This window comes from Pleurodeles waltl, chromosome 5 (genome assembly GCF_031143425.1).
Source record: "Pleurodeles waltl isolate 20211129_DDA chromosome 5, aPleWal1.hap1.20221129, whole genome shotgun sequence".
NCBI lineage: Eukaryota > Metazoa > Chordata > Amphibia > Caudata > Salamandridae > Pleurodeles > Pleurodeles waltl.
In genome coordinates, this window is record NC_090444.1 from 1,400,165,164 (window position 1) to 1,401,318,596 (window position 1,153,433).

At 45.4% G+C, this 1,153,433-nt stretch overlaps 2 protein-coding genes across 6 annotated transcripts; both read left to right on the plus strand.

Annotated features, from left to right (window-relative positions):
- Positions 1-17,838: 17,838 nt before the first annotated feature.
- Positions 17,839-620,258, plus strand: FILIP1 (filamin A interacting protein 1). 5 transcript variants are annotated; one of them, XM_069235665.1, is made up of 7 exons: positions 17,839-18,280; positions 254,680-254,961; positions 350,686-350,859; positions 361,128-361,306; positions 497,455-500,263; positions 516,162-516,382; positions 619,638-620,258. In XM_069235665.1, exons 2-6 carry the CDS (start codon positions 254,686-254,688, stop codon positions 516,366-516,368), a joined length of 3,645 nt encoding a protein of 1,214 aa, XP_069091766.1. In that variant the 5' UTR covers positions 17,839-18,280; positions 254,680-254,685; the 3' UTR covers positions 516,369-516,382; positions 619,638-620,258. The 5 variants fall into 5 exon arrangements, with proteins under 5 accessions (XP_069091766.1, XP_069091768.1, XP_069091765.1 ...); XM_069235666.1 differs by having other exon boundaries at positions 17,840-18,280; positions 516,162-516,219; XM_069235667.1 differs by lacking the exon at positions 516,162-516,382.
- A 303,513-nt stretch (positions 620,259-923,771) lies between these two features.
- TMEM30A (transmembrane protein 30A) lies at positions 923,772-1,055,555 on the plus strand. The gene is made up of 7 exons (XM_069235669.1): positions 923,772-924,208; positions 964,516-964,626; positions 967,339-967,446; positions 1,004,102-1,004,189; positions 1,023,086-1,023,232; positions 1,037,186-1,037,395; positions 1,053,128-1,055,555. Exons 1-7 carry the CDS (start codon positions 923,972-923,974, stop codon positions 1,053,319-1,053,321), a joined length of 1,095 nt encoding a protein of 364 aa, XP_069091770.1. The 5' UTR covers positions 923,772-923,971; the 3' UTR covers positions 1,053,322-1,055,555.
- Positions 1,055,556-1,153,433: the final 97,878 nt, after the last annotated feature.

A 1,153,433-nucleotide genomic window follows, 5' to 3' on the forward strand; every position in this document is an offset into this window, starting at 1 on the left:
GTAGGCGGTTGATGACCGCCGCGCAACCCTGCATTGGTTATCATTGGGCCCTATGGGTTCCAGGAGCTAATGGTGATGTACACCGGCGTACAGTAGCACCACTGGCAGCAACCCCGGTGGGCAGCCCTCTGAAGCTGCAGGAGAAGGGCTGGAGCCTCCCCCCACCACTGGCAGCACCCCCACCACCACTGGCACTACCACCACTGTGCAGCCGTGGACTATCTTGCATCCTGACCACTGCAAATCTCGTGGCTCTGACACCCAGATGAGGGACTGTGACCTGGCACCCCCTAATTGCTGCATCACTAGACACAAAGCCCCCTCCAGAACCAGTGGAGAAAGACATCCACTCACCCTATCCTTGGCAGGATGAAGCACACTGGGCACAAAGTCCCCTCCAGAACCAGTTGAGAAAGGCATCCACTCACCCTATCCTTGGCAGGATGAAGCACACTGGACACAAGGCCCCCTCCAGAACCAGTGAGAATGGCATCCACTTACCCTATCCTTGGCAGGATGGAGCACACTGGGCACAAGGCCCCCTCCAGAACCAGTGGAAGAAGCCATCCACTTGAAAGACTTGCACTCCCCAGGACCAAGCAGTGGGCAACCCACCCACTTGAGAGACTGTGGCTTTGCACTCACCAGGACCAGGCAGTGGGCAACCCACCCACTTGAGAGACTGTGGCTTTGCACTCCCCAGGACCAGGCAGTGGGCAACCCACCCACTGGAGAGAATTGAGAGACTGTGGCTTTGCACTCCCCAGGACATCGCTGTGGGCATGGAGCCCCCTCCAGGAGCAGTGGTGTTGTACCATCTTCCAGCTGAGGTGCCACCCCTTCCTCGTCCCCCTGAGGTGCCTGTGTGTTTTTGACCTGATGCCCCTGCAGTGTTCTCTCCGTTTTGAGGCAGGAGTCAAGTGTGGGCTTGGCCTATGTGTTATGGCCCAGTGGGCCACCAACTATTTTTGTGTGGACATTGTCCCTCATTTTGTATATATTGTATATATTGTACATACTGTTTATTTATTTATGAATGTATTTCTCTTAAATGCTAATATTACACTAATTTGACTCAATTCCTTTTGTCCTTGCATTATTCCAGAGGGTTGCGGCGTGTATATGTAATGTTGTTGCATGTGTTTGTGTGTATGTTGTTGGGGGTGAGGGTTTGGGTGGGGATGTTGCATGTGTGTGTGTCACTCTCTTTTTCCTCCCCCCTCCCCTGTCTACTAGGTGCTGTTCTCACTGTGGTCGTCGTCGCCGCCATAGGTACTCCTGATATGTGAGAGGATACACCAGCATGGGCAGGACCTGCAGCTCGGCCTCCATGGTGCCCTGGTTCTTCCTTGAGTGTCGAGAGGTGAGTGGTTTCCCTTCCAAGTACTGTTTCCGCCGTGCTTTTGATGGCATTGGTATCACCCCGGAAAAGCTGGCGGATGGGCGTGTTGTAATGGGGTGGGTGGTACATTTTCTTCCGCCTGGCTGCTGGCGGTTACCGCTGCGGTGTTTGTTGCTACCGCTGTGGCGGTCAGAGTGTTAAAGTGGCTGTATGTGTTGGCGGTTTCTGCCGTGGTCGTGATTCCATTTTTTTGACCGCCGGCCTGTTGGCAGTGTTCCCCCCGCTTTAACACTGACCGCCAGGGTTGTAATGAGGGCCTAAGTAAGTTATCTGTGGCGACGGCTGTTCCTGTTGCAGTCTCCATGCCAGTTGTCTACCTGACTTGTCCCCCTCTTTGTGTAGTGTCTGCGGGTATTGTTTTAGCGTATATTTGTCCAGGTGGTCCCATATGTCAGCTATACGACATCTCACTGTGAGTTCCCTATGTTTCATATCTGGTTGTGATTGGTCCCCAGTCTGTAGCACGACTAATGCCTTGTCCACTCTGCTGAGGCCCCTCTGAAGCTTTCTCCACACTCCACACACTGAACGCATGCAATGGCCCCTCAACGCCGCTTTTAGGGCCTCACACTCCATGGCTCTGCTTGGCGCTGTACCCCAGTTGATGGGCATGTAGTCAGTCAGTGCCCCTGCAAGAGTCTCCCCACCAACTACAACTTCCAGTATGTCTACAGACATCCTCCAAGCTAGACTCTTCCGCTCCCTTTCTCCCCACTGCAGGACACAGTTAACAGGGGTGTGGTCTGAGAGGAGTCTTGCCATGTGCGTCACCTCTAAGTCCTCCAGATGCGGATACTCTGCCACCAGTATCCTGTCCAACCTACTATACATTTTGTGTGTGGCTCAGTAACGTGTATATCGGTCTGTCCGGGTGTTTCTTTTGCCAAATGTCCACCAATCCCATGTTTTGCATTACTTCCCAAAGCATGTTGGTCATTAGGGGTTTGGTGCCTGCTCTAGGAGGTGCTTTGTACAGGTCAGAGTCTATATGTAATTAAAATCACCAAGACACATGACTGGACTATTGACTTCGCATCAGCAGGTCCTGCATGGAATGGAAAAAAGTTGAGTCATCATTGTTAGGCACATATGAGTTCAGAAGGGCCATGTCAAGATTGTCCAGTGCACATAGCTGCCACCCACAATGGCCTCCAAATAGGTGAGAGCGAAGGGAACACCCGGCGCCACCCAGATCAATGTTCCCCTAGCATATGTCAAACATGATGAATGATATACCTATCCCAGCCATTTCTTAGCTAATCGTGCCACTCCTGCATCATCTAGGTCTGTTTCCTGCATGCAAGCTATAGAGATTTTATGCCTCTTTAAGTAAGTGAGTACCCTTTATCTCGTAGTGTATGTCCCTAACCTTTGGACGTTCCACATCAAGAGTTTGTATTCAACCCCATTTGGCATATCTCTTATAGTTTTTCCATCAATTCTTTGCCATGCTATGTTACCTACTATCTGCTTCCCACTATGAAAGTGTATCAAACAACACAATACAGACTTCCCTTCCTATTCCCACCCATGGATATAATTAGTACAACTATTCAGCCATCTATGCCCACCCCACGCATGTGCCAGGACGTGCGTGCACTGCATCCCTGCCTGTCCAACAGGGACCGGCTAACTCAAATAACTGTTTCCGCTCCAGGCCCATTGTTCAACTCTAGTATGTCACAATGAGCTACCAAACATTGTGGAATGTGGTCCTCTTCAACTCACGCACCCCCCATTCAGCATCATATCAGGTAAGACCCGATTTCAAGCAGCTTCATCTTCTCAGCATGCAACTTGCCGCCACACAGTAAAAAAAAAAAAAAACTGTAAACTTCATACTTGAATAGCACACTTTTACCCTGTAAGTCAGGCTTTGTGGCGCTGTACGCATACCACTGTTGAACCCTTCCTGGCTTTCCCTGTGAAGTGCCCACTCCTGGGCACCCCCAAGGTGAAGCCAGGCATCCCAGTGCTGTTGTGGAGATTAAGCAAGCTATTGCCCAGACTTACAGAGTGGGACCCATGAATAGACTGGCACTGAGGCGAGAATGATCAGATCCAAGGAAATTGAGCCCAAGACCCGCTGAGGTGGGAATTGAACTCTGGTCCGACTGCCCCATGTAAACTTATGAATACAAGGGGTGCGCAGCGGAAGCGCATCTCCTCGGACCTCCAGCCATTCCCATCCCTCCTCAGGGCTGTCAAAAAAATGTGCCTTTCCTTGAGCCAGCACTTTTAGCCTGGCTAAGAACAAAAGCATGTATTGCAGCTGAAGCGTCTGTAGTTTTTGCTTGACACTCAGAAATGATTTGTGCTGTTCCTGCACTTGTGTAGTGTAGTCTGGGTAAATGGAGTTCTTATTGTTACCGTATTGCAAAGTCTGGCTCTCTCAAGCTGCCCGTAGAATGCAGTCCCTGTCATGGTAATTAAGTATTTTGGCTATGATGGCTCACGGTGATGCCTCTGTGTGCCCTCTTCACCATGAAAAAGTTAGAGAGGGCCAAGGGTTGAGTTGTTCTTGCACCAAGATTTCCAGGAACAGTTCTGTGGAATTCTCTTCCAGTCCCTCAGGGAAACCTAACACTGGTACTACTGCATCAGGAATGACCCTCCACGTCCTCTGTCCTCTGCCCCAGCTCACCGGTGGGCGTAGTCAACTGAGCCATTTGTTTCCTCAGGGTCGCCATTTCCCCTTGCAGGTCTGCTTTTTTGCCTTCCACTGTAGTGGCCTTATCTGCCACTTTGCACAAGTCCACCTGCAGTAAATCAAATCAAATCATCAAATCATTAACATTTATAAAGCGCGCTACTCACCCGTGCGGGTCTCAAGGCGCTAGGGGGGAAAGGGGGGGTTATCGCTGCTCGAACAGCCAAGTCTTTAGGAGTCTCCGGAAAGCGGAGTGGTCCTGGGTGGTCCTGAGGCTGGTGGGGAGGGAGTTCCAGGTCTTGGCCGCCAGGAAGGAGAAAGATCTCCCACCCGCCGTGGAGCGGCGGGTGCGAGGGACGGCAGCAAGTGCGAGGCCAGCGGAGCGGAGGGGGCGGGTGGGGACGTAGAAGCTGAGGCGTCTGTTGAGGTATTCCGGTCCCTTGTTGTGGAGGGCTTTGTGTGCGTGGGTGAGAAGACGGAAGGTGATCCTTTTGCTGACTGGGAGCCAATGCAGGTGTCTCAGGTGTGCGGAGATGTGGCTGTTGCGGGGTACGTCGAGGATGAGGCGGGCCGAGGCGTTTTGGATGCGTTGGCATCTTTTGACACTGTCTCTATTTTGTGCTTCAAGGCAGTTCCACAGCCCTGAATAGCTGCCAATAGGGTCACTTGTGTGGGCTACACCTCATCCTGCGGGACAGTGTCCTCATCTCCTACACCAGTCTGCAGAGTTATTCATTGCATGGGGTGCTGCTGCGTAGTGTATGATAGTATTTGCTGGGTTTGAGCGTGCAGACCTATCCTTGCCCATGGTCAGCCACTGAGGGGAGACACTTCCCAGGCCCCTGATCGTGCCCGCACCTCTCAGTCACCTGGCGAAATGCTGATCAAGTCCCTTCACCCCCCAGTATCAGACGGTTCCACTCCTTCACCTGCACACAAGCGTTGTCTCCCTAGGCACCAGTCCGCCTGAGGCCCTATTCCTTTCAGGGTGGCTCTCAATCCACCATCGATCTGATAGTACTTTCAGGGGGCCACCCCGGCAGACACCGTGGATGATAAATAGTTCCTCAGTCCAACTGAGTGCTCGCTCGTCTCCACCAGTGCTCTTTGGGGTCTATGCGCTCCCGCCAGCACTATCCCACTTCTGCATGCGGCCTACTCAGTAATATAATTCAGTTCCTTTACATTGGATGCAGATTGTCCGTCATAGGAGTGCAGTCTGAATAAGTGTACTCAGTTCATGCATGCCCTGTATTGTCAGCACTGTTTATGTATAGTTCTGTGGCCTGTGTTCCATGATGACCCTGTATCTATATCTTCATATTCTCTGCTGCTCTGCTGTGCCCCCCTCGTTAACTGCAAGCTGATTAGTGGCTTAGCAAGTCTGTATATGTGTGCCAAGACTCACCCCTACACTCTACTTCGCAAGTGCTGCTCGGTGCGTCTCCTCGCTGGTCGAGTGCCATTCTTCATCTTCATGTGTCTGCCCCGGATGCAAGATCAGGGACCCCCACTGCACAGCCACCACGCCACAGAGTTCAGAGCCGGGAAGGGGGCCGCAGTCAGGGTCAACTTTTCAAGCACAGGACTTTCTAGGTGCCGGTGGGAGCACCACCCACCAGCCAGGGGCACTCCCTCACAGCTCCTCCTCACCTCATCCCAGTGCAGATGGCAGTCACACCCACCCCGCTCTCACACTCTGTGTAGCCAGGTACACCCAGGGGTGGCCGCAGTGAAGTTGTCTGTTGGTTTCTATCTGCCATCTGAGTACGCTGCTTTTGGTGCCTGTCACTTGGTCCAGGCCATGCCACTCCTCTCGATCTGCGTCAGCTCCATGCGGTGCCCCCATCCCAAATATCACTGCTCTTCGACCCTACAGGGTATCTGGGGCACTTTAGCCATAGATTAAGCAGCAGCCCTTCAAGGATGTTGTAAGATTATTATATTAATGAATAAACAGGCAGGGAGCTACGGGGCTTACGTCCTGTCGGCCATCTTGCCTGGCCATGCCCCCCCAGAGTGGTTGGATCTTTGGGCCCAGTAGGTGGTGTGGTAGAACTGCTTATACAATTTCAATACAAACCCAATTAATTTAAACACCATGACCAATGTGGCCGCAAAATGAAAATTCCACTTGAATAAAGTTATGGGATTTATTACAAACAGAAGCTATTTGGCAATACCAAATTCTAAAGATACATAATCATCAAGGTTGTCTAAGGCAACAAAACAAGTTTAGGTAAACTAATATTAAGAAAACTAAACCTTCAAGAAGAGCAATACATAATATTAAAAGGAATACTTGAGATACAGAAATTCAACGTTGTTGAGGGTTAGTAATCATCAGTAAATTAAATTTAGCAAAGTCATCAATTTAGGTTGGGCAGTGAAAACCCTACAATTATCCAAATCAGGAAAGTATATGTGTGGGACGAAACAGATGTGGGCAAATACTAAAAACATAAAAAGGGCAAAAATAATTTGGAATTAGATAATCTTGGACTGCAGGTTACTAACTAAGATAGGCAAAAAGATAGATAAAAAGGGAAAGTGTCAGCGTATCAGAACTCGATCAAGAGTCTTCAGAACGGAATTAAAACATTTCTATGTCTCAAAAGCGCATCTCAGGGCAAAGCCGAGGGGGAGATACCTCTCGAAGGGGCTCAGCATTTAGGAACTCTTCATCAGCAATGCATCTGCAAGTTTCAGGGCAGCTTCTAGGATCTCTGAGAACTGACTAAAGTCAAATTGGGCACTGCCATATCAAACGTTATAAAGCATTTTGATTTGCAAAGGTATCAGTGCATGTCACATTGAAGGGGCATCATCCAATAATAATTTATTACACAACTCCAGGTTGAAACATACTCTTCCTCTCCAAAGCTATTCATTAGATTATCTTCCATCCATGTGACTCCATGCAAGTTTGAAACATTTGTATACAATGTCAGTCCATGTTCCACAATGTTCCGCTTCCCAGGTCGATAAAATACCTTCTGTCTATCCTTAATCAATGGGGTCTATTAACAACATCTAGGCCCTCTTTATGACTTTGGTGGTCTTTTTCAAAGACTGATGAAGCCGCTGCAGCCAACAAACCGCCAGTGCTGGCGGTCTGCTGACCGTCATATTTGGAGTTGTGCTAGGACTTCCACTCATTTATGGGCAGAAGTCAGACTCCGAGGGCCTGGCCGATGGAGTTGAAGAGGCGGGTACATCCCCAGCACCGCCACGCCAGCAAGACTCTGCCCGCCGTATTACGAGCCGTAATATGGCTTGGTGGAGTCTTGCTGCTGCTAACGCGTCCTCTTTATGATAATTTATTACACATCAGGACTCGTTTTAGGCCAATGAATCTTTTGACCCAGTTGAGAGACACATTAGGACGAGATAGCTAATCAGTATGTCAATCAATGCGTCAATAATGTCATCAATATTTATCTAACAATACATTTCACTTTAGTCAAAGTCATTAATCAATTTGAAACACTACCATGACCTTACAGTCATGAATAACCACACCAATTTAGTAGAATTTTATGAGTTTTATTCCCTATTAGTTACAAGTCTAAGATTATATGTGTTAATCTCAAAACCAAGAAACATAATAGCATTGTCACTGTTGGACTTTTGCTTATGCAGGGTCATCCCCAGACTTTTTTGCCTCCTGCCTCCTATTTTTTTCTGACATGTTGCTGTTGGCTTTTCAACTCTGAGCACTTTACCACTGCTAATCAGTGCTAAAGTGCATATGCTCTCCTATTTAAATTGTATGTAAGTGGTTTATCCATGATTGGCATATTTGAATTACTAGTAAGTCCCTAGTAAGGTGCACTAGAGGTGCCAGGGCCTGTAAATCAAATGCTACTAGTGGGCCTGCAGCACTGGTTGTGCCACCCACATAAGTAGCTCTGTAATCATGTCTCAGACCTGCCACTGCAGTGTCTGTGTGTGTATTTTTACACTGTAAATTCGACTTGGCAAGTGTACCCACTTACCAGGCCTAAACCTTCCCTTTTCTTACATGTAAGGCACCCCTAAGGTAGGCCCTAGGTAGCCCCAAGGGCAGGGTGCAGTGTATGGATAAGGTAGGACATATAGTAATGTGGTTTATATGTCCTGACAGTGAAATACTGCCAATTTCGTTTTCACTGTTGCAAGGTCTGTCTCTCTCTCATAGGATAATATGGGGGCTACCTTTAAATATGATTAAAGTGTAGATTCCCCTAGAGAGTAGATGGACATGTGGAGTTTGGGATCCCTGAACTCACAATTTAAAAATACATCTTTTAGTAGAGTTGATTTTAAGATTGTGAGTTTGGAAATGCCACTTTTAGAAAGTGAGCATTTTCTTGCTTAAACCATTCTGTGACTCTGCCTTGTTTGTGGATTCCCTGTCTGGGTCAGTTTGACAGTTGGGTTGTTTTTCACCTCACACCAGACAGTGACACAAAGGGAGCTGGGGTGTGATCTGCATTTCCTGATTAGCCATCTCTGCTAGGAGGGAGGGGTGGAGTGGTCACTCTCATCTGAAAGGACTGTGCCTGCCTCTGACAATGCTGTCTCCAGCCCCCTGGTGTGTGTCTGATGCCTTGCCTGGGCAAGGCAGGATTTCACAAGAAGGTGTGAGTCCCCTTTGAAGGAAGGTGACTTCAAAGACTAGAATGGGTATAAGAAGGGCACCCAAACTTACAAACTTGAGAAACACTTCTGGAATCAAGGGGAACCTCTGCCTGGAGAAGAGCTGATCGCTGAGGAACAAGTGCTGCCCTGCCTGTGACTGTGCTTTGTGGAGCTTTCCTGCAGTGCTGCTTCTGCCAGAGTAAGAGGGCAAAGACTGGACTTTGTGTGCCTTCCATCTTGAAGAAGAAATCTCCAAGGGCTTGATGTAGAGCTTGCCTCCTGTTGTTGAAGTCTCAGGGATAGCAAAGACTTCTTCCTGCCAGCACCTGGAGTCTCTGGAGAGACCCCTACTCTGCTCTGTGGTGCCCTTCCAGTTCCTGGGACCCTGAAAGGAGAGGCTGGCAGCCTAAGGACAAAAATACACGCACCGAGCACCGTGCGGAGAAAAGATCGACGCGAATCCGATCGCGGCTGAGAAAACGAAGCGACGCCGGCTCCGCAGCTGAGAAACGACGCCGCTGGAAACGCGACCGGAGAATCGACGCCCGGAGCAGGAGAAACGACGCGCAGCATCGCTGACGAAGGCTGAGAGATCGCAACCAGCGCCGCGGGACTTCGGACCGTCGCGTGGCTGGCTTTTTCGACGCGCCTCGCCGAGCCGAGCTGTTTTCGACGCATATACCCGTGCAGGGTTATTTTCGACGCACACCGCCCGTGCGGGGTTATTTTTGCCGCAAACCAGGTACATTTTCACGCTAGCAGCGCTAGTGTGGTGTTACAACTACCTAAAGACTCTTTTTATTTTAAACCTTTAAAAAATCATAACTTGACTTGTGTATGTTGGATTTTTGTCGTTTTGGTCTTGTTTTGTCTAGATAAATATTTCCTATTTTTCTAAACTGGTGTTGTGTCATTTTGTAGTGTTTTCATTAAGTTACTGTGTGTGTTGGTACAAATACTTTACGCCCAGCACTCTGAGGTTAAGCCTACTGCTCTGCCAAGCTACCAAGGGGGTAAGCAGAGGTTAGCTGAGGGTGATTCTCTTTTATCCTAACTAGAGTGAGGGTCCTTGCTTGAACAGGGGGTAACCTGACTGTCAACCAAAGACCCCATTTCTAACATTGGTGACCAGCGGTCGGGATTTGGACTTGTGTTTGTACTTGACATACAGTAATTAAGTGTACACTACTGTTTTGATCTCAGACCACTACGTGACCACATACTACTTGTCTTGTGATTCTGCTTTTTGTTCTCTGATGTCCTCCTGGAAGTATTGATGATATTTTTGGACTTTGTTTTTTGGTTGTGAAGCCTTTGCAGAAATGGAAGTCAATTTCTGGCACCTATCTATGTATAAAAAGTGGCAGCTTAAAGCATTCTGCATGGAAAGGGGACTGGCTGTGAACAAGGAATCCAGAAGGGAGGATCTTGAGTCAGCCCTGTTTCAGGATGAATTGAAACGTTGTCAGGCAACACCACCAAATGAGTCTGAGGAGGATAACTGCCCTGAGGAGGGAACAGAAAGAGATGATAGGCTCCTAGCTCGAATCCGGAGTCTGGAAGAGCTTAAGAGGGCCGAGGAGAAGAGAGCCTTAGTCCTGGCAGAAAGGAGGAGGGACTTAGAGATTAAAAAAATGATTTATGCTTACGAGCTTAAATTGAAAGAGCTGGAAGTCATGAGGGCTGAGTCCAGCTGGAATGGTGGCAGCAACAATTGTATATCCAGTGATGCTGCAGAAGTACACATGCCCAGAGAGGTGGTGCCCTACTTGAAGGAGGGAGTTAACACACGCCAGGAGGTTCAGGGGTATGAGGTAGCTCCAGTGATGCACAGGGTCCCTGAGGTGGATTGGGGAACTGGCATGGGGAGTCATATTCCTACTGGTGGGAGGGACACTCTACTGACTCTAGGTGAGAGTGACAGGGAGAGGGGTTCCCCCCAAGTAGAAGTCCTGGTTATGGAGTGTGAAGACATCCCAGAAGAGTGTGGGTTGAGTGTCAGGGACAGTCAGGTACTGTCTCACCAGTCTCAGGAGGGTGATGTGGGGTGCTTTGTCAAAGCAGAGTCACTGGATGGTTGGGTGAAGGGTACTTTGGTTAATTCATGTGAGGGGCTGAGTGATGTAATTGCTGGAGAGCATATGTCTAGTCCTTATTTTCCAGAGCTATGCCAACACCAGGTGGAGTGTGAGTTCTCTGACCCCAGGGAGCTTACAATGGAGGCAGACTTCTGGGTGAGTACCAGAGAGTCTGAAGAGGCATTTGGGGGTGCTCCTGAGAGGAGTGGTCTAGGTAGTTCCCAACCAGGTGAGGTAGGGAAGGATTGTAGTGTCCCAGGTAGGTCCCAGTGTAGTGGGATGGGTGAGGGACCCCATGTCCAGTCTCAGAGGAGAGGGAATGGGGATGGGTTGAGGCCCAAGGTGCCCGAGATCCGGTCCCAGGTCCTGGAGGGTTCCCTGCGGGAACACCAGGAGGGGAGCCTAGCCTGTACCATAGGGCCATCTGTTGAGGGAGACCCCACAGTGTCAGGAGAACTTGGGGGGGCGGCTGTAGCCAGCGTCCCACCAGTTCTGGTGTCTGGCAGTACCACTCCTAGTGAGGGGGTGCAGAAGTCCAGACAGAGGGTTGAGAGGGGGTTGCGGACCCCAGTGGAGAACCTGGAGGGTCAGGGGTCAGCTCTGAGAGCAGAGCCCCCCATGAATGACCTTGGTGAGACCATTTCTGGGCTGGGGGGAATCCAGACTCTGTCACATGGGCAGAGGTCAGGAGACCTGCGCCAGCCAGACTCTTGTGTGGCCCTTCGGGACAGTGTGTCCCTTGAGGGGGGTAAGTGTGCCCCCCTGGAAGTCCTGGTGTGCCAGGCAATGGTTCAACCGCAGGGTGGTGACTCTGGGTTGAATGATCAGGTTCAGGGGGTAAACTCTGACCTGATGGGGGGTAAGTGTGCTCCCAAGGAAGTCCTGGTGTGCCAGGCAGTGGTTCAACCGCAGGGTGGTGACCCTGGGTTGGATGACCAGGTTCAGAGGGTAAACTCTGACCTGGTAGGGGGTAGGTATGCCCCCCAGGAAGTCCTGGTTTGCCAGGCAGTGATCCAGTCTGTGGGTACAGACCCTGGATTGGGAGGCCAGGTTAAGGGTGTCCCCCCTGACCTGGAGGAAGGGGCTACTGCTAACAGTGCCCCTACCATGTTGTCTTCTGGGGGGGCCACTCCTAGTTGGGTGGTTCAGGACCCCAGAGGAGAGGGCAGGGGGAGGGAAGCCTCACCCCTGGCCCTGGTCCAACCTGAAGGTACAGACCCCAGGTTGGAGGATCAGTTGCAGGTTAACATCCCTGCACTGATGGAAGAATTGTGCAGGACTGCTTCTACAAGCACCCTGACAGTTTTTGACTCTGGGGGTGCCGCTTCTGTAGGGAGGTTACAGAGCCCCAGAGGGGAGGACCAGGGTCAGGTTGTCATCCCTGACCTGGTGGAAGAGAGAGTGGTCAAAGGGTGCCAGGCACCTGGGGCTACCACCCCCCGCTCTCCACAGTCACAGTGGTTAGAGAGGCCTGAGGTCGGGCTCTCATCCCTGACAGTTGTCTGGGGCCACTGTGGCTTGCTGTCCTGGTGGACAGAGTTGCCCCTGGGGGGGGGAGGACGAGAGTCACACCCCGGGGGTGGAGTGGGCAACACCACTGTGTTGGCCCTGGTGGTACTATCTGCCCATTGCAATACATCTGTGAGCAAAGTAAAGTTAGGTGTTGCACAGATGGTGTCTGTAGATGTGGAGAAGGGTTCCCCATGGGTTAGCTTAGTGGGCCCTGAGAGTATGGACAGAGGGATCCAACTGGAGTCAGGAAGGCGTAGAACTGGAACATGCCCCTGCTGTTGTGGGCCTGGGTCCCTGTTCTATCGCCCCAATCAGGGAAGTACATCAAGGTATTGATTGTTCTCCCCTGGCTTTAGGCTGGTAGGGGGTCGTGTTGGACTTTTGCTTATGCAGGGTCATCCCCAGACTTTTTTGCCTCCTGCCTCCTATTTTTTTCTGACATGTTGCTGTTGGCTTTTCAACTCTGAGCACTTTACCACTGCTAATCAGTGCTAAAGTGCATATGCTCTCCTATTTAAATTGTATGTAAGTGGTTTATCCATGATTGGCATATTTGAATTACTAGTAAGTCCCTAGTAAGGTGCACTAGAGGTGCCAGGGCCTGTAAATCAAATGCTACTAGTGGGCCTGCAGCACTGGTTGTGCCACCCACATAAGTAGCTCTGTAATCATGTCTCAGACCTGCCACTGCAGTGTCTGTGTGTGTATTTTTACACTGTAAATTCGACTTGGCAAGTGTACCCACTTACCAGGCCTAAACCTTCCCTTTTCTTACATGTAAGGCACCCCTAAGGTAGGCCCTAGGTAGCCCCAAGGGCAGGGTGCAGTGTATGGATAAGGTAGGACATATAGTAATGTGGTTTATATGTCCTGACAGTGAAATACTGCCAATTTCGTTTTCACTGTTGCAAGGTCTGTCTCTCTCTCATAGGATAATATGGGGGCTACCTTTAAATATGATTAAAGTGTAGATTCCCCTAGAGAGTAGATGGACATGTGGAGTTTGGGATCCCTGAACTCACAATTTAAAAATACATCTTTTAGTAGAGTTGATTTTAAGATTGTGAGTTTGGAAATGCCACTTTTAGAAAGTGAGCATTTTCTTGCTTAAACCATTCTGTGACTCTGCCTTGTTTGTGGATTCCCTGTCTGGGTCAGTTTGACAGTTGGGTTGTTTTTCACCTCACACCAGACAGTGACACAAAGGGAGCTGGGGTGTGATCTGCATTTCCTGATTAGCCATCTCTGCTAGGAGGGAGGGGTGGAGTGGTCACTCTCATCTGAAAGGACTGTGCCTGCCTCTGACAATGCTGTCTCCAGCCCCCTGGTGTGTGTCTGATGCCTTGCCTGGGCAAGGCAGGATTTCACAAGAAGGTGTGAGTCCCCTTTGAAGGAAGGTGACTTCAAAGACTAGAATGGGTATAAGAAGGGCACCCAAACTTACAAACTTGAGAAACACTTCTGGAATCAAGGGGAACCTCTGCCTGGAGAAGAGCTGATCGCTGAGGAACAAGTGCTGCCCTGCCTGTGACTGTGCTTTGTGGAGCTTTCCTGCAGTGCTGCTTCTGCCAGAGTAAGAGGGCAAAGACTGGACTTTGTGTGCCTTCCATCTTGAAGAAGAAATCTCCAAGGGCTTGATGTAGAGCTTGCCTCCTGTTGTTGAAGTCTCAGGGATAGCAAAGACTTCTTCCTGCCAGCACCTGGAGTCTCTGGAGAGACCCCTACTCTGCTCTGTGGTGCCCTTCCAGTTCCTGGGACCCTGAAAGGAGAGGCTGGCAGCCTAAGGACAAAAATACACGCACCGAGCACCGTGCGGAGAAAAGATCGACGCGAATCCGATCGCGGCTGAGAAAACGAAGCGACGCCGGCTCCGCAGCTGAGAAACGACGCCGCTGGAAACGCGACCGGAGAATCGACGCCCGGAGCAGGAGAAACGACGCGCAGCATCGCTGACGAAGGCTGAGAGATCGCAACCAGCGCCGCGGGACTTCGGACCGTCGCGTGGCTGGCTTTTTCGACGCGCCTCGCCGAGCCGAGCTGTTTTCGACGCATATACCCGTGCAGGGTTATTTTCGACGCACACCGCCCGTGCGGGGTTATTTTTGCCGCAAACCAGGTACATTTTCACGCTAGCAGCGCTAGTGTGGTGTTACAACTACCTAAAGACTCTTTTTATTTTAAACCTTTAAAAAATCATAACTTGACTTGTGTATGTTGGATTTTTGTCGTTTTGGTCTTGTTTTGTCTAGATAAATATTTCCTATTTTTCTAAACTGGTGTTGTGTCATTTTGTAGTGTTTTCATTAAGTTACTGTGTGTGTTGGTACAAATACTTTACGCCCAGCACTCTGAGGTTAAGCCTACTGCTCTGCCAAGCTACCAAGGGGGTAAGCAGAGGTTAGCTGAGGGTGATTCTCTTTTATCCTAACTAGAGTGAGGGTCCTTGCTTGAACAGGGGGTAACCTGACTGTCAACCAAAGACCCCATTTCTAACAGTCACGATATGGCAACTTTGATAAGATTTCATTAAGGCGAGAATCACAAACACCAAAATATAACACGGCGTGAACATAGATCAATTAGCAGAGTGTCAATAACGCGTCAGTTCAACAAAGCATAGATTCAGTCATTTGTCTATTTGCATCAATTTTAGTGAACCCCTATCCTAACCACTGATTAGCATTAGCATGTTGGGCTTCATGCAAAACAATTTAGAAAACCAATTTGGAAAACATCTAGCTACTGTCTCTGTCAAAAGTAAGCAGTTGGTACCTAGAAAGGAAAAGCAAACAGACAAATCACAATTTCATTGTCATAGTTACCCTCCAAGGTTTTAGGTCAGAGCTCAGGTTCAGCCTTCGTCTTCAGGACATCAGTCAAATCGCCATCAGTCAGAATTCAGCTCTGGGGGAAAAAAGGACACTTCCCTCATAAGGAGGTAAAGTGTAAAATGGGCAACTCTAGGAAAAGGATGGTTTTAGTAAAACCATAGTAAGTCACCAAACAAAGTGACAAAGTTTCTGGATAAAATCAATAGCATTCCCTACCTAATTCTAATGGTTCTCTGTGTCATGGGTTTTTATCCCTTTTTCGTTGTACATTCCCCTAAAATTTTATTGGTCCTTGGTTATACCCCACTATCTTTACCCAATTAGAAAATGGATTATGTCATTAATCTTTCGGCCCATATTATTTTACAAGCTTTTCATTGGTCCACATGATTGACGTCTTCAGAGGTAGCACGTCCGGTATGATTTCATCCTTCTGTAATTCTTTGCACATCTTTTGGTCAGTAGCTCCATTGTCTTCACTGGTTCAAACGACCTTGTACATTACATTAATCTACACTGTTGCATTTTGACTAACATTTTCTACAAGCAATATGAATTTCGGGAGAACGGATCTACTATGGTTACATTCAGTTTCTAGTTTGAAGAAAAAAAACAAGGGTCATGTCCTTTTGCGAGTCAGCACACTGAAAGATAGGAAAAATACATTTAATATGAGAGCCAGGCAGCTAAGCTTCGGCTCATGCTAACTTAAGGCCTACAAGGATTTCAACACAAATTCAATAACGCAATCATTAATAATTAGTATAAACTTATTCTTTATATCAATCCATAACGTTAGTCATTTTTATCAGTCCACGTATACATTGGCGGCCACTTCCTGTGGTCACATTTCAAGTGCACGTTTAAGCAAAATTCATTACCACAGTTTCTATGCGGCATTATCACGCATTAATTCATAAACGTTTCATGTTAATATAGATTATATAAGCTACGCTCTCTCACTTACATGGTGGTGCTGGCGGTGCAAAACCGCCAGGTACCATTCCCTCCCAGACGAGCAGCTCGCTGGAAAAGGTAAAATGATCGTCCAAAAAGGGGGTGGTGGAGTGTTGTGTGCATGTGTATGGTGTGCGCATGTATGTGTGCGAATGGGGGTGTCTGAGTGCATGTATGTGTGCGAATTAGGGTGTCTGGGTGCATGTATGTGTGCGAATGGGGGTGTCTGAGTGCGCCTATGTGTGAAAATGGGAGTGTATGAGTACGTGTTTGTGAACGAGTGAGTGGAGGTGTCTGTGTGCAAGTGTGCGGATGAAGGGGATGCATATGTGTGAGTGCGAGTGGGTGTGTGTGAATGGATGTGTATGGTTGGGGGGTGTTTGTGGGGGTGTGCATGCAGTGCAAGGAGGGGGGTGTGGGTGTGTGTATGCGATGCAGGGAGAGAGAGGTGTGAATGTTTGCGGAGGGGGTTATGTATGTGTGAGTTGGGGGGGTGTATGACAGTGTGGACTGTGTGGACTGGTGGGGGTGTTTGTAAGTATGTGGATGGATGGGGGCTGCATGGAGGTGTGGGGACATAGGTGCATGTGTGTGCCAGCAACAGAAATTGGTATTCCTGCTGCCAGGTGCCTTACTGCCAGGGTTTTTGTGGTGGGGTGACTTCCATGGAAAGTCTGGCAGTCTGCAGCCTTATAATACAGCCGGCAGGCTAAGGTCTGCCTCCAGGCTGGAGAAGCAAACCGACGGCCGCGTCAGTGCGACCTCCCCGGCAGGCCAGGTGGCGTTGTGATGGTTTGGCTTCTGCCAAACCCCAAAACTTGTAATGCGGCGGTCTTTACCACTGGGTCCGCGGTGGTAAGATCGCCACAGCGCCACAGTAATGGGAATGTAACCTAAAAGAAAGTTTGTGCTAAAAAAGTGAATCAGTATTCTAACAGGGTCACAAACTGCAAACACTGCAGGCCCCACTTATGCTAAGGCAAGAAAACATAACATTATATTACATTAATATGTTTCATTATAACCCACGTAATATGCACACTTATGAATTTAGCATTAATAACACTTCATTAATATGAATATTACATTTCATTTTAAACAAAAAAGCTTTGTTATTAGATGTGGCAGGGGAGTACATTTCTCTCATTTTTGGCACACTATTGTATTTCATTAAGCATTAAAAATTCGATTTCGTAGTGTTAGTCTAGAGTCTAAATTAAAATATAATATCAGTTTTAACCATTTAACAGATAATTTCATTCAAATACCACCTAAATCGAACTCTGTAATACAAACTAATGCCCATTTAAATTGCATATCAATGGAGCTGCAGAGTTTTACTAATAATACTTTCAATTACATGAGATGTAAACTCCCACGTTTCGATGACCTTTGTGACAGTAGGGTCTACTAAATTTTAGACTAATTCACACCCATTGCTGAGGATAGAGAAGCACTGATAAACTCACTTTACAGCGGTCCACTATGTGTAGAGATTCAGAGCTGTGTTTTGACAACCCAGAATCCTATATGAATTAATATACTGACATTGAGAATCGATGCGCATAGATAGACTACTGCTCTAGAAATACTTTGGATCCCCAAGCTCTTCGTGCTCACACAATTAATAAACCGAAGCTTCCCATGCAGTCTTTCCCACATGCAGAAATACCAGACCAGCATGCACTGATAACTCGACTGCTATTAAACTGAGAAAAGCCCGATCCAAACTTCTCAGCTGTTGACAGGCTTGGCTAGCAGAGGACACTGGTTAAATATAGCACAGGCGAGCTCAGCTGAACAAAGTAATTGCCCGAACAGTGTCTGAAGAACCTGAAGAGGGGAAGAAACATAATCTGAGAATTAAACTGGCGACTTCAAAAAACACCGAGCGACAGCTGATTTAAAAAAAAAACGCTTTTGAAGAAACGTCTGGTAGAGGGGCAGCCATGAAGTGACCTCCTCCCGGGCACCGTGGGCTTCTGTCAGCTGGGACAGCAGCGATTCCTGCCCGGCTCTTTAGAATTTCCTGACTGACTTCAGCTGCCGGTGGCACCAGGACGGAGGTGCGTCTCTCTGTGCGTGCTTCTGGGGGCGAACGTGCTTTGCCCCGGTTGTGCGCTTCCCACAGGATTTGGGCTCGTGCTGTGAACAAAGTTACTGGAACCTTTCCGGAACAGCCTGACAGGAAACTCTTTTCGGGCTCAAAATCGCAGTTAACTCTCAGGTAAGACTGGGATTTAACCTCAGCCATGTGCATGTTTTCCTAGAGGCACTACGTTCATTCTGCTGTCAAAAACACCCGGTCGGTCTCTGACAGATATGGCGTGCGGATGCTTCAAACATAAAAGCACACATAACAAAGATGTATAGTGCTTCAGAACCGCACATTTTTTCTTGCTGATGCAAGAAAGTATCGTGGTACTTTTTCTCCTTTCTTAAACTGATTTTAGAGAATTTAGAGAAAGGTATCGTTTATCAGCTGTAGCTCACTGACCTTCTGTTGAAAAGTTTTTTTTTCAAATGCTGTTTAAACAAAGCCTGCTCACAGTGCCTAAACTACAGGGTCTGAGGTCCGGTCTGTTGTCCGAACAAACTCGGTCACCCATTGTGCATCACGTCTCACAGGGATCTGTTTATTTCTTGACTCTTCTGTCATGTCGTCATTCTCAAATCCTTCCAACGCTTACCTCATCTCAGACGCTTCTGGCTTGCTCCCTGAACCTGCATGCAGTTCCTCTTTGTGAAATGCTCTTTGCTGAACATTGTTGTGTGAGAAAATGCTTAGCTTGTCACTGCATCTGAGCTCATGTCTGTATCATAGTTAACCCCTGTTTTCGGACCTGAAATGGAAAAGTCGAGGGACCACTAGGACATGGCTGCTTACACCCACGCTCGTAGCTCACAGGTTTCATATCTACATTGGTTAAAACCTACTTCCGTTCCCCTTGGTGAAAATACCAGTTGGTCATTCACAATTGCTTTTTTACTGGATCTAGTAGTATGGTATTGGCTGCTGGAAACTAATTGTATTAGTGGTGGCAACTTCAAGGAATGTCTTATTTTGTAATTAAAAACTAAAACTGAAACTAATACACATAATATGGCACACATAACTGAGCCTCAGAGCAACTGGGTTTTTTCCCATAGGTCTTCAGCGGATGCCACAACAACAATGGGTCACGTGTTGTCCATTTTCATTTTCCGCTCCTTCCTTCTCTCAGCGTTCAACATGATGGACCACACGACGGTGCTTGCTACCCTTGTCTTTGAGGCATCATGAACAGAGCACTAAAATTGCTTGTTCTTGGTCTTCCAGTGTCCTGGTGCTCTTTGCTTTCAATCGTCTGTTTCCTTATAATACACCGTTTCCATGGTTGGTACTGTCTCGTTTTTGGTTACTCATATCTTATATATGCAGATGACACTCCGATCTTCTTCTCCTCGCCTTTTCGTTTCCCTCTACTACATACTGAAATCTATGTCTCAGAGTCGTTAAACACTGGGGTTCTCTCCATTCGGAAATGCACATTTCCTTGAAGACAAAATCATTCAATTCCTTGCTTCACCAGTTACCACTAGCCTCCTCCCCTCCAACTCCTTTTCACTGCACAAATTGGCACATTTCCTCTTCTGGGACCTTAGATATGCAATGTTAATTGTAGGAGCCCTTCATAATTCCGACCATCACAGCAGCTGGGTTTCAGCTGTTCAACATCACAAAAACCTGCAAGCATCTTCATTTCCATGCAATAAGTCCCTGACAAAAGTACTAGTTATGGTTTAGCTGGACTATTCTTACAGTTCAGTGATCGGACACCCACAATAGACACACCTTCCTTAGAGAAAATCTTTAATTTAGCCACACAATCACTATATAACTTGCCCAGGCCTTCCTCTGCCATCGCAGGATGGTTGTCTGCTTAACTCCGAGCACAGTATCCAGAGGCTAGCCCTAGGGTTTACCCTAGTGTTCAGTGGAATTCACATTACAGCACCTCTGTCAACTGGACACTACTTACATCTCACCCAACTCCCTGTACTCAGCCATCTTACCCCACATCCCAGCTATATCCACCCACCCATTGCGGTTCAGGTCCTGGAGGAGAACAGCTTCAATCAATCACTGCATTCAGCTTTCTTTGTCAATCTCTTGTCTGAGGTTAGGCATTTAAGAAGGTGATGCCTTTACGGCCTCAAAATGTAACACTTTTTGAATGGTGGTATAGGTTTGTAAAGCTGGTGACTCCATTAACATCTATTGAGATGGTTTTTTTTGCCAAGCAGGTGAATGGAAATAAAAAGTGGGTGACACCTGCCAATTGTGAGCGACAGGTGCACTTTAGAATTTTAGTAAGTTCAACCACCTACCAAAGAAAGTTTAATTTGAGGACAAAAAGCCCACCTCTTAGCGCTTAAAAAACTAAAACTGATAGCTCTGCCCCTACCATTTCTCCGCACTTGGTTAGAAACTACATCCCACACCCAGCCATGCCTACAACTGAAATGTGAATATATAAACCTTTGCCCTAGTATGTGATAAGTATGTGTTATGTACTGCCCTTTTGTGCAACTCACTAGCCAAAGTCCCTGCATCATCAACTCTTTTTTAGATAACTGCTCAATTACCGAGATGTACCACATTTCAGTAAGAGGGGTACATTATCTCTTAACAATATATTCTTAATAAATACATTACACTAGACTCAGGAAGAACTATGTGTACCTGGTGAACTGGCAAAACAACTTCAGATAAGCTGCTGTAATTTAACCATAACAGCAAAACACATGTATTTATTAAAGCTGATTGGCGTGGCCTAAATCACCCCTCCAAGTTTAGAGAAAAATACAAAATGCCAGTTCGCGCTTTAGGATGAGATCTTTTGCAAGTGAATGTGATCAGCTCCATTAGGCAAGTTCATTGTTTTCGTTTAATAATGACGAAGGTATAGAGTCCCAAAGGGTATCCTGCGCACGAAAATAAGACGACCATTCAAAGAGCGTAGCAGCAAAAAGTGAAGGGGCCCTATCAGGTATCCGCAAAATGAGAAGCAGTGAGAAGAAGGCAAACATGCTCTGTAATGTGCTTTCAACATGTATTGTTTACTCTGAACGGCTAGGTATTCATTGCCCCCGCGCTAAAGAATGAGTATGATGATGGAAGTTGAATGTTAGTTGAACCGAGGGCCATCGACTTCACAGCGATGTAGTTTGATAGTTGTTTATTGTATTAGATAAATTAAATGACCACTCCCTTGTTTAACATCCAGCTGACCAGTTACATATGGTTTGTGTTGCGTCCAAGTCTTTCATAAAATGATTTGGGAAGTGGATCATACATGCCCAGCACAAGAAACAAGAGAAATTTAAATGCTACAAGTTAACAAGGATCTGTTGTAATCCGTAGACCCATTAAACAAAAACAACAAGTTCCAAGATGTAATTACAACCAATTTGAATTTTCTTGATAGCAGTGATTAGACCTACCAGAAATCATTAGTAGCTGGTCAGCTGGACCTCTAGAAGGGAAACCATCCTCCAGAGTCATGTCATACATACCGCAGTGACCACCCGCTTTTTTATTACTATATACTTCGAGGAACTGAGGTAAATAGAAATAATGTGATTACATCATGTGTCAAGTGGCACGTCGGCATCTAACATTAGTATCTCATAACTCCTAGCTACATCATTTCCGGTTTCATGTTTATGTAGGAGGTGAGTTTAGGTAGTGTTCACCGTAGCTCTTGGAAGGACCCTGCAGTAATGGCATATGTTGGAGTAACATTATTGCTTACATACACGTGTGTGAAGACATATCAACTAAAACAATGTTTGTTTAGCTAGAACAGAGGCGAGTATCTCCTGCGTCTTGTACTAACGGAAGTGATAGGCGCACGAACATCTAACACAGTAGTTGGGAAGAAGGTTGGAAGGTAGGACAGGGGACAGGGCAGAGCCTGTGTGAAGGGAAAAATCCTGCACGAATAGGGGGTCAGAATAACACCTCACAACAAAGGGTGAGAGCAGGGACTATACCATGTACGGGTAGAGGAGCTCTTGCTCAAAGGAGGGTGGGGAAACCTGCACCACGGGTACTGAGCAAGGGTGAAAGAGGAGACTAGATATCCGAGGCTTGAGGGATGCATAAACAGGGGGAACAGCACGAAATGATGCGGCCACGAGGAACCAATCCAAAAGATGTTCGGCAATAAAGTAAATCAAATCCACCCTCAACTCAGGTTGTTGTTTCACTCAGAGTTGAAAAAAGCAAAGGACTATTTTTGCAAAAATTTCAAAAAAATATTTTTGTCTTCATATTTTTTTTAAAGTGTGCCTTGTTCAAATATTATCAACGGGTTACATAGTCACGCCAAAGCAGTGACTTCTTGATGCAGTCACACTCTTAAATAGCAGGTTCAGTAAGTGTGAAATGGCGCTGGTCTTAGTGTACACAACTCTCTCTAACATGACCTTCACAGTATGTCAATAGCAGTCAGCCATCTCATGAAACAGAACACGTACAGCCTCTCCATTAACTATTTGTAGTTCATTCAACTCAGTTAATATTTCGCCCATTAGAATGTTTTCTCCAGCAGGCCAGAAAGAGTTAAAAATAAACTCCTCTCTGGTATTTGGCCAGTCACATACTCAGTTGTTGCATTCCTTGGGTTCCACTGGGAAATCCCCCTTGGCAATTTCCGGGATGGGCTGGAGAGCTAAAATTAACCTTTTAAAAACAGGTGTCCTCAGATCGCTCCTCACTGTGAAGGACACAAAACAAATATGGCGTTTCTGGTAACAGAAAACAATATTATACCTTCACCGGTAATGGGGTTGAGGATTGAGTTTTTTATTCAGAGAGCTTTCAGAAGTGACGACCAAGGCCCTTTGGAGGGCATGCGAAATACATTGTTCAGAGAGGATTTGGAATTGTGTTCAGGTCATAAATTTACTAACATATTTGAACAATTTGTACCCAGTATGAATACTGACATAGCTCTTGTTTAATTCTAGATTTGCATGTATAGGTGTAAACGTGTAGGTAAAGCATAGGCCACGCCCAAAGATTGTTGTAACAGCGTGGAACAACATATGAAACAAGAGACAACGGGATTGCCATGATTACTTATCAGTAATCCCCATTACTCTTAGGTCTACTCATATTTGTCCCAGTCCTCACAACATGAGATTATCTCCAATCCAGACAGGGAACAAAACAGGCAACACTCCCTACCTCCACACACCCTCCGGGTCAGGCATATAGCCAATAACTAATAGGAGGACGGCCTGTAATACCAAAAAACCACAAAGGCTTGCCCCGGGAGGGTGGGAGGGAATTGGACTGGGTCAAGGATGAGTAGGACTAAGAGTAATTGGAATTACCAGTAAGTAATCAGTGTATTACCTCTACGTCCCTCGTCCTCGACCCAGTCCTTACAACATGATGCATACCAAAACAACCCATCAGAAGGCCTTTGTAGAGGCCCAAAAGGAAAGACACACACCCCACACAACCCATGGAATGTAGAGGCACCTTTATTGAAAAGACAAAACAAGGCGAAGTATCGGTGCACAGCAACATCCGGTAGAACACCAATACCAAAATTAAAAGCAGGCAGATAGCTACAATTCAGATGATAATGTCTGATAAATGAAGATTCTGAGGCCCATGTTCCAGCCCTGCAGCAAACTAGACACCCTGAAAGGCTGCCCAAGAGGTTGAGAGACCCCGAGTGGTCTGCGCCTGGATGGACACAGGACAAGGTAATCCAGGGAAATGATATGCTTAATCCAGCGGCAGAAGGTCAGTTTGAAGGTCGCCTTACCACGACCTGCAACACCAAAAGTAGCAAAGAGATTGTCAGAGGACCTGAAAAGAGAAGTGCAATCAACTTAGATAGAAAGGCACGTTTCACGTCCAAAGTGTGGAGAAGAACCTCCTCCAGAGAAGAAGAAGAAGGACAAAAGGCAGGAAGAATCAGCTCCTAAGCAGAATGAAACTGGGAGGCAACCTTGGGAATCAACGCCAGATCCAGACACAGGACCGCTGCATCAGCCAGGAAGAGCAGAAAAGGAGAACAGTGCAGGGCAGTTAACTCAACCAACCGCCTTGCAGAGGTAATAGCCACAGAAAAGCAACTTTACACAATAAAAACTTCAAATCCACAGAGGCCAATGGTTCAAAAGGAGGAGACTGAAGGATACGAAGCACAACAGAAAGGCCCCAAGGAGGAACCGAGGACCGCACAATTGGTGCACACAGGAAAAAGCTCTGAAACAACAGAGAGACTAAAGTAAAAGAAGAAGAGGACCAAGAAGAAGTGTCCTGAAAAGCCAGAATAATAGACCATTGGCTCTTCAAGGATAAGAGGGCATAACCCTTATGAAACCCATCCACCAAAAACTGGGGGACAGCAGTGACAGGACAGGAGACAGGCGAGAAACCATGAAGGAAACACCAAGAAACAAATTGAGCCCAATGTTTAGAATAGTAAGAGAATAGCTCACCTCCTAGAACCCTGCACCAACGAAACCAAAGCAGCTGGCAACCCATCACTCATCAAGGCCCTCTGTTCAACATCCAGACCACAAGTGTCAGGGATACTGAGACAGGGGGACCCAGAAGCAGCAAAGGAGAGGGGACTCATGAAGGATCCATGGAGGCTGAACTAAGACTTGTGGGGCCAAAAGGGAAGGACAGCCACCACCTGGGCACCCTCCAACCTGACCTTCAGCAGAAAGGATGGAATGAGGGGAAAGGGAGGAAACGCATACAGCAGACCCCGAGGCCAAGGGATCGACAAGGAATCTATTCCCCAGGCCCCCTCCTCCGGGATCCTGGAACAGAACAGGTACAGAAGAGAGTTCCTTCTGAAGGCGAACAGATCCAGATGAGGACAGCCGAACCACCTGCAAATCCCATGAAACACTTGTGGAGAGAGCCTCAGGTCCAAGGAAGAGGGGAACTTCTGACTCAGAGAGTCCACCACCACATTGTCCACTCCCCTGATGTGCTGGGCCCGAAGGGAATGAAGATGACGTTCCGCCCACTGTGCAATTGAGCAAGCCACTAAATTGAGCACACAACTGTGTGTACTGCCCTGATGGTTGATGTAGGCCACAGTCACGGTGTTGTCTGAGCTAACCAGCACATTGCACCCCACCAGGTGAGGCTGAAAATGATTCAGTGCTCTGTCCACAGCAGAAAACTCCCTCCAGTTGGACGAATGATGTGCCTCCGAAGACAGCCACCTCCCTTGCACCACCAGAGTCCCCAGTGCAGCTCCCCAGCCTCTGGGGGCTTGCATCCGTCACCAGCACCACCGGAGAAGGAGGACGCGTTAAGACCACTTGATGAGATTCGATGAGTCCAACCACCACCTCAGACAGGGAACCACAACTACCTCCAAAATCTCCAAGACCCTCTTGTCCGTTGCGGTAAGGTGCCAGGTGGGCCGAAACCAACACAGTTGCCCCCCCCACCACAGAGGGAACTCCAAGAGGGGTGATGGCGACATATTCATGACCACTGAAAGTCAGTGCCAGGATCCGGGCGAGACTTACTCTGGAATGTTCCCTGGAACCCCTGAGCATCAATCAATCAATCAATGATTTGTAGAGCGTGGCTAATCACCCATAGGGTCTCAAGGCACTGTATGTGGGCATGCTGCTCAGTTGAAGAGCCAGGTCTTGAAGTCCTCCCTGAACTGCTTCAGTGATGCGGTTTGTCTGAGCTTGAGAGGTAGTGCATTCCATGTCTGGACTGCTAGGTAAGAGAAGGATCTTCTTCCTGCTGTGCTTTTCCGGATCTTGGGGACGGCTGCAAAGGCGAGGTGAGAGGAATGGCGACGTCTGTTGGGTACGTAGAAGGTGAGGCAGTGGTTGAGGAATGCTGGTCCTATGGTGTGCAGTGCCTTATTGGTGTGAATCAGGAGTTTGAAGTGATGCGCTTGTTGAATGGGAGCCAGTGTAGGTCTCTGAGGTGGGAGGCGATGCGGCTGGGTCGGGGGATGTCTAGGATGAGTCTGGCTGCTGCATTCTGGACTCCTTGGAGTCTTGATTGAAGTTTCTTGATGAGTGCATTGCTGTAATCCAGTTTGCTAGTGATGAGTGTGTGGTTGACTGTCTTCATCGTGTCGGGGGGAATCCATTTTTAAAATCTTCAGCAGGAGTCTGAGGGTGTAGAAGCATGACGAAGAGATGGGGTTGACTTGGCTCGTCATTGATCGAGTGGAGTCCAGGATGATGCCTAGGTTGCTTGCATGGTCAGTGGGTTGGGATGTTACCCAGAGTGGTGGGCCACCAGGAGTTGTTCCATTCAGGCGGCGACTGCTCTAATCACGTTGTGGAAATTCCTCTTGGCCTGAGCAGAGTCCTTGGACAGGGAGAGGATCTTGATTCCAGACCCCCACCCACACACACACACTCCACCGACATGGAAAAGGGAGGGGGAAGAGCATATTACACAAGGGAGAGTAATTGGGAGCAAGGAGAGAACCAAACCGTACTCAACTCCCACAAGAACACAATCACAAAAAGGGAGTACGGGTTAGTTGTAATGTGGGTAGGTCATTAATGTACTAATTATGACGCTAGTCCACTCAAAAAACCTCGACTAGAGGTGTAAATTATGTACGCTGTGTGGTGGTGTGAGGTCTGCGGGGTGTAGGGGAAGGAAAGTTTCCTTTACGGACTAGGTGGTCTCACACACTATGTAGTGTCATGCTTCATCATATGACCACCTAGCCCCACCCAGGTAGGACAGTGCCACCTGGGCGGACTCAACCTCACTGTTAAAAGAACAGGAGGGAGTGCGTAAATTGGACTTAATTCTGGAAAATAGGGATCCAGCTATACTAGGGGAATAAAAACACCTACTCAGGTACCCGGGTAACTTTTAATAGGGGTCCTGTGCGGTGTGGTTAAAAGGAATGGGGGACCAGTGCGAGAACAATGACTCACAAGGTCACCTAACTAAAAGGAGTAGCCGACATGTTTCTGCCCTTATGGTTGAGCTATGGAGAGTCTCTGGGCATTCATCAGGGCATTGGATCCCTGTAGTAATTACTACTTGACCGCTACACAAATACGTGAAAGAGGAAGGGCCTACCTTAACCAAGAGAATATCTGGGGAGGACCCTCACACTTGAGGCTACTAGCCTCTGGTATCCTGGAGAGGGAGCGTCCCCTTATAGTCAGACTTGCATCAAAGGTGGGCGCTCTCTGTGCGCCTATACCGACCTCTCGTTCAGGACCGCTTGAATGAATCCTTGTGAGTCATTGTTCTCGCACTGGTCCCCCATTCCTTTTAACCACACCGCACAGGACCCCTATTAAAAGTTACCCGGGTATCTGAGTAGGTGTTTTTATTCCCCTAGTATAGCTGGATCCCTATTTTCCAGAATTAAGTCCAATTTACGCACTCCCTCCTGTTCTTTTAACAGTGAGGTTGAGTCCGCCCAGGTGGCACTGTCCTACCTGGGTGGGGCTAGGTGGTCATATGATGAAGCATGACACTACATAGTGTGTGAGACCACCTAGTCCGTAAAGGAAACTTTCCTTCCCCTACACCCCGCAGACCTCACAGGGGGAAGAGCATACCATAAAAAAGAGGCGGGGAATAAAGAGGGGGCTGAGCTGCTTAGAAAATGACAAGCGGAAAGACCTGCAATAACTGGGCCGCACTCACGGACATGAACAGAAAAGCGGCCGGAGCACAATCCAAACTCCGGCCGTCAAACAATGCCTCCCCCAGCAGGAAGAATGTGATGCTGCCAAACCGGCGACCAGGCTTACCTGCAGGACAAGGCGGGATACCAGAGCAGTCTCGCTGTACGAGTTGCACGCCCAACAGTCGCAGGATCCCCCAAGAGCCCCGCAAAAGGGGGAAGCCATGCTGCAGACAGGAGGCGAAAGCCAGGCAGTCACCTGAGCGTCACCCGAAGTGAAACCGGACAGGAAACAAAACAGGCTGTCCTTCTATTGGTTTTGGGCTTTATGCCTGACCCGGAGCGTGTGTGGGGCTACAGAATGTTGCCTGTTTTGTTTACTGTCTGGATTGGAGATAAACTCATGTTGTAAGGACTGGGTCAAGGATGAGAGACATAGAGGTAATCACAATTTCCAAAAGCGCAGATTAAGGAGCACTACTGAACTATCTGTTTCAACTCTGACATTGGCACAAGACCTGGGCTCATACAACGCACCTTAAACTATATTCATAGGCTGCTTTGTAAAAGCTGAATAAATACTTCAGTTTCATCAAGGGGTAACCTTGGTATATGTCTGTCCTGCTGGTATCTTTTTAAGGTTTTCTCTGCCCTGCATCCCTACTTCCAGGCTGTGCTCCATGCACTGGAAGGATCTGTGTAGTCACTATTTCACAGTTACTATGTTGCTGTGGTAACAGTACAAGCGGTATAAAATATTTTTCTTTTGAGAACTGCAGTGTCAGCCGCTATATTTACAAGTGCACAATATTTAAAGTGTCGAGTTATTAAATTTCACAAGTCCATGCTTGAGTTAAGTAGTTTAGCATTTTCTGTGCATTCTGGTTCGTACAGTCCTGTCATTTGTTTTTGAGTATAAAAATATCACAATAGAAAGAAAATAGTCTTGACAGGGTAAGCTGCTCACATACTGACCTGGGAACCTTTATATTTCTGAGGTCGAACGTCAAATTTGCTGTCTAAATTCTTTCAATAACTTTCAAGAGCCACTCGGTGAATTCCATGCCGCAAAATTCAATGTATACTGTAAGCTAGCCTAGCCCTTTGCAACTTTGTGTTTATAATGAGTTTGGAAAATGCGAGTAGGTTGTAGAACGTGCAGTTTTGCTTGCCTGGGCTGTGAACATGCTCTATGTGGTCAAGGTAGAAAGGGGGAGGAGGATTTCCATTTCAGCAAAAGGACAGAAATTCATTAAACTCAAAACATACAAATAGCAGTGAAAATTGAGGTATCAAGTGTAAAGCTTAGTGCTGAAAGTAGATGCACACTGCTGCAAAAAGTGTAAAACTAAGTAATTATGGCCCTGACTCCCAAAGAAGTTAACAGCATGCTGGTGTCTGTGGTTTTCAAAATAATTATTTTCTTGGAACTCTCACAAATTTCAAACCCTTCTGCATGGTAATCTACAAAAATCCTATAGTTACATGCATACACTTAACCATACACTAGCTGTTAGACCTGAGAGCCTTAGGGTGGTCATCCCTTACCTTTTTGCCTGCCTCCCGCCACATTGCTGACACTGTTTTTGGTGGTTTTACGACTCTGCACACTTTACCACTGCTAAACAGTGCTAATGTGCATATACTCTCTCACTTAAACATGGTAACATTGTTTTTATCCCCAATTGGCATATTTGATTTACTTATACGTGCCTAGTAAAGTGCATTATGGGGGTCATTCTGACCTTGGCGGTCTTTTCGCAAGACCGCCGAGTTACCGCCGCGGTGAAGACCGCCGACCGCGGCGGTATGCCGCTGTGCGCATTCTGACCGCTGGGAGCGTTCCGCCGGAAAACCGCCAGCAGCCACACTGGCGGTCGGCGGGAAAGTGGAGACTGGTCAACCTCCACCGCCACGCCAGCAGAACACCGCCCACAGAATTACGACCCACATTTCTGTGTGGCGGTCTTCTGTTGGCGGTCTTCTGTTGGCGGTCACCTCCCCATGGCTCCTGTCACCTCCCGGAGGACCAACGCACAAGGTAAGTTGATCGTCCGTGAGGGGAGGGGGTGGGGGGGTGTTGTGTGATGTGTGCGTGCATGGGGGTGTGCGTGTGAGTGTGTAGAGGGGGTGTGTGAGTGCGTGCATGCGGGCGGGGAGTGCTGCTGTGCCTATGGGCAATGTGTGTAGTTCGGCGGGTGCGCATGTCGGCATGTATGTGTGCGGGTATGTGTCCCCGTTGTGTATGTGTGTGTGTAGGGGGTGTGTATATGTGCATGTTGGGTTGTGTGCATGTCGGGGTGCGTGTATGTGCATGTCGGGGTGGGGGTGGGGAGGGGGTTCGTACCACCTCTGGGGGGTGGCAGGGGGGTGGAGGGTGTGGGGGGAGAACTCGGGGGGGCAGTGGGGGGTGGGGGAGACCCCTATCAGTGCCAGGGAAGGAATTCCCTGGCCCCGATAGTGCCTACCCCCATGGTTCGCATGGCGGTTCCCGAACGCCAGAAACCGCGGCGGTAAGCAGGGTCATGATACCGTTGGCGGTCTTGGGTCGACCGCCGGACCGGAGTGCGCAGACTCCAGCCCGTCGGTCATGACCGCCGTGGCTGTCGGAGTGGGGAAGTGGCGGTCGGTCGCGGCGGTGACCGCCGCGGTCAGAATGCCATTTTTAATACCGCCGGTCTGTTCGCGGTCCGACCGCCGCCTCTCCGCCGACCGCCAAGGTCAGAATGAGGGCCTATGTGTGCCCACGGCCTGTAATTTAAATGCTACTAGTGACCCTGCAGCACTGATTGTGCCACTCACATAAGTAGCCCCTTAACCATGTCTCGGGGATGCCATTGCAAGGGCGGTGTGTGACGTTTCACTGCCACTTCGACTTGGCATTTAAAAGTACTTGCCAAGCCGTAAACTCCCCTTTTTCTACATATAAGTCACCTATAAGGAAGGCCCTCGGGAACCCATAGGGCGGGGTGCTGTGTAGGTAAAAGGCAGGACATGTACATATGTGTTTTATATGTCCTGGTAGTGAAAAACTTCTAAATTCATTTTCCACTACTGTGCGGCCTGCTCCATTCATAGACTAGCATTAGGACTGTCCTCATATTTTTGAGTGGTAGATTCTGATCTGAAAGGGTAAACTAGGTCATATTTAGAATGGCCCGAATGGTAATAGAAAATCCTGCTTATTGGTGAGGTTGGATTTTATATTGGTATTTCAGAAATGCCACTTTTAGAAAGTGAGCATTTCTCTGCACTTAAAAAACATCTGTGCCTTACAGCCTGTCTCCAATCAACGTCTGGGCTGGGCTGATTGACAGTTCCTTTGTGCATTTCACCCAGACAACCAGAAACACAGGACACTCAGCCACACCAGCACTCATCTGCATATTGAATGGGTCTTCCTGGGCTGGAAGGATGGAGGGCCTGACACTTACATTTCAAAGGCCAGTGGCCTGCCGTCACTCAATAGACTGGCAAACCCCCTACTGGGACCCTGGCAGACAGGACTGTACTGAAAGGGGACCTCGTGCACTTCAAAACCACTCTTTGAAGTCTCCCCCACTTCAAAGGCATTTTTGGGTATATAAACTGGGTCTCTGACCCCACCAACTCAGACACGTCTGGACCTACACCTGCACCCTGTCAAGAGGAACTGCTGGGCTACCCAAAGGAGTGATCTACACTGCTTTGCTGAGAAGGACTGCTGCCCTGCTGTTGCCCTGCGGCCCTCTGACTTTGCTGACAAAGACTCTGCCTTCCCCAAAAGTGCTCTCCAAAGGCTTGCCTCCTGTTTTTGAAGTCTCAGGGCCAAAAAGACTTCATCTCTTCAGGAAAGTCCTTGTGTGTCAAAAATCGATGCACCGCCTGCTGAAATCAACGTGAAGCCTGCCTTGCGATTGAGAAATCACCACACAACCGACCGGTACGACGCAGCCCGACTTCTCGAGCGGAAATTCGATGTAGCGCCTGCCTTGCAATGGAAAAATTAGGCGCATCGCCTACCGGATCGATGCAGCACCCGTGCCTTCTTTCAGTGTGTCAAGGTTTTCCCCACATCGTCGCTGGGCATCAAAATATCCCCGCACCTAAAAACTACGCAATCTACTTGCAGGGTGGAAAGAAACAACACATTGTCTGTGTCGCACCGGATAATTTGACGCAACAACCTACTTTTCCACACATCCCTCCTTTGTGGTCTCTGTGCATTGTTATTTTTGACGCATACCAGGTACTGTGTGTAACAAAGAGACAAATGTTTATTTCTAAGGATTAAGACTCTTTTAAACCTTTTAAAAGTGATAATGATATTTCTGCTTGTGGTTATTGAATCTTTGTCGTTTTGACCTTATTTTATTCAGATAAATATTATCTATTTTTCTAAACCTGTGTGGTGTATTTTTGTGGTGCTTTTACTGTGTTACTGTATGATTTCTTGCACAAATACTTTACACATTGCCTTCTAAGTTAAGCCTGACTGCTCAGTGCCAAGCTACCAGAGGGTGGGCACAGGATAATGTGGATTGTGTGTGACTTACCCTGACTTGGATTGTGGGCCCTACTTGGACAAGGGTGTATACCCCCGCCAACTAGAGACCTCATTTCTAACACTGGCAAATTATGCAGCACTGCAAATTTACTATCCAGCTTGAGTTTGTTCCTTCCATGGAGCATAGCCTGTATTCTTCCAACAGTGCTCCTTTCTGTAAATAGGTCTTTAAATTTTGTTCTTATCTTGTCACATTTGCTGTGCACTCACAGACAGAGGTTAGATTGCAGCCTTTGTCTTCCGAGGAAGCTTGGTGTTTCCTTTTATTTTTCTGACTTCAAAGTGAAAGGATTTATGTGACTATAATGTTGAATACAAGGGTGTGCTGGAGAAAGGTTGTACAATATGATTTTTTTCCTAGAACACAAAAAATTTAAATGTCTGTAAATTAACTTTGCAGATATTTCTGAACATATCAGAATTAGGAAAGCACAAAGGAAGCAAAGTTTTTGTTAATTTTGGAGTCTGGTGGAAACAAATATTTTAATCCGGTCAAAACAAATCAGTACACTAGTGATGACATTTCTACACATGATCATTTGTATGCTGTATAGTTTTATCAGTAAAACTGTACGTCTGTGCAAATGTAACGGTCATTTCAATAAAAATGTGTTGTCTGTAATGGCAGTGCGCTACCACACCATACATACTCCACTTTACACCACTCCACTCTACTCTGCACCACTCCACCCCACTGCACTGCACTCTGCATAGTTCCACTCTATGCCACTCACTCTGCGTTACTGCACTCTATGCCACTCTGTTCTACTCCACTGCACTCTATGCCTCTCTTCTCTAAACCACTCTACTCTACAACACTGCACTCTGTGTCACTGCACTCTACACCAATGCACTCTATTCTGTACCACTCCTGCCTATGCCAATGCACTCTATGCCATCCACTCTAAGCCACCCTTATCTAGTCTGCACCACTGCACTCTGTCACTGCACTCTATACCACCTTGCTTGACACCACTGTTCTCTATGCCAGTCTATGCCACTCTACTGTACCCTGCACCGCTCTTCACAACTGCACTCTATGCCACTCACCTCTATCCACTGCACTGTACACCAATGCACTCTATGGAAATGCACTCAACACCATTCTACTCAACATCAATGCACTCTAGGCCACTGCACATTACACCAATCTACCCTGCACCACTGCACCCTATGCCATTATAGTCTATTGTGCAACAATCTACTCTACACCACTGCACTCTAAGCCACTCTACTCTACACCATTGCACTCTATGTCACTGCACTCTACCTCACTCTACTCTACTCTGCACTCTACACCAATGAATTCTGTGTTACTCTACTCTAAAACACTCCACTCTATTACATTCTACTCTGCAACAATGCACTCTCCAGCACTGAACTGTATGCCACTCTACTCTGCACCTCTGCACTCTATGCCATTGCACTCTACACCTCTGCACTCTACTCTGCACCACTCTACCGTATGCAATTCTACTGCACTCCAACCAATGCACTGTGCACCACTACACTGTACGCCACTCTACTCTGCATCACTCCACTCCACTCTACACCACTGCACTCTACACCACCGCACTCCAGGTCAATGCTCTCTAAACCACTCTATTCTACTCTGCACCACCGCATCCTATGCCACTGCGCCCTATGCCTCTCTACTGTATGCCACTGCACTCTACACCTCTGTTCTCAACATCACTTCACTCTACACTGCACCATTCTACTGCATCCTGCAAAACCCCACTCTACCCCACTTCACTCTATGTTGAAACAATCTACTCTACGCCACTGCACTCAATGACACTGCACACTATGTCACTCTACTCCACTCTGTGCCACTCCACTCTACACCATTCTACTCTATACCACTGTAATTTCCCCTGCGCTAAATCACTCTATGCCATTCTACTCTGCACCACACTACTCTATGCCAATGCACTCTAAACTACTTCACTATGCGTAAGTGCACTCCACACCACTTCACTCAAAATCAAAGCACTCTACATCACTGCACTCTTTGCCAATCTACTCTGCACCACTGCATTCTACACCACTATACTCTACTCTGTAACACTTTACTCTGCTCCACTGCACTCTATGTCACTGCACTCTACACCACTCTACACCATTCCACTCTGTCAGTGCACTGTATGCCATGCCGTAAAGCACCACTTTACACTACTGCTCTCTAGTCCACTCTACTCTTCACCACTCTACCCTACACCAATGCAGTCTGCCCCACTCCACTCAACACTGCTGCACTCTACAACATTCTACTCTGTAACACTGCACTCTCTGCTACTGAACTCTACTCTGCACCACTGCACTCCATGCCACTGCACTCTACTTTAAACCGCTCTACTCTAAGCCACTCTACTGCACTCTAAGCCAAAACACTCTATGCATTACATTCTACGCCACTCTACATCACTCCACTCTATGCCACTGCACTCTACATCACTTCACTCTACGCCACTCTAATCTACTCTGCACCAACCAATGCACTCTCCCCTGCATTACTCTAACCTATGCCACTTTGCACTACTTTGAAACAATCTACTCTACACCGCTGCACTCTGTCACTCCACTCTGTGCCACTCCAATCTGCACCACTCCACTTTATGCCACTGCAATCTATGTTGGGCCACTCCGCTCCATGCAGCTCTACTCTGCACCACTGCGGGCCACTCCACTCTACACCATTCCACTCCACGCCATTGCACTCTATGACACTTTATTCAAAACCAATGCACTCAACTCCACACCACTCTACTTTACACCACTACTCTCCACTCTGCACTACTCCACTCTACCCTGCACTCCATTCTTCCCTGCACCTACCACCCTATGCCACTTCACATTGCTCTGAAACAATTTACTCTATGCCACTACACTCTACGCCACTCTATTGCACTCTGCACCACTCCCTACAACTCCACACTATGCCACTGCTTTCTATGCCACTGCAGTCTATGTTGCACCACTCACTCTATGCCCTCTGATCTACACTACTCTACACCACTGCAGTCTGTGACACTCTATTCAGTCGCTACACTCTAAACCACTTTACTCCAAACCAGTGCACTCTATGCCACTGAACTCTATGCTAGTCCACTCTGCACCACTGCACTCTACACTACTATACTCTACTCTGCACTGTACGCCACTGCATTTTGTGCCACTTTACTCTAGGCCACTCTATGACACTCCACTCGATGACACTCCACTTCACGATAGTCGATTCTGACACTTCACATTAAACTCTACTCCACTCTGTGACCCTCTACTCCACTCCACCCTATGCATCTCCACTATATGCTCACAAATCCTTTCCCCTGCGCTCCATTCTTTGCTCCCAACTCAAGACACTTTTCTCTAGTCCACTCTGCTCTACGCTAGGCTACTCCACACCACTCCATTTTGACACTTTACTCCATTCTATGAGACTCAATGCCACTATACACCCCTCCACTCTACACAACTCCACTCAACAACACTCTACTCCACTATATGCCCCTCTGCGACACTCTACTCTACTTTACAATGCTATACACAACTCCCTCTATGCCACTTCACTACTCCAGTCTACCCCACTCCACTCTATGTTACCCCACCACTCTACTCCACTCTATGCTTCTCTATTCTATGACACACTATTCCACTCTATGCCATTCTGTTCTACTGCACTGAACCACTCTATGCTACTCCACTCTACAACAATCTACTTTACTCAATGCCACTCGGCTCTATGACACTCTAATCCACTTTACACAAATGCCTCTATGACACTCTATGTTACTATACTTCACACTATGAAACTCCACTCTGCTCTGTGCCACTCCACTCTACGATTCTATGGCACTCTGTGACACTCTACTCCACAATGCGCCACTCAACTCTACGACACTCTTCTCCACTCTATGCCCTTCCATTCTATGACACTCTACTCCCTCCACAACACTCCATGACATTCCAAAACACTCTATGCCACTCGATTATATGCCACTTCCGGACACTCCACGCCAGTCCACTCTACTCTGTACCGCTATGCGCCACTTTATGTCACTCCAAAACACTCTATGCTACTCCACAGCATTCTACTCTACTCCATGCCACTCCCCTTTATGCTACTAACTTTTAGCCATGCTGAACAGTATCCACATTGGTGTATAGCATGGCTAAACGCATTGGCAAAACCAATAGCTCTGGCATATGCAAGACCTATTGGCTTTGCCAATGCTTGTTTTGGATTCTTTCTTCTTGCTGCCCATCAGAGCATTCTCAAAAATCCATGAGGTAATAGCAAACAAATATATATCCAACATCTTATTCTTACCTAGTCAAATGGATTCTGTCTGCCTATCTTGCTTTTAAATGCGTGTAAACAGAAGTTTTAAAAATACACAAGGAGAACTACAGAGAGTGTGCATTGGGTTAGTCATTTGCTTTTAATGATTTCCCATTGTTTCAAGGAGCTGTCCATCATGGCCTTGGCATTTCGGGCATTACAACACTATCCCATTTATGTTCCCATTTGGTTTTGGTTATGGGGCATCAATTTATTATTTGTTAGATTGCAGATGTGATATACATATAATAGAGCCTAGGCTTGCTTCATGATGTACTTACTTTGTTGACACAACACCATTTGAATTGCTTTTTGCTTGTTTGCTTAGGAAGTAGCTGCTCTTTGGATGCCTTTCCTTGTTGTAAAGAGACAGTGTTATTCACAAATGCACATTCTTATGTTTTGCTTACCAATCTTGAAAATATGTTGGATTTACAGTTTGTTCACACAGCAATGACACTCATAAATACAGACTTTCATGATGATGCAACAAAAATACTAGCTCTTTGCCAAATTGATCTACTATCCAATATTTTGTTGTGTACAACTTCTGTCTATGATGAGGCAACACATACAAACCTGCTCAACTATTATCAAACAATTCTTCTAAAACATCCAGACCTGTTGGCTTTCCCAATGTTGTTATATCTTAGCCTTCTCATCCATGCTCAGCATGATGCTAATTCATGTGAGCCCACACGTTATCTCCTAATGCTAGAATGGCAGGGCATGACTTGAAATATAAACGACCACTTTTACAAGTCTTGCTTAGTATGTGAAAAACAATTGCAGTCAGATGTTCTTTGTATTCGGACTTGATATGATTCCTTAGAGTATTTACTAGTAAACTGTCACCAGTGCTTTGCCCCCCCGGTTTCTGAATCATTACACCACCCTTGATAAAATGCCTCTTTTTACAATTTTTAAGGACTGCAGCTGTTGGTTTTTTAAATTTGCATACTGAGGTACCTCTATCCAACCCCCAGTGTATATGCTCGGACCCCTAAAACTTGGTGAAATTGGCTAATCCCCAATTAGCATATTTAGCTTTCCAGCAAGGTCATATTATATAGTCTAAGAAAATAACCAAGGACATAGAAATTTGTCACATATGGACTGCTACCCCCATTGTGCCAATCACTAGGCTGACAAGGAAAACACTGGTCCAGTCCTAAATGTGTAATCTGTTTCTTGCAGCTTTAAAACCTGCAGGTAGGTCTGTCAAAATAGGCCTTTTGACAGGATGGAAACCCTGCTGTTAAATATTAAATAAGTCGCTCCTAAATAGGTGGTGCAATCCACAAGATAGGATGTCTGCTATTTAAAAGTGGGACATGCAAGAAATTAATGTTTGCATCTTCCTACAGTGCCTAGCACCCCCAAACATTATTTTCACTGTTAAGGCTGTATCTGGTTCTATTAAGATCAAGATAAAGTATAGGAATTGTGTTAATCTTGTATCTTGGGTTTTGAATAAGCTACACACGTGGTTCAAACACTAGTTTTATTAAACGTTCAATTCAATGGTGAAGGTGGATTTTTGATACATACAGGAAAAGTAACTTTTTGAAAGTTATACTTGCTCTCTCTGAAGCCCCTGCGGCTAATTAGAATTGGCCTGTCTGTTGCTGGCCTGTCAGTGCTGCTTTGATGAGGCCTGAAAAACTGCTGTCAGAGCAAAGACAATGTCTTCGGTCTGGCAGGATAGCTTGGAGAGGAATGTGACACATCATAACCTTTGCAGGACAGTTTAGAAGTATTCATGAACTATACTAACTTAAAAAGTGCCAGGCTCGACCTGTGCTTTTATAGTTTAATGATAAAGGAAGCTGGGAGAAGCTTGGAGGAGAGGGGTCTTTTGATCTCAAAACCCAATTTAGCTTCCTGGCCTTAGTTTTAGTGGAGGCGGCAGCTTGCCCCAGAAACAAATGAGTTGGGAAGGACTGTTCATTACCTTAAAGATACCACTAGATGTGCCACAAGCTCCCTCCAGGGGTAGAAAGATAGTGGAAAAGGTGTCCGATTTCAGAAGGACTTTGTGGAATATAGCTTCAGTCATGACCAGCTGAAAGATTTTGAGACTAGGGGCCTCATTTAGACGCCCCTTGTGCTGCCGCAGTGTCATTTGTTTGACACAGCGGCTGCACTGGCAGTGTACTGCACTGCTTCACATTTACAGACTGACACATTGGGCCCAATGCATCAGTTTGTAAAGCCCAGTATAATGCATGCAATGTAGGCTTTTCCATGGAAAAAGCCACGTAAAACGGACGCAGTGAAATTTACAAATTTTTATTGCATCTCTCCACGACAACTGTGTCAAAATTGTACTGCCTGCTCAGACCAGCTGTAAAATTGATGCAGGGCTTTTTCCAGTGGGACTCTCCTCGCATTGCTGGAGTTGCATGAGTTTAACAACACTACTCCAGCAATGCGTCACTTTACCACCAACAGATACGTCAGGATTTCTGATGCATCTGTGAAAAAATGCACCATGGAGCTCTGTATTGTGAATACACCGCATCCATGATGTCGTTAGGGGATGTGCAGCAGACACAAGAAATCTGACGTATCGATGACGATGATCAGTTTCTTGTATATGAGGCCCTAGGTCAGAAAGCAAAAATCTTGAGTGGGCAAAGGCATTAAAAGTATTGCACAAAGGTTTTAGTTAACTGTGAACTGAGATTTCTGATTGGCGCTTCATTCATTCTTGGTACTTTTAACCTTAAAACTTTCACAATTAACAACTCTGGCCCCCTCCTTATAGGATTTTACTTGTTTTGGTGTCAGTTTACTTATTAAAATTTACTTAATGTTTAAAAAATGGCTGTGGGATTTTTAGTGTGTTTTGACGTTTTGTCTGTGTTACTGTTGCTAAACATTTTAAACAATTTCCTAAGTTAATGGCATGTTTTCTGTGCCATAGCCACCCGGGGTTGAGCCCAGGTTTTAAATATTGAAACTGTGTGCTGACAGGATTTTGAGACTTATTATTTTTTTAGGACTCTCATGCTTCCACAACTAATAACCCATTTTCTTACATACCCTAAAGAAAATAATATATTTATTGATATATATTTATATTTGCAGACAACCTCTTTGCTTTGCTGCAACACACTCTCACCACCTCTATTAGAGCCCCTTTTCTCAGTGACCTGAATGGAAGTAACAAAATAACAGTAGAAATACTTGGAAGCCAACAGCATCTTCCATGATTGCTGATCAAGCACCCATATTTGTGGACATCTGCAAAGAACTTCCCGCTGCCCTGAATTACCAGTGCACCAGATACCATACGGTGGCTCACCAGATACCACAGAAGTGTGCCTGAGAAGACAGTGAAAAATTGATAAATATGTGTTCACTTCCTGTTCCCTAACTACAGCAAAAATCGTTTAAAATTGTTTTATGTCATGTTTGCAGATGCTGTTTTCTCCATTCCCCAGTAGACAAGGAGCGAAAATAGTCCAAAAAAGATTCTTTAGTTCTCTTACACCGCTGCGTAGTTTCTATATTATGCCACGGATGTCCATGCATGAAATTACTGGTATGTGTAATATCAAGGGTTTGGGCCTCATTTAGATATTGGCAGACGGGACATCTGATACCGTAGCGATGGAGTAACCCATCCGCCAATATCTAAACCAGGCTCTATCTCGTTAACCCTCTGCTCTGGTAGCAAAACCATAGGGAACCAAAGATTACATGCAGAAAAAGCTGTTGTCTACAAAACGTCAATTATCATTTTCGAGATAGATCATTACAAAATGCATGTGTGTAAGTATGTCAAAGCGTCTGTAGTTCTGTCGTTGCTAAATAAAATGTGCATTTAAAAAATGCAAATGATAGAAAGTTGTACAGATGATGCAAACTGCAAAGAAAATGACGTTATATGTATCTCTAATTTATGATTATTTTTATCAGTTGTTTTCCAGCCATGACACAGTTATGTCGAAAAATGTTTTTCAAATGGAACAGACACTAACTATGTCATGTTAACTGCAGCTTCACAATGTTGCACATAGAAGGCTTCCTTGGAATGGCAAAGTTATTTTGCCAGTAATGCACAGTATGGACTTCTAACTCCCGTTTGTCACTCAGCAGCAATCAACAGTTGAGCAGCAGTAACAGTGATCTAGAGCTATGCGCAGTGAGGTCACTGCTGACTGCGGCCTTTGGCTACAGGGAGGGGTATTGACAATATATTTGCTGAATTTGAACCTGATTATTTATAAATATGCATGTTAGGTAGAATTAATATTCTCCGCGACTTTCTCACTGGCCGTTAAACTGAATTTAGCAACATACTATCATGTTGTGTGAAGTTAGCAAAGTGCTTAATTAGTAAAAAATATAAGTTTTGGGGCCCAAGGTGTTCTCAGGAGCCCGCCTCTGCGGCTGCAGTGCTTAATTTGAGCCGGTGGCTTCCGGTGTGGGGCACCATCACTCAGTTTTGAGGGCTGGCACATATGGGAAAGACGAAGGAAGAGATAAACGAAAAAGCATCACAAAGGCCGAAAGCAGAAAGCTGCAAGAGTGAGCTAAAGAGGCAGGGAGTGGCTGGAAAAGGTTTAAAGAGACCTGGCTTCAGGATTACGCTGCCTCAGTATTTCGAGCTCTCTCATTTAATTGCAGCTGCCACGTGTTTCAGAGGAGAGCTTTGAGCACTGGCACCTTTTTATTTACAAGTTAAGCACTGTCAGCTGCTTAATGCTAGGGCTGCAGACTACCCAGGCTACCTACTTTTGATTCCACCTCATGCCTCTTTTTTCCACCACCTTACAGTTCTTGTGTCCTTACCTCATGTGTAGATTCTTTTTAGGACTCACTTACAGCTTGTCAAAGATATATTTGTGTACAATACCAATACTTAGCGTGACCTTTAGTTCAGCCCCTTGCTTATCATTCGTTGGCTTTTTTGTCAGTCTCTTTTGAGTATTTCTTATTCAATAATTTCCCTTTCCCTTGTTGCATTTGTCCTTTACATGATACACGCATAGCTTCTTTAAAATTATTTTGAATGAATGAATTGTATCCTTCCAAGGCTCACATGGGAGACTATTTTATTCTTTGATTACTCCATGGGAGTGAGTGCATGTGTGATCTTGCTCTCTCTCCGTGTGCTGCTTCCCTGGTCTCTGGGTTGCTCCCTACACCTCCCAAATCATCCATAAAAGAACAACTATTGGTACATTTGACTAAAGAGCAACATTTGCTAGGTTTATTTTCCTTTATCTCCTGTGTTCCACATGTTTCATGAAACAAGGCTTTGGTAAACAAAGGCAGAATTTAAGGTGCTGAGAAGTAGTGGGCTGCAGCACTCACTCAGCTGTCATTTTAGGCAGAAAATGTAATTAGCATGACTAAAAAGGAGATGTCACTTCTACTAGAGTCCCAAAATTGGATGCTGAAGACCACCAAATAGCAAGGGCATTTGTTTAATTTAGAGTCATATATAAGTAAGTTAGGCCTTCTGACACTTCTTTATTCGTTATAAATGTTGTTCAGAGTTTTCTGTATGAAAAATAGTTGACAAATAAATTATGGTATTCATAAAGATTGAAAATATTGAATGTAATACATTGTTATCAGACACCTTAAGATATGTGTTTGCCTTTCCTGTGGTATTTTCAAATGTTTTCCTTTCAATTCTTTTACTTGTGTTGCTTTAGACCTAGGCATTGGCAAATTCAATAACTTGGCACTCGCATTATAAAGGCAAGACGTTTTGGCTTTGCCAATACTTGTTCATCAGTACTTTGCTCCTTAGCAACTGTTTTTGTATCTTTCTCTTGCTGCTTGTTTCTCCCTTTCTGTCTTTCTTTCACTTTCTGTAGGTCAAAATATGTCCCGATGCCAAAGGTGAGTGTCGGTGGTCATCACCTGCAGTCACCTGTGCAACTTAAGCACTGTAAGGATTTTGATTTCCAAGGGCAAGTCAAAGTGGGCACATGAGAGGCCCACTAATTCATAGCTCAATTTATGAACTAACATTTTAAGAAGATGCTTGGCGTCTTTGGCCTGTCTTTTTAGTGAGTGACTAATCTCAATTCAAAGGGGTCCTTCTTAGGAAAGATACCCAGTTAACTCACTCTAAACCGGGAAGGATAGTGGCTGAACCATAGGTTGACCGTAAGAGACAATTTCTTGGTATAAATATCTTGCAACACTAGTCTTCATCTGTTTCAGTGGTGAACACTCCTGCATAAAATATCGTAGTCAGGGTCCCATAAAATGAAAGGCTGTTTTCTACAACTGTGTGCCATTTTAAATACTACAAACAAGCTAAACATTGTGACTTGAGAGGGTGTGGCTTGACGTGGGATGGCTTTGTTCGCCTAAGTACAAAGCTCTGCCACCAGCCAATGAGTTGCAGAAATTCTAAATCCCCCACAAGGAGGTTACAACCAGCTGACTTAGGGAGCTGAAGGTGTAGGGACACATCCAGAGGGCACAGATGGCTGGTTGCTCCAATGAGGGCCTGGCGAAGCGGCAGAGACCGCGGCTCTAGGGGCTGGGTTTGGCCCGGCCAGGGGCGTAGGAAGTGTTGGGGGTGCAGGGGATGTACCCCCCCCCCAGATCTTGGAGTATGGAGGACATTGGGGACGGGTTTGGGGGGACAATGGAACAAAAGAATTGCCCCCTCACTTAGTGCTACTTAAAATAGCCCTGTTTGCTGATGGCTGTCATGACATTCTCACCCTTACCCCCACCTGCTGCCTTGAAGAAGAGCCCAGCAGGATAATGAGGAAAACTCCCCTCTGCTAGAAAGGAGTCTACCCTCCCAAGAAGTCGAGCCCCAGTAAAATATGGTGAATTTTACCCGAGTGCTTCATTCCTTCTGGGAAGCACGAAAGAGGGCTTTCTGATTTTAAATTTCTGCTGGCCCAGGACAAAGTTTGAAATGAAGGGCCATCAGGCCTCCTTTTGTTTGATTATTCTAGCTGGAAGCTGTCTGGAGCCTCCCACCTAGCAGTTATTTAGGAAACAAAAGCACACAGTTTGATATTACTTCACAGGTATCTAAGTGAGACATGGTTTTCACTTTGTTCTGTCCCTGCATATAAGAGATAGGTATGCAGTGTAAGAATGTCAGATGTGTTGGTCTGACCCAGTATTTACACAATTAACAATTTAAACATCACTATTTTGTTTTATTTCTTTTATAGCGCTACTCAACCCAATGCAGGGTGACCAAGCGCTTTACATCATACACATTATTATTATTCCCTGAGATATACTGGGCCCACACAGATCTCCTCAGCAGATGCCTTAACCCCCACAAGATATTTTTAAATGGAGACTTTGCACTGATTAAGCAGAACTGATTTATTGCCACTTTTCTTCTTTATGCCAATTACTTTGTGGCACAGCCTCTAAAAAAATAAATTTATAAATTGAGGCCCAGATTTTGTGTCAAGGTTGCCTAACTTATTTGGCACAACCCCAAAGCAAAATCTCATTTGTTAAATATAGTAATGTGCTCAAATGTACTCATGATAAACCTGCATTGTCATGCGCCATGATGTCATGCGTTGTGATGTCACTTGCATACTGCCTAACTTGGTTAGTCTCCCCACTTCTTTTTTCTTAGGATTTGTGCCCTGAGTTTTTGTAGTTGCCTAGGATCACACCATTTAGTGAAACAGGGAAGGAGAGATTTTACCTTTTAACACTATACAATTTAGCTACTAGAAGTGTATCTCCTAACATTTTTACGGAACGGAGATCCGCCCGAGTGCAGACTTAAAGATACTACTTGTAAATGCCCTTTGTGAATTCCCACAAACTGTAAACTGAGTCGTTTTGTCTAAACTTATGCCAAATGTGAATCCGGCCTAATGTTTTTTATCTAAGTAATGAAGGGTTGGATTACACCGTGGCTAACAGGGAGAAGCCACATTTCATTTTAGGCAGTTTGCCTAGCGTCGTTAGTTATGATGTTGTTATTATTACATACTTAAGCATATTGAAGTATATTGTCTTTTCTGCACTTAACATTCTTGTTTGACTTGTATTATAATTTTTCTAAATAATTTTTTTATTTTAATGAGTAGAGAGAGAAAAAATTGGCAGATAAAGAATAACAGTTACATGAGGACATGTTGGTGATAGTCAGGGCCAATAGAATTATGCAGCAGGGGAGAGCCAAGTTATGCGGCAGGGTTGACTAAGTTATGCAAGAAGAGGCAAATTATGCGACAAAATATGACACATTTTGTGATAGTATTTCATTATTTTGTCATTTTTACACTTGTTAACACTCTCTGGGCTTAGGTTTCACCCCATTAGTACTAGTTTAACACCTAAATATAGCAACAAGCAAAAGAGAGGTTAGCAGTCAACTTTTTCAAAGTGGCCTTCCACTGTGCACCAACACGTGGTGCTGCGTTTTTAGTAACTTTTGAAACATTTTTGTTTAAATCTGCAGATTATGCAGCAGATGATGGATTGTGTGGCAAATGTGGCAAATCCATAATTATGCGAAAAACACTGCAGCACACAATCTCATATTTCCAGTGGCTCTGGTGATAACCAACCCAGGCATCAGCAATGCATTTGCACAAATCTGCACACATTTCATAATGTTACAGGACAATACAGTGAGTGCAGTCAGGCCCTAAATAGAAAGATACAGTTTTACTGTCACAGTAGTGATATTGTATTTAGTCTGTCAGATCTCTGAGTAGTGGCAGTATTTATTTTATGGGCATAGAATCTTTACTTTGATGTGTGGGTTAGGCCAGAGGAGGTTGATGGTGCAACATCCTCATCTTCAGTAATGTGGAATAAAAAGGTACATAGCAGACCTCAGATGTCTCTGGGTCTTATTGAAGGAAGAGGTAATCCATCATATATTTTAATCCGGGTTACAGAGGGCAAGATATTTTAGTCAATCTTCTGACATGTATCATAATTGGTTCATCATGAATGTTCTATTTCACACAGCACCCCTCCAAGTGATGTAGGGGGTGGCAGATGGTACACAGGGCTGGGAGAAGGGGGTATGGAGATTCAGTGTGCAGGTTCACAAAGCTTTGTATGAGGTTATAACTTTCAGTACACCGTTCTTAATATAAGGCAATAATTACCCCCTGTCATACTGTATAAGGATATTGCAAGTCACAGAGTAGTTCCATAAAAATATATCGGAACAAGGCTGAAGGCTGAGTTCATTAGGTCGAAGTTGTCTGGTTTGCTAAAGACATTTAGGGGTCATTTAGAAAGCTTCCCTGTGAATGTATTCCACCCACTGCTTACCTTTGGCTTTGTGTTTTGTAACTCACATTTGCTTGGTTTCTATTTACTAGCTGTATTTGATTTCGGCTGTCCATCTTGAGTTCGTCCCTCCCATAGAGCTTATCTTGTTTACTGTATCCTTCCACCAGTGTTCGATGTCTGTAAATAGGCCTTTAAATATTGTTCTCATCTTGTCTCACATGCTGTGCATTCAATGACGAAGGTCAAATGACAGGCTCTGTGTTCCTGTGGAGCTTGGTGTTTATCTTTCTTTCTCTGGTTTCAAAGTGAGAGGACTTAAATGACAATCATGCTGGCTACTGGGGGTGTGGTGGAGGAAGGCTTTAGAATGCATTTTTTTTCCACCACACAACAAACTTTAAATGTCTGTAAATGAAATGTACAGGTACATAATAATATGAGTGTGGGAAGAACAAATATTTCAAGATGATCAAGACAAATCAATACACTAGGTAATGACATTTCCACACATTAACATTTGTGTGCTGTATATTTTTATCAGTAAAACTGTATGTCTTTGCAAATGTAATGGTCATTTCAATTGAAGATGTGTTGCCTGTAATGGCAGTGGGCTACCACACCATGCATACTCCACTTTATGTCAGTCCACTCCATTCTACTCTGCACCACTCCATGCCACCTCAATCTACTCTGCACCTTTGCGTTCTGCACCTCTCTACTCTATACCACTCTACTCTATGCCAATGCACTCTCCCCCAATCCAGTCTAGGCCACTCCTCTCTACCCTGCACCACTGTAGTCTACATCAATGCACTCTACACCACTCTACTATACACCACTGTACGTTACTGCAGCACTCTACTCTATGCCACTGGACTGTATGCCACTCTATTATTCTTTGCACCGCTGCTTTCTACATCACTCTACACCACTGCACTCTATGACTCTCTGCTCTGCAACACTGCACACTATGCTTTCTGTTCTACTCTGCACCACTGTATTCTATGCCACTCTGTGTGACTGCACTCTACGCCAAAGCACTCTATGCCACTCTACTATACACCACTGCCCTTTATGACACTCCACTCTGCAGCACTGCACACTTTTTCACTGAACTCCTCACCACTGCTCTCTACTCACCCCCACTCAACTCTGTGCCAATCTACCGCACTCTGCACCACTGCACTCTGTGCCACTACACTCTACACAACCTTTCGCTGCATCACTGCACTCTTCGCCACTCTGTCTTGCCCCACTCCACTCCTATTACACAGCACTCTGCATCACTGCACTCTGCGCCACTGCAATCTATACTGTGCCACTCCACTCTGCGCCCCTCTACTCTTCACCACCAAAGTAGTGCAGCCTACTCTAAATCAGTGCACTCTACACCAATGCACTCTATACCACTTAACTAAAAATCAATGCACTTTATGCCAATCTTCTTTGCACCATTGTACTCTGCATCACTTCACTCTAGATCACTCTACGATACTTCACTCTACGACATTACACTCCATAATACTCCACTCCAACACTCTAGTCCATTAAGCTTTGCTCCAGTCTGTGCCACTATACAAACACTTTACTCCGCTCTGTGACTCTCTACACAACTGCCTCTACACCACTCTATGCCACTTTTCTCCACTCTATTCTATAACACACTGCTCCACTCTATGCCACTCCATGACATTCTATTCCACTTCAGTCTATGATACTCTCCTCTACGACACTCCATGTCACTGCACTAACTGTCAATGTACTATGCTCAATGACACCCCTTTCAACTCTCTCTAGGGCAGTCCACATTACTTTACTCCACTCTATGCCACTCCACTCTTCTTTATGCCACTCCACTCTGAAACTACTCCACTCTACAACACTCTACTCACTCCTCGACACTCTATGCTACACAAATCGACAACATTCTATGACACGTCATTCTCCTTTATGCCATTAACTTATAGCCATGCTGAACAGGAGCCATGCTTGTTTACAACATGGTTAACACACACTGTCAAAGGCAATAGCTCTGTATAATTGAGACCTATTGGCTTTGTCAATGCTTGTTTATAAGATATGGAACTCCAAGATGACTTGCAGTATCTTCATCATCTACACCGAGGTGTACACTAGCCCATATAATACATGGCCACACCATCAACTTACCCACAAGCCACTTAAAACCTTAGTGCTGGAGTTCCCAACCTGTGGTTTGAGGCCCCCCCCCAGTGGTCCATGACACATTCCCAGGGAATGCGCAGGCCTGGGCTGGCAGATAGGCACTTCTACAGATGGGGTCTCTAGAAACATGCACATCCAGCAGCTTTCAGCAGCGCGGCTCCTCCTCTTAGGCGCAGGAGCGTCACCCCACTGCTTTGATCAGTGCATAAAAGGAAAAAAATCAGTGTTATTATCATTTTATTTTTCAGTGTAAAGCCAGGTTAGGGCGGGATGGACTGGGCTGTGTCACATGGAGGAGGAGTGATATGTGCACTATAAGTGCGCATGATAGGTTTAGCCAGCCGTCTTGGACCAGCCAAACAGACATGTGCACTTAGCATTTCCCCACCCGGCTGTATTGCACAGCCGGGTGGAGAACATACACAGGCTTCCACTCCCTGTCTGATTGCTGAACCAGGCTGCTCAGACCAATCACAATGCTGATGTCATGCTGGTGAAAGCAGAGTTGTGATTGGCTATGGGAAGTCTGGGAGCCTGTGTTCTTCCATGCTGCCAGGAGTCAGGAAGAGAAGAGGACAGAGGAGAGACAGCCGCCATACACAGATGAAGTGTTTTCATCCCCGCCACCCCTGTTCTGTAGCAGCCACCACTGGCTTTTGGGCAAAAATAAAAGCATCAAGATAATGCTGGTGATTAATGCACCTGCTGGAGAGAGGTAGGGGTTTTGTCTAATGGCAGTTTTGACTCATCTAAGGTAGCCCAGATGATTAATATGCCTGCTGCAAAGAATGTGCATCATGCAAAGAACTGTATTTTATGTGCCTAGCACAGTGGGTTAGAGATTCTTTTGTTACTATGCAGGTCATAATTTACAATCGTAATCTAACACAGTGAGCTATGAACTGCCATCAAAGAGCTGCATGCAAACTGCATGGCACAAAGTAGAAAGTTATATATTTTTTTCCCAGTCTTTCATTTTCCTTATGCTGCTATTAAAGGTTTGATTGTACAGAAATATATTCTTATTATTAAAGTCAATGCTAACCACTGTGTTATGTTCTGAATCCCGAGTTTGTGCTTCCCCACACCAAGCACTCTGGAAATTGCCTACCAGTATGGATGACGCGTGGATCCTACAATGTGTAGTCCCATGTAAAGGGCTCCAACACCCTACACAGGTATGAGAGGTGCTATTAAACAAATAAATTACTTGTGACAGAGAGGCTATGGAGAGATGAGAGGCCCTTATGGTTTACTTACTTTCCCCATCACATATGTATGTGAAAAAACCTTCTTACACCTTATGTACCTAAAAAATAAAAACAGAAATTGCATGGGAAATATAGAATTTGACCTCAGGATTCAGCTTTCCTAAACAAGACCAAACATTAAAAAGTTAGTCACCTGAAATGCAGCGCCAACCTTCCTATTAAAATTTTGCAATTCTTGGATATTTTTTCAATATAAAATAATTAGATTTTTAGTAATTTGAGTGCTTGATTGGTGTGAACTTGCTTGTGTACTTTTTGTGAATTACTGTTTTCATGTTTGACATTTAAATCGTGCAAATTGCTTGTGAGTCAGAACTGGACTGTAATAATCTTATAATAGTCGAGTTCTGATGTCTTTTCTTTATAATCGGTGACTTGATGCATCAGGAGTAGCCGATTATATATATATATAAATGACTGCTGTTTATACAAGCTGTGGGGGGACTCTCTGGGGAGAAAAAACATGTTGTGGACTGGGGGCTGATGGCGCTCCCCTGCCTTTTCACCTAGACTGTTGATTCTCTTTGGCGGGAGGTTGCGAGGCAGTGCTACGGACTAGGGTACAGACACAGTGACAGTGGGGATGGAGCCCCTCCTCCACTCCTAGAAGTCGGCATTTGTAAGTACCAGAATCAAATGAATGTACATAGGTACTGTTGTGCAGGAGGAGCACTCATGCCCAGGGTGCTCGTCTGCTCCATGGAGGACAGCTTTGCCTGGCCCACTCTCTCCAGGGTGGGACCCAGCTCCCCCTGATCTGAGGGTAGCAACAGAGGGGCTGAGCACCCAGAACCTGTTGGTGGTGGCTCCCAGACTGCTTCACTATAGTACACACTAAAGTTGTCAGGACAGCAGGAGATGGAACCACATGTCTGGAGACTTGGGGAGGCAACCAACTGATCCCACAGGTGTACCGTGGCCTTAAGGCACAACACTTACTATTCTGGCAGCAATGAAGATGACCAAGGTGGCCTTAGAGGCCAAATTGACCTGGCATTGCATGAGGTGCATTTACTTTGTGCTGATCATAATTAACTGCAGGACAAGGTGGAGAAAGCTGAGATCACTGTTGCTCAGGTACACCTGGCGATGACAGAGAAAAGCACCCATTTGAGGGCCCTGTAGAGGGAGGTGGTCTTCTTAGAGGACATACTGAATGACTTTGAGGGCTGATCCACCTATAATAATATGCTGAATATGTACAGGGGAAAACCTCAAAGTGGTTCACCGTGGAAAGAGCCCATAAGGTGCCCAGCTGCCACCCCCCTCTCTGGCCTCCTCCTGTGCAATGGTGGCCTGGTTGCTGAACTTCTGGGATCGGAATGCCATACTATAAGGGGTGGGAGTGCATGGACCATTGGCGGTGGATGGCTCACAGGTGAACATCTTCCTTGATTACACAACAGTACTCCAGCGTCAGCGGGAACCCTTTTGGGCATTTAAACAACACCTCCGCAAGTTGGATATCTGGAATGGTGTCCTATTCCCAGTGAAGCTTCGGGTCATGGTTTGGGGAGAGACTGAGGGCCTCAAAAATAAGGTCCTAGTGGCACACACTGCGTCATCGGAGCGTCATTTCTTTTACGCTCCGGTGGTGCAGTGTGCCGGCCCATATTTACAAGGCCTTTCAAAGCCATCTTGTGTGGCTGTTCATGGCCTTGTAAATATGGCCCCCTTTCACACATCAGATTTGCACACAACTTCAGGGATGGTGTAAAGTGGCGGAACGGTGAGAAATAACATATGTTCTTCACGTTTTTTCTCTCTCTATGTGTGCTGCACTCTGCAGCACACATAGAGATAGGAAAACAACATTAATGATTGTTTATGTGCAGGAAAGTGTCCCTTCCTGCACATAATCATCCCTGCAATGCTGGGACCCCATGCACCGTGGCGCAAGGGAGCCTGCTTTGGTGCTAGGTAGCAGTGGAAAGTACAGGGATGCATCATATTTCTGTAAATATGCCACTTCCCTGCACTTTGTACACAATGCAGTGTGGGGCAGCAAGCTGGCTTGCAGTGCCACGTTATGTAATTTCTTCGTAAATGAGGCCTTCGATTCTTAACGGTAGCTGTATTTCATATGGGACTGGTTGGAGAGGAGGGATACCAGCCTTCAGCAGAGGAGGAATGATTTCAGGTCTCAAGATGGCAGGAACGAAAGCAGAGATGGAAAGCATGGCAGATGAGGTCACCAATCACCCCATCAGAGGTGCAAGTGCTGACGGACAGACCGGGGTGATGGCAAATCTCCTATGTCAAATCTCCTGGGAGACCACTATTCAGTGGGAGGCTGTAGAGACCAACCAGGTGGATTGATCGTCGTTGGAGACTCTGGTTGGTGATGCAACCAAGGGGCCCCTCTGAGGGTCACCCCTATTACTTCAAAGGAAATCGTGTGATGGTATTGGTTGGAGGGTTTGGGAGTGGAGGAGGGGTGATGGGTCCGTAGGCACAGGAGAGGGCTGGAGAAGAGGACCTGTAAGAATGGGTATCTTGTGGGCTGGAGATGGGCTGACTCTATAACCGCACAGTAGTGTGGGTCTGAGGACTGCATTTAATGTGGCTCCGGATTTTAGTTTGTATTGGGCGACAGACATTTTGTATATTGGGTAGGTGGCCAGTTTTAAGACCACAGCATGGTATGGTAGTGTGGGTGGGGAGTTGAGGTGTTGTGGTTTTTATTTGTATGTATGCAGCCAGGATGGGTGCTGGGGTACAGATTTGGGTGCCCCTTCTCCTGAGAGACTAGTTCCCTTATGTGTGATACATGGATAAACCTTACAGTGCAGATGTACTCCCTCTGTTTGCTTGCATGGAACTTTAATGGGCCGGGCAGCGCAATCAAGAGGAGACTAGTGATCAAGGCACTGACATGATACGTAACAGATGTTTTGTTCCTACAGGAAACCCACTTATATGGGTCCAACTTTGGCCCCATGTGCTAGGTGACGATATGTAGCTGTGGGACACTTGGGCTACATGGCGGGACCTACAGGGGTGGTGATCTTGGTCATGGAATCCATTCCTTTTCAGGTAACTTGGATGGACTCAGATGATCTCGCCGCCATACAGTGGTCACAAGGATATGTCACAGGCATATGAGATGGAGAGTCACTCTCCTTGATTGTTCTGTTGAATCTTTCTACCATCCCATTGTTTTCCAGATGGTGCAAGGCACACCGTTTGTGCTTTATGCCATTGCATTTCAAAAACTAATTTCCTGCTAACATAACTGCACCCCACTATCTGTTAAAAATGTTAGGCATACCCTCTCTCAGAAACATTTCCACTAAACATTTTATGACTGTCCTTGTGTTGATTACGAAGACTAACCTTATTTTGAGCCACTGGGAGTACAGATCAATTAACATTAGAGTGTAAGGTGTCTGTCTCTCACCAGGCAATGGGCTAATAATATCAAGTGCTACTTCCTCCCATAGCCCTTATGTAAGACATGTTTGCAGCATATGCGAGGGGTTGTTTGTTTCAATATCTTATCGCTTGCCAAACAGGATATGCAATCTCTTACTTTTCTTTCTATACATAGGTCCATGTTTGGCCACCAAAAATCTAGGCAAGCCTTTGTTTGGATTTACTAATTCCGAGGTGAACCTCATGTGCTAAGTCAATTAGTTTGTTTCTTATGGAAACTGAAGGGATTACTTTAGTACCCCCTCATCAATAATATATAATTCCTTATGAACCATCCAGTACGATTTGAGCTGTTTGGTCATGTTTTTTTTGCCCCGCCCACCCTTTCTTTAATTACTCGCACATTATAGTCAGTGTGGGATCAGAGTTTAAGTCCTTCCTCTATTGGGTTTCATTAATGGCACCAACATATTAGGATGGCCTGCTCGGAAAGATTTAGGGATATACCTTAATCCTAACACTGTGTCACAGATACTCATGCAAAACATCTCACAATAAGAAGATCTACTACCTGAACTCGAAAAAAAAATCCAGAAGTCTTCACAACTCGATTAGGATGCCTAGAACATTTTGGCCGTAAAATAAAAATAAAAGAAAGTGGTTCTCCAGTATGTTAAAGTTAGGAGTTTACCTCTGAGTATGCATGACGCAGTTTAAGAGGAGTTGGAGAGAATATGCGGTCTCAGAGCAATTTAACTTGTATAGGCCACAGAGTGCCTTGCACCCATAGTATTTGCAAGTAAAATGGATGGATTAGTCTGGTTGTGTGTAGATGTAAGGGGTCAGAATAAGGAGATTATTGTGTATGAGTCTACCCTATCTAATAGCATTAAAATCCTGACCACGGTGGCGGTAGCAACGGTCTTAGTTTTACAGTAAATTTATCAGTAATCTTGCAAGTAAAACATATACCATGCTCAATTTATTAAAAACTGAGTGAATTTTGAGTGGAATGAAGATTGCCAGACCCAATTTGAGCAAGCAAAACATGCCTTATCTGCAGCTCCCAATTTAAGAGCATTTGTAACAGGTAGAAAGCAATAATAGCAACTGATGCCAATTCAAAGGGATTAGGTATTACAACAGGAGAGTGAAAAGGGAGAAGAGACCATTGCTTTTGCATCTAGATTGTTAAGCAGTGCAGAAATTATTTATTTGGTAATTGAAAAAGAGGCGCTAGCTGTACATGTTGCTTCTGAAAATTTAAAACCCAACAGTTGTATTACTATATATTTCATGACCAAACCATGAGGCATAAAGATATTTCAGAGCCTAACCTTGTACAGTTAGAAAAACAATTACTAATAGGCAGTACTACTAATAATTGCCGCTGTTCCACATTGTGCACGATAATTTACCAGCTGTGCACATCAACTATGAGAATTAAAAAAATTTATGTTCAGTACATTGTGCGCATCAACATTTTTATAGAAAGGAACAGGGCACTGTTGACACGCTCTGTTGGCTGTTCATATCAATGAGCTTCTTCTTTAACTGACATGAACAGACGTGCGTGCACCATGACAAAGACCTTTCTCATGGATTGTAGTCTTATTGGACCGGGAGGGGTGGCTGAAGCGCTACCTTCATAGTGGTGGAAGGCTACTGTTTTCACTAGGAGTTAAACAGCGCAAGCGCATTGGTGGCAGCATACCATTTGGTGATCAGTAGTAGTGAATAGGTCCTTTTTACCCTGTGTCACTGGAGTGAGGCCTACAGACTCACCCACCTTTTTAAAGTTCTGCTGCTGTGTGTTTAACTCACCCCTTACTCACCACTTAACATCATGTTGATGTGGAAGTGCGTGAGTGATGAAAACATGCTGAGTGCATGCAAGCTGACAAGAAATACACTACGCCTAGAGCAAAGTCTGGTACAGTGAATGCATGGTAAATGTGTGTATGCTCGTAGGGTGCTGTAAGCTGGATGGGGCAAGCACTGGATGAGGGGGCGTCAGCCTCTAACTGTGCATTTCAAAGGGCTCCTTGATTCAGTGACAGATCAGAAGGAAAAGGGCCTGGACACATCTCAGGAAGAGGGAGATGCGGCTGATAAGGGAATCATAAATGGTAGGGCAGAGGGCCCAGGATTAACCTTTGATGTGCACATCCAGGTCTGAACTCTTGTCACTCCCATGAATCTTGTGGGTTAATCAGCTTCAGAGTCTTGCTTGCTGTGAAAGACATTCTTCAGGAGGAAGACGTAAGGGGAGAGATGTCCAGTTCAAATAAGCAGAACCCCAACATAAAGCTTCAAAGGTCCAGACCCATAATTGCATTTTGTGTCTGGAAAAGTACTATGGGCCAGATGTATCATGCATTTTTGCGATGGCAAAATGCATTTTGGTATGTATGAATCCCAATTTGCGATTCTGTAACTTGTTACCGAATCGCAAATTGGAATTACGACTACACCGATTTGGTATTAGGACGGGGCGTGTCAAGGGCATCCCTTCCTAATACCGAATTGCAGAGGTATTTAGGAATGTTTTGTGACCGAAATGCGGTTGCAAAATATTTGCATTTTACTACCTACTTCAAGTAGGTGGTAACCCATTCGCAAACGGGAAGGGGTCTTCCCATTTCTGAATGTATGCAAAAGCATTTTTTAAGAGCAGGCAGTGGTCCCACGGACCGCACCTTACTCTGTGCGGCATCGGCAGGTCACAGTGCAGGCCAGCGATGTCGTTGGCGGTGGCGCAGTGGTGTCTCCTCTTGAATAGCTCAAAACACACAGTTCCCAGTGCTGCAGGTCGAGGAAACTGAAGTGCTTGGTGTCCCTGAGACTTCCAACAGGAGGCAAGCTCTACTCCAAGCCCTTGGAGAACTTGCTGAAGCAGGATACACAGCAAAGTGTACCCTTTGCACTCTTTTTAGGCAGAAGCAGCAACTGCAAGCCAGTCCAGCAAAGCAACACAGCAAAGTGACGGTACTCCTCCTCCCGCTCTTCAGCTCTTTTCCTTAGCAAAGGGTCCTCTTGATTCCAGAAAGATTCTAAAAGTCTGGGGCTTTGGGTCTTCTTCTTATACCCCTTTCTGCCTTTGAAGTTGGCAAACTTTAAAGCAAAGTCTCAAGTGTTTGTGAGATCCTTCCTTGGCCAGGCCAGGCCCCAGACACACACCGGGGGGTTAGAGACTGCATTGTGTGAGCGAAGGCACAGTCCTTTCAGGTGTAAATGACCACTTCCCTCTAGCTCAGACAGCTCATCAGGAAATACAGGCTACACCCCACCCCCTTTGTCTCACTGTCTAGAGAGGTGCAAAACAGTCCAACTGTCAAAGTGACTCAGAAAGACAATCCACAAACAGGCAGAGTCACAGAATGGTTTAAGCACAAAAATGTCTACTTTCTAAAAGTTGCATTTTCAAACAGACAATTTAAAAACCAACTTCACTAAAAGATGTTTTTTTAAATTGTGAGTTCAGAGACCCTAAACTCCACATTTTTATCTGCTCTCAAATGGAATCTGTGCTTTAAGTATATTTAAAGGCAGCCCCCATGTTAACCTATGAGAGAGATCGGCCTAGCACAGTGAAAACTGACTTTGGCAGTATTTCACTGTTAGAACATATAAAACACATTAGTATATGTCCTACCTTAAACATACACTGCACCCTGCCCCTGGGGCTACCTAGGGCCTTCCTTAGGGGTGCCTGGCATGTAGTGAAAGGGAAGGTTTTAGGCCTGGCAAGTGGGTACACTTTCCAAGTCGAATTGGCAGTTTAAAACTGCACACACAAACACTGCAGTGGCAGGTCTGAGCCATGTTTGCAGGGCGACTAATGTGGTTGGCACAACCAGTGCAGCAGGCCCACTTTTAGCCTTTGATTTACAGGTCCTGGGCACCTCTTGGGCACTTTACTAGGGACTTACCAGTAAATCAAATATGCCAATCATGGATAAACCAATCAACAGTACAATTTACACAGAGAGCATGAGCACTTTAGCACTGTTTTAGCAGTGGTAAAGTGCCCAGGGTCCTAAAGCCAACAAAACCTGGTCAGAAAAATTAAGAGGAAGGAGGCAAAAAGACTGGGGATGATCCTGCAAAAAGGGCCGGGTGCAACAATATTCATTACCATGATAAAAGTACTCACTGTTATATGTGCACACTGCGTGGGATTCTCCAGACTCTCCATGGTCGAGTAATTTGTATGTATATGGAATCCTCATGGCATGATCGACACACGTTATGTAGAAATGTGCACATGTACAAGGTCAGAACACGCCCGGCTCTTACTTTTATAGACACACACACACACACACACCTCTTCTTGAGACAACACCTCATCTTGACAGTAACTGCAAAGCAGTGCACTACAATACAATGAAAACTTCTCAGTTCCCTTGCAACATGGTTGTCACAACTTTCTGTGCACTATTTCCTTCGCACAGTCCACCTTCCTGGCTTGCCCTCAAATATGTTTCATACTGTCCGAGTTAAGTCAGTTTCTCACCAAATCTAATAGCTACTCGATTACATACTGCACAGTTGTACTACAGAACGATGTATTATTATTTATTATAGCCAGATTACACAATTTCGTCAACTTGAATCCGCCGTAAATTTCATCATCCTCATTCACACACTATTTCCTAAGGTAGTGATGCAAAGCAGCCCGTCTCAAAATGGCACATGCCTACTAGTCACCGGTCACTAAAACGGGTGGACTGTTATTTGAGGCATCACTTGTGCTTTCTCCATCCAGCCCAAAGGTGTGTATGAAAGACTGTCCTCGGAGAGAATTGATGGCTATTGCGGATAGCTTTAATGCGACACATATACAGCAAGCTGACTCTTACAGATGACTCTGAAGAAGAAAATGTATCTGACAACGCTGATTTTGTGATTGAAGAAAGAAAGCAGAGCCGTTGTGGGAAAATATGCTGGGACTTGCTCTTGTTCCCTTAAATGGCCAGACATGCTGTTCTGCTGTCAGCAGACCAGGGAAACATGCATGCGACATCTTAATGGATTCCATTATTCATTCAATGCAGCAGGGCTCCGGTTTTTATTTGTGTCAAAATAATATAAAGGCAGATAACGCATGCCTGGTTATCTTCTGCTCGGACCTAAACCCACCACTTCCATCCTAGAGCTGAATATAAAATCTGTTTGTGCTTGCACTGGCGTGCAGTGTGAAAAGGCTGGTGTGTGACCTTTACACAGCAATGCGCAGGCAACTCATGACCACCGTTTCCTTTGAAGGGAAATTACGTCAGTCTTCAGTTGGTGTTTTTGTTAAAATGAGGATGGGGTGTAAAAACGAAGTTCAATGCATGTTTGCTTCACTGTCTTCTCTTAACTATACATTTATGTCGGTGAAAACGCAGAGGTTCTGTAGAGGTTTGTTTCGTAGAGTGCCTTCTCTGTTTGAATCAGGGTTAGCATGATACAACCATTTAAGTAACTGCATCTTCAATGTGATTGCAATACCATGCACCATCTCTCTTCGGTAACCCTGCAACCATGTATCCCCCCCTCCTCACCCCTCCAGTCCTAGCTACCGCATTGAAAGGTGCTGCACACACCTCGGGAGTCATGTCTACCTGAAGCTGCTGTGTCGCACTCGCTCTTGTGCACCACATCCTCTGTGTACCATGGCCTCTTCTGCTTCACCGTGTGCCCACAATGCCCTGCAACTCATCCTCAGCCCTTTCTTCCTGCACTGTGAGTTACTTGTGTTTTCCAAGAGTTCTATTCAATGGTGGGAAAATTTGGAGATATTGAGATATGTAAAAAGCTATCCCCTGTTTACAAATAATTGAAGACCTACAAGGGTAGCGGTGAGTGTGATGTGGCCTGCATAAATGGGAGTCAGAAGAGAGTGAGAGAAAGGACACAGATCAAAACAATTCTGAGGAGATGAGCCGGCGGGCCATTCTTTGAGTATTTGCTGCCATAGGTGAAAACCGTCAAGGATGGCCCAGTCACACCACACCTTCTCTGTATGCATTTGAGAACACATACACACACTCATATACAAGCAAATCAACCCAAGACTGAACATATATTTTACTTCCTTAACTAAGAGCAGTAGCAATAATACATTTGGTCATTTACATGTAGACTTCATATCTCTTTAAAAGTAAGCCTATCTGAGCAAAAGAAACAACCATATCACAAACCAAAACAGCTCTGAGCACAGTATAGGATGATTTGCTGGCGACAGCAGAATAAGGTTCACTCAGCATAATCGTACTAGATTGTGCCACCATCTGTGACGCAGTGCATCCCGGACTTTCCTTCGCAATCTCTGGATAGTGGATCAAGTCTCACACCTGTAACTCAAATGCTCTACATTTCTCCTATCTGACCAGTCCTCATGGGCATCTGCATCAAACCCCGGATAAATCTACTCTGCTCAGCCCTCCATCACTTGCACTTCTATCCTGCTACCAATCTTAACATTGTGTTGCAGACACAGGTCCGTTTTCCGCCTGCCTTCAGGAGTCTCAAGGAAATTGAGTCGAGTGCTGCGGAATAACTGACACTAAGCTGTTCTAAAGCCAAAATCCTTCTCTTAGTCCCACCTATTTTGCAAGACACTACCTGTTAAAGCCAAGTTAAGAAATCTGACAGTCATGTGGGACTCTGACCTCAGCCGCAAGTCTCTGATGGGAGATTTAAAACAGTCGGCCTTTAACTAATAAAGCTCCTCAACTAAACTATCACTCAGCATACTAATTCAAAAGATTACCTAAATTAAAGAACGCTGTTAGATGATTTATCTTTGGCTAAACAAAATGGACACTTGCTTCTCACCTCGGAGTTCCACAATGGCTCGCTCTGCAACTCATGATTGTCTTAAAAAGACTTAGCATCACATTCAGTTGCCTTGACGTTCCACCCCAACATACTCCTACAGCAAAACCCCTTTGCTGTGCCCAGGGCATTATTTCTCTTACTCATACCCAGATTAAGAGCAAAAGCAGAGGAGGTTTTCACAATGATCTGAGGCCTAAACTAAAAACGTAGGTTTTCTGAGCGCTCGACCCCATAAACGCTGCCTCACTTATCAAGGAAATGACTGTTTACTCTCCTGCTAAAAGTCACGTGACCTGCACACTTTACCAATGGAAACTGAGTGCGTCAAACACAATGTGCTAGCTATCATTTGACTGTGAAATATGATATGTCCCTTTATGGTAAAGTGGCAAACAGCTATGCCTAGGAATAGAATATTGTGAAACTATAAATCAAATAGAGATGAAATCAGCTAACTGGTGACCTCTTCGGAATTCTAATACACTGCCGAGAGTTCGTTGTGAACATCGTACCTCTGACATTTTCCCACGAACCTTTGGTTCACGCAACCGGAACTAAAGTACCCTGATTAAAGCTCGTTTTTTCCGTGCCCATGTACCCTCAAATCACGGTTACAGCTGTGTCTGAAATAGGCTGTCTCATTCGCAGATATCTTCCTTTTGGAGGATAAGGGACGACAATGGTGTGGTGGAAATAAAGTGTGCTCATGGTACTATTTCAGTCCAGCCGCACACGGGTTGAGCTCCTCATCACTCATTTCTGCCGCCCCAGAACGGAAGGCCGCTCCTTTTCCAATCTCGCATACGTTTTTTGGCGTTACAGTCAGCTGTCACTGCTCAGCATCTCAGGTCACTACTTCACAACAATTGAAGACTCTTCTCTTCAGGCTGATCCTGTAACTTGCCGCCTGCAGACCTGCCAAGCTTCCAGCGTCAGGATAGGCCTAGAGCTGTGGTCCCCTAGGGGTCCGCGAAGCCTCCTCAGGGGGTCTGCGACTGCTTAGAAAATTAAATGATATTATATTAACAGATTAGGTTCCCAGCTTTTAGTACTGACTCAGTGGGGGGATCCCCGGATTCCAATAATGATTCAGTGGGGGTCCCTGGGTTCCAGTAATGATAAAGTGGGTGTCCAAAGGTTGGGAACCAATGTCCTAGAGAGTTAACAGTGCACTTTATAAGTAGTGCAATCAGTTATCCATCAGGCTTAATTTCCGTTTCTAGAACTATGTACATAGGAATGGAAGTCTGGATGAGACTCGCTTTCCGCTGTGAGGCAATCACGAGGTGCAATTGCATGCTAGGACACTGCAAATAAAAGTGAATATTGACCGAAATTGCTGTTTCATTGTTTTCAGACTACAAGCTTTCATGCGATGAATCCCCTGCATGTTGAACTAGGCTTGAACCAAGTGATTGCAAAACAAGCGGCCTGTTGGCTATCATGAAAAGAGTACTTTGAGTCAGAAAAACTTGTTTATTCATGCTACGCTTCCTTTTTAACATTACACTTGCCCTCAAGAGGGCTGGTTGCCCTCTTCACATTGTACACTTACTTGATCTTCCCATTCATTCTTCTCACTATGGTGAAGTGATCACACCCAGAAATAACCTGCAACTGGTGGGTCTCAAGAGGCAGCCACAGAGCCGTCCCACCCAGCTAAGTACTTCCCAACCAGTAGCCAGAGGCCAGAACAAAGTGGTTGACCTAAGCTTTCCTGCATGATGTGCTTTCAGTGTTCCTATCCTGGCCTCTAACTGAGTGTTTTCCACTCCATGTTGTGGGCTCAAGATAGTTCAACTGTGCGCTGCAGTCCAGTGGTTCCACTTGTTTGCGTGGCAAGAGGGTGCACAGTTATGCAGACTCTGTTACACAAAATAAACTATGGTGGGCAGAGATGCCATGATCAGGTCCTGACTGAGACAGAAAAAAAGCCCTGGTGCCAGTACAAAGTGTCCATGTTAGTGAATTAGATAGCTAAAAAGTGTGCCACGTTTGCTTATTGGAGCAGTTTTGAACCCGTTACGTCACACAATATGTGTCTTGCAAGGTATGGAAGACTGCATGGACTTGAGGTTGTTGCAGATAATGTTAGTTTTAATATCAGGGAAATCAACCCCATCAGGCCATAACACAGACCCACAAACAGCCTAAAAACATGACCTCACACTGACCTGCCAGACCAGCCCTTTGGGCACTGCCTGAGTGCTCTATTCACTAGTCTTTCCTTGGTCATAATGAAGCACTTTATTCTAGTGGAAGTTTGCATCTTTCCCATCTGCCATCACCTGCTAATCAATGTGTTTATAGCTCTGCTGTGACTCAGCTCTCCAGTAATACAGCTTTACTAATGTCCACATCTCTTACCCTTGGTCCATGTCTTCGTTCCCCATTCTACCCCCTTGAGCTCACCTCTGCTCTACCCCACTTCACTTCTCTGCAGTCCTACGTCTCCCCTGGTCACCTCTTCAGTTACTCAACCATTTTTGTTTGTATGACATTTCTCCCATGACACACCTTCCCTCTTCCCTGGTCCACCTGCTTTCTCGCTTCCTCTTCCTTGGATTATCTCTTCCTATGCCAATAAGTGATGCATATGTAAATGGACACCAGTTAAGACACTACCTTTGTATGGGAGGAACGTAGAATTCATAAACGGTCCCAGAACTATTACTGAGAAACTGTGAGTGTTTCGGCTTCCCCAGAGTGCACCCGGAATCCTCTGAAAATGTTGCACATTGACTCCAAAGTAGGAGTGAACCTACAATAGTAAATTCCTATCTTTGAGAGTCAGGCCAGCTGATTGCACATTGTAATACATCATAAAATTGCAATTCATTTAAAAGAAGAAGAGAACTAGGGGCCATATGTACAAACACATTTTCCCATAGACACAGAATGGGCAAAACTGCTTGCTACATCTGGCCCTAATTTCCATCATCCATCTGCACAGGAAGTGGCATCACTGGATTTCCTATCATACATCTGATCATCAGTCTGCACAGGAAGTGATGTCACTGGATTGTCCATTATCCATATGCACCAGAAGTGACAACACTGATTTTGCACCAAAATTCTCTTTATAAGAATAAGCCAAGCAAGAGAACTAATTTCCATCATCCAGCTGCATAGGAAGTGACATCACTTTCTTTTCCATTATCCATCTGCATAGGAAGTGACATCACTAGATTTTCAATCATCCCTCTGCACAGGAAATGACATCACTGGAATTACCATCATCTATCTTCAAAGGAAGAGACATCACTCCGTCCCATGCCTCCCCCTAGATCTACTTAAGTGATGCAGCACAGATTTGCCTTTGGCACGCCAAAGGCAAGTGTGTCTGTGCCTGTCCACGTTTGAGCTGCGCCCAGCACCAGGGACCCTGGTCCTCTCCCCTCCAGCCCCTAGCATGCTACAATGCTCTTCGCCCTTAATCCCGGGTGCTGCTCTACATGCTGCTGCCTCGCAGTATAACACTAGCCCAGCATACCTTAACAATTGCATCTTCTGTCATAAACCTTCCAAACACCTCCACTGATCTGGACTCCTACTTGCCCACATCCCATGCATAGAGAAAACCAGATCCAGCAGTCAAACCATCTCCTACATTTCTCCTAAACAGTGGAATGACCTGTCACCACTCATAAGAGGCTCCTCCTCACTTTTTTTCAGCAAGAAGCTGAAGACCTGACTTTTCCAGTAGTCCCAGGAGGCTTAGGTTTGGCTAGACTCACACCTGCTGAGTGCCAGGATTCCCTCCTGAGTGATAGTGTGCTCTACAGATCTGCATAACATAACAAGTCATCATCACGAGTAGTGCGTTAATCCTGATGGGGCTGGTAATGGGTGTAGTAACTATGCTGTATTAGTAACATGGCACCTAGTATTACTCTGGCTGCTTTACTGGGCAACTTGTAGTGAAAGCCTGAGTCATTTAGTTTGAGTTTGGGAACACACATGCAATATATCAGTGGCTCCAGAGAGTTTCATCAAAATAATTCTGGAAAAGATTACCACAAGACCAGTCTTCATATATTATTTATGTACAAAAATGCCGGTGCTATTCTTTTACCGTGAAACATGCTTATGTGCAATTCATTTCAAAGGTACATCTTAAGGATATTTTAGATCACGGGAGAGGCACTTTTAACACATATCATAAATCACCTGAGAGCTATGGACGTGTAGGCAGCTCTAAGCCTATGACCACACATTTCTTTTATGTAGTGTTGAGTAGACATTATCATGTGTATTCTAAAGTGCATTCAAGGACTCCAATTGACCTGGTTTTATCCGTTCTTGTCATAGGCACTAGGCCCAGCCACACAAGTCATGCAGCATTTTTATCAACACAAGTGAGGCAACTGTGGATGGTAGGAATTTTGTGGATTTCTGTGGATACAGTTAGTTTCCATCACAAAGGTACATGGACAATGCGTGATTTCAGGCAAAGTTTGAGGCTTGCAGGGCATTCTGGGTAAGAAAACCTCATGGGACCCATGCAAGGCACACCCCTCTCTACTCCCTTCATTGTCTAGTTTTTAAAAAAAGTGCAGGTTCGCCTAAGTGCCTGCTGAGCTAGGGCCCAAAGTCCACAGCCACTGCTTTGTAAAACAAGTTTTGAGTGGAAAAGTGTGATGTATCCATGTTGAGGTTTGGGCCATTTCTTATCACTGGTAGCAGGCCTACCCACAAAAGTGAGGTACATTTCTTAATAGGGTACTTGTGGGAATGCAGAATGGAAGGAAGTTTGTGGCTCCCCACAGATTCTAGAAGATACTATCACAGAAATGTGAGGAAATTGTTTTTAAGTCAAGGTTTGAGGTTTGCAAGGGATTCTAGGTAAAAAAACCTTTGTGACAGCCACATGGGTCTCCCCACCTTGGATTTCACCAGGTGTCTAGTTTTAAAAAATGTGCAAGCTTGCTATGTTTCCCTAGGTACTGGCTGAGCTAAATCCACAGCAACCCACATTGGAAAAAAGGATCAGTTTTCAGTGGAAAAATGTGATATATCCATGTTGCATTTTGGGGTATGTCCTAGCAGGGGCACTAGGTCAACCCACACAAGTGAGATACCTTTTTTTATCAGAAGACACGGGGGAGCATAGAATAGTAGAACATTTGTTATTACCTATTGGATTTCACTGCATTTGTGCCTTCCAGGTATACGTCAGTGTGTAAGAAAGAAGACATTTTGAAAAATACCCTCCAAATCATATGCTGGTACTGTCACAACCTACTCGCAGTCCGTGTCTGTGACCCACAGGAAGTGTGGCAGGATTCTTGTTCTTGTAAGTTCTGCCTCGGCCCAAATAGGGGTGACCCTTTCTTGTAGCCACGGTGCTGCTGACGGAGGGAACGCCAAAGGCAGTCTGTGCCCTCCAAAAGGAGTCCCAGAGGGAAAAAAAAACAAAAGGGGAAAAAACCTCAACAAAAGGGAACTCCTGAAACAAAAACAAAAGTAAAAGAGAATCAAAACAAGAGGAAAAAATGACCAGGAAAAAGCTGGAACAAAATCAGAGTATCAATAACTGACGCAGAGGAACAGGAGCGAAGACCACCACCAAACAGGAAGTGTTACAGCGCAAAGAGAAAAAGAAACACACACCATTTATACCCCAGGAACAGGAAGTGACAGACAGGAAGTAAAAGGTGCCATCTTGAATTGGGATCAAGTGCTAGAATGCTATAGAAAAAACACCGTAGTGAATAGGGAACCAGTGCATGCAGGGAAAAAGGAAACCGTGCTGGGAAAAGAGAAAGAAACATGGGTAAAAAAGTAAGTATAAAAGTAGCAGAAACAAGAACGACAGAAAAGGAAGAGAAGAATAAAAGAGGTGAATGGGGGGAGCAGGATCTAATGGAGGAGCGCCGCACCAAAGAAAAAACGAGGCCCCATGCCCAATTTGGGGCCTCGACAAATGTAAGAAAGGCTCGGGCTCGGCACGTCCTGCTGCTGCGCGCCACGTCCCGAGCCGAACATTCGGCTCGTGGGGCTGCACGCTGCGCGACAGGTACGGGTACCCACAAATTCAGGGATGTACACATAACCACTGCTCCTAAACTCCATATCTTGTGCCCATTTCAGAAATACATAGGTTTCCTTGATACCCTTTTTTAATATGCATATTTCGTCATATTAATTCGTCTATACTGGGTACACTGTGAAAAACCATTGCAGGGTACAGCTCAGTTGTTGGCTCTGGGTACCTTGAGTTCTTAGAGAAACTGCAAACCCTGTATATCCCTGCAACCAGAAAGTTCTAGAGTACATAATGGTATATTGCTTTTGTAAATCGGCCGCCATGACAAAAAGTTACAGATGAAAACATTATCACAAATGGGAGTTTTTTTCCTACTCATTTTCAATATTTCTTTATTTCAACAATTAGTTTCTTTATGAAAACCTTGAGGGATCAGAATGCAGGTGGGGGTGTGAGTGGTGCGGCCGCACTGGGTGCTGACCTGGATTGGTGGGCTTTGACCTCAGGGGGGTGCTCTGTTTAGCAATGACTTATGAACCTTGCAATTTGAAAGCACCTGCTGAAAAGTTCCTATATATCTATCAGATGTAGGGAAATTGTACCATGTTTTCAAGGAAGAGCACAAACACTTCACCACTGGTTAGCAGAAGTATGTATACACACAGTCCTAAAAGCCAACAAAAATGGGTTCAGGAAAGGAAGGCAGAAAGAAGCCAAAAATATGGGATGACCCCGCAGAAAGGACCAGGTTAAACAAATGTTATATAGGCAAGAGCTATTACAAACATTTTTATCATTGACACAATTATTGATGCAATATCACATTCAAAGGTAGGTTCTCTCTTGTCTATTCTCAAAGCCTTGCAGCCTTTGTATTGTAATGTATTGCAATCTTTGTATTGTATTGCAGCCACTGCTTTCAACAGAATGAAAAAGGTGGGAGTGGAGATGGGCAGGTTTTTAAAATTGTTGTGGCCAAAGCATTTTGCTATCAATCCTTTACAAGAGCGTGGTCTATGTAGTTATGAATGTGACCTAAATCATGTTACGTAGAATTCCATGCTTGACACAGTGTGCCACTTGACGAGTATTTGGCTGCCTCTACTTGTTTTTTGTGTCAGTGCATCCAACCACATCAGACAATAATGAACACATGCATCTAAAATAAATCAGACCTATTAGTGTCTTCTGGCTTTGTAATCCTTTTGTCACCTATGATCTGGTTTTGGAAGGGTTTGTTGCTACAAATAGAAATAAAGCTAGGGATGGGGGGCCTCTCTGGGAAGGTGGCTAACTGTATACATTCTGGGTGATGCTGCTCATAACTGGTTGACTGCATACTTATTTCTTTCACTAAATGGATGAAACGTTTAAAATATATATAGCTTACTTGAACTTTTGGATGCATAGCATAGCAACAATATTATGCTTCTTTCAGAGATATCAGAGGATCTACATTGCTTTTAATAGTTTTAAATTGCAACATTATTGTCTTGTCGTTGTACATGATGTAAATAAGACGTCTCATTTGTCTGTTGAAATAAAAAAACTTCTGATATCATCATATATTTTTGGAGTCGGGTTAGGCATTATCCTCTGCTAGTGGAGTGAGACAGTTGCTTCATAGTTTACTTCTGACAGCTCCCTACTGCTGACAGACAACATGAAATCACATCCCTATCACAAACCAACTCCCCAGGTATCACGTTACAGTGTCATCATAAACACATATCTCTTCCTGTTTAAATCCGGAACACTAACTTTTCTACATATGAACATGAACACCATCTCATGGAACCAGATTACATCATTTTTTATAAGTGCAGGTCAAATGTAACCCGGCACTTACAGTGAGAAATCAGTACAAAGGCACCATTTGGACCAGCCGGAGCAAAATACATTGCACCGCTCTTTTGATACCTAAAACGAGAACTTTTTTCCTAGTGGGACTCAGATGTAATACATGTAAATATACTACACTGCTGTGCAGCGTTGATTCTTTTTTTTTGTCCTTATAATACCACCATTGAGCCCCATACTTGATTGCCATCAATCTCGTAAGCTCATGGAAATTACGTTTCCTGTAGGTCACGGGATGGAAAGAGTTTATTCCCAGCCTAGCCGGTAACAGGGACTAATCATCGGATCAGAACCTATTAGGTCAATCAGAACTTTAACAAATCCCAATGCCATTTCCCACTCCCATTCCCGCTCCTCTGTATTCCTCTTTTCTCTGCTTCCTTAAAACACAAAACAGCTCTTTTCCAAGTCTGCCAGCTAGGTGTGGAAGATTGTATCCAATTCTTGCAGATTTCTCTCCTTGCAAGCAATATCAAATAGAAAACCAAATTCCTGCAATGTTGATTTGAGGAGGGCCGGCCTGGTATCCAAGATGTTATTCCAAACATAATCAGACCAGGGCTTACTTCGCAAACGGTGCCTACGGAGTCGGATATCTCCTTACTCACCACTGTCCAAAATGCCTCCGGTTTCGGGCAAGAGGCAAACATTTGCACATCATCCGCCTCACTACCACCACACCTTACATTCACAGGTTACACAGGCTCTTATTCTAGCCAATTTCTGGGGTGTCCAGTATACTCTATAGAGGGTAAAGAAATGATTTCTTCTCAGGGCAGCAGACTTTACCACTGATAATAGAGTGACAAAGGATCCTTGCCATGCCTCTTCCAGCTCCTCATCCGACAAGAACCCAATCCAACCCAAATATAATGGCTGCATTGTATCCTCTACTGATTTAAAGAGGTGCTGGTACCATCGTGAGACTTCTTTCTTAATAACCCCAGACAACTGAAGATCCAAGTCCATTTGAGTCAATTCTGGATCTACCCCCGATCCTTGAGCCACCCATTCTCCTGGTAAATCTTAAATCTGGATATTGCCCCCTCCGTCTTGTTACTCCAAAATTCACATGCCAACTTTTGCCCCTCATTAACTAACTGGCCCCATCTGGTGTCTCCAATTTGTTTTATCGGCATGGCTAAGCTATCAAGCAAACACTCTGGGGTCCCTGGTGAATACCATATGGGAGCTAACTTACTATAATATCCGATACCTAGAACTAATCTAACCTCATACCAAGTGGTGGCTGCTGCCCGTAAATATTTAAACCTGACCTTCTTAAAGAGCTTTGGCGCCCCAAATTTATAAGAAAATCCATCCACAGGTAAACCAAGCATCATTGTTCTGTACATACCGCCTAACTCTATGTCATCTGGGGCCCCTAACAGCCCCCTGTTATTCTTTAACTGATAAGCCCAACAATAAAGCTGAAGATCCGGAAGGGCCAGTCCTCCCACGCCAATCCTCCTCCACAATTTTTTCCATGACAGGAGAATACCTCTGGTAGCCCAAATAAACGAGGTTATGTTTCCTTGTAATTCTAAAATAACTTCTTTATCAAAAGTTAAGGAAATATTATCAAATAGGAATGCAATTTTTGGCAGGATAGACTTCTTCACCAAATTAATTCGCCCAAAAATAGACAGTGGTAAATTACTGCATTTTTTTAACAACACACCTACCTCACTGACCATTTTTCCCATATTTACCTCTGCTAATATCCCCAGATCCTGTGTTATTGTTATACCCAAATATCTCATCTCAGAAACCTTTCTGGAATCCTCAATATTTTGATTCCATACCATTATCTCAGTTTTTTCTTCGTTTACCTAATAACCAGCAAGCCTAAAAAAAAAGAGACCTCCCTCCTGAGATTTGGCAGAGCAGAAACAACATCAGAGGTATATACCATTAGATCGTGTGCATATAGAGCAATTTTCCTAGAAAAAACAACTAGCTCAAAAAGCCCCATCTGCTTATTTAATCTCAGACTCTCTGCAAGGGGCTCAATATAGAGATCGAAAAGGACCGGGGAGAGGGGACAACCTTGTCTGGTACCTTTTTCTATTTTCACTTCAGAGGATAGTCTGCCATTTACCAAGATTGTCACTGTTGTGCACTGTAAATCGTCTCCAGCACACTAACTAGAGGTTGACTTATTTCAAAGTGGGCCAATGCCGTCATAAGATATTGCTGTGTTTACATGGTCGAACGCTTTGTCTGCATCCACTGTCACTACTGCCAGTGGCAAGGCTAAAGTCGTAGCTAAGTCAATGGAACCAATTAATATATGATTGAGATCCCTCATATTTCTACCAGGCAAGAAGCCCCTCTGGTCTTGATGAATCAAATGATCCACAACTTTATTCAGACATCCTGCTAAGATACTAGTGAATACTTTATAATCACAATTAAGTAGTGAAATGGGACAATAGGATTGACACTGCAGGGGGTTCTTGTCTGGCGTCAATATTAACAAGATTACCGCGTCATTCCATGACCTCGGAATGGGTTTGCCTTCCGCTCTACTTCTTAATGGAAATAATTTTTTGGAGTGGCTATATCGTGTGATAACTGGATAGGCTAAAACAAAAGACACTTTTAGAGCATGCCTAAGATGCACTAAATAAAGGAGGCACAGGATTCGGAAAGGAATGTAACCTGCATTGTAAATGGGTGTGTATCCCTGCCACGAATGCCTCACTGCATGTGAATCTGGTATCCTGCATTTTATTTTGATCATGGCGTCATGATAATATGGTGTATGTGCAGAGGCCTGGGCTTATCCCTGACAATGAGAGGTTCAGGTCCTGACTGCGACTTGGCAGGGTGATCCATGTATGCCTGCATGGTGGACAGAGGATTACTGTCCTTCTCCTGGTTGTAGCACATAAAATGGTAGTGGCAGTGTGAACGTACTGTGATTTATGGTGTGACAAGACCTTTTTATCTGTGTCTGCAAGAGTGTGGTCTACTGACCCTCTGTGTGAAGATCTGTGGTTTTGTGTAACCGGGAACCTAGCAGTGGCATCCCATGTCTATGTCAAGTGCATGTGCATGGAGAGTATGTATCTAGTAGATTTGTGGTAGTAGGTCTCTAAGTGTGTATGAGTCTGAGTACTGAAGCTGGTGGGATCCAATTTGGATGCTCCAGGTTCAGCCTGTGTGGAAAAAACAGGGCTGATTGCAGAGGCCCCCTAACTTTTTGCCCCACTTTTTGCTGATGTTTTCCTGACTCTGATGGTGCACTTGGTGCTGATCACCAGTGCCAGGGCCTGTGCTCTAAGTAAAATGAGTATGCAAATTAGGCTACTTATAATTGGCTATGTCAACCTACATAGAAGTCCCTATATATGGTAGGGCACATTGGTTTAGGGAATCCAGCATGGGTAGTGCACCAATAGGTGCACTGCTGAGGTGCCCAGTGTCATTTTAAAGGCAGGCCTGCCTTGCTGGTTGCTTTTAAACTAAAGTTATATGCAAATTCGACTTTGGAATTAAAAGTACTTCAAAAGTCATAAACTACATTATTTTTACATATGTCACCCCCTAAGGTGTGCGATGTGTGCCCCTAGGATTGGGTGCCTTGTAACTATAAGCAGGGACCTTATAAAAATTGTTTTATACACCCTGCTGAGGTAAAATAGCCAAATTTGTTTTTCCCTCACTGTAGTGAATGGCCTCCATAGGCTAAAATGGGGGGGACTTTATTTTAATTAACAAAGTCCCCTTAAGTGTCAAATACCTTGAGTTTGGTATCAAATTAATAGTTATAATAAATCCCACAACTTACAATTGTTGGATTTAATATAACTACTTCAGGTAAAGAGTTTTAAAAATCTGCCTGAAAGTTGCCAACTTCAGCTCTGTAGTGCCCTTCTCTGATTGGTCAGCCTCTGGCAGCCTGGCCAGGCTGCCTTGATGAGGTGTGAAGTGGGCTGGGCTGAACACAAAGGATGTGCCTCGGAGAGGGGATCTGCCTCAGCAGATGGGGAAGCAGGAAGAGGTGCCAAACTGGTCTTCAAAGGCAGGGAGGGACATTTGGAGCAGCCCAGCACTTCCCTCACTTCCTGCAACCGCAGACAATTAGGTGCCCTCTTGATTAGATTAGGAGAGGGCAGGAGAGGGGTGTGTTTAGGATTTTTAGCCACACCAGTGGGTGAGCTCAGCCAGATCTAACCTCCAAAAATCACTTTCATCCATGTTAGAGTTTTGAGGAATGTTGTCCCTGGAATTGATTTTTGCCACACTTCCTAGGAAGTGGTCATCAAAGGGGGAAGGAGCCTGCCTGGGATTGGATACACAGGACCCCGTGTTATTTCCCTCAGGAGCAAGGATACATGTTGCAGAGCTTCACCCACACCTCAGATTCCTCCAAAGAAGAGCATCAGAAGAAGGACTGCCCTGCTGGACCCCTGAACTGCACCTGGATAGCGCACTCTGTAGGACTGCACCAGCTGCACACTTGGGGTTCACCACAAGAAGGACTTTGCCTGGCTTCAACAGGTTTAAGGAGGGACTTCATGTTTGCTACAGGTGAAAAATAGCTAACCAGAGTCTCCTTCTTCGAATCAGTGGCCATTTTAGAGTATGAGCCAGGTGCATTCTGGGAGTTGGAGCCCGCACCCTGAAGGAGCAGCTCAGAGCTTCTGGAACATTGGGGTGAGCTGTGGACTCCTAAAGGACCTTCAAGCATCAGAAGAAGGACTGCCCTGCTGGACCCCTGAACTGCACCTGGATAGCGCACTCTGTAGGACTGCACCAGCTGCACACTTGGGGTTCACCACAAGAAGGACTTTGCCTGGCTTCAACAGGTTTAAGGAGGGGCTTCATGTTTGCTACAGGTGAAAAATAGCTAACCAGAGTCTCCTGCTTCGAATCCTGAAGAAACTGACCAGCTGACCACTGTCCAGTGGCCATTTTAGAGTTTTAGCCAGGTGCATTCTGGGAGTTGGAGCCCGCACCCTGGAGGAGCAGCTCGGAGCTTCTGGAACATTGGGGTGAGCTGTGGACTCCTAAAGGACCTTCAAGACCTTCTGGAAGAAGATCCAGAAGTTTGGAGAAGATTGGTGAACTTTTTGGATAGAGGGACCAACCCCCCGCAATGAGTCTAGCCGGCTTGCGCCAACTGCGACCCGGCCTGACTTGAAGGTTCGTCCCGCTGAAGAAAATCTCCAAAAAAGTGACTAAGTCCGAACGTAGAAAGTTGACGGGACCTCCTGTGCCGTGCATCCGAAGAGGGCTCCAGGGACGTCAGATCAAGATTCAGGTTTGGCCCGGTCGAAGGATTTTCATCTCGAAAAATCATCTAAGTCCGAACATAGAAATCTTCACCGAGGTCTCCCGCACCGCGTATCTGAGGAATGGCTCCGGGGAGGTCAGATCGGACTGGCGACTTCGTCCCACCGAAGAAACTCTTCAAAAAAACAACTAAGTCTGAAGGTAAACTTTTGACCGAGGCCTCCTGCTTGCTGTAGCTGAGCAGGACTCCATTGCGGTCAACCTTAAACTTTGACTTTGTCCCGGTCGAGGTGTGACCAGATTACCAGATTGCCCTTTTTGTATCTAGGTGCTAAAAAACAAGAATTCTTTAAAAATTCATATCTCCGGTTCCCCTTATTCAATTTTATTTGTTGTGGTGTCATTTTAAAGATAAAAATATAATCTATTTTTATAAATTGGTGTGGGAGTTTTATTGTGTTTTGTGTTTCACTTATTTACTGTTTTGTGATTTTTAAATGCTTTACACACTTGTCTCCTAATTAAAGCCTTGTGACTCGTTGCAAAGCTACCAAGGGTTGAGCTGGGTTTAATTTATTGAGACCTAACTGGACCTAAGTGGAGGTTAGTGGCCTATTGCTAAGTATAGGTACTTACCTGCCCTTACCAATAATCCACTTTCCAACAGACTGGCACTGGACTGAGGATGAGAACAGTAGACAGTGCAAATATGTTGGCTGCATTCCTATGGTTTAAAGATGGTGATCCAGACACTAAAGTGAGAGGATGGGCACACAACTCCCTTTAGAAATTCTATGAATGCTTTCTTAACAAGGGGCCATTGAATAGTTCTTCTGTAGCACTGCTGTTGTGTAGATTGGAAGGGTGAAACGTGGGGCTCCATTTGCTGTTGTTCAAGATGAGGAAGTCCCTAGGTCACGCCTACGTTTTTGTGCCTGTCATTCGAGCTTTTGAAAGGTTGATGGCAGCCACCTAGAGAAAACTCACACTTTTTCTTGGCGACAGTCCTTCCTCGAAAAGTATGACTTTACACAAATGCTGTGTCTGGAGAGCCATCTGAGAAGGGATAGTGCTTGAACAGAGAAATAACCCAAACCAAATCTGCCATTTGGGACAATGGATCCACCTACCCTGTCAGGAAAATGTGTAAAAGAGATATCCAAACTACCCCACTCCAGTGCCAAATTCTTTTTGACCAAGGAAGGGAGTGCTCTGCAGAGTATTCAAAGAGCTGCATTATAACCAGGGCTGCTGTATTCCTGACAGTCAGTCTCCAAGCGGGGAGGGGCATCACCTGACGTCTGCAGTTTCTGCTGGAGAAGCTGAGGCTCTACCTAGTGCCTAGAAGCCTCTCTGCTGACAGTGGTTAGAAGCGTGCGTGGTCCTGCAGAAAGAGAGACTGTTAAGGAGGAGAAGCCTAACATGTTCATGGTAAATGGAGTACCCAGAGAAAGAGAACAATGTCAGAGAGCAAAGCCAAGAGTGGCCTGTATCGTGAGTGTGTCCCCCAATCTCTTTGTATGGTTGCTACCTGAGAACCACCCCAAAGAATGTATCAAACCAAGTGTGGATCTGTCTGCTTTCTGCCGCTGCAGGCCATGAACTAGTGCTGCCATTGACAAAAACAGAAAACCAATAAGGTGCAATGCAGTTAGCCTGAACTGCCTGTGAGACCGCCCCTGCATGTCACCACTGTGAACCTAATCAGACTGGGAGACTGCAGCTGCACATTATGTATGTCACCCTGAATAGTCTGTAAGGCTGTAACTTGAATATGTAACTGCATGTCTCCACTGTGAACATGATCGGCAGGGAAGGTTGCAACCACGGAAAAAGCCATACTGTGACACATGGCTGTGCCTCATTCACCCTGCCACATCAGTTCTAAGGAGACACTACCACAAAGATGGAATGTGCAGGCTGCTCCCAACATGAGAAAATAGGTAAAATGTCTTATCTGTGCCTCCATGCAAGACACATTTTGTTGTTTGTTGGTGGAAAACATTTTGAACAGGATGCGCTAAGTTAGGCCTGCCTCGAGGAGGTGTAAATTTTTTCATATCTCTCTGGCCTATCTTTTTCAATCTGGAGATGGTTGAATGGTAATGACTGCACCACCCATGGGGTGCCTGCATGAGGCAAAATAACACAAAGTAACACAAAATAACACAAAGCACTACATTGCATTAGTTTAGGGTTACTTTCCAATTCAAAGCAAAACTGGCACTGGAAAGTAAATCCCTGTTTAAGACTTTGGACTAGTGTACATTACTTTTTTGTGATACTGCACCAGAGCAAAGCCCTGATAAACCTGTCCCTATGTATTGTTCAATGTACTGTGATTGCTTTGGTATCAGGCTTTTAAAAATATAAAACTAGCTAGATAAGGGTGCCACAGGATTTGTTGCTTTATTAGCCTTTGACTCTATATCATTGTTAGAATTGACAGCCTTAGGGTGGTCTTCCCACAAACCTTTTGCCTGCTTGCTTCACAGTTTGCTGATTTCTTTTTTTTGCCTGAGGATGCTAAGCACTTTATCACTGCTGGCCAGTGCTAAAGTGCATTTCCTCGCTCCCTAAAGCATGGTTTGACAGGTATACACCTAATCGGCATATTCAGCTTCCATATAAGTCCCTAGTAAAGTGCACTACATGTGCCCAGGGCCTGTACAATAAATGCTACAAGTCAATCTGCAGCACTGCTTGTGCCACCCACTTAAGGAGTGCTTTTAAACATGTCCCAGGCCTGCCATTGCAGCCTGAATACAGTATCACATTTCCATGTGGACATGGCATTTAAAACCCCTTGCCAAGCCTTAAACTCCAGATGAGCTCCCCTTTTATTACATATGTCACCCCTAATCTAGGCCCCAGGTAGCCCACAGGGCAGGGTGCTATGTAATTAACAGGCAGGACATATACTTTTGAGTTTTACATGTCCTGGTAGTGAAAAACTCTCCGATTCGTTTTTCCGTACTGTGAGGCCTACCCCTCCCATAGGATAACATTGGGGACTCCTTATTACTTTTAATAAGCTGTAATTCCTGATTGGGAAGGGGTAGACCTATCATGCTAAGTACCTATAGAGTTGTAGTGATAAATCATCTCTTCTTTGAAGTCTCCCCCACCTTAAAGTCACCATTGGGTATACGAACTGGACGTCTGACCCTACCAACTCAGTACACTTCTAGACCTCTGGATACTCTGCCAGGAAGAAGGACTGCTGTGCTGCTACAAGGATTGCTACTCTGCTAGACTGCTGCTCTGGAAGAACTGCTTTCTTGCTGTGCTGACCTGCTGCCCACCTTGCCTGGGTGAGAAGAACTGCACCCACACCACTTGAACCCAGAACCAGAGTGCCTCCAAGGGCTTGCTGGCTTGCCTCCTGTTCTTCTGAAGTCTAAGGTCCACAAAAGACATCCGACTCATCACCTACTGCACCTGGACTCGGACATCTGAGAGTTTGCCCTGCCAAGTGGTACCAATCCAGTCCTGGGCCCTTGGAAGTGGGTATAAAGTGCTGCTCCCGTCCAAAATCCACAAATCAGTGTTGACGTGCCACTCAGAACTGGCACATCTCCATTAATGCTGACCCTTCGCCGCTGCTGTGAGAATTGAGGACACTGCATTGCCGTCCACACCAGCACATCGCTGCTGCTGCAAGGATCGAGGACAATGCATCACCGGCTGCATGGCACATCGCCTCCATTCCCGATGCATCTTTGACTTTGCACGGCCCAGAACCTACACATCGCCTGCCTCCCATTGATTGATTACCATGCATCACCTCCTTTCCTCCTTGCATCTTGTTCTCGACGTCGACGCAACTGCAAACCAAGGTACTGTTTCAGCGGGCCAAGGCTGGTCCCCATATCCGAACCGCACTTCATGGTGTTCAGCCTAACTTTTCAGTTCTGTCCACTCTAGCGCGACCAGATAGCCCCAGTAGGCTCGTCATACGTTTAGGCATTAAAATTTAGTTTATTCTTTGAAAATTCATATCCCAAATTCTACTAATTGGAGGTTTGTCATTTTGGTCTTGTTTTGTTCATTAAATTAAGCTATATTTTTCTAAACAGATGTGGTATCTTTTTGTGTGGTGTTTTCACTGTTTTACTGTTTGTAGTGGTGCACAAATACTTAACGCATTCTCTCTTATGTTGAGGCTGACTTCTCTGTGCCAATGTACCAGGGGGTGAGCACAGGTTACTTTAGGGTGCATTTGTGACCTACCCTGAGAAGGACTTAGGTTCCTGCTTGGACAGGGTGCATACCTCTGCCAACCAGAAACCCAATTACTAATAATCATGCTGTGAGAGGTTTTGGCCTTTTACTGTGTGGGAGCCTCATAGTTTGTGCCTCTCCCACAGTACACTCATGGTAAAATGGACTGCGCGTCTTTACCACAGGTGCTGCGTTGTTAAGCAAAGGCTGCTGTAACACAGCAAGGTTAGGAAGTGCAGGGCTGGTTACATGTGATCATGTGTGCACATGCCTGTGCACCTATTTGAGGCCTGCACTGGGAGGATTCCTGGTGTGCACAGCCCAAGATTTACACTTAGGTAACCTGGGGCAGAAGGGACAATGCTGAGTGGGTGGTGACCTGGAGTAGGTCTTATGAGATAAGTGTACACATGTAAGGGATAGTCAGTATGCTTTACTGTCTTGACTGTAGTGACACTCCATATGCCAATGGGAAAGGATGGCCTGGGGCGCAACTCCAGATCCCTAGGGTCCACAGACTCCAGAGTCGCACCAATGTCCACTGTAACCTGTATGAAACGAATAATGCACAGGGTTGCAAAAGCATATTTGTACAGCTTATGGGTCATCCAGGAATGTCACCTTTCTCTGACTCAAATCAGGATTAAGACCAGTTACTTCTCTGTCCAGCTGCAGGAGCAGGGCCTTGCATCAATCAGCCTGTTGTCACACCGTGCTAGGAACCAGGCCTGCCCCAGGCCCCTCACCGATGAGGGCTTCTTGGAGGAATTTCTGGGAGAGGCCCTTGCAGGAATGTCACGGAGGAGGAGCTGAGTCTCTGAGAGCACATGTGGCAACGAACTCCTGGGCAACACCATCTTGGAGCTATCTCAGAAGACTGTGCAGGAAGGTTGGGATAGGGGTAGAGAAGTGATGTGCCAACTCTGGATAGGCCAGAGGCACAGCCCTGCTGGGCACTTCTGCCCCCACTTCAAAGGTCTTGCAAAGGGGAGGGCTCTCTCTCTTGGAATGTGATTTTACTGAAGAACCCGGAACTGGAGGCTGATACCATGGACAATTGGAAGGAGGAGCCCCCTGACTGTAACCAAGACCAAGGACTCTGACTTTGATTGACCCCAGGACCAGTGGAGAGACACCGGGCCCTGCTCTAGGAGGTGAGAGGCCCAGAGGGAGAGCAAAGTGGTATCTGGGACAAGGAGCCTGTGAAACTAGCTTCCTGCCACATCTGTCATCCTTCCAGGCCCAGAGGCCTAATGAAAATGCTCCTAGTGGCTAGGGCTCTCCACCAGGAGCAGAATGAGCCAAAGATCGTGGAAATTGGCCCAAGGCGGCCCAAGATATTGCCCTTCAAAGTTTGGTGACTTTTGACCTTTCTTCGGAAGGCGATGAATCGCGTGGGACTCTGCCGCCGACCTTCAACTTGCCCCCAGGGTGGGCCCAGGTCTGGGGGCTGCCCCAAAGAAATATGGAGCCTGGAGTGCTGTTGTGTGTCTCCGGCGAAAATGCTGACATGAGGGAGCGCCACCGTGCTTCCTCTAAAGTGTGCAGATGGGGCCCCCAACCCTACGCCTGGGCCCACAAGGAAGTAAAGACGGGATGCTGTTGCACCCCCATGGAGATTGCCTGAAGGACCTCAGTCCTCATTCCGGGGTCCTGCAAGGAAGCACAGCTGGGAAGCGCCATTGCACTTCCTGGAAGATGATCACTGTATAAGGGCCGTGACGGCAGCCAAAGAAGAAGCCAGGGACCACCTTTGCTCTCCCTGTGAAAATTGCCAAGGGCCCCTGTAGGGTAGTACCATCTTGCCTGGCATGTTACCCCCATATTTCACTGTATATATGTGGTTTTAGTCTATGTGTCACTGGGACCCTGCCAGGCAGGGCCCCAGTGCTCATAAGTATGTTCCCTGTATGTGTTCCCTGTGTGATGACTAACTGTCTCACTGAGGCTCTGCTAACCAGAACCTCAGTGGTTATGCTCTCTCTGCTTTCCAAATTGTCACTAACAGGCTAGTGACCAATTTCACCAAGTCACATTGGCATACTGGAACACCCTTATAATTCCCTAGTATATGGTACTAAGGTACCCAGGGTATTGGGGTTCCAGGAGATCCCTATGGGCTGCAGCATTTCTTTTGCCACCCATAGGGAGATATGACAATTCTTACACAAGCCTGCCAGTGCAGCATGAGTGAAATAATGTCCACGTTATTTCACAGCCATTTACCTCTGCACTTAAGTAACTTATAAGTCACCTATATGTCTAACCTTCACCTGGTGAAGGTTGGGTGCAAAGTTACTTAGTGTGTGGGCACCCTGGCACTAGCCAAGGTGCCCCCACATTGTTCAGGGCAAATTCCCCGGACTTTGTGAGTGCGGGGACACCATTACACGCGTGCACTATACATAGGTCATTACCTATGTATAGCGTCACAATGGTAACTCCGAACATGGCCATGTAACATGTCTAAGATCATGGAAATGTGGAGACAATTCCATGATCCCCAGGGTCTCTAGCACAGAACCCAGGTACTGCCAAACTGCCTTTCCTGGGTCTCCACTGCAGCTGCTGCTGCTGCCAACCCCTCAGACAGGTTTCTGCCCTCCTGGGATCCAGGCAGCCTTGGCCCAGGAAGGCAGAACAAAGAATTTCCTCTGAGAGAGGGTGTGACACCCTCTCCCTTTGGAAATAGGTGTGATGGCTGGGGAGGAGTAGCCTCCCCCAGCCTCTGGAAATGCTTTGATGGGCACAGATGCTACCCATCTCTGCATAAGCCAGTTTACACCGGTTTAGGGATCCTCCAGCCCTGCTCTGGCGCGAAACTGGACAAAGGAAAGGGGAGTGACCACTCCCCTGACCTGCACCTCCCAGGGGAGGTGCCCAGAGCTCCTCCAGCGTGCCCCAGACCTCTGCCATCTTGGATTCAGAGGTGTGCTGGCACACTGGACTGCTCTGAGTGGCCAGTGCCAGCAGGTGACATCAGAGACTCCTTCTGATAGGCTCTTACCTTTCTTACTAGCCTATCCTCCTTCCTAGGTAGCCAAACCTCCTTTTCTGGCTATTGAGGGTCTCTGCTTTGGGGAATTCTTCAGATACCGAATGCAAGAGCTCACCAGAGTTCCTCTGCATCTCCCTCTTCACCTTCTGCCAAAGGATTAACCGCTGACTGCTCAGGACGCCTGCAAAATCACAACAAAGTAGCAAAGACGACTACTGCAACCTTGTATCGCTTCATACTGCCGGCTTTCTTGACTGTTTCCTGGTGGTGCATGCTCTGGGGGTAGCCTGCCTCCTTCTTGCACCAGGAGCTCTGAAGAAATCTCCTGTGGGTCGACGGAATCTTCCCCCTGCAACCGCAGGCAACAAAAGACTGCATCACCGGTCCTCTGGGTCCCCTCTCAGCATGACGAGCGTGGTCCCTGGAACTCAGCAACTCTGTCCAAGTGACTCCCACAGTCCAGTGACTCTTCAGTCCAAGTTTGGTGGAGGTAAGTCCTTGCCTCCCCACGCTAGACTGCATTGCTGGGTACTGCATGATTTGCAGCTGCTCCGGCTGCTGTGCACTCTTCCAGGATTTCCTTCGTGCACAGCCAAGCCTGGGTCCCCGACACTCTAACCTGCAGTGCACAACCTTCTGAGTTGTCCTCCGGCGTCGTGGGTCTCCCTTTTCTGACTTCAGGTGGACTTCGGTTGACTCCTCTTCTAAGTGACTGATCCGGTTCTTCTGCGGGTGCTGCCTGCTTCTGTGAGGGCTCCCTGACTTGCTGGGTGCCCCCTCTGTCTCCTCATCCAAGTGGCGACATCCTGGTCCCTCCTGGGCCACAGCAGCATCCAAAAACCCTAACTGCGACCCTTGCAGCTAGCAAGGCTTGTTTGCGGTCTTTCTGTGTGGGAACACCTCTGCAAGCTTCTTCACGACGTGGGACATCCATCCTCCAAAGGGGAAGTTCCTAGTCCTCTTCGTTCTTGCAAAACACCAAGCTTCTTCCCTCTGGTGGCAGCTTCCTTGCACTGCCAGCTGGCATTTCCTGGGCTCCTGCCCACTCTCGACACTGTCGCGACTCTTGGACTTGGTCCCCTTGTCTTACAGGTACTCAGGTCCAGAAATCCACTGTTGTTGCATTGCTGGTGTTGGTTTTCCTTGCAGAATCCCCCTATCACGACTTCTGTGCTCTCTGGGGGTTGTAGGTGCACTTTACACCTACCTTACAGGGTCTTGGGGTGGGCTATTTTTCTAACCCTCACTGTTTTCTTACAGTCCCAGCGACCCTCTACCAGCTCACATAGGTTTGGGGTCCATTTGTGGTTCGCATTCCACTTTTGGAGTATATGGTTTGTGTTGCCCCTATACCTATGTGCTCCTATTGCAATCTGTTGTAACTTTACACTGCTTGCATTACTTCCTTTTGCTATTACTGCATATTTTTGGTATTGTGTACATATATCTTGTGTATATTTGGCATCCTCATACTGAGGGTACTCACTGAGATACTTTTGGCATATTGTCATAAAAATAAAGTACCTTTATTTTTAGTATATCTGTGTATTGTGTTTTCTTATGATATTGTGCATATGACACCAGTGGTATAGTAGGAGCTTTGCATGTCTCCTAGTTCAGCCTAAGCTGCTTTGCCATAGCTACCTTCTATCAGCCTTAGCTGCTAGAAACACCTCTTCTACACTAATATGGGATAACTGGACGTGGCACAAGGTGTAAGTACATCTGGTACCCACTACAAGCCAGGCCAGCCTCCTACAGCCCCGAACCCCATTTTGGGGCACCACTCAGAAGCAAAAACAGGGGACATCACTGCACCTCCCATGAAGATGGCCAAAGGTACCCCAGACCACATCTCAGGGCCCCACAAGTAAGAGGAAGTAAAGGAGTGCCGTTGCACTCCCTATGAAGATGGATAAGGTGCCCAGGACACCTCCCTGGGCCCCACGGGTGCTGAGAAGGGGGGTAGTGCCACGGGTAGACTCACAGCCTGGTGCCGGCTCCCGCAGCAGCACAGAAAGGTGCTGGCCATGCTGAGAGCTGGTGGGAGTGGCCAGGGTTGGGCTCCCTGCACCGCACCCAGGCAAGCCCTGATCTGTTAAAGGGGGTGTCTGGGTGGGACCGGACACCCTCAAGGTGGTGATCATATCTCTGGCAGCAACGCAGCTCTACCTAGTGCAGCAGGAGATTCTCTAATAGAAGATGCACACTCTAGAGTGAGCGCCCTATAATGCCTTGCAAGGCACAGCGTTTTGGCCATAAAATGTGCCCATTTTCAGCTTATGGTGGCCCTAGGATCATGGGGTCACCACCAATGAAAAGCAAATGGATAGGGGGAGCTGCAAGAGCAGTATAGCCTCCCCCAACAGGAAGTTTTGGGGCCCCACCCTAAGTTACCATTCCACCCAAGGGTTCCAACTGATATCAAAACAAACCTCAGCAGGAACTTTTGTTTCAGGTTGATGAAACTGCACCCTCTAGGGGTGAAGATCATGGCTGCAGTCCTTGTGGCCTGAATGGTGATAACAATAGGATTGTTATAATGGTGAACACCCTATAGGGGTGAAACGCTGTAATTGCAGGTGTTTTTTACTGTAATTAAGTCCTTTAGGGACTATGGTTCAAACTGTAGCATGTTATGCTAAATGTGTATAAAAATGTATGACTGCATTGTTGTGGCCAATGGTATGACTTGTGTAGGGTCATATAAAAAAGCCACCCTCTAGGGGTGGAAGATGGTATTACAGCAGGACTAACAACCAAGTGATGTCCTTTAGGGACTGTCAACTGAGCGTCATTTTTCTGTTAAATAATTCAATGTGGATTATGATGAGCCTTGGCCTACACCTTTTAGGGGTGAGGGTAGACAGGGCAGATCATGCTGAGAGTAATCTGAGCAACGCAAACCACTCCAGCCTGCTTAGATATGTTCCTTGTTGATGTTTATTTGAGAAATGAGTCTGACAGCCACTAGTAATCAAAGTAAATGTACTTTATTGTCAGTATCAGGTGCTCTCACTCCCAAGAATATTGCATTAGACTACAAGTGAATGTTCTGCCATGTAGGTTGTTGGTTTATACCTCCACTTGAGGGAGACAAGAATAATCACACAATGTCATCCAAAATTAATTCCATCACCTTCGGTATATTTGTAAATTGTTGCATAGTATTAGGTAGTGTGTGTAATAAATGTACGTTTACTTTATCAAAAGAAAAGGCACTAACTGGACAATCATTTATTGAGTGTTATTCGTGTTTGCTTGTGCATGGTGAGTACTAGCCCACACCACCTCCCTTGAGTAAGCCTTAGACTGCTCAGCTCTGCAATGCTACCCTACAAGAGTCAAACGCTACAATGGGGTGTTTGATTTCCAGTGATGGTCGAGTGCAGACCTATTACTTGTGCAGGCCATACAATTATTGACCCACCCTCCAACACGTGCCACTTAGTTATCTTTCCTTGCCCAATCACCTAGCCCTAACACATAATTTGATAACTGTAGGAAGTTGGCTCTGTATGTGCTATTTCAAAGTAAGGAATAGCATGCACAGAGTCCAAGGGTTCCCCTTAGAGGTAAAATAGTGGTAAAAATAGATAATACTAATGCTCTATTTTGTGGTAGTGTGGTCGAGCAGTAGGCTTATCCAAGGAGTAGTGTTAAGCATTTGTTGTACATACACATAGACAATAAATGAGGTACACACACTCAGAGACAAATCCAGCCAATAGGTTTTTATATAGAAAAATATCTTTTCTTAGTTTATTTTAAGAACCACAGGTTCAAATTCTACATGTAAAAGCTCATTCGAAAGGTATTGCAGGTAAGTACTTTAGGAACTTCAAATCATCAAAATTGCATGTATACTTTTCAAGTTATTGACAAATAGCTGTTTTAAAAGTGGACACTTAGTGCAATTTTCACAGTTCCTGGGGGAGGTAAGTTTTTGTTAGTTTTACCAGGTAAGTAGGACACTTACAGGGTTCAGTTCTTGGTCCAAGGTAGCCCACCGTTGGGGGTTCAGAGCAACCCTAAAGTCACCACACCAGCAGCTCAGGGCCGGTCAGGTGCAGAGTTCCAAGTGGTGCCCAAAACACATAGGCTAGAATGGAGAGAAGGGGGTGCCCCGGTTCCGGTCTGCTTGCAGGTAAGTACCCGCGTCTTCGGAGGGCAGACCAGGGGGGTTTTGTAGGGCACCGGGGGGGACACAAGTCCACACAGAAATTTCACCCTCAGCAGCGCGGGGGCGGCCGGGTGCAGTGTCGAAACAAGCGTCGGGTTTGTAATGGAAGTCAATGGGAGATCTAGGGATCTCTTCAGCGCTGCAGGCAGGCAAGGGGGGGGTTCCTCGGGGAAACCTCCACTTGGGCAAGGGAGAGGGACTCCTGGGGGTCACTCCTCCAATGAAAGTCCGGTCCTTCAGGTCCTGGGGGCTGCGGGTGCAGGGTCTCTCCCAGGCGTCGGGACTTTGGATTCAAAGAGTCGCGGTCAGGGGAAGCCTCGGGATTCCCTCTGCAGGCGGCGCTGTGGGGGCTCAGGGGGGACAGGTTTTTGTACTCACAGTCTTAGAGTAGTCCTGGGGTCCCTCCTGAGGTGTTGGATCGCCACCAGCCGAGTCGGGGTCGCCGGGTGCAGTGTTGCAAGTCTCACGCCTTTTGCGGGGAGCTTGCAGGGTTCTTTAAGGCCGCTGGAAACAAAGTTGCAGCTTTTCTTGGAGCAGGTCCGCTGTCCTCGGGAGTTTCTTGTCTTTTCGAAGCAGGGGCAGTCCTCAGAGGATGTCGAGGTCGCTGGTCCCTTTGGAAGGCGTCGCTGGAGCAGGATCTTTGGAAGGCAGGAGACAGGCCGGTGAGTTTCTGGAGCCAAGGCAGTTGTCGTCTTCTGGTCTTCCTCTGCAGGGGTTTTTCAGCTAGGCAGTCCTTCTTCTTGTAGTTGCAGGAATCTCATCTTCTAGGGTTCAGGGTAGCCCTTAAATACTAAATTTAAGGGCGTGTTTAGGTCTGGGGGGTTAGTAGCCAATGGCTACTAGCCCTGAGGGTGGGTACACCCTCTTTGTGCCTCCTCCCAAGGGGAGGGGGTCACAATCCTAACCCTATTGGGGGAATCCTCCATCTGCAAGATGGAGGATTTCTAAAAGTTAGAGTCACTTCAGCTCAGGACACCTTAGGGGCTGTCCTGACTGGCCAGTGACTCCTCCTTGTTGCTTTCTTTGTTCCCTCCAGCCTTGCCGCCAAAAGTGGGGGCCGTGGCCGAAGGGGGCGGGCAACTCCACTAAGCTGGAGTGCCCTGCTGGGCTGTGACAAAGGGGGGAGCCTTTGAGGCTCACCGCCAGGTGTCACAGTTCCTGCCTGGGGGAGGTGTTAGCATCTCCACCCAGTGCAGGCTTTGTTACTGGCCTCAGAGTGACAAAGGCACTCTCCCCATGGGGCCAGCAACATGTCTCTGGTGTGGCAGGCTGTTGGAACTAGTCAGCCTACACAGACAGTCGGTTAAGTTTCAGGGGGCACCTCTAAGGTGCCCTCTGTGGTGTATTTTACAATAAAATGCACACTGGCATCAGTGTGCATTTATTGTGCTGAGAAGTTTGATACCAAACTTCCCAGTTTTCAGTGTAGCCATTATGGTGCTGTGGAGTTCGTGTTTGACAGACTCCCAGACCATATACTCTTATGGCTACCCTGCACTTACAATGTCTAAGGTTTTGTTTAGACACTGTAGGGGTACCATGCTCATGCACTGGTACCCTCACCTATGGTATAGTGCACCCTGCCTTAGGGCTGTAAGGCCTGCTAGAGGGGTGGCTTACCTATACTGCATAGGCAGTGAGAGGCTGGCATGGCACCCTGAGGGGAGTGCCATGTCGACTTACTCGTTTTGTCTTCACTAGCACACACAAGCTGGCAAGCAGTGTGTCTGTGCTGAGTGAGAGGTCTCCAGGGTGGCATAAGACATGCTGCAGCCCTTAGAGACCTTCCTTGGCATCAGGGCCCTTGGTACTAGAAGTACCAGTTACAAGGGACTTATCTGGATGCCAGGGTCTGCCAATTGTGGATACAAAAGTACAGGTTAGGGAAAGAACACTGGTGCTGGGGCTTGGTTAGCAGGCCTCAGCACACTTTCAATTGTAAACATAGCATCAGCAAAGGCAAAAAGTCAGGGGGCAACCATGCCAAGGAGGCATTTCCTTACACAACCCCCCCCCAAACGAAAGAGGATGAGACTAACCTTTCCCAAGAGAGTCTTCATTTTCTAAGTGGAAGAACCTGGAAAGGCCATCTGCATTGGCATGGGCAGTCCCAGGTCTGTGTTCCACTATAAAGTCCATTCCCTGTAGGGAGATGGACCACCTCAACAGTTTAGGATTTTCACCTTTCATTTGCATCAGCCATTTGAGAGGTCTGTGGTCAGTTTGAACTAGGAAGTGAGTCCCAAAGAGGTATGGTCTCAGCTTCTTCAGGGACCAAACCACAGCAAAGGCCTCCCTCTCAATGGCACTCCAACGCTGCTCCCTGGGGAGTAACCTCCTGCTAATGAAAGCAACAGGCTGGTCAAGGCCATCATCATTTGTTTGGGACAAAACTGCCCCTATCCCATGTTCAGAGGCATCAGTCTGCACAATGAACTGCTTAGAATAATCTGGAGCTTTGAGAACTGGTGCTGAGCACATTGCCTGTTTCAGGGTGTCAAAGGCCTGTTGGCATTCCACAGTCCAGTTTACTTTCTTGGGCATTTTCTTGGAGGTGAGTTCAGTGAGGGCTGTCACAATGGATCCATATCCCTTCACAAACCTCCTGTAATACCCAGTCAAGCCAAGGAATGCCCTGACTTGAGTCTGGGTTTTTGGAGCTACCCAGTCCAGAATAGTCTGGATCTTGGGTTGGAGTGGCTGAACTTGGCCTCCACCTACAAGGTGTCCCAAGTAAACCACAGTTCCCTGCCCTATCTGGCATTTGGATGCCTTGATAGAGAGGCCTGCAGATTGCAGAGCCTTCAAAACCTTCCTCAGGTGGACCAGGTGATCCTGCCAGGTGGAGCTAAAGACAGCAATATCATCAAGATAAGCTGTGCTAAAGGACTCCAAGCCAGCAAGGACTTGATTCACCAACCTTTGGAAGGTGGCAGGGGCATTCTTTAAACCAAAGGGCATAACAGTAAACTGATAATGCCCATCAGGTGTGGAGAATGCTGTCTTTTCTTTTGCTCCAGGTGCCATTTTTATTTGCCAGTACCCTGCTGTCAAGTCAAAGGTACTTAGAAATTTGGCAGCACCTAATTTATCAATGAGCTCATCAGCTCTTGGAATTGGATGGGCATCTGTCTTGGTGACAGAATTGAGCCCTCTGTAGTCCACGCAAAACCTCATCTCTTTCTTTCCATCTTTGGTGTGAGGTTTGGGGACTAAGACCACTGGGCTAGCCCAGGGGCTGTCAGAGCGCTCAATTACTCCCAATTCCAGCATCTTGTGGACTTCCACCTTGATGCTTTCCTTAACATGGTCAGACTGTCTGAAGATTTTGTTCTTGACAGGCATGCTGTCTCCTGTGTCCACATCATGGGTACACAGGTGGGTCTGACCAGGGGTTAGGGAGAAAAGCTCAGGAAACTGTTGTAGGACTCTCCTACAATCAGCCTGCTGTTGGCCAGAGAGGGTGTCTGAGTAGATCACTCCATCCACTGTGCCATCTTTTGGGTCTGATGACAGAAGATCAGGGAGAGGTTCACTCTCTGCCTCCTGATCCTCATCTGTTACCATTAACAGATTCACATCAGCCCTGTCATGGAAGAGCTTAAGGCGGTTCACATGGATCACCCTCTTGGGGCTCCTGCTTGTGCCCAGGTCCACCAGGTAGGTGACCTGACTCTTCCTCTCTAGTACTGGGTAAGGGCCACTCCATTTGTCCTGGAGTGCCCTGGGAGCCACAGGCTCCAGAACCCAGACTTTCTGCCCTGGTTGGAACTCAACCAGTGCAGCCTTTTGGTCATACCAAAACTTCTGGAGTTGTTGGCTGGCCTCAAGGTTTTTGGTTGCCTTTTCCATGTACTCTGCCATTCTAGAGCGAAGGCCAAGTACATAGTCCACTATGTCCTGTTTAGGCTCATGGAGAGGTCTCTCCCAGCCTTCTTTAACAAGGGCAAGTGGTCCCCTTACAGGATGACCAAACAGAAGTTCAAAGGGTGAGAACCCTACTCCCTTCTGTGGTACCTCCCTGTAAGCGAAAAGCAGACATGGCAGGAGGACATCCCATCTCCTTTTGAGTTTTTCTGGGAGCCCCATGATCATGCCCTTTAATGTCTTGTTGAATCTCTCAACTAAGCCATTAGTTTGTGGATGGTAAGGTGTAGTGAATTTATAAGTCACTCCACACTCATTCCACATGTGCTTTAGGTATGCTGACATGAAGTTGGTACCTCTGTCAGACACCACCTCCTTAGGGAAACCCACTCTGGTAAAGATACCAATGAGGGCCTTGGCTACTGCAGGGGCAGTAGTCGACCTAAGGGGAATAGCTTCAGGATACCTGGTAGCATGATCCACTACTACCAGGATATACATATTTCCTGAGGCTGTGGGAGGTTCCAGTGGACCAACTATGTCCACACCCACTCTTTCAAAGGGCACCCCCACCACTGGAAGTGGAATGAGGGGGGCCTTTGGATGCCCACCTGTCTTACCACTGGCTTGACAGGTGGGGCAGGAGAGGCAAAACTCCTTAACCATGCTGGACATATTGGGCCAGTAGAAGTGGTTGACTAACCTCTCCCACGTCTTGGTTTGTCCCAAATGTCCAGCAAGGGGAATGTCATGGGCCAATGTTAGGATGAACTCTCTGAACAGCTGAGGCACTACCACTCTCCTAGTGGCACCAGGTTTGGGGTCTCTGGCCTCAGTGTACAGGAGCCCATCTTCCCAATAGACCCTATGTGTTCCATTTTTCTTGCCTTTGGACTCTTCAGCAGCTTGCTGCCTAAGGCCTTCAAGAGAGGGACAGGTTTCTTGTCCCTTACACAGCTCTTCCCTTGAGGGTCCCCCTGGGCCTAAGAGCTCAACCTGATAAGGTTCAAGCTCCAAAGGCTCAGTTCCCTCAGAGGGCAGAACTTCTTCCTGAGAAGAGAGGTTCCCTTTCTTTTGCTGTGTTGCAGTTGGTTTCCCAACTGACTTTCCTGTTCTCTTGGTAGGCTGGGCCATTTTTCCAGACTCCAGCTCTACTTTTTCACCCTGTGCCTTGCATTGTGCTCTTGTTTTCACACACACCAGTTCAGGGATACCCAGCATTGCTGCATGGGTTTTTAGCTCTACCTCAGCCCATGCTGAGGACTCCAGGTCATTTCCAAGCAGACAGTCCACTGGGATATTTGAGGAGACCACCACCTGTTTCAGGCCATTGACCCCTCCCCATTCTAAAGTAACCATTGCCATGGGATGTACTTTTCTCTGATTGTCAGCGTTGGTGACTGTGTAAGTTTTTCCAGTCAGGTATTGGCCAGGGGAAACCAGTTTCTCTGTCACCATGGTGACACTGGCACCTGTATCCCTCAGGCCCTCTATTCTAGTCCCATTAATTAAGAGTTGCTGTCTGTATTTTTGCATGTTAGGCGGCCAGACAGCTAGTGTGGCTAAATCCACCCCACCCTCAGAAACTAGAGTAGCTTCAGTGTGGACCCTGATTTGCTCTGGGCACACTGTTGATCCCACTTGGAGACTAGCCATACCAGTGTTACCTGGATGGGAGTTTGGAGTGGAACCTTTCTTGGGACAGGCCTTGTCTCCAGTTTGGTGTCCATGCTGTTTACAGCTATGACACCAGGCCTTTTTGGGATCAAAGTTTTTACCCTTGTACCCATTGTTTTGTGAAGAGGCTCTGGGCCCACCCTCCTGTGCAGGTTTTTGGGGGCCTGTAGAAGACTCTTTACTATTTTTAGTTTTGGTTGTCTCATCACCCTTCTGCTGGGGAGTCTTTGTGACCCCTTTCTTTTGGTCACCCCCTGTTGAAGTCTTGGACACCCTAGTCTTGACCCAATGGTCCGCCTTCTTTCCCAATTCTTGGGGAGAAATTGGTCCTAGGTCTACCAGATGCTGATGCAGTTTATCATTGAAACAATTACTTAACAGGTGTTCTTTCACAAATAAATTGTACAGCCCATCATAATTACTTACACCACTGCCTTGAATCCAACCATCCAGTGTTTTCACTGAGTAGTCAACAAAGTCAACCCAGGTCTGGCTCGAGGATTTTTGAGCCCCCCTGAACCTAATCCTGTACTCCTCAGTGGAGAATCCAAAGCCCTCAATCAGGGTACCCTTCATGAGGTCATAAGATTCTGCATCTTGTCCAGAGAGTGTGAGGAGTCTATCCCTACACTTTCCTGTGAACATTTCCCAAAGGAGAGCACCCCAGTGAGATCTGTTCACTTTTCTGGTTACACAAGCCCTCTCAAAAGCTGTGAACCATTTGGTGATGTCATCACCATCTTCATATTTAGTTACAATCCCTTTAGGGATTTTCAACATGTCAGGAGAATCTCTGACCCTATTTATGTTGCTGCCACCATTGATGGGTCCTAGGCCCATCTCTTGTCTTTCCCTCTCTATGGCTAGGATCTGTCTTTCCAAAGCCAATCTTTTGGCCATCCTGGCTAACTGGATGTCCTCTTCACTGGGGCTATCCTCAGTGATTTCAGAGGTGTTGGTCTCTCCTGTGAGGGAACCAGCATCTCTGACTATTATTTTAGGAGTCAGGGTTTGAGGGACCCTGTTCTCCCTAGATAGGACTGGTAGGGGGGAATTGTCCTCCAAGTCACTATCCTCTTCCTCTGAGTTGCCACCCTCAGAGGGGTTGGCCTTTTCAAACTCTGCCAAAAGCTCCTGGAGCTGTATTTTGGTAGGTTTGGGGCCCATTGTTATTTTCTTTATTTTACAGAGTGACCTTAGCTCCCTCATCTTAAGATGGAGGTAAGGTGTGGTGTCGAGTTCCACCACAGTCACATCTGTGCTAGACATTTTGCTTCTAAAAGTTGGAATACTTTTTAAGAATCTACAACTGGTTCTAGAATCTAATTCAAACTTTTAACAAACTTTTAAACTCTAAAAGACAATGCTAAACAGGGACTTAACACACAAGGCCCTAGCAGGACTTTTAAGAATTTAGAAAACTTTTCAAATTGCAAAAATCAATTTCTAATGACAATTTTGGAATTTGTCGTGTGATCAGGTATTGGCTGAGTAGTCCAGCAAATGCAAAGTCTTGTACCCCACCGCTGATCCACCAATGTAGGAAGTTGGCTCTGTATGTGCTATTTCAAAGTAAGGAATAGCATGCACAGAGTCCAAGGGTTCCCCTTAGAGGTAAAATAGTGGTAAAAATAGATAATACTAATGCTCTATTTTGTGGTAGTGTGGTCGAGCAGTAGGCTTATCCAAGGAGTAGTGTTAAGCATTTGTTGAACATACACATAGACAATAAATGAGGTACACACACTCAGAGACAAATCCAGCCAATAGGTTTTTATATAGAAAAATATCTTTTCTTAGTTTATTTTAAGAACCACAGGTTCAAATTCTACATGTAATAGCTCATTCGAAAGGTATTGCAGGTAAGTACTTTAGGAACTTCAAATCATCAAAATTGCATGTATACTTTTCAAGTTATTGACAAATAGCTGTTTTAAAAGTGGACACTTAGTGCAATTTTCACAGTTCCTGGGGGAGGTAAGTTTTTGTTAGTTTTACCAGGTAAGTAGGACACTTACAGGGTTCAGTTCTTGGTCCAAGGTAGCCCACCGTTGGGGGTTCAGAGCAACCCTAAAGTCACCACACCAGCAGCTCAGGGCCGGTCAGGTGCAGAGTTCCAAGTGGTGCCCAAAACACATAGGCTAGAATGGAGAGAAGGGGGTGCCCCGGTTCCGGTCTGCTTGCAGGTAAGTACCCGCGTCTTCGGAGGGCAGACCAGGGGGGTTTTGTAGGGCACCGGGGGGGACACAAGTCCACACAGAAATTTCACCCTCAGCAGCGCGGGGGCGGCCGGGTGCAGTGTCGAAACAAGCGTCGGGTTTGTAATGGAAGTCAATGGGAGATCTAGGGATCTCTTCAGCGCTGCAGGCAGGCAAGGGGGGGGTTCCTCGGGGAAACCTCCACTTGGGCAAGGGAGAGGGACTCCTGGGGGTCACTCCTCCAATGAAAGTCCGGTCCTTCAGGTCCTGGGGGCTGCGGGTGCAGGGTCTCTCCCAGGCGTCGGGACTTTGGATTCAAAGAGTCGCGGTCAGGGGAAGCCTCGGGATTCCCTCTGCAGGCGGCGCTGTGGGGGCTCAGGGGGGACAGGTTTTTGTACTCACAGTCTTAGAGTAGTCCTGGGGTCCCTCCTGAGGTGTTGGATCGCCACCAGCCGAGTCGGGGTCGCCGGGTGCAGTGTTGCAAGTCTCACGCCTTTTGCGGGGAGCTTGCAGGGTTCTTTAAGGCCGCTGGAAACAAAGTTGCAGCTTTTCTTGGAGCAGGTCCGCTGTCCTCGGGAGTTTCTTGTCTTTTCGAAGCAGGGGCAGTCCTCAGAGGATGTCGAGGTCGCTGGTCCCTTTGGAAGGCGTCGCTGGAGCAGGATCTTTGGAAGGCAGGAGACAGGCCGGTGAGTTTCTGGAGCCAAGGCAGTTGTCGTCTTCTGGTCTTCCTCTGCAGGGGTTTTTCAGCTAGGCAGTCCTTCTTCTTGTAGTTGCAGGAATCTCATCTTCTAGGGTTCAGGGTAGCCCTTAAATACTAAATTTAAGGGCGTGTTTAGGTCTGGGGGGTTAGTAGCCAATGGCTACTAGCCCTGAGGGTGGGTACACCCTCTTTGTGCCTCCTCCCAAGGGGAGGGGGTCACAATCCTAACCCTATTGGGGGAATCCTCCATCTGCAAGATGGAGGATTTCTAAAAGTTAGAGTCACTTCAGCTCAGGACACCTTAGGGGCTGTCCTGACTGGCCAGTGACTCCTCCTTGTTGCTTTCTTTGTTCCCTCCAGCCTTGCCGCCAAAAGTGGGGGCCGTGGCCGAAGGGGGCGGGCAACTCCACTAAGCTGGAGTGCCCTGCTGGGCTGTGACAAAGGGGGGAGCCTTTGAGGCTCACCGCCAGGTGTCACAGTTCCTGCCTGGGGGAGGTGTTAGCATCTCCACCCAGTGCAGGCTTTGTTACTGGCCTCAGAGTGACAAAGGCACTCTCCCCATGGGGCCAGCAACATGTCTCTGGTGTGGCAGGCTGTTGGAACTAGTCAGCCTACACAGACAGTCGGTTAAGTTTCAGGGGGCACCTCTAAGGTGCCCTCTGTGGTGTATTTTACAATAAAATGCACACTGGCATCAGTGTGCATTTATTGTGCTGAGAAGTTTGATACCAAACTTCCCAGTTTTCAGTGTAGCCATTATGGTGCTGTGGAGTTCGTGTTTGACAGACTCCCAGACCATATACTCTTATGGCTACCCTGCACTTACAATGTCTAAGGTTTTGTTTAGACACTGTAGGGGTACCATGCTCATGCACTGGTACCCTCACCTATGGTATAGTGCACCCTGCCTTAGGGCTGTAAGGCCTGCTAGAGGGGTGGCTTACCTATACTGCATAGGCAGTGAGAGGCTGGCATGGCACCCTGAGGGGAGTGCCATGTCGACTTACTCGTTTTGTCTTCACTAGCACACACAAGCTGGCAAGCAGTGTGTCTGTGCTGAGTGAGAGGTCTCCAGGGTGGCATAAGACATGCTGCAGCCCTTAGAGACCTTCCTTGGCATCAGGGCCCTTGGTACTAGAAGTACCAGTTACAAGGGACTTATCTGGATGCCAGGGTCTGCCAATTGTGGATACAAAAGTACAGGTTAGGGAAAGAACACTGGTGCTGGGGCTTGGTTAGCAGGCCTCAGCACACTTTCAATTGTAAACATAGCATCAGCAAAGGCAAAAAGTCAGGGGGCAACCATGCCAAGGAGGCATTTCCTTACAATAACCCTGTGCATAATAAAGCAAACCCCACATATTTATTTCTTGCCTCTCTGCAGACACCAAACCTCTTCTCAATTACCTACATCCACCACTGACACTTTACTCTCATAGTGAAAAGATTTTTTTTAATGAACAATCTATAAACAAAACACCTTTGAACACAACATCAAGCCATATGCTATATCTGAGATTAATAAACAAGCTCTCTACACATGTAGATATGTAGGCGTAACACCAGAGAAACTTAGAGACAGACACACACACACTTGCAAAATCACTAAGACGTGCACCCACACAAACATACCCAAGCTCACAAAAATATACCCACAAACCATACATACCTTGTACAGAAAACACTAATCAAACATCCCTCCCTAAAGATCCACTCCTCAGTCCCCATTCTGCATCTTCCCTAGAGTCACAGCCGCCAACTTCCGTGGAACACTTGGGCTTATAACCCAGCAATATTTCATCTGAGTGTCTCATGAAAGTGAACCAAGGTTTGGGTTCTGCATGGGAACACAGGCACCAGCAGTGACACTTTCCTTTCACCTTTTCTCTTCAGATGCATTTTAGTTGCCACTACTGCTGCTACCCAGCATGTCCTGGGGCGGGGAGGGGGTTTCAGATGGAGTTATGACATTGGGGCCACACCACATTGTGGCTCTCATAGTTGTGGACAAGGTTTTATCAAGCTACATTGTTTTAGATGTGTCAATGCTTGCCTATTAGCACTGGAAGTTTAACACCTGCACATGAAAGTCAATCTCCGCCCTTTCACCACTTTACTCATTAACCTTTAATTGCTTCCTAAAGTAAAGGCTTAACATTACATCACATCACTTACCCAGGTGCTAAATGACCAATTGTCTTGTGGGACAACATGAGACAGTCCTGGCTCTTCAGTTACTATAATGCTGCATTCTTGGACTTCTGTGTGAGAGTGCGGAACGGTGTGTGAGTGTATGTATGTGTGAGAATGTGCATATGAATGTGTGAGAGAGAATGTGTGTGTGTATTATGCTTGACACTGTGCTGCTTACCCTGGCACACTAAAGGTATTTCATGGCTTATAAGAGAGGGCACATATTGCGTATTGGTGGGAGTAGTTGTGTTGCCCATTGCCAAATATATGCCCTGACAAACTGGAGGTAGAGGGGTACATCCATAAGATAATGTTGGTGCTGACATATTGGAGGTAATTATTGGCATCAGAGTGGGCAAGTGTGGCTTGGGGACATTGTTGTCAAAATTTTACTTTTATACCAGGAGTAATCATTTGGCATCCATAGAAAAATTATACAACTAGCACGCTGAAGGTAATTCTTGACAAATGACAGGCACCGATGGCAAAACTGTAGCCCTGCCATACTGGAGGTAATTCCAACCATATGGGTAGAACCAATAATAAATGCCTATAATGTCTGAGGCTGGTCCTCCTTGGCATGGAATGAAATTACTGGAATATTTCAAGAGTGCTCTTTAAGAGTCTGTGCTTTCTTTTTTTTAGAAAACATGTTTGATAAATATGCTTTGAATACACTTCTTGACCCCATTTACACAATAAAATTCCAGGGAGAGGGAGAACTCTGAACCCCACAGATTATGATGCATCACTTTCAAAGATCACCATCTACCACTGTGAGCATAAATGGCAGGGAGCAGAGAGAGCGGTGTATAGGCAGAGAGGCGTAATTGTGGAGATGTGCCCGGAGCAGAGATATGACAGTAAAATTAACACCATTGTCCAGCCTTAAAATGGGTAACATTAATTACATTTCACACATTGAAGTCCACCACACTCTTGTCCTACCAGCAATTGTTTCCACTTTATGTTTCAAAATTCCATCATGTGAATGGGCCATACTAATAATTGTGTGACCCTGATTCCCATGCCTAGAGCCCGTCCCTACATGACAACCTACATCTGTTCTGTAACATACATTCTAGAACGTCCAGAGCACTGTGGCAATGCACATTCTGGAGTGCCCACAGCACGGAGACCACACCACTGGCAAGCGTGAATTATACAGATAACAATAACTCGACACAGCAGAACATGCCATAACGTAAATCCATTAGAAATAAAACAGCATAACACAACCCAATATGGCATAAAATAACAAAGCCACGAGAAGGTAAGCTACATAAACAGGTCGTTGCATCGTGAGAGTTATTTCAAAGCTGTACTGGACTGCAGTTTTCATCAGCTCGAAATATACCGGTCACACTGGTACTGTATGACACACCATAATGATTCTTTTTACTGCTGGGAAGTTCTGCAGAGATAGTAACCCCTGAAACCAGCGTGTTGCTTGTTTTATAAAGCTGAGAAAAATATTGCAAGGCTTTAATTTTTATAGTGGTTGCTATTCTTTGAATGGAAAATAAATGAAAAACAAAACTTTTTAATCGTTTTTGACCTGAAAAAAATGGCGATGAACAATGAGGAATCTGTCATAAATAAATGTTAAACTGTTAGACAGAGGGACGTATGTTTTGTTGTTTTTTAATCAGAGCCAGAAGCCAAAATTCGATTATATTATTTGGGGGGAGTATGGCAGATATGATAAAAATTAGATTTGCAATGCGACAAATCATTTGTACGAGAATTCCACGGATTTGCCTTTTTTTATATCATGGTGGGTACCTATACAGAAGTCGAGCTGATTGATGAACAGGTTTGCAAGAGTGCTTTTAGACCAAGGTCCTTTTCTGTGCTTTTACCTGTGGTAACTACTAAACATCAAGAGGGTGTTATTCTGGCCTAGTTTGCAGACCCCCAGGAAGGACTTTAAGTGGGGCAAATCCTTAAAACAGGCCTACCTAGCCCTATATTCATGTCCCTAACTTTGCAAACAAAAATCTTGATTTCAACAGTGTGAGAAAAAATCCTTAAAGTGATCCAAGATAGTGATGTAGTCCCTGGGACATTTCACGTTTTACTTCATTTTGCATGCTATGTGGATCCATACTTCCTAGGAGTATTTCCGTTCCCATGTTATTCTTCCATATTTTTGTTTTTCAAGCAACCTCTGATCTTCGTCTTTCTCACACACTGCAAATGAGCTGACGCCAGGGCCTTCATTATGAGTGGCGGGATGATTGGCTCGATTGTCAACTCTCCAGCAGTTATTGGTACATTGGATACTGGTAACCCTTAAATGGGGAATATCTGACCATGATAAATTGGACCCTGAAGGCTCATTGAAAAATGAGGGATTACTAGGGAAAGTGTTACTTTTGAGTGTGATAACTCTTGTAATTCCTCATTTTCTCCTGTACTTTCAAAAACCAATTTCACCTGTTTCCAGCAGCCGAAATTTCTGGGTAAAAGTAAAGATATATGTGGCATTACTGAGGGTCTCACAACTCCTGCTGTTACAGGCCCCACTGGAATTAAGAGGCTAATCACAATGAAGGACTCAATGTCTCGGCGAGTTCAGTCTGTGGGTGAGTATTCGTGAGGGCATGAGTGAGAAGTCTGGAGTTGAAGTTGCAGTCAGTGTGAGTTCAGTACCTGTGACTGTGTTGGCTTTACCACATGCTCATTCAGTCCCTGTCTGTAGAGCACACAGCATGATCATTACACAAATGTCAGTTATGAATCTATGACAAAGCGTTCATAGGAAGTACACACCTGCGGAAATAAAGACAGTGCCAAAGGAAAAGAAAAGGCAGAATTTTTATTTTTGTGAGAGAGGATAGTGAAGTGGAAGAGTTGAATGGAAGAACATGTGGAAGGTCAGCATGACAATGCAACATGAAATGAAAGAGATAAAGGCCCTCATTACGACCCTGGCGGTCTTAAGACTGCCAGGGTCGCGGGGGCAGATGGACTGCTGCCAATGTGGCGGCCCAACCGCCACATTATGACCGAGGTGGTAGCGCCACGGTGGGATCACCAGCACCACCACTTTACCACAACAGGATGGACTGGCAGTGCTGGCGGTCCTAATCCACCAGGGCAGAGCTGCAAGTAGCACTGCCCTGGGGGTTATGACTCCCCTCTCTGCCAGCGGTTTCATGGCGGTAGCCAAGTGCATGGGCAGTACAGGGGACCCCCTGCCCAGCCCCTTCGCAAAGTTCACTCTCTGACAGACAGTGAACTTTGGGACGGATGCTGGTGCACCCTATGTACTACAGCATTGCCGCCGGCTCAATTTCGAGCTGGCAACAATGCTGCAGACCGTTTCCCACTGGGCCAGCAGGCAGAACTCTGTGTCCACCCGCTGACCGAGCAGGAAACTCATAATGGGCCTGACAGGAAGGCGGCTGCACTGGCTGCAACCTACCTGTCGGGACTTAGGCAGACAGGCTTTTCCGTCCGCCAAAGTCGTAATCAACCCCAAAGTGTGAGACATGTAGATGGACGGACTTCAGCATGATGTGTGTAGAGAAATGGTTGAGTTACTAGTGCAGACAGGCCCCCCAGCTTATTGCATATTCACGAGTCACAAAATTACCACAAAATTGGCTGAGAAGTTCAATGCCTGCAATTTCAGTCCAGGCACTGCAAAAAACGAAACCAAAAAATTGGCTCTATAAACATTTGCTTTCCCTTTTTATTGTAGGCTTAGACCAACATCTTAAGAGTGCTTCAGCGCACAGTATTTCTCTTACAGCCAGCATGATGCCAATATCAAAGTCTATCCCTGCTTCTCCTCCTCTCTGGATTGGGGAGCGTGAGGAAGACAGGCCTCTGTGTAGTTTCCTGAGCGGTTTCTCAAGAGCATGCACCTGTCCAACTCTCTGCTATTTGTTTTATTTTTTATTCATGTAAACTTGTGGACAGTAAAGCATTGCTGTGGGAGGTGAAGACGCCGGGTTTCTCTCTGTATCCTAAGAGACTTTCCAAAGGCGACCTCTGATGTTTTTCATGTGGTCCATACATCGTATTTAAAGAGCTTAACAGAAGTTGCTCTATCCCAAATAGGACATGATCAGTGACTGAAAGGCTTAAAAAAAACACAGATGAGTACTGTGATTCTGAGTGGAATGGAGGGATGGCAAAGATGTAGCTAAACAGAACATAACATTCTGTGACTCTTTTTTTTAAATTTATATAAATAGATTGACAATAACGCACACCTTAAATGCAAAATAAGTGCAAGTTCATCTAATTAATTGGAAATGCACTATTTTAGTTATGAGATCTCACTTGGTTAATACAATCATTGCTGTTGGCGCAGTGGGAAATAGAGGCTTGTGAATTTATAATGCTACTACATCCAAACTGTGAAAGATTCCACTGTGAATAGGTAAGTCATAGTTTTAAAATGTATTACACACAGTATAACATAGGCAGCCACAAAATGTGCAAAAATATTTAGGGTGTACTTTATGCATGCATAAGGTTGTATAGCATCTTCTCACATCATCGTTATTTATAAACTGTAACCATCCTCCGTCAAATCTGCCTAGTCCACCATCCCTTTAAAAAAAAAATATATATGTATATATGAACACCCCAGTTGGGGCACTTACGCAGTCCACCATTTAACAGAAGATAAAAGATAACATATTTATTGAATATAATCAAAATAAAATGCGATAAAAATCTCAAAAACACAGACGTGTGCTGCAAAATTTCTTTTTTTGTGTCGCAAAATTTCCTAACCGATGCTGCAATATCCTGGGGGGTCTATTCGGAGAGCGAGAATACAGAGGAAGGGGATATACAGTAAAGAATGGGAGTTTTACTCAGGTCATGTTAAATAAAAAACACTGCCAATATACTTTGGTAAAGTCTGTAAGCCTACCTTCTTTCAGGTGTATATGTGTGTTGTGTGATGAATCTATATGAATGAAGGAAAAAACAACGAAAGAAGTCGTACAGGGTTCTAATTCAAAGGTTTTAGACCATGTTCATAATTACATAAACCACACCTTTTGTGAAGGATTCCTAATTATCTTTGGAGACACATATACTAGAAAAGCTCTGTCTATTTCATCTAACTCTAAACACTGCTGATTTGCCTTGCTTGAGCCTGTGGCACAGTCCCATGTCACGGGAAGACTTCGTGCTATGAAGGATGTCTTGGTACATGCTTCTTTTCAGTCGCAGATTATAATGGAGATTCTTTTCCATATTACAACTCCCCATAACAGTTGGTTATTTTGATAAGAATGCACTAAGGGTGAGACATGTCTGAAAAGAAGCTGTGAAGGCAGTTGTTCCACCAGGAGCTCGTGGCGGGGAGTCGTGTGTTGCACTGGGAAGGCCTCTCATCAAAGGCTCAGGGGCAAGAATGCATCAGAGGGGGCAGAGAAATTAAATTCGAATTACAGGGCCCTGCAGGAAACAAGGCATTCCAGACATGATTTGTGGGCTCTGTGTAGTAAAGCCAAGCGCTCATAAAGCATACGGCAGGTGTCTACAGCCTACATTGAGTACAAAGGCTTTGAAACAAAACATTAAAACGGGCCCTCAAACAGCATTTTCTTGGGCTCTGATGAGTCACTTTCATGTTTGCATGAAGGAGTTATTGGCACTAATCTCCCTGTCAGACTACCAGCGCGCACTTATAGTTTTCATAGGAGTTAAGACATTTATGACTATGAATTAAGTTATCATTTCTAGAGGTCTGAAAATGCTTTTTTTTTCAATCCTCAAATGAAAAGCAGAGAGCAATTCCACTGTTTCTTCTGTATTCGCATCTGCCTGTTCCAGATTGAAAAGAGGCTGAACGCAGGGGAAATGCCAACTCCCCATGCTGCGCAGGGAAGAATGCACAGAACGAGGAATTCATATGCCATCCAGCACTGCCAGGTACCGGACAATTAAATTACATAGTTACCTTAATGGAAACTACATTAAGTTAATTACACCTGCTGGACCCTGATAGTGCCCTTCAAAGCATCTTTCGCAGCAAGGGACTCGGGGCCTGATATATAAAGCAGTGACGTGCACAGTCATGTGTTCAAGCAATGTGTTTATATTAACGCAGTTATTAATGTAAATGCATTTCCTGATCCCCACAATGCTTCTAAATATAACAGTTTTTCTTGGCTTTTTTTCCCTGCCTACTGAGCAGTGAGGCACCCCAAATCCTGCTCCAAAGGTGAGAGAAAATGTGCAATTTCCCTAATTCTGTTTACCTGGTGGAAATAGCCCACCTCTAGTTACTTTATACATGACTCAAAGCAGGATCTTGCACTTCCAGCAAGCACATTAAGTCATGTTTATTTAATGTAATTTTAGCGGACGGACCTAGCCTCAGGGAGCTGCTGTGCTTAGTAAATGATTGGTGGGTGATTGGCAAGGGCGGTGATCTATGAATCCTTTGCAAAGGTGTCTAGGAAGGCAAGGAGAGGGCTGGAGGATCTGGGTGTTTGGAGTGAGCTTGATTGTTGGAATCAGGGATCGCATCTTTACTATATTGAAGGTTTTAGGTTCTTACCAAGGCTGATATAGGTATGCCATGGAGAGATGAATCTTGGGTTCTCTCCTACGTGGCAAAAGGGAGAGAGGAAGTCTGCTCGTCAGTGGAATACGATTCCGCAGTCCTAGGGTGTACAGTCTGCCAGGGTTGGCGAATGTCCCTGGGAGTCACTGTTAACATTTGAGATGGATTTGTTACCTGTGTGTAACTGCTCCATGAACAGAAACCCAAACAGCATACTTTCGTCCATGTCTGTTTATCATAGATAGTTTGAAGTGCAGCACTTAAATGTTTATGATTTAATGTGATAAATATGCTTGTCCAAACATTTGAAGAGCACAGTCATATTTGGTCTCTCTTCTCTTCAGCAACAGAAGATTTCCTGCACTTCTTGTATAGCAATGGATGTATGGAAACCCAGGCCCTCTTTATGAGTAAGCCTTTGTTTTCGGCACCGGAACAAACCAGAATTATAAGTTATGAAATGTTAGTATATCTGATAATTACTGGGTGCGATAATAGTCACATGCCCTGTTCTGTTTTCACAGGTGAAACCTGCTGGAATTTAACACGGGGGAAATGCCAAGTAATTACTGATGCATACGTATTTTGGTGCAGTAAGCACCAAGACCCAAATGTTATTCCGCATATTTGCGGAGGAAATTGTAATAGATGCTATTTATCACATGACCCTGTGGTGCACCCTCCTTCCGGCCACTCATAATGAGAGCCTCAGTCAAGTTTTTAAGAGGCATGCATGCTTCTTTTCTAATCATTTAAAATTTTATGTCCCAGATTTTTTTTTAAATTTACAAACAGTATTCATGTTTTGGTAGACAGTTCTTTCATCTTCTTTCTTCTATCACTCCCCTTTTCCACTCCTATTCTTTTAATGTATCTGTTTATTGTCATACAATAGCCGATTGAGATTACAACATATGTGATTTTTACTTCTGCAACCTTTTAACTGTGGCTTCGTTTTCTGGTGAACGTGTTATAGGTATTTCAGTTCCCCTGCATGTCCCGTATATGCTTTCTATCTGTAAAGTCTACCAAATTATAACAGGACCCTAAGATGGGCTTCCAAGCGTGCTCTGACTTACTGATGTACATTCTCGACAATGGAGGACAGGCTGTCTTGTTCCTCTTTGTATTATTCTGGCATCTGGCACCAAAATCAGCCATTGCCCCCCGTAGGAGGTATGTCCAGAGCCCCTGCTCAATAGATTCATTCTGTCTTATACAGTAGATGTTTTCTGGTTAGTTTGTACTTAATTCGTGGCCTTAAAAATGTGTGACCCCTCTGTTCTCTTTGCCCTCACGAGTGAAAATACTCCAAGTGCCACTGGATTGGAATAACATCTGGGCTCTTGGATGATCTCACCTGGAGCCTGTCATGCATCGCCTCCATATGAGCTAATCAGTAATTGCCTGCAGACCCGCAAAACATGGTTATTTAATTATAAAACTGAAATCGTGAATAACACTTCTGAAAAAAGGGCAAGTTTCTGTCACAGTAAGTTTTTCTTACTTATTGTTGATGTTTCAATAGCAACACCACAAAATAAAATGATGGACAGAGTGTTTAGACTTTTCAGACACTCACCCCCAGTCATAGATCTGGGATTAATCCATCATTATTTTGCTCGTCATATCACCCCAGTTTCGGACCCAACCATTTGCAAATCAGTTTTGACCCTGTTCCCAATGGGAACAGTCCAGCCCGAACTGCCAAGCCAGGTCCTCCCTGGACCGGAAACAAGCATCCCAGGACCGGTTTTGGGGTATCACCCCTCATCAGCCACGCTAGATTGAATCTAGTGGCGCAGTGAGCATGGGACCCACATCTGGGCATACCCTAGACACTTAAGGCGCACATAGAAACACCATAAATTAAAATGTTGTACAGAGCCTTGAAACTTTTCTAAACACTCACAATTTAATCCATTGTTATTTTGCTCGCCACGTCACCCCTGTTTGGACCCAGCCACATGCGAATCAGTCTTGACCCTGCCCCCTATGGGAACAGTCCAGCCTGAACTGCCAAGCCAAGTCCTCCCTGGGCCAAGAAACAAGGATCCTGGGACTGGTTTCAGGGTATCACCCCTCATCAGCCAGGCTAGCTTGAACCCAATGGTGCAGCTAGCAAGGGACCCATGTCTGGGCAAAACCTAGCTACTTAGGGTGCACATAGCAACACCATAAAATAAAATGATGGACTGAGTGTTGAAACTTTTCAAACTCTCACCCCCCAGTCACAGATCTGAGTTTGATCCATTGTTATTTTGCTTGTTACATAACCCCAGTGTGGACACAACCATATGCAAATCAGTCTTGACCCTTCTTCCCATGGGAACAGTCCAGCCAGTCCAGTTTTCTATAGCAACAACACCTTGACTTCTGAAAACATGTAAAACCTTGCTGATGCATCCTTTTCGTTTGTCTTGAAATTATGTTTGTTCTCTTCAGCTTCTTTCTTATGATGCAGTTCAAACACTTTGTTTACAGGGATGGCCTTAGTACAGCAGTGGAGTTTTATGTATTCACCAGGCTAGCTTACCATCGGACTAGGAATATCTTCCTGCCTCCAGAACATGAAGCTACAAACATGGCAAGTTGATTCGGCTCCTCCCATCTTCAGCCTTGAAAAGTATGACCACAGGACTGAATATAAATATACCCACACCTGCTGCCACACCAACACAGCACTATGTACAGCCCTGCTGTTGATTTTTAATTGATGTTGACGCTCTGCTCAAAGTTTATTACACCCTTCTAGCAGGCAAACGAGTACACTATGCAAGCACTTTTAAGTTTTACATCTCCATGATCCTAGGTTATGCAGCACCCAACCTTCAGACTTAACCCATTTTCTATTGTCCTTTGAAAGAGTGCTTTGGCAATCTCGCTGTTGTTTGTAACATTCATCCTGCACGATTGCCTAAGTTAAGGTTTTGAAAATCAGGTGCCTCGAGACAATGGTGAATGGCCTATTATATAAAAAACTGAAACACAATGTTCCTAGTCATCTTGTAACATTCTTGCCCACCCCAGTCCCAAAATGCGTAGCCTCGACCCACATCCTAAATCCACCCAGCAATCATCAAAAGTGCTAAATCACCAGGTTTTCACCCTGGGCTCGGTCTCCAGAAACATATCTATGCCATGACAAAGAATGCAAACACTTATATGGGGTATCAAAGTTGTCCATGTGCATCAGGTTCTATAAGAAATCTTCAAGCATTGGTATTTTTGATACTTGATTACAGGAACATTATTTTCTCTGGCACCCTTAACATTCTCCTGGCCCCCCTAAAAGCTACTTTACATGGAGCAGCTCGACTTATTTTGGCCACTTGAAACTTCAGTCACATCACTCGTGTCCTACAAGCTGTCTTCCTATAAAAGATAGAACCACCTATAAAGTGGCCTTTGGGCAGTCACGGCTCATGGTTTTAGAGGGGGTGGGGCTGGGAGCGCATGGGAGGAGGTTTTTATGTAAATATTAATACATTTTAACAAAATAAAAATAAACTTACCTGGACCTCCGCAGCCTGGAGAACTGTGCCGCTACTCGTCTCTTCCTGCAGGCACAGGCTCCCAGCCTGCCCTACGGCCAATCCTGATGCTGCTCAATGCAGCATCATGATTGGCTGGGAGTACCCAGCCAGGGTGCTCCAAGGCACACCGGGAGCCTGTGCAGGCTCTCTCCAGCCCAGCAAGAGAGCCCTGTGTGCATGTGTGTTTGGCCGACCGTCTCGGGCCGACCAAACACACATGAGCTCTGAGGGGATTGCACTGTGCACTCCCCTCGGCTCGTCACAGCCTGTGGCCCGCCCCTTTCACAAGGAAGGGATGATAATAAAGACAGTTTATTATCCCTTCCTCGCAAGGAAGGGATAATAAAGACAGTTTATTATCCCTTCCTTGTGAAAGTATTGATAGCGGTTGCTGCTGGCCAGGGGTGGGGGGGTGACGCTCCTCCGCTCTCATGGGGGAGCCACCCCTGACTTTGGGTGCTTAAGTCTCTTAACTATGAATGGTCCTATTGTCTGGCAAGAAGCTTGGAGATTTCACAGGGATCTCCACTGCGCCACAGTTCAAAACAACTTTCTCTTAGAAACACCTCTCTTTAAAAAAAAAATAACTTACATTGAACTGTCTTTCTCCAGTTGACTCCCAAATTCTGCCTACCTTCTGCACCATACCATTCTCTTCTTGGTCACTACTTTCTGCCGTGATCTCTCTAGTGCTCTGACTGCCTGACTATGTCCACTATATTTCTTATGTTTATATAATATGATATTGTACTTTATTTTGCATGTGGTACAAAATAATCATAGCCGTCAGTTTGCCAGATTTTGAGAGCAGACCATTCATATATTTTTAGTTATTTTAACTTATGCACATATAGTAATGTGAGTCTGGTTTTTGGTAACTCCTACCATTGCATATCAGTTTTCAGTTTTTGGTATACTCTACATTTCATATTGTTCTTGTCATGGACTTTGTCACTTCCTGCACACAGTCTTTTGTAAAGCTCTGTGTTGCTCTTTGGGCTTGTAGGCGCTATATAAAAACGTTACATGAATAAATGAACACATACACCCCTCAAACTAAGTCTTGCATGGGAGAAGCCCTAGGTTCTTTTGCTGAGATGGCTACAGGAATCAGCATGACACTGGAATATAGGAGCATTTGAAAATCAATTGAAAATCACTTGTTGGATGGGACTGCTCTGGTGTGAATTACTCATTCACCTGTCACTTCCTCACAGAGGATCAGCTCAGATGTACATTTCAAGGTCAGTTGTGAAAGTGCCTTCATTTGTGAACAAGATGTTTCAGTACCTGAAAACATGCTGCTCTTTGGTGCTAATATACAAATGATGGAAATGTCTTTGAATGTCCCTCATCGACTTCCTAAATAGATGTTACGTATACATGTGAGTGATAAAAGTGAATAATGTTTTTGCTTTCACACACATCACAGCGATTCATTTTTTAGGTCTCACCTACCGGCAGCCTTTGCTCTCTGTAGGCAGATCGATTTTTTCCAATATACATGGAGTGAGCTTTGGATCAACCCCTTGCTTACAACTGACTGGCTTTGTTGCTTATATGTCTCAGTTGTGTGCCCCTGATTTAATAACTTTCCTCCTTATTATTGTATTTGCTCCACCCAGGAGTATTTGGGTCCCAGCTTTCCGCTTGGACGAGTTGTAACCTTCCTCTGCTTACTTGAGAGGACTCTTTTTGTATTTTACTTTCAGCTCTCCGTCGGCATGTATGTTGCAGTGCTGCTGTATGTCCTATCTCTCCCTCGAGTGCTCTCTTTGATACCCCCTCCCAAGGCGAGGATTACTTGCTTTGCCCGTGCTTGTTTTCCACAGCATCATCTGAACAATTATTTTATACCAATATAGGATAAGAAATATATCATTGTATTATTTTATACTCAGGAAAAAGGTCTAATGGTAATTTCAGTGAGAAGGTAAAGTGAATGTACAGCATATAATTTATACAGCAAATAGCGCAACAATATGAAAATGATAAAAAAAAGTGTCCGCAAGTTTATTTTGCGTGGTGAGTGCGCCTACAAAATGATGCGGTGGCCACGTCATAGGCGTTTTACTTATTTTTCTCTAACAAATCTGTACAGCATCGTTAAAACCAATTGACAAAGCCAATAGGTGCCAATTGCGAGACCTACTGGCTTTGCTAAAGCTTGTTAAGAGGTGTTGGTCCATGAGGACGAAAGCTGTGCCTTTTCCTCAGGACAACCACAGAGTTAATCCTTCCCATCTAGACTAATTGTATGCAAATTAGGCATGGATTTGCCCCACTGAACTAGCGTTGGGCATCTCTGCTTTGAAAGGAATGTTACGAATGCCACGCACCTGTGCCTTTCTGTACAGAGCAGCTAATCCCCTGTAGTCACGTGCATCTTGCAACTGTTGGCGAGGGAGATCATTAGCCCGCAGCTGTATAAATAGCCAAGTATTTGCTCCACATGCTTGCCTTTTTCTTTTATACTTTTAGGACAGCAGCAATACATTCCATTTGACTGAAAAATCATTTCAGTTAAACAGACCAACAGTTTGGTACTGATGGGTCTACAGACGCGAACCAACAGCTTTTACGTTTCCTTTGTAGATAATGGGTGTTTGGATTTTCTTCTTTTTTGTTTCAGAGGTGAAGCTTTCAATCCCTTTGTAGGGTTCATGTTGATCAGTAGTGTGCACCTGAGCAGACTCCTGTGCTGTATAGAAAATGTACTTATATACAGGGCGGACTGGGAACCCGAAGCATCCCTGGCAAATTTTGTCAGACCAGGCCTCATAGGGTAGATAACCAGCGAGCCTGACCACTACAATGGGTCTTGAGGGCGTTCTCCTTCCCTGCAAAATTTTGAAAAAATGTCAAAACAGTGCATTCTACAACACATTTTTTCATTATATGTCAATCAATCAATCAATCTATTTATAAAGCGCTCTACATACCCGTGAGGGTTTCAAGGCGCTGAGGAGGGGTGAGGGGGGTGCTGCTACTGCTCAAAGAGCCAGGTCTTGAGGTGTCTTCTGAAGGTGAGCAAGTCCTGGATCTGTCTTAGGTCAGATGGGAGGGTGTTTCAGGTCTTGGCAGCGAGGTAAGAAAAAGATCTGCCGCTGGAGGATCTGGGTCTATCTCCAATTGAATTTGTTTTTAAACCATAGTAAATGACCTTACAGTGCATTGGGATAGGCAATATTTATAGCGGCTTTTCAATGATACCCTCACCATCACCCTCTAACAGTGCCTCTCATTTCTTCATCGCCCCTCTCTTACATGTACTTCGTTTTATCTTACGTGCCTTTCTTACCAGTGTAATGTGTTGGAGCACTTTACATCACACACACATACAGAAACAATGAACCACACGTGTAAATCAGTGTACAGAAAATGTTACACAGGACAAAGGGGGCTATTCACATGGCAGCCATACTGGTAGGCATTTTTAAAGAAGTTTTGTTTTGGGGAAGCATAAAGTCAGGATTCAGAACGTAACACAGTGGTTCGGGTTGACTGAACTAATAACAATTTATTTCTACCCAAACAAACCCTTTTTAGCAAAATTTAAAGTCAAAGATTGGGGAAAACATAACATTCTAACCTGTACCATGCAAACTGTATGCTGCTCTATGATGGAAGAGCATACCTCACTGTGCTAGATTATGTTTGTAATTTATGAACTGCACAGTAACTTTAGAATCTCTATGACAAAAGCAGTGTACCACGATCTATGCACATGAAATACTGTTCTGTAATATGCATAGTACACGTTCTTTGCAGCAGCCATATTAACCCTCTGCACTACATGAGATGAGTAAAAACTGCCACTAGACAAAACCCCGATCTCTCTCCAGGGGGTATGTTAATCAGCAGAGATATCTTGGCACTTTTATTGTTGCTTGAAAACTGTTGGATATACAAAGAACTCTGAAGTGGTCCTTTGAAAACTGCTGCACTGATATAAACACCAGCCCCCCAGGAACAAAATTGTCCCCCTCCACCCTTCCAGTTTCCCTGGAAAATGCCTGATGCCTGGTATGGCCAGTCTGGCCTTGCTTTTATATATGTAGAATTCTGTTTACCACTGGCCATTTGCCAGGTGCTCAGTGACAAATGAGTAAAACCCAAGCTGCTTTATAACTCAGAACTGGAATGACAAGGTTCTCACTTAGATGTGGGGGGTAAATTCCCACCTCAAGTAATATTCACAATTCTTGTCAGGGTGAGCCACTAAAGTCACAAAATAAACCTGAACTCAACCCTCTGGTAGGTATTGCACAGTACAGTCAGGCTTAACTTAGAGGTAATGTGAAAGTATTTATACAGTACTAAAACAATAACAAAGTTGAAAAGCAAAATAATAAAAATCCCAAAGTGAATTAGGAAAATAGAGTAAAATGTAATAAATAAAATGACACCAAAGTGACAAATGTCCAATAAAGGGAACGAGAGATATGAATTTTTAAAGTTCTAAGTAAAAATAGCACCAAGAAGCCCAAAGTGCCAATTGTCCGTAGAGAACAGGACACAGCTGCAATTTGATGCTGACTGTGATAGAGCATAGCTCAAATACACTGACAAGGTTCACCCTGGTAAAAAATGTTACCTTCTGACTTTAGTCCTTTGAGTCTCAATCCACCACAGCAGTACACTTCTAAAGCCTCCCAGGATCTCAGGGGAGAAACTTAGACACTCACAGGGTGGCAAGCAGAGTCCAGTCTAGGCCCAGTTGTCAATGATCAGCTGAGCAATACAGAAAAGGCCTCTTAGGACTGGTTGTATCCTTGTAGCTTGAACAGGAGGTCAGCCGTATCACCCTTGGACCCCACTTCATTGTCTTGGGTAAAGGAGGGAGAGCCGATTTACTCATTTAGGGCTCTTCTCAGGTCTCAAACAGCAGATTTAGCCGTCTTCTGGTCTTCCACAAGTTCAGGAGTGTTCTGAATGCACCCGCCTAGAGATGGCACATTTATTCCTTGCACAAGCTTAGAGTGGGAATGATCCCTGGGGACACTGTAACCAGTGTGATAAGGTTTCCAGGGCTACCAATAACGACTTTGGAAATTTTCAAGCTATTGGAAGCCTTTACCACACTAAACCTTGGCTCTGCGGTGTGTGTGGGGAGTGTACTGTGATAATCCCAGTCTCCTCCCACATCTTACACTAAAATCCCATTTTAGGCAGTCCCTCTATCCCCAACAAGCTCAGAAACAGATGTCTGGTGGACAAAGGTGAGCTGAAAGCAACCAGACAGTAGATACACTGAAATGTATCAATCTGTTTCCCAGCAAACCTGTCAAGCAGGATGTGACATTCATGGATGATTGACAGTCTAATATCAAAGAGGATGTCCACAGCCCTAACCCAACTGGGACTGGTGCCTGATTCACTAGAAGGATAAAGGGAGATGCAGGCCCAGGTATGAGCTACATCTGGCTGTGACAGCGGTGGCCCTTTGAAATGCACCCGTGGTCTGGGCACAGCCCCCAGGACATCTTATCAAGGGGAAGACAACATTTCCCCTAGACCCAAAACCCATTGTTAGAAATTGGGTCTTTAATTGGCAGAGGTATACACCCTGTCCAAGTAGGGACCACAATCCTAGTCAGGGTAAGTCACAACACAACCTAAATTATCCTGTGCTCACCACCCCCCGGTAGCTTAGCACAGAGCAGGCAGGTTTAACTTAGAAGACAATGTGTAAAGTATTTGTGCAATACCTCATACAGTAACACAGTGAAAACACCACAAAAAGTACTCCACACCAGTTTAGGAAAATAGATCATGAAAACAAATAAGACCAACGCAACAAAAATCCAATGTGCACCAGTCAAGATATCACTTTTCAAAGGTTTAGATGAGTCTTAATCCATAAGAATCAGTTGTTGTATCTTTTTAACACCAAGTACCTGGGATGCGTCACAAATAATGACCCAGAGGGCTGCATAGGAAGTGATGAATTGTAAAATAAAGTGATGCATTGATTTTTCTGGCACGGCAGAGGTGATGCGTTGATTCTTTTCTCACAGGCAAAGTGATGCATCGATTTCTGGGTGAGTAGCTCTGGTTCCTTACTGCAGTGCAGGGATATTTTGATGCTCAGGGATGTTGCGTGGAAAATCCAAAAAGAGCTGGGAGGATGAAACAGGTGCTGCGTTGATCCGGTAGGCGATGCAGTGATTTTTCAGCCACGAGACAGGCACTGCATTGAATTTTGCAGGCGCGTTGATTTTCCGACACAGTGGATTTTCTCTCTCTGGTGAAGTCTTTGATGGCCCTGAGACGTCTTAACAGGAGGCAAGCTCAGTTGAAGCCATTGGGGATCACTTGTGGGGGAAGGCAGGGTCCTTCCAGCAGAGTCAGGGAGGAGCAGGCAGCAGGACAACAAGCAGAAGAGCAGTCCTTTCAGAAAAGCAGTCCTTCTGACTTAGTCCAGTTGTAGGTCCAGAAGAGTCTGATTTTAGTTCACAGACACAGTATATATACCCAAATGTGCCTTTGAAGTGCAGGAGACTTCAAAGAGTGGTTTTGAAGTGCACGAGTTCCCCTTTCAACCTGGTCCTGTCTGCCAGGAGATCTGTAGGGGGTGATCAATGCTTTGTGTGAGGTCAGGCCAAAAGCCTTTGAAATGTAAGTGAGAGCCCCTACACCCTTCCTGCGCAGGAAGACCCATCAGTTTGCAGATGAATGCAGATGCAGCTGTGTATCCTGTGTTTATGGCTGTCTGGGGGAAATACACAAGGGGAGCTGTCAATCAGCCCAGACCAGACATGGATTGGAGGCAGGCTGTAGTGAACAGAGAGCAGTAAATGCAGAGATATACCTACTTACTAAAAGTGGATTTTCTGCAGTAGTAATGTTAAATCCAACTTCACCAATAAGCAGGATTTCTCACTATGATTCCAATTATATCAATTACAGCAATACCACCACTATGAGATAAAAAAAATAACACTTAAACATATATAAAGTAATTTCCAATGCTGGCCTATAGGAGGAGCAGGCTTCACTAAAGTAAAAACAACTTTCATAGTTTTTCACTACCAGGACATGTAAAACTTGCAAGTACATGTCCTGCCTTTTACTTACATAGCACCCTGCCCTATAGTTTACCTAGGGCCTACCTTAGGGGTGGGTAACATATGTGTAATAAAAGGAGTTTAAGCCTCTACAAGTAGGTTTAAATGCCAAGTCGAAGTGGCAGTGAAACTGCACACACAGGCCTTGCAATGGCAGGCCTGTGACGTGGTTATGGAGCTACTTATTTGGGTGGCACAATCAGTGCTGCAGGCCCATTAGAATCACTTAATTTACAGGCCCATGGCACATATAGTGCACTTTACTAGGGACGTATAGGTAAATTAAATATGCCAATTGAGTAGGAGCCAATGTTACCATGTTTAGGGGAGAGAGCGCAAGCACTTTAGCACTGGACAGCAGTGGTAAGTTGCGCAGAGTCATAAAATCAGCAAAAACTAGATCAGAAAAATAGAGGGAGCCAGGCAAAAAGTTGGGGAAAGATCACCCTAAGGCTGTCAGGTCTAACACCCATTGTCCCTGTCATGGGAGTACTTTACCTAATGCAGCGGAGCCATGAAGCTGTCAGGTGACAATTGAATACTTACTGAAATGAAAGGCTTTACACAGGCAAAAGGTAACTTCACTAAAGTACCTTTTCTATAGTGGCTGGACAAGATTCGACTTTATCATTAAACTGGATTTTGTTTAACTATTAAAAAGAGGCCTTGAAATATTTCTCTAGGTGTTACCAATCCGAAGTTGGCATTATATTCAGCATTTACAGATGGAACCAGACAGCCTTGAAACAATGAAAATAGCTTCTATGCTGATTTTGCAGTTTAAACCTGCCCAGCAAGGGTATTAGTGGCAGGCCAGCATCATGTTTGCATTGTCACTGCAGTGGGAGGCATAATGAGTGCTGCATCCCACTGGTGGCATGTAACGTACAGGTCCTAGGTATACTATGGTTACCATATACTAGGGACTTATAGGTAAGGTAAATATTCAATCAGGAGTAGACCAATCCTTTCATATTTGAAGGGGGAGAACAAGTACGTTACCACTTGTAAGCAGGGGTAAAGTGCATAGAATTCTAAAGCCAGCCAAAATTTTGGGGTGACCCTGCAGAAAAGGTAAATTTCCAACACCAGGAAAAGAAGTGGGATCATGAATATTAGTATGGGTATTTAATCGTTCTAGTGGTAGTGGTTATTTAGCTGAAGTATTTTAAAGTTCAGTAGGTATGAGCTCAATGGTAAAGCCATTTGCATGTATAAATTTAAACTACCAGTGAAAATGGTATAATTTATGGCTGCAAATTGCTTTTTGCATTCAAAAGATGCAAATTTATACTCACAAGTCTATTTACTCACAAGTAATATTACCTCAATATGGTGTAAACCTGATACCAGTGGTGGAGATTGGGTGTTCCAAGCAGGGATGCCTCAAAAGTTTGTGCACGCCCACAAACCTGTGAATTTGTTGGTATTTGCTATTTGTTGGCCAATTCAAATCCTGGATACTGTTGGAAATTAACATAAGTAAGTTATTATCTCCGGAGGAATGGGAAAGGAATACTCAAAAATTTATGACACAGAATTTGTGAAATTCTATTGATTTTTCAGTTGTGAAATTTTGCACAAATATTTTCAACAAAAGACTGTTTTGAGCAAAACCTATTGTGTTGTAGACATTTTCTCCTCAAACTAGTTCCCATGCTCATATGTAAGATCGTATGCCTTTCTCGTCACAGAGCGCAAAATGAATTGTGTGAAATTTCACCGAATTTTGCAAAATTTCCACTAAATTTCACAATTTTCATTTATATCTCTCCTGAACACAGACATGGCCCCTGCCTCCTGATATTGCTCTACCTCTCAGCTGTCTTCGATACCATCAATCATCACAAACTCATCCAGTGCATAACGTTCAAAATGGGATTCACTGGCACTATTCTTTATGCATTCTTTTCCTACATATCTAAATGAAAACAGTTAATTCACAAGGGCAGTGACAGGTCCCAGAAAATCCCTCTCACCTGTAGAGACCCACACAGCTCATCCCCTGTCATCTTCAGCCTCTGTGTGAAGTCCTTTTGAACAGTACTCACAATTCACCAGTACACAAATGACACACAACTGTACTTGAAAGTCTTCTCCATTCCAGACATCCAATGCTTCAAACACTGCTTGCACCTCTTTCAGTCCTGGATGTACAGCACTTACCTGATAGCATTACTGCTAATCATCAAGAACAACAACTACTTCAACTCTAGCTCAATGACATGAACATTGACTGATTTGAACCCTCCTTTCACCTAACTGCAAGCCACTCAAAATCACCCTGAACATTGATCTTACTCTCAGGGAACATATTGCAGAGAAAACCAAGATGGCCACCACCCACTACTAAATAGATTGAATCCATTCCTTCCAAAAAGTGACTTCATAAGTGACTTCATAATTGCTGGGCATGCCCTCAACCTCTGGAATCTGGATGGTTGCAACTCACTCCTCCCTGCCTTCCCGGCACCATACTGATCCCCAGAACAGCCACCTACATGTCACAGCAGAATTTATCAACGGCCTGAAGAAATATGACAACAGTATCCTGCTGGAAATCCATTGTCTCTCCTCGTGCACCCTATTCAAAACCAGCTGCATCATCTACATTGCTTCACCACCATCACACTTGCCTATCAGCCCAAAACACATTCCACATTCACTGGCTCCTAAACACCCACAGCTAGTACAGCATTAGACTGGAAACAAGTGCAAAAAGGAAAGAATCAGAGCAACACCTTCTCCGCTATGCACCTTGGATCTCGAAAGACGTTTCAGTGTCCATCAGGCCTACTCCAACCATACTTCAGTTTAGAAATTAACTGAAGACACGCCTCATTAAAGAATACTAAATCACGAAGCAGTAACCATCATTTTTGCTCTCAGAACCTCGCTATCCTTCATTCATCTAATCTTTGCCTTTGACTTTGACCGAGCTCCACTGCCACGTTCATTCCATATAACTACCACATACATTTATATATACATGCATACATAAGTAATATGTGCATATATACCTCTGCAGCTAGAAAGGGAAGTGAAAGAAAGATCATTGAAGGGGAAATTAGTTGTGATACTTATTACAGAGAGAAAAGGGTATGTGGACAACATATTGAGTTGTGAATATTGAGAGGTGGAAATATCATTAAAAAAACACTTGTGATACAAAAATATTGTGATGCAGAAACCTCATTGTCAAGAATATCATTTTTAGGTAAGTAATATAGTTGATAATAATATAATTGTTGTAAACATTGTTTTCAATTTAGTTGTAAAAATTATTGTGTTTAATTATTTTAATATGTTTTAGCTGTGGGTTGCTAGGTATTAGAAGTATAAGGTGGCAAGTTAATTAAGTAATAATGAAAACTATTATAATTATTAATCCATAATTAAATATTGAATTAATAATTACGGAAATTGTGTAATCATTTGATATTTTAGCTATATTTTAGGTATGGGATGCTAGGTTTGTAGGGTCCTAGGGTGGGAAGTTAATGTAATAATTAACAATTAATTATTAACTGATAATTATTTATGTAATTGATTATCAAGTTATCAAGTATATAAATTGCATTATACTCATTTATTTTAGTTATGTTTGAGGTATGGGTTGCTTAGTTTGTAGGGGTTTAGAGTGGCAAGTTCATTAAGTAATAATTAAATAACCATTATGTTTTAACCCCTCGGGTGCCCAGGGCGTAATGGTTACGTCCTTGTTTGCACCTCTCGGGTGCAGAGACTGTAACCGCTACATCCTGATTTTGGGCCCTAGCGCTCCCCCCGATGGCCTCACTCCCCCTCCCATGGGCAGGGATGGAAGGGGAATCGCTTCCCCTTCCACACCCGCCCCTCCGGGCCACCCTGTAGCGTCTGAAGACGTCAGCGTGCGATCGCGCGCTGACCTTATCAGAGGCTGTCCCTGAGCTTCCAGCGCGGATCAGAGGAGAAATGCAAAGGGCGAGAGAGGGATCAAAGGAAAGGAAAGGCCTTTCCTTTCCTTTGATGTCTCTCTCAGCATTTCTGGTGCCCGATTGCGATACGATCCGGCAGCAGAAATGCCCACTAGACACCATTTTAATTTTTTTTTATAAATGCATAAGAGGAGTGGCCTCTTGGGCAAGGGCCGCTCCTCAGGGGGGCAAATTATTTTTAGGCCTTTTCTGCCCGCCTCCCCTGGGGGCATCAGCCTATTCTAATTAGGCAGATCTGCCCACAGGGGGGGCAGAAGCCTCTAGACACCAGGGATAATTTTCTTTTTTTGTTTGTTTTATTTTTTTAGATGTAGGGAGCGCCCCTTTAGGCAAGGGTCGCTCCCTTGGGGCAAAATTAACTTTAGGCCATTTCTGCCCCCTTGGGAGCAGATCATCCTATTTTTATTAGGCTAATCTGCCCCCGGGGGGGGGGGCAGAAACCTCTAGGCATCAGGGTTAATTTTTTTAGACGTGGGGAGCGACCCCTTAGGCAAGGGTCACTCCCCTGGTGGACTATTTTACTTTAGGCCATTTCAACCCCTCCTGGGGGCAGATGGGCCTATTTATATTAGGCCAATCTGCCCCCAAGGGGGGCAGAAACCACTAGACACCCGGGATTTTTATTATTTTGCATCAACTTCACGCAAGGGGAGCGGCCTCTTAGGCAAGGGTCATTCCCCTGGGGGGCAAATTTATTTTAGGCCAATTCTGCCCCCCTTGGGGCAGATCGGCCTATTTTTATTAGGACGATCTACCCCTAAGTGGGGGGCAGAAACCACTAGACAATAGGGATTGGTGAGTGTGTATGTGTGTGTTTTGTCTGGGGGGCAGCCCCTTGAGCAAGGGTCTCTCCCCATGGGGGCACATTACTGCTGACCATATCTGCCCCCCTAGTGGGCAGATCGGTCTATTTTTGGAAGGCCCATCTGCCCCCAAGGATGGAAGAAATCCCACCAGAGACCAGGGAAGATGTTTTTTCCAAAAAAAGAGAGTGGGGGTATGGCCATTTCCCCAACCCAAATAAATGGGGCCAGAGTTGTTCTGCCCACCAGTGGGCAGATGGGGCAATTACCCCCGATACACTCCCCCGGGGCCAGAAGGCCTGCTAGATGCCAGGGAATTAAAAAAATGTTTTTAAAAATAGTGGGGTGGTGGCTACCAACCAGTATTGGCATGGTTATGCCCCCACCCCAGCTGAAGGGGTTAACAGTCTTTCAGCTCTCTCCTGCACACTAAAACATCTTATCGCACGGCAAGCAAGAGGACATTTGATTATTTTGGTTTTTGGTTTTACATTTGGTCCATGAGAGCTTGTCTAACTCTTAAAATCGTCCCACTTAGGATGGTGAGGGCTGCACTTTATGGTCTTTGGGACACGCCATGAAGAAAAATCCACAAAACCTAGACACATCTGAAAACTAAACATCTGGGTGAGTCCAGAGTGGTGTGCTTCACATGCACCCCGCACTATTTTCTTACTACTAATGCCCTGCAAACCTCCAACGTTGCTGGAAATCACTCATTTTTCCACATTTTTTAGATGGAACCTTCCAGAATCTGCAGGAATCCACAAAATTCCTGCCACCCAGCATTGTCGCATCTATCCTGATAAAAATTCGGCCCCACTTGTCAGCCTAAAAATGTTTGTTTTCAAGCTGCCCTTTTAGACCCGCTTTGGTTCGCCCTCAATTTCGACATGTTTTTGGCTCTTCCCTGTCACAGGCACTTGGCCCGCCTACACAAGTGAGGTATCATTTTTACCGGGAGACTGAGGGGAACGTTAGGTGGTAGGAAATTAAAACCAGGTGCCCCCTGCAAAAACAGGTAGTTTTGTATTTGATAATTTTGATGTGTCCATATAGTGATTTGGGATCATTTCCTTTTGAGGCACTAGGCCTACCCACACAAGTGAGGTTCCATTTTTATCAGGAGACTTGGGGAAATGTGGGTGGAAGGAAATGTGTGGCTCCTCTTAGATTCTAGAACTTTCTGTCACAGAAATATGAGGAAAAAGTATTTCTTTGTCAAATTTTGAGTATTGGAAAGGATTCTAGGTAACAGAATCTGGCGAGAGCCCCACAAGTCACCCCATCTTGAATTCCCCTAGGTGTCTAGCTTTCAAAAATGCACAAGGTTTGGTAGGTTTCCCTAGGTGCCGGCTGAGCTAGAGGCCAAAATCCACAGCTAGGCACTTTGCAAAAACAGTTCTGTTTTCTTTGGAAAAATGTGATGTGTCCACATTGTGTTTTGGGGCATTTTCTGTCGGGCACTAGGTCTACCCACACAAGTGAGGTAGCATTTTTATCGGGAAACTTAGGGAACACTGGGTGGAAGGAAATTCTTGGCTCCTCTCAGATTCCAGAACTTTCTGTCACCGAAATGTGAGGAAAAGGTGTTTTTTTGGCCCAATTTTGAGGTTTGCAAAGGATTGTGGGTAACAGAACCTGTTGAGAACCCCACAAGTCACCCCATCCTGGTTTTCCCTAAGTGTCTAGTTTTAAAAAATACACAGGTTTGGTAGGTTTACTTAGGTGCCGGCTGAGCTAGAGGACAAAATCCACAGCTAGGCATTTGTAAAAAACAGCTCTGTTTTGTTTGGGAAAATGTGATGTGTCCACTGTGTCTTTTGGGGCATTTCCTGTCGCGGGCACTAGGCTTACCCACACAAGTGAGGTACCATTTTTATTGAGAGACTTGGGGGAATGCTGGGTGGAAGGAAATTTGTGGCTCCTCTCAGATTCCAGAACTTTCTGTCACCGAAATGTGAGGAAATTGTGTTTTTTGGCCCAATTTTGAGGTTTGCAAAGGATTGTGGGTAACAGAACCTGGTCAGAGCCCCGCAAGTCTCCCCATCCTGGATTCCCGTAGGTGTCTAGTTTAAAAAAAGGCATAGGTTTGGTAGGTTTCCCAAGGTGCCGGCTCAGCTACAGGACAAAATCCACAGGTAGGCACTTTGCAAAAAACATGTCAGATTTCAATGTAAAAATGTGATGTGTACATGTTGCGTTTTCTGTCACAGGCACTAGGTCTACTCACACAAGTGAGGTACCATTTTTATCGGGAGACTTTGGGGAACACAGAATGGAAATGTTATTGCCCCTTGTCTTTCTCTAGATTTTTTCTTCCAAATGTGAGACAGTGTGCAAAAAAGACAGCTATTTGAAAAATGAACTGTAATTCAGATGCTAATATGGGGATCCGGGAATTCAGAGATGTGCAAATAACCACTACTTCTCAACACCTTATTTTGTGCCCATTTTGGAAATACAAAGGTTTTCTTGATACCTATTTTTCACTCTTTATATTTCAGCAAATGAATTGCTGTATACCCGGTATACAATGAAAACCCATTGCAAGGTACAGCTAATTTATTGGCTCTGGGCGCCTAGGGTTCTTGATGAACCTATGAGCCCTATATATCCCCGCAACCAGAAGAGTCCTGCAGATGTTAAGGTATATTGCTTTCAAAACTCTGACATCACAGAAAAAAGTTACAGAGTAAAGCGTGGAGAAAAATGGCTGTTTTTTTCCTCAATTTCAATATTTTTTTATTTCAGCTGGTATTTTCTGTAGCAAAACCTTGTAGGATGTACACAAATGACCTCTTGCTGAATTTAGAATTCCGTCTACTTTTCAGAAATGTTTAGATTTCGGGGATCTAGCATTCATTTCACACCCATTTCTGTCACTAACTGGAAGCAGGCTAAAAGCACAAAATATAGGAAAAATGGGCTATGCCCCAGTAAAATGCCAAATTTGTGTTGAAAAATGTGGTTTTCTGATTCAAGTCTGCCTGTTCCTAAAATCTGGGAAGATGGTGATTTTAGCACTGCAAACCCTTTGTTGATGCCATTTTCAGGGAAAAAAACCACAAGCCTTCTTCTGCAACCCTTTTCCCTTTTTAAAAACAAAAAACGAAATCTTTGCTGCATTTAGGCAACTTTTTTGGTCTCCTCCTGGGGAACCCACAAACTCTGGGTACCTCTAGAATCCCTAGGATGTTGGAAAAAAATGACACAAATTTGGCATGGGTAGCTTATGTGGACAACACGTTACGAGGGCCTAAGCGCGAACTGCCACAAATAGCCAAAAAAAGGCTTTGCACCTGAGGGGGAAAAGACCTGGCAGCGAAGGGGTTAATTGAAAATGAACGATTACATTGCTTATGAATTTTGTAAATTGGTTAATAGTTGCTTTGATATATGATATTAAGTAATAATGTTCATGTTAAGAGTTTGGTATTTTTTCTAAAATTAATAGGGTTGTTTAAATAAGTAATGTGTTTGAAGTGAAGTATTTTATCTAATGTTGCTCAGATTGGGGTGAGAATAGTAAATCTAACTCCTTCGAAATCAAATGCTTTCCCTACTGTTGTGCTGTTCAGAGTGGGAATAATATATTAAGTCCTACACTTCCTCTACTGTTGCATAACCTGGAGTGGGAATAGTATATCTATTTTTCTACATTTCCTAATATTGTTTAAATATATGTATTATAAATATTTGTTTATAATTTAAATTTCATACTATTTGGTTATATTTTTCTTGACGCCTGTCTCTCCAACCAAAACAACTGGGTACAGGCGCCATTTCCTTTTCTCCTCGTTTATTGTAACATATCCTCCATAACACATTTTGGCAAGCATATATATATATATATATATATATATATATATATACTTTTAGTAAATTTAAAGAAACAAAAAAAATATTATAATGTAAAATATGTATTTTTAATAATTGTATTACACTATATACATGTACATATGTATAAAAATACACACACATATATAGGTATGCCTCTTTATAAACTATATATTTATACAGTATTACATATTAGTGAGATTTATTTAATTAACATTATATTAATGGGTTATATCAAAATATTTAAAATGTACTACTAATATATATATTAAGAAACCATATTTCTGTATGTTGTTTAGTGATATTAGTGTGAAACGATATTTTCTTTCAATATTTTTGTACTTACCATTATAAGGATAGGGACACAATATATTTGTAAATTATATTTTTAACATGATATTTGTGGTTTTGTTGGTTTTGATATTCTGTCAGTGATCCCAGAAAAGTCAAATAACTTGAAAGGAAAAGGGTAACTCACCCCCTGAGGTGAATTATAATAAAAAGGGGGAAAGGGCTGCATGGCCCCCTTCCCCAGGCCTTCTCATGCCCCAGGCATCCCATCCCTGATGCCATGCTTGTTTTAAAAATGGGGCCACATTACCCCCCGAGCCTATTTTGGCCCTAAGGAACCCATCCCGTAGGGCCTGCATCATTTAATAGTGGATGTCCTGGTACCCGCCCAGTGCACCCACCAAGCACAAAGTTGGGTGCCTTCGGGGGTGGTCCTAAGTGATCCGTGGCCCCAGCTGACTCCCAGCACAGTGCGGGAGCTGGCACTGCTCCCGCCCAGAGGAAGCAGCTATTTATGTTGTTTCCTCCAGGCGGGAGCAATCTGTTGTTCTGTTTTCCTGCTCACATCATTGTGGGCAGGGAAACAGATCTCAAGACTGCTTCCATCTGGCGGGAGCATTTTTAAAGCTCCTGCTCAATGGGAACAGCCTTTAGGACTGAATTAGATGTGGCAGACATCCTGTCCGCTGTATTACAATCCCAATGTATGTAAGGTGACCGTAAAATGGTGGGCGGGATATCCGTCACATTGGTGACGGAGTATTCCATTCGCCGGGCCTAAATCAGGCCCCTTGTATTTGCTCCTATTTGGCGGGCGATTTGAAAGTGCTCCCACCAGACTGGAGCCAACACCTTTCCCTGCATGTGTCAGTGCAGGCAGGGAAACCACTGTGTCCTGGTGGTGGGCTCTCCGGGGCATAGCAGGTGAGCGGCTCCCAAGAGATGGGCTCAGGGAGGGGAGCCACCTGGTCCCCTTCCTTTTGTTAAAAGGAAGGCCCTGCGGGATAGAGTCCCAAGGCCTTTTTAAGCTGAGGGGAGAGGAGCTGTGCGGTCATCCTTCAATTATTAAATACATTGGTTCCGGGAGATCGGGCCTCAAGGGCTGAATACGCTCCCCTTTCCCTAAACAATTTCATTGGGCCACAGGGAATGGGGTGCCCAGGAACTTAATATGGCTCAGGGAGGGGGCCACATGGCTCCACACCTTAAGTATATATGACCCTGGGGGATGGGTTCCTTTGGGCCCTAACTGACAGGGGAGGGAGCCCTACTGACACCCCCACTCATATAAATTATTAAATGGTGACTACCATTTTATTTTTATTTATTTTTCTGCAATCCCTGTGAGGGGATTCTGGCAAGGACTGGTGGCAAGGAAGACAAAGTAGACAGACTACTTGGTACAGCGCTGCACAAGATGACACTGAGTCTCAGAGGAAAAAGGGGATCCAAAGGGAAAAGCTTTGTACAAGGTACTAATGGCCTGATTTAGATATTGGAGGACAAGTTACTCCTTCAAACGGTGACGGATATCCCATCAGCTAATATCTAAATCCCATTACATCCCATGGGATTTAGATATTGGCGGATGGGATCCATATATTGGATATACATGCAAAGGCAGGTCCTGTGCAGCTGATACCTATGGTGATGTTAAAAAGTAACTCAAAGACAATACTCATAGTGGACAAGAAACACCACCTTGGCAGTCAGCTGAGCCCACAGATCCTGGTGATCAAACAGGAACACAAAAGGCGGTAACATCAAGGGTGTAGAACTAAATACACAGCCACAATAGATAAGGAGCTATCAAAGAGGAGAGCTATACCAGGAAAGAAAGGGAAACTGGGACACACTTGTCAGAAAGCAAGCAACAAGCATACAAATAAACTAGAAGCAGGAAAGCAGGAAATAGGAAGACAGCAAACTAGAAACTGGAACAAAAGAAGGGACTGGGAAAAGGTAAATGCAGAAGGAGATGCTTCAAGGAAGCACTAGAATAGTGCTGGTTCAGGAATAAATGAATAGCTAAGGCACAGGAACAAAGAATAGCTATAGCTCAGGAATTCAGGAAAATATAGGAATAGCAAGCTCTCACAGGAACACAGCTACAATGACCACAGGTGGACTGAACGGAGCTGGAGCTTAAAAGAGCTCACAGTAATCACATGCATTAGCTGTGAGCAGGCTAACCGCTGCCAGCTGTAGATGGGCTGAATTCCTCCACCCATCCTCAGCCTGCCGGGGTAGAGATGAAGCAATGAGAGGGGATTATAGGTATTGGAGTTACAAGTATGAGCAGACTGGCTTGCACAAAACCTGGCATGGTTTGGGAATTGATGGCAATTTCGAAATAGCATCCAAGTGGCTGGAAGTCAAGATAGGCATGCAGGGGAAGTTCCAGAAGCTAATTAGAGCACTAGAAAGCCCCACAATTCAGCCCCATGGTGGTGGGCATGAGAGCTCAGGGAGTGAATCATGACAATCCCACTTGACTCTCGTTGAATCGCGGCAAACTTTCCAATTTGTTTCTTATTTGGTCCTGGGGGTGGGGGTTTCCCCCTTGGTTCCCCCATAGGGTTTGGGGGCAGGGTTTTCCTACCCTGCACCCTTATATTATTTGTTTTAATCTTTAGGACAGGGGACTAAGTCCCTGAGTCCTGTTAGCGCTGCCAGAAACATTTTTCTATGTTCCTGCTCCCCCACGCTCCTGGTTCCCAGTCTGCCTACACTCCTAGTTACCGAACGTTCCCGCCCTTCCGCCTCCCCAGTGCTCCTCCCCCACTCACCGAACCTATGTAATGGAGACTGCAGCGTGGCTCTAGTGAGCAGGTCCTGACCAGCTCTACCCAACCCCATGCTCTATGCCCAGGCCCTCACCTTGTCTCCCTGCCAGGGCCCACTGACCAGATTCTGCCCCTCGGCAGCACCAAGGTCTTCTAACCCTAGTAGCCTTGTCACCTACATTGCCCTATGGGTCCCAGTCCCATGTGTTCCTGGTTCCCGAACTTCCCGCGCTCCTGGTTGCCACACTTTCCTGCCCTCCCACTTCCCCAGTGCCCTACCCTGAACTATTTAATGGCAGAGGCATGAAGCAGGCTCACCACTGGTCCACCAAAGGCAAGCCTGTCTGCACCAGTCCGCGCCTTGACTGCACCCAGCGGCAGGAACCCTGCACCAGGTACTCAGCCACATATCTTTGTACCCTAGACCCCAATTACAACAACAACTGCTTCCTCACATCTCCCCGCTACACAGCAGGACCTTTCACCTGTCACCACTACCACTTCACTTCCCCCCCAGGACCTACCACCATCATAGGCTCAAATATACCACCAGCAGCGCCGACTAAGACCCCACCAGATCAACTCAGATGCATCCTACTCAATGCCAGATAACTCTGCAACCATGCCACTGAAGTCTGGGACACCATCTCCACCCTCACCCCAATGTAACCTACATCAAACAAACCTGGATCACCCCAGCATCAACACTAGACATTGCCACAGCAACACCCACCGGATACAAGATGAAACACAGGGACCACACCAACAAGCACTGGGACAGCATCGCAGTCATTCACAAGGAGTCAATCACCTGCACCATCACTGACGACCGGAACATGCATATTATGGATAATTAATGTCCAGCTCCACACCCACAATAACACCACCATCAGATACACCCTCACATACAGACCTCCAGGACAATGGACTCAAATCAGCAACGCCATCGCTGAATTCATCACCCCACTCGCCATCTAATTTGATCACTATGTTTTCCTGGGGGACCTCAACTTCCACCTAGATGACTCCATCAACACCAATTCCACTGACCTCCTCGAATGACTCAACATCACCCTCAAGTAGCTAGTGACCAACCCCACACACAAAGCTGGAAACATGCTGGACCTCTTTTTCACATCTAGCAACAGAATCAGCTATTGCCACACCTTGTACCTCACCTCGTTGGACCACTCCCTCAAACACTTTACCATCACCGGACCTGCCTGCACTGTCCTCAACCACCACAGTGCATTCTTCCGCAGATGTTCCAAGGTCACTAAGCAACAGCGGACCAATCCCCTGGGCACCACACAACCCAAACACTCCCCCAACCTAGACCTCGCAGTACAGAACTTCAACGACTGGATCACCAGAACAGCTAACCAAATTGCTCAAAATGCAAAGACCCCCCAAACACCCACAACTCAGCACATTGAAACGCAGATGCAAACAACTTGAAAGATAATGATGCAACAGATGGATCAAGAGTAACAGAGCCTCCTTCAAATCAGCCCTCAAAGACTACCATCAACAGAGCATAGCAACAAAGAAGAAGGCCCTGACCTCCTGAATCGGTACCAGAAGCAACTGAACAAAGGAAATCTTCACCATCGTCAGAGAGTTCACCTGCCCCACAGCCACTGAAAACTCAATTCCTGCTTCACAGGAGCTCTGCGATGCCCTCGCCGACCATTTCCACAACAAGATAGCAACCATCTATGAGAACTTCGATCCTCAAATCTCCAACACCCCCAGCCTCCCTACTACTTCTACCTTCCGCCCGCTCACCATGTGGAAATAACTCAGCTCATCTAACACCTTTAAGAACTCTATCCACTGCAGAGCAACCACCGACCCCTGCCCCCACGACCCTTCAACCTTGGAAAAGATTAGATCAGCCATCAACTCACCACCATCAACCACTCACTAACCTCAGTCACCTTTCCTGATGCCTGGAAACAGGCAGAGGCCAAATCCCTCCTCAAGAAACCATTGAAAAACCCCAATGAACTCCAGAACTATCGACCCATCTCGCTGCTTCCATTCCCTGCCAAAGTCCTGGAGAAGGCCATCAACCTCCAACTCATTGAACACATGGAGGGAAAACAACCTACTAGACTCGTCCCAATCTGGATTCAGGACCAACCACAGCACTGAGACTGCCCTTATTGCTGCAACAGATGACATCCGTGCCCTACTCGACACAGGAGAATCCGCTGCCCTGATCCTGCTTGACCTCTCCGGTGCCTTCTACACTGTCTCCCACAACACACTCATCGACCGCCTGCACCAGATTTTAATAACTGACAATGCCCTCCAACAGATGGCTTCCTTCCTCACAAGGCTCATGCAGATAGTCCGCTTCCCCTCATCACATTGCAAGCCAAGCACATCATCTGCAGCGTTCGTCAGGGCTCATCCCTCAGCCCAACACTCTTCTAGATGACACTCCTCGCTGACATTGTCAGATCGCACAACATCAACATCATCTCCTACGCCAAGAACACACAGCTCACCCAATCCCTCTCTGCCTACCCCACCTCAACTGAAACAAACTCCCACATCTGCATGAAGAGCATCTCACAATGGATGAAGGACAACTGCCTAAAACTCAACAAGGATAAGGCAGATGTTTTCATCTTTGGTAAACACACCACCCTCTGGAATGATTTCTGGTGGCTTTTGAAGCAGAAAATCATGCCGCAGCCTCGGCATCATCCTAAATAGCGAGCTCTCCATGACACACTAGGACAACGCCGTCTCCTCAGCCTGCTTCCACACACTCCGCATGCTAAGTATAATCGTCAAGTGACTCCTTACCAACACAAGGAAGACAGTAACGCATGCCCTCATAATCAGCCGACTGGACTACAACAACACACTCTATGCAGACACTACCACTGAACTCATACAAAGGCTCCAATCAATACAGAACGCAGCCACCAGACTGATTCTTAACCTGCCCAAGAGAGTCCACATCACCCAGCACCTGAAAGACTTCCACTGGCTCCCGGTACAAGAAAAGATACCACTTCAAGCTCCTGACCCATGCCTACAAAGCCCTCCACGACCAAGGACCTGCCTACCTAAACCAGTATCTGCACTTCTACTAGCCCCGCAGGAGCCTTCATTCTGTGCACCTGGCCCTTGCTCAGATGCCTCACACACACCTCTGCTGCGATGGAGGACGTACCTTCTCCCATCTCACTGCCAAAGCCTGGAACACCCTCCCCTCCACACTTTCCCCTTGCTGATTGAATCCAGGAAGGGGCTCATGACCTGTCTCTTTGAATGAGGCCCACATCTACTGCCTGGATACCCTCGCAGGTGACAAGCCGCGCTCAAGAAATATCAGATTGATTGATTGAAAGATTACTGAATATATTTACACCACAATCTGCGAATGAAGATCTAGCTTGCTTCCAAATTTGGTGTAATTCCGTTCCTCAGTTTTTTCTGTAGCTCTGCCTAAAGAAGTCTATGGAAAACTCATGGGCATTTTGTGTTTTTGGACCCCCCCTTTTTTTCTTGGCTTCCGTTTGACAGATCACCCCCAAACTTTCCAGGAAGGAGGTGAAGTTAATTTGCTTTATTTTTGTTAATGTTTTGTGACGATTTGTCAAACAGCGCCAAAGTTGTTAGAAAACCAAAAAATTCTCATCCATGGAAAATCAATTCTAACTATGCGGTGACCCTCACTGGTATATATATATATATATATATATATATATATATATATATATATATATATATATATATATATTTGCACTGAAAAAACAAAGGTTACAGGGATGTTATAGTTAGGAAATAGAATTTAAAAAACCCATAGAAATTCACTGAAAAAAAACAAAGTTTACAGGATCATTATAGCTAGGCTCACATTTTAAATGTACAAAACCATAGAAATTTGCCAGTTATAGTTATAGTTATCTAAACTAGCTATAACTTGTGCCCTAAGGTAGCTAGAACTTGTGCCGCTGCCATGCACAGTTTTTTCATCACAAATGTTTCTGGAAATATTACACTGATATTATCAATGATGTTATCAAAGATGTCATGATTGCCATAATTTGTGTGTAATTAGAAGAGCATAGCCAGTAGGAGGACCTTGACCAGGAGGGCCACAAACTTGAGGATAAGAACCAAAACAAATAGGGGAATCAAGGCCTGGACAGCCAGGAGCAGTTGAAAAATGAGGAAGCTGAGGGTGAGGCGAAGAAAAAGGAGGACAGCCACCCGAAGGACTATGACTGCTAAGATGACCAGGACCAACAGAAGGCTCAGGACCAAGATCACGAGCAGGCTGAAGACCAGGGTCACGAGGACCAAGACCTAATAGGCCTGAATTGAGTCTAAGTCACATAAATTATGGCACAACCTTTGTTGCAGAAGCCACACTTTTTACAATGAGTTCTTAGTGATGCTTTTTAATCTATACCCTTTTAGAAATTACCCAACTTTTTAAAACTTAGAGCACTAGTTTAGACCAGTGCCTCCTTCTTAGTTGTTGGAGGAGAGATGGATTGGATACAGTTTATTCATTAGTCCAGAATGACCAGGCACTCAGAGAAATAAAGTCCGGTTATATCAATGGGAAAAAGTTTCCCTAAGTAATGTGGATCCAGAAGCGGAGAAAAAAAAACACTGATTCCAAGTTGATGTTGGTCAAGGTCTTTAATCCTTTAGACCGTGTTGGTCATAGATGAGTTTTTCATTAATGCAGAGAAACAGCCAACACGTGTTTCGTCACACAAGTGACTTTTTCAAGGCTGGGCCTATCCGGCCAGGGAGAGTACGAACGTGGTTGGTATGTCGGTAGGATTGGGAGAAAGAGCTGGATCAGCTAAGTCGAGTGTGGTTTCTCCAGTTGTCGAAGAGGGAAGACGTGGAAGCCCTGATAAGCCTCCAAAGATTCCCTTATAGATGAAGCTCGGTTCGTCTGTTGTGTGAAGTAAAACGTCCCTATGACTGCTAAGATGACCAGGACCAACAGAAGGCTCAGGACCAAGATCACGAGCAGGCTGAAGACCAGGGTCACGAGGACCAAGACCTAATAGGCCTGAATTGAGTCTAAGTCACATAAATTATGGCACAACCTTTGTTGCAGAAGCCACACTTTTTACAATGAGTTCTTAGTGATGCTTTTTAATCTATACCCTTTTAGAAATTACCCAACTTTTTAAAACTTAGAGCACTAGTTTAGACCAGTGCCTCCTTCTTAGTTGTTGGAGGAGAGATGGATTGGATACAGTTTATTCATTCATAATCCAAATGATGATCAAAAGCACAGGTAGACAAGCAGAATAGTACTGTCGCGCCGCACCGCGCGGCGCGAGCCGAGAGCTCGACTTCTGCCGGGCGTTCGGCTCGGGCCGCGCACCGCGTTATTAAGACGCGGCGCGCCCCCAGCCTATCCTGCGCGTTTCGAGGCCCCAGATTTGCTTGGGGCCTCGTTCTTCCTTCTGCCTTTCACTGTCCCAGGGGTCTCTGAACCCTCTTACCTGTTTTTCTTCGTTTCTTTGTCCTTTCTTCTTTTTTGCAGTCTGTTGTGTGCCTTTCTTTATGTTTTTTCCTCCTTCCCAGATTCCTGTGCTTTCCCAGCATTCCTTGTTCCCTATTCTCTATGGTTCCTCTACTATTCTGTTCTATGTATTATTTCCCTATCTAAGATGGTGTCCTTTTACTTCCTGTGGGTCACTTCCTGTTTTTTGGTATATAAGGGCTGTGTTTTTCCTCTTTCTTTGCGCTGCAACACTTTCTGCTCAGTTAGTGTCTTCGCTCCTGATTTCCTTGCCTTTTGGTTTTGGATTCAGCATTCTGTGTTTTCTGATTTTGCTCCTTTTGGATTCCTGTTTGTTTGTTCTTGTTTTTCTCCAGGAGTCTTCCTGTTTGGAGGTTTTTTTCCCCTTTTTAAGGGTTTTTTTCCCTCTGGCGCTACTTTCTGAAGGGCACGGTCTGTTCTTGGTGTCTCCATTGCCTACAGCACCGTGGCTACCAGAAAGAGTCGCCCCTTTTTGGGCCAAAGCCGAACATTGAAGATTCACGCCACCAGATCTGCAAATTCCAGGCGCAAGCAGCACGTGAGTCGTGACAAGTACTGTTAGAAGTAGAGATCATTTTATGAAACTGCAGCAAAGAGTTCCACTGCCATCTGTCTATGTTTTGCATAATACATAGTAGATGCATGTCATAACTTCCGTACAGATGCAGTGAATACATAACTAGAACATTCATTTAAAGAGGTCTCAGGCTGGCACACACGAGCAGGAACAGTGCAAGGTTACAGTTGGAGGCAATGCAGAAGCAGGCTACATAGCTACACATATATACTATTGCAATCTATGTTTCTGAATATTGTGGAAGTTATTTTCTGATTAGAATATTATGTGCCTATTATCACAAGTCATTTGCAATTGAAACAAATTTACTGTGCTATTTAGAACATTGGTCCAGTTTAATGAGAAAGTGGCAGCAAGTCACTTTGCTGTGCTGAATTGCGTCACTTGGAAAAGGCAGGAATTTGCCGTATTTAAGGAATACAGTGCTTATCTGTCCTTTCCTTCTCCGCTGGTGCACAATGGGCTGTTTAGCCCCAATGCAGACACCCTTGCATTATGGTGCACGCGTGTCTGTGTTGTATGCAGGATTGCAGACAGGATTATTTTTGTGCAGCACACATAGAAAGGGGAAAAAACAAGGAGAAATAAAGATATTTGTCCTAGTTGCGTCTCCCCTGGGGAGAAGTAAGGTTTTGACGCATCTTCAGTTTTACAAGTGCAACGCCCTTGGAATGTCTCCTTAACGCAAAGTAAGTCAACAGAGCAATTTGCGCTGTAGTGTCTTACTCCATATCTATGAGGCCATTCAAAGCCACGCAAAGTGGCATTGCATGGCCACATAGATATGGCTGAAAGGTTTGTGCCAATGCCGCGTCACTAAAAGTGACGCAATGACGATGCAAGCCTCTCATAAATATGCCTTATTGTTTTTCTGGCATAGGCTAAAAAGGCCTTAACTATGCCTGAACTCCATTTTCAAATGTAATGGCTGCAGTTTCCTAATATTCATTGAGTGTTTATATTTATCTTTGACACCGCATGCAGCAGAATTTGCGCTATTCATTTTGTAATAAAATTTTATTCTCCAAGAGTCCGGAGATAGTCTTTAGATTCTTTCAAGGCTTTTCCTGTTAGCACACAGTATTGTATTTATCTAAGAGTCTTTTTATTATTTATGTAACTAGTTTGTTCTGACACCTGGGATGACATTAGGTCAGAAGGGATGAATCAAAATTCAAGTAGTGGGATAGTGTAAGGATAGTGGGATTATATTACTTCTCTTTTTGTTATGTTGAAATGTGATTTGCTGTCAGGTTGAATGCTTTGCTCACACCATACTGACATTGCAGTTTCTGTCATTTGCTATAGTGAAATTTATTATATCATCCCTTGAATTTGAGGTGAGCCAGAGGTTTCACTATTAGAGGTGCTCCCTGATTGTTTATTTGCTGCACATTTAGGATTTAGGGGCTCATTCCGAGTTTGGCAGTCGGACGAGTCGACCGCCAAACTCACAGGGATGAGGTGGCTGTCAACCTGGCTGCCTCACCCCCGTTGTATTACCATGTCCCCACAAGGCTGACCGGCGGGAACATCATATTACGATGTTCCCGCTGGTCAGCACTGCGGGAACAGTGCTACAGTATCACTCTCAGCTCTCTTAAGGAGGCAGTGCGCATTCCGAGGGTGCTGGGGTGGGGACCCCTGCACTGCCCACAGCATGGTTGTGGGCAGTGCAGGACCGCCCTCTGGCCCCCAGCAATGTGTTTCTGTCAGCCTTTTCATGGTGGGGTCCCTGCCGTGAAAAGGCTGGTGGAAACTGGACTTGTGATCAGCGCTGTGGCACGGAACTCAGCTCCTCCGTGGCTGACCACGACTCAAACCGCCGCCACCCCGTCATAATCCATGTTCCTGGCTGGGACGGCAGTCCCCTGGTTGTCCGACCACCAGGGTTGTAATGTGGCAGTCGGACCGCCTGGAGTGCGGCAGTCTGACAACCACTGCTGCATTGGCGGTCCTAGGTCTGCCAGTGTCGTAATGAAGCACTTAGTCTATTTTTCAAATTTTGCTTGGTGCTGCATTTATTTTAATACTGAGAGTCTTTATGGCAATTTATTTCTATGACGTTGACTGATTTATAGAGATTGCTATATTTTCACTTTTCTGTATTGCATGGTAATCTTTTAATTAACCTTTATGGTTTTCTAAATCATTGATCTCAAACTCACTTTTTGAGTCAGTCTTTATTTTTTTTTTTGTGCAACACATTTTATTGGTTTTCATGCAGACGTCGTCCCTACTGGAAAACAAGGCAACAATAAAACAACTATGGCACATTTTCCATCAGGTCTCTTCCCATCACTCTGCCCCTAAAAGCACCCCCTCCATCATACTGTCTCTACTATTGACTGTATTTTGAAATGCTGTTTTGAATTTTGTCTTTAGGGCCGTATGGCCTCATCTATTCTTGACCACAACACCATCCCTGACCCAACGTAAGGGAGCTACACTTATCATGTAGATTATTTAAAACAGAGATTCTTTACTTTTGACTTCTGTGAACTGCCACTTAATCACTACTGGAATCAGGGACTTAAGCAATATGGACGATATGAACCTCAAAACAATACACAAAAATAGAGAACAAATTTTCATCAAACACACAAATTATAAAAAATGTTACTGAATTCACAAATATAAAAAAATCTAAATTTTCAATTTAAACAGAAGTTTGAGGCTTTTTTAAATTCAACTGAGGCCCTCCTTGTCCATACTATATTCTGTTATGATGCATTTACACTGCACCCACAAGTCAATCTGATGACGTCAACTTAATTTTCAGCCTCCAATCGCAAATTCCTTCACATTTACTAAAGGTTTTTGAATGTTTTATTTTACATTTTGCTTTTTTATTTAATTTATTAATCTGTTATTATGGTTAAATATTTTAACCATTCACAGACCCCCTGAGAAGAGGTTGTGATCCCCAGGGGTCCCTGGGCCACATATTTAAAACCACTGATCTAAAAGATAGCTCTCACAGATTTTAGCTTAATTATTTTTAGGATTGAGTCTGCGAGTGCATGTGCTAGCACATACATCTAGTTTGCAAGACTGTTGTGTACAGTAAAGGGCTTGGAGTCCCCAGGTTGCTCATGATTTGTTGGCTTGCATGGCACTCTTCTTTACAGCCTCATAATTTGTCCACTTCAGGCCTGGCATCATTTCCATTCCTCTGTGTGGAGCATGGACCAAGCACTGATTAATTCAACTTAATTAATGAGCTCCTATTGAGGGTCTGCCATGTTGCTATCATTTGTATAGCACATGCCTGTCTTTGGTATTTTCTCTTGGTGCTGTGCTCTGCCTGGTTTCTTTTTGTTAGAGAACTTTGCAGAGTGCATCTTTTGTAGTTGGCTTCATCCGGTGTTTCTCCCCGTCCATCTGCTCTCCCTCAGCCCCCCATTTTGTGTGTTTACTTTTTTCTCCCACCCGTTTTCTGTGTTGCTCCTCCCTCTCATTCTCGTGTTAGCCCCACACGCACTATAAAAAAAAGCGCTATGATGCAAACATCACTGGCCACGTCATAGCTCTTTTTTCCTTCTCCCCATCCACCCTCCATCCTTTCATTGTTCGTTTTGCCACCATAGCCGCACCTTCTCTACCTTTATTGTCCGAGTAGAATTACAAAAAAACTCTGTGATGAGGATACTTCATAGCGCTTTTTTAAAACATCATGGCTATTAAACCAAGGCCTACGTGAAAGGAACTGCAGTTTACTTTGCCATTGCGACCCTGCTTTATGCGGGAGCGTTACCCTCAGCACCAGTGCTGATTGCCACAGCAGGTGTGGGACATTGCCACATTGTGACTCCTGGGAGTGACATGGTGGGTCTTACTCAGAGGCAACCAGCCAAGCAAAACATTTGGAGGCCACTCTTGAAATTAAATACAATCAGCGATTATTAAGCAGAAAAAAATCAACCCTGAAAAAAGCAGGCCGCCTTCCACGTGATTTGAATTGAGGTTTTGCATACTGATATTCATTTCTTAACAAACCTGTGCAGTGGGCACCTGAGGTCAAGTGAGCCCTGTTTGTTTTCTATTTACCGTTTAGAGTAACAGTGATAATCACCCTCTAAGAACAGTCCTTTGTATCACAGAACTAGCATCACACGCTGTAAAAATGACTTCTTGGGGTCTCCGTAACAGAGAGGAAACCGTGCAGCAGGTGAGTAATGAAGCGCTTCTCATAGCATCGCTTTCTCTGACAGAGCCCTGAGAAACCTACAGATGTCAAGGACCAATAGGTCAGGTCATGGCACTCACATATCATGCACTGATAAACAATTGGGCTTTTGTAATTTCAACACATAGCTTTCAGTGGAAGATGTGTTAAATTTGCCATCTTATTGTGTTAAGCATATACTGCCCCTGCTGCTAACTCCTTAATGCCGGTCAATAGCATTGTGTGTGTGACTGTATCACTATATTTTAGTGCTGTTGGCTTGCATCGAGGCACTTGTCTTTCTGGCTATGCACTAAAAAGCACTGGAATGTGTATATAAATGTTTCTCGAGGCAAGCATGAGCCATTGTGCAGAATTTGCATAGCGCTTCAAGTTCCTTCCAGGGACTCAAAGCACATTTCTCGAGGTTGGATAATTTAACCAGTTAGTCGTGCATTATTGGTAGAGATTACGTTGTAAATTGAGGCATGTGTAGGACACAATGGAGTGTTGTGCGCAAAGTGTGGATGGGAGTTTCATTTAATCAGTGGTGAACTTGGTCATGCGCTTGGGCATGAATGTGGGTGCAGAGAGCTGCTGGACATATGAGCCCCACTTTCAGTGGTACCTGTATCCTAATGTGATATCTGAACCACAGGTCGCCACTTGACAGTGCAAAACTAGTTCAACAATGATTAAAGAGACTGTTTTATTTCTTCCTCCTGTTTTATCATTTACTCATACTTGTAAGGCCTAAATAATATATGTAGCACTTTCACAGCATGCGCTTCAGGTGTGCTTGCTTATTAGGCAGTCATAAATCATGAAGTTTCTGCTGCATGCTTGAAGCAGCAAGAATCCTCTAACCAGTGGCCTGCCTCTTGAACAAACATGCTCTTAAACCTTTGAGCAGGCTCTCTCCTCACAAATGATGGGATGAGCTGTGTTGGTGTCTCTCTTTTCCTACTTGTGTGGTGTGCTCAACTAATTTCAGGAGTGGCTCTATAAAATAACAGTTGTAGTTACCTGCAGCAATCCCATGTATAAATTGTACACTGTACAGTACTGTTGTGTTTACTATATAGCTACCAGTACATACATACTTCTGTGCAAACTGGCACAGGCTAAGAAAGTAGTATTAGCCCAATCAGCGTAGGCTGTACCCCGCTGAAGCCCCCCATTAACACTAAACATTGCTTCTTCTTACTCTTACATCTGCACCTCAGCTTTCCTCTGGCTCTTCCAGCATCTTGTTCTACTATTGACACATTTGACCTCAGTTGATTTGAGCATCCCAAGATCCACTTATTGTCCCTTATTCCATTCACAGTAGTTAAACGCCTCCTATAGAGAGATGAGTGCAAGCAGCAGTCTCTTGGTCAACCCCAGCAGGACCAATTTAACCTTTCATGCTTATAGCTCGATAAAGCAAAGTTCCATTCATCTGATTAATAATGCGATATAAGTGGCAAAATGTAATTCAGTTTTGGGTTTTAACCAAAATTTATGTAGATCAATATTTTATTACTATGACTTATTTCATGGGGATTTCACAACTTTGTGAGACTCTTATGAGTTAAAGGAGATGTACTTTTCATTCTCAGTGTATGTTTTGTCTCGAGGCCATGTATGGCCTTTGTTGGAATCTCAGTATCTCAGTTTAGAAATTAAGATGAGCTCTCCCCTCCACCTTATGACCCCCTCAATCTCCTCTCTCCCTCAAACGGCAGCACAGGCAAAACCAAGCACAAGGTCATGCCCATCTGTGTGGGGATGACATATTAACTATTTCATCGAAAGCAGATGTTTTAAATTAAATCATGGAAATTAGTTTGACTGATACTACCAGACACTCAGCAGTGAAAAATACCACCAAGCAACTGAGCTGCAGGTTCAATAAAGGTTTCATAGGTAAATATTGCCATATGATTAAATAAAGCGTGAACTCAGGCGGGGAAGAGTCACATGAACGCAGGCGGGGAACAGTCATGTGGAAACCCGTCCACCGTATGGTATGCTCTCTTGCAAGATGTGCAGAAAAGATGAAGGTTCAGGAGTGTTATCTTCTCCAAACGCTCCACCAAACGTTCCAAACCCTGCTCCCGGGCATGCTGAAGAGAATCTAGCTTTTAAGATATTTCAATGGACCCACGCACTGGAGCAGACATATGTGCAATAACTTGTTTTTAATACAGTGCTTCATACCTCACTTCTGCTGTTTCTAAGCACTGTAAATAACAGGTGTTACTGTTGCCAGTATTAATGAAGCACAGTTTACCTATCTACCAGAAGAATGGAAGGCTGAATTGAACATCCTGCAGTTTGAGCTTGTGAACTGCAGATCACTGCACAGTTCAGTGGTGAACGGTAAACTCGCTGAGCCACTCTGCCAGCCTTAATGTGTAGGCTGCAGGCAGGGCCACTACAATTATATGAGGACCAAATTGTATGGCAGGGTTTACTAAATTATGCAGCAAGGAAAAGCACGTTATTCTGCATAATTGTGATCGAATCAGTTCAATATCTGGTCATTTTTACAAATAGTAACACTGGGCAAAGGTTTGACTTTATTAGCACTAGTTTAACACAATTTGCAAATGAAAGATAAGAAGTCAACTTTTGTGAAGTGTCTTCCGCTGCACAGCAACATGCATAGTTGAACTTTTAGTAACTTTTGATCTGTTTGAGCTAGAAAAATTGTTTTTGTTAATATCTACAAATGATGCACCAGATGGTAGATTATGTGGCAAATCCATAATTATGTGAAAAACGTCCTGGCTGCAGAATAGCATAATTCCAGTGGCCCTGGCTATATGTGTGAATCTTTACAGGGCAATTCCGATTTCATCCTTTTGAGGTTGATACAATGATTATAACACATTTTCGGTTCAATATTCTGGTTGGTGTAGTATGCAATTATTTGTGTGTGCACTTCTTCAACTATTTACTTAGCAGAAATCATTGGGATGGGACCATTATTTAGTAGAAAGATCTCTCTTTCTTTCTAGAAAAACTCCCAGACAGCCATGATTTTTTCCATATTTTACTCCTATTAATAATTTGTCAGTCGTTCTTTGGAGGGGCAGCCACCAGACACATAGTAAGGTGTTTTTAGGTCTCAGCTAGTAGACCAGCATATTGTCCACTAGAGTGCATGTGTTTCCCAGATGTCTCCTAAGTGTGCTTCTGTTCTCTTCTCCGAGGTTCCCTCTATCGTCCATGTGGTTCTCTCCGGCCCCCTCAGTGGCGTAACTAAATTTGAAAAAGAAAAAAAAAACAGCTGCATAATTTTGTAGTCACAATTTGTTCCTTATTTAGCCACACTGCCTAGCAATGTGGATGCTGTGCAGCATAAGTAAGAGGTATTGGCAAACCAATAGGTCCCAAAGGCTGAGATCTATTGACTTTGCCAATGCTTGTTTGAACTTGGAACCTGTGAAAAGTGACGAACCTTAGCCCAGTCACATTTCAGAAATCAGCCTATCCACATTATTACACTTGGCGTGCATCTTCCTGTTTTGTCATCTTGGCACTCGCAAGGAAAATGTATTGCTGTATCGGATCCGATGTTGGTCAAGCTATGATGAACGGCTTGCACTGCAGAGGTTAAAAAAAGAGGTGAAAAATTCTGAAGGTTTTTGCTAAATGATGCAGGTGAAGAAACTGACCTGTGTTGCTTGGTCATGGTTAGTAAAAAGTCATGATGGACTGCAGAATTTCTCAGTGACACATTTTCTATAGGGGGTGACTATGATGATGAGTGGTGCGCAATTTTTCTTTTCGCAGCAACAGAAACAATGCAATGGGTCTCGCATTTGCTCGAGTTAGAGCTCTTAGCGTTTTAAACACCTAACTGGACTTTTTTTGCCACACAAACTGAAAATTAAAAGTAATACAGTTTCACACAAGCGAGCCGATGGCCACCATGAGCATGAAGGAGACACACAATAGGAAACAGAAGTTTGCTCCCAGTGAAACGTATCCGAAAATGTGGAATTATCCATGAAATAGGCAAAAGTGCAATTATCCACGTAATAGGGTTGATGTCATGCAAAGCGCTTAACTACTGCCCAGCGATATCACATTGCGTAGGACATAAAATGTAAAAGTAGTCCAGAAGCCATGCGGAAAACATGAGCCTCGTATGCTTTCAGTAGTTTACTGGTGCTCTCAAGGAGGGCTAAACACCAGAAAAGGCATGACGTATGCATGCCTTTCACAAATTAAATCAAGCTAATTTTAAAAGGCAAGCCCTCGAACCAACCAAACTGATGGGCGTGGCATGGGCGTGGTTAAAAGCCCATAGAGAAATTACAACTGGGGCCAGTGCGCTTGAGCGCTGGACCCTAAAAATTATCTTGCAGTTTCTGTAACACAGAGGTGAATGTTATCAGAATTTCTTTGCAGACTGCACTATTTGCAAATGCACGTAGTTTTGTCAACATATTTCTGTACTTTATATTTAGTTGTACACAGTACACAACGTAATGTCTGCAAAAAGATATCTAACAATACAGAGAACAAGGATAAACCCAGAGGGGCATCCCATGCTTCTAAAATGTATTACTTGATCCTAACCCATTCTTTTCTATGAGTGCACGAGGAATAATTCAGTCCACGTCAAAGAAGGAGTCCACCAAGCCCTGCCATGTATTGAAGTAGCATTGTAAAGACTTTGTAGATGTTGAGTACTATTGCCCTACTTGATGTGTTATCTGTATTCTGTCCCAAATCCTGAAATTCTTCTAAGAGTGCAGTAATGTTAACAACCTGCACAGCAGTACACAGACAAAAAATCTGGTGTTTTTTTTTTCTAAAGTGCAAACGGGACCCAAAGATATTGGAATGCTTTACAGGAGCCCCAGTCACCTTAATTTTTTTTAGGCAGTCCTCTTTCAGCAGTGTTGTATAGATAGGAAGTGAATTTCTTGCCACAGAGTTGATCTGGCATTGTTCAGAAGGCCAGGTGTCAGAGGCCAAGGGCCAGATGCGTCAACGTGTATTGCGATCGCAAATGGCCCAAAAGGCCGTGTGCAAGCGCAAAAACTGCATTTTGCTATGTAACAAATCCAATTTGCGATTGGTAACTTGTTACCAAATTGCAAATTGGAATTGCGACTAAATACCGATTCGTTATTAGGAAGGGGCGTGTCAAGGGTGTCCCTTCCTAATACCGAATCGCAGAGGTATGTATGATTGTTTTTTGACCGTGAATGCGGGTGCAAAACAATCACAGTTACCACCAATTTGAAATTGATGATAACCCATTTGCAAAGGGGAAGGGGTCCCTAAGGGACCCCTTCCCCTTTGAGAATGCCTGCGAAAACATTTTTTAAGAGAAGGCACTGCGTACTCTTAAAAAATTAAAAGAAAACTTTTCATTTTTAAACGCATCCCGTTTTCCTTTAAGGAAAACAGGCTGCATTTAAAAAAAAAAGATTGCTTTATTGAGGAGCAATCACAGACATGATGGTCTGCTGAGCCCAGCAGGCCACCATCACTGTGATTGTAGCCATTCTCAATGACTCGCACATTGCAAGCTACCTCATGAATATTAATGAGGTAGGTCCATTTGCGAGCCCGTGCGAATCACAGTATGAAACTCCTGGAGTTTCATACATTCCAATAGCGATTACCTAATTGCGATTCGCAAAAAATCGGAATTAGGTAATCGCTATTGTATAAAATGATACATCTGGCCCCACTATACGACAACTATATCGGTCATCGTGGCCTTCATTGAGATCTGTTTGGAAGCACTGAAGGTGTAGCGAAGGAAGTATAAAGCATGAAGGGCGAGAAACATTGCCTGATGAATGAAGGTTCACTGATACATTGCTCTTAAACAAGACTAAAGAGAGGAATTACTAATTCCTCCTGTTACTCTTAGATAGCCCTGTTTTTTTCCTTGATTCTTCGGGTCTCGGGTTTCCTCCTTCTTGACTGAAACATATTTATTTTTATTCTATTCCAGGTTTTCCTTTGTCCTTCCCTTTTCGCTTTTTTGCGATACTAAGCCAATAGTTTATGTTTTCATCCTGGTTTCTATGCATTACCCAGTTTATATTTTCTAAGATTCGTGACCTGCTGTGGTCACCAATGACATTTACATAATGGGAAGTCAGTCAGCAAACTTCTTAGAGCTCTTTGAGAGCTAATTGCGCTTTGATAACACATTACCTTATCGCAATTTGGAACTTCACATACAAATCGATTTAATATTTGGAAGAAGCATGTTAAAGTGTCCCTTCCAAATAGAGAATCACAGTGGTATCTATGAATGGTTTGCAACTGAATGACGGTTGCAAAACATTAATTTTTACCATCACCTCAAGGGTTGTGGTAACGATTCACAAATCGGAAAGGGTCACCATGGGAACCCTTCCTCTTTGTGAATGTTGAAACAAATACGTTTTTAAGAGCAGGCAGTGGCCCAATGGGCCACTGCCTACTCTTAAAAAACACAACTTAAACGCTTCATTTTATTTTTAGACATGTATCCCGTTTTCCATTAAGGTAAACGGGCTGCATTAAAAAAAAAAAGATTTATGAAAAAGCAATCACAGACATGGTGGTCTGCTGACCCCAGCAGGTCATCATTCCTGAGATGGCTGCTATTCCCAATGGGTCTCATACTGCGACCTACCTCAATAATAATCATGAGGTAGGTCGACTTACAACCCACTAGGAACTGCTAAATGAAACTAAAACGGTTTCATACATTATGGACAGCAATTTCTTAATTATGATTCGCAGAGAATCACAAGTAGGAGATCACTACCCCTAGAATCTTTACATGCGGTCCCATAAGATTTGTTTAGCATTTTATTGTTTGCTCCTGGTTTCATTTGGCACCTTGCTTTCGTGCAAGGCCATGCCACTCTGTTTAGTAAATATGGCTCTGTGTGAAAAAGTATGGGTGTTTGCACCGCCCCCACCCCATATATTTCCTTCGCTTAGATTACAGGTGTAGAGGTTGGTGCTCCTCAATGCAATGCACTCTCCTTATACTTCCTTGTAAGTATAAAATGTATGGTGTGCTTGAAATTTGATTGGTAGTGCTGTTTGCAACACTTTGTGTTACACGGACGCCTGAATTAGTGATAGTAAATCACTAAAGGGAAGTTTTCCACCTCTGAGGTTCCAAGTGACATAAGAGATAACAAGACATGGCTGTCATTGTCCATGATGTTATGCAGTATCCTGTGTTAAGAAACTGTTTCTTCACTGAAACTTATCCTTGTATATTTCTTTATGTTCACATGTTGTCTTGTGTGAGACTGGGTCATGGCTACTGTCTTCTTCTAAGGACATGATAATTTCCTCTCAAAGAGCTGCCTTTAATAAAGACTCACACCCAGCAACATATTTAGGTTCAGTTGCATTAACAAATCTTTCTATGTGCAAAATCTAGCTTTAATATATGCTAACTAAGATCCAGGGCCGGATAAGATAAAACGCGCCCAGTCATGCTATATGTTTATTCTTGTAAAATGGGTCAGGAGAGCTGTTTTGAACCTTCTTTGATAATACATTATGAAAAGGGTCCGTGGGAGTGAGGAGGCTGAAAGGGTCGGCGATGATGGGTTGGGGTTTGAAGTTTTTGTAGATGATGGCGATCTTGTAGTGGAAGAAGTACGCTAGGGGGTTGCAGTGTTCCTGAGAAGGAGTGATGATGTTTTCGATGGCTGAGGGGTTGGAGAACTTTCTGAAGATGTTGAAGAATTCTTTGCTAAGATTAGAACCAGCTTCAGTGTAGTTGGCTATGGTGCTCTTTTTCATCTCATTTGACAGTTGGTTGTATTGGTTGAGGGATGACTTGAATGTGGCTTGGTCTGTGGGATCCTTGCTGGTGCACCATTTCCTTTCTAGTCACTTATAGTTGCAATTTGTGGTTCTCAGTTCTGTGGTGTACCAATTGGCATGTTTGCTGGGTCTGTTGAGTTTGGTGAGCTTGATGGGGGTGACTTTGTCAGCGCACTCGGTGATCCAGGCGTTAAATTTCTTGACAGCCTGTTCTGGGTTCGTTGTGGTGTCAGGGTGGGAGATGTGGAGAGCATCCACTTGCTCTCTCATACTTTGTCCAGCTGCAGTGTGAGGTGCTGGGTGGCTTGGTGGTGGTGCCAGGAGATCCTGTGATGAAGTGGACAATAATGTGGTCTGCCCAGATGAGCTCAGTGACATGGCTGTACTTGATTCTGTCTCTGGCCATGAAGATGGGGTCGGGCATGTGTTCTGCATAGTGTGTGGGCTCCATTACTAGTTTGGTGAGGTCAATGTTCTTCATGCTTTTGAGGAGGTTGGTGGTGTTGGTGTTGTTAAGGTCGTCAAGGTGAAACTTGAGGTTTGTGGTGAAGAGGTAGAGTTTGGAGTCAACGGCAAGCGGGGCAATGAATTTGGGGATGGTGCTGAAGAAACTGTGGCATGGTCCCAGAGGTCTGTAGGCAAGGGTGTTTCTGATGGTGGTTCTGCCTTTGGTTTGGAGTTAGGTGTTCCATGATCGGGGCGGAGTCATCTGCTGTGGTGGTGAAGTGCATAATTTCTTCATGGTTGATGACGATTCCACCTCTGTGTTTGTTGATGGGGTCCCGGTGTGCTATCTGGTAGCCATCAGGAGTAGCTGTGTCGATGTTGGGCACAGATGTGGGGTTGCGATGTGTTGGTGTTGAAGATGATGTCGGGGTGAGGGAGGTGATGGTGTCCTAGATCTTGGGGCATGCTTGCAGAGTGATCGTGCATTGAGCCGGATGCAGTGGAGCTGTTCTGAAGGAATCGTGGTCAGAGAAGTGGAGGTCATCATGCGTGTGGGTGCTTTGGTGTTGCAGGAGAAGAGACAGTGGCGGCAGGTAAAAGGTACTACTGTAGATGGAGATGAGGTGTGTCAGCAGTTGTTCCTAATGAATGGTGCAGTCCAAGCACAGGTGGGCACAGATGGGCTTGCATCTGACACACCCGCTGCATGTGTCTGCTATGCGAACTGGCTGTGGCCTCCATTAAGTAGGTCCTGAAAAGAAGAAGGGGTGCTGAGGCAGTGGGCCAGGGCAGGCAGGAAGAGGGAGGGAAAACAGCGGGAAAAGAACAGCTGGAGAACAGCAAATGGTGCAAACACAACAAGTAGGAATAACAAAATACAAAGCACAGAGGAAAAATCAAAATATGGCTAACAAGGAATAATACAGACAACCAAGAAGCAAAACAACAAAGCAGGGGCTGTTTGTGCAGCAGCAGGGGAAGCTGGTATGGTGACCTTCTCAATGGGGTTGTTCTGTGGCCTCCGTTAAATAGATCCTGGGAGAAGGAGGGGGACGCTGAAGTGGTGGTCGGGCACAATTAGGAGTTGCCCCTTCCCTTCTATCCATGTAGACCTATCTATCTCAGTGTCCCAAATTTCCTGACAATGGGTATCTATGCTGTTACTCAGGCCTCCCCTATGAGACCCATTTCCCTTCATGTCATTGAAGTGGATGGCCCTGCACTAAAACTCCAGTCTGGGGTGCACTTGTTCTTAACGAAGACAGCCCCAGATGCACTAAGGGCCACCCTCGGACCACAGATTGAAGCAGAAGTGGATGTGTTTGTGCACTGATTAGGTAGTTTTGCTACCTCCAAGAATCTCTTCTCTCGAAAATCTCGGGCCAAACAGTATCCTCCACTATAGCACCCTTTCTGGGCATCCTATCTTGCTCAGTTTGGATAGCACTAGGCTCTGTGAGAAGGTACAATACTGCAGGATTGGTGTTGTAGTGGGTCAGATGTACTACTACCCTATGGGGCTCTATTCTATTATGTTGTATTTTTTGTCCTAATCCTACATAGGTATAGATGGAAAAGGCATTTAGCTTTTTCAGTGGCTACCTCTTGGGAAAGTAAACCCCATCTGCGTCTAGTATAGATGGTATCAGCGAACAGAAGTAACATGACCCGGCTCATGTCTTAAAACCCACAGCAGTCATGTGCTGATACCACATGTTGTGTAAAAGGGCTCTGTGAAGTGCGTTTGGAATGCTAGTGTTGGGTGCAGTGTAAATTTAGGTGACATGGGAGGGGTCCCTACGCAAGAGCTGTGGTGATTTCTGAATAGACTCCATTAGACTAGGCCACTCTTTGGAAATGCATGGATGTGGTAGCATCAATAGTAAGCAGGGGGTGTATAAATGTATAAAAACACATAACTTGTAGAAGATTGTAGGTCTTGAGATGATTCTGGCGGAGATGTCTATAGTAATCTGGTGATGGGAGTTTCTTGGTTGTGAACAGTTCGAAAAAAGTCTTTGGAGCAGGGTGTGGTTTGGAATCCCATTGGTGGTATTGTTGTGGAAAGTTCATGGAGCAGTTTTTGGCTCTAAATCCTGTAGGAAGTACTTGTGCGCCCGCTGAGAATGCGATGGTCCGCTATAGAGGTAGTACACTTAGCGGCTCAACTGCAGACCTGTTGGATAAGAGCTAGGTTTAGTTGTTTTAAAAAGAAAAAATTACATTCTTGCATGTAGCCAGTTATTTCTTAGGGTTTCCTGTGCTTATCTCCGGGGTGTGTTTCCTCCCATACTTCAATTATATCTGCAATGGTGATGCACCAGAGGGTATCCGCATTCAGGGTATCTATTTTGGAAAAAAGTGGGTTAATAATTTTAATGGGTTGTTTTTATTTTTGTGGGCTGTTGGGCCTCCCCCCACTTCATGCCTGACTAGGTGTATGGTGGTAAGTGTATTACAAGATGATCTTGTGAGCCTGTTGGTAAAGTATTAACTGGTGCTTTGTGGGAACCACCAGCCCGCCAGTATCATAGTGTTTGCATGGGGGTGTCATCGGTGTGGGCGATGTTTTCGACCAGCATGTGCATGGGAGATGTATAAAGAGGAAGTATGTTGCACTGAATGTTGGTCGAAGATGGCAACATGCCCTGAGGTCACGTGTGGCGTGCAACATGACCCTCCCAAGTTGTTTAAGGTATCTTGACTACACCCTTTTCTAGAGGTCTCCTTTGGGCTAGCTATGGGCTTCTTTTTATTGGTCTTAGGGCCTTGCGTGTTCCCTGATTGCTAGGCTTGATGTGGGGGTGAGCATATCTCTGTGTTTTTATTCTGCTAGGAGCTATGGTGGATCTGTCAGACTTCCTTTTTCCCCGGTCTCCCTTGAACCATATCGTATTTGGACCTACAGTTCCCGGCTGCTACTTGGAAAACGTTGAGGGAAAGGAGGAGGCAAAAATATTGCCGCATGGAGTGTCTGGAGCAAGGCCAAGAATTTGTCAAAGTTTGCCTGGATTATGGGAATGGACTGGGATGGCTGGATGTTCTGGCAAATCCCCTCTACTGACTCAATGCCATGTAGTGCTTCCCAAGCATATGGGAAACCTGGCTCCAGACACTGGAGGACAGCTTTGTTTAGGAACTCAAAGGGGGTCCTCCATTTGGCTGGAGGGCACTAGTTCTGGGGGAACTATTGCTGCTAGAACTACCCACCAAAATGAACTTTCAGCCCCAGCTGGTTGCCCAAGAATTGGGACCTTTTGACCTGCTTATTGGAACTCGTCCCATTTGACTGATGTGTGCAGAAACCTGGGTGCCTGCTTTTAAGCAGTAGTCAGGGAGCTGTCCTGCCCCCCTCATCAGACTGCCCTTCCCCTGGGGTGTGGCAGACTAACCCCACCCAGGAGGATCAGCAGCAGAGTGGGTCCTATGCTGTCGTGGGCACCCTGAATGGCAGACTACAGTGAGGATACCAGGTCAAGAGAACACATGCAGCAGCCCTGAGTTTCCCGACTGCAAGTAAAGGCTTGAATCTCTAATGTTGCTCGCATTGAGGGTATTAATTTCTACTGTGCATTTGGGTTCTGCATCTGTGAAAAGGCATTACTTCCCCAGACAGCTACCCCTCCCTGCTGTGGTTGCGGCCCTGGTTCTTGTTGAGCTGGGTTCCCTGTCTGTGGTTTTTGATGCCATGTGTAGGTCCAACTACCTGACCCCTGTTGCAGTGGTGCAGCAGTGGACTGAATTCCCTGCAGCTGAATATGAGGTGCATTCAGGCTTCCCTGGGCTTGGCTTTGCAGATGGAAATTTTGCAGGGCATAGCCCCGGCTCATTGACTTTTGCCTGTAATATGCCTTGAGGTGGCATCTCTTGGTCATGTGGCCCATTCTATGGCAATAGTAGATTCTGTGGGGTCTGGCTGCTGCCAACCTCCCTGGTTTCTCTGGTTGTAGCTATATTGAAACCCTCTGGGGTTTTGTGGTGGAGCTCCCTTCAGAACTGATGCCATTTGCACACTTGTGGTCAATGTGGCCCCCTCGAGGGAGGTCTTTGTCAGTTTATGTTGTACCAACTTAGCGGTGTCTCTCTGGGCTTGCTCCTATTTTGCCCTGTCTTTTTCCTGTTTCCTTTTGTGATAATGCAATATGTGAGCTTGCATCTCCTGCCAGGGTTTGGTGTCTAGCCCCACTTCGCTGTCAAATCCACTTTGTATTTCAGTGGGCAGCCCCTTCTTGAGGATATTGTAAAAGAATATGGGTTGGGGGCCCAAGGCTATCCTTTCTCCTGTTGCCATTGTTATTTAATTCTGTCTAGAAAATTGGTTATGGTCTCCCCAGGTTTCATGGTTTCTTCCATTTACCCTCCTACATCTGGGCAGTCAGGGAATATTTCCCTCACAGCTGTCTATATTTGATGCCTTTTTTAATTGAATGCAGCACCTACATACTCGGTGTTTGTCAGCGTGATTGCTGTGATGCGAGCTCGGGTGAACACCGTGTTAGTCTGCTCTCCGATAATACTACTCAGGAGACTTTTAACATCGCCTGTTGCTAGGGTTATTCCCTCAGTGTTCTTTTCAAAGCATGAGATCAATTTCCCTACCCTATCCAACAACGGCAGTAGTTTAGCTCTTAGCCCTTCCTTATCCATCTGAGCCCATGGCACATAGATGGTCCTTGATGTGCCCTTCTGTAGTAGCAGGCATATTCTAGTTTTTGGAGCTCCACTGGTTTCTCCTCAACATAGCATTCCCACCTAGTTAGACAGGCTTGTAAGTAAGGTCATTTCCATTTGGGATCTCCTCCTCCGTGCAGGATGCAGTCTTCTACAACACATTTGTCCTCTGGTTCGAAGGATCCCTCCTCCAACCCGAGCCAATCATACCGGTCACTTCCTTCGGTCTAGCAGGCTAGCAGGTGACAAAATGGTTGTGCAAAGATCTTGCCTTCCTCTTGTGCTACTATATCCCTTGGGGTTAGTTTATGTGTCCTGTGCATTTGGGAGGAGCAGTGCACATCTTCAGCGCTGCTCTCCTCATGCGCACGCAAAGGTGCCATGTTGATTCACCTATGCTTAAGCTGAGTTTGCTTCAGGCTACCTAGGTCCCTAATTTCCTGGTCAGCACCTCTCTTTTGTAGATGCTCTGGTAAGGCTCAAACTCCAGTCAAAAACCTCTCCTCTGATTCTACCTCGGATTCTTCCATAACCGGGTCTCTGTACCTACCCCTGCTCTCCTCAGGTGGAGGGTGTGCTGCTTTACTGTCTTGCTGGGCTTCTCTCTCTCTCGCTCCTTAGTTCGCACCTTTCCTCTAAATCCTACCTAGCAATGCCCCCTTCCTTCTGAACTATGCACTGACCTGCCCACAAACTCGCTTTCTGCTGTTTCTTTGGCTACCTGAGCGTACCCTGTGGCTCCTCCCTCATCATCAGATCCCGGAGAACTGGGTCCCCTTTTCTCACCCACGCTAGTTGTCTCATTGTCCAGAACTGCTATGACTCTCCCTGTCACTCTGGTGTGTTCCTCAGAACAAGTCGCAGTGCGTGTTCTTCGTGCCACTGAGGTTCGGTGGGCTGAACGCAATGGACAGGAGGGGTTGGACTTCAGGGAGCTCTAGCGCTGGACTGGGGTGGGGCTGGGAGTGCCTGGGCTTGTTGGCCTGTTAGCCTGTCATGCCTAGATCTAACGGCTTGTTGTTTGGTAGGGGCTCCTTGAGCTCCCTCGACTGGCGGATTGGTGTATCCTAATGTGAGGATGGCAGGCTTCGGGGAGAGCACCTCCATTCCTGCATATGGTGGGGGAGGTGTGAAGGCTTTGCTTGCTGTTTGCAGGTCAGGTTTATCGCCTGAGCCTCCCAAAGATGGCCCATAATCGTGGTAATGCTTCTCTTTTGTCCTTCTTTGTACCATGTGTATTTAGTTCGTATGTGTGTTCTTGTGTGTTCATTTATGTTTGTGTCAAAGTTTCCCTCTTTTGCCCAGGGGAGCGCATGTGCCTTAATGTGTGCATGCCATTCATGGCAAAACTTGTCGAGCTTTTTAGCCTGTGTGGGGAACTTGGTTTGCATATGCTTTAGTGGCGATTCCATGATGAATTGGGGTAGTTTTAGGGGACAGTTACACTTCTAGCTTCTTTGACTTAAGGAGATCTTAAGTTATACATGTCTAACTTTTTTATTTTAAATTTTACTCTCGTAGCGGGGAAATATATACACAAGGACTATCAGTACTATTCTGGTAGTGGGGAAATAAAAACACCGAGAGTACTAGATCTAATGAGCTCAACGTTATTTATAGATGCATCAAAATAAAGATTTAACAAGCACAACTATCAATGCATATAAGGGATCACAACCTAGAAAAAAGTGCAATTGTTAATTCAAACAGCATGACATTTGGCATCAAAATAGTGAGCATTACTTTGGCATTAAAAAGGAATTTGTGAGAGTCAGCAAAGACTTCATAGCACATTAAGGGGGTCATTCTGACCTCGGCGGTAAAAGGCGCTTACCGCCGGTCAGAAGACCGCCATAACACCGCCACGGTCGCGGTAAACCGCGACGGTCATTCTGACCCGCAACTGGCATACCGCCAAAAACCCGACACCAACAAAAGTCTGCCACACCAAAGGTCAGCGGGAAACTGCCGATGACCAAACCTCCACCGTCACGCCAACAGAAATACGCCCATACCATTCCGACCCACAAATCCCTGCAGCGGTCTTTCAACGGCGGTATTCCATTGGCGGTACACACCGCCGCGCTCAAAATACACACTCCTTAACAAAACACTACCACATTGGACAAATCAAAATATACACACCTGAGACACATACACACACCACTCCCACACACCCAATTAAATATAAAACACACACCCACATCACCCACAAACCCTTACGACCACAATTGCGACTGAAGGACAGAGAGAGACAGCACAGCATAGAGTAGACCATCACACAGAGGCAAATCACAACATCACCCACACAATTTCCACGCACAAAACACCATACACCACCACACTCACCACACTCTACAACACATACACCACCCCTCACCTCATCCACACCACCCCATGGCACCCCAAAGTCACCCCCGGTTCTCTGACGCAGAACTCAGGGTTATAGTGGAGGAAATAGTTTGTGTAGAGCACCAGCTCTTCGGGGCACAGGTGCAGCACACCACCATTGCCAGGAAGATGGAGCTATGGCAAAGAATAGTGGACAGGGTCAACGCTGTGGGACAGCATCCACGCAATCGGGAGGACATCAGGAAGCGGTGGAACGACCTACGGGGGAAGGTGCGTTCCATGGTATCAAGGCACAACATCGCGGTACAGCGGACTGGCGGCGGATCTCCACCTACTCCCCCAGAATTCACAGCATGGGAGGAGGAAGTCTTGCACATCCTGCATCCTGAGGGCCTCGCAGGAGTAGGCGGAGGAATGGACTCTGGTAAGGCAAATCTCCACTACTTCATTCACCCCACCCCACCTGCATGCCAAATCATACCCCCACCCTCACCCCCACCCCCATCACACCAACTCCTTGCAAATGGCTCACCATCACATCCCACCCATCCCAATACCTAGCCCTGCATGCGTCCCCAAAGCATGGACACCCTTCCCAAAGCATGCCCACTGCACAAACCCATCACCCCCACAAGCCACCGTCACAAAAGCCCCCACAAGGGAATGCCAGCACTGGGGTACACGGCCACCCACCCATTACACGAAATGCCACACACAGAAGCAAGAACCATACTCTTATACCCCTGCAGGACCCGAACGCCACCACACCGCCACGGAGGGTCCAGAGATGTCCATCCCACCCCCAGAAGAGGCCCCCAGTGATGACAGCAGCTCTGTCTCCCTGGACCCAGATGACCAGCCCGGCCCATCGGGGACCTCGGGACAGTCTGTTCCCCACAGACAGCCACAGGCTACACCTAACCTAACCCCCTCTGGGAACACCAGCACAGCTCCCACCCAGCGGGCCCATGCCTCTGTCTCCAGGACACGTCAATCAGCGGTGTGTCCACCACTACAGGGCACCCAGGTGGACCCACCACCCCAACAACAACAGGGACCTGGGGGCAGTGGTAGTGGGCACACCGTCCAGGGGACAGAGGCCCAGGGAAACAGGGGAACTGGGAGGGCTGCTGTGCGACAGGGGGGGGGACAGGCCCAGGGAACCGACTCTCCAAGAGGCCCTCTCCTCCATCATGGGAGCATACCACCACTCCCAGGAGACGATGGCTACGGTACTGGCCAGGTTCCAGGAGATCCAGGTACTGCAGGAGGAACAGTACATGGGGTTCAGAGAGGAACCGAGGAACATTAGTTCCGCAATGGGGACCATCGTCGTGGCCCTTAACCAGATAGTCACCACATTGCGGGACCATGTGGCACCACAAAGGGCCCCTGTCACTAGCCTGGACCAGGAACAGCCTACCACCTCCGCCGGCACTAGTTGACAGGAGGCCCCCACACAACGACAGGCCACCAGAACCCCACCTCCTGCAGAAGAAGAACCACCCCGCAAGCGGAACCTGAGATCTCACAAGAAGACAGAGTAGGATGCCAAGACCCCCGCCAGCAAACGATACCCCCTGATATCATCCCACTGCTCCATCCTTCCACAGGCATATGGACAATGCACCTGTGAGACTGAGAACTGGACTCTGCCATGGACATTACTCCACCATCACCCATCACCGTTTTACAATCATGTTCCTAAATGTAGCACTTTAATTAAATCACTTATTGCACTTAAAAAATCTGGAGTCTGCTTGTATTTTGAACAAATGTATTAGACATAACGGTGCAAAAATGTTCAGTTACATTGTGATGACAACATACCACTGTCACACAGCTGTAGTCCATGGGCAAACAAAGCAGAGGTCACGCAGTGGGGCCCACAGCTCTGAAAACGGAAGGGAAAGTCACAACTCAGTTAACAGGAACTGGGGGGGAACTCAGACAGTAGAGAGGCAGGAGACTTTAAGTAAATGTAAAATGGTGTGGTTGATTCGTACCTGTGTGCTACTGAAAATACTGTTGTATCACTGTGTCCCTGTTGTCTGTGTCGTCCCCGTCGTCTTCCTCCTCTTCACTCTCCACAGGCTCCACAGCTGCTACAACACCACCATCTGGACCATCATCCTGCAGGAAAGGCACCTGGCGTCGCAAAGCCAGGTTGTGAAGCATACAGCAGGCCACGATGATATGGCACACCTTCTTTGGTGAGTAAATTAGGGATCCACCTGTCATATGCAGGCACCTAAACCTGGCCTTCAGGAGGCCGAAGGTTCTTTCTATAATCCTCCTAGTTCGCCCATGGGCCTCATTGTAGCGTTCCTCTGCCCTTGTCCTGGGATTCCTCACTGGGGTAAGTAGCCACGACAGGTTGGGGTAACCAGAGTCACCTATTAGCCACACGGTGTCTCTGTAGCTGTTCCATCACATAAGGGATGCTATTTCGCATGATGTACGCGTCATGCACTGACCCAGGGAACTTGGCATTTACATGGGAGATGTACAGGTCAGCCAAACAGACCACCGGGACATTCATTGAATGATAACTTTTTCTGTTCCTGTACACCTGCTCACTTCCACTGGGGGGAACCAAAGCCACATGGGTCCCATCAATGGCACCAATGATGTTGGGGATATGTCCAAGGGCATAGAAATCACCCTTCACTGTAGCCAAATCGCCCACCTCAGGGAAAACAATGTAGCTCCGCATGTATTTCATCAGGGCAGACAACACTCTGGACAAAACCTTAGAAAACATAGGCTGAGACATCCCAGATGATATGGCCACTGTTGTTTGGAATGATCCACTTGCCAAAAAATGGAGTACTGACAGAACCTGCACCAGAGGGGGAATCCCTGTGGGTTGGCGAATGGGGGACATCAGGTCTGGCTCCAGCTGGGCACACAGTTCCTGTATAGTGGCTCAGTCAAGTCTGTATGTCAGTATGACATGTCTTTCTTCCATTGTCGACAGGTCCACCAGCGGTCTGTACACGGGAGGATTCCTCCATCTCCTCGCAAGTCCCAGCGGACGGTGCCTAGGAAGGACAACATGGAGCACAGAGTCAAGCAAATCACAGGTACGTAATCACAGCTTGCACAGTACACGATTCGCTATGCATTGAATGGCTTGTATGAGTGGCAATGCAAGGCCTAGGCCTGTGTGACGCAGTAGAAATTAAGCCATGTGGGCCCTTGAAATGGCGGCTGCCTGACCTGTAAAGTGTGACAATGGGATGTGAGGTCAATGCGCTGGCGTGGCACACCGTGGCGGTAGGCGGTCAAAGACCGCGGCACAAAGCAGCATTGGTTAACATTGAACCCTATGGGTCTCAGGAGCCAATGACGATGTGCGCCGGCGGTCGCGGTACGCACCGCCGCGGGCGTGACCGCCATTTTCTAACTGCTTAATCACTCGAGACCTGATCATCCACAGGAGAGGACCTATACTCCAAGTGCTGCTGTGACCTCGGTCTGGAAGATACAATGGCTGCTGCGACTGGGGAAAGGGCCCCTGCCTTCACATCTGAGGAATTGGAGAAACTTGTTGATGGGGTCCTCCCCCAGTATGCGCTACTCTACGGTCCTCCAGACCAACAGGTACGTACACAGGGAGCACGTAGTATGGGCATTTGGCAAGGACGTCCGGGCCCTGGGGGTCCACAACAGACGGGGCACCCACTGCCGCAAGAGGTGGGAGGACATCCACCGCGGGAGCAGAAAGACCGCCGAGGCTCTGCTGGGGATGGCCCCCCAACCTAGGAGGGGTGCCACACGGCAATTGACCCCCCTGATGTCCCGGATCCTGGCGGTGGCTTACCCCGATTTGGATGGGCGCGTGAGGACATCACAGCAGACACAAGGGGGTGAGTATCAGCACATTCTGCTATATTAGCGCACAGTGGAGGTGTCTGGGTGTGGGAGGAGGGCTGTGGCTATCTCTAGGCCAGGGCGGTTTCTGTAGGCTAGGCCCCTCCGTTTGGCATGGCCCTGTGCCCCCGCCCCCCACCTCTGTAGGGTGCTAAGAACAGCTATCCATGGTCCGGGCTCACCTATGTGTGCATTTGTCGTCCATAGACTTGTAGGCCAATAATTGAGTAGTGTACCCCGAGTGCGCGGCGTAGGGCAGGGGGCTTCTGTGTCTGTCCTCTCCGCCAACGGTGCCGCCAATGCATGCACTCAACATGTCTTTCTTTCTTCTCCCCCCCCTTTTTTTTGGTTTTCCTGTTCATGTGTGCATTAGCATCATCAGGTGGAGGAGAAGTGGCATCAGCGCACGAGGGTGCTGCATCTCACATGGCCCCGGAGGGCCATGCAACCGACTCCGAGTACACCAGTGAGACGGAGGGCGAGTGGAGCTCCACAACGGGGACCCGTGGAGACATCAGCGACACCGACACGTCCTCGGAAGGGAGCTCCCTTGTGGTGGCGGCAACATCCGTGCCCACCGCAACAACAGGTACAGCCGCCACCCAGCGCACCAGCTCCGCCCTCCCAGCAGCCCCTCAGCTTTCGCCCCGTGCCCGCTCGGCCAGGAAGCCAGGCATCTCCTTCGCCCCTGGCACCTCAGGTCCTGCCCCAGTTACCCCTGCTGCCCTCAGTGCGGAGATCATTGACCTCCTCCAGACGCTCATTGTTGGGCAGTCTACCCTTTTGAATGCCATCCAGGGGGTAGAAAGGGAGGTGCATCGGAGCAATGCATACCTGGAGGGCATTCATTCGGGTCAGGCTGCCCATCAGCCATCGTTCAACGCTCTGGCCTCAGCACTGACGGCAGCAATTGTCCCTGTGTCTAGCCTCCCCCCTCCAACTTCCTCAACCCAGTCCCACTCCCCTGTTCCTCTGCCTATCCCAGACACACCTACAGACCAGCCTGCACACACCTCAACACCCAAGGGCAGCTCATCCAGACATAAGCACCACAGATCACACAAGCATTCACCCAAGCAACATCCACATGCAGACATGCCAACAGCCACTGCCTCCTCTGTGTCCCCCTCCTCCTCGTCTCCCTCCTCCCTCTCTGTGACGTCTCCACTCACACCTGCATGCACACCACCATCAGCCAGTACGTCCATCACCACCACATCCACCAGAACAGTCCGCACACGTGCAGTCACCACCCCCACTGCCATTTACACGTCCCCTGTGTCCTCTCCCAGTGTGTCTGTCACCCCCTCTTCCAAACCACACAAACGCAGGCAGCCACCCACCCAACAGCCATCCACCTCACGACAGCCTCCAGCACAAGCACCTGCACCCAAAAGACACCAGACTTCACTCTCCTACAACCACATCCTCTTCCTCCACTCCCATACCCACTACAACTACCCGTCCCTGTCTTTCTCAATTGATTTTCCTTTCCAACCTTGACCTCTTTCAAACAACTGACCCACCCCCTCCATCTCATAAGACTCCAATCAGCACCTCAGCCACCACAAGCCCTGCACCTACTAGGACCATCGTTCAGGGCTATTGGAGTCCACCAGCTCCTAGGGCAGGAACATCGGCCAGCAGCAAGGGGACAGTCAGCCCACCCCCTGGGAAAAGAACCAAAAAAGGGAAGGGCCGGCGCGACAGGCCTGAGATGGCTTCCCCCAAGGACACCACCCTTGCACCGTCACCTGGCCCATCCACAAAGGGAGGCAAGGGCCCCAGAGTTTCTGCCAAGGAGGGCAAGGGCAGCAGGGCGGACAAGTCCGGCAGCAGGCGAGCTGCCCAGGAGGGCCCCACCAGCCCCATTTGGGGTGTGACGGAGGACACCCACGGGCCCAGGACTCCAGCACAGGAGGGCCCCGCAAGTGAAAGGTCAGATGGCGACTGAGCGGGAATTATTGGCCAGATCTGGTTCCCTAGGAACACAAGACAAGCACCGCTGAACTGGGTCCCGCCGTGAGAAGCACCGCTGAACAGGGCCCCGCCGTGAGAAGCACCGCTGAACAGGGCCCCGCCGTGAGAAGCACCGCTGAACAGGGCCCCGCCGTGAGAAGCACCGCTCCGCTGGGCCCTTCATCTCAAGCACCGCTCCGCGGTGCCCTTCCTGTCAAGCACCGCTCCGCTGGGCACCGCCGTCTCTGAACTGCTCCGCTGGGCCCTTCATCTCAAGCACCGCTCCGCTGGGCACCGCCGTCTCTGAACTGCTCTGCTGGGCCCTTCATCTCAAGCACCGCTCCGCTGGACACCGCCGTCTCTGAACTGCTCCGCTGGGCCCTTCATCTCAAGCACCGCTTCGCTGGGCCCTTCATCTCAAGCACCGCTCCGCTGGGCACCGCCGTCTCTGAACTGCTCCGCTGGGCCCTTCATCTCAAGCACCGCTCCGCTGGGCACCGCCGTCTCTGAACTGCTCCGCTGGGCCCTTCATCTCAAGCACCGCTCCGCTGGGCCCTTCATCTCAAGCACCGCTCCGCTGGGCCCTTCCTGTCAAGCACCGCTCCGCTGGGCACCGCCGTCTCTGAACTGCTCCGCTGGGCCCTTCCTGTCAAGCACCGCTCCGCTGGGCACCGCCGTCTCTGAACTGCTCCGCTGGGCCCTTCCTGTCAAGCACCGCTCCGCTGGGCACCGCCGTCTCTGAACTGCTCCGCTGGGCCCTTCCTGTCAAGCACCGCTCCGCTGGGCACCGCCGTCTCTGAACTGCTCCGCTGGGCCCTTCCTGTCAAGCACCGCTGGCCCATTGGCAGGGCCGGATCTGTGTCGGGGAGGGCTTCACGAAGCACTCTGGCCAACATGCCTCCTCCATAACCGGTGGAGTCTGTAATCCACCTGATGGACTGTGGCTTTGCACTCCCCCGGATGGTACAGTGGGCAATCCACCCACTGTAGAGACTTGGAAAACTGTGGCTTTGCACTCCCCAGGATGGTACAATGGGCAATCCACCCACTGTAGAGACTTGAGAGACTGTGGCTTTGCACTCCCCAGGATGGTACAGTGGGCATGGAGGCATCTCGTGGATCTGGCGTCGTGGACTCATGTGGCTGAGGTGCCCCCCCTTCCCTTCCCCCTGAGGTGCCTGTGGTTTTATTATCTGATGCCCCAGCAGTGTTCTCTCCAATGGAATCGGGTCTCATGTGTGGGCTTTGCCCATGTGTTTATGCACATTGGCCCACGAACAATGGAATGTGGCCAATATGTGCCGGACTTTTGGACTATGTATATATTGATCATGTTGTAATATATTTATTTGATAAATTTCATATTTCACTTAAGTTCAAATATGCTTTAATATACTTCAATTTTAATGAACATTTTATTTTGTCTTTGCATTATTCCGGGGGATTTGGGGGGTGTCACTCTGACTTGTTGCTCTGCATTGGTGTGTAGGGATTGGGTGGGGGGGGTGGATGTGTCGTGTATGTGTGTGCCCGTAAATTTTTCTCCTCCCCCTCCCCTGTGTCGTAGGTGCAGTACTCACCGTTGTCTTCTGCGCCGGCGTTCGTGCTCCTGGTAGAGGAGCAGGAAGACAATGGCTGGTAGGATGTTTAATTCGGGTTCCATGCTGTCCAGATTCCTCGTGGAGTGTGTATAGGTGAGCGTTTTCCCGTTCGTAGTCTGTTTCCGCCGTGTTTTTATCGGTGGGGCGCCCGCCCCGGAAAAGGTGGCGGATTGGTGGGTCGTGATAGTGTGGGCGGTACATTGTCTGCCGCCTGTCTGTTGGCGGTGACCGCTGCGCTGTTTGTTTGTCCCGCCGTGGCGGTCGGAGTGTTAAAGTGGCGGCCTGTGTTGGCGGTTCCCGCCAGGGTCAGAATTCCATTTTTATTACCGCCTGCCTGTTGGCGGGTTGGCCGCCGCTTTAACACCGACCGCCAGGGTTGGAATGACCCCCTAAGTCATTAACAAAACACAATACTTAAGACAAATACAGGTCCATGAATTTACCAGCATCACAATATCAAAACAACACCATTCCAACTGGGACAAAGAAAAGCTGGCAAAGCACAAAAAATAAAGGGACAACTTTGTCAGAAATACATTAGCCAGCTCCTAGCTCATGCTATTCGGTGACCAGGGGAAGCTCTGCGCAGTACTCGGGACTAAGTGAGTCTTATAATCTTGTCGATATCGGCTCCAAGGCAGAGATAACAACAATTTATGTGGAGAAACAAAGGAATGACTTCAACAACCACAGGTCCTTTTTCACCAAACACAAGCTATGCCTAATCTCATGGATCCCAATCGTTCTTGTTCCCTAACATCTGAACCACTCCCTATGTCACACCCAGGGGTCCTGCATACCATCTTTGTTACGCCCAGTGGTCCAAGCGAACACACCTCTCACTTCTTTTAGATGCTAACAATGTTAAGAAACCAGTATACCTGAGATAACTTGTTTAGCCCAATAAGATTGAGGTGTGGGCCCTATATCACACCCACAACCTATGCATATCATCTGTGTCACACCGAGTGGGCCAAGCGATAGACACCTCTTCAAACCGAGATGCCAGCCCTATATCACACACCGGGCCTATGCATACCATCTGTGTCACGTCCATCGGTCCAAGCGAAAAAAAAACCAAAGAATATTTACCTTTACTAGTGTGCTGACTTTGGAAAAAAGGTGACTCCCGCTTATGCTTTTTTCTAGTTTGCCTTTCGCTAAATGCTAGGGCTAAGGCTCTGATGAGTTCTCTTACCTTTCTGACAGTGGCTTCACGACGGACCTCTGCTCACAGATTCAGCAGAACTTCCAATCAATTGTGGTGTCTGCTCACAATTCTTGTTGCGCAAATGTGAATCCATCTGGGTAGGATTCCCTTCCTTCGATCGCAGTTGGGTCCGAGGAACAAATATGCCCCTGGTTGGCTCACCATAAATTTTGCACGATTGTGAATTTACCTTAAAAAACAGAAGACAAGAGGTGTTTGGAAAAACAGGAATGTTTTTTTAAATTAAACATCATGGTCGGGAGAGCAGTTACAGAACTGGGGTCTGAGAACTGTCTCTCAATAACATCAGTTTGGAGTTTTGTTTTACACATTTCTCTGAGTACCATAAATTAATTAAACACCCCCTTCTTGGTTAAGAATATAAACAGTTGGCATGGAGTCATAGATAAGGTTCTGATAACAAATGGAGGTGGGCCTCGACCTTGCGAGGACACAATGTGGGCCAGAGAATACGTGTCCAGATGTCCGGCCAGAGGGGTGCGTGGTCACTGCATGTGCTATGTTTGCTGTGATCTGATTGGCTAACTGTTCCTAACTACATGTGGCATCTACCTTTATGGTGTTTTTGGGAATGCACACACCCGTCTGGCCATGTGTGTATTATTGGGGCCAATCTCCTGGGACCAAGGTGGTGTTGCTGCACCTATCTGTGGGATCTGATCTAAGTTTCCTGTTTGTGCGTTTGTATGCCGACTACATGTTATCCCACCTGTGACCTGTCAGTCAGTATCCCCGGGCCTAGGTCTCAGAGCCTGCCTGACCATGTACCTTCATGATGGGGGAATCTAATAATGGTGATGCAACTTTGTTCTTCTATATAAATACATTGTTGTGTGCTTTGACATTAATTGCTCCAATATGAACATCTGGCTGGCATGAGTGTGCTGTTGACTTGCTTCCACTCAAATAGGCATTTCTCTTTCCCCAGGATAATGGCTTTTCCTTTGTGTTGCCGGTCATTGTCCCTTCCCAAGAACAGTACTCCTGATACTGGTGTTTCTCCTGTGGTGGTTTTCATTCTGCCAGATCCCGCCCACCTACTTTTGGTGACCTGTCAGGATGTGTAGGTTGTAGCGCCTTGTCTTAGATATTACTTGAATCAGCTTTCCTGTATCATACATAGTGGCATATTTAAGAGCCCCTTGATCCACCTTAGGATAAAACAAATTACGCTAAGGTGGCCTTTTACCCGCGCCATATTTACAAAGTGGCACAATGCATGCATTACATCTCTTTGTAACCTCTGGCGCCACATTATGCCTGTGCCAGGCATAACGTATGCAAGGGGAGCATTCTGGCGCTAGGAAGGCCCACAAAAGTGGCACAGTGAAATTTAAAAGATTTCACGGTGCCATTTTGGCATCATTTTTAATGCCTGCTCTGAGCAGGCATTAAAATGACGCACCCATAGAAACCTATGGGCCTCCTTGCACTTTGCTACACTAGTGGCAAATTTTTTGATGCTAGTTTAGCAAAGTGCCAGACTAGCGCCAAAAATGTTGACGCAATTTAACTAACTACAGCCATGGTGTGTTGTATTATAAATACGGCGCAACCATGGTGTCATTAGGTGCCGGTAGAGGGGTGCAGAAAAAGTGACGCATGAGCTCTGATGCGACACTTTTTCATAAATGTGGGCCATAGTCCTTATGTTGCTGAATGTGATTATGGTCTTGCACTTGGCACTCAGAACCTCTGTCAGTAGTTTTGTTTTATGGCTTTGACTACTGCCAATCATGCCTGTCTCATGCAGAGATTCTGGAAGTGCCTCATCTCCAGAAAAGTTTGTGGTTCTTTATGCTGTTTTCAAGACAAATGCTTTTTATAGGACAAGGTTGTTAGCTCTATGCCCAACCCACAACCTCGTGCTTCCTCTGGTTTCTACCCTTTGACCTGTCCAGCTTGGGTGACCCTGCCAGGAGACTAAGCTCTACCCAACATAGGTTTCCAGGTCGCTGAGAAATGCAAGCCCCCTCACCACTTCAAGGTGGCGCTTCTCCGAGGAGATTCCAGTTCATGTTGTATATTAATTAGAACAAATACTTCACTTTTGAAGGGAAGGAACTATTCTATCTGGTTCTTTTTTAAAACATGTGTGTCTTCTTAAGCCTCTTTGCTTTAGATAAAGAGGCTTGATACTTGTTTTGCTTTTTCATAAGACTTTTTCTTTCATGCTTTTTCAAATGTTATATTTTGTTAATAATGCTTACAGGGCGCCTATACACCAGGGGTAAGATACTGCTGGAAAGTAGCAAACGTCTGTCTGAAATGGCTCTTGCTTAGGCATATTAAACGAGAATATTGTAAATCTGACAAAAAATAAATAATCGGTGCATTCAGTACTGACCTGTTGCTGTATAGCTATTTTATTTTATTGTATTCAATGTGTGCGTGGGGGGGGTGCTTCGGGGATCTGCCTTCTTACCAGACTGCTGGCTGAACTATTGCAGGAAAGTGTACATTTCTTTAAGTACACTGATAATACTCAGATCATTTTTAAACCTGAAAGAAGCACAGTGAATTCTGAAGGTGCGTTTATCAGCTCATGCTTTAGCATGGTCATCTGGAGGATGTCTGCACTTTCTAAAACTAAACCCCAACGAAATATACAAAAAAGTGCAAGACAGACCAGATATGAAGAATAATTATCTATCATATTGCCCAATTGAGCTTGCCGCCAAGTAAAACAAACAGAGAGCAGAACACATGGAACATCTTGCGCACGTGCATCACGGTCAGGTCACTTCTCCGAGGACTATTGATCTCAGAAGCAACTAGCTAATCCCTTTATCAAGTATTGCTTGTTGTCCCTGGAACCACGGCAACCAGATACTATTGTGAATTCACCAAGTTGCCAAAAACCTTTTTTTGTGGATGTGACTTTCATGTAGGAGCGAGGATGATCAGTAAAACTTTACTTGTAAATGATAGCAAAGCGATAAGATATAAAAATCGTTTTGTTCTATTAGAGTTAATTCTTTAGAAGAGATAGAAGGATGGAATTATTGTTAAATTAAATTATGTAGTAATAATCGCTTATAGATTACAGTGGTAACTTTATATAACAACAAAGATCATGGTCTGAGTCACACTCTGAACAGTCCAGGAACATCACTTGGAAAGTAGAATTATCTATGCAGGGCTGGCTCAGTACAGCCATTGCATCAAGGCTCTTTGTTGTCACTGCAGCTTGTGCTTGGTCACCAGGTTGGTAGTTGCGTGCAGCGGGAGTTGGCTGTGGCTGTAGTAATGTTCTGGGGATATCACACATGATGACTATAAGCAAGGAATATGCTCCACTCATCCCCATCCCAGAGTGGATCTTGGAGACAAGGAGATGGCACGTTTGTCATGGTCATGCTTATTAATGCTGGACCCCTCAGGGAAAAAGCCAAACACAGGAAAGCCATGTTCTTTAAGCACAAAAAGGCCTGGACAAAATAAGATTACCTTGGACAGCCCACGACTTTGGCAGCAATCACCCCCTGTGGCTGTTGAGGACATACTCAGGCACCTAGAGGCCAGGTCCATGAATTATTCAAGTCCTCTCTAAGGGAAATGCGACGAGGTCAGTGAGAGATGTAATTTCACTGGTCATGATAATGGAAGAATGCTGGGCTCCTGAAACAAATGTCAGATGCTGGGAAGGTCACTGCAGGCATATGGAATTAATGCAGTGGGTATAACTGCTGGACCTGGAGTTCTAGGCTGAATAAAGCAGGTTCTCAGCATGCCAGAGAGTCTCCCTCCTTCACTTTAGGGCTCAGCAACAACATTTCATTTTCCCCAGTCCTGAAGTATGTTCTCTGTTTTCTCAGTGGAGACACCTAAGAACCTTCCTACCTCTGGTTTATTCCTTTCACCTTTACTGGTGTACAGAACTATTTGCAGTAGAATGGTGAACTTGAATACCTGGCTCACCAGACCAGCTTGTAATCAGAAACAGTGGCAGCTGCAGCCGATCCAGCGGGCCACTCAAAGCCAAACCTATATTCAGTTGTAAATGGTGAACCAAGGGGTACCAACTATTTCTCACAAGCTGCTGTATTTTGTTGCCTTGTCTTTCTCACCATGAAGCCACTGGGTAGTGTATGCTTTCCCGTATAAATAATAGAATCAACAAATCATTGTATGTGTTGTTCAGCTCCATTGAATCCAGCTTTTCATAAATTACAGTCACTGCTGTTTTCCTGGTGATGACAGGCATCTCAGGATGTCCACTATATATTTCTGTCACCCCAAGATGGCTGACAGGCTGTCAGAGTTGTTACTGGGTTCATCTGGCTTGGTGGGGTTGGATACAGGCTGTGGCAGATGGGCAGGTAGAACATCTTTGTGAAGATATTTTGCGGCAGTTCTGCCTTTGGACACTGTCCTTTGTTCATCCACAGAATGATTACCCTGAACTGGCTTAATGCAGGTAAGGTTACACCAAAAATCCCTCGAGCTCCAAGGGGAGGTGGATGTGCTTTAAAACCAGTTACACAACACCTGGTTACAATGGCAGGTGCAATAAGGAGGTAGAGGAGAGAACAGAACAGGACAGATGCATACTTTCTCACTGTCACTATCCCTATTGAGCGTTATACAGTCCTGGGGCCACACTCATTCGGGTGAACTTTAAAACTGGGATATCCAGCCACTCATGTATGCAACCAAAACTCACATACTCAACTCACACTCAGTGGGAGAGAGAAAGAGCTGTCATGGGAAGCTACAGAGATTTTATGAGTCAGAGACAGTAGGCAGACCCTCCATATTGTGATACATGTAAAAGGGCATGTACCACGCTACTGGCTTAGCTGCCACAGACAGATATTTATTCCATAGTTTGGTCAAGGAGGTGGTAGTCATTCATGTTTAAAGGAGTTCCACTTGAACCCTAACTTAATGACGTCTTATACCAAACAATATGCTCAGGTTATTTCCACCCCTCAGGCAATTGGCATATCTGCTGATCTAGAAGCTGTATAAGCAATTGGTAAAGCCTTTCAGCCTCAACAAATGCACACCCAGTTCGATGGATAAGACAGAACCATCAAACAAATCATCATAAGTCACGATTTGCTACAGAAACTTCTAAAGCATTTAGAAAGCTATGCACGGACAGAAGCAAGCACACAAAACTGAACAAATGACATACCATTCACTACGCCATCTCAGAGACAAGAGTGCTCCCTGAGGTTCACTTTGACTACAGAGCATGGAGAAGCACTCTTCCCAGGATTTGGTTGTTAACTGTAGCAGTCACCCTGAGGAGAGCACAGCAGCTGCTGTCCAGATGATGCACCTTGTACTGCAGATCCAAGAGCCAGAAACTGCCTATTGGAGGGTCTGGAAGTACTAAGCTCTGTCCCAAGGATGTAGTTGAACTAAACTTCTGCATCCCCTTCAGTAGAAAACCTGGATACTGATGGTTTTTCCAACCCGGAGTGAAGAACATCAGACACCATTTCCAACCCCAGCCGACTGACTCTAACTCCCCTTTTCAAGTTGTATTTCTGACCTCGATCTCAGTGTTCAGAAGTAACTGAAAGACAACGGGTCGCACTTTACAAAACTTCCACATAAATAAGTAAATATATTTCCTTGGCTGTATTTCTGCTGCCACAATATATCTTTGAATGAGGTATGTCTACATTTTTGAAGTTGGTCACTATTGTTGACTAAAGGGCTTTGGGGTGTACTCTTCCTAGGTTGTGTAGTGATGGGTTGTAAGATGACTTCACTTCAGTGTGCTGTAATTGGCTTGTCTGTCCCATTATTTCGAGTGTAGGAACTCGGACTTTTTTTGCAAGCATGTCTTCATTGTTGAGAAGCTGCAGACGTCTCTGTTCTGCTCGCTTGCTTTCTGCCCTCCTTGCTTTCAGTGGGTAGATATAATTATCTATGCTATTTTACTCATTTAAAGAGCAGTCAAATGTTCCTGCTGCTGAACTCGATTTTCTATCTAAAATTATTGGATTTGGTTTTGGGAAAATGCTGTTTAGTTCAAATTTATTATCTTGTGCAGATGTGAAAGATTGTGCTTTTCAACTAGTATAATTCTGTTGGTACAACATATCCTTGCACGGGGTATGTCTACAACTTCTTATACAAAGATTGCCACTGTTGTTTGGATAAAGACCTTTTGTGGTGAACTTGTGCTAAGAATTACAGAATTCTAAGATGGCCCCCACATTGCTGTGACTGGCTAAACATCCTCATCTGAGTATCTCATATGACGAGGTAGTAAACTTTTTCTTCACATTCTCTAGGACGTTCAACTGCCCAGGAGCCTTGCAGTTAAGGGCAGCTAGGGTAAAGGTTGAAACCCTGTGGTGACTGACCTGTTTGGAAATGGAAGGGCTTTGGGTCAGAGCTCTTGGTTCTTTAAAAGCCCCATTTTTCACCAAAAAGTAATTTAAGACCCAACAATCTATAGGAGTCAATTTGCAAAACCTTCCTAGAAAGTACTTTGTAAGTAAAAATTATTAAACAAGGTTATTACTTGTGGTAGACGTATTTACATTTGTTTCTCTTTTTCTTTCATTGTCTCTGGTCTTTTTTTCACTTTACTATCTTCTTCTCTCTCTTTGTCTTCCCTTTTTTGCCTATGCTTTCCTCTTGATATTTCTCTCTTTTTCTGTCTCCCTTTCTTTTTCTCTATCTTTCCCCGGGCCTTTGTTCCCTGCCCAAACTGCACTATCTTCTTTCAGCCTAGTCTATGATGTTTGCTCCCCCTTCTGGCCCTTCTTGAATGCATCTGTTACTCTCCTTCCTCCACAAGCTTAATCCTGTCCTACCAGGGCTGCAAGTGTGGGTGTCCAAGAATAGGGATGAAGGATAAGTGGAGAATCCTGTGGTGTAGTCGTTTGGGTCTGTTTGGGCCAGGTATGATCTAGGGACAGATTCCTCCTTGAAGCCCTCCCCACTCGATCCTACATGAACACCATACATTATTCCCTGGGTGGTTTAAGAGTACCTCCAATGGGTTGCTCTTTTGTTACTCCTAGGAAGTTTTCATATAATACTCCTTGGAGTATTAACAATGCCTTCAATGAGTCGCTCCTCTGTTCTTACTCTGTTGCTCCTGGGTAGACTCAAAAAAATACTCTGTGGTAGTTTTTCAGTTCTACCAATAGATTTTGCCTCTTTCACTGCTGAGTCCTGTTCTGCTGCTCACATGTAGCTGCTGGGTAGATACCTTATAATACTCCTTGGTGGTCTATCAGTACCTGTAATGGGATATGCCTCTGTTGGTCTCAGAAACACCTCCTTGGTGGTTCTAATGGGTTGTTCCTCTTTCACTCCTGAATACACTCCTTAAAATTCCTCCTGGTGTGTTTAGTGCCTTCAGTGACTTGCCCCTCTGTCACTCCTGGGTAGACAACATATAACTGTCTCAAAATGGGCTGCTCCTTTGTTGCTCCCAGGTTAACTCCATATAATATTCCTTGGTAGTTTAACAGTGCCTCCTGTAGGTTGCTCCTCTGCTGCTATTGGGTTAACTCCATATAGTTGTATGACAGAACCACGCATGGCAGATCCATGCATGGCTTAACAACCACAACTGTGTCTTTACCACGTATGCCTTTACCATGCATGCATTTACAACGAATTTCGTTGTAAAAGCATGCTTAGTAAAGGTATATGTGGTAACTCCAGACACCCCCCCAACCACTTCACCCTGCCCCAAACCCTAAAACCTACCCTGTCTTAAGAACTACCCACCCTGTCCTAAAAACTACCCAGACCCCCACCATGAAACCTACCCTGCCCTGTCCTGAAAACTACCCTGACCCCACTCTAAACCCTAAAACCTACAACACCCTGTCCTACAAAATACCCCACCCTGTCCTAAAAACTACACTGACCCCCATCCTGAACCCTAAAACTTACCCTGTCCTAAAAACTACCCCGCCCTCTCGTAAAAACAACCCCAACCCCCTTCCTGCCCCCACCCTAAACCCTAAAACCTACCCCACCCTGTCCTAAAAACCCTGAGACCCTGCTCCCGCCCTAAACCCAAAAACCTACCCTGTCTTAAAAACTACCCTATGCTGTCCTAAAAACTACCCTGACTCCCCACCCTCTCCCTAAATCCTAAAACCTACCCCACCCTGCCCTAAAAACTACCCGACCCCCTCCCTAAACCCTAAAACCTACACTGTCCTAACAAACTACCTCGACCCCCTTCCTAAACCCTAAAACCTACCCTGCCCTGTCCTAAAAACTACCCTCATCCCTGCTCTAAACCCTAAAACCTATCCCACCCTGTCCTAAAACCTACCGATCACCGTCCTAAACCCTAAAACCTACCCTGCCCTGTCCTAAAACCTACCCTGACCCAGACCCATAACCCTAAAACCTACCTAACCCTGTCCCAAAAACTACCCCGCCCTGTCCTAAAATGACCCCAACCCTCCACACCCACCCTGCACCCTAAAACCTACCCTACCCTGTCCTAAAAACTACCCCGCCGCCCCGCCCTGTACTCTAAATCCTACCCCACCCTGTCCTAAAAACTACACCGACCCCTCCCGACCCTGCCCTGAACTCTAAAACCTACCCCACCTTGTCCTTAAGAATCCCCCCACCAGGCCCAGCCCCACTTACCCAGCCGCCGCGTTCCTCCCCGATTGTTCCTGCTGTGTGCCTGAACCACGCATATGCATGGTGCCTTAACCACTCATTTACATGGTTAAGGCATGTGTGGTTCAGGCAAGCGTGGTAATGTTTGCATAGCTATGATGCATGTTGCTCAAGCCGCGTAGGAAGGGCCATTTCCCGCTCCATATACTCCATATACCATAAATGACTCCACTAATGCACATCAACTGTGCTTTCTTTTTGTATGATACAGCTCCTTCTCAAAAAGGTGGCTGTATCTCTTCTCCCACTCCATATAGCACCCATGTAGTTATGTGCCGCTATACCCAGCATACTTTGCACCCTCCATGTCATCAAACATCACGCACATCACTTTTAGGTACCACAAAGACCAAACCACAAACAACACCCTTTCAACCCTGCACTCTGAAAGGTGCCCAGAAACCTACCTAATGCAGATAGAAGTCTTTTAGATCTTGCCAGGGATAGGAAGCACCATATATAAATAATGCAACTGGACCAGCCAGTAAAGCACTTTAGGCCTTGCAAGGGTTTGGAAAGCACTATATAAACACTAATACAATACAATGCAATACTTACCTTTTTCCCACCAGTACACAAATGTACCCCACAACAGTCTGCTGTATGTCCAAAAGTCTTATGTCAGTATACTGGCAGAAAGGAGTTTGGTTTTAATATCATCATCCCTCCCCTGAACAGCTTACAGTCAAATGTGCAGCTCTAGTTAAAAGTATTGCAATCCCACTGGACGCTGCAGTGATTGTACTGGCCGTGTGTCAAGCAGGCATTTCTTACAAATCAATGTCATATTGCTTTACTGAAATGGAGACGTGAATTGAAGATGTTGCCAGAATGGATCATTTTCAGTTAGAATCAGAGACAATTATGTAAATAGGCTGCAGTTGTTAGCTTGTTTAACATAGTTTCCCTAAAATAGAATACTCGTCTTTTGAAAAGTGCTTATATGTTCTAAACTATAAAAAAGATACAGTATTTGTAGGAAATCTTCCTTTTCAGTGTGGTCTCACCGTAATTTTTGCCTTCACTGGACCCTATATTTTTGCTGGCTTTAGAACTCTATGCACTTTACCCCTGCCAACCAGTAGTAAAGTACCAGTGCTTCTCCTTTTAACATGATTGAATTGGAATATTTCTAATTTGTATATTTAACTTGCCTAATTGTCCCTAGTATGATACAAATTGTGCTCAGGGCCTGGAAGTTAAATTTCACCAGCGGACTGCAGCATCTAGTGTGCCATCTACTACAGTGGCGCTGGAAACATGATTTCAGGCCTAATAGTGGAGCCTGACTGTAGCAGTGTAAAACTGCAATTCGACCTAACAAATAAGCAATTTTGACAGGTCCAAACCTCCCTTTTAAAAAAATAATAAATCACCCTTATGTAGGCTTGTAGCAGGGTGCATGGTACTTTAAAGTAAGACGTGTAGAAATTTAATGTTAACATGTCCTTACAGTGACTAGCACTCAAAAACTTATTTTACTGTGGTAGGTCTAGATGTAAGGGTGCAGGGCACAGATTAAAATCCTAATGGTGTATTTCAGGAATGGGACAAACTAGACAAATAATTAAACAGCTATTTAATAGCTATTACAAATCCAATTCAATAGTGAAGTCAGATTTTAAATAAATATTAAGGAAAAGAAATGTTTGGAAATTCACCTTTATCTTGTCTGACTTTCCTGGAGGCTATCTTTGCATTTGCTTTCCTTCTGCTCCCAGCCAGTAGTTAACATCTGAATAGGTGTGAGAAAGGTGTACAATGCTTCCCAGGAGCAAACAGTAGGCTGATCTGAATAAGCAGAGATGAATTCCCTGAACCTGACAGAATACGCAGGATGGGGCTGTGAATATCCTTTTTGACATTACAGTACTAAATCCTGCTTGAATGGCAAATCCTGCTTTGTAGGTCTGCTAGATTTACTTATACCACATGGGCACACCTAAAAGGAAGGGAAGCAGGATTCCAAAACAATTCTTGTGTATCCACTGTATGGTTGCTGAAAACCCTACTTTTGTTTTACCAGACTTCTGTCTCTGGATTTTACATACAACACTGGGAGTACACTTGAGATGAAGGGAAATAGGATGGCAAAACAGTTCTTGTGTATCTGCTTTCTAGTTGCTGGAGAACCTTACTTTTGTTGTCCCAGACTTCTGTCTCTGGGTTTATGGTGGGTACAGTGACTGCCCCTAACTGGATTTCAGTGCTATATGTCGGCTGACACTAGGATTACCTTAGTGCACTCTGCCCAGAAATCCCCATCCCTCAGAGTCCACGTTTAGTGTGGCCAAAGACATTCACCATCTTGAAAATTACCAAAGTGGGTAGAGTTGGCCACAGGAAGTTTTACCCCCTTGGTTAGTGTGTGCCTAGGAGGCATTCCCATCCACTAAGTCATGTCAGGGATAAATGTGGCACCTCCAGACAGTCACTGGACCTGCGGAAGATCATAAGAGAATGGAACCTGCTGTCTGTGATATGAGAAGAGCCCTAAAGGGCAGGACCTCCTCTTCTACTTGTACCCAGGACAAAGAAGTGGACTACAAGGGTCACAAGGCTGACCTCCTGTTAAAGCTGCAGGCATACAACAAGCTACAAGGGGCCTTTTCCTGCAACTACCCCGCTAACCAGCGGCAACTGCACCTAGACTGTGCCCTGCTTTTTGGCCTCTGTCTAACACCCCTGAGTCTCAAAGGGCCTCCCTGGGGTCCTTCTAGGCTTTATAGGTGTACTGCTGTGATATATGAGGACTTAAGGGACTAAAGTAAAATCATTGACCAGGGTAAAACTGGACAAAGCTGGTTGGTGTATCTGACCCATGCCAAATTACGTCTAGGTCCCGATCTATTATGCCCATTGACTATCATTGGCACTTAATGATTCTTGGAGATATTGATAATCACTCACCCCAAATAATAATCTGGAGGGGGCTTTAGATATGTACTGTGGTGGACTGGGACTTAAAAGACCTAAGTCAGAAGGTAAAGTCTTTGATTAGGAGTAAGCTAGATGAAGCTGATTCGCTGCATCAGACCGATGCCAAATTATGCCTAGGTCTCAATCTACTGCGCGCATTGACTATCATTGACTCTTTATGCTTCTTAGTGATATTGGTAGTCACCACCCCAAATATTAGTACAATTTCAATATTCAAATGTGGTACTCAGTTTGGTGCCTTGATGCTTGTGTGCTGCTATTGATTGGAAGCAGTTCGTTCTTTTTTTACTAAGAAGGCATGTTGCTTTTTCATCAAAGATCAGCTATAGAAATACCACTTTCATAATACACCGGTTATGTCCTAAGCTCCCTGCTGGTAATATTAAGGTTTGAAGCATGCTTACTATTACTCATAGCAGTGACAGACTTACTCTTTTACAGTACTTAGTAATAGAGCAAGAGCAGACAGTACAGTAAAGGGATCATGGTGGCAGACAAGGGAGGTTTTGCATTGACATAGGGATGCTGCAATCCTCAGGACTCAATGCATAGATACAAGTACCCATGGTCGTAGGAGACTCTAATATTTTGAAGAGGTCAGAGACAGCCTTGAGATGTTAGTGGAATTACATTGCAAATTACCCGTGGCCTTCCTACAGAACCATGTAAGTTTCTTTACACATGTACAAAAATTAAAAGTCACACAGTTTTGAAAGAAAATAGTGAAAAAGAAAGGAAAGATGTGCAAAATATTATTAATTTGCAAAATAGAAATATCTTGCAAATAGGTCTTCTGTTACTGAGAATGCACTACATTCATTGTCGTTTTATAAACTTTATTCAGGGGACCACACCCACTGTTCACTTTACTGTTACCATGAAGTGCTACGTTTTCAGCCGCTATATAACCTGAGGGATCTACAGTACATATTGGACATATTCAGTACACTGATCATTGGTCATTTTATTCCTAGGACAGTTGCAGTACACATGGATAGGAATTGATTAAAGATAATTACCATTATTTATAATACTCAGTGATTGGAGTACATCATTTTAGGTGGGTGTTCATGTCAAGTTTTTAGACAGGCAATATTTCCTGTGCTATAACACCACTCAATTACACTTGTTTTTAGTTTATCACTATACCCGTTGCATCTGTGTTCTTGGTCCTCAAGAAGACTGTTTTTTGCATAACTATTTTCCACGGGTCGAAAACGTTGACACATAAATAAAATGATTGTTTGGATACTAGTTCATTGCTATTGGACCTGACATTCTTGGCATGGTTTTCTCTCAACTTTGTGCCTACTATCCTCCTGTTTTTGCTGACTTTGGTTTGCTTGCTTTAGGACAATGCACACTTTACCACTACTAACCAGTGCTCAAATGATTGTGCTCCCTTCTTTAAACATAGTAATATTGGCTTACACCCAATTGGCACATTTATTTACTTGTAAATCCCTAGTAAAGTGGTACAACGTGCACCCAGTACATGTAAATTAAATACTACTAGTGGGCCTGCACTACTTAAGTAGCATTGTAAAAATGTCTGAGGCCTGTCATTTCAGCCTGTATATGAAGTTTAAAATTGCCATTTCAAACTGGTAAAATAGACCTCTTGCAAACCCTAAACCTTCCTTTTTAAATCACATAAGTCACCCCAATGTGTGCTGTAAACGGTCCATAGGACAGGGTGCAGTTTATTTGAAACATTACTTTTGAGTTTTACATGTCCTGGTAGTGAAAAAATCTTAAATTTGCTTGTCATTTCTGTGAAACCTACCTTCCCCAAAGGATAATCTTGGGTTAACATATTACATTTGATAAGTGATAACTTTCAATTAGGAGCAGGTCGTAATATCAAGTTTTATTTCTAAAGAATTGCAATTTAAAAACCTCTTTGATGATAAAGTCAGATTTTAAGTCACAATTCTACAAATGCCACTTTTAGAAAGTTGGCATTTTCTTGTCCTAACCATTTTGTGCCTGCAGCTTGTGTCCTGGGTCACATGACTAGGTGTAGCTGGCGGTTGGTCTTTGTGTATTGCTCCCAGACAGTAAGACAAAGGGGGAATAATTATTGGTAAGATGGGCCATCTCTGACTTGATGAGGGGGGAACTGTTACCTAGTTCACTTGCACATAATAAAACCTCTGCCTGAGAACACTCATAAAGGGTTTGACACTAGTCTTTTGTGCACCCAGGCAAGCTTGGGTAAGAGCAAAGAGGTAGGAAATTCCAGACGCCACTGGGGATGGAAACTTCCAGAAACTTCTCCTGCTTTAAAGTGGACACTAGGTATAGGTGCAGGACCCTCAGATCCAACTCTTGATTATACCTTTGTACCTGTGGAGGACTGCTGTGCTGCTCTGCAAGTAGGACTGCTACTCTGCTGAACTGGGTCCTTGTGCTTAAGTGAGAAGCACAGGACCTGCACCTCGATCCCAGCACCACCATAGTAACTACCAGGGCTAGTTGGCTGACCTCTTGATCAGAGCCTCAAGGATAGAAAAGGCTCCATCCCTTTCCTGCTGTGAGTCTTAGCCCTCCAAGTGGTGCCAACCCAGACATGGACCATTGAAGGTGGGCCTCAAGATGCCCTGCCAGCCCACATCTCCCATCACAGCCCTGCAGCCCCGCAGACCCGCAGCTCCTCAGAACTGCTGCTACGCAAAGCATCCTTGACGCAGGAGTCCACAGCCGTCCCTGCTTGATGCAGCCTCAATGCAGAATCTTGCAATCTTGCAATGCTCTGCATCCAGGATTTAAGGTACTTTGTTCAACAGGCTAACCTGATCCTTGTATCCGGCTCGTGCTCTATCGCAATCAGCCTGAACTTGTGACTTTGTCCTGGCCCGGCACGTCCAGATGACCACAGTTGGTGTTTTATACTTCTAATCACTGTTTTCACTTAAATCTTTAAAATTACATATCTCTGGCTCTACTGAATTAGATCTTTGTTGTCTTGGTCTCAAAAAATGTATTACATGTTATTCTATTTTTCTAAATTGGTGTGGACTTTTTCTTGTCTTTACTTTCTTACTGCTTGAAGAACTGTATAAAATACATTAACAACAAGGTGATGGATGGAATGCTTGAATTAATCTCTAGGTTGCTTCTGTTCCAGTTCAGGAAGGGCCTGGCCTGACATTTTGGGCTGGACTGTTTCCATGAGGAGCAGGGTCAAACTGATTTGCACATAGGTGGGTCCAAACTGAGGTGGCATAGTGGGCAAAAGAATGATGGATTGGGATGCGGCCCGAGCAATTGCTAGTGGCTGAGATTAATTCAAGCTTTCCATCCATTACCTTGTTGTTTTTGCATTTGCTGCCCGCAGTTCTCTGGGTATGACCTGACTTGGGTCCTGGGATCACTGTGCCACTAGACTCAAGCTATACCTCTTTGAAGAGCCCTAACTATTGTGAAAAAGGTCCTATATTGCTTGTATTCAATTTCAGAGAGGACCTGGCCTGGCAGTGTGGCCGGGACGGTTCCCATGAGGAGCAGGACCAAGACTGAATTGCATATGGCTGGGTCCAAACTGAGGTGGCATCGTGTGGGCAAAAGAACAATGGATTAGGATGTGGCCTGAGCAATTGCCAGTAGCTGAGATCAATTCAAGCATTCCATCCATCTCCTTGTTGTTTTTGCATTTGCTGCCCCAGGTGCGCCGGGTATGCCCAGACATGGGTCCAGAACTTACTGTACCATTAGAACCAAGCTATATCTAGCTGAAGAGCCCTAACTAAGGTGAAACTGGTCTTAGGTTGCTCATGTTCAAGGTTCTGGGAGGACCTGGCCTAGCAGTACGGGCTGAGCTGTTCCCATGAGGAACAGGGTTAAGACTGATTTGCGTATGGCTGGTCCAAACTGAGGTGGCATGGTGGGCATAAGAATGATGGACTGAGATGCAGCCCTGAGCAATTACCAGTCGCTGAGATTAATTCAAGCATTTCATCCATCACCTTGTTGTTTTTGCATAAATACACATTGCATCTCCAGAGTGATGCAAGCCCACATCGCAGTCGTTGCAACTCCCCAGAAATGCTGCTGCATGATGTAACCTTCATGCATGCCCGCATAGCAGCCCTTGCAGCTCATCGGAACCACCGCTGTGTGACACATCTTTGATAATGACCTCACTTCGCTTCTTGGGACCGCCACTCTGCAGCATAACACTCCGCCACCAGGATTTAAGGAACATTTCTCAGGGGGGCTAACTTGATCCCTGTATCCGGCCCCTGTTCCTTCAGGTCAGCCTGACTTGTGGCTTGTGACTTTGTTCTTGGTCCGGCACAAATTGATAACCATAGCTGGTGCTTTGTGCTTTTAATCACTATTTTTACCTAACTCTTAATAATTGCAAATCTACTAGTTGGATTTTTGCTGTTTTTATTTCAAATAATTCATTAAAGTTAACTCTTTTTCTAAATTTGTGTGGGATTTTTCTTGTGTTTTGTTTACACTTTTTTACTGTTTGAAGTGCTGCATAAATACTTTACACATTGCCTTTAAGTTAATCCTGACTGCTTTATGCTAATCTACCAAAGGGTTAAGCACAGGTTGAATTGGGGTTTACTTTAATTTCACCCTGCAAGAATTGTGGTTGCTGCCTGAGTAGGGCTTCACCCCCTTCAATTAGGAACCCAATTTCCTACAATTACAATTAGCAAACAATTTATTATTGCTGATTGTATCAGATTGAGAATATTCTATATCTAGTACAAGCTATACATTTGTCTGTGTACATTTTACTGTGTATAAATTATATTTTCTTCACCCATCGCAAGTACTTTGCCACATCACTGTTATTTATCTAATAACCTCTTTATAAGTGTATAATTACCCTGTGTTCTGAGTTGTGTCCAAAAATATATGTTTAAACTTTTTTGAGAAACAAATTTATGTCTGAGTTTGCCTCATTTGTTGTTATTGAGGACCAATTTGGCCACTTTACAAAGGTCTTTGAAAAATTATTTCAAATGTGTAAGACAGAATCAGAGAGAAATACAGGGTCACCACTTTGACTTATTTTTGGGACACTCCTGAGCACTAAGGATCCTTGAAGAAGGAATGGGCGGGAGTTCCACTGTTTACCGTTCAGGAAAAGGAAACCAACATAAACATGGCTGCATCACTGTGGCCTATGTGCCGCCATATCTCCCAACTAAAATTTTGGACAGCATATCTCCTCTGTCCTCCTCTTTCCTTGCCCTCAGTGCCCATGAAAGCACCTCAAATTTTTAAATTTAGAGATTAGATGATCCTCACTCTTACTCCTCGTGTGGATGACATTTTTTACCACACTTCTACCATTTCCAAGAGTTATAAATAACAAATGCTGCTATTACTTTAGTTAGGTCTTGATAACTAGTTACAGGGCTTATGAATGCTGACCTAGACCTAACACTCAGATTTAACATGCCTACTAAGGTTACATAGGATCTTCAGTGATCCCAGTAGAGTGCAGTAGTGAGAAAACCTCTGTTGATGTCTATATCTAAGAATTGCAAGGGTGGAAAAGATGGCTGCCACCACTGTAGACTTCAAAACATTTCTTGCCCATTTAGTCTGAGTTTCTAGACAGGAGTCTGTAATAAATGCTGGGATTTGGGAGGCCTCAAGAGATACATTCTGCCCCTGGCAGGTGTATTTGCCCATTACCTGTAGCCTTTGCAGGTATAGGTTGTATAGGATGCCAAATATTGCTTTATTGGTGATATTGCTTAGCACCATGACAGATTCCTTTCTAAATGGCTGACATGATAACTATCCCATCTTTCTTAAAACATTATTTGTCAATCTTTACCAATTTTGCTTCTTTACAGTATCTGTTGGCCCTTTAAAAAAACATTCTGGATTTTCCCACAGTTTATCAATATATATGATTGCACACAGTTTTCATATATGAAATAATCTTTTAGTAACCTTGCAGATTTCTAGGGATGGATTTACATTAGCGCTTTCAAATTTCATAAAAAAATGAAATAAGGATGAAGAGATGTAAAATACTTTTTGACTACTTTAGGATTGTGGCTCATACTTTTCTTCCCACTGTGTACTTATACATTCGAAATGTTTCACTTGGTAATAATGAAGCAAAAATGAGTGTGAATACTACAACCCTAATCCTAATCCGAAACTCTAATATTTCTAAAGCAGTTGTTTTTAATTTAGAGACTGAATTATCAAACCCCTAAATCTCTTGTAGTAATGTGAACTCATAGCAAGAGCTCTTCCATTAACGTACTTTTTCCTTGGGAAATTGGGCACAGCAAAAGTAGTAGGCCCAATTTTTTATTTTTTTTGCATATTCATGTTCAATTTTTTTTATTGCATTTAAGAAAAAAACAAATCAGTTTACCATTTTACCAGTTTTATGAGTTGCATGTTACATACTGTATTGCCAAACAAAAAATTCATGAAAGAATTGGTAAAACATACTTTATATCAAAAAGATTGTGAAATCTTAAGCATATTGATAATACTTTTAGTCTACAGATAACTCATGTTACTACTCCATATCTAGATAATGTATTGTCACAAGCTCAGGGTAACCCAAAAACCTAACTAACAGGGAACATAAGGTGGAGAAGAAGCGGGGGTATCGAGCAAGATATCTAAACAAACAAATGGTGGTAATATAGTTTATGTACAAATGAGTGGTGTAGAGAGCAATGAAGGAGAGGACGGTGTCCCATTTGTATCAATGCTTTCCATGCGTTTATCTAGGGAGCTCCAAATTGTATGTGATATGTGGGGTGAAGAAAGAATTTTAGAGTGAAGAGATTGGGCTCCTCTGAGGTATGAGACCCATGCCCGCCAGGCATGATAAGAAAGGGACTTAAATGATTTCCATTTAGATAGGATGACCTTATTTGTTGTAAAAAGTAAAAGGTCCAATAATTCCATACCGTTGGAATTAAGATTAAAGGTGTTTCCAGCAGCCCACGGGTCCAAGGTCACTATTGTGAAAGTGAGTTTTATATATGTGTTGAAAATGTCAGAGATTTGGGGCCTGATTACGACCTTGGCAGACGGGACACTCCGTCACAAAAGTGACGGATATCCCGACCGCTGTATCATGAGTTCTATTATATCCTATGGAACTTGTAAAACGGCAAGCGGGATATCTGTCACTTTTGTGACGGAGTGGCCCACCCGCCAAGGTTGTAATCAGGTCCTTTAGTTCATATCGATCTCCAATATGAACCTAGAAGCTTGCACTCAAAGAACATATGTTCATTAGAACCGGTCTTTAAATTACAATTCCATCATACATCACTATCCTGTTGATGTAATTTGTAAAGTCTCAGTGGGGCCCAGTGTAGTAGATGAGTAGTAAAGAATTTGAACTGTATTAAAGCTGGAGATATTTTGTTTAAAAGTGAAAATTTACCAATATTTTGCCAATCATCTTCGGAAATACTGTTAAATGCTTCTGTGTTCAAATGTTTAGAGCATTTGGGAGGTAAAACGGAGGTTTGTGGACTTTGTGACTCTGACAGACATTTGTACATTTTTTAAGCGATATGACTTGAGTAATGCCATACCCGAATCCTAGTTGGCAAGTAAGGGTGCATATGTAAAAGGGACTTTGACAGTTTTACCTTGATTTTAAGAATCTATAACAGTCTAGATTTGATAATCCACGTGTAGTAGCTAAAGTTGAAAAAGAAAGCGGATCCCCAGCTTTATTAAATAGGTATTTAATTAATCGGACTCCTTTGGAGGCCCATTCCATTCTTGTTTATTTGGTACAATTCATCTTGATTTTATTATTAAGCTCATCTAGAATTCTGTATTGTCACCGGGAGCCTTTTATCTAAATGTTTAAGAGCGTTAATAGTGTCAAAAAATATGGGGTCTTTGACATTGTGATAATAGCTGCAAGACTAAAGAGGAAACAAATTTCCTGTTCAATCTCTAACCATCTGGGGGTATTTAATCTTGGTGGTGGTAGCCAAACCCCCCCTTGTGCCGCTAAAAAGGACATTTTGTAAAGTTCCTAATTTTGGAAGTTATAACCACCCTGAGTGAATGTTTTCCTAAGCATTTTATATGAGGTCCTTGCTCTCTTAGGATTCCAGAGAAATTTGGATGTTGTATTGTCAATTTCATGGAAAGAAGATGACAAAAGTTTCAGTGGCAGCATAGAGGATATGAAGTTAATTAATGGCCTAATCATCATTTTAAGAGTTTGTATTCTGTCCCACTAGGATATGTATTTTGGCGACCACTCTAATAACGACTTTAGAGAGTTTATATTTCATTACATTGTAATGTCTCTGTAATATCTTCGCAGAACCAAATACCTAGGTATTTAAGATGTGTGGATTGCCATCTTAATCCTGAGTCCCCCAGATGTGAAGAGAAGCACAGATTATTTAGTGGAAATACCTCAGTTTTCTGGTTTTATGTTTATTCAGTGTGTATCCAGAAACTGTAGAGAACGATTGTATAGTATTGAAAAAACTTGGAATGGCCGGGTCTATGTTTTGTGAGAAGATCAAGATATCATCGGCATAAGTCACAGTTTTGTAGATTTTTGAATCACATTTAGGTCCTTTAATGTCAGGTGAGCTATTTATTAGTTTAAGAAGAGGGTCTATGGCTAATAAAAACAGTAGAGGGGGAGAGGACAATCCTGCCTTGTGTCTTGATATAGATAAAAAAGAGGCGGCACAGCCATTGATCCTGATATTTGGATTGGGATTTGCACATAATGCCAACACCATTTTAATGAAATGATCACAGAGATTCTGCATTTCAAGAACAGCGTGCAGAAAAGGCCATTTTACCTTGTCAAAAGCCTTTTTCAGCATCAAGCGCAATCGCCACAGTCGGGGAAGAGGTGTGATGAGCTTATTCTGTTATATGACAGAATGTACGAATGTTATCTCTGGTGAGGTGGCCTTTAACAAATCCTGCCTGGGAATTGTGAATAAGTTTGGGGATACACTTTTCTAATCTTTTAGCAAGAGCCTTGCTGAAAATATTTGCTTCCATATTTAGAAGTGATATAGGCTGATAATTTTTGGGGTCAGATTATCTTTACCATTTTTGGGGATTACTACAATTGCAGCCTTAGAAGAAGTTCCCACACTTTCCCTTCGTGAGCAAAAAACTCAATTGTGTTTTGGAGATGTTTAATAATAGAAGATGTAAAGGTGTTGTAAACATTAATAGGAAAGCCATCAGGGCCGGGAGCTTTCCCTGATATAATTGAGTTTATAGCAGTGATAATTTCATCTGTTTTTAGTGGTTGATTTAGAGTTGTTTTGTCTATCTTTGATATGGAAGACATTGGGATCGATCTGAGAAATTCAAAACAGATTTCCCACTTACCGATTGTGGGGTATTAAGCCTTTCGTAGGAAGTCTGCTTAGAACATAATTGTCCTTTCCTCGCTGCATTGTTTCATATACCATATAATTTAGCCAACCCAGCAGCATGAGTTAGTCCTCTGTTGATGCATAGTTCCAGTTGCCATGTAACATAGCATAGCATAACATAATATAATATAACACAGCACAACACATCACATACTGAATAATAATAAAATGTAAAGCTAAAATGCAATTATTACAAGGTATGAAAGATTGAGAATTAGCAGTTATTAACTCAGTCCGATTTCTGTATTTTCATTTCTTCAACTTGAATGTTTACGAGGCAAAAGGTGTAAATATTCACATTTTAGAGCAAAGTTTAAATTACTGTCATCGTCTGACTGTTTATTAAATACATTGTTTGCTCTTCATATTGCGCGGAAAGTTCCAAATAAAAATATATTGACCGGCTCACTAAAAAGGGCATGTGTTTCATTAAAAGCAATCGCAACTAAACACCTCCATCACTCACCCTGGGAGAAGTTGTGTTGCAAAGCAACAAAACGTGCATAGATGCTTTCCCTTTGCCACCGCTCACCTACTTATCTAACTACTTTCATAAGAAAGTTCGTTTTCCCAAAGATTTAGCACGTGTTATAGCTGCCTTTCTAGTTTCTCGTTGCTTATGCCTGAAACATCTTCAAAGTTAATCCTTGGTCTTGCTTCCTGCTGCCACTGCACCTTTCTTTCTCTCAACGTGACATCTGGATAGTCTTCCCAATGCGAACATTAAGGAGCAGTCTACTACATCTGGAAAGAATCAAGCACTCCCAACTGACCCTTTTTATTAACATGCCTACTGTATGTTCCTTCTGTAATCTCTAATCCCTCGGGTGCACTTCAGCAAAGCACACCCTGCCTATGTCTCTTAAAATGTGCTTATCATTGTCCACTAAATCCCTCCACTTCAGTTAATTTGTTGTGAGCATTTAAACGGCTGTCAGTTTTACAAATCAGCCGAATTGTCACATTCTCTGTTGTCGCTATTTAATTGTGTACTGATATTCACACGAGATGTAATTGGATTTTAAAGGCTGTAGGTGGCATTATCCTATGTCATTCCCATTAATTAAGAATTTCAAAGGAGTGAGATGTCTAAAAATTTAAATACAATAGTAAAAAAAAAAAATAACAAGGAAGGATGCTGTGTACAGTTGTAACTGTATGCTTGTAGCACTTCATTTCCCACCGACACCACTATTAATCTCGGTTTTTCCAAACCACTTAACTTAAACCTGTCTCCTTGTGGTTTTTCATGTCGTCATGAAAATCCCCCAGTTACAGAGGAAGGGTAATACCCATTTACCTGCCATAGTGTAACATGCACATTCACTATTGGGTTTATTACCTCTGACTAAAAGATGTTTATTGCTGAAGTGCTCAATGGCACTGTTATGAGCTAGGGCAGCAACAGACGTTGTAAACGGCAAGCCTCAGTATAGCTCCCCTTTCGTGAAACTTAATTCTAAGGTCTCCTGCTCCTGTGTCAGGCTGGGGAGAGATCATCTAGGTGTGTGGGCCAAGACTGAGTAACCGATTTCTGTTGTTCTCCCTTCTCTCTTATCTTCTAACACCCCCATGCTCAACATCATCTGAAAAAAACCCAAAATATCTGCCATTTCAAAACGTATTCAGAGCTTTTTCAATCAAACCGATTGAGTTCTATTCAAAAGCATGGTTTCCATATTGAATTTTATGATGTTCTTTAGTGGACTAACTAATAAACGTTTAACTAAATTGTGAGACTTCTCTATTTTCTGTTTACAAAGCTTGGTGCAGATTGGTGGAAGGAAGGTCAATGTTTCTTAGCAATGCAAGAATGGCTTTTACCTATGCAATGGCGTGTCAACCTTAACTACAGATGCTATGATATAGATATAGGTCCTGTCTGCAACTTTAAAACATTAGGCTGTAGCGAGAGACACTGATGCTTAATTTTGCTTTGTAGTGGTGACAACAATTTTGTGGGCTACACAAGCCTTGTCATACATATCTAATATTTCTCATAAATATTCTGATTAAGTAGATAAACATGATCTTACATTTGATAAGATTTCAGACAATGCAGTGTATCGCTTCTTCATATAGTCTCCCCACTATGATTTTCCACATCCATCTCAGCTTAACCATGCTTCCCTCACACAACTAAATATCCATACAAGAGGCCCATTTCTTTATAGACTTTCTAAAACAGCAATGACCTTCATACACCTATTTCTCTTAGTTCCTTATTCCTGGCATCAGATTGAAAATATCAGAATGTAACATTGACAGCCTTTTTTAGCATATTTTACACATTTTTATATGTGAATCTTTTTATTATCATTTCAAAATATAAACCTGACTGGCTGTAAAAAGCCTATGTGAACTATTCAATGATCAGATACCTTGGCAATCAGCAAAGGTTTATAAGAACCAAAAAAAACATTTCCAGAATATTGTCACCATGCTAAATATACTTAAGGGAAGTAAATAAAAGTAAACACAACAGATCGGTGGAACAGGTGGTTGAGAACAAAAAATGCTGTGTTGTAAATGATATTCTGTGAAAATAATGAGAAAAAAGTATTGTGATACAATAATATTGTGTCATAAGTATTGTTAAATGTTGTGGGATAGAATGCAGAAGGTACAAATATCATTTTTAAACAGATATTATTGTTTTTAAAATACTGTTTTAAATAATACTGTTTTCATTAAAATATAGTTGTATAAAATATAGTTGTTGAATAATGTTATATATTTTAGTTATTGTGTTATTATAAGGCATTAGTATTATAATAACTTTTGTAGCGTTTGTATTTTTTATGTGAATTTTTTTTTTTTTTATGTAATTAGTTATTTTTAATTTAGTAGCAGAATGTTGAAGTTGTGGGAGATTAGAGTGGGAAGGTAGGTAAAATATAAATGATTGTTGTTTTAGTTTTAATTGTTCATTACATTATTAATTGATAATTAATTATGAATATGATTTAATTGACTAATTGCTATTTTAATTATTTATTGTTTTTAATTAATTGATCAGTTTACTAAATTATAAAATTATGACAAATCATTTTTTATTTATTTACATTAATTTCAAATGTGTTGTTCAATTACCAATTTAGTATTAGAAAATATTACTTTTTAAAAAATAATTATTTTTGTTGCTTGTGTGTTTTCGAGGTAGGAGAGAGGGAATTGTATTTATTTTATACTTTGCTTTCTTTTTTCATTTATTTTTATTAATGTAATATTACATTTATATTTATAAATTTGATTTAATTGTGTTATATTGTTCTATAACTAATGTATCTTAATTGAAATATGTTTAAAAACGTTATTTACACTTTAAGATTTTTATACAGTTTATGAGTTGGAGTAGTATATTTAATCCTTCCAAAGTGCAACACTATTCCTACTGTTGTTCAGATTGGAGTGGGATTAGTAAATATAACTATTCCATGGTCCAACATTTCACCTGCTTTTGCTTACATTGGCGTGGGAATAGTAAATCAAACACCTGCAAAGTCCAAAATTGTCCGTACGGTTGCTTAGATTGTGGAGGGAATAGTAAACCTAGCCTCTCCAACCTCCAACACATTCCCTGCTTTTGCTTATGTTGGAATGAGAATAGTAGATTTAACCCTTCTAAAATCCAACACTTTCCCTACTGTTACTTAGATTGCAATAGGAATAGTAAATCTAACCACTCTAAAGTCCAATATGTTCCTTACTGTTGTTTATGCTGTAGTGGTAACAGGAAATGTGACTGCTCCAAAGTCCAAAACTTTCCCTACTGTTTCTGATGTTTGAGTTAGAATAGGACATCTGACTCCTTCAAAGCCCAACACTTTTTCTACTGTGGCTTAGTTTGGATTACTAACGTTTACTACATCAGGGCCACAGAAATCATGCACCTTTATGGCCACTGCGTTTTCTGCTTAGTATTGATTCCTCACATTTGCCAGATGATACATCATCTGCTGCATAATGTGAACATTTTAACAAAAAATATGGTTTCTAACTCAAACCAATTAAACATTACTAAGAACATGGTGAGACGTGTGGCAATTCAGTGGAAAACCCTTTGCAGATGTTGATTGGCCAATTATCAATTGCATATTGCTGTGTTTAGATGTTAAAGTTGTATTAATAGGGTGAACTTTTTGCCCAGATGGTGCTACCATATCTAAAAAAGACAAAATAATTAATACTATCATAAATTGTGCTGAGTTACACCACATAAGTTGTCTTTCGCTGCGGCATAATTTAGTCAACCCAGCTGCATAATTTGGTGCCCCTTGCCAGATAATTCCAGTAGTCTTGAGATACATTTATACTTATTTTTTTTACGATGTTCTGGTCCACAATATTTTTTCCATACTATTGTGGTTGAGATACAAAGTATATAACCCCAATATTTTTGTTGACAATATTTTTGACACAATATTACTGTGTCATAGTATTCTTAGAATATTTTTTGTTATACAACCGTTGTAAATACAGTTCAGTATTAAGTTCTGTCCGCTTCTGCAGTGTCATCACCAAATGTTTTGCCTTTCTCCTATTTTTCTGACTTCATTTTTGCTGATCGTAGAACTCTGTGCACTCTACCACTTTTAACCAGTGCTAAAATGCTTGTGCTCTCTCCTTCATACATGGTATTATTGGCTTATCCTCAATTGGTATATTTTATTTACTTATAAGTCTCTAGTGAAGTGCACTACATGTGCCCAAGGCTTGTAAATTAAATGCCACTTGTCGGTCTGCAACAGTGATTGTGCCACCCACTTAAGTAGCCCTTTAACCATGTCTCAGGTCTGCCATTGCATAGCCTATGTGTGTAGTTTTACACTGTCATGTCATCCTGGCAAAATAACCTTTTTGCCAGTCCCAAACCTTCGCTCTTTTTATACATATAAGTCACCCCTAAGGTAGGCTCTGGACAACCCAGACGGCAGGGAGCAATGAGTTTAAAAGGCAGGACATGTACTTTTAAGTTTTACAGGTCCTGGTAGTGAGAAACTCCCAAAGTTGTTTTTCACTAAAGCAAGGCCTATCTCTACCGAAGGATAACATTGGGAGTACCTTTGTTACACCTTAAAAGTGTAATCCGCTATCTGGAAGAGATAAATATTTTGAGCTTGGTGTCCCTGGAATCACGATTAAAAATTACAACTTTTACAAATTGCAATTCTGAAAATGCCACTCTTAAAAAGTTGGCATTTTCTTACTTTAGCCATCTGGTGCCTGCTGTCTGTCTCTGATTCCTTGTCTGGGGCAGGTGACAGCTGGGCTTTATGAATTCCCCCCAGACAGCCATATACAATGGGAGTGTAGGTCTGACTCGATGCACCATGCTGGCAGGATGGGAGGGAGGAGCTGGCCACTGCCTCACTTACACCTGAATAGGCTGTGTCCTGTCCCAAACCCCCTATAGCGAGTCTAGAGACAGGGCAGAAAGGCCAGGACATCTGTGCACTTCAAAGGCCTGTCTCTGGAGTCTCCCCCTCTTTAAAGGCATAACTGGTTATAAGTACCTCAATTTCTGACACCAACAACTCAATAAACATCTGGATCTGTGGATACCCTGCTAGGAAGAAGGACTGCTGTGCTGCTGAAGGACTGCCACTTTGCTAGACTGCTGCTTTGCTGGGCTCCTGCTTTGCTGTGCCACCTGCTGTTCCCCTCCCTGGGTGGGAAGGATTGGACCTGCATCACTTGAACACAAAGTGACTTTAAAGGCTAGCTGGCTAGCCTCCTGATCTGAAGTCTCATGGACATAACAGACTATCAACTACACTGCTCCTGCAGCTGGACTCTGCTGACTGTGAGTCTGCCATGCCAAGGGGTGCCACCCCAGTCCTGGACCCTTGGAAGTTGGACTAAGGTGGTTGCTCCAGTGGAACTGATGCATCCTCTGCTGCAGGAGCAGAATCAACACATCACTGTTGTTGTGTGGAACAAAACCTGCATTAATCGGAACCGATGCATTGCCTTAACTGCAAAACACAACCTCTCCCCAGTCTTTGTATTACAAGCCCCAGAGCTTGATACCTCGATGTCCACACAGCAGGCACTCACACCCTAAGTCTGACACATCTGGGAACTGCTGCGTGCAGAAAATTGACACATCACCTCTAGTGCATGGAGAAAATCGACACATCACATCTACTGCCTTGTTCAGAACCGACACAATGCTCTGTGACTAGAATTTAAGGTACTTTGGTTCAGCTGGTCTAACTGGGTCCCTGTAGCCAGCCGGTGCTCCATCATGGTCAGCCTGAACTTTTTAGTTTGAATTGGTCCGGATATCCCCAGTTAATGGTTCTTGCTTCTGTGCGCTATTTTACAGTTTATTCTTTAAAAATTCCTAACTCAAGTTCTACATTTTGGATTTCTGTCGTTTTTGTCTTGCTTTGTCAAAATCTACTCTATTTTTCTAACTGGTGTGGATTCATTTTGTGTGATGTTTTCACTGCTTTGCTGTTTGAAGTGTTGCACAAATACTTTACACAGTGATTCTAAGTTACGTCTGACTGCTCTGTGCCAAGCTACCAGAGAGTGAGCAAAGGTTAATTTAGGGTTCGCCTGACACTTACCCTGATGATGATTGTGGTTGGTGTTTGACTAACGCTCACACCCTGGCCAGCCAACAACCCAATTTCTAACAGTCATCTTCAGAAAGAAAGGTGGTGTTTATGAAGGACAATATAGGGTAAAGGTGACCATGTTACAGGAACTCTATCTGGGGCCTAGTTATTCATTGTGAAACAAACAGATGGGAAGTACTCACTATAACCTGCTTTGACATACCTCCAATCAGTTTTTAGCTGCCTCTTCTTGAACAAACATTGGTGTATTCTCTTTTTCAACTATGCTGACCAATGCTTAGTGTAATATCCTAGATTGTGCCCATAGATTTATTAGTATTCTACCCAGGACATATAACTCTCTTTTTCTATTGGATGTGGTTAGTCTACATCCAAAAATAACAGAACACCATGGCTTTGGTATAGAACCTCTTTCTTTTGGTTCCTTGCATCAGCATCTCTTTGCCGAAAAACGTCTCATCCTGAAGGATGGGCAGAACCTTGCCAAGTCATCAATTTCAATTATTCTAGTGCTAGTAGGTAGGCACTTTGTCCTGTTAAGTGTGACAGATGGCCTATTTTCAGACAGGTTCAATTCTTTTTGAGGAAGTACATTAGAGTGCCCTTTAGATCAAACAAATCTTCCACTATCGGCCAACTCATCATCATCAGATTTGAGGATGTCTTAGCATTGCACACTCTCTCCATGCCCTCTCTATTACTGAAGTCACTGGGCATTGCTGGAAGTTAAAGGATGTGCTGTTTATTTATTTCTGTTGTGTTGCACAATAAAGTCTTCCTAGACGCTGTTCTAGCCTCTAACTTTTGTGTTACTGCCTCAGTTGTTGTGTCTCTTATTGCCATTGTCTCCAGTCTCAACTTAATCACTGCCAGTTTGGATTCCATCCTGTTGATCTATGTGTGGAATCTATTCCAGGAGGCGTCAAAGTCTTCGACCCTGCGACAAATTCTGCATCAAAACAACAACTGCTAAATCTCCACTAGCTATGGCCCTTTCACCATCTTGGCATCGAGCCTGGGACTATAAATATTTCTCGAGTGGAGCATCATGTTTAGTTTTCATTTCCAGCAGTGTATCTGTGACCTATCCAAAGCTCCCTCCATGACTTGCCCATTATTTGTATTTCTTGACAACCAGAAGTTTCTTATTTTAAGACACCAAGAGTAACTGGGTCAATTTAATTTCTTCAAACTCCTGTTGGATTCTTCCGGGCCTGATCTTTCTCTTCTGTGACCAATGGTCAGCCTGCAATAACAACTCAGAGCACCAAGTGGAAAAGACAACATCTTCCTAATGTACAGGGGAGAAGCTGAGATTGCACTCCCTGAGGCCCCCTCCAAAGATAGGAATTTTTCCCAGAGCTGTTGGTCCAACCATGTAACATTTTCATTCTAGAAGCGCAGACATTTTCTGCAGAACACTTTTGTCAGCGTTAGTGCGGATGTTCCCATTTTGTGAACTCTCCTTGGGGTGACAGGAGTGGCCCAGCACCGCCCTCTCTGGTGTGGCAAGTTCCGACACTTGTTTCACTTTCCACGGCCTGCCGACGTCTGCCCCATTTGTCAAAACATCCAGAAGATAACAAAGTGATGAACAGAGATCAAAAGAGAACTTCCATCCCACAGCTCATGTGACCATGCTCCTTTATACATTTTTACAGGTTCTTATACTTTGATATCTCGTATGAAACTCATTTTTGCAATATAGAGCAGACATTAAAAGTTAGATAAAGAAAAATGGTTTGCTCAAATGATGTTCCCCTAGGTACAGGCATCAGAAACAAAGGTTTCACTTCTCCATTTCAGAATATTAGAAACATTTCAGCAATGTTAGAAGAATTTCGAATACTTATCTTCTTTTTTAATTGGGCTGTTTTGTTTACAGCTTTTAGAAAGAGTCATACATTCTTGAAACAGTCATTGGCGACATTATGAAAATTAGCAGCTTTATCTCAATTTAAACTTGAATTGCCATTTAATTTGCCATTTCCCCGATCAAACGGTTTGAAGAAGCACATTAATTAAACATTTGCAAATCAATAGTAGAGTGCCAGTACTATTTTCACATATTCTTATAGTTTGAACATTTGATTGTTAGAAAACAAAGGCAATGCACCTGGATAACAATCATAATTGAAAATATGGAGTGCGTTTAGAAAGACACTTAGCAAGCTGGCCTTGCTTTGATGAAAGCAAAGTAGCTGTTCTGTATTTTAAAGAGATGACTTGAGTGTACCTCAACAATCATGCCTCCTTTTGAGTAAGACTAGTGCTTACTTTGAGCTGGGGTAACACAGCCCCGCAGGTGATCACATATCCTTCTGGTGCCTCCCAACCCTTCAAGGGGCCCCCATTTAGACCAAGGCCAGTAAATATCTGTGAGACATGAGAGTCGCAGGGTCCCCTTATCCCATTCGGCAGGGGGGTCTGATCATTTTGAGTTATGCCACTGAAGATGGTGATTGCATGTGGGGCCCACTGGCACTCGCTTCTGGGCACTGGCACTTATTTTTTCTCAACAGACTTTCGTCCAGAGCATCAGAAAGAAAAGAAGAAAATGGCAAGAGGAGGAGGAGGAAGAGAAAGACGAAAAACTGTTACAAAGGGAGAAAGCAGGGTTGAAAAAGAACTGCAAGGGTGAGATGAAGAGGCAGGAAGTGTCTGATGGTGGACGAAAGAGGCATGAGGTGGAAACAAGGCTACATAGCTTTTGTATTTCACACATTGACTTTTGAGGGGCGCCTGAGCAAACTGTGGTCCCTGGCATTTATTCTTTTACAAAGGAGGCAACAAATCGGGCCCCTCCATCAGGAGCATCTGTGCACAAAGCAGAGGATCTTAATGTGGATGAGTGAGTATCAACACTAAACAAAATTGATTAGATTTTTTCACTTTAAGACTGAAAATATGATTAGTATCTCTGTTCAGTGATCCAAGCTTTTCCTCCATAGAATTCCAATGTATGGAAAGCCGCCACCCTATCCGAGCTTGGTATAATGGTGATATGGAATACGGTTGCTTGACATTTTGTGTGGAGGAACACATAGATGCTTCTTTTGAGTCAGATATGATGGTTGCAGGTCTCTATATGGTGGTTAAAAGTTATTTTTTTTGTCTAAGACTACTCCCAGGTTCATAGTTGCATTTTCTGGAACTAGAGGAGACCAATACTAATAAGATTAGCTTATAAAAAAATAAAGGTAGCAATGTGGGGGCAGCAACAAAGATTACTGTTTTGAACCCATTGAAGGACAGTCAATTGGTGTGCATCCATGCACAATTGGTGTACATCTGTGCTTTGATTTGTTGCTCGAATGGGAATTTACCTTACAAAACAAAAGACAAGAGGCAAAATCAGGAACGGTTCATTTAATTAAACATTACAGCCTGGAGAGCAGTTACAGAACCGGGGTTTGAAGACTATCTCAGTTGTATGTCGGATTGACTCCAGTTTTCATACATTTCTCATGCATCTACAACACGTGCTATGGTGAAGCTCTTCAGTGTCCCACACAGAGGTAGTACGCACTACATAAATGCTGCAGTACAATACAATGGGGTAAACTGCAATAAATACTGAATACATGAATCGCACATTCACTGAACCTGACTTTTCTGAATACCAGAGTGGTCTGTGCTGGGTGGGAAGGTGAAGGTGGGGGAGGGAAGCAGGCTCACGAGCATCAAGGAGAACAAGTTATCAAAGAACCTTACAACTCCACTTGGTGTATGATAGACATTCCCCACGCGCATTCCTGTGTTGTAATTGCCCATGTACCTTTTATAGCCCTTCCCTGTTCACATTAACCAGCCTGACCTCTAAGTACAGAAAGCTTCTTTTTTCATCTTGACTAAAGGCACTGAATAGGAATTTATCTGACAGCCGTGATTAAAAGTGTCATCTCTGTGTGAAGCTTCCGTGCCCGGTGAACCATGCATTTCGCATTCAAGTCATTATCTCCGTCGGAGACGGTACTGCTGCGTTTGTTGTTAGGGCACATGTTTACCTTGACCTTCAGGAGAGTGTGGGCAGACCCCTGCCTGGCAAGAGGGCTGCGGCTTGCCGGCTGCAGAGCCACATTCTCTGAATTCCCAGGTCATGACGTGCGCTGTTCTCTGCGCTTAGATCACCATGCATGGAAATAGGCCCAGCAACGTTTTAATAAACACCAGACGCGTGTGATTTGTCATTCTTCCTGAGGAGTTATCAAGGCCTGTGAACTAACCCTGCATCGCAGCGTCAAACATTTGTAAGGACACTATTTTAACAAGCACAGGCAAAGCCACTAGGTCTTGCCTACGCAAGAGCTATTGGCTTTGTCATTGTGTTTTAGCCATGTTGTTCACTAGCGTGGATGCTGCTCAGCATGGCTAAAAGTTAGTGGCATCGAGGAAAGTAATGCAGAGTGTCGTAGAGTGGAATGACGAAGTGTGGAGTAGAGTTTTTTTAATGAAGTGGCAGAGAGGGTTCTGTATTGGAATGGCATAGTGTGGAGTTGCATACACGAGTGGCACAGAGTAGAGTGGACTGGTGTAGAGTGCATTGGCGTAGATTGTTGCAGAGTAGCATTGAATTCAGTGGCATACAGTGCAGCATTGTAGAATAAAGTGGCATAGTTTAGAATGGTGTACAGTAGAGTGCACTGGTGCAGAGTGAAGAGGTGCAGAGTGGAGTGGAATGGCGCAGCGTAGAGTGCCATAGAGTAGAATGCGGTAGAATAGAGTGGCATAGAGTGATGCAGAATGGAGTGGCATACAGTTGAATGATGCAGAGGGCAGTAGCACAGTGTAGAGTAGAATGTCATAGATTTTAGTAGCTTAGAGTGTAGAGTAGAGTTGAGTGCCATAAAGTGCAGTGGCGTAGAGTGGTGCAGAGTATAGTGCTGTAGAGTGCAGTGGCATTGAGTGCAGTAGCATTGAATTCAGCGGCATACAATGCAGCATTGTAGAATGAAGTGGCATAGTTTAGAATGGTGTACAGTAGAGTGCACTGGTGCAGAGTGGAGAGGTGCAGAGTGGAGTGGAATGGCGCAGAGTGCCATAGAGTAGAATGGGGTAGAATAGAGTGGCGTAGAGTGGTGCAGAATGGAGTGGCATAGAGTTGAATGATGCAGAGGGCAGTAGTGCAGTGTAGAGTCGAATGTCATAGATTTTAGTAGTGTAGAGTGCAGAGTAGAGTTGAGTGCCATAAAGTGCAGTGGCGTAGAGTGGTGCAGAGTAGAGTAGCACAGAGTGGTGCAGACTGGAATGGCACAGAGTGGCACAGAGTAGAATGAGGTAGAGTAAAGTGGCACAGATCCAGAAGGATCAGAAATGGTGTGAATTCTGGAGGGTGTGACGTAAAGATAAGCGCAGAGTGTCCTTAAGGATTGGTTTATGGATGGATACGAGACCAAAAATCCTTTTTGAAATTGAGGATGGTAATTCCCTGAGAGTAAATAACGGGGAAGTTATATGAGAATTCTTCTTTTTTGTAAGATGTTAATGGTATGAGGTCACTGGATTTCCTAAGTGAAGTATACTAGTTTGATGAACATTAATGATGATAACCTTTATGTTGCCTCATAATATGGTTTATGTTTTGATGAAGACCCGCAGTTGAGGCAGAGAGTGGGCCCTAGATATTTCACTGGGTTGAAATGTCGACGACTTAGATTGAGCCTGGATTTCATTTTTGGGATCAACAAAGGGGCAATAGTGATATGGACACTTTACCCTTATAAAATGTGTGATACATATTATTGTAAAATGGTCAACTGACAGGCTCCTATGTATATAATTTGTATAATAAATAAGAGGTATTTCCTGAATTTTCTTTTCTTTTCTTTCGTTCACAAGCACTTTTTTCATACACCATATATTCTTGGGTGTTTTAGGGGAACAACATTTTTTTATAAATTTAGTATTTATGAATAAATTACATATATTTTCCAATGATTGGTCTAAGGATATTATTTGTAACCTTTACATTGATGTATGCTGCATGGATATATTTATATATTGAAATATCTTTTTTGCAAAGAAAATTTCCATTTGGACCACCGTAGTGTATATTGCATGATTTACTCAGGTCCTCTTGGTTACAAATGTGTTATCCTCTGTGTTTCTAATGGTAACTCGGTGGTGGACGGGAGTGGGCATGCTAAGCAACATGGGCAGTTACCAATGTCACTATCATATCAAGTCTCTTTATTGATGTTATAACTTACACAATTGATTCATTAACCTTCTAGCTTTCTCAAATGTGCTTGAAAATGCACCATTTGCCCACTCTTTTTTCAAAAATGTCCCAGGGGTAGAATTCCCCTTAGCCCCTCTCATGGCAGTCGGGCTCGCTTACTATGTTCATTCCCCTCAGAGCACTCTTCCAACAGCTTTATACCCCCCCACTTTCAAATGTCACCTGCCACCACTCCTGGCAGTTTATCCCTTTAGCAAAGTCAGTACTTTGCCACAAAGGCAACAAGAGCAGCCCGCTAATGAGGTAATAATTTAGAATTGTCTTTTGAAGCAGAACCAATTGTAAACCTCTGTGTCATTGCACATTGTATCACTTTCATTGTCCAGAAAGTACATCTCCTCCAATGCAGGTATTGCATCCACCAACTGTCATCTTAAATTAGCAAGAAACAACCCTAGAACCACATCACACATTTTTCAATATGTTTTACTTTCAACTATTTCTTTTCATTGATTTAAGTTTCACCGTCCCCACTAGAGCAAACTGCTGCAAATATTAGTAGGACACATTACAAATGACACCACTAGAAGAAATTAACAAAGTTGCAGATATACATATGACTCAACACTGCCAGTGCTAGAATTATTGCTTTACTAAAATGAGCATGTGTGCATGTCATATGGCCTGTAGCCGAAGGTCAGAAACCATTTGATGTGTATCTTACTGTTACCTATTTACTAAATGCAAATAAGGCTGCAGCAGTACATATCTTTTCCCCATTCTGATGATCCAGAAAGTGGCTGTTGTCAATATTTCGCAGAACATAGACTTGCCCTAAAAAGTCTAAAGTAAATGTTTTGGCAAATTAATCTTCTTGAGGCTGAAGTGTATGTTTTGAAGCACAGTGTAGTAAAAAGAGGCTGCAAACACACAGAAACTGATGGGAGGACTTCTCCAGCTCTAACCGGCCTTGAGCTGCTTGTGTTCTGGTGCAGGGAGGACAAAGCCTGGCAATTTAGCATGGGATGTTCCTATTGGAGCAGCATCAAGGCTGATTTGCATGTGGCTAGGTCAAAACTGAGGTTGCACTGTGGGCAAAAGAACGATGGTTGGAATTCTAATGTTTGTTTGTAGCATACTAGCTGAGTTTCCATTTGTGGAATATTAGCAAGCCTGGTGCTTGTATTTTCAATGAGACTTTAGTGATATCTCAGGTAAGTAACCAGGTATGCAGTGAGGGTAGCCAAAACAATATTTTCCTCTACATTTATGTGCCAATGTGAAGTTGGATAAAGCATATAAATAGCTAATTCAACAATGTTTCATTAGTTTTAAGTGTTTATTTACATGGGGTTGAAAGTGAAGTTCCAGTTGTCGGTCGCCTTGTTGTTGAATTGATCAAACTTGTATGTCTTGATAAAGTTGATGCCACCATTGAATACATTGCAAACTTATATTTGAAAAGTAAATTGCTGATGCATTTACTTTGTAATAAGATTGGGTGCTTCATATAATCCTTCAGCCTTCACTAGGGTTGCAATGCACAGTTGTATGTGTGTTGAGTACAAATTATGTGTACATTCACAATGTCAATGCATCCTAGTATGACAACGTACCAAAGCCTTGGGAATAAAATAGATCTACATTTAGACATTGATAAAGGCAACTGCCCATGTTAAAACAAAACATATCTAAACATGGTTGCTGAGTCTTCTGCTTCTTAAAAGTACCTGAACTATATATACCCTCTCCATTTGAGGGTCTCTCTGCTTTCAGCTGATCACTGTACCATTACCTGTGGAGAGAATGACCTTCATCTATAAACAGGGCTGGGCTTATTGATGGTGGTACCCGGTACAACATTTTTTTTGGTGTGCCCCACAATTACCTTTTTTCCCCAATAATTCCCTCACCACTGCTCCCCAACAGTGCCCCTCATCTCTCCATAGCCCCTCTAAGACATTCATTTCACTTTTTAATAGCGCTACTCATTGCTCACTCACATTCGGTTCGACCTCTAAGCACCCCTTCACACACATTTACAGTGAATTTTATTTGCATTGGCATACATGACCATTGTTCTGTGTGCGCTGCAGAGCGACCAACCCACTGTCAGGCACTTTGCTTTGCTTTCAGCCTCAGAACTAGCACTCTCAATCAAAGCCCATCCTAAACACCTGCCACCAGTCAAAGTATGCACTATGTAAGAGTAATACAATGCACAGAAACACAGCATGACAAAACAGCTAACTCTTTTGGGGAATGCAACATTTAGTAAAACATGTGCAATAAGAGGAACTAAATGGCTGATACTCATTAGACACATTTTAACATTCATTATTTGCATATCAATCCATGTTCGTGGCATTAATGTTAAGGGCATGAAAATAGGACTCATTTTAACGCCATACAGCAGATAACTGCCTTTACTGTAAGCACATATTTCTCTCCTTGCGCTTGACTCGGATATTTAGATCCATTTCTCAAGGGAGCAAGAACCTTGCCCGTCTTTTAGGACAGTTTGACTGGGAATAAATATAGTAGCTCCACTTCTAAAGGAGCCAGCAATCTGCAGCCAGGGCCTGGGGAATCACATGGGGAAGGTTTGCGTGATATGGGGTCTCAGTACAATAAAAATAACACAAGATTAGCATATAACACTTACCTACCGAAGACAAGGCACTAAATCAAACATGCTTGCATCCACTCCTACTGCATGATAAATGGGGAAAAGGTGAGATCTATGCTTATGAATGATGGACGGCTGCCCTCATGCAGGGACGAAGACTCCAAAGCCTAAAATCATGATGCTAAAAGCGTCACTGGTCTATAGTGGATACTGCCATAGAGAATAATTGAAATGAAGGGCTTTAGAGGAGTCAGCCCTGTGTCCTGCGTCACAGTGTAGAAAGTTGATTTACTGCCTGGCTTCTGTCTTGTACTTCAGAGTAAGGTGAGGCAGGCAGCCTGGAACAGACAGCCCAGACTTCAATGCATCGATTTGTTTAGTGATGCGATCGTATCTATAAACAAATCGATCTATTTAATATTTTTTATATGAATGTGTAGGAATTTCAGAGGGGCGCAGCGTCCCAGCCCTAAAAGACAAACCGCCCCTGCTTAGCCATCCTTCGAAAAGAAGGATCACTCTGCTACTGATTAAGGACAGGGCATCCATAGTTATCCTGTGAGAGAGAATTAGCTGATTCTGTCACTGGACAGATAAACTGTTCTTGCACCACACATCATGTTAGGCGAGTCAGGTAAGCCAAATCCCAACAGCGCAAGAGCAGGTAAAGGGATGGGACAGGCCACTCTTTCATAAAAATAAAACACAATATTGCTGTCACCGAAATGACAAACAGTTATATATAGAGTATACTTTTCTATGCATGCTCAAATCCTACATAATGTTAACCATTACCATTATTTACAGTTTGCAGTCCTCCAGAGTATCTTCTGTGCCTGTGAATGTCGGTTTCTTGGACGTGCATCTTGGTCAGTGAAACTGTAAGATTTAGGGGAGTCTAACTCAGGCACCCTAGACTAGGGGTCCCAGAATAATCTTTCTTCCACAATATCAGTATAATAATAAACAGGAGACTTAACCATAACTGTCAAAACAAGCAGTGAGAAAACCAATCGGTCTTGACTATGCAAGAGCTATTGGTTTTGCCAATGTGTTTTAGCCATGTTCGCTGCTGTTCAGCATGGTTAAAGATTAGTGGTGTAGAAGAGAGTGACGGTGAGTGTCGTGGAGTGGAATAGTGAAGAGTGGAGTAGAGTGTTGTAGAGTGGAGTGGCAGAGTGTGTTGTGTATTGGAGTGGCACAGTGTGGATTTGCGTAGAGTGGCATACACTGGAGTGGCATTGAGTAGAGAGGGCTGGTGTAGAGTGTTGCACAATGTAGTGATGTAGAGTGCAGTGGTATTGGGTGCTGTGACATTGATTTCAGTGGCGTACAATGCAGCATCGTAGAGTGCAGTTCGGTAGAGTAAAAGGGGCATAGTAGAGTGCAGTGGTGCAAAGTAGAGAGGCACAGAGTACAGTGGCACAGAGTACAGTGGCGCAGAGCAGTGTGGTGCAGAATATAGTGGCATAGAGTGATGTAGAATGCAGTGGGGTAGAATATAGTGGTGTAGAGTGGTGCAGAGTGGAGTGGCATAGATTTGAGTAATGCAAGGGCAGTGGCAACAAGTGGCACAGAAGTCAATGATGTAGAGTGCAGAGTAGTGTGAAGTGGCATAGAGTGCAGTGACGTAGAGTGGTGCAGAGCAGAGTAGCATAGAGTGGTACAGAGTAGAGTATAGTGCCGTAGAGTGCAGTGGCATAGAGTGGAGTAGTGTAGAGTGGAGTAGTGCAGAGTAGAGTGGCATAGAGTTCAGTGGCAGAGAGTGCAGTGTTGAAGAGCACAGTGTCAGAGTGCAGTGGTGTAGAGTGGAGTGGAGTGGTGTAGACAGTAGTGGTGTGGAGTACAGTGATGTGAGTAGAATGCAGTGGTATAGACTGCAGTGACACAGAGTGAAGGTGTGTAGAGTGCATTGGTGGAGATGCAGGGGTTAATAGTAGAGTTGCACAGAGTGCAGTGGCAGAGAGTGGAGTGGCACAGAGTGGAGTAGAGTGTCAGAGAGTAGATTGTTTCACAGTGAAGTGGCGTAGAGTAGAGTGGTGCATGGTAGAATGCAGTGACGTAAGGTGGCATAGAGTGTAATGGCATAGAGAAATTGTGCAGTGGCATACAGTGCAGTGGTGCAAAGTAGAGTGACGTACAGTCGATTGGCGTAGAGTGCAGGGGCATATTGTGACACTATTCCTCAGGTAAGTGTAACATACATTGGATTTTTTGGAGGTCCCTTTTTCTTGCTCTCTGTATAGCCATTTGTTGTCTTATCATGGCTATTTGTTTCCTGTAAAACGTGTTCCCTCTCGTGTTTTTTCTTAAATTGATTCATTGGCTTCCAGTCCCTTGTAGTGAGGTTACATATTGCTTCTGAATAAAAAATATGATGAAAATGTATATTAGCCTTAGATTCATCTGCAAAGAGTAAGTATTCTTGTGTGTCAAATGAGTATGAACTAAACAGTATATTCATTTTACCATGCCTAATTCTCCATTATGAAACCATGTTTGAGATTTTTGTTACGTATTCATAGTGTTTCTGTGTGAACAAACTATTAAAACCAAACCGAGAGAGGAAACAGATTCGTGATTGTTAATTCTAGTTGTTGACAATAAAACAAAGAGGAAATGAAAGAAAGGCTACTGTTTCCAGGAAGTTATGAAGTCTGTGGGGAGTTCAGAGAGCAAATCAGATATTTTAATTTAGTGGTGTGTATGTACACAATATAAGTATATTATGCAAAAGAAGAACTTAAGGAAATGGGCAGTTTCCAGTTCAGGAATTTGTGAACAAATCTTTCACTTTTTAGTTTTTCATTCATTTTGCTTAAGACCCTGAAGTCCTTGAGTGTTAATCAAACAAGTAATCAGTGCCATTTCAGAAAGATTACTATTGATCTATTTGCATATATTCTTAGGACCATGTATAGGGATCCTTGCAATTCCAGGTCTCCATGCTGGTGCCCAGTGTCCTATACTTACTCTTGCATGCCTTCCTCCGAAGTAATTACTGTAAAGGTGTGCATTTGCCTATGCCAATTTTCCTTACAAAGGTGCGAACATTTCCAAGCGGAAAAACCCTTCTCCTACAACCCAAAAATTATGCTCACTTGCTCCAGTCTTTTTTTTAACACTAAAGTTACGTCCTCAAATTACGTGTGAAGCGTGTCATTACCCATAAAGTTACACTTTAATGCACATGCACCACCTTTTTAAATAACATTCCTGTCCCTCTTCTTGGAGCAACTATGCCCGTACCCCCTCTAAATTTAGGACATCACAATATGCACCGAATAGGATTATCCGTGTTATTAAGTGGGATTTATTGCAAAAAAATTCCATGAATCCCCATCTGATCCTAAATCCATGTTTTAGTCATAAGCGTAACTTCCACTGGAGAAGGTTTGTGTATCGGGCCATTAGGCCATATGAACAAAATAAAGACACACGTTACTGGGACTGTGCCATTTTGAAATGTGGGTCTGTGCGTAGGAGGCCGACTGGGGATTGCGCATGTCCGAGATACGTCTCAAACTGATGAAATAAATGTGTTTTTAAGGCTCAGTCTCTTGGCCAGCTGCCACTATCTTTCATTGCCTTGTTTTACCCTTGTTAAACAAAGCCACTAGGGACTACTTCTGCTGAGCTCAATTACCACCGTATCAGGAAAACATGATGTCATTAATCAGTCACTAGTTGACGAAGCCGCACAGGGCGCAACTTGAATAGACTTTTTCAGGAATCTTGTATCCTTTTTTGAACACTCTTTACGAAAAGAACCGAGCGGAACAGGTCTGGAAGCAGCGGAGTACGAGAACTGTTTGGCTTCCAATGGCAAGTTGCCTTTCTTCAAAGCGCCTTGTCTTCTTGTCTTCAGTGTGCTGTCTGCTCTCCACCCCGCACCTGCCTTATTTGCTATCCTTTCCTTATTTACAGTTGTTATCTTGTTTCTTTCCTTTTCCTCCATGGATTGACCATTCAACCAAGTTCTTGTTTTATTGCTCACATTTCCGTCTCTTATCTTTATTGCCGATATTTGTTTTTAAGAGTAATTATGCATGTGTTTTACTTTAGCTTATTAAAAAGTTTTCCTCATGACCATTCCAATTGTGTGGTTACTAATGGTTTCTACTGGAATGCAGGCATACTGTTTCACGAGATCTTCTGATATATTGAAACAGTATTGTACGGGTTTAAACAGTTACATTTTATATAGCGAAATGACAATAAATAAGAAGGTTTTTCAGATTGAGGGAAGTTCTTAGGAAATGATTTTTTTACGTGTGCCACGTGCGTTTACGAGGTACAAACATCAGAAAGTATTGAAATTGCACCAGTTAATTAATGGTGAGTGAGACAGAGATGAACATCATTTACATGAAACATATAACACATTTATATTGCTCAGTTTAGTAACTCTTCACTACCATTGTATGATCTCACAACACTTTCGTAATCTGGCCACACTTTACTATTCTGGGGTACTCGTTTATAGGAGTCAAAGCGGTCAACTGAAATTGTATTTGGTTGTGTTTCATGTTATTTAGATATGGGTGGCTGAAGGTTGGTTGTGAACGCAGGGCCTCATTTACAAGGCCCTAGCGGCATACTACACCCCGGGACCGTCATTTTTTTTAATGCTCCGTGGCACAGTGTGCCAGCCCATATTTACAAGTCCACACAAAGCCACATTGCATGACTTTTCATTGCCTTGTAAATATGGACCCCTTTCACACATAACTGCCTGAAAGGGACTTTTCATGGGGGGGAAGATCCGGAACCACGTCTGCGTTGTTCACGCAAGCGGAACAACGCTTGCCTGAACAACGCAGGCCTTTTTCTCTACCTTAACCACGCATGTGCTGAACAACGTACAAGCGTAGTTAAGGCAGAGAAAAAGGAAGCTCCATCAGGAGAGGACACGGTCAGGTAAGTGGGGCTGGGCAGGGATGGGGGTAGTTTTTAGGGGCGGGGTAAAGGGTTGAGGTGGTTAGGTTATTTTTTTTTTTTAAGTGACGGGGTGTGGTGGTCGGTACTATGGTTTTTAGGGCGGGAGTGGGGGATTGGATTATTTTGTTTTTAGGGGCAAGGGTGGGGGATCAGGGTAATTGTGTATATAGGAGGGTCAGATTAGGGCGGGTGGGGGGTGGGTTGTTAAGGGTGGGGTGGGGGTCTGTGTACATTTGTATTTAGGGTGGGGGCAGTTTTTTATGTGTGGGGATTGGGGTAATTTTGTATTTAGGGCGGGTGGAGGGGTCGGATTTTTAGGGGCGGGGTGGGTGGGGATATTGGGGTAGTTTTTAAAGGTGGGGGTTTGGGGTACTTCTGTTTTTAGGGGCAGGGGTGGGGGAGTCTGGTAATTTTATTTTTAGGGGCTGGGTTGTTTATTTTTGGGGGTGGTGAGCGGTTTTAGGGCTCAGGGTGGTTAGGGGGTAGCACAGTAGTTTTTAAGGGTGAGGGGTTGGAGTACTTCTGTTTTTAGGGTGGGGGAGGTGGCATGCGTCAACCACACATGCCGTTTCCACACATGCCCTTACTAGTCAAGCCTTCACAATGAAAAATCGTTGTTAAGACATGCGTGATAAAGGCATGCTTGGAAAAAACGCGGTCGTTGTTCCGACCGCATTGTTCAGGCATGTGTGGTTGCTGCATGCGTGGTTCCATCATACAACCCAAATGGATGTTGTTTGGGGTGTTTCCATGCAACACCCATGGAACCCGTAGGAATCTGACGCATTCTCAGATTTACAAGTCTAGGAATGCGACAGATTCCTACGCCACCTAAGGGGTGGCATAAGAGCGATGCATTGGTGAGAAATATCTTCATTTCTCCTCGTTGTTTCCTCTTTCTATGTGTATTGCATTCTGATGCACACATAGAAAGAGGAAAATACACCTTGTGATTGTTTTTGTGCAGGAAGCTCTCCTTCCTGCACAAAAACAATCATCCCCACAACTCAGGCACCCTTGCATCATGATGAAGAGTGCCTGCATTGGCGCATGGCAGCAATTTGTGTGCCAGCGCAGGGGGAGAGGACAGAAATGCATTGTATCTTGTAGATACGGCACAGTTTTTCCCTTTCCCAGTGGTGCAGGGCTGCACAGAAAGGCAGTTGTTGTGCTGCCCTGTGCCACAGCCCTTGTAAATGAGGCCCTGAGTTTGATGGTGAAGTCTTTCATTTTCTAGGTGAATGGTGGTGGGGATGGTGTGTAGAAACAACAAGCAGATTATGATTTTGGGAGTATAGATGTCAGGAAGAGGTGCGGTAGATGACTGGATAGAGGTAAAGTGGTGAGGTGCCATGGATAGCCCTGTAAAGCATTGTGAGGTAGTTTTAGACTATACCATTTTTACAACTGGTGTAGAGAATACTTTAGCTGTCTCGTCAGCCCCATATAATAAAAAAATAATAAAATAATAACTACATATGCACAAAGATGGATGAGATGGGCTTTGGATCAACCCTCTTCCTCTATCAGTCTGTTCTATTGCCATTAATTTTTCCTATGCCAGCCACAGCTTAAAGTTTGGGGCAATGTGTTAGGTAGGCCACTTCATCCTTTGTCTGTCTTGCACCATGATTGACTGCATTTTAGCTGATCCCATGTGCACTACCACCAGAAAAGGTATTCACTCCAGTGCTAGGGCTGATGTGGCTGTCCTTAGTTTCATACTTTTTATTTGCCATTGTATTTATTTTTTTCGTTTAGAGCCCTTGTCAGCATTAAGGTGCTACCATATTACTTACATTCTGTGCGTATAGTATGCATTGTTGGATTTGCCAATACTTGTTGTTCCAGAGGTGAGAGAGGATTTGTGAGAACTAAACATGGTTCATGTGATAAAGCTGAAGTGCAATGGAGAAAATTACAAGTAATTTCCTGTTATTCCCTAAAATGTAGCTGGCATTTTTAAGCAGTAAAGCTTCCGCTGTTTGTTTTTCTGCTGGGCACGTCAGTCATCTTTCCATATCCAGAAACACGTGTACAACAACTGAATCCTGTAAAAACCGTTATTAGCGGGCCAACATGAATTTTCACTACAGTTCTGGTGGCTTTTAATTTGTGACTGTCCTAAAATTAATTTTAATTATAATATAATCAATAAACATCTACTTTATTAAAGAAACAATGTTAGGATGATGTGTGGGATCAAATTATCTTGCAGGTAAGGTATTGCTTTGAGTGAGCATGGTGGCCCCTTATTTGAAAACATTAACAGACAGAAACAAGGAACAAAACCCTTTGCAGGGGTTGTACTCCTCAAAGGCCAGTCAAAAATATCAGTTCTACCAGCATACTTAATGTGCATGTGCATGTGTGGCCAATGGCAGAGATCCTTTATACTGCCAGCTTTGCTAACTGCAGACAGGGATGTCTGCTCCAGTAAAATGATGTTGTTGTTCTGACATTGTATGCTGCAGCAATTCCTGGTACTCAAGCTCTCAGTATGTAGTGGTAATTCAGTAGGCAAATTGTCCAGGCGCTTAACATGTTTTCATTATTAATAAGAAGGAAGGCCAAAATAAAAGAAAGAACAACTTTAGTTTACTTTGAATGGGAAATACATATTACTGGAAAACATTTGTAACTATTTGGAGAAACGGTCTGCAGGTCCATCCTGTTTGTTTTCTTTCAACCTACTCTAAATTAAGCAGTTTAGCCAGTTTGCTGCTAAGTTCATTAAAAGTTCCATTAATATATATGCTCTAATGCTAGCAACGCATACACATTTTGATATCATTTTGCAGTTCCTTTTCGTTTTTGGTCCCAATCAAGCGAATGCGTGCCACTGTCAGTTGATGGTCAGTTTATTGACCCTAGGGGTCGGGGGGTAGGAAGGTGTGGATTCTAACCAAACAGCACATTTTAACTGCTTGTCAAAACCGCAAGTGATTTTACAGCTGTCTGATTGCAGAGTAAAGTGCATTTGACAGCTTTGTGGCTCAAACCTTAGAAAGATCGCCCACCCTATCTGTTGATATGGGACAAGGAGATCTCCAGCCACTTACTACATAATTTGAACTCTTGCTTTGGAATGCAGTGCTGATATGTAGCTGTAAAATCCTGTAGATCCTGAGACCGATGGTGTATTTGAACTAAACCCGGGTTCCAAAATGAACTCACATTGGCCCTCATTACAACCCTGGCGGTCGGTGTTAAAGTGGCGGTAACACCGCCAACAGGCCGGCGGTAAAAAAAATGGGATCACGACCACGGCGGAAACCGCCAACATAGATAGCCACTTCAGCACTCCAACTGCCAGGGTGGTAGCAACAAACACTGCAATGGACAATGTACCGCCCACTGTATTATGAGAGGCCAATCCACCAGCTTTTCCGGGGCAGTACCAACAACATCAAAAGCACGGCAGAAACAGTACACTGAAGGGGAGCCACTCACCTTTCGACACTCAACAAAGAACCAGGACGCCATGGAGCCTGAACTGCAGGTCCTTCCCATGTTGGTATATCTACTAATACACCAGGAATTTGAAAGAAGGCAGTGGCGGCGACGACGACAGTGAGTACTGCACCTACCAAACAGGGGAGGTAAAAGAGAGTGACACACACACACGCAGCACGCAACATCCTCAACCCCTACCCTCACCCACAAAACCATACACACTAATACATCCAACAACATTACAGATACACCCCGTTACCCCCGGAAGAATGCAAGGACAAAAGGAATTGAGTTCAATCAGTGATATTTTGGAACATACAGATATAGCAAACAAATTTAACAAAATCAGTGTATACAAATATTTACAATATGTAGAGAAGACAGTACACTGTCCCTTGTAAATGTCCGTGGACCAGTGGGCCAAAAAATCATGGGTGAAGCCCACACTTGACTCCTGCCTCAAAACGGAGAGAACACTGCAGGGGATTCAGGTCGAAAAAACGCAGGCACCTCAGGGGGAAGGAGAGGGCGGGCACCTCATCCGGAAGATGGTACTACGCCACTGCTCCTCGAGGGGGCAACATGCCCACAGCGATGTCCTGGGGAGTGCAAAGCCATAGTCTCTCAAGTGGGTGGGTTGTCCACTGCTTGGTCCTGGGGAGTGCAAAGCCACAGTCTCTCAAGTGGGTGGTTTGCCCACTGCTTGGTCCTGGGGAGTGCAAAGCCACAGTCTCTCAAGTGGGGGGGTTGCCCACTGTTTGGTCCTGGGGAGTGCAAAGCCACAGTCTCTCAAGTGGGGGTGTTGCCCACTGCTTGGTCCTGGGGAGTGCAAAGCCACAGTCTCTCAAGTCTCTCAAGTGGGTGGTTTGCCCACTGCTTGGTCCTGGGGAGTGCAAAGCCACAGTCTCTCAAGTGGGTGGGTTGCCCACTGCTTGGTCCTGGGGAATGCAAAGCCACAGTCTCTCTAGTGGATGCATTTCTCCACTGGTTCTGGGGGGGCCTTGTGCCCAATCTGCTTCATCTTGCCAAGGATTGGGTGAGTGGATGCATCTCTCCACTGGTTCTGGAGGGGGCCTTGTGCCCAGTCTGCTTCATCCTGCCAAGGATTGGGTGAATGGATGCATCTCTCCACTGGTTCTGGAGTGGGCCTCGTGCCCAGTCTGCTTCATCCTGCCAAAGATTGGGTGAGTGGATGCATCTCTCCACTGGTTCTGGAGAGGGCCTTGTGTCCAGTGATGCTGGACCTGGGACGTGGCAGTTCCCATACCCTCACCTGGGTGTCTGAGGCACGAGATGTGCAGGGAACAGGTAGCATGATACTCCATGGAGGCAGAGCCACACTCCATCCTGCAGCGACTTAGGCTGCAAACTGCTGGTAGTGCCAGTGCTGGTGGTGGTGCCTCATGTGGTGTGTGCAGGGTCCAGGACGTCTCCTGCAGCTTCGGACAGCTGCCCACTGGGGATGCTGCTGATGTCTGATGTAGTGGCACCGGCTGGGCACGTGACGGTGCATATGGTGGTGCAGGTAGCGGTGGCTGCGGCAGTGTCTGCGGCGGAGATGCTGCCGGTGCTGCCCATGGTGCAGGTGTTTGTAGTAGTGGAAGGAGACACCAGGCCATCTCCAGCAGCCTTGGACGCCTGACCACTGGGGACGATGCTGGTGACTGTCGTTATGGCAGTGGCGGTGCAGGGGGTGGTGCAGGTGGCGGTCGCTGCAGCGGTGCTTACTGTGGTACAGGTTGCTGGCCTGTCAGGGGAAATGGTGGTCACCAGTCCCTCACCAGGAGGCTCCGTGCCCTGAGGTGACTTGCCCTTGCTTTTGTGTCCCTTCCCCACCTTGGTAGTCGCTGCTGGGACCTTGGCACTGTCCTCTTTGGTTTTGGATGAGGCCTTGCAGGGTGGGTGGAGCGTCTTTTCCCTGCTGCATGCCAGCCACTTCTTAACCTTGGTAGGTGGCGGAATCGGGTGGTCTTTAGCATTGGTAGGTGACACACTGCCAGCCCTGACGGGTGCCCTGTTCGATCCTCTCGGACTTGCAGGGAAGACAGCGGACGCCGATTTGGTGGCTGAGATGCTGGCCTGGGATCTAGACATCCTGGCCCTAGGAGAAGGATGGGGGGGAGGTGTAGGGAAGAGGTCAACCTTAGCCAGGAAAAGTTTTTTTGACTCACTGGGACGGGAAGATGGAGGGGGTGTGGGAGTGGAGGAAGAGGTAGTGGTTGTAGGAGGTGTACGTCTGCTGAGTTTGGGTGAAGGTGCATGGGCTGGAGGCTGTTGTGAGGTGGATGGCTATTGAGTGGGTGTGTGCCTGCGTTTGTGTATTTTGGGAGGAGGGCTCACAGACACACTGGGAGAGGACACAGGGGACGTGTGCATGGTTGTGGGGGTGGTGATTGCTTGTGAGGGGTGTGTTGTGATGTCGTGCTGGTGATGGAGGCAGTGGCTGATGATGTTGTGCATGCAGGTGTGAGAGGAGACGCTACTGGGAGAGAGGTGGACGAAGAGGAGGAGGGGGACACAGTGGAGGAAGTGGATGTTGGTATGTGTGCATGGGTATGGTGCTTGTGTGAGCGCCTGTGTGATGATGTGTGGTGCTTATGTTTTCCTGAGCCACTTTTGTGTGTTGATGTGTGTGCATCCTGGTCTGAAGGTGTGCTTGGAATAGGGTTAGGTAGAGGGGATTGGGTCTGGGTATTGGAAATTGGAGGGGGAGGCTGGACACAGGGACAATGGCTGCCATCAGTGCTGAGGCCAGAGCCTGAAATGCTCTCTGTTGGGCCACCACACCAGAATGAATGCCCTCCAGGTATGCATTTGTTTGTTGCAAATGCCTCTCGACACCCTGGATGCCATTCAGTATGGTTGAGTGCCCAACAGTGAGGGATCTCAGGAGGTCAATAGCCTCCTCACTGAGGGCAGCAGGGCTGTCTGAGGCCGGGCCTGAGGTGCCTGGGGAAAAGGAGATGCCCATCCTTCTGGGTGAGCGGGAATTGGAAACACGCTGAGGGGCTGCTGGGAGGGCGGTGCTGGTAGAGGGGGTGGCAGCTGTACCTGTTGTTCGGGTGGGCACAGAGGTGTCCGCCACTGCCAGGGAGCTTCCATCAGAGGAGGAGTCACTGTCACTGGTATCCCCTCCTGTCCCCGTTGTGGAGCTCCCCTTGCCCTCTGTCCCACTGGTGCCTTCACCCTCAGTGGATTCGCCCTCATGGGCCATGTGGGATGCAGCTCCCTCCGTCGCCGGTGCATCTGCTTCTCCGCCAGATGATGCTAAAGCACACAAGAACAGGGTGACAAAAGAAGAAGGTGGGAGATAGACAGAGGATACACTTGGTCAATGCCAGCAACACCACTGCCGTTAGCGTACACAACACACAGTGAGCTGCCCTGTTCACTAGGCCAGGCCCAACCACTCACTAAGGTAGTCACCAGCCCATGGGGTACAATGCCTAACGCCAGCACCTGCACACCTGACACCCACAGGACCCTGCCCAGTAGTAGATGGCCGCTTGTACCATTGGGGTAGAGGTGCTTCAGAGCCTGCAAACAAGGGACCTACCCTGGCATGATTGCCCTGTTCTAGGGACACCCACAGCCCACATCCCCCACCCAGCTAGTTCTTAAAGCGCGCAAAGTCAGCTTTCTGAAACTTTACTCACCCCCTTGTGGTTGCAGTGATGCCCTCAAGCGCCCATCCAACTCCGGATAGGCCACCGCCAGGATGCGGAACATCAGGGGGTCATGGTGCGACGGGCACCCCTTCCACATTGGGAGGCCAGCCCCAGCTGGGCCTCCGCCGACTTCTTGGTCCAGCTGCGCAGGTCCTCCCATCTCTTACGGCAGTGGGTGCTCCGCCTGTGATAGACCCCCAGGGTCCGCACCTCCTAGGCGATGGCACGCCAAATAACCTTTTTCTGGTGGGCGCTGACCTAGAGGGAAAAGACAGCAGAAAATGTATTTAATCACCCGTCCGGACCGTCATACTCATTGCCCACCAGTTCCCACCCATGCCCTGACGCACATACAGTGACCACCTCTCATGCAGCATTCAGGCCAGGACGCCTTAGCAACCCCCAACATGTGGCTTACATCCACACCACTCCAAACAGGCATTGCCCACGCATCATGCTCATAGTGTACTCACCTGTTTGTCTGGAGGACAGTAGAGTAATGTGTACTGGGTGAGGACCCCATCCACCAGTTTCTCCAACTCCTCCGCAGTGAAGGCAGGGGCCTTTCCCCAGACACTCTAGCCATTGTCGCTTCCAGACTCAGGTCACAGCAGTACTTGCAGTGTAGGTCCTCTCCTGTTGATGGTCAGGTAGCTAGCGAGTGAATAGGTAGAAAATGTCATTGACGTCCGCGGCGGTGCATACCGTCACCGCCGGCATACATCGCCATTGGCTCCTGAAATCCATAGGGCCCAATGATACCCAATGTGGAGCTGCGCGGCGATCATCGGCTGCCTACCGCGACGCAGCACAACGCCAGCGCAGTTACCTCATTTCCCCTTGTCCCTCCTCACAGGTCAGGCAGCCGCCATTTCAGGGGGGCACATGGCATGACACCTAACTGCGTCACAGCACATATTGGCACATATACTGACTCTCGATTTCACACACTGCTTCTGTGACATTAATTCAAACACTGTTGTGCTATCTATGTGGTAAATGACCTTCTGCTCACCGTTCTCCTCCATAGGCTACAACTGCTGAGGCAGCAAATGAGATGGCGGCATCCTCCGGTGTACAGACCCCTGGTGGACCTGTCGACAATGGAAGACAGACATATTATAATCACATACAGACTTGATCATGCCACAATCCAAGAACTGTGTGCCCAATTGGAGCCAGACCTGATGTCAGCTATCCGCCAGCCCACAGGAATCCCCCCTCTAGTGCAGGTCCTGTCAGTGCTCCATTTCCTGGCAAGTGGCTCCTTTCAAACAACAGTGGCCATGGCATCAGGGATGTCTCAACCAATGTTCTCCAACGTGTTGACCAGAGTGTTGTCTGCCCTGCTGAAACACATGCACAGCTACATCGTCTTCCCCCAGGTGGATGATTTGGCCACAGTAAAGCTGACTTCTATGCCCTGGGACATTTCCCCAACATCATTGGTGCCATTGATGGTACACATGTGGCATTTGTCCCCCCCCCGCAGAAATGAACAGGTCTACAGGAATAGAAAAAGCTATCATTCAATGAATGTGCAAATGGTGTGTTTGGTGGACCAGTACATCCCCCATGTGAATGACAAATGTCTTGGATCTGTGCATGACGCCTATAGCTTGAGAAATAGCAGCATCCCTTGTGTGATGGGCCAACTCCAGAGGCACCGGGTGTGGCTAATAGGTGAGCCCAAGGTCCCCACACAGTATATGTAGGTGTCTGGGTATGGGGTGGTCCCTAAGGGTTAGTGTGTGTCTCACAATTGTCCCTCGATATTTACAGGTGACTCTGGTTACCCCAATCTGTCATGGCTACTGACCCCAGTGAGGAATCTCAGAACAAGGGCAGAGGAACGTTACTATGAGTCACATGGGCGAACAAGGAGGATTTTTGAGCGACCTTTGGCCTCCTGAAGGCCAGGTTCCGGTGCCTCCATCTGACAGGTGGATACCTGTACTACTCACCCAAGAAGGTGTGACAGATCATTGTGGCATGCTGTATGTTGCACAACCTGGCGTGCCTTTTCTGCTGGAGGAGGAGCCTGGTGATGGTCTTGTGGCAGCGGTGGAGCCTGTGGACAGTGAGGAAGAGGAGGCAGATGAAGAAGATGTGGACAACAAAACAAACATTATTCAGCAGTACTTCCAGTGACACACAGGTAAGAGACTGTTTGTCCTCTTCACATTTCAGTATACTTTAGGAAATTGTACATGGCAGCCTCTTACCCTCTGTGTATGGCCAATGACTGTTCCCTTTGGGTTTACTTTTTTCAGATCTGTGTACCCCATTCTGGCTTCTGCTGTATGTAGTGCTGCCCACCGACTGTCATACATTGGTATAATTAATTGAACATAGACGTTGCAATGCTTTCGGAATTTAGTAAGAATATATCTTTCCAATCATTACACTGACTGGAAAGATGGTTTATATTTCAATGGTGTTTATTTTTTGTGGTAAATAGTATGGTGGTACGTGCAAGGGGCTGGGGTGGTGGAGGAAGGTCCATGGTAGAGTCCAGTCTCTTGGTATCACAGGTGCATTGTCCAATGGGGAATAGGAAGGGGAGTTATGGCAGTTCAAGGTGGACAGGCTGACAGAGTGGGACATAAGGGTGACAATCAGGAGAGTCTTATTTCCTGGCAGGGGTCTTGGCAATGTTCTCTGTCTTCTGCCTGGATCGCAGGGACGGTTTGCGGGGTGGTTCCCCATCTGCAGGGGGTGGGGTGCTGGTGGCCTGTTGGTCCTGTGGGGGGGCCTCCTGTCCACTGGCGCCGGTGGAGATGGAAGGCTGTTCATCAGTTTGGCTAGTGTCAGGGGCCCTTTGTTGTGCCACTGCCTCCCTCATGGTCTTGCCCATGTCAGCCAGCACCGCTGCTATGGTGACCAGGATGATGTAGATTTTTGTAAGGTCCTCCCTGATCCCCAGGTACTGTCCCTCCTGCAGCCGCTGGTTCTCCTGTAACTTGGCCAGTACCGTGCCCATGGTCTCCTGGGAATGGTGGTATGCTCCTGTGATGTTTGAGAGTGCCTTGTGGAGGGTCGGTTCCCCGGGCCTGTCCTTCCCCTGTAGCACAGCAGTCCTCCCAGATTCCCTGTTGTCCTGTGCCTCTGTCCCCTGAACCGTGTGCCCACCGCCACTGACCCCAAGTCCCTGATCGTCCTGCGTTAGTGGGGTTGCCTGGGGTCCCTGTAGTGGTGGACACACTGCTGATTGACGTGTCCTGGGGACAGTGGCATGGGCCCGCTTGGTGGGTGCTGTGGTGGTGTTTCCTGAGGATGGAGGCTCTGTGGTGGGTTGGGACTGTGGCAGGGAAATCGACTGTCCAGGGGTTCCTGATGGGCCAGGCTGGTCATCGTGATCCAGGCATGCAGAGCTGCGGGAGAACTGGATGTTGGTGGCACCTCCTCTCTGGTGACTTTGGGTAGGGGTACTGTTGGGATGCAAATTCATTGTTATTGTATCTGTGTGTGCCATCTTGTGCAATGGGTGTGTTTCCCTTGTATAATTGTGGTTTCCCTGTCACCTTGGCCTTGTGTGATTGCTGATTGTGTGGGCTGGGTGAGTCTCTCTACTGGGCATGCTGTGGTGATGGGTGTCCATGCATTGTTGTTGCATTTAGGGATTGGTATTGGGATGTGTGGGTTGTGATGGTGGGGTATATGTGAGGTGATGGAGTGATGGGAGTGAGAGTACGGGTGGTGGTATGTGATGGGATGCAGGTAGGAGGGGATAAAGTAGTAAAAAGTTGACTTACTAGAGTCCAGTCCTCCTGCTACTCCTGTGAGGCCCTCAGGATGCATGATCGCCAAGACTTGCTCCTCCCATGTTGTTAGTTGTGGGGGAGGAGGTGGGGGTCCACGCCAGTCCTCTGTACAGCAATCTGGTGTCTTGAAACCACGGAACGCACCTTCCCCTGTAGGTCGTTCCACCTCTTCCTGATGTCATCCCTGGTTCTTGGATACTGTCCCACGGTGTTGATTCTGTCGACGATTCTCCGCCATAGCTCCACCTTCCTTGCAATGGACGTCTGCTGCACCTGTGATCCGAATAGCTTGGGCTCTTCCCAGATGATTTCCTCCACCTTGACCCTTAGGTCCTACTCAGAAAACATGGGGTGTCTTTGAGGTGCCATGGATGTGCTGTGAGTGATATGTGTGAGGGGATGTGGGGGTGATTTGTTGGGATGTATACTGTGATGTGCGTGGATGGTGTATGAGTGATGGTGTTCTGTGCCTCTGATTGGTTGTGTGCTCTTTGCTTGTTTGTCATTGCCTGGTCTCTTTTTTGTTGTTGTAAGGGTTTGTGGGTAGTGTGGGTGTGTGTTTTATAGTGGTGTGAGTGTGTGGGTGTGGTGTGTATATGTTTGCCAGGTGTGTGTATTTTGAATTGTCCAATGTGGTGTTGTTTAGTTTGAGTGTGTGTATTTTGAGCACGGCAGTGCGTACCGCCAACGGTTTACTGCGGTTGAAAGACCGCCGCGTTGATTCGTGGGTCGTGATACTGTGGTCGTATTCCTGTTGGCGTGACGGTGAGGGTTTTGCTATCGCCAGTTTATCACCGACCTTTGGTGTGGCGGACTTGTGTGGGTGTCTGTATTGTGGTGGTATTCTCTGTGTGGGTCATAATACCCGTGGCGGATTACCGCCGCAGGCACGGTATCTTGGCGTCCATCGGCACGGCGGTAAGTGGAATTTACTGCCGGGGTTGGAGTGAGGGCCATTGTTTTGAATATTTGAACATGAGTTTCATTCAGTTTAAAATACAAATCACAAAAAAAAAATTACTCATAAAAAGAAAGAAAGAAATCCTTCATATTTCAAAGAGCAATTAAGCATTACAGGCGTTTTATAATTTGTTGACAAATTCATTGCCTGCTTAATAAATTGTAATAAATTGTAATATATTGAGAAGTGTTTTCGATTAATACAAATTATGAGTTTAAATAGTTACATTTTTGCTCCTAATTTCCATCGGCTCATGGAAACATTTTTAATATTCGCCCAAACAGTTTTTAATTGTGCAAAACCACAAAAAAAAATGTTTGTTGTCTCTATTTCCGTATGATGTAAGTGACAAATATACGCAACCGTAGGGATTCCATGCAAGCACCAATTGTTAATAAGGACGCCAACTGCTGCAGCAGCAACAGCAAGAATAATATTTTGGCCTCTCATTGGTCTTAACCCCATCATAGAGCCTTCAGAGAATCTTGTCACTATATGACACATCACTATAGAGAACATATGAGTCTTTGCTGTGCAAATTAGCAGAATCAAAAATGTCTACAACATTGAATCAGGATCGAATTTCTGAGGCCATTTCCTTCAAGAATGTTCCTTCAGCAGAGGCAAAATTTTGCTTCTTCTGGAGCCACTAAACAGTTGCCCAATATATTTTTTGAAGAATACTCACTGAATTATACGACTGAAGATACACAGACCATGTTTTGTTCCTTTAAAAAGCTCAATTTCCATTAGGTCTATCCAAAATATACTGGATATTATCTGTCTGAATATTACCTATATTCCTAGTTGACACTTTCTTTTTTCACATATCACTTTATATTTCCATTATGCATACACACCTTGCAACTTGTACCTTATATAGGATATGTAGTGTAAATTCCTCTTTGGATCAAGGTCCTAGCGAAAGCCTTCTGACCTTGTAGGGAGCTTTTAAAAAGTCTGAAATAATGTTGACCACAACTTGGGGTGGGATTCATTCCCCTGCTGTCTTAATCTACTTTGGGTGCACTCAATAAAATTATTTTTGGGTTCATCATATGGTAGTCATATCTCACCAATTTGTTGTTTCCTTTTGATCCAATTTCTCCTTTTAGGCTCTCATTATGAAGGGCTTCTTAATTCCTATCGGGCTGGTAATAGGAGTTATTGGGGATCAACTTGTAATGGCTTGAATTGTTTCCACCCATAAGTTGCCTAGCCACTCATTATGAAGGCTTTAGTATCAGGGTTTTAGGACATCACAAGTCACCTTAATTAGGAGCTTCACATGGTACAATTATAGTTACACATGGGAATCCCTGCCCAAAAAAACCCTCTCATTCTTGAAGTGGCTTTCCTTGTGCTAAAACTATACTTGGGACGAGTGAGGTGAGGGCTGACTGGCCTTTAAGATAACTTTCACAAAACACCTGTCTCCTTAGTGAAGGCCTTCATCCCTATACTCATATCCTCCGAAAGTATCATTTGTATTTTTGGATTGGTGTTTAGGGAAGATTTACACTAATTCACCGTTTTCGTATTGCTCCTTTTGAGTTATATAGGAAAGAACATATTCTCATGCTACCTGCTAAAAATGTAAAGGGAAGGCTGAATAGAAGCCTGGTCAATGTCAGATTTTTGAGTCTCCCCAACTAACTGCCAATACCTTTGTAATACTGACTCTCAACACAGGATTATGCGGATAGTTGGCCAGTGTCCAAATGATCCAAGAATGGAGCCACCACTGCTGCACACTTAATCACTATTAACCAATCAATAGCTATGGGGGAGTTGCACAGTGGCACTGACTATCTGTTCAAGTCCCTGACAGATATTGGGTGAAGTGTAACGAAGAAGCTTCACTTCGTCCTTGCTTGTCAACGGGGTCAGTAGTCAAGGGAGACATTCCAGGAAGGCTTAGCAGTGTCTAGAGTCATGACCTCAGTGAAAGGCAAAGGCGCCCACATGACCCTGGAGCTGTTTCATCTTGTCTGCAGGAAGTTCCAAAGCTGATCGTTCAATGTATAAGAACCTAACAGGAGTAAGTTTAAAGATAACCATCGGAGTAGGAAGTGTAGGCCCCCTTTGTTGTAGGCCTCACAACTAATTATACCTAGAAGCTCTACTTTTTCTTGTTGTTATTGTTATCATTACCAGCCAGATGAGGGGCACAAGCATAAGCTCTTGTACCTGTGTGTTGTTTAGCAAAACCAGCGTCTTCATGAAGCAAAAACCCTAGAAGGAGTTGCAGCACAATAATAATAGCGGCTGAAGGAGAAGGCGATCGCAGATATGTATTGACTAGGGTGGACTAGACCATTCATTTTCAGTCTCTAATAAGTCAATTAATATTTGGGATTGCCTTCTCCCTAAATTCATAATGCTTTTATACAGCTGTAGTGGCCTACTCAAAATAATTTTGAATTTGTAGACTAGCACTCCAGTGTTACTACTTTACATACACATAAATGTTCTTCACTAATCTATGGTTAGAGCATTCCACCTATGTCTGCCCGATCTTTTATGTGTGAAGTTCTCTGCCGGAAGTGCGAAGAGGAGGTATCTGTTTTTGTAGTGAATGTGAGGGGGTCAAGAGGGAGTGGCTGGAAAATGAAGCATCCCTACTACTTAATCGGTGTAGTTAAAGTAAAAAAAAGGCCAGGCTCAAGGACAAACCTGCAACTCCAGAGGATCAGCAAAGACACTATGCACATTTCAAAGGCAAGCCAATCATGCTAATAGTGACAACTACTGAAATGCGTTGCAAGACATATATGCTAATTTATTGCCATGCCACAGGTGAAATGGCAACAGGTTGCAAGAAACATTGATCCATTGCTCATTTGCCTCAGGTATTAGGCGCCACCTATTGCCCCATGTGATACTACAGTCACCCTGCCACAGGGAACACCATTTTAGTCGCAGACACCACCTCCAGTTGGTCAATGTGCAAACAGTGTGAGCTCCTCCGCTATGGTGGAGGAAAGTCTCCCCTCGCCAGCAGCAGAAGCTGCAGAGCTTTCACAACAAAGGGATAGTAAACTATGTTTACTATCCCTTTGTTGTAAAAAGGGGCGGGCCATGGGGGGACGAGCAGTGAGGGTTGTGCACTGTGTACTCCACTCAGTGTGCATGTATGTTTGGACGGCCATCTTGGGCAGGCCAAACACACATGAGCAGTAGGATTTCTCCAGCCCAGCATTGTGTTGCCAGGCTTGAGAGAACAGACACAGGCTCCCAGTCTGCCTGGGAGTGCCCTGGTTGGGCGCTCCCAGCCAATCCTAACGCTGCTCTGAGCAGCATCAGGATTGGCCGCAGGGCAGGCTAGAAGCCTGTGCCTGCACTGCAAGATGGAAGAGCGGCAATGCGTCGAGAAACGGAGCAGAGGTAAGTTTATCATTATTTTGTTTTAAGTTTATTAAAATTCCTTCTACCTCCCCACGCCCGGTGCCACTTCACCCACCCCCTGCAACCCCAGTGAGCCGCGACTGTGTGCAAACTGCCTGCTTTGCCAGAGGCTGCTTCACTGATGAGTACAGTAAAGAAGGGAGGAGGGCAACCTAATAACCCCTTGTGAGCTTGAGTAACAGTATAAAGTAAGTGGCCAACAAGGGGGTCATTTACTCACAAATCCTGTAAATATTTTTGCATTCAGTGACATATTATGCACAGAAAGAAATTCACAAGAATTAATCAAATAGCTAATGTTAAAAATGATGCAGAGCAAAAAACAATAAATGAAGAAACAGGCATTCCAAGAATGTAATTTTTATCAACTGGCCAATACTGAAACAAGAAACAAGAGGTACCAAAGTAAGTATCATAGGGTTCTTTAAAAGCAAGAAACATATATCTATCCAGCGTATTGATTGTACATTTTTCTGTGCAGTGATTCACTGAAAGAAAAGTGTACACCCCACTCTTAATAAAAGGAACATTCCAGAAAAGCGTATCCCCGTGGTATGGGATATATCCCAATGATGACTGATCTATACGTAAGTAGTGGAGTGTATGTCAATATTTCAGTCTCAAGATGGAGACCATCATCAAGTCTAAATGTAGATGATAGTTAATGTAAAGGATCATTGGGAAGTAACTTAAACATAAAAACTGTACCTCTGAAGAAACATGTCTGAGGGTGACGTTCAACTACGTTTAAGTAGTAGGTGCAGTTCGGGCTTTCTAAGACGAAATACCTGACTCAACATTGTGAGCCAGCTTTCTGGTCATTTCTCTCCAGCGATTCAAGTCTGATGCCAATGTAGGATCAGTGCTAACCAGCGCCATTTTAAGTTCCACTTACAGCGCCCATTCTCAATGTGCCAGTGTTCGAATCTGGGGGTCTCCTGATTGCATCCCATGAATAGAAATGTTTCCTTTTGTGAGAAGGAAAGTCAGCATGATGAAACAAAAGGGCATCTATTTGTTCTCTGGTTTTAATTGTAGTCCTAGATTACTCTGTTTGATATCAAGCCCCACCAGTTTTCCCACTGGCAGTTGAAAGTGTTCAACCACTTGATCCCAAAACATCTGTTCAATCCTGCATGTACAAATCATGTGCAGACACTCTCTTGTCTAATTTTTGGACAGGGCCAGCCATACTCTCTTATATATCCTACTGAAGATATTTGGGGAGAGATATGTTTTTTTGTTGTAAATATTTAAAGTGTGTAAGGTAAAAACCCTTGATTACTTGTCACGTTTTTGATATATTTCTGATATACTTAATCGGCCCTCCCCATTTTCTCTCTGTCATGTGTGCTTTGCAGTCTCCATCCCATGTGTTAAGTCCACTGTAAGGAATTCGTCACACACCACTTTATATGGGGATAGAACAGGCCATCCACCTGGTGTCAGCAATAGCAACTGCACAAGTATAGGGAATTCTGGGAATCTGCCTGGAAATCCCTCCCATTTTTCATGGGCTGGCGTCACCAGTTTTCAGCAACAAGTGTCCTCTATGGACTTCCATAGTTTGTTTCACCTCGACAAAGGCATGAATGGACTCACCCAAGTAAATCTTGACTATTAACATGCCATTACCTGCAATCCAACTTGCAACTATGGCTCCCAGGTACAATGCATGTAACATATTAGGTTTACATAGAGGGGCTTCTTTATCGAAGAGGGTTCTTTTTGCAATGCTTTAGGTCCCTCTTTCCCAGATTTGTAACATCAAGGTAACCAGGTGGATCACCCATCTGTCTGTCTTCACCAGAGACAAGAATATGTTCTCAAGTTTCATATTACCATGACAGCCCTCCAGCAGCCTTCAATCCCTACCATGGGTATCAGTTAACTATTCAGAATGGTGTTGCAGGTGGGTCTCAAAATAATAACACTCCAATAACTAGTACTGTAGTCATCCTCTCTCAAATCACAACTTAAGAACTCTTCTGTAACAGTATAAATTAGTCTTCATTCTCCAACTGCTCTGCCTGTAGGGCTCCTTCTGTCTGACTCACTGTTCAGTGCTCATTGTTGCATCTTCGTTCACTGTCATCCTCGATGATGCTGAGGCGACCTCAGTCCCATGCAGATCAGGTGAAGTTTCTTCTATAGGTACTCTTGCTTGACCATCCTGGCCCTTTTGGGTTCAGCGAGTCCGTTCCCTTCTATCCAGCAAATCGGATTCCGTTTTCATGGAAAGAAAGAAATGCAGTCATCCATCTGTAATTATTTTGAGCTTCACTGCAAATAGTGGCATGTATTTCAGACCACTATTATAGACTTGTGTTTTAACTGCATCAGGTTATTTGTATTGCCATTGTACAAGCTGCCTGTAATCTGAGTATACTTGTATACCGAGTCCCTCATACTGCAAGTTCTGGTTACATCGTAGCTCTTGCAAAATCGCATCTCTATCCCTGAAGTTTAAGGAATGTGCAATGATAGCCCTTGTTGGTGCCCCAGGTTCAGGAGATGGCAATGCTGCCTATGAGTGCTCTTATAAGAGAATAACTTTAACAGCCCTCTAGGTTGCAAAATCACAAGGATCTGGTAACACAGCATTGATATTATGCTCAAGTAGAAGGAAAGAGCCCACTTTGTGCTGTATGTGTTTAGGGTCACCCTGTTGCACTCTCAAGATCCAGAGTTGCATGAGGGTCGCATTCATTGTGTATTTTAGGATGTAGCTGAATTGTGACACACTGGCTACCTTATCCTTAAACACTGTTGAGTCTGACCACTGGCCTCACCCCATCATAATCTTATTATGTTACAACATTGTTATGCAGTATATGTGTTTATTTTAGCCCCAATGTCTTTACCACAGTAGGTGCTCACTGCCACTCTTCCATCGCGGTCAGTGGCTTTGCATAAAGGCACTGTTGTACTTTCCTAAGAAAAGAGTCGCAGAGTGGGTGCGTGGTCTCTCCCATTGGTCTTAGGCTCCAGCACGTCAAGAGGCTGTACAGTGTCAGCATTCAGCCTCACAGGGCTGCATTTGCTCATATTCAGTTTTTCATCTCATACAGAGGAAGGGATTAACAGGATATTCAGTACAACCCTATTCATGTGAACGAGCTGCTGAGCCCTTTTCCAGCTGTGACAGACCCTCCCAGCTCAGCAAAGATAGCAAATAGATGTCTTGGTCGTTGTTATGTGTGAAGAGTAGTTATCATTCAGACAGCATGCACACAAACCATATTGCGCATTCCTAGAAGAAATGATGGAAAACTTAGTGAAGATGTGTTAACAGCTTGTGTCTCAAAATACTATATCTCTGAACACCAGATTTAAAACCGCCTCACAGAGGAGACATGAGCGGGTCAGTTTGTCACTAGAGGAATGAGGAATATGATGTAATATTCCATAGCACATTGATTTTGGATGTGAGGGATTTCTAGGCCAGCAGCCAGTGTGGGAACAATGCCCTGCGATGCAGCAGGGAAACATCATTCTACTCAGCAGTGGGATGAGTTCATGAAATCACTGGAACATTTTTTGTACATCGTAAAAATAGCAGGATAATTTTAGCAAGTTTTCAAAACAGGTTATTTGTTGTCAATGTAACCACTTTTGTGCAGTGTAAACGTGCCAGCCGTTTGAATTCTTTCTCACCTCTAAGTTCGACAGCCACTCCTTTACCTCAGAGTACTCTCTCTCCCCTATTCACACTCCACTGTTGCATAGGAGAAATTAGTCCCTTCCTTGGGTTAGTGTTTTTGATATCTTCTTAGGTATCTGTTCACTAGAAGGAATTACTTACCATGTCCCCTGTTCCTCCAAGTAACCAAGTAGGTGCTCGCTATGAATGGGAGCCTGTGAAAGTCCAATTTAATGGAGGTGGAAGCGTATGAACCAATATCCTTTTATTCTTGAGTATAAAGCTGTATCCCATCCAGATACTTAGGCCCATATTTATACAATTATATTTTGTAAGTTTGAGCCGCTTATGCGTCAAGAAATTACGCAAATGCTGCGCAAAAAAAGTATAAATATGGCCCTTAGTTACATCTTCTCTAAGTGATGTCAGCTCTCCAACTGACTCATTGTACATTCTAGTGATGATGTGTTGATGTTCCATGAACACATCATCACATAGAGACCATTACTCCCTAGATACAGTGTTCTGTAACTGGTTACCACATTACCTAGTTACCACAACACCTCCCTGACTCAGCGTAATAATAGAACTAAATATAAACTCAACAAATGTGCTAAACAGACTTTAAGAGTGAACTATAGTACAGTTTGACTCACTATCATCCAGTTACAACAAACAAATTGTCACCGTGATTTACACATAGTCATGTGGATGCACTGGCCTCTTTACATTTCGCCTTGGTCTGAAGCTGACATTTTGTTCAGAATCCAGCTCTGAAAGACCACCAACATTTGGTGCCATGGTGTTACATTTCACTACTCTATTAAGGTTCCAAATCCTGGTGTCGCTAGTTTTTACAGCATTTTTAAATAACTTTATGACCTTATAAGGCCCCTTTAATTTTGAGGACTATTTCACTTTTCTAGGAGAATTGATTTTTACCCAGTCACCTACCTCTACTGAGGTTTCTTTCACAGCCTTATGTACATCATAATTTAGCTTTTTTTGTCATTCTGTTCATTTTCTCTTTCCCTCCAGCCTTCTATATTATCCACTCAATCATCAATTTCATTTCTTTTCTCTTGTACTAATCTAGGGGCAACCTCACAACTGGGTAATCTGCCTCTGAACAACTTAAATGGTGAAACCCCCGTTGTGGAATGTGGTATCAACTGATATTCATGCAGCTTTTTCTTTATTCAATCTACCCAACTAACGCCTTGCACTTGAGACAATTGTAGGCATTCCTTTGATAAAGCGCTCAACAACACCATTGGATTCAGAATGATATGATGGTGCCTTTTTGTGCTTAATGCCTCAGCTCCACTGACTCTGAGGTTAGCTGGACACCATTATCAATTCCTCTACAAAGCAAATAATATTCTTGGACTCTACAGAATAGACCACTTTGACCTCAGGCCATCTTAAGTACATATCGATACACACAATAACATACTGATGCTGCGGTTGTAATCTAACTGGACCAAGATCTAACTGGACCCAGTAAATGGCTACGTCTACCCATGACCCAAGCTTCTTCTCTTAAGATCATAGGTTGTTTTCTGCATTTTAATGCCTGTCAGATTGAGTGCATCAGTGACAGCTTCTCACCTCTCTCTCTCCCATCACACCCCTGGAAGGCCACCAGTATGTAGCTCTAACCCAATCTTTTGTTTCAGAAATACCCCTGTGGCTAGCATGGGCATGATCAACCAACTTCTCTCTTAAGGTAATCGGCGGAATTAACTTGCTGCTCCTCATCAATACACCATCTACTACTGCTAATCCATTCCTCACTTGCCACTAAGCCAACAACTTGTCATCACACTTCCATTTTGTACACCATCCACTCTGAATCATTCTTATAACCATTTGTATAGTTTCATCAGCCAAAGTTCATTTTTCCACTCTGACTCCTGAATTGCCACAGTTTTTATCAAGCGCACATTCACTTCTTCATCAGTCCTCTCCATCAAAGTAATCTCCATCTTCTATATCCTTTACATTATGTTCATCACATAATCTCGAAGGACAATCAGCCTGTATGTTCAATACACCTGGAGTATAGGACACATCATACTCAAACTCTTGTAGAGCTAGTACCCATTTCAGGATTCTATGCAACACCATGTCAATTCCTTTCTTCACAAAAGCTTCCTTAAGAGGCTTGTGGTCAGTTAATATTTCAAACTTGCCCCTCCACAGAAACTTTCTCAATGTCAATTATACACCTAGGGCATCTTCCTCTACTACTGAATGATTGTACTCAGCTCCTCTCAGACCTCTTGATATAAAGAGTATTATCCTATTCTTCCCATTCAACTATTGCACTAAGACTGCACCTAGGCCCCTAGAACTTGCATCAGTCTTTATTGCAGTCTGGTCTTTGGTATTATAGCTACCTAAATCTGACTCTTTCTCTAGGATTTTCTCGAAGTCCTGAAATTCATTCTCACACTCTTCACACCAATTAAATTATTTTCCCTTGCTTAACAGTCTCCTCATACTTCCACAAATCTAGTCACAAACGTATTGTAGAACTCTGCCATCCCTAGTAATTTTACCAACTACTCTTTATTATGAGAGACTGGAAGGTTACTGATGGTATCCACTAACCCAGCCCTTGGTCAAACTCCATTTTCTGAGATTTTGTGGCCAAGTACCCTATCTTATGCACATTGAACTTGCATTTTTCTAATTTTAATTTTAATTCACTTCTTTGCAATCTCTCCAAAACTTCCTTCAATTTTTCATCATATTCCTGCAAATCAAACCCAAACACAAGGAGGTCATCTTGGTATGCTTTTGCTCCTTTTAATTCTCTCAATACCTTCTTCATTGCTCTCTGAGGTACAGAGGCAGCTGATATCAGGCCAAAAGGCATCCTGAGAAATTTGAATGTGGCAGAATGATGTAACAAAAACTGAAGCTACACTGACATTAAGTCAAGCGTTGAGAAATGTTTGGCACCATGAAGGGAACATAACATTTCATTAAGAGGGTAATGGTCCACAATTACAGATTTGTTAAGCTCCCTTAAGTCAACAGACAGTCTAGCCTCTCCATTGGCTTTTCGTGTCATTACAACTGGTGTTACCTGTTCAGAGGCCTCAACGCCTATAATGATGCCATTCCTAACCAGTTTATCAATCTCTTGCTTCATTTTCTGCTTTACTGTCATTGGGGCTCCTCTCAACTTACAACTTTGGGTTGAACATTTGGCTTAAGCTTGATCTCATGCATGTCATTTTTTAGACAACCTAAGACTTTCCTAAATAACTCATAGAACTTGTTCACCCACTCATTTTCTGACACTCTCTTGACCTTAAGAACTTATTTGAGTCTGACTGGTGGAATCTCATTTGGATCTAGAAAATACATATAAATCACATTGGTGAAACCAACTAATCAATGAGTATCCTTTCATTGAGATACAAATCTTTGCAGGTATCACTCGCTTCTTGAACTCAATGGTCCCCCAGACGTAACCTAGCAATCTAATAGGTTCTCACCCATATCCCTTGGGTCTTACATCTGATTTCCTTAATTTAATCTTCCCTGTCAAGTGTTGGTCGTAAAATGTTTTTGAAATCAAAGATATTTTTGCCCCAGAATCAAACAAGATTTTGACTGCTTCACCATTCACTGGACCATCGGCGGAGCCACAGTTAGTTTGTAAAACTTCCACTTTGCTCACTGACTCATATTACACCCTACTTCTTCACAATCAACTTCCCCTAACTTTTTTGTAACATTTTTTGATCTACAGCACATGTCAATTTTACCTTTTTTTCCACAGTTCTTGCAAACCACCTTCCAACCTGGGCAGTTTTTATTGTTGGCCATGTGCCCAACATTGTCACGCCTAAAACATTTTCCTGTAAATGTTTTGTCGGGTTGCACGCTCACTTTGTTTTTTAGTACTATTACTTACTGCGGTTGAGAGATATAAATTTTGGAAAATAATGCAATGTCAAGGTGACACAGAGCCCTCAACAGTGGATATGCTGAGTTCCCTCTGGAGAAGATGCATGTTATCCAGGTGTGACCTGGTCAAGCAACCTGATTAGGACTGCTGTTCCTTAACCACTTTACTCGTAACAACACCCTAAGGAAGTAATATTTACTGGTCAATAAATATCACATACCCACCACTGAGAGACCCTGTAATTTGACAACGTTGGGCAGGGATCTAGAAAGACGCCAGGGTCATCCTATGAGCAAATTTTCTACTTTTAGGAGTAACTCTGATGTCTTCTTATGTTAAGCCATCTTCCCATGTTGCTCAATAGCTTAGTGCTCCCATAAGTGCAGCCTTGTTTGAGAGCCACAATGCACAATGCCACAAGGCACAGAGAAAGTGTCAGAAATAGGTGACTTCTAACACTAAACCAAAAGAATGGTAATTTCTTCAAACCAACATACACATACATGGTGACACCAAATCCATTGACATTAGTACAAAGCTGTTGGGTGTAGGGATTATTTGTAGACCCTGGTATGCTGACTGCTCAGAGAGCATTAAGGCACCTTAGACTGATGACAATATGAGGCACCCCCATGGAGGCATTTCAAAACCAGGTATCCAGTTTCATCAGAGATTCTCAACCTTTCTCGCAGTCAATGTATATTTGCATGGTAGTGATATCAAAGCCCTGGTTTTCAATCAAAAGACTAAGATTATGGTAGTTCTTTAAGCCGTATAACTAGCTTTGCTCGGCGACCTATGTACAGACAGTAACTTGCAATAACCCAGACATGAGTTCACCATTTCCCTATGAATGTGGGAGAGCACCCCCAGTGTTGTTGAGGTACAAACACTTTAATGTTTTTTTTTTCAGCAAAAGACAAAAACATAAATTACTCCATAACTATACTAACAGTGACATGCACATATCATACACAAGTCCAAATAAGAGACACCACCTATACTATGTCACATATGACCAGCAGCAACTAATCCACAGATAGGTTTCTAACTAAAAAAGGTACATTAAATGTCTTCAAAGACACAGCAAGCCTTCTTTCTGCAAAGAGGTGCCCAACAAAGATCAGGAAAAAGAATAGTTTGCAGCTCAATGTAGCATCAAACTCACACTGCAGATCACTACAACCGTCCAGGAATTCATCTTTCGTGCGATAAAGATAGGAAGTGCTACACTACAAAAAAAGGTCTGACACTAGAGCATGTGCCATGCACACTACCAACGCAGGGAATTATTCCTACAATATTGGTGATCATGTAAGCTTGAGCCCACGTAAAACAAACAACCTTATCCTTGGAGATACAGCGGTTTGCGAGATTCACAAATCTGATCATGTAGGAAATCTGGGATTCAATTGAAGGCCTTGCAACTGATTGCCATTACTGCACAAAATAGTCTCTGTCTATTCGACATGAGGCAATTACTGACAAGACTTGCAAGTAAAGGGAAAACAAAAAATATGCAGTACAATGCCATGGCACTGATTCCCAAATAGCTACAGAAAGAGAAAAACGTCCTCCAACTTGCCACACATCCAGTATCTAATGATGAACATTACCCAGTGCCTGATACGAGAGCCAAAAAGGTCAGCCTCCTTTCTACTTTCATAATACTATGGGTGTCTGCCTTAACACCCAACACGCCAACTGTTCATTCCTTGAGGCATGTTTACGCTGGTCCCCTTCTACACACTTCAGTTGGTCCCTCAAATTCAAACATAGGTCACGCTAGGATATGGAAGGCCTGTACCACATGTTGAGGTGTAAGATTGTCAAACTCACCAGAGTGAGGTGCCATTTGAATCCTGCTGTGTAAGTAAAGTGTGGAGAGAAATCTTATTAACTCTGCTGTTCTCTCAACAAAACATCACTTTCCAGTGCCATCAACATCCAAAAATGCAAGCTGTTCCTTTGACCTCTTTGCACATTGATGCAGGAGATAATGTTACTCAGCCTCTCAGGGATGTAGATAGAGCAAAGATGATTTGGAGTGTCACACACTCACACCAAGAGCAATCCTGCTATACCACATCACTATGCATTTAGATTTATTGCACAGAAACCATCATATTAAGGAGGGAAAGTGTGGTTAAGAAGTGCAGCAAGCTACTCTTGACACCAAGCATCTTGATGGGGGTGGCACTCCTAAACTGACCTACTATTGAAAGTGGAATTAGTAAATCTCCAAGATGAAAGGGTACGGATGTCCTTATCATCAGTATTGTAAGGATGCCCAGTCTGAAGTAAGTTCCACCAGATTTATTCATGTAGTAATACAGCAGCGCTACCCGCAGCAGGAGACAGACACTATCCTTAGTCCGATTCTTCAACAACTGAGTCAGATCATCTGCATCATAGCTCATATAAAAACATTCCAGCGTTGCCATGTAGCATCACGCCTAACTGAGTCTCATAACTCAAGCCACCATAGAGATCAATATTCTCACTTCCTACATTAAAAACTGGACTGCGGACATTGTTGCACCTACAACAAAAACAATGTACAGTGGCCCTCTGGAAGAAGGGTGTGACAAACTGGCATCCTGCTTTTAGCTTTTCTGTGCAACACCCAGCCAGCCCAACAGGCTCCAGCATAACATTAGGCAATGCCAAGCATACGACCATGCACAAAGCAAGTGGTACGCTCTCTAGGCTAATTCAGGTGTAATACTCTTTACTTTGAGGCCGAAGCTGTAAATTCTATATAACCTGAGCAATAGCTCTATAGTCTACAGTCTCCAGCATATTCATGCACACCTGAAGTTGGGATATGCCTAGTCAGTCTCTGCTTTATTCTAATACCTTGCAATGTACTTATCACAATGGCCATTTTTTTTAGGAAGCAGTGGACATCTTATTTTAAAAAAAGGAACAGCTTTTTATCATTGCTGGAAATAGTGGATACTGTAATTTCAGTATCCATACTGACGTCAAAATGTATGACCCCGGGCGAATATGAGCCATCCTCATTTCAAACAAAGTGAGGGAATGGCAACTCTGACAAAATTGAACAGCTTGTTTCCAAAAGAGTTTCCTGTTCACCCTTCCTGTATTATGTTGGGACAACTATTCAGTATTAACTCAGGTGATTTTTAGACATTGGACTAAGGGGGTGAAGGGCAAGATTCCAAAGTTGTATTCATTCATTTTCATGCAAAGGTGATAACCATCTACTAATGAAAGTGTTACTGCTTTGAAGGGATCCAGTATGTGACCACATTCGGCTGGTCTGTTTGCCCTATTTAAAGTGTATAGACATCCATGCGCTCTAGGCCTCTTAACACTCTAAATAGGTTATTTGCGGAAGCAGCATGGACCCTCATGCTCAGACTCCGCCACTGAAAATGAGTATTTACGCTGTGGCGGAAGTATGAGCCCAAGGAAAGTGGTTTTGTTTGGGTCCCAAATAACAAATAAAATAACACAATCTGACAGGATAGGATTCCCCTGAAAAAAAAATTTAACATTTTAAATTATGGAAAAAATATTGTCCCTACCTTGGTTTTTCTGGAGTCTTCCTGCTACTTGGATCTCCTCCCTTTGGTTGGAGAAGACGAAACTGAAACCCAACAGTCTGGAAGGAAATTGAGTCTGGCTCGAAATTACAGTTGTTAACTTTGTAAATGTGAGATACCTCTTGTTACACAAATATTATATCATCAGCTCTTCTCTAAAGTAGGACACTCGATTAGCTTCCTCGCCTTGCTTTTAGAACCAAAACATTCCCCTTACCTTAGGGAAATGTCAGTTGATAGGGGTTTTAGCTCATTTAGTACTGGTTGCACTTGCTCCTGAAACAGTCTTACATTAGTGTTTCATTTACACTTTTTCTCTCACCAGTCTTGTTTCGGAATGTAAAAATCCTCCTACTTTCATCATTTCCTGAACTATGACTGATTTTCTCAGTTTCATGGTGCAGTTATCGCAACATTCTCCCTTGAATGCTTTCCAAATGTTCGGGTCCACTATAGTGTTACCTGTTGGGAAATGATGTCACATTAGCCAATCTCTGGTAAATGCCTTTCTTGAGTTTTCTCAGTCTGCAAATTGTGTGCCAGCCCCATGAAACAATCACCTTCAGCACAAGTATTTTACTCCAATGGTCTTTTAGAGAATTATCGCTAATTCAAATTGTTGATTAACTACTCACACACTGCACATTGCATTCCATTCTCTCATCACATCACATGCACCTAGTCATTTTATCATTCACTCTACATGGAGGGGTTCCCTATTCATTTGTCTTGCACAGGTTTGCTCTTACCTTGGTGGAGGCCTGGTTTTCTTTTCTGCAAGGAGCTACTCCCTCAGCATAGAGCTGCTCCCTTCGGATTCTTAATGTGGAGCATCGGGGGGCCGAAGGCAGTGGTTTTTATAATCTTAGGCCCAAAAAGGTCGCTGAGATTTCGCAAGAGTGGTAAATCTCACAAGACTTGTTTTTTTAATGCAGGGTGGTGCTCGGTCAGCAATTTGTGGTTTCTTCTTCCCAAATTATAAAATATAGTGGATTAGATTGGCTACCAGGGATATCTCTGTTGTGATACAGATCCTAGCAATGTTTGCTTTAGACTATAGAGCTCTTGCTCAGGTTATATAGAATTTACAGCTTCGGACCTCAAAGTAAAGAGCTATCTCTCAAATTACAAATAATTTATAGGGCACACTCTTTAACATGGTGTTGGGCACGCTGCGCGCTTCCTGGTGTGTGGCCCCTTTAAGGTTGGAGTGCATAGCCTGCAACGTAGCAACTGCTCATTGTCTGAGTTCCCTCCCCATCTTGAACTCACCTGTTTGATGGACACCCGTCTTGGGTCGTCCTCCGACTTCAGTGTGCCGCTTCCAGAGAGCTCCGTGTCCTCGCCTGGAATTGCACCAGGTCTCTCCTTGGCATCAGAATCGTTTGTTCTCTTGCTTCTGATCTCCATATCCGCGGAATTGCTACAAAAGACAAACAACATTGTTTAAGTGGCAATCTGCTCAATCTGGTAACATTTAAGAATTGCATAAAAGTCAAAGTATAAAAATACCCGGTTAATGGAGTCTTGTTGAAAGGACTGGTGAAGTCAACCATTGTCAGTTATTTTCTACAAGAGGCAAATAAATACATATATTCATTTTCAGTACAAGTTTGTTAAGCGTATGAACCTTGTATGAACCTTTATTCACTATCACAAGAACTGATGTTATATATTTAACTATATTCGTCAGACGTGACTTCTTTGGTTCACAGGGAAGTAGGGAACTACGTTGTGTCCATTTCCCTGCTGCGAAAAGACATCAGGCCTGACACAAATAAATACCATACGCTACGCAGACATTATCAACTTAGTACTAATCCAGTAGAGATAATGCCCATAATACAAAGATATGACAGTCTGAGATCTTACACAGTAGAGCTAGCCCTCATTTAAAATTGCCTTGATTGCACAATGGATTGAATATGACATAGGTCACACCAAGTAAGTGCTCAGGATCACACCCAGTGACAGTAAGCAATCGCAACTTTGTAAGCTATGCTCTTTCCTTTCACCCTCTACCTTAGCATGGTGCATTATTATGTTAAGCCTTTGTGCAAAATCTTTGATTGATTTTGATTTGTTTCCATCTACGAAATGTTTCTTTCTTTTAGTCACAACAAAATAACGGTATGATGTTGTTTGTCGATTATCTTCTTAGCCTATTTAATATGAGCTCATTCTACTCAAGCTATATTGTATCAGCTCAACATTGTTGACCCAGGCACCATGCTAACCTAGGCCTAGATCCTTTCCTGGAATTTCAAGGTCTAGAACCTGTTCTATTTCCTGAAGGAGTGCACAAAGTCAGCACTTAGTGTGGCCATAAGAATACTGACCAGGCCCTGGGTGAGTCACACAAAGCAAGGATGGCAGCATACCGAGTTGTATGAGTCATTGGTGTGGCCAGACCTTTTTTACTGTGTCAACAAGAGTGTGATCTACTGACTCCTTTCTTGTCTAAGATCCATTGTTATGTGAGCTCCAGACCCTTCACCTAAGGTTACATGTGCGTGCTGAGTGCATATACGTTCAGTGAATGTGTACCACATCTAAAATAGTAGGACTCTTTGTGTAGTGAAATTATGAGTACTTGTTTAGCAGGCACAAGATGGAGAGTGAACGTAGCTTCCCCAGAAAGCGGAAGCGTATTGACTGCACTCATGTGGTTGAGTGGTGTAGATCCACAAACTGAAGCGAGGGATGCTGGAGACAGGGCTACCTTTAGTAATTCAACGAAGGGCTTGTTAGCAAAGGGCTGTTGATTCATTCTTCCTGAGTTCTGACACTTGGTAGATGGTAGGGAGAAGGGACTGACTGCAGTTTCTGTTGTTCAATGTGAACAGCATAGAGAGCAGGGCCAGAGCAAGGTTGATAGGAGCAGGTGGCTTTTTCCTGTGAAGTTTTCCATTAAAATGTGTTTTCTGTGCGAGTGTGCCTGATTAGGGATTTCCTTTTAAGAAAACTGTACTAAAGGGAGAAGAAGACAAAAAAAGCACATTAAGCAAAACCCTAGTTAAAAATGTGTAGAGGCTGCTTGATCTGGTTTGTTTGTGTTAAAGTGTGTTTGTGAATCTGCTTTTCATTCATTATGGGGTGTTGAGAGACGGATTGTGACAGCTTTTCATATTGGTTTAAATTGAGCCTTACTTGCTGTTTTGAACAGGAACTAGAAAGTGTCTATTGGGTCAGTTGGCAACGAAGGAGATTCTGAGTTGAGCACCAGTTTCCTGCCCCCTCATCAAACCAGTTCCAGGGTGATTGGACTGGGACCACAGTCACCTGAACAGCCTTTCTCTTCCCATCCCACTTTGTATAGCCCTTTAAGTTTAAGGAAACCTGATCTATAAATCTAGGGTGTCTATTGGCTTTAGGGGTTAGGGCTTAGGCTGCCATTAGATCCTAGGGCTAGGGTTTCTACTGACTGCAGGTTTTAGATCTTAGGCACATATTGGAAGCAGCAGCTACAGGTTCTATTGGCTGTAGGGTTTTAGGGCTTGGGCTCATATTGCTTCACAAGGCTAAGGTTTCTATAGAATGTATGGTTTAGGGTTTGGGTTCCCAACGCTTTCAGGGCTAGGGTTTCTATTGGTTACGGTTTAGGACTGGGACTCCAATTGGGTCAGAGAACTAGTGCTCCTATTGTTCCAGGTCACCTTATCACTCGGATCATTTAACAGAGGGTCTAGGGCTTCTAACCAGAGCATCCAGGTAAAGGAGGCCAGGTTAGGGGTGCTGCCTGTTTGGATCTGTTAGGGCCTGGATAGGGCCTGTGGCCAGAAACCCTTCAGCTCCACTTTTAAAACATCAGGTAAGCAAGCATTTACAAATTCTTTATCTACTACTTCCCCCAAAGTTTACCTAGCCTAAATAAACAGCACTCATATACATTAACAGGGTGAACATAACTACTACTGACCCACTCACATCACCCATATTGCCTCATTAACGAAAAAACCAACCTCCACACCTATGCCACATGACCTATAAAAAAACACACTATCTGTAAAACCACAACCCAAACAACTGAGAAAAAAGCCTGAACATTTAATACCTAGTTCCCCTGATCGAACCGTCCCAGCAGTACTTTCCACACCCCATTCAAACCATCAGATAACACAACAGCTACAGCACCACTACCTGCCACAAAAAGCCCACACAAATACACACACTTCTCAAACCTTAGAATTGTCTAACACAATAACCTTCTCTCCAGCCCAAGTTGCAATCAGACTGTCCAAAACCCACCCACAGCAATAATCCCTAAACCCTTGTTCCTCTTCCAATACTAGACCACAGATGACCCTCAAAGCATCATGACTTTAAGAGGAAAGAACCACAACTAAAATGCTTACTCTTCAAGGCAAGATCCATGAACAAAAAATTACTTCAACATTTTGATCTACTCTCAGAAACTACACCAGGCCTCATCTTCACTATAGGAACATGGCTCAGCAAAGACTCTACACTCACATTCCACCCAGCCATTTCGCCTGAATTTGGCATCATCAACATAATCGTATTGGCAGAGTTGGAGGAGGCGAGGCCATCATCCATAAAAATAATAATGAAAACACCACACATATTCAAAAACCACACCCTGGACGTCTTCAAATCCTTGATGATAAAATGTCACCCTACTCCAAATATCAATTATTCTTTCCTCTTACTATATAAGTCACCAACCAGCAATTCAAACTTTAAAGATGTCTTACTAGATACAGCCACCAATCCGAACCATCCAAAGCTATACATTATAGGTGACCTCAACATATGGTTTGACAAGAAGAAACTAACCACAACGACATCTATCACAACCAAGCTTGAGACCTTCAACCTCCAACACATTGTTTCTGCTGCAACTCACTCTGTTGGAAACACTCTGGACATCATATTTGCCTCATTGGAAAAGGTCACAGCTACAGACAACCCCTCCATAAACTGGAGCGACCACAGCATCAGCACATTCAAGATAAAAAAAAACTATCAACGAAAACAGATCAAAGGCCAACAACAACAAATGGTCATAGAGACTCCTGTAAACCTCATCTAACGTAACTGCATTGAAAGAATCCCAAATGGATTAATGACAACGTCAATGAATGAAAATGCAACTCAACATACTAAACCACAAGCAGAGAAAATCAAAAGATAGAAAAGATATAATCCCACTACACTACTATAACAGAGCCTAAGGAAGGGCCGTCAAAACCATTAAAAAAACAATACAACTCCACATACATAACTGAAGTGCCACTGCCCTTCTAAGGAACTACATAATATTCTAACAGCATTCTACAAACCTAGTGCCAAAATACAGTATACTACAATCGCAAGACTTCTGTGACAAAACATCCATGGAATTGATCTACAAATTTAGAAACATAGAAAATTACCTTAAGTAGAATACTGACAACCCCACCACAACACAAAATCTAAGCTCCATAGAAAAAGACAAAAACTGTTTTCCAGTTCTACATACTTTCAATACTCTCACAGAAAAAAAATCACAACATTATCATCACAGGCAAACCATCAGGGTGACCTTAAAACCAAACATCTCCAAGTTTTTTTAAAGATATCTGTAATAACCAGTACACTCACATTTTATACAACCTGTAGGGGAGATAGCTGAAAGCTCACAGACGTCTCTTGAGCTAGGTTCCATAAATGGGAAATACAAAGTCAAGCTAATAGATGACATCTTTCCCTTAGAGGATGTGTGACAACAGGGGTATTTTCCCTTTTTTTCTTTGATATATAAGTGAGTATGTATTCATGTTTTGTGTTTTTCTGTTTTACTTGACCACACACAAATTAAAATGTCACTAAACAGTGAAATAGGACATATTACTTGGAGATCTCACAGTCCTGAATAAGACCTCTTGACCCTTAGTGGGTGTGACATTAGGCTGAAACCTGTGGACTGAAATCAATGGATGGAAGGATATTTTTTCTTCTAACCATCCACATGTATATTTTAATCTCAGTAAATATTAAACTGATTCAGTTAATTTGAGGCAATTTCACATTCACCCTTGAATATAATGATCTCTAATCACCACATATAACATCAAAAGATCTCAAATTATTTTAGTTCAGCCCATCCCAACATGATATTTGTCAGGATGAAGATAGGACCAATGAATAGGCATGCCACAATTCTTGATGAGGCCATTTTTATCTTCCCAGAGCTATTCTGAGTCACATCCCATCTAACTAGTAATTCTGCTTATTTTCTTCTTCCTAGGCCTTCTGTGTGAGAATCATAGATAGGGAGAAGTACTAATGAGTTCTCACCTCCTCCTGCCTTTTCTGTTAGTGTCTCAAGGGAAAGGATCACTATATCTACAAGTTAAATTCAAGCAATACAAACAAAACAGGACAATTTGCTCTGGGCTTGCAGCATGAATCGTCATACCACCTTACCGTAGGAAATACATAGGCAGCAATGCTTTTTCAGTGTAAGCCACCGAGCTGTGGAAGATACTACCAGCCAACATTTGAAGCATTCAGGAGCATATAAACATATTAAGAGAGTTGTAAACATCGTTGTTTTAATGATAACTACATCCTCCCACAACCCTGGAATAGAACGTAGACAACTAGTTGCACCTTTAATTACATTCTACAGTTTGCAGCCCACAAATATGGAACAGCGCACCCAGCACACTACTTTCTATATCCAGGTACACTTAAAAGGGTTAACTTATGGGTCACGTTAGAACTATATACTAATGGTAGTTCATATATAACCCTTCTGGTTCATCCTAATAAAAAGACACTCAGCAGTCATCAGCTAAATGACTGTAGCTTAACCCTCTTAGACTAGCAAAATACATATCTGCTACAGGTCATGTCCATCACCAGAACTGTACCAGCTAATGAACAGCAAACACCACCTGAACAGGCATGGAAAAACTGCAGGTCACAGCTAGCTACACATTATGACTGCTTCTTTACATCTCACAATGAATTCAGATATAGGATGATAGGAAATCTCCCCACCACCTCTCTCTCCTTCCATTCCTGCTCAGGATCAACAACTAAATAAATAACTACATTGTTAAACAAAATATCAGGTTTGACAACCCAGTGCAGTAATCGGTTAATAAGACTATGATCACAAGAAGTACCATGAAGGGACCTGCAGAGCTGCTCAACACTGCCAGCTTACTGAAAAACATAAATTGAGTGCCTGTCTCTTACACTCTTCGTCAACTAGACTGCTAAGTGCTGCTCCTATAACATGATAACCACACCTCTGTGGTCATCATGCATGACATGGAAACATTTCCCATAAAGTATCACTATAACATAGATGACACCCTAACATAGATACTGCCCTACCAACCACACACCCTGCATGCTGCAGCTTGCTGTTTACCTAGTGCAGGTACTTTAGTGTGCCACATAGGGGTGGTAAGCACTATGTAAATGCTGCAGTAAAATACAACTTTCTTGTCATGGCTTGCCTGTTTGTATGTCCCTGATTCCTGTTTCAGGAAGGCTGATGACAGCTAGATGCAGAGACTTCACACTTCATTATGCTCTTGATTTGGGTACTGCTACTTGGACCCAGCATCATTGCTACCAGCTGTGAGAGTCATCACCTTCATGACTAATGAAGGAAAACTTTTCACAGAGGACTTGAAGGACTACTGTGTATCCAGGTCTGATGCTTGCATGGTAGTCAGTTCTCTAGAGGTGTGGGACATCACCTGAAGTGTGCATTTTGTGCTGTAGGATGTAAGAGTCAAGAAGCCTGAGTGCTGAAAGAGATAAGGAGTGTGCCTGGCCCTAAAGGAGGAGAGACTGTCCAACAGGAGAAGCCCAGCCTGTTCCCTGCGTAATAATTTACAAATTAATCAGATGACTTAAATTTAGCGCTGCCTGGATATAAGATTGTGTTAAGTGGTCCCCTGTTCTTCCTGAACAATTCTTGAGTGAATTGCACCAAACTATTAATTGTCAAGCATTGTTATGCTATCTACACCCTGCTGCATGCCTGAGAGACTTTTGCCGCAGCTGCTGACATCTTAGTTGGAGATTCCTCCAATTCCGCCGTTGAGGAAGCCTTGATTGAATGTGAGGCAGCAAAGACATACACGCACTGACTCACTGAATAGAACCTTCCCAGCTAAGCACCCCATTTGCACCTGGTTTGGGAGACCACTACTGCTGAAGACAATTTTGTTGATTGATTGTTGAGTTCTGTGTTCTTGCCCTCCAGATTACCTCCCAAGAAGACTGCAGCTGTTGCAACTGAAAGTCAAGGGGAGAATGTGTGTACTTGGCTCTGTCTTCAGAGCCATAGTATGATGGACTCCACAACACCAGCAGCACATGACCTCCACCACCAAGATGGGGCCCAATAGCCTGTCTCTGCCCTGTGGCACCTCAAGCAATTTGTGGCAGTAAGACAACTGTAGCTTGCACTTAGGTTGAGCACATTGGAGACGAAAACACATTCTGGGAGAAATAGTTACTTATAATTTAGTTTGGCTCCTCACTTGCAGATTCATTTATGTGAAAAAATCACCATGGATGCATCATCAAGTGTGCAAGAATAGTATACTATCTGCCCAGAAAAAGTGCTTTAATGCCTTATTAGGGATATGTGTGTGTGTGTGTGTGTGTGTGTATATGTGTGTGTGTGTGTGTAGGTTTGGGTGTGTGTGTGTATTACTACCAGAGCCAGTAGCCAATGGTACATGCATTTCAGATCACAGACCATAATTGAAGCAGCTTTATATATAACCTATTAAGTGCTGTAGGGGCTGCTATCTAATACTCATATTCCTTTCATCCTCGAAAAATAACCCTTGCCTACTTGCCTACATGGCTAACAGCTCAGCTTTTTTTTGACCCTGATGTATTCTGTCCAAATCATTTTTTCTATTTGCTGATCTAATGGACATCGGGACACACAAGCATATTACTTTTTTTTATACATGTGTAAGACTGAGCTATTCCTGTGGTACTGTGTGGCGATACTCTGCATTCGACAATCAACTTCAATAAATCTTCTGACAGATTCTCACCAGGATTCAGTGCCACTCATAAAGGCTTGTTGATGCTCCTATTAAATTAAGACTATTGACTTCTTGGGGGTATAAAATTGAGTTATTTTGATCAATAGACATATACTTTAATGGCCCCTCATCTACTTGTAACTTTTTGTATTTAAGATACTAGTTTTGGGCCATGTTGGATAGGAATCTATCTGTGCCACAAAATACTTAGAAGTTGTCCCAAAACAATCCAGTCTGTGTACAATGTCTAACACTACTCATGCTATGGTAAATTAGGAAGAAATAAAGGTGACAGCTGCTCTAAATAACTTGAGACTGTTGTCAGTTTACTGACAAAGCAAACTATATCAAAACATTAATTATGGCCACAAATACTTTTAGCTCTTCTTCGATCCTTCTAAATGTTTCAAATAAGCTAAATATAGTACACCATTTATCAAATATTTGGGGGTATAATGCTGCAAAAAATATTAAATCAGTACTCAAATGAATTAGTGTATTATTGTATTAACAAATTCCCTTTTAAGTGGCAATTTATCTTTAACATTCCATCATGGCCTTACATTTCTCATAAACTTGTGTGTATTAAGCCACCACCCTTTAACTTTAAAGCAAAATACCTCAAATCCTAATCCTTCATGTGTGCTATAGCCCATTCTTCCTTAGATATAACAGTAGACGACTACTGCCTTTTCACCACGAGTAGCCTAATAATAATAACATTGTGTCAGTGTATTAATTCATCCACATACTGAATAGCATATTATAAAGTATTACTACCTTTCTGGACTTTCCTATTGCGGCAGAGTATGTACAATTGACCATGTATATTGTATTTGAAACTCTATGGTCAGTGCCAGTTTCTCCAAAACATGTTACCCGTCAAAATGGCCACCAGATTTTCTTTTGTCACTGCCAAATGTCATAATTCTGTGTTCTCCAGTGAGGGATACATAGCCACTTCATTGCCTTTCTTTTTTGCCTCAAAGGGTTCCTTAACCTATATCTACTGGCACTAGTAGTTTTTTTTTATGAAATCTCCTTTAAATTGTCAACTGGTTAAGGATCATGGTGTTTATTTTCTTAACCAGTTAACTTCCTCTTAATGTTTCTCTGTCTGCCTGAAAACTCTCCTCTTTTTTTTTTTATGAAAGCTGCATATTCAAGGCATAACCCATATTTCCATTATGGTTTTAACCAGGGCATTTAAAGGTCAAACTCAGTATCCCAAATTCTCATGGCCCAAATAATCAATCTGTTTTACTTTAAAGTTACACTGGTTGAACAGTTAACCATTTTCTCTTGAAAATCTCCAAACTTGGATTTGTCATTCCTAAATTGACATCAAATTCATATTTTACACCCTGGAAAAAAACTATAGGCTCCTCTTTAAGAAGCACACCTGTAACACTTGAAGATACAGTTTCTGCCAAAAAGTGCAAAAGGCATTCTTTTAAATTGAAGCAGTCCATCTGAAAAAAGAATGCATAATGTTCTTTGGAGTTTTCTTGGAATCTAACTTGATGGCATTCAAGGGTTACGTCAATTACGGAAAATTGCTCCACGTCTTTCATAATTATGTTCTTCTTTGCATCTTTTAAACCTACACACAACCTAATCTACCTTGAAGTCTTGCTCACAGTCACAAAACAGGAAACCCACTCGGAGCTTGTGAGCGTTCAATGATCTTTCCCTTATTTAACCAGCCCACTCCCTCGCTGCATTTGTTCTTAAACCCAAGGAAACACAATGCAACTAAAGTGTTTCACGTATGTCGTTTTTTTATGTTTATGTGTTTGAAACATGTTAAGTAACCAGTTCTTTCATGAAATGCCTCAGGAAGCCTTATTTCTCAGGCACAAATCACACAGTTCCGTTTTCTTCAGTTGTTTGTAGCATGACCTCCCCACATATGGGGTACCAAACTAATCTTTATTCTTTCAGAGCTGCCAACTCACACTATGCCCCCGTGCGACACACGATATTGACTTCCATAGCATGGTGAGGAGCCAATATCACACAGTAAATTAGTTTTCAGCTCGTTTTCGGAGGCTTTTAATTGCTGATGCCCATACTGGGTGTGAAAACACCCAAGGACATCGGCAACAACCTCAGCAAGATTTTTTCATTTTTTTCAGAAGAGTGGGTTTAGGATCGTGGTGGGACAAAAGTGCCTCTTAGGTGCTTCTCGGCATGAGGCCACGCCCCCCCTCGATCCCAACCCCCTCCTCACACTGAGAGGTTTTTCTTAAGTTGGCAGGTCTGCCCTTTAATAGGTTGCCAACCCACAACTTATAAGCCTTTTTTAGTGACATAGCACAAAATGTCTCTAGGTTGAGGACTTCTGGGGCATACAGCTCTGCCCTGAGGACCAGCAAAATGGTGTTCAGTGAAGAAGCTGCGGCTTGCATCAGGCACCCCCTCTATCTCCTTTGCAATAGCATGTGTACAACAATGCCTTTCCTCTGCCCTACTGTGGTGGGTGGGACATTTCAATGGTGCAGTTTACACTAACTGAGCAAAGGAGGCCAGACCTTTCTTCTCTTGAAGGTGTTGGCTCAGGGAAGGGTGTCTGGGAATGGTGTTGGGCCTTTTGGGTCTGGGCAAGAAGCCCTGCAGGAAAGAATCATTATATTTTGTCCCCCAGCTGCACTTCGTACCAAAGGGTTTTTCAGGCAGAATATCCATTCCAAGATGGCCATCAATGGTTAAGGGATAATGACTATAATCCAAACCATGATGGTCACTCTGCTTTCTGTGATGTTTCTGTTTGCTATTTCTTGCCACACAGTACATACGATATTCAAGTTACTGTGTTCCAACTTAGTCAAAGTCCCTTTTGTGTTAGGTCCACCACTGCTACTTATGATTGCCCCTCTTTTCCCCTTCTTTGGCCTGAACTCTAGCTCTGTGTTGACCATCGAGTATGTCAGTCTTGCATATTTAGTCTTGTGCTGGTCTGTGTCAATGTAGCCTTGAACCTCCAGTCTCTAGTTTCTAAGGGACCCTCTTGAAACTCTTTGGATTACCTTTTATTTTGCCTTCTGTGGTTGTTTTATGCAAACACTTGCTCTGAACACATCAAGACACTTTGTTTAACGCATAGTTGCTATCGAAAAGCATAATGTTTACCTGAGGAAGCCAGATTCAAGGCTAAGAAGTAACCATTTTGTCCAGCTATTGATGCAGCGATTCCCTCAAGTAGAGTCCTTTCTTGATATCCAGTTTCAATGTCGAGAAAGTCCTAACAATTATAAGTGTTTTTTCAGTACAGCTTCATGGTTTAATATGTGGTACATTTAAAAATATGTCACAAACATTGCATAAGACACCATTATGTGTTCATTTATTAAAAATATTCATAATATACGATTAAAGCAATCTTCCCAATGAGGGTAGAATGTCCTAAATTTGACAGTGAGAAACACAAAGAGAAATACTAGACTGTAGGAGCCGGAGGCCTATACTGGCCATTAAACAGGAAAAAATTAAAAATTACTTCAGATAAGCTAACCCAGCAAGATGAATTAATGCTAGACAGAGACAGTCAACAAAGTAATATTTTTAGTTTATTTTGAAAGAAAAGTAAATGTTTTTGGCTCTGTTGCAGGGAGACAGTCAAGACAGTTTAGGTTGCCATCCCTGCAAGAGACTTTTAGGGGGTTATTCTAACTTTGGAGGAGTGTTAATCCGTCCCAAAAGAGACGGTAAAGTGACAGATATACCACCAGCCGTATTACGAGTTCCATAGGATATAATGGACTCGTAATACGGCTGGTGGTAAATCCGTCACTTTTCCGTCACTTTTGGGACGGATTAACACCTCCTCCAAAGTTAGAATAACCCCCTTAGTTAACATTTTGCTCCTTCTGAATGTGGGTGGCCAGCCTTATTTACTGGTTGTAAAACCGGAATACAGTGCCCCTAAGCAGTAATGTTGTTACTCCTGGGCATTAGCTCCAAATGTAGGGCCTAATTATGGGTGTGGTGGTCCTCAAACTGCCACTCTCCCGGTGGCTGTCGGACTGCCGCGGTTGTGGCGGTCCGACCGCCACATTACGAGGTTGGCCCGCAGCCCTTCTAACTTACCGCCATCTCTGCTTGGATCGGAGATCTTGACGAGCTGGTGGTGGTGCAGGCTGGAATCAGCCAGGGCGGGCTGAGTTCAGCGCCGCCCTGGCTGATTACAACCTGGTTCTCTGCCAGGTGAAACCGCCATGAAAAGGATGGCGGAGAACAGGTTTAAGGGACTGCAGGCATGGGCAGTGCAGGAGTCCCCCTGCCCACCACCCTCACAATGTGCACTATCTGATGCAGACAGTGCACATTACAAGGGTGCTGGTGCTCCCAGCAGGCAGCAGCATTACTGCTGGCTCGATTACGAGCCAGCGACAATGCTGGTGCCACTTTCCTGCTGGGGTGGCAAGGTTTCCGCTGGTCAGCCTAGCGTGAAAATCTTAATTGGGCTGGCAGCGAGGTAGCCAGCACGGTGGCAACTACCCTGCCGGGAGTTTGGCGGACAGGTGTTCCTGTCCTCTAAACACATAATCAGGCCCATAGTATTTATTGTTTTACACATATGTGTGCTTTGTTTTGACCACCTTCATGCTGTTGAAAAGCATTCATAATTTGTTTTTGCTATGATATGCGTTGTGGACGAGACAAGCAGGTTTGAAGAGGTCTCTGATGTCCACAGATCGCAAATACAGTGTGTACAACAGAGGACATGCATGTGCAGTGAGCTGAGCTACATGTAATAGGTCGACTGCCTTACTTTACTTAGCTCGTAGGAACTTGGTGAGAACCACAAGACAGTGTTCCAGGCACATGGATAATATGTGTGTTTTGAAATTAGAGTTTATGATGAAAATCTTTAGATTTAAGAGTGAAATTTGGTTTAAACCTTATTTGGTGAAGTTTCCATGTGGGTAGGGATCTATCTAGTCTTTTTGAAAACGATGGCTTCATATGAAATTTGGTTATTCATGTCATTTTATTGGATTTTAGTGTTCCACCGCACCTCATTGTTTTTGCACGGAGGGAAAGTACAGAGGCCTGCCTTGTGTAGATACAATAAATGTAGCACTAGATCTTAAAAACGTGATCCTAAATGGCTGCATTGTATTTTATGGTCCCGCAACAGCAATCCGGGAGCTAGATCTCATTTTCTAACAATAATATCATAAAATACCGACGCTATACATATTTATAAAGCTTAAATAATCTTATTTGGCCAATATTAATACAATGTATCAAATAGAAGAAATGATTGATGTCCTACTTCTTGGCCAGTTAATTTCTATTCAGAAAAATGTGCACTCATCTTGGTTTTATAAAACTTCCTAGTGCTTGAATTTGGAAAATACAATATTATTTCTTCTCAGAGAAAAAACAACCATCGATAATGAAGTCACATTTGCTCAGTCCTTTTTCCCACGCTGAAAGTGTGTTAGTAAAGATTTTCTCACTTGGGCAAACAAAAACCTTTTTATCAAGAGATTAAGAAACATCTGAATTTCATTTCTGTATCTGCAAACAATTACAAGGTATGAGATCATGTTCAAACAGAGAAGGAAGTCTGCATTTCATTTAGATTCCCTTGTCAGCAGTGTGCTGTACTTGTGATGTCACCTCAAACTTCTGCCGTTCTTGGCTAAATATTTAATTTCATTTTGGTATATCTATATTTGGACCATTACTGCCTTTCTCATTTACAAATCGGACTCGCATTTTCAAATCTGACTCATGCCTGCAAATCTTGCTCATGTTTCTAAAGGTTTGTTCATTTCTTTCAGGTTGGTAATTTTTTTCCAAACATAGGGCCTGATTTAGAGTTTGACAGATGTAAAGGATATCCTGGGGCTGCTTTACAAGTGCATTATATCCTGTGGAACTTGTAATATGAAGGATAGGCTATCCATTGCTTGTGTGACAGAGTATCCCATCTACCAAACTCTAAATCAGGCCCTTAGAATGTAAATTGCTTGTAGGACATGCCAGTGTTGTTTTAGTCTCAAACAAAAAACTTACCTTTTTAACCACCCACCTAACTTGTTGCCTTCTTGACGTCCCACAGCTAGTGCTTAATTTGAGCTGGCTGTTGGGGCTCACCAGCATTCGGTTTTGAGAACCAGCACTTATTTCTCCCCATCAGATATTGACTACAAGCAAGAGAGAGAAAAACACACAAACAGGAAAAAAGGAGGAAGAGAAAGAAGGAAAAATGGCACAAAGGTTTAGCGGAGACCAGCAAGAGTGAGCTAAAAGAGCAGCAGTTTTGAAGAGGTCTGAGGTAAATTCAAAACAACACACCCTTGTATTCGGCATGCTGATTTTTCATAGCGCTGCCGGAACAGCTTTGGGCACTGACACATATTCTTTTACAAATTAAGCAGTGCACACAGCTCCAAACCTATCACTATTTATATGTGCAGTGGGTATTATGAAATATTATTGAAGAAAAAGAGAGAGTGCTAAAGCAGTGCCGATTTGCTCCTGGAAAAGAGTGAATAATTATGAGAAATTACCCAGTTTTTGTCATGGTCCCTCAATTTTTGCATGCCTGCATTTAATGGCTTTAGAAATATGTGCATTTTAACACAGCTTAACAGTAGCAAAGTGTGTGTGCTTCCCCTGTAAAGCACGTGCTGTCCAATAGGTCCCTTGTAAATGGTGCCTTAAGGGCACCTACGGCATAGAAAATTAAATGTCATATGTGGGGTACAGTGTGTATTACACCAGCCACATATAGTATACCATACATTTCTGCCAGGCATTCCACAGTGCACTTGCTAGGCTGTAGAGTACATGCACTGCTGTGGCACACTGCAGGGAAAAATACATTTTTCATGTAGGTAAAGCCTAATTTTATATATGCATACATCAACCCTAAATGATGCCCTGAAGGCCCTGGGGGCTGGGTGCTAATATATAAAAGTAGGGCACACTAAATAATTAAGATAGTGTGAACTCAAGGAGAAATAAAACCAACAAACTGTTTCATTATATAGGCCAGGCTAGACTTTTTAGACCTAGGAGGGAGTCAAATCTTTATTTTCCAACTCTGCTTAGAAACGCGCTAGAAAAATGTTTCAAAGTTATTTCCTTCTTAGTTCTTAAATTATAACTTGAGGGAGGAATCAGATGTTTGATAACCTAAGCAGAAAAGGAACTTTGTAAAAATGTGCCCTGAGGCTGCCTTAGCCAGAAGTGGCTTAAATCCAGTTCTGCTACTCATCACACCTCCTGGGCTGGAATATACACCCTTGTTTGAGCAGATAGCAGAGATTGCCTATCTGGGAGCAGACATGAACAGTTGTCACAAAAAAGGGAAGCTTTAGCACTGCCTCTTGTGACATGGAGATGTTAAGGAGGGCTTCATCTGTTCACCCCCAGGACCCTCTTAAATAGGTAGGCTCCAGTAACAGTAGCAGGAAAAACTAGTTTTGAATCTGTCAGGTAGGGCAGTGGCTAGGAATTTGAATACAGCATGCCTGGTAGAAGCTGAGCATGAAACATGGGCTACTGGGTAATGTTACTGTAAGGCAAAGAGCAAGTACTGCAAAAGGAGGTGGAGGACTGTGAGAAAATAGTTAGGGTTGACACTGGAATTCTTTCAATCATTCATTGGTGCACAGGATAAATCCTCCACCACATTCTCACAACATTCCTAGACCTAAGTATACGCTATCTGAAGGCAAATGCCCTGCTGGAAGAAGAATCCTAACTTCAGACTTCTGACTCCTACAAGAAGAGGACTCAAAGATTCAACGATTCTCAAATCCTTCCTGCACCTAGGAAATTTGAAACTGCTCACCTAGTGTCCAGTGACGGCCTCCGTCAATTGACACTAAAAACAGACTTCTTACTCCAATAGGGCTCAGCTAACGAAAGAGGATTACACTCTGCATAAGACTTGGCTGGAGAAATTCCTGATGCCTCGAAGCGTCCCCTCAAAAACCAGGGACTGCAGAACTAACCAGAGGATACATTCCCAGCAGTTGAAAACTAATTCTGAAGGTCAACGATGTGAGCAGGACAACCTGACCAATACTCCATTAAGGTCAGCCTGAAATTGTTCCTACGTCCTGTTTCTCTGCAAACTGTTGTTTTTCCATAGCCTTTGATTTTTTTAGAGGCACCTTATGACCTAAAATGTTTTAACATCATATTTCCAGTTCCTCTTAATCTATTTTGATGGTTGTGGGCTTTTTTTAACTTTAAACCTGTGTTGCAAAAGCATAGATTCTGCATCAACAGCACTTGGAACCCTGCAAAGAGGACTTTGTGGGACCATGAGATCTGTGAACAGTCGCCCCCACTCACCTGTGGACCGAGAACTTCCGTCGACCACGCAGCATCAGGAGCATCCTTGAACCTCTATAAGCCTGCATCCCTCAGCATCAGGACCACTCCTTTGACATCTATGGTGCTCATCCTGTAAAGTTTGGATCTTGCTCTAAAAATGCTCTGGTGGCCAAGTAACTGCCCAAGGCATCCTTTCTGGTCCACTGCAGCTCTGTAATGCTGGACTTGGTCCCCCAACTTAGGCTGCAGTTAGCAAACTAAGTTTCCAAACTTTTAGTTGGACAATGCTGGCTGGCGGTTGATATAAAAGTTATTTATTATTTGTAAAATCTGTATCTCTGCAAGCCTACAGTGGATTTTGATAATTAGGGTCTTAAAAATGTATAAAAAATGTTCTATTTTTATAAGTTGGTGTCTTGTTTCTTTTGTGTCGTGTGACTTTCTTGTTCTGTTGTTTGGTGCTGTTATTTGCTTTACACCTTGTTCCTTTGCTAAGCCTTACTGCTCGAAGCCACAGCTACCCAGGATTGAGCTGAGGTTAAGCATACCTATCTGACTGGACCCAAGAGGGCATGTGTCACTGTACTGCACAGTAAGGCTTTCAAGCCATACCATATTGTACACCCAAATCCTCACACATGTCGACCTGGCAAAACAACCCTTTTGCCAAGCCCAAACCTTCCCTTTATATACATATGAGTCACCCCTTAAGGTAGGCCCTGAACAACCCAGAGGGAAGGATGCAATATATTTAAAAGGCAGTTCATGTACTTTTAAGTTTTACATGTCTTGGCAGTGAAAAACTCCCAAAGTCGTTTTTCACTACAGCAAGACCCATTTCTCTCATAGGATAACATTGGGACTACTGTATTACATTTTATAAGTTTAATTCACAATCTGGAAGAGATAAGCTTGCAAAGTTTGTTGTCTTTGGACTCCGAATGTAAAATAACAGCTAATGGAGAAGTCGAATTTTAAATTGCAGTTCTGAAAATGCCACTTTTACAAAGTTGGCATTTTCATACTTTAGCCATTTGACGCCTACTGATTGCCTCCAATGTATGTCTGGGTGGGGTGACAGCTGACCTTTGTGCATTCCCTCTAGACAGCCACACACAACGGGGGCTTAAGTGTGACTGATGGGCCATCAGCATCCTGATAGGCCATCGTGGGCAGGTTGGGAGGTAGGAGCTAACACTTACACCTGAATAGGCAGTGTCTTTCCCCACACAAAGGGCTGCATACACCCCTGTAGTGAGTCAGCCAAGGCAATAAGGGAAGACCTCTGTGCACTTCAAAGACCTTTCTTTGAAGTCTACCCCATTTTAAAGGCACAACTTGGTATAAGTACTGGAACTCTGACACCACCAACGTAGTACACGTCTGTACATGTGGATACTCTGGCAGGAAGAAGGACTGCTGTGCTGCTACAAGGACCGACACTCTGTTGAGCTGCTACTCTGCTGTACTCCTGCTTTGCTGTGATGACCTGTTGCCTGCTGCCTTCTTGTCTGGGAGACAGAAGGACTGGACCTACACCTCTACAACCCAGAACCCAGGGAGAATCTAAGTGCTAGCTGACTGGCCTCCTGTTTTCTGAAGTCTCAGGGACACAAAAGATTACAACTTACCCGGCCACAGCACCTGGATTTAGCTTTCTGCAAGTCTTTCCCTGCCAAGTTATGCCAACCCAGTCCTGAGCCCTTGTAAGTGGGTGTAAAGTGCTGCTTCAACCAGAACCCAATCATCCTCATCAGAACCGTCCATCTTCACCTTTGTATGAGTCAGAACAAGTGCAACCTCGTCATTGCGTGGAGCGGACCTGGCGCATTGCTTTGGAACCAGAGAACCACCTTCAAAACTGATGTCTCCTCGCATTGCACTCAGAACTAGAGCGTTGCACTTGGAACTGAAGCATCTACACAGCTGCATAGCGACAATCAACTTATCTCGTCCACTGCGTGGCTCGACACCGATGCATCGCTTCGGTGCACCTCGCATCTTCATCGACAGTGATGCATCCTGGATCAAGATACTTTTGTTCAGGGGGCCCAAGTGGAACCATGTATCCAGCCCGCACTCCATTGTGTTTGGCCTGAACTTTTGACTTTTTAACCAGTCGGGCATGACCAGATGTCCCATTTAATCGTTTTTTGCTATTTTGCATTTATTATTTAAAACTCAAATCTCGACTTCTACTTATTGGAGTTTTTACATTTTGGTCTTGTTTTATTCATTAAATTAGGCTCTATGTTTCTAACCTGGTGTGGATCATTTTTGTATGTTGTTTTCATTGTTTTACTGTTTGGAGAGGTGCACAAATAATGTACACATTGGGCCTGATTACAACTTTGGAGGAGGTGTTAATCCGTCCCAAATGTGACGGATATACCAGCAGCCGTATTACGAGTTCCATAGGATATAATGGCCTCGTAATACGGCTGGTGGTATATCCGTCACATTTGGGACGGATTAACACCTTCCTCCAAAGTTGTAATCAGGCCCATTGTCTCTTAAGTTAAACCTGACTGCTCTGTGCCAAGCTACCAAAGGGTGAGCCCAGGCTAACCTAGGATGTGTTGTGACTTAGCCTGACTAGGAATGTACTTTCTGCTTGGACAGGGTGCATACCTCTGCCAACCAGAAACCCAATTCCTAACAACATCTAAGACATCAGACCTGTAGGATAACAGTCAGGACAATCTGAAAGCTGAAAGCTACATTTCATTATGGGCCGGGGACTGGCTAAACACTCATTCAAGTGCATGTGATATTTTACAAAGGTAGCGTTAACTATTTACAAGGGCTTTGCCATGCTATACTCTTCTCTCAGCTGTGAAACTAAAATCAGTATGCAGGAGGAATAGATCAATGAAGAGAACCTGCCTTCCTTAAAGAAAGTGTTGATCAGCAAGTCAAAAGTTGAAACTCAGTCTAAGCTCACTCAGTCTTCTGTTTTCCCAAACGTTGGTAAATTGTTAAGAGCTGCTGCTATTTGTTATTTGAACCTGTTACACTCAAAAGCAAGATGGGAAAAAGGGTGGGGCTTGGTGGATGACCAAGTGTAAGACCTTCTGCGAGGGTATCTCCTGCCATAGTAGGGTCAGTTGAGAGGTATCCATACTAACCAACTCCTAGCATCTTGGAAATTAGTAGGATGGTGTATCTGAATCTTCCCAGGTTCCAGATATATTCCAATGCTCTGGAAAGCAAACAAAAAATAACAGGCAGAGGTGAGGCAAACTTAAAATAAGATATGTAAATTACTTGAATCTCTATGGATACTCTACTGGGACCATTGTGGATAGACTGGGTTTAAATATGACCATGTAAAAAGTGGAATCCAAATAGTAATGCTCTGACAATATTCTAATTCATTTTGCCTTATAAATAACAGCTAAGTAAACTTCCAGTCACCTATTTTCAAGTCAGGCTTATCATTTTGGAAATATTTTAGAGAGTCAGTAAATGCTTCATCAAGCAGTTGTATCATAAAACACAGCAGCAGTTATCATTTAATAGATTTAAATTTCGTAAAAGGAATCAGATGTAGTATTTTACTGTTATGTGCTACACATTCACAGACATCCAGAGCTAAGGATATAGGAGACAACCTGACAATATATAAAACAAGCATTGACAATTTATTATGCTTGGCGTTAACGTGGCAATGTATGCAAATACGGCCAGGCAGAAATGTATTTCCATGTAGTAACACATTAAAGCCAGACTGATTAGCTCTCCCAGTGCTTGAGACTGGGAGTTGTGTTAGTGGTAGTAGTGTTATACAGATGGTATTTTGGTGGTGTTGGCCCTCTTGGGATTGGCATTAGTGATGGTGATAATAGTGGGGGCAGTGGTGGAAGTATTGGTGGTGGTAGTATGTTGTTGATATGGAGTTTGTTGTAGATGCACTATTGTATTACTGGTGGTGGTGCATTATTGGTGTTGATGGTAATGATGGTATTGGTGATGATGGCATTGGTTATATTGGTATGGGTGGTGGTATTAGTTTTATGTGTAACATCATTTTAGTGTAGGCACAATGAGGCAGGTATCTTGGAATATTATAACTGTATTAAAGAAGCTACATTGTGTAATATATAATATATAGATACAGCATGTACCACAAGAAGAGCATGTTGGAATAATATTTTTTGTGTTAAAATATGGCTGTCACTCTGGCCTACATTGCACCTATGTGCAACAAGACAGCCATCTTGGATTTGTTTTGTATTATTTAATATATTTGTACAGTTCAAAGATAATTCATTTCTTTTTAAAATACATTTTCAGTAGCAATGAGCAGCTGGTTAGGGAAGTAGCACCCGCTGATGGGTGCCATTGGTTATTGTGTTCGAATGGAAGGTCGGGGCATGGAGAACCAAAGAGTTACCTGATGTAAACAGTGGAATAACCAGCCAATCAAAATATGCTGGAACCTAGGTGCTCTTTGAGGTTTAACAAGCCCCAGTATAGAGATACGAGCCACCAAATGGCAAGCAGGAAACTGACACAGGCAAGAAGGTCACACAATCATATGCAAGGGGGCAGATACAAATTTGGTCTACTTTGAGTGTATGCTAAAGCATTGGTTAAAATCTCCGACTGCCGTTGGTCGTGAATACGCAAAACCCGACCCCAATGTTGTAATGATCCAGTCCACTTGTAAGATGTAAAATATAATGATGTCTTTATTCTCTTCCAGCACAGTACTCCCTCATCCAAGTCCACTCCAGTAATGATCCTCAACTCCACTCTACTACAGTCTACATTCCATGCAGAATCCTTCACAATCAAGGTTTTATCACACTAACATTCCTACACGACCCAACCTTGCAGCATATTAACATATAACATATTTCCCTCCTTTAAACAAAGATTTAAAACAATAAAACAAAGAACTGTAAAATATATACAATGTCTCTCAGAATAATTAAAATTATACACTATGTCATCCAGTTTGGTTGGTAAACATCTTGCACGTGCACCAGTTTTTACCCGCAATGCTATGGAATCATTTTCTATTACTATGTCACCACCACTACTTGGTGTACTTGCAATTTCATCCTTGCATAAAAGGTTGTTCTCTAACATGGTCTCATTTTGATTTATATTCCCTCTGAAACTTCCAAATGATGGTAGACCGTCCCATCACATTCAGATCCTATTTTCATCACTGAACTGGTACCTCCCTCATTCGAAGATAGCTCACACCCAGCTTTGCACTTTGCAACCCTCTCACATTCCACACTTTTCCATCTTGTGTAACTACGCTCTTATTATATACTTTGATAACTTTCATTGCTCTACCAAACCTGGATGAACCTTTCCTCACAAAGCTTGACTTGCATATTCCACCCCAATCTCCTACCACAATTGTGGGTTCTTTCCCTTTCCATTTGGTATCATACATTTCCTTAAATTTCTCTTGTTTTCTCCTTAACATCCTCAATACACATTTTTTTCCAATCTCTTCCTTGTTTCTTCTTGAACCACCACGGACATAGTTTGGACACTGCATGTCTTCCCTTCAATAACTTGAAAGGACCAAGATACGGTAATGCCAAAATTTCTCTCTCAGTTTTTCCTTCCACTGACCACCAAATCCACGTGCCCATACAATGCTTTCTTTAAGCACGCGGTTGAATCTCTCAACTTGCCCATTACCTTGCGGTTCATACAGTGGAGTGGTGACATGTTTAATATTGCTATATCTTTAAAAACTCTGCATTTCCTTTGCCATTAAGTGTACACCATTTTCAGATATCAATACCTCAGGATACCCTTCTCTGGCAAACACTTCCTTGAACAATTCAATGATAGTACCAGAAGTAACTTGTGAAACCAACTTCACTTCAGGCCATTTAGGATGGTAATCTATCAGAACCAAAGCATATCAAGCTTCAGCAGGCAGTGATTAATATGGACGTGAAATATCAAACCTTAATTTCTGCCATGGCGATTCTGGCCAAGGCACTGGATTAAGTGGAGCTGGCACTGTCTTCAACATTTTCTCAGCATTAACACACACACTACACTCTCTTACCACTCTGTTTGCCATTTTATCCAGTCCTGTCCACCAGAAACATGTATGTATTAATCTTTTCATGGAAGACATACCAGGATGACCTTCATGTGCCAGTTTTAAGATAGTTTCTTGCATTCCTCTTGGTGGAATGCACTTCCCTTTTTTAAACACAAGTTCATTCTCAACCTCCAATTCATCCTTTACTTTGTGAAATTATGCTATTTCTGCTGAAATCCATTTTTTAGCAGGCAAACCACACCTCATATATTTTCTCACCTCTTATCATTATCATTATCATTAACATTTATAAAGCGCGCTACTCACCCGTGCGGGTCTCAAGGCGCTAGGGGGGAAAGGGGGGGTTATCGCTGCACGAACAGCCAAGTCTTTAGGAGTCTCCAGAAAGCGGAGTGGTCCTGGGTGGTCCTGAGGCTGGTGGGGAGGGAGTTCCAGGTCTTGGCCGCCAGGAAGGAGAAAGATCTCCCACCCGCCGTGGAGCGGCGGGTGCGAGGGACGGCAGCAAGTGCGAGGCCAGCGGAGCGGAGGGGGCGGGTGGGGACGTAGAAGCTGAGGCGTCTGTTGAGGTATTCCGGTCCCTTGTTGTGGAGGGCTTTGTGTGCGTGGGTGAGAAGACGGAAGGTGATCCTTTTGCTGACTGGGAGCCAATGCAGGTGTCTCAGGTGTGCGGAGATGTGGCTGTTGCGGGGTACGTCGAGGATGAGGCGGGCCGAGGCGTTTTGGATGCGTTGCAGGCGGTTTTGGAGTTTGGCGGTGGTCCCGGCGTAGAGGGTGTTGCCGTAGTCCAGGCGACTCGTGACAAGGGCGTGGGTCACGGTTTTTCTGGTGTCGGCGGGGATCCAGCGGAAGATCTTGCGGAGCATGCGGAGAGTGAGGAAGCAGGCGGAGGACACGGCGTTGACTTGCTTGATCATGGTGAGAAGAGGGTCCAAGATGAAGCCGAGGTTGCGGGCGTGGTCTGCGGGGGTCGGTGCGGTGCCGAGGGCCGTGGGCCACCAGGAGTCGTCCCAGGCGGACGGGGTGTTGCCGAGGATGAGGACTTCCGTTTTTTCAGAGTTCAGCTTTAGGCGGCTGAGCCTCATCCAATCTGCGACGTCCTTCATACCCTCTTGTAGGTTGGTCTTGGCGCTGGCGGGGTCCTTGGTGAGGGAGAGTACAAGTTGGGTGTCGTCGGCGTAGGAGGTGATGATGATGTCGTGCTTGCGTACGATGTCGGCGAGGGGGCTCATGTAGACATTGAAGAGTGTCGGGCTGAGCGATGAGCCTTGAGGTACGCCGCAGATGATCTTGGTGGGTTCTGAGCGAAACGGAGGGAGGTAAACTCTTTGGGAGCGGTTAGCGAGGAAGGAGGCGATCCAGTCCAGGGCCTGGCCTTGGATCCCGGTGGAGCGTAGGCGGGTGATTAGGGTGCGGTGACAGACGGTGTCAAAGGCAGCCGAGAGGTCGAGGAGAATGAGGGCGACTGTTTCACCGTTGTCCATCAGGGTTCTGATGTCGTCTGTGACTGAGATGAGGGCGGTTTCCGTGCTGTGGTTGGTTCGGAATCCGGTTTGTGAAGGGTCGAGCAGGTTGTTGTCTTCCAGGAAGGTGGTCAGCTGTTTGTTGACGGTCTTTTCTATTACCTTGGCTGGGAAAGGTAGAAGAGAGATGGGGCGGTTTGCAGAACCAAACCTTCTTCATCACATTTCATCCATTTCATCTCTTCTATACCTTTAAATTCACGAATCGTACACTCGGATACAACAGACACAACATCTATCCCCAAATCATTACACTGTACATCAACCTTTTCTGCTCCATCTTAAGGAAGACGTGACAAACAATCCGCCACTGCATTACTCTTTCCAGGAACATACTCAACCAGAAAACAATATTCCTGCATTCTTGATACTAATCTTGCAATACGAGCAGTGGCATTCCATCCCCCACCAGGAAAAAGGATCCCCACCAATGGCTTATGATCAGTTTGAAGAATAAAACTAGATCCCCAGATGTAATTCCGAAAGTGTTCAACAGCCCAAATACAAGCTAATAGTTATTTTTCTATAACAGCATACTTCCTTTCAGCATCTTGTAAAGTACGTGAAGCAAAAGTAACGTTCCATGTCTCTCATTTAAACTCTCAGTATTTAACGTGTAGTATATACACGTTAACAACTCCAGCAATTCATCACCAACAAATATGTCAATGTAAAAAAAAGTACATTACCAGCTTGGCACCATCGAAAAACAATTACCGCTACTTGTTGGTTTCATTGAATATGGATTCCATGGAGGTGACACTGCTCCAGTGCTGCAGTAGTTAGGGAGTAACAATTGTTCCCGCACCCTCGTTGCCACTTGTAATGATCCAGTCCACCCATAAGATGTAAAATATAATGATATCTTTATTTTCTTCCAGCACAGTACTCCCTCATCCAAGTCCACTCCAGTAATGATCTTCAACCACACTCCACTCCATTCTACATTACATCCAGAATCCTTCACAATCAAGGTTCTATCACACTAACATTCCTACACGACCCAACCTTACAGCATATTAATATATAACAAATGTTTACACATTACAGTAGTCATGCCACCTTTGGCTTGCCGACCAACTGAGCAGTTAGGCTGTCAATTCAGCAAAATGAGAAGCAATTTAAGGGTAAAGCTGAGCTCTCAGTAGATGCTTATATCTGGAAAAACTGAGAAAAACAAAAAAGTGATGAGGGAATGCTTAAATTATTCTCACTGTTAATTACTGTGCACTGCATTCAAGGCCATTGTTTTTTACTCACTGTTCTACTGTGGACAATATATAAAGCAACCTTGCTGCTGCAATAATATGAAAAATTGAGCCCGAACTGCCAGGCTACAGCCCATCTGAATATAAGCAACCCTGAGGTTAGAAAATGCCCTCATTCCACAAACACTTCAAGAAATGGTATTTGGTTTAATCCAAATGTATGTAATGGGTTGAACTATATCAAAGGTGTGAGTATAATGTTGTGAACCATTATTATCAATGTAATTCTAGTTATTAACAGTAGTGAAAGGAATATGTTGTTGATGATACGTATTACTATTGTAACCTAAATCATAAATATAATTTTGTTCACTAATACTAGCCTGGATCCTGGATCTGTACCTCACGTCCGGGTTAGCCAAAGCAAAGAAATATGTGGCAAAAATTCCACTGCAAGTAAGCGCCATATTAAAGGAGGGTAGATATATGTGTCCTAAGCCTGTGTATAGGACAATATGAACTGCGATCTGGTGCTTTATGAAATGAAGACAATGATTTACCTTTAAAAATAAAGCCCTTAAAACAGTATATTTCATGCTGAAAGCAACTGAGTTGACAACTTCCTTGATTTTTCAAAGTCAGACTTATTTTTTTAATAATATTTAAGCCAAACTGCACATTTAACTGTTGAGAAATATAACTGCCAGGTTTCCAATTGTGGACAATAAACTGGGAATAGATTTACAACCTGAGCGCAGTGTTGCCTACAATAAAGTCCCATGTCGGTTACCTTCAGCAGAACTCTATGTAATAAATGATGATGTGTTTCAAAAGGCCATGTCATGAAACAGTCATACAATATGTAAATATATGCCTTGGGACATGGTCCCAGAAGCTAATGGCATTACTCATCCTTAAAAATCAAAACTAACTTTCTGTAATGCAACTGTAGCTTAATTACTGCAAAATGGTGCACGGCCCTAAAATGCACATGTGCATCTTAATTACTGCCCTGGGGAACACAGCCTTAAAAGTCATGAGCAGCTTGCCAAAACTAGATATTCCTGGCATCAGCAGGGCAAACCAAACATTTTCCAAAAAGGCAACCATGTAGATTGGTCCTCGATTAATAAATAACAGTATTTAACCATCCTACCACTGCTGAGGCTCAGAAGTTATGAGAAATGTGTTATTTCAGGCAATATGGGAGAAGGGGGTTTTGCACCAAGAAAAGACGTTAGGCTGGTTAGAGGCAAAAAAAATGCCTCTAACCGGCCTAGTGTCATTTTCTGATGAAAACTCATCCATACCACATGACTCCTGTCTTAGGAAAAACAGGAGCCATGCCCACCACCCCAATGGCCAGCACAGGGGACAAGGATCCCCTGGGCGTGGCCATTGCACCCTGTGCCATGCAGGGGGGCCAAGTTGGGCCCCCAGGTGCGCTTTAATTTAAAAAAAAAGATACTTACCTATGCTCACTCTACTTACCTGGGATTGAGTCCCCCATCCTCCGGTGTCCCTCTGGTGTGGGTGGGGGTGTTCCTGGGGCTTGAGGAGGGCACCTGTGGACCCATTCCATGGTGTTCAACCATGGAATGGGTCGACAGGTCCCCTAACGCGTGGTCTGACCCAGGCGTTAAATGATGGTGCAAAGCCTCTCCCAACCAGGCGTCATTCTAGCACTGGGGGATAAAAAGGGGGCTATGGGGTTAGCACAATTTTTGAGATGGGAACGCCTACCTTGCATCTCATTGATGAAGGTAGTTTAATGCATCTGTAAAATGGTGCAAACTCCAATATTTCTAGCATCAAAATATAAATATGGAGTTAGTTTTGCACCGAATTTGCGTTAAAAAAATGACACAAAATTCAGCACAAATGGAGTATAAATATGCCCCTTCGTTTTAGAGTAATGCTCACCTTTTTCGCTCTATGTCCATTTCCCCTGCCGTTTTATGGGGTCCTGGCCTGCAACTCAATCTAACTGCTTATTTCTGAGCTTCCTGTTTGTTTCTGCATCGTTGCCCGTTTCTCCTGTGCTTCCTTTCCTTCATCCCGATCCTATCACAATCCTAGTTTGCACATGGGGCTGCTTATTTTAGAGCCATCATTAGTGCACACAAACAACATCATACACCAGCACATCCAACATCATACTTTGATGCAACCAATATATTTATTGCTAAACAATCATTATCATAAATCCACACAGCCAACATCATACTCAAAACATCCATCATCATATCCCAACACCGCCACCATCATACATCGAAACAAACATCATACATCAATACACCCACTACAATACGCCAACTCACCTACCGTTGATGGAGCTGCTGGTTAGATGGTCAGCCAACCAGAGTGTTAGTCAGTCACTAGTATTTTAGTGTTTGTCTATTTATGCACTTAAGTAACATATCGATATGTCTTACATGTATTTATCTTTCTGATCGATGATAATGTAATTCAATTGTTCTATGTCGTCACTATTTATTTACCTGGCCAAAAAGTACTCTGAGAGACACTCCTTCGTACAACCACCGCAGATGTCAGCTGTGGTGACTGCGGTGGGTGACTCGCTAAGAGGAAGCCTGGCACATAGATTGATTGTTTGTTTTTCCGCTGTGTACCTCAGGCTGAATAGGATTTTCCCCGAGCGCCAGGGCATTGTTCATTCTCTTAATCAAGACTTTTTTTTAGAAACTGCATCAGGGTACTTGTGATTCATCTGAATCATTGGTGAATGGATTTAACGAGCCCACATTCAGAGAACGGGGAGTGTCTGGCTGCCGGCATCACAGTTTACTAATGCGTTATTTTGGAGAATTGGATTTAATCTGGCCGTGACTGGTTGCTGTTTTAAGAGCTGGAAAGAAAGCCGGTAGTCACCGTGCTTCACTTTCCAGGCCGCCACAACACAGGGGTGATGCGTTGTTGTCATGCTGTGGGGTGACCCTGGAGTCAGAAACGTGGGTGTGGTTCGAGGGTGTGGAATAAAGATGAACAAACCATTTGAACTTCACTGAATGTTAGTGCCTTGACGCTACGGCCATCAGCAGCAGTGGGGCACTGTTTTAAAAGCCATGCGAGCGCACTCTTCTGGAAAACCAACCTCCGTCATTTTCCTTTCTGCAGGTGGGCATGAGATCCCGTAACCAAGGTGGGGACAGCTCCTCCAATGGGCACCAACCCAATCCCAAGTCAGTTAAGAATGTGGCGGAGGAGGAGTGTGCCCAGGACGATGCCAAGAAAAAGAACAAAGCTAATCGGAAGAAGGATGGCGAGGTGGTTGTCTCAGCCACTGTCAAGAGACAGTTGCACTCAGATGGAGTCACGGACTGGAAGAAGAGCAAATCGATGGAGCCCTCCAAGGAGGATCTGATCAAGCTCCTCAGCATCATGGAAGGAGAGCTACAGGTAAAGAGCTTTTGTTTGTGAAACTTTGTACCGCTGGATAGTGGGGCGTAGTCTTCAAGTGGTTCCCCATTTTTGTTACATTATGTTATGCTCCCAGCATTTCTGTAGCATATGTCTGCCACTGTATATTGAACTATCACTTTTCAGAATCTGGGCACCCTTTCTGCTGGTGGCATTCTCCTTGAGTGGAGTAAAATCAGTAACCCTCCACAGCACCCACGAGGTTTAAGATTTAGTTTTCATGTTCTTTGCCTGTCACCCAGTGTGCACACCCATTTCATTTCCTAAAAGAGTCCATCAGGTTTTCACAGAGGCATAAAACATACAATATTGCATAGTATGTTTTTTGTGTCATTGTTCTCTCTTGGGTGGTGGTAGATTTGGGTAGGCTGCAATGCACGCACTAAGCATCCTTGCATGGCTCTCAGGGCCTACTATATGGTTGCTAAATGAAACTTCTGAGAGATGTGATAATATTTATAAATTGTTACACCTTAATTCTACTATATCATCAAGCAGCATATGTTATGTGCAAAAGAAAGTGATATAAAAACACTACCAGTCAGATTCCTCCATGCCAATTCAGAGTCATTGGGGTCACTATATACCTTAGAACTTTTGGTTATCACATGAGGTGCCAAACGAAGGATCAGAGTTTCTCTTTTCTTCATGCTTTCTTAAGTACACAAGACAGGTTTTTTGACATGCATGAGTACCAGCATCACATGCTTCTACAGATGACTCGCCGTGTCATTAAATCTGCAGAATGGCTCCTCATGGGAGAATGTTAATTATAGATGGTGAATAAGCAGGTATGAACACATTTAGGGGCATATTTACAAGAAAGTGCTGCATCGATCCAGATGCGCCACCTTTCTTGCTTACCCCTCCCTCCCCAAAGACACCATGGTTTCGCCATATATACAATATGGCGCACCATTGCGGTTGTTACCACAACAGCGCCAATATTTTAGGAGTGGTTGCAGCAAAGCACAAGGAGGCTCATAGGCCAATACAGGAGCGTCACTTTAACCCCTGCCTTGGGCAGATATTAAAAGGATGGAAAAAATGGCACAGTGAAGTCTTGTAAATTTCACAGCGCCATTTTTTGGGCCTCCGTGGAGGAAATGCCCCCCTTTACATACATTATGCCTGGTGCATGCATAATGTGGCGCAACGGGTTACAAACTGGCACAATGCATACATTGTGGCACTTTGTAAATATGGCACGGGGGAATGGCCTCCTTAACACCACTTCAGCGTAAAACATTTTTTTGACTAGAACGGCTTTTGGCGGTGGTGGGGGCTTGTAAATATGCCACCTAAAGACTAAAACAAGCTGGCCCAGCAGACTTTGAAATGTATTAGCTCAAATATATGATACTGATTGTAGTGTGAGGACAGAAAGGTGCACTCAGCCTTCATAACAAGTACAAAAAAAACTACAGCAATTGACTAATGACCTGAGACCTTAACCGAAAGTAAATAATGAACCCATTAATGATTTGCAGCTCTTTGTCAATTGTTCAACTGATCTGACAGTCGCTAGTGTTGACATTGGGCAAGATTTGTTCATTTTAAGTGATCGAATATGTGTTAATCATTCTACCTAATTCTAATTCTACATTTGAGATTTTTCTGCTGTTTGTTGAATGTTTACTGATTAACGAGAAACTGCTAACAGGTAACTGAGGAAACTGTAAAATGAAACAAGTAGATCTGAGAGACAAGACAAGGCGCACATTGTTATCTCCTGTTGATAAATGCCATTGTATTGGAATGAAATGACAGTCCTGTTGGTTGTATATTGTAAACTATAATGTGTTTATTAACCTTGTTTCTCGTATGCCATTGATGTTTAGTAAAATATGTCTTGTGACTATGGCTGTGAGTCATACGTCCTAAATCTGTTATGCCTGTAAAAGTGTATTATGCCTGCTCTCGGAGACCTAGTTGCAATGCTGGTAGGAGTACCTGCAATTAAATCTCTGCTTCTGGGGACTTAGTTGGCTCTCTAGAGTGACAGCAGAACGTTTCCTGAGGTCACAGGCAGGGACATTGAAATGATCACACAACTGCATCCATACTTACACTTTGTGTGTTGTATCCTTCACCCGGAGGTAGAGCTCTCAGGACCATATTGTTTTTGGCTTTCTAGAAACAAGCTTCTGCTTTCAAGTTTTTTTTCTTGAAAAAGGAAAGCTTTGTAGACCAGGTACAACAAACATGGCGCCCATTCGGCAAAGTTTCAGTACTTTCAGAAGAGCCACTGCAACGGTAGCTCCAGCAAAGTCACAACGATTCCTGCATCCCAGACACAAATCTATAAATAAGTGAAGCTGTCCTCCACAAGGGGAGCAGTATGGCCACTGCTGACTGGTGCTAACACAGGACGCCAGGCCGGATCTAAATGATCCTAAAAATATCCACAGGATTACGATGCGGAAAGTGCAGCCCTTCTAAAGGGGACAGATGGAGACACACAGAACAACACCATTATCACACCCACCCACCAGCAGATACAATAAGACAGAGAACTTCTTGCACACGTTTTCCATTTTGAATCCTCAACTAATTCTGTTGGCTCTGTAGGTGTTCAAACTAGCTCTTGAATCCTTGCTACTCTGTACATCTGTTATCATACACAGCATTTTACATAACCAGAGCACACTAACCCTGAGCATTTATCTTTTAATTTCATTATGGAGTCGAACAGAATTATTTTTATGTTTCAGAAATGTTGCAGGAACATTGACCAAGGAAACGTAACCATAGTGCAACATAATGTATTCTTGGAATGCTGACATCATTGCTGCTTAGAAACAATGGGGCATATTTCCAAGAATCTGATGCATCAGCAGATTTCTTGCGCCTGCCACAAATGCCCTAACAACACCATGGATGCACTGTATTTACAATACAGCGCTCCATGGCTCAAGTTTTCACGGAAGCGTTGGAATTTCTGGCACATCTGTTGGCGCTAAAGTGACCCATTGTTAGAGTTGCGTTGTAAAACTGACGCAACTCCAGCAATGCATCAGAACATAGAGGTGAGTCCCATGTTAAAAGCTCTGCATCATTGCTTATGCCTGGTTTGGGAAGGCGTAAGAATTTTGACGCAGTTAAGTCATAGAGTGATGCGTCAGTTCTAAGTGGCTTTTAATGTGGGAACGCCTACCCTGCATACATCATACCTGGTGCAGGTATATTGTCATGCAGGCCTCTACAAACTGATGCATCCAGCCCAATGCGTCAGTTAGTAAATATGGGGCGGTGTGGAGCACTGATTGCACTGTCACTGCATAAAAATAAGTGACACGGAGGCGGCACAAGCTCCTTATAAATATGGCCCAGTGTGTCCAGTTCACAATTTTTTCTTAATGCGTAGCTGTGTCTTACTCCTGGTATGAATTACTGAAAATGTATGCCTGATTCCCAGAGTATCTTCCAGGAGTCTCATGTGCTTTTCTCCATGCTGAGGCATGTTTTACTCATAATAGTCCAGGAGCAAGATAGGCTAACTCACAAAGAATGTGTTATGGTTCGCGAAACTTTTTTATGAGTAAGCATGCCTTGCTCCTAGATTCAACTAAACTTGGTTTATGACAGAACAACTCACAGAAATGTGTTGGTAAGCAGACTTTGATATTCAGGAAAGTTTACACCTAAGACAGCATTACTTTGTGCATCAGGTTCCAGACACGAATCCATTCACTTCCTTTTCGCCTTTATTTTTCAATAATCCTGGCAAAGTCTATTCACTATAGTTGCCCTTTGTACCTCTACCTGAAGATCTTTGTAAGTCTCATTACTAGGGATTAACTTACATAAGAACTGTTTATTGTACTTTTTTCATATTTTATTTCTCTTTTTACGTTTTCCTAAGAAACACCTAATTCAGTTGAGGTGTAAATGATGTATTACTCTTCTTTTAAACCATCTCTCAAGGAAAGGCATTCTACTGGGATCATGACATACAGACTTTCTGGCTGACTTCCAAGGAGTACTAGGATCAGTATTATTCCGTGCTCGTTCCCTGACATGAGAGTATACAGTCCACTCATGCAGTATGACTAACGTGCTGGCTCATAGGAGTAGATCCCAGACTTGGCTGTTTTAAATGTTTCTGGCTTGTCCAGGTTTAATATACAACTTGTGAACAATTGACTTGCATTAGCCGCAAAAGGTCATTGGTGTCTGCTACCAATCCTTAATTGCTCGAAATACATAGGCATTTCCCATGGCCTGTTTTAGATGTTGACTCTCTGAGCTGTGTCAGATCCTTGGACAGGGCCTTTCTGGCTCTGTGAAATGCTCTTGATTGAAACAGCTTATAACCAGTGCTTAATTTGTAAATAAAAGCGTGCCGGTGCCCAAAGCCCTCCTCTTAAACACACAGCTGTTGCAATTAAATGTGGGAACACAGACTAATGAGGCAGCGTAATCCTAAAGCCATCTCGGTCCTCTTCAATCCATTTACAGCCACTCCCCGCCCCTCCAGCTCACTCTTGCAGCTTTCTTCTTTCTCCCTTTGTGACGCTTTTCCATCTTTCTCTTCCTCCGTCTTTCCCATATGTGTCTTTTGCTCGCAGCAAATGCTTGAGGCAGAAGAATAAGCTCCGGCCCTCAAAAATAAGTGAGCACCGAAAACAACAAGCACAAATTAAGCACTGCCTGTAACACAACTGTTGCTCGGCAACCATTATACTCCTTATCATTGATTGTGAAAAACTATGGGGGTCATTCCGACCCCGGTGGGCGGCGGGCACCGCCCGCCGGGGAGCATTTTGACTTTCCCACTGGGCCGGCGGGCAATCTTCAAAAGATCGCCTGCCGGCCCAGCGGGAAAGCCCCAGCAAAGAATTCGGAGCCGGCGGATTTGCTGGGGTGCGACGGGTGCAGTTGCAACCGTCGCGATTTTCAGTGTCTGCTATGCAGACACTGAAAATCTTGTTGGGGCCCTGTTAGGGGGCCCCTGCAGTGCCAATGCCAGTGGCATGGGCACTGCAGGGGCCCCCAGGGGCCCCACGACACCCGTTCCCGCCAGCCTGGTTCTGGTGGTGAAAACCGCCAGAACCAGGCTGGCGGGAAGGGGGTCGGAATCCCCATGGCGGCGCTGCATGCAGCGCCGCCATGGAGGATTCCCTGGGGCAGGGGAAAACCGGCGGGAAACCGCCGGTTCCCCTTTTCTGACTGCAGCTTTACCGCTGCGGTCAGAATGCCCCGGAAGCACCGCCAGCCTGTTGGCGGTGCTTCCTCTGCCCTCTGCCCTGGCGGTGAGACACCGCCAGGGTCAGAATGAGGGCCTATATGTTTTAATGGCAAAGGAAGGAACTTTTATTTGTTATGGCTTACATTGGCACAAGGTGCTTAATTTGTAAAATAATAAGTGTGTTAGAGCGCTGGGGCCTCAGGAAGATTTTTTTTCCCCGGTTCCAGGATCAATAACCACCAGGGTGCAGGTGAGACATCATCACTATTTTCACCTATTGAGCTTGGCTGAATCTTTGGACTTGAAGAAGAGGGTAGTAGTAACAATCATTCAATCACAAATCAATGACATTATACTATGAAACGTTCTAAACACCATGAACAATTTTAACGCTAAATGAAACTTCAAACTGAATAAAGTTTCAAAGCTTTATTATAATCCCAAAATCAATGTCACGTAAATGTTGCGCAAAACTAAATTGTAAACATACATGAAAACCATAGACTGACCAAAACGTCTGAAGAGATTTAGCCTACTAAACATCACCACTGTTAGACACTCCAAAAGAATGACATAGTTTAGAAACAACACAATATGCGCATTAATGTTAGATTTCAAAGCAGATGATGGTAACATCAGTAAATTATCAAAATACAATTTTAGATTTCAGGTTTCACAGCTAGGCCATTCCTATCATTAACACAAATTTGGACTTTCATGTGTTGGAACGGACTAACACATGCGGGCAAAAGCAAAAATAGAAGACAAAAATAATTTAAGGCAACTCACTATAAAATATGCTGGTGTAAATACCTAACTGGAAAGGAAACAAGAAACCACATTTAGTTATACCTCTCCTCATGGGACACCATACAGTAGTAGTTGATCAGGCAGGATGGTCACCTTCGTCCGATGTCAGTTGACAACAGCATCAGAACAGTGCAGAACACGGGATACACACAGGACAAATCAGCAGTTCAGACTTAGTTGGCCTTATTAGTACTGAACTACACAACTGAATAGGGCAGTTAAGACTAAGATGAGGAAACTCATCTGGGGACTTAAAGAAACAGAGTGTGACTGCAGACTTAAACAGGGTTCTGAACAGCTTCGATGCAGGAGAAAAACTAACTCTAAGTTTTAAAGGCTGTCACTGATTTAAAATATACCTGATAAATTCATTGGTCTTTCAGGTGGGAGCACTTCGAACATCAGATTCGGCATCCAATGGCTGCAGATGACACCACCAATTCTATTACTATTCCAAATCTCAGCAAAAATGCATTGTCAATTCTATAACTTTATATAATTCCATCAAAATATTATATTCTCTAATAACTTGTCACTTAAGATCCTTTCTTATGAAACACAATAAACTAAACTAATATATTTCACTGGAGAACTACAAATGTCCTATCTTGTTCAACAGCTAGCACAAATAAAGCAACATTGTTGATTCTAAAACATGTTCCTTGTCATCAATACAATAGGACATGCAACATTACATTAGCAACCTAGAAAAAGAATTCAGGTCAGAGGGAACAGAATAAACAAGTGATTTTCCATTACTGCTGCAAAATGAATCTTTCAGGCCTAGTCAAGCTAAGAAGGCCTTAATACACATTAATACACTTAATACATAAATAAACCTATTGTGCACCTTATAATTCATATATGCAAAGCAAATTATTCAATTACAAACATTATTTATAACATGTTAGCACTGATTTAAATGTCCATTTATTTTTATGCACGCGTATAAATTGAATGAATAAAATCTATTTATTTCAATATAAGTATGATTAATTCATATTAATTTAATATTTTCAATTACATTCTTAGTATTAATTTTACATTACTACTTTATTTAATATAAATAAATGCAAAACTCATGTTAAAACGTGGTGCATAATACTAATGGTGGAAACATGGTTCACCATAATTCAAAAGTGCACATTTTGCAACTCATGTTATTTTCTCTGTTAGGCCTTTAAATGTAGGCTAACTCATTACAATATGCTAAATTCTATGCCACTCATTTATCAATACATTTTGATCTCTTTCAAGTGTGACAGCCAAATGTTTTGCTCAGAGGCCCGCAGCCGGTGCTACTGAATAATAGGGGTGCAAAATACAAAGGCTGTGCAGTTTAGATTCAACCTCATGACTTTTTCATCCACCACTAGAAATTCCTTGTCATTGTATCTTGCTCTTGAAGGTTTTTCTGCATTCCCGCTTTCTCCCTTTCTCACAGTTTTCCCGTCCTTCTATCCCCCTCCTTTCCTCCTTTTTTGTTTTTCTTACACTTGCTCTTTGCTAAAGTGTGGTGATCAAACAAAAGTCCCAGTCCCTAAAAATTAGTGCTGGTGGGCCCCACACGTAACCAGCTGCTCAAATTAAGCCCTTTTGCCATAGAAACATCATATTCTTGTGATATGCAGCATTAAACCGAAAGACTGTGTGGCAAGATACATTCTGCAAAATGGGGGTTCTTAAAAAGAGTACACTTGATGCTTGGCCATTTAGGCACAATTTCCACTTCTGATGCTCATTTTGAAAGATTGTGGGATATGGCTATCACCTACAATGACCACACAAAACAAATGTTGTGTACGGAGGTTCAATTTTAGTGTCTCTATGTCCCCGATTCTTGACTAAACCCTATTCTTGTAACAACACAGATGCCTATATTGTCAGAAAATACAGGACCATTTGAATAGTCTTAAAAATTTATGGGATGGCTTTACACTACCCCTGGGGTTGTTATGCTTTGTCATTGGGCATCTGGCGGCCCCTTAGTTGTTTTGAGGGTACTTGCAGGGATAAGGAGTAAAGGATCCAAACAAAGAAACAAATCTAGAAATCCCATTTCCCTCCCCAAAGATACTACCGTTTTCAAAAGTTGGGTGGTGAAGAGATGATTAAAACTTAACTTGGGATGCAATAGGTGAATGTTATTGCTCCTGCATTCAGCATTAGCCTTATGTGTGGCCTAGGAGAGTCCAGGGTTTTCATCAGGAATGGGATCCCTGTGTTTCTCTAGAGTAAGTCCCTGACTTCAAGCATACATATCCAGTAATCATACATTCAGTAACCATATAATGTTTCAGCTGGCAAGTGAAGCATTTGCTTCTCAGTGTTCGTGACGTCCTGTACATATTCATATAAAAGTTTAAAAAAAATGTGGTGACAAATTGACACAGACTTATAGTGATAATGAAAACAGACTCAGGGAACATATAATAACCCAGAGGCAGACTGGTCATCTCGAAGTAGCATGCTGTGTCAATGTTGTGTACAGTGCAAGCACAGTGTGCATACATTTTTTACATATCATATCAAGGTGTTCACTGCAAGACAAGATTGTGATCACACATGCAAGTTTATAATGTGCACATAAACCTATTCATCATCTTACCCTTACTTTGGGAACCTCTGACCTCACAGACGAGTAAATGAGGGGAGCCTTTTAGTCACACACTGTGGGGGAGATTGTGCGTTACCATGGTTTCATGGGAGAAAAATCACGAGGAGTCCACTGCCGGTAGTCACTTACTTTGCAAAATGTCTTTCCCTGTGTCTCAAATCTATTTGCTGTTTCTTTCTCCTTCTGATGAGGTAGGGATTTGTTTTTAAATCTGCTTAACAATGCGGCGCGAGCGGTTATGGCCTGTTTCACTAGGCGTTGGCTCCGGGATCATGGGAGTCATAGGTATGGCGCGTGCACATCTTCCACATGTTGTGCGTGGGAATCATGGGACCTGTAAACCTGTTGCGTGGCATGTGCGTTAAGCGCATACTGTGCACAGAAATCCCCTTTATCTAGACTGTGTGGCCAACTTGTTGGGAGATGTAGTCACAAATAGTTTGAGGTATAGTTATAACTAATTGCTTTGTAGGGGACTCATCGGATTATTTTCAATAGTTAGTTTGAGACTGGTTAGTTCTTTACGTTAAGATTAATTTAATTCATATAATCAAATCTGATTATGAATCAGAGGGTGTTACGTGATACTTCCAAGGAATATTTAATTGCATATATGTGTGGGAAATGGAGGTTGTAATTGTCCTTTTACTCATGTTTTCAGTCAATAATGTTTGCTCTAAAACATATGCTAAGGGGCATTGTCTGAGTTCTAGTAATGCCATATGTGTGGTGTCAAGTGGCGTCTTTGGACAAGGGGGCACCCAGTAGTAGAAATTGTAATTTACATTTGATGTGGTCTACATTCAGTCATGTTTCCAATTGATCTTGCAACAGGTAAGTTGACAAAGCAACCTGCAGCCTGGGTATTTTATCGTTCAGGCCTGGTAAATGTGTTTTCACAGCACTGTTCCCCATTGAGAAGTCTCTGAATAATGTTACAATTTTGTTTTGGCATCTATCTGTTCTAAAACTAACCATTCTAGGTCTTTGTCAGAGTGTTTGTGCTTCCAATAGTGGGTAGCCATATGAGTAGTACACCAGATGTTACGCCTATCCTGATGCATATCTTATGTGTGGCCATGCCTACATATCTTAAGGAATAAAGGCAGGTTATTATATAGATACATTTTTCACTAATGTAAATTTGAGCTGTGCCTCACTGCCCATGGGTGATATATGCTGATGTCTATTTCCTTATATGTTTTTGTGAATGCACAGACCAAAATGTCCCGCATGGGAAATGTCCCTGTACCGGAGCAAGTTGCACAACGTATTATGTACTGTTGTCATTAACGCGGGTGGTCTATTGCATGTGTAGACAAGCCTATCCTTCAGGATCGTACTCCTTTTGAATGAAAAAAGGGGGACGGACCAGTTGTTCCCTGCAGAATATTCCAGTTTTTTGTAACAATTCTCTTCACTATAGTAGAAATCGGGGTAAATGTGGTTACACATGTAAGCCTGTCTGTTTGGTCTTTGGGATATATTTCTAGTAAAGAGGCACTGTTGCTTTTTCCTTTGCATGGCTTTTCATGGCCTTATAAATATGGACCCCTCTCATGCATAACACTGCGTGAAAGGGGCAATCCATGGGTGTTGCTTTGGGTGTTCCCACGCAACACCCATGGAACCCGAGGAAATCTGACGCATTCCCAGATTTACAAGTTTGGGAATATGTCAGATTCCTACCCCACCTCAGGGGTGGTGCAAGAGTGATGCAACAGGGAAAAATATCTTTATTTCTCCCCATTTTCCACACACATAGAAAGAGGATAACACCTAGTGTGATTGTTTTTGTGCAGAAAGATGTCCTCCCTGCACAAAAACAATCACCCCCCCAACGCAGGCACCCTTGCACTATCGTGGCACTTGCAGCGACACCCTGCTCCATGGGCCTTGTAAATTAGGCCCTTGGTATTCAGATGGCTTCCTGATTGCCATGGCCTTCTTGTTGTAAGGGTGCTTGCCTACACATCCTAGATAATCCAGTAGCTAATCAGTAAGAAGTTCACAATGCAGGAGTAGACTTGAAGTGACTACACTCAAGGGACCTAAGATGTTCCTGCAGACTTATATTTTGTGTCTGAACAGTAACTCCTGCTTCAACCCCCAACACACTTACCAGGCCACTTGTAAGGAGCGTCAGGTGGTTGGAAAGCTAATGACAATGAATTACATGAAAATGCATGCATCCATCTTTTCTACTTGCATAGTTTACTTGTAACGCTCTCTCTCTCTATCTATCTATCTAGCTATCTATCTATAAATCCCATAGGATATAATGGGATATTTATTTAGGCGGACGAGATACCCGTCACTGTTGTGACAGAGTAAACCATCCACCAAGATCTAAATCAGGACCAAAGTCTTTTGCCATTTCACAGCAAATTCTTTAGGTATAGGATTACCTGGTACCAACCATGCTGAGCTGTATATTTATAACTACAGTACAGATTCAGAGATGGGTTGTAATGAAAAATCAAACTTTCGCAGAGGAAGTGGTAAATCCTCTTTTGGAGGATTCTCTGCCAGCGAAGAATCCTGTGGTAGCGTTACTGCCACAATGTTATTAACAACCGCAGCTACGAATCCACTTGATTCTCCACTGGTGAAGAGTTCTCCAATAAACGGTTTACCACTTCCTCCACAGATTAGAGGACTTTCTGCTACAAGCCAGCTTTCAGTGGCACTCCCAAATGAAATTAAGATTCAATTAAGGGGAATGCGCACTTCGTACTCAGTGAGAGTTCTGACATTTTTTACACATTTAGTAATTCTAAACCTTGTCCAAAAATGCAGCAGCAGGCTAACAGTCAACACACCTAACCCAGGAGTCCCAAAGATATAGAAACACATTTGTATATATTCTTCTTTGTGTGCACTCAAACCAACACCTGCTGCCAAGGTGTGATCCTTTAACCTAAAGGGAAGCCACAATTTAGAACAATGGTAGTGCACCACCACTAATAATATTTCAATGTCCAATTCTTTGATTTGAAATTATGCAAATCTTCTTCTTATTCTTTTTTCTCTTATCCAACAGTACATGAATTCATAACAGCAACAATTCCAAACCTTGCATTTTATTTAGAGAGCACACATTGGCTGAATACTGGTGTGTGTGATATTTTAGGTACATTAACAAACAGGAGAAGCAGGCTCTCAAATTCCATCAGTCTCTAATTGACGAAGCAAACACCTTCTCCCTTTTCATGTGTGACTTCCCCAGTCATGTTGTGTTCCTGCGTCTCCTTGGCTGCAGGAATGCAGCATGCAGCAGCACTTTGAGACTGTCTCAGTATTTAAAAATACATAGTGTTCTCTCATCCACATATGTAGACATAGATCCTAAATTAGTCATGTGTCAACACAGCTACATATTGTAAATATTATTATTTGTGACAGAATCCTGAGTCTGCAAAACATGAAGGCTTTGTAAAAACTTTGCTTCGAGGTGTGATCTATTAAATAGGACCGTTGTATGTGCAATCTAAAACAACTATTCTTTGTCTTGCACAAAGGCATTCAGTTTTCCATGTTTGCAACTTTTGAAAGGGGCATGTTTACTTGTAGAACATGGGAGGTATCGTTTGATAACCAATGTTATAAATTACTTACAAACTTATATGTGGGTAACAGTAAATTACAAGCATGTTGCTTACTAGGAGGTTCAGTGTGACATTAAATAGACAATGAGATCGACACACCAGTTGTATATGATGTCACTCAGAACTCTTAGGTGAAAACATCCCTGTAATTCACTTTTTACCCATGTATAATTTCATGTTATACATAATTCCCAAAATCATTTTACCCTGCTTTAAACCAGTAAGCAGGGAAGGGGAGTAATGGGGGAGCCATGCATAACATGGTCTTTCCTCCCTGTTCCAAATTAAAAAACAAAAACATGAATGGTCTCCTGACACCCCCTCCACTCCTTCCATCTCCCCGATTCTGTGCCTTCCCTTCTCTCTTTCCCAGAAGTTTGGCTTAACGCTTTCCTGTGTAGCTCTGATGGGCTCTCAGAGAACCTAGACAGAGCAACTTGGAATTCCTTTATTACTTAGCTACAGTGGTTTGTAAGTTCTATTACTTACTTTTCCTATGCCATAGCAGTGAATTACTGGATTAAGAATCCAGTCAATCATGCTAATGCCGTTCTATGACTCTTCCATTACAAATATTTCATTTTTAATGTCTCCCTCTCAGCCGGTTCACGATGGCTGGCCCCAAATGGAGTGCTCTCTAATAGGACTTCAGGTCTCCTGACTGTCTCAACCTGTGTCCGTTTGTTTTCTTGAGAGCAGTTTATACATTGGTACCAATATGCTAGGTGAGCACTTTTTACATGAGCAAAAATTAAGAAAAAAAACAGGAGCTGCAGTGCATGCTTAAGACACATGTACATAAGCATGTTAGGAATTTCCTCTTTTTGCACGTTGACCCCCACATTTTTGGACTTATGCTGCTGTTTTTTTTACTCTGAGAGTGCATTTAGGACTGCTAACCAGGCCTCAGTGCCAGTGTTCTGACCCCATGCAACTTATATGTTGAATTGGATACATCCAGCTGGCAAAGTCTGACTTATTTATAAGTCCCTCGTATATTTTGTACCCAAGATACCCAAGGCATGTAAGGCAGTGTCCCTGTTAGCGTGTCAGACCTTAATAAGTAAACTTACAAGGGGACATGAATAGGTCGATGAACCTTTTGACTATGCTTAAGATGTTCCCACTATATATCCATACATGCAGATCAATAATCAATAACAATCAGTAACATAAATAATCAATAAGAGTCAGTAATTGCCACACACCATGACCTTACAGTCAGGAATAACTACACCTTTATGTAAAAGTTAGAATATTGATTTCCCTATATTAACAAAGCTAATGTTACATAGGATAATCTCAAAATCAATTGATAAACATACAGAAACAACACTGGCTGTCCGAAGTGGCGAAAGAAACACAATCTAACCAAGGCTTGAGCTACTACACATTCTAAAGTTACAGTGCAAATTAATAACAAGTACAACTGCGCAAACGATATTACATACATTTAGATTCAGCAAAGAAAAGACATCAGCTGTTATTACATATAGCGAACTTCTTCATTGAGCTCCCTAACTAATATGAGATTAGAATTAGCATGTTGGGCTTCATGCAAAACAATTTAGTCACACCAATTTGGAAAAACATCGATCTATGGCCCAATCAAAATTAGCGCGGTTGGTACCTCCAAACAAAAGCAAATAGACACAGCAAACAATATCATAGTCAATATACCTATCCTCAGTTTGGATCAGCAAGTTGTGGCAGTCTTCATCATCAGGACATCAGCCTAGTCAGCAAGGCATCAGGATTCAGCATCAAAGTTGCAGGAACTACAAAGTCTTTTAAGCAATAAAGTTAAGCCCGTCTCTCCTCAAGACGGTTAAGAAAGTAATGGCGGTATGGCAAACGGAAAATGGGCAAATGGTGTCTTCTTCTCAATGCAGTCTGGCTAAGTTAGATTTCCTAAAACTACTACCCACATCCTAATTGGTTCACGAGTCGCATGTTCACGCTTTGTCCAATAAAACTAAAACTTCAAATCTACAAACTTGAATAGTACATGGTTCACATATCGATGGTTGGCCCCTCATGTCCCTGTCCTGCCTTTCGGCTTGTCAGGTAACAATATTGTTGCAGCTTATACTCCAGTCAGAGTCTCCATTGTATTTTCCTGAGAAAGTCAGTCTTATACCCATTACTTTAGCAATGTTGCATTAGCAAGTACATCATCTCCTAGAAGCAGTTAAAAGACTTTTAGCTACGAGCACATGGACAGTACAGTGGAAAATCACAATTTAATTCTCTAGACAGCCATTTTATTAAACGCCTAATAAATGCAGCTTGACATGAGGCTGTGCAACTAGGCCAAGACCTCGCTAAGGTCAGGCAAATGATTAATAAAGCTAATACATAATGCATAACCCTTAATATGACATATTACCTAATTAATCAAACATAAGTTCACTTCTTGAACAATGATGGCCACTCAGGTAGTCGCACCTTCAAATGCGTGCATTTTTCTCAAAGTTATAACATTTTCTACGCGAATTCAACACCCACAATACATGAATATTCATTATTAATTTAATTAATAAAATCAGTGTTAACAATCCCTCCTCTGATGACTAAAAATGTCATCACACCAAATCTTCAAACATAAATTTTAGCTTCAGCTAAAATTCTGTCATCTCTATCCCTTCAAATTTTCGTTCTCTTTTCTAATTTTCCCTAAACAATTTTTCTCTTTTCTTTTCTTCCCTCCTCTGATTATTCTTAGTCTTCTTTAATTTAATTCTTTTACACAATTTAAATATTCCCCATGCTCCAATTATGCAAAATCACAATAATCTATATCCCCTGTATTATTTTCAGTAATATCCCTTTCCCAATGTTGCTGAGCCAATTTCCCACTGAAGCAAATCCTTTGCCAATCTTCTCCCAAACACCTGGTTGCTTCAGCTGTTTCAAATCAGCACTCTCATTAGTCCGATTAGTAAGTAAGCTTTTAATTTATTTATTATTGTCAGGAATAAATGAACAGCAATGCCTAGAATTAAGCTTTTTCCAAACTCCACCATCCTTTGCTAAAAGAATATCTAACACAAGGCAGTTCTGAAGAGTCATAGCTCTTTCAGCAGCTATTTCAGTATCTATCAGGATCACGGCTCCTGAAAGATTTGTCAGCATATTATCCACAATAGTAGACAACTTCCAAATCTTTAGCAAATTCAGAACAACTCCCCCTGAAGGAATTATTGCTCCAAATATATCTCCCACTATACTAGAAGGAGACTCTCTCTTTTCTTTAATGTGGAGTAACTCAGTCATTTTTAAAATTTCTTTATGTCATCAAGTTGGAAAATCTTTGGGAAAGTAACATTTACCATACTATTCTCTTGGAAGATGGTAATAAGCATTAGGCCCACAGATGTAATATATGCCAGGAATAGCTGGATCCTGCCAATTCAAAATAAATGTTCATTTACTCTGAAACAAAAACACATGTCTACATTCATTCGTTCGTACAAATAAAGTGTCAGTGCTAGATTTAGGCTTATGTACATAACGCTTCTCTACGTGTTGCGCATCTAAAGCTAATTTCCCTTGGGTTTTTATTGCACTAAAAGCATAATCATTTCAACAAGTCCTTTTCTCTAAGACTTTTTCTAATTTCTCCTTCAATGCCTTTCTCCTGCCATCTATGTAGTCTAAGAAGATCTTTTCTAAAGTTTTAAGCAAGCATGTCAGGTTGTGTCTGTGTGCATAAGCTGTGCCAAAAGGTAATGTAGGCTCAAAGAAACTCTAATACTATGTCATTATCTTTAGCTACTCTACTCAGGTACCTAATTATGGAGACAAACACTACATCATGGTTGGACTAAAAGTACTAACTGTACTCCTTGTTATAGAATCTTGTTAGTAACAGACTACAACTTATCCCATAAGTAAGAGACAGACTATGATAAGTAACTCCTTCTTAGACTGATGAAGAAATCTGCGTACAAACATAAAAATTCTTCGCATCCATCGTCTCAACATACTCACTCAGGAAGCGATAGAAGACATTAGAAGAAAGTTCCCCTTGTGCATTACTACCTTCGTGCAAATACTTCTCATCTAACCTAAACTTCTCTATAGCTGTTACTGCAGTAGTTGTTTCTAAAGCTGAAGTATTGTTGGCTTCCCTTTTGTCAAGAACAGTCATACCCACAATCAATATCACGAACAATATCCCACACACAATTGTCAAACCAATACTCCTGTATTTACAGCACCTGTACTTCCTATCCTGTTGGCTAATTTTACTCATGATCTGTAAAGAATCATAATATAGAAGATAAAAATTTAGAAAAATGTAGCAAAAATCTAAAACAACAATCTTCTTTAAGCCGTTATTTACAGCTCTCAGTCTCACTTTCAGGATCCTTTGGCAAAAATCTGTTTAGCAGCTTGTCAAATCAGGATATCTTGCCAAAATCAGGTTATCAAAATCTCTACTTTCAACAGTCTCCTTTTCTTTTGCATTTTTTCTCAATTTGTCTCTACAGTTCAATTCATCAGCTTCCTTCAAGTGCCAAAATATTGACCTGGAATGTCTCAATCAAAACAAAAAGACAAAAATTATTTCTGCCATTCACTTGTTGTTGCATATACCCGTTCAGGACCTGCGTACCTTCGACTTGCTATTCTCTTTCTTTTTTACCTTTGATTACCATTCAATTCTCCCTCACATAGGTCTTCTCTCCTTATTGTCTCAACTTCTTCCTCAATTGTTGTTTCAATAAATGCTTCCTTTCTTTTTGCTTGTGACTCCGGCCACTTATCACCTTTCAGTGGACCTTTGGTCAATGCTCTTTTCATTGTTGAACTTGAAACTTTTCATGCTGTGCAGGATTTTCACTTGATGGACCTGCAACTGGTTCAGGAGATATCAGATCATGTTGGCTTTGATCCGCCTCAACTCCTTTCCTCTTGGGGTTTGGCATTTGCTCTGTTTGTCTCTCAAATTCATCTACTTCTGGGAAAGCCCTTCTCTGACTAGGCTCTCCTGCTGCCTCAATTGAGATTGGCTCACTGTCACCCTCCTGGAGGTCTTCTCCTTCGTCTCTCACAGGAATAACTGAACCGTCCTCAAAGGGCTCAGATCCGGTCTCAGTTTCTCTTTCTGCTCTTGCCGGCTCTCAGGCTTGTTTGGTTATTGTTGGCACTCTCATCAACTCCTCTTCATCGTCCAAAAGACATGCTATTTTCTTCGTGTGGCACGTGTGGACCCAGTTCAGAACTGTTCCACTAGCCCTGATGCTTCAGGGCAATAACTACAATGCAACTTCTGCTCAATGTTCAATGCTGCACACAGTAATTGAATTACTTCATTGTTGAATTGACTTCCTCTATCTGATTCTAAAGAGATCAGAAACCCAAAACGTGGTATCAGTTCCCTAAGCAGTAGTTTTGCTATGTGAGGCTGTCATTTCTTCGTGTAGAGTATGCTTCAATCCAGTGACTAAAGATGCAATCACCAACACATATCTCAAACCTCCACACACAGGAATCTAAATAAAATCCAATTGTATTCTGCTGAATGGGCCTCCTGCTCTTCCAATGTGGCTCAAGTTAACCACTGTCCCGTTTCTGTGTTCATTTGTTGGCAAATGATGCAATGATGGCAAACTGCTTCAGCAACATGTCTAGACCTCGGATTGAACCAATTATGTTTGAACAACCGAATCATGGCATCCTTCCCAACATGTGCTTGACCATGATAATATCTAGCCATTTGGGACAACAGACTGTTTGGCAAAACTAATTGACCCTCTTCGGAAAACCACAATTCATCTTGACGCTGTACACATTTCATTTTGCTCCATGAATGTTTTGCCATCCTGTCAACATTATTCTGCAATGTTTTCAATTATTTCAATGTATCTATGACTTTCAATGCATAACTTGGACATGTTTCATCTTCTTTAGGTAACAATTCCCACTTATCTTTGAATGATATGCAGTTCAATGCGCAAAATCTTGCAACTTGATCCGCATATCCATTCCCCATTGACAAAAAATCTTGCGATTTCAGATGTGCGCTGCATATCACCACGGCAATCTTTTCAGCAATTTGGATGGCATGCAAAAAGTCTTTAATTCTTTCACCATTTCTCACTTTTCATTATCGCTATTCGTTTGAATCTCGATTCCATCATTTGACCAAGTAATCGAGCATCTTGTTTTACACAGCAAGTCTCTTCCCAGTAGGGATACTGGACTTAAGTCACAAACTACGAATGTGTGCAATCCCTGAAAGTTGCCAATTTTAACCTGAACTGGTTCTGTAATCGGGATGGTAAAATACTGATTTGCCACCACCAGAATCTGAACTGTTTTTCTTGTAAGGGGCAAATTTGGGACTTCAACTGATCTTACTGTAGAGCGTGTAGCTCCTGTGTCAAACAAGAATGAAACTCTGTGACCCATGACTTTCCCTTTCACATAGGGACCTCTCAGATCTACTTCTACGGAAGTTGCAAGCACACATGCCTCCTCATATGAACTCTCACTCACCCAATCGTCGTTTATTCCATTCTCACTGTGTAACGGGAATTGGTGTACTGCGTTATTACTTTGGTTAGGCCTCTGACCTGTTGAGAAAGCATAATTTGCTGATGTTCCATTGGGGCTTGAGGTATTTGAATTTGCTGTCTAAGTACCAAAGGAACCTGCTTTTGCATCAGCTACAACTCTGTCATTTGCATACGTGACATTTGCACCTGCTGCATGGGTTGAAAATTCTGCATTTGATTCACATTATTTTGAAAATGTGGATTAGGGCCTCTCATTCTCGGTCCTCTCATGTTCTGGAATGAATTGATGTAATCAGTCTGCTGAACAACACCATCCTGCACCAACATCGGACACTCCCGTTTCCAATGTCCGACGTCTCCACAAGCGTGACAAGGCAATAATTTCTTTATTCCCTGCACATCATTCTGAACTACTACAGTACCCAAGTTTGGACCAAGATTCACATTATCTCCGTGTCCTCTATCTCTCATCTGGGGCTGAAATACCATGTTTCCCTGCTGCTGCTGTGGTAGCTGTTGTGGAAAATTTCCCTGCATGCCTGTCTGTGCAGCTTTAATCTGCATTACCATCACCTTCTCTTTCAGCTTTCTCTGCTTCAACTCAATTTCATTGCTACAGTATTTTGCATACTGCAACACCTCATCAATCAGCTTTACTTGCCAGCAAATCAAATGACTCTTAATCATCTGGCTAATTTCAGGTCTCAATCCTTCCACAAATCTGAACACAAAATGAATGGTGCACCTGTAATTTTCTCTCTCTCTGGTTCTCTTGTTGGCCAATCTATACTCCTCTTACACTCTATCCACACATCAGCTGGGACCACTATCTCTAATAAAGTGTTCAAGTCCTCCCACAGGCAGTTTGCAAGTGTTACAAACCTGTCTGTCTGCTGATACCACTCTACTTTGGATAAGTATTTGTATATGATAGAATGTCACTTCTGCTCCAAGGGACATGAACAGAATTCCCTCCTGGAATCTCTCTCATTGGTACGTTGTTCACTGGATCTTGGTCTTGCTGCACATTTGCAGTCAGCTCCACAGAATCCCTTTTCCTTTTGTTTCTTTTCTTTACCCATCTGCCTTCCCATCTGTCTAATGCTCCCCAAGTCTGAGCACTTTGAAGCAATTCCCTAAGGTGTGCCTTCATTCCGGCAGATCTCATGTGTTCAAAATCTTTAGTCTCAAAATCTAATCTGTAACTCCTTTTCAGATGTTTTGTTTTCTCTATTTCTATGTCGTACTTCTCTGCCAGGTCTGCTAGCTTCTGATGCACATTGCTCACTTCTCTCTTAATCTTCAGGCATAGATATATCAATTTTGCTTCTGTGTAGGATTCTAACCTGTTCATACCCATAGTTCTCTCAATGAGCTCACCCTCTTCCATGCTTAGTCTAGCATAATTCAAGTACTCCCCTCCCTACGGAGCACACTGTGGGGTATTCAACTTGCCTAACCACTCAATCAACTGCTGGGCTGTCAACCCCTGCAACAGAATGTTGCTAGCCTGTACGGGTGGCACCTGTTGCACAACTGCATTTGGGGTCTGCAGTGTCAGTAATTTCAAGCTCTAACTAAGGTTTGACCCTATCATAGTATCCGGAAGTACTCTGAATGGACTAAGGTCCATCAGAGATCTTGATCCGTCAAAATTCTGTCCCAAAGGAGAGACTACTTGAGTGTTCTCGTTATGTCCTCCCCCCATTGCATTTTGTGTCATGACACCCTGTTCACATACACTGGATTTCTTTTGTGCAAATAAGAGTACGACTGGACCAACAGTTATAGGTAGAGATATAGCATGTGGGGTTGGTCTGGTACCTAAGTTCTGTGGGAGAGTAACTCCCATGTTCTGATAGATCATTGGAGACATTTCTGACTGTGTCCCTGTTACTGGAGTGAATCTCGGCATGACTTGTGGCAGCACTTGGGGCAGTAAAAGTGGATTGGGTTCTCTCTGAACCAACATCGGTCTCAGGAAAACCTGTTCTGTAGGCACCATTACGTTTATAGACATTTCCATAAAGGGTACATCAGGGTAAATTCTCTGGACCTGTGGTGGTTTCACCTGATTTTTTTACTACTGAAGTAGTAGGCATGTTAAGACTACTCTGTATCAGACTCTGTTTCAGGCTAGTATTAACCTGCGCCGGACCCGCTGTCCCATTAACCTGTGTCAGAGCTGTAGGCTCAGCACTGGTGCTCAGACCACTCTCATGTGCTGCATATGTTAGTGGACGATTTCTCAATAACTGTGTAAGAAACTCATCATCATCTGACTCTTCCTCCACTGTCGAGGATTGCCTAGCCTCCCTATTCTCAGAAGGGCTTCTGTTAGTCTTTCTAGTAGCTTTCCTTCCTTCTTGCTCAGTCTCTTGTGGAATCGCTGGAAACAGCTTAATTCCATGCAATGTCTTGTTTCTCCAAATTTTCTGAACACTGTCCCACCTAGCCTCTGTTAATGTCTTTTCTTATTCTCCTCTTGAATTTCTGTTGCTGTTGCTGTCTGGCTACTAGTTTCCAGGTCGCTAATGCCTCAAACTGTGCTGGTCTCGGAAGGGGCTTTGATTTATATAGCACAATTCTTAAATGCTCTAAAATCCTCAAATTGAACGATCCATTTGTAGGAAATGCTAAGTTTCCATCTTTCTCTGTCACTTTGCACCATTGCTTTAGCCAAAGACACGGCGTGACACCCTTCTCCTCCATTACTATGTAAGCTGGTGTACCTTCTGGCGGTGTAGCCTCTCCTATACTTATTGTAATGTACGTATCTCCCCTTAAAGCACTCTTTAAAGTTCTGAAAAATTTCATCTTTTCAACCTTTATATTATTCAAAATCAAATCATGAAGTGACTTTTAATCCCAGAATTCTCTTCACCCACCTTCTCAACCAATTGCACCTCACGGATGGCTGCCAATCCTTGCGCAACCCTTCTCACTAACCAACCTATCCCAGCGCTGCTCCAATTATGTCACACTCACACGTATTGTGGCTGCCAAAGTCTTACGGCTTGTCCTCCTGATCCACACAAAACTATTGCAAAATTATCGCAAGCAGTAACCAAAATCAAAAACCAAATTTGCAGGTTTACTACAGGAAAGGTAACACAATCGATTCAGAAACTTTACAGATTTTTCACTGACGATGTTTCGCTCTAACAGCTACTCCTTCTTTCTCAGTCTCCCCGATTCACAAGTAAAATTCTGCCTGCAAATTTTACTCTCTACAGATCGGTGGGTCTGTCCTGGTGCACATAGGACTCGCCAGATCTCTGTCGAAATTGTCTTGCACTCACTTTGACTCACACTCTGACTTGTCGACCACTCCCGATCGACCTACTAAACCAGACAAATTACAATATAAAACCAAGTGTCTCATACACTTTTCAACATACTCCGGAGTCTTAGACCACGCAGGGTGCATACATCAACAACCACATGGGCAATTTTTTAGCACAAAGCGCCACACACATGTGAAGTTCGACGACTTCCCTACTCTCACACTGCGTGGTACGCACACTCCTTCTACAACTTTATTTGGAGTACGCAAACTCCATAGTCCCTCACAAACATCACAATTCAGCTGTGATTTGCATAAGCTGTGCAAGCGCAAAACCCTACTTCATTCACACTGTCATTAGAACGCTGAGAACATCCTCAAACAACCATTGGCAGGCTCCAAGATTCTGGGAAAGTCATTTCAGGACTTCCGGGCACATTTTCTCTTCAATTTGTATCATGGAAAAAATGAATCCAAAACCTGTACCGGGCATCTATGATGGGCTATTAAGGAGAAAAACCATCAATCTGCTACCACGTCTGTTAGCGTGTCAGACCTTAATAAGTAAACTTACAAGGGGACGCAAATAGGTAGATGAACCTTTTGACTCGCATTTACGATGTTCCCACCATAGATCCAGTACATGCAGCTCAATAATCAATAATTAATCAATCACATCCATAATTAATAGGAGTCAGTAATCATCACACACCATGACATTTCCGTTATGAATAACCACAACTTTTAGTAAAAGTTAGAATATTTATTTCCCTATGTTAGCAGGGCTAATGTCGTGTAAAATAATCTCAAAATCAAAAAATAAACATGCTGAAACATCACTGGCTGTCCAAACCGGCGAAAGAAATGTAATTTAATCAAAGTTTGAATAATTACACATTCTAAGGTTACCGTGCAAAGTAATAGCAAGAACAATTGCACAAATGATATTGCATACATTTAGATACTGGAAAGGAAACACATTGACTGTTACTCCGTATAGCAAATTTTTATTAGTGAGGACCCTCATCTAACATCAGATTAGCATTAGCATGCTGGGCTTCATGCAAAACAATTTAGTCAACACAAATTTAGAAAACATCTAACTATGGCTCTATCAAAATAGTGCGGTTCGTACCTAGAGAGAAAAAGCAAAAGGCATAGCAAAACACATGCATGACAATATACCTCTCCTTAATTGGATCAGCAAGCTAAGATAGTATTCGTCATCAGGACACCAGTTCGGTCCACAAGGCATCAGGATTCAGCATCAAGGTTCAGAAAAACTCAAAGTCTTTAAGCATTAAAGTTAAGCACGTCTTTTCTCAAGACGCAAATTGAATAAAAGCGGTGTCTTCTCTCAGTGCAGTCCGGCTAAGTTAGATTTCCTAAAACTACTTCCCAAGTCCCTATTGGTCAAGGGATTGCATGTTCATACTTTGTCCAATAAAACTAAAACATCAGATCTTGTTCACAGTTCACATTTCGCTGATTGGCTTCTCTTGTAATGTCCTCATCATCCGGCTCGTCAGGTAACAATATTGTTGCAGCTCATACTCCAGTCAGTGTGTTTACTGTTCTCCCCTGAGAAAGTCTGTCTTGCACATATTACACTTACAATGTTACATTCAACAAGAGCAGCATCTTCTAGCAAGCAGTTCTCATGAGAAAGACTTTTAGCTACGAGCACATTTGGTCAGCACAGTGGAAAATCACAATTTACTTCTCTAAGCAGACGTTATTATGAGCCGTGCAACTAGACGATGACCTCCGCTAAATTAAGGCCTTCAATTAATAAAGCTAACCCTCAATATGATGTACTACTACATTAATCAAACAGAAGCTCCATTTTTCATATCAATCAGCCGTTAATAAGTATACTTCGGGAATAGTGACGGCCACTCACATGGACACATTTTCAAATGCGTGCATTATTTTTCCTAAGTTATTACATTTTCTACACAAATCCATTACTCAGAATATGTGAATATTCATTAATAATTTTATGAAAACACCTGCTCTTGCACTTTCATAAACACTCTACACTATATTGGAAGTATAGTGTTCAAATACCAGGGTACAACATTTGACACTGTGGTTTCTCTAAGATATCAAACACGGAGGTTTAGGGGGTTAGGAGGTGCACAGCATATACCACTGCTACCAAGGATTTTGAGTAACTTACTTTGCTCTTTTTGACTTTGCTTGGCTTTGTTGTCTGGTTTTGTTTCTCCGACTCCCATGAACTACTCAGATATATCCCGAATCCTTGTGTGAGTTTGGCGTTTACCGGCTTTACTTTCTCCTGGCTTAGGTTCACAGGGACCAGCTTTTCCAAACCCAATGAGTATGCATAGATATTAAATGTTTGTTTGAAATATCATGTATTTCTGACTATCGCTAACATATATGTACCTTTTTCGAGTGGTGAGTTGCATTACTTTCTGAAAGTCTTTATGTCTCTCTCTCTCTCTCTCTCTCTCTCTCTCTCTCTCTCTCTCTCTCTCTCCCTATCTCTCTCTCTGTCTGTCTCTGTCTCTCATCTCTCTCCTCGATTACCCTACCCCTATTGTGTTTGAGCCTGTCTGTTGCAGTCTAGTTAGTATGGACAAGGATTCACTTTAGGGAACTCACAGGATAACAGTGACACAACCTGACTGAGGCTGATTGGTGTGTGCATGCCCTTCCAAGTCATAGGTATGTCTGGTTTGGGCATGTGAGAGCTCTGTACTTCCATGGTAGCTGTGAAGGTGGCTGTGGTGCAGGAACACTGCCTAGTGGAGGCATAATATAGTACTTTCTGTCATGCAATACAAAGATATTGCAAGTTACCAAGGAGGTGTGTGACAATATAGAGCCGGACTGAAGGCTGACTTCCTTTATGAGATCATGAAACTTTATGGTGCCTTGCAAAATCCTTTTTACGTAAAACAGAAGGTATTTTGTTACTCATAATACATGACCACAGCTTTAAAATTAACCCAAAAAACATACAACTTTGGCTTCTTCATTTTCACATGAATGAGCATCAGTGATGGCTGGTGAACTGTGAAACTTGTGGGGCCTACCTAGGAGACCTGAATTGCACAGAACAAGAAATTTGCCCTATATGAGTTTATAGGGCAGGGATAGCGCTCAACCAAGAACATTTGAAAGATAAAGCCAAGTAGTGCATTTAGCTGTACAATTTTAAAATACATTTACCAAAATCACACAGATTTTCCAGGTAGCGCTCATAAAAATATTCCAATAAATTCACACTATGCCAAGCAATCTGAACCTGTACAGAGGTTTGGGAAGGTACGTTCACTCCCCAAAACATTTTCAAAACAATATTAGAAAACAATGTATTTTTTATTACAATTGACCTAAAAATGTCTACAAGTTCGTAGGTCTAAGTGGCATCTGCACTTTTCTAGGTATGCAAGTTGGCCTCTTTAGTTTTCAAGATATATGTAACTTCTTTCTCCACTTCTGCCATCCACTCCTTACAAATTTTACAAACCACCATACAGAGGGACATGCAACCAGGTCCACACACACCTTCTTCTCTGAGCTACATAAACCACTTTCAGACAACACTTAGCTACACATCTGCCATCTCATGGCTCAGCTACAGAAAGCAACCAACTCTCCACCCAAAATGTGTTGTCAGTGTGTTAAGCAACACATAATGTCACCATGTAAAAACAATGTAACTTTAGTTGTCTGCCAAAGCCACACATATTACAATGATTTTGAACAGTCAACGGGCTGTTGTGCCTTGTTTCCATCATGTATTTTGTAAGCGTGCTGTCTTTGGCATGATTTAAAAGTAATCAAGTTGAAGTTGGGAGTTGTCCCAAAACATTGTTAACTGGTAAGAAAATCTACATTAAAAACTATTCTAAAAGCTTTAGGGCCCCCTGGTGATGCTATTAAGAAGTACAACAATCTGGAATGTAACATTAGTCTTCCTATTAGATGTGGACATCCTTTAAAACTGGTGGGTAAACCTAGATTCAAGTGTCTACAATTATGGCCACGATGAGGAATTAAGCAAAGAGACACAATGGGACCATTTTAGAGTGTGATTGACAAGATACATTGTCACAATTGTGACAAAGTACCCTTTTCATCAAACCTGCCTCCTTTAGAGATGGGTGGACCATATGTTTTCTGTTGATGAGCACCCGTTTACTCCATTGATGGAAAACATCTTCCAAAGGCCCAACGCAGTAGTGAATTTCAGAAAAAGGAAAATACACTGCCCTCCCTTTTTATGGTGGAAGTTATAATGTATTTTTTTCTGTTGAAAAAACATGACAGTGAGGGTCATAAAAAAAACAAAATAATGACCTCCACATCATGGGAAGAAGTTTCCAGAGTGTAGGTTCATTAGTTGCTTGCTTTTTCTGAAACAAACTCAAACTTTGGGAATTTGTTTATGAAACAAAATCGCTGTTCTCTGTTCATCAAGCATGAAATCAGACCCAGTGTATTTTGCCCAAGATTATACAATCCAGTGAAGCTTCCGAAGCTTGACCAGAACAAGTCTCCTGGCGCCAACATAAATAACTTTTCCACATCAAACATCACATGTCCACCAAACTGAGGAAGGCTTCCCTAGGAGACAGAATTTGATATCCTCTATTCTAACCTGTTTTTATTGAAATATTTTATTCTTTTAATCTTTACAGTCCTTTTTGCCTTAGATCTCTATATCTGGCTTTTTCTTTTACTGACTCTTTCAATTTCCCCTCATCTCTCTGGAGATGTCCTTTTTATCTTGTCTCCTCTCCCTCCCTCTCTGATGATAAGTGCCATTCTCTCTTCAGTAATTCCTTCACTGTCTCTCTGCCTATTATCTTTAATCTATCTCTTTTTCTCTGCATCCTCCTGTCTTTCCTTTGCTGTTTTATCCGCTGTGTCTCAGTCTCTACCGTGTTTCTCTCATTCCCACTATCCCAGTCTGCTTTTCTCTCTCCCTCTGTCTTACTCCTTTCTGTCACTCTGCTTTGCACTGCCATTTATCCTCTTCCCCATCTCATGCTCCCATTTCCTACTATCTCTCCCTTCTTCCCTCGCTCAATCAGTTTCACTCTGTTTTTACTTTGGCTTCTTTCCTTGATTCTCTCAGATGCTAGGCTTGTAGGGTTCAAGACAGTAGAGGGAGCTGTGCTGCTGTTTGCTTCAATTGTCTTGCAGCAATTTCAAGAAACGGGACAAGATACTGTTTATTTAACCTGGTAAGATCGGTAAAAGCGACCCTCAAACAAAACTAGAAGAGATCATTTATCTGTTAAGGAAAAAGTAATTTCCTGTTAGTATTTTTGAATAACCCCTCCACTTTCAGTGGCGGCTGGTGGATTCTAAAAGTGGTGGGGCCGAAACTTAGACCTTATGTATGAGAGAGCCTGAACTGAAACAGGTGGGTGATGGGTGTTGGTTTGGGAGGTTCTCTCTGCAAGAAATTTTTGAAGAATTCAAATAGAGGATTTTACATACAATCACCACATGTAATGCATGTATTATTAGTGGTTTCCAAATTGCTACCACATTCTAAATACATAGACACAAAGCACATATGTTTAAGTCTATTAAACCAAGAGCCTTTTTGTGTTTTCATATATAAGCAATGATTTATGGTTAAGAAAGAAAAAGGCAATTCTGCAGAAAATAGAAGCAAAACATTTGCAGTCAATTTACTTTCGGCCATCTGCGCCCAGAAGAAATACGCAACTCCGACTCAACCTCTGTAGCCTTTTCTGTTTTTTTTTTTTTAACTAATAAATTGTAGCTGCAGTGCTTAAAACATGTGCCTTACAGGGTTTTGAGTTAATGTTGAAAAGAGCAGCTGGACTCTCTTCTGCCTGCCCTCTTCCCTGAAGCGCAAGTTGTTGCCACCCACTTCTACATTGCCTCCCGAAGACCTGCCCTGCCTCAGACCATTTAAATGACTAGAGTTGAGTTATCTCCGCCCTGGGCCATTACATGGACGCCCAAATGCAACCCTGCGGATGCAGTGAAAATGTAAAGTGCTCTCCACTATGATGGCTTGTGCCTTCAGGGCGAGGAAGACCTCCTCCAGCCCAGCACATGGGCATTAAGCCACCTGCAAACCCCCACCCCCAAGAAAATAAAAACAAACAGATTCGGCCCACTTTAACACCGAACAGCAAGCAGACGTTTCTTCCCAGCTGCTCAGTGTTTTATCCCTTTTTCTTTCCTTTCCCCCAGGCTAGTAGGTCGGCGCCCATTATGCCCATTAATACCAGTCGCCCCTGCCCCTCAGCCCTTTTCCTTCAAAAACATTCCTGTGTCTGACGTCTTCAACAGGAACAAAAAACACATTGCACAGGCAAGGCATACAAGCTACAGATTACATCACACTTAATTATGGATCTGGGTTGCAGCAGCCAACAAACTAATTCAATTAATCCAGCCTGGAACTCTGTGAGCGACAACGAAGGTGCCTCAGATCACTGCTGATCATGCATACAACAGGTAGATGCTGTCCTCTCGCCCTCGGCCCAGCCCTAAACAAGGAGTATTATCCCTCCCAAGACACAGGACCAAAAGGGGAAACGCTTGCTGAGCCCGGCCACCCTCCTGCTAAGGCTATACCATAGTAGCCTTACCTTACTTGCTGTTTTGTTTCCAGTCTTGACCAGGAGCACAGGAGACAGAGAGGTGGCTTCCAGGCTTTCACCTCCGTGCGACAACCATGGGAGCTTCATGTAGTGATCAGGGAGGCAGAATGGCCTCCATTGAGCCTGTTAGAGGTGAGACGCGAACTGCTGGGCGTTGTTGTTTTCGAGAAACAAGCGTGTGCTCATACATGACACGGAGACAGTGCTTATTTGCAGACACGCGTGGAACTGCGTCCTCGCAGTTCCTGCTTTATTTATAACCCCGTGCTCCGTGCCCCTCCCGGACACGCAGAGCACGCTACGCAAACAAGGAGAGCCCACATGGCTCTCAGTACACTCTTTACATCCCCCCCCATGTTTTACTCCACATGGAGAAGGAGTAATATAGAATAAACTTAAACAAAAATAGAAACAATATAAATAGCTAATAACAAAAGCACTTCAAACCCCTTAACCCCTTATCCCCATGATCGCAAACACTGTATACTTTAAACGTTGTAAATCTCTTTACGCTATCGACTTCCTTCTCCGAAAGCTGCTCAACCATTACTAGACAACAACGGAATCCAGGTAACAAACAGTCCATCTGACAGACAAAGTCTTTCAACTGACTGCTCGGTACAGGATTGGGGCGTAAGTCATATCTCGCACTTCTGGTGCGCAAACCTTCATGCTCAGAAACGCAACCAGGCCGGGTTTGTTCAGTCAGCATTGGCCTAGTAACGCTCTCCGTCTCTTGGACGACGGTTGATGGACCATCTATGATATCATCTACTTCTCCCTCTTCACCAGCCGACTCCCTCAGGCCAGCTCTCTTAAAATGTGACACATTTCGTGTCACTCTTTGTCTTCCTCGGGCCGCAGTTATCATTGATCCCTTCACACCAATGACCTCCCACACCTCGGGCTCAAATGGTGTTCTAAACTTTCCTCCTCCTCGCCGACACCTTACTACCACTTGATCTCCCTCTTGAAACCCTCGATACTTTGCTCGTCGTTGGTCACTCGCCCTTTTATTAATAGCTCTTCGTCGTTTTTGGGTGGCTTCAACATCCAACACCGGAGGTTTCCATTTAGGACCTGATGGGATACAGTCACGGGGAGACACTTTGAACATCAAGGAAGAGGGAGCACAACCAGTAGTGCTATGGGGCGTTTGACGATAAGCACTCAGGAACTGGTGCAAACACTGTTCACTGTCTTCCTTCTGCTCCACTCCAATCCTTAGAGCCCTGTTCAGAGTTCGCATGAACCTTTCCACATCCCCATTCGCCTGAGGCCAGTAAGGCATTATTTTGCGATGACGAATGGCCAAACTGTCAAGATACGACCTCAATTCTTGCCCTTGGAACGGGGGACCATTATCGGTTCGAATTTCGTCAGGCAGACCAAACAAAGCAAACGTCTTTTGCAGAACTGGCCGCACATTTTCAAACGCCGTTGACGATACCACCTCAACCACCGGGAACTTAGTATAGGAATCAATCAGAACAGCAGTCAACCTCCCATCTGGAAAGCTCCCAAAGTCCATGCTTACTTTAGCCCAAGGTTTCAGAGTGGGCAGTTCGGTCACCACTGGGCAACTCGGAGGTTCCATCGATGTTATGATACAGGAGTGACACCTCCCTATCATCTCGTCAACCTGACTATCCATGCCTGGGAACCACACCTTGGCACATAATCTCGCTTTAGTTTTAGCAGCTCCTTGATGTCCTTGATGAGCCAGATCAATCACTCTGGACCAGAGACATTGTGGAAGCACAATTCTTCGTCCCCTCAGAATCAAACCATCTTTATCGGTAGACAGCTCATCGCGCACCTTCCATATGCTTTGCATAGCTATCCTCTGATCAGGGCAGGACACATGTGTCTTCTCTAGGAAATACTTCCATCGTTTGTGGCTCAGAGCTTCCTTGACATGACTCAACATCGCATCATCCAGGGTAGCACTTACAATGTCAGTTACGAGAAGAGCATTAGGACACGCCGACTGTACGACCATGCTGATAAAACCCTCAGTACTTTCCTCATCTTGTTCTTGCCGCGCATCAAACACCTGCGGAGAAGGGTGGCGAGACAGATAATCTGCCGGATTGTTTGCACCAGGCCGATACACAACCGTGAACCTATAAGGCTGAAGGAGAACTGTCCATCGCTCAATCCTCGGAGGTGCAAGACGGGGGCTCCCCGCAAACAACGACACCAGAGGTTTGTGGTCAGTCACTACTTGAAACTCGTGCCCGTACAAGTACAAATGGAAATGGCGGCATGCCCATCGAATAGCTAGGGCCTCTCGTTCAATCTGCGCATACCTGGTTTCAACCGCCGACAACGCCCGACTGGCATATGCAACTGGGATCCATTCTTGATACCTCTGTTCCTGCAAGAGAACGGCTCCAAGCCCAACGGGGCTTGCATCTACCACCACTTCAGTCCTCCTGCTGGGGTTGAAGTAGGCCATAGTCACCTTATCTAGCAAGGCATCCTTAATATCCATAAACGCCTGTTGGGCCTCTGGAGTCCAGTCCCAACGGTGTTGCCCTTTCGTGAGTCGTTGGAGAGGTTCAGACATGGTGGCAAGTTGGGGTATGAACCTTCCACAATACGTGGCCATCCCCAGGAAACTGCGAACTTCCGTGACATTTTGCAGAACAGGAGCCTGACGGATAGCTTCAACCTTCCAGGGGTCCACTTGCAGACCATCTTTCGAAAATACATAGCCGAAGAATTCTACTGAGGTTTGATAGAAGGCACATTTCTTCTTATGCAGGGTTAGCCCTGCTTCAGTCAGCCGTTTCAACGTTGCTCTTAGATGACGATGATGCTCCTCTCTCGTCTTGGAGTGTATCAAGATATCATCGCTTAAATTGATTACTCCCGGTAGTCCCGACAACGTCTCTCTAATTGCATTCTGAAATACTTCAGCGGCTGAGGACACTCCAAAGCTTAGCCTCTTGTACCTTCTCAGCCCTATGTGTGTTGAGAATGTAGTGATGTTCCTACTTCCGGGGTCTAGTTCCAGCTGATGGTACCCCGCATTGAGATCCAACTTTGAGAACCACTGCGCCCCGTTCAGATCAGCTATAATGTCGTCCATCGTGGGCGTTATGTGCCTCTCTCTTCGAATGGCCTTGTTGGGCAGGCGCATATCAACACAGAGGCGAATCGCTCCCGGCTGTTTGGGTTTTGGCGTGATCACCAACGGTGACACCCATGGCGTAGGCCAATCCACCTTCTCAATGACCCCTTGGTCTTCCAACAGCTGCAGCTCTTTTTCAACGACAGGTCGCAGATGAAATGGCACTCGACGATGTCTCAGTGCCACTGGAACCACACTGTGGTCTATGTGCAGTTTGATGCGTTTTCCTTTCAGCCGTCCCAGCCCCTCAAAGAGCTGTGGGAACTCGTTAAGAAGGCGTTCCACTTGAGTATCGTATACTTGTCGTGCAAAGAACACCAGTTCTAGCTCTTCTGCCGTGTGACACCCTAGCAGAGTGCCGCGATCCCCTGCCACCACATAGAACTTTGCCTCTGTAGATCCTTCCCCACTGCTTACAGCCACCTCCACTATTCCCTTGAGGGGAAGGGGATCTCGCCCTCCGTAGTTATATATTTTGGTAGCCGTTGGGGTAAGTGGCGGGGTAGGTACGAGTTTTTGGAAAAGAGTTTCATCCATGACATTGACAGATGCCCCTGTGTCAATGAGTACGGAGACAAGCGTGCCGTTGACATGAACATCACTCATGGGCGGCAGTCTTGCTTTCCGTGGCTTCCCTCCCGTGAAGGATATTACGAAAATGTCCTCTTCCTCGTCTTCCTCAAAGACCGGGCCACTCGCCACTGCTTGGTCCCTTACCTCCTCCGTACTTTTGGATACAGCGCTCACACTCGTATCTCGTCCTTTCTGCTCTCCTGGCTTATTCCTCCTAGATCGGCACATTTTAGCAAAGTGATTCGGCTTGCCACAGCGGTTGCAGGACTGTCCTTTTGCCGGGCACCCCATATTTGATCGGTGTTCATAGCCACAGCTTCCGCAAGCCCTATCACTGGGTTTGGCAGGGTTTATCTTGCGCTGTCTGGACAGCATCCACTTGTTCCTCTTTTACCTGGACTACCCTAGATGATGACGCTGCAGCTGACGACTGACCTCTCACGGCCGCCATCGCATCTGCTCGCACAGCAGACAGTTCATGTGACCTTGCAAGAATCAAAATGTCATCAAGGGACATACCCTGTTGTCGAAGAATAAGCTTTCTCAAGGCATTAGATCGGCAGCCTTGGATGATCTGCGCTCGGATCTCCTCTTGCTGGTTGAGCCCGGTGCATGAACTCACTAGTTTTCTCAACCTTGCGTAAAACATGTCCATCGACTCAACTTCAGTCTGTTGTGCCTGTCTCAGTTTGAAACGTTCATAATCCGAGTTGAGTTGAGGATCAAAATGCCTGTTCAAAGCAGTTACTGCTGCGTCAAAATCAGCCTTGTGCCCTGTATCAGGGAGAGAATCAAAGAGCTCCTGCAGTTCATCTCCACCCATCAGCAGCATTACAGACCTCCGCACCGCCCCATCTGTTTCCCGGGTGGCACAGAAGTAATTTTCTAAGCGATTTATCCATAAGCGCCACCTGGGTGCAGCAGTAGCCGGGTCAATCAGTTGGCTAAATGGTGGTAACGAAGTGAGTGAGGAGTGAATACTATTATTCAGCTGTGCTGGGAGTTGAGGGTTCCCTGGTGGCGGTGGAGGATTGGCATTGTCTTGTGGTGGGGCACTCATGTCTGCACCCTCTCACTCCCGATATATGCACGGGTTAATGTTGTCTTTCTCTTCTTTTTTTTTGAATGCCTATTTTATTTATATTTTATATTTTTTTCAGGCTCCTCCCTCCTTTTGTTTCCTTTTCTCTCTCTCTTTCACGTTCCTTTTCTTTTGTTCAGCAACCTGGTCTCCTTGCTTTAAAAGGAGACGCGCCTTCCCGGCAGCTGATTTGGAAACTCCCCGCCCTCGGGGACAACGCGCGTCAATATCTGCTGCTCCCTAGCAGCACCGGGACGCTGAGACGCGGAGCACTCGACGCGCGTCAGTTTCAGCTGCTCTCCGGCAGCGAGGAGACGCCCTGAGGTGGAGCGCTGGAGCTCCGCGTGGCGTTCGCTGTGTGGGGGCGGGGCGCGGCTCACCGTTTCTGGCTCTCACAACCAGGAGGTTGACTCGCACTTCCTCTTCAGGGAAGCCGACCCGCCTTCGTCTTCGCACGCCGCGAGGCGGTCCGGTTCCACCGGTCGCCTTCATCTTTACTCGCTCCGCAGCTGACCCGCGCCACAACTCCCACGGTATGTTGTTCCTCCCAGCAGGGGCCTGCCAGCTTTACGTCGTCACTATATTTGTTATATTTACCACGTGATGCCTCGACATCCCGCTCGTCGCCAATGTTGCTTTCATGAAACAAGCGGGTGCTCATACATGACACGGAGACAGTGCTTATTTGCAGACACGCGTGGAACTGCGTCCTCGCAGTTCCTGCTTTATTTATAACCCCGTGCTCCGTGCCCCTCCCGGACACGCAGAGCACACTACGCAAACAAGGACAGCCCGCATGGCTCTCAGTACACTCTTTACAGGCGTGTACTGTTTCGGGACCTGCGTAGCGTGGCACGGAGGTCCCACAAGCGATGTTGAGGGGCCTGCCGACTAGGCTTCAGCAGACTCAGGCAGTGCTACTTAATAGGGTAGTGTGTGAATCCAGGAGCGTAGGAGACAATACATTTCTGGGGGGGACAGGGACAGCCTTGGGGACTTTCAATCAACCCTATACAAATCGCTCCTTGTTTACGTACTGCAGGCTCCGATAAATATACACAATCATATATATTGGAAGTGAAATAGGGAGAAAGGAAGGCATGTTTACACAGTCTGAAAGTATCTTTTATTGTTATTTATATTCACAAAGTAATTAGCTCAAATGTGAAAATAACATGTTGATTAACCTTGCATCTTCATGCACCAAGCAAATCAAGGTAGGAGGGTAAAAAGGAAGAACATGGCCTTCGCGCCCCACACCTATCATGCCCTTTGCCTCATGCCAATTGGAACCGCACTGGAGAGATCAAAAGCGATTAGGTACAATAGTTGTAAACTGTACTCGGAAACCATAGTTCTAATAACACTTCTACTCCTGTGTGTGATCTTGGGAAGCTCAGCTCCACATCAGTCATAACTAGAAGCATTTCAACTGAAGAAACTCTTGGAGTTACAGTCTATATAAACATGGATTCTCTAATCTCTGTATAAACTGCAGTCACTAATTTCTTTAGAAACTGCTGTTTGTGATGCACCAAGTCACAGCGTGTAAAGAAAAGACATTCACTGATTATAAAGAAAAGACATCAGAAAATGACTATGATAGGGTTATTACAGTCGAGTTCTGACATTACAATGCCTTCTGCCAGAGCTAGCAGCCAAGGTAAAAGGCAGATCAAGTCAAGGAGCATAATTAATAAAGCTGTTTAAAGCAAAAAATTGAATGTTGCTTTTCTTTCTTCTGCTCTACTTTAATAGCTTGGAATGACAGAACCTATGCACTAAGGTTTTCAGTGGTTTGTGGGAAAGTTGGTGGTGTGACCATGTATTATATGGGGTAAAATACCCCCTGTGTACATTAGGATATTGCAAGTCACCTTAAAAGTTCATACCTTATAAACAAGCAGTGGTAAAGCCAATAGGTCTCGCCTATGTAAGTTCTATTGCCTTTGCCAATGTGTTTTAGCCATGCTGTACACTAGTGAGACTACTATTCAGTATGGCTCAAAGTTAATGGCATAAAGGAGAATGATGTGTCATCGACTGGTGTGGCATAGTATCATGGAGTAAGTAGAGTGTCCTAGAATGGAGCAGTAAACTTAACTTTGAAGGAACAGGGGTCCCTGGAAAAAAATGCAACACCACTCCCATAAACAATGATATTAAAGTAGTATGCAAATGGAATGTTTTATGCATTTATTCAATCAAAATATAAAAGATCAAATGTAGTGGGAAAACATCAACAGGGAAAATCGAGAAAGACTGGTATTCGGGCATTACACAAGTTATCTGGATGACCCAATGTCGCCAATTACAAGAATTTTTTTAAAAGTAACCTATATAGTACAGTGGTTTGGAGGAGGCTGGCCTGGTTTGTAGTGGGTACCTATGGTACTTACACCTTATACCACATCCAGTTATCCCTTATTAGTGAAATGTAGGCAGTGCCTAGACGCCAGGCTCTCTAGGGGTGGCTGTAGCCAAGGCTTATCTAGGAGACATGAAAAGCTCATGCAATACCACTGTAGTCACACAGTACTCACACACATGAAAGAAAATACTCAGTGTTACAAAAAAAAAGGTAATTTATTTTAGTGACACAAATGCCAAAAATACCATAGAGACTATACTCCCTTAGGAGGTAAGTAATACACCAATTATATACACTAGTATGCAGCAATAGCATTCAAAACAGAAAACAGTGCTATTAGTGAAAATCACAAAGGTTAGAAATAGGCCTAGGGGAAACACAAACTATGTACTAAGAAAGTGGAATGCGAATGTCGGTTTCCCACCTAGGCAAGTGTGGTGTGTAGAAGGGCGCCGGGAGTATTAGAAAATACCAAAGGTAAGTAATAGAACCCACCTCAGAGCCCAGTAAAGCAGGAGTAAATCACAGTAACTTTCCCAGAACACACAAGAACACGAGAAAGAAGATAATGCAAGAACCAGAAGATACTTCAAGACACAAAGGGTGGATTCCTGGACCTAAAGACCTGTGGAAGAATGGGACTAAGTCCAAGAAGTACAGAAGAGTCCAGGGAGGACAGGAGCCCCCGCTAACCCGAATCAAGGTGGAAAAGAAGAACCACTGGTGAAGAACAACAGTCAGTACTGCACCCAGGAAGATGGATGCGGGTTGGTGCAGATGATATCCCACACCGGATGGATGATTGCAGTCTGGTTTGCATCGCTGGATTCCACCAACAAGCCTTGGCACAGGCAAAGCTCATGGTTAGTGGAAAATGGCACTGCCCAGGACCAGGAGGGACCTGGTGGGCTCTACCCAGGATGAGGAGTCAGAGGGGGCTCTCAGCAACTCACAGAATACCAGCCAGCACACACAGGAGTCCCCCAGCACGGGGACAAAGGAGTTGCAAAAGGAGGCCCACGCAGCACAAAAACAAAGGATCCCACGCCGCCAGAGAACCACTCAGGAAGCTGTGCATCTCAGGAAGGAGTGCTGGGGTCCGGAGCTACATTGTGCACAAATACTTTCATAGAAGGATACCACACGCCTTGGCAACTGAAAAACACGTGGTGCACGGGGTATTGTCTTGCGTGAGAAGGCAAGCTCTTACCTCCACCAAAGTTGGACAGTAGGACGTCAGGACCATCGGGACCACTTCAGTCTACCACCCGTGATGCAGGATCCATGCAACTCGTCAGGAGAGGGGACCCATGCAGATGGTCATCATTGCAAAGAGGTGCCTGCTGAAGCAGGGGAGTGACTCCTTCACTCCAAGGGAGATTCGTTCATTCTTCTAGTGCAGACTGAAGACAGGCTGTCCTCTGAGGATGCACGACCGAGAAATAGCTGCAGTTGCTGGCAGGAGCTGAAGTTACAATGTTGCAGAAGTCGTCTTTGCTTCATTGTTGCAGTTTGTGGAGTTCCTGGAGGGTCCAGATGCAGTTTCTTCGGTGAGAAGGTGAAGTAAAGGATGCAGAGGATTCCTGCTGGAGTCTTGCAATCTGAATTTGAAGATCCTCCCAAAGGAGAGACCCTAAATAGCCCTGAAAGGGGGATTGGTCAGCTAAACAGGTAAGCACCTATCAGGGGACGGCTCTGACACCACCTGCTGGCACTGGCCACTCAGATGCTCCCAGAGTTCGCTGCCAACTTGGAATCCAAGATGGCAAAACCCAGGGACCCTCTGGAGGAGCTCTGAGCACCACACCTGGGGTGGTGATGGACAGGGGAGTGGTCACTCCCCTTTCCTTTGTCCAGTTTCGTGCCAGAGCAGGGACTGGGGGTACCTAAACTGGTGTAGACTGGATTATGTAAGGAGGGCACCAAATGTGCCCTTCAAAGCATTTCCAGTGGCCTGGGGAAGGAAGCTACCCCTTCCAAACCTATTTCCAAAGGGAGAGGGTGTAACACCCTCCCCCGAAGGAAATCCTTTGTTCTACCTTCCTGGGCTTGAGCTTCTCAAGCAACAGGAGGGCAGAAACCTGTCTGAGAGGTGGTAGCAGCTGGGGATGCCTGGAAAACCTCAGAAGGCTGGAATGGCAATACTGGGGGTCCTCTAAGGAGCCCCCAGAGTGCATGAAATCATACAACCAATGCTTGCAAAAGCCTTGGGGTATGATTCCAACATGTTTGATACCAAACATACCTATGTTCGGAGTTACCATTATGTTGCTGGGAATAGGGAGTGACCTATTTCCAGCACACGTGTAAAATGGCATCCCCGCACTCCTGAAGTCTGGGAAAATGGTCCTGGAGGTCGTGGGGGCACCTCTGCTAGTGCAAGGGTGCCCTCACACACAGGTACTCTGCACCCTGCCCTCAGGGCTGGAGGGCCTGCTATAGGGGTGACTTATAAGTGACCTGGTGCAGTGTAACTAGCAGTGAAAGGGTGCATGCACCTTTTCACACAGGCTGCAATGGCAGTCCTGCAGAAGCCTTTGCATGGGCACCCTATGGGTGGCAAAAGAAATGCTGCAGCTCATAGGGATCTCCTGGAACCCCATTGCTCTGGGTACCCAAGTACCATATAATAGGGACTTATAAGGGGGTACCAGTATGCCAATCTTGGGAGAAATACTGAGTTACCAGTATGCAACAACCATAATTTAAGGGAGAGAGCATAACTGTTGGGGTCCTGATTAGCAGGATCCCAGTAGACACACTCAAACACACTGGCAAACAGGCCAAATGTGGGGGTAACCAAGCTAGAAAGCGGCTACTTTCCTACAAGGTAAGCATCCACAATAATAATTTACAAGCTTTTATACACCCACTTTTACATGAATGACTCAAATAGTGAATCAAGAAGTCATTAGCTCATAGTACCTATGCTTATGCCAACTTATGTACAATATCACAAATTCAAGTCAAGGTACTTTGGCCGACGATATTTCGATCACCTATACAAGTATCAGGATCATCCTAAGCCTTTGTTAAGCTTGAGTTAAAAGGGTTACAGAGTGCTTGTAACCAAAACGGCCAAGATAAATCTGACTCATGTCTCATATGAGTGACAAGGCAATCAATGGAGATCTGAATCTCTAATCAAGCGCCAATGCCATAAAGTAGTAGTAGAGTGGAGTAGTGTCACAGTGTAATAGAGTGTCATAGAGTGGCGTGGCAGAGTGTCGTAGAGTGGAAAGGCATAAATATGAGTGAACTGGAGTAGAGTGAAGTAAAGTAACGTGAACTTGCATAGAGAAAGTTGGGTAGAGTGCTGTTGAGCATAGTACATTGTTGTATAGTGGAGTGGCATAGAGGGTTGTGCAGTGGCATAGAGTGGAGTAAAGTGGAATGGAGTGGCGTATAGGGAGTTGTGCAGGGAGTTACAGAGTGGAGAAAGTGCTAGAGTTTAATGGAATAGAGTGTCAGAGTCTATTATCATGGAGTGTAATGTCCTAGTGAAGTGTCATAGAGTGGAGTTGGGTGGTCTAGAGTGAAGTGGCATAGAGTACAGTGGTGCAAAGTAGATTGGTGTAGAGTGTGGTGGTTTAGAGTGCGTTGGTTTTGAGTAAAGTGGTGTAGAGTGCATTGACGAAGACTGCACTGGTTTAGCGTACAGTGCAGTAGCGTAGAGTGGTGAAGAGTAGAGGGGAGCAGAGTGGAGTGGCACAGCATAGATTGCAGTGGTTCAGAGTGATGTGTCATAGAGTGATGCTGTGCATGGTAGAGTGGAGTGGTGCAAGGTAGAGTAGACTGGTGTAGAGTGCAGTGATGCAGAGTATAGTGGCATAGAGTGTAGTGGCATATAGTACATTGGTGTAGAGTGCAGTAGAGTGGCATATAGTTGAGCGGTGCAGAGTAGAGTGCCGTGGTGCAGATTAGAGAGGAGTATATTTCAGTGGCAGAGTGCAGTGTTGCAGAGCAGACTGTCAAAAAGGGCAGTGGTGTAGAGTAGAGTGGCATAGTATGCATTGGTGTAGAGTGCAGTGATGTAGAGTAATGCAGAGAAGAGTGGCTTAGAGTACAGTGGTGCAGAGTAGAATAGAGTTGCATAGAGTGCCGTGGCATAGAGTAGATTGCTGCAGAGTACAGTACAGTGGTGAAGAGTAGATTGTTGCAGAGTGGAGCATAGTGATGTAGAGTGCAGTAGCATAGAGCAGTGCAGAGCAGATTGGAGTGGCGCAAGGTACATTGGAGAGGTGCAGGGTAGATTAGACTGGCATAGCAAAGATTGGAATTGCGTAGATTGCAGTGGCATAGAGGAGATGATTTCAAAGTCGAGTGAAGTGCCTACAGTGGAGTGGTGTAGAGTAGAGTAGATTAGAGTGCCGTGGTGCAGAAAAGAGTGCATTGGGACAGAGTACAGTGGCATTGAATGCAGTGGTGCAGAGTAGAGTGGCGTGGAGTTCAGTGGCAGAGTGTAATGTTGCAGATTAGAGGGTCGCAGAGTACAGTGGTGTATTGTAGAGTGGCATAGAGCGCAGTCGCCTAGAGTGCTGTAGTGCAGAGTACAGTGGCATAGAGTGCATTGGTTTTGAGTAAAGTGGTGAAGAGTGCACTGGCAGAGTGCAGGGGTGTAGTGTACAATGGTTAGAGTAGAATAGGCATAGATTGCAGTGGCGTAGTGTAGAATGCTGCAGAGTAGAGTGATGTAGAGTGGAGTGGTACAGCATAGATTGCAGTGGCGTAGAGTAGCACAGAGTGGAGAAAAGTGGTGTAGGGTGCAGTGGCATAGGGTAGATTGTTTCAGAGTAGAGTGAAGAAAAGATAAAGAAAAGATAATATACTTCAATATGCTTAAGTATGTAACGATAACAACAACATAAATAATAACGCTAGACATAACGGCCCAAAATGAAATATGGCTTCTCCCTGTTAGCCACGCTATAATCAAGCCCTTCATTACCTACATAAAAAAGCATTAAGCATAAATCTTAGAAAAATATACCCTTCTAATACCTAAATTGTTGTGGGAAAGGGTAAAATCTGGGTCCAATTTCAAATTCACTGTTTCACCAACTGGTGTGATCTTAGGCAAATACAAATACTGTGTTTCACAGTCTCCTTTCTAGCCTGCAGGCACCAGGCTGAGTGGGACTCTGTTTCCTCTTTAGATCTTCCTTATTGTTCTGCAGCTCCTCTTAAAGGCCTCCTGCAGTGCTCCTCTTCAAGGTGGCAGCAGGTGATGCAGACAGTAATCATCCAAAACTCTTCTCCTCCTCGTGCCCTTTGTTCTTATGAGCACCCTTAATGCCCACAGCTGTGAACAGGACAAACAAAACGGCAGAGGGCCTCCTGACTCTCCTTCATTCTGTTACCATCAGATTGGTGGAAGGTCCCTACAGGGCTATTAAAAGTAGTGCTTTTGTGCGCTAATGGCCCTCTGAATAACAGATGTAAAAGGGGAAATTTATTTTGTCCCCTTGTCCCCCCCACCTTCGTCCCCTGTGTCCCCCACCCTCCAAAATCTGGGGGGGATACGTCCCCCGCGTCCCCCACACTTCCTACGCCCATGTGTGAATCTACCCTCTTGTAATGGAACCGGTTTCCACTTTTGAAGCGTGCTTCCTGGAACTGAGTTGGCATTCTGTGGGGCCTGCTACTTGTTCATCATCCCGCACACAAGGCATTTCAAGGTCCTCTGCTGTCGGGTCTGAGCACATATAAGATTGCCAGCTGATGCTGGTTTCCACTTTTCTGGGTCTAACGTGTGTGCACTGGCAGGCCCTTTTTCAACAGGAGTTTTGAAAGGACCAGTTCAGGAGCGCATGAGAATTGTATTCTATGTTGCTATGGCTGGGGGAGTATTTAAGGAGCCGAGGCAGTGCTATTAGGGTTGGAACTGACTAGCGGCCCCTAGTGCCACCTTGGTGCCTATATAGTATCATTTTTTTAACGCTAAGGCAGCTCTAAAGTGGCTTTTCTCTCGCACTATATTTACAAAATGCATGCATTGCGCCACTTTGTAAACAATTGCGCCACATTATGCCTGCACCAGGCATAATGTATGCAAGGGGCACTTCCGGCACTAGAAGGTACAGTGAATTTTAACAGATTTCATTGCACCATTTTTTACATAATTGTTAACGCCTGCTTAGAGCAGGCGTTAAAATGATGCTGCCATAGAAACCTATTGGCCGCCTTGCACTTTGCTACACTAGGGTCAATATGTTTGACGCTAGTGCAGAAAAGCGCCACAATAGTGTCAAAAATGTTGATGCTATTGTGCTAACGACCACCATATGGTGCACCATATTATGACTAGAGTGCAACAATGGTGTCGTTAGGAGCCTCTGGGGGGGGTTGTGCAGAAAAAGTAGCGCATCAGCTCTGATGCACCACTTTTTCTTAAATATGGGCCTAGGTGCTCACAAATAGTATCTTGTTGGGGCAGTCATGAGGAAGCATGCACAGAAACAGGGACACTGTTGTCCGGAATCCTCCTTATCTTCAGCTGTCTCTCGGGCTCTTCCACCTGACCCTGTGAAAAAGAATTTTGGAGACCCTTTCCTCCATGAAAAAAATTAAAGTGGATTCACAATCTGTGACAGGACATGACCTGTATTCAGATTTTCTCAGTTCAGATTCATCTGAAGATTCTTCCCATGCCTCACTGGAACATAAGGGAAAATAGATATCATGGGACATGCTGCCAGGTATTCTTAGCCATGTTAGGGAAAACATGGGTTTCTCGAGGAAGATGTCCCCAGCATATCCGGAGATACTGTCTTGCTACAATTTAAGAAACAAGCCTGCACCGCATTGCCCATTCATCAGTTTGTTATGGATGTTTTGATGAGCGACCCTGAACAGATCAATATACCTCGCCTGAGGGCCAAAGTTTATCCCTTGCAGAATATGGAGGAGGTACTTCCTGAGTCTATTCATGTGGACTCTATCATTGCCAATTTATTGGGTTGACCTTCCGTGGCAGAGGAGAATATCCTTAAGGATGCCACAGATAAAGACATTGATACTTCTTTGAAGAAATCTTATGAGGGCTCCCTTCTGGCCCTTAGATCTGGCATATATGGGGCTTCTGTGATGCAATCATTGCTGGCTGACTTTCATGGGCCAGGTTACATCTCCGTCTATTGTTGTGGGATGTGCATAAGTGTATAGTGTTTCAAGTTCAGAATATGAACATAAAGATTCCTAAATCTCCAGAAGTTGTGGCCAGCCTCCAGTGATGGTTGGAGATGTCCAACCTTACCAGGGGCATGCAGAGACATCCTTCCCCTCGACAGTGGTGACGACAAGCACCAGTGGGATGGGTTGGGGTGCCATGATGGGCAGCTTGTAAGTTCAGGCATGATGGGATCAGTTGGAGGCCGGGCACTCCTTCAATTAGAAGGAACTTTCAGTGTGGAGAGGGCCTTGCAACATTTTAGATTTCATCTGGAGCGTTACAATGTTCTGATGCGCTCGGACAACACAGTGACAGTGGCCTATATCAACCACCAGGACAGTACACACAGTTGTTCCCCCAATCAAGTGGCCTGTGCCATTGGCCATTTTGTGGAACTCCATCTACAATCTCTTTCTGCCCACATATCAGGGTCATGGACAATGTGGTTGCAGATGCCCTGAGTCGCAAATTTCCCTCCTCTCAGAACCTGTACCTCCCCTGCAGGACTTTCTGGCTCCTCTGCAGGAGGTTCAGCTGCCCACAGGGTGATTACACTGCTGCCGACTTTTTGTTCCAGGACATGTGAGATGGGAACTTGGGGGGTGGATGCCATTTCCCATCAATGGCCTCCAGGACTGACGTATGCATTCCCCTCCTTTCCTTTTATTCCTTTGTTGCTCCTGAAGATACAGCATTACCATGCTCAGGTGGTGGTAGTGATCCCGTTCTATCCACGAAGGACATGGTTCCTGTTATCCCTCAACCTCTAGTTCCTCTCACACTAGCGGTTAGGAGGTTAAACGGTGGACTTTAGAGAGACAAGGGTTGTGTGTGCATCCTATTTCTGTGGTGCAGGGGTGATGCAGTAATTCTATACTGTCATCATATTCTAAATACTGGGCTAATTTTGGCATATAGTGTACTGGGTAAACACTTTCGCCTACATCTTCCTCAATCTCTGACATCTTTCAGTTCTTTTTGGATGGGTTTGAAAAAGGCTATGGTTTGTCCACACTTAGGGCTCAATGGGCTGCCATCAAGGCATTTCCGGGGCTTGTTGTTTTTTTCTTCAAACTTTCATTGGGTTGTTTCGGAGCTTTTCTCTTTCACCCACATCAGTGGAATCTTCTGTTCCATCTTGGGATCTGTCTCTGGTCTTGCTTGCCTTATAGCCTCCTCCCTGTGAACGTTTGACTTCTGCTGTTCTACGTTTTCTTACTCTTAAGGTGGCCTCTTCAATTGCAATCACATCAGCTAGATTGTTGCGTGAACTTTCTGCCCTTCTTTGCTCACCACCTTTTTTGAGATTCATGGAAGATGTGGTAGTCTTAAAGTTGCCTTCTGGGTTTCGTCCTAAAATTCAGACTAAGTTTCATTCCTCACAGGAATTTTTTTTGCCCTCTTTTTGTCCTTCTCCTTTGTCTCCTGCTGTACACAGGTTGTACACTGTGGATGTGAAGTGTGCCTTAACCATCTATGTTAATAGGTCTGCCTCATTTAGAAAATTTGACAGTCTCTTTGTGACCTTTGGTCTTTCTGGACACAGGAAGGCTGCTTCTAAAGTGACTTTCAGTCATTGGATCAAAGATACCATCTCCTTTGAATATCAGGGATCAGATTTGCCTTACCTTTCTAATGTTTAAGCATGGTCTGTGAGAAGGATCTCCGCCTCCTGGGCAGCTTTTAAAGGAGTCTCTTTGGAAAAGATCTGTTGGGCTGGTACTTTGGCCTCTAAGCACACCTTTATTAAGCACTACCGTTTGAACTGTGCTCTATCTGGTACTTTAAATTTCGGTGATGGGGTGTTACAGGCGGAGGATACTTCAATTCATGTATATGTTTCTAAGTGTTTTATATTTGCATGAAACTGATTGCGTTACTTTCTTTGGTTCTTCCTGACATTTCAAAGGCCTTCTGTTTCTTTGGAGTATGCTTTGGTCTGCCTCATTGTTTAGGACTGGTTCAAGGACAAGGGACGTAGAGGTAATGCCTAATTACTTACCAGTAATGTTCATTACTCTTAGTCCTACTTGTTCTCACTCTAGTCCTCTTTCCCCCACTCTCCTGGTATCAGGCCTTTGTGTGCTTGGTATAACACGAAGTGATAAGGTAAGGCTAGTGTGTTATAGCATTACCAGGAGGGTGGGAGGAGTCAGCAAGCATTTGCTGTTTTGTTTCCTGTGTCTTGGGAGGGATTATACTCATTGTTTAGGACTGGGTCGTGGACGAGTAGGACTAAGAGCAATGAACATTACTGGTAAGTAATTAGGCATTATTCATCTTGTTCTTTCTGGACGCGAAGGACTGAAGCAATGCGAATACTGGAAGTACCTTTCACTACTACCATCTCACATTGTGTCAGTGGCTGGGGTGAGGTCTGGATTTATGGCCACACCCCCATGCCATAACAAAGATGAAAAAAGTTGGAGTTTGATACCTCAAACCTTCTTTTTCAGTCTCTCCAAAGGCTCAGGTGAGACTAGCAGATTATGACCGGGGCCACTGAAATTATGTGATTTTTCTTCTGCAGCTTTTTTTCACATAATTATGGATTTACCACGTAATCCATCATCTACTGCATGATCTGTGGATTTGTGCTTGCGCGCAGTAGAAAGCCCTTCGCAATGGTTGACTGGTTATTCTTCAATTGCTTATTTCTATATTTGGTTGTTAAATGGATCTAATGAGGTGAAATATAGATAGTATTACAAAGTGTAAAAGTTACAAAATAATGAAGTAATACTATCAAAAAATGTGTGCCATTCTTCTGCATAATTAGCCTTTTCTTGCCACATAATTTCACCAACCCTGCTGCGTAATTTGGTGCTTCCCTGTCGCATAATTCCAGTGGCCCTGAATATGACCCCACCCCAGCCACTGACCTAATGAGAAAAGGTAGGATGGAAGGCATGTCTTGAGCTCTCAAAATGATGTGCTTTTGTGCTTATTTACTTATTACCTTACAGTGGGGATCTGTAGGGCTGAACAAGCACCCCTACATTTTAGCACACATGCACAGATGGCCCAGATCGATAGCAGTGGTTATTCCTACAAAACAGTGCAGATACTTTTAAGAACATTTGCTCTCTACATTGTTTAATGATAAAGGAGGGTGGTAGTGGGTGGGCTTAGCACTAAAGTCCTCATTAAGATCTGCCACTGACAAGTATATTTCTAGGTATGTAGAATAAATATAGTGAAAAATTAAATTCACCAATATTCAGCTAGTAATTTGTTGCAAAAACATTATACGAAGTTTGATGTAAGTCGCTTTAAAAACTGCCATAGTTTGCAATGTGTGGTGACAGCTGAGCCCTCCTGGACCATGGGGAAACAGCAGCCGTCATTCTCCTGGACCTGTTCACTGAGTTTGACACAGCTCCCACCACATCCTGATCAACAGACTCCACCATATCAGGATGCAAGGAAACGCCCTCAAATGGATTGCCTCTTACCTTACCGGCAGAACACAAAGGATCAGTCTCTCACCGTTCACCTCAGAGCCCAAGAAGATCATGTGTGGAGTCCCCCAAGGAACATCCCTCAGTCTGACCCTCTTCAACAACTTCATGTCCCCTGCAAGTGTCACAGGCAGATCACACAGACTCAACATCATCTCCAACACCGATGACACACAGCTCATCCTCTCAGTGTCCACGGATCCCTCCACCACAAAAGCTAACCACAGATGCTTGATGAACATAGTGGACTGGATAAGGGACAACTGTCTCAAACTCAACACCGAAAAAACGGAAGCCCAACAACACCTCGCCATGCACTGACACATGGTGGCCTGCAGACATGTGCACAGCCACCCCCCACCTCCCCTCCGCCAAGCAGACCACGCTGGCAATCTCTGCATCATTCTGGATAGCAAACTACTCATGAAGAAACAAGTTGATGCAGTCTCATCGGCCTGCTTCGACACCCTTTGTGTGCACCACAAGATCTTCAAATGGCTCCCAGCAGACACCAGAAGGATTGTCACGTAGGCCCTCATCACCAGCAGACTGGACTATGAAAACACTGTCTACCTAGGAATCACACCATGCCTCCTCAAGAGACTCCAGACAGAACTCAGCGGCAAGACTTGTACTCGACCTCCCCAGAAGGACCCACATCACACCCAATCTCTAAGCTACACTAGCTCCTGATTCAGAAGAGATGCCTTTTCAAGATGCTGACCCACGTCTACAAGACCCCGCACAACGAAGGACCAGCATACATCAACAAATGCCTGACCTTCCACCAAGCAACCAGACATCTCCGATCAGCTTCCCTCTCTCTCGCAGACCCCATAGATCCATTGAGCCATCAGCAGAGGACATTTCTTCTCACAACTGGCAGCCAAGGCTTGGAACAACCTCCCCCTGCACCTCAGGACCGCACCATCATTCCAGCAATTCAGAAGAGAACTAAAGACCTGGATGTTCAAAGGATCATTCTTCTGCGCAGCAGCATACAGCATACAGCTCCAGCGCCTCAAGTCCCTCATGGATGATTTGCCACGCTCCATAAATGTTTGATTGATTGATTAATTGAAATACAGAGTAATTCCTTCTGTCATTAGTAAAGTTAAGATGTACAAAAAACAAATATGCTGCATATAAAAGTTCCTTTCTGCTAATGGCTTAGTGTAAAGAAAAACAGTTCAAAATAGCTGAAAAATTAATTATTACAGTTGAGCAACTACTTTGTGATCACAGATGACCAAAAATGTCACAATTATAAAGCAATTGGAAAATTAGAAACAGGTTTTTAATCAGGGACTGTCAGCTCCCATGTATTACAGGTAGGTAGATTTCCTTTAGCAATGGAGGTGAGCTCCAAAGAGGCCCTTGACAGGCTAGTTTGTGTGATGACTATCTGTGATTTGTCAGGTCAATGGGCTGATTATTCTCCGAGTGCTTTTGTAAGTGAAATGAGAGCTGAGATTCGAAGAGCTGGCTGCACACCTTTTCTGCCTAGTAATTAAAGACTTCTTTTCAGCAGACTTCTCCCAGAGGCATCCCACAATGCCGATGGGAAATCTGCCGGCCACATGTTACCAACTGATGCTGTCTATGCTAAAGCTAGACGGGGTCATTTTTGCAATCTTCTCGGATCTCGTTTTCGATTTCAAGTTCCATTGACTATTGCTAGAAAGCAATTTTGACTTGCAACTGTTTCATTTGCACTAACTGAAGGATAATTGGGCAGCTCATAGTTTGTCCGTAACAAAATGTACGACAGGTCATTAAAGCATCACACGTACACATCAGCACAATTCTGCACTCTAGACCTGTATCTATACATATAGTCTTGCTGTTAACTGCAGTTTAATTGCAGTCAGATCACTGACTGCCGAAAGTCTACTCTGAGTTCTGAACAGGGCTCAAAATGATGTGTGCTGGTGTCCACGAAGAACAAGGGAAACTGGTTCTTACTCATCTCACTTTCCCAACAGTCACTTTACTGGGGTTTTCTCTTGTACTCAAAATCCTACATCAGAAACCTTTTTCCTTCCTGTTGTTTATGGCCGGAATCCTCCGTAAGCGCACGTTCATCGATAGTCAATCATCCACCTATGTTGTTACAGCTCCCTTAAGTACCATTTACCAATCCACTTTTCAAGCTCTTCGCCAAACCTCTTCACACAAACTTCTAAAAAGCTGCTACATGGTTGGTTCCCTGCCTCAGTCCTAACTCATAATCCATCTCTCCAGTTCTAAGTCTGTAGTCCTCCTGCACCAGCCTCTATTTATTATATATTCCTAATACTGCTGCACTCCTCTCTACTTCCTTTTTGCCAGTGCTCTACAATCCTTTGCACCAGGCCCACACCCCTTATGGACTAGTCTTGAGGGGATGTGGCAATAAGGCCAGAGCTGCCAAGTTTTAACTGGGAAACCAGGTTTAAGTCTTGGCGTGTGCTTAACATACTGTGATTCTGAGCAAATCACTTAGGGGGTAATTCCGACCCCGGCGGGTGGCGGGCACCTAACTTTCCCGCTGGGCCAGCGGACGATCTCCAAAAGCAGCGCCGCCATGGAGGATTCCCTGGGCCAGGGGTAAACCGGCGGGAAACCGCCGGTTCCCCTTTTCTGACCGCGGCTTTACCGCCGCGGTCAGAATGGCCCAGGAAGCACCGCCAGCCTGTTGGTGGTGCTTCCCGCCAGGGTCAGAATGACCCCCTTAATCTCTCCGTGTAAAATGTGTCCTAGTGTAATGGAACTGGTGCTCATGTAAAGCACTCCAGTTCCTTCAGGTCAGGTTCGCACTATTTAAAACTGCGAAACAAATAATAATGATAATAATAGGGTGACTATGTGACAAGCCGCTTGACCATAAAATCCCTGAGCCTGATAGGGTTGTGCTTATGGCAACCATTGGGTCCGAAGTTACTTGTCCTTGACCAAGGTGAAGGAGGGTGACAAGGAATGTACGCAGACAGACACCACCTGCCACGGTCATGGAGAGGCTAGATACTGGATAGTACGTCCAGAAGGCAAGCTCAATACCCACCTGCTGTTGGTCATGATATGCATGTCCAAAGCCAGCTACCCTTGGGGCGGGATAAACTGAAAGCATGTAGCAGATTAGAGACCAATGGGCGGAAGTGACATCTTCAGGAATTTGGGCCTAACATAGTTTTGGAGCCCGTGTTCGTAACATCTTTGTATTTATTATCCAATGTCAACTCTTTCATACCCTCTTAGGGCAGTTGACTGGTAGTACACTCACAGGGGCACTGGGCCCAAACAAAAACTGTGGGCGTATTTTAAGACAATTCAGACTTACTAAGTGATACAAATTACACCACTCCAAGATGCAATTCCCCATATGAACTCTTGGGAAAGGAAGAAGAACTAAAATGTACAAGAACATATTGATGTACACAAACTACAACCTGAGTTTGTCAAACATAGGAGGCAGTTCTGAACATCAGCAAACTTAAACGAAGGCTTTTTTTAAAATGGAATTTATTTTAAAAAAAACATTGGCATCTATTGAAGCATTTTCAGGATCATTTTATGCTAACTGTAAGCATTTTAAACATTTGAATGTGTACAAATTTTTAGATATCGTTTTTTTACATCCACACAGACATCGCAGGACCAATTTTAGATAACTGAGGGCCCGATTTTCTAAGAGTTGATAGAACCCAGGGCATAAAGCAAAGTTTATTTGATGTATTGCCTCAGCTGGAGAGAGCAGAACCACACCATATCTATGAAGAAATTATGCAGTTCCGCTCTCTGTAAACTGGCACAAGTGCTTCATTTGTGCTTGTTGTTTCCGGTGCGGAGCACCGGCACTTATTTTTGAAGGACTGCACTCATTTTTCTGCCTCAAGCATTGACTACGAGCAAAAGACACATATGGGAAAGACGGAGGAAGGGAAAAATGAAAAAGCGTCACAATGGGAGAAGGCAGAGAGCTACAAGAGTGAGCTGAAGGGGCAGGGAGTGGCTGTAAATAGATTTAAGAAGCACGAGATGGCTTCAGGATTATGCTGTATTCCCTGTTCGCACATTTAATTGCAGAAGCCCCGTGTTTAAGAGGAGGGCTTTGGGCACCGGCACATTTTTTATTTACAAATTAAGCACTGACTGACACACGTTTTGCAGCCATGCACAAGCCAGGTACCCTTACGTTATAGTGCTAGGGTGTTTGTCTATCATATGCTCAGCATAGTTTTTGTACAGGGAGGAGTCCCAGTGCAGGCCTCCATGAGGAATAGAACAGTCACAGTACAGACAACAGGAGAGCTAACATCCTTTGGATGGTGCAGTTAGCAGTAGTGCAAAACACACTCACAAAAAGAACAGGCAGCAACGGTGCGAGCTTCCTTCGGGCATTAAACAGGCATCTCCAGCGAAAGTTGAAAGCTTATGTCAGGGACAGAATACCTTAATTTGGAGCAACAGACTAATGTGGGCGTCAGCATAGACATGTCTCTTAAACAAGGAGGATGCACCAAGAGTTCAAGCATCCCTCACAGAGAACAGGTAGAACCAGTTACATACCTGACACTCACGTGTACAGTGTGGGCGACAGCACTGCAAACTGTCTTTACATGCACACATACAGCTGGTTCAGCACATTGACAGACACCAAACAAGCTTCCCTCACACAAGTGACAGAGCCTCTGCAATTAGAGAAAAACAGCTGTGCAGTGCGCTCGAAAGTGGAACATGGACCCTGCACAGGACTGCATGTCTTTGTCTTTCCTTGTAGGAGTATATTATTAAAAAAGTGAACGTGCAGAGAAAGATGTTCTCAGAAATGACTCTTGTTTAAGCAGGTCTTGTGAGGGTGGAGCCCATATGCACGCTTTGTTAATGTTAAAATGCGCTGAAACATAAAGTAGGTGAGATGCAGTATGCACAAAAATAAAAAACATAAATGTGCCAAGCGTTAGATGTAAATGCAAGTGCCTCACGTGTTTACATCTAATGTTCAGAATACCTGCACTAGAAGGCAATATGGTGCCATGTGCTTTCACTGTTGTCACGCAGCAGCAGCTCACTAGTGTTATATGTGTGACCATGCCATTTCTCATCTAGGAGGTACTGTGCTCTGTTTCGATCTGTATAAATCAATCAACTAATCTAGCCTGCCACACCCGCACTTGTATGTGCCAGGCAGCTCTTCCCCCGGTCTTTCTGGTAAAAGACATCCCAGAGGAGTGCTCTGAATGTAGAAACCACTCTTTCAGGCTCTTGTTTTTCAATGGACCATATCCCTCGTCCTTACCCTGCGGCCTTCCAGGCGCGATGAACAACTTCCAGGAGGCTCGTAAGAAAACTCGCTTTTCTACAGAGAGAAAATGCCACAAATCCCCTCTGCAGCAACGTCTAGTTTTTATTTATTTCTATAGTTTAAAAACTTGCTAGCATTCAGCCTCTCATCTCTGTGCACATATTGTATTCAACTACTCCTTAACGTGTTGCCAAGTCTTGCAGTGGCGTAAGGTAACTTGAGAGGGCCCCCTGCACAGTACATGGAGGGGCCCCCCTCCGGTACCAGGCATGAGCTCTCAGGCCAGAGTACTGTGCTAAGGGGGCCTCCTGGAACTCCCCTTTCCCCCACCCCACCGCCGCACCGCGGGGGCTGCGTGGGCCTTTGTTACGCCACTGAGTCTGGGACGTTGTTTCGCAGCCCTTGCACACAGCTAAGGACATCCCGGACCGATTTCACAAAGCCCCTGTGCTAAGGCTGATGTGTGCCCCCTTCAGACGAGCGACTGGGGAGCACCACGTGCAAGTTCCTGATTCACAAATCAAACGCCTGTATTGTGGGAGGCATTTTGATGATCTCAAGGGGTGTGCTTTTGTTCCTCTCCCTCATCTCGATGTATAGCTTACTGCAGGATGCATGCTTCGAATGTAGTTACTGATTGACTCCCTTCACTCAAATAGTTGGGATGTTCCTGATCCCTCAACTTATGTTTGTAAGGCGAGGCGATGTCAGAGGACGCTAAAGGGTCTGTTTTCTGCAATACATTGTTTTCTCTACTACCTATTAATGCAATGAGATCAGCACTCAGGGCCCGCTTTAGGGTTGGGACCGGTGCGGCTGCACTGAGCGCTGACCTGAAAGCGGGGGAGAGTGGAGTGGTAGTCACTGACCTTACGGGGGTTTGATCAATAACTTACGATTTAAAAGCACCTGTTGCAGAGTTCCTTGTATGTCTAGTTTTAGGCAGCAATAAAAATGTCAAGATAACTCTTGTGTTTAATGTTCCTGCTAGAGAGAGATATCGGAGCTTTGTTCACTGGCAGTTTGGATTCGCCTTAAAGTAGCGCATATGGGTAATATGTCTGCTGTAAAGAGCAGATCTGCGTTTTATGTGAATAGTCAAGTGGATTGGTAAAGCCAACCTTTACCAGCGCTTTAAAACACATACATGTGTGTGAGAGAGGGGCTATCGAGAGATCAGAGGCACCTTTGCTGGGAGGTAGTGAGGGAATCCGAGGAGGGTGTGATGGAGAGCGGGGCGCCAAAAAAGATTGTTGCATCAGGCGCCACAGGTGCTAAAGCTGGCCCTGTCTGCACTCATATGGATAGTCATCCTAATGCAGATGCACAAAATGTGCAGCTGCATTTGCTTTTGCCTGCTGGATACTGTTGGACCTGGCTTTTTGACGGGGTCATCCCCAAACTTTTTGCCTCCTTCCTCCTATTTTTTCTGACCTGTTGTTGTTGGATTTTGACCTCTGGGTACTTTACCAATGCTAACCAGTGCTAAAGTGCATATGCTCTCTGTGTAAATTGTACTATTGATTGGTTTATCCATGATTGGCTATTTAATGTACTTATAAGTCCCTAGTAGGGTGCACTATATGTGCCTAGGGCCTGTAGATTAAATGCTGCTAGTGGGCCTGCAGCACTGGTTGTGCCACCCACTTCAGTAGCCCCTTAACCTTGTCTCAGGCCTGCCATTGCAGGGCCTGTGTGTGCAGTTTCACTGCCACTTCGTCTTGGCATTTAAAAGTACTTGCCAAGCCTAGAACTCCCCTTTTTCTACATATAAGTCACCCCTAATGTGTGCCCTAGGTAACCCTTAGAGCAGGGTGCTGTGTGGGTAAAAGGCAGGACATGTACCTGTGTAGTTATATGTTCTGGTAGTGTAAAACTCCTAAATTTGTTTTTACACTACTGTGAGGCCTGCTTCCTTCATAGGCTAACATTGGGGCTGCCATCATACACAGCTGCTGATCTGAAAGGAGCAGGAAGGTCATATTTAGTATGGCCAGAATGGTAATATAAAATCCTGCTGCCTGGTGAAGTCGGATTTAATAGTACTATTCTAGAAATGCCACTTTTAGAAAGTGAGCATTTCTTTGCACTCAAATCTTTCTGTGCCCTTCAATCCACGTCTGGCTAGGTTTAGTTGACAGCTCCTTGTGCATTCACTCAGACACCCCCCAAACACAGGGTACTCGGCCTCACTTGCATACATCTGCATTTTTAATGGGTCTTCCTGGGCTGGGAGGGTGGAGGGCCTGCCCTCACACAAAGGACTGCCACACCCCCTACTGGGACTCTGGCAGACAGGATTGAACTGAAGGGGGGCTTGGTGCAATTCTAAGACACTCTTTGAAGTCACCCCCACTTCAAAGGCACAACTTAGTATAAAACAGGGCCTCTGCCCTATCTCATCAGACACTTGCTGGAGAAGAAACCTGAACCAGAAACTACATCCTGCCAAGAAGAACTGCCTGTCTGCTCAAAGGACTCACCTGTCTGCTTTTCTACAAAGGACTGCTGCCTTGCTGTTCGCCTGCTGCCTTGCTGAACTCTTGTCTGGCTGTGAAAGTGCTCTCCAAGGGCTTGGATAGAGCTTGCCTCCTGTTCCCTGACGTCTCAGGACCAAAAAAACTTCTCTTTTTCACTTGGATGCTTCGTGCGCCAAAATTTTCGACGCACAGTTTGTTCCGCGGCGAGAAAAACGCTGCACACAGACGCTGATCGACGCAACGCCTTCGGGACGACCGGAACTTCGACGCAAGGCCTCGCAAGGACAACGCCGCCCGACTTTCAGAGGAGAAATCGACGCAACGCATGCCATGAGAGCGAAACTTCGACGCACAGCCCCGCGGAACGACGCGCAGCCGGAAAACAAGCAGGAGAATCCATGCACAGACCCAGGACATCTGGTAATCCCCGCGACCCATAGAAAGAGACTGTCCACACCCCGGAAAACGACGCATGACTTCCCCGCGTGAAAAGTAATGACGCAAGTGCGTGTGTGCTGGGGAGAAATCGACGCACACACTATTTTTCAACATATCTCTTCTTCTGCGGCCCCTTACGGAGATTTTCCACCAGAAACCAGGTACTTTATGCTTGAAAGAGACTTTGTTTGCTTTTTAAAGACTTAAGACACTATGGGGGTGATTCTTACCTTGGCGGGCGGTGGAGGCCGCCCGCCAAAGTACCCCCGCCAGAACACCGCACCGCGGTCGTCAGACCGCTGCGGTGATTCTGGGTTTTCCACTGGGCTGGCGGGCGACCGCCAAAAGGCCGCCTGCCAGCCCAGTGGAAAACAACCTTCCCACGAGGACGCCAGCTCTGAATGGAGCCGGCGGAGTGGGAAGGTGCGACGCGGGTGTAGTGGCACCCGTCGCGTATTTCAGTGTCTGCAAAGCAGACACTGAAATACAAAGTGGGGCCCTCTTACGGGGGCCCCTGCAGTGCCCATGCCACTGGCATGGGCACTGCAGGGGCCCCCAGGGGCCCCACGACACCCCATACCGCCATCCTGTTCCTGGCGGGCGAACCGCCAGGAACAGGATGGCGGTATGGGGTGTCAGAATCCTCCATGGCGGCGCAGCGAGCTGCGCCGCCATGGAGGATTCCTTTGGGCAGCGGAAAACCGGCGGGAGACCGCCGGTTTTCCACATCTGACCGCGGCCAAACCGCCGCGGTCAGAATGCCCTGCGGGGCACCGCCAGCCTGTTGGCGGTGCTCCCGCCAACCCTGGCCCAGAATGACCCCCTATATATCACTTTTCAGTGATATCTTTACAAATTCATATTGCATCTTTAATCGTTTTGACCTGCAAATACCCAGATAAATATTATCTATTTTTCTAAACACTGTGTGGTGTATTTTTGTGGTGTTATATTATGGTATTGTATGATTTATTGCGCAAATGCTTTACACATTGCCTTCTAAGTTAAGCCTGACTGCTCATGCCAAGCTACCAGAGGGTGGGCACAGGCTGATTTTGGATTGTGTGTGACTTACCCTGACTAGAGTGAGGGTTCTTGCTTGGACAGAGGGCAACCTGACTGCCAACCAAAAAACCCATTTCTAACATTGGTGATCAGCGGTGAGGATAGGACTTGTGTTTGTGCAGTGACATACAGTAGCTAAGTATTTCACTACCTACCCACAGTTGAAGGTCAACTTGATTTTTCATCTTTTTGCTTTTGGTTTTCTGATGTCCTCCTGGATATACTATTGATATTTTGGACTTTGGATTTTGGTTTTTGCTGGTAAGACTTTATCAGAATGAGGTTGCTTACCTACTCATTCTTTGTGCCTACTGACCACCTCACTAAGGCTGACCTAAGGAGGCTTTGCAGAAAATGGGGCCTTCCTGTATCAAGGAGATCTACTAAGATGGAAATGCTACATAACTACATAGCCTGGGGGGAAGAAAGATGGGCAGAGAGAGGCAGCAAGAAACCAAATGACTAAGTACCCCTCAGATGAGGAGGAGGACTGCTCAGATGAGGAGGAAGACTACTCACATGAGGAAAGAGAACCAGTGAAAGATGAATATACCCTAGCTCGAGAGCGGGATCTTTAGGAGCTAGATAACTTTATTGAAAGGGCTGAGGCAGCAAGAGCCTTAGCCCTGGAAAAAGAAAAGATTGCAGCTCAAGAGCTGAGCTGTGAAGAGCTGAAACTGGAGGCCGGAAGGGCTGAGTCCAGTTCAGATGGTGGCAGCAAAAATCTTGCATCCGGTACTGCTGAAGAAGGGCACAAGCCCAGAGATGTGGTGCCCAACTTGAAGAAGGGAGTTGACACACCCCAGGTGGTTCAAGGGTATGAGGTAGTTCCCGTTATGCACAGGGTCCCTGAGAAGGATTGGGGAACTGGCACAGGGAGTCATATTCCTACTGGGGGGAGGGACACTTTTCTGGCTCTAGCAGAGAGCGACAGAGAAAAGGGTTCAACCCTGGTGGACGTCCTGGACATAGAGTGTAGAGACATCCCAGAAGAGTATGGGTTGAGTGTCAGGGACAGTCAGATACTGTCCCACCAGTCTCAGGAGGGTGAGGTAGAGTGCTTTTCCAAGGCTATGTTACTGGATGGTTGGGTGAAGGGTACTGTGGTTAATACATGTGAAGGGCAGAGTGATGTAATTGATGGAGAGCATATGTCTTGTCCTTATTTTCCAGAGCTACGCCAACGCCAGGTGGAGTGTGAGTTCTCTGACCCCAGGGAGCTTACAATGGAGGCAGACTTCTGGGTGAGTACCAGAGAGTCTGAAGAGGCATTTGGGGGTGCTCCTGAAGGGAGTGGTCTAGGTGTTTCCAAACCAAGTGAGGTGGGAGAGGATTGTAGTGTCCCAGGTAGGTCTCAGGTCCTAGAGGGTTTCATGAGGGAACACCAGGAGGGAAGCCTAGCCTGTACCGTAGGGCCACCTGTTGAGGGAAGCCCCACAGTGTCAGAAAAACTTGGGGGGGGGGTGACTGTAGCCAGCATCCCAACAGTTCTGGTGTCTGGCAGTACCACTCCTAGTGAGGGGGTGCAGAAATCTAGACATAGGGTTGAGAGGGGGTTGTGGACCCCAGTGGAGGACCTAGAGAGTCAGGGGTCAGCTCTGAGAGCAGAGCCCCCCAGGAATGACCCAGGTGAAACCGTTTCTGGTTTGGGGGAGACCCAGACTCTGCCGGATGGGCAGAGGTCAGGAGTCCTACGCCAACCAGACTCTAGTGTGGCCCTTGGGGATGGTGTGTCCCTTGTGGGGAGTGAGAGTGCCCCCCAGGAAGTCCTGGCATGCCAGGCAATGGTTCAACCTCAGGGTGGTAACTCTGGGTTGGATAACCGGGTTCAGAGGTTAAACTCTGACCTGGTGGGGGGTAGGTGTGCCTCCCAGAAAGTCCTGGTGTGCCAGGCAATTGTTCAACCTCATGGTGGTGACTCTGGGTTGGATGACCAGGTTCAGAGGTTAAACTCTGACCTGGTGGGGGGTAGGTGTTCCCCCCAGAAAGTCCTGGTGTGCCAGGCAATGTTTCAACCTCAGGGTGGTGACTCTGGGTTGGATAGCCAGGATCAGGGGTTAAACTCCGACCTGGTGGGGGGTAGGTGTGCCCCCCCAGAAAGTCCTGGTGTGCCAGGCAGTTGTCCAACCTCAGGGTGTTGCCTCCGGGTTGGATGGCCAGGTTCAGAGGTTAAACTCTGACCTGGTGGGGGGTATGTGTGCCTCCCAGAAAGTCCTGGTGTGCCAGGCAATTGCCCAACCTCAGGGTGGTGACCCTGGGTTGGATAACCGGGTTCAGAGGTTAAACTCTGACCCGGTGGGGGGTAGGTGTGCCCCCCAGGAAGTCCTGGCATGCCAGGCAATTGTTCAACCCCGGGGTGGTGACTCTGGGTTGGATGGTCAGGTGCAGAGGTTAAACTCTTACCTGGTGGGGGGTAGGTGTGCCCCCCAGAAAGTCCTGGTTTGCCAGGCAGTGATCAAGTCTGAGGGTACAGACCCTGGGCTGGAAGGCCAGGTTCAGGGTGTCCCCACGGACCTGGAGGGAGGGGCTACTGATAACAGTGCCCCTACCATGTTGTCTTCTGAGGAGGCCACTCCTAGTTGGAGGGTGCTGGACCCCAGAAGGGAGGGCAGGGGGAGGGAAGCCTCACCCCGGGCCCTAGTCCAACCTGAAGGTACAGACCCCAGGTTGGAGGGCCAGTTGCAGGTTAACAGCCCTGCACTGGTGGAGGAATGGTACAGGGCGACTTCTATAAGCACCCTGACCATGTTGGACTCTGGGGGTACCGCTCCAGGAGGGAGGTACAGAGCCCCAGAGGGGAGGAACAGGTTCAGGCTGTCATCCCTGACCTGGTGGAAGGGAGAGTGGTTAAAGGGTGCCCAGCACCTGGGGCTACCGCCACCCACTCTCCACAGGCACAGTGGTGGGAGAGCTTTGAGAGGCCTGGGGCCTGGCTCTCATCCCTGGCAGCTGTCAGTAACCACTGTGGCTTGCTGTCCGGGTGGACAGAGTTATCCCTGGGGAGGGGACAAGTGTCACACCCCGGGGGTAGAGTGGGCAACACCACTGTGTTGGTCCTGGTGGTACTATCCTGCTCCTGGGATACATCTGTGAGCAAAGTAAGGTTAGGTGCTGCGCTGATGGGATCCGCAGGTAAGGAGAAAGGTTCCCCATGGGTTGGCTTAGTGGGCCCTGAGAGTATGGACAGAGGGATCCAATTGGAGTCAGGAAGGCGAAGAACTGGAGCATGCCCCTGCTGTTGTGGGCCTGGGTCCTTGTTCTGTAGCCTCAAATAGGGAAGTACATCAGGATAGTGATTGTTCTCCCCTGGCTTTAGGCTGGTAGGGGGTCATGTTGGACCTGGCTTTTTGACGGGGTCATCCCCAAACTTTTTGCCTCCTTCCTCCTATTTTTTCTGACCTGTTGTTGTTGGCTTTTGACCTCTGGGAACTTTGCCACTGCTAACCAGTGCAAAAGTGCATATGCTCTCTGTGTAAATTGTACTATTGATTAGTTTATCCATGATTGGCTATTTAATTTACTTATAAGTCCCTAGTAGAGTGCACTATATGTGCCTAGGGCCTGTAGATTAAATGCTACTAGTGGGCCTGCAGCACTGGCTGTGCCACCCACTTCAGTAGCCCCTTAACCTTGTCTCAGGCCTGCCACTGCAAGGCCTGTGTGTGCAGTTTCACTGCCACTTCGACTTGGCATTTAAAAGTACTTGCCAAGCCTAGAACTCCCCTTTTTCTACATATAAGTCACCCCTAATGTGTGCCCTAGGTAACCCCTAGAGCAGGATGCTGGGTGGGTAAAAGGCAGGACATGTACCTGTGTAGTTATATGTTCTGCTAATGTAAAACTCCTAAATTTGTTTTTACACTACTGTGAGGCCTGCTCCCTTCATAGGCTAACATTGGGGCTGCCCTCATACATTGTTGAAGTGGCAGCTGCTAATCTGAAAGGAGCAGGAAGGTCATATTTAGTATGGCCAGAATGGTAATATAAAATCCTGCTGACTGGTGAAGTCGGATTTAATATTACTATTCTAGAAATGCCACTTTTAGAAAGTGAGCATTTCTTTGCACTTAAATCTTTCTGTGCCGTTCAATCCATGTCTGGCTAGGTTTAGTTGACAGCTCCTTGTGCATTCACTCAGACACACCCCAACCACAGGGTACTCGGCCTCACTTGCATACATCTGCATTTTGAATGGGTCTTCCTGGGCTGGGAGGGTGGAGGGCCTGCCCTCACACAAAGGACTGCCACACCGCCTACTGGGACTCTGGCAGACAGGATTGAACTGAAAGGGGGCTTGGTGCACTTCTTAGACACTCTTTGAAGTCACCCCCACTTCAAAGGCACAACTTAGTATAAAACAGGGCCTCTACCCTACCTCATCAGACACTTGCTGGAGAAGAAACCTGAACCAGAAACTACATCCTGCCAAGAAGAACTGCCTGGCTGCACAAAGGACTCACCTGTCTGCTTTTCTACAAAGGACTGCTGCCTTGCTGTTGGCCTGCTGCCTTGCTGAACTCTTGTCTGGCTGTGAAAGTGCTCTCCAAGGGCTTGGATAGAGCTTGCCTCCTGTTCCCTGACGTCTCAGGACCAAAAAGACTTCTCTTTTTCACTTGGACGTTTCGTGCGTCGAGATTTTCGACGCACAGCTTGTTCCGCGGCGAGAAAAACGCCGCACACAGACGCTGATCGACGCGACGCCTTCGGGACGACCGGAACTTCGACGCACAGGCTCGCAAGGACAACGCCGCCCGACTTTCAGAGGAGAAATTGACGCAACGCCTGCTATGAGAGCGAAACTTCGACGCACAGCCCCACGGAATGACGCGCAGCCGGAAAACAAGCAGGAGAATCCACGCACAGACCCGGGACATCTGGTAATCCCCACGACCCATAGAAAGAGACTGTCCACGTGCCGGAAAACGACGCACGACTTCCCCGCGTGAAAAATAACGACGCAAGTCTGTGTGTGCTGGGGAGAAATCGACGCACACACTATTTTTTCACGTATCTCTTCTTCTACGGCCCTTTGCAAAGATTTTCCACCAGAAACGAGGTACTTTGTGCTTGAAAGAGACTTTGTTTGCTTTTTAAAGACTTAAGACACTATGGGGGTCATTCCGCCGGGCGGAAACCTCCAAAAGACCGCACCGCGGTCAAATGACCGCGGGGGTCATTACAACTTTCCCGCTGGGCCGGCGGGTGATCTCCAAAAGATCGCCCGCCGGCCCAGCGGGAAAGCCCCTGCAAAGAGGAAGCCGGCTCCGAATGGAGCCCGCGGATTTGCAGGGGTGCGACGGGTGCAGTGGCACCCGTCGTGATTTTCAGTGTCTGCAAAGCAGACACTGAAAATCTATGTGGGGCCCTGTTAGGGGGCCCATGCACTGCCCATGCCAGTGGCATGGGCAGTGCAGGGGCCCCCAGGGGCCCCACGACACCCGTTCCCGGAACAGGCTGGCGGGAAGGGGGTCGGAATCCCCATGGCGGCGCTGCAAGCAGCGCCGCCATGGAGGATTCCCTGGGCCAGGGGAAAACCGGGGGGAAACCGCCGGTTCCCCTTTTCTGACCGCGGCTTTACCGCCGCGGTCAGAATGGCCCGGGAAGCACCGCCAGCCTGTTGGCGGTGCTTCCTCTGCCCTCCACCCTGGCGGTTTGAAACCGCCAGGGTCGGAATGAGGGCCTATATATCACTTTTCAGTGATATCTTTACAAATTCATATTGCATCTTTGATCGTTTTGACCTGCAAATACCCAGATAAATATTATATATTTTTCTAAACACTGTGTGGTGTATTTATGTGGTGTTATATTATGGTATTGTATGATTTATTGCACAAATGCTTTACACATTGCCTTCTAAGTTAAGCCTGACTGCTCGTGCCAAGCTACCAGAGGGTGGGCACAGGCTGATTTTGGATTGTGTGTGACTTACCCTGACTAGAGTGAGGGTTCTTGCTTGGACAGAGGGCAACCTGACTGCCAACCAAAAACCCCATTTCTAACAGACACAATCTACAATTGGGACCTTAGGCATGTGGGAGGGCTACAAAGGAAATGGGGGACAGGTGTATTTGCTGCACTTAGAGACATTTTAAGACATGAGCAAAGTGGGCTCTGGCCCAGGCCCCCAGCTTTTAAGCCCCACTTCCCCCACGATAGACCCAGCTCTGTTCTGCAGAATCTTTTGCCCTGATGATCTTGAATAATGCTTAAACAGATTGTTTTAAATACTGTTTTCCTTTGTTTTATTTTTAATGTGGATGATGTGTGTCTATTACAGACATTTTGCAGAGAAATGTTGTTTGTGTTACTTGCAACAGCCATAAAAAAGTGTATTTTAGACCAAAACAGGACCTCACACATGAGAAATGGGAGGGTGCCATAGAGGTTATTCGCAATACTGTTAGCTGCTGCTGTTTTACAATATTGAAAACACTCTCTCTGAACATTAGATGTAAACACATTTAGAATTTGGAAGAGTGTGCATGTGCACTGTCAGTGACTCCGCCAAGAGGGCATGAAAGAGCTGAAATTAGATAATGAATTAAAAAATGTTCCAAACAGGGCCCCCTCAAAATATGCTTGGCCCAGGGCCCCCAAAATCCTTAAGATATCCCTGGCTACACTCGCATATCTCCTCTAGCTCTGCAGCATAACAATATTGTAGGTGCACTGCCGCTGTGTAGTATGTACTAGCTTCCATCAGCCACATGGCCATGGTGGTGGAGGGGGGCCTGCTGATGTCAGATGGGTTAAAAAGGCCCTCAGAGCTTGGGATTGTATGTATCAGTCTATTGAAGACCCAGCGTAACTAGGTCATCTTCCTTTCCCTACATAGAATGCAGACATTTGGGCCACTCAGCCCTGTCAGTGACATACAGCCCTCGTTACCTTGACCCAAATTCAGGAGTCACTTGCTGGATTTAAAAAGGTTGTATTTTCCTATATATGGAATTGAAATTCATCTCCTCCAAGGAGGGTCATCTGGCATTATCATAACAAGGCTTTATGCAGACAAAATAGGAACAAAGCCTCTACGTTAAGCTGTTGTTCAGCAGTTATTGCTGGTTGCCTAGCTTTGCGGAATGATCATTTGAAATATCTAGGCATAGCTTGCCACTCTTACAACTGCCTGTCATCTAGCAATTATCGTGCTTGGGCTACAAGTGCTGTGTCCCAGTGCTGCACCCCCCACACATTCAGGGCCATATTTAACAAGGTTTTGTGTCGCCCTTCATCCACGATAGGGGGTGCAAGGGTGACGCAAAACCGAAGTGAGATTTATTAAGCAACTTTGTGTGGCCCTGCATTGCTTGATAATTCTGGAGAAACGCAAGGTGGCGCAAGTCACTGCCTTGCGTTACTCTGCCCCAGGGAGGCGTCCCAATGGTGAAGCGTGGGTGTTCCCATGCATACACCCATGGATTGTGGCTCATTCCCAGATTTACCATTAGTGGTAGGCCTGGGAATGCCTTAAAATGCTACACCTCCCCTGGTGAGGCGTAACGAGGAGAAATATCTTTATGTCTCCCCAGAAAGAAGAAAATGCCTCTGAAGATTGTTTTTGTGCAGGAAGGTGTCCCCTCCTGCACAAAAACAATCCTGCCTACAATGCAGGAACCCTTGCACCAAGATGCAAGGGTGCCTGCATTGGCGCTAGTCAGCCAAAAGTGTGCCAGCACTAGAAAATGGCAAATATGGTGCATTCCTGCCATTTCCACTTCATGCAGCACAGCAAGGCGGCTTGCTGCATTGGACTGCATGAAAAACTGATAAATTTGGTCCTCAGTCTTTTTGTCTACCCTGATGGCCCTGCGTTTAGCGTCACAAGGCACAAGATTAAAATATCCCCTCCCCCACCCCTTTGGGCATTCATGTGAGAGCAGAATTGTTGCTGAGAACCTGACCAATGTTTTTCACTCACTGTGCGGATTGGTTTGGCACAAGCCACCTAGATCACTCTTTGAGGAGTTGCTGGGACAGTCAGACCTTGCGAATGAATGATTCCAGTTGGGCCCTTGAAGGCGCCTTAAATGCCACCAACTACACACTGCATAGGCTCCTACGAATGCCCCCATTTTATGCCCTTTTACACCTTCTTGGCCTATTAAGCACCTTCGTCCTGTTTGTAGGCTTTTTCATGCCAAGTGCTGTTGGTGGTTGGGCATGCCATTTCTTCAGGTGCTTGTGCAGTTCACTGCTGCAGGTCAGCCACGCTCTTGGGCGGGTTATGGCTCTGGCCCCCTGATGCCTCCCCTGCTGGCCGGGCCTTTGATTGACCAGGTGTTAAGCACAGAGAGCCAAGATGAGCTCTTTCTGGATTGTGAATGCCTCCCAGATGATCTGGCACACAGTAAATATAAAAAGAAGTCACTTCTAGAACAGCTGTGAAACCATTTATGTTTACTAGAGCAAAAAGAGGCATAATTATCATGCTTAAAACAGAACACAAAGGATTTTTTACATAATGATACTCAAGGACCACCTCCTGGCTCATCCCACAATCGTAAAACATGAATAGCCAGCATTTTTTTGTGAGAAAATTGCAGCATAGATTACAGCCTAGGAAAAGCACTTTGTGGATTAGGCAAACGGATTTAGTGGCCATATATACAAAGCTTTTTTGAGGTGGCAAACTGCCCAATTCACAGGATCGGGTTTTTAGCAACCTCAAAGAAGCTTTTCCCAATGTAAAAAAGGCAAATTGTGATTTGGTAACTTGTTACTGTATTGCAATTTTGTGCAAGCTACCAAATGCCAATTCGGTATTTGCAATGTGCATCCCTTCAAAAACACCACTGGAATGGTATGTATTAATGTTTTGCAGCCGAATTCCGCACACAAAACATTAACCTTTTACAGACTGCAAACTTGTAATGGTAGCACATTTGAAAACTGGAAGGGGTCTTCTTGTAAACAATTCCCTTTCGAGGATGTTAAGCTAAATATTTTTTAAGCACAGACAGTGGTCCAAAGGACCACTGCCCATTCTTAAAAAATTAAACTTAAACATTTAATTTTCTTTTATGAAACGCATCCCGTTATCTTTTAAGGAAAACAAGCTACATTTTAAACAAATTGCTTTATTGAAAAGCAATTACAGAAATGGTGGCCTGCTGTCGCTAGCACAACACCATTCCTGTGATGGCTGGGATTCCTAATGGGTCTCAAATCGTGACCAACGTCATTATTATTCATGAGGCAGGGTGATTTGTGACCCAAAATGACTCATTATTTTGAAATAAACAGTTTCATACATTAGGAATAGTGATTTCTTAACCGCAAGTCTGAGATAATCGTAATCAGAAATTTGCTGTGCATAGTGTTAGTACATCTGGCCCATAGTGCTCTTGGGGCCATATGCACACAATTTAGGGACTGAGGGTTCCTAATCGTGATTCTTACTGAATCCCAATTAAGAAATTGCATTTTATAATATAAGAAAACAAAGAAGTCTTAAATAGCAATTGTCAGTGGGTGAAAATTAAGCTATTTTATGAATTCTCATTAGGTAGGTCGCCATTTGGGACCCATTATGAATCTCAGTCATCAAAGGGATGGTGCCCTGCTGGGGTCAGCAGACCACTATGTCTGTGATTGCTTTTAAATAAAGTAATATCCTTTTTCTTTTAAATGCAACCTGTTTTCCTTAATGGAAAATGGATGTGTTTAAAAAACAGGCAATTAAACTTTTCAGTTTAAATTTTTTAAGCCATAAAAAATATTTTGTTGACCATTCTCAAACAGGAACAGGCCCCGTGGGGACGCCGTCTCATTAGTGAATGGGTACCCCCTCCTCTGAGGTGGCAGCAAAAAATGCATGTTTTGCGATCATAAATTGGTCACATAACATTCATACATACATACATACATACCACTGGGATTGGATATGTGGAAGGGACGCCCTAAACATGTCCCTTACAAATAACAATTTGCTAAACCAAATTGTGACTCAGTGGCAAGTTACCAAATCACAATTTGGCATTTGTTGATTAGCAGTTGTTTTTTTGTCGGTCCCAAACAGGCTCTCTTTCTTTCACCCAGTGCACACAAGTGAAATAGCCATGCAGTTAAGCACTTTTTGTGAATCAGCTGTGTCTCAGTGTTTAGACTTGTCATGTCTTCTGCACTGAATGTCTGCAATACAACTCTTGAATTTTAGTGCAACTGTTGGGGGCATGATGTGTGTTGAAATGTGGATGACCACACCACCTTGTGGATGATTTTAGAAGCGCACACTTGGTTTTTACAGAAGCAAGTTGGCTGCACGCACATGGTCTCAGTGAAAAAGAGAACAGTCTCATACGGCCAGCTAGGGCAATAAAAGCAATGTATTAACTCTAGCCTTCATTACTAGGGAGCCTGGCAGCCAGATTCAGAAACGTATTACTGAGTTACGGATCAGATGAATTAATTTTCAGTATAGTATGGGAAGTATTGCTGGTGATACTGCAGTGGAGCAGGCTTGTCCACCTGTGAAATGGATGCTCGTTTATCCATTTCAAGTTTTACTGTATCAATGTTAAATATCTTTATCAAATATCTGCTCCTACTCCTGCACATAAACTATCCCATCTGTGCCTCCTGCCGATGCTGCTCTCTCTGAACACTCTCAACACTCACTCCCCTCTCTGCTCCTTGCCCCTTCTCACGCACTCTCCAGCATGAATCCTGCCCCACTACTCCCTCATCACTCCGAGACCTCATGCTCTCTGCTTTATGTCCCTTCTGTTCACATCATGCCCCTTCAATCTTCTCTGCTATACGATACTACAAATACGATTTTGCGTGTCCAAGTAGAAGTCACGTGATGAAAAAAGAGTTCTATATGACAGTTTATGGAAGAGTGTCTCTTTTCCTTTAGGTCAATTGCTAAGTTTCGCTGAAATAATGAATTCTAAGACACTTGTATATATATATCATATATTTACTGAGATTTTTCTTGTAAGTTATACAGCTCATCTAGAGAGTTCATATTCAGAAATTAATGACCACAACATATCTTACAGGTTATTTTGATTAAACCAAGAAACAGAGTTAATTCACTTTTGTAACATTCCTATTTGTATGGATTCCAGCTGATGTATTGTATTGTGTATTTTAAATAATTCAATAAAAAGGAGTGTTATCCAGAATATACAATACCCAGGCTGAAATTCATACAACAGGAATGTTATCCTGATTACACTGTACATATGCAAATAAAAGATACTTTGGCTGGAATCCATCCAAAAGAAGTATTATTTCAAATACACAGTACATTGGCTGGAATCCATACTAAGAGGAAAGTTATTCTGATTTATACAACTTACCAGCAAATAAATGATGTTTTGGAAATAACAATTGTCACAACAAGCAAAGTGAAGCAACTCTGTTTCTTGGTTTAATCAAAATAACCTGTGCGATATGTTTGGGTTATTAATTTCCGAATAAGAACTCCCTGGATGGGCTGTATAACTTACAAGAAAACTCTCAGGAAACATATGATATTTGCAAGTGAATTCACCAATTTCAGTGAATCTTAACAAATGTCCTAAAAGGACACTCTTCTATAAACTGTCCTATAAGTCATTTGGGGGCAGTGGGCCAAACACCCCGCGGTGCCATAGTTTTCCCCCCATTGTAGGAGGCTTGCCTGGTTTGTAGTGGGTACTTTGGGTACTTACACCTTATACCAGGTCCAGTTATCCCTTATTAGTGAAAGGTAGTAGTGTTCTAGCAGCTTAGGCTGATAGAGGTAGTTATAGCAGAGCAGCTTAGGCTGAACTAGGAGACATGCACAGCTCATGCAATACCACTTATATTTACACAGTACTTATACACAAGTAAAGACAATACTCACTGTTACAAAATAAAGGTATTTATTTGGGTGACACAGTACCAAAAATATCTTAGTGGCAATACTCCTTCTGGAGGTAAGTATTATACACAATATATACACTAGACACCAAAATTAGACAAGTAAATAGTCATAGAACAATGCACACAGTAGGAAATCCTATAGAATGCAATGGGAGAAAATAGATGTAGGGGCAAAACAAACCATATACTAAAAAAATGGAATGTGAATCACAAATTCCCCCCAGACAAGTGTAGTGTGTGCAGAATTGCTGGGAGAGTAAGAATACAGTAAAGGTAAATAAATTATCCCACCCCAGATCCCAGAAAAGCAGGAGTAAAGTACTGCAAGTTTCCTTAGGACACACTACACCTCATTTTTGGGATTTTGCAGCAGCCAACCAAGTCTGCAAAGAACAACTGCTGGATTATTGGACCTGAAGACCTGTAAAGGAAGGGGACCAAGTCCAGAAGTCGAAAGAAGTTCCAGGAAGGACAGGAGCCCCTGCCAACCCAGAAGAGGGTGCAAAAGAAGAGTCCCCGGTTAGTCGAAGACTGCAGAAATGCACCCCAGGAAGATGCCAGCGGGTTCCTGCATGATGCAAAAGATGTCCCATGGTGTGAAGATCGTTGCAGATGAGATTTCATGTTGGAAGGCACCAACAAGCCTTGGCTATGACAAAAGTGCCCCTGTGGGCCTCAACTTTGTGTGAGGAGGAAGAGAGGGCTCTCAGCACTTCAGAGATCCCTCGGGATGCCAGTCAGCACCCTCAGAAGCTGCAGGATCCGGGTTCAAATGAGGTGCAACAACAAAAGAAGGTCCCACGCCACCGGAGAACAACTCAGCGAGTTGAGCGCCGCCGGGTGGAGTGCTGAGGACCTGGGCCAGGCTGTGCACAAAGGAATTTTGCAAAGAGTGCACAGAAGCCTCAGGAGGTAAAGAAGACACAGTACACAGGGGTACCGTCGTTCTCGGGGAAGGCAAGGTCTTACCTCCTCCAAATTGCATCAGCAGGACCTCAGGACAGTTTATGTCGATGATGTCCACCCTCTGTGTCCTTAGGAGCAGGCTCGTCATTGTGAGAGGAGTTGCAGGGTATCGGTCGTCGTCTTGGAAGGTGCCTGCTTGGAGCAGGGGAGTGATTCAGTCACTCCACGGGTGATTTCTTTGGTTCTTCTGGTGCAGGATGAAGACAGGGAGTCCCCAGAGTGTGCACACCATGGAAACTGTTGCAGTTGCTGACTTGGAGCTGAGGTTGCTGAAAACAAATGTATGTTGTAGAAACTTTGTTGCAGTTACAGCGTTTCATGGAGCAGGCTGCAGTTGATCCGAGGTCAGAAGAGTCTGAAGTTGTTGCAGAGGATTCCTGTAGGGAATCTGCAAGCAGACTCTGAAGAGAACCCACAGGAGAGACCCTAAATAGCTCTGAGAGGGGGATTGGCTACCTTATCAGGTATGGACCTATCAGGAGGGGTCTCTGATGTCACCTGCTGGCACTGGTCACTCAGAGCCCTCCAGAGTGCCCCCACACCTTGCAAAGCAAGATGGCTGAAGTCTGGGACACAATGGCGGAGCTCTGGGCACCACCCCTGGGGTGGTGATGGACAGGGGAGTGGCCACTCCCCTTTCCTTTGTCTAGTTTCCCGCCAGAGCAGGGGAGAAGGGTTCCCTGAGCCGGTGTAGACTGGTTTATGCAAGGAGGGCACCATCTGTGCCTTTCAAAGCATTTCCAGAGGCTGAGGGAGGCTACTCCTCCCCAGCCTGTAACACCTATTTCCAAAGGGAAAAGGTGTAACACCCTGCTCTCAGAGGAAATGCTTTGTTCTGCCTTCCTGTGACTGGGCTGCCCAGACCCCAGGAGGGCAGAATCCTGTCTGTGAGGTGGCAGCAGCTGTAGCTGCAGTGCAAGCCTCAGAGAGCTGGTTTGGCAGTACTGAGGGGCCATGGTGGAGCCGCCAGGATGCATGGAATTGGCTCCCCAATACCAAATTTGGAATGGGGGGACAATTCCATGATCTTAGACATGTTACATGGCCATGTGCGGAGTTACCATTGTTAAGCTACATATAGTTATTGACCTGTATGTAGTGCACGCGTGTAATGGCGTCCCCACACTCACAAAGTCCGGGGAAATGGCCCTGAACTATGTGGGGGCACCTTTGCTAGTGCAAGGTTGCCCTCACACTTAGTAACTTTGCACTTCAGCAAGTGAAGGTTAGACATAAAGGTGACTTATAAGTTACTTAAGTGCAGTGGAAATGGCTGTGAAATAACATGTGCGTTATTTCACGCAGGCTGCAATGACAGGCCTGTGCAAGGGTTTGTCTGAGCTCCCTATGGGTGGCAAAAGAAATGCTGCAGCCCATATGCATCTCCTAGAACCCCAATGCCCTGGGTAGCTAGGTACCATATATTAGGGACTTGTAAGGGGGGTCCAGTGTGCCAATTGAAATTGGTAATGAAGTCACTGGCCTACAGTGACAAATTTAAAAGCAGAGAGAGCATAAGCACTGAGGTTTTGGTTCGCAGAGCCTCAGGGACACAGTCAAGCACTACTGACAACACACATTAGGCCACAAACTATGAGCACTGGTGTCCTGGCTAGCAGGATCCCAGTGACACAGTAAAACAACACTGACACCCACTCACAAACAGGCCAAAAGAGGGGGTAACCATGTTAGAAAGAGGCTACTTTCTCACACCCATGAAATAAAAAAGAAGAACAAGCTTCTAAGCAGGCATTATTGGAGAAGGTAGGTGAGGGTTAGGCCTACAGAGTACTACAAATTCTATATGGTTTAATCATGTGAATAGCCCATCTTCTGGAATGCCTGCATGAGTGAATTGTGTAAATTGGGGCAGTGATGGAAATCTATTGTACATTTTAGAGATGACTCATGGGATTTTTTTTCACTGAATGGTGAAATGGTTGAAAGTTGCCCATTTTTCTCAGTTTGCTTATGGACAAAATTGAGCTATAGAAGATGACCAAAATCACTCTGCTGGCAAATTAGAGAAATGGGCAGATTTCAGCAAAACATGGTCCCAGGAGAACCACACAAACTGTATGCACTGCACAAACTGACTATGGACTGTACAGTTTCTTTGCGATTCATTTGCTGCCTCACACTTCATTTTTAGGTTTTGCCTGAGCAGTGCATTTATCTCATGCACTGTCCTTGCAAAACCTCTTGTAAAAAAATAAAAAAAGCTTAAAAGATGCTTAAAGCCTACTCCGTACTTACTGTTACTTACCATTGGTTGTGTTGCATGTTTCTCTCAGGCCCCTCCAGTTACACCCTGGTCACTGTGCACTGCTGCTGCATAGTGCTACATAGGACCTGCAGACCAGTGCCTTCCCAGACTGCTGCCCCTCTTTCTGCTGCCACTTTAGCCTGTTAGCCTGCTATACCCTTCAGCCCTTCAGCATCCTTGCTCTTCTCTTGCACTGCTGCAGAGCACTACATAGTGCCTGCAGTCCAGTGCCTGCCTCAGACTGTCCTGTCTGCATGTCTCCCATCCCTGCTGTCGCCTGCTAGTCCCTTTCTGGCCCCTCCAGCCTCCTTGCTCTTTCCCGCCTATTTTTGTCCCCCTGTGTGCCCCCGTTCAGGCCCCCCATTTTCTGCCATTCTCCAGCCTTGCTCCCCTCCTGCCCCCCAGCATCTTGCACCCCAAGAACCTACTGAATGGTGGTCGCTGTGCGATTGCGCAGCGGGCGCTCCGCTGGTGAGCTGAAGGTGCACCAAAGGCAAGTCCGTCTGTGCCCATCCGCGCCTGGACCACACCCAGTGCCAGGACCTCTGGCTCCAAACCCAGCACTGGTACTCCGACAAAATCAAGAACCTCAGGCCAAAGTCCTGGGACTCCAACTGCAGCACCACCTCGCTGCAATCCACCGAAGGCCCCTTCTCCTGCCACAAGTGCCATTTCTCTTGCAGTGTCTAAACCACCGCAAACTCCACCTAGCAGACGTCAAGCCATAAAACTCAACTCCGCTGCACACTACTCAATGTCTGATCCCTCTACAAGCATGCCATAGAAATCTGGGACACCATCACCACCCTCGCACCGGACATTATGGTCATCACTGAAACCTGACTCACCACCTCCTCTGCACCAGACATCGCCACCCCCCCCCCCCGGATACATGATGATTCACCACAACCACCCCAACAGACTCAGTGGTGACATCACCATCATCCACAAGGACTCCCTCCACTGCTCCATCACAGACAACAACACTACACTGATCATGAAACACTTCAACTTCCAGATCAAACCAGATGCTAAAACCACTATCAAAGGACCTGTCGCCTACAGACCCCCAACCCCTGCCACAGATTCTGCAATTCCATCATAGACAACATTGCACTCCTGACAATTGATTCCAGCCACTTCATGTTCCTGGGGAACCTGAACTTCCACCTAGAAGACCCGAACAATGCCAACTCTGCCTCACTCCTTGACAACAATAGCAACATCGGCCCCTCTCAGCTGGTCATTGCGCCTGTGCGCAGTGCAGGACACACACTAGAAACCATCTTCTCCTCTGGCAACATAGCAAATTCTCCCACACCTCTGAGGTAACTTGGACCAACCACAACATCATCCACTTCACAATCGAGGGACGACTGGAAGCCCAGATGAGACCCCCTACCCTCCCCTGTCCATCAACTGGAGCCATTTCACAGAAACTCCCTGTATCGCCGCTCTCAAAGAAAGCAGACCCATCCCCATGGAAACCCTCCAAGGCCACATGCCAAACTTCTCCAACTGGATATTCTTAGCTGCTGACACCATCACCCCACTACAGAAAACCACCAGGAGTAATCCCACCAAGGAAACCAAATGGTTCAAATCAAAACTTCAGGCCCTCAAACAACACTGCAGAAGCCTAGAAAGACACTGGCGATCCAACAAGACCAACTCCAACCTCAACGCCTTCAATCCTGTTCTCAAAGATTCCATCACTGACTCAGAGAGACCAAAAAAGAAGCACTCATCACCCCTCTGGAGGCAAGCACCAACCATGCCAAAGAACTCTTCAGCATCATCAGAGAATTCTCCTGCCCCACCACCACAGTGAACATGATTGAGCCCCTCACAATCCCTCTGCTACACGCTATCAGACTACTTTCACCACAAGATCGCCGTCATCTACAGCAACTTCAGCACCCAACTCACCCAACTCAACCACCCTGCACCCTGTCCCACCACTCCCCCCTCACTGGATCACTGAATGGAAGCAGCTTACTACCAAGGACACCCTCTCTATCTTTGCCTCCATCCACTCTGGATCCCTTGCAAACCCCTGCCTGCACTATCTACAACCTAGGAGGAGAAACTATCAGAGCCACACTCACAGATCTCCTCAACACCTCCATCTCCACAGCCACTGTCCCAAGCTCCGGGAAGCACACAGAGGTCAAAGCCCTCCTCAAGAAACCCTCAGTCGAACCCAGCGAGCCCAAGAACTAGGGCCCCATGCCGTTTCTCCTGTTCCCTGCCAAGGTTTTGAAAAAGACCATCAACCGGCAGCTCATGGACTACCTTGAACACAACAACCTGGTCAATCCATCCTAATCTAAATTCTGGCCCAATCACAGCACCGAAACTGCATTGATCACAGCTACAGATAACATCAGGTGCTTCCTTAACTAAGGAACCACAGCAGCCCTCATCCTCCTCAACTTATCTGCGCCTTCAACACTGTCTAGTACCACACCCTCCTCTCCAGACTCCACAACATTGGCATTCAAAACAACGCAGTCAGCTGGACTGCCTCCTTCGTCTCCACCCAAACCGACAGGATCCTCCTCCCGCCTTACATCTCCGCACCCAAAGACGTAATCTGCGGCATCCCCCAGGGCTCCACCCTCAGCCCCACTTGCTTCAATATCTACATGACTCCACTGGCAGACATCACACGAAACCAGGGACTCAGCATTGTCTCCTACACCGACGACACCCAACTCATCCTCTCCCTCTCAGACAGTACCGCACAATCCAACTTCCAGAACGCTATGATGGACATTGCCTCTTGGATGAGGACCAACTGTCTTAAGCTAAACTTGGACAAAATGGAGATACTCATATTCGGGATCAAGCCCTGCCCCTGGAAGGCCCACCGCCCTCAGTCCCACACCCATGCCCACCAACCACGCACACAACCTCGGAATCATCCTTGGCACCCAACTGACCATGAAGCAACAGATCAATGCTGTCTCTTCTGGCTGCTTCTCCATCCTCTGCATTCTCTGCAGGATTTTCAAGTGGATCCCCATGTATACCGGGAAGATGGTCACCCAGGCCCTTGTCTCCAGCCGACTCAACTATGGAAACACGCTCTACCCCGGAACCACTAAACAGATCATGAGCCACCTCCAGACCATCCATAACACAGCAGCAAGTCTTGTCCTCAACCTCCCAGAAGAATCAGCATCACCCCACACCTCCGAGCCCTTCACTGGCACCCCGTCCAGCAGTGTCGTAGATTGGACTCTTGCCCTAGGCAAGACTGCTGGTTTGGGGATGAAAGTACTCATGTTTGTAGGTGACTACGCACGTCCTACAACATATCGCCACTGTAGCCCCACCCCTTCCGGCTCACTAGCAGTACCTCACCAACAACCCGAACAGTCAGAGGTGATTTGTGGCAGCCTTTATGCATGGACTCAAAAGTATGGTATCTCAGGGAATGTCGTGGTTAAACGGAGATTACCCTTTTCTCACAGATGTATTATATCTCAATCAAGCACAGGCAATAACAAAGATGCAGTAATGTTTCATTAGTTTTTATTCAACATAACGCATTAAATCACACTGGCTGAAATGATTAGGATAATGAACATTACAAGAGATATAATTGTAAGGATGATGGTCATGATTATGAAGACCCCCACCATCTTGTAATAGCATAGGAAGACATGAAGTGTGTCATATGTCAGTGTACCCTGTCCTAATAGGCCTAACCTTCTACCTGGAGGAGAGCTGGGTATGTTAAACCTAATCTGCTAATGTCATTTCCTGTGAGGCAGCCCCCAACCCTGGTTACCTTGAATGAGGTCTCGAGCTCAGACTTCGGCAGAACACGAAGTCCTGGTCAGCGTCAAGGTGACATACAGCATCCATAGCGGCGATGGTATCTGGTCGGAATCCCTCTGATTATATGTCTAAAGTGTGATGTATTTATACAGATCTACTTGGACCCCTGACGTAGGTTGTTCCAAAACAATAGATAACTCCTCATGCTTGGGACAGTAATTTCTAATGTGAGCCCATAGAGTTTGTTTGTCTTTGTTGTATGAGTTGACGCCTTAGCAAGGTGACACTGATAACATAACTCTAAACAAAAGAGGCCAACTATAAACATGGCAGCCATTTTAAAAGATTTAATTAAATAAATGGTTTAAGACAGAGCAAGCTAAGTAGGTTAAAAGTCACCAGGTGACGGGGGCACGAGTCTGCAAGCGAAAGCTAAGCTAACTCCCGTTATCCCATTAAAACAAACTAGGATTCACTACAGCAGAGATGTATTTTCAAGCTCCTCTTGCACATCTACAAAGTCCTCCACAATGCCTGGACTCACCTACATTCACAACGGCTCGCCCAGGCCCACATTCCCCACATCTGCTGCGAATGCTACGGAGGGCGCACCTTCTCCCACCTCGCCCCCAGATTCTGGAACGACCTCCCCGCCACCTATGCACCTTCCCTTCACTGAAGGACTTCTGAAAGCAGCTTAAAACCTGACTCTTCAACTGCCAGCCGATGAATTAGGCCAGCAGCACCCTTCCAGTGCCTGGAGACCACTTGGGGTAAAAAGGTGAAAAGCTTGCACTCTAAAGAATTCCTTGCTTGCTTGCTTGCTCCTTGCTTCATATTGGTCAGCAGCTTCCTGGGCTTCTTGCTTCCTCCTGGGCTTCAAATTAATGTCACAGCAGTGGAGCATGGACCACCTACAGATTCCTGTCTGCTACTAGTGTCCTTCTACTGGCATTGCGCTTCCAGAGGTACTTCATTTTTAATTTTCCATATGCACTCTCTAATAGTGCATGTGGCTAAAGTCAGTCAACCCTCTATTGCCCACGCTTATCGTGACTCACGTAGGTGAAACCTATTGGCTTTGCCAATGATTGTTCATCAATGTTAGGTGAAAGTGGCTGACCGAAATTTCATGGGTTTTCACCATGATGTACTTCAACTTGACACAGAATAAAAAAATGCACAGGCCTTGCAATCTGTACTTATCCTATGTGTAGTTTAAAAAAAAAAAGAATGTCCTGATGTTGTTCTTTTCTTGCTATTAGTCAGGTTTAGGAAAACATTCTCGCTAAACTGCAGTGAGATGGCATTGTAGATGCATGTTTTCATGCATAGCACATATTAAATGTTGCACATCCGTTGGTGAACAGGATTGATATTTGATTTTACCTGCAAGAAAAGCTGTAGTAGTATTCAAAAGGATTAGACCTCTGTCTAAAATTTAATATCCTAGTGGCAAAGTAATAATATGTGAGACGTGACTTCTTAAGCAAGTCCTGATCTTTTATTCAGTAACACTTTCCATGTTGAGACTTTACACGCAATGTTGGAAATAACTCAGTGTACGTCTCCTGCCTAATTCTAAAAGTGGGGAATTTTTTGCCAACTTTTCTTTACCAGAACAAATGTGGGACCAAGTGCTAGCTCCTATTCAATCCTCCAAGGGTGTGTCTCCGATGAACTTTTACCAGCTCCTGTGACTTTCTTCAGAAGGATCGATGTTGAAGTTGAATCGAACGATGTTGAACACTTCTCCAGCACCACCCTGCAGCCTTGCTCCCCTGAAGGATTCCCACGCTCCAGAGAAGCATTGAAGAACAGCTGACATTGACACTATTTTTGTATACAAAAAATGATGGATGGAATGCTTGACTTAATCTCAGCCACTGGTAAATGTTTGAGGCCACATCTCAATCCATCGTTATATTGCACATCGTTTCACCTCAGTTATATACAAATCAGTCTTGACCCTGCTCCAACTGGAACAGTCCAGCCCGAACTGCCAAGCCAGGTCCTCCCTGAACCACAACACAAGCAACCCAGGACCAGTTGTGCCCTAGTTATGGGCTCATTAGCCAGGTACAGCTTGGTACCAGTGACAGTGTTCATGAGACCCACGTGCTGAAACCCAGACCAGATCTGCCTTTTCTAAAGGTTCAGAAGGAGGAAGCTGCAAACCCCTCACAACAGTAGGAAAGTCCTATGTAGGAAGAACAGACTGAGTGACAGGTCTGCATAATCAAAAACTTCTTAATAATCGAAGGACTAGAGGTGTAACCTCATCCAGTTCAGCTTTTGAGCCCCTAAATGCTTTAATAGCAACCCAATGAGCTGCCAGCGTGACTGGAGATAGATTCTTAAGGGAGCCATTCCTCTGGATTTCAAGAATCTGAAAACGATTCACTACTACTACTGAAAGAACACTATTTGGCAAAGAATCCCCAGCTCTTTTTGTATGAAGAAAGGGTACGTCTCCTTCTGGATATCTTCTGCCAACTGGTAACAACGCCCTATGTTTTTCAAAACAAACCTCTCAAGTTCAATGCTGTTAGGCTCATTTTCAGAAAGTAAACTGAATCCAACAGAGGGAACAAAAGAGAAGGAGAGATATTAGATGTCTGAAATAACTGCCCTTTGACAAAGCCAAAAGAAGAGGGAACCACTGTTACCAAGGCCAGAAGGGGGGTATCAATATTACTTACAACCTCTCCTCCCAAATCTTCTGAAGCAACCTTGGGAGCAGAGAATCGAAAGGAAGGCATACATGAGACCTTGGGACCAAGGAACTGACAAGGCATCCAGTGCCCAAGCTTGTGGACAATCTATCTTCGTGCAGATTTCTGGCAGCATTGCATTTTGCAAAAAAATGTCTAGCCAGGGATTCCTGAACATTTGACAAATCAGAAGAAATTGAGACTGAGACAGATGATACACCACAGAGATTGAAAGGTTGTGACTCAGACTGTCTGCATAAAAACTCAACACCCCTTTAATGTACACTGCCCTCATAGAAACCAGATTTTTCTCTGCCCATCAGAAATCTGATTCTCCAAACTTTTCAGCAGACGGCATCTGGCACCCCTCTGCTGATTCAGATAACACTTTGCCACTTGATTCTCTGTCCGCACCATCAAGTTCTTGTCTTTCAACTGAGGTTGAAAAACTTTGATTGCCTCCCAGATCACTGTCAGTGCCCTACAGTTGGAAGAATGGGCTCTGTCCTCCTGTGACCATTGTCCCTTGTGCTTGAGGTCTCCCAGAATGGCTCCCCAACCCTAAGGGCTGGCATCTGTTGTCAACTGCACTGGTGACGGAACCTGGAAAGGAATTTCCTTCTCCAAATTGGGTGCATCCAACCACAATTGCATCTCTTGGACAATTGTAGCTGACACAGGTACTAGGGCTTCGAAATTGGCAAAAACTGGGCTGAAATGTCTCAACAGGTAAATCACAAATGGCTTGAGGTTGAGCAAAGCCCATGGGACCCCTGTGTTGTTGTTGACAACAAGCCCTAGGTCCTCAACCAAAACCTGGCTGGGGCTTCTCTCAGGGACAGCAGAGATTAGAGGGTTGACTGTAAGGAGAGGATCCTGTCCTGTGGGAGGAAAACAGCCCTTTTCAATGTGTTGAAGATTGCCCCTATAAACTGAATCATCTGGGGAAGTTCTTTGTAAGCATAGATACTTGACTAACAAACGTCAACTGCAAAGTACTGCTTCACCGTTTACTGCTAGACTGGAGCACGGCAGTTGTTCTAAACAGGATAATTAATACATCATTCAACAATCAGCTTATTCTTCACTCCCTGCATTGAGACGTCTTTTCCTCACATCCTTTTCAGCTATACAACTTCCTCATAAAAAACCTGAAAGTAAAAGAAGCAACCTGCAGTGTTCTGGAGACTTTTAGCGGGAAATTTAGACATCAATCTCGAGCCTCCAAGACCAATACCTGGACTTGAACACCAAAATATGCAGCTCAGCCTTTTATCTACGTTCACAACTACCTACCCCCCAAATAGAGCAGATATGACTCTGCGCTGAACAATCAGACCAACGGTCTGCACAACCTATGTAATACATTTTTCACAGATTTCCTGTGCCTTAACCAAGTCCTCAAGAAGAAAAAGGGACGCAGATGCCAGGGCAACAAACAAACCATGCACTATTAAAGTTGAACAATAGAAAGTCAAGTGCCGTAGGCCCACTAATCAGATGTACAGACAATGGTTCTGCCCTTGTATCTGTTACAGAACCTTCTGAGGATCATCTTACTGTCAGCCTTGGAACTCATGGCAGTCCACAAGAAGGAGGTACTGTGGCAAACACATGCCAATCTCACAAAGAAAAACTCTTTACCAAGGTTCAGTTGTACACAAATTTATGCAGTTTATGAACCATATCACCCTCTATTTTGAGGGTAATAAAAGCAAGGAGTTCAAAGAGACTTATGAGTGCCTTTCTAATTAGGGGAGCAAAATTAAGCAACATAATGCACTTCAAGTACTTTTAAAAGTCCAAATTAGAGGTTTAGACAGTATCTACCTTAAGCGGGCCTCGCCTGCTTGATTGCCCTAGACCTGGTCCTGGTGTTTGCAGTTTCATTTTCGGGGGGTTTCTTTTTAAATTTCTGCGCCGTAAGTCATTATGTTTTCTTGTGCCTTGTCAAGCACCACAGACACAGTGGTGTAACAAAGGCACCGGCAGCCCCCGTAGTGCAGGGGGGCCCTCTCAGCACAGCAGCTGGCCTGAGTGAGAGTGGGCGGGGCTCCATGTTTTTTGCAGGGGGGCTCACTCAAGTTTTGTTATGCGACTGCATGGAGATCGGTTCTACTAGAATTTGTTTATGTTTTATGAAGATAAATAAAAAACATATACACTATAAGACAAACACAGAATTAAAAAAAGTAGAATTCAAGAACTAAAAACTGAAAAAAGTTAATTTACACAGTTCTACACACGGTTTCCAACCGATAATACAGAATTACATGCACAAAATTGCATAAGCAACCACACTTCATCACTCCAGAGTAGTTACTAAGAGAGCACTTGGGGCTCCTAATGCTCCAGCTCCACCCACTGAATATCAAACAGAAAACACTTGTTAGGAAGAACAGACCTCCACTGAGCATCGCTTGATTTAAGTTTTTTTTTCTTGTATTTTAATTTGTTCGTATTATTTTATTCTAGTGTTAAGACCTTTAGGAAACTACTGGCGATTGTTTAAGGTTTTTTTTCTTGTTTCTGTAAAGAGAAATGTTTGAGTTTAAGGTTAGCAATATTCTTTTATGTATCTTCTACCAAGTTGTCCTAGAAGGTTACCTATGATTAGATTAATATAATTTTTCTGTTTCTAACAGCTCTAATACATCTCTCTGTCTCTCAATTTACTGTGGACATGTTTATTGAGAGTGTTTTGGGGCATGAGCTATCCATATAAGCGTTTCCGGAACTGGTAACATGCTGGGCCAGAAACGACCCCATTGAAACTGAATATAGTGTAATGATCAAGGACGAAGCCACAGAGACACCCAACCAAAAGGGATACATAAATCAACATACACCAACGAGCAAACTGGTGGTAACACCTCAAAGGAGTATTCGATTAAATATCCTAAACTCCACATTTATTTTACCTACTCCTTCCTCATTCAACCTCCCTTTACTATATTTAGTATAACTTGTTCTGTTGAATTATAAACTGAATAACCCCATACAACATTCAAACACCCTTGCCAACTGTTATCGCCCAACAGCATATTGGTTAACTCCTCCATGTCAACCTCAAATGGTGAACAGGAGCGCTGCACGTTTCTCAGTGTTATACAGCAAGATGCCCAAAAACCTAGAAAGGTAGCCACATCATACCAAACTATGAGACATGAACAGACCCAGGGGATTTCAACCCTGCATCTTTACTGACATTGTAGGACATGCCCATGCAAACTCAGCTTGTACAAGTTGCATAATGATGGGGATGATTACAGCAACCAGCGTTGAATCTGCAGGCAAGGTTCAGAAAGGTGTACTGGGTGGAAGACAGTTACTCCACCCTCATTCACACTGCAATGAAGTATACACACAAACTAAAATAATCATTGCAGGCCTGTGCCCTAGATTTACGTTGACATGGAGATAAGGAACAATACCCTGAATGTTGGGGATTTAGGGGGTCATTACAACCTTGGCGGGTGGCTGAAGCCGCCCGCCAAGGTTGGACCGCCAGGCGGCCGCCAATGCAGCCGCACTCCCGCTGCGGCCATACGGCCCAGCGGGGATCTAGGCCGCAACACAGGAGCTGGCTCCAAATGGAGCCGGCGGTGTTGCGGCTGTGCGACGGGTGCAGTTGCACCTGTCGCGCTTTTCACTGTCTGCCCAGCAGACAGTGAAAAGCTGCACGGGCTGTAGCAGGGGGACCCTGAACTGCCCATGCCAGTGGCATGGGCAGTGCAGGGGCCCCCAGGGGCCCCACGACTCCCCTTTCCACCAGCCTTTTCATGGCGGTTCTTACCGCCATGAAAAGGCTGGCGGGAGGGGGACTCATGATCCCCTGAGGATGACTCCCGCCGGGACAAAAGTGGCGGGAAACCGCCGGTCCTGGCGGTGCAACTGCGGCGCTTCCACCGCGGTCGTAATCCCCCCTGGAAGCACCGCCAGCCTGTTGGTGGTGCTTCCGCCAGGGTTGTAATGACCCCCAATGTGTTTTAAAGTTCCTGCTCAATAGGGCGGTGAAAGCACCCACGTAAATCCAAATGATAGAATGGTGGGAATTAAGATATTTTGCCTCCTTTTTTGCTGGTTGGGCATCATTTCTTGTCTTCTAAATGGCCTTGATTATTGCAGGAAAAGATAGGTGGGAGCGAAAATGCTTTACAAATAATTTATTTGATAACTTGAACCTTAAGATAATCTTCCCAGTATTGACCACAGGAGCCATCCAAAGGACAGGGGTATCAAACATTAATTTGCAATATTGTCCTAATGGGTGTCACAATATATCAGAATTCAACATTTATGCGATTCCAAAAAATGTAGTATGTGGTTCAACAAGTCAACAAGGAAGATATGACCAAATAAGTTAGCAAATGTAACAAGATTTCTCTTCATCATGTGTATTTCAATGCAGCATACATATTCATTGAATCTAGTGCAAGGAGTGCTCAGTGCATTGTGAACACACAGTACTCAAAAATTGTGCAGGTGTTGCAAGCAAAAGGGAAGAATCACAATAAACACTCAAGACAGTGGAAAGAACCCAATAGTGTGTGCAGATTCTGTAATAAAGTCCAAGAGTAAACAAGAGATTCCTGCACATATGGGTTAATTCAGTAAAGGTCTCAGCATAGTTTTGTGCATCTGTCAGACTGAAAGAGGAATGAAACACAGCTTTCATTTGCACTGTACTCAATAGATGCAAGAGTTAGGATGCACAATGTACTTTGAATGTGGATGTGGGATTGATGAACAAGGAGAATGTGTCTTATGGGTAGCTGGAAGTATATTCTGATGCAGGGCTATCTTGAAACCCCTAGTAACTTATAATGCATTCTTGTTCATCATTCCCTTGTACTGGCACCCTCAAGCAGTTGCTGGCAGTCTGATTACTCATGTTGACATACACAGTACACTGAGCAACGAGTAAGGAAAAAAACAAACAACTCAACTGTCCCATTCCATACCCTGATTCATTGGCCAGAAATTCTATTCTGACTATTGATGTAAGTGCCCTTGACTTCCACACATTCTTAGTTTTCCTTTTTGACACTCAGGTTGCCAGGGCTCTTTTGCACCTCCATTCGGGACACAACTGCTGTGTCTATGAATACTCAGGTCATTACAACACAGTGTATTACAGTTCGGAAATTACATTGTGATCACACTTATGTTGCAATGTATTACTACATTCTACTTTACAGTGCGCCTACCTTTCCAACGCATCTTACATAGTAAGTTTTATTTATCTCTCGCTCACACAAACACACACACCCATAAATGTCTGCATAATTACATATATTTATATATGTTTTTAGGGTCGAGCCTGCGTTGCATGCGCTAGCGCATGCGTTTCGCTTGCCACACGCTTTAGGAGTTAGAAAAGAGCTCGGAGCCCCATCCATGTCACGTCAGTGTCTTTCATTGGTTCGTGGGCTTGCCTGTTATAATCTGCTTGCTTTCATTAGTAGAAGGCATGCATATGTCATGCCTTTTCCGGTGGTTAGCCCTCCTCGAGCGCAGCGACCAAGTACTGAAAACATGCAAGGCTCACTGTTTTCCGTCCGGTTTGTGGACTACTTTTTATCTTTTTTCGCAGCGCGATCTCACTTGGCAGAAGTCGAGCGCTTTCCATGACATCGACCCTGTTACATAGTTAATTGTACTTTTGCCAGTTTCTGCATTTTTGCCAATCAGTTTTGCTACGAGTGAACTATAGCAGCGCGATCGCGCTCTTTTTTTTTCCATTTAATGTGGCAAGAAAAGTCCTGTTGTGTTTACAACTGCTAATAGCTCTAACTCGGAGAAATGCGAGACCCGTTGCATTGCAAATGCTTGTTTATACTAGTTACTATGAAAGCTCTTTTATTTTACATACACATATATAAATATATATATATGTACATATACATATCTATCTATCTATATATATATATACGTATATATGTATATATATATATTCGTTGAAAAAAAGGTTAATCGGACGTTATATTTAGGTGAATATGTCAGTTAAAACATACCGTTTTAAACAAACAAAACTGAAATTTACCAGTTATAGTTTCTCAAGTAACTATAACTCCTGCCCTAAAGCAACTATACTGTAGGAAAGTCCCCTCTTTATAGCATGTTACCCTAAATTTCTGCCTTATGTCAGTGTGTTTGACTGTGTCACTGGGATCCTGCTAACCAGGACCCCAGTGCTTATGCTCTCTCTCCTCTAAATGTTGTCACTGCATACTGGCAACCCAGTATTTCACCCAAAATTTGCATATTGGTCACCTCTTATATGTCCCTAGTATATGGTACTTAGGTACCCAGGACATTGGGGTTCCAGGGGATCCCTATGGGCTGCAGCATTTCTTTTGCCATCCATAGGGAGCCCATGAAAAGGCTTCTACAGGACTGCCATTGCAGTCTGTGTGAAATGGTGCATGCACCCTTTCACTGCCATTTACACTGCACCAGGTCACTTATAAGTCACCCATGTGTCAGGCCTTCCAACCCTGAAGGGTGTGTGCAGAGTACCTGTGTGTGAGGGCATCCCTGCACTAGCAGAGGTGCACCCACGTTGTCTAGGACCATTTTTCCGGACTTCGTGAGTGCGGGGACGCCATTTTACGGGTGCAGTGGACATAGGTCACTACTTATGTACAGCTTCACAATGGTAACTTCAAATATGGCCATGTTTGGTATCAAACATGTTGGAATCATACCCCAGGGCTTTTGCAAGCATTGGTTGTATGATTCCATGCACTCCGGGGGCTCCTTAGAGGACCCCAGTACTGCCATTACAGCCTTCTGAGGTTTTCCAGGCAGCCCCAGATGCTACCACCTCACAGACAGGTTTCTGCCCTCCTGTTGCTCAAGCAGCTCGAGCCCGGGAAGGCAGAACAAAGCATATCCTTTGGGAGAGGGATGTTACACCCTCTTCCTTTGGAAATAGGTGTTACAGGCATGGGAGGGGTAGCCTCCCAGAGCCTCTGGAAATGCTTTGAAGGGCACAGATGGTGCCCTCCTTACATAATCCAGTCTACACCGGTTCAGGGACCCCCAGTCCCTGCTCTGGAGCGAAACTAGACAGAGGAAAGGGGAGTGACCACTCTCCTGTCCATCACCACCCCAGTGGTGGTGCTCAGAGCTCCTCCATAGTGTCCCTGGGTTTTGCCATCTTGGATTCCAAGTTGGCAGGGCACTCTGGGAGCATCTGAGTAGCTAGTGCCAGCAGGTGACGTCTGAGCCCTCCCCTGATAGGTGCTTACCTGTGTAGCTGACCAATCCCCCTTTTAGGGCTATTTAGTGTCTCCTTCATGGGTGGTTCTTCAGATTCGGATTGCAAGACTCCAGCAGGAATCCTCTGCATCCTTTACTTCAGCTTCTTACTGACGGAACTGCATTTGGACCCTCAAGGAACTCTACAAACTGCAACAAAGAAGCAAAGATGACTTCTGCAACATTTTAACTTCAGCTCCTGCCAGTAACTGCAACTGTTTCCAGGTCGTGCATCCTCCGAGGACTGCCTGTCTTCAGCCTGTACCAGAAGAACGAAGAACTCTCCCTTGAAGTGAAAGAGTCACTTCTCTGCTTGAGCAGGCACCCCTCTGCAGCAATGACTGTTAGCTTGGGACCCCTCTCCTGAAGAAGTGCATGGATCCAGCAACACAGGCGGTGGACTGACGTGGTCCCGATGGTCCAGACATCCAACTGTCCAACTAGGGTGGAGGTAAGAGCTTGCCTCCTCACGCAAGACAGTACCCCCCTGCACGTTTTGCAGTTGCCAAGGCTTGTTGGCATCGTTCCACAAAGTTCTTCATGCACCCTGCAGCTCTAGCCCCCAGCACTCTATCCTACGACGCACAGCTTCCTGCATGGTTCTCCAGCAGTGTGGGATCCCTTTGCATAGTGCTGCATGGGCCTCCTTCTGCACCTTCTCTGTCCCTGTGCTGTGGGACGCCTTTGCACGCTGCATGGTCTTCTGATGGCTCTCTGAGTTGCTGAGAGCCCCCTCTGTTTCACCTTCCTGGGTAGAGGCCATCAGGTCCCTCCTGGTCCCAGGCAGTGCCATTTTCTGCTAACCGTGAGCTTTGCACGTGCCAAGGCTTGTTGGTGGAATCCAGCTATGCAAACCAGTCTGCAATCATCTGCACCAACCAGGAACCCTCATCTGTCTTCTTGTTCTTCACCTGTGGTTCTTCTTTTGCACCTTCATCCAGGGTAGCAGGGGCTCCTGTTCTCCCTGGACTCTTCAGTGCTTCTTGGACTTGGTCCCCTTCTTCCACAGGTCTTCAGGTCCAGGAATCTATCGTTGGTGTCTTGCAGTCTCTTCTGGTTCTTGCATAATCTTCCTTCTCGTGGTCTTGTGTGTTCTAGGAAAGTTACTGTGATTTACTCCTGTTTTCCACTTTGGAGTGGGTTCTATTACTTACCTTTGGTGTTTTCTAATACTCCCAACGCCCATCTACACACTACACTTGCCTAGGTGGGAAACCGACTTTCGCATTCCACTATTTTAGTATATGGTTTGTGTTCCCCCGACCCATTTTTAACTATTGTGATTTGCACTTTTTTCTAACTGTTTTCACAGTTAATTCTGCATTCTAGTGTATATACTGTGTATATTACTTACCTCCTAAGGGAGTATAGTCTCTAAGGTATTTTTGGCATTTGTATCACCAAAATAAAGTACCTTTGTTTTTGTAACACTGAGTATTTTCTTTCATGTGTGTGAGTACTGTGTGACTACAGTGGTATTGCATGAGCTTTGCATGTCTCCTACTTAGGCCTTGGCTGCTCATCCACACTACCCCTAGAGAGCCTGGCTTCTAGACACTGACTACATTTCACTAATAAGGGATAACTGTACCTGGTATAAGGTGTAAGTACCCACTACAAACCAGCCCAGCCTCCTATATATACTTGTGCCCCCATCATGCCTAGTTTTGTCATCAATGATTTAATTTCACATGGTGCATTGATGTTATCGATGTTGTCATAGAATATGTCATGAGTAATGTAATATGTGAGGTAATTAGCAGTGCATGGGCACATGTTATATTTACTTGAGATTAATATAACTGGTGAATTTCAGTGGTTTAGTTCATTTAAAAGGGTCAGAACAAGAAAATAAAAAAATAGGCTTATTAGCTTTGTCAAGGGGTTGACACATCAACATAGATGAAGCAGACCTATTGTCTTTCTTAAATAGTCACTGATAATGATAGTCAAATGTATATTTTATAAATTCAAGCATCGCAATGTTTAACAATAGTGATGCCACACAATATTTTCAATAAAGCATTACAAAAATTAATATGTTTAAACCTTTTATGAGGCCATACAATGCAGGCATAGAACCAACAACAAGGGGTGCTTACACTCCAGTTGAAGAGCATACAGTACCAGATCAGAGTGCTTTAAAAATGATGGTAATCTGTCCTGGAGCCATTGATTCAATAACCCAGATGATTTACTGCATTGCTTTTAGATGTTGTTAGGAGGCCTGCTGTACTCCCTGCAGCCCCCTACAACATTAAAAAAGCTTAGTGGTGCACCTGCCCATACAAGGTCACCACAAGCCTCAAAAATGTTTACTGTGGGGCATTACGAGGTGCTTTGAAAATGGAGCATTTAATGTGAAATTAACTGCTACCCCAGTCCTTTAACATTCACTGCTATTTATTTTTTATTATTTTATTTGTTTATTATGGGGAGGTGGGTGTGAGGCCCTCTCCCCCAACCATTTGGACACCCTAGGGATCCCATCCCCTGGGGAGGGGATTATTTACTTTTTAATGGGGAAAGGGCATGTGCCTCCCCTCCCTCAGCCTTTTCATGGCTCTGGGGATCACATCCCCCAGGGCCAATAAATTCTAATAAAAGTACATGATGTACGGTCAATGCAAGGGGGAAGTACTCCTAGACTTCCACGGTAAGATAATGAGTAGACAATTACGTATATCCAATCTATGTTACGTTAATTATGCTTTATTACTTTTTTGAGCGATTTAGCAGCATGTATTGTACATTTTTTAAGACAAGAGAAGATTGTACTTGTGATGGTAGGTGCTCCTAATTGTAAAAACACAGTGAAAGTGAATATTGTGAAAGGAAGTGATGGTGTTATATACAATATATACAGAAGGTGGTTTAAGAACAATATAGACTTCTAAAGGCTCCGTCAATCCAGGAATCCCTGAAGTCACATAGAATTTGTTTACAATTTTAATCCACATTCAATATCATGTCGACGTTTCGACCCAATATGTAGACATAAATCAATAGTGGGTCATCATCAGGACTGGGGATATTTTCTGTTCGGTAGCGCCTAAGGGTAATGTAAATATCCATATTAATAAAGGGCCTAATTAATCAGTCCAAATAAATTTGGCGGTGGGGCTAGGGATAAGCACTCACCTAGGGATTTCAGTGAAGGATTATGGTCTTCTGATCAGAGACGTCTTCCTAGTGGGGATATATAATATATATAATTGTGCCCTGTTTTTCAATGTACAGTGTTAGATGTGGCTGTCAATCCAGGATATGCAGTTCTCTGTAGGGTACTGTCAGTAAAATTAAGTTGCAAGTCAGCCGTACAATAATGTTGGCTGGAGGCTCACGGAATCTGTAACAATAGAAGTGGCCTTAGTATAGGTTTCTGAGGGTAAAACAGCTCAATCGGGCTGAGTGTGCGAACACTTACTTGTATTTTGTCTATGGACGTCTACTCGTGTAGCCGGGGATATTAATTTCAAGCCGCGCGTTCAAACGACGTATCGGCTTAAAAAGAAAAGCATCCATGTTAAATGGAGCAAGCGCACCTACCTTTGGTCCGTCTAAGGGCCAATCAGGGGAGTGCAATTCCCCATGTGGTCCGCCGGCAGCATGTATTGCGAGCTGCGCGCGCGGACCAGTGGTAGGGGAATGAAGTCAGTTCCCTCTCTGGTCCAGCACAATGTGCGTGACGAGAAATTGTGCATATGTTCGGTTTAATGTGCAAAGAAGGTAGCCTATGCGGGTAAAAATCTATGTAATTCGGAGATCGTATATCAGGACTACGTGGATGGTCTCAGTCTAAATCATGCTCATTAAGAATATTATGGCTACCTGCATCTCATGGTGGCAGGCTCATCTATTTAGCGTCTGAAAGGGCATGTGTTATGTGCAGGGGTAATCGCCACTCTGGCTCAAAGGTATAATGCAAAAGGTGATGTCTCAAGGCGAAGTATATTTAATAGAGGAAGGCTCATCTCTAGGGGGTCCCGTGTGGGCATGTGTAATGCGAATGGTATATTGTATTGTCGTGGGTTATTAGTAGGGACTCAACAATATATAAATCCAGTGCATAAGGAGATACCTCATAGGTGATCATCTGTATGTGGAATTGTAGAGGACGGAAAAGTGTGTGTAGCTGTATACCATGGACATATCAATTTGAAAGGGAGTGATAAGCGTGTGTGTATCTGAAGACACTGTTGGTGCCAGATCTGTAGGAAGACTACGAAGGATACTGGGATAATGTAAGGTTATAGGGAGGCGTGACGCCAACCTTCTATGGTATTTAATCCTTCATTAATGGTGCCACATTTTTCCATCCAGAATAATTCCCGCTTAGTCAAGATATAGGCCCTCATTATGACCTTGGCGGGCGGCTGAAGCCGCCTGCCAAGATCGGACCGCATGCGGCCGCACCCTCGCCGCGGCCATTTGGAGATCCCCGCTGGGGCGGCGGGTGGAAACCTAGTTTCCGCCTGCCGGCCCAGCGGGGATCTCGGCCGCAACACAGGGGCAACACAGGGGCCGGCTCCAAATGGAGCCGTGGTGTTGCGGCCGTGCGACGGGTGCAGTTGCACCCGTCGCGCTTTTCACTGTCTGCTATGCAGACAGTGAAAAGATGCACGGGGCCCTGCCAGTGGCATGGGCAGTGCAGTGGCCCCCAGAGGCCCCGCAACTCCCCGTACCGCCAGAAAAAGGCTGGCGGTAGGGGGACTCGTAATCCCCTGGGCAGCGCTGCCCTGGCGGATTACTACCGCCAGGGCCATTGTGGCGGGAAACCGCCGGCCCCGGCGGTGCGACCGCGGTGCTTCCGCCGCGGTCGTAATGACCTGTGAAGCACCACCAGCCTGTTGGCGGTGCTTCCGTCATAACTGCCCTGGCGGTCTTGTACCGCCAGGGTTGTAATGACCCCCATAGTCTTTGTCCCCACCCCTCGGTCACAAAGTGATTTGTTCCACAATTTGCCATTTCATATCATCACATTTATGCTGCATTGCTTCATAGTGTTCCACTAATGGTGCTCCTACTGTTTTACATTTGATTCTGCTTTTATGTTGCAGAATCCTGCATATGACCTTCTGTGTTATTTGTCCGATGTATTATACCTAGATACAGATTTGGCGCCAACAGTGTTTCCAGATACACACATGCTTATCAATCCCTTTCAAATTGATAAGTCACATTTGCTCTGTGTTCACAGACTGAGGTCAAAAGTCAGTTTTTCTTACAATTAATTTTCTTTCTGACTGCAGAGTTCCAGTACTTTGTAAGGTGAACTATGGGACCTGCTGCTTAAAATGTAAAACAAAAGGTGATAGGGTGTCAGCTTTTTACTAACACACAACATTTAAATGACTAAGTCAACTGTGCAAACATTTCAAAATATATCTCAATAGTTGTGAAAGCCTTTTTTATATTTCTGTGTGATGAAAAAATATTTTAATAGAATGAAAACAAATCAGAATACTTTACTTGTTGATGAGCAATATGTTTTCTGAAACCCAATTTTCACAGATTGTTAATACACTATATAGTTTTATCAGTAAAGCTGCAAGTTAGTGGAGAGGTTTTTAGACATTATACGGAGAGTTACTGTGTGTAGATGACAATATGTTACCACATCATGGTTTAGTAATATATTTATTAAAATAGAGTGTTTGAACAAACTGAGAAACACTCCTGCTCTGATGGCAATGTTGTTAGTAAATTAGAAGAAGTCCTAGGTTATGTGGGTTAGACCTCATGGGTATGTGGGCTAGATTCTTATGATGCATGCAGCAACTTCAGTTTACTTAATCAAACAAAATAGTTTTTTTGTACGCTGTGCTCACATATTTGAAGGTGCAATCATATGTGAGAATTAAGAAAAAGGTGACTCTGTAAACTATTTGCCCAGGATCACACAATTTGAGACTCGTTTACGGGTCAAGTACATTACAGTTAGGTCGAGAAGATTATTTAAATTACTCGACCTGCAGGTCTAGTAACATTTTTATGATTTTCCAAGCCCTGAGAGTAGAGTGGATTGGCATACAACAGAGAATGGTATGGTAGTGCACTGCCATTACAGGCAACACATTTTCAACCGAAATGGGTGTTACATTTGCACAGACATACAGTTTTAGTAATACAATTGTGCAGTGCACAATCGAAAATGTGTGGGAATTGCATCACCCAGTGAAATGATTTGTTTTGATCATATTAAATTATTTGTTTCCAACACACTTCAGAAATAGCAATAAATGTGCGTCATTTGGATACTAATTCTGATATATTCTGAAATACTTACACAGTTCATTCAAATGCTGTCGTGTGCTAGAAACAAACTCTTTCAGATCCCCAGCATAAAGCAAGATTGTCACATAAATCCTCTCACTTTGAAGTCAGAGAAAGCTAAATAAACAAGCGCCCTAGGAAGACAGCACCTGACAGTTCACCTCAGTCTTTCGATGGACAGCAAATGTGCAAGATAACACCAAGATATAAAGGCCTGTTTACAGAAAGGGAGCTTGTGGAAGAATAAAGTAAACACGGTTTAGGCAATGGGAGGTACTAGCTGAACCTGGACAGCCTAAAGCAAATAAAGCCAGCAAATAGAAAGCCAGAACATGTGAGTTACAAACCACAAAGTCAATAGTAATCAAAAGGTGGAATGCATTCCTAGGTCAACATTCTCGAAGTCCTCAAAATGTCTATAGAAAACCAGACAGCTGTGCTGTCTGTTAGGCTGTGGTCTAAAAATGACATAACAGAATATAGTTATACAACATCCTTTACAAAAAGTTCTTGCATTCAGGGTTAAAATGTGGTCATTATTTTCCTCGAGTGACAACAGTTTTATTAGCAGAAAAAGTGAAATATATTATATGTTTTATCTGATGGTTCTAAGTGCATTTGTACATGCAATATTTTATTTATCTCCTTGATGGCCTTCACACAACACTGTATCTAGAACAAGGGCCAACATAAATACTCCACAAGGACTCTAGGATGTAGTTTATTAGCTTAACAGCAGCGGTATTGTTATCAGGGCCGGCCTTAGCCCTGGTGACCCTGGTGCTATAATCTTTTTTGTCGCATCCTCTGACTTCCTTCTTGGATTTCCTCACTACTACCCGGCAAAAGTTCCCCTCAACTCTCCATAGCTCCTCTCTCAAGTCAAAACTGCCACTAGACAAAACTCCAATCTCCCTCTCTCTAGAAGGAGCATTAATTACAAGAGTTATCTTGACATCTTTATTGCTGTCTGAAAGCTGGATGCACAAGAAACTCTACAGCAGGTTATTTTAAATCTTATGTTACTGCTAAACACAGCACCCCTCCTGAGGTCAGGCCCCCCACCTCCAGGTCAGCGCTCAGTGCGGCCGCAGCAGATGCACTGCCCTAAAGCCGGCCCTGATAGCTATTTTACATGTAAGGCTCTGCAGGTAGATGGGTTATTGTATTATGTAGACCTTTTTACATCATATTTGTAACTGTGTCTTTCTCAAGCAAAACATATTCTGCCTTTAAAAGTCAAAGTGTTAGACGTTCACCCTTTGGTGACACTCGGTGTGGCAATAGTTTTGAAAAACATATTTAGGACATGATATTTATGTCAGACAATATAACATTATTCTAGGCACCTCCCTTGTACGCCTTCAAGATATGCCTTCTTGTATTTGTCACAAGCTTAAGGCAAACAATGCTCCTGTGATGATATCTCGGTAAGTGATTCAGCTTTGGTAGTGAGCCAAAATGCACCCATCTTTAGGGACTTATAGACAGGGAAGGAAAACCATAGCTTTGGCAGGAAGGAAATTCTTGCTCACACCACAAAATGGCATCACCAACAACGACCATAAGAAAGAACCTGACTCCTCCATTTCAGTCCCATGCTCCAGCATCAGTGCTTACCGGGGAGGATTCTGCCCTCCGAACTGTGCGCAGGGTGCTGCTTTCCCAGTGCTTATTGTACTGATATGTGTCTCTATGTCAGGACTCAGATGTGAAGACATCACCACCAGCACTGTACGTTTCTGCTCAGACTGTGTTGCTCAAATGCAAACCCCAGGAAGGTTAAGGCAGACCTAAACAGTCAGCCAACACAAGGCCTCGTTATAGCCCAAACACAGGCTCACTGGTTTTCCCTATTCATTTCTCTCACCATAGAAAAGCCACGTGTTCTGGAGACGTGATGGCGTTACAAACAATTGGAAGTTCAGACGAGAGCACCAAGACAATGTTGCCTTCTTGGAACCTGGCAAGCCCATCCATCAATGACCTTCTTTTAAAGTATAAATATGGTTACGGTCATGCTAAACCATTGATAATAATATGATCGTGGTTAGTTCTAATTGGTGTAGCAGTGAACTAGCTAAGTATTCTGCAGAGTTCTCCAAGAATTAATTCGTTCTAAGCTTTTATCAAACCAATAAAGGAGATTTTACATTTTCACACATGAAATTCCACGTTGCACCGCTGCAGACTTCCAGCCAACAGAATGTACGTTAGTTAATTTACGAATTGTTTAAAAATACTAAACCTGCCTCTAGTAAATCAGTTCGTACCCAGCTGTGGTTTTATGAAACATGACAAGGTTTGGCGTGTAATCACAATGTAAATAAAGGGGGTGCAAGAAGTGTGCAAGCATGGTTGGGTCCAGAAATGACAAAATTAAAAATGGAAGTCAACTGCGATGGAAGCATAGAAGCTACTAGAGCCAAGCTACATAGCAGGGAAAGAAGTGTAAATGATAAACCACAAGAGCAATTGTGGGACCGGGCCATAGCAGTGCATCATAAAATTCTTTACTGTCAGTGTTCCATGGGCAAAATTAGTCCATGGCTGAAATGTGTGATTGAGTGACTTAAGTGTATCACTCACAAATTGTCACTGGCTATATCAAACGTTTTTATATTTATTTTGAAGGTGGTAATTATGACCTATGGTTTGAAGGTATTTAAAATGTATTAATTCCCATCAAACATTTAACCTGCATTTCAGTCATCTCATAGTCTGCTACTACTGCATCTGTACATACTTCTAAATGTGCTGGAACTTTGGAATAAATTCGTGTGAATCACAGCACAGCTTTGTTTTGAGGGCCTGCAACACTATGGGCCTCATTCTGACCCTGGCGGACGGCGGAGGCCGTCCGCCAGGGTACCGCCGCTGAATGACCGCACCGCGGTCAAAAGACCGCGGCGGCCATTCAGACATTTCCTCTGGCCCGGCGGGCGCTCTCCAAAAGAGCGCCCGCCGGCCCAGAGGAAATGCCCCTGCAACGAGGACGCCGGCTCAGAATTGAGCCGGCGTAGTTGCAGGGGTGCGACGGGTGCAGTTGCACCCGTCGCGTATTTCAGTGTCTGCTTAGCAGACACTGAAATACTTTTCGGGGCCCTCTTACGGGGGCCCCTGCCGTGCCCATGCCATTGGCATGGGCACGGCAGGGGCCCCCAGGGGCCCCGCGGCACCCCCTACTGCCATCCTGTTCCTGGCGGGCGAACCGTCAGGAACAGGATGGCGGTAGGGGGTGTCAGAATCCCCCATGGCGGCGCAGCAAGCTGCGCCGCCATGGGGGATTCTAAGGGCAGCGGTAAACCGGCGGGAGACCACCGGTTTGCCTCTTCTGACCGCGGCCGAACCGCCGCGGTCAGAATGCCCTGCGGGGCACCGCCGGCCTGTCGGCGGTGCTCCCGCCGACCCTGGCCCCGGCGGTCTTAGACCGCCGGGGTCAGAATGACCCCCTATATTTGGCAACTGGTAAAAGAGGCTGAACGAGATTTTCTGTAATTCGTTTATGAACTGTGCTGACTTGTACAGTTGTTGATCCAGGGATTTAGTGCATTTCTATTAGGAGGAATGATTTTTTGAATCTCGTGGAAGTTTGAAGATCAGCCATAGTGGAATTTGTATGCATTTCGATTCATTTGAGGAGTTATAATTTAATATCAGCTAGACAACATATTATAGGTAAACTGATAAGGAGCTTAGGGAATAAGAACCATGAGTAGACTGAGGAATACATTATGTGGTCTCCATCTTGGAAGTGCATTTGTCACATGAAGTAGTAAATGAAAGCAGTGGCCTAGATGCACATGGATGGAGCTTGTGAAAATGAGAAAGCAAGTGCTGGGCCACCTTGACAGTAAAAACATGCTTAGACTTAGCAGACACGGTGGTTTGATAATTGACAGTAGGGAAAAGGTGGTTTGGGAAATTAAGTGGTTAGTTAAAGCTCGTTTTCTTTTACTAAACCTATCATTCAAAACTTGGGTCTGTAATAGGAAATGTAATTAGAATAGTTATGCATTGCTGCAAAATAGATGAACGTTCCCTGGAGAAGAGGCAGAGAAGCCTTAAACTGCATAAAGAGCTGAGGTTGTAGCCCTTCATGACTGAACTTACATAAAAGGATTAATTGTGCAAAGGAGAGTTAATCTGTTCTACAGCTATTCAGCATGACCATGCTACAAAATCTATAAAACCTGAAATTTGTGTTGAGGGGTGTGAGAAATTAGATCAGAAGTATGAGTTACATGACTGGTGCTGTGGTCAAAAACAGAGCCTGACCAAGAAGCCGTATTGGACCTCTGTCTGCTTTTCCTGGATTGCCAAATCCTAAAGTTTCAGACTGCACATCTCAACTTGACTGCTGTTATAGATCAACCAGCACATGAGCGATGTTTTTTCTGTCTCTTGCTCTGTACACCTGGCTGTGTGTCGGGACTGTTGAAGAACAGACTCTGCTTGAAGGTGAAGTGGAGTACGTGTGAAGGTGAAGTCGGGTGTTTTAAAACCAACGATGGGTGCCAACTGAAGGTTGAAGATAGGTGAGGGATCCCTTCTTCAGTGGTTGCTCTGCGTCAACCTTTCTTCCTCTGTGGTTTGTCTAAACAATTGCTTTTTTTCTGAAATGCAAACGGTTATATTGTGCTTTAACGGTTGGATCAAGACAATTTTACTGTTTTTATTTTCAAAGTAGTATTCCCATAGTAAAATTACCACATGGAGGAAACATATTTCTGTTTATATTACAAATTGGTTTTATGTCACAGTATTGTCTGACAAGCTGACATTGTTTGGTGCTAGCTGCCTGTCTAATGTCCTTGATTTGAATTCCTATAGGCCAGAGATGATGTGATTCACATGCTGAAGACAGAGAAAACCAAACCTCAAGTGTTAGAAGCTCACTATGGGTTTTCAGCCCCAGAGGATGTCCTGCGAGTCCTGCACAGGGATGCGCTCCTGTCCAAAGACAAATCCTTGGGGGAGGATGTTTATGAAAAACCAATGGTTGAGGTAAGAAAATACCAAACTATATGAGATTAAACATTTCATTGAATATATATATATATATATATATATATATATATATATATATATATATATATATAAGCTTCTTAATTTTTCTAGCTATGTCTTTTTGAGTACCATAAGGCAGGCTTGACAAGTGACATTTAATTATGTGTGAAACTGTTTTCTTTTATCATGCTTGTGGGCCAGTGCTCGATTGCAGCATGGCCTGTAGTCGACAACTTAGCCTGAACATGTGTGATGTTTTTGGTTGATACATTCAAATTTGCCTTCCTGAAATCCCACTGTTAAAACATACAAGGTCAATTTAGTTCATATATAAAATAAACTAATTATTCCAGATAACCGACCTGGATATTATTACCACCACAGAGCTCACTTGTGTTGTTCCACGTGTATTTATAGGTTCTCGTCCTAGCATACCCCTTTATTCTTGCACTCTTTCTAAAATAGTGAATATAGTGTTATTCAGTTGGATAAAGTTAACACCTGTTAATCACAGCGCTGTGAAACCGAAAACCCCTTGGTAGTAATCGCTATGTAAAGATACGTTTTATTAGTATTTGATATTAAACTTCAAGTAAAAAATCTGCCAGAAATCAGAGAAACTGTCTTTCCACATGCTGTCAGGTTACATCACAGAAGCACAGCGACACCTAACTTTACCAAAGAAAACTTTGTTATAAAACACAAAGGAAGGGCTAGCGAGTGCCTTTATGTTTTAATATCTGGGTTATATTATGCTCAGTTCTCCGACTGAAAAACTGACATCTAGATACAGTGAAGTAGAGGTACATGTGTATTTAAATCGGAGCATTTCTAATCATTAATCGCAAAAACCAATAAGCACTTGTGTGCATATTTCACCTAATGGATCTTCGCTTAGTGTGATATAACAACAACGATTATAATAATCAACCGTGTAAACAAGGAATAATCTTTTTGTTATAGGAACCATTGTGCTGTTAGTACTCACACTATAAGCTAAGAAAAGTTAAGGAAAAAATAAAAAATACGAATCATTTATTGAACTGGTAGTAACATTACGCTGGACACCTTATGAAATGTTCATGGCAGGGCTAATAGACACAGCTACATGTTGGCACTGAAGACAGGAGAAATGTGACTTAAGCTACCCCATGTTTTTATATTCAAATTTTGAATCCTTTTGGACTGGCATGAAAAAATAATAACCTATTCCAAGTGCTTGGGTCCTAAGTACGCCATGGTCTTGTCTGTGAGTTGTGACTTTTGGCTAAGGATACTGTCTGGAAGAAAAAGACACTCTCTTGCCCTTCCGATATCTATAACTTCAGAAATAGTGACATGTCACTGGAATAACTATGGACAATGGGCGTTCCATACTTGGTGGGAATGGGTTAACTGCACTAGGACTGTGATGGCTTGGGTTATCTACACTAGGATTGTGATGACTTGGGTCAGCTCACTAAACAGTGTGATGGTGTCCAAGGCCTTTACAGCAGATAATACACCCTATGGAGCAAGTAGATATTTATGTCAAACAAACACAACCACCGTAAGACAATAAACTGCTATTGGATAATGCAAACCAATCTTGATGCACTTGTGTCCGGCTTTGGCATGCGTATCACGACAATAATGTCACAGCGTTTCCTTAATTTCCTATCTTACTTCTAGCTCTATTCTAGTTCGTACTATAGTTTGAACTCAAGTGGTAAGCTCACTCAAAATAGTGGAATTTTACAAAATGGCTACTTTTAATCTTTCGGGTAGTTGAATACTTGGAAGCTGATCTACTCAAGTTCCTGTGATAATTGTTTAGGATAATTGCTGTTTTTGTATACATGCCTTGTCACTAGAGACATACTGAGAAAAAAAGCAATTCTTCTAAAACGTCTATGGCATCAGTATACTCCCTTATAAACCGGCGGGGATCCCTTGCATCAAAGAAAGAAAAAACAAAACATATGTGATGCTCTAGTAGCGTAAAAACGTTTTATACTTTATTGTTTAATCAATCCGTTTGACAAAATATAAGCAGCCTACCTTTAATCTCCCTCTAACAAAATGTTTATGGCAGACCAAAGTGCACCTACCCAATAGAAAAAACAACTTGAGCCATCAGAAAATATCTAACCATAAATTAAAATTGTATAAAATAAATGATGTGAATAGCAGGTAAGGAAACATCACCCTGGCAGTCAGTTGTTTTCTTAAAATGGCATGCTCACTAGTCAAAAAAGTGGATCAGCAGATATGCTCACGGACTCAGCCATCAATTTGAATGCAGATTCTGGTATGATCTTTTACAGACAGTGATTGATTGAGGGATGCTGACCTTCAAACTCTATTGTGGCTCTCAGGTGAGTTCCTGATCCCCCATTTGTGTGTGGCGTTTATGACCAGCACTGTACATTTTTTCACATCATCTTGTTGCAGTCACCCTGTCTAGGTACATCGTATGGTGCTCGATGAATGGGACATACGCAGCTTCCATTTTATCATATCCTGGTTTGCACAAAAAAAGAGAAGTGCCTTTCCAAGAGTAGCATTTTTTTTTAATTGAGGAACTCTGGTACGACTAAACAAGCTGTAGCATTCTAGTAGTCGGTTTTGTTTGTGTTCTCTTTGTGTTCTTTGTCTAATTTAAAAGGCTCTTTTGTGGACGAAAGGTGTGGTTGCATCAATTTTTGAAGCCATTCATTTGGCAAAAGAAACAGTCAATCAAGGTGATTTGATTAGCAGTATGCATGCTGCAGGTAGTTATCAAATTGAAAACTGAACTGGCTTGTGAAGCGAATGTGATTTTAAGTGCGAATAAAACTGTTCCTCCAAAAGGTATTCAACTGGAAATCAACAAGCTGGACATAAAGCTCATTTAGGAGAGAGAGGCCTGAATAAATTCTTTACCTTGCAGTGACAGAAGCATAATTTTCTCGCACTACGATTTAAAAAGTGTATTTAGGTTCGTGTTTTCAAAGAAAATCAAGAGCTCTAAAGTCTTCATTTAAGTGCACGTTTTAGAAGTAAATCATGCGCCCTCAGAATTAAAAGTAACGTTGCACCTGCAAATTATAGTGCAAATGAACGCAATAAATTTAATGCAAATATAGGTCTGATTTGCCGCAAGATTGCCTTTAATTTGGCATGCGAGTGATTAATTTTCGAAGCACACGCTGAAACAACGTTTTAAAGTTTTATTTACAAAAGATTGTGTGTGTGGGTGTCGAATCCAAAGAAGATAAAACCAAAATCCTCCCAAAAACATCTGTAGGGAGAGAGCAACATGGAAATAAAACAGTTGCTGCTGACCAATCAAAAGAAAAGAAATGAGAGTGAGGATGAAGCCAACAAATTGCAAGGAGTGATCAGGCTCCAGGCCCTTTAAAAAAATCTCACAAGTGACAGCACATGCGCCGGCTGAAGCGAGACCTGAACAATGCTATGAAAGGAGCAAGTCAGGAACAGGGATGACCTATAAATAAAAAAAGCCACCGCTGTGCCAGCATAAGCGGGTTCGGGGGGGGGGGGGCTCTGAGACAAACTAAACTGTTTTATGTTCCTTCTTAACTTTCATCTCTGGCTTGAAGGTCAATGCAAGGCAGAAGGAAAGACCTGTAGATTCTGGAAGAATAAATTACTGTGGTACCACTGTGGGATGGGGAAGGGGTGGAGGAGCTAAAAAAATCTTATAATGGTGACAGAAAGGAAAATAAATGTTTTAAATATAAAAGAAAAAATAAGTTAGAGGCAAATACATTGAAACTGCTTGAAGGAAGAAAGAAGAATGCAAATATGAAAGAAGGAAACATGAAAGGAAGTAAGATGGAATGAAGGCACAAAAGAAGAATGGAAACATGGAGAGAAGGATGGGAAGGGAAAAAGAAGAGGAGAGGAACGAAAATAATGAAATTTGGAAAAAGGGATAGCAAATAGAAAAACGAAAGAAACAAATAAAAAAGGGAGGTAAGAACAAATGGAAAGAAGATAATTTAATGAAATAATGGAACAAAGAAATGAGAGACGGGTGGAAAGGAGGTGAATGGAAAGAAAATAAATAATTAGCAAATGGAAGGAATTCAAGAAGAAAGAGGGGTGAGAAAGGGAGCAAAGGAAGGACAGGAGGATGATGCAAAGAGAGGAAGGAACAACAATGTGAGAATGGGACTAAAGAAAGAAACGATGAAAAGCAGGAAGGAACATTTTACATGAATGTAAAGAAGGACAAAAAGCTGAAAAGACACCTGCAAGAAGAACAGACCGTACAAAAGAAAGATGGAAAAACAAAATGAGAGGAGAATGAAAAGGGAGGGAAGAAATAATTAGAAAGTAGGAAAGAGAAAAAATGTAAAGACAAATCAAAGAAATAAGTCAATGCTGGTAAATGTGCAGTTTTGACCACATTCTTTACAAATCATGCTGTAAAATGCACCATTCTAAAGCTTCTCCCTCTGGGGAACAATGCCCACTTACAATGCTCACTTAGCTAGGACGTTTCATTCCATGTCGTTCAAAGGGAGGTGTGGAGGGGGGTATTTTATTTTTCTGGCTACTCCCTTGGTGATAACATAATCAAAATATTTGTATTCTTTAAACAAAGTAAACAAGAAACAAGTAGTATTCCTGTATCAGTGCACTGGCGTAACAAAGCCCCCGCAGTCCCTGTGGTGTGGGGGGTGTGGGGGTGGAGCCCTAGGGGGCCCCCTCACCAAAGTACGCTCTGCATGGGCGGCAGGCCCGCGACTGGGTCCAGGGGGGAGGGGCCCTGTCCAGGTACTTTGCAGGGTGCCCCCTCAAGTTTTGTTACGCCACTGTATCGGTGGAGGTGTACTCCTAATATTGGAAGGCACAATATGAAACTGTAAGTGAGGAGGCTTGGAAGAAATTTTGTCAGGTATATTTTCATGAAAAAGGTAATCAACAGTGAATGGATGTCATGTTTATCAGACACAAAAGGGTTTAAGTATTTTAAAATGTCTTGGACAGACACTTACATGTGACCGAAAACAAGGTATGTGTGCTAAGAGAAGACACAGACAATGTAGCCATACATTCCTGAATGTTTTTGATAATTCTCTGACAGTAGTGATTTCTGAAAATGTATTTATTTACTTATTAGCAGATTGACAAGAACATTTCGGATGCACACACTGTACATAGCAACAAGTCACGGCACACAGAACGAATATGCATGTTGAATTGTTACATAGACCATTTAGTGAAGTAATGGAGAAGGTAGGCGAGACAGCAGGAAAAAAACATAAATACATTTCTGGCCCTGAAGTGAATGAGGGCCATTGAGGATATCAGTAAACATCGGTACTAAGAGCCCTTGATGGTGATGACATGATCTGAGAGGCATCTCCCAAGCAGGTAGGTAGAGAATGCTAATGAAATCCAATACAGTGGTGTTGTAGGGTGTGTGGTCAGGTAGGTGGCCTGAGTAGAAGAGGGTCTAAACGCAGAGGGCCGCTTACGACTTCGGCGGAGGGAAAAGCCAGTTTGTCAAAGTCCCGATGGGTAGGTTGCCCCCAGTGTGGCCGCCTCCCCATTGGCCCAATTATGAGTTTTCTGCTGGGTCAGTGGGCAGAAACAGAGTTTCGGCAGCAATGCTGTAGTGCATAGGGTGCACCAGCACCCATTGCAAAGTTCACTGTCTGCAAAGCAGACAGTGAACTTTGCGACAAGGCTGGCCGGGGGTGCCTGCACTGCCCATGCACTGTGGCCCCCTCGTCTCTGCCAGCTGTTTCATGGTGGTGCTGCTGCCATGATACTGCTGACGAAGAGGGGAGTCGTAATCCCTATAGTAGCGCTACTTGCAGTGCTGCCCTGGCGGATTAGGACCGTTATCACCGCCAGTCTGTCCAGTGATGGAAAAGTGGCGGTGCTGACGGTCATAATGTGGACCAACCGCCACCGCAACCCTGGAAAGGGCCAGAGTACTTTGGAAACTGCAGATGGAGGTTAGAAGTGGGCATTGGTCTCAAAAGAGGGAATTATCAAGATGCAAGGCCACTAAAACATGAAATTCTCTGAAAATCAATGTGAGGGGCATGGAAGGGGCACTGGCAAATAGGCAACCTGTCTGTTGTCAGTAAAAAGAGGTGGATCAGTGTGTGTGAAAGATGAAAAAGTACTCGTATAACTTTGTCAAAGAGAGTGGTTTAATATTTTAAAAGAGGCAAGAGCAGTTGGTTGATAGTAATCAAAAGTAATAATGATAAGTGTTTTTACGATGTCTTGGTGACGTGGAATTGAGGGGAGGGCAAATTAGCTGCACTGTACGTTGAGTAGCTGGTGTTTGGACGCTCTAACCGTGGAAGAGATGGAGAATTCTAGGCGCATCGTGGGGTCAAAAAGTTTAGTATTTTTCATATATGTTTATTTGGCACTAACAAATTGCAGACTAACGTTCTTCAGAAGTCGATTTAAAGTGGTGACAATTCTAGGCATTAAAAACTGATCATTGATATATGCTAATCTCTAAATCATTCATATTTTTAAATCACAAGAAAGTTAATGTTTTTCATGGAGCTGAGCTGTCAACGGAGAGGCTGTAAGCCATCTGCAGCATTTTTTGTGCTCAAATCAAAGAACATTTTGCACATTTTTAATGCTGGAGTGAATTTGGACTTCATTCCCATCAATTTGAAGAGGGGGGATGTTCTCTCTTAAATCATTTCCATTTTTTCAAATTGAACTTGAAACTCACAAATTAATCCCCATGCCCATTAAATATGGTCATCCCTCATGGTTGATAGGCTAGATATTTAACCACTTTTCATAAAGCAGATGTCTCCTTTAAACTCTCACTGGGGTGAGAGCCAATAGGTTTAATCTTTGGCCCACTGGATGGTTTACCTGTTTTAAGCCCACAGGGATGCACACTATAGCAACTAGTACCTGAGCAAGAGCGGCCATACTGTGTCCTTGGGTGGTTATTGGTTGCAGTGTGACTGATCCAACGGATAAATCAGAGATAAAGCAACACGTTTCTACTATGTTGTTTTGTATGGGGAGGACAGAAAAATCTCAATAATATAAAAACAAAGACTAAGGGGGTCATTACGACCTCGGCGGTCTTTTTAAAAGACCGCAGAGGCCGCGGGAGACAGAATACCGCCATTGCCGGCGGTATTTCTGTCTCCCTATTATGACATTTCCGCTGGGCCAGCGGATGGTAACAGTGTTACCGTCCGCTGGCCCAGCGGAAATGTCACATCAACATTGCAGCCGGCTCGTAATAGAGCCGGCGGCAATGCTGATGTGCAGCAGGTGCAGTAGCCCGAAATTCGGACAGTGAAATGCGCGACGGGGCTATGCCTGGGGGCCCCTGCACTGCCCATGCCAAGTGCATGGGCAGTGCAGGGGCCCCCAGGGGCACCCCAAGTCCCCTTACCGCCGGCCTTTCTATGGCGGTGTGTACCGCCATGGACAGGCCGGCGGTCGGGGACTCATAATCCTGGCACCGCTGCCCTGGGGATTATGACCGCCAGGCGGAATCCTGGCGGGAAAGTGGAGGGGCCGGCGGTATGGCTGTGACAATTCCGCCACGGTCATAATTGCTGGCGGAACAACGCCAGCCTGTTGGCGGTCTTACCGCCAACATACTGTGGGCCGCCAGGGTCGTAATGACCCCCTAAGTAAGGCTACAGTTCAGAGTTGGTTAAATAATTAAAATAGTTCAAGGTTCACTCCATTGCTCACCCTCCATACAACAACTGTGCTACATTTGCCCTTCAATAATAATAATGAAATGGTTTCTCGATATATTTTTACCACCTGAAAAATAGCGCCATTATTCAGAATCAGAAGACAGGTCTCAGCCCAAGGAATGGGCACCAAAATACTGTCCAAAGACAGAATAACTCGACACATGGGATAGCTCCTTCTGTACTGGCAAGGCAGTATCTCATGCATTTTCATAACAAAGGAGCAGGGGGGGAAATAACTTCCCAGCAAAGGAAACTTGACCAGCAGAATTCTTAGCTTCTCACTGGCTTCCCAGAAGAGTAGTAAATCACAGGCTTTCCCTGATTCTTAGAAGGAACCATTCTGGGCTTCATGTGCACAAATGTCATCCATAGAACCAACATCTTCTTAGGTTTACATCATGTTTCAATGAGGATTTTATCCAAGCTGCGACTTGTTTACATTTCAGTCTTATTATCTGTTAGCTGTCCTTTCTTCTTAAAAACATGCCGGTCTATAATCTTGTGGACCTCTGCTTCAGGTTTCCATCAAATCATCTATGTTCTTGAGAAGCTTGCTGAATTTTTACAGTACTTCCATGTACAGGAGTTAAGATCCCTGCCAAGGGGCCTTCTGGTTTTTCAACGCCACAATGATTTATCCTTTGGATCCTTCATTCGATTTTCTCGAGCTTCCCAGCAATTGCACAGGAAAGTTTTCTGTGTTTCTCTCTCTCATTCTGTTTTTAGCTCTCACTCTTTCTCTCTCTTTTTATCACTCCCTCTTTTCCTCTCTCTCTCTGCACTCCACCTGGAAGGATCATTACACCTCAGTGTTAGAAAAGCCTTCAAATAAGATGAGGAGTTACAGTCACCTCTAGTCTGGTACAGCCATGTACCTGCATCAGGTGACCAGCCACTAGTAGTGACTCTTACTTTCCTGGGAAGTTACAAACAAATTACTCCTGCCTAAAAATGCCTTCCATTAATGGCGTTGCACCACCTCACGGCATGTCTTTCCATCAAGGTTGGATGCCAAGTCAAGTTAATCTAATTAATGACAATTCCTCGCTGGCCGTAAACTGTCATCATCCTGTTTAAGCCTAGCTCGCTGCAGAATCTCTGAATAATAATGTTAAATAACCCCCCCCGAATAAGAAATCTCTATCTTTTGTACAAGAACCTAATCTACCTTTTGATGAGTAGATTAAAAGTGCATTGGAGCCCATCTAATGTCAGAAAAAGTGGTTAGAAACATTAAACACATTCTGCAGATTTTTTTTGTGCTTCATAGGCATAAGTTACCTTGCAAATAGGTTATGGAAATGCCTTACTTTGATTACATCATTCCTATTTTGATGACAGTGCTCTGGTTTCATTAGCAAGGCTACGTTCTGTAAAACTTTGCTTTTCTCTACAATAAGGAAATATACATTAAAGAAACTACCTGTTTATGAGACATGTTGCAAATTGTTGGTGGCTGGTATCCAGGGGCTGCTCCTTCGCTAAAGCAGAGGAGCGTCACCCCGCTGGATATTTTAAAACAGAAAAATAAAATGATAATAATGTATGCTAATTTATTATCATTTTAGTTTTCCTGGGAGAAGGGGCGCACAAGGCTGGGCTTTAAGGAGGGGACCGGAGGAGGGCTATTCACTACAATGTGCGCTTGTCTGTTTAGCCGGCTGTGTTGCGTCGGACAAACAGACATGCACACTTTGCATGTTCTCTACTCAGCTGTATTGCACAGCCGACTGGAGAACATGTACAGGCTCCCACTCCCAGACTGAGTGGTGAAGCAGGCTGCTCAAACCAGTCACTATGCTGGTGTCCTGCTTGTGACAACAGCGTCGTGATTGGCTGGGAACCTGTGTGCACCCAGGAAAAGGAAGAGGACGAGAACGGAGGGGAGAAGAACATGTCTCCCCTCAAAGGTAAGTTTTTTATTTATTATTATTATTATTATTTCATTAATTTTTTTAACACCCCCCCGTCCTGTCGCATCCTGTCCTACCCCACCACCCCTGTTCAGTGGCAGCTGGCACTCCTGGTATCTCACCCATAGCATTTTTCATTTCAAGCTCCTGTTTCTCACAAAAAAGGGATGCTGATTTCGCCTTTCCCCGATAGTGTGTCTCCCATCCGGAACTCTCCAGCCATTGAATTCCATGTTTAGCCACCATTTCACTTAAACAATCCAAAAGTTCTTCGCCGGTAACTAAAATGTCCTCTTGCTGTATAATGAAATCCTCTTTTGGAGTGTTTTTTCCTATGTGTATTGGGCCTAGAACCAGAGTACCAGAGGAAGTCCAACCTGTTAAAAAATTTCCTTAATATAAATAGTATTTTAAATAAAAGCTAGCCAGAATCAGTGGTAAAAAATATATTGAATATGACAGCATGTTCTACAGCTTACTGTGAATTTTTTTTAATTGTATTTTGAAATGTAAACATAACAGTGCCAATGACTTTAGAGACAGTGTTGGTTCTCAGTAGAAGTGTTTTGTCAGAATACAATCTTTTCAGTACATAGGTGAAGAACCTTTGAAAACTTGATTGTTCTCCATTTCTTGCAACTAGCTGGACAGGCTTGAAGAAAAACAGAAGGAAACCTATAGGCGTATGCTGGAGCAGCTCCTGTTAGCAGAGAAGTGCCATCGACGCACAGTCTACGAACTGGAGAGTGAGAAACAGAAACATACTGACTACATGAACAAGAGTGATGATTTTACCAATCTTCTGGAGCAAGAGCGAGAAAGGTATGCTCTGCATATTTATACAGATATGAAGCATTTTCAATACATTTTTACCAGATACATTTTTCATTCTCTTGGCAGTAGTTTGTATCATAGTCCATCCTCAATTGCCTCATCCTTAAATTGCAAACCAGTCTCTCCTTTTCACATCTTGGCTACAGATTTCTTTAGCTGACCATTGACCAGACCTTTTCTTTCCAGTATACATAGAGTGAGCTTTGGGTCAGCCTCTTGCTCATGATTGGACAACTTAGATGTCATCTTACTTTACTGCTCCTCATGTAATGGCTTTCCTCTCTGGTCTTGCTTTTGTTATACCCAGGAGCATTTTGTTCTCACATTGTTCTGATGAGTTGTGTCCTTCCACTGCAAGCATGAGTGGGATCCTTTTTTTGAGTCTGAAACATCTTAAGGAATTACGTGTTTAATTTCTCTCTCCTCTTTTCTTGCCCACCAATCCCCAAGCATGAACCAGGCATGCCTCCCAACCCGTTCTCCATGCTTATGGGCAGCTTGTTATCTCTCACTTCCCTCACTTAGTGACAAAGCTGCCCATCCTGTGTTTAATTATTTTTTTACTTTATTTATGCTGGTCTGGCATCTGGAAGGCTTTGGCCAGTCTTTTCTTTGATTTTTCATGCTGTGCACAACTTTTTTTTATTTTTATTTTATTTTGATATACTGGTGTAACATGGCCATTTGTAAATTAAAAAAGTGGCTGCCTGAGTTCCAATACACCTGCCAGCATGTTTCATGATTAATGTGTGGGCATCAGCAGTCATCTTGGAATGGGTTGTCTTTCATAGAAAGCCCATTCCAAGATTTCCAACCATGCCTAATAATTGACACTTAGGTAGCCAAGTGCATGCCTTGTCAACTCAACAGTGCAGGAGACCAACTGGTCACCCATCATAACAGAAGACCTCAGCACGGTGCCATGGACACTGGTTAGCACCGACTTCTGAAGTTTTGTCGATGCTGACAAGCTCTTGTCCACCTTGAAGCATATTCTAAATTCCCTGTGGTCGAGTTGGTGAGTTTCATGGCTTTCAGTCACGTCAAGGCAGCACTAGAAAATACATTTGTTGTATTTGGCCTGTCGACAGTCCTTAGATCAGACAATGGGCCTTCGTTTCAGTAGAGTTTCAAGACTATCTCTGTAGCCTCAGAATAACACTGCTTCACATAGTTCAGCAATGGCCACATGCTAACGGAGACGTAGATAGATTGATGCGCACCATTATGACCCTGCATGGGGCCTTCATAACGTTCTGCAAACCTACTTCAGCACCCTTCACTGTGTCACTAAGAGTGATCCAGCAGCCCGCGTGTCCAGGAGAGGACTCCACAGCGTATTCCCAACAGTACCTGAATGGCGTCCCGCAAAGATGAACTACCAAGAAAGCCAGAGACAAACAACCCAAAATAACTGCTGCACCATGCTCGTGAGGAGAAGTGCTGACTCCCTCGTCCAGAAAGGCGACAGAGTGATCTTATAAGACAGGAGATCATGTTCAACATTCCATCCACCCTATGTAAAATGGATACGGACCGTTGTACACCGACAAGAAACAACGATCACTGTGAGAAAAGGGGAGGAAATGGTAACCAGAAACATCTTTGTGGTTCAAGCAGATACAGATGTCAAGACCACCTAAAAGTGAACCAGATGGACCGCAGGAGGTCGAAGGAGACCTGGAAGAAGAGTACGACCCCTCTTGGTCTCCTGGCCCTAATCTTGAAGAACAAGGGAGCTCCTCAGTTTACACCCCGAAGCCACTTCAAAGGCAAGCCCTCAAGCCAACTCCAGAGGCTACCTCACCAATAAGCAGCATAAGCTCCAACCCCTACTGTAACTTCATCCAGCTCTTGGCTCCTAACTTTGAGACTTTGCCAGTTAAGTGACTAGTTCCCTACTGAATATCCAGAACTTTCAACATTGGGAGGAATGTAGTGAGGTAGTGTTCTAGCTGTTCTATGTTATCACACGTACCCTGGGGCCACCGCAGCCTCGAGTAAAATTAGAGGGACTGCCTGCTGCTCAGCGTGAAGTCCAAACTGTAACACCCTTATCTCATGTCCTGGGTCATGGCCCTGTGCACAAGGGGTCACTGAGGCCTCTTGGTGCCACTGCAGCGCCACTACAGCATAGAACTCATTTACAGTGAGAAAGGTTACATTTCTGTAATTTTGAATGATCCTGGATACACTTGCATAAGAGGCTATTAAGTAACCAAAATGCCAAAATGTGAGAAACAATATACAGCAGAAATGTAAAAGTCCTTCTGATTGGTCACATACAACAATAAACTCTGCATATCTGCCTCTATTATACAGTTTTACCCTGGACCAAGGCACTATAGGTATGCATATTTTCACGGAAACACTCACTGTTTAGCTTAAAAATGCACGTAAACTAAATTTCATAGATATATCAAAATCTAAAGGCAGTGCCACTTTAAAAATAACTTTATTGGCTTAAAATAGACTTTTCAAAGATGTTTAACATCCAGACACATCGTGCAAATCGTGTTTAGTCCTAGTGTTGTATGAAACTTGTTTTTGAGAAAGATAACATCTGGTGGATAATATCTCATGGGAATTTCAGTTGACAGACTTATCATTCTTCCTTTAGTTTCATATAATTGAATATGCCGCGGTAGTAACTCACTTGGTAAAGCATTCGGCATGAATGGGTTATAATTCAGGATATTTGTATAATCCATCCTAAAATTATACCGTATTTATCCCAACTGTTCCGTAAAAAAGATATTAGTATTTTTTGGCATCCATGTTTTTATGTTTGTACTTGAATGTTTAATGGAAAACAATATTTTAAGGGTGTCCTGGGTGACCGATGTTCAATGACATGGTGCTTGAGAAAAGGGCTTTCTCTATCACTGTCTGCATTGTGATTCGGGAGGAGATAGCTTCTGAAGGGAGGGCTTGAGAATAATAGCGCTTCAATCTGTTTTCACATCACCACAGGTACATACAACCCTCTGCCCAGCAGTATAGTTTCTTAGGACTCAGAGGCAATGAAAACTGTTGACTGTGTCTTGTGTAAACCAACGTTTCACTGAAGACACATTGTACGTTGAAGTAGTCTGGAGTTACAATGGGGGCAAACTGTACAATGCCATACTACTCTGGCGTTGTACTAATGTTAAACTGCCGGTACACTGTGCAGGGCTGAAGTCATGTGGGGTTGAAGAGCAAACACTCTGCAATGCTAAAATATACATAAAATGTACTAAATTTACAGATTCGTTGTGTAATGCAGGAGTACTCTGAGGTTACATGAACTTTACACTGCAAATATACAACATAGCTAAATGATGTTATTCAGCAATCTGTCAGATTGCACAAAGGTACTGCACTCAATGAATTCATAATATTGCAGGTTTCAATAAACAGCCGTGAATTTAGAGTGATAAAGATAAGCTCCGTCTCTTCATGTATCACATTCGTTGCTCGTCAGTCCTCCCCTACAACGTGCACCATGCTGTCATGCGCTGAGATTCAGTCCAATATTTTGAGACCCAGAGGGTGTTTATGTGAAGAGTAAAATGCACAACTTGAAGTACTGAAATATGTGGCAATATAGAAATATAGAAATCTGATATAGCTACAAACAGAAAGGAGATCAGCGTTAAGAAGAAGGATGCATGCAATTAATAAATAAGATATTTGTTTTGCTCAAAATGTTTTCTGACATTTTTCTTTAAGAAGAACTGCACATTCTTTTCGGCGCCATTGGTACATATCATGCCAATGCCTTGGTCATTTTCGTTGTGGATCAGTTTATAAGTTTATTTATTTATTGCACAATTAATAAAAAAAACCATCAACAAACAAGATAAAAGAAATTAGCCTCCAAAAAGCACCATAAAACATCAAAAAACAGATTTCCACAGTAATTGGTAAAAGCAAGGACAATTAAAAGCCAGTGATGCTGTAATGACAACCCAGTACGAATTTTGTAATATATATTGTTACTGGGCCAGACGGCAGAGAAAGTACCCAACGGCTCCATACCATCCTTACGGTTCTGCATCAAGGTAGGATGTAATGGCTTCCAGGATCCTGTTCTCCAATCTTATTCAACAGCTCCGCATAGTGATTGTTGTTAGCTGTTTTCAGTATTTGTGAATGATGGTCACTTTTGCATCTCACCTCCATACTAAAGTCCTGGATGTGCTTGAAAATGGCCATAGAGGCAAATGTATAGTCTAGGGTTGATGCGTATTTCTTTGATTTATGAGTCGGGTTCATTGGACAGTCTTTAGGGAATCGACTATTAAGGGCCCTCAGCTCTAACGCCTCTAAAACTCTTAGGATATTCACATTTATCCATATCCTTGAAGAGTGATACTTGCAGCAGTATACCTAGACTCTGATCCAAAGCACCTTCTCTAAAACTTATTTTCCCATTGTAAATCATGTTTAGATTAAAATCTCCTGTGATGAGCCAGGAGGCGCCTCATACAAGGCTCTTAAAGTTAGCAATTCATTTTCAGTTATGTTTAGAAGATGTGTTTATGGGCCGCATTAGGATTGATGTAGATATTTATTATTATGATAGTCATTGATGTCCGTTCCAGTAACCAATATTCAATGATAACTGCTAGCATATGGGATGGTTGCAAATATTCAAAGATAACTGCTAGCATATGGGATAGTTGCAAATCAATACTCCTTGAGTTGAAGGTTTTGCTTGTAGTTATGTAAATTGATAAGCCTCCTTTTGGATGCCCTTTAGACTTTGCTTTTACAGCAGGACATCAGAATTATTGGAACTCAGCTAGCAGATTTTCAGCTTCTTTCCAAGTTTCCTGCAAACAGATGATGTCGAAGTCTATCAAAAAGATTCCAGATTTCGATCTTGAACAATTTTACTGGCCCCCGCAATGTTCAAAGATACTAAGGTGGTCATTACAACCCTGGCGGTCGGTGTTAAAGCGGCGGTAAAACCGCCAACAGGCCGGCGGTAAAAAAAATGGAATCATGACCGTGGCGGAAACCGCCAACATAGACCGCCACTTTAACACTCCGACTGCCAAGGCGGTACAAACAAACACCGCGGCGGTAACCGCCAACAGACAGGCGGAAGACAATGTACCGCCCACATTATTACAAGCCACCAATCCGCCACCTTTTCCGGGGCGGATTCACCGCAAACAAAAACACAGCGGAAACAGGACTTAGAAGGGAAAACGCTCACCTCTGCACACCCCACGAGGAATCAGGACACCATGGAACCCGAGCTCCAGATTCTTCCAGCCTTTATCTTCCTGCTCCTCTACCAGGAACAACAAAGACGGCGGCGAAGACCACGGTGAGTACTGCACCTACGACACAGGGGAGGGGGGAGGGAAAAAACAGTGACACACACACCCAACACGCAACACCCCCACCCTCACCCACTACAACGCACACACAAGTACATGTTGATACATTACATTAACCACCCCCAACCCCAACTGGAAGAATGGACCAAAAAATATGAGCCGAACGATTGTAATATTTTCAAATACATTAATCAAACATATATACATATATAAAGATATTCACACTCTAAACAAATATATACACCAAGAATACAAGTCCAAGGTATTCCACCATCATAGTCCGTGGACCACTGGGCCCAAAATGCATGGGCGAGGCCCACACTCAATACCCGACCAAGACGGCGAGAATACTGCTGTGGCATTAGATAGAAATAAAACAGGCACATCAGGGGGAAGGGAAGAGGGGCACCTCAGCCGGATGAGTGCACAATGCCAGATCCACGAGGGGGCTCCATGCCCATTGATGTATCCTGGGGAGTGCAAAGCCACAGTCTCTCAAGTCTCTCCAGTGGGTGGTTTGCCCACTGCTGCATCCTGGGGAGTGCAAAGCCACAGTCTCTCAAGTCTCTCCAGTGGGTGGTTTGCCCAGTGCTTTATCCTGGGGAATGCAAAGCCACAGTCTCTCACGTCTCTCCAGTGGGTGGGTTGCCCACTGCTGCATCCTGGGGAGTGCAAAGCCACAGTCTCTCAAGTCTCTCCAGTGGGTGGTTTGCCCAGTGCTGCATCCTGGGTAGTGCAAAGCCAGTCTCTCAAATCTCTGCAGTGGGTGGTTTGCCCACTGCTGCATCCTGGGGAGTGCAAAGCCACAGTCTTTCAAGTCTCTCCAGTGGGTGGTTTGCCCACTGCTGCATCCTGGGGAGTGCAAAACCACAGTCTCTCAAGTCTCTCCAGTGGGTGGGTTGCCCACTGCTGCATCCTGGGCAGTGCAAAACCACAGTCTCTCAAGTCTCTCCAGTGGGTGGGTGGCCCACTGCTGCATCCTGGGAGTGCAAAGCCACAGTCTCTCAAGTCTCTCCAGTGGGCGGTTTGCCCACTGCTTTATCCTGGGGAGTGCAAAGCCACAGTCTCTCAAGTCTTTCCAGTGGGTGGGTTGCCTACTGCTGCATCCTGGGGAGTGCAACGCCACAGTCTCTCAAGTCTCTCCAGTGGGTGGTTTGCCCACTGCTTTATCCTGGGGAGTGCAAAGCCACAGTCTCTCAAGTGGAAAACAGTCTCCGCTGGTTCTGGAGGGGCTTTGTGCCCAGAGTGCTTCATCCTGCCAAGGACTGAGGTAGTGGATGCCTTTCTCCACTGGTTCTGGAGGGGGCTTTGTGCCCAGAGTGCTTCATCCTGCCAAGGACTGAGGTAGTGGATGTGATACTCCACTGGTTCTGGAGGGGGCTTTGTGCCCAGAGTACTTCATCCTGCCAAGGACTGAGGTAGTGGATGCCTTTCTCCACTGGTTCTGGAGGGGGCTTTGTGCCCAGAGTGCTTCATCCTGCCAAGGACTGAGGAAGTGGATGCCTTTCTCCACTGGTTCTGGAGGGGGTTTTGTGCCCAGAGTGCTTCATCCTGCCAAGGTCTGGGATAGTGGGTGTGATACTCCACTGGTTCTGGAGGCGGCTTTGTGCCCAGAGTGCTTCATCCTGCCAAGGACTGAGGTAGTGGATGCCTTTCTCCACTGGTTCTGGAGGGGCCTTTGTGCCCAGAGTGCTTCATCCTGCCAAGGACTGAGGTAGTGGATACCTTTCTCCACTGGTTCTGGAGGGGGCTTTGTGCCCAGAGTGCTTCATCCTGCCAAGGACTGAGGTAGTGGATGTGATACTCCACTGGTTCTGGAGGGGGCTTTGTGCCCAGAGTGCTTCATCCTGCCAAGGACTGAGGTAGTGGATGCATTTCTCCACTGGTTCTGGAGGGGGCTTTGCAGCCAGAGTGCTTCATTCTGCTCGTAGCGGCCTCAGTAGCGTCAGAATCTTTGGCGCTCACTGGCCTGCAGTGCTTGTTGCGGCGGTGTCCTTGGCAGCGGTGCTTGTGGCGGCAGTGTCCTTGGCAACTGTGCTTGTTGCGGCGGTGTCCTTGGTAGCGGTGCTGGTGGCGGCGGTGTCCTGTTCTGCGGTGCTGGTGGCGGCAGTGTCCTGTGGCAATGTCCTGTTCAGCGGTGCTGGTGGCGGCGGTGTCCTGTTCAGGGGTGCTGGTGGCGGCGGTGTCCTGTTCAGCGGTGCTGGTGGCGGCGGTGTCCTTGGCAGCGGTGCTTGTGGCGGCGGTGTCCTTGGCAGCGGTGCTTGTTGCGGTCTTGTCCGCCGTGCAGGTTTTCCCAGACTTGCCTGTTTTACTGTGCCCCTTCCCAACTTGAGTGGTGGCGCAGCTGGCTCCACACTCCCAACTGTACCTCTGGGAGCAGCTTTGGTGGAAGATTTTCTTCCTCTCTCCCGCCGGGTATTGGCCAACTTTTTGTGCTTTTGAGGTGGGGGACTGTCCGTGCTCTGGCTCCTTGGCACACTGGCTGCCCTGCTGCCTGGCGCACTCCAGAAGCCGGTTACTACTGGCACCACTGTTCACGCTGATGTTGTGGCTGAGGCGCTTGGTTGGGACCTGGAGAGGCGGGCCCTAGGAGACTGAACAGGTGGGGGAGGTTAGGGAAAGAGGTCAAGGTTGGACAGGAAAAGTTTTTTGGACAAACTGGGACGGGTAGATGGATGGCGTTTTGGGAGTGGAGGAAGAGGTAGTGGTTGTAGGAGGTGTACGTTTGCTGACTTTGGGTGAAGGTGCATGGGCTGGAGGCTGTCGTGAGGTGGATGGCTGTTGGGTGGGTGTGTGGCTGCATTTGTGTACCTTGGGAGGTGGGCTCACAGACACACTGGGAGAGGACACAGGGGATGTGTGAATGGTAGTGGGGGTGGTGAGTGCAAGTGAGCAGGGTGTGGTGGTGGGTGTGCTGGTGATGGAGGTAGTGGCTGACGATGTAGTGCATGCAGGTGTGAGTGGAGACAAGACTGGGAGGGAGGAGGGAGACGAGGAGGAGGGGGACACAGTGGAGGCAGTAGCTGTTGATATGTCTGCATGTGTATGATGCTTGCGTGAGTGCCTGTGGGATGTGTGGTGCTTATGTTTGCCTGAGCTTCCTTTGTGTGTTGACATGTGTGCATGCTGTTCTTGGGATAGGCTGAGGTACAGGGGTTTGGGTCTGGGTGGAGGAAGTTGGAGGGGGGAGGCTAGAGACAGGGACAATGGCTGCCATCAGTGCTGAGGCCAGAGTCTGAAAAGATCGCTGATGGGCTGCCTGACCAGAATGAATGCCTTCCAGGTATGCATTGGTCTGTTGCAACTGCCTCTCTACACCCTGGATGGCATTCAAAATGGTAGAGTGCCCAACAGTGAGGGACCTGAGGAGGTCAATGGCCTCCTCACTGAGGGCAGCAGGGGTGACAGGGGCTGGGGCTGAGGTGCCTGAGGTGAAGGAGATGCCCACCCTTCTGGGTGAGCGGCCACGGGGCAAACGCTTAGGGGCTGCTGGGAGGGCGGTGCTGGTAGGGGGGGTGGCGGCTGTACCTGTTGATGCGGGGGGCACAGAGGTGCCCGCCACCGCAAGGGAGCTCCCATCAGAGGAGGAGTCCGTTTCGCTGGTGTCTGCTCCTGTCCCCGCCGTGGAGCTCCCCTCCGTCCCACTGGTGGCTTCTGACTCCGTTGTGTCGCCCTCCAGGGCCATGTGGGATGCAGCTCCCTTCTGCTCCGGTGCCACTGCTCCTCCGCCTGATGATGCTAATGCACACCAGCACAGGGAGACCACAAAAAGGGGGGGGGAGATAGAAGAAAGACATGTTGAGTGCATCCAATACCGCTACCGTTGGCGGACACTACAGACACAGAAGCCCCCTGCACTATGCCGTGCACTTACTAATCAATCACAGGGACATGGGTTACAATGCTATGCCCGATTGCTGCACACATGGAAGTCACAGGAGCCTGACTAGGTGTAGTTGGCTCTGTACACAGGTGGGGTGGGGTGCCACAGGGCCTGCCTTAAGAAGTGACCTTGCCTACTAAACTCGCCCTGGCCTAGGGGAACCCACAGCCCACCTCCCCCACCCAGACACCTACAATGCGCGCTGAATCACCTGAATGAGAGTGTACTCACCCCCTTGTGGCTGCTGTGATGGGGGCCACATGGCATTAATTTTGACTGTGTCACACATGTCTAGGCCTTACTTAAACACTAATACAGCCATATGTCGATTTGAAAACATTTTACGATTAAGTTGTGTTTACGTAGTTGGTTGACTCATAGTTGGTTGACTCTCTGCTCGCTGTTCTCCTCCATAGAGCACGTCCGCTGGGGCAGGTGAAGAGATGGTGGCATCCTCCGGTGTACGGACTGCTGGTGGACCTGTCGACAATGGAGGAGCGAAATTTAATCATCACCTACAGACTTGATCGTACCACAGTCCTGGAACTGTGTGCCCAGTTGGAGCCAGACCTGATGTCACCTATCCGCCATCCCACAGGAATCCCCCCTCAAGTGCAAGTGCTGTCAGTACTCCATTTCCTAGCAAGTGAGTCTTTTCAAATTACAGTGGCCATAGCATCAGGGATGTCCCAGCCTATGTTTTCCAACGTGTTGTCCAGAGTGTTGTCTGCCCTGCTGAAACACATGCGGAGCTACATCGTTTTCCCTCAGGTGGAGGATTTGCCTACAGTGAAAGGTGACTTCTATGCCCTGGGACATATCCCCAACATCATAGGTGCCATTGATGGGACACATGTGGCCTTGGTCCCCCCGCAGCAGTGAACAGGTGTACAGAAAACGGAAGAGTTACCATTCGATGAATGTGCAGATGGTGTGTTTGGCTGACCAGTACATCTCCCATGTGAATGCCAAATTTCCTGGCTCAGTACATGACGCTTAAATTCTGAGCAATAGCAGCATCCCTTAGTGATGGGGCAACTCCAGAGGCACCGTGTGTGCCTATTAAGTGAGGACATGGACCCAATACAGTGACTAGGTGTCTGGGGATGTCCCTAAGAGTTAGTGAGTGTCTAACAGTTGTCCCTCGCCATTTGCAGGTGACTCTGGTTACCCCAACCTGTCATGGCTACTGACCCCAGTGAGGAATCCCAGGACAAGAGCAGAGGAACGCTACAATGAGGCCCCTGGGCGAACTAGGAGGGTTATAGAGAGGACCTTTGGCCTCCTGTAGGCCAGGTTCAGGTGCCTCCATATGCCTGGTGGTTCCCTATTCTACTCACCAAAGAAGGTCTGCTAGATCATCGTGGCCTGCTGTATGCTTCACAACTTGGCTTTGCAACAACAGGTGCCTTTTCTACAGGAGGATGGTCCAGATGGAGGTGTTGTGGCAGCTGTGGAGCCTGTGCGCAGTGAAGACGAAGAAGCAGAAGAAGAGGACATAGACAACAGGAACACAGTGATCCAGCAATACATCCAGTGAGACACAGGTAAGAAGACAACACTGCCTGCTACATCTGATCTAATTGTTCTACCTCTCATCTGTCTGTCACTTTCACCCAGTGTATGGACCCTGAGTTGTCACTTTCCCTTTCAATTTCACAGATGTGGGTCCCACTGTGTGACCTCTGCTATGTTACCTCATGGACTAGAGCTGTGTGACATAGGTATGTTGACAATAGAATTGACAATGCTATTTTCCTCAGTTATTGCAAATACACATTTGTGAAAGCACAGACTGACTCCAGATTGTTTTGTGATTCAAGGGTGTTTATTTGAGTGCTAAATATTGGAGGGGGTGGTAAAATGGTCAGGGGTGATGGTGGAGGAATGTTCATGGCAGAGTCCAGTCCATTAGTCTTACAAGTGCATTGTCCAAAAAGGCATAGGAAGTGGAGCTGGGGCAGTTTAAGTATGGACAGGGTGGCAAAGTGGGACAGAAGGATGACAATCAGGGTGGTCTCATTTCTTGGCAGGGGTCTTGGCATTGTTCTCTGTCTTTGTCCTGGATCTCAGGGACCGTTTCCAGGGTGGTTCTCCATCTGCAGGGGTTGGGGTGCTGGTGTCGTGGTCCTGTGGCGGTGCCTCCTGTCCACTAGCGCCGGTGGAGGTGGTGGGCAGTTCATCGTCCAGGCTAGTGTCAGGGGCCCCTTGTTGTGCCACACAGTGTCCCTCCTGGTGTTGACGAATTCCTTCAGCACCCCTACAATGGTGCCCAGGGTGGAATTGATGGATTTGAGTACCTCCCTGAACCCCAAATACTGTTCCTCCTGCAGCCGCTGGGTCTTCTGAAACTTGGCCAGTACCGTTGCCATCGTCTCCTGGGAATGGTGGTATGCTCCCATGATGTTGGAGAGGGCCTTGTGGAGAGTGGGTTCCCTGGGCCTGTCCTCCCCCTGTCGCACAGCAGCCCTCCCAGTTCCCCTGTTTCCCTGGCCCTCTGTCCCCTGAACCGTGTGCCCACTACCACTGCCCCCAGGTCCCTGGTGTTGTTGGGGTGGTGGGTTAGCCTGGGTTCCCTGTGGTGGTGGACACACTGCTGCTTGACGTGTCCTGGGGACAGAAGAATGGGCTCGCTGGGTGCGTACTGTGCTGGTGTTTCCAGAGGGGGGAAGCTCTGTAGTGGCCTGTGCCAGTTTGAGGGGAACCGACTGTCCTGAGGTCCCAGATGGGCCGGGCTGGTCATCTAGCTCCAGTTGGACAGAGCTGCTGTCATCACTGTGGGCTTCTTCTGTGGGTAGAGTGGACATGTCTGGACCCTCCTGTCCGGTGACGTTGGGTAGAGGTCCTGCAGGGGTGTAAAAGCATGATTATTGCATCTGTGTGTGCCATGGTGTGCAATGGGTGGGTGACCCTGTAGCCCAGTGCTTGCATTCTTGAGTGGGCCCTTGTGTGATAATGGTTTAGGGGGTGTATGGGTATGTGCAGTGGACATGCTTTGGTGATGGGTGTCCATGCTTTGGTGTTACATGCAGGGCTTGGGTTTGCGATGTGTGGTTTGTGATTGGGTTTGGGATGTGTGGTTTGTGATATTGGGACATATGTGAGGAGTTGGAGTGATGGGGGTGAGGGCGAGGGTGGGGGTATGTGGTAGCATGCAGGTAGGGTGGGGGATGTAATAGTTAAGAGTTGACTTACCAGAGTCCATTCCTCCAGCTACTCCTGTGAGGCCCTCAGGATGCAGTATAGCCAAGACCTGCTCCTCCCATGTTGTTAGTTCTGGGGGAGGAGGTGTGGGACCGCCGCCAGTCCTCTGAACTGCAATCTGGTGTCTTGAGACCACGGAACGCACCTTCCCCCTAGGTCGTTCCACCTCTTCCTGATGTCATCCCGTGTTCTTGGGTGCTGTCCCACTGCGTTGACCCTGTCCACGATTCTGCGCGATAGATCAATCAGAAAAATTGAGTTACTTTTACTAAATAATTAGAGTCCAATCAATAGAACTGGAGCTATGCAGGTTTTAAGATTTCAGTGAAAAGGCAACAAAAAGTACAAATCACCAACTGTAAATATCTGATCGCACCGGACTGGGACAAAATTACAAGTTCAGGCCAACCGCAATAGATTGCGGGCCGGCCAAAAGGAAAACCAGCAAGGCATGCTGATCAAGAATATTTTAAGTCCTGGTTTGTAGAGTGTTGCGCGGTCCTGCGCCGAGGATGCAACACATGTCAGTTCCAACGAGCTGTGAGATGCAATGTGAGGTCCCACGTCATCATCGAAGATTATGTCGACAAGGGCTTGCGATATGAAGTCCGGCATTGAGGATGTATTGCACAGTTGAGGCGATGCTTCGGTTCCACATAGTTGTGAGGCCACAATGAGAACCTGCATTGTCATCAAGGCTGCTGCTGATAGGGGATTTACGAAGCAAGGCCCTTCGTTGGGAAAGATTTGTACAGGTGACAGTTCCAGTGAAAAATGAATTTAAGGGTTTTTCAGGATCAGGACATGTAAAACATATATTTACATGCCCCGCTCTTTAAATATATTGGAGCCTGCCCTGTAGGCTGTTCAAAGCCTTCCCTAGGTGTGATTTCTATGTATTAAAAAGGAATGTTTAGGCCTGGCAAAAGGTTTACTTTGCCAGGGTGACAGGGCAGTTCAGAACTGCACACACAGACTGCAATGGCAGGCCGGAGACATGTTTAAAGTGTTACTTAAGTGGGTGGCACAATCAGTGCTGCATGATCCCTAGTAGCATTTAATTTACAGGCCGTGGGTACAGGTAGTGCCATTTTACTAGGGACTCACAGGCAAATAAAATATGCCAATTGTGTATAAGCCAATCCCACCATGTTATAAGGAGCAAGGACAAGCACTTTAGCACTAGTTAGCAGTAGTAAAGTGTGCAGAGTCCAAAAGCCAGCAATAGAAGGCAGCAAAATAGGAGGTCAGAAGGCAAAAAGTCAGTGGGAAAACCATGCCAAGGATGCCAGATCTAACAGAAAGTATTTGTGCTCTACCAAATATGTTATGTGAACACTTTAAAGTAAAAAGACATAGGCCCTCATTACAACCCTGTTGCTGGCGGTGCAATCCTTGGTATTACAACCGCGGGGGAAGCGCTGTGGTTGCACCGCCGGGACTGGCGGTTTACTGCCACGTTGGTCCCAGTGGTTGTAATCCTCCAGGGTAGCGCTGCTTGCAGCGCTGCCCAGGGGATTACGAGTCCCCCTCCGGCCAGCCTTTTCATGGCGGTAGGAACCACCATGAAAAGGCTGGCGGAAAGGGGAGTGCAGGGGCCCCCTGCCACAGCCCCATGAAGCTTTTCACTGTCTGCAATGCAGACAGTGAAAAGTGCGACAGGTGCAACTGCACCCGTCGCACTGCCGCAACACCGCCGGCTCCATGTGGCTCCCGTGTTGCAGCCGACACCCCCGCTGGGCTGGCGGGCGGAAACTCGGTTTCCTCCCGCCGGCCCAGCGGGGTTCTCGTAATGGCCACCACGGGAGTGTGGCCGCATTGGCGGCCGCACAGCAGTTACAACTTGGTGGGCTGCGGTTGCCACCCTCCAATGTTGTAATGAGGGCCATACTGTTTTAATATTATTTTAGTGGAATGCTCCTTTGTGGAAAAGTTACCACATTTGCATGCCCAGAAAGGTCCTACACCTGACAGCAGGTCATCACATTCTTTTACTTCGCCACGTGTTTGGAGCCTATCACAAATGTAACCAGTTCTCATGAAAAAAAAGCTTCTCAAAATCACAAAGAGCTCAGAATGTTAGAGAGGGTGGACTTCATGCTTATATGACCAATCCCTAGTTTGAAACAGCTTGTCCCATTTTCTTCTGAGGTGCTTGATGAAAAACGTTATTTCTGTGTTATCTTGGACTGTGTGCACAGGAGGAACTTGGTACCACTGAGTGACTTCTGATAACAAGTAGATGTAACATTTGGTTTGAACAGACTCACTGGAAGATTTCATTCTAATATACTTCATAAATTAGCAAGTGAACGAGCGACCAAAGGTGTGGGGAAACAGGAGGAATTGAATGCTATAAACAAGACTGTATAAATATGTATGTAAAAAGTAAGCTGTGTTTGGGAGTATGGGACTTGGTTGTTGTGTTAGTATAGAGAGACTGGTTGTACTGTTGGGCAGAAACTGGTTGAATGAAGAGACAGAGAATCATTTTGAACTCTTCAGGAGGAGAACCTAATTGAGGTCTTGGGGAATAAAAACTGCTTGATGTGGGCAAATTATCATGGTTGCAATAGTCACATAACAAAACTTGTTTTGGATAGAGAATATGATTGTAGTAGCATGGTAGAGACACTGGCTGAGATGTTGGCCTGGAGTATTGATAGTCACAAACTTTTTTTCAGGGGCCAAAAAGTGTGGTCTGCAGTATGACTTAGGGGTATGTTTATGCTGCGAGGGGCTAGTGGGTAGAAAAAATGTTTGTTGTAGGCTATGAGTCACTTGTTATATAAAACCTAGAAGACTTGCAACAAGTTGGGCAATTTACTTAGCTGGGCAGACTTCAACCCTCAAACTTTAAGACCAGATGTGGTCTTGGGGGTAGATTTTAGACATGACTAAGAGATTTGGCATCTAATTCTAGCATAGTCAGTGTGTCAAAAATTATAGTAGTAAACACTGCATTCAAAAAAATCTGGGCAGCCTTCCAACAACACAGTGCTTTTCACCTGGGGAATGCAGTTCTTGGATGTTAGCCCTGGCATCCTTGGCATGGTTTCTCCTAACTTTTTGCTCTCTGACCTCAAGGTTTTTTGACTCATTGTTGCTGGATTTTAGGATTCTGGGCACTTCTCTTAAACATGGTAACATTGGCTTCTCCATACTTGGCATATTTAATTTACTTTCAAGTCCCTAGTAAAGTGCCCTAAATGTGCCCAGTCCCTTTAAATGAAATGTTACTAGTAGGCCTGCAGCACTGATTGTGCCACCCACTACAGTAGCCTTTCAAACATGTCTCAGGTCTACCGCTGGAGAGACTATGTGTGCAGTTTTAAGCTGCCATTCCGACCTGGCAAGTGTATCTACTTGTGAGGCCCAAACATTCCTTTTTATTACATGTAACTATTGCAAGGACTATCTTTCCCATGGGATAACACTGGGATTAACTTAAAACATCTTTTAAGTGTAATTTCCAATTGGGAAAATATAGTAATACGGAGTTTGGTGTATCTGGACTCACAATGTAATACCACAACTTATGGTGAAGTTAGATTTTAAATTGTAAGTCTGAAAATGCCACTTTTAGAAAAGGTTGGCAATTTCTTACTTTAACCATTTTGTTACTCTGCAGGTCTCTGAATACACATCTGGGGTTGGTGGCAGCGGGGCTTTGTGCATTCCCTCTTGACAGTCACACACAATGGGAGCTCAAGTGTGATTTAATAGGCCTTAAGAGGTCATTAACTGGCTTGATGGGGGGGGCAGAGCTTAGCACTGCCCCTTGTACACCTGAATAGGGCTGTGCCCCTCCACAAACAAAGGGCTGCATAACCCTCTGTAGAATGTCTAGAGCCAGGGAAAGAAGGGCAGGGAGGGACCCTGTGGTATTGAAAGGCCTCGTTAAAGTCTCCCCCCACTTTAAAGGGACATTTGACATTCTCTACTGGAACCTAGGACACTCTGTAAGCAAGAAGGACTGCTGTGCTGCCCGGAGGAATTGCCACTCTGCAACAGCATTGCTGCCTTGGCATACTGCTTGCTGTGTGCTGTGCTGTAGGAGGGACTGCCACTTTGCTACTTGCTTTGCTGTGTTATGTTGGCCTACTGCATCTGCAACTTGCCTGGAGTGAACATCGATGAACCCAAGATTCTCCAAGGGATTGGTTTGCCCCCTATTCTCCTCAGGCTCAGGAACATCAAAGACTGCCTGCATCTCTCCCGGTGCTGCTGGACTCTGCCATCTGTATGTCCTGCCTTTGCCTGAGGTGCCCTTTCCAGTCCTAAGCCTCAGAAGTGGGTTAGCAGCTGATTTCTGCAAAAACCGACACTTCCTTGAAGGAACCCGCATGAGTTCTGTAACTGGCCTACCCTCCATCACAGTCAGCCTGCACTTTAGATCTGCACTGGTCCATCAGGACCTCGAGTAACCTTTTGACCACTAATGACTTCTAAGCACTGTTTTCCCATTTAATCTTTAAAAATTCATATCGCGACTTCTACATATTGAAATTTTGTCATTTTGGTCTTGGTTTACTCAGATAAATATTCTCTAAATTTCTAAACTGATGTGGAGTCTTTCACTGTGTTACTGTAATTAAGGGTTGCACAAACACTTCACACATTGCCTCTTAAATTAAGCCTGACTGCTCTGTGCCAAGCTACCAGACGGTGAGCACTGGTTAATTCAGGGTGTGTATCTGACTTTCCCGCACTACGATTGTGGTCCTTACCTGGACAGGGTGAATACCTCTGCCAGCTAGAGACCCAATTTCCAACACAGGACTTCACCATTGGAATCACCCTTCTCCAGACATGGTGGAGGGAGCACTCTGGAATCAATAGAAACAGAAGATGCAGGTGGTAATCCAGCAAGATGGCTCTGTGAGATGAACACTTTCTCCTGAAAACCGTTGTCTTCAGAAGGTCAGCCATGCTTCCTTCAGGAGTCAGTCAATTGAATGCCATGAATTAATTAGTAGTACTTTGTGTTTTGTAAAATGTTTGTAATTGCTATTACATGCTTAATAATACATTATTATTATTTTGTTCATATTATATCTATGTTATGATTAGGATAGAACTCTGTGGAATTAATAATCTTTTAACACATTTGTGTTGGAAACTAGGGGGGTTATTCTAACTTTGGAGGAGTGTTAATCCGTCCCAAAAATGACGGTAAAGTGACGGATATACCACCAGCCGTATTACGAGTTCCATAGGATATAATGGAGTCGTAATACGGCTGGTGGTAAATCCGTCACTTTTCCGTCACTTTTGGGACGGATTAACACCTCCTCCAAAGTTAGAATAACCCCCTAGATTTCTTAAGTCAGACAGTTGTATTTTCTGGTTTTGTAATGACAAGTAATACCAATCAAATTCAGGCTTTACCACATCCTCTTGACCAGGGAGTCTCCAGCCCTTTCAGTAATAAGAGCTGCTTATGTTAAATGAAAATCATCCTGAGGTACTAATATTGTTAGTGTTGTAATAGTGAGTGTATAAGCCAAGATTGCATTAGTGGTCACCATATTCAAAATGACTAGCATTGATGAACTCAAAGCATCAAGTAGGGTTGCCAAAAGTAACATAAGAAAGGCTTTATCAATTTGTAATGCCTCTACATGGGTAAAACATAACTCCAATAGCTGCAATGCCTCTGGTACCAAGTTTATAATATTAGTGATGTCTCCCAAGAGCAACCTGATTTATCACTCAAGTATTAACTTTGAGCGTATTTTGGAAATTATGAGGTCTGAAAATGCACACATTTGTGTCTAGAATAGACACTGTTGAATTTTGGTCAACATATATTAATTCAACCAAGCAAAAAAGTCTCATTTAGTAGGCTTGGCTGCACACAGGAGAGCTACTAATGGGTAGCTGAAGAGATACCAGTAGCTCATGAGCTACTTGTTGGAGAAGCCTGTCCTTGACTGACATTTAATTAGGTTACACTAAAGTAAAGGTATAGGATCAACACTTTAGCGTTTCAGGCTGCTTTGCAGTAGTTCACATTCTTCTTAGCATTTCTGAAGGTAAACATGTTCCTAAAGAGGTGCTGGGCAATGCATCATTTTCAATGTGGGAGCACTTTATTTTCATTAGAGTAATATATGGTTGGCTTCTCAAAGGCACCTCTCCTCAACTGCTGTTCAAAGTGAGAGGGTATTTGTTAGACCTGACAGCCTTAGGGTGGTCACCCCTAACTTTTTGCCTACCTCCCTCCACTTTTTGGAGACTGTTTTTGCAGGTTTTAGGGCTCTGCGCACTTTACCACTGCTAACCAGTGCTAAAGTGCATATGCTCTCTCCCTCAAAACATGGTGACATTGGCTCATACCCAAATGGCTTATTTAATTTACTTATAAGTCCCTAGTAAAGGGCACTACATGTGCCCAGGGCCTGTAGATCAAATGTTACTAGTGGGCCTGCAGCACTGATTGTGCCACCCACGTAAGTAGCACCTTAACCATGTCTCAGGCCTGCCATTGCAAGGCCTGTGTGAGCAGTTTGACTGCCAATCCGACTTGGCATTTAAAAGTACTTGCCAAGCCTAAAACTCCCCTTTTTCTACAAATAAGTCACCCCTAAGATAGGCCCTCGGTAACCCATATGCAGGGTGCTGTGTAGACAAAAGGCAGGACATGTACCTGTGTAGTTTATATGTCCTGGTAGTGTAAAACTCCTAAATTTGTTACTGCTGTGAGGCCTTCTCCTTTCATAGGCTAACATTAGGGATACCCTCATATACTGTTTGAGTGGTAGATTCGGATCTGAAAGGAGTAACAAGGTCATATTTAGTATGGCCAGAAGGGTAATACAAACTCCTGCTGACTGGTAAAGCTGGATTTAATATTACTATTTTAAAAATGCCACTTTTGGAAAGTGACCATTTCTCTGCACTTAAATTATTCTATGCCTTACAATCCACGTCTGGCTGGGTTAGTTGATAGTTTCCTTGTGCATTTCACTCAGACACCCCAAACACAGGATGCTCAGTCACACCTGCTCACATCTGCATACTGAGTGGGTCTTCCTGGGCTGGGAGGGTGGAGGGCCTGACACATACATGTCAAAGGACAGTGGCCTGCTCTCACATAATGGACTGCCAAACCCCCTACTGGGACTCTGGCAGACAGGATGGAACTGAAAGGGGACCTTGTTCACTTCTAAGCCACTCTTTGAAGTCTACCCCACTTCAAAGGCACATTTGGGTATTTAAACAGGGCCTCTGACCCTACCAGTTTAGACACTTCTGCACCTGAACCTGCAACCTGTCAAGAGGAACTGCATGGCTGCCCAAATGACTCACCTGACTGCTTTTCTGCAAAGGACTGCTCCCCTGCTGTTAACCTGCTGCCTTGCTGCCCTCTGGCTCGGCTGAGAAGTACTCTCCAAGGGCTTGGGTTGAGCTTGCCTCCTGTTTTCTGAAGTCTTTGGGCCAAAAAGACTTCACCTCTGCAAAGAAATCCTTGTGCTGTGAAATTTTGACACACAGCCTGCCAGAAAAGATGCACAGCCTGCATCGCAGTGAGAAAATCACTGCACGCCGAACTGAAACAACGCAGCTTTGCTCCCCGAGTGGAGATCGATGCAGCACAAGCGTTACGACTGGAACTTCGACACGCAGCCCACTGGATTGATGCATAGCTGAGCCAGAATGATGCAGCCCGACTTCCTGCTAGAAGAATTGACGCAGCACCTGCCGTGCAACAGAAATGTCCTCACATCGCCCACCGGATCGACGCAGCTCCTGTGACTTCATCCTGCACGCCCAGGATTTCTCTACATCGTCCCCGGGGTGTCCAAAGACCCCAACCCAAAGAGGATCCAAGTCCGCACGCCGGAAATCAACTCAAGGTCCTGGCTGCGTGAAAAATATTGACTCATAGTCTGTGTGCGCCTGGAGCAACTGACGCTCCCTCCACCCCTGTTATGAACGGATCTCCTCCTCTGCGGTCCCTTGTGGATAATTTAGACACAAACCAGGTACTTTGTGCTTGCAAGAGACACTTATTGCTTTTAAAATTTTAAGACTCTTTTTTATAATTTTCCAAGTGATATTTTAACGTTTGACCTTATTTTATCCAGATAAATCCTCTATATTTTTCTAAAACTGTGTGGTGTATTTTTGTGGTGTTTATACTGTGTTATTGCATGATTTATTGCACAAATACTTTACAAACTGCCTTCTAAGTTAAGCCTGACTGCTCAGTGCCAAGCTACCAGATGGTGGGCACATGATAATTTGGATTGTGTGTGGCTTACCCTGACTAGAGAGAGGGTCCTTGCTTGGGCAGGGGGTGGTAACCTGACTGCCAACCAAAGACTCCATTTCTAACAGTATTGTAGCAATGATCAGGAGGCTTTATAGCTTTGGCCCACATCGGCTACCACGTCATAAACAGCAGCAGAGTGCCACTCTTTAAGGAAGCAGAGCATTATATCGCCTACTGGGCCTCAAGTGGCCTGCTGACTAACTATAAGATGTCTGTGGATTTGGAAAACTGGTTGAGTGATTGACTTAGGGAAACTTGTTACTGTTTTTGAGTAGGGAAGCTGGGAAAGACGTTGACATAAAGGTTGATATGTTGTGGTAGAAAAATCAACAGAGGTCTTGGGTACAGAACGCGGTTGAGGTATTGAAGTAGAAATGTTGCGGCAGAGAAACTTGCTGAACTGCTGGGGTTTTTTACTGATTGGCTATTTTTGTTTGTTAATATGCCTGTGTTTCAGGCACGACCACTTACATTACTATGGCAAGATGTGGACTGATTTTCTTATCTTTCCCAGTATTGTTACGTGGTGGGTGGTTGTTCAGTTCAGTCTCAGTTCCTGCTAAACTTCCTATTATATTAATTACCATGAATGAAAATGTTGCCTCTTGTTAGGCTCACGTGTACCCATTTTTAGAGGGCTGGGAGCAGCGACTAGGCAATCTAGCATTAAAGTTGGAGAAATCTGTGGCCACTCATAATAGACAGTTAACACTCTCGCTCAAGCACTCACTAGTTAATTGAATGACGCAGACTCACTAGCTCCCATTTCTTGCTGTCTTATTGGCAGTGGCAGCTGCCGCCAATCAAGGGTGGTGGGATGGTAGGGTACTGTCTGTGGAGAGGGGGGGTTAAAAACATATTTTTTTAAACGTACCTGCCTGACGCTCCCATTACCTCCGTCGCTCCTCTCTTCCTGGCAGTCACTGGGGCACAGGTTCCCAATCCAGATGCTGCTCTCATACTATACCAAGCATGAGAGCAGCGCTGTGATTGGCCTGAGCTGACTGGTTTGACACTTGCTCAGGCACAGGAAGCCTGTGCCACTTCTCCAACTAAGCTGTGTAACGTATCTGTTTCGGAGAAATGTAATTGCTCATGTCGTTTGGCCGTCCTAAGACAGCTGGCCAAACCGACATGTGCACTTTACAGTGCCCACCACTCCTCCTCTGTATGGCCTGGTCCCGCTCCACCCTACAAGGGCATTGCTCAGTCAGGCAGTGACAACTAAAATGATAATAAAATTATATTATTATCATTTTATTTGTCCCTGCCTGACTGAGCAGGGGGCGACGTTCCTCCGCTATTACGGAGGAGCCGCCCCTGCTTATTCGCTCACTAACTCTCAGACTCTCTCCAGCCAATCCAGAATCCTCCTGCCTTCAGTGTCTTCAAACACAAAAGGTGCCTCTCATTCCTCTAACAAAACTATAAGTGGAAAACATTCAGCAACAAGTACTAAGTACTAATGCCACACCGAATAGGATATGTAGGAGGTAGTATTACACACTGCAAAGAAAATTCATCTGTTAGCCTGCTTTCCGGAATGACGTCCTCTATCATGTTTTAGATATGTTTAGGTGTGCCCAACGAGAAACCTAATCACTTCTGAATCCCCAGTGGCATGAAGGTGAAAGACCAATGAAGTTGATTTTTATAATATATTTCCTGTTCCTGAAAAACATGGAGGCTTGAGCTGAAGGCTGGCAAAGGGGTGCTTTGGGCTCGAAGCGCACTGTGTGACCTACTCATTGCTCGGGGCTTTGGCTAAGGATGCTGGGAGCACCAGCGGGGCCATGTTGTACATTTTACAAGTACTGAGCGCCAAAGGCAATGACACGCAGCTGAACACGTTTACTGATGCAGACCGAGAGAGCCATGCTGTTGTTTTTAAACTGTGAAGCTGGTCTTGGTTAAGCCTTCTTTTTGAAGTATGGATATTTAATTAGAAGGGGTTCTGGGAGACAGCAGAATCCTGACCTGGAATCACTTTCCCTATAAATAGTTCTTACATGGGTTACGCAGAATTATCGGTCCCCTGACTCTTAACCGCCCCTAAATACCCTCCGCAGCCCCCCACCCCTCACCCAACCTCCCCCCACCACCCCCAGGAACCCAGCAAAAAAAACGCACTTGATAGTTCTCAGTGCTCTGTGATAATACATTCCTGGGGGGCTTAGTCATCCTGGCAACAGGACACCCCTGGCCGCCCCTCTGGTGATGTAATGCATGCTGGAACCACATCACCTGCAAGGGAACTGTGTCTGCAAGCAATAACAGAACGCACAGCCTTCTTCATACAATATGGCAGTTCTGACGCCGGCTGCACTTTATATTTACGTCTCCTGCAGGCGTCACTAAATGCTTTGCAACCCAGATGCTCTTTTCGCAAGAGAGAGTGTCAAAAAAGTTTTTAGTGGCTGAACTGACTAAAGAGTTGAATGCTTCATCAGCGACAGAACAGTGTTGTGCAGTTTGTGAAAGGGCTTGGTAAATGCCCCGTGTTGTACATTTGGCTTGAAGACATGCAGGAAAATGCTGCGGTGTCTTGGGAAATGGTGGTTTGGCCATAATGATGAAGTAGCGGTCACTTACTGCAATCTCTGGTACTAAACTGTACAGGCGAGGTATCAAAATATTTCTGATTTGGGACTAACTCTGTCTGACAGCAGTCAGCAAACACAGGCATAAAAGTTCGAAATCAACAGAAATGTCTTACTATCACATACCACACGAAAAGCACGTTATACATATATTAGAGTTTAAAACATTTGTATTTTTGTTTACATCTTTCTGGAAGATTACAAACTTCACCCTTGACTAACATAACTTGTGGCGATAGACAAGGGATACATACCTCTCCAACTTTTGCAGGAGCTTAGCGGATGAAATTTTAAAATGTGGTCTTGTTCACTCCACCCTCAATTTACGCGGGAGTTTCTCAATTTTTTCAAAACAATATAGATTATTTTCCTGTGCATATTTCAATCCTTCTGTTTATAGCGCAATACATTTATGCTTTTCAAAGTAGAATTTTTTTTCGTACATGCCCCCCGTCGCCTAGTGTCGTCAGTAAGATTTGAAAGGGGGTGTGAGCTTCAGATATTCCAACAATCACTCTGGCATATAAATGTAATTGTGTTTACAAAGTGTTTACTGACCCTGACAAAGCATCAAAGCGCTTTTCGGTGAGTGGCACACTACTCCGGAACCCAAAAAGGATTAGTGGTGGATTAGTATAGGGAACTATGAGTTCATTTGAACAGTGAACAAGCAAGCCTGTTAGTTGGACTAAATAAGATAATGGAGAGATAGAAGAGGAAATAGTCTAGAAGGTGTTATTTTGGACATCATACTAGTAAGGTGAGGTTTGGGATGATTAAAAGGAGAGATGGAGGAGGGAAGAGTTTCTAGAAATGGATTAGGGAGATCATAGCAGTTAAATGAAGTTTGGGATGAGTGAAGGGAGGGATACATGAAGGCAGAATTTAGAAAGGGTTGTTTGGGAGTTCATAGTACTTAAATGAGGCTTGGGGTGATCCAAGGAGGGAAAGAGAAGGGAAGAGTTTAGAAAGGGTTATTTTAGAGATCACAGTAGTAGAATGAGGTTTGGGATGAGTCAGAGAGTGGATGCAGAGGATATATTGAGAGAGGTATGGGGTGAGACATAGAGTATTGCATTAGAGAGCGTCAAAAGGTTTTTATTATTCTTCCACAGTAGTAGTAAAGTAATACATATATAGATACATAAGTACTTAGAGAGGGTATACATGTATAAGGAAGATAATATATTGAGATTTAAGGTTGTATTTATAAACTCAGACTTTTAAGTGTTGTTCTATTTTAAGCACATTTATTTGTCTATTTGTATAACTATTTTCTAATTTTATATTTCCCTCAATATTTCAATAGGAAGCACTTGTAAATAAAATAGTTATGGTAATATTTACACATTATAGATAAATAAAACAGGGACCCATAAGCATCTATTCAAATAACTTATATGAAAGCTATGCAGTAACCTATATACGTTAAGCATATATGTACATAGATACATTTACCAATAAGTAATATATACTTTTGGTAAGCAGACTTACAAATATTTAGATATTTAAAAACTATAATTATTATTTGTATAATTATAATTATATATTTGTACAGAGAAATACACGTACCTAGATACATCATATAATCAAATTATAAAGGTTTTTTGACACAGGGATGTGCTGTACATTAGTGTTTGAGTATGGTGTTTATGTAGAAAAGAGCCAGCTCTTGAGTAGTCTTCTGAAGGTAAGATAGTTATCCTTGGATCTTATGTTGGGAGATAATGAATTCCATAGTTTGTCTGCTTGAACAGAGAAATATGTACCACCTATTTTTTTTTCTTGTATGTCGAGATTTTGAGGCAAGGTGCCAATCTGGGGTGGAAGATCCTTTGTTGAATATATTTTGTGATTTTATTCCTGATGAAAAGCGGTTCTGTTCCATTTATTGATTTGTGGATGATACAAAGCAGCTTGAAGGCGGTTCTTCTGGCAACCAGTAACCAATGTAGGGTCCTCAAGGCAGAGGAGATGTGGGCTTGAGGTTTTACATGTAGGAGTGGTCTGTCAGCAGACTTCTGAGTCCGTTATAGTCTTTTCATAGTTGATAAAGATGATCTGTAGTAGAGGCCATTGGCCTAATCAAGCTTAGACAGTACGAGAGAGATAGTAGCCTGGACCATGTGTGGAAATCCCAGGTGAGGAAAGATGCGTTTCAGAGTGTTCAAAGTAATGAAGCTTGATCTTGCTAATTTGTCCACTTCGGTATTCATTGATTACATGAAGTCCATGGTAATTCCAAGGTTTCTTACTTTCTTAGATACTTTAGTAGGTGGTCCCAGATCATCATGCCACACACACAGTGGATCATCATTTTTCCAATCACCACATGCAAGTATTTCCGTTTCTGAAGTATTCAATTTGAGATGGCTCTGTGTCATCTACTGATCAATGGCTCAGAGTTAATTGAAGTTTTTTGAGTTTCCAATGTCCTTGGGGCTTTCCAGTTAAAGGAGTGTTTGTATGTCAACTACATAGTTATATGATGTGAGCTGAAATTAATTTATCACTGTCAGTAATGACTTTATGTAGATGTAGAAAAGCATGGGTGAGATAATAGATTCTTGAGGGACCCCTGATTTTGTGAAGTACGGTTTGGATGAGAAAGGGGGAGTACAGATTACATTTGTTCTGTTTTGAAGGTAGGATGTGATCCAGGCAAGAATAGTCCCCTCTATGCTGGCCTTGTAGAGTCTTTGTATTATAGTATCATGGTCATCTGAGTCAAAGGCATCTGAGAGGTCCAGTAGAGGTAGTGCAGTGACCCCGTTCTGCTCTACTGTGTTCTTAAGGTCATCCCAGATGGCGATGAGGGCAGATTATGTGCCTCCTTCTGGGTGGAATTGTTGTATTCTTATATGTTGATTGTGATTCTTTTCTGGAACCCTGTTGTCTCCCAGCAACCCAGCTTGACTTGAATGTGTGGATTCCAGAAGGAGGAAGGAGCGGTTGGTGAGGAGGACAGCTGGGCCAGGGGTTGCATCTTCTCATTAATAAACCAGTAAAAAGGAACTACGTTTACTGTCTTAACAGTAACATTGAAGCACCAATAAGGTCTTAACAGGAATCTTGTTTGGTAGTCTGAAATTATGGAGTTATCTTCAATGAACTCTGACGTCTGGGTGAATGCTGCTCTATCAGATCAGTTTGGCCAGGAAAGACCCATTTGTAATTGGTCTGTAGTGGTTGGGGTCATGTGGGTCCAGGTTTGTTTTCTTTAATAATGGACATATCTATGCCTTTTTTAGATCTTTAGGAAGGATTCTGGCAGTTAAAGAATTATTGATGATTCTTCTTACTGGTGTAGCTGCAGAGGAAGATATAAGAATGTTCTTGAAGATTTGTGGTTGACAGGGGTCAGAAGGGCAGCTGACTGACCTGTTTGCTTTGACCATATTCATAAAATTAGTTTGTCTCTATTGCTGTTTGTTTTGAGCCAGGTGCATTGCAGCTTTCTAATTTGTTTTTTTATCTTTTTTAGCTTTGTATTTCTCCAGGGTGCTTACTTTGTATTTTCCTGTATTGTTGTTCTTAGTGGTATTCGGATACTAGTCATTCAGAATTACTTTTTCAGCAAATGCATAGCCATAAAAGACACATAAAAACATATTATACATATAAAAGATACATGAAGGTCAGTATTTACAATAGGAACGCCCCCACCCACAGGAGAACCATAACAATGCTTAAGAAAGAACATATATCCAACAGCCGATATGCAATATAAAACAGGATAGCACTTCCTAGTACCTTTGCATAGATCTTGTTTACTTAACAGCAGCTTTTAAAAAGGCCCTGGCCCCTTGATATACATGATAAGTGTTAAGCAGAAGAAGATGATAAAGTGCATCCTTACTTTCCTAAAATCTAAACACTTTGAACGCGGTTTTACCAAGAGCTTAAAATCCTATTCAAAAAGGTACAAAAAATATAAAGTGCATCAAGAATTGCTCTAAATGTTTATCACAATGGCAGTGTACACCTGAGAACGCCACCTTTGTGCCTAGTCACAAAAAAACTCAGAAGTTGGACATGGTGCTAGTTCTAAAGCTGAAAAGGAGAAACCTTTCCCATCATGACAAAGGTAGAGTGAGGTAAATGGCATTGTTTACAAGTATGAAACAATCTAGATATACTTTAACAGTCTTTTAACTCATTTCTTTTGTTAATCGCTTGCAGTGGCAGAAATCTAGAAACAACAATTTTGCCTTTACCTTCATTGATTTCCCTATTTTACAGGGTTGATAGATTCAACTCGTTACACAGTTTGCGTATGTAAGCTAACCACAGGATTTCAGTCCCCTTGTTCTGATTCAGACAATTCATAGTAATATCTCTGTTAACTGTAGTCTTATGGTTAGATCAGATACAAATCCATAATAAAAGAGGAGCCAATTTAGCCAGGCTTGCTAATGTACAAATATTAAGCTGTAGGTACAGGATGAAATTAGAGCTTGAGGGTGGCAAGTGCATTATTCACCTACAACTATGTTTTTCTTCAGACTGTAGGATTTCAGTATTGCCAAAACTCAAAATTCCAGCCCCACAAAGAGCAGCGGAGACACACTGAGCATTATAAATACTTAAAACTGGGAAAACAGTGCCCCTTCCATTACATTAAATTCAAAACTGAATTTCTGAGCTGTGTATGCCACGTCCCTGTACTACTGAAGGTAGACCCTAGATAGTTAAAATAATTTGCACCACTCAGGGAAATTCCCCTCAGCATTAGCCTAGCTAGGGGTTTCTTCTCTGGTCCTGTACCTTACTGTAATTGGGGACTAAATTCAGACCATTCATTAAAGAGATAAACGCTTCTACAAGTAGACAGACGGCCCCTGGGGTCCGAGCCATTAAAATTGCATTGTCTGTTTATACCAATGCAGGAACTGAAGCGGTCTTAATTTTAGGGATGTCACAAAAAACTATAGCCAGGGAGGTACACAAGTTGTTAATATAAACTAATGACAGGAAGGGGTGCATAGTTGATTGGTTGAGGTGCCGTACCCATGAGTGTCCTGTAGGGGCAGGTATGGTCCTGGCTACTAGAGGGGCACTGCACTGAGTGTGCCACCCACCAGAGTTGCCTAACCAACATGTATTAGGCTTAATGGTGCAAGCCTGTGGAGGAGCAGGTGTGCCTGTACTCAGGGTGGCATCTTCCCCACCTTTGCAAACCCTGAGTAAGCCTTCTGTTACCCCTGCAGCACCTCCCAGAGGGTTGAACAAGTGGTAGTCAGAAAGCAGGGCAGGTACACAAGTGTGTCCCATGCTCTGGTAGGGGAAAATCCCCACGTGGGTTTGCCCACTGAGGAGGTTAGTTGGCTCTTCCCTGAGGATTTGCTGAACCTCTTTGAGTGGCCTTAGGGCCCTGGATGTCTTCCGGCTATAAGAACAGTGTGAAAGTGTGCGTGCCCTTCCTATACATGTTAGGAAATGGCTCCTGCGAGTATGTGCACACTTACACATTGGTGTTCTCATATGTTCTCATGTATACACTGAGCCTGGCATAGCTTACCAGTATGTGCACACTGGCACAATGGTGGGCTCATACATACTGAGCCTGGCCCAGATTGCCAGCATGTGCACATTTGCACAATGTTGTTTTTATTTATATATACTGAGCCTGACACAGCTTACCAGTATGTGCACATGTGCAAATTGGTGTTCTCATATATATTCACTGAAAAAAACAAAGGTTACAGAGACATTATAGTTAGGTTCTGAATTTACTTGTACAAAACCATAGAAATTCTGCAGGTTGAGTTAGAGTTCTTTCAAGTAACTAAAACCTGTGCCCTAAGGTAACTATCACTTGCACCCTCGCCATGCCCAGTTGCCTCATCAATAATTTTATTGCAAATTTTGCAGTGAGAATATGAAAAAAGGTATAGAATATGTCATCAATGACATAACATGTGGAGTAATTAGCTGTGCACGGAAGGCGGGAGTTATAGTTACCTTAAGGAGCGAGTTTTAGTTACTTGAAAGAACTCCAGCTATAACTGCTGAATTTCTATGGTTTTGTACGAGTACATTCAGAGCCTAACTATAACGTCCCTGTGACCTTTGTTTTTTTCAGTGAATTGCTATGTTTTTTTAATGTATAGTAGTTTTCATTGCTATACATGAATCCAACCACTGCTGCGGCCAGACCCTGAGGCCAACCCTCTATAAGCACCCAAGCTTGCACCGTGGACAGCCTCCTCCCATGCACAGTAGAGGTTGCCCACAGTGGCTGCCCTACAGTCAGTCCCTGCTGCCAACCTTCCTAACCACCCAACCTGATGCTGTGCATGACACTTTGCGCATGCACTGCGGAAGCTGTCCGCGGCCTCTCTGGGTGTGAGAATAGGTGGAAAGGCTATATCGGGTGGTAAGAGTGGCTGTCAGAGTGTCTGTCTGGGTGTGAGACTGCATACATCAGTGTTTTATTGAGTGTGTCAGTATGTGCGTGTGTCTGTGTGTGGGTGCATCAGGGTGTCATTGGGTTTGTGAGTCAGTGTGTGATGTTCTGGGTGGGGGTGTGAGCGGGTGCGTAACTATCTGAGTTGGTGCGTGAGGGTCTGCAGTGCTGCAGCCAAGCCACAGGAAAACCGCTATGTCCCGGGGGTGGGCACCCTGGGACATGACAGGAGCCGGCCCTGGGGGTGGGGGTCCCCAGGGCCATCAGAGGCTCCATGAGGGGGCTGTGTGGCCCCCCCTCCAATAAGGGCTTAGCCCTGGGGGGGGAGAGGTGGTGGTTCCCAGGGTGTAGGGGTACCAAAGGGACCCCCTTTCTTTTTTTCAAACTTTGACCCAGGGTGTGGTGGTCCCCAGGGTGCGGTGGGGCCATGGGTCCCCTGCATATACTTAACTGGAAGCCCTGGCGAGGTGGCGGTCCTCAGGGCAGCAGGGGGGCACAAGTCCCCACGCATATTTTAAAAGAAAGCCATGGGGAGATGGCGGTCCCCAAGACAGTGGGGGGGGGGACAGTCCCCCACATATTTTAAAAGAAAGCCCTGGGGAGGAGGCGGTCCCCAGGGCAGTGGGGGGGAGCATCCCCTGCATATTTTAATTGAAAGCCCTGGGGAGGTGACAGTCCCCAGGGCAGTGGAGGAGAGTTAATTGAAAGCCCACCCCACCCGGGGGCCTATAAAAAAACAAACGTGAAGTCTATGCTTCTTTTTCTTTACCACAAATTCACAAATACGGCAAACGTGCAGCAAAAAATAATTAAAAACATTTTTTTTTAATCTTGGGTTGTCCCTCTGGGACCCCCACCCCCACCAGTGCTAAGGGATCAGGGTGTCTCTACCCTGCATGCTTTTAATTTCTTTCATTTTATTTCTACTGTTTTTTCAGGGACTTGGCTGAAGCCGAGTCCCAAGATGGCTGCCAACACTTACTGGTTTGAAGAGTTGGCAGCCAATCAGAGCTGTGCATTTCCCTGCACGAGCTAGTCTTTGTTTGTGAATACTTCACGGCCAGAGATATACAAATTTGAATTTCCCTAAACTACTGAACGGATTCAAACCAAATAAGCGAAACCGACAGCCTGCTTTCTGCCAAATTTGGTGTAATTTCATCCAGTAGTTTGGCCTGTAGTCGTGTCTTCAGAATCCTATGGCAATTATCAACATGGGAAATTCAACCTTTTTTGAGTCCCCTTGTTCTCTGCCCCACTTGAGGGAGCACCATGAAACTTTCTATGTGCAACAAGAATCACCGCAACACTTTTTTGGGAAGATTTTGTGAAGATTTATCAAACGATGCAAGTCAAAAAACAGGTTTCCTATAGAAACATGGTCCTAACTACAGATATATATATAGATATAGATATACATACTGGCAGTCGCCTATAGGTAGTTATAGTTAGGTTATATTCATATTTATACTGAGCCTGGCCCAGGATGGGTACATTGGTGTTTTCACATTTATAATGAGCCTGGCATAACTTACCAGTATGTGCTTACTTGTGCAATGGTGTTTTCATACATACTGAGCCTGGCACAGCTTGCCAGCATGTGCACAGCTGCACAATGGTGTTTTCATATATATACTAAGACTGGCACAGCTTGCCAGGATGTGCACCTTTGCACATTGGTATTTTCATATATATACTGAGCCTGGCACAGCCTGCCAGCATGTGCACATTTGCACAATGGTGTTTTCATATATATACTGTGCCTGTCACAGCAGGCCTGTATGGGCACACTTGCACCTTTGTGGTGTTCTTAAAACTTGTGTCCAGCCTGCCCCTGCAAGCTTGTGTGTGTGCCAGGTACATGTTGCTCAGGGAGTGAAGTATCCCCATGTGTGTTTTCACTACCTTTGAGAGCTGCTTTGCCCATAGGTTAATATAGGGGAAAGTTTACAGTTAATCCTAACTGCAATCGTGGATTGCAGTGGTGCAGCCTCATAATGTTTACTATCATTGGATTCACAATGGCAAACCTTTTCCAATGGTAAAGGTGCCTTTGTCAGTAATGCCTTGGAAATGCCACTTCTAGAAAGTGGGCATTTCTATGTTATAAAACTCCTTTTGTGTGTGTTTTTTAATTCAGCTTCATTCATCTGGAGGCTGGGGGAAAACACATCTGTGCAATCTCCAGTGAACGCTATAAAACTCGGGCAACTGTCTTGACAGATCTCTGCCTTTTGAGGGCCTGGCTAAATAGAGGAGAGGTTTTGAGACTTGGCGTCTTGGAGCCAGATTATGGCCCCACTAAAGATTAAGATCTAAAGTCCACTGCCCGTGGCAGACAGGACTGAAATTCAGGGTAGAAATCTGTGGTTCAAAGGGGAACACTTTGAGCCACCCTCAATTTAAACGGCACACTTCAGTATAACTAGGGGTACCACACTTCAGAAACTCAGAGATACACTTGCAGGAATGCGGGACAGAGAACCTGAACTGTGTGATGCACACTGCCAGAGGAATCTATTTTGCACAGGAGTATTTACTGCCCTGGGAAGGGACTGTGCACCCTTCCTGCATCGTGGCTGGCCTGGTCAAACTGCTTGCTGCAGTGTGGCACTCTGAAGTGTGCTCTTCAAGGACTTTGCAAAGAGAGACCGGATTTGGCTCGTGCAAGGCCTTCCCAGTATTGCCAGCATTCAAGGTGTGTGACTCTTCATTGTTGGACCATGATACGCATAAGCGTGTGGTTGGTAGTGAGCGGATTCACAAGTTGCGGGACCCTGTGTGGCCTGATTTTGTCAAGCATGCCACATTTCTTTCATGCGACACCCAACTGCATGCTCATTGTGTGCGGTGTTCATGTCACTTGTTGTGTCCCTCGGAAGACCAGTGCCACATTCTACCTCATGTGGCACCGATGAACTTGGGCCTTTGGGTGTGTGACCTGATTTGTCTGGTGCGGCTCAAGTCATTGCACACCAGGCATTGTGCCTCATTCCAGGGAGATATTGCATTGATAACCTTTCGTGTATGAGTGGAATCATCTGGTGCAACTCAGGTCATCTTGTACCAGACATTGTGCAGATACCAGGACCTCTTGGAATTCGGTAACGCTGCATGGGTGATTGTAATTGCCTGATGCGACTCAAGTCATCCTGCACCCAACATTGTACTTCCTTTCAGGGAGGTGCAGAGACGCTTGAGACGGCCCAAGTCATCGCGCCCCAGACGTGGTGCCTCCATTCCTGGGGGTACAGAATTGGTAACTATTTGTGGAATGGAGTGTCTGGCTTAGCTGAAAGCCACTGTGAACAGTGAGTGTCCCAAGGCGACCCTCCCCGTGCTCTGCAGACCTTAACTTGCAACAGTAAGTCGTGTGGAGATCCCTGAGTGAACTTCCAGAGTTTTGGCCAAACCTCCATTTGTTGACTGTTGCCTGATTAGCAATTCCCTCTTTCTTTCCCCCTCCTTTGCCCTTGAATCCTGAATAAGTGGCACCACTAGCTGCGAGCGGGCCAGTATCCAGGGAAAGGTTACTACTTCTCCAGCTCTTGGGGGCAGGAATTGGTTGGAGGATGGAGGAAAGTTTAGGTTCAAGAGGGGTCTGCAAACTCATTGACAACTCAGCTGGTTAATGTCAGAGCACGGCATTAGGGTGCTGGAAGCATGTGTGTGTGAGTGCATGTATACTAGCCAGCCTGATGTCCACGGCACCCCGTAGTGGTGCGGAGTGAGTGTGTGGTGGTGATTGCCTGGTATTGACTACACCACACGGAGGGGGTTCCGTGCATGTTGTTTACTATTATGGTTGACATTGAAGTTTACCTGTGCGGCCTAGGCCGCGGAGCTATCTTAAAAGTGCTGAGATTTTCTATATGTACATATTGCTGCTATCGTTGGGAACCAGAGTTCATCCTACAACTATTTGATACTGAATTGGAGGTGATCGCTAGGGTGGGTCTCGTGCTGCCAATGTGGTTGTATCACATGAGGGTACAGGGAGGGAAAGCATTATTTTTCTTCTGACATATATATTGATAATGTCGAATTAAAGCAGTTGGGCTTAGTACTACTTGCTATATTCCTAAATGTGACTGATGCTCAGATTTACATGATGTTCATGTTGTGATAATTAATGTGTGTGTTAAATTCAAACTTTATTTATTAACATGTAGTGTGAAGTCCCTTTTGTGACACTCTGTGTATTTGTGTGGTAGTGCTGTGCCAATGCTTTACACATTGCTTCTGTGATAACCCTGACTGCTCTGTGATAAGCTACCCAGAGGTAAGCATAGGTTATACAGTGAGTGGAATCACCCACCCCTGATGGGAGTGGTAGGTTCTGCCTGGCTAGGGCAGGCAGAACCTACCACTCCCATCAGGGGTGGGTGATTGCACTCACTGTATGACCCTGGCTCAGCCAACCAGAATGTGCCACCTCCAAGACCAGGATTAGTTCCTCTAAGGTAATATGCAAAGATAGCAAGTCGGCCACTCTGACTTTAACCTTCCCCAAGAGGCTCCCATCATCATCAAGATGATAGATACTCTCACACTGAACCACCCATTCAGGTCCGGGGATGTGGCCGCAGAGGAGGGAGTCAAATGGAGCATCCCTGTATTTAATCTTGTTTACTAGCTCCCAGAAGACCTTAAAGTTTTTGGATCGAGAGGCTAACTCTACGTTTTCCAAGTCCTTCTGGGGCAACAAATTTTTCCTATTACAGACAGCATGTTTATATGCCTTAAGGGCCTCACATATCACCAAGCGGTATCTGGGGGATCCTTATCTTGCAACTGGCTATGGAACAACCATTATCAAACCACTGTTACCTTTCCCTCCTTTTCTTGACATGCTATACCAGGGACTGTCTAATGCAACATTAAAATAACCAGCCATTTTCCCCCTTGTTTGTCAGACAGACTTAACAAAAAGGCTTTCAAAAGTGCCTCTAGTGCTCTCCCTGGGTCCTTCAACCACCGCACTAGTCTAAGAACATCCCTTGTATATTCATTTATAGAGATAGAGGCTACTGTTGGAGTCACCTTGTGCACTGCAAGAAGACCTTCCAAGTATAGGGCATTTGGGTCACTCCATCCATGGTTGGAGTCCATCCTTGGGCAATAAAGGTACCAAGTCTTGAGTTGAAAAAATTTAGTCTGTGATAGATGCCCTATCATGTCCCCGAAATGTGGACTTAATCATCTCCCCGTCACCAAACAACTCTGTAACATTGACCAAGGTATTTATAGCGAAATAACCCTCCAGTTCATCCCCTCCATAGCCCTGCATGCTGAGCTGTATGTTCAGGGACCCCAGCTCCTGAACTGTGATTTAAGATCACAACTTTGCATTAAAATCCCCACAAAGGAGATACATGGGTTTAAAAACAATATTTAAATAAACTGCACGTGACATTTGAAAAATCATTATTATAAAAATTCACAAAATAAAAAGAGAAATTGCTGGCCACATCCTTAACTAATGTGACCATAAAACTGGATTTCCAGACTCCAATGCTGATACGCTCACCTTCAAAATTATACTAACCCACACAGAGAGCCCCCCTTAGGTCTACCATGCCTCAAGGGTGTGGCTGTGCAGAAGAAACATGTAAAACATTACAAGGTCATAGCAACCAACAAAGTCCAACCATGCTCGGTCCATGATCCTATTTTAGGACCAACAACATTCTAACTCAATAGTTTGAAGGGCGACTTAGAGGAAACCGTTGAACACTGAACTGTGGTGACCTTCAATAAAGGATTTCCATACAAGGAATTATCATCAATGCGATGAGATGATGTCAGAGAATAGGACCCTCAATATGCTTGAGCCCCAGTTCAATCCACACTTCAGACATGACTGTTAAATGAAAGGGGGCGGGTGAAGCTCCCAGTCACGGCTGTGGTACCAGAAACTGTGCCAGGGCTCTGGCTCCAAAAACTGTGCTGTGTTACCCTCCCAGTGTGCTCTGGTTCTGTCTTGGATGCCCTGATGCTGACTGGGCCTGCCCTGGATTCATGGCTCCAGCTGGGGGCCTGTAGAAGAAACCAAGCGGGACCACACCAACACTGCCCTTTGCTCCCTCCAGGGCACATGGACCAAAGAGAACACTCCTTGACAGGGGCCTGGGAATTAAAATTAATAATAACGCTGTCCCATTCCACAGTAATCAAGCCAGGTTCAATACACCCCACCTTTCGGGTCAGCATGATGTCCTTTGCTCACAAAAATGCAAATTCTCTATTTCAGACCAACCAATCTAGGACTTTACTGCCAAGTTCTACATTGGATTCCTCTTTCCCATGGTGCTCTGGGGGAACTCACACCAAGACAGCCACATATGTAGAAGCAGCCGGAGGTAAGTTGATTGTAGGCAACCAGCTAAAGGGCGACCTCTCCATTCCAAGAGAGCAGCCCAAACTGCCTTCAGTATTGGACAAGGCCGCGTTCCTCACGTCAAGGGGGTTCTCCCCTGCAGCAACAGCTTGCATGAGCAACTCGCACTGAGTTGCAGGATGACCTACAAGCGAGTTCCCAATAGGTCTATTTGTATTTGGCTTGGTAACAGGACCCTGCAGAGAGTGAGCGATAGTGCCCTCTGGGGAGAATGTATTGAAACTGGGACCCTAACAGGTGGGCTAATAGTTCCTTGCACACTGGTAGCTCGAGGCCTGAATAAGGTTTCCAAAATCTGCTCTAGCTTCGTCAACTGCTCCATTACTGGTGAAAGTTCTAAGCAGTTCCTTTTTTTCACAGCAGATGTCCCTCAATGTATCCCTTCTCACACATGCTGGTGAGGGTGCCTCAATCATGTCCTCCACCCCAGCAGAAGCAAGGGGGATCAAATTTCAGGTAATAACTGACTCTGTGGGCAAACTTTGTGGACTGATCAGCCTGGGCAACCTTGGGCGCCTTTAACAAGGGTCCTTTCCCTTTCCAGGGTCCCTGCTTAGAATTGCTAGGAGCCCACAGGGAATGATCTGCTGATAAAACAGGATCAGCAAAAGTTAGGATGTCAAAAGCTACCTGTAGCCAATCAAAGTTTTTGAATGGAATGTATTGTGTCTAGATCTGTGTTGGATGTTAGTTGTGTTAATAAGTATTCAAAATTGAGTTTGTTCCATGGTCGACAGATGGATACATGTAAGGTGGTCTTAGGTGTGTTTCTTTGCGGTGTTTTATGTTAGAAAGTTAACAAATGGTGGTCTGACCATGTGACTTTGAATAGCAACCAGTTTTGGATTTGTAAAAATGGCATTTAGGATGTGTCCAGCGAGGTGTGTGGGTTTGAGGATGATATGATGTAGGTTCAGTGTGTCTAGACCAGTGATGATAGTTTTAGGATACGGCACATTGGGTTTGTCACACCAAATGTTTAGGTCACTAAGAATGCATAGGTTGGAGTGTAGTGATACAAGGTTTGAAACTGTGCCTAGAAATGTGTCTGTGAATGTTGCATTGCTAGATGGTGGTCTGTAAAAGAGAAGTGAGTTATAGGAGGAAGTTGGTGTAGGGTTGAATCTGGTGATGAGGACCTCACAACCTTGTATGGAAATGTTGTCAGCTTTGGTGAGATGTATTGTGTGCTTGAATATAAGAGCTAGTCCATATCCTCTTTTGCGTGATAGTGTGATAGCCTGGAGGAACGGCTTCATGCAATACTGGGACCATGTCATCTCCCAACCATGATTTACTTATGAAGAGTAAGTCAGGTTGCGTGTCAGTGAGTAGGTCATAGATGTGGTGCTTGTTTTCAGAAAGTGTTCAAGCATTTATTAGTAGGCAGTTTAGAGATTGTGTGCTAGTGGTGGCGTGAAGGTGTTTCGTAGAAGAGTGACCAGTATTTGTAGGGGCGAGCGCAAAGCGCTCCGTCCCCTGTTGTAATCTCTCTTTGGACTTCTAACCACGCCCATGTCACGTCAGTCACTTTTCATTGGTTCGTGGGCTTCCCTTTTAAAATTCGGCCGACTATTGAAAACATACGAGGTTCAATGTTTTCTGTATGGTTTTTGGACTGCTTTTTCTCTTTATTTCGCAGACAGCGCGATCTCGCTGGGCAGTAGTCAAGCGCTTTGAATGACATTGATCCTGTTACATAGGTAATTGCACTTTTGGCATTTACATAGACAATTGCACTTTTGCGGTTGCATGGATAATTGCACTTTTGCCGATAGGTTTCACTGCGAGCGAACTTTTATTTTCCTTTGTATGTCTGCTTTGTGCTTATGGTGGCCGTCAGCTCGCTTATGTGAAACATTTAATTTTCAGTTTATGTGGCAAGAAAAGTCCGGTTAGTTGTGTGAAACTGTTTTACTTTAAATTTTCAATTTATGTGGCAAGAAACGTCTGATTAGGAGTTTACAACGCTAATAGCTAGAAACTCAAGCAAACGTGAGACCCATTGCATTGCAAATGCTTGTATTTTTGTGTCCTAGCCTGTTTTTTGACCAAGCTTGACCATTTTAACTGTGAACCTTACTCTGCAAATGCCCACTCAAGGGGAATGCAGAGGAATAGAACCAGCGTCCTCTGGTCAGCTCAGGATTCTTCATAGCGAATCCATCGTTACCCTTTCTCGCGCCGTCCCTGCCCCTGCTGGACACCAGTCCCAGCCTCCACAGTTTTAGCTGGCCCTTCTCTGTTTAATGCTATATTTTCCCCACATCTGCTGTTTACAGCATTAGCAGTTCTGAGTGTGATTTGCATCTTAAATATGGAGCTAATGAAGGTGAACGCGGCAGTGCAAATAATTTGAATATTTTAATTGTGTTCCTCGAAGGCTTTGTCTTTCCATGTGAGGGGCGCGGGTCATTAGCAAAGGGTGCTTCCCTGCAGCACTTCGAAATTTCTAAACTTACTTAGCTGTCACCGCTGGGAAACATCCTGAACAACTAGGTCTAAACCACTACTTGCCTGAACCACTACTGCTACACAACTAAAAAGTCTTTACAACTAAGTACTGAACAACTACTGTCTGAACAACTACTGTGTCTGAATAACAATTGCCTGAACAAATAATTTTAAGGTAAGGTTTTCCTTTTGGTTTTTATGGTTTATTAGTTGTTTAGAATATATATATATATTAGTTGTTCAGGCAATTGTTATTCAGACACAGTAGTTGTTCAGACAGTAGTTGTTCAGTACTTAGTTGTAGAGACTTTTTAGTTATTTAGCAGTAGTGGTTTAGGCTATAGTTGTTTAGGACCTAGTTGTTCTGTCACATATTCGTCACCGCTACATTGTAGGAGGGCGGGGGTAGCATTATGTGAGTGTGATTCCTGTTCCAGTGACTCTCTCATAGAATGTTCTAAAGAAGTGGTCTGGGTGTTTGTTGACTTCTCCAAGCCTTACTGTTACGAAGTGAATAGACAGTACTGCATTTAACACATAACATTTGAAACACATACATATTATCTTCATTGCAACAATAGGGATTGTGTTGTTAACTCCCGCACTTGGCACACTACAGAGCAGACGATAACAACCACTTGACATCCAATACAGCCCATGCAATTCTTAGCATACAAAAATACTTTGGCAACCTTTGTATAGTGGAATCAATTGGCCTCTTTATTAGTGTGGACAAGCGATCGTGTGACTGCCCCAATGTTAACATATTTATTTAAAGATTATGCAGACCGGTCACTGATCAACAAGCGTTTAGTACATATGTCAAATAACTTTTATCTTGTGCATTCTTTAGTTTTTACACTTTACACGTCTAAGTTCTCCATTTCACAATTTGTCATGAGTGACTGGTGGCCTTCGAGTCCTGGCCTACCTTTGCCCTGCATCCTATTGTCCTTTGAATTTGGCAGTCACACTTTCCTTTTAATGGAAAGGCTCTCACCGACAGTGTTTGTTTTACCAGTGTTGTTTATTTGGGGGTAGCCTTCCGTTCTTGGAAATAGGCCCAACTCGCTACCTGGCGTGTTAAATGCCCTGCCATCCGACATGGCGGTTCTGGGCTGCGAGTGCCGTGTTCCGCTTAGCCCCCTTACTTTGCCACCTTACACCCTGCCGTGAGGTATCCCAAGATGTGTGGCTTTTTGTTCGCACACCCCCTTACTAGGTGTGTCCTCCAATGATTTTTGGGTAAAACTTTCTCTGTCTTCCGCCTTCCTTGTCCGACATTGCGACTGTATGCCTCTTCGTTGGGGTGGGAGGGTGGTGCTTCTTTGGCTGGCGCGCGTCGTCCTGTCCCAGCTGGTCCCGATTTTGGGGGGCCTGCAGGACGCTCGCCTTAAATGCCTCATCTGGTCACCCCCCTCACATACCTGGGAAGTGTCCATTGGGGGGTTTGAAAACCGCAAACCCCGCACTATTGGTGGGGTCGTATCTGACCCTCTCCCCACCTGATGGTCGCCCTAGGGGGTGGGTGGGTGCGACGCTCCTTCGCTGGGGCGCACCCTCCCCAAACCGGTTAAACCGGTCCCTTCCGGGCCAAGGCGGCCGTTAAGGCGCCGGCCCTTTATGCCCCCTGCGGGGGCGGCCTTTGCACAAACCTTCATTTCTGACATTCTTGCAAAGTGGTAGTCCCCTTCACCTCTTTAGTGGTACGAACGAGGACTTGTGGGGTACAGCAACATTTCCTGTATCACTGCATGGTCACAGCATCCACGTAATATCTTGGCGCACTACAGGGCATATTTACAATTTAGTTGGGCAGGCACTAAAATTGAAGGGATTGCGCAGTGTAATCTCGTAAATTTCACGGCACCATTTTACTGGGCCTCCTAACGGGGGAAAGCCCCCCTTGCATTAATTATGTCTAGCACAGGCATAATGGGGAACAAAGTGTTACTAAGTGGCACGATGTTTGCATTGCGCCACTTCGCAAATCTGTGCGGGGAAAAGGCTTCCTTGACCCCTCCTTAGCGTAAAAAAATGAGGCTAGGGCGGCACAAGGAGTAGCTAGGAGCCTGTAAATATGCCTCTACGTGTGCACAGGTATTGATTCCAGGTTGCTCCCTGTACACTGAACATCTAGGGCTATATACATACGGCACATTTTCATTGTTTGCGCTTGGCACATCTTTTAGAAGGTGCGTCTGGCACAAAAAAGGAAAATCCACTATATTAGCATGAATACACTGCTCCAGGGCAGCTGCAAACTTGTGCTGCTCTGGGGGCAGCGCAATCATTTGAAAAATGGAGCAGCTGCTTTAAAGCCACTCCTTTTTAGGGGCGAGTGCACAGGTGCTTCTCCCCTGTTGTAAACTTTCTCTGGGCTTTACCACACCCATGTCATGCCTGTCACTTTCATTGGTTTGTGGGCTTGCCTTTAAAAATCCACTTTATTTCCATAGTGAAAGGCATGCATACGTCATGCCTTTTCCTCTGTTTAGCCCTCCTCGCGTGCACTGGCCAACTACTGAAAACATATGAGGCTCCATGTTTTCAGCCTGGTTTCTACACTACTTTATTTTTTTATTTTCGAAGCAGCGCTATCGCGGTGAGTTTTACATAGCGCGATTGTGCTTGTTTTTTTGGTTTTCAATTTCAGCATGATCCCACTGGGTTTTACATAGCTTGATCGCGCTTGTTTTTTTTCTTTCAATTTATGTGACAAGAAAAGTCCGGTTAGGAGTTTACAACACTAATCGCTCTAACTCGAGCAAAAGCGAGACCTGTTGCATTGCAAATGCTTTTTTTTAAATTGTAGCAGGTGTATCATTAGTGCTGGTATTCGCTGTATGAGAATAGCAACAGTGATGTTTTTCTGTATCATATTCGTTGTCCAGCAAGCTTAGTAGCTATTTTGATAGGTCTGCATCAGTAGGTGGTGGAGATGGTGGCTGAGAGTGAGTTGGTGAGTGGTGTTATTTATGTAGGGTAGCCTTGTGTAACAGACATGGAGATGCAAAGTTTTGAAGAGTGGCATTTTGTTTACAACTGTGTAGGGTGGAAGGTGTATGGGTTAGTGGTGGTGGAGGAGCATGTAGGTCATGTTTTAAGGCTTTAAATTGTGCAATTGATGAGAGGAAGGTGAATGAGATTTGTAATGTTGGCATATTTGTGTTTGGTGTTAGTGAAAGTGAGAAAACGTGGAGTAAAGATGGCTTAGGATGTGTATTATTTGTGTGATCAGGAGGGTGGGAGTAGGTGTATGTTTCTAATATGTGATGGAATCTATTATCAATGTTTGTATTTGTGAGATTTTGATATGCTGGTGTGTGTGTTATGTTTTGTTTTCGTGGAGTAGTGAGAGGAGATACTAGTCTAGTGGTTTTCTGAGAAGGATTTGTATGTAAATTACTGTTGGTGAGTGGAAGTTAAATGGTAAAGGGGTGGTGATCTGTTTTAGAAAAGGGTGTAAGTGGTGTTTGAGAGGGAATGGACAAGAGTTATGAGTCTTTGTTTTATATTTGATAGCTGGAAGAGGTAAAATGTGTGTGGATTAGAGTGTAAAAATTGTTTGGTTGTGTGTTTTTGGTGAAAGCTGTGGAGGGAGTTACTGGATGATATGATGGAAGGCTGAGTGAAGGTTTGGTGGTGACAGAAAGGGGTCTGTTAGGAGCAAGCACAGGGTTGAGCTGTTTTATTTTTATAAACAGAGAGAGTGTGTCTGGATGAATTAAAGTTATGTATAATGTGGCATTGTGTTCTGTTGGTAACGTCTGGATTTAGTAGTGGTATAGGACAGAGTGGTGGTGTGAGAGTGAAGGTGCCATTGTGTGGTAGATGGGCTAGAAGGGTGTATAGATATAATTTGTGGGGTTTTGTAGTGGTTGGTGAGACACTGAAATATGGATAAAGTTTGTCTGCAGTAAATGAGTAGAGTGCATTTACTGATGAGTTAAAGTGGTGGGTGGTGAATGGCAAAAAGGGCAGCATTTCTGGCCCTAGTCTCGAACAGGCAACTGCTTTTGTACTCTCCACCCTTAGCTGAGTTGCTGTGTGCCCTAAGATTAAATAGCTCTAGTTCAGGTGACCTTTGGCCAATGGGAACCCTAGCCCTAACCCTATCTAATCAGATCCCCAGCCCTGAGCCCTAGGATCAATGAGAGACCTGGCCCTTTCAACCAATCGCAGCCTGACCCCAGAAACCAATCAAATGCTAAATCATACGTCCAGTAGAAATCCTAGCTCTAGGAACTAATCAGAACTCCAGATCTACCGACCAATCAGAACTCTAACCCTAAGCTTAAATCCCTAATTCCAATCGGAGCACACATGCAACAACCAGTAAGAAATCTATATAAAGGGCAAGTGACCTTAAGCACAGACTAGTGGGCAGGTCCTGTTCAACCCTGCAGGTAAGGCTCAAATCTAAGGCCACAAAAAAAGAGGGCTTTTGCGCACTTAATCAAATCTCCTTTTCTAGCCAAAAACAAGTGCTACATTCACTTTCCAAACAAAACACAGTTTAAACCATAAAGCAGAATAAGCGGTATCTTAAACACATTCTGGTTAGTTTCTGAGGTGTAGTTTGCCTTTTTTACCTTGTAAAAACAGGAGGGGGAATTGCCTTCGACAGGCCTTAGCACACTACAGGGGAAAACTAGGAGTGAAATTTAAACAGTTGCAGATGGAAAAAACACAACAGTTTTAAAAGTACAAATTGTAAAAAAAACAAGAGTTCAATTTAAGCAGTCACCGGTAGAGGAAGAAGCAGTTTTAAAGTTCCAAGAATACACAACACAAGCTTGTCTTCTTACCACCTTCTTTTGCTCACAGGGCTATTTACGGCACAGAAAAGCTGGGGCTACAAAATGGAGCAGGCTGTCTTAGGGTTCCCTCCTAGGCCCGAATAGGTCACTGCGCTTGACAATCTGTGAGAGTTTGGTGGTGAGGCATCATATTACTAAACAGCAGTGCCAATCTTGCTGTTAGTTTGCATGGTTAGTGATATGTGTCAAATATAATGGTAAAATACAAGCAGGGTGGCAGGGACTTCAGGAGCAGTGGAAAGGGAAAGAAATGAGGATTGATAGGGTACAGAGAGGGGGCAAGAGAGTCAGTGTGTTTTTTGTGTTCCCACGACTCATGCAACATCATTAAATGCCAACTATATGGTATTATAAATGAAAGATATGCAAATAAACCTGGATGAGATTGCCAGAATGTTCTCTATGTTTGTGAGATTCTCTGGCCTCTGCTTTAATATTGATAAATCATTCAAGGGCACTTACTCTAGGCCTTCTCTACCTTTTGGCGAGGTAAACATTCAAGTAGCGCCCCAGACTTTTTGATATGTAGGATACAGGTTTATTGTGAGGCACTAGATTTTCTGGAAGGAAATTTCCTGAAGATGATAACATCCCTTAAATCATGGATTAGTTTTTGGGTTACTTTACCACTTTTGGTAGCAGGTCATTTACACCCCTCTAAGATGTTTATGTTACCCCACCTACTTTACCACTCTGTAAAGTTACCTGTACTTATTCCAGCCTCGATTTTTAAATTACTGAACACCTGACTGATTGATTTGGTGTGGGGCAGTGGCCACCGTAGGATTAGCTTGTCTAAACTACAGTTGCCACCAGATAAGGGAGGGATGGACGCCCTAGATTTTAAATCCTACTGCCTGGCAGGTCAGCTGCAATAGCTCTACTATTGGCTGGCTGGCCGAAAAAACATGCTCAACCATGGAAAACTACACAGCTTGATCTGCCCAGGATCCATCTTTCCTTCTTCTGGTCCACTTCTGCTGCATTTCGCTGTTGCATACGGGAGGATGGCCCTGTGCCATACTGCCACCTGGGTGCCTTATGCCCCAAACATTCCCCTGCTTGGCCTCCCTGCATCACCTAGTGTTCTCACAGCAAAAAGGCTGTGCCCTTGTGTGCAGGGAGGGGCCACAAAAGTTGGAACACTTTTTGCAAAAGGCACTGTTCTGAATCATTTAGACTTTGCACACACTATGGGCCTGCCAGACACACTTTTTCTACCACAAGCCATCTTTACATGCTCTGTTCGACAAGACTGGGTGCCAGGCGGTGCCAAACCAGCCATACACAAATTCATACAGGCGATGCACACTTTGGGTCACTGCAGAGACTTGATCCATTGGTTATATTGAGAGCTCCGTACGCACCTGTTGATTTCCTTAGCTTCCTTACGGACCATATGGGAAGTGGACCTCAACCGAAGACTCCGTAATAAGGTATGGGCCTTTGTTTATGAATATCCCCAAAAACTCCTGCAACACCCACTTCAAGTGTATTCAGTTTTCTATGTTACATCAGTCCTATCTCATACGCGCAGACGCAGACTCCACTCGATGTTCCCAGCTATGTCTCCTGCATGTCCTCGCTCTTACGCCCTGGGCACTACTCTCTTTCATATGTTGTGGGCCTCTCCCACGCTGTCCTCTTACTGGGCAAGGATACGTGCTGCTTTATCGGAACTGACCAAGAGGGATCACTGGTAATCGGTCAAACAATGTATCCTAGGGCTATTCCCGAGTCCCAAGGGCTCTAATGTAGTGGACCGGTTCATGGATTTAGCTTAGCGATATTGCTAGCTAAGCAACTCCTGACGCAGCACTGGAAATCCTCAGCAGCGCCCTTGATCTCCCAGTAGAGGGAGAAGGTGGAGCATTGGGGGTTGGCAGAAAGCAACGCCTTGCGCTGGGAAGAATACCGGGGCCTGTGGAAAAATCTCATAGCATTGGAGTAGGACGCAATGTTAGAATCTTTCAAAGTACATGAAGCTGCCGACAACTGATCTATAATCCAAAACACCCTCTCTTAGTGGGATGCCCTTTTCTCCCCCAATCTTTGCCGCTGCTCCATTCTGCAATGCGCCCCCGTATGACAACTCTTGGCACGGGCAAATACTCACGGCACACCTTACTACTCAGGCCGGACACGGCGAACTCCATGTGTCCGTTAGCTGCACTCCAATATCGCTACTACACCCCATATGCATGATACGGCTGAATGAATACACATTGGTGATGATGTCAGGTTCAGGGAAGGGAGGGGAGGTGTTGTTAGTCTTTGTTTATAGCTTACATCACATACTTTTCTATGGCTAAATATATAATGACTTGATTTATGCCACTATATCGCTCATTCCTATTGTAACTATGAACAATGTCTGCTTTTGCCACCGTAACAGCTCTGTAAGACGTTATGATCTGTTATTTCTTACCAGATGGTGGCGTTTGTCTGTATATCTAAATGCAATAACGTTTATGTTAAATAATGTCATTCAGGTTCATATCCCTCTAGAAAATGAACTCTACTTTCCTGTAACTGTTCAGAAACTGATGTTCTGGTGTTCAAAGTGTTCAAGGTGTCCAGGACAAGGACATATCATTTACTTGGCTTGTGATTCTGGAAACAGCCAAAATCAACAATTATTGGCAAAGCCAATCGGTCTCGTTTGGAGTACAGGAAAGCAATCTGCGGGAGGATGTCTGGGTCGTCCCTGCAAGGATAACGTTTGTTCCTCAATAACATATTCAATGCCACCTATTCTAGTAAACACACACATACACATACGCACACACACACAAAGCAAACACATACACAAAATACAAACACATGTATACAAGCACATACAGACGCAGACACATTCAAAACCACGTTTATATGCAAACACATATATATTTACAGAGAATTCCCTTTATATATCTGCAGCATTGATTAAGGAGCAATAGTGCACACAGAAATAAGGGAAACCGACTTACCTGTAGTAGAGGGGAAAGGACAGGAGAGTCTCTCGTGGTGTGACTATAAAAACCGATGGAGTCTGGTCACTGACAAAGATGGGCAGAGAAGCCGAAGCCAAGACACAATTAGCAACAGACTGGTGAGACAGGCCGTGCAAGTGAAAGAAACAGCAACAAAGTTGCTCTCACATGTCTTCTTTTTAAACACTTTAGTTTTGTAATACTTGCACATTAGAAGAGGTCGCATAAAACACTGTAATTATTATAGATCAATATAGAAACAGCATAGATCACACAAAGGCCATCTGATGCACTTTAGCGCTCTCTGCAATCAGGCTTTCAGGTGATGGGAATCTATGGGATTAAGTTCCCCCTACCTCTCTTCAGCATTTGTCACAGAGATATGGTGGACAGCACTGGAAGGCGAGACAGAAAGAAAGCAGGAAGACAGCCCACGGTTACTGGTTGGATGGAGAAAGCAGTGAATAGGAGGAAACAAGACTCGGGCAGGGAGGCCAAAGCAATGAATGGGACCGAGCGAGAGAAAAAAGCAAGAGTCGGGGAGAAAAAGGCTGGATGCACAAAGAGAGGCAGCGGCGGTAAAGACCAAGGGGCAGGGATGCGTGGGTTCTGGGTAGGACCAGAAGAGGAGAGAGGGAGGGAGAAAATCCATGCACTTGTGTAGAGTGCTGAAAGTCAAATGGCATTGAAACATGGAAAAGGAAATATAGTTTCCTGACATCAGCAGTGGAACAAAAGAACTCACCCAATCGAAAGCAGATTAAAAGAGCAATGCTTGAAGAGCAGGGCAAACACAGAATAGAGAGCAAAACAGCTAATTAGAAGCAGCACATTAAGACAGTCAGAAAAACCATCCAAAAAGCCTAAATTAGATGGAAAAGTAGGTGATACAATACTGTCTGCAACAGACAGCCAACGCTGTCATTAGAGAGACACGAAAAAAGGAAAGAATGTGGGTGTGCTCTGTTAATCAGGCCTAATCCCTTTGCATATATACACAGTTGTAAAGGGAGTAAACTTCCAACTGCCTATTCTTCAATGTTTTACCCACTGAAACTTGACAGTTGCAAAGAGTAGCTTCCCAGGTCTCTAAATTTGAACCACGGCAACATAACGAGACCAGGCCTTCCCACAAACACAAATCATAGGGTTATAGAGAGTTCACGAAGATCAGAAGGCCAAAGCTTTGATTTTACTCACAAAGCAAAGAGCTCGCTAACCTCACCATCCAGGCACTCCATTTCCAGAAAAGGATGGAATTCAAAGTCATTTGCTCTGCATATTAGCCATTTGCAGGAGAGGCCTAGGATACTCACAGAAGCTACGTTCGGCCTCCCCTAATAAACACAGACCACAAACCTTAGATTAGTTGTTTTGAGGCTCCTGTCGATACAGCTGCCCAGACATGGATACAATTCCATGATGCAAGGTGCTACTTTATCCAACTGCTGTCTGTCACACCAACCCTTCTGCATTCTCCCATTTTCTCCATTCAACCAAGAATGGAAACAGATTGACCCCTACCCAGGACACAAATTATTTTTTTAATTATTAAAGCGAATCGTAACTTCCCTCCTAGTCTAACTCTATCTCCTGTCTTTTTAGAGTTATTTGCAATGTCTTAGCTTCCTCTTTGACATCTTTCCCTTCACATCCTTTCTATTTGAAAGTGGTTTCAACTTTCTTACCATCTCCCCTGCCCAAAAAAATGACCTGACATTAATCCTTTCTGATAATAATCTGCAGAGGCACACAGGTCAACGTCATATTCCTCACAAATTCCATACAATTCTCCAAACACTTTTCCAATTCCTTCCTCTCAGAGCACTCCTTCCTTCCCAGACCATTCTCCTTACTTGTGCTCATGTTCTCCTGTTCAAAATTCTAATCACACTCTGGTTCACCTGCACTGTCCACAATTTGAGGGCCCATGTGTGATCAGGCCTCCAGAAAAAGAAGAAAGTGCACACTTTATAAGTGCTAACAATCCACAAATTCTTACACTTCATTCCATCTCCTTGGCAATCTTGCACGCAAAATCCCTTTTCTTATGCACTCCTGTATTCTCCAGCCAGGGTCACTCCCACTGATAGTACCAGAATCTCCAGCACCCTCTATTTCCCCTGGTATAGTACTGCCCCATGTCAATGTGTTGAGTGGGGTAACTGTAATGTTTCTGAATCCCTCTTAGGCTTTTCAAACCAGTGTTGAACCTGAATACAGAGTGTAGCAGGCAAATCATGAGGACTTGGATTCCTACAGGGGGGCTAATGAAGCCAAGAGGATGTGATCGAGAAACCTGCTGTAAAGCAGAAATATATGGAATAAGGAAGAGGGGTGGACAACTGGAAGAAATGAGGAAATGTAAACGTGGAGGGTGATGGGCAAGGGTGTGTATGGGAACCTGAAAGGAAGTGAGAACTCTCAGTGAAAATACAGGGAGTAGCCATGTGAAGATTAGCAGAACAAATCTGGGTGTAACAGAGGAGCAGGTGCTGTAAATGTGAGTAAAGAGGTGTCACTCGCATGCAGTGATACCATTTAACGCACAACTAAGCTAACTGTTGATCAGAGTAGATTCTACTGCATGCACCACCGCATGGCAGGCTAATAGTGCAGGCAGCAATTCAGCAGCATCAAAACTGTTTATCTATGATTCGTAATGCCAATGATACCATTCTGCTTCCATGATAGAGAGCGTCATATTCTTTGTGTCAATAAAAATAGCAGCATATATTACCTTCCACCACCCTTGTTATAACCTCCTCTTATTTTGACCTTTGTTTACTCCAAATTAAGATTCTCTGGACCTGATGCACAAAGGTAAACATACAATTTTCTGTAGGTTTACTATTTGTTTGGTATTCACAAACTATTAGTTTGTTTTACTGATGGTAATTTTACTGCAGAGTCTCCGCTGTTGGGGTAGCAAATTCCTATCTTTTTATGTATGGGCTCTTCACCATGAGTGCAGTCTCCACAGTCACAAATTTACCAATAGCAAAATTAAAGTCATACTTTGAGAATACAAAAAAACAGTACAGAGATTGAGGGATTCAGAACTATAAATGGAACATAAAGCAACGCATCGTATCAATGTACAGATTGATGTTCTGTTATGAATCCCAATTAGAAACAGTCTTTCGGTGACGAGAGATGTATATAGTTAGCGAATTCCTTTTGCAGATTTACTCAAGTAAGCGCAGATGAGGCAAGGAGCCATGGTAAGCTAACATAAAACGTGAAAACAGGCGAGGACGTAGCCAAATCTACAGTAGGTCTGATGGAAAATTGCGTAAGCTTTGGAAGATGCCCAGATTTCGATTTCCTTGTTTTCAATGAGAACCATGACCTACATGCAGCACCAATTATAGGTCTTTGTAATGCCTTGTACCATGCAGAGAAACCAATACTAATATCTGCCAGACGCAGTACAGATGGGTGCATGTTGCCAAAGCAACTGAAGCCTGACCTAAAGACATAAGGCATTTCTGAAAAACAGAAAGCATTTTTGGAAGACGCCTCTTATTGTAGTGAAGCTTTTAGTCCTAGTCGGCGTTGCTATCGACTTTATTAGTGAAGCTTTGTACGCATAAAAGGAAAAATGGCACAAAATGAATTATTTTTCAAGTATATCAACATATTATTACTAGATCCTTACCTGTCAGTAAGGCTAATTTGCTGCCTTAGTAATTTTGTAAATAAAGAAAGTGAATTCTAATATTGAAAGAAGCACGTGTTCAAAGAGTTAGTCACTTTAAACAATGGGTATTATTAGTGAACCATAGAAAGAATGTGCATGTGTGTATTAGCATAAAAACAGAGAAAGCTGCTCGTTTTCGGATTTACTACATTACAAATATTTCCAAAGAAAGCCTCACTGTGACTCACAGACAAGGCACCACATAGGACCTGACTAAGAGTATGCCAGGTTCCAGCCAGTATCCCTGCACCAGAATATGAAATGATGTATGTCCCCCCCTCCGAGCAGGAAATATGTAAACAGACCCGGAGGCACTGGATTCCAATGGCTTTTCCCTGATCCCAAGAGCAAAGCCATTGATATTTTTCACCTGGGATGAGGTGTCAGGGCAGGCCAAGGCTGTGTAGGGATGACCTTCGGGGAGCAATGTATGCTTGGGGAGGGGCCACAGGCGGCTCCTACGTAGTGGTGTCACCCCGCTGGCTGAGCCAGCAGATGAAAAATTAAACGATAGCTTCATATTGCTTTATTTTTCATCATTTGTCATCTGCTGGCTCAGCCAGCAGCATGTACAGGGAAGGGTGGGGCTGGACCACAGGAGGTGGAAGGGGGGAGGAGGGGAGAGTGCACTAAGTGTGCATGTGTGTTTGGTCCGCTGTCTCAGGCTGGCAAAACACACATGCGCACCTAGCTGGAGAAACTGCACACACCCCAGGCCTGTGTCTGAGCAGCAGTCCGAGCTGCTCAGACCAATCCGATGCTGCTTTCGTGCTATGTTTATCAACAGCATATCCCTTTAGCCATGAGTCCACATGTCTGCCGACCCTATTCCCCAGGTCTCTTTAATTCTTCCTCCCCAGTGTATCTCTAGTGGAGAAAAGGGGGCCTTTGCACTGTTTGTATCTGCACACACACATGAACAATAGCATAGTCTGAAAACCTGCTCAAGGAATTGCAACAAGTTCCACTTCCTTCACTTGCTCTGGAGTGAGGCCAAATGTCCTTGTGATTTTTATCAATGTACGTAGTTCTGTTGGACAGGAATAGAAGATTCCTCTCTGCTTCATTTCTGTCATTTCTGGAGACACAACTCAACCTGCTGTTAGCATAGTATGATGATCTCTCACATGCACAGTTAAGTTTACTAGACAAAATATTAGTGTCCTATGCCCTATGCCTAATACGCTCGTATAATGACTCATGTCAGTTTTCTGCTAATAGAATATGGTGATCTATCACACGCAAATTTAACATTACCATTTTTAATTTCAGTTTCCTTGGCCTTAAGACTAACACACACTGTTGGGACGGAATTCCTCTGCATACTAATGAATGTACACCCCTGCCCTGAGTGCCCAGCTGTACTGATGCCTGGATCCATAATGCTGGATGTTGTTGGCATAGGCAAACATGGATCATGCATGTGACTACTCCCCTGTCCATCACCACCCCAGGGGTGGTACCCAGAGCTCCTCCAGTGTGTCCCAAACCTCTGCCATCTTGAATCCAGAGGTGTGAGGGCACAATGGAGGTCTCTGAGTGGCCAATGCCAGCAGGGGACGTCATAGACCCCTCCTGATAGGTGCTTACCTGACTAGGTGGCCAATCCTCCTCTGAGGGCTATTTAGAGTCTCTCCTGTGGGCTTTTCCTCAGATAACGAATGCAAGAGTTCACCAGAGTTCCTCTGCATCTCCCTCTTCGACTTCTGCCAAGGATCGACCGCTGACTGCTCCAGGACGCCTGCAAAACTGAAACAAAGTTGCAGGAAGACTACCAGCGGCATTGTAGCTCCTAATCCTGCCGGCTTTCTTGACTGTTTCCTGGTGGTGCATGCTCTGGGGGCTGTCTGCCTTCACCCTGCACTGGAAGCCAAGAAGAAATCTCCAGTGGGTCGACGGAATCTTCCCCCTGCTAATGCAGGCACCAAACTTCTGCTTCACCGATCCTCTGGGTCCCCTCTCATCATGACGAGCATGGTCCATGGAACACAGGAGCTGGATCCAAGTGACCCCGACAGTCCAGTGGTCCATTTGTCCAAATTTGGCGGAGGTAAGTCCTTGCCTCCCCACGCCAGACAGTAATCCTGTGTACTTCGTGAACTGCTAGGGCTTCTGTGCACTTTTGCAAGGAATCCTTCATGCACAGCACAGCCCAGGTCCCCAGCACTCCGTCCTGCATTGCTCAACTTGCTGAGTTGACCACCGGCTTCGTGGGACCCTCCTTTGTAGTGTTGAGACGACTGCTGTGCTCTGTTTTCTTGAACCTGTGTTCAAGTACTTCTGTGGGTGCTGCCTTCTTCTGTGTGGGCTCTATGTGTTGCTGAGGGCCTCCTCTGTCTTCTCTTCCAAGTGGCGTCCTCCTGGTCCTTCCTGGGCCCGGGCAGCACCCATTTTCCTCAGCTGTGACCTTTGCAGCTAGCAAGGCTTGTTTGTGGTCTTTCTCCAAAGAAACAACTCTGCATCCTCCGGCACGCCGTGGGACATCTTCTGTGCAAAGGAGAAGTTCCTGGCATCTTCCGTTGTTGCAGAATCTTCAGCTTCTTCCACCCAGAGGCAGCCATTCTGCACCTTCATCCGGGGTTTTGTGGGCTCCTGCCTCCCCTGGACACTTTTGTGACTCTTGGACTTGGCCCCCTTCCTTTACAGGTCCTCAGGACCAAGAATCCATCTTCAGTGCTTTGCAGTCTGTGGTGGTCTTTGCACAATCTACTATCACGACTTTAGTGTGTTTCTGGGGAAGTAGGGTCACTTTACTCCTACTTTTCAGGGTCTTGGGGTGGGGTATCTTGGACACCCTTAGTGTTTTCTTACACTCCCAGCGACCCTCTACACACTACACTAGGCCAGGGGTCCCTAAGTGGTTCGCATTCCACTTTCTTAGTATATGGTTTGTGTTGTCCCTAGGGCTATTGCATCCTATTGTATTCTACAGTGTTTGCACTACTTTTCTAACTGTTTACTTACCTGATTTTGGTTTGCGTGTATATTTTGTGTATTTAACTTACCTCCTAAGGGAGTCTATCCTCTGAGATATTTTTGGCACATTGTCACTAAAATAAAGTACCTTTATTTTTGGTAACACTGAGTATTGTGATTCTTATTATATAGTGCTATATGATATAAGTGGTATAGTAGGAGCTTTGCATTTCTCCTAGTTCAGCCTAAGCTGCTCTGCTATAGCTACCCCTATCAGCCTAACCTGCTAGAACACTACTAATCTACTAATAAGGGATAGCTGGACCTGGCACAAGGTGTAAGTACCATCAGGTACCAACTATAAGCCAGGCCAGCCTCCTACAGCCGCACTCGTCAGTTCCAGCTGCATGTTGTGGTGCCAAATTGTCAGTTCCGGGGAGGGCTCAGGTCTGGGAGGGGAGGGGGGTGTGTTTGTTTCCTGCTGGACTGTATTGGCGGAGCGCTAGTTCAGTCATATAATCAGGGCCATCTTGACGACAGTGGTGTCAGCATCTTCAGGAGGATCAGGGGGAGCCTTGATGGTGTGAATTACTTCTTGACTAAGCAGGCCAGTACTATACTCCTCAGTCCTTGAGAGTGCATGTGTTTACAGGCTGCCAACCTCCTTTACAATAGCATACTGTGCTTCTGCCCCAGGCAGTCCCGTTCTTCTACCGCCCCATTCACTTGCCTCTACATCCATTCCGTTTTAAGTTGCCAGCCGTTAGTTATAATTTGTTCTTCGTTCTTGCTGTGCCGGTTTATATGTCTTGGGAACTTTTTTTTAAAATTTAGAATGAGCACTTTTTAAATGTGAATGTGTTTTGTATGTCTGTCTCAGCATGTTTCACTTACGCCAAGATATTTTTGTTTATAGATTGATGGAGCGTCATGGGGATAACTTGTGAGGATGCACGTTATGTAGAATATTGCATTTGTTTTTTTTATTCTTAGTGTGGGAGCATTTTGGTCTGACATAAATTCTATCCACCATTTGCTGTACATACTTGTGTCCGTTTGCCAACTTGGGAGTGCATGATTGGGTAGCTAGTTGTAGTTGCCCAGGATCACACTGTTTGCCTGGAGCGGGATTGGTACACATGTGTCTCGTAGGTGAGGGGGCCTCGCCAGCTTCTACACAAAGCTTCTGTTGGGTGTATATGGCTTGTGGAGTTTGACTCTGCCTATTGCTTCCATTGCCTTTCAATTGTCTATGTCAGTGTCCTTGAACAATCTTTGCTTGCTAGTAGTCAGTCCTGCCTCTTTGTCCCTCCTTTTTCTCTTCCGTTCCGTTCACCAGTTCATGCACAAAACTACCTATTCCTTTCTATCTCCCTTTCTATCTATTCTGTGCAGCTTTCACCCCTAACTATTCACCAAGTCACACAATTCCACTACACAAATACACTACACACCACACAATTCCACCCCAAACAATTTGACAACAATTCCAATTCAGCCCACATAATTCCACTCCAAACCACATAAATCCAGTCCAAACCAAAACACATAGATAAAAGACATTTGGCCACATGTACAAAGATCCGGTATTGCGACTCGCAAACTGCGAGTCTTAGCGACTCGCAATTTTCAAGTCAAAAATGTGGATGTACAACAGTGTACTTCACACTGTTTGCGATTCCCAATGGGGTCGCAAATGACATACCTCATGAATATTCATGAGGTAGGTCGCAATTTGCGACCCCATTGGGAATGGCCGCCCTCACAGGGATGGTGGCCTGCTGGAGACAGCAGACCACCATGTCTGTGACTGCTTTTAAATAAAGCAGTTTTTTTTATTTTGAAATGCAGCCCATTTTCCTTAAAGGAAAACGAGATGCATTTCAAAATCAAAAATGAAAAGTTTTCTTTTCATTTTTTCAGAGCAGGCAGTGGTCCATGGTCCACTGCCTGCTCTGAAAAAAATATTTTTGCTGCCATTCAAAAAGGGGAAGGGTCCCATGGGGACCCCTTCCCGTTTGGGAATGGGTTAGCACCAGTTTGAAACTGGTGCTAACTGCGATTGTTTTGTGACTGCATTCACGGTCACTAAACAATCCTACATTGCACTGCGACTCGCAATTAGGAAGGGAACGCCCCTTCCTAATTGCGACTCGCAAACCTATTTTGTGATTCAGTAAATAGATTACCGAATCGCAAAATAGGCTCTGTACATACCAAAATGTTTTTTTCCTGTCGCAAATGGTCCGATTCTGCGAATCGGGCTGTTTGCGATAGAAAAAATGGTACGTACATGTGCCCCATTGTCATTTACAAAGCCAATAGTTCTAACTCTTTCAAATGCATTGTAAAGGCTTGTTTCATATTTCTGCCTCCCTCTCCCAATTGGTGATGCCCTCTCATCAGAGCCCTCATCACTGCTGACCAATTGGTGCAGACCAATTGTGCAGATGAACATTATGCTGACTATAGCTTTTGTTTTTTTTTCCCTAGTGTGGGTGCACTTAGGTCTGATATAAATTCTCCCCACTGTTTCCTGTACATGCTTGTGTCTATTTGCGAACTTGGGAGTGCATGATTGGGTAGTTGTAGTTGCCCAGGATCACACTGTTTGTCTTGAGTGGGATCGGTAACACATGTGTCTCCCAGGTGAGGTGGAGGGGGCAGAGCCAGCTTCTGCAGAAAGCTTCTGTTGGGTGTATATGGTTTGTGGATTTCAAATCCGCCTATTGCTGCCATTGCTTTTCATTTGTCTTTGTCAGTGTCCTTTAAAAATTGTTGCTTGCTAGTGGTCAGTCCTGTCTCGTTGTCCCTCTTTTTTCTCTTCCATTCTGTTCTGTTCCCCACTTTGTGCACAAACTACCTATCCCTCTATATCTTCAATTCTATCTCCCAATTGGTGATGTCCTCTATGCAGAGCCCCCATCACTGTTGTGACCCTCCAGGAAAGTTATTCATTGTGCATGTGTACATGTTTGAGTATTTCCATGTGTGCTTGTGAATGTGTAGCTGTCAATGTGAGCATGTATGAACTTATGAATGGGTGGGTATTATTATGTGCATGTGTGTGTGTGCTTATGGATGGATAATGTTCATGTGTGTATGGCTTGTGAATGGGTAGTGTGTGAGTATGTGTGAGTAATGGCACGTGAGTGCTTGTGAATGGGTGTGTATGAGCGTGTGAGTATATATTTGTGGATTTATGATTGTCTTGTAAGGACCCCTCACAGTCCCACAACTTAAAAAGTTAAACAGCCGTCGCAACCTGAAAGACCACTGTTAAATCTGATGGGCTGAGGAGGGTTATAGGTTCTTAGCCAGAATGTAATGGTCCTCCATTGGCTTCACAAAGTCAAGATTGGTGGGACAATAAACCGGCTGTGCATAATGCATAATGCATAGTGTTTTGAATTTGGTCCCTGAACCATTGAAGAGCCTTCATTGCTGGCCTAATGTGATCCAATTTTAGTATCAAGAAAAATCCGGCTGTCTGTAGTCCAATCAGCAGAGGACCAGGATCTGTGTCACTTCCCTTTCGTGAACAATTTGGAGGAATGGAAGGATTCTCCAGAGGAGCAAGAGTTAGAAGTCAGTTCCTTATCCATGCCAACTGGATTCTGACCTGCTGACATGGGTGGGGGAGGAAACTGAGCTTGAGTGACTAGCTAAAAGACAGCAAATCTGATGCATCCCTCTTGAGTTAGCACCTCTGCCATTCATATGTTCATTCTGAGTAAACATTGCTTTATCTAGAAGTAGCTATTGTCTAGGCTTTCTGCACTGTAACTGTGTTTTTTTAGATTATGTCTATCTGGGTATCATTTGCATACATGAGAAATGTTATCTGACGGTGTTCAAGAGCTGGTGCCAACGGAAGCATGTAAGTATTGAAAACAAGCATGGAGATAAAGGAACCTTGAAAAATGTCCATAGTATTTCAAAATATGGTGAGGTGAAAGTACTTTTATGTATTGGCTGGATCAGGTTAAGGAAGGAATGAGTCAATCCAATACCTGGCCAAATCTGAAACCCCATCCAATGCTTCAGCCTGCTCAGTTGGATAGTGTAATTGACGGTCCTGCATGCAACTTAGAGTTCAAGGAGAACAATGTTGACTTTTATGAAGGCAGATGAGATGTTATTTGATGTTTGCCAGCAGTGACTCAGTACCTATGGAGATCTAAATCTAGATCATTAAGAATGAAGTTCAGGTTCACATAAATTTCGAATTGCCGGGTAACTTTTCTTTAAAACGTTTTGCTTAGGTCCGACAGGTTTTTCATTGGGCAATGAATGTAAAGTGCATGTGAATCTATAGTAGGCTTCTTGAGGAAGGGAAGATAATCACATGTTTCAGAGGGTTAGGAATGGTTCCACTAAGAAACAAAGTATTAATTATGCCTATAATGTATGCTGCATGGGTTAAGAGTTTTTTGAATGAGGGCTTGTTGGCAGGGGTCCATCTGGGGGCTAAATACCTTTGTTTTCATGGCCAGTTGTTTGATTGCCTTTGCCACTATAAATGTAAAGGATAAAAAGGATTTTTTAAGGAGGGAGCGTTATATGGTAGAAAGGAGATTGACCAGTAATGTTGGAAATGGATGTGTGGCTATGGGACACCTTAGTCTTGAAAAAGTCCCTCATATGTTTGCAATGATTCTGAGCTCTGTTAGATGAGTTTCGCAGCACATTCTGGTTTGATATTTGTTGAACATGTGTCAAACATCACCTTTGTTTAGCTCTTCATTGATATGATTAGAGGTTTAGGCTTTTTCACTCACTTTACCGATTTGTGATAACCTTTCCTTTGAATCTTGCATACAAATTTATTAGTCTCAGAAATGTTATTTTATTTAGGCATAGGGGTTTCAGCACTAGGCACATCTTTTTTGATTCAGCCGGTTCACAATTATATCATTTATTGTTAGCCTTGATTGTGGGGTTTTGCTTTTTAAGTCAGGAGGGAGATATCCTCTCAAGACTGTATGAGATATTGTATTGGAGGATGGTGAGCAGGAATCATGGATCTGGGCCAGTAGGGAGCTTTGGCTCTGATGCTCCTTAGAGATAAGTGAAATCTTATTTCCTTACTTACAAACGTATTTGGTTGGGGTAGATGATGGCTCCGCCTTGGTGAGATAATATAGTGTTGAGTATGGTTGAGAAACACCTTTATATTTATACAATAATCTCTGATAGAAGTCTTTATCAAATGGCTGTAAATAAGAGCAATTCTACAGAGAGCATCTTTGTCATTAAAGGTGAAGACTCACTCCAAAGCCAGATAGCACCCGACAGTGCAAGTGCACTGTCTACAAACTGGAATGGGATTCCCACTGAGCCCATAAAGTTTTTGCTTGTGCTGCTGTTTGGGTATTGAGAACCATTCGTAGGTCGATTGCCGATTGGATACAGGCCAAGAACAAGCCTTCTTGTAAAGTTTGCTGCCTCAGAGATGAAAGGGAATATCCAGGCAGTGTTACATACCAAATGTTTTTCTAAACTTTTTGATGAAAAGGATTTCTACAGACCAGGGGACATGCTGCCTGCAGTGACCTAGTGCTGTGAGAATATGCAAGAAAGAATATTGGTCTAGTGCTGGAGCCCTTATAACGTTGAAACACCAACAAGGTCTATTTGTTCTTGTTCAACAATGCCTGCAATCTTGAAAAGGTGCCTGACACCAAAGACATGGAACCTCCACAGCCCCCACTCTTGCTCCCCAGCGTTGTTGCACAGGACTGGGTGCTGATCTGTAAATCTTCCTATACAGTATTTTCTGTCAAGGCACTGGCTTTGCTGTGGCCCTACATTTCCATGGAGCTGGTTAGGATTAAACAGCACACCTATCTAGAATATTGTGCTTAAGATCTGCATCAAATAGTTTTCACTTTGTTCATGACAGAAGCTTTATAAAATCTTTTAGCCACTGGCACTTCATAATTAAGGTCTTTTGGGGTCAACATGCCCCCAAACAGTGGAGGAGGAAACTACAAGTGCTATAAATGTTAGCAAATTTCAGGAGCATAACTATCCATTCTGGTCTGAGATCTAAGAGGAAACCAAGAAAAGAGTATTCCAAATGAATGGTGGCTACATATTAAAACAATATAGCCCTACTCACCTCAAATACAAATGTATAAAACTCATTGCCATGCCATCGGCTTCCTTGTTGTAGTCTTGCACTAATCTAGACCTTGCTACAGATGGTGAAATATAGCACCCCCTGGTAAGGGGCACAATTGGCACAGACATATTTGGTCTATTGAGAACAAAACAAGGAAGTGAGTGACACATATATAAGAACATTAAATAACTGCCTGTTTCTCACTGGAAACAAACTTTGACTGTTCCAAGAGAATGGCACTGTTTAATTTAAAGTTGTTTACAGGACCAAAGCAAATAAATTTATGAACGTGCCTTTACCTAGATATAGTGGTGTTGCCTGCAATAAAATATATGAGAAATTGCAAACATAATTGGGTAAACTTGGTATCTAGATTGATTTTTTACAAAACAAGGGTTTATAGAGTGGGATTGCTAATTCTTGTGCCAAGCTCCCAATATACATTCTTCATCTTGGTTATTGACCAAAGATCCACTTCTTTCTTTATTCAATTTGTTTTCCTCCATTTTCCATCTTGAGGTGAACATTTTCACGCATCAAATAGAGGAGTGAAAGTGCAATAGTTACCTTTATTTTATTAGATCTGTTTGTTTGCCAGACAACCAGAAAGTTGCTTTCAAGCCATCTTGGAGCAAATGACATATATTCGATCAAGTACGTATTTTGAAGGAATAGGTGGGTCATGATATGTTTCTTATAAACTTATGGTAGCTGTAACATTAAATGTTTTGTCCTGTCCCTAATGTTTAGAATTTAACATTATTGCTGAATAGCAAATGCTGAGAATCTGTCTGCTGGTAAAACATGGCATTCACAGCAATTCTACAGAAACATATTTGTAGTAGTAAAAGTTAGGGTAGTGCATTCCAAATTTTTCAGAACCACTGCCCACTTTTTAAAACAACAAACTTTCGAAACCCACCTACATTTAATGGACATTGAGGCATGGCATTTTTTTAATATAACTAAAGCATCATGTGGTAGCGCATTGTCATTTACAGACAGCACATTTTCCATTGAGGCCACTAAGTTTACACAGACACCCCATTTTACTAATAAAATTATGTAGCACAAAAATGAAAATGTGCGAAAATGGGGTTTCGGTTAATATTTATCATTTGTGCGTCACCAAGTAAGTGTATTGATTTGATCCTATTAAAATCTCTATTTCCTGCACACTTGAGAATTACGAAAAAAGTGCTTCATTTTTGCTTTTCCAACTGCTGGATGCATACAGCTCAGTTACAGGTATTTACATGTTGTTATGTATTGCAAAAAACAACGTCCTACACTGTCATATAATCTACTTTAAAAACTCCTTTCACTTTGAAGTGGGAGAAGAGAAAAGTAAACACCAATCCATCCAAGAATAAAACAGCCTGTCATTTGACCTCTTTCTCTGAATCACAGGCAAATGTGACAAGTTAAACATAGAATTTTATGCATCTTTATTTATTGCACTGTCTTTCGGACCCACGAAAAATCAGCTTGTTACTCACCAGTGGGTTCCGACCCATAGTTTGAGAAACACGGAGGGTCTGATTTAAAACTTGGTGGAGGGGTTACTCAATCACAATGATGATGGATATTCGTCCGCAGAAATCTAAATCCAGAACTCAGTGCCTGATTTAGAACTTGTTGGACGGGTTACTCCGTCACAACGGTGACGGATATTCTGTGCGCCGAAATCTAAATCCAAACCAAATCTAAACCGAAACCTAAATCCAAGATTGGGATTTAGATTTTGGCAGACAGGATATCCATCACCGTTGTAATGGTGTAACCCGTCCTTCAAGTTCTAAATCATGCCCTGAGTTAGGGCTTATCTCAAAAGTTAAGCTGTGCCAGACAACCCTCTTACCTCAATGTATAAGGCTTTGCAGCATGCTCCTAACTAAAGATTGCAATATGATATTTAAAACAATAATGAATAACTTATCCCAAGTTTAGAAGTAGTAGGGAGGTGAATGATATTTATCCAAAGTGACCACATTTTAGCTACCCCGGGATCGCCAAAATAGGAGGACAAGAACACGCAGTTAAGCTCGTAGTTGTGGAGAAAATGTTGCTTCCAGTCTGACACGATTTGATGCTTGCCACGTTTGGGGTATATGCCAAGTCTTTCTCAGTCAAACGTTAGATGTGGTCTATGTTTGTGTTTCTTCTAATTTTGTGGGATTTAGAAGTCGTACTCCATTTAATTAAACAAACTATGACTGGGGAAAGCAAACATTAACATTAAAGAGCAATATATTTGGCTGTTGCAGCACAAAACAGAAATGTCAACACATGCCCTGTTGCAAATATTGACTAACTGGTTGCCAACATCAGCAGTTCCAATGATGGTTGATTCTGAAATAACTTCCATCTTGCTAAGAGGACATACAAATCAAACATCAGTCCCAGATGAAGTTTTTATACCATGTGCTGGCTTCTAATTGCTGCATATTCTTTCATCTCAGACCTTTACATCTAACGTTAGGTAAGCTCCATGACACAGACACAGAGGGCAATACGTGCAACACATATTTTGAGTAAGCACAAGGTAGCTGAATGGAGTCTAATGTTTTGAAGCATGAACCACGTCTGGATCTGTCTATTGCACAACATTAATCAGTAAAGAGTCCCATAATTCACAGGGATCAGTGAAATATGGAAAATATTGAATGTGCTGAACTGAAATATGGGTTTCCTTATCATAAAGCACCTTGTAAAGAACATATGCAAAGATTTCCCCTATCTACAGACCAATGTGTTTAAAAGCTAAAATTCTACATTCTTATCTTCACAATTAAGTACATTCCTCTCCTTTTTCAAGTGTAGTCAAGGGCTTCGCTCACTGATTTCTATAAACATTTATCTGTTTACCATTTTAAGCTAGCTGCCCCAAAGTCAACATGTCATATATAAAATATAACAGGTAACACAGGTAACAGTGCTCTACATATTGCCTCCATGGGGTCTGATGACATTTACAAAGCACTTGGCCATCTCCTTAAGGTTTAGGGTTCCAGATACATCAAAGGCTAGCTAGTAACATACATTACTTGCCCAAAAAACGTTTTGTGTTTTATCAGCATTTTAACTTCTTTTAAGAGGAAGGCACCTCTGGTTATTTCCATTATATGTCAAGTTTTTACTGGATTTGCAACCCCGTTTATAGCCTTGGATACATACCACATGAGGCATGCTGTAAGGTTGAAATTTGAAGACTGTTTCCTCCAATTTTGGTGCACAAAGAGTGTTGGCGATCACTCGCCCTACTCATTTAGCAGGTTTATGCACCATGCTACAGTGCCCTATTACAGATATTATAGTTCCACTAAAGCACTCATTCCATTGTGTGGCATGTCATCAGATTCACTCCAGCACATCTCCATCAATAAAAGTGCAATTTCAATATGGCCACCACTGTCATTCAATATGTCCGTATTCTTGGGTGGGGAGGTATTTAAACCATGTCTGCTTAATTTGCTATCACTTGGAGGTTTTGACAGAAGCAATCCACCAGTAATTCCCTTGGGCAATAAGGGCCTTATCACGAGTCCGACTGCCACATTATAACCCTGGAGGTCAGACCGCCAGCTCTGCCAGGATCTTGGGTCCCAGTGGCGGCTGAGATCCTAATCCGGGAGGGGATTACGACCACGTTCTCCACCAGCGGTTTCATGGCAGTAGCACTACCATAAAAAGGCTGGAGGAGAACAGGGGCCCCCTAGCCAGCTTTGCAGACAGTGAACATTGCGAGGGTGCTGGTGCATCCTGCAGGTGACAGCATTGCTGCCAGGTCGATTACGAGCCGGAGACGATGCTGTAGCCTGTTTCCTGCAAGGCCAGTGGGATGAAATTTAGATTTCGGCCAGCCGGTCTAGCAGGAAACTCATAATAGCTCTGGCTGGGACGTCACAGCGAAGGCGACAACCTCACCGTCATGAGTTTGGCAGACTGAGTTTTCCGTCCGCCAAACTCATGATGGGGCCTTAATTGTCTTCAATGAAATTAGCAAACACCACCCACACCTATACTGATGTGGGGCCTAAATATCGATTCAAAAATATTGTTTTACCATTATAACATTGTCAATTATCATGACTGCAAAAAAATGAGACTAAGTGCATTGTTTTTTTGTTTTTTTTTCAATTCTGATGTTTACAGTGTAGTGGTATTTAATGTAGTTATTGTTAATTATGTAATTTTAATATATTTCTTTAAATGAAATAATTACTTTTATGTGTATTATTTTGCGGCACAGGGCTTGGGTTCTAACCTTTTAATTTATTTCATGGTGTGGGTTGTTCTATTAAAATGCATTACTATATTTTAAATTAATAAAATGCCCTTTCATTTTATTTTATAGTTATTTTTAGATGTTTTAAATGGGGTTAAATTGTTCTAAACAATTGGAGTACATTTATTTTGGGATGTATCATTGTTTGTTTTTAAATATCATGGGTTGTGGTGATTATTGGGTAGTGTTTTTCGGGTAGGTTCAAGTGTAATTATGTTATTTTTTTATTTAATATACGTATATCTTTAAGAGTTATATTTTTGGGTCTTGTTTAATTTCTAAATTATTTAATAGATTTTATATCCCACTATTTAAAATATGTTAAAAATATATTTGATATTTTAAAAAAATTATATTTTTTAATTTTGCGGTTCATGTATTTTGGGTTGTATACTTTTGATGTTTAAATTACAGGCAGCTGGATAGCTTTTCACTGTTTTTAAATGTTTTAATATTTTTATGTCATGCCTGTGTGGTTTTGGTACTGAAGTAATTCAAAGAAACTGAGGTTATTTAATTGTGGTGTTTACATTTGAAAACATGTTTTAATGAAATATATTTTATTTCAATGTGCCTCACACTTTTAAAACTTTAAGTAATGATTGTAACACCAGAGTGAGAATAATTCATTAAAACACCCCATCCTCCAAATGTGTGCACTTTCTGTAATATTTGTTGTACTGGATTTACAATAGGAAATGCCCCCATCTCTAATGAATGCACATACATTCCCTAATATTTTAGAGATAGAGTTAGAATACTAAATCTCACCTCCTTTTTATTATTCTCTGTTGTCAATCTTTATGGACTAGAGTGAGAACAGCAACACCCCATTTATTAATGTACGTTCCCCACTATTAGCTGGATTGGGTAACAGCATAGTAAATGTCACCTATTTGATTAATATACTTTCTCTATTGCTGGTAAGACTGGAATTAGAATAGTAAATGTCATCGCCTTTGATCCTTGTATTTTCGCCAATTGTTGTTGGACTGGGATTAGGGTATTACAGTAGTAAAAGTCACCTCTTTTATTTATGCATTTTCTCAACTTTTATTTGGATTAGAATTAGAATATAAAATCTTGCCCTCTTGATTTGTGCCTTTACCCAGTGTTTGTAGAGTTGACATTCCCAAGTTTTACTTGAATAGAGCTTAGGATAGTAAATCTCACCTCCCACCCCCGATTTAAGTCCTTTTCCCAATGTTTGTAGGACTGGAATTGGTATACTTTTTATTCACTGTACTAAATTTTATTTTGATTGGAGATAAAATATTAAATCAAACCCCTTTGAATAATGCACTTTACCCAATTTTTGTGAAACCCATGTTAGAAGAATAAATATCACCTCCTTTAATTAGTGTATTTTCACGAATTATTGTTTTGACTGCAGTTGGAATAGTAGACCTCACCAGTTTCATTCATGCATTAACCCAATTTTAATTGGATTGGTGTTAGAGTAGTAAATCTAAACCCTTCAATGTATGCAGTGTTTGTAGGACTTGAATTAAATTAGAAGAGTTAGACTAGTAAATTTCACAGTGGATATATTATATCTTTTTTAAATATTTGTAGGATTGCAATTAATAAAATGTATTTAGGTATTTTATGTTATGGATGAAAGTATTTTTAACATTTTTTAAATGTAATAATGTATTATTGACATTGCTTACAAAGTTGAATAAATACAATGTGCTTTGCCACTTCGGTTGCACTTGTTTAAGGATTAATTTTATCGAACAGTAGTTTGGGAATCATGGAATGTAAATTATGAATTCAAGACAAGGGCGCACTCCCGCGGACCCCATTACAACATCCCCGCTGGGCCGGCGGGCGCAAACCTAGTTTACGCCCGCCGGCCCAGTGGGGATGCAGCCGCAACATAGGAGCCGGCTCCATTGCGGCTATGCAGACAGTGAAAAGCTGTACGGGGCCCTGTTAGGGGGCCCCTGCACTGCCCATGCCAGTGGCATGGGCAGTGCAGGGGCCCCCATGGGCCCCAGGACTCCCCTTATCGTCAGCCTCTTCCTGGCGATGCAAACCGCCAGAAACAGGCTGGCGGTAGGGGAGTCATAATCCCCAGAGCAGCGCTGCTTGCAGCGCTGCCCTGGCGGATTATCACCGCCGGGGGTAAAACGGCGGGAAACTGCCGGCCCCGGCGGTGCGACCGCGGCGCTACCGCCGCGGTCGTAATACGGGTCTCCATACCGCCAGCCTGTTGGCGGTACTGACGCCACATTACCCCTGGCGGTCTTCGGCCGCTAGGGTCGTAATGACCCCCAAGGTGTTGTTGAATACAAGACAAGATGTTACAAAGACTAATGTCTGTATATGAGGCTAACATGAAAAATGCACTGTGATTTTGTGTTGCTCTTCTGTTTAATGAGACATAGAATACCTGAAGAAAACACCAGCATACCAGTGAGAAAATTGTTGATCAGTGAAAAACTTTGGAGAAGTCTCTGGTATGCCTCTGGTATGTGCAGGGCACTCCTGAGTAAAATGTATGAAAAAAGGTAAGGAAACTGTCATAAAATGTGGGTATGCACCATGATTATGTCCCTCTAACTGACTTCCAGTGCAGGCCTTGGTGACTACTTGTGAAGCTGAGCATCAGTGTCATTTGTTAAGTGCAGTATTTTTTGGGAAGCCTTGAAAAATTAAACGAAGTACAAGTGGCTCGCAGGGCATTTAAAACTGCCATTTTGCAGCATGGCCAAGGAAGACTAGGTTGTGGACACATAACAGTTGAGCTCCTGCCAGTCGCTCCGATAAAGCAGGCTTTCTAGTACCTGTTTTCTCGAAACCCCTTAGTGGTAGCAAAGGGAGGGGCAATGGTAAGGTGGGAGGGAGGGGGGGAGTGAGAACACTGAATTGTCTCTGTGAGATACCTGTGTCTAAATTTTGAGCTACATTTCTTGTTATTTCCACTGGGAAGTACATGCTCTGAACAAATTACATGCCTAGAGTAAAGGCTACGTACCTGGAGCCAATTTGGACACTACGGACCTCACTCACCGCCACAGACTCAATCACCAGTAGCTTTATCCTGTTGTTTAGGCCTGCAATAGACCTGGGAACACCAGCCATCCACTTCAGTAATATTTCAGTTGCCAGATATGAAAAGCTTGGTGACTAAGGCAGCCATTGTACCTCTCCTATCCTCAAAGAGCTTCCTTTAGGGAAAACACGAGCCTAAAGAATAACCCACAAAAGTAGTAGCAAAATGGGCATGTCAACGAAGCCAAACATTGGCAGATACAGCCTCAGGGGGCCAACACTAGGAGAGTTGTGGGAAGAACTAGGGAAGTTTTGGAGCAAATTTAGTTATGACTAAGCCTTCATACTCAGTTCATTTAAACTGGGTAGGAAGACACACACTCAAACACAGGTTCATCAAAAATAAAAATAAAAATATTGAAGAAAGACTGCCCATGGGCATAGGACAAACAAATTAAGGAGCACTTACAGTGTGGCGCTTACAAGTTCAAGCCTATAATTTCAACATAAATCTAATAGTTGAACTGCTTGCAAATAAACTGGAATTTTCCGTAGTGAAGAAAGTTTTGGGTTTGGTTGTCCTGTCTGTTATCCACTGTCTAGACTGGTTTTGATTGAAATCAGTTTAGCAATGTACGTTGTTTATTTATATTTTTAAAAACATTTTATTGGTTTTAGTCAATAAGAAAAAGAAAATGCACACAGAAACGCTCACATGACAAGAGGTAAAGCTGAAATGAACAGAAATGTCTGTCAGGCAACAAAAGTATATTCAAATTTACTATTTCTGTTGTTCATTTTCAAATACCTAGATGTGCTGAAACTCCTTTTAAAATGCAATTTTTTGGGATTAAAGTAAACATATTTTTCTATCACAGAAACTCTGTTTGAATGTAGTCTGCCATCCAGCAGATATTGAAGCTAAAACTAATAATATACACTAGAATTTTATTTCACTTTAACAGTGAAACATACACTGGGAATCACTGCAAGTACAGTGTAGCATATTGCCTTAAATAATGTGATTTTAAAATTTGCGTTAGCCATCTTCTGATGAAAACCAGGATGCTAGCATGCTCTTTTCTAAAGACAACAAGGTTCTAAATACAAATGAACTCAAGGAATCTTAAATTAAAATTAATTAGCAACTCTAAACGGAGCTCAGTCATTGTTACTCAGTACAATATAAAATATTACCAAAAGCTGCTTATTGGACCTCTGATCCTCAAAACACAATTTGTGGCACAGCACTAAGTGCGATAATGGGTTACCAGCTGTGTGTATAGCAATACCTATTTCAAAGTTTTGAGTGGAACTGAGCAGTGAGCTCCATTAGTAATCAATCAATCAATCAAATCAAATCAAATCATTAATATTTATAAAGCGCGCTACTCACCCATGCGGGTCTCAAGGCGCTAGGGGAAAAAAGGGGGGGGGGGGTTAATGCTGCTCGAAGAGCCAGGTTTTTAGGAGTCTCCGGAATGCGGAGTGGTCCTGGGTGGTCCTGAGGCTTTTGGGGAGGGAGTTCCAGGTCTTGGCTGCCAGGAAGGAGAAGGACCTCCCACCCGCCGTGGAGCGGCGGATGCGAGGGACGGCAGCGAGCGCGAGGCCCGAGGAACGGAGGAGACGGGTGGGGGCGTAGAAGCTGAGGCGACGGTTGAGGTAATCCGGTCCCTTGTTGTGGAGGGCTTTGTGTGCGTGGGTGAGAAGTCGGAAGGTGATCCTTTTGCTGACTGGGAGCCAATGCAGGTGTCTCAGGTGTGCGGAGATGTGGCTGTTGCGGGGTACGTCGAGGATGAGGCGGGCTGAGGCGTTTTGAATACGTTGCAGGCGTTTTTGGTGCTTGGCGGTGGTCCCAGCATAGAGGGTGTTGCCGTAGTCCAGGCGGCTAGTGACGAGGGCGTGGGTCACGGTTTTTCTAGTGTCGGCGGGGATCCAGCGGAAGATCTTGCGGAGCATGCGGAGGGTGAGGAAGCAGGCGGAGGACACAGCGTTGACTTGCTTGGTCATGGTGAGAAGAGGGTCCAAGATGAAGCCGAGGTTGCGGGCGTGGTTTGCGGGGGTCGGTGCGCTGCCGAGGGCCGTGGGCCACCAGGAGTCATCCCAAGCGGACGGGGTGTTGCCGAGGATGAGGACTTCCGTTTTGTCAGAGTTCAGCTTTAGGCGGCTGAGCCTCATCCAATCTGCGACGTCCTTCATGCCCTCTTGTAGGTTGGTCTTGGCGCTGGCGGGGTCCTTGGTGAGGGAGAGTATACGTTGGGTGTCGTCGGCGTAGGAGGTGATGATGATGTCATGCTTGCGTACGATGTCGGCGAGGGGGCTCATGTAGACATTGAAGAGTGTCGGGCTGAGTGATGAGCCTTGAGGTATGCCGCAGATGATCTCGGTGGGGTCTGAGCGAAACGGAGGGAGGTAGACTCTTTGGGATCGGTTTGAGAGGAAGGAGGCGATCCAGTCCAGGGCCTGGCCTTGGATCCCGGTGGAGCGGAGGCGGGTGATTAGGGTGCGGTGACAGACGGTGTCGAAGGCAGCCGAGAAGTCGAGGAGGATGAGGGCGACTGTTTCACCGTTGTCCATCAGGGTTCTGATGTCGTCTGTGACTGAGATGAGGGCGGTTTCAGTGCTGTGGTTGGTTCGGAATCCGGTTTGTGAAGGGTCGAGCAGGTTGTTGTCTTCCAGGAAGGTGGTCAGCTGTTTGTTGACGGCCTTCTCTATTACCTTGGCGGGGAAGGGGAGGAGCGAGATGGGGTGGAAGTTTTTCAGGTCGCTCGGGTCAGCCGTAGGTTTCTTTATTAGTGCGTTGACTTCGGCGTGTTTCCAGCATTCGGGGAAGGTAGCAGAAGAAAAAGAGGAGTTGATGACGGCCTGGAGGTGCGGGCGATGATGTCGTCGGCTTTATTGAAGATGAAGTGAGGGCAGGGGTCCGATGGAGCACCGGAGTGGATCAAGTTCATGGTGGTTTTGGTTTCTTCGGTGTTGATGTGGGTCCAGTCGTTGAGGGTGATGGTCGGAGGTGTGGGTTCGGTGATGCTTGGTTGGGTCTGGTGTCCGAATCAATCAGGAATTTGTAAAGCGCTCTACTCACCCGTGAGGGTCTCAAGGCGCTGATGAGGGGTGTGGGAAAGGGGGGTGGGAGGTGCTGCTACTGCTGGAACAGCCAGGTCTTCAGAAGTTTCCTGAAGGTAAGGATGTCTTTGGTCTGGCGCAGGTCGGTGGAAAGAGTGTTCCATGTTTTGGCGGCAAGGTGCGAGAATGATCTACCGCTGGTTCTGCGGACGCATGGGACGGTTGTGAGGACGAGGTCAGCAGAGCAGAGATTCCGGGTTAGGGTGTAGAAGGAGAGCCGTCTGTTGAGGTATTCTGGTCTGGTGTTATGTAGTGCTTTGTGAGCGTGGGTGACAAGTTTGAAGGTGATTCTCTTGTTGACTGGGAGCCAGTACAGGTTTCTCAGGTGGTCTGTGATGTGGCAATGGCGGGGGATGTCCACGATGAGGCGTGCCGAGGCATTCTGGATGCGTTGCAGGTTCTTCTGGAATTTGGCTGTGGTTCCTGCGTAGAGGGCATTGCCATAGTCCAGTTTGCTGCTTACGAGGACTTGGTTGACTGTTCTTCTGGTTTCAGTGGGGATCCATTTATAAATCTTTCGGAGAATGCGGAGGGTGTTGAAGCAGGAGGAGGAGATGGCGTTGACTTGCTGGGCCATGGATAATAAGGAGTCCAAGATGAATCCTAGGTTGCGTGCGTGGTCGGTGGGAGTCAGAGCGGCTCCGAGAGTGGCAGGCCACCAGGAGTCATTCCATGCGGAGGGAGTGGAGCCGAAGATGAGGACTTGTGCCTTGTCGGAATTGAGTTTGAGGCAGCTTCTCTTCATCCATTTGGCAATGGCCTTTATTCTTTCATGGAGGGTGGTCTTGGCGGAGTCCTTGGTGAGAGAGAGGATCAGCTGGGTGTCATTGGAGTATGAGATGATGTTGAGGTTGTGGGATCGGGCAATGTTAGAGAGTGTGCCATGTAGACGCTGAAGAGGGTCTGGCTGAGGGACGAATCCTGGGGTACGCCACAGAGAATATGTGACAGAACAACTAGTTCCTAAACAACTATAGCCTAAACCACTACTGCTAAACAACTCAAAAGTCTCTACAACTAAGTACTGAACAACTACTGTCTAAACAACAATTGTGCCTGAATAACAATTGCCTGAACAACTAATTTTAAGGTAAGAAATTGATGCCACTCAGAGTGCATATCCTGGTGTGTGATCGTACTGACACCCTCCTCCGTACAAAAGTTCCTCATTTTCCTAATGACTTTTGCCCAAGGTCTGTTGACGACTGATGGTTTTCTCAGAACCTGGCGATCTCTTCTTCAAAAATTGACTCTGTCAACAACCAGGATGTACTAGATCGGGCCTCTTCAAATCCTGCAAATCAGTTTTCATATATTTTAACATTGCTAAACCTTTCAACAGTAGAAGACCATTTTAACCAAGATGGAATAATAAAAATATCAGTGCAACCCCTACCTTTAAACAGCTGGGCAAACGAGGGCTGCAACACCTCCCAGTGCATTTCACCTCTGCCCCCATTTAATCTAAACCATCACATTATTAAACCCTTGGTGCTTGCCAAACAAATGTTGCTATGTATGCTGCGTTGTCCATTTAAGTAAAGAGTGATTGTATGCCACTCATTGGACACAACCCGAAAAACAACCAGCAACAACAGAAAATCACTTCAGTAACCAGCCAGGTCAAATAACTCATTTATAACAAGCCGATCTCCATCTCAAAATTCACCTTATGATTTTGGCAGTGCAGCCTTTCCTTTCTACTTCCATTCTAAAATAATGTGTCAAACTCTGCTGCTGGTAACCTTAGTGACCCCAATATCTTGTGTAAAACCACAATCTACTGAAAACTAGTCAACTTCAAACCACCCTAAAGTCACACTCTCCATCCCCCAAATCAGAGTCCGCATACCGCTGCTCCCAGTAAACTGGACATATTGCCAAAAGTAAATAATTCCACAGCTGTATCCACATACCTCTCATTCCCTGTTCCGTTTTTGATGTTTTTAATGCTAACTTGACTTTTGTCCCCTTTTTCCACCACATCAGATCTGTGCAACCCACCACCAGTCTCCATGCCAAGAACGTCGGATACTCTAAAGGCTCAGAAAAAAACACACCATTACCAAGGAAAATAACACTGCCTCTTTTGTGATCCTACAAATGTCACCCTATGCTAGCACTGTTCTAAAACAACAATTTCTGGACTTCAAATATCCTGCCCTCTGCCCCTCTCCTTGGCACAACCCTCTAATATTCTTGTGCCCATTTCCCTAGCTGATAGTTTGTACCCCCACAGCAGCTTACAAAAAAACACATTTCCTGCATGCTTGCCTGCTATGGAGACTTGGGAGAAACCTAGTTTCACCAATGACATAATGAAATTAACTATAACATTTCTTCTAAGTGCATTAACACCGAGTACTTAATAGGGGTCGGCGGAATGTTTCATTCCACCAGCGTAATCGCAGAATTTTGGTCATTCCGCGCTACTCTTTAACGCAGGGTTCTGGCCAAATTATGCCAATCGCTGAATGGCAGAATTTTTCTCCTGCAAAGCTGCAGAAAATGTGAGTGAGAGAGACATTTATTGTCCCCAGCGCGATTTTCTAATGCGAGCAGCTGTGAACGATGAAAGGGCTCCCGTTTGAGTAGATTTGCTGCTGTTTAAGTAGATTTTCTACTTGAGTGGCAGCAAAAGCACCTCAAATGGCTGCATGCTCTTGCACCATGCATAGTGCCATTCACATTGATTTTCAGCGCTGCTTGAGCTACTGGCGATAAATTGCAGCGTGAGCACCATATTCTCTGCCTGTTGGTGGAACTCAGTGAGTTTCGCCCACCCCTAGTGCTAAATACCTTTACCTCGCTCCCTGACACTACATACTTCACACAAGCCTATGTATATGCCTTTCTAGGTTAAACCACAAGATATCCTTCAATTAATTGAATCATTCTCACCCACCTATCTTCAACAGCTCTTCCAGCATCTTTGTCTTATCCCGCTGTACAAGCTCCTACTATATTCTCCACTGCGCATGAAAGAATCCACAATAACACTGTTAATATATGTATGTACCTTGCTCTCACAACAACATTGTACTGAAAACAGCCATGCACCGAAGCTAGCAACAGCTGCAACACTTTCACGTCTTGCAGAAACTGTCTACTGACAACATTAACCACTGTCATGTTGTTTGTGTTAAATATTCATATCTTAGTGAATTATCAGGTTTTTTACTTCTAACCCAGCTTGGTACACTAATTCTGGGAGGGGATTTCAATGTGATCCATGGATACTACATCAACTGCACCCTGCACCCTCCACAAGAACTCTAGCTCTCAGTAGATTATTGACTTCCTTAGTGTTGGTGGACATATGGTGCAAGCGGCACCCCTATGAAACAACATTCACACACTTTCCACCTCGCATAAAACCCACTCCAGACCCAATTATATTTTTATGCAGACTGAATCTGCTCATAGTACAGGGCACCCATATCCTTCCCCACAGCCCCACAGATCATGCACTGCTCAAGATACCGCTGGGGGCAGCAATACAATACAAGTGGCGGTCAACGTGTGGTGGCCTCGGGAGGACATGTTAGTTGACCTCCTCCGAGTGGCCATAGGGAACTACTTTGAGCTAAACCAGCACTCTGTGGACTCCCTGGTGTTCCTCTGGGAGACCCTTAAAACAGTTGCCTGAAGAATAGCATTTGCAGAAAGAAAAAGAGATCACCCAGATGGAAACCCAAATTCTTGCCTTGGAGCAATCTGTTGGGGTGACCTCTTCAACTGTGTGCAGAGTCTAGTGGACGTCCGTGAGATGCTAAGTTGCAAATTCCTTGACCTAGCCAGCATCGCTGGGATGCTAACCCAGTACTGATTATACAAATACGGCAACAAGGCAGGGAAACTGATTTAGTGGTTGTCCCAGGGGCAAGAGGGCTCTTGCATGGACCTGGTGATACGGACAGCCGAAGGTCGACTGACTTACATATCTACAGAGATAGCTGGGGCCACTGCAGATTATTACAGCACCTTTAATAGTTGCAGATCCTCACCTCTGCCAGAAACTTTCCATTCCCTAGCAGAAGACCCATACACTAGAGCTTGGGCCCTGGATGAGCCCTTAGCACTAAAAGAGTTACAAACACCGATCTGTGAAGACCAAAATGGTTTCATGCTTGGCACAGGCACGCATCACTGTCTACATAGATTTCAGTTTGCCCTTTTTCAACTCAACAGCCTGCAGAGCCTTGCAGCCCTACTCCTGGTCCATTATGAAAAAGCATTTGATACCATCCACTGGTCTTTCCTATTTCAAATACTCTGATGGATGAACTTTGGCCTCAAACTCCTTACCTTGGTCGAGGCTCTAAATGGCTCCCCAAGTGTGAGACTGCGTGTTAACAGAATGTGTTCCCCCTTTTCTCCATACAGTGGGGCACATTGCATGGCTGCCTGCCTGTCACCTCTCTTCTTTGCCCTGATAATATAACCACTGGTGAACTGAATCAGGATAGATGCTCATGTGAGGGGCTTTTACTGGTGAGCCCACCATGAGGACAGGGTGGCACTATATAAGCCCATTACATGTTATTACATATACAGTCCCCCCATATGACTCTACCCCTCTTAATTCAGATGTTTGGCATTGAAGGAGATTCCTTGGGAATATGGGTAAACTGGGAAAAGTCCTGATAAATACACCTGACTTGTCTGATCCCTTAGCCCATGCCTGACTCTAGACTACGGGTCCCGCAAAGGCCGTTCTGATACCTGGGTATCACCATCATTCATGACCCTCAGACTGCACCGGAGCGAAACATCGCTCCAGTTCTGAAACGCACGCATGGTGATCTGGATTCCTGGACTTCCCTTACCCTCATTCTCCTTAGTCGAGTGGCTTTTTTAAAGATATTAATCCTCCCTCTGTTTTATACATGCTGCAGAATCACCCATATATACTTCCCCATCGTTCATCTCACTGCTGCAGTCTGTTTCCATGAGATTTTACAGGGCGGGCAAGGCGCAAAGAGTATCCTATGTTTTGACCATCTTAAAGCAGTGTATGACCTTCACAGGTCTCAGTTCTTAAATATCTACATGTGTGCCACACCCTCAAGGCTCACCAGGAGGCACTGGTGAGAGACCCTGATTTTAACCCTTACCATCTACAGCTTTTTCTTAAAAAACTTTATTGCTAATGTTTCATTTATAGTTTTAAGGAAGTTATAGAAGTTTTCATGACTGCTGTAATCTCTGGGGTAATTAGCAGTGCATGGCAAGGGTGCGAGTTATAGTTACCTAAGGCGTGAGTTATAGTTACTTGAAAAAACTCTAACTATAACTGCTGAATTTCTATGGTTTTGTACGAGTAAATTCAGAACTTAACTATAACATTCCTGTAACCTTAGGTTTTTTCATTGAATTTGTAAGTTTCTTTTAAATTTGTTTTCCTAACTATAACATCCCTGTAATCTTTGTTTTTTCAGTGAATTTTGACAGTTTTTTTAATGTAAAGTAATTTTCATTACTATACGTTAATCCAACTACCACGGCGCACGGCTCAACCTCTATAACCACCCAACCCTGCACAGTGCACGGCCAGTCCCTGTGGCAAACCCCTATACCAACCAAACCCTGCGAGGCCCCCTCCCCCAGGCCGATCTTGGCTCCGGGGACCCCATCCCCCAGGACGCGGCCCAAACATTTAATTTTTGTGGGGGTGGGAGGGCTCGAAGTCACCCTCCCCAGACCAGTCTCGCCACGGAGACCCCATCCCCTGGGGCACAGCCTAATTATTTTTGGGGGGGAATGGGGCCCCATGGGTGAGTGTTTGCTGTGACTTGGTGGCAGCTTTCAAAGCTTGCAAGCCACAGCATACAGCTATACAGGAGCCGGCCCTGGGGGGTGGTGGTCCCCAGGGCCATCTGTTGCTCCTTAAGGGGCCCCCTCCCACAAAAATAGCTCTGGGAATGTGGTGGTCCCCAGGGCCGCAGGGGTTCTGAAATAGACGCGCTTTCTATTTTTTTTTTTAGCCCCTGGGAGGTGGTGGTCCTTGGGCTCTGGGGGTGGGCATCCGTCCCCCCACGCATTATATAAGCAATGCCCCCGGTACTTGGCGCACCCAGGGGCTCCAGAATTACGTGCCCTGGCCCCTTTTGTTTTTTTAATACCTTTTTTGTGGGACTCGGCTTAAGTCAACATGGCTGTCAGCACTTCCTTGTTGAAGTTTTGGCAGCCAATCAGATCTCAGCTCGAGATCGGGAGAGGTCGTGAATCCTTCGTGTCCCTATATATACAAATTTGGATTTCCTTTAATTTCTCAAAAACTACTGAACTGATTTACACCAAATCACAAAAAGGGTTTTTTCTAGACCAAGAGCTACCTTTCTGCCAAATTTGGTGTAATTCTGTTTAGTGGTTTTGGTGCTATCGCTGTTCAAAATCCCTATGGAGAAATGAATGGGGAAAATGTGTTTTGCCCCCCTCCTTTATCTCGGCCCCCGCTTGATGGATCACCCCAAAACTTTCCAGAGAACAGCTCAAGTGAGCATCATTTTTGTGAAGATTCATCAAATGGCACCAAAGTTATTAGCAAAACAAAAAATGCTTTTTCTATAGAAACTATGGGCCTGATTATGTGTGTGGCGGTTCTCGGACCGCCACACTCTTAGTGGCAGTCTGGACCACCAATGCTGTGGTGGTCCAACCACCACATTACAACCATGGCGGTCCGTCTCCGCCGGGATCGTTGATCCTGATGGGCTGATGACGGGTGCAGGTTGGAACGCAGCGCCGCCCTGCTGATTAGAACCTGGTTCTCTGCCAGCCTTTTCATGGCGGTTTCACTGCCATAAAAATGCTGGCGGAGAACAGATGCAGGAGGTAACAGGGGGACTCCTGCCAGTGGCATGGGCAGTGCAGGAGTCCCCCTGCCCAGCATCCTCATAACGGGCACTGTCTGTTGTGTAGACAGTGCGCATTACGAGGGTGCTGGTGCCCCCTGTGGGTGGCAGCATTGCTGCCAGCTTGATTACAAGCCAGCCACACTGCTGCCGCCACTTTCCCGCTGGGCTGACGGGCAGAAACCTTGGTTTCCACCCAGCAGCCCAGCAGGAAAGTCACAATGGGGCTTGCAAGGAGGTTTCCAGCATGGTGGCAACCACCCTGTCAGGAGTTCGGAGGATAGGTGTTCTCGTCCGCCAAACTCGTAACGAGTGTCAAGTTCCTAACTATACCTAGTGGTGACCCCCCACTGGCTATATAAGCTCTTTACTTACTTGCAACATACTTACTTTTCCCATGATTTTTGTTGTAAAAGGAATCCGTTCTAAAGGCATAATCATTGTAATTTGTATTCTAAAAGCCTTTTGGTGTAAAGGGAGTTTCGTTATAAAGCCTTCATTCTAAAGGCTTCTCATTCTTTAGCCTTCATGATAAAGGCTGCTGCCCCAAAAACAACCCTAAAGATTTGGGGCAAGTGGATTTTGGGTTCCTTGTAGAACAATGACTAGTATGTCTTTATGCTGTGTCATAATGGTGTTTTCTCCTCTGTCTCTTCTTGGGGGACTGGCGGGGTCGACGATCATTGCAACTGATGTTGATACTGTCAATAGTGCTTTCACATAGCCTCATGTTGTTGTTTTTTATATGAAATCACATTAAAATTAATAAACAATATAACAAAATATAATACTATCTTGCCCTGAAAATAACAGCACCTTAAAACCACTGCCACCATCAGCAGGAAGAACTCAAAAAATGTGATAATACATCCCTCTAGTTTCCAAGACTTGGGCTTTGACTTAGAATACCACTTCTGTTTCCAAAAAGGGCCAACATCGATTCCACCAGATGCATCAGAAAATACCTGATCTAAAAGAAAGGCCTTCCACAATCTCAAATGTGCTTTTTAATCTGGCAGACAGCCTCACTCTGTACTGAGGCAAAGTATGCCCTTCTAATGGCAGACCATGCCCACTGCAGAATGCTCTACATGAGCCTTCTTCCAGACCAACATATCCTCTAACAGCTGCAGCAGCACAGTGGCATTCTTATCCAGTGGAAACCTCGCCTCCATCACTGTCAAATCCATTAAATGTCCAAGAATGCCAACACTCTTGAGGGCCCCACTATCTTCTCTGGGGCTAAAGGAAGTTTCTAATCCACCATGAACCTCTAAAAGTCTTCTAACACAGGGGGTCCAGTGATCCCCCAAAAAGAAACTGTCCAAGTATTGTGTATCAGACGACAAGCTTCTCAGAAATGTAAACAACCACTCCAAAAGCAAACTAAACTTCTACAATAGTGCACAGGAAATAGAACATCTCAGGGGCAAAGCTCTATCTACAAACAACTTGTTCCGCCACTGCATGCCCAGTAACTCTAACTCATCTAGATAAACCGACAACAACCTAAAGGAATACTTCACATCACTTTTTGCCAATTAATGCCCCATGTCTGCTAACTTTACTACCTCAATGGCATTGTCTACAGATGCATACTTAGAGAGCTCAATGGCTTGGGTCATTAAATTATTTACTGATTGGCTATCTGACCAGGACAGATGTTGGAACAACTTGAACTTAACTTTCACTTTTTTGGCAATCACACCTATCGGTGACACAGACATTCTACCATGCTGTCTTCAACAGCTTCCTTCATGAGTCTGTGCCAAAGCACCTCATGGTGCTCATTTGCTTAAAGTACATTTCCACCCATCTCCTGGTTCCAGGTCCTTTTTAACCTAGTTTAAAATAAAAATGAAAACCATTCAACAATAAATCTTCTCATCTCCTTTGTCATAAACCTATAGCTAGTATTACATCCTTTCCACTGTAACTAGCGTACAAGTCTTCCAACAACTTCCTTCTGGACCCTCTGTCCCTTCTCTTGGAAGTGTGTCTATCATGCCTCCCTCGATCTTTATGCCCAGCCCCCACTTGGTTAGAAAAACCTTTGTCGTATGTCCAACATTCTCCAACTGGCCTGCCAGCCTCCAACCTGTGCTACCTGCCACACTCTGGGTGGGCTGTCCCTAAAAGGGCCTATAAACCACTAGCAAACCACTGGTTATACATGTGGTAGGAGCCAGCCTTATGGACACCATCCACTGCAGCTACAAATCCATGTTGAGCTTCTGCCACTTACATTTTACATCGTCAGCCAATCTAGCCCATGATATTAGCAGACCTGTGCTAATCCCTCAAATGTTATCTGTGCCTTATGTATCATTTAGTTATATTTAAGCAATGCACTGTAATTATCCAGATATTTCTAACATTGCAAGCTTGCATATATCAAGAAGGCAGCCGTTCAATTCTCAATAGACACAGGCATGCCCAGCCGCTTAGAGACCTCAGGTTATTCTTCCTTTGATCCCTATTTAGCTCTCATCTCACTATTCAGTGACTTAAACACCTCAATGTATTCACCTATCCATTTTTTGTCACAGACATAAAATGAGCACCCAAAGGCTTTTTTTGGCTATTTATTGTATCTTACCAGTTTTTTCTCCTTATGTTCCAGATGCATACACCAATTATTTTTGCTTTGCCACTCATCCTCACAATACAGATTTTCCACATGCCACCATCTTCCCTTCCTCCTCGGTCCCAGTGCCCTGATCAACCATGTATTTTCACTTTGACAATCAAACTATGGCCACCTCCACACTAACTCCCCTTCAACACCAATTGACCACACACCAGTCAGCTGGGCCTCTTTTCTGTTTTCAGCACTCTTACCTGACCATATAATCGGGGTCTGCACCCAAGCCTGATGACCTGCCTGATCTGAACAACAATACAGACAGCATTGTTATTCCCCAAGCCAGGTGGTTCAGTGCATTCCTGAAACGCACCAAGCTACCTCACCTGTTAGTGCTCCTTAGTCCCCGCCAGACTCTTAGGTCCTCATACCATAGCCATAATACATTCTCCCTCCTGTCATGCCACTCTTGTTCCCCTCCTGCCACCTCCCCTCTTGCACATCATAGTCCAACACAATCTCTTCACTCTCCTCACACACAATCTCCCTGATGGCTCCTACTTGCACTGGAGACTTCACTATCACCCACAGCACCATCACCAAAATAAAGTATTGATAAATAAAATGTCCTCTTCGTCAATGGGGACACACCAGACCTTCCCTACACTTCTCTGGACATGTTCCTCAACTTCACTGAGTAGTTCAAACTGGGCAGTCTCGAGGCTGAGGTCTGGCAGCCACAAAAAACTCTCACAGCTTTTGGCTGCCCCACCCTCCTGTTCTGAACAAATAAGAGGGCCTGCCCTGCAGCAGGATTCTTCTGCATCAACACCTGAGAGGGTGAGAGTTGTTGACAAAGCTCGTTTACCAAATGAACCTCACAATAAAGCCTCACTCAAACAAACATTTCTGCATGTCCACAAACAACACTACGTCACACAGATACTTCTTAGCATACCTGTTAATTCACTTTCATTTGGAAGCAAAATTGCGCTATAGGCTTCATTGTTGTCGCATTCTTGCAAATGTGTGAGATAAGAACAGGTTGCCCCCATTGACTTTAAATGTGTACCTTCTTAAGAGATTGCTTTCACCCTCAATTGAGAGTCATTGTTTTTTAAGTGCAAGTGTTGCATGGTATATTATGTTATGCAGATTTGTATAGCACCCTATTACTCTGGAGGGTATCCTGGTGCTGAGCCTAGCCAAATCTAAGGCCTAGAGGGACTACATGAAAATCCAAGTCTTCAGCTTCTTGCAGAATTCAAGACTTGAGAAGTAGGCTCTTATGTGTATTGGCAGGTCGTTCCAAGCTTTAGGAGTGATGTAGGAGAAAGTGTGACCACCGGATCTAGTTTTCTGTATCCATGGAATGTGTGCGAATATGAGTCCTTATGAGCAGAGGTATCTAGAAAGTTTGTAAAAGTAGATGCGATTTTTGAGGTATGCTGGGTCGTAGTTACATAAGTGCCTTGAAAGTGTGGGGAAGGAGTTTGAATTGTGCTTGTTTGTGTATTGGGAGCCAGTGAAGCTGGCCCATCGAGTTCTGAATGGTCTGCATTCTTGTGGTGAGTGTTATATTGATCCTGGCATAGAAGGTGTTCCAGTAGTTCAGCTTGCTTGAAACAAGAGCATGCATCACAGTTTTCTGGGTGCTCATTGGGAGCCATTGGAACATCTTCCTCAGCATCTTTGCAGTATGGAAGCATAAGGTGGTGATGGTGCTGACTTGGGTAGTCATGTTGAGTTTGGTGTGGGTAGTGGGAGTGGGTGCTGGTGGTTTACTATTAGCTGTGTAGCCACCTACCTTTACCCATTTTTCCACTCATATTAGCGCATTAATACCAGAGCAATTTACTTTGCCACTACCTATTCTGTTTGTCCTGACTAATAATTGGAGGACATAACCATCCAATATGCTGATTTACAGTTCACTGGTAGTTCTAGAGGTTATAGTGGGAAATTGTCAATAAGTTAACACTTGGTATTAACCCCTTGATTTAGAGATTTGCAGGGCAAAAATTAGACTGCAGGTAAAATGCAAAAACAGGAGGCTAACGCTGTTAACATGCATTTTTAGATGTCCCCCATATTCACCACATTTACAGTCACACTTTGCTGGTAAAAATGGCTAAGCATTTTGTGCACATGATGCAGTTTTACAATGTGATTGGAGTGATAAAAAAGTATAGTCAACAATAGTCAACTACCTTAAATTCTAAACTTGAAAACATGTTCACTAACCACATTACCACAAACATTTCCTGTTACTTCAGGTTTCCCGTAGGCTCTAAATGTGCACTTTAGAACGCAGCTGGATCAGGGATGTTCCAACTGGAAGTATTCCAATGATTGTAGCGATTTTCTGATTCTTCATGCAGGCTTATTTTTCCTTACGGCACTTGCCAGAGCAAACATATTTCAGCATCAAATACAAGAGAAAGCTGGAATGACTACATGACATGTCATCACTGTTCGTACTGTTACAAAACATGGCCCCTGTGGTGAGCTTACAATCTAAGTTCAGTTAATTCTATTTTACTTAAGAGCTCCAGTTCAAGCAAGTTTGTTGATTGTCAAAGACTTTGCTATGCTCCCTAAACTTATGTGTGAGGAATTCTCCACAACTGGTGACTCCACACACATAAGTATAGGAAATGCGGAGTCATAAACATCTGCATGTAGTTTGTGAATACCAAAAAGTAGTGAGCTGACTCAAACGTGTACGTTTACCATTACGAATCAAGCCCTAGGTTTTTGTTAGGTCAAGCTTTGACAGCACTTGCGCTGTCTCTCGATCTGTTGTATACAGTTTGTGGGCTAAATGCCCACCTCTTGGCTTTTTATTGGTTATTAATGTTAGTCCATTAAAAAGCCTTGCCTGCAATTGGTTAATGTCCCTTCGTCCCTCCTTTTCGTCTGTGATGATGGAATATGGAACGCAGTGCAACATGTTCCATCATGGAGTTGAATGAGAGAGAGGAATGTGTTGATGTGAATGAGAGGAGCAGCACAAATGGATTGTCTTCCTGCTTTAGTCTTGCTGTATGTACCAGGTTTGAATAAACAGGTCACTTCTACTTCAATGTGTGTGAGCTTCATTTGCGACAGTGGCGATGAGCAAACATTGGACTCGGAAAGGAAGGCAAAAAAACAACCCCGGGAGTACACAACACGGGACTCATGTAGAAGAAATTTAAGTGTAATAGATTGTGTGCTGTACGAATCGGTTGCTGTCATGGTGGATAAAATACATTTGGGACGTGGTAAGTGGTCATGGATATTAATTCGTGCGAGTCTGCAATTTCAGTGTTAGGAAGATGACAGTAGAGCTACTTGAATAATGCACTTACAAGCTACTCGCAGCTGCTGCTGAAGGAGCTTGTGTCTGCTGTTGACTTTCAAATCCATCACACTCGGGCGTGAACGGCTTTGTCATCACGCTGGAGGCATTTGAACAACAAGCCCTATTTCTTTTAGAAACGTAGATGATGCACGTTTTTGTCACGTCGTTACGAGTGCTTTTTCACAGCATTTCGGCAACAAGGTTGTGTTGCATTGGGAAACTTACGTGAGCAGTTTGTAATTATTTATAAAATATACAGAACTAATCACAACGTCGGGACACAGCATTTCTGGGCTGGATTTATTGATTGTCAGCACGGTGACAGGCACGCCTACATTTTAATAGTAAGCGTGTGATTACTATTACACACACCATGTTTAATTTACAAAATGTACAAAAATGTATGCTTTGAATTAATTGAACTTGGCAACATCTAAACCTTTTTTTACCATGTGTGAGATGGCAGGTTTGGAAAGAGTATTTCTGTAATTATATATTGACACATTTGAACATGATGATTTCTCACCAGAAAAGAAAAAAAAATGCTTTAACATTGTTTGAGTCCTGGAGGTGTAAAAACGTATAATCAAATTGGAAAAAGAGTAAGACAAGAAGGAGTTGTTAATGTGTTTACACATGCTTTAGAAGATCTTGATGCTCATTTTTCCTCTGTAGTTTGTGTTGCAGTTCATAGATATAAATATTTTCAGTGTAAACAGTGATAAATCAAAAGTATAGATGGTTATGTCTGTGAGCTGAAACAATTAGCTATAAGTTGTCGGTTTGGAGACCTACAAGAATAACTCATTTGTGATCAAATTATAATGCACACCAGCAATCCAAATATAGAGAATAAAGTATGGGTTAATGGTGAAGTTCCTCTGAAGGCAGTCATGTCTTTAGTAAAGAAAGCAGAATTAACATGCAGGTGTGCAAAAGCTGTTGTAGAGGAATCTCAAAATGAAAACAAAAATGTCAGTGTAGTTAAGACCACCAAGAACAATAAGAGTAATCATCAGAGTGCTATGCCTATGAACAGTAAAATTGGCTTTAAAAGGAAAGAGGACGTCAGCATCAATAAATGTTCTAGATGTGGCAGCAGTGAACATTTAGCTTACTATAAAAAATGCCCAGCCAAAAACCAAAAATGTCCCAGTTATGGGGTAATGGACCATTTTGCTAGAGTCTTTTAAAAGAAAAAAGAAGGAAATGTGAAGTACATTCAAGAGGAGAGTTGTTCATATTCTGATCATCATGAAAAGGAGTCTGATTCCAGTAGTGTGCTTTGCTTTGAGTATGATGTATGCAGTGTTGAGAGTTGTGTTAGAAAATAACCTATGTGTGAAATATCAGTAGATGTTGTACTGGTTAATTTAATGGCGAATTCTGGTTCACCATTTACCATAATTAATAAGGCAATGTGTGTGGGGTTATTTGGGGGCAACTTTGTCTTGGAAAAACCAGATGTGGAAGCAAGAACATATACGGGCCAGAGCATCAACTTAATTGGTGTCAGAACAACAGAATTAACATTTAAGGGAAGAAAAGCAATGTGTAAAGTGTAGATCTCGGAAAAGGGTCCCTCAGTATTAGGTTGGCATGATCAGGGAAAATTAGGAATTATATTGAACTCAAATAGTGCTGAACCAGTGTTATTTATGGAGGAAGACATTAGGGAAAAAATGCGTAACTAATTTTCAAAGATGTTTTCAGGAAATGTTGAACTGTTAAAAGGATTCAAACACAAAATAGAATTGAAAAATGCTGTGACTCCATGCATACACAAAGTAAGACACATATGCCCTCATTGCAACATTGGTGGTATATACCGCCTACCGCCGTGGTGACGGCCACCAAAAGACCGTTGCCGCAGCTACCAGCCGTCCGCCAAATTATGACAGTAGCTAGAATTCTGCCAGAAGGATGACGGAATTCCAGCTGCGGCCATGGTGGCGGATGGCGGGAAGGAGGTGCTGCTGTTAGCAGCAGCGCCACGCCAGTAGAACGCCGCAGACCGTATCATGACACATGATATGGCCTGGCGGTGTTCTGCTGGCGGACACTGCTGCTGGCAGCAGCGCCCCGTCCCATCTCCTGCCGGAGGACCCCTTGCAATTAGGTAAGTCGGATGTTCTGACGGGGAGGGGGGTGTTGTGTGAGTGTGGAGGGGTGTGTGTGTCTGTGCGTGCATGCATACAGGTGTGAGATGCGTGTTGTCCGTGTGTGCGTGTATGGATGTGTGAGTGCGTGTATGTTGTGTTGTGTGCTTGCATGTGTGCATGTATGTATGTCCGTATGTGTGGATGTGTGTGTGAACGGATGTATGCATGCGTGGATGACTGTGGGTATGAGTGTGTATATGCATGTGTTAGGTGGCGCGTGAAGGTGCGTGTATGTCGTGGGGGGTCTGGAGTATGAGGGAGTGGGGGGAAACCAGGGGAGGGGAAGGGGGGTGGGCAAGACCCCTATCAGTGGCAGGGAAGGGATTCTCTGTTACTGATAGTGCCTACCTCCTTGGTTTTTGTGGCAGTAAGGACGCCATGAAAACCATGGCAGTAGGCGGGGTCATAATCCCGCAGGTGGGCTAGTGACGGCAGTCTCCAGCCGACGGTCATTACCGCCATGGAGGATGGTGTGGTACTTTGGCGGTTTGGCTTGAGCCAAACCGCCAATGTCATATTATAGGGAAACGTACCGCCAGCCTGTTGGCAGTACTTTCTCCATTTTCCCGCTGTATACCAGGGTTGTAATAAGGGCTATCCAGTTGCCCATTAAAGATGAAGTTGTAGCAGAATTAAGAAAGTTGGATATGGAGGGCATTATTGAACAGGCTGAATCTTCTGAGTGGGTTTCACCCTTGGTTGTGGTGAGGAGGTCCAACGGCAAAGTGAGGTTGATCTCAGAGACGTTAACAAAAACATTGTGATTGATCATTTCCCATTACCAAGAATTAAGGAAATGTTAGCAAGCACAATGTTTTTACTACACTAGACTTAAAATCGGCTTATCACCAGGTGGGTACACCCTGAATGTAGGAAGTACACAACGTTTATCACACCTGTAGGTTGTTTCCAATTTTTAAGGGTAATGTTTGGTTTGGCGTCTGCCACTGCAATGTTCCAACGCTTGATGAGTGAATTGTTTAAGGATATAGATAGAGTAATGTTTTTTCAGGATAACATTTTTATCATGGGTGAGTCCAAGCTATAATATGATCTTAAATTGAGACAAGTGTTGGAAATTTTAGATAAGAAAGGTCTAACAGTGGAATTTAATAAATGCAATTTTGCTAAGCAAAAGATGATCTATTTAGGTCACAGTATTAGTAATAAAGGCATTAAACCTAAGCAGAAATTAATGGATGCCATTTGTAAGGCACCAGCCCCTTTCAGTAAAGATAATGTTGGAACATTTCTCGGTCTTGTGGAATTTTACTCAAAGTTTGTGTGTAATTTTGCCAGAAAAAAACACATTTTGCCAGGAATTTACTTAAAAATTGAGTCAAATGTGTGTGGTCGGAAGAATGCCAAAGAGAATTCACTAATTTGAAGGGTGGTATGAGCAATGCACTGTACTTGAAGAGTTTTGATCCCAAGCATCGCATTTGTATAACCACGGATGCCAGCAAAAAAGGGTTGGGAGCTGCACTTTCGCAAACTGGTGAAAAGGGCAATGAATGGTTTGTGGCTTTTGCTTCACACTCTCTTTCCTTGGTGTAAGAGAGGTATTCTGTCATTGAAAGAGAAACTTTAGCATGTGTTAGAGGACTCTGTAATTTTAGGCATTACATATGGTGATTTAAGGTGTTGGTGAAAACAGATCACAAACCATTGACAAAGGTGTTGACCACAACAGGTTTACAGAGAGCTTCTCCACATTTAGCACGCATATTGGTTAAGTTACTAGACTTCAATTATAAGATTCAATATATTCCCGGTTTGAACAATAGGATAGCGGATTTTTTAAGCCTTGTGCCTTTACCAGCTGATGATAATAATGAGCATCTTATTGATGGGTGTTTTGCTGGAATTTTGGATGAAGGCATGGAAGGGATTAACCTGGAAGAATGGAAAAGTCACATCATAACGGATGGTACAATGCAAAAAAAGATAATATTTATTAAGGAAAGCTGGCCAGAAAAGAAAAACATTGATAATGAGTGCAGGGCATTTTGGGAATTTGAAAATGAACTTAGTGTGGAGGACGGAATACTACTTAGGAGTGGGAGGTTCATACCGCCATTTGGAATACGCGGAAGAATTTTAGATATATGTCACGAGGGATATTTAGGTATTTCTAAAGCAAAACAAAGAGTCAAGCAGAATTATTGGTGACCCGGCTCTGATAGTGACATTGATAGAATGGTCAGAGAATGCATGAAATGTAATTGTTCTGATAAAGCTTTGAAAACACTTTGTCCACCATTGATTTGAATATCGTATCCCAGCATGTCCTGGGAAAAGATAGGGATTGATGTAATGGGCCCAATAGAGCGTGGTGAAGCACAAAAGAAATGTATTATTGTAGTTGTGGATCGTTTTTCAAAATGGCCAGAAATTGATATAGACAAAAGAGCAGATATGGAACATGTGGTGATGTTTTTTTATAAAATATTTTTTAAAGAAGGTTTGCCCAAACAAATAATTTCTGATAATGGTCCGCAATTTACTTCTGAGTTATTTGGATTTTTTTTAAAAAGGAATGGGTTTTGTCATAAAACCCCATCTGTGTATCATTCTTCAGGAAATGGTTTGGTTAAACGCTTTAACAGAGTGATTAAGGGGTCTTTACAGATTGCGATGAGTCACAATTTGAAATGGGAATCTGAAGTGTTCAAAATGTTATGGCATATCGCATTACTCCTTGTTCGAGTACAGGGAAAGGTAATTTTGTCCTTATGAGGGGACGTAAGCCATTAAATAAGTAAGTTGCATGGATGCAAACAACCAAATTGGCAGTTTGGTCTCCTGAGAGTATTGTTAAAAAAATGTGTGAGTCTAAAAAATCTTATAAAGATTACCATGATAATAAGAAAAATGTCAAACTGGTACCAATTGTAGTGGGAGATTGGGTGAAAGTGAAAAGGGATAAAATAGTTCAAAAAGGGATCAGTACATTTTCTACAGCCCTCTAAGTAAGTAAATTGTTTAGCAATTCAGCTTTACTTGGTGATGGAAAGTGTGGCATTTAAGCAGATTGGTGAAATGTTTGCATGCTGGTCAAGAATGTATTCAGAATTCAGAAGAAGAGAGAAATAACTAAAGGTATGACTGGATGGATGATGTAGTGGAAAAAGATATGGTCCATGGAAATGCTATTAATGAGAATGTGGGAAGTGAAACAGGCATCACTAATAAATGTTCATCACAAAGGAGGTTGGATTTGAGTATTCATAGAGAAAAACTCAAAAGAACCATTCGCAAACCTAGAAAATGTAACAATTGCATTTTTTCTTGATGGTGATTTGGATTGTATATAGGCACAGATGCAAACAATTATACTTAATTTATTTCATAATATATTTGGTGTTTAGATATTTTAATTGCATTTTATTATAGGAAAATATCCAACAAGAGTACTTCAGGTTTTTCAAAATATGTTTGTATTTAGATACTTTATGTTTATTTTTTATAAAGGGGAAAGGTGTGTGATGATGGAATATGGAATGCACTGTGATATGTTTCATCATGGAATGGGGGAATGGAATAAGGGCGAGGAATGTGTTGATATGAATGAGAGGAGCAGCACAAACGGATCGCTCTTCCTGCTTTAGTCTTGCTTTATGTCCTGAGGTTGAATAAAGAGGTAGCTTCTACTTCATCGTGTGCGAGCTTCATTTGCAACAATCATCCTTTGTTTCCTCCCTCGCTATCATTCTGCTTTTGTCTTGATCCATTCATTTTCAGGTACTACTTTTTTTTTTATTCTCATGCACAAGTTGTTGGCTGCTATTCCTTGTTAATGGTTTCCTGCACGTGTCTTCCTTTGGCGACCGCCGCCATGCAGTGCCGTCCCTACACCACCACCCTTCACCCATCGCTGCTTGCAAGCTACCCCCCCCCCCCCAATCCTGTTTTAGTTATTTTGCCAGTAAGCACTTGTGTTTTTAGAACCTTGGTGATTTCTGGACGGCCAGGCTTATCACGTGCAGTTCGCTTTCCGTATTTTTCGCTCATTTGTTCATTACTTTGCTTAATCAGAAAAAGCATGTAGTTGTGCCTTGTGTGTGTTCTTGGGCCACCGGCAGTGTACGCATGAGGAGCGCTTTAAGGCAGACTGTTAAATGCAACATGCGCATAAACACAAAAGTGCTATATCACTGACTATGGAGACTTTTGAATTATTTATTAACCGAGTGCCAAGAATTCACATAAGATGGCACTAGCTTTTGTCATCATACTGTGCTGCCGGTGTCAAATAGGTGCAAGTGAAACTTCTACTGGTACAGCTCCAGAACTCTCAGAAACACGACCAGGCCAACGGGGATGTGTGCGCACATCCAAAACTAAACAGTTTCCAGCATCGCTGCCAAAAACGTATAGGTAAATAATCATTGAATTGCTGCACATTCTTGATTAGTAAGCGGTGCCCGTGTTAATTTTCTCTAAGATTCGTGTCTGTCTGCGCCCTTTGTTTTTATGGGCATGTGAGAGCATTTCACTCATGCGCACAGAACAACATGCATTTCAACCTCCTTGTCTTAATAGTGTATTTCCTTTTCTGACACACTGCGTGTGACATTCTATATCACACACACCAGTCCTTTTCCCGAAACAATGTATCCGGACTCAGCACCTCGCTTTGTCGGTGTAACGCGACCCCCTTCACGCCCCCCCCCCCCCCCGCCCCCCCAGGGTAATTTTCTTTTTTTGTTTCGGAGTGTCCCTTTCGATAGCGAGGCGCATAAGGTTCCGAGTAGAGACCCTCTCCCAGGGCTCTGACGTCTCCTCTGACGCTGGGTTGTTGTGCCTGCGCCTGTACTGAGTGATGGTTCTTAGCACCAGCCTGTTGACATTCAGATTAAACATTGGCCTGCTGGGTTGGGGACGCATTTCAGAGACCTCCTGCGCCAGTACTCTCTCGTTGTCATCTTGCAGGACTCACCTTCACGAGCCGAGTATGCGCTTAAATTACGGAGAATGATGGCGACGCGTGACTGCGTTTTTCATCCTTTAAAGATTGTTATGTGTTTCCACAGCATGCACCAGGCCTCAGGGCATCAGAGCACTGTTCAGAAAATAACATTTATTTATTTGTTTATTACAGAAACAGTTCATTGTTGAAAAGAGCAAGAACATATTAATCCATATATATCTAAACGTACTGTTCCTTTACAGGAAAATGCATATAGCAATCTTGTGGCAAGCATACCCCCCTGCAATGAACTGTGCACATTAGTGCACTGGAGCTGTTTCATTGTTAAAGTCCTGTGCTGTGAAGTGTGCCTGGCAGTTCAGGGTGGAGGTGGGTTTCTTAAAGTGACCCTTAAAGTGACATTGTCATTTACTACACCAATTGCTCTAACTCTCGCAGATGCGAGACTGATTGCATTGCAAATGCTTGTTTCTTTCCTGTATACTCTGTATTCTGGCTGGCAGCATGTTCTATGGTCTAGTTTTTTTTTTTTTTTTTTTTTTTTTGTTGCTTGAATCTCAGTTTTAGCTAGAGTGGGCCTTGTCGCTGGGTTGCACTGTCAATGATCTTAAATCGCCTTTGAGAACGATACCACACATAGTAAATAATAGCATTCAAGACAACAAAAGGCATCATTAAAAGTGCCGCTTCGTGTTACAGGCGCTGGGGAAAAAGGTGGACAGACTGCCTGCGTCGCGGTTTCTTAGCTGCATAAGTAAGACCTGCAAGCAGTGATTCCCGCCAAGCAACAGACCTGCAGATCCAAATCTCCCACGTCCGGCTTGTTCATTACATCTCCTTCTATAAATTAAATACTCGTGCAATATATTGAAGGGTACCGCAGTTACTAAAAGTGATTCTTAAGAGCAAGCATCCCTTCTTTGTGACTAATAAAAGTTTTACAACCGGCCTTGCAATGGAATTACGTCCAGGCTTGATGTGCCTGGCAGGGTTCCAGCGCGCGGGAGTCAAGAAGGCAGGGTGGCGAGAGTCAGTGCACACAGGCTCTCTGCTTTCCTCCTCTCACCGTGGTCTCATATTGTTTGGCTTTTCATCGAAAAGAGCGCGCGCATGCAGCTGAATGACTTTCTCTCAGCGAAGACCGCCGTCTCCCTCTGAGCTCCACATCTCCTCCCCCTGCTCCCTGCCCCAAGTAAATGTGCACAATAAGGGAGGGATGACATCATCGGCCAGTGGTCCCAAGCTGTTTTGCACAACATTCACCTTTCATTGTTCTGATGTGACATAGTTGGAATGTGACGGCAGATTCCCCGTGGAGTCAGAGGGGTCCTGAACACGGCCTGTCTGAGTTTCAGTCAGAATAGCATTTGCTGCATCCCCCTTGCAAACAAACTACATCCTGCGTCCCTGATTGCGACGAGGTAAGTAAAGTAAAGTTTACTAAAACTGTTTTTTCCACGTGGCAAATCTCGGTTTACTCTGCGTGTAGCCCATGCCTGTTTCATTTGTTAATGGGTTTCCTTGGTAGCGAGCTCCGCGAGCTGTGATTAACAGCACACGCAGCAGTGTTCACGTCTGACGTGCTGCAGGGGGTGGAAACTCAATGTTCTTTCTCGAGCTTTTTTAGACAAAAATCCACATTTGTAAAGAAACGTACAGTAATCGTGGGTTTCTAGCCTTCTTTGAGTTTGGGTTGATTTTAATTTGTGCATTAAATAGACACAGCCAGCCAGCTTGTGTGCCTTGTTTTTTAATCCTCCGCAAACTTTAGTCTGTTGTGCAGGCGTCGCTTGTATGTGGCAGTCTGTAGTGGAGTAAGTGGCCTGACTTGCAGTTGCCTTTGTAGATGACGATCGCATGAGCATGCTTCAGTGCTGCGCACAAGGGAGCACGCTCGACGTGGGTTGACAGGCTCGTTCGTTAATTTAAGCTAAAGCTCTAAATGCTAGCTAGCTTCCTCCTATTTAAAACGCCATCATTTGCGATGAAATTTACAGGTAAAATGAAGTTCCACGTATTTTTTTTAAACCTCTGACTTCTCTGTTTCTAAATATTGGCATGTATGATGCAGGGAGGGGATTTGAATCAACGGCTTGATGCTTAAATGCTATACATTGTGCTACTTTCCCTGTCCATGACTTGAAGTTTTAGTTCCAGTGATTTTTCAAATACTGTCTGATTTCGTGTAGCAAATTATTTTGTACTGAATTACCATGTTTCACGTCGGCAAGCATTACTCAAAGAGCCCTACAGGCTTTCAGTGCATAACATTTACAACTCATAGATGAGGGGTTAACGTTATAAGAAGCACAACGACGTTTTGTCCACTATTTAGTACAACATCTGTGTTTTTCGGCAATATAAAAATCCATTTCTTTCCATTGTTTATTGTAATGTGCGTTATCAGGGCAGAGGTGCAGTTAGTGAAAGACTTATGGTAAATGCACCAGCCTATAAATATTTATTCGCTTCCTAAATGCTGAAGAAATGTAATTTATAAGTGCTCATGGCAACAACATCAGAGCCACTTCTTGAATATGTACTTTTTTGATCGGCCTTCCAACATGGCTTTGAAGGGGGTTGCAGTAGCAAAGTATTGACATTGCTATAGCCCAAACAATATATTTTCTTTGTTAAAATGAGAGGAAGAGGATGCCTACCTTTTACCTATGGTTTGAAATCCTGCCAGCACATATGACTTGAATAAAGGACATAGGGATGTATGTAGCATAGACTGAGCGATTAGCTATCATGTACCAAGTGTCCATAAAGTTATTTTGCTAACACAATTTAATAGCATCTGATAAAATAGCACAGATTATTTAGTTGGAATGAATAAACCTTCCTCATTTTTTGTCCAAATTGAATATATTCCCTTCCTTCTCCAAAGTAATTTATAAGTTCATATCGCAAGTACATTGACTGCATATCATTTACTTGGAGAAGATGGTGCTGACCCTGAAGCAGATGACCTATGTATTGTAAATGGTTACCATATTATGTGCAAAAGCCCATAATGGCAGTAACTGGTATTTGAAAAGAAAGAGATGCCAACTGCCTGTGGCTTTCCTTTTCAGATTTCGCCTGTGCTATACTTGAAAACCTCTCAGTGGCAGAGAGAGGGAAAGTTAAGTCCTGTACCTGCACACAGCTGTGTGTGCAGGTACAGATAATCAGCTGTCGGACTTGCCTGTATATGGGTAAGATTCCTTCAGGATGAGTAATGTTTCAATTACCCTGATTTATATTCCTCATCCCAGTCCTGACTGAATGAGGTGACCAGCCTCCAAAAGACCCTTTTCACAATATAGGATGCTTAACCTAGCCTTTTGTATCCTTCTTCTCTTTCTACATTCAGTGGTAGAAGAACCTCCCCCTGGCCTCCTGTATATTACATGGCATACAGATTGGAGGTGCAACAACGGGGCAAAGACTAGGATGAGAAGGACTATGAATTGGGATAATGTTTAATAAACATCTGATGAGAAGACCACTTCACAGGCCTACATACCTCATGAAGCGACTCCATGTCTCAGCCCAAGATGTTGAAATGACTTTTGTGGATCACCTCTGCATGGTAGATGGATGAGCCTCAATAAGTACTCTTTTTCTTGTAGGATTGCTTTGTAAACCCTTCCTTCAATGTAACTTTTTTCATTTGCTGTGACATAGGAAACAAAGACAGAGTTAGTCAACCTGAACTCCTTTGTATGATCAATGCAGATGGATAAGGCCCTTCTTACATCAAAGGTAGAAGGATCTTTGAATCATTGTGTGACTGAAGATTTGGTAGAATTATCTTCTGTGATAAATGCAGCGAGGAGTTAACCTTGGGAATAAATCTGGGATCCAATTTAAGAGTCACCCTGTAAGGAAAGAACCTTAAGTAGTGATAGGAACTAACTAGATCCTCTCCCCTTGCCGAAAGTAATGGCGAGCAAGAATGTTGTTTTGGCAGACAACCAACCCAGGTCTGCTTCCTCTAATGGTTGAAAAGGACACTGTTGTTATCCCTGTAGGACTGCTAAGAGGTCCAATATAAGAAAAGGAAGCATTACTGTATATCTCTTTGACCTAAAAATATTCAAGAAGTGCCCTACAAGCAGGAATATATCTGTGCAGGCCTGCCCTTCCTTGAGACATTTAACAGCTGCCCTTTGAGCAGACAGACTGGAGGGCTCCAAACCTTGGAAAAGGTCATCCATGAGGAATACCAGGATCTGAAAAGCCTCTAATGAGAGAGGATCAAATCATTTGGCAGTACACCACTTCTAGAATGCCCATCTATGCTTCTTGTACAAAGCCAGAGTTGATGGTCTTCTTGAGGCTTGAAGGTCCCGGGCAACTTCCATTGAACACCTCAGATATTGCAAACCAACCCTCATAAGTTCCAAGCCGTTAGCCTGAGATATTAAGCTGGATTTGTGGCAAGGATAGAAACTGAAGATGTGGATTTTGTAGGGATAGATGGAAATATATCCCCCTGGACAGGGTCATGAGAAAAGAAAACCACAGGTGTCTATGTCAAAAAGGCACCACCAAAATTGCGAATGTCCTCTTCTGCTGAATCATCCAAAGCACAGTTGGGAGGAGGAGAACTGGTGGGAAACCATAGAGAATTCTCCTGGACCAAGGGACTTATAGGGTGTCAACCACCAAGGCCTGACGACACCATTCCTCCATGCAAAACACTTGTATGAATGCATTGTGCTTTGATGCAAACATGGCTATCCAGGGCACTCCCAAGTGTTTGCAAATCCAGTTGAACTCCCAGGCCGACAAGTGATACATCACTGATGATGGGAGGTTGTGGCTGAGACTGTCCACCTGGAAATTCACATGACCCTGAATATAAACAGTTGTGAGTGTTAGGAGATGTACCTCCACAAATGAAAATATCTGAGCCACCAAAAGGTTTATTCTTGGCTCTTGGTCTTACCCTGGTGGTCCAGATAGCACCTTGTTACCTCATTGTCTGTCCTGACAACTACAATGACTCCTTCCAACTGAAGAAAATAAGTCTGCATTTCCATAAATGCTGCTGCTAATTCTCTCCAGTAGAAGAAATGTAAACGCCCTTCTTCCTTCCAATGGCCCTTTCTCTCCTGATCTCCTAGAGTTTCTCTTTAGCCCTACATGCTGGCATACTTAGTCAACTGCAGAAAATCAGGAAGATAGAGCAGGACTGCTTTTGAAAGGTCTCTGCCTCGTAACCACAAGCCCAGTGTTTTCTTGGTTTGATGAGCCTCTGGCACTAGGACCTAGAAATTCTGAAACCTCGGGGACCAGTAATAAAGAAGATGGTTCATTTGGGGCTTCATATGATAATGCACCCAGGGACCAACTGTTATTGTTGCTGACATTAGTCGTTGCACTCTCAGCCAACCCTGTGATCTGCAGGATCTCTCTATCCTTATCCAGGACAAGCTCCACATCATGCTGCTTCTCTGAAGCCTTCCTTGCTTCTGTGTTGACACAAAGATTAGGAGATGCGGCATAGCAGAGTTCTCAAATACAGTGCTGCTTTGAATGAATTCCTACTCCACTATAACGAAAGTAATTAAAACACCGCTGCCCACCGTGTGAGAAACACATTAGTGTGGGGCTGAGATGGTGACAAATACCCGACCGCAGATGCTTAGGAAGCTCCCCACCCCAGCCCAGCACATGAACCAGGTGCACATCAGCGGCCAGTAATGAAAGTCAGCTGAACGCTGTTACACGACTGAAACAGTACGTTTCGGATTTATGCAAGTGAAAGTACTGCATTGTGGCGGTCTGCATGTTTATATTAAACAACAAATAATAATTTTCCCAGAATAAGACATGTAAAAACAAAAGCTGAGTATGCTTACCTCTGTTGGAGACAAAGAAGATACAGGAAGTGGTGGGAGGGATGTTTATCCACCACTGAGAGTGTAAAGATAGGCAGGACTCAAAAGGCTGTGATTAACATCCCATAGTGTGTAAAGACTCTGTTTGGAGGCGGGTTGCCTCATTCAATCAGGGCTGGGATGAGGAGGACAAGATGAGGGGGTAATGAAGTATTTGAAGCAGAGAAGTACATTAAAGACACTAAGCACACAATAATAGGCTGCAGTGCCTGGAATTATGATACGCACAACTAAAGATAAATGATTACAGAGGACTGGATGAGTTTAATGGAGAAGAGTTAGGCATTGACGGATGAGGTGAAAGGTAAAATGAGAAATGAGAACTGAGTGTCTTTTTGAAGGTAATGTTATGGAGGAAGATGCCTGTTTCTCATAAGTAGGCATGTGAGTGGATCATTCTAACAGTGGTTGTCTAAGGTCAAACCCCTATCTGTTTGGTCATCTCTTCAGAACACATTCCTTAAAGCACAACCAGAAAACAGGATTGGAGGGAAGGGACCTTGTTCAACTCAGAAGTCAAAATGACTGTCTGGAGAAATGGAAGGACGAGGGAAGGGTTAGCTGGGAAGTTGGACAAGTGGGTTGAAGCCGTCATGGGGGGTAGGTTAGAAAAAACTAAAATGTAACAGAAAACCCAAAATTAGTTAACTGCCTAGAAGTAACATGTTTAAAAGTGAAATAATAGTTTGTCTCATGGTATAAAAGTAAGTAAAATATTTTTAGAAATGTTTATGTATTATAATGTTTCAAGAAATGGAGTATGGCTGCTTATTATTTAGTGGAACGTATACTTTACTTCTGAACACTTGTATAGCCTCCACATTCTTTAATACCATGAAATACCAAAAAGACCATGATATTTGACTTTTCTCTGAGGTCCCACTAATTCTAATCAATAATTAATAAAAAAGAGATGTGTAGTATTGTTGTAGGCCATATTGAGAATCAGTTTCTGTAGCCATACGAGAAATCAACAATGCATTTCATTTAGCCAGGCCACAATTATAGTTATTGTACTGTAAGTGAGACTGTTAGCCTGTTATTTAACAAGGCTGAGAATAAACAAGGAGAACGTCCAAACAAGTGAGTGCAAACCACAAGCCAACATACTATCCAAATTATGAAGAGTGGGAATTTATCTGCTTAATTATTGATTGTTTTATGTGTTGTCCTTTCTATGGTGGTACATTTTTCATCTTGTGGCCACTTCTTAGTGCTTTCCTACATGATGGGAGAAGCAAGTGAAAACAAGCCAGTGAGTCTTTGGATAGAGAATGTAAGCTGGTGGGTGTTAGCACCGGTAGCAAAGGTAGACCTCAATGGTACCTCACACTTAGTGCTGGAATGAGGTAGGTGTTTTAATGGTAGCGCAGGGAAGTGGTCTGCAACAGAAAGGAGGTAATGGTGATCAGTTATTGTGCATTGTAGTAAGGGTGTGTCATAATTGATCTTACCAGTTGGCCCTTTTCAGACCACTTCACACCAGGGGCCATATTACACATTGTGTCCCTGGGGGCGCGAAGGCCATGTGAACCCCCATGGCCCAATGGTATTACAGATGGGGCTGCAGACGCGTCTGCGTCCCTTTCTGTAATACTGATAGCTCTGGTGCACATGTAGCGCCAGCGCTATCATGAGGGGATGTTCCCTCATTTGCATGGGGGAGTGGCTCCATGCAAATGAGGACATTGCATTGCCTAATAATTTGCCATATTTTAGAGGCAGATGCATAAGTAAACTTGCCCTTAGGAGGCACACTGAAAGTGCCTGCTAAAGGTAGCCTTCTGGAGGGGAGGAAGAGGGTCCCATGGATCTTCCAGACATCCCTCTGCAGGCGAGTGCAGTCAATCACTTTACCCACCAGCAAGGGGATCTGTCTCCGTGAAACACAGAGCAGCTTTGAAGCAGCTGGTCCTTATTTCACTTGAATGCGCTGCCCCGAGAGCATTGTGAATCTGCAGCTGCACAATGGGCAGCACTTTCTTGCTAATACGGCACACTCTACCTGTTTGCGTCTGGCACACCTTTTTAAAGGTGCACCATGGTGCAAACAGGAAAGATGTGCCATATCCATAAGAGAATCCTTGTTTAAACAGGTCAGATTTCAGAAACGTCCTGCAGACTGGGTAGTTTGGTTGAGTTTTGGCGGTTAGAATAAGCATTACTTGGCTTAGGCTCACTATATAGAAGGGTCCATGATAATTTATCAAGTGGGCAGCTTCACTAGTAACTCGTGTGGTATTGCTCCATGCTGACTTTCTGTTAAATTTACTGTTTACAATAGGCACATCTAATCCGGCGACTCTTCTTAAAATCGCTGACTTTTAGCAACTCAGTAGACTGGGAAGTGAAACGCGGCAGAATGCCCGGAACCTGGCGGCTGCACCTGCTCCTGCTTGAAAGGTGATCTGAAATTCCATTCACACTCCTGAACAACCACAACCACACTTTGAAGTTAACAGCACCCTTAGCAGGTGCGCAACTAGACCCACACTTTGGGAGTGGGGTGGGTTAGATTTTGAGTTGTAGGGGCAGAAAACTCTTGTGAGCCTATGTCAAAATTACTCATTGGGAACAGAAATCTTACACTGTTAAATGTTGCATTTTAATGCACACTGGGGCAGTAGACCTCGTGGGATGTAGAATTCTGTGTTCTATTTTATAGGACAATCAATGGAAAATAAAATATTCTAAAACACACTGGGCCCTTTTTATATGTTTAACAATTGCTCTTTCACACTGTGTTTACAAGCATACAATATTTTTGAAATATCTGCAAGATAGGATGCTAGTACAAAAGGCAAACAATATTGCTGTCATGGGCAGGATGTCTAATATTCAGCCACCATTAGCACACTGGATGCAGAAACTGTAATTCTTGGCAATTCACAGTAACCCTGAGTTCCAGTTCCTCAGATATTCTTGGTTTTCATATTCACATGTTCTAAAATACAACACACATTTGAAAAGATGTTGGCAGTACAGCAACACGAAACACCAAAAACCAGTCGGTAAGGGTAAGTGTCCATGGTGCTGCCACAAAAAAAGACCAGCTGCCCAAACTGCAGCATAACAATGAACATTAGAAGGAGCACAATATAAAATAATAACACTTTTTTTGAAAATACAACAGTATTTTCTTTTTCAAGGACCGTCCCTGTTAACCTTTCTTTCTGCCTAACCCTGATGGTCTATGTCCTCCCAGCAGCCCATCTCTCCCTCCCTCTTTAGCTGTTTGCCCGACAACATGTCCTTGCTAGGATTCCGGAGAGGTCCTGTTGTTGACGAAGATGGACTGTCTCCAAGCTCTCAGCGGCCCTCACTGCCTGCCCTGGTACACAGTGCACTAAGCTCTAAATCTGCCACCTCACACACACATATCTGCACTCTCATGCTCCACATTAATACTCTTTCTCCCTCCCTACTTCTTAATGATTAGAGGCCTAAGGCAGTGTTTCTATGAACCACTTTTTCTTCTGTCTTTGGGAAGACCACTCCACCTGCAATTCTCCATTCTCATTCCCTTTAGTGTTTCTCCTCATTTCCTCTCTCCTCAGCCCTCTTTTCTTTTTCTCTTGCTCTCTGTAGGCAGTGCTTTGAAGTCCCTTTATGTCAGCACTTTCTGTCATCTTACACCATTCTGTACACCACCACCTGGTCTTCCAAACCTGATATTTCTTCTTCAAAAGGAACCAGGACACCGTAATCCAGCAATTCTGGGTCATTTCCAATGTTTTCTTCGAGGGTGTCTGGGAAAGTGGATCTTTCAAGAAGATTGCAATTCGGTTTTATAGCAGACACACTCCACAATGTCAGAAATGAGGTCAACTTCAATATCCCAAGACATCAATCAGCTTGACAGACTCTGGTCACTCTTCACTGGCTTCCTGTTGACTAGAGAGTAAAGTTTAAGTTTAAGGCACTATGTATAAAACATAGGGCACTTCAAGCAAAAGGCCCACCTATATCACAACCGCTAAACTCACCTTATACCCCAGGTAGAACCCTAAGGTCAACTAAGGCTTGACTGGAGGGAAACCCTCAAGTTTGGAGAACAGGAAGTAGAGAATGCCTCTTTATTTACATTGCAGCTAAACTGTGGAACTCTGCCCCATACTGTGCAGCTTATTGATAACAAGCTTTTATTTAGGAAGCACCTAAAAACTTTGCTGTTTGGCAATTAGCCTATTCTATTGTTGCCCCTGATGTCACGTATTGTTGGTTTGTGTTGCAGATGTTAGCGCTGGAATGCCTTAGGGTAGCCATGCACTTTACAAATGTGCATAGACTAGAACAGAAAACAGGGGTGTAGGTTGGCAGTTGGTCACCATGCCTGCTGCTAGCAGGCAGCTACATGCTGCTCAGATTCCTGGTGTTACAGAGTCAGTGGTGACTCGTCAGCAGTCACTTTAAAACTGCATGGTGTATGATGGAGCTTCCAGGCCAGTGGTGTATCCAAGTGGATTGAATATTTGTACAGCAGTACTATTCCTGCAGCCCTACCTTTTGGTGTGTTTATTTCTATCGTTTAGAGTAACATAGCACCACGGTTGGTAGCTGAACATTTTTGAGTGTTTTTATTTTTTGTTACAAAGATAATACGCTTATTAGTAGAGTGTAAGTTGAACCCCCAGTCTGTTTGTGCTATTGAATGGTAATAGTTTTCAGCTCAATGGTACTCATTTTATGGACCTTGGATGGACGAAAGTCTATATGAACCTATGTAGAATCGAACATGTTACTATAGGAGGCCATCACAGGTCCTTGGAGTGGGCACATTAAAACCTTGAGTCACACATAACTGTAACTATACCACATGCTCCAGTCAGTTTCAATGTTCAGACTCTGAAGAGACACAGAAACAGCAGTGTTTTGCTGCTACTGCTGTTCATCTCGGCAAAACTGCTAATTAAAAAAAATCAAGCGACAGCAGGGGCCGGAGCGGCTGGGTACAAAAGATGGCTACGTTCTGTTGGTGCTGCGGTCTGGCACCCTGTTTTGTTAGTGGAAGATGTCCTCAGAGCAGCCTGTGACCGCCAAGGGTCTCTCTGCAAACTCAATGACTCCCGGCAGACCCTGCAGACCTTGCTGTCCTCTGGAACCCTCCACAGTCTACTGTTCGGTGACATCTGACACACTGCAAACCTAACGTACTCAGTAAAACTACATGCCTTCAACAAACTCTGCAAGCTAGCTAAGCCAAAACACATTCTGCAAATCTTACCAACCTAAAACACAATGTAACTCTCATTGTGCACGCAACATATTGCAAGCATGCACAACAAACAAGGGACAATGCAACAAAAACAGTAACCTTCATTTTTTATGGCAGAAAATAAAGACCTACTTGAAAGCCCTAGTGTACTGATGAGGACAAGAAAGAAAACGTTCTAGCTTACATAGAGTGCTGCGTTTTAAATCGTCAGCGTGTTTTATTTATCTCAGGCTGTGAGGTGCGTGGCCTGAATCTCTGATTTGCACAAGGAGGCTCAGGGGGCAGTCTTTGGGTGCTTTGGGCTTGCTTGAGCATGGGCCTAAGAAGGGCAAATAGATAAACTGCAAGCTTCAGGTGCCCACCTTCGGCTAGTATGTGTGTTCTACGGAGACAGCAGTGTTTAGTTGGAGCCTTCATTCCCTGCATCTGCAGGTTGAGTAGAAGCCAGCCAAGTAACCTTGGATCAGACAGGATTGCTGCCCTCTCCCAGTGAGCCCAGGCCCCGGCTACTGGAGGGGGTGGGGGTGGGGGGGGGGAAGGTGTTTGAAGCCCTCTTAGCTTAATGGTCCTTGCACGCCTGACCCTTGGTGCCATATGTTTCATTCTAAAGAGCAACAATTGCGTACAGTTTTGCAGAGGTGATACATATATTACTAAGGTAATTCTTATTACCTCCTCGTCCTTCCCTCGCTTGTAGCCATTATATGTGAGGCCCCATGCCTCCCCAGGCACCAATCCCACCGAGTCCGAACAAATAAAAAAGCCCTCCCTCCGGCCTCTCCTGTCACCCACAAGCTCCAACCAACTGCCTTTGACAGTTAAACATAGGGAGGGCCGGAGGGACTATGGCTGCAAGCCAGGGATTTGGACTCAGAGTAATGCAGTTACCGATAAGTAATTCTGATGATTCATGAGCTAGAACTGCCCTCGGATAGCTTTGCCGTTAAATGACGCCCCGTTAAATGTGACAAAATAGTGAAAGTTTTTTGTTGCCTGGTTCGCAATATTTTTTTATTAATTCTGGCCCTATGATTGAAATAAAACAGAGAAATGTAACACTTGCTGTCATTCTGCAGACATGATTCGATTTTCTTCAGTGTTTGTGTTAATCATATATTTTAAGTAAGCATGTTTTACCAGTGGTATTCAAATCCAGTGCGAACACAGAACATTTTAAGTCACTTTCAGCATAACAACCATTTGTTTTTGCTCCAACTGAGCCTTTTTGGATTTAATTCCCATTACAAGGATAATATGTACAATTTAAAAACCAACAATATGCTCGGCTTTGTTCAAAGGAGTCAATACAATTTTTCTTCTAACCCAAGGGGCTGGCAGTCTGTTTTGATTAGCCTGTTGCTGTGGGGTAAACAGAGGCCCAGGGATTCAGAGTGATTTGCTAATTACTGACAGAAAATTATTGCGCCTATTAAAGCAGGAAACATTACATTGAAACTGATTAGATCATAATTTCTCAGTGTTGTGTTTGTTTAAAATATTTAAACAGTCACAGAACAACTTCATAACACGTCCATCTAAATTATACTTCAGCACCATGTTGTCTCTGCCTATGTATTCTTGTGCAAGGGCGTCATTTATGTTGTTGACATCTTGTAATGTTGAAAAAGATAATTGTAATAATTCTGTGCTTTCATTCAATACTTTTACTTTTAATTTTGTTTAATTTTTTAGTACTCATTTCACAAGATGGAGCCTTAGCTAGCTGAGAGGAACAGTTGGACTCTTTATAGATGCCACTGAGTCACTAGATTGTCCACATCTCTTACATCTAGCAATCAAAAGTACAAAATGCTGGCGCATCTGCACAGCGTGCATGTGCAATGGGTGTTCTGCTGGCACGCCAAATGAAAGCCTACCTGTGCCTGTCCTTCCCAGATCGTGCCACGTGGCAAAACTCTGGCCAAATGATAACATTCATATTCTTACCATTCCACATCTACATGCACAGACCTGCAGATACGAGCACGGTTAAGTGTGAATTTTAGTAAATTATGTACCAGCTATGAAAATAATTTCCCTATTTGCGGCTTTACCTGCTTGGAACAAAGCCCCTATGATATAAACACTAACAATATGCAAAGACTAACATGAATTGGACCACTCAATTCATGCACGTTTGGCCCTTAAGGGACATCTTCTTAATGCTAGGATTCTCAGCAAACATAAATGCAAAGTCATGAACTTTATTGTTTCATGCACTCCTAATTTTTTCTTCCTTATGGAGACCAGACTCAATGATTCTTCTAGCCAGACATTGCTGTTGCAATTCACACAACTTGTCAGGTCATTAGATGCAACTGGATCGATAAACTGGACGAAGGCATAGTAATCGTTTTAAAGATATTTATTCAGTCTCCATTTTTTACCTTGAAAATTGATCACAGCACTTCTTTTTTCAGAGTGTTAATTTACAGTCTGCAGAGATCTAGAGACAATTTCCCCCAATATTGCTTGGGTATTAGCATCCCGCTTCCTATCACTTTCCATTGCATAGAGTGCAGTATCCCTTCTTGATAATATATTGGCTATAAGAATGAAATAAAGAGTTAGTAACCTAATAAATGAAGCTGGGCACACTTTGGATGCAGTATTCAATAATGTCCATTAGAATAATACTGTACAAGCTCTGAATAGAACAAACATCCATCCGTCTTTGGTACAGTTTTCCTCAAAACCTGAATAAGGTCCATTTTGACAAGGTCTAGACTTTCTCACATTCTCGGTCCAAGATCAATACAACAAATTTCTACTGTCTACTCCTGGGCCATCTCAGCACTAGGTAGCACTTCTTCCCTAAAGATAAGTAAGTCCAGAAGAGCACTTCTTTCAGACCCTGACTCCCTCCGTCAATACAAACAGCATTGCAGACAACTCGAACGGAGACAGAGGAAAGATTATAACCCATATTCTAAGGTTACTTACCGAATGCAATCATACACTACAAGCAGCTGTTAAACAGTGCCAAGGTCAACTACTGTTCTTCACAGCTGGCGTCTTCATGCAATCCCACCAAGGAACTTTTTAGAATTGTTAACATTATTAGTAAATCAGAATCTAGTTCAACCTCCATCATTTGAACTCCAGATCTAGTAGGTTATCTATTTTAAAAAGAAAATCAAAACCCCATATTCATCTTTTCCTACTTCATTAGACTTGGAACAAGGGGGTTCTAGTCACAACAACAACCTGGAGCTAGCCCCCTCCCATTAATCACCATGTTCTTCAGGATCTGGTTACTCTCGCAGAGAATCAGGTTCGAAACCCTCTTCTTGGCGCATAATGGCTCCCTGTATAATTCCTGGTTTCCCAAAATATTGTACCTAGCCAAAGAAAGCATTCCATCTCTTATGACAGGCCTATGTAACTTCTCTCTGACAACAGCGGCATGGGAAAAAGCTGTTTTGAATCTCTGCTGTAAAAAACCCCACAGATGACCCAACAACATTGTCCACGTACAGGCCCATTTTCCTTCTTCTTTTTTCCCTAAAAAATCACAGAGAAAGCTGTAAATCAGCAGATTACTGATATTATTGAATCACATAATCTTCTTAACTACTCTAAATTGGGTTTCACACCCTCCCATATTACTAAATCTGCACTGCTAACCTTGACAAATGAGCTTAAACTCATATTGGACTAGGACAGCCCTGCCACCTTGATTCGACTAGATTAAACCACCTTTACGGCTCCCTTTGACACGGTATCTTCTGCAGTTCTAACTACCAGGCTCTAAAACACATGGTTTCAAGGCAGGATATTGGGTGGATTTGCTGGTTCCTCAGTAAGAGAATTCAAACAGTATCCTTCAAACCTATTAGCTCTACCCTTTTCTCACTCTGTTGCAGACTCCCATGGGGATCTTCACTCTGCATGACCTCTCTGACACTCTGATCCATTGCTTTGGACTAAACATATTTTCACACATTGACAACACCTAAATCTTGTGAACAGTTGAACTGAAGTCAAATGTAAATTCCAAAGCTACATGAGAACCTTGGATGAATGGGACCTGTCTCAGTTTCAATGGAGACAAAACTGAGATTCTTATCTTCAGTAAACTTCAGGACTTAGGACCGATATCCAGCAGATATTGTTTTCCCTCCTATTCCAATATATAATCTTTGGCACGTCAATTTTTCACACACCTACGCATGATGGTGGCAACATGCTTTTTCATTCTACACATGCTTCGTGTGTACTATCATACCTCGGATAAATTTGCGGTCTGCAGGTTGCATGCAATGCTCTGCAGTAGATACATTAAACATGACTATTCTGTGAGCCACACCTCTGACCAGGACTACACAAAGATATCACCATTTAGTGCATTAAACACCTGAGCTACCGTACTAGTATAATAAGCTGCAACTTGTTGGCTGCACATAGATATCTGCAATAGGTTGTTTAACCTACTAAGATATCTTAAAATTGAGTTTGTAACATATTGAGTAGGGCAAAACAGATTAACTGTTACATTTTCCTTGTCAATTTATTTAGGGGCAAAGTATGTACAATTAATGCATATAGCCTGACAGACCATCAACTGCCATTGATTCAACTCCTCATGATGCACTCCCTCATGACTCCACCCCCTGTTTTCTAGCTAACCACTCTCATCCAGTTTGCTTGTTTGTGGAGACAAATGTTTCAATTTCCAGTGGCGACAGGAATCCTTAATAGCTATTCATAAGAGAATGCCGGGCAGGGCGATAATGATGCGAAGTGTAGATTATAACGGACTGAGCTGTGCACATGAGTTTAAGTCAAGAACCCCACCCATGTTCAGCCCTGTATAAGGTCGCTCAAGGTAGACTCAAACAGAGAGGGCAAGTGGAGGCAGAGGTCAGACTCGGGACACAGGGCAGGAGAATAAGCCCTTTAGGCTTTAACGGGGTAAGTCAAATAAGATATAGGCCACTGTTCCCCATCTTGTTGCTTGAACAGTAATGCAACAGCAGGCTAAGCTTGCTGCAGGCCTACTCTTAATACCATGGCAGTGTGATCAGTCTCCCAGAGTACAGAGGTCAGATGGAGTTCATTTGAAGGACCACATGCAAATGATGGAGGCAGGTGGGGCAAGGAACCTGTTTCGGTCAGTAGAAACATGCTAACCTTTTATAGAGCATAATACAAACTGAATTGTTTGACACAAATACCCTTATACTGTATTTAATTACCTGTATTTTTGTGAAGGCATAGTGGAAACTGAAATCACCAATTCAGGATCCTAAACCAAAATATAGGATTATATGTTATTTACCCAGAATAGGAAATAACGCGTAGACCCAGGATTATCAGGTCCTATTGTGTGTGTTTTTCCCCATTCTGTGGAAAATAACATTCCAAATCTGCATCCATTTACCACTAGAGCAGGTGATAGGTGGATGTGGAGGCTTTGTTTTTCAGTGTGGCGTGAGTAGAAGAAGGTATGGGACAGACAGGAAGATCCTGAGTAGAGAAACCTTTTTCTGCTCCCCCTTGCTACAGTAGGACAGCAAAGTGCAGCAGTTGCCCATAGCCTCAATAATCCAACTCTGGGTCCAGTGTCTAAGAGCTCAAGATAACTAATCCCGGTAATTGCAGGCCTGGTAAAATTGCACACTGAGACAATGAAAATCCTATAATTGCCAGAGGAGTAGTCACCCATAGATACTGTTATGGGGAAATTCATATTAAGTGCCCAAATGGTGTTTATTACTATCCATCCAAACCATTTCAATAAAAACCTGCAAGGATACATCCTTCTGCAGAATGTATGATGGAAAAACAAATGCTGGAACCATGCATGCCTGAACAACCTATCGGAACAACGACCGTGCTGTTACCACGAATGCCTTTACCACGCATGCCTTTACAACGATTTCTCGTTGTAAAAGCATGCCTAGTAAAGGCATGTGTGGGAACGGCATGCGTGGTTCTAGCATGCGACCCCTACCTGTCCTAAGGCCCAGAAGCACCCCACCCCTAATACTGAAACTACCCACACCCCCACACCTAAAACAGAACTACCCCGGATACCTTCCACCCACCCTGAGCCCTAAACCCTTCACCGACATCACCCGCCTGCCCTAAAAACAACCGACCCCCCACCCTATCCCTAAAAACCAAACTACCCGATCCCCCCACCCTCACCCCACCCCCAAAAACCAAACTACTCCGATCCCCCACCCCCAAAAACACTAACTACCCCGAACCCCCATCCCTAAAAACTAAACTACCCGATCCCCCACCCCCAAAAACAATCTACCTTGACCCCGAACCCCAAACACACTAACTACCCTGACCACCCATCCCCAAAAACCAAACTACCCCATCCCCACCCCCAAAAAACAATCCACCCCGACCCCCAAAAACACTAACTACCCTGACCCTCCATCCCCAAAAACCAAACTACCCGACCCCCAGCCCACCCCAAAAACCAAACTACCCCACCCCTAAAAAAAAAACTACCCAAATCCCCCACCACAAAAACAAAAGTACCCTATCCCTGAAAACAAAACTACCCCGACCCCACCCATAAAAACAGAACTGCCTGATCCCCTGCCCCTAAAAACCAGAACTACCCCGACCTCCCCCCAACCCAAGCCCTTAATCCACCCCACCCCTAAAAACTACCCCCCAAACCTGCCCCACTTATCTGATGAAGTCCTCTCCCATTGCTGACTCACTTTTTAATCTGCCTTAACCACGCATGTGCGTTGTTCAGCACATGCATGTTTAAGGCAGATAAAAAAGGAGTCGTTAACACAAGCGTGCTTCCGCTTGCGTTAACAACGTAGGTCATTGTTCCGGAGCCGTTGTTCGGATGTTCCCCCCTTCTGCCTTGCTTTTTACATGCAGATGTTGAGCTATTTTACCAGGACTGTAACTTTTTACCTACAAGTTACACAAAGTATTGGACAGTGACAAAAGCAGTAACGAACCAAGAATACAAATGTCTGACCTACCACTATATGCAGCACACTGGTAGCAAGCAGACTAACGCTCCAAGCTATTTCATGAAGCTATGAACCTGCCACTGGACATTACACTCAGTAAGTGCATTAACCAAGTGAGTAAGGGCAAGAATGAAAAACGTTCATTACTTTTAGAACTTCAGAATATCAGTATTGCATGGGGAGCTACTATCTAAATTAACTATTTATAAAGTATTGACTTATAATTACAAAATAGCTTTCTCTCGGTATGGTCAAGTTGATTTATAGAGAGGATTGTACAGAGGCTGCCCTCTGCAGCACCATACATACAGGTAGGATGGGTGAGGGGGCATGCTGTAGAAATGCCTGTAAGCCTGGAACAGAGGTGCCTGGGATTCGCTGATTATATCCCAAGCTGTGGTGTCACCAGTGATCACTGGTACGTAGACCTGATGTGCTTACACAGGCAGCTGTAGGAGAAACCAAAGCTGTTGCAGAGGGCTCAGAGTGAAATCAGATCCTATTTCACTGGTAGCTGCTGTGCAGTGGCATAACGTAAAATCCAGTGGCAGCTGGTGAATTTGAAAAGTGGTGGGGCGAAAGTACATGCCTTAGATCCAGGTTAGTAAGCAAAGTTAACAAGCCCATGTACTTAAAAGAGATTCAGGGGGGGTCTTCCTCCTAGAATCTTTGAAAACAATTTGGACCTGGAAATATTTTTGAATTGGTTAACACTTTTTTGCACTAGCAGAGCAGCCCTAGGTTAACTTTTTGAATTGGCAAACCAAGCTTGCATTAGCAGTGCATCCCTGGGATGATGTTTTGTGTTGTTAAAACTCTCTAGCCCAGCAATGTAGCCGTTGGGTGACTTTTAGAATGACTGAAGCTTACACAATTTGTTTTAGGGTATTTCAATAGTGAAAGGATGTTTTTAAAATGTTGCACATGTTATTACAGATTTTTTATTTTAAGTGGACATTATATTTCATTAGCGTACAAGCTGGGTCTAATAGTTTGGAGGACTATTGCACCAGCATGACAAAACTGCTAATTCCATCTTATCCACTCAGCCTTTCATCTTTCAAAGGTCGATTATCCTTGAAGAAGGTAACAAAAAACATGTTATTATTCAACAGGCTGAGAGGCCTAAGGGGGAGACAGTTATGCTCTACTTAATGTTAGAGCAATTTGTTTTTACCAAGAACTAGCACCTGGGCATCTTCCCTCATTCATATTTGTAGTAAATACATTGTTGCCATTTTTATAGTGCACAATTTGCCAGTGGCATGGCATCACTGCCCTTTCCCGTACGTGATTTGGAACAAGTATTCTACAATTGCGGGTGTAATCTAAAAGTGCGCAACTCTGACGCCATTAGCTCAGCTGGCTATCCAAATCTTAAATTAAGTCTATCTTTAAAAATCTTATCCAAGCCTGAATGTGGCTTTTTTAGTATTATTTGTTAATATTATTTGATTTAGGTGTTTTGGCAGAGTGTACTGTAAACACCAAGGGTTCATGGCACTGACAAATTAATCTATGGATGTACTGCACTGACAAATGAAAAATGCTTTCAGTTTCTTACTAAAAGAGATGTGAGAAGGGATAGTGCGAATGTGTCATTACGTCTAGGAAAACTACGCCACTAAAGTGAAGATAAGTCTGCTTGAAAAGGGAACATATTTTTTGATTTTGTAGGAAAGCGTTAGTAAAACTAATCAGATTTTACAAAGTAGCCCTTCCCTAATGCAAGTTTCAAAGGCCTCATCATACCACTATGTGAGTATTAACATGAATGTTAACGGGTTGGCCCTAATTACTATTGCAAAATATGAGTTGGTAGTATGATAAGGACAGTTTTTCTGTGAATGAAAGAACAGAGACATTCCTCTGGGAGAAAGAGATTTACTTGAAAGTCAAATGCCTAGGCGCCCCACAAATCGTGGAAAGAGACCATTAGTTGCACCACAGGCTGTAGCCCCGCATTCTTCGCTAGGGGAACCAGAAGCAAGCATGGGTCTGATGGCGGGGATATATTTGAGAGGTGCGGGGAAGGGCTAAGAGGGGTCATTGAAGCTGGCGCTCCGATAAGGGTTAGGAGATCCAAGACAGACCCCAGGGGGAGAGGGACTTGGGTGAACCTCAGTTCAGCCCCAAGAGCCCCTTAGTGCCCAGTGACCTTGGCTCAAGAGTTTCTGAGAGTGCACCCGCAGGTGGATGTTCCAAGTTATTTCTACACGCGGATGAGTCCCGCTGACCCGTTTCCAGTTCACACGTATATGCAAGCATGCATTGGCCCTTCTGGGCAAGGAGGCTTCACGGTTCAGTTCACACTCTTTTTGTACTGGAGCCGCTGCCACAGTGGCCTCCCTGGGCTTATCAGAGGATGTCATCAAGAGGGAGGTAGGTGGAAATCAGCTTGTCATGGGCGAAATGTGTGTCCTCATCTGGCCTAGGCAGGGTGGAGGGCAATCATCTTTGCTTTCCTTTCTACCCGACGGGCGTAAGACGGTTCCTATGTGCTGATGCGGTTACTCCTTTATTCACAGATCAGCTCGACACTTCAGCGGCTCCGGACTTGAGAGGGCTAAGATAGAGGTAGGCGTCAATCATCACTGGGTGGCTATTGGGGGCCTTAGGTTGGGAGACCAATTTGATCTCTTCTCGTGGGCCCTCAAGAAAGGTGGGGCACCTACACCGGATATTGTTGTCATCCATTCGGTAGGTAATGTCATGATACTGCTGGGTAGGTGTGGGGTTAGGGAGGCTCTATTTAAATCTCTGTCAAAAAATTTGGATTTGGTGCCATTGGCTGTAAGTTTATGGGCTGAAGTGATTCCGTGGCCCGGGGGTGGGCACCAGCCTGGGTTATCAAACACTCTGTGAAAAAAACGTAATCATTCAGTCTAGAAGGTTATGGTCGGCTCCTCAATGGGCACAGTTCAGCACAAAGTAACCAAGGGGCATTTGTTTCATGATGATGGCATTCATCTATTCCTCAGGAATCAGGATCTGTTTATTCAGACCATATTAGGGGCCATTTCTGATCTCTCTCAGCTCTGTTGGTGGGGAGGGAGTGTTCGTCAGGAAGTTCCTCACCATGTGGCGGGGCCTATGGCAGAAAAAATGCAGTGAACACCAAAAATTCAGACTCTTGACTGAACTGACCCCTGAGCGGGTAGATATTTGTGTGGGCACTGGGCCGGTGGGAGAGGGGCCTGACCTGCTGGTGGTCCTGGACCTTCTCTTCCTACCTGAGATGCTTAGTTTGATCTTTGGGGGAGCTGTGCCTGCGATCAGGTACCCCGGCTATGCGTTTTCCTGGGATTGGTAGTGCCTTCCGAGATGGGAAGGCAAGGTTGGTAACAATGTTTGCTTGTCAAATGCATTCTACTGGTTTGTGCAGCGATGGCCAGGATGGAACCTGGGGAGGGTGCAGGTTGGTGCAAATAGGGGCCTACTGGCACAATGTGCACTGTAGGCTTCACCAGGGGCGGCTCCTCCATGAATGCGGAGGAGCGTTGCCCCCTGCCAGCAGCGACAGCTGCAAAACCTTTACAAGGAAATGTTAACAAACAGCGTTTTTTATCATTTCCTTGTAAAGGGGCCGGGCCACGGGGTGACGAGTTTGAGGGGGAGTGCTCAGCACTCCCCCTCAAGGTGCATGTGTGTTTGGCAGGCCGCCTTGCCACCCCCTGCTTCCCCCCGCGCGCACCACCCCGCCCCGCCTATTTCAACACCTGTGAGCCGCGACTGGGCTTCACATAAATGAGTTCTCAGAATTATGTTTGATTGCAAGTTTATGTGTCTCTGTACCTAATATAACCTTCTGTTTCTGGCTTGTACTATCTTTGTTTTGATTAAGTGAATACCTTCATATGTACTTTTATGTTTTCTTGAGAGACCTTGTACAGATTAAGTGAACAAAGTTTCATGCTTGGATTGTGATTAAAGAACTACGCATTGAAAAACCACAAACTTGTTATGATATTAGGACTTCTTCTGTAATGTTCAACATGAAAGAATACAGTCATTCCTCATGGGAAAGGAGCCAAATAAATGTCTTCACAAAGAAGAATATATTGCACGTATAGCATACATTCAAGTAGAAGAACTTTTTACTGGCAGAACCTGCAAAGTGACCAGTAGATTTATATATCTTTTTTTGTTGACTTCAAGAATTTTTTCTGAAAGTCCTTCAAACAGCATAGGTAGCAAAGTATCTGAACTCATTTAGCACATGTACTCTCAGATCAAAGGCAACGTCAAAGGAAGCAACATAATAACAGACCCTCTGGATAAGAAACAGGCGATTTCTGAATCTTACACAATCATGTACTTTCTGTACATGATTGGCCTGCCGATAACCTATGTGAAACCTTCTACCTCACAATAACTACTACAAGAAATGAAGACAAACTGCTTCCTTTTATAGGATGACATAGAAGTGGCTTCAAGTTTTAAGGCAGTCAGGAGCAAATAGAAGCCACTAGCCATGAGACACTTTGGATCTTGGAAAAAGAAAAGAAAGCACAGTGTGTCAGAAAGATTGGACAGGGCTCTCCAGCCAATTGTTAGAAGAGCTCGGGAGTGTGTCTTACTTTCACAGTTACTGTTCCTACTAGAGAGAGATGAAGTAGCTAAGGACAACAGATTCAAAAAACACTTTAAAGTCAGTGTATGTCCCACAAGGAGTTATTGGTGCATGGTAATAGATGAAAACATGATTTGAGGGAGAGGATGCAGTGAGGGAAACATCGAAAGGCAGCTACAGCAGTTACAGTGAACGTTATGCACTGGAGATCCGATGTTTTTATAAAATACTCAGGCACTGTCAACAAGCGTCTTGTTGTGTTTACGTTTATTGCTTAGCTTGAACTTCACAGATATTGCCTTAAGGCATCTGGCAGGCTGAGCAGTGTGCTTCTATCGAACCCAACTGGAAGTGGGTCTGTTGAACTCCCGATCAGAAGTCAGAATAGGGCTTGGAATGACCTTGCTTCACCCCACTCTAACCTGTCCTCTGATAGGGTGTTTGGATAACTCAGCTGAAATGTGTCACCACCTGAGCAGGCTTCATTCTTCAGACATGCTGTTATACATCCATTACTTACTGTTAATGGCATTACTCCTAGTCCTACTCCCTCTGCTTCATTAAGTAACCAATGAGGCGCCTTGCCTCACCTAGACCTAACATCCCCATTTAAAAAGTACCACCAACCCAGGCCCCTCCTTTACAGAAACAAGCCGAAAGCAACTCAATTGCCCTGCACTGGGAGGCCGGGAGGGAACTGTAAGGAAGGCGAGGGAGTAGGACTAGGAGTAATGCCATTAACGGTAAGTAATTGATGCATTACCTCCCGTCCCTCCCTCGCCTTCCTTAAGTAACCAATGAGACATAGCAAGAAATCAGGAGACCGACAACTGAGTTGCAATGCAGAAAAAAACTTTATTTACAACCAATCAAGACACATAAACACCCCTATTCCATCATAGAGGAAAATACTCCCAAAACCGACTCCAAACACTCCAATTCAGCAATTTTGTAGTGCCGAACAAAAGTGGAGGGAGTGACCCAAGTAGCCGTCTTACAAATCTCCACCACCGATGCGCCCTGCAATTCAGGCAACGTAGCCACCATACCTCAAGTGGAATGACCAGGAATCCCTGGAGGAAGCACTGCCCCTTCTAAAGCATAGGCCAACAACAGCATAGATCAGATCCAGCGACTCAAGGAAGCAGTTGATGGCTTCTCCCCTTTCCAATAGGCCCAAAATTAACAAGGAATTCCTTTTCCGAAAGGCAGCACCACCTTCAAGTACCACAACAAGGCCCGACGCACGTCGAAAGAATGCAACCTGACCTACTCCTCCGAGGAAGGGTTGGAACAAAAGGCAGGGAGGATCATCTCTTGGCGGGCATGAAAAGCAAAATTCACCTTCGGGACAAAAGAGGGAATCGGAACTAGAACAACCCGATCCGGGAAAATCTTGCAAAAAGGGAAAGAGCAGGACAAACATCCAACTCCCCCAAATGCCTGTCAGAAGTAATAGCAACCAAGAAACAAGTTTTTAAAGTCAAATGTTTCAAATCAATGTCTTCCAGAGGTTCAAAGGGTGGTTCTGTCAAGACATCCAACTCCATCTGGACACTCCAGCTAGGAAAAGAATGCACCGGTCTAGGAAATAAGTTCAACAGGCTTTGAAAAAATGTTGGCATCAAATTTCCATCATCTTTCAAATTCTGCAAAGGACCCCGAAAGGCCTGGATTCCTACCCATTTCACCAGTAAAGTAGCCACAGACAACCCCATGTGGTCCCCATCCTCTAAAAACTGCATCACCACAAACAGAGAGGCCACTGTAGGGTCAACCTGCTGTCATAAGAACCAAGAGGTAAAAACCTTCCAATGACGATCATAGGAATTGCAATGTGGACTTACGGCTTGTAGCCTGCAAGATATTAGCCAAAGGACCAGGCGCCCCCAGCCCTGTCAACCCCCACCGTTCAACCTCCAAGCCGTCAAGTTCAGCCTCTGCAAGGACCTCTGGGAGAGGCAAGGAAACATCAGAAGAGTGGGATGGAGAGGAAGAACCCACTCCGGTCGGGAGGCCAACATTGAAACCAATTTACACGTGGCCAACGGGGTAAGAACAGAACGACCTGAGTCCCTACCCTCCAGACCCGTACCAGAAAGGAGCAGACTAACTAAAAAGGAGGGAACGCATAAAAAAGACCCTGCAGCCACTGACAAGTCAGTCCATCCACCGCCCAAGCCTGAGGACACCGAAACTGGGAGCAGAACCACATCACCTTCGCATTCTCTGTGGAGGCAAACAAGTCCACAACTGGACAACCCCACCTCCTCACCAGACAATGGAACAAAGACAACTGTGCGAAAAAATCCTGGGAGGAAGGAATGACCCTGCTTAATAGATCCACTCGAACATTGTCCACGCCCTGAATGTAGGTGGCCCGAAGAGACAGAACATAATCCTGAGCCCAGAAGAAAATGTCCCATGGAATCAGATTCAGAGACCTGGACCTGCCCCCCTGTCTGTTGATGTAAGAATTGGCGACCAAGTTGTCTGACTGGACCAGCACTGCTTCACCCTTCAGAAGCCCCTGAAAATGCACCAGAGCCAGAAGAACAGCTTTCAACTCCCTCCAATTCGAGGACCTCCCTGACTCCCAGGGAGACACCAAAACCCCTGTCCCTGTTCCGAACCCAGGCATGCCCCCACCCGAAGAGGCTGGCACCGGCCATCACCACCACAGGCACCGAAGGAGACAAAGGTACCCCTATCGGGAGATGAGCCGGCACCAGCCACCAACCCAACTCCCTGCGAATGGAACCCGACACAGGAATCCTCGCCTGAAGATTGCAAGGATCCGGAGACTAACAGGAGAGAATCCAGTTAACCAGAAAAAGAAGATGGAATCTGGCCCAAGGGATCAGAAATATCACCGAACCCAAGTGACCCTGGAGCCGCAACCACTGAAGAGCTCTGGGAGGCACTTGTGACAATACAGCACCCACTTGCTCCCGATGAATACCAGGTCCTGGGAAGGTTCCAAATCTGATTTCCCCCAGTTTATCAAAAATCCGTGACCCTGGAGGACCTGCAAGACTTGTGTCACATGGGGCCACAACTGATCTTTGCTGGAAGCCTGTTGCAAAAGATCGTCCAGGTAGGGATGCACGTACACCCCGTCTGCATGGAGAAGAGCCATCAGCGGAGCCAGCACTTTTGTGAAATCCCCGAGAGAGGATTTTAGGCAAAAGGGAAGAACACAGAACTGGAAATGGTCTGGTCCGATTGTAAAGCACAGGAACTTTTGAGAGGACTCCAAGACTGGCACGTGGAGGTATGCATTCTGCAGATCCAGAGACCTCAAATAATCCCCTGGGCCAATCAGAGAAATAATTGCTTGTATGGTCAACATCCTGAAGTGCACAGTCTTGATCCAGGAATTCACCCACTTGAGATTCAAGACAGGACGAAAACCCCCAGACACCTTTGTAACAAGGAACAGTATGGAATCAGCACCTTGTCTGTGTTCCCTCAGAGACACCCTGGAGATGGCCCCCTTCAACAGCATGTCCTGACCCCCCTCCAGCAAGGCTGCCATCCTGCCGCCGTCCACAGGCAAGGGCATCGGACGGACCCCGGTAGCCGGAGGAACAAGATCGAACTCTATGGTGTAGCCATTTTCTTCAATGTTCAGGACCCAGCGATCAGTATTATCTCCTCGCCAAATGGACAGAAAATGCTGCAGCCGTCCCCCAACTGGCCACTCGCCCCCACAACTGTGATTGTCAGGAGCCGTTCTTGGGGGCTCCCTTTGTAGATGGAACAGACCTCTTAGGAGAAAAGCAGGGCTGAAATCTATGCTTCCCGTAAGAAGAGGACAGAGGCTCAAACTTGGGAGAAGACCTAGAATGTTTCTTCCACCCCTTGCCAGATGAGGAATCCCTCTTATAAGGCAAGGCATGTTTTCTGTCCTTAGAGGCCTTAGAAATCATGACCGGTAACTTATCTCCAAACGGAGCCTGATCCTCAAAAGGAAGTCTCAGAAGTGCAACTTTTTCCCCCAGGATCTGCCTTCCACTGCCTCTCCCATAGAGACCTCCTGGCCCCAATCACAGCCCTAGACGTCATAGCCGATGTGTGGATAACGTCAGAAGAAATATCCGCCAACAATCGGGCTTGCTACTCCATAACCGCCAGCAATTCAGAACATTCAGAGCCCTCCTGATCAGCTACATCAAGCTTGTCAAAGTCCCGAATCAAAGACTGTGCAGAGTATGCAGAAAATACACCAGCCAGTAGAGCCAAATTCCCAGCTGAAAAACCCCTTTTCAGACCAGAGTCAACCTACAGTGGCATCAGTAGGAGTACAGTCTCCCCGATTGACTGCGGTTTTACCAATCAATGTAGCCAGCATGGAGTCCAACTGCACTGAAGGAGGCAGAGCATCCTCCCCTTCCAGCAAATACAACTTCTGAAGAAAACGGGGAACCCTGTCCTTGTTAACCTCCTTCCATTCACAGAAAACCATATCCTTAACCGGCCACTGGAAAGGGATAGCAAAACGAGATGGGGTAACATACTGAGGAAACAAGAGAGACCGCTCCAGCAGGTTGAAAAGAAGGGAATCCCAGATTGTTCCGTACATTGGCCAAAATGTCCCACATCTCCTCATGGGACACATATTTTCTTCCAGAAGAAGTAGAAGGAGCATCACTCTCTGAGGAAGAGGAGCAATCAGACACCACTGATACATGAGAGGTAGAGGGATGACCGGACCAGGCAGCACCAGCCTGGAGGGCCCTGGAGACAGCCACCTCAATCATGTCCTGCACCTCCTCCCTAGTCATAAAAGGAGCAGGCCCGTCGACTGTACCTCTTGCCACATGAGCCATCTTCATGGGAACAGGAACCACCTCCTCTTCAGAGGATGAAGAGGAGGACAGAATACGTCTCCGCTTTGCAACCCTCTGCTATGATGTAGCCACAGAATGCCCAAAACCACCACATGAACCCTTAAAAAAGGCAAGAGAACCTCCCCACTACACCAATCAAAATGCGGCAGAAAATGGCCCCCCAATCAGGACCAAAACTGATTCTATAAAAAACGCGAGTCCAAAACCCGTCCTTACCCTGCAGACGGAGAAAATCAAGCAGCTGGGAACACGTTCTGCACCGCGAGGCAGTGACCTGGAAGCACAGCCCCAGCTGCAACAGAGCCGCCCATCTCCATCAGACGACTCTGAAACCGCATCATCAGAGGTGGCCACACACACTTCCCCCAGACGCAGCCCAGCCAGGAAATCGCTGCCAGAAGCATCGCAACTTGCTGCGAAGAAGACCGAAGACCCTCCATGGAGGAGAAAGAAAGGTAAGTCTAGTGAAACACAAAGAAAACAGGAAGGGCCTGGTGCGGGGGACTTTTTAAAAGGGATGGGAGGGGTCTAGGTAAGGCAAGGGGCCTCATTTGTTACTTCAGGAAGGTGAGGGAGGGACGTGGTGTAATGATTTGTGCATGTGCAGCGTATCTACAGCTTGTGAATGTTTGAATGGAACTGAGATGTAAAGCGCCCTTCAAACTTGCGCAATCCCCAGAACTCAGCTTATACCCCTTTCCTTTTACTGCTGACATGCACACACAGCTCTGTCAGCACACAGACAACAGAAATGAAAGCATTTGAAGCGGCAGATGTATCAATTTGTCTGTTTTCATTTCTGCTTCTGTAGCTGCAAAAAGCAACTTCTTCATGTATTTCTGATTAAGTTAGTGGGGCTGTGCTCTAGCACCCTTGCAGGACCAGCTAGCCCTGGTAAAATCTAAAGCCTCTCTGGAAAAGGTTAGTTTGAGTCATTTATTTTTTATATCTCTCAGATACTTATTGGCCTTGAGTGGAATGGTGCCCCTCTGAAGGGTTAGGGAGCCTGTGAAGGGTGGGGGACCCCTCCTGCTGTGCAGAGGAGTGGCATGAAATCTACCACCTGGCACACAGCCCTTGTGCCGCCTTACCCACTTCCCATCAGGTTACACTGGAGGAGGCACTGCCCCTTCTAAAGAATAGGCCAACAACAGCATAGATCAGATCCAGCGACTCAAGGAAGCAGTAGATGGCTTCTCCCCTTTCCAAGCAGGCCCAAAATTAACAAGGAATTCCTTTTCCGAAAGGCAGCAGCCACCTTCAAGTACCACAACAAGGCCCGATGCACGTCGAAAGAATGCAACCTGACCTACTCCTCCGAGGAAGGGTTGGAACAAAAGGCAGGGAGGATCATCTCTTGGCGGGCATGAAAAGCCAAATTCACCTTCGGGACAAAAGAGGGAATCGGAACTAGAACAACCCGATCCTGGAAAATCTTGCAAAAAGGGAAAGAGCAGGACAAACATCCAACTCCCCCAAATGCCTGTCAGAAGTAATAGCAACCAAGAAACAAGTTTTTAAAGTCAAATGTTTCAAATCAATGTCTTCCAGAGGTTCAAAGGATGGTTCTGTCAAGACATCCAACACCATCTGGACACTCCAGCTAGGAAAAGAACGCACCGGTCTAGGAAATAAGTTCAACAGGCTTTGAAAAAATGTTGCCATCAAATTTCCATCATCTTTCAAATTCTGCCAAGGACCCCAAAAGGCCTGGATTCCTACCCATTGCACCAGTAAAGTAGCCACAGACAACCCCATGTGGGCCCCATCCTCTAAAAACTGCATCACCACAAACAGAGAGGCCACTGTAGGGTCAACCTGCTGTCATAAGAACCAAGAGGTAAAAACCTTCCAATGACGATCATAGGAATGCAATGTGGACTTACGCCTTGTAGCCTGCAAGATCTTAGCCAAAGGACCAGGCGCCCCCAGCCCCTGCCGTTCAACCTCCAAGCCGTCAAGTTGAGCCTCTGCAAGGACCTCTGGGAGAGGCAAGGAAACATCAGAGGAGCGGGATGGAGAGGAAGAACCCACTCCGGTCGGGAGGCCAACATTGAAACCAATTTACACGTGGCCAACGGGGTGCGAACAGAACGACCTGAGTCCCTACCCTCCAGACCCGTACCAGAAAGGAGCGGACTAACTAAAAAGGAGGGAACGCATAAAGAAGACCCTGCAGCCACTGACAAGTCAGTCCATCCACCGCCCAAGCCTGAGGACACCGAAACCGGGAGCAGAACCGCCTCACCTTCGCATTCTCTGTGGAGGCAAACAAGTCCACAACTGGACAACCCCACCTCCTCACCAGACAATGGAACAAAGACAACTGTCCGAAAAAATCCTGGGAGGAAGGAATGACCCTGCTTAATAGATCCACTCGAACATTGTCCACGCCCTGAATGTAGGTGGACCGAAGAGACAGAACATAATCCTGAGCCCAGAAGAAAATGTCCCATGGAATCAGATTCAGAGACCTGGACCTGGTTCCCCCCTGTCTGTTGATGTAAGAATTGGCGACCAAGTTGTCTGACTGGACCAGCACCGCTTCCCACTTCAGAAGCCCCTGAAAATGCACCAGAGCCAGAAGAACAGCTTTCAACTCCCTCCAATTCGAGGACCTCCCTGACTCCCGGGGAGACACCAAAACCCCTGTCCCTGTTCCGAACCCAGGCACGCCCCCCACCCGAAGAGGCTGGCACCGGCCATCACCACCACAGGCACTGAAGGAGACAAAGGTACCCCTATCGGGAGATGAGCCGGCACCAGCCACCAACCGAACTCCCTGCGAATGGAACCCGACACAGGAATCCTCGCCTGAAGATTGCAAGGATCCAGAGACTAACAGGAGAGAATCCAGTTAACCAGACAAAGAAGATGGAATCTGGCCCAAGGGATCAGAAATATCACCGAACCCAAGTGAACCCTGAGCCGCAACCACTGAAGAGCTCTGGGAGGCACTTGTGACAATACAGCACCCACTTGCTCCCGATGAATACCAGGTCCTGGGAAGGTTCCAAATCTGATTTCCCCCAGTTTATCAAAAATCCGTGACCCTGGAGGACCTGCAAGACTTGTGTCACATGAGGCCACAACTGATTGTTGCTGGAAGACTGTTCCAAAAGATCGTCCAGGTAGGGATGCACGTACACCCCGTCTGCATGCAGAAGAGCCATCAGCAGAGCCAGCACTTTCGTGAAATCCCGAGAGAGGATTTTAGGCCAAAGGGAAGAACACAGAACTGGAAATGGTCTGGTCCGATTGTAAAGCACAGGAACTTTCGAGAGGACTCCAAGACTGGTACGTGGAGGTATGCATTCTGCAGATCCAGAGACCTCAAATAATCCCCTGGGCCAATCAGAGAAATAATTGTTTGTATGGTCAACATCCTGAAGTGCACAATCTTGATCCAGGAATTCACCCACTTGAGATTCAAGACAGGACGAAAACCCCCAGACACCTTTGTAACAAGGAACAGTATGGAATCAGCACCTTGTCTGTGTTCCCTCAGAGACACCCTGGAGATGGCCCCCTTCAACAGCAAGTCCTGACCCCCCTCCAGCAAGGCTGCCATCCTGCCGCCGTCCACAGGCAAGGGCATCGGACTGACCCCGGTAGCCGGAGGAACAAGATCGAACTCTATGGTGTAGCCATTTTCTACAATGTTCAGGACCCAGCGATCAGTATCATCTCCTCGCCAAATGGACAGAAAATGCTGCAGCCGTCCCCCAACTGGCCACTCGCCCCCACAACTGTGATTGTCAGGAGCCTTCTTGGGGGCTCCCTTTGTAGATGAAACAGACCTCTTAGGAGAAAAGCGGGGCTGAAATCTATGCTTCCCGTAAGAAGAGGACAGAGGCTCAAACTTGGGAGAAGACCTAGAATGTTTCTTCCACCCCTTGCCAGATGAGGAATCCCTCTTATAAGGCAAGGCATGTTTTCTGTCCTTAGAGGCCTTAGAATTCATGACCGGTAACTTATCTCCAAACGGAGCCTGATCCTCAAAAAGAAGTCTCAGAAGTGCAGCTTTTTCCCCCAGGGTCTGCCTTCCACTGCCTCTCCCATAGAGACCTCCTGGCCCCAATCACAGCCCTAGACGTCATAGCCGATGTGTGGATAACATCAGAAGAAATATCCGCCAACAATCGGGCTTGCTACTCCATAACCGCCAGCAATTCAGAACATTCAGAGCCCTCCTGATCAGCTACATCAAGCTTGTCAAAGTCCTGAATCAAAGACTGTGCAGAGTATGCAGAAAATACACCAGCCAGTAGAGCCAAATTCCCAGCTGAAAAAACCCTTTTCAGACCAGAGTCAGCCTACAGTGGCATCAGTAGGAGTACAGTCTCCCGGATTGACTGCGGTTTTACCAATCAATGTAGCCAGCATGGAGTCCAACTGCACTGAAGGAGGCAGAGCATCCTCCCCTTCCAGCAAATACAACTTCTGAAGAAAAAGGGGAACCCTGTCCTTGTCAACCTCCTTCCATTCACAGAAAACCATATCCTTAACCGGCCACTGGAAAGGGATAGCAAAACGAGATGGGGTAACATACTGAGGAAACCAGAGAGACAGCTCCAGCAGGTTGAAAAGAAGGGAATCCCAGATTGTTCAGTACATTGGCCAAAATGTCCCACATCTCCTCACAGGACACATATTTTCTCCCAGAAGAAGTAGAAGGAGCATCACCCTCTGAGGAAGAGGAGCAATCAGACACCACTGATACATGAGAGGTAGAGGGATGACCGGACCGGGCAGCACCAGCCTGGAGGGCCCTGGAGACAGCCACCTCAATCATGTCCTGCACGTCCTCCCTAGTCATAAAAGGAGCAGGCCCGTCGACCGTACCTCTTGCCATATGAGCCATCTTCATGGGAACAGGAACCACCTCCTCTTCAGAGGATGAAGAGGAGGACAGAATACGTCTCCGCTTTGCAACCCTCTGCTCCGCCATGATGTAGCCACAGAATGCCCAAAACCACCACATGAACCCTTAAAAAAGGCAAGAGAACCTCCCCACTACACCAATCAAAATGCGGCAGAAAATGGCCCCCCAATCAGGACCAAAACCGATTCTATAAAAAACGCGAGTCCAAAACCCGTCCTTACCCTGCAGACGGAGAAAATCAAGCAGCTGGGAACACGTTCTGCACCGCGAGGCAGTGACCTGGAAGCACAGCCCCAGCCGCAACAGAGCCGTCCATCTCCGTCAGACGACTCTGAAACCGCATCATCAGAGGTGGCCACCCACACCTCCCCCAGATGCAGCCCAGCCAGGAAATCGCTGTCAGAAGCATCGCAACTTGCTGCGAAGAAGACCGAAGCCCCTCCATGGAGGAGAAAGAAAGCTAAGTCTAGCGAAACACAAAGAAAACAGGAAGGGCCTGGTGCGGGGGACTTTTTTTTTCAAAGGGGATGGGAGGGGTCTAGGTAAGGCAAGGGGCCTCATTTGTTACTTCAGGAAGGCGAGGGAGGGATGTGGTGTAATGATTTGTGTATGTGCTGCGTATCTACAGCTTGTGAATGTTTGAATGGAACTGAGATGTAAAGCGCCCTTCAAACTTGTGCAATAACCAGAACTCAGCTTATACCCCTTTCCTTTTACTGCTGACATGCACACACAGCTCTGTCAGCACACAGACAACAGAAATGAAAGCATTTGAAGCGGCAGATGTGTCAATTTGTCTGTTTTCATTTCTGCTTCTGTAGCTGCAAAAAGCAACTTCTTCATGTATTTCTGATTAAGTTAGTGGGGCTGTGCTGCAGCACCCTTGCAGGACCAGCTAGCCCTGGTAAAATCTAAAGCCTCTCTGGAAAAGGTTAGTTTGAGTCATTTATTTTTTTATATCTCTCAGATACTTATTGGCTTTGAGTGGAATGGTGCCCCTCTGAAGGGTTAGGGAGCCTGTAAAGGGTGGGGGACCCCTCCTGCTGTGCAGAGGAGTGGCATGAAATCTACCACCTGGCACACAGCCCCTGTGCCGCCTTACCCACTTCCCATCAGGTTACACTGAAGACATCCATATAGAGTAAATTACAGCTAGGGGTTTGCAGTTCGGGCATCAGGGTGTGGAATTTTTTTATATATCTACTTGCCCACGAAAAACAATATTTTAAAAATCCACTTGTCCTTTAAAAAAATCCACTTGTCCCTTTTAGTGCCATGCAGTGAGGTGACACATTCGGGTGCATTCTCATTTTATTAGGGCTCTGATAACAGCCTCTCAGGTTTTGCTCATATGTCAGGGTTTGAAATCTAGAAAGGCTCCGATTTTCCCACATTTCTGGAAATCTATATTCTGAAGTAGGTGGGAAACAGTGTTTCTATGGTTGCAATGCTGTGCGAGTCTTTACAAACCCACTAACTTGCATTCACCAACTCGTCTTCCCACACTAGAAGAGGTAGGATGTTTACTCCTTATAAGGAGAGGAGGAGTACTTTTTCCAGCGTGTGGGGAAAAGGGACAGTACAATTGCTCAGCAGACCTTCAAATCATCAGATATAACATAACATGTATACTCAAAGCACATTTTCACCCTAGGTTCTTTTGGCCCTGAAATAAAAATGCTTATTGTTGTGCAGCTCAATAGTACTCATATTATTGACCTCAGAAGGATGAAAGGCTAAGTGGACCTGCCATGCGAAAATGGAATTCACAAACGTTTGCTAGAATTTTGGTAAACATTTGTGAATTCCTGAAAGTCGTACTTCTGCACCAATGCAAGGGCATATTTCACCAGGTGCACGTTTGTGTCCTTCTTCAAGAATTGCCCCCCTAACTTATTTCCATGTTGCCTGTTATGGTTTTACACTGACTTTCCGTCATAGTTAAAAAAGATATGCATCAAAAACATTTTACTAAAAGCAAATGGTATATTGAGTTATCACCAATCTTGCTTTTGGGCTTTTGCGTGTAATATTGGAGAATTCTGTGAGCATTAGAAGTAGCCTCAAATGGTTAAGCTTTGCAAATAAGTGTACATGGTGTACTGGAATCACTGTCTGTAATGCACGTTTAGCCCACTGCTCGCTGCATTTTCCTACACTGCTGGCCCTAATAGTAAAGACTTTGTATTACTGAATCATACATGCAAGTTTGAACCATTTACACGTATAAATAGAAATCGATCTTTTGTGCCAGACAATCCTTTCACACATTAGTATGAAGCCAAAGTGTCTCTGCTTCAGGGGCTGGGTCTACTTGTCCAAAGGGCAAAGAAAACATGAAAACGTGTTGCTCTTGAACCCAAACGATATGGCCTGGGCAGCGGGCAATATCTATTCCCTACGCCTGGGGCATACGATTTTAAATCAAAAGCACACCTGCCCCCAACCACTTTGGGCCCTCAATGCGGTCACACGGGTGTCATCTGACAAACGCTCACAGTCTCAAAACTTGTTATCGGCAGTGAAGTAATGGCAAGTAAAGGACCTGACAGTCAGATCACAAGTCTGAGGGAGGCCACCTTATCCACTCTGAAAATGTTGTGGGGGAAGTGTTCCATCCCATACACCCCCTGAATATACAGCCCTATGGAGGACACACAGACCCAATTATTGTTAGAACAGAACAGCCAAGAATGCCATCTCCCTGTGGACTGTTCTGCCACTTAGATGCATTATGTTCACCTCTGTGAGCAGTTCAGCTTCTGGAACTGCATTTGCAAAGAGGCAAATATATTGCTTTGTTTGCAGTGCTCCAAGATACAGATTTTGAGAGGAGCGTCCAATAATCACCTGAATGCTGATCTTACATATGTCTTCTGGGTACGTTTGAAGACTCTAACAATGGTGTGCCACCTCTTTCATGCCATCACGTCATCCATCATATGAGCCATAAGTAAAATGACACATGAAGTCAACATATTTCTCCACAGTACCTGATACATTAGGAATTTCGTACCAATGAAAACATAGATACAATAGATTGCAAAAATTCTACTTCTTAAAAATCTTTTGATGTGTTAATTAAGATCTTAATTGAGAAAACATGGGCGATGAATATACTTTGTTGAAAAAAGTGGAGTAAACAAATTTTGCAATTGTTCTATGTTCATCATATGGATTGGATCACATTGACTTTATCTCATAGGTGGACCTTTCATTTTCTTCTGCAAAAGATAAATTTGCTTGATGCCTTGTTTCTAAACATATCAAAAATAGTGTACATGTATTTCCTGCACTTTATCACCGTAGTGCAAAATTCACAAATAATATGCTGATCAATTGATTTGCTTTATTTGGGCTTGTGGTACATAACGTTAAGTAATAAAGTGCCACAGAAGTGTTGAAAAATGAAGCTTCAACCTTGTATAAATCACTTACTTTGGCACATGCTAGTCTTGAATCTTTTCCAGGTTACTCCAGATTTTCTCAACTGGAGTTGGTAAATCTCTTAAAATGTTTATGGTGTAAGTCTCAGGTGCTCTATTACCATACGTGTTCTAATTTAAGAAGTCCATTTAGAGGATGGCAGTAATGGGGCGTATGTCAAAAATGTTGAAGTGAATTGCACAGGATCACAGAACTTTGGTTAAGTGTTGAAGCCATGATTAAAAGTACCTTGTTTACGAAGTTGGAAATGTATTTGTTAGAGCACACTGTTTTCACTCCAGTTTTTTAAATCACTAAAAGGATTTGTAAATATGTCTGGGGATAGGGGATGTTGTCATTAGGACCAGCTATCTGCTTTACTAAGATTTCCAGCATAATCGTTTGTTACAAATGGTGGATATTTAATGCCTGCATACTGGACATATTACACAACCTGGATTAAGAGCAAGATTTCATTTAATATGCTTTACTTGGGCACAGAAGAAAGCAATTTGTATGGTGGATTGTTCTAATGGTAAGTTTGGAGTGCAAATTAGAACATAAACAGAATTCTTCTAAAAAAAAGTGAATTTTATATTTCCCCTTGTCTGCTGAAAAATGATTGCTGTCACCAAAGTGAAAACAATTTTACCTTGGGGGACCAGTGAGGCTTAGAAACCATAAAAGGGTGGAAATCTCCATCCAACCACATATGAATACACTTTTTAAAATGTGTACAACTTAGAAAATTATAAATCTAATCATAAAAAATATTGACCGTAAGAAGCACATTTCCAGTGAAAAAACAATAATCTTTGCAAAACTTACTGTTCCACCAAAATCTTGTAATTGTTTAGATCACTTACTCATAGTCGGACGTTTTGAATAGATTTTCACGGTCTAAGCGGCTCTGCAGATCCCTGTGCTGCTCTTATCTTGTTTTGTACGGTGGAGTGCTGTGAGATACTCCGTGTGATTTTGAGGCTGCATATGCTTACTTTCCTTGAGTTAACCCATTCATGGTTAGGGAATTTAGAAAAAGACATTGTCCTAAGCAGTGGCGGCCACTTTATGTGACATCAGCAGGGGGGCGCAAGTAAAGAAAAAAGAAATATATAAATAAATAAAATTCACTTACCTGAGAACGTCCACCTCCTCTCCTCCATCTTCTTCTCTTTCTGGCAGCACGTTCCATCAGCACAAAGGCTCCCAGAGTCCCCTAGGGCAATCACAACGCTGCTGTCACCAGCATGACAGCAGAAGCGTGATTGGTCTGAGAAGCCTGCTTCGGCATTCAGACAGTGAGTGCCTGTGATTTTCTCCATCTCGCTGTGCAATACAGCCGAGTGGAGAAATGTGAGGTGTGCATGTCTGTATGGCCGGTACCACTCCTCCTCCAGCCCCCCTCCAGCCCAGCCCCGCCCCACCCTAATCTGACACGCAATGAAAAATAAAATCATAATAACATGGTGTTATTATCATTTTATTTTTCCTTTTTTCACTGCTGAGTTCATTGGGGCGATGCTCCTCCGCCTTAGCTGTCCTAAGAAACACAAATAACTCGATGAGGAGACTTGACCTCATTGATAGCTCTGCTGTGAAATGCTCCCGCATTTACTTCTGAGATGAACTTCTGGTGATCATTAAGTGACCTGAGAGACAAGAGAAACATTTTCATAGTTATCTCCAACGAGAAGACTTTGCTACAGGTGCTCATTTTGAAGTAAACCATGGCACGGAGCATACCACCTTCAGCACAGAGATATTGTGCTTTAGGCCACTGAGTACAGTTTGAAAATAAAAAATTTGGGGAGACCTGTTCTTTGGACTTAGCGAAAGGTCCTTGATCTAGACTCTATTTGCCACATTCATATAGTGCAATGAGTAATCAACACTATGGAGTGAGAGATGATACAGGATAAACAGAACACCATTCCCGTTATTATAAAGTGAATACACTCGAAAGCACTATTACCTGGCATTTGAAGTGAATAATACAAGTTTTAGAAGGATTTTGCACTCAAGATTTGTTAATTCTGTAGCTAAGTCGCTTTTCCAACAACGAGTAAAACGGAAAGGTAAGTTTATTATACCACACATAAGTAGCAGCAGCCTTCTTCTCTAGTGGCGCCCTACAGCTGACCCATTTTGAAGCAAGCAGTTCCATAATCTAGACTGCAGTCATGGCATGCCAAACAGAGAAATCCCTGACCCACAATGAGTGGCATTCTTCCTCATAGTGGTTTAACCCCGACCTACAGAGAGTGGCATGCTTCATCATAGTGGTTTGCTCCTCACCAGCAACACTTTGCAAGGCGGGCTCTCCACAAAATCTTTTTTTGTAACTAAAGTAGGGATCACCTGATGGGTAAAATAGTGTAATGGTACTCTGTTTACTCTTGTTTGTGTCTCCCAAACACAAGATTAAAAATAAAAAGGTCTAAAGTGGTTGTGCGGTCTATGTGTTTGCACATGCTGCTTGTTCCACATGGCATTTTTGAACAAGGGCTGCAAGACAAAGTCTGCAAATTGCGAGAGAGAGTCTAGTATTGAGCCAATACCAGACGCAATAGGTCTACATGGAGAGGGGATTATAGTGTAGTGTAATGCGTCCAGTACCACAGTTAAGCATGTTCTGTTAAGCCCCATCAAAAGTCAAGACTATAGATTCATGACTCAGTAGAGTTAGCTTGACTGCTAGGAACTTTATAGGTAGCCATAATCCCCTTGTCAGACAGATAGGAAGGGGAATAGTTGCCAGGAGACTAAGGAATGAAAGAAGCATGAAAGGATCACTGCATTTACTGTCTAAAAAAGAGCTTTCCAGGATGCTGTGTGCTAATGCAAGCTATGGGAACAATTTGGAGGCATGAGGTTCTTGGATGTAGACACGCAATAACTAATCGTCACTGCACTATCTCCACTTCAGGATAACATGAATAGTCATCGACCACAATGATCATGTGTGAACCATCAGGCAGATGTCCAAAATCTGCACTCACTCTTTGCCATGGTGCCGAAGGTCCTTGCTCCGTTATAATTGGTGCTGGGGGGTCAGGGTTGCCACTGGCTTGGCAGACGAGGCACCTTTGAACTGTGTCCTCGACTAATTTGTCAAGTCCCGGGAACCAGACTTTGTTCCTGAGGCGGGCTTTGGATTTGACGATTCCCTTGTGTACTCTGTGGGCAAGGGACACTGCTCGGGTTGTGAGGCTGGAGGGCATCTCGAGGCGGAAGCCTCTTAGCAAACAGCCTTCTTCACTTACGGAAAGCTCTTGGCGTACATTGAATAGGGCGTGTAGGCGGGCTTGAGCTTGTTGCGTGCGGAATTCCCCTGTATGGGTGGCTGCTATGGGTAGTTGTAGGCATTCGTCTTGTTCAGTCGCTGTCACCACTTCGCCGAGTGGTATGGGTAGAGGTCGTGCTCGTTCCACTACCAACCTCACGTACTCTTCCGTTTCCTGGGCTTCTTCTACTTCCCGTGATGTAGCTGGGCGTGCATGTCTGGATAGGAAGTCCGCCGGGTTTTTTGTGCCGTGTTTGTAGACGAGCGTGAAGTCGTACTCTTGTAGTTACAGGATCCACTGCTCGATTCTTGGTGGAGGTTTGGAGGGTGACCCTTTGAACAGGGGCAGTAGGGGCTTGTGGTCGGTCACAACAGAAAACGACTTGCCATATAGGTAGAGGTGAAAATGGCGGCACCCCCAGTGGATGGCGATGGCTTCAGGTTCGATTTGGGAATATCTTTGCTCTGTTGGTGTGAGCGTGCGGCTGGCAAAAGTGATGGGGGCCCACTCTCCACAGTCCTGTTTTTATGCTAACACAGTGTTTATGCTAACACTGCCCCGAGGCCAGTGGGGCTGGCGTCGAGTACTAGTTGCGAGTGTCGCTGGGGGTCGAAAAACGCCAATGTGGTGTCGGCGGAGAGTGCCCTTTTGGTGGCTTGAAAAGCCGCTTCTTGCTCTTCGCCCCACATCCATGGTTGGTTCGCCTGTGTGAGTTGCTGCAGGGGTCCTGTGATGTCAGCCAGGTTTTTCATGAACCGCCCGCAGTACGTGACCATGCCCAAAAAGCTTCTGACTCCTGTGACCGTTGTTGGTGCTAGGGCTTCTTGGATGGCTTTGACTTTCTGGGGGTCCGGTCCCACTCCGTGCTTTGAGAAGTGATATCCGAAAAAACATATTTCTTCTTTGAGGAAATCGCATTTGTCCTTGTGAAGTTTCACTCCCTGTTTTTGTAGCCTGGCGAATACGGCTCGCAGTCGTTTTAGATGTGTTTCAATGTTTGGTGCGTGGACTAGGATGTCATCACTTACATTCAGGACTCCTGGGAGCCCCTGCAGGACTTCCTTGATGACGTGTTGGAAGACTTCTGCAGCGCTTGATATGCCAAAGTAAAGTCTTTTGTATCGCCACAACCCATTGTGAGTTGAGAATGTGGTTATGGGTCTGGATTCGGGGTGCAGCATGATCTGGTGGTAGCCCGACCGAAGGTCCATTTTGGAAAACCAGCAGGATCCTGTTAGCTTGCTGAGGATGTCGTTGATCGTTGGGGTGAGGTGCGGTTCTCATTTTATTGCCAGATTGGGCATGCGCATGTCAACACATATCTGGACCGTATCAAGCTGTTTGGGTTTCTTTGCGACCACAATTGGGGACACCCATGGTGTTGGACCCATGATCCTCTCAATGATACCCGCTTGTTCCAGCATCTGGAATTCGCGTTCCACTTTGGGGCGAAGGTGAAATGCAACGCGGCGATGTCTGAGTACTGTCGGGGTGACGGATTCATCGATATGAAGTCGTAGTGGGGGCCCTTCAGGCAGCTGATGCCTTCGAACACAGTCTTGAATTCTTGTGTGAGGTGGTGGAGTGCATGTGCGTGGATGCTGAAAGCAAAATGTACTAACTCAAGATCTTGGGCCGTTTGGCAGCCTAACAGGAATCCAGCGCCGTCCTTGGAGACGTAGACTTTTGTGGCTTTTCCGGTGTCCTCGTGGGAGATCTCTGTGGTGAATGTTCCTGCTATCACTAGAGGGCGGCTGTTTCCGAATGTGAACACCTGTACGTTGTGGGTTTTAGCGGCGGCAGTGGCTTGGGCAGGTTGTTGTATATGTCCATGGCCATCAGATTTATTGATACTCCAGTGTCTACCAGTGCCGATATGGGTGATCCTTGGATCGTGACTTGACATGTGGGTAGGCGTCGGCCCCCAACAGCGTGTATGTTGTGCACCATGTGTGAGTCATTGTCCATGTCGCTATCAGAATCTGGATCTAACGCGGTTTTGACCATTTTGACAGTTTTCCTCAGGCCGGTGGTTGTCTGTTTAGGTGCAGATCTGCAAAATTTTGCGAAATGGTTTACTTTTCCACATGCGCTGAATATTTTGCCCCACGCCAGGCAGGTTGTTGGGTGTGGTGCTGCGCCTCCGCACCATTTGCATGATCTGTTTTTGAGTCTCCATTTATAGGTGTCTCTTTGTCGCGACGTATCAGTTGTTACCGCTTTGGCAGTTTCTGCCTCCGGTTGGGCTGCAGGAGCTTGTTCCATAGGCGCTGCTCGGGCCCGTGACAGTTCCTGTGACCGCCCCAGTGTGAGGATGTCCTTCATTGGCATATTCGGTTGCTGCAGGACGCGTTCTCGAAGTTTTGACGAAGAGCATCCCTGAATGAATTGCGCCCTGATTTCGTCCTCTTCGTCGGGCAGTGTGCAAGTGCTGGCTAGTTCTTTGAGCCTAGCGTAGAAAACATCCACGGACTCGTCGGTGATTTGTCGCGCTTGGCGCAGGAGGAACCTCTCATAGTCCGGATTCGCATACGGTTTGAAGTGTGCTGTCATTGCCCCTTTTAGAGTTTTGTATGTTCATGGCCTCATTTCTGTGACCGACTTGAAAATTTTGTGTATGTCTGCTCCTCCATTATGGAGAAGGAGTCGTCTTCTCCTTTCTGGTTGCACATCAAACGCTTCGAAATATGTTTCAAGGTGCTCTACCCAGACTTTCCACCTTGCTGCTTGGGTGCGGGCGCCCCTGTGACTGTGAAGGGCCATAGTGGTGGTATGCCAGTCATGTCGATGTTGGCTCTGGTGTGGATAATGTCTTTATTATTTATTTATTTGAAAGAGAAAAGGGAGAAAAACTTCGTAGCACGTCTGTATCTTGCCCTTCTTGCGGTATGCCTTTTTTTCCCGACGGATTATGTAGATATCCGTTTGTTTTATTATCCTTATTCCTATTTGTATGCAGATGTGCGCAGCGGGCACCAGGTATGTCCTCTTCTTTTTTTTTTTTTACATCAATGTTCACTTTCTGTGTTTTAATGTCTATTTCGTTGTTTTGATTTTTTCATGCAGATTTGTGCAGCGGAGCTTCTGGTACCTCTTTTTGTCACTCTACAGTGTTCATTCACTGTGGATTTGCCTCTTATGCAGATTTGCGAAGCGGAGCTGATGTGCACGCAACAGCACTGGTGGGGCGTGTCAGGGAAAGCCCTCTCAACTGACACGTGCCATGCCGTTTATTTCTTTGGATCTCTTCGGCGGCCGGCGCGCGGCTGATATAAAGAGCGCCGCCGCCAGGATTCACACGCGTGCTGGTGTAGCAGAGCTCTGCTTACTGCGTTTCCAGCGTCAGGCTGAAGCTGGGCAGAGGTGCAGCAGGGCCCCGTCTCTAGTGTCAGTGTGCCGGGCCTCCGGCAGTCAGGACACAGCGGGAGATGGCGGCCACAGGTGGTTCCCCCTTGATGTTAGGTAGGACCGGGGTCAGCAGTCTTCAGCCTTTGGGTCTGGGGGGTTTGAGTCACCACTTAGTCGCCAAGTTGTTGTGTCACGCAGCGTGCGAGCGCGCTAGCCCAAACAAAGACTCAGAGCCAGCTTGATGTGTATCAGAGTGTTTACTCAATTGCTCGCTTATACTCAAAAACCCTTACCTGCCTTATGCCTCCCTTTTTATACCCTCCCCCTGTCATCACGGTGCAATCCATCTTGCACCTTTGGTCGAGGGGTGAATCCTCATTTCCCCCTTCCGGGTCTCTCTCTGTGGTGTTGACGGTTTCCGGCGTCAACACTACAGTTGCCTTTGTAGGTTGGCCCCACCCGCCCTTCCTCCATCCATTATTATCTGTGTTGCTTGCCCCAACCCACCTTCTGTTGTTTGTTTGCTTGCCACCATTCACCCTATCTCCCTATGCTGTTCTTCATGTTGCTTGCCCCCACCCGCCCTCTCTCCTTCCGTTTTCTGTGTTGCTTGCCCTCACCTGCCCACCCTCCTGCTATAGTTCCCTGTGCTGATTGTCTTCAGCCACCCCCTACCATTGTTCCCCATGTTGCTTACACCTACACGCCCCTTCATTGTTGCCTGTGTTCGGCGCCCCCTCCTTCTGTTATTGCCCATGTTTAGTACCCTCAACTGCCCTCTCCTTCCGTTGTTGCCTGTGTCACTTACCCAGTCTCCTCCCTCCTTCCATTGTTGTCCTTGAGCACCTGCCGTCCTTTCTTCTGTTGGTGCTCGTGCCCACCCGCCAGTACTCCTTCCATTGTTGCCTATGTTGCTTGCCCCTCCCACCTGTTCTCACTCCCTCATTTGTCCACGTTACCCCTTCCCTCCATAACAAAAAAAAACCTATGAGGCAGATACTGCTGGTCACGTCATAGCGTTTATATTCTTCATCCGTTCCCATCCCACTCCCCGCAAAAAATAAAACAAAGCACTATGACATGGCCGTTACTGGCTGCGTCGTTGCTGCTATACAACTTGCCAAAAAAATTTACACAGTCAGTATCTCATGAAGGCGAGATTTATTGGCTTTGTCAATACTTATTACACATATTAACACTACGTAGGCAAATGTTTCTCCTCATTAAGATCAGTTTAACACCTGAACACAGTAATCAGAAACTGAAAGGTGGCCTGCCTCTCAGGGACAAAAAGCCTGCCACTGCAAGGCAACTTGCTTGGTAATATTTTGGTAACATTTGATACTTTGGATTTAGAAACAACTTTTTTTGCGAAAATCTACAAGTTATGCTCCAAAGCACAGCATTCGCTCCCGCTAGCTTCCCTTTCCAATAGCTGTCACATATTTCCTTCCAAGGCTTGTCTGCCAAGGGACTGTCAGGTGCAGCACCTGCCACCCCTGGCTTGCCTCTTGTGACCATGGGCCCTGCCTTTGAGACTGATGGCATTAGAAGTGCCAAAATCAGTGCCAGAAAAACAGAGGCATCTCTGCCCTCCCTGTGTTCTATTGTTTATGACTCTACTAGTGAATATTATTAAAATGGAGCATCAGGATCCAGAATGGGACCTTCACTGTCATCTGAGTTAAGTAAAGAAATGTTTTGTGTGAGTGCTAGTGGGTGAGAGTGTGTTTGTGAGAAATCATGTTTATCTGTAAGTGTGTGTCTGTATGTGAGCGTGTATGTGTGAAAGTGAAAGTGACTCAGTGACAGATAGGGAACTGGAATGATTGAGACTGAGTGTCAGTAGGTGAGTATGGGTGAGCTACAGTGAATGAGGTTACGAACTTAAAAGTTAGAGTGACTGCAAGTGAGTCAGAGTGGGTGAGTGAAAATGAATGATTAACGGTGAGTGTGAGGAAGTGTTACGGTGCGTGAAGATAATGAGAGTGAATGAGTGAAAGTGAGTTAGAATGAGAGAGCCAGATTGACTGAGAGTGAGAGTTACTGGTTGAGAATGAGGGAATGAGTGTATGTAAATGTGCCTGAGTGAGAGTGTGCTTTCAAGTCTGCCTGTAGCCCTGGAATACTGAAGTTAGTTCTTAGCTTATAGAAGCACTCAGGGCTAAATACTGTTGCTGGCATGCAGAAGGCAATTCTTAACACTATGTGCAGCTGTGAAAACATACTGACACTGGCATTTTAGAGTTAATACTTGGCATAGGGGACTCCTTTTTAAAAGGCAGTCACTGTAATTCTTGGCATATAGGGCACCAGTGGAAAAATGCTGGCACTGACTTACTTGAGAAATTTGTGTCATGGTGGCACCCATAAAACACACAAAATATAGTAATTCATGGCATCATGGATACCCTTGGTAAAATACTTATAGTGGCATACTAGCGGTAATTCTGGCATATGGGCACCAAAGGCTGAATGCTGGTGCTGGCACACTGGAGGGTAATCTTGGCATAAAGGAGGACAGCTGTGGCATATCAGAGGGGAACAACTATGACAAAATGCCGGCCCTGACATATTAGAGGTAATTTATTACATGAGCCACACATTATATATGGATAACATTAAAAGCAAACTTCTGGGACTGGCATATTGCATGTGATTGTTGGCATGAGGAGCACCCATGGTATATGAGGGGCAGCCAAAACAAAATGCTGGCACTGGCACAAGGGAGATCATTTTTTACATTGACAGGCATTCTTAGCACATCTTGAAAAAAAGTGGAATCAGGTCGTGGGGAGCACCAGGGTTTTTTGGCTTGGCACACTATAAAAAGACTTGTATGTTTAATGAAACTGTAGCTTTAACACATTTTTTTAAACCATTTTGTTTTAAAATGCCCTAACTGGCCCCATTTTGTTTTCAAAATGTACTCAGAGGAGTACCCTCCACCACCCACCTAAAAGAGGACTGGCTTACTCACTTCGCTTGCTGCAATATAGGACAAGTATTGTACTCAACCCCAATTCATTTAAAGATTATGGGGGTCATTCTGACCCTGGCGGTCATTGACCGCCAGGGTCAACGACCGCGGGAGCACCGCCAACAGGCTGGCGGTGCTCCCAAGGGCATTCTGACCGCAGCGGTATGGCCGCGGTCAGAAACGGAAAACCGGCGGTCTCCCGCCGGTTTTCCGCTGCCCTGAGGAATCCTCCATGGCGGCGCAGCTTGCTGCGCCGCCATGGGGATTCCGACCCCCTCACCGCCATCCTGTTCCTGGCGGTTGTGACCGCCAGGAACAGGATGGCGGTGAGGGGTGTCGTGGGGCCCCTGCAGTGCCCATGCCAATGGCATGGGCACTGCAGGGGCCCCCGTAAGAGGGCCCCTAAAAGATTTTCAGTGTCTGCCATGCAGACACTGAAAATCGCGACGGGTGCTACTGCACCCGTCGCACCCTTCCCACTCCGCCGGCTCCATTCGGAGCCGGCTTCCTCGTGGGAAGGGGTTTCCCGCTGGGCTGGCGGGCGGCCTTCTGGCGGTCGCCTGCCAGCCCAGCGGGAAACACAGAATAACCGCGGCGGTCTTCTGACCGCGTAGCGGTATTCTGTTGGGGGAACTTTGGCGGGCGGCCTCTGCCGCCCGCCAAAGTTAGAATCACCCCCTATATCTGCAGCCTAATGTAGGAGTATTTAAAATAGACATTTGTGTTATGTTGTTATATTAATCACAGTGCTATTATGGAACTTCAGCAATATCAATTTCTGTGAAGTCATCTGGGGTATGGTCAACTGACATCACTTCCTGGGAAGACTTAGGGTCAGAGGGCATATGAGGTCACCACCTTTGATGTCATCAAGGTCAAATGGTGTGTGAATTCATTCACTACCACTGGCATTTTGGTGAATTATTATCCAAGGATAAAACAGTAATTAAATGGTATTTTGTGATTTGTAGATTCATTCATTTTAAGTCTTCAAGCTAACAATTCAATTTAACTTTGTCCTGCTTTCTGCAAATTACTTTGGTTAAAAGTGAAATGTAAAAGGGGATTACGAAATCAAATATACTCCTATGCATTGTATAATAAGCTACATTATATAAAGTGATTTAGCCAAAGATAGCATGCAAAGACCTGAATAGTATTTATAATATGACCCACCACTGTTGAATCTGTTGTCATACTTAGTCTGTTCAGAATTGATATGTTGCACAGCAAACAAGGCAAAACTAGAGGATTGTTGATCAGCATATGAGCATGTCCATGTTTTAATAAACCTTATTTGCATATGTTTCAGGCTCAAAAAGCTTCTTGAACAAGAAAAGGCCTATCAGGCACGCAAAGATAAGGAATACACTAAGAGGCTAAATAAAGTAAGAGACGAATTGGTCAAACTGAAGTCTTTTGCCCTCATGCTGGTGGATGAGCGACAAATGCACATCGAACAACTTGGACAGCAGAGCCAAAAAGTACAAGACCTTACACAAAAACTCCAAGAAGAGGAGGAAAAGCTTAAAGTTATTTGTTTAAAAGCAAACGAGGATGGGCAAAAACTTCTCAAGTTGGAAGTAGAGCTTGAGCACAAGAACTCAAAATATTCACAAGAGCATGAGGAAATGACTGCAAAATTAGTTAACCATGAGTCTCATAATCGGCAGCTGAGACTTAAGGTAGTTGGCTTGAGCCACAGAATTGAGGAGCTAGAAGAAGCCAACAAAAACCTCCTGAAGGCTGAAGAGGAGCTTAAAGAATTAAGGGAAAAAATTGCCAAAGGAGAATGTGGAAACTCCAGCTTGATGGCAGAGATGGAAAACCTCCGTAAACGTGTGCTTGAAATGGAGGGTAAAGATGAAGAGATTACGAAAACAGAGTCACAGTGCAAAGAACTCCGGAAAAAACTACAAGAGGAAGAATACCATAGCAAGGAGTTGAAACTTGAAGTGGAGAAGTTGCAAAAGAGAATGTCAGAACTGGAAAAATTGGAAGAGTCTTTTAATAAAAGCAAATCTGAATGTTCTTTGCTGCACACCAATCTGGAGAAAGAAAGAAGCGTAACCAAAGACCTGATAAATGAGCTTGAAGTTGTTAAGGCTCGGGTCAAGGAGCTGGAGTCTTCAGAAGGAAGGTTGGAAAAAGCTGAGCTTGGTTTGAAAGATGACCTTACAAAGCTGAAGTCTTTTACGGTCATGCTGGTTGATGAAAGAAAAAACATGCTGGAGAAAATAAAGCAGGAAGAGAAGAAAGTGGATGAGCTAAACAGAAATTTGAAGACTGAGGAGGGTAAAGTCATGGAAGTTACTGAGAAACTGATAGATGAAAGTAAAAAACTTTTGAAACTTAAATCTGAGATGGAGCAGAAAGTGTGCAGTCTGACAAAAGAAAGAGATAACTCTTTAAGTAGACTAAGAAGTGAAGAGGAAAAATCTAATGACTTGTCCTGCAGGATGGATTTACTGAAGAGGAGAATGGAAGGCATGGAGGCAGCAGAGAGAGAAGCAGAACACAACAGAGCAAAGAAGGACCTAGAGGCTGCCATTCAAGAAGACAGTAAGATGAAAGAATTGATTCTTGAAATTGAAAGGCTGAGAAACCGTCTGAAGCAGCTGGAAGTGGTTGAGGGAGACTTGATGAAGACTGAAGATGAATATGATCAGCTAGAGCGAAAATTTAGAACAGAGCAAGACAGGGCAAACCACTTAATGCAACAGCTGGAGGAAATGAAGATCCAAATTGCCAAAAATAAATCCATAGAAAAGGGTGAGGTAGTAACACAAGAGGCTGAACTGCGACACAGAATTCGTTTGGAGGAGTCAAAAAGCAGAGATTTGCAGGCTGAAGTTCAAGCCCTGAAGGAGAAAATCCATGAGCTGATGAACAAAGAAGACCAGCTTTCTCAATTACAAGTCGACTATTCTGTTCTTCAAAAAAGATTCATAGAGGAAGAGAATAAAAACAAAAATATGGGCCAGGACCTTTCAAACCTCTCAAAAGAGCTTGAAGTTTCTAAGCGCTACAGTCGTGCCATTAGGCCCAGCATGAATGGTAGGAGGATGGTGGATGTGCCGGTCACATCCACTGGTGTACAAACAGATGGACTTAACAATGATGGGGCAGAGGAAGAATCACCAGCAGTGTTTATTCGAAAATCATTTCAAGAGGAGAACCACATTATGAGCAATCTTCGCCAGGTTGGGTTGAAAAAGCCAATGGAGCGATCACCTGTCATTGAAAGATACCCTGCAGCAACAAGTGAACTAAACATCCGAAAATCCTGGATTCCTTGGATGAAAAAACGAGAAAATGGTCCTCAGCTAACACCAGAGAGGGGACCTCGGGCAAATGGCAGCCCAGGACAGCCTGGAGAGGTTTTCCTTTCACCAAAGCAGGGACAGCCTCTTCATATACGGGTTACACCAGATCATGAACACAGCACTGCCACACTGGAGATTACAAGCCCCTCTCCTGAAGAATTTTTTTCAAGCACAACTGTGATTCCCACACTAGGCCAGCAGAAGCCACGGATCACTATAATTCCATCTCAAAACAGTATTTCCCAAAAAGGAAAAGGTGGCGACAGTTCATTGTCTCCTGAACGTGCAATGTCCCCTGTTACCATAACAACATTTTCCAGGGAAAAACCTACAGACAATGTGAGATCCCCTTTTGCAGACAGACCGATGTCACCAATTCAAATACTGACTGTATCGACATCTGCTGCACCAGCTGACAGCTCTGTGTCTCCTGAACCACATGAAATGACTATGGGACGGGCTGTTTTCAAAGTGACCCCAGAAAAGCAAACTGTCCCAACACCGATCAGGAAATACAACTCCAATGCCAACATTATAACAACGGAAGACAATAAAATTCACATTCATCTTGGCTCTCAATTTAAAAGACCCACTGGTCCTACCACAGAGGGGGCAAGTCCTGTGATCACTGTCAGACCTATGCAGATAGCAACAGAAAGCAAGGAGGTTGCAACTGGAACTGTCCTTCGCTCTCCTCGGAACAGTGTGCTCACAAGGCCAACTGCAAACAAAGTAACCAGCACCATCACTATTACTCCTGTCACAACGTCTTCTACAAGAGTAACCCAATCAGTGGTAAGTTAGTCTGTTCAAAGCTCCTGAATGTCATGGTGCTTACTAGATTCATGTCATAGAGATGAAGGTTTGAGTTGGACAGATGGAGGAGAGCATTAACTCAATGTACATTATTGAACAGTTGAGCTGTACCATTTGCACAAAAGCAACATATTTCAATAATATATCATGTCAATGTTATGTGCATGATCTTATGTTACTGAGTCCATTGCAGAGGACAAAATGTACCATGGACCCAAAGCCAATCTATCAAGGTATCACTCTGATTGTGCCTGATTTAATAAAGAGATAAAAGTTATCTAACTCACCTTATGCTGAGGCCTGAGAACTTACCACCAGCCATGTGTCATAGCCAGCCTTCCGTGTGCCCTACACGTATATAGTTCTGTACTATTTGTGTTACGTCTTGTGTTAATTTCTGCTTAGGAGCATTTATTGGTGTGATCGTACTAAACCATACAGAAGTTTGTCTTTCATAACTGTGCTGTTATGTAACAGAGATAGAGTAGGAAGTCTTCTCTGAATAATACATTTTTTCTTGTGGCCTGATTACAAGTGGGTCATTAACAAGGTGCTGTTTATCACATAACGATACCACAGGGTAAATTATTTATCGCGTTCAATAAATAGCGTCTATTGCGAATTTTCAGAGAAAAACATGCAGATGCACTAAAATAGGCATGATATGGTAAATACCATTACATTTCCCCTGTTACATTTTGGAAGGTAAAACCTGCCAAAGTTTAATGAAGGTTGAGTTATTTAATGCATAAATGCAATAAATAACCCCCAACTCGTAATTCTGACCTGAACGCAAACAGGTTCACACGGGATTTGCAATACAGTGACCCACTCACAAACAGGCTCTTGGTTGCTTCACTGCATGTATTTTATTTTTAATTCTTATTACATTGTGTTTTTACAGGGAGTGCAGAATTATTAGGCAAGTTGTATTTTTGAGGATTAATTTTATTATTGAACAACAACCATGTTCTCAATGAACCCAAAAAACTCATTAATATCAAAACTTAATATTTGTGGAAGTATTTTTTAGTTTGTTTTTAGTTTTAGCTATGTTAGGGGGATATATGTGTGTGCAGGTGACTATCACTGTGCATAATTATTAGGCAACTTAACAAAAAAAAATATATACCCATTTCAATTATTTTTCATTACCAGTGAAACCAATATAACATCTCAACATTCACAAATATACATTTCTGACATTCAAAAACAAAACAAAAACAAATCAGTGACCAATATAGCCACCTTTCTTTGCAAGGACACTCAAAAGCCTGCCATCCATGGATTCTGTCAGTGTTTTGATCTGTTCACCATCAACATTGCGTGCAGCAGCAACCACAGCCTCCCAGACACTGTTCAGAGAGGTGTACTGTTTTCCCTCCTTGTAAATCTCACATTTGATGATGGACCACAGGTTCTCAATGGGGTTCAGATCAGGTGAACAAGGAGGCCATGTCATTAGATTTCCTTCTTTTATACCCTTTCTTGCCAGCCACGCTGTGGAGTACTTGGACGCGTGTGATGGAGCATTGTCCTGCATGAGAATCATGTTTTTCTTGAAGGATGCAGACTTCTTCCTGTACCACTGCTTGAAGAAGGTGTCTTCCAGGAACTGGCAGTAGGACTGGGAGTTGAGCTTGACTCCATCCTCAACCCGAAAAGGCCCCACAAGCTCATCTTTGATGATACCAGCCCAAACCAGTACTCCACCTCCACCTTGCTGGCGTCTGAGTCGGACTGGAGCTCTCTGCCCTTTACCAATCCAGCCACGGGCCCATCCATCTGGCCCATCAAGACTCACTCTCATTTCATCAGTCCATAAAACCTTAGAAAAATCAGTCTTGAGATATTTCTTGGCCCAGTCTTGACGTTTCAGCTTGTGTGTCTTGTTCAGTGGTGGTCGTCTTTCAGCCTTTCTTACCTTGGCCATGTCTCTGAGTATTGCACACCTTGTGCTTTTGGGCACTCCAGTGATGTTGCAGCTCTGAAATATGGCCAAACTGGTGGCAAGTGGCATCGTGGCAGCTGCACGCTTGACTTTTCTCAGTTCATGGGCAGTTATTTTGCGCCTTGGTTTTTCCACACGCTTCTTGCGACCCTGTTGACTATTTTGAATGAAACGCTTGATTGTTCGATGATCACGCTTCAGAAGCTTTGCAATTTTAAAAGTGCTGCATCCCTCTGCAAGATATCTCACTATTTTTGACTTTTCTGAGCCTGTCAAGTCCTTCTTTTGACCCATTTTGCCAAAGGAAAGGAAGTTGCCTAATAATTATGCACACCTGATATAGGGTGTTGATGTCATTAGACCACACCCCTTCTCATTACAGAGATGCACATCACCTAATATGCTTAATTGGTAGTAGGCTTTCGAGCCTATACAGCTTGGAGTAAGACAACATGCATAAAGAGGATGATGTGGTCAAAATACTCATTTGCCTAATAATTCTGCACTCCCTGTATTGCAAGGACTAGACCCACAGGAGAAAGCACTTGAGCACTTTCCTTTTGTACAAGGATAGAATAAATACATGCAGACCAATAAATGAAAAGGCATACAAAGACTTTCCCTAAAGAATTATATTACAACAAACAAAAAGACAAACAATATACTGTACATGCAGGCCAAGATGAATATCTCTGTAATGTAAGGACACTAAGACAGAAAGAATAAAGGTTAGAAAAATTAGATCCATGACAGGGGAAGGGTGTGCTATTGTCATGGCTAAGAGAGGACGAGAGGAGGGAGACCATGGTCAATAGTATAATGTTATTACCCAACAAGGAAGGAAGTTAGGGCCAGATTTACAAAACTATTTCGCGGTTACAAACGGCAAAGTTCGTCATTTGCGACTGCTCAATGGCCTTGTGCCATGTACCAACCCTATTTTGAGAGTCAACAACTCATGACCAACTCGCAAAAAAGGGTTTGCGAGTCGCTATTAGGAATGGGCGATTCCCACTATTCGCAGTTACCAACAAATTCAAGTTGGTGGTAAGCCATTTGCAAACTGGAAGGGGTCCCCAAGGAACCCCTCTTCCTTTGCGAATGGCGTTGCTAACATTTTTAAAGAGCAGGCAGTTGTCCCATGGACCACTACCTACTCTTAAAAAATTAAGAGAAAACTTTTCATTTTTCTTTTTGTAATGCAGCCCGTTTTCCTTGGGAAACATCACTTGCAACGCAGCAAATGCAACGGGATGCATTTACTGCGATGCCGTCACCGCGTTTCCCAAAACAATTACTCCCTTTTTCTCTGCCTTAACCACGCATGTGCTGAACAACACATATGTGTGGGTAAGGCAGAGAAAAAGGGTATCAGCATCGGCAGAGGACGTGGCCAGGTAAGTGGGACTGGGGGGGGCATGTTTTTAGAGGGTGTGGGGGGCTGTGGTAATTTTGTTTTTAGGGGCAGGTGGGGGTCGGGGTAATTTTGTATTTAGAGCGGGTGGAGGGTGGGTTTTTAGGGGCGGTGGTGGGGGGTTGGGATAGTTTTGTATTTAGGGTGGGTGGGGGGTCAGGTTTTAAGGGGTGGGATGGGGTTGGGGTAGTTTTGTTTTTGGGGCGGGGTGGGGGTTAGGGTAATTTTGTATTTAGGGTAGGTTTTTATGGGTGGGGGTCGAAGTCATTTTATGTTTAGGGGTGGGGTGAGGGGTCGGGTAATTTTGTATTTAGGGCAGGTTTTTAGGGGTTGGGGTCATTTTGAATTTAGGGGCGGTGGGGGGTCGGGTTTTAAGGGGCGAGGTGGGCGGTCGGGGTAATTTTGTTTTTAGGGGTGGGGGGTCGGGGTAAGACGCGGTCAGGTAAGTGGGGCTGGGAGAGGATTGGGGTCGTTTTTAGGGGTGGGGTGGTTGGGTTATTATTTTTTAAGGGGTGGGGTCATTTTATATTTAGGGCAAGTGGGGGGGTTGGGGCTTTAGGGGCGGGGTTGGGGGGTCAGGGTAATTTTGTTTTTAGGGGTGGGGTCGTTTTTAGTCTGGTGGAGGGTTGGGGTAGGTTTTAGGGCTCAGGGTGAATGAGGGGTATCGGGTAGTTTTTTAGGGGCAGGTGGGGGGTTGGGGTAGTTTTATTTTTGGGGCGGGTGTGGAGGTCGGGGTTGTTTTATTTTCTGGGTGGGGGTCAGGGTAGTTGTGTTTTAGGGTGGTTGGGGGGTCAGGGTAGTTGTGTTTATAGGGCAGGCGGGGGTGGTATCTGAAAACCACACATGCTGTTCCACACATGCCTTTACTAGGCATGCCTTTACAATTAAAAATCATTGTAAAGGCATGCGTGGTAACGGAACGCGTGGAAACAATGCTGTTGTTGTTCCGACCTCGTTGTTCAGGCATACGTGGTTGACGCATGCGTTGTTCCATCATACATCCATTTTCCGGTAAGGAAGCGGGCTGCGTTACACAAAATTTTTTTTTTTTTGAAAAAGCAGTGACAGACATGGTGATCTGCTGACTCCAGCAGGCCACCATCCCTGTGACTGTAACCATTCACAATGGGTCACAAATTGCGATCTGCCTCATGAATATTGATGAGGCAGATCCCTAGCAACCCATTTGAGAACTCCAAATAGTGTTAAAGACACTCTTGTATGTTTGGGATTGCATGCAACTTGCAATTTGTGAATCGCCAAAATTCACAAATTGCGACTCGCAATCACTTGTGGTCATACATCTGGCTGTTAGTCCCTCAAAAGACTAATTATAGAGCTTGAAGCTAAAAAGGATTTTGAGAAAATCTTTTGCAAACTACGCTAAAAGCCTTTGAAATAACATTTTCATAGAGGGAAAAAGTTTAAGACACGTATGCTCAAACTGTGTTAAAGTGTCTAGAGAATTCTCGGCACCAGGCACTCCTGAGAACCCACTTTGGACTCCCTTCCTCCACGGACTATCAGCTAATCTCCCATAAACCCCTCCATTCATGCAAATGAACTCTGAATGGCTTCCATGCAGCTACAATTATTTTATATTGCAACCCCGCTTTGTAGTGTGTGTAACCATGGGATACTTTTTGAAGCTTGTCTTTCACTTTATACACATTCTGCTTTCTAAACAACCTACTCCCAAATAAAATAACATAGCAAAAGAAGATTTTTTTTGCCTGTTTTGGAGGGAGCCATAGATTTGTTTTTATGGATTTAAAGGAAGCATCAAGATAGAACTCCTGTGCTCTAAAACGAAGATGAACTGCTGAATCTTCCTTATTCTTCATTAGCAAAATAACGTTTTGTTATCAACTCAAACATGCTCTATGTGTCATTTCTTGCCACTAACGCTGTCGTCCAAACTCAGTTGGAGTCAGCAGGAGCCTTTGCTGCTTTCCTACTTTTGGTCTTGCTTGTTACTCCCTCTACCTGTTGATGTCTTATAGAGCTGCACTGTCTGTACTCATTCCAAACCTCCCAGCTATGGACACCCCCATCACCTACTATGACAACCTGCATTGCTTGGAGTTTTTCTTGGGTTGTGTCCACAAGTGTGATTTTGGTTTCGTTCCTCGTTACTTCGCTGACTGATCCCTGTACACCCCTTTGCCTGCACATGCTTCACTCTATGAAGACACTATATTAATCAAGTCAGTCAAATTCCTGTCTTGATCACATTTGCCTCTTTTGCTGTTCTTGCCCCCAATATACTGATCCCTTTAGCTCCGATTCTATAAGTACTTATGTTTGTCTTACTGGCTTTATATTTTGCCTGATTTTCATATCTTCCACCCGCTCAAGTGCACTACTTCTATTTTATACGGTGCCTTTTCACGACGTTTTTACTTACACTGTATAGCTTTCAAGAATGAACTGTATGTGCAGTGGTTTGGAACGGTATCAAATGGCACAGCAGATCACACGTTTCCGTGTGCAGATGATGTTGTTATTTTCTGCAAGCACTCGCTTATTAAGTGCTCTGTCACCCTCGTTTGTGTGTCTAGGACGTGCTAAACAAAAGCAAGTATATCAATAATTTAATTTCCTCAGCTTCCTTAAATGACCCTTGGAGGAGGAAGAAGTCCCTAGGCCTGTGCCAAGATTCTCTTATTTCTTTAGATGGTGAAAGAACCCTGTCTTCCTCTCTTCAGGCAGATGCACCTGTGGCGAACATGTGCAGATAATGAGAGAGACAGACGTACCCCTGCTGACATCCCCTTCACGTTTGCTTATCCGGGTGACGCATTCTATCCACTGCTTCTAGTAGATTGTCGTGGGGGCTTGGGGGCAACGAGAGCAATTCAGGTGAAGTGTAATAGTGCATCCAAAACGGGAATACGCTCAGACACAAATCATTCTCTGTTGCAGGATTCAGCAGTTATGCAAGTTGTAGCTCTAAAAAGAAGCCTTAGTCCAGTAGTGAAAATAATCTGAAATTAGAGAATTTTGTGGTTCTTTTGCACAGTCCGGTTAAGGTAGATTCAAGGGGAGGCAGAATAGGGCGGAGTATTTACTGCACCATCAAATACTGATACCCCAGGGTGGGGTATTTACGATGCAGTGCATGAACCCAACCTTGTAATGAGGTATGCAATGTGTATTTGTCATTTATCACATCAAAATCCACGTTTTGCTTTTATACTAGACATTTTTACCTGATAAATGTCAACATGTTTTACCTGGCGAAATCTGTTGGTACGAAATCATGGGGTTGTGGTCATTTGTTCATGGATCGCAACTCACCCATAAACTCAGAATCGGGGCCTAAGCCACAATCAATTTCCAGCTCTCATCAAATTCACTAAAACTTACATGTCTCCACCCCTTCAAACGGGTTGAGCCTGCTAGAACAGGATTTAAGTGTAAAGATACAACTAATAACTTTTCACACACAGGCGGTGTGGTCTCTGCCACTGGGGTGGAGATCTCCCTGCGGTAAAGAGAAAATAAGATATTTTAATAATTATTTTAAAAAGTATTAAAATATGTTAATGGAAAATAAAAATATAAATTAACCTAAAATCATTTCTATTGACTGAGAAATAAAAACTAAAAGTTGCAGGACAATAACTCGTCAAACCTAACGTGTAATAAATAATTAAATTAATGCAACATATTAATTACATTTGTTGGTATTATTATTTAAAATATTTTTTTGAAAAATTCGACACTATCATTTTTATAAGTAATTAAGGGGAGATGTGTGTGTGAAATATTGTGTTGGTGTGACTGAGTACTGCTGAGCAATAGAGCCAAAGCTTTGGGCAGTTCTGTAAGAGATATGTACGGGTGCTGCGCGAGTTCCAGCCCCTCCATCTCTCCAGGTACTTATTCGGTTACCAAGTAAGCGATCCTGGCAGGCGTGTAGTACCAGTAATTTGTGACCTTGATCATGGCTTCTCTTCCCACAGTGCTGGTTGCGGCCGCGAGTGTGCAGTGAAATTTATACCCCCATTCTTTCTCTGTTAGTGTGTGTTCTAACTGTTTCTTCCATGTCTTTTGGGCAGCCGTACGATGCGACTGCGAACTCTCCTTGAGACGCCAGGTCAACTCTGTTGCTTCAGCCTGCTTCCACACACTTCGCATGCTCAGAAAATGTTTCAAGTGGCTCCCCATCAACACAAGAAAGACAGTTACTTATGCTCTCATTACCAGCCGGCACCACTACAGCAATGCACTCTAGGCAGACACTACCACCAAACTCATGCAAAGGCTCCAAACAATACAAAACACTACTGCCAGACTGGTTCTTGACCTGCCCAAGAGAGCCCTCTTCTCCCAGCACCTGAAAGACCTCCACTGGATTCTAGTCCAGAAGAGATGCCACTTCAACACTTCAAGCTCCTCGCCCACGCTTGCAAAGCCCTCCATCACCAAGGACCTGCAAACCTAAACCAGCACCTGCAGTTCTACCACCTGCCCTGGAACCTCTTCTCCACCCACCTGGCTCTCGCACAGATCCTTTGCACATGCTGCTGCCGTGCCGGAGGACACTCCTTCTCCCATCTTGCTGCCAAGGCCTGGAACCCCCTCCTCTTCTGTACTGCCCCTTCGCTGACTGAATTCAGGAAAGGGCTCAAAACCAGGGTTTTCAACTTTGACCTATTTCAATATGGATACCCTTACAGTTGGCAAGCCACGCTCTACAAATACCTGACTGATTGATTGAAATATGATTTGCACTTCATGCTATTGAAGTACCACAGCATATCAAAATCAAGAGAAATTGATGAGAGATGAAACTTAGGGTTATCACGTACCAAGAAATACAGGTTCAGCATTCTTTGTGTCATAGAGCTTGGACATGAGGTAACCTTCCTATTGCAGCCTCAGAGTTATCTCATGCACTAATATCCTATCAAACAAAATAGCAGTATAAAATTCTAGTAAACGTGGTATGACCTGAAAATTACTTAGAAATGTTCTGAAACTGCACCACTGACACCAGTTTTCCAAAACATCTGGTGGGAGTGGAACGTTATTACAGATGTCTTATAAAAGGTGTATTAATCGCTATTTAGCTGGATCCAGTGTGCTTTAGAAGACACTATATGATAAGTTCTCCCAGAAGCAGGATCAACAAATAACACAACCTGCCGGACATATTACTCAAGGAGTAATAGGAGTAACAGTGCAGTATTTAACAGTGGAGGTAGACCCCTCTAGTAATTGTGACTCTGAATATGAAGATGGCTCCTCGTCTAACATTCAGAGTCTTAGCCCCTCAAAGTTCGAGTCTAGTTGCCTTCCTGTGTCTTTGGAGTGCTGCATGCAAAGAACCATCTGTCAACAAAATCCCCAGCTTTTCAGAATTTTGAGACTTTAGTAGGCAGGGAAAAGCGCTTTGGAGGCCCATATATTTTTGGTATTTAAAAATCTTTTCCTTGTTTTTCCAATAGTACATTTTAGCAGATTTAATAGCATATGGATAACTATGCTTTGTAATATGCCCTCTCTAAACATTGATTGGTCTCTAATGTGACATGAAGGTTTTAGTTGCCAGAGAGAAATCCCTAAAGAACATATTGTTAGCAATTATTGTAAATAGTGGAAACATACAAAGCAGGTGGGTTTCCAAGTGTATAGTGTTGAAATAAAGACCACTACTGTGTAAATGGAATGGACCTGAATCACGAGAAAAACTTGCACATTTGAGTAATTTACACTTTTGACTGAATATACTTCTTTTTGGCTATTCACAAAATCCAAGTGTAAATTTACTTCAAAAGCGTAACTTACATGCCTCCACCACATTGAAGGGAATGGTAGCTATTCGCAAACTGCAGAGGCTATTTCCTAAGCTCATTTAAATATGTAATTTACTCTTACACTTTTAAGTAAGTTTACTACTTTTGGCTATTCAAAAAAATCAGACTGTAAATTTTGTCATGGTGAAGGAGAACAGATTTAGAGATCACCATCAGCCCAACTTTCATCCCTGTGCATTGAAAGGAACCGGAATCAATTTGGTTCCTTTCAATGTACTAAACGTTTGGGGGAGGGCTGCCACTAGTTTTGACGGCTGTTCGCCAGACTTTTAACATTTTCTTGTTTTTCAAAAACAAATTTCCAAAACTAAAGACCCCCAGGGAGTGTGGGTCATTATACTTTTGCTTGTCCTTCACCACCAGGTTTGTCAAGCGTAAGGTAAAAGAAAAAAAAAGTACTGCACCATCCACCCTCATTAGGGCATGTGGTGTGATGACTTTCCTCAATTGACCCTTACTCCATCAGTTCATCGGAAGAAGTATGCTGTTGATGGAGGTAACGGGGGTTCAGTCAATCAATTACTGAAGGTCTGTCCATCTCTAAATAATGCAAGCGGACTGCGATTTTGGTTGGCCAAAATCTAAATCGAGGCCTTAGTCTCCAATTGCTGATAAAGCTTCTCCTGCTCAGTCCTTCAGTCCATACCTCCTCAGGGCAGCTTCTTATCACGAATTCTCTCTCAAACCAGGCCTCCTGCAGGGCCTGGGCATCTTTTTGAGTCAGGAGTCTTTCTGCTTTTTGTGTCCCTAAGGTGGGTAAACTGTAGGCTAGCAATTTAACCTTTGAACAGCAGCTCCAGAAACATCTGGAAAACAAAGATTTAAATCCCACTTCAGTCTATTTAGAGACAAGTCTAGTAAGTCTTATAGAATGAAATAGCTTTTAGTTTTTATTTAACTGTGAGGGCACACTAAACCAAATATGTAATATACCCTATTTTTATATATTAGTACCCTGCCCTGTACGATTAGAGGCACACTCTAGTGGTGACTTATGATTATATAAACATTTCCTACATGGCAAATTAATGTTTCCCTGCTTGCTATGTGTCACTGTAGTGCATTTAAACCAAAGCTTATCCAGAGCACAGTGGTGCTCCTGGCAGAAATATATTTTATGCCACCTATGCAGGTGGTGTAAACATAAAATGCAGCCCCATTATCACATTTAACTTTCCATGCCATTGGTGCACTTTAGGCATTAATCACAATGGACTTATAATAAAGTTAAATAGGCCAAATAGGGAGTTTCAGTGAGCAGCACGTTTCAGAGACGAAGAACATACACTTTACTACCATAGCAGTGATAAAGGGCACAGAGTCCTAAAGCAAGCATAAAATGAAGAAGGCAACAAATCTGGGGTGACCATGTAGAAAAGGCAAATGTGCTGCAATATAAATCCCCATGAATGAATAATCTATGTAGTGGAAGGCTATGAAACTTTTTCTTTTCAAGCGCTTTCGAAACATTAAAGCCCAAAACAGACATTTTCTGTTTATGGGATTTCAAGTTATTCTAAGAAGAATTCTTTAGGAGACCACTCAGTCATTCTTGTATTTTAGACAAATTCCATAGAGTAATGAAATTAATCTTTATGACAGCGACTTGTTTAGGAAAGGCATATTTCATAAAGGGTTAAAAGGGTTTAAACAGAAGCATTGCTTTGTTTAATACCTTAAATGTACACATGGATTAACACTGCGGAAAAAAACATTCTATGTGTGGAGCACCATCATACAGGAAATAAAATACCAAAACCAGTTACAAACAATTTGTGAAATAAAGTTTAGCATTTCTTTCAGTTAGAGGATGATACATAATTCAGTCAGAAAATATGTCATACTGAAATAAAAAATGTTCAAACGTTGGTTGTTAATATGCTGGTTACTAGAGACATTGAACTAAGAATAAACATCACCAGACACCCTTAATAGAAATTGTTATTGATGATTCCCCCCTTCTGCGTTTGCCATGGCTATTTTAAATCACATTTTATCACCAGGAATGATTCAAAACATAACAATCTAGAAAGTAGATGGCTTTCATTAACTTCTTTCTTGGCAAGCAGTGAATAGCTTTTCCTCTTATCACATTACTTGCATTATAAAGCCCCACACTGTAGGAAAGTACCCTCTTTCATGGCAAGGTTGCACCCACTTTCTGCCTGTTGTCAGTGTGTTTGACTGTGTTCACTAGGATCCTGCTAACCAGGACCCCAGTCCTAGAAGTCATTCCCAATAACTACACCAATTATGAAAAAAGGGTAAATTTATAATCAACTCAAACAGCCTCACTCCACGAGAACTAACATAGAAACTAAGGGCCAGATATGGTTCTATAGCCCATAATTCAAACAACCCCTAAAGGACGGAACAGATGTTGAGGCAGCCATGTTATAAATGTTCAAAAGATATATGAATAAAGACAAGAAACCAATAACGATAAAGGTAGAGGGAACTCAGGTCCAGAAAATATATTAAATATTTATTGACTATTTCAAATCAAGATAGTCAATTAGGAATGGAAAAGAATAACCACCATACATAAGTCACTGTCCTCACAAAGTCGATTACATGGACACGAGTCAGTTATTACAGCTAGCTAGAACGCATTCTCCAATGGATTTCTATCATTCAAACCTCTCTCCACTGTGTTCAAAAAGAAAATCCAGAAGACCTCACGTTTCTTTCTTTAGTTATCTGAGTCAGTATATTTGAGCGGGTCAATATCAATAATGTCCAACCAACTCTTACAAAGAACCTGGAGAGAATGCATGTTAGGCTCATAAAAGAAAAAACCCTAGCTTGTAGGCATTGTGATTTATTGTTGCAAGTTAAAGGCACACTTTCACCCAAGTACACAGACACATGACATCCATACTGTTTTTCAAGGCTTTATTAAAGGTGATTTTAATGCAGAATAATTATAAAAGTATTATCACAGATATCAGGAAAAAGGTTTTGAACATGAATGTACAGAATATAAGAATTATAAGGGATGGCACCATAGCACATGGTACTTTTCGAGAATCACCACATGTCTAACCCTAACTAAAAAACACATTAGCATCAAAAGTCTGCCGTTTTATTGGGGGTCAGTACTTAGATGTTTTTCATGGCATACCTAAACTTAATTTTTATTCTAATCCTTGATGTCTCTCCTAGACAAGGGTGAATTGTGTATTTGTAGCCATGTTCCTTACGAAGAATGGCCTTTTTAATTTTTGTTTTTCTGCGTTGTTTGGGCATTTTTTTAATTAAATAATAATAAACATAAATACCATGTAAAAAGCTGAGCTCAAAAAAATGACAGGTCCAAAATTAAAAGAAAGTCAGGGGTGAACAATATGTTCATAATGTTCTCTGATCATGTCTCATGGCTCTCTTGGACCAAGCCCATTCTTGGTCCATGCCCATTCTGGAATATTGCCTTTCCATTGACATTTATGATGGAATCCACATGCCACCTGATTCGGAATTTTTGGGGCAGTGCTCTATTAATGCTGTGTTTGGGGACTTTGCAAGCTTTCCTTGCTCTGCAGCTATAGTATTGCTGGGGTGGTTTAAGAATACTTGCAGTGAACCTCAACCTCTCCGGAACTAGCCCGTATAGGACACCTGCCAAGCAGGAGCCCAGAACTGCCCACTGGAGGTACTGGGTTTAGTTCTCTCCTTCCATTGAGAAGAGAGATCATCAGAGGTTTACCTCCAAAGACACCTAGGACAAGTTCAGGTGTGGTCTATCTGAATTTGCTTCCGTCAATCCTTGCCATAACACATACAGATCACAAAATACATACTTCCATGATAAAGCATTTTTTAAAGTTCACAAACTTACCATTGCAAACTCCTTTAATTGGAAAGATACTGTCAGGATCTGAGTACCCAGTCTTATTTTATTTGCTAGGGAGAGTACCAATACTTCTCAGCAAGGATCCATTATTATCAATGGAAGAGCGCTGGTATGGAAGAGCGCTGGTACTTATCAATTTGAGGCCGTAACGCTGGGTTAGAGATTACCTGCACTTCTAACTGTCTATTTTAAGAACAGATGCAGGTAAACATTCACAGAAATAAAATCAGACTCTAGAATGCCAGTAAATGCCAGATGGTTTCTGGTATTTACTATGTTAATAAAGAACATTGAAATAGTCATCATGTCTCCTTGATGAAGAACAAAGACATCTGTGATTTCAAAGCTGCTTAGTTGAAGCTATTTTGATACGCATTAGTAATACTTTTGTAACAACATTCAGAGCTTGTACTCATTGTTGTGAGCTCTTGATTAACATACATCATTTTGAACAATCCTTTTTGTGATACTTGCTCAGGATGTGCTACAGTGCAAGCACTATGTGCCGATTCACAACGGCATGAAGGAGTACATAAAAGAGTACTATAATGGTACTCTTTTACGTACTAGTACATGCCTTTGTAAACTGGTCTCAAAACATTAACAATGCTAATAAGATGGGAACATGTGAGTCATAGTCATATATAATTAGTACAAATAGAAAGGGATGTGCTGTCTTTGCACTTTTACGAATAGGGAGTTGGACGTTTCAGGTCTGATTCACAACACATGTAAGAATACATAAAGCAGTACTTTATTACTACTTCTGTTACACATAAATCCTTTTGTGAATCAACCCCAGAGCCTGGAGGAGTCCTCTTCTTGAAAAGAGTTAGATGAATGATTCAAAATACGAATTTACTCAGCAGATAACACAATTGTACAGCTTAATTAAATAGATGTTGGCCACAGTTCATCAAATGAAAATATTTATTGATACCCATATCTACTTAATTAAACCTCAGTAGCACAAACTGTAGTGAAAGCAATTTCATCTGCATTATATGGAGCAGAATATAATGGGCACTTCAAATGTAGTAGTGTTTGCCACGAAGAAATTTGTATTTTGAGTCAGTCATTAATGCCACTGTTCCCCTGGGAATGGAACTGTGCATTTGAGAAATTGTAAGCTTTCTGCTCTTTACCCGTTCTTGTCCGCTTACATTGGTATAAAGTTCAACTGTGCAATGTATTTGTTCCAGATTGTGTTCGGTGACTACAATGGTTATATTAAATAATTCACTAGCAACTACGTTAACACCAATACACCAACAGAACATCCTAAACGGAACAATGCACATTGCCCTAACCCTGAGCGTAACTTCCAAATGTAACCCTTAGCCCAGCACTAGCTCATATACTAACCCTCACTCTAATTCTATGCATCATCCTAAGCCTAACACTAAACCTAAGCCTATCAAGGAATGGATGCTGCCAACATTCAGATTGCCTGGGGAGAGGGTGACTCCTCCCAGTAAACACAGTGCCACTCTACACTCATTATAAATGTAAAAACATGGCATGTGTCTCCCTAGGAAGATCCAAGTCAGGAGGAAAACACCACAAACAGCAGAAAATGCCTCCTTGGCAATATTGGCAGTTCTTGATTGAACACACTGAATGATTCAGAATCTGTTAAGTAAGGCACTGAAACTACTTTGAGACAGGGTAGAGAAAGGGGTCAGCATGAAGGTCTCACCACCAATGGGATACTCCTCCAGCTGGTGTGACCATGGAATGCTGGCACTTGCTGGGCAGAGCCAGAGCAAAGTCATCACCAGGCACAGAGCACGAGGGCCAAAGCTGCACTACCTTCTCCTCTGTAAATGCAACGCGAGGCAATCATACAGTTACCTCTCATGTGTCTCATTTCTAAATGTACGAAATCTAGGTTTATTGCCTAAGTCTAATACTACTAGTCTAATACTACATCTAATTGTAAAACTAGTCCTAAATTATAATCTATCCAGACCTCTAAGCTTAACCTTATCTTCACACAGAGGCTATCCCAGCCCTACCCTTAACCTATTCCTTACACTAACAGTACGCTTAACCTTAAACCTTAGCCTAACCCTAGCACTATTGTCAAACCTAACACTACCCCTCACCATAAACTTTACCCTACCATTAACACTCATCTATGTAGTTTTATCTATGTAGTGTTATTCAGACTAGTGGCATTGCATGATGTAATGGCTTCTGGGTAATTATGTCCTATATTTGAGAGAGTGGATGAGGTTATTAGAAACATCTGGCCTGTGAAATTAACATTTGCTGAGACTAATCAACTTCACAGACAGAATACTTTTGTCCACGATAGTGAGAACCTCAATGCATATTCAGTAGAGCACTAAACTCGAATCTGTACTAGCCATGAAGCCTATGTAAATGTCTAATACACGAGCCGTTACTGATGTTACTCCATAAGATGTACATTTATCTTTCATTGAAATAGCAGCGTTCTTTATTGTAAAGTATAAAATCACGAGTAGTATCAATACTACAAACAGTTCATTTTTAACTGATCCTTAAACATATTGGGCCCTATTTACAAGCCTTCTTCTGTGCGTAGGTTTGTCTGAATCAGATATTCTCCTGAACATCTTACTGACTGACATGTATTTGTGGTTTAGGGCCTTTGTCAGCAATGTTTTACTTCAGGTGTGGCATTGGACACATGCAAAGAGGTTTCATCAAATTGCTTCTTAACCTCCTTCCTGTAGACCAGGGTGTCTATACTGTAGATTACAATATGGTTTACATTGATTGACATTAATGTGGATCCCTCGCTCCATCTTTGCCCATCTGACAGGTATTTCATCTTTCCTTTACAGACTGCACAAGATGGGTCCTCCCAGCGCACCACACCTTCTCGCATTCCCATGGCAAAAGGTATGAAAGCAGGAAAGCCAATAATGGCAGCCTCTGGAGCTGGAAACCTGACAAAATATGAGACTCGCGCCGAGAGTCAGTCTATGAAAATAGAACTGAAGAAATCCTCAGCCAGCAGCTCCACCTCTCTCAGTGGTGGGAAGGGCTGAGGTTATCCTCAGGGGTATGTGCAGGTGCTGCTGCTACCACGGACATTGGCCCCTGACTGTTACTGGGCAGTGTTCCAATGATCCACTAATTCCAATCACTCCAGCTGTCATTTCAAGAATAACAAACTAATCCCCATCTGCCTCAACCATTAATTTGTTGAAAGATTTCCAATCCATACTGGAAATAAATGGTTTCCTTATTATGTTCTATTTAAGTGAAAACACTGCCAGGGAGCAGTCTTACATGCTGCTGTTGTCTATGTAAATATCCTCTAATAACCGAAACAAATTTGGTTCAGCAACAGAAAAATAAATATTTAATTAAGAATTTGGTCTGAGTCATAATTCATTTTTGAAGTGGTTGTTTAAAGAGTATGCGCCTGAGGGTAAGGGGATGTAACCCCTTTAAAGAATCGTGTTCTCCTGTGTCTTATAAAAGTATTTGTTAAAACAATAGGATGACCAGGTTACCATTTCTTTCTGGTATGGAGATCTAAGATTTTTTGGTTTTACGTTGTGGACAGATTTGTTCGTAGCTTTTTTCCAGGCATTTAGTTTTTTTTTAGCATGTTAGTGTGTGGGCAGAAAATTGGGCAGGATTAATATTTGTAAGCAATGCTAACCCAAATAAGATAATTTATGAATACACTGAACAATTTAAAGACGCCTTTTTTTCAGAATGGAAATGAAATTCCTGAAAAAAGGCTTGCTACTTATCAGTGTTTAAAGAGTTTGTAATGGCTTTCACTTGGGGCTGCATCTTATTCATAGCACAGGAAATAAATATTCAACACGCTAACGGCAGAAAGCACAATATAAATATATTACTGTATAATTCGTCTACAACTCATCACAAATAAGCAGCCATCTATTAAATGGGTACAGAGTTTCACACTTTGAGGAGTGAATTTAGGTTTTGATGAGGCCTTTTGTGTATATTCAGAGTTCGTTTGTGCCCACTAGGCCCAAATAACAACTGAGGGTAAAATAGAGATTAACGGATCACAGGACAGCCAACAAACTTAACGCAGACGGAGGTGAAAGAGATCGGCAGCTCAGATAAACAGAAGCGTTTTGATCATTCCTTGTGGCTGGCACCTTAGCTACTCACTGTTAAAATGCAATTGCTGAGTTCATTGGAAAAAAAACGTAATGAAAAGTTCATTATCTCAGGATTGTTCGTAACGCTCAGAGCCACGAGGTATAATGGTAACCGTAACGGTATTGGGTGCACTGTTCTGGACTATCGGTTCCCCCAATTACGAGAGAAACGAGCCCTCTTTCGAGTGCGGACGTGAACTAGTGCCTCTGCTGGAAAAAGCTCAGCAGTGAAACCTGTAGCAGTGAAGTGCCACTCGTCTTTCACTGCAGGCCTCACTCTTGAGAGAGGCCATGTTTCGCTTATTGCCTTGGTGAAATTGCCCATCACGCAGAACACGTTACTGTACGTTCAGACTTTGAATTCGCTACGAGGTCACCAGGGCAGGACGAGTCTGTATTTAGGCACAGGGTTTTACAGCTTGTAAGTCTTAGCTAGCTTCATCAGATTGATATATTTACGTGCCCAACAGGAAATAATTATACCTACCATTAGAAAATTGGAATGTTGACCGACATTGATCCATTAAAGGCAATGCAACAGCAACTATCTATAAACACTTGTAGAGGCCAGCTGCTGTCAACTTTCCAATGTCCCAATCCACAACCTCTAACTCCTCCTTCCCCTTCAATCCACGGGCTATGTGGCACATGATGATGTGAGAGCCTCCTCCTGTTGCCCTCCTCCTGTTGCACTCAGTGTCACTGGAGACTCTAAAGGCGGGGAGGAAGCATACTGCTCAGCTCCAGTCTCCCTCGCTCAGGGAGAATGGAGCCGATTCCTGCCCACCATTCTAGCTCTTGCTGTGTGTGCTCCTAAGCAACTGTTAGGCACAACCAGCAAGAGCTGTGAAAGGCAGTCAAGGCTTGAAGGTTGGAGGGGTTGTAAATCATGTGCGTCTGTATCCCTGGACTCTTTATTTCAATTGGGAGGCTCTTCATGGGCTGGAATAATCCTATAGCCTTATAGTGGGCTTTATTGGCCATTAAATGCCCATTCCCTTGTTATAACTCTGGAGCAGGCCTTTAAAGGCCGGTATAGCCTGCTATGGGATATAAAGCTGACTATTTCAAGAAGTAAAAAAGAAGCAATCAGCAGCACTGATGAATTCCACCAGTGCCATCTGCATCCAGAGGATGAAGCTAAAGTTAAGAATGTTATACTTTTATTTTTTCCTACAGAGTCATATCTCATAGTTGTCTTTAGAAACAGCAGAACCATTTTCATATGAATCAGTATGTTTTTTTATTGGGGGTAGTTATTTTCATAGTCCTGTCGCTACACTCCCAGCACCTGAATAATCGGTGTGTTATTTTTTATCATATTTAATAGTACTTTTTTAACTGCATCAGAAGGATGTGAAGCTAGATTGAATATACCCTGAAAACATTCTTTGGGCAGAATAGCTAGGAAAAAGTCCTTGTGAACTGTATATCATAGCTGGGGATCCTTTTTGGCAATAGGCGCTGTTCAGCACTCAGGTCCTCTCTTGTGATGGAGTGCAACAGATTGTGGAAAGAGAAAGACTGCTAAAAAATTGAGAGTCCTGTGGCTACTGTGAGATGATGACAATCTCTTGGAGCATCCTGAATACCAGAATGGCAAGAGCCTGGCAGAGGTAGGAAGTCCTGATATGAGTGAAGAATGAAGCTTTGTGCTAAGTAGCCCCCCCGAATAATACCATCTTCCTTGCTTATAGGCGGGTGTTTAGAATGCCAGCTGTGAACATTGTGCTGAAGACAAGGCTCTTCACTCTGTGTTCCAAGATTTCTCAGTGGAAATGTCTAGGGGTTGACAAAAACAATCTCCTTTGGCTAACCACAGCCCTTTAAAAAGCTCCAGCCCTGCAGACCATCTCCATTTCTGACTGTTTTTCTCATCAGCTGAGAGAGGTAAAAAAACAGTTTAAACTTTGTGAACATCTTGGCATCTGTCAAATGCCTCTGCACCAGCCAATTGAAAAATCTACAAAAAAACGAGCGATGATCATGCAAGCTGGTTTCTACCAGCTTTGCATCTCTCATGTACCCAATCAGCCGAAGTAGATTTTATGCATCTTCAGCTCTCTTAGGGCATTGCAGTTGATTCTTCTTCTATTTTTAAGAACTCTTCTCCAGTCTATCGTCCTAATTTCAAGATAAAACCCTGGGCATCGTTGACACCTTCCTCTCCACTGTTGTTCAGGTGCCTGGCAGTTGATGTATCCAATCTATTCTCTGCTGTTAGCTGTGTATCGGAATTTCTGTGAAGATTTGAGACAAGTTTGGAAGAGACTGCCTTTTTGAATATCTCAGGAATCGCTCTCTGAAGGTTTCATACCTTCCTCTTGAAAGAAAGCTGTTCTTACTTGTCTATTTGAAATCCAAAGCTGGCACTTTCATGCCCAGCTAATGCCCTCATGAGATTGGAGATTTTACGGTTTGGTAATTACACTGCCTCTTGGTCAGATGATTGATGGCTGTTTGATCTTGGCCTCCTTCCTGTATCTGTGATTAATGCATGTAAACTGCCGGGGTGTGGGCGGTCACATTTAACATCCACCTCAGCTCCTAGACACATGTCAATAGACTTAGGCCCAGATTTAAGAAGCTCTAGCCCCACATTAGCGTCATTTTCTTTGATGCTAATGTGACGTTAGGCTTCAAAAATGGCTGCACCATATTTACAAAGTGGCACAATGCATGCATTGCGCCCATTTGCAACTCTTTGCACCACATTATGCATGTGCCATGCATAATGTATGCAAACAGGGTGTTTCCCTACAGAAATCTAACAGATTTCACTGTGCCATTTTTTGCAGCTACTTTTAACACCTGCTTAGAGCTGGTCTTAAGAGGGGGCACACCATCAGTTACAATGGCCCCCTATGTACTGTTCAGGGTTAGCCCCAAAATATTGGTGCTAACCCTGAACAGGACATCAATAGCGTCAAAAATGTTGACGCTATTGCCCACTACCCTGCGCCATGGTGGCGGTAGGGGGGAGCTAAGGGGCGTAAGAAAAGTAGTGCTGCACTGGGTGTAGTGCCACTTTACGTAAATCTGACCCTTACTCCCTCCTGTTAAAAGTAATGCAAAATATCCCTTATCTTCCTTCCATGTTTAGAAAATAACCTATTAGTTATTAGGTCTAAACTGGACTGTTGCAACACTGTGTTAATGAAGGTGCCTCTTTATGTAACCCGTTGATGCCAGATAATTTGAAATTTCGATTCTTGATTTATTTTGGCCTGAGGAGCTTCTCTCCTATGTACTCACGTCCATATGCTCTTCAATGGCTCCCTACCGAAAAGGTAAAGTTTTCAAAAACTTCTCTGTTCAACATCGTGTTTTTTATAACAAAAGTCCAGTTTTCATCAGCAGGCGAATTTAGCAACAGAAACCTTTTAAGACTCTGATTCTCCATTGCAATTTCAATTGTCATGCCTCAATTTAGAAAATCCATGCTCAGTGGCTACGACTTCTGCCTCTGTGCTACTCTCAAAAGTTGGAAAAATCTCCCACTTGATCTTAGAGACCTGAAAATAATTTCTAGTTTCACTGGATGCTTAAACCATTTCAGATTCCCCTGCTGTTTGCTAAACTGATCTCTTAGATATTCTGCTAAGAATCGTTTTTCCCTTTTGAACCTTCCCTCATTTGTTAATTTATAGTGCCAGGGCACTGTATGTATGAGGTATGCGTTAATAGAGTTGTGCCCTAGGAGCAGAAAGAAAATAAGAGACAAGCCTTAATACAAGAGACCAGTACTGTATCTAATTTAAAACATAAAGTTCCGCTCCAGCTATTTGGCTCTGGAGCAGGCAGTAAATACAGGATGAAATCACTGGATGGAATTGCCAACAACGTGAGCTATTTTCAGAGTCATGGCTAAGTATTTCTGTTATTTACCAGGAGACTTTGGTCACAAGATTAACAGGACTCCCTGAAAGTTTTTTTCTTCGTGAAAAATAGTCAAAACATAAACAATGTGTTTTTCGATTTTTTTTTTATTTTGCTTAGAAGTGTGGGAACCCTGTGTTCAAGAGCACAACATTGTTCCAGTGGTTCTCCTCTTCTGTAGAAAAGTTGTTGCTATGATAAAGCTAATAAGGAACGTTTCAGCACCTCCTATTTATTCCTGCCCTGTGATATTGCTAAAGGCATGTGTATACATAAAGTCTCTTGAAAAGGAACCCCTCACTTCTCTACAATATTATAGTGTAATTAGTGAAGGTGGCTGATGTAGCACTGCTTCTAAGAACTCTAACTTTGGACTCATAAAGGCCCAGCAACTTCCAGACAACCACAAATGGACCTTGGGACTCAGAAGTGTAATAGGGCTTGGAGGTCTTTTTTTTGTTACATATAAAAAATACAACCTTGCTGACACTATTGATGTACGATGCACAATCTGTTTTTACAGCATCTGTATTCTGAGAAATACCTTACAAAATAAGTAAACAATACGTGTTTCAAAGGACAGGAAGATGGGAACAACAAGGCAACTTCATCCCATAAAGGAGAGCTTAATGGTCTTGGACTCCTGTTCTAAATTAACCAAAGATCTAAATATTGATTACATTGATTTAATAAACTATATAGACATAGCAGCTACCCAAACCAAAAGAAACAATGAAAAAATAACATGTTGCAGCGATGTATCATAAGATCATAAAAACACTTAGGATCCACCTGGTATGTAAATCGTTTAAATCTAGAATTGTTTTAGGTTGTTTATATGTGCCATGTGTTCATTACTTAGAGACACACACTTTTCGGTGATGCGTGCACTCCTGTGCATAGTAAATGTTATAAATATTATAATTTGATTCTGGGATGTGTTGCAGGACTTCTGCAACTGGTGCTTGGAAGAGGAAGTGCCTGCTGTGTTTGGGTCACAATAAATGATCTTAGACTTTGTGTTGTGTGAGGTTTTTAGGGTACATCACAAATTTTGACTTTGTAGATCCAAACCAGTTGTGATAAGCCCTCATCTGTATTTATCTTGATGACTTATTCCTGCATCAGCATGTCTTTTGGGGTTTCCTGCCTATTTGGAGTGGCTGGAGAGCCGTTTTCTTCTACGTCCTCTATGTGGATGACTGCCGTTTCTGTCATTCTTTGGAGGTGCATCAGGAGACTGTTTTGTCTGCAAATTGTGGGATTGTGTGCAATGGTGCACCAACAGTGACGTGTTCCACCAACATGGATTTCTTCTCAGATTACGCAACACCAGAGGCACTTCATCAGGTGCCCTGCAGGTCACTCTACATAACCCCACATTAGCACCATCTTTAGAGGGATGATTTTCTACCGTTTGGTGAAGCACATGCTAGTCATGTTAGGTGTCCTTCCGTCAGTGCTGTCTGTACGGTATTGATTCCCCACTGCATTTAATTGTGTAAGAATATTTTCAAGTGGATTTCAGTCTATTCTCATTGAATCTCCAGAACATTGTTTTACAGTAAAGCCGAACTGGGTGCAGTGTCAGTCTATCATTCAAAGGTTTATGCATGTTGTATACTCCTGTCAGCTCTATTGGGAAAATTATTTTTTCCTTCTCCTTCTTGGGTTAGCATTTGTGATGATTTTGTGTATTTCATGATATCAATTCAGTCCTATGTTTAAGTTTTACTAGCCTCATTTTCTGCAGTTGCAGTATTGACACCAATAATTTTTGTTCTGTTTGCTTCATTTGCAGCATTCTTTGCTGCACTTTGTTTTAGTGTGCAGTGCTTAAGTTGTGAACAGTGACCTAGTCTAGTACTTTCCTTTGGTGAAGAAGATATAAAAAAAACACTTTTGTCAAGGCTTCGGACAACTTTCCAATTTTGCCATCTCAGCCATTTTGAAATTTTGAGCAGCTGGCAATGAACCAGGTATGAGATTGGCTAGAATTATTTGACACCTGTGACAACAGTGGAACACAAGAAAAGGATTTAACTTCATTCAGTGTGACCTGCTGGTTTAAAAGCATATAATACAATGATTAGGTGGTGAAAGGGACAGCAGTGCATTTGCTAGGGTTATTACGGATTTAAAAAATGGTTTTTCGCCTTATGTATGTCCTGGAATAACTAGGTGTATGTTTTTCCAAAGATAACAAGAAAAGAGAGAGATCATTGATGAATACACTGGGGCAATAGATACATTGTCACTAGATTGCTGTTTTGATAATCTGCAGGAGGAAGTAAATAGAAATCAGATTGTCATGCACTCATATGATTACAGTATACAGGAAGGAAAATGGATCAATGGTGATTCAACTCTCAAGGACATTTTAGCTAGTGTAAGTAAAGTGGAATTTGGAATTATCTGGTAGATCTGCAAAGTCAGTATTGGAAGAAGCAAAGAATTGTGTTTCATATTCCATGGTTGTGGCAAAAGTAAGAGGTAGAGAGGATAACAAGGAAGACACCAAACCTGATTTAAGTTTAAGTTGTTAAAGATGCGATAGGAAAACTCATTTGGCACAGTTAGAGTGTAGCTCTTGTAATTTCATGTAGTGTAATCAAGCATAATTACCCAAAAATTCTAGGAACTTACACAGATTTATGCGAGAAGAGTAATTCGGCATTAAGTGCTACTTTCTTAGTGCACAAATGCCCCCCTCGTGTCCAAAATCGATGCATTGATGCATAAAAAACAGCCCTAAATGCAGCAGAACATGAATAGCGAGTGCTCACTAAATATGCACTTGGAGTAGGATATTCACCCAACTTATTCCTAGAATTTACCTAGTATCTTAGTGTAAAATGCATCCTCATGTCCAAAGTGGACCCGAGGAAGCATTTTGCACAAAGGAAATAGCACTAAATGCAACAGAACATAAACAGCAGCAGGAGCAGCCACTCACACTCACTAAATGTGCCCTTCCTGCAGGATTTGTGTCCACCCAAATTACTCTTAATTACATGAGCAAATAACACAGAATTACCAAAAGTACTCCAATTACTCTGACTTATTTGAAATCTGCCTAGAGTTGTCCTGCCCTCGAACAGAAGTGTGCTGGTTGTGGGATCAAAGGACATTTTGTGAAGGTTTGCAATAAAAAAGTAAAGGTTAAACTTGTTGAACATTCCAGTAGTAAGCCTGAGTTAAAGAATTGTACTGTTTGTCTTTGAAGAAGTAAAACTTGAGGTCAAGTGTATTTCCAAAGTGAGTGGTCTGTTTAATGGCTCCAGTAGTGGAAGTATACACAGGAACCCTATGTGCAATGAGTATTGGTGAGAATCAGTTTAATGTGTATGCTGATTCTGGATCTTCATATACCATAATTAATGAATCAGCATGGAAGGACAAGTCTGTGGGTGAAATTGGTACTGTTTTGCAAGAACCTGATGTTTCTCCTGAAGGCAATGGCAGAGGAAAAAAATGACTTTCTAGATTTCAGACCTTTTTTTACAGACTCAAGAACAGGAAATGTGTGGGAAAACTACATGTAGCCAGGAAAGAACCTTCAGTTTTAGGTTGGCATGAGAGCTGCATATCATTCAGGATCTCCACAGTAAACAAGAGTTTGATTTTGGATGGAGGGGGAGAATTCAGAAAAGGAGTACTGGAGAATTTCCCTAAGTTATTGAGTGGTGCTGTGTGAAGATTAGTTGAATTTGAGTGCAAAATATTACAGAAAACTATGGTTTCCTTTAAATTCATAAGATGCATAATGTTCCTATTTCAGACAGAGGAGAGGTCTCTAAGGAGTTAATGAGGTTGGTAAATAATAATATAGTTGAACTGGGGGAGTCCTCTGAGTGGGTTTCTCCTGTAGTCGTGGCATGCAAGACACATGGCAAAGTCTGTTTATCCATTGATAAGTACCATTCAAATAATAATATATGTGTTGACCAATTTTCTTTGCCTAAGATTACAGAAATGTAAGTTTGATTAGAGGAGCTAAGTGATTTTTTAACATTGATTTGTCTTCTTATGTACCATCAAATCCTCTTGTAACAAGAGAGTAGGAAGCTTACAGCGTTTATCATCTAAAACAGGTGGTGTCAGTTCAAGCGCATGCAGTTGGTGTTTGCATCTACAGCAACTTTCTTTGAGCGTTGATGAGCAAGTTATTTGGACAAGTTGAAGGCCCACTGTGTTGCAGGTTGACTTTTTGGTAAAGAGGTGAAGGAGCACAATTTACTGTTAGAAAAAGCTCTCAAACTTCTTCATAATCCTTTTCTTACAGTAGGACACTCTAAGCATTTTTTTAGCTGAAAATCCAACTACCTATCAAGGACATGTTTTATGTGAGGAAGGCTTTAAACCGAAACCATCTTTAGTAGAGACTGTTAAGGAGACTCTTGCACTATCCAGCAAGGAAGATGTGAGGTCTCTTTTGGGCCTTGCTGAATTTTACTCTAGGTGTAAGTGCAATGTTGCTGAAAATACATTCAACATGAAAAAACTTCTAAAAAACAAGGTCAAATTTATTGGGATGTGCAATGTCCTGGAGATTTTGAGTTTATTAAGAGTTCTATTTCTTGTGCCTCTGCTCCTTCTGGTTTAGATATTACAGTACACAGTTTTGTAACTAAAGATGCAAGTGGAAAAGGGTTTGGGTGCTGTGTTAATGCAGAAAGAACGAGATGGGAAAGAAATAACCATTGTCTTCACCTCACTATCTCTCTCTCCTTTGGAACAGAAATACTCTTTCATCCAGACAGGGATGTTAGTGGTTTGAAGCATTATAGTTTATTTTGTATGGGTAGAGCCATTTGTGGCATGAAGTAACCACAAGCCTTGGTTAGGTTGTTATCTACTAAGGGTGTGATCGAAGCTTCTGTACATACCACTAGATTTTCCAGGAGATTACAGGATTTCACATTTAGCATGTACTTGGAAAGGATAATGTGGTGGCATATCGTTTATCAAAAATGCCTTTGTATTTGAGGTAATGCAAGGATGAGTTATGGGAGGAATATGAAACTGCATTAATTAGGAGTAGTATGTTTGATAGGTCTGGAACTGTCTGCCTGTTATATAATACCTATTCATTGGGGCAGGTGAATTCCAGATTGAGGTTTGGACCTTTACGCCTCAAAGTAAATAGATCGTAGAGATAAAACTATGGATCCACCTAAAATAGTATTCAAATTGCCATTTTGTTGATTTTTATGGCACAATTATATTAATTCTTGCGACTTTTAATCCCAATATTTCATGGTTGCTTCCAGTGACATATAGCCGACACGTGATTTGCCTTTTACATGGTTGAAAACCTGGGGCTTTTTCAAGGCTTTGTTATGGTATCATAGGAACAATTGTCACTTCCAAGATTCCAGTGATACATTAGATGAGGGCAAACATTTGTGGCAAATATTTAATCCAAATGAGATTGGGGTCCAGAGTTAAATCCTGTTTTGCTACGATGCGTAAATGCGTCAAAAGTGGATACTTATGTAAGAGCACGAGGGGTATACACTGCCCTGCGGTAGTTTAAATAGGGCTGGAAGAGGGAACAGTCCCTCTGTGTTTAGGGATTCCTGTTTCATTCCTGTTAAAAACCAAGTACAGTGTGAATTAATTCTGCCAACAGAGTGGCGGAATTTATTAGCAATTTCAAGTTACATAAGTAGCTCATAATTATTCATTTCCTCCAATTCTGAAGGTGGAATTAAAAATTCCAGCAATTCCTAATTTTGGTTCAGTTGAGGAAATGTGACCAGGGTCTGGATGTCCAGAGACATAGATTCTAGTTGATGGCTTGAAACCTTTTCTGGAGGTCAGAAAAAAATTGTCTGTGTTGGATGGTATTGTGAAGAGAGGTAAAAGAGTGGTTCCATCTGACAAACTGAAGTTTGTTATTATTAGTCAAACTCAGGAGCATTGTGCTACCAAACTGGTATTGTGCGCACCAAAAGGAGTGTTTTGATGGCCTAGTATAGACATTGGCTCAGAAAGAGTGGTTAGAGATTTTTTCCAGTATGTGAAGTCGGATATAATTATGAAAACTTGTAGTCCTTTTATGGGAGACTTGGTGTTACTGAGCAACCCTAGGAAAACCATTGCAAGGGCCACAACATATACAGGGAGTGCAGAATTATTAGGCAAATTAGTATTTTGACCACATCATCCTCTTTATGCATGTTGTCTTACTCCAAGCTGTATAGGCTCGAAAGCCTACTACCAATTAAGCATATTAGGTGATGTGCATCTCTGTAATGAGAAGGGGTGTGGTCTAATGGCATCAACACCCTATATCAGGTGTGCATAATTATTAGGCAACTTCCTTTCCTTTGGCAAAATGGGTCAAAAGAAGGACTTGACAGGCTCAGAAAAGTCCAAAATAGTGAGATATCTTGCAGAGGGATGCAGCACTCTTAAAATTGCAAAGCTTCTGAAGCGTGATCATCGAACAATCAAGCGTTTCATTCAAAATAGTCAACAGGGTCGCAAGAAGCGTGTGGAAAAACCAAGGCGCAAAATAACTGCCCATGAACTGAGAAAAGTCAAGCGTGCAGCTGCCACGATGCCACTTGCCACCAGTTTGGCCATATTTCAGAGCTGCAACATCACTGGAGTGCCCAAAAGCACAAGGTGTGCAATACTCAGAGACATGGCCAAGGTAAGAAAGGCTGAAAGACGACCACCACTGAACAAGACACACAAGCTGAAACGTCAAGACTGGGCCAAGAAATATCTCAAGACTGATTTTTCTAAGGTTTTATGGACTGATGAAATGAGAGTGAGTCTTGATGGGCCAGATGGATGGGCCTGTGGCTGGATTGGTAAAGGGCAGAGAGCTCCAGTCCGACTCAGACGCAAGCAAGGTGGAGGTGGAGTACTGGTTTGGGCTGGTATCATCAAAGATGAGCTTGTGGGGCCTTTTCGGGTTGAGGATGGAGTCAAGCTCAACTCCCAGTCCTACTGCCAGTTCCTGGAAGACACCTTCTTCAAGCAGTGGTACAGGAAGAAGTCTGCATCCTTCAAGAAAAACATGATTCTCATGCAGGACAATGCTCCATCACACGCGTCCAAGTACTCCACAGCGTGGCTGGCAAGAAAGGGTATAAAAGAAGGAAATCTAATGACATGGCCTCCTTGTTCACCTGATCTGAACCCCATTGAGAACCTGTGGTCCATCATCAAATGTGAGATTTACAAGGAGGGAAAACAGTAAACCTCTCTGAACAGTGTCTGGGAGGCTGTGGTTGCTGCTGCACGCAATGTTGATGGTGAACAGATCAAAACACTGACAGAATCCATGGATGGCAGGCTTTTGAGTGTCCTTGCAAAGAAAGGTGGCTATATTGGTCACTGATTTGTTTTTGTTTTGTTTTTGAATGTCAGAAATGTATATTTGTGAATGTTGAGATGTTATATTGGTTTCACTGGTAATAATAAATAATTGAAATGGGTATATATTTGTTTTTTGTTAAGTTGCCTAATAATTATGCACAGTAATAGTCACCTGCACACACAGATATCCCCCTAACATAGCTAAAACTAAAAACAAACTAAAAACTACTTCCAAAAATATTCAGCTTTGATATTAATGAGTTTTTTGGGTTCATTGAGAACATGGTTGTTGTTCAATAATAAAATTAATCCTCAAAAATACAACTTGCATAATAATTCTGCACTCCCTGTACAACATAAATACACTGTGTCTTTGGTGGACATCTTTTCACATTGGCCTGCCTTTAACATTTGGAAGTAGTTGAAACAGAGGCAGTTTTTAAATGAATTGATTAAGTGTTTTCTGCTGAAGGATTACCAGTTCCAGTGATTAGTGATAACGGCTTACAATTTGTGCCTAACAAGGCTAAAAAGTATTTTAAAATGACTGGAGTCAAACACAGGACCACATCCCTTTATAATCCCAGTGAAAATGGAAAAATTGAGAAAGTCAATCATGTGCACAAGGGCTCAATTAAATTAGCTGTGTTTTCAAATGGTGATTGGGAAACTCAGGTGTTTATAATGGTTTGAATGTACAATACCACAAGGAATGATGCCACACGATTTTCAAGTGCAGCCTGGAATGGTAAGTTGAGTCAAGTGGTGTGGATATAAATTTCGATAAGGTGAAGGCTAATATTAAAAAACTCATGAGGGTATCAAAAAGTATTATAACAGCAAGCATGGAACCAAGGAGGCTAGGATTTGTGTAGGTCAGTGGGTCAACATTAAAGCACTGTGGGAGGTTTCCAAGAGAGAGAATCAGTTCATAGATCTGTGTAAAGTAAAATAATTGTTGAATAATGCTGTTCGCTTGAGTGGTGGTCAGGTCTGGAATCTGAAATGGGGTTACTGTGTATTTGAGCAGGTGGTATGGTGACAATGGTGAGGTGATGAATAAGAAGTAACAGAGTTTAGCTGATGAAGAGGAGCAAGGGGGTGATATTAAGGACAAAAGATCTAAATGTGGTACTGTGAGTGTAAGAGTTGCAGCATCAGGTTAAGTTTGAAGCTGAGGTTGATTCTAGTGTTTGATGGTGGTCTGCAGGAAATTGATAAAGAAGTGTTTCACAGAATGGTGGTGAAAGTCAGAGTGGTGTGGATGAATGTCAGCATGGTACTGATGACAATTGATTGAGTGGAGGTGGAAAAATGACAGTGTTCAAAGGGAAAGTGACAAAGTGAGGAAACCACCCAAATGCTTATAAGATTATGTTTGTGAAAATGATGAGATGAATAAAAGGGTTATTATTCATGTGAGCAGGATGAGTTGCAGTAACAGGATAAGTTGAAATAAATGTTTTTCTTTTGTTTTTTGTGTTTATATTGGGGGTGGATGTGTTGTGTGTGCTGGTACTTGTATCTTATTGTTTTGTGAAATGTTAAACATTTTGTTCTTATAGAGTATTATGTAGATTATTGTTTAAATGATCCATGTGTTCATTACCTAGTGACTTGCAGTTCTATGTGCCTTGTGCACCCCTGTGTGTCACAAAATGATATAGATCTCACAACTTGTTTCTAGAATGAATGTGTTGCAGGAGTTCTGTAACTTGTAGTTGAAGGTCAACGGGCCTGTTGTGTTTAGGCCACAATAAATAATCTTACACTTTGCATTGTGTGAGGTTATGGGAGTACACCACACACTTCTTCAGCTACAAGATTAGGCTGCTGATGAATGATGTAATGAGAAAGAATTCAAGGGTCCTGTCAAATGTATTTAAAAGGGTAAAATGGCAGCATCTAATGTCAAAAGCTGTGAATTATAGAAGTTCGCCCCCAAGTTCTTTATACCATGTTTTTAGAAGTCATAAAACAATCTCTATAAAGGAAAGGATGTATTTTTTCATTAAGTCTTCACACCACACAGCCTACTGATTAAGACCTTTTTGAGAGAATGTTTCATACTTTAGGATTCCAGCAACTGCACATATCTATTTTTCAGCACAATTGTACTAAAAGTTCAAAAAGAAAGTGCATCAGCCTTTGTATAATACTTATTATTTACAATATGTTAATTAACAATGCAGATAAACATAGGTGCAGTGGGAGATATGGTGAGGGCAAATTAACAACTGTACACACAGTAGGGAAAGATGAAGACTTAATAAAAATAATGCAGGATACCCCTTATGACATACACAATACTAGGATTTTTTGTCATGTGCAAACATAACTTTCTTAATGTGTAGACAGCAAAGACATTTCTGAAAAACAATCATCATTGCAGAGGTTAACAAAACATTCCATGTTTTCAAGATTATTTTATTGGTCATTATGAAGGCTGTTCAAATTGTCTTGAAATACTTGTAGTAAAGCAATTGAAGGGGAAGGTGTAAGAGATCTTTCCGGTATCAGCTATCTTCTATAAAATTTTTCTGTACAAAACAGGGATGCAATGATACTGTCAAGAAGACAGGGCAGGGCTTTCTCATTTCCTTCTTGCGTGCCAGTAACATTGCCACCCTGCACTTTAATACACACAGGTAAAGTATCAATTGTCTCGATAGTTGGCCACAAGTAATGGAAAAAAACACAAAGGCAAACACCTCCTTGGCAGTCTTCATGGTTCTTGATGATAGCGAGAGACAAAACTAAGGTTGTTAAGCAAGGCACCAAAATAATTTTGAATCGGGGTTGAGGAAATGGCCAGCATGAGCCTTCCTGAAACCAAATCTATGAGAAATCCTACTAAAAAAAGCAACAAAGGGGGCAAAAATGAATATCAGGGGCCAAATCAATTGTGCCAACTCCTTCTCAAGCCCAAACCTACTTATATAAAATATATCAAGAAAGAAAGGTAAAGGCTATCTTGTTTTTTGCATTTTCAGACAGCAAAAACTGGAGAAGCAAACCTGGATAGGTGTACTTGTAATAGTAGATCTGCCTGTTCTTTCAGGAAAATGGTCCTTCCAAAGTATGGCTTGTGAAGAAAGAAGAAGCCCACATTTAACATCCCTTTTGCCTTCCCTTATGCCTTCATTGCTTACTGTTAGAAATAGGGTTATTGGTTGTGAGCCCTGGTCAAGCAGCAACCACAATCCTCATCAGGGCAAGGCACAAGCAAACCCCAAATTAACCTGTGCCCAACCCCCTGGTAGCTTGGCACAGAACACTCACGCTTAACCTGGAGGCATTGTGTAATGTATTTGTGCAACACTTCAAACAGTAAAACAGTGAAATCTCCACACAAAAAGGACCCTACACAGAGTTAGAAAACTAAAACTTGATTTAATAAATACAAGACCAAAATGACAAAAATCCAATTAGTAGAACTTGAATTATGAAGTTTTAAAGAATAAACTATAAAACAGTGCTTAGAAGCAAGAAGTGCCAACTAGGGATATCTTGTTGCACTGGGCCGGGACAAAGTCAAAAGTTCAGGTCAACCGCAATGGAGTGCGGGACGGCTACAGGGACCCAGTTAGGCCAGCTGAACCAAAGTACATTAAGTCCTGGTTGGGGAGCGTTCCATGAGTCCGAAACACATATGCATTATGTAGCTGGGAGATGCATTGGTCCCAAGATGCGGTGAGACTCTGGGTTGAGATCCTGGTGCATCAGCATCATGGATCCTGTCCACAGGGTTTGTGATGCCAAGCCCTGTATGGCACAGCCGAGACAATGCATTGGTTCCGATCCACATAGTGCCGGCAATGTGTAGGTTCACATCGTTGTGGAGGCCACTGTCGATGAGGTATGCAAGGACCCTGCGTCGGGCAAAACATCATGCAGTTGTTGTTCTGAGGGTGATAAGCTGGTCTCAGGTTGCTGCATTGTGTGTCTGTTGTATTGGTTTCGACCTATGGAGTAGAGGATGCACCAGTTCTGATTTATGCAACAGTGGTGATGCTTCTGTTCTGCCACCACAGCAGAGGATGTATTGGATCGGCTGCAGCAAATACCTCAGGTCCACTTCCTAGGTCCAGGACTGAGGTGGCACCACTTGGTAGGACAGACTCACAGATGGCCGAGTCCAGATCCAGAAGCAGAATGGTTGGAAGTATTTTGGCCCGTATTTATACTTTTTTTAGCGCCGCATTTGCGCCGCTTTTTGACGCAAAACGGCGCAAACCTACAAAATACAATGGCATTTTGCAAGTTTGCACCGTTTTTGCTTAAAAAAACGACGCAAATGCAGCGCAAAAAAAGTATAAATACGGGCCTTTATGTCTCTGAGGCTTCAGACCAGAATGCCAGTCAACTAGCCCTTGGAGTCACTCTAGGATCTGAGGTGGAGAGATACAGGTCCAGTCCTTCTCACTCTCAGGCAAGAGGGCAGCAGGCACAGGTCAGCAAAGCAGGGATCCAGAAAAACATCAGTCCAGCAGAGTGGCAGGCCTTCAGCATCAGAGCAGTCCTTCTTCCTTGCAGAGTATCCACAAGCCCAGAAGTGTACTGAAGTGGTAGTGTCTTAGGCCCAGTATTTATACATTGTTGCCCTGGTTTTGAAAGGTGTGAGAACCTTCTATACAGTGGCTTTGAAGTGCAAGGAATCTCCTTCCTGCCCTGCCCTGGCTTCAAGCTGGTTGGAGTGACAATACAGGGTTGTTAAGCCCTTTGTGTGTGGACACAACACAGCCTATTCAGGAATAAGTGAGGCTGTGTCCTGCTCCTCGCTCCCATCCTGCCCAGGAAACCACTTAAGTCACACCTAAGCTCCCACTGTGTGTCTGTCTAGGAGGAATATAAGCCCAACTGCCAGCTACACCCAGGCATGTGACCAGAGGCAGACTGCAGGCACCAAATGGCAACGGCATAAAAATGACAACTTTCCAAAGTAAAAAGAACAAATGATGGACGGAATGCTGAACAATTCAAATATTTGCCCCCAGTCACATAGATCTGAGTTTAATCCATCGTTTTTTGTCCACCATGGTCCAGCCTGAACTGCCAAAAACAATGGATTAAACCCAGATCTTTGTGACTGGGGGTGAGTGTTTGCATTGTTCAGCACTCCATCCATCATTTGTTCTTTTATTGTTGCCCTAAGTATGCCCAGACGTGGGTCCCATGCTCACTGCCCCACTAGATTCAAGCTAGCCTGGTTGGTGAGGGGTGGTAACCTAAAACCAGTCCCAGGATGCTTGTTTCCAGTCCAGGGAGGACCTGGCTGGAAGTTCGGGCTCGACTATTCCCATAGGGAGAAGGGTCAAAACTGATTTGCATATGGCTGGGTCCAAACTGGGGTGGCATGGTGGGCAAAAAAACGATGGATTAAACCCAGATATTTGTGACTGGGTGTGAATGTTTGCATTGTAGAGCATTCCATCCATCATCTGTTCTTTTTGCTTTTGTCACTCTAAGTGGGACGGTATTCCCAGATGTGGGTCCTGTACTCACTGTGCCGCTGGATTCAATCTAGCCTGCCTGATGAGAGGTGATACCCTAACACCGGTCCCAGGATGCATGTTTCCGGTCCAGAGAGGACTTGGCTTGGCAGTTCAGGGTGGACTGTTCCCATGGGGAGCAGGGTCAAAAATGATTTGCATATGACTGGGTCCAAACTGGATTGGCTGGTGGGCAAACAAAACAATTGATTAAACAAAGATCTGGGTGACTGGTTGGGAATGTTTGCATTGTTCAGCATTCCGTCCAGCATCTGTTCTTTTAACTTTCTAAAAGTGGCATTTTCAGAATTGCAATTTAAAAGTCAAGTTCAACATAAGCTAGGATTTTAAATTTTGATTCCAGAGACACCAAACATGAAGGGGCCAGCTCTTCCTATTTGGAAGCAAGCTACACTCATAAGTTGCAATAAGGCAAATCCAGTGTTATCCAATGGGAAAGACAGGCCATGCAATAGTGAAAAACACATGTAAGAGATCTACCAGGACATGTAAAACTAAAACGTACATGTCAAGGTCTTTGAATACATTGCACTCTGTCCTCTGGGCTATCTAGGGCATACTCTAAGGTTAACATGTATTAAAGAGGAATGCTTGGGCTTGGCAAAAGTTTTATTTTGCAAGGTCAAAATGGCAGTTTAAACTGCACACAGTCTCTGCAATGGCTAGCCTGAGATATGTTTAAAGGGCTAGTTAAGTGGGTAGCACAATCAGTGTTGCAGGCTTACTAATAGCATATAATTTACATGCCCGGGCACATATATTGCATATATTGGGACTTATAAGCAAATTAAATATGACAATTGGGGAACAAGTCAATATTACAATGGTTTAAGGAGGGAACACATGCACTTTAGCACTGGTTAGCCAAAGGAACACATTGCTGCTTGTAACTCTTACTCTGAATCCTACTTTGAGATGTACCAGGCACATTCTCAAAACATATGTCCAAATATCCCTTCAGAAGACCTGCAGGCCAAGCATTGTTCTGAAGCCAATAATGTATGTTTCTTAATTTCTAAGGAGTTACAACAGGTCTTAAGAATTAATTTTGTTTTGAATGGAAAGTCAAATCCAAATATAATTTAATTTTAAACACATGTATGACCATGGCTATTCTGAAATATTTTTGATCCTGAATCCTTTTTTTTACTAAATACAGTATTCATCTTTAAAAATATCTAAGCATGTTTCTTTGGAACCTTTTAACCATTTTGATTTGATTAATGCATATAAATTACAAAGAAAAGCCATATTACTTGATAACTTTTTTATCGTCATTTCTAAGAACAATACACAATAGTGTTTGTATTCTTCAGGATCCAACTTAAGTTTTAAATCCGAAGGACTATATGGAATTTTTTAGACTATACATATGTCATTTAAATAATTCCTGCTGAAATCCAGATTTCTACTGCAGATGTTTTATTCATTTACTGAATGATTTTATACCAAATGGAATCATTTGAATGTAGATATTGATCATGCATATCAATTAAGAGCTGTCTTATTAGTAAATATGTTAATGTAACAGTTGGTGGAATTGGTCTATTTTGGTGTTTATCTAAAGCAAAAGAGTTGGATATATTGAAACTTCTTCCAGTTGTCTTGTGCTTTTGAATATTCATATCGAATTATGCAAAGAGAGTCTCTAAACAAGGCTTTATGATATTTTACAAGACAAGGAAAACGAATTCTACCATTGTAAGTACGTCCATAAAACACCTGTTTATAACAGCAATATAAATCTGCTCGCCAATCAGACATACCCATATCTCATCAAAATTACTGATAAATATACTCGAAAGTATAAGCAAGAAGAGTATTTTGACTGTAATCTGCCAAAAGTAACATATTTATCAGTGAAATGAAATTTAACATTTTAGTAATGTGACAAGTGCCAAGGCCTCTGCATTTCACAATTGGTTTTCAATTATATGAGTTTATGCTGAAAATGAACTTGGTAGCAATGATTGGACCCACTAGGTCTACAGTTGTTCAATTTTCCTCTCAGTCTGCATTTCTTAAGTTGGTTTAATTACTCCATGCCTAACATTCAACTGATTTCACTCTTAATTGGCAAGCTGAAAAATGTCTGGCTCTGGTGGGTCACATGAGGCCAGCCATCAACTTTTAGTGTATATTCAGCTATTGGGTCAGGATGTCAGTCACTAAACTATGATCTGATAAGCGTTATATTTTGTGTTACAAAGGCGATCTTACAGGTGCTTTCACTGCAGGTGGTGTACAGGATAAAGCAAACAAGTGGTTCTTATAATAAAATACATTTTTGGGGTATATCTTTTGTTCATGGTAACCCTAACCTCTCATCTTCTCATTATAGTTGGGCCTTCATTTAGAGGTTTGTGCTAAATTTGTAGTAAATCTGTAGTAATTTATTGCATTTTAATAATGCGGAACTACTGAATTACTCTAAAAAAAGGAAGGTGTGAAATACCTCACATTTAAGCATTTTCCGGGCCTCTTAATGAGAAGATTAGTGTAGCGCCCGCATGAAGGAAATTAGCTTTCAGAAAAAGATATGTACCTTAAACATAAAAATAAAATGCGGAAATGGAGAAAACAATTGGACATGTTGTAATGTGTGGCCAGGACATATGAACTGTTAAATGCAGGTGGAGGGAAAGTTTTAAAATTGAGAGCAATGAACGGAGTGAGGGGTCACACGGAATGTGTTTGAAAGGTTTTCATTAAAGCCCCGCTTCTTGGAAGTTGTGGTGCAACTCAGGTGCGGAAAAAGAAATTGGAACGTTCGTGTCATATTCCGACGTCAAACATTTAACCTTGCAAATAGGATTTGCATTTCTACATAAGCAAATTCCAGGTTAGGGGAAAACTTGTTGACTTTTCTAGGCGGAAGCGCCTGCAAAAAAAGTCTAATTAGTACCTACAAGTTGGCGAGTTTTTACCAACAATTTGCAGCCAGGTTCGAAGGGGGGGGGGGAGAAACACTTCTAAATTAATGGGAAGGGTTTTATTGTTATACATTTCTACACTTGTATATGAATAATACGGAAATGTATAATCACGCTTCAGTTTCTCATTCAGAATTGTAAACAAAGCTGCAGTTCCATTTATGGTAACAGACGCAATTGAGTAATCTTGGAAAAATGTGGATTTGGCAGTTGGAAAAATGTGGATTTGGCAGAAAATTAAAAAGTACTCCGAGAATCGATTGGGAAATTTTCGTTGGGAACTTTTGTAAATCGAGGCCACAGTCTTGTGTTCACAGGGAAAATATGTTTACCACGTATGGAAGAAGGCTTTGGTATGCCAGATTTAAGTTTATCCAGTTAGGAAAGGCTACTTCTGATGCTGTAGGAAGCCTGATGTGATTAACGTATAGTTCCAAAATTAAATTAAAATAGTGTATTACTATCTTCATTTATTTTATAAATGCTCACAGTGTTTTTCAGGATCCATCAAATCTGTAAGCAATGGCCTTTGCAAAAGCATTGTGAAGGTAGTTTGACTGCGAATAGCTAAAAGTGCTTTGAGGACTGAAGGTCACCTCGGACTAAAACTAAAGCTTGAAAAAGTTTCATTCAGCCTACGATGACAAACTTTTTGCTCCGAGCCCCCCTAAGCCAAATATTATGAAACCAGGCCCCCCTCCAGCGGCTTCGACCCCCGCCAGCAGCAGTAGATGCAAAACTTTAAAAATATACCAATAATAAACTATTTTTATTATCATTTTATTTTAAAGGGGTGGGGCTATGGTGCTGACGAGCACGGAGGGAAAGTGCAAAGTACTCCCCTCGGCGTGCCTGTGTGCCGGGCTGTAGAGAGCAGCCACAGGCTCCCACTCTGCCTGAGAGCTTCAAGCCAGGGCACTCCGGCCAATCAGAAAGCTGCCTTCATGCTGCCAGTAGCATGAAAGCAGCGTTCGGATTGGCAGCAGGGCAGGCTGGGAGCCTGCAGTAGAGCAAGAAGACTGGTGTGCGGCGATGCGGCACGATTCAGGTACGTTTTATTTTTTATATAAATTTCCTCTCCCCACCCACCACGTGCCGCCCACCCCTTTTCCATGCCGCAAGTGGCGACTGTCCCCTCTAAAACTTTATGGCAAGGATTGTGGGAGGGACAGGGCTGAGCATAGGGGGACGAGGGGGTTCTTATGAGATCATTTCAAGGATACCTTTTCTGAAGTTCATAACCCACACTGAATGTGAGACTTATGAAACTGCAAATGCATCAAACAAAACCAGTAACTGACCCACAAAAACTACTCCCGATAATTAGGGGTTTGTGAACCCCTCATACACATGTGCTCCAATACCACTGCACCTGCAGCACTAATGATAACTTAGGCCCTGTGTGGCAGGCTACCACCTCTGACTCTTTAACCCCTTGCCTACCATGCCTGACCATCATTCCAGTCTTGAAACAGGCTCTGTCTCTGTCCCTTTCGAGGAAACAAATGAGCTCCCACATGTTGTCCCACTTTTTTCTGCACTGTGCCCTCAACCCTAATATTAGAAAGAAAAATAAGACCCGATGCTCCTTTTTGAAAGTGTGAGAGTCAGAATTGTGATGTAGTGGTCCCCTCAGTACCCTGGGCCCTAGTTCTGCTGCACCAACTTCAGTAAAGGTAGCTACTGTCTTGCAGAATGGTCTACCTCCTCTGCCCCTTGCTAAAAATAGGGCTATTATTTTGCCACATACCCTCTTGCGCCATCTCTCTGAGGCCAAACTAAAGGGCATATTCACAAGCCCATAGCGCCTCCTTGTCCCATCCTAACCTCATTTTTGTTTAAAGGTAAGGTGGCATCAAGGAGGCCTTTTCCCCGCACTCGATTTACAGAGTGGCATGATGCAAGCTTTGCGCCACTTTTTAACCCTTTGTGTCACATTATGCCTGCGCCAGGCCCCTGCAGGCAGGCCCCAAAAAATGGCACAGTGAAATTTACAAGATTTCACTGCACAATTTTTCCTCTTATTTTCAATGCCTGCCCAAGGCAGGCGTTAAAGTGGCACCCCTCTTGTTCCAAATGGGCCTCACCATGCATTGCTGGACTAGTGCCAAAGTTTTTGACACTAGTTGACCAATGGGCCAAAATAGCATTAACAATTTTGATGCTATTGTGCTAATGTGTGCCATGGTACGCTGTTTTGTAGATATGGCCCTACCATGGTGACATTAAGGGGTGTGCAGGATGGCACAGGAAAAGTGGCACATCATAGCTGATGCATCACTTTCTTGTAAGTATGCCCCTCATTGTCACAACTGCTTCAGTTTTACCCTCCCTTGGGCCTTTGCTCCAAGTCTTAAAGTAACACTTGTTGCTTGTGTTACGGCTCAGGGAGAACATGGACTGACAGTTCAGGCTGGGCTGTTCCCATTGGGGCGGAGTCAGGACTGATACTCATATGGCTGAGTCCAAACTAAGGAGGCATGGTGTACAAAATAATAATGGACTGGGATGCAGGTCAAAGTTAATATCAGTGGCTGAGATTATTTCAAGCATTCCATCCATCACTTTTTTGTATAGTTCAGTGTGACAGGTATGTCCAGACAGGGGTCCTGTAAACACTGTGCCACGGGAACCAAGCTATACCTGACTGATGAGCCCTAATGAGGGTGAAAGGGGTCCTGGGTTGCTTGTATTCCAGTTCAAGGATGGCCTGGCTGTCAGTTCAGGAAGGACTGTTCCCATTGGAGCAGGTTCCAAACTGATTTGCATATGGCTGGGTTCAAACTGAGGTGGCATGGGGTTGGGGTGCAAAATAACAATGGACTGGGGTGCGTGTTTGAGATGAATTCAAGGATTCCATCTATCACCTTTATGTAGAGTTCAGTGTGACTCCTTAGGTGAGACGGGTATTCCCAGAAGTAGGTCCTGTGCACACTGTGCCACTGGAACAAAGCTATAATTGGCAGGTGAGCCCTTATAAGAATGAAATCAGTCCTGTGTTGCTTGTGTCATGATTCAGGAAGAACAAGGCCTGTCAGGTCAGGCGGGACTGTTCCCTTTGGAGCAGGGTTAGGACTGAAATTTATATGACGAGGTCCAAACTGAGGAGGCATGGTGTACAAAATCACAATGGACTGGGATGCAAGTCCAGGTTGTTATCAGTGGTTGAGATTATGTCAATCCATCACTTTTTTGTATAGTTCAGTGTGAAGCCCTAAGTGAGACGGGTATGTCCAGACATGGGTCCTGTGCACACTAGAACCAAGCTATACCTGGTTGATGAGCCCTAATAAGGGTGCATACAGTCACGGGTTGCTTGTGTTCTGGTTCAGAGAGAACCTGGCTTGGCACTTCAGAATGGACTGTTCCTCTGGAACCAAGGTATACTTGGCTGATGAGCCCTAATAAGGCTGAAACTGGATCTGAGTTGCTTGTGTTCTGGTTTAGGAAGGATCTAGTCTGGCAGTTTGGGTTGGGCTTTTCCCAATGGAGCAAGGTCAGGACTGATTTGTATATGGCTGGGTCCAAATTGAGGTGGCATGGTGTGCAAAAGATTAATGGACTAGGATGTAACCTTGCGTTATTACCAGTGGCTGATTTCATTCAAGCACCCCACCCATCACTTTTTTGTATAATTCAGTGGGACATCCCAAAATGGCCTGATAGGTATAGACATAGGTCCCTTAAACACTGGGCCACTGAAACTAAGCTGTACCTGGGTGGTGATCCCTAATAAGGGCGAAACCAGTCCTGGGTTGCTTGTGTTCCAGTTCAGGGAGGACCTGGCCAGCACATCGGACTTGATTGTTCCTGTTAGAACATTGTCAAGACTTATTTGCATATAGCTGGGTCCAAACTGAGGTGGCATTGTGTGCAAATAACAATGGTCTGGGATGTGGCCTGAATTATTACCAGTGGATGAGATTAATTCAAGCATTCCATCCATCACCTCTTTGTATAATTCAGTGTAACTCCCTTAATGGGATGGGTATGCCCAGACATGGGTTCCGTATACACTGTGTCACTGAAACCAAGCTATGCCTGGCTCATCAGCTCTAATAAAGTTGAAACTGGCCCTGGGTTGCCTGTGTTCTGGTTCAGGAAGGACCTGGCCTGACAGTATGGGGTAGACGGCTCCCATTGGAGCAGGATTGGGACTGATTTGGGTATGGCTGGGTCCAAACTGAGGAGGCATGGTGTGCAAAATAATGACAGTCTGGTGTGCAGGCCCGAGTTCTTATTAATGACTGAGATTATTTCAATCATTGCATCCATCACTTTTTCGTATAGTTCCGTGTGAAGCCCTCAGTGGGATGGGTATTCTCAGACATGGGTCCCATGCACACTATGCCATTGGTGAAAAGCTATATTTGGCCAATTGGCCTACATAAGGATGAAAACAGTCCTGGACTGCTTGTGTTTTGGTTCAGGGAGGACCTGGCCTTTCATTTCGGACTGGACTGTTCCTACTGATGCAGGATCAATATTAATTTGCATATGGCTCAGTTCAAACTGAGGTGGCATGAGGTGCAAAATAACAATGGGCTGGTATGTATTCCATCTAATACTTTTATATATAATTTCACTTTTTTTCTACATTGTAGATTTCAGTTTAAATATTTAGGAGCACAGAATTTTGGTAGTCAACTTTCTGGTCCTTATGAGTAAAGTGGGGAGGAAATATGAGAGTTTTTCCATCCATCACTAAGGTGCTTTTACAAGACACCAGTAACCTTCCCTGTTGGATTTTTTTAAAAGACAGTGGAGTCTTAATATCAAGAAAAGTATGCATAACAGTTAAGTATCGAGAAGATATTTTATTATCTGTCTTGAGTTTTCACATAGACTATAGTCAACAGTTTTTTATTGAACTCCGTTTTGGTGCAAATATAATATAGACAAATTGCGAACGTTTTTCATTTAAAACAATATATATGCATGTAAGCTAATTTAAGGGAACAATAGCATGATTTCACAGAAAATAGTCAATCAGGAAAAATACAGCCAACATGTTTTTCATAGCAAGAAGCTGCTTTATCAAGCCTGAAGCAGTACAAATACCAAAAGGAAAACAGTGAAATACAGAGTAATAATCAAGGCTCAAACTACATACATACATGAGTGTAATGTATCAGTATCATAAAAGTTTCACATGTGTTATTCTATAAAAGGTTCAATAGAAGAAGGGCATAGCAAATGAGCAAAATCCCAATAAACACTCTATACAGAAAGAACTATCACAGCTTTTATTGTTAGTATTGTTGTTGTTAAGCTTTTAGAGATCTACCATACCAAAAGTACATATTGGTGACTTGTAGGATTATCATACAGGTTTTGATGAAAGTCAGGACACAATTTAAAGGTGTAAAGTAAGAGGACCAAAAAGTGACAGAAATGTGGCAATGCGGAGAAAATACCCAGAAGAAAGGTACTTAGTAGGATATAGGTCCAAGTCTGTGCATTCAAACATAAACCATATTTAGAAATAAGCTAATAAATAACAGTGGCTGAAGATTGGCAAGAACTTTCAAAAGGGGGCACAAACCCACTATAAATACTGGCAGACATATGTTTGCATCTCATATTTCAATGTGGCAGGCATTTTGCACAAGGTATTTATTTTACTCATCGTCAGTGGCCATTCTCTGTAATGGAACAGAGATTATAAAACCGAGTTGGTAATATCTAGCAAAAGGTTTAAATTCCTATTAGAACATTAGAATGTTGAGAGCTCTGTTGAAGACAATGCAGCGACTCAGGGTCTATAATGACCCAAAGGGGAATGTGTGTCATTTTCAGTTATTTTACATGTCATCCTCTGCATTATTGACAAACTCTGAGTGAATGCATGCTTGTATAATATTGGATATATGGGTTTGAAATTTCACTCAGAACATGGGGGGCCAAAAGTGGTCATCTGGAGAATGAAGACCCTCAAAATAGTACTTCAAATGCAATAGATTCATATAGTACGTCTACAAAAAATGTTAGTAAATCCAGTAGTACAAGATGCTCCAAAGCGTTCATAAGTTGAAGGTTATCTGAGATATATGGAGAATTACGGACAACATATAGTTTTACTTGAGAAAATGTGTTTTTATAGAAAAAGATAGATGTTGGTGCTCACAAGAATCAAACCCTACTTTGGCAATGAACAAGTAAGCCATGCAAGAGCTTGTGGGCTAAAGGAGAAGCATATTAGTTCATTATATGACACAGATCAGGAAAGCTCTCCTGAAAAACACGTGGAGTGGGGGAAATTAGACAGTGTGTCTTTCAAGAACTCTGCCTTTCTTTGTCACAGATTTTTTGTCTTTTTCTATAGCTATTTTTCCTACTGTATTCTTTTGCCCTGAAGACTATGGGCCTCATTCCGACCCTGGCGGTCTATGACCGCCAGGGTGGAGGCCGGCTGAAGCACCGCCAACAGGCTGGCGGTGCCTCATTCAGTATTCCGACCGCGGCTTTGAAGCCGCGGTCGCCCAGCCGGGTCCGGCGGTTTTCCGCCGGATTTCCCCCGGCTGGGGGAATCCTCCATGGCGGCGCTGCTTGCAGCGCCGCCATGGGGATTCCGACCCCCTTCCCGCCAGCCTGTTTCTGGCGGTTTTCACCGCCAGAAACAGGATGGCGGGAACGGGTGTCGTGGGGCCCCTGGGGGCCCCTGCACTGCCCATGCCACTGGCATGGGCAGTGCAGGGGCCCCCTAACAGGGCCCCACAAGGATTTTCACTGTCTGCATTGCAGACAGTGAAAATCACGACGGGTGCAACTGCACCCGTCGCACCCCTGCAACTCCGCCGGCTCCATTCGGAGCCGGCTTCATTGTTGCAGGGCCTTTCCCGCTGGGCGATCTTTTGGCGGTCGCCCGCCGGGCCAGCGGGAAAGCTAGAATGGCCTTCGCGGTCTTTTGACCGCGGAGCGGCCAAGTGGCAGTTCCCATTTGGCTGGCGGCGCCCGCCGCCAGCCAAACTTGGAATGAGGCCCTATATGCTTCCGCTTTGCCTACTGTGTCTCAGAAAACTTTTAGGTCCATATTTATACTTTTTGATGCAAAACTGCTTTTGCTCAGCTTTGCGTCAAAAGGTATAGCGCCGGCTTGCGCCATTCCAGGATGCCAGCCGGACGCCATATTAATGGAATGGCGCAATCTGGCGCATAGAGTGGGCAAGCATAAAAAAAATGACATTCGGCATGTCGGGGTGGCGGTATGGGAGAAGGGGGTTTGCACCAAAAAATGAAGTTAGGCTGGTTAGAGGAAAAACAAATGACTCCAACCAGCCTAGCATCATTTCTTGACGCAAAACCATCCATACCACATGACTCCTGTCTTATAAAAGACAGGAGTCAGGCCCACCACACCAATAGCCAGCACAGGGGAGAAGGGTCCCCTCGGCATGGCCATTGTACCCGGTGCCATGTAGGGGGGCCCATTTCATGGCCCCCAATGGCACTTTGGAAAAAAAAAATACTTACCTCTACTTACCCTACCTACCTGGTATGGGGGTCCCACATCCTGTGGTGTCCCTATGGTGTGGGTGGGGGTGTTCCTGGGGCTCGGGAGGGCATCTTTAGGCTCTTTCCATGGTGTTTGACCATGGAAACGGTTCCAAAGGTCCCTTAACGCCTGCCCTGACCCAGGCGTTAAATAATGGTGCTAATGAGGCTTAGTGCCATTATTTATGCCCGCCTCCCTCCTGTGCACCATTTTTTGCATGGGAGGATAAATAAGACGCTAGGGCCTTGGAGTCATTTTTTGGATGGGAATGCCCACCCTGCATCTCATTGACGCAAGGTGGGTTCACGTATCCAAAAAATGACCTTAACTCCAATATTTTGCATTAGACTAGCCTAGCGTCAAAATTTAAATATGGAGTTAAATTTGAGCTGAATTAGCATTAAAAAATTATGCAAATTCAGCACAAACAGAGTATAAATCTGGGCATTAGTGTCTAGCATTCCCCCTCATGTAAAACTCATCATCTTAAACCAAGAACTACCACATTCCTTTACCCAAATGCTGAAAGATAAGAACCATGTACAAAAAACAAAAAAAATGAAATATAATTGAAACAGAAAACATAAATCAATAATCACCACACCATGCTGATCCCTGTACATTACCTAAAGCATTTATTGATCTGCTCACAGGAATTAAACCACAGTCAATAAATAGGCGGAATAGATCCAACACAATCCCTTTCCTATTTAATGCACATACATATAGTGTAATATAAAAGCAGCACTCATTACATCATTTTGAGGAAATGGGAAAACACGTTTAGTGCACCTTTTTTAGCACAAGGTCAAAAGATAACAGATAGGAAAGTATAAACTGAGATGTAATGACATATTAACAAATGTAATGTTAAGAAGGAAAACTATACATAGTCACATTATAAAGGTGTAGGGCTTGTCTGTATAATTCCAAAAACACAGAGAATTTAGGAAAGCAAATATACTGAGCATACAAAAACCTTTTCAAATTAGGCTAGTATGAACTTTGTGGACTGTATCCAGTTCTAGTTTGTAGGGTGTTGAACCATTTTTGTGTCTGCTGTCCTTAGTTTCAGTCCTCTGTTGCCACTCTTTGTAAGAATGTGTTGAATGCCAACTAATATCATCTTGAACAAATTACAGGCATGATGAGAATTCTAGAGTGTAGTGACACATGATACTTCCAATCCTTGTTAGTCAAGGCTCTGATGTGTTCCTTCCAGCGGTCTTTCAGAGCACTCTTTGTATAGACCACATATATTTTCTGGTGATCACAATGTATAATATACATGGAATAAGTTAGATTAAAGTTCATGAAATCACTGATTTCATATTCCTAAATTGTGTACAAGACTTTGATCTGCATTTGTAGTAAACATACAGTATTTTTAAGCAACCCACGGCCCTAAGCCGCAGAATAATGGAAAGCATCACTTGGGCTCAAGAGTTGCTTTATTGCCTCTGCCTTATGAAAGTGATCCATTAATTTTATAAGACTTTTAGATGGATATCTTCTTTCCTTGAACTGTGCTAAGGTATTATTTAGCTCACTTTCATAGACCTCATCATGACTACATATTTGCTTTGTTTTAATAAGCTTTTCAAAATATGATTTATTTGGTGTCTGGGGTGGCCAGATTTAGAGTTGTTGATAGACTCCAATGGTTTTCTATATAGTCTACATTCCATTTTATCATTGTTGCTGAATAGTTCTGTATCAAATAAGACAATTTACTCTCTGTTCACGCTCAGAGAAATGCTCACATTATATGTATTATTACAATGGAGGCTGTTATATATTCAGAGTCTTCCTCTGATCCATTGTAGATCATGAGCACGTCATCCATATAGCGTCCCCAGCAAATTATTTTGTCCCTATATTGAAAAGGATTTTGTTCCAGGCATGCGCCATCTCAAAACAATAGCAATAAATCTCTTCAGAAGATAAAGATGTGATTGATACAGAAAACAGTTGATAATGATGACAAATTTAGGTAGATCTAATAGCATTTGGGTGTGCCCACAATGGCAGATCAGGTGTAGAGATTGATGTGGAGTGCAGTAAAACCATATTCATGATGAATCATGGCAAATAAACAATCCACTAGTTTCCGTGGTTGTTAATAGATATTGAATCTACCCATGGTATATCAATCTGTTTTGCTAGATGTTTAGTGTTATTGATGAATGACTGCAAGCTCTGTATGAACAGACCAATGAGTATGTCTATCTATTGTAAAATTTCTTCAATGATCAGCTCTATACCTAATGTGGTGGGGCCAGAGCATGGGAAAGTACCTCCTAATGGTCTTAAGGGAGGTAGTAGATGAAGTAAAGGCGTTGCTGGACAATACATTTTGAGATATTCACATTTATCTTAATTTAGCAGTTGTTATGAAAATACATGCATGTTTTACCTTCTAAAATTGTGTGTATTCTACCTATGATTTTTTTTGTCCACATTTCGCATGGTTTATTTTAACATTAACTTTTTTGGTAGCTTCTATATCATATTCATAAAAATGAATAGCAATGGCATTGCCCTAGTTTTCTGCTTGCCTGATGATGAGTACAATCAGAATTCAAACACTCTTATGCTTGCAATTTTCCTTTACTTAGATGTTGATGACATTTATAAAATGTAATTGTGTCTATGTCATTTAAAATAGCATGAAAACGATGTCAGTTACACTGCCTGATTTCAGGGTGGAAATGAAGTTGGAATTTTCCTCAGTCCAATTTCTAAGGTGACTAAATCTGTGATATTAAAATATTTTGTAATAGTTTCGGTTTTCATGAACTTGTTGTGCAACCCCTTTTTAGTTGCATATATATTACATCTTGAGAGAAAATGGATCTTTGTCCCTGTTTATGTGAAGCTTGGAAAACCTATTTCACCAGATTTACTTTTCTAATAAATTTCACAAGGTCCACTTTGGTTTCAAAAATGTTAATGTGAGTTGTTCTTTGAATTGTTCTATGAGGTATGGATAACAAGTGTTAGCTGCATGCGGTACTGGAGAATCTTTTTTTATATTGTAGTGTTATATGTAAACACCATGGCACCCAGTTTTGAGTAAGAGCAAGGCAATATGAAAATCTTTCAGTAACTAAATACATATGTGATTAGTCTTGGGTAGAGAAGAGTTGGGCCCATACTGCTAAAGGCCCTAATACCACGGTCCAAAGGTTAGAGGGCACAAGAGAGCAGACAATATGGTTTGCAATTAGAAGGTGCTGGCATGATTCAAGTGCCTGAGAGTTGTTAACAGCAGGTGGATTGAGTGCTGTGCATCTCACCTATGTATGACTCTTCCTGTTATTATAATACAAATTCAAAGAGGGAAGTTTTGAAATTATATAGTGTAACTGACATAGGCATTTTTATTACAAAATGTTCATTCTCAAAAGTAAAAGCCCCAGTGATTTTATACTAATTTCAGGATTAGTGATCATACCTCAGTGGTGGTTAATTTAGGTCTGCCCGTGCCATTTTACAGGCTAGCTGAAAATGTTTCTAGCAAATAAACCATAATGGATGGGTGTTTTAGGCTAAGAAAGTGTAAAGTTGACGCAGGTTTGTTGACATAACATTGTGTAGGAGCTTACATATCATCTATACACATATGGCTGGATTCATGACCTGACAATTGGCAGATTATGAACACCTATAACATGATCACTAGAACAGTTGACACAGATACAGAGCAGGAGTGTCGCTTTGATGAATGTGTGACTACAAGCACACACCCTCCCGGCGGATCTATGACATGTGAGTCCAATACTACAGAGTACTATGGACAGACATTGCAATTAATAGGTATCATCTTTAGTCATCACCTCAGTCAGGTGCTTTATATCAAACTATATAGCATGTAATATTAATGCTCTAAATAGTCGTAGTCATACTAGGAGTGACATTAGGGAGTCAACTTATGTCCTGAAGAGGAGCCTAAGGGTAAGGCTCCGAAACATGTAGACCAGGCAGCAGGGTACATAACACACCCTCTTCCGATGCCCTCTTTTTAATTATACCCTCTCCATGAGATCTATTAAACCATCTAAATCACTTGGAGGTAGGTATTTTTAACTCTCCCAAGACCCAGCCACTCGTATCCCTCTTATGATCCACACTGATGAGACTACAACAGTGCTCCCACATAGTTCATCCGTCGTAGCACGCCATGCTCCGCAGCGGAACGGGAAGAAATCCAATTGTGAAGCATGCCACCAAGGAATATCCCTGGTGGGTGAGGTTTTTCTAATAAAGAAAATGTTCCTTCTTTCCCTGTCCATCCTGTGGCTTTTCTTTGGACTGGTCTCTAGTTTGTAAAATAGGTAACCAACATCACAAAACTTGGAAAAAATGCAAGATTGTTTGGTCTGTAGCCCAGCCAGAAGGCTCGCAGACTAGCCAGCCATAATTTGCATAAAGTGTTAAAATTATTTCTTCTAGGGAAAAGAATAACACTTAGAAAGAACTATTTACATTCCATCAGAGAGAGGAAAAGAATATGAAGATATAGGCATGGGGCAATTTGTTAAGTTCATGTGCATGGAATGATACAACAAGCTTCTAGAAAATTGTAAATGGCCACCTTCTGAAACAAAAGTCAATTCCATGGTATATTACAAGCAACTTTTCAATTAGTTGAACTTTAACAGCAATTTATAAGGCTGAGAGAGACATAGCCCCTCCGGTAAAACTAGTGCTATGGACATCTTCAAAGCAGAACCTAATATGTAGGCATTAGCAATTACAAATGTGTTGAACCCAATCTCTCTTGCAATATACCCTGCTCATGGTCCAGGTTCATAACAGTACCAATCTTTAAAAAAGAAAATAAGGATGACCACCAAGTGCCACCAACCTATTTCACTGCTAGGCTTTACAGTAAGGGTAGAATCGTCATGCACAAGATACAGACATGGGTTAAAAAAGTAGGTGTGCTTATGGATGTGCGTATGGCGTTTGTGCAGGACTAGAGATGGTTGAAAGGTGGCTGGATTTACATCTGTTGATTGAGAAATAGAGAACAGTTTCAACTACCTTATATTACATTTATGGATCTCAGTATGGCTTTTGATCAAGGTAAAAGATGAAAACTGTGGTCAATCTTCAAGAGAATGGGACTGGCTTTTCCAGGGCTTGATTCCATAACGTGTTTACATTCTAATTTGCATGTGACTGTGAAATACGACTAGGGGGTGAGTGTAAAAGTATGTAAACATATGTTGCTCTGGTGTTTGTCAGGGTTGCGCCTTGGCTCCTTTGCTTTTTACACTCTATACAAGTGGAGTTGAAAACACCAAAAAGCAAAGCGCCTAGACACCCAAAGAATTGTTAGGAATTGTATCCTCTTACTTATGCAGATGATGCAGACCTTTTGGCCTGTACTTCGAGCGTTCTGTGAGTATTGATAGATATATGTCTACTTTAATGATGATTTAGACCTCATTGCAAATCATTCCAAAGTGTTAAGTCTTGAAAGGGGGCAAATTCATTGAGCGATATTGCATACGGAATAAAATATACAAACCTGGAAAAAGCATTAGCATTGGTGCACTTGGGTCTTATGTTAAAAAATATCAATAAGTGGGTCAGGCAAATAAAGCAAGGTCAGTGCAAATGTATTTAAATTATTGGGAAGGTATTCCACGTTTGGTCTAGTATATGCAGGAGACCCACAAAACATATGGTAAATATAAATCAAAGATAGTGTTTTCCAACTTTGATGCACAGAGCAGGGGGGTTGTCGCGTAGGTTTTCATTATCCTAATGAGACTACTGGATTTAGACCTCAGAATCACCTGAATTGTGGGATACTGAGTACAATCCCACACCATGTGATGCCTGTCGGCCCAATCCAGGTTTTCGGACCAACTAGCAGTGCCTCATCTCCACCTGAGAGCAGGGATGATTGTGGCAAACAGGAGTATGACAGAGAGGACTCCTCAGGGGAATCGTGGTCGATCAGATCTCATCCCTTTCTCTCGGTTACATTAGTCTTACACAGGCAAAGACAAACAGAAGCAGAGTTCAATAAGGTTTATTGAAGTAGCTGCATCTTAGATAAAACAGCATGTATTACAATAACTAGGATGATAAAACACACTGGAAGCATAATTATGACAAGAAGAGTGAAACACAAAAACAGTCCCACCATACTGTCACTAGGAATTATACATATATACATATGTATATTTCCTACCTATGCTATGTTAGAACACAGAGTGATAAGCCCTAATCTGCCATTCGGGTTTCCCCCCTGGGAAGACATCATCCCCATACCTGAGCAAGGAAGCCTGTTGTCTAAAAAGACACAGTTCCCATATGGGCCAGGGATTCGGCAGTCTAAGCAAGTCTAAGCAAGCAGCTGTAGCAAAGACGCTCAGCAGTCAGAATGCAGTCCTGGTAATCTGGCTGGAGTCTCCCTTTTAACGTGTATGGGACAGGGAAGTGTTTTTATAATAAAATAGCTGATGTTCTGAGAAAAGGTGCCCATGTAAGGATATGTACATTTCTGTGAAAGGAAAGCACAAAATGAAATGAATGCTGTGCTAAGAACGTAATGCTTTTCTAGGTGAAAGAACAACCAGATAGAGAAAATAAGACAACACCACAAATGTGGCTAATGGTAGAAAAACAAAGCGATGCTGAATAAAATGTAACTGGGCTAAAGTGCATAACAGCAGGTCTAATTTGCTAAAATAACGTGTCTAAAACATGGCTAAAATAGCTATACAACAGGGTTACCTGAACATATATCCTTTACAGATTGAAGAGACTAGGGGCCAAATGTGCCAAAAAAGCGCTTAGCGCTTTCCTAATAGCACATCTTACCGATTCTCTATTAGGAATTTGCAAACTTAAATGGATGACAGTATATTTGACGCTGTTAACAATTTGCAGTGGACCGCAAATGGACCTGCCTCCTCAATATTCATGAGGCTGGTCGCAATTTGTGACCCATTGTAAATGGCTACAATCACAGGGGTGGTTGCCTGCTGGGAACAGCAGAACAGCATGTCTGTGACTGCTTTTAAACAAAGCAATCTGCTTTTGTAATGTAAACCGTTTTCCTTAAAGGAAAAAAGGATCCATTACAAAAAGAAAACTGAAAAGCTTTTTTTCCATTTCTTAAGAGTAGGTGGTGGTCCTTGGGACCACTGCATGCTCTTAAAAAATGTTTACACCCTATTTGCAAGTGGGGAAGGGTCCCTTAGGGACCCCTTCCCATTTGCAAATGGGTTACCACCACCTTGAAGTTTGTGGTAACTGGGACTGTTTTGTGACGGTATTCATAGTCACACAAAAAATCATTCATTTCACTGCGACTCACTATTAGGAAGGGACGCCCTTGCAACGCCCCTTCTTAATAGTGACTCACAAACCTATTTTGCGATTCGGTAACAGATTACAGATTCGCAAAATAGCATTTGTAACATTCCAAAATGCTATTTTCTGTGTGCAAGCGACCAAATTCTGCTAATCTGACCATTTGCACACAGAAAGAAAGCTTAGTACATCTGCCCCTAGATTCTGTAGGCACATGCTGAGCCTCCCACAGAGATTGCTGCATTTTTCTTGTCATAAAGAGCTAGTAGCTATATAAAGATGACATTTCCTGGTGCAATGCAGAGCCCAGTGCCTGTTTTGTGCAACTGCAGGTATAAAGTGAATTAATTTAACCCAATTAGTACTTTATTTCCAAAACCTACAGTTGGAAACAATAAGCAGAGATTGCCTCTTTCAGTTTCTGAACTGTGCAGTCTGAAAATAAAGTGCTAATGCAGAGAAATATTGGATTTCTGATTCAGCAAAGTCCATTAGGATAGAGTTCCTGCTCTGCAATATTTAGAAGATCTGGTCAAACTGTCCCCACTGCAACTATAGATTCTACTTTGGACGAACGTGCAAATCAGTCTGAACTGAGAGATCATCAAGGGCATCCTAAGAATGGAGGGCATGATAAAATACCTTGACTAAAACATGTGAGAAGTCTTTGTACCGAGTTGAGCCTCCTAGAACTTTTTGATTAACCACAGTTAATATTGCAAAAAAGACAAGCGTTGGGCAAAGAAAGCATTTTGTGATAGGAGGGTTTTATTGGAAGAAAAAAAAGAAGCAGCAAAGTCAACTGTAAAAAGTTATTTTGCAATTAAAACCCAGGATGACCAGTGTTTAGGATGGGTAACCTCCAAGTACTACTGAAACCTTTTGAAATAATTTAGAATGGGGATAATCCATCACTTGCTAACATTTCCAAAGGGTTGGAGCTATACAGAGTTTCCCGTCTTATGTCTGTGTGGTAATATATCTGCTCAAATATTCATGCACGTTTCTGTTTTCTGTAACTTTTGTGAAAAGCCCCAATATAGAGTTCTTTGGTTTGTTTTAAAAAGTAAAGAAATTGAGAACTGCAGGACAGCTCTTTGTAGGTTGAGCCTAGGGAGCGCGCCTGCACTGTCCTGGAGACATGCTGTATTTGATTTAGGACTTTGATCCCGCCTGCTACTTACCAAAGGTTGACTTAAATGCCGCTCTTCTTTGCTGCCTCCTAATTGGGTCATGCACCCGGTACTTCACTTCTGAGCTGAGGAGTACCGGCCTAGTACAGATTAATTTCACTTGATTAGTGGCCAGCCGCTGTGATGCAGGTACTATTTCTTCTACCCACCTCCCATACTCCCTGCCCTCTTTGCACCATTCTAGTTCTGACGCTGTGCTTCAGAAACCAATTCTTCTCCTCCAGCTTGCTCCATACCTCTCCCACAAGGTCACATTAATTTTATATTTATAGGCACTGCCACAGAGAGATTAAGTGATTCGCCCAGAATAACAAGATGTTGAACAGACGCCGAGACGAACCTTGTTCCCCAGTACCAAAGTTGGCAGCTCTGATTGTAAAGCAACAGTGCTTACATTTAGGTCCCATGCTAATACCTTCATTCTAGGGTTAGATCCTATTAAAAACGCCCAATTGCTGGCTGCGAGATGTTACATTATCTCAGGAATGTCAGCCATCCTCAAGAAATGCCACCTAGGGAATGAATCATCAACTTTGATTTCTGATGAAACTCGGAAAAGAAACAGCCCTTTACCAGTTCTAAAGGATGCCGTTATTCCTAGAAATTACATTATGTTCCTGACTCTCTTCCTTGATGTAATCCTCATCTCTCCATTCACCTCTGAAAATAACTACAACCGAAACGTCCACATGATGATTGTGGAAGGGGCAATTTGAAACGCTGGGTCTTTAAACTACACAACCAGTGCATGCTTTTCCTCCAAGCTTGTTTTATGCTGGTAAGGTAGTTTAGCACACTTTTTGAACTTTACAAGAAAGGATGGTTTTCCATAAAACACTCCACCTCGGAACTACATTGACTGAGCACATATGAAGACAGCCTTTAATGATAAAGACTAATATAGTTTGATGGCAGAGTATAAGTGCCTTGCATGAGTATTCTGTCCATTTACAGCCTGGTCTTTGCTCATGATGCTCACACACACCGCTCTGTAGTGAGTTTGCTCTTTGTAAGCACCAACATATATGTTAACCATACATCGACATATATATTTCAACTGCTTGCTAAATACTCCAAATTCTGTGGTTTAGTTTTTGAAATAATAGAACTTACGTAGCCTGACCACCTCCTTAGGATATTAGAAGCAAGTAAAAACGTAAATCCTGAATCTAAGCACTTCCGATCTACCAGAGCTCTGAGGAGCAGATGCAGGGCTCTGGAACTCTTCCCACCAAAGTTGGATGTGCGGAAACCATACCGAGAGTTACAATGTTAGCTGTGCTCTGTCCTCCGCTCTTCTAAGATTCTCCAGTCTCCTGACAGCCTGCCGCTTCTGTAGCTCCATCTCACACCCGCTTAATAGTGCTCTGAAGCTCTATTCAGTTTTCTACTAGCAGAGTATAATTAATTTCTTCACTGTAGATGCAATGCATGGTGTTGTTTCACTTGTCATCACACTGATACATCTTGGTCTAAGTATTATAAAAGAATGCTCAAATACATAAAAGAAATATTGCAAGCAGACTCGGGTAGGAGAAGAAACCAAAGTAGGCACCTTAAGATACAGTGGATTTCAGGATGACGATCCTGCAACTTGCAAGCAATAGGTGGGCATTACCGTCATATCAAAGTAGTGTGGCATAGGTAGGGCTTACGTGGAACAGAAACCAGTGACATCTCAACCCAGACATAACTCTGACCGCACTTGACTCCAAGGAAGGCGTCCTGGGAGTATTATTTGTTTCTTCAGAGGCCCTGGTGAAACAGCCTAAACAGAATGAACCAGCTAACACCAGCGTGTGAGGTCAAAGGCAATCCCTACACCTCTGCTGATGGCCCACTGCATCGAGCTTTCCCCTTCCCCGAACATTGCATCCAGATGGAGTTAGTCCAGTGCCAAAGCGAAGAGACTTCCTCCAACAATCCTTTGTGATGCTTGTTTTTTTAAAGAATGCATCTTAGTACAATGATTTTGACTTTAAGCACGAGCAGGACACTTTAATTTCAAGCATTGCAACACCCTTTCAAAATCTAAAATTGGACCACGAATGCTAGAGAACTGCTTGAAGTTAACATTTTCCCTCTCGCAACCGGAAATTATGTTGGTTGTGAGCTGTGTAGTTGATCTATTTTAATTTAACAAACTAGCAGAGGTATTGATAGCAACGTTTGTTTCATTATCAACTACAAAGTGAAAAGTTCACTACTATTGCTAGTGAATGCCTTAGAGTTCAGTTGAAATTAGCAAGCTTGTTGTACAGCAAGAAAAACAAATAAGTGCTCCGTTGCAATTTCGAAATAGCTAATTCGTGAAACAATGGAAAGAGCTAACTGAACTACAAACAGAAGGTAGTTGTGGTCAGTCCTAAACAAAACTTGGATTATACTGGGGGCTTTGGAGGTCCCACATATTAACAAATACACAATAAAAAATGAGCAAGCAATTTGTATTTATCCAAAGTAAAATTTCTGGTAATTCGACATGCCGTAAGCTTTTTACAAATAATAAGTGTGCCAAGTAAATGCAACAGTGTGAGGTGGAAGGAAGCATTTGTCACCATGAAATGGGTTATAGTCGAAGACTGATGGATATGTTAGTTACACTGCATTCCGTTAGAACTCATGCATAAAATGGAAACCAGAGATGTGCATAGCCCCTGCACAGTACTTCAGGGTGGTATACGACTATAACAAAACTGCATTGAATGTCAAGCTTCTCTCAGAAGCAAAAAAGAGGTAATTCTGTTTTTTTAAACTTATTTTAACATTAATTTATTTGTGAAAATGTCTGAACGCACAGAAATGTTAAGTATTCTGCGTAACGTTCTAAAATTGTAATGCGCTAACAGAGTTTGGAGAGATTGCTATTTTAGATTAATTGGGACAATAATATAAAGTCACTCATCATTAATGAGGCAGTACTACACAGATGCCACCAGAACCAAAACACAGTAGTTTTGCATACTTACAAATGGAGGCACAAGGAGGCAACGTGCTTTTGCCCATTATCATGCAATCTTATGTTTTTTGCAAAACTTGGCATCCTGGTTCAACACATTGACATTAGAATAGATCTCTTAACTTCTTTTACCAAAACCATTTTTTCAGATCACTTTGCGGGTACAAGGCCCTTGAGTGAAACCAAACCAAAACACATAGGTAAAAGACATTGTCATTTACAACACCAATAAATGCGAGACCTATTGCATTGCAGATGCTTGTTTATCTCATACATTTAGTCTCCTGCTCCTTCTGCATCTTGCTGTAAGGAAAGTAACGTTAGCTGCCTGAATACTCTATGAATTTTCTTATTCTTATACTGCTCTGTCGTGATCCATCATATTCGATTCTATGAGAATTGTGATTTTCGATTGTTATTTTAATGATTAATTATTTTAATCAAAATAAGCATATGCTGCTTGATTGACTGTGCTATTGTGTGTCGGGGTGCACAGTGAACACGTCTGATCCCAATAACCTCTGAAGGCTTAGCACTCCTCCTCCCATTACCAAGATCAGACTGGCCTTCAGGGCAATCAGACAGTGCACGAGGGGCTGATTTAATATGTCAGTGGGAGGACCATTTGTTGGCTGTTTGTGGGCCTGTGTATGGCCTTTTGAGCTGTTTTTAGGTTGAGCCTAGGGAGCGTGCATATGCTGTCTTTGAGATATGCTCTATTCACTCTCTGGTCTCTAGATCCTACCCACAGCTTTTGATTGGCTTATGCTAGTGTCCTTCAAAAAACTTTGATTCTAAGTGGTTAATGTTTCATGTTTGTCCCATCTATTTCACAATTGTTAACTCCCATGGAGTATCGCCACAGGACTTGTCCTCTTCCACTTGTGCCATTGTATTTCGTGTCTTTGAAAGTTTTTTTATTTTACAGTAAGACCGAGTTCTTTCCCCCTATGGCGGCACCCGATTCACAGCTGCAGTGCTTCAGTGTAATCAAGCACTTCCCTCAAGTGTTTGTTGTGTTTTGTTTAAGCTTTATCAGTGGGCGACCCGCTTCACATATGATGCACTTCGCGCAATGTTCTTTTAATTTATGCTTTCAGCTTGACTAGAAAATCAGCCTTGTTACCTCAGAAACCACAGCTGCTGCTTCCTGTGATATGATGTAATACCATTCCGGTGTGTCCCCTTCTTTACCGCAGTATAGCTACAAGCAACCCAGAAGTCGACAGGTCTGACCGTCTCGTGGGCACAGCACTTCCTGTCCCGCTTCAGGAGCAGTAGCAGCATCAGCGCTCTCCATCATTCAGTAACAGCCTCCCCCGTTTCCTCTGCTCTCTGCCGTGATTAGTCAGGGTCAGGAGGAGTGCCACCATGGCTGCTGGAATTACTCAAGGTTTGATTAGCACTTCTAACTAGTGTCTGGTGCATCTACTCTTCATTGGGGCCGCAACAGCACATAGGCAATAAAGGCAAGTTCCTTGTAATTAAGAACATATTGGAATGCCCCCACCCCATCAGAGAGATCTGTGGGGAAGCACTCTCCTTCCTTGGAGTATGGCTGCTGGGTTACGATTGGGCTATTTTTTGGCTGGTTTTGGGCTAGAGCAGTGTTCTAAAAAAATCTGGCACACTGCTCTCCTGGTCTCGTGCAGATCCTAGTGGTATCCTCCATTTATTGTTTGCGGGGCTTGCAGCATTTGTCTAAGGCCTAACCATGAGGTGAACGAGTAATATGGAGGAATAGAATCATTGACTGGGGTTAGGCTGATGATTATAAGAAGGAGCTTGGGTAATTACAAATAAATAGCCAGAGCAGCCGACGTTGGTACTGGGAGCCAGAATCGAGACACAGCCTTGGCGTAATAGCCTGTGAATCAGGATAAGTCTCTTAATTCTCCCAGAAAATTGCAAAACAAAGAGGGTTGTTGAGGAAGCTGTGGTTTAGAGGGGAAATTTGTTGCTGACTAGAGGGGAAGGTCAGTTAGGCAAGTGGGCCTCACTTTTTGTTGTTTTTAAGTTCATTATTTTTAAAACCTTTCTTCACCTATGTTTTTTGAGAAAGTAAGACACCACAGTTTCCTAAATTATACTTAGCACATACCTAGGAGACTGCATTATCTTTTTTCATAGGTGAAAGAGGACAAGGTTGTTAAAACAGGGCCTCCTTTAATTACTGTCCATGATGGTTAACTTGTGAAATGATTGTAACATCCCACCCAGTGCATTCATTTTCCGCTGAAAAGTGTGCATAATATATTTTTCTTTAATCCTGCGTTATAATATCCCACTGTTTTCTCATATTCATTCGCCTACTACTTCACTGGTGCAGCATTTACTTGACTGTTCTATCTTGTGGTCTCCATAGTCTCACTGCTCCCTAACTCCATGCACACCTCTGGGGCTCTGCATCAAATACAGTGCTCAGTCAGTCTTTTCAGGCCTCTTAACTTGCTGCCACCCTACTGATAAAGAAGAGAAGCATGACAACGTGTAAAGCGCTTTACATATGCCTGGCTGAGGAGGAGCAGTTTGGGAAACATTTACACCTTTTTATATTTAAAAAAAAAAAGTCTGCCCCCATACACGGGGGCAAAAAGAACTGAAGAGGATTACAGTCCACTAGTGCCACTACTGGATGCCCCTTCCTATTGGCTGCACTACTCCCAATGAACCTTCACCTCTGTTCTCTCCACAGTCGTCCCGCATGTGCCATTGCTGACCTGTCACGTGTATAACCGTAACTTTTGCATCCTGACTTTTGCCTCATCAGCTGTCACCACTTCTTCCACACCACACACTTGTAACTCTGCTACATTTACACCCACTGTTGTCATCCATTACAGATTCTCTCCTGTCATTTGTGTACTGTCACCCATTGTCTCTGTGCCCTCACCCATGTCGCGTGTCTGTCCTTACCCATGTGACCTTTTTACCTTCACCATTGGCAACTTTTCTGTGGCGTCCTCACTGTCACCCACCTCTCCTGTCAGTGGAATCCTGCTCAGCACCCTACAGTATACTTCACACATCGCCATTTTAACCTAACTCACCACATGTTTATCAATCTCAAACCCTGCCAAGCTACTTCCAGACCTAGTACCTTCCTCTTCCTCCTTGTCTTTCTCCATGTTAACCAATGGCAAGTGTCATCTTTTCTGTGTAGTAGCTATACTCTGCAAAATACCTAACACTGTAATCATAACCACACACCCCTTTAAAGCCTCCCTTGCTATCCCCCACCACAGTGAACCCAGCTGAGGCTCTTTTACCTGTTTGCGCATTTTGGCCCATATTTATACTTTTTTAGCGCCGCTTTTTGACGCAAAAGCGGTGCAAACTTACAAAATACAATGGGGCATATTTATACTCTGTCTGTGCTGAATTTGCGTCAAAAATTTTGACGCAAATTCGGCGCAACCCTAACACCATATTTATATTATGACACCCGACCCCGCAAACGTCAAAATTCCACTGTGTGTGTCATTTTCTGGATGTGGGAAACCGCCTTGCGTTAATGACATGCAAGATGGCGCTCCTGTCCAAAAAATGACTTTTAGGCCTGTGCGCCTTATTTATACTCCCGCGTCATTTTGAGGCACAGCAGGGGGCGGGCCTTAAAAAATGGCGCACAGCCTGATGTGCTCTGTTTTTTAACGTCTGGGTAAGGGCTGGCGTTAAGGGGCCTGTGGACTCACTTACATGGTCTCTGACCATGGAAGCAGTCCAGAGGTGACCTTCTCTGCCCCCATGGACACCCCCTGCCACCCGCGTCCACCCCTGGAGGACACCCATGGATGGGGGGACCCATCCCAGGTACGTAGAGGTAAGTATAATATATATTTTTTTTAAGTGGCATAGGGGGGCCTAACCTGGGTCCCCCTACATGCCACTGTGCCCAATGTCCCCTGGGCATGGCATTTGGGCAAGGGGGCATGATTCATTCAATGGGGGTTGTGCGTCAAAAAATGGCGCAAGTCCAGTTCGAGCCAATGATTCTCGACTCTAACCTGACTTGCACCATTTTTTGACGCACAACACCCATTTTTCCCTACGCTGCCTGGTTAGAGTCATTTTTTTCACTCTGACCAGCCCGCAGCGCCGGCTAACGTCAATCCATAAATAAGGTGCCCGCCTGGTGCGTAGGAATGGCGTCAGCCGACGGTAAAAAAAATTACGCAAACCAGTGGTTTGCGTCAAAAAGTATAAATATGTGCCAATGTATTTTTTAAGTTTGCGCCGCTTTTGCGTCAAAAAGTGGCACAAATGCGGCGCTAAAAAAAAGTATAAAGATGGGCTTTTGTCTTTTCTTCCTCACCTGTGAGACCAACCCTGGCCTTTCTGCATCCTTCTGTGACTGTAGTTTTTGCTTTCTGTGTCTCCTTTGACACACCGTTGCTCTTATCCAGGGCACCCCTGCCACTGAGTTTCCTTCTACTGGTGATCTTGCCATTTTCCCTTCCTGTACCCCATTCGTTAGACACCTCCAAAACCTGCCCCGTTGTTCTAAACTATGGCCTGTGTTTAGTGTACCACCTTCACAGCTAAACCACAGGAAGGATCACTGCAGGTTGTTGTCCTCCCCTACCGTCAACATACTCCCTACCCCCGCCATTCAATTCTTCGATGCGTGTGTCAGTCATCGCATTGTATTGTCTGCATGACCCAGTGTGTAGTAATTTAATAGCTCTTCAGTCTCTGGCAGCACAGCCCCCATGATAATGTGCTGCAAATGCTTGTTACTGTTGATTTTCCTGATAGTAAAACAAGCTTTGGATTTAAGCTCGCTACAAGCATAGTCTCCCATACCTTAGAAAATATTTATGAAGTGTGTCTTTAAAATTTTTTATTTGACATAGCAAGTAGACTAAAGTAAGTGACTGTTATTTTGTATTCCTCCCCCTAATTGGGTCTAAATTAATTTATTGTTTGGAGAAGTCGTTTCTTTGGTCCTGATGAAGCGTCAATGGATCCGGCTGTACCACCAGACGCCAAACATGTAGACCTTATACCTAGAGTCACCATAATTGGTTCAATCCTCTTGTATTTTTGTTGAGAGTATGTGAGCATTATTACTCACTTTTTACTCCTATTCTGTTTTTAACCTTGGTCTCCATCGCATTAATACTGATTAATTTATGATTTATACTTTTCGATGGATAACCAATTTTATTATTTCTTTCTCTCCATTTATGCTCAGGTGCTTGAATTCAGGTACCTTATCTATATGATCTGATTCCATCCACTATTATCAGAGCAATACAGTTAAGAGCCCCCCTCGGGGAGCCCGTTAGGCATTGCAGCGCCGGCCTAACGAGGAGCCTTCCCAATGATGAAGCCAGTCAGCCAATGTGATGCATGAGGGTTCTCGCTCCTGTAGAATTAGGTCCTCCTTCTCTTCTTGTTTGGAACAGTGTACCCTCTTTTTTTCAATATCTAGTTAGTATGCTCCACCACAAGGAAGTCATGCAATCTAGACATCCTTAAATACCATTCAGAATTCCCAATAACACTCTTAAACATTAAAAAAAAGAAAAATAACAGGATTTGATTGAGAAATCAAGAGTAAGCAATTCGACTTGGCTAAATATTACCTGAAGAGTAAGATGAAGAAGAAAGAAGTGCACGTGTCATCAACTATTAAGAAACAGGCATCACTAAAGCTCTGAAACAACACATTTGCAGCTGCAACCTGACATGGAATTGTAACCTGGCTTGAACATATAAAAGCAGTCGATCGTTCCCTTGTCTGGATACAGAGGATCCATTCCCCCCAATACGCCACCACTGGAGACCTAAATGAACTGAAAACGTCTTCTGCTACACAGTCGTTGGTCTCCGTCCAAGGCACAGAGAATCCCTCCGTGAACTTATCTCACAAGCCCTTTGATGCACCACTTAGGTTATTTTAAAGGTGCTTTGCCAAATGCTAGATCACGTGGCACAAAACTGACTTAAACACCATTTTCTTACTTTTGGAATTTGAACACGTTTTTATTGTGAGCTCACAGATCAAAGGTGAATCTTAAAGATGTTCTACAACTAGCATGCTACGAGGGCCTGCTATCTCCATGGTACACTGAAGGCCATAACATGCACGTTTACACGGTGTGCAAATGATCAATCTTTAACTAAAGCAGTTGATACAAAAACAATGCAGGGATGTATGTTCTCAGTCACAGTGGTGACCAGTGGCAGCTGGCAACCATGGACAGTGGTGTAGCGGTCATATGGGTGCATACAGCTGCGCTAAATCTAAGGTGCCTACGTTAGAAATAAATAAAATAAAAATTAACTTGCCTTGCTTGCTTCACAAAACGTTCTCCTCGCTCCAGTGTTCTTCTCTTCTCTCAAGCGCGGGTCCCAGCCAACTCCCTTACTTGCCCTGGTGCTGCTGTTGTGTTCATCAGCATGAGAGAAGTGCCGGGATTGGATGAAGCAACCACTCTTGGTGCTCCCGAGTGCACTGGAGGCCTGTGCTTGCTCTCCACCCAGCTGTCTCAGACAGCTGGGTTAGAGAGGTTTAAAGTGCGCATGTCTGGCAGACCGTCTCAAGATAGCCGGCCAAAGTGAAATGCGCTGTTAAAGGTTAAGCGCACAGGCAGCCCACCACTCCTCCCTGCTGCTGCCGCTCAGCAGCCCCACTCTGCCCTGATACTTGGAAAATGGTAGTGAATTAAATTTATTAAGCTTTTTATTTTTCATCCCTGGGTCTTTTCTGGGGGCATTTTAATAGTGGGGTGATGCTCCTCCTCTCTAATGGAGGAGCCGCTCCTAGCGGTAACACAGCAGTTTATGTTTAATAGTCTCCAAACCTTTCAAATGCCACATGTATCTGATTAGACAATTCATCAGACGTATTTCAGTACTTAGATTGTGTTCACAACAAAACTTGTCGTAAATGAAAGCAAAAACATAATAAAACACTGTAACTGAATTGTGTGTGCATGATCTAGAAATTTCTTTAAACATGTAAAAACACTCCTAATAAATACATAATTCTGTTTACATTTACAATTAGGTGGGGCCTCCATCTGAACTACATATAACTTGCTTCTTCGATCACTTTCCAATGCACAATGATCTTCTTACACCTCCTTTTAACCTTTGATCTTGGAGGCAGCCTTAAACTAGGAAAACACATTATAAATAATATAACAAGCATATATTTTTCTATGGTTATTAACATCAACAGGATCACAATACGTGAAGAATTGACTAGCCCCTCACAAAAACAACTTAATATAAATGTCTCAATAGTGTGCAGCAGATTTCAAAGATAAGGGGCTAGAGGTACGAAAGTGATAAATAGTGATTTCCTAATTGTGATTTCCCGGGAATTACAATTAGGAAATCGCCATTTCTAATGTAAGAAACTCTTTTGAGTTTCATTTACGATTCATAGTGGGTCGCAAATAGACCTACCTCATATATATTAATGAGGTTGGTCACAATTTGTGACCCATTAGGAATCACAGTCCTCACAGGAATAGTGGCCTATTGGGATCAGTAGACCACCATCTCTGTGATTGCTTTTAAATAAGGCGATCTTGTTTTTTTTAAAGTAGCCCATTTCCCTTAAAGGAAAACATAATGGGGGTTATTACAACTTTGGATGAGGTGTTATTCCGTCCCAAAAGTGACGGTAAAGTGACGGATATACCACCAGCCGTATTACGAGTCCATTATATCCTATGGAACTCGTAATACGGCTGGTGGTATATCCGTCACATTTGGGACGGATTAACACGTCCTCCAAAGTTGTAATAACCCCCAATGTGTTTAAAAAGAAAAACATTAAACTTTGAAATTTCATTTTTTTAAGAGCAGGCAGTATTCTTGGAGACCCCTTCCCATTTGCAGATGGGTTACTACCAATTTTGAGTGGGTGGTAAAGTGCAAATGTTTTGTGACCACATTTCATTTGCAAAATATTTGTACATAGCATTCCCATTTGGTATTAGGAAGGGACGCCCTCAACACGCCCCTTCCACATACTGAATCGCAAAACCCAAATTGCGATTCAGTAACAAGCTACTTAATTGCAATTTGGGCTTTGTACATCTCAAAACATTTTTGAGGTTGTAAATGTTTGCAACCTCAAAAATGCTCCGTACATCTAGCCCAAGGTTCTTCTACTCAAAGTGCTATAAGATCTTCCACGTGCCATAAGAGAGGACAAGTGCTTAATTTGGGCCTGTAGTTGCAGGTAGGCCCACCAGCCTTTATTTTTAGGTGCCACCACATATTTGTCTTCAATAAACTTTGCTCCAAAGCAAGAGTGAGAAACATAGAAAGGGAAGGAAGGAACAAGAGAAAAACGGAGAAAAGCAGTGACGAAAGAAGAAAGCAGGAAAAAAAAAGAATACACAAATGTGAGATGAACAGACAGGGAGTGTCTGGTGGTGGATTAAATAGGTGTGTGGTGGAAACAGGACTTCACAGTTTTGGTATTCCACAACCCGACCATCAATAGCGCCAGCCGCAGGCTTCTGAGCAAAACATTTGGCCTCAGCAATTATTCTTTTACAACCTAAGCATTCCACTGCTACACATTCTTTGATACAGTACACATACTAATGCCTTGACTCAGGAGCTATAGCCTCTGATCCGATATGAAAACAAGCTATTAAAGCACATTTTTCAGATAAATTCAGTAGGTACCATATGACCTTTACATGCATTTAGTACACTTCTAATAAATATAGTGACTTTTGTGCCAAGTAAAATGTGGTCGCATCTTCAGGATACAAGGCTGTAGGGGGAAAAATGTATGTGGAAAAAGGTTCCAACAAAAAAGTGCGTGTGGGTCTCTGGTATTGAAGGAAGGTGTTTGTGGATGCCTAACGTCTTTGTGACTCACCCAGCCAGCTTCAATACATAAAGTGTGAGTCAGTAGGCTGTATCACCAGGATCAAGAAATAGAGGTTTTAAACTTGTAAAACTGTGCAAGTAAAAGATTGCTGAAATTCAGTAGTCTACACCTCACTTTCATAGATGAGATGATTTATGAAACATGGTTAAATGCAGACAGCATGGAGCATGAAGTCAGAATAAGTAGAGTTTTGTACATAAGCTAGTGAAACTTCACATGCATACTACTGAAACTTCATATGTATCACTGATGCCACTTCTTGGAGTGGAGAGACATAGGGCCGCATTACAAGGCTGGCGGTCTTGAGACTGCTAACCTAGCGGTGGCGGTCAGACCGCTGCACTCTAGGCAGTCCGACTGCCACATTATGGGTGCGGTGCAGACAGTGAACATTCCAAGAGGGCCAGAGGCTCCCTCTGTGCAACGTCATTGGCCTTGGCTCCATGTGCCACACTGTTTCTACTGGCTGACTGGTGGAATCCTCTAAATATGGAGGTTTCTGCCGGTCAGCCCAGCAGAAATGTTATAATGGGTCTGGGAGGAGACAGCCATCCCCATGGCGGTCTCCTCCCTGTGAGATGGCGGTCAGAAACTCATAATGAGGCCGTAGTATTTTCCCCACCATGTATCAGCAGTTTCATGTTTGTAAATCTGAAATGGTGGGATGATGCATGAACCTCTAGTACAAGTGCCACTATTCATTTGGTTTCTCAGATCAGTTGGTGATCTGCCCACCCAAGTAAAAAATAGGAGTTTTATGTCACATAGAAAACTATCCTTGAAGCATATTTGTATCCTTGCACCACTACCATATAAAGGAAACTGTGGTGCCAAGAAATGTGATGCTTTCTACCATTGCCGTGATATATTTTCAGGGAATCTAAGTAAAATGTCCAAACTTGGAGTGTTGGGCTCACCCTATTCTGTTGGTGAATTGTGACCAGCTTACAATTTTTTTAAACCCTGGTTCTACCCAGATTCTCCATTAAAGTGAATATCTCCACCACAGGAAGAGGCAGTTTAGTGATTAATTTTAAATTGAAATCTGTCATTGCTAGTGGCAGATGCTTTTTGCCAAATATCTATGTCTGTTGTCCAAAGTCACACCTTTCAATTCCCCAATGCCCTGCATTTTGAACAGCTTGTCAGGGCCTCTATATTCACATTTTGGCTAAACTCTGCCAGAATCACCAAGACATTCCGTCCCAGTTTGATCAGCCAGACTCTGAATTAGGCCGTTGCTTGTTCACCATTACTGGTGGAGTGACCGATAATGCTCTTACCGACCCTAAAATCAAGACAGAAGGTATCAATGATAAGACAGCTCCTAATATGGTTGTTTGAATATTATGGGTATAAATTGATAATCTGTTGCATATTGGCAGCGCCTCTGTCACCACCTTCCTCTAAATCATGCTTTGTGTGGCTAAGTTCTTCCACAAATCCAAGCTCTCCCCAACTTTAGTGAGTCCTTTCATCAACATATGTTTACTTGTACAGATGTAGTTCTCTGGGTTTCATCAACATATGCTTAGTCGTAAAGATGTGTTTCTCTAGTTCTGCCATAGTACTACCTTGTTTCTTCATTTCAACCGTTCAGTTAATTATTTTATTCTTACAATTGTTTCAATAGCTTTTGTCTTTGCACTGTATTTTTCTGGAAGAACACTCCCAAATATATCATTGTATATGGTTGGTTAAGTATTGGTCCTGTTATATCAAAAACCGAAGCAGAACTCTGGAACATGAATTTAGTCTTTTTACAATATCTGTGGCATATGTGCCACTCAAATATTGTCATCTTGGTCGCTTTGGTACATGGGGCTGAGGTGGATTTGCACTGCTACAATCATACTCTAGTAGTTTGTAATGTCAATGAAGTGTTAAAACATACACACTGTCAAAACGTTTCAGAAAGAGTTGTGAATATTGTTTGTTGTGTTTAAATAAATCTTGCCCCCACCATAAATCTTGCCCCCACCAATGAAATGTCAACCAAATTACTGGAGACGGGTAAAAAAAAAAGAAATGGCCCCAAGCTTTGTTTTCAACATCAAAAGTAATTATCAAGAATCCTTTGAACACTGATGAATTCAGCTCACTGAAACTTTCGAAAGCAGTAGCCAAAGAACAGAACTCTCACTATGAACTACCAAAGTATTTCTTTGAAATGGTTCATTGTTCAATAATGATGGATGGGCATATGATCTGCACAGTTATAGAGCGGTATAATTCAGAACCTCCAATTGTCTTCCCATCCAGGTTATAATTCTGGAGTATCACGTTTTGTTCACATTGGCATTGAAACCAAGCTCTATAAATCTTTCCTTGTGCTTTCAAATGTGCCTTTTCCATTATATCTAAACTGTTGCTTGATTTGAGCAGTATAGACCATGTGGCTGCTCTTGGTCGGATGAACCTTTGGGTCTAGATTTGTAATAACGACAAAGTACTACCCTAAAACATGCTTTGCAGGACCTATTAATAATGGTTCATCCTCATAGAGGTTGGCAAGGGTGTAGTAGGAGATTACCAAATCTGCAAAAATCTGGTTTATGCATTTTGGGGAAGTAACAAAGTTAGATGAAACCATTGTTGGTTTCATCAGTTAATTCAAGCAATGAAGGTAGACAGAAATGAACAAAAGTATTACCAGTGGCTGCATAAAACAACAGCTGATTTCATCAATATGGAAAATATTATCTCGATGGTGCCCAAATGACAGCACTTCGGTCATGTCGATAGTATCAGGTCCCTGAAGACATTTCAGAAGTCGGATTAGGGCATTATCACGATGGAGTTATCTTCGGTTTTCTTTTTACAAATCATTGCAGTGTGGTATTTCATTCTGAATTATTTTAATAGAAGGACATTTAAACTACAAATTCTAGTCCTACTGGGGCTAAAATAGAAGATTTACTTGTAGGCTATCACAGTTCAGTTTAAAGAATCTAGGCCCAACAAATGAAGATTTTTTTGCCAAAGATGTGAGGAATCAGGTGGCTATTTGGCTTGAGAAACTCAACATGGATGCTGAAATCAGTAAGTGTTATTGCAAACATCTTTTACAAGCTGGAACAATTGAGACGGAATCTTCCCACCAGGGGATCTGTTGACTAAACTAACTAACAGGGAGAGCTAACTCTCTGCAGTGACATGGTAATTCTGGAGGACGGGTTAGTAACAAAAGGGAGTAGCTGAAATTGTTGTAGAGAGACAGTATTTAAGTTGAGAACTTGAACATGTTGAAACAGACTGGGATTCAGACTTTGGACCTGAGCTGGCTAATGCTTGAAAACACAAAACCAGACAGACAAGGCAAGTACTATACAAGAAACAATAGGAAGACGGCAGAACATACAAAGCTGAGGACCAATAGAAATACTATCATACGTGATAGTTTGCACGCTCCAATGGAACGTGATCTCCCTCTTTGAGGAAAAAAGTGTTCTAAAATGGTAAGGAGCAGTTATTATCCCATAGTCTTGGAAGGCACTCAGCAGCTCTTATGGAAGAAGAGCACTGGGCTAGTCTCTGTGCAAAAGATACTAAAAACCCAGAATCTCACTAACACCCTCTGTAACTATAATCAAATCTCAACATAAAGACAAGTGAGAACAAAAGACAATAGATCACTAAACACCTAATACTGGAACTGGACACAGGGAAAACAGAACTGGATACTAACAACATGAATAGTACTGGACTAAATTTTGCAGAGCAAGTAACACTGAAGGACAGGGCAAAGATTCTGCACACACAAGGCAGGACCGAAGCTAAGCACTGTAATCCAAAACTAAGAATCTGCACACAAACAAGGGAAGGACAGGGAGTGTGCAGATAGAAATAGAAACACATACATACAGAAATGGACACAAAGGGTGTAACAACAAAGAACTGAAACTATGTAGCAAAACAGGAAATAGGGAACAAATAATGAGGAAAATCAATGAACACTGAATCAATAAACATCCTGCAAAGCAGAGGTGATGCAAGTGGGGGCCTCAGCAGTAACGACTGTTATGATCCCTTGCACACTGAGCTCACAGGGTAGAAATAGCTGAAAGCACAAGAAAGAAGTGCAGGTGCTGAGAGAGTCATGAAGTGTGATTTATCAACCAAGTGCTTGGAATCGGGGAACCATCAATGAAGGGAAGGGTACACAGGAACTTGGAAAAAGGAAGACAAGGAAGCTGGCAGGCACAAGTAGAAGAAAAGGAAAATCAGAGTGCATATCAGAGCTGAGATTGAGATTGAGAAAGTAGAGAAATAAAGTATGAAGGCATTGAAATAACAAGGCACATCAATAACAGAGCTTCATCTGCTGGAAAAAATATAGGCAAGGTTTGGCAGGAGAAGTAACTACATTTTCCACAATGCACCAGGATGGTAAAGTGGCAACCAGGACAGAAATGTGGAGCAAGATGTGCAGGTTGCAGGGGATTGTTCTTGCATGGTCAGGTCTAAAAGCAGGACCTTAGTGCATACATGAACGCTAGCTAATGGCCAGATAGCAGAATCTTGACACATTACTTCACCAGGCAAAAGCACTGTGTTGAAAATTGAGGATCCCTAGGGCCACAGGAAATACCCTACTGCTGAAAGGGCACATAAAGAACTGGTTGGTAGTCTTCATTTTGTTTGGTTAGTTCATGCAAAAGTGAATATGCGAATAGTGTATATATTTTTATTCTTGGCCTGCCAAACCATCTGGCTACGAACTATATAAACTTTAGGGCTCCCAGTGTCAAACAGAGGGTTTTTTAAGACAGTCTGAGTGTAACTTCCAAGCACATTCATGGGGTTGACACCAATACTTGGAAGAAGTACTTCTTTCTAGATTGAGCACAGAAATCAAGTGGTCAGGAGTGTTTAATGCTCCCTGAATCCAAATTAAAATCTGAAAATAAGAAAATAGGTTTACAGGGTATGGACCACAGCTATTGAACATTGCCAGCCTTTTTACATATACATGTGAAAATGACTGGATTACAGACATGCATTGAAAAATTGAAGATATTTCTCTTTCATTATTACAAGAATGTCCCTGTAATAATCCCTTCACTGAGTAATGTTCTTTCAGTGTATCACCCTTAAACTGAATTTCACTTAATTTGTGTTGTTTGTTTGGTGGTGCCTAGAGATGAATGGCTTTGCTGTGCCTGCCATATAGATAATAATATCAAACTAATCAAAATCACACCGGCGCGCTTAAGACTGACAATGTAAAGCCAAGGCAATAGGCATTGTGTGCATGGTAACATGGAGTAATCTGATGAATTTAGTAAAGGGGTTAGCATAGTGATAAATGGAGTAAACTGGGTCTTATTTAAGCAGAAGCTAAAAAAAATATACGTTTACACTGAACCTGACTAGCATTGAGGAAATGCGATAGGGACATTTCACTTATTTAATGGAAAAATGAGGGCACGTTCTAGGATTTTCTCACACTATGTGAACTTATCTTTTACCACTCCCCCTCCGATATGCAGAAGTGGAGATGTGTGTGCTTTGGCGTAATCTAGAACCACGTTCTGTTTCTTCTCTCAGCATCCACCTTGTACTGCCAGAGAATCAACTTGTGAAAAATTACTGTTCAAGTCGCAAGACGTTGGAATTTAAAAAGTAACCTTAGACCTAGAAGTCATGATCTGAAACTGGGACACAGAAAAATATCTTGGTACAGGAATTGTAGCGATTGCATTAAATAATATTCTAGTAGTACATTTGCTCCCTATGATGGGTGCTGGAATCAGACTGGTGTCATGGTTCTTTAAATCATTGTTCTACATGAATAAGTAGGCTATACAACAGATTAGGCAAAAATGTAAAACAAATAAATAAAAGGCTAGCCGACAAAGAGTGTTTGTACAAACACAAAATTAAAGTATACTCAATTTAACTTTCTAAACGATACTTATTTAACACCCAAACAACTAAACAGGATGCAGAGAATAGGCACACAAAAATGTCCGAGCAGATTTCTTCTGCATGTTGTGGAGCTGTGCAGCAATAACCCCCTTCTGGAAGACAGTAGTAAATACACCGGTAAGGACACTGAACAGAGATAGCTTGTGTGCTCTTAGGACTTTTTCCCAGGTTAAAAGCAAAAACGGCCAGTAATACATCTACCATAAATTGTAAGAGGAGAGAGGCTCGATTGTTAGCTTGTTGAAAAAGGGATGGTAATAGGTGGGTAAAAGCATGGTGCTATAAAGGGAGGATCTTTAGGGCCACAGGAAATACCCAACTGCAGAAAGTGCGCATACAGAAGGTGTTGATAGTCTCTATTTTGTATGGATCTTTCAGTATAGTGGGAGGCAAAGGAGGTAGCATTAAATTTACAAGTTTCAATTGGGAAGCCAATTTGGCCACACAAGAAAGACCAAGAATCACTTGTGAAGTTTAGTACACTTATTACACACTAGTAATCACTCCATTATATGAGTATATCAGAATCAGAATGTAAAGCTTTAAAATAAAAACCGGCAAGCTGGAACGCCAAAACAGATTCAATCTCAATAGCATCATTAATGCAAAAATTATAGGTGCAGCAACAGGGATTAAGAAATAGGAATTGACATTCCTCGAAAAGATTTGGATTGCTCCTCCTCAGCAAAAATAGAATTAAAGACATCTAGTTAAGTTCTAAACTAATTAAAATAAGGTCTCAACGGTTCGGGATTAGAGCAAAGTAGGTGTCCTTATCGCTAAGACTGCCATAAAACTTTTCAGAAATAAAGAATCCAGCATTAGCATAAAGCTATGCACTGTAAAGGGCAAAGGGAGTATGAGAGGTCTGTACCTCTCCATGTATAAAAGAATCCGCAGTACCTATACCAATGCGAACACTAACTAAAAATGGAAAGTTCCAGGAACATCCATATCGCTGAACACGTCACCAGAAGCCCAAATATAACTCTTTCTCACTGACTATACTTGCAACATTGAATGATTCTCCCATCCCACAGAGCTCCAACAACCAGGTTAATATTGAGTCTCTTCACTTCAGATAGGCAATGAATAGGAGGCTTCTTCTGCTCATTAAATTGTCCAGTCTGTACCAGAATTTCCCTTCTCAGGCCTCTCTGGCTCTAATACGCAATGCTCCTTTCTCTAAGAATCATGAATGCGCACCTGCAAAAGCAAAACATGCAGAACACAGAAAAATACATCTTATTTTAAACAAAGGTCTACTCATATTAATTTAATAAATCATTGTCAATATGCACTTCAAATGCACCATTATCAGTAAAAGCATCATATCAGGTTAATTGCAAAATGTGAATAAATGAACTCATAATTACATGTGGAATGTGCTTTTCAGTAAATCAAACATTTCAAACCACAAGTGTAAAAGTAAATAAGAACTACAAATCTTCAGGTTAACGTTAAACATTAGAACACACATATATAAGTATGAAAACTCTAGTTTTTACAGTGAGTGCACCTTCAATAATATGGGCTGATGCTTCACTTTATATCAATAATGTTAAAATGCACAGAGTATATGTTGTTGGTTACACTTTTGTGTCACTTCTATAATGTTTAGGGGTGCAACCAAAATTACACTTCTCCACTGCACACACCTGGGATGAAATGTTGATGGCTTTAGAGCACCTAGAAGAAATTAAGGATGCTATTAATCTTGAATGCAGGTAGTAAGGAGGGAAGTTATCAATGAGTGGTCCCACAGATAAAACATGGGGGAGTAAGGTAAATAAAGGGGAATCACATGCATTGATGCTCTAGCCAGAGCCGAAGAAAAGTTTATTGTTAATTGTTTGAATTGCGTTATAAAGAAAGCAGAATCTGTAATGGCCAACTGACCAGCCCCACAAGGGACTGGCAACATATATACGGAGGATGGGGACAGTTTATATAAACTATATAGCATTCTATAATTTTGTACTCCTATGCTTCGAGATGATGTCAAGATGTGCTATTTGAACATTTGCAAGAAGTTAAAAGCAGTTAAACTCTATAATGATGTAATCCAGCAACTGTTAAATATCATAAAATCAGTAAAAGCTTTGGAAAAAAAACAACATTTAAATAGACTTTGAGACAGAAATGAATAATTAAAAATAAGATGGCCAGAAAAGGGGAAATACTACTGATAAATGATAAATCTGTAACCAAATCTGTATCGCGCAAATGGGCACACCAGGACAGCATAAAATTCTATAGCATTCTGTAGCTGCACATAGACTGCATGTTTGACATATTCTAACTCTTCACTCTTATACTGGCTTTCTTTGGGACTATCGTGATTTTGAGTTGCTTTGTGTGCAGTGGGTGTAATTATGAGCCACTTGTTTGCCTGTGAGCCTCTATTATGGTCTTAATACACTAATGACATGTTGCTAGCACAAACGTTACATGGCAACCATTAAGACCAGGGAGCAATTTGATGTTCTTTAAACCCACTGCTGACATTACCCACTTAGTTACTTCTGTTCTATGCCAATGAATTCTGCACCCTTCCTAAATTAGCCCTAACTGAACTCCTTACAAGTGAGCCTCAGCACAGTTCTTTTTCCAGGGTCTGATATCCCTTTCTAATTATGTGATATTTTCATTGGCTGGTATTTAAGACTCACTTCTTTTCAACCAACACAAGATAAGATACCTTAAGTATGTACCATTCCCTTGTGGGCCTGGTTTGCTCACTGTAGTTGAAGTTCGAGAGTGCACGATGAGGTAATGTGGTTATATACATTTTCAAAAATGAAAAACAGTTGGAATAGGCTGCTGTAATACTAGAGTCGTGGTGTTTATATGATTTGCAAACCACAACGCTGACGTCATGCCAAACATCGTAAAGCCCAGCACCATGTTTATTCTTAAAGTGATTATAGCTGCTAGTCGCCGTGGAAAACATGAATAAACATAAATAAATCCTTCGCTTCTTTAAAACGAGAGTGTGATATTTATTCTTCTCCGAACCGATGCCAGGCAATCTTTTCCAACAACTATATGATATACCTAAGTATATTACCTCATAGATTCTAGACTGATAGGTGTATATAGAAATGTAAGCACGCCAAGGTACTTTCCAAAATATACTAAAACAGCACAATATCATTATTATTTTGTAAGGTGTTTTGTATAGCGCCCCTGCCACAAAAAGCCATTGTAAGATTCTTCATCCTGAGCCAAGGAACACCCAGTGCTGCGGCGATTGAGCTCAAACCCCATTTATTTACCACCCAAAAGTGAACTGTGTCCTAATCAAGGAAAAATTGGGTACTGGTTTTGGGAAATGGGGGCATCTCAAGCAATGGTGTCACTAGAAGTAAATCTTAGAGGGTACACATTGGGGCACAGAAAAGACTAGTCCGGCAACCTACAAAGGATAATCATAAGGAATTCGTGTGCGGTGTTAAATGCACATGCTTGTTAAATTATGCACAAATACAAAGTCAGATTTGAACCTTTTTTAAGCAAACCAGCACTGTTTTGCCGTGAAAGGTAGTTGCACAAACTTATGTTTATGGTAAGGTGAAGCTTTGTGTTGCCTCCTGGGACATTCAACAGCTGTGGTGGTGGTGGGACCAAAGGGGTGAGGGGGAGCCTGCTTATGTAGAACCGGGGCACATCCCCCATCCGTCCCTCCTCTAGAGACATCAGTGGTCTGAAGCTCTGAGTTGTGCAGTCTTTTTTTAATAAGATTTTTATTGGCATCATGGCAACAATTCATAATACAATCAATAACTTGCAGTCTTTACCAATGATTTTTCAGATACAATTCACAACATTTGTCCATACATGTCATTAGAGTTGCCTTTTCCTTGTTTTCCTCTTAGAGAATAGAGTGGATAACAGGGAAGTGAGAGATAAAAAGAGTAGTAAATGAAGGAAAAGAAGGAAACTAAGGCCCAGTTTTAAGAGGGCCTAGCGCCACTTTACCATCCCCTTAGTGTCATTTTTTTGACGCTAAGGTGGCCTTTTCCTCGCACCAAATTTACAAGTGGTGCAATGCATGCATTGCGCCACTTTGTAACACTTTGCGCTACATTATCCATTAGGGGGACTGAAAAAAATGGCACAAAGAAATCTAAGAGATTCCTTTCTGTCATTTTTTTAGGCACTTTTAACATCTGTTCAGAGCAGGTGTCAAAAGGGGGCACACCGTTGGTTACCATGGGCCCCTTTGTACTATTCAGGGTTAGTGCTAAAATGTTGGTGCTAACCCTAAACAGTACATCAATAGGTTCAGAAATTCTTATGATATTGTCCAGTACCCTGTGCCATGGTGCACCGTATTTTAAATACAGTGCACACATGGTGGCGGTAGGGGGGTGCAAGGGGCAGCGAGAAAAGTGGTGCTGCGTGTATTGTAGCGCCACATTTCTTAAATCTGGCCTTAAATAGCACCCCGGAAAACCTGCAAACAGAAACAAAGGACAACTGACAACTAGAGGCCGAGTTTCCAGCTAATGTAAAGTAATCTGGAGGTGTCAGGAAAGGTGTGTCATTAAATCATTCATATTAATTCTTTGCAAAATCTTTTTGTCTGTTACTAGAAGCGTCCTTAATGTCAAGGGAGTTTTGGGTGGTTTATTGTCATCTTAGCAACTGCAGATACATTTTCAGTTAATTCATTCTAGTGGGAACTTTTTCAAACCCTGTCGTTCCTGTCTGTGCAGTGCTTTACTGTCTGCATCAGCTCTAAGTGTAAGAGCTTTACACTGTTTAGTGACAGATGGGGAGGCAGCAGTTTTTCATGCTATGGTAATGTTTTTCTTGGCAAAAAGGAACATCAAATCCAGGAACTTGGTCACTGCTTTGACAGTTTAGGGCGGTGTAAATGCTCCTAAAAGGCAAACCTCAATTTTTAATAACCCTTTCATGTGTGTAATTTTCTAGACGGTTTCTGTGATTTCGCTCCAATATTGTGTAAAAGCTGGGCATCTCCACAAATTGTGGGAAATCGCGACACTTTGTTCTCTGAAATATACAAAAAAGGATGGATAGAATGCTTGAATAAATCTTCGCCACTGGTAATTACTTGGTCTGCATCCCAGTCCATAGTTATTTTGCAAACAATGCACACCATGCTACCGTTCTGGTTTCTGTGCATTAGGTTTGGTAATTCAGGGAGCGACCTTTTAACCAGTATTTCTTTAGGGTTTTATAATCTGAGTTTAGTACAGGTGACGGTCTACAGGCAGTTATATCCACTAGGCCCCGGTCTGGTTTAGTTATCGAGGTAATGTTAACCTCCGAAGTAGTGGGTCACTGATATCCTCCTTCAAACACTGTTGAATACAGTGCATCTGGTCTGAGCATCAATCGGGAAGAGAATATAGGTTGTTGTTCGTCTGTCGTTGTTGACGATGACCAAGGACATCACATTGAGGAGGTTGACTGGGTACGGTGTGTAAGGCTGTGGCTGATTAGTCCGATGCAGGCTCGGAAAGGTCTGCCACACGTCAAGCACAAATGATCTGCTGGGTTGGTTGGCAAAGAGTTGGCTATGGATTTGTGCAGCTCACACTTCTTCTGCGCCTCTGCAGTCCTGCTCTGCTTGTAGGAGGTAGCGCCTTTGCTGATGCAGCTTCGCCAGGCGGGCGGTCTTGCGCTAGGGTTTCCCAGGAGTCCAGGGCAATGCCAAAGCTCTTCAGAGAGACTTTCAGCGTGTCATTGAAGTGCTTTTTCTGCCCACCTTATGTGTGTTTGCCTTCCACCAGCTCACCATTGCACAGTCTCTTGGGGAGGCGTATGTCTGGCATACATACAATGTGGCCTGCCCACCTTACTTGGGCTCTCCTCAGCAGGGTGTAGAAACTTGGCAGACCAGCTTGATAGAGGACATCTGTTTTCTGGAATTTTGTCTTGCCAGGTAATTTTCAGCAGCCTTGTTAAGCAGTTCATGTGGAAGCGATTCAGCTTTTTGAAATGGCGCTCGTACACAGTCCTTGTCCCACAGGCATACAGTAATATGGGCAGTATGACTGCCTTATACATCTTCAGCTTTCTGGACAGTTTGGCTCCTCTCCTCTTCCACACTGACTCCCACAGGCGTCCAAATGCAGAGCTTGCCTTGGCGACGCACGTATCTACCTCATCGTCAGTGTTCACAGATCTGGAGAGTCTGCCGCCGAGGTATGTAAACTTGTCAACAGCCTTCAGAGTTTCTCCTTCAATGGTGATAGTTGGTTCTGCTTACCTTTTCTGCGGTACGGGCTGATGCAAGGCCTCAGTCTTCTTGGTACTGATTGTGAGGCCGAAATTTCTGCAGGCAGTGGAAAGGCGGTTCATGCTCTGCTGCATCTGGGCCTCTGTGGCAGCGTTGAGTGCGCAGTCATCTGCGAACAGGAAATCACGCACAGAGTCCTCTTCAACTTTGGTCTTGACCTGTAGCCTCCACAGGTTGAAGAGCCTGTCATCAGTCCTATATCTGATCTTGATTCTGGTTTCTTCGTTGTCGCAGAAGACATCTGACAGCATGGCCGAGAACATCATGCCGAACAGCGTGGGTGCCAGTACACAGCCTTGCTTGACTCCGATGGTGACTGGAAAGGCATCGGAGTAGTCTCCACCGTCCAGTCTTTGAGCAAGCATGCCGTTGTGGAACTGGCCCACCATACTGAAGAATTTGCCTGGGCAGCCAAACATCTCCATGATACACCATAGCCCCTCAGGACTGAAGGTGTCAAAGGCTTTGGTCAGGTCCATGAACGTTGTGTAACGGTCTCTGTTTGGTTCCTTGCACTTCTCCTGTAGTTGATGTGCTGCAAATATCATGTCCACTGTCCCTTAGCCCTCTCTGAAGCCGCACTGACTCTCTGGCAGGTGTCCATCTTCCATGTGTTGAGTGAGGTGGTTGAGGACTCAGGCAAGGATTTTGCCGACAATGGCCAGGAGAGAGATTACTCTGTGGTGGTCACAAGACTGCCTGTTTCCCTTTCTCTTGAAGAGATGGATGATTGAGGCACCCTTGAGCTCCTGAGAGATAACTTCCTGTTGCCACATGGTCGGAAAGAGCTCGGTGAGCTTTTGTAACAAGACTGGTCCCCCTGCTTTGTAAATTTCAGCTGACCTGGAGTCAGAGCCCAGTGTTTTACAATTTGAGAGAAGCTTAATTGTTTCTTTAGCCTCTGATTCCTTTGGAGGTTCTGCCAAGGAGGTGTTGATGGTGACTTACAGCATGTGGTCAATGGCTTCGGCATTGATAGAGGAAGGCCTGTTCAGGACATTGTTGAAGTGCTCAGTCCATCTTTTCAGGATGGCATTCTTGTCAGGGGTGGACCCGTCGGCACTGAGCAGTGGTGATGTTCCAGAGGACTGTGGCCCGCAGATGGTCTTCTGGGCATTGTAGAAACGCTTGGAGTTGTTGCTGTCATCATACTACTGGATCTTATCTGCCTTTCTGCTGAGCCAGGAGTCTTGCATCTCTCTGAGCTTTGCTTGCACCTTGCATGTGATGGAGTTGTAGGCTGCTTTCTTGGAGGCAGATGTAGTGTCTTGCTGGGGGATCTGAAGGCTTCACGCTTCTCATCTAGCAGCTACTGAATGTCTTCATCAGTGTCGTCGAACCAGTCCTGGTGTTTGCGTGTGTTCTGGTCCAAGTGAGCAAGAGCGGTGTGTAGGCCACATCTCTAAAAGTTGCTTAGTCCTTTTCTGCACAGTTTGTGCCAAAGCTGAGTTGGTCAAGCTTACTGTTGAGGTCCTCACTGAGCTTCTGGCAAACAGAGTGTTGTTCTAACTTGCTGACATTCAGTCGCCTATTAGTCCTTTTCCTCTGCGGGCGCCGCCTGTGCTGGATGTGCATGTTGAGTTTTGAGAGGATGAGTCTACGGTCTGTCCAGCAGTCTGCGCCGCACATGGCCTTAGTCACTAACATCCTGCCAGCCCCTTCTCCTTATTATGACATAATCAAAGAGATGCCAGTGCTTGCTGCTTGGGTGCATTCAGGATGTCTTGTTATAGCTGAATAGGCAGAAGACTGCGTTTGTGATCATCAGGTCATGAGCTGCGCAAGTCTTCAAAAAGTAGATGACCATTGCTGTTGCTTTTGCTGACTCCGTTCCTCCCAGTGACTACCTCCCATGTCTGGTAGTCTGCATCAACTCTGGCATTGAAGTCGCCTAAGATGATAAACTTGTCCTCCTTGGACACAGATGCTATGAGGGACTCCCGGTCTTCATAAAACGTATCTTTGATCTCCTCTGGGTTTGTCATGGTGAAAGTATATGCACTGATGAAGGTGGTGTGGGGCTTTCCTTTGAGGGGAAGCCGTAGAAACAGGAGTTGGTTGTTGAATCCTTTTGGGAGGCTGGCTAATTTGCTGATCAGATTAGATCAGATGGCGAAACCCACTCCTGCTTCACTACATTCATTGCTGCTGTGGCCACTCCAGAAAAAGTTATAACTGGCTTTGACTTCTGTCAACTGGCCTTTGTCTGAGAACCTGGTCTCGCCGAGTGCTGTGATCTAGATGTTGTACCTGCTGAGTTCGATTGTGATAAGTGCCGTCCGTCTCCCAGGTCTGTCCGTTTTAGAGCTATTCATGCGCGTGCTCACATTCCATGTGCCAATGGTGAGAGGAGTCATAGATATTTAATTCTTTGTGATGTGACCACATGGTTGGGATCCCCACCTGCTGCGGCAAGCAGGCCAGTGGTAGGGTGAAGCAAGCTATGTTTAGGGCACCTTTTCTAGCCCCTTCCTCGGGCCATGGAGGTGAGCAGAGCAATCCTAAATAGGGCTGCTCAGCCACCCAGGGGGCTGCTGAACTCCACTGATGATTTGGTCCAGTAGAAAGCGACCCATTACTCTGGGGTGCCTGTGTGTGGGGTTTTGGCTACAGCTTCCAGTGTATCCGCACCTGCTGCTTCGTCACTCGCCCATCACCACAGGACTTGACGGAGAAGATGGGGGTGGGAGGTGATGTCTTGACTTGCGTGTGAAGTGTATTCTAATGAGGAAGAGCTGCGCAGATCGCCAGACTCACTCTGTCGTCCCCGCCTATCTTGATCCAATGGCAGGACTTAGTTGAGATGCCTGGAGATAGGTCGGGATGCAGTGGATGGCCAGCAGTGTCCTACTGTGTTTCACTGTGCCTTATTTACGCTCCACAGCACTTTGTTTAGTCCGCCTTCCTGCCCGTTGAGCCAGTCTGGTGATTTCCTCCATGAAGTTTGCCGGATCCAGCCTTCGCATGCGTAGGTAGACAAACCCTAACTCACTGATGGTTTCAGGCCTGTCGGCTACACAGTAGGACCTGGTTTTGCCAGCCAGTTGAAGCCATTGCTTAGGGTGTGGCTGCTGTTGCATGCTACGAGGAGCCACAGGTGAGAGCTGAGTGTCAGGTGAGGACCAAGATGGATGAACTACTCTGAAGAGCACAACGTGTTCCTGCCATCAGAGGTACTACCTGTCCCTACCACCCCATATACGCTATACAAATGCAGTTGAATACAGTGCAGCTGGCCTTAGCATAAGTCGGGAAGAGAATACATAATGGAATGCCATAGGGATTCAAGCTAATCCCTGGAGTCTTACCAGTGGCCAAATCATGCAGAACACCCCATATCTCCTGCTCAGTGATGGGGGGATTGCATCACTTCAAGTTGTTCTGGTGACATCCTTGGAAGCACTACACGCTCCCCAAAAAATCCTCATCAGAAGCATCTTCAGTATAAGTATATGATGCTTTGTAGTACTGGAAAAATGCACCATTAATCTCTCCTTGCAACCTTTCAGTTTTGATGTTTAATTATTGTGATTGTGGTATGAGATCAATATGGCTTAGTTATCTGTGCTAGCAATTTGTTCGCTTTATCTTTGTCAGTATGAGTTCTGGCTAAACAAATTGAGTAGTCTTAAGAATCCTAATTTTTCCATATAGTCGATGTGCTGCTCTTTGAGATGTTTAATATCTCCCTGCTACGTTGTTTGGTGTAATGTTTGTTATTCTAGTGCACAAAAGGTGTCTTCTATACTATGGAGTTCAGTCACTACTGACCGTTGCATATCCATAGTTGCTGGTATGTTAACCATGTGAGGATTAGGGAAACTATACTTTTGCCTTAAACTCAGTATATTGAAACAATGTTTGTAAAGTAGCTGCACACACTATGCAATCTAGCTAAGTATGTATATTATATGTTACTGAATAATATAAATAATGCTTTACACTGGTGCGCCTGCCTGTCCAGATTTCCATTAGAGACTAAGATTGCACCCATCACTTTAACTCTTCAGCATTACATGTGGGTTGTGTTTGTAGGAGTGGCAGAATGGGCCTATCTAATGCCACATCAATAACACAATTTAAATTCTTACATAAGATCCACAGGGTATCCACACATGCCGATAGTTCCTTGGTCAACCTAGAGCAGGGTTCTGCAAAGTCGGTCCTGGAGAGTCGGGTCTATGCCAGATTTTTAGTATATTCACATTTAGAAACATGTAGATTTCTCAGACATCTTTTTTCCAAATGTGGATATGCTAAAAACCTGGCATGGACCCGGCTCTCCAGGACTGACTTTGCAGAACCCTGACCTAGAGCAACAGCTTTTTTTTAAAAGCTCTTTTTATTATTTAAAACTGCGCTCATCATATAGGCCATATAAAGATGTTTGTTACCTCATATAATACTTACAGCTGTCATATCCACCATAAAAGATAGCTTTAAACCAGTGGCGGCCCGTCCTTTAGGGCGGAGGGGCCACCCCCCCCCACCTTTTGCCCCTCATGAAGAGTGTCTGTCAGGCTGAACAAAGGTCAGCCTGACAGACACTCTTCATTTTCAGCTCAGACATCCAGGAGTGAGCCATGTGTGATTTGCGCAGACTCCTGGCTGCCTGAGCTGAACTTTGCTGGGCTGAGGAGGTCACAGCTCCTATGGGCGTGACCTCCTCGGCTCAGCAAAGGTGCCACAAGGCCCTTCCCTCGTCACCCATTGACACTCGCCCTGGGCACTTCAGGTTTAAGCCCCGAAGCGCCTAGGGTGAGTGTCAATCAGTGGCACTTCGTCACAGAGTGGGATGGGGTCAGCAGTCTCACTGACCCCATCCCACTCTGTGACGAGGCTGGGACTGCTGCCTTCCCTCATTGGCTGACCTAAGGTTTGGTGCGTGCGTGCATGTTTGAATGGTATGAGTGTTGTTAATGGATGTGCGTGCGTGTGTGTGTGTGTGGGAAAGAATGAGTGTGTGTGTGTGCTTCCCGCCCGCCCCCCTCCCTCCTAAAGCTGCTGGCCGCCACTGCTTTAAACGCTTAGCATAGTTGGCTAGGGCACTTTTACGGCTGACATATATATTTCTGTTAACATTCAATCTACATTAGTGTGATGCCTCTACCTGTCTCAGGGTACATAACCCCCCCCCATCAAACCCCTCTAAATGTCTCCCATGCTCCCCATACCCTCTCCCACTTCCTCTGGCAACCGTGGCTTTGACAGACAACCTTTTCCGCACATTGGCACCAATCTAGGTCTGATTTCCAGTCTGTAAGTCTGGGCAGGTCAGTCCTTCCCCACACCCTTGCAATGTTCCTCTTGGCTACTCCTGCTGCCAACCGCAGCCATGTCTTTTGGTGTGCAGTCCAGTTCTCCTCACCTGACACAGCTAGATGGAGCCATTTAACATCTACTGTCAGCTCAATTGACAAAACCTGAGACATAGTTTCCACCACCTTCTTCCAATAATTCTGTATTGTCGGGCATTTCCATAGGATATGATAGAAGGTGCCTTCCTGTCCACACCCCCTGAGCCATGTCGATGTGGGCACCAATAACTAGGTTGGTCCAAGTTTGCGGCATATATACTGCCCAGCACTATTGGGGAGTCATCTACTTTACCTCTGCCTTCTGAGTCCAGCAGAGGTTCCTCCTCGTGGTATAGGATTCAGCTCAAATACAATGCTCTACACACATAAGCTCAGTAGCTAGTGCTGTACATTTGCCCTCTTCATCCGTTTGAAGCTTAAGTCCCTCTGCTCAGACAAGGTACATCTCTTGTAGAAACACAATTTGTTTTTGTTTTTCACCTCACGAGGGAAGAATGTATGCAATAAAGTTTAGTCACAGCATTCAATTCCATGACATTCCATGTTGCAATTCTAAATTTGGAATTGAATCACAAGGTACATTGGAAATATTCAGAGTGATGATAGTCATCACCCCCCATTGTTCCTTTGAATATGACATTTAAGGTATTTCCAAGAGATTATGAGATAGATTGTTCACCATGTGTTACCATTCACTATGTGCTCTAACCTAGATCCACACCGAAGACTCTGGGACAGACCAAAACAAGTGACTATCCATTGAACTGTTTAACTAAATGATTCTGCATGTACCCCTTTCAGTTATCCTCAGGAAAGAACAATTAGGGAGGAGCCTGCTATTTCTGTGTAATTGAAGTATGCCTGCCCACCTCATATATACTCTACTAAGCAATGTGTCTCAAACTGGAAAATCTACACTGTCGCCTTATCAACATCACCACTATGACATAGGGATAGCAAGTCTTTGTAAGAAGGCTATTATGTTCTTCCTTCCAAAACCCAACACTCTACTTATGGTTTTTGGGAGTAGCTTAACACTTGACGAGAAATCAGCCTACAAACACAGTTAAACCTTTATATAGAAGCTTGATGTGTCACCTAAGGCTGCAGCTAGTTATGGTTTAGATTGTCTTTACCACTGGTATCATATGTCATGGGGATTCTGAAGAGTAACCATTGGTGGGGATGGAGAGTTCAGTGTCATCGTCTGTTGAGGAATCGTTTTTGATATCATTGAGCACGTTGCTGTGGATCTCGGGCTTTAGTATATATCTTTCAGGTTTGCCACTAGGGCTATGGTCTACTTATTACGTTTTTGCATTTGCAAGGGTATACGAGTTTTCCACCTAATCAGATGTTTGGATCAGCTTTAATTCTTGATTTTGGCTCAGTGAAAAAAGGGAACACTGGTTGGGTATTATTCTTAGCTTTGCTAGAAACAACAATGCATATTTTACACCAAGCAGCCTCAGTTTCTTCTTCACTTGAATAAAATAAGATTTTTTATCTGAAACTGCCAGGGTATTATCAGGGAATATCACCTTTGTGTTATCAATGAGTGTGACTACAATGAGCCTCAGAGCAGTGCTGGGCAGTGACCACTTGGTCGGTACTTCTGTGCCCATTCTACAGTGAAATTATGTTCTAATCCCTGAGAAGAAACCCATTTTTTTAGAGCCACGTTTCAGTGTATTATGTGGAATTTTAGCCTTATATAACTTCTGACTTCTAACAATGTGCAGATTATTGCATTTTTCTCTGTCCTCCATATCCTCAACTCTGCCATCATGAAACATGACATGTATTGTTAATTGCTGAATTTGTTTCATGTGGCCAGCCGTCTGCAGTTGCAGCTCCTACAGTGGTGCCTCATTATTGTGCACTTTGTGAGTTTTCTTTGATTAACTCTTAAAATTCCAGCTCTACAGCAACCACCTCAACTATATTTTTAAGTGCAGTGCTCATGTCGGATATTGCTTTTAGGATAGGTATCCATTCGTCATGGTTGATGGAACCAACTGGCAGTGTTGCACTTGGGCTGTCTTGTTCCAACATGTTATTAGAATTATGAATTATGCTACTGTATGAGTGTTCTCTCCATGTTCATTTCTTGAAATTACATATCCAGCTCATTTGGATATCAACAAAATCCAGTTCTGCAGGATGGCCGAAAGTGCAGCAATATGGCTGCTAATCTGCAGGGAGGACAAAAGGACACAATCCTTTACTACTTATGTCATCAAATATGTCTCAATTATTTACTCACGAATCTCAGATGAAGACCTGATCTATTTTTGGTCCAGGCCCCCCTCACCAAACTACTTAGAAGCAGTTGGACAACACTGCCGACGTCTGGTGGGGGCATGTGCAGCCAAAGCCATGTTGGCCTGCAAGTCATGCACCCCTTACCCTTGCTTTGAATGTACGTGCTTGCAGTCAGCCTTATTATTATCGGTTGTGAGAGCCATTACCAGAAGTAATCTGCACGTGTGCTTAATTAACACCTATACACACATCATCCTCAGAGGCAGCAGGCATGAGAGATATCTTAGAACTGGGTGAGGCTACGGACAGCAGATGCAGTGCATCACTAAAATAAGAACACAAAATATTTTGTTTTGCAGGGTGATTAAAATACTTTCTTTTACAAAAAGGTAAACAATTGACAGGATAATAGATTATTGAGGCTGTTGGTTGACTGCTGAGTTCTGAGCTGTTGTCCCCAACTACCTCCCTGAGTATTTGACTGCTCGTCATGGCTACCCTGAGAGTCAGATGCAAAAGGAGTTGCACTTGGCCCAGTTTGCAGAACTATAGTATGATGAATCCCAGTGGTAAATGATTTCAAGCACTACTGATGGGACCCCAGTTTCCCTGACCTGCCCAATGGCCCCCAAATGACCTTACTCACTTGACTCGAGATTTAGGGCCTAATTACGAATTCGAAGGACGGTTTTGCCCATCCGTCGAAGTTCTGAAAGGGAGATTGCCGCCATAGTGGCTACCTCCTCGCCTGGCCCATTACGAGTTTCTCGCTAGGTCAGCGGGCGGAAACCTGAGTTTCCACCCGCCAGCCTAGCGGGAAACACCCTACAGCTTTGTCTCCAGCTTGTAATCGAGCCAGTGCCCCACTGGTCAGCACCGTCACGATGGTTTCCGGCTTGTAATCGAGCCGGTGGCAGTGAAGTAGGATGCAGGGTGCACCAGCACCCTTGCAATGTTCACTGCCTGCAAAGCAGACAGTGAATATTGCGACTGTGCTGGCCAGGGTGCTGGTGCACCCTGCATCCTACTTCACTGCCACCGGCTCGATTACAAGCGGGAAACCATTGCGACGGTGCTGGCCAGTGGGGCCCCTACACTGTTCAAGCCAAGTGCATGGGCAGTGCAGGGCCCCCCCGTCCTCCCTGCACCCGTTCTCCACCAGTCTTTTCATGAAATCGCTAGTAAAGAACAAAGTCACAATCCCCAGCAGCTCTGCCCTGGCGGATTAGGACCACCACAACTGCCAGACTGCCGGGACAACTAATCCTGGTGGTGCTGGCAGTCCGACTGAGGCATGACCGCCGTGATCATAATGTGGTGCTCGGACCGCCACCACGAGTCTGGCGGTCAAGTGACCGCCAGACTCATAATGAGGGTCTTAGTATCAAATGGATATTGAGTGCTCTAATGGAACATGATAATAGAAACACAGATGCAAATGAGAAACACAGCACCAAAGAGAGATGCCATTAACCCAATTAGGCCAGGACAGCCTGATATCAGACAGACGCATGCATGTAGGTTTGAAGGGCATTTCTATGTTTAACACATTTGAGCTGCAAAGAGCGCCCTCCACCAAATGCAGAAGGTATTCTATATACTCTATGGTAAGCAGTCTCTGTATGAACTTGTGGTAAAGCACCAGCATGAACTGTAACTTCTTGATGCTTTCAGGCACTCGAGTGTGGCAAGGCGGACACTTTCCTGTTTGTTCACTAATGCAAAGGTGCTCCTATTGCACCTCATTGGCCCAGAGAAGGCAAGCCAGGCAGGGCAGAGATGGCTTCTGTAACACTTTAGGCGCCTGCTGTGCCACATCTTAAAATCGTTTTTTGCCCTGTAAGATGGCAGTTTGTGAGGGAACGTAAGCTTGCATGCGGAGCATGCACCAATGAATGGTACTGTTAAAATAGCACACACGCATTTACTGGTGCATCCGGGACAGATATTTTATTGGGACAACCAGAAGTACAAGTCTAGTCCAGAGCCTGCACCATTTACAGTCATATATCATCATGCACCAGTTTGGTGGTCCCTGAGAGCTGTTTTTTAGGGGTACATCTCTTTCTTGTGTCTGTCTTAAGCACTCTGGACCGAAGAGTCCTAATCTGACCTCAAACGTTATTTGGCTTTGCCGTGCCAAAATGCCAGTTTGGTGCACATCCTTGGATCAGAAAGGCCTATCTCGGATGTACTATCCTGTAGTGGGTCTAACTAACAGCAAGAGGGGGCCACTCATGGGCCTCAATTCACCAAAATGCCAGGGGTAGCGGAAGTGACATCACATGCCCTTGGACCTCCACTTTCATTCACACACATGCTTACACATACACACAAATTCACACTTACATACTCTCTGACTCCCATAAACACACACTCACCCGCAAGCACGCACACAGCATATATTTAACAGCATTTTTTGTCACCTCAGCTGCAATGGAAGGACATATCAAGCTAACTTCACTCCAATTGTATTACACTAACAGTGAAAAATAAACTATTATTCACTATTAGTGTGATAAAAATAGAAAGAAAACAAAGAGAGTGAAGTACCATCTGACCTCCATAAGGAGGAGCTGCCACTGTGTTCCTGGCACTGAATTTGCCACTTGTGAGGCCAGGGGTCGCAAAGACAATGCCAGGAGTCGCAAATGGCAAGCCAGGGGTCGCAGTTTCGACCCCAGGCGACCCTTAAATGACGTTCATGGGGCCACCCCCTGGAAAAACTGGACTCTACGGGAGAAAGAGGCTGGAGCCCCGGAGGCACTGCTAAGTCATCAATAAAATATTATATGGAATCTAACCAGTATTATGTGATTTCCAGCACTGAACAGGGCAACCCAGGTGTGGCTAAAGAAACACTGATTTATAGAAGGTACGTCCTTCCATCAGAGGCCGTGGAGACAGAAGCACGAAACACATTACACAGTACACAGTGCAGAAATCGACGCACCTTACTAGTATTAAGTGGCACCCAGGGGGTTGTGGTGCAGGACAATTGGCAGACTGATGTGCATAGTTTACTTCGGCTTCCATTGCTATCAGGGAGAATACTCAAGTGCGGGAAATTACCTTTGCACGTCATTCGTAAGCCACATCGTATAAAGTAATCTCGAGTTCATTTTGTAGATGTTTCTATTTTATATATAGGTGAAAGTAAATCCTCTGTCGAGGGGTGTAATTAAATAAATAATAATGTAACATGCAAAATAAGGTAGTTCTACTGTTGATGTTTCAAAATAAACTTATCCAGTGCTGGATTGTGAAAGATTAAATTGTAGTTGTTCAGGCACTCATAGGTGATATTGTTGATGAGGGTGCCATCTGGTGGCAGAACGTTACTTCTTATGTAGGGTTATTATGAAAAACAGAAATAACGCTGCTTGAATTCTAATGTAAATGGAACGCGAATGTAACACTTGCAAAGTAACAACAAGCATTAGCAAAGCCACTAGGTCTCGCTTTTGGGTCCAATTTGCTTTGTCAGTATTTTTAGACAGTTTAGTATGGCTAAATAGGAAAAAAAGGATATAGGCCCTCATTCCGACCCTGGCGGTCATAGACCGCCAGGGTCGCGAATGACGGAAGCAACCGCCAACAGGCTGGCGGTGCTTCATTCGTCATTTTGACCGCAGCGGTACAGCCGCGGTCGCCCAGCCGGGTCCGGCGGTTTCCCGCCCGATTTCCCCCGGCTGGGAGAATCCTCCAGGGCAGCGCTGCAAGCAGCGCTGCCTTGGGGATTCTGACCCCCTTCCCGCCAGCCTGTTTCTGGCGGTTTTCACCGCAGGAAGAGGCTGGCGGGAACGGGTGTCCTGGGGCCCCTGGGGGCCCCTGCACTGCCCATGCCACTGGCATGGGCAGTGCAGGGGCCCCCTAACAGGGCCCCAGCCTGCTTTTCACTGTCTGCGTAGCAGACAGTGAAAAGCGCGACGGGTGCAACTGCACCCGTCGCACACCTGCAACACCGCCGGCTCCATTCGGAGCTGGCTTCAGTGTTGCAGGCCCCCTTCCCGCTGGGCCGGCGAGCGCTAACAATGTTAGCACCCGCCGGCCCAGCGGGAAGGTTGTAATGGCACCAGTGGTCTTTTGACCGCGGTGCGGCCAAATGGTGGTTCCCGCCAGGCGGGTGGCAACCGTCGCCCGCCGGGGTCAGAATGACCCCCATAGTGTCATTTTGTAGGCATCATGTTTACATGGGCCTACATAATGAGGCAGACATTTTGGGCCTAGTTTAGAGTTTGGCACATGGGTTACTCCGTCTCAAACGTAACGGATATCTTGTCTGCCGTATTGCGATCTCCATAGGCTATAATGGGAATGTAATGCGACAGCCAGTATATCTGTTACGTTTGTGACAGAGTAACCCCATCCGCCAAACTCTAAATCAGGCCCTTTGTTTTTTTATTTGGCAAACCAACTTGGATCGGCAACAAAAAGAAAGTGCAGAAGCATCAAGGGAAGGGGTTGAAGCAACATGCAACATGAAGGGCACAAGAAGGGGACGTGGGTTGCTAACAGGCGAGGAGGGGGGGCAGTGTGGAGCTAGGAGGGAGTAGAGGCACATAGGTGAGAAACCAACGTGGATGGGAGAGCACACAAGGGCAAGAGCATCACCAGGGGTGGGGAGAAGCACACTGTGACAGAGCATGGAGAGGGAAAGAGTACCTTAGGAAGACAGCTGGAAATATTCAGATTCCAGGCCCTCTGTAAGTTGACTACATGTCTCACAACAGACACCTAGAAAGGGGGGAAGCACAGGAAGGTGAAGCAGGACACCGTCCATAGCATCACCAGGCTGCCTTCTTGTGCTCCGTGGAGGAGCAGCGGCAGAAGGGAGGGAAGAGGCAGGCTGACTGAGGGTGGAGAAAACTGCTAGGATGATGTTCACAAGGTGGGCATAGAAACGGCATGGAGCAGATATTGTAATACACCATTCCGTTTAGTAGTCAGCAGCTGCAAGCTGGAAATGGACCATATCATCTAGATAAAGCAACCACAAGATGGTAATGCACTATTCCATACGGTAGCCACAGCACCCACGGGCTCATAATCTACTCTTCCACTAGGTAACTAAATACTTCCCCTCACAATGCCAAACATGCAGTGAGAAGTACTTTTGAAGTCAGCTTGCAAAATGGACAGCTTTACTGACGGTGGTGTGGCTGCCACGTGTGAAAGCACAACAAATACAAGAGGAACTCCACACAGAGACCTTGGGGGTCATTCTGACCCCGGCGGTCATGGACCTTGGGGGCCAGGGTTGGCGGGAGCACCGCCAACAGGCTGGCGGTGCCCCGCAGGGCATTCTGACCGCGGCGCTTTGGCCGCGGTCAGAAGAGGAAAACCGGCAGTCTCCCGCCGGTTTTCCGCTGCCCATAAGAATCCTCCATGGCGGCGCAGCTCGCTGCGCCGCCATGGGGATTCTGACACCCCATACCGCCATCCTGTTCCTGGCGGCAGGATGGCGGTATGGGGTGTCGTGGGGCCCCTGGGGGCCCCTGCAGTGCCCATGCCAATGGCATGGGCACTGCAGGGGCCCCCGTAAGAGGCCCCCACTTTGTATTTCAGTGTCTGCTTTGCAGACACTGAAATACGCGACGGGTGCAACAGCACCCGTCGCACCTTCCCTCTCCGCCGGCTCAATTCTGAGCCGGCGTCCTCGTGGGAAGGTGTTTTTCACTGGGCTGGCAGGCGGCCTTTTGGCGGTCGCCCGCCAGCCCAGTGCAAAACCCAAAATACCCTCAGCGGTCTTTCGACCGCGGAGCGGTATTTTGGAGGGGGGAACTCTGGCGGGCGGCCTCCGCCACCCGCCAGGGTGAGAATCACCCCCCTTGTTTTGATCCCTTGACAAAATCATAATGCTCCATATGGAAGTGCCCTCCAATCTTGGGGTCTGTTTAGGAGAGAGACAGCTGGGTGAAAAGTAGAAGGCAGGAAAGTGACAGGCACTTGAAAGAAAAAAGGCTGAAGGTCAGGAGCTACCTGAGGATGACTGGGGTGGGGAAAGGGATAACAGCAAGCACTCAGTGGGTGCTCGCCACTGCCTGACTGGGCGTCACCATGTGTTAAATGTTATCAGCTCTCGGTCACCCGGTCTCACACCACACATGCATTCATTAATTCAGGGGATGCTGTCAAATATACACTGCACTACTGTTTATTCATGTAGTTAGCTGTAAAATAATAGCAAAGCACTAATTCATGTTCTTAAGTGAATTCTCTCTGAATTGCAGGTATTGCTCAGTGATGTCTGTGCAATACTAATGGTGCTGTGAGCAGCAATAGAACACACAAAGGTCTACTGAAATCCTTATTTTCAAGAATCCTTTCCTCGTAACATTTATTTCCAATTGTATTGTGCTCAGTTGTTCTTAAAATTGTATGCACTGCTGATTGAAATTATAGAGAAAGCTTTTAACTATGTATAAACAATGCACTATGCCACAAAGTACTTGCTAAATAAGAAGCTTGCAGCAGTACCAGGTGAAAAACATGCGTGGTTGGGTGCGGGAGGTAAATATAAAATGAAAAGCAAATAAGGCTGAGGCGAAACACAGAGGCACGGGAGTCTGCAGGCAGCAAGACGCAGAGAAGTGAGGCTGGAAAAGAGGGTTGGATGGGAGACAGCAATATCCAGTAAAATGTAAGCAGGAGGGGAAGAAAGCGAGAAGGCAGTTGGGGGCAATAAAACATTGATTGGGCCCAGCAGGGAATGCGTTGACCGGGAAATCTGAAGTGAGCAAAGGCCTACCGAGGCACGAGGCTATAAAAGATAGCTGGGCAGGGAAAGAGCATTTTGATTGGGAAGAAAGGCAGTGACAGGCTCACAGGAGAAAGAAGAGGGAGGGGTGCACAAGAGGTCGAGCACAACACAAAAGGGGGCGAGGACGAAGAGAAAGCAACAAGAAACCAAGGAGGGGAAGGAAAATTAAGCACAAAAGGGACACCGCTGGGAAAAGCATGCACTCTTGTGGAGTGTTTAGTCAAAAAAGAAAAAAGTAGCTCCCAAAAATGTAGCAATGGAAGGAAACACGTAATGCATCGATGCTCCAGGGGCGCACAAACACAAGAAGAAGACGGAAGTTTACAGCAGTTGACCAATGAGAAGCAAGCAAATCAGTTTGACAATGAAGCCAACTAATGGTAAATAATGGGAAAGCTCTAAGCCCACTGTAAGTTAATATGTCTTGAAGAGACAGTGCATGTGCTGTCTAAGCGAGACCTAAAAATCACACTATGGCACAAATGCAGGAGCTAGAAATTACCATTAATTGCAATTTTTAATATTCAAAATTAAACAATAGAGAACTTTGAAAAGGAAGACGTCCTTCAGTAAGCTACAGAAAAGCAACATAATTGGTTGGTTGCAGGGGTTCAAGCTAAGCAAGTTTAGAGGCACTTGTTTGAAGCTAACCGAGGATGAGTGTGCACTTTTATGGGCGAAACATAACCACTGTTAGAAATCAATTATGCAACAGCAGGCAATAGAATCTCTATACTTCAGTTTACTGTAAGGTATCCCTGCTTCAGGGAGGTGGAGGGTGGTACCTGTTATCATTAACTCATTAACTAAAATGGATTAGTGCCCATGAGCAAATAACTCCATCATTAAGAAACACTTCCCCAGGACTGTGCAACACTTCTCCACATCAGCACTTTATTCGTTAATCACATAAAAATGGCGTTCAAAATCAATCTTTTCTTCCTTTTAGGTCTCACCTTCATTTTTAGCTGTCTGTTTTTGAAGCCCTGTTTCCACCAAAAATTAAAATATATACATATAGAGGACCTTTGATCATTCACTTACACTTAATTGTTTGGCTTTCTTGTCTATCTTATTACCCTGTTTCTTATTAGATATTTTCCCCCATAATCTGTTTGCCCTGCCTCTGGAGTAATTCTTCTTTACAATGTACTAACTGGAAATCTTGTATCCTTCACTACTTTCATGCCGGTAACTACTCGTTTTTTCTTTTTCCTTCAACGCTCTCTGGGGCTGCGTGTGTTTTTTGCTCTCTCCTTAATGTGCTGCTTCCCCCCTCAAATGCCTTTCTCTCAACAAGCTCCATGTTGTCCCTCCTTCCTCTCATCAGCTCTTCCACTACTTTCCCTACCCCTCCCTGTTAAACTTCTTTTTAGTCTCATTTTTATTTTTTTCCTCCCTCCCTATTTCAAGCAACTCCATTGATCCCCCACACCTCCCTCACTCCCCATTGCTGCCTTCTTCGCTTTGACTTCTCCCCAACCCACTCCTCTGCTGTTCTCATCCCCTCCTGGTGCAGACACTGCATCTTTTTTGTAAAAAAAAAAAAAAACATTTTTGCAGTTTTTGAGGAGGGAAAACTGCTCCTTTCTTAAATACACAATTTTGGACATTTTTTTTATATTTACTCTACCGAGATAGTGATGACTCCTGGGTGCTTATACGTCTTCACAATAGGCGCCCAAAGCATCATGACACATATGCAGGCACCTTTTTTGTGCTTTTGCACAGCTTCAGCAAAAAGCATTTGTTTCTCTTTTGGACAATGCTGTATGACATAGGAAAAAAGTCTTCATTGCAGCAAAAGGGAGGCCTATTGACTTTGCCAATGCTTGTTTATACATGCAATTTTGCATTATTCCAAGAATATTTAGAAATCGATGAAACTACTGCAAATCAATTAATAGACAAGACTAATACTCCTTCTCTGTATATGACTAGACATAATTTACCCCTCTCCAGGATTCTTCCAAAAATCTGCATCTCATTAGGTGCATTGTATAAATGGATGGAGTGTGAGGTAAACCTTCATTGCTATTTGTTTTTGGAAATAACAAATGTATTTAGTTTCTTCCTGTGAGCAGAAAGAGTACTACTGGTCTTGGTTTGCATTTAGAGGTTTACCTTGTGTGCACCTGGATCTCCCGCTGACATAGTTAGAAAGTGCTCTGTAAGCAAATCAGAGAGCGCTGCACTGGTCATACTGCGAGAAATTGAGAAGTATAAAGAGGGGAGGGTCTTTGACTCCACCTACATGTCGATCCCCTTAATTGCAGCAATTGATTAGGCCTAAAATATGTGCTTCTGCTGTAAAAGTGCTTTATATGCCTTTTTGGAACACAAACTCAGTACAGTAGGACTGAATTTGTTATGGTGACAAGACAATGACGCCACGATATATGCCACAGGTATGATCATTTCATCCCAAAAAGGTGAGAAAAATGCATTGGACTTGACTTATTCACTGAGAAAAATTGATCTTAAAGCCAATAGGCCTTCAGAAGTGGATGATAATTATGCTGCGGTAAAGCTTGTAGATATGTATTTTGATGCATACAGTCTCACGGATTACCATAAGACACAAAGATATTTTGATGTCGGTTACCTCTTCTGACAAAGTGTAGAGGTAGAATATTTTCACTGTGACCCCCCCTTGTTAGGCTCTCCTGGAAGGATTGTATATTGTTTTGTCAACTGTAATTTTGTATATGTCTGTGATTTGTATATCTGCATGCCTTATGGTTGTCTTGTGAGAAAGCGTATGCTGAGTAATAGGTCTGAAATTGTTATAGCAACAAGCAAATGATAAAGGGTATAGGCCTGATCAGTTCATTGTGAATAATTAGGTCTGATGCAGTGGCATAACAATAGCCGCTACAGCACTGTTGACGGGTGGTGGGCCCTTGGCCTGAGAGCTCCTGACTGGGTCCGGAGCATGGGTGGGACCCCTCTCTGTATTTTGCACTGGGGTCCCCTCCAGTTTCATTACGCCACTCGTCTGATGCAGTATGTTTGATTTGTTTATTAATAACATTTATGACAAAGATAAGAGGCCTGCACATTATTGTCAAAGGCTTATGTTAAAGCCAACATATTTTTAAGGGTGGATAGTTACTGTAGTAGGCATGCATTTAGGTGATAATTCCAGCTGGATATAGAAGCAGTTGCACTATGGTAGCCCTTACAAGGCCGTATCTGGAAGAGTTTTACCTTGTTTTGTCAACTGTCATTTTGTACATATTTGTAATTTTCTGACTGTATGCCTGATAGTAGCCTTTTGGGAATAACTACTACGTTTTTATGGTGAAAAGCCAATGATATTGTCTATAGTCCAGACTGGTTCATTTGAAAGTGTTTGTCAGATACCATAGATCTGTTTACTGTGAAAAATTCTGACAAAGGCAATAGGGTTCACTTATTGAAAAACACATATGTTAAAGCAACTAGTTTTAAGTATGTATCATTATTATACTGTGTAAAAGCCTGAAGAGAGATATTTTGTTATGAAAAATCTCACAGCTTAACTTTATAAGTAAATAGTTTGTTGTTGGTTACTTCCTCTGACAAACCCTGAGAGGTAGAAGATTCACACTGTGATATTTCTTGTTAGGAAGGGTGAACATTGCTTTGTCAATACATATTTGTAATTTTATGAGGCATACCGGATGGCTTCCTTGAAGGATAGCTTTTGTTTAATACAGTACAGGCCAATGATAAAGTCTATCGGCTGATTGATTCACTTGTAAAACATTACGTCAGGTGGTATAGGTATGATTTTGTTTATCATGCAAAGGTGTGGAAAAACAGTCGACTTTACTTATTATTTGTAAAAATAGCCGACATTGCATTAGAAAATACTTATGCTCCACCCCAAGCAGGGTTGGGTGGCAGAGATGATGCTCCTTGGCACCAGTACACAGGCAGCAGTGAAGGCTAATTTTGGCTTTCATTTTCTGTAGCTTCTCTAACTCCAAAAAGGCATTCCGCATGGTGTAGGCATTGCCTACTTATGTGGGTCACTGCCACCTACAGAGACTTTTCCTATGCACTTGCACTAATTTTCTGTTTCATTCGTTTGGTACGCCTGTCCCTGCGGTGGCACCCCAGATTGACTTCACATTTGCGGTTATCAGATTTTGTCTTTTCTCTTGTGCCTCCTTCAAGCCCCCTTACTGCCCTGCTCTGCTCAAGGTCAGTGTCTCCACTACTACTGAGGTTTGTATGTCACAATCTCAAGGTCAATAATATTGACTTACCTTCCAACATTTTATCAGGAAAGAATACTACTGCAATATAGATTTACTATTGTTGACCCCACATTTACTTACATTGACTATATGTTGGTAGTCAATATTAAAACATCAACTACTGTCATTGAAGTGTTTGCTTCCACAGTAAGAGACTAGAATAGGAGAAGTGAATCAGCTTCTTCTAAGAGCATGAAGTGGCTCCTATTTCAAAATGCAAGATGTTGTTTTGCATAAAACATGAATATGCAGTGTTTCGAAAACAAATCCATGTTTTTAACTGCTAAATATAGGCAATATTATTTTGTGTAAACAGTGCGTGGTAGTGCTTGTTTTCAGGGTCTGTGTTATCATTCAGTTCTTTGCACGGTAGAAGCACAGAAAGAGTCTGTGGGTTTCTTTTTTCCATCTACTGCACATCTTTTTTCCATCTACTGCACATACGTTAACTCTGATCCAGCGTCTGGCACTCTTACTACTTTTCTGGATCCAATTAACCTTTTGGAATGTTCCGAGGGGTGAGGAAAAACACATTAATCAATTCAAATCAATTTAGAGTGAAACCCATTTGGTAGCACATTGAATCTCGGAAGTTCAAATCTAAAGTTATGTAAATTAAATTCAAAAACATACGATACAAATACAGAATTACCAAAGGTGAGTTAGACCATCGAATCAGGTTGAAGTGCACTAACAGACATACCAATACTACAATAGCAGCAATACAAAAGATAAGAAACAATATTTGGTGCTCAGAATCCAAGTTTTGATTCTCCTGTCTAACCATTGAATCTATAGGAGTCTAACAAATCTAATGAGTTATAGGAAAACCAGGAATTCTCTAATTTAATGGTAATGGGGAGGGAATCAAAAGTGTCAGCTCTACAGAAACCTCAGTAGAAGTTTCTGTAAGAGAGATGTGTGTAGCATAAAGCCACATCAGCCAAAGCAAAGAGAAACAGAGGTCTGTACCTCTCTCAGTCTCTAAGAGTCTGCTCTAGTCAAAAGGCGAAGGAAATCTGAATCTCTAACTGGCTAAAACACTCTTATCCCTCCGGAACTCATATAGTTGACGTCACTGCCAGTGACATTACATGGTCTGTACACGGTTGTGAATGCTATCTTCTCATTAGACTTTCATCTGTCGGTCCAAGCATCAGGACAACATTGGATCAGCCTCAATATCCATGAATCCAAAGGGGAGTTATTCTTCACAAATCCTCGTTAATACTTCCCGTCCTTGGCAACCTGTCTTCCCATACCCCTTTCTCTACAAATAACAATAAGCTTTTCATGAACTGAAGACTTCTGCAGATGCACCTGCAACTACAGAAATATTCAGAAAGAGCAAAATGTCCACGTTGAAGGTTAAACACACAAAAAAAATTCAGGCCGAACTCCAGCCAGCTTAACATAGATCTCAATGCACATTCAAATACATGATTATACGTGCATTTTACATAAATACTATAAATAGGGAGTAACTAAGGAAATGTCAATTAACTCGATTATCATAATATTCATACATTGAATAATACTACATACATGTGATTTGCTTATGCTCATTCAAGATTTCTACTTATGGATATACTTCAGTTCACGACTTTCAGCTCTCTTCATTTGCATGAATATATGTCATTGAGTACATTTAATTTCCTCTTCTGGAATGCATAATGGCACTTCCAATTTATGTTGTCTAACCCCCCTCAATTACATATTAAGTCATCACAAACTTACTTACTTCTCGAATGATGCTCTCTAGAACCTTGCCATTTTCATCAGTTTTCATCTAGACTCCCCCAGATGTTTCATATCATTATAATATTTACTGACTAGCCTCCAGTTCAAGATCTACCCTCTTCCTATTCCTCAACTTCCCAATCTTCATTATCTGGAAAATATGGAATCCCACTAGCAGGACTATTGCACATATGGCAATAACCAACAAAGGCTTTAGAACAAAACCCACAGCTCCACGTCCTAGCTTTTCAAAACACCTGCCTATAGCATTAAATCTATCTGCAATCGCTTCCTAAGCACCAGTCACTTCCAAGTTCTTCAAATATTTCATCAACCCAGAAATATTCTAAAAATAGCACTCCAAAACCTTTTTCTTGTCTGGGATATATGTATAGCATTGCTGAACTTTAAAAATCCAGCAGACCACGCCCTCTTTTGTGAGTAAGATGTATAATGCAAGTGAATTGTGCAACAACATAGGTCTTATAGTTAAACCATTTCAGAGTCTACAACCAATAAGGCTCCAGCTGTACTAGTAGCCAGTTTATCCACTATGGTAGACAGCCTCCTAATGTTTAAATCATTTAGAATCACTCTCACAGATGGAAACAGGTACTGAATATATCACCTACTAGTTCTCCAGCACAAACACCTTCCTTAGGTCTAGTATCTTTCATCCAAACAGGGTCATCAAGATGTTCTACATGAAAAATCTTGGGTACACTACACTTACATAACATGTATCATAGTATCGCTTGGGCAACTTGAAATAAGCATGTCTCCACAAGTTGAGTTAACTCCTGGAATAACAGAATCCTCCCTATCCAAGTACAACTTGCAATTCCCTTGCACTTCAAAAGAGATGACACATTCACTCTTTCCTACAATTATATTGTCCACTTCAGATCTCTCCATCCAAAGACACAATCTTCCCCTTACGCTTCCAGTCTAGTGTCAAGGCAGCCAAATTTCCAGCTTTCTGATGTCCAGTCTCCTCTTTTGTCTACTTATTTTGGCTCCTAAACATTTGTCTATTTTTGAACAAGCTTCCTGTTCTCTTTTTCTGTCTTCAATTAAATTTAGAAATTTCTTCTCAACCTCCGTCAAAATACATGTCAGATTGTGCCGATGTACATAATCTTTGTCTAATATTGTAACAGGTTTAAAGAATCTTGAAATTATTTTCAACTCTAGAGAGGCAGGACAGGGATTCAGGTGTTTAATTATAGGAATCTCTCAAATAATTAAATCAACATTTGAGAAATAATATTGATAATGTATTGACCCATAAAACAAACTCAACAAAAGACTACAGGTAATCCCATAAATCACAGGAATGTGACGGTATGTAATCCCCTCTGCAGCCAATCCAGGCAATTGAGTGCATACATAGCAATCCCTTGCATCCATTGTATCAACATATTCATAGAGTTACCTAAAATATACATTTGTAGAATAATCTTCCCTTGAATCATCTACATGTAAAGCCTTTTCATCTAACTTGTAGGTGTTGCTAATTCTAGGTCTTACTGTATGCTAGGGGACACTGAAGTATAATGTCTCCTCTACTGCGGGGGTAGATGAAAATATTCCTATTAATAACACTACTGAGACTTTAAAGGAAACAAGTAATGCTAAGCCTATTATGTATTTGTGTCTACTTTTCTGATTTGCTTCTATGACTTCTCTACAATTAGATCTATGTAGGGTGAAAGTTAGCAGCAACAGAGATCTTTCTATCCATAAATTTCAACTGTGCTAAACAGCAAATTTCAAGCAATGAATAACAGGTATGTACAGGCTTCATGAGACTTCATTAGCTATACTCCATGTTATTTTCAAAGGTAACCCTCTTTTCTTCTTCTCCTCAAGCCTAGGTATTCTGCTTGAATCCCTATCAAAGTCAAAGTGAATGCCTCTAATAACTATACAGTTCAAATATATTGAAAGAAACAAGAATTCAAAATATAATTCAAATAAGATGCTCAGTTCATGGTGGTTCAATCAAATTTGTGCTGTTACTCCAATACTCCAAAAACTCTGTATCACCGTCATTCGAAGCAAAGTATGTCCATTCAGGTGAAGAGTACATCTGACTGGGCATTTTCTTTCTTTTAGACCTCAGCTGCACCCTCATCCTCACTTTTGCTTAAATCAAAGTTTGCAGTATCTTCAGGAATCGTCTGTAGCACACGCTCTTTAGGCAAGCTCACTTTCTCTCTTTCATGCCTTCTGGGTCATGCGTCTTCAGCTTCCACTCACTGTTTTCCAGCACTATGACCTTTGTCAGGGTCTGACTTTGAACTCAACTCATTTACTACCACAGATCAAGGTTCAGTTGCTCCTGCTTCAGCATCATTAGTAGCTTGCTCAAGACTCCACTCAGACTGACTGAGTGCTGTTTCTGGCTCACGTTGGTCCCTTACAGCTTGATTGACCTACACCTGTCACCTCTCTCTCACCACTGGCTCTTCGGAAACAGGTGTTGTTGTTTCGAGGGGACATTCAACTCTGTGAGTATTGGAAGCATCAATCCAGTTGGGAGACCTCTACAATCCACAGCAGTCGTTGTGACCAGAATGACTTGATACAGCCTACGCCACCAGGGTTCCAGGCATGTCTTCATAATATGTTTCTTCACTAAGACCCAGTCACCATGACTGAGACCATGGCACTGATCCTGATGCGGAGAGGCTGTAACTGCTCCAAACTGATGAGATACAGAATGCTCCACAACAGCTAATCCCTTGCAATAATCGAGGATGATCAATTTCTGTAATGTTCATAGGTGCATTCACAGCAGTTATTGGCAATCTCAACACACTCCTCATTTTTTAAAATATTTATTTATTGCATTTATATTGGTAAGATGACATAAAATAGCATAAAGGCACGTCTGATCCACGATTTGCATGCAACTTCAAGTCAGAACATAAAATATATAGGAAGGGAAGGGTGTAGGCACAACATATCCATGTACCTACAAAGCATAATTATCATAGTTACTATACAATCATAGAAGTTCGACAAGTTGACTCCACACATGCAGCCTATGTGGTGTACATCCGGCACATCTGTCGCCAAATTGCAGGGGGCGTCCACCAGTACCGCCCATGTATTCAAATGTCTGGTGTATTGGATTATGTGCACGCCGTTGCGATCATGCATCGCTTACAGGGGAGGGGTCGGAGTTTATCTGTGCAGGTCCCAAGGGAGTAGTGAGGTCCATTAACATTAGCTCAACACATTCCTCATGATGATTTTGTGTGGTAGACAATCCAGTCTTTCGATCAGGTACATTCTGAAGACTCATCAACACAAGAGGCAAAGCATCAGGCCATTTCAGAGATGTTGAAGCACACACTTTTGTCAGTCTGGATTTCAGTGTTCGATTCACCTGCTCGACAAAATCCGAATTCTCAGGTCTACAGCTGCAGTGTAATCTCTGTTCCACTGCCAGTGCTGCACACAACAGTTTCAGGACCTCATTATTGAAATGAGTCCCGCAATCTGATTCCAGATAAGTCAGAAAGCCAAACCTTGGAATGAGTTCCCTCAACAGCAGTTTTGCTACAGTGAGACTATCATTCCTTCTGGTTGGTTGCTCTTTGACCCAACGTGAGAAGATACACACAATGACCAAGACATACCTCAACCCATTGCACACAGGCATCTCAATGAAATCCAACTACATACTATTAAAAGGCCTTATTTATCTCCATGTGTGGTTTAATGTAACTGCAGCCCTCTTTCCAACATTGTTTTGTTGACACACAATGCATTGCTGGCATAAGAGATTATATTGAGTCCATGGGTGTGTGCGATGTCTGCCAGTGTTGTATCAGCTGCAGTCAACTAAAGATTGTAGTTAGTCTCATCCATTCCTTCATTAGTATATTCCCCATTAAAGGTACAGACATTGTGGGTACAGTACTTGGCAACTTCATCTGATTAATTGTTGCCTAAGGTCACATGGTCATTTCCAGACCGAGGTGCAGGACATTTGACCACTGCAACTTGTTCAGGCATCTGCAATGCATCAAGAAGGTTTCTCACTTGTTCGCCATTCCAGATCGGAGATCCACAGGACGTCATAAACCCCCTTTGGGACCATAACTGTCCGAAGTCATAAACAACACCAAATCCACATTGACTATTGGTAAAGATTGTCACTTTCAATTGATCAGAGACACAGCATGCCATAGTAAGAGCAATCAGTTCAGCCACTTGTGCAGAGAATACTCCTTGAAGCCAGGAGGCTTCAATAACTCCTGAAAGGGTACATACAGCATAAGCCACTCTCTGGCGTCCTTCAGTGTCTCATAAACATAAACCATCAACAAAAAGGACAAAGTCAGTTTCAGGCAATGGTTCATCTCGTATTTCTGGTCTCAGCTTGGTGCATAGTTCAGTAACATCGAGACAGTCATGGTCCACTTTATATTTATTATCAGTCTCATGACCAGGTACACGTAATAGGGTAGAAGGATTCAGAACACCACAGATTTGACAGGCACATTTTCAGCACCCAATATGACATGTTCATATTTGGTCAGACAGCTGCTTGTCAAGTTCTGGGTTCTGGTCTCTGTCATCTACAACTCAACAGAGTGAGGAACTTGCACAGTTAATGGGTGACCCATAACTATATTTTCACATCTCTCAATATTTGTGCTGACAGCTGTATTGCTTTAAGGCAGCCAGGCAGTGCAGAAGCTATAGGATGTAACAAAACTGAATAATCGGCCACAGGTCTCTTGGCATTTCCATGGTTTGTGTAAGCCCTGAAAAAGCGCAGCCCTCCCTGTCACTGCAGAAAAGTATAAATGACTTGTTCAGGCATTCCCAGTGCAGGGTCACAACAGAGACTTTCTCTCAGCTCTAGAAAGGCAATGTTTAAATTCATCTCATTACCTCTCAGCTGCCTATGCCATCGGGCTAAACTCCTGCAGCAGTGCACTAAAGGATTTCCATATGAGAACGTCTGTGGCAGGCAAGGGATAATAAGATGAATTTGAACATTCCTGTAGATGTGAGGAGTTATGAGCTGCCCTGTGCATACAGTGAAAAGCTGCTCTTAAATTGACATTTGACAAGCAGGAGGCCTGAACAGTAACCATGTACATGTGAGAAATATCAGTATTGGGGTGTTTGGACTCTTTGAATCAACAACATTACTGTGCGATGTGGGGAACATCAGTCCATTTATTTAAAATTATTCAAAACACCAGTGCTGTGATATTCAGTAAATTACGTGTTCACATGGTAGCCGTGGATTGCGTACTCAACTTTAGAAGGCCAGTCCTTCTTCTGCGCCAATGGATTATTCGCCAATAGGGGCGCATTTGGATTATTTAAATGAAAATTGACACAGGAGTGTTTTTAATGTCAAGTGAACATTGAGAAAGGCATCTGCCAAAATGCATCTACTTACTAAGGAATAAAATCTTTCAATAACCCCACAAATGCATATTTTGTTTGTTGGTATATATTACATGAGTCCACCTTAGGTTTATGCCACCTGCCTTCAAGCTGTTCGGCGGCATTGGTGGATGTGAAGAAACAAATATTTTATATATATGAGGTTTAAGTATGTTCTTACCTGTTCAGCTTTAGTATTTATATATATACACACACATATTTAGACCAAAAATGACATAAATCATAAGTACAGTGTATAGCATGCAGTTACTGAAATAGTACTTGTTATCCTGGTTACACAAGCGGCAAAACGGTATACAACATGCTATAAAACACATACATCCCTAAGTGTCACCATAAATACATGAAGCATGATAATTGTGCACATTATGCAAGTATTGAAACATTACTCATTATCCAGACAAGGTAGGAATACTAGGCCGCAGAAACACCTGCACACCTTCTATATGTAAAACAGTGATTTCTTATTAAAAACCCCTACTGCGCCTTCCTGAATAAAGCAAGAGTTTTAGAGGTGATCGGGACCTCAACCAAGGTTTTTCCCCGCCACACAAGTGAGACAAATGGCACCCAGGTTATATCAAGTTATATCAAAATGGAGGGGGGAATGCACACGGAAGGTTGTAGCCGGGAGACCCCTCTCAGGCCCCTGTGTGCAAAAATGGCTCAAGGCAGCTGCCCACGAGCACATGGTGCATCCACAACAATACCGGGCCGTCCACAGTACCTGGAGTCTTGCGAATGGGAGGTAATCTGCCGCGCTCAGGTCAATCCAGGCATAGATAGTTTATCAGTGGGCCACAGGAATATGGTGCAATCGGGTAAGCCCTCCGGAGGCGATGGGCATTGTCAGCACTGGGCGGCTCCGGCGGACAGCAGGGCGCTGGTAATCCTTGTTCTTTGGGACACGCCGCCCCATCACTAAGGCACTAGGGCGATGCCTTTCTGAGCCATCCCGTAGACGCTACAGCCATGAAAGATCACAGCTGAGATCAGCAGGAACTTAGCCAGTTTGAAAGAGGGAAGTGCTGGTCACTGTACCAAAAGGAGGGTTCTGCGTGCAGCACTCTTCTCACCACGTTGCGGCCGGACAGGGAAATTGCACGCCACTTTTGCCCAGGGAACAGGGAGTAGCATCTATGGGCTCCCCTCAGTCGAACACAGTGCTTTTCAAGCACTGGGTGAAAACACACACTCTAATCCCTGGGACAAAGTGCTGGGGCACACCTTGAACCTGGGAGCAGCCAAGCAACATTAGCCCTTTGCTGGCCCCCAGGAGAACACTTTGATGGAACACAAAGCAGGCAGCAGAAGGCAGGCAGACCAGCGTTACCAAACCAGTATTTCTAATGGCGATCTCTCCTGGCAGCACCACAGTCCCTTGGCAGAACAGAGTCAGGGAGCAACTGGCAGCAGGGCAACAACAGAGAAGAAATCCAGTGAGTCCTTTAGGCCACCCGGCACGTAGCAGGCAGCAGGGCAACAGCAGACGAGCAGTCCAGATGAATCCTTTAAACAGGGCAGCAGTCCTTCTGACAGAGGTTCAGTTCCTGATCCAAAATGTGCTTTGAAGACATGGTGTAAGAGCACCTGTACTTATACTCAAAAAAGTCTTTAATGTAGGGGGTGACTTAAAAGGAACCCTTTCAAGTGTACAATAAACCCTTTTCAACCCAGCCCTGGCTCCAGATATCAGTAAGTTGTGACCTGCCCTTTGTGTGAGGGCAGGTCACAACCTATTGACATGTAAGGTATGAACAACCTCTCCCTCTCCCAGCCCATAAAGACTATCAGTATGCAGACGAATGCAGATGTTTCCCCTGTCACACCCAGCCCTTCCTGAGTTGTGGCTGTCTGGAAAGTATGCACAAAATGTAACTGTCATTCAGACCTAGATGTGGATTGGAGTCAGGCTGCAAATCACATAGAATTATAAGCACCAACAAATGCCTGCTCTCCAAACGTGGCATTTCTAAAATAGCAATGCAAAATCCAACTACACCAGTAAGCAGTAACACTTCAAACATGGCAACGCTACTCCTCTCAGATCAGGTATTACTCCTTAAAAGTATATAAGGGAATTCCCAATGCTAACCTATGACAGGAGCTGCCCTTGCAGTAGTGACAAATAAAATAGGCTGTTTGTCGCAACTAGGACATGCAACATTCAAAATATCTCCACGAGTCATCACCCAAACTTACAACCACCGCAAGCTAACATGAACTGCTGCAATTTACGACCCTATTGATACTCCTCCGTCACCAATATGTCTTTCTTCTGAAAGGTCTGGACATGGGCTCAAGGGACTGGACTCTGGGGACTATATAATCTAGAATAGGATTCTACTTCTCCTCACTTCCAATGAGCAATCATCATCGTCGCTACATCTGATCCAGCATCTGACACTCTTACTACTTTTCTGGATCCGATGAATCTTTTTGAAAGTTCTGAGGGGTGAGGAGAAACACAATCAATTCAAATCAACTTACAGTGCAACCCATTTCGTCACACATTGCATCTTGGAGGCTAAATCAAACTTCAAAAGGTTTATTACAAGTTCAAAGCTAAGCATATGTAAATGAGTCTCAAAAACATACTATACAAATACAGAATTGCCAAAGGTGAGTTAAAGAGTTAAATCAGGTTAAAGCTCATTAACATGAGACATACCAATACCTCAGTAGCAGCAATACAGAACATAAGAACCAATATTTGGTGCTCAGAATCCAAGCTTTGATTCTCCTGCCTAACCACTGAATCTTTAGGATGTAGGAAACCAAGAATTCTCTAATTTAAGGTGATAGGGAATGATTCAAAAGTGTCAGCATCACAGAAGCGTCAGTAGATGTTAGCTACATTAGCCAAAGCAATGGAAATAAGTGGTCTGTACCTCTCTGAGAGCCTACACTAAAGTTTGGCAGATGGGGTTACTCCGTCACCAACGTGACGGATATCCCATCTGCCTTATTGTGATGTCTATAGGATATTATGGAATCGTAATACAATGACCAGGATATCCATCACGTTTGTGACTGAGTAACCCCATCCGCCAAACTGTAAATCAGACCTTCAGTCTTTAAAAGTCTGCTCTAGTTAAAGGGAAAAGGGAATCTGAATCGCTAACTAGCTAAAACACTCTTATCCCACTGAAATTCTGAGAGTTTACATCACTGCCAGTAACTTTCCATGGTCTGTACACAGTTGTGAATGGTATCTTCTCATTAGACTTTCTTCTTTCGGTCCAAGCATTAGGACGACCTTCGATCAGTCTCAGTAGCCAGGAATCTGGAGGGGAGTTGTTCCTCACAACCCCTCTTTAACACTCCCCTTTCTTGGCAACCTGTATTCCCATACCCCTTAATCTACAAATAACAATAAGCTTTTTATTAACTGAAGACTTCTGCAGACACACCTGAAAATAGAGAAATATGCAGAAAGAGCAACATTTCCACACTGAAGGTTAAACACAGAAAAAGATTTCAGGCCTCAACTCCAACTAACTTAATACAGATCTCAATTCACATTCAAATACATGGTTATGCGTACATTTCACATAAGTACTATGAATTGGGAATAACTATAGAAATGTCATTTAAGTGGATTATCATAATATTTATACACCGAATAATACTACATACATGTGATTTGCATAGGGTCACTCTACATTTCTACTTAAGGATATACTTCCTTTCATGACCTTCAGCTCTCTTCGTTTGCATGAATACATTTAAGCACACATTATTTATTTTATTGAGTACATTTCATTTCTTCTTCTGGATTGCAAAATGGCACAGCCAAGTTGTGCTCTCTCAACTCTATAAATCTCCTGCAAACACTGATCTCTGAAGCACAAAGAGGCAGTTACTACCTTATTTTTCCAAGCTCTCCTGTTTTCATCCCATGCACAGACTCTGACATTTTTATAAAGTACAACATAGTGCAGAGTCTATAAAAGTGTAAGAATATGTTTCGCGGATGCATTCTAAGAAAACAGCTTGCTAAATTAAAACACTCAGCAAAGATGGGATAGCTGGGAAACCTTGGAAGAGAACTTTACCTTTTTGCAGACGTTTACAAGAGTTTTCAGAAGATTTATCAGTCATGTCCCATAAGGAGTAAGATATATATATATATATATATATATATATATATATATATATATATATATATATATATATATATATATATATATATATATATGCATATATGCATATATATATATATATACATATATATATATATATATATATACATATATATATATATATATATATATATATATATATATATATATATATATATATATACATATATATATATATAACAAAAAACAAACAGCTCAGGACCATGTGTTACACCATAATACAATAATATGTAGTTGGACAGATTCTTACTTGCTAAGAAGATTTTGGAGGTTTAAAGAAAAAAAGAAAACAGGTTTTGATAACTATGAATATATTTTCTAATAATTATATATCATAAGCTCAAATTTCCAATGGAAGAGAGGTGTTTGAAGGTTTACAGAAAACTGCACTTTTGAGGTTTAAGTATGTTCTTACCTGTTCAGCTTTAGTATTTATTTCAAAATAATTTTGCTTTCAAACTTTTAGTGCTTAGAATAAGTATGAAAATGCAAAACATCTGTAAGATACGTTTAACTTGGAAAAGTACTGTCTTTTCCTAACTGATGGATATAGCACATGGGGTAAAGTACCCCGTGTTGTACATTAAAAGGTTATTGCAAGTCACTGAGGAGCTCCATGACCATACAGGGGAACATGGCCAAAGACCGAGTTCCTTTAAAAGGTTATGGAACTCTGAGATGACTTGCAATATACTGATCATGAATGGCAGAGGGGTACTTTATTCCTCATAATATATGGTCACACCATCACCTTTCCCACAATCCACTTACATCCTGGGTGTGCAGCTCATTCATATGAAAGAGGGATCATGTTTGCAAACATGAAGAATAAATAAAGAAACATGAAGAAAGATTCTAACTTTTCTACAATTACCTAAGTGATGCAAAAAAGAAACATGTTCCCATAAGTATCTCCTTACTGCTTGTCACTGTACAGCTAAAAACACAGAGCAGAAGAAAGAAAAGCATTTTTTTTGTTATTTAAACAGCTGCTTTAATTAAGCTCTGTGACCTGACCTGTCTTTTTCCTTGACTGCTGACTCTAGAAGCAGCATTGTGACATTACAAATCAAGTTATTATAGTTGAATGGCTACGTCATTTCTTTATAACAGGCGATGGGTGTGTCACAAGTTGCCTATTTTAAAGAAGTTAGAGACTTTTTTATACTGGGATTACAGAATCTTATGTATTATAATGAAATAAAGGAAGAAGGATGAAGAGGGAGTAGATCTCAATTTGATGGTCTATATTAACTTTTCTGTATAGGTCAGAGGGTAGCTTGACATATCGGCGACATGGACTGAAGTGTCAGGCAACCTGCTCTGCCTTGGATTGTAGTTCCCTACCTTGTTCCTCTCTTGTTTTATCTTTCCATCTATTTAATTGACAAGATTGGATAGTTATATTCATTGTTCTCCTACACACATCATTGGGGAAAGGCAGTGATCGATTTTGAATGATTATTGGAGTCAATGTGATCTCCCCTTTAGATAATGTAATCCTTTTCAATTGCATTGTTTTGGGTTCGAGCTACCTTGGGTAATTCTGTGATTAAGAAAATATCATGTGAGATCCCTTCTATCTGTTAGCTTTTACAGGATCTTGTTGTTCACACTTCCTTTCACTCCCTTGAGTTTATTGACATTTCCATTCACCAAGTGTCTTTTACCATGGATTACGATCAAGTTAGGCACTTATCCCAATGTTTCTACTGTTTCTTTGTTCTTTAGTGATAGATAACTTTATACTTTAATTTGGCAGGGATTCTGAAATCCACTAGGCCAATATGCCTAGATTTGTTTATTTCTATGAGAACTATGGGCCAGATGTAGTAAAGAAGCATTTTGCGAGTTGCAAATAGCGAGTCTTAGCGACTCGCTATTTGCAACTCGCAAAATGTCATGCAGAACGGTGTCTCAGACACCGTCTGCGAGTCGGTATGGGGTCGCAATGACCCACCTCATTAATATTAATGAGGTGGGTCGCAAATTGCGGCCCCATACCGACTATGGGCACTCGCAAACATGGAGGCCTGCTGTAGTCAGCAGACCTCCGTGTTCGTGACTGCTTTAAATAAAGCAGTTTTTTTTTTTTAAGTGTAGCCCGTTTTCCTTAAAGGAAAACGAGCTGCACTTAAAAAAAAAAACGAAACCTTTAGTTTCGGTATTTTTTCAGGGCAGGGAGTGGTCCCTTGGACCACTCCCTGCCCTGAAAAAATGTTTTTGGGTCCAGTCACAAACTGGAAGGGGTCCCATGGGGACCCCTTCCAATTTGCGAGTGGGTTACCATCCACTTGAAGTGGATGGTAACTGCAACACCATTTGCGACCGCATATGCGGTCGCAAATGGTATTGCATACCACTAGGAATCGCAAATAGGAAGGGAACACCCCTTCCTATTTGCGATTCTGAAATGCATTTTGCGAGTCGGTCCGACTCGCAGAATGCATTTCTGCATAGGAAAATGCGATTTGCAACTCGCAAACGGCAGTTTTTGCCGTTTGCGAGTTGCAAATCCTTTCCTACATCTGGCCCTATATGTGCTAAAGTCACCTCTGTTTCGGCACCGTGGCTATGCACATATTGCCCAGTTTAATTCAGGCACCTTCATAATTTCTGCTTGATTTGTTTTATATCCCGTTATTTATGTCCCCTTGCCATTTTTTTATATATTGGGCTGGAATGGTTGAAACAGTCATAGGCACTGTTTCTCATTATTAACAATGAGAGCCTATGATGTTAAATGCAGGAAAAGTGACGCATCGGGACGGATACAGCACTTTCTTGGAAATATGCCCATAGGTAGCATATTTACAAGAAAATCCTGATGCGCCACTTTTCTTGCGTCACCCCTGTCCCACCTAACAACACCATGGTTGCGCCATATTTACAATACGGCACACCATGGCGGTCATTAGGACAATAGTGGCAACATTTTTGATGCTCTTGGAGCACTTTGCTGCTACACTAGTGTCACAAATTTATGCTAGTGCAGCAAAGCACAGGGAGGCCCATTGATTAAAATGAGTGTGTCTTTAACACCTGCTCTGAGCAGGCAGTAAAAATGACTGACAAAATGGTCCAGTGAAATGTTGTAAATTTCACTGTGCCATTTTTTAGGGCCTCCCTGCGTCAGAATGCCCCGTGCATACATTATACCTGATGCAGGCATATTATGGCGCAAAGGGTCGCAAAGTGGTGCAGTGCTTGTTAATATGGCGTGGGGGTAAAGCCACCTTAGCGCTGCCTTAGCGTTAAATAAAATGACACTATGGTGGTACAAGATGGCGCTAGGGGATTGTAAATATGCCCCATAGCCTTTTTTATAATCTTGCTGTGTTTTCAAATTGTAATTAGACTATCTGAGGAGTGACTCGTACTGTAAACTGAATCTCGACTGTTACAGTCGGAAAGTTTTATGGCTTTGCTAATGCTTTCACTTCCATACAATGTTTGATCGCCAAACCTATGTCTCATCTACATTTGATTTTCCACTTGTTTTTTCAGAACCAATTATTGCACCTCTGATGTGGGGATTTCAATTTACTAATTGATCCTTAATCATAGCGTTGATTTGGTGGTTAAGTGAAACTTCTATATTACTGCCTTCTCTCTCTTTAAATGTAAACATGTTCGGAGACTTACAATGTCTTTTCTGGTTCGGTGCATTCATATGTTCTTGCAGTTACATCTAGTTGTATCACTGCAGATAAGTGGGAGGAACTTTTCTTTATTCTTTAGGTCTCTTTGAGATTCCTTTGTTTACCAATTATTTTGAAAGGGGGGCAAGAGGATGAAGTTAAGCAGGATGTATGGGCATCCTCTTAGCAACTTATGTCAGCAGTGTTTACTATCCAGTGATGATTTCAAATCAATTCAGTAAACTTTATTCATTTTTTCATAAAATCATGAAAGCGTACATTTCATAAAACAACAATGTGCCGCATTAACCATGCATCAGTTAAAAATACATCAAATAAAAACAAAAAATCAGTGTTAGGATTAGACTAAAATTGCCATCATTGTCCTACTGGGTTAGATCCTGAAATGCCAATACTTAATGGCTTACAGATAGGACACTGGAAAGAAAACGGGAAAAAACACAATTTAAGTATTGTTAGCAGCTGTAAGATGAGATATGCAGGTCTAATTTGTCTGAAATGCTCAGGAATTCAAAGAGGCCTGATATACTTGTGTCGGAGATTTGAAAACTTTGGACAAACAAATAATATATGCAGGGTGTCACAAATCGAGAAGTTATCACAGTTACAAACAGGCAAGTTAGAAAGTGTATACCATGCCCCCTTTGGAAAACATCCAACCTAAGACATGTCAGGCAACGGCGTTGCCTACTAGGCATGTTCAAAGGACTGAGAGCATTCCCCATTGGGTCTGTATCTAACCACCCCTGTTTGGCCACTGTGTAGGTCTCTCATAAAGAAAACAAGAACCTGGCCCACCCCAAGGACCCAAGGTTAGACCAAGGCTTATCTCTGTTAACACAGTCAAAGGCAGAGCTGAATCCCATAAAGGCAAAGTGGAGAAAAACCCCTTTTGCACTTGTGTATTTATATATCAGGAGGTGAAAATTTGAACTCTGCTCAACTGTGCCTCTACCGGGTATAAACCCATATCATTCAGTGATGAGTTTTTCATTCTGATGTACCCAAAGGGTAGTGAGAGTTGCTTGTAAGTGGGAGAAGAGATAAGTTATAAAATGTTTGTAGGGACCTCTTTAATGTATAAAACTGGGGTAATGGCAAAACAAGCCAGAGCAAAGGGTTATGGTTATGGTTAGAGCGTTTTTAAATGGTGGCGTTCACCAACGTTTGGTGTTGTAGGACTGTGAAAATGTTTGTCCAATAGATTCCATTGGTTAAAGAACTAGAATGTGCAAAAGTTCCTGTAGGTAAAAAAATATAGGTTTTCATTAATTTCCTATATTCAGTTTAGGAGCTTGACAGCATAGTTTAAGAGAAGGGGTATTCCAGGTTTTTACCTCCAGGATGACTAGTTTGAAGTGCTAAATATTTGATTGAAACAGTTTCTGACTTTATAATAGGATTTCTTTTTTTCAAGAAATTCTGGTTTGTTTGTATAGGGTGATTCGCAGGCAACATTTTTTTGCCTTTAATAAGGTTTTATTCTGTACCAGGGTAAATATAATTTCCTGAGGGGTGGCAAAATTGAATAATATTTCTTTAACCTGCTTAGAAGATGAGCGACTGCATTTTTTATAAATTGGAAGTGGGAAATCAATTTCTTCGGAGTCTCTAAAAATTTGGTACTCCATAGTCTATACTTGGCTGAATCAGTGTATTGACCACACAAGTTCTAAAATCTTTTTCAAGAAAAGACTTATTGCTCATCGAGTTTTCAGGTCAAAAAAGCATGTTTGCTAATTTCTGAGACGTGGGTCTCGACCCATTTTAGAGTAAATGTGACTTTCAAGATTGCGCATAATGGTAGCTGCAGCAGGATAATGGGTAAGAGAAACTGGCAAATGCCAGTTATTTATATGTACTTTTGGCTTTTGGAAATACCACTGCTTTAGCTAGATTCCGGTTAAATAATTAGCAGATATCCATCTGTGGGTGACGAATTGACTATCAGACTGTCTAAACTTTGTTCTTCAGTGAGGTGACACACTGGTACGCTGTGCATCATCAGTGTCCTTGAAGAATCCAGTCTCCATCTGGTGAGGTATGTTAGCCAACAGTCACAGGTAGATATTAAAGAGCATAATAATTAATTAAAGACCTAGGCACTCAATGTATAATAATGTAGTATTATACAAGAAATCTAACAAAGCACAATAGAATAATTTAATGATTAGTAGACCAATCACTGAGAGAAATTGAATTGATTCAGTCCAGCAAAGGTTGAGTTGATTGATGAGTCCATCCTTTATTGAAACAGTGAAACAAACACCAACACCAGCCAACACGTGTTTCGTCGTGGGAGTGGGTACTCCCCGTGACTTTATCAAGGCTGTAAAGAACCCAACATATGAAATATATGTAAATTAAGAATAAAACATATCCAAACATATCAACATATATTGTATATCAGAAAATGGTTAACATTGCAAAAACTACAGCAGACCACAGAGCATAGGTTGTCAACTGTACATTACTGTACATACAAAATCCAAGTCCATGAATTAATTATATAATAAATGTTATAACAAGTGTTTCCATAGTGAAATTCACAAACATCTCAGCCCAGTGTGACGAGAGGGAAAGAAAAACCAAGGCAACACCCACAGTCAACCAAATACCAGTGAGAAGTAAATCTACTCTATATATGACTCATCTCAGTGTCACCAAAATTAAAATATATCAAAAGCCTAACAACAGTCTCTCCAACACGTGTAAACCCCAGTGAAAATTGTCATACCTCTATTCAAATAAGAGAAACGTATTATAATGTTAACTCCCGATAATCATGTGCCGCATCCTCTGAAATTAAAATAAAATACGAGGTGTAACAAATAGTAAACTAAAAATAAAAATAAAAGTCCGGTGCCTGTTAGTGTCAGCAACAAAACACCTACCCACTTACGGCCATCCGACCATGTCGATGTGCAGTTATAAATGAGTATATGCAGCGTCTCTGATAATAGAAGTAATATCGAATAAACCATCAGCTCCACAGAGCAAATTACAAACAATTTACACAACATCTACGATTCCGTATAGCACCCATATTATTATTCTATATACCTGATCCTTGTGTTCATTTTCTATATGGACCGGAGCTGCGATTAGCAGTTCCGATCATAACGGCCATTCTGTGAAACCCGACTGAATAAAATTACGTCAATAAATAGCTTGCTATTAAGCTGACGCGCGTTATACTAACACGCAAGCGCGACTCGTCAGTGTACGTTCCAATCTATTGGCCGATTACGGGCGCCATCTTGGAAAGATGAAATTCATCCAAGTTACTACCACAAGTATATTAGATCAGATCAAATTAATGCCTGTACTTTAAAACAAAACATGAGTCAAAAAAGTCCAATACTTTGTACACACAATCAATGTAACCCTAAGATATCCTATGATAGTATATCGTTTTCAACAATAATTTAAGAAAGTTTTCCAAAAATCACAAAACAAATGTGCCCTGGTTCCAATCTCTCCCGTCAAACCTGGCTAAGATGGATAGATATAAACAGGTAACAATTTTATCCTCTAAAAATTATCATGACAACTATGTGATAATTCAATACAGGCAAATGGAGAAGGCTATGTAGTATACAATTATTCTGTGTACACTTATACCCTGCCACATATAATCAAAGTTCATTGCATACTAATTGTCTAATACAAAGTTATCCTAAGCAGAATTATTACTTAATTCCTCATTATCTTTAATTAAGTGATCATATCTCCGTGAAAAAGTAAAAACTCTACCTCTAGTGTAATCTAATTCGTCCCTTTTAAGTTTGCGGGATTTTCTGCGTGTTACCTCTAATTGATGTTGACTCACAATCTGATTTAATATATTGTAGTTTTTAGAAGTTGCCTCCTCCATGTGCATATCTTTAATATCAGTTTCCAAGATTAAGATTTCCTGTTGTAATTTATTAACTTTCCTCTCCGAATTTTCTATTAGGATATTCATAAGTTTCATGGAACTCGAAATTAATTCCTGTTCCCAAGCATCTAATAGATCCGGGTCCAAGTCATCAAATGTAGGAAATATGTGTGATCTCAAACCTCTTGGAATTCTATTGAGTTTGACATAGTGTTTCAAAGTGGCCCCATCCCACCACTTAGAAATCTCTTGCTTTTTCAGCCTCTCTAGTCTTATAAATTTGTCCCTCAAACCAATTCTGGTACCTATATTGATGTTAGATGAGTGTGCTGTCTGCTTGGAACCCAAATCACCAAACAGATCAGCCGCAAGTTTTTCACGATCCATTGTAAGAGTCTCAAAATAAACACCTAAATAAAGGTATATGGAGCCGCTAACCCCTATTATTATATATCAAATAGTATCAACGGGGAGAATTAAATGGGGAAAGAAAAGCGCTCACAACAGTACCAATCTAAAGTTAACAAAAAACAGAATACTGTATCGTTGGTGCTCCCGGCCTCAGAGGAATCTCCCCTACCCCCGTAAGCTGTGAAAAACACAGCTATAATTACTAAATAATTAAAGACCTAGGGACTCAATGTATAATAATGTAGTATTATACAAGAAATCTAACAAAGCACAATAGAATAATTTAATGATTAGTAGACCAATCACTGAGAGAAATTGAATTGATTCAGTCCAGCAAAGGTCGAGTTGATTGACGAGTCCATCCTTTATTGAAACAGTGAAACAAACACCAACACCAGCCAACACGTGTTTCGTCGTGGGAGTGGGTACTCCCCGTGACTTTATCAAGGCTGTAAAGAACCCAACATATGAAATATATGTAAAATAAGAATAAAACATATCCAAACATATCAACATGTATTGTATATCAGAAAATGGTTAACATTGCAAAAACTACAGCAGACCACAGAGCATAGGTTGTCAACTGTACATTACTGTACATACAAAATCCAAGTCCATGAATTAATTATATAATAAATGTTATAACAAGTGTTTCCATAGTGAAATTCACAAACATCTCAGCCCAGTGTGACGAGAGGGAAAGGAAAACCAAGGCAACACCCACAGTCAACCAAATACCAGTGAGAAGTAAATCTACTCTATATATGACTCATCTCAGTGTCACCAAAATTAAAATATATCAAAAGCCTAACAACAGTCTCTCCAACACGTGTAAACCCCAGTGAAAATTGTCATACCTCTATTCAAATAAGAGAAACGTATTATAATGTTAACTCCCGATAATCATGTGCCGCATCCTCTGAAATTAAAATAAAATACGAGGTGTAACAAATAGTAAACTAAAAATAAAAATAAAAGTCCGGTGCCTGTTAGTGTCAGCAACAAAACACCTACCCACTTACGGCCATCCGACCATGTCGATGTGCAGTTATAAATGAGTATATGCAGCGTCTCTGATAATAGAAGTAATATTGAATAAACCATCAGCTCCACAGAGCAAATTACGAACAATTTACACAACATCTACGATTCCGTATAGCACCCATATTATTATTCTATATACCTGATCCTTGTGTTCATTTCCTATATGGACCGGAGCTGCGATTAGCAGTTCCGATCATAACGGCCATTCTGTGAAACCCGACTGAATAAAATTACGTCAATAAATAGCTTGCTATTAAGCTGACGCGCGTTATACTAACACGCAAGCGCGACTCGTCAGTGTACATTCCAATCTATTGGCCGATTACGGGCGCCATCTTGGAAAGATGAAATTCATCCAAGTTACTACCACAAGTATATTAGATCAGATCAAATTAATGCCTGTACTTTAAAACAAAACATGAGTCAAAAAAGTCCAATACTTTGTACACACAATCAATGTAACCCTAAGATATCCTATGATAGTATATCGCTTTCAACAATAATTTAAGAAAGTTTTCCAAAAATCACAAAACAAATGTGCCCTGGTTCCAATCTCTCCCGTCAAACCTGGCTAAGATGGATAGATATAAACAGGTAACAATTTTATCCTCTAAAAATTATCATGACAACTATGTGATAATTCAATACAGGCAAATGGAGAAGGCTATGTAGTATACAATTATTCTGTGTACACTTATACCCTGCCACATATAATCAAAGTTCATTGCATACTAATTGTCTAATACAAAGTTATCCTAAGCAGAATTATTACTTAATTCCTCATTATCTTTAATTAAGTGATCATATCTCCGTGAAAAAGTAAAAACTCTACCTCTAGTGTAATCTAATTCGTCCCTTTTAAGTTTGCGGGATTTTCTGCGTGTTACCTCTAATTGATGTTGACTCACAATCTGATTTAATATATTGTAGTTTTTAGAAGTTGCCTCCTCCATGTGCATATCTTTAATATCAGTTTCCAAGATTAAGATTTCCTGTTGTAATTTATTAACTTTCCTCTCCGAATTTTCTATTAGGATATTCATAAGTTTCATGGAACTCAAAATTAATTCCTGTTCCCAAGCATCTAATAGATCCGGGTCCAAGTCATCAAATGTAGGAAATATGTGTGATCTCAAACCTCTTGGAATTCTATTGAGTTTGACATAGTGTTTCAAAGTGGCCCCATCCCACCACTTAGAAATCTCTTGCTTTTTCAGCCTCTCTAGTCTTATAAATTTGTCCCTCAAACCAATTCTGGTACCTATATTGATGTTAGATGAGTGTGCTGTCTGCTTGGAACCCAAATCACCAAACAGATCAGCCGCAAGTTTTTCACGATCCATTGTAAGAGTCTCAAAATAAACACCTAAATAAAGGTATATGGAGCCGCTAACCCCTATTAGCGCAACAGTGTAAGAATTGAACCCTGATGCACCCCACATTCAATTCCTCCAAACTGAGAAGAGAATGGATTTACCATTAACGTTTGCTGACGATAAGATGAAGTATTTTACCTATCCTTGAACTGTACTACTAATGACAATTCTTCTGAATCTTGTGATTAGGATTCTGTGGTCTATCTTATCAAATACTGCAGAAGGTCAAGTAGCACAAGTGCTCTTAGACCTTTTGCATACATGCGTCTTCGTAGATCATCCAAACCTAAGACTACTAAAATCTCAGTGTTGCTACATGCTGGAAACCCCACCAGACAGGGCTCAGGAATGTTGTTGGATTCCACAAAGACCTATAGTTGAAGGAAAATGAATTTATCAGACAATTTGATAAACAAGGGAGCAATGATATGGGCCAAAAATTATTAGAGATCAATTGATCCGAAGAAGATGTTCTAAGCAGAGGCTCTTGGAACTCATTTACAATTTTAAATAGTTTCTTGAACATGTTATGAGCATTCAGTAGCTGATAAGAGAAATATGATTGTTTAACTACTTTGATTTTTTGGTGGGACTCTTTAGCCTTTCCAAAATATTTCCTTTTCAATTCCTTGTAATAACAGCTACACCACTGGCATTCTATGTGACATAGTTCTATTTTGCATTTAGCAAGCTCAGATGAAAATCATGGCCTATCCATCCTTCTGGTGGACTTAGGGGGAAAGTAGACAGGATGTTATTTTCTTTTTCATGCATTTTGTTTCTTCTTTCCATTAATCGCCCATTCCACCCATCTGCAGTGGCCTGTGCCTGTTGAGTGAGCCTCTGCTACCACCATGCTTCCATTTTACCAAATCTGTCTGTACAACCACTGAGCTATTCCAGAGTGCTGTGTGCCAGACTAGATATTGTCAGCTTAGGAGGTGTTGATAACTTACTGACTGCCACTGTCGTAACCTAGTTTCAGGCTTTAATCGTTGTGTGTGTTGTGTCCTAACCACGATGCATGCGCGAACTGTATGACTCTAGAGAATTACGTACTTTCTACATGCTCTGACCTAACCGGATGACACGCCTTTTGTGTGCTCCACTTAAAACTAAGAGTCATACAATGCATACCATTTCCCTACCTGGTCTTTTTATAAATAAGAATTATACAGTATGATGTGGAGAGGGGCACAGTGCAACTCCTTTTGGTTCATGGCGAGGAACACATTTTGATCACAATTTAATACTTGTGGTGTGATTTAAAACGGGGCGGGAGGTTCTGTAGATTTAAGAAGTTCCCCCAAATTAGATAAAGTACTTCGAGAATATTGCTGGAGCGCTCCAGTAATGAGTAGGCATTAAATCCAGGGCTTAAAATTGAAACTGTGTTTGAGGTGGAACATCTACATTCCACTACTTACTTAAAAAAGTATTTAACACAACACCTGCTCCGTGACCTAACCTCCCTCTCCTTGTCCAGATCCTCCTCTGGCTCCTGCACCCCCCCCCCCCCCCCTCTCTGGAGCACCGCCCAAGTGATACAATCATACACGGTCCTCCCAGACGTCCTTTGCAGTTCACAACCCACCTCAGTCTCCCCTTCCCCCCCTTTTTGCAACCCATACCTTTCAGCGTGGGTCCTTGTGAGACGAAATTGCAATACCAAAGGAAGACTCCTGCCTCCATACTGCCTGCGAGTGCACTGCGGACCCTTTAAATACACTGACCCTCAACGACGGGGGAAGCCACGCTCAGGGGTCTTATAACCATAAGAGGCGAGCATGCCCCGGAACGCGGCCTACATTTAGTGTACGATGTCATCTTTAATAGCATAATGCCCCACGACCTGCGCCCCATACCCACCCCTTCCCCCCGCTGTACTTGTCCCTCCATCACTATTGTTAGTTACCCTTCCAGCCGCCACCATCTAATCACTGTTTGTAAATGCTGTTGAAAATATCTAGTCTACCCAGTTTCATACGAGACGAAGTTTGTACGGCTTCCGAACTACAATGTACGGGAATTATCACCCTTTGTCTATTAACGCTGTATCAAACTGTGTTCTTGCTATTTATAAACAATAAAAAAAAATTAAAGTATTTAACATGTTCTTGCTTTTGCCTTTGTTATGTTATTATTTCCAGAGAGCATCGTCGTCCACCAGCTACGGCTGAACTCCAGATGAAGAGAGCAATGTTTGCTGAATCTTTAGGACAAGCAGCATGAACACCGCTTCAGTGGCTCACTGGTGCCTGTCTTCGAGGCTGCATCCGGACACCAGCGGAAGAATTCTCACTAGCATGACACCCCCTCAAGTTCAGAACAGTGACATTGTCATACAATACACGGTAACAAAATGACACAATCTGTCTCAAGGGGGAAGGCAGCACCGCCCTGCACATGGGCAATGTGGAACAGTCTTGATTCTAGTCGTTTTCTTTCCATTATACGTTAATTTATTTTACAGTAGACATTGTCGATCCCAGGTGATGTCATCAGTTCTCTTGGCACCAGCCGTGAAAGCGGTGGCCATGAAAGCCTCCAGGACGGATCGGCTGCTGATGCTTTGTAAACAAGAACGCCACGTTCGTTCTGCTGCAACTCAGTCCACCCGTGGTTGCCACAGGATACGTCTGTATGACGTAAGAAAACAGAATAGTGCTCTTAAGTACTTGGATCAGAATTAAACAATGAACGGATAATGTGTATGCTAAATTACCTTTCCATTGTTTCACACTGCCTATTAAATTAGGAAATCCAAAGAAGTATGTAACTTAATTTTGGTGTTTTGTACCACGAAATCGTGCTTGGGCTATCTAATGTGTTGAAAGAAACATTTCTTTTGCTTTTGTTTTTCGGTGGCAGTCTTTGACGTGGCTTGTTTATAGACTAATCTTTTCAAATCTGCCGCACAAAGTAGAGATCAAACCTATATTTTAGTAAAGGGTTTCTCAGAGTCATTGATAAAGAGAGCCTGGGTTTGCGCACACATTAGCTCGAGTGTTTCACACGCACTACAGACACAGTCTGTATGTGACGGATTTGCATTTCGCAGGCAAACGCTGTTTCGCTCTTGTTTGTCACACACGTTTTGGCTGCTGGTTCAGGTATATTATTTACTCTTCTCAGGAGACGTAATTTGATTTTTCATTTGCATTACATGTAAGTAAAGCATTACAGCTAAAGAAGCAGATCTTGTATTAGGTGGGGCTTTGAACGACATTGCCGCAGTCACACCTCCATTTTGTCCAGTCAGTGGCTTAGAGGGGAAACCAAGGGCCTCATTTACGGGGCCCTAGCGCCACCAGAGAAGCGCTTTTTGTGACGCTCCAGTGGTGCTGTGCAGTGCACCATATCTACAAAGCGGCATTAAGACACTTTTCCTGTCTTACGCAGTTTTCTGCAGGTCAGGGGCGTGCAATGGGTGCTGCTGTGGACGTACCCACGCAACACTCATTGCTTTTTGATGCTGCCTCAGATTTACGAGAAATCGTAAACCTGAGGCAGCACCAAAAACTAACGCCTCCCCCGGGGAGTCTTTAGAGTGGCGCAACGAGGAGAAATACTTTTATTACTACTCGTTTTTTGCTCTTTCTAGGTGTGCTGCATTCTGCAGCACACATAAAAGGAGCAACTCACCATTAAGGATTGTTTTTGTGCAGGAAGGTGTCACTTCCTGCACAAAAACAATCTCCCCAGCAACGCAGCCATCCTTGAACCATTTCGCAAGAGTGGCTGCATTGGCGCTAGACAGCTAATTTAGCACCACACATGGGAAAACACAGGTATGCACTGTATTCTTTAAAAGACGGCGCATGTAGCTTGGCGCAGCAAGATTGCTTGTGGCACTGCGCTGCACCATTTCCTTGTAGATGAGGCCCCAAATGCTCCCACATGTCATGACCAGCACAGCTCTTCTCACAGGATGGACAGTACCCTTACACATTATGACATATAGAACTGTGGATGATGGAAGATGGAGAAAGGCAGGTCACGGTAATTCATAGTTGCAGTAAATAAAGTATTTTGAAATAGACGTGAGGAAAATGTAATCCCGGTAATGGAAGATATTGAAAAAGGCTGTGCAAAAGGCAGTAAGTCTGAATGACAGCAATGTGCACGTTTGTGTAACCCTTCCTGCACTGTCCAGGGCTATTTCAATGTGTAGTAAATGATGCACAAGGAGTGCGACTTGCACCTCACACTGTGTGCGAAGGGGCTCCGGAGGAATTCAGAGCATCCCTCCTGCCAGGAAGAATGCACATTTTGTGCATAGACAATGTAGTACTTTGTGGTTTTCGTACAATCAACACTGATTTGTTAAAAATAACTGATTTTTTAAAAGAAGTGTGTCTCGTATTTGTCTGGCCTCTCTAACCAGTCTTTCAAAATGCACGGCCCTACCTGACATTTCTGGGGCAATTTAAGACTGATGCTAAGACAGAACCTTTTCTTAACTCTAACACGGTACTGCTCTAAGACAAGGCCTTCTTATCAACACCGTTTGCGCACCTCAAATGATTTAAAAAAACAAATGCTAAACCGTCTGGTATCATTGATAGACAGCACGTTCTGCAATGCAAAGGCGAGCCTCTGACAGGAACCAGTCAAGTGGCGCCTTTGATGGCACTGGACTGTTCCAGCACATAGTTACATTCTTCCTGGGAGTGACATTAAGAATGACCCACTTCTGGGAATGCTTGTTATGGCTAATATGTAACAAACGGTGCTATGCAGGCAAGTGGCGACCCTTATTCGTGAGTCAAAATAATGTATAACCAAATCTATGAACAAGAAGTCACATGCATGTGGAACCTTCAAGCAGCTTAGAGCGCTCTAATATATAGCTGATTAGTTAAGGAACAAGGAGGAAAGATTTCCAGGGGCGACTATTCTCAATGGCGAAGGAGCGTCCCCCCCTGTCTGAACCAGCAGCAGATAAATACAAGCATTTCCAATCCAATGGGTCTCGCGTTTGCTCGAGTTAGAGCTATTAACTTTGTAAATTCCTTACTGGACTTTTCTTGCCACATAATTTGAAAATGAAAAGTAAAACAGTTGACAAAATCGAGCCGATTCAAAGTGCCACGGCCGCCATAAGCGTGAGCGTGAAGGAGAGACACAAAAGCAAAAAGAAGTTTCCTCGCAGTCAAACGTATTGGAAAAAGTGCAATTATGAATATAACAGGGTTGATGACCTAGGCGGTAACAAAACCACCCCAAGAAGGGACAAACATAAAGCATTTAACAATGATAACAAAGGATTTTTGAAAGGCAAGCCATGAACGAGTGATAGTGATGGGCGTGCAGTGGGTGTAATTAAAAGGCCACAGACAGATTACAACAGGCCAGAGCGCTTCCGTGCTTGACCTAAAAACGATAGTTGACTATTGTTTTATTTTTATGCAGCTAGCTCAGCCAGCAGTGTCGGGAGATGCGGAGCTGGGCCACAGGAGGTGGGAGGGGGGAGAGGAGAGAGAGCGCCTAAGTGCACATGTGTGTTTGGCCGGCTGTCTCCGGCCTGCCAAACACACATGCGCACTTAGGTTTCTCCAGCCCGGCTGTGTTTAACCTGGCCTGGAGAAACTGCACAGACCCTAGTAGGGTGTGTCAGAGCAGCAGTCCAAGCCACTCAGACCAATTCTGGCGCTGCTTTCATGCTAAGTTTAGTTTGAAAGCAGTGCCAGGATTGCTGGGGAGCCTGTGCTGGTGTCCCATTGAGCACTGGGACACCACATCGGCGGAAGAGGTGCGACGGCCGAGGCTACGACATCTGTGAAGGTAAGTTTCATTTTTTAAATTTTTTTATTTTCTCCTCTCCCAGTCCACCCCGTTCCCCCCTTTGTGATTTGCGGCAGCCTCTGCTGAAGATTTCCTCATTGTTATGCAATAGTATAAAGGTGCTGAGGCGAGTATACATTTCCCAAAGCTCTAAAGGTAGGGTCTTGAAAGTTGATAAGTCAATAAGGGTTGAACTCATAGGCCCTCGATCCAAGTGAGGTGGTGAAAAAATGGAAAAATCTGTGCAGTTTGCACTTGAAAATCCTCCATGAAGACGTCTGACAAGATTATGAGTCAGCTTGCGATTTTAGCACATGCAGTATTAGTGCCTGCAACTGCCCAAAGTAATTTTAAGTACTGATACTGCAATACAGTTTTCAAACTGAAGAGCCTATGGCCATCATCACAAGTTAAGGGCTAAACTCTGAATCCTGTGCCAACTTTTGTTTGCATTACAATTGCAATTTTTTGTTAATTATCACACTCTGTTTTTCTCTAATAGATTTCCAGCCGATCAAATGTTTCGAAATTCATCAAGCGAACAAGCTAAATAAAAAGGCAAACTATTAGGAATTTGGTGTGTTCAAAATGATTCTGCATATTATACCTCATTTCCTGTAAAAACTGAGCATAGAAAGTATTTAACAGATGTGGTAAATACCTCATACTGGGGTAATGGTACTTACCACATTTGGAAAATACCCCGCCCTATTCCATCCAACTTGTAAGGAGGGCCGTAATTATAAATTTTGCATGCTGTTCTACCTCGCAGTATCACTAAGTGCCTTTGCAGATGGTTCTAGCAGTCTTATTGGAGGACACAGCATGAGCTGCATTCTGTGCTCCCCTCTGAAGACATTTTTGAGATAACCATGGTGGATGTGCAGATATGCAAGGTATATTGGCTTACATGTGGCACTTCTGATCGAATACGTAATTATTATGTATAGGGAAAGGACTAGGGTTTGTAATTTAAGGTATGCTTTCATTTTCACTCAGAATCCAAAGATAGGCTTATCATTTGCCACAAACAGGAGTGTTTTCCGTCAGATTACCGCCATTTACTTCTCCGCCAAGCAGGCATACACACACCGAAGAATTGGACTCATACCAAATACGTTGCTTTTTAACATTAATGTGATCCAGTTCTCAATGGAAATAATAAGACCGCCAGGGTTTCCCCCGTCTAACATGCAATGCTCACACTGGGCACTACAGTTTTGCTGCTCATGTAACCCGTCATGTCCTTGTGTGTACTAATGCCTGTGCAGTTGCCCCTCCTCCGTTGATGTAAATCCGATAAAACAATGAACATGTTTCAAGAGAGTGTGAGATGGAAAGACATACCTTCCTCTACCAGTTCATCATCATAGTCCATACTTGAGGTATGAACTGTTCACCCACAGCCTGGATGCAGAGACCCGTCTCGCCTTCATCAATTTTTTTTTATGTAAGGTTCTCCTCTCCATAATGCTAAACAAATAAAGCAACCCCCTACACTATTGTTCTTTCTTTTATTTCTCCTTAGGGAGACAGACACTACCTATTTTGGGAATTCCTATTTTTCCATGCAGACTCTCAGCCAGGCACAGGTTTACGTTTATTCAGTCCTGTTGGCTCCAGACCTGAATAGGGGCGCCTGTATCAGTAGAAATGACATGGTTGACTACTACAGAGTTTATTGGCCATGGCTAAGTCGACTGTAGGGACCTTTGCAAATAGAATTATATCTTTGGGACAATATGTATTTATTCTCTCCTTCACTATTTCACCACTATGGTGCCTCTGCCTGGAAAAAAGCAATTTTGACTGCCCTGTGTGAGGATGTAGATATGTGTAGTTTGCTTTCTTGGCACTTAACATCATGGTTCTATAGAATTATGACAGAATTTTGATGTGAAACTCCATAAATGGAACAAAAGATAGGTTACTTCATTCTTGTAATGTAATTAATCCTAGTTGCTGGCAAAAACAATCCTTGGTCATTGGTGCTTAAGGGCTGGATCAGTGTGGATGAGGTTATCTAGCTCCTACAGCACTTGTGTCCAGGGTTGATGAGGGAATACAACTATTTAATTTGGAATGCTACAAGGTAGATCTATGTTAGCTTTTAAGGACTCTTTTCATCTTCAGAGAGGTGTTTCTCTGATCCATGGTGCAGAATATATAAACAGCTTTCCAGAGCAGATGGCGCTGTGTGTGTTACTGGGGTAGGGGTGAGAGCAGATGGCGCTGTGTGCAGATGGCGCTGTGTGTGTTACTGGGGTAGGGGTGAGAGCAGATGGCGCTGTGTGTGTTACTGGGGTAGGGGTGAGAGCAGATGGCGCTGTGTGCAGATGGCGCTGTGTGTGTTACTGGGGTAGGGGTGGGAGCAGATGGCGCTGTGTGCAGATGGCGCAGTGTGTGTTACTGGGGTAGGGGTGAGAGCAGATGGCGCTGTGTGTGTTACTGGGGTAGGGGTGAGAGCAGATGGCGCTGCGTGCAGATGGCGCTGTGTGTGTTACTGGGGTAGGGGTGAGAGCAGATGGCGCTGTGTGCAGATGGCGCAGTGTGTGTTACTGGGGTAGGGGTGAGAGCAGATGGCGCTGTATGCAGATGGCATAGTGTGTGTTACTGGGGTAGGGGTGAGAGCAGATGGCGCTGTGTGTGTTACTGGGGTAGGGGTGAGAGCAGATGGCGCTGTGTGTGTTACTGGGGTAGGGGTGAGAGCAGATGGCGCTGTGTGCAGATGGCGCAGTGTGTGTTACTGGGGTAGGGGTGAGAGCAGATGGCGCTGTGTGTGTTACTGGGGTAGGGGTGGGAGCAGATGGCGCTGTGTGCAGATGGCGCAGTGTGTGTTACTGGGGTAGGGGTGAGAGCAGATGGCGCTGTGTGTGTTACTGGGGTAGGGGTGAGAGCAGATGGCGCTGTGTGTGTGCGCGCTGTGTGTGTTACTGGGGTAGGGGTGAGAGCAGATGGCGCTGTATGTGTGCGCGCTGTGTGTGTTACTGGGGTAGGGGTGAGAGCAGATGGCGCTGTATGTGTGCGCGCTGTGTGGGTTACTGGGGTAGGGGTGAGAGCAGATGGCGCTGTATGTGTGCGCGCTGTGTGTGTTACTGGGGTAGGGGCATTGTTTTGAAAAAGGGGGTGGGGTGATTGTTCCCCCTCTAAGCCCTGCCCCCTCTAAGCCCCGCCCCCCGCTGTCACTTCAGTGCGGCCCTCGGCCGCAAACCATACTGCAATTTTGGCCCCAGAGAAAAAGTTTGTGAGTACCCATGATGTAGACCAAAGGCAGGATTTTATGGTGACCTTTGTGTGATATGCAATCATAGTTGTAGAATGTTTAGGCCTGTGCTCTTTTTATAGGATGACATTCTACCTTTTGATTTATTGTTGCTTTCAGAGATAATATAATGGTTGTTTTTCCGTACAGTTTGTTCCACTGTTGCAAGACCACTATTCATGCTGACATTAGTTGTGTGCCACTAGAAACACACAGGGCCATATTTATACTTTTTGACGCAAAACTGCGCTAACGCAGTTTTGCGTCAAAAAAATTAGCGCTGGCTAACGCCATTCTGAAGCGCCATGCGGGCGCCGTATTTAATCAATGACGTTAGCCGGCGTTAGCCGCCGGCGCTGCCTGGTGTGCGTGAAAAAAAACGACGTACACCAGGCAGCGCCATCGTAGGGGGATATGGAGCTTGGGCGCCAAAAAATGGGGCAAGTCAGGCTGAGGCAAATTTTTCGCCTCAACCCGATTTGCGCAATTTTTTTCGACTCCCAACCCCCATAGAAATGACTCCTGTCTTAGCAAAGACAGGAGTCATGCCCCCTTGCCCAATGGCCATGCCCAGGGGACTTCTGTCCCCTGGACATGGTCATTGGGCATAGTGGCATGTAGGGGGGCACAAATCAGGCCCCCCTATGCTACAAAAAAAAAAAAAAATTACTTACCGGAACTTACCTTAATGTCCCTGGGATGGGTCCCTCCAGCCTTGGGTGTCCTCCTTGGGTGGGCAAGGGTGACAGGGGGTGTCCCTGGGGGCATGGGAGGGCACCTCTGGGCTCCTTCCGAGCCCACAGGTCCCTTAACGCCTGCCTTGTCCAGGCGCTAAAAAACGGCGCAAAAGCGTCCGTACGTCATTTTTTTTGACCCGCCCACTCCCAGGCGTGAATTTTGCCCGGGAGTGTAAATACGGCGCACATGCCTCGGAGTCAATTTTTTAGACGGGAACGCCTACCTTGCATCTCATTAACGCAAAGTAGGTGTCCACACAAAAAAATGACGCAAACTCCATGGACTTTGGCGCTAGACGCGTGTAACGCCAAAGTATAAATATGGAGTTAGTTTTGCGTCGGAATTGCGTCAAAAAAAACGACGCAATTCCGGCGCAAACAGAGTATAAATATGCCCCACAGTGTGTCAATTGTGGTGGTTTAGGCTTAAAGTATTGAGAAAAACGTTGCGCCAATCGGCAAAAAGTAGCAATATATTTATATATTTCAATATGAATTTTAAGAAATGCAAGCCTTTTTGGGGGATAGAAAGTGCTATCATAATGTTTTGAAGTGCTGAGTCCCTCATTCTAATATCAGGGCTGATAAAATACATTTCTTGCAATGAAAACATGTAAAGAAAATCACGCAGTAATACCGGCAGAAAAAAGGCAAATGCCAAAAATATTCATTTTTGTCAGCCAGTTGAAGAAGATCAAAAATATATAATCTTTACATAGTTATGTTCAGTACATGACTGGATAATAGTTTTTGAATTTACAACAGATTTGTAAATTGATTGTCTAGCCATGTACTGTTTTGGTATTTTGTTCTCATTCCATCCACTGACAAAAATAAATGTGTTTAGCATCTGCCTTTCTGTCTCTTCTCTTTCTCTGATGCCAGTATTCTGCATTTTTAAGTTTTCATCGCCACTGGAAGATTATTTTAGTAGCCTAAATAACTTTATATAAAACATCAATAGCTGAATAAAGTGTGCTGTACATTCTGCACTCGCAAACAGTTTGTCTGTTGACTGGTTAGCTGCCAAAACAGCTTTTCTAATTGTTTTTAGCGTAGGGTGTCATTATGTTCACATTTTTGCCAGAGTGCCACGATTCTACAGGGTAGCGTTCTAGTTTTAGGTCTGTTGCTGATATTCCATGTTTGCTTGCTGGAGAGATTGCATTTCTCCTCTCTGCAGAGTGGGATCATGGATCTCACTGTTCCTCCTTCCACCATTTCCACAATTTGTTGATAGGGTAATGGCATATGACCATACATTCGTTCTAGAAGTGGACTTGTGCTGTTTTCTTTCATAGTTAATTATACATTACTTTTATTCAATTCACAGATTTTTGCTAAGTCATTGGTAAATCGTCATTATGTTATTCACTTTGTTGTAAATACTTGTAACTAAGGACCTGGCTGTAAATAGCTCGGATGCATCAGTCTGTTGTTGGATAGGTAAAGCAGTTGTTCCATTTCCATCCAATGCTCGACCACTGGCGGGTGAACTAGACCTCATTTTTTCACTTACTTTGCGCAGTTGAAGATTTATACATGATGTTCTGGGGAGGTGACATTGTTATTCTTCAATCTACAAGTAAACAGTGTAGTCAAGATTATGTTTAGCCCCTTGTACAAAGACAATGTCATCATCACCTTTATATTTGGTGCATCACCAGACTTTTGTAATCCTCAAAGTAGTCCTGTCTCACACTGACCATTACAATGTAGTTGTTAAGGGACTCTGTGTCAGAAAGATGAGAAAGATGAGAAATCCTTAACACGGCTACCCGCCCAGGCAACTCAGGCAATGCCTATTGAAGAGGAACTAACACCTGTACAGATTCCAGTGTTATATATGTATGTATATATGTGCAGAGTGCAAATCTAGCTAAAGAGCATTGTAGATTGGGAGTCCTGACTTGTGATTGAGGATTGTTTACTGTGAAGCAGGATGTCTATGGATAATGAAACCTATCCAGTGGATATGTAGCATTCTCTGGGGAGTGGGTCTTGAGCTTGTTGTTACACTGCAGAAGGGCTGGGGTAGTTCTGATGTTAACTTCAACACCCTGAGAGCATAGACAATAAATGCTTTTTAAAGTTTTTTTTTTTTAATGGGTTTCATGTTTTGTACCTCGTGATGTCCTGGCTTCTGTTGTGGCGCTGTCCAACAGACAAAGTTAATTTCTCTTCAATGTATGGAGAGGGTGCCTGTGCTGGTGGCCTTGTACTTGATGCAGCTTATTTTTAGGATGATGCTGGATTAAAAGAGGAGCATGTGATGTTCCATCAGAGTTGGAGTACTACACAAAAAATTATTTAAGCCTTTAATAAGACATGTTTCCACATTTAGGGTGCCTTTCAAGGGAACTATTATAAGGCCAGGGAGGCCATAGAACAGGGTGTTGACTCCATCCAGGTGCAAGAGGACTAAGTGCCTGATTTAGGTCTCAGCAGACGGGTTACTTTGTCTCAAGGGTAATGGATATCTCATCTGCCAAAACATAAATCCCATAGGAAATTATGGGATTTATATTTTGGCAGATGCGATATCCATCACTGTTGTGATGGAGTAACCCATCCGCCGAAACCTAAATCAGGCCCTAAGTTTGGACAGTTGTTCTGAAGTCATTTTCCAGTAAGAAGGGCCTCACATTCTTCAGGGGGAGAGTTAGTACCATGGTGTCTTAGTTTTCTTGGCATTTTTTTCTTTGAAACAGAGGTCGATTTCATGGAAGAAACTAAGTGAGTTTGTGTTCAGTGAAGGTTAGAGGCTTGATATTAACTCCCTGGTGCAACTGACCACTTGACCACTTAACCTGTTTTCGCTTTCACAGAAGCTGTCTAGGTTCAGTTTACTAGTGCTATTTGTCCTGACTTTCAGTAATGCTTCCATTAAAATTTTATACATAGGAGACATTTGGAGATTTTGTTATGTAAAAAAAGAAACTCCCACCCAGTCTCTATGATTGCTCCATGTTGATAATCCCAAAGTTGCACAAGATATGATCTAAAACCCAAATTTAGATCAATTCAATCAATCTATTAATCAATTAATTAATAGTCCAGTGGAGGTATGTTTCTTCAGCATGGGTTACTGAGATTTGGTAGGAAGGGACTTAAGAGTAGCGCAATAATGTTCTTTTTCTCAGACAAGTTGTGAAAATTTGGTCTTCATTTGCAGTCACTGTGATGGGTGCAAATTCTATAACAGAGTTAAAAAAAGGCTTCAGCAGCTGCAGGAGAGCAATTGTAGTATGAGAGCAGAGATACAGCTCCAGGCTAGAGTTTATGGCTCTTCCCCTAGCAGGAATTTGCCTAGCTAATTAAGCCTTATAAATCTATCTTGCGTTACCATGCAATTCATGGACATACAAGATTATGTGAAAGATAAACAAAAGGGGTGACTTTTTTGCTTCAGAGAATTCTTCAATTATAAGATCTTTTCTTTTGCAACCCACGCAGTGATTGCTATATTATAAATATTTCATACTAAATGAGCAGTGGAGAAACAATGAGAACATTGGAAACATTGACAAGAGCTGGAGGGGTCTGTGGGGGTTGGGTGAGATAGTAGTAGTCAGTGAGACCTGACATAACCACCACTAGGAATTTCATATATGAAGGACAGTGATCATAGAACTCAGGTGGGGTAGTGGTGAACTCGGAACCAAAAGCAGCCCTGGCAAAAATGTACCAACCAGCCACATTCCCTTAGTCTCCTTGTGCAATGTCTTCCTTTCCATCCTTCCATTGTCTCTGTCTTCCTGTCCTTTCTCTCTTTGTTTGCTTTCACTCTGCCTTGACCCTCCCTTCTTCTCTTTCTCTCTCTCTCTCTCTCGAAGCCTCCCAGTGCCTGCTGCAATTAACCTCAGGGAGCTGGGGAAAGTGACAGAGCTACCAGAAGCGGCCTTGGGCTTTCAAAAGCGGCTTCCAAGGGCTCCACCCGACCAGGGAAGTGACCAGTGTTATAGAAAGCTTGTCCAGCTCTCTATATACTGTAGGTGATCTAAAGTACAACTAAAAATGTTAAAGGTGACCAATGAATTCAGCATTGTAGGGATGCGTTGACCTCTGAGGTCAAAAAGATCATCTCACACAGAGGACCTTCTCTTTGTGGGTAGCTCAGACGTCAGTCTCAAACCCATGTAGTATGCCTTGCGAATTTGTGTAGGCACTGAATTGAGTGAAGGTGCACATTTCAGTTGCCTCTATAGAAATGTCAGGATGACACGGGCGTATTTTGGTTAGCACTAAGGGATCAAGAGAAGTCTTCTCACGAGGGGCCGCATATGAAGGCTTGTACCCAGGTAAGACAGAGATATGTCTCTATATATTACATTTTTAGCATTTGTGATTAATGGAGAGAACCCCTAGATCGAAAGAATGAGTCAGGAAGAAGAGGTTGTGGCTGAATTCAAGATCTCCCTGAAGCCTGCCAATGACCAGTTCCCATCTATATTACCTGTAAATAAATGTCCCAAGAGGAGGCAGCGGCCAGGGAGATGACTCAAAGACCTAGCATTACCACATTTGAAGGATAATGTGATACTTTGAAATATCAGTCAGTCAGTCTTCCAGCTTAGGTTGTTCAGTCGAATAGAAGCACAAACTTCAGTGTACCCCTTGGCATCAGCTAGTGCCATATGAAGGAGATCCGTTTTGCAAGTGGAGAAAGAGCATTTCAGTAAGTGAATATGACTGTGGGAGGAGGACCGTGGCTGTCTTGTGTTTTTGGATCAGGGAAGGGGATTTTCGGACCTTGCGGTCAGCCCTCTGCTTACCGTTTCAAGGGGTCCTATGTTGGATAGGATTATTCAGTGTGTGCCTGTTAGAGGTGAGTTTTCTTCCAAGGAGTGCGTTGTCTTGAAATTCAAGGACTTGACGTTAAAAGTGTCATAACTGCAACACTATTTGCACATAAACGATGCCACTCTCGGCAGCTGCATTTCACAAACTGCTAGCAGCCACAACAGTTTTACAGTTTGGGCAAGGCGGCTGTCTGAACTTGATTGATCATGACTCAGAAGAGGAGTATGGAGCCCTTGGCTGCATTCGTTTATAAGCACCCAGTATTGGGATTTCATAAAACACACGGCTTTCAGGTGGAAAGAAATCAACGCATGCTTGCATTGCTTGATTGCAATTTCGCTTGCCTGATTGTTAGTGCTAGGTCTTTCCACAAATATTGAAAAACCTGAACCAGTTTCTCCAACTTCAGTAGCCGTGTCTCATGCCACTTTTTTCTTAACAGGGGGAAATCTATATTCTCCACTTCACTAGGTTTTACATTTAATTGCACAGTACTGGGGCGGTTTTAACGTAAGTAACATGAGTTGCATATGGTTTTACCATGCAGTAAAATCACCCAACTCGTTATTCGGGCCAAAGTGCCTGTACGTGTATTTATTTATTTATTTGCAGTTTTAAATAGGGCAGTATAGTACTTTACATGAGTTTCAGACAGGGGCATAGCTTCAAAGGGGGTGAGTTGGGTGTTACAACCCCTAATATATGGATTATGTTGTAAATAGTTGGGTACAGGTGGTCTCAGCCAGATATAGTGAGGCATTGATTTGTAAATACGCACACAGACAAAAAAACACTTTTACTCTCTCTTTCCTCCGCCACATTTGTTTGAAGGTCTTCAAGAACGTTTGTGGTTTCACAAAATATTACGTTTCCTGCCACTAAGTACCCCTAACAATCCACACTTCTCTCCTTCTTCACTGCCCCTTAGTTTCCCCACGTGTACTTCTTGTTGTATTAATACATTTTAACTGGATATGTTAGTGTGATTGTCGGAAATCTGAAGGTTACACCCCAATGTTTGTGACTAAGATACACGCCTGTCACCAGAATGCAGTATACAAGGTCAGATAAAAAAAAAAAAATCCGTACGCAAGGAGAGACTAAGAGCCTGATTAGGACCTTGGCGGATGAGATACTCCGTCACAGAAGTGACAGATATCCCGCCTTCCGCTTTACAAGTCCCACATGATATAATGGAACTTGTAATACAGCGAACGGGATATCCGTCCCACCAAGGTAGTAATCAGGCCCTAAGTGATTTATTCAGAACCACAGGATGTTGAGCTGCCTAAAGGACTCAACCATGGTTTCCCATTTCCAAAGTCAGCAGTCCTAGCTGTCCTTCATCTACGGTGATTACGTTCTGTGATAAAAAGCTTTGCTAGAAAACACAATTCCAGTCACAATATAAACTATTATGACATGACCCTGCATTGTGCCATATCAGTGGCCTTGAAAAGCTCAAACCCACTTCCACTCCCACTGACCCCACTGCCCAGAATGCAGTGCCAATACATAATGATGGGCACCATGATCCGTCAGATTGTGGCTGACACGTGGCTCCAAAACCAGTGAAACTGCACAAAAGCCCAAAAAGTGTGGAAGGCCAAGCCTTACATAGAAGGTGCTAAGGTCTGCGGTCCATCAAATGCCAGGGGTGCTTGAGGTGTTATACCCACTTAAGATGCATTTTCTGGTGAACATTTGGGTATAGGTGCTTTCAGGCAGGAATGGTGAGTTGTCTGTTGGATTCACCAGCAATTTGTGCATACATCCAGACAAAAATGCAGACGCACTCTTGCCCTTTCTGTGTTTCAAAAACGTATTTTTTTTGAAAATATTGTGTTTTCTCTCACTTAGTACTCCTACCAGTCCACATTCCTCTCCCTTCAGACTGCTTGCTTGTCACATAATGTATTTTCACGTCATTTGCTAGGGTAAGTGTTGAAAACTGAAGCTCACACCCTCCCAGTCTTGCTGACCAAGCTAAGCCCCTGGTGAATCCAGGTATAAGTCAGCAATTTCCTGGCTCTCCATATTTGCATCATACTGATTACCACCACAGAGACAACAGAGTGATATAAAATGTAACAATCTTTTCTCTGCAAATTTCACACTGCATGGTGGCCCCAAGCAAATGAGGGAATGACTTTGCCACTGCATCCACACAGTATTATCTGCATCCACGCAGCCAGTGGTCTTCAAACTTTTTTATGCCACGCCCCCCCAGTTGAAAAAAAAAAAAGCATTGGGCCCCCCTCAGAATTTTTCACAATTATTTTAGAAAGATGGCAATGTTTAAATAGGTCTATACCTATTTAAACATTGCAGTTAAGTACTGTTACCTTTTAAAAACTGCAATAACATGCTTCTGCTTAAAACAAAGGCATGTTATCTGTTTAATATTTCTTTTGGCCAGAGTTTGGCGCCCCCCCTGTGATCACTTGAGGCCCCCCAAGGGGGGCCCGCCCCCCAGTTTGAAGACCTCTGCACGCAGCATTATGGATGGAGGCAAAGAGGCAATCAGAAGGCTCACTACTTGTGAGCTAAAATACATGGCTTGTAGTCTAAGCACTCCCTGGCAGTGCCCCCCTGGAGGGGGAAAAGGGGAACCCTTGTACCACCCCCATACCCCAGACATCCCCCAGCAGACAGTCGCTGGCTCTATCACTCTTGAAAGTGCAATCTATGTACACTTGCACTGTGTTGCTCCACCTTTCACTAATCCACTATCTCCAGGGCACTCACAAGTTTGTGCCTGTCCTGAGGGGTAGCACATTATCAGTCACCAAATGCACTGTCCCTGTTTGTGCTAGGGGCACCTAGTTAAATGTGTGATATAGCACCCTTTCTGTAATATGGGCCTTGTACTTCTCACTGTTTCACAAACAGAACCTCGCTCTCTGTTCTTGTGTAACTACAGAGATGAATAGTGTCGTCCTAGTGGTGTCACACTTGGCAAAAATCGCAACAGGGTAGTCTTCAGTACTGTATTCGGTTTCTTGGTACTAAGTCTCAGTTTGCCATTTGTTTTATATCTTAATGGAGTAAAGTAAATACATTAAAGGTTCATAATGCAGTCAGTGCATATTTTAGCATTATAGCCCACTCCATAGAGCTTCTACGGCTGGTAAAGGCCCCAATAGGGAGTTACAGACCTGAGTTGAAAGTGATGACCTGTAATCCGAGTGGCGTTTTTAAACAACTGGTATAGACTGAGGCAAAATGTCTACAATGCTATAGGAACATTTCACTCACTGAGGGTAGAAAGTCCTAAATTAAAAATGGAGAACCAGAAAGACAAACATTTGGATCCTGGAGCAGAAGGTCTGTGCCAGCCACTTCATTGTCTTTGCAATGGAGCTTCCAACTTTCCAGGATTCTATCAGAGAGCTACAACCGTGGTTTTCACCACTCTTCTAGGTGTGACGACTGAAAACAGGTCAATAATAATGGATGTTTATTGACCGGAGTCCACCAAAGTGCCGTCACCCTCACACTATGATTCATTATTTTTTGTTCTCAGCTGTGTTCATTTGTTATCATTTTGTTAAAAAATATAAGTGTAATTTTACCTAATTTTTTTTAAATGCAAACTTTGCAGTGTTGTCAATTCCAGTTTATTTAAATATTGTAAACAAAGATGTTTGAAGTGTCTGTTTCCTAATTCCTGATATATAGAAGGCCTGAAAGTGCACATTGGCGGAAGGGTTTAAGAACCAAGGGCCAGATGTAGCAAAGGTTTTTACCCATTCTGTGTCTATGGGAAAAAGTGTTCGTACATATGGCCCGGAGTGTATTTCACCATTAAAAAAAAAAAAAAATTAAAATAAAAAGTGTATGTGAATCACCGACGTGAAGAATGTGTCCCTTTTATCCAGGCTTATTTTGCGTGTTGTGTGCGTTAAACAATTATCATTATGTTCAATGCATCATTAAAGGTGTGTCTGCACCTGAAAGGAGAGATTGCAAGTTAACGCACGGCTTAATACTGTATGTGCACCAGAACACAGTTACTATGGTGGAGGCAGAATCTGCCCTTAATTCAGAGTTTACGGGGTGATTTACTTATAGTAAGTAGATGTTTTAAGAATGGAAAACGGAGTAGCAGATTGTCAGAACATCATATTGCTAAACATCTTTGCTAAACACCTTCCTGTTTTTTCTGAGGAGATCTATAATTTGGATGAGGCCCAAGCAGGCTTTCAGCCCAACAGCAGTACTGAGGCAGTCATAGTTTCCACCTTAGTTGAACCATGGATAATGACAAAGGGCATCAGTGTCTACCCTGATCTCCATGTACCATGGGCATTTTACACAGCCGACCGCAGCCTCCTGATGGAAAGGCTGAATGAGGCTGGACTAAGAGACCAGGCCTTTGGCTGGCTCAGGCCATTTCATTCAATTGTACGCAAATGGGGACCATCCCTCCCTCCAAAAGAGATATTACTCTCATGTAGTGTGCACCTTCGTTCTGTGGTCTCATCCTTCTTATTTAAAATGTATGTAGCCCCACTAGTTGCCCTTATCTGCTTCAATGGCCTCTAGCTATACAATTATAAAGGGGAAGTTGGAGCTGCCGTGGCATTAGCATTTTAAAGATGTGTACTGGAGATCTGAGAAAGGGTGGAGAGCAACTAGTTTAAGTTACATTTGGATAAGGTTAAGGATCTGGTGGTTGGCGGGAGGGCTGATGCCTGGCTTTCAGGCCTTCATCCAGCACCTATGACTCCCTGGCCAATCCCCACGAAAACAGAGAAATACCTAGGTGTGAAGATCGATGCCAGGCTGCAGCTAGACTGTCCAGTTATGACAGTATTATCTACTTGTATCTTCCAGTTACAGAAAACGAGAAACATACTGCCTTTCCACCTCTAGAAGAGCACAGCATGGTATTTTCACACCTCATTCGGTCAAAGCCAAATGACTGTAATGCAGAATATTTAGGAATGTCTGTGGTCCTGGTGAAAAAGCTGTAGATGGTACAAAACAAGGCTGCTGGGCTGGCAATTTTTGCCCATCAATGCTACTAGGTTTAACCATGTTGCACATATTCTTGGCACCCAGTACAAGCAATGGTACTAAGGATGATACTTTCTAATGTCACAGGCACTCTATGATCTTCCTGCTTTTCATGCACGTCTTTGCCTGTCAGTCCAGCATATTCCTCAGTTCGGCAGCGGTGAAAAAAAGGGTGGTTCCAAGATTCAAGAAGATCATTCTATAGGAACATTTCTTCTGAAAGCTAACAACCTACTGGGAACGCCCTTTGGCTGAACTAAGGTCTATCTCTCAGGTGACCCTCTATCGTAACAGACTGAAGATTCTAATGTTTAAACAATTACTGGGTTAATGTGTGAGATGGCTGTCAATGGGTCCCGTCTTGCTAGCACTGAGAGACTTATGGGCGATTTGAGAAGAATAGAAAAACACAGTGAAAAAACATAACACACATTCTATGCTAAATTACAAGAATGCCTCATTAAAGACAATTACCGAATCAGACCAAAGCATCCTTCAAAAAACAAACAACAAAAGTATGAAGCAAACAACACAGTAAAATCCTTTCACTTCATTACATGGACTTTCCATCAAAACACCATATATCTTCTTTGTAAAGATAAAGCTTCTTCCACCCGGAATGAGACAATTTCAAAGTACACCATTAAAAGATCTACCACGATGATGGCACTCAGAATTTGCTCTGCAATCAGCCCATACTTAATAATGTAAACGATAGTAGGTTGTCTCAAGCAAGCTATCATAAAACCTCGAATAAAATGAACTTCTGCAAAAGCCATTAACCTAGTTCCAACTGCACTTCTCATATTCTCCTAGTTACCCTAACCTATTGAAAACACTGGCATTTAAATCCAAGAACTGATGAAAGCTCAAAATCTCCCACAAAAACACCTAATCACCATTTACACTTGGAAGAGGTACCAAAGCATCCGTGGCCAGAGTTAAAGAGAATTTATTTGCTTCCTAGCTGAGGTAATGGAGGATCAGCAGTCAATACTTTTTGCATCTGCATTTGGTAACACTAATCACAATATGTGGAAAAAACAATTAAAGAATTCATCACCAGGGATTCACCTTACTTTGAATTATAGTCCAGTTTTTTTACAGCTGGAAATAACAGAACAAACACAATTCTTTTAACTCACCTCTTTAGGGAGTCCTGCGTGTCTGCGTTATTTCAGCTCATTATACACTCAACAGTAATGAAAATATTGTCCAATGGCCTGTTGATGTAGTTACGACCTTGGTCTAACTGGATTAATCAAAAGATCATGGCTAGATGGTCCAGTAGGTTAAATCTCAGATGGCTGCTCACGTGACATGGTATACCATTGAGGCAATTGATTCTTCGGTTTGAGGTGACACTCTGGCCCTCTTTAGAGCAGTCTGATGATTCCAGTGAGAATGGTAATGCAAATTACTGCCGCAATTCGAACTGTACATTTCGAGGGAATACCAGAGCTTTGTGTTATTTCACCTCAAGATTTCTGGGTGAAATACCAGAGGAATCGGAACAGTGAGTGAAATACTCCAAACTTTTTTGATTGCTATTATTCCCTGCATATTTGAATTAACAGGACCACCAACAATGATAATTCAGGAAAGAAGAATATTAGGGATTATTCTGGAAGTCCCCTAATGAGGGTCTTAGTGTTCTGATTTATAAAACAGATCGGACTCAGCCCAGAATCCCTGAGCTGTTTGTGGGGTTTATACACATACTGGGACCAATAGTTTGCTATCGCAGTCAATTTGTTTGGCGAGAGGAACAGCTGTCCCTTCGCCCGGTTTTGTTTGCTTTGAGGCAAATAGTTAACAATACGTTCAAACCATGTAAAATTTTACGTGGCCAAGAGAAGGCGAAGACAGAATATGCCAATGATCTCTTGGTTTTTATCTGGAAGACCTACTGTTTCTCAGTGCCTAGATTTATTCAAGAAAACAGGACATATTCACCAGTTTGTAACAATTAGCAGAAACCAGTAGTCTTCCAAGTGAAGGGTGAGGCGTCGATGCCCCCAAAAGGTGGAAAATATTGTTAGATTGTGCAAGAACCTAGATGATAAGAAAGATTGATTCAATACATGTAGAAATTAGCAACAGCATCTTAATAGAAGACCTTCAAAACTCTCCTGCTCTCCCAATATTGTTGGAGAGAAGACTCGCGACAAGATGATTAATTACATTATTTAACTTGACGGACAACCACTGAAATGTTCTATTGGATGGTGTCCGAGGGATGATTGTGTTACCTGATATTTATAAGTACTAATGTGAGGGACAGCTGAAGGCAATGAAAGACTGAGCCTATAAACAACTATGAACAAATATTGGCAAAGCAAATAGGTCTGAGCTGTGAGAGATATTCACGTTGGCAATGATTTTTAGCCATGTTGTACAGCAGTGCTGGTGCTGTGTAGCATGGCTAAAAATAATTTTTAAAAAGCACTATGACATGGCCAGTGCTAATGCACATTCTTTAATTAAAAAAAGGGCAAACAAATGGGGAAGTGGTTTGGGGGATGAGACAACAATGAGGGATTGAGGGAGGGCAGGAGAGAAGGACAGAAGTTGAAGAAGAGGACACACAATAAATAATGGTGAAAGAGACGAACAAGGGAGAGTGAGCAGAAGGGGCTTATTCCCCAAATGGACAACACAGGGAGGGCATGAGGGGCTGGGGAAGCAAGCAACAGAGGGTGGGCGGGAGGGGATGGGCAGCAAGCTTACAATGGAAGGTGGAAGGGAGGGGTTGTGGCAGGAGGATGACAATAGAGGGTGTGCAGGGGGCTGGGGAAGGAAGCTGACAATGGAGAGTGGGTGAGGGGGCAGTGGGAGCAAGCTGACAGTGGAGGGTGGGCGAAAGTGGATGGGGCGCTGAGAGGGTCTGGTGCACTAAGCTGACAACGGAGGGTGGGTGTTAAGGGATGGGGACCCAAGCTGACAAGCAAGAGTGGCAGGAGGAGCTGGGGAAGCAGGATGACAGTGGAGGGTGGGTGGGAGTGGTTGGGAAAGCAAGGTGACAACGGAGGGTGAGTAGGAGGTACTGGGGAAGCATGCTGATAAAGGAGGTTGTGCAGAAGGGGATGGTAAAGCAAGCAGAAAACGGCGGGTGGGCAGGATATTTATGGGGAAGCAAGCTGACAATGAGGGGAGGGTGGACAGGGTGGAGTAGCAAAGTGACAATGGAGGGTGGGCAGAAAGGGATAGCGTAGCAAGCTGCAAATGGAAGATAGGTGGGAGGGGCTGGGGCATTACATTCATAACAGAGTGTGGGTAGTAGGGGATGAGGACCTAAGCTGACAGCAGATGTTAGGCAGGCGGGGCAGCAACCTGACAAAAGAGAGTGGGTGGGTGGGGAATGGAGGACAGCACAGACAGTGGAGTGTGGGCAGCTGGAGTGGGGAAAGCTAGTTGACTTTGAGGGTGGACAGGAGGAGATGGGGAAGCAACCTGGTAAAAAATGGTGGTTGGATGGAAGGCAGAAGCAATCTGATAACGGAGAGTAAGTGGGCAGGGGCAGCACATGGACAACCCATTTCCTCCTGCATGTGGGCGGGAGAGAATGGGGAAGCACACAGACAATTGAGGTGGAGAAGTACACGAGAGAGGCAGCTGGAAAAACACACACATGCACAGAGTACTTAAACAAAAAGAAAAAAGTACAGCTTGAAAAATGAGCAGTGGAAGCACACGACTAATGCTTCTGTTCTCCAGGGGAGGGCAAACTCAAGAAGAGGAAGGAATGTCTATCAAAGCTGCCCAATAAGAAGCAAGCAAATGAGGGTGACAATGACGCCAAATAATGGTACGCAATGGGTGGACTCTATGTCCTCTATAAGCTAATAATATATCTTGCAACATACAGGTGAGACCTACACATTTCCCTTGAAAACAGACTGGAATATGACCGATTGTGTAAGGGTAAGGGAAATACAAGGTCTAACTAAACCTTCATGGTGATCAAAATTTGGAAGATGTATGTGAGGAAAACTTGATGTAAGGACAAATGACAATTGATACCCTATTATGTATATGTTATGCACTATTGGAGCTTAAAGGGTCATGACCTGGGAAAAGTAAAGAATAACTAGACAAAGGAATATAATGCAACCAAAGCCATCAGAAGAGAGCACTGCTTGGTCTTTTTTCCACATGCCTTATGTTTTAATCAGCCCTGCCAGCAGTGGATGCAATTCCACCCCAAGAACATTAGAGGTTACCCCTGATCAGCTGTCAAATTGAAGGATCAATTTTTTCTGATCCTGGTGCACTGCAGTTAGCCCTCCTAACATTAAATTAGTTTTCTTTCAGGCTTTGTGTTTGGAGAGAAAACAAAATACACCTTTTGGCAGATTATAGTGTACAGTATAATGTCAGTAGTGTGGGGAGTCGGACCTCAGGGCAACAGAGCTGCTCTCTGGATAATGTAGAGGCTGGTTTATGGTAAATATCCATGACTCTGTGGTTCCCATTCCCATAATACAAGCACACATGCATTCATGAGACTGTGAGAGAATGATTTATATTTTTGAACTTGGCATCTGTGATGTAACCCATTTATTGTCTTGTGCAGGCTGCTACAAAGAGCAGTAACAGCCCTCTGACTGGTGGCTGCTCTTCACATCACTATTCACTATTGTAATAAATAATGCTGTGAAATTACACAAAACCTGCCTGAGTTGGACCAAAGTAAGGCAAGATTTGAGAGGACTTGGAAAAACAAGCACCCCTTTAGCTTCTTCCAGTAAAGGCAATTAATGTTAATTAACTATATTTGGCAAACATGCCCACAAGGAAACAAATAAAACAAGGTCTTCTAGAATTTGCTTTATCCTCTGTGTCTGATAAGGTCTGGATGCTTACCCATAATCTGACCCCGGGACGTCCGCTATCTGATGTATGGACAACTGTTTCCGGACGTCATGGTGTGACTGTTTCCAGACGTCATGATGCAGCTACACACTGGAAAATGTGGTAGACAGTTTCTTGAGAAGCTGCCACCATCTCAGGATGAAAAATCCAACACGTAAAAAAACTCCTTGCTAGGTGATGACATTAAAGGATTGAAGAAAAACAGGAATCTGGAATCCGATAGTGGAATCCCTCAAGAGCAAGGATTCAGTATCAGAAAGTGTAGGGAGTGAGGAAACAAGCAAAGGAACAGCTCTGTTGAGACACTGCCTCCAACTAGACTGAAACATTTAAAAAGTAAAAAAGAAAATCAGGAAAGGGAAATGACAACAAACAGCACATGGCAGGAAGCAGAACTGATTGGAAAAACCAGAAAGGAATTAAGTAAAAAACTGCCATGATCCAAAAGTGGAAGAAACAGAACTGAAAATCTTAACTGAAGTAGCAGAAGAGCAGCTTTAAAAGGCAGCTGTAAACCCCTCGGGCAAGTGATTGCCATTGTGGAGCTAGAGGTGCAAGGAGCAGCAGCTAAGAGCACAAGTGAATGATAAAAGGCAGCACAGGTGAGTGAAACCCACAGCCACAGCTATTGGCTTCATCTGTCCTTTCCTGAGATCCTTACACTGTTGGTACTGAGGTTCTCGGGCTCCAGGTATAGTAATGATGGCATGATCAAAATCCATATGACGACAGAGAGCCACAGAAATACACTTCTGAAAGACATCAAGAGACTTTTGGTAAGCCATAGGAATAGGCAAGGTCTAGGATAGAGTGGAATCTTACTGGTCTTCAGACATTTCTTGTACCCCTGGTGAAAACAGCTCCTGTCTGCATAACAATCGTCACTGCAAAACTGGGAGAAAAGAGAGATGACCTTTGGTCTCCCAATTAATGTAGAGACTGTTTTGTTCCAGCCAGGATATCCTAAGTACTGTGGCATAGTTTGAAATGGTGAGCACATCAAAGGCAATCATCTCTTTATATGATTGCCTAAAGACACTAAGGGGGTCATTCTGACCCTGGCGGTAAAAACCGCCAGGGCCGGGGTCCGCGGGAGCACCGCCAACAGGCTGGCGGTGCTCCTTTGGGCATTCTGACCGCGGCGGTACAGCCGCGGCCAGAAACGGAAAGTCGGCGGTGTACCGCCGACTTTCCGCTGCCCATGGGAATCCTCCATGGCGGCGCAGCTTGCTGCGCCGCCATGGGGATTCTGACCCCCATACCGCCAACCTGTTCCTGGCGGTTTCGGCCGCCAGGAACAGGATGGCGGTATGGGGTGTCGTGGGGCCCCTGGGGGCCCCTGCAGTGCCCATGCCAATGGCAGGGGCCCCCGTAAGAGGGCCCCACTTTGAATTTCAGTGTCTGCTTAGCAGACACTGAAATTCGCGACGGGTGCTACTGCACCCGTCGCACCCCTTCCACTCAGCCGGCTCCATTCGGAGCCGGCTTCATCGTGGAAGGGTGTTTCCCACTGGGCTGGCGGGCGGCCTTTTGGCCCCCTAAGAGAGTAACCATGCGGATCACTTGACCCAATGCCAATAGAGATCCATCAGTACTTTGTACATGATTCAGAGAAGACTTCTTCCTTAACGGAATATGGAGTCTCTGGGCACAACTCAAGTACATATATATTCAGGCAGCACAGGAATTTAACAAACCTGGAACAGAGATGGACTTGAAAAATTAAATCCAATATAAACAAGCATGTATTGGACCCACCTGAGGAGTTGAAAAGTCTTCCTTTCATTTCTCCCTTGCAAAGGTTTAGATATGGCTTTTCCCTGTGGCCTGTAAAGTTAAACAGTACAGTCCTATATTCAGTGATTTCAGTTTACACAATATAGACGCAATGAGAGCATCCCTTATGTCTTCAGTCCCTTCTGGAATTAGACAATGGGCCTTTAGTGGACCTAAAATGCATTGGTTCATCAGGTACATCGGGCAAAGGATTAGTAGGGTCCACCTAAAAACTCAAGGAAGAATAGTAGAAGTGAATCTCTGTTTTTTATTTTTTTCTATACTCCTTTCTTTAAGTCTGTGTTCAATCTGGAGAACTTGAGGCAGGAATTCAGGAAATGATGAAGCTCTGTAAACTCTTGCTAACTACTGGGATACTGTAGTGAAATGATTAACACCAGCTTCAGTATCTCTCCTATAATTACTGGGCATCACAGAATGAGGACCACAAAGTATTTTTATGTCAATTATGTATCTGTTTTAAGCACAATGATTAAAGCGTTTTAAAATGTGTTTACTCTGCAGGGACACATAGGATAGCCTACCAGTTAAAACACAAGCTGCCACATTTCAAACATTGGGCCAGAGTGAACTATATTAGGCCACTTGACGTGTGACAGACAATGCCAGATTTGTATGGTGTGGCTAGATGCATGGTATTGTAAATAAACCAACTCAATTGCCCACGTGCATAATTTAAAATGTATCACTCGTAATATGTCCATGCTATACTGTATTTTAAATGGCAGAGCCAGTAATGAGCTGGACAATGCAGCCACTGACTAGCCACCACCAGGTCCTGACATGAGCTTGAAGAACATCTGGTGATCACCTTAAGTCACTGCCTCCGATTCTGTGGTCCACTGTGTGGGAGCTCCCAGACCAAAAAATAATAATATTCATCAATAAAACTGAGACATTTTATATAATTGTATGTGAAGTAATCTTGGAAACATTTGACAAAATATGCTTTAAAACATAATTTACTAAAAATTTTCCCAAACTTCCTTGAAGGGGAGCAGAAACTACACACTGTTGGAAAATGGCCCTCTCTGAAGGGTCACCCCAAATGTTTTGCCTTACTCCTCTTTTTCTGACCTATTTTTTGCTGGTTTTAGGACTCTGCACACTTTACCACTGCTGACCAGTGCTTAAAGTGCTTGTGCCCTCTCCCCTAAACATGGTAACATTGGCTCATACCCAATCAGCATGTTTAATTAAACTATAAATCCCTAGTAAAGTGCACTAGAGGTGCCCAGGGCCTGCAAATTAAATGCTACTAGTGAGCCTGCAGCACTGATTGTGCCACCCACATAAGAAGCCCCCTAACCATGTCTCAGGGCTGCCATTTCTAGGCCTGTATGTGCAGTTACACTGCCACTTCGACTTGGAATTTAAAAGTACTTACCAAGCCTTAAATTCCCCTTTTCTTACACATAGGTCACCCCTAAGGTAGGCCCCAGGTAACCCATAAGGCAGGATATGTAAGTAAAAGGCAGGACATGTACTTATACATTTTACATGTCCTGGAAGTGAAAAACTCCCAAAGTCATTTTTCACTTCTGTGAAGCCTGCTCCTCTAATAGGTCATCATTGGAGATTCCCTTCTATGCTTTTAAGTGGTAATTTCTGGTCTGAGAGGAATAGACGTGTCATATTTAGTATGGTTGGAATGGCAGTTAGAAATCCTACTTACTGGTGAAGTTGGATTTTACACTACTATTTCAGAAATGCCACTTTTAGAAAGGAGGCATTTCTCTGCACTTACTGCCATCTGTGCCTTAAAGCCTGTCTCCAATCCACGTCTGGTCTGTGCTGGTTGACAGGTCCCCTTGTGCATTCCACCCAGACAGCCATAAAGACAGGACACTCATCTGCATCTGCATTCATCTTCATACAGATGGGTTTCTCTGTGTATGAAGGGTGGAGGGGCTCTCTCTTACACTTCAAAAGCCAGTGGCCTGCCCTCATGCAAAGGACTGATAACCTCCCACAGGGCTCCTGTCAGACAGGGCTGGGTTGAAAGGGAACTTGTGCATTTCAAAACCACTTTTTGAAGTTTCATCTACTTCAATGGCACTTTTTCGTATATATGTACTGAGTCTGTGACCCCACCAAATCAGACACTACTGGATCTACAACTGGACTCTGTCATAGGGACTGCCTGGCTGCTAAAAGGACTCATCTGGACTGCTCTTCTGGAAGGACTGCTGCCCTGCTTGTTGCCCTGCTGTCTGCTGGCCCCTGACTCTTCTGGAAGGACTCTGCCTTCCCCACAGGTGCTCTCCAATGGTTTGCCTTCTGTTCTGAAATTTCAGGGCCACAAAGACTTCACCAAAGAGAAAAAAATTCTTGTGTGTTTGAAAATCAATGCAACGCCTGCAGAAATCGACACAGCGCATGCCTCATGGCTGAAAAATCACCTACAGGATCAATGCAGCACCTGCTCCTTCTTACCAGCGTGTCGAGAATTTTCAAAGCATTGTCCCTGGGCGTCAAAATATCCCTGCATCACAAAGAGGAAACAAGGCTGCACTCCTGGAAATCAAAGCATCACTTTGCAGCGTGCGAAGACACAACGTCATGTCTGTTCCGCACCAGAAAATCAAACGCAGTGCTTTATTTTTCAATGCATCTCCTCCTCTGCAGCCCACGTGTCGTTATTTGTGACCATCCCAGGTACTGTGTGTTACAAGGATACATCCACTGATTCCTAAGGATTAAGACTCATTTAAACCTTTCAAAATTAATAACTTGACTTGTGCATATTGGATTTTTGTCGTTTTGGTCTTATTTGATTCAGATAAGTATTATCTATTTTCCTAAATGGGTTTGGAGTACTTTATGTGGTGTCTTTATTGCATTACTGTATGAGTTATTGCAAAAATACTTTACACATTGCCTTCTAGGTTAAGCCTGCCTGCTCTGTGCCAAGCTACCAGATTGTGAGCACAGGATAATTTAGGTTGTCTAGTGACTTACTCTGACTAGGAATGTGGTCCTTACTTGGACAAGAATGTATACCTCTGCTGACTAGAAACCCAATTTGTCACACACAACCTCCTGCAAAATGGCTTTTAGAGCTATTTGAGGTTTGACCAATATAACTGCTCTGATATATTTTAAGATGAATAATTGTCTTATGTCATGACAGTAGTAATAATCTTTAAATCCAATTCGGTTTCACAGATTGTATTTGTTGATTTACATTAAACTTAGCCATTCTTTTCTAACCCTCATAGGTCCATTTTAAGGATATTTCACTTTCTGATTTGCAAGAATTCACTGCAACTTCTGATCTGTGCACAAATGTATTATACTAATTTAATACTTGACCAACCCCAGCTCCCATCTCAATAGTCCTATAAAATGTGAATGTGCAAATAGACTGCGGACACTTTTACTCTTTTCAGACACTAAATTATTGGAAAACTGAAAGTGGAAATTAAATCATTTTTGGAAAGCAACTTCATACAGTTAGAGATATATGCATGGTGTGGAAGGCCACAATTTGAGGAAGCATAATCCAAAATATATGGAAATTCGAAGCAGAAGAGTACAATTTGAAGATCTTTACTTATTTGCACGATTAATTAAAATCATTGGAAATCATCATAATAGAATCAATGGGTATAACAAGCAGAAGATATAAAAACAGAAACTGCCAGGCAAATGTGTGCCTGTGCCATGCCCTGTGGAAGAGCAATAACATTATGCACGAACCAGCTAGGGGGATAAGCGTCCTTGCATACAAAGGATCCTCACTCCAAAGTAGGCATCAATTTACTCTCAATTACTTTGCAAATAACAGACAGACAGAAAGGCAGCTATGAAGGCTCTGGAAAGCAAAAGTGAGAGGATTGTCCAGTGATGTCATAGATTCAATCTGTGAGGCTTGCTGGGCATGGCTGTACAGCCAGACCCCCAAATATTTTATTGAATCAACTCTTTTGATTTTGTGCTCATTTATATACCAGGTGCCATACCTGATTTTAATGTGGCAAAAACCAGAATCTTAGTTTTGGACTTGTTAATAGGCAGCTTGTTGGCTTTACAATAGTCCGATAACACGTTCAAAGATCATTGTAATCCTATTGCAGTCTAGTCCATAAAAAGCAGAAGAGTATATTTAGTTGAAAAGATTACAAGATTATAAAGCAAACTTGAAGGAAGATCAAGACAACTTTTTTTCCTGCAAGGTAGCAGCAATCATATTTTTGAAAAGAGTATGCTCTATTTAGAGCGTGCCAGAGATTTCGGAAAGGTGATACAAAAGGTAAAATACTGGCTACGTGAAATTTAAGGTTGAAGGATGACAAATTAGACGACAGTGCAAGAAACCTTAATAAAGGGCGTACCTAAATCTAGAAACAGTTCCGGGTGTGTTATAGGTTTTCTTTACAAACATTTACAAGAGAATGGCATGTGTCACCTGTGATGAGTTACTCTCCTCTTTTCATATGCCAACATTGTTAAAGGAGAGATCTCGAAGCCTAGACCTATCATTTTCAGTTCAGAGGTGTGTGAAGTAGTTCACTTATCTTTTTTGAAAGATGTTCAAAGATGTTTCCTTAATTTTTGGTTCAATGTTAAACAGCAATGTTGATTACAAATGCTTCCTTCAAAAATAAAAAATACCTTGATTGTGGTTATTCCAAAGGAGAGAAGGGCTATGACGAGTAGTGTAAATTGTAGCCCTATCTCATTAGATAAAGTCGGCTTATTATACAATGTTGATTACAATATGGGCAATCACATTAAGCAGAGTGATTCATCGGGTGCTCGCAAAAAACAGAAATGGTTTATAAAAAGTAAACACGGTCAGAACAATATAAAGCTGGTCTTGGACTTGTTACATACAGTTACAAACAAAGGGGTTGATTTACAATTTGTGGATCTGCCGCCATTCTGACAGTCCATCCACCTAATTTAGAGATGGGTGGACAATCATATTTCTGTCAACAGAGCCTCGGTTGGCGCCTTCAACTGAAAGTTACCTCTGACTGCCATTGGAATAAAACAATGAAACCACCCACTTTGTTTAGACTGGACGTTCAGGTGTTCTTCCCCCATCTGTCGCCACCAGACAAAATTAATTTGGTGATGATGGACAGAAAAATATCACCCCCACACTCTTGGAGAAAACTTCAAAGGTGTTGGGGTGAGTAGTTTTTTTGTATTCCCACTGTGGAAGTTTGTTTTTGAAAAACAAAAAGGTATTTTAGGTTTAGTGTACAAACATCAAAACTGACAACAGCCGGCCACTAAATGTTTTGTGCCTTGTCGGGAACTGCCATGATAGAGTATAGAGATTGACCCTGGGCAAGCAGTCATCTGTAAATTTGCTCAGGGAGGTCTAATATCCACCATCGCTATGATGGCCAGAGTACTAGCCATCAAAGTTTAAATTTGGGCCAAACTTACACATCATATTTTTATTAAACATTGATGCGGAAAAGGGTTTTAATAGTATTAACAGTATTACAGTAGGATCTCTTTGGAAAGTTGTGGACCCTAAGACTTTTGAAATCCAATTTATAGAAACAGTATGAGCATTATGGAAAAAAATTCAGTGGCTACATTCATGACACCAGGGAAAATATTGGCTGACTGAACAGTAAAAAGGACAAGCAGGGGTGCCCGTTTTCCTATGGCTATTTGATTTGTCTGTGGAACCGCTGCCTAGAGCAATATGGAAGAATTTAAAGATTAAGTTGATTCAGCAGGATGGACAGAATACAAGATTTGTTTGTATGCAGATTACATACTTTACTTTGCAGCTAAAACATATAGGATAATTACTTGTCTTTTAGGAATGCTCAATTAATGTAGAACTGTGTCAGAATTAAGAGTTAGCAGGACAAAATCATGTCTGGACAAGTGGTTGACAATGTGAATTTCTGTGAGAGGGAGGTGTTGCATGAATTTTGGGAATATTTAGTCCTAATATTATTTCAATATTTAGCAAATGTAATTGTGATCATATAATTAATAGTCAACAAAGATTTAGAAATATAAAATTTGAGGTAATGGGGAAATACTAAGGGGCATATTTATACTCCCTCTGCGCCGATTGTGCGTCAAACATTTTGACGCACAATCAGTGCAAACGTTGCCCCGTATTTAAACTTTGACGCCCGAGCCCACGGACGACAAAATTCCGCTGTGTGCGTCATTTTTTGGATGCGGCAACCCACCTTGCGTTAATTATATGCAAGGTAGGCGTTCCCGTCCAAAAAATGGCTTAAAGGGCCGTGCGTTGTATTTATGCTTTCGGGCAAAAATGACGCACAGCATGATTAGCGTAAAAAAATAACGCCTGGGTCAGGTCAGGTGTTAAAATAGGGCAAACACACCTGTATTTAATCAGAACACACAGAACAAACAGCAGAGCAGCAACAGGGAGCTATTGATGTGATTCTAATCCAGCGTGCACGCAGACGCAGAGCCCAGCAGCAACAACAGCAGCTACAACAACACCAGCAGGGACCCCAAAGGCAGCGCAGAAGGCAGGAGAGGATATTCCGCCCAAGAACAACCCTTCAGGGCCTCAGGGAACATGACATCATACAGAGGTACCGGTTGAACTGGCAGGCCATTCAGCAGCTGCTGTGAAACATTGAACAGCAATTGGCCCCCACTTTGGTGACACCCCGCACCATCCCAACAGAAACAAAGCTGCTTGCCGTACTTCATATGCTGGCAAGTGGCTCTTTTCAAACAACAGGTGCCCTGGTTGGTGGAATATCACAAACATCATTCTCTGCCTTTCTGCCCAAAGTACTGGACGCCATCATTCGACTGACACCCGCCACATCTGCTTCCCTAACACACTGCAGAAGCAGCAGGAAACTAAACAGGGGTTCTACACAATCAGTGGTTTCCCACATGTCCTTGGTGCAATCGACTGCACACATGTACGCCTTGTGCCACCTGCTGCAACTGAACACCTCTACCGCAACAGGAAGCACACACATTCCATCAACTACCGCAACAGGAAGCACACACATTCCATCAACGTGCAGGCCATAGTCGATCACCAAGGATTGATCACCAACATCGTGGCTAAATATCCTGGGAGTGTACATGACTCATACATCTTCCGTCACTGCACCATCAATGAACACTTCCAGGATGGACGGAGTTGGCAGGTCTTACAATTGGGGTGGTGGGTGGATCCTCTGCGATGGCTGCTTGTTCTGTGCTCCTCCTTGTGACTGAAGGTGGGGTCTGGAGGGTTTCAAGGACCTTTTGGATAGTCTCCTGGGGAATGTTTATCGGCTCGTCATCCATGTCATCAGGGAAATCTGGGACAGGCATATCGGCAGGAGATCCATCTTCCTCTGCAATGAAACAGGGTACAATTAGTGTGTCTGTGTTGTGACAATTTTGACGTGGCGTGCCTGCCTTTTGATGAATTCACTTTGTGATCTTGTTTTGTATTAATATCTGCAGTCCTTCAGATGGGCATTGTTTCAGGCCTATGGCCCACCTGTGTGTCACATGTATGTTATTGAGTTATCAGACTTGTCATCCTCATCGCCTCTAGGTGTTGCTTTATGCCAAATAGAGAATTGCCACCTTCTTGTCCTACTCGACCCTCCGTGTATATCCATTCTCATGGTAAGACCTTTCACTGGCTGTGGGTGTTCTGATGGCCCTGGCAGCACACTTAACTATCAGGACCCAATCCCTGATCGTTCACATCGACTTAAATGTAATTGACATGTTGCATATCCTATGCATGGCAATGTTATGATCTGATATGGATGTTGACATTGTTAATGGGTCCTGCTGATGTTAAGTAATGTGTGTTACATTGGATTGCCCTGATAGTCGTATCAGTGTCCTATTTCGTCCTCTGACTGCGCAGGTGTATTTCAGTGACCAGTTACATGTGTCCCCTCCTCAATGCTGTTGTCTGAGCAGTATGACATTGTTGATGTTGCCTTGTTACCCAGGCACAGGATGGACCCTGACATATGCAGCATGGGTGTGTCCTTAGTGCTGTGTCGCTCCTATTGTTGTTTACTTTGGCTGATGTTTGTGACAACTATGGGCATTGACATTTGAGTGTACTGGGGCCTTTGTCTTGTTTCAGGAGATTGTTGCAGATGTCATCCTCACCCCCTAATTTAGGTGTGTATGTTCCATGGGGAGGTTACTGCCATTGGCTACTTGAGCTGCACACAGATCAGAGGTGGTAGTGGCAACTGTTGTCGCAGTTACAGTGCAGTTGTCGGTTTGGCTAGAGGATTGCTAATAGGGCCCTAGTTAATGTAGGAGGTATGTTGGCTGACGAGTGCCAGGATGTCAGTTTGACGTAGTGGCCTTCCCTCCTGTTGTGGCTTTCCCTTTGCTCCATCGTTGGCATGACAGCATGCCCCCATTCTCAGAACGGGCCATACTCCCATGCCGTGCGACTTTACCCATGCCACTCCATGTATTAGATGACTTTCATGCATTTAGTGGTCGGTATCCCCCCCATGCTCACAGTTGACATTATTGCATTATAATTCCCCATGCGACTTACCCTGCATGTGCGTTGTGTCCTGGTAGTCTGCGCTGTCCTGTCCTTGAATCCCTGTGACGATCTCCTCAGGGATGACGGCTGCGACCATCTCCTCCATGTGGTCCAGGGCCTCCTGGTGAGCTGGACTCCCCCCTCCAGTCTGCAGTGCTGCCTTCCTGTTCCTGGCAATCTTTTCCTTGGTCCTGCGTTTGCAGTCATGCCAGCGTTTCTTGCACTCGATGACTGTTCTGCGTACTTCTGCCACACTGTTTATCTTGTCAACAATTTGTTGCCATATAGCCTCTCTCCTACTGATTGGCAACTTTGATGTGACAAACAGTTGGTGCTGGTGTTCCGTCACCTCTTTAACCAGAATTTCCTGCTCCTCTGCACTGAAGCGACACTTTCTTTTCTTCTTAAAAGTGTCCTGGTTCTTGTGTGGGTCCTCCTGGCTGGTTCCTGGTCTGCTGTCATCTTCCTGGGGTCTGTAGTGGCATCTGGGATCCATTTTGGCTCTCCTCTGGTGACATGGCTGTGTTCGATGTGTTTTTTGACGCTATTGCGTAAAAAAAACGGCGCATATCCGGTTTGCGGTGTCGTAATTCGACCCACAGTCATTTCCGCCGCGTTACGGTCGTTTTCCTTTACGACTTGACGCCGCGGTGTGCATCAAAAATAATGACTCCCACCTGTTGTTTGCGACGCCGTGCGTCAAAGTATAAATATGACGCCCGCACGGCGCACCAAAATGGTGTTAGCCGGCGGTAATATTTTTGACGCAAAACTGCGCCGGCGCAGTTTTGCGTCAAAAAGTATAAATATGGGCCTAACTCTTTCAAAATGTCTGTAGGAAGTTGGCTCTGTATGTACTATTTCAAAGTAAGAAATAGCATGCACAGAGTCCAAGGGTTCCCCTTTGAGGTAAGATAGTGGCAAAAAGAGATAATTCTAATGCTCTATTTTGTGGTAGTGTGGTCGAGCAGTAGGCTTATCAGAGGGTAGTGTTAAGCATTTGTTGTACACACACAGTCAATAAATGGGGAACACACACTCAAAGACAATTCCAGGCCAATAGGTTTTTATATAGAACAATATCTTTTCTTAGTTTATTTTAAGAACCACAGGTTCAAGATTTACAAACAATACTTTAAATGAAAGGTATTTCACTTAGGAACTTTAGGAACTTTGAATTAGCAAAATAGCATATACAGTTTTCACACAAATGGCAATAAGCTATTTTAAAACTGGACACAGTGCAATTTTCAACAGTTCCTGGGGGAGGTAAGTGTTTGTTAGTTTTGCAGGTAAGTAAACCACCTACAGGGTTCAAAGTTGGGTCCAAGGTAGCCCACCGTTGAGGGTTCAGAGCAACCCCAAAGTTACCACACCAGCAGATCAGGGCCGGTCAGGTGCAGAGGTCAAAGTGGTGCCCAAAACACATAGGCTTCAATGGAGAAGGGGGTGCCCCGGTTCCAGTCTGCCAGCAGGTAAGTACCCGCGTCTTCGGATGGCAGACCAGGGGGGTTTTGCAGGGCACCAGGGGGGACACAAGTCAGCACAAAAAGTACACCCTCAGCGGCACGGGGCGGCCGGGTGCAGTGTGCACACAGGCGTCGGGTTTGCAATGTAGTTCAATGGGAGACCTAGGGGTCTCTTCAGCGATGCAGGCAGGCAAGGGGGGGGGGCTCCTCGAGGTAGCCACCACCTGGGCAATGGAGAGGGCCACCTGGGGGTCACTCCTGCACTGGAGGTCGGATCCTTCAGATCCTGGGGGCTGCGGGTGCAGTGTCCTTACCAGGTGTCGAGTTCTTAGAAGCAGGCAGTCGCGGTCAGGGGGAGCCTCTGGATTCCCTCTGCAGGTGTCGCTGTGGGGGATCAGGGGGGTCAACTCTGGCTACTCACGGGCTCTCAGTCGCCGGGGAGTCCTCCCTGTAGTGTTGGTTCTCCACAAGTCGAGAGGGGGGCGTCGGGTGCAGAATGCAAAGTCTCACGCTTCCGGCGGGAAACGTGTGTTCTTTCAAAGTTGCTTCTTTGTGGCAAAGATGTTTCTTCTTTGGAGCAGAGCCGCTGTCCTCGGGAGTTCTTGGTCCTTTTAGATGCAGGGTAGTCCTCTGAGGCTTCAGAGGTCGCTGGACCCTGGGGAACGCGTCGCTGTTGCAGTTTTTCTTGAAGTGGGGAGACAGGCCGGTAGAGCTGGGGCCAAAGCAGTTGGTGTCTCCGTCTTCTCTGCAGGGCTTTCAGGTCAGTAGTCCTTCTTCATCTTAGGTTGCAGGAATCTAGTTACCTAGGTTCTGGGAGCCCCTAAATACTCGATTTAGGGGTGTGTTTAGGTCTGGGGGGTTAGTAGACAATGGCTACTAGCCCTGAGGGTGGCTACACCCTCTTTGTGCCTCCTCCCTGAGGGGAGGGGGGGCACATCCCTAATCCTATTGGGGGAATCCTCCATCTACAAGATGGAGGATTTCTAAAAGTCAGAGTCACCTCAGCTCAGGACACCTTAGGGGCTGTCCTGACTGGCCAGTGACTCCTCCTTGTTTTTCTCATTATCTCCTCCGGCCTTGCTGCCAAAAGTGGGCCGTGGCCGAAGGGGGCCGGCAACTCCACTAGCTGGAGTGCCCTGGGGTGCTGTAACAAAGGGGGTGAGCTTTTGAGGCTCACCGCCAGGTGTTACAATTCCTGCAGGGGGAGGTGAGAAGCACCTCCACCCAGTACAGGCTTTGTTACTAGCCACAGAGTGACAAAGACACTCTCCCCATGTGGCCAGCAACATGTCTGGTGTGTGGCAGGCTGCTAAAACTAGTCAGCCCACACTGGTAGTCGGGTATGGTTTCAGGGGGCATCTCTAAGATGCCCTCTGGGGTGTATTTTACAATAAAATGTACACTGGCATCAGTGTGCATTTATTGTGCTGAGAAGTTTGATTCCAAACTTCCCAGTTTTCAGTGTAGCCATTATGGTGCTGTGGAGTTCGTGCATGACAGACTCCCAGACCATATACTCTTATGGCTACCCTGCACTTACAATGTCTAAGGTTTTGCTTAGACACTGTAGGGGCATAGTGCTCATGCACTTATGCCCTCACCTATGGTATTGTGCACCCTGCCTTAGGGCTGTAAGGCCTGCTAGAGGGGTGACTTATCTATACCTATAGGCAGTGTGAAGTTGGCATGGCACCCTGAGGGGAGTGCCATGTCGACTTAGTCATTTTATCCCCACCAGCACACACAAGCTGGCAAGCAGTGTGTCTGTGCTGAGTGAGGGGTCTCCAGGGTGGCATAAGACATGATGCAGCCCTTATAGACCTCCCCTGGCATCAGGGCCCTTGGTACCAGGGGTACCAGTTACAAGGGACTTACCTTGATGCCAGGGTGTGCCAATTGTGGAAACAAAGGTACAGGTTAGGGAAAGAACACTGGTGTTGGGGCCTGGTTAGCAGGCCTCAGCACACTTTCAAATCATAACTTGGCATCAGCAAAGGCAAAAAGTCAGGGGGTAACCATGCCAAGGAGGCATTTCCTTACAATGTCTGCTTCGCCTAAACTGTCCATTTATTTTTTAACTTACAAATACAACCTTGAAAGCTTGACCCTCACCCAACATGCAAAGCAACCTACCTCCGTCGTTGGACACCTCCTGGACTGTATTTTCACCACCTTCTATAACATTTGAGTCCAGGAGCCCACAGCAGTCTCCTGGACAGATCACACCCTTGCCACATGCACCACCACCAGACCAGGTTACTTGGGAGACCGTACACTGGACCAGTAATCTCCCTGTCCCTCTTTTGTATTTAATACCACCACCAGACCAGCCTGCAGAAAGTGGAACATCATCACTGACAAGGATTGGAATACTACTCTGAACACCCACCGAACCAAACACAGCAATAGCCTCACTAAAGCTATCAAGAATTTTGAACAAATGGATTGCCTCCTGCACCACCTACCTTACCCTCCTTAAGCACAGAAACACAAAAAGATCTAGATCCCAGGCCATTTAGTACACAGTGGAACTCAGACTGATGAAACACCACTGCAAGCAACTGGAGCATTTATGAAGAATGAGCTAGGAAAATTCAGAGAGGAACATGTTCAAATCTGTTGTGAAATGCTACCACCGAATGATCTGAACCACCAAACGTGCTGCTCTGGCGGACCACATTGATACCATCACCAACAAAACCACACATATTTTCAGTGTTGTAAAGGATCTCACCAGCAGCCCCCTCCACCTCCATCATCTCCTTGCAGGACCTCTACAGAATTCTCTCTCAATTCTTCAACAAAATTACCAACATTTACAGCAACTACAACCTGCAATCAGACCCAGAAGACCTCACTAAGCACCTTCCGATCTTAGAAAAAGTACTAATGTTAGCCACATAACTCATCACCACCCCCAGAAGAAACTGCCACCACCATGAAGTCAATCCTCTCAGGTCCCCCCTCAGACTGCTGCTCCCACCATGCCTACTCCAGAGGACTGCAACCCAAGAGTTCCATATTCACACCCATTCTAAAAGCCTCCACCTCCTCCGCAACCTTCTGAGATGCTTAGAAACATGCAACTGTCCTACCTTTGCTGATGACACCCTCAGTGGGCCCTGCAACATTTACTAACTACAGACTGATCTTCCTGATATCATTCCTGGTCCTTGAGACCGTTTATCAACATATGCTTTATGAATACCTCAATGACCACCAACTTCTCCACACCACTCCGTCTGGTTTCATACCCAACCACAGTAAGGAAAATGTCCTCGTCACCACTATGAATGACATCTGCATGACTATACATGGACGAGACACGTCTTCCACCCCATCTTCATCTAATGCCTACTCAAAATCAGAAACCAAGGAAACAAACTCAAATGGATCTGCTCCCTCCAAACTGAAAGGACTCAGTCAGTCACCCTTACACCTCAGAGGCTCACAACCTCATCTGCAGAGTTCTGCAAGGGTCCTCCCTGAGCCCGACCCTCTTCAATGGATACATGATCCCTCTAGCCAGCATCATCCACTGTCACAACATCAATGTCCTCTCCTACCCTGAAGACATGCAACGCATTCCCTCCCTCATGGAAAAGATGCTTGGTACTGGATCAAGTTCACTGCCTGCATTAATGAAATAGCCCAGTTAATGAAGACAACTGTCTGAAGCTGAACACCAACACACGGAAATTGTAATCTTTGGGAACAGCAAGTCACCATGCTACTCTACCTAATGACCAACAGAACTAGGAAAGACACCTGTCCCCTCCAACTATGGCAAGAACCTCAGGATTGTCATTGGCAGCAAAATTTAAATGACCGCCCAAGTCAACACCGTCACCATCTAATGCTTCTATACCCTGAAGATGCTGTGGTGGATTTTCAAATGGCTCCCTATTAGCAACCAGAAAACTGTCATGTATGCCCTTGTCAAAAGCAAGCTGAACTACGGGAATACCCTCTATGAGTAAATCAACAAAAAAACTCTACAGAAAACTGCAGACCATTCAGAACTCGGCAACCAAAATCACACTCAACCTCCCATGCCACACTCACATCACACCACACCTGAAGGTGCTCAATTGGCTCCCCATACACAAATAAGTACAATTCAAACTCCTCACCCACACTTTCAAGGCACAATATAACACTGGCTTAGCATACCTCAACAATTGTATCTGTTTTCACAAACCTTCCAGACACCCTGCTTGTGGAACGACTTGCCACTACCATTAAGAGCCTCCTCCTCATTTCCTGAATTCCACAAGAAGCTGAAGCCGTGGCTTTTTTGGCCCTAGGTTTGGCTAGACTCACTCATGCTGAGCGTCAGGTTACCCTCCAGGGTGATAGTGTGCTCTAACAATTTGCATAACACAACACCACAACATGACACCACCATAACACCACCATACCATAACACCACAACACCATAACAACGCACAACAGCATAATACAACACAACATAACACAACACAAAACAATAGCATAACACAACATAGCATAACGTGACACAACACAACATCATAAGATAACCTAACACAACAACATAGCACCATAACACAACAACACAACTTAACAACATAGCATAACGTATTTTGTGGGGAATATCTAAAAAAAACAAAATTTCTGTTGCAATACATCAAGCTTCCAAATGGTTGGAGATTGTGACTTTCTGGATTTTAGACAGTATCATTGTCTTGTGTATTCTTAATCAAATGAAAGAACTGATAATAGGTAATGTGGCAATGGCAGAATGAGGTATGGCTACACAGCATCAAATTAGTATGTAATCACAACTCTGATTGGATGTGGAAGTGGGACTAGAGCCAAACTATTAAAAGCACTGTAACAACCAGGAAGATACTCTTGGAGGCAACAATGAAGAAAGGACTCACTTTGGACTTAGTAGGGAACGCACAATTATTGCCCACAATTTTCATGAATTTGTGTGAGTGTTTAGAAGCTGAAACAGAGATCTTGCATCAACTATGGCTTGAGGGGAAGGGCAAACATTTAAAGAAATAAAAAGGCAGCATCAATTAAAATATAGAGATATTTGGAATTCACTTTTTTACATATATTTTTATTAGGAGTTTGCATTATTCAAAACAGGTGGCCCAACATTATAATAGTCATCCCAGTGACATCTTACTATTCTCAGGGACATCTTACTATTATAATGAGACTATAGACAATAGACAATACAGAATGTATAATATAATCACAACATAGGTGTCAAACTCCATTCGATGGTCACAGGGCAGACAGCTGTTACTGGCCCCCAATCGTTGTGGTTGAGGTTGTGCCACCAGTGTTCTGCGGTCTGTCCTGCTATGACTCTGAAACTGGGACAGGTACAACCCTTTCCACACTTCATTCTCAAGGTAGAGAGGACGAGCAGTCACAGTCTTTTCAGGTAGCTAGTACAGGGGCAAGACACATTACCATATTTTCTACTCCAGTGCTAGTCTTTTTAGGAAAAGAAAGTACTTTGATCACACAGCTTTACTCAAAACAACACAAAGCAATAAGGGAAATAGAATACACAGTTAAAATTGTGTTTCAGTATTTGGACTAAACCCTTGAGAGTAAACCTCCTGTTAATCAAGTTCCTACTGTCTGAGATACTTAGGGGGTCATTCTGACCCTGGCGGTAAAATCCGCCAGGGCCAACGACCGCGGGAGCACCGCCAACAGGCTGGCGGTGCTCCCTTGGGCATTCTGACCGCGGCGGTACAGCCGCGGTCAGAAACGGAAAACCGGCGGTGTACCGCCGGTTTTCCGCTGCCCTGGGGAATCCTCCATGACGGCGCAGCTTGCTGCGCCGCCATGGGGATTCCGACCCCCATACTGCCATCCTGTTCCTGGCGGTTTTGGCCGCCAGGAACAGGATGGCGGTATGGGGTGTCGTGGGGCCCCTGGGGGCCCCTGTAGTGCCCATGCCAATGGCATGGGCACTGCAGGGGCCCCCGTAACAGGGCCCCACCATGATTTTCAGTGTCTGCCATGCAGAGACTGAAAATCGCGACGGGTGCAACTGCACCCGTCGCACCCCTTCCACTCCGCTGGCTCCATTCGGAGCCGGCATCCTCATGGAAGGGTGTTTCCCGCTGGGCTGGCGGGCGGCCTTCTGGCGGTCGCCCGCCAGCCCAGCGGGAAACCCAGGATACCCGCGGCGGTCTTTTGACCGCGCAGCGGTATTCTGGCGGTCCCAGCCAGGCCGGCGGCTTCCGCCGCCGGTCGGGGTCAGAATGACCCCCTAAGTGTCTTGGTGGGGACCTGGCTCTGGATAGGCACAGGTGGATCATTCAGTGCCCCAAAGCCATATATACACCAACAATTAGATTTGCTTTTACTTCAGGGCAAAATTAGCATAGAAACGTTTCAGTTCATGCAGCAGGTTTCCATCCACTTTTCGATCTCTCATACAAAAATGATCTGCTGCCTTGAGGTAACCTGCTTTCAGTATTTGGAGTCCTGGTGGCTGTGGACAGATACTTGCATTGGTCACTCATTGGCGGCAAATCTGGTTCTGTTGTGGTTACAGTGCAGGCATCACTGAGAATGTAAAGACTTTGCTGATTGCTGTGCTGCAGCTTCTTCTGACAGGTTTTCTTTTTTGACAATGGGGGCCTCAATAGGATCAGTACTGCATAGATACTGGTTTGGCTGATTTTGACTTTGAAGAAGGTTTTGGCAACTGCAGTCTCTAGGTGCATGAGGGTGTATACTACAGTGATGAAGAAGCACCTGAGCTCCAGCAGCACCAGGTTTTCATTAATGGTGTACTTCCAGTTTCACTCACCGGTTGCTTTTTGTAGACCAGTATGTATGGTTCATGATGAGAACTGTTTAGGGAGACTTGAGGAACTCATTCACACACATATTGCTTGGTCCCCCACTGGGCACCTGCCTTGCTTCTCCCCTTGGGCAGTTTTTCCTCTTAGACAGCCTTCCTTCTCTTAGAAGGCAGACAGGCCACTAGGTAGACCCTTAACTCTTTCACCAGAAATTGCAGACTTCAGACCATGTCCCATTTCTTCAGGGAGAATGGCTGTCAAGGAGACACCAACCCTTCAAGTACTCTGTGGTATGCTTACTTCTTTAGTTATGAAGAACTTGGAACTGGAACAAACTGGGGTGATCTGGATTCAATTTTAATAATTTTCTAGAGGGGATGTAGATCCACTATTTGTGGTTTCAAAACTGGTGTGTGTTGGTTCTCTTTCAAATGTTGTTTCTAGCCAGTTTTCCAGAGATGGCCTTTATTTAGAGTGATGGCTCACAAACCGGGAAGCAATGAGGCTGGCTCCAAAGAGTGTCCCAAAACATGGTCACAATGAAGTGTGAGATTTCTGCACCTAGCTATCAACAGCCTTCTTGAAGCAGTAATCAAAGCCAGGCAAAAGGCCTATAAACTTTCTCACCCTGAACAATAGAAACTACAGACACAGCCCTCACCCCTACCTTCTGTCAAACGGCAGTGCTTATGGAGAACTAATCAGCAGTCCTTTATCTACAAGGCCCCCACAGAACTTCTAAAAGGAGCTCTGTCTCCATCTTCTTTACTTTAGTGTATTGGTCTCCATCCTCTGCAACAACAATGCAGGAAATACACTTCTGTTGTTTGGGAGACGTTGTCCTAATTCTCTTTCTTGGCCATGCTTAACCAGAGGCATCCAAAATGGATCCCTCTAGTCTCATTACTCAGACTTACTCAACACACTAAGGGGGTCATTCTGACCCCCGCGGGCGGCGGAAGCCGCCCGCCTGGCGGGAACCGCCAGAAGACCGTACTGCGGTCAAATGACCGCGGTGGTCATTCTGACTTTCCCGCTGGGCCGGCGGGCGACCGCCAGAAGGCCGCCCGCCGGCCCAGCGGGAAAGCCCCTTCAACAAGGAAGCCGGCTCCGAATGGAGCCGGCGGAGTCGAAGGGGTGCGACGGGTGCAGTGGCACCCGTCGATATTTTCAGTGTCTGCAAAGCAGACACTGAAAATCATTATGGGGCCCTGTTAGGGGGCCCCTGCACTGCCCATGCCTGTGGCATGGGCAGTGCAGGGGCCCCCAGGGGCCCCACGACACCCGTTCCCGCCATCCTGTTCCTGGCGGTTTTTACCGCCAGGACCAGGATGGCGGGAAGGAGGTCGGAATCCCCATGGCGGTGCTGCGAGCAGCGCCGCCATGGAGGATTCTTTGGGGCAGGGGAAAACCGGCGGGAAACCGCCAGTTTCCCTTTTCTGACCGCGGCTTTACCGCCACGGTCAGAATGGCCCCAGAAGCACCGCCAGCCTGTTGTCGGTGCTTCCGCGGTCGTTGGCCCTGGCGGTCTATGACCGCCAGGGTCAGAATGACCCCCTAAGTCCTATTACCATACAAGTACTACACATACACATAACACACACACACACAAACACAAACATGCACACACACAAGCACTCAACATGTGCATGGGATGTCAGCGCATGGTTGTGGGTTTCACATCATTGTGGAATTTTACATAAATAGTGTGAGTAGACTGCATTCACACTGCTGCAAGAAAAAGGACTGGTCACATTATACATTGAAAAACTTGGTTCGCTCCTGCCACTGTTTAATGTGATACACTCAGGGTGTGTACAGTAGTCCACTGACTACTATAGGAACACAGGTCCTGGACCTTGCACTGCTAAAGACATGAATAGGCCTCTCAGCACATGCTGGGTTAAAGTGAAGCTAGGGCCAAAACAAAAGTTGAGCTACCAGTTTTACATGCAGTCCAGCAGTAAGGGAACAAATACAGCTCATTCACCATTCAAGGGATATTCCAGCTCCAACAGTAGGCTTAGGTGATGCTGAGAAATGAACAGATGGCATCCCTATTATTAAATGGTCTTCAAATATATCAAGACAAATCTAAATGAAAAGCAATAATGTTGTGCTTTCCCAGTTATTATCCATGGCCTAAGTATGTGATCCATAGATCCAAACACCTCCCAAACGTCTGAGGCCTCCCCTCTATTTTCATAGACTGCCCTCTCACTTGCCATATATTAATTTGGGTTAGTTAAACCACATTTCCATATCTGAGTTTGGGCTACTCTACCTCAATGCAACACCTAAAAAGGCCACAACCAACCCCAATCTAACAAATGATCTGTGGTGTTTGGGTAAGTTATCTTTGCCCCATTAGTATATGGCCCTCTATATCTGAGAACATCTCCCCAACACTGTCAAAGATAATTTACAACTTAGAACAGGTCCAAATGATGTGGAGATAGGTGCCATCTTCCCGAAATCACCACAGACATATGATTGAGCTACTCTGGCCAACAGCCACAGCCTCAATCTTGTGTAATACGCTAGCATGGTTTTATTTGAATTTTCGACAAACTAACCTTAATTACAACATCTTTTGGGTAAATCGTCACTTTCTCTCATTCTGGATATTTTGTTGTTCCTTGGTCAACCTTTCACTTGATCCCGAGATGACCCAGACAGTCCAGGCTATGGATCATCAAAATACTACATCATGGAGATAGGTCCCCAGTGACGTGTTCCAACAGCACCATAGCTTCTCTGCGCAATAACTCAGATAGTCTTATAAACAAGACTTTACATTCTTGGATTGCATGTTATCTAAATCAGTGAGATCCATTCATGTTATATTTGTCTGTAGTTGCTTGAATGATTTCATACCATCAAGTCCCACTGAATTTAGAATGGACCAAAGTGTTCCATTTTTAAAATCATTCTAATTTTGAGATATTTTAAAGTTTCCCCCTGCCTTCTGTGGATTCATAGCTGTCCACTTTCATTTCCACCCTCAATTAGGTGGCCACTTTGCAAGTCTGCACGCCCACTATCATTGTTGTCAGCTGGTCCAAGGGAGCTCTCTAACTTGTAGCCGATATAGGTAACATTTCTCATTCAACCCTAATAATAAATTGTGAAGTCCAATAATAATATCTGACTTTAGGGAATGCAAATCCTTTAATATACATGTTCCTACATTGTGATGCAAGAAGATCCAAGGGGTCTCTTTGTCCCACAACAAAGGTCCTAACAGATGAGCTCACTCTGTCATAGTAGTCTTTGGTACCAAGAATGGTGTACTCTCTAAAACAGACTGAAGCCTGGGAGATTACAATCTAGAATGCAAATGCCCGATCCAGGAGTAAGAGGAAGAGTCTACGCCAGTGCTGCACACCTCCTCTGAACTTAAGCAGCATCACGTTGAGGATTTGGTCCCAAAATATTCCTCTTATATTAGTAAGCATCGTGCCCACATACTCAAATTCATCAATTGTAGCCAGAATGGGAGGTCATTAATGGGTCTGCCTCCCAATCATGATTGGGAACGGTAGCTGTGCAGCAGATTACTGTTAGCAAAAATATTGTCTGACAGAATTATTGTGTACAAAATATCATTTACAACAATCTATCCCATTGGGGGTAGATGTTCTCATATTAAACCCAATTGAGTGATTTGTTTGTAAACAATATTTAGGATACAGTATTTTTGTCAGGCAATATTTTGGTTACCATATTCTGGTACTGTACTGGCAACAGTAATCTGACTTTTTTCGAGTTAATGCAAGCACAGGAATTTCTGCCATATTTCCTATATATAACAGTCTGGATGAGGTGTACCCTGGGTCTGTAAGGTGAAGGAGCATGTCACCAAGGTACTGCAAGAATCTACTCTCCGAGCCTCTACAGCAGCAAAACTCTGGCTTTTTGCTAGTGTCTAGATACATACATATTATACGTAGATTTAGTGTACTGGCTGTACTGGCCATGAATCTGCTATGATCCATGTGCACTAAGCCACTGAAAAACCTCAATGCTCCATTTACTAACACTTTGTCAAGCATCTTAACTTCCATGTGTCAAAGGAAGATGGATTGATGGTTCAAGGTACTGTCTCTTCTTGGTTTATCTCATTTATATAAAAGCATCACAGTTGTCGCATTCAGTTAATCTGGAAAGTAAGCCTCTTTTCACTGCTACAAAAATAATGTGCACGTGCGTTCTAACAGAGTTTAATATTTTCGGTAAAAGGTCTATAAAAATACGTGTTTTGCACTTTTCTGTCCTGCGTTTGCATCCATAACATAATTGACAGTAATATCTGCTTCCAAGGGATCCCTGTCTTGATGACCCAGTGCCGTGTCACAGCTGACGCTGCTCAATTGAGAGCGAGCCGGTGCAGCCATGATCTAAGAGGGAGTGTTCCGGCACACAGCACGATGTGGCCACATCCTATGCGTTGGAGCCACATCCTCGGAAGCCAGTGCACCTCAAGGCTATTGCAGTGGCTTAATGAAACTCGAGGGGGTCCCCTGCAAAGTACATTGGGGGCGCTCGTGACCCTGTCAGGAGCTCTCAGGCCAGGGGTCCGCCACCTCTGCACAGTGGCAGAGTGCAATAATGTTACGCCACTGGGCCGTGGTTCTTGGGCGTGACTGATTACAAAAGCCTCACCCGAGAGCCACACGGTGCCTGCTATTGGTTTTCTACAGACCTGATTTTACTTGCCTGATTTCTCTTGCTCCCGTTTTCATCTTTCCTGGCACGTCCTGAATCTTGGTGCCTGCACATTTTACCCACTGGCTGCTGCTCAGCATCTGCACTTTTGGTGCTCAGGAGGACACCATGGTACCCTGTAAGACATAAAGTAAAAAACATTTGTAACAGTGGACTATTCATAAAATGTGATATTGTGTACACTAAATAATGCTGTATAATGTAGTAAATTCTGGATACTCTTAGTCTCTGCGGCTGTAATTGGGATTCTGAAGAACCTGAAAACTGAAGACAATGTGTAATTTGTTTTGGGTGGTCTGGAAGTAACCATCAGCCACCACAGACCTCCCTTTTTAACATATTTTATTAAGATGAAGCACAATAGACAAAGGTGTATACATAGCTGATATCATGGGACACCACTTTGACAGTATTAGAGCAAAGGAATATATAGTAGAATTCATCACAATTAAGCCCAATCTTCAAACAACAGATACATATCCCCAACACACAGTGTTACTCAAGTAAGCTTGTTCTAGCATACAGATCAGTTCCAGTTTTATACATAAATGACTCAGAGACAGGTGTGGACCTGTGTACATGTGCCGTTCAAGTTAATTGAAAGAAACAGGAACCAATGATCAATTTAACACTAGAGTGGGGTCGGAAGTAGTATCAGAGTTCAGTGCCTCTGGTGGAGGGCGAGGCAGTGCACCCGGAACCCTCACTAACGTGCCAGCATGCAGCACAGGGGGCCCCAAGCACTAAAGGACAAGGCAGGGGGAATGGTGGGGGACAGAAAAGAGCAGGCCTAGTCCTCCCCAGAGGATTCGCTCTCTGATAGTGGGAGCAAGTGCCCCTCATCATTTATTCTGGATCAAACTTGAAGAATCTGATCCCAAGCCTGGGCATGTTCTGTACTGCTCAACCCATTTTGCCCTTCAGTCCTCAGTAGTACGCCCTAGCATGAGAGTTCTCTGCTTCTCCCATGGAGTGTGGGGCCTTTGGGTGATTTCCAGTAGAGTGGTATCTGGCACTGTGCTAAGACCAGGGCCAGGTCCCCAAACCTTGAGGAGATCCTATTAATTTTAGACTTTGAGAAGAGGCCCAGCAAGCAGGCCATCGGGGACAGCTCCATACTACGTCGTGTAGCAATATATTAATGTACTGGACCACTGGATCTGAGTAGGGTGACAGAATGGCACAAGCTCAAACCATAAGATAGAAGTCTATTCCAACTTCTGAACCTCTGGATCAGGTTTCCCTTTATCTCTGGGGTCGTGAGATTAACACGTTTTGGGCTTAAGTACTTAAGTATGCCCTATTGAGAAAGTATACTTGAATCAAGCAAACCTGGGCACTGAGTGACGTGCAAGGGGTGTGCTCTAAAATGTGCTGCCAGTCCACCTTTGAGATATTATGCGCTGTGTGAGCTGCCCATCTGTCTCGTCGAGTGGGTAATGTGTCAGTAAAGCACTGTAAATAGAAGTGATGGCATGGAACTGCCCAGAGGTGGTACACATCAGTGCAAGAGCTTTGTGTGTGGCCGGTTCCCGTTTGTCCTCCCCCATATTCCATGCTGGCATGCGCCAAAGCCACATGCAGTAAGAAGCTAAAGAGGGATAGGCCTTATTTGTCAACCAGGTCAGCAAGCCTGGGAGTCTCCCAACTGTGTACCAATCTCTCATTGTCTGCATGCTCCCCCCCACCACTCCTGGATCACGGTCCAATTACCTCTGTGCGGTCTGCAATAACAGAGATGATTTCAGGTCTTTTGCATAGGGGATCTTTGTTTGTGTCTGCTGCAGCACACTCTGCAAGACATACTGCAACGTATCCATGAGCAATCTGCTGTCATCAGAGGATCTGTGAGCATAGTTGTGTAGTAATATGGACAGTAATTTGGTGTGGATAGAGAGGAAGCTTGATTCTGGAGCAATATTCATCCACCTGCAGTGGCACCAGTATTTAGCCGATTTCAGTTGTGCCACCAGGTGATACTGTTCTAAGTCAGGGATTGCTAGACCTCCACTATTAGTGGAAAGCCGAATTTTGGACAAAGCCAGTCTGCGGCAGCTAGTACCTCATATTAGATCAGTCAGTAATCCATCCATCAAGTGGATGATGGACTTTGGCAATCTAATTGAGAGCGCTGCAAAATAATAGAGCAATCAAGGTAAAAGGACCATCTTCAGTAAAGCAATCTGTCCCAGAGCCAATAAAGGGAGTGTCAGCCAAAAGTTTGTGGAGGCACGCAGAGAGGACATCGCTGACCAGATATTACCCTCTATGATGTAATTCACCGAGTGCTATATTTTCACTCTCAGCAGAAGGAGCCTGCCACTTCTTCAGGGACTATGATTGTCGCTTGGGCGTGGAGAGGGAATGCTTTACATTTATCTCAGTTTGCTCAGAGAAGTGGCCAAAATGCTCCAGAGCGTAGATCGCACCTTGGACATCTGGTCTTTCCCTTCACAGATACAGCAATAGGGCATCTGCTCAAAGGGAAACATGCAAGGGAGAATAGTAAATCAGTATGCCATGATAGTGACGGCCAGTCTGGAGTGTAAGTGCTAGTGGTTCCACAACTAGCACAAAGAACACTAGGGATAGTGGGCAACCTTGGCAGGTGCCACACACAATCCTGCAGGGTGCTGATATGACACCCCAAGATCAACACGAGCTGTTGGGGCTGTATAAAGTAGAAACATCCATGTTAGGAACCTGCTGTCAAACCACATATTGACCATTGTGGCATAGAGAATATCCCATTCACGGAATCAAAAGCTTACTACATATAAATAGCGAGCACAAGCACCTTAGATTGGTCTGGCAGGAGAGTGTGAATGACTCAGAGCAAGGATCAATATTAGGGATTGTGCTGCGTTTGGGTTTGAAACCCGTTTGGTCATTGTGGACAAGTGTGCTCAAGTGAGGCCTCAGGTGGAGCAGGATGACTGTGACCAAGATTTTTTTTTAAATGTTATAGTCCACATAATTTGTTATAGTCCACATTTACCTATAGGAGGTAACTAGTGTGCTATCTTTGCCCTTTCTGACGAGGGGTACTAAGAGCACTTCCCCCATTGTCCGGGGGAGTTAGCCTTTGGCTTGAGCAGTGCTATATAGTATGGATATGGTTGTGAGGGCGGGTGAAAGTGTGCCCTGGTACAACCCATACAATTCTAAAGGCAGGCCAGCATCTTGCCCCTTCAGAGGGACTTACTTGCCTCCTCACCTTCTGAATCGTGATTTCACCACCCAATGTCTCAGCTATTGCTGGCGGTAGCTTCTTCAGAAGTGCTGCCAATATGTAATTGTACAGGGGTTGGGGAAACACAACAATTGTACAGACTGGAATTGCAAGACAATAAAATCATATTAATTTCCACCTGACTATATACCAATTCAAAGTCCCTTGTTTATCTGAGTTGTTTAACCATACCAACAACCTACCTGGCCTATCCCACTCTGTGTGCACACTCGTAAGATAAGCTCAATAATCACGCTTCTTAAGACGGACCTCTAGTTCAAAGAGTTGCTCAAATTCGATTTACAGTGTCTTCTTAGTTCTGTCCATCTTGAAATTCCACGAAGTAGAAGATTGTTCTTGTAATTACTTTGGCTGTTCATGGCTGCACTGGCCACACTTGAGCGAGTGGAGTACTGGCAGGGTCTCGTTCTGCAGGACCAAAGACTTCCCTTAGATCGTCAGGTTCTGGAAGCTGCAGAGTCCAAGCTTCTATCTCATTTTGCCAGTCTCTCCTCCCATGTCTTCTCCTCTGCACCTTGTCTACCAAACCAGACTCCAAAGATCTTCATGAAAACCAGATTGATGAGGAATGGCATTGAACCTCGAGTGGGGGCCTTCTGGCCGAAGAGTAGGGTCTCTGACGTGGCGCTGTTCAACTTCGGTCCTGATGCCTTTCTAAACTCAATGGAAGTCCTCTCCAGTTCCTTCACTGAATGCCTGTCTACACAGTAGATCAAGACATAGTCCGTGTAGAGGGAGCACTTCACTTTGCCCTTCCCATTGCTTGGCGTTACTGTCACTCCTCTGATGTTCTGGTTCTGTGTGATGCATTTGGTACGGTGCTCTATAACACAAATGATCAGAAGAGGTGAGAGTGGACAGCCGTGCCTAACACCCAAAAGGACAAAAAAGAGGTCGGTTTCCCATCTGTTAACCAACACCATGCTAGAGATATCTCTATACATTGTGGTCACCACGTCACAAATGAAGTCGCTCAGTCCCAGTGCTTTGAGTGTCCGGCCCATGAACTCGTGGGAGACATCATTAAATGTCTTTTTCTAGTCTAGACTGGCCAAAGCCATCTGAACGTTTCAGGTCTTGATGTACTCAATTGTGTTCTGAACTGGGAGCAAACTGTCTGCGATTTGCCAACCTGGTATTCTGCAGGATGGGTCAGGGTTTGCTAGGATTTTGTAGTCCAAATTGAGGAGTGAGATGGGCCTACAGTTAGTTCTTCAGGTCCTCTCTCTTTCTCCTTTCTGCTTGTACAAAAGCATTATGCCTTCACGCTGGGATAGCGAGATACTGCCCTTACTAACCTTTTCCTCATAGAGGTCTAGCAAGTCCAGGCCGATCAGGTCCAACAGTTTGACGTAAAGTTCCCCTGGGAGACCGTCACTCTCTCAGCTCTCAAGGTCACAGTGCGTTCAGAACCTCTCTCTTTTCCTGACGCAGTGTGTCTTTGTGATGCCCTCCAGTAATCTGTCCATCTGGGATCTTCCTGACGCCTTCGGTGTTCGCCATAAAAGTTTGTCACAACTCTCATGACCTTCTTTTTCTCACTTTAGAGGTTACCCTTTGGGTCCTGAAGCTCTACCAGCCGGGTGCGGGCAGGGTTACATTTCTCATCCTTCTCAAGATTGTTTGTTCTGGTCTGGAAGATGGTTTTCCTAGATTCCTCCCTGAAGTGCTCTGTGACCCCTTTCTGGGTTTCCTCTAGGTCATCTACATCCCATCCTCTGCGCTCGAATTCCTACAGTTGTTGCAGTCTGCTTTGCAGCTTCCTGAACTCACTCTTCTTCTCTCGTGCAGCAGCTCTGCTTGCACCCACACCCACTGTTACAGGAGAGGGTGCAAGGCGGCCCTCTTGAGACTTGGTAGTACACCCCATAGGTGCAACAGCAGTCTCACTTTAGTCCCGCAGTCAATTACAAGGGGAGGAGAGACTCATGGATTTGACAAATATGAGGGCCATATGGTAGAGTGCCTTCTACACTGAGCTCCCAGCAGAGCCCATGTAGAGGAAGGGAGGTGGTACAGTTCTCAGGGCTAGAGGTAGGTGGTCACAATGTGCGCAATCAAAAGGTCAGTTCCTCCCTCACTTCAGTCATCCACAGCTCCTACGTCCAGGCACAGTTATATACCACCAGAGCCCACTCCCAGGGCCTCCAAGTCCAATTCAGAAGTACATCCATCGAAGAGGGGATGCGAAGTCCCAATGCCCCCCACCATTACATCATAGCCCTGGTACAGGCCCACCACAGATGAACCACGGATTCCAGGCACACCAGTGGGGGTCCTGCAGGGTCACAGCCCCTCAGACGGCAACCCAATCCTACAGTTATCAGTAAATGATGCAAATGTTGCAGTGGGCTGCACAGTCTATTGTGTGCCCCTACCACTACTTCGTCGGTGGTCTGCCTCTTGGTAACCTCACAGGCACGGCTGAGAAGGGCACATCTGGGGGCACCGGTCTGAGTCCTTTCAGTGGGGCCCCATAGCTCCTGTAGCCCCAAGAGCCCAACAAGGTACTTAGTCACTCGGGGCACTCATTGGACCCAAGGTTGCTTTGGTGTTCACAGGGAGGTGCGTCTTAGCCTCCCACACCTGATGGAGAACCCCATTCTGAGGAGCCATAATCCATGCTCGCAGCAAAATCCTCTAGGTCCCAGCGGCGGCAGGGGAACAGCAAGGCTGCAAGCCTCCTCTGCACCATTCTTGGAACAATCAGGCCCCAGGCTGGGGCACCACCACATCCTGACTCTTCCGGGCGGGCCATGCCACTCCCATCAGCTCAAGCAGTGCACCACAACAGCACCATGGTTAAGCAGCGGAGCCGGCACAGGGCGTGATTACTGTGCGATCTTTCTAGGGAGCATCCAGGAGACCAAGGTGTCTATCGCCTTTTGGCCCCAGGGCGCAATAGAGTGAGTGTTGTCCCGTAAATGGCCCAAGATATGGCAGGATTAATAAAAAGGGCCCGGGTCAGGCAAGGAGAGCTCAACAATGATGTTCACAGCATAATAGTTAGCCCCACCCCCAAGGACATTATGAAAATTGATGGAACATGCATTTTCCAACCACTAAGTGATTACTATTTTAACTTTTGGCTTTCATTTTGAAGACTTTGATTTAATATTCCCATGAACCAGTCTGCATCTACTGTTGGCCTTAAAAGTCGGAAGGATTCCTGGGAAAAAATATATAAATCCCAATTTAGATTTTTGTAAATACATTCCCTGGGTGATAAATCTGGAAATTAAGGTGGTTCCAAAAGGTGATTACTTAAAAACAGACATTATCCCTGAAAGGTCTCTCATGGGTACATTATTTGTGTTTACCTCTAGAAGTTACTGAAGCCCCATGTTATTTCCTTGTAACCTTAAGTGGGAAAGTGGGACGTTTTTGGAAAGCTAGATATTAGGGATGGTGTTTGTTAAAGGGGACCTTGTGTTAGAAATATTCTATAGTTTACATAATCTCTGTTGTTTTTATAGATGCATGTATACACATTTCCACTAGCATCCTGCGAAGGAATCAAGGTGAAGGATCTACGTTGACAGGGACCAGGTTATACAACATCATTTTTATTTTCTCAATCCACTTTTGTTTTTTCCCTGAGGACTGGTGCAGCATGAATCTTTACACAGGATTTGGTTCAGGTAGTGACAGTGTTTGGGTGCCAGTGGGAACTCTCTTCTGGGATAGCATCTCACTCCTACATGATCCCATAGCCTTAAGAAAGAAACTGGTTAGTGTTCACATGTTACAGGCCAGTAGGAGAATTGCCCAAATAAATTGATCCTTTATGCTGCCTTATCTATCTGGTCTTGTACTTTATAGACATTGTAATAAACCCCAAAGACCTGTGTTACTGCCTCATTCCCTAGTCTTTCCCTACCAGTGTCATCCTTAGTGAATCTGTACAAGATAAAGAGATTCCAAAAGCAAATGTAATATGATAATAGAAAACTTAAAAATAACAGGGCTGATTGCAGAGGCTACCTAGCTTTTTGCCACCAGTTTTCAATTTTTGCTGGTGTTTTCCTGACTCTGATGGTGCCCCGGGTACTGCTAAACAGTCCCAGGGCCTGTGCTCTATATAAAATAAGTATGCAAATTATGCTAATTATAATTGGCTATGTCAACCTACCTATAAGTCCTTAGCATATGGTAGGGCATGTAGGTTTAGGGACCCCAGCATAGGTAGTGCACCCATAGGTGCACTGCTGAGGTGCAAGGTGCCCAGGGTCATTTTAAAGGCAGGCGTGCCTTGCTGGCTCCTTTCAAATTAAAGTTAAATGCAAATTTGACTTTGGAATTAAAAGTACTTCCAAAGTCCTAAACTACCTTATGTTTACATACAAGTCACCCCTAAGGTGTGGCCTAAGATCCCTAAGGTGGGGTGCCATGTAACTATAAGCAGGGACCTTATAAAATAGTTTTATAAGCCCTGGTGAGGCAAAAAAGCCAAATTTGTTTTTCCCTCACTGTAGTGAATGGCCTCCATCGGCTAAAATGGGGAGACTTTATTTTAATTATCAAAGTCCCCTTAAGCGTCATATACCTCAAGTTTGGTATCAAATTACTTATTATGCTAAATCCCACAATTTACAATTATTGGATTTAATATAACTAGTTCAGGTAAAGAGTTTTTAAACTCTACCTAAAAAGTTGCCAACTTCAGCTCTGTAGTGCCCTTCTCTGATTGGCCAGTCTCTGGCGGATGTGGCCTGCTACCTTGATGAGGTGTGAAGTGGCCTGGGCTGAACACAAAGGATGTGCCTGGGGAGGAGAACTACCTCAGTAGATGGAGAAGCAGGATGGGGGAGGGCTGCCAAACTGGTCTCCAAAGGCAGGGAAGGACACTTGGAGCAACCCAGCACCTTCCTCACATTCTGCAACCCCAGACAATTAGGTGCCTTCTTTATTAGATTAGGAGAGAACAGGAGAGCGGTGTGTTTAGGATTTTTAGCTACACCAGTGGGTGGGCTCAGCCAGATGCAACCTCCAAAAATCAGTTTCAGCCATAATAGATTTTTGAAGAATGTTACTTCGTGGAATTGATTTTTGCCACACTTTCCCGGAAGTGGTTATCACAGGGGATAGGGCACTCCATCTGATTGGAGAACCAGGACCCCCCTGTTTTTCACCCAGGAGCAAGGATAAATATGCAGAGCTGAACCCACACCTCCGATCCCTACAAGGAAGAACATCAGAAGAAGAAGGACTGCCCTGCTGGACCCCTGACCTGCACCTGGACCTTGCACCATGAAGGACTTCACCAGCTGCACATTTGGGCTTCACCACAAGAAGGACTTTGCCTGGCTTCAACTGGTTCAAGGAGGGACTCCCTTTTTGCTACAGGTGAAAAATTGCTAACCGGAGTCCCCTGCCTCTGATCATGAAGAAACCGGCCAGCTGACCACTTTACAGTGGCCTTTTTGGAGTGAAAGCCAGGTGCATTCTGGAAGTTGTAGTCCACACCCTCAAGGAGCGACCCAGAGCTTCTGTAACCTTGGGGTGAGCTGTGGACTCCCAAAAAACCTTAAAAGACCTTCTGGAAGAAGATCCAGAAGTTTGGAGAAGATTGGAGACGTTTTTGGAAAAGCCCTATAGAGGGACCGACCCGCCACTGCAACTTTAGCCAGCTTGCCTCAACTGCGACCCGGCCTGAAAGGCTGGGAAAATCTCCGAAAATGTGACTAAGTCAGAACTTAGAAAGTTGACCGGGACCTCCCGAGCAGTGTATCTGAAGAGGGGTGTAGGGACTTCGGATCAAGATTCAGGTTCGTCTAAATCCGAACATAGAAATCTTCACTGATGGCTCCCTCAACGCGTATCTGGGGAAGGGCTCTAGGGAGGTCGGATCGCACTGGTGACTTCATCCTGTTGAAGAAAATCTTTAAGAAAACGACTAAGTCCGAAGGTAAACTTTTGACTGAGGCCTTCCGTTTGCGTTAGCCGAGTAGGGCTCATCGCGGTCGGCCTTAAACTTTGACTTTGCCCCGGTCGCGGTGCGACCAGATGACCAGATTGGCGCTATTCATTTCTATGCACTACAAAACACTAAGGGGGTCATTCCAACCCTGGTGGTCGGTGTTAAAGCGGCGGCCAACCCGCCAACAGGCAGGCGGTAAAAAAAATGGAATTCTGACCCTGGCGGGAACCGCCAACAGAGACCGCTACTTCAACACACCGACCGCCACGGCGGGACAAACAAACAGCGCGGCAGTCACCGCCAACAGACAGGCGGGAGACAATGTACCGCCCACCCTATCACAACCCACCAATCCGCCACCTTTTCCGGGGCGGTAGCCCAGCCGATAAAAACAAGGCGGAAACAGCCATTACGAAGGGAAAACCCTCACCTCTTCACACTCCACGAGGAATCTGGACAGCATGGAACCCGAACTACACATCCTACCAGCTATTGTCTTCCTGCTCCTCTACCAGGAGCACGAACGCCGGCGCAGAAGACAACTGTGAGTACTGCACCTACGACACAGGGGAGGGGGGAGGGGAAAAATTACGGGGACACACATACGCGACACACCCACCCTCACCCACTACAACACACACATCAATGCAGAGCAACAACTCAGAGTGACACCCCCAAGCCCCCCCGGAAGAATGCAAAGACAAAATAAAATGATCATGAAATTTGAAGTATATTGTACGGCTAAGTAAAAAAATATATCAAAGATCTCTAACTATATATACATATGTAAATTGTCCTGTCCAAATTGGGTATCAGCCATTGTTCGTGGGCCAATGGGCCTAAACACATGGGCAAAGCCCACACAGGATACCCGACTCCAATGGAGAGAACACTGCAGGGGCATCAGATAGCAAAACTACAGGCACCTCAGGGGGAAGGGAAGGGGGGCACCTCAGCCAGATGAGTCCACGACGCCAGATCCACGAGGGGCCTCCATAGCCACTGTTCAATCCTGGGGAGTGCAAAGCCACAGTCTCACAAGTCTCTACAGTGGGTGGATTGCCCACTGTGCCATCCTGGGGAGTGCAAAGCCACAGTCTCTCAAGTCTCTACAGTGGGTGGATTGCCCACTGTGCCATCCTGGGGAGTGCGAAGCCACAGTCTCTCAAGTCTCTACAGTGGGTGGATTGCCCACTGTGCCATCCTGGGGAGTGCGAAGCCACAGTCTCACAAGTCTCTACAGTGGGTGGATTGCCCACTGTGCCATCCTGGGGAGTGCAAAGCCACAGTCTCTCAAGTCTCTACAGTGGGTGGATTGCCCACTGTGCCATCCTGGGGAGTGCAAAGCCACAGTCTCACAAGTCTCTACAGTGGGTGGATTGCCCACTGTGCCATCCTGGGGAGTGCAAAGCCACAGTCTCACAAGTCTCTACAGTGGGTGGATTGCCCACTGTGGTGGTGCCCAGCGGAGCGGTGCTTGAGTTGAAGGGCCCAGCGGAGGGGTGCTTGAGATGAAGGGCCCAGCGGAGCGGTGCTTGAGATGAAGGGCCCAGCGGAGCGGTGCAGAGACGGCGGTGCCCAGCGGAGCGGTGCTTGAGTTGAAGGGCCCAGCGGTGCGGTGCTTGAGATGAAGGGCCCAGCGGAGCGGTGCAGAGACGACGGTGCCCAGCGGAGCGGTGCTTGACTTGAAGGGCCCTGTTCAGTGGTTCTTGACATGTGTGTCCAGGTCACCAGATCCGGCCATGACATGGATTTCACTCGCCACCTGACATGTGGCTGCCGGGCCCTTCGTGCACATCTGTCTTCTCGCTTGCGGGGCCCTCCTGTGCTGCCGTCCCGGGCCCGTGGGTGTCCTCCTGCACACCTGGAATGGGGCTGGTGGGGCCCTCCTGGGCAGCTGGCCTGGTGCCGGACTTGTCGGGCGTGCTGCCCTTGCCACCCTTCCCTGCTCGTCTGTGGCCCTTTCCTCCCTTTGGCGGTGTGCCAGGTGGCACCCCACTTCCTGACGGTGCCAGGGTACTGCTTTTGGAGCCTCCTGTCTGTGGCCTCTTGCGCCGGGCACTGGCTTTCTTGGCTTTTTTCTCAGGGGGTGGGTTGGCCATCTCTTTACTGCTAGCCGAAGTAGCTGGCCTTGAAGGTGGTGGACTCCAAAATCCTTGGAGTATTGTCCTTGTAGGTCCAGGTTTTCTGGTGGCTGAGGTGCTGATTGGAGTCTTATGAGATGGAGGGGGTGGGTCAGTTGTAGGAAAGAGGTCAAGGTTGGAAAGGAAAAGTTTTTTAGACACACTGGGATGGGAAGATGGAGAGGGTATGGGAGTGGAGGAAGAGGATGTGGTTGTAGGAGAGTCAAGTCTGGTGTCTTTGGGTGAAGGTGCAGGTGCTGGAGGCTGTCGTGAGGTGGATGGCTGTTGGGTGGGTGGTTGCCTGCGTTTGTGTGGTTTGGAAGAGGGGATGACAGACACACTGGGAGAGGACACAGGGGACGTGTAAATGGTAGTGGGGGTGGTGACTGCACGTGTGCGGAGTGTTCTGGTGGGTGTGCTGGTGATGGACGTAGTGGCTGAAGATGTTGTGCATGCAAGTGTGAGTGGAGATGTCACAGGGAGGGAGGAGGGGGACACAGAGGAGGCAGTGGCTGTTGGCATGTCTGCATGTGGATGTTGCTTGGGTGAATGCTTGTGTGATGTGTGGTGCTTATGTCTGGATGAGCTTCCCTTGGGTGTTGAGGTGTATGCAGGCTGGTCTGTAGGTGTGTCTGGGATAGGCAGAGGTACAGGGGAGTGAGACTGGGTTGAGGAAGTTAGAGGAGGGAGGCAGGAGACAGGGACAATGGCTGCCGTCAGTGCTGAGGCCAGAGCGTTGAACGATCGATGATGGGCAGCCTGACCCGAATGAATGCCCTCCAGGTATGCATTACTCTGGTGCACCTCCCTTTCTACACCCTGGATGGCATTCAAAAGGGTAGACTGCCCAACAATGAGCGTCCTGAGGAGGTCAATGACCTCCTCACTGAGGGCAGCAGGGGTAACTGGGGCAGGGCCTGAGGTGCCTGGGGTGAAGGAGATGCCCACCTTCCTGGGTGAGCGGGCACGGGGCGAACGCTGAGGGGCTGCTGGGAGGGCGGAGCTGGTGCGCTGGGTGGCGGCTCTACCTGTTGTTGCGGTGTGCACGGATGTTGCCGCCACCACAAGGGAGCTCCCTTCCAAGGACGTGTCTGTGTCGCTGGTGTCACCACGTGTCCCCACTGTGGAGCTCCCCTCGCCCTCCGTCTCACTGGTGAAATCCGAGTCAGTTGCATGGCCCTCCATGGCCATGTGAGATGCAGCTCCCTCGTGCTCCGATGCCACTTCTCCTCCGCCTGATGATGCTAATGCACAAATGAACAGGAAGACCACAAAAAAAGGGGGGGTGGAGAAACAAAGACATGTTGAGTGCATGCATTGGCGACACCGTTGGCGGAGAGGACAGACACAGAAGCCCCCTGCACTACGCTGCGCACTTGGGGTACACTACTCAATCCGTGGGACATGGCCTACAAGCCTATGGACGACAACTCCACACATAGGTGACACAGGGCCATGAATAGCTGTACTAGGCAACCTACAGAGGTGGGGGGTGGGGGCACAGGGCCATGCCTAACGAAGGGGCCTAGCCTACAGAAATCGCCCTGGCCTAGGGATACCCCCAGCCCTCCTCCCCCACCCAGACACCTCCAATGTGCGCAAAATACGCAGAATGTGCTTGTACTCACCCCCTTGTGTCTGCTGTGATGTCCTCACGCGCCCATCCAAATCGGGGTAGGCCACCGTCAGGATCCGGGACATCAGGGGGGTCAATTGACGACTGGCACCCCTCCTACGTTGGGAGGCCATCCCCAGCAAAGCCTCCGCGGTCTTCCTGCTCCCGCGGCGGATGTCCTCCCACCTCTTTCGGCAGTGGGTGCCCCGTCTGTTGTGGACCCCCAGGGTCCGGACGTCCTTTGCGATGGCACGCCAAATGTCGATTTTCTGATGGGCGCTGACCTATGTGACATGTACAGGGGGAGAAAATAAAAAATCATCACCTTCTGCATGCTCGATGTGAGTGGCCCCCCATCCCCACCCTTGCCATGTGGCACATGCTCTAATCTGTCGTTTGATGCATGCCTCATTCGCTCCCCTCCCCACCATCTTTCATTCACCCCACTCAACCCAGGCATTGGCCACAAAGCATGGTCCCAGTGTACTTACCTGTTGGTCTGGAGGACCGTAGAGTAGCGCATACTGGGGGAGGACCCCATCCACGAGTTTCTCCAATTCTTCAGAAGTGAAGGCAGGGGCCCTTTCCCCAGTCGCAGCAGCCATTGTCTCTTCCAGACCGAGGTCACAGCAGCACTTGCAGTATAGGTCCTCTCCTGTGGATGATCAGGTATCGAGTGATTAAGCAGATAGAAAATGGCGGTCACGCCCGCAGCGGTGCGTACCGCGGTGGTGCGTACCACGACCGCCGGGGCACATCGTCATTGGCTCCTGAAACCCATAGGGTTCAATGTTAACCAATGCGGCTTTGCGCCGCGGTCTTCGACCGCCTACCGCCACAGTGTGCCACGCCAGCGCATTGACCTCACATCCCACTGTCGCACTTTACAGGTCAGGCAGCCACCATTTCAAGGGCCCCCATATCTTAATTTCTACTGCGTCACACATACCTAGGCCTTGCATCAACACTCATACAAGCCATTCAATGCATTGAGAATCGTGTACTGTGCAAGCTGTGGGAACGTACCTGTGGGTTGCTTGACTCTGTGCTCCATGTTGTCCTTCCTAGGCACCGTCCGCTGAGACTTGCGAGGAGATGGAGGAATCTTCCCGTGTACAGACCGCTGGTGGACCTGTCGACAATGGAAGAAAGAAATGTCATACTGACATACAGGCTTGACAGAGCCACTATACAGGAACTGTGTGCCCAGCTGGAGCCAGACCTGATGTCACCCATCCACCAACCCACAGGGATCCCCCCTCTAGTGCAGGTTCTGTCAGTACTCAATTTTTTGGCAAGTGGGCCATTTCAAACAACAGTGGCCATTTCATCAGGGATGTCTCAGCCTATGTTTTCCAAGGTGTTGTCCAGAGTGTTGTCTGCCCTGCTGAAATACATGCGGAGCTACATTGTTTTCCCTGAGGTGGGCGATTTGGCTACAGTGAAGGGTGATTTCTATGCGCTTGGACATATTCCCAACATCATTGGTGCAATTGATGGGACACATGTTGCTTTGGTCCCCCCCAGCACGAGTGAACAGGTGTACAGGAACAGAAAAAGTCATCATTCCATGAATGTCCAGATGGTCTGTTTGGCTGACCAGTACATCTCCCATGTAAATGCCAAGTTCCCTGGGTCAGTGCATGACGCGTACATCATGCGAAATAGCAGCATCCCTTACTTGATGGAACTACTTCAGAGACACCGTGTGTGGCTAATTGGTGACTCTGGTTACCCCAACCTATCATGGCTACTGACCCCAGTGAGAAATCCCAGGACAAGGGCAGAGGAACGGTACAATGAGGCCCATGGGCGTACTAGGAGGGTGATCGAGCGGACCTTCGGCCTCCTGAAGGCCAGGTTTAGGTGCCTCCATATGACAGGTGGATCCCTAATGTACTCACCAAAGAAGGTGTGCCAGATCATCGTGGCCTGCTGTATGCTTCACAACCTGGCTTTGCGACGCCAGGTGCCTTTCCTGCAGGAGGATGGTCCAGATGGTGGTGTTGTGGCAGCTGTGGAGCCTGCGGAGAGTGAAGAGGAGGAAGACGAAAAGGACGACACAGACAACAGGCACACAGTAATACAGCAGTATTTTCAATGACATACTGGTAAGAATCAACACCCGCATTTTACATTTACTTAAAGTCCCCTGCCTCTCTACTGTCTGAGTTTCCCCCCAGTGTATGTTAACTGAGTTGTGACTTTCCCTTCCAATTTCAGAGATGTGGGCCCCACTCCGTGACCTCTGCTTTGTTTCCCCATGGACTACAGCTGTGTGACAGTGGTATGTTGTCATCACAATGTAACTAGACATTTTGGCACGGTTCTGTGTAATACATTTGTTCAAAAATACAGGCAGACTCCAGATTATTTTTGTGCAATAAGTGTGTTTATTAAAGTGCTCAATTTTGGGTAATGGTTGCAATTCGGTGATGGGTGATGGTGGAGGAATGTCCATGGCAGAGTCCAGATTTTCAGTCTCACAGGTGCATTGTCCATATGCCTGTGGAAGGTGGAGCAGAGGCAGTTTAAGGTTGGACAGGATGACAATGTGGGACAGTGGGATGACAATCAGGGGGTATCCTTTCCTGGCGGGGGTCTTGGCATCTTACTCTGTCTTCTTCCTAGATCTCAGGCCCCGCTTGCGGGGTGGTTCTCCTTCTGCAGGGGGTGGGGTTCTGGTGGCCTGTTGTTCTTGTGTCGGGGCCTCCTGTCCACTAGCGCCGGCGGAGGTGGTAGCCTGTTCTTGGTCCATGCTAGTGACAGGGGCCCTTTGTGGTGCCACATGGTCCCGCAATGTGCTGACAATCTGATTGAGAGCCACAACGATGGTGCCCATTGCGGAACTGATATTTCTGAGTTCTTCCCTGAACCCCATAAACTGTTCCTCCTGCAGTACCTGGATCTCCTGGAACCTTGCCAGGACCGTGGCCATCGTCTCCTGGGAGTGGTGGTATGCTCCCATGATGGAGGATAGGGCCTCGAGTGGGTTCCCTGGGCCTGTCCCCCCCTGTCGCACAGTAGCCCTCCCAGTTCCCCTGTGTCCCTGGGCCTCTGTCCCCTGGACCGTGTGCCCACTACCACTGCCCCCAGGTCCCTGTTGTTGTTGGGGTGGTGGGTTAACCTGGGTGCCCTGTAGTGGTGGACACACCGCTGCTTGACGTGTCCTGGGGACAGAGGCATGGGCCCGCTGGGTGGGTGCTGTGCTGGTGTTCCCAGAGGGGGGTAGGTCTGCTGTGGCCTGTGGCTGTCTGGGGGGAACCGACTGTCCCGAGCTCCCCGATGGGCCGGGCTGGTCATCTGGGTCCAGGGAGACAGAGCTGCTGTCATCACTGTGGGCCTCTTCTGGGGGTGGAATGGACATTTCTGGACCCTCCTGGGCGGTGTCGTGGCATTCGGGTCCTGCAGGGGTATATGAGTATGGTTATTGCTTCTGTGTGTGCCATTGCGTGCAATGGGTGGGTGCCCGTGTACCCCAGTGCTGGCATTCCCTTGTGGGGGCTGTTGTGATGGTGGTTTGGGGGGGGGATGGGTATGTGCAGTGGGCATGCTTAGGTGATGGGTGTCCATGGTTTGTGGTCGCATGCAGGGCTTGGTGTTGGGATGGGTGGGTTGTGATGGTGAGACATTAGCAAGGAGGATGTGTGATGGGGGTGGGGGTGAGGGTGGGGGTATGATTTGGCATGCTGGTGGGTGGGGGGGATGAAGTAGTTGAGATTAGACTTACCAGAGTCCATTCCTCCGCCTACTCCTGCAAGGCCCTCAGGATGCAGGATCGCCAAGACCTGTTCCTCCCATGTTGTAAATTCTGGGGGTTGAGGTGGGGGTCCGCCGCCAGTCTTCTGCACCGCAATGTTGTGTCTGGATACCATGGAATGCACCTTCCCCCGTAGGTCGTTCCACTGCTTCCTGATGTCGTCCCGATTTCGTGGATGCTGACCCACAGCGTTGACCCTGTCCACTATTCTTTGCCATAGCTCCATCTTCCTGGCAAAGGTGGTGTTCTGCACCTGTGTCCCGAAGAGCTGGGGCTCTACCCGAACTATTTCCTCCACCATGACCCTGAGTTCAGCGTCTGAAAACCTGGGGTGTCTTTGGGGTGCCATGGGGTGGTGTGGATGAGGTGTGGGGTGGTGTTTGTGGTGATGAGTGTGGTGAGTGTGGTGGTGTGTGGTGTTTTGTGCTTAGAAGTTGTGTGAGTGATGGTGTTATGTGCCTGTGAATGCTCTGTACTAGCTAGTGGTGTCTCTCTCTGGCCTTAGTCAATAAATGGTGGTCGTAGGGGTTTGTGGGTGATGTGGGTGTGTGTTTTATATTGTGTTGGGTGTGTGGGAGTGGTGTTTGTATGTGTATCAGGTGTGTGTATTTCAAAATGTCCAATGTGGCTGTATTTTGTAAGAGTGTGTGTATTTTGACAGCAGCGGTGTGTACCGCCAATGGAATACCGCGGTTGAAAGACCGCCGCGTGGATTCGTGGGTCGGAATGGAATGGGCGTATTTCTGTTGGCGTGACGGTGGAGGTTTGGTCATCGCCAGATTTTCGCTGGCCGTTGGTGTGGCGGACTTTTGTGGATGTCGGGTTTTTGGCGGTTTGCCTGTTGCGGGTCAGAGTGACCGTGGCGGTTTCCCGCACCTGCGGCAGTGTTATGGCGGTCTTCTGACCGGCGGTAAGCGCCTTTTACTGCCGAGGTCAGAATGACCCCCTAATTCTTAAAAAAAATCAGATCTCTCGTTCCCCTTATCCGATTTTATTTGTTTAGGTGTTATTTTAAAGATAATAATATAATCTATTTTTATAAATTGGTGTTGGATTTTTATTTTGTTTTGTGTTTTACTTATTTATTGTTTAGTTTTAAATGCTTTACACACTTGTCACTCGTTGCCAAGCTAACAATGGTTGAGCGGCTTTAATTTATTGGGACCTAACTGGACCTCAGTGGAGGTTAGTGGCCTATTACTAAGTGTAGGTACTTACCCACCCTTACCAATCATCTACTTTTCAACACCTCTGTATAACCAACTCTCGATGCTTTGACAAGGTAAAGGCAATTATTAAAACCTAAAAATAAAAAGACATAAATATTTTGCTAAACAAATACTCATGCACATATTTCTTCATGTTCGAATAACTACCTCACGCTGCATTGATATACATGCTCTTGTGAAAGATGTACAGAGTTTCTACTTGACTGCTGTAATCGGAAATCTTCATTAACATCATTTGGCTGACCACACTATTTATATTCTTTAAATCTAATATGTAGCCATTGTATCCATTAATTTTTCTATACATATGAAATGCGCTTTTAGTTTTAGTCCTGTTCTGTCACAGAACATATAACCCAAGTCGTTAGAGTTCAAACAAGCATGCAAAACAGTTCAAAGCTTGTTTGCAAATCATGCACAACTTCAGTTACACTATAAAATGCAAGATCTCCCTATATGCACAATTATCTATGGACCACTAGGAAATGTAGTTCAGTGCATGGTGAATTTTTGATGTGTGTGTGCAGCCTGAATACAGTCAGTGACCACAAGCTGTAATGATAGTGGCCCTTTCCTTTGATTGAAGATCATTAGCATGGATAATTTAAGGGTACTACTTCCTCGCACACAAATTCAACAACATTGGTTGCAACACTTTCAGTCCTACTTCCTGAGAAAAACAAGTCCTGACTTTATTTGTGAAAAGGGTATGGTACTCATGGTTCTTTTCCGCCATTGATCTTTAACTGCAATTTGAGGTTCTGTCACACTTATGCTTTCCCAGTCTGCTAATTCCTTCTTTAACATTGTTTGGACTAAGTACCTATCTTAATGTTTAGCCACATTCTTGGAGATGGACCGTCCTGAAAGGACCAGTTGTATGTCTCCTATAAAATCATGAATCTTGAGTGAACTAAGTTCATGTTCACCACAAAGTACAGTCATTAGTCACAACCAAGAAATCCAGTGTCACTGAGACTTGTAGCTCCCAAGCATTCAGTAACCACCTATCTTGGTCCCTGTTTTGTCTAATCTAGAAGCCATTACCAACTTGAAGGGGGAGTTACTTTCTCTCTATGAATTAATTAACAGAGGGGTTGGCAACAAATATTGTGCAGCCTTGAAAACAAATCATCTATGCATTTCTACAGAGAGTTGTGATGCCCTGGGTGCCAGCATTACCCAGATCTTTGTTTGGGGATCTACCCAGCTCTTTGTTCATCATTTCATTGTAGTCAATTCCCAGGACTGCCAGAGAGGTGTTCACTATAGAGGATCCCAACTTATCAAATGCTACCCATTGTAGACAACGGTTGATGTAGAGAGATATAGGGCCTCATTCTGACCCTGGCGGTCTATGACTGCCAGGGTGGAGACCGGCTGAAGCACCGCCAACAGGCTGGCGGTGCTTCAGTGGGGATTCTTACAGCCGCGGTCGCCCAGCCGGGTCTGGCGGTTTCCCGCCGGATTTCCCCCGGCTGGGAGAATCCTCCATGGCGGCGCTGCATGCAGCGCCGCGATGGGGATTCCGACCCCCTTCCCGCCAGCCTGTTTCTGGCGGTTTTCACTGCCAGAACCAGGATGGCGGGAACGGGTGTCGTGGGGCCCCTGGCCCATGCCAGTGGCATGGGCAGTGCAGGGGCCCTCTAACAGGGCCCCATAAAGATTTTCACTGTCTGCATTGCAGACAGTGAAAATCGCGACGGGTGCAACTGCACCCGTCGCACCCCTGCAACTCCGCCGGCTCCATTCGGAGCCGGCTTCCTTGTTGCAGGGCCTTTCCCGCTGGGCCGGTGGGCGCTCTTTTGGCGGTCGGCCGCCGGCCCAGCGGGAAAGCCAGAATGGCCTCCGCGGTCTTCTGTCCGCGGAGCGGCCATTGGGCGGCTCCAGCCGCCCGCCAGGGTCAGAATGACCCTCATAATTGTTACCTTGTCTTCATTCCCAAAGCGGCCCTCTCTACCCAATAACTACCCCTTATCTAGCATAAAGGGAAATGATTTCAAGAGCATGGTAACAACCACCGTATACCCAGTTGAGTAGCCAGAGCAAACTAGCTTTTAAATTTTCCCCTACCAATGAAGCTACATTCATTCCCAACCAGATGGGTCTACTGCAGCAGGCCAAAACCTGGCATGTGCATTTCCAGCATCTGTACAGTTACTTCACATTTTACAAAGTCTTTAAGGTTATTAACGTCCCATTAGAGGATGTGTATGCAGCCAGTCACCGCTCCTGTCCCAAACTTTCTAACCTCAGGTACCATAAAGAGCACATCGCTACCCCTAAAATTATTTAACTTAAAACCCCATTACAAATACATAACATAGCATCACTCTCTTATATGTACGGCAGTCTGAAAACTGCCTGCATCCCTAATGCACAAAGGGGAAAATTAATAAAAAGTGGGGCTGCACCTAGTGCTGTGCCACTTTTCTTGCACCGCTTAGCGCCCCCTAATGCCACCATGTGTGTGCCATATTTAAAATACAGCACACCATGGCGGTGGTCAAGGGGACAAGCGTCATAATTTTTTACGCTAGTCCGGTGCTTTGCAGGTTTAACAATAAAAATATTGACGCTAATCCTGCAAAGCACCCAGAGGCCCATTGAAAACATAATGCCTGCTCTTACAATTGCCAATAAAAATGATGCAAAGAATTCTCTTAGATTTCCAGACCCCCGGTCCCCCGACCACAATTCTGAGACACCATCGCCGACATTTCCAGCGCCCAGGCCCTCGCCTCAGCAGACTACATCCTCCTCAGCGATCTGAACTTCCATCTAGAAAACAACGACGTCAACACCAGCCACCTGCTGGTCAAACTCGCAAACCTCGGCCTCAAACATCTCGTCACATCGCCCACTCACACCGCAGGCCACACACTCGACCCCATCTTCTCTGCCAGCAGCCACGTCTCATTCAGACACACCACCGAACTCGGCTGGACAGACCACCGCTGCATCCACCTCTGCGACACAATCAACAGCTCCTTCGAGTCAGCCACCTTCCTAGAAATCTGGAAACACGCAGAAGTCAACGCCCTACTGAAGAAACCCAAGGTGGACCCAGATGACCCGAAAAACTACTGGCCGATCTCCTTCCTTCCCTTCCCAGCCAGGGTCATCGAAAAAATCGTCAACTCCCAACTTTCCCGTTTCCTGGAAGACTGCAAGGTGCTCGACACCACCCAATCCGGATTCCGAAAAATTCACAGCACCGAGACAGCACTCATCGCTGCCACGGATGACATCAGGACCATGCTCGACGAAGGCGAAACCCCAGCACTCATCCTCCTGGACCTATCTGCAACACAGTATGTCATCACACCCTCCGTACACGACTCCACAACACCGGAATCCGCGACAAGGCTCTCAACTGGATCTCGTCATTTCTCACCGGCAGAACCCAGAGAATCCGCCTTCCGCCATTCCTGTCAGAAGCCTCCGAGATCATCTGTGGCGTCCCCCAGGGATCATCCCTCAGCCCAACACTCTTCAATGTTTACATGGCCCCACTCGCCAACATCGCACTGACCCATCACATCAACATAGTTTCCTATGCAGACGACACCCAGCTAATCCTCTCCCTCACCAAAGACCCTACAACTGCAAAAATCAACTTCCACATGGACTTCACGCCATCTCCAGCTGGATGGAATCAAGCCGCCTCAAGCTAAATACTGATAAAACAGAGATCCTTATCTTCGTCTCCGACCCCTAAGCATGGAACGACTCCTGGTGGCCCAGCTCCCTAGGTACCGCACCTTCGCCCACCACCCATGCATGCAACCTGGGTTTCATCTTGTACTCCACCCCCAGCATGACACATCAGGTCAACGCAATCTCCTCTTCCTGCTACAACACTCTCCGAATGCTCCGCAAGATCTTCAAGTGGATTCCCGTAGAGACCAGGAAAACTGTCACCCACGCCCTGGTCAGCAGCAGATTGGACTACGGTAATGCTCTATATGCAGGGACAACGGCCAAACTGCAAACGAAGCTGCATCGGATCCAGAACGCATCCACCCGCCTCATCCTCAATGTCCCACGCCCCCACCTCAGAGACCTGCACTGGTTACCCGTATCGAAGAGGATCACCTTCAAGCTCCTGACCCACGCACACAAAGCTCTCCACAACACAGGTCCAGCCTACCTCAACGACAGACTCACCTTCCACGCTCCCACCCGCCGTCTTCGCTCCGCCAGACTCGCCCTCACCACTGTCCCCCGCATCCGCTGCACCACTGCAGGAGGAAGATCCTTTTCACACCTCACCACCAAGACCTGGAACTCCCCACCGCTCCACCTACGCCAGACCCAGGACCTCCTGACGTTCAGGAAACACCTCAAGACGTGGCTCTTCGACCAGTAGCGGCCCCCTCCCCAGCACCTTGAGACCCTAACGGGTGAGTAGTGCGCTTTATAAATGGATTGATTGATTGATTTGCTCTATTGTTTTCGCCCCTCCTAGTACCAGATGCCCCCCGCATACATTATGCCTGGCTCAGGCATAATGTGGCGCAAGGGATTACAACTTCGAAAGTATGGTGTGGCGTTTTTGGCCTTCCAAAGCTACATTAACAAAAAAACAATTATACTAATCTGGTGTTGGAATGGCACTAGGCCCTCATAAATCTGGGCCCAAGTATCTGCCACCTCAACTCATTTTGAAGTAAATAACTACATCCCTCTGGATACAATAAGAGAAACAGTATACCATTCAATGGTGATTCGTCATTTCACTCCATTTGCACCTACGTCAAACAACATTTGTGGTGAGAACTGGCAATAAATCTCACATCATACACAGGAGCAGTTTCTTCCCCTTGTACAACCCTCCCTCGTGACCTGCTCCAGCAAGCACAATCAAACATGACCACAATATCTGGCTAGCTTGGTTCACATCAACAACGTGGAACAGTGGCATATAGGCTCAAAGAGCTGGAATGTCACAGTACTGCCCCCCCATACCATTGCCCCTTCCCTGACTTATCATCCACTGGTCACTATCATCCAGTGCTTCCACAACTATTACATCTTCTATTGAGTCTGCCACCCTTGGACTCTTTCATTCCTCAAGATCAGTGCCAATAGAATTGATGCTACTTTCAGGTTGGCATACAGTTAGGCCAGTCAAACCAGTCATCTCCAAAGGGATAAGCATTAGCCACCCTGATTTCTGTCTTGGTCCTAGTTGTTTACCAGGAGAACTCTGATCAGGCATCCCCAAATCATTCAGCCATGACTTGGAGCCTTGCCGAGAACAACATCATGAACTATAGCTCCTATTCTATTAGTCTCTTGTTGTCAGCATTGAACATTTTCTTTGTTTTTGAGATTACTGCATGTTTCCATCTAGAGGGGACCCCTGGCCTGGCGAATGCAGCGGAACTATTCCTACAGAGGAAGGACTAAGGGCCAGATGTAGAAAGCTTTTTGCATGGTGCAGTTTGCGCCATGCAAAAAGCCTTTTGCTATGCACATTCACAATTTGCAAGTCGGTACCGACTCGCAAAATGTGAATGCAACTCGCAAATAGGAAGGGGTATTCCCTTCCTATTTGCGACTCGCATCGCTATGCTAAATTGCTTTGTGACCGCGAATGCAGTCGCAAAGCAATTTGCAGTTACCACCAGTGTCACACTGGTGGTAACCCATTCGCAAAAGGGAAGGGGTCCCCATGGGACCCCTCCCCCTTTGTGAATGTTGCCCAAAATGTTTTTTCAGAACAGGCAGTGGTCCATTGGACCACTGCCTACTCTGAGAAAACGAAACCAAATGGTTTCGGTATTTTTTTTATTTTGCAACACATTTTCCTTTAAGGAAAACGGGCTGCAAAATAAAAAAAACTGCTTTATTTAAAAAGCAGTCACAGACATGGAGTGCAAGGACTCGCTATGGGGTCGCAAAATGTGACCCACCTCATTATTATTAATGAGGTGGGTCTTTGCGACCCCATAGCGAATCGCAGACGGTGTCTGAGACACCGTTCTGCATCCGAATTTGCGATTCGGAAATTGCGAGTCGCACCGACTTGCAATTTCCGAATCGCAAATTCGGAACTTGCTACATGTGGCCCTAAGTCTTTTTTTCCGTATGAGTGGTTACAGTCTTGAGTGACATAGTGTGAAAAAAGGATAAACTGGAGAGCATCCTAAATTGTTACCAGTGATATGTTATTCAGGCATGCCACCCACAACGTATTTGTTTTTCTGAACGAGAAGTCCTAAGTGTGACAGGTATACCCAGACCTGAGTTCCATACTGAATATTCAACCATACTAAGACTGCAAAGCACGGATGGGACCCAAAAAAAAAATACATTCTGGGGTTGCTTGCAGTCTCATCTAGATGGAACAGGTCCAGGTGGCTTAGGCTGAACTATTCATTTTGTAGTAGTGTGAAGTGTAATTTTCCAAAGAACGACCCTTATCTTGAATAGCGTGGTGGACAAACAATTATGGATGGAGGAAGTGCAATGGGTATGCCCAGATCTGAGTCATGTGCTTGCTGTGCCACGGGACTTAGGTTGCACCTTGTTTATGAGAGCCAATAAGGCTAAACAGAGACTGGGGTTGTTTGTGAGGTGTTGTCCTGGATATTCAGGCTAGATTGCTCCTATTGGGTCTTTTTGGGTGAAGAATGAATCTTCAATTGCTGTTTTGTTTTTTGGTTCCTGTTTTGAGTGGCACAGTAGGCAAAAAATGGTGGGCTGGAATGTGGCCCTGGGTAAGTAGCAGTGTCTGAGATTAATTCAAGCATTTCATTCTTCACATTTTCGTGTATTATGGTTTTCGAAGTACAGCAGATGTGGGCCACACGCTTAGGTGGTCATTACAACCCTGGCGGACGGTGTTAAAGCGGTGGTAAGATCGCCAACAGGCCGGCGGTAAAAATTTGGGAATTACGACCGTGGCGGAAACCGCCAACAAAGACAGCCACTTTAACACTCCGACCGCCACGGCGGTAGAAACAAACAGCGCGGCGGTCACCGCCAAGAGACAGGCGGAGGACAATGTACCGCCCACACTATTATGACACGCCAATCTGCCACCTTTTCCGGGGCGTATTCAACGCGGATAAAAACACGGCGGAAACAGGCATTTCAAAGGAAAAACGCTCACCTCTACACACTCCACGAGGAAGAAGGACACCATGGAGCCGGAACTTCATATTCTCCCTGCGCTAGTCTACCTGCTCCTCTACCAAGAGCACCAACACCGGCAGCGAAGACCACAGTGAGTACTGCACCTACGACATAGGGGAGGGTGGAGGGAAAAAACAGGGACACTCCCACGCAACACCCCAACCCCCACCCTCACCCACTACAACACACACACCAATGCATATCTATACATTACAGTAACACCCCCGGAAGAATGCAAAGACAAAAGGAAATGATTGTAACCATTGTAATATATCAAAAATCAGTAAGCAAAAATATTTATATATATACACTAGTAATAAAATATACATCACAATTAGTAGTCCAGATATTGCACCATTCATAGTCCATGGACCACTGAGCCCAAAATACATGGGCGAGGCCCACACAAGATACCCGAACATGACAGAGAGAACACTGCTGGGGCATCAGATAGAAATACAACAGGCACCTCAGGGGGGAGGGAAGCGGGGTCACCTCAGCCGGATGAGTGCACGATGCCAAATCCGCGAGGTGGCTCAATGCCCATTGATGTATCCTGGGGAGTGCAAAGCCACAGTCTCTCAAGTCCCTACAGTGGGTGGTTTGCCCACTGCTGCATCCTGGGGAGTGCAAAGCCACAGTCTCTCAAGTCTCAACAGTGGGTGGGTTGCCCACTGTACCATCCTGGGGAGTGTAAAGCCACAGTCTCACAAGTCTATACAGTGGGTGGTTTGCCCACTGTACCATCCTGGGGAGTGCAAAGCCACAGTCTCTCAAGTCTCAACAGTGGGTGGTTTGCCCACTGCTGCATCCTGGGGTGTGCAAAGCCACAGTCTCTCAAGTCTCAACAGTGGGTAGGTTGCCCACAGCTGCATCCTGGGGAGTGCAAAGCCACAGTCTCTCAAGTCTCAACAGTGGGTGGGTTGCCCACTGTACCATCCTGGGGAGTGCAAAGCCACAGTCTCACAAGTCTATACAGTGGGTGGTTTGCCCACTGTACCATCCTGGGGAGTGCAAAGCCACAGTCTCTCAAGTCCCTACAGTGGGTGGTTTGCCCACTGCTGCATCCTGGGGAGTGCAAAGCCACAGTCTCTCAAGTCTCAACAGTGGGTGGTTTGCCCACTGCTGCATCCTGGGGAGTGCAAAGCCACTGTCTCTCAGGTCCCTACAGTGGGTGGTTTGCCCACTGCTGCATCCTGGGGAGTGAAAAGCCACAGTCTCTCATGTCTCTACAGTGGGTGGTTTGCCCACTGCTGCATCCTGGGGAGTGAAAAGCCACAGTCTCTCATCTCTCTACAGTGGGTGGATTGCCCACTGTCCCATCCTGGGGAGTGCAAAGCCACAGTCTCTCAAGTGAATGCATGTCTCCACTGGTTCTGGAGGCGGCTTGGTGCCCAGAGTGCTTCATCCTGTGCAGGACAGAGGTAGTGGATGCATGTCTCCACTGGTTCTGGAGGGGGACTGGTGCCCAGAGTGCTTCATCCTGTGCAGGACAGAGGTAGTGGATGCATGTCTCCACTGGTTCTGGAGGGGAACTGGTGCCCAGAGTGCGTCATCCTGTGCAGGACAGACGGAGTGGATGCATGTCTCCACTGGTTCTGGAGGGGGACTGGTGCCCAGAGTGCTTCATCCTGTGCAGGACAGACGGATGGATGCTGTTCTCCACTGGTTCTGGAGGGCGAATGGTGCCCAGAGTGCTTCATCCTGTGCAGGACAGACGGAGTGGAGGCTGTTCTCCACTGGTTCTGGAGGGGGAATGGTGCCCAGAGTGCTTCATCCTGTGCAGGACAGACGGAGTGGATGCTGTTCTCCACTGGTTCTGGAGGGGGACTGGTGCCCAGAGTGCTTCATCCTGTGCAGGACAGACGGAGTGGATGCATGTCTCCACCGGTTCTGGAGGGGGGCTGGTGCCCAGAGTGCATCACTCACCCTGTGAATGTCCCAGTTGCGTCACTGCCCCTGCCGCTCATGGGCTACAGGTGCTTGAGTTGGCGGTCCTTTCCCTGTTCAGCGGTGCTTGCCTTGGCGGTCTTTGCCCTGTTCAGCGGTGCTTGCCCTGTTCAGCGGTGCTTGAGTTGGCGGTCCTTGCCCTGTTCAGCGGTGCGTGCCCTGTTCAGCGGTGCTTGAGTTGGCGGTCCTTGCCCTGTTCAGCGGTGCTTGCCCTGTTCAGCGGTGCTTGAGTTGGCGGTCTTTGCCCTGTTCAGCGGTGCTTGCCCTGTTCAGCGGTGCTTGCCTTGGCGGTCTTTGCCCTGTTCAGCGGTGCTTTCCCTGTTCAGCGGTGCTTGAGTTGGCGGTCTTTGCCCTGTTCAGCGGTGCTTGCCCTGTTCAGCGGTGCTTGAGTTGGCGGTCCTTGCCCTGTTCAGCGGTGCTTGCCCTGTTCAGCGGTGCTTGAGTTGGCGGTCTTTGCCCTGTTCAGCAGTGCTTGCCCTTTTAAGCGGTGCTTGCCTTGGCGGTCTTTGCCCAGTTCAGCGGTGCTTGCCCTGTTCAGCGGTGCTTGCCTTGGCGGTCTTTGCCCTGTTCAGCGGTGCTTGAGTTGGGGGTCTTTGCCCTGTTCAGCGGTCCTTGCCCTGTTCAGCGGTGCTTGACTTGCCGGTCCTTCATTGCCCAGCTGGGCTGTGGCTGGCGGTCCTTCATTGGTCAGCTGGGCTGTGGCTGGCGGGGCCCTCCTGGGCAGCTGGGCTGTGGCTGGCAGGGCCCTCCTGGGCAGCTGGGCTGTGGCTGGCGGGGCCCTCCTGGGCAGCTGTGCTGTGGCTGGCGGGGCACTCCTGGGCAGCTGGGCTGTGGCTGGCGGGGTCCTCCTGGACAGCGACGATGGGGCTGGAGGTGGCCTCCTGGGCAGCGGGGATGGGACTGGCGGTGGCCTCCTGGGCAGCGACGATGGGGCTGACGGTGGCCTCCTGGCCAGCGGGGATGATGGCGGTCTTCTCCGCCGTGCTGCTCCTCCCAGACTTTGCAGGTTTCTTCTGCCCCTTCCCCACCTTGGGAGGAGTCACAGCTGAGTCCACACTCCCCCCGGGACCCCTGTGAGCGGCTTGGCTGGCTGGAGTCTTCCCCCTCTCCCGCCGGGCACTGGCCAACTTCTGGTTCTTCACAGGGGGGGGGGGACTGGCTGTGCTGTGGCTCTGTGATACACTGGCTGGCCTGGTGGCCGGTGCACTCCACATACCTGTGACAACAGGCACCACTGGTCCCGGAGATTTTGTGGCTGAGGTGCTAGTACGGGACCTATGAGTTGGACGGGGGATGGTGGGAAATAGGTTAAGGGTGGACAGGAAAAGTTGTTTGGAGACACTGGGACGGGTAGCTGGAGGGGGTTTGGGAGTGGAGGAAGAGGTGGTGGTTGTAGGAGGTGTAAGTTTTGGGCTTTGGGTGCAGGTGCATGCGCTGGAGGCTGTTGTGAGGTGGATGCATGTTGGGTGGGTGTGTGCCTGCATTTGTGTATCTTCGGAGGGGGCGTGACAGACACACTGGGAGAGGACACAGGGGATGTGTGAATGGTAGTGGGGGTGGTGAGTGCACGTGAGCGGGGTGTGGTGGTGGGTGTGCTGGTGCGGGATGTAGTGGCTGTAGTGGTAGTGCATGCATGTGAGTGTAGACGAGACTGGGAGGGAGGAGGGAGACGAGGAGGAGGGGGACACAGTGGAGGCAGTGGATGTTGTTGTGTCTGTATGTGTGTGATGCTTGTGTGAGTGCCTGTGGGATGTGTGGTGCTTATGTTTGCCTGAGCTTCCCTTGTGTGGTGAGGTCTGTGCAGGCTGGTCTGTAGGTGTGCTTGTGATAGGCAGGGGTACAGGGGATTGGGTCTGGGTGGAGGAAGTTGGAGGGCGGAGGCTAGACACAGGGACAATGGCTGCCATCAGTGCTGAGGCCAGTTTGAAAGGTTCGATGAAGGGCAGCCTGACCAGAATGAATGCCCTCCAGGAATGCATTGGTTTGTTGCAACTCCCTTTCTACACCCTGGATGGCATTCAAAATGGGAGACTGCCCTACAGTGAGTGACCCGAGGAGGTCAATGGCCTCCTCACTGAGGGCAGCAGAGGTGACAGGGGCAGGGGCTGAGGTGCATGGGGCGAAGGTGATGCCCACCCTCCTGGGTGAGCGGGCACGGGGCGAAGGCTGAGGGGCTGCTGGGAGGGCGGTGCTGGTAGGGGGGGTGGCGGCTGTACCTGTAGAAGTGGGGGGCACAGATGTTGCCGCCACCACAAGGGAGCTCCCATCGGAGGACAAGCCTGTGTCGCTGGTTTCAGCTCCTCTCACCGCCGTGGTGCTCCCCTTGCCCTCCGTCCCACTGGTATATTCAGAGTTGTTTGACTCTGTGCTCACTGTTGTCCTTCATAGGCACCGTCCACTGGGACATGTGAGGAGATGGCGGAATCCTCCGGTGTACCGACCGCTGGTGGACCTGTTGACAATGGAGGAAAGAAATTTGATTATCACCTACAGGTTTGACCGTGCCACAATCCAGGAACTGTGTACCCAGTTGGAGCCAGACCTGATGTCAGCAATCTGCCATCCCACAGGAATCCCCCCTCAAGTGCAGGTGCTATCAGTGCTCCATTTCCTTGCAGGTGGGTCTTTTCAAACAACTATGGCAATGGCATCAGGGATGTCCCAGCCTATGTTTTCCAACGTATTGTCCAGAGTGTTGTCTGCCCTTCTGAAACACATGCGGAGCTACATCGTTTTCCCTCAGGTGGAGCACTTGCCTACAGTGAAAGGTGACTTCTTTGCCCTTGGACATATCCCCAACATCATAGGTGCCATTGATGGGACCCAAGTGGCTTTGGTTCCCCCCCCCCCACAGGAGTGAACAGGTGTACAGGAACCGGAAGAGTTATCATTCCATGAATGTACAGATGGCATGTTTGACCGACCAGTACATCTCCCATGTGAATGCCATGTTCCCTGGCTCAGTGCATGACGCCTACATCATGCGGAATAGCAGCATCCCTTATGTGATGGGTCAACTCTAGAGGCACTGTGTGTGGCTATTAGGTGACTCTGGTTACCCCAACCTGTCATGGCTACTGACCCCAGTGAGGAATCCCAGGACCAGGGCAGAGGAACGCTACAATGAGGCCCATGGGCGGACTAGGAGGGTGATCGAACGCACCTTCGGCCTCCTGAAGGCCAGGTTTAGGTGCCTCCATATGACAGGTGGATCCCTATTCTACTCACCAAAGAAGGTGTGCCAGATCATCGTGGCCTGCTGTATGCTTCATAACTTGGCTTTGCGACGTCAGGTGCCTTTTCTGCAGGATGATGGTCCAGATGGCAGTGTTGTGGCAGCTGTGGAGCCTGTGGACAGTGATGAGGAGGAAGCAGAGGAAGAAGACATTGACAACAGGGACTCAGTCATCCAGCATTATTTCCAGTGAAACACAGGTGAGAATACATTCCTGCCTACTACAAGTACTTTTACACTTCTACCTCTATCCTGTCTGTCGATTTCACCCAGTGTATGGTCACTGAGTTGTCACTTTCCCTTACGGTTTCACAGGTGTGGGTCTGACTGTGTGTCATCTGCTTAGATTCCTCATGGACTAGAGTTGTGTGACATAGGTATGTTGACATTTCTATTTCCTGAAAATTGTGTCACTGTAATTGCAAATACACTATTTCGAAATCACAGACCTTTTGGTGCTTTCGGTGTGTTTATTTACATACAAAATATTGGAGGGGGAAGTCAAATGGTGAGGGGTGATGGCGGAGGAGTGTCCATGGCTGAGTCCAGTCTATTAGTCTCACAGGTGCATTGCCCATATGGGCATAGGAAGTGGAGCTGGGGCAGTTTCAATATGGACAGGGTGACAAAGTGGGACAGTGGCTTAACGATCAGGGTGGTCTCATTTCTTGGCGGGGGTCTTGGCATCGTGCTCTGTCTTGTTCCTGGATCCCAGGGACCGTTTGCGGGGTGGTTCTCCGTCTGCAGGGGGTGGGGTGCTGGTGTGGTGGTCCTGTGGCGGTGCCTCCTGTCCACTAGCGCCGGCGGAGGTGGTGGGCAGTTCATCGTCCATGTTAGTGTCAGGGGCCCCTTGTAGTGCCACAGTGTCCCTCCTGGTGTTGAGTATTTCCTTCAGCACCCCTACAATGGTGCCCAGGGCAGAGCTGATGGTTCTGAGTTCCTCCCTGAACCCCAAATACTGTTTCTCCTGCATGCGCTGGGTCTCCTGAAACTTGGCCAGGACCGTTGCCATCGTCTCCTGGGAGTGGTGTTATGCTCCCATTATGGAGGAGAGGGCCTTGTGGAGAGTGGGTTCCCTTGGCCTGTCCGCCCCCTGTCGCACAGCAGTCCTCCCAGTTCCCCTGTGTTCCTGGGCCTCCGTCCCCTGGACCGTGTGCCCACTACCACTGCCCCCAGGTCCCTGTTGTTGTTGGGGTGGTGGGTTATCCTGGGTTCCCTGTAGTGGTGGACACACAGCTGATTGACGTGTCCCGGAGACGGAGGTATGGGCCCACTGGGTGGATGCTGTGCTGGTGTTACCAGAGGGGGGAAGGTCTGTGGTGGCCTGTCCCTGTGTGAGGGAAACCGACTGTCCCGAGGCCCACGATGGTCCGGGCTGGCCATCTAGATCCAGGTGGACAGAGGTGCTGTCATCACTGTGGGCCTCTTCTGTGGGTGGAGTGGAGATGTCTGGATCCTCCTGTCTGGTGACGTTGGGTAGTGGTCCTGCAGGGGTGGAAAAGCATGATTATTGCATATGTGTGTGTCATGGTGTGGAATGGGTGGGTGACCGTGTACCCCAGTGCTGGCATTCCTGTGTGGGGGCTTCTGTGATGATGGTTTAGGGGGTGTATGGGTATGTGCAGTGGGCATGCTTTAGTGAGGGGTGTCCATGCGTTGTTGTTGCATGCAGGGCTTGGTGTTGGGATGTGTGGTTTGTGATATTGGTACATTTGTGAGGAGTTGGAGTGATAGGGGTGGGGGCGAGGGTGGGAGTATGTGATAGCATGCAGTTAGTTAGAGTGGGGGATGTAATAGTTAAGATTTGACTTACCAGAGTGCATTCCTCCACCGACTCCTGCGAGGCCCTCAGGATGCAGAATCGACAAGACCTGCTCCTCCCATGTTGTTAGTTGTGGGTGAGGAGGTGGGGGTCCGCCGCCAGTCCGCTGAACTGCCTGGTGGTGTCTTGAGACCACAACGCACCTTCCCCAGTAGGTCATTTCACCTCTTCCTGATGTCGTCCCGATTTCTTGGGTGTTGTCCCACTGCGTTGACCCTGTCGACTATTCTTCGCCATAGCTCCATCTTCCTTGCAATTGAGGTGTGCTGCACCTGGGATCCAAATAGCTGTGGCTCTACCCGGACGATTTCCTCCACCATGACCCTGAGCTCCTCCTCCGAAAACCAGGGGTGTCTTTGCCGTGCCATGGGGTGGTGTAGGTGATGTGTGGGGTGGTGTGTGTGGTGATAAGTGTGGTGATATGTAGTGGTGTGTGGTGTTTTGTGCGTGGAAGTTGTGTGGGTGATGGTGTTGTGTGCCTATAGCTGCTAGCTTGTGGATGGTGGTGTCTCTCTCTTGCCTTCTCTCTGTAATTGTGGTCGTAAGGGTTTGTGGGTGATGTGGGTGTGTGTTTTATATTGCCATGGGTGTGTGGGAGTGGTGTGTGTATGTGTATCAAGTGTGTGTATTTAGAATTGTCCAATGTGGCTGTGTTTTGTATGTGTGTGTGTATTTTGAGCATAGCAGTGTGTACCGCCAATGGAATACTGCGGTTGAAAGACCACCGCGTGGATTCGTGTGTTGTGATAGTGTGGGCGTATTTCTGTTGGCGTGACGATGGAGGTTTTGTTTTCGCCAGTTTATCACTGACCTTTGGTGTGGCGGACTTGTGTGGGTGTCTGAATTTTGTCGGATTCCGAGATGTGGGTGATAATAGCTGTGGCGGAATTCCACGGCCGCGGCGGTGTGTTGGCGGTCTTCTGCACGGCAGTAAGCGGCTTTTACCGCCAATGTCGTAATGACCCCCTTAGTGTTTAAGCCTGCTTAAGGATCATAACATGGCATTGCAGGCAGTCACTACAATACGCTACAAGCACAAAAATAAGTCCTGCGCATCAAAAGGTGACTGTAGCTGTCCCCTCACTCTGAATGTGAAATAGGTGGGAAGGCAGGGGAGCAGCAGGAGGACCACAGACAAACCAGCAACCCACGTGGTTCACTCTCAGCAACAGATTCAACAAGGTCAGAACGGTCAAAAGCCTTCAACCTGACCATCTCCATGGATCTGCTGACCCAGTAACGGGACAGAGGTCAGTCAGGGTCCTAGAGCCTTCCACTGACCGCACAACAGCCTATCAAACTCAAACATGAGCTCACAGCCTACCTGCAGCTCGTTGTTACTAGAGGCCCGAGGCAAACATTGATTCCCTTCCTTGTCATCTACAGCACGATTTTCCATCCATTTTACAAGACCCAGCTCCGGGAACCCATTTAGTGCTGATCACAGTGTAGTGATGGCAGGTACGCCTATCACCCCTCCCAGTCCATATATTCTGGAAGGCCACGATATTCTGTTCCCACACAGCATCTAGTGACCCTCTATGGAAGGGAAGGTAGACACCAGAATAGGATAAGAGTTGCTCATTCCGCCTTCAGCTCAACAAGCACTCCGGGGGGACATACTCTCACGGCAAAGCAGGGAAAAACATTGTATGCTGGTCTATAAAAACATGTTATAACATAAAAGCAAAGCAACTGTTCACTAAAACCTTAATTTGGGTGTATTTTTTTAGAATTGAGTTCAAGGTTTAATTATATTAGTAAAAATTATTGTAGATGTTTTTCTGAAGTTAATGATTATTTAAAAAAATAAAATACACCTCTGTACAATAATCCTGTTCAATTCCTTTTGTGGTGAACTCCCAATCCCCTCTGTAAAATGGTACATTGGTTCATAAATACCATCATTTTTTGACTAACATTATAGGGCTAATCTGTTTTAAAATATGCTACTCAGTGCCCCAAAAGGTTTCAGGTAGATGACTGCTGCTATAAGCTTTTTTGACGTGGCGTCAGCAAAAATGTTCATGTGCCTGGTGGTACATCTCCACTTATAATAAACGGAAATTAAAACTGCAATGCGTATATATTAAACAGATGGCCCTTTTTGGATGATGCAAGCTACATGAGATGCAAGCTTTGTTTACAGTACTCTGTTCTCCCCACACCATTCAGGAAAATTCCGTGTTGGCAAAAAATCAAAAACCAATCACTGTTCATTGCTGGAAAATATACCTTTTCCGTTACAAACGCAGAGAGAAAATTTAGACAGAATATGCACAACTTCGGGATGTTCTGCTATACAACAACTTCTATTTCACACCATAATTACATTAAAATACACCACCTCTGGCAGCTGGCGACATTTGATAATGGTGGGCCGTAAAGGTTGTGAATGAGTGTCATGTTGCAAGTAAGTGAAGCGAGCAAGCCCAACAGACAAAAAGGTTTTTTTTTTTTTTTGGGGGGGGGGGGGGGGCGGGGCGTTACCCCACAAGAAAAGTTTTTTAAAAAGAGCAGCAAATGGACCATTTCAAAGCACGTTGGAGAAGGCTAGATGGTGTATAAAGCAGATGTGAACATGCAGTCTAAAAATATTTAAACACATTAAAAACTGCCTGATATCTTACGTCATTAAATGTGGTCAACAGCTACTGTAGTCTGCAAATTGTACAGTGTGACAAGTAAGATTTTTAATGTTCTTACCTGCACACACAGCTTTCTCTCTGCACTATATCTGACTGGTCAAACTGAAAGATTTGATCTTCATGCCTTATTGATGATCTCATAACAAAAGTGCTCATTGCAAAATGATTCAAGAGCAAGCAGATGCATATTTGTAATAAGTGACACAAGAGAGGCGAGAGGCGCAAGGTGCACCAATCCCCAGGACAAGTGAGAAAGCGTCTTCAGCCAGATTACAGGATATTTATGAGCAGTGGAAGCTGCCACAAATCTCAAGGGGAGGGGTGGGAGGGGCGGGAGGGGCAAGTGGGGGCAGGGTAGCCAGGGAAATAAAAAAATAATAATAATAAAAACTTAGCATCCCAATGCCAGCACCTGCTGCGTTGCTCGTCTGCTTCCCTGTCTTGTGGACCTTCTTCCTTTTAATCAGAGTCTTTCACTTCACGGCGGACTCATTGGTCCATATAGGCCCCCTTATGTCTACACGGAGACCCCCTCAAGCCTGGAACTCTTAATACTGATTTCGCCTTCCTTTCAGGCTTTCTCCGCTCTCCATCTGAGGCTGCCACAGGTAATGGAGAATTGCACTGTTTTTGCAGAGTGTTATCTGCTACCTGATGTTTACATTGATATATATCAAACAACGGTGGCAAAAACGATGTGAAAATACACATTATTGCAAATGAAGGTACTAGCGCAGGTGTATTAATAAAAATTATTAATGAGTGTTCATGTATTCTGAGTAATGGATTTGTGTCAAAAATATAATAACGTGGAAAAATAATGCACGGATTTGAAAATGTGATTACGAAGAGTGGTCGCCAATGTTCACAAAGTGTACTTACTGGTAGTTTAAAACTGTGAAATGTTGAATATATATTTGATTAATGTAGTAATATGTCATATTAAGGGTTATACATTATGTATTAGTTTCATTAATTGTAGGCCTTAACTTGGCGAATGTCTTGGCCTACTTGCCAGTCCTCATGTCAAAGTTGTATTTCTTAATGTTTAATAAATGGCTCTCCTAGAGAATTAAACTGTGATTTTCCATTTTGCATTGTTTAAATGTGCTCACAACTGAAGGTTCTCATGAGAACTGACTGCTAGAAGATGCTGTTCTTGCTAATGTAACATTTTGTGTGTATTGCTTGTGAGACTGACTTTCTCAGGAGAAGAACAATGGAGCTACTGACTGGAGTGGAAGTTGCAACAATTGGGGATTTGGGAATTCGTTTTACTAGTTTTGATTTAACGACACTGCACTGAGAAGAAAGCATCATTTAGCCCAGCATTCTGCCTTTTGCATTTTGCCTAAAGCATTCTACATTTGCCATAGCTCATTCTTGCCCATTTAGTGTCCTGACAAGAGATGTGCTTACTTTAATGCTTAAAGACTTTGAGTTTTTGGAACTTTGATGCTGAATCCTGATGCCTCGCTGATTGACTGATGTCCCGAGGACAAAGACTGACTCTGCTTGCTGATCCACAGTGAGGATAGGTATTTTGAATTAGACTGTTGATTATTATGCATATTTGTTTTTCTTTTCTAGGTACCAACTGCACTGTTTTGATAGAGCCATAGTTAGATGTTTTCCAAATTGATGTTGCTAAAATGTTTTGTATGAAGCCCAACATGCTGATGCTAATCTGGTGTTAGTAAAGGATCATTACTAATGAAATTATGCTGAAAGGGAATAATGCTTGATGAATTTCTCTGCTGAATTTGAAAGTATGTAATTACTCTGATGCAGTTGACTTTGTTATTAATTTGCACCGTAACCTTAAAATGTGTTGTAGTTCAAGCTTTGATTAGATTACATTTCTTCTGCCGTTTGGACAGCCAGTATTGTTTCTGTATGTGTTTAATTTGATTTTGAGATTAATCTACATGACCTTAGCACTGTTAATATAGGGAAATAAATATTCCAACTTTGACTGAAAGTTCATGGTGTGTGACAATTATTGACTCCATTGATTACTACTGTTATTGATTGTTGCTGATTATTGATATTGTGTATTGGTTATTGATTATTGATTTGCATGTACTAAAGCTATGGTAAGAACATCTTAATTGCGAGTCAAAAGATTCATCAACCTATTTGCATCCAATTGTAAGTTAACTTATTAAGGTCAGTCGCGCTAACAGAGATGGTAGCAGTCTGATGGTTAGTCTCCTTAAGACCTTATCATAGACATCCGGTACAGAGTAACAGGTGCTAACAGTGTTGGTAAAGAGAGGTGAAGGTTTGTCTCATTAGGAGCCCATGGTAGATGTCCAGATATAGTAACGGAGGAGAAGGTTCATTAGTATTGACATTTGGATTTTATTTTTCAATTATGCTAATTGGAGAGAAAATTCTGTTCCTTAAGCCCAGAAATTACTTTCCCAGAATCCTGGAGCCTTCTAATGACTGTTTGAGGATGTTCTCGGCATTCTAGTGATAGAGTGAATGAAGTAGGTTGCGCTTGCACAGCTTATGCAAATCGTAGGTGAATTGTGGCGTTTGTGAGGGTTCAGGGAGTTTGCGTCCTCCAAATGAAGTTGTAGACATAGTGTGCATAATCCGCAGTGTGAGAGCAGGAAAGTCGTCGAACTTCAAATGTGTGTGGCGCTTTGTGCTCAAATACTGTCCACATGGTTGTTGATGTACGGGCTCTGCATGGTCTAAGACTCTGGAGTATATTGAAAAGTGTTTGAGACACTTGGTTTTATGTTGTAATCTGTCTGGTTTAGTAGGTTGATCGGGCGTGGTCAACAAGTCAGAGTGTGAGTCAAAGTGAGTGAAAGAAAATTTAAACTGAGATTTGGCATGTCCTATGTGCACCAGGACAGACCCATTGATCATTTGAAAGTAAAATTTGTGGGATGAATTTTGCCGGTGAATCAGGGAGACCGAGAAAGAAGGAGTAGCTGTAAGTGTGGGAAGAGCCGTCAGTGAAAAATCCGTAAGGTTTCTGAAGCAATTGTGTTACCTTTCCTGTAGTAAACCAGCAGATTGGTTTTTGGTTTAGTTTGTGTGAATCGGAGTTTGGGAGGACAAGACTTTGTCAGCCGTAGTACGTGTGAGTGTGATGTCATTGGAGCTGCACTGGGATAGGTCAGTTAGTGAGAAGGGTCGCGCATAGATTGGCAGCCCTCTATGAGAGGCAATTGGTTGAGAAAGTAGGTGAAAGGAATCTTTGGTTTAAAAGTCACTTCCTGATTTGATTTTGAATAACAAAAAGGTCTGAAAGATTACATTTTTCAAAGCTTTAAAGAGTGCTTTAAGTGGAGATACTTATATTATAACGGGTGTAGGCAAGGCTACACTGCCAGAAGGCATACCAGTTTACATTGTAATGGAAGAAAAAGGTGTCGAACCATGTCTTTGGTCAAAGCAATGGTGCAAATTGACAGAGAAGGATGGGAACTTAGCGTTTCCTACAAATGGAACATTCAACTTGAGGGTTTTGGAGCATTTAAGGATGGAGCTATATGAATCGAAGCCCCTTCTGAGACCAGCACAGTTTGAGGCATAAGCGATTTGGGAGCTAGTAGTCAAACAGCAACAGCAAGAGAAATTTGAGAGGAGAATGAGAAAGGCAGAAAAGACTTTAACAGAGGCTAGATGGGACTGTGATCAGAGAGTTTGGAGGATGGAGACTTTTTGTGCGGAATTAAGTTGTTTCCGGCAATTACGCAGGACAATGAGAAGGAAGTAAGGAACGCTACTAGGAAAAGTAACAGAAACCCATCTGAGAGTAGGGAGGCTAGAAAGTCTTCAACGGTGGAGGAGGAATCAGATGATGAGTTTATTACACAGTTATTGAGAAATCGCCCACCACCATATACAGCACATGAGTGGTCCAAGTACCAGTGCTGACCCGACAGCTCTGACACAGGTTAATGGGACAAGGAGTACGATACAGGTTAATGCTAGCCTGACACAGAATGCGATGCAGAGTGGTGTTAATGTGCCTACTACTCCTGTAGTGCAAAATCAGGTGCAACTGCCACAGATTCAGAGAATCTATCCTGATGTGCCCATTATGGAAACGACTTCGAACTTAATGGTGCCTACGGAACAGGTTTTTTCGAGACCAATGTTGGTTCAGACTGAACCAACTCCATTCTTACTGCCCCAAGTGCAGCCGCAGGTAATGCCAAGGTTTACTCCAGTAACAGGGACACAGTCAGATATGACTCTGATAATGAATCAGAACATGGGAGTTACTCTCCCACAGAGCGTAAGTGCCAGAACGGCCCCAAATGCTATATCGCTACTTATTACTGTTGGTCCAGCCGTACCCTAATTTGCACAGAAGAAAATGGCTGTAGGTGAACAGGGAGCAATGTCTCAGAGTATAATGAGTGGAGGTCATAATGAAGATGCTCGAATAGTCTCTGCAGTGGGACAGACTTTTGGCGGATCAAGATCATTGTTAGACCTTAGTCCATTTGTAGCACTTTCAGATACTATGGCAGGGTCAAACGTTAGCCAGAGTTTGAAATTGTTGACACTGCAGACCCCGAATATAGTTGCACAGCAGATGAGACCAGTCAAAGCAAGTAACATTTCGCCCCAAGGACTGACAGCTCAGCAGTTGACTGAATGGTTAGACAAGCTGAACACCCCACAGAGTGCTCCTAAAGGAGAGGAGTGTTTGAATTATGCTAGGCTAAGCACAGAAGCGGGTAAACTCATTGAGGCAACTATGGGTAATGACAGGTTACAATCCTACAAAGAGGCAGAATTGAGATACTTGTGCCCGAACATTACAAGGGAAGTGAGCAATGTGCATCAGAAATTAGCAGACCTGGCAGAGAGGTACGGCATAGAAATAAAGAAAACAAAGCATTTGAAAAGGAGTTACAGAATATATTTTGAGGCTAAAGATTTTGAACATTTGAGATCTGCCGGAATAAAGGCACACCTTAAGGAATTGCTTCAAAGTGCCCAGACTTGGGAAGCATTAGACAAATGGGAAGGCAGATGGGGGAAGAAAAGAAGCAAGAGAAAAAGGGATTCTGTTGAACTGACTACAAATGTGCAGCAGGGTAAAGATCCAGTGAACATTTTACCAATGAGAGAGATTCCAGGAGGGAATTTTGTACATGTCCCGTGGAGTAGAAGTGACATCCTATAATTTACAAATGATTATCCAAAATTGAGAGAGAAGCCAGTTCGTGAAACTCACAAAGTGCCTATGGGAAGACTTGAACACATTACTAGAGATAGTGGTTCCAGCTGATCTGTGGATTGAGTGTAAGAGGAGTGTAGATTGGCCAACAAGCGAGCCAGAGAGAGACAAAAATACAGGTACACCATCCCCTGAGTAATGAAATATTACTATAAGGTAATTGAATTTTTGAAAACGAGAATTTCGCCGAAGAATATTGACTGGCAGAGAATTGGCAGGAGAGCTCAGGAAGAAAAAGAGTCTATACATGTGTATTATGAGAGATTGGTGCAGGCATTCAAGCTTTACAGTGGTACAGAGACAATTGAGGCAAGAGACATGAATTATTTTGTGTTCAGATTTGTGGAAGGGTTGACACCTGAAATTGGGCAGATGATTAAGAGTAATTTGATTTGCTGGCAAGCAAAGCCGATTGATGAGATGTTACAGTATGCGAAATACTGTAGTGATGAGATTGAGTTGAAGCAGAAAAAGTTGAAAGAGAAGGCGATGGTGATGCAGATTAAAGCAACTCAAACAGGGGTGCAAGGGAATTTTCCGCAGCAGTTGCCACAGCAGCAGCAGAGAAACATGATGTTTCAGCTTCAAATGAGAGGTCGTGGAGGAAATATGACTTGTGGTCTAGACTTAGGTACTGTAGGGGTTCAGAATAATGTGCAGGGAATGAATAAGTTATTGCCATGTCACGTTTGTGGAGCCATTGGACTTTGGAAACGAGAGTGTCCAATGATGGTGCAGGAAGGTGTCGTTCAGCAGAGTAATTACATCACTTAATTCCAGAATGTGAGAGGACCGCGAGTGAGAGGTCCTAATCCAAATTTTCAAAATAATGTGAATCAAATGCAGAATTTTCAACCCATGCAGCAGGTGCAAATGCTACATACACAGATGACACAGTTGCAGCCAATGCAACAGCAGGTTCCCATGGTACCTAGACAGCAAATTCAAATACCTCAAGCCCCAATGGAACAGCAACAGATGATGCTTTCTCACCAGGTCACAGGTCAGAGGCTTATCCGAAATAATAATGCAGTGCGCCAATTCCCGTTACACAGTGACAGTGGAATAAATGATGATTGGATGAGCGAGAGTTCATATGAGGAGCCGTGTGTGCTTGCAACTTCCCTAGAAGTAGATCAAAGAGGACCCTATGTGAAGGGAAAGGTTATGGGTCACAGAGTTTCATTCTTGGTTGACACGGAAGCTACAGTAAGAAGCCCAGAAGTTCCAAATTTGCCCCTTTCAGGTAGAACAGTTCAGATTGTAGGAGTGGCGAATCAGTATTTGACCAACCCGATTACAGAACCGGTTCATGTTAAAATTGTCAACTTTCAGAGATTACATAAATTCGTATGCGATTCAAGTCCGGTATCTCTACTGGGAAGAGACTTGGGGCCATATGTATGAAAACTGGGGCCTGCGAATCGCAAAATGCAATTATTAAGAAATCGCTATTTCCGAGTTGCAATTGGCTATGTAACAAAATTGTGATTCGGAATTAGCGATTTCTTCAAAATCGCTATTTGTGCTTTGCGAGGCCCATTTACCGAATCGCCATTTGCATTCTCGCAATTTGCGATTTTTTTGCTATTCAGAAAAACATCGCAAAATCCAAGAAAGTTCGAGAATGCACACCTGGAGGAGCCTGATGACATCACCAGCAGGAAATGACTCATCCCAGGCAGTTTCAGGTGCCACACCCAAACCAGCATCCTGAGTGAGAGCAGCCCAGCCACAGAGAGCAGCACTCTGAAGGAGCAGCAACACCTGAGCCAGAATGGAGCCCCAAGGTACATCACAGGAGAAGCAGGAGAGGAAGCGCAAACTAAAGTTCAGTGAACAGGAGCTGGAGGTACTGACAGAAGAGGTTGTGAGGAGCCATGACCCGCCTGTTTGGTAAATCATCACTCCAGGTTCCTGAGAGCGAGAAAAGAAGGCTATGGCTTGACATCCAGGGTAAAATCTGCGCCATTGGAGTGGCACAGCGCTCCATTGAGGAGATTAAGAAAAGGTGGTACGACCTGCGCTCCCGGGCAAAGGAGAGGGTGGCAAGGAGACTTGCAGAGGCCAGGGGCACCGGTGGCGGACCACCAACCGAACCACCTGCCACACCACTGGAGGACCTGGTGGAATCCACACTCCTCCCTGAAGCAGTGACAGGGGTCACAGATATCGACACCTCCGCTCAACCGAGTACCAGCCAAGGTAAGTGCAATGTTGTTGTGTGAACCCAATATGTGCATGCATAAAAGCCCCTTAGGAATTAGCATGTAATGTGAAGTAGTGTGTGAAGTAGTCCAGTCCACATCTGAGAAGCAGCACAACAATGCATTATGGGAGTTGCGGTCCACAAATTAGTACAGACAGTACCATGACAATGTAAGGAAGCATAGTGACACCCAAGGTAACACAACACACACAACACCATGTAGAGCAGTACCTGTACCTTTATTGCCATTTTCGGACAGATAATGTAACATACAAAAACTGACATGCTGCATATTGTTGTTGCAGGTGGGCCAGGCCCAGCAGCCACACACAGTCCTTGTGTAGGGGAGACGGACACCCAGCAGCCGTCTGACACCAACACCAGTGGGTCGCTCAACATTTCCACTGTGCGCCGCAGGCCCAGGCCACTACCACTGCCAGACCTCAGTGGCGACTCGGATGTGCAGCAGGAGGGGCCAAGCACACCGTCTGCACCAGACAGGCGCAGCCAGATACCGGAGGACAGGGGTCATGCAGCACAATGCAGGAGTGCCACAGTGTCCCAGCAGCAACCGCATGAGGCAGGTGAGGGTCCATCCTTGTTCGGGGGACTTGAGGCTGCTATGTTGCAGCAACAGCGCCTGCAAAACAGGAGAATATTGAGTTTGGACCGGAACCTGAGAGTCCACAATAGACATATGATGGGCCTGCATCGGCAACTTGACACACTAAACAGCAACATCACCCAGCTGCGTGAGGGACAGGTGCAGGCCTCTGAGGACACTAGGGAGCTTACTAGTGCAGTGCGTGAACTCTGTGAGGAGCTGCGCCACGAAAGGGTGAGCTGACGCAGACATGAACACCCCTTCAGGACAATGTTTGCAAACTACTGCAGGTCCTCAAACAGGATGGCAAACTCCACAGCACTCATCGCCCGTCGCGCTGTGGCGGCCCAAGTGGAGGCTGCACACACCAGCAGGGATGTGGTCCAGGGCCTTGTACAAATCACTAATGCGATTAAACTAGTCATGGGACAGAGATCTGCCACTCCCAGTGAGGTAGCCTTAGGGGACACTGAGGACAGTTCGAGCCTTAGTAGTGTGGCAGTACCTGCATCAGACACCAGACGGCGCAGTGCCAGGCGCAGCACTGCCACTGACGGTGACATTCAGGGTGCCAGTGAGTCAACTGGGCACCCGAGTGGTGTGCGTGGGAGGAGGAAGTGACTCTTGCCGCATTGACACTGGTGTTCCCACTATGATGTAATAGTGGGGGACTCAGTTCTTTTGTTTATTCTAGTTTTTGCCATCACCTATTTACTTCATTTTTCACCATTCATTACCTGACGTAAGGTAAAAAAATTCTATCAATACAGGTACAGTTGTCAGTGGAGTTTTGTCATTCATACTCACGTCTGAAATGGTTGTGTGTGATGTCAGCACGCCTTTGCCTTCCCTCTGCTGCACTGGTCCTGTCTGCTGGCTGTAGAGGTGGTATGGGATCGTCATCCTCAACTGATTCAGTGTCACTGATTTCTATAGGTATGCCCCTGTTTGTAGCTATATTGTGCAAGATTGCACAAGTAGCCACTATTCTACATGTGGTTTCTGGACTGTACTGTAGTGCCCCTCCACTCTTGTGGAGGCAACGGAAGCGACTCTTCAGGAGGCCAAATGTGCGCTCCACCACGTTGCGGGTTGCCCTGTGTGCTGCATTGTATCTCCGTTCTGCTGGTGTTGTGGGATTGAGGTAGGGCGTCATCATGTAGGTGCGCACTGCGTAGGCACTGTCTCCTGGAAGGGACAGAAGGTGTGATGAGTAACTCAGCCATCTGACATGGGTTTGTTATCTATGCGCCAGTGTAAAGAGTGACAGTACCTAGTAGATATCCTTCACCAAACTCCCCAGCTAGCAGTCTTGTGTGAATGCCGCTGTGACGTAAGATGTATGAATCATGTGTGCTCCCTGAGTACCTGGCCACGAGATCAGTTATGATATAGGAGGCATTGCATATCACCTGTATATTCATGGAATGTTGGTGTTTACGGTTGCGGTACACATACTCTGTGACTGATGGTGGACATATTGCCACATGTGTGCAATCTATGGCACCTAGGACGTGGGGGAACTGTGCTATCTGATAAAACTCAATTTTTGTCTGCTGTATTTCCTGTGGGGTGTGGGGGAATCTGATGTACTGTTGGAGTTTGCTTAGCATGGCCTTGATAAATGCATTGAAAAATCTGGAGAGGGTGCTCTGTGACACCCCCCCAGCCGCTGCTATGACCCCTTGATAGCTCCCTGAGGCGAGTAGGTGTAAGGAACATAATACCTGAACATGGGGGGGTATACTATGTGTCCTTAGTGTTCTGTGCTGCAGTAGAGGTTGTAGCTCAGCTATCAGATCAAGTATCATGGCTGAGTTCAACCTATACTTCTCAAATATTTCCTCCTCTGTCAGGTCAAATAGTGTAATGCGCACTCTGAAAATGCGCTTCTGTCTCCTCCTCCCTCTCCTCAAACCTGCCAAGATCCTCATCCTCCTCGCCATGACGTAGAGTGCAGCCATTGTGGAACAGAGTCTGAGGCATTCTGGGCCTCTTTATATAGGTTGCACCTGGTTACCACCTGGTTTCACTTAGTGGTATTTTGCATGTGCAAAAATGCCATTCTGCGAAAAATCGCTATTTGCGATTTCTTTGATGCATCTATTTGCGATTTGGATTTTGCGATTCGCATTTTGCACCTCGCAATTTCCTGCTGGAAATACAGAATTGCAAAATGCGACTCGCAAAACCAGGTCGCACCGCAAAAATTCACAAATTTTGCGATTTCTTATTTTTGGTCTGCGAATGCCTTTCATGCATCGCAGACCACGTTTTTGCACTCGCAAACTGCCGAATTTACCGATTCGCACCGTTTGCGAGTGCAAAAATATTTCATACATCTGGCCCTTGCTGTGTAAAACTAAATGTTTGATTACTTGTTCAAATTATTGAATTGAGGTTCAGACGAATAGTGATGATGAAGATGACCAAGCCCCAGAGAGGGAGGGACAGAGAGGGAGAAACTACAAATGAGGAGTACCCTCTGATTTAATTTTTCCCGATGTTCACTGTGAAAGAGCTTCATCCTGATTTGCAGGAAACGGTTAAGGAGAAAGTGTGGGATTTGACAGGAAAAGAAGTAGGTCTGATAAATGGAGTTGAGCCAGTTAAAGTTACTGTAAAGCCAAATGCAGTTTTTCCTCAACTTCCCAGTACCACAAGCCGCAAAATGTCCTTATCAAGGTTGCCCAGATAATTGCAAACTTTGTAAAACATGGGGGTTTGAAGGAAGTTTTGAGCAGTCCCTGTAATTCACCGATAATTGGTTTGCAATAGTCATGTGGGAACGTTCGAATTGTCCCGGATTTGAGAAAGATAAATGAGATTGTGGTCAAATGTTGCCCTGTGGTGCCAAATCCAGCTGTGATAATGTTTCAGATTCCATGTGATGCTGAGTGGTTCACTGTCACTGCTTTGTCACAAGCTTTGTTTTCTGTGCCTCTTCATGAGGATAGTCAATTTCTCTTTTGTTTCAAAATTTTGTATCGAGTTTATTGCTGGTGCAGAATTCCTCAAGGGCTTTCAGAGTCATCTTACATATTTAATCAGATCTTGAAAAAGAATTTGGAGTCGTTGGAATTGCCTTTCCAATTGACTTTGTTGCAGTACATTGATGACTTGCTGATTGCATCCAAAACAAGGGACAAGTGCAAGTATGATACAATTGCCCTATTGAACCATTTGGGAAAGAATGATCACAAAGTGTCTCCACTTAAATTGCAATACTGTCAGAAAATAGTGAAATACTTGGGTCACCAGTTTGAGAAGGGATCAAGAAAGATATCCAGAGAAAGGATTACAGCCATATTGCAGATAAATCCCCCTACCACACAGAGAGCTGTCAGGATGTTTTTAGGGATGGTATGCCACTGTCGCCAATGGATTCTACATTTTTCAGTCATTTCAAAACCATTGCAGAAGCTGACTCATAAGGAAGTCATGGATCCTATAATGTTAGACTAGGCAGAAATGAAAGCGTTTACCGATAGAGCGAGAGTCTGTGCAAGGCTTCAGCTTTGGGTATGCCTGACTACACGAAACCTTTCACATTGTTTTGTCATGAGCATGATGCATGTTCTTTGTCCGTCGTGACACATGTCCATGGAGGTGTAAACAGCCCAGTAGTATACTTTCTAACTACTTTGGACCCAGTTGCAGCAGCCTTACCAGATTATTTGTGTGCAGTTGCAGCAGTTGGTCAAAGCCTTACACAGCGTGAAGGCATTGTGATGGGTCCCTCACTCTACTGAGATTCTATTTATCAGGACGAAAACCCAATATTTGACTGGTGCAAGGTTGACCAGATATGAAACGAGTATTTTAGGGTTACCAAATGTGTCATTGAAAAGATGTACAGTGTTGAACCAGGCAACCTTACTTCCAAATGAAAATGTTAAAATTGAGAAGATGGAAGATGTTGAGCATGATTGTCTTGAAGTAACTGACTTGTGCACAAAACCAAGACCTGACATTAGAGATACCCGATTGGAAGAAAATGACCAAATTATCTTTGTTGATGGTTCTTGTCTGAGAGACAATGCAGGGACACTGAGAGCAGGATATGCTGTGTGCACAATTACAAGTATTTTGAAAGTTTCTCGGCTTCGAGGAGTGTATTCTCCTCAAGTTGCGGAACTGGTAGCCCTTACTAGAGCACGCCATGCTTCTGCTCAGCTGAAAGTTATAATCCATACGGATAGCCAGTATGGATTTGGAATAGTCCATGATTTTGGCCAGTTGTGGTCACAGAGAAGTTTCATGACCTCTTCTGGTTCACCTGTGAGAAATGGTGAGAGAATTAAAGAATTGTTATATGCTTTTCTAGTGCCTGAAAAGATTGCCGTGGTGAAATGTAGTGCACAGCTGGAGTCGCGGGATTTTGTATCATTGGGAAATGGATATGCGCATCAAGTCGCAAGGTTTTGCGCATTGAACTGTATATCATTCAAAGATAAGTGGGAAATGTTATCTGAAGAAGATGAAACCTGTACAAGCTATGCATTGAGAGTAATTGACACCTTGGAGGAATTGAAAATGTTGCAAAATAATGCTGATTGCAAAATAATGCTGATAGGAAAGAAAAACGTTCATGGAGCAAAATGAAATGTGTGCAAAGGAAAGATGAATTGTGGGTTTCAGAAGAGGGTCAATTGGTTTTGCCAAATAGTCTGTTGTCTCAAATAGCGAGGTACTATCATGGTCAAGCACATATTGGGAGGTATGCAATTATTTGATTGTTCAAACATGATTGGTTTTACCCAAAGTTTAGACAGGTTGCTGAAGCAGTTTGCCATCGTTATGTCATTTGCCAACAATTGAATGCGGGGAAAGGGACAGTGGTTCATTTGAGCCACACTGGAAGAGCGGGAGGTTCATTCAGCAGAATGCAGATGGATTTTATTGAGATGCCTGTGTGTGGAGGTTTGAGATATGTGTTGGTGATTGTTTGCATTTTTAGTCACTGGATTGGAGCTTAGCCTACATGAAGAAATGATAGTCTCACAGTAGCAAAGCTACTGCTTAGGGAATTGATATCACGTTTCGGGTTTCCGTTCTCTGTAGAATCAGATAGGGGAAGTCACTTCAACAATAAAGTAATTAAATTACTGTGTACAGCATTGAACATTGAGCAGAAGTTGCATGGTAGTTACCGCCCTGAAGCATCAGGACTAGTGGAACAGATGAATGGTACCTTGAAGGCAAGAGTTGCAAAGATGTGTGCGTCCACAAATTTGAAATGGCCTGACACATTGCCGTTAGTGTTGATGTCAATGAGAAACACACCCAGCAGGAAGACAGTATTGTTGTTGCATGAAATCCTTATAGGCCGAGCCATGAGCTTGCCAGCAGTGCCTTCAAATGCACTTGTCAACATTACAGATGTTATGGTGTTGGACTACTGCAAAGGTCTGGCTGATGTGGTTCGCTCTTTCTCTCATCAGGTAGAAGCCACCACACTGCCACCGATTCATGACCCAGGACACAATCTGAGAGCTGGAGACTGGGTTGTGGTCCGGAAACACGTGAGAAAAACGTGTTTGGAGCCTCGTTAGAAGGGACCGTATCAGGTAGTTCTGACAACTACCACAGCTGTGAACTGTGCTGGAATTCCGAACTGGATTCATGCGAGTCACACGAAGAAAGTGGCATGTCCACTGGATCATGAGACAGAAGAGTTTTTGAGAGTATCAACAACAGCGAAACAAGTCTCAGGGCCAGAAAGAGAACAAAGGGGAACTGAGACCGGATCTGAGCCTGTTGAGGGAGGTTCAGTCACTCCTGTGAGAGGCAAAGGAGAAGACCTCCAGGAGGGTGACGGAGAGCCTATCTCAATTGAGGCAGCAGAAAAGCCTAGTCAGAGGAGGGCTTTCCCAGAAGCAGATGATCTTGAGAGACAAACAGAGCAATTGCCAGACCCAGAGGGGAAAGGAGTTGAGGTAGAGTTGAGGTGGATCAAAGCCATTGTGATCTAACTCCTCCTGAACCAATTGCAGGTCCGTCAAGAAAAAACACTGCAGAACAAGGAGAAGGTTCAAGTTCGACTCTGAAGAGAACACTGACAAAGGTCCACCGAAAAAAAGGAGATAAGTGGCCAGAGTCGCAAGTAGAAAGAGAAAAGGAAGTGGTTGTTGAGACAACAATCGAGGAAAAATTCGATACAACCAGGAGAGAAGATCTAAGTGAAGGAGAATTGAATGGTGATCGAAAGTTGAAAAGAAAGAGAATAGCAAGTCGTAGATACGCAAGTCCTGAATGGGCGTATGCAACTACAATGAGTGGCAGCAAGAATTTTGTCTTTTTGTTTTGACAGAGACATTCCGGGTCAGTATTTTGGTACTTGAAGGAAGCTGATGAACTGAACTATTGAAACAATCTGTGAGAACATTTTTGAGAAAAAGAGACTGTTGAGATTAACCAGAAGAGACGCTGATAACCTGATATGACTTTTGAAACCCGATTTTGACAAGCTGCTCACCGATCTTGACGAGGGATCCTGGAAGTGAGACTGAAAGCTGTAAATAACTGCTGAAAGAAGAGTTGTCTATTTTCTATATTTGCTGCAGTTTTAAAAAATGTTCTTCTGCTTTCTGATTCTTTACAGATCATGAGTAACATTAGCCAGCAGGGTAGGAATACGAGGCGCTGTAAATATATGAGTATTGGTTTGGAGATTATTTATGGGATATTGTTTATGGTGTTGATTGTGGGTATGTCTGATCTTGATAAGAGTGAAGCCAACCATACTTCTGCTTTTGAGACGACTACTGCACTTACGGCAACAGAAAGATTTAGATTGGATGAGAAGTATTTGCATGGGGATACTAATGCTCAAGGAGAACTTTCTTCTAATGTCTTCGACCTTTTTTTGAGACAATGGATGCGAGGAATTGTTATGTGTGTACGCAGATTCCTTCATCAGTTGAGGAAGGAGTACATATCACAGCTTGCTATTACCTTTTGGAATAAGTTGTAGTCTGATACTAACAATATTTTATAACGAGGATTACATTCAATACTTTTATTCAAACTGTGATATGGTGTTTTCGTTTGTCCCTATAATTAGGTATTGGAGTAGAATAGCTAGGGATAATGACATAGTAATAGTTAGAGGTTTCTTTGAACCTACATTGATGTTTGGCACAGTTTATGTGCACAGGAATAATCTGACATGCTTGCTTACACCTTTAGAGAAAAGCTTCTTAGATCACAAAGATGACAGAAGAAAAGCATTGAAGGAGAAGTTAGAAAAAGGCTTAGAGAAAGGACTTACATGAATGATTATGCCTGTAGTGAAATTAAAATGCAAGGGAAATTAGCTTTAAATGCGCAACATGTAGGGAAACTTTGTATATACAGGCCTAAATCAGGCACTGACACTTTATTTGTGGGAACGAGTGAATGTAAGCATGCATTTTTGTTTCAGAGTAAATGGACGTTTATGTTGAATGGACAGGACCCAGCGATTTCTGGGATTTATTACATCTGTGGTCCGAATGCTTATTTCCGTCTTCCAAGAGGATGGTATGGGACATGTTATTTGGGGATAGTTTTCCCAAAGATTTATCAAATGGATGATTTGAAGAAGTTTCCGAAAGTGACTGAATTACATCATATGAGACAGAGGAGGGAGTCCTCTTGTGGTATAGTGGGAGATATATTTGGAGCAGTGATTCTTTTAGTGGGAGTCATTCTGAATTCGATAAAGATTTGAAAGTTGTCTACTATTGTGGATATAATCACACTACCAGAGAGTTGTGAGGGAGATTAGAAACATGTACTAGGTGGGAAACAACCCATACTAGCTCCCTCTTAAAAAACCTAGTTACCACAAAAAGGTATGGGGTTCACCAAAGATGTGGAGCTAAGTTCAAGAGAGGGAAGGGGGATTTCCTTTTACGGATCCTATTATCTCCAGATAAAATATATTTACGCACTCCCTCCAGTTCTTTTAACTGTGAGGTTGAGTCCGCTCAGGTGGTACTATCCTACCTGGGGTGGTCAAATGATGAAGCATGACACTATATAGTGTGTGAGACCACCTAGTCTGTAAAAGGAAATCCCCCTTCCCTCCCTCACCCCACACAGCACCCACACCACGCATTTTCTAAACCCAGCGAGGTCTAGGAGCCCACGGATAATCTCTTGTGAACTTAGCTCCACATCTTTGGTGAACCCCATACCTTTTTGTGGTAACTACTATTGTGGATAACATGCTGAGAAATTCTTCATGGGCCATACTCCTGATGGATACTGAGTTAGTTGCTGATAGAGCTACGACTCTTCAAAATCGCCTTGCTTTAGACATTCTTTTAGCAAAGGATGGTGGAGTCTGTAGAATGATTAATTCCAGGCATTGCTGTTCATATATTCCTGATAATAGTGAGGAAACTAGAGGCTTAATTACTAATCTGACTAATGAAAGTGCTGATTTGAAAGAACTGAAAGAACCAGGTGTTTGGGAAAAGGTTGGAAAAGGGTTTGCTTCAGTGGGATATTGGCTCAGCAACATTTGGAATGGGATACTATTGAAAATCGTACAGGGGATATTAAGTATTGTGGTTTGTCTAATTGGAGTATGGGGATTGTGTAAATTATACAAAAAGATTACATTGAAAAGGTCAAAGAATAATCTGAGGAGGGAAGAAAAGCAAAGGAGAAAAATTGTAGAGAAAAAATTTAAAAAGGGAACAAAAGTATGAGGGGATTGAATTAACAGAATTTTAGCTGATGCAAAAAATGTTGTGGGTAGTTTGTAGTGTGATTACACATTTAGGCCCTCATTCTGACCTTGGCGGGCGGCGGAGGCCGCCCGCCAAAGTCCCGCCGTCAGGTTACCGTTCCGCGGTCGAAAGACCGCGGCGGTAATTCTGACTTTCCCGCTGGGCTGGCGGGCGGTCTCGTTCAGACCGCCAGCCAGCCCAGCGGGAAAGACGCTTCCACGATGAAGCCGGCTCGGAATCGAGCCGGCGGAGTGGAAGCTGTGCGACGGGTGCAGTTGCACCCGTCGCGTATTTCACTGTCTGCGCAGCAGACAGTGAAATACATGTAGGGGCCCTCTTACGGGGGCCCCTGCAATGCCCATGCCAGTGGCATGGGCACTGCAGGGGCCCCCAGGGGCCCCGCGACCCCCCCTACCGCCATCCGGATCTCGGCGGTCCGACCGCCGGGATCTGGATGGCGGTAGGGGGGGTCAGAATCCCCGCGGCGGTGCAGCAAGCTGCGCCGCCGCGGAGGATTCAATGGGGCCGCGGTACACTGGCGGGACCCCGCCAGTGGTGCCGGTCCGACCGCGGCTTTACCGCCGCGGTCGGAATCCCCATTGAAGCACCGCCGGCTTGTCGGCGGTGCTCCCGCGGTCCTCCGCCCTGGCGGTCAAAGACCGCCAGGGTCAGAATGAGGGCCATAGTCATCAGAGGAGGGATTATTAGAGCAGGTGTGTAAATAAAAATTATTAATAAAGGGGGGCGTGGTCTGGCTGCCGATGCGAATGGCCACCTGAGCAGAGAGCTCCGTGCGCCGGGCCAGATCGGGGGACATGGAGGGGTTACCGTCTGCCAACCAGAGCCCACCTGCTACTCTGGGAGCACATGCACGAGAGGTAGCTCAGGGAAATCCGTGACCATAAGACTTGGAGCAGCCATACCGGCTGCCGTTATGCCGCAGCCTGATACTGCCTAACACAGTGTGCTAAGCAGCGGCCTCTATTTCCCTCGCGGGCGGAGGGCCCCAGGGGTTAGCCGGGCGGCCGGGAGAGTTTCTTCCCCCTCATGCGAGACGACCTGGGATCCAATCCTAAAGCTGGAATTTTGGCATTTTTAGGTGAGAGGGGCGAGATGAGATCGCCTCCCCCCCTTTTTTGAAAGGCAGGAGGGTCGACGTCACAAACCACTGCGGCGCACCGTGGCACGGTTGGAGGCTCCACCGGTGCCCTAAGGAGAGGCGGATGATGGAGAGAGACTGCGACCAACCGCAGGTGCTGTCCTGGGACCTACCCAAGCTTTAAGAACCTTGGCCACCTGGCTGTGGAGCTCCCCCCTGATCCTTGGAAGGTCTGAGAGTTTGGGAAGTGAGCTGAAAGAAACTGCACTCTATTGCTCAGTGCACCCCAAGCCAGAGCAGACGCTGGACCCACAGGACCCGGCAGGAGGGAGCCTACAACTGAGAAGCAACAGGTATCCCCGGCGAGGTATCGTGGAGGGTGGGGGCCCAACTGCCTGGCTGTATTGGAGCAGTGACCGGGGTTCCAAGAAGACATATCCCTCGGGACTCACGCAGTCAGCTCCTCTCATCATCGACGACGCCACCCTCCCGACCTTTACCTTCCCACCCCAAACCAGGCATGGAACCCTGACCTGGGCCCAGAGATAGCACAAGCTGACCCCAGAAGATCTCTGAGAGGGGTCTGCCACCACCCCGGTTGATTAATGCCAGTGAGGAGAGCTCAGTCTCTTGTTTTGGACTACCCTAGCAGCCGCAAGACCCCTACACCCCAAGTGGCATCTCTCTTGGGGTTTAGTTTACCTTACTGAACCCTCACGGAGGCTAGAGTTCTAGGGGCCCTGATGGCTGCAATGCAGACACCATTGCCCTCACGGCGGGAACGAGCTCTCGTAGCCACGAATACACTCAGCAGCCCTTTTCCAGGAACTCCTACCCCCCCGGGCAATGCTAAACAGGAAGTCTTCAGGCAAACACTCCCGTCAACTACTATTCTCCAAGGCCAACGCGCAACTGAAAACCATGGTGGTGCAGGCAGCCCCTTTTTGTCTCACAACCTCGCCAGCTGACCCCCGCACAATAGAGGCAACGGACAGCATACTACAGGAAATCACCACGGTGGGGCGTTGCATGGAGGCAATGGACTTAAAGATATCGGATCTGTCCGTTGCCTCTACCTCCATATGGGAAGATTAAGCCAGTTTCCGAGAAACAGTCACTGACCTGGACCAACGCCTCACGACTGTGGAGGATCATATGCGGCATTGCCTGACCAGGACGCAGAGCTGCGGCTTCTACTAGCAAAAGTCATAGACTTGGAGGACAGGAGCCGCAGAGACAATGTTCGCTTTTTTAGCATTACAGACCTCAAAGATGGCTCCGACATCAAAACTTTTCTCAAAAACCTCCTACCGAAACTCACTGGCCTGGATTTTTCACCGCCATTGGAGTTCCAAAGAGTGCACAGGATTGGCCCTATACATAAAGCGACCTCTGGAAGACCCCGTCCCATTATCACATGCTTTCTGTGTCATGATGAGGCTCGCTAGGTTATCTCCACAGCCCGACCTCAAGGTCTGTACTCCCTGGAGGGTCACGAGATCAGGGTGGTAGCGTAGTTTTCCAAGATAACAAATGAGAAGTGGAAGGCGTTCTTAGCCCTCCGACCGCAACTCAGGAGCCTAGACGTTAAATTTGGTCTTTTTTGAGCCTACTCGTATGTGTATAACATGCAATGGAAACTCCAGGGACTTCACTGAACCCACGGACCTCGGCTCCTTCCTGGACGGCCTCGCTCAACATCTTATGGAATATGCCACAGCACACCCAGGTCTGACACCCTCACACCTGGAGATCCTCCCTCCGCTTCTCCCTTCTTGTCACAGCATCATTGTTCTGCCTCGCAGAAGAGGGGAAGAGTCTATGACCGCTCGCTTAAATCGCAGGAGGGCAGGGATCATGCTCGCCAAGTGGTGATTGCCCACACTCAGGACCAAGGGAGGGACAAATCCCGATCTCCTTTGAAGCCAGCACTCGAGGAACAACGGTAATGCCGGACTCGATAACACTCAGAAGACTTTTTACCATACAACCGACAACAGACAACACCGCATTGGACAGCTAAGTGTCATCCTAGCCTATTTTTATTATTGCACTTTCCCTCGGATGGGGAGGGGAAGGGTGGATCCAGCGCTGTACCCTTGTTTTTGTGTTGTTGCTGGTGTTATTCATCCCCATTCGAGGCCTGTTTCATTGCCAGCTTCACTGGGAGCACTTTATCATCCTGGGGGTCTCCCCATGGCCGGGAACGCCGAAAAGGCAGCATGATTAATAGATTTATCTGAGTCTTTTCACCTCTGTTTCAAGTTGCAATTTACCCAGGTTTGTTTGCTCATCATTAGCACTGTATGTACTGTACAAATCATCCTACACACACCTCGCGACCTGCCTCTAGATGCGGGACACGATCTGGCCTCCAGGCGCCCTCAGTACCTTCTTCAGTACCCTCTCCCCTTGCGCTTCTTTTTCCATTTACCCTGTAGGTCCGCATCCACAGTGGACCACCACGGGACTTAGCCCCAGGGAAAACCGACACCCTGTAAACATCGGACACCTGTGAGGTTTGCCTCCCTCCCCCTCGCCCGCCCACCTTCGCTTGCCGTTGTGGAGAGATGCTCAGATGGCGCGCGCAGTGGGGTCTCTGCATCTAATCCGATCTCCCCCCGGCCCACCCTATTCATCTAAGGCGCTCCCTCTGCCGTGCTGTCTTCACACTCTTCCACCGTGGCTATGGGTCCCCCGACCCGCTTCCTTAGTACTCTCGTCAGGGCCTACCGCTGACATCCCCGTAATGACCCCCGAGATATCATGCTGGCGACATCAGCCTGAATATGGTATATTGTGGTACCCACCCTCTCTCTCTGCTCCGGTAGGTACTGCAATACGGTCACCTGTCTTGGTATCGGCCGAGTTGTAATCCCCTTCCCCACTCTCCTTAGGTAATATTCCACGCTGCATCCTATCTTGCCACATGCTTTATATTTTTCATTTCCATATGTACCATCCAGCGTTATTTGTCTGCGGGTGCTTCTGGGTGGTTCGGCTGGGCTGCATACACACTTACTCTTCCCCCTCATACCTCCCCCGGGGCCCAGACGGCACGTGGGTCATACAGGTTCCGACCTGCAGTCTAACAGGGCCTCCAGTGGCGAGGTATTGCCTTGCTTACTGTAGTTATAGCTTCTTACCCCCCCTCCCCTTCCATCTTATTCGCTCACCTCTTTCTCTCTCCCTTTCTGATCATATACGATTGCACGTCTCTCCCCACCTCTCACATGAATGTTATATCTTTCTCTATCTTTCTTTTTCTATCCCTCCCTTTCTTTCTTCCTTCTTCTCTGCTTATTTGACCCTCTCCTATTCCTTGACCGAGGGTTCCCCCTACAGTTCCCCCCTACCCGCCTGTTCTCTTCCAGTACGCAAGAGCTTTGCTACCCCTACTCTACCCCTCCATTAGCTGTATCAACGCACAAGAGCTCCCCCGTTTCTCCCCGACACAGACTCAACTGAGCCCAATGATGGGATCGGTGATCCCCCTAACGGTCCTCTCTTGGAACGTACGTGGCATGACGCATTACATCAAGTGACCAAAAGTCCTATCTTTTCTCCGATCTAAAAGAACTGACATTGCTCTACTGCAGGAAACACACCTCTCCGCATCAGAATCTGAGAAACTCCGCAGAGACTGAGAAGGCAAAGTGCTCCTTAGCGGAGCGCCGTCCGTGCATAGTGAAGCGCAGGGCTCGGGGCGGAAATGAGTGGTGGCGATACTCATTCGTCGGTCACTGCAGTTCAGGCTCCTTAAGATGTGGTGTGACCCGGAGGGGCGTTACGTCCTCGATAAGCTTGTCCTGGGCTCTTCCACAGTTTGTGTTGGTACACTCTATGCTCCCACGGGTTCCAAACGCTCGTTTTTCCTCTCTCTTAATCAACTACTAACAGAGATTGGCACCTCCCAATACATGCTGGGTGGGGACTGGAACCTGGTACAGGATGCCGTCCTGGACAGATCAGGTAGTCTTGACGCGGGCAATAATGCTGATCGGGCCCTCCTAGGTGACGTCCACTGGCGTCTTACCCATCCATCTAACCGAGAATACAACTTTGTTTCCACAGTCCATGGACTCAATCCAGACTAGACTACTTCCTTGTCACTCATCAGTTATTGCAGACGATTAGAACATCTGAATTTCTACCGGCCGCACTGTCTGATCATTTCCCAGTATTGGCCCTGGAACTGGGGCTGGCCTCACCCATTCGTAAACCTTGGCATCTCCAAACCTCCAGATACCAACCCAGAGGGGAAAGGAACAGCTCAGATCTCACATTGCCACCTACCTCCAGGACAATAAAGGTTTGGTCTCTTCGCCTCAGTTACTGTGGGCGGCGGCGAAGGCAATGATTAGAGGCCAGCTCATGAGAGATGTGGCCATCTCCAATGCCCAAAGACGCGACCAACAAAAAGAACTGGAAGACTGCATAGCCCAGAATACTTGTGAATACGCTCTAGCCCCCTCTCTATCCACTCGCCGCCACCTGGAACAAGCCAAAATAGAGCTCAACTCCCTTTATTCTCGTGCGGAATACACCTTACAATGGCTGAGAGGTCCCCACTATGAACACGAAGAGAAGACGGGCCACCTGTTGGCCGCCCTACTCAGACAAAGGGAGGCAGCATTAGCCATACCGGCTTTACACAGTGCCAACGGCACCCTTATTACACATCCTCAGGCAATTCCAGATGCGTTTGGTTGTTTTTATCAAACCCTCTACACCCTGGAAATAGCTGAGGACACAGACCGGTTGCCCGCCTGTCTTGAGAAGGCGAACATACCATGTCTCGGAAGAGGGCAGAGCTCTTCTGGAGGGTGACATCAGCAAGGAAGAGATACAGCAGGTGATAGCTAATCTCCCATACCATAAGGCGCCCTGTGAGGATGGGTATCCAACGGAATTCTATAAATGGACAGGGGCAGATACCGTAGATGCCTTGTATGAGGCTCTCCATGGGGCTGTTCAGAAAGGTTCTTTACACCCCCTCTCCAACAAAGCCTCCATCATAGTTCTACCCAAGCCGGGTAAGGATCCTCTTGTTTGTGGTAGCTACCGTCCCATATCCCTCTTCAATGGAGATGTCAAGATCTTGGCTGGTATCTTGGCATCCCGCCTCAAGAAGGTCATCCCGTCCCTGGTTCATCACAAACAAGTTGGTTTCATACCCGGTCGTTCTTCGAGGAACCACTTAGGTACACTACTACACGCCATCTGGACGGCCGGGACTCACGTGAGGAAGCCCTTGACCTCTTATTAGATGCCGAAAAGGTGCTTGATCAAATAGAGTGGTGGTACCTCTTTGAAACACTGAAATGCTTTGGTCTAGGGACTAGCTTTATTAATAATGTGTGCTTGCTGTATGACTCCCCGACGGCACAGGTCAACTGTGGCGGGTTTCTATCAGGCACCTTCCATATCAAGAGGGGGACCCATCAGGGCTGCCCCGTACCCCTGTTATTACTTCTGCTAGCCGACGAACCCTTAGCGGCAAGAATTCGCAGTTCCAGTCTCATCTCCGGAATATCGGTCCCTGGTGGCTGCTCCACCATTTATTTATATGCTGATGATATCTTACTTACCCGACCGGCTCTCAGAGCTATCTTATCAGAATTTGAACTTCTTTCGGGCTACCGGATCAATTGGGATAAGAGTGAGGCATCACCATTATCCCCAGTAACAGTAAGCGCATCAGTTCAGGGATTCTCAGTCAAATGGAAACAGTCACGTCTTCATTACCTAGGCATTGACATTAACAGGGGTTTGGAAAAAATGGTGGACCAACTGCTAGTCAGTATGAAACGAGACTTTGAAAAATGGGCACACCTACGCCTCTCTAGGTGGGGCAGGGTGCAGGCGGTACGTATGGTGACTCTACCGCGATTTCTATACGTCCTGGGCATGCTACCTTTGCGAATACCCCTATGTAGGAAATTGGCTCTGTATATACTATCTCAAAGTGAGAGATAGTGTGCACAGAGTCCAAGGGTTCCCCTTAGAGGTAAGGTAGTGGCAAAATTAGATAATTCTAATGCTCTATTTTGTGGTAGTGTGGTCGAGCAGTAGGCTTATCAGAGGGTAGTGTTAAGCATTTGTTTTACACACACAGGCAATAAATGAGGAACACACACTCAAATACTTAACTCCAGGCCAATAGTTTTTATGTAGAAAAATATATTTTCTTAATTTATTTTTAGAACCATAAGTTCAAGATTCGAAGTAAATGCATAAAATGCAAAGTACTCCACACAGGTAAGTTAGGAACTTTGAATTAGAGCAATAACATTTAGAGTTTTTGTTAAAATGGCAATAAGCTATTTTAAAAGTAGACAGTGCAAAAATTAACAGTTCCTGGGGGAGGTAAGTACGGTTAGTTTGTCAGATAAGTAAGACACTTACAAGTCTCAGTTCCTGGGCATAGGCAGCCCAACGTTGGGTGTTCAAGGCAACCCCAAAGTTACCACACCAGCAGCTCAGGGCCGGTCAGGTGCAGTGGTCAAAGAGGTGCCCAAAACACATATGCGCCTATGGAGAACAGCGGTTCTCCGGTTCCAGTTTGCCAGCAAGTAAGTACCTGCGTCTTCGGAGGGCAGACTAGGGGGGTTTTGTACAGCCCTGGGGGGGGGACACAAGTAGGCATACAAAACACACCCTCAGCAGCACAGGGGCAGGCGGGTACAGTGTGCAAAGCAGGCATCGGGTTTTGTATTGGATTCAGTGGAGGGACCCGGGGGTCACTCTAGCGGTGCAGGCAGGGCACAGGGGGGCTTCTCGGGCCAGGCACCGGCTGGACTAGGCAGAGGGTCGCCTGGGGGCCACTCCTACACTGAGGTTCGGTTCCTTCTGGTCCGGGGGCTGCAGGTGCAGTGCTTGGTCCAGACGTCGGGTTCCTTGTTACAGGCAGTCGCGGTCAGGGGGAGCCTCTGGATTCTCTCTGCATGCATCGCTGTGGGAGTCCAGGGGAGGTCATCTCAGGCTACTCAGTGGGTCGCATTCGCCTGGGAGTCCTTCCTGTGATGTTGGTTCTCTGAATCTCGAGCCGGGGGCATCGGGTGCAGATGGTGAAGTCTCACGCTTCCAGTGGGAAGAGTGAAGTCCTTAGAAGTTGCAGAAAAGTTGCAATATTGTTGCTGTTGTTGAGCAGAGCCGCTGCTCACGGGAGTTTCTTGGTCCTTAGGTTCATGGCAGTCCTCTGAGGCTTAAGAGGTCGTTGGTCCCTGTCAGATACGTCGCTGTTGCAGTTTTTTGAGTCAGGAGACAGGCCGGTAGGGCTGGGGCCAAAGCAGTTGTCGTCTCCGTCATCTCTGCAGGGCTTTCAGGTCAGCAGTCCTTCTTCTTGGTTCAGGTTGCAGGAATCTGACTTCCTGGTTTCTGGGGTGCCCCTAAATACTACATTTAGGGGTGTGTTTAGGTCTGGGGAGCAGTAGCCAATGGCTACTGTCCTGGAGGGAGGCTATACCCTCTTTGTTCCTCCTCCCTGAGGGGAGGGGTGCACATCCCTAATCCTAATGGGGGAATCCTCCAAAACTAAGATAGAGGATTTCTAAAGACAGGGGTCATCTCACCTCAGGGCACCTTAGGGGCTGTCCTGACTGGTGGGTCACTCCTCCTTGTTTTTCTACTTATCTCCTCCAGTCTTTCTGCCAAAAGTGGGGGCAGTGGCCGAAGGGGGGGCATCTCCACTAGCTGGGATGCCCTGTGGTGCTGTAACAAGAGGGGTGAGCCTTTGAGGCTCACTGCCAGGTGTTACAGTTCCTGCAGAGGGAGGTGAGAAGTACCTCCACCCAGTACAGGCTTCGTTCCTGGCTACCGAGTGACAAAGGCACTCTCCCCGTGTGGCCAGAAACTCGTCTGGTTGTGGCAGGCTGGCAGAAACTGGTCAGCTTAGCACTAGGAGTTGGACTGGTATTCAGGGGGCATCTCTAAGATGCCCTCTGGGTGCATTTTACAATAAATCCCACACTGGCATCAGTGTGCATTTATTGTGCTGAGAAGTTTGATACCAAACTTCCCCGATTTGATTGTAGCCATTATGGAACTGTGGAGTTCGTGTTTGACAAACTCCCAGACCATATACTCTTTATGGCTACCCTGCACTTACAATGTCTAAGGTTTTGCTTAGACACTGTAGGGGCATAGTGCTCTTGCACATATGCCCTCACCTGTAGTATAGTGCACTCTTCCTTAGGGCTGTAATGTCTGCTAGAGGGGTGACTTACCTATGACACAGGCAGTGTGAGGTTGGCATGGCACTCTGAGGGGAGTGCCAAGTCGACTTAGTCATTTTCTCCCCACCAGCACACACAAGCTGTGAGGCAGTGTGCATGTGCTGAGTGAGGGGTCCCTAGGGTGGCATAAGACATGCTGCAGCCCTTAGAGACCTTCCCTGGCATCAGGGCCATTGATACCAGGGGTACCATTTACAAGGGACTTATCTGAGTGCCAGGGCTGTGCCAATTGTGGAAGCAAAGGTACAGTTTAGGGAAAGAACACTGGTGCTGGGGTCTGGTTAGCAGGGTCCCAGCATACTTTCAATCATAACTTGACATCAGCAAAAGGCAAAAAGTCAGGGGGTAACCATGCCAAGGAGGCATTTTCTTACACCTTGTCTCTTCTTCGAGAGATAGATTGTCGCATTCGGGCCTTCGTCTGGGGGTCCATGCGTCCGCGGCTACCTAGTTCATAGGGGAAAAGACTATTCTATGGGAGGAGTGGCGTTCGAAAGGTCTCCTGAGGTTGGACCATCTTCTGATAGGGGGCAGATTGAAGTCATTTGAGGAACTTAGGGAGGAATTCGATCTTCCGGCACATCATTTGTGGCACTTTATACAGCTCAGGCACTGTTTGGAGAGACTCATGGGGAACCTCCCTTTGCGACTCCCCCAAACCCAGATACTCCACTATCTGGAGACCTGGGGTCACCAACGGGGAGCTATATCAGGTTTACAGGCACTGATGAACCGGCAACTTTTTTCTCTCCCCCTCCTAATTTCCCTCAAAAATAAGTGGCAGGCACGCCTGCAGATTGAATATGAACTGGAGGACTGGGCAGAATTAATTGAGGCCAGAGACCACGGAGCTCGGGAGGCCAGTTTGAAATTTAGGCCCTCAATACAACCCTGGCGGTAAATGCCGCCTACTGCCGTGCTGATGGCTGCCAACATACCGTGACCTCGGCGGTATTCCACTACGGGTATCATGACTGTAGGAAGTTGGCTCTGTATGTGCTATTTCAAAGTAAGGAATAGCATGCACAGAGTCCAAGGGTTCCCCTTAGAGGTAAAATAGTGGTAAAAAGAGATAATACTAATGCTCTATTTTGTGGTAGTGTGGTCGAGCAGTAGGCTTATCCAAGGAGTAGTGTTAAGCATTTGTTGTACATACACATAGACAATAAATGAGGTACACACACTCAGAGACAAATCCAGCCAATAGGTTTTGTATAGAAAAATATATTTTCTTAGTTTATTTTAAGAACCACCGGTTCAAATTTAACATGTAATATCTTGTTTGAAAGGTATTGCAGGTAAGTACATTAGGAACTTTGAATCATTTCAATTGCATGTATACTTTTCAAGTTATTCACAAATAGCTATTTTAAAAGTGGACACTGCAATTTTCACAGTTCCTGGGGGAGGTAAGTTTTTGTTAGTTTTACCAGGTAAGTACGACACTTACAGGGTTCAGTTCTTGGTCCAAGGTAGCCCACCGTTGGGGGTTCAGAGCAACCCCAAAGTTACCACACCAGCAGCTCAGGGCCGGTCAGGTGCAGAGTTCAAAGTGGTGCCCAAAACGCATAGGCTTCAATGGAGAGAAAGGGGTACCCCGGTTCCAGTCTGCCAGCAGGTAAGTACCCGCGTCTTCGGAGGGCAGACCAGGGGGGTTTTGTAGGGCACCGGGGGGGACACAAGCCCACACAGAAATTTCACCCTCAGCGGCGCGGGGGCGGCCGGGTGCAGTGTTAGAACAAGCGTCGGGTTCGCAATGGAAGTCAATGAGAGATCAAGGGATCTCTTCAGCGCTGCAGGCAGGCAAGGGGGGGCTTCCTCGGGGAAACCTCCACTTGGGCAAGGGAGAGGGACTCCTGGGGGTCACTTCTGCAGTGAAAGTCCGGTCCTTCAGGTCCTGGGGGCTGCGGGTGCAGGGTCTTTTCCAGGCGTCGGGACTTAGGTTTCAGAGAGTCGCGGTCAGGGGAAACCTCGGGATTCCCTCTGCAGGCGGCGCTGTGGGGGCTCAGGAGGGACAGGTTTTGGTACTCACAGTCGTAGAGTAGTACGGGGGTCCTCCCTGAGGTGTTGGTTCTCCACCAGCCAAGTCGGGGTCGCCGGGTGCAGTGTTGCAAGTCTCACGCTTCTTGCGGGGAGATTGCAGGGTTCTTTAAAGCTGCTCCTTTGGATAAAGTTGCAGTCTTTTTGGAGCAGGTCCGCTGTCCTCGGGAGTTTCTTGTCGTCGTCGAAGCAGGGCAGTCCTCAGAGGATTCAGAGGTCGCTGATCCCTTTGGAAGGCGTCGCTGGAGCAGAGTTCTTTGGAAGGCAGGAGACAGGCCGGTGAGTTTCTGGAGCCAAGGCAGTTGTTGTCTTCTGGTCTTCCTCTGCAGGGGTTTTCAGCTAGGTAGTCCTTCTTCTTGTTGTTGCAGGAATCTAATTTCTAGGTTCAGGGAGAGCCCTTAAATACTAAATTTAAGGGCGTGTTTAGGTCTGGGGGCTTAGTAGCCAATGGCTACTAGCCCTGAGGGTGGGTACACCCTCTTTGTGCCTCCTCCCAAGGGGAGGGGGGTCACATTCCTATCCCTATTGGGGGAATCCTCCTTCTACAAGATGGAGGATTTCTAAAAGTCAGAGTCACCTCAGCTCAGGACACCTTAGGGGCTGTCCTGACTGGCCAGTGACTCCTCCTTGTTTTTCTCATTATCTCTCCTGGACTTGCCGCCAAAAGTGGGGGCTGGGTCCAGGGGGCGGGCATCTTCACTAGCTGGAGTGCCCTGGCGCATTGTAACACGAAGCTTGAGCCTTTGAAGCTCACTGCTAGGTGTTACAGTTCCTGCAGGGGGGAGGTGTGAAGCACCTCCACCCAGAGCAGGCTTTTGTTTCTGTCCCCAGAGAGCACAAAGGGCCTCACCACATGGGGTCAGAAACTCGTCTCTCAGCGGCAGGCTGGCAGAGACCAGTCAGTCCTGCACTGAACAATTGGGTAAAATACAGGGGGAATCTCTAAGATGCCCTCTGTGTGCATTTTTTAATAAATCCAACACTGGCATCAGTGTGGGTTTATTATTCTGAGAAGTTTGATACCAAACTTCCCAGTTTTCAGTGTAGCCATTATGGAGCTGTGGAGTTCGTTTTTGACAGACTCTCAGCCCATATGCTCTTATGGCTACCCTGCACTTACAATGTCTAAGGTTTTGCTTAGACACTGTAGGGGCATAGTGCTCATGCACATATGCCCTCACCTGTGGTATAGTGCACCCTGCCTTAGGGCTGTAAGGCCTACTAGAGGGGTGACTTACCTATGCCACAGGCAGTGTGAGGTTGGCATGGCACCCTGAGGGGAGTGCCATGTCGACTTAGTCATTTTCTCCCCACCAGCACACACAAGCTGGCAAGCAGTGTGTCTGTGCTGAGTGAGGGGTCCATAGGGTGGCATAAGACATGCTGCAGCCCTTAGAGACCTTCCCTAGCATCAGGGCCCTTGGTACCAGGGGTACCAGTTACAAGGGACTTATCTGTGTGCCAGGGTTGTGGCAATTGTGGAGACAATGGTACATTTTAGGTGAAAGAACACTGGTGCTGGGGCCTGGTTAGCAGGGTCCCAGCACACTTCTCAGTCAAGTCAGCATCAGTATCAGGCAAAAAGTGGGGGGTAACTGCAACAGGGAGCCATTTCTTTACAATGACCCACAGTGAGAAATCTGCCACTATACAGACACCTGCACAAGTCCGCCACACCAAAGGTCAGTGATAAACTAGCAGTACCAAAACCCACACCGTTACGCCAACAGGAATACACCCACAGTATCACGACCCACAAATCACTGCAGCGGTGTTTCAACCGCAGTAAACCATTGGCGGTACACACTGTTGCGCTCAAAATACACACACAACTACAAAACCACACCACATTGGACAATTCAAACTACACACACCTGACACACATGCACACACTACACACCCACACCAATATAAAACACACACCCATATTACCCACAAACCCTTACAGCAAAAAAAAAAGACCAAGCACAGAGAGACAAGCAAAAGCACCCACTCAATCAGAGGCATAGAACACCCTCACCCATACACCATCCACGCACATCACAGCATCTACCACAACACATCACCCCACACATCACCCCACACATCCTCACACATCCTCACACATATCACTCACACCACATCCATGGCACCCCAAAGACACCCCAGGTTTTCAGAGGAGGAGCTAAGGGTCATGGTGGAGGAAATCATCCGGGTAGAGCCACAGCTATTCGGATCTCAGACGTCCATTGCAAGGAAGATGGAGCTATGGCGGAGAATCATGGACAGGGTCAACACCATGGGGCAGCACCCCAGAACTAGGGATGACATCAGGAAGAGGTGGAACAACATACAGGGGCAGGTGCGTTCCGTTGTTGCAAGACACCAGATTGCTGTACAGAGGACTGGCGGTGGACCCCCACCTCCCCTCCCACAACTAACAACATGGGAGGAGCAAGTCTTGGCAGTAATGCACCCTGAGGGCCTCGAAGGAGTAGCAGGAGGACTGGACTCTGGTAAGTAAAATTTTTAATACTACACCCCCCTCCCTATCTGCATGCCATTACATACCCCTGCCCTTACCCTCACTCTCATCACTCCATCACCTCACATATATCCCACCATCACAACCCACCCATTCCAATACCAAGCCCTGCATGCAACAACAATGCATGGACACCACCCATAGAGCTGCATGGACACCCATCACCAAAGCATGCCCAGTAGAGAGACTCAGCCAGCCCACAAATTCACCACCCAAACAAGGGCAAGCTAACAGGGAAAGCACAATCATACAGGGAAACACACCCATGTACAAGATGGCACACGCAGATACATGAACAATGCATTTGCATCCCAACAGGGCCCCTACTCAACGTCCCCGGAGAGTAGGTGCCAGCTACATCCAGTCCCCCCCGAAGAGGCCCACAGTGACGACAGAAGCTTTGCACGCCTGGATCATGATGACCAACCTGGCCCATCAGGGACCTCTGGACAGTCGGTTCCTCTGCCACAGTCCCAAACCACCACAGAGTCACCCCCCTCAGTAAACACCAGCACAGCACCCACCCAGCGGGCCCATGCCACTGTCCCCAGGACAAGTCAATCAGCAGTGTGTCCACCATTACAGGGACCCCAGGCAACCCCACAAACCCAGGATGATCAGGGACCTGGGGTCAGTGGCAATGGGCACACGGTTCAGGGGACAGAGGCACAGGACAACAGGGAAGTAGGAGGACTGCTGTGCAACACGGGGAGGACAGGCCCAGGGAACCCACTCTCCACGAGGCACTCTCCAACATCCTGGGAGCATACCACCATTCCCAGGAGACCATGGGCCAGGTACTGGCCAAGTTGCAGGAGACCCAGCGGCTGCAGGAGGGACAGTACCTGGGGATCAGGGAGGACTAAACAAAAATCTACACCATCCTGGTCACCATTGCAGGGGTGCTGGCTGACATGGGCAAGACCATGATGGAGGCAGTGGCACAACAAAGGGCCCCTGACACTAGCCAAACTGCGGAACAGCCTTCCATCTCCGCCAGCGTTAGTGGACAAAAGAGAACCCCCACAGTAACAACAGGTCACCAGCACCCCCTGCAAAAGGAGAACCACCATGCAAACGGTCCCTGTGGTCCAGGCAGAAGACAGAGAACATTGCCAGAAACCCTGCCAGGAAATAGGACTCTCCTGATAGCCACCCTTCTGTCTCATTCTGTTACGCTGTCCACCTTGAAATGACATTGCTCCACTTCCTATGCCCCCTTGGACAATACACCTGTGATACCAAGAGACTGGACTCTACCCTGGACATCCCTCCACCACCACCCCAGCCCCTTACACATACCCCTATACTTATTGGCACATAAATAAACACCCTTGAATCAAATACCATACTGGAGTCAGTATAATGAATCTTAAATGTATTTGTACAGCATTTCCAAAGCATTGCAACATATATGTACAGTGAAATATACTACAGGATTACCTTTGGTGGGACCTGGACATATAGCAGGAGCTAGAATGGAGCACACAGATCTGAAAATAGAGAATCCAAAGGGAACAGTCAGTGGCCATAGACATAGGGTAAGAGGCTGCCATGTACAATGTCCAACAGATCACTGAAATGTTAAGTGAAGTTACAGTGTTTTACTTATGTGTCACTGGAAGTACTGCTGTATTATATTTGTTCTGTTGTCCTCTGCCTCCACTTTGTCACTGTCCACAGGGACCACCGCTGCCACAAGACCATCTCGAGGCACATCCTCCTGCAGAAAAGGCACCTGGCGTCTCAAGGCCAGGTTGTGCAACATGCAACAATGATCTGGCACACCTTCTTGGATGAGTAGTACAGGGAGCCACCTGTCAGATGGAGGCACCGGAACCTGGCCTTCTGGAGGCCAAAGGTTCTCTCAATTATCCTCCTTGTACGCCCATGTGCCTCATTGTAACGTTCCTCTGCCCTTGTCCTGGCATTCCTCACTGGAGTCAGCAGCCATGAGAGTTTGGGGTAACTAGAGTCACCTGCAAATATAGGCTGACAACTGTTAGATACACCCTAACCCTTAGGGACAACCCCATACCCAGACACCAACTGATTCTCAGTGGGGACCTTGGGCTCACCTATTAGCCACACCCGGTGCCTCTGGAGTTGGCCCATCACATATGGGATGCTGCTATTCCTCAAGATAAATGCGTCATGCACAGAGCCAGGATATTTGTCATTCACATGGGAGATGTACTGGTCTGCCAAAAACACCATCTGCACATTTGTCGAGTGATAGCTTTTTCTATTCCTGTAAATCTGTTCATTTCTCCGGGGGGGGGGGACACAAATGCCACATGTGTACCATCAATGGCGCCAATGATGTTGGGTATACGTCCCAGGGCATAAAAGTCAGCCTTCACTGAGTCCAAATCCTCCACCTGCGGGAACACGATGTAGCTACACATGTGATTCAGCAGGGCAGACCACACTCTGGTAAGCACGTTGGAGAACATTGGCTGAGACAGAAAGGAACCACTTGCCAGGAAATGGAGCACTGACAGGACCTGCACTAGAGGGGGGATACCTGTGGGCTGGCGGATAGCTGACATCAGATCTGGCTCCAATTGGGCACACAGTTCTTGGATTGTGGCACGATCAAGTCTGTATATGATGATAATGTGTCTGTCCTCCATTGTCGACATGTCCACCAGGGGTCTGTACACTGGAGGATGCCGCCATCTCATATGCTGCCTCAGCGGTTCAAGCCTATGGAAGAGAATGGTGAGCAGCGAGTCATATTTCCACAGATATTGCATTAATGTTGATTTGATTACTTTACAGAAACAAAATGTGAATCCGACAATCAGTTGCCGTGCCAATGTCTGCTGTGACGCATGCCCTGTGCCCCCCTGAAATGGTGGATGCCTGACCTGTGAAGAGGGACAAGGGGAAATGAGGTAATTGCTCTGGCGTTGACAGCCGTTGCGGTAGGCGGTCGATAACCGCTGCACAACTTCGCATTGGTTATCATTGGGCCCTATGGGTTCCAGGAGCCAATGGCGATGTACTCCGGCGGTGATGGTACACACGCACGAGGACGTCCCCCCCATTTTCTATCTATTCACTCACTTGTTACCTGACCTTCAACAGGCGAGGACCTACACTGCAAGTGCTGCTGTGACCTGTGTCTGGAAGCGACAATGGCTCATATGTCTGGGGAAAGGGCCCCTGCTTTCACTGCGGAGGAGTTGGAGAAACTGGTGGATGGGGTCCTACCCCAGAACACATCCTCCAGACAGACAGGTGGGTACACTGTGAGCATGATGAGTGGGCAATGCATGTTTGGAGTTGTGTGGATGTAAGCTACATGTTGGGTGGTGCTGAGGCATCCTGGCATGAGTGCTGCATGAGAGGTGGCCAGTGTATGTGCGTCAGGGCATGGGTGGGAACTGGTGGGCAATGGGTATGCCGGTCCGGACGGGTGAGTAATCTCCTTTTACACAGTCTTTTCCCTCCAGGTCAGCGCCCACCAGAAAAAGGGTATTGGCATGCCATCGCCAAGGAGGTGTGGACCCTGGGGGTCTATCACAGGCAGAGCACCCACTGCCGCAAGAGATGGGAGGACCTGTGCCGCTGGACCAAGAAAATGGCAGAGGCCCAGCTGGGGCTGGCCTCCCAACGTGGAAGGGGTGCCCGTCGCACCATGACCCCCGTGATGTTCCGCATCCTGGCGGTGACCTATCCGGAGTTGGATGGGCGCTTGAGGGGATCACAGCAGCCACAAGGGTATGAGTACAGATTCTGAAAGCTGACTTTGCGTGCTTTAGGAGGTTGCTGGGTGGGGGATGTGGGCTGTGGGTGCCCCTAGGCCAGGGCGATCATGGCAGGGTAGGACCCTTGTTGGGCAGGCTCTGGCGCACTCCTACCACAATGGTGTAAGTGGCCACCTACTACTGTGCAGGGTCCTGTGGGTTTCAGGTGAGCAGATGCTGGCGTTAGTCATTGTACCCCATGGGCTGGTGACTGTCTCAGTAAATGGATAGGCATGGCCTAGGGCATAGGGCGGCTCCCTGTGTGTTGTGAACGCCAACGGTAGTGGTGTTGCTGGCACTGACCAATTTTATCCTCTGTCTCTCCCCCCCTCTTTTTGTTTTGTCACCCTGTCCTTGTGTATTAGCATCATCTGGTGGAGGAGCAGAGGCACCGGCGACAGAGGGAGCTGCACCCCACATGGGCCTGGAGGCCGAATCCACAGAGGGTGAAGGCACCAGTGGGATGGAGGGTGAGGGGAGCTCCACGACGGGGACGGGAGGTGAGACTGCTGCCAGCGACTCCTCCTCTGATGGAAGCTCCCTGGCAATGGCGGACACCTCTGTTCCCACCCCAACAACAGGTACAGCAACCACCCCCCCTACCAGCACCGCCCTCCCAGCAGCCCCTCAGCGTGTTTCCCGTGCCTGCTCACCCAGGAGGGTGGGCATCTCCTTCCCCCCAGGCACATCAGGCCCTGCCCCATCCAGTTACGCTATCCCACAGCGTTTGTGTTTTGCTTTGCTTTTGCCGCCCTAAGTGCGCCGGGTATGCCCAGATGTAGGTCCCGGGCTCACTGTGCCACTGGATTCAAGCTAGCCTGGCTGATGAGGGGTGAAACCCCGAAACCGGCCCCAGGATGCTTGTTTCCGGTCCAGGGAGAACCTGGCCTGGCAGTTCGGGCTGGACTGTTCCCAGGAGGAACAGGGTCAACACTGATTTGCATATGGCTGGGTTCAAACTGGGGTGGCATGGTGAGCAAAATAATGGATGGATTAAACCCAGATCTGTGACTGGGGGTGAATGTTTCATTGGTTCCGCATTCCGTCCATCCAGTTACGCTATCCCACAGCGTTTGTGTTTTGCTTTGCTTTTGCTGCCCTAAGTGCGCCGGGTATGCCCAGACGTGGGTCCCGGGCTCACTGTGCCACTGGATTCAAGCTAGCCTGGCTGATGAGGGGTGAAACCCCGAAACCGGTCCCAGGATGCTTGTTTCCGGTCCAGGGAGAACCTGGCCTGGCAGTTCGGGCTGGACTGTTCCCATGAGGAACAGGGTCAAGGCTGATTTGCATATGGCTGGGTTCAAACTGGGGTGGCATGGTGAGCAAAATAATGGATGGATTAAACCCAGATCTGTGACTGGGGGTGAATGTTTGATTGGTTCCGCATTCCGTCCATCCAGTTACGCTATCCCACAGCGTTTGTGTTTTGCTTTGCTCCTGCCCCAGTCAGCCCTGCTGCCCTCAGTGAGGAGGCAATTGACCTCCTGAGATCCCTCTATGTTGGGCAGTCAACCATACAGAATGCTATCCAGGGTGTAGCAGGGCATTTGCAAAAAACAAATGCATACCTGGAGGGCATTCACTCTGGCGTGGCGGCCCAACAGAGAGCTTTTCAGGCTCTGGCCTCAGCACTGATGGCAGCCATTGTCCCTGTGTCTAGCCTCCCCCTTCCAACTTCTACTATCCAGACCCAATCCTCTCTACCTTAGCCTATCCCAAGCACACCTTCAGACCAGCATGCACCCAAATCACCACACAAAAGTGTCTCAGGCAAACATAAGCACCACACTTCATCTCACAGGCACTCACACAAGCACCATGCCCATGCAAACACAGCAACATCAACTGCCTCCACCGTGTCCCCCTCCTCCTCCTTGTCCACCTCCCTCCCAGTAGCGTCTACACTCACACCTGCATGCACTACATCTTCATCCACTACCTCCATCACCAGCACGTCCATCACAACACAGCCCTCACGAGCAGTCACCACCCCCACAACCATGCACACATCCCCTGTGCCGTCTCCCAGTGTGTCTGTGACCCCTCCTCCCATAGTACACAAACGCAAGCACCCACCCACCCAACAGCCATCCACCTCACAACAGCATCCAGCCCATGCACATTCACCCAAGCTCAGCAGACGTACATCTCCTACAACCACTCCCTCTTCCTCCACTCCCAAACCCTCTCCATCTTCCCATCCCAGTGTGTCTAAAAAACTTTTCCTGGCAAACATTGACCTGTTCTCTCCCCCTCCCCCTATGTCCTTCCCTTCAGGCCAGGGTGTCCATTTTCCAGGCCAGCACCTCAGCCACCAAGTCGGCAGACACTGTGGTACCTGCAAGTCCCAAAGGATCAAAGGGGGCATCCGTCAGGGCAGCCAGTGTGCCACCGACACCTGCAAAGGACCAACCCATTCCACCACCTGCCAAGGTGAAGAAGGGGAAAGCATGCAGCACGGCCAAGAAGTACAACCCACCCAGCAAGGCCTCCTCCAAAACTCAGACTGCCAGTGCCAAGGTCCCAGCAGCATCTGCCAAGGTGGGGAAGGGGAAGAAAACCCAAGGCAAGGCTCTTCAGGCCTCAGAGGATCCAGGTGAGGGACTGGTGCCCACCATCAGCACCGACAGCCCTGCAACCTGTACCGCGGCAAGCACCGCCGCAAGCACCACCACCTGCACCGCCACCTGTACCGCCGCGGCCACAACAACTGTCAGCAGCAGCATCCCCAGTGGGCAGCCGTCCGAGGCTGCAGGAGACGGCCTGGTGTATCCCTCCACCACTACTAGCACCTGCACCACGGCCAGCACCGGCAGCATCCCCGCCGCAGACACTGCCGCAAGCACCACCACATGCACCCCCATCTGCACCACTACCTGTACTGCCACTGCCACAACAACTGTCAGCAGCAGCATCCCCAGTGGGCAGCCGTCCAAGGCTGCAGGAGACGGCCTGGAGCCTGCCACCACCTCTTGAAGCACCCCCACCAGCACCAACACTACCACTTGTTTGCAGCCTTAGTCACCGAAGGATGGAGTCGGGCCCTGCCTCCATGGAGTATCATGCTACCTGTTCCCTGCAAATCTCATGCCTCAGACACCCAGGTGAGGGAATGTGAACTGCACACCCCAAGTGCAGCATCACTCGGCACAATGCCCCCTCCAGAACCAGTGGAGAAATGCATCCACTATCACTATCCTTGGCAGCATGAAGCAGACTGGACACAACGCCCCCTCCAGGACCAGTGGAGAAAGGCATCCATTATCACTATCCTTTGTAGGATGAAGCAGACTGGGCACAATGACTCCTCCAGAACCAGTGGAGAAATGCATCCACTCACCCTATCCTTGGCAGGATGAAGCAGACTGGGCACAAGGCCCCCTCCAGAACCAGTGGAGAAATGCATCCACTATCACTATCCTTGGCAGGATGAAGCAGACTGGGCACAAGGCCCCCTCCAGAACCAGTGGAGAAATGCATCCACTATCCCTATCCTTGGCAGAATGAAGCAGACTGGGCACATGGCCCCCTCCAGAACCAGTGAAGAAGCTATCTACTTGAGATACTTGAGAGACAGTGGCCTTGCACTCCCCAGGACCATGCAGTGGGCAAAGCACCCACTTGAGAGACTTGAGAGACTGTGGCCTTGCTCTCCCCAGGACAAAGCAGTGGGACAAAGCACCCACTTGAGAGACTTGAGAGACTGTGGCTTTGTACTCCCCAGGACCAAGCAGTGGGCAAACCACCCACTGGAGAGACTTGAGAGACTGTGGCTTTGAGAACCTGTAGGAGGCTGGCCTGGCTTATAGTGGGTACTGATGGTACGTACACGTTGTGCCAGGTCCAGTTATCCCTTATTAGTAGATTAGTAGTGTTCTAGCAGCTTAGGCCGATAGAGGTAGCTATAGCAGAGCAGCTTAGGCTGAACTAGGAGACATGCAAAGCCCCTACTATACCACTTATATCACATAGCACTATGGCCCTCATTACAACCCTGGCGGGCGGTATTAAAGCGGCGGTAATACCGCCAACAGGCCAGCGGTTAGAAAAATGGAATCACGACCATGGCGGAAACCGCCAGCATAGACAGCCACATTAACACTCCGACAGCCACGGCGGTAGAAAGAAAGACCGCGACGGTAACCGCCAGCAAACAGGTGGAACACAATGTACCGCCCACTGTATTACAACAGACCTATCCGCCACCTTTTCCGGGGTGGTACCAACTCCATCAAAAGCACAGCAGAAACCGTCTGTGGAACGGAAACCACTCACCTCTCAACACCCAGCGAGGAACCAGGACGCCATGGAGCCCAAGTTACAGGTCCTGTCCATGTTGGTGACCACGGTGAGTACTGCACCTAGCACACAGGGGAGGGGGGAGGAAAGAGAGAGTGACACACACACGCAACACGCAACACCCCCACCCGCACCCTCACCCACAACATAAACACAAATACATGCAGCAACATTACATTTACACAAGCCACAGTCTCTCAAGACTCTCAAGTGGGTGGGCTGCCCACTGATTGGTCCTGGGGAGTGCAAAGCCACAGTCTCTCAAGTTTTAGACATGTTCCACTGGTTCTGGAGGGGACTTGGTGCCCAGAGTGCTTCATCCTGCCAAGGACTGGGGTAGTGGATGCTTTTCTCCACTGGTTCTGGAGGGGGCTTGGTGCCCAGAGTGCTTTATCCTGCCAAGGACTGGGGTTGTGGATGCTTTTCTCCACTGGTTCTGGAGGGGCTTGGTGCCCAGAGTGCTTCACATGCAGTGTGGCAGGTCCCATTCCCTCACGTGGGTGTGTGTGCCACGAGATTGCCTGGGAACAGGTAGCATGATACTCCATGGAGGCAGAGACACACTCCACCCTGATGCGACTTTGCCTGCCACCTGCTGGTACAAACAGTGCTGGGTGTCGTGCCTCATGTAGTCTGTGCAGGGTCCAAGACGTCTCCTCCAGCCTCGAAAGGCTGTCCACTGGGAATGTTTGCCATGTCGGCTGTGGTGGCACTGTCTGAGAACGTCGCGGGGCTGGTGGCAGTGGTTGGGCGGTGTCTGTGGCAGAGATGCTGCCGGAGGTGAATGTGTCAGCACCTGTGGAGGGAGACAGCAGGACGTCTCCTGCAGACTTGGACAGCTGCCCACTGGGGATGATGCTGGGGACCGTTGCTGAGGCAATAGACGTGCAGGTGGCCATGCAGGTGGTGGTGCAGGTGGCGGTGTCCACCGCCGTACAGGTTGCTGTTCTGGTTGCCAGAAGGGGTGACTCCAGTCCCTCAGCCGGAGGCTCCGTGCCCTGTCCTGACTTCCCCTTAGCCTTGTGTCCCTTCCCCACCTTGGATGTCGCTGCTGGTCCCTTGGCACTGTGACCTTTTGGCTTGGAGGAGACCTTGCTGGGTGGTTGGTGCAGCTTTTCCCTACGGCATGTGGGCACCTTCTTCACCTTGGCAGGTGGCGGAATGGGCTGATCCTTGGCCTCGTTAGGTGGCACACTGGCAGCTCTGATGGATGCCGCCCGGGATGTGACCGTACTTGCTGAGGCCACAGTGTTGGAGGATTTGGTGGCTGAGGTGCTGGGCTGGGATCTGGACATCCTGGCCCTAGGGGAAGGACAGGGGGAGGTGTAGGGAAGAGGTCAATGTTAGCCAGGAAAATATTTTTAGACACACTGGGACGGGAAGATGGAGGGGGTTTGGGAGTGGAGGAAGAGGTAGTGGTTGTAGGAGGTGTACGTCTGCTGAATTTGGGTGAAGGTGCATGGGCCTGAGACTGTTGTGAGGTGGATGGATGTTGGGTGGGTGTGTGCCTGCATTTGTGTCCAGTCCAGTTATCCCTTATTAGTAGATTAGTAGTGTTCCAGCAGCTTAGGCTGATAGAGGTAGCTATAGCAGAGCAGCTTAGGCTGAACTAGGAGACATGCAAAGCCCCTACTCGACCACTTATATCATATAGCACTATATCATATGAATCACAAAACTTAGAGTTACTAAAAATAAAGGTACTTTATTTTAGTGACAATGTGCCAAAAATATCTCAGAGGATATACTCCCTTAGAAGGTAAGTAAAATACACAAAGATACATACAAACCAAAATCAGGCAAGTAAACAGTTAGAAAAGTAGTGCAAACACTGTAGAATATAATAGGATACAATAGGCCTAGGGACAACACAAACCATATACTAAGAAAGTGGAATGTGAACCACTTAGGGACCCCAGGCCTAGTGTAGTATTTATAGGGTTGCTGGGAGTGTAAGAAAACACTAAGGGTGTCCAAGATACCCCACCCCAAGACCCTGAAAAGTAGGAGTAAAGTTACCCTGTTTCCACAGAAACACACTAAAGTCATGATAGGAGATTCTGCAAAGACTACAACTGGCTGCAAAGCACTGAAGATGGATTCCTGGACCTGAGGACCTGCAAAGGAAGGGGACCAAGTCCAAGAGTCACGAAAGTGTCTAGGGGGGGCAGGAGCCCACTAAACCCTGGATGAAGGTGCAAAATGGCTGCCTATGGGTAGAATAAACGGAAGATTCTGAAACAACAGAAGAAGCCAGGAACTTCTCCTTTGCACAGAAGATGTCCCACAGTGTGCTGGAGGATGCAGAGTTGTTTCTACGCAAAAAGACCACAAACAAGCCTTCCTAGCTTCAAAGGTCATGGTTAAGGAAAATGGGTGCTGCCCAGGCCCAGGAAGGGCCAGGAGGTCGCTCCTGGAGGAGGAGACAAAGGGGGCGCTTAGCAACACAGAGAGCCCACGCAGAAGCAGGCAGCACCCGTAGAAGTACTTGAACACAGGTTCAAGAAAACTGAGCCCTGCGGTCGTCTCAACACTACAAAGGAGGGTCCCACGAAGCCGGTGGTCAACTCAGCGAGTTCAGAAATGCAGGACGGAGTGCTGGGGAACTGGGCTGTGCTGTGCACAAATGATTCCTTGCAAACATGCACAGAAGCCCTAGCAGTTGCAATTCACACAGTACACAGGATTACTGTCTGGCGTGGGAAGGCAAGGACTTACCTCCACCAAATTTGGACAGATGGACCACTGGACTATCGGGGTCTCTTGCATCCAGCTCCTGTGTTCCATGGACCACGCTCATCAAAATGAGAGGGGACCCAGAGGACCTGTGAAGCAGAAGTTTGGTGCCTTCGTTAGCAGGAGGAAGATTTTGTCGACCCACAGGAGATTTCTTCTTGGCTTCCAGTGCAGGATGAAGGCAGACAGCACCCAGAGCATGCACCACCAGGAAACAGTTGAGAAAGCCGTCAGGATTAGGCGCTACAATGTCACTGGTAGTCTTCGTGCTACTTTGTTGCAGTTTGCAGGCGTCCTGGAGCAGTCAGCGGTCGATCCTTGGCAGAAGTCAAAGAGGGAGATGCAGAGGAACTCTGGTGAGCTCTTGCATTCGTTATCTGCAGAGAAGCCCACAGGAGAGCCCCTAAATAGCCCTCAGAGGAGGTTTGGCCACCTAATCAGGTAAGCACCTATGAGGAGGGTTCTCTGACGTTACCTGCTGGCACTGGCCACTCAGAGGCCTCCATTGTGCCCTCACACCTCTGCATTCAAGATGGCAGAGGTCTGGGACACACTGGAGGAGCTTTGGGCACCACCCCTGGGGTGGTGATGGACAGAGGAGTGGTCACTCCCCTTACCTTTGTCAAGTTTCGCGCCAGAGCAGGGGCTGGGGGATCCCTGAACCAGTGTAGACTGGTTTATGCAAGGAGGGCACCATCTGTGCCCTTCAAAGCATTTCCAGAGGCAGGGGGAGGCTACTCTTCCCCGGCCCTTAACACTTATTTCCAAACGGAGAGGGTGTAACACCCTCTCTCAGAGGACATTCTTTGTTCTGCCTTCCTAGGACTGGGCTGCCCAGACCCCAGGAGGGCAGAAGCCTGTCTGTGGGTTGGCAGCAGCGGTAGCCGCAGTGAAAACCCCAGAGAGCTAGTTTGGCAGTACCCGGGGTCCATGCTGGAGCCCGGGGATGCATGGGATTGGCACCCCAATACCAGATTTGGCATGGGGGGACTATTCCATGATCTTAGACATGTTGCATGGTCATATTCGGAGTTACCATTGTGAAGCTACATATAGGTATTGACCTAAATGTAGTGCACACGTGTAATGGTATCCCCGCACTCACAAAGTCTGGGGAAATTGCCCTGAACTATGTGGGGGCACCTTGGCTAGTGCCAGGGTGCCCTCACACTTAGTAACTTTGCACCTAACCTTCACTAAGTGAGGGTTAGACATATAGTTGACTTATAAGTTACTTAAGTGCAGTGTAAAATGGCTGTGAAATAACGTGGACGTTATTTCACTCAGGCTGCAGTTGCAGTCCTGTGTAAGAATTGTCTAAGCTCCCTATGGCTGGCAAAAGAAATGCTGCAGCCCATAGGGATCTCCTGGAACCCTAATACCCTGGGTACCTAGGTACCATATACTAGGGAATTATAAGGGTGTTCCAGTGTGCCAATCAGAATTGGTAAAAATGGTCACTAGCCTGCAGTGACAATTTTAAAGACAGAGAGAGCGTAAGCACTGAGGTTCTGATTAGCAGAGGCTCAGTGACACAGTTAGGCACCACACAGGGAACATATTCAGGCCACAGACTATGAGTACTGGGGTCCTGGCTAGCAGGATCCCAGTGAGACAGACAAAAACAAACTGGCACACAAGTAAAAATGGGGGTAACATGCCAGGCAAGATGGTACTTTCCTACAGTACCATCTTCCGGCGGAGGTGTCCCTCCTTCCCCTTCCCCCTGAGGTGCCTGTGTGTTTACGACCTGATGCCCCCAGAGTGTTCTCTCCGTTTTGAGGCAGAAGTCAAGTGTGGGCTTCGCCCATGATTTTTGGGCCTAGTGGGCCATGGACATTTGCAAGGGACAGCATACGGCCTTCAGTACATTTTTGGGCCCAGTGGGCCATGGACATTTGCAAGGGACGGCGTACGACCTTCAGTACATATAATAAATATTTGTGTATACTATTTTCCAAATCGTTAACTTCATCTGCATATTTCAAAATATCACTGTTTGAACTCAATTCCTTTTGTCCTTGCGTTCTTCCAGGGGGTAACGGGGTGTAGATGTAATGTTGCTACATGTCTTTGTGTGTATGGTGTTCGGGGTGAGGGTGGGGGTGTTGCGTGTTGCATGTGTGTGTCACTCTCTTTTTCCTCTGCCCCACCCCTGTGTGCTAGGTGCAGTACTCACCGTGGTCGTTGCCGCTGCCTCCTGTGGTATTCCTCGTGTATGAGGAGGTAGACCATCATGGGCAGGACATGCAGCTCGGGCTCCATGGTGTCCTGGTTCTTCATTGAGTGTCGAGAGGTGAGCGGCTTCCCTTCTGTGTCCTGTTTCATCTCCTCCATTATTCCCCCCACTCACATTACTCCCGTTTACCCTCTCTAAATGTGTCCTCTACCCTTCCCCTTCCATTCTTCCTAATCAATTCCCCCCTCGATCACTACCACTACCACCTCCATCTACACTACCACCACCTATATCCCCACTTTCTCTCTCACTCTTCCATTTCCCTTTCCTCTCACTTCCACTATTGACCCTCTCTATCACCCCTGTTTTCACTATTACTTATACCCTTAGCTATATTCCCCTTTACCTGTATCTCTTGTCCTGTTTACACTTCTCTCTCTCTTCAGATACTCTCCTTGCTACAGCGCAACAACCTAATCCATGCTATTACCCATAGGCATCATATCCTCCCCCGCTATAATATATGCTATCCCCCCTTTGTCCCTTTCCCTTTATGTCCTGTACCCATTCCTCCCCCTCCTTTAGGTACGAGTATCCTCCATCCCTATAGGCTGTCCGGATTATCCTTTCCTGCCACCAGCTCATGTCTACTGTCTGGAGGGCTTACAGTGTTGCTCCCTATTCATAACTAAGCATTCCCATGAGACACCCTCATGCTCTCCGCCCTCCCATATTCAACTTAGAAGATGGATAGTGGAGCTTCGATAAACTTAGAGGAAAGGCAGCTAGTGATGGCATGTCCAGTCTTCTAGGACCTTCTATGTCTATGCTCTGAAATGGGGTCTGGGTAAGGACAGAGGAGGAGTCTTGTACTATGGTCATTCCATCTATTTTATTTCAGTTGCGGTTTAGTGCTTCGGACATGCACCTGTTGTAACCTGGTACTTTTGGACATTGCTTTATGTCAAAGTGTCTTTCTCTTCTTTTAAGCTTGAAATTTCCTGCACTGTTCTGCTGGACTTCATGATGTGCGAAGTACTTGTGTCTCGTATGATAGTTCTATGTACAATATTGTTGATTCCGACTAACAATAAAAAAAATTACAACACCAAAAAAATTATTAATGAGTGTTCATGTATTCTGAGTAATGGATTTGCGTAGAAAGTATAATAATGTAGAAAAATAATGCACCAATTTGAAAATGTGATTACAAAGAGTGGTCGACAATGTTCACAAAGTGTACTTACTGGTAGTTTAAAACTGTGAAATGTTGAATATATATTTGACTAATGTAGTAATATGTCATATTAAGGGTTATGCATTATGAAATAGTTTCGTTAATTGCAGGCCTTAATTTGGCGAATGTCGTGGCCTACATGCCAGTCCTCTTGTCAAAACTGTATTTCTTAACGTTTAAGTAGAATTAAACTGTGATTTCCCGTTTCGCATTGTTTAAATGTGCTCACAACTGAAGGTTCTCATGAGAACCGACTGCTAGAAGATGCTGTTCTTCCTAATGTAACATTTTGCATGTAATGCGTGTGAGACTGACTTTCTCAGGAGAAGAACAATGGAGATACTGACTGGAGTGGAAGCTGCAACAATATTGTTACCTGACAAGCCAGATGACATTGAGGACATAGCAGGACAAACCAATCAACAATATGTGAACGGATTAGTGATAGAAGTCATAGATTTGGAGTTTTAGTTTTATTGGACAAAGTGTGAACATGCGATTGACTGGCCAATGGGGATTTTGGAAATAGTTTTACTAGTTTTGATTTAACGACACTGCACTGAAATGAAAGCATCATTTAGCTCAGCATTCTGCATTTTACCTTAAGCATTCTACATTTGCCATAGCTCATTCTTGCCCATTTTGCGTCCAGACAAGAGACGTGCTTACTTTAATGCTTAAAGACTTTGCATTTTCTGAACTTTGATGCTGAATCCTGATGCCTTGCTGATCGACTGATGTCCTGAGGACAAAGACTGACTCGGCTTGCTTTTCCACATTGAGGATAGGTATTATGAATTGGACTGTTGATTATTAGGCATATTTGTTTTTCCTTTCTGGGTACCAACTGCACTGTTTTGATAGAGCCATAGCTGGATGTTTTTCCAAATTGATGTTGCTAAACTGTTTTGCATGAAGCCAAACATGCTGATGCTAATCTGGTGTTAGTTAGGGATTCTTACTAATTAAATTATACTAATAGGGAATAATGCTTGACGAATTTCTCTGCTGAATTCGAATGTGTGTAATTACTCTGACGCAGTTGACTTTCTTATTAATTTGCACCGCAACCTTAGAATGTGCTGTAGTTCAAGCTTTGATTAGATTACGTTTCTTCTGCTGCTTTGGACAGCCAGTATTGTTTCTGTATGTGTTTCATTTGATTTTGAGTTTAATCTACATGACCTTAGCACTGTTAATATAGGGAAATAAATATTCTAACTTTGACTAAAAAGTGTGGTTATTCATGACTGAAAGCTCATGGTGCGTGGCAATTACTGACTCCATTGATTACTACTGTAATTGATTGTTGCTGATTATTGATATTATGTATTGGTTATTGATTATTTATCTGCATGTACTAGCGCTATGGTAAGAACACCTTAATTGTGAGTCAAAAGACTCATCGACCTATTCGCTTCCCGTTGTAAGTTTACTTATTCAGGTCAGATGCGCTAACAAAGGGAACTTTTGGAAACTTACTAGTGCTCACCCTTATCGTTGATGGCTCATTTGTGGTCTGAGGAATCAGAGACGAATCTCAGCTTTTCCACTTTGGCAAAACTGTATGATTCTGTATGATCCTGAACACCTCTCACATCTCATTGAGCATCAGTGCCCATAAATTGCAGGCTTAAGAATAGTTTAAACTGACGCTGAACAGAATGTTTATAAAGATGCAGAGCTAGAGAGTATGGTGCTGATAAAAGGAGGCATGAAGTGGAATCAAGACCAGATAGCTTGGTATTCAGGCATACAGAAGCAGGGGGCTTCTAAAACAATTGTGAACCCCGGCACTTATACTTTAACAAATTAAAAACTTCTTGAAAGCTAGGGCAAAATCGGTGAGGCAATGGAGCGTGGACATATTTATAAATGTTTGTCATGTTTGTAGAAAATAGGAAAATGGGAGAAGGGTGTAAAATTGCAGTAACAATGAAAACAAGGACAATTTGAAATAAATTATTTTATAGAGGACATCAGTTTTTGTGCAGGGCTGTGTGTTGTTTTTAATCAATAAAGTCTACATAATTTATATTACATGAATTCCAAATGTCAGAGGCACAAACTTTTGCTCCTGCCTCACAGGAGACTGGTTTGAAAAAAAATGTTTATTCGGAGACACTCATAAGCCACTATTGTATTTAGTGTGACTTTTGAAGATGGGTGGCCAATGTCATAGGCAGAACACAGCACAAAAAGTGGCTTCTTTTATGGAACGTTAGGTGTAATTGATTGATGAGAGGGCTGATGATAACTCTGTAGTCATGGTTGAGTCAGGATTCTACTTTCCCTCAGCTTCTCAGTTATGCCTCGCCCTCATCCTTTAAACCCTTGCGCACCTCAAGCAATGCGCTGGGCATGAAGAGGAATACATTAAAGACTATAGCAAGGCTCAGAAAATGGCCCATCACTGCATGGCTTCAAATAAAGCCATACAGTGATTGGCCACGTTCTGTGAATCCAAACCTCCAGCGCGCGCTTTCAAGAGACTACTAAAATTAGGACTACTTGCATCCCTGAACCAATCCAAAGGCTGCCTCCTTGGTGTTTAGATTAACAAACAGCATGAAAGCAGCACCTGATTGGCTGGAGCAGGCAAAACTAGTGCTCCTTAAGAGTCCGAGGGAGCTGCAAATGTTATCCCCAACTCACTAAGTTGTGCAAATAGGAGAGACCTCCAGTGTGCATGTCAGTTTGGTCACGAACAAACACCCGTCCAACCTGACATGCGCTCTTCAGTTAGAGGCACAGTAGACCCAGCCTGCTGTGCTGTCAGTAATTAAGCCCCACCCCTTCCGGCACACTCATTATGATTCTGCACCCATGGCCTGTCTGCAGTGTGCACTGTGACTTGACCCACCCCAGCCGGCCCGCGGCTGAAACAAAAGTACCAAAGCAGGGCCACTAAAAAAAATCTTTTCAATTATTAACACCATTCAATATTTTTATATTTTAAATTATATTTTGATCTAAGAGCCACGGGACAGCAAATAAAGGTTGCAAACACCCCAGCACCTCATTAAAGAATCACCCCAGTACACCACCTTCTACTAACAGTGACATCAATGAATGGGTAGAAGCATTTCCCAATCAGAGGTTATTGCAGTGAAATTGTGCTGCCTCCTGCCCTCTGATTGGTCTACAGCTCCAATAAAGCTTATTGTGGCTAATGTGATTGTGCAGCACATTCACTGCTGTATTTTCAATTAGAACAATAATTCGGATCTGGCAAGATATTGTGGGCTTGATGTACAAAGGGGTAGTGAGTTGCAAATCCATCACAAACTGATCTCCAATATTAAAAACTGTGTTTATTGATTTATGAAATCCCACAAAAACACAAATTAATAAAAATAGCACAGCATTGTTAATTAACAATTAATCCACATTTGAATGAAATTAGCGATTCCCAAAACGTGAATACTAAACACCGAGCCCTCATTCTGACCCTGGCGGTCCTAAACCGCCAGGGCCACGGGCAACGGAAGCACCGCCAACAGGCTGGCGGTGCTTCAGTGCCCATTCTGACCGCGGTCAGAAAAGGGGATCCGGCGGTTTCCCGCCGGATTTCCCCTGGGCTAGAGAATCCTGGGGATTCCGACCCCCTTCCCGCCATCCTGTTCCTGGCGGTAAAACCCGCCAGGAACAGGATGGCGGGAACGGGTGTCGTGGGGCCCCTGGGGGCCCCTGCACTGCCCATGCCAGTGGCATGGGCAGTGCAGGGGCCCCCTAACAGGGCCCCACAAAGATTTTCACTGTCTGCTATGCAGACAGTGAAAATCGCGACCGGTGCTACTGCACCCGTCGCACCCCTGCAACTCCGCCGGCTCCATTCGGAGCCGGCTTCTTCGTTGCAGGGGCTTTCCCGCTGGGCCGGCGGGCGATCTTCTGGCGATTGACCGCGGTGCGGTCTTTTGGCGGTTTCCGCCCGGCGGGCGGCGCCCGCCGCCCGCCAGGCTCAGAATGAGCCCCCGAGTCACAATCCAGATGTACTATTTGAAAACTGTGAAACGCTGGAAAACAGGAAGTTGACCTTGCAATTATTCCAGCAAGTGGGAGCAGGACAGTATAAATGGAGGCCTAAATGAGAGTCAACCTTTCACAATCAAAGCACTCTATGTGATTGTGAGGAGTATGTGCTTATAAGGGGCTCAGTAGAGAGACTATTCAAACAAAGAGTGACACCCTTTGAACAAATTGAAGAGGAGTTTCTGCTACGTACGGTTTTGACTTGATTATTGATCCCAGACATGACAGGTACACGCAAGCAGGCACATCCAACTTAGCCAGACCATCTTACATATGTGCCGTTTTTTTTGTCCACTAAATTTAGGATGTTACCAGGAGACAATGGCAGTGGCAGGCTGAATTTCAACGAGGGGAACATCTGTTTAGGGTATTAAGTAAATGCCTTGGATGCTGTACTGCCACATAATAACCCCCATAACATATACTTTATTACCTGTGGTATTTGAAGGCTATAAAAGTCCAAATGTATGCTTCAGCACAATTTCCATGTCATAAGATATGTGGATGAAACCTATATATAGATATATCCAATGTGTAGTTATAGTTAGGGTTACCGGAGATGGGGATTTCCAGATTTCTGTCCCTTTATCACTTTGCACCTGTCACGTGTGTGAAACTTTGAAGACCTGCTGCCCCCATTTCGTTTTGGGAGTATAGAAATGTTGGTGGTGTTTAGTCACGGGGTAGAAAGAGGAAGGGTGAGGTCCCAAAACAGGTTTCAAATCCAATGCATATTGCATGGACATTTGTATTTCTCATAGCGCAAAAAACAGCAACTGGATTTTAACGAAATTTGGCAGTACTGCATATTATCTGGTGCAGATGATTCTTTTGGGTACTGGAAGAAAATAGATTAAGTAAATGTTAAGTTATAAGGTATTTTTGGAGGCGTGATCAAGATGCCGACCGGTGCAGATGCTAGGTGAATAGCTCCACTTCCGGTCCCAAAGTAATCCTGCTGGTACACCCCACACAGATCCCCTCCAGATGCCGGATTTGCGATCGCAACAGTCCCAGGTGTGTGGAGTTGAGATGAGGGGTCCTGTTTCACCAGCTGGTGATGGTTGGTGCACCTAAGGGCTGTGAAACCTGCGCGGCCGACTGGAAAAAGAAGGCGGGACCCTGATGCGACCTGTTCTGGTGCTGGGTGGACCGAGGAGGTGTGACATGCTGTGGCCCTGTATGCCGGAGTGAGTCTGGTGAACGGGGGAAAACAAGACTGCTGAGGTCAGCGGTGTGGGATGAGGCAGTGAAGTGGACGCGTAGTATGCTGGAGGAGCTGTGCCACCCAGGAAGCCCTAGTGACAGGAGAAGCGCTAAGGAGAGCATGTGCTTGCACTGCAGGTCTGGCTGAGCCCGCTAGGGTCTGGACATGAAGTGAGTATGCAGTTACAGTCGAGGGCCTACCCTAGAGAGTCGGAAGAGAGTCCACACTTCAACATTTTTAGACATCCCTGGCAAGGGCCTGAAGGGCCTATAATCAAGCAGCACAGTCCTTTGGGAAGGTAGCCATGCATTGATTGGATATAGTGAACATTACAGTGGCGTGCAGGAGGTGGCAGTGGAGGGCTTCTGGCCCCTTTGGCTGAGCTGGACCTTGAAGCCACGTACTACCAGGTACAGTAATGCAGAACTGCCCATCTGCAGGATCGGTTCAGAGAGCCCCATTGTTAAACTGTGAAGGCCCAACAAGCCCAACACGCTATTGAGGGGTTGGAAAATTGCGGCCGGCTCTAGGGTTCTCCGGAAGGTTACTCCTAAACAAACTATAGTTGCGACACTGGAGACTCCGAAGACATTGTAAATTGCGATGGTCAGTCCTGGCTTCAAAAGGCTCTCTGGATCCCATCAAGAAATTCCTCCATTCCTTACATGCTACTTTGAGGGCAAGTAATTCTCGTTCCAGTACTGAATAATTGCGTTCTGCTTCTGATAAGATATGAGAAAGATAAAAGATAGGATTTTCTAATCCATCGTTGTCTTGTTTCTGCAGCAGAACTGCCCCAATGGCTCTGTCCGAGGCATCAGTCACAACGATAAATATTTTGGTAATGTCAGGGTGTTGCAAAATGGGTGTTTGGGTAAAGGCCTTCTTTAATTCTTGAAAAGCGCATTCAGCATTCTCGGTCCAGACGAAGCCCTTCTTCAGATTCTCTTTCTTAATTGTTTGTGTAATGAAACTTTGTAGGTGGGCAAAGTTGGGGATAAACTGACGCTAGAAGTTTGATAGACCAAGGAAACATTGCGTTTCCTTTATTGACACTGGAGAAGGCCAATCTAAGATGGCGCTGACCTTGTCAGGGTCCATGGATATTCTGTGTTGATTGATACTGAACCCCAAATACTTCACTTCGGTCTTATGGAATTCACACTTCTCTGGTTTACAAAATAACTGGTTCTTCTTAAGTCTTTCCAAGACCTGCAGTACATGTTCCGTATGTTGCTCAGGATCACGGGAATATATCAAGATATCATCCAGATAGATTACTACATATTGGTTTAATAAATCAGAGAACACTAAGTCCATGAATCGTTGGAAGACAGAAGGTGCATTGGTAAATCCGAAAGGCATGACACGGTATGGATAGCTGTCTTCCATTCATCTCCTTCTTTGATCCGTAGAAGGTGATAGGCACCCCTTAAATCTAATGTGGTGAACATCTTGGCTGCTTGAATGGCAATCAATATATCCCTAATTAAGGGTAATGGGTAATGATCCTTAATTGTTATTCTGTTGAGTTTGCGAAAGTTGACACATGGACGCAGATCTTTCGTCTTCTTGGGGACGAAGAAAAGAGGAGCCCCAGCAGGAGACGTAGAAGGAGCAATTAACCCGTTGTGTAAGTTATCATCTACGTATTCCTTGAGCACCTTCTTTTCTTGGTCTGTCATAGAATACATTCGGCCAAAGGGTATGACTTCCTCAGGAACTAATGGAATAGCACAGTCATAGATTCGATGAGGAGGCAGAGTGGGATTACTAGGTTTCTGAAAAATCCCAATATATTCCTGATAACAATCTGGAACTCCCTGAATCATGTTTATAGAGTTAGTATTATCCTTAGTTGACTGACAGGACCTTTTAGGAGACCAATAGGAGTTAGTGGAATAACAGTTCTGTTGACAAAACAAAGACGTTAGAGATATTGTTCTCGTTTCCCAATTGATATAGGGGTTGTGTCGAGTTAACTAGGGCATTCCTAAAATCATGGTGTGATTTGGTGAGGCTATAAGACCAAAGGCAACATGTTCTTGATGCCCCCCAAATGTCAGACAAAGTGTAGGAGTTGAGGCCACCACAGGACCTGAGGTTAAAGGAGAGCCATCAACCGTGTGTACCTGCTCAGGAGTTTCTTTAGGAATACGGGGAACTCCTTTATTCATAGCCCAGGTCTCATCCAAATAGATTCCACTGGCTCCACAATCTATGAGCGCCAGGAGATGTTCTTCTTGATCCTGTGAACTTTGTAACTTGACCAAGAGGATAAACAGGGTGGACATACTTTCTCTGGAGGAACATATCGATGGTACTTCAGCTCCTCCCATCTCCTTCCTCCTTACAGGGACGGGAGTTGGCGTTTCCCGCAGGTCTTGAGGAACGTACCGGGCAACTACGAATCAGATGGCCAGCTTTACCACAATACAGACAAAGTCCCTTTCATCTTCTATCCTCCCTTTCTGATTCAGTTAATGGACCACGGACAAGATCAATCTGCATGGGTTCTTCAGGGGGGGATGGAGAGGCTTCGGATGGAACTTGGTCCATTCGCCGACTACTGGTACGAAAATCACCAGACTGGTATGGGACTCGCGTTCTACGTCTCTCCATCTTGCGCTCTTGTAGTCTATATTCAATGTTCATGACTTGATACATCAATTCCTTCAAGGAACAAGCTGGAGGAGAATGTACAAGTTCATCCTTAATTTCTTAACGCAGGCCTAGGCGGAATAAGGTTATAAAGGTGTGTTCCACCCAAGAGGTTTCAGCTGCCAGCTGTTTGAAATGAGTTATGTACTGTAGAACATCCTGATTGCCCTGCTGAATATCACATAAGGCCTCCTCAGCTGCTGCTTCTACCACAGGCCTCTCAAACATCTGTTTGAAAAGAGTCAGGAAAGCAGGATAATTAGCCAGGACTGGATCTTCTGCAGAGACCAGAGGAGTCTCCCAAGCAAGCGCAGGACCAGACAAGGCACTGATCAGAATGCCCACCTTAGCCTTATCAGAGGAAAATTGAAGTGGAAGAAAGGCAAAGTAAACTGTTAGGGCATCCAAAAACTCCTTTATCTTCAGAGGATCTCCTGAATATCGAGGGGTAGCGGCAGATACGGGTGGTATATCCATTGACCGGGAAGACAGGACCTGTCGTAGTGCAATGTTTTCAGCCCGTAATTGTTGTAACTCTTGGGTATGTTGTTGGACTGTCTGCAGCATGGCTTGAGCATTTTCTGCCGCCTCTCCCTGTGGATCTTCCATGGCTGCCTCGCAACGTGGAATCTTTTGCCATTGCAATCTGTCAAGAACTGCACTTGACTTCTCACCTCTGGATGCAGGATTGGAGAACACACCGGGTCTTCTACAGGTTCTGGATAATCCCAGATAGGGGCGACCCTTTCTAGTAGCCACGGTGCCGCTTGACAGGGAATGCCAAAGCAGACCGTACTCCCCAGAAGGAGTCCCAGAGGCAAAAAAAAAACTAAACTGGGGAAAAACCTCAAACAGGAACTCCTAAAAAAAAGAAGAAGAAAAACAGGACTTGAAAACAGGAGAAAACAAGGCACAAATACTCCAAGGCAAAAAGCAGGAACGATGAACAGGAGAGAAGAGCAGAACCAAAGGGAAGCGTTTGCAACCCGAGATAGAGCAAGACTGAATGGCTTATATACTGAGAAAGGGGAAATTACATCACAGGAAATGAAAAGAACACCATCTTGAATTGGGAAAAAGCCCATAGACAAGAATAGGAAAAAGAAGGCAGTATATATGAAAGAGAGCATGCTGGGAAATACAAACAGGAAGAAGACAAGATGGACACAACATGAACATGGAAAGGGCAGAATACTGAGACAAGAAAAAAGAAAAAGAAAAAGACCAGGAGAAGTCCACCACCGACAAGGGAGAAGAAAAATGCCTCACAGTAGGTAAGGGCAATGCGACCGGGAGCGCAATACACGCTTCCCAGTATGCATTCCCAAAGTGACCAAAAAACACGGGGAGCGGCGCTCCGAGGATCGGCAGCGTGTTCCTACCGCAGAGGCAAAAAGAGACGCTGTGTCGTGAGGCGGCGTTACAGGTGGGTATAGGGAAAGCAAAGCATATACATCTAGTGGCTGTACTGCACAATGTGAAACCAGAAAACCTAGGATTAATCCCAGCTCCCCCACTTTATCAAACTGTGTGATACTAAGCAATTGTTTTATTTCACTTTGCCTCCTTTTTCTTCATTATCACATATAAGAGGAGCTTGAAATACATGACTTCAGGATTTGCAGAGTGCAAAACTTTCTCCAGTGTTTCGGTTAATAAACTATACTGTTGTTCATGTATAATAGTAACCCAGGCTACCGTAAGAGTGCACATGCACCTAACAACTGCCTTGCCCCTTAGTTTACTATTGGTATTGTTGCCACTGTGGGGAGGCGGGGGAATAAATGTTTCTAATTCATATTTGAAGACTATCACTTAAAAGAATACTTCTCAATGCACTCATATGATCTGATGTACTAAGATGAAACTATGCTGCATATTAATGAAATACGCATTTTTGAGACCTTATCATATTTTTGCACTTTTGCTGCAAGATGGCTTTTAAAATGTAAGTGTTCCTAAAGTTAAATGGTGAAGGACAATATAGTTACTTCCCTTCTTTAACTTCAATTAACCTTTAATTAAAGGCTTGTCTGTTTATTTACCATTGTTTTAACATTAGTGCTGAGCCGAGTGAACAGCAGCCCAATGCTGCTGTTATTCATGGGGTTGCATGTAAAGGTTAGGAGGGCTGCATGCGGCAGCCGGGCTGTACTTTGAGTGTCACTAAAGTTTAGGTTATTGCTGTTGTCTGAATATAGAGGAAGAAATTAGGTAGCTTAGCAAACTCTGGAGAGGTAGGGGAAAGTAGTTTAATTGATTTATATAGTTTTAAAAAAGTGTATGGAATACTGCAGTACTCTTGTAAATGCATCTCAAAAGTACCATAGAGACTCTGTTGATGCCGTCAACAACCATAGAGACTCTGCTGACTGTTGGAAAGCAATAGAGCTCTATTTCAATTGACCACAATGCCTAAAAATAATATCTTCAGAACCAAAAAAGGAAATTATACTACAAAGAGGAAAGAAAGAAAATAATTCAAAAAAAAGAAGGAGGACTTCCAAAGACAAACACTAGTACTGGTAAGACTATCAAAAATGTTTCCAATGTTTCTACACAAAATAAAGTTTGTAGTAAAAGGATTAATAACAAACAATTGAGAAAAATAGCATCTTTAAAATGTAACCATTCCAACAAAGAAAATGCTGTTTGGAGTATAACTGCAAACCATTATAAAACATGCGTCCTGTAAAGTCTGGTTCAAACACTTCCTTTCATAATGAAAAAAAAACAAAGGAACTCATACAGAAACAATATATTCAACATGTTGTAGAAAAAATATTTCATGTCAAAAGACAACTCTTCATTTTCATAATGAATCAATACCTCATTGCAAATCTATTCCATTTAACATGTTAATATCAACATCTGTGCAAAACAACGTATGTCCAAACTGTGAATCAGATCTTGTCTCCACACTTAATTTAACAAAGCTAACCAAAAATGTCAATTATACCAATAAAATCAATACTTCTATTTTTCACTTTACTGCCTCACAAATTTTATCTTCAGGATGCACTTGTATTACTAATGCCATAATTTTTATCACGGAGAGACTGCAGCATTGGACACCACACCATCTACTTAAAGAATAACACAGGCTTGACAGATTGTAATAATACTACTCTTATTTTTCAGACTGCATACAAATTTACAAGACACTTACCTTCTTATGTTACATCCAAAGACCTAAGTTATGATGTTACTATTGTTATAAAGCAGAAAATGGTACTAATGAGTTGTATGTATGTAATTGAGGAGATTTGTCATTATGGGGTGTGGTATGGGAGATGGCGTTTGCAAAAATCTCCTCTTACTGTTGTTGTCTTCTATGTTTTCACATGTATGAAGTTAATTAGTTAGATATTAGTTGGACATGCATAGCATCTTTGGTTTTTTTCACAGTCCAATTAATTTGTTTTCCCCCAGTGCTTCATAGTAATTATTACCATATAGTTATCTTGAACTGTACATGGTCTGAATGATGACATAGTAATGTAACCAAAAAAGTAATTTTGACTAAAACATATAAAAAGAAAAACAATGATGGATTGACTTTGTGTAGTGTTAGAATTTTTTTTTAATTAAAAACATATAAATGCAATGACAAATTCTAAGGTTAAAGCTTAGTTACAGTTACGAAAACTTAATTTATTATTTCTATACAGAACCAATTTAAACTACACAAACCTTAGAAATTCGAAAGGTATACTTATAACTTTATAGATGTAATTTAAAGTGATATTTTAAAATTCACAACAAAATTACTAAAACTTGCACATCTCTGTACAGAATCTTGTCAACTCACTAGGAACATCCTACATTAACTATAACTCAGCCCTCTACCATCAACACTCTTCTCATAAATCATGGCATTTCAGATGGCACGAGTGTTTAGATGAATGTTATGATTAAACATGCTAAAAATGATGAAATATGATAGAGTATAAACAGAGCATGGAGAAAGGTGTCTTTTGTTTACCACAACAGCTAAAAGATTCTTAAAAAGCCTACTGCTGTGTCAGGGGGGCTAACTGTAGCTCTGTCCTTATTACGAATGTCCCAATGTCCTCCAGCCCTCTATCAAACACACAGAGATAATGATAATAATAGGGCCAAAAGCAAAAGGGAATGGGAAAGAGAAGTTATCCATTGTGAACAGAATATCTTGCAGTGAAAGGAATAACATATGTTCTTTCCACTCAAAATCAACAATGAAATGTGTTAGACCAGTCAGACTTCAGGTGGTCTTCCCTTAAACTTTTTGCCTTCACCCCTCCTACATTTGCTAAGTTATTTTTTGTTGGCCTTAGGACTCTGTGCCCTTTACCATTGCTAACTAATGCTAAAGTGTTTTTTATTTTCTTATTTATAGTCGGAGCAAAAGGCATCATTTCAAATACAAAAGAAACATTAAATTCAAAGAGAGGAATTACTACCAACATCTATTTGAAGTGCAAAAGTAAATAATACAAGACAGACTGCCATGAAACACATATTCATAAGTACAAACAAACACAACAAGCATATGATAGTCAGTACTCAAATGACTTGCTTCCGTTTATAGAGTGCAACAATGCATTCTAACGTGGCATTCTGACTATAGAGAATGTCTCGATCCTTCTTAACACAGCAATAGCAAAAATCAATGGTAAAGCTGATGCACAAAGAATCTTTAACAGGGACTAAAGTGCATATTTATGCGAATAATCATAGTACTAATCAATGTCATTAGCTGTGCCTAAGGATAATAGCCATAAAGTGCTTCTGTTATTAATTTAGCCGTACAGACAGCTGTACTAGAGTGAAGGGTGATAGTCTCCATCCTCAACACTACCCACTCCTTGACACACTACGTGTATGTGCTAATGAAAAAAATATATCAAAAGGCATCCAGATAGCGACATGCCCCTGTGGTATCTCCATCCATCGAGTATAAGCTTTCTCAGGAGCCAAAGTGCGCTTCAGTTAGTCCATTCAGACCTTGGCTGTAGGAAAAGTAATGGATCTCTAACTTTGAAGTATCAAGGACGGAGCAACAGAAACAGCTGCCGATATAAAATAGTGTACAGGCACACCCAATTCTCCAATGGTTTGGAATACCCCAAATAAAACTAGTGTGGGTTCTGGGACAAGTTTAATTTGTAGAGACTGACAAAAAAATTGAAAGAGTTTTTGTCAGAAGGGGGCCAACTTAGGACAGAGGAAAAAAAATATGAAGCCAGTCCCCTTTGTCATACTGAGCACACCTAAAGCATTGATTTGGAATGCCCAGAAACATTTTACGGTTTACGTCAAGAGTATAATAAGCCCACCATCTTCATAAGAACCCCATCCTCTTAAAGTTTGCAGCTTTAAGAAATTTATACCCTACCGTTGAACTATGCTTCTACTCACTCGAGGTCACCCGACAACCAGTACGCTCTTCTACCTTATTTAGATAGTTGCTTATCAAAGGGGAATTAGAAAACTGTCCAAGGGTCCTATACCAGTTGCCCACCCTCATCAACTGTGTATAAAATCTAACCTTAACCAAGGCTTAGGCTATATCGCTTGCTACAGGGGAATTGCTTGACAAAATATGGAAATCTGCAGAAACTCATACCAAAAATGAACGCAACTTGGCCCTATGCAAACCCAACAGTTTTGTTTTACTTGCCATTCCATTCCAGTTTGGACCCAGCCATATGCAAATCAGTCTTGACCCTGTTCCCCATGGGAACAGTCCAGCTCGAACTGCTTGGTCAGGTCCCTCCCGAACCAGAAACAAGCATCCTGGGACCGGTTTCAGTGTATCAACCTTCATCAGCCAGGCCTGGCCATAGAGAATGCTGCAGCTCTTCCTAGGTTATTGGCCAATTGCCAATAAAAAAATCACCTAATACATGATATCCCCGGGAATACCAAAAACTAAGCGCAGCTCTAGAGTTTTGCAAGCCTAAAGCATTACCTGTCACATAACCGGATAAACCTATAGCAGGTCGGCACTTGACATGCTGTAAACAAAATCTTTAACATGGCCTCATAGTTTGTAAGCACCTTGTACCTTGTCCTTTTCGGAAGCCTGGGCTTCTTCAAAACAAATGGGAACTCCATGCCAACATCCTGGACCATTCTAGCTAGCAAGAAATTGTCCAACCCGTCCAAGGTCCTTCCCCTGCAAACTGTAATATCAAGCCACACAGCCTGATAATATACGAAAAATTTAGGTAAGACTGGCTTCCTTCATTTTTTGCCCAACTGATGAATCAAATAATTCACCCTGGAGGTTTTACCATCCCAAAGAAATGGAATAATGAGAGAGTCCAATTCTTGAAAGAAAGCCTTATTGACTTTTAAGCATAAACTAGGAAAAAGAGAAATAGTGGCAAGATTGACATTTTTATAAGAGACACTCGCCTCACTAACATCAATGGGAGAAGTGCCCATCTAGCAAGTAAAGTTCTAACATTATCTAGCATGGATCTATAGTTCAGATTAAACAAGTCCAACTACTTATTTGTTACTGAAATCCCTAGAGAACTGGGAACCGTGAGTTAAACTGATCCTGCAAGTCCAGAGGTAGTGTTGTAGTTGGACTCTTGCTCTAGGCAAGACTGCTGGTTTAAGGATGACAGTACTTATGCCTGTAGGTGACTATGCCAATCCTACAACAAAACGCAACTGTTGTCCCAACCCTTCCTGCTCACAAGCAGCACCTCACCTAAATCCAGAACAGTTAAAAGGTGATTTGTGATCTCAGGGAGTGTCGTGGTTAAACAGAGATTACCCCTTTCTCACATTAACAACGTGTCTCAGTCACACACACAGGATATGAAGAAGATGCAGTAGAGTTTTCAATAGGTTTCATTTTAGCAAAACTGCAATCTGCGATAAGGTGAATGGGCTGCAAGGATTAGGATAATGAACAGTGCAAGAAATAGAACGGTAAAGACAAGATTCATTAATAGAAAGACCCCCAGCATCTTGCAATATCATGAAATAACATGAAGTGTGCGATATGTCCTAATACCCTAGCATTGTGAACCTAACTTCTAACCTAAAAGAGAGCTAAGTATGTTAAACCTCAATCTGCCAATGCCATGTCCATGAGAAGAGCCCCCAACCCTCGTTACTTTGGAATGAGGTCTTGAGCTCAGACTCCGTAGGGACACGAACACTGGGTCAGTATCAAGGCGACGTGCAGCATCAATAGCAGTGATGGCATCTGGCCGGAATCCCTCTGCCTATCTGTTAAAGTGAGGAGTATTTATACAGATCTACTAGGACCCCTGATGAAGTTTGTTCCCAAACAATAGATAACAAGGCATGCTTGGGACAATAATTAATATAAACAATTCCCTTGAAAGCATGAAGAGGGAAACTACCTAAAGTGAACACCTACAGTTTGTTAGTCTTTGTCACCTGATCTTGTCGCCTTTAGGCGATGACACTGATAATGCAAACTAAAACATGGGCCTAAGTAAAAACAAGGCAGCCATCTTAAAATAATTAATTAAATAAATGTGCTAAATCAGAGCAGGCTAATTAAGATAAAAGTCACTGGGTGACAGGGGCACAAGTCTGCAAGCCACAGGCTAAGCTAACTTCTTTATCCCATTAAAATAAACTAGGATTCACTACACCCTCCCCATTGCCGTAACAGTTATGACACCATATCTGGACGCCACCGAAGCAAAATGAATCCAAATGCTAAAAAATGTTCTGGGCTAAAAGTTAAAAGCATAAAAACTAGCTAAAACATCTTCTAAAAATATGTTTAAATAAATAGTTAAAATCATATCAAGAGATTATCATGACAAGCACAGCAGGCCAAAGTGAGGACAGTAAACATATACTTTGAATTTGGTATCAGAAGCCAATCATCAAGTTATGTTCGATAGCCATGATCTTGAAGAGCATCTCCAGAGTCACTGAATGGAAAGGACCCCAAGAAAGAGGCCACATCGTCAGGTGTCATATCGATCACAGGATGGGCAGATGGCTCCACGGAGCACTAGTGCGATGTAGTCTCTTGTGCAGGTCCACCTGCAGCAGTGCCATCCACCATAGTGTAACGAGCCAACTCAGTGAACAGGGAATGCTCATAAGAGGCCTCACAAATCAGCCTTAGTCTCAAGGGGCACGACCGTGAATGAACCCTCACCGGGGACATCAGCAGTTCTTGGTCCACAGGAGGCACTGGCGGAACAGCAAGACACACTATAGGTAAATATTTGAAGAGGCACCATACGCAGTGAAAGACTGGTTGCACACACCATAGGAGTGGTCGGAATGCCGATGAGCAATCACGCTCCAATTCCACCAGCAAAGAAGCATCGAAGATCTGAAACATGAGATCACTGCACAGTTGAGCTGGTGGCAGTGGCTCCATTGCTTTGTGTAGCTGAAAAGACACAACCACTGCGAATCAGAAGAAACAGGAGCAGTATCCCGCCAATCAATGTCAAAATTATTGGAAAGCCACCAAACACACTTGAAAAGAGTGAATGGATGGCCGAGGGGATGACCCCGAAGATGGTCTGGAAGATGGTCATGAATCCAAAACAAACAGCCTTAAAGAAATGCACAATCCCGGGAGTGCTTGAAGCGTTGAAAATTCTGGACACCAAGGCCCTCATTCTGACCTTGGCGGGCGGCGGAGGCCGCCCGCCAAAGTCCCGCCGTCAGGTTACCGTTCTGCGGTCGAAAGACCGCGGCGGTAATTCTGACATTCCCGCTGGGCTGGCGGGCGGCCGCCTTCAGGCCGCCCGCCAGCCCAGCGGGAAAGAGGCTTCCACGATGAAGCCGGCTCGGAATCGAGCCGGCGGAGTGGAAGCTGTGCGACGGGTGCAGTTGCACCCGTCGCGTATTTCACTGTCTGCACAGCAGACAGTGAAATACATTTAGGGGCCCTCTTACGGGGGCCCCTGCAGTGCCCATGCCAGTGGCATGGGCACTGCAGGGGCCCCCAGGGGCCCCGCGACCCCCCCTACCGCCATCCGGTTCCCGGCGGGCGGACCGCCGGGAACTGGATGGCGGTAGGGGGGGTCGGAATCCCCTCGGCGGCGCAGCTAGCTGCGCCGCCTTGGAGGATTCCAATGGGCGGCGGTACACTGGCGGGAGCCCGCCAGTGTTGCCGGTCCGACCGCGGCTTTACCGCCGCGGTCGGAATGCCCATTGGAGCACCGCCGGCCTGTCGGCGGTGCTCCCGCGGTCCTCCAACCCGGCGGTCATGGACCGCCAGGGTTGGAATGACCACCCAATTCTCCAAAGTGCTTGGTGAAGTTGGTATTTAATAGGGATTGTATCTCAGCTGATGATCTCGCAATCTGCAAAGCATAAGTCTCTCTACCTGATGTCAATGCAACCTGTTTTTGAAAGTCCTGTTGAAGGACTTAGCCACTGTGAAAGGCAACTTTTCTAACTTCTCTATATGAAGCATGGGGAAACTTGCTTCCCTTTTAGCCACTGTCTGCTGTTATTTGGATAAACTAAAAGCAGTGAACAATTTACTACCGTTAATGTATCTCCATGGAATTCAGCCATTTTTTAGTGTCTGTAACGTCCAACCTAACTGCATGATGGAACGCAGCTGAATTTGTCCATGATATAAACGGGACATGCCCATCTGAAAAATATCTATCGCAGATGACAATATGGCGCTCATTACAACCCTCGCGGTCTTTGATAAAGCGGTGGTAATACCGCCAACAGGCCAGCGGTAACCAAAATGGAATTATGACCATGGCAGAAACCGCTTAGACAGACAGCCACTTTAACACACCGATCGCCACGGCGGAATCAACAAGCACCACAGCGGTAACCGCCAACAGCCAGGCGGAAGACAATGTACCGCCCACACTATTACGACTGGCCTATCCACCACCTTTTCTGGGGCGGTATCAATGACATCAAAAGCATGGAGGAAACACTGCACAGAGGTCAAAGGACTCACCTGTGGAGACTCAGGGAACAACCACAACGCCATGGAGCCCGAGCTGCACATATTTCCGATGCTTGTCTACCTTCTGCTGCATTATGAACATCAACGCCAGCGAAGACGACCACAGTGAGTACTGCCGCCTAGCACACAAGGGAGGAGGGAGGAAAAAAAGAGTGACACACACATGCAACACACGCACCTCCACCCCCAACACCATACACACAACCAGATACACAAACATTACATATTCGCCCCTTACCCCTCAGGAATAATGCAAGGACAAAATGAATTGAAGAAAGTGAGTTTAATACAATGAAATAACATGAATAAGTGCATCAAAATGCAAACGTATATACATATTTACAAATGTAGGGACACTGCCCATTCCTCAATGTCTGTGGGCTACAGGGCCTCAACACATAGGCCAGGGCCCCACCTCACTCCTGCAACAACATGGAGAGAACACTGCAGGGGCATCAGGTCGAAAATACACAGGCACCTCAGGGGGACAGGCGGATGGGGGGCATCTCAGCCAGAAGATGGTACAACACCACTGGTCCTGGAGGGGGCAACATGCCCTGTGCGCTGCCCTGGGGAGTGCAAGGCCACAGTATCTCAAGTGGGTGGTTTGCCCACTGCTTGGTCCTGGGGAGTGCAAGGCCACAGTCTCTCAAGTGGGTGGTTTGCCCACTGCTTGGTCCTGGGGAGTGCAAGGCCACAGTCTCTCAAGTGGGTGGTTTGCCCACTGCTTGGTCCTGGGGAGGTCAAGGCCACAGTCTCTCTAGTGGATGGCTTCTCCACTGGTTCTGGAGAGGGCATTGTGCTCAGTGTGCTTCATCCTGGGAAGGATGAGGTGAGTGGATGGCTTCTCCACTGGTTCGGGAGGGGGCATTGTGCCCAGTGTGCTCCATCCTGGGAAGGATGGGGTGAGTGGACGGCTTCTCCACTGGTTCTGGAGGGGGCATTGTGCCCTGTGATGCAGATCTTGGGGAGTGCAAGGTCACAGTTTCTCACCTGGGTGTCAGGACACACAACAGCCCATGGAGGTAGGACTACACACTGTCCGCAGGTGGTCACGGCTGCTCAGTGGTGGCAGTGGTGGTGCTGGTGGCGGCGCTGGCAGTGGTGAGGGGAGGCTCCAGCCCTTCCCTTGCAGCCTCGGATGGCTGAACCACCATGGTTGGTGTTGGGGGCTCCGAATGAGTCCCAGCACCAGGCCTCCTGTTCTTCCTGCCTGCTGGAGCAGGCCCCTTGCCCTTCCTGTCAGCAGCCGGGGACTGCTCCTTGCCCTTCTCTGTCGCAGCTGGTGGTGCCTCCTTCCCATTCCTAGACCCTGCTGCTGGTGCCTTCTTGCCCTTCCCTGTCGCAGCTGGTGGTGCCTCCTTGCCCTTCCCTGTCAATGCTGGTGGTGCCTCCTTGCCCTTTCTTGGAGCACCTGGTGCAGGCACCCTTTCAGTGTTGCGGCCTGGTGCCCAGGATCCTCTCCCACCTACAGTAGCTGTTGACACTACTGTGGCCATGGACTGGCTTGCCTGGGTTCTGACCACTCTGGCCCGACATGAAGGATGAGGAGGAGTGGTAGGGAAGAGGTCAATGGTGGAAAGGAAAAGCTTCTTAGGCACACTGGGGCGGGAAGAGGGTGAAGGTTTGGGAGTGGAGGAAGAGGAAGTGGCTGTAGGAGGTGTCTGTCTACTGTGTTTGGGGGCAGGTGCATGGGCTAGATGCTTTTGTGAGGTGGATTGCTGTCGGGTGTCTGAGTGCTTGCGTTTGTGTACTTTGGGAGGAGGGGGCACAGACGCAGTGGGAAAGGACACAGGACGTGGGCTTGGATGTGGGGGTGGAGATTTCCAGTGAGGGGTGTGTAGTGATAGGCGTGATAGTGATGGTGGTAGTGGATGAGGATGTAGTGCATGCAGGTGTGAGTGTAGACGCAACTGGGAGGGAGGTGGAGGAGGAGGAGGAGGGGGACACAGTGGAGGCAGTGGATATTGGTATGTCTGCATCTGGATGGTGTTTGTGTGAGTGCCTGTGTGATGATGTGTGGTTCTTGTGTTTGCCTGAACCACTCCTGTGTGTTGTCTTTTGTGCATGCTGGTCTGCTTTTGTGCTTGGGATAGTTTTGGGTTGAGGGGAATGGGATTGGGTAGAGGAAGTTGGAGGGGGGAGGCTAGAAACAGGGACAATGGCTACCATCAGGGAGGAGGCCAGAGCCTGGACTGATCTCTGTTGGGCCGCCATGCCAGAGTGAATGCCCTCCAGGAAAGCATTGTTTGTTGCACATGGGCTGCCAGCCCCTGGATGGCATTCACAATGTTTGACTTCCCAACAGAGGTGGATCGCAGGAGGTCAATAGCCTCCTCACTCAGGGCAGCAGGGCTAACTGGAGCAGGGCCTGAGGTGCCTGCGGTGAAGGAGATGCCCACCCTCCTGGGTGAGCGGGCACGGGAAACACGCTGAGGGGCTGCTGGGAGGGTGGTGCTGGCACGGATGTGGCGGCTGTACCTGTAGTTGGGGTGGGCACAGAGGTGTCCGCCACCACCAAGGAGCTTCCATCGGAGGAGGTATCACTGTCAGAACTGTCCCCTCCAGTCTCTGCCGTGGTGCTCCTCTCGCCCTGCGTCCCACTGGTGCCCTCACCGTTAGTGGATTCAGCCTCCTGGGACCAGTGGGATGCAGCTCTCCCCGTCGTCGGTGCCTCTGCTCCTCCGCCAGATGATGCTAATGCACATAAGGACAAGGTGACAAAACAAAAAGGGGGGAAGAGACAAAGGATACCCTTGGTCAATGGCGGCAACAACACCACTGTTGGCGTACATAACACACACACACACACAGGGAACAGCCCTACGCACTAGGAAATGCACTAACAGTCACAATGCTAGTCACCAGCCCATGGACAGGGATACCTAAAGCCAATTGCTGCATACCTGAGACCCACAGACACCCCTGCCCAGTACTGGATGCCTACTACCTTGGTTGGAGGAGGTTTACATCAGACCCTGCCTAACATCGGACCTACCCTGCAATGTCCGGCCTGGCCTAGGGGCACCAACAGGCCCACATCCCCCACCCGGGTGCCACCCCACCATGTGCAAGTAGTATATTGGTGCACTGTACTCATCCCCTGGTGGCTGCTGTGATGTCCCCAAGTGCCCATCCAGCTTCGGATAGGCCACTGCCAGTATGCGGGCCATCAGGGGGGTCATGGTTCGACAGGCACCCCTTCGTCGTTGGCAGGCCATCCCCAGCTGGGCCTCCGCCGTCTTCTGTGCCCCGCGTCTCAGGTCCTCCCACCGTTTCCGACAGTGGGTGCCACGTCTGCCGTAGACCCCCAGGGTCCGCACGTCCTTGACGGTGGCATGCCCTTTTTTGATGGGCGCTGACCTGCAGAGAAATACACATAGGAAAAGGTATCAGTCGAGCCGTCCTGCCTATTACACTCATGGCCCACCATAGCCCTCACATCCCCTTACGCGCAGACATTGCCCACCATACATACAGCACGTTGCCCAAGGCCGTTCCACACACCTCCCCCCTACACAAAGCCCTCACACACAACACTTGATGCATTCATGCCCTATACATCATGCTCACAGTGTACTCATCTGTTGGTCTGTAGGCCCATACAGCATTCGGTACTGGAGTAGGACCCCATCCACCAGTCTCTCCAGCACTGCAAAGGTGAAGGCAGGGGCCCTTTTCCCAGTGACACGAGCCATGGTCAGTTCCAAACGCAGGTCACAGCAGCACTTGCAGTGTAGGTCCTCTCTTGCTGAAGGTCAGGTAGCAAGTGAGTGAACAGATAGAAAATGGCAGTCACGTCCGCGGCAGTCGGTACCGTCACTGCCGGCATACAACACCATTGGCCACTCTAACCCATAGGGCCCAATGGTATCCAATGAGGAGTTGCACGGCGGTTCTCTACCGCCTCCCGCAACGGCGCACATCGTCAGAAGGAATTACCTCATTTCCACATGTCCCTCCATACAGGACAGGCGGACACCATTTCGGGGGGGGCAGGCCATGCCACCTAACTGCGTCACAGTACACATAGGCACCATTTGGGCCTATCCAACAATATACTGTTACAGTCACAACATGCAATGCAGTGTAGTGTTTGTAAATATGGAATACTGACCAGCTGCTCACTGTTTTGCCCCCTAGATTGCAACCGCTGCAGATGAAAATGAGATGGAGACATCCCCCCATGTACAGGCCCCTGATGGACTTCGCAACAATGGAGGACAGGCCCATTATCCACACCTATTGAATGGACAGGGCCACAATCACAGAGCTGTGTGCCCAATTGGAGCCTGACCTGATATCTGCTATCCGTCAGCCCACCGGGATCCCCACTCTTCGGCAAATCCGATATGTGCTCCATTTCCTGGCAACTGGCTCCTTCCAAGTGACAGTGGGCTTGGTAGCAGGAATGTCTCAGCCAATGTTCTCAATAGTGCTGACCAGAGTTTTGTATGTCCTGATTAAACACATGCGTAGCTACATCGTTTTCCCCCAGGTGGAGGATTTGGCCACAGTGAAAGCTGATTTCTATGCAATGGGACATATCTCCAACATTATTGGGGCTATTTATGTTACACATATTGCATTTGTTCCCTCCCTGGAGAAATGAACCGGTGTTCAGAAATCAAAAGAGCTTTCACTCCATGAATGTGCAGATAGTGTACCTGGCGGGCCAGTACATCTCCCATGTCAATGCAAAGTATCCTGGGTCTGTGCATGATGCCTTTATCCTGAGGAATAGCAGCATACCATATGTGATGGCTCAACTCCAGAGGCACCAGGTGTGGATAATAGATGAGCCCTGGTTCCCACCCAGTAGGTGTTGGTGTATGGGTATGGTGTGGGTCCTAATGGTTAGTGTGTGTCTAACAGTTGTCACTCGATATTTGTAGGTAACTCTGGTTAACCCAACCTCTCATGGCTACTGACCCCTGTGAGGAATGCCAGGACAAGGGCAGAGGAACGTTACAATGAGGCACATGGGCAAACAAGAAGAATCATAGAGAGGACATTCGGCCTCCTGAAAGCCAGGTTTCGTTGCGTCCATCCAACAGGTGGATCCCTGTACTACTCACCCAAGAAGGTCTGCCAGATCATCGTGACATGCTGTATGTTGCACAACCTTGCCTTACGTCGCCAGGTGCCTTTTCTGCAGGAGGATGAGGCTGGAGATGGCCGTGTGGCAGCAGTGGATCCTGTGGACAGTGAAGATAAGGAGGCAGAGGATGAGGATGAGGACAATAGAAGTGCAATAATATGACAATACTTCCAATGACACACAGGTAAGACACTGTAACTTCACTTTTCATTGACAGTTTTGTGCTTGACATTGTCACTGGCAGGCTGATTTTCCCACTTCTATGGCCAGTTACTGTATCCTTTGGCATATCTATTTTCAGATATTTGTGCTCCACTAGCGCCCCTGGTGTGTTGACTGCAGACAACTACAGGTCATTCCTATGTATACATTACTGTACAGTTGTATTGCAGTGTTTAAAGCTTGTTAAACAAATACATAGTTCAATCATTTGACAGACTCCATACTTGTATTTATTCAAATGGTGTTTATTTAAGTGCCAATAAGTAGAGGGGGATGTGCAATGGGCTGGGGTGATGGTAGAGGAATGTCCAGGATAGAGTCCAGTCCATGTGGATCACAAGTGCATTGTCCAAGGGGGCATAGGAAGTGGAGGAATGGCAGTTCAAGGTGGACAGGGTGACAGGGTGGGACACAAGGGTGACAATCAGGAGAGTCTTATTTCCTGGCGGGGGTCTTGGCAATAGTCTCTGGCTTCTGCCTGGATCGCAGGGACCGTTTGCAGGGTGGTTCACCTTCTGCAGGAGGAGGGGTGCTGGTGGCCTGTTGGTCCTGTGGCGGGGCCTCCTGTCCACTAGCGGCAGCGGAGGTGGAAGGCTGTTCATCGGTTTGGCTAATGTCAGGGGCCATCACTGCTGCAATGGTGACCAAGGTGGTGTTGATGTCCTTCAAGTCCTCCCTGATCCCCAGGTACTGTCCCTCCTGCAGCCGCTGGGTCTCCTGCAACTTGTCCAGTTTCTGGCCCATCGTCTCCTGGGAATGGTGGTATGCTCCCAGGATGTTGGTGAGTGCCTTCTGGAGAGTCAGTACCCTGGGCCTGTCCGCCCCCTGGCGCACAGCAGTCCTCCCAGCTTCCCTGTTGTCATGTGCCTCTCTCCCCTGAACCATGTGCCCACTGCCACTGACCCTAGGTCCCTGATCATCCTGTGTTTGTGGGGTGGCCTCGGGTCCCTGTAGTGGTGGACACACTGCTGATTGACGTGTCCTGGAGACAGAGGTATGGGCCCGCTGGGTGGATACTGTGCTGGTGTTTCCTGAGGGAGGAGGCTCTGTGGTGGTATGGGACTGTGCCTGGGTAACTGACTGTCCGGAGGTCCATGATGGGCCAGGTTGGTCATCCAGATCCAGGCGTCCAGAGCTGCTATCATTACTGTGGGCCTCTTCTGGGGGGGGGACTGGATGTTGCTGGCACCTCCTCTCTGATGACATTGGGTGGGGGACATGTGGGGATGTATATGCAGTGTTATTGTTTCTGCGTGTGACATCTTGTGCATGGGTGTGTTGCTCTCTATGGTTGTTGTTGCCCTGGCAGCTTTGCCTTGTGTGAGTAGTTATTTGGTGGGCTAGGTGATTCGCTATAGTGTGCATGCTTTAGTGATGGGTGTCCATGCAGGTCTGTGATGGGGGTCCGTGCATTGGTGTTACATGCAGGACTTGGTATTGGGAGGGGTGGGTTGTGATGGTGGGGTGTGTGTGAGGTGGTGGAGTGAAGGGAGTGAGGGTAAGGGTGGGGGTTTGTGATGGCATGCAGGTGGGGTAGGGGTGATAATAATATATATTTGACTTACCAGAGTCCAGTCTTCCTCCTACTCATGCCAGGCATGATTGCCAAGACTTGTTCCTCCCATGTTGTTGGTTGTGGGGGAGGAGGTGGGGGTCCACCGCCAGTCCTCTCTACAGCTAGTTGGTGTCTTGCTGCTGTGGGACGCACCTTCCCCCGTAGGTCGTTCCATCTCTTCCTGATGTCATCCCTTGTTCTTGGGTGCTGTCCTACGGCATTGACCCTGTCCACGATTCTCTGCCATAGCTCCATCTTCCTTGCAATGGATGTCTGCTGCACCTGTGATCCGAATAGCTATGGCTCTACCCGGATGACTTCCTCCACCATGACCCTTAGCTCCTCCTCTGAGACCCTGGGGTGTCACTGTGGTGCCATGGGTGTAGTGTGAGTGGTGTGGGTGAGGGTGTGTGGGGTGATGTGTTGGGGTGTGTGATGTAAGGTGCTTGGATGGTGTATAGGTGATGGTGGTGTGTGGCTGTGGTCTTGTCTGTGGTCTTGCTATCTCTTTTGTGGAAATTGTTTTTAGTCGTAAAGGGTTGTGGGTAGTGTGGGTGTGTGTTTTATTATAGTGTGGGTGTGGTGTGTGTATGGGTGTCAGGTGTGTGTTATTCAAATTGTCCATTGTAGTGTTGTTTTTTATGTGTATGTGTATTTTGAGCACGGCGGTATGTACCGCTAATGGTTCAGCGGCACTGAATGTCCGCCGCGGTGATTCATGGGTCATAATGCTGTAGGCGTAGTTCTGTTGGCGTTACGGTGTGGGTTTTGCTACTGCCAGTTTATCACTGACCTTTGGGCTGGTGGACTTGTGTGTGTAGCTGTATAGTGACGGATTGCCATGTGTGTGTCATAATATGGGTAGCGGTAATCCGCTGTGGCGCCGGTATGTTGGTGGCAGTCAGCATGGTGGTAAGTGGTACTTACCGCCAATGTCAGAATGAGGGCCTATGTTTGTCACTATATAAATTCTGTTGGAGAAGGTGTTCATGCTGTTATTAACAACAGCTAAAGCCTTTTCTACTTTTTCTCTATTTGCCTTAAGCACGCAGCAGTTTCGATTTGAGAAAGCTTCCACATCTCATTATACATAGCATATACAAATCTTTTAGAGCGTTGTTTTCTAGGACCTAGGAAAAAGTCCTGGAAGTCTACATCTTCAGAAAGAGTGTTAAGATATTCTTTAACTGCGGCTAACGTGTTAGACTGTACCCATTGTTGGCACAGTTTACCCACACTATGGCCCTTATTATGACATTGGTGGTAAATACCGCTTACCGTCAATACTGACGGCTGCCAACTTACTGCGGCGGTGGCGGATATCCGTTCACCATATTATGACACACACACACACCAATCTAACAGAATTCAGCCACATACAGAAATCCACCAGTCCAAAGGTCAGTGATAAACTGGCGGTATCAAAACCCACATTGTTACACCAACAGAACAACGCCCATCACATTATGACCCACGAATCACCACAGCGGACATTCAATGGCGGTAAACTATTGGCGGTACATGCCGTTGCGTTCACAATGGACACCCACATACAAAACAACACCACATTGGACAATTCAAACAACACACACCTGACACCCATACACACACCACACCCACACACCAACACCACTATAAAACACACACCACATTACCCACAACCCTTTACAATTACAAATCATTGCCAACAGAGAGACACCAAGACCACTGCACAACTTGAGCCACACACTACTCACACCTATACACCACTCACGCACTCCACATCACACACCTCAATACATTACCCAACACACCCTCACCAACACACTTCAATTAACACCCATGGTACCACAAAGACACCCCCGTTTAACAGCGGAGGGGATAAGGGTCATGGTGGAGGAAATTGTCAGGGTAGAGCCGCCACTATTTGGAGCACAGGTGCAGCAGATATCAATAGCCAGGAAAATGGAGCTATAGCGGAGAATCATGGACAGGGTCAACGCCGTGGGACAGCACCCCAGAACTAGAGATGACATCAGGAACAGGTGGAACGACCTACGGGGGAAGGTATGTTCCATAGCAGCAAGACACCAGCTTGCTATTCAGAGGACTGGCGGTGGACCCCCACCTCCTCTCCCACAACTCACAGCATGGGAGGAGCAAGTCTTGGTAATATTGCATCCTGAGGGCCTGGCTGGAGTCAGAGGAGGACTGGACTCTGGTAAGTCAACTCTCTACTATTATCACCCCCATATCTGCTTACCATCATATACCCTCACCCTCAGTCCCATCACTCCACTACATCCCACACACTCCACCATCACATCTCACTTATCCCAATGCCAAGCCCTGTATGCTGTACCAATGCATGGACACCCCTCACAGCCCTGCATGGACACTCATCACTAAAGCATGCACAGCATAAAGAACTAACAATACCTCTATACACTAACATACAAAAGTGAAAGCTGGCAGGGCAAATCCACTATAGAGGGCAGGCCAGCGATGTACAATATGTCATACACATAAACCTAAACAGATCATTTACATCCCCACAGGTACCCCAACCAATGTCACCGGAGAGGAAGTCCCAGCACTATCCAGTTCCCCAACAGAAGAGGCCCACAGTGATGACAGTAACTCTGGTATGCAGGATCTGGAGGATCTACCTGGCCCATCAGGGACCACTGGACAGCTGGTTACCCAAGCTCAGTCACAGACCACCACAGAGCCTCCCCCATCAGGAAACACCACCACAGCACCCACCCAGCGTCCCCACACCTCTGTCCCCAGGACACGTCAATCAGCAGTGTGTCCACCTCTACAGGGTCTCCAGGCCACACCTCACACACAAGACAATCAGTGCCTTGGGGTCAGTGGCATTGGGCACAGGGTTCAGGGGACAGAGGCACAGGCTAACAGGGAAACTGGGAGGAGTGCTGTGCACCAGGGGGAGGACAGGCCCAGGGAACCGACTCTCCAGGAGGCACTCTCTGAGATCCTGGGAGCCTACCAACATTCCCAGGACACAACGGGCCAGATCCTGGACAACATACAGGAAAAAAGGCCGCTGCAGGAGGGACAGTACCAGGGGATCAGGGAGGACTTGCAGGCTATCAAAAACACTCTGATCTCCATAGCATAGGTGCTGGCAGACATGGCCAACATTATAAGGAAGGCAGTCTCATACCAGTGGGCCCCTACCACCATCCAAACACCTGAACAGTCTTCCACCTCCCGCTGCCACTAGTGGCCAGGAGGCCCCACCACAGGACTCACAGGCCACCAGCATCCCTCCCCCTTCAGAAGGTGAACCACCCCGCAAATGTTCCCTGTGATCCAGACAGAAGACAGAGACACATGCCAAGGCCCTGCCAGGAAATGAGACTCTCCTGATTGTCCCCCTTGTGTCCCACTCAGTCACCCACCTTGAACTGCCATTGCTCCCCTTTCTATGTCCACTTGGACAATGCACCTGTGCTACAAACAGACTGGAACAATACCCTGGACTTTCCTCCATCATCACCCCATTCAATGGCACTTTCCCCCTATACGTTACCCCTTTAATAAACACCCTTTGACAAAAATCTATTTGGAGTATATCATGTATTTCAAATACGTATTTTTTGAAACAGGTACAAACATTGCAAATAAACTGTACATAGAATGAGCATAGATTAATGACCTGTAGCTGGCTGTAGTGATCACACCAGGAGTATTTGTCAAATCACTAACATCTGCAAAATGATTTGCCAGAGGGAACAGTAAGTGGGCATAGAAGTGGGAAATATCAGCATGCCATTGCCACACAGATTACGACCAAAGTCATTGAAATGTAAAGTAACTCTGTCTTACCTGTGTTTCATTGGAAGTAATGACGGATCACAGATGTTCTGTTGTCCTCATCCTCATCCTCTGCCTCCTCATCCTCATTCTCCACATGGTCTACTGCTGCCTCAGGGGCATCTCCAGTCTCCTCCTTCTACAGAAAAGGGACTTGCCGTCTGAGGGCCAGGTAGTGCAACATGCAGCATGTCACTACTATCTGGTTCTTGGGTGAGTAGCAGAGAGATCCACCTGTTAGATGGAGGCACTGGAACCTGGCCTTCCAGAGGCCAAAGGTTCTCTCAATAATCCTTCTGGTTCACTCATGTGCCTTATTATAAATGTCTTCTGCCTTTGTCCTTGCATTCCTCAAAAGGGTCAGGAGCCATGATAGGTTTGGGTAACCAGAGTCACCTGCAAATATTGAGGGACAACATTTAGCCACACACTATCCTATATGGCCCACACCATACCCATACACCAACATATACTGGGTGGCAACCAGGGCTCACCTATTAGCCACACCCTGTGCCTCTGTAGTTGGCCCATCACATTTGGGATGCTGCTATTCCTCAGGACAAAAGCATCATGCACAGACCCAGGGTAATTAGCAGCGACGTGGGAGATGTACTGGTCCGCCAAGCACACCATCTGAACATTCATGGAGTGGATTTCTGAACACCTGTTCATTCTGGCGGGGGGACAAATGCAATATTTGTACCATCAATCACCCCAATTATGTTGGGGATATGTCTCATTGCATAAAACTCACTGTGGCCAAATCCTCAACCTGGGGAAAACAATGTAGCTGCACATGTGTTTTATCAGGGCAGACACCACTCTTGTCAGCACGTTTGAGAAAATTGGCTGTGACATTCCTGCTGCCAAGCCCACTGTCACTTGGAAATTTCCAGTTGCCAGAAAATGGAGTATAGATAGCACTTGCACAAGAGGGGGGATCCCAGTGGGATAACGGATAGCTGAGATCAGGTCAGGTTCCAACTGGGCACACAGCTCTGTGATTGTGGCCCTGTCCAGTCTATAGGTGAGTATAATGTGCCTGTCCCCCAGGGTAGCCAAGTCCACCAGGTGCTGTACACAGGGGTATGTCTCCATCTCCTATTCATCCGCAGCGGTAGGTATCTAAGGAACACAAGAGTGAGGAGGCTGTCACAAACTGAACATTGGAGTCACAACAGTAGTTAGCATTTTGTAAACATGTAATGGGTCAGTGTGATTTGTCCAGTATGTATCTATTTCTCATGTGACTCAGCATGATTCTATAGGGCTGCCCCCCATGAAATGGTGTCCACCTATCCTGTGTGGAGGGACAGGTGGAAGTGAGATAATTCCGCTGAGATTATGCGCCGTGGTGGGAGGTCGTCGTGAACCGCCGTGTAAATCCTCATTGGCTAATATTGGGCCCTATGGGTTACAGTGGCCATTGGTGATCTATGCCGGTGGTGATGGTATGCACCGCCACAGACGTGACTGCCATTTTCTATATGATTCCTCACTTGCTACCTGACCTTCCATAGGAGAGGACCTACACTGCATGTGCTGCTTTGACCTGTGTCTGGAACCTACCATGGCCTGTGTGACCAGGGAAAGGGCCCCAGCCTTCACTTCAGGAGGAGTTGGAGAGAATGGTGGATGGGGTCCTACCCCAGTACGTACTGCTGTATGGGCCGCCAGACCAACAGGTGAGTATACTATGGGCACGATGTATGTGGCATGCATGTATGGAGGTGTGTGTGACGGCTCCTTCTAAGGGGGGAGGGTTGTCCTCCTGGCTTGGTACACGTTGGGTCCTGGGCTATGTGTGTTCCAATAGTGCTATAAATGGGTATGGTGGGCCATAGGTGTAACTGGCTGGACTGTTTGTCTCATGGTATTTTCCTTTCTGTATTGCCTCTGCAGCTCAGTGTCCATCAAAAAAAGGGTATATGGCGTGCCATCACCAAGGACGTGCGGACCCTGGGGGTCTATTACAGACGGAGCACCCACTGTCGCAAACGGTGGGAGAACCTGGGACGCTGGGCATGGAAGATGGCAGAGGCCCAGCTGGGGATGGCCTCACAACGAGGAAGGAGTGCCAGTCGGACTCTGTCCCCCGTGATGGCCCGCATACTGGTGGTGGCCTATCAAGAGCTGGATGGGCGCTTGAGGGCATCACAGCAGCCACAAGGGGGTGAGTACAGTGGCTAACATCACCACTTATGGCTGGTGGGGTGTTATCACGGTGGTGGATATGTGTTAGTGGGTTCCCCTAGGCCAGGCCTGACATAGCAGCGTAGGTCCTCTTGTGGCTAGGGTTCTGAAGGGATAATCCTGCCTACCTAGCTTTTTAGCATCCACTACTGGTCAGGGCTGTGTAGGTCCCAGGTGTGCTGCAGTTGGCGGTGTGTGCCCCCCCTCATGCCTTGGCGGCTAGCAATATCAGTGGTGGTGCAATGCATAGTGCATAGGCCTGTTCCCTCTGTGTGAGGGCGCTGTGTACGCCAACGGTGGTGTTGGTGCAGCCATTGACCTAGTGTATCCTTTGTCTCTCCCCCCCTTTCTTGTTTTGTCATCCTGTCTTTATGTGCATTAGCATCATCTGGCGGAGGAGCAGAGGCACCGGCGACGGAGAGAGCTGTATCCCACAGGACCCAGGAGGCAGATTCCACTGACGATGAGGGCACCAGTGGGACAGAGGGCAAGGGGAGCACCACAGCAGAGACTGGAGGAGACAATTCAGACTCAGATACCTCCTCTGATGGAAGCTCCCTGGTGGTGCCAGACACTTCTGTAACCACCTCAGCTACAGGTACAGCCACCACTCTGTACCAGAACCGCCCTCCAAGCAGCCCCTCAGCAAGTTGCCTGTGCCTGCTCACCCAGGAGAGTGAGCATCTCCTTCACCCCAGGCCATGCCCCAGTGAGCCCTGCTGCCCTGAGTGAGGAGGCTATTGACCTCCTGAGATCCATCTCTGTAGGGCAGTCAACCATTGTGAATGTCATCCAGGGGCTGGCAGCCCAGATGCAACAATCTAATGCATTTCTGGAGGGAATTCACACTGGATTGGTGGCCCAACAGAGATCGATCCAGGCTCTGGCCTCCTCTCTGATGGCAGCCATTGTCCCTGTTTCTACCGTCCCCCCTCCAACTACCACTTACCAGTCCCATTCCCCTCAACCCCAATCCTTCCCAAGGACATAGCCAGACAAGCATGCACACAGGACAACACACAAGATTGTCACAGGCAAACACAAGCACCACACTTCATCCCACAGGCACTCACACAAACACCATCCAGTTGCAGACAGAACAAACTCCACTATCTCCCACTCTTCCTCCTCCTCCACCACCCACCCAGTTATGTCTACACTCACACCTGCATGCACTACATTGTCATCCACTACCTACATCATCACGACACCAAGCAGAACACACAGCTCACTGGCAGACACCTCCCCAACAGCCATGCAGACGTCACCTGTGTCCTTTCCCACTGTGTCTGTCCCCCCTCCTAAAGTACACAAAAGCAAGCACTTAGACACCCAAGAGCCATCCATCTCACAACAGCATACAGCCCATGCACCTGCCCCCAAGTCCACCAGACAGACACCTCCAACAACAATCCCTCATCCTCCACTCCCATTACTTCTCCCTCTTCCCACCCAATGTGCCTAGAAAGCTTTTCCTTACGTATGGCCAGGGTAGGAAGAACCCAGCCAAGCACCTCAGCCACACAGTCCACGTGCCCAGTTCCATCTGCACCTACTTGTTGTGGAAAGGATTCCAGGCCACATATACTGAACCAGCCAGCCGAAAGGGGAAGGAGCCTGCACCTGCCAACCAAAAGGGGAAGGAGCCTGCACCAGCAGGCAAAAAGGGCATGGAGCCTGCACCAGCAGGCAAGAAGGGCAAGGAGCCTGCAACAGCAGGCAAGAAGGGGAAGAAGCCTGCACCAACAGGCTAGAAGGGCAAGGAGCCTGCACCAGCAGCTGTCACAGGGCCCCCACCACCAAACGTGGTTGTGCAGACATCGCAGGGTGCAGGGGCTGTGCAGGATCCTCCCACCACCAGCGCCACCACAGTGCAGCCATTCAAGGGTTCAGGGGCTGTGCAGGATCCTCTATTCACCACCACCAGTGCCACCACAGTGCAGCCATCTAAGAGTGCAGGGGTTCTGCAGGAGCCTCCCACCACCAGTGCCATCACAGTGCAGCCATCCGAGGGGCAGGGACTGTGCAGGAGCCTCCCACCTCCACCACCAGTTCCACCACAGTGCAGCCATCCGAGGGTGCAGGGGCTGTGCAGGAGCCTCCCACCGCCATCACCAGCACCTCCACAGTGCAGCCGTCACCGCCAGTGGACGCTATGTGATCCAGCCTCCATGGGCTGCTGTGCGGCCTGTTCCCTCCAGAACCAGTGGGGAAGACACTCACCTGAGAGACTGTGGCCTATCACTCCCCAGGGCCAAGCACAGGGCAAGTTGCCCCCTCCAGAACCAGTGGGCAAGTCACCCACTCGAGAGACTGTGGCCTATCACTCCCCAGGACCAAGCACAGGGCATGTTTGTCCCCTCCACAACCAGTGGGCAAGTCACCCATTTGAGAGACTGTGGCCTTGCACTTCCCAGGACCAAGCACAGGGCATGTTGCCCCCTCCAGAACCAGTGGGCAAGACAACCACTCGAGAGACTGTGGCCTTGCACTCCCCAGGACCAAGCACAGGGCATGTTGCCCCCTCCAGAACCAGTGGGCAAGACACCCACTAAAGACTGTAGCCTATCACTCCCCAGGACCAAGCACAGGGCATGTTGCCCCCTCCAGAACCAGTGGGGAAGACATCCACCTGAGAGACTGTGGCCTTGCACTCCCCAGGACCAAGCACAGGGCATGTCGTCACCTCCAGAACCAGTGGAGAAGGCACCCACCTGGGAGACTGTGGCCTATCACTCCCCATGACAAAGCACAGGGCATATGCCCCCTCCAGAACCAGTGGGGAAGACACCCACCTGAGAGACTGTGGCCTTGCACTCCCCAGGATCAAGCACAGGGACTGTTGCCCCCTCCAGAACCAGTGGGGAAGACACCCACCTGAGAGACTGTGGCCTTTCACTCCCCAGGACCAAGCACAGGGCATGTTGCCCTCTCCAGAACTAGTGGGGAAGACACTCACCTGAGAGACTGTGGCCTTGCACTTCCCAGGACCAAGCACAGGGCATGTTGCCCTCTCCAAAACAAGTGGTCTTGTTTCCGTTTCCAGCTGATGTGGCCCCCCTCCCCCTGAGGTGCCTGCCTATTTGCCAACTGATGCCCCTGCAGTGTTCTCTCCGTATTGATGCAGGTAACAAGTGGGGCCTTGGACTTTGCCCTGTGGCCATGTGGCCCACGCGAACTGAGGACTGGTGTGTGTGTGTGAGTGTGGGGGGTGTGTGTATGGTGCATGTGTATGCCATTCTCATTTCCCCCCCCACTCCCTTGTGTGCTAGGCGGCTGTACTCACCGTCGTCGTCTTTGCCGGCATTGGTGTTTGTGATTGAGCAGAACGTAGAGTATCATCAGAAATACTTGCAGTTCTGGTTCCATGGTGGCGTGGTTCTTCCTTGTATCTCCAATGGTGAGTCCTTTCTCTTCTGTGCAGTGTTTCCACCAGCCTTTTGATGACGTTGGTACCACCCGGAAAAGGAGCTGGATTGTCTGGTCATAATATGGTGGGCGAAACTTTGACTTCCGCCTGGCTGTAGGCTAATAGCGCCATGGTGCCTGTTGTTTCCGCCCTGGCGGTCGGTGTGGTACATTGGCTGTCTTTCTGAGATCTTTCTGCCATGGTCATAATTTGGCGGTAGTTACCCGAGATAATGCAAGGGCTGATCTTGAAACCCCCTGAGGAATTAAAAAAACGTGCCTGATATCCATTGGTGTCTATTGGCCAAATTAACCACCCGCTAGGACTGGAAACTGAAGAATTATAAGTACCATCCTGAACCTTTGCATCTAGTTCTTCCTTGGTGACATCCAGGAAGATATGCCAATCGTTAAACTTCGCTGGTGTGGGTATACTGTGCGTGTTCATTTCTTCCATCTTTGCTAACCCCAGAGAGGATGTCTGTTGAATCCTGTCATTTAAAAATATAATTTGCGCAGGAATCAGGCATGCTCTAAATAAAACTTCCCTACCCTGTATTTGCCAATCTCGTGTTTCCCATACACTCTTTATATCAACAGTGTTCCACCAGTATTCGTAACCTTCAACTGTGAGACGGGAGACAAAGGACTCTGAATAAATCAACTTTGTATCTGTTAGCAAAATTTTCCTAATTTTTGAAGGAGGTAACCTGAAATAATATGATGCTGAATTTTTTGTGTCATGCCCAGCAAAATAAGTAAACTTATCTGAATAACGTTTCGGGCTCCCCACCGGTGGTGTAGAACAGTGTTCCCACTGTGTATAGTTAAGTACTGGTCTGTGTCTAGTAGCACAGTACAGGTAGTAATGTCCCCAGTTATTATAACAGAACATTTCCTCATAATTCATGGTATGTCTATTCACATCATCACTTTCAAACACTGAATTATCCTTCATTTCAGTTAACATAGAATCAACTGTCTGGACATCCCAATCATCAGATACAACACCAGGTGTAATGACATCTTTCATCGAAATCTTGAAAACATTTGGACTCTGAATGACCTTAGTAGGCCCGTATGTATCAAATGGAACGTTGTCCTACACAATACCATCAGGAATAGGTACAGCTGAAACATTCACAAGGGAGAAGTCTCTTCGGACCCTATGTGAGGAATGATATGGGGTTAAGACTTCATCCACAAGCTCAACTGAGGAGCGTTCAGGAAGGTAATGACCATTTTTTATAAGTTTGTAAGTTTTATAAGCAAAAAGAAAACAGCCATGAACCCAATCCACAGAAACAATGCACAAAAATGTCAAACAGAACTATAAATAGTTCCATGGATGGATTAAATATTTAATTTTAAGCCATAAGTACAACTGTGTCTTTGATACATTTTCAATCTCTGGAGTGGAAGAGTCTGAAGAAAAGTCATCAATGTTGATGAAATACTCAGAGGCAGTCTCTGCAAATACGGGAGCATGTGCATTACTGGTAGATTTATCCACTTCACGTGGAGGCTCATAGTAGATGGTGTCACCAAAAACAGCCAAATCTTGGGCAGGGGCTGTCGTTGATTTGTTAACTGGAATTTTCTGCCCTCCCCATGGTCGAGGAGGTATTTGAAACTTCGTTGGACATTGTTATATAGTCTGAAGTAGTGTTGTTAATTCTACTTTGAAGAGGTATATCCTGTTAGGAATTGAGAGGGGTTTGGGAACTACCCAAGGGACATCTGGGTCTACTGTGCAGGATCGGCCACATGGTGAACTTTGACGTCATAAATGGAAATTAATCTTTTTGATCTGGAACCAGGCAGTGGTGGTAAGATGACAGTTTGGGTACCCTGTACTCCCAGGACTGGGACTGGTGCTCTTTAGGATGGGCAGAATTCCTTCTTCACAGCGATCTTCTCATAAACCACATCCCCAACTTTAGGAATCCAGCCAGTGGAAGTTGTTGGTAGATCCCTTATTCCTAAGTTGGCAGCACTGGCAGATGATTTATCATCACAAAATTGCTGAAGCTCCTGTAAGACAGTGAGACGTTCATTTATGTCAAACGGTGTGTCTGCTGCCACCAAACCAGGGCCAACAAGATCTGGGACATACATAGGTATCCCAAAGAGAACCTCATAAAGAGTGCGTCCCCCCAAGGACTGTCTTGGCAGATTGTTCAGTGCTCTCTGGAGCCCTTATAGGTGATGAAGCCAACTGCGGCCAGAACCTAATACTCTAGCTGTTAAGGACTGCTTTAGATCACGGTTCCACCTCTCCATGACCTAATTTCCCTCGGGATGGGATGGTGAGGAGTAATGGAGTTCAACACCCATCGTCCACACGGTGTCCCTGAATGTCTTAGAGGCAAATGCAGGGCCCTGGTCCAAATGGAATGCTGCAACCACATATGTACCGATAAAGATCAGCAAGTCTTTTATAACAGTTCGAGAGTCAGCTGACTGCTGAGGCCATACCCACAGGAATCTAGAACAAGAATCTACAGCAACTAAAATGTATTTGTATGCACCATCAGGCTGGAGTGGACCGCAATAGTCCAGGCACACACATTGTAGTGGTGTGCTGGACACTAAGAGTTTGCAGTGGATGTTTGATACTAGAGCCCTTTATTTGCTGGCAGATATCCCAACAAAGGACGTTTTGTTTTGTCTGTTTGTATAGATCTGGACACCAGAATCGTTTCTGTAAGAGTGTTACTGTGGCCGAGATAGCAGCATGTGCAGAAGCGACACCCTCATGCGCTGCTTTTATTAGATCCAGTCTCCGGTCTTCATTGGGGATTACATGATCTCCAACCACAGATTGCGTATGCAATATTCTGTGCACTGATATAGTAAGAATATTTTGTAGGATATGCTTTAGAAAGAGACTTGTCTTCAGCCGAAGTCTTCATGGCAGTCAGTATTTCATTTTCCAATCTCGTCTGAGAACGAGTCACTGCAGCCACAGAAGCTATAGCTACTGCAGATTTGGCTGCTTCATCAGCCAAAGTGTTGCCGATAACGTGTACTCCTACATGTTGGTGGCCCATTGTATGTACTACATGGACACACTGTAGCTTATCCTTAAGATCAGCCACCCTCCCCCACAAAGTTTTGTGTTTTATGGCGTTCCCCTTGGAATCTCAAAACCCGTTTATTTTCCAATGATTTAGGTAATCATTGTAAGACTGGACGCAGTAGTATCAATCACAGACTATCAAAGTCAGCAATCCTGGCTCTGTGTGTTCTAGCCCTAGTAGAAGGGCTTTAAGTTCAGCCAGCTGAGCTGTGCAGTCCCCTAGGGTCTGCATGTAGGTATTAGGAGAGTGGAAAACTCCATCCTTCATCACTCCACTCATGACTGCGCAAGCGGCTGAATATTGATGTTTGGTGCCTACAGCTGGTTGTGCCTGTCAGGAATCCCCTAAGTGCCTCCTGCGTTATCTATCAGCATCCCCATGGATTAGGGTTAAATCATATCTCTGTTCTTGGTTAAACCTTCATGTTTCTAAGTAAACATAATGTGCTGTGTTACACAATTGGTTTTATCAATGCTTGTTTGCTAATGTGAGCAGGTGTAGACATGTGCTTCTAATTGGGTGTGGTGTAGACATGTGCTTCTAATTGGGTGTGGTGACTCATCCACATGTGGAAACTCAACTGCTTTCCTGATTGGCTATAAATAGCAGAGTGAAGCATGCCTCCCTGCTTGGCTTTGTTTTGCTTCCTGATCTCAGCATCTGATTTGGCAGTCCAGCCCCTGCTGTCATCCTCGTATACAGGACTTTTTAGGCAATTCTTTTCTTCGTTCCTGTAACAGCTGACACCAAGCATTCCTCCAGCACTCCGGAAAAGACTGCAGCTAAGTGACTAGTATTCTCCAGGGAGTTTGTTCTTTGAGCCCCGTGCTTTCCTAGAACAGCTAGTGTATTTCAGACCTCGTATTTTGGCAGAGTGCTTATCTTGAAGAGACAAATGCATTTCTGAACATTCTACATTAATATTGTAGTTACTTGCCTAAATGTGCCTCACGAAATCTGCTTGAGCTCAAGTACTACAAAAAGTGAAAGTGCAATTTTAAAAGAGCATTTACGTGACTTTTCTTTCTCTAATAGCATAACTCTTGGATTTAAATTGTGTCATTCATGCCTGTGTTTCAGGTTTGAGGAATTTGCTTTTGAAGGGTTTTTCACACACACAGTGAAGCCAAACCAAACTGTGCCACCCTAACTGTTTAAGCCCAGAGTGGACATTTGTATTTCTTGGATTGTTTTTGTTCCTTCTAGTTTAACCCTATGCATACAGGAAAGTTATATGTGATATAATTAATGCCCTTGTTTGTCTTTCTTGTGCATGATAAGTGCAACCACAGTTCTAATTGTAGTGTGCAACAGTGAATCTCTGTGAAGCCAGCCCTAGTGTCTCAGTACTTATTGTTATGGTACTCAGTTTCGGTTTTTTGTAATGCAGTGTTAGTAATTGTGCCAACAGTTATTATTATCCAAGAAAAGTGCTGGAGAATCCCGGTGTTCTTCTACCGCTCCAGTGCCCATATCAAAAAGAGAGATTCAGTTTCAAGGAAGTTGAGTGCACTAACTCTACTATCACTCTGTCAACAACAACCTGCCCTCCGAAGATACAGGGTGCCTGGCTGGACCGGCAAGACATGGCAGTGTTTTGTCTCTTTCTGTTCAACTCCCCCTTTCCTTTTGGGACACCTGCCAGGGTTTCTATGTCCACCAGGAAGTGCCGAAAGGTGTTCCAGGAGATCGGGGGCATACCATCGCCCCTGCAGACATCCTGCTTTTCAGGTGAGTCGCCCATCTCGACAGTGCTGAACCATCAGTATAAATGACAGTATGGCATCTGTCAAGTGGCAAAATATCTAGAGGAGCAGGGTACTCCTGCTTGTATTGGAGTAATTCTTGTATCTGAAGTTTTGGGTCAAAAATGTAGTCAACATCAGTGGCAGTAAGAGAGATAGCCCACTGAATCCAACGTGGATGTATTGCTTCAGCTTTACGAACGCTTGCTTTGGTGACAGCCTCTAAGGCTGGCACCGGTGTAATGACAATTATGCGTTTCCCTTGGGCAAGTGGCCTCTTCTTAATGACAGCCATTTGAACTGTAGTCAGAATTTTTTCTGTTGGTGCGAGAAGTTGTTCTGCATTAGAGTATAAATTAGATTTATATGCTATAGGCACTGTGTCACCCTCGTTAAAGGTGACATAATTAAACCCAATGGCACCATCAATTATTCTGATGACCACATTTTCTTTGTTGTCACGTGTGTGTAAGTGTTTGGCTTCTAGCATGTCTTGTTACAATTCCCTAAGGATGTGTGTGTTCAACTGTCCAGTGTTTGCTAAAAAAATGGGTGTATCAAGTCATATAGTGGCTTGATCCGTTGTGCATAGCCAGGAATGTATGTTCTGCCAAAATTAAAGTAGCCAAGTAATGACTGTAGTTTCTTTAGTGTGTTAGGTGGGGGAAGGTGTGCACATTTCTCTTGGAAGTGCGGTCCAGGCTCTTCCCCTCGTTCAATAAGTTCATATCCCAGGAACAATACACTGAGAAAGGCTATCTTACTTTTCTTAAAGTTACATTTCTAACCGAGGACTGAAAATCCCCAAATGATCTGATCGACCCTGACAAGATGAATGGTGAGGTCTTCGTCTGTGAGACAGATGTTATCCACATAGGATAATGCCTTGGGATCAAGATCATGTAATATTGACATTACACGGGCTAAGAACAGTCCTGGCATGCTCTTATGGCCTTGGGACAAACAGCAGAAGTGTTTCTGTGAGCCAAATGAGAATGCACTCAGGTCCCGACTTTCATGTGCTAAGTTTTGGCAGAAAAACTTGTTGGATATATCCAACGTTGTTTTGTACTTTTTGCACACTATATTGTTAATGAGTGCTATGCTATGTGAATTTTTCATAGCGTATGCGCATGTATGGCTGTTTAAGTGTCTGTAATCTAAGATTATTCTGAAGAAATGGTCTGGTTTTGCAGCTGGGAATAACGGGTTGTTCATTGCAGAGACACACGGCTCAATTACCCCCTGCTACTCAAGCTTACTGAGGATCTCCCTCACTGGGTTCTTTTGCTTCATGCTTAGCAGGATACTGTGGCTGAGGTTGAGGTGTAGATCTGATAGGTATTACATGACAAGGAGAGTCCTTGTCCCAACCTACATGATTGCGGTATAGTGCAGATGCCTGCATTAAAGCCCAATCAATAGCGTAGGCTTGTTTTACCGCCTCCAGAACAAGATTAGAGAAAGTAGCCAAAAGGACATTTTCCCCATGTGGGAGCTTATGGACATGCTCAGGTGGCCACTCTCTTTCGGCCAATACGATATCACAATTAAGTTGATCCCAGAATATGATTTTAATGGTGCGCTCTATGTCTCCCTCTATTTGGATCTTCAAATCATAAACCCTATCAGGTGGGAGAACGCGCCAGTCCGCAATCTCACCTGCAATGAAATCACTAGTTGCTGTCGTATACAGATGATATTTCAGACTCTGGCGACATATTGTGACCTCCGCCGCGCTGTCTAACAGTGTCATTGCCCATGTCATGTTCTTCAGCAATGTTCTCAAGTGTACTGGCATTTTTAATTGACAGTGCTGCCACCTTTTTCTTTTTTAAACTGTGGTTTCTGTAGTGGAGACTTATCTTCTTTTTAGTCTGAAGACTGCGGTGAGTCTTTCTTCTGTTTCACGTATTCATGAAGTCAGTCAGGACGGCCCCCTGTCTTGCTACGTCTATCCTGTGCATCCTGAAAGGAACATGAGGGACGTGAATCAGAATATCTATCGGGAGCTTTTATACCTTCCCTATTTCTGAGAGTATATCTCCTACCAGAGTTGTCCGGATGTGGAGAATCTGCTCTCTTACTTTGTCTTTTCTTTAAATTGTTTCTGATTATCCCAGCGCTTCTTAGGACTATCCTGTGCTTGTTTAGTACCTTCCTTAGGGGTGGTACTTTGTGTTTTCAGATTTTTCAGCTTGGCTCCCAGACTATCCAATCCTATACTAGTATAGGTATCGGAAATAACTCTTAGTAGTTCTCTCTCCTGATCCAAATGTGGAATCGCTCGGAGACGCTGGCATATAGCCGGTGCTACTGCTTCCCCTTTAATGTTAGTGAGTATAAATGTGGAGACTGCGTCGAAGTTACGCATTCAATTAATCCCCAAATCTAGGGCTGGTGCAGCCCTGTGCTCATTATGTATTTGTTTTAACACTTCGGGTAAATTGGCAAGTGTCGGGGTACCATGTGTGGTAGTATATATTGCAACGAAGGTTGTACCCCATGTGGCGCAGTCCTCCACCGAGGGAACCATCCCAAAGGGCAAGCATATAGTGAGAATCCTATGTTTCTCCTGTGGTCCCGTATGGGGAAACACAGTTTCCAGATGATTTGTTTTCTGGGCTATACAGAACGTATCTTTTCTCGTTCTGTGGGTACTTTACCCATGATGGTATGTACTGTTTGGGGATTAATCCCAGTAGCCAATTGGTATCCAGCAGATGCTGGTGCTGCTGGACGCGCTGGTGTTGTGTTCAATGTTCGCATTACGAACTGAACCAATCGTCTATAAAGTGTTATTAATTCAAGACATAAGTCTCGCAGGTCTGCTGCCTGCATGTTTCGTATACTTGGGTGAGGTGTATATGTGGCAAACATAGGCTACGCTGGTCTATCATTACCTAAAGGACCTAGGCCCATATTTATCATTTTTTAGAGCCGTTTTTGCGCCGCATTTTGACACAAAAATGGCGCACACTTACAAAATACAATTGTATTTTGTAAGTTTGCGTCACTTTTGCTGCAAAAAGTGGCACAAACGTGGCGCTAAAAAGGTAAAAATATGGGCCTTAGTCTCACGCGTTGTATTACATGTGGTAGGGTGCCTTCAAACCAGTTCTGATGCTCTTGATATCTGAGCGGTATTTCAAGATACTGGTATGCTTGGTACCGTTGAGGTACATTCGCAATGTTATATGTGTGGAATGTGTCTGATCTGTCATTTTTTGCAGGAAATGTGACTGTAGTGGGGTGAGCGGTGGTACAGAGGACTCTGGGCCGTATGTAGAGAGGAAAGATTTATTTTTAGGGAGTTGAAAACAATAGGTAATGGAAATCAATGCGATAACAAAAACTTGATAGCGAAACTCCAGCGGACCTTTTCTTTTATATAACATCTCTCTTCTTTGTCTTTTCTAGGTCTCTGATGGACGGTGCCGGATTGGAACCGGAAAAACAAACACAGGATCAAAAACAAAGGTAAGTGGTTTGTGGTGACTCTGGGGTATTTTAGCATTTAGCCATGCAGGGAGAGGGGAAAAGCCTTTGAGATAGAGGTAGAGAGGGTATGTAGATAGATCCGGCAGTGAGGAAGGGAGGGGGTGAGAGGATTGATGCACTTGTGGTAAGTCTCTCCCTCCGTGCTCTGCCCAAGTTTCACTCGCTTAGATACACTCTCTCCGGTGACCCCCCCCCTCACACATAGCCTCCTCAGTCCCCTCCCCTCTTCTCTCTGCCTCCTCTCCCCTGTGCCCCGGTAGGAAAAATGGGTTTTCGGTGTCCTTGCAACAAGGACCGTACCTTGTAAAGCCACGACCCTCCAGGATCGTGGCGGAAAGTGCTCTTCTCCAGGACTCTGGTTGTTCCTGGATGTTCCCCGCTGATTCCTGGAATCTCGTCCGGTTCGATCTCCTCGTCCTCCGTACGCGGCGCACTGTTGTCTTCTTTCTTCGGTGTCGTTCTCGGAGAGAACTCCTCCTCCCTCCCGTCCCTGGAGTCCGTCGTCCCTTTTGATGTCGGAACCCGGACATCCTGGTTCCAAGCATCCGTAGGCGTTCCCATGTCGCCATGGGAACGCGCGATTCCTCCGGCTGAGGCGCGCGAAAGGCGCCAGTCAGAGGAGCTGAAAGGCGCAGTCGAAAAGACCCGTCTACAGTGACCCAAGAATAAAATATTTCTGTTTGGTAAGCTTCACTAGCTTCTACTATGAATGTAACATCCCCCCTCTCCTGCTAAGCCATGCGCTACTAAATGTAAAGTTAAAGCTTGTCTAGCATCCTCAGGAATGTCAATGGCGTTAGCCATATTGTAAAAATGAGTAAAGAGATGGAACACTATTGGGGAGTAAATTCCTTTTTATGAGTTCGAGCTCGAACAACCTACAGCCTTATTAGGTAGTCACTGTTCAGCTGAGGAGGATCGTCCCCAAGAACAGGGATGTCTCCGTATAATGGTACTTAGGGTACCTGTAGTATGTGAGACAGTGATAATCAGGGTATCTGTAAATTAGTGCCTAATCACCATCGCTGGTGGTGCCATGTCATAGTTGGACTCTTGCTCTAGGCAGGACTACTGATTTAAGGATGACAGTACTTATGTCTGTAGACTACTATGCCAATCCTACAACAAAACACAACTGTCGTCCCAACACTTCCAGCTCACAAACAGCACCTCACCTAAACCCAGAACAGTTAAAAGGTGATTTGTGGCAGCCTTTCCTCATAGACTCAACAGTGTGACATCTCAGGGAGTGTCGTGGTTACACAGAGATTACCCTTTCTCACATTAACAACATGTCTCAGTCACACACACAGGCAATGAAGAAGATGCAGTAGAGTTCTCAATAGGTTTTATTTTAGCAAAACTGCAATCTGCAATACGTTGCATGGGTTGCAATGATTATGATAATGAACAGTGCAAGAAATAGAGTTGTAAAGGCAAGAGCCATTAATACAAAGACCCCCGCCATCTTGCAAAAGCATGAAATAACATGAAGTGTGTAATATATCCTAATACCCTAGCATTGTGAACCTAACCTCTAACCTAAAAGAGAACTAAGTATGTTAAACCTCAATGCCATGTCCATGAGAAGAGTCAACAACCCTTGTTACCTTGGAATGAGGTCTCAAGCTCAGACTCCGTAGGGACACAAAGACTAGGTCAGTGTCAAGGCGCCGTACAGCATCGATAGCAGTGATAACATCTGGATGGAATCCCTCTGTCTATCTGTTAAAGTGAGGAGCATTTATACAGATCTTCTTGGACCTCAGACGCAGGTTTGTTCCCAAACTATAGATAACAAGGCATGCTTGGGACAGTAATTAATATAAACAATTCCCTCAAAAGCATGAAGAGGCTAGGTACCTAAAGTGAACACCTACAGTTTGTTTGTCTGATCTTGACGCCTTAGCTCGGTGACACTGATAATGCAAACTAAAACATGGGCCTAAGTCAAAACAAGGCAGCCATCTTAAAATAATAGTTGGACTTTTTTTCTTATGCAGGGCCATCCCCAATCTTTTTGCCTTCTCCCTCCTATTTTTTCTGACCTGTCGCTGTTGGCTCTAGGACTCTGAGCACTTTATCACTGCTGATCAGTGCTAAAGTGCAGGTGCTCTCCCATCTACAGGTGGTATGATTGGCTTATACCTAATTGCCATATTTAATTTACCTGTAAGTCCCTTGTATAGTGGTAGCTCTATACCCAGGGCCTGCAAATTAAATACTACTAGTGGGCCTGCAGCGCTGCTCGTGCCACCCACTGAAGTAGACTTTCAACCCTGTATTAAGCCTGCTAGTGCAGGGCCTGTGTGCACAGTTTTCTGCCACAGGAACCTGGCATCTACATTTACTTGCCAGGCCCAGAACTCCCCTTTTACTACATGTAAGTCACCCCTAAGGTGTGCCCTAGCTAGCCCTATGAGCAGGGTGCCAGTGCCATGTATGTAGAAGGCAGGACATGTGTCATGTTGTGTGGCCTGTCCTGGTAGTGTCTTATGACAAGTGCTTTGGTGTAATAACGTGTTTCTTGACTACTGCTTATGTTGCCGAATACTGAGTAGCCTGTGTGTTATATGTGACTACTGCTAGTTTGCAGAGTAACTAATGTGTAACGTTCTGACAACTGCGAAGGTAGCAGGATACTACTGATATGTGATGTTTGGTCTAATAATTGCGTTGTGTACAATACAGCATATTTTCATATAACTTGGTGTAGTGTTTCCTTTGTGGTGGGGATATTGCGCCACGTGTGTTGTGTGTGTTGTGCAAGCGCTTTACACATTGCCTCTGGGATAGGCCTGACTGCTCGTGCCAAGCTACCAAGGGAGTGAGCAGGGGTTATCTTGGACGTGTAACTCCCTTGGCCTGACTAGAGTGGGTAGGTTCTGCCTGGCTGAGGTGCATACTCTAGCCAACCAGAAACCCCATTTCTAACAATAATTAATTACATAGATGTGCTAAAACAGAGCAAGCTAAGTAGGGTGCAACTCTGCAAGCCACAGGCTAAGCTAACTCCTGTATCCCATTAAGACAAACTAGGATTCACTACAGTAGAACAGTTAATGACACATTAAATTGGAGAAAGTCTTAAAGGAGTTGATCTCATACCCCCTACCTCTATATACTTCTGGATTAAGCCAATAGCGCCTTTAATACTATCTCTATCTCCTTGCAAATAAAGGACCACATTGTTGACAAACAATTCAAGTTTGGGCATACCCTCATGTGGGGCCTGAATACAATCAGTGCTCTGAATTCTTACTGCCAAGAGGCTGAATAAATAAAGCAAAGAGGTAAGGAGACATCGGGCACCCTTAGCGGGTACCTTGACTAATCTTCATTAAACCAATTTCTCTTGTGTTAACTATAACGCGAGCCTCAGCACCTTGATACAAATTGTAGAGCATCTTAACTATTGGACCTCAGAACCCAAACTTTAGTAGTGTAAAAAATAAAGTGTCCCAGCGCAACAGATCAAACACTTTTTCAATGACAAGCATTATAATTGGGGATGCCTATTTTCTGGTGCCTCTACTCCTTTTTACCAAAATTTACACCACTACCCCACCCAACCAAGCCTTCACCAAAAGTGGAACCTCCAATCTCAGGAACCTGACCACCCTGTGGCACAAACCACCCTCTTGTGCCTCCCCACTCACTCTCAAAACCCTCTAACCCAATGGGAGGAGGGGAATTGCCAACAATACCCGACCCCAAAAAAAGGGGCACCATGACGCTGTACCCAACTACACACGAGATAACCATGCAGCACCCACCCACCGGATGCATCAAATTTACTCAACATTAACATTAACATCATGCATTAGACCTTCACACACACTTCACACATGACAAAATAGTACACCATTTTGATACTCTTCAAAATCGAAGTTTCTACGCAGCCTTCATGATTTTTTAAAGAAACTCCTGAGCATCACTGAGTTTTGTAAACAAATGGAATTGCCCTTTCCCTAGTACCTTCAACTTAGATTGTTGCGCTATTGAGGGCTGTGCCCTAAAAAAATCCAACATCTTGCCAAATTCCCTTCGTTGACATGCAGAAGTTGCTGACATATTCCAAAAAATGCACCAATGAGATATCCCAAGAGTTGAAAATGTTTTCTTCTCCATTGCTGTAGCTAAAATACGTTCCTTAATATGATAGTCAGAAAAATTGACAAGGATATTTTAAATTAGTGGAGCGTTGATCCGAAACTCTATGAGCCCTTGATATAGTTAAGTCCCCTGAAAAATCAGGCAGTACATTGGTTTTAATAAAAAAATCTACCCTTTGAAGTACCTGTTGCTACTTCCTACCTTCTGGAAACCCTGTAATAAGGAGATTAGTGTGCTTTGAATGATTTTGAAGTTCCTCAATCTTATATTCCAGAAGGCCCTTTCGTTTCTCCAGTTGGGTAACAGTTTTGTGAATCAGGACAACTTTGTATTCCAAGTCAAGTAACCTTGTTTCTGCCTCCTGGAGTATTCCTGGGAGCTGTGCCATGGTTTCTTCTATCTTGGACAGTCCTTCTGTAATATAGCAATTTCAAGTGCCTGCAAGATTTTAGAGTCCTTAATCTGTGATGGAATCATATCAAGCATTGCCTTGACTTGAGTATCCTCACTGCCTCGATACTGGTCCTGTACCTCCACCTGCTGGACCAGTTGGGCTTTCTGCTACTGTTGCTGGTCATAAGCCTGCTCAAGCAGGACGGGGTCAGATGGCCCAGGAAGCACCTCAGGGAGAGCATTGCTTTGGATTGTGATGGACAGAGTCTCTGAAATAGATTGCTGCGAAGGCAGCCTATTGTAGATCACGGAATTACTGCTGGTGTGGGTGCTGCTACCTCCACTAAAGCTTCCGCCCCTATCAGTTGAAAGCTTGTAGTGCCAATTGCCACTGATTTACCTTTAGTAAATAAGGGGTAGTCTTTAGCTTTAGTGTGGTTCATGCACATCGCGGCCACAGTCTCTGTAGATGATACATTACTTAAAGCCTTAGGTTCCATCTCGATAGAAAGAACAGGAGCCTCATCTGCCATCGGGAAGAGGGATTGAATCTCAACTTGAGGCTGCAAATAGCCCCAGCGGCAGCAGACTTGGACTGAATAGCATGCCCTTCCCTCTCTGGGCTGACGTGGGGGTATTCAAAATGCTGGCCGTGGCAGTGGCACTCAAGTGTTGCTTCCTCATCATCAGTTAAACTGTGTCTGGAGTGCCTTGCGAACAGACCATTCTCTTATCTTATCTCATGCTATTGGCTGGCTTTTAACTTTTCAGCTTGCACAAGGTCCCCAGTCAGCAAAAAGGACTCTTCCAAAGAGTGCCTCAGGGAATATCTGCATACCAGGAGGTAACACCAGTATAAGTAGAACTTACTGCTACTGGAGTTCTTCGATTCTTCACTTCCAAAGAAAAGAGGGGAGATTGAGAGTAATGTCCACTGTCCTCTAATTAATAACCAATACCTACTGCACTGTCACAATAGCCATTAGAGATGATAGAGACCCCCACAAAATTTCGCCTAAGTCTTGAACTCTTCAATCTCTTCAGATCACCTTGAATTTCACCAGCACAGGCAGCTGATGCCACAGAATGATCTTAAGACTTAATCCAATCTTAAAGTGCTTGTGCTCACTTCCCTAAACAGGGCACTATCGGCCTGATTGGTATATTTACTTTACTTATAAGTTCCTATCAAAGAGGTACACCATACAGCCAAGTCTGAAAAATCAAATGCTACATGTAGGCCTGCAGCACTTATTGTGCCACCAACTTCAGTGGCCTCTTAAAAAAAGTCTCAGGCCTGCCAATTTGGATTGGCAAAATAACAACCTTTCCAAGCTTTAACCTACTTTGCCCTGCTTTTTAAATACAACACACCCTGCCCTATGAGCCTTTAGGGCCTACTTTAAGGGTGGTTTATAAGTATTAAAAAGGAAGGTTTAAGCCTGGCAAAAAGATATTTTGAAAGGTCAAAATGGCAGGTCAAACTGACTACAGTTTACAAACCCTGGGTACATGTAGTACCATTAACTAGAATTTACAAGTAAATTAAATCTGCCAACTAGGCATAGGCCAGTTTTAGCATATTTTAAGGAGAAAGCACAAACCCTTTAGCACTGGTAAAGTGCTTATGCCAACAAAAACAAATTCATCAACACAAGAGGAGTGACGGTAATATGCTTGGGAGAATATCACGCCATGGATGTCAGGTCTAACAAGTATAATAACAGTAGGTGATGTTTTGAACATAGTTGGAGCAATCCAAACAATTAATTGGGACACGTTATTACTGAAGGCTGATTTCAACTATTTCAGAATTGATACTGTAAGGTAAACTGTTTCTGCAATATTACCAGCCACTAATTGTTTTGTGCTGTGACTTATTGATGTATTACTATCTACAAGATATTAACTAAGATTTGGATAATACATTCAATTACATATAGGTTTGTGTTGAGAGTATATCTTGTCAGCCCCCAAAGAGTTTCTTCCATTCGTTCTGCACACTAAGGGGGTGATTCTGACCTCGGCGGTAAAATGCCCTTACCGCCGGTCATAAGACCGCCATAACACCGCCGCGGCCGCGGTCAACCGCCACGGTCATTCTGACCCACAACGGCCAAACCTCCAAAAATCCGTCCTCCACTGCAGGCCGCCACATCGGCGGGCAGCGATAAACTGGAGATGACCAAACCTCCACCGTCACGCCAACAGAAATACGCCCATGCCATTACGACCCACGAATCCACACGGCGGTCATTCAAACGCGGTATTTCACTGGCGGTACACACCGCCGCGGTCAGAATACACACACATCACCAAAACACAGCCACATTGGACAATTTGAAATACACACACCTGATACACATACACACACCACTCCCACACAATCAACCAACTATAAAACACACACCCACATCACCCACAAACCCCTGCGACCCTAATTACTGAGAGAAGGAGAGAGAGACACAGCAGACAATCCATAGCAAGACACACTGAGGCACACTACACCATCACACACACCACATAGTAGCACAAAGCACCACTCACCAACACACTCCTCATCACATACACCACCCCACACCTCACCCACACCACCCCATGGCACCCCAAAGGCACCCACGCTTTTCGGACCAAGAACTCCGGGTCATGGTGGAGGAAATCCTAAGAGTGGAACCCCAGCTCTTCGGCTCGCAGGTGCAGCACACCAGTATAGCCAGGAAGGCGGAGCTATGGCAGCGGATCGTGGACAGGGTCAACGCGGTGGGACAGCATCCCAGGAATAGGGAGGACATCCGCAAAAGATGGAACGACCTACGGGGGAAGGTCCGATCGATGGTCTCCAGGCACAACATCGCAGTCCAGAAGACTGGCGGCGGACCCCCACCCACCCCTCCCGAATTTACATCGTGGGAGCAAGAGGTCTTGACCATCCTGCATCCTCAGGGCCTCGCAGGAGTAGCAGGAGGAATGGACTCTGGTAAGTCCAATCTCAACTACTATATCCCCCCCACCCCACCAGCATGCCAACCCACACCCCCACCCTCACCCCCAACCCCCCAGCACACATCCTCCCTGACAATGTCTCACCAGCACAACCCACCCATCCCAACACCAACTCCTGCATGCCAGCACAAATCATGGGCACCCATCACCTAAGCATGACCACTGCACTAACCCCTCCCCCCCACTAAATACCCTCACAACACCTCCCTCCAGGGAATGCCTGCACTGGGGGACAAGGGCACCCACAACACGCATGCTATTGCACACACAGAAATAATAACCAAACTCTCTTACCCCATGCAGGACCCGAACGACAACACACCAGCCAGGAGGGTCCAGAAGTGTCCATCCCACCACCGGAACAGGCCCACACTGAGGATAGCAGCTCTGTCGACAGTGAACCTGATGACCAGCCCGAACCATCGGGGACCTCTGGGCAGTCGGTTCCCCTCAGGCAGCCACAGGCCACACCAGACCCGACCCCCTCTGCCGACACCAGCACAGCTCCCACCCAGCGGGCCCATGCCTCTGTCTCTAGGACAGCTCAATCAGCGGTGTGTCTGCCACTACAGGGCACCCAGGCTAACCCAACACCCCAACAACAACAGGGACCTGGGGGCAGTGGTGGCGGGCACACCGTCCAGGGGACAGAGGCCGGGGGAAACCGGGCAGCTCGGAGGGCTGCTGTGCGACAGGGGGGTGAGGAGAGGCCCAGGGAACCCACTCTCCAAGAGGCCCTCACCACCATCATGGGGGCATACCACCACTCCCAAGAAACGATGGCGACGGTACTGGCCAGGTTCACTGAGATCCAGGCACAGCAGGAGGAACGCTACATGGGTTTCAGGGAGGAGCTGAGAATCATCGGGACCGCAATGGGGACCATCGGCCTGGCCCTCCACAGGATAGAGGACGCGTTGCGGGACCATGGTGCACCACACAGGGCCCCTGTCACTAGCCCGGACCAGGAACAGCCTACCACCTCCGCCGGCGCTAGTGGACAGGAGGTCCCAACACCTCGACAGCCCCCCAGAACCCCACCTCCTGCTGAAGAACAAACACCCCGTAAGAGGAGCCTGAGACCAAAGAAAAAGACAGAGTAGGATGTCAAGACCCCCGCCTGCAGGACATACCCCCTCAAGTCTTCCCACTGTCCCACATTGCCACCCTGTCCAACCATGAACTGCCTATGCTCCATCCTTCCACAGGCAAAAGGACAATGCACCTGTGAGACTGAGAACTGGACTCTGCCATGGATATTCCTCCACCCCCACCCATCACCCTAAGAATCACATGTACCGATATCTAGCACTGTAAATAAATCACATTTTGCACACAAATCTGTTTTGAGTCATGCTGTATTATTGACAAATGTATTACATATTACTGTTCGATTTCTGTTCTGTCAATTAGTCATGACAACATACCAATGTCAATACGCTGTATTTCATGGGCGAACCAAGCAGAAGTCAGGTACTGAGTCAGACAGCACTGAGAAGGGAAGGGAAAGGCAAAAATCAATGACAAACATCTGTGGGGAACTACAGAAAGTACAGATGCAGGAGGCTATAAGCAATTGTGAAATGGCGTGGGTGATTCTTACCTGGGTGTTACTGGAAATACTGTTGTATCACTCTGTCCCTATTGTCTGTGTCGTCCTCTGAGTCTTCCTCCTCTTCACTCTCCACAGGCTCCACGGCTTCTACAACACCACCATCTGGACCATCCTCCTGCAGGAAAGGCACCTGGCGTCGCAAAGCCAGGTTGTGAAGCATACAGCACGCCACGATGATATGGCACACCTTCTTTGGTGAGTACATTAGGGATCCACCTGTCATATGCAGGCACCTAAACCTGGCCTTCAGGAGGCCAAAGGTTTGCTCAATCACCCTCCTAGTACGCCCATGGGCCTCATTGTAGCGTTCCTCTGCCCTTGTCCGGGGATTCCTTACTGGGGTCAGTAGCCACGGCAGGTTGGGGTAACCAGAGTCACCTATTAGCCACACACGTTGTCTCTGTAGCTGCTCCATCACATAGGGGATGCTGCTATTTCGCATCACATACGCGTCATGCACTGACCCTGGGAACTTGGCATTTACATGGGAGATGTACTGGTCAGCCAAACAGACCACCTGGACATTCATCGAATGATAATTTTTTCTGTTTCGGTACACCTGCTCATCGTCTTTTGGGGGTACCAAAGCCACATGGGTCCCATCAATGGCACCAATGATGTTGGGGATATGTCCAAGGGCATAGAAATCACCCTTCACTGTAGGCAAGTCACCCTCCTCTGGGAAAATGATGTAGCTCCGCATGAGTTTCATCAGGGCAGACAACACTCTGCTCAAAATCTTAGAAAACATAGGCTGAGACATTCCAGATGACATGGCCACTGTGGTCTGGAATGACCCACTGGCCAAAAAATGGAGGACTGACAAAACCTGCACCAGAGGGGGAATCCCTGTGGGTTGGCGGATGGGGGACATCAGGGCTGGCTCCAGCTGGGCACACAGTTCATGGATAGTGGCACGGTCAAGTCTGTATCGAAGTATTATATGGCGTTCTTCCATTGTCGACAGGTCCACCAGCGGTCGGTACACGCGAGGATTCCTCCTTCTCATCGCAAGTCCCAGCGGACGGTGCCTAGGAAGGACAACATGGAGCACAGAGTCAGGCAAACCACAGGTACGTACAGACAGCTTGCACAGTTAAAGAATGGCAATGGGTTGAAAGGCGTGTATGTGTGGCAATGCAAGGCCTAGGCCTGTGTGTCGCAGTCAAAATTAAGCCATGTGGGCCCTTGAAATGGCGGCTGCCTGACCTGTGAAGTGGGACAATGGGATGTGAGGTCAATGCGCTGGCGGGGCACACCGTGGCGGTAGGCGGTCGAAGACCGCGGCGCAAAGCCGCATTGGTTAACATTGAAGCCTATGGGTTTCAGGAGCCAATGACGAAGTGCGCCGGCGGTCGCGTTACGCACCGCCGCGGTACGCACCGCCGCGGGCGTGACCGCCATTTTCTATCTGCTTAATCACTCGAGACCTGATCATCCACAGGAGAGGACCTATACTGCAAGTGCTGCTGTGACCTCGGTCTGGAAGATACAATGGCTGCTGCGCCTGGGGAAAGGGCCCCTGCCTTCACGTCTGAAGAGTTGGAGAAGCTCGTGGATGGGGTCCTCCCCCAGTATGCGCTACTCTACGGTCCCCCAGACCAACAAGTGAGTACACCGGGTGCTAATGGAATGGGCTATGCCTGTGTGGATTGGGGTGGATGTAAGTTGGTGGGGTGGGGGGCGAATGAGGAGTGCAACGCCCGACAGATGAGAGCATGTGCCATATGGCAAAGTGGGTGGGTGGGGGCCAATTACATCTAACATGCAGGTCATTGATGATTTCCTCCTTTCCACCCTGTACATGTCTAATAGGTCAGCGCCCATCAGAAGATCGAGATTTGGCGTGCCATCGCCTAGGAAGTCCGGACCTTGGGGGTCCACAACAGACGGGGCACCCACTGCCGCAAGAGGTGGGAGGACATCCGCCGCGGAACAAGGAAGACCGCAGAAACACTGCTGGGGATGGCCTCCCAACCTAGGAGGGGTGCCAGTCGCACCATGACCCCCCTGATGTCCCGGATCCTGGCGGTGGCCTACCCTGAATTGGATGGGCGCTTTAAGACATCACAGCAGACACAAGGGGGTGAGTATCAGCACATTCTCCTATCTTTCTGCGCAGTGGAGGCGTCTGGGTGGGGGAGGAGGGCTGTGGGTGACATTAGGCCAGGGCGCTTTCTGTAGTGTAGTCCTCTCCCTTAGGCATGGCCCTGTGCCCCCGGCCCCCACCTCTGTAGGGTGACAAGTACAGCCATTGAAGGTCCAGCATCTCCCATGTGCGCGTTTGACGTCTCTTGGCCTGTTGTCTTAGTCAGTAGTACTGAGTAGTGTACCCCGAATGCGCGGCTTAGTGCATTAGGCACCTGTGTCTGTCCTCTCCGCCAACGGTGTTGACATTGCATGCACTCAACCTGGTCTTCTTTTTTCTCCCCCCACCCTTTCTCTTCATCTTCTTGTGCATGTGTGCATTAGCATCATCAGGCGGAGGAGATATGGCATTGGAGCACGAGGGAGCTGCAGGACACAAGGCCCCGGTGGGCCCAGGAACAGACACCGAGGGCACCAGTGATCCGGAGGGCGAGGGGAGCACCACGACGGGGACCGCTGGTGAGAGCAGCGAAAGCGACACGTCCTCGGATGGGAGCTCCCTAGGGGTGGCGGCAACATCCGTGCCCCCCGCCTCTACAGGTACAGCCGCCACCCAGCGCACCAGCCCCGCCCTCCCAGCAGCCCCTCAGTCTTCGCTCCGTGCCGGTTCGCCCAGGAAGGCGCGCGTCTCCTTCGCCCCAGGCACCTCAGCCCCTGCCCCTGTTGCCCCTGCTGCCCTCAGTGCGGAGCTCATTGACCTGGTAAGGACGCTCATTGTTGGGCAGACGACCCTTTTGAATGCCATCCAGGGTGTGCAAAGGGAGGTGCAACAGAGCAATGCGTACCTGGAGGGCATTCATTCGGGTCAGGCTGCCCATCAACGAGCGTTCACTGCTCTGGCCTCAGCACTGACGGCAGCCATTGTCCCTGTTTCCAGCCTCCCTCTTCTGACTGCCTCCAGCCTGTCTCTGTCTCCTGTTCCTCAGCCTATCCCATCCACACCATCAGACCAGCCTGCACACACCTCAACACCCAAGAGCAGCTCATCCAAACACAAGCACCACAGATCCCGCAAACACTCACCCGAGCAACACCCAGATGCAGACATGCCAACAGCCACTGCCACCCCTGTGTCCCCCTCCTCGTCTCCCTCCTCCCTCCCTGTGACGTCTACACTCACACCTGCATGCACCCCATCATCAGCCAGTGCTTCCATCACCACCTCACCCTCCAGTACAGTCCACACTCGTGCAGTCACCACCCCCACTGTCATGTACACGTCCCCTGTGTCCTCTCCCACTGTGTCTGTCACCCCCTCTTCCAAGACACACAAACGCAGGCAGCCACCCACCCAACAGCCATCCACCTCACGACAGCCTACAGCACCAGCACCTTCACCCAATGACAGCACACCTGACTCTCCTACAACCACCTCCTCTACCTCCACTTCCATCTCCACTTCTCCTACCCTTTACCTTGGCCCTAAAAAACTTTTCCTGGCTAACCTTAACCTCTTTCCCCCCGATGACCTCCCCCATCCATCTTCAAAGAGTCCCAAGAGCACCGCAGCCACCACCAGCCCAGCTTCGGGTGTCACTGTTGTGCCTGGGTTCTGGAGCCCACCCTTTGCCAGCAGTGACACATCGATCAGTAGCAAGGACACGTCCAGCCCCCCCCCCCGGCAAGAGGACCCGACAGGGCTGCCCCCAAGGAGCAATGTGCGGCCACTTCACCCCCGACACCATCTAGGGGAGGAAAGGGCCCGAGAGCCCCATCAAAGGAGCGGAAGGCCAGCAGGAGCGCGGAGAAGGTGGACCCCACATGCCTCATCCCAGCTGGGAAGGAGGACACTAAGGAGGCCAGGAGTCCGTCCCCGAAGGGTCCAGAAACGTCACGGTCCGAGGGCGACTGAGCAGGGAGTCGAGGCCAGGTCTGGCTCCCTTGACCTGCTGGATGAGCACCGCTGAACAGGGCCCCGCCGTGGAGAAGAGCACCGCTGAACAGGGCCCGCGGTGCAGAAGAGCACCGCTGAACAGGGCCCCGCCGTGGAGATAGGCACCGCTGAACAGGGCCCGTGGTGCAGAAGAGCACCGCTGAACAGGGCCCCGCCGTGGAGAAGAGCACCGCTGAACAGGGCCCGCGGTGCAGAAGAGCACCGCTGAACAGGGCCCCGCCGTGGAGATAGGCACCGCTGAACAGGGCCCGCGGTGCAGAAGAGCACCGCTGAACAGGGCCCCGCCGTGGAGAAGAGCACCGCTGAACAGGGCCCGCGGTGCAGAAGAGCACCGCTGAACAGGGCCCCGCCGTGGAGAAGAGCACCGCTGAACAGGGCCCGCGGTGCAGAAGAGCACTGCTGAACAGGGCCCCGCCGTGGAGATAGGCACCGCTGAACCGGGACCCGCCGTGGAGAAGAGCACCGCTGAACAGGGCCCCGCCGTCTCAAGCACCGCTCCGCTGGGCCCCGCCGTCTCAAGCACCGCTCCGCTGGGCCCTTCCTCTCAAGCACCGCTCCGCTGGGCCCTTCCTCTCAAGCACCGCTCCGCTGGGCCCCGCCGTCTCAAGCACCGCTTCGCTGGGCCCCGCCGTCTCAAGCACCGCTCCGCTGGGCCCTTCCTCTCAAGCACCGCTCCGCTGGGCCCTTCCTCTCAAGCACCGCTCCGCTGGGCCCTTCCTCTCAAGCACCGCTCCGCTGGGCCCCGCCGTCTCAAGCACCGCTTCGCTGGGCCCCGCCGTCTCAAGCACCGCTCCGCTGGGCCCTTCCTCTCAAGCACCGCTCCGCTGGGCCCTTCCTCTCAAGCACCGCTCCGCTGGGCCCTTCCTCTCAAGCACCGCTCCGCTGGGCCCCGCCGTCTCAAGCACCGCTCCGCTGGGCCCTTCCTCTCAAGCACCGCTCCGCTGGGCCCTTCCTCTCAAGCACTGCTCCGCTGGGCCCTTCCTCTCAAGCACCGCTCCGCTGGGCCCTTCCTCTCAAGCACCGCTCCGCTGGGCCCTTCCTCTCAAGCACCACTCCGCTGGGCCCCGCCGTCTCAAGCACCGCTTCGCTGGGCCCCGCCGTCTCAAGCACCGCTCCGCTGGGCCCTTCCTCTCAAGCACCGCTCCGCCTGGCCCTTCCTCTCAAGCACCGCTCCGCTGGGCCCTTCCTCTCAAGCACCGCTCCGCTGGGCCCCGCCGTCTCAAGCACCGCTTCGCTGGGCCCCGCCGTCTCAAGCACCGCTCCGCTGGGCCCTTCCTCTCAAGCACCGCTCCGCTGGGCCCTTCCTCTCAAGCACCGCTCCGCTGGGCCCCGCCGTCTCAAGCACCGCTCCGCTGGGCCCCGCCGTCTCAAGCACCGCTCCGCTGGGCCCTTCCTCTCAAGCACCGCTCCGCTGGGCCCTTCCTCTCAAGCACCGCTCCGCTGGGCCCTTCCTCTCAAGCACCGCTCCGCTGGGCCCCGCCGTCTCAAGCACCGCTCCGCTGGGCCCTTCCTCTCAAGCACCGCTCCGCTGGGCACCGCCGTCTCAAGCACCGCTCCGCTGGGCACCGCCGTCTCAAGCACCGTTTATGGTTCACTGTGCCCACCATGCCTCCTCCTTGACCAGTGGAGACTGTCATCCACCTGATGGACTGTGGCTTTGCACTCCCTAGGATGGTCCAGTGGGCAGCCCACCCACTGTAGAGACATTGAGAGACTGTGGCTTTGCACTCCCCAGGATGGTCCAGTGGGCAGCCCACCCACTGTAGAGACATTGAGAGACTGTGGCTTTGCACTCCACAGGATGGTCCAGTGGGCAGCCCACCCACTGTAGAGACATTGAGAGACTGTGGCTTTGCACTCCCCAGGATGGTCCAGTGGGCAGCCCACCCACTGTAGAGACATTGAGAGACTGTGGCTTTGCACTCCCCAGGATGGTCCAGTGGGCAGCCCACCCACTGTAGAGACTTGAGAGACTGTGGCTTTGCACTCCCCAGGATGGTCCAGTGGGCATGGTGGCTCCTCGTGGATCTGGCGTCGTGGACTCATGTGGCTGTGGTGCCCCCCCCTTCCCTTCCCCCTGAGGTACCTGTAGTTTTTACATCTGATGCCCCTGCAGTGTTCTCTCCAAAGGACTCAGGTCTCCTGTGTGGGCTTTGCCCTTGTTTCTCAAGACTTTGGCCCACGGACATGCTGAATTCGTAGGATGTGCAGGACTTGTTACTTCAGTTATACACTGATGTGTATGTCATTAGTTTTGTTGTGGATATCTTTCATGGTTGTACTCTAATTTTCTGGAGCTTTTTGGTACATAAATATTTATTCCAAATATGATTACGTCCTGGCATTTTTCAGGGGTGTTTGGGTGGTGTCACTGTGACTTGGTGCTCTGCATTGGTGAGTACATAGTTGGGGGGGGGGGGGTCGCATATGTGTGTGCCCGTGACCTTTCGTCCTCCCCCTCCCGTGTGTCGTAGGTGCAGTACTCACCGTTGTCGTCTGCGCCGGACTTCGTACTCGTGGTAGATGAGAAGGTAGACGAGAGCAGGTAGGATGTTTAATTCGGGTTCCATGCTGTCCTCCTTCCTCCTGGAGTGCGTAGTGGTGGGCGTTTTCCCGTCCGTAGTCTGTTTCCGCCGTGTTTTTATCGGCGGTGCTCCCGCCCCGGAAAAGGTGGCGTATTGGTGAGTTGGAATAGTGTGGGCGGTACATTGTCTCCCGCCTGTCTGTTGGCGGTGACCGCCGTGCTGTTTGTTTGTACCGCCGTGGCGGTCGGAGTGTTAAGGTGGCTGTCTGTGTTGGCGGTTCCCGCCAGGCTCAGAATCCCATTTTTTTTACCGCCAGCCTGTTGGCGGGTTGGCCGCCGCTTTAACACCGACCGCCAGGGTTAGAATCACCCCCTAAGTACTCTAGAGGGTAACTGGAATTTATTTAGGGGGCATAGAGCTAGGAATTGACCTGAAATACCCATAGTACACATACTGTGGGAAACGATGGAACAAATGCTTAGCCACCCATCTTAACAACAACCAATTCTTCAGTACTACTCAATGTGGAATCAGGAACAACAACACTACAGCCACAGACTACATACAAATGACATAGGTGACACTGGATCTTTTTGCAGCTGTTGACACCGTCGCCCACTCCATCTTTATCCAAAAACTGCACGAAGCCATTATCCACGGAACCACACTGGGATATTTTTTTCTTCCTGACATGTCACACCCAGCATGGCCCCTTCACCTAGGATGGCAACAATATCATCTGTATAGTCTCGTACCAGGCACCAAAAGCCTGGACCAATTTCTCCACCTGCATGACCAAAGCCACCATATGGATGAAACCCAATTGCCTCAAGCTCAACAGAGAAAAGATGGAAATAGTAATCTTTAGTAAAGACACCTCACCATGGGACTTCATCTTGTGGCTTGCCAAACTCTGACCCACGCCCCTCTCAGCAATCCACGCAAAGAACCTCAGAATTGTAATCGCGAACCAACTCAAATTGACCAACCAAGTGACTGGGGTCTTCATTTCCTGATTTCACAGGCTCAAGAAGCTTTTCACATGGCTCCACATAAACACCCTCAGAACTGTCACAAAAACAACCCTCACCAGCAAGAAAGACTACGCCAACGCATTCCATACTGAAATCAAAGCTTAGCTGAACAGAAGACTCCAGACTATACAGAAATCAGCAGCCAGACTCATTCTCAACTGCCAACCCCACACTCACATTACCCCACATTTAAAAAAAGGTCTGCACTGGCTCCCAATTCAATAATGAGCACTCATTAAACTCATGCAAAGCCTTACACAACATTAGCCCTGCATACCTCAACAACCACATAACCTGCACAAATTTACCAGACATTTCCGCTCAGCCAGACTGCTACTCGCACCCCCCACACACATACGCAGAACCAGATACAGCATTCTTGTCTTCTGATAGCTCGCTTCTAAAGCTTGAAACAACTTGCTCCTGCATATCAGAACATTTCCTCGGTTCTTAAACTCCATAAGAGACAGAAGACCTAGCTCTTCACCTAACTACGACCCTGGCTTGCCCCACGCAGCTCCTGCTTCAATGCCAGGATTCCCTCCTCGGTGGGTCATATGCTATACAAATACACATGCATAAAATAAAATACAATCTGTGTGGTGCAGGTGATATTTTATGATTATTAACCAGCTACGAAAACTATGGCCCTCACTACAACCCTGGTGGTTGGTGTTAAAGTGGCGGTAATACCGCCAACAGGCCAGCGGTAATTACTGCCAAATTATGACCATGGCGAAAAGATCTCCGATAGACAGTGAATGTACCACACTGACCGCCAGGGCAGAAACAACAGCCACCACGGCGGTAGTTCCCTACAGCCAGGCGGAAGTCAGTGTTCCGCCCACCATATTAAGACACAGGAAACCGCCACCTTTTCCGGGGTGGTACCAACGTCATCAAAAGCCTGGCGGTAACAGAGCTCAGAAAGGAAAGGACTCACCATTGGAGATACAGGGAACAATCACGCCGCCATGGAGCCCAAGCTGCATGTCTTCCCATGGTCTTCTACGTGTTGCTCCACCGCAAACATCAACGGCGGTGATGACGACGATGGTAAGTACAGCCACGTGGCACACAAGAGAGGGCGGGAGAAAAAAGAGAGTGACACACACACACCACCCCTCCCCCCAACACCATAAACACAATCAGCTGCATCACAAAAACATTTTAACCCCGTAACTCGGATGAATAATGCAAGGACAAAACGATTTTGAAAAAGTGAATGTAATAAAGATAAAGATAAATAACTTATGCAAGATAATAGATATATACATATGTACACAAAAGGGGCACAGCACAGTCCACAATGTTCGTAGGCCAAATGGCGACAGGCCAAAGTCCAAGGACACACATGTCACCTGCATCAACACGGAGAGAACACTGCAGGGGCATCAGTTGGTAAATGGGCAGGCACCTCAGGGGGATGGGAGGCACCTCAGCCGGGAGATGGAACAACATAACTGGTTCTGGAGGGGGGTTCCATGCCCTGTGCCCGGTCCTGAGATGTGCAAGGCCACAGTCTCTCAAGTGGGTGACTTGCCCACTTGCTCTGGGGGGGGCAACATGCCCTGTCCGTGATCCTGGGGAGTGCAAGGCCACAGTCTGTTGAGTGGATGACTTGCCCACTTGCTCTGGAGGGGGCAACATGCCCTGTCCGTTATCCTGGGGAGTGCAAGGCCACAGTCTCTCAAGTGGGTGACTTGCCCACTTGCTCTGGAGAGGGCAACATGCCCTGTGCTTGGTCCTGGGAGTGCAAGGCCACAGTCTCTCAGGTGGGTGTCTTGCCCACTTGCAATGGAGGGGGCAACATGCCCTCTGCTTGGACCTGGGAAGTGCAAGGCCACAGTCTCTCAAGTGGGCGTCTTACACACTGGTTCTGGAGGGGGCCTCGTGCCCTGTGTTCTTGATCCTGGGTAGTCTTGGCGATGTGGGTGTCATACCCACTGGTTATGAGGGGGCCTCGTGCCTTGTGTTCTTTATCCTGGGGAGTTTTGGCAATGTGGGTGTCATAACCACTGGTTCTGGAGGGGGCCTAGTGCCCTGTGTTCTTGAATCTGAGGAGTGCAAGGTCACAGTCTCTCGGGTGGATGTAATACCCACTAGATTTGCAGGGGACAAGCCACACAGAAGGCAATGGTGGCAGGTTTACATATTGTCTGCCAGCGGTGACGGCTGCTCAGTGGTGGTGGTGATGCTGGTGGGGGGAGGCTCCTGCCCATTCCCTGCAACCTCGGACAGCTGCCCACTGCAGGTGGTGGTGCTGCTGGTGGGGGGAGGCTCCTGCCCATCCTTGCTCTTCCTGCCTGCTGGTGCAGGCTCCTTGCTCTTCCTGGCAGCTGGGGAAGGCTCCTTTACCTTCTTAGCAGCTGCAGGGGCAGGCTCCTTGCTCCTTCTGACAGCTGGGGCAGGCTACTTTACCTTCTTAGCAGCTGCTGGGGCAGGCTCCTTGTTCTTTCTGGCAGCTGGGACAGGCTCCTTTGCATTGAGGCTGCCTGGTGCAGGCTCCATCACCTTCAGGACATGTGGCCTAGATCCTTTTCCACCAAAAGTGGGTGTGGTGATGACTGCGCCTGTGGGCTGGGTGGCTGAGGTTCTTGGCTGGGTTCTCCTTACCCTAGCCATACGCGCAGGACAGGGGGAGGGGTAGAGAAGAGGTAATTGGTGGATAAGAACAGTTTCTTAGGGACATTGGGGCGGGAAGAGGGAGAAGGAATGGGAGTGGAGGAAGAGGGACTGGTTGTTGGAGGTGTCTGTCTGCTGATTTTGGGTGCAGGTGCATGGGCTGGATGCTGTTGTGAGGTGGATGGCTGTTGGGTGTCTGTAGCTTGCATTTGTGTACCTTGGGGGGAGGACAGACACAGTGGGAGAGGACACAGGGGACGTGTGCATGACTGTTGTGGAGGTGTCTGCTAGTGAGGTGTGTGTTCTGCTTGGTGTGGTGATTCTGGTAGTGGATGTTTCTGTAGTGCATGCAGGTGCTAGTGTAGACAGGACTGGGAGAGAGGTGGAGAAGGAGGTGGAGTCTTTGGAAATAGTGGATGTTGGAGTGTCTGCATCTGGATGGTGTTTGTGTGAGTGCCTGTGGGATGAAGTGTGGTGCTTGTGTTTGTCTGAACCACTTTTGTATGTTGTCTTGTGTGCATGCTCGTCTGCCTGTGTGCTTGGGATGGGTTGGGATTGAGGAGAATGGGACTGGAAAAAGGAAGTTGGAGGGGGGAGGGAAGAAACAGGGACAATGGCTGCCATCAGAGAGGAGGCCAGAGCCTGGATCAATCTCTGTTGGGCCGCCAAGCCAGTGTGAATGCCCTCCAGGAATGCATTAGTCTGTTGCAGCTGGGCTGCCAGCCCCTGGAGGGCATTCGCAATGGTTGACTGCCCTACAGAGATGGATCTTAGGAGGTCAATAGCCTCCTCACTCAGGGCAGCAGGGCTCACTGGGGCAGGGCCTGAGATGCCTGGGGCTAAAGAGATGCCTACCCCCGTGGGTGAGTGGGCACGGGCAACTTGATGAGGGGCTGCTGGGAGGGCAGTGCTGGTATGGGGGTGGTGGTGGTACCTGTAGCTGGGCTGGTCACAGAGGTGTCTGGCACCACCAGGGAGCTTTCATCAGAGGAGGAATCTGTGTCTGAACTGTCCCCTCCAGTCTCCGCCGTGGTGCTCCCCTCCCCTCCGTCCCACTGGTGCCCTCAGCGTTGGTGGACTCTGCCTCCTGGGTCCTGTGGGATGCAGCTACCTCCCTCGCCGGTGCCTCTGCTCCACCGCCAGATGATGCTAATGCACATAAGGACAGGATGACAAAACAAGAAAGGGGGGAGGGAGACAAAGGATACACTGGGTCAATAGCTGCATCAACACCACCGTTGGTGTACACGGCACCCTCACACACAGGGAACAGCCCTACGCAATATGCCATAGCACTGGCAGAGAAACAGTTAGTAGCCAAGCCATGGGGAGGGGCACACATCGCCAAATGCAGCACACCTGGGACCCACTCAGCCCTGACCAGTTGTGGAGGCCTACGAGCTAGGTAGCAAGATTCTCCCTTCTGAACCCTAGCCACCAGGGGTCCTGTGCTGCAATGTCAGACCTGGCCTAGGGGCACCTACTGACACACATCCCCCACCTGGATACCACCCTACCATGAGTATGTTGTAATGATGGGCACTGTACTCACCCACTTGTGGCTGCTGTGATGCCCTCAAACACCCATCCAGCTCAGGATAGGTTACCGCCAGTATGCGGGCGATAAGGAGGGTCAGGGTTCGACAGGCGCTCCTTTCTCGTTGGTAGGCCATCCCCAGCTGGGCCTCCCCCATCTTCCGTGCCCAGCATCTCAGGTCCTCCCACCATTTTTGACAGTGGGTGCTCTGCCTGCCATAGACCCCCAGGGTCCGCACGTCCTTGGCAATGGAACGCCATATACCCTTGTTTTGATTGGCACTGACCTGCAGAGGCAATTCACACAGGAAAATGGAATTAGTCAAACAGTCCTGCATGCTACACTTCTGACCCGCCAAACCCCATCACATCACCATTTACACACACATGACCCAGCACACAACCAATATGCCGCCCAGAGGACATCCACCCACCCAACCCACCTTATAAGAGGCTTTCACACACACCACTCCATGCATTCATGCCACATGCATCGTGCCCACAGTGTGCTCACCTGTTGGTCTGGAGGCCCAAACAACAATCCGTAATAGGGTGGGACCCCATCCACCAGTCTCTCCAACTCCACCGAAGTGAAGGCTGGGGCCCTTTCCCCAGTCACACGGGCCATGGTAGGTGCCAGACATAGGTCACAGAAGCACATGCAGTGTAGGTCCTCTCCTGTTGAAGATCGGATAGCAAGTGAGGGATCAGATAGAAAATGGCGGTCATGTCCACCACGGTGCACACCGTCACCACCGGTGTAGATCACCATTGACCACTGTACCCCATAGGGCCCAATGTTAACCAATGAGGAGTTGCACATCGCATCGCCTCCCGCAACAGCACACAACGTCAGAGGAATTACCTCACTTCCACCTGTCCCTCCACACAGGACAGGTGGATGCCATTTCAGGGTGGGGGGCAGGCCCTGGACAATTGCTGCATCACTGGTGAAATTAGGACATACTGTACAAGTGACACTGACCCATTACAAGTTAACAGCATGCAAAGTTCTGTTGCAGCCCCACTTTTCAGTTTTTGACCGGCTCCTCACTCTTTTGCCCCATAGATTGCTACTGCTGCTGATGAATAGGAGATGGAGATATACCCCCATGTACAGACCCCAGGTAGAATTGGCAACAATGGAGGACAGGTACATTATCCTCACCTATAGACTGGACAGGGCCGCAATCACAGAGCTGTGTGCCCAATTGGAGCCTGACCTGATTCCTGCTATCCATCACCCCACTGGGACCCCCCCCCCTTCTTGTGCAAGTTCGATCAGTGCTCCATTTCCTGGCAACTGGTTCTTTCCAAGTGACAGTGGGCTTGGCAGCAGGAATGTCACAGCCAATGTTCTCAATAGTGCTAACAAGAGTGTTGTCTGGCCTGATAAAAACACATGTGCAGCTACATTGTATTTCCCGAGGTTGAAGATTTGGTCACAATGAAGGCCGAGTTCTATCCAATGGGACATATCCCCAACATAATTGGGGCAATTGATGGAACACATATTGCATTTGTCCCCCCGTCAGAATGAACAGGTGTTCAGAAATCGGAAAAGTTTCCACTCTATAAATGTACAGATGGTGTGCTTGGCGGACCAGTACATCTCCCACTTCAAAGCTAAGTATCCTAAGTCGATGCATGATGCCTTTGTCCTGAGGAACAGCAGCATCCCAAATGTGATGGGCCAACTACAGAGGCACAGGGTGTGGCTAATAGGTAAGCCCTGGTTCCCACCCAGTACATGTTGGGGTATGGGTATGGTGTGTGCCATATAGGATAGTGTGTGGCTAAATGTTGTCCCTCAAAATTTGCAGGTGACTCTGGTTACCCCAACCTATCATGGCTGCTGACCCCTGTGAGAAATGCCAGGACAAGGGCAGAAGAACGTTATAATAAGGCACATGGGCGAACCAGAAGGATAATTGAAAGAACCTTCGTCCTCCTGAAGGCCAGGTTCAGATGCCTGCATCTGACAGGTGGATCCCTGTGCTACTCACCCAAGAAGGTCTGCCAGATAGTAGTGGCATGCTGCATGTTGCACAACCTTGCCCTGAGACGCCATCTGCCTTTTCTGCAGGAGGAGGAGGTCAGAGATGCCAATGAGGCAGCAGTGGACCCTGTGGACAGTGAGGATGATGTGTTGCTTCACTCTTCAGAATAACAGAACTATGCACTTCAGGATAGTTTAGGGCACAAAGTGAAACAATCACTCTTACACACCTTAGTAAGTAGAATAATCAGGTTTATTTATGGGGCAAGTTCTCATATAGCAAAACTGACCACACTAATATATCATGAAAAATAACATGAGAATAACTGTGAGAATATAAACACTCTGTGATATCATGAAAAATAACACGAAAATAACTGCAAGAATAAGTGCATATTACACACGCACACACAATATGCTTCAATGCTTATAAATTGAAAGGCTTCACCAAAAAGAGATTCTGCATCCCTCCGCCGCACACAAAGCCGGGGAACCCAAATCGACTGGCACAGGGAGTCTCCTTCGGGACAATCAGTCCTCTTGGCATTGCGTCCAACCCAGAAGAGAGTTCCTAAACCAGTCCATCAAGGATCCTGACCTTTATAGTATTTACCAACGCCCAGGAGTCTTTTCTCGAAAAAGACCCCCTCCTTTACAAATTGTGCAATCGGCGGTACCTTGTTCACCCTTCGAGACGTCTCCTCGGAATGGGCCAGGTTCCCAGAAGAGGGCTCCAAGGTGAAGCTTGCATTCTTCCTTGAGTACAGGCGCATCCCCCTGTTGTCCTAACTGATAACTCGTGGAATGTAAATAGCGCTCTTCGTATCAGGCAGATAGAGTGAAGTTGAGCAGAAAAACGCCCCACCCTGCAGTTTGCCGAAGCTTGTGGAAAAACACAGAACAGTGCTTTACGTACAGAACCAGACTTGACAAAATGGAGTCGTAAACCAATGTAAAATGGAAGCAGAGGCCAATGGTCCAAAGTATATTTCATTGTTCTTACCCTGCACCACTGTTCACCTTGCACGTAGTGCATGTAGCAATACAGATGAGGAGGCAGAGGATGAGGATGAGGACAGCAGAACATCAGTGATCAAACAATACTTCCAATGACACACAGGTAAGACAGTGTTACTTCACTTTTCTACGACATTTGTTTGAATATCTGTGGCACTGGCATGTGGTGTTTTTCACACTTCTATTCCCATTTACTGCACCCTTGGCAAATTCATTTTGCAGATGTTGGTGACCTCACATATGCTTCTGGTGTGATCACTGCAGCCAGCTACAGGTCATTAATCTATGCTCATTTTCTGTACAGTTGAATTGCAATGTTTGTACTTGTTTCAATGAATACATGCTTGAAAAAATGTACATACTTCTTTTTTTTCCAAGGATGTTTATTGAAGTGCTAAAATATAGAGGGGCAAGTGCAATGGGCTTGGTAGATGATGGAGGAAAGTCCAGGGTATTGCTCCAGTCTGTTTGTATCACAGCTACATTGTCCAAGGGGACATAGGAAGTGGAGCAATGGCAGTTCAAGGTGGACAGGGTGACAGAGTGGGACACAAGGGTGACAATCCGGAGAGTCTCATTTCCTGGCGGGGTCTTGGCAAGTGTCTCTGGCTTCTGTCTGGATCGCAGGAAACGTTTGCGGGGTGGTTCTCCTTGTGCAGGGGGAGGGGTGCTGGTGGCCTGTGCGTCCTGTGGCAGGGCCTCGTGGCCACTAGCGGCAGCGGAGGTGGAAGGTTGTTCAGATGTCTGGCTAGTGGCAGCGGCCCGCTGTTGTGTGACTGCCTCCCTCATAATATTGGCCATGTCTACCAGCACCTCTGCTATGGAGATCAGGGTGTTGTTTATGGCCTGCAAGTCCTTCCCGATCCCCTGGTACTGTACCTCCTGCAGCCGCCTGTTCTCCTGCACATTGTCCAGGATCTGGCCCATCGTGTCCTGGGAATGTTGAAATGCTCCCAGAATCTCTGCAAGTGGCTCCTGGAGAGTCGATTCCCTGGGCCTGTCCACCCCCTGGCGTAAAGCACTCCTCCCAGTTTCCCTGTTGGCCTGTGCCTCGGTCCCCTGAACCGTGTGCCCACTGCCACTGACCCCAGGTCCCTGATTGTCTTTGGGGAGAGGTGTGCCCTGGGGTCCCGGTAGAGGTGGACACACTGCTGATTGACATGTCCTGGGGACAGAGATATGGGTACACTGGGTGGGTGCTGTGGTGGTGTTTCCTGATGGGGGAAGCTCTGTGGTGGTGTGTGACTGGGCCTGGGTAACCGGCTGTCTAGAGGTCCCTGATGGGCCAGGTTGGTCATCCAGATCCAGAATACCAGAGTTGCTGTCATCACCGTGGCCCTCTTCTGTTGGGGGACTGGATATTGCTGGCACCTCCTCTCTGCTGACATTGGCTGGGGAACCTGTGGGGATTTAAATGATGTGTTATGGTTTCTGTGTCTGACATATTGTGCATCTGTGATTTACCCTCTTTGGTTGTATTTGCCCTGGCATATTTCATTTGTGTACCTTGGTGTATGGTGGAATGATTAGTTCTCTATAGTGTGCATGCTTTAGTGCTGAATGTCCACGCAGGGCGGTGAATGGTGTCCAGGGCTTGGCATTGGGATAAGGGAGATGTGATGGTGGGGTGTGTGGGAAGTGGTGGAGTGATGGGAGTGAGGGTGAGGATCAGGGTGGGGGTATGTGATAGCATGTAGGTGGGAGGGGGTGATAATAGTGGAGAGTTGACTTACCATAGTCCAGACCTCCTCCTACTCTGGCCAGGCCCTCAGGATGCAGGATTACCAAGACTTGCTCCTCCCATGTTGTTAGTTGTGGGGGAGGAGGTGGTGGTCCACCGCCAGTCCTCTGTACAGTGAGCTGGTGTCTTGTTTACAATAGAATGTGCCTTCCCCCATAGGTCATTCCACCTCTTCCTGATATCATCCCTAGTTGTTGGGTGCTGTCCCACGGGGTTGACCCTGTCCACGATTCTCCACCATAGCTCCATATTCTTAGCTATCGATATCTGCTGCACTTGTGCTCCAAATAGCTGTGGCTCTACCCTGATGATTTCCTCCACCATGACCCTTAGCTCCTCCTCTGTGAAGTGTGGGTGTCATTGTGGTGCCATGGTTGTTGTGTGAGGTGTGTAGGTGAGTGTGTGTTGGGTAAAGTGTTGGGGTGTGTGATGTGGGGTGTGTGAGTAGTGTATAGGTGTGAGTAGTGTGTGGCTCCGGTTGTGTCAGTGGTCTTGCTGTCTCTCTGGTGGAAATTGTTTGTAATGGTAAAGGGCTGTGGGTAATGTGGGTGTGTGTTTTATAGTGGTGTGGGTGTGGTGTGTATATGGGTGTCAGGTGTGTGTTGTTTGAATTGTCCAATGTGGTGGTGTTTTGTATGTGTGGGTATCAGGTGTGTGTTGTTTGAATTGTTCAATGTGGTTGTGTTTTGTATGTGTGTGTCAATTTTGAGCGCAGCGCTATGTACCGCGAATGCTTTACCGCCATTGAATGTCCACCATGGTGATTCGTGGGTCATAATGTGATAGACCTAGTTCTGATGGTGTAACGGTGTGGGTTTTGATACCGCCAGTTTATCATTGACCTTTGGTGTGGAGGATTTGTGTCTGTGACTGAATAGTGACGGATTGGTGTATGTGTGTCATAATATGATGAACGGATATCCGCGGCGACAGCGATAAGTTGGCGGAAGTCAGCTTGGCGGTAAGTGGGATTTACCGCCAATGTCATAATGAAGGCCTATGTAATTAGCAGTAAATCACACCCAAAAGAATCTATTGACAGACATCCAGTGCTTGGTGCAGTCCTAGTACTCTGTTCTAGCATAACAAAACCATATAGTTTCTGAATCTGCACACCACAAGTCTATAACTAAGTTTTAGATTCCCATTTCCTACACATTTTCTAATTTAGCACACCAAAAAGAATCTATTGAAGAGTAGTTCCCTTCATAGTGTTTCTAAGATGGTACATTTAAGCATTTATGGTCAATGCTACTAAATGTCCTCAGACAGCAAATAAACTGGTGTTAAGCGTAAAAGTCTTCTATGGTAGTGATCACTTACCAATAGATGTAATGGGACTATTGTATTAATGTGGGTTCTTCATCTGAGTGGAACATTGTGCATGTGATGTATGATGTACAGTGGTTCTGGACTATGAGGTGAGTGGATTCTGTGGCGGTTGGGACTGAGGTTTTTCTCTTGCCATTAAACTACAAGAAAGAAGACTACAAGTGTTGTGTTGAGATTACAACACTTTTTCTGGTGACGAGGATGGGATGTGTAAGGCCCATATTTATACTTTTTTACCGCTGCATTTGCGCTGCTTTTTGATGCAAAAACAGCACAAACTTACAAAATACAATTGTATTTTGCAAGTTTGCGCCACCTTTGTGTCAAAAAATGATGCAAATGCGGCGTTAAAAAAGAATAAATACGGGCCTAAGAGTGTAGAGAACAACTTAGGTGTCACGCAGTGAGTGTGCCACGCTGGGCAGTGAAGATTTGTGAGAAGCTGCACTTGAAGGGTATAGTAAGTGCAATGCTGTGACCAGTGAACATTACCAGGTGGACGCGAGTTTGTTTTTAACTAAAACATAAAGGCCCATATTTAAACTGTTTTAGCGCCGCATTTGCGTCAATTGTATTTTGTAAGTTTGCGCTGCTTTTGCGCCAAAAATGACGCAAATGCGGCGCTTAAAAAAGTATAAATATGGGCCAAAGTGAGTCATGCAGAACCCTCGCAATAACAACGGGCTGGCATGAGCCTCAAACAAGCCGTTGTTTATATTGCAGGCCAGCGTGAGTCTCAAGTAGGCCACACAATCACTCACGATTTGCGCTCGAAGCAGCTGTGTAAGCTGCGTGTACATTAAAGAAGCCGAGCGCTGTAGTACGTCATCACCTGCTGAACTGAAGCCAAATGCTGAACTGAAGCCACGTGCTGAACATAGCGGAGAGCACATCAAAGGGAGAAGTTGCATGCACATCAAAGGAATAGAACACCCTCATGGAAGAGCAGCACGTGTGCCACATTGACAGCGCATGACTGAACGAAAGCTTATAATGGGACAAATGTAAAGACATTGTTTAAAAAAATCAATGGCGTAAGCAGCAGGGTATGAACCGTTTCCTATTATCTATTTACTCAACAAAAGAGTGCATAGCGTTAACTATCTTACCACTCGATAATGCCTATGCCTCTGCCAGTGTCATATGTTGTGTTAAGGAGAAGTAACTCATAACAGTAATCACTGCAATAGTGCCATCCACTGAACTCCTCCAAACGGTATTGTAAAACTATAACAGTGTCATCCAGTGGATTATTATTATTAAGCCGTGAACATAAGTCAGTCAACAAAGGTGGCACCTGCAATCCTCATGTAAAAAGGAGACCGGCCATTGAGTGGAAAGATTGGGTAGAAATTTTGAAAATTATATTTTGGCACTGGGAGGCACACATTTTTCACCAATCAGGAAAAAGGCAATATTAATGGGGTGTTTAGGCACTGAGGGCCAGCATGTATTTAAATATCTGCCAAAAGTACATGAGTACATAGGGAAGAGATCGAAGACACATGTAAAGAAGCCAAATTAAGGTTACAGAATCGATTTGCCAAGACAATAAGCATTGTTAGCGTCTGGATACCTGCACAGGTAACAAACCACACTATACAAATACCAGATAGATAGATAAATAAATGCCATAAATTGTACATGCAACCATAGAAACCATGCGAGTCAGCTGATGATTTCATAGCCAGGTTGTGAGAATTGGCAGCTAAATGCAAATTCGGTCTGGTAATGGAGGAACTAATCAGTGACCAGCTGATAGTTCAATGCAATAGTAAACAAAATGCAGAAAAGACTCTGGGCTGTGAGCAATCCCACAATCAAGGATGCTATCCAGATTGTGAATGTGGTGGAAAAGTCAGAAAAAATGCATGAAGGAGATGCAGAGAATGGAGAATAAATCTGAACAAGACATAGCAGACGTAGATGGAGAATCTGACCTGGTTAATGCTGTAAAGACAAAAATGTGGCTAACAGGTTCTGATCAAAGGAAAGGAGTCGAGAGAGGAGTTAATGAAACAAAATAGACAGTTGAACACACAACATTCACAAAACAATCGCTCTTGTTACAGATGTGGCAGCTATTCCCATACGGGAGACTCAAAAAATTGATTTGCCATAGGGAAAGAATGATGGATTTGTCAGAAGAAGGGGCACTTTTCTCGTGTCTGCAGAGCTGTGACACAGATAATTTCAGTTTTAGAAGATGTAGATGATCTTGCGGACCACATAGTATTGGCAGTAGGTGATGAAGTGCAAAGTGCCATAAATCGACATGAAAATGAAAAAGAAAATGGATGCCCAAAGCAGAATGCCGTAATAATAACAAACAGGTTGTTTTAATGATAAATTCATGTTCCCTGTACACTATGATACTGATGCAACTTTACAACACTGTGTGGCCAGAAGAAACATTGAAAAAGTCCGATGTGATCTTGAAAGTGTATCAGAGAGCTGACATTGGGTAATGGGCTACTCCTTAGCGGATATCGAGTTCAAGGGACAGACTACAAGGGGAAAGGTGTATGTAGCAGCCAACGGTTCACAAATATTTGGTTGGTCTCATCAGTATGATCTCTACATAGTGGTGAATCCATGAGCCACTGACCAGGTGACGCTGGTTGATGTGGGAGATTCAGAAATGCTACTTGGAGATTTCAGAATGTTTTTTGGAGACAGAATAGGAGAAGTGAAAGATCACCAGCACAAAATTGTGTTACGAGAAAATTCATTACATGTGAGACATTCATCTAGAAAAGTACCACTGGCTGATGAGGTAAAAACAATACTCAATCAGATGATCAAAGATAACGTTATTGATCCAGTAGAAGCCACACAATGGCCCTCATTATGACCCTGGCGGTAAATCCTGCTTACTGCCACGCTGACGCCTGTCAACTTACTGCAGCGGCAACGGATATCCGTTCAGCATATTACGACACACACAAATACAGCCAAATACACAAATTCCACACCATTACACCAATAGAGTCTGTTCTGTTCTGTAGAGTTCTGTTGTCCTCATCCTCATCCTCTGCCTCTTCATCGTCACTGTCCACAGGGTCCACTGCTGCCACAGGGGCATCTCCAGTCTCCTCTTCCTACAGAAAAGGGACATGGCGTCTGAGGGCCAGGTTGTGCAACATGCTGCATGACACCACAATCTGGCAGACCTTCTTGGTTGAGTAACACATGGATCCACCTGTTAGATGGAGGCACAGCAAACTGGCCTCTCTCAATTATCCTTTTGGTTTGCCCATGTGCCTCATTGTGACGTTCTTCTGCCCTTGTCCTGGCATTCCTCACAGGGGTCAGAAGCCATGATAGGTTTGGGTAACCAGAGTCACCTGCAAATAATGAGGGACAACATTTAGCCACATACTATCCTGTATGGCCATCACCATAGCCATACACCAAAATATACTGGGTGGGACCCAGGTCTCACCTATTAGCCACACCCTGTGCCTCTGTGGTTGGGCCACCACCTTTGGGATGCTGCTATTCTTAAGGACAAAGGCATCATGCACCGACCCAGGATACTTAGTATTAACGTAGGAGATGTACTGGTCCGCCAAGCACACCATCTGCACATTCATAGAATTGAAAATCTTACGATTCCTCAACACCTGTTCATTATGGCAGGGGGGGACAAATGCAATATGTGTTCCGTCAATCGCACCAATTATATTGGGGATATGTCCCATTGCATAAAACTCGGCCTTTGTAGTGGCCAAATCGTCCACCTGGAGGAAAACAATGTAGCTGCACATGTGTTTTTTCAGGGCAGACAACACTCAGTACTATTGAGAACATTGGGTGTGACATTCCTGCTGCCAAGCCCACTGTCACTTGGAAACAACCAGTTGCCAGGAAATGGAGAACTGATAGCACTTGCACAAGAGGGGGGATCCCAGTGGGATAACGGATAGCTGATATCAGGTCAGGCTCCAATTGGGCACACAGCTCTGTGATTGTGGCCCTGTCCAGTCTATAGTTGAGTATTATGTGCCTGTCCTCCAGGGTAGCCAAGTCCACCAGGGCTCTGTACAAGGGGTATGTCTCCATCTCCTATTCATCTGCAGCAGTAGGAATCTAAGGGACACAAGAGTGAGGAGGCTGTCACAAACTGAACAATGGAGCCACAACAGTAGTCTGCAATCTGGAAGCATGTAATGGGTCAGTGTGATTTGTCCAGTATGTGCCTATTTTTCCTGTGACGCAGTATTAATCCATAGGCCTGCCCACCCCTGAAATGGCGTCCGCCTGCCCTGTGTAGAGGGCAGGTGGAAGTGAGGTAATGCCGCTGACATTGTACGCCGTGGAGGGAGGCGGTCGGGAACCACTGTGCAACTCCTCATTGGTTATAATTGGACCCTATGGGGTACAATGCCAATTGTGATCTACGCCGGCGGTGACGACATGCACCGCCGCGGACGTGACTGCCATTTTCTGTCTGATTTCTCACTTGTTTCCTGACCTTCCATAGGAGAGGACCTACACTGCATGTGCTGCTATAACCTGTGTCTGGAACCTACCATGGCCCGTGTGACCGGGGAAAGAGCCCCAGCCTTCACTTCAGAGGAACTGGAGAGACTGGTGGATGAGGTCCTACCCCAGTACAGACTGCTGTATGGGCCTCCAGACCAACAGGTGAGTACACTGTGGACACGATGCATGTGGCATGAATGTATGGCGGTATGTGTGAAGGCATTGTGTAAGTGGGCTGGGTACACATTGAGTGCTGGGCTATGTGTGTGCCAATAGTCCTGGAAACGGGTATGGTGGGCTATTTGAATTACCTGCTGGACTGTTTGTCTAATGGTGTTCTCCTGTCTGTATTGCCTCTGCTGGTCAGCACCCATCAAAAGAAGGTTATATGGCATGCCATCGCTAAGGAGGTGTGGACCCTAGGGGTCTATGGCAGGCAGAGCACCCACTATCGAAAACGGTGGGAGGACCTGAGACGCTGGGCATGGAAGACTGCGGAGGCCCAGCTGGGGATGGCCTCCCAACGAGGAAGGAGTGCCCGTCGAACCCTGACCGCATACTGGCGGTGGCCTATCCAGAGCTGGATGGGCACTTGAGGGCATCACAACAGCCACAAGGAGGTGAGTATAGTGGCCATCATTGAAGGAAACGGCTGGAGGGGTGGTATCTGGGTGGGAGGTATGTGTCAGTGGGTGCCCCTAGGCGAGGCCAGACATAGCAGCGTAGGTCCTCTGGTGGCTAAGGGTCTGAAGGAGAAAAACTGCCTACCTAGAGTGTTAGCATCCACTACTGGTAAGGGCTGCATGGATCCCAGGGGTTCTGCAGTTGGCGGTGTTTGCTCCTCCTCATGCCTTGGTGGCTAGCAATATCACTGGTAGTGCAATGTGCAGTGCGTAGGCCTGTTCCCTGTGTGTGAGGGTGCTGTGTACACCAAGAGTGGTGTTGGTACAGTCATTGACCCAGTGTATCCTTTGTCTCTCTCTCCCCCTTTCTTGTTTTGTAATCCTGTCATTATGTGCATTAGCATCCTCTGGTGGAGGAGCAGAGGCACCGGCGACAGAGGGAGCTGCATCCCACAGGATCCAGGAGGCAGAGTCCACCGATGCTAAGGGCACCAGTGGGACGGAGGGCGAGGGGAGCACCAGGGTGGAGATTGGTGGGGACAATACAGACTCCTCTGTGACCACCCCAGCCACAGGTACAGCCACCACCCCCATACCAGCACCGCCCTCCCATCAGCCTCTCAGCGAGTTGCCTGTGCCCACTCACCCAGGAGGGTGGGCATTTCCTTCCCCCAGGCACCTCAGGCCCTGCCCCAGTGAGTCCTGCTGCCCTGAGGACGCTATTGACCTCCTGAGATCCATCTCTGTAGGGAAATCAATCATTGTGAATGCCATCCAGGGGCTGGCAGCTCAAATGAGATCCATCTCTGTAGGGCAATCAATCATTGTGAATGCCATCCAGGGGCTGGCAGCTCAAATGCAACAATCTAATGCATTCCTGGAGGGCATTCACACTGGATTGGTGGCCCAAAAGAGATTGATCCAGGCTCTGGCATTCTCTCTGATGGCAGCCATTGTCCCTGTTTCTACCGTCCCCCCTCCAACTTCCACTTCTCAGTCCCATTCTCCTCCACCCTAACCCATCCCAAGCACACAGCCAGGCGAGCATGCACACAAAACAACACCCAAGAGTGTCACAGGCAAACACAAGCACCACACTTCATCCCACAGGCACTCACACAAACACCATCCAGTTGCAGACACAACAACATCCACTGTCTCCACTGTCTCCCCCTCTTCCTCCTCCTCCACCTCCCTCCCAGTTACATCCACACTCACACCTGCATGCACATCATCATCCACTACCAGCATCATCACCACACCAAGCAGAACACACACCTCACTGGCAGACACCTCCACAGCATCCATGCACACGTCCCCTGTGTCCTCTCCCACCGTGTCTGTTTCCTCCTCCTAAAGTACACAAATGCAAGCACTCAGACACCCAACAGGCATCCACCAACAGCATACAACCCATGCACCTGCACCCAAATCCAGCAGACAAACACCTCCAACACCCACTCCCTCATCCTCCACTCCCATTTCTTCTCCCTCTTCCCGCCCCAATGTCCCTAAAAAGCGTTTCCTTTCTACCATTGACCTCTTCCCTAACGCCCTCCCCATCCTGCACGTATGGCCAGGGTACCAAGAACCCAGTCAAGCACTTCAGCCAAACAGTCCATGGTCCCAGTTCCATCGGCACCTACTCATGGTGAAATGGATTCCAGGCCACCAATACTGAAGGAGAAGGAGCCTGCAGCAGCCATCACAAAGGGGAAGGAGACTGCACCAGCCATAAGAAAGGGGAAGGAGCCTGCAGCAACCATCACAAAGGGGAACAAGCCTGCACCAGCCATCACAAAGGGGAAGGAGCCGGCACCAGCCAGCAGGAAAGGGAAGGAACCTGCACCAGCCATCACAAAGGGGAAGGAGCATGCACCAGCCAGCAGAAAGGGGAAGGAACCTGCAGCAGCCAGAAGAAAGGGGAAGGAGTCTGCAGCAGCCAGAAGAAAGGAGAAGAGGCCTGCACCAGCATCTGTCACCGAGCCCCCATCGCCAGCCGTGGTTGTGCAGCCAACAGTGAGTGCAGGGGCTGAGCAGGAGCCTCCCACTACCACCATCACAACAGTGCCACCAACAGTGAGTGCAGGGGCTGAGCAGGAGCCTCCCACAGCCACCATCACCACAGTGCAGCCAACAGTGAGTGCAGGGGCTGAGCAGGAGCCACCCACTACCACCATCACTACAGTGTACCCAACAGTGAGTGCAGGGGCTGAGCAGGAGCCTCCCACTTCCACCACCACAACAGTGCAGCCGTCACCGCCAACGGACGCTATGTAATCCACCCTCCAGGGGCTACTGTTGTTTGGTTGACCCCTCCAGAACCAGTGGGGATGACACTCACTCAAGAGACTGCGGCCTTGCACTCCCCAGGACCAAGCCCAGGGCATGTTGCCACCTCCAGAACCAGTGGTCTTGTTTCAGCATCTGGCTGAGGTGCCCCCTCTCCCCCTGAGGTGCCTGCCTATTTGCCAACTAATGCCCCTGCAGTGTTCTCTCCGTATTGGTGAGGGAACGAGTGGGACCTTGGACTGCCCTGTGGCCATGTGGCCCCTGTGAACTGAGGACTAGACAGTGTCCTTATTTGTACATTTGTACACATCTGTTGCACTGACAAACCTATTTTTTACTTATGATGTTGATCTTATTACATTCACTTTAATCTTTCCCTGTTGTCCTTACATTATTCTGGCGATTTACGGGGATAAATTGTTTTTGTAATGCATCTGGTTGTGTGTATGGCATATGTGTGTGGGGTGTGTGGGGTGAGTGTGTGTGTCACTGTTGTTTTCCTCCCCCCTTGTGACGGCGGTACTCACCGTCGTTGTCTTCGCCGGGGCTGGTGTTCGTGGTGGAGCATAACGTAGAAGATCATTGGGAATACCTGCAGTTCAGATTCCATGGCGGCATGGTTTTTCCCTGTGTCTCTAATGGTGAGTCCTTTGACTTCTGTGTTCTGTTTCCGCCAGGCTGGTGTTGGTACCACCCCGGAAAAGGAGGCAGATTGTAGCATCATAATATGGTGGGCAGAATTAGTCTTCTGGTTGTAGGCGGCTACCGCCGTGGTGGCTGTTGTTTCCGCCCTGGCGGTCGGTGTGGTACATTGGCTGTCTATCAGAGATATCATGCCATGGTCATAATTTGGCGGTAGTTACCGCCAGCCCGTTGGCGGTATTATCACCACTTTATCACCCACCGCCAGGGTCGTAATGAGGGCCAAACAAATTGGATGACTCTCTACATTTCTGTGTAGACTTACGCAGCCTTAATCAGGCTGCTATTACGGATTGCTTTCCATCACCTACCAATATTGGTTTAATTTTTCAAGTTTCCTTTATGGAATAGGTGGTCTCACACACTATATAGGGGGTCATTACAACATTGGCGGTAAATGCCGCTTACCGCTGTGCAGAAGACCGCCAACACACCGCTGCAGCTGTGGAATTCCGCCACAGTTACTACGACCCACAGCTCGGAATCCGCCAAAATCCAGACACCCACACAAGTCCGCCACACCAAAGGTCAGTGATAAACCGGGGATATCAAAAAACCTCCACCGTCACATCAACAGAAATACGCCCACACTATCACGACCCACGAATCCATGCGGCGGTCTTTCAACCATGGTATTCCATTGGCGGTACACACCGCTGCGCTCAAAATACACACACATCTACAAAACACTACCCAATTGGACAATTCCAAATACACACACCTGATACACATACACACACCACTCCCACACATCCAATACAATATAAAACACACACCCACATCCCCCACAAACCCTTATGACCAGAATTGCGATAGAAGGCCAGAGAGACAGTACAGCATGGACAACCCCACCATATAGAGGCACACAACACCATCACACATACACATCCGTGCACAAAACACCACACACCCCTAAACATCACCCTACACATCACAACACACACCACCTTACACATCACCCACACCACCCAATGGCACCGCAAAGACACCCCAGGTTTTCTGAGGAGGAGCTCAGGGTCATGGTGGAGGAAATCATCCGGGTAGAGCCACAGCTATTCGGATCACAGGTGCAGTACACCTCCATAGCTAGGAAGATGGCGCTATGGTGCAGAATCGTGGACAGGGTTAATGCAGTGGGGCAATACCCAAGAACACGGGATGACATCAGGGAGAGGTGGAACGACCTACGGGGGAAGGTACTTTCTGTGGTCTCAAGACACCACTTCGCAGTTCAGAGGACTGGTGGCGGACCCCCACCTCCTCCCCCACAACTAACAACATGGGAGGAGCAGGTCTTGGCTATACTGCATCCTGAGGGGCTCGCAGGAGTAGCTGGAGGAATGGACTCTGGTAAGTCAAATCTTTCACTACTTCATCACCCACCCTACCTGCATGCTGTCACATACCCCCACCCTCGCCCTCACCCCCATCACTCCAACTCCTCACAGATGTCCCACTATCACAGCCCACCCATCCCAACACCAAGCCCTGAATGCAACAACAAAGCATGGACACCCATCACCAATGCATGGCCACTGAACATACCCACACTCCCCCAAACAATTATCACACAATGTCCTACACAAGAATGCAAGCACTGGGGTACAGGGTCACCCACCCATTGCTCACCATGGCACACACAGATGCAATAATTATGCCTTTACACCCTTGCAGGACCCCTACCCAATGTCACTGGACAGGAGGTTCCAGACATGTTCACCTCACCCACAGAAGAGGCAGACAGTGATGACAGCAGCTCTGTCCAACTGGATCTAGATGCCCAGCCCGGCCCATCTGGGACCTCGGGACAGTTGGTTCCCCTCACACTGGCACAAGCCACTACAGAGCCTCCCTCCTATGGAAACACCAGCACAGCACCCACCCAGCGGGCCCATACCTCTGTCCCCAGGACACGTCAAGCAGCAGTGTGTCCACCACTACAGGGAACCCAGGCTAACCCACCACCCCAACAACAGCAGGGACCTGGGGGCAGTGGCAGTGGGCACACGGTTCAGGGGACAGAGGCACAGGAACACAAGGGAACTGGGAGGGCTGCTGTGCGACAGGGGGAGGACAGGCCCAGGAAACCCACTCTCGACGAGGCACTCTCCAACATCATGGGAGCCTGCCACCATTCCCAGGAGATGATGGCAACGGTACTGGCCAAGTTTCAGGAGACCCAGCGGCTGCAGGAGGAACAGTATTTGAGGTTCAGGGAGGAACTCAAATCCATCAATACCACCGTGGGCACCATTGTAGGGGTGCTGAAGGAACTCGTCAACACCAGGAGGGACACTGTGGCACAACAAGGGGCCCCTGACACTAGCCTGGACGATGAACTGCCCACCACCTCCGCCGGCGCTAGTAGACAGGAGGCACCGCCACAGGACCACGACACCAGCACCCCACCCCCTGCAGATGGAGAACCACCCCGCAAGCGGTCCCTGAGATCCAGGACAAAGACAGAGAACAGTGCCAAGACCCCCGCCAAGAAATGAGACCACCCTGATTGTCATCCTTTTGTCCCACTTTGTCACCCTGTCCATCCATCAACTGCCCCAGCTCCATTTCCTATGCCCCTTTGGACAATGCATCTGTGAGACTAATAGACTGGACTCTGCCATGGACATTCCTACACCATCACCCCTGACCATTTTACAACCCCCTCCACTATTTAGCACTTAAATAAACACCCTTAAATCACAAAACTATCTGGAGTCAGTCTGTGATTTCAAAAATGTGTATTTGCAATAGCTGATGAAAAATGCAATATCCATTGTATTGTCACCATACCTATGTCACACAGCTCTAGTCCGTGAGGAAACAAAGCAGATGTCACACAGTGGGACCCACATCTGTGAAATAGAAAGGGAAAGTGACAACTCAGGGTCCATACACTGGGTGAAAGTGACAGACAGATGAGCGGTAGAACAAGTGCATTAGATGTAGCAGGCAGTGATGTCTTCTTACCTGTGTCTCACTGGAAGTATTGATGGATCACCGTGTTTCTGTTGTCGATATCCTCTTCTTCTGCTTCCTCGCCTTCACTGTCCATAGGCTCCACAGTTGCCACAAGACCTCCATTTGGACCACCCTCCTGCAGAAAAGGCACCTGTCGCTGCAAAGCCAAGTTGTGAAGCATACAGCAGGCCATGATGATCTGGCACACCTCTTTGGTGAGTAGAATAGGGAACCACCTGTCATCTGGAGGCACCTGAACCTGGCCTTCAGGAGGCCGAAGGTCCTCTCTATAACCCTCCTAGTTCACCCATGGGCCTCATTGTAGCGTTCCTCTGCCTTTGTCCTGGGATTTCTCACTGGGGTCAGTAGCCATGACAGGCTGGGGTAACCAGAGTCACCTGCAAATGTCGAGGGACAATTGTTAAACACACACTAACCCATAGGGACAACCCCAGACCCAGACACCTAGTCACACTGTATAGGGTCCATGTTCTCACCTAATAGCCACACACAGTGCCTCTGGAGTTGCCCCATCACATAAGGGATGCTGCTATTCCTCAGAATGTAAGCGTCATGCACTGAGCCAGGAAACTTGGCGTTCACATGGGAGATGTACTGGTCGGCCAAACACACCATCTGCACATTCATTGAATGGTAACACTTCTGGTTTCAGTACAGCTGTTCACTCCTGCGGGGGGGGACCAAGGCCACATGTGTCCCATCAATGGCACCAATGATGTTGGGGATATGTCCCAGGGCATAGAAGTCACCATTCACTGTAGGCAAATCCTCCACCTGAGGGAAAACGATGTAGCTGCGCATGTGTTTCAGCAGGGCAGACAACACTCTGGACAACACGTTGGAGAACATAGGCTAGGACATCCCTGATGCTATGGCCACTGTCATCTGAAAAGACCCACTTGCCATGAAATGGAGTACTGACAGCACCTGCACTAGAGGGGGGATACCTGTGGGATGGCGGATAGCTGACATAAGGTCCGGCTCCAACTGGCACACAGTTCCTGGATTGTGGCACGGTCCAGTCTGTAGCTGACAATTACATGTCGCTCTTCCATTGTCGACAGGTCCACCAGCGGTCTGTACACCAGAGGATGCCACCATCTCCTCACCTGCCCCAGTGGACGTGCTCTATGGAGGAGAACAGCGAGAAGAGGGTCAGCCAACACTGAGGTACGAAAACACAACTTCATTGCACACATTTTTCAATCCGCTATGTCCCTGTCTTAATGTGTATGCAAGGCCTAGATATGTGTGACGCATTTAAAAATAATGCCATGTGGCCCCCTGAAATGGCGGCTGCCTGACCTGTAAGTTGGGACAAGGGGATATGAGGTAACTTGCTGGCGTTGGACACCGTTGCTGTAGGCGGTCGAAGACCGCGGCACAAACCTGCATTGGTTAACATTGGCCCCTATGGGTCCCAGGAGCCAATGATGATTTATGCCGGAGGTGACGGTACGCACCGCCGCAGACGTGACCACCATTTTCTCTCTGTTCACTCACTTGATACCTGATCTTCGACAAGAGGGGACCTACACTGCAAGTGCTGCTGTGACCTCAGTCTGAAAGAGACAATGGCTCATGTGTCTGGGGAAAGGACCCCTGCCTTCACCACGGAGAAGTTGGAGAAACTAGTGGATGGGGTCCTCCCCCAGTACACGCTACTCTACAGTCCTCCAGACAAACAGGTAAGTACACTGTGAGCATGCTGTATGGGCAATACCTGTGTGAAGTGGTGTGGATGGAAGATAGGGGGGAGAATGAGGCGTGCATGAAACGACGGTGAGTGCATGTGCGTCATGGCAAGCGTAGGAACGCGGGCCGATGAGTGTGATGGTACGGATGGTTGTATATTCTCCTTTTCCCCTGTACTATTCCTGTAGGTCAGCGCCCACCAGAAGAAGGATATTTGGCGTGCCATCGCCAAGGAAGTCCGGACCCTGGGGGTCCACCATAGACGGAGCACCCACTGCCGGAAAAGATGGGAGGACATTCCCTGCTTGAGCAAGAAGACTATGGAGGCCCAGCTGGGGATGGCATCCCAACGTGGGAGGGGTGCCCGTCGCACCATGACCCCCCTGATATTCCGGATCCTGGCGGTATCCGGAGATGGATGGGCGCTTGAGGGCATCACATCAGCAACAAGGGGGTGAGTACACTCTCATTCAGCTGCGCATTACGAGGTGTCTGGGTGTGGGAGGTGGGTTTCCCCTTGGCCAGGGCAAGTTTAGTAGGCAAGGTCCCTTCGTGAGGCAGGCCATGTGGCACCCCACCCCACCAGTGTTCAAAGCCAACTACACCTAGTCAGGCTTGTGTGACTTCCATGTGTGCAGCAATCAGGCATGGGCCTTGTACCCCATGTCCCTGTGATTAATTAGGGAACTCTAAGTGCATGGCGTAGTGCAGAGGTCTTCTGTGTCTGTAGTGTCCGCCAACGGTAGCGGTATTGCATGCACGCAACATGTCTTTCTTCTGTCTCCCCCCCCCATTTTTTGGGTCTCCCTGTTCTTGTGTGCAATAGCATCATCAGGCGGAAGAGCAGTGGCACCGGAGCAGGAGGGAGCTGCATCCCACATAGCCCTGGAGGGTGAGACAACGGAGTCTGAAGGCACCAGTGGGACGGAGGGCGAGGGGAGCTCCACGGTGGGGACAGGAGCTGAGACCAGCAACACAGACTCCTCCTCTGATGGGAGCTCCCTTGCGGTGGCGGGCCCCTCTGTGCCCCCCGCATCTACAGGTACAGCCGCCACCCCCCCTACCAGCACTGCCCTGCCAGCATCCACTCAGCGTGTGTCCCGTGCCCGCTCACCTAGGAGGGTGGGCATCTCCTTCGCCCCAGGCACCTCAGCCCCTGCCCCAGTCAGCCCTGCTGCCCTCAGTGAGGAGGCCATTGACCTCTTCAGGTTCCTCACTGTTGGGCAGTCTACCATTCTGAATGCCATCCAGGGTGTAGAGAGGCAGTTGCAACAGACTAATGCATACCTGGAGGGCATTGATTCTGGTCAGGCAGCCCAACAGCAAGCTTTTCAGACTCTGGCCTCAAAACTGATGGCAGCCATTGTCCCTGTGTCCAGCCTCCCCCCTCCAACTTCCTCCACCCAGACCCAAACCCCTGTACATCAGCCTATCCCAAGCACACCATCAGATCAGCAGGCACACACCTCAACACACAAGGGAAGCTCAGGCAAACATAAGCACCACACATCCCACAAGCAATCACACAAGCATCATACACATGCAGACATACCAACAGCCGCTGCCTCCACTGTGTCCCCCTCCTCCTCGTCCCCCTCCTCCCTCCCCGTCACGTCTCCACTCACACCTGCATGCACTACATCTTCAGCCACTACGTCCATCACCAGCACACCCACCACCACACCCCGCTCACGTGCAGTCACCACCCCCACTACCATTCACACATCCCCTGAGTCCTCTCCCAGTATGTCTGTGAGCCCACCTCCCAAGGTACACAAACACAGCCACACACCCACCCAACAGTCATCCACCTCACGACAGCCTCCAGCCCATGCACCTTCAAAGTCAGCAAACGGACACCTCCTACAACCACTACCTCTTCCTCCACTCCCAAACCCCCTCCATTTACCAGTCGCAGTGTGTCTAAAAAACTTTTCCTGTCCAACCCTGACCTCTTCCCCTGACCTCCCCCACCCCTTCAGTCCCCTAGGGCACGCCTTTCCAGGTCCCAACCCAGCACCTCAGCCACCACATCAGCTGGAACAGTGGTACCAGTGGTACCAGCAGTAACCGGCTTCTGGAGTGTGCCAAGCAGCAGGGCAGCCAGTGTGCCAAGGAGCCAGACCACGGACAGTCCCCCACCTCAGAAGCATAAGAAGTTGGCCACTGCCCGGAGGGAGGAGGGCAAAACACCTGCCACCATGGGCTCTCCCAGGACTAGGGAAGTCGCCGCCAACCTGCACGGCGGACAAGACCGCCGCCAGCACCGCTGCCAAGGACACCGCCGCCAGCAGCACTGCTGGCCATGACACCGCTGCCACCAGCACCGCTGCCAAGGACACCGCCGCCACCAGCACCGCTGCCCAGGACACCACCACCACCAGCACCGCTGCCAAGGACACCGCCCCCACCAGCATCGCTGCCAAGGACCCCGCCGCCACCAGCACGCTCACTGAGCCACCCACCAGCACCGCAGGCCAATGAGTGCCGCAAGCACCGCCGCTACTGAGGCCGCCACGAGCAGGATGAAGCACTCTGTGCACCAAGCCCCCTCCAGAACCACTTGAGAGACTGTGGCTTTGTACTCCCCAGGATAAAGCAGTTGGCAACCCACCCATTGGAGAGACTTGAGAGACTGTGGCTTTGCACTCCCCAGGATAAAGCAGTAGGCAAACCACCCACTGGAGAGTCTTGAGAGACTGTGGCTTTGCACTCCCCAGGGTAAAGCAGTGGGCAAACCACCCACTGGAGACACTTGAGAGTCTGTGGCTTTGCACTCCCCAGGATACATCAATGGGCATGGAGCCCCCTCGTGGATCTGGTGTCGTGCACTCATCCGGCTGAGGGCCCCCCTATTTCCTTCCCCCTGAGGTGCCTGTTGTATTTCTATCTGATGCCCCTGCAGTGTTCTCTTCGTTTGATCAGGTATCTTGTGTGGGCTTCACCCATGCATTTTGGGCCCAGTGGTCCACGGACTATAGATGGTGCAGTACCTGGACTTGTATTCTTGGTGTATATATTTGTTAATAGTGTATACTGGATTTTAATTGATTACAATGGTTACAATCATTTCCTTTTGTCTTTGCATTCTTCCGGGGGGGTTAGGGGTGTAAATGTAATGTATCAACATGTATTTGTGTGTGTATTGTAGTTGGTGAGGGTGGGGGTGTTGCGTGTTGTGTGTGTGCGTCACTCTCTTTTCCCTCCCCCTCCCCTGTGTCGTAGGTGCAGTACTCACCGTGGTCTTCGCTGCCGGCGTTCGTGCTCCTGGTAGAGGAGCAGGAAGATAAAGGCAGGTAGAATATGGGGTTCTGGCTAAATGGCGTCCTGGTTCCTCATGGGGTGTGTAGAGGGGAGCGTTTTCCCTTCCAAGTCCTGTTTCCGCCGTGTTTTTGTTCACGGTGAATCCGCCCCAGAAAAGGTGGTGGATTGGCCTGTTGTAATACTGTGGGTGGTACTTTGTCTTCCGCCTGTCTGTTGGCGGTTACCGCTGCGGTGTTTGTTTGTACCGCCGTGGCGGTCGGAGTGTTAAAGTGGCTGTCTATGTTGGCGGTTTCCGCAGCGGTCATAATTCCATTTTTTTTACCGCCGGCCTGTTGGTGGTCTTACTGCCACTTTTACACCGACCGCCAGGGTTGTAATGAGGGCCATAGTGTCTTGCTTCATCATATGACCACCTAGCCCCACCCAGGTAGGACAATGCGACCTGGGCGGACTCAACCTCACTGTTAAAAGAATAGGAGGGAGTGCGGAAATGTAAATTATCTGGAACTATATGGGATCCAGCTAAGCTAGGGAAAATATAAAAACACCTAGTCAGTCACCTGTGTAATAGTACACCTTTATTCATGGTGACTGCTGCTGAGGTTAAGAACAGAGGATGGGACACCTATATGAGTAAAGACTCGCGGGGTCACCTATCTAATAGTTACTGGCCAACATGTTTCTGCCCACTGCTAAGAGCCAAAGGAGGTCTGGGGGCATTCTTCAGGGCCTGGGATCCCTCAGTATCATGCACTACAAAAGCAAAAAAAAAGAGACTACTCCACTAGGAGGAGTTCAGATATTATAAAGATAAAGGGCCTACCTGTGAGGAGATACTATGGTGGCCTAAAGGAAACAAAAATGATAGTACTTTATACATATCCGTGACACACAGCAATGCACAGCACACAAGGAAGTGACACAGCAAGAACAAAGTCATGCAATGTAAATGTGAATAATACGTGTAAAAGGATAAAGAAGGTCTCTTACCCTAATCCTGAAGGGCTACTGGCCCCAGGTCTAAAGGAGGGGGAGTATCCCCTTATAGTCACACACTAAAAACAGGAAAATGAGGCAAAAGAAAACAGGGAACAACCTATGAGCTGTATGGAGGGCGGAAGAGGTCAACGTTTTGGTAGCCAAGGGTACTCTACGCTGTATAAGCAGCATTGCTGGAGCCCAATAAGACAAGTAGGAGAATATAGAAGTTGTCATTTGATTAGAGACATAAGCAAACACATCAATGAATTCATGTGAACATAAAGAGGTCACAGATCATGAACACTATCAGGCCTCTAGGGCCAGCGACGTTCAACCAAACACCCCAAAAGGACAAACACACATCCAACTCCAAAGGAGGCGCTCGCTCAGTATCTACTTCCTTCCCCTCCTAGACCGCTTGTGGTAACTGGTCTAGGGAGTGAACGGTGAATAAAGTGCACTGTTGTGTGTCCATCCACCGGCCCAAACTGGATCAAGGGGCGTGGCGTGCGGGATGCGCGTAGCACGTAGCCGCGCTCAACGAGGGGCAGGGGAGTATGGGAATTGTAGTCTCCTGCAAAAGGCCCGTGTATAGGGTAGCGCGGACCCGGGTGGAGGGAGGTAAAAACCGGGAAGAAAACTTGGGAGGTGTCGGGGCAGAGGGAAAAAGAGGGGGGAAGGTAAACACCAGAAGGGGAGGGAAAGAAAGGGGAAAGAAGATAAGAGAGAGGGTGGGGGGGCGAGTGGGGAGAAAAAAAAAAAAAGAAGAAGAACGAGAGAAGAGAAGAATGAAAAACACGGGGAGAAGAGGAGACAAAAGAAAAAGTTAAGTTAGAGAAAGAATGAGCTTAAATAAAAAGCTATACGATTAACAGAATGAAGATCAGAAGGGGAAAGGAAGTACAGTGAGGAGGGTGGGGGAAGGGGAGTATTGTGAGGGTGTTGAAGGAGGGAAGGGGGAAAACGAAAAAGAAAAGAAGAACAGGGGATGGGGGAGGTGGGGAAGGATGGTGGGGTTCGAAGGAAAACACCACAGAAAAGAGGAAGAGAAGTAATCACTGATTATTTCGAAGAGTGCTAGATGAGTACTAATCGCACGTCCTATCACCTGGTTAGTAATGACCAGGGTATTTTGTCATTCAATCCAGTGGTATCTGTGTGCAATCTCCAGACCCATAATTGTTCATAGTAGAAAGGTTTCTGGTTCAAGTCGTTTGTTGTTGGTGGCAGTTTGTCTAAAACTACCCATTCCAACTCGTCTGAGGAATGGTTACTCTTTATGAAGTGGCTGGTGAGTTTGGTGGCGTCCCGTTTGCATCAGATGATACTCCTATGTTCACAGATGCGGGTGCCCACCTTCCTGGTTGTCATCCTAAATACTTTAGTTGACAGGGACACTTGATCATGTAAATCACATTCTTGCTGTTGCAGTTCATGAGAGATTTCAATACCCATAGTGTTTTTAGACCTAAGTCTACCGTAGCGGATCTCAGCGTGAACCAGCAAACGCTGCAATTTCCACAGGGACAGTGGCCCGTTGGAGGCAGTAATTGCCACAATGTTGTCTGATTATTGGAAGGTGTCTTCATGATGGGTTGTGTGTGGACCATGTCTCATATATTCGTGGCCCTCTTGTAAGCATGTAAAGGTTGTGGGAACGGGAGGCCACCAGAGGTCAGAATTTTCCAATCCTCCCTGATTATTTTATGAATTTTGTTAGATAGAGGGTTAAATGTTGTCACACACACTATCTGTTCGGTCTTTAGTTTGGTTTGTCGAGGTTCTAACAACTGGTCTCTATTGTTATTATGTGCCCTTTTGTTTGCTCTCCTGACGAGGTATGCAGGATAGTCTTTCTCCAGCAGTTTTGGGGATAATCTTTGAGTGTGTTTCTTGTAGTCGGATAAATCCGAGCAGTTTTGTCTAAACTGCAAGAATTGGTCCACCGGTAAATTCTCACACAGGGACCTCGAGTGGAAGCTCTGAAATTAAAGCAGATTATTGGAGTCTGTAGATTTATAATAGACCTCTGTGACTAATGTTCAATTTTTCTCATAAATGAGTAGATAAAGAAAAGGCAATTGGTTATTGCCTATTGTCATCGTAAACTTCAGAAAAGGGTTTGCTGTGTTGAGCCAATTAGAGAAGGCCTGGGCTTCGCTCTTGGTACCTGTCCAGATTAGTAGGATGTCATCGATGTAGCGTTTCCACAACTTGATCTGCACCAGGAACAGGTTGTCATCGTGGAGTACCACTTGTTTTTCAAAACTATCTACATAAAGACAGGCCAGACTGGGAGCAAACGTACTACCCACAGAGGTTCCCTGTATCTGTAGATAAAAGTTTTTTTCAAACTCAAAGTAATTTCTTGTCAAGTGGGCTAGATCTAGTATAAATTCTAGAGGTGTCCGTGAGCTACCTCTAGTTTTCTCTAGTTGGTCACAGGTGACTCCCAGAGTAGCTTCCTGGGGAAGGTTAGTATAGAGAGATTCCACGTCCAGCGTAATCAGAAGTTCTGTGGTTTTATCAAAGGACATGGACTCTAACAGAACTAGGACATCAGTAGTGTCTTTCAAGTAGGTTGGAATCTGTTTAACCAGAGGTTGTAGGAAGAAATCACAAAAGTGTGAGAGGGGTTCCAAGATGGAGCCAATTCCAGAGACAATGGGTCTCCCCGGGTGAGGGTCTTCCCTTTATGTACCTTTGAGAGATTGTAAAAGTAAGGCACTTTTGGGTTGGTTTGTTCCTGTTTAGTTAACCAGTCGCTCTCGGATTCTCTCGACACTAGAAAGGCAATTTCTTCCTGGATTTCTGGTGTTGGATCCCTGGATAGGCGTTTATAATGTTGTGTATTCCCCAACAGGTGTTGGCATTCATCTTTATACATTTGCTGTGGTAAAATTACAGTTGCCCCACCCTTGTCTGCCGGTTTAATCACAATGGTGGGATCCGATGTCAGACGTTTCAAGGCTGTTAGTTCATCTGAACTCATATTGTGAAATTAGTTATTGGGTAGCTCTATTATGCCACCAATTTTGCAGGATACTGATTTCTCTAAGGCTAAAATCTCTGGTGGCATCTGCCCTGTCGCGGGACAGAATGTTGACTTAGGTCGTAGTCCTGTATTTTTATCTAGTTCATAGGTGGTTTACTCCCCGAAGAAAGTTTTAGGTCAAATCTTGCGAAAAAAGTCTGCATGTTCAGTTCTGGTTTTAAACAAGTCTACCTTAGGGGTTGGGACAAAGCTTAGACCCTTGTTAAGGGCTCTTGACTCAAAGGTGTCGATGGTTCTATTGCTTAGATTCATAATGATGTCGTTTCTACTTGTCATATCTGTAGTTGTAACGTCTTGCTCGTGCCTAAGGCATTCTCTCGCAGTGTCTCGTTCTCTGGAGGTTCCTCTCTTGGTCCCCAATTTACCCCCTTCTTTTTTCCTTTTCCCCTCCTTTGACCTCTGTCTGAAAAAGAAGGCGGAGGGTCGGGGAAAGACCATTGTGCTGGATGTTGTTGGTATATAGGGGCTTGATAGTGAGCTGGGGGTCCATAGTGAGTAGGCCAACCCCACTGGTTGTTGAACAGGGGAAGGGGAACATCATAGGTGGATAGTTCCACCGTCCCCGATACTGGCCACGAGGTCCACAGTGTTGCTGTGCAATCCCAGAGGAATCACTATCTGAGTCTGTGCTGGTCTTCTTTCCTGATGATGTGTCGGACATATTGCTAGACTTAGCCACATAGTCCGTTTTAGTGTAAGGGTACACCTTCTCATGTGAGAATTTGGTTAGATCTTTTTGGAATTTAGAGATTTTTTGTTGAGTCAAATATTCTTTGTACTCATTCATATTTTTATTTGTTTCCTCTAGTTTCTTTTTGAAGGAGAGGATACTTAGGCCTGTCTTCAGATTGCTTTCGCTCGTTTTAATCTGTATTAGCAGTGCTTTTGACAGTCTGGTCGCTATTTTGATTATAAGAATGAGCCAATCTCTTGTGCATTTCCATGCAATTAGTGCCCAGTCCTTTCTGAACTCTAAGTCTTCAAGACAAATATGTGGTTCATTGGTAACAATGAGACCGTTGGGTGCCGTGTTACTACATAGATATTCCATCAGGACTGCTCCATGGAAGATAGTCTTTACGTGTGTACGTTTAAGTTCCACTAATGTGTCCCAGTCCCCTAGCTGGGATAGAGTTTTTGAAAGAGATGTATCTCCGAGTAATAAGGGTGCAGATAAAATTGCTGTCACCTCTTCATCATCGAATGCAAGACCTTTCGCCATATTTATAGTTGAGTATATTAGTCTGCTAGTGCCTTATCCTGAAAGTGATTCGTGTGGATTCAATTACCTGGAATGTTCCAGTTAAAATAAGATGACTCTCACAGCTGGATGCTGTACAACCTATCTTAACACTAAAAGAGAGTCAGGGAGAGAAGGAAGACCACCCCATACTGTCTCCCTCAAACCTGAACCATAAACACAAAAAGTATGGGGGTTCACTTATAAGATGGAACCGCTGGAAAAAGACTTACCTAGGGCTCCTCAGTCTCACACTATGAGTACTGTATTGAGTGCTGATTAAAGTTAAGTGGTAAGGGAAATTTCCTTTACGGACTAGGTGGTTTCACACGCTATATAGAGTCTTGTTTCATCATATGACCACCTAGCCCCACCCAGGTAGGACAATGCCACCTGGGGGGACTCAAGCTCACCGTTAAAAGAACAGGAGGGAGTGTGGAAATTATATGTATATGGGATCCAGCTATGCTAGGGAAAATATAAAAACACATAGTCAGTCACTTGTGTAATAGTACACCTTTATTCGTGGTGACCGCTGGTGAGGTTAAGAACAGAGGATGGGACACCTATATGAGAGTAAAGACTCCTCACCTATCTAATAGTTACTGGCCAACATGCTTCTTCCAACTGCTAAGAGCCAAAGGAGGTCTGGGGGCATTCTTTAGGGCCTGGGATCCCTCAGTATCATGCACTACAAAAGCAAGAAAAAAAAGACTACTCCACTAGGAGGAGTTCAGATATTATCGAGATAAAGGGCCTACCTGTGAGGAGATACTCTATGGTGGCCTAAAGGAAACAAAAATGATATTACTTTATACATATCTGTGACACACAGCAATGCACAGCACACAAGGAAGTGACACAGCAAGCACAGTCATATTTTTCCTATCATAGCTGGATCCCATATACTTCCAGATAATTTCAATTCCCGCACTCCCTCCTGTTCTTTTAACGGTGAGGTTTAGTCCGCCCAGGTGGCATTGTCCTACCTGGTAGGGCTAGGTGGTCATATGATGAAGCAAGACACTATATAGTGTGTGAGACCACATAGTCCATAAAGGAAACTTCCCTTACCACATAACTTTAAACAGCACTCAATACGGTACTCATAGTGTGAGACTAAGGAGCCCTAGGTAAATCTTTTTCCAGCTGTTCCATCTTATAAGTGAACCCCATACTTTTTATGTTTATGGAAGTTTCTAAAGGATCTATAGATTGTTGTATAATCCACAAAGTAATGGTCAGGTTGAGAGGTTGAATCATTTGGTGAAAGCTGGATCCAGCTAGTAAAGCTGGTTTGGATGCACAAGCTGCAGTCAAAGACATGTTGAGGGCACATAATACAACTGTGAGCTCTGCCACAGGAAAAACACCATTTGATGATGAGGGGCAGGCAACCTGGAACTACGTTAGTCCCTTAATGGTTGTGAGAATGTGACATGACAGTCTCTGCAGGTGCAACAGAAAAGGAGAAAAGTGAGCAAATGATTGCTGTAGGTGATTGGTTAAAGCTAAAGCTAGCTGATGTGTGCAGTGGTGTGTCTACATTTCTGGGTCCTTACAAAGTAAGAATGATGGGCAGATATTGGGTCAAGATGGAAAATGGACAGGCCTGGAGCCTAAGGAGAGTTGTACTGTTCCACATGCATGGAGGAGGTTTGGTTGTTTCTGCAAGAAACACTGAGAGGTGTTCAGGTTGGTGCTTGGCAGATGATGAGATCTTTCTATGATCTCCTGTGCATGACAGAGGGGATACCGGTGTGTTGGTCGATAAAAGTGAGGGCTCTGGTGTATGAGCAGCCCCGGTAAGCAGACCCCCTGCATCGTTGGCTGACTGTATATGGGGATGAGAGATTTTAGAACATGAGAAAATTTTGGACAATTCTTTTTTGGGGTGTTTTTGTATTTTATTCTTACTTTGGGTGGGGTTGGTTATTTTTGGGTATAGTTAATAATTGGTTGATGTAATGTTTCATTTGTTGTTGTTTGGAAGGGTGAGATGTGTAATAATGAGGGTTTGTCATCTGACTGAAACATTGCGTATATAATGTATAATGCACCGGGGTTCTAGACTATGAGGTGAGCAGATTATGTGGCTGAGAGGGAATTGGTGGCTGACACTACAGGCACAGGTTGTTCTCTTGCCATTAAACTACAAGAAAGGAGGCTACAAGTGTTGTGCCGTAATTACAACACCTATGCATAATAATAATAATAAATCATATATTCTCATGGTATTGAGTTTGTGTTGGTGGCATTGTTTAACAAGAGGATTTTAAGATGATAGTAGAGATGGAACAATGTTGAGGTGCAAATGCAATACCACAACAACATAACACTACATTCATTCTTAAAGCACAAAACTTGTATAACACATAAGCAACACAACAGCACAAATCACAACATAATGCATAACACATCATACATACCATAGCATAGCGAAACACAAAGTTCAACAAAACACAAAGAAGCATAACTCACTACAATAAACAATAAATAACACTAGAAAACAACATCACAGTAGTCCAAACAAACCACCATGACACAAAATACTACTAAACCACATCTCAATAGATACATAGGGTATAGGAATGCAAGGTATAACGGCGTATATTGTCATTTACTGGTGTAACAGCAGACTGAAGGACCTCTCCTGAGCACCACCTAGTGGCAGAATTGCAGAATCGTGACATTTAAAAGTAGATTATATTGTTATTGCAATTTTGATAAATTGGCCTTCTGCAAAACAAATGTTGTGTATGATAATGAGTGTGAAGATGAATTATTAAAGATGACAGCAATGATTGTTAGTGTAAAGATTATTTACTGAAGATGTCCATCTGAATAATAAAAATAATTTTGCGACCATGACAATAACCTTGAAATTATGCTAGTGTACGATGCATTCCATAAGATTTATTTAATGTCATATAATTACACTTCCGAGAGACAGGTGGTGTTTGGGAGTGCACTGCCAATTGGTGTTTGGTATTTTCATATCCTTATATAATAGATAATTTGAGACCTGCTTCTAATACCTACATTCAGAGCTTTATTATCAGTAACTAATGGCGTTTATAGAATCAAAGCAGGAGTGTCAGAGGAGCAACCCATAAGCATGCACCGGATACAGTCAGCTATGATGAATGCCCTCTAGTGTACATCAAAGACCACCATAGGAGCAACCAACAGGTGTGAACTGAATATAGGCAACCTGGATATTGTTTAACATCTTTCATATTGGAATTCTGGTTCTGTAGTGAGAATTGTCTGAAATCATATGAGTTTTGTATTTCTTAAAGGTAAAAGGGTTTTTTCTTAGGTGGTATTGGTGATTCTGTTTGATTGTTAATAAAGTCATTAGAATTTACGTTGTGAACATTTTAGCTGCTCCTGGGTGGGTTTTTTTCTTTGTCAGTAGGGGAGGGTTTATAATTCTGCAGTATTTACAGAGAAGAAGCGGGTTTTGTTTTTCTGAATCAGTAGTTAAAGAGCAAGATCTTACCTTCTTTCCTGAGTTTCAAAAAGTCATGGTTGTTTATTTTCACTCCTTGGAGTTACTTGCATAATTTTGTTGGTTGTACCGAGAAAAATATGCCACCAATGTGCTTCACTTCGTAGGGTGCTAGCCTTGAATGGAGTGTCTGTTTTTGTACATCTTTGGAACTTAGCTTAGATGAACCATGTGTCATTCAAATGGGTGGCACTAATGACAATGAAGAAAGTCTTGAAAGGCAGATTGTGGGGTAATAGGGAAACAGTAAATTGCTTGGAGCACTTGTGTGATGCATTCACATGGGTGAAGGTGTAGCAGTGGTCTTGCTGCTGCATTTTGGGTTCTTTGCATTTTTTAGGTAGGAAGATGGGGTCTTTAAGACAACAGTTGCATAGTGTAATCATGACGTAAAGTTGATAAGAGGCTGTTATTTCTTCATCTAGCCCCTGTGTAGAAAGATGCCTCAGTTTTGCTCTGTGTGAAAGGACGTCACATATTGCATCTTGAAAATGCTGGAGTATACAATTCTGCTAAGATTTTCTACTTAATTTGATACTAAGCATGGGGTCTGTAGTTCCTGTGAACAGACTGATGTAGGTTGGTAGCTTCTCTATGTTGTAAGTCAGTAGTCGCTGTGTGTATTCTGTCTGTTTGGGTACATAAGTATAGTTAATCTGTGCATATATAAACATCATGCATCTGCAAATGCACATCCTTTCTCACATACAAAAAATATCATAGCAGTCCTAGCAGTGCGGAATTGTTTGTCTGTGGCAAAAGGTGCCTGATAACTACTGTACTTTGATAAACAGTTTAAGTGGACTGCAAATATATAACTGCAAATCTATAATAGTAAACAAGGATGGTGTAAGAAATTGGGTTATTAGTTGAGAGAGGGTATCCACCTAAAGTAATAATCACAATCCTTGTCAAGGTGAACCCTTAAACTCACTGAATTAACCTGAGCTCAGCCGCCTGGTAGCTATGGCACAGAGCAGACAGGCTTTACTTACAGGCAGTGTGTAAAGTATTGATGCAGCACTAAAACAGTAATAAAATTGAAATCCAAATCCAAAACAATAAAAATCCCAAAACTAAGTACAGTAAAATGTAATAAACAAAATTATAAAAATCCAAATAGGGAAACCATAGGTATGAATTTCTAAGGTTTTACATAGGAATCCCGCCAATTAGCACAAAGCACCTACAATAGTCAATGTCAACGATCATGGTAGACCAGGACCTATCTGCAATTTGACACTGGCTACAACTGAGCATGGGTCTGATACACTAAATAGGTTCATCCTGATCAATAATGTTCGAATTTTGGTTTTTAAGTCTCAATTCACCACAGGAGTGCACTTCTAAAGCCCCCAGGACCTCAAGGGAGGAACCAAAAGTCTTACAAAGTGGCAAGCAAGGGCCCAAGGAAGGGCTAAGTCCAGGTCCAGTTGCCACTGGTCAGCTGGGCAGTTGCACAAAAAGGCCTCTTGTAGCTTGTTGCGTCACTCTAGGTTTAACTGGAGGTCAGCCTTACGCCACTGGAGTCCACTTCTCTGACCTGGGTACAAGATGGAGAGGAGATCCAGTCCTCTCAGGTCTCACACAGCAGGTTCTGTCTCCTAATCTCCCACAGTTCCTGCAGTATTCTGAAATGGGGGTCTGGAGATGCCATATTAATACCTGGAACAAGGGTAGTTGATGGGAATGGCCCCTGGGGTCACCCTAACCAATGGGGTAAAGGTTCCCAGGGCCAATCCTACTCATTTGGGGCATTTTCAAGAAGGCAGAAGTCTTCCGCCACACTAAATCCAGGCTCTAAGAGATGTAGGGTGGGGGACTTACAGGCTTTGACACTGTAATGTCAAAAAGAGACCACTGTGATTGGGACATGTCTGGCTGGGAGAACAAAAGAATGGACCGGTCCAGGCATCAGCAAAACTTTGCTTGTGACAAGGAAGCCCTCTTTGAAATGAACCAAGTCCTTTTACCCAGCCCACACTCCATTCTTTCAAGGTTACAAAAATGCATCCCCACAACTTTTGTCCCTGTCCTAGGAGCAAGATTAGCCTCATTCATGCCTAGTGAAATGCTAATTACTGGCTGGCATAGGTAAGACAGCAAAAAGCAGATTTAGCTTCCAGGGACTTCAGGCAGGGTAAATGTAACTCTTCTAATAGCCCTCTTTCCAAGACATATGTTACAAATCAAACTTCACCAGTAACTGTGGCTTGTAATAGATATTACAAAAAGTCCAGGGCAGAGGTAACATTTATTAAACTTAATACAGTATTTCAATACTTTCATATGGAACAACCAGCTCCGATACAGTGAAAATAGCTTTTAGGGCTTGTGCACTGTAAGGGCATTCTTTGACATAAACTTTTACATGCCACAGGAAGCACACTGATCAACGCCAACCTCACCACCAACATCAGCTCCTCCAGCCTCAGCAGAAAGTCTTCATCCAGTCAGGGTTCTGCAGCAACCACAGCACATAAACTGCCCTCCTGGCATCAACGGATGACATCCGATCCATCATGGACAGAGGAGAAGCAGACGCACTCATCCTGCTTGACCTCTCGGCTCTGTTCATTACCCCCACCCACTGCACCCTCAACGTCAGACTCCAGGTCTCAGGTATGCAAGGACTTACATTGAGCTGGATTGCCTCCTTCCTCTCCAACAGGACACAATGAGTCTGACTCCCCACCTTCACCTCTGAACACAAGAAGGTAGTCTGCGGGGTCCCCCAGGGCACCTCCCTCAGCCCAACCCTGTTCAACATATATATGGCACCCCTCACCCACATCATAAAAACCCACAGCGTCAACATTGTCTCACACGGTGATGACACTCAGCTCATCCTCTCCCTTACCGATATGAACAACACCACAAGGACCAACTTCACCACCTACAAGTACAACGTCACCAACTGGATGCAAGAGAACTGTCTCAAACTCAGCACAGACAAAAAGGAGATCCTGATCTTTGGAAATAAGAACTCCTCCTGGATCTCCTCCTGGTGGTCACCCAAACTGGTTCCCATGCCTACCCCACAGACCACCTCAGAAACCTCAGCATCATCCTGGATGACAAATCCACAATGAACAAAGAGGTCAACACCGTGATCACATCCTGCTACCATATCCTTAGAATGCTCTGCAAGATCTTCAAATGGCCACCCATGCACACAAAACACACAGTCACCCAAGCCCTCATCACCAGCAAACTTGACTACGACAACACACTCTCCATCACCATTTCCAACCATCTCCAGCAAAGACTCACAACCATCCAAAACACTGCTGCTAGACTCATCTTAGACATTCCTAGAAATGCCCACATCACTACGTACCTCACTGAACTCCACTGGCTACCAATCCATACATGCTGCAAGTACACACCTACATGGCCCTCAACAACACAAGACCAGCTCACCTCAATGACCGACTCCAACTCTACCATCCCACCAGACAACTACAGTCCTCCCCTCTCACAAGAATCTTGTGCATCCACAGAAGCGAGGCAGGAGGGCACGCGTTGTCCTTCATTGCCGCCAAAAACTGGATCCGACATCCTTTACATATAAAACCTGCTACTCCACTCCTCAACATTTGTAAGAAGTTGAAGATCTGGATGTTCAACTATGAGCAACACTGCTCATAGTTGAACTATGCTCCTGGTCCACCACCTGGATACCTTCACAGGTCATAAGTTGTGCCATACAAATCCACCTAACCTAACATAACCTAACCTAACATAATCTGTGAAAATGGGCTATTTTGACAGCTCAAACTTGGAGTTTTAAAACTGCACAGCCAGGCTACAATGATAAGCCTCAATACATGTTTTACAGTGCCACTACAGTGGATGGCACAATGAGTGCTGCAGTCCAGTGGTAGCATTTGATTTACAGGCCCTAGGTACTCTTGTTACCCAACACTACGGACTTGTGGGTAAATTAAGTTTGGTTATCAGGAATATACCAATGTTACCACGTGGAAAAGAGGAACACAAGAACGTTATTACTGGTTAGCAGGGGAAAAGTGCACAGAGTTCTGTAGTCAGCAAAAACAGGGTTCTGCAACAAAAGCAATAAACATCCGGGGCCACCCTGCAGAAAGGGTAAACATCCAATAGGTGGTATGTTTAGGTTTCTCTTACAGAGTCTTATCTATGGCTGATTGGAGGGCTTCAGGAAACACAAATACCAGTGTAAGGTCTTTATGTATGCTGAGCTTGACTGCGCATGAATACACCTGTGCTGGGGTACGGCCTTAGTATGTGCACGTGTAAGAAAGAGTAAGTGAGAGTCTTTGTGTTTGAATGCCTAGGAATGTGCTTGAGGGATATATAATATACATTTCAACGGTGACTGAGCGACTGGGCAATTCTGCACCAGAAAATACACTTGTCAGTGCAAACCAACATCTGCACTTGTCAAGCAGTTCAAGAACAAAACTTGTAGTGACTGACAGTTACATTTTGCACTGCCAGTTGGTTTGGTGCAGATGTTGGTGGTCAGTTGTTCAACCATTGGTGACAAATTGCTCAACTACCTTTCCAGTACATGCAAAACAGTCTCTGATGTCTGACTATAATTACTTGTAATCTGAAGTACCTCTGGGATGTCTCAATGTAAGGAGGAAAGCAGCTTTTCAATATTCCTGGGGAGGGACAAATCAAGGAACAGAGGCCCTTTGCTTTAACACACAGCCAATCAATTGTAGGTCCAGCTTCACATTCAAACCTAAAATAGCATGAGCTATTGTTACCAAGGTCCAGATGTATGCCCCTCAGTGTTTGCGCCTCCCAACTTGCATTTTTTTTGCGAGTCGAAAACACTGATCTACAAAAATGTGGAGACACTGTTTGCGATTCCCAAATTAATATATCAGAATTAGGAGTACAAATGAAGCACATTTTTGTTAATTCTGAACTGTGCTGGAAACAAATACCTTTATTTGATTAAACAAATGATTGCATTAAGTGATGCAATTTCCACACATTATCGTCTGTGCACTGTATAGTTTTATTTCAAAAACTGTATTTCTTTGCAATGTAATGGTCATTTCAATCAAAAATGTGTTGTCTCTAATGGCAGTGTGTTACCACACCATGCATACTCCACTGTGCTCTGCACCACTCCACACCACTACATCCCAATGTTCCCTCTAAGATGCGCGCCTGGGCGGCCGCGCATACAGCAATCAATCTCCGCGCAGGAGAGACCTTTAAGGCCTAAGTGGAGAAATCTGTCAGAGGAGCAGTAAAACAAGCAAGGCTAATTAAACCTGAAAGGCAATTCATTTGCATCTGTGGATGGGGTGATCTCCATCCTATTTGGCAGCGTTTAACGTTTATTGCAGTTCAGAACACAAAGACAAATGCTGCCAAATAGCACGTAGATCATCCCATTCACCCATGCAAAGGATTGCTTTAAAATATTTTCAGGGCTCTTGCAGGGGCGCTTCCCATTTAATTTGTTTGCTATGTTTTTAGTAACATTGTCATTCAACTTTTTAAAAAGGAGCAAAATTAAGGAAATGAGCAGCATGTTTCTGTAGAGATGAAACACTTTACTATCACTTTAAGCCAGCCACGTTACTCCTTTGTCCTAGAAAGTAGTATGTTTTCACAATTATTGTAAAGCACATCCTTCCTCTCCGTACACTTTCCTTGTCCGGTTTACTTACTTGTTTCACTCTGAATTTTGACTCTGAGTAGACTTTAATATCTGATAGTTTCACCTACTCCGCATTATTTTAATGTCAGAGAGAATCTGGTTGTTAGACACTGTCTTCATTCTTTGTAAATTGCCCATTGCAGGAAAAAGAAAATCAAAAAAAGGCTTTCATGACCTTTGCATTTTAAGTTTGTCTGACAGTTTTACTGCTTGAGAATGTTCTTTCAGACAGATATCACACGTCACAGAAAGCAACAAGGAAGGAATTCACTCCAGAGGAAGAGAAAAATATAAAAGGAAATCTTTTTCATTATAGTGTCAAGTATGTTACTAACAGAACCCAGAGTCACTTCTACTTAACCTTAACCTTTCTTTATTGATGTTAAGAGGTTCAACATTGTACTGCAGAAAAAGATGGTGGTCACCAAGCCTCCTTTTAGATCCACGGGTGAATGTTTTTGCAAGCATTCTCAATTTTCCCTCTGCCCTCATCAATCTTAGCACTACCTGCACTATAAATAGAGGTCCATCTAGAGATAACTACTGCTTCTACAGGCAAAACTACATCTAAGCTATTGGGATTGGAATGTTCCCTGCATGGGGACGTGCGTGTACTGATTTCCTGAGTGCTTGACTGCATATGAAGCTGACTTCTTGATGTATATCTTAACCTTGGTATCATACTGGTCTACTGTGTATGCAGTGGCTTTGGCCTGCCCCTGGTAATGCAAGCCCAGAACCTGTTCGCTGACTCAAAAGGGGTGCACTAATAAAGTGGTGGTAGCAGTGTCCCCTATTCTTTAAATCTGTAGCTTGACCAGACCTTTTCTCTGAGATAAGGAGAGGCGAGCCTTGTGTGAAGTTCTGCTGGTAAGGGAAATTCAGATCCTTGCTCTGGGATTCTGTGTGCATGTCAAGAGAGTGTATGTGCAGTGAGTTTGTAGCATTTGTATAGTGGTAGGACTCTGTTGTCTGAAACCAATAGGATCCATTTTGCCTGCCCCTGGTTTTAGCATGGCACAAAATGGAGCATGGGTGCTGCTTACCCCAGACAGTGGAAGTGCATTGCCTTAGTTCCTGTAGCTGGAGATCCAGATACTAAAGGAAGGGCTACCTTTAGAAATTCAATGAGGACTTTTGTTAGCAACAGGCTGCGTATTAGCTCTTCCTCAGCACTGCCATTTGGTAGATGGTAGAGGATGAGGCGTTGGATAGCAGTTTCTGTTGAACAAATTGAGAGATGTTTCTAGGCAGGACCTATCCTCTTGTCTGTCTGTGATTAATGCTTCATGAGGGCTGATAAAAGCCAGGGGCAGAGATCTCACAGTTAATGTTGCCCTCATTTTGAATTCACCTGATTAGAGACAGCCCTTTGCTTTCTGCTGTGTAAGCCATCACTTTGCACAAAAGCCTGTGTCTGTAGAGAAGCACGTTAATGACATTTGAAAGAGAATCTTCCTAAACCTGTATTAAAACCTTAGGCAGTGGGTCCACATCTCTTTTCTGGAAAAATGTTTTAAAAAATGAACCAGACCTCCCCACTTTGTACTTGACTAAGGAAGGGAGAGCTGGCCAGACGACTGCTTGGTAGTCTGGGTTGGTGTCTGTCTGACATTTAGTCTAACTCTGCATTTTCTGCTGGAGTAGCTGATGATCTGCCTGCAGTGCCTAGTAGTCGGTTGTCTAAGATGTGTGCCTGGTCCTTCAGGAGTTGAGCCTATCCAGAAGAAAAAGCCGCGCATGTTCTTGGCACATGAAAACACTCCTAAAGAAAGCAGACTTGCCCAGAGAGTAAAACTAGGAGTGACTCACATTGTGGAGGGGTACCCTGGGTCACTCTATGCAGTTCCATGTCGGCTGCATAAGACTGTACCAGAACTAGTATCCACGCCATCCAGCAGTTTGTCTTTGGACGTAAGTCTGGTTCTGATGTTGCTGTGAATAAAAGCCAATTGGTGGGAGGGAGGAGCAGCTGGGAGGCGGGAGCAGTGGGCAAATGGGGGTGCGAGGGGGCGGGGCCACAGGGGATGCAGCAGCGGGACTAAGGAAGGGGAAGAGGGCAACAGAGTGTGAAGGCTAAGAAAAGGAGAAAGCGGCTTAAGAAAAGGAGAAAATGGCTTCAGAAAAGGAGAAAAAGGCTTAAGAAAAGGAGAAAAAGGCTGAAAAATGGAGACAAAAAAGCAGTGAAAGGCAAAAATAAAAAGACAGTCACAAGACAGACACACAATACTTACGGCACCAATAGACACCAGGGATGAGGCGCAGGTGGGAGCCTGCGGATGGAGGAAAGCCTCAAACTTGGAGCAGCAGAGAGGGTGGGGTAAAGGACACGGACGCAGTCAGGTGGAGCTGCGCGGCGTGGGGAACTTCTCCTGACCAAAACCTGGTCAAGGGTCGCTAATTTCACTGTGCAGCAGCCGCCATTAAGAAGGGGAGGTGGGAGGGAGGAGCAGCTGGGAGGCGGGAGCGGTGGGCGAATGGGGGCGCTAGGGGGGCAGGCTGAGCGAATCATGAGTGTGTGAGTGATTGTGTGTCGTGTGTTGTGAATGCATGTGTGTGCAAAGGTATGTTGGTGTGTGTTGTGGTGTGTTGGTATGTATGTCTGCATGAGTGGGTGGAGGTGGGTATGCGTGTGTGCATGTGTGTATATGGGTGCGCTTGTGGGTGTGTATATGTGTGGGGGCAGGAGAGGGAGGGGGAGGGTGTGGGAGGACTGTGGGGAGGGGAAGCGGCGGGGGAGACCCCTATCAGTGCCAGGGAAGGGATTCCCTTGCACTGATAGTGCCTACCGCCATGGTTTTCGTGGCGGTAAGATTGGCATGAAAACCATGGCGGTAGGCCGGGTCGTAATCCCGAAGGTGGAAATGTGATGGCTGCCAGGCTGGAGACCGAAGTCTCCAGCCCAGCGGCTGTTACCACCCTGGCGGTTGGTGTGTTAAAGCGGCGGTTTTGGATGGCGGTAACTGCCATGGTCCAAATCCTGTTTTTTTTACCACCGGCCTGTTGGCAGTATTACCGCCGCTTTAACACTGACCGCCAGGGTTGTAATGAGGGCCTAAGTGATTTGCCCAGAATCAGAAAAGGTTAAGTTTACTCTGAGACTTGAATCTGATTCCCCTGCTCCAAAGTCAACAACTTTGGTTATAACATAACATCCAGGGTACAGGGAGGGGAGGCAGGCAGAAGCCACATGAAAGCTTGCTTCGTTATAGGCACGAGGCTCCAAAAGACCCTTGAGCTAAGCCAGAACCTGGCTTCAGGCTCGAGCTTTCAGTGGCTCACCCATCTATAATGTTTTGTAAAAAATGTATTACACTAGATGCTACTATTTTAGGTTTAACCACCCAATAAACACAACCTGTATTCAGATTTAAATATTGCTATTTACCTGGATGTTAACTCCTTTTTCTCAGTATTGTATATTTCTATTTGCTTTTTGCCAGTCTCTTTGTAAAGCACTCTGATGCCTGTTGGGCTTTGTGTATGCTACACAAAGCTGCAAAGATAAAAACATGCACTTTTTTTTTAGACCAAACAAAAAAATCATTCACATTTTTTATACTATTGGAGCATTGAATTCTACATTACTACATCACCAGAAAGCTTTACTTAGCTGGTCTGATAGAAAGGTTCAGAATTTATCATTGAGTTTTCAGTGCTCTAATATCATATTTCTACATATTTACCAGAACCCCATCCTTTTCATTGTCATGTTTTTTTTAAAAAATAGAGAGGGAAAGAATGTATAATTATTTGTATGACATTGCAGCACAGTTTGGGATTTCATAGTATGGCACTCCGAACATTTCCACTGCGGATCAGAGTGTGATTCAGTTTTGGAGAGTTATGCGGTCAGTAGCATGCAGGTGTAAGTTCTTATTCACTGTGACTTTTGGTGACTGGGTGAGACTGGAGTGCTAAATCTCATAATCTATATATATATATATATACATATTTATTTTTTTACACAAAAAGCTTCGCGTCTAAGGTTGAGTTGGCACCCTGAATGTGTTGCCCACAGTACTTGGTTGGTAAACAGTGTAGAGGGTTATTCTGGAAGAGCGTGAGAAGTTAAGTATGTGTTCTTGGGGTGTTGCTGAAAGAAGCCTGGGTAGGGGACAAGCTGCAATGAATTAGGAAAGGACCATGTTAAATTTAACAAAACTCCTCTCTGGATCTTCTGTTGGAGTACAAAGATTGGATTATTGCATGAGCTGCATGACGCCCTCTCTGAAATGTCATTACTACCTATTTTTCTTTATACAATACAGTTTGAATAATAACATTTAAAATATAAGTTACCATCTGGTTCATTTGTGTAAAAAATTAAACTGTTCTTTCACCTGATCACCCAAGAGATAGCAGGCTCGCCTGCATAATGTCTAATGGTAAGTTTCATTTGCACACACATCTCTGAATAATGTGCACAAAGCTACTGCACTACCGCTCACCACACAAAATAATTAGAGGGAACATTGCTACATCCTACTCTGCATCACTCCACTTTACACCACTGCACTCTTCTCCACTCTAAATCACTTCACTCTATGCCACTGCACTCTATGCTACTTCACACTACATCTCTCTATTCAAATCCGTACCACTCTACTCTATGCCAATGTACTGTACGCCTCTCTAAACCACTGCTCTCTGCATGCTATACCACTCCAGTCTAGGCAACACCAATCTAGTCCGCACAACTGTATGACACACTGCAGCACTGCACTGTATGCCACTGCACTCTAAGCTAATACACCCTATGGTAGTGCACTTTACTCTGTAACACTCAACTCTATGCCCCTGCACTTTACATCAATACACTGTTTGTCACTCTAATCTACTCTGCACCACTGCACTCTATGCCACGGCTCTCTACACCACTTTACTAAATGCCATCACACTCTATCCCACTCTATGCAACTCCACTCTACCCTGCACCTCTCCACTCTATGCCACTTCACTCTACTGTGAAACAATCTACTTTACATCACTGCTGTCTGCGCCACTGCATGCTATACCACTGCACTCTACCTGCACCTCTCCACTCTATGCCACTGCACTCTACTCTGAAACAATCTATTCTACGACATACACTCTACGTCACTCTGCCCCACTGCAATCTAAACCACTGCACTTTACTTCAATGCACTCTACGCCAATGCACTCTAAACAACTGCACTATATGCCACTGCACTCTGACACACTACTCTGCAACACTGCACACGCTGCCACTATACTCATTCTGCACCAATACACTCTATTCCACTGCACTCTATACCACTATGCTCTGAATAACTCCACTCTATGCCACTGCACTTTACAGCACTATACTCTGCTATGCACCATTCTACACTATTCCACTCTTCACCACTCTATGCCACTTGAGTTTACTCTGCACTCTATGCCACTGCACCACTCTACACTACTGCACTCTCTGCCACTCTACTCCACTGCACTCTATGCCACTCTGCCCCATGCCACTGCACTCTACGCCAATATTCTAAACAACTGCACTGTACACAACTGCCCTTTACTCTGCAACACTGTACTCTACGTCACTGCTCTCTGTACTGCTCTACCCCACTCTACACCACTGCACTGACACTCTACTGTGCAACATTGCACTCTTGGCCACTGTACTCTACACCACTCTGCTTTATACCACTGCACTAAATGCCAGTGTACTCTAAGCCACTGCACTCTACAGCACTATACTCTGCTCTGGACTGCATCACTCTACACTACTCCACTCTGCATCATTCTTTGCCACTGCACTCTATGCCACACAAGTCTACTCTGCACTCTATGCCACTGCACCACTCTGCACAACTGTACTCTCTGCCACTCTACTCCACTGCACTCTATGCCACTCTACTCTGCCCCATGCCACTCTATGCCACTGCACTCTACGCCAATGCACTCCAAACTGCACTGTACACAACTGCCTTCTACTCTCACCACTGTACTCTATGCCTCTGCTCTCTGTGCCACTCTACACCACTGCACTGACACTCTACTCTGCAACATTGCACTCTTCGCCTCTGTAATCTACACCATTCTACTCTGTACTACTACACTCTATGCCACTGCACTCTACAGCACTATACTCTATTCTGCACTGCACCGCTACTACTCTACTTTGCACCACTCTATGCCACTGCACTCTATTCCACGCAAGTCTACTCTGCGCTCTATGCCACTGCACCACTCTGCACCACTGCACTCTCTGCCACTCTACTCCACTGTACTCTATGCTACTCTACTGTGCCCCACGTCACTGCACTCTAAACCACTGCACTCTACGCCAATGAACTCTAAACAACTGCACTGCACCCCACTGCACTCTACTCTGCACAACTGTGCTCTATGCAACTGCTCTTATGCCACTCTACTACACCCTGCACAACTATGCCACTAACCTCTAGCCATGCTGAACAGCAGCCACTCTGGTGTATAACATGGCTAAAACGCATTGGTAAAGCCAATAACTCTTGCGTAGATGAGACCTTTTGGCTTTACCAATGTTTGTTAGTACTATGAGGTATTGAGGTCCCTGAAAAAACTGTGGATGTAAGTCCTTATTTTAAACATGCATTACAAACATTATAATATAGACTGCTACACAATGTGGCAATACATTTTGGTTAAATAAAAAAAGTGCTTCTAAAATGCAGATTTGAATACTATATAGTTTATACCTAGTACTAACATTTTTATAACAGTCGAATAAAACCACTCACTCCACAGCTCACCGTGGAACACCCTTACAGTACCTCTATAAAAGAAAAATCTTCAGATGTCACCAGAAAGCTTCAAGTGACTCCTTTGATTAAAGTCAGTCCATTTCCAAGCTCCTTTGCATTTTAGATTTACCAGTTACACACATCTGCATTTCTTTAGGGAAGGAGATGCACTGACAAGAAGACCTTTTCTTATATGTCTGCCCCTCCTTCCCTCCAGCAGAGCACATGAGACTCTCTGCAAACTGATCTGTCCTACTTTCATTTTGTCCTTTAGGTGAAAGGCTAAAATTACACACAAATGCTGTTCCTTAAGCCTTTCAGCACAGACAACAGACGGCAGGGTGAAATTATGGTCAATCTGTGAAAATTAAGGACGGGTGGTCATCCTAGATATCCTTTACGCGCCCCTTCTTAACAGCGACTCACATATCATATTTTGCGAGTCAGTAATAGCTACCAACTCACAAAATGGGGTTTGTACATAGGGAAATGCAGTTTACCTGTAGCAAACGGCCGGTAAAATGTGTTGTACATCTGGCCCCAATTCTTCAAACTATACGTTGAGTATGCTACACCTTAAGGAATATTCCTCTCTCAACTCGTGCTACTAGCTATATGGTGTCTAATTCTACCTCCTACTGAGTGTTTGCATTACAGTGCAGAAGGGAGTATTTTACATCTATCTCAAAAGCACTTTAAATAATCCCACGTTAATGTCTTTGTCATACATACATTGTACAAAGAAAGCAATTCTTTCTGTTTTCTTTTTTCACTAAAGCACACAAGTATAGCACGTGCAGCAGTTGTAAACACAGGCACACACACACATAATAAGATTGGCTTCAATAGGCGAACACATGTAAATAACAGTAACACATACCATATTAATTAAAGCCAGGCCTATTGGCTTCACCACCGCTTGTGCTATACGGTAGATACGGAAACGTGAAAATTATTGCCAAGAGATGAATCTGCCAGAGGGTTCTTGGATGATTTGAAGATGTATGGATCCAAGCCCCTGAGTAAATTAAGGCACAGTCAGTTTTCCTTGGAACTGGGGCCATGGCTCATATGCCTCTCAATATGAGGTGTTCAGGAAGTCGATTGTCAATGAATGGGAATCTTTGGGCTTAACAATATCTAGGGATGTTCTCTTCGCGCAGATTCAATCTTACACAAATTCACTGTATTTAATTGCCCAGTTAGATGCATTCTAACGTGATATGTGATGAAGTCAAACAACATTATAACGTTGAGACCACCCTTGGTGAAGGTCTAGTTAAATATTTTATGAGCACTCCGTATTTTAACAACTTCTTGGGTCTGCTAGAAGGATGATCGAAACCTTTCAGACATCCTTGACAAACCGGAAACTATCTATTGTCACTGTACTTTTTTTTAGAGTAAATCTATAAATAGACTATGAATGGCCACAGTCAGACGTGCTCATTGGTTTGAACATATAAATAAATTGTATAGTTTGCCCTTGGTTCCAATGAGTAGGTCCTGATGTTTATTTTTATGGCCTGTCAAAGCTATTGGAGTACCATTTTGCCTTTCCATAAAGATTCGAGAACACTAGAAACACTGGAACGTTGTCCGCAGTCTATTGGTATTCTGCACCATACAGGCCAAGGTTACAGCTGGGTTTTTAATGTGTGTTAACAAATAAAGGGTGGGTAGACTATGTGAGCAAACATTTACAGAACACAGAATGGGTAAAATCCTTTGGTACATCTGGCCCTTAGTCCTTAAATAGCTGTTTTGGGGACGTTTCCTATATAACACAATCACAAAACACCTATATACAAAGGTTGTTGAGGCTAGAACATTTCACAAATTTGAAACAACTGAGACCGGTTTAAACAATACCAACTAGGGTGGTAAACTGTCCATTACCACTTTGTGTGTGTAGAGAAACTACACATACATCGATATCATAAACAGGGCAGGACAGGCCTTACTTTCTGCCAATAACTTTGGCATTAATTGAAGGTATTCTGCTGTTGTGGTTTCTCATTTGGAATGGCTGCCCGATCACAACAAAGAGGAATTATGGCGCTTCCACCAGCCCAAGTGTGTCATGAATGCATGATGCAAAGCTTTGGAGCACCACTCCTGGAAGAACTGGAGTCGTACTGGTCACTTTCATTCAGACTGGTTCTCAATTGCATGCAGCCTGTCTTTTGATGTTTGTGGTGCCCATTCGAACATGTACCGGAAGTGTGTCTTGCTATGCAGTGTCTACTTTCTTTGGATGCAGGTCTGATTGTGTTCTCGCTGAGGGTTCATTGCCAGATGTGCCCATTGAGAATCCAATTCCTAAGGGATACTTCCTATGAGGTGCCCTTTGTGGATCTAGTAGATCCTGGTGCTGTAACACGTGGCACTGCATGAAATGCTGCTGCTTCCTTGGCCGGACCTATAGATGAGGTACCAGAACATTAATTGCTCCCTCGCTTTTCTTACTAACGAGCTGGTTAACATCACCTGCTGGATTGTGATCTTTCCTGGATTTCATCACTATTGATGATATTGGTGATTTGTCTGCGAAGCACGTTTCTTGCTGAACTTTGATATTTGGCCTTAATTTGCATTTCGTTTTGTTCAGATTCTAAGGGCCATATGTACTAAAGCATTTTCCCATAGACACAGAATGGGTAAACCCTTTGATACATCTGGCCCTTAATTACCTGTTTTAATTCGGCCCAACTTCATTCTGTACTGCTTGTAGACGTGGACATTTTATCTCTTTTATGTAGGTTTTAGCTTGCTTTTAAGATAGTAGTAGCGTAATAATTGTGATTGTACAATAGAGTTTTTTTAATAGACCTCTGCACTCTTGCACTAAGAATGGGAGGGTGTTGTGGGGTTATTTAAGTAATTTGCATGGGCACATTTATTTTAGATCTGGAACTGCGGCATGAGCCCATTTACCCAGTTTATTTCATTTATTCTTTTTTATTATTCTAGCATGGCTTCATTTGAGTGGAGATGTCTTATTATTTTTATCAGCTGCCCTTACACACAGAATTTGTTATTAGTTCTTTTAAACATATTATCTTGTGCTCAGCCTAAGGCTGTACATGACAATTTACAGAGTATTGCCTGTCCAAGAGTACGATGTCTACATTACACAGAAAAGACACATTATCACACCAGGGCAGTTCTCAGAACAGCATGTTTTGTTATAAAACAACACGCTGCCACAAACTAAGTTAGAGGGGAGATTCCAGCAATCCATCTCATGCTGTACCATGTCATCACAGCACTGCTGAACTTGTCCTCGTTGTTCCATCCATGTGGGAGGACTGCCAGCATATCACAGGTAAACCCCTGCTTATGATTCAGGTATGGAAATGGGGCTTCCTTCCAGAAACTAGTGTGGGCAGATTAGGGCTAATACTGCTACCACCCTCATGTAGACTTTTTAGTAGTGCAGGTAGGGATTCTAGATTCATTAGTGTGACAGAATGTTGGGCCTTTTTATTTGTTTCACTTTCGTGGTCACAATGATAATAGTGTTGTGTTTCATCTTCCTAATAATTACAATTCATAACTTTTGACATAGAACACAGTTTCATCAATAAATGTATTGAACCAAATCCTGCTTCTAGTTATCTTTTCATGTATGAGACTAATGTAACTGAGAGAAAGGGGTAGGATCTGTTGTACCACGGCTTCCCTGAGGAGTCTGAGTGTCACACATCAGACTGCCAAAAATCACCTTCACGTTTGGGTTATGGTGAGGTGCTGCTAGCTAGCAGAAAGGGTTAGACCAAATGGTGCGCAACAGACTCAGTCCCCCACAGGCGGTGCTGCTGCCCCCTGAAACCAGCAGTCTTGTCCCCATGACAATTCCACTGGGCATTTCCCTGGTGGGCTGGAGGCTCTGGAGGCTGAATTTATAGAGCTGGTGGGGGGGATGCTCCTGGTGCCTCTGTCATTTTTCCCAGCACCTTTATTTGCATCAGGCATGTAGAGACTTCAGGAGAGAAAGAGAGAGGGACGGAGGGAGAAGACAGAGAGAAAGAGATCGGTAAGGGAGAATTTAGAAAAAAGAAGAGAGAAGGAGAGAAAATGGATTAATGGAAAGAGATTTTGCAAGGAGACGAAGGGGGTAGTCTGTTTAAGAATTTTCACCAGGGATAATCTGGATCAGTTTGGCCATGATCAGAAGACATTTGTTAGGAAGCATGGGTACTGTAAGTAGCAGAGCATATTTTGGGGGTTTCATTCCAAAACACCCATCTCTAATTCAGGCCACCTTAACCACTCAGGTGCCTCGGACGTAATGTTTACGTCCTGGGCAGCACCGCTCAAGTGCCCAGGAAGTAACCATTACGTTCAAGTAGGGGCCCTCGAGGGAAGCGCTAGCGCTCCCCCCGGGGGCCTTGCACCCCCCTCCCCTGGGCAGGGATGGAAAGGGAATCAATTCCCCTTCCCCCGCGCCACTCCTGACCCGCTGTGGTGCCTGATGACGTCAGTGCGCAATTGCTCCCTGACCTCATCAGATGCCTACCCCTCCACGTGGGAGCTCAGCTTCCAGTGCAGATCAGAGGGGAAATGCAAAAGCATTTCTCTGCCGATTACATGGAGGGAATGAGAGAGGCATGAAAGGAGAGGAAATAAATGCCTTTCCTCTCCTTTCATGTCTCTCTCAGCATTTCAGCTGCCTGATGCGTTCGGGCAGCAGAAATGCCACTAGATACTAGGGAATGTTTTTTTTTTTATATTTACACATAAGGGGAGCCGCCCCTTGGGCAAGGGCCGCTCCCCAGAGGGGCAAAGTATTTTTAGACCTTTTCGGCCTATTATAATGAGGCCGATAAACCCCTAGACACCAGGGGTCTTTTTTTTCTTTATTTTATTTTTGTATATGTGGGGAGCGACGCCTTAGGCAAGGGTCGCTCTCCTGGGGCCAAAATTAATTTTAGGCCATTTCTGCCCTCCTTGGGGGCAGATCGGCCTATTTTTATTAGGCCAATCTGACCCCAAGGGGGGCAGAAACCACTAGACACACAGGGATTTCTTTTTGTTAGTTTCATGTGATGGGAGCGACCCCTAAGGCAAGGGTCGCTCCTCTGGAAGGGCAAATTTGTTTTAGGCCATTTCTGCCCCCCTTGGGGGCAGATCTGCCTATTGTAATTTGGCTGATCTGCCCCCAGGGGGGTAGAAACCTCTAGGCACCTGGGATTTTTTTTGTTTTACTTTTTTAAATGTGGGAGTGACCCCTTAGCCAAGGGTCGCTCCTCTGGGGGCAAAATTATCTTTAGACCATTTCTGCGCCCACTGGGGCCAGATCGGTCTATTTTTATTAGGCCAATCTGCCCCAAAGGGGGCCAGAAACCACTAGACACCAGGGATTTTAATTTTTTTGTGACAATTTCATGCAAGGGGAGTGACCCCTTAGGCAAGGGTCGTTACCCTGGGGGGGGGGGCAAATTTGTTTCAGGCCATTCTGCCCCCCCTTGGGGCAGATCAGCCTATTTTTATTAGGCCGAAACCACTAGGCACCAGGGATTTTTGTTTGCGTCAATTTCACGCAAGGGGAGCGACCCCTTAGGCAAGCGTCGCTCCCCTGGGGGACAAATTTATTTTAGGCTATTTCTGCTCCCCTTGGGGGCAAATCAGCCTATTTCTATTAGGCCGATCTGCCCCCAGGGAGGCAGAAACCACTTAGGCACCAGGGATTGGTGTGTGTGTATGTGTGTGTTTTGTTTGGGGGGCAGCATCTTGGGCAATGGTCGCTCCCCATGGGGGCACATTACTGTTGGCCATATCTGCCCCCCTTGGGGGCAGATCAGCCTATTTTTAGAAGGCCCCACTGCCCCCCACCCCCAGGGACCGGCGAAGATTTTCTTTTCAAAATAAGAGGGTGGGGGTATGGCCATACCCCTCACCCCAAATAAATGGGGCCAAAGTTGTTCTGCCCACCAGTGGGCAAATGGGTCAATTACCCCCAATCCACACCGCAGAAAGTCTACTAGATGCCAGGGAATTAAAAACAAAAATAGTGTGGTGGTGGCGACCAACCAGTATGGGCCTGGTTATGCCCCCACCCCAACTGAAGGGGGTAACAGTCTTTCAGCTCTCCCCCCACACACTTAAACATCTTTTACCACGGTAGGCCATTTGATTATTTTGGGTTTTGGTTTTACATTTGGGCCATAAGAACTTGGCTAACTCTCAAAATCGTCCCACTTGGAATGGTGAGGGCTGCACTTTTTGGACTTTGGGACGCTGCCATGTAGAAAAATCCACAAGACCTAGACACATCTGAAAACTAAACATCTGGGTGAGTCCAGGGTGCTGTGCTTCACATGCACTCTGCAACATTTTCTCATCCACAATGCCCTGCATACATCCAACTTTGCTAGAAATCACACATTTTTCCCACATTTCTGTGACGGAACCTTCCGGAATCTGCAGGAATCTACAAAATTCCTACCACCCAGCATTGTCGCATCTATACCGATAAAAATTCTGCCCCACTTGTCAGCCTAAAAATAATTTTTTTCAAATTGCCCTTTTAGGACCAGCCTTGGTTCTCACTCAATCTTGACATGTTTTTGGCTCTTCCCTGTCACAGGCACTTGGCCCACCTACACAAGTGAGGTATCATTTTTACCCGGAGACTGAGGGGAACGTTGGGTGGTAGGCAATTAGCACTGGTGCGGTGATCCCACATAGAACTGGGTGAAAAATTTGATTTTTAGCTAAATTTGAGGTTTGCTGAGGTTTCTGGGTAAGAAAACATTAGGGGATCTACAAAAGTCACACCTCCCTGGATTCCCTTGTGTCTAGTTTTCAGAAATGTTTGGGTTTGGTAGTTTTCCCTATATGGCTGCTGAGCCCAGGACCAAAAACACGGGCCCCCTGCAAAAGCAGGTAGTTTAGTATTTGATAATTTTGATGTGCCCACATAGTGTTTTGGGGCATTTCTTTATGCGGGCACTAGTCCTACCCACACAAGTGAGGTACCATTTTTATCAGGAGACTTGGGGTAACGCTGGATGGAAATTTGTGGGTTCTCTCAGATTCCAGAACTTTCTGTCACTGAAATATGAGGAAAAAGTGTTTTTTTGGCCAGATTCTGAGGTTTCCAGAGGATTCGGGGAAACAGAACCTGGTGAGAGCCCCACTAGTCACCACATCCTGGAATCCCCTAGGTGTCTAGTTTTCCAAAATGCACAGGTTTGGAAGGTTTCCCTAGTTGCTGGCTAGGCTAGAGGCCAAAATCCACAGCTTGGCACCTTGCAAAAAACAGCTCTGTTTTCTATGGGAAAATGAGATGTGTCTATATTGTGTTTTGGGGCATTTCCTGTCATGAGCACTAAGCCTACTCACACATGTTCGATACCATTTTTATCGGAAGACTTGGGGGCATGTTGGGTTGAAGAAAATGTGTGGCTCCTCTCAGATTCCAGAACTTTCTGTCACCGAAATGTTTTTTTGGGCCAAATTTTGAGGTTTGCAAAGGATTCTGAGTAACAGTCACCCCATCCTGGATTCCCCTAGGTGTCAAGTTTAAAAAATGCACAGGTAGGGTTTCCTAGGTGCCGGCTGAGCTAGAGGCCAGAATCCACAGCTAGGCACTTTCCAAACAACACATCAGTTTTCTTTGGGAAAATGTGATGTGTCCATGTTGCGTTTCCTTTCGTGGGCATTAGGCCTTTGCACGCAAGTGAGGCGCCATTTTTATCAGGAGACTTGGGGGAACACAGAATAGTGGAACAAGTGTTATTGCCCCTTGTGTTTCTCTACATTTCTTTCTTCCAAATGTAAGACAGTGTGTAAAAAAGACGTCTATTTGAGAAATACCCTGTAATTCACATGCTTGTATGGGGCCCCCAGAATTCAGAGATGTGCTAATAACCACTGCTTTTCAACACCTTATCTTGTGCCCATTTGGGAAATACAAAGGTTTTCTTGATACCTATTTTTCACTCTTTATATTTCACCAAATGAATTGCTGTATACCGGGTATAGAATGAAAACCCATTGCAAGGTGCAGCTCCTTTATTGGCTCTGGGTACCTAAGGTTCTTGATGAACGTACAAGCCCTATATATCCCCACAACCAGAAGAGTCCAGCAGACGTAACGGTATATTGCTTTCAAACATCTGACATTGAAGTAAAAAGTTACAGAGCAAAACACGAAGAAAAATTGCTGTTTTTTTACCTCAATTTCAATTTTGTTTTATTTCAGCTGTTATTGTCTGTAGGAAACCCTTGTAGGATCTACACAAATGACCCCTTGCTGAACCCAGAATTTTGTCTGCTTCTCAGAAATGATTAGCTTTCCGGGATCCAGCATTGTTTTCACACACACTTCTGTCACTAACTGGAAGGAGGCTAAAAGCACAAAAAAATAGTAAAAATGGGGTATGTCCCAGTAAAATGCCAAAATTGTGTTGAAAAACGTAATTTTCTGATTCAAGTCAGCCTGTTCCTGAAAGCTGGGAAGATGGTGATTTTAGTACTGCAAACCCTTTGCTGATGCCCTTTCCAGGGGAAAAACCACAAGCCTTCTTCTGCAGCCCTTTTTTCCCATTGTTTTGAAAAAAATGAATTTTTTGCTGTATTGTGGCTAATTTCTTGGTCTCCTTCAGGGGAATCTACAAACTCTGGCTACCTCCAGAATCCCTGGAATATTGGAAAAAAAGGATGCAAGTTTGGCGTGGGTAGCTTATGTGGACAAAACGTTATGAGGGCCTAAGCATGAACTGCTCCAAATAGCCAAAAAAAGGCCTTGCACCTGAGGGGGAAAAAGGCCTGGCAGCGAATGGGTTAAATGATATAATTCAGCTGGATATTAAGTGTATCAAGTGTGATTACTGTGTCATGTAGTATTTGAGTTATCACCTCCTGGATCAAATCTTGACTCTTCACTAGTGCCACTTTGAGAGAAGAATTTCCAAGATGAATAACTGTTATTTAAATGGAAAGAAATAGGCTGAACCCTCAAATACCAATGGTCAATATCTATGTCCCCCACAAATATTGCCTAGGAATAACTTACTACCAAACAACCCTAACAAAAGGACTCACGATGTAGGTATGCCTTTTCCTATCAGATGAACATACTAGGGGAGTTTAGAAACAGACTCAGTACAGGCAGAAAACAAAAAGGTGGGCAAATCAGTGTGGTGGGCAGTCAACATATTTAAATGTGGTCTAGTGAGTATGTTTTAGCCATAGACACTTTTTATATAATCTTAGCTTTACACTTTCCCTAAATATATTGGAAATAATCACTATTATAAGTGAGAGCAGGGCACATAACACAGTGACTTTTCCATGACAAGAGTAGTCCCTTGGCCTTCCCCTTCAGAATCACTGCCATCCCAGCTGTTATCTAATTGCCTTGTTGGAAAGTTTGGAACCCAAAGACATAGGGCCTTATTTAGATGTTGGCAGTAACTGCCCTGCCAACGGTTTTCTGACTGAAAACCCATGCATCATATTGGTGATCCGCCTGCCTGATTTAGATGTTGGCGGTACCATAGGCAATTGGCTAACCAAGTCCTGCCGACTTACCCAAGAATTCCCATCCACCACCACTGCACCAGAGGAAAGAGTGGCTAGTGGAGGGACTCCAGACACACTTACCGCTGTGAAGATATGGATGTGCCTTACTACTAACCAAAAAGTGGCTGTCCGACCTCTAAATCTGACTTGGAAGATTGGGGGAAGGAGGAAAGAGGTGAAAACTCAATTTTTTTTCTTGATTCCACTACTATTTCTGACTGGACACAAGTGGACAACACCCTCCGTTGCGGCTGCTACTGGACTACGGAGAAAACACAACCCCCCATCGCTGGACACAAAGGTAAGGAACCGGCATTGGCTGTGTACGTTGGGGGTCACTAGACATCAGCTTGGGACCACTGCAGACACATACATGTCACAGTAATTTATTAAGCTTACTGTGGCATGCATGTGACGAAGACACACTGGTACACAACACATATCGCACACATACACAACTGTATTAATTGGCAAATGAAGGCTGGCACCACAATGACGGTACATTCATACTTGTCAACTGTTTCCATGTGTGCACACTGCAAGGGGACCTGTACCTGTCATGTTGTACTTCGAGTTGTTTGTGTGAGTCAGTGCAACTATGTATGTGTGCAATAGGATTGGCTGGTTGCAGTGGAGGGAGGAGTAGTGGGTGCTGTGGTTGGGTATCAATATATGTGCCCGTTGCATATGTCATTGCTGTTTTTGTGTATGTTGTGTTGCTGCGTGCAACATACAGGTGTGTTGTGTGGTGTTGTTGTTTTGATGTATGTAGTTGTGATGTGGAAGTGTGTTTGTGTAGATGAGTGTTGGTTGCTGTGGTTGTGTCATGTGCGGGTGCAGCATCACTAGTGTGTATATGTTTTGGTATGGATGTATGGCAATGTGTGTTTGCAGCATGTACATGTTGTATTGGAATGGCAATCGCTAATGGTGTGTGTGGTGTGTTGTTTCTTGTGTGATGCAGGGGGACATATATGGGAAAGGTACAGTGTGTGTGTGATTTACCTCTATTTCGTAGCCACTGCCATTGTCTGCTGTCCATTGTGTCCCACGATGTCCTCCCTCTATCAACTAACTGCTGCCAGTACACCACCTGCAGGACTTTAACATCTAAATACGGTGGGTGGAACACCGTCGACTTGGTGGTCTTCTCAGGTCCACAGCTGCAGCAGTTTGGCAGTAACACCGCCAAAATCTAGATCAGGCCCAAACTTTTCATCCAGCCTCCCCGTAGGCTACATTTTGTGCTTTTGAGGAACTCGTATTTTGTGTGTATTCCTTTCTCCCTTTTTGGCAAGATTGGTAATATTTAGAATCAGTCTAAAATCTTCTAGTATGTGTGTGGATAAAAATGAACCCACATATTATCAGGTAAAGGGGTACAAGGCCCTGTCTCGTCATTTTATTTAACAAAATGCAATAGTAGTAAATGCAGAACTTTTGGGGTAAGTATTAGTATGTTGTTGTCTCAAGTATTCTACTCTTCAGTCTTGGGTAAACCAAATTCTCCCTGACCCACTAGTCTGCCAAAATGAGAGATCTCTGAAACAGGGTTAATGTTAAAAATAACCACTGCAAGCATATTCCCAATATAGCACCCCAGTATAGTTATCATTCACACATTTAGAGCGATTTAACCAAAGATAGCTCAAAACAAGGCCACACTTGCTCATTTTGGCCAAACTTGATCATTGCCATTACATTACGAGGCCACTAAGTTAAGCTTTCTCGTATAATAGGAAAGACACTGGAAACTATGGCCACATTTCAAACAAAAGCATCAAGGAAGGCCTGCCAAAATCAGATTAATTTCTACAAAAACCAAACAACGGAAACATCTCTGGGATACATTAGACTTTCAGCGTGTTTAAAAATATGCATGCACTAACGTTTGCTTCCTCTAGCTTTTATGGCTTACAAAAGTTGGCACTGCATGCTCAAACATTACATATAGACGTTAGACTTTTTAAATAGTCTAAATATAATTTTAGAAATGTTTGGTAAGAAATGATGTTTGTTTAAAACAGGGTGAATTACAAAAATGTTGCCCATAGATCAAGGAGTTACACTGTTCAGAACTGCACAACTTAAAAAATGCAGACTTCCGATAACGCATAATTTTACTTTGAGGAAAACAAGCATTATCAAAACCATCAGGTCAAGCTATTTTACAGAGAGGAGTGATTCTGCACAGATTGTGAAGCTTGTCGTGAATGTTAGAAGGAGTGAATGGTTGGGTGGATAAGCAGAGAATGGAAGTATGTATACATGGGTAGTGGATGCATGGATAAATAGGTTACTAAGTGCATTTTTGGATGAACAAAAGTGAATGAGAGCATGCCTTGCTGGGGGGCGGATAACACTAATCTTTCCTGTCAGTATTGGTAATAATGTTATGCCATTGTAAAATAACTTATTGATGCATGCGCAGGCATAGTTCCGGGGCATAGAACCACTGCACTAAGAATACTTACAATGTTAAAGGGAATTTAACCATTATGGGAGTGCAAACAACACAGTGGAAGAAGGCATGCATCATGATGCCTCTACTATCTCAAGAAATAGACTCATTTTGATAGCGTACACAATAGACAGGCTAGCGTAACATCTTGGAAACAATGATCAACGTAGGTTAATAATTACCATCGTGATAATGAGTAGTGCATGTTCATGATTTCATCATATCTCCTTAGTTTGAAGTTCATAAGTGCATGTTAAGATTCGTTCCATAATTTGGTAACGTTTACGACATGTTTTGGCTGCAACGGTGCATCCAAGAACTAATACGTTAATTGCTAGGTCTTATATTTTAATACAACCATTTGTTTTATATGCTTTATATAGTTGTTATGGAGGACAACAAATTATGTAGCCTTTTCCAAAAACAAAAAGATTGATTTTATTCGAAAATAACTGTGACGCTATTATATTTAATTTACAGACTATGTACATCAGAATTGTACTTTCTGGTTGTTAAACCCTTGTTTTTTTTCAACGGCTATTTCCAATTTCAAGATGTCTGAACTTTTTGATGTGTGGAGTAATCTTGAAGGAAGACTATGCTCGTATAGACAAGCGATGAGTCTGGGAAACTAAACTGAAAAGGATGCTCTCACCACTATAAGCAATACAGGTGCATCTAAAAATAAAAACACATTAACTATCATCGTGGTAAGTATGATTGTCATTTCCAATATTTAAATACAAGCATTCGTTATTTATGCGATGTAGCATTTTTTTCACACAAAATATTTGTGTTAAAAAATATCTAACAAATATTATATATAGTACGATTATATATTTACATACCCTATATATCAAATAAGCCTTTGTTTATCATCAAAATGAAATCTGAATCCATGAAATAGTCCTTGCCAGGTGCAGCTGCTCCTAAAAGTAATGTACTGTAAGCACTGCAATGCAAGCCAATAAAATGATGAGACACGAATACTTCTTGGAAGCCATCTATAGGTATAATAATTAGAAAGTAACGAAAGATCTGGCAAACAGCTAACCTACAAACTGGTGTTTGCAATGGCAGATCGTGTGTTATAATTACTGCTAATCATCAATAACACTAATAATGTTGGTTCAGGACAGCCGGATCCACGCAAAAGTTCCAAGATACCTAGATAAAATGCACACAAGTACATGGAGTGGAAACCATTTAAATTTTTTTAAATAAATATTTTTATTAACATTTTTTCAACATTCCATGACGGTTAATAAACTGCATTTTTATATATCTGACTTTATATTTGTCTTGCCAGTTCTCAGTCTTATAAATGTGAAGTACTTACATGCATCACAGTGATGGTCGCAGAAGTTTGGTAATGATAACAAGAAAAGAAACAAGAAAACAAAAGGAAATAATTCACATTTAGTGGCTGTAGGATGCCGGGAATATAAATACTCGACTTAGTTGAGGTCTTAAGAACTGTTTTTATTATTATTGGGAGTATTAGAGATACAATTAGTTAGTTCACTAATATTCTCTCTTTGTTTCTCTTTTCTCTATGTAGTTTCTTCACTCCTCAGAGGTTCCTGGAGATGGAACCGGCAGCCCAGATGAAGTTCTTGACTGATGTGCCTCCGAGAGAAGAGATGGAAACGGGTGTCAGATAACTGGGTCTTTTATTAAGGGACAGGGTGGGGTCACCGAGGAAGGTGTGAGTGGTGGACGTGAGGAAGGGGCCATTCAAGGTGAGTCACACATGCTTTCATGCATTAGTGCCTTAGGGGGTGGTCTTCTTCACCACCTATTCCACAGTGTATTTAGGGATTTACCCCCTCGCTTTCTTTCTCCTTTTAAGTTAGTTCCCCTCTCTGGGTTCTCCTTCCCTTCCCTCGTTTCCACTAAATTCAATAAGAGCTACTTGCTCGAGTAGGCCCGTACCTTGTGGAACCACGTCCCTCTAGGAACGTAACGTGGTGCTCTCACCGTGTGCCTCTCCCTGTGTTGTTCCTTGTCCTTCTCCGGTTCGGATTCCGCGTCTTCCTCGGTCCTCGCCCCCTCTCGTGGCTCCTGCGCTGCTTCTTTGGGTCCCGCGTCTTCTTCTGTCCTCGTTCCCTCTCGTGGCTCTGGCGCTGCTTCTTCAGGTCCAGCATCTTCTTTGGTCCTCGTCACTTCTCGCGGCTCTGGGGCTGCCTCTTCATGTCCCGCGTCTTCTCTGGTCCTCGTCTACTCTTGTGACTCTGCTGCTGCCTCTTCGGGTCCTACGACTTCTTCTTGGTACCTTTGTTTCTCTTCTGTCATCTCTCTCCTCCTTATCTTCGCTCCAACCCTTTTCTTTTGAGGCCTCACCCCGGAAGTACTCTGCTTCCGTCCGATGTTCTTCTGTTGAAGTGCCCCAGGGAAACTTCTCTGCAAAACCGGCTGAGTGTAAGCCAGCAACTGTTGCTACCTGGATTGACCTGGTAACGGGGTTCCCGTTACATAACTCCTTCTCCCAGGATGGCCCATCGGCCATAGTGATCTGGGAGTCCTGGACAGGTAGCAGTGACTAGCAGCCTTCCTGGAAGATGGGTAGCCTGGAAGAAAAAAGATGGTAGAGCTAAGAACCATCAACTGATCCTGGGATTAGTGTCTTTGTGTCAGGATAGCCAGGTTAGGGGAGCGTAATCAGTAAGAACGGTAAAAGGACGTCCCATTAGATAATATTAAAGGGCTTCCACTGCCCATTTTATGGCTAAGCATTCCTTCTCTATTGTTGGATAGTTCTGTTCATGAGGCAATAGTTTACGACTAATGTAAACCACAGGGTGGAGTTCATTGCAATCACCAGGTTGTAGTAATACTGCACCTAACCCGCGATCAGAAGCGTCTGCCTGGAGCAGGAAAGGTTTGGAAAAATCTGGACAACATAATACAGGGTGGGTGCACAGAATCAGTTGCAGTGTTTCAAAACTAGCCGTTTGCCGGTCCGTCAGGACGGGAATGTGGTTGGGGTTCTTTCCTTGTAACAGGTCGGTTAATGGGGCAGACTCCTCCACAAAATGGGGAATAAACCTTCTGTAATAGCCCACCAATCCTAAAAATGAAAGTATTTGTTTTTGTGTAGTGGGGTAGGGGACATCTTGTATTGCTTGTATTTTGGCTACCTGAGGGCAGATGGTACCATGTCCAATATCATACCCTAGGTATCGAATGGAATTCTGTGCTAGCTTATATTTGCTGGGATTTGCTGTTAGATTTGCTTCTCTAAGTGATTCCAGTACCATGTCCAAGTGCAACAGATGGGTATCCCAAGGAAGACTGAGTATGACAATGTCATCCAAATATGCGGCGGTGTGGTCTTTATGTTTTAGTAGGAGTTTATCCATCAGTCTCTGGAAAGTGGCAGGGGCTCCGTGTAATCCAAATGACATTATCTTGAATTGATACAGACCTGATGGCGTAGAGAAGGCTGTTTTGCATTGATCCTGTGGGGCTAGGGGTATTTGCCAATATCCTTTTGTTAGATCTAGGGTGGACATATACTGTGCTGCCCCCAGTTTTATAATTTTGTCTACCCTAGGCATGGGGTAAGTATCAAATGTAGAAATAGAGTCTATGCAGAATCTGAGGCTCTTCTCCAGTGTTGGTACCAAAACAATGGGAGAACACCAAGGACTGGAGGAAGGCTCGATAATATAGTTCTCTATTTTAATAGTGCCTTCCTCCACTGCTTTTCTTCAGGCTTCTGGAATACAATAGGGTTTCAGACGGACATATCTGCCCTGTTCCGTATGAATGTGGTGTTGGGCTAGGGCGGTTCGCCCAGGTCTTGTGGAGAAAACGTCATGATATCGATTGATCATGGATATCACCTGTTCCTTATGGCTTTGAGTAAGATCTTTATTTAGGGTGTGAAGGAGTTCTTCCTTTCCGGTGTTTATTGGGGAAAACTGAATATTCAGAGCCTGAGTGTTAGTAATGAAGGACACTGATGCCAGTGTTTCTTGGGGCTTCTCTGGGTCTTTCCATTTTTTAAAGATATTAATGTGATATATTTGTTCATGTTTTTAGGGTCGAGCCTGCGTAGCATGTGCTTGCGCATGCGTATCGCTTGCGAGACGCTGTAGTAGTTGGAAAAGGCCCCACCCACGTCACCTCAGTGTCTTTCATTGGTTCGGGGGCTTGCCTTCATTAGTGGAAGGCATTCCTACATCATGCCTTTTCCGGTGGTTGGCCCTCCTCTAGCGCAGCGACCAAGTACTGAAAACATACAAGGCTCGCTGGTTTCCGTCCGTTTGTGGACTACTTTTTTCTTTTTTCACAGTGCAATCTCGCTTGTTTAGCAGCGCGATCGCACTCGGATTGTTTCCATTTAATGAGGCAAGAAAAGTCCGGTTGGGAGTTTACAACTGCTAATAGCTCTAACTCAGAGAAATGCGAGACCCGTTGCATTGCAAATGCTTGTTTTACATGGGTACAGCCACTCTATATGTGACAGAGGTAATATTGCCTGTTATCAAAAATGGTCCTTGCCATTTTGCTAAGAGATTACTCTTTCTCAGAGGAGGGGAGCAAAATGAGTACTTTGCTCTCGATCTGAAGATTCCTCAGTTTACTATTTTGATCAGAATATTTCTTCTGTTTCTTTTGGGTGTTCTCCATCTGTTCATGTACCTCTGCCCATGGAGAATGTAAAGTGTCTTCAAGGTTTTATGCATACTCTAAGAGGTCCCTCTCTTCATCATCTTCCTCCTCCCATTCTTCCGCAGCCATATCCGGTAGACTTCTCGGAAGTCTACCGAAGACTAGCTCAAAACAGCAGTATTCGGTGGAGGATTGTACATGCGTCCGAATAGCATAGATTACCAATAGTAACTTCTTATCTCAGTCCCTACCTGCTTCCGAAAGGGTCTTCTTTAGTGGTGTCTTTATGGTGCGGTTATATCTTTTTACTAGGCCATCTGTTTGAGGATGATATACTAATGTCCTTAATTGTTTGATACCTAATAACTCACAAATATGTTTCATTAGTTTGGACATGAAGGGGGGTTCTCTGATCTGTTAATAGTTCTTTGGGAAAACCTACTCTTCAAAGAACTCAATCATCGCTTGGGCAATCATTCTGGTGGTCGTGTTTCTTAAGGGAACGGCCTCAGGATATCTGGTGACGTAGTCCACTAATGCCAAAATGTACCAATAACCTTTGGCGGAAGTTACTAGGGGTCTTACCAAGTCCATCCCAACCCTGGTAAACAGGACATCGATAATGGGTAAGGTGTATAGAGGTGCTTTGAGCTGTTGTGGGGGATTAGTGATTGGCATCTGGGACAAGAGGCACAAATCTTTCGGATGTCTGGGAAGACACCTGGACAATAGAAGCGATTTAACAGATATGCTTCTGTTTTTTCTCTACCATAGTGACCTCTGCTGTTTTGACTATGTGCAAAGTTTCATACCTGGGATCTAAAGGGACTGGGTACCAGTAGTTGGGCTTTTGTCCGTTCTTGAGTTTTCACATTTCCATAAAGTAGGTCCTTTTTAAGAGAAAAGAACACTCCTACCTTATCCAGGCTTTCTGGAATCACCTGTTCCCAGGCATTTTTAAGGGTGAATTCTTCTTTCTGACAGCTACGGAAGCTCCCTGCATTGCTACTCTCAACTGATACTGTGGGAGAGAAGAAATACCATTTGTTGTTCTCTCTTTTTTTTCCCTGTGGGTTAGCTTCCCCTTTTCCTTACCTTGCTCTATAACCTCCTCATGGAAAGGTCCCTCCAGTAACAATTGAGAAGTTTTTTCTTGGATGATTGCCTTATCCAACAATAATAAGAAATCCGAATAATCTGTACCTATCATGAGGTCCTCTATTAAACCTGGTATCCCTCCCAAGTTAAGTGTTTCTAGGTAACTTCTCTATTCAAGAGTCACTAGCGCAAGGGGATACGCTCTAGTTTCTCAATGTATGCATGTTATGGCCATTTTCTGGTCATGTCTCCATTGCTTAGGTAATATTCTTTCTGCTTTGATGACTGATTGGCGACACCATGAATTTATTAATACTTGGGTAGGTTGTCCATTGACTCTCATATTAATGACATATTTAGCAGTCATACCCTCTGCTTACAGAACCCTCCCTTTGGTGAACTTGATTTCCATGGGTTCAGGACTCTGAACCTGCCAGGGACAATTCCGGGCTATGTGGCCCCACTCGGCACAGGTACAGCATTGGGGTTGTGCTCCCATTTCTCTTCCCATTAATCTGGTGGTTCTATTATGGTCCAAGAGTCCCTTTGGAGATGCTTTTTCCATACATGGTTTCCACGCTGGAAGGAGGGCCCGGTTACCAAAAAGAGGATAACTTTTAAAGTCCATTGTTCTATGATAGGCACTGGCTAACTTAATAGCCTCGGTGGTAGATATATTAGGGTGTTGCCTTATCCAGGGTCTAGTAGTACTTAGTAGACCCTTCAGATATTGTTCTAATAATATCTTCTGTATTATTTCCTCTTTAGTGGACTCCTCTGGTTTTAACCATCGTAATCCCATGTCTTGGACTCAGAAGAATAAGGACCCGGCGTTATCTTGGTAACCCCATTTCTCCGGTCGAAATCTCACTGTGTAGTGTTTACTATTGAATCCCAACCTTTCGAGTATAGCCTTTTTAATCTCGTCATAGGGAGAAATCCCACCCGGGTTGGCTGCATGTTAGGCGGTTTGCAGTTCGCCTGTAAACAAAGGGGCGACATACTGACCCCAATGTTTCTTGGGCCAAGTAGCAAAGAGGGCAACCCTCTTGAACTTCATAAAGAAAGAGTCAGGGTCTTCTCCCGGCACATAGACCTTCATTATGACATTGGCAGTAAATCCCACTTACCGCCAAAGTGACTGCCGCCAACATACAACCGCCGCAGCGGATATCTGTTCACCATATTATGACAGACACACACACACCAATCAGACAGAATACAGCCACATACACAATTCCGCCACACGAAAGGTCAGTGATAAACTGGCGGTATCCAAACCCACACTGTTATGCCAACAGAACTATGCCCATCATATTATGACCAACGAATCACCACAGCGGACATTCAGCGGCAGTAAACCAGTAGCGATACATACCGGCGCGTACAAAATACACACACTCAAACAAAACAACACCACATTGGACAATTTAAACAAAACACACCTGACATACATACACACACCACACCCACACCACTATAAAACACACACCCATAGTACCCAGAACCCTTTACGAATACAAACCATTGGCATGAGACAGACACCACGACCAGACAAGAGCCACACACCACCATCATCTTCACACAGCCCAAGCACCTTACAAGCACAGCCCAAGCACCTTACATCACACACCCCAACACATCACCCTACACACTCTCACCCACACTACTCACACAACACCCATTGCACCACAAAGACACCCCGAAGAAATCAACCAGGTAGAGCCACAACTATTTGGAGCACAGGTGCAGATGTCCATTGCTAGAAAGATGGAGCTATGGCGGAGGATCGTGGACAGGGTCAACGCCGTGGGGGCAGCACCCCAGAATAGGATGATATCAGGAAGAGGTGGAACGACCTATGGCGGAAGGTACGTTCCATTGCAGCAAGACACCACCTGGCTGTACAGAGGACTGGCTGTGGACCCCCACCTCCTCCCCCACAACTAACAACATGGGAGGAGCAAGTCTTGACAATCATGCATCCTGAGGACCTGGCAGGAGTAGCAGGAGGACTGGAATCTGGTAAGTCAACTCTATACTATTCTCACCCCCCTACCTGCATGCCATCACATACACCCACCCCACCCTCACTCCCATCACTCCACCACCTCCCCCAGCCCCCCGCCATCACATATCACCCATCCCGATGCCAAGCCCTGCATGCCCCACCAATGCATGGACATCACTCACAGCCCTGCATGGACACCTATCACTAACGCACGTACACTAGAGAGAATCAGCTAGCCCACCACATACCAACTCACACAACTGAAAGCTGCCAGGACAAATACAACCAAAGAGGGTAAAGCACTGATGCACAATATATAACACACAGAAACAATAACACTGCATTTACATCCCCACAGGTATCCCAGCCAATGTCAGCGGCGAAGAGGTGCCAGCAATATCCAGTCCCTCCACAGAAGAGGCCCACAGTGATGACAGCGACTTTGGTCGCCTGGATCTGGAAGACCAACCAGGCCCATCAGGGACCTCCGGACAGTCAGTTACCCAGTCACAGCCAAACACCACCACAGAGCATCCACAGTAAACATCACCACAGCACCCACCCTGCATACCCATACCTCTGAACCCAGGACTCGTCAATCAGCAGTGTGTCCACCACTACGGGGACCCCAGGGCACACCTCGCCCCCAAGACAATCAGGGACCTGGGGTCCATGGCAGTGGGCACACAGTTCAGGGAACAGAGGCACAGGACAACAGGGACACTGGGAGGACTGCTGAGTGCCAGGGGGAGGAAAGGACCAGGGAACCGACTCTTCAGGAGGCACTCACCGAGATCCTGAGAGCATACCAACATTCCCAGGATACGGTGGGCCAGATTGTGGCCAACATGCAGGAGAACAGGCAGATGCAGGAGGGACAGTACCAGGGGATCAGGGAGGACTTGCAGGCCATTAACACCACCCTGGTCTCCATTGCAGGGGTGCTGGCAGACATGGCCAATATCATGAGGGAGGCAGTCTCACAACAGGGGGCCTCTGCCACTAGCCAGACATCTGAACTGCCTTCTACCTCCGTTGCCGCTAGTGGACAGGAGGCAACAGGCCACCAGCACCCCTCCCCCTGCAGAAGGTGAACCACCCCGCAAATGTCTCCTGCGATCCAGGCAGAAGCCAGAGTCTATTGCCAAGACCCCCACCAGGAAATGAGACTCTCCTGAATGTAACCCTTGTGTCCCACTCTGTCACCCTGTCCACCTTGAACTGCCATTGCTCCCCTTCCTATGTCCCCTTGGACAATGCACCTATGCTACAAATAGACTGGAACTCTACCCTGGACTTTCCTTTATCATCACCCCATCCCAATGCACTTGCCCCACTCCTCCTTATCACTTCAATAAATACTCTTTGAACAAATACAAGGATGGAGTGTGTCAAATGATTCAAGTATGTATTTATTTAACCAGGTTCACAAATTGCATTCTGAGTGTACAGTAACATAGGATAGACCTTTAGTTGGCTGCAGTGATCACACCACGAGCGATAGTGGGGCACCAACATCTGCAAAAATAGTTGCCAAAAGGTACAGTGAGTGGGCATAAAAGTGTGAAATAACAGCCTGCCAGTGACAAAGTGAAACAAAAAAATGTCAATGAAATATGAAGTAACACTGTCTTACCTGTGTGTCAATGGAAGTATTGATAAATCACTGTAGTTCTGCTGTTCTCATCCTCATGCTCTGGCTCCTCATCCTCACTGTCCACAGGGTCCCCTGCTGCCACACGGCCACCTCCAGCCTTCTCCTCCTGCAGAAAAGGCACATGGCATCTCAAGGCAACGTTGTGCAACATGCAGCATGCCACGATTATCTGGCAGACATTCTTGGGTGAGTAGCACAGGGAACCACCTGTTAGATGGAGGCACCGAAAACTGGCCTTTAGAAGGCCAAAGGTACGTACAATAATACTTCTTGTTCGCCCATGTGCCTCATTGTAACATTCCTCTGCCCTTGTCCTGGGATTCCTCACAGGGGTCAGTAGCCATGATAGGTTGGGGTAACCAGAGTCACCTGCAAATATCGAGGGACAGCATTTAGCCACACACTACCCAATATGGCCCACAACATACCCATACACCAACATCCACTGGGTGGGAACCAGGGCTCGCCTATTAGCCACACCCGGTGAATCACATTTGGGATGCTGCTATTCCTCAGGACAAAGGCTCATGCACGACTCAGGATACTTAGCATTGACGTGGGAGATGTACTGGTCCGTCACGCACACCATCTGTACATTCATGGAGTGGAAACTCTTTCGATTTCTGAATACCTGTTCATTTTGCCAGGTTGGGGGGGCAAATACAATATGTGTTCCATCAATTGCCCCAGTGATGTTAGGGATATGTCCCATTGCATAGAACTCGGTCTTCACTGTGGCCAAATCTTCAACCTGGGGAAATACAATGTAGCTGCACATGTGTTTAATCAGGGCAGATAACACTCTTGTTAGCACTGTTGAGAACATTGGCTGTGACATTCCTGCTGCCAAGCCCTCTGTCACTTGGAAATAACCAGTTGCCAGGAAATGGAGCACTGATAGCACTTGCACAAGAGAGGGGATCCCAGTGGAGTGATAGATAGCAGATATCAAGTCAGGCTCCACTTGGGCACACAGCTCTGTGATTGCGGCTGTTAGACCTGACATGTCTTAGGGTGGTCACCCCTAACTTTTTGCCTGCCTCCATCCACTTTTTGGACTCTGTTTTTGCTGGCTTTTAGACTCTGCACACTTTTCCACTGCTAGCCAGTGCTAAAGTGCATATGCTCTCTCCCTTTAAACATGGTAACTTTGGATCAGACCCAATTGAATTATTTAATATACTTATAAGTCCCTAGTAATGTGCACTGTATGCGCCTAGGGCCTGTAGATTAAATGCTACTAGTGGGCCTGCAGCACTGGTTGTGCCACCCACTCAAGTAGCCCCTTTACCTTGTCCCAGGCCTGCCATTGCAAGGCCTATATGTGCAGTTTCACTGCCACTTCGACTTGGCATTTAAAAGTACTTGCCACGCCTAAAGCGCCCCTTTTTCTACACATAAGTCACCTCTAATGTGTGCCCTAGGTAACCCCTAGAGCAGGGTGCTGTGTGGGTAAAAGGCAGGACATGTACCTGTGTAGTTTACATGTCCTGGTAGTGTAAAACTCCTAAATTCGTTTTTACACTACTGTGAGGCCTGCTCCCTTCATAGGCTAACATTGGGGCTGCCCTCATACATTGTTGAAGTGGCAGCTGCTGATCTGAAGGGAGTAGGAAGGTCATATTTAGTATGGCCAGAATGGTAATACAAAATCCTGCTGACTGGTGAAGTTGGATTTACTATTACTATTTTAGAAATGCCACTTTTAGAAAGAGGGCATTTCTCTGCACTTAAATCTTTCTGTGCCTTACAATCCACGTTTGGCTAGGTTTAGTTGACAGCTCCTTGTGCATTCACTCAGACACACCCCAAACACAGGGTACTCAGCCTCACTTGCATACATCTGCATTTTGAATGGGTCTTCCTGGGCTGGGAGGGTGGAGGGCCTGCTCTGACACAAAGGACTGCCACACCCCCTACTGGGACCCTGGCAGAGAGGATTGAACTGAAAGGGGACCTGGTGCACTTCTAAGCCACTCTTTGAAGTCTCCCCCACTTCAAAGGCACATTTGGGTGTAAAACAGGGCCTCTGCCCTACCACCTCAGACACTTGCTGGAGAAGAAACCTGAACCAGAACCTACATCCTGCCAAGAAAAACTGCCTGGCTGCTCAAAGGACTCACCTGTCTGCTTTCTACAAAGGACTGCTGTCTTGCTGTTGGCCTGCTGCCTTGCTAAACTCTTGTCTGGCTGTAAAAGTGCTCTCCAAGGGCTTGGATAGAGCTTGCCTCCTGTTTCCTGAAGTCTCAGGACCAAAAAGACTTCTTTCTTTCAACTGGACGCCGTGTGCGCCGAAAAATTAGACGCACAGCTTGTTCCGCAGTGAGAAATTCACCGCACGCCGATCCGGAAAGACGCCGCTCGACACGACGCCTACGGTGGGACTGGAACTTCGATGCACGGCCTCGCCTGGACAACGCTGCCCGACTTCCAGAGAGGAAATCGACGTGACGCCTACCGTGAGGAAGAAAATTCCATGCACAGCTCCCCGGAACGACGCGCAGCCGGTTAAAAAGTCTAGGATTCCACGCACAGACCCTGGGACATCTGGTAATCCCGCGACCCACAGAAGGAGTTGGCCCGCGTGCCGGAAAACGACGCACATCTTCCCCGAGTGAAAAATAACTACGTAAGTCCGTGTGTGAAGGGGCGAAACCGACGCACACACCATTTTTCTTCCCGCAGAACGACGCACGTCTCCCCGCGTGAAAAATAACGACGCAAGTCTGTGTGTGAAGCGGCGAAACCGACGCTCACACCCTTTTTCCACGCATCTCCTTCTCTGCGGCCCTCTGTGGAGATTTTCCACTCCAAACCAGGTACTTTGTGCTTGAAAGAGACTTTGGGGGTCATTCCTACATTGGCGGGCGGCGGGTGCCGCCCGCCAAGCGGGAACCGCCACTTGGCCGCTCCGCGGTCAATAGACCGCGGAGGCCATTCAGACTTTCCTGCGGGGCCGGCGGGCGCCCGCCAAGGGAGCGCCCACCGGCCCAGCGGGAAAGGCCCTGCAACATTGAAGCCGGCTCCGAATGGAGCCGGCGGTGTTGCAGGGGTGCGGCGGGTGCAGTTGCACCCGTCGCGATTTTCACTGTCTGCTGTGCAGACAGTGAAAATCATGCTGGGGTCCTGTTAGGGGGCCCCTGCACTGCCCATGCCAGTGGCATGGCCAGTGCAGGGGCCCCCAGGGGCCCCACGACACCCGTTCCCGCCATCCTGTTTCTGGCGGTGAAAACCGCCAGAAAAAGGCTGGCGGGAAGGGGGTCGGAATCCCCATGGCGGACCCAGGCTGGGCGACCGCGGCTTTACAGCCGCAGTCGAAATGCCAGATGAAGCACCGCCAGACTGTTGGCGGTGCTTCCGGTGATATGACCGCCAGGGTTGGAATGAGGGCCTTTGTTTGCTTTTCAAAGACTTCAGACACTTTATATCACCTTTCAGTGATATTTATACAACTTCTTATTGCATCTTTGATTGTGTTGATCTACAAATATCCAGATAAATATTCTATATTTTTCTAAACACTGTGTAGTGTATTTTTGTGGTGCTATATTGTGTTATTGTATGATTTATTGCACAAATACTTTACACATTGCCTTCTAAGTTAAGCCTGACTGCTCGTGCCAAGCTACCAGAGGGTGGGCACAGGATAATTTGGATTGTGTGTGACTTACCCTGACTAGAGTGAGGGTTCTTGTTTGGACAGAGGGTAACCTGACTTCCAACCAAAAACCCAATTTCTAACAGCGGCCCTGTCCAGTCCATAGGTGAGGATAATGTGCCTGTTCTCCATTGTTGCAAAGTCCACCAGGGGTCTGTACACAGGGGTATGTCTCCATCTCCTATTCATCCGCAGCGGTAGCAATCTATGGGGCAAAAGAGTGAGGAGCCGGTCACAAACTGTACTTTGTAGCCTCAACAGTACAATGCATGATGTCCATTTTTAATGTATATGTGGCATTTGTCCTCTATGTCCAATTGTGTACTGTGACGCAGTTATAATCCAGGGCGGCCCCTGCCCCCTGAAATGGCATCCGCCTTTCCTGTGTGGAGGGACAGGTGGAAGTGAGGTAATTCCACTGACGTTCTGCGCCATTGTGGGAGGCGGTTGGGAACCGCCATGCAACTCCTCATTGGATAATATTTGCCCCTATAGGGTACAGTGGCCAATTGTGATGCACGCCCGCAGTGTCGGTATGCACCGCCGCGGACGTGACCGTCATTTTCTATCTGATCACACACTTGCTATCTGACCTTCAACAAGAGAGGACCTACACTGCATGTGCTGCTGTGACCTGTGTCTGGAACCTACCATGGCTCGTGAGACTGGGGAAAGGGCCCCTGCCTTCAGCTCAGTGGAGTTGGAGAGACTGGTGGATGGGGTCCTACCGCAGTACCGACTGCTGTATGGGCCTCCAGACCAATAGGTGAGTACACTATCAGCACGATGCACGGACCATGAATGCATGGAGTGGTGTGTGTGAAGGTCTCGTGTAGGGTGGGTGGCGGACAGGTTGTGTGCTGGGCCCTGTGTGAGCAAATGGCAATGGGAAGGGGTATGGTGGGCCATGAGTGTAACAGGCAGGATGGTCTGACTAATACCTTTCCCTGTGTGTATTTCTCTGCAGGTCAGCGCCCATCAAAAGAAGGGTCTATGGCGTGCCATCACCAAGGACGTGTGGAACCTGGGGGTCTATGGCAGGCAGAGCACCCACTGTTGGAAACGGTGGGAGGACCTGAGACGCTGGGCACGGAAGACAGCGGAGGCCCAGCTGGGGATTGCCTCCCAACGAGGAAGGGGTGCCCGTTGAACTCTGACCCCCCCTGATGGCCTGCATACTGGCGGTGGCCTATCTGGAGCTGAGTACAGCTCCCATCGTTACAACTTTCGCATGGTAGGAGGGTACCCGGGTAGGGGATGTGTGTCGGTGGGTGCCCTTAGGCCAGGCCTGACATTGCAGAGTAGGTCCCATTTTGGGCAGGGTTAAGAAGTGATAATCCTGCTATCTAGCTTGTAGGCATTCACTACTGGGTAGGGCTGTGTGGGTCTCAGGTGTGCTGCAGTTGGCGGTATGTGTCCATGCCCTGGTGGCTAGCATTATTACTGGCAGTGCATTGCATAGTGGTAGGCCTGTACCCTGTGTGTGAGTGTGCTGTGTATGCCAACGGTGGTGTTGGTGCAGCCACTGACAAAGTGTACCCTTTGTCTCTAGCCCCCCTTTTTTGTTTTGTCACCCTGTCCTTATGTGCTTTAGCATCATCTAGCATAGGAGCAGAGGCACCGGCGACAGAAGGAGCTGCATCCCACAGGAAGCTGAGGGCACCAGTGGGACGGAGGGCAAGGGGAGCACCACGGCGGAGACTGGAGGGGACAGTTCAGACACAGATACCTCCACCGATGGGAGCTCCCTGGTGGTGGCGGACACTTCTGTGACCACCCCTGCTATAGGTACAGCCGCCACCCCCGTACCAGCACTGCCCTCCTAGCAGCCCCTCATCGAGTTGCCCATGCCCGCTCACGCAGGAGAGTGGGCATCTCCTTCGCCCCAGACACCTCAGGCCCTTCCCCAGTGAGTCCTGCTGCCCTGAGTGAGGAGGCAATTGACCTCCTGCGATCCATCTCTGTAGGGCAGTCAACCATTGTGAATGCCATCCAGGGGCTGGCAGCCCAAATGCAACAGACAAATCCATTTCTGGAGGGCATTCACACTGGCTTGGCAGCCCAACAGAGATCAATCCAGGCTCTGGCCTCCTCTCTGGTGGCAGCCATTTGTCCCTGTTTCCACCCTCCCCCTCCAACTTCCTCTTCCCAGTCCCATTCTCCTCAACCTCTCCCGAGCACACAGGCAGACATCCATGCACACAGGACAACACACAAGAGTGGCAGAGGCAAACACAAGCACCACTGTGTCCCCCTCCTCCTCTACCTCCCTCCCAGTTCCTTCTACACTCACACCTGCATGGACTGCACCATCATCCGCTACCAGCATCACCACCACACCTAGCAGAACACACACCTCACTTGCAGACACCACTAGAACAGCCATGCACACGTCCCCTGTGTCCTCTCCCACTGTGTCTGTCACCCCCCTCACAAGGTACACAAATGCAAGCACTCGGACACCCAACAGCAATCCACCTCACAAAAGCATCTAGCCCATGCACCTGCACCCAAACGCAGCAGACACCTCCTACAACCGCTCCCTCTTCCTCCACTCCCAAACCTTCTCCCTCTTCCCGCCCCAGTGTCCCTAAGAAGCTTTTCCTCTCCACCATTGACCTCTTCCCAACCCATAACCCCGTCCTTCACATCTGGCCAGGGTGGCAATAACCCAGGCAAGTACCTCAGCCACACAGTCCATGGGCCCAGTAGTCTCCACACTCATTTGTGGTGGGAAAGGATCAGGGCACCACCCAGCCTCAAATAAAGTGTGTCTGCCCCAGCTGCTGCCAGGAAGGGCAAGGAGCCTTCCCCAAGTACTGGCCAGAAAGGCAAGTAGCCTGCCCCAAGTGCTGCAAGGAAGGGCAAGGAGGCTGCCACAAGTGCTGCCAGGAAGGACAAGGAATCTGCCCCAAGTGCTGCCAGAAAGGGCAAGGATCCTGCCCCAAGTGCTTCCCGGAAGGGCAAGGAGCCTGCACCAGCAGGCAGGAAGGACAAGGGGCCTGGTGCAGGGACTCAGTCAGAGCCCATGCCAGCAACCATGGTTGTGCAGTCGTCCGAAGCTGCAGGGGATGGCCTGGAGGCTCCCCCCAACACTGCCAGCAGCAGCACCACCACCAGCAGTGGGCAGCCGTCCGAGGCTGCAGGGGATGGGCTGGAGCCTCCCCCCACCAGTGGCTGCAGCATCAGCAGCACCACCACTGAGCAGATGTCACCGCCGGCAGATGGTCTGTGGTCCTGCCTCCATGGGCTGTTGTGAGGCCTGCCCTCTGCAAATTCTGTTGGAATGATACCCAGCTGCGAGACTGTGACCTTGCACTCACCAGGTATACAGCACAGGGCACAATGCCCCCTCCAGAACCAGTTGGTATGGCACCCACTCACCCCATCCTCCCCAGGATCTACAGCACAGGGCACGATGCCCCCTCCAGAACCCTACAGCACAGGGCACGCTGTCCCCTCCAGAACCAGTGGGTATGGCACCCACTCACCCCCATCCTCCCCAGGATCAAAAGCACAGGGCACAATGCACCTTCCAGAACCAGTGGGTATGGCACCCACTCACCCCATCTTCCCTAGGATCTACAGCACAGGACACAATGCCCCCTCCAGAACCAGTGGGTATGGCACGAACTCACCCCATCCTCCCCAGGATCTATAGCAAAGGGCACGATGCCCCCTCAAGAACCAGTGGGCAAGTCACCCACTCAAAAGACTGTGGCCTTGCACTCCCCAGGACCAAGCACAGGGCATGTTGCCCCCTCCAGAACCAGTGGGCGATACACCCACACGAGGGACTGTGGCCTTGCACTCCCCAGGACCAAGCACAGGGCCTGTTGCCCCCTCCAGGACCAGTGGTTTTGTTTCATCTGCCAGCTGAGGTGCCCACCTGTTCCCTGTCCCCCAGAGGTGCCTGCCTATTTTCCAACTGATGTCCCTGCAGTGTTCTCTCCGTGTTGCTGCAGGAGACAAGTGGGGCCTTGGCTTTGTCATGTGGCCCTGTAGCCCACGCGTATTGAGGACTGGGCTGTGTCCCTTGAACTGTACATATGTATAAACCATTAGATTGTATTTTCGTATTTCTACTATACTTATATTATTACACTCACTTTCATCTATTCATGTAGTCCTTGCATTATTCATCAGGGGTACGAGGTAAATATGTATTCTTACTGCATCTGATTGTGTGTATGGTGTTGGGTGTGGGGGTGCTGCGTGTGTGTCACTCTCCCCCCCCTGTGAGCTATGCTGTACTCACCCATGGTCGTCTTCGCCGTTGTTGCTGTTCGTGGTGGAGAAGGACGTAGAAGATCATTGGAAAGATCTGCAGCTCAGGCTCCATGGTGGCGTGGTTGTTCCTTGTGTCTCCAATGGTGAGTCCTTTCACGTCTGTGCAGTGTTTCCGCCAGGCTTTTGATGTTGTTGGTACCTCCCTGGAAAAGGTGGCGGATTGATTTGTCTTAATACAGTGGGCGGAACATTGGCTTCCGTCTGGCTGTAGGCGGCTACCGCTATGGTGGCTTTTGTTTCTGCCGTGGCGGTCAGTGTGGTAAAGTGGCCATCTGAGTTCTCACCCCCATGGTCATAATGTGGCGGTGATTACCGTCAGCCTATTGGCGGTATTACCACCACTTTATCATTGACCGCCAGGGTTGTAATGAGGGCCATAGTTCTGTATGACCGAGCTAGGAACCTTCGGGTGTACCTTGGAGCTTGCAATAGCCTCAATTATGTTTTGTATAGCAGTTTCATAAACTAACTGGTTATTCACTGTTATTGTTGCCTGACTCTTCAAGGCCGTCTGTAATTGATCCCGATCCCTTTCAGTGTTTTTTTACTTTTTCTTCTAATATTAACTGTAAGTGTCTCTGTCCTTCTGCTAGCTAGCGCATGATATCCGCTATACTGGCATTGGCGTCCATTTCTGTAGTGGGTAAGGGCCTAATATGGAAAAAGGCCAATATAATCCCACTTCTGGCACCACTGTAGGATAAATATTTGACTTAGTTGAGGTCTTAAGAATTGTTCTTATTATTATTGGGAGTATTGGAGATACAATTAGTTAGTTCACTGATATTCTCTCTTTGTTTCTCTTTTCTCTAGGTAGTTTCTTCAGTCCTCAGAGGTTCCTGGGGATGGTCTTCTTCACCACCTATGCCACAGTGTATTTAGGGATTTACCCCCTCACTTTCTTTCTCCTTTTTAGTTAGTTTCCCCTCTCTGGGTTCTCCTTCCATTCCCTCGTTTCCACTAAATTCAATAAGAGCTACTTGCTCAGGTAGGCCTGTACATTGTGGAGCCACGTCCCTCCAGGAACATGGCATGCTGCTCTCGCGGTGTGCCTCTCCCGGTGTTCCTTGTCCTTCTTTGGTTTGGGTCCTGAGTCTTCCTCGGTCCTTGCCCCTTCTCGTGGCTCTGGGACTGCTTCTTAGGATCCTGTGTCTCCTTCTGTCCTTGCCCCCTCTCACGGCTCTGACGCTGCTTCCTCATGTCCTGTGTCTTCTTTGGTTCTTGTCCCCTCTCGTGGCTCCGGGGCTGCCTCTTCAGGACCAACATCTTCTCCGGTCCTCTCCCCCTCTCACGAGTCCGCTGCTGCCTCTTCAGGTCCCGCATCTTCTTCTTGGTACCTTTGTTTCTCTTCTGTGTCTTCTTCCTCTCCGTTGTCGCTCTCCTCCTCGTCTTCACTCCGTACCTTTTCATTTGAGGTCTCACTTCCGTCCGATATTCTTCTGTTGAAGTGCCCCCGGGGCACTTCTCCCCGCAACTGTAAGCCAGCAACCGTCGCTGCTGGAACAATCTGGTTCCCGTTACAGTGGGTAAAATGAAAATCTGACACTGAACCCGTCTTCATGCTTTGGTATGACATCAGAGGTGTAATATATGCTCATTCAGAGCATGAGATTTCTGGTCCCTCTGGGGCCCCTCTAAAGGTTACCAGACAGTGGCAGAAGGGCAGAACCACATCATTAATACTGTTTTCTCAACCTGCTGGCAGTACCTCAGAGCCTCACTATCATTTGTGCATAAAGGACTATGGGCAAGATGTAGGACCCAGAGTTTTGCGACTTTTATGTGAGTCGCAAATTGATAGCCTCAAAACCATATGTACAACAGTGTACTTTACACTTTACAGTGTGCTTTGATGACTGATTGGCGACACCATGAATTTATTAATACTTGGGTAGGTTGTCCATTGACTCTCATATTAATGACATATTTAGCAGTCATACCCTCTGCTTACAGAACCCTCCCTTTGGTGAACTTGATTTCCATGGGTTCAGGACTCTGAACCTGCCAGGGACAATTCCGGGCTATGTGGCCCCACTCGGCACAGGTACAGCATTGGGGTTGTGCTCCCATTTCTCTTCCCATTAATCTGGTGGTTCTATTATGGTCCAAGAGTCCCTTTGGAGATGCTTTTTCCATACATGGTTTCCACGCTGGAAGGAGGGCCCGGTTACCAAAAAGAGGATAACTTTTAAAGTCCATTGTTCTATGATAGGCACTGGCTAACTTAATAGCCTCGGTGGTAGATATATTAGGGTGTTGCCTTATCCAGGGTCTAGTAGTACTTAGTAGACCCTTCAGATATTGTTCTAATAATATCTTCTGTATTATTTCCTGTTTAGTGGACTCCTCTGGTTTTAACCATCTTAATCCCATGTCTTGGACTCAGAAGAATAAGGACCCGGCGTTATCTTGGTAACCCCATTTCTCCGGTCGAAATCTCACTGTGTAGTGTTTACTATTGAATCCCAACCTTTCGAGTATAGCCTTTTTAATCTCGTCATAGGGAGAAATCCCACCCGGGTTGGCTGCATGTTAGGCGGTTTGCAGTTCGCCTGTAAACAAAGGGGCGACATACTGACCCCAATGTTTCTTGGGCCAAGTAGCAAAGAGGGCAACCCTCTTGAACTTCATAAAGAAAGAGTCAGGGTCTTCTCCCGGCACATAGACCCTCATTATGACATTGGCAGTAAATCCCACTTACCGCCAAAGTGACTGCCGCCAACATACAACCGCCGCAGCGGATATCTGTTCACCATATTATGACAGACACACACACACCAATCAGACAGAATACAGCCACATACACAATTCCGCCACACGAAAGGTCAGTGATAAACTGGCGGTATCCAAACCCACACTGTTATGCCAACAGAACTATGCCCATCATATTATGACCAACGAATCACCACAGCGGACATTCAGCGGCAGTAAACCAGTAGCGATACATACCGGCGCGTACAAAATACACACACTCAAACAAAACAACACCACATTGGACAATTTAAACAAAACACACCTGACATACATACACACACCACACCCACACAACCACACCACTATAAAACACACACCCATAGTACCCAAAACCCTTTACGAATACAAACCATTGGCATGAGACAGACACCACGACCAGACAAGAGCCACACACCACCATCATCTTCACACAGCCCAAGCACCTTACAAGCACAGCCCAAGCACCTTACATCACACACCCCAACACATCACCCTACACACTCTCACCCACACTACTCACACAACACCCATTGCACCACAAAGACACCCCGAAGAAATCAACCAGGTAGAGCCACAACTATTTGGAGCACAGGTGCAGATGTCCATTGCTAGAAAGATGGAGCTATGGCGGAGGATCGTGGACAGGGTCAACGCCGTGGGGGCAGCACCCCAGAATAGGATGATATCAGGAAGAGGTGGAACGACCTATGGCGGAAGGTACGTTCCATTGCAGCAAGACACCACCTGGCTGTACAGAGGACTGGCTGTGGACCCCCACCTCCTCCCCCACAACTAACAACATGGGAGGAGCAAGTCTTGACAATCATGCATCCTGAGGACCTGGCAGGAGTAGCAGGAGGACTGGAATCTGGTAAGTCAACTCTATACTATTCTCACCCCCCTACCTGCATGCCATCACATACACCCACCCCACCCTCACTCCCATCACTCCACCACCTCCCCCAGCCCCCCACCATCACATATCACCCATCCCGATGCCAAGCCCTGCATGCCCCACCAATGCATGGACATCACTCACAGCCCTGCATGGACACCTATCACTAACGCACGTACACTAGAGAGAATCAGCTAGCCCACCACATACCAACTCACACAACTGAAAGCTGCCAGGACAAATACAACCAAAGAGGGTAAAGCACTGATGCACAATATATAACACACAGAAACAATAACACTGCATTTACATCCCCACAGGTATCCCAGCCAATGTCAGCGGCGAAGAGGTGCCAGCAATATCCAGTCCCTCCACAGAAGAGGCCCACAGTGATGACAGCGACTTTGGTCGCCTGGATCTGGAAGACCAACCAGGCCCATCAGGGACCTCCGGACAGTCAGTTACCCAGTCACAGCCAAACACCACCACAGAGCATCCACAGTAAACATCACCACAGCACCCACCCTGCATACCCATACCTCTGAACCCAGGACTCGTCAATCAGCAGTGTGTCCACCACTACGGGGACCCCAGGGCACACCTCGCCCCCAAGACAATCAGGGACCTGGGGTCCATGGCAGTGGGCACACAGTTCAGGGAACAGAGGCACAGGACAACAGGGACACTGGGAGGACTGCTGAGTGCCAGGGGGAGGAAAGGACCAGGGAACCGACTCTTCAGGAGGCACTCACCGAGATCCTGAGAGCATACCAACATTCCCAGGATACGGTGGGCCAGATTGTGGCCAACATGCAGGAGAACAGGCAGATGCAGGAGGGACAGTACCAGGGGATCAGGGAGGACTTGCAGGCCATTAACACCACCCTGGTCTCCATTGCAGGGGTGCTGGCAGACATGGCCAATATCATGAGGGAGGCAGTCTCACAACAGGGGGCCTCTGCCACTAGCCAGACATCTGAACTGCCTTCTACCTCCGCTGCCGCTAGTGGACAGGAGGCAACCGGCCACCAGCACCCCTCCCCCTGCAGAAGGTGAACCACCCCGCAAATGTCTCCTGCGATCCAGGCAGAAGCCAGAGTCTATTGCCAAGACCCCCACCAGGAAATGAGACTCTCCTGAATGTAACCCTTGTGTCCCACTCTGTCACCCTGTCCACCTTGAACTGCCATTGCTCCCCTTCCTATGTCCCCTTGGACAATGCACCTATGCTACAAATAGACTGGAACTCTACCCTGGACTTTCCTTTATCATCACCCCATCCCAATGCACTTGCCCCACTCCTCCTTATCACTTCAATAAATACTCTTTGAACAAATACAAGGATGGAGTGTGTCAAATGATTCAAGTATGTATTTATTTAACCAGGTTCACAAATTGCATTCTGAGTGTACAGTAACATAGGATAGACCTTTAGTTGGCTGCAGTGATCACACCACGAGCGATAGTGGGGCACCAACATCTGCAAAAATAGTTGCCAAAAGGTACAGTGAGTGGGCATAAAAGTGTGAAATAACAGCCTGCCAGTGACAAAGTGAAACAAAAAAATGTCAATGAAATATGAAGTAACACTGTCTTACCTGTGTGTCAATGGAAGTATTGTTAAATCACTGTAGTTCTGCTGTTCTCATCCTCATGCTCTGGCTCCTCATCCTCACTGTCCACAGGGTCCCCTGCTGCCACACGGCCACCTCCAGCCTTCTCCTCCTGCAGAAAAGGCACATGGCATCTCAAGGCAACGTTGTGCAACATGCAGCATGCCACGATTATCTGGCAGACATTCTTGGGTGAGTAGCACAGGGAACCACCTGTTAGATGGAGGCACCGAAAACTGGCCTTTAGAAGGCCAAAGGTACGTACAATAATACTTCTTGTTCGCCCATGTGCCTCATTGTAACATTCCTCTGCCCTTGTCCTGGGATTCCTCACAGGGGTCAGTAGCCATGATAGGTTGGGGTAACCAGAGTCACCTGCAAATATCGAGGGACAGCATTTAGCCACACACTACCCAATATGGCCCACAACATACCCATACACCAACATCCACTGGGTGGGAACCAGGGCTCGCCTATTAGCCACACCCGGTGAATCACATTTGGGATGCTGCTATTCCTCAGGACAAAGGCTCATGCACGACTCAGGATACTTAGCATTGACGTGGGAGATGTACTGGTCCGTCACGCACACCATCTGTACATTCATGGAGTGGAAACTCTTTCGATTTCTGAATACCTGTTCATTTTGCCAGGTTGGGGGGGCAAATACAATATGTGTTCCATCAATTGCCCCAGTGATGTTAGGGATATGTCCCATTGCATAGAACTCGGTCTTCACTGTGGCCAAATCTTCAACCTGGGGAAATACAATGTAGCTGCACATGTGTTTAATCAGGGCAGATAACACTCTTGTTAGCACTGTTGAGAACATTGGCTGTGACATTCCTGCTGCCAAGCCCTCTGTCACTTGGAAATAACCAGTTGCCAGGAAATGGAGCACTGATAGCACTTGCACAAGAGAGGGGATCCCAGTGGAGTGATAGATAGCAGATATCAAGTCAGGCTCCACTTGGGCACACAGCTCTGTGATTGCGGCTGTTAGACCTGACATGTCTTAGGGTGGTCACCCCTAACTTTTTGCCTGCCTCCATCCACTTTTTGGACTCTGTTTTTGCTGGCTTTTAGACTCTGCACACTTTTCCACTGCTAGCCAGTGCTAAAGTGCATATGCTCTCTCCCTTTAAACATGGTACTTTGGATCAGACCCAATTGAACTATTTAATATACTTATAAGTCCCTAGTAATGTGCACTGTATGCGCCTAGGGCCTGTAGATTAAATGCTACTAGTGGGCCTGCAGCACTGGTTGTGCCACCCACTCAAGTAGCCCCTTTACCTTGTCCCAGGCCTGCCATTGCAAGGCCTGTATGTGCAGTTTCACTGCCACTTCGACTTGGCATTTAAAAGTACTTGCCACGCCTAAAGCGCCCCTTTTTCTACACATAAGTCACCTCTAATGTATGCCCTAGGTAACCCCTAGAGCAGGGTGCTGTGTGGGTAAAAGGCAGGACATGTACCTGTGTAGTTTACATGTCCTGGTAGTGTAAAACTCCTAAATTCGTTTTTACACTACTGTGAGGCCTGCTCCCTTCATAGGCTAACATTGGGGCTGCCCTCATACATTGTTGAAGTGGCAGCTGCTGATCTGAAGGGAGTAGGAAGGTCATATTTAGTATGGCCAGAATGGTAATACAAAATCCTGCTGACTGGTGAAGTTGGATTTACTATTACTATTTTAGAAATGCCACTTTTAGAAAGAGGGCATTTCTCTGCACTTAAATCTTTCTGTGCCTTACAATCCACGTTTCGCTAGGTTTAGTTGACAGCTCCTTGTGCATTCACTCAGACACACCCCAAACACAGGGTACTCAGCCTCACTTGCATACATCTGCATTTTGAATGGGTCTTCCTGGGCTGGGAGGGTGGAGGGCCTGCTCTGACACAAAGGACTGCCACACCCCCTACTGGGACCCTGGCAGAGAGGATTGAACTGAAAGGGGACCTGGTGCACTTCTAAGCCACTCTTTGAAGTCTCCCGACCTTCAAAGGCACATTTGGGTGTAAAACAGGGCCTCTGCCCTACCACCTCAGACACTTGCTGAAGAAGAAACCTGAACCAGAACCTACATCCTGCCAAGAAAAACTGCCTGGCTGCTCAAAGGACTCACCTGTCTGCTTTCTACAAAGGACTGCTGTCTTGCTGATGGCCTGCTGCCTTGCTAAACTCTTGTCTGGCTGTAAAAGTGCTCTCCAAGGGCTTGGATAGAGCTTGCCTCCTGTTTCCTGAAGTCTCAGGACCAAAAAGACTTCTTTCTTTCAACTGGACGCCGTGTGCGCCGAAAAATTAGACGCACAGCTTGTTCCGCAGTGAGAAATTCACCGCACGCCGATCCGGAAAGACGCCGCTCGACACGACGCCTACGGTGGGACTGGAACTTCGATGCACGGCCTCGCCTGGACAACGCTGCCCGACTTCCAGAGAGGAAATCGACGTGACGCCTACCGTGAGGAAGAAAATTCCATGCACAGCTCCCCGGAACGACGTGCAGCCGGTTAAAAAGTCTAGGATTCCACGCACAGACCCTGGGACATCTGGTAATCCCGCGACCCACAGAAGGAGTTGGCCCGCGTGCCGGAAAACGACGCACATCTTCCCGAGTGAAAAATAACTACGTAAGTCCGTGTGTGAAGGGGCGAAACCGACGCACACACCATTTTTCTTCCCGCAGAACGACGCACGTCTCCCCGCGTGAAAAATAACGACGCAAGTCTGTGTGTGAAGCGGCGAAACCGACGCACACACCATTTTTCCACGCATCTCCTTCTCTGCGGCCCTCTGTGGAGATTTTCCACTCCAAACCAGGTACTTTGTGCTTGAAAGAGACTTTGGGGGTCATTCCTACATTGGCGGGCGGCGGGCGCCGCCCGCCAAGCGGGAACCGCCACTTGGCCGCTCCGCGGTCAATAGACCGCGGAGGCCATTCAGACTTTCCTGCGGGGCCGGCGGGCGCCCGCCAAGGGAGCGCCCGCCGGCCCAGCGGGAAAGGCCCTGCAACATTGAAGCCGGCTCCGAATGGAGCCGGCGGTGTTGCAGGGGTGCGGCGGGTGCAGTTGCACCCGTCGCGATTTTCACTGTCTGCTGTGCAGACAGTGAAAATCATGCTGGGGCCCTGTTAGGGGGCCCATGCCAGTGGCATGGGCAGTGCAGGGGCCCCACGACACCCGTTCCCGCCATCCTGTTTCTGGCGGTGAAAACCGCCAGAAAAAGGCTGGCGGGAAGGGGGTCGGAATCCCCATGGCGGACCCAGGCTGGGCGACCGCGGCTTTACAGCCGCAGTCGAAATGCCAGATGAAGCACCGCCAGACTGTTGGCGGTGCTTCCGGCGATATGACCGCCAGGGTTGGAATGAGGGCCTTTGTTTGCTTTTCAAAGACTTCAGACACTTTATATCACCTTTCAGTGATATTTATACAACTTCTTATTGCATCTTTGATTGTGTTGATCTACAAATATCCAGATAAATATTCTATATTTTTCTAAACACTGTGTAGTGTATTTTTGTGGTGCTATATTGTGTTATTGTATGATTTATTGCACAAATACTTTACACATTGCCTTCTAAGTTAAGCCTGACTGCTCGTGCCAAGCTACCAGAGGGTGGGCACAGGATAATTTGGATTGTGTGTGACTTACCCTGACTAGAGTGAGGGTTCTTGTTTGGACAGAGGGTAACCTGACTTCCAACCAAAAACCCAATTTCTAACAGCGGCCCTGTCCAGTCCATAGGTGAGGATAATGTGCCTGTCCTCCATTGTTGCAAAGTCCACCAGGGGTCTGTACACAGGGGTATGTCTCCATCTCCTATTCATCCGCAGCGGTAGCAATCTATGGGGCAAAAGAGTGAGGAGCCGGTCACAAACTGTACTTTGTAGCCTCAACAGTACAATGCATGATGTCCATTTTTAATGTATATGTGGCATTTGTCCTCTATGTCCAATTGTGTACTGTGACGCAGTTATAATCCAGGGCGGCCCCTGCCGCCTGAAATGGCATCCGCCTTTCCTGTGTGGAGGGACAGGTGGAAGTGAGGTAATTCCACTGACGTTCTGCGCCATTGTGGGAGGCGGTTGGGAACCGCCATGCAACTCCTCATTGGATAATATTTGCCCCTATAGGGTACAGTGGCCAATTGTGATGCACGCCCGCAGTGTCGGTATGCACCGCCGCGGACGTGACCGTCATTTTCTATCTGATCACACACTTGCTATCTGACCTCCAACAAGAGAGGACCTACACTGCATGTGCTGCTGTGACCTGTGTCTGGAACCTACCATGGCTCGTGAGACTGGGGAAAGGGCCCCTGCCTTCAGCTCAGCGGAGTTGGAGAGACTGGTGGATGGGGTCCTACCGCAGTACCGACTGCTGTATGGGCCTCCAGACCAATAGGTGAGTACACTATCAGCACGATGCACGGACCATGAATGCATGGAGTGGTGTGTGTGAAGGTCTCGTGTAGGGTGGGTGGCGGACAGGTTGTGTGCTGGGCCCTGTGTGAGCAAATGGCAATGGGAAGGGGTATGGTGGGCCATGAGTGTAACAGGCAGGATGGTCTGACTAATACCTTTCCCTGTGTGTATTTCTCTGCAGGTCAGCGCCCATCAAAAGAAGGGTCTATGGCGTGCCATCACCAAGGACGTGTGGAACCTGGGGGTCTATGGCAGGCAGAGCACCCACTGTTGGAAACGGTGGGAGGACCTGAGACGCTGGGCACGGAAGACAGCGGAGGCCCAGCTGGGGATTGCCTCCCAACGAGGAAGGGGTGCCCGTTGAACTCTGACCCCCCTGATGGCCTGCATACTGGCGGTGGCCTATCTGGAGCTGAGTACAGCTCCCATCGTTACAACTTTCGCATGGTAGGAGGGTACCCGGGTAGGGGATGTGTGTCGGTGGGTGCCCTTAGGCCAGGCCTGACATTGCAGAGTAGGTCCCATTTTGGGCAGGGTTAAGAAGTGATAATCCTGCTATCTAGCTTGTAGGCATTCACTACTGGGTAGGGCTGTGTGGGTCTCAGGTGTGCTGCAGTTGGCGGTATGTGTCCATGCCCTGGTGGCTAGCATTATTACTGGCAGTGCATTGCATAGTGGTAGGCCTGTACCCTGTGTGTGAGTGTGCTGTGTATGCCAACGGTGGTGTTGGTGCAGCCACTGACAAAGTGTACCCTTTGTCTCTAGCCCCCCTTTTTTGTTTTGTCACCCTGTCCTTATGTGCTTTAGCATCATCTAGCATAGGAGCAGAGGCACCGGCGACAGAAGGAGCTGCATCCCACAGGAAGCTGAGGGCACCAGTGGGACGGAGGGCAAGGGGAGCACCACGGCGGAGACTGGAGGGGACAGTTCAGACACAGATACCTCCACCGATGGGAGCTCCCTGGTGGTGGCGGACACTTCTGTGACCACCCCTGCTATAGGTACAGCCGCCACCCCCGTACCAGCACTGCCCTCCTAGCAGCCCCTCATCGAGTTGCCCATGCCCGCTCACGCAGGAGAGTGGGCATCTCCTTCGCCCCAGACACCTCAGGCCCTTCCCCAGTGAGTCCTGCTGCCCTGAGTGAGGAGGCAATTGACCTCCTGCGATCCATCTCTGTAGGGCAGTCAACCATTGTGAATGCCATCCAGGGGCTGGCAGCCCAAATGCAACAGACAAATCCATTTCTGGAGGGCATTCACACTGGCTTGGCAGCCCAACAGAGATCAATCCAGGCTCTGGCCTCCTCTCTGGTGGCAGCCATTTGTCCCTGTTTCCACCCTCCCCCTCCAACTTCCTCTTCCCAGTCCCATTCTCCTCAACCTCTCCCGAGCACACAGGCAGACATCCATGCACACAGGACAACACACAAGAGTGGCAGAGGCAAACACAAGCACCACTGTGTCCCCCTCCTCCTCTACCTCCCTCCCAGTTCCTTCTACACTCACACCTGCATGGACTGCACCATCATCCGCTACCAGCATCACCACCACACCTAGCAGAACACACACCTCACTTGCAGACACCACTAGAACAGCCATGCACACGTCCCCTGTGTCCTCTCCCACTGTGTCTGTCACCCCCCTCACAAGGTACACAAATGCAAGCACTCGGACACCCAACAGCAATCCACCTCACAAAAGCATCTAGCCCATGCACCTGCACCCAAACGCAGCAGACACCTCCTACAACCGCTCCCTCTTCCTCCACTCCCAAACCTTCTCCCTCTTCCCGCCCCAGTGTCCCTAAGAAGCTTTTCCTCTCCACCATTGACCTCTTCCCAACCCATAACCCCGTCCTTCACATCTGGCCAGGGTGGCAATAACCCAGGCAAGTACCTCAGCCACACAGTCCATGGGCCCAGTAGTCTCCACACTCATTTGTGGTGGGAAAGGATCAGGGCACCACCCAGCCTCAAAGAAAGTGTGTCTGCCCCAGCTGCTGCCAGGAAGGGCAAGGAGCCTTCCCCAAGTACTGGCCAGAAAGGCAAGTAGCCTGCCCCAAGTGCTGCCAGGAAGGGCAAGGAGGCTGCCACAAGTGCTGCCAGGAAGGACAAGGAATCTGCCCCAAGTGCTGCCAGAAAGGGCAAGGATCCTGCCCCAAGTGCTTCCCGGAAGGGCAAGGAGCCTGCACCAGCAGGCAGGAAGGACAAGGGGCCTGGTGCAGGGACTCAGTCAGAGCCCATGCCAGCAACCATGGTTGTGCAGTCGTCCGAAGCTGCAGGGGATGGCCTGGAGGCTCCCCCCAACACTGCCAGCAGCAGCACCACCACCAGCAGTGGGCAGCCGTCCGAGGCTGCAGGGGATGGGCTGGAGCCTCCCCCCACCAGTGGCTGCAGCATCAGCAGCACCACCACTGAGCAGATGTCACCGCCGGCAGATGGTCTGTGGTCCTGCCTCCATGGGCTGTTGTGAGGCCTGCCCTCTGCAAATTCTGTTGGAATGATACCCAGCTGCGAGACTGTGACCTTGCACTCACCAGGTATACAGCACAGGGCACAATGCCCCCTCCAGAACCAGTTGGTATGGCACCCACTCACCCCATCCTCCCCAGGATCTACAGCACAGGGCACGATGCCCCCTCCAGAACCCTACAGCACAGGGCACGCTGTCCCCTCCAGAACCAGTGGGTATGGCACCCACTCACCCCCATCCTCCCCAGGATCAAAAGCACAGGGCACAATGCACCTTCCAGAACCAGTGGGTATGGCACCCACTCACCCCATCTTCCCTAGGATCTACAGCACAGGACACAATGCCCCCTCCAGAACCAGTGGGTATGGCACGAACTCACCCCATCCTCCCCAGGATCTATAGCAAAGGGCACGATGCCCCCTCAAGAACCAGTGGGCAAGTCACCCACTCAAAAGACTGTGGCCTTGCACTCCCCAGGACCAAGCACAGGGCATGTTGCCCCCTCCAGAACCAGTGGGCGATACACCCACACGAGGGACTGTGGCCTTGCACTCCCCAGGACCAAGCACAGGGCCTGTTGCCCCCTCCAGGACCGGTGGTTTTGTTTCATCTGCCAGCTGAGGTGCCCACCTGTTCCCTGTCCCCCAGAGGTGCCTGCCTATTTTCCAACTGATGTCCCTGCAGTGTTCTCTCCGTGTTGCTGCAGGAGACAAGTGGGGCCTTGGCTTTGTCATGTGGCCCTGTGGCCCACGCGTATTGAGGACTGGGCTGTGTCCCTTGAACTGTACATATGTATAAACCATTAGATTGTATTTTCGTATTTCTACTATACTTATATTATTACACTCACTTTCATCTATTCATGTAGTCCTTGCATTATTCATCAGGGGTACGAGGTAAATATGTATTCTTACTGCATCTGATTGTGTGTATGGTGTTGGGTGTGGGGGTGCTGCGTGTGTGTGTCACTCTCCCCCCCCTGTGAGCTATGCTGTACTCACCCATGGTCGTCTTCGCCGTTGTTGCTGTTCGTGGTGGAGAAGGACGTAGAAGATCATTGGAAAGATCTGCAGCTCAGGCTCCATGGTGGCGTGGTTGTTCCTTGTGTCTCCAATGGTGAGTCCTTTCACGTCTGTGCAGTGTTTCCGCCAGGCTTTTGATGTTGTTGGTACCTCCCTGGAAAAGGTGGCGGATTGATTTGTCTTAATACAGTGGGCGGAACATTGGCTTCCGTCTGGCTGTAGGCGGCTACCGCTATGGTGGCTTTTGTTTCTGCCGTGGCGGTCAGTGTGGTAAAGTGGCCATCTGAGTTCTCACCCCCATGGTCATAATGTGGCGGTGATTACCGTCAGCCTATTGGCGGTATTACCACCACTTTATCATTGACCGCCAGGGTTGTAATGAGGGCCATAGTTCTGTATGACCGAGCTAGGAACCTTCGGGTGTACCTTGGAGCTTGCAATAGCCTCAATTATGTTTTGTATAGCAGTTTCATAAACTAACTGGTTATTCGCTGTTATTGTTGCCTGACTCTTCAAGGCCGTCTGTAATTGATCCCGATCCCTTTCAGTGTTTTTTTACTTTTTCTTCTAATATTAACTGTAAGTGTCTCTGTCCTTCTGCTAGCTAGCGCATGATATCCGCTATACTGGCATTGGCGTCCATTTCTGTAGTGGGAAAGGGCCTAATATGGAAAAAGGCCAATATAATCCCACTTCTGGCACCACTGTAGGATAAATATTTGACTTAGTTGAGGTCTTAAGAATTGTTCTTATTATTATTGGGAGTATTGGAGATACAATTAGTTAGTTCACTGATATTCTCTCTTTGTTTCTCTTTTCTCTAGGTAGTTTCTTCAGTCCTCAGAGGTTCCTGGGGATGGTCTTCTTCACCACCTATGCCACAGTGTATTTAGGGATTTACCCCCTCACTTTCTTTCTCCTTTTTAGTTAGTTTCCCCTCTCTGGGTTCTCCTTCCATTCCCTCGTTTCCACTAAATTCAATAAGAGCTACTTGCTCAGGTAGGCCTGTACATTGTGGAGCCACGTCCCTCCAGGAACATGGCATGCTGCTCTCGCGGTGTGCCTCTCCCGGTGTTCCTTGTCCTTCTTTGGTTTGGGTCCTGAGTCTTCCTCGGTCCTTGCCCCTTCTCGTGGCTCTGGGACTGCTTCTTAGGATCCTGTGTCTCCTTCTGTCCTTGCCCCCTCTCACGGCTCTGGCGCTGCTTCCTCATGTCCTGTGTCTTCTTTGGTTCTTGTCCCCTCTCGTGGCTCCGGGGCTGCCTCTTCAGGACCAACATCTTCTCCGGTCCTCTCCCCCTCTCACGAGTCCGCTGCTGCCTCATCAGGTCCTGCATCTTCTTCTTGGTACCTTTGTTTCTCTTCTGTGTCTTCTTCCTCTCCGTTGTCGCTCTCCTCCTCGTCTTCACTCCGTACCTTTTCATTTGAGGTCTCACTTCCGTCCGATATTCTTCTGTTGAAGTGCCCCCGGGGCACTTCTCCCCGCAACTGTAAGCCAGCAACCGTCGCTGCTGGAACAATCTGGTTCCCGTTACAGTGGGTAAAATGAAAATCTGACACTGAACCCGTCTTCATGCTTTGGTATGACATCAGAGGTGTAATATATGCTCATTCAGAGCATGAGATTTCTGGTCCCTCTGGGGCCCCTCTAAAGGTTACCAGACAGTGGCAGAAGGGCAGAACCACATCATTAATACTGTTTTCTCAACCTGCTGGCAGTACCTCAGAGCCTCACTATCATTTGTGCATAAAGGACTATGGGCAAGATGTAGGACCCAGAGTTTTGCGACTTTTTTGTGAGTCGCAAATTGATAGCCTCAAAACCATATGTACAACAGTGTACTTTACACTTTACAGTGTGCTTTGATGACTGATTGGCGACACCATGAATTTATTAATACTTGGGTAGGTTGTCCATTGACTCTCATATTAATGACATATTTAGCAGTCATACCCTCTGCTTACAAAACCCTCCCTTTGGTGAACTTGATTTCCATGGGTTCAGGACTCTGAACCTGCCAGGGACAATTCCGGGCTATGTGGCCCCACTCGGCACAGGTACAGCATTGGGGTTGTGCTCCCATTTCTCTTCCCATTAATCTGGTGGTTCTATTATGGTCCAAGAGTCCCTTTGGAGATGCTTTTTCCATACATGGTTTCCACGCTGGAAGGAGGGCCCGGTTACCAAAAAGAGGATAACTTTTAAAGTCCATTGTTCTATGATAGGCACTGGCTAACTTAATAGCCTCGGTGGTAGATATATTAGGGTGTTGCCTTATCCAGGGTCTAGTAGTACTTAGTAGACCCTTCAGATATTGTTCTAATAATATCTTCTGTATTATTTCCTCTTTAGTGGACTCCTCTGGTTTTAACCATCTTAATCCCATGTCTTGGACTCAGAAGAATAAGGACCCGGCGTTATCTTGGTAACCCCATTTCTCCGGTCGAAATCTCACTGTGTAGTGTTTACTATTGAATCCCAACCTTTCGAGTATAGCCTTTTTAATCTCGTCATAGGGAGAAATCCCACCCGGGTTGGCTGCATGTTAGGCGGTTTGCAGTTCGCCTGTAAACAAAGGGGCGACATACTGACCCCAATGTTTCTTGGGCCAAGTAGCAAAGAGGGCAACCCTCTTGAACTTCATAAAGAAAGAGTCAGGGTCTTCTCCCGGCACATAGACCCTCATTATGACATTGGCAGTAAATCCCACTTACCGCCAAAGTGACTGCCGCCAACATACAACCGCCGCAGCGGATATCTGTTCACCATATTATGACAGACACACACACACCAATCAGACAGAATACAGCCACATACACAATTCCGCCACACGAAAGGTCAGTGATAAACTGGCGGTATCCAAACCCACACTGTTATGCCAACAGAACTATGCCCATCATATTATGACCAACGAATCACCACAGCGGACATTCAGCGGCAGTAAACCAGTAGCGATACATACCGGCGCGTACAAAATACACACACTCAAACAAAACAACACCACATTGGACAATTTAAACAAAACACACCTGACATACATACACACACCACACCCACACCACTATAAAACACACACCCATAGTACCCAGAACCCTTTACGAATACAAACCATTGGCATGAGACAGACACCACGACCAGACAAGAGCCACACACCACCATCATCTTCACACAGCCCAAGCACCTTACAAGCACAGCCCAAGCACCTTACATCACACACCCCAACACATCACCCTACACACTCTCACCCACACTACTCACACAACACCCATTGCACCACAAAGACACCCCGAAGAAATCAACCAGGTAGAGCCACAACTATTTGGAGCACAGGTGCAGATGTCCATTGCTAGAAAGATGGAGCTATGGCGGAGGATCGTGGACAGGGTCAACGCCGTGGGGGCAGCACCCCAGAATAGGATGATATCAGGAAGAGGTGGAACGACCTATGGCGGAAGGTACGTTCCATTGCAGCAAGACACCACCTGGCTGTACAGAGGACTGGCTGTGGACCCCCACCTCCTCCCCCACAACTAACAACATGGGAGGAGCAAGTCTTGACAATCATGCATCCTGAGGACCTGGCAGGAGTAGCAGGAGGACTGGAATCTGGTAAGTCAACTCTATACTATTCTCACCCCCCTACCTGCATGCCATCACATACACCCACCCCAACCTCACTCCCATCACTCCACCACCTCCCCCAGCCCCCCGCCATCACATATCACCCATCCCGATGCCAAGCCCTGCATGCCCCACCAATGCATGGACATCACTCACAGCCCTGCATGGACACCTATCACTAACGCACGTACACTAGAGAGAATCAGCTAGCCCACCACATACCAACTCACACAACTGAAAGCTGCCAGGACAAATACAACCAAAGAGGGTAAAGCACTGATGCACAATATATAACACACAGAAACAATAACACTGCATTTACATCCCCACAGGTATCCCAGCCAATGTCAGCGGCGAAGAGGTGCCAGCAATATCCAGTCCCTCCACAGAAGAGGCCCACAGTGATGACAGCGACTTTGGTCGCCTGGATCTGGAAGACCAACCAGGCCCATCAGGGACCTCCGGACAGTCAGTTACCCAGTCACAGCCAAACACCACCACAGAGCATCCACAGTAAACATCACCACAGCACCCACCCTGCATACCCATACCTCTGAACCCAGGACTCGTCAATCAGCAGTGTGTCCACCACTACGGGGACCCCAGGGCACACCTCGCCCCCAAGACAATCAGGGACCTGGGGTCCATGGCAGTGGGCACACAGTTCAGGGAACAGAGGCACAGGACAACAGGGACACTGGGAGGACTGCTGAGTGCCAGGGGGAGGAAAGGACCAGGGAACCGACTCTTCAGGAGGCACTCACCGAGATCCTGAGAGCATACCAACATTCCCAGGATACGGTGGGCCAGATTGTGGCCAACATGCAGGAGAACAGGCAGATGCAGGAGGGACAGTACCAGGGGATCAGGGAGGACTTGCAGGCCATTAACACCACCCTGGTCTCCATTGCAGGGGTGCTGGCAGACATGGCCAATATCATGAGGGAGGCAGTCTCACAACAGGGGGCCTCTGCCACTAGCCAGACATCTGAACTGCCTTCTACCTCTGCTGCCGCTAGTGGACAGGAGGCAACAGGCCACCAGCACCCCTCCCCCTGCAGAAGGTGAACCACCCCGCAAATGTCTCCTGCGATCCAGGCAGAAGCCAGAGTCTATTGCCAAGACCCCCACCAGGAAATGAGACTCTCCTGAATGTAACCCTTGTGTCCCACTCTGTCACCCTGTCCACCTTGAACTGCCATTGCTCCCCTTCCTATGTCCCCTTGGACAATGCACCTATGCTACAAATAGACTGGAACTCTACCCTGGACTTTCCTTTATCATCACCCCATCCCAATGCACTTGCCCCACTCCTCCTTATCACTTCAATAAATACTCTTTGAACAAATACAAGGATGGAGTGTGTCAAATGATTCAAGTATGTATTTATTTAACCAGGTTCACAAATTGCATTCTGAGTGTACAGTAACATAGGATAGACCTTTAGTTGGCTGCAGTGATCACACCACGAGCGATAGTGGGGCACCAACATCTGCAAAAATAGTTGCCAAATGGTACAGTGAGTGGGCATAAAAGTGTGAAATAACAGCCTGCCAGTGACAAAGTGAAACAAAAAAATGTCAATGAAATATGAAGTAACACTGTCTTACCTGTGTGTCAATGGAAGTATTGATAAATCACTGTAGTTCTGCTGTTCTCATCCTCATGCTCTGGCTCCTCATCCTCACTGTCCACAGGGTCCCCTGCTGCCACACGGCCACCTCCAGCCTTCTCCTCCTGCAGAAAAGGCACATGGCATCTCAAGGCAACGTTGTGCAACATGCAGCATGCCACGATTATCTGGCAGACATTCTTGGGTGAGTAGCACAGGGAACCACCTGTTAGATGGAGGCACCGAAAACTGGCCTTTAGAAGGCCAAAGGTACGTACAATAATACTTCTTGTTCGCCCATGTGCCTCATTGTAACATTCCTCTGCCCTTGTCCTGGGATTCCTCACAGGGGTCAGTAGCCATGATAGGTTGGGGTAACCAGAGTCACCTGCAAATATCGAGGGACAGCATTTAGCCACACACTACCCAATATGGCCCACAACATACCCATACACCAACATCCACTGGGTGGGAACCAGGGCTCGCCTATTAGCCACACCCGGTGAATCACATTTGGGATGCTGCTATTCCTCAGGACAAAGGCTCATGCACGACTCAGGATACTTAGCATTGACGTGGGAGATGTACTGGTCCGTCACGCACACCATCTGTACATTCATGGAGTGGAAACTCTTTCGATTTCTGAATACCTGTTCATTTTGCCAGGTTGGGGGGGCAAATACAATATGTGTTCCATCAATTGCCCCAGTGATGTTAGGGATATGTCCCATTGCATAGAACTCGGTCTTCACTGTGGCCAAATCTTCAACCTGGGGAAATACAATGTAGCTGCACATGTGTTTAATCAGGGCAGATAACACTCTTGTTAGCACTGTTGAGAACATTGGCTGTGACATTCCTGCTGCCAAGCCCTCTGTCACTTGGAAATAACCAGTTGCCAGGAAATGGAGCACTGATAGCACTTGCACAAGAGAGGGGATCCCAGTGGAGTGATAGATAGCAGATATCAAGTCAGGCTCCACTTGGGCACACAGCTCTGTGATTGCGGCTGTTAGACCTGACATGTCTTAGGGTGGTCACCCCTAACTTTTTGCCTGCCTCCATCCACTTTTTGGACTCTGTTTTTGCTGGCTTTTAGACTCTGCACACTTTTCCACTGCTAGCCAGTGCTAAAGTGCATATGCTCTCTCCCTTTAAACATGGTAACTTTGGATCAGACCCAATTGAACTATTTAATATACTTATAAGTCCCTAGTAATGTGCACTGTATGCGCCTAGGGCCTGTAGATTAAATGCTACTAGTGGGCCTGCAGCACTGGTTGTGCCACCCACTCAAGTAGCCCCTTTACCTTGTCCCAGGCCTGCCATTGCAAGGCCTATATGTGCAGTTTCACTGCCACTTCGACTTGGCATTTAAAAGTACTTGCCACGCCTAAAGCGCCCCTTTTTCTACACATAAGTCACCTCTAATGTGTGCCCTAGGTAACCCCTAGAGCAGGGTGCTGTGTGGGTAAAAGGCAGGACATGTACCTGTGTAGTTTACATGTCCTGGTAGTGTAAAACTCCTAAATTCGTTTTTACACTACTGTGAGGCCTGCTCCCTTCATAGGCTAACATTGGGGCTGCCCTCATACATTGTTGAAGTGGCAGCTGCTGATCTGAAGGGAGTAGGAAGGTCATATTTAGTATGGCCAGAATGGTAATACAAAATCCTGCTGACTGGTGAAGTTGGATTTACTATTACTATTTTAGAAATGCCACTTTTAGAAAGAGGGCATTTCTCTGCACTTAAATCTTTCTGTGCCTTACAATCCACGTTTGGCTAGGTTTAGTTGACAGCTCCTTGTGCATTCACTCAGACACACCCCAAACACAGGGTACTCAGCCTCACTTGCATACATCTGCATTTTGAATGGGTCTCCCTGGGCTGGGAGGGTGGAGGGCCTGCTCTGACACAAAGGACTGCCACACCCCTACTGGGACCCTGGCAGAGAGGATTGAACTGAAAGGGGACCTGGTGCACTTCTAAGCCACTCTTTGAAGTCTCCCCCACTTCAAAGGCACATTTGGGTGTAAAACAGGGCCTCTGCCCTACCACCTCAGACACTTGCTGGAGAAGAAACCTGAACCAGAACCTACATCCTGCCAAGAAAAACTGCCTGGCTGCTCAAAGGACTCACCTGTCTGCTTTCTACAAAGGACTGCTGTCTTGCTGTTGGCCTGCTGCCTTGCTAAACTCTTGTCTGGCTGTAAAAGTGCTCTCCAAGGGCTTGGATAGAGCTTGCCTCCTGTTTCCTGAAGTCTCAGGACCAAAAAGACTTATTTCTTTCAACTGGACGCCGTGTGCGCCGAAAAATTAGACGCACAGCTTGTTCCGCAGTGAGAAATTCACCGCACGCCGATCCGGAAAGACGCCGCTCGACACGACGCCTACGGTGGGACTGGAACTTCGATGCACGGCCTCGCCTGGACAACGCTGCCCGACTTCCAGAGAGGAAATCGACGTGACGCCTACCGTGAGGAAGAAAATTCCATGCACAGCTCCCCGGAACGACGCGCAGCCGGTTAAAAAGTCTAGGATTCCACGCACAGACCCTGGGACATCTGGTAATCCCGCGACCCACAGAAGGAGTTGGCCCGCGTGCCGGAAAACGACGCACATCTTCCCCGAGTGAAAAATAACTACGTAAGTCCGTGTGTGAAGGGGCGAAACCGACGCACACACCATTTTTCTTCCCGCAGAACGACGCACGTCTCCCCGCGTGAAAAATAACGACGCAAGTCTGTGTGTGAAGCGGCGAAACCGACGCACACACCATTTTTCCACGCATCTCCTTCTCTGCGGCCCTCTGTGGAGATTTTCCACTCCAAACCAGGTACTTTGTGCTTGAAAGAGACTTTGGGGGTCATTCCTACATTGGCGGGCGGCGGGCGCCGCCCGCCAGGCGGGAACCGCCACAGACTTTCCTGCGGGGCCGGCGGGCGCCCGCCAAGGGAGCGCCCGCCGGCCCAGCGGGAAAGGCCCTGCAACATTGAAGCCGGCTCCGAATGGAGCCGGCGGTGTTGCAGGGGTGCGGCGGGTGCAGTTACACCCGTCGCGATTTTCACTGTCTGCTGTGCAGACAGTGAAAATCATGCTGGGGCCCTGTTAGGGGGCCCCTGCACTGCCCATGCCAGTGGCATGGCCAGTGCAGGGGCCCCCAGGGGCCCCACGACACCCGTTCCCGCCATCCTGTTTCTGGCGGTGAAAACCGCCAGAAAAAGGCTGGCGGGAAGGGGGTCGGAATCCCCATGGCGGACCCAGGCTGGGCGACCGCGGCTTTACAGCCGCAGTCGAAATGCCAGATGACGCACCGCCAGACTGTTGGCGGTGCTTCCGGTGATATGACCGCCAGGGTTGGAATGAGGGCCTTTGTTTGCTTTTCAAAGACTTCAGACACTTTATATCACCTTTCAGTGATATTTATACAACTTCTTATTGCATCTTTGATTGTGTTGATCTACAAATATCCAGATAAATATTCTATATTTTTCTAAACACTGTGTAGTGTATTTTTGTGGTGCTATATTGTGTTATTGTATGATTTATTGCACAAATACTTTACACATTGCCTTCTAAGTTAAGCCTGACTGCTCGTGCCAAGCTACCAGAGGGTGGGCACAGGATAATTTGGATTGTGTGTGACTTACCCTGACTAGAGTGAGGGTTCTTGTTTGGACAGAGGGTAACCTGACTTCCAACCAAAAACCCAATTTCTAACAGCGGCCCTGTCCAGTCCATAGGTGAGGATAATGTGCCTGTTCTCCATTGTTGCAAAGTCCACCAGGGGTCTGTACACAGGGGTATGTCTCCATCTCCTATTCATCCGCAGCGGTAGCAATCTATGGGGCAAAAGAGTGAGGAGCCGGTCACAAACTGTACTTTGTAGCCTCAACAGTACAATGCATGATGTCCATTTTTAATGTATATGTGGCATTTGTCCTCTATGTCCAATTGTGTACTGTGACGCAGTTATAATCCAGGGCGGCCCCTGCCCCCTGAAATGGCATCCGCCTTTCCTGTGTGGAGGGACAGGTGGAAGTGAGGTAATTCCACTGACGTTCTGCGCCATTGTGGGAGGCGGTTGGGAACCGCCATGCAACTCCTCATTGGATAATATTTGCCCCTATAGGGTACAGTGGCCAATTGTGATGCACGCCCGCAGTGTCGGTATGCACCGCCGCGGACGTGACCGTCATTTTCTATCTGATCACACACTTGCTATCTGACCTTCAACAAGAGAGGACCTACACTGCATGTGCTGCTGTGACCTGTGTCTGGAACCTACCATGGCTCGTGAGACTGGGGAAAGGGCCCCTGCCTTCAGCTCAGTGGAGTTGGAGAGACTGGTGGATGGGGTCCTACCGCAGTACCGACTGCTGTATGGGCCTCCAGACCAATAGGTGAGTACACTATCAGCACGATGCACGGACCATGAATGCATGGAGTGGTGTGTGTGAAGGTCTCGTGTAGGGTGGGTGGCGGACAGGTTGTGTGCTGGGCCCTGTGTGAGCAAATGGCAATGGGAAGGGGTATGGTGGGCCATGAGTGTAACAGGCAGGATGGTCTGACTAATACCTTTCCCTGTGTGTATTTCTCTGCAGGTCAGCGCCCATCAAAAGAAGGGTCTATGGCGTGCCATCACCAAGGACGTGTGGAACCTGGGGGTCTATGGCAGGCAGAGCACCCACTGTTGGAAACGGTGGGAGGACCTGAGACGCTGGGCACGGAAGACAGCGGAGGCCCAGCTGGGGATTGCCTCCCAACGAGGAAGGGGTGCCTGTTGAACTCTGACCCCCCCTGATGGCCTGCATACTGGCGGTGGCCTATCTGGAGCTGAGTACAGCTCCCATCGTTACAACTTTCGCATGGTAGGAGGGTACCCGGGTAGGGGATGTGTGTCGGTGGGTGCCCTTAGGCCAGGCCTGACATTGCAGAGTAGGTCCCATTTTGGGCAGGGTTAAGAAGTGATAATCCTGCTATCTAGCTTGTAGGCATTCACTACTGGGTAGGGCTGTGTGGGTCTCAGGTGTGCTGCAGTTGGCGGTATGTGTCCATGCCCTGGTGGCTAGCATTATTACTGGCAGTGCATTGCATAGTGGTAGGCCTGTACCCTGTGTGTGAGTGTGCTGTGTATGCCAACGGTGGTGTTGGTGCAGCCACTGACAAAGTGTACCCTTTGTCTCTAGCCCCCCTTTTTTGTTTTGTCACCCTGTCCTTATGTGCTTTAGCATCATCTAGCATAGGAGCAGAGGCACCGGCGACAGAAGGAGCTGCATCCCACAGGAAGCTGAGGGCACCAGTGGGACGGAGGGCAAGGGGAGCACCACGGCGGAGACTGGAGGGGACAGTTCAGACACAGATACCTCCACCGATGGGAGCTCCCTGGTGGTGGCGGACACTTCTGTGACCACCCCTGCTATAGGTACAGCCGCCACCCCCGTACCAGCACTGCCCTCCTAGCAGCCCCTCATCGAGTTGCCCATGCCCGCTCACGCAGGAGAGTGGGCATCTCCTTCGCCCCAGACACCTCAGGCCCTTCCCCAGTGAGTCCTGCTGCCCTGAGTGAGGAGGCAATTGACCTCCTGCGATCCATCTCTGTAGGGCAGTCAACCATTGTGAATGCCATCCAGGGGCTGGCAGCCCAAATGCAACAGACAAATCCATTTCTGGAGGGCATTCACACTGGCTTGGCAGCCCAACAGAGATCAATCCAGGCTCTGGCCTCCTCTCTGGTGGCAGCCATTTGTCCCTGTTTCCACCCTCCCCCTCCAACTTCCTCTTCCCAGTCCCATTCTCCTCAACCTCTCCCGAGCACACAGGCAGACATCCATGCACACAGGACAACACACAAGAGTGGCAGAGGCAAACACAAGCACCACTGTGTCCCCCTCCTCTACCTCCCTCCCAGTTCCTTCTACACTCACACCTGCATGGACTGCACCATCATCCGCTACCAGCATCACCACCACACCTAGCAGAACACACACCTCACTTGCAGACACCACTAGAACAGCCATGCACACGTCCCCTGTGTCCTCTCCCACTGTGTCTGTCACCCCCCTCACAAGGTACACAAATGCAAGCACTCGGACACCCAACAGCAATCCACCTCACAAAAGCATCTAGCCCATGCACCTGCACCCAAACGCAGCAGACACCTCCTACAACCGCTCCCTCTTCCTCCACTCCCAAACCTTCTCCCTCTTCCCGCCCCAGTGTCCCTAAGAAGCTTTTCCTCTCCACCATTGACCTCTTCCCAACCCATAACCCCGTCCTTCACATCTGGCCAGGGTGGCAATAACCCAGGCAAGTACCTCAGCCACACAGTCCATGGGCCCAGTAGTCTCCACACTCATTTGTGGTGGGAAAGGATCAGGGCACCACCCAGCCTCAAAGAAAGTGTGTCTGCCCCAGCTGCTGCCAGGAAGGGCAAGGAGCCTTCCCCAAGTACTGGCCAGAAAGGCAAGTAGCCTGCCCCAAGTGCTGCCAGGAAGGGCAAGGAGGCTGCCACAAGTGCTGCCAGGAAGGACAAGGAATCTGCCCCAAGTGCTGCCAGAAAGGGCAAGGATCCTGCCCCAAGTGCTTCCCGGAAGGGCAAGGAGCCTGCACCAGCAGGCAGGAAGGACAAGGGGCCTGGTGCAGGGACTCAGTCAGAGCCCATGCCAGCAACCATGGTTGTGCAGTCGTCCGAAGCTGCAGGGGATGGCCTGGAGGCTCCCCCCAACACTGCCAGCAGCAGCACCACCACCAGCAGTGGGCAGCCGTCCGAGGCTGCAGGGGATGGGCTGGAGCCTCCCCCCACCAGTGGCTGCAGCATCAGCAGCACCACCACTGAGCAGATGTCACCGCCGGCAGATGGTCTGTGGTCCTGCCTCCATGGGCTGTTGTGAGGCCTGCCCTCTGCAAATTCTGTTGGAATGATACCCAACTGCGAGACTGTGACCTTGCACTCACCAGGTATACAGCACAGGGCACAATGCCCCCTCCAGAACCAGTTGGTATGGCACCCACTCACCCCATCCTCCCCAGGATCTACAGCACAGGGCACGATGCCCCCTCCAGAACCCTACAGCACAGGGCACGCTGTCCCCTCCAGAACCAGTGGGTATGGCACCCACTCACCCCCATCCTCCCCAGGATCAAAAGCACAGGGCACAATGCACCTTCCAGAACCAGTGGGTATGGCACCCACTCACCCCATCTTCCCTAGGATCTACAGCACAGGACACAATGCCCCCTCCAGAACCAGTGGGTATGGCACGAACTCACCCCATCCTCCCCAGGATCTATAGCAAAGGGCACGATGCCCCCCCAAGAACCAGTGGGCAAGTCACCCACTCAAAAGACTGTGGCCTTGCACTCCCCAGGACCAAGCACAGGGCATGTTGCCCCCTCCAGAACCAGTGGGCGATACACCCACACGAGGGACTGTGGCCTTGCACTCCCCAGGACCAAGCACAGGGCCTGTTGCCCCCTCCAGGACCGGTGGTTTTGTTTCATCTGCCAGCTGAGGTGCCCACCTGTTCCCTGTCCCCCAGAGGTGCCTGCCTATTTTCCAACTGATGTCCCTGCAGTGTTCTCTCCGTGTTGCTGCAGGAGACAAGTGGGGCCTTGGCTTTGTCATGTGGCCCTGTAGCCCACGCGTATTGAGGACTGGGCTGTGTCCCTTGAACTGTACATATGTATAAACCATTAGATTGTATTTTCGTATTTCTACTATATTTATATTATTACACTCACTTTCATCTATTCATGTAGTCCTTGCATTATTCATCAGGGGTACGAGGTAAATATGTATTCTTACTGCATCTGATTGTGTGTATGGTGTTGGGTGTGGGGGTGCTGCGTGTGTGTGTCACTCTCCCCCCCCCTGTGAGCTATGCTGTACTCACCCATGGTCGTCTTCGCCGTTGTTGCTGTTCGTGGTGGAGAAGGACGTAGAAGATCATTGGAAAGATCTGCAGCTCAGGCTCCATGGTGGCGTGGTTGTTCCTTGTGTCTCCAATGGTGAGTCCTTTCACGTCTGTGCAGTGTTTCCGCCAGGCTTTTGATGTTGTTGGTACCTCCCTGGAAAAGGTGGCGGATTGATTTGTCTTAATACAGTGGGCGGAACATTGGCTTCCGTCTGGCTGTAGGCGGCTACCGCTATGGTGGCTTTTGTTTCTGCCGTGGCGGTCAGTGTGGTAAAGTGGCCATCTGAGTTCTCACCCCCATGGTCATAATGTGGCGGTGATTACCGTCAGCCTATTGGCGGTATTACCACCACTTTATCATTGACCGCCAGGGTTGTAATGAGGGCCATAGTTCTGTATGACCGAGCTAGGAACCTTCGGGTGTACCTTGGAGCTTGCAATAGCCTCAATTATGTTTTGTATAGCAGTTTCATAAACTAACTGGTTATTCGCTGTTATTGTTGCCTGACTCTTCAAGGCCGTCTGTAATTGATCCCGATCCCTTTCAGTGTTTTTTTACTTTTTCTTCTAATATTAAGTGTAAGTGTCTCTGTCCTTCTGCTAGCTAGCGCATGATATCCGCTATACTGGCATTGGCGTCCATTTCTGTAGTGGGTAAGGGCCTAATATGGAAAAAGGCCAATATAATCCCACTTCTGGCACCACTGTAGGATAAATATTTGACTTAGTTGAGGTCTTAAGAATTGTTCTTATTATTATTGGGAGTATTGGAGAAACAATTAGTTAGTTCACTGATATTCTCTCTTTGTTTCTCTTTTCTCTAGGTAGTTTCTTCAGTCCTCAGAGGTTCCTGGGGATGGTCTTCTTCACCACCTATGCCACAGTGTATTTAGGGATTTACCCCCTCACTTTCTTTCTCCTTTTTAGTTAGTTTCCCCTCTCTGGGTTCTCCTTCCATTCCCTCGTTTCCACTAAATTCAATAAGAGCTACTTGCTCAGGTAGGCCTGTACATTGTGGAGCCACGTCCCTCCAGGAACATGGCATGCTGCTCTCGCGGTGTGCCTCTCCCGGTGTTCCTTGTCCTTCTTTGGTTTGGGTCCTGAGTCTTCCTCGGTCCTTGCCCCTTCTCGTGGCTCTGGGACTGCTTCTTAGGATCCTGTGTCTCCTTCTGTCCTTGCCCCCTCTCACGGCTCTGGCGCTGCTTCCTCATGTCCTGTGTCTTCTTTGGTTCTTGTCCCCTCTCGTGGCTCCGGGGCTGCCTCTTCAGGACCAACATCTTCTCCGGTCCTCTCCCCCTCTCACGAGTCCGCTGCTGCCTCTTCAGGTCCCGCATCTTCTTCTTGGTACCTTTGTTTCTCTTCTGTGTCTTCTTCCTCTCCGTTGTCGCTCTCCTCCTCGTCTTCACTCCGTACCTTTTCATTTGAGGTCTCACTTCCGTCCGATATTCTTCTGTTGAAGTGCCCCCGGGGCACTTCTCCCCGCAACTGTAAGCCAGCAACCGTCGCTGCTGGAACAATCTGGTTCCCGTTACAGTGGGTAAAATGAAAATCTGTCACTGAACCCGTCTTCATGCTTTGGTATGACATCAGAGGTGTAATATATGCTCATTCAGAGCATGAGATTTCTGGTCCCTCTGGGGCCCCTCTAAAGGTTACCAGACAGTGGCAGAAGGGCAGAACCACATCATTAATACTGTTTTCTCAACCTGCTGGCAGTACCTCAGAGCCTCACTATCATTTGTGCATAAAGGACTATGGGCAAGATGTAGGACCCAGAGTTTTGCGACTTTTTTGTGAGTCGCAAATTGATAGCCTCAAAACCATATGTACAACAGTGTACTTTACACTGTTTGCGATTCCCAATGGGGTCGCAAATGACCTACTATTAATATTCATGAGGTAGGCTGCAATCTGCGACCCCACTGGGAATGGCTGCACTCACAGGGATGGTGGCCTGCCTGCTCTGAAAAAGTATTTTCGCTACCATTCACAAAGGAGAAGGGGTCCCATGGGGACACCTTCCAGTTTGCGAATAGGTTAGCACCAATTTGAAATTGGTGCTAATTGCGATTCTTTTGTGACCGCATTCACGGTCTCAAAACAATCCTAATTCACACTGCGACTCGCAATTAGGAAGGGAACACCCCTTCCTAATTGCAACTCGCAAACCATTTTTGTGATTCGGTAAATAGATTACTGAATCGCAAAAACTGGTCTGTACATCGTAAGATGCTTTTTCCTCATTGCATACGGCCCGTTTCTGCGAATCGGGCCATTTGTGACGAGAAAAAAGCTTTGTACATGTGGCCCTAACTTACATGCACGAAAAGCTTTAAAAATAGTGCAGTACATGTCTAACAAATACAACACATAAAAGAAAACGACAGAAAGCACATTGAATATCCATTACATGTACCACACAGCAAATCCTAAACACAACAGAAAAAAACTACATAACAAAATCCACCGCTAAACTTAAAACACGCCAACGATTTGCAGAGGCCAAGCATACAACGGATCACACCCTCATTGCACAACACATTCAACACATGCTGGACTTTGGTGGCAAGAAACTGAGCAAAAGTTCCCTATTTCGAAAGGAGTGGCTTTCATTTAAAAAGTGCCTATGGATGTTTTTTTAATCTATTGAGAATTGAAAGGGCAATGTGAAAATAGCTGAAAATGTGAGAAATAAAGACTATTATCTAGATATTGGTCAACAGCAAAAGTTTGCAAAAATGCTATAGACAGTTGGATAAACTTTTCTAGCTCCTTAAACATTCAGACGTTCACAGTATTTTAAGAAGTACCAGTCACACAGCCCTTGTCTGCTGGATAAACTGCCTTTGCCCCACTCACCAAACTGCAACACTCTTGGAGTGCACCTGTATCCTGCTCTTTGATTCATCCCATTGAATCTGACTGCGGAGGAAATAATTTCTAAAGAACTCTTGTTGGAGCCTCGTTCTCTACAAATTGTGGGAGTATACAGTTTAGTAGACTTCCTTTCCATCCCCCCATTTATTGAACAGATCCCAGAACATGCCTGACAGGCGAGGCTTGTAGGCATTTAGAAAATGATGATATAGTGTTGTCAGACAAACCAACTCAGACCACTGCTAGCTTGAGGAGTAAGTACTGCTACAGATCTTCCATAATACATGATACACATGCTGCAATAAGGGAGGGACTAGCACATGGCCTTATTTTAAGTATACACACTAGCCTCCGATATCTATTCCGTGAAGCCATACAGGAAGCATGAAATGAAAATCAGAATGTGGCTAAGAATGCAAACACTAACAGAGCAGAAGAGGAGAGTTCCATTATTGAATTCCAGGATTGAGGTTGCAGCTTGACACAGGCCCTCATTATGACATTGGTGGTATTTTCCGTATACCGCCATAGTGATAGCCGCCAGCATACCGCCGTGGGGGAGAACGTCGGCCTGCCAGATTATCACACACACACACACAAAACCGACAGGAACCAGCCACAAATCCACCAGACCCAACAAAAACTGTCGGAACTAGCACCCATTTCGTTATGCCAGCAAAACAATGCCCTCCAAATAATGACCCAAGAGTCTCCACAACGGACATTCAATGGCAGTAAACCACTGCACACCGATGCAGCGGAAATGACCATCCAAAACTTAAACAAGCCAACACAGGCTAGTTCAAAAAACCCACACCTGACACAAATACATACACCTCACACACCCACCAACAGCACTATAAAATAACCCCCAGAATCTTTTGCAGACACAAGAAGACCGCTACACCTTGCCAGGCCAATCCCAGAGATAACTGCACACACACCACAACTAGCCATTCATCCGTCACGGACCACACACCACACCACGTCACTCAACACCCTCTGCACAACACAACACCCATGTCCACACAAAGGCACCCTCGTTTCACTGATGAGGACTTGTGGGCGATGGTGGAGGTAATAGTCAGGGTATAGTCACAGCTGCTTGGAGCACAGGTACAGCTGATCTCCATTGACAGGAAGATGGAGCTATGGCGGAGGAGCGTGGACAGGGTAAATGCCATGGGACAATACCCACGCACAAGGGGCGACATTCGGAAGAGATGGAATGACCTATGGGGGAAGGGGCATTCCACTGCAGCAAGGCACCAGCTTGCAATCAGGAGGACTGGCAGTGGATCCCCACCCCCTTCCCCACAGTTGACAGCATGAGTGGAGCAAGTATTGGCAGGGCCTCAACGGAGTAGCTGGAGGACTGGACATTGATGAGTCACCATTCCCAACCTACCACCACCCATACCTGCATGCCATATCACCCCTCACCCTGACTCCCTTCACCCCACTCCATCTCACACAGTGCACCACCCCAATTACCACACCTAAATGTCTACCCTTGCATGCCATACCCACTGCAAGCACATCCCTCCCAGCTCTGCATGCACACCCACCAGCAATGCATGGACAGCATGTAGAACTACCAATCCCACAATCCATCACTACCAAAGCTGGGAGGACAACACTAATGTCAATGGGAAAGGTAGAAATATGGAATATGTGACAGACAATTGCCCTAACAAATCACTTACATCCCCACAGGTGCCCCAGCCAATGTCAGCGGCAAGTAGGTGCCACGGCATCCCAGTCCCCCACCAGAAGATGCCCTCAGTGATGACAGCAACTCTGGAGGTCTTGATCTGGATGAACTCCCTGGCCCATCTGAGACCACCGGTCATTCGGCTACCACATCCCACAGCCAGTCCACCACAGGGCCCCCCCTCAGACTCAAACGCCACAGCAGCCAGCAAATGCCCCCGAACCACTGTCCCCAGGACATGTCAATCAGTAGTGTGCCCACCTGTACAGGGACATGAGACGACACCACACAGGCAAGACAATGAAGGTCCTGGTGTAAGTAGGAGTGGGTCCAATGTTCAAGGGACACAGGCACCAGGGGCCAGGGACAGTCAGAGGACAGCTGTGTGCAAGGGGTAGGCCAGGCCCAGGGAACCGACTGCCCAGGAGGCAATCACAAATGTCCTGGGGGCATACCAACAATCCCAGGACAGGATGGGTCAGGTGATCAACATCATGCAGGAGAACCAGCGGCAGGCCTTGAATACCACCATGGCCTCCACTGCAGGGATGCTGAGTGACATGGCAAACATCATGCACAAGTACACAACACACCAGCGGGCCCCTTCCACTAGCCAGTGTACTGACCAGCACTCCACATCTGCTGCAGCTAGAGGACAGGAGGCCCTGCCACAGGACTCACAGGCCACCAGCACCCCTCCCCCTTCAAAAGGTGAACCGCCCGCACACGTTTCCTGCAACCCACACTGACACCAGAGACAGTTGCCAAGACCACCGCCAGGAAATGAGCTCCTCCAAAATGTCCCCTTTGTGTTCCACTGATTCACCTTGTTCACTTTGGACTGCCACTGCTCCTCTTTCTATGTACCCATGGACACTGGACCTGTGCTACAAACATACTGGGCCACTACACTGGACTTTTCCCAACCATCATCCCACTCTATTGCACTTTCCATTGTTTTTTGTTATTCAAATAAACACCCTTGAACAGAACATGAGTAATAGTGCTTTATCAGAAAGAAACGTGCAATATATTGAACTTATTGAACTGCATTATTCTGCAGGGCAAATGTCCTGTAATGTGTGAATCCATCCAACAAATGTGTCTCAGCAGTCTGTAGTCATCCCATCAGTACACTGTTGTAACCACACCAACATCTGCAGTAAGGGAAGGCACAGGTGACAGTCAAATGTGATGCAAATGTAGTGACTGGCACTACACATCAGCCACACAGCACTTTACTAAAATGGAGACATGTATAGATGAACAGTCTAACATGAGAGTCATTGGAAGTACTGCTGAATGATGTGACCTGTTGTCCATATCCTCCTCCTCTTCCTACTCCTCACTGTCCTCAATGTCCACTGCTGCCACAGGCGCATTGTCACCCCCTCCTCCTGCATATAGGGCACGTGGCGTCTGAGGGCCAAATTGTGCAGCATGCAGCAGTCCACCACAGTCTGGCAGACCTTCTCAGGGTTGTAACATAGGGATCCACCTGTTAAATGGAGGCACCTGAACCTGGTTTTCAGGAGACCGAAACTGCGTTCCACAATCCTCCTGGTATGCCCATGTACATCATTGTACAGATTTTCAGCCTCTGTTCTCAGATTCCAAACAGGGGTCAACAGTCAGGACAGGTTTGGGTAGCCGGAATCACCTGGAAAAAGTGAGGGGCACACATTAGCCATGCACAATGGCATGGGGTATGACTCCAGTAGGCATACACTGACATACATTGGGTGGGTAATAAAGCTCACCTCTGTGTCTCTGTAGTTGTGCCATCACCTGTGGGACGCTCCTATTCCTCAAGACATAGGCATCCTGCACAGATCCAGGATACTTGGCAGTGATGTGGGAGATGTACTGGTCAGCAAGGTACACCATCTGGACACTGAGAGAGTGGAAACTCTTTCTATTCCTGTACACCTGTTCATTTTCCCTGGGAGGGACTAAGGCAATATGGGTCCTGGCAATGGCCTCAATCACATGTGGTATGTGTCCCATTGTGTAGAATCCAGCCTTCACAGTGAGCAAATCATCCACCTGGGGGAATGAGATGTAGCTGCTCATGTGTTTAAGCAAACCAGCCAAAACCCTTCTAAGCACAATCGAGAACACAGGCCTTTTATATGATGTGTTTCCGCCAGGCTTTTGGTGGAGATGCTAACGCCCCGGAAATCCTGGCGATCTGCTGTTATAATATGGCGGGTGAATCCTTGTCTACCATCAGCCTGTAGGTGCCCACCGCTGAGGTCAGTGGCTTTACCCCACTGGCGGTTGGGGTGGTACATTGGCTGTCTATGGGAGGGATCATCGTCATGGTCATAATTTGGCGGTCATTACCGCCAGCCTGGCAACTGTACTACTGTCATCCCCGGTGTGGCGGTCACCTGACCGCCAATGTCATAATGAGGGCCACAGTGTCCTCAACAGCAAAAAGTAAGGCAGTTTAGTGGTTCTTGCCAAGATAACACACCGCATTCGGTGTTGTGGCTAATCCAGGAGAGCAACATGTGTTTAGTGGCAATGGTCAATTTGGAAGAGGACTATCTTAATAGTAGAAAGGCTAAGGTGGTCATCTTAGAACAGTGTTTCAGAATGGCAACAAACCAAAGGCTATATATGCTATATTTTTTAATAAATTGTTTATTACTAGTAGCTTGAATTCACAAATGGTACTGTAATTATAACATTATATGTGTGTAAGAAGCCAGTCAACATTCCAGGGATAAAAACAATAAAAATATGTAATGGTTTGTTTAATAATAATGATATTCTGTGATTTGATATTAATGAATTAGGCTCATATGGGTTAAAATAATTATTATGATATGATGAAAAGCTGAGCGGTAAAACTGCAGAAGAGAAAATTAGCAACACCATTTACATAAATATAAAAATAATATATGTTTGAACACAGTGAAATATTTTGAGTTTATTTATATGTAGAGACTTTCCTGCAGTTGATATATTTGACAGGCTGCATTCTCGTGCTGTAGGTGAATGAAAACGGAGTCTTTCCCGCAAGAATGTAGAGACTTTCCTGCAAGAATACTGTTTATTCACTTTTCACCTAGAGTTCTGTATTATCAAAATAATGTTGAGTTAATATATTTGACAGGATGCATTCTTGTGCTGTAGGTGAACGAAACTGGGTCAAGGCACTGGTTGACTTTTGAAAGTCTTGAGGAAAAACTACAATTGTTGCTCTTTATGTAAATGAATTGGCTCACCTCTGGACCTCACTCTTTGAGAAAAAAACAATCTGTGCACTGCTCAGTGTATATCTATTAATAAAGCACACATTGTTCCCCCCCTTGAAGCATCTTGGCGTTAATCAACAGATGTTTACTGTTACCCAACTCAATCGCTCTCAGGTTTCCTGGGAATTGAACGTGTGACTATGAGGTTAAACAGGGATTTGGGGGTTGAGTGAATGAATCCCCTGAACCATCAGACTAAGGTGTGTTATTTTTCCACATAATGTTCAAACAGAATGACTTCCATTCTTGATTTTTGACTTTGGAAAAGAGAGCCACGACTGTCGTAAGCATTGTCTATTGTATATTAGTACATTGCAGTGTTGCATTCTACAGAAGAAATTACGGGGTTGGGTATCTTAGGCTGGTGGTCCCCCAGTAAATTAATCACCATAAAAAGCTGGATTGACGTGGTAGACAATATAGGCCTTGGTATAGCTGTCTTCCCTTTCCACTGACATTTTTCTATATGCTCACTGCTCTTTCTCTTTGCTTAGGCTGTGGTTGCCAAATGTTTGTGTTTCTTGTTTTAATCAACACTCTTCAAAGGAACAACAAAAGGTTATTTGTGTTTGTGTTTTCTTCACTGATTCAGTCCTGTTTGGAAGGGTCAGATTGTTTGCCTACAAAAACAAAACCTTAACAAATACAGCAGTCATGGACAATGCTTTTACCTGAACTGAGGGGTGTGTTGACTGCTCATCTGAGCCTATTGTGGTCAGTTCCAGTGAGCTGCACCCCATCAACAGCCCTGACTGACTGAAGGGTTATTTGAGAAAAATAAACATTACCTGGTGGTATTATGGGTGGTCTGCCATAACTATGAAATCATTGTGGAATCAGGGAAACCGGAAGCAGTGAGAGATGTTCACTAACTCAAAACACCACGGGCCAGATGTAGCAAACATTTTGCATGGTGCAAACTGCGATGTGGATGTTAAAAAATCTGACATGCAGTAAAAAGTTAAAAACACATAACATAGATACCCAAGAGAGGGGTAATGCCCATCAACATGACTTTCTATTATGGTCACAATATTACAATTAACACTGTGATCCAATACATTGTAGGTCACCAAGGGTCTAGCACCCAGCTGTAAAATACCTAACTATTTTTTCAAGGTATTATGTAGTGCACCATCTGTTTTGTATATAAATTTTTTGTTTCAAAACCCTTGGTCCCACTTATCCGATGTCGACGCGTTTCGGCCTCACAATTCTTGGCCTCTTCAGGACTGTCAGGGGGCACCTCTTTATCTGAAATCCATACTTTAACTAAAGAATTGTTTCCAATTAATTCTATTTACCACAGAAGCTCTGTCATAAACTCCATTTTGCTATCCGTTCGATGTTAACCTTGGGCTTTTACTCTCCGGTCCGTGTAACTCAGGGCATACTTGTTGCCATCAAGACGACTCGAGGCTGCTCTTCTGATTCAACACAGCCTCAAGACACTGTGTTTTTATGAGTGCTGTAATTAATATGTGAGATGTAAATTTGATGTATATATAATTTATTTTTTGTGCCCCAGTAATTTAATAAGCAATATGTGTTGGTATGACGATTTGTATATTGCAGTTTATAAATAAATTTAGTAATTCTTGGGGTAGTAATTCACCCCTAAAACCAATAGTGAATATTTGGTTGTTTCAAATAACAAGTAGATTTGTCCCTGCCTGATAGTTTTTCGTGATTGCTGTCAGATTTTTTAAAGCAATATACTGTTACGTCTGCTGGACTCTTCTGGTTGTGGGGATATATAGGGCTTGTAGGTTCATCAAGATCCCTAGGTACCCAGAGCCAATAAATGAGCTGCACCTTGTAATGGGTTTTTATTCTATCCCGAATATACAGCAGTTCATTTGCTGAAATATAAAGAGTGAAAAAAAGGTATAAAGAAAACTTTTGTATTTTCTAAATGGGCACAAGATAAGGTGTTGAGAAGCAGGGGTTATTTGCACATCTCTGAATTCCAGGATGCCCATATTAGCATGTGAATTACAGGGCATTTCTCAAATAGACGTCTTTATTACACACTGGCTTACATTTGGAAGGAAAAATGTAGAGAAAGACAAGGGGCAATAACACTTGTTCTGTTATTCTGTGTTCCCTCAAGTCCCCCGATAAAATGGTACCTGGCTTCCATGGGTAGGCCTAATGCCCGCAACAGGAAATGCAACATGGACACATCACATTTTTACACTGAAAACTGACGTGTCTTTTGGAAAGTGCCTAGCTATGGATTTAGGCCTTTAGCTCAGCCGGCACCGAGGGAAATGTACCAGACCTGTGCACTTTTTTAAACTAGACACCTAGAGGAATCCAAGATGGGGTGATTTGTGGATCTCTTGCTAGGTTCTGTTACCCAGAATCCTTTGCAAACCTCAATATTTGGCAAAAAAACACTTTTTCCTCACATTTCGGTAAAAGAAAGTTCTGTAATCTGAGAGGTGCCACGAATTTCCTTCCACCCAGCGTTCCCCCAAGTCTCCCGATAAAAATGGTACCTCACTTGTGTGGGCAGGCCTAGTGCCCGCGACAGGAAATGCCCCAAAACACAACATGGACACATCAAATTATCCCAAAGAAAAAAGAGCTGTTTTTTTGCAAAGTGCCTAGCTGTAGATTTTGGCCTCTAGCTCATGCGGCACTTAAGGAAACCTATAAAACCTGTGCATTTTTTAAAACTAGACACCTAGAGGAATCCAAGAGGGGGGGGGGTGACTTGTGGGGCTCTCACCAGGTTCTGTTACCCAGAATCCTTTGCAAACCTCAAAATGTGGCCAAAAAAACACTTTTGCCTCACATTTCAGTGACAGAAAGTTCTGTAATTTGAGATGATCCGCAAATTTCCTTCCAACCACTGTTCCCCCAAGCCTCCCTTTCAAAATTATACCTCACTTGTGTGGGTAGGCCAAATGCCCGCAACAGGGAATGCCCCAAAACACAATGTGGACTCATCCCATTTTCCCAAAGAAAACAGCTATATTTTGCAAAGTGCCTAGATGTGTTTTTCGTCCTCTAGCTCAGCCGGCACCTAAGGAAACCAACCAAACCTATACATTTTTTTTAAACTAGACACCCAGGGGAATCCAAGATGGGGTGACTTATGGGGCTCACACCAGGTTCTGAGACCCAGAATCCTTTGCAAACCTCAATATTTGGCAAAAAAACAGTTTTTCCTCACATTTCGGTGATAGAGCGTTCTGGAATCTGAGAGGAGCAACAAGTTTCCTTCCACCCAGCATTCCCCCAAGTCTCCCGATAAAAATGGTACCTCACTTGTGTGGGTAGGCCTAGTGCCCACGAAAGGAATAGATCACACAACTGTCAATGTTGGTCCTTACATGAGGGCAATTGTTGACCCTGGGGTAATCCATTCCTGACGCAGGCACTAGGTACAAGCACTCAAGTGGGGTAGTGTTTTTATCAGGACAGGTGGGGAAACACTTGGTGGTAGGAATTTTGTGGATCCCAGTATATTCCTGTAGTTTGTGTGACAGAAATGAAAGAAAAAATTGAGTTTTTATTCAACATTTCAGCTTTGCAGGGTATTCTGGGTAAGAAAACATTGGGGAATCCACACAAGTCACACCTCTGTGGACTCCCCTGGATGTCTAGTTTCCAGAAAGAAAGGTTTAGTATGTTTCCCCATATGGCGCCGAGCCCAGGACCAAGAACATAGGTGCCTGCCTTACAAAAAACAGTTTGTTTTGTGATAGATCATTTTTATGTCTCCACAATACGACTGGGCTGTGGAATTTTGGGCCGAACTAAATTGGGGAGCTCCCAAGAGAGCACTCTCTCTGTGCTTGCCGCCGCATGCACCTGCTCTCTGGGTTGAGCTAACCCGCAATTATCCTATTGCACAGACTGTGCTTGTGAAGGAACAGCAGGACTGTCTTCATCACCTCCCTCATAATCACTGGAAAAGGAGTTATCGAATGGGACTCCTCCGACTAAAAAATCACTCCTAGAGTCTGCGCAATTGCCCCATCCCTCAGGTGCTGTCTCAGTATCTGCTGTCTCAGTCTCTGACCCTACATCAGAGCTGTCCTCTATAACCCGAGTGAGGGCTTGAGCAGCAGTCATCCAACGAGATGCCATCTCTGCTATTGGCTAAACTGTTGCTATAAAACACTAGCCTATGTAGACAGTCACAAAATTGCTGGTGGGTGTGTGTGTGTGTGTGATACGTGCAACAGTAGAGGTCACCTTACCTTCGCTTCCTCCCTCAATCAGCACGTTCTTTCAAGACACTCAAAAAAAGACACACTATTACTTCACCTTGTCACATACCAATCATCACAGTCTTTAGCACCTCTAGCGCCCAGTCCAGCTACCATTATTGGTGCTCCCACTCCCATGACCTCCTCCCCGGATCCGATTCCCTCACTACCACGCAGCAAAAGTGCCCTTCATCTCTCCATAGCCCCCGCACATACATTTCATTTGTATTATTGTATTATAGCGCAGGTAATGGCTGACTTTACTAATGTACTAAGCTATTTACATAAAATAAAGATTTGATCTTTGCAGTAGGCATTTAAACCTTCTGTTCTACTTTATTGCATCAAAACTGCCGCTAGACAAAAGTCTGATCCTTTTTTAGCAGAAACATAATCACAAGACTTACATGACTTTTTTATTGCTGACTAAAAACTACAGTTGAAACGCGTCAGTTGAAGTATGTGCATTGCTTTGAAGACGCAAGCTGCAAGACAACTGGTGGTGAATATATATATATATATATCATCACTTTTATATGTGGGTCCGGTTTTCCTGGGGGCCAATCACAGCCCCCAGGGAAACCACACACGCAATGACAAAAGTGATGTATAATACACATATATAAATACATGCATATAGATCTATATTTTTTTTAGTAGCTGTATGGTTTCCTTAGGGTCCATAGTGGCCCCCAGGGAAACCATACAACTACTAAAAAAAATTATTGCCCCCCACAGGGGGTTGCCCTGTCCATGGGCGACCCAATGTCAATTTTTTTTTTTTTTTTTAATTTAGCCTCCGGGGGATTCCAACCTTTTAAAAAAAAAATATATGCCTGAAGAGGAGGGAGAGGGGCGTGGCCGGTTTGTCGATGGGGCCGAACCCCAAAGTGAAATCCCTTGGGGTCTAGCTGCGATAAAGGGCCAGGAAAGCTGTTCAGGAAGGCCTCGTTTGAAAGGGGAGAGTGTGGCTGCTTCCTGCTCCGGTGGGGAAAACAAAACAGTGACATCAGCGTGCAAAGGGACGAGTGGGGGTGCGGGGGGAGACAAGGAATATTTCCGTGTCTCCCGGGGTATTTTCAAATAAAAAAAATAGCTCACAAGACTATTGTTGGAAATGACCCTTTTTGCATGGTCATCTCCAGTTTTTTTGCCTCCTTCCTCCTATTTTTTCTGACCTGTTTTTGTTGGCTTTAGGACTCTGGGCACTTTACCACTGCTATCCAGTGTTAAAGTGCATATGCTCTGTGTGTAAAGTGTACTGTTGATTGGTATCTCAGAAGCAATGTGTAAGGCATTTGCACATAGCACACAGTAATAAGTGAAAACACTACAAACAGACACCACACCAGTTTTAGAAAAATAGCCAATATTTATTTATATAAAACAAGACCAAATACAATAAAAATCCAACATACGGTAATAAAAAAATGAATTCTGCAAGATTTACTCAAAAATACAGTTCCTTGAAGTCGATAGCTCCACCTGGTGCAATCATGGCATTGTGATCAACAAATCCAACAGGTCAGGCTGGCTGCAGGGTTGTGGACCAGCTACGGTGTTGGTAAAACCCACAAACAGTACCTTGGATTTGCAGGGCATTGTGATCCTCGTGGTGAGCTCCGGAGAGCGGTGTCGCTGACGTCGCGGTGTCGGTTCCAGAGTCGGTTCCAGAGTCGGTGCAGGAGTCGTCGGGCCCTTCAGGTCACACACGTTGCGGAGCGAACTCCAGGCTGATGAAGTCAGGTGCACCGGCATGGATGGCGTCGGGCTGCGGTGTGAAGCGAGACGATGCGAAACGGGGGGGCCACAGGCCACGGTGCAGACAGCAGCTCGGTGACGGAGTCCAGCGGTGTCGGTGAGACCAGAGCTGCGGTGTGAAGCGGGGGCGGTGCAACGTGCAGTGTCCACAGGTCACGTGCAGGCAGTGTCGTCGTCGTTGCTGAAGCGCTGTCGTCGGTAGGCCCAAGCTAGCGGTGCGGGACGGGATGGTGCTTCCTGACCCTCTTGAGCGGTGTCCTCAGGCCACAGTGCAGGCAGGATGCCTGGTGACGACACAGGATTCTAAGGTGCTGGCGTCGGTGGACCGGGGCTGCGGTACGGGCGGTGCTTCATGTTCCTCACTAGCGTTGTCCACAGGCCACGGTGCAGGCAGCGGCACTGGTGTCAGCAGGAGCGGCGTCATCAGGGATGCCAAGGCTGCGGTGTGAGCAGGTGATGCAGGAGTGTGGGGCCCACAGGTCACGGTGCGAGCAGCAGCTTGGTGAAGTTGTCCGATGACGGCGTCGGGGAGACCAGTGCGAAGCAGTGCGAAGCGGAGCAATGTGGCTCCATGTTTTGCATCAGCAGGTCACGGTGCAGCCCAGCGGCATCATTGGCGGTGTCGCAGTGGTTTTTCCTCTTGAACAGCACAAAACACACAGTTCCCAGTGCTGCAGGTCGAGGAAACTGAAGTCTTTGGTGTCCCTTAGACTTCCAAAAGGAGGCAATCTCTACTCCAAGCCCTTGGAGAATTTTATCAAGCAGGACACACAGCAAAGTTCACCCTTTGCACTCTTTTCAGGCAGAAGCAGAACTGCAGGCCAGTCCAGCAAAGCAACACAGCAAAGGGACAGTACTCCTCCTTCAGCTCTTCTCCTGGGCAGAGGTTCCTCATGATTCCAGAAAGATTCTAAAAGTCTGGGGTTTTGGGGCTTCTTCTTATACCCAATTCTGCCTTTGAAGTTGCCAAACTTCAAAGCAAAGTCTCAAGTGTTTGCAAGATCCTTCCTTGTCCAGGCCAGGCCCAGACGCACACCAGGAGGTTGGAGACTGCATTGTGTGAGGGTAGGCACAGTCCTTTCAGGTGTGAACGACCACTCCTCCCTCCTCTCTAGCTCAGATGGCTCATCAGGATATGCAGGCTACACCCCTGCCCACTTTTGTGTCACTGTCTAGAGAGGTGCAAAACAGCCTGACTGTCAAACTGACCCAGACAGACAATCCATAAACAGACAGAGTCACAGAATGAAATAAGCAGGAAAACTCCTACTTTCTAAAAGTGGCATTTTCAAACAGACAATTTAAAAATCAACTTCACTAAAAGATGTATATTTAAATTGTGAGTTCAGAGACCCTAAACTCCACATTTTTATCTGCTCTCAAAGCGAATTTGCGCTTTAAGGATATTTAAAGGCAGCCCCCATGTTAACCTATGAGAGAGATAGGCCTTACACAGTGAAAACCAAATTTGGCAGTATTTCACTGTTAGGACATATAAAACACACTAGTATATGTCCTACCTTAAACATACACTGCATCCTGCCCATGGGGCCACCTAGGGCCTACCTTAGGGGTGCCTTACATGTAGTAAAAGGGAAGGTTTAGGCCTGGCAAGTGGGTACACTTGTCAAGTTGAATTGTCAGTTCAAAACTGCACACATAGACACTGCAGTGGCAGGTCTGAGCCATGTTTGCAGGGCTACTAATGTGGGTGGCACAACCAGTGCTGCAGGTAACTAGTAGCATTTGATTTACAGGCCCTGGGCACCTCTAGTGCACTTTACTAGGGACTTACCAGTAACTCAGATATGCCAATGATGGATACAAAGATACACTTGGGAGTGTTGAAGGGATAGTAATGTCAAATAATTGCATTAAGTACACTGTGGATATTATTAAAATCTATATTTTAGAAGCACCATTTTATCTTTAACATTTTGCGCATGTTATCTTATGCTTTGTGTAATGAAAGTTTTAAATAATTAATTGCATATTCACAGTTCTTTCTGTCACAGGCTCTGACCTCGTAGCACTACAAATACACAAGACTCTTTTCTCCAGGTGCCAACCGGGACTTAATTATGTGGCTCTCTGGTTACACACAGACCTCTGCATTGCATGAACTAATAGAGACTTCATAATACACTATAGTGCATTTCCCAATGAGTAACAACTTTATTTTTCATTTAACTTGCGGTCAAAGACCCAAAAAGCCTAGCAGAATATGTTATTTTTTAGTCACATCTTTAACCCCCCTCCCCCCGCATGCAGCATTACAGTCCCCATACTTTTTAATGCACTTAGACCTCTAGTTTGGAAAATATGGCATGAATTCCAAAATCAAACAACCTAGCGCATACATCACCTGGAAACTCCCTTAATACATGCTATTTTCCAGCTGCCCTTAAACTTCACTTTCTGATGAATGTGTGGGTAGAGATGAGACACTCTGATAGAAGATAACACCCAGACCTCCAGTTTCCTTGAAGAAATATGATAACTTTACAGCATTACGAACACGTTTAAATTTTCCTACGCTTTGGTTTGTTTGTATCAGAGTTCATTTGTAAAGCTTAATTGACGTAAAACTGCCACGAAGATATGAGAGCTTGGTAGGTATGCGCGATCCTTGTTCCACTTAAAAATAAACCACTTGTTCTCACTGCGAACCTCTGCTCCACAGCCCTGGACAGTGGGAACCGACAAGACAACCAGAAAACTATTACGAGCAACGTAACCATTTAACAACGAACGGGGTTGCTCGACGTGCCAGGGCGGGACTCTGCTGCTCTGCAGTGTTTGTTGCTGTGTCGTCACTTCCGGAGAGCTTTACGTCGACTGTGGTTACCAGGAGGAACCCAGTAGAGAACAAGAAACCCGGAAGTGTTGGAGAGTCGCTGTTTCAGTCCGACAGCAGACTCAAATCAGCCGCTCCGCAATGAATTACAATGCCAAGGAGGAAGACGGCGGCGGGCACCATTCGGGCGCCGGGCCTGGGGTGGCTTCCAAAAGTAAGAAGCCAGACAATACCGCCTTCAAGCAGCAGCGGCTGCCCGCCTGGCAGCCCATCCTGACCGCTGGTACCGTGCTACCTGCTTTTTTCATCATCGGCCTCATCTTCATCCCCATTGGTATCGGCATCTTCGTCACCTCCAATAACATTCGGGAGTATGAGGTAACGACAACACTGTCCTTTCTAATTATACTCACTAACACCTCATGCCTCTATTAACCTGGGTACCAGCCCTCCACCCCAACAATGTCCGTCTTGCTGTCCTTTATGTATCAGTTGACGCCACCCAGCGATACAGAACCTGTGCCCTATTAATACTCAATCTACGAACAAGAGTGGTCTAACGGGGTCCTGGGTAGGGGGTGAGCGCAGGAGGGATGGTAAGTGATTATTACATGCCTCGGTATCCATTCAGCAACCTTAAAGCAACCCTGGGAATTAAATTGTCTTGAAGAAACTTCGTCAGTGGTTCCCAACCTGTGGTCCGGGGACCCCTGGGGGTCCGCGAAGCCTCCTCAGGGGGTCTGTGACTGCTTGGAAAATTGAATAATTTTAATAGATTAGGTCCCCAGCTTCCAGTAATTACTCAGAGGGGAGGCCCCCAGTTTCCAATAATGATTCAGGTGGGGGGGTCCCCGAGCTCCGGTACTGATAAAGTGGGGGTCCACAGAAGTCAAAAGGTTGGGAACCACTGAACTACGTGATGGAAACTGGGTGGCCTGTGCATGACCAGAACTGATGTCTTACATAAGGAACCCTTTAAAATCCGGCGAAAAATGACCCAGTGTATATAACTTTTCCATACAAGCAGAGGGTCACGCAGTTCATCACCGTTTTATCTTTAAAATTAGATTTTAAATATTTTAAAGCACCGTGCATGTGAGTAGTATTCGGATTTCATAGCCCATTCGAACGCCTTGCTAATTTACATTTGTACTACTTGGGTTTTTCGTGTGCTGTTTTATTTATGCACATTTTTAACCAGTTAAGGTATTTACAGTGACGTTGGTGTTCCCTTATAGTTTCCACTTGACTACACGGTTGTGCAAAAATGATGTATTCTAATCCATTATATTTTATTGATTCTTTATACTTTCGCGTTTAGCAGTGCGTCCTTGATACTTTTGCATTTGACGGCGAGAGATAGAATTGTAGTTTGGTATTATTTGCATTTTACATATATATATATAGTGTGTGTTTTTGCTTCCATCTATTGAAGTACTTGATTTAGAATTGTAAGCAAGCTTCGTGGAGTCGGCGTAGAATGTTTTCTTTGCACCGCGGTCTTAACCCAATCTGTTATTTCCAAACATGTCTCAATGAAAACGCTAGTATTTTCCATTATTATTATTATATAAACAAATAGTTTTTTTTAAGATGAAAAGCTAGATTGAAGTCTGACCGTTTTTGGTGTCATGGCTTCCTGTTTCTTTTACGAGAAAGCGAGGTTTATATCTTTTTTTTTTTTTTAACACAGGCAATCTCTTTACGTGGGAACGACAGTCTGGTATATTGACATATTGTGGACATATTGTGCTGTCCTTACTCTGCCAACCCCCACGTTCCAGCATTTTAACATTCTTTTCCTATAGCTTGTGTAATTTTGTTATGAAAAAAAGGATTGCTTTAGGAGTAGGTGTTTTTGTCCCACACTGTTGGGAGGGGCCGACCTTGTTGGTTACACACTTATGTTGACATATCCCAAAGGGCGTTTTACGAACATATAACAGGGTGACCAGACGTTCCGGTTTTCAGAGGACTGTCCCGGTGTCCCGCCGTTTTTGTTAATTTTAAATACATGTCCTGGTTTTTGGCTCAAAGGTCAGGTCACCCTGCGAGGCAGAAGTGAAAGGTGTGCTCTCATTTCACATGCATCCCTAGTCTTAAATAATTGACGAAGTAAATTATTGGTTTCTCCGTGTGTGTGTGTGTGTGTGTATATGTGTGTATATTTATATATTTATATATATATATACACACACACACACACATTTACAGGACAGGTGGGATATAAAAGTGAGACCAAGGGCTTTAGTCCTACTTTTATGTCTGACGTGTCCCGGTTTTTTTCTTTTCAAAATCTGGTCACCATATAATGCAGTACACATTGAACGGCAGCAGGAGGTCTCATCTTGCACTCTCATTGTCTGAATGTTTTAATACTCTTCATGATGAACATAATTATTGGTGCTAATGCTAAATCTCTTGTAGTTTTACTGTGGCCCAGTTTAGATCAGCCTAGAACATGAGCTTTTTTGCTTGTTTGGCTATTTGTGAATAATTGTAATTGAGACACTATTGGCTGTAATCACAGCAATGCATATTCTATTATGTGAGTTCACTTGGCTCGCTCTTGAAATCCTTTCATGGATTTCCTCCTACCCATATCCTGATTCTGTGACTGTGTACCAACAACGTATTAGAATATGGTTAACAATCTGGAGCTTTCTCTTGAGTTCAGTGGTGGTTCCTGCGTACAGTGCGTTGCTGTAGTTCAGACAGCTGGTGATTAGGGCTTACATTACTATTTTCCTAATGCTTGTGGGGAGCCATTTGAAGATTCTTCAGAGCATGTGAAGTGTGCGGAGGCAGGCTGAGGAGACTGTTTATGTGTTGCTTTATGGTGAGTTTGCTGTCCATGATGACGCCAAGGTTGTGGGTGAGGTCTTTTGGTGTGGGATTGGGTCAGAGTTCTGCAGGCCAACAGGTGTGATTCCAAAGGGAGGTATGGTTGTCGAAGATCAATACTTTGGTCTTGTCCGTGCTGAGCTTCAAACAAGTTGTGTTTCATCCATGTCACAACATTCTTCATGCTGTTGTGGAAGTTGGGTTAAGTTGTTGTGGGGTCCGGTGAGAGCTAGAGGATTAGCTGGATGTTGGTGTAGGATATGATGTTGATATCGTGGGTTCTGACAATGTCTGCTATTGGTGTAATGTATATACTGAAGATGGTGGGGCTGAGGAATGAGCCACAGGAGTCACAGCAGATGGTGTACTTGGGGTCTGAGGTGAAGGGGGTTGGGAGATGGATTTTCTGCATCGGTCCCCGTGTGGAATAATGCAGTCCGTCTGAGCGTGTCTTTTCCCATTCTGGTACGGGGCCGTCTCTTGACAAGCGTGCTGTGGGAAACTGTGTTGAAGGCTGCGGAGAGGTCAAGGAGGATGAGGGCCTTATAGGGCTATCCAGGCTCTCCACCTCATCATCTGTCAGCAGTTGAAAAATAAGTTTCACTTTATGAAATCCAGTACACATCGATTATATTGTTTTTATTATTTATTCAGGGCCATATGTATGAACACATTTTCCCATAGACATAGAATGGGTAAAAACCTTTGATACATCTGGCCCTTAGTTATTTATTTTTTAAGGCAGTTAAAACTAAACCGTGTTCAGTGTTTGGCTCACAGTGGCAATCACCCACAACATCACTTGGACTGTTATTTTGTATTTAGCTTTGCCAGTAGTGTATGGAGATGAGGACTGATTTGGATAGCACCATTTGAAGATCTGCGACAATGCTAGGAAATTTTAATGTTTCCCGACCTTTGATTAATAAATCTGTGTTCTCCAGTATGTACTACATAATCTTGCAGGGCACCTGCTTCAAGGTAAGAGTCCCTCAATTCTCCTGCTTTGACGGTGTGATATAGAATTTAATAAGGTATGTTACAAGGACACCAACATGTATTATCTAGTTTTAGGTGTAATGATAAAATTAACAGTAGTTGTTTATTATTATACCATATGATTGCAGAAAACATTGATCTGCTTCTTGTCATGCTCGGTTTTCTAGTTAAAGTTCTTCTGTTAATCCACAGAGACCACGAGTGAGATCTGAAACTAATAATGAAACTACTCTATATTTCTAATTGTTTTCTTACTTTCTTTCATATTTGGACATTTACCATATGATTATGTGAATCTTCAGCTCCACTAGACAATTGTCAGAACCCATTTCAGAAGGGCCATGAGCATGCAGTGGTTACTAGGCCCAATCGTTGTGGTTGAGGCCTTTTACTCCTAAAGTCCCGGAGTTCAATCTATTATAGAACCTGCTTAACTGGGCCAAGCATCCCTTGTGCATTTGACTGTCAGTGGTAGCAGTCAAGGCTCCGTCGGGGGTGGGGGAGCTAGATACAGGTCAGTGAACACAACTCATAACTCAAAGTGCAAACAGTAACAATAACTCAGTGTCAAGGCCAAATACTTGCTTTTATAAGAAAAAGTCGTATTTTATTTCTAACTCTACGCATGCAGAGAAATGAAACATTCAAATGCAGCATCACAATCCCCATTGATGTTGGTACTCTAGTAGTTTTCAGGTAAATCACTGTTCCACCTTTCTTCTTGTAACATGTTCAGGGTTATTCTCCATTCACTGGTGGCGGCATCAGGGAATGCACTCCACTAGGCCATACTCAAGAGTTCCCTTTTGACTCTTTGAGATTTAAGTCAAAAGTGTTTATGGTGCCACAGTACCTTCATTAGGAAATCCCTCAGTGGCCAACAGGCCCAATTCAAGTCTTACCCACTCCTTTAGCATGGAAGTGTTGGCATTACAGCAAGGGACCTTAGCACAGGCACTCACAAGATCAAGTCCTGCTTAGAGAAGTCAGGCTGCTCGCAGTACCCACAGAAGTGTCAGTCGGGCGCGGGCTCACTCTCCGGAGTGGCACAGCCAGCTCTCCCCAGCAATTAGAGCTGCTTCCAGCTCACAGCGACACTGTAAGTTAAGCTCTTCCCAGCAGGGGAATTCGATCCTTCAGCTCCCGACTGGAGATGGTACTTGTGGATCAATCAGGGCAGATCTCTCGATGTGGCTAGACCTGATGGTCGCAGCCTCACTCCTGTCCTGGCAAACGCCATGAAGCCTTTGGTGGTTTGGTCCCTCCTGGCACAAAGAGTTGTACCTTCCGGACACAATGTTGGCTCATCAAGTGCAATCACCCACACCTTTGACCCCCTCCAGGTAAATGGCGTCACTGCTCAGACTTTCAGAAGTCCTGGCATGCTGGTCACACAACTACTTCAAAGATGGCTGCCACTGGCATACGGGGGTCACTGCAACAAGGCTATGTGGGCTCTGCACCAGCCTCACAGCGCTGAATACTTGGCTCTTTCTACAGCGACCCTCTCCTGTCAGACAAGGGACACCATAAACAGTCCTGCACACAGGCTACAACCCAATCAGTGCACAGCTAAATCTTCACAGCTCATACAGGGAATCCTCACGGTAGGGCTGCCCACTGGACCTTGCTCCCTCCAATGCTCCCCTCTCCCTCACTGGGCGCACAGGTCTCGACAAGCAGGCTGGTGTTAGTGGTATGGTTTTCCTTAGTTTCCATGGGTGATGTCCCCTCACCCAGCAGGGAGGCTAGTAGGCATTGGCCCCCAGTTCTGGCCACAAGCAAAAGTCTTGCAGAGCTTCCCTTCTCACACAGTCTGTTTGACTGCTTGGTAAATGACAGACTTATGAGAAATCAACCTCCTGTTCCTAAAGTTTTTTTTTCTTCCAGACACTAAATGTGATTTAAGGTTTGAGTCTTTTGAAGTTTTATGTTGGGGTTCTTATTTTGAGGTGGACACTCTTTCTTCTTTCCTCATAAAATATGTCTTTCACTGGAGGCTAGACTCCAAATCTGATAGTCCCACACCACCACTCATGGGAGTGACCAGAGTTTACACCTGGATATCAATTTTGTGCATCAAAAAGGTTAGTCCCAGGCCCCAGTCCTACTCTTTGATTACTTTATCAGCCTCATCTCTGTTCCTGAGATGTGTCAAGGTCCCTTCCTTGTGATCTATCACTAAATCAAAAATCAGTCTTTTGAAGCATAAGGGCACCCGATTTCTTTTCTCTGCAGTGTCCTACCGAGCTCAATGGAATGCACAGATCTCTCTAGGGGAATTCCTTTCCTCCTCATGTCTACACCAAGCAGGCCAGGCTTTCCCAAAATGGAACCCAGGGTGCTCATAATAATGTACCACTACAGGCACACTCTCTAACTGTAAATTTGCAGCGCACCTACAGCCCAACACTAGTACTGCCAGGCTCTGTGCCATTACTTAAACGGATGCAGTCAGTACACCCACATAGTCTGTGCATACTGTTCAGCACCAAAGCTTTTTCTGTCTTTACACGGGGTGTGTTACTTAGAAACACACAGAATGCCAGCACTCACACTCGCCAGGTGCGTGCTTTACAACACTTCACAGTACACATACACCCATTGCATGCTCTCATTGCTCATGCTCTGCACAACACTACGTCTTTCATGTCATGTTTTCCTCATAGGCATGTATACACTCAGCATGCACCAATCCCTCATGTGCTAGACAATACTGCACTATCCCTGTACTGTACCCTTCCCAGGCCCACATACAGCCAAAGCTGAGTCACTACTTCTGTGCTGCGCAGCACTCCACATCTACCTGATGTAGGCTAAGGTTGAGTTAAGCATATAGCTGAAGAACTTTTGAAAATGTAAGTGAGCCTGTAGGACTCACTCCAGTGACACACGGAAAAAAGTTCCTGTTCAGTACTAATGATCACTACACTGTATCCTGCCAGCAATGTGCTTGTGCTGAGGAAGCCTTCCACCACTATGACAGTAGCTCTTTGGGCTCCCCTCCACATCTAACAAGACCACAATCTGTGTGGCAAGCCTATGTCATGACGCAGGTACATTATCTGTGTTAGTCTGTGACCAAAAACCGGCATTAGGAGTCTAGGTAACAGTACAGGTGGGCGCTCAGGGCACCGGCACACATCCTTACTACTTAGGACTTTTTAAAAACCACAAGCCTTTCACCATAGTAGAGATACTCGGATATCCTCAAGTTAGTGTAACAGCAGACCTATGTCCTGATGAAAGTATTAACCCACAAAGGGCAGCAGTGTCTGAAACATGTTGACATAGTCACTTTTAGGAGAACCATCTACTTTAAGCTTCTTTTGATCTAACACCATCATGAGTACCCTAATAAAATAATGTTGTCTGTGTATGAGGGGATTTTGGTTTTATCAGTTATAGTGATCCTTTTGCTCCCATATAAAAATGGGCACATAAGGATGGTGTACAAAAGTATTCACTAAAGCTAGAGACCTGTACAGTAGGCATGATTTGACAGCTTCAAGTTTCATAAAAAGTGCTCCCATTAAGGAGCACACCTTGGTTTGATTACACTAATACATATTCCTACTGTTCTTCTTTGATATTCATCTGCCTTAGTCATATGTTTCCTGTATTTAGATGTGAGGAGACGTATCGGGTTGCACAACAGTATAACCTCTTACTCCTTTCTTTTTGCTCTTATGCATTGATATAGAAAGCTTGTCACGCAGTATGCAGTTCTGCTGTTTCAGAGCAGTGACCAATTTCTGTATTATTCACCTTTTGGTTTATTTATCTGTTGCTGTGGCGGACTACTTTTGTTATTTCTTTGTTGCCCCCTTTTCACTGTGGATGTTTTATGCTGGTAGCTGCCTGCATTTTATTGCAGCATTCCGCTCCTCCTACGTCGCTGATATATGCTTTGGCTTTATTCCGGTGCTCTCCTTGTTTACCTCTGGCTCCTGGAAAATTTGCTCCACCATTAAATCTTTAATAAAAGGTAACCTTCATTTCTTTAATGTTATTTTACCACTGCCCAGTGACTGGTGCCTAAACATTTAGCTCACTGCTCACAAGTCACAATATGCCTTTTCTCGTAGAATGTAGCTAAACATAGACGCAATGATGTGAAACTTGCAGAGCTTCGCATCTGGAGTCTCCCTCCAGGGCCCCTCCCTGCCAGCCCTCAAAACATCCCCACAGAGGGCGTTGCTTATCTCCATAAATCTTCTCAGGAATCTGCTATTGTTAACTTCATTGGAACTTTGTTGAAATGTGAGGCGAGAATACTTGAAAGACCTTTTATTCTGTTAACATAAAAAGAAAATACTTTTCCAGCCTTATTTTCCAATTTCTGTTCAGATGTTTATACAACTCGAGGTAGTGTAGTCATCTTGTCTCTTCTCAAGGCCGTGTGTGTGTGTATGTCAAAAACATGTTTATTTAGACCGTAGCCTTTTTAAATGTAAAAAAAAAAACTACTCACGTAAAAATCCACTATACATGACTAAATACTAGATAATAAATACAATAAAACGTATCCTAACTATCTATGTATAACATATATAAAACCCTACTATATATAATAATTGTTCTTCCTCAATCTAATAAATAAACCACATTATTATCTCTCAACGTTGTATCCATGGTGATTAAAAAAAACTACCCAACACACGTCACATCTAAAAATCTCATGTCCAGTAAGAGGTCAATCACTTGTCCTCTTTCTCTGATACCATGTTTTAAAAAAAAAACCTTTTTGAAACCTTTTTCCACCTGGGTAAGAACCACAAATGATCAATCAGAATATGGACTGTATACATTTACCCATTAAGACCACATTGACAAACTTTTTGTTCGTTTTGCAGAACTTCCTGGTTGCCTGACACAAAGAGTAAATTTATTCCACAACGAAACCTTAGTATACTGTGACACATCTTAATGTTTGGAATCTTTCCCAAACAGAGTAAGAGTTCATCATTCTCCCAGGAATTTAGCAAATGAGTAACAGATCTTTTATTACTCAAATAAGAGATCGTCAGCCCCGATGGCGTGTTTTAATCGACTTTCAAACTCTGCTTTACTCACACCAATCTCATCGATTTTCTCCCTTGTTACCTGTACATTTAGTAACTTGGCGCAGGCTGAAATTCTTCTTCTAACCCCGTGCCCAGGATAATTCACTTTGCAGTATCTCCTTTTTACATAACTGGGAGAATTTCAATATTCCTACATTATTAATTCTTATCCAGAATTTTAATGTCTCTGCACAAGCGGGTTTTGTCCACCCTAATAAACCTGTCTCTATCCTAATTGCCTGGGCCACGGATGAGGTGAGGATGCCAAGTAGCCTTTTTAGACATTTTCCTTCTTCCAAATCCCATCTCTTCTTACCCTCATACCCATCACCTTTTCTCCGTACATAAATAGCAGTCTTACCACAGCTTGATAGGATCGTAATACTGGTTGGGGAGAGTTGCCTCCATATCGTTTATCGAATCACCTTAGGCCTGCTATTGCCACCAGTGCTTTATCTTGTAAGGAGGCAAGATGGTCCTTCCAGCCTAAGCTCTGCGAAAACCGTACCCCTAGATGTTTATATTTTCTCACTATCTCTATTTTTGTATTGTTAGTTGTCCAGCTCATACTCTTCCCCTGTTTCCCTATTTTGAGCACTTTCGTTTTTACCATATTTTTTTTTTTTTTTTCCTTATGCAATAATCCCCAAATGTATTCAATTTCAGTTGCAATCCAATTCCTGTCTGATCAAAAATCACTGAATCATACAAAAGGCAACTAATATTTCTGCCATTCATTTTGGGACTGAAAACATTTGGCAAACTTAGGACTTCAGGTAAATCAGCAAGAAACCGAGAAAACAAGGTAGGGGCCAGTACACATCCTTGCCTGAGGCAATTTCTTAAACTGATTTTCCTCGAGAGTAAGCCCGCCCTATCCAGCTCCACTTGGGCCCTGTTGTCCATATGCAGTTCCTTGAGAATTAAAAGCACATTTTTTGGTATGCCATATCCCTTTAATACCTCCCATAACAGTACCCGATCAACCGAATCAAATGCAGAGCTAAAATCAACAAAACGGCAATAAAGTGTCCCCCATGCTTAATAGATTTCTTTGCAATCGCCCACAAACTAAAACAGTGATCAGTGGTCGAGTGACTCTCCTTAAAACCACCTTGCTCCCAAGGTATGATAGAATTAACATCTGCCCACTCCTTAATCATCTTCAATAATATCTTGGAAAAAATCTTAACGCCTATACCCAGCAAGTTAATTTGCCTATAGTTTCCCGGAAGAGTATAAACACCTTTTTTGTGAAATGGTTTTATCACAGCCCCTTTCCAACTCTCCAAAAATCTTCCTGTTACCAGGATTTCCTGGAAGACCGAGTGAAACAGCCTGGCCCACCATGCAGTATTAGTTTTTATTACAACTGCTGGAACATTGTCAGGGTCAGCTGTCCTTGGGAGTTTTATCCTCTCAATAGTTTCCTTAATTACTAACTAAATCCCATCTTTGCTTCATTGTCAATACTAAAGATGGTGTTGCTCTGCTTTATCGAAACACCATGATTATATGTCTCTTCTAAAAAGTTTACCCACACATCCTCTACCTGTCCCAGGGTCCGCTTTTGAGAAATACCTGTCCCACCCTGTACTAATTTCCAGAATTTCCTAACATCGTTAGATTCTATAGTTTTTAACACCACATCCCAACATTTTGCCTTTTGATTCCCTTTTCTTTCGTGCTACCAAAGTTCTGAGTTCCCTTTTTAAATTAGAAAGCTGATGTCCCCCAACTATGTATGTCCTCAAGGGCTTGTGATGTCTGATGTCAATAGCTGCCAGTGTCCACCAAACCATGTCAGTAAAAGACAAAATGATGAGGCAGGGTTCACCGATTTTATGTGGTAAGAAAAGTCCAGTTCTAAATTTACAGAGCCAATTGCTCTAACTCAAGAAAATACGAGACCTGTTGCATTGCAAATGCTTGTCTGGCCAACTTTTTCCCCTTCCTCTTCTCCTTCTCCTCCTTCTTCTAAAATCCACTCTCACCATCACTGGATGTCCTACTGAGGCCTTAATGCCCCTTTCCGCCTGGTCACTCCTTAGTTCCTAAAGGGCTCTGATCCATGATAATATCTTAAGGTTAAGGTCGAGGGGAGAGTAAGAAGCCTATCGGGACCCATAATCACTCTGACTTTTGTTTGGCACTTCTTCTATTTTACCCTCTATTGCCATTTCAGAGAGCCTAGCTGATAAAATGTATAGGAGTCTTCCTTTGCTTGTTGTAAACTCTGCTTTTCCATCAACCCCTAGAGGTGAAACATGCTCTTAGATGAAGGCTGCAGTCTGAGGATTTTGAAAAAGCTGAATGACATGCACAACCTCAGTTTGAAAAGCCCTGTTTTCTGTGGGGGCAAGAAAGTAGATTTGAGTTTCTCTTTAATGTTTTAAATGTGTATGTTCATTTAACAGACCATCTTTTTTTAATATTTTTTATAAGTGCCTGTTTGTGTCTTCTGAAAAAAAAATAATGCAGAAGATCATATTTTCTGCAATTATTTATACTTGGGAACCTTCAAGGCATAAGGATTAATTAAACTAGTTGAATAATTATGCAATTTTATTTACAAGTGAATATAAACCTCTCTTGTTCTGCAAATCCTGCACAATTTTAATTTCACATGCTCGCTGTGAGCTTTTAGTTCAGGTGCTCCAAAGAGATTATTGCCAAATAGGAATTACAGATATGGTGCTTCAGCATTACTGTTTGCATTACTCAGCAGACAAGTGGAGTGACTCTCTCCTAAGAGTGGGGTACTGCACCTTTCTTAAGAGTCTTTGTTCAGGCATTCTTGTATATGAACAACTGCACAAAGTTTCAACATCTCACCAAGTAACTGGAGAAGTAGTATAATGTTCGTGCCAGCTTACTCTCCATATTTAACAAAGCCAAACATCACGTCTGCCTTTTTTTAAATTGCATTACTGCTAAAGCACAGCCAGTACAAACTTGAAACAATCTGAAGTATCTGTAAGGTTATGCCTTGAAAGTGTTTTTTTTTTTTTTTTTTTAAACTGTTAAAATGACTTTAGGAATGCACTTTGGGTCCATAAAACTTCCTTTCATGTTTTCTCAGCAATTATGAGGCTGAAAGATAAGCGAGATAAAGGTCTCAGCCTTTTTAGGTCGCAGGCTACTAGATGGTGCAAATGTGTGGTATGCAAAAGACGTCTTGGGGAGTTTCGGAAAGTTGACCTGGGAATGTGTTCTGCCTGTTACTTACCATTGGATTTTGGTTTCTAATTCACATTTTCTGGCTTTCCGTTTGCTGGCTTTATTTGCTTTAGGCTCCCCAGCTTAAGTTTGTACTTCCCCATGCCAAAGTTGTTTATAATAGTCTTCCACTAACACGTTTTCTGTAATAAACATGCTTGTAAATCTTGTTCTTATCTTGTCACATTTTCTGGGCATTAAAAGACTGAGGTCAAATGTCAAGCTGTGCCTTCTGAGGGAACCTGGTGTTTATTTTGCTTTCAGCTGACTTCAAAGTGAGAGCATTAACAGGAAAGAGGAATGCAGCGTACTTTCTCCTTGGAGCCTGCTGTACCCTTTTTTTAGGTTGAGCATAAGTGTACAGCCTCGTGTACACTTACTTCTGTGGGCTTAAAGCCATTTATTTGCAGTGTCATTTAAAAATCTTTGCTTGATTGCTGTCAGTCATGCCTCTTTGTCCCTCTTTTTTCTCTTTGGGAGCAGGAAGTAACTACTGTATAATTACACTTCGTCATGTCTGTCTGTTCTTTGGGGGTCTTCTTTTCTTTTCCTTTCTTGGTTTCCTTCTCCTATGAGTCAATATGCTCACAATGCTGTCTTGGGGAACTGTACATGCACCCCCCTCCTGCTTCAGCTATAGAGCTTAAATTCTACTCCCCCATGCCTTATGCTTGCTTGTCCCGCCCCCCAGTTGCCCTCCTCCCGCTGCCGCCTGTTAACTCTTGTGCTGCGGTGGCCGCTTACCCTGTACCCCCTTGTTTTCTTTTGCTTCACCGCTTCGCGCTCATGGTGCTATGTTGTTTCTTCCTATTCCTTGTTTTCAAGCATCTTGCTGTCTCTTTGTGATGTCTATGGGACTTTTTTTTCAATAAAATGCTTTCCTTTCCATGGCATAATGAATCTGTGCGGTGAACGTGGCGACCCAGAAGACGTATTTACCTGTTCTACACCTCCTTCCCTGCCCATAGGCACTGCGGAAGAGTAGGGTCTTTCCCGTGCCCACAGACCGGCTCCTAAATGCACCTGCTAGCTCTGTCACTCCAACTGCTGGAGTCAACAAGGGGTAGGATAGTCTTCAGTGTGTTGTGGCATAGAATTGTCAGGAACATCGCCCGTCCATTAAAGAACTGCAGGGCCTAGCACAACTGAGCACACGGCCACCCAAATTACGGAAGTCTGCATATAACCAGAGAAGTAACTATTCCCTGGCTGTGATGTAATATACTCACCTACTCTGGGAGTCTGCCCATGCAGCTTCAAGAGTTGACCCTTTTACTTTGTGTGAGCCGCCACTTGCATCAACTTTGGCCCCAGGGCGCAATACTGTGAACACTTGCCTATTTATGGTTGGCAAGACACATCTTCCGGCAGGTGGTTTTCATGGGAACTAGTGTATATTTCCTCCAGCAGAAAGAAGTGGCTGTGGGGCCAATACTGTGACCAGCGTTCAACTTTCATCTTGCAGTTTGTCATACTTGCAAATAAGTGTTTACTTTCTGCTGCGTATACTTTTGAGAGATGCACTGCTAGTGTTTTTGCACACTTTCTGACGACCGTGATTTTGCAGAAATTATGCACATAATGTTTGTAAGCAACAAAAAATTCGCAATGATCAACATTAAGGTGTCCCAAACTGTTAAAAGACTCTGGAATTACTTTACCGAACTCTAGCAAACACTTCCTCTGGGTTCAGCTATTCCTACAACAAAGAATGTAATGCGTTGCCACTAACCAGCGCTGGGATAGCGCGAGTTAAGGACGACTGCCTCTTAAAGAATAAAGGGTGGGGGGATCAATGGAGACTCTTCCCTTCCTCCTCCACACTCCAAAACACACCAAAATGGTGTCAATAAGGAGCATCAATTCACATATTGAGGGATCATTCTGGATTAGGGCCCATCAAACTTCCCAAAAATCAAAAAGGAGAACTTTCAGGAAGAAGGAAAGCTGCAGAAATAGGAGCTACGGAAATTGTGAGAAATCTTTCGCATTTAGGCCCTCATTACGAGCCTGGCGGTCTGTGACCGCCAGGCTCGCGGTTGGCGGGAGCACCGCCGACAGCCTGGCGGTGCCCCTTAGGGCATTATGACCGCGGCACTTTGGCCGCGGTCAGTGCAGGAAAACCGGCGGTCTCCCGCCGGTTTTCCGCTGCCCGTCAGAATCCTCCAAGGCGGCGCAGCATGCTGCGCCGCCTTGGGGATTCTGACACCCCCTACCGCCATCCTGTTCCTGGCGGTTCACCCGCCAGGAACAGGATGGCGGTAGGGGGTGTCGCGGGGCCCCTGGGGGCCCCTGCAGTGCCCATGCCAATAGCATGGGCACTGCAGGGGCCCCCGTAAGAGGGCCCCGCTTGTATTTCACTGTCTGCATAGCAGACAGTGAAATACGCGACGGGTGCAGTAGCACCCGTCGCACCTTCCCACTCCGCCGGCTCGATTACGAGCCGGCTTCATGGTGGGAAGGTCGTTTTCCCCTGGGCTGGCGGGCGGCCTTTTGAAGGCCGCCCGCCAGCCCAGGGGAAAACTCAAAATACCCGCCGCGGTCTTGCGACCGCGGTACGGTATTTTGCCGGCTCCCGCCAGGCGCGCGGTCACCGCGTCCGGCGGGAGTCGTAATGACCCCCTTAGTGTCCTCAACCATATTTCTGACTTTTGAACTGTTCCAAATGTAGAAATGTTTTATCCCGGAAGACCTCTATTAATAAAAATGTGAGCATTAGACACTGCTGGAGGCTCTTCCAGGTAGCAGTTACCGTATTTATCGGCGTATAGCACGCACTTTTTCTCCCTGAAAATAGGGGGGAAATGATGTGTGCGTGTTATACGCCGATATAATGTTAAGGTTTTTTTTTCTGAAATGTCCTCTTAAAATGAGGTGCGTGTTATACGCCGGTGCGTGTTATACGCCGATAAATACGGTATTTTATGTTTTGATAACATTATCTTTCTTGTTTTACTTTCAAACGTTTTATTGATGGTGCGATAAACTCTGCACTTACCAGTCCAAAATAGGGATTAGCCTTGAATCAATTAAGAACCATCACATACCTCTCTATAGATGGAGAATCTTACTGCCTCGCACCCGAAAGACGGGAGCAATAAGTAGAAAATACATAGAAGGGATGAAAGGGGCGATGAAATGTTCGGGGAGAGAAGAAATGTTATTTCGCCGTAACTTTTGTCCACATGTATCACCTAAAATGAAAGAAGAGGAGGACGAGACAAATATATGAATGGTAAAGTTGATGGGAACTGAGGATGAGGAGAGGTTAGTTTGGATGGAGAGGTTGCTAGGAGGCCCACAGAAAAGGTAACCGTGACCTCGAAGAAAAGTAGAAATTGCGGTGCTTCGAGTGCGAAAAGGCATGGAGAAGGGGTGAGAGTCAGCCGGCGTTAAAAGAGAAATTAAAATAACAAAAGAGGAGGGTGGGTAAGTGGCGTATGACAGCCCCATGAAAAAAAAAAAATGCAATCTGAAGAAACTTTTTTGTTTGTTTTTTTTCCACTGAAAAGGGCATTCGCGAGGCTGGGTTCGTTGCCTGATAAAAGCCATTCTAAGTGAAAACATTCGTCCAAACCGGTTAGAGGAAAATGCTTGCTCAGACCCGCTTTGTTCAGATTGTATTTTCGATGAATACAAGCGTCCCTCATGATGCAATTGCTGCTTTATGCAGCTCCTCCCATTTCAGAGCCCTCATGATCTCAGATGTTTGGATCGCAGGTCAGAAGCATTTCGAGCCGCCACAGCAGGTGTTTGGGGAATAGAGCCTCTCGCTTCACCCCTCCTCTGGTCTCATTCTCTGCAGTTAGAGATCACTTGTTGGCTATAACTGTACCGCAGGACTTTGCTTACCAAGAAGACCTGCACAGGGCCCGGTTATCTTAACCCCCGCCTTTTGTTTTTGACATCATTTTTTTTCAACTGCTTTGCTAGGCCACTGACGACCAATAACCACAACCAGGTCCCTCTTCCTCATCTGCTAACAATACGTCTATGGACAAAACAGAGTCACACGCATCTGTAAGTGTTGAACTCCTTTGAGAGATGCCAGTATTCGGTTGATGGTCGTGTTTGTTATGCAGGTTACAGATTGTTTTGAAGTGAAAATTCACATTGTCGAGTATCTCCAGTAATCACTATTACCCTATACTAAAGTACAGCTCTAAGGAAGCTTTGATGCCCTGTTCAAATTTGGATTGTTCAGTTGCACACTTAAACTTGTGCATATTGACATAACAAAGGATCTCGTTCTTTGATTAAAAAATACTTTTGATTGATGTTTAACACATGTCCTACACGGCTTTAGCTGATGTGGGGAAGTATATTTATACATTCTTCTTCTTGGTGAATCACAAGCGGAAATAATCATTTAAGATTGTCTCTCTACAGAGCGTTCCAGTCACTGGCTATTAAATTAATGAAGCTCAAAGTGGTGACACCTAGCAACAGTCCTACCACTAAAAATGCAGAAATGTTTAGTGCTGTGAACAGCTCACGTGGACCTTGTTATTGTATGTACTTTTGCAACGTGGTTTCTAAACTTGTTTAGATGAGAACTTAATGTGCAGTGACTCTGAAACTCCCATCTATGACTGTGGCAAGCCTTGCAGCACACAGGACAGTTAAAACTAAATCCGGGTTGCCAGAGCTTTTTTTGTGTTTAGTGGGGGAAGGGCACAACCCTATTAATTTAGTGTTACACTAAAACACCTGTTGCATAATTTATACAAGTGCACATTTGTGTTGCATCAAAGTTCGTTTTACTTGTGTTTTTCTTAATAAACCATATGAGTACGTGTCTTTGTGGCACTTTGTTGGGGTGGGAGGTGGCAGTTGTAAATATGTCTGAAATGTGTGCTTACATCCTTGCTGAAACTGACTGTATGAAAAAGATGCTACCAGCATTTGTATTGCACAATTTTGCCTCTTAGCTCATTGTGACATGTCTCCACGTGCTTCTAGAATTCTCACAGACTGGAATCTGGCCCGTACAATTAGGGTTTGGTTCAGGGATTATGTTCTCGTCCATCACAAACATTATGCCCGTTGTGCGATGTGAAGGCTGAACTCTAATTTAAATTGCAAGAAGACGAAGCGTTCATCTCTGGTAGTTAAGTTGCAGTGCCTTTTTCAGTGAGTTAGAATGCATAATTTTAGAGTCCGGCTAGGTTCCCCTTAAACTGGAGCGCAAGCACAAAATGATGGTCTGGATGCGGCCCCAAGTAATTAAAAGTGGCGGAGATTAAATTAAACCACTGCAACACCCTACTGATGGTATGCCCAGACATGAGTTCCATGCGCACTGTATCATTGGACCCAATCTACAGCCCGCTGAAGAAGCCCAGATAGCTAGTGCTGCTCTAGGGTTGCTTGTGTTCCGGTTCAGAATGGACCTGGCCTAGCAGTTCAGGATGGTCTTTTACTATGGGAGCAGGTGCAGGGTTCATTTGCATATGGTTGGTTCCTCTCTGAAGTGGTATTTTAGGCAAGAAAACAATGTACTGGGATGCAGTTCCATGTAACTATCAGTGGATGAACTTGAAGCATTCCACCCATCACTTTTTTGTATTCCTCAGTGTTTTGTTGTCTTCTATCTCATGATGGATAGTGTAGAGTGTGATTAAATTGATATAAGATGAAGAAGTATCTGTGCTGTTGCACACATGTTAGAAGTCATGTTTAATATGAGTGGTTGCTTTAAATGCGTGAACACTTATGTCAAGTTTCTATGTGTAGTGGCTTGGTTGGCTCAACTTCATTGAGAGCCATATGGCATGTATCTTCTTCGTTGGATGTACATTAGATGTTAGGTATTACGTGTTCGCTTGGTTTTTAATCTGTTGTGTTGAAAATGTATACTTTACATTTCTTTAATTTAATAGATGTCATTTGAGTACAACAAATAGTGCACAAGATAAGTTAATAGGTAGCTGGACATTTCAGAAAGATAGAGGAGCAAGATGTTGGGCTCTGGTGTCCAATAAAATTCCACTGCTGGAATTGCCCAGTGTTGGGATTATGTCTCACCAAGGCTCACGTCCACTAGCTCTCAAAGCTGTCAGTGCAGTCACGGATTGGAATGGGTGTTATACCAAACTTGCTCCAGCGAGAGCAATTTTTATAGGTGAAGATGGAAACGGCCAAGACTAGGAGCAAGAAGAATGTTGCGGTATATGGCAAATGATGTGAATAGCCAGCCACCGCCCCCTCCCTGGAATTGGGAATCATGACGTATGAGTTAGTGAAAGCAGTGCAGGATCATTCAGTAAGTCCCGAAGACCCCTGCTGACATTCAAATTTGAAGTAGAACACCGATTAAAGGAGAGTGTCTGTCTATTAATGTATTTTACCCTAATATACTGTGGAAGTAGATGAGCATGTTGCTGTGAAAGCCAGTAGTTTGCACCAACACTTGTTCAGATGTTCACTTCAAAAGAGAGCCGTAGATACATACATATCCGCAATATGTGAACGACGCAGATGCAGTATTTCTGTGTACCTGCCTTTAGGTTGTGCCGGCCCAACGGTCAGCTCAATTTACAGGTAACTAAAATTCTGACTCTTCACTTGGCAACTGGTTTCTGTTTTTTCATGGGCCGTACAGCATTTACATTTTTAAGACTTTTTGGTGGGACCGTCATAGAACGTTTGGATTATTTTCTGAACAGAAGGAAACACTTCGGTGTTGCTTTATTTTTTAGTGGGATAGCAGGAGTGATTTATGTCTGATTTGCTCATTCCGAATGAGTTACTTGCAGGAAAGTAGAAAACAAAACTCCTGCCAAAAGAAAAAGGGGGCAGAATCAAAAGGGATGGTGAGAAGAGGAAACACCTCGATCCTTTTGACGCTTTGTGAAAAGAGTGCACACATGTACAAGAAATGGCATGGGAGTATCATAGTTCAGTACACCCTCTGTGCCCCCCTTGCGGAGAACAGTGGGGTTACTGAACGCCCTCTCCAGAAAAGACATCTTGGGATAAGTGTTGGCAAGGGATAGGTCTTTGATTGCCACAATAAAAAAAGGAAGTCAAGGGCACAAACGAGATGAGAAGCAACAACTGCCCAGAAAAGTCAATGGTGACTGCTATGAGGGGAAAGATTGGTGACAAATAGGAAATGGGTAACGGGACACTGAGGGCTGTACCAGGGGTGGGAAGGTTGAAGTGTTCCTCAGGGGTTTGTGAACGGGCCATTTCATGGAACTCTCACTTGCTCCTCTTTGGTTAGAGGAGTGCCAGTGGTGTCTCAGATTTCCTAATCCTGTGGACGCGATTCCTGGCGCCTCCCTCCAAGACCCGAGACTACACTAAAAGTGGAGCGAAGTGTGGAGTGAACATTCAAGGCAGGGACAAGAGGGTCCATCGAAGCCATTAGTGTTACCGGCCAGGCAAGGCCAGGCGTGATGCATGTAGCAGGGGTGTACAACCTTGTCGGTATTTAAAAAAAAAAAAATAGCTACTTTGTGTCAATGGAAATCATCCTGAGCCACTAATACTATAAGTGTTATCACAGTGACAAGTCTCGCCAGTGCCACATGATTTATCTCTCAATTATTAGCTTTCAGTATATTTTGGAAGTTCTCCCATTTTTCTCCAAACATCAGCTTATATTTTCTATAAGCATACATATTTTTGTTGTGAATATACGTTTTTCAGTGTTGTCATTCGTAGATTGATTCAACAAGGGCTACACACAGGAGAGCTACTGATAGGTAGCTGGTGAGCTACCAGTAGCCCTTGTGCTATTTTTTGTAGAAGTTTGACACAGAGTAGCATGAACTGCATTACTGGTGACGGCCAAGAGCCGTCCAGTTGTTTAGGTGGGAGACGTCACTATAACGTCATTCAGATGCTGTTTTCTGAAGACTGAGTCTGCATGCTCAGTCTACTGATGTGCAAGGAACGGATGTTTTTCGGTGCCCTGGGTCCTAGGACTAAGAAGGAGCTGCCCCACTTTTATAGTGTATGCTGTGTCCTACTGAGGCATGGTCAGGACAAGGTATTCTTTAGATGCGTTTTGGGCAGGGGAAGCAACTTGCTGATTGAAGCGCCTCCCCGCCAGACATCTTGCTGTACTTAGTAGAATAGCAATAAAATATATTGATATTATAGAAAACAAGGCGGGACTGTTATTGGACTTTCTCCATGATCTGCCTCTTTAATTTCACATAACTGTGGTTGCCACTGGTCACACCTGTTCAAGGTGCCCCACTGTGTAAAAAGCATTGGAAAAGCCAACAGGTTTCGCCTACGTGAAACCTATTGGCATTGTCAATTTTTTAAATGTTGCACAGCAGAACAGGTTGCTGTGCTACATGGCTTAAAGTAAATTAAAACAAAATGCTATGCTGTGGCCTATGTTTACTGTGTCAGTTTTGTTTGGTTTACTTTAAGCCATGTTGCACAGCAATCCGATTTGCTGGGCAATAGAAAGAAAGAAGACGAGCTGAGATAATTTACATATTGCAGGATTCCCCATTGGAAACGCCCTTTAATTAAACCCAACATTGCGGTTTTTTTCTTGCACAACTCGCACTTACTATAATTAATTTCAAGGCCTTTTTCTGAGCACGCAAGTCCCTGCGTTTTGTGCCACACTGCACAAGCAACCAAAAAAAAAGCAGATGACTAAAACTGTTACAGTGCCAACTGTTCACAAGGCTTTTCTCCTGTTTTAAACGAGCAACATATATACATCGCTTACCAGCTCAAAATGAGCAACCTTATCTAACGAGCAGTGAACCCCTGGTGAGTTGCTAAATGAAGCTGAGCGTTGATTGGGCTGGACAGACAGGCGCCACCACTGGCTTCTTTCTTGCTGAACACTCCAAATGGGATGTTCCCCAGCGTGCCCACCTATCCAGTCCAAGCACACTTATGACAAAGCGATGGCCACTGCGTTTGCACAATTAGAATGAGAGGTACATGCTTGGTTACTGTCTCATCGCTCTTTAATTAAAAAAAAAAAAAAAAGATTAAAACGTTTTTCAAAGCAAATACGTGACTAATTTGTCTTTGGAATCTATGTTACCACTTAACACATTTTATTTTATTTGTACAATGCTTCCTTTGGGCTTATTTGTGGCTGCACCTAAATTAATACATTTGGCAAATAGATAAATGGGGATGTGTAACTAGAATATAAAAAATATTGAAACAAAATCGTTCTGATGTTATAATGCTTGCCACATCTATGCACTGGGCTTCTATAATGTTTGCCCTTAGACCATTACATTTCCAATTCACAATGTTTAATCTCAGGTAAAGGGTACATGCTTTCATTAAGGGCCAATAGATTGTTGCATTTGCCGTTGTACGCTGCTTTCTGAAGAACGTCGATTTTTGTCTGACTTCCAAAGCAGATAAATACACTTCGATTAGGTCATGTGGGTTAAAGAGAATGAGGTGGGGGTAAAAGGTTATGTTTGATGGTGGGTTAAAAAGATTGGAGGGTGGGAGGTGGGTTTCGCATAGGCGAGTGGGGACAGGGTGAGCGAAAGGAGGGCGGGGCAGAGGTTGTCAGTTGGAGATGTCATGCAGTTCTTATTCTGATAATAAGACTCAGTGTTTAGGGAGGCAGCACCAGTGAGTTTGGGAGACTGTCAACCCCACACCTCTTGGAAGCTTTCAACCTATCTCCTGGCTATTCCGTTGTGCCTCACCTTCCCAATCAGGAGAGTGGTGATTTGTGGCAACTTAAAACTGACACTGTGACTCCTCAGCAATTTGTAGAAACCTAACATTCCCCTTTTTCTCAGTTACTCTGTGACTCACACAGGCCAAGGCCGGACACAGATGCAAACTGGATTTCAATGTTTTTATTGAAGCAATTGCATCCTAGTGTAAAAAGCATGAACTGCAATAATGAAGCTGATGGACTACAATACAGTAATCATGACTACAACCAAGAAAAAGAAGATAAACAACCTCACCATTTAGGATGATTCTAGAAAGTCTAGAGGTTCCTGTCGAAACCATATGTCTAGATCTGAGAGCATAGTGAGTAGTTATAACCCTTCTGCCTGTCCCAATCTAAGAGAGTAACTTTGTGAGGGACTACAGAGGTATGAACGTGTGCATGCCAAAAAGTAAAAAAAATGAAAAAAGAGTACTTGTAGCAGCCTGTGACCAGTGGAAGAACACTGGTCACAGGAAGCAAGTAAGCAATGGATGGGCTCTAAGCACTTTTTGAGAGCATGCGTGCAGACGATACCTAAAAAGGGACGGCTGGCGTTTTTTGTGTACAGTGCCCTATTTGGATTATGATTTAATGTCTCAGTTTCAGTTATGGTCCTCCTCTTTGCTTCATCACTTCACCAAAAAAACACTATATGGCATATCACTTTCTCAGTGTGGCTTCATTTGTAAATAATTGTGTAATGTAAAATACATTTATTGTTTAAATATATTTGATGTGAAAATAACTGGGCGTTCGCAATTACTTGCTCCTACCTGCACAAATCGCATTCTGGTTGGAACTGGCTCTTACTAATTAAATTACCTTTCCTATACAGCATGCAAGAAGTGTTTTCGGGAGAATAACTCCATTGTTTCTTGAGCCTCGCTATGCCGCTACTTCAATTGCTTAAAATAAAACTAAAATAAAATGAGGCCAAATAAAGGATGCTGCAGTTGAGAAACGGAATCACAGAACTGATAGGCGCATCCAGTCCTTGCTGATTTGTTTTTGTGAGAATTTAAAATTAATTAGAACATTTAGGGGCATATTTATACTCCGTTTGCGCCGAATTTGCGTCGTTTTTTTCGACGCAAATTCGACGCAAAACTAACTCCATATTTATACTTTGGCGTTAGACGCGTCTAGCGCCAAAGTTCATGGAGTTAGCGTCATTTTTTTGCGTGAACACCTTCCTTGCGTTAATTATATGCAAGGTAGGCGTTCCCATCTTAAAAAATGACTGCGATGCATATGCGTCGTATTTATACTCCCGGGCAAAAATGACGCCCGGGAGTGGGCGGGACTAAAAAACCCGCATTTGCGCCGGATTTTAGCGCCTGGGTCAGGGCAGACGTTAAGGGACCTGTGGGCTCAGAATGAGCCCAGAGGTGCCCTGCCCCCAGGGACACCCCCTGCCACCCTTGCCCGCCCCAGGAGGACACCCAAGGATGGAGGGACCCACCCCAGGGACATTAAGGTAAGTCCAGGTAAGTTTTTTTTTTTTTTTGTGGCATAGGGGGGCCTGATTTGTGCCCCCCTACATGCCACTATGCCCAATGACCATGCCCAGGGGACAGAAGTCCCCTGGGCATGGCCATTGGGCAAGGGGGCATGACTCCTGTCTTTGCTAAGACAGGAGTCATTTCAATGGGGGATGGGCGTCGTAAAAAAATGGCGCAAATCGGGTTGTGGCGATTTTTTTGCCTCAGCCTGACTTGCACCATTTCTGGACGCCCATACGCCATTTTCCCCCTACGCCGGCGCTGCCTGGTGTATGTCGTTTTTTTTAACGCACACCAGACAGCGCCGGCGGCTAACGCCGGCTAACGTCATTCAATAAATACGGCGCCCGCATGGCGCTTCAGAATGGCGTTAGCCGGCTCTAATTTTTTTGACGCAAAACTGCGTTGGCGCAGTTTTTCGTCAAAAAGTATGAATATGGGCCTCAGTCCTTGTGTGCCAGGCGGTAACATAAATTGAGTTTGTGGTGATGTTAGAAATAAACTTTGTTCATTGAACAATTGCCACCTGTTCTTACATTACATTGGAGATCATTTTACCGCCACTGCAATTGCTGCTTTCTTCCCTGAACATTGATGTTTAAAAATAAAAAAAATACTCTTTTGTGCTATTATTGTGGAAGTATAAACTGGCAATTTTAGATGCTTTGAATAGATCTCCTCTAACCCTCTTTGTAAGTTTAACCTGAATGACATGAAATCCAATTAATGGCAAACTTGTGTAGCTGTTTTCCTGGAATTCACGTCCCTGGAGACGTTATTGCTTTTAGACGCTTTAACAGCTGCAGTTTTAGAACACCGGAGATTTGGAAGACTGGGATTTTTTTTTAATGTTTTGAGGTTAGGTGCCTTCTGCAGAGAAGTAAGAACCTTGTGGTTATTACCATAGGAGCCTGGCTTATTCTTTCTTGCATGCGGCTCCAGAGTTGCACGCTTTTTTCTGGAAGATAAAAAACAAAATAGGCCTAGGTAATAATAGTATTTTTTCTTTACTTCTTATAACGGTTTATACCGCATTTGGTGTCCAGTTCACTTTTTCTCTTGTCCCATAGGGCATCGTGTGCTTGAAGATACTTGTCACATTGGAGTTTCCACAGACTAAAGCGCCCTCTTTGCCCATTAACTGGGATTGCTCCATTGCTACCTTTGCTATTTAAAAAAATAGTTTACACGGCCAGGCCCGGAATATTACTTATCCCTCGTTACTGTGGACAAAGAACAAAGCAGACTTCTCACAAAAAAGCAGCAATGAAATAGTAAGTATTTTACAACACCAGGTACTGAATATTTATCAGGAGGAACATCTTCTCTTAGATCAGGTGCTATTCTTTGTCCGACTTAAAAAAACAAAAAACAGATTTCAGTAGTAGCAAAGCAGACAAACTATGTAAGCACATTAAATCCCTAACACGCCGAGTTTAACATATCATATGGTTTACTTCGATAGTGATTATGCTGAGTAAAAGTTATTTTCAAAGTACTCAAAGCCAATTTGAGAAATGGCTCTTCACAGCTGAGACCGGCCTTAAAAAAATACTCTAAGGGCTCATACATTTCATTATAATTGACGTGCAATCCACTATAAAAAACAAGCATTAGTAATGCCTATATCTGTGGCTTTAAAGGAATGTTGTATGGTACTGTGAAGTATTCCGAGTAAATGGTATGGCAATAGATATGCGTTTAAGTAGAAGCAAAGAACTGTAGAATAATATTGGTGTAGGTTAAAAGGTCAGGTGACCGTTGCACTGTCAAGCCAGACCTAAATATTCATGTATGTTAATGACGACCCTCCTCATCTGTGCTGCTCACAGGGAAAGCACAACTTAAATTGTCTACTTGTAGACAGTTTAATAGCATTCCAATGTCCTATGTGTGACCCTAAAGTTTAGATTTAGGCAACTGGATTAAATCAAGCATTTGCAATGCAACGGGTCTCGCGTTTGCTCGTGTTAGAGCTGATAGCGTTGTAAACTCCTAACTCGACTTTTCACCTATCGGCAAAAGTGCATTTATGTACGTAACCCGAAAAAGTGCAATTAACTGTGTAAAGTGCTCGACTTCTGCCAAGCGAGATCGCGCTGGGAAAATAGAGAAAAAGTAGTCCACGAGCTGGACAGAAAACAGCGAGCCTCGCATGTTTTCTATACTTGGTCGATGCGCTCGAGGAGGGCTAGCCACCGGAAAAGGCATGACATGTGCATGCCTTCCACTAATGAAATCAAGCAGATTCTAACAGGTAAGCCCACAAGCCAATGACAGACACTGACGTGACGTGGACAGGGCTCCGAGCCCTTTTTAATTACTAAAGCGTCTCGCTTAGCGAAACGCATGCGCAAGCGCAAGCGCATGCGACGCAGGCTCGAACCTAAAAAACTATCAAAGCTGTGTGGAGGCCAAGCACTTTTTTTTTTGGTGGAAGCACACAACTTATGTCCTCTCAAAGCATGTAGTCCTGCTCCAAGCATGCGAGTTGAGCCAAAACCCCTCTCTAGTGACGCCCACATAATTGTCTGACAGCTGTGCTGTCCAGCCAGACCATAAAACACAAATTAATTCACTACTGGAGCCATGGAGAGACAGAGCACCTGTATCGTGGGGGCTCCTGGGAAGTCTGGTGAGGGGCCCCATTCTGCCGAACAGAAGATCTGCACCATTCACAGCCACTTAGTCCATCACTGTCTGGTTCCTGGTGCAGGAGGCTGGGCAGGTAGGAGTAATGGGGTGGTAGAAATCATGTTTATTGGGCAGCCTTCCAGATGCAGAGACTTTTTTCCCGGTTTGAGGAGTGCCTAGGGTTGGTAGTATTTTCTTGGTTCTGGCTGACACTGAACCCAAACTCTGCAGCCATCCGACAAAAACCTTGGGATACTCCAAAGGCCCATTAAACACTAGAGATTTTAAAAGGTATGGGATGGCGAGCAAGGTATCCTATGACAAATCGAGCAAGCACCACAGATTTCCTTCTGAGCTGGCAGAAGGGCGTGGAGGTCACATAATTTTGTTCCGGTTGCATAGCCTAGGCCGCAATCGAATTTGTTTTCTGATGCTTAAAGATAAGGTTTTATATTCGCCAGATAAATGCTGCTCATTTGATTGATCGCAGAAGGATGACCAGCCAAGAGTCAGCCCAAGAGTATTTATACCTTTGGCCTGCAGATTACACTCCGATATTTGAAGCAGGCATATTAACACAGGGTTATGTTTTATATGTAAGGGCATGTGGTGCTTTAGGCAGTGATCAGCAGGGCTCTTTACTGTTTCATTGACCAACGTCGCAGCATGGAGGAGTCTTTTGTCTGGCATGTTAGATAATGGGTCTTTTTAATTATTTTGATGTGATGTTGATAGTTTGTTTTGATTTGAAGGAGGACCCCTCTGTGACCTGCTATGTTGGAGGTTCCACTGAGACTTGAGCCACGTTAAAATATTGCTTTTTAGCACACTGCCATGTAATGTATGGTGCAGATCAAACTGAATTGTTTTTTTATGAACTTTTATGAGAAAACGCCATGATACTCCATTTGTGAATCTCAGAATTGGGGTAGCGTAGGTTTCGCGTTTCCTAAATTGAAATCTGACGATTGATCCAGGTATATGCAGTAGTGGCTGATTCCACAGGGCTTTCGCAGTTAAATAAAAATCTTTCATGCCTGTTTGTAGAACACTTTCTAACTCCCCCAGGAATGTCCCCTCTGGAAACAACGTATGCTATGGTGTGTGCGACACACATGCTAGGGTGGGCCGATGAAATGTAAACACATGCTTGGATCATGGCACTTTGTTCTAGCATTGTCTTTTGGCAGCAGTCGTTCTTAGCTGCCAAGTTCACATATTGCTTATATGTGACATGTCCGTGGTTTCAGGGTACTTATGAGTGATATTCTACTGCCAAATGTGTGACATTGAGTGACACTTTCTCACGAGTAAATCAAAGTAATGAAGCTAGTGTGCAGAAATAAATATCAGAAAAAGTACTGCCTTAGAGCAATAAGAAGCTCTAAAAAACCTTAAATGTGCAGAGAAACCCCATGAAATGTCGCTAACTGCATGATAGAAAATGTGTCCACCCTACTTCCCCCACACTAACGAGCTTGTGTTTGTCCTAAGATGACAAGTTTCACACCTATTTTTATTAGGCCAAACTACTAGACATCAGTGATTTTTTGTTTTGTTTATATCATAAGGGGAGCGGCCCCTTGGGCAAGGGTCGCTCCCCAGGTGGGGAAATTTATTTTTAGGCCATTTCTACCCCACCTGGGGGCAGATCGGCCTATTTTTGTTAGGCCAATCTGCCCCCAAGGGGGCCAGAAACCACTAGACACCAGAGATTTTTTGTTTTGTTAATTTCATGCAAGGGGCGTTCCCCTGGGGGCAAATTAATTTTAGGCCATTTCTGCCCAGCTTAGGGGCAGATCGGCCTATTTGTTATTAGGCCGATCTGCCCCCCAAGGGGGCAGAAAACACTTTGGCACCATGGATTGGTGTGTGTGTGTTTTGTTTAGGGGTGGGGCAGCCCCTTGGGCAAGGGTCACCCCCAGGGGGGGCACATTAATGTTGGCCATATCCAGATTGGCCTATTTTTGGAAGGCCCATCTGCCCCCAAAGGGGGCAGAAAGCCCACCAGAGACCAGGTAAGATTTTTTTTTTCTAAATAAGAGGGTGGGGGAATGGCCATACCCGACCCCAAATAAATGGGGCCAAATTTGTTCTGCCCAACGGTGGGCAGATGGGACAATTACCCTGGATTCACTCCCCAGGGTGGGGGGTAGGGAGGTGGGGTAGAAAGCATACTAGAGGTTTGGGAATAAAAGAAATAAAAATAGTGGGGTGGTGGCTACCAACCAGTATGGGCCTGGTTATGTTCCCACCCCAACTGAAGGGGGGGTAACAGTCTTTCAGCTCTCTCCCCGCACATTAAAACATCTTATCCCACAGCAAGCAAGAGGACACTTGATTATTTTGGGTTTTGGTTTTACATTTGGGGCATGAGAGCTTGGCTAACTCTCAAAATCGTCCCACTTGGAATGGTGAGGAGTGCACTTTTTGGACTTTGGGACGCTGCCATGTAGAAAAATCCACAAGACCTAGACACATCTGAAAAGTAAACATCTGGGTGATTCCAGGCTGGTGTGCTTCACATGCACCCCGCACCATTTTCTTACCCACAATGTCCTGCAAACCTCCAACTATGCTGGAAATCACACATTTTTCCCACATTTTTGTTATGGAAGCTTCCGGGATCTGCAGGAATCCACAAAATTCCTACCACCCAGTATGGTCTCATCTATACCGATAAAAATTCTGCTGCCCTTGTCAGCCTAAAAATGTTGTTTTTTTAAACTGCCCTTTTGGACCCTCTTTGGTTCCCCCTCAATTTCAACATATTTTTGGCTCTTCCCTATTACAGGCACTTGGCCCACCTACACAAGTGAGGTATTATTTTTACCGGGAGACTGCGAGGAACGTTCGGTGGTAGGAAATTTGTCCCAGTGCAGTAATCCCACACAGAAATGTTGGAAAGATTAGATTTTTTTTTTTTTAGCTAAATTTGAGGTTTGCTGAAGATTCTGGGTCAGAAAACATATGGGGAAATCCACGCAAGTCACACCTCACGGGACTCCCTCGGGTGTCTATTTTTCAGAAGTGTATGGGTTTGGTAGGTTTCCCTAGATGGCTGCTGAGCCCAGGACCAAAAACGCAGGTGCCCTCCCACCCCCGCAAAAAACAGGTTGTTTTGTATTTAATGATTTTGATGTGTCCAGATAGTGTTTTGGGGCATTTCCTTTCGCGGGCACTAGACCTACCCACACAAGTGAAGTACCATTTTTATCAGGAGACTTAAGGGAATGCTGGGTAGAAGGAAATTTGTGGCTCCTCTCATATTCCAGAACTTTCTGTCACCGAAATGTGAGGAAAAAGTGTTTTTTTTTGGCCAAATTTTGAGGTTTGCAAAGGACTCTGGGTAACAGAATCTGGTGAGAGCCCCACAAATCACCCCAGTAGGTGGCTAGTTTTCAAATATACACAGGTTTGGTAGGTTTCCCCAGGTGCTGGTTGAGCTAGAGGCCAAAATCTACTGCTAGGCACTTTGCAAAAAGCTCGTCAGATTTCAATGTGAAAATGTGATGTGTCCATGTTGTGTTTCCTGTCATGAGCATAAGGCCAGCCCGCGCAAGTGAGGTACCATTTTTATCAGGAAACTTGGAGGATCACAGAATAGCAAAACAAGTGTTATTGCCCCTTGTCTTTCTATACATGTTTTCCTTCCAAATGTAAGACAGTGTGTAAAAAAGAAGTCTATTTGAGAAATGCCCTGTAATTCACATGTAGTATGAGCACCCCGGAATTCAGAGATGTGGAAATAACCACTGCTTCTCAACACCTTATCTTGAGCCCGTTTTGGAAATACAAAGGTTTCCTTGATACCTATTTTTCACTCTTTATATTTCAGCAAATGAATTGCTGTATACCCAGTATAGAATGAAAACCCATTGCAAGGCGTAGCTCATTTATTGGCTCTGGGTACCTAAGGTTCTTGATGAACCTACAAGCCCTATATATCCCTGCAACCAGAATAGTCCAGCTGACGTAACCGTATATTGCTTTCAAAAATCTGACATCGCAGGAAAAAGTTGCAGAGTAAAAAGTGGAGAAAAATGGCAGTTTTTTTCACCTCTATTTCAATATTTTTTTTATTTCAGCCATTATTTTCTGTAGGAAAACCTTGTAGGTTTTACACAAAGTACCCCTTGCTGAATTCAGAATTTTGTCTACTTTTCAGAAATGTTTAGCTTTCTGGGATCCAGCATTGGTATCACACCCTTTCTGTTACTAACTGGAAAGAGGCTGAAAGCACAAAAAAATAGTAAAAATGGGGTATATCCCAGTAAAATGCCAACATTGTGTTGAAAATTGGGTTTTCTGATTCAAGCATGCCTGTTCCTGAAAGCTGGGAAGCTGGTGATTTTAACACTGCAAAATCTTTGTTGATGCCATTTTCAGGAAAAAAACACAAGCCTTCTTCGGCAGCCCTTTTCCCCATTTTTTGGGGGAAAAAACAAAATTTTCAGAGTTATTTTGGCTAATTTCTTGGTCTCCTTCAGGGGAACCCACGGAGTCTTGGTACCGCTAGAATCCTTAGGATGTTGGGGTAAAAAAGGGCGCAAATTTGGCATTGGTAGCTTATGTGGACAAAAAGTTATGAGGGCCTACGCGCAAACTGCCCCAAATAGCTAAATAAGGCCTTGCACCTGACGGGTGAAAAGGCCTGCCAGCAAAGGGGCTAAAACTTTCACTGGAGAAAACTTCGAGCTCTCTCTGGGCCGAACATTAATCACCAGATTGATCCTGACGTTTTAATTGTCGCCTGAATATGGCTGGAGGCAAGAAACCCTGCGGCAGGGGCTTTTAATACTAAGATATGCTTGCAAACCTGGCGCCCCCTCCCAAAGTCAGCACCCGATGCGGTGGCACCAGTTGCACCACGCTAGAGCCGGCCCTGACTTCACCAACTGTAGCAGGCAGAACTGCAGAGTGCAGTCAGTGCATTGCATTCTGCCAGAGCAGCATAAGGTCTGTGCTGCTTGTTTCAGTGCTTCCAAGGGTGACACTTCCGTCTCACTTGTCTGCCTCAGCACCGGAGGTGTCAGGAGGCGCTATAAATGCATGACTTATGCATTTAAGTGCGGTGATGCTAACTGCCTCACTAAAATACATTACTCTAACCCCTGATGCGTGGTACTTGGCAGGGCTGGGTCATTTAGTTGCTATCTGGATTTAGCGTTCTCTTGTTTTCCTGATAGTCAGTCAAAAACTATGAAAATGAAAGGGGGATTCCAGTAAATGCTTGCAGTCTTTTCCAGCTATGACAAGGCAATTCCGGGCGTAAAAGAAATCGAGAAAGTTTAGATTTCTGTAGAGCACCTATCTGCAATTTTATGTGCACATAATGTACTCTACTTGCTCAATGTGTATTAAATAAGAAAGATGGAGCAAAAACTGTCAAAGCAATAACTGTACTCTCTGGTTTGCTGAGTTGCAAGGCCCTTTTACTTGCGGTTTTGACCTATATTTTTAAGCTCACTAGCTTAGCTATTTGGAAAACTTGATGCTGCTGTTACTCAAAGCCATTCATGGTAGACCTTCAGCGACTTGACAGCTATTCAACACTTCTGGCACCAGCACTCCTCTCAGTATCCCCTGCCTGAGGACTCCATCCGGGTTGTTGGGATGGAAAGTCTTCTACATGGCTTTGGAGACTTTGCTTCCCTGCCCTATGTTGATCTCCTGGCAGGTCACTTGAAAGTACTGTAGGTTTTCTTATTCTCTACCTCAGTGCACATGACAATCACACATGTCCATTGAGGGTCTTCCTCTTTACATGGATTAAGACTGGAGCTTGTCTTTGAGGTTGAGAGGGCATGTATAATGTGCCCCTCTTTTTACAGGGTGGCTGCTTACCTCTCTACACAGACTGTGGTAGACTGCCAGTAGTAGCAGCATTATTCTATGCTCGGGGCTACCTGTACTCTTTAGGAGAGGCTGCTTACCAGCTCCCTCCTGGCAAAGTCTGTGCAGTCTTCCTTACTGGTTTTCCTTTTACCTCCATGGTATATGAGATGTGTGTATTGAGAGCCAGTGGGCTCACCGGGTGAGAATAGTGAACCATAGTGTTTAACGTGAACCCAACTGATATCTGTTCTGCTGGACATTCAAGCTCCCCCATGCCCTTCCCTGTTTTCAGTAGAAGCTTGGTGGGTTGGGGTAGGCACAAACTCTTATCTGTATTTACCCAAGACTCCCTCTGCTGGGACTGCCCCCCTTTCCTTTCTGCTGAGTGATGGTCAGGGCCTCCAGGTCTGGGGTTAGGACAGACAGGAATTCCTTTCTGGGGAGTAGGGCATACAGGGATAGTCCTCCACACACAGAATGATCACGCAACAAACATGCAGGAAACATGCCCTAGGAGATAAGATTAGGTTACATAGCTCAGTTCAATAAATTTATTCAGGGGTAAGCACATCAGATGAGTGTGCACCGTGTGGGATGACTATCAACACATAATTATGGGTTACAAAAAAAAGCTTACACGCTCAACCTTCTAAAAAGATATGTTGTGGGTTGTGCTATTATCAAGCCTTGTCGCCTTCATCATTTGTCTTCCTGCTTCCTGGTAATAATCAAGCTCCCTTCATTTTGTGATGAATAATCTGGTCACAGAAGGATTAAGGTGACCTGTATATAGGCGCCTTGGTATTTTGTTGAAAATGTGTTTTCCTGAGGTGATGCTACAGTTATCAGATCCATAATGTAACATTTTCTTCTACAGAAATGCTCAATGTATTCTTTATTTGAAAAGGGAGCATAGAGCTTCTGTTTGAACCAGTGCGGAAAATAGAAATTGTACATTTGCATGGCTGAGCTTTTTATTCAGTCACATCATGGAGTGTCCTATGAATTTTCCAAATTCATCATGCAGCCAAAAGCTTTACTCATGAAATATGACAATTTTTATTGTGAGTTCTATGAGAGGGTGCAAAAGTTAGAAATGAAAATGCTTCCTTGTTAACCTTAACCAGTTCAGAACTAGGAGTGAGGAAAGTCCATGGTAGTGGTTGGGGCTGAAAACTAAGATTTATGGCAGTCACATGAAAAATACATACGTTTGTGCCTAGTGTGAACAGTGGAGAGGTTTGAGGCTTTGGAGCTGTCCTTATTTATGACCCCTGTGTTAGTTTAACCAAGAGACCTCTTCTAAAGTGGCATCTCCACTTATGCAAGTTACATCAGATAAGGGAAGACTAGAAGAATGTGTTCATCGTCAACACCATAAATCTAATGAGAAGATGCAGTCCTAGCTCTATGATGTTATTACTCCAGCACATCAGTAGTTGTTTTGGCTTTCTGCACAAGAACTTTCCCCAAAAGTGGCAAGCATTTCTGTTTTTCTCCATCAAAGCTGTACTAAGCTATAAATGACTGGATATATGATGTCCTGTACACACTGTTGTCTCCTTGCGGTGCTTATAACTTGGCATATTAATCTGTGTTTTTTGTTGTTTTTTTGTTTACAAAATCTGAGTAAAGATTTCCGAACTTAAGGTATTAGTGTTCAGGCTCTTCAGCCAATATTTTCTTTAGCGCGCCTTATAACCACTCGACATCCCCATCCTACGACCATGTCTCTCACATCAGAGTCCCAACCCTCGCGCAACGATACCTCATAGTTCAATGCATTCTGTTATTGGCCTCAGCTCAAACACACGTAGATGTATTCAGATGAATAATTGGTATGTTTGCAAAAGTACAATGGCATCCATTTCACGTTTCTAACAATGGAAAAATGACATGGGTGGAAGATGTCAACCAGTAGGATTTATTGACCTGGAAAAGTATGAAAAAATGAGGGTCTGTGATCTTTGGAAATGAGTAGAGTGTAAGAAATATTCCCCAGAAGAAGGTATATAGAAATATCAATAAGAAAAGTTCTAGCTGTCATGTCAAGATTTTTAGATTCTATGAAAGACGCAGAAGCAAGGATTATGCTTCTGTTTTCTTTACTGAATAAACACAGTAGCCAATCACATTAAGGATAACTTTGAGCTACACTTCCCATGAGCTCCAGCCCACAGCATCATCCAATCATATGGCCTCCCTGCTTTATAAGTGTTTTTCCCTGCTGTATAAATGTTGTTACACAATAGCCCTTCCTCTTTCTTTGCAAACTTCAACAATAATGTATCAATAACTTGGGGGGGGGGGGAAGAGGGGAAGGTGCGAGGAGCCTCTTGAGCAGGAGGGGAGTATAACTGCAGGTGGAAACCATTGCCTGTCTGCAGCACCCAAGAACATTACCGAAGACATGCGCAAGGAACCTTTACTAATGGCTCCAATGACAGCCACACAAGGCCCAAGAAGACATGACTTTCATGCGCCTTTAGTGCACTCACTGTGCTATATCCATTTCTTTCCAGTTTGTAGATGCAAGCTGGGTGTGTCCGAAGATGCCCTGCGAGGTCTATTCATCGAACTGAGTGAGCATATCTACTTCTGAAACTAAGGCAGACATGCTGGGGAATTTTCACAAAGTTCCCTAAAGAGAATGTCGTAAACTATAAAGAAGGGTATTGTTTGGCACACGGGGTAGTCTGTGAGAACATAGCGTATGTCCCAGCCACCGTTGTGTGCAGTACTGTGCCTGTAATGCACTTATACAGAAAATTGAACATCTACTAAGTTCTGATAGAGGATGAACATGGCAAGTAGGTCAAACACTGATACCCGTCATTGTCATTCAGTGCGAGCGCAGCACCAATGGGTTTGAATCCATAGGTGTAGATGATGTGCATTTGTACTAGCTTTACTATCTGCCCTCTACATATCCAATATCCCTGGGAAAGAACACCTACCGTAAGCTTTTCTTACCCGTTCATATCTCTGTCCTCAGCAGAGTCCTAGTATGCCCTGCGAGGCCTGTTCCTCAAACTGAGTGAGCAGATCTACAGTTGAAACTAAGGCAGACATGATGGTGAATATTACCTAAAGTCTCAAAAGTAAAAGACCCCAAAAATATCCTGTGGGACTCATTCTCCAACACTTCTACTTTTGGGTTGAAAGTGAAGCTACAAATTGAGTTTTCACACTTTCAGTCAAGTAGAAATGTTGGTGACTATGTTCCACAGGACATTTGTTTGGTGTATTACACTTAGCCAATGAGATCCAATCAGGGTGGCCCTTGTGTAGTATACATAAGCTCCCTAAAAACACTTCAAAATTCAGTCACACCTTTACCATTTTGCAACACATGGTACTCCGTGACAACGTGGCATGTGCTCTGTCCACTAGTATGTGCAGTGTGGGGACTATAATAGACTATATCGAACAGAACACCAACCATGTTCTGGCAGCAGTTAAAGGTGTTGAGCAGGCCATAAGGAAGTCCATGATTTCCTTAAGTAGATGAGCTAAAATTCTTTGGCTGCTTGCCTAACAAAGCAGTGGCCCATAGACGTTCGGTATCCATGCACAGCCATTGAAAGGTTTAACCAACGGCAGCTCCATCTCAGTCGATTTCCCAGATGTTTGCTTCTGTATTCTACAACATAAAGCAAGCAAGGAAACAGAGGCCTGGCTGAGTTGGGCACTGGGACACTAATAACGACTCTCCTGCCGCTTTCCATGCTCCGAGCACACTCTACAGCGACAACTTGGATGATCCTTTTTGGGTGTTTTAGGAATGCGATCAGCACTGTCGCTCCTGCAGCCTTGCCACATCCTCCAGAACATATGAAGTGAAGGCTGCTGCTTCTGTAGCAGCAGTGAGGCTTTCAGTCACCGATAACTGGAAGTCAAGGAAAGACATGAGTCTTCCTGTGGTTGTCTGACGATAAACAACATACACATTGTATGTTGCCATCTGGATCAGGTGGGTAAAAAGTTTCTTGTACCAAGTGCAAGTTTTAAGACTCACATTGTATGGTTGAAGAACCTGGTCGTTCTTGTCCACTTCGCCCATGTACTCATTGTAATCAAGTATACAGGTGGACTTGTGGACTTCGGCCATCAGACCCAAAACCATGATGGGGGAAGTTCTCTCATCATGAATTGTAGTGAGCACGTACATCAACCCTATCCGAGAAATTGACTGCGAGCAGTTGGTTGGAACGCAACACAGTACTCTGGGATTTCTGGAGCTTCTTGCAAACAAGCTCTTCTGGGAATCCTTTGCGGTGACCACAAACTGTGTTGCAGGACACCCTGCCATGTTTGTAGAGCTCACTGAACAGCTCAACTCCTGTATAGAAACTGTCCACATAAAGGTTCCAACCTTTGTGAAGGAGAGGCTGGACAAGCTCCCATGCATTCTTCCCTGTGACCCCTAACATAGGAGGGCAACCTACAGGGTTTAGCGTTAAGCCCTTCTCTGTATACACTCTCAGGCTGTACACATAGCCAGTAGAGCTCTCAAACAGCATGCGCATCTTGATGCCATAGCGAGATCTTTTGCACGCAGTGTACTACCTGAGCAGCAGCCGCCCTTTATACAGGATCATACCCATTGTTGCAGACTTTAGTGCTGGTGGCTCCCAGTAAGACAATAATTTTTGGTGCTTCTGCCCCATAACCTCCTCCTTGTGTGCCCTAACCACCAAGCAAAAGGGCTCTCCATCGCCCCTCTCTTACATAGCTTTGATTTGTTTTAAAGCACTGGTAATGGCTGCCTTTACTAATAGACTCAGCAATCCACATAAAATAAAGATCTGTTTTTGTAGCAGGTATGTTAACCCTCTGTGCAAAACGCTGATCTAACTCCCTAGCAGGAAAGTAATCACAAGAGCTATCTTCACGATTCGATTTTCGATTGGTGAACAAAAGGTATGTGTGTGTGTGTGTGTGTGTGTACATACACGTATACAGTGCTATCTCTTTCAAACTCTCTCTCTATATATATATATATATATATATAACTTTTTTATTTTATTTATATGTGCGGTTTCCCTGGGGGCCACAATAGGCCTCCAGGGAAACTGCCCATGTATAAAACAAAAAAGGGATAAATATATATCTGGAGAGGTAGAGATAAAGTCTCTCTGTCTCAGTGTGTATATACTGGGGCCGATCGTGGCCCCCAGGGAAAGCAAACATCTTTCTTAAAAAAAATGTGCCCAATCAGGAGGTCAGTTTGTGTATTGGCGGGCCCCCCTGACACTTTCACATTCTAAATATATCTTTTGATTTAAATTTCATTATCCCCTGGGGGGTGCGATCGATGGGGAAAAACAAATATATAGGAAGGCCCATTACCATGTGGACTCCCCTAGCTTATGCTAGCGGCCATTTTTTAAAGAAAAATTATTCTCCCCCAGGAGGGTGCGATCCCTGGTGTCAGTAAATAGTTGTGGCCTGCACTAGGTAGGGTGTGCGTGTGTCGGCCATTACTGTGCATACCTCTCGGCACCCTCACATACGCTGCAGTAATCATACTGCAATATGTAAGGGCGCCCAGAGATATGCATAGCAGTGCAGCCAGTAGTTTTTTCTTTCGAGATCTGTTTGTTTGTGTTTACAAGTGTACAGAATAATAGAGAACGCATGGCGCCGTATATGCAAAAAACTGGTACAGTAATACAGTAATAGGATGATATTGCCAGAGAAAGATGGGAAGATACCGCTCAACTGTAATTAATGAAGGAAAAGTAAGTGGCACACCATTGCATTCCATGAGTCTGACAACATTACACAAATGTGCATTGTCACTTTAGGTAAGGAAGGTAGGGCCGGGGGGAAGGGATTAGGAAATGGAGGCAAACAAACAATACACTATAGCAAGGAAGAATAATTTACAGCATTCAGGTTTTAGCAAAAGATGTTCGGCGTTGGCAGGGCTGCAGTTGCAGACGGACCTCCGTCCCACGAGCCAGGCCCATAAGTGGGAGTGTGAAAGTTCTGACCGTTTTTCCCTTCCCCAAACACCCTGATCTCCAATAACCCAGACTTCAGATTTGTCTTGTGGGGAGCTCTTCTCCTCTGCCATGGCAGTTTTGGTCCAAAGAGATGGCAGCGAAACATCACTGGTTGACATTTTGCAAGGCATCCCGCAGGAAGAGAGGGAGGCAGAAAACCGCCTCAAGAGTCCGCACCCAGGAGTGCAGCCGGTTCCCAGCCGTCAAGGTGCTGCTCATGCCACAGTCAGTAGCGGGCACGTATGTCGCGCCGCAGTCGTGGTCACTTTGTGATCAGCTGGCAGGGTACATATGGGTACATATGGGCTTTTTGTCATCTAAGTTCGTTCCTGCAAAGCTTCTCGACAGGGCCCTGGACTCCCAACCTTTTGTAGCCGGTAGAGCAACCAACGAGTGGATCTTGCTGCAGGGGGGCCATTGCTGGTGCACAATCTCTGATGAAGGAGGTCAGAAATAGCACACCAGGCATCCAGTCATGAAAGGGCATTGCAGATATGCAGGAGGGGTAGGGCCCAGAACGGTGCGTTGCTGCAACAAGCAAGTCCATGCCCTCCTCCTACCCTATCCCATGTCACCCAGGTAGGTATATTCGATGCTCTTCAGCTAGCGGGGATATCCACATCGTCCTGCTCTGTCAGCCAAGCGGGCACCACATCAGGGCAGGTGGGCAGGAGCATGGCATTTGTCATAGCTCCATGTAGTTGGTGGTGGGTGTGCGTTCCAGTGTCTGTTCTCTGGTGCCCTCGGTTTCTCAGCCAGCACGGAGCCTGCAAGTAGTAAAAAGAAGGGTGCACGCTGAAGACCAGTAAGTGTTCCAAAGAGGGTGGTACAGGTTGAGCCAGAAGTGGTGGGGTCTGTTGGGTGAGCCCAGGCCCCCTGAAATGCACCTCCTCCTCGATGTGTTTGCTCCTGGTACCCTTTAAAGATTGTGTAGGGCAGGGCACTTGCGTGGTCTCCCATCCGTCTCCGCAATCAAAAAATGCTGGTGCTATATTTGTATGCGCTTCAGGGATGGTTGTAAGGGAAGGCAGGAGCCCCAGACTTCTCCACAGGCACAGGTGCAGGCGGCAGCAGCGTTGTATTTCTCACCTCAGGGTATTGAAGGCTTCACCATTGTGGCAACTCCCCAAGCCTGCCCCCGCAGTGATGCGAGATATCAAGACTCATGGCCCTCGTCCAGGCAGGCAATGCTCGAGTGTTCACCAGTGGCCGACCCTGCCGCCTCCCACAGGGCTGGGCTCAATCGAGTTATGTGGCTTTACCTTGCTTATCAACCTCTCCCTCCGCCCCAGTGGGCCGCCCCACAGGCTGATGAGTACAGCTGTCCTAGGGCGCCAGCTCACTGCTGTGTTGGAAGGCATGTCCACAGTTGTGCCAGGAGGCCAGTCAGGAAGGCTAGTCCTGGAGTCCCCGGCCACTGCCCTCCTCTGTGCTCCGGCGTTCCCAGTCGGTTGCAGCGATGTGGGCGATGCACCCAATATTGCAGAGCTGCCAGGTCAGGCCACTCACGGAATTTTGTCAGCCGCTTGTCATGGCCTGGCAGTCTCCACTATAATTGCCCATCTGAGGGGAGGGTGAAGGTAGCCTGCTCCACTGTTATTTTGGTCACGAACCGGCCCTGATGCTTAAGATGGCAGTGGAAACAGAGAGTGGGGCCTGATGAGACTGAGAAGTACAACTTACTCCATTTCGCATCAGGCCACACCCCTAGGCAGTGGCTTTTAGACAGGGCCAGAAGAGGGAGCTGTCCCGTTTATGTAAAAAAATCACTGCAAACGAAATTTACTCTGCAGTGGTTTTTAAACGTAGAGGAACTACTCCCTCTTCTACCCCTGTTTAAAAACCAAGAGTGCTGATTAATTCTGCCGCCAGAACAGCAGAATTTATTAGTAATTCTGTGTTACAAGACTAACAAGGAAATTCCTTCCCACACCTTTTTCAGACCTGTAGTTTATGCAAATCTGTAGCTTCTCCAATCTGCATAACCAGTGTGGCATGTCTATGAACTGCACAGCTATAGAGCCCCATGTCGCTTGGGAAAACTAAAATCTACATCATGAATGCTTCAAGACCTCCGACCATGTTCATGACCAGCCCACCAGCATTAAACATGAAATGGCAATTGTTGACAGATTAGTTTTGTAAAGCTAAAACAGGATATCTTTGATCAACTCTATGCATACTAGTTAATTATTAGATATTGTTTCTGGTAAACACAACTAATTAAAACCCTGTTTTAAAGGCACCTTTACTAATAGTTCAAAGAATTAGCTGGAGTAATCTTACAAGGGTTGGGATAGAGGGCTCAATTTTAGGTTACCAGTTGACTGAGTAGTAGGCTTTAGTTCATTAAACAGAGAGATTGTAAGGTTCTAGCGGCTCAGTGGACTAATGCACCCACTGCATGATCGGTGTTTGACCATATGGTCACGTTTGAATTTCAGTGGGGTCCACTTAACCTTTCATCCTTCAGAAGCATATAATGAGTACCATGGAGTTGTGCATCAATTAACATGTTTTTTAGTGCCAAAATGCACGAGGGCTTTTAGGTGAACATGCAATGTACTTAGACGTAGATGGTCTTCTAAGTTTTATTTAAATATATTTATACGTTACTACTCATACTCTGCGCTTGTTGTCAAGAACTGCCTTATTTTTGTAATTTATTGAGTTGTCGAAGTGAAATTAAGCAAGGAGACCGAGATTGTGGGGGTGGTGGGGGGCAGATTGAAGTGAGGAGGGCACTTATGGAGAGCAGAAAAAGAGTACATTTTTAGCTCTATAAATATAATATATTCATTGATTCAGTAAGCCACAGACTTAACACTCCTCTAAGTGCATATACGTGTGTGTCCTGTGAAGGTTGACCACTGCCATTATCTCTACGTTCCAGATTGATTATACAGGAATAGACTCTTCAAATCCCTGCCACAAATGTCGAGATGTCTCCTGGAACGTCACTTGCAATTGCACCATCGACTTCACCCTGGATCAGCCTTTTGAGGTGAGTGCGCCAAATGGCAGTTTCAAAGTGTACATCACAGCCAGCATCCCGCAAATGAAATGTTTTTATTAGCCACAAAAGTGTGCTCAGTATTGTTCCTTATTTGCATCTAGCCTGCTACCCGTCATGGTTTTTGCATTTTCCTTTTTCTTACGAAATGCCATCATGGGCTAATAAGGCATTGGTGATCATTGTGCATTTTTGGATTGTTAAATGAAACGCATGCTATTTAAAAAAAAAAATTCCTAGGGTTTCATCATATTGCTAATTCTTCATTCTCCCCATTAATCTTCTTGTATTGAAGAATTTAATCTGCAGCAGATGTTCAAGAAAGAAAGATAAAAATCAAAATGTCATAATTTATTTGAATCTAGAATGATAGAATTTGAAACTGTACAAATTATATAAAGGCAAGCCTTCTACTTAAATCTCAAAATCAGAGCAGTGGTACTGAAAAGTATCGAACACGAGCTCAATTAAAAAATACATTAATAAAATGTTTTAATATAAACAAAATACGTAATGAGCTATTTAAAACCACCTTAGTGCGCACCTGCAGGAACACCCGCGTTGGTTCACGATTTCCCATTAGCAATCACTGTAGTGGAAGTATTGCTAGTTTGAATTTTTGTATATGTAAGGAGAGTTGTTGAAGAATGCACGTCTGTAATTTGAAACACACATGGTAGATTAGTGGCAGGATTAGCTGTAAAAATACTTGCTGTGCATACTCCTGCCATCTAGTGGTTGGTCTCAGACGTGTGGAAAAAGCCTTGAAAAAGCCCTTTGAGTCACGAGGTAGCGACTTATCCTATTACTGGTAATGTGCGTGGGCATGAACTCCATTGTTAAATTTGTTTTTTCTGCTCTCTGGTTTGAAGGTGAATAGATAGGTTGATGCCTCACAGTGTTTATCGTTGAATGTTTCACAGCTTTCTGTTCCCGTTGGTAAAAACTATCATTGTTTTCAATCCGTTTGGTGTTGCTGCATCCTTCATGGGGCTCAGTCACCGGCTGCTATTCGATGCCTCTCTTGGGTTCGTAGTCCTAAGCAGGGGAACCTCTGGATGCCTAACCATGGAAAACGTCGACCAGGAGTGCATCATTCCCTCAATCCACCACTTGCCTCATCAAACTCAGACAAAGCACCGCCCTCAAAGGGGCGGGTGTCGAGGCCAGAAGTCCACTGCCAGGCTTTCAGTCCGCCACTGATGCTGCCCATGGTTGGCAGGGACAACAGGCCCCGATCCAACTCTGAGTCAGCCTTCAGCACCAAAACAGCTGCACAGGACCTGGCCTCCGGCACCGACTACCCCTTCAACACCGACCGCTCCCATCCGCGCCAGTACTGAAAGCGCCCTTGAAGCTCACCTCAGAGCCAAATCTTACCTCTGCACCAGCGGCCCACAAAACACCTTGGTGCGAAGCGCCCAAAGCCCTCTCCTCTGCTGTTCCAAGGACCAGGAGCAACACATCCTGCAGTGCTTATAGGAGGATAAGCGGATCTTCATTCACCCACAGAGTGTCGGGATCAACACTCAAACCCTTCCAACAGTTCAGAGCTCTGTTCCTCACAAGAGGAAGCTGACATTCGATGAGGCTCTTGTCTGGGACCCTGCTCCACCACCCAAGATCAAGAAGCACCAGGCAAGATCATCTAGAACATCACTATTTGATGTGCCCTGGATGCTGCTAATGCTACAGCATGGGGCATCAACGCCAGGGCCCTTATTCAACGTCATGTCTGGATGCTTGTCTGTGGCTTTGGGCAAGAGGTGCAACAACATCTGATTCATCTGCTCTTCGGGGAGCACAGCTTCGGACAGCAGGTGAATCAGATGTGCACAAGATTTAAAAAAAATAGTCACAAATACAGCCAAGGCTATGGGGGCTCTCCAAACACCTTCTACCAAGGGTTTCTTTCAGAGGTCCAAACATAGAGGGGGGGGTCCAAGGTCACCTCCCCATAGGCATCTATCTCTTACCACAGGCAACAACAGACTCCTACACAGGATTATTCCAGAGGAGGCTACAGTTCCTGTGGTGGAGGAAAGAGTGGTATGGCTAAAGGAGCTTCTCTGCCCAGAAGTGACTCACTCACCCTTCCCCTTGATCACACTACACCTGTTGGAGAAAGACTGCAAGGTTTTCTTTCACGGTTCTTCACGGGTTCTTCAACAATTGAAGAATGAGGTCATGTATACGACTCTAATCCTTATGTTTCAAAATGTACTAAATACTATCAAACAAAGTATATAAATCCTGCCTGCTCATATTTCTCCCTTCAATCTACAAACATTTTAACACTCTAGTTATGAATTAATTCATACATGTTTCCTTTTGCAACATTTTTTTTTTCTTGTATGCTTACATTGAAAATAAAATTATATTTTGAAGATTAAGAACAGAATTTTAATTTTAAATTCATTTACAGACAACAAGCCCCAACACAAAACAATTGAATGTGTGCTTTGTGGTTTGACTGTCAATTGTAATGGGCAGCATCTTCTTTCAGTAGCATGTGTTCAGGTTTATGTTCCCACTCCTAGACCAATATTTAAGAAAATGGCAATGCTTTCCAGTAGTGTCACCTCTTCTAATTTTTCTTGTATGTTAATGTGACAATCATTTAAGCAAAAGACATAACTTTGTCAGGCGATGTATTTATTGTTAAATGTTTATGACTAAAAGGTGTTTCTCTGTTCCATCTAGAGCAATGTGTTTATGTATTATGGGCTGTCCAACTTTTACCAAAATCATCGCCGTTATGTTAAATCTCGAGATGACAGCCAACTAAATGGAGACAAGACATCATTATTGGTAAGTACATGATGAATTAATGTGCATGGGTCCCCAGTCTTTGAAACATTTCGATTTGCAGCAATTTCTGTCTTTACTTACGTTGGTGATGACAGTCTATGTAAAGTCAAAATCCTGTCTGTTTATACCGTAACCAGTATTCAACTCCAGTTGGTATTCATATGCATGTTTAATAGCAATGTAAACATATGCCTGTTCCCTTGTCTTCCAGGACTAAAACCCATCTTTTCCGTCACCTTTATAATGTGGAACCGTATTCGTGACGGCCTTCACCATACATTCCTCTTTATTGTGTCTGGTGAACTTTTGCTCCAGTTATCCAGTAACCCTATCACTATGTGTACATTTTATCCACCCTTGCCTCACTTACTACTCTTTTCCCATCTGAACATATATAATCCTTACTCACCGCTCAGATTTACAGTTCATATGTCTATATTTGTAATTTCCTATTTCGTTCATCCTCATGATAACACTTCCAAATTATAATTATTTTTAGTGCGCTCTCCCTGTAACCAGGTTGAACCTGTATTCACATCTTGTTTCCATCAGATAGCCTCCTTTAACGTCCAGATTTTTTTTCCCGTTCTGATGTACACCTCAATATTTTTTTTTCATTTAGCAGTAGCTGCAGTTAGCAAGTGTTATTTTGCTCACAACCAAAGTGATATTATTTTTTTCCTTCTGAACTTTAGGAGTAGATTTTGATATCTGATTGCAGCTTGTCAGTTGGGTGCAGCTTTGTTCCAGGGGCACAGGGAGCAAGGGGCCCACTTCTGGACATACCCTTGGCTACATGGGCTGTTAAATTCAACACACAAAAAGTGGTGGGTCCTGTGGTCACTGTGTCACTGCAGTCTGCTGCCCTCCCCAGTTCCTCTGGCTGGTGCTGCCTCTGCCTTTGCCTTTTGCCTTGGATGAAATGAGTCTCCTGACTACGTTCGAGGCCCTCCTCCACTCGCAGGCTCGTCCCTGTGCCTCATCCCTGGTGGTCTAGTTGCCATCACAAGTAAGTATTTTTCTCTCTGTTGCTCTTTCACTCTTGCTCGTCTGCCTTTTTCTGACTAGTTTTTCCTTTTCTTTTCAATCTTTCCTCCTTTCCTCTGCCCTCTTTCACTCTTGCTTTTCTGCGTTTTTTAACTTTTTTCCTTTTCTTTTCCATCTCCCCTCCTTTCTTCTGCCCCCCTCCCGTGCCGCTCTGGTACCTGCGGCCCACCCCCCTACCTACTGCGAAGCACCCCTCCAGCCTCCCAGCTGACTGCTCTCCTGCCCCACTCACCTTCTTAATGGCAGCTGTGCGCAGCGGGTGCACTGCTGGTGTGCCAAAGGCAAGCCAATCTGGACCATGACCGCACACAGCACCAGGAACACTGGATTTCCATTAAACCATCCCCTGGCCTGCCTCTGTTACGATGCCAAGACCCTCCTCCGCCTCAACACCGCACGCCGCAACAACTGCTTCATAATGTCCCCCAAGGCCAACCATAAACCTTTCACCTCCAGGAACTACAACTTTAGCACCAGCCTCAACAAGCTGAAGGTACGCTCCACACACAGAAATACCAACAACCTGAACAACCCCATCAACAGCTTTTTCCTGAATATCCGCTCCCTTCACAAAGACGCCACAGAACTCTGGGATTTGATCGACACCGCCCGACCAGACATCGCCTTCCTTACCGAGACCTGTACGAACACCACCTCTGGACTAGACCTCACCATTCCTGACCGATACAGCATCCTAAGGAGGAACCAGCCCTCCCACCCGGGCGGAGGACTCGTCATCGTACAAAAGTCCTCAATGCGTGACACGGCCGCCCCAGAAGAACAGTGCACCACCATGGAACACCTTCACTTCCTGGTCCACTCCAACCACAACTTCTCCATCCACGGCACCGTGGTGCACAGGCCGGCCGGCCCTGACCAGTTTTTATAGACGACGTTTTAGACATCGCTTCCCCACAGGCTCTGGTGTCAGACAACTACCTCCTCCTTGGCGACCTGAATTTCCACCTCGAGGACAGCGCCGATCCAATCACTACTGCTCTACTCGACAACCTCGCCACCCTCGGCCTCAGACAGTTGGTCTGTGCACCCACACACATTGCAGGACATTCACTGGACCCCATCTTAACCTCTAGCAACCGGATCACCATCGAGACCTTCTCCACCCCAGACTGGACAGACCACAGCTGCATACACTTCACAATCACCGCACCCAGTAGCCGCACCTCCCGGAACTCCCCACGGAAATGGAACAAAATCACCAACGAGCAACTCCACTCACCTCTCGACAAATCCCTCCTCCCTCCCTCTGATGATGCCAACACAGCAGCTCGCAATATTAATGCATGGATCACTGAATGCGCCGACACTCTAGGCCCCCTCCGGCTGACTTCCGCCAAACGCGTACCTAAGAAAGCTAGCTGGTTCACCACTGAACTCCAAGAATCAAAGCGTACCTGTAGAAGTTTAGAGAAAAAATGGAGGAACAGCCAAACCACTGAAGACCTCGCCTCCTTCACAGCCGCCCACTGCCGAAAAATCAAGAATACAAGGAAGGGCGCACTCCGGGAGCTCATCAACTCCTCCACACACAACTGTTAGGAACTCTTCTCAGTCATCAACTTGTTCAGAGATCTCCCCTCCCAAGCCACCAGCATCTCCCCATCCCAGGACTTCTGCGGCGAACTCGCCACCTTTCTCCTGCGCAAGATCCAGGACAAATACAACTGCTTCCTCCCCGAAAATCCTGGCACCGGAACCTGTGACCGACCCAGAACCCACCCAGACCATCCACAGCTGGTCCACGCTCACCACAAAGGAAACAGTCAGCATCGTAAACAGCACCCACTCTGGAGCCCCCACTGACCCCTGCCCATCCCACATATACATCAGAGCCAGCGCATCCATCACCCGAGCTCCGGAACACAATGAAGTGCTCCATCAACACTGGCACCTTCCCAGAGGACTGGAAACACACTGAAATACGCCCTCTCCTGGAGAAGCCTTCGACCGACCCATCAGAACTAAAGAATTTCCGGCCCATCTCGCTGCCACCCTACCTCGCCAAAGTACGAGAGAAAGCAATCTGCGCACAAGTATGGAATTTCATCTAGCCCAGCAACTCCTTGAACAGCTCCCAGTCCGACTTCCTCAGCAACCACAGCATGGAGACATCCCTCCTGGCAGCCACCTATAACATACGATTTCTCCTTAACTGCGACCACACTGCAGCTCTCATACTCCACAACCTCTCAGTAGCCTTTGACATGGAGTCTGGTGCGTAGAGTGCTATGGGAGACCATGACATAGGAATCTGCAGAAGAGCCCTGGAATGTATCCACTCCTTCCTCTCCGGGAGGACGCAGAGGGTCAGACTCCCGCCCTACACATCCTGACCTACCGGAGTCAACTGGGGAGTCCCCCAAGGATCCTCACTGAGTCCCATACGGTTCAACGTATACATTGTCCCTCTCGCAGCCAGACTCCGAAGCCACAGTATGAATATCGTGTCAAATGCCGATGACGCACAACTCATAAATTCCCTCACCGAAGACGGCCAAAAGGAACTCCCACCCAGGAATGGAAGCCGTCACCACCTGGATGAGAGAAAGCTGCCTCAATCTCAACTCCAACAAGACTGAGCTCATCATCTTTGGAAATGCCACCTCAGCTTGGGACGACTCCCAGTGGCCCACATATCTCAGCACCCCCGCACCAAGTGAGCATGCCTGCAACCCAGGGATCATCCTAGAGACCTCCCTATCCATGACCCGTCGGGTTAACTCAGTCGCCTCCTCCTTTTGGCACACACTCCGCAAACTTTGGAAGATCTTCAGATGGATCCCAGCAGTCACCCACACCTTAGTCACAAGCAAGCTTGAGTACGGCAACGCCCTCTACGCTGGCACCTCAACTAGAAACATAAAAAAACTACAACTCAATCAGAACGCCGCTGCCAGACTCATCCTTGACCTCCCACGCCGAGAGCACATCTCCCAACACCTGAGGACCTTCCACTGGCTCCCGAGCGAGAAACTAATCACCTTCAGGCTACTCACCCACACGTACAAGGCCATACACAACGCAGGACCAGCCTACGTGAACCACAGTGTCCTCTTCCACAACCCCGCCAGATCCCATCGATCCACCCAGATGGGCCTGGCCACCGCCCTTCGCAACTGCAAAACCACTGCCGGAGGATGATCCTTCACCTACATCGCAGCAAAGAGCTGGACCAACCTTCTCCTGCACCTCAGTCAAAGCCCGTCGCTCAGCATCTTCAGGAAGAACCTCAAGACGCGGCTCTTTGGATGAGCCCCCCACAGTGCCTTGAGACCCTTACGGCTGAGTAGCTGCACTTTACAAAAACTTATTGATTGATTTGACAAAGCCACACCAGACTGAAGACCCCCAGTCAGGTGAAAGCAGTCTTACGTGCGTGTGTTCCGGTTTAGGGATGCCTGGCCAAGCAGATCGGGCTGGACCGTTGATATTGAAGAGTGGTCAAGGATGATTTCTATATAGCTTGGTCCAAATGGAGGTAGCTAGGTGGGCAAAAAACAATGGATTGGAATGCTACTGCAAGCAATTGCCAGTGATAGGCAAATTGCAATCATTCCTCCCATTATGTTTTTTGTGTTTGAAATATAGGTGATTTCATATAGACAAGAAGAGTAAAGCTTGAGATGTAGATGACGTTTCTTTGATTCCAGAGGTGAAAAACATCCCTGTCCTCCCCAGCTCCCTCCACCTTTAATTCTATATTCTGTTTGACTACCCAAGTCAGCCGTCCATTCTTTAATCATGTATGCAGGGGCAGAGGTGTAATGGGATAACCATAATAACATGACCTCTGCTCCTAAACTTAGAACAAATAGCCTGTGCCACCTACCCACCCTGCCATGCTCTGCCTAACTCCACCTCTATCCCTGACAAAATCCAAAATTGAAAAGAATCCTGGCTGTCTGCCACACTCCTTCCTTCCTTCCCTCTCTGTTAAAGCTGAGCTGTTCACTCACAAGTGCATAGGGCTGGTGCTGTGGTGACAGTGGCTCATGAGCCGCTGGTCAGCACAGCTTGTATTCCCTAGTCTACATGAGTCTGCAGAGGCCAGTGCTGACAAGGAATGGGAAGGTTGTTACAGGTACAGCACAACCTATGTTCTTTCTCCTCTTTATACTTTGTGACAGCAAGGGACAGGTGGTAGATGGTAGATGATGCAAGTTTGCTTCTTTACTCTGATAACTGGAAACTCAGGTGAGGCCGAGGAACATTGTGGAATCAAGTGCTTCCCCTGCAGTTTTACAACAGGGGATAAACACTTTTGATCCTACTGTTGTAAGAGCTGTGAATGAACATATCTGATCGAGACTCCTTGTAGCGTTACGGGCGTTGTTGGTGCCGCATGTGACATTGCGGCCACCTATGTTGGTGCCACCAAAGTGTGCGGGCATCAGTTCTTTTCTTTTTGCCCCAGTTAGCGCAGATCCGAAGAGAGCTACCCGCTGTCGGTTTTTGACATGACGTTTTTCGACTTTTGTGTTTTTTTTTGTTTTTTTTGCATCACCGATGTCTGTGAAGAAGGCTGGGTTCAATCTGTGTGGAGCCTGTCACTATGCCATGTCGGTCACTGACCCCTATTTCGTCTTTGTATGGTGCCTTGAGCGCAACCACGACTCCAAGTCGTGCTCGGACTGCCAGGCCATGGAGCCGAAGACTTTGAGGGAGCGGACTGATTTCAAAGCTTCCCATTCGAGGTCCTTGGTACTCTCAGAATAGAGGCACAAAAAGAAGAGCTTAAAGAGGACTTCGACTTAGCCTCATCTGTCGGCTGACAAGACCAGAGGGGTGTAGGAAGCTGGCATGATGTGTGGTGAGCACCTGTGGTGTTATCACCTTATACCAGGTCCCAGTATCCCCTATTAGTGAGGTGTAGTCAGTGTCTAGGAAGCCAGGCTCTCTAGAGGTAGCTGTGGATGATCAGCCAAGACTTATCTAGGAGACATGCAAAGCTTATGCAATACCACTGTGGTCACACAGTACTCACACACATGAAAGAACCACACAGTGTTACTATAATAAAGTACCTTTAGTTTTGTAACACAAATATCAAAATACTATATAGGCAATACCCCAACTGCCAGTAAGTAAACACACTATTATATGTACATTAGAAGCCAGGACTTAGAATAGAATGTATTAGAAAACAGTGAAAGCAATAGACAATACTGAAGGCCTAGGGGAGGGACCAAACCATATACTAATAAAATGGAGTGTGAAAGTCGGGGCCCCACCTAAGGAAGTGAAATCAGTAGAGGGGAACTGGAGGAACTAGAAAACCCACAAGGTAATTACCAGAGTGCCCCACAGCAACCAAGAGAAAAGATGTAAGTGACTGGTTCTTCCCAAACCCACCAAAAGGACTTCAGAGAAGGATATTGTCAGACAAGACTGCAAGAAACCAAAGATGGATCCTGTAAGAAGAAGACCTGGAAAGGATGGGGACCAAGTCCAGTTCACGTTGGAGTGTCCGATGGTGGCAGGAGCCACTACGCACCCATCTGTGGATGCAGGACCAGGTCGACGGTGGAATGAAGACAGTCAGCAGTGCAGCACTGGAGCAGCTGAAGTGTTCCTAGAGTGATGCAGTCTGGGCACCACTTCTGGGGTGGTGATGGACAGGGGAGTGGTTACTCCCCTTTCCATTGTCCAGTTTTGAGCCAGAGCAGGGACTGGAGGTCCCTGAACTGGTACAGACTGGTTTATGCAAGGAGGGTGCCAAATGTGCCCTTCAAAGCATACCAGTGGCTTGGGGAGGCAACCAGTCCCAAGCCATGTAACATCAATTTTCAAAGGGAGAGGGTGTTGCCTCCCTGTCCCAAAGGAAATCCTTTGTTCTACCGTCCTGGCTTGAGCTGGTAAAGCTGCAGAAGGGCAGAAACCCGCCTGAGAGGTGCAAGCAGCATGGGCTGCCCAAAAACAAACAAACAGAAAGCTGGTATGATAAATGCTGAGGGTCCTCTAAAGAGATTGGAATCATACAACCAATACTGGCAACAGTATTGTGGTATGATTCCGACATGTTTGATACCAAACAGGCCCAGGTTCGGAGTTGCCATTATGTAGCTAGACACAGTACACGCGTAAGATACTGTCCCCGCACAACAAAGTCCAGGAAAATAAAGCTGGAGTCCATAGGGGCACCTCTGCTCATGCAGGGGTGCCATCACACACAGCTACCTGCACTCTGCCCTCTGGGCTAGGCGGGCCCACCATAGGGGTGACTTACAGTGACCTGGTGCTTTGACCTGAAGTCAAAGAGCACATGCATCCTTTTTCTGCAGGCTGCAGTGGCAGGTCTGAAGATACATTTTACATGGGCTCCCATGGGTGGCATAATAGATGCTGCGCCCCATGGGGAACCCCAAGTGCCCCAATGCCCTGGGTACCATATACTAGGGACTTATATGCGGGCACCAGTATGCCAAATGTAGGGTGTGTGAAGTCCCATCAACCACATTTAGAGGGAGAGAGCAGTCACTGGGGGTCCTGGTTAGCAAGATCCCAGTGAGCACAGTCAAAACATACTGACATCAGGCAAAAAGTGGGGGTAACATGCCAAAAAGGGGGTACTTTCCTACAAGGTGGAACATCAGCATTCCCGGCATGGTTCTACAGAGCCACTGGCTAGTTCGACTCTAGGTCTCCCACCTTTTCCAGGTACCGGGTTGACACTCGCTCAAATTAGGGAGTTTTACAAGGCCATGTGCCACATATTTGAGTTGGCTGACCCCTATTGTGTGACTTTGGGCCCACGGGGTCAGAAGAGACTCCTACTCGATCCATGCCGGCAGCTTCAGCCTCAGCGCCCTTGGAGTCTCATGGACTGAATCTATATCTGGACTGGTGTTGGTTTTACCCATGCGACCTTCCCCGACGCCGCTCCTGGCGCTGCCGGCTCCCACTGGCGGAGCTAGCTCTATACTTATCCCCGATGAGCTGGAATGGCGTTGTATGACTCCGTTTCTGGCACAGACTGCACCCACAGGTGCAAGATAATCGCTTGATCTTTATTATATATATTCCTGCATGGAAGAAGAGTGGGAGGTATCGCTGGACCCTCTAGAACACCAGCTGGTATGATGTGCTAGGAGAGGCCAGTGGTCTGGACACCTCTCCAGACACTGGATTACTCTTTCCTCCTACTGTGGCTACAGAGGAGGGAGCATTCTATACGATGGTGGTGCATGGGGCAGCGGAGGTCCTCGACCTCAAACTTCCCTCAGCGGCGGTTAAGACAAACATCTTGACGGAAGTGCTTAAGCCTGGGGCTTCCGCATCTGAACTACTTTTGCCTTTTAATGTTGCACTCAGACTTCCTGCTGGGAATATGTGGTCCAAGCCCAGCACAGTGGGCCTGTTAATGGGATGGTTGCCGCGACCATCGACCCGCTCCGGGTGACATTAGCTATCTCACCCAAAACCTCACCCCGAGAGCTTTGTTGTCCAAGCCTCTATGTCCAATGGCGCATTCCCTTCCGCTCCTCCAGATAGGGAGTCCAAGAGGCTGGACAACCTTGGGAAGATGGTTTTCTTCCACCAGCCTATCAGTAAGGTTGGTGAATACCTCGTGCTTTTTGGGCGGTTTCTCCCATACCATTTGGGACACAGTTGCGCAGCTGTTGCCTCAAGTCCTGGAGGAGGCAAGCAGTGAAAGATGGGAGAGATGCAGCTAAGTGTGCCATACTGTGTGGACTGCACATGTCTGACTCGCTAGGCAGAGTGGTTGAGTCGAAGGTGGTCTTGAGGCACCATGCGTGGCTGAAGACATTTCGGGCTATGTCCAAACAAATCTGATGGACATGCCCTTTGATGGCACTCACTTAATTGGTGATAAGGCAAACTGAACGCTAGAGCAATTTAAGGCTTGTCTGGCTATTGCCAAGTCCTTAAGCCTCTCAGCAACCCCTCGTCTACAGTCTGCTTATCACCCCTTTTGTGACTACGTAAGGGGCCTGGCACGGCGCCAGTCCTATGCCAGCCACTGTCCAACGCAACCAACCCAGTGTATGCGAGGACGTGGGTGTGAGGGTCTTAAGATTTAGAGGGTCTGCAGCCCAAAAGTCGTCTACCAACACAGCCCCTGGCAGCTGCATCCTCTAAGCCCTCTTAGTTTGCATTTACAGGACCATGCTTGCCCAGTGGGAGGGAGAATATAGCATCCACTGGAAGTCAATAACATCAGACGCATGGGTACTGCAGATCATCAGGCAGGGCTATGACCTGCTTTTTCTATCCTTGCCTCCTCCTATTCCTTTAACGTTAAAGCCACTGAGAGAGGATCCTTTAATTCTACTTCAAGAGGAAGCTTTGGCTCTCTTGGCCAAGAGAGCCATAGAAAGGGTCCTGATACCAGAAGTAGGTACTGGTTGTCATTCCCTCCACTTCCTGATACCCAAAAAGAACAAGGTTCTTTGCCCTTTACAAGATTTACGGACCGTGAATCTGTTCCTCGGGAAGGAAAAATTCAAGATGCTCATGTTGGCTCAAGTCTTTTCAGCTCTAGATCCAGAAGGCTGGTTAGTAGTACTGGACTTGCAGGATGCGTACTTCCATATTCCAATCTTGCCGGCCCACAGGTGCTATCTTGGGTTCAAGGTAGGCCACGAACATTTCCAGTTCACCATGTTGTCATTTGGCCTTACCGGTGGCCCTCTGATGTTCACCAAGGTGATCGCAGTTGTTGCAGGTCATCTGCGTAGGTTAGAGGTTTCAGTCTTTCCCTACCTCGACGACTGGCTGTTGAAGGCAAGTTTGCCCCAGGCTGTCGTCTCACACCTCTAGATTATGGCAAATCTACTGCATTCACTCGGGTTCACTATAAACATGCCAAAGTCACACCTGAATCCTTCTCGGGCACTCTCTTTCATCGAAGCTGTTCTGGACACAGTGCAGTTTCGGGCTTATACACCCGGACAGCAAATCCAGGATATTCAGGCTATGATACCGATGTTTCAGCCTCTATCCTGGATTTGGGTGAGAATGACTGACTCTGAGGTTGCTGGGCCTCATGGCTTCCTGCATCCTGTTGGTAAAATATGTCAGATGGCATTTGTGGGCTTTGCAGTGGGACATGAAGTTCCAGTGGGCCCGGCATTAGAAAAATCTCTCCGACATGGTCCAGATCTCGTCAGCTCATAGGCAGACTCCTCTCCCTTCCCCAACCAGATCTTATGATAGTCACTTCTGTCATGAGGCGTCCATCTGGGAGAGGTGGAGATCAAATGGTTGTGGTCTCTGGTGGAATCCAGGCTCCACATCTTCATGCTGGTGCTCAGGACAATCCAATTAGCATTGAAGGCATATCTTCCCTCTCTCAAGGGGATGTTGGTGCAGGTGTTCACGGAAAACACCTCGGCCATGTGGTGCTGCAACAAACAGGGTGCGTTGATGTCGTGGACCCTTTGACAAGAGGACCTGCGTCTCTGAACATGGCTAGATCAGCAGACATAACCCTGGTGGTTCAACATCTGCCAGGTTCCCTGAAGGCGGACGAACTTGGGCGTCGATGCCTATCGGATCACGAGTAGTGTCTCTATTCAGAGGTAGCTCAAGGACTCTTTCAGCAGGTAGAGCCTTGGTTAGATTTAATCACCTCCAAAGAGAACGTGTTATGTCAGTAGTATTGCGTGTTGGAGTTTCCAAGGCGACACTCGCTAGGCGATGCCTTTAGTTGGAGCTTAGGCCTTCTTTGTGTCTTCCCCCCTCATACCACTCCTGCCCAGAGTTTTCAAGAAGATCAAGAATGACCGGGCTCAAGTAATCCTTGTGGCTCCGGGATGGCCACGGAGTGTCTGGTATCCTGACCTTTAGAAAATGAGCTTTGATCCTCCGATCAGGCTGCCCTTTCGGGAGGATCTTCCGTCCCAGCCTGCTGTCTCCACCCGAACCTGTTAACTCTGCACCTTCATGCATGGAGATTGAGCGGCAGTAGTTGACAGCTTTTGACCTTCCTCCCAAAGTCTGTAACATTATCTCAGCAGCCTGGCATTTCTCCACAAAGAATGTATACGCCTGTGGTTGGCAAAAAATTGTAAAATATTGTGCAGAGAATATATAGATCCTTTCTCCGCTTCTTTGTCTGGTATTCTACTCTTCATTCTTTCTCTTGCCCAACAGGGTTCCTCTCTGGGGACACTGAAGGGCTATCTTTCTGCTCTCTCAGCTTTTATGCCGGTGCCTGATCAACCCTCTCTTTTCAGATTCTCTATTGTAAATAGGTTTCTTAAAGGGCTTGTAAGTATGTTACCTCATTTGCGCTCCTTCGAGCCGTTACACAATTGTCCCCTCTGGCTGCTCACCATAAAGGCAGCCTTTATAGTGGCAATAATATCTTCCCGAGGGTGGTGGGGTTAATGATGTACATGCCTTATCATCTAAGCCACAATATCTCACTGTATTTCTGGAATAAGTGGTGTTAAACTCACGTGCCTCTTTCCTTCCCAAGGTGGTGACCCCTTTCCATCTGTGTCAAACTATCAACTTGTCCACCTTCTTTGCTCCCCCACATCTCTCTTAGGAAGAGGAATGACTCCACCGTCTGGATTCAAAAAGAGTATTGTTGTTCTGTCTTGATCACACAAAAGAGTTCCGGGTGGGCAACCAACTCATTGTGGAGGATATGGGAGCAAAGAAGGAACGAGGAAGTACAGAAGCGAACCATTGCACGCTGGATCATTCTCTGTATCAAGATCTGCTATTCCTTGGCTAAGAAGCAGCCTCCCAAGGGCCTAAGGGCCCATTCCACCAGGGGAAAGGCTGCGACCATGGCGCTAGCGTGTGGAGTCCCAGTCCTGGACATCTGCCAGGCAACAACGTGGGCATCGCTGCATGCGTTTGCAAAGCACTACTGACTGGACATTTTGCCCGTTCGGTCCTGTAGAACTTATTGGTCTGAAAACATTGTCCCAGTCCACCGCCAAGAGGATATCTAATTAAAGGTCAGGAGTCTGCAGCTAGGAGTCCTTTATCAGAGGAACAAGTTACTTACCTTTGGCAATGCATTATCTGGTAGAGACTCCAGCTGCAGATTCCTTACACCCACCCATGCCTCCCCACTCTGCAGACTTTTTACTAGTAATCGGGTGATCCCTGTAGGAAGTTGGCTCTGTATGTGCTATTTCAAAGTAAGGAATAGCATGCACAGAGTCCAAGGGTTCCCCTTAGAGGTAAAATAGTGGTAAAAATAGATAATACTAATGCTCTATTTTGTGGTAGTGTGGTCGAGCAGTAGGCTTATCCAAGGAGTAGTGTTAAGCATTTGTTGTACATACACATAGACAATAAATGAGGTACACACACTCAGAGACAAATCCAGCCAATAGGTTTTTGTATAGAAAAATATCTTTTCTTAGTTTATTTTAAGAACCACAGGTTCAAATTCTACATGTAATATCTCATTCGAAAGGTATTGCAGGTAAGTACTTTAGGAACTTTAAATCATAAAAATTGCATGTATACTTTTCAAGTTATTGACAAATAGCTGTTTTAAAAGTGGACACTTAGTGCAATTTTCACAGTTCCTAGGGGAGGTAAGTTTTTGTTAGTTTTACCAGGTAAGTAAGACACTTACAGGGTTCAGTTCTTGGTCCAAGGTAGCCCACCGTTGGGGGTTCAGAGCAACCCCAAAGTCACCGCACCAGCAGCTCAGGGCCGGTCAGGTGCAGAGTTCAAAGTGGTGCCCAAAACACATAGGCTAGAATGGAGAGAAGGGGGTGCCCCGGTTCCGGTCTGCTTGCAGGTAAGTACCCACGTCTTCGGAGGGCAGACCAGGGGGGTTTTGTAGGGCACCGGGGGGGACACAAGCCCACACAGAAATTGCACCCTCAGCAGCACGGGGGCGGCCGGGTGCAGTGTAGAAACAAGCGTCGGGTTCGCAATGTTAGTCTATGAGAGATCTCGGGATCTCTTCAGCGCTGCAGGCAGGCAAGGGGGGGGTTCCTCGGGGAAACCTCCACTTGGGCGAGGGAGAGGGACTCCTGGGGGTCACTTCTCCAGTGAAAGTCCGGTCCTTCAGGTCCTGGGGGCTGCGGGTGCAGGGTCTCTCCCAGGCGTCGGGACTTAGGATTCAAAGAGTCGCGGTCAGGGGAAGCCTTGGGATTCCCTCTGCAGGCGGCGCTGTGGGGGCTCAGGGGGGACAGGTTTTGGTACTCACAGTATCAGAGTAGTCCTGGGGTCCCTCCTGAGGTGTTGGATCTCCACCAGCCGAGTCGGGGTCGCCGGGTGCAGTGTTGCAAGTCTCACGCTTCTTGCGGGGAGCTTGCAGGGTTCTTTCAAGGCTGCTGGAAACAAAGTTGCAGCCTTTCTTGGAGCAGGTCCGCTGTCCTCGGGAGTTTCTTGTCTTTTCGAAGCAGGGGCAGTCCTCAGAGGATGTCGAGGTCGCTGGTCCCTTTGGAAGGCGTCGCTGGAGCAGGATCTTTGGAAGGCAGGAGACAGGCCGGTGAGTTTCTGTAGCCAAGGCAGTTGTCGTCTTGTGGTCTTCCTCTGCAGGGGTTTTTCAGCTAGGCAGTCCTTCTTCTTGTAGTTACAGGAATCTAACTCTTTAGGTTCAGGGAAGCCCTTAAATACTAAATTTAAGGGTGTGTTTAGGTCTGGGGGGTTAGTAGCCAATGGCTACTAGCCCTGAGGGTGGGTACACCCTCTTTGTGCCTCCTCCCAAGGGGAGGGGGTCACAATCCTAACCCTATTGGGGGAATCCTCCATCTGCAAGATGGAGGATTTCTAAAAGTCAGAGTCACCTCAGCTCAGGACACCTTAGGGGCTGTCCTGACTGGCCAGTGACTCCTCCTTGTTGCTTTCTTTGTTCCCTCCAGCCTTGCCGCCAAAAGTGGGGGCCGTGGCCGGAGGGGGCGGGCAACTCCACTAAGCTGGAGTGCCCTGCTGGGCTGTGACAAAGGGGTGAGCCTTTGAGGCTCACCGCCAGGTGTCAAAGCTCCTGCCTGGGGGAGGTGTTAGCATCTCCACCCAGTGCAGGCTTTGTTACTGGCCTCAGAGTGACAAAGGCACTCTCCCCATGGGGCCAGCAACATGTCTCTGGTGTGGCAGGCTGCTGGAACTAGTCCGCCTACACAGACAGTCGGTTAAGTTTCAGGGGGCACCTCTAAGGTGCCCTCTGGGGTGTATTTTGCAATAAAATGTACACTGGCATCAGTGTGCATTTATTGTGCTGAGAAGTTTGATACCAAACTTCCCAGTTTTCAGTGTAGCCATTATGGTGCTGTGGAGTTCGTGTTTGACAGACTCCCAGACCATATACTCTTATGGCTACCCTGCACTTACAATGTCTAAGGTTTTGTTTAGACACTGTAGGGGTACCATGCTCATGCACTGGTACCCTCACCTATGGTATAGTGCACCCTGCCTTAGGGCTGTAAGGCCTGCTAGAGGGGTGTCTTACCTATACTGCATAGGCAGTGAGAGGCTGGCATGGCACCCTGAGGGGAGTGCCCTGTCGACTTACTCGTTTTGTCCTCACTAGCACAAACAAGCTGGCAAGCAGTGTGTCTGTGCTGAGTGAGAGGTCTCCAGGGTGGCATAAGACATGCTGCAGCCCTTAGAGACCTTCCTTGGCATCAGGGCCCTTGGTACTAGAAGTACCAGTTACAAGGGACTTATCTGGATGCCAGGGTCTGCCAATTGTGGATACAAAAGTACAGGTTTAGGGAAAGAACACTGGTGCTGGGGCCTGGTTAGCAGGCCTCAGCACACTTTCAATTGTAAACATAGCATCAGCAAAGGCAAAAAGTCAGGGGGCAACCATGCCAAGGAGGCATTTCCTTACACAACCCCCCCCCAAACGAAAGAGGATGAGACTAACCTTTCCCAAGAGAGTCTTCATTTTCTAAGTGGAAGAACCTGGAAAGGCCATCTGCATTGGCATGGGCAGTCCCAGGTCTGTGTTCCACTATAAAGTCCATTCCCTGTAGGGAGATGGACCACCTCAACAGTTTAGGATTTTCACCTTTCATTTGCATCAGCCATTTGAGAGGTCTGTGGTCAGTTTGAACTAGGAAGTGAGTCCCAAAGAGGTATGGTCTCAGCTTCTTCAGGGACCAAACCACAGCAAAGGCCTCCCTCTCAATGGCACTCCAACGCTGCTCCCTGGGGAGTAACCTCCTGCTAATGAAAGCAACAGGCTGGTCAAGGCCATCATCATTTGTTTGGGACAAAACTGCCCCTATCCCATGTTCAGAGGCATCAGTCTGCACAATGAACTGCTTAGAATAATCTGGAGCTTTTAGAACTGGTGCTGAGCACATTGCTTGTTTCAGGGTGTCAAAGGCCTGTTGGCATTCCACAGTCCAGTTCACTTTCTTGGGCATTTTCTTGGAGGTGAGTTCAGTGAGGGCTGTCACAATGGATCCATATCCCTTCACAAACCTCCTGTAATACCCAGTCAAGCCAAGGAATGCCCTGACTTGAGTCTGGGTTTTTGGAGCTACCCAGTCCAGAATAGTCTGGATCTTGGGTTGGAGTGGCTGAACTTGGCCTCCACCTACAAGGTGGCCCAAGTAAACCACAGTTCCCTGCCCTATCTGGCATTTGGATGCCTTGATAGAGAGGCCTGCAGATTGCAGAGCCTTCAAAACCTTCTTCAGGTGGACCAGGTGATCCTGCCAGGTGGAGCTAAAGACAGCAATATCATCAAGATAAGCTGTGCTAAAGGACTCCAAGCCAGCAAGGACTTGATTCACCAACCTTTGGAAGGTGGCCGGGGCATTCTTTAAACCAAAGGGCATAACAGTAAACTGATAATGCCCATCAGGTGTGGAGAATGCTGTTTTCTCTTTTGCTCCAGGTGCCATTTTTATTTGCCAGTACCCTGCTGTCAAGTCAAAGGTACTTAAGAATTTGGCAGCACCTAATTTATCTATGAGCTCATCAGCTCTTGGAATTGGATGAGCATCTGTCTTGGTGACAGAATTGAGCCCTCTGTAGTCCACACAAAACCTCATCTCTTTCTTTCCATCTTTGGTGTGAGGTTTGGGGACTAAGACCACTGGGCTAGCCCAGGGGCTGTCAGAGCGCTCAATTACTCCCAATTCCAGCATCTTGTGGACTTCCACCTTGATGCTTTCCTTAACATGGTCAGACTGTCTAAAGATTTTGTTTTTGACAGGCATGCTGTCTCCTGTGTCCACATCATGGGTACACAGGTGTGTCTGACCAGGGGTTAAGGAGAAGAGTTCAGGAAACTGTTGTAGGACTCTCCTACAATCAGCTTGCTGTTGGCCAGAGAGGGTGTCTGAGTAGATCACTCCATCTACTGTGCCATCTTTTGGGTCTGATGACAGAAGATCAGGGAGAGGTTCACTCTCTGCCTCCTGATCCTCATCTGTTACCATCAACAGATTCACATCAGCCCTGTCATGGAAGAGCTTAAGGCGGTTCACATGGATCACCCTCTTGGGGCTCCTGCTTGTGCCCAGGTCCACCAGGTAGGTGACCTGACTCTTCCTTTCTAGCACTGGGTAAGGGCCACTCCATTTGTCCTGGAGTGCCCTGGGAGCCACAGGCTCCAGAACCCAGACTTTCTGCCCTGGTTGGAACTCAACCAGTGCAGCCTTTTGGTCATACCAAAACTTCTGGAGCTGTTGGCTGGCCTCAAGGTTTTTGGTTGCCTTTTCCATGTACTCTGCCATTCTAGAGCGAAGGCCAAGTACATAGTCCACTATGTCTTGTTTAGGCTCATGAAGAGGTCTCTCCCAGCCTTCTTTAACAAGAGCAAGTGGTCCCCTTACAGGATGACCAAACAGAAGTTCAAAGGGTGAGAATCCTACTCCCTTCTGTGGCACCTCTCTGTAAGCGAAAAGCAGACATGGCAAGAGGACATCCCATCTCCTTTTGAGCTTTTCTGGGAGCCCCATGATCATGCCCTTTAATGTCTTGTTGAATCTCTCAACTAAGCCATTAGTTTGTGGATGGTAAGGTGTAGTGAATTTATAAGTCACTCCACACTCATTCCACATATGTTTCAGGTATGCTGACATGAAGTTGGCACCTCTGTCAGACACCACCTCCTTAGGGAAACCCACTCTGGTAAAGATACCAATGAGGGCCTTGGCTACTGCAGGGGCAGTAGTCGACCTAAGGGGAATAGCTTCAGGATACCTGGTAGCATGATCCACTACTACCAGGATATACATATTTCCTGAGGCTGTGGGAGGTTCCAGTGGACCAACTATGTCCACACCCACTCTTTCAAAGGGGACCCCCACCACTGGAAGTGGAATGAGGGGGGCCTTTGGGTGCCCACCTGTCTTACCACTGGCTTGACAGGTGGGGCAGGAGAGGCAAAACTCCTTAACCATGTTGGACATATTGGGCCAGTAGAAGTGGTTGACTAGCCTCTCCCACGTCTTGGTTTGTCCCAAATGTCCAGCAAGGGGAATGTCATGGGCTAATGTTAGGATGAACTCTCTGAACAGCTGAGGCACTACCACTCTCCTAGTGGCACCAGGTTTGGGGTCTCTGGCCTCAGTGTACAGGAGTCCATCTTCCCAATAGACCCTATGTGTTCCATTTTTCTTGCCCTTGGACTCTTCAGCAGCTTGCTGCCTAAGGCCTTCAAGAGAGGGACAGGTTTCTTGTCCCTTACACAGCTCCTCCCTTGAGGGTCCCCCTGGGCCTAAGAGCTCAACCTGATAAGGTTCAAGCTCCAAAGGCTCAGTTCCCTCAGAGGGCAGAACTTCTTCCTGAGAAGAGAGGTTCCCTTTCTTTTGCTGTGTTGCAGTTGGTTTCCCAACTGACTTTCCTGTTCTCTTGGTAGGCTGGGCCATTTTTCCAGACTCCAGCTCTACTTGTTCACCCTGTGCCTTGCACTGTGCTCTTGTTTTCACACACACCAGTTCAGGGATACCCAGCATTGCTGCATGGGTTTTTAGTTCTACCTCAGCCCATGCTGAGGACTCCAGGTCATTTCCAAGCAGACAGTCCACTGGGATATTTGAGGAGACCACCACCTGTTTCAGGCCATTGACCCCTCCCCATTCTAAAGTAACCATTGCCATGGGATGTACTTTTCTCTGATTGTCAGCGTTGGTGACTGTGTAAGTTTTTCCAGTCAGGTATTGGCCAGGGGAAACCAGTTTCTCTGTCACCATGGTGACACTGGCACCTGTATCCCTCAGGCCCTCTATTCTAGTCCCGTTAATTAAGAGTTGCTGTCTGTATTTTTGCATGTTAGGCGGCCAGACAGCTAGTGTGGCTAAATCCACCCCACCCTCAGAAACTAGAGTAGCTTCAGTGTGGACCCTGATTTGCTCTGGGCACACTGTTGATCCCACTTGGAGACTAGCCATACCAGTGTTACCTGGATGGGAGTTTGGAGTGGAACCTTTCTTGGGACAGGCCTTGTCTCCAGTTTGGTGTCCATGCTGTTTACAGCTATGACACCAGGCCTTTTTGGGATCAAAGTTTTTACCCTTGTACCCATTGTTTTGTGAAGAGGCTCTGGGCCCACCCTCCTGTGCAGGTTTTTGGGGGCCTGTAGAAGACTCTTTACTATTTTTAGTTTTGGTTGTCTCATCACCCTTCCCCTGGGGAGTCTTTGTGACCCCTTTCTTTTGGTCACCCCCTGTTGAAGTCTTGGACACCCTTGTCTTGACCCAATGGTCCGCCTTCTTTCCCAATTCTTGGGGAGAAATTGGTCCTAGGTCTACCAGATGCTGATGCAGTTTATCATTGAAACAATTACTTAACAGGTGTTCTTTCACAAATAAATTGTACAGCCCATCATAATTACTTACACCACTGCCTTGAATCCAACCATCTAGTGTTTTCACTGAGTAGTCTACAAAGTCAACCCAGGTCTGGCTCGAGGATTTTTGAGCCCCCCTGAATCTAATCCTATACTCCTCAGTGGAGAATCCAAAGCCCTCAATCAGGGTGCCCTTCATGAGGTCATAAGATTCTGCATCTTGTCCAGAGAGTGTGAGGAGTCTATCCCTACACTTTCCTGTGAACATTTCCCAAAGGAGAGCACCCCAGTGAGATCTGTTCACTTTTCTGGTTACACAAGCCCTCTCAAAAGCTGTGAACCATTTGGTGATGTCATCACCATCTTCATATTTAGTTACAATCCCTTTGGGGATTTTCAACATGTCAGGAGAATCTCTGACCCTATTTATGTTGCTGCCACCATTGATGGGTCCTAGGCCCATCTCTTGTCTTTCCCTCTCTATGGCTAGGATCTGTCTTTCCAAAGCCAATCTTTTGGCCATCCTGGCTAACTGGATGTCCTCTTCACTGGGGCTATCCTCAGTGATTTCAGAGGTGTTGGTCTCTCCTGTGAGGGAACCAGCATCTCTGACTATTATTTTTGGAGTCAGGGTTTGAGGGACCCTGTTCTCCCTAGATAGGATTGGTAGGGGGGAATTGTCCTCCAAGTCACTATCCTCTTCCTCTGAGTTGCCACCCTCAGAGGGGTTGGCCTTTTCAAACTCTGCCAAAAGCTCCTGGAGCTGTATTTTGGTAGGTTTGGGGCCCATTGTTATTTTCTTTATTTTACAGAGTGACCTTAGCTCCCTCATCTTAAGATGGAGGTAAGGTGTGGTGTCGAGTTCCACCACAGTCACATCTGTGCTAGACATTTTGCTTCTAAAAGTTGGAATACTTTTTAAGAATCTACAACTGGTTCTAGAATCTAATTCAAACTTTTCCAAACTTTTAAACTCTAAAAGAAATGCTAAACAGGATCTAACACAAGGCCCTAGCAGGTCTTTTAAGAATTTAGAAAACTTTTCAAATTGCAAAAATCAATTTCTAATGACAATTTTGGAATTTGTCGTGTGATCAGGTATTGGCTGAGTAGTCCAGCAAATGCAAAGTCTTGTACCCCACCGCTGATCCACCAATGTAGGAAGTTGGCTCTGTATGTGCTATTTCAAAGTAAGGAATAGCATGCACAGAGTCCAAGGGTTCCCCTTAGAGGTAAAATAGTGGTAAAAATAGATAATACTAATGCTCTATTTTGTGGTAGTGTGGTCGAGCAGTAGGCTTATCCAAGGAGTAGTGTTAAGCATTTGTTGTACATACACATAGACAATAAATGAGGTACACACACTCAGAGACAAATCCAGCCAATAGGTTTTTGTATAGAAAAATATATTTTCTTAGTTTATTTTAAGAACCAAAGGTTCAAATTCTACATGTAATATCTCATTCGAAAGGTATTGCAGGTAAGTACTTTAGGAACTTTAAATCATAAAAATTGCATGTATACTTTTCAAGTTATTGACAAATAGCTGTTTTAAAAGTGGACACTTAGTGCAATTTTCACAGTTCCTAGGGGAGGTAAGTTTTTGTTAGTTTTACCAGGTAAGTAAGACACTTACAGGGTTCAGTTCTTGGTCCAAGGTAGCCCACCGTTGGGGGTTCAGAGCAACCCCAAAGTCACCGCACCAGCAGCTCAGGGCCGGTCAGGTGCAGAGTTCAAAGTGGTGCCCAAAACACATAGGCTAGAATGGAGAGAAGGGGGTGCCCCGGTTCCGGTCTGCTTGCAGGTAAGTACCCACGTCTTCGGAGGGCAGACCAGGGGGGTTTTGTAGGGCACCGGGGGGGACACAAGCCCACACAGAAATTGCACCCTCAGCAGCACGGGGGCGGCCGGGTGCAGTGTAGAAACAAGCGTCGGGTTCGCAATGTTAGTCTATGAGAGATCTCGGGATCTCTTCAGCGCTGCAGGCAGGCAAGGGGGGGGTTCCTCGGGGAAACCTCCAATTGGGCGAGGGAGAGGGACTCCTGGGGGTCACTTCTCCAGTGAAAGTCCGGTCCTTCAGGTCCTGGGGGCTGCGGGTGCAGGGTCTCTCCCAGGCGTCGGGACTTAGGATTCAAAGAGTCGCGGTCAGGGGAAGCCTCGGGATTCCCTCTGCAGGCGGCGCTGTGGGGGCTCAGGGGGGACAGGTTTTGGTACTCACAGTATCAGAGTAGTCCTGGGGTCCCTCCTGAGGTGTTGGATCTCCACCAGCCGAGTCGGGGTCGCCGGGTGCAGTGTTGCAAGTCTCACGCTTCTTGCGGGGAGCTTGCAGGGTTCTTTCAAGGCTGCTGGAAACAAAGTTGCAGCCTTTCTTGGAGCAGGTCCGCTGTCCTCGGGAGTTTCTTGTCTTTTCGAAGCAGGGGCAGTCCTCAGAGGATGTCGAGGTCGCTGGTCCCTTTGGAAGGCGTCGCTGGAGCAGGATCTTTGGAAGGCAGGAGACAGGCCGGTGAGTTTCTGGAGCCAAGGCAGTTGTCGTCTTCTGGTCTTCCTCTGCAGGGGTTTTTCAGCTAGGCAGTCCTTCTTCTTGTAGTTACAGGAATCTAACTCTTTAGGTTCAGGGAAGCCCTTAAATACTAAATTGAAGGGTGTGTTTAGGTCTGGGGGGTTAGTAGCCAATGGCTACTAGCCCTGAGGGTGGGTACACCCTCTTTGTGCCTCCTCCCAAGGGGAGGGGGACACAATCCTAACCCTATTGGGGGAATCCTCCATCTGCAAGATGGAGGATTTCTAAAAGTCAGAGTCACCTCAGCTCAGGACACCTTAGGGGCTGTCCTGACTGGCCAGTGACTCCTCCTTGTTGCTTTCTTTGTTCCCTCCAGCCTTGCCGCCAAAAGTGGGGGCCGTGGCCGGAGGGGGCGGGCAACTCCACTAAGCTGGAGTGCCCTGCTGGGCTGTGACAAAGGGGTGAGCCTTTGAGGCTCACCGCCAGGTGTCACAGCTCCTGCCTGGGGGAGGTGTTAGCATCTCCACCCAGTGCAGGCTTTGTTACTGGCCTCAGAGTGACAAAGGCACTCTCCCCATGGGGCCAGCAACATGTCTCTGGTGTGGCAGGCTGCTGGAACTAGTCAGCCTACACAGACAGTCGGTTAAGTTTCAGGGGGCACCTCTAAGGTGCCCTCTGGGGTGTATTTTGCAATAAAATGTACACTGGCATCAGTGTGCATTTATTGTGCTGAGAAGTTTGATACCAAACTTCCCAGTTTTCAGTGTAGCCATTATGGTGCTGTGGAGTTCGTGTTTGACAGACTCCCAGACCATATACTCTTATGGCTACCCTGCACTTACAATGTCTAAGGTTTTGTTTAGACACTGTAGGGGTACCATGCTCATGCACTGGTACCCTCACCTATGGTATAGTGCACCCTGCCTTAGGGCTGTAAGGCCTGCTAGAGGGGTGTCTTACCTATACTGCATAGGCAGTGAGAGGCTGGCATGGCACCCTGAGGGGAGTGCCCTGTCGACTTACTCGTTTTGTCCTCACTAGCACAAACAAGCTGGCAAGCAGTGTGTCTGTGCTGAGTGAGAGGTCTCCAGGGTGGCATAAGACATGCTGCAGCCCTTAGAGACCTTCCTTGGCATCAGGGCCCTTGGTACTAGAAGTACCAGTTACAAGGGACTTATCTGGATGCCAGGGTCTGCCAATTGTGGATACAAAAGTACAGGTTTAGGGAAAGAACACTGGTGCTGGGGCCTGGTTAGCAGGCCTCAGCACACTTTCAATTGTAAACATAGCATCAGCAAAGGCAAAAAGTCAGGGGGCAACCATGCCAAGGAGGCATTTCCTTACAATCCCTTTTTCAGGGCCCTAGTTTTGACACACTTTGAGGCAGTTCTTATCATGGGTCTTTGCTTCTGGTGTGGGAAGTTGAGGTAAAGGTAAATGAAGCCAGCGCACCTGGGTGGCACCTATATAGGTGGCCACATCATCACACCCACCGCCAACAACGCCCTCGATGCCACGTGGAGCCAAATGTATCCACCCAAAGGCATATGCAAGCAGTACTGCTCACAAAAGTTTAAAAACTGACACCTGGGAAGATCAAAGGTAAGGAATCTGTAGCCATATAACATCTCTACAGGATAATGCGTTACTGAAGGTAAGTAACGTATGCTTTTGGTTCCTGTTATTCCTGCTGCTGGCTTCTAGAGGAAGCACTACATAACAATCCTGTTTTTGATATGCAGTCAAACATATTTCTGCATGTGCATTAGAAGTATCTCCGCATTTGAATTCCATCATAGTGTCCTCTGTCTGATTTCAGGCATTTTGTGTCCTTCTTTATGGATGGGGGGGGCAGGAATTTCTGACTGGTAAAAGTTTGTTTGTACTCTACTTTTGCTGAAAGGTAAACTTTTCTCAAATCATGTGATTTTAGCATAATGCACCTCTCAGAATTAGGTTTCCCCTTTATGGCTTTGTCTCAATTTAGCTGTCGTGTTTTAAGAAATGATTTAGCCAGAAACCCTAGGACACATTGATTTACTGACTGTAGTATGGTAAATACACTGCATATATTATTAGCAAGTGCATAGTTGAGACCAGCTGGGCGATTTTGAGATGCAACTTAAAAGAGCAGCCACCAAGCCTTGGGTTTAGCCCTAAAGATAATTACTCTATTTTAGTATCCATCACAAAATGCTTTCCTGGGGAACAGTGGACTCTGGAATTAATCATTCTGCAGTTGGTACTATAACTTCTGGCTGCTCTAGGTTTAGAGCAGAACTCTCCTTATTAATAATTGCTTCTTTTGCAACAATAGGCGTGTCTTGACAGTAGCCGTACTTCTTTTTTTAAAAATGTGCATTATTAAATGTTTTATGGGCTATTAATCTTACTCATTATGTAAGACATTCTGTCTATGTTGCACATTGCAGTAGTAGAGGAATCAACTGTGATATTTTAGCATGGACACTTCCTCTTAGCTTTTTCAACCTCTGACAAATAGTTGGACCACACCAAATCTTCCTCTCAGAGGGCATTGAATGTATTGTGAGGATGTTCTTACACACACCACTAGAATTACTGAGTTTTCCAATGGGAAACCTTTCATTGTAACTCATCAGGGAGAACAGCAAGTGTTTTGCAGATAAAGACTGTAAGGAAATGGCTCCTTGGCATGGTTACCCCCTAACTTTTTGCTTTTGCTGATGCTAAGTTATGATATGAAAGTGTGCTGGGACCCTGCTAAACAGGCCCCAGCACCAGTGTTCTTTCCCTAAACTGTACCTTTGTCTCCACAATTGGCACAACCCTGGCACTCAGGTAAGTCCCTTGAAACTGGTATCCCTGATGCCAGGGAAGGTCTCTAAGGGCTGCAGCATGTCTTATGCCACCCTGGGGACGCCTCACTCAGCACATGCACACTGCCTCACACCTTGCGTGTGCTCTTGGGGAGAAAATGACTAAGTCAACATGGCACTCCCCTCAGAGTGCCATGTCAACCTCCCACTGCCTGTGGCATAGGTAAGTCCCCCCTCTAGTAGGCCTTACAGCCCTAAGGCAGGGTGCACTATACCACAGGTGAGGGCATATGTGCATGAGCACTATGCCCCTACAGTGTCTAAGCAAAACCTTAGATATTGTCAGTGCAGGGTAGCCATAAGAGTATATGGTCTGGGAGTTTGTCAAACACGAACTCCACAGTTCCATAATGGCTACACTGAAAACTGGGAAGTTTGGTATCAAACTTCTCAGCACAATAAATGCGCACTGATGCCAGTGTGCAATTTATTGCAACATACACCCAGAGGGCATCTTAGAGATGAATACCTACCCAACTTCTAGTGTAGGCTGACCAGTTTCTGCCAGCCTGTCACACACCAGACATGTTGCTGGCCACATGGGTAGAGTGCCTTTGTCACTCTGTGGCCAGGAACAAAGCCTGTACTGGGTGGAGGTGCTTCTCACCTCCCCCTGCAGGAACTGTAACACCTGGCGGTGAGCCTTAAAGGCTCACCCCTTTTGTTCCAGCGCCCCAGGGCATCCCAGCTAGTGGAGATGCCCACCCCTCCGGCCACTGCCCCCACTTTTGGTAGCAAGGCTGGAGGAGATAATGAGAAAACCAAGGAGGAGTCACCCACCAGTCAGGACAGCCCCTAAGGTGTCCTGAGCTGAGGTGACCCCTGCCTTGTGAAATCCTCCATCTTGAGTTTGGAGGATTCCCCCAATAGGATTAGGGATTAAGGATGTGCCTCCCCACAGGGAGGAGGCACAAAGATGGTGTAGCCACCCTCAAGTACAGCAGCCATTGGCTACTGCCCTCCCAGACCTAAACACACCCCTAAATTCAGTATTTAGGGGCTCCCCAGATCCCAGGAAATCAGATTCCTGCAACCTGAAGAAAGAAGGACTGCTGATCCCCAAGCCTGCAGAGAAGGAGGAGGACAACAACTGCTTTGGCCCCAGCCCTACCAGCCTGTCTCCAACTTCGAAAACCTGCTCCAGCGACTCATCCGACAGGGACCAGCGACCTCTGAAGCCTCAGAGGACTGCCCTGGACTACAGGACCAAGAAACTCCTGTGAACAGCGACCCTGTTCAAAACCAGCTACTTCTTTGCAACAAAGAAACAACTTTCAAAGACTTCACGTTTCCTGCCGGAAGCGTGAGACTCTACACTCTGCACCCGACTCCCCCGGCTCAACCTGCGGAAAACCAACACCTCAGGGAGGACTCCCCAGCGACTGTGAGCCCGTGAGTAACCAGAGACGACCCCCCTGAGCCCTCACAGTGACGCCTGCAGAGAGAATCCAGAGGCTACCCCTGACCGCGACTGCCTGTAACAAGGGACCAGACACCTGGAACCAACACTGCACCCGCAGCCCCCAGGACCTGAAGGAACCAAACTTCGACGCAGGAGTGACCCCCAGGCGACCCTCTGCCCTGCTCAGGTGGTGGCTGTCCCGAGAAGCCCCCCCTGTGCCTGCCTGCACCGCTAGAGTGACCCCCTGGTCTCTCCATTGAAATCTATACAAAACCCGACGCCTGCTTTGCACACTGCACCCGGCCGCCCCTTGCCGCTGAGGGTGTGTTTTGTGTGCCTTCTTGTGTCCCCACCAGTTCTCTACAAACCCCCCCTGGTCTTCCCCCGAGGACGCAGGTACTTACCTGCTGGCAGACTGGAACCGGAGAACCCCTGTTCTCCATAGGCGCTTATGTGTTTTGGGCACCCCTTTGACCTCTGCACCTGACCGGCCCTGAGATGCTGGTGTGGTAACTTTGGGGTTGCCTTGAACCCCCAACGGTGGGCTGCCTATGCCCCAGGACTGAGACTTGTAAGTGTTTTACTTATCTCCTAATCTAACCTTTGAACTGTTGATTTTTGCACTGTGTCCACTTTGAAAATAGCTTAATGCCAGACTGTACATGATATTGTTTTCATTCAAAGTTCCTAAAGTATCTAAGTGAAGTACCTTGCATTTAAAGTGTTTACTGCAAATCTTGAACCTGTGGTTCTTGAAATAAACTAAGAAAAGATATTTTTCAATATAAAATCCTATTGGCCTGGAGTAATCCTTTGAGTGTGTGTTCCTCATTTATTGCCTGTGTGTGTACAACAAATGCTTAACACTGCCCTCTGATAAGTCTACTGCTCGACCACACTACCACAAAATAGAGCATTAGAATTATCTACTTTTGCCACTATCTTACCTCTAAGGGGAACCCTTAGACTCTGTGCACACCATTTCTTACTTTGAAATAGTATATACAGAGCCAACTTCCTACAAAGACATTTCATTTTCTTGGGATTTCTTAGGATGCAAGAAATGTGGGCACTGTTGTCATCTCCCACCCCATGAAGACACTTCTTTAAATAACACTTCAGCATGACAAATTAAATAGATAAATAACACTTCAGCATGACAAAATTAATAGATAAATAGACAGATATCTCCTAGTGGAGGTTGTCAGTAGGGAGTTATAGTTTTGCAGCATGAATCCTCTTCTGGAGTCACATGCTGTGCATCATTCAGCCATCTAGTGGTTGGGTGGGGAATTGTCTTTGGTTAGTCTTTTTTTTTTTCTTTTCCTTCTTCTTCTGGACGGCGTCAACCACCATTTGGTGTTACGTCTGGCCCTGTATGATGTCATACGGTGCCCCGGAAGTTCCTGTACGTTGTAGACCTCTTCAGATTTCTTTTTCCGCGGTTGGGTCTGGAAGTAAAAGAAGAAGCTCAGAAGTTGTAGATGGAGGATGTCAAAAAAACTTTGATCGCCCAGCACAGAGGCAAGGAGACAGACAAACGCATGACCAGCGGGCAACGCTGGTGGAAATCAACCGGACAGAAGGAAGCAAGTTAGTGGTCATGGAAAATACCCCTTTTAAGTTCTGTCCGAACTGCCACCACAAGTTCGCCCAGCAGGACCCACACGGGGTCTGCAATTTCTGTCTCCAGAGGGATCCCGGGAATGAGGACTTCGAAGCTTGCGCAGCATTTGTCCAAAGACACTCAAATCACGTAGCAAACAGAGGGAGGAACACCACGCCATGATGCAGAGCCAAAGACAACAGGAGTCACTGAAGGAATTTGGACTTTCCAGTGACGAGGAAGATCAAGCTAGTGGTGCAGAGTCCACTCACGGAGGGTCGGACGTTGAATTCCTTGAAAGAACCACAGAGGGAAAGACTCCCAAAAAAGGAGACAGTAAGCGACGTTGAAAAGAAACAAGAAAAAAAAAAACAAAGACCTCATGGGGGAGAAAAGGCACCAGAAAGGTAATACCTCAAGGCAGCCCTGACGTCAAAGAAAAGGACGATCGATGGTCAGCCAGTAACAAAAGATCCCCACATATCTCACACCAGGGATACTGAAGAGGACCGACAGCAGAAACTGTTGAGGCCACAGTTGGCAAAGGGCACCCCAAAACCATTAGGGAAAGAGGTGCCAAAGTCATCTGGGAAAGAGACCCCGAGGGTATCGGGGAAACACACTAAGAAAAGAAACTTTGGCAGAACAATATGCTGAAAAGGCGTTGAAGGTGGAGAGGAAAATAATTTTCAAAATCTGGGGCACACCAACAATCGACCTGTTCGCATCAGTAGAGAACAGAAAATGCCAACGCTTCGCCTTCAGGTTTCCACCCCACCAATCAGAAGGGAATGCCCTGTCACTAAACTGGTCTGGGACATTTGGCTACGCCTTTCCACCGATTTCCCCTAATTCCAAAGGTACTGGAGAAGGTCAGGAGGCCGGGAACAAATCTCATCCTCACAGCCCCACAATGAGCCAGGCAGGCATGGTACTCAGACCTACTCCAACTGTCTAGGGAACAGTTTATAAAAATCAAACCAGAATGACACCTACTCACAATATAGAGGGGAAAAGTATTTCACCCAGAACCAACTACTCTCGATCTAACAGCATGGCGCCTGAATACATAGAATTCGGACACTTAAACCTACCACACAGAGCCATGAAGATATTAAAAGAAGCAAGAAAACCAACAACAAGAAAATGCCGTGCATCAAAATGGAAAAACTTTCTCCTATGGTGCACAGGAAACAATATACAACAAACAGAAGCTAGACAGGAGACGGTAATAACCTGTCTCGCACACTTATTGGACAACAGAAGCAACTACTCTTCACTCAAGGTACACCTGGCAGGAGTCGTGGCCCCCACCAGATGGGCATTATGCAAAAGTTTATTCACAGGACCGGTAATAAAAAGGTTCCGAAAAGGATGTAAAAGAATTGCCCCACCAACAGAGGCACCAGCCCCAATGTGGAGTTTGAATAGAGTACTAACACAGATCATGACAACCATTCCAATCCATGCACAAGGCTAATTTAACATTTCTCATACTAAAACATCCTTCCTAATTGTGATCACATTGCTACTAAGAGTATTTGTGATCCAAGCCTTAACAATAGCAGAACCATGCATTCAAATCCACAAGGGCAAGGTAGTTCTCAGAACAAACCCACATTTCCTACCAAAGGAGGCCACAAGATGCCACATGAATCAAACCATACAGTTACCAGTTTTCTTCAAAAACCCACAAAGCAAAATGGAGAAAAACTGCATATACTGCGTGTAAGAAGGGCTCTAGTATACTACTTAGAAGAGACCAAGCGACTCTGCAAAGCTAATCAGTTATTGGTTGCGTATGCTGAAGTCAACAAAGGGAACCCCGTAACAAAGGGGATCATTGCACAATGGATCATGGAGACTATTCAAACATGATACGCAGCAACAAGCCAACAACTGCCACACCACCCACAGGCACATTCAACAAGGAAAAAAGGTGCAACCCTAGCATTCATAGCTAACGTGCTCATAGACACCATTTGTGGAGTAGCAACATGGGCATCTCCTCACACATTCACAAAACATTTTTGTGTGGACATCCAAATGCATAAAGAAGCATAGGTGGGACAAAAAGTACTGCAACACCTGTTTCAAAGTTAATCATTTCAACCCTACCAACCCAAATAAATGGAAGACACCTCTGTGCAGTCCGATGCACAGCATGTAAATCCAGAAAAGGATTAATGCTGCAAAACGAAATGGTTACTTACCGGTAGAAGTAGTTTTCAATCCACCAACCTCCCCAGAAAACGGAACAGGACAAACAGGTGGGGTAAGAGGTCAAAAATGTAAAAACATAAATAGAAATAAAACAAAAGCAAACCGAAAAAGAATCTGAAGAAAGGTACCACACACAGGACTTCTGGGGGACCGTCTGACGTCATACAGGAATGGAGCGAACGCCATATGGTGGTCAATGACGCCCAGGAGAAGAAAAAAAAAAAAAAAAGAACCAAAGACAATGCCCGACCCAACCACTAGAAGGCGGAATGATGCACAGCATGTGAATCATCAGGCTGCAAAACTACTCCTACAGTTAAGTAACCGTTTCGTGAGCACCATGTTCCCATAGAAAAAGCATTTTTTGACTTGCCTTTATCTTTGGCACAATTTTATGAATCTTGCCCAAACTAAAAAAAAAAAAAAGTGTCCTGTTGATTCTTGTTGTGTATGGGAAGTTTCGGGGTGATCAGTCGAGTGGGGCAGATAAAAAGGGAGAGGGGGTCAAAAAACGTTGTTTCTCATGTTAATTCTCATAGGATCTTTAGACACGACTACAGCCCGAACCACTGGATGAAATTACAGCAGATTTGGCAGAAAGTTAGCTTTTGGAATGCAGATCGTGCTTTCCTTATTTGGTGGAAATCAAAGGAAAAATACATTTGTATATCTAGGGCTGCGGATCTTTTGTAAATATATTGCGAAAATTTGCGAATTTCCGCGAATGCATACGCACATAGAATCTCTACTATTGGCAGGCCACAACATGACTAGAAAGTTGCGGAGAGGATCCTCTGAGCTGAACATAGAAATAAGGGGCATATGGGGCCATCAGGTTAGAAGTACCCTGACCCCAGGGGTGTGATATATGGGTGTTTTAGGGTCAAATTATGGGTATAAAATTACTGTTCTTCACCAGGCGCGATATTTGCAAATATCCTCGAATATTCAAGGATATTTGAGGATATTTTAGGCTATGCAAAAAAAAAGTTCAAAAAAACATTCAGACTCATTAATACACTAATTCATTTACTCATACATGCACTCAGAGACTAATGCACTCAGACCCACACACCCACTTTCAGACCTGCTCAGGCACACTCACAGATCCACTGACAGAGACAGGTCCTGTGGCCAACCTCCGCTGCGTACTCCCAAAGTCCAAGCGTGGCATGTTTGGGTGGTTATAAGGACTTGCCTGCAGGCCAGGCCCTGCGACCAACACCCGCTGGCCATGCGCGGCAGGGACTGGAATATTGTATATAAATTCACTGAGAAAAACAACGTTTACAGGGACGTTATATTTAGGTTCTGAATTTACTCGTACAAAACAATAGAAATTTAGCAGTTATAGTTAATTATTTCAAGTAACTATATCTTGCACCCTAAGATAATTATAACTCGTTCTTTCACCATGCATAGCTAATTACTCCACATATTTTATAATTGATTCATTGATGACATCTTCTATGGCATCTTTGATATTATCACTGCAACACTTGCAGTAAAATTATTTATAAGAAAACTGTGCATGGAGAGGGCGTGGGTTATAGTTACCTTAGGGCACAAGTTATATTTGCTTGAAAGAACTCTAACTGCTGAATTGCTATGGCTTTGTACGGGTAAATTCAGAACCTAACTAGAAGATCCTGTAGCCTTTGGAGATATATAATATTTGTTTGATGGCATGTATAGCTGCAGATACACATGCTGTGCATATTCCGCCAACTAGTGTTGGGCTCAGAGTGTTCCAAATTGTTTTTTCTTCGAAGAAGCTTTTTTTTAGTCACAAGATCGAGTGGCTCCTCCTCTCGGTGATAGTGCGCATGTGCATTGAGTCCTTTCTTAGATTATTTTCTTTCCTTGGTTGGGGTTGGACGTGTTCCCTCTTGCTCCGGTAGATCTCGGTTTGGTACTATCTGAAGTTCTCTATCTTTTCCTTCAATGTCGGTATCGTTTTCAGGACGCGTTTCTGACTACACTCGATCTGAGTGTAGCATCGGGATTGATTAAACGCCCTTTTGGGCACGCGCGCCCTTCTCGAGCCTGCTGCATCACAGGCTTATGGATTGGTCTCAGTTTCTATTCTGCAGTCAGTGCCACGCCAAGTTCCCCTACACCGACCAGCACTCAGTGTGTAACCTCTTCCTCTCTCTGGACCACAAAGCGTGGGGTGCCTATCCTTCCGATCCAAAAAGACCTTATGGGATCGAAGAGCAAGACGGCTAGAGATGGCATCAAAGTCGACGGAACAAACGCCCAACATCTAAGGTGAGGAGCAGGTACAGACTGCAGTCTCTATCCCAGACTCCAACTCCAAACGCAACTCAAATGGGGACAGTCACATTATTCTTGCTGCGCAGTATGTGAGTACACCATCCCCTTCCCATCAAAAACAGATTAATAAGTCACAAAAGGCCTTGGATCCACCACTGCCTGCCGGCCATGGTCTGACCCGAAAACTACATATCGTCGACTGACCCTCAGGTTCAGCGCCGAAAAAGGCCATGACTCCCTCCACCGAACAAACTACCATGCCTGTTTCGGCATTGAGTCGAAAGATGGAGGCTTCCACTTCGGAACCGAGACGGCTCAATACCACATCAGAGCCGAAACATCCAAGGTCCTCTACGGAGCTGAAAAAACATTCTACGGCAGAAAGCACATTTTCGGCTCATTTAAAGCTTTGTTTCATCTAGCTTTCGGAGCATTCATTGGTGGGAAGCAAACAGGTTCCATCTCCAATTTTTTGAGGTCATGGACCATAAGCAAAGAAGAATACATATCCAAAAGGATAAAGGGAAGATTAGTACCTCTCCTCCTTCTATAACAAAGAGGAAACTAACATTCCAACAAAGTTCGGAAACTGGCCCTTCACCGGCAAAGATATTTAAGCACAAGGAGAAGCCAAAGCCAGTGCATCAGTCTTCTCCACCTCATTGGCCTTTTCTTCCATCATCTCCACCACCTCACACTCCACCACCACCTCACACTCCACCACCACTACATCACCCACACAGTTTTCCACACAATCTCCTGTCTCATCACATGGGGTTTATAGGGGTGACATTACTTATAGCATGGCCCCCTGGGATATGTATGATTCTGACCCAATTCCATGGAATGATCCTGATCTTTATCCCACAAGGCCGTTTCCACCTGAAGACACCACGGCCTATGACCAGGTCATTTCCAAGGCAGCCACATACCACAACGTACAGATGCATTCTGAGCCCATAAAGGAGGATTTCTTATTCAGCCCTCTTTCCTCTACACATAAGCAGTACCAATGTGGTCAGTGCAGCTAGGAAAAGGACAGTCAGTCAGTCCACAGGGGATAAACACCCCCCCCCCCCCCCCCCCCCCCGGTAAGGAAAGCTGCAAATTCAATGCAGCAGGCAAAAGAGTGGTAACTCAAGCTGCAAATCAATGGAGAATTGCCAACTCCCAAGCTCTTTTAGCCAGGTATGATAGGGCCCATTGGGACGAGGTGCAGGAGTTCCTTCAATACCTCCCTATGGAACACCAAAAAAGAGCACAGCAGGTAGTGGCAGAAGGACAACCTATTGCCAGATTAGATCTGCACTAGAGGCAGCTAACACTACAGCTAGGGGAATAAACACTAGTGTCATGATCAGAAGGCATGCTTGGTTGCTGTCCTCAGATTTTAAACCTGAAATACAACAAGCGGTCCTCAATATGCCATTCAGTAAACAGCAACTATTTGGACCTGAGGCAGATACCACCACTGAGAAATAAAAAAAGGACTCCAATACAGCAAAGGCCATGAGTACCCTTTACACAACACCTTTTCGGGGCACTTTTTGTAAGCCTCAGTTCAGAGGAGGTTTTTAAACTCCAAACATCAGAGACCTCTACGTCCCAACAAAAACAGGGACAACAATAATATTCCAGAGGAACTTTCAAGGGCTCCTATCGAGGACACAATTTCAGAACTAGGAGCAAATCCACTGCCACAAGAGGTGCTTCAACCTCATCAAAGCAGCGACTTCCTCTGCATCCCCACACAGCACACATCTCTTGTGGGAGGAAGACTGCAATATTTCCACCGTCATTGGCAACAGATTATATCAGATCAGTGGGTACTGTCAATTATCCACAATGGTTATTGCCTAGAACTCATCTCCACTCCACCCGTGCCCCCTCTTTCACACAGGCTTTCTCCCAAACACATTGTTCTGTTAAAATGAGAGGTAGAATCTCTTCTGCTCAAAGGGGCAATAGAGTTAGTTCCCATCCACCAACAAGGGACAGGAGTATATTCTCTATACTTCCTTATACCAAAAAAGGATGGCACACTCAGACCAATCCTCGATCTCAGATCTCTCAATCAGTACATTCTCTCAGAGCATTTCCACATGGTCAATCTACAGGATGTCATTCTCTTGTTACAAAAACAAGACTACATTAGATCTAAAAGATACTTACTTCCACATGCCTATCCATCCAGCACACCACAAGTACTATTAATTCAAAGTGCTACCCTTTGGAGTAACAACAGCACCAGGGGTATTCACAAAATGTCTAGCAGTGGTTGCAGTGTACCTCCGAAGACAGGACATTCCGTATTTGGACGACTGGCTCATAAAAGTCAGCACCATTCAAACCTGTCAATAACCCCCACAATACGCAATATACCCTACACAGGCTAGCGTTCACAATCATTTACCAGAAATCTCACATTCAGCCAGCACAAATTCAACCCCATATAGGAGCAATTCTGAACACTCAGTCAGCATTAGCCTCCCCAAATCCACAACGTATCCCAATTAAAATTCAATCAAACTTAAACAGTAAAGTTTATCATGAAGCTATTGGGAATGATGGAATCATGCATAGCAATAGTGCCCAATGCACATCTAAACGTAAGACCCCTCCAACTGTCTCTCTCAACAATGGTCTCCGTCACAGGGTCAACTTCACGATCTAGTGTTGTTGGACCGCCAGACTTGCAACTCACTGTAATGGTGGAATCACACCAACTTATCAAAGGGGCGGCCATTTCAGGACCCGGTGGCTCAGACCATAATCACCACAGATGCATGAATGACAGTTTGGAGAGCCCATCTCAACAATCTTACAATTCAGGGAGAATGAGACTCGATCCAGCAGACATGCCACATAAATCACTTGGAATTGCTGGCAGTGTTCTTAGCAATCAAAGCATTCCAACCACAAATCCCACACAAAACAATGTTAATAAGGACAGACAACATGACAACAATGTATTATCTGCAAATACAGGGGGGCATGCATTCATCTCAATTGTCCCTTCTAGCACAAACAATTTGGAAATGGGCAGTTCACAATCGCGTTCAGCTTTTTAGCAGAGTATATCCCAGGGATACAGAACTAACTAGCGGATCTCTTAATCAGGATCCAGCAACAAATACACGAATGGTAGATTCACCCACAAGTTATTCAACAGTACTTTTCACATGCAGGGAACACCAAACATAGATCTCTTCTCAACAAGCGAAAAAGCGAAATGCCCAGCCTTCTCGTCCAGGTACCCACACCCTCAGTCCAGTGGCAATGCTCTATGGATCAATTGGTCAGGGATATTTGCTTATACTTTTTCCCCTCTCCCACTAATTCCATTTCTGGTCAACAAGATACGTCGGACCTCCCTCACTATGATACGAATAGCTCCCACGTTGGCATGTCAACACTGGTACACAACACTGTTGGATCTCTCTCTAGTACCACATTGCAAGCTTCAAAACAGACCAGACATATTGACTCAGAGCAAAGGTCAAATTAGGCATCCCAATCCCAGTGTGCTTGGCCTGGCGATTTGGCTCCTGAAGTCATAGAATTTGGATATTTACAGCTTCCATTAGAATCTATGTCTTGTGTTGACTCAACTTGATTGCTTTGGGGGAGGTACAGGAGAGCTAGCCTGTGTTTCACCCCTTCATTGTTCATCCATGCTGTTTACCGTCCTGCGAGCTCCCCATCCTGTCTTCTCCCTGGTCTTGCTACATTAATTTTACTCCTCCATTATTTTCCCTCTTTATGTCCCCTCTTTTTTGGCTGCGTTGTGTTGCTTCTCCATTGTTCTCCCCTGTTCTTTTCCATCTGGGCTGTTTCTCCACCAGTGCTCTTCCTGTTTACTTGTTGTACTCTACTTCTCCTTTACTACCGGTTGCCCAGACTTGTTGTTTATCATCTTGCCCTGCTCACCCACCATGTAAAATACCCGTTTTTCCCTGACATGGTTTGTCCTGTGTTGTCCCTCAAATGCCTACTCCTTTCGCTGTAGTTTCCCTTCCCTTTTATTACACATACTTCTCCATTTCTTCCTAATGCCAGTTCCTGAGCGACCTGGTCCTTGTTCTAGGCCCCTCTGCTCAATGTTTCTCTCCAGGTAGTTTCTCTTTTTATGGCACCTGAATAAAGCTTTGTCTCTGTGTTACAAAGACATGATACACTGTGCCCAGCAGGTAGGGGCTCAGGACTTGGAATTTGATTGGCTGCAGAGGTTATGTAGGTAATCCTTTTAGGACTCTTATATGTCCTTGACTCTGTTGCCAAAAGTGTATTCTTTATTCTAGTACCTCCAATTGTGTTATTCTGAATTGTTTTCCACCCTGGTTCACCTCGCTTACCAGGCTGCCTTCACCTCTCCCACTTTCTACAGCTTTGAAATCCCACTAGACATTACCTTTCTCCTCAGACTGATTTGCATATCGCTAGGTCCAAACTTATATGGCATGGAGAGCCAAAGAATGATTGGCTCAAATGCTACCCTGAGTGATTGCCAGTGGTCTGATTTATTCCAAGCGTTCCTCTCATCAGAGTTTGTTGGTCTGATTTGACTAGATCATGGCCAAATATTGTGAGTTTGTCTCCTTTGTTTTCTTTCTCAACTATGGTCACTAGGCGGTTTTTAACCATTTAGCTTTTTTATTTGTGTAGTTAGTAAAAACTTGAGTATTATTTAAAACGCCTACCTTTTGAGATGTTCCACTTTTAGGATTGGTAGTTTTTTTCCAACCTGTTCTTTACTCCAGTTACTTAATCCTTAATGTTTTTTGCAGAAATGTAAAGTATTCATTGTCATAGTATGATGTTTCACTACAGGCCTTGAGTCCATCTTTCGATTGAATTGTATCACTTTGTAGCGTGAACCATTGATAACTGTTGTAGTCTTTTATTCTTTCTAACTCTCCTCCACTTTGTAGCGTGAACCATTGATAACTGTTGTAGTCTTTTATTCTTTCTAACTCTCCTCCACTTACTGGCTTTGCTGTATGTTTTTGTTTTTTCTTAAAAATAGAATCCAAGTAAGGAGTGTGAGCCGTACAGAACCAATAATAACTTGCCTATTGCACCATGTGGAGCAATTGCCAACAGTATGTTTAATGGTAAGGTTTTTTTTTTTTTTTTAATAAAGCACAGTTACTTGCCATCTGGTAAGGTTTTCACAATCTGAGTGCACATTGAGAATTTAATTTTTAAATGACAAATTGACAGTTACCAAACATTGCCCTCTTTCATATAAATTGATGCATTTTGACTTTGGGTAGATGGTGAAATGTTAGATTCACCCGTGCATGTAATTTAATATCACTTTTTATTGCTCTGGATATACCATGACTATTGTGTTTATGTTAATAAAAATTGCAAAATGTTTTAGCCAATTTTGGGCATGTTTGTTTTGTTACATTTGTGTTAAATTTCTATGTTCATCTCATCTAGAAATGCATAACAGAGCATGCATTTCATCTAACTGCTCATTGGAACATAGTAGTCTTGAATGTAACTGAAAACTCTTTGGGAGAACAGGTGAGGAAGAAGATATACGAGATGAGAACCCAAGTTTCCGTTATGAGGTTTTCTCTGCTATTCGTAATCAATAAAATATTTTCACCCTTGTGTGGGATCTCAAGCACCTTTGTAGTAGATAATATTTTCTTTTAAAAAAAAATAAAAAAAAACCTGGCCCGAGGTACAGTAATACATTGGTATTGTACACTATATATTTGGCAGAAAAAAAAACTTTCATTGCTCCCACAAAAAAGGCAAACTGTGGTGCTAATTGGCTTTGCGCTCTTCACGAGGAAAGTCCAACGTTTGGTACAGATTACTGTCCCAATATGCACATCACTGTCAAGTCAATAACTTTTTTACTCAATAGTCGTATTTATCTTTAGAAGAATATTCCAGAGAAGATTTCAAGTCACTCGACATACGGTCATCAGTCAAATATGTCACCTTTAACCATGACCAGAGAGGTTGTTTGCCCTTCTTTAATGTGAGTCTCTTCTGAGTCCTGTTTTCAGTAATGCGATTAGCTGCTCTAAGAAAGCCTTTCTAGACGTGGATGCCTGAAATAAATAGAACAAGCAAGAGAAATTTAAGGATGTTCCTGCACCAAATTTCTCCTAGTCTAGCGGGGAGATTGCATATGTTGGAAAGACTGTCAGGGTTCTTATTTTCAAGATTACATTTGTTCCATTGACTTTCAGAATGCTTAATCCCACGCTCTTTTCATAAAAAATGTATGAAATGCACCTGCTTTAAAATTGACAATCTTACAAGTTCTTCACCTCAGTTTGAAAGCATCATATGCACTATCTTCAAATGCATGGTGGTGGTGGCAGCTTTTTTTCTACAAGTTTGAAATATCAGAGTCCACACATGTCAGACAATAATGCAAAATATACAAACATCCGAATTCCTCTGTCATCTGGGCCATCTAAACTGCAAGAAGCCCAAACCTAGCACAGTTCAACTCATTCACCGTCAGACAAAAAATATTGCAAAAGAATATCTCTCATTGTACAAACCTTTATCCAATAAATGTGGTAAGACTTATCAGGCCTCTTATCAGATGTCCAGAGAGATTTCCTCACTGCTCTGGGTAGTAGAAAACTGAGAGCTTTCAAGGAGAGAGAATTTAAGAGATTGACGAGAAGGAATTGCTGAGGAAGGGGTGTAAAACAGAATACCAAAGTGCCTTTGCAGTCAGAGGTTGAAGACAGGAAGAGATGCTGTGGTGTTACTGCCAGAGCAGGGGACTATGGAGCTGGGAAACCGGGTTTGAGTCTCGGCATTGGCACAACATCCTATCATCTTGGGCAAATCGATTAATTCCCCCTGTTCCTATGTATAGTAACTAGCGCTCACGTAAAGCACTCTAATAATAGTTGGTGTTTGTGCTGTATAAAACAGTATTAAGAAAAAGATGGAGAACGAGTGAACTGAAAACATGAGCACTGTATGAAGTGCTTTGAGACAAAGGAAAAAAGTAGTTCCCAAAATACGATCTGTGGATGTTTACATGTACTGGGGAGGGAGGGTCCATGCTCTGGGGAGGGTCAAACACAAGAGCTGCATGACATTTCATGGGCGAATGGGGAGAAAGGGCTTGAGAGCGATGATGGAGCCAGCAAATTTAAAGTCTCTGGGTGGGCTGATGCCCACAGACTGAACACTACATGTTTCTTCAAGACAGTGCATGCACTGTCTATCTGGGGCCTAGATAGTCTGTTTTGCAATGTGGTTCTTAACGTGTAATCGCATGCTTCCACCTGGTGGCTATGAATAGAGCAGTCATTGACAAGTTAAAAACAACTGGCGTCATTTATTGACTGTTTGTATTTTCATTGTGGCTTGAGGATTTTGGATTTTGTTTTGTTTTTGTTGTTGCTAGAAGTGTTTCCATTTCACTGTTATACAGTTGGTTTATTTTTTCAAGTTGGTATTCAGTGGAAGCCAGTTATTAACTTTGCTAATGACTGTATTTTGCATCTTGACTCGAGGTTTTCTGGTTAGGCGCAATGTATTTTCTTAGCATCTCCAGCTCAATGTGATGCCTAAATGTAGACAAAAAATGTTTTGACACTACAACCAAGATAGCTATACAGGCAAAACGAAAACATTCAAGTCAAAGGAGATGACCATGCTGCCTGAGAAAATGACGGGTGAAATGGGTGGACAGGCCTAATTTCTTTGAGTAGTTGTTATCCTGTATACACTCCTTAACACTATCCTTAATTCCCACAGTGTTTCATTCCCTGAGAACAAGTAGCTTACTATGATTGGATCTTCTGGATCCAGTCCTAAGCGGCCTAAGAGACTACTAAGTTCAAGTTGACCTTGTCTGTGTCTGTGTCGGATCTGTTTTGAGTTTTAGACTGTCAATCCATCCAATGGATCCAAGTGATGTTTCACAGAGGCATGTCTACAGACCAGTCACTGCATTTGATTCTGGTTGTGCTCATAAAACAGTATCACTTACTTCTCAGCCAGACAGAACATCTTTGCTGCCTTTTGTGACAATATACAGACAAAATAGTCTTAGTGACAGATTCCATGTTTAGTTTTAGTTGTGAACTATTGCATACTGCAATGGCATACTATATTCTCCTACAAAACCTTAGTTGGACACAAACATTTTTAATTAATTATTAGAGATATGAATTACCCTCAGATGAACCCGGAGCCCATGTGGGACCACAGAGCAAAACTTTACATTCCCAAGCACTGAAGAACTCTGCACTGTGACCGGTTGGCATTGAAAGAAAGAAAGGTTTAGTTCCGTTTATGAAGTAGTTCCCTCAATTGTTCTTTGTTGTGGTGAAAGTCATTGGGTAAGACTAAAAAAAAAAACAAGATTTCCAAGGAGGACTCTGCCCCTTTCTGTCATTCTTGAAATCCAGAGAAGGTGCAAGGGCATAAACGTTGGTTTCCATTCTCACTCCCTATCTCCATTGGTGGCATAGTCACAATGTACTCTGAACTTTTGAGTCTGCCCGCGACTTCACAGCAGGTTGAGGTTTTTTGTTAAGTCGTGCTGCACAACTTCATGCACTTTAGTGGCCACTGTGGTGGATCTGTGGAAGAAACACAAAATCCGATTTTAAATGCAGTATATTCATGACCACGGATACAAGTGTCCTTGAACTCATGACCAATTTGGAGAAGTTCCATCAGGTCTTTTGTGCATAAAAATCACAAAGGTGAGGAAGTACAGTATCCAATCAGCATGACAGAAAAGCAATTTCTTCATCAATACATGACGTGATGTTGATCAGGAGATGCGCTTTTTACACAAACAATATTTGCCCAACCAATCAACAACCAAGAATAGGCCGTGTGTCCTGTATGCTAACAGCATCGTACAATATGGCGCAAGACATGCTGTCCTCGTGTCATAATGACTAGTACTTTCCAGAATTCACAGAGATGGATTTTCTTCACCCTTGACCAATGAGTGCGAGCCTAAAAGTAAAGCTATATATAGTTTTAGATCTAAGTGGCTGTTGCTGGGGTAAGTGAGGCACCTGCATATCATGTGATGTGTTTTTTTAGCAAGGCTTGCACTACAGGCATTTTTTCTGAGTACATTTGTTTAATAAAGGTCACCCAACCTCTTGCATATGTTTTGCAGGCCTGTTCATCTTTGAGTAGCACAGATTGGGGGCAAGCCAGCAGAATGGGCTTTTTAGCCCATTTCCACATCCCCTCCTCTGTTAACCAAAGATGGCCATGTTATGATCCTTTGCATCCATAATCTCCTTCCTTTCCTACTCTGTCTCCCTAGCTATTTCCTCAATTACCAATGCCCTGCTCCTGTGGGGTGGGGTCTCTAGTATATTGCCCTCATCTCTACACACTTGTGCGTAGGTGGTGATGGGGGAAATCTAGGAGAAACAATTTGTGTTCTGGCGCAGGTACTACCCACCTGCCTGTCCTCCTTTGCCACAAAGCATTATCAGCATTACCATATCAATCAGTAATACCTTAAGTAACCAGGATCCCCAAGACCCGAACCAAGGTGTGATAGAAGCCCATATGTCTTACCCTTTCATGTAATGTGCCTGTTGTTCCACCTTCCTTATTTTCAATTGCTTGTTTGACGTTAATATTATTATCAGGGATGTAAGAACAACATTTCTGGTGGATGATCTGGCAGACCCCTCCTTCCTTTGCTAGGATGATGTCTAAGGCAGTCGTATTTTGGATAATCTTCACCCACAAAGCTCTAAACTCCTTTGCGATGTTCCCTAGGGCTGATGCGGACGAGTCCACCATTTTCTCAATCAACCTTGCTAAAGCATTTATATGGTGACTTATGTGTGTGACCCCAGTGGAGGCATCAGTACACCCATTCCTGTTACCATGGTGTCTGCCCACTTCGCTGATCTCATCTCCTGCATCTTTCTGCCTCGGTCAGTGTGGGTAGGTGCGACAGATGTGTTGTGTGGGACACACACAAAAAACAAGCCCTTATATCCCACCACTCCCCCCCTGTAGCTCTTCGTAAATTAACATAGAGATTGCAATCTTCTAAATATATATTTTATATTTTCCTTCAGTGGTGCTGCCTGTAGTCTCACAGTAATCCTGCAAAGCAGCTCCTCAGAGCTCCCTTTCATCAGTTCTTTCATAGAACATGAAGCGGGTAAATCATCCTGGATGTTTTTAATGCAGAAAGGAGGGACTATCTGTTGTGCTATCCTTAGCCTCGCTATCCCTAAGTTATCTGCATTCTTGTCTCCTGGGAAATGCCATGCCTCAGGATCGTAGTGCTTCCCTGTTCCCCGTCTTGGTGTCCTATTATAATGCTGCAATAGGGATAAGTCTGACTTAGTATGTTGCATGAAAGCACAGCCCTCTGGATCATCTTGGTACCAGTCTCCCAAATGAAGCGTGCCTGCCTGGAAGTGGACATCCAATCCTCACTGTTATGTTGTGTTGAGTTGCCATCATTTCCTTTATCATGGTACATCCCACATACTTTTGCACAGGTAGAGTATCATAAATCATCCTATCCTCGGCATCTGTTGGGAGGTGGGTGCGGATATATCTTGATTTGTTTATCATAGTTACATACATTGTCAACATTTCAACATACTTGTTCCTTTCATATTCTTTCCACATCACCTTCCCATTAGCACTTTCATCTGCGTTAGTTAACTTGGTCATAATATTCAATTGGTACAAAGTCTCTGTAGCATTTAGTATTGACGTTTGCTCCTCTATGAAGGGAATGGAGATGTATTCTGCAAAAGTTATCAGCAAGGGTGTTATGATCATTGCAGGAATAGGTGTGCAAACAACAGAAAAGACCCATGACCATTTCTTTTTACTGTTGGTCAGTGTGATGTCAGACATTATGGGCCTAATCAATCTTCCAAAGTATTTCCTGTACCTTTAATGGCTCACAGAGGTTACCAGCCCTTTGAGTCGGCAGGTATGTTCTAGCAGAGATTATAACAAGATCTTTCAACAAGAGGAGTGGGCAGAGTAGCTGGTGGTTCTTCCAATCCTTGTTGGTCCGCCAAAGGAGGTGGTGCTTTCTTGGTGTGAGAGCTGTGCGTCCAGGAGGTCAGCTCCTCATACTTGACAGCAGTGGAGGTCGTCAGCAGGACCTGGAATGGTCCCTTCCACTGGGGCTGCAGGCAGTGGCATATGATGTGGACCTTGACCCTCTCTGAGTCTCCTGGGTGAGGGGCATGTGCAGCTGGTGTGGTTGAGTCAGGGCTGGCCCGCAGCACCTGATGATGAAGACAATCTAATGTATCTGCTAGTTTCTTGCAGTACTGTAAGAGCAGATCATCTCATACCAGCCGGGGGGTGGGGCGGGTGGGCAATAGACATATGGCCCAGAATGTGCATATGGCAACCAAAGATTATCTCATGGGGGCTGAGTTTGGTCACTCCGTCAGGGGTACTCCTCATTTCTAGCAGGGCAAGTGGCAGTGCATCAATCCAAGACAGTTCAGTGGATGCACAAATCTTTCCAATCTTAATCTTTAGCACCCCGTTCTTTCGCTACACTGCACCCACTGCTGGTGAGTGGTAGGTGCAGTGTAGCTTCTGCGTGACCCCCAGCCCTTTTCAGATGCCTTTTATTATGTGGGAAACAAACGCTGGGCCATTGTCAAAACTTAAAAAGGGGATGTATTCCAAAACGCGAGATCAGTTCTTTGAGAAGACATTCGGTGGGATATGCCTCTGTCCATTTGGAGAACATACACACAACTAGTACATGTTTTTTTTTTAATGCTGGGGGCATGTCAATGAAGCTGGCGACTTTCAAATGGTCCAGTGGGAGGGGGGGAAATTGCCAGGTGCAGTTGGAGTGCCCTTCCCAACATTATACTGTGCTCAAACTATACATTGTTTTCATAAATGTTTAGCTGTTTGCCAAACTTTGATATTATACCAATATTGAGAAAACAGTCCGATCATGGCATCTCTGCTAATTTGTGAAGGACTGGAATAAATGAGCCATAGGTGAGAGCATAGACATAGGCAGGCAAATTTTTCCATTCGATCCTACCCACAATCCCTCCTCTGTTTGCACACATCCAACATCTTTCCACATTTGTACCTGTATTTCATCCACCATTACCTGTATTCTTAATGGATGAACACATATTTTTTCTTTCAATTTCATATTACCTGGTGTACCTGTAGGTGGCATCTATGCTATGGCCTACTTGCATCCTGTAATTGTTATCCTCTTTGCTTCCCCATCCACAAATGCAATCCGCGGGAGACATAATCCTTGGATGCAGTGTGTGCGCAGTACATTTAAAGTTGCTACTCTAGCTGTTAACGACCAGGCCTGCAAAAGGTCTGCTGTTAGTTGTGCATATTGAATCTGGTGACCCGCTGTTGTGAGAAACTCCTGCATCGCCCAGAGATGACAAAGCTGTGTGTCACTCCAAAGGTGTATTGGCTGCCAGTGAATGTATGGACCTTTTAAGCTTTGGCCATAGAGCAAGCTCTGGTCAGTGCTCTCATTTTCGCTGCTTGTGCACTATTCACCACTGGCAAGCATGCTTCTTCCAGCAGGTTGCGTTCGGTGGTGACGGCATAGGAAGCGTGCAGAACCCCCTTGTCGTCCCTCAAGCAGGAACCATCTACAAACAGATCAGCATCAGGAAGTGGAGTGTCTCGCAATTCTGGTGTTTATCAGTCACAAGCACGCAATCATGAAGAGCATCATCTGCAGTTAGTTCATCTGGATCACGATCACTTGGTAAAAGGCATGCAGAGTTTAGGGTGGTGCACCTTCTTATTGTGATGTGTGGGTCTAACAGAGTCAATCTACACCATTTCAGGCGTGCGTTTGTAAGGTGTTGTGTCTTTGTGGTGATCAGCAGTGTGTCCGCTGCATGGGGAACATGTCTTATCAAAGTGTGTGAAAGTACAATGTTCTCAGATAGGGACAAGGCGGCCATGGCTACTGCGCATAGGCACGGCAGGAGGGCAGTGGCCACTGGATCTAAGGTAGCAGAGTAGTATATTATGGGGCAGTAAAAGTCGCCATTCTCCTCAGTGAGCACATCCAAAGAGCAGCCACCTTTGCAAAACAGAAAAGGTGGAATTCCTTGAAGTAGTTTGGCAGGCCTGAGGCAGGGGCAACACACAGGTCGTGCATCAGGGTGAGAAACGATATTTGGCATGCAGATGTCCAGGGCACCGGGCCAGATAACCCCTTGTTGGTGAGGACTTGGAGGAGACAGGCAATCATTGAGAAATTTGCCAGTGGCTGCAATACTCTGCCATTCCCAAAAACGCTCTCACCTCTCTCTGGGTGCGTGTTCTAGGAAAGTGTGTAATGGCCTGTACCCTATCAGGAAGTGGTTTCTGTGTTCCCTGTGATAACTCATGACCAAGGTATTTGGCAGTAATTGAACAGAATTGTTGTTTCTTGGGGTATACCTTATATCTCTTTGCTGCAAGATGGCAGAGAAGTGCTAGTGTGTCAGCTGTGCATACTGCCTGTGACGGTGAGGCTATTAGTAGGTCATCTATGTATTGGATGAGAGTGGGACCTGCCGGTAATGTGAGGGTGTTCAAATCCTTCTTTAGGGCCTGGGAAAAAATGGAAGGCAACTTAGTATACCCGTGGGGTAACCGACACCAGGAATACCTCCTCTGTTGGAAAGTAAAGAAGGAAAGGTACTGAGAATCCGAATGGAGAGGGTATGGAGGAGAAAGCAGAGGTGAGGTTCAGCCCCATGAAGTACCTAGCTGTGGGACGAATGCTGTTCAGTATGGTGGTGGGGTTGGATACCAACAGGAAAGGACGGTATTACGATCTTGTTCAAGGTGCGGAGATCCTGGGTGAATCTGTACACAGGGGCAACATTCAGGCCCCTAGCAGCCTTCTTCACAGGTAGTATGGGGGTATTGCATGAGCTGTGTCTTATCTCCTGTATTACTCCCTGTTGTAGTAGGTCAGCTATCACTGGAGCAGTGCTTTTCTCACTTTCCTTGGATATTTTTTACTGTGGAATGTGTGGTAATGAGGCTCCCTGTTGCACCCTTATGTGCACAGGTGGGAAGTCCAGCACTTGACCTGTGTGGTTCTGGTGATGTGCCTAAACGTGGTGTGGAACAGTATCCCTCAATTCAGGTTGAAATACATGTTCTGCTCATGTCATAAAACTTGGAGCAGCTGGCCAAAATCCTTGCTCTCCTGAAAGAAACTATTGGGTGCAGTGGGATGGTGCCTTGCATCTTGCAAAGCAAGGCCCTATTTAACAAATTTACAGGACAGCCATGACTGAAGATGAACTGATGATGTACAGTTATTGAGCCTATAGTCATTTTAATCTGTTTTGTCAAATACTCATGTATTACTTTTCCATTTAAATCGACTGCCGCTATCTGTATTCCCGAAAGAGGGGGCATCAGGCATATTTGTTGCCTTCAGCGTTGATCTAGTAGCTCAGGTGTCTGGAGGAAAGGTACAGTCCCATGGCATAGGAACTTGCTTGGTCAAATTCTAGTGCTGGAGCTATTAGGCAGTCATCCTCTTATGGGCAGCCCTGTTTAATGTGGAGGAAGGTAAGAAGGCTAGTAACCATCTGTCATGTCCATATCTGAGGTTCACTGAGTCCCCATTTTTCATAGGTGTGGCAGTGGATGGACGAGGCTCAGTCAAGTGTTGTTGTGGGGCAGTCGTAGGTATGTTGGAAGGAGGGGGGGTGGGTGAGGAGGAGGAGATGGGATGTCAAAAACATTAAGAGGGTAGGATGATGTCTGCGGTGTCCCATTCAGTCGGGCTTGGGTCCCCCACTCCTGATCCTGTAACGCTTAGTTAGGGGGCTGTTGACCTGCCAGTGGCCAGGCTTGTTACAGTGGAAGCAAGTGGTCCCTGGCAGTGGCTGTAATGCTGCCCTATCTGCTGCTGACCTACCTTGACCTCCATCACAGTCTCTGCCTCTACCCTGCTGATCATTGTTCTGATAGTATTGTTCTTACTCAACCATCAGTTGCATTTTCTTTCTTTGCTTTTGACTCTTCCATCTCATATAAGTGCACCTGATAGTCTGCGCAGTACCTAGCAGCAGCCAATACTTTCTATAGCAGCTCCTGTTGCCAGCAAACAAAGGATGTCTGTAAGTGTGACCTTATTGGTGGGTGGAGTCCCTGCACAAAAGTTGTGGCAGATGCTGGGAGACCTTCTCCTAAAGGGTTGCGCATGACACTATTCTGCTGGTATATCTGCAACAGGCAGTCATAATATGCACTCACTGTTTCATCCTTTTCCTGTGTTGTGTTCTACCCTATCTTCTGGTATTTTTGTCTTTAGGTGTCTTAGCACTTCTCATAATTTTGTTTAAATAATAATGTTAGGTTCCCCCCTGTTTTCTCTCTGGTTCAGCTGGCGGCCAGGTAACAGCTTGTTTGCAGTCTCCCCGTAAGTCTTTGGCTACAATAATATTGAACACTATGTCTAAGTGTTTTCAAAGAAGGCCCCCTGGCTATCATACCTCGACCAGGGAACGTGCATGTAAGTCGGTAACTGTGGCTTGTACTGAGATGTTTGTGGTGAGGGCACTTTGCGAAGCGGCATCACAATGTTGGAGCAAGTTGGAGGGGAAGTGGCAACCAATTACTGTGCAGTAGTTAGCATTTTTAGGATAGGTGATAACTCCCTCCACTGCCTCAGCTTATCAACAGCGTACTGCAAAGCATCCAGTATGTGGGTCTTGTTCCAAGACCGCAGATCTGTGTCCTCGAAGCTAAATTCAGACATATCCTACCCATACTCGGAAGGAAAGGAGAGGGACTGAGTATCGTCCTTCTTCTGCATCTTTTGTATGTATATTGAGTGATTTCGGGAGTAATCTTCAAGTAGCCTCGCCTTAGCCATCTGCAGTATTGTTTCAAAGTATCCCTTATCATATTCTAGATCTTATTGTTGCAGCTGCAGTCGGCCCTCTGTCGGATCTGCCAACAGCGGATTTTAGAAAGGGCTTACGGGCAAAGTTTCTAGACGATGAAGGGGTTGAGGGCACCGGAGTGCAATTGAGACTATTCCTACGGGGTCCCAGCTGGTAGGTCATGCGTACAGTAGGAGTTGGTGCTGTGCGGACCTCTTCCTCCCTTCTGTCCTGCTCCTGAACATATCCTTCTCTAACTTCCTTTAACATCTTAACATTGTTCAGACAACTCTTTGCATGACTACATATGTCCCATATTACATTTTGAAATCTCGCCACGTCTAAAGTTTGATCTGCAGAGTCATCTATGAGCCTTTGTTGCCAGGTCGGATTGCTCATGACAGACAGTGATTGTAGGAAGTTGGCTCTGTATGTGCTATTTCAAAGTAAGGAATAGCATGCACAGAGTCCAAGGGTTCCCCTTAGAGGTAAGATAGTGGCAAAAAGAGATAATACTAATGCTCTATTTTGTGGTAGTTTGGTCGAGCAGTAGGCTTATCAAAGGAGTAGTGTTAAGCATTTGTTGTACATACACACAGGCAATAAATGAGGAACACACTCAGAGACAAATCCAGCCAATAGGTTTTGTTATAGAAAAATATCTTTTCTTAGTTTATTTTAAGAACCACAGGTTCAAATTCTACATGTAATATCTCATTTGAAAGGTATTGCAGGTAAGTACTTTTAGAACTTTGAATAATTACAATAGCATATATACTTTTCACATAAAACACGAATAGCTGTTTTAAAAGTGGACACAGTGCAATTTTCACAGTTCCTGGGGGAGGTAAGTTATTGTTAGTTTTAACAGGTAAGTAAATCACTTACAAGTCTCAGGTTTGGGTCCAAGGTAGCCCACCGTTGGGGGTTCAGAGCAACCCCAAAGTTACCACACCAGCAGCTCAGGGCCGGTCAGGTGCAGAGGTTAAAGAGGTGCCCAAAACACATAGGCTTCAATGGAGAGAAGGGGGTGCCCCGGTTCCAGTCTGCCAGCAGGTAAGTCCCTGCGTCTTCGGAGGGCAGACCAGGGGGGTTTTGTAGGGCACCGGGGGGGGACACAAGTCAGCACAAAAAGTACACCCTCAGCAGCGCGGGGGCGGCCGGGTGCAGTGTGCAAACACGTGTCGGGTTTTCAATGGTTTTCAATGAGAGACCAAGGTGTCTCTTCAGCGGTGCAGGCAGGCAAGGGGGGGGGCTCCTCTGGGTAGCCACCACCTGGACAAGGGAGAGGGCCTCCTGGGGGTCACTCCTGCACAGGAGTTCCGTTCCTTCAGGTGCTGGGGTCTGCGGGTGCAGGGTCTTTTCCAGCCGTCGGGACTTTAGGTTCAGGCAGTCGCGGTCAGGGGGAGCCTCGGGATTCCCTCTGCAGGCGTCGCTGTGGGGGCTCAGGGGGGACAACTTTGGTTACTCACGGTCTCGGAGTCGCCGGAGGGTCCTCCCTGAGGTGTTGGTTCTCCACCAGTCGAGTAGGGGTCGCCGGGTGCAGTGTTGCAAGTCTCACGCTTCTTGCGGGGATTTGCAGGGGTCTTTAAATCTGCTCCTCTGTAACAAAGTTGCAGTTCTTTTGGAGCAGTGCCGCTGTCCTCTGGAGTTTCTGGTCTTTCTTGAAGCAGGGCAGTCCTCTGAGGATTCAGAGGTCGCTGGTCCTTGGGAAAGCGTCGCTGGAGCAGGTTTCTTTGGAAGGCAGGAGACAGGCCGGTAGGTCTGGGGCCAAAGCAGTTGGTGTCTTCTTCTCTTCCTCTGCAGGGGTCTTTCAGCTCAGCAGTCCTCTTCTTCTTGTAAGTTGCAGGAATCTAAATTCTTAGGTTCAGGGAAGCCCTTAAATACTAAATTTAAGGGCGTGTTTAGGTCTGGGGGGTTAGTAGCCAATGGCTACTAGCCCTGAGGGTGGGTACACCCTCTTTGTGCCTCCTCCCAAGGGGAGGGGGTCACATCCCTAATCCTATTGGGGAATCCTCCATGGGGCCAGCAACATGTCTCGGTTGTGGCAGGCTGCTGGAACCAGTCAGCCTACACAGATAGTCGGTTAAGGTTTCAGGGGGCACCTCTAAGGTGCCCTCTGGGGTGTATTTCACAATAAAATGTACACTGGCATCAGTGTGCATTTATTGTGCTGAGAAGTTTGATACCAAACTTCCCAGTTTTCAGTGTAGCCATTATGGTGCTGTGGAGTCCGTGTTTGACAGACTCCCAGACCATATACTCTTATGGCTACCCTGCACTTACAATGTCTAAGGTTTGGCTTAGACACTGTAGGGGCACAGTGCTCATGCACTGGTGCCCTCACCTATGGTATAGTGCACCCTGCCTTAGGGCTGTAAGGCCTACTAGAGGGGTGACTTATCTATACTGCATAGGCAGTGTGAGGTTGGCATGGCACCCTGAGGGGAGTGCCATGTCGACTTACTCGTTTTGTTCTCACCAGCACACGCAAGCAGTGTGTCTGTGCTGAGTGAGGGGTCCCCAGGGTGGCAAAAGATATGCTGCAGCCTTTAGAGACCTTCCCTGGCATCAGGGCCCTTGGTACCAGGGGTACCAGTTACAAGGGACTTACCTGGATGCTAGGGTGTGCCAATTGTGGAATCAAAAGTACAGGTTAGGGAAAGAACACTGGTGCTGGGGCCTGGTTAGCAGGCCTCAGCACACTTTCAATTCAAAACATAGCATCAGCAAAGGCAAAAAGTCAGGGGGTAACCATGCCAAGGAGGCATTTCCTTACAGTGATGTTTTTATTTGTGCAGTTTTTTAATCAACTGTGCACACTCGTGCTCCAAGTCGCTCGCAGCCTGTATTACCTCCTGTCTCATGCAGGAGAGGAAGTGAATATCTGAAATGCTGCCAAGTTCTGCTCTGTTCATTTTCTCTCTTACCAGTTTACATGCTTGGCTGTGACACCAGGTCATTCCTGCATTAATCAGGAAGCTGAGTGGGTATCTCACCTACTGTCTAGTAATTTTCTGCAGCAGTTTTGACAACTGGTGCACGGGAGGGTGAGGGGGGCCTTCTCTGCACGCCATACTATCCTCAGTCAGAGGGTCTGTGGGGTCTCCGTCTTCCCCTCCCGGCGCGCTTGGCAGAGGAAGACTGGGACGCACCCTGAACGTCAAGCTGGCATCTCCTCCAAAGCTTGCTATTAAATTGATCTCAGGCCACATTTACTGGGTCTCTTCACAGTGCCAACAACTTCTTATGTACTTTTGCCTTTCCATCACTCGTTTTCAGATCACATGCACTCAAATCCCACATCCAAAATGCGTCCCACTCAGTCAAGCTCATCTTTTACCCTTTCAGCAAAAACTGCCTCAGGTAACCTAACCCTTGCGGATCATATGTTGCATTTAAAGAAAATTGCAACTCCTTGCACCTCGCAGTCAACTTGTGCCACTTTTCCAAGAACAAACCGGCATCAAAACCATTGTGTATGGCTACCTGATAGGCAGGAGATGCCTTGGGCTGGGCAAGTTTGGAACTGTCCAAATCCCCTTTACTCATACCCTGCCCCATTGTCCCTGAGGGTGTTGGTTGTCCCTGTCGACAGACTCGTGCCCTTAAACTAGACGGGAGTGCACAGGGGTGTCTCAGGGACTAGTTCCCAGAGCTCATACCCATAGAAAACTGAGGGGTGTCACATTCACTTGCGCCACGTACACATTCAGCCGCGCGCAGTAGTATTAGCGGAAGCAAGATGATCGCTCAGGCACCCCAAATTCAGTGGACAAGTTCTTGCAATGCTGGTTTACTAAAAGGGTTCACACCTGATGCACAGATGAGAGCATCTCTAGGGAGACAAAGGGTGCTATAGGTGCTAGTTTCCTCACGTCCTTGCCACCGAACACCCTTGCTATCTGCCCTGAACAGGGGCAACTGTATCTCCGTGGAAATCTCTGGAATCCACCAGACATCCAAGCACACAAATGCTCTTGCAGACAGCACTGAACCCTCACTTAATACATTCTCACACACAGAAGCGGAGGTTTACCCTGTTGACCTAGGTGCTTCCGACCCAATGCACTGGGACATGAGATCAGACTCAAAATCTATGGGAAGGAATGTTAATACTATCAACATAATGGGGAGCCACCTCCATGCTACGACTACAGTGCAAACAAAAGATATGACTTAATGCAATGACAATAAACATTCTAACAATGTGGACAGAACTGACATTTTCACTATATCACTACAGGAAAACACACTAGGATAAGGAAGTAATGGACACACTGTAAAATCAGCCCTCTGTAGGTGGCAGTGCTGAAAATGCAAAAACGTGGACCATAATATCTAGCAGGAGGCAAAAACATAAGAACGAAACGAAAGTATTGTCACCCCAGTCAGGGAATCCCTCCCTTCTAACATCACCCTCCTCCTGGACCAGGGAGAGCCGCTGGTGACAACCGGAGACCCACAGGTGTCCTCAAGCCATTGAAGGGGCGGAAGGGGAAACTTACAATGGAGCACCAGCTGCCCAGCACCGTAAACCAAGAAACTTTAAAGCAGCAGACAGTAAAGCAAACGGGGATATCCAAAAATACACTGCAAATGAAGCAGGCAATGTTGAAAAGAAAGCAGTACAGCAAACGAGGAGCAAGACTATAACTAGGGCAGAACAGTGAGAACACTCACCATGTGTTAGTAGGTGGAGAGGCGGAGGGAGGGGGGCCTCGCAGCAGAGAAGTCAAAAGAAAGATGGCTGGGCAGTAGGGAACTGGGAGGAGTCCACCATCTGCAGCACCAAAGCAAAAGCCGGGGTGTCCAGCTGTCTGCCTAGGACAGGTCTAGCAAAATGTTTTTTTTTTTTTTTTTTTTTTTTTGCCATTTTCCGCACACCTTTAGGTCTGAAGGATCTATGAGGGCCTCCAGTTGGACTTCCATCGGCAGGTCTGCTCTTGGAGAAAGCTGTACCTTCTAAATCTTATTTGTTTTCTTCTCGGATCTCGATACCAAGGCTCCACTTCCTATGCCTGTTCTTTATGCATCTACGCCAGAGCAGATGCTGGAGGAGGAGACAGCCCATTGTGCTCTCAGACTCCAAGCCAAACTCGCCCTAAACGAGGCTGCACCCTGATCCTCCCGGGGCACAGTCATCCAGCAATGCATCTAATTTACATGCCTTGCTTTTGCCTCATGGCAGAGCCAAAGAATTACACAATATCTTTAGCACAGACTGAGCCAATGACCATTTTGATGAAGTGGATGCCTTTACCCCCAATATAATGAGAACAGTTGGTATGAGAAATTACAGGATACCAGTGTCCTAGATACCTCCCCAGCGCACTGGCTTGGTTTCACCTCCTGACCATGTCATGGAAGTAAGTGCCTCTTTTGCTGTAGTGATGCAGACAGTGGCAGAAGAATTAAAAATACCCACCATGAAATTAATGACTAATGTCATAGAGATCCTTCAAGTGCGCCAGGCACCTACGGAGCCTCTCTTAGCCTTCATCAAAGCTGTTATGGATACCCTTTTGGACATTTGGGTGACTGTCGTACTCTAAAACTTCAGTGAACAGACCAAAATCGTTGTTTGTCATACCCCAGCACCATACAAACCCTGACTTTCATACACAGTGCCCTACTCCTGCGAGCGTGGTGGTGCAGCCCTTCTCAAGTAAGGTGAATCCTACTGCCTTTCCCACCACCCAACCTGATCACGAGTCAAAATGCACTGACACTTTTAGAAACATATGTTCTAATCTACGAGCCTTACTTGTAGATCTGTCAACACCAGCTACCGCCTATTATTTAAATAGCCATTGGGGCATTGTGACCCACGTTTTGCCAGCTGTTTAAGCTTCTATTAAACCAAAAGTTGTAACACAGTTTCAAGTCAGATATGCTATCACGTCCCTGGGTTTTTGCTCCCCTTCATACCTCAAAAGAGACTCCGTTGTTTAGACCCCAAGAAAGTGCTTTGTTTTTACATTGATAACACCAAAGAACACAGAGTAGACAGTCAGCTGGGTTTGCGGGTACAAAGAGGGCTAAGGCAGTACAGAAGTGAACCATCTCTCAATGGATTGTGCTCTGCATCAAGATCTGCTGCACATTGGCCAACAAGCAGCTTCTGGGAAGGCCTGTGGGGTTATTCCGCCAAAGCCAAAGCTGCTGCCACTGCAATTGAATGTTAAGTGCCTGTTTTAGATATTTTGTCTGGCGACTACATGGGCATCAGTACACATGTTCATCAAGCACTACTACCTTGACAGTCAAGTCTGCCAAGATAAACATTTTGACTGCTAGGTCCTACAGGACTTTTTAATCTGAACCAGAATCATAGAACACAGCATCCCACCCACTCACTCCACCTCCCCCTAACCCCACCCCACCTTGCTGGGGATGGGGATAGGTTGTGGCACTGATATGGTGTCTAGTCACAAGATGAGGAACCTACAGTTAGGGGAATCCATCAGAAGATACAGTTACTCATCTTCAGTAACTCAGTTTCTGGTGGATATACTATCTAATCGTAGATGCCTCATCAACCCTCCCACCTCCCCTCTCTGTAATCTGGACTCTTCCTCTTCTAAAAAGGACCCAAGATACTCACACTGGTCCTGCCAATTTGCCGAACGGCTCTGTCCGATGGCATGGACAGACTATGAAAGCAGCTCCATTGGCGCGCATGGGTGGCGATTATAATGGGTTCTGCTTGTCAATTCCAGAGCAGAACTACATCAGTATGAAGCTGTACAGTGTTTTTTGCTGACACTCAGGAGTACTGCTTTGAAGTTTCAGGATCCAGTTAGACTCCTGGATAATATTCACAAGATGAGGAATGTACAATTAGAGTATCCACCAGAAAGAGAGTTACCGAAGGTAAGTAACTTGTTCATCTAGATACTCTGTGTGAACAACAAAAGGTGAACTGCAGGCTCTTTCAGTACAGCCACCTTACACCACCAGACAAATTGGTGCTGAGGACCTAGGAAGGTTTCCTACCAAAGGTTGTGACTCCCTTCCATGGTGGCCAGTCAATTAGTTGGTGACGTTTTGTAACCCCTTCCCCCCCCACCCACAACTCTCAAAATACAAGGCAAGACTTAACCATTTTGACCCTAAGAGAGAGTGCTGAGCTTTTACATCTATCGCACAGATATATTGTGTGGATTACAAGCTTTCTAAGCACTTTTCAGGGGGCAAAGAAGGGTATAGCTGTGTGATTGAGGACTCTCTCTAGGTGAATAGACCTCTGCATCAAACTCTACAAAGCACTGGCCAAGAAGCAGCACCCTGAATGTCCACAGGCTCATTCCACCATTAACAAAGTCGCTGCAACAGTTTTAGCACAATGAGTGACTGTTCGAGGCATCTGCCCAGCTTGTGTTGGCATTGGTGTATATGTTCAAGAAACACTACTACCTTGACAGTCTGCACTGGCAGGAACGTCTGTTCACCTATTCTGTAAGACTTTTTTGTCTGAGTCCACCCCCATTCTAAGGTTGAGGAATTTGCAGTTAGAATTATCTTCACCTTAACTTCAGTTACTCTGTTTCTACTGGCTGCCCTGTCTGCTTGCAGATTCCTCATTGTTCTCCCACCTAACCATTTGGTGGAGAGTCCTCTTTACCATTTAAAAAGGTTACAAGTTAAGAATTCGGCACACTTTCAGAGAATCTGTGTTCCGTATCTGAGAGCACAGGAGAAAGATAGTGTGCAGGGGAGGGGCTTACAAGTCACCGAACATACCTATTGTCTACATAACGGTGCATGGAGCATTGTTACAAGAATTTTCTGGATCCTGTTGGGTACCTGGGGGTATTCTAGAGGAATACCTGCCACAAAGAGCATTCACAAAGGTAAGTATCTTATTTTATTATTCACGCATTTTTCTCCTGTTGGTTTTTTCTCCATGGAATTGATGAGGCTGTATTCTGAAATGGATTTGTTTGATAAATTAAAGGCCAGTATTTTCATGTTTTTTTTTTTTTTTTTTTTCTTTTTTTTTTTTCCTTAACTTGTAAATAAACTATGTGTTAAATTGTAAATAAAACCTGCTCCAACATACTTGTTAGTAACTTATTCTTCGTTTACCTCTTTGCCTGTGCTATCATTTTGTCCTTTAGATTCCTTCAAATTGTATTACGTTTTGAATAATGGCACAAAAACAGAACTAACCTTAAATAAGAGAGGCATTGCTTGGTGGACGGATAAAAATGTGAAGTTTAAAAATCCTACTGGCAATACATCCAACTTAGCTGAACTGTTTAAAGGTAAAGAATACGTTTTTTGTACTTTGATGTTGCTGTGTTACTTAGAGGAGAAGTAGTTCTAAGAGTGTATTTGTTGACTTGAGAGTGTATTTAATTTTGATGACTCTTATGGATCTGGAAGAATGCATGCTTTTCCAACAAGGAATTAGGTTTTGTGTTAATGTGCATGACATAAAAATAAGTGCCTTACGCCTGACAAAAAGCTGAAGTTTCTCTGTGCCCTCTGACTCATTATCCTTTCCAAAATCTTTGCCCATTGTCGTCATTCCTGCCACGCGACAGCTAAATTACTACTTTACACGGAAACCATACATTAAAAGATGCTGGAAATACACAATCCTTACAGAGCAATTTCGAAAACTATATCGTGATTTGAGCCTTTGATGAACCTTACAGCTACACGTGTTTGAGAGAGTAAAACATATGACGTTTCATTTTTGTTTCCAGGAATAATTGTAATCAATTAACTATTCTAAAAGCAGTTTGCACGTGTACCTTTCCGATACGCTGTTGCTACAGCAGTTTCTCAGCTAAGCACTGGCCTTTAAGAACAAACATTTATAAGTAAAAAGCTAGACAAAGTAGTTTAGCCTAAAGCATTCAGAAATTTTTCATACCACCCTCTTGTGACACAATGCAGAAGATTCGCTTGTTTAACTACACAATCCAGATTCATGAACGAGTCACCACTTTTAAATGTCTCCAGTCAACATTGATGAAAAATAAACCTGTGAAGTGCTGAAATAAAACATAGATCAGTCATCAGATGGATTGAATCAATGCCGTCTTACTTGCTTATAAAACAAGCATTTGCAATGCAACGGGTCTCTCATTTCTCCCAGTTAGAGTTATTAGCAGTTGTAAACTCCCAACCGGACTTTTCTTGCCTCATTAAATGGAGAAAGAAAACGAGCGCGATTGCGCTGCTAAACACGCGAGATCGCGCTGCGAAAAAGTAGTCCACAAACCGGATGGAAAACAGCGAGCCTCGTATATTTTCAGTACTTAGTCGCTGTGCTCGAGGAGGGCTAACCACCGGAAAAGGCATATCGTATGCATGCCTTCCACTAATGAAAGCAATCAGATTTTAAAAGGCAAGCCCACGAACCAATGAAAGACACTGACGTAACATGGGCGGGGCTCTGAGCCATGTTCTAAGTACTACAGCGTCTCGCAAGGGCATGCTACGCAGGCTCGACCCTAAAAATGCTTAATATGATGTGAGTTTGTGGAGGTGTAGTAAATCAGTAGACACAGTTCAACTTGTTGATTCAGTCTACAGGCTTCTTAACAAGCGTATTGCAGGAGGTGCTATTTTCCCTATAACTTTGTGTCCTCTTTTGTTTTCGTGCACTGGAATACTAAATTTCCATGCAATTCATAGTTCGTGAAATTGCGCCTATCCCCAGACCTTAAAATGGCAGCTCATTGATAACCATTTTATTCAAAAACACATTGAAACAGAATCAATGATGCAAAGAGAAATAATCTACAATACATCACCAAGACTTCCTTGGAAGGCCTGTCCTTTCATTTGGGCTTAAAACCAGTAACTTACACGTGTGATGTATCCGGAAATGGCCTCATGTCCTGCTAACCGACCTTTCCAATATTCGTATCTTAATCTGGAAAAGCGTGTTAGGGTTTCTTTCAAATAAAGCATTCATATTTTCAAATATTAGGAAAATATAGAGAAAACTGATATTTTGTGGAAATTGTTCACATAAGTGAACAATGTGAGTGGTTAAATTGTTTATAACCATTTAAAAATTGCACAGTACCCTGAATTTAAAAAAACGAACCACTTATCTCTAATGTGTGAAAAAGCACTTTTTAAATCAGCATTAATTTAAAATTACATTTAAATCCAATTGTTCCTTATTTCCTGCAGTCTCCTCCCCGAGAAGATGCTATATATCACAGTGCTCCTCTCTCGCAACTCTTCGTTCAGTCATGCCTCACTTTATTTTGCACACAACAGAGAATGTTGCAGTAGAACACTGCCATCAACTGGAAAGTTGCTGCTGTGGCTGGCAAATTTGTCACTCAGAATATTACATTCGAGTTGGGCCTGTCAAATAAGGTCGAGCTTTACGACCCAGGTCCCATTGGTGCATTGATGTAATCATGGAACTACTTAATTTTACAGAGCTGACATACCGTTCCACCTCAGAAATCCTGCCCAGATGGTATCTGCCCTGCCTGGGGTACTCTCTGGGTCTAACCTACCATTCCCAGGCAAAGCCAATTACCATGCCTCGGGAGGAAGGAGTTGGGTTTAAAATGTTTTTACAGATCTTTCTTCTTGCGAGAAGTAATGGATAAAATAACAGACATCACTGAGATCTGTCCAGGACGTTGCATGATACAGTATCCACACCAAACATGACAAACAACGAGCTTACCTTGATTGTGGCACCCATAATTTCAGTGATATTATTACTCCCAACCTCACAATAGCTGAGAATCGAAGGGCAAGTAAATAGCATGGGCTCATCATTCACTTCCATGAAGCCACATCTTCTGCTACCTGGAGCCTGTATTTTTTTTTTTTTTTTTTACAAATCTTGCTATTCCTTGCAGAGTCCTGTTAAGGGTGACAAAATGGTTCCTTTTTAGATTTCCAGGCTTAACCGTATAATACAGTAATTTTAAAGATATTTGCCACAGATGGGATAACTCTGTCCTAGGCATCATATCTTCCCAGCTCAGGTAAGGGGCCCTTATATTTTAATCATCTCCATCGAAAAGCTTCCAGTACCATATGGAGACCTCGTTTTTCATAGGCCACAAATCCTGCAGTGTAGACCTTACATCCTAGACTCCTCCGATCTCCTGCTTGCATGCAAGGAGCCAAGTTGCAGATATTTAACTCTGGATAGTGAATTCCTAGTCCTAATCTTAAATACCTCCAAGGGTACTAACCTCTGTGCTGTTAGTAGTGCCCGCCAGGTTGTTATCCCGGCATTCCTCAAGGGATAATTCAGGCTGTCTAAAAGACACTGGCGTGCCAGGGGACTCCCACATGGGTGAGAAATTGTAGCAGTAATTGATACCTAAGGTCTTACTGACTCAATACCAGAGGCTAAGGGCGACCAGCAAGACTTTTAATCAGACTTGTGAAAAATATTTTGGGACCCCGAACTTATACATAAAAATCCAGTATATCCCAGCCCCTTAGTAATTTCTGTTAATATCTTCCCCCAAATTGAGCTATTTGGGGTTCCTGGGAGCATCCTGCAATTGTTCAATTGGAAGGTATTGTGATAGACTCAAATGAGGCAATGCAAAGCCCCCTTTTACCAATCTTCGCCTTACTTTTTTTCGAGGACACCCTAACTGCCCCAGAAATGCAGATTAAAGATGTTATCTTCCCCTGTGTTTTAGCAATGACAGTTTAGGAAACGGACGTGGAATACAGTTAGAGATATGTCAGTTTAGGTAGTCTTGGCATTTTTATTAAGTTTCCTGGCCATAAGTCGTCAGTGGGAGATTTCTCACTTGACAAACAGATCAATTTCCTTAGCCTCCTTTGCTAGGTTATGTATTGCTATTGCCCCCAATGAGATACTTAATCTCTGTCTTTACTTCCGTATCCCAGTCTGTTACACTCCAGCACATGATCTCTGCCTTTGCTCTGTTAATGGAGTAGCCTGATAGAGATTCAAACTCCTCGGCTAACTCTTCTACCCTAGGAATAGTCTTAGCAGGATCTAATGTTTAAATTATGAGATTGTCAGCATACATCACTATCTTATTACAAAAATCTGTGAGGTAAAGGGAATTACCAGTTGATCCTGTCTGAGTAGCTGCGCGAATGGTTCAATATAAATGTCAAACAGGAGAGAGAGCGGGCAGCCCTCCCTCATACTTCTAGAAATGAAAAATATTTTAGTTAAAGATCTGTTATACTCAATTAGAACAGATGAGTTTCCATATAGCCTCTAGAGCAGAGGTCTCCAAACTTTTTCATGCCGCGCCCCCCAGTTGAAAAATAAAAATCACTGGGCCCCCCTCAGAATTTTTCACAACTATTTTATGAACATGGCAATGTTTAAATATGTCTAGACCTATTTAAACATTGCAGTTAAGTACTGTTACCTTTTTAAAACTGAAATAACATGCTTCTGCTTAAAACAAAGGCCTGTTATCTGTATAATATTTCTTTTGGCCAGAGTCTGGGGCCCCCCCTGGGATCACTTCAGGCCCCCCTAGGGGGGCCCGCCCCCCAGTTTGAAGACCTCTGCTCTAGAGGGTTAAAATAAAAATTGGGCTAAAATCTAATATTAGTAAAACCTCCCACAGATATTCCCAATAGACTGTTAAAAGCCCTGGCCTCATCTGTTGGTGCCTCTGCTAAGGTAGGCGAGTGAGTAGAGGCGAGACTGAATAAGCCGACTAGTTGTTGCTGTAAACTCATGGATCTGCCGTTTGAGGACAAAACCCTTCTGATCGGGGTAAATTAATTGAGGAGTTACGTTGGCCAATCTATTGGCAAGGATGCTAGAAAATATCTTATAGTTGGGATTTAATAGCAAAATTGGCAGATATGAATCTGCCTTTTTAGGATCCTTGTAAGGTTTTAGGACTAGCACCAGGGCAGCTTTGCTCCAAATTGACAGCGTTAAACAGTTTCCCCCATACTGGTATTATCATCCCTTTCAATAACTTATAATGTTTGTATTGGATAGCATCTGGGCCTGTTGCCTTTCTATTTATAGCTAATTTCCAATGCTCCCATATTTAGGCCTCGGTAATCCGGGCCACAAAAGAATCCTTTCCCAGATCCGTAATCGTAGGGGCGGTACCTATCCCTCAGCCATGCTTTAAGCTTATTTGAGCCTGTATGGACCTTCTCCGCATAGAAAGCTGAGAATAGTCTTGAAGTCTCACTACTGGACCTAACTGAAGACCCAAATGTTGCAGCTGTCAAATAAACTGGATGGATATCGAATCTAATTTATAAGCTGTTCCTGGTAAAAAAACAAAATGTAAAAAAATCAAGGAATGTTTGATCTAATCCTACTGCACCATGGTTCTCCCCTGAATTAAGGGAAATGAAACAGAAATGCTGAAGGCAAGAAAGAGTCCGGAGATCTAAGTAGTGTGAAAAAGAAATATTAAAAAAAAACAAGAAACTTACAACTGAGGAAATGCGACATGGTCCTCCTCCAACTAATCTACGCTGTAACAATTTGGGTACATTTTTAAAGATAAGGTGGAAGCTGTGTACAGTAAATTCAATACTACAAGATCTTTACAGGATAGGGATGAGGAGTCTGACACTCTGCACTGTAGCAGTGTTGAGCACCGTAATTTCCCTTTTCTAACAAGTGAGCAGGTGGTTGATCACACAAAACAAATCAGGAGCGCCTTCTGATCCTTGTCCACCGAAAGTCATACATGATGTAGCTCATAAAATAGCCCCAGCTTTGACAACCTTAAATAACTTTATTATTAAGGAGGGGCTCTTTCCTGGGGAATGGAGAAAAAGCCTCTGTTCTTCCGCTTTTAAAATAGCCCTTGTTATTTCCCATCAGAAAACAATGACTGGCCTATCTTGTGATTACCATTTCCTGCAAAGGTTTTTGAAAAACATCCTAATAAAACATTGACAGCTTAACTTGAAGATAACAATATGCTGCATAAAGCACATTTTGTTTTTCGACCAAATCATAGTACAGAAACTGCATTGGTAGCAGTCTCAGAAAAAATGAGGTCTATCATGGATGAGGAGTGGGAAGGCCACAGTGATCCTTTTGAATCTCTCCGTGGTCTTTGATACAGTGAGCCTTGAGGTTTTGCTAAAAAGGTTGGCGGGCATCAGGATTACTGGGTCAGCTTTGAATCTCCTTGTATCATTCTTGGAAGGTCGTTCACAGAAGGTGGCCCTTGGGGATTTCAACTCAAAATAATATACCCTGCAGTGCTGGGCTCTTCAGAGGTCATCTCTCAGACCAGCGTTTTTTAAATATTTATGTGGCCCTTCCAGCCAAGCTCATCCACTCCTTCTGTTTCGTCACTGTTGCGTATGCTGATACGAAAATTGTGGTATTGATTTCCAATAACACGATGGAGGTGTCAGAATGATTTAATAGATGTAGGCAATCAATAGACAAGTGGATGAGCAAAAACTGTCCAAAGTTGAATGCCCTGAAAACCAAAGTTCTTATTTTCGGGAACGAGGTCAATGTCTGGGGTCACGCATGGTGACCGGAGTCTTTTGGCATCATCCCAATGCCAGCAACTAAAGCAAGATGCAGAGTTATCATTCAAGGCGCATATTAACAAGTTATCTTCATCTTTATTTTTTATTTAAAAAATGTTGACGAAAGTGTACCTTTTATCCCTTCTGATTTAAAACAAATTGTGGGTATTTCCATAGTCTTGTCCAGGATTGACTACTGTAATGCCTTGTATATGGGCATTAAACAGAGATCTCTAAATAAGTTACAGATTCTTCAAAATGCGGCCTGGCGTTTGCTGAAAAATATTCTTACATTTAGATCTGAGCAAGCACCCTGAAGGAGCTTCACTGGCTCCCATTGACGAAGAGGATTGCTTCCAAGGCTTTGTGTCTGGCACACAAAGCGTTACATGGGTCAGGTCCAGAATATCTTAGAAGTGAGTTTAAATGGTACTTTCTTATCAGGCCCCCTACAGTCCGCCTTTTCCAGATCTGTAACAGTTTCTACAATCAAGAAAGTTATGTGGAGTGGGCGTAGTTTTGTTCAATTTACAGGTGTTCTCTGGAACAGGTTGCCCTAGCATATAAAAAAGGCAAACTAATTTACTTTGTTTTCAGAAGCATCTAAAAACTTGGTTGTTTGCCTTCCTCTTATAATATGGGCTGGTTTGTATGGCGGGCATTAGTGCTCTGTGACTGGATCTATAACTATGCTAGTGCCAAGATGCCCTTCGAGCATTTATGCGCTTTAGAAGTTTGTAAATCAAATCATGAATAAGGTGGCCAAATGTCTCTGCATTTCTCCCATCTTGTTGGATATATTCCCCCGGGGGTTAAATACCAGCTCTTTAATGTTATTCCTAGACCTCTCTGATCTTGTCTTCCATGCCAGTAAGATCTCAGACTTCTCTCCATACTCAAACAGGTTTGAGCACTTTGCCTGCCACGTCTCTCTGCACTTCTTATCTAGATTGATTTTATAATTCAGCTGTGCCTCTTCCAACCTCTTTATTACTTGATCCATATCGGAAGGAGGATTCTGTGCCTGTAAGGTGGCCTCCAATCAATGCCTCTATTTCATGTTATAAGAAGGAAGGCTCTTCTCTGGTTGGTTTAGTCTTAAAAGATGCTTGACTCCGTAATACCCCTTGTATAAATGCCTTGAAGGTTTCCCAGACTATAACAAAAGAGACAGATCCTATATTATCTAAGAAAAAATCTCTACTAGCCTCCTCCAGGGTCTGTCCTATTACTGCATCTAAGAGAAAGGCACATTTGACTGTCCATCTTAAAATTCCCCTCTTGACGAGGACACTCGACACGCATAGTTACGGTGGAGTGATCCCAGCAGATGCTTGATCTCTTTGTCTCTCTCTGCAGCAGTATTGTCTACAAAAAAGGAATCAAGCCTTGAGAAGTGGCCATATTTTTTGATATGTAATGTATACACCCCTCTTCTGACCCAGTTGATGCCGCCACACATCCACAAGCCCCAGGTCATGTAACATGTTTTTCAGAGCCTGCCTAGTCCTGAGTGTATGGGTACTTTCCCTTCTAGTCCAACTATCAAGATGGATATCCATCAGGGAATTAAAATCCATCCCCTCTCACCACCGGCAGTGGGTACTGCCACATGTTCACTCCAGGGTTAAAAGGTAGGGTCATTGCCATTGGGGTAATAAAAGCCTGTGCATACAAGTCATAATTGGAGCATCTCATCAATGCCAAGACTCACCTACCTAAACTATTGGTTCTACAGTTCAGTAACTCCCCCCTTGCTCCTTTCCTTAAGAAGATAGCTGCCCCTTTAGAATATTCTACTTGGTCGGTGGCCGTTAGTTCTATATCCACCTTTGTTTTAGATACAGGACTTTGCTCTCAGTGGCTGTTAAGTTGGTCTCTTGCAAAATCATAAATATGGGCCATACTATCTTCAAGTCCTGGAAGACTTCGACCTGAGGCCGTTTGCATTCCAGGTAAACAATTGTAACTCTCTGCCTGTCTCCATTTGCTTCCACTATTCACACAGCCAACCCCTCTTCCTATGATACAGTGGATATCCTTTGCACTAAGTGGTTTTGAAATAGTTTGGTGATCTTGTGAATTAAAGCATGTTTTTTTATTTATTTTTATTCCCCCCCCCCCCAACCCCCGATGCTCCCCACCTGGTGCTCAGCTCCAAACCCCTCCCTGGGAAACATTTTCACTTCTGACTCGCATTTTGAATGCCGTATGACCATCCAGCAGGAGAGAAAAGTGATAGAAGACTATGAAAACTGAAAACTAAAAGTGGTCTCACTCGTCCTGCCCCGCCCCCCAAGACAAGACTGCACATAACCCACCATAGCGGGACATCATGGAGCTATCTCAGGAGTTTTTGCCTCTTTTAATAGACTCAGAGCATCAACGTCTTCCAAAGTGCTGCAGTTCTACATTTAGTTGTTCCACGTTGTGCAAAGCATTGCAGAGAGTTTTTATTGCACCTTGGCACCCAGTTTATGAAGTTTCTCTATTGTCCTGCCCAACTCCCTCTGGCGCTGAACTGTAGCTTTACAAATATTGGACATTATACTAAAGGTGTAACCCCTTGCAAGTAAAGCAGCCATTTTTCAAAGCAATGCCTCAACTAAGCTCTTTCACCATATGTTTACCAGAATCATTCTGAGTTTTTGATGCTTCAAGTTTCTTCAAAACTGGTCCCTATGTGCTCTCCGAATCTCCTGTTTGAGATTAACATCAAGCCAATCTTTAAGGACCAAATCTCTGAGGAGCGATATAATGAAGTTTTTCCTGTTTCTGCTCTCTTCTGCCTCTGGGATGTTCAGGATTTGAAGATTATTTCTCTTGAAGTGATTCTCAGTTCTTTCCAGATCCTCCCTCAGAGTTTGATTTTGCTTAGCCAGCATATTAATGCCTGCTGTGTTATTTGTTTATTTCCTGCTTAGCCTGAATGACCTCTTCTTCCAACACCCTTGTCCGTTCGACCTACTAATATAAATTTTGGCTATGGGCCTAACAGGAGGCTTGGATCACCGTATGGTTGGCCTCGAATCTCAAAACTGTTCTTAGTCTCATTCTTGAGACCCAACAACATTGTTTAGTGACCCGTCTGGCTGCACACCTCCCAACCAAGCCCTATCTGGTCCTCTGCTAGCCAGTGAGGGCAACCTTTACCTGTTGTTCACCCTAACAAATGTCTCCCTCCTCCTCACTCCTCTTGAGGGGTGCAAGGGCCTCAAATCTGTAACTGATGATTACCTGTAGGCTGTACTGGGTGAGCCAGCTCATGACCAGGTCAATTGATGTCTTCGATGTGATCTTGTTGTTAGCTGGTAAGGAGCTTTCTGTGGACTCGACATCCTGACTCTGCACTTCCCCAGTCCCAGCAGGAGGGCCCCCCTTGACACACTGTAGAGTTGCAGGTGTTGCCATGACCTTAAAGAAGGAGTTCAGCGATGGAGTCACTTTAATCTGGGTAGAGGGTTTTTTCCTACCCCTATTCAGAGCTCGGAAGGGAGGCCGGGGGAAACATGGCAGCCACACAGTAGGCGGTTCCGAGCATTTGATGGAAGAGGAAGCCTTCTTACTGTGATTGGCACATCAGCCTCTCGCTTCACTGTGCCTATGCCTGCAAGCTTGTAACCACAGCACCTTAAGTCTGCACAGCTCGTAGAAGACCAGTTTCCTCCTCGAGGGGATAAGGGAAGTCTCATTTTTACTTGGGAACACTCAATGCCTGGAGCGCTCACCCTGGCACCAGTTGCTGTTTCTGTGATTGTCTGCTGGGAGGAAGCCGAGTAGGGGCTTCAGTGCAGCACGACGGCCCCAGCCTGGTTCCCACATGGCAGCATCAGCACATCCTGGAAGAGCAGGCCTGGACTGATAGTTGAGTAGCAACACGATTCTGCGAGAAAATGTTTGGGGTTGAGAGCCCCCAGACCACAATGATTGAGCAGTGATGGCAGAGGAGGGCCAAAACCTTATACAAGAGAAGCTTGGGAGCAGTTTCTTCAGATGAGAGAGGTCACAACTTGGGTCAGCCCTCAAGGTGTTTCCTCTGTACTTTGCTACTCAGACTCCTCTCTACAGCAATCCCAGGGAGGTTGGCTTGGTGTAATTCTTTCCCAAGGGCCCCCTGAAGTTATCATAAAGCCCAAAGGTAATTGTGTTGGAGGGGCACTGGGGCTTTGAACCATAACTCTAAAAGGCCTCCCAGACAGCCCTTTAAAGTATTAAATAATTGCAGTTGTGTTAAAATGCCATCATCGTTTTTATGTCCAGTTTGGCATCTCACTTGTTTGCATAGCCTGTTATTTACTACAAACATAGAGTATTAGTACCCTTGAAACATTATCTTTGAGACTGAGGCATTGGTATCTTGTTTCAGTCCAAACAGTTTCTCTTACTGTCATGTTTTTGTAAACTTGCCCATCATTCGAGGAAGTGCTTTCATTGCAAACATGGACTGCACTGATATAGGTTTTGGGAGGAAAGGGATGGGTCCAAGGCCGACTCATTAAATTATATAGGTTATTACAATTCTTGTAAAAATAGAAAATGTTTTTTTTTTAAATGGCAAAATAAACTGTAACTGTGCCCTATAGTGCTACAAGTGACTTACATTTTTCCCTACAGTGATATGTGTTAATATTTTGTGAAAACTCAGCAGTTAGAGTTATACTTACATTAAGAAACTAAAACTCGTGGCCTCTAGTTTTAGTTAAAGCATGAGCAATAGTTTCTTGAGATAAGTATAACTAAAAATTGTTGCATTTCTATAGTTTTGCGTGTAAAATCTGAACTTAACTATAACGTCCCTCTAACCTTTGGTTTCTTAATAAATTTGAAAGTTTAAAAAATAAAATCTATTTCCCAACTATGTCACTGTAACCTTTGTTATTTTAAGTGATTTTTGTTTTTCCTTTGGTCTTGTGCAGCAGGGGTGGGCCGCAGGCCCTGGCCTGCGGGCATCCCCACCCCCCACAGGCATCCAACGGTGCGCCACACACGGCCTTGGCTGTGTGCAGTGGGAGTTGGCTTTAGGGCCCGGCATGCAGCCAGGCCCTGCAGACAACCCTCCTTAGGCATCCAATCTTACGCCACGCACAGCCTTGCCCGGGGCAGGTTGTGATCCCCAGGGCTGGATATGCCCCTCCCCCTCCCCTTTGAAGAATTCCCTTTGCCCTGAGGAGGTGGTGGTCCTCGGGGTAATTTATGACTACAAAGGGTGGGTTCAAGCGGCTCCACTTTTATTTTGAGACAAAGCCCTGAGAAGGTGGGGGTTCCCAGGGCCTCAAAAGGTCTATGGAGGAGGGGCCACTCGGCCCCTCATCTTTTAATTGCATATTGGCCTGGCCTCAGAGAGGTGGTGGTCCTTGGGGCCCATATCGGTCATGGGGAGGGGTGGGCTGCATGCTCCTCCGTCCCCAAAATCTATATGTAAATACACCCCGTGACCTTGTCCACACACAGGTTCCATTGAGCGGTTCAGGCCTTAGTTGTGTCTACAATCCCTATGGAAGTTGCATGGGGAAAAAGCATTTTGGGATTCCCCCACTTAAGGTCACAAAATGCAGCCATAAAACCAACCATAAGGGCTCTCCACACTCCACCTGAAGAGCATACAGCACAAGCTCAGTGGTTTTTGTTTTTTTTTGTTAATAAATTATAACCTCTCCTGGGTTTATGCATTCAGTGACTCTGTAAACATACTGTCTTGTGGTGCAATGCACATGTGTTTAAAAAATAAAAAAAAAAAAAAAAAAGGTTATTTTTTAAATATTATTATTATTTTAACGTTGGTGCCCTGGTCCCGCCAGGGACACCAATGACATATATAAACATTGGGGTTTGCCAGAGTAGGCCCATGGGCCCTGCCCCTCCCACCCCTGCACACACCCTAGTGTGGCGGATGTCAGCTCCAGTGGTTTGCTCCAGCCATGCATGACCAACTTTGGTTTTTGCTCTGACCATTCAGGAGCAATCCTGAGCCATGCCCTTAAGAATGCAATCAGGTAGTTGAAGTTCTCCCTGCCTTCTCTCTCGCAGCGAGCAGCCGGGGATGGCGTCCCTGGGCCATATTATGGCTTGGAACAGGGCCCTGTGATCGCCCTCCCCAAATAAAAAATGCTTCAGCACTGGAGGATGTGGTCTCCGAGCCTTTTAATGGCTCTGGGATGTGGGGCACACAACACATCCCTCTCCATTAAAATCAAATCATCCCCAGGGGATGTGTTCCTTTGGATCTTATTATGACTCTGCAAGGGACCCATTGTTTTGAAAAAGGAGGGAACCTGCCTTTTTCTTTTTTTAAACTGCCGATCTGCTTTATAGTTGAAAGCGAAATAACCTATGGGCCTCAGGGATCCACCAAACCAGGCATGGGTGGTCAGGGTGTCTCTACCCTTCTCCCATATGTTTTTTCCTTCTTACATTTTTTCAGAACAGGTCTCCTGCTACATCTTGTTATGGCAGCCAATCAGATCTAATCTTTCGATCTGTTGGGTTCACGGGTTCTCTGCTGCGTGAAAAGTATATACACTTTGAACCTTAATAAAACACTCTTTTTGTATCAAGATCTAATTTCTGCCAAATTTGGTGCAATTCAGTTCAGCCATTTTAGCTGTAGCTGTCTGATTTGCCTTTTGGAAAACTGCATGGGAAAACACGTTTTGGAAGCCCTCTTTTCTCTGCCCACGGTTGACGGATTACTCTGAAACTTTCAAGGAAGAAGCTGGGGTTGACAAGACGTTTCGCCTGGGAAGTTTTGTGAAGATTCGTGAAACAGCTCCAAAGTTCTTAGTAAACCCAAAAAATCTTTTGGCTGTGGAAAAGGGAGCGAAAAGAAGAAAAAAAAATATGAATTTATAGTATTAAATTAAATAAAATGAAAGGCAATCTGCAGTACCAGGGAATCACTCATTTATGTGTACATTATTTGTTTGGGACTGGGAGGTTTCTATTCTTATCGCACTTGTGAACTACGTGGATGTGGTCATCTCCTAAATGACTGCACTAAGAATTTATATAATTGGATTATCAGTCAGTTGAATTATTTGAGTGTGCCCAAATTATTTACATGGCTGATTTATTTATGCACTATTGTCCAGGGTGACGTTTTTGAACAGGTTGAAGTATGACCTTTTGGTACGCCTCGCCTCTCTGAATCGACTCCAGTCATTACCTCCCTGAGAATGAGTCCCACTTTGGAAATATTGTATACATTTAAAAATCGTGGCTAGAATGGTGTTCCACTAAGTGTGTGAGGAAGTATTCAGTTGGTCAGACGGTTAAAATGCCCTTACCCTTATAATTTAGTAGGTAGATGTAACTTGATCCTTTCCTTATCCTGTTACTCACTCTTCTACCTTCTTGTATTGACGTCTGAATATTACTGTTGTTTACTGAGCAGCTTCCCTGTTTTTCCTACAAATGCTTATTCAGCAGAGCTTCTTCTACTAAACTTTGATGTTTTCCTTGAGCAATCTTTAGTCCCAGATGCTTTTCTACTGGTATGTTTTTAGACAAATAAGAGAGGGCTGAGTCTATATTTCTCCCTTAGAATAATTAAAGAAGAAACCAAATCAGAAGCTTGCATTTTTAGTTCATTAAGTATTAGCATGCATACAAAAGCACAAGTTGAAGGCTGTGACCTATGGAGAAACCCTCATGTTAATTTCTTTATTTTAAGCTATGACATAACAATACAATTTAGCATTCTTTTGCTGCCACAGTGAACTATTATTAATTTGAATTATTTATTTTAGGTACCACTCAGCCTCTGAACTGGCAGTATCCAGTCTACATGTTGGATAGTGCGGATCCTGAGAACAATGGGTTCATCAATGAAGACTTCATTGTTTGGATGCGTACAGCAGCTTTGCCTACGTTTCGGAAGCTTTATCGCTTGATAGAGCGAAGCAATACTATGCAGCCTACTTTACCAGCAGGCAACTACTCTCTTTTAATTTCATATAGTATCCTTTCACTTGGGCTATACATTGCCTATTGTATCTACATTTTCATTTTCTGCTGCACCCCAACAAAATCTAAAAGCCAAATTAATCATGACTTTGCTTCAGTGCAAATGCTGCTCATAAAGTGTCCAGTTTGCACTGTAACAAAAACAATCAGTGCCTGTTTTCATTGGCCTATCTGGCACACTCTTTTGGTGTGCCACTGCAGTGCCATAAGCATTGTGCCAGCTAGCCCACCCTTGCAAATCTGTTGTATTATTTCCTGCTTAAGAGTTCTGTTGGGCCACTGCTTTTGATGTCTACTGCCTTTATGTATGCCATTATGTGGCTTCTAAGAGTGGTAGAGAACCACAACTTTACTCCTGTCTTTTTTACAAATGAGTCCCAAGACTTTCAACTTATTTTCTCCTTACCCGAAGGCCTGATGGCATGCAATGCCACTTATTCGCTAGGATTTTCCACCCAGTGTACTCTACCCTTGCATTATGAAAATGAATTAACCAATGGATCAGGACTACATTGAGTATTTGAGGCATGCAGGATTTGCAACCACAAAAGGGCTTTTTACAAGTTGCAAAAGCCTTTTTACAAGTTGAAAAAGTCTTTCAAACTCTTGAAATGGCTCGTTCTACCATGTCCGAGTCGCAAATAGGAGGAACGTGAAAAGGGCATCAAATTAACAAATAAGAATGTTTTGTATTTATAGTTTGTGACATGATTGTTATCGTAACCCATTTATATCTTCTGTTGGTGTGTGCACACCATCAGAAGAAAACAAGACCCCTATCACAAAAACAGCTCTCCACTGGACCAGTTAAAAAGGAGAGGCAGCCCAAAGAGCACCTGGAGACCAACCCTGGAAACCGAAATGAAGATCCTGAACCACACCTGGGGCCCCATACAGGAACTTGCACAAGACAGACAGAAGTGGAGGTCTTTTGTTGTTACCCTACATGCCAGTCAGCATAAAGGCAGTAAGTATGTAACCCATGATCATTTATCCACCTTTGAGTTGGGAAAGTATCTGATTCAGAAATGGGGAATTGTCCCTGTTGGCATCCTCGGAGGAAGCAGGCCTTCCTTCTCGCACAGGAAGCTTTGTCACTAAGAAGCGATAGAGCAGACTATTCTAAAGAGGTACAAGCCAAAAGATGTTTGTATGCAGCCTCAAACAGAAGCTGAAGGCCCTTGACCTATCATACATGCTCCTATTTCCTGCATGGCTAAAGGAGATCTACGAGGGGAAAACAATAATTTTTTATATGCCAGAGACGACATAGAAGTATGTAATTGAGGAGGAGCTCTGTCCCCTGCACCAATCTCCCCACCCCACAGGGAAACAACCTCTGATAGGAAATGTCTGCTTATGCCAAGGTGGGAGGGAGGATTCAGACTAGCTCCCACAAGTGGCGCAGTTGGTCAGGGACTGTGTCACCCTCCCCAGACTCCAAAGAATCCGGGTTGTAGCTGAAGAACCAGAAACAGTCATCTCAGACCAAAACTGCCTGCTTTGGGCTTATACCAGACACAGTGCCCCCAGAGAGCTCCATCGTTCTTCACCCTGCCGACTAGGAATGAGAGACTGTCCTCAAGTCCAGTGATCTGACCTGGAACACCAATGGCTTAACCTGAAGGGAACCAGAACCGCTAGCCGATGTACTTTTCTTTTCCGAAGGACTGGCTAAATGAGATCCTGCAAACAGGAGGTGTCCACCACTTCACTTTCAATATATAATGTTATTGGGTTTTGTTCTAGTCCTGTGGGCAACAGATGCCTTCGGGTTGAAGTGTGGGGCAGGGGGTTGTTGGGGTGGACTGGGATTTCTATTCATTTGTTGTACGTTTACTTGTCTAGTTGCAAGTACTCTTTGTAATTTTTTTTATTCTACCACACCACCATACAAAACTCTTCTAATTCACCAAAACACTTGCAGAGGGCACGTCACCGTTTGATTACATATTACCCACAGGGCATAGCACGCTCCTTCTACCTCCCAGCCCTCTTCCCCCACTGCCACCACCCCCCCCAACTTTTGCATGCCCATCTTCATGGAATTTCTGGCACACTGTGGAATGCTAACGAGCTGCTAGACAGAATCATAAACGCAGCAGTCCTTTGTAATGCTCGTCGCTTTCTTCTGGCCATTCTGATGCTCCAGAAGGCACACCTGATGGGGACTCTTTGCTCCTTCCTGCTACCATGATGGTTATAGGTGGAGCTTCTGACAAGTGGTGTTTCTTCTCCATCAATACTTCTCTATCATGGTCAAATGTGTGATATCTGATCCTCGGGCTGCTACCTTGTCCTTGAGGGTGAAATGGAGGGTCATGGATTTAATCTTTTCTGTCAACTGAGTCCCTCTTTCAGACCCTCATGAATCTAATATTGGCACTCCCTGATGGTGTCACATTGATAGGCAGTGATTTCAATGCAGTGCCTGATCCTGCTGCTGAAGACGGGTGTCCCATCTAACCATAGGTGCACGAGGGCACGTCAGCTCTCCAGCCTGGTAAATGCTCTTTGCTTGTTCGATGCATGTTGCCTGTGGAACACTAGACAGCAACAATACGCTCATACCTCGTCTCCCTATCACTCCCTTAGAAGTTTAAACCTTCTCCTCCTGCTGGCCACTGATTGCCTCTGGGTATCCGAGGTACAGATTCTCCCTCAGGGAATTTCTGGTCATGCACCAGTGCTCCTATACCTGGGTTCCAGGGCGGCTCAGCATCCAGTGTGGCGCTTAAACTCATTCTATCTTCTGGGCGATGCATACTCCTGATCTCTCTGATGAGCTCCAAATGTACTTTGAGACTTAAAAAGGAATGGTGAGGTCTGCTGGCACACTATTGGCAGCCTGTAAAGCTACTATCAGGGGGCATGCTAAAAGTATTCTTCGTGGGAGGGAGAGAGAGAAACTCCAGCAGGTATCACAACTGGAAGCCCAAGCTCTCCGGCTGGAGGCACAGCTTTCCAAAGACCCCCAAAGGGAGCCCACCCTGTAGCTTGAGCTGACCCAAGCTGAGATTGGCCATTTATCGCTGGAAGCGGCACAACAAGTGTGGCGTGCCTCTACTGCAAGAGTAAATGAGGTGGAGGGGGGATAAGAACGGCAAACTGCTGTACTGGTTAGATACCTGATCCATGACTGCATGGGTAATTCCGGAGGTAGAGGACATTGTTGGTTCCCCCAGTGCACTGCTCAGGGCATAGTACAAGTATTTGCGGAATACTGTCCACACCTATACACAGCGGTCCTGTGGGCTCAGGTGGAACTGGACTCCCCCTCCTTATTGAACAACATCTCTTTGCCTTAAGTATCGTGAAGTAATAGACAGCCCCTGCATCAGCCCCTCACAGATGAAGAGATCTCCAATGCGGTATCAGCAGGGCTGCTAGATAGGCACCTTGCCCTCACGGATTCCCTACTGAATTCTATAGCAAATACAAAGGTATTCTATCTCCACATTTGTTTGCCCTTTATAACGAGGTTGCCAAAGTTGGTCATTTCCCACAAGAGCTCAACATGGCCACCATTGTGGTCATTTCAGAATCGAACCCTCCATCTACTGATTGTGCGACATATCGACCCATCTAACTTATTAACGGAGAAATATAAAATTTTGCCACAATTCTAGCCACACATCTTAAAACGGTTCTTACCACACTCATGCATCCAGACCAGTGTGGCTTCATGCCGGCCAGGGGTACGAGGCAGTTCACTAGCCCTGTTGTTAGAATTCGAGAAAGTGTTTGATACAATAGACTGGACTTACCTGGCTCAAGTTTTTCAGAAGTCAGGACTGGGGCCTTGCTTCTGTAACTGTCAAACTACTTTATTCCAATCTAACTGCACAAGTACAGAATAATGGTATAGTCTCTGATCCATTCCCCATTTGCTGTGGTACCAGTCAGGAATGCCCCTTATCCCCACTTCTTTTTTCCCTTGTCATTAAGCACATAGCTCAACTTATATGCAAAGATGTACAAATACGAGGCTGGGAGTGTGGGATACAGGACATGGCAATCGCATTGCATTACACTGTATGCAGACTGTCCTTTTATTCCTTTCCAAACCTGAGGTGACTGGTCCACACTATCTTAGTCTCCTTCAACTCCATGCGGAGGCCCGTGGTCTGAAAATGAATCACACAAAGTCGGTGCTGGTTCCTCTTCACACCACTCAGGACTGCATTGCATGGCAAGAGACTATACCAGTGTGGCGATTGAGCTTTCAGTATTTGGGCATTCAAGTCACACTGAACCCTGAATTGGCTTGGAACTTTTTTACTCCCCTCATTTGAAAGGTGAGGGTGGACTTGAAAAAAATGGTGACCCCTCCAACTTAAAGTATTGTGGCTTGTTGCTCTCCATAAGGTGATACTCCTGCCAAAGTTCCTATATTTTTTTCTAAACTTTCTGCAATTAATACCTTGGCAGTGGTTCAAGGAGATGGACTCCCTAGCAACGTCCTTTTCTCTGGCATGACTGCAGATTGCGGTTAGCTTTTGCAAAGAGTCAGCAAATGCTGTACAAGGGCAAGCTGGGTATGACCAACCTGTACCTCTACTACCTGGCACCTTTACTATCTGTCATCTCAGACCCTGGTTATTAAATATTGGCTCAATGGAGGTTGGACCTGGTATATATGGTGGAACTATCCTCCCTGCTGTTCGAGGGGGTGTTGGGGATGACGTATAGCACCCAGCTACCTCAGACTGTTCCAGAGGTTTACTCATTGGTCTTTCTAAGTTGGTGTGCAGTGCTCTGGCATACTGGCTGGGATTCTAAGCTCACCCAGCAAACCCAATTGTGGAAGAGAAGGTGGCTATGTGAAACAGCTGGCCTACAGGGATTTCTACAGTGGGATAAGATAGGAATGTCCTTGTTGGGGGATGTCTGATCTAGTTCCCAAATGCGTTCCTTTCAATAACTTTAATCTACATATACGCTGTCATATACACAATTGCATAAATCCTGCATATATTGAAGACACAAATTCCTCCAGACACAACACTCCCAGAATTCAGCTCCTTAAAAGCAAAAATCCTGATGGGTGCATTGTCGAAGGGTGGGATCTCCCAAAACTATCTAACATTGGTACACAACGCCCCTCACGGCCTCTCAAGCTCAACAGATCGAAGAATGAATGACACTCTGGCCTAATCCAGAACTACTGAGACGATCTGAGCCTGTCTTTACTGATCTTCTTCAGAACTGCAGGCAGCACTGCAGGCAGCAGAGGCCCAAGTGAGAAGGCATACATGAGGACTGAGTTCCATTGGCGATAGAACATGTGCAGTAATCATGACACTGCATTCTCACAGGTGTGGAAAATATCCAACCAAGGCACACCCCACTGGATGAAGATGTCTTGAGCCACCTCTGGATGAAGATACTTTCATGGTCTGCAAGCTAACATTTGCAGAGCTAGTCTGCCCTTGGGCTCAGTGAGCCTGCCAATAATTGGCTGTTAGGAAAATCCCTTGAAAGTCCCATCATTCTCAGAAATGTAGTGCTTTCTGAAACAGGATTTATGTCCCCCAACACCATTCTGCTTTTTGCAGTACAACATGGTGGTTGTGTTGTCAGTCAAGACCTGAACCAGCCTCCCCTCGATGGATAGGAGGAACACTTTCATAGCCAACCGAATGGAGTGAAGCTCTAACAACCTGATGTGTGGCCTCTGATCCGCATCACCCATATGTCTGCCCCCAACCCAGCGACAATACATCTGTGAGCTGTAGGTGTAGTAGGTGCATTATATAATGAGAAAAGAAAGCTTGTAAGAAAGTCACACCTCTTTAAAGTCTCTAAAATACCTTTTCTTTTACAGTCACAAAGCATACCTTTTGTGGCTGTTCCTAAATTGAGTGGTGCCTATCCATGGTTGTCTCTGATAACTGGGTGCAGTTAAAAAGATTAGTTATATGTAGGTGCTAATAATAAAAAAAAAACTGCTGTTTTAAAACTAAAAGCACTCTGCCAATCTGAACACTTAGTTTAATTTACGGTCCAGCAGGTCTCCCAAGTGTATCCCGCTGGACCATCTGTTAATATATCTATACATTTTTAACCTTCATTTCTCAAGCTACTGTACAAATTTACACCAAATCACAAAAAGCTTGCTTTCTGTGTAATGATTTAGTTTCCTGACAAATTTGTTGTCATTTTGTTTAGTCGTTTTCTCTGTATCGTTGTTTAATTTTTCCTATGGAATTTGTATTGGCAGGGGAGTGTTTTTGAGAAACAATTCCTTTTGTTTGGAAAGTTTTCTTGAACATTCATCTAACAGGACCAAAGTATTAGCAAAACAAGAAACACTCGTCCTTTGGAAACTTTGACTCTCTTATAAGTACATAATGGTGACTTCCATTGTGTTATCTATAGGAATGTTAACTCCATGTGCACATTGCCCACCTTTCTGTAAAACACTTGTTTTAATTTGTTTAAATGTATTCACTTAAGTGAATACAAAAAAAATGACAGCTCAAGACCTTTATTGGTGGATAACTGATGTGCCTCAAACCATTCTGCTTGCCACATTCAGAGCTCTCAGTAGTGAAGTCGCCTTTTCTCTGGACTAGTGAAGTCACTTGGGCAGTGTGGCATACAGAGGCCTTTAGTTTCTAGTGGAGCAGCGTTACCCTTTCAACATTCTAGAGTTATATGCCACATGCCTGACCCTCAAGACTTGTCTGCCTTCCATCAAGGAAAGCTCAACCCAGGTCCTTTCTGGTAACACAATTACCATGTTGTATTGCACCAAGCAGGGCAGAGTGGTGTCCTGTGCTTTCCATCTATAGACTTGGAAGCTGGTTAGTAACGTGGCAGGTTCTTTGAATATCAAGCCAGACTTACCCAGCAGGTGTCATCTTACCAATTATGAATGTCATCTACTCCTGGTGGAAGTCAGGGTGTTCTTATGCAGTGGGGCATACCATCAGTAGATCTGTTCATTACTGCAGATAACACTCACTGTCCAGCCTTTTGCACTATGGAGGCCATCTAGGAGACATGTCCCACCTTTAGTAGGATCTCCGGCATCCTTCATGCTTTCCTGCCTCTACTGCTAAACCCAGGGGTCTTTAAGAAGGCCAGAAGGAACCAGACCCTGCTCATCTTGATATTCTCAGATTGGGTTTGGCGAAATTGGGTCCTCAATGTACTGATTCAAAGGATCTGACCTCCAATTTGGCTGCCTTTTTTTCTGGAGGAGCTTCTGTCCCAATAGGAGGGTATTTCTACAGCTTAATCTCCTCAAGTGACACCTCCTCCAGGCTGGAAGACGGAGGGGAAGTGAAGTGAGTGGCCTCACTTTCCCCCTGGAGGTGGTGGATACATTTTCGCTGTCCATATCTTCCCAGAGGTCTAAATTTATTATCTGCCTACTGGTTTAAATGTATCTAGTGAAATAGTAGGCAGTTTGGTCCTCTTCAAGGTAACTCCTGCTGACTTTATTGTTTTTGTTTTTGAGTTGAACCGGCAAATCTTCGTTTTGGGCACATTTAATGGTTACTTACCAGTTTTGCCCCTTTGGCCTTTCTTAGTTTGCCTCATTAGCTCTGTTTATTCAAGTCACCTGTTGTGATGAGTTTATTAAAAGACTTTTGTATACGTTTTGCCCATCTCCTTTTGTTATTCCTTAGTGTACCTTAATTTGGTCTTTCTCCTGGCCTTCCCGATGTTATCTGTGAAGCTACCATATGCCACCTTTTTCCCTAATGCTAAGGTGCTTCAGACTATGGCATCTTTTCTTCAGATATGCTGTTGCCTTTTCATGTGGAGCAGTTTCTCAAGCTCCGGCATACTCCTTGCTTTGCTCTTTCTGAAACAACCCTCTGTGGAGGTTAGGTTATACCAGTTGGATTGTAAGCAGATCTTTAGTTTCCCTGTTAATAGGAATAAGGTACACCGATGGATTATCAACTCTTTATTAGACTTGTCAATGTAAGGTAAGGAAGAGCAGTTCTGAAAGGTATCTTATCAAGGATTGCATTGAGCAGTACTGTGCTCTGGACTAAAAGAAGACTCCTGAGGATCTTTGGGTTCATTCCACTAGGACAAAGGCTGATACTTGTGCCAGATTAGAGGCGTTATGTTATTGGACATCTATCAAGCTGCTGCATGGTATCTGTCCATAACCTCAACAGGTGTTACTGTATCCTCTCTCAGGCCCCAGCCAGTGGTGTTTATGCCTGAATTAGTCCTGCGAGATACCCTAGTGTAAAGTACTCTTCTTGAACCCCCAACATTTGGGGAGGGTTCTGCTTTGTATTGATTCAAAAGGTGAGGAATCTGCATTTAGAAGTATCCATCAGAAGAATGAGTTAGTTGCCTTTGGGAATGATCCTTCTGGTGGATACTCTTAACTGCAAATTCTTCACCACTCACCTCCCAGTGTTGTATTTTATATGGTGACAGATATTTTATGTTATTAGCCTGCTAGGTGTTGTGGATATTCAGTGACGTTTTAAACAGTTTATTTTAATATGAATGTGAATGCAAATTTGAAGTTTCCTATCAATCATAGCAATTAAGTGGCACCTAAGAACACAAGTGGAGGGCTGTCTTACTGGAAAATTGCATACTCATTTGTTCTGTGCATCTTTTTAGATTACCCATAACTCTAAGCAGGGATGGGTGATGGAGCAGACTATGGCCTAAAGATAACCACTAAAAGTCTATATCGCCATTAATAACACTAAGTTGTAATTTCACTCCAGTTTCTAATAATGACTACATCCTGATGGGTAGAAATATGTATCTGAGGAACGAGTTATTTGCCTTTGGGAATTATTTTTCTGATTGATACGGTTTGCTGCAAAATCTTCCTCCTCCTCCCTTCACCCCCACCTCCCTGTTGTGTTCAGTGGGCTTCTAGTAGGTTATAAAGTACCAGGTTAGTGATGGTCTACTGTTGACAGACATGTTGGTCAGTGGCTCTACATCTGAGGTTACAGAGATAATCACTTAATAAACTGTCATCAGTGTGCAGAGGGGCCATTTATATGCTGCTCTTATCACTTCAGAAGGAGGAACTCAGCCACCATAGAGTCCAATGGCACCACTTGTCTTAGCATGGGATTTATTGCATCAACATTTTCCACATCCAATTTAGCACCTGAAAGAATTCAAAAGGGGTGGAATCTTTGATTAGAGTATCCTTCAAAAAGAGCAATAACCAAGTTCAGAAATTCATTCTCCATAGCTTTGAATGAGACCGTCAGTAGCAATAGCTGCAGAATTGTGAAAGAAAGTTCCAAAGAAGGCTTGCGTCACCAACCCAAAAATAAGATTTGCTTTGTGTATATCTCCTAGTAAGATAATCAGGTTCCAACCTCGTATTTTCATGAGAAAATACAACTCTGTATTGCTTTGTATTTTTCATGTTGTATTTCCCACTATTTACAACGTTAATTTTTGCAACTGCTGATGCCATGGAGGTGGTCGAGGTGGATTTTGTTTCCAAATTACATTTGGCGAAGTAAAGCAGACTATAATTAAGGAAAAATGTGGAAATCTATTGTTGTGTTTGGTCACGTGCAGATTACCTTCGCCAAACTTGAAACAAGGCTAGTGAACAAAAGAATGAATGACATTTAATAAGATGTGGTATGTATATATATATATATATTCGACGGCACGTGTAGCTGCAGATACAGATGCTATGCATAGATTCCACCATCTAGTGTTGGGCTTGGAGAGTCTTATATCAAGTCACGGGATCGAATGACTCCTCCCTTGGGTGATAGTGCACATGGACATTGACTCCTTTGTTAGATTGTTTTCTTTCCACTGTCTGGTTCGGATGCGTTTCCTCTCGCTCCGAGAAATTTGATTTGGAAACGTTATCATAACTCGGTTTCACCGTCGGTATTGTTTTTATCACGTTTCCATCTATAATCAAGCAGATAGTACTGCCTAAACCCAGAAAACGCCCTTTTGAGCGTGCACGCCCAACTCGAGCTTGTTCAGGCCTACCAAACCAAAGCCTGATGGACCAGACTCCATTTCGATTCTGTCCTCGATGCCTCTCTCTCTCTCCTCTCCACCCCCAACATCGAGAAGAAGACTGTGAAGCTTGTTGGTCGTTCCGGTTGAAAAAGACACTGCATGACTGGAGAGCGAGAAGACTTGAGATGGTGTCGACAAAATGCAGAGTACATCGACACCATAGAAGAAGAATAGGCCCAAATGGCAGTTTCCATCCAGGACGCAGACTCTGATGAAGATAGCCAACCGATCACTGCGGCTCAGCATGTGAGTACAGCTGCCCCTGCACCCACTTCCAAAAGACCAATTAAGGCCTTGGGTGCACCACTGCCAGAGAGCCATTGTTACACCCGAAAGAAAATCGTCGGCGACCGACCTTCGGGTTCGGCACCGAAAAAGGCCACACCCATTTCGATCCCGGAGTCGAGCAAATCCATTAAAAGCTCAAGAGCCGAGACAGCATCCACACTCTACCGAGACGAAAGTTCGACGTCCAGCTTCGGAGCCGAAACCACAGGCTGTATCTTCGGGACCGAAAAAAGATTCTCTCACAGGGGAACAAGGACTTTCGAGCCAATTAAAGCACAGCCCAAAGACGTTCGATAAACAGTCCTCTAAATCGCCTCAAACATCAGAATATATTTCTGAAGAATCAGATATTCAGCCTATACTTGAAACCATAGACGCCAAACAAACAAGGAAACATATCCAAAAAGAGACTGGGAGGATCATTGCTTCACCTCCTCCACAAACCAAAAGAAAGTTGGCGTTTAAAGAAAATCTTTATACTGCTCCACCACCAACAAAATCTCTTAAAGGAAGGAGAAACCTTTACCTTTACAAAATTCTCTACCGCATTCGCCACAACTTTCTTGCTCACCACCACCTGCTAGCCCACCACCATTGCCTTCACCAACACACTCCCATACTTATTCGCATGGTGATACAGTTGACCCCTGGGATTTGTATGATCCTAATACCATACCACTAAATGACCTAGACCTCTATCCTTCCAAACCTTCGCCACCAGAGGATAGCACAGCATATACACAGGTCATTTCAAGAGCAGCTGCGTACCATGGGATACTGATGCATAGTGAGCCTTTACAAGAGGATTTCCTTTTTAATACATTATCCTCCACACATTCACAATACCAGTGCTTGCCAGTGTTGCCTGGGATGCTCAGACATGCAGACGAAATATTTAAAGAACCTGTTAAGGCTAGAATTTTAACACGACAAGTAGGCAAGCATGCACCAACAGACCCAGCTTACATCACACAACAGGTACCACCAGACTCTGTTGTCAGCGCTGCTAGAAAAAGGGCCAATAGCCAATCTTCAGGGGATACCCCTCCCCTTGACAGAAAGCAGGAAGTTTGATGCTGCTGGCGCACTACCAGTTCACAAGCCCTACTAGCAAGATATGACAGGGCACACTGGGACGAAATGTAGGATTTCTTGCAACACCTGCCAGAAGAACATCAAAAAAGGGTTCAACAAATTGTTGAAGAAGGTCAGGCAATATGCAACAACCAAATAGCATCTGCTCTTGATGCTGCAGATACAGCAGCTAGAAGCGTAAATACTGCCATAACCATACGTATGCGTGCATGGTTAAGATCTTCTGGTTTCAAACCAGAAATCCAACAAGCAGTGCTCAGTATGGCATTTGACAAAAAACACCTATTTGGTCCTGAAGTTGACACAACAATTGAAAAGCGCTGGAAAGATTCAGACACTGCAAAGGCTATGGGAGCTCTATACACTACACCTTATAGAGGCTCCTTTCGTAAATAACAATTTAGTGGAGGTTTTAAGCCCCAATCTACAGACGCTTCCACCTCACAACCTAAACAAGGTGACAGCAATACCAAAGAGGAGCATTTAGAGGCTCTTATAGAGGCCAACACTTCAGAGCAAGAGGAAAATTTCAAGCCTCAAAGAATGTCACTTCTCCATCAAAACACTGACTTCCTCAGCATACCACAACCCCACAAATCTTCTGTGGGGGGCAGACTGCAGCAATTCCACTCCTAATGGCAAAATATCACCACAGACCAATGGATACTTTCAATTATCTTCAATGGTTAGTGCCTAGAACTGATTTCACTCCTCCAAACATTCCTCCTCGCTATCACAGGTTGTCCCCAGAACACAACATTCTGTTACAACAAGAAATACAATCACTACTACTAAAAGAAGCAATAGAATTGGTTCCAAAATCTCAACATGGAACAGGGTATATTCACTATACTTCCTCATTCCTAAAAAGGATGGCACTCTCAGACCCATTCTAGATCTCAGACCACTAATTCTATATCAGAACACTTTCACATGGTAACTCTGCAGGACGTCATTCCACTACAAAAACAAGATTACATGACTGCATTAAAATCTCAAAGGTGCATATTTTCATATCCCCATACATCCAGCTCATCGAAAATACCTAAGATTTGTGATAGCGGGAAGCCACTACCAATTCAAAGTTATTCCATTCGGCATAACAACAGCTCCAAGGGTTTTCACAAAATGTCTAGCGGTAGTAGCAGCTTACCCAAGAAGACAACACAAACATGTCTTTCCTTATCTAGACGATTGACTAATAAAATCAAGCCAAATTATACAATGTCAACAACACACTCAATACTCAATAGAAACCCTACACACATTAGGGTTCACAATCAATTACTAAAAATCTAATCTTCTACCAGCACATGTTCAACCTTACCTAGGTGCTAGTCTCAATACCCAAAAAGCCTTTGCCTATCCAAATACACAAAAGGATACAAGCTTTTCAAAACCTCATACCACAAATACAGCCAAATCATCATTACACTGTAAGGTTTATCATGAGAATATTATAAATGATGGCATCCTGCATAGCAATAGTACTGCATGCAAGATTATACATGAGAACACTACAACAGTGCCTCTCACAGCAGTGGTTTCAAGCACAGATTCAATTGTAAGATCTAGTGTTGTTAGACTGCCAAACGCACCCGTCCCTTCAATGGTGGAATCCCAACATTTTAATGAAGGGGCGGTCATTTCAGAACCCTGTCCCTCAGACCACAATAACAAAAGATGGGCCAATGATGGGTTGGGGAGCTCATCTCAACAACCTTACCATACAAGGGGAATGGAATTTAAAACAGTTAACTTATCACATAAACCGTTTAGAATTGTTAGCTGTATTTCTTGTCCTAAAAGCTTTTCAACCCCTTCTCAAACACAAAACTGTCTTGATAAAAACAGACAATATGGCAACAATGTATTATCTGAAGAAACAAGGGGGGACACATTCATCTCAACTGTCCCTTCTATCCCAAACAATTTGGAAATGAGGAATTCACAATCACGTTTACTTACTAGCAGAATACATCCCAGGGATACACAATCAGCTAGCGTACCTGCTAAGCTGGACACACCAACAGATACACGAATGTGAGATTCACTCTCAGGTACTTCAGCAGTACTTTCAAATGTGGAGAACACCAGAAATAGACCTATTCGCAACAAATGAAAACGCAAAATGCCCAAACTTCACATCCACAAACCCACAACCTCTGTCCAAGGGGAAACGCTCCATGGATCAACTGGTCCGGGATATTTGCTTAAGCTTTTCCTCCTCTCACTAATTCCATTTCTGGTCAACAAACTGTGTCAAACCTCTCTCACCATGATACTCATAGCCCCCACGGCAACATTGGCACACAACACTCCTAGATCTGTCAGTAGTGCCTCATTGCAAACGTCCAAACAGACCGGATTTGTTAACACAAAACAAAAGTCAAATCCGACATCCCAATCCCAGTGTTTTCAATTTAGTGATTTGGCTCCTGAAATCATAGAATTTGGATACTTGAAACTTCCATTAGAATGTATGGGTGTTCTGAAACAAGCACACAAACCTACAGCTAGACAATGCTATGCTAACACGTGGAAATATTTTGTTTATTACTGTCAGCCTAAAAATATAGGCCCACCTACAGTATCAATACAAGACTTTGTGTGCTACCTACTTCATTTCCATAAAGCAAATTTAGCCTTCTCTTCTATGACAATTAATTTTACTGCCACATCAGCATACTTACAAACTATACAACATACCTCTCTCTTTAGAGTTCCTGTTATTAAAGCCTTCATGGTAGGACTAAAGCGGTTCCTGCTTGGAATCTAAATATTGTATTCACAAGACTAATGGGACCACCATTTGAGCCCATTCGTGTGAGATTCAATTTCCAAATTGGAAATTTTCTTTCTTAGTAGTAATTACTTCATTAAGAAGAGTTAGTGAAATATAAGCATTCACTCTGGAGGAATCTTTTTTCCAAGTGCACAAACATAAAGTAGTACTTCGGACTAATCCAAAATTGTTGCCAAAGTTAGTTTCTCCTTTTCACATTACCCAAACAGTGGAATTGCCAGTCCTCTTCCCACAGCCAGACTCAACTGCTGAAAGAGCTGTTCATACTCTTGACCTTAAAAGATCTGTAATGTATTATGTTGATTGACCAAAAGACTTTAAGAAAACTAAACAGCTTTTTGTTGCTTTTCAACAACCACATAAAGGAAATCCTCTCTCTAAACAAGGATTAGCTAGATGGATTGTTAAATGCATCCAAACATGTTACATTAAAGCTAAAAGACAACTTTTAATAACACCTAAAGCACATTCCACCATGAAAAAATGTGCTTCTGTGGCTTTTTAACATACCAATGGCAGACATGTAAAGCTGCCACATGGTCCACTCCACATACATTTACTAAACATTACTGTGTGGATGTATTTTCTAAACAACAGGCCAATGTTGGTCAAGCTGTACTTAAAACTTTATTCCCATCTACTTCAACTCCTACAAGCTAGCCACCACTGTTTAAGAGAAGGACTGCTTTTTAGTCTATGCATAACATGTGTATCTGCAGCTACACATGCCATTGAACGGAAAATGTCACTTATCCAGTGTACATCTGTTCGTGGCATGTAGTGCTGCAGATTCACATGCACCCTCCCTCCTCCCCGGAAGCCTGTATTTGTTGCAGTACTTATTTGTACATATGTAAATATTCGTTTTTTATACATTTGCATGGACATCCTATCTACTTACTACATTTACTTGTACATTTATATTCTTTCACTCTATCACTCCTTCCTACACCCTTCTGCTGGAAAACAATCTAACAAAGGAGTCGATGCCCATGCGTACTATCACCCAAAGGAGAAGTCATTCAATCCTGTGACTCAAAAAAGACTTCTTTGATTTCTTCGAAGAAAAACAACTTGAAACATTCCGAGCCCAACAGTAGATGATGGATCCTATGTATAGCATGTGAATCTGCAGCACTACATGCCACGAACAGATGCACACAGGGTAAGTGGCATTTTTGTCTCTCTCTCTCTCTCTTTCTCTCTCTCTCTTTCTCTCTCTCTCTTTCTCTCTCTGTCTCTGTCTCTGTGTCTCTGTCTCGTCCAGAGATAAATGAAAATGCTAAAAGAATTCACTGTGAGTTGCTGGCTTCGCTATTTTCACGATTACATAACCTGTTGGGAGTATGCTTTCACAGAGGACAACCTTGTTTTTCTATATGTGTATGCAAGTTTCTCACATTTGTGTAAAGCAATAATGATGTGCATAAATAGGGTTATATGGTTTTGTTTGAAGGCTTAGACATCACTGTACTTTATAAATGTACACGCTGTAGTGTGATGGATTGTTTTCCTATGCACTGTTCAGATTACCCCGTAAAATCATTTGATGGACGGAAGAGAATGATCCTGAGCACCATTTCCTGGATGGGAGGGAAGAACCCTTTCCTGGGAATTGCTTACATCACTGTTGGCTCCATCTGCTTCTTTTTAGGAGTTGTACTACTAATTATTCACCATAAATACGGAAACCGAAATAATAGTGCTGATATTCCAAATTAGCTTCTGCTTGAATGCATGTGCACCAGTGCAAGCCCAGAATGGGCCCGGCTTTCATCTGCTAGGTCTACTTAATATATGTCATTGTCTCCAAAAAAGGCTGCTTAGTTTTTGTTTGATTATTGCTTGACCTGAAAAACCAAAAAAGTGAGGTATATGTTGTAGAATTAGTGATATGAACTGTGCAGTCATCGTCATTGCTGCAATAGTTTATTCGTTTAGCTTCCTTCAAGCTTCAGAGGTCTGTTTAAGAATTTGTTGATTTCTTTAAAGGCCATCCATCAGAAGAGTTTCCTTGCCCCACTCGCTAATGCACGCATTTCCCTGATTTGTTACCAGACAGGTTCGTTTTTTACTACAAATCTATGCATATGCATGGTGTATAAGATAAAAGGTTTGATAAACTGCTCTGATTGCTATTGTCTGCATTTATCTAAAGAAGCATTCATGTGTTTTATGACCAGGCTAATTCTTTTTTCTGTTATTCATTTTTTCGTGTCTGACTTGGCCTTTCATGTTAGTGCAGTGAAAAACACAGAAGCAACTAAGACCTCAGTTTTTCTATTCAAATGAATGCATATGAAATTCACTGTCTCTGTAGAGCGCCTTTTAACTGGTTTTAAATGTGTGCAGCAAATACTATACCATGGGAGGATTATCCTTTTTATATTTAAACCTAAAATTCTGGATTGTGATAACATTAGGAACTAGACATCTGTGTTGCTTCCATTTTATTGTCCACATCCCGCACCTGTGGGCAAGATACAATACAGTTAGGAATTATGTTTCATTTTTGGTTGAGAAGAAACACTGCCTTTTTAATAGAGTTGTTGAGACAGGGCTGTCATGGAGACGTGTTCTATTTCCTACATTTGCAACAAGCATAAACCGAAGAAGGTAGGGTTGAGCTCTTCTGATGTAGCAAATCAAACCACTCAAGACTTACTAAACTCCGCCAGTATTATGTTTGTCTTAAAATTGGCATCACCCTTTGTAAATCTTTAAGTTTTGTTATTTAAAAGGATCTAGGAATTGGAGACCTTTGCTGACTTCAGTTTAACGCTCATGTCTGGAATTTTCTGTTTAACTCTGTAGATAATATATGTTGTATTGTATATGGTGGTGGATGTTTTATGTAGTTAGCCTGCTAGGCGTTGTGGATATTCAGTGTTATTTTATCAACTTTCTTTCAGTAAGTGTGTTTTATTCTTGACGTGAATGTAAATTTTAAGTTTTCTTTCAATCAAAATAATTAGCAGACACCTAGAAAGAGAAGTGGAAGGCTTGCTTTCTTTCAAATATTGAGTTGAATCCGGATTCTGTTATGGAAACATTCGTTATCTTTTAACCAAATACATGAAAAACATCTCCTTAGATGCTCACTTGATGAAACATAACAGAAGTTGTTATTACTCACAGAGTTGGCAGTGAAAAACTCGAGTATCAGATGTGCAATTTGCAGTCAAGCCTGTTCATATAATAGTACTTTGCCATCAAATGTCTTGTTACATTTTCCAGTATGCGTTCTTATTTTGTCAGATTATTTAAATCGGAATTTAAGTTAAATGCTTTAAATTAAAGGAGTACGTTGTTATAAATAAAACACATGCATACGAGTTACTCATATTTTTGAGCAAAGATGTTTAAAAGTCCCTCTTTCACAGCGCTGCCACATGCTTCTTGTGCAAGCTTCCATGGCTCACGTTGCTAATCGAATAGATTTTGTGCCTCAGAGCTGTTAAGATTGAAATTGCCGCCTTAATATCGAGAATTTCTCTTGGGTGTTGGGGGGCAATGGGTACTTTGGCACACTCTTGTAGCATCCAGTGTACATTTCCTTGTTGAGGATTTCAGGTCTGTTTTTTACTGGAGCTGGTGATCTTTAGTTTATAAAATGGAGGGCAGAGTTTAATTTGAGTAGTTCCAAAGACAATTTACTGAGTACCAAGTCCTTCATAGTATGAATACTGGAATATTGTCACGTATGCACACACAGACACCACCATTTTGAATAGTGCAACTCGGATTTAGGTCCGAAAGAGGCAATATATCGATAAATAGCATTTTCCATTTTAGAGGAATGTGGACTTATAGTTTTTTTTTCTTAAAAATCATTCAAACTTCGATTTAATAGCTTTGCTGTCATTTATTTCTACTCGAATTAACATTTTGTTTAAGATCAAGCTACTCTGATTTCAGATGTAGAATGCAAATATTAATTAAACTGATGAATAGTGTTGTATTTTCTTTTAATTTCACTATTGTTCTGTTGCAGATTTGTACTTGCTTTCCCAATAAGAAGATGCTATAAAGTAATTTTAAGTGCCTGCTGTGCTGTTTTTACATACCTCTTTATTGATGTCTCTCAAAGTCGGGATCTACATTGGGTGCTTCTCCCACACTTTTTATCGCACACTCTGTCTCTCGTGTCTCCCCTTTTCTGTTTTCAGCTCTATCGCTCACCTGCATTTTGTTCAGGGTGTATGTACCTTGTTGGCCAAATGTAATAGAAATGACAGTTACCCTTAGATAATAATGAATTGATATGTAGTCGATCTAACGAATTGATCTACACGCGTTCACCAGCAAAGATAGTTTTATCAGACTGTGTGTGAAAACAAGGCTTTGAAAACAACTCTGCACAATGCATGCTGCAACAAATCTTATCTTTATAGGAAAGTATTCCAACAAGCCAGGCCTGGTTTAAATGTAGTAAAGCTTTCCCCTTAAACCTTGACCGTCATGCAAGGACATTCTGAATAGGAATACATAGTTGACTATATATCTATATCTATATGTTCGATGGCATGTGTAGCTGCAGATACACATGCTGTGCACATCCCGCCATCTGGTGTTGGACTCGGAGTGTTACAAGTTGTTTTTCTTCGAAGAAGTCTTTTCGAGTCACGAGACCGAGGGACTCCTCCCATTTCGGCTCCATTGCGCATGGGCGTCGACTCCATCTTAGATTGTTTTTTTTTCCGCCATCAGGTTTGGACGTGTTCCTTTTCGCTCCGTGTTTTGGGTCGGAAAGTTAGTTAGAATCTCAGAAAAATCGTTGGTATTGTTTGCGTTCGGTATCGGGTTAGTTACAACAGATCGACACCGACTTTTGAAGAGCTCCAGTGGCCCTTTGGGGTTTTTTCGATTCCCCGTCGGGGCCTGGTCGGCCCGGCCACGTGTCTCTTCAAGGCTGATGGAACGGACCCCATTCCGCTTCTGCCCAAAATGCCATAACAAGTATCCATATACAGATCAGCATCTGTTCTGTAACTTGTGTTTGTCGCCGGAACACAAGGAAGATACTTGTGAAGCCTGTCGAGCGTTTCGGTCCAGGAAGACACTAAGAGACCGAAGAGCAAGGAGACTGCAAATGGCGTCGGCGCCGACAGGACAAGAGCGTTCCGAGGAGGAGGAAGAAACCTTCTCCATCCAGGAATCGGACTCGGATGAGATCGATCCCGAAGAAACGCCGAAAACCGCGAGTAAGACTTCGAAACACAAAACTCACGAAAAAACCACTAAAGCCCAGGGGACGCCACCGCCAACAGGCCATGGTTTAACCCGAAAAATAGGTGACCGATCATCATGACCCTGGTGGCGAAGTCATCCGACTCCGGTCGAGATACCGCCACACAGCAATCTCTGGCTCGAGATAGTGGCTCCGAGCAGGTTCGGCACCGAGATAGCGGCACGGAAATGGGTCGGCACTGAGAGACCACGACGCCGAAAGTAAAGAAGATTTTGTCGAACCGAAAAAAGCAGCCGAAAAGGTTTCGATACCGAAACATCCGGCCTCGGGAACCGAAAACAAGTTCCTACACTGAGGAACAAGGACTGTCCACACAAATGAAGACACATAGATTTGGACAGGAATTGGAAACAATAGAGCCAGACTATACACAAAGAAAGCTCCATATCCAAAAAGAAACAGGGAAGATCAGTACTCTCCCTCCGATTAAAATGAAACGCAAACTTGCCTTTCAGGAAAAAGACAAGCAGCCACAGGCAAAGGTGGCTAAACAAGTAACTCCGCCACCATCTCCACAATGCTCTCCGCAACCATCACCGGTAGCCACTCCACCAATGATGCAATCCCCAACTCATACAGGAATGAGTCAAGATGACCCTGACGCATGGGACCTTTATGACGCGCCAGTGTCAGATAATAGTCCTGAATGTTATCCAGCTAGACCGTCGCCACCAGAGGATAGTACAGCCTACGCACAGGTGGTGTCGAGAGCAGCGGCATTGCATAATGTCAGCCTGCATGCTGAGCCCATTGAAGACGACTTTCTTTTTAACACAGTGTCGTCCACACACAGCCAGTATCAAAGTCTTCCTATGCTACCCGGAATGCTAAAACACTCCAAACAAGTGTTTGAAGAGCCTGTAAAAGGAAGGGCCATTACTCCAAGAGTGGAGAAAAAATATAAACCGCCACTAACAGACCCTGTGTACATCACACAACAGCTAGCACCGGACTCAGTTGTAGTAGGGGCAGCGCGCAAAAGAGCGAACTCACATACTTCAGGAGATGCACCACCTCCAGATAAAGAAAGTAGAAAATTCGACGCAGCAGGCAAAAGGGTGGCGGCACAGGCAGCAAACCAGTGGTGTATTGCCAATTCACAGGCTTTGTTGGCCAGATACGATAGGGCCCATTGGGACGAAATGCAACACTTTATAGAACATTTGCCCAAGGAGTTCCAAAAGAGAGTGCAGCAAGTAGTAGAAGAAGGACAGAGTATCTCCAACAATCAGATACGGTCAGCAATGGATGCTGCAGACACAGCTGCTAGAACTGTCAACACAGCAGTAACAATAAGGAGACATGCATGGCTGCGTACATCAGGATTTAAACCAGAAATACAGCAAGCTGTGCTGAATATGCCATTCAACGGACAGCAGTTGTTTGGGCCGGAGGTGGACACTGCAATCGAAAAACTTAAAAAAGACACTGACACGGCCAAAGCCATGGGCGCACTCTACTCCCCACAGGGCAGAGGCGCATTTCGAAAAACACAGTTTAGAGGGGGGTTTCGAGGACAAAGCACAGAACCCACAACCTCACAAACAAGACCCACTTACGAGAGCCAGTATCAGCGGGGAAGTTTTCGGGGACAATATAGAGGGGGACAATTTCAAAAGAATAGAGGAAAGTTCCAAAGTCCCAAAACTCCTCAAAACAAACAGTGACTTCCAAGTCACACATCCCCAACACATAACATCTGTGGGGGGATACTAACCAAATTTTACAAACATTGGGAGGAAATAACAACAGACACTTGGGTCCTAGCAATTATCCAGCATGGTTATTGCATAGAATTTCTCAAATTCCCTCCAAACGTCCCACCGAAAACACACAATAAGTCAAAACAACATATAGATCTTCTAGGACTAGAGGTTCAGGCATTGCTACTAAAAGAGGCAATAGAATTAGTACCAAAACACCAGAAAGGAACAGGAGTTTACTCTCTGTACTTTCTCATACCCAAAAAAGACAAGAGTCTGAGACCTATATTAGATCTCCGAACATTAAATACCTACATCAAATCAGATCACTTTCACATGGTGACATTACAAGACGTAATCCCACTACTCAAACAACAAGACTACATGACAACACTAGACCTAAAGGATGCATATTTCCATATACCGATACATCCTTCACACCGAAAGTACTTAAGGTTTGTATTCCAAGGGATACATTACCAATTCAAGGTGTTGCCATTCGGAATAACAACTGCGCCAAGAGTTTTTACAAAGTGCCTGGCAGTCGTAGCTGCACATATCAGAAGGCAGCAAATACATGTGTTCCCGTACCTAGACGATTGGTTAATCAAAACCAACACGCTAGAAAAGTGTTCACAACACACAAAGTATGTCATAGAAACCCTCCACAAACTAGGTTTCTCAATCAACTACAAAAAGTCACACCTTATACCGTGTCAAACACAGCAATACTTAGGGGCGACAATCAACACAGCAAAAGGGATTGCCACTCCAAGTCCACAAAGGGTTCAGGCATTTCACAATGTAATACAGGCCATGTATCCAAAACAAAAAATACAAGTCAAAATGGTGATGAAACTCCTAGGCATGATGTCCTCATGCATAGCCATTGTCCCAAACGCAAGGTTGCACATGCGGCCCTTACAACAGTGCCTAGCATCACAGTGGTCACAGGCACAGGGTCAACTTCTAGATCTGGTGTTGGTAGACCGCCAAACATACACCTCGCTTCAATGGTGGAACAGTATCAATTTAAACCAAGGGCGGCCTTTCCAAGACCCAGTGCCACAATATGTAATAACAACAGATGCCTCCATAATAGGGTGGGGAGCACACCTCAATCAATACAGCATCCAAGGACAATGGGACACTCACCAAAAACAGTTTCACATAAATCACTTAGAACTATTGGCAGTATTTCTAGCGCTGAAAGCATTTCAACCCATAATAAGCCACAAACACATTCTTGTCAAAACAGACAACATGACAACGATGTATTACCTAAACAAACAGGGAGGGACACACTCAACACAGTTGTGTCTCCTGGCACAAAGAATATGGCATTGGGCGATTCACAACCACATTCGCCTAATAGCACAATTTATTCCAGGAATTCAGAATCAGTTAGCAGACAATCTCTCTCGGGATCACCAACAGATCCACGAATGGGAGATTCACCCCCAAATATTGAATACTTACTTCCAGAGTTGGGGAACACCACTAATAGATTTATTTGGAACAAAGGAAAACGAAAAATGCCAAAACTTCGCATCCAGGTGCCCACAAGATCAGTCTCAGGGCAATGCGTTATGGATGAGTTTGTCAGGGATATTTGATTACGCTTTTCCCCCTCTCCCACTCCTTCCATATCTAGTAAACAAGTTGAGTCAAAACAAACTCAAACTCATACTAATAGCACCAACATGGGCAAGACAACCTTGGTACACAACACTACTAGACCTTTCAGTAGTGCCTCATGTCAAACTACCAAACATACCAGATCTGTTAACGCAACACAAACAACAGATCAGACACCCAAATCCAGCATCGCTGAATCTAGCAATCTGGCTCCTGAAGTCCTAGAGTTCGGACACTTAGACCTTACACATGAATGTATGGAGGTCATAAAACAAGCTAGGAAACCTACCACTAGACATTGCTATGCAAATAAGTGGAAAAGATTTGTTTATTACTGCCATAATAATCAAATTCAACCCTTACACGCATCTGCCAAAGACATCGTAGGATACTTACTACATTTGCAAAAGTCAAAGCTAGCTTTTTCTTCCATTAAGATACATCTTACAGCAATTTCAGCTTACCTGCAAATTACGCACTCAACTTCTCTATTTAGGATACCAGTCATAAAAGCATTTATGGAAGGCCTAAAGAGAATTATACCACCAAGAACACCACCAGTTCCTTCATGAAACCTCAACATTGTCTTAACACGACTCATGGGTCCACCTTTTGAGCCCATGCACTCTTGTGAAATGCAATACTTAACATGGAAAGTTGCATTTTTAATTGCCATCACATCTTTAAGAAGAGTAAGTGAGATTCAAGCATTTACCATACAAGAACCATTTATTCAAATACACAAGCATAAAGTAGTTCTACAGACAAATCCTAAATTTTTACCAAAAGTCATATCACCGTTCCACTTAAATCAAACAGTAGAATTACCAGTGTTCTTCCCACAGCCAGACTCTGTAGCTGAAAGAGCACTACATACATTAGACATCAAAAGAGCGTTAATGTACTACATTGACAGAACAAAACTAATTCGAAAAACAAAACAATTATTTATTGCTTTCCAAAAACCTCATACAGGAAATCCAATTTCTAAACAAGGCATTGCTAGATGGATAGTTAAGTGCATTCAAACCTGTTATCTTAAAGCAAAAAGAGATCTGCCTATTACACCAAAGGCACACTCAACTAGAAAGAAAGGTGCTACCATGGCCTTTCTAGGAAATATTCCAATGACCAAAATATGTAAGGCAGCTACATGGTCTACGCCTCATACATTTACCAAACACTACTTTGTAGATGTGCTAACGGCACAACAAGCCACAGTAGGCCAAGCAGTACTACGAACATTGTTTCAAACAACTTCAACTCCTACAGGCTGAACCACCGCTTTTGGGGAGATAACTGCTTACTAGTCTATGCACAGCATGTGTATCTGCAGCTACACATGCCATCGAACGGAAAATGTCACTTACCCAGTGTACATCTGTTCGTGGCATTAGTCGCTGCAGATTCACATGCGCCCACCCGCCTCCCCGGGAGCCTGTAGCCGTTTAGAAGTTGATCTTGAACATCTGTATATTTGTAAATATATTACTTTAAACTACATTATGTACATTACTCCATTGCATGGGCACTATTACTAGCATACACAACTCCTACCTCACCCTCTGCGGGGGAAAACAATCTAAGATGGAGTCGACGCCCATGCGCAATGGAGCCGAAATGGGAGGAGTCCCTCGGTCTTGTGACTCGAAAAGACTTCTTCGAAGAAAAACAACTTGTAACACTCCGAGCCCAACACCAGATGGCGGGATGTGCACAGCATGTGAATCTGCAGCGACTAATGCCACGAACAGATGTACACTGGGTAAGTGACATTTTCCATATATATATATATCTATATCTATATATATATAAACACACACACACACACTTCTTTAGCTTTATCTCATTTTGCATGTGCAGTGCTAAGAACATCTTGATATCCAATTCTCCCATAGAATATTGTCATTGTACACTCTAGAAAATGTGTGTAAACACAATGGATAAAGAGGTACAAGTTAGGGCACACTTGAGTCCCCTTGAAAGGAAACCCAAGCAGGGTCTGCTACATGCTCCTTGTCGGTGATTCTTGTCACATAGCAGGCATAGATGTAGAAGGCATGAAATCTAGTTGTAGTCGCATGTCAAATTCACTTTCGAAATGTATAAGGCAGAGTCATTTGTTATCTTGTTAGTCTGCTAAGCGGTCAAAAAATTACAAACCACTTCCCATGGGAGACATTACAGGTAACCATGCATATAAAGTCGTTAAATCCCACTGTAAAAATGTTTTGGGACGGAGCGCATTTCCCACTTTTTTTTTTATACATGTTATTCAAGTTCAGAGACTTTATTTTGGTTATTAGATATTTCACCTTTGCAAATGACACTGCAGATCAGCCTGGGATGTTTCCACAGTTTATGAACCTATTTGTGATACAGTTGGTTACTTAGTAAAGAGACTTGCAATATATTGGTGGCACATTCCTGATTTTGATTGGTAGGGAGTAGAGCCTCACATGAATCCACAAGAGATTTTATGTTTTTTTTTTCCACCCAACTATCAACTCAAATTCGTCTAGTCTTGAGAAAGAGTTGATTTTCTGGACACCATTATCAGTTTAAATGACGTTCAGCTACAAACTACAAGCCTTAAGTTGAAGAGTGAAACTTGATGGCCAGTGCACACAGCGCATGCCCCAAAAGTCAGCCAAGCTGAACGATACAACAGTGTGGAATGAAAAGATAAACAGCTTGGTATCATTTCTGTAAACCATGGCTACAACCAAACAATTGAAAACCAGATTCACTGTCCAGCCACACACAATCACTTCAAATTCTGTGTAAAAGAGATCAAAGATTAGGTTCCGCTGGTTATCACACATGATTCATGTTTGGAAGTCCAGATGAGACTGCATACAAGTTGCAACCTATTCTTTGGCAAATTGAACAGCTTAAATTCCTCCTAACTAGTCTGTTTCTTGACTTTACACAGCCACTCTATCTCAAAGAAAGTTTTGCCTATGCTGCAAAGAATGGAACCAATTCATGTAAAATCTGTATCTATGCTGCCATCACATCCATACTTAGTATTCAATCACAGGTGTAAAAGATATAGGAGAGATTCTTATGAGCCTAACTGTTGTTTACTTAATCTAGTGAAGTACCCTATAAGTGGCAATTTTGTAGGAAAAACTAGCCTAACATTACATGTTTGAATGACTCCACTGCCACAGCCTCAAGAAACCAAAGGACAACCTTTTGCCTAAACATGTTTCAGGTCTTAACTACTGCTCCTAAGACCTAAATGCTATGGTACACAAAGGTAAGTTCAAGACATATGGTACAATATGACTGGTGACTATAGGTGCATGCAGCGGTTCAGTGCTGAAATGTGACTGGAACAGGAATTGCAGCTTTGTGAGTAGCTATCTTGACTGTTAAACTTCCCTTAACATCTAGCCTGTTACTTCCCGCTATCCTCCCTGAGGCATGTATCAAACCTTTCTTCGGTCTGGTACCACCACTAAATTGTGTCAGGGTCTCTGAAACAAAGTTGTTTGCCCCACCAACCACCATTGGCACAACTTGACCTCTAACTCACTTACACAGCAGTTCTAGTCTACAAGAACCAGAGGTCCAACATATGACCAACTGAGCCAGAATCTTCCACCGTGTCATTTCTTCCTGACTTGGAAACTGATTGTAGACCGATTCTTCGATGAGTCCCATTGGTGTTAGAGAATCGGAGGGTTGACATGTAATAGATTTTGTCTGAAAACTTAATAGTCCTATAAATACCAATGAAGCACGTGACAAGGCATTGACAACCGCAGGAATAATGTTTCATGAGCCTTAGTCCACTTGGGCACAGTAGACTTTTCTGATTGCATCATGTGACGACATTTCCTGCTGAAACTGCAAGTAATTTCTTTTTACAAATGTAAGCCTTGACCTAGACTACTTAGGCATTTCTCTGCCCTTAAAGCTGGTATTATTTCTACATCTGTTGCTGTTACACAAAATGATGCCAGGTGTATGCAGCAAGGAACCAACATGGGTGGGTGGTGGGTTGGGGGGGGGGGAGAGTGTGTCATAAAAATGGTTGACAGTGGCCAGAATGTTTTTAATTGTTTGCTACATGGTGCTAAAATATAAATCTTTGTAGCACATGTTGCTGCAGCTACACATTCTCTGTGTACTGCTGCCTTTTAATGCTTGGCTTGGACATTTGAAAGTTGTTTTTCTTCTAAGAAGTCTTGAGTCACAAGATATATGGAACTCCTCCTTTTGTTGGCAATGTGCATGAGCACCGACTCCATGTTCGATTATTTTTTACTGCCATCGGGTTCAAACTTGTACAGGCTGGGGTCCGAGCTCAGCAAATTATCTTGCTTTCCGTTGGGCGCCAACCAGCTGTTTCGATCTCAGTAAGAGAAAGGTGACGCTTTTTTAACACAATCCTAACATCAAATCTAACCGCCAGGGCCTCTCGGCCTGGATCCCTGCTTGGGGCTGCATGGCCTTCCGGTTGGACTTTTTCATGGCAAATGTAAACAGATGAAGGGAAAGGATGTCCTTCCACGAAGAGTTCCAGTGGAACCACCACCACAAGATTTGATACCTCACCTGACCATGACAGTACTGTCTACAAGGCCTTCCTTAACTTCCATTCGAAGAAAACTCATCTGTCATAACAGACAGAAGGTAGGCACACCAGAAGGGGAAGGCTGCCTATAACGCACCTGATATTTTCTGGGAGCATCCCTCGGTGAAGAAGCTTGAGCATTCCGTCCTTCCAACCGTTTCCCAGCCTGGAGATGTCTTTCTCTTTTGCCTCAAACCTCAAAGAAGAGAAACAAGAGGCACCCATCATCTCCATGCCTTCCTAATGCCTTCCTAACCATTGACTTAAAAACTTGACCAGAAACGTGGGTATGGTCTGCACCAAAATGCTCACCAGGCCTCACAATGGGCCTGGATTTAAGGCATGGTGGGGGCAGATCTACCCACCATGTTGTGAACAGCAGCTTTATAGAGCTCTCCCATTCCACCTGGGCCTTTCTACGATTCTTTTTGCCTGGGTCCTACCTGAACACCTGCGGTCTCCCGACCTGGCTTTGAGAGCGTGCTGGAAACAGCAAAGGATCATGATGCTGCATGCTGCTGTGCCTGAAAGGTCCCAGCTGCTGCAGTCTTTTATTTTACTTGATGGTGGCCACAACACACAGCTGGGGAGGGTGACACGCCAGAGTGTGGCAGAGGCTTGGACCTGGCACCGCATTGGAGAGAGCCACATGCACAAACCACCCCACCCCCGCTTTGTGAGCAGTGCTGCTGATTAATTTACTGCAGTGTGTTGGGCCCTGAAGGAGAGCCAAAGCTGGAGTGCAGCCTTACCGCTCATCTCCAACATAGGGTGAGGACGGTGTCTCTTTCATTCTGTGCCTTTTCTGGTGCACTTGGCACTTGGGACACCCCTCAGCTATTTGTCTATTACTTGGAACTGCCTACCCCTCCATGTGTGTTCTCCATTCATGTGTCATCTGCAAGGGGAGCCCACAAAGCTTTTGGTGGACTACTTAATTATACCAGGGAGACTATACATCAACCCCTTCCCCCCCCCCCCCCCCCCCCACCCTGGCTGAGGTGCTGCCCACTGCACTGGCTGCTGCCCCGGCTGTGCCCCTGTACCTAGCGGGAGGCTTCAACATCTCACCCATCACCTGAGTATCACACTGGCCCCATGATTGGACTATTTAGAAACTATCCACCTGGATCTGCAAAATCTTCAATCCTCCTGCCACCTTTATTGTGCTAAAATCTGGCTTATTGGAGGAGCCCCTTTGCTCCTTTTCTCATTTTACTTCTCATCTTTCCACCACCACCTTCCCCCGCCCAAGCCCCCCCCCCCCCCCACTCCCTCCTGCGCCATGGGATGCACACACAAGCCCAGGAAGGTACATCCTGTGTTCCCTCCTCCCTCACAGCAGCCCCTCCTGACTCCCTGTGACTACTGGCCAGGACCATGATCCCAGAGACAAGCTGGATGCTATCCTGTCAGCCATAGGCTCCTTGAGGGACGTGCTGGAAAAATACAGTTGGTGCACTAGTGGAGGATGTAAGTCTTTTTAGGGATGAACATCGGAAAATGGCTGACCCAATGATTACAATGTAAACTGCATGATCTAATTTGACCCATGTTATGAAAGCGCACACAACTACCTTCACTGTCCCCTTGACCACATTAGTATCTTTGAAAATAGGATTGAGGGCCAAGAGGGGAGAGCCAGATGCAGTAGCAGTCAACTTATGACTGCTGGACAACATTGAGAGGGAATGTATGATCTCTTTCTTTGAGGATTTGGTTACAGGAGGTGGTCGGCCCTGAGGGCCTATCCAAATTATGTGCCCATGAGAGAGTGCACAGTGTGTCATTTCGTCCCCCTGTGCCTGAGGCCGGTTGTTGCTTTTCTTCTTAACTTCAGAGATCATGATTACTCACTGAGATAGGTGTGCAGTATAGCCCCCTTCCTTGTGTGCACTACAGGCCCTTTCCTTTTGGAATACTTGCAGGTATCAATTTTCCATGATTACACAACAGCTGTGCAAAAGCTCAGAGCATCTTTCAACGTGATTTAAAAAAAAAAACTTTCTGTTCTGTCTCTTCCATATGTGTTCTTTTTCCCGGCCAGACTGCAGGTACCGTTTGACAGTAAATCAGTTTGTTTTTGATACATCAACTGGGGACTGGGACTGGTTTGACACCTACCATACTCAAACCTGGCCGGAGTGGTTGCTGGAACTAGCCCAGTGTCCCGTAGTTGCAAACGCACCCATTTGAGGAGGCACAAAAATCTTCAACTTTCACAACATCAAGCTTGGGCTGGCAGGAGAAAAGCTCAGGCTGGGGCTGCACTGGTAAGCAACACTACAGAGCAGAGGGGGAGTGACACCTCCTTTGTTGATGACTTTGGCTCTGTAACCGAGTGTGTCCCCCTGGCTCTGACTCAAGGGTTTTGTTCCCCAATGTTACATGCAGAACTGGACATGACGATGGTTCCTCCTCTCTCCTTACGTTCCCTGAGGGGCCTGGGCAACTTTTTGGGTCTCCTAATGCTTGCTTGGCCCAGATTATCAATATTTCTTTGAAGTATTTATGTGAGAGGCGCTTGGGGATGAGGGCCAGTTTTCTCCTTAAGTGTTTACTTCCCTCCTCTTGTTTTCTAACCCTGAATGATGGGTCCAGTGAGACCTTACCTGGTGTGGTGAAAAGGTTACGGTTCTATACAGTTTTGCTGGAGCTCAGCACACGACTGGCCTGAAGGGGGTTAGTTGGGGTGTATTCGTTTGTTTACCTACTACAATGGGATTTTACTCTTGTTCTCTTCTAGGGTATGTTTTCTTTTTATTTTCCAGTTGTCCGATTGCGGGGTTGGGCAGGGTCATCTACATCCTCTATTCTATTGCCAACACCCCTTTTTGTTTGAAGGTCATCAATTGGAATGTGTGCAGCCTGAATTCTCTGAGTAAAAGGCATAGAGGGAGAGCATTTATTAAAGGACGCAGAGTCCAGATCGATTTTCTCAATGAAACCCACCTTACCAGGGCGGATTGGCTGGCACTGCTGAAGCAATGGCGGGGGAATCTTTGCTATAGCCTGTTCTGCATTTTCAAGGGAAGTACTAAATCTAGCTAATGACCGGGATACCATTTTTACTGCTACTGAGATCTCTGACCCGGATGGGGTGCCACATAGTGGTGGAGGGCAAGCTAGATGGCAGGGATATAGCCCTCCCTAATCTACTGACTTCTAATAGCTATAGTGTCCCCCGTCCCCTCCACAAATATAGACGTGGTGCTAGAATTCCTATACTAATAGAGGGGAGTTTCAAGTGTCGCTGATGTGCACTTAGATATATCACACACCCCTTTGCCTTCCTCCACAATCACTAAGCCCGTCCCTTTCTTCCACTATTGGACCACTGGGTGGTGCCTCACGGAGTCCTGGAGAGCCCATAACCGGCTACCTTCCGATATTTGGGAGCTAACATTTTTCACATTGAAACTGACTTACGTGAGGGAAACGTTTGAGCTGCGTTTGCTGGCCTGCACCCGTTTATAAATTTCTGGTTGATATTACCTCTGTCTGTCATGGGCCAGAAAGTGCTGTCCAAGATGTCCCCCCCATCCCCACCCGCCCCCTCGCCTTCTGTATTACTTTTGCGGCCCTCTTGATTCACCTTTCTAAATGCCTATTTTGCGAGATGGATAGCCTACTGACTAATCTTATCTGGGGGTTGACCATTTTTAGAATTACCCTGACAAAACTAGGTCTCCTGTCTGGCGAAGGCCGGATGTCAGTCCCAGATCTGGAACTTTACTATCCAGCTGCACAGCTGAAATGGGCGGTTTCCTGGAGGGGCGGTCTCTGAAATGAGTTGTCTACTAACACACGATTTGCCTCTACCCATGTGGCTCTGCTGTCCTTGCTGGTTAAATTTCGGTCAAGATGGCAAGAGCATCCGGGTGGGCATTTACTCACCACTCTTCAGAATGGCTGGGCCCATGCCATCCAAAAAAGCTTCCCTAACCGAGGGACTTTCTCCTCATGGCTTGGCTGCACCTCGCCCATGAGTGTGACTGGTTCGGCTGCACACCTTGGTCCACAGGGGCATGACCATTTTAGGTGACTAGTATACAGATAGGCAACTTCAGAACTTCCATGACCTGCTGTACGTATTTAAAATCCCCCTCCAACACTTCCTCCTGTACTGCATGGTAGCTTCTTCTATGATGCAAGCTTGTGAAGTTGGCGACCATGAGCCTATGTATGTTTACCACACGTTGTGCACTGGTCGACTCTTACACCATACTGGATATTGATTCCTTCAAAAATGTCTCCACAGCTCACAACCTTGACAAAACCCCAGCAGTCTGCCTATTGGGGTGTTTCCCTAAACCTACAGATAAACTAGTAACCATAAGACTCTCAGACCTGGCTCTCATTCTGGCCCGACAACAGTAGTGTATGCTTTGAAAATCTCCTGTGGATCCTATCCTCCAGGGGTGAAGACAGGAAATAACTAAACGGGCTGAATATGAAGGGGCTCAGATGCACAAAGGGGTCTGCTCAGTCCCTTCCATGTGCAGGTGTGGGAGACAATTCTCTGGGACTGCCCGCTCATGGGTATTGAGTCAGGGCTGTGTTATCCTCTGATAAGGAATACTTTGGGAGTAATGGCTTGATGTATCCTAACTTTGGTGTCCATAACTTACCAGGGGATCTGATTCTGACATTAAGGTGAGGGTTGGACGAATGATAGCCCATTGCCCTTTCTCCGCACCTTTCTCCATCATTTTTGTTTAGAATAATCTTATTTTGGAACCACCCCAGTGGTATTTAGTTGGAGCGTTCCCCTTCACGTCACATAATTGATCCTTTCTTCATAAGATGCTTAAGGTTTAATTATTTGCTTTATAGTCTCATCTGTTGACTCCTAAATGCAAGATGTCATTTTGTTTATGTGGACATATGCTGTACCTAAAAACCTTCATAAAAATGTTTTTTTTTTTAAATGTGGTGGCACAGCGATGCTCCGAGGGATTGGGATAAGCCCTTTTGCAAAGATTCAGCCTTACAGATTTCCATGGCCTTTGGGCTCTGGTAGGTACTGACCTAAGGCTTTGGAGCAATTAATGCTCCCACACACGGGCGCTGATCTCAAAGATACTGCATAAGCCAAGGGCTTTATCAATACTGGCACTGAAATTGCATTGACATCGGCAAAGACATCATCGGATATGAAGATCATATAAATCACTCTCTCTGCTGAACATGCCTTACACAGTGGCCTCCAGTGATAAGGAGCAACCTATTCTCCAGCTGCTCTGCAAATAAACTGGATGACAGATGCATCTGTTTATTCATCTTCAGACCGGGGAGTTAACTTTTGAGGGAGAGCAGGCCCTACGGCCACTCCCAACTTCTGGACAAAAAGGACACAAGGTCAGAGGCACCAGCGCTCAGGCCAAAGAAGATAAACCCCTGCTTAACGTGGCGAGCAAGAAGCTAGACACCGCTGGGTAAAAGGTAGTGGTGGGTGCTTCCATCCACTGAGGAAGTGTCACCTCAGTCGGCATGCTATCCAGGTACAATAAAACTCATTGGGATGAGATTCCAGAGCACATGAAGCACTTTCCAGATGCGTATAAGAAAAGGAGGAGGATTTGGTGCTGATACCGCACCCTGAGGGTCAATACTAGCATCTTGATTAGATGCCATGCCTGGTTCCACATCTTGGGTTTTAGACCTGAGGTCCTATAGCATCTGTTCAACCTGCCCTTCGATGGCAAACACTTCTTTGTGCTGCAGGTTGACCAAATGCTGGAAAAGGTAAAGAAGTACATATACTCTGTCAGAGCCATGTTTGTCTTTCAGACCTCAACCCTTAGAGGCTCCTTTCAGAGGTATCACTATAGGGCAGGGTCCAATGCCACCTTCCCAGACCCTGCACCCTCCTACCAGAGGCAGCAGTTCACCTACAAATGGTGTGACAGCAGTCACCATTTGGGTACACCAGGGGTGCCAACAGAGCCAACTACAACAGGATCAGAGGCAAAAGAGGATCCAGTAAATGGGCATCCAGCTCCAAACAGTGACTCCCTCACTCTCCCCCAATTACATACCACCTGTCAGAGGCAGGCTCCAAAAGTTCCTCTGTGGTTGGCAGGAAATCACATCAGACAATTGGTTCTGCCTAGAACTTCTCACACCCCTGTCCAACATCCCACCTTGCTGGCACATTCTCAGCAGGAAACATCTTGGTTTCCTGAAGGAAAAGGTCCAAGTGTACTTTTAAAAAGGTTCAATAGAGCCAATGAGCCCCAACCAGCAGGGAAATTTAGCTTACTCCCTTTATTTCTTTATCCCCAAGATGGATGGCTTCCTCGGGCCCATTATAAGCTTCAGGCCTCTCAGCGTTACTGAATGTTTCCGTATGGTAATGGTGCGGGACACTATCCCTCTGCTTCAAAAAGGTGACTTTGAGAACGCCATCTTCCAGATCACCATTCATTCCACCAGCTTACTCTACCTGTGCTTCCCAGCAGAGGGTTTCCACATTTCAACAACTGGTATCTCTTTTTCATTCCGAACTGTAATGTGCCTTCTGGGCATGATGGCCTTATGTACTACTACTTTACACCTACCTGGCTTCCCTTTCACCCGCTGCACGTGCGAAGAGTTAGATGGAGGATTCAGTGTTGGTGAAGGCCAGCTTGCACCACTTTCTGCAGTGGTGGAACAGAAGCAACCTGTTGCAGGAAAGGCCTTTTCTAGATGCTATTCTGCATGTCACTATTACCACAGATGCCTCTCCAGCCAGGTGGGGCACCCATCTCAATCAGCCCACAGTACTGGTATTATGGTCCTCCCACCAGCAGGGTCACAGCATCAACTACCCAGAACTCCTGGCCATTCACCTTGCTATCAAGGCCTTTCTTCCACACATCACTGGTAAGATAACCCTTGTCAGGATGGACAAGATGATCGTCCGGGTTTATTTACCTACAGAAACTTGGTGACCCTCCATCTCTCTCCTGGCACACACCATCTGCCATTGGGTGTTATGTCACCATATTCACCTCCTGGGGATAGACAACGAGCGAGCAGACCTGGCCAGCAGGATGTATCAGTCCACGAGTAGGAATTACACATGTGCTCCCTGCTCATCTAGTTCCAATGCTGGGCGATTCCAGACATAGACCTCTTTTCCACCCCTAAGAACATAAAACGCTCAAGCTTTGCCTCCAGGTACCAACACTCCCAGTCTAAGGAAAACACACTATGGATGAATTGGTCAGACAGCTTTGCATAAGCTTTTCCGCCTCTCCTTCTCTTTGTGGCACCCGAAATGCAGGAAACCTGAAAACCTCATCCTCGTAGCCTACACCTGGGCCAGACAGCCCTACTACTAAGCACTCCTTGAGATGTCAATCATTCCCCACAAGAAGCTCCCTTAGAGCCTGACTTTCTCACCAGGAACAAAGGCCAGATCAGGCACCCAGACCCCAAATGGCTGAATCTAGTGATTTTGCGCCCGAGGTCCTACTGTTTGGTTACCTATGTCTCCCGCTGGAGTACATGGACATCCAATGAGTATCACGCAAACCAGCCACAATTGCCTGATATGCTACAAAGTGGAAAAGATGTGTCCACTTTTGCATTCCCAGTCACCTGGATCCCCTAAAGTCTGCAGTTCAGGATATCATCTCGTACTTGTTTCACCTTTCAAAATCAGTCTATACCTCAATAGCACTCCTAGTAGCTTACATGCAAAACAGGGAACATTCCTTTCTCTTTTTGATATCCTGTAATTAAAATCTTTATGCAAGCTCTGAAAAGGGTTATTCTCACAGTGTGGAGCTGTAACATAGTCATCAAAAGAGTCCTCTTTTTAAATCATTGCCCTCCTGTCCTCTCCTGTACCGTTCCTGGAAAATGGCTTTCCTCTTCACAGTAACTTCTCTTAGATGTATTCGTAGCTGCAGGCCCTTACACTTCTGGAACCCTTCATTCAGTTTGAGGTACACAAGGACAGGGTAATACTCAAAATTAAACCTAGGTGCGTTCCATAGGTGGTTTCCTCTTTTCACCGTAACCAAATGATAAAGCCCCCAAATCCTATTTCCTCAGCCAGACTCGGCAGAGAGATGTTCAGACTCAAGATGTTAAGCATGCTCTGATATATTACATCTACAGCATCAAGTCTTTCTACAAAACAGACCACCTATTTGTAGCCTTTTCCAGAATAGACCAAAAAGGCAATTTGCAGCTTATATCTAAAGCAGGCATTGCTAGCTGGATAGCCAAGTGCATTCTACCTTGTCATCATGAAGAGAGGAGAGCATCCTCCCCCCCCAAGGCGCACTCTACACAGAAAAAAGTTGCACCTACAGCCTACTTGGGAAATATCCACTTAGGTGACATATGTGAAAGGGCCACCTGGCCATTCCTACACTCGTTCACTAAACATTGTATGGATATCCTAGCCAGGCAGAAGGCTGTGGTTGGCCAGACAGGCCCAAGGAGGTTTTTTTCATGCATTTCCATCGTCCACATGCTAGCCACTGTTAATGGAAGGGTACTACTTTACAGTCTATGCAGAGCATGTATATTTACATGAACACATGCTACGAACAGAAAAAATTATGCTGTAAGCATCTGTTTGTAGCATGTTGTACTGTAGATTTACGTGCCATTCCTCCTCCCCATATGTATATAGCTCTAATCACAGATGCTTACAGATTGAGTAACACAATATTCTTGTGACTTTTTCTGAGTCTGAGTGCTACTTTAAATTGAACTGATAGGCTGTGCTTATATAGGAGCCAGACTACACCCTAGCCTTTCTAGCTTTCTCAAGATACATGCCCAGGTATTGCTTCAGTAGTGCAGCAATAACATTACAGACTGCCATTGCGGTCCAGTCTGACTTGATTTGTATGCTGTCGTTAAGATGAAAGGATGTGCCTCCTTTGCTAGGTGAGTGTGTGAGCCGTAGCAAGCTGTGGATTTGACGTGTGAGGTTAATGGAATGCTTCAGACATTGAAGCTTTTGTGTGTTTAGCGTTGTCATATTTTAGCTAAACTTTGCTTCAATGTGTCCTTGCCCATGGGTGTGAATTCTAAACGGATACACTAGCTGGACGACATTAAACAAACTGGGAAGACATAGAGAGCAAACAGTCAGGAGGTTTGGACCCAACAGCCTTTATATGTGGAAATAAGTATGTAGTATTTGACAAAAATGTCTTTGTCTAAAAGGGTTCCAAAAACTGAGGTAATTTAAAAAAAAAAAATGAATAATTTATTTTTTACAACAAATGTAAATGTTGTCCATTAACATGTGTTACAAGAAATTGTGGTATTTATAAAGTGAGTATCCTCAAAACATATCCTTGAAATCTTCTTACCAACCAAGACTTGTTTTACTCAGGTAGCTACAGGAGTAGCCTATGGGATTTATCAATTCTTAACCAGCTTTATAGTCAGTAAGGAGGAAACGTGTAAGAACAATGCTCTCTACTTTCGATTTGAGTCCTGGCAGCAGCACTTGAATGAAAGTTGAGTGATTCTGGGTAAACTTCTTAATCTCCCTCCGGCTAAGAATGGTGTTATGCAAATGTAGTCATAAGTTCAAAGGTTTAAATCATCATGTTGCTCCGGACTTACTTGTGTGCCATTTAAACAGATACATACCAAAACATCTTTTTTTTTTTTGGGTGAAACATTTTTCTGCCATTACTTCTACGCATCAGTTTTTGTCATATTTTGGCGTGGACTGTCACCAATTCATTGTGACTACTTTGGACCTATGGCCTTTTTTTAATAATGTGCTTCCTTTTCTGTTGGTTAGAACGCTTTCTGTAAGCAATGCTTCAATACATTGCAACTCTGCCTGCAATGGCCTTGGAGTTGTTGGATTTTTCAGCTTTGAGTCTTTCTACTGCCTCAAGTTTTGGTATTCCAAAGGTCTAGTTATGTAGCCTCAATGTCTTCAGACTGAATTGTACTGCATGTCAAAACTTTTGAACTCCAAGTCAGTAATTTAAGTTCTTGTATAATAGCGCTCTGGTTCCGGTACTGGTCTTGTAATCTTGACAAAGCAGTAGAGAGCCTTTTATTTCTTCTCTTTTTCAGTGTACTGCTTTTGGAATCTCCTGTATGTTACATTGCTAATATGACAGACAATATGACAACTGAAAGGAATCACTCTTTGGAGCAAGATAAAAATAAGGAGAGCGTGGCAACAATACGGACTTTCCGATGCTCAATGCAGATGAGTGCCAAACAGCGATATGATAGAGAGTGCGTCCTGTGATCCTGTGGTTTTACATATTAGCACATATGTAACTGTAGGAGGCTGGCCTGGTTTGTAGTGGGTACCAAAGGTACTTACACTTTGTACCAGGTCCAGTCACCCCTTATTAGTGAAATGTAGTCATTATCTAGAAGCCAGGCTCTCTAGGGGTAGTGTGGGCGAGCAGCCAAGGCCTAACTACGAGTCATGCAAAGCTCATGCAGTGCCACTCTAGTCACACAGTAATTACACACATGAAAGAAAATACTCTGTGTTACAGGATTGAAGGTACTTTATTTTGGTGACACAAATGCCAAAAATACCTTAGAGACTAAACTCCCTTAGGAGGTAAATAATATACACAGTATATACAGTAGAATGCAGTAATAGCTGTGAAAACAGTTAGAAAACAGTGAAAATTGCAATAGCTAGAAATGGGCCTGGGGGAAACACAAGCCATATACTAAAGTAGTGGAATGTGAAAGTCTGTTTCCCACCTGGGCAAGTGTAGTGTGTAGAGGGGTGCTGGGAGTGTAAGAAAACACCAAAGGTAAGTAATAGAGCCCACCCCAGAGCCCAGAAAAGCAGGAGTAAATCACAGTAAGTTTCTAGAACACACAAGAACATGTGATCAAAGATTTTGCAAGAACCAGAAGAGACTGCAAGATACCAACGATGGATGGATTCCTGGACCTGAAGACCCGTGGGAGAAGGGAACTAAGTCCAAGAAGCACTGAAGAGTCCAAGGAGAACAGGAGCCCCTGCTAACTCGGATGAAGGTGCAAAAGAAGAACCACTGGTGAAGAACAGTCAGTACTGCACTCAAGAAGACCAATCCGCGTTATTGGTTGGTGCAGATGATGTCCCCCTCCGGATGGATGATTGCAGTCTGGTTTGCATCACTGGATTCCACCAACAAACCTTGGCACACAAAAAGATAGCGGAAGATGTCGCTGCCGGGTCCAGGAGGGACCTGGTGGACTCTACCCAGAGGGGGGAGACAGAGAGGGCTCTCAGCAACTCAGAAAGCCCTCAGAAGACCAGGAAGTGTGCACAGGAGTCCCACAGCATGGGAACAAAGAAGGTGCAAAAGGAGGCCTCGCAGCACTACACAAGGGATCCCAGGCCACCAAAGAATCACGCAGGAGGCTCTGTTTCGCAGGAAGGAGTGCTGGGGGCCGGAGCTGAAGGGGGCGCGAAGAACTTCGTGGAAGGATGCCTACAAGCCTTGGCAACTGCAAAACACGTGACGCACAGGAGGTATTGTCTTGCATGGGGAGGCAAGCTCTTACCTCCACCAAAGTTGGACTGCTGGACCTCCGGACCGTCAGGGCCACTTCAGTCCACCGCCTGTGTTGCTGGATCCACCCCCTTCTTCATGAGAGGGGACCCAAGCCACTGGTGTTGCTGCAGAGGGGTGCCTGCTGTAGCAGGGAAATTACTCCTTCACTTCAAGGGAGATTCCTTTGTTCTTCTGGTGGAGGCTGAAGCCAGGCAGTCCTCGGAGGATGCACGATCTGGAAACAGTTGCAGTTGGTGGCAGGAGCTGAAGATACAATGTTGCAGAAGTCGTCTTTGCTTCTTTGTTGCAGAGTCCAGATGCAGTTCCGTTGGTAGAAGGTGAAGTAAAGGATGCAGAGGATTTCTGCTGAAGTCTTGCAATCCGAATCTGAGAGACCCTAAATAGCCCTGAAATTAGGATTGGTCAGTTACACAGTAAGCACCTATCGGGGGAGGGCTCTGACATCACCTGCTGGCACTGGCCAATCAGATGCTCCCAGAATGCCCTGCCTACATGGAATCCAATATGGTAAAACCCAGCGGCACATCCAGTCTGGGAAAATGGTCTTGGATGACGTGGGGACACCTCTGCTAGTGCAGGGGTGCCCTCACACACAGGTACTCTGCACCCAGCCTTCAGGTTTGGAAGGCCTGGTATATGGGTGACATATAAGTGACCTGGTGCAGTGTAATTGGCTGTGAAATGGTGCACGCACAATATCACACAGGCTGCAATGGCAGTCCTGTAGAAGCTTTGCATGGGCTATATGTGGGTGGCAAAAGTAATGCTGCAGCCCATAGGGATCCCCTGGAACCTGTGTGCCCTTGGTACTATATACTTATAAGGGGGCACCAGTATGCCAATTATGAGTGGAATACTCTGTTAACAGTATCCAACAACCAAATTGAAAGGGGGAGAGCATAAGCACTGGGGTCCTGGTTATCAGAATCGCAGTGACACAGTCAGACATACTGACAAACCAGCCAAAAATGGGGGTAACCATGCTAGAAAGAGGCTACTTACTCCCAGTAACTGATATAGTAGTCACAAAGTCCTATTAGTAGATAAATCTAAATTTGTGACAATTACACACACATTTCAAGTTGCCATAACTAAAACAACTGATATTCAGAATCCTAGAATGAAAAAGCAAGTGCGCCCTTACTGCTTCTATTTCAAGTAAGAAAGTAACAGGACTTTGTTGCTTCTAAACATGTGCGCTGCTTCTTTGATCCTCAGGAAGTGCTACCATTAGTATACTGACTTCAAAATGTTAGTTTGGTCTGGGTCATTCTGATTTGTAGTTATATACAATAAATCTGTGGTGTTCTTAAAGGAAACATTGCTGTTGCTCATCAGTCTGTGGATGGTTATAAACAAGCATACAAACCATACTCAATCCATTATTTCCCAGACGGAATGATCAGGACTGTTGCCAGTTTACCAGGATGTAAGAGTACCGTCTTTGCCAATGCAGTTGTCAGACTCCGCTGTTGGCGCGGTTTCAATCCCATGTTATCGGAGGATAAACTGTGTACTTGTTCCATTCTGTCTAAACACAAAGGGTTCTCCTCCCGCCCCCTTTGTGGCAAGGTTCATTGGCCAGGGGGAAGCATTAGGTGGTGGCTGACTTGCATTCACCCTTCACACATTGTATCTGGGACTACATATCCCAGCAACCCTCAAGGTTAGCCATTTTTAGGGTGTGGCTCTGCTATATAAACCAGCCACACCCAATCTCCAGTGCACACTATTCTGGAGCCTTCATCAAGCTGACTCAGTTTCCGGACTCTGCTAACGAGTGTTCCAACTCATTCACGGTGAGCCCGTTCCAATTAGGGTTTTCCCTAATGGTGTTTGTGTCAGTTACCAGTTACCTGTTGCCTTGAATACAAAGTATCTAAATAGCTGCCACTTTGTTAAAAAAATAACATTTGTTCTTGTTTATTGATTTTTCCAAAGAGGTGCCGTTTTGTTAAAGAATTTGTTCTTGTTTATTGATTTTTGGATTGCTTGTGCTATTTATTTAACACGTTAAATAGAAAAAGAGAATTGACCTTGTAATAGTTTTTCCTTTGCAGCATCTCGTTTGTTCTTGTAATCACTAAAAAGAAAAAGAGTGGACTTCTATTTAGAACGATTTTCTTGTGATATTAACCCTTGATTTCCTGGTTTCTATTTTGGGACTTACTATTTCTCTTGAGTTTCTGAGTTTTCTAACATATGCTCTCTGGTATCTTATGGTGTTGGTTTGGAGTGCCAATTATTAGATTGTCAAGTGAGAATAGGGAGTTTAGTTTATTTAAAATGTTTGATGGAAAACATATTTACAATTTGATATTGTTTGATTTATAAATACTGTGATTGTTGTTCTATGGTAAGTCTAACAGTTTTTCCTTTTAGGTCTCCCTCCTGGCTGTTCCCATCCTAATTCCCTTCCCCCCGCCTGGCTGCTCCAATCATCAGTGCTATTACAGCATTCTGAGTTGGTGCTGCCTGGAGGTGGGCCTCTAAATCATCAACGCACAGACTCTGAGGAATTGGGCCTTGACAGCAGTAGACAGAGTTCACAATTCTGCCATTCAGAAAAGACTGAAGCATGGCTTCCGTGCCATAGCTATTAGAAACATTTTTCCCTCCAATAAAGCATTGCTGCACAGATTAGTTTTTCGAAACAGCATCTAAAAGAACCACAAGGATTCTAGATCAATAGCCTTTGATTAGATAAGACCAGTGTGGAGTTGCTTGTACAACAGCGTGTTTGGCAAAAACTACAGACTCTCTTAACTAACTGCCAAGCATGATGGTAGAGGTATGGTGACTTGGGCCTACAACTGCAGGACTTGGATGCCTCACAGTCATTGAGTCGTTAATGAATTCCTTTCCATCCCATCAAATTTTGTAGGAAAATCTGAGACACTGTCCTGCAATTAAAGCTTATCTGATCCATAAGGCACCTGTAAATCTACAACTAGGTTGCTGAAAAAGTCAAAGTCCAGGCCTGCAAATCCACTGAGGTGCAGTGGTGGGACCTAGACAGTGCTTTCTATCAACAAATGCCATTGCTATGCGTAAGCAATTTTGTAATGAGTGGATCAGGATCCTCCCCATGCAATGTGAACGACTGAAACTCTTAAAGGAAATATTTAGTTCGGTGGCATGTGTAGCTGCAGATACACATGCTGTGCATAGTCCGCCATCTGGTGTTGGGTCGGAGTGTTACAAGTTGTTTTTCTTCGAAGAAGTCTTTTCGAGTCACGAGACCGAGGGACTCCTCCCACTTCGGTTCCATTGCGCATGGGCGTCGACTCCATCTTAGATTGTTTTTTTTCCGCCATCGGGTTTGGACGTGTTCCTTTTCGCTCCGTGTTTCGGGTCGGAAAGTTAGTCAGAATCAACGGAAAATTTGTCGGTATTGTTTCGTTCGGTATCGGGATAGTTAGGGCAAATCGACACCGAGCCTTAAAGAGCTCCGGTAACCCTTCGGGGTATTTTCGATCCCCCGTCGGGGCCTGGTCGGCCTGACCGCGTGCAACAGCGAGACTGATGGAACGGACCCCGTTCCGGTTCTGTCCTAAATGCCACAGTAAATATCCTTATACAGACCAACATTTGGTCTGTAACTTGTGCCTGTCCCCCGAGCACAAGGAAGAGTCGTGTGAGGCCTGTCGCGCGTTTCGGTCGAGAAAAACGCTCAGGGACCGAAGAGCCAGGAGGTTGCAGATGGCTTCCACGCCGACAGGACAACAAGGGTTCGAGGAGGAAGAAGAAGAAACTTTCTCCATCCGCGAATCGGATTCCGAAGAATTCGACGTCGACGAGCAACCAACCGTGAGTAAGACGTTGAAAGAAAGATCACACGAGAAAACAGACAAAGCCCAGGGGACGCCACTGCCAACAGGCCATGGCATAACCCATAAAGTAGGTGACTGTCCATCGGCACCGAAAAAGGGCGAGCTGGTGCCGAAGTCGTCCGACTCAGGTCGAGACACAGGCACGCAACACTCTCGGGACCGAGAGAGTGGTGCAGAAAAGGCTCAACACCGAGATAGCGGCACCGAAGCTACTCGACACAGAGACAGCGGCACCGAAGCTGCTCGGCACAGAGATAGCGGCACCGAAGATGGTCGGCACCGAGAGGCCAAGACACCGAAAAAGAGAAAGATCTCATCGGAGCCGAAAACAACTAAAGACACGGTTTCGGTGCCAAAACACCCGGCAACCGAACCAAAAACCAGTTTCTACTCAGAGGAACAATCACTGTCCTCCCAACTAAAAAGACACAGATTTGAGGAGGAATTACAAACTACAGAGGTAGATCACACGCAACAGCGGATCTTTATCCAAAGGGGTACAGGGAAAATCAGCACTCTTCCCCCAATCAGAAGGAAAAGGAAGCTTGACTTCCAGCAACAAGACAAGCCACCACAAGCAAAGGTGGTAAAGAGGGCAACTCCACCACCCTCTCCACCACAGTCAACTCATGTATCACCGGCACAGACTCCACCACAATCACCAGCTCATACCACCATGAGCCAGGATGATCAGGCAGCATGGGACCTCTATGATGCTCCAGTATCGGACAATAGTCCAGAGTCGTACCCAACTAAACCCTCACCACCTGAGGACAGTACAGCATATGCACAGGTGGTAGCTAGGGCAGCCGAATTTCATAATGTATCTCTACATTCGGAGCCTATTGAGGATGACTTCCTCTTTAACACCCTGTCCTCCACCCACAGCCATTATCAAAGCCTTCCCATGCTCCCGGGAATGCTAAGGCACGCTAAACAGATTTTCAAGGAGCCTGTTAAAAGCAGAGCAATAACTCCAAGGGTGGAGAAAAAATACAAGGCACCGCCCACAGACCCTGCTTTTATTACATCACAACTGACACCAGATTCAGTAGTCGTAGGAGCAGCTCGTAAAAGAGCCAACTCGCAGACATCAGGCGACGCACCACCTCCGGACAAGGAGAGCCGCAAGTTTGATGCAGCTGGGAAAAGGGTTGCGGCACAAGCTGCAAATCAGTGGCGCATCGCCAACTCGCAAGCACTCCTAGCGCGATACGACAGGGCCCATTGGGACGAGATGCAACATCTCATCGAGCACCTCCCCAAAGAATTCCAGAAACGAGCGAAACAAGTGGTTGAAGACGGGCAAAATATCTCCAACAACCAAATACGTTCTTCTATGGATGCAGCAGATACAGCTGCAAGAACAATAAATACTGCTGTGACAATAAGGAGGCACGCATGGCTGCGCACATCTGGCTTCAAACCTGAGATACAACAGGCAGTGCTCAATATGCCGTTCAATGAACAGCAATTTTTTGGCCCAGAAGTGGACACTGCAATTGAAAAATTAAAGAAGGACACTGACACAGCCAAAGCCATGGGCGCACTCTATTCCGGCACATTTGGCACATTTTGCAAAACAACTTTCAGAGGAGGGTTTCGAGGTCAAGCCACAGAAGCCAGCACCTCACAAACAAGACCACTTACCTACCAGGGACAATATCAAAGGGGTGGCTTTCGAGGCCAATACAGAGGGGGCCAATTCCCAAGAAACCGGGGAAAGTTTCAAGGTCCAAAAAACCCTCAAAATAAACAGTGACTCACAAGTCACACAACCCCTTCACACAACACCAGTGGGGGGAAGACTAAGCCAGTTCCACAAATCATGGGAGGAAATAACAACAGACACTTGGGTCTTAGCAATTATTCAACATGGTTATTGCATAGAATTTCTCCAACTCCCTCCAAACGTCCCACCGAAAACACACAATATGTCAAAACAGCATATAGACCTTCTAGGACTAGAAGTTCAAGCATTACTGCAAAAAGACGCAATAGAATTAGTACCAAAAACACAAAAGAACACAGGAGTTTACTCACTGTACTTTCTAATACCGAAAAAGGACAAAAGTCTGAGACCAATATTAGATCTCAGAACACTAAACACCTACATCAAATCAGACCACTTTCACATGGTCACGTTACAAGACGTAATAGCACTACTGAAACAGCAAGACTACATGACAACGTTAGATCTAAAAGACGCGTATTTCCATATACCGATACATCCCTCGCACAGGAAATACCTAAGGTTCGTATTCAAAGGAATACATTACCAATTCAAAGTGTTGCCATTCGGAATAACAACAGCACCAAGAGTCTTTACAAAATGTCTAGCAGTAGTAGCTGCACATATCAGGAGGCAGCAAATACACGTGTTCCCGTACCTAGACGATTGGTTAATCAAAACCAACTCGCTAACAAAGTGTTCACACCACACAGATTATGTTATACAAAACCTTTACAAACTGGGTTTCTCCATCAACTATGCAAAGTCACACCTTTTGCCGTGTCAAACACAGCAATACTTAGGAGCGACAATCAACACAACAAAAGGGATAGCCACTCCAAGTCCACAAAGGGTTCAAAATTTTCACAAGGTGATACAAGCTATGTATCCAACACAAAAGATACACGCAAAGATGGTATTAAAACTCCTAGGCATGATGTCCTCATGCATAGCCATTGTCCCAAACGCAAGATTGCACATGCGGCCCTTACAACAGTGCCTAGCATCACAATGGTCACATGCACAGGGTCAACTTCTAGATCTGGTGTTGATAGACCGCCAAACATGCATCTTGCTTCTATGGTGGAACAGTACAAATTTAAACAAAGGGCGGCCTTTCCAAGACCCAGTGCCACAATACGTGATAACAACAGATGCTTCCATGACAGGGTGGGGAGCACACCTCAATCAACACAGCATCCAAGGACAATGGGACGTACATCAAAGAAAGTTTCATATAAATCACCTAGAATTGTTAGCAGTATTTCTAGCGTTGAAAGCATTCCAACCAATGATAACCCACAAATACATTCTTGTCAAAACAGACAACATGACGACAATGTATTATTTAAACAAACGGGGGAACACACTCGACACAGTTGTGTCTCCTAACACAAAAAATATGGCATTGGGCAATTCACAACCACATTCGCCTAATAGCACAGTTTATTCCAGGGATCCAGAACCAGCTAGCAGACAATCTCTCTCGGGATCACCAACAGGTCCACGAATGGGAAATTCACCCCCAAATCCTGAACACTTACTTTCAAATTTGGGGAACACCTCAAATAGATCTATTTGCAACAAAAGAAAGTGCAAAATGCCAAAACTTCGCATCCAGGTACCCACACCGGCAATCTCAAGGCAATGCTCTATGGATGAATTGGTCAGGGATATTTGCGTACGCTTTTCCCCCCTCTCCCTCTCCTTCCATATCTAGTAAACAGATTGAGTCAAAACAAACTCACTCATACTAATAGCACCTACATGGGCAAGACAACCTTGGTATACCACACTACTAGACCTGTCAGTAGTACCTCATGTCAAACTACCCAACAGGCCAGATCTGTTAACACAACACAAACAACAGATCAGGCATCCAAACCAAGCATCGCTGAATCCAGCAATTTGGCTCCTGAAATCCTAGAATTTGGACACTTGAACCTCACACAAGAGTGTATGGAGGTCATAAAACAAGCTAGAAGACCATCCACTAGACACTGCTATGCAAGTAAATGGAAAAGATTTGTTTGTTACTGCCATAATAATCAAGTCCAACCATTGCATGCATCTCCAAAAGATGTAGTAGGATATTTACTACATTTACAAAAATCAAATCTAGCTTTCTCTTCCATAAAAATACATCTCGCAGCAATATCTGCTTACCTGCAGATTACTCATTCAACTTCCCTATTTAGAATACCTGTCATTAAAGCGTTTATGGAGGGCCTAAAGAGAATTATACCACCAAGGACACCACCTGCTCCTTCATGGAACCTCAACATTGTCTTGACAAGGCTCATGGGTCCACCTTTCGAACCCATGCATTCTTGTGACATGCAATACTTAACGTGGAAAGTTGCATTTCTCATTGCCATCACATCTCTAAGAAGAGTAAGTGAAATACAGGCGTTTACCATACAAGAACCATTTATTCAAATACACAAAAATAAGGTAGTTCTAAGAACAAATCCAAAATTCTTACCAAAGGTTATCTCACCGTTCCACTTAAACCAAACAGTGGAATTACCAGTGTTCTTCCCACAGCCAGATTCAATAGCTGAAAGAGCACTACATACATTAGACAACAAGAGAGCGCTAATGTACTACATTGACAGGACAAAAGAAATTAGGAAGACAAAACAACTATTTATTGCCTTCCAAAAACCTCATACAGGAAATCCAATTTCAAAACAAGGTATCGCCAGATGGATAGTAAAGTGCATCCAAACCTGCTATCTTAAAGCAAAGAGAGAACTGCCTATTACACCAAAGGCACACTCAACCAGAAAGAAAGGTGCTACTATGGCCTTTCTAGGAAATATTCCAATGACCGAAATATGTAAGGCAGCAACATGGTCTACGCCTCATACATTTACTAAACACTACTGTGTAGATGTGTTATCTGCACAACAGGCCACAGTAGGTCAAGCCGTACTAAGAACTTTATTTCAAACTACTTCCACTCCTACAGGCTGAACCACCGCTTTTGGGGAGATAACTGCTTACTAGTCTATGCACAGCATGTGTATCTGCAGCTACACATGCCACCGAACTGAAAATGTAACTTACCCAGTGTACATCTGTTCGTGGCATTAGTCGCTGCAGATTCACATGCGCCCACCCTCCTCCCCGGGAGCCTGTAGCCGTTTAGAAGTAGATCTTGAACATTTGTAAATATATTACATTAAACCTTCATTTTGTACATACGTATTTATTCCATTGCATGGGCACTATTATTAGCATACACAACTCCTACCTCACCCTCTGCGGGGAAAACAATCTAAGATGGAGTCGACGCCCATGCGCAATGGAACCGAAGTGGGAGGAGTCCCTTGGTCTCGTGACTCGAAAAGACTTCTTCGAAGAAAAACAACTTGTAACACTCCGACCCAACACCAGACGGCGGACTATGCACAGCATGTGAATCTGCAGTGACTAATGCCACGAACAGATGTACACTGGGTAAGTGACATTTTCATTTCAGGTTACTGCTTCTTAGGGGATGTGCCACATTACTCAGACATGCTGCACACATTTATTTTATACAAGGCTGCTGAATGTCGGCTGATATTTTTTTTTCTTTCAATACATCACTAAGGGCCATATGTACAAAATGACCTAATAGCAATTGTCAAAAAGCGAATCCTAGCAAATCGCTATTTGGTAACTGCTATTCCATATGTACGTAATGAATGGAAAACAGTTATGACTCATTATTTGACTGTTCAATATTTAGGAATTCACATTTAGCATTGCATTTGGCATACAGTGATGACATCATCTCCCCTTGAGTATACATTTTGGATCCCAAGGTGTTTGCCATCCAACTTTTTTTTCACAGCAATATGTCTCTACGTGACCGTGGTAAGGATGCTGGGAGCAGGAACACAGAGCTAAAGGTCTTTGAAAAGGAACTTGATATCTTCACTGAGGAATGCGTTGGGCACCATGACCAAGTGTTTGGCAAGTCATCTCTGACAGTGCCAGAGGCCCCGAAGAAACAAATCTAGAATGGGATGCAGGAGAAGATCAATGTGGTTGGAGTGACAGGGAGATCAACTAAGGGGATTAGGAAGAGCTGTTACAATCTCAAATCTCATATCAAGGAAAAGGTGGCAAGCTGCCTCCATGAGACAGGAGGAGTGCCACCAACCCCCCACCTTCCTTCCAACACTCCCACTCCCCCCGCCCCCCCCTCCCCACCCACCGTTCCACCACCAACTGCCATAGAGGAACTTGTGAAAAACAACTTGAAGCCTGACGCCATCAGTGGTTTTGGTGCAATTGACACCTGAGACCAGCCTGGAACCCCACAAGGTAAGTCAAATATAGAATTGTATTAACCCATAGTAATGTATTGAATTCAAAAACTTAAAGTCAAAATCTCAGATATTCAATAGGAGTTGTCCCTTTACTTTCAAAGTACATTATGGGAGATACACTGTAAGAAGAAATTACCAACAAATAGAAGGACAAAAAATGCAATAAAGAATGTTATAAATTTTAGATAAAGTACAGGTAAGTACAAATCACTAAAATATTCTCAATCCATTTTACACAGAAAAACCACTTCAAGACTGATAATTTAGAAGGGGAATATCCTGAAGATATACACATGCATGCAGCTGACCACAATGATGGTGGCAGCCAGGTGAGTCCAACATATGCTGCAAATCTAAGTCCTACAGGTACGGAGCATAGAGACACACCCGAAGAAGGGAGTGAGGAAATCACACCAGCTGTTGCACTGGAACCTGTAGTGAGGCCACAGTAACTGCAGAGAAGATATCGATTTGGCAGTTGTCGTCCTTCACACACGCATTCACAGTCTTCTGTTGCAAATATAAGTCCTGAAAACCAACAACTCTGGAGGTTCAGAAACCTCTATGCTCAAGGTTCAGCACCTGCAACAGAAGCAGCTCAAAAGGGTTAATCATAAACTGGTAACCCTAGATAAAAGCATTACATCTGCGTTTGAAAGTGCCTTAAGTAACCTACTTGCAAATCGGATACAATGAATGACAATTTTGCCAAGGTTATTGATGCTATCAAGACCTTATGTCAAGAACTGCATCTTGAAAGCATTCAGCAAACATGTAGTGTGCGCCATATAACATCCTGCATTGATGGGTTAACTCATGCTATCAATCAAATATCCAATCCACAACCACCTTATTTCACTGCACTGTTGGTATACAGATGGAAATGGGGCATTACACTGCAAATGTCGCAAGAGGACTTTAGAGGTGACCAATGCTGAAGAGAGAATGCAGACAACTAGCATTGCAAGAGGACCACAGGTTGTAGTCAGAGAAAGTGAGACCCAATTAAATGTCAGCAGCATCTCAGCTACAGACAGTTTCCATCTGCGGAAATGCAAGAGTCACAGTGGCGCTGCCGAAATTGTTGCTGCAAAACCATCAACTCACAACAAACTCAAGCCTTGGAAAGGAAGAACTGTTATAGCATAACATTGCATAAAAATTGCATAGCATTTTGTTTCTCAAAACAACCATCTGGAATGAGAAGCATCTTCTCAGGTATTAGGTCACCTGAAAATAAAGATATATTTAGTAATTCAAAGTACAATGGCTCTATATCTTTTTCTTGTAACCTAGAATGCATTTACATATTTACTGTGAAAAATAAAGATTGGTTTTGTTAGCACGTCTCCAACTCTCTTCTGAAGTTTGAGATTCTTTTTGTGGGAGCTGATGGCATTGGTTCTTCTTTCCTGTTCCAAGTCATACTCTCATATTGTAACTGTAACACTTATTCCTTTCTTTGTTGCGATTTTGTGCAGGATAGCACTTGTTCCTTCAATTTTGCATCTTATTCCTGGAGAGTATTGCAGGGCAACACCACTCTTTTTTTTTTTCTTCTTTTTTACTCCATATTTTTTTTTATTTTTCTGATCATTAGAAAGCATTTCCAATTGCAAATCTATACAATACAACAATCTTTTAACTGACATAGCAAATCTGTGCATAGATATTATCATGCAATGTGATATGTTTGACAACTGTTGTAGTATAGCTATACATATCAATTGGACATATGTGCTCTTGCTGAATTTGTCACCAGTTTTACAGTTTTAATACCACTTGATGTACGTATCTGATGCAACGAACAGAAAATAGAGTAACAATATAACTGATATGAACTAGTTGTGCAGTCCGGGTATGTTGGTATAAGCATGTATCAGGAGTTCCGTTCTACAATTGGGGCAAGGCACAGCACAGTAGATGAGCGATTTGGGTAACACCCGTGCAAGGGAGCTACATATGCCTATCATAATCCTACATACTCTGCCGTGCGAGGATTCTCTCGATTCCCTCAATAAGGTTTGCCCAATCTGGGGGTCTGGCCGGTGGGCCAGCAAGTGTATGTGACAACAGTAATATCTGTTGTTCTGCAAGTACTCCTATACGTAGGTCTATTAGCCATCCCATAATTGATGGGGTTGTAGCTGATTTCCAGCACATTGCTAAGCGACTTTTTGCTAGTATTAGCGCTAAGTCTGAGATTTGTTCTTAGGGGTTCTGTGTGTTACTCCGAGCATATAATGTGCCATGTGACGTCATGTTCCCCACCCTGTGATCCTATTCAGCGTCTCGGTTATGGTTTCCCAGAACTTGACCACCTGGGTACATGCCCATACCATGTGTATGAAGTTGGCATTCCCGGTGTGGCATCTCAGGCATCTATGTTCTGTGGACGGGTACATTTTCGCCAACCTCGCGGGAGTGAGGTAAGTGTGGTGCAGATAATTAAATTGTATGTATTTGTAACAAGCATTCATTGAGATAATCTTCGGGACTAAAAGAGCATGTTCCCACTGTGTGTCTGTGAGTGCCCTTTGGAGCGCTTCATCCCTATATGCCCGCAGTGACGCAAGGGGCGTTAATCGTCTATGTGTAGCGCTTTGTATATGTTTGTGATCGCTTTTCTCTCTCCCCTTGTGTTAGTAATGTCTGCAGCAATTGCATGACCTCTTTGAACCACCTTGAAGGTATCCTATTCAGTCCCCAAATCCGTTGCCATGCCCTCATTCATCTCAAAGTAAGTATTAATATGCCCTCTAAGGCCATCCCTATATGTTGCGTCTCGTAGCGCCGTTACAAGTGGGTATACTCTGAGGGGAGCGGTTCCACCGTATCCATATCTGCAGAGTCGAATGGTCCGATAGTACCCGTCCAAGATACTCCGCATTGTTAACTTTTTAGCAATGCTTCAGAGTTGCAGTAAACAAGGTTGATCCTAGTGTGCAGCACATGCAGTCCCGAGTAATATGAGTACAGGCGCCCAGTAGGGTGCAGATTACGCAACGTGTCGTGTAGTTGGTTGTGTGTAGCCCAGAGGCTTCATTGGTGTGCAATGGCAATTGATTGAGCTACTCGAACCAGTGGGCAAGATCTATCCAGCTCTATGCACGGAGTCCTATTAAAATCTCTGCCCCAGTAACCGGGTGCTATAGGGTTATGGAGTAGGGATATAGTAAGTGTTTGTAAAAATGTATTCTGATTTGCATTAGGGGCATATAGTGAGATTAGAGAAATCGGTGCTCCAACTAGGTTCCCTTCCAATATGGCGTATCATCTTTCTGGATCTGTCCTAGTGTGTACTGCCACTAATGGTACCCCCGGGGCCACCCATATCAGTGCCCCCTGGAGTATGTGGTCCCTATTATAGTCCCTCGCCATCTTTTTCGCATTTGTCCCAGATCTGGAGCCGTGAGATGTGTCACTTGAAGCAAGGCCATGTGTACTTTGTAGCGGTGCAGAAACTGGTAGACCTTGTATCGTTTATAAAAGCCCGCTAGACCCCTTACATTCCACGTTATAAAAGAGTATTGTGCCATTTAACTAAAAGTGTATAGTGTTAATTGTGTCTTGGGTGGCCTGTAACTTGGCAACTTGGGAATCCAGTATTGTATGTACTGCTCTCCGCCCCCCACAACGGCGCCCACCTCCCATTGATAAACCACTGAGCAAACCTGCTAGCAAAATATAAATATAACAGTAAACTTCCCATCCCAGGCTGAGACGCCAACTGGTGGTCAGCCATTAGCACTGTAATGCTGATACAAAACTTAAACATTATTGTTCAACTATGAATACACCAAGGTGTAGTGGGGGAATGGTGGCAGGGTTGTCAGGTGCTAATAACATGGTGTCTTCAAAGAAAAAGAAAACACTTTAGTCTTGCACAGCCCGTAGTGTGGGTTTTGTTGACGAGCCTACCATATATGCTGTAATGCTTCTGAACAGTGAGCTCCTTGTAGTTCGGTTGTGGCATGCCTTATATCACTTCCTCTGCGGTTTGTGGTGTCACCTGTGGGCCGTCGCCCAAAATTACGTGGATCTGTTCCTCATTCAGGATTGGAGGGTCCTTTTCTTGCTGCTCCACTCCCCCCTCAGATGGCGTGGGGGAACCCGCTCATAGTTCCATCTCTGCTACTACCTGCGCTCTCTTTGGCCGCTTGTTCTCTAGAAGGGGCTGCACATGTGTGCAGGTCACTGTCAGAAACGTTCCCTTTTGTCTTGCGTCTCGTGGATCAAGGAGGTAATTTCGGTTTCTCTTGAGTTATTCCTCTGCTTTCTAACAGTGCCCAGGCCTCCTCCGGTGTGGCGCAAAAGCTGGTGTTGGTATCCGTTATAATCCGGAGGGTCGCCAGAAATTGTAATGTGTATTTAACATTGTGCTCTCTAAGTGTGAGCTTCACCGTTAGGAAAGATCTTCTCTTCCGTTGCACCTCCAGAGTGTAATCAGGATAGATGTGTACCTGCGCATTTGATATTCTCCAGGGGCCTCTGGCATGCGCCACTTGTAGGACGTGATCTCGATCTCTGTAATTAAAGAGTCAAACCACCACCGGACGTGGAGGAGCCCCCGATAGAGGGGACCTGCCAGGGACCCTGTAGGCTCTTTCCACTGAGAAGCAGGACGAATGTTTACCTTGTAGAACTGTTTGGGATAGCCAATCTTCCATGTAGAGATCCATGCTGGAGCCCTCTTCTTGTTCCGGCAGTCCCACCACGTGTATATTATTAGGCCGGGACCTCCCTTCCAGATCTTCAAGTCGTTGACGTAGGTGCAGCACCTCTTTTTGCAAGTCTTTGATGTGAGTGGTAGCGTCTGCCATCGTCGGGCGCAACTCGGATGCTGTGCTTTCTGTGGCTGCTACACGGTCCTTCAGTTTCTTATGATCCTCGCACAGTTGGCCTATATCTATATGCAAGGCACCTATCTTGGGTCCCAATGTGGACTTAATATGCTGCACTGCGTTGAGAATATCATTAAACTTTTGTGTATGGTCGCCACCGAGGCATCCGGGAAGTCCTCTTGCTCCTTCAGCACAGTCTTTTCCTGCATACCTGGACCCGACATCCTGTGCCTGTCCGATTTGGTGCGTCCCATCTTGTATTTTTGCAAGTTCGCAGAAACAATCTGTGCAATCAGGTTATGGCTTTGCGACCGGCTCTTAGGATGTCCGCTGAGTGATGGGCCCGGTACACAAATTCCGTGTGCACACCCCCACGGTCCAACCCCACAGTTCTGTTTAAGTGTGAGTCCCCGCTAGAAATGCGGCCTGCAGGGGGAACCACATTCGTCACGTTTTTCCATCATTCCTCCCGTCAGGGACCAGTTCGCCGGCACACCCAGCATCAACGACGATCTCAACGCAGGCGGGGGGAAGGAATGCAGCGTCCCCCTCCTCTTCGCCCCTGCCAGGGCAGCGCATCTCCTACAAGGCAGCCTCCGGACCTGGGTCCTGCGTCTGGTTTTCGGCCGCTCCTTCATCGGACTCCACTGCGCAGCAGCGCGTCTCGATTGGAGGTTCTTCCCCAGCGCTCCGCGTTGCAGCTAGAGTTTGCTGCGATTCCGCTCCCGGTGGTAGAACTCCGCACTCAGGCTCCACAGCAGACCGATCTTAGGTCCGACGGGGCGCGACGCATGGCTCCATGCTGGCAGGCAGACCCAGGTCCATCCCCACGGATGTATTGGCCTCCGCGGGGGCCACACACCGCACCGATTGCTACATGGTGGCCACAAGCCTCCGGTCTCTTGTGCAGTTCAAATATTTAATCAGGCTGTCACGTTTATTTCAGGATTTTTATCGGGCCTGGAACGGAGACTGATTTAGACGTCTACTCAGATCACCATCTTGGCCCCGACCCGGGCAACACCACTCTTATGCAGACATCTAGAACACCCTTTTAGTTGTTGAAAAGTATGTTCTTTGATGCCTCTGATGCTATGTTGTGCGCATTATAACAGCCTTAATTGGAAGTAGTGGGGACAGGTATAGTGTCGTTATCAATGTAGCCTTTTGTAAATTCCATTATATCGGAATATGAGTCTTCGGTGCTCAGTGGAAATCGGGCAACAATATCGGTTATGTCGTTTTTGGTGTCACTTGAACTTTTAGGGAATGGGTATTTTGTGATTCCTTAATAGATAATGTCAGGTGGTTGGCATAAGTGCATGTGTCCCATCTGTACCTGTAATAACATGAGAAAGGGTGGGCATCCTGTAAGATTCTATTTTGGCGATGTGTGCAATTCCTGTGCATTTCTGGGCAAGTCTATATAGGTCTGAAACTGCATTGACATAGCATCCAGAAATCCACTTTGACACACACCACCAGCTGCTGCATTCCTGCATATCCTGTGTTCTCCTCCTTCTCTGCAAACCAGCCAGAATACACATTCTCCCTGCCATCACATATAGAGCAGCCATTTTGGAAAACTGCTGATGCAGTTTGGGCCAGAATTTATAATTTACACAGTTACCACCTTATTTGAGTTGTCGATAAATTGGATGTGCAAAATTGTGGTTTTGCAACTAGTTGCTATTTGTAAATGTGATGAAATGGGAATAGCTAGCTCTATTAATAATTTCTTAATAGCGAATTGCTGTTTGGAGTTGGTAAACTACCGAATTGTTACTCTTTCGGCTGTGAGTCACAAAACTTTTGTACATGTGGCCCAACGTGAAATGTGTGTTTTCTTTGTATGAGGCTTGTTTTTCCTATGGTTAGGACTGGACTTCGTAATGGCTAGGTAATATTTAGATTTATATTAATATAGTGTATATTAATAAGTAAAAACAGAATCTTAAGAGGTTCTATTTTTATTATACAACACACTGCCCTTAATATCTGAAGGGCTGGGGGAATGAGAGAGATTTTTGTGTGAGTGTAAGCGTTCGTGCTCTCCCTTTCAATAACCATGCACCACAAAACAAACGAGCCCTTAGTAATTGCTCTCCTACTTGGGGGCAGATCGCTTCTAATGCTGAGAGACTCCTCTACTATGGATGACCTATCTGTCCCAAAACACAACAGCTAGAGTATTTTTATTCACAACACTCTGATAAAAACATTCAAGCAATCCATCTTCAGAAATGTAAAGCCCTTCAATAAATGGATTGATCAAGCAGGGTGAGCACAGGTAAGCTTCTTCTGTGATTTCAAAGCGAAAGTGAACAACTGAGCTGTGAGTGCTAGTGAATTATCACACTTGGATCGGGACTCTGACCTTTGGAAGGGACGGTAAACCAGAAGATAATTTGCTGTGACCTGCCGACCTTATTATAATATCTGAAGGATCCAGCAACCAAACCACCTACAAGTTAATATGCTTTCTTTCCTAAGGTGTGAACTAAACGTTAGGAGTGTAGAACATCAATAAAAGAAACACAGACAACTGTCAAATTTCATAGGCAAACGTTTATACATGAATTCATAGGGACAACTGCATGCCCAATTTGCAGAACTTCTATTCTATCTTTCATACATGAAAATCACAAAAGGCATAACAATGCACATCCAGTCATGACACAGAAATAATGATGACTTCATCATTGTAAATAGATACATGGTGTGATGCTGATCTGAAGTTACATAAATTAAGCAGTCGTCAAAATATCCCGCCAATCAAAATGAAATTATAACTTGTGACAGAAGCGTGATACAAGATGCGTGCGGTTGTGACCTTTGCATGCTAAATGACTGGGACTTTCGAATTCACAAATACACTTATTATGCACAATTCCTATCCTATTAAAATGTAGGTCTTTAGGCCTTTGGCTATAGATGGTTATAGATGTGTCTCACTATTGCTGTTTCTGGGCAGGCAAGGCAATGCATACCATGTGAGATGTCCTTTTGTGCAAGCTTTGCGTCGCAAGCTGCTCAGCAGAGTACATTAGTTTACCTGAGGTCATGTGACTTTTGGGCACGTCCTTCAGGCCTTGTCGTCATTGAATATCACCAATGTGAACGGGGCATGATAGATTCCACAGGAGCATTCATAGGCAATATGCCATTTGTTCATGGAAAAACACAAAATCAAACCCAAAGAATAGGCCTACAGGTTTTAAGACAGCATTTGCTTGCATCATAACATGGGACTAAATCATTGAACAAGCTCCATTTATTTGTTTGCTATTTTTCTACTTTGGCCCTTTAAACTTCCATGTAATCACAACACTGTTCTCTTAGGCTACATCTTTGCAAGCCTTAATAGCTTACAAGATAAACATAGATGCAAAATACTGAATAGTTCAGGCATTAAGGAAGTGTGGAAGGTACTCACACCCCCTTCAGCACTGAACACTAAGTAACCCCCATACTACCCCCAAAATGCATATAGATCAAGAAATAATATAAAACATGAGCTGACATGCCGATTAAATCGGATTTAGAAATCTGATACACATCAGCTGTACAGACAGTGTACAAGGTTATATTTTCTCAAAATTAGTTATAGAGCACTTTTTATAAACATTTTGAATAGTAAGATTACAGCATGTTGATTTAGTGCTTATCTCATTGCCATCAGAAAGACCAGAGACCCAAAACTGTTTGACTCTGCAATGTGCACTTATGAGCAGCCTCTGCTCAGCTCGGCCACATATGCATCCCAATCTCAAAGTGTGATCAACAGCGCTTGTGTGATCACTGTTAGAAAAGGGTCTGATAATCTCAGTGAGGGAATATTGGTTAGACTTTGATTTACAAGACTGCTACATAGGCTGAAAGTGGCATTCCATGAATCCTGCTGTGTATCACCATGTCAAAAAACTGGCGAGTATGGTATCTGGGTTTGTAAAATGCACTATCACCCCTGATGGTATCCTGGCGCTGAGAGAATGCGTGTTCCTAGCCCTGCCTATGGTAAGTTGGAAATTTAAAATCCAGGTCTTTAGTATCTTGCAGATTTCAAGAAGCGAGGAGGAGGCAACGATGTGGAGTGTGAGGTTGTTCCATGCTTAAGGAGCGAGGTAAGAGAATGCATATCCTCCTGATCTGCTTCAGTGTGTGTGTGGGATGCGTAGGAGTACTGCCAAGTGGAGGTATATGGGTTGAAGAATATGTGACTGTTAGGTAGGCAGGGTCTTGAATGTGTGTGTGAGGAGTTTGTGCATCGGGAGTCAATGGAGCACCCTGGGGTGTGGTTTGGTGTGATGTGAGTTCTGTGTGGGAGGTTGAGGATGAGTCTGGTTGACGAGTTCTCTTCTGGATGGTTTATAGTCTTCTAATGAGTTGCTTGATGATCCTGGTTTAGTGTGTTCCCATAGTCCTACTTGCTGGTGACAAGGGGTGAGTGACAGTTTTTCTAATGTTGCTTGGGAGTCATTTGAAGATCTTCCTCAGCATCTTCAGGGTCTGGAAGCAGGATGCAGTGACGAAGTTGACTTATGAGGTCATGTCTACTTTACTGTTTGATTTTTCCAAGGTTCCTGGTGTGAGTGATGGGTGTGGGTTAGAGTTCAGCCAGCCAAGAGTTAGTTTTGTCTTGTCAGTGTTGAGCTTGAGAAAGTTGGTTTTCATCCAGTATGGATTGAAGAGGGTGGGGCTGAGCAATGACCCTTGAGGACCGCTACAGGTGGGTTTGCAGGCTTCCGACAAGTAAGCTGCCCGGCTGACACCTCGTATTCTATCTGTTAAAGAGGAGCTCTTTATGGCTACCCAGCACTTACAATGTCTAAGGTTTTGCTTAGACACTGTAGGGGCATAGTGCTCATGCACTTATGCCCTCACCTGTGGTATAGTGCACCCTGCCTTAGGGCTGTAAGGCCTGCTAAAGGGGTGACTTTCCTATGCCACAGGCAGTGTGAGGTGGGCATGGCACTCTGAGGGGAGTGCCATGTCGACTTAGTCATTTTCTCCCCACCAGCACACACAAGCTGTGAGGCAGTGTGCATGTGCTGAGTGAAGGGTCCCCAGGGTGGCATAAGACATGCTGCAACCTTTAGAGACCTTCCCTGGCAACAGGGCCCTTGGTACCAGGGGTACCATTTACAAGGGACTTATCTGTGTGCCAGGGCTGTGCCAATTGTGGGACCAAAGGTACAGTTTAGGGAAAGAACACTGGTGCTGGGGCCTGGTTAGCAGGGTCCCAGCACACTTTCAATCATAACTGGCATCAACAAAAGGCAAAAAGTCAGGGGGTAACCATGCCAATGAAAGCATTTCCTTACATAACCCTCTCCCCCCCCCCCCCCAACGAAAAAGAGTGAGACTAACCTTTCCCAAGGGAGTCTTCATTTTCTAAGCGGAAGAACCTGGAAAGGCCATCAGCATTGGCATGGTCAGTCACAGGTCTGTGTTCCACTACAAAGTCCATCCCCTGTAGGGATATGGACCACCTCAACAGTTTTTTGGGTTTTCTCCTTTCATTTGCATTAGCCATCTTAGAGGTCTGTTGTCAGTCTTAACTATAAAGTGAGTACCAAAGAGGTATGGTCTCAACTTCTTCAGGGACCAGACCACAGCAAAGGCCTCCCTCTCAATGGCACTCCAACGCTGATCCCTGGGTAATAAAATCAACAGGCTGGTCAAGGCCATCATCATTTGTCTGGGACAGGACTGCTTCTATCCCATGTTCAGAGGCATCTGTCTGCACTATGAACTGCTTAGAATAACCTGGAACTTTCAAAACTGGTGCTGTACACATAGCTTGCTTCAGGGTGTCAAAGGCCTTTTGACAGTCCACGGTCCAGTTCACTTTCTTGGGCATTTTCTTGGAGGTCAGTTCTGTGAGGGGTGTCACTATTGATCCATAGCCCTTCACAAACCTCCTATAGTACCCAGACAAGCCAAGGAATGCCCTGACTTGAGTCTGGGTTTTTGGAGCTACCCAGTCCAGAATAGTCTGGATCTTGGTTTGGCGTGGCTGAACTTGGCCTCCACCTACAAGGTGTCCCAAGTAAACCACAGTACCCTGCCCTATCTGACATTCAGATGCCTTGATAGAGAGGCCTGCTGCTTGCAGGGCCTGCAAAACCTTCTTCACATGGACCAGGTGATCCTGCCAGTTGGAGCTAAAGACCGCAATATCATCAAGATAAGCTGCACTAAAGGACTTCAAGCCAGCAAGGACTTGATTTACCAACCTTTGGAAGGTGGCAGGGGCATTCTTTAAGCCAAAGGGCATCGCAGTAAACTGGTAGTGCCCATCAGGTGTAGAGAATGCCGTTTTCTCTTTTGCTCCAGGTTCCATTTTTATTTGCCTGTACTCTGCTGTCAAGTCAAAGGTACTTAAGTATTTGGCTGCACCTAATTTGTCTATTAGCTCATCTGCCCTTGGAATGGGGTGAGCATCTGTCTTGGTGAGTTGAGCCCTCTGTAGTCCACACAAAACATCATCTCTTTCTTGCCATCTTTAGTGTGAGGTTTGGGGATCAAGTCCATTGGGCTAGCCCAGGGACTGTAAGAGTGCTCAATCACTCCCAACTCCAGCATCTTGTGGAGTTCCACTTTGATGCTTTCCTTGACTTGGTCAGACTGTCTGAATATTTTATTTTTGACAGGCATACTGTCTCCTGTGTCCACTCATGTGTACACAGGTGTGTCTGACCAGGGGTCAAAGAAAAGAGCTCAGCAAACTGCTGGCGGACGTGCCTGTAGTCAGCTTGCTGTTGGCCAGAGAGGGTGTCTGAATAGATCACTCCATCTTCTGAGATATCTTTAGGGTCAGTGGAGAGGCGATCAGGGAGAGGTTCACTCTCTGCTTCCTGGCCCTCATCTGTAACCATTAACATGTTTACATCTGCCCTGTCGTGAAAGAGTTTGAGTCAGTTAACCTGGATCAACCTCTTGGGAGTCCTGCTAGTGCCTAGGTCTACTAAGTAGGTGACCTGACTCTCTTTCTCAAGTACTGGGTAAGGGCCACTCCATCTATCCTGAAGTGCCCTTGGAGCCACAGGCTCCAGAACCTAGACTTTCTGCCCTGGCTGAAACTCAACCATAGCCGCCGTTTGGTCTTACCACAACTTCTGGAGTTGTTGGCTGGCCTCAAGGTTTTTGCTTGCCTTTTCCATGTACTCTGCCATCCTTGAACGTAGGCCTAGTAGATAGTCCACCACATCTTGTTTAGGCTCATGGAGAGGTCTCTCCCAGCCTTCTTTTACAAGTGCTAGTGGTCCCCTAACAGGATGGCCAAACAGAAGCTCAAAGGGGGGGCACCCCTACTCCCTTTTGTGGCACCCCTCTGTAGGCAAAAAGCAGACATGGCAAGAGGACATCCCATCTCCTTTTGGGTTTTTCAGGGAGCCCCATGATCATGCCCTTCAATGTCTTGTTAAATCTCTCCACAGGCCCATTGGTTTCTGGATGGTATGGTGTGGTGAATTTATAAGTCACCCCACATTCATTCCACATGTGATTTAGGGAAGCTGACATGAAGTTTGGTACCTCTGTCAGAAACCACCTCCTTAGGAAATCCCACTCTGGTAAAGATACCAATGAGTGCTTTTGCTACTGCAGGGGCAGTAGTGGGCCTAGCGGGAATTACTTCAGGATACATCGTAGCATGATCCACTACTACCAGGATATACTGGTTCCCTGATGCTGTGGGAGGTTCAAGTGGGCCCACTATGTCCACTCCCACTCTTTCAAAAGGGACCCCCACCACTGGAAGTGGAATGAGGGGGGCCTTTGGATGGCCACCTGTCTTACCACTGGCTTGACAGGAGGCACAAAACTCCTTGACTTTCTGGGACATGTTGGGCCAATAGAAATGGTTGACTAACCTCTCCCATGTCTTAGTTTGTCCCAAATGCCCAGCAAGTGGAATGTCATGGGCTAAGGTCAGAATGAACTCCCTAAACTCCTGAGGCACTACCACTCTCCTAGTGGCACCAGGTTTTGGATCTCTTGCCTTGTCGCGTGGGCTCTCATTATCCTAAATGAGACTACTGGATTTCTAGGTAGCAGGGTTGTTCCTTGTGTAGGGGACTAAGTCTTACCCACTTGGAAGGACCACTGTCACCTCAAATCCGGTTTTGCTCCGGCTAAATAGCAGTGCCTCATCTCTCCCAAGGGGAAGAGATGATTAGGCAGCCGAGCGCATGACATCTTTGTAACTTCTCAGGGAAGTCGTGGTCAGTCAGGTCCAAACCAGCTCTCTCATTTACAGTATGATCTCATATGCAAATGACAAAGGCAGTTTAAGTTTTATAGATTGTTTTTAATAAAACGACTGCATTTTAGATAGTAAGGCATGAGCCGCAATAACCAGAACATACAACACAGTAGGATTGAAATAGTCACTATGAGAGTGAAACATAAAAACAACGCTATCATGGTGTTAATAGATTCTATTCTCTCCAGTAGGTTATATTTCGGGCACAGCATGTTAAGCTATTAGCTTGCCTTTCAGATTACCCTGGAAGCCATCAACCCTCATACCTGAGCAAAGGCCTGTGATCTGGTTCAGCATATGCAACGAGTCAGTCAGCGTCTAGTTGTGGTTCCCTGGTCGGAATCTCCCTCTTGCGTGTATTAGGACAAGGAAGTGTTTTTATAACTAACATGTCAGTGTGATCACAAAATGTCCCTACGCAAGAATGCCAAAGACTAAACTCCTACCACGTCTATCGGCAATGTACCAGACTGTATCCTTGACTGAAGCACAGAGTGAACAAGAATGTGTTATTGAAAACTCCAGTGCTGAAGTAGGCTAAACAGTGTGATATAAAAAATAAAACAAGATCATAGAACTGCCTATTTGAAAAATAACAGTACGAAGCTGAATAAAAAGCATTTAGAGCAAAGTGCACAGAGGCTCTATGCTGCGAGCAAAGGAATAAAAGACATCCAGGGCAAAGTGCACAAAGGCCTAACACCTGAAGCTAACACGCAAAGGATACATAAAACTGACCACACTATACACCTCAGTGTAATGGAGCCCATCTTACCAATAGACCCTGTGGGTTCCACTGATAGTTCACTTTTCTTGCTCAGCTGCTTGCTGTCTTACGCCTTCAAGAGAGGAACACGTTTCTTGCCCCTTACACAGCTGTTCCCTTGAGGGTCCCCGTGGGCCCAAGAGCTCAACCTGGTAAGGCTCCAGCTCCATGGACTCAGTTACCTCAGGGGATAGAACATCTTCCTGGGAAGAGAGGTTCTGTTTCTTTTGCTGTATTGAAGCTGGTTCCCCAGTCTTCTTTCCTTTTCTCTTGGAAGGTTAGGCCATTATTCCAGACTCCAACACTTCTTTTTCATCCTGAGCCCCGCTTTGTGCCCTTGTCTTGACACACACCAGTTCAGTGATACCCAGCATGGCTGCATGGGTCCTGAGCTCTACCTCAGCCCATGCTGAGGACTCCAGATCATTCCCTAGCAGACAATCTACTGGAATTGCAGAGGAGACTACCATCTGTTTCAGGCCAGTGACCCCTCCCCAATCTAAAGTTACCCTTGTCATGGGATGGACTTTAGTGTGATTGTCAGCATTAGTGACTGGATATTTCTGTCCAGCCAGGTACTGTCCTGGGGAAACCAGTTTGTCTGTCACCATGGTAACACTGGAACCTGTATTCCTCAGGGCTTCTACTCTAGTCCCATTGATTAAGAGCTGCTGCCTGTATTTTTGCATGTTAGGCGGCCAGGCAGCAAGTGTGGCTAAATCCACCCCACCCTCAGAGACTAATGTAGCTTCAGTGTGAACCCTGATTTCCTCTGGGCACACTGTTGATCCCACCTGGAGACTGGCTATTCCAGTGCTAATTGGTGTAGTATTGGTTGTGGGACTTTTCTTGGGACAGGCCTGGTCTCCAGTTTGGTGTCCATGCTGACTACAGATTCGACACGAGGCCTTCTTGGGATCAAAGTTTTTACCCTTATTCCCATTTGAGGATTGTGAAGAGGCTCGGGGCCCACCCTCCTGAGCAGGTTTTTGGGGCATTGTTGAAGACTCTTTACTTTTTCCCTTGGATGTCTCAACACTCTTCCCCTGGGGAGGCTTTGTGACCCCTTTCTTTTGTTCACCCCTTGTGGAATTCTTGGTCCCCTAGTCTTGACCCAATGGTCGGCCTTCTTTGCCAATTCTTGGGGAGAAATAGGACCTAGGTCTACCAGATGTTGATGCAGTTTGTCATTGAAACAATTACTTAATAAATGTTCTTTCATAAACAAGTTATACAGCCCTTCATAATCGTTTACACCACTGCCAGTTATCCAACCATCTAGTGTTTTGACTGAGAAGTCAACAAAATCAACCCTGGTCTGGCTTGAGGATTTTTGAGCCCCCCCCCCCAACCTGACCCTAATCCTGTACTCCTCAGTTGAGAATCCATAGCCCCCAATCAGGGTAGCCTTCATGAGGTCATATCTACATCTTTACCAGAGAGTGTGAAGAGTCTATCCCTACACTTTCCAGTGAACATTTCCCAAAGGAGAGCACCCCAGTGAGATCTGTTTACCTTTCTGGTTGCACAAGCCCTCTTAAAAGCTGTGACCCATCTGGTGATGTCATCACTATCTTCATATTTTGTTACAATCCCTTTGGGGATTTTTAGGATGTCAGTAGTCTCTCTGACCCTAGTTATGCTGCTGTCACCATTGATGGGAGCTAAACCCTTCTCTTGTCTTTCCCTTTTCTATGGCTAGGATCTGCTTCTCCAAAGCAAATCTTTTGGCCATCCTGGCTAACAGGAGGTCATCTTCATTGAGGCTGCCCTCAGTGCTTCCAAAGTTACTGGCCTCCCCTGTGGAAGAACCAGTCTCTGACTATGATTTGTGGAGTCTGGGTTTGAGGAGCCCTGTTCTCCCTGGTTAGGACAGGAAGGGGGAGTTATTCCTCCTGTTCACTAACTTACCCATCTGAAGGAGTATCCTCAGAGGGGTGGTCCCTTGTGAACTCTGCCAAAAGCTCCTGGAGCTTTACTTTGGTAGAGTTGGACCCATCTTTATCTTTTTTTTAGCTTACAGAGAGTCCTTAACTCTGACATCCCTAGATGCAGGTAAGGGGTGAGGCTGAGTTCCACCACCATCTCCTCTGTGCTAGACATTATCACTCTAAAAGTTGGGATTACTTTTTAAAAATCTAAAAACTACTTCTAGAACTCAAATCCAAACTTTTAATATCTAAAAGAAATGCTAACAGGGTCTTACACAAGGCCCTAGCAGGAAAAATTGTTCAAATTGCAAAAATCAATTTCTAATGACAATTTTTTGAATTTAGTCATGTGATCAGGTATTGGCTGAGTAGTCCAGCAAATGCAAAGTCTTAGACCCCACCGCTGGTCCACCAGTGTAGGAGGTTGGCTCTGTCTATACTATCTCAAAGTGAGAGATAGTGTGCACGGAGGCCAAGGGTTCCCCTTTGAGGTTGATAGTTTCACAATTAGATAATTCTAATGCTCTATTTTGTGGTAGTGTGGTCGAGCAGTAGGCTTATCAGAGGTTAGTGTTAAGCACTTGCTGTACACACACAGGCAATATATGAGGAACACACACACTCAAAGACTTAACTCCAGGCCAGTAGTTTTTATATAGAAAAATATCTTTTCAAAAATCTTTTTAGAACCACAAGATTTGAGGTAAGTACAGAAAATGCAAGGTACTCCACACACGTACGTAGGGAACTTTGATTTAAAACAGTAGTACACACAGTTTAGGTTAAAATGGCAATACGCTATTTTAAAAGTGGACACTGCAAATATCAACAGTTCCTAGGGAGGTAAGTTTTGTTAAGTTTCCCAGGTAAGTAAAGCACTTACACAGTCAGTCTCCTGGGCATAGGCAGGCCACCGTTGGGGGTTAAAGTGAACCCCAAGGTCACTGCTCGAGCAACACAGGGCCAATCAGGTGCAGAGGTCAAAGGAGGGCCCAAAACACATAGGCGCCTATGGAGAACAGGGGTGCTCTGGTTCTGGTCTGCTGGCAGGTATGTACCTACGTCCTCAGAGAGCAGAGCAGGGGGGGGTTTGTAGAGCACTTGGGGGGGGGGGGGGGACACAAGTAGGCACACAAAACACACCCTCAGCGGCACAGGGGCGGCAGGATGCAGCATACAAAGTAGGCGTCGGGTTTGCTATGGGAAGCAATAGAGGGACCTGGGGGTCACTTAGGTGATGCAGGTAGGACACAGGGGCTAGGGCCAGCCACTGACTGGGCTAGGAAGAGGGCTGCCTGCTGGTCACTCCTGCACTGGAGGTTGGTTCCTTTCAGTCCTGGGGGCTGCAGGTGCAGTACTTGGTCCAGGCATCAGGTTCCTTGTAACCAGGCAGTCGTGGTCAGAGGGAGCCTCTGGATCCTCTCTGCAGGTGTCGCTGTGGGGGCGCAGGGGGGGTTGACTCAGGTTACTCACGTCGTCGCAGTTGCCTGGGAGTCCTCTCTGTGGTGTGTGTTCTCTGGAGCTCGAGCCGGGGGCGTCTGGTGCAGAGTGAGAAGTCTCACGCTTCCGGCGGGAAGAGAGAGTTCTTTGGAAGTTGTTTCAAAGTTGCAAAATTGTTGCTGTTTTTGAACAGTGCCGCTGTTCTCAGGAGTTTCTTGGTCCTTCGGGTTCAGGGCAGTGCTCTGAGTCCTTAAAGGTTGCTGTTCCCTGTCGGATGCGTCGCTGTGCAGGCTCTTTAAGTCTGGAGACAGGCCTGTAGGGCTGGGACCAAGTCAGTTGTCGTCTCCGTTGTCTCGGTAGGGCTTTCAGGTCAGCAGTCCTTCTTTCCTCAGGTTGCAGGAATCTCCTTTCCTGGGTTCAGGGTCGCCCCAAATACTAAATTTAGGGGTGTGTTTAGGTCTGAGAGGCAGTAGCCAATGGCTACTGTCCTGGAGGGTGGCTAACACCATCTTTGTGCCTCCTCCCTGAGGGGAGGGGGGCACATCCCTAATCCTATTGGGGGAATCCTCCAATCTCAAGATGGAGCATTTCTAAAGGCACGAGTCACCTCAGCCCAGGGCACCTTAGGGGCTGTCCTGACTGGTGTCCTTGTTTTCTTCATTAACTCCTCCAGCCTTGCTGCCAAAGTGGGGGCAGCGGCTGGAGGGGAGGGCATCTCCACTATCTGGGATGCCCTGGGGTGCTGTAACAAAAGGCATGACCCTTTGAGGTTCACTGCCAAGAGTTACAGTTCCTGCAGGGGGAGGTGAGAAGCACCTCCACCCAGTAAAGGCTTTGTTCCTGGCCACAGAGTGACAAAGGCACTCACCCCATGTGGCCAGAAACTCATCTGGTTGTGGCAGGCTGGCAGAAACTGGTCAGGCTAGCACTAGGAATCAGACTGGTATTCAGGGGGCATCTCTAAGATGCCCTCTGGGTGTTTTATTTACAATAAATCCCACACTGGCATCATTGTGCATTTATTGTGCTGAGAAGTTTGATACCAAACTTCTCAGTTTTCACTGTAGCCATTATGGAACAAACTGACAAAATCCCAGACCATATACTCTTTATGGCTACCCTGCACTTACAATGTCTAAGGTTTTGCTTAGACACTGTAGGGGCATAGTGCCCATTCACTTATGCCCTTACCTGTGGTATAGTGCACCCTGCCTTAGGGCTGTAAGGCCTGCTAGAGGGGTGACTTACCTATGCCACAGGCAGTGAGAGGTGGGCATGGTACTCTGAGGGGATTGCCATGTCGACTTAGTCATTTTCTCCCCACCAGCACACACAAGCTGTGAGACAGTGTGCATGTGCTGAGTGAGGGGTCCCCAGGGTGGCATAAGACATGCTGCAGCCTTTAGAGACTTTCCCTAACAACGGGGCCCTTGGTACCAGGGGTACCATTTACAAGGGACTTATCTGTGTGACAGGGCTGTGCCATTTGTGGGAACAAAGGTACAGTTTAGGGAAAGAATACTGGTGCTGGGGCCTAGTTAGCAGGGTCAAAGCACACTTTCAATCATAACTGGCATCAACAAAAAGCAAAAAGTCAGGGGTGGGGGTAACCATGCCAAGGAAGGCACTTCCTTACACCATGTCAATGGCTGCACAGGAGTCCAGGAGAATGAGGACTTTTGTGGTGTGTGGATCATGGCGATGTTGTGTGTGTCGGCTATGAGTGCTGTTTCTGTACTATGGTTTGGCCTACATCTGGTGTTATGTCCAGGAGCTAGTGGTTGGTGAAGCACTGATTGATTAGTTTCTCTAAGCCCTTTGCTCGGTATGGTAAGAGGGAGGTGTGTCTTTAGTTGGAAAGCGTGGATAATTAGCAGATGGTATCTTGAGCAGGGGGCGTGACTGTGGCATATTTCCCGGTGTCCGGTAATGTGGCTGAGTCAATGGAGGCATTGAGAATGGGTGTTAGTTAATCCTACACTGACCTGTAGGAGACTTTTGGGGAAGGTGTGAAGAGTAATCTGAACTGGTCATGTAGGCCATGACTTTGATGACCTTGAAATAAACGTGGTCCATAAGTCCTTGGCATTGTAAGCCTTGAATTGATCTGCTACGTAGCCAGCTCGCTAATAACACTACTTCATTATTCTAGAATGAACCTACTAATCTACTCATCAAATCCATGGCTCAAACACTTTGAAAATAACCTTCCATATCTCCTGATCAGTACACTTATGTCTCTTAAATTCCCAAAAATGTTCGACCTTTTTTGGCTTTAAAATTCAGAAATTAATCTAGCAGATCATAGTGGCGGCAAAACCCTGGCTTAAAAAAAACCTGAAGAAAATACATCATATTGCCAACTCAAGGCTTTTGCTTTAAATTTATCTAGCTGTAGTCTAGCTCTGGCTCTTAAATCTTTAAAAACAATATTACCTGCTTAGAAGGGCTTAGCCATTTTAAAATGCATCTGCCAAATAATATGCTGATCAAGGTCATAGTGCTTTGAAAAACTCTCTGGAGGCAGACTAGGAATGCACAATCATTCTCACCCACCACCTCCAAACCTAGAAAAGCCCCAAAAAGCACTGGCACAAAGAACAGCTGTCTCCCATTTTAGCTTTGCCAGTGGTTATTGCGGATGCTGAACAATATTGGCAGAAGAGGCCCTAATACTAATGTGCATTCGCATGTGTCATTTTGCATGCACATGAATGCAACATGACACTGTGGCTGCCTCTATGTGATGATCATGCATTTAATGAACCACCATCAGTTCGGACGCATATGCCCTGACAGTGTGTTGTTGTTCTTAATTTAGTGCTTTAAGATGGTGGACATCAATCTTGGGCCTGTAAATTAAATAAATGTGCAAGAAGCACATAAAAACAGAGGAGAAACCCTACAGCAAATTGCAGCTTCTGAAAACATTTTTTTAAATAGAATGCAGTGGATAGGGGAGAGTAACATGGGCAGCAGTGGGAGGGAGATTTGAGGTGAGAAAAAGCACGCAAGAGTTCAAGAAAGAAAAAGCATGCTCTCACCAGTGGAGTGCTACAAGAAAAAGAAAATAGTGAAAGATTTGTTGACTCCCATTGCTTCAGTTTTTCTACATCAGTAAACAGTAAAGGAGAAAAACCCCAGAGGCTGGAAAAAACGGAATAGGGAAGAAAACCATTGAATTAGAGGCAGGTAAAATGTGGCAGCCAAGAACATCTTCAAATCAAGCGCAAGGAGCTAACCCAAAGTCAAGTTAATGGGCATATTTTAATGTTTTAGAGACAACAGATCATTAGGCAACATCTAAAGACAAAAGAAGAAAAAACTGCAGTCCTTCTCAGTGATCCAAATTATTTGTTAATGTGTCCTTTCATGGTAAGAGTGGGTGAGTTATGTTTGGGCACCAAACTCACCCTGAAGGTATGCTGATCCCACTACTATAAGCAGTAACCAGCCTAGTAATGATTGATTGATCTCTGCCCCTGTCTTTCTGATGACTACTTCTAACTGCAAATTTCTCACCAGACATAATATAAAAAAAAAAAAATCTATAGCTCTAACACCCACATGCTGGTGGGTGTTGCCACTGGACTGCACTGCAGTGTTGCTCCACCCCTCAAAGTGATTGCGAAGCCGTATTGTGGTGCCACCCAGTGTGATGAAAAACAATTTTCTCACAAGAACAACCAGGGGTGGTTCCGTAAGTCACAGGGAGTTGGATCACTATGTACTGTAAAGGAAAAATCAAACTAAATGTGAACGGTTTGAAGGACTATTTCAAAGAAAGGAACAAAAACAAATAATTGATCCTTGAATTATTTTATTCAAACCATCTTATAGAAATAGTTAATATGGGTATGCGTGGATTCAATACACCATAACCTACCCAGAAAGGGAGGACACATAATACAGAATACTTTTTTGCAAGACATACATTTACAAAAGACATGAAGTGATACAAAAATGTGTATATATTAAATAAATGTGCCAACACCTTTTTTTGTGAGAACGATAATTGTTTTTAAAATATCACTGATAATAAACCTACATCCCAGGTCATAATATTTTAAAAAGCAAGTACATGTAAATTATGTGAAAGAATTGCCTGTCTGCAAGAATCAGGAGTAATTTGCTGTGTGATTCAGAAGAGCATACTGGTGTCCTATAGGCTTTCTCAAAATGGCTTCCCTTTGTTTTTATCTTCATTTATTGCCCCTGGTAGATGTATTGACTCTTTTGACATGGACTGATTAGAGCGTCTACTTCGGACAATGAGTAAGATTGGGCTATAGCAAAAGAAAGTGAATTAGGGACAATATCTGAAATAATTAAAAAAGGAAAGAAGAATGCTCCACTCTAGTGTGCAATCAAAACAAATTCTTGTTCATACCTTTCATGTGGCCAGAAGTGTCTAAATATGATAGATTAATGAGAAATTATTTGACACGAATCAATCACAATGCCGTAATTGGAGTATATTTTACAGATATTTGGAGAAATCTGAATGCACAGAACCCAACCTCAATGACTCAAAGTACACCCAAGGCAGAAATATCAGGTTCCTAAGAACTGAAAAAATGATTGGTCAGGAATTGATCGCAACACATGTACAATGTTGTTAGTGGAAAAAGCTAATTTGGAATGGATTGAAAGCATACCACCAAGGAGTCGGATGCCGGAGGGATTACATTCTGTGGAAAAGGAATGATGTGCAACAGAGGTTTGCTATAACAATTAAAGCTAGAAGCCTTGCTTAGACCGGCCACTTTCTGCCACTCACATTCTCCTAAGAAGGCACTAGGGCTTCACCATGCCTCCTGATTTTGTCTCCGAAGACAGTCGACATCAGAGCCTATCCCCAACATTTTCACACAACAAAGATGTTGAAGAGACTGCTCCCGCCTCAGAAAGCTAATAATTACCTATACTCAAATGTGCAGAATAACCATGACTCTAATACTTTCCCTGAAATTGAGCTGGTCTCCCTTTCAGGGTCCACCACTGAGCAGAGTGCATTTTTTGGCCTAGTGGTCGGCACAGCAGCTTACATTTTCTGCCTACAGTTACCTAACATAAAAACTAAGACAAACTTACTAACAGATATCATGCAGTCTGAACCTGTTATTTAAGAGCTCGAACTCTCTTTTAATGAGACACTGGTGGAAACCTTGATGCTTGATCTAAGCAATTCTTAAAACCCCAGCAAGTCTCCCAGTGGTTAGACATCACAAGCCCACTCCTAGAGATCCGGCCTTTTTAATTCAGTACCTGACTACTGAGAGCTGGTGGTTTAGGCTTCCAACAGCAAGTTCAACATCAGTATTCTTTCCCTGCTACATCTCTGGACAGTTTTGGCCCCAGTGGTGCACTTGGCAAAATATTATTTCCCTCTGCTAGTATGGTGTTATGATCCCTGAATGCCATCTGTCTCCTGGGGTGATAAATGAATGCCTTGTGGGATAGGGCCAGTGAGAACTTACCAGCTACACCTGACAAATTTAGGAATGCCTTTGCTCAGACAACCCAATTTAAAAAGGTTAGAAACAAAGTACTGTGGCCTGCACTATGGGTATTGTCATGACCAGATGTCATGCTTAGATAAGGGATAATAGATTATCTGAGGATGATTGGGGAAGTTAGTGCAGTTCAAAGACTGTGGCCGGGTTGTTGGGCTGGTTTGGGCTCTTATGTAGCCCATATAGCAACCTGCCATGTTGGTCTACAGCCACCATTTTGTCAGTAGGTGACATGGTGGCTGAAATTAGGCAGGCAGTTAAGTTTTGGTTTTGGTAGTCCGGTTTGTAGGCATGAAGCCGACAAGGAGGCATAAGCCTTCAGGCTATTGTAGGAGGCGGCCGGTTAGATCTGCTGGCCGAAGGAGTTTTCATGCATGGCGGTCGCTGGTGCGCCGGGTGTTGGAAAGGGCTGCGGCCGTGGTGCTGGCTTGTTCACCACTGTGTGGCATCCCAGCTGTAAAGGAAAAGAAGGTGTGCGAAAGGGGCCACTTGAGAGGGAAGAGAGCGATGCCTTAATTGAAATACGTGGGCCAGTGTGCAGAGCAGGAGCCCGCATAGCTGACTCCAAAGGAGCGGGAAGAGGAAATGAGCAAGTGTGAGGCCCCACAACATGAGGCGGCTGCTGGAGTAGGAGGGAATTTGCTGGTGGGGAGAAGTGAGTAAAGGCATGAGCAATGCAAGTCTAGTGAGGTGCAATGCACCTCAGAGGAGTGCAAGCGAAGTTGGAGGGCTCGATGGACCTGGCAACATGCGAAGCGAGAAGGAAGGACAGAAAGAAGCAGCAGGCCTAGTAAAAGAAGGAGGCTGGGGGCATTACTAACCACAGTGGGGGATAACCCTCATGGGAGGTGTGCATATGGCCAGAAAGGGGCAGGACAACTTTGGGGGGAAGGGTGCGCTAGATGCCCATTCAATTAGATAATGGAGGATGGCTGGAGAGGGTCCCTGAAGGGGTAAGAGCCCTGTGGGATAAAAGGTCTTCAGAAAAGGGGGGGGGGAGATCAGGTGGTCTTGAGGCAGTAGGGTTGAAGGGGGGGAAACCGGGCAGGGGATGAGAAGGCCCTGAAGCAGGCAGCCCCCAGGATCCCGGCCCAAGAAGTGGCAGCATCACTCAAATGGAGTGAGGGTGAAGGCAGCGAGGTTGAGGCCAAAGTGGCACTGGTGGGTTGTGGTGAGGCATGGCAGTAGGAGCGGAGGTGTGGAAGTCTGTGAAGGCATATTCCAGGGAAGTGCTGATAGCCAAGGGCGCAAACACCAGGGAAGTGTGGCCACTTAACAAAAAAGAGGTACAGGGGTCAGAGAAAAGGTCCCAAGAGGTGCAGGGTAAGGAGTGTGGCAGATGGTGTTGGCTGCCAGAGGTAGGAGCTACAGAGGCTTCATGTGTTATAGGGACCAGCACACCAGGTCTATGTTTTTCTGTTTTGCAGGTGACACCAGGTGGCAGGAGAGCACAGTACGGTTCCAGTACTTCAAGGTGAAGGGGGAAGGCAGGGCACAGTGTGGCCAGTCAAACTGTCGTTGGACCACATGACCATTGACCAAAGAAGGTCCAGGGTGGCCTTATCAGTGCTATCAGCAGGGGTTCAGTGCAACCCCTGGTGAGGCGATGCATGAGTTAAGGCATCCCGCATCAGCAGAATGGCTAGAAAGGTAGTGGTATGGAGGACCCATTGTGCCGGAGAGAAGGGGACAGCTGGCCAGGTGGCAGGCACTAGAGTGGTCAGCAACCTTAGTGTCAAATAAGGATGTGGGGAACAAGGCGAAAGCCTTCAAGCTAGTTTCAACTGATGTGGATGCGAGACACAGGAAAGCAGGAAAACCAGGCAGAGGAGGGACCTCTGTGAATGATACCGGGGTGGGCACAGAAGAACACTGCAGGGTGGCTAAAAGGGTGTCAGGTGCCGGGTCAGGGGTTTGTAGAGAAGGGATGAGTATGCCTGAAAGGGGTGCTAAAGGGGCTACTGGAGGGTAGCAGGCAACAAGCACGGACACAGGAAAGAGCCCGGGTGGAGCGCAGAGGAGGTGATGGGCATGAGAGCAAAGAGTTACAGATCAAAGGACTCCCTTATATGGGTGCGTCCAAAACCGCTAGCCGTACAATTAATGCTGGCCACCAAAGAAAAGATCTTGAAAGGAGAATACATAGAGATGCTTAAACTCTTGCACAGGGAGTTGAGGGTGTGAAAGGAAGAACAGTACGAGCTATCTAAGAGGTCTAAAGTACCACTGACCATAGAAAGCTGGACGGAGGCCTTCCTAATATATGCCAACATATATTGAGAAAAGCACCCAGAGAGTGCTTTTTAAAGTACATGGATGTAATAAGGAAGGCACAGATCAATTAGGTTAGGTATGCGTGGGTCCAATATGACGACAAGCTCTGGGCGCACATGGCATTGGATCCTGAGGCACAGTGGGGTGAGAGAGAGACTGATTTATGGCAGCATATGATGGGGCCATCCAAGTTTGGTAATACTATCTTTACCGCAAGTGGGTATACCAGCCCTTGCAGAGGCACCCCACTTAGGAGGGGGTGGGGGCACAACTAAGGGACAAGGCATTCAGCAGGGAGCCTGTTGGGACTTTAATAAAGGCTTGTGTATGAAGTAATACTGCAAATGTTCCAAGTACACAGGAAGGCACGCTCTTATCCATTGTTATGGGGCAGGGGGAAATGCAGGCACATATGCAGGCTAGTGGCAGCAGCAACAGGGGCCTACAGGGGATCAGCAGCACGGGCAGGCAGCAAGTTTCTGGGATGAAAGAGGGACACAAGGATCTGTGGGGGGGTAAGGGCTTGAACACCAATTACATTTGAAAGACTGGAATTCTGGCTATAGCAATATGAACAAAAGACACCAAGTTACTGACGGAGAGGGTTTTCTGCAGGGGATTCTGGCTGGAGTACAAGGGCCCGAGGGTGTAGAGATGGTCAAACAATCTAAAATCGGTAAGTGTATAAAGGCTGGTAGTGAGGCACAACGAAATACAAGAGGTTAGGATGGCTGGCCCATTGGGTGAGTGGTGTATGCCTAATTTGATTGTGTCCCCAATTTGTGTAGTTCTCAACAAAGAAAAAGGGCAGTTCAGTCTCGCACAGCATATATCGTGGCTGGTGGGATCCTCAGTGAATGTTTTTATTCCAGAAGAACAAGTCTCGGTGACATACTCTTCGGCTGATGTGGTACTATCACTGGTAGAAAAGGTGGGACAAGGGACACACACGGCCAAATGTGATATCAAGTCAGCCTTTCGATTGCTGCCTGTACACCCAGCAGATTTGCAGCTGTTGGGAATTCAGTTTAAAGGCCAATGGTATGTGGCTCTTCACATGGAATACAGAACACAAATACATCACTCACTACCTGGATAATTTATTTTTTTGTGAGTAACCCCACTGTCTTTTTGTGAGTAAGGACTGCCAGCAGCTGCTGGTAAGTTTTCAGGACCTCATGGGGGATCGGGGTGCTGTTGGCACCGGAGAAGAAAGGGGGAATCTGTACTGTACCCTTTTTCTAAGGACTTGATCGATTCAGTAGCTATGGTAGCACGACTTTCAGTAGATAAGAAACTCACACTTCCTTTTGGATTCCATGCTGGCTAGAGCACAGGTAATAGTCAAAGAGGTGCAGGTGTTACTAGGGCATTTGAACTTCACCTGTAGAGTAGCAAGGGCAGGGAGGACTTTCTATAGGTGTCTGGGGCTGTCCAAGTCTGGTTTGCTGTTGTCACATCACCATGTGGGGCTGACAGCAGGGTTGCAGGAGGACTTACGCATGTGTCATTTTTTCCTGGAAACACTAAATGGCATGCCAATCATGGCACTTAATGAGGTTGAAGCTGCTGAGGGTCCTTGTATTAAGGTGCCTGGAGTACAATATTGTGTTTTAGGTGAAACGTGCCCGGGGTGGACAATGACATTGTGGATGCCGTGACACATTCACAGTGGGATAAAGTCCATGGGCTGGCCAAGGAGATGGACAGGGACAGGACTTGAATGTTGAAGAGCTTTGGACAGTAGGTGACAAAGGATGCTCCAACTGGTGGTAGGGTCATGGGCAGTGTCTACAAGGAAGTCATGTGCACAGGCCTGGCAGAAATGTTTGGACGGGGTTGAAAAGGAGGCAGGAGAGCTAAGCCAGAACACAGGACGTAGTGCAGGTAATTTTGGCACTAATTGAAAAAGTGCTGCTTAGGGTCACGAAATTAGGGAAACTGGCGGGCATAGCATTCCTAGGGACGTTCTCTTGGGGTTACGCTCCATTGGCAGTAGAACTAGGTAGAAGGATGCACGGAGGTTGGGCCAGGGAAGCAGGACTCTAGGAGTTCAAGAGGAGGCCACTGGCTTGGTCCATGTTTTGCTATGTAGTTCTCAGTCTTCCAGATAACTGTAGTGAGAAGACAAAACTGTGTTGCAGTGGAATAGAATAGTGACAAAAGTGAATTGGCATAGAGTAGTACCGGGTAGAGTAGAAAGGCGTTGAGTGAAGTGGCAGAGTGCAGTGACGTGAAGTGGTGTAAAGTGGAATGGTGCAAAGTAGAGTGCAGTGGTGTGGAGTGGTGTAGAGCGGAGTATGCATGGTATAGTAGTGCACTGCCATTACAGTTATTTTCAACTGAAATTACCATTATATTTGCACAGATATACAGTTTTACTAATAAAACTATGCAGTTCACAAACAAAAATGTGTGGCAATTGCATCACCTACTGTAATGATTTGTTTTGATCATATTACAACACGCTTCAGAAATAATACAAAATGTGCTTTGTTTGTGTTCCTAATTCTGATATATTCTGAAATTCTTACACAGTTTATTTAAATCTTGTTATGTGCTTAAAAAAACCTCTTTCCTACCCCCAGTATCCAACAAGATTGTCACATAAATCCCAGGGTTGGCTCCTTTGCAGTGGCGGAGGGGCGTCTCCCCCCTGGCTGGGCCAGCAGATGAAAAATAAAACGATAGCTAGCTATTGTTTTATTTTTCATCTGCTGGCTCAGCTAGCATAGTGTACAAGGAAGGGCGAGGCTGGGCCACGGGAGGTTGGAGGAGGGGAGAATGCACTAACTGTGCATGTGTGTTAGGCCGGTCTTCTGAGGCAGGCCAAACAGACATGCACACTTAGGTTTCTCCAACACCGCTCTATACACAGCCGGGCTGGAGAAACAGCACAGACCCCAGGCTTGTGTCTGAGCGGCAGTTACTGCCACTCAGACCAATTCTGACGTTGCTTACGTGCTATGTTTAGCATGCAAGCAGCACCAGGATTGCGGGGGGAGACTGTGCTGGTGTCCCAGTGAATGTTGGGACACTACAAGAGGAGCGAGGCAGCAGGAGATGGCGGCGGGTGATGCAATCTAAGTGTTTTCTTTTTTTTTAATGTTGTTTCCCTTGTCACCTCCCCAACCTCTCCCCTTCACAATTGTTGCAACCACCGCTGATAAATCCTCTCACTTTGAAGTCAGAGAAAGAAAACTAAACAAGTGCCCTTGGAAGACAGCGCCTGACATTTTACCTCGGTCTTTGAATGCAGAGCAAATGTGACAAGATAAGAACAAGATTTAAAGATCTTTTAACCGAGAGTTAATGCAAGAATACAGTAAACATGGTTTAGGTAATGCGAGGGACTAACTGAACCTGGAGGGCATATAGCAAACTAAGCCACCAAATAGAAAGCAAGAAATTGTGAGTTACAAGCCTCAGTCAATGGTTATCAACTGGTGGAATGCATTCCTAGGTCAACTTTCTGAAAGTCCCCAAGATGTCTTTAGCAAAGACTGCAACCAAAAAAATGGACCATACAGAGAGGTGAAGAAACATAACCTTAGACGTGGCCTTTGGTAGATTCTTAAGACTTGATATGGAATGTCACAGTGCAGTGGCATATTGAAGGATACAATGGTAGACTCCCTGAATCAATCATTGAGATTAGGGAGAGAATATACATGTTTACTGTGTGCTTGATTTTTTCAGTGTCCGGGACAGTACTTAACAATTTTTTTTTTTTTTAAACATGTAAAATACTGAGCGGCGGTATCTCCAATTCCTCACTTATCTGAGTGACTCTGGAAATGTGACAGGATGAACTAACCATTGAGCAGTAGGGGTTGAATTCAAATCTTTGGAAAAAAACACTGGAGATGACAAATTGAAGTCTGCAGCGACAGCATACATACGCATATATTCAGCGCAATCACCCCATATTGTGTGGATTGCATTTAAGAGCAGGGATAATGAACACTCTAGCAATGTAGACGCCCTAGCAAGAAAAACAGAATGAACTGGAAAGATGATCAAATGTAGATTATTATAATATATGGAGAAATTTAGCAAGGCATGGCTACAGGAACTGGCATGGGGGAAACGTGAACCGAATAATTTAAACAGCATGCCCTGTAGGATGGAAATCAGATACAGTATAAGGAAAAACAAAAAAGGCAAAAGAGTACAGGCTGCAAAGCCGAAGAAGAGAGAAGCATTGCTAGATGACCTTGATTGAAGGCCTGCCAGGAGATTCACTAATTTGCTCACTTAGGGACAGATCTACCAACATTTTGCATTGGGTTTGCGACATGAAAGTGACGTAAACCAGTAAAAAATGTTTTTTCTATTTACAGCAGAAAAATTGTTTTGTGCTGGAAAAGTAACACAAAGTAGTGTGAAGTGCTGCTTTGCATTTCTTTGCATCAAGGGGGCATTACATGGGCGTTCCCATGCAGCCACCCACCCTTTTTGACGCAAAACCCGATCTACCAAAAATGTGAGACAAGTTTGCATAAAAAATGACAGCCTGTTAAAACGAGGTGTTAAATGGAGAAATTTTGTAATTTCTCCTTTCTTTCCCTACTTTGCATGCGTGCTGCACAGTGCGGGAAAAGTTTTAAAAGATGTCTAGGCTTAGTGTTATGGACTGGAAGGGTACCCTTCGAGTACAAAACCTATGCTAGACCCGCGCACACATCCTTGCACTAAGGCACAAAGGTGTGTGCGTGGCGCATGGCAGAAGAAACCAGCGCTAGGGAATGAGTAGGAGAGAGCCATATCTCTGCCAATATGGTGCTGTCCTGCTCCCTCCTCGCGTAATGCAGCACATTTTTTTGGGATGCTGTGCTGCATTGCCGGGAAGGATGGTAAATCTGCCCCTACATATAATCAAAGATTATTTCATTAACCACTTGCATGCCACAGAGGTAACGGTTACATCTGGTGGCACAGCACTGCTGTGACATGGACATAACTGTTACGTCCTGGCTGTGACCTGCTGGGCCACCAACCCATCCCCTGGGCAGGGATGGCAGTGGAAGCTTTTCCGCTGCCACCCCTTATCTCCTGTGACATCTGATGACCTGTGCTTATGTCATCAGAGGTCGCCCGATCGTGCTTGACGCTATGCCTTCCACCGCGTCCCAAGGAGAAACTGATTAGATTCTCCTGGGGAAGGGGGAGCTCAGAGAGGCAACATAGGAAAGGAAAGGCTTTTCCTTTCATGTCTCTCTAAGTATTCCTGCATCACGAGTGCACCAGGGTTTTTTTTTTTTTTTTTTGTATTATTTTACATAACGGGAGCAGCCCCTTAGGCAAGGGTTGCTCCCCATGGGGGCATATTATTTTAGGCCATTTCTGCCCCCCCTTTGGGGTCAGATAGGCCTATTTTTATTAGACTCATCTGCCCACAAGGGGTCAGAAAGCCCACTAGACACCAGGAAATATATTTTTTTTCTAAAAAAGGGTGGGGTGTATGGCCATACCGCCACCTCGAATAAATGGGGACAAGTTGGTCTGCCCACTGAGAGGCAGATGGGGTAATTACCCACAATCCACCCCCCTGGGGGGGGGGGGGCAGAAAGCCCACTAGATGCCAGGGGATTAAAAACAACTGAAGGAGGTAACAGTCTTTCAGCCCACCTGCAAACTAAAGCATCTCATCCCAATGTCAAGCAAGAGGACATTTGACTCTTTTGGGTTTTCATTTTACGCATGGGCCAAGAGAACTTGTCTAACTCTCAAAATCGTCCCAATAGGAATGGTGAGTGGCTGCACTTTTTGGACTTTGCTATGCTGCCACCTAGAAAAACCTACCAGACCTCGACACATCTGAAAATGAAACATCTGGGTGAGTCCAGTGTAGTATGCTTCATATGCACCCCACACCATTTTCTTACCCACAATGTCGTGCAGACCTCCAACTTTGCTTGAAATCACACATTTCCCCTACATTTTGTCATGGAACCTTCTGGAATCCACAAGTATCCACAAAATTCCTACCACCCTGCATTGTCTCATCTATACTGCTAAAACTTCCTATACAGCCTAAAAACGTTTTGGGGAAAAAACTACACTTTTGGACCTGCTTTGGCTCCCCCTCAATTTCTACATGTTTTTGGCCCTTCCCTGTCGCAGGCACTTGGCCCATCTACACAAGTGAGGTATAATTTTTATCAGGAGACCAAGGGGAACGCTGGTTGGTAGGAAATGTGTGCCAGTGTAGTGATCCCACACAGAATTGTGAGGAAAATGTGTTTTTCTTTTTTTTTTTAGCTAAATTTGAGGGTTGCAGCGGATTCAGGATAAGAAAACGCTGGGGGATCCACACAAGTCAATCCTCCCTGGACTCCCTCAGGTGTCTAGTTTTCAGAAATTGGTGGGTTTGGTAGGTTTCCCTAGATGGCTGCCAAGCCCAGTACTAAAAGCCTGATGCCCCCATTGCAGAAACAGATAATTTTGTAATAGATCATTTTGATGTGTCAGTGTTGGGTTTTGGGCCTGTTAGACTTTTCATCCTTGGTGTGGTCTCCCCTAACTTTTTGCCTCTGTTTCCCAGGTTGCTGATGTGTGCTGGACTCTGTTTTGTCTGATTTTGTTACTCTGGGCATTTTACCACTGCTATCCAGTGCTAAAGTGCAAGTGCTCCTGTATAAAATGTATATGTAATTGGCTTTCCATGATTGGCATATTTGATTTACTTGTAAGTCCCTAGTACACTGCACTAGAGGTGCCCAGGGCATGTAAATCAAGTGCTACTAGTGGGCCTGCAGCACTGGTTGTGCCACCCACATTAGTAGCTCTGTAAACATGGCTCAGACCTGCCACTGCAGTGTCTGTGTGTGCAGTTTTAAACTGCCAATTCGACTAGGCAAGTGTACCCACTTTGCCAGGCCCAAACCTTTCCTTTTCTTACATGTAAGACACCCCTAAAATAGGCCCTAGGTAGCCCCATGGGCAGGGTGCAGTGTATGTTTAAGGTAGGACATATACTAATGTGTTTTATATCTCCTGAAATACTGCCAAATTCGGGTTTCACTGTTGCAAGGCCTATCTCTCTCATAGGTTAACATGGGGGCTACCTTTAAAAATGATTAAAGCGTAGATTCTCTTTGGGAGCAGATAGACATGTGGAATTTGGGATCTCTGAGCTCACAACTTAAAAATACATCTTTTAGTAAAGTTGGTTTTGAGATTGTGTGTTTGAAAATGCCACTTTTAGAAAGTGGGCATTTTCTTGCTTAAACCATTCTGAGACTCTGCCTGTTTGTGGATTCCCTGTCTCGGTCAGTTTGACAGTTGGGCTGTTTGCACCTCTCTCTAGACAGTGACACAAAGGGAGCTGGGGTGTAGCCTGCATATCCTCATGAGCCACCTGTGCTAGGAGGGAGGGGAGGAGTGGTCACTTACACCTGAAAGGACTGTGCCTGCCCTCACAAAATGCAGTCTCCAACCCCCTGGTGTGTTTCTGGGGCCTGGCCAAGGCAGGACTTCACAAACAAGAGAGACTTTTCTTTGAAGTAAGCCTACTTCAAAGACCAAAATGGGTATAAGAAGGGCACTCAAAACCACAGACTTTAGATCACTTCTGTTCATCAAGAGGAACCTCTGCCTGGAGAGGAGCTGAGGAGAAGTGCTTGCCTGCCTGTGACTGTGCTTTGTAGAGCTATCCTGCAGTTGCTGCTTCTGCCTGTGCAAGGGGACAAAGACTGGACTTTGTGTGCCTTCCTGCTTGTGAAGAAATCTCCAAGGGCTTGTCCTGAGCTTGCCTCCTGTTGAAGTCTCAGGGCCATCAAAGACTTCTCCTGCCAGCACCTGGAGACTCTGCTGAGACTCCTACCCTGCCAAATGGTACACTATCCAGACCCTGGAGACTTGGAAGGTGAAGCTGGCAGACCAAGACTGAAAATCCTGTTAACGTTGCAACCCACATTGCACGGTTTTGTTGATACCGTGCGGCAGGATTCTCGGCACAAACCTTGCTGGGCTCGGAAAAGCGATGAAACACCTGCCTGGACCCGAGTGCTGCCCGGATTGACGCATTGCTCCCCTGCACGGAGGAAAAACGACTCACGCCGACCAGCCTGGAGAAGGAGAAACAATGCACAGTCTCGCTTGTGGGTGAGAAATCGACACACTGCTTACCTTTTTCGATGCACATTTGCCCATATGTGTTATTTTGACACTACCCATGTACGTTTCAAAGCTCAGGGGGTCATTGTGACCTCGGCGGTCTTTTTCCAAGACGGCCGAGGGACCGCAGTGCGGAAGACCGCCAGTGGTGGCGGTTTGCCGCTCGGCCTAATATGACCGTTGGCAGCTCTCTGTCCTTTTACGGATGGAGAGCCACCAACAGCCATACTGGCGGGTGGCGGGGAAGTGGAGGTTGCTCCACCTCCACCGCTACGCCAACAGAACCCCGCCCAGCGAATCACATCCTGTGATTCAGCGTGGCGGTGTTCTGTTGGCGGTGTGGTGTCGGCGGAGCAGCCCCCATGGCTCCCGTCCCCTCCCGGAGGATCGTCGGACCAGTAAAGTCAATCGTCCATGAGGGGAGGGGAGGGGAGGGGGGTGGGGGGTGTTGTGTGTTGTGCGTGTGTGGGTATGTAGAGGGGATATGTGAGTGCGTGTATGCTTGCGGGGGTGTTGTGTGTATGGGAATGAGTGCGTGTATGTCTGTAGGTAGGTATGTCTGTGTGTGTGTATGTTTGAATGTAGATGTGCGTGTCTGTGTGTGTGCGTGTATGTGTGTTGGTGGTGCCTGCGTGCGTGTCTTGTGTGTATGAGTGTTATGTTGGGGGTTGCAGTGGGGAGGGGGGTCCTGCCACCTTTGGCGGGGTGGCAGGGGTGGTGGTGGGGGGGGTAGGGGAGGGTGTCAGGGTGGGGGTGGGGGATGGGGGAGACCCCTATCAGTGCCAGGGAAGGAATTCCCTGGCACTGATAGTGCTTATCGCCATGGATTTCATGGCGATTTCAAACCGCATGAAATCCATGGCGGTAAGCCGGGTCAAAATACCGGCGGCGGTATAATGCCTGCTGCCGGGCTGGAGACCCTGGTCTCCAGCCCGGCGGTCGTCTCCGCCCTGGCGGGTGGAACGGAGAACCGGCGGATGACCATGGCGGTAACCGCCATGGTCATAATACAAAAAAAAAGACCGCCAGCCTGTTGGCGGTCTTACCGCCGCTTCTCCACCTTCCGCCAGGGTCATAATGACCCCCTAAGTGTTTTACCTGTTTTCTCAAGGATTTAAGACTCTTTTTAATTAATAACTTGTGTATGTTGGATTTTTGTCGTTTTGGTCTTGTTTTGTTTAGATAAATATTTTCTATTTTTCTAAACCGGTGTGGTGTCATTTTGTAGTGTTTCCATTAAGTTACTGTGTGGGTTGGTACAAATGCTTTACACCTAGCACTCTGAAGTGAAGCCTGCCTGCTTGTGCCAAGCTACCAAGCGGGTGAGCGGGGGTTAGCTGTGAGTGATTCTCTTTTACCCTGACTAGAGTGAGAGTCCTTGCTTGGACAGTGGGTAACCTGACTGCCAACCAAAGACCCCATTTCTAACAAGGCCCTTCCCTGTCAAGGGCACTAGGCCTACCCGCACAAGTGAGGTACCATTTTTAGCGGGAGACTTGAGGGAATGCTGGGTCAAAGGAGGTTTATGGCTCCCCTCACATTCCAGTACTTTGAATCACTGAAATTTGATGAAAATTTGTTTTTTAGACAAAGTTTGAGGTTTGCACAGAATTCTTGGTAACAGAACATGGTGAGAGCCCCACAAGTCACTTCATCCTGGATTCCCCTAGGTATCTAGTTTTAAAAAATGTACAGGTTTGGTAGGTTTCCCTAAGTGCCGGCTGAGCTACAGCCCAATATCCACAGCTAGGTAAAATAAACTGAAAACGTCAGTTTTCAATGGAAAAATGTGATGAGTCCATGTTGAATTTTGGGGCTTTCCCTGTCGTGGGCACGAAGCCTACCCATACAAGTGAGGTACCATTTATATCGGAACACTTGGGGGAACACCGAATAAAAGAACTTGTGTTATTGCCAATTGTCTTTCTCTACATTTTTGTCTTCCAAATGTAAGACAGTGTGTAAAAAAGAAGTCATTTTGAGAAATGCCACTGCTTCTTAACTCCTTATCTTGTGCCCATTTCAGAAATATATAGGTTTCTTTGATACCTATTTTTCACTCTTTATATTTTACCAAATGAATTGCTGTATACCCAGTAAAGGATGAAAACCCATTGCAAGGTGCAGCTCATTTATTGTCTCTGGTTATCTTGGTTTCTTGATGAACCTACTAGCCCCATAAATCCCCACAACTAGAAGGGTCCAGCCGACGTAATGGTATATTGCTTTAAAAAATCTGGAAAAACTTACAGAAGAAAACGTAGATAGAAATGGTTGGTTTTTTAAAACTCAATTTCAATTTCTTTTTTTATTTCACCTGTTACTTTCTATAGGAAAAACATTGAGGGATCTACACCACTGTTTCCCAAAGTGTGCGTTGTGTCATCCCTGGTGCATCGTCAGAACTCACCAGCGTGCCGCACACTTCTTTGGGAACATTGGAAATGCTTTCATGATAGTATGGAAGCAAAAGACTCACAGTGGAAACAAATCAAACATGATGGGTTTTACAATTTATGTTGTAAGATTGCAAAAACCTAACATATGATTTATTTGCACCGCGATTCTTTCTCTTTCATACTACAGCATGGCTCCATTCTAAAGAAGCATCACGTTTAGAATGGAGCTGTGCTGTAGCATGAAAAATAAGGCATCACTGTGCAAATAAATCAAACTTGTTACGTTGTAACTTGTCAAACCCAGTTTGATGTGTTTCCACTGCGAGTCTTTCTCTTTCATACTACTGTACAGCTAACAAAGCTACACAGTCAAAAAAAAAATCAGGAGAATGTATTTCTCCCACTGAGGCCAGAATTAGGTCTATTGTCATGTGTGGAACTTGCGAGTGTTGGTGCAGGATCTGATATCAAAAGTGTTAATATGCATTTTTTTTTTTTTTTTTTTTTTAAACCTTCCAGTTGCAAGGAGAAAGCACTATGGAAGGCAGAAAGAGTGTGACAAAAATGTTGTGCATGGGCCTGCAGCAGCAGGTTACTGCCAGTGCGTACTCCAAGTCACTCAAGACAAGTCCGTGTTGCAGAATCCCTTTATCAGCTTCATCCTAATTTTTTCAGGGAGAAAAATGGAAGTGCTCCTGAGCCCTACCTTACAACCTCTCACCCATAAAAAAAAAGAAAATGACATAATGGGGAGCAGCGGCCAATGACCAATAGGTCAAGGGAGCCGCAGGTCGAAAAAGTTTGGGAACCCCTGATCTACACGAATGGCCCTTTGCTGAATTCAGAATTTTGCCTACTTTTCAGAAATGTTTAGCTGTCCGGGATCAACCATTGGTTTCACACCCATTTCTGTCACTATCTGGAAGGAGGCTGAAAGCACAGAAAATAGTAAAAACGAGGTATACCCAGTAAAATGCCAAAACTGTGTTGAAAAATGTGGTTTTCTGATTCAAGTTTGCCTGTTCCTGAAAGCTGGGAAGATGGTGATTTTAGCACTGCAAACCTTTTGTTGATGCGATTTGCATGGGAAAAGCCACATGCTTTCTTCTGCACCACATTTCCCCCCCAAAAAAATCCACATTTTAGCTGGCGCAAAATTGGTGTGGAAAGCTTATGTGGACAAAAAGTTATAAGGGCCTAAGCACATGCTATCCCAAATAGCCAAAAAAAGGCTTGGCATAGGAGGGGGGAAAGGCCTGGCAGCGAAGGGGTTAAGGATGTGTCTGAAGGACAGGGAGAAAGATTCCACAGGAAAGGGCATTTGTGTAGGAAAACACGTCCTCCCCTAGAAATCGTTTTTTAACAGGGTATGGTGTGGAGAATTTGACCCTTGCTTCTAAGGCCTGGACCAGAGACATAACAAGATTTTATTAGTAAGGTAGGAGGAGGAAGGCAGCTGACACTGTGAATACAAGATCAAGTAAGGTAAATTTGAACTGGATTCTGTTCATGACAAGAACATAGTGGAGGAACCCTTGTAGCAGAGGTGACACGATCCCTCAGTCCCCAAATTATTTGCATTGCTGCATGCTTTTACTTTGGGGCTGGGTGGGGGAGGGGTAGTCTGGCAGAGGCAATATAACAGTTATCAAGATGTGAGTTAGCAGCAAACATCACCTCTAGTGTGTTCAAATATGGCAATAAGAGTCTCTTAGATTGTCTTAAACTGCTACTATAGGAGATCACAAAAGAGAGATGAGAATCCGAAAGGACTCTCAGATGGATTAATTTAGGAAAGCACATGATGTGCTGGTGAAGCAACTCCCTTGCAGTATGTGATAGGATCTCTTTATGTAGCTAAAGGGTGAAGATAATTTTCAGCTGTCCAAGTGTGGATCTTGGAAATGATAGATTGTAGAGTAGACTCAGTAGTGAGGAATTTATTATACACATGGGTGTCATCTGCAGAGCACTGACATGCCAGTGCATGGTCATGAAGATGTCAAGCCAGAGACGTTTTAAGGCATGGGCAAAGTGTGGGCTGGCAAAAGGCCCCTGGTAGAGCCAGCTCTGTTCTGCAGACAGTCCTGTCCTATTGACCTTCAATGATTCTTAAACTGTCTGTTTTAAAACCTGTTTTCCTTTAATTTATTTTCAGTATGGATGATCTGTGGGACTATATTACAAATATTCTGCAGAGAAACTGAATGATTATGTTTTTCAACACCATGCATGCACCATGCACAAGAATGGGCATTCTGGCTGATCAGTCACTGGTGGAACAGGGAACATATGCGACAGCCCTCTTTGCAGCACACTTAATAATGTTTCTGTACTGACGTGACAAACACAGGAATGTAGCTTGGCAGGTTTCTCTTAAGAAACAAAATAGGGTTACAAATGGATGGATGTGACTTTTACTTAAGTCCCAAATTTGGGGCAATAACTAATGGTCTAACGATATTGGGTACATCGCAGGTCGAGCTGCTATAATGATGCGGCCAATGATTGATCTCACTCTTTTGACACATGCACAAGGAGAGACGAGCGGTGCACAATGCAAGCATTATGAATGGTTCAGCTGATGTAAAATAACCCTGGAGAGGAATATTGGTGGTTTGATAATAAAAAACAATATTTCTTGACAAATGTTGAGGAGAAGTAATAGATGTGGTGGCCCCTATGAGGGAGAGGAGTGCTTGTCATGCCTGAAGCAGCAATAATATGGCATTGTACATTATACAAGGTTATTAGTGGTTACAGGTACAACTCGAAGTGGCATGTATTTCACTGCTTATGCATGGTTGAAGTGTTTTTGCATGCCACACTTTAATACGTAAAACACGTCACGGGGAAGCGTGAGGAGCTATATGACCCACCCTAGGGAAAGGTCAGGACCTACAAAGGCCAATAGTGTAGGGCTGAAACATGTTTGTGTAATTGGAGATTTCAGGGTCATAGGACCATCATATCCTAAAACCCGTTCATTGTGTATTTTTAACCCACCCTACTAATAAAGGGTTACCTGGGGTTTGGATGAGGATCTTAAGGTTACATCCCCTGTCCTGTTATCTGAAAAGAGCTCTTTGGAAGATGGTTGAGCGCATAGGGAGGACATATCCCTTTACCCTTTTCCTAAGGGGTCTCCTCACTCTTGAGTTCAGGAAGGTTTTCCAACCCTTCTGAATGCTGTGAGAGTAACAAAGAAGCCTGACATGGATATTATACCCGTACCAAAAGGCCTTCTATAGCACATGTGGGCGATAGAAGCAAAATTCTTACCCATTGCGTAGGCAGTTTCTTGATAATTTGCAAGCGTGCTTTTGGGAGATGTAGCACCTGTAAATGACTGCACTGCATATCTTTGAGAGGAATGTAGAAACACCTGTAGTGCAAACTTCTACCGAGTATGAGTCTGCGGTGGAAGCAGTTAGTGATGTATTCTACAACAGCGTACAGTCCAGGAGGCTTAAGTGCTGAAACTGGCATCGGCTCAACATCCTGAGATTGTGAGTAAATCACCTAATTGCATGCGGCCTAAACAATAACAAGTGTCTCCATGCCTAAATCAATACATAATAATGCAATGCGTAAACAACAAATAAAGCAGATCGAAAATCAATCCAGTAAAATGGCACAGCCGGCCAGGTTTGAGTCTCGGCATCGGTTCAACATCCTGCGATTGTGAGTAAATCGCATGCGGCGCAAACAGAACAAAAAATACAATTGCATGTAATAAATGTGTCTCCGTGCCTATGGCGAATGCCGTTATGATTAAAAAAACATGCTGATCGGAATTAAAAGACAATGCAAATACATACACTATGCAGTAGCTTCTGAAGCTGAAAATACAATGCGTAAACAGAAAAAAAGCTGATCGGAAACCAATGCTGTAAAATTGCACGGCAGGCCAGGGTGGAGTCTCGGCATCAGCTCCACATTCTGCGATTGTGAGTCTATTACCTAATCACTTTTGGCTTAAAGCAAAAAATACAATTGAATGTAACAAATGTGTCTCTGTGCCTATGGCAGATGCCGATACAATTTTAAAAACATGGCGATCAGAATTAAAAGAACAATGCAGACACGAGCACTATGCAGTTGTTGCTAAATCCAACATTCCAAACACACAGCTAGTCTAAGCAAGCGTAAAGAAAAAAAGAGTTGGCCGAACAAGACATAAATAAACAATAGAATAGGAAGACATGTAACAGGGGTAGTAGCCATGAAGTGAAAAACACACCCAAAGACGGGACAAATAAAGCCAATGCCCCACCAAAAAGCAAGGATTTCCAAATGGCAGAAAAAAGAACCAATGAAAATGGTGGGCGTGTTTGAAACCCATATAGGAGATGCAGCATGTCTCAGAGACAGCGCACGCGTTGACTAGACAAGACCTAACAAAAAAAAAAAAGCTTCTTTTCAAAGGAACATTGGGACGAGATGGTGGAATTCATTGGTGTATCCCCACAGAATGTCCACAAAGCTAAATAAAAATAGCACAGATATGAATTTTGTTAAAATGTTGTTGAACATTACTGAGCACTTTCCACAGAGCAGCTATGGATTGCCTCCTACTAGTCTTCAAAATGGTGCTCCTTAGTTTTCTTTCATGGAGAAGCGTGGTTTGTTATTGGGGAAGCAGGGGTTCTGACTCTAACAGCACTAAATAGGGGAGTTGCCACAGGGAATCACATCTGCCAGTCCTGAACTTTCTTTCCTCAATGAGTCACATAGGACTATTTTATGAATGACATAAAAACAGTTGAGTCTCATTAACTTTCATTCTAATGACATGTCAATTACAGAGCCCACTCTTACGCCTACCTGCCTGCTGATGACACTGACCACCTGGGACATGACCTCATCTGCTGAGTGAGCTGTGCAGCTCAATGGAGAAACAAAGTGATGGGACCCCTCTGCAGAATGTGATGAGGGGCCTGGGTCTCCCACATCTCACAGGTATTCATTGCCCCTGGGGTGAATGGAGGCTCCCTGAAGGAGTAAGAGGCCCCTGAAGCCCTGCCTCACCCCCATGCCGTAGGGGCAGCAGGGGTTTGCGTTATGCCCCTGGTGCAGCTCCTTGCAGCAAATAAGAACTGTGAAGTTAAGAAGCTGTTCTTTTTTCATCCAGTGTGCCCATATCATCCTGATGCAGAAGACCCATTTCAAGCAACAGGCATTTCTACCTCTTTTACCAAGAGTGAAATTTACTTCCTGAGCTGTCCAGACACTTAAATTCCTCCTGGTACTGTGCCCCATGGTGCTCACACGTGAGATCCTAAAAGCCCAACTGCAATATTTAGATCCTTTTGGGTGTCCCATTTCTCAAAGGCTGATGGCACAACTTCTTTAGAGTCTTCACCCTAGTCCTAGTATGCAGTTTACACTGAATTATCAAGCGCTGGCTGTCCTAGGCAGGGGTATGAAACCCTATATGAATAACCTAACTACCTATGAAACCATTTGATGTCTCTCAGTAGGAATACAAAGGAATACATATGGCACCCAAAGATGGCCAGTGAAGGCCTTCCATATCGCTGAAAAACTCTTCCAATTTCAAGTCCTCTCTTGAGTAGTTTCTTGTGTGCTTTGCTATGCATCAATGTGAAAGTTCAAAAATGTCAGCTGCTGGCAAGGGGGAAATGGTGAGACCTAACTTCTTAAATACTTCATCTAGAAAAAGACACTGTCTTAGCTGTTTTCAGTTCTCTCTTGTCTCCAAAAGTAGCTCAAAAGAAAGACTTAAAGTGCCATCAGCTATGGTTACTATGCTCACCTACTGTTCTAGACCAATTGACCTGTTAATACTCCCTATCTAAGTTGTAGGCTGACCCAAACCCCTTCAGTATTCAGTCTCGTGTTTAGGTTGGAAGGTGCTTTTCACAAATGTGCTTTCTGTAGGGAGCTTTTCTTTACTGGTACTGTGGTTTAAAATGCACCCTCAATTATGGATTGAGTGTGCTCTCTGGAACTCAATAGGGAAATAAAGTATAAGATGTTATGGAAAGAACTGTTTTGAGTGACATACACAGATCGGCCAGTGGTGAGGATATACAGCTAGGGAAATATGTGGCTCCTGAAACAGCATTCTCATGTTTTCTGAAACCTTAGAATATGTAGTATCCTATATGAGCATTACGCACAGATTAGTAGGATACTGTTCCACCTAGTCACATCTGGACTTTGTGGGTGTAGGAACACAAGGCCTGATTTTACCGGCCAAACAATCCAGCCAGAAGTATCACAATGGATCAGGTTACAAATGCAGCCCAGTCTGGCCTTGGACAACCCCAACCCCCAGCCTAGAGGACTACAGAATGCTCCCCTTGCCAGCCCATTGCCTGCCCTGGCCACACACGTCTTCTCTGCCTCCCGCCCTAGCCTCCTGCACAACATCACCATCTTTGGTCCCATTTACCACCTGCATCTTGCCATATAAAATAGGTAACACCATGTGGAGTTTGACCCTGGAAAATTGGGTCAGTATGGTCGTTCTCCAGTACTGATGTTTGCATGTGTGGATTTTGCACCTCCCACTGGTAACATGCAACTTTTAACTGGGGCTTTAAAGTTCTAAAAAGGAATACAATAGAAACTGAGGACTGGTTACTAGGCCCCCTAGGTTATTGCAAACTCTTCTGCCGAACAATCTCTCAAGCTGAAAGTCATCTAGGACACTGAGTTTTGTTTTGACTCCCATATTGAAATAGTGCTTCAAGTCCTGTTCTTTTGGATACAGCATCTGAAATATGCTCCCTTTTACAAACCTAGCTTGCAACCCAACTACCTATAAATCAAGAAATTCAAGATAGTGTCACGCCATTCAACCCAAAGATGAGTAGTTTTGAATACATTTTTCAGGGAATCCATCATTTGCTCCTTTTTCAAAACAGTGAGTCTTAAAATACTCTGCGGTGGATTTAGAGTTTGGTCTCGTCCATTCTATTTAGATTGCATAGACTTCAATGCCCTCCAGATACGGAAGATGGGACCTCCCTATTCACCAAATCTCAACCAGACTCTTTCTTATTTTTAAATGCCTGTGTGATGTAGTGTCACTGTACATATTGGAAATATGTAATTCCTATACTCCAGTATACGCCTGTGGTCCAAAAATTTGATTTTCCTTGAAGTTCACATTTATGTGCAAGAGAGAAAGATAATTTTCAGTGTTCCCCTCTAGATTATTGTATACACTACCCCTGAACTTTACATCTTTCAAAGATATTTTCCCTTCCCAGAAGTGGTAAACACATTCCTTTTCACAGATTACGGTTATTAGTGACGACGCCTAAGTATTGTTTGATTTAAAGTATCTGCCATACAAATAAACAAGTAAATATTTTTAAAAAACGTATCTTCTCTCTTTTTTTTTTTTTTTTTTTTTAAAGAAGCTAGCCTCCCTTCCAGTGAGTCTTCACCACACTATAAGCATCTTTTCCAGCTATCAAAACAATTTTCAGATTATTTTACGTTGCATATAAATCAAACTGACTTTAAAATAATTCTAACTTGGGGAATAACATGTTCATACTCAAAAGAAAGATTTCTACCTCGGAATACAACTTCTAAAGGGTTTACTTACCCAACAGTTAAGGCGTCATGAGTTTAACACAATGGTCCTTGTGCGAGGGTAGCAGGGCGAAACACACTGCAGTCTGTCTAGAAGAATAAGAGGTGTAGGCATTTTATGTCTCACGCGGTCTTTGTCATACATAAAACTGATTTTACTATTGCCTTCAGCTTATCCTCTGCTACATTATATTGTTTGCCTAGATTCATTTCTTAGGTAACATGCAGTCATCGAGATGAAATTGTAAATATTTATAGATCTAAACTAGCACTGTCAATTGATTTTAACAACCTCTATCTGTAAAAACAACTAGAACAAAAGAAGAAAGCAGTCAGAAAATTAAAATCTGTATTGCCGCAGAGTGAGCGAAGAAAGCGAGCAGACTGAAACAGATCCTTTCATCCTTCTATCCATCCAACAATGGATCAATTATCTCACCTTTTAATCTATCCATTCACCTACTGACTTCTCACTTTTACATGCCTCCATCCTTCCACCATCCTATCCATTTTTTCACCATTCCATTCATTGACCATCCAGTCATAAATGTATTCACCTATTCATCTATTATTGGATCTGTCCTTTGACTTTTCTATCCATCCATCCTTTCACTCTGATCCCTTCAGTCTTTTCCATCAGTCCATTCTTTTGACACCCTTTGTTTCACCTTTCCATGCCTTCATGTTTTCTTTCATTCTGTTTCCTTTCAGCATTCCCTCAGACCTTCTGTCCTTCTCCCTTTTTCCTTTCACATTCCTATCTACAGTTCAAGCTTTTCTTCCGCCTTATTTTTCTTTACCTTTCTTTACCTTTCTCCTATGCCCTCTTTTCCCTTTCTGTATTTCTCCTGTCCAATTTTCATTTCTCTCACCTGTGTAGTTTGTTCATTTAGTACCTGTTAGAAATGTGATTTAAGGTTGGTAGAGGTATGCACCCTGTCCAAGCAGGAACCACAACCCTAGCCAGGGTAAGTCACAATCATATCCTAGGTTAACATGTGCTTACCCTCTGGTTGCCTGGCACAGAGCAATCAGGCTTAATTTAATGAGCAATGTGTAAAATATTTGGGCAACACTTCAAACAGTAAAACAGTAAAAACACCACACAAAAATAATCCAACCCAGGTTAGAAACCTAGGGCTAAATTTACTAAAAAAGACAAGACCAAAACAACAGAAATCCAATGATTGGAAGTCAAGACATGAATTTTTAAAGAATAAAAATATAATAGCACTTAGAAGCAATAAGCAGTTAAATGGGATATCTGGCCGCGCTGGACTGGGTCAAAGCCAAAAGTTCAGGCCGACTGCAGTGGAGCGTGGGCTGGATACAGAGACCCACTTGGGCCTGCTGAACCAATGTACCTTGATCTGGGATGCATCACAACTGAAGAAGATGAGAGGTTAAGCCAAAGCGATGCATTGGTGTAGAGCCACGCAGTGGAAAGATGCATTGATTTTCTCCATGCAACTGTGGTGATGCTTCAGTTCTGAGGGCAATGTGCTGGTTCTGAATGTAATGCGAAGCTGCTGCTGCCGCAGTGGGCAATGTGCTGATTCCAAAGGCAATGCGCTGATTCCAAAGGCAATACGCGGGTCCTCTTCACTCAATAACCAGGGTGCACTGGTTCCGACTCACGCAAAAGCAAAGAGGCACTGATTCTGCTGAGAATGCTGGCTAGAGATGACAACCTCAGAATTTGGGAAGTAGCTTTAAATCCCACAAGGCTGCAGTTTTGATTATCATTCAACATTTTATATCAAATACATTGCATTTATTGAACCTTAAATAATTCAGCTGGCTCTAAGTTATAGGACTTTGCATTGCCATTCTATGACTATGCTGTCTTTCAATCACAACACATAGCACTAATACGCTGATTAGGATTTAGGGACTCATTGTGAGTTCGGCAGACAGGAAGACCCATTCACTGAACTTCTGAAGGGGATGTTGCCACCATGCTGGCTACCTCCCCGCCTGTCCCATTACAACTTTCCCCCGGGCTGACGGGCAGAAACCTTGGTTCCCAGTGGGAAAGTGGCGGCAACATTGTCGCTAGCTCGTAATCAAGCCGGCGACAATGCTGCCACAGCATGGGACACCAGCACCCTTGCAATGCTCACTTTCTGCACAGCAGACGGTGAGCATTGCAAGAGTGCAATGGTGCTGGGCAGGGGGACCCCTGCACTGGCCAAGCCGGTGATACCGCCATGAAAAGGCTGGCAGAGAACCAGGTTGTAATCAGCAGGGTGGCGCTGCATCACTGATCCCAGCGGTACCCTGGTGGTCTGACTGCCAGGGTCGTAATGTGGCAGTCAGACCGCCACAGCAGTGGTGGTCCTGACTGCCACCGTGAGGCTGGCAGACTCAAGACCGCCAGACTTGTAATCAGGCCCTTAGTCTAGGACAAGCAGCTTTCTTTCTGTTTCCTGGGACAACTTTGCCAGCATCAAAATTCTTTTTCATATTACCAAATGAAAATGCTTTTACAATGCCTGTATGTAAATTGTCTGAGCTGATCATATTTTGTCACAACAGGTGGCACCATGTGGGTCACCCTGACTTCAATGCATTCCTAAGAAGCTGTGTCTAAAAAAGTAATCATGCTTTTCTTAGAAGAAAGTCACATTGGTTCACAAATATTTATGCTATGTTTCAAACACACAACACCCCCCTACAAAGTCCATTAATTTATTCTGAGCCAAGCATTGTTTCCACCTGGGGCCCTCTGAGCCAATCAATTCCTTTAGAGTTAAAGATGAATAAGTAGTCATCCTTTCTGTCATAAAGATCAACTTGCCTTACCAATCTTCATATTGGTCCTAATCAAAGGAGCATCCCTCCATAATACCTGAATGTAAATTGCCTGAGCTGAGCAAAACTTTCCACAACAGGTGTCACCAAACATGTTGCCACCACCTCAATGTATTCCTGTGTAGTTATAAGAATATCACACTGGCTCACAATTATTCCTGTTGTTTCTCAAACACAACACATCCACCTACAAGGTCAATGAGGATTCAGCCTGAGACAAACAATATTTTGACATGTGCCCACTGTACCACTGTAAGAAGCTGGCTTTTTATGTAGTGTACCGAAATGAGGTACACTAGAAAGTGCAGACGACCCTTATTAGTTTACATAGTTTATGTTATTAATCCCAAAGCTCTCTTTATGGTAGTGCGTGCAAGCAGTTTAGGCTTAACAGAGGGCAGTGTTAAGCATTTGTTGTAAATAATGAAACACACACTCAAGAAGAATTCTTCAGAATCAGGTAAGTACTTTTCAAGTTAGTGATATTTAAAAATACAGAAAATACAGCTGTCAGATTTGAGGCTCGTACGTGGCAATGTTATCCTATGGGAGAAACATACACTGCATAGGTACACTTGAAACTGAGTTACAGAGTTGATCTTCTGGACTTAAGGTAAGTAGGGGCCAAGGTCCTTAGAACAGCAGCAGTTTCATTTGACCTGCCGTGGTGTATCTGGGTGTAGAGGTGCTGGTCACAAGGGTAGCCTCAAATACTACTTCTGAAGTCAACATAGAAACCTGTAACATGAAAAAGGCTGCAAGTGGGGACTAGGGGACCAGTCCGGCAAAACCCAAAACTGGGCTCAGCTCTTGAGGGTCTCTGGCACAAGGATCTCTAGCACAAGGGTAAACTGCTGATAGTGGGGCTCTGGTGCAGAGGTGATTTGTCCGGTGGGGTGCTAGCGTTGGAGGCTCTCACTTTTTAGGTTGACCTTGAGATGGGGACAAAACAAGACATCAGGGCCACCCTTGACGATTGCCTCGGTGATCCTCACCTCCCATGTCTGTCCTGGCGATGTGTTCGGGCTGGACAGTTAACAAGCCTTGCCTGCTGCAAGGGCTCTAGTACCCTGGGTATTGGTGCTGGAGGGCTCCTGGAGGGTCTAGCATCTTGAAACTTGCTAGTGATATAGGGCTGCTCCCTGGGAGCTTAAGGAACCTTCTCCTTAGCTGCTGCTTCGTTGGGGACCTGGTGGTCAGCAGATCAGTGAACCGGACTTTACGATCAGTTCCTGCAGGCTGCAGGGAAATGGCTCATCCACTTCATGGGAGATGCTGCCTGGTTGGTGAGGTGCTGGCAGGCCTTCAAGGCATTGAGAGGGTGCACAGCTGCAGGATGAGTTGGGTCTGTGCAATTGTTGGGACAGGAGCAGGCAGGGTTTGGCACCAAAGTCCACATTAAGTCCACAGTTTTCATGCTGGTTGTCTCTTCTTTGTCCTTCTTCCTCTTTTAGGCAGACAAATCTGAGTTCCTGGTGTCGGGGCTGCCTAAATACTGAATGGAGTGAAGATTAGTTGCCAATGGGCTACTTACCCTTGGGGCTGGTCACTACACCCCCTGTACAACCACTTTATTTATAGCATTTATAACGAGCACTGTGATCATACAGGTGTCCTAACGCTGAAAGAAGGCACACACGAAGACATCAGTTATCAGTAAACTGCTATATATAGGATGCTACACTATAGGCTTATATTTCTTTGGGAAGGGCCAAGTTTTCAGGGCTTTTGAAAATAGCAGAAGATATAAGCAGGGAGTTTATTTCAGATTTCAGGTAGTCTTTCTGACTTTTGGAATGCACAAAAAATTGGCACTGTCAGAACGAAGGCACCTCCCAGGGTTTTATCTTTCCAATCTGTTTTGTAGTGGCACTGGTTCTTTGCCATGGAGGGCTTTAAAAACAATACTGCGTGATTTGAAAACAATGTGCTGATGCCACGGAATCCACTGCAGATTTTTCAAAGCCAAGGAAGCAGATGACCTCCTGCATCTGTTTATAGCCAACTTGGCAACAGCAACCTGCGCTTTGTGCAATCTATTTAGAAGATATTCTGGTGCCTCTTCCTGTGGAGAGTGGGTATAACTCTTTCCCAGAGTTCCTAATCTCACCAAAAACAAGATGGTGGAACACTTCTTTTGTGGCACACATCAGGCAGCCCACCTTATGGGTGTGGCTAGCCTCAGGGTGCAACACACCTACTGCATAGCTAACTTCCTGCATGTCCTGGTGCAAAATGGGCTCGGGCAGGGGGTGGCATTCTTCAGGACAAAGCCGGAGCACATCAACGGTGGCAGAATCTTTGAAGCCTCTGGCTTTGGTATGTAGATTTACTAGCCATCCTGCTGGAGGAGGTGTGATCACTTTCCTCCGGAGCAGGCATTGTTTCTAGCCTCTAGGAGCGCAGGCTCTCACAGCAGGTGGTCAGAAACTCATCTGTGAGGGCAGGCTAGTTGAGACCTGTCAGCCAACACACTAAGGGACCAAAAGATTTTCAGGGGGCACCTATAAGGTGCCCTCTGGGTGCATGTCATAATAAATCCGATACTGGTATCAGTATGGATGTATTAAGACAAGGTGTTTGATACCAAACAACATTATTTTCAGTGCAGCCATTATGTAGCTTTGCAACTTGTAATGACCAGTGCCCAGTACATACCTTAATAGTCTGCCTCATCACTTGCAATGTCCTAGCAGTGTAACTAGGTATCACAGTGACATATCTGCTTGTACAGATATGCCCTCATATATATTATAATACACGCTGCCTTAGGGCTCTTAAATGCCTGCTGTAGGAGTGGCTTCTATAAAAGACACACAGCAAGTGGGCAATGTCCTGTTTTTAGAAGGGTTTGCGCCCTTTCACGCATCCTGCAATGGCAGACTGCATGCAGTTTGAGTGTGGGTCCCTTAGTGCGGCATTCTACATGCTGCTGCCCTTAGAGACCCTCTTTAGTACCCATGCCCATGGTATCAATAGTACCATTTACTAGTACATTATAGGGGTGCTGTAAGCTTGCAAGTTGGGTTCAATTAGACATTTGACACTTTTAGGGGAAAGAACAATGGCACTGGGACCCAGTTAGCGGGAACCCAGTGCACTTTCAAAGTTGAAATCCAGCATCTAGTAGTTCAAATGGTGACACAATGTGGGGGGGAAACCTGCAAAAAGCCTGGTTTCCTACAGCCACCATGAAACCAATGTATTCCCATGGAGTTATATATGAATAAGTAACTATCCTTTCTCTCATGAAGATTATTTTGGATCCCCAATTTTCATATTGGTCCTAATAATCAGAGCATCTCTATACACTACCATTATGTAAATTGAGCCTAGCAAAATTTGTCACAATAGGTGACACTAAATGGGTCACCTTCACCTCAGTGTATTCCTATAATGTTAAGTCCTAAAACATAATAATATTTCTCTGAAGGGAAATTACATTGGCTCACAAATAAGTATGTTGTTTTCAAACAGACCACATCCCCTTACAAGGTCCTTAAGGATTTATCCTGAACCAAGCAATATTTCCATCCACTCCTATGCTACTTTGAAGCCAATGCATTCCTATGGGGTTACAGACTGATATGTAGCCATCCATTTTGTCCATATTGTCCATAATAAATGGGGTACCCTTTATACTACATATACGTAAGCTATATGAGCAAAATTCCTCACAACATATGGCACCAAACTGGTTGCCCTCACCTCAATGCATCCCCCTACAATTCTATTTGGATAAGTAATCATAGTTTCCTTTTTAGGAAAATCACATTAGCTCAAAAATATGCATTCTATTTTTCAAACACATCACATACCCCTTGAAGCTCCATAAAGATTTAACCTGAGCCAAGCAATGCTTCCAACAAAACAAGGGCCACCTTGCCACCCACCAGCCAAATCATTCATATGGAGTTATACATGAATAACTAACTGGCCTGGCAGTTCTAGCTGTAGTTTTGTTACATTGTTTACATATTATCCATGCCTATGCTGTCTTTCATGTTTTAATTTGAATGGTGCACTCTGATACTTTAATGATGAGTTCTGGAATTTAGAGCTTTGAGGTGCATTTCCTATCTTGGTCAGTTTGTACTGGAATGTATACTGTGCTGTATCAAAAAACTCTCTCTGGTTATACTGGATATCTCATTGCTTCCATCACTGGACTTTAACAAGTGGCGAAGAGTTGGAGAGACACTTGTTACCTCCCACAGCACAGGAGCTGTGCTCTCCATTGGAGCCCACAACAACTTGCAGTAATACAGATCTGGATTAAGGAGAAATCACCACTAGCAGCAAAGGGTCATCTGTGTCAGTTTCTTTAAATACCATGGTATGCACTGTTGAGAGATCAACTGAGTCATATTACAGTTCTCTATGGTAAGACTTTTAGGACTCTTTTGAATGCCACTGCACATTGCAAGGTTGTGTTGATGTTACAAAAGTACTGCTTCTAGGCGGAGTAAGTGGCACGTAGAATGTTATGGCTGCAGCTACCTGACAAAGAACCCATGAATAAAGTTGGAAGTGTTGAGGCTGAGGTCGTAGTCAAATGTGTCTGAGATTGTTGCAGACATGTTTATGGTATTGAAGAGGGGAAATGGCGACCATGTGAGGAAAATGATAATTTGTTGAAGACTGTAAAAAAAGATGTGATCAAAGGATGGCTTTTGAAAAGAGCTGTGCCAGCCGAAATCATGTCACTTTGGATAATGGCTGAGGAGTTGGAAATGGAAAGAAATTTACTTTTTAAAGGTCGGAAATGTGTTCCACCTAAGGACATGCAGGATGTAATTCTGTTGTTGGCACATGAGAGACACTGTGGCATGTCCTTGTAGCGATGATCACAGTGAGACACAAGACAGTAAAAAGGTAAAAGACTGTTTGTGTCTTTTATTTCTCAGAGTAGATGAACCCACGACATGAAGCACCAGCTGACAGTAAGTCTCCCATCCCTTCCAGCACTTGACGACCAACTGCCTGTCATAAGATTCCATTGAATCTTATGACACATTTGGAACATGGTGACAACAAACTATTTAAAGGCACAGCATAAAGAAACACATACTAAAACAGATGCTACATCACCTTCCCCCTTTAAAAGCTAACCAAAAAATAAAATGATAAAATACAAAATAAAACACAATTCAAATCTTAAAACATAGTAATACAAAATCTTTAGAATTCGCTAATACAATTCAAAGTCTTTAAATTTGCTTGGCACCTTTACTTGACGGACACCCACGGATCTCGTACTTGAACACAGAGGGGGTCATTCCAACCCTGGCGGTAAAAGCCGCTTACCGCTGTCAGAAGACCGCCAACATACCGCCGCGGCCACGGTAAACCGCCACGGTCATTCTGACCCACAACAGGCAATCCGCCAAAATACAGACATCCACAAAAGTCCGCCACACCAAAGGCCAGCGAGAAACTGGCGATGACCAAACCTCCACCGTCACGCCAACAGAAATACGCCCACACTATCACGACACACGAATCCACGCGGCGGTCTTTCAACCGCTGTATTCTATTGGCGGTACACACCGCTGCGCTCAAAATACACGCACACTTACAAAACACAGCCACATTGGACAATTCGAAACACACACACACCTGATACACATACACACACCACTCCCACACACCCAATTAAATATAAAACACACACCCACATCACCCACATCACCCACAAACCTCCACTCCTAGAGAATCGGGACCACTCACAGAGAAATAGAGAACCGAGCACCCAGACACGCATATTACATTCACCCAGCAATATTACCACGCACTTCACACAACACACCAATACACATCACCACACTTAGCACCACACAATCCACCCCACACATCACCCACACCACCCCATGGCACCGCAAAGACACCCCAGGTTTTCTGAGGATGAACTCAGAGTCATGGTGGAGGAAATTGTACGGGTAGAGCCACAGCTCTTCGGGACACAGGTGCAGCACACCACCATTACCAGGAAGATGGAGCTATGGAGCAGAATAGTCGACAGGGTCAACCCTGTGGGACAGCACCCAAGAAATAGGGACATCAGGAAGTGGTGGAACGACCTACGGGGGAAGGTGCGTTCAATGGTATCCAGGCACAACATCGCGGTGCAGTGGACTGGCGGCGGACCCCCACCTCCTCCCCCAGAATTTACAACATGGGAGGAGCAGGTCTTTGCGATCCTGCATCCTGAGGGCCTCGCAGGAGTATCTGGAGGAATGGACTCTGGTAAGTCTCATCTTCACTACTTCATCCCCCCCACCCCACCAGCATGCCAACTCATACCCCTACCCTCACCCCCATCACACTTACTCCTCACCATCACAACCCACCCATCCCAACCCCAAGCCCTGCATGCGACCACAAAGCATGGACACCCATCACCAAAGCATGCCCACTGCACATCCCCATCCCCCCCCCAAACCACCTTCACAAAAGCCCCCACACAGGAATGCCAGCACTGGGGTACACGGGCACCCACCCATTGCACGCTATGGCACACACAGATGCAATAACCATCCATTTATACCCCTGCAGGACCCGAACGCCACGTCACCGCGCAGGAGGGTCCACAAATGTCCACTCCACCCCCAGAAGAGGCCCACAGTGATGACAGCACCTCTGTCGACCTGGATCTAGATGACCAGCCTGGCCCATCGGGGACCTCGGGACAGTCGGTTCCCCTCAGACAGCCACAGGCCACAGCAGACCTTCCCCCCTCTGGGTACACCAGCACAGCACCCACCCAGTGGGGCCATCCCTCTGTCCCCAGGACACATCAATCAGCGGTGTGTCCACCACTACATGGCACCCAGGTTAACCCACCACCCCAACAACAACAGGGACCTGGGGGCAGTGGTAGTGGGCACACGGTCCAGGGGACAGAGGCCCAGGGTAACAGGGGAACTGGGAGGGCTGCTGTGCGACAGGGGGGGACAGGCCCAGGGAACCCACTCTCCACGAGGCCCTCTCCTCCATCATGGGAGCCTACCATCATTCCCAGGAGACGATGGCGACGGTCCTGGCCAGGTTTCAGGAGATCCAGCTCCTGCAGGAGGAACAGTATTTGGGGTTCAGGGAGGAACTACAAACTATCAGTTCCGCCCTGGGCACCATTGTAGGGGCTCTGAATCTGGTAGTCACCACATTGCGGGACACTGTGGCACCACAAAGGGCCCCTGACACTAGCATGGACCAAGAACTGCCTACCACCTCTGCCGGCGCTAGTGGACAGGAGGCCCCACCACAGGACCAACAGGCCACCAGCACCCCACCCCCTGCAGAAGGAGAACCACCCCGCAAGCGGGCCCTGAGATCCAGGAAGAAGACAGAGTAAGATGCCAAGACCCCCACCAGGAAAGAATACCTCCCTGATTGTCATCCCACTGTCCCACATTGTCACCCTGTCCATCCTTAAACTGCCCCTGCTCCACTTCCCACAGCCATTTGGACAATGCACCTGTGATACAAATAGTCTGGACTCTGCCATGGACAATCCTCCACCATCACCCCTCACTGATTTGCAACCACCCACCAATATAGAGCACTGTAATAAACACAGTTATTGCACAAAACAATCATGAGTCTGGCTGTGTATTAGACATTACCGTGCCAAAATTCCTATTTACATTGTGATGCCAACATACCACTGTCACACAGCTGTAGTCCATGGGGAAACAAAGCAGATGTCACGCAGTGGGGCCCACATCTCTGAAATCGGAAGGGAAAGTCACAACTCAGTTACCATACACTGGGGGAAAAGGACAGACAGTAGAGAGGTAGTAGTGTTTAAGTATATGTAATATGCCGGTGTGGATTCTTACCTGTGTGTTATTGAAAATACTGCTGTATTACTGTGTTCCTGTTGTGTATGTCGTCTTCTTCGGCTTCCTCGTCTTCACTCTCCACAGGCTCCACAGCTGCTACAGCACCACCATCTGGACCATCCTCCTGCAGAAAAGGCACCTGTCGTCGCAAAGCCAGGTTGTGAAGCATACAGCAGGCCACGATGATCTGGCACACCTTCTTTGGTGAGTAGAATAGGGATCCACCTGTCATATGGAGGCAGCGGAACCTGGCCTTCAGGAGGCCGAAGGTCCGCTCGATCACCCTCCTAGTTCGCCCATGGGCCTCATTGTAGCGTTCCTCTGCCCTTGTCCTGGGATTCCTCACTGGGGTCAGTAGCCATGACAGGTTGGGGTAATCAGAGTCACCAATTAGCCACACATGTTGCCTCTGGATTTGACCCATCACGTAAGGGATGCTGCTATTCCGCATGATGTACGCGTCATGCACTGAGCCAGGGAACTTGGCATTAACATGGGAGATGTACTGGTCTGCCAAACACTCCATCTGTACATTCATCGAATGATAACTCTTCCTGTTTCTGTACACCTGTTCACTCCTCTGTGGGGGAACCAAAGCCACATGGGTACCATCAATGGCACCTATGATGTTGGGGATATGTCCAAGGGCATAGAAATCACCCTTCACTGTAGGCAAATCCCCCACCTCAGGGAAAACGATGTAGCTGCGCATGTGTTTCAGCAGGGCAGACAACACTCTGGACAACACCTTGGAAAACATAGGCTGGGACATCTCTGATGATATGGCCACTGTTGTTTGAAATGACCCACTTGCAAAGAAATGGAGCACTGACAGCACCTGCGCTTGAGGGGGGGGATCCCTGTGGGTTGGCGGATTGGTGACATCAGGTCTGGCTCCAGCTGGGCACACAGTTCATGAATAGTGGCTCGGTCAAGCCTGTATGTCAGTATGACATGTCTTTCCTCCATTGTCGACAGGTCCACCAGCGGTCTGTACACCGGAGGATGCCTCCATCTCCTCCCATGTCCCAGCGGACGGTGCCTATGAAGGACAACAGCGAGCACAGAGTCAATCAACCCACAGGTACGTAACCACAGCTTGCACATAACACGATTCTCAATCCATTGAATGGTTTGTATGAGTGTTGATGCAAGGCCTAGGTATGTGTGACGCAGAAGAAAGTAAGCCATGTGGGCCCCTGAAATGGCGGCTGCCTGACCTGTGAAGTGCGACAATGGGATGTGAGGTAACTGCGCTGGCGCGGCACACCGTGGCGGTAGGCGGTCGAAGACCGCGGCGCTAAGCAGCATTGGTAAACATTGAACTCTAAGGGTCTCAGGAGCCAATGACGATGTGCGCCGGCGGTCGCGGTACGCACCGCCGTGGGCGTGGCCGCCATTTTATATCTGCTTAATCACTCGATACCTGATCTTCGACAGGAGAGGACCTACACTGCAAGTGCTGCTGTGACCTCGGTCTGGAAGAGACAATGGCTGCTGCGTCTGGGGAAAGGGCCTCTGCCTTCACTGCTCAGGAATTGGAGAAACTTGTGGATGGGGTCCTCCCCCAGTACGCGCTACTCTACGGTCCTCCAGACCAACAGGTAAGTACACTGGGACCATGCTTTGTGGGCAATGCCTGTGTTGAGTGGGGTGGATGAAAGATGGTGGGGAGGGGAGCGATTGAGGCATGCATCAAACGACGGTGAGAGCATGTGCTTCATGGCAAGGGTAGGGATGGGGGGCCACTCACATTGTGCGTGCAGAAGGTGATGACTATTTTTCTCCCCCTGTACATTTCACTTAGGTCAGCGCCCACCAGAAGATCGATATTTGGCGTGCCATCGCCAAGGATGTCCGGACCCTGGGGGTCCACCACAGATGGGGCACCCATTGCCGGAAGAGATGGGAGGACATCCGCCGCTGGAGCAGGAAGACGCCGGAGGCTCAGCTGGGGATGGCCTCCCAACGTGGGAGAGGTGCCAGTCGGACTTTGACCCCCCTGATGTCACGGATCCTGGCGGTGGCCTACCCCGATTTGGATGGGCGCGTGAGGACATCACAGCAGACACAAGGGGGTGAGTACACTCTCATCCTGGTGACTTTGCGCGCAGTGGAGGTGTCTGGGTGGGGGAGGAGGGCTGTGGGTATCCCTAGGACAGGGCGATTTCTGTAGGCTAGGACCCTCCGTAAAGCATGGCCCTGTGCCCCCGCACCCCACCTCTGTAGGGTGCCAAGTACAGCTATTCATGGCCCAGTGTCATCTATGTGTGCAGATGTCGTCCATAGGCTTGTAGGCCATGTCCCACGGATTGAGTAGTCGACCCCAAGTGCACGGCGTAGTGCAGGGGGCTTCTGTGTCTGTCCTGTCCGCCAACGGTGTCGCCAATGCATGCACTCAACATGTCTTTATTTTCTCCCCCCCCCCTTTTTGTGGTCTTCCTGTTCATGTGTGCATTAGCATCATCAGGCGGAGGAGCAGTGGCATCGGAGCACGAGGGAGCTGCATCCCACATGGCCATGGAGGGCCATGCAACGGACTCCGAATTCACCAGTGGGACAGAGGGCGAGGGGAGCTCCACAGCGGGGACTCGGGCAGACATCAGTGACACCGACTCGTCCTCTGAAGGAAGCTCCCTTGTGGTGGCGGCAACATCTGTGCCCCCCGCAACAACAGGTACAGCCGCCACCCACCGCACCAGCACCGCCCTCCCAGCAGCCCCTCAGCGTTTGCCCCGTGCCCGCTCACCCAGGAAGGTGGGCATCTCCTTCGCCCCAGGCACCTCAGGCCCTGCCCCAGTCACCCCTGCTGCCCTCAGTGAGGAGATCATTGACCTCCTGAGGACGCTCACTGTTGGGCAGTCTACCATTTTGAATGTCATCCAGGGTGTCGAAAGAGAGGTGCACCAGAGTAATGCATACCTGGAGGGCATTCATTCTGGTCAAGCTGCCCTTCAGCGATCGTTCCAGACTCTGGCCTCAGCACTGATGGCAGCCATTGTCCCTGTCTCTAGCCTCCCCCCTCCAACTTCCACCACCCATACCCTATCACCTGTACCTCTGCCTATCCCAGACACACCATCAGACCAGCCTGCACACACCTCAACACCCAAGGGAAGCTCAGACAGACATAAGCACCACACATCACACAGGCATTCACACAAGCAACATCCACATACAGACATACCAACACCCACTGCCTCCACTGTGTCCCCCTCCTCCTCGTCTCCCTCCTCCATCCCTGTCACGTCTCCACTCACACCTGCATGCACAACATCTTCAGCCACTACGTCCATCACCAGCACACACACCAGCACCCCCGCACACGTGCACTCACCACCCCCACTACCATTTACACGTCCCCTGTGTCCTCTTCCAGTGTGTCTGTGACCCCCTCTTCCAAGATACACAAACGCAGGCAGCCACCCACCCAACAGCCGTCCACCTCACGACAGCCTCCAGCCCAAGCACCTGCACCCAAAGACACCAGACTTAAAACTCCTACAACCACAACCTCTTCCTCCACTCCCATACCCACTACACCTACCCGTCCCACTGCTCCTAAAAAGCTTTTCCTTTCCAAACTCAACCTCTTTCCTCCAAGTCCCCCACCCCGTCCATGTCATAGGACTACAGTCAGCACCTCAGCCACGACAAAACCGGCCCCTGTCATCACAGTCTGCCATGGACTGTGGAGTGCCCCACCCTCCAGGGCAGCCAGTTCGGTACGAAGCCTAGGCACGGGCAGCCCGCCCCCGGAGAAACATCCCAAGATAGGCAGTGGCCGGCGCGAGAGGGTGAAAACACCAGGGACTAAAACCCCTACCATGGCTGCGGCAGGAAGTGTGGAGACAGCTGGCACACCGCTCAAGGTGGGGAAGGGCCACAGGCGATCAGGGAAGGCTGGGAAGGGCAGCACGCCCGACAACACCGCCATCAGCCCAGCTGGCCAGGAGGGCCCCGCCAGCCCCATCCCAGGTGGGCAGGAGGACACCAACAGGCCCGGTACTGCAGCCCAGGAGGGCCCCGCCAGCCACAGGACAGGTGGCAAATGACCTCCCCGCCATGGCCGGATCCGCTGAACTGGGCTCTTCATCTCAAGTACCGCTGCGCTGGGCACTGCCGTCTCAAGCACCGCTGAACTGGGCCCTTCATCTCAAGCACCGCTGAACTGGGCCCTTCATCTCAAGCACCGCTGAACTGGGCCCTTCATCTCAAGTACCGCTGAACTGGGCCCTTCATCTCAAGTACCGCTGCGCTGGGCACCGGCGTCTCAAGCACCGCTGAACTGGGCCCTTCATCTCAAGTACCGCTGCGCTGGGCACCGCCGTCTCAAGCACCGCTGAACTGGGCCCTTCATCTCAAGTACCGCTGAACTGGGCCCTTCATCTCAAGTACTGCTGAACTGGGCCCTTCATCTCAAGTACCGCTGCGCTGGGCACCGCCGTCTCAAGCACCGCTGAACTGGGCCCTTCATCTCAAGTACCGCTGAACTGGGCCCTTCATCTCAAGTACCGCTGAATTGGGTCCTTCATCTCAAGTACCGCTGAACTGGGCCCTTCATCTCAAGTACCGCTGCGCTGGGCACCGCCGTCTCAAGCACCGCTGAACTGGGCCCTTCATCTCAAGTACCGCTGAACTGGGCCCTTCATCTCAAGTACCGCTGAACTGGGCCCTTCATCTCAAGTACCGCTGAACTGGGCCCTTCATCTCAAGTACCGCTGCGCTGGGCACCGCCGTCTCAAGCACCTCTGAACTGGGCCCTTCATCTCAAGTACCGCTGAACTGGGCCCTTCATCTCAAGTACCGCTGAACTGGGCCCTTCATCTCAAGTACCGCTGCGCTGGGCACCGCCGTCTCAAGTACCGCTGAACTGGGCCCTCCATCTCAAGTACCGCTGAACTGGGCCCTCCATCTCAAGTACCGCTGAACTGGGCCCTTCATCTCAAGTACCGCTGAACTGGGCCCTTCATCTCAAGTACCACTGAACTGGGCCCTTCATCTCAAGTACCGCTGCGCTGGGCACCGCCGTCTCAAGCACCGCTGAACTGGGCCCTTCATCTCAAGTACCGCTGCGCTGGGCACCGCTGTCTCAAACACCGCTGAACTGGGCCCTTCATCTCAAGCACCGCTGAACTGGGCCCTTCATCTCAAGTACCGCTGCGCTGGGCACCGCCGTCTCAAGCACCGCTGAACTGGGCCCTTCATCTCAAGTACCGCTGAACTGGGCCCTTCATCTCAAGTTCCGCTGAACTGGGTCCTTCATCTCAAGTACCGCTGAACTGGACCCTTCATCTCAAGTACCGCTGCGCTGGGCACCGCCGTCTCAAGCACCGCTGAACTGGGCCCTTCATCTCAAGTACCGCTGAACTGGGCCCTTCATCTCAAGTACCGCTGAACAGGGCCCTTCATCTCAAGTACCGCTGAACTGGGCCCTTCATCTCAAGTACTGCTGCGCTGGGCACCGCCGTCTCAAGCACCGCTGAACTGGGCCCTTCATCTCAAGTACCGCTGAACTGGGCCCTTCATCTCAAGTACCGCTGCGCTGGGCACCGCCGTCTCAAGCACCGCTGAACTGGGCCCTTCATCTCAAGTACCGCTGAACTGGGCCCTTCATCTCAAGTACCGCTGAACAGGGCCCTTCATCTCAAGTACCGCTGCGCTGGGCACGGCCGTCTCAAGCACCGCTGAACTGGGCCCTTCATCTCAAGTACCGCTGCGCTGGGCACCGCTGTCTCAAACACCGCTGAACTGGGCCCTTCATCTCAAGCACCGCTGAACTGGGCCCTTCATCTCAAGTACCGCTGCGCTGGGCACCGCCGTCTCAAGCACCGCTGAACTGGGCCCTTCATCTCAAGCACCGCTGAACTGGGTCCTTCATCTCAAGTACCGCTGCGCTGGCCACCGCCGTCTCAAGCACCGCTGTACTGGGCCCTTCATCTCAAGTACCGCTGGCCCATGAGCGGCAGGGGCTGGCCCGCATCTGTGTCGGACAGGGCTGCACGAAGCACTCTGGGCACCAGTCCCCCTCCAAAACCAGTGGAGACTGTTATCCACTTGAGAGACTGTGGCTTTGCACTCCCCAGGATGGAACAGTGGGCAGCCCACCCACTGTCTGGACTTGTGAGACTGTGGCTTTGCACTCCCCAGGATGTAACAGTGGGAAGCCCACCCACTGTCTGGACTTGTGAGACTGTGGCTTTGCACTCCCCAGGATGGAACAGTGGGCAGCCCACCCACTGTAGAGACTTGTGAGACTGTGGCTTTGCACTCCCCAGGATGGAACAGTGGGCAGCCCGCCCACTGTCTGGACTTGTGAGACTGTGGCTTTGCACTCCCCAGGATGGAACAGTGGGCAACCCACCCACTGTAGAGACTTGAGAGACTGTGGCTTTGCACTCCCCAGGATGGAACAGTGGGCAGCCCACCCACTGTAGAGACTTGTGAGACTGTGGCTTTGCACTCCCCAGGATGGAACAGTGGGCAGCCCACCCACTGTCTGGACTTGTGAGACTGTGGCTTTGCACTCCCCAGGATTGAACAGTGGCTATGGAGGCCCCTCGTGGATCTGGCGTCGTGCACTCATCTGACTGAGGTGCCCCCCCTTCCCTTCCCCCTGAGGTGCCTGTAGTTTTGCTATCTGATGCCCCTGCAGTGTTCTCTCTGTTGGAGTCAGGTATCCTGTGTGGGCTTTGCCCATGTGATTTGAGCCCAGCGGTCCACGAACAATGCCTGCTACAATGCTCGGACTTGTACATTTCTGTATAAAAGAGTTTTTGATGTGTATATTTATTTTTTTGGCAGTATTACAATATATTCCAATGTTTAGAATCATTTCCTTTTGTATTTGCATTCTTCTGGGGGGTTTGGGGGTGTCACTCTGATGTGTTGCTATGCATTGATGTGTGTGTTGTAGTGGGTGAGGGTGAGGGTGGGTGTGTCGCGTATCTGTGTACCGGTAATAATTTCCCCTCCCCTGTGTCGTAGGTGCAGTACTCACCGTTGTCTTCTGCGCCGGCGTTCGTGCTCCTGGTAGAGGAGTAGGAACACTATCGCTGGGAGTATGTGGAGTTCGGGTTCCATGCTGTCCTGATTCCTCGTGGGCTATATGGAGGTGAGTGTTTTCCCTTCGAAATGGCTGTTTCCGCTGTGTTTTTATCGGCGGGGCTACTGCCCCGGAAAAGGTGGCGGATTGGTAGGTTGTGATAGGGTGGGCGGTACATTGTCTCCCGCCTGTCTGTTGGCGGTGACCGCCGTGCTGTTTGTTTGTGCCGCCGTGGCGGGCGGTGTGTTGTTGTGGCGGTCGCTGTTGGCGGTTTCCGCCAGGGTCGGAATTCCATTTTTTTTCCCGCCAGCCTGTTTGCGGTTTGGCCGCAGCTTTAACACCGACCGCCAGGGTTGGAATGACCCCCAGAGTGTCATGTAACTTTCCTGCCATTTGATTACATGCAATACCTCTACTGGCGAGATGCTGATTATTTTGTTGTGAGAGAACAGAATTATCATCAACACATTTAAAATCCTGACAAACATCAGTGGAAAGCGTAGAATCTTCTGGATGTTTTGCTTTACAAACATTTTGATAAATGTGAGCCTGCAAATCAGAAATAGGAACCACACTATCTCTGTTCCACCACCCTTTCCCTTGTAACAAAAGTGACGTTTTTGTAAATTTTTGTACTTTCACAGGGGACATGAACTTTGTTTCCCCGTTTAAACATTTGTTTTTTTTTCATTAAAACCCAATTATCTACTTCTATTTTAACTTCGCGAACATTATTCTTTTTATCATAATAGTCCTTCTGTTTGATCTGTTTAACTAGTGCATTCTTCTGAAAAGTCTCACAATCTATAGCAATGTCATTACTATTAGGGACTAATCTCAACCACTGAGGAATAAGTTTAGATTTAGGATCTCTGCCTCGAAGCACTCTGAAAGGAGAAACATTTGTCGTGGAATGAGGAGTTGTTACATACACCCAAATTTTTTCTTTTAGAAAAGTTTCCACGTCAATGTTCAATGAAACGGCAGTCTGAATACCTTCTTTCAGTATACGATTAGCCCGCTCTACTAAGCCATTAGAAGATGGACTATATAGAGCCACTTTTATGTGTGAAATATCTAGACCTGTCAAAAACTCATTCATTTCTTTTGAAACAAAATGCATACCATTGTCTGTGACAATATAGCGTGGAGAACCCTCAATTTGAAAAGTCTTCTTTAAAAAATCAATAGCTGTTTTCGTACTAGGTGATTCAACAAAATCGTAATAGATCCATTTCGAAAAATAATCTACTAGCACAATAAGGTAACGTTGTTGTCTCAGAAGAATACTCCTGGTACCAAAAATGTAGCGATGATCACAGTGAGACACAAGACAGTAAAAAGGTAAAAGACTGTTTGTGTCTTTTATTTCTCAGAGTAGATGAACCCACGACATGAAGCACCAGCTGACAGTAAGTCTCCCATCCCTTCCAGCAGTTGACGACCAACTGCCTGTCATAAGATTCCATGGAATCTTATGACACATTTGGAACATGGTAACAACAAACTATTTAAAGGCACAGCATAAAGAAACACATATTAAACAGATACTACATACTACAGTCCTCTAAGAAGAGACTGATTTGGACATGATTTTGGTGACTAAGCCTTGAAAGGATGGCAGACAGGGTTGTGAGAGAGTGTGAGTTATGTAACAACAGTGAGAAGATGTTGAGACCTTTCCCTACTTCTCTTAAACCAGTGCCATGGGCAGATTCACCATGGCAAAAAGTAAGGTTTGATATTTCAGGACCGTAATATGCTCCACCGTGTGATGCCTGCTTTGCCTTAGTTCTAGTGGATTACCATTCGAAGTGGCCTGAGGTAAAATTAGTAGCCCATACCACTACTACAGCCATTGCTGAATTCTTCAAGGAAGTCTTTGAGAGGTAAGGACACCCAGAAGTATTGATCTCGGACAATGTTGTGCAATTGAAATCTAGTGAAATTCAGAACTTTCTTAAGTACAGAAATATTTGTTGTGTTACAACGACCTTGTGTGAACCCCAAGGGAATGGTCAGGTTGAGAGATTCAACTGTGTGTTAAAGGAGAGTTGTTAGAAATTGATTCTCTAGTTGGCAGAGGTATGCACCCTGTCCAAACAAGGACCACAATCCTAGTCAGGGTAAGTCAGATACAAACCCTTTATTAAACTGTGCTCACCCTCTGGTAGCTTGGCATAGGTAAGTAAGGCTTAACTTAAGAGGCAATGTGTAAAGTATTTGTGCAATACATAAAATAGTAACACAGTTAAAACAATACTGTTAGAAATGGGGTCATGTTACCCCCTGTCCAAGCAAGGACCCTCACTCTAGTCAGGGTAATTTACAGACAATCAAAATTATCCTGTGCTCACCCTCTTGTAGCTTGGCACAGAGCAGTCAGGCTTATCTGAAGAGGCAATGTGTAAAATATTTTTGTACTACTTGAACAATCACACAGTAAAAACACCACAAAAAGACTCCACATCAAATTAGAAAAATACAAGACCAAAACAACATAGATCAATCCAGTAGAAGTCAAGATGTGAATTTTTAGAGATTGAATGCAAGTATAGTACTTAGAAGCAAATAGAGCTCTAAAAGTTAATGGGTTGCTTTCGACCAAGAGAAAGTCAAGAGTTCAGGCTGCCCGCAATGGACTGCAGGCCAGATACAGGACCCATGCAGGCACCGTGAAAAAGTACCTTGATACTGGTCAGAACAGCGAGGTGCATCGTTGGCTCCCATGTAGGTGAAGTGCCAAATTTCTCCACGCCACTGTGGCAATGCGTCGGTTAAACAGTGCTGAAATTCTGAATGTGATGCACTGGGTTTCTCCACGCTGTAGAGGCAATGCATCGATCTTCTCCACGCATTGGCATCAATGCATTGGTCCTGGAGCTGTTGTTCCGAGTGCGATGCAGCGGTTCAGAGTGTAATGCACTAATCCAGTTCCAGCAACAGCGGTGATGGGTCAGTTCTACTCTGGCAGCAGAGGATGTGTCGGTTCCACTGGAGCACACCCCTAAGTCCACTTCCTAGGGTCTAGAATTGGGTTGGTACTACTTAGCCAGACAGACTCACAAGCAGATGAGCACAAGGGCTGGAACATGAGGGTTCGAAGTCTTTTGTATCCCTGAGACTTCGAAAACAGGAGGCAAGTCCCTGGAGTCACTCTGTGATGCAGGTCCAGTCCTTCTCACACAGACAGGGGAACAGCAGGCAGCAGGGCACTTCAGCAAGGCAAGAGTCCAGCAAGGCAGGGATCCAGCAGAGTAGCAGTCCTTTAAGCAGCACACCAGCCCTTCTTCCTGGCAGTCTTCACAAGTCCAGAAGTGTATAGAGTGTTTATCAGAGGTCCACTACTTATACCCAGTTGTGCCTTTGAAGTGGGAAAAAGGGTCTTTGAAGTGCAATGAGGGACTCCCTTCCTACCCTGGCTCAAGACTAACTACAGAGGGGTATGCAGCCCTTTGTGTGGGGTCAGAACACTGCCCTTCCAAGTGTGTCAACTCCTCCCTCTCATCCTGCTCAGGATGACCCATCAACACACAGATGGCTACTCAGTCACAACAACCCTTCCTTTGTGTTTGGCTGCCTAGAGGGAATGCACAAGCTCAGCTGTCACCCCACCCCGGATGTGTTTTGGAGGCAGGCAGCAGGCACCAAATGGTTAAAGTAAGAAAATGTCAACTTTCTAAACGTGGCATTTTCAGAACTACAATTTAAACTTTGACTTCACCATAAGTTTTGATTTTAAATTGCGAGTGCAGAGACACCAATCTTGGGGCTCATATCCCCTCCCAATTGGAAATTACACTTATAAGATGCAATAAATACAATAGTAATGTGGAGTGGCCAAATTCTGTGGGAAGAATAAATTACTTTACCCACCCCTGCTTTACCACATCAGCTCACCTGCCACCTTGCCACCCCTCCATCTGCTGCCTTGTATTATATATTTCCATTTACTATCGTACGCCATCTCTTGTATTTCACATTCCCCTTTCTGATGTTGTATATCATCCATTCAACCTCTGCTGCCTTAAGACATCCATCAACAGGTTGCATTATATCATCTCTTGTTAAGACTATGCTACCTTTAATTACCCTTTCCCCTCCTGCTGTTCTATGTAATCCCTTCAACTTCTACTCCTTATACCACCCCTTCACCTGCTGCCTTATGTTATCCAGGCACCTTATAAAATACTTTCTATAACTTATATTGTTCCGTCACCTGTCGCCTTATATAATTCCTTCACCTACTGCCACACAAAATACTTCTGCTGCCTTATATCATAGCCTCCCTTCATCTGATACCTTATAAAATACTTCTACTACCTTATATCATCCCTTCACTTGTCACCTTGCATCTTTCCTTGCATTCTTCTTTTGCCTTAACCTACACTCTTTCCTGCCTTATAAAATCTTTTACAGGACTGTGCCCATGCTATAACCCTCTGCTTCTGTGTATCCTCAATTCTGAACATTCTGCTGCACTCCATCACCCCTTCATCTCGGCTACCTCAGGTGCTCACTTTCGTTGCCCTCACCCTTCACAATCCTTGGGTTCACTTTCTGCTGCTATATGTCACTGTGTCACTCCATCACCTTATATTTTCTTATATCCACCACCCTGGTATACATCACCAAGTCACTCTTTCACCTTCTATTGTCATATCCTATATCCACCATCCTGGTATAGGTCATGAAGACATAGACCCTGGGTAATGTGGACACAAGGAGACAGTGACATAGGACTAACATAGGTTCAGGAAAAGCACAAATGAAGACACAGCCGTGGGGTACTGAGCGCCACATACCCTATGAGACATGGACATTGGGAGACACTGACCCAGGACTTATATAGAATCAGAGCTACACATGGAAAATGGGCAGGAGGTGGATGTGGAGATAAGACACTGAGAAACAGACATCCTGGGTGACATGGACATAAGAAGATGCTGACAAAGGACCCACAGAGATTCAGAGGTATGCACTATTGAATGTACAGACTCTGAGTGACAAGCACACAAGGAGACACTGGCGTAAGACTGACATAGATTCCGACCTATGTGCAATTGTAGATGCAGACCTTGGACACTGGGAGACATGGTCATTGGGAGACACTGACTGGGGACATATAGAGAACCCTGGGTGACATGGACATTAAGAGACACTGACAAAGGACCCACAGTGATTCAGAAGTATGCACTGTTGAAGACAGATGCTGTACATGTGGAAGTTCTGGACTTTAAGCGACACAGACCTGGGAGACATGGACAGTGGGAGACACTGATAAAGGTCTCACAGAGTATTTATACTTTTTTTTCTGCCTTTTTTCCATCTGTCACTTCCGTGTTTTTATTTGAGTTACCCCCTTTCATTCTCCACCTTTTTATAATTGCTTTAACTCTGTTGTTTCTCCTTTTTCTTCTCCTCTTTTTCTTTCTCTGCTCTCATTTTCTCCTTCTTTTACCTCTTTTTCCCCTTTTCCTTCAACCCTGTGTGATTTACTTATCTATTCTCCTCAGTTTTCAATCGCCTAAGACCTGCATTAGTAGTTTTAAACCCAAGAGTCTTGTTTTCATGAGATTACAATCTGGTCTCTTCCTCAGAACAAGTAGTAATGTTTACCTATTTGTCATATCATTTCCCATTTATGTGCTGCCTGTCCTTTTCAAGATTTGACTGTTTAATGAAAGAACAAGTTACTTACCATCAGTAACAAATTATCTGGTAGAGACATGTTCTAGTTGCAGATTCCTTACCTGAGAATTTCCCCCAGATGTCAGTCTGGATCCAGAGATTTTTCTTTGAGCAGTACCCCTGCACACCATTAGGTGGTGTTGATCGACTCCACGTCTGTCATTGTTGTCGTGGTTGCAGGATATGACGTTGCAGGTCTTATATAGGCACCACCCTGACGTGCGGGCATCTGTTTCTTTTCACAGCTTTCCATGCCAGAAGCGCGGACCCATGAAGAACACGGTGTGCCAGAATTAGGGCTCTGAAAGGGAAGTCCCTGTCCCTGGAAATCAGTTCGCAGAGCAGAGAGGATGGCTGAGTCAGTAAGGAATCTGCAACTAGAATACGTCTCTACCAGATAATTTGTTACCGAAGGTAAGTAACTTGTCTTCTGATAGAGACTTTTAGTTGCAGATTCCTTTACCTTAGAATAGATACCTAAGCAATACCATCCCCAGAGGAGGATCTGCAAACCAAGATCATACTAGGAAGTGCTGCAGGACCCAACGGGCAAAGTACCCGTCCCTTTGGACCTGACTGTCCAGACACTAGTGTTTTGTAAACATGTGCAAGGTCACCCATTTTGCTGCCTGGCAGATGTCCAGGACTGGAACTCTGCGTCCTAACGCAGTGGTTGCAGTTGTTGCTCTAGTAGAGAGAGTGTGCAAGTTTTTCAT

Coding starts and splice junctions, on each gene's coding strand:
- TMEM30A (XM_069235669.1), top strand. CDS start 923,972: ATGAATTACAATGCCAAGGAGGAAGACGGCGGCGGGCACCATTCGGGC. Junction 924,209..964,515: donor ATAACATTCGGGAGTATGAG/GTAACGACAACA, acceptor TCTACGTTCCAG/ATTGATTATACAGGAATAGA. Junction 1,037,396..1,053,127: donor CTCTCTTTTAATTTCATATA/GTATCCTTTCAC, acceptor TGCACTGTTCAG/ATTACCCCGTAAAATCATTT.
- FILIP1 (XM_069235665.1), top strand. CDS start 254,686: ATGAGATCCCGTAACCAAGGTGGGGACAGCTCCTCCAATGGGCACCAA. Junction 254,962..350,685: donor TCATGGAAGGAGAGCTACAG/GTAAAGAGCTTT, acceptor GAATTCCTATAG/GCCAGAGATGATGTGATTCA. Junction 361,307..497,454: donor CTGGAGCAAGAGCGAGAAAG/GTATGCTCTGCA, acceptor CATATGTTTCAG/GCTCAAAAAGCTTCTTGAAC.